Consider the following 1,153,433-nt stretch of genomic DNA (forward strand, 5'->3'; position numbering starts at 1 on the left):
ATGGTCACCTGAATTAAATTCGCCCATGCTTGTCCATTTTAGTTCGCTGATTCCCAAGATGTCGATGTTCAATCTTGCCATCTCATGTTTGACCACCTTCAGCTTGCCTTGATTCATTGATCTTACATTTTCAGGTTCCTAAACAATATTGTTCTTTACAGCATCGGATTTTCTTTTCACCACCAGGCACATCCACAGCTGAGTGTCCTTTTGGCTTTGGCCCAGCCACTTCACTCTTTCTGGTGCTACTTGGAAATTCCCACTGCTCTTCCACAGTAGTATATTGGACACCTTCCGACCTGAGGGGCTCATCTTCTGGCATCATAACTTTTAGCCTTGTGTTACGTTCAATGGGGTTTTCTTGGCAGGAATACTGGAGTGGGTTGCCATTTCCTTCTCCAGTGGACCACATTGTGTCAGAACTCTCCACTGTGACCTGTCCGTCTTGGGTGGCCCTGCATGGCATAGCTTATGGCTTCACTGAGTTATGCAAGCCCCTTCGCCACAACAAGGCAGTGATCCATGAAGGGGCTAGCTAGATGGACCAATGGTCTAATTCTGTATAAGCTTTATATATTGATATTTGTTAATACTGTGAGAAGAACTAAAGAATCTCTGCTGCCCTCTCTCTTTATGAATCATGGCTGATCTCCAATTTTCTGATGGGTATCTGCTAGCAGACTGAAAAGCCACATCTTGTAGATGAGAAGCAGCCACTTCCACAGCACAAGAACGGGTGAGAGATGAGAGATTATGTTGCCTGAAACCCACTAATTAGCCATTCCTGATTTATGTGATTGTGAAGGTCTTTAAGAAAATACGAGAAGTTATGCTGGATCAGACCAAAGGGCTATCTAGTCCAGCATTCTGTTCCCACAGTGGCCAATCAGATGCCTGTGGGAAGCCTACAAGTAGGGCATGGATGCAATAGTCCTCTCCCCCTCATATTCCCCAGCAACTGATATTTAGAGGGTCACTTCCTCTGATATTGGAGGTAATATATACCCATCAAAACTAGTACCCACTGATACCCTTATCCTCCATGAATTTGTCTAATCCCCTTTTAAAGCTATCCAAGTTGGCAGCCATAGCTACATCTCGTGGTAGCAAATTCCATAGTTTACCTATGGGCTATGTCAGGGGTGGGCAACATGTGGCCTGCATGCATCCTCAGAGCCCCTCATTGCCTCCTGCCATGCCTGATTTTTTTTTACTGGAAAAAGTGGGGGGAGTCATAATTTGCCACTTAAATTCAGTAGCATCTATAAGACCTGGAATGGACAAATTTCACTTGAAAACAAGCTAAATTTGTCCATTCTGAGCCTCTGTAACACCTATAGAGGCTTAGAACATAGCACCTTTGGAAGCTTGTTTTCATGCTAGATTTGTCCATCCTAAGCCTCTGTAATGGTCTGTTGCTGAAGTTTTTCAGCAAATCCTAACACAACACTTTTTTTGCCAATGTGGTGGCAGTGCAGCCCACAGCAGGTCCAGGGGGGTGGGGACTGGACCCCATAATTGCCCACCCCTGAGCTATGTGCAGAAGGTGTCAAAGATGCAAGATTTTACAAAGATACATTTTATAATTTCCTGAATTTCCAAGGGCATTGCTTTTGGCTTACTTCCACCTGCTTTTAATAAAGTATCCCTTTGCCATGGAAAGCATATATATCTTATTCTATTGCTTCTTGCATATGACTAAGCATGAGCAGCATAGAGGGACCTTGTGATACACATATGGTCTCTCATACATATATTTGCTCATGTGTTCAGTCATACACATGCCAAAGATTTAAATGTCTACTTGGTTCCTCTGGACTCATCATTGTGTGATTTGAGAAAACTCAAGGAATAAAATCAATGCCTCATCCTTCCCCTTGCATACCCATTTAGTACTCAGAAGCAGGGAAGATTTTATGTAGAAATATAAAACCCAACAGTGCTTCCTATGCTGGAAGCCTCCAAAACCAGCCCTTGACGCAATAAAATTAGTCAAGAGTGAGGAGATTTTATTGGTGTAGTTACATTCAGAAGGCTTCCTTTTTTTAAAGATGTCTTTCGGTGAACATCTTCATTATGAGGAAAATGTTATCAGACATGTAAGGAATGAGTACACAATTAGAAAGACTCATTGCATGACAATGTGTATTATTCCATAAACCTCTTTGATGAGATTAGATGCTAGATGGACTGAGGGAACTGTTTGCATTGTGGTGGCAATTTCTTTTCTTTTTCTTGTTTTTTCTTTTAACAAATTACAAGTCATTGGATAATAGGAACAGTAACAAATAACATATAAAATTATGAAAAGGGATTAATAATACGTAAATGCATTCAACTGATGCTGTCATCTGTCCCTTTCATTGGAAAGGGTTGCCTTACTGTATAATCAGCCAAATGTGTCTTTCCACGATGTGTCATCATGCGTGCTTGCTGTTTTCATATTCTGAATTCTGTCATTGCCATAGCTCAGGGATGGGCAACCTTTTTGGCCCTCAAGGCTGCATGCAATGTCGAGTGGCAAGTCAGTGGCCACACACATGTGTGCATATACATGTGTGCACACACACAGGCATGCAGTGTGGCATAGCTGATAAAACAGAACCAGATTTCAAAACTGTTGTCTGACTTTTTTGAGTTCTTGCTGCTCCAAGTTCTTTAGTTAGTTTCTCTGCAAATGCAATAGTCCATAGACATAGGTATATCAAAAGCCAATCAATAAGTCTGCGTTTGTTTTCCAAGATTTGTCCACAACCAAATCTTATTCTTAAGACTGGAAATGTCTCAATGTTCAGGATGAACTGAATATGAGATTGAGAAACTGAAATTGACAGATTCATCCATCCCTTGTCCAGCAGGGGGGTGGGGGAGGGCTAAGACCCAATTTAGTCTGCCTTCCCAGACAAAATAGAAATTACAGAGACAAGGTGCTAGAAGGGTCCAGGCAAAATGGCAGTGAGGCTGAGCCTCTTGGTAATGATACATACATAATTTATTCCTGGCCCTTCTTTTGTCTGTGAGCACTGAGATCCCATTAGATTCAGCCCAGCAATGTCAGCTCTCTGACTAGCAGTTCATCTTGAACCAGTCTCTGGAGAGAACCTTCCTACCCTTGGGACTGAAGCATGTGCTTGAGTACTGAGCAATGCATGCTGCTCCACCCTGGACAAAAGATTGTTCTGAGGTTTCCCAGACTTTTGCTACCTGACACACAGAGTATTGGTTTTTTTTCTGGATTAAAACCAGCAACACGCTTACTTTTACACTCAAAAAGAAACACACATATTTTCTCAATCAACTTCCAGAGCAATGGGCAGACATCCTTCTTCTAACTGGAATTGCCCAGCTAATACTGCCTTGTACCATCCATCTTGCCCTCTCATCCTGCCAGTCAGTGCTCAGGGTAAGGAAATTGTTTTCTAAGAAATTATGAAGCTCCCCACACACAGACTCTTAACTGTAGTGTGGACTGCCTTGGGAAATCCCACTACCTATATAAGGGCAAAGACTGGTAATCAATGGTCCATGGGGTGTTCCCAGCGCCCACTCCAACAGCACGGTATGATCATGGGTCTAGCCTAATTTCTGAGGCACACTTCATCCCCTTTCATGACACACTGATGTGCCCCAGCACTCAAATTGGAAATAATTTCTCTGTAGTTTCCTATGACTCAAGCACTTACTTTTTTTTTGTTTCGCACACATTAGTCCTCAACATGCGTTTTCTACTCCTTCCTTCTCTTTTACTTCCCACTTAACAGCGGCACTACATTTAGCAACCAGAATGAACAGAATCCACTCATCTCTACAGATTTGCCTTATTTCCCTGAATTTTGCAGAATGAGGATTTTTTAATTGCAAAAGTGTGGGTATAGGATTCTGCTTTATGTGGATGGAAACATATTAATCCCCACACACAGCCATCCAGCCTGAAAGAGAGATTTCTTTGTTTGAATATTGACAGATCTTCAAAATTTCAGAGCTGTATAGCCAGAGAGAATCCCAAAGACTGGCTGAGCCTAGCAGCTTCAACAAAGAATCCCTTTTATGTTAATTATAGCCAATGCTTTCAGACTATTAAACTAAATCAAAACAGGATGCTCTTAATCTGCAATAAGAGTGTTCACACACAAACCACCGTCAGACAAATTAAGGATCTGAATTACAACTGATTTAGCTATTCGCATTTCAGTTTGTTTAGAAGCAGGAAGCAAGACTGCAGGCATGTATTATGGGGTTGAAAGTGGGGGAGAGAGGGTGGGAAGGGAGAGAGAGAGAGAGAGAGAGAGAGATGCAGGTATAGATTAAAATATAGATATGCCACAAAAATATGTAGAGGAAAGAAGAGAGGTAAGGATTGGAGTAGTAAAGAAAACCATGAATTCCCAGGGAGCTATTTGATACCTGTAACAGTGAAGAAATTCACATCCACAGAGAGTGCTACACATATATGTTTAGTAAATCATATAAAATAAATCAGATTAACAGCTCAAAAAAACCTTAACAATCAAACTTGGCAGATCCTTTTGAAGCAGGCCAATCTTTTTCTCATTCACAGTGCCATCAAATAATTGGATACTGCTATCTTATCTATGAATCTGACCCAGTTCTGCCAATTCTGCTCGGGCAGGAGATTTTGTAGAACTTCTACCCTCTCTTTTTTGACCCCAAGAGTTCCCTAATGCAGTTTCATGGTGAGGGATAATAGCTGGCCCAAGACGTTTTGGCAACTGGAGAAAATGTCTCTCCTGAGTAAAACACAGTGTGATAATAAATTAAATTAAACACAATTTGCCAGTATCTCATGGCAGCAACCTCATTCTGCCTCATGGTAACATTGGCCCTTCTTGCCAGTTGTCCAATGCTAGCCACCAGGGGGTTTTGTTGTTGTTGTTTAGTGTAACAGTACATGCCCATTTTAAAAAAACACACAACTGCCCACTGCGTTGATGCAAACATTCTGGTGACCATTTTTAAATGGCCCATGCACTGTAACATTTTTTTAAAATGCTCCCTGCTATAGAAGACCTAGCAGGGACATAAGATAAGAGACAAGTATTTATAGTAGTAGTGGGACAACAGGTCAGGAGGCTGAGCAGGCCAAACAAGGTAACAGGACCTTAGCAGATAGTGATGGGAGGCTGGAAGCACCTGCATTTCTATATGGAAATTATACCAAATAATATGCTGACCATCAACTTACAGTGGTTAGGCTGAGTGGTTCCATTTTTTAAGATCTCTTGGCATACACCTCCACACTGAGACAGGAAAACCCAATTCCACAGTGCAGTCCTTTGCATGCCTACTCAGAAGTAAGTCCCACTGAATTCAATGGGATTACCTCCCAGGTAAGTGTGTACCTTTTTGGGTCGGTGGACACATCTGGAACGTTGAGTGATGTTGGCACTCTCATAACGTGGTGGGCATAGCCAATCACAAAACATTCATTTCCCAGAAGGCAAACTGGTGGTGAGACTAAAAGAAATTTGCCCAAGAATATGAGTACAAGACAGAGGTGGGATCTGATCTCCAAAACACAACACCACTCTTTTGAACCTGAATACAGATGATGCTGAAAGGCAGGACTTTGCTTTGCAGCATACCAGCATACCAGTTAAAAAAAAAGTTAATCTTAAGAAATCCGCTAAAAATCAGGAGGAGCAGGGAGCTTGGCAGGTTCCAAGAGAGATATATGGAGGCACAACGGTGCCCAAGGGCACCACACTGGAGACCCCAGATATATAACATTGCACTCTCTGTCTCATCCTGTCTTGCAGGTGGATAGGATATGACCATCCAAAAATGAGGTGATCTGCTCCTTTGATCATGCATAAATTCGCATTGCTTGTGGCTGGCCAAGTGCTGCCAAAGCTAAAGGGAAGCTCTGAATAATACGGCCAACGGCAATATGATTTACAACGGCATATTTGGCAATGCCGATGAGGTTGTCTAATATTGTTCTCTTTCATTCTGTTAAATAAGTGGGCACTATGGGCCCCAAAGGATGGGATGTGGGATTCCCTAGTGGTTTTAAGACATATTAGAATAACTAAAGATAACCTGTTGCAGATATTGAAGGTCAAACAAAAATCAATATTATAAAAAAGGAGGAAAAGGTGCAAGATGTAAAATATGGAAGAATGTGTCAGTTCTCTGAGCAAGCAAGTTATTTTAAGAACTCTCTGACTGTAATTCCTCACATAGGCCATTTGAGCCAGTGACAGACAAATAATTGGGAGGACTGGGCTTCAGATCTACTTGCCTTGAGATTTTCAGGCCTAGGAGGCACTTTGCATTCAAGCCATCTTTGCTGTTAAGTCTGGACTCTTTCTTTTTGCTAACAGTTCCCAAGGCAGAATCAGCCAAGGAGAAATGCTGGCTCAATCTAATGGCTTCATCAGCTAAAAGAAACACACAGAGTCAAGGTTACTAGGCTTATAAATAGGGCTACACTGACTGACAGAGCAGGGTCACACTATCAAGGCTTGCTCAGTGTGAGTCCATCAGGATACTCAGGCTGATACCCCTAGTTTGAGGCAGTGAATATAGTTAAGTCAAGTACTATAAAAGAGCTGCTTGTGGCCCCAGACCTCCTCCTGTGTTCCATCACCCATTAAAAGCTATTCCATACTGCAGTGTGCTGATGTAGAGCCAGGTGGTTCCTCTTAACTCAGGAATGCTTGGATGCAGATTTTGAGTGAGAACCATCTAACGCTTAATGCAAAAAATGGCAGATGTCTTTCTCTGGCTAGCTCTTTGGTCAGTTTAATTGATCATCATGGCTTCTGCTGGCCTTAATATCACATAAGCCATTTATCTTCAAGTACCTATTATTGCTCCAGGCTAGAGTGGCCATGTATGCGACATCAGAAAAGAGGACATCACCCAAAAGGAGGAGAAAAGAGGACTCAGATTTGTATAAAATTTACACATACCAATTTATATGTATAGCTAAAAATGTAAAAATAATTGCTATAATTTAAATAGAAATATAATACATCTCACGATAGTGGGGAACACCCTGGGTGATCCATGGGTCTGCTCAGTCTGCTGCTCAGTCGCTATCTGTGGATGGGCAACTTCAAGGACCAGCTCTCCCTTCTTATGGTTCTTTATCTTTAAAACAGGCTTGGACTGGACAGCCCTTCAAACAGAAGACAGTCCTCCAGCAGCCCTTCAAACAGAGGACTGCCCTCTGTAAAAGAGGACACATGGCCACACTATGACAGGCTATCTCCTACTCTACCAGTATAGAGGGACCCTGAAATGTTCTTGGTTATATCATACATAAATTGCAAAGTAAGGTTCCCACCCCAACTGTACTCCCCATGTGGCTTTTAAAGGAAACTTTCTAGCACGCATTGGCCCTGTTCAGGCGTGCACAGGGGGAGGGTGGTTAGGGTAACTATGGAGGGGGGCAGTTAGCAAAACAACAATGCATGTGCCTGTCACATGACTGGGAACCACGCAGGCCGCGTGGTTCCCATAACCAACACCCTCTGTAAACCTCCTCCCCCTGCTGCCACTGGTGATCCCAGCAGCCCGCACACCATGAAAACACACACTCTGGCTGCTCCAGCCATTCTGACGTTCCTGTGGGCATAGAGAAAGTTCACGCTGACTACAGCGTCACCAGAAGTAATAGACACTGTAGGCTGCCATGTCTATGGTTGCCTCCTGTAAACCCCCCAGAGGCCGTTTTAACCATCGGGGACCATGACAGACACAATGGTATGCCACCCCGGGAGGCCCTAAACCTGCTGCAGGGGGGTGGTTACCCAGGGTAGTTCTGGAACTTTAGTTAGTGGGTTTTCCTCCCTGCAAACGACACACAATGCCACCATGGTTAGCTCAAATTCCCTAACAATCATGGTTTGGTGTTTCATGTGAACAGGGCCATTGTGTCCAAGCTAGTGTAGGACAATGAACAATGTTGGACTTGGACTGGGGAAGCCTGGATTCAATAGGTGGTTGCAGTCTCATTATCTTTCCATTCTTCAACTGCAAAAATGGAAATAATAAGACAGCCGCTTCATGTGATATAGAAATAATGTTCCAGTTCAGCATGTAAAAGCAAAGCTCGAAACTGTCCTTCAGTTTCACCTAGAGGTTATAGGTTGGATTTCTAGCAGTCAACAAGTTGAATGGCCACATCCCAAATAGCTCCTTGATTCTTCTCATCAACTTTACAGTTCTTCCACGGTTCTTCATGCCTTATCTTACATTGTTGTATGCATCCCCTCCCTCATTGCTTTTCAGCTGTTAGGTCTGGGACCTTATGACAAAACATCCCAAATTTAGAAAGGCTCCCAGTGCTATGCACTTGTTTGTTGTTGTTCATTAAAAGATTTATAAACTGCCTTTCAAGAAAACTGTCCTCAGAAGGCAGTGTGCAAAATAATTAAAATACAATAATAAAACGTGTGTGTGTGTGTGTGTGTGATTAAAATCCACACTATGCCTCCTTAAAGTAAAACTTCATTTAGACAAAACAATTAATAAAAAGAGGATTGAAATGAAAGTGTCTAAAGAGATCTCTTAAAAACCAACAGTGATGGGGCCAAATGTAGTTCCTGTGTGAGACCATTCTACGTGTGGGTCCACCACTGAAAAGGCCCTGTCTGTGGTACCCATTGGCCTAATGTCTCTTATTGATGGGCCAGAAAGCAGAGCTGCAGAAGCTCATTTTAGAGCTCAAAAAGACTCATAGAATCATAGAATAGTAGGGTTGGAAGGGGCCTATGAGACCATCGAGTCCAACCCCCTGCTCAGTGCAGGAATCCAAGTCAAAGCATCCCTGACAGCTGGCTGTCCAGCTTCATCTTGAATGCCTCTAGTGTGGGAGAGCCCACTACCTCCCTAGGTAACTGGTTCCATTGGTGTATTGCTCTAACAGTCAGGAAGTTTGTCCTGATGTTCAGCTGGAATCTGGCTTCCTAAAACTTGATCCCATTATTCCATGTCCTGCACACTGGGATGACTGAGAAGAGATCCTGGCCTTCCTCTCTATGACAACCTTTCAAGGACTTGAAGAGCGCTATCATATCTACCCTCACTCTTCTCTTCTCGAGGCTAAACATGTCCAGTTCTTTCCGTCTCTCCTCATAGGGCTTTGTTTCCAGTCCCCTGATCATCTTCGTTGCCCTCCTCTGAACACTCTCCAGTTTGTCTGCATCCTTCTTAAAGTGTGGCTCCCAGAACTGGACACAGTACTCAAGATGAAGCTAACCAGTTCTGAGTAGAGGGGAACTAGTACTTCACGTGATTTGGAAGTGATACTTCCATTAATGCAGCCTAAAAGAGCATTTGCCTTTTTTGCAGCCACATCACATTGTTGGCTCATATTCTGCTTGTGATCTACAACAATTCCAAGATCCTTCCCACTTGTAGTGTGGTTGAGCCAAGTATCCCCCATCTTGTAACCGTGCATTTGGTTTCTTTTTCCTAGGTGCAGAACTTGGCATTTACCCCTATTAAATTTCATTCTGTTGTTTTCAGCCCAGCACTCCAGCCTATCGAGATCACTTTGAATTTTGTTTCTGTCTTCCAGGGTATTACCTATCCCGCCCAATTTTGTGTCATCTGCAGTTCTGATCAGCATTCCCTGCACCTCCTTCTCCAAGTCATTAATAAAAATGTGGAAGAGCACTGGGCCCAGGACTGAGCCCTGCGGTACCCCGCTCGTTACCTCTCCCCAGTCTGAGAAGATCCCATTGATAAGCACTCTTTGAGTCCGATTCTGTAGCCAACTGTGGATCCACCTGAGAGTTGTTTCATCTAGCCCACTTTGAGCTAGTTTGCTCATCAGGATATCATGGGGCACTTTGTTGAAAGCTTTGCTGAAGTTGAGGTATATGATGTCCATAGCATTCCCACAGTCCACAAGGGAGGTTACCTGATAAAAAAATGAGATCAGATTAGTCTGGCAGGATTTGTTCTTGACAAATCCATGTTGGCTTCAAGTAATCACTGCATTGTTTTCAAGATGCTTAAAGATGGATTGCTTTATCATCTGTTCCAGAGTTTTCCCAGGGATTGATGTCAGACTGACTGGTCTGTAGTTCCCAGGTTCCTCCTTTTTACCCTTCTTGAAGATAGGGACAACATTAGCCCTTCTCCAGTCATCTGGCACTTCACCCGTCCTCCATGATTTCTCAAAGATAATAGACAGCGGTTTTGAGAGTTCTTCTGCCAGTTCCTTTAGTACTCTAGGGTGCAGTTCATCTGGCCCTGGAGATCTGAACTCATTCAACATAATTAGGTGTTCCTTGACTCATACAGGTGCAGGTGGACTTTCAGATAGCCTTGTCCCAAATGGCTTAGGTTTTTAAATGCCAAAACCAGCACTTTAAATTAGGCCTGGAAACAAACAAGCAGCCAATGTAGCCAGGACAGAATAGGTATGATATGTTCCAACCGTTTCGCCCCCACAAGAGTTCTTGTTGCCGCATTCTGTACCGATGGAAGTTTCTGAGTCATCTTTAAAGGCAGCTCATGTAGAACACATTACAGCTTAAAGAAAAGAGAGGCAGAGCTGTGTGTCATCTTCATACTGTTGACAATGCTGCTCAAACCTCCAGATGATTTCTCCCAATGGTTTAATGTAGATGTTAAAAAGCATGGGGTTCAGGAAAGAACTTGCATACCCCAAAGGCCAATTATCAAGGGGTGGAACAGAAGTCCCCCATATCACCCCCTGGACCTGTCTCCCCTGGAAAGGCTGAAGCCATTGAAATACTGTGCCTCCCCAGTGAGACAATCTAGAAGAATACTATAGTTGATAGTCAGGGCTGGCCCAAGGCACTCTGCCACCTCAAGCAAGCTGCCACTGCCACCTCCCCACTTCTTTTTCTTCTGGCAGTGGCGGCTGTGCCACCACTCCCACTCCCACCTGCCCGCTCTCCTCTCGCCCACCCAACGTACTTTGGCGGCCAGCTGGCCAACCAACCCAGCTGGTCATGCCTGCCCACTCACTTGCTGTCTTCGGTGCGTGCCTGACCGCCACTCCCACCTGTTGGCTACTTCCACCTTGTGCCACAGCCATGGGGCATCTGGGAGAAGCTGGCTGAACTATCACAAGAGTTCCTAAACTGTTATGAGGGGGCTGGGCCTCTCGCAATAGTTCCAAGCCTCTTGTGATAGTTCGGCCAACATCTTCCAGAAACCTCATGGCTTGGGGACAATTTGGGAGTGGTGGAGTAGTGGGCAGGTAGGCAGGCAGGCTGGCCAGCCAGCCAGCAGAAGCAAGCAATTGAGCAGGCAGGTGGGTGGGCAGGCAGGCAGGCAGGCAGGCAGGCGGGAGTGAGCAGGCAAGCAGGTCGGTGGCTGGGAGGGAGCCCAGCCGCTTCTTGGTCCTGCTGGCCAACTTCATGGCAAGCAGTCAGCCAGCCAGCCAGGCAGCCAGCAGAACCCAGAAGTAGCAGGCCCTTTGAAGGGGGAGAGTGGTGTAATTCATCGCTCTTCCTATTCTGCTGCCTGATGCACCTGCATCAGGCTGCTTCACGGTAGGGCCGGCCCTGTTGATAGCACTGAAAGCCACTGAGTGGTCCACAAGAACTAGCAGGGCCACACTCTTCACACTGATTCCTTGGTGCAAGTCATGGGTCAGCAACTTGTGGCCCTCCAGATGTTTTGGCCTACAACTCCCATCATCCCAAGTCATTGGCTATGCTGGGTTGGGCCGGTGGGAGTTGTAGGTCAAAACAAGTTGCCCACCCCTGATGTAAGTCAACTGCCAGGGTGACCAAAGTGGTCTCCATCCCAAACCTAGGCCAGAATCTACACTGGAAAGGATCTAAATAATCAGTGTTCTCCAGGACTGTCTGGAGCTGAGGAGACACCATTTGCTCTAAGACCTTGCTTAAGAATGATAAATTTGACACAAGGCAAGAGTTTGCAAAGGCCGATGGATCTACACTTGGCTTCTTTAATAGCATTTTTACCACTGTCTCCTGCAGAGCAGCAGGAACTACACAGTTCCTTAATGAAACATTAACCACCTCTGCGGCCCATATACAGTAGTAAGCATGGCCCTGGCAAATTTTATTAGCCAAGAAGGACAACAAGGAAGGAGTGGCAGGTCTCAGCCCTCCCAGTAATGAACTCAGCTGCACAAGCTGAAAATATCCCATAAGAAGAAGACCACGCCATGCTCCGACGATATATATTTCTGATTCCGTCAAAGCTATTGCGTCTGAGTTCAAACAGAGACATTTACATATACATTTAATATAAACAAAATTAAAGACGGTCATTCAGTGAAGTAAAGCTAGTTAAATTATCTCTCAAAATGCCCATCCAGCTGGAAAACCATCAGTTTTGGTAAACATAACATCTTCTGTGAAGAAAAGTAAAGAAGAAAGCACTCTGCTGAGGGAGGCTTGGTTTGCTCCCTCTTGTGCGTCCGCCAGCAGGCAAAGAACTTTTTTTCAAGGAGGCCTTTGGTGTGTAAGCAGGTCTGTTGGGTTGGATGCCGTTTTTATTTTGTTATTGTTGTGTTTTAACTGCATTTTAATGCATTTGTTGTTGTCGTTCAGTCGTGCTTATAACGTTCTTCCTGCTCCTGATCTTTTCCTACAGCGTTGTCTTTCTATTTGTGGGGACTGCTTCCCTTGGCTTATTCCTCAGCAGCACTTTCCCCAGTGTGTTGGCCTACACTGAAGACATCCTCCAGTACAAAGGTAAATCAGATATCTAATTGTGTTTCCTTCTTGCTGAAAAGATAGCATCAACAGCCGCAATTATAAAAGCAAAGTAAAGACCTTTAAGTGGAGAGCTCAGTTTTACTTCCCAAGTTGAGTTTGTTCCTGGATTGTGTGTAAAAAAAATTAATTCTTCACAGATACTAAAGTAACAATGCAAGTTAATGCAAGTTTATTCAGAAGCACTGTGTGCAATGTGGCTTAGTCCTAGGTTATAGAGTTGTTGTTGTTCAGTCGTTCAGTCGTTCAGTCGTGTCCGACTCTTCATGACCCCATGGACCATAGCATGCCAGGCCTTCCTGTCCTGCGCTCTCTCCCGGAGTGTGCTCAAGTCCATATTCATTGCATCGGTGATGCTATCTAGCCATCTCATCCTCTGCCGTCCCCTTCTCCTTTTGCCTTCAGTCTTTCCCGGCATCAGGGTCTTTTCCAGAGAGTTTTCTCTTCACATTAGGTGGCCAATTAGGTGTTTTACTGTTGTTTTAATCAAGCTTTATGATTGTAAGGCACCTTGACTGCCATTTTTCTTGGTAGAAAGGTGGGGTATAAGTCGAAGAAATAAACAGAATAAATAAAAGTGATTTTTAAGTGGGTGTGTTGTATCAGAAAATGTTTTGCTTTTGCCAAATTGCTTCTCCACCTCCCGCCCCCCTCAATTTCGGCACACTGCTAAGTTGCCACAGTACATCCTGGGAACTGAAGTTCACCAGGCCTTAAGACTTAGAAGTAGGAAATGAGACTGAAACTACATGTCCCACAATGCATTGAGGCTGTCCTGACTAAAAGAGTTTTGAAACAAATTCCCTTCAACCAGAATGATTTCCCCCCTCTTTTAAACCTAATTCATATTGAAAATTGTCATAATATATGGAAGAAGAGAGGTTTTTTGTTTGCTGAGCCGCTGTCCTTTAAACCAATGCAAAGACAAATATTTCAAAGAGGAAGGATCAGGAATGGGAATGGAGAATGGTGAAAAACGACTCCCTGAAATGAGGGAGATGAATGAAGGTTACATTGGCAGAGATGTAAGGTGGCATTTTAATGATGCTAATTTCCATGCCTGGCCATTTTTCTCTTGCCAACTAAGCACCTTGGTTTGGCTGTGCTGCCTGCCCTTCCACCCCATCCATTACACCCCACAGTGGCACTGGGGAGACACCAGCACCAATTTACTTGATAAATTCCGCTGCTTGTTATTTGAGGGATCGGACAGGCATCACGCTTTTGGGAGATTAATTTTTGATTTATCGTCAGCAAAGATGATTTATTCGGATCCTTCCCCAGGGCAAAGGCAGGGCTGTAAATATTTTAAATGCTGTTAGCTGGTGACAAGAAACATCGCTGGATGGGAAGCAGGGCAGATGGGAATTCGAAATCATAGCAGCCTTTCCACTAAATTACTTAAAGGCAACTCTGAACATTTGCTAGTCTGTTTAAAGTGGGGAGTCAGGAAAAGTACCGGCAGGGGGTGGGGGAAGGAAACATATTAAATGGTTATCTTATTAACTGAGACAACATCCCCTGCTTTCTCGATGGAGTCCATTTGCTTCCAGTCCTGCCGCTGATTGCACTGCATTACATTTCAAAGTGTGCTGTGGAACTGTTGAGGAAATAATAAAATGTCCCCCAGGGAGAGGAATGAGGGTGCCATAAAAATCCTTGCACCGTTCTCCTTGGAACCAGACCATTAACATAACCATACATGATACCCTGGCAATCTGTGACAATCCTAAGAGGTATTTCTTAATTGTGCTTTCCATTCCATAATTAAGGGTGCAATCCTGTGCATGTTTATACAGAAAAAAGTTCTACAACTCCCAGCATTCCCCATCCAGCCATGCTCTATGTGGAATGCTGGGTTTTGTAGGATATTTTTCTGTCTAAATATGCATAGGATTGCACCCTAAAGCTGCAATCCTCTACCAGTTTCCTGGGAATAAGCCCCATTGAACTCACTAGCACTTAGTCTTGTATAGGCTTGCACTGTAAAAGCGTATTATTTTTTAATATGTAAACTGCTTTTATTATACTAAGAAGTATGTAAGTTGTTGTTGTTGCTGTTGCTGTTACATATATTATCCAATCCTTCATCCAAGGAGCATTAATGGCTTACTTCCAGATGAGATTTTTATGCTGCAATAGCCCTGCCTCATTCACAGAATTTTAAGAGGGGGTCCAGACAATGCTGTCTTCCACTTGTAACCCTTCCATGTTTTCCCACCACTTCTTCCACATTTTTTCTTTCATTCCACAAATAATCCATTAAAGAGGAAAAGATGGAATTGCTGCACAATGGCTTTTGATTGGTTGCACTAGGAGATGCCCTTCTGAAAGCACTAGGGATGAGCGAAGCCCCAACCTCCGGTCCAGGGGAGGCTCTGCCATGGAGAAATTTGGGCTGCCTAGGGGCCTGTGGATTTCCCCAGAGCTCTGGCACATCCACCATAGTTCGCGGGTGGCTCTCTGGCTGTCTAAAAGGCACGATAGCCTAATGGCAGTTGCCACTAGCCTATCACAGAAAAATTACGGCCATAAATTGCATAGTTTACAGCATTTGCGACCATAAAGCACTTCCTTCTATGTAAATTACAGCCTTTTAAGCTACAATTTACATAGAAGGAAGTGTTACAGCCGCAAATGCCATAAAACATGCAATTTATGGCTGTAAATTTCCCACAATAGGCTAACGGGAGCTGCCATTAGCCTATCGCTCCTTTTGGACAGCTGGAGAGTCATCCTGTGAACTGTGGCAGATGTGCCTGGTGAGGGGGTGCCAGTTTACTGCGGAATCCAGAGGTTGGATTTCTGGGAATTTGGCCTTATTTGGATCCACAGTGGATTTCTCCAGCATCCCTAGGAAGCACCCATGGGGCAGATCTACACTTACAGGTTTTTTCACTTCCAATGAGGTTTCACCGCCTGTCTTTCACACTACACAGCACCCGCCTCAAATTGGAACCGGAATTTCCCATTTCCGTGCTCCCGCTTTCAGTACCCTGATATCCTGGTATTTCCCCTTAATGTGCTCTGATTTTCCACCTTTGCTACCGTATCTGGTCGTAGTCCCCTCCCCTGCCTGTCCATATATGGCGGTGTTTGTATTTCCCTCCTGTCCAATGATAGCTCTCGACGGCCCCATGTCGTCTTCCGGCTACTGATCTCATAGCTTCCTCAGCACTCAATGTTTCCTCAGCAACAAGCAAAGGGCTGGATGCACGCACGCTTGTCTGATCTCAGAAGCTAAGCAGGGTCAGCCCCAGTCAGTAGTTGGATGGGCGACCACCTGGGAATCGGGCTTCCTGCATTAAGCAGGGGGTTGTTCTATCCCTTCAAATGAGACTAAGTTTTACCCCCTCCTATCCCCCACTTTGTGTTTTTTTTTTTTTTTAATTAAGGCATTATCTTAAAAGAATTGTGGCTTCTCCATGATTTTTTTTCTAATTCAGGCATGGTCTTCAAAGATTTGAAAATTCAAAGATTTGAAGCTTCAAATCTTTGAATTTTTGAATCTTCGAAGATCATGCCTGAATGGGGGGGGGATCGTGGGGAAGCCACTATTCTTCAAAGATAACGCCTTAATTTTTAAAAAACAAATCCAAAGCGGGGGATAGGAGGGGGTAAAACTTAGTCTCATTTGAAGGGGTAGAACAACCCCCTGCTCATTGCAGGAGGCCTGATTCCCAGGCGGTCGCCCATCCAACTACTGACCGGGGCCGACCCTGCTTAGCTTCCGAGATCAAACAAGCGCGCGTACATCCAGCCCTTTGCTTGTTGCTGAGGAAACATTGAGTGCTGAGGAAGCTATGCAATCAGTAGCTGGAAGACGACATGGGACTGTCGAGAGCTGTGAGCATGGTGGACGTGGAATCAGCAGAAACAGGAAGAGTTTCTGATCCTCCAATGAGAGCCTCCATCTTTAAGAGCAGGAAAACAGCACAGCACTCAAGTGTGAACCAAGTTCGCGCATTCGATGAAGCACCACCATGGGAAAAATGGGTGAGTGTGGATAATCACCTTTTAATGCGAGAGCATTTAACCCTACAGGACACCAAATTCATTGCGATGGCAGGCGCAATGTAGATCAGCCCATGGTCTTCCCAACACTTTTAGTCTCAAAACCCTGTGAGGTAAGCTAGGCCCAAGGTTACCCAGTGAACTTCATGGCTCTGCAGGAATTTGAACTTCAGTCTCCCTAATCCTAACCCAAGATTATTACCCACTATACTACATGGGGCCTAGGGTGGCCATGTGTCCTACTTTACAGAGAACGGTCCTCTTTGAATGCATCCTCTATTTGCAGGGCTACCCAAACCAAGTCCTTTTTGAAGTTAAAGAACAATCAGAGGGGAGAGAAGTGGCTTTGAAGTTGCCTATCATCAGCACCTGGACAGCAGACTGAGCAGGCACAACAGTCACCAGATGTCTTCGCTACTATGGTGAGGTGTAATTAGAGTAATTATATCTAAAGGTGCATACATTAGCACATGCAAATTTTATGCAAATCTGTGTCTTCTTCTGTCCTCTTTTTTGGAGATGCATTTCCTCTTTTTTGGTGATGTGTCAGTGGCCATCCTAACAATGGCTCTCAAAAGTGTCCTAAAGGGATACAAGGAAAAGCCTGGCAGAGAATCACTTTCCATCCCAAAAAATCAGCAAATTGCCCAAGAACAAATTATGTCTTGAGGACATTTTCCCTTCTGTTGTAGGGTCTGCTGCAGCATCACAAGAGGCTGGCTTCTTGGCCAATCTCACATTTCAGCCAAGGTTTCCTTTTGTCATATGTGTGGCTCAAGTAAGAGAAGTAGCAAGGATGGCCCAAAGGGGTGTGAGGAATAGAACACCAGATGCTGACAAAAGAAACAGGTTATCATTTACACTACAGTTATGTTACAGTCACCACATGTACAGCCACTGCATCTAGAAGGACACAGCATAGTCAGGGATTGTTAGAGAAATACTAAATCAGGAAGTTAGAAGTATTTGAAAGACAATTTAGTGTTGTCACCTGCCCAGAATGGAGGAGCATCCACCCGTGAGGTCCACCAGGATCAAGGTATACAGTTGAGAGCACAATTCGCCACAAATGATAAGCTGTGGACCACAGAAACAATAGTTCCCAATGACTCAAGCAAGCCAAGCCACACTGTATGTATGGCTTTTTTTTAACTGTACCCTTAGCCAAAAGGCTCCTAGAGTGGCTTGCATAGATTGGCAGCGTTATATTGTGTGCTGTTCTGAAGCAGCTGCTCACAGGGCTCAGTGCAGCAACGGCATTGCATCTCCCAGTGGGCAACTTGATCTGACAAGGTCTGAAGCCTTTTATGCTTCAGTGCCAGAAGATCTCTCACAGACTCCACCCCTTTCCACAAAGTGGAACGCCTTAAGGGGTCAGAGCCTAGCACTGCTCCATCTCTCCAAGAGGTCATGGTAGGTGCTGTTGGTGTCGGGGCCCTGACTCCATGAATTGGTGAAGATGGGTCTGGTGACCCAGTGCTGAATCTAGGCTTCAAGGGTGTCATTTTTGGCCTAGGCTTGAGAATCAGGAATCTCTGGTTCCACAGTGGTGCTTGGGCTCAGAGCCATGACAAGTGGTAAGACAAGTTCCTGCCCTCAGGTTTACAATCTAAAAAACATGACACACATGAAAAAGGGGAGGAGGAAAAAAGCAAGTGCAGGTATCAGTTCTTCTTCAGGTTACAGTTCTTGAAAGGAAAAGTCAAACATCCACGTCCTCAGGTTAGCTAGCTGATTTGACCAGGCAGAAAACTCCTTTCTGAAGTCAAATGAGGTAAGCAGACTGATCTTCATGAGCAAAACCCATTCCCTGATCTCCATGGCCTGGCTCACATATGCACTGTAAGGCAGCTGAAGGCTCAAACCAAGGAATCTGGCAGCAGGGCCCAGACACTTTACTCTTTGCACTACTTGGCTAGTTCCCAAGCAGGGGGAGCCATTGGCCTGATCTTTGCTGCTCTACAGCACCAGCCTCATAAAGGCCAGAGAGAGACACTGCAGCCCAAGTGATCTGGCTTGGTCCCTCAGTCTGAACAACTTATCAGACAGAGTAACGGTTGTAGAGATGCCATACCCCATCCACAGTCTTCTGGAACCTGACCATCAGCCAGCTCCTGACTACATACATACCTGCCTCTTACCCCTCTGAGCTTTATTTGCTGCACTGGATCTTGATTTCTGCCTGACCTGGACATATACTTACCTGTAGCCCTGGTAACAGCTAGAAGACTGGATCTGACAGCACCTGACACCTGGGCAGTAGGACAAGTGGACAACTCATGTGGTGGAGGACTGGGCGGGTGCCCTTTCCCTACCCCATGGGCCTAATAAAGTGAGACATGAACCCCAGTACATGCAGTGGTCCTTTGGCATGCACTATCTATTTGGTTTGGGACTGGGCTCCCTGAAAGACCACCATTTCCCATAAGAGTTTTAAGGCAAGTTTGGTGGTGACTCAAGAGAGGGCCTTCTCAGTGGCTGCTCCCAAGTTGTGGAACTCCCTGCCGAGGGAGGCTAGGCTGGCTCCCTCTCTGCTGTCCCTCTGCCAAGAGGTAAAGACATTTTCATTCAAGCAGGCCTTTGGCATGTAAGCCGGTCTCTTGGGTTGGGCGCTGTTTTTAAAGTTATTATTGTGTGTTTAAAATGTTTTTAATGTATTACTTGTATGATTGTTTTAACCATGTTTTAGTTTTAAAAAATTGTTATTATGAATGTTAGCTACCTGGAATCCTATTTTCTTGGTGGAAAGGTGAGGTAAAAATCAAATAAGTAAATAAATAAAAGATTCTCACACACTTTTTTTTTTTTTGAGGGAGAAGAGATGGCATCTCAGGACAAGGTATTGTGAGGTACATGCCTGTGTGCATCAGGTCGCTGCCTGCTTAACTTAGATACCAAGTCTAACAACATGGCTAGAAATGTTAAAATCTGAAAATAACTAGCATTTGGAGAACAAGGAAGTACAAAAATATGCTGTTATTCCTGCTTCTTGGACTGGAAGGAAGCACATTTTGACATACAGCCTGCCACCAGCTCCTTTGGGAGTAGCGTTTGGCTTGCTTTTTGCCACAGTAAGACCCCCCGCCCCTTGTTCACTCTATAAAACAAGCTTATTTTCCTCTGTTGAAAGCTGGAGGGGGTGTTAGGACTCAGAATCTTCAGGAAGGTCAGAGGTTTGCAACCACAATGTTCAACATCTGAGGCAAAGCGTGCAGTTTGTGGCAGGTGCTGTCCGTGCAACGACAGGCGGCACAGCAGATCGTTCACCAAATTGTGGCTGGGAGCTCTTGCAGGGGGTCTGTGAAGCAAAATTTATTCAAGCGCGGGTGTTCCTCTGCGCCACAATTCCCTCTGCACTCATATACCTTGATGCTGTGCATTATTGACAGTCTGAAGAATCTGATCAAAGAGAACCTGGATACTCTTCGTGCTGCGAGAGGAAAGTGCATACAGTGAGCATCTCCAGCTAAGATATGCAGAGAGAGAGAGAGAGAGAGAGAGAGAGAGAGATTTCTTTTCTTTGTATTTGAAGTTTTCAGGCCCATCTCAGCAGACATGAGAGGCATTCCAGATTTTTTGGGTGGTTGCATGTTAACCCTAGTGTATATACACTACTCAGTTAATTCAGTAACATCACTGGGGAAATGGGCAATATAAGCTTTTACCCAAGGTATAACCTCACAGAGGTAAGGATAGGGGAGAAATTTGTTTGGTTCACATTTTAATGTGAATGTATCTAATCTTCCACTTTCAAATCAATATGTGAACTGAAACACAGTTATCCTTCAAAATTCTCAGTTTTCTGAAGTTTGCAATACAGTTCTCCGATCAAAAAAAATGTGTACAAAAATACATATATTATGGGGAAAGTGATACCACCAGCAACCCCATGCTGAGAAAGGACACTGAAGAGACACTATCCAGGTAGGCAGTACATGAGTTTTACCAATGTGCTTCCTGCCTTCTACCTGTAGCTGCCCCAGAGAGACTTTCTGGAACCAGAAAACACTACCTCTTCACAGGACAGGACCCCTGACTTTGCACTCTGTCCAAGAGACCTTCTGCCAGCTGCAAGAGATTGCATCAGTTCCTGTGGGCTGGTGCATAAAAAGCTGGGCAGCCTGGGGGCACCAAAGGGGATTGCCCCTTTGGGGAGGAGTGATGGTTATGTCCACCCAATCTGTTGGACAGAGGATGGAAGGGACTGTACATCTGTCTTCTTGGGTATATATTACGGATGTCGGCGGAATCTGTCTGGGGCATGGAAATCACTGAGCATTCATCAGCTTGGCCCCCAGAACTTTGGCTTCTTTCCCTGACAGCTGGCCCAACTTGAAAGCTTGGTTGATCTCTGGAATGGAGAAATGGCCTCCCTGAATCCCACTGTATTGGATAATTTCTGGCCAGAAGGTTACAAATAAGTGTTCCCAAAAATATTCATGAAAATAAAAATATTCATGACAATACAATGAAAAATGCATTATAGAAGGGGAAAGTGGCTATCAAAAATGTATATATTAGGAGAAGCACACACAAAAATGCATATGCAATTTTGTGTGAATTTAAAAAATAATAATTTCAAAATTGTTGTGGACTGTAAGATAGAAAAAATGAGAAACTGAGAGAAACCACAATTAACAGGTTTGTCCATCACTACATAGAGGACAGGTACGCAAGATTGATCTGACTCGTCATCTCTCTACCCTGCCTCCTTGTCTAAAAAGTAATCTGTTAAACTCAGGATCTGCTAGTTATAGCTCCACAATATTTCGTTGGAATATCCTGCACTGGGTCTAAAGTGAGAAGCATCTGTATGCAGCAGAAAGCACATTAAAATCTTCTGAATTGTGTCAAGCCTTTGCATTAATTAGTTTCAGGAGATTGTTGCAAAAGGAAATGGAACAAGAACAACATTTTAGAGTTGAGTTTATCTAGTTTGGTGGACAGCAAAAACATTAACTGATATACTGATAAGCTGAAAGAGGAGAACAGTAAGATGGCTGTTCTTTTATTGTATATCATCCATTTTCTTGCTAAAACAGTGGCCACAAATCACTGTGGTATCAGTCATCTGTTGTGAGCATTCATGTGACACAAACCATAGCTATGCCACTGGAAAACCTTTGGTTATTCATTTAAGCATCTCAGCTCTTCCCTAGCAATAAATGCCTGCAAGTATTTAAGTATTAACCACTGAGATAAAATGCAAGTCTCCTAAAGCAGCCATTCCTGTACATTTTACTCTGCTAAGTAACCCCATCAACAATAAGAACAAAGAATCTTGTAGCACCTTAAAAGACTAATTAATTTTTTCTGGCATAAGCTTTGATGGACACTATCCAGTACATCAGATGCATGGAGTATTATGGAGAGTTTCAAGTTTTTTATATAGTACCTGTGGTAGTGGGGGGGGGGGGGAGAATTGTAAACAGTGAGGTCAGAAGGAAATTCAGTGCAGAACATACTGATGCCGACAACTGCATTATGAACAGCGTTCATTTACAGTGCAGCTGTTGGTGATGACAAACATCCTGGAGGTAGGTAAGCCAATTAACCAGATAACCCAATTTGTGCAAATTACGCAAAAAACAGCTGCAGTTTGCTCACATTTCTGTTTACGCTAATTTTTTAAAAGGGAAAAAGTTCCCAGATTTTGGGGAAACCCCTGCAGCTTGGCCCGCAAATGCCAGCTTGGGTGGTTCATGAGAGTCCATCTAGCCCCAAAAGGGCTGGATTTCACAGTGACGGACGTCCCTAGGTAGCATATAAATGCCGCTAATAATTAAATACTGGACTCCAAATTGGTCAGTAGCCTTAAGCTTCCCTTTGGTTCTAAAGGCCTGGAAGAACCCTGGAATGGGATTCACCAAGATGAGTTCAGCTTCATATCCACCTAAAAAGGATATTGTAGAGTTGGAAAAGGTGAAGAAGAGGGCAAGCAAAATGATCAAGGGGCTGGAGCAACTCCCCTATGAGGAAAGGTTACAACAGCTAGGACTGTTCAGCTTAGAAAAAAGGCAAGTAGGAGAAAAAAGACAGAGGTGTACAAAATTATGCAGGATGTGGAGAAAGTGGATAGGGAGACATTTTTTCTCCCTCTCTCATAGTTCTAGAATCCAGGGTCATCACATGATGCTGATTGGTGGGAGATTTAGGAGAGATAAAAGGAAGCACTTCTTCACACAGCACATAGTTAAACTACAGAATTTACTACCACAAGATGTTGTTAGGGCCACCAATTTGGATGACTTTGAAAGGGGATTAGACGAATTAATAGCGGTTAAGGCTATCAATGGCTACTAGTCATGATGGCTATATGCTACCTCCAGTATCAGGAGCAGTGTGCTTTTGTATACCATTTGCTGGGGAACATGAGTGGGAGGGTGCTGTTGCACTCATGTCCTGCTTGTGGCTTTCCCACAGGCTGGCCACTGTGTGAAAAGAATGCTAGACTAAATAGACCCTTGGTCTAATGCAGTATGGCTCTTATGTTCTTATCCATCCCTAATATGAATTATCATATTATCTAGACAGCTAAACATGCCCTGGGATGGGAAATCTGAGGCATTTTGTATCATCCCTAGTCGTAAAAGCTGTTCTTTGAACATGTGCCTCTCATTAAGGAGATTTTTAATCATGGACAATTATATCCCTGACAATTACATCCATCAAGAACCAACTTCGGGGCCTCCTAATCCATTACATTTTGATCTCGCTAATTCATTCTTGTCTTGCAAATGCACAACTCGTCCACCCCAACAAGGTTCCTTAACAGCATTCATCCTTGCAAAACCAATGCCACAAGAAAGGAAATTGCAACCACATCGTCCCAGGTCTCCCTTGCCACTGCAGCAGGTCTCTTGAACTTGCTCCCAAGCCAGAAAGGCCATTGTGCAGTGCTAGCGCCTTGGCAAGTTGAAGCACATGGCTGGCATTTGCATAAGAAGCCTCTTTTCAAAAGAGAAAGGCAAATATTGACTTTCCCTTCTTCCCCAGATCTCCCTTCTTTCACTCAACACAATAGCTTTCTTTCACTGTAATATCAGAATAGATTTGCAGCCCAGCAACTGTTTGGTGTTCCTGATGGGAACGAACGCTCAGTCTGAAGATATGCACAAAGCCACTTGCTGTTCTGTTTGAAAAGACATCCATAATCCAAGGGGCAGCACTAGTTATTCATATATGGTTTGAATGCCATCCCTAACGGGAACAGCTCTTCCTGATAATCAGTGAGATGTTTCTGTGCAGCACAGCCCCTGCTACTGAACCCCTGAATTCTGCTGTTTCTGAGAGCAACACATTAACCCAGCCTTATCCAGCCTGGTGCCCTCCAGGTGTGTTGGACTATAACTCCAAGCATCCCCCCGCCAGCCATGTTTGTTGGGGGATGCTGGTACTTGTAGTCCAACACACCTGGATGGCACCACATGGGGGAAGGCTGACCCTACTGAGCTTTCTCTCTTTGACTTTTTAAAAAGCTTTAAAAATATCACTGATACCTTACCTTCATGGCATTGTCCACAAAAGACTGAAAAAAAGCATGTAATTCTTCATTAGCACAGCTACAAGAGCAAGTGGGGTGTAGGGGTTAGAATGTTGGACTGGGATTCGGGAGATCTGGCTTCTAGTCCCCACTCAGCCATGAAGCTCACTGGGTGACTTTGAACCAGTCACTGGCTCTCAGCCAAACCTACGAATAAAATGGAGAGGAGGAGGAAGACCATATAAGACACCTTGGGTTCCTCACAATAGGAAAAAAAGGCAGGATATAAAATGTAAAGCAATAATAATAAAGACGTGATCGCTGTGAGGGATGTCCTAGAATAGATGGGGCCAAACTCTTAGGTTTGATTTCAATGTAACACTGAGCATGTCAAAGAAACATATTGATGCAAGATTAGGTGAGGCTATTTTCACTCTTAAGATGGATTGCTGTTTCCAACATGTGCAGCATTACCATGCCAGAAATCCATGACTTAAGGGTGCACTGCATCAGCATGATAACTCTGCACAAGAAGGAAGCAGTTATCTGATTTAGGGCACAATCCTATGGGTTGCACTGTTGCCAGATGGAAGCTTCTGAACTTGGGGGCTTCCATGTATCCAAAGTCCAGGCTGAAGCTGGCAGGGCAGGAAGAGCAGCGGATGCAGTCTTCGTCTCCCCATCCTCCAATTGCTGGGTTTTTTGCTAGACAGGTTTTTTGCCCATCTAGTGACAGAGCTTCAGAAGGGAGGGGAGGAAGCTGGAAGAGGCTCAGGATAGCTCATATCCTGGCCTCTCCAGTCTCCTCCTCTCGCCACCCACCAGAACACCCCTTTCCCCCCTCTCCAAGGTTGATTTTCTGACCTTGGAGGCCAGCCGGTGTAGTTCTTTCCACACCGACTGCAAGTGGCCAGGGGCAGGGGCCAAATCTCCAACCAGCTTCTGAGGTTGGAGCGTTTCTTTTCCTTGCTAAGTGTCAGGACTCGACTGAGCCTTGTTATGGCTAAAATGTGAATACTGGATATTTATTTATTTACTGAAATGCTTACACCCCACCTTTCCACTGCAATGTGATGCGATACTCAGGACAGCTTTCAACATTTAACACTGCATAATATAAATGAATACTAAATGAATAATAAACTATACATGAACTATTACTATGCAATATAATAAAACAGGAGCAGCAGATAAAACTTCAAAACATGGATGGAAAGCAAAGTTGAACCCTTTGGCCACTCCAAGGAAGAAACTTGTTGGATCCTCTGTTTTTACAGGCAGAACGATCTTGCACAAGAACTAGTGATGGGACTGACAATCACAATTCCCTGCCTCAAAATATAAACTTCAGCAACCCATGATGTTTGCCTCTGATTCAAGGTGAGCATCACAACTCCATAGTCCTTCTCCAGCTCAGTCTGTAATCGCAGCTGAAGAACAGCTCCTAATATTCTCCCACCCCAACTCAGGCGCCGTCTACATGACACCACTTTCACCCTTCACTCCATTGCAACTGCATAGCATTTCAGCTTCGAATTAGCTTCTGCTGGGATACACTCGCGATTTACTGTGGGCTTGCCTAACAGACTCCTCTTTTTTGCCATTATATTTTAATGCGCAGCTGTGCAGTCCCGTGAGCATGGGGGCGCAACACTTCAGTGTCTGTTTTGTATTTTAGGGGTTCTGTCGTGTCTGTCTGTCCCTTGTTAGGTAAAAAGTGGGTGTTCTGTGCTCCTTCATTTCCACGCCATCTGTTCGTCAGTTCCCCAGCCTGAGACTCTCACGATGGTTCACACTCACAAGGTGTGAGGTGTACGTGCCTACCCATTGCTCCGAAATTGTGGCCAGAGCAAAGTTGGTCCTCTCCCAAGACCCCCCCCCCCAGCCCTTTGGCACTGAGTCCAAAAGCAACCGTTGCGAAGATACGAAGCTGCGAAAATGTGCGAAAGGTTGATTATATAAATGAAAACGCCTCTCTGTGTCTCTGTAACTGCGCAGCTGCGAAGGGACAGGGGGAGTAAAGGGCCGTCACAGAGTGACACAAGCACTATGCATGCCTACAACACACCCACTGCAAAATGCAAAGTTGGTTTGAGGAAAGGACAGATGGCTCACAACCAAGGGAAACCCACAGCAAACGAAAAACATCCCAGCAAAACACCTCCTTGGAAATGCACATTTCCCAGGAGAAAACCACGGATGGCTGCGAAGTGGCAACTGTATCATTTGTCCCGAAGGACCTCAACTCACAGCTGCCCTGGAGTAAAAGGCTCATCTAGATGGGGCCTCAAAGGGCCATGAAGCAAGGAAAGCTGCTCTGAGCGTGTGCATCTCAATGGTGGACCTCACCCTTCCTTTCTCTAAACTTAAAAGGGCCATGCATCAAGGCTAGGTCACCCTGTTACATCTGTGTGTACCCATAGACCCTCATATAATGAATGGGTTGGGGGTTGCAAATTGAATCTGATTTGTTGCTTGGCTCCTCCCCAAACCTGGGGACTCTCTCTGCTTCTTACTCCCACACAATGCAAAACACCGCACACTTCAAAGGCTCTTTCACCAGTATTTCTCCTAATTTTTGAATGGCCAGCAAGATGAAGGAACTCGACTCCATTCTCTAGGGAAATTCCCATATAGCTTACAGGAGAAGAGCAATGATTCAGTAACGCTACAAGGTGCCAGGCTGGAAGCACCCTGACTGTGATGGCTCATTCATAACATGAAAAGCGCCACTTGATTATGTTGCAGATATCGAGAGATGAACGTGTGTGTGTGTGTGTGTGTGTGTGTGTACGAACCAAGCCCTAAGTGAATGCAATCTTAGCAAATTACTGAAATGCATTCATGAGGGAACATGGGCAAATTATTGGAGCAGTATAAAGATTTGCCTGATCTCTTGGGAATGAAATACTGTTCCAGAATTGACCACAAATTGGCTTGATTCCATTCAAAGGCATGCATAATAAGAAAACAGATAGTGTGCCTGCTAAAGGGGAGAACTGGTAAGAATAGGTGAGCAGTAGAAAACTCACAACCATCTTTGTATACATCAAGGCCAAGAAACTGGCAACCTGCAGACTGGATGCAGCCCATGAGCTCTTCCTGACCAGCCTGGGGCCCCTTCCTCTGCCCCATGGTAGAGTGTTGCCTCCTAAGGGTAGGCATTTCAAACAGGTATATTGTGGGCCTTATATAAGGGCCATCCAGAATAAAGAGGGGTTTTGAATGAGGGAGATCTTACTGTATAAGCAAAGGCTGTAGATGGCTTTAGGCCTGGCTATAGCACTGAAGATTAATACAATTGTATTTCAAGAATGCTTCAAAAGGTAAACTTGGGGGGGGGGATTATTAGTCACTCTCCTCTGCCCACTCACTTACTGCTGCCTCTTCCCTTCTTTTACATGGCTGTTTCCTTCCTTCCCTCCTTGGCACCAGAGCTGACCCCAGACATTTTGCTGCCTAATGCGAAGAACAAGATGGCGCTCCCTCCCAATCCATCTACAAAAGTTGACTGGACTGGCAGTTGAATCTTCTTCAAGACTGTCAATAGTACAGCATTCTTCTCCCACACCTAAAGGCAGCAGGCTAGTTTAGGGGGCACAGGGCAGGCCACTTGAAACACAGCTCTCTCCCCCAACACCTTGCTGCTGCCTCCCAGCATCTGCTGCCTGAAGCAACTGCCTCACTCTGCCTAATGGTAGGGCCAGCTCTGCTTGGCACACATTGGTCTCTGTCTGGCTAACATCAGGCTCCTTGGGAGAATTGTATTTAGTAGCAGCTCACATGCTGCAAGGAAGGAAGGAAGGAAGGAAGGAAGGAAGGAAGGAAGGAAGGAAGGAAGGACCTATCCACTGCTACTGGACCTGATCTGGCAACAGTTATCCATGCTTTGGTTGCATCTTGCTCTATGTGGTGTGTGGACAATGTGCTCTACATGAGGCTATCCTTGAAGAGCATCTAGAAGCTTCAATTGGTGCAAAATGTGGCAGCTAGGCTGGTGACAGCAGTGGTGACTCTGGTGAGGAGTGCATTTGCACAACTATGCCTAGTGCGCCATGCGACCATTCCTGAGTCAGTCTGACCTGACAACAGTTATCCATGCCTTGGTTACATCATGGTTAGACTACTGCAATGCAATCTGTGGGGCGCTCCCCTTGAAGAGTGTCTGGAAGCTTCAATTGGTGCAAAATGCAGCATCTAGGCTGCTAACCAGTGCACGGTATCATGATCATTTCACCCCAATAGTGAAAGATCTGCACTGGTTGGCAATTGTTTTTCAGGCTTAGTTCAAGGTGTTGGTGTTAACCTTTAAAGCTTTAAAGGACTTAGGGCCTGGCTTTTTGAGGGACCACTTACCTTGGTATGAGCCTGCCCAGTTATTAAGATAAGCAGAAGAGGCCCTCTTGAAGGCCCCCTTGCTTACAGAGGCCATGTGAGAAAGGGCTTTGTCCTGTGTCGCTCCCAAATTCTGGCATCCCCTTTGGAGTTGTGCCTAGTCCATACTCTCTCTGTGTTCAAGAATAGGGTCAAGACATATCTTTTAAACTTGGCTTTTAAACCATTGTTATAGTTTTTAGTGCTGTTTTTAAAGTTTGATTGTGTCTTTATATGACTACGCTTTGTATGTTTTGAACTTTTTGTAAACTGTCTTGGTTGGTCCCAGAAAGAAGGTATAGAAATTCAATCAATCAATCAATCCTGCTACAATTGCAGGAGAGGGATAGGGGCCCATGAGGTGGATTATGGCCACAACTTCAAGCAGTGACCAGGACACTGATTCAGGAGGAGAGGAGCCCCAAAGTCCTGAGGAACCCTGAGGTCTGATGGTATAGGCTACACAGGCACCAGGTAGAGACCCTGACACCCATTCAGGAAATAGTCACCCAGAGGCTGCCAAATCAAAACCCTCTGAGGTAGCACCATGTAAGGCAGAACCCCATTAGGAGCTATTGCCCCCCCCCAAAGACTTCTCAATCCCCAACCATAGACATAGCTGAGTGGTGACAGAGTCTATGAGGAACCCTGGCCTTTTAAACATCATCCATCACAGAGGGAGCAGAGACTGGGATGTATAGCCAGGCCAGGGGAGGATATCACCCCAGATCTTGTTGGAGCAAGTTGCTGGCTTATTTATTTAATTATTAACATAGAGATACTGCCTTATTTGCTGGAAGAAAATAAGTAATCAAGGTGATGTGCAACAATTTGAAGCAATAAAACCTTCACACACACACACACACAGAGAGAGAGAGAGAGAGAGAGAGAGAGAGAGAGAGAGAGAGAGAGAACTTATAACTGTCTAAGATTCTGTTGCTCCAAGTTGATCCACCCTCCTGGCTGGAATTCATTCTATTGCTCTTGCAGTCAGGACTGGACAGGTCAGGGGTAGGATTTGGGTCCTGCTACAATCCCTTCACACATGAAAGGGGGTTGTGTTGGTAGGCATTCTCTCCTGATGCTAGGCAGATTCAATCAGGTGGTGGTGGTGGTCACTTGGTAATCCATTCACCAGGCATGCCGAGTTATGCCCACCCCATCACAAACATTCGACAAGAAAGGCTTGTGGCCCCATGGAGACCTCTGCCTCCTACACTGTGAGTCACTGCAGCTGAGCAGCTTGCCACATGACAACAGTAGCCACATGCAGCAATTTCAACATGGCCGTCAGGTGGTGACCATAATATGTAAACAGACCTCTCAGGAAGTTTATGTGGCAAAGAGATCACAAGGAAAACAATGTCTATGATCTTAGATAGGTTATATTTCCCCATTTGTATAGTAGACATCTGGTTCTTTCTGTCCCATGTCTTTCTGTTCAACTTGGTGAGGTGTAATTTCCTTGCCGCTTTTAAAATAGATAGAAGCTAGACACAATTTTCCCCAAACTATTTTACCCATAGTGCAGAGCTGGATATGCAAGGAGGAATATTCACCCATTATTTCATGTTGTCACTTGGTGGCAAAGGGGAGAGGTGCTGAATGCATGAAGAGGATAACATGGATCACAGGTTTATCAGCTTAGGCTGGCATACCAACTACGCCCTTATCTGGACAGAGATAGCCTATCTACAGTTATCCATGCTCTGATAACTTCTCGTCTGGATTACTGCAATGCGTTATATGTGGGGCTGCCTTTGAAAACTGTCTGGAAACTTCAGCTAGTCCAAAATAGGGCAGCAAGATTGTTAACAGGGACTGGCCAATGAGATCACATTACACCAGTACTTTTCCAGCTACACTGGCTGCCAGTCGATTTCCAGGCCTGTTTCTGGGCTAGTATTTGGCCCACGGGCCTGAGGTTCAAAGTGCTAGTATTAACATTCAAAGCCCTTAACAGCTTGGGGCCAGGTTATCTGAAGGATTGCCTCCTCCCATATGTGCCTGCCTAGACCCTAAGATCATCCTCAGCGGTCCTTCTCCATGAGCCCCTGCCAAAGGAAGTGAGGCGAGTGGCTACCAGGAACAGGGCCTTTTCTGCTGTGGCACCCCAGCTGTGGAATGAGCTCTCTAGAGAGGTTCACCCTGCACCTACATTGTATTCCTTTCCAAGACAGGTAAAGACCTTTTTATTCTCCCAGGCATTTTAGCATCCTAGTCTTTTAGCTTTGGTGTTCTAAATCTGTATTTTAAATCTCTGCATTGTTGCTAGGTTTTATTCTGGTTGTCTTGTTATATTGTGGTTTTAATGCTTTTATATTTTATGTTGTTTTATCCTGCACTTGTTGGTTTTAATTTTTGTGAACCGCCCAGAATGCTTCGGCTATTGGGCGGTATAGAAACAAACAAACAAACCTGAGGGCTACTACATTCATTATGTTGTTTTAGTGGGTGTCATGGTTTTATTCTGGATCTGTTCGGGGATTTTCGGAGGCTCAGAGCATCTCAGCATTTTCTTCCCCTCTGCTGTTTTGCAAAGAGGGTGTTGACCTGCCTGTGTTCCAGCAGCATGGCCGAAGTCTCTCATTAACACCAAGTGAGGGAGCCAGTGTTCTGTGGTTCTGTCATAGACCAGGACCCTGGAGCCTTGTTCTCAGAGGATTTTGACCCCTTGTCCTCAGGAGAAGAGGCTCCAGAGTTAATGTTTCAGGGAGAGGACTTGGCTACAGAAAGGTGTCATGAAGCTTCCACCTCCCCAGGACCCAGTTCCGCAGACAGAAACGCTCATTTCCAAATGGAGACAGGTCAACAGCGTTCCTTTTTGTGAGCTTCACTGACCTGCCTAATTCCAGAAATGAGGGTTTCTGGTTACTTTTATAAGTGCCAAAGCCCCGTTGCATGATCGGTGGGTCCCACGGGTGCCTGGCCACAACGGGATACTAGTCTTGGTTCCAGAACTTCTTCCCCTCTTGAGATGCAAGGGCAACATAGCCTGTACATGAGAAGAGAATTGGTTTCCCTCCACCCTCTCTCTTCCTGCACAGCAAACAGGATGAAATCTTTTCCTCCTGCTGCTAAATTGGAAAAAAATAATAAAAAAAACAACAGCAGCAGCCTAACAATAAATATCTTGGAGGGGAAAAAATAACTGGAGCATTGAAGATAAAAGAACGTCTGTTAAATGAAAATGTTTGGGCAGAAAGGCATTAGACAGCACTAGTAATTGTTAATTTGTACTCAGTTTGGGTACAAAAGGGCTTTTATTACTTCAAATATGCATTTACTCTGTTTTTCCATTTGGAGAAGTAACACACAGATGAACCTCTAAGCCCCCAAGGTATTGGGTGAAATAAAGTAAAAAAATAAATAAAAATAAAAACCTCCGACAATGGATTTCAAGCTTTTTTCTGGGACCAGCCACCAAGCCGCATTATTTTAAACTGTCTTGTAATGAGTGACACAGGAAATCCAATTGAGCTAGCAGCAGCTTCTGCAGTGGCTAAGCAATTAATTTGCTATGATATGGTGCACTCACTCATGACACCCAGGTTCTTGCATATATGGGTGGCAGTGTTGTCCAGTGGTTGGTGCTTAGGCCAGGATAGTTCAATGATCTTTTAATGGGTGCTTTCATATGAGAGACTAAAAAGTACATTTGACCCTCTCTCACATTTTGTGATGAACTTGAGCACGCTCCGGGGGAGAGCGCAGGACAGGAGGGCCTGGCATGCTATGGTCCATGGGGTCATGAAGAGTCGGACATGACTGAACAACAACAACACATTTTGTGTCATGTGTGAATGCTGCTAAAAAGGAACAGCAACCATCATGTAGTCTGTCTTGTATGCTCAACTATATAGTTAAGGAGCAGCTGCAGGGAGCTTGCTTCTCCTGTTCCAGCCAGGAAGAGCTCTGCTCCACTTGCCCTGTGACTGCTGAGGCCAGGGCTGTAGCTCAGTGGGAGAGCACCTACGTGGCATGCAAAAGGCCCCAGGTTCTACTCCCGGCATCTCTAGGTAGGGCTGGGAAAGATGTCCATCTGAAAACCAAAGAGCCACTGTCAGACAGTGTAGACCAGGGATGGGAACCTGTGGTGGCCCTCCAGGTGTTGTTGGACTCCAACTCTCATCAGCCCAGGCCAGCATGGCCAGTGGTCAGGGATGCTGGGAGCTGGATTCCAACAATGTCCGGCAAACAGCTTCCTTGCCCCCTCCCCTCTGGTGGTAGACATATGCTGAGCTAAATGAACCAAAGCTCTGACTCTTTATAATGTGGTCCTTTGGAAGGGCACACTGGCCATAGGACTGAAGGCCCACTGGGCCATTGCTCCACCTCCATCCCAACAAGAACACCTACAGCAAGGGAAGACCAGCCTGGCCCCAATCAGATATAAATGCCGGTTAACAGTTCACCTTTTAATTTTGGCATCATCAAACTCATCTCCCACCTCTACCTTTCCCCTCCACTCACCGTCCTTCATTTCTTGTCTCTTAATTTGTAAACTTGAGGGCATGGCCTGTGTCTTACTTTGATTTTTATATAGTGCCTAGCTATTGCAGGTGCTCTAGAAACAAACATACAAGTAAAGTCGGAAGGAAGGAAACACTGTGCCTCCTTGCTTACGCTACATGGTTGCTGGTCATCTCTGGAATAGCTTTGCTTCTTAGCCTTTCATCACTCTCTAATTGCTTACCTAGGGATGTCAGAGAATTTCTCCATGAATCTCGGGGAGGCTGAATGCCAGCGCATTCGGCCCCCCAAAATTGGTGGAGAAACGGTCTGCCCCCCCGCCCCCCCGGGACGGGACTTACCTTGTTCGAATGTCCCTGGCGGCGGCGGTTCGGCAGTGGTTCGGCGGCAGCGGCTGCGGCGGCCGGTCTTCCGACCGGCTGCCACCGCTGCCATTTCCAAGTAAAAAATAACAACAAACAAATGTGATAGGCTACGTAAAGATTTACGTAGCCTATCACGGCTAGATTTTTAAAAAACACCATGATAGGCTACGTAAATCTTTACGTAGCCTATCACGGCTGACTTTGGGGGGGGGGAAGCGCATACGCAAATAGCGGCGCCCATGGGTGCCGCCATTTGCGTTCCTTATTTTGGCACGTGTAGTCTACGTAAACATTTACGTAGACTACGGCGAAAATAAGGGGAACGCAAATAGCATTCCCCTTATTTTCGCTGTAGTCTACGTAAATGTTTACGTAGACTACACGTGCCAAAATAAGGAACGCAAATGGCGGCGCCCATGGGCGCCGCCATTTGCATACGCGCTTTTATTTTTTTCCCAAAGTCAGCCGTGATAGGCTACGTAAACATTTATGTAGCCTATCACGGCTGACTGCAGGGACGCAAACGGCGGCGGCTATGGCCGCCGCCATTTGCATCACGGCTGACTGCAGGGACGCAAACAGCGGCGGCTATGGCCGCCGCCATTTGCGTCCCGGCAGGAGAGGAGGTTTTGCAGCCGGAGGGACAGGGCACCTCCCCCCCCGGCCAGAATTTTGGGGGGAGGGACGGAGCGCCTCCCCCCCACCGCAAAGCAAGCTTCGGGATCAGGTAAGAGACTTTCGTCCATCCCTATGCTTACCCCATTACCCTGCACCTCTTCGTGGGAGTTACAGAGTAGGCCAGTTGTTCAGCCTTCACACACCAGTGTGTGTTTTAGGGGCACAATCTTATGCATGTTTAGATAGAAAAACATCCTGAAACTCCCAGCATTCCCTGGCTGGATAATACTGAGAGTTGTAGAACTTTCTTCTGTCTAAACATGCATAGGATTGTGCCCTTAATAACAAAAGGCAGACTTTGCACAACCCAATCTGCCCAGAGGCCAGAGCAGAATATATCATAGAATCATAGAATAGTAGGGTTGGAAGGGGCCTACAAGGCCATCAAGTCCAACCCCCTGCTCAATGCAGGAATCCAAGTCAGAGCATCCCTGGCAGATGGCTGTCCAGCCTTGTCTTGAATGCCTTCAGTGTGGGAGAGCCCGCCACCTCCCTAGGTCATTGGTTCCATTGTTGTATTGCTCTAACAGTCAGGAAGTTTTTCCTGATGTTCAGCTGGAATCTGGCTTCCTGTCACTTGAGCCCATTACTCCGTGTCCTGCACTCTGGGATGATCGAGAAGAGATCCTGGCCTTCTTCTCTGTGACAACCATTCAAGGACTTGAAGAGCGCGATCATATCTCCCCTCAGTCTTCTCTTCTCAAGGCTAAACATGCCCAGTTCTTTCAGTCTCTCCTCATAGGGCTTTGTTTCCAGTCCCCTGATCATCTTTGTTGCCCTCCTCTGAACCCCTCCAGTTTGTCTTCATCCTTCTTAAAATGTGGTGCCCAGAACTGGACACAGTACTCCAGATGAGGCCTAACCAGTGCTGAGTAGAGGGGAACTAGTATTTCCCAGGATTTGGAAGCTATGGTTCTATTAATGCAGCCCAAAAGAGGATTTGCCTTTTTTGCAGCCACATCACATTGTTGACTCATATTCAGCTTGTGATCGACAACAATTCCAAGATCCTTCTCACTTGTAGTGTTGTTGAGCCACGTACCCCCATCTTGTAACTGTGCATTTGGTTTCTTTTTCCTCGGTGCAGAACTTGGCATTTATCCCTATTAAATGTCATCTGTTGTTTTCTTCCCAGCACTCCAGTTGTCAGAAGCCCCCTAGCTGCCTCTTTAAGTCCCCTCCAATAGCCAACTCACGACACAGACGAAAGGGATTCTTTCCAAGGCTTTATTCCTTTACAACTTAATGACTCTTTCAGATGCTAATAATCAGCGACTAAGCAAGGAAACGCACTGGGACAGTTAGCATAGTAGCCTAAGCTCCAGGTAAGGCAGTTGGTCCCCGTCTGAAGGGGAAGAGTGAGAAAACTCTGAACTGAAGGGCTGTGGAGAGGTCCTCCCTCTTACCCGGGGATCCTCAGGACACGACCGTTGTTTTAGTGCCAAGCGGGCAGAGCGCCACCTCTCGGTGCAATCCATCAGGCGCCGCTCCCTCAGTCTCCACCGAGCATCCAGCAAGATCCCATCCCCCACTCTCTCACTGAGGAATGCAGGCAGGAGGAAGCTCTCCCTGCCCCTGTGCCTGCGAGAGATGAGTGAGCTCCTCTCCCATGGGTGGTTGGTCCTCCTCAGAATCAGAACTACTCTGGGGCTCTATGGGCTCAGTATCCACCCTGACATCATCCCCGCTCCCATGAGGCCCCCCCTCTCCCATGAGGCCCCTGGGGCCCTGAGTTTGTGGGGGTACAGCTGGTGGAAACGCCTCAGCAGCAACGGAGCATGCACATTGTCAGCGGGTTCCCAGGAGCGCTCTTCTGGCCCATACCCCTTTCAGCCCACCAGATATTGCAGACAGCCACGAGAAAGGCATGAGTCCAGGATCTCCATGACTTCAAACTCCTCCTCCCCCTGCGCCAGCACTGGCGGTGGGGTGGGGGGAGCCGGCTGAGCAATGAGGGTTGCCAGAAACCAGGGGGGACAGCAAGGACAGATGAAAAACAGGATGGATCTTCATGGAGGGGAGGAGTGCCAGGTGAAAAGCAACAGGGTTAATCTGGGCTGTAATCTAGAAAGACCCGGGCGATGAGGTGCGAGCTTCTTCGCGGGTGAGCGAGAGGGGTGGTATTGGGTGGACAACCAAACCCAGTCCCCCAGTTGCAGAGGCAGACCAGGCTGGCACTGCCACTCCACAGAGGCCTTGTAGGCTGTCTTGGCTTGCTCAAGGGAGTCCCATAAGAGGTGGTGTACCACTCACAACTCCTCTAAAAAGTCATGGGCCGCTGGCACTGAAGAGGGAGCTAAGGTGGATGGGAAAACCTTGGGGTGGTAACCAAAATTGGCAAAAAATGGAGTTTGGCGGGTGGAAGCATGGCAGGCATTGTTATAGGCAAATTCTGCCAGAGGCAGCAAGGAAAACCAGTCATCTTGCTGGTAATTGACATAACAGTGCAAATATTGCTCCAGAGTTGCATTGGTGCGCTCAGTCTGACCATCCGTCTGTGGATGGTGGGTGGAGGAAAGATGGAGCGTCACATGGAGAAGCCCAAGTAGCTCCCTCCAGAAATGAGCAGTGAATTGGGCCCCCCTATCCGAAATGAGACCCTCGGGCCATCCGTGGAGCCGGAAAACATGCGTCAAAAACAGCTCCGCCATCTCCCTGGCTGTGGGCAACCCACAATACAGGATGAAATGGGCCATCTTAGAAAACAAATCCACCACCACCAGAATGGTGGTCTTACCATCTGAGGGAGGCAAGTCAGTGATGAAGTCAAGGGAGAGCAGTTTCCAAGGTCCTGAGGGGGTAGGCAGGGGGTGAAGCAAGTCTGTGGGCTTGCCTGAGGGGGTCTTCACCCACTGGCAGGTTGGGCAGGAGGCGACATAGGTCTTGACGTCCCGACACACATGAGGCCACCAAAAATCCCGCGTCACTCCGTGCAGGGTCTTGGCGAAGCCAAAATGCCCAGCGGTGGGGGAGTCGTGGCACTGATGGAGGACCTTCTCGTGGAGGGGTCTAGAAGGCACATAGACCTGACCAGAATGGTAAAGCAGGCCACCTCGCAAAGAGAAGGGGGTAGAGTGGGGGGGCAGAGGCTAGCCCCAATTCCTCCACTTTTGTGCGAACAAAATCATCCTGAGCCTGTGCAGAGTGAAGGAGCTCTTCCCAAGTGTGAGGCACCACAGCTGCTGCCAGGCTGTGGGGGGGAAGAATCAGAGGGGGGGGATTTCCCTCACCCCCTGGCTGGAGGTCCGGCTTACGAGAAAGAGCATCTGCTTGTAGGTTGTCGGAGGCTTTCACATGGCAAATCTTAAGGTGGAACCGGGGAAAAAAAGCGACCACCTAATCTGCCTCTGGTTTAAGGCACAGGCTGTCTGAAGATGTTCCAGATTGTGATGGTCAGTTCTAACTTCAACTGGGTGCTGTGCCCCCTCCAGCAGATGATGCCAGGTCTCCAAAGCAGACTTGATGGCCAACAGTTCCTTCTCCCAGATGGTATAATTCCTCTCAGACATGTTCTGCTTCTTGGAGTGGTAGGCACAGGGTTGCAACCCACTGCCCACCCGATCTGGCTGAAAAAGCACCGCCCCCACTGCAAAGTCAGAGGCATCAGTTTGCACCACAAAAAGCTTCCTCAGGTCGGGATGGAACAGGATCGGCTCAGAACTAAAAAGCTTCTTAAGTTCCTCGAAAGCCTGTTGGGCAGATGCCATCCAATGAAAAGATTTCCTACCCTTAAGGAGGTCCGTGAGAGGAGATGTCAGCCGAGCAAAGCTGGGCAGGAACTTTCTGTAAAAATTAGCAAACCCCAGAAAACATTGCAAGTCTTTCTTGGTGGATGGAGCCTGCCAGGAGAGGACAGCCTGGACCTTTGCAGGATCCATCCTGATACCGTCAGCTGAGATAATGTAGCCAAGATAGTCCAAAGAGGTTAGGTCAAACGCACATTTCTCCAGCTTGGCATACAGATGGTTCTCGTGGAGGCACTGGAGGATGGTGGAGACATGATGCTGATGGGCGTGGGGGTCCTCAGAAAATATAAGTAAATCATCGAGATACACAATGAGGAAATTGTCCAAATAGTCCCGGAAGATGGCATTCATAAAACGTGAAAACGGGGGGGGGGGGAGGCGAGCCCAAACGGCATCACTAGGTATTCATACACTCCATACCGGGTGCCAAAACAGGTCTTCCACTCATCCCCCTCCCGGATGCGAATCAGATTGTAGGCACCACGCAGGTCCAACTTTTTGAAAATCTTGGCTCGCCCCAGGCGCTCCAGCATCTCAGGGATCAGGGGGAGGGGGTACTTGTCAGGGATGGAGACCAAATTGAGGGCTCTGTAGTCATGCACTGGGCAGAGTTCTCCAGATTTTTTGGTCACAAACATGGTAGGGGCACAGGCTGGGGAGGAGGAGGGATGAATGAAGCCGCGCCTGAGGTTTGCGTCCAAAAACTCCCGCAGAGCTTGAAGTTCTGGCTCCGACATTGAATACAGCCGGCCTGCTGGGATGGTAGCCCTGGGGATTAGGTTAATGGCACAGTCAAAAGGGCGGTGGGGGGGCAGCTGGTCGGCCTCCTTCTTGTCGAAAACATCCCGAAAAGCCGCATACTTCTCTGGGAGGATCACGGGAGCTGAAGAACTGCCGGAAACAGACAAGGAGGGGGAAGAAAGGGTTAAGGCCTGGGCTGGGACTGGCGCCTCGGTTGGGAAGCAACGCTGTCGGCAGTAGGGAGATGAGAACTCCACTTGCTGAAGCCCCCAAGAAATCTAAGAATCATGCTTAGAGAGCCAGGAAACACCCAGCACGATTGGGTATTGGGGCACCTTGGCCAAGTGAAACTGAATTTGCTCAACATGGGACTGGGCACGCAGAGTGAGCAGAGCTGTAATCCGAGTCTCCGCGCCCGAAGAAATAGGATGCCCATCAATGGTCTCCACAGCCAAGGGGGCAGGAAGAGGCAGGGTAGGAATATTGTGGAGGTGAGCAAACGTTTCATCCATGAAACTGGTCATAGCCCCAGAGTCCACTAAAGCCAGGGCCTCCACCCCACCCCACTGGGAGGACCAGAGGTGAACCTGCAATAGCAGATGGGAAGGTCCGGGGGGTTGCGGAAGGCACCTGCCTGGTGGGGAGCCAACCCTCACACTGGAGACCCCCAACAGGTTTGGGGGACAGCCTAGTCAGGCCTGGGGACAAGGAGGAGGAAGGAGAGGAGGAGGAGGCAGTGGGGCTGCTGGTCTGGCACAGTAGTTCTTGGTGAAATGTCCCAGCTTTCCGCACTGAAAACATCAGCACTCCGCGCGCTGCCGCTCTAGTTCCACCAGCGGCAGCGGAGCTTGGGTAGCTCCCAGCTGCATCGGGGTCTCCTCCGCCCACACTGCAGGGGTGGGGGGTGGGGGAGGGGGCAGGAAACATGGGGGAATGGGAGGAGGGAAATCTCAGCCCCCGGTGCCCCACCGGGTCTGTCAGCGCCCCTCCAGCTGACTATCGATCTGGAGGCAGGTCTAGATGAGGTCCTCCAAAGTAGGCAGGCTAGGCGTGTGTGCCAACTCATCTAAGATCTCGTCGTTCAAACCGTCCAAAAACTGAGCCACCAGCGCGGCATCATTCCACTGTAAATTCTCCATCCGCAATCAAACAGTAGTTGCGTAGCTGGAAACTGAGTCCTTGCCCTGTCTGAGGCGGTGAATCTCCCAAGAAGCTGTCTGCATGCACAGGGGGTCACCAAAAAATCTGGCCATTGCTGTCATGAAGCCTTGATAGTCCCCTAGCAGGACGTCATTAGCGAGAAGAAGCCCCAAAGCCCATTTAGCTGCCATAGAGGAGATAAAGCCTACACAAACCTGTTCCATCAGGAAATCCTCAGGTCGAAGGCACATGTACAGCTCTGCTTGGGCACGGAAAATCTGAAAAAGTCCTTTCTCACCAGAAAACTTCTCAGGCAGAGCCACTGGGCACTTGCGGCGGGGGGGAATTGGAGCGGGGGGTTGAGCAGAAGCTTGCAAGGCGCACATAGCAGTTGTTAGTTGAGCAACTTGATCACGAAGAGCCTGGTTCTCTTGCGCAAGAGCTTGCACCATGGGGTCCATGGCACCATCCACTGGCAGTAGGAGAAGAGAGGAAAAAAAGGAGGAACAGGGACCAAACTGTCAGGAGCCCCCTAGCTGCCTTTTTAAGTCCCCTCCAATAGCCAACTCACGATACAGACGAAAGGGATTCTTTCCAAGGCTTTATTCCTTTACAACTTAATGACTCTTTCAGATGCTAATCACCAGCGACTAAGCAAGGAAACGCACTGGGACAGTTAGCAGAGTAGCCTAAGCTCCAGGTAAGGCAGTTGGTCCCTATTTGAAGGGGAAGAGCAGGAAAACTCTGAACTTATGGGCTATGGAGAGGTCCTCCCTCTTACCCAGGGATCCTAGGGACACGACCGCTGTTTTAGCGCCAAGTGGGCAGAGAGCCGCCTCTCGGCACCCTCCATCAGGTGCCGCTCCCTCCGTCTCCACCAAGCATCCAGCAAGATCCCATCCCCCACTCTCTCACTGCTACGGTCACTATCTCTCTCAGGAATGCAGGCAGGAGGAATATCTCCCTGCCGCTGTGCCTGTGAGAGATGAGCGGGCTCCTCTCCCACGGGCCGTTGGTCCTCCTCAGAATCAGAACTATTCTGGGGCTCTATGGGCTCAGTATCCACCCTGACACCAGTCTATCAAGATCACATTGAATTTTGTTTCTGTCTTCCAAAGTATTAGCTATCCCGCCCAATTTTGTGTCACCTGCAAATTTGATCAGCATTCCCTGCACCTCCTCCTCCAAGTCATTAATACAAATGTGGAAGAGCACAGGGCCCAGGACTGAGCCCTGCAGCACCCCGCTCGTTACCTCTCCCCAGTTTGAGAAGATCCCATCGATAAGCACTCTTTGAGTCCGATTCTGTAGCCAACTGTGGATCCACCTGAGAGTTGTTTCATCTAGCCCACTTTGAGCTAGTTTGCTCATCAGGATATCATGGGGCACTTTGTCGAAAGCTTTGCTGAAATTGAAGTATATTATGTCTACAGCATTCCCATGGTCCACAAGGGAGGTTACTTGATCAAAAAATGAGATCAGATTCGTCTGGCAGGATTTGTTCTTGACAAATCCATGTTGGCTTCAAGTAATCACTGCATTGTTTTCAAGGTGCGTACAGATGGATTGCTTTATCATCTGCTCCAGAGTTTTCCCAGGGATTGATGTCAGACTGACTGGTCTGTAGCTCCCAGGTTCCTCCTTTTTACCCTTTTTGAAGATAGGGACAACATTAGCCCTGCTCCAGTCATCTGGCACATCACCCGTCCTCCATGATTTCTCAAAGATAATAGACAGTGGTTCTGAGAGTTCTGCCATTTCCTTTATTACTCTAGGATGCAGTTCATCTGGCCCTGGAGATTTGAACTCATTCAAAGTAATGAGGTGTTCCTTGACCCTATGCCTATCGATCTCAAGCTGCAATACTGCCCCTTTAGCCTGTACTTTGCCTTTGCCAGGGGGGTCATAGACCCTCTTTTGGGAGAAGACTGAGCCAAAGTAGAAATTGAGCACCTCTGCCTTTTCTTTGTCATCTGTTATCATTTTGCCATCCTTATTTACTAGCTGAACCACCTTTTCTTTCCTCTGTCTTTTACTATGCACATAGCTGAAGAAAGCCTTTTTGTTGCTTTTAGCATCCCTCGCTAACCTCAGCTCATTCTCAGCTTTAGCCTTCCTGATGCCATCCCTGCAATTCTGTGCTACCTGCCTGTACTCTTCCTTTGTTGCTTGGCCTTCTTTCCACTTCCTATATGTGTCCTTTTTTTCAGGTCATCTCTAAGCTTTTTGTGAAGCCACATTGGCTTCTTCTGTTGTCTTCCACCCATTTTCTTTGTTGGAATTATTTGTAAATGTGCCTTGAGAATTTCCTTTTTAAAAAACACCCACCCATCTTGGACTCCTTTTCTTGTTAGAGTCACGTGCCATGGGACCTTACTTATCATTGTTCTGAGTTTATTAAAATCAGCTTTCCTAAAATCCAGGGTACGTGTTTGGCTACACTCGGCTTTTGCTTCCCTTGGAACCAAGAACTCAAGCATAACATGGTCGCTTTCCCCCAGAGTTCCCGTAACTGCTACTTTATCCACAAGTCATCTCTGTTGGTTAGGATCAAGTCAAGGATAGCCAATCCTCCAGTTCCTTCCTCTACTTTCTGTAGGAGGAAGTTATCCACCACACAAGTCAGGAATTTCCTGGAGGGGCCATGTTTTGCAGAATTTGTCCTCCCTCAAATATCAGGGAAACTGAAGTCCCCCATTACTACTACATCATGCTTCCTTGAAACCTTGGCTATTTGCTTTTCAAAAGTTTCATCCTCGTCTTCTCCTTGATTGGGTGGCAAGTAGTAGACCTTGACTACCATGTTCCTTTTATTCTTTGCTCCATTTATTTTAATCCAGATGCTCTCCATGGGGTTACCAAGCTCATCCTCCTGTATTTCTGTGCAGAAATATGTATTTTTAACATATAGTGCAACTCCACCTCCCTTTCTGTTCCTCCTGTTTGTTTTGAACAAGTTATATCCTTCAATTGATGTATTCCAGTCATGAGAGTCTTCCCACCAAGTCTCAGTTATACCTATCAAGTCATAATCTCCCTCTTGTATTAAAAGTTCAAGTTTGTTCTGTTTGTTTCCCATACTCTGGGTATTAGTATATAGACATCGAAGACCATGTGCTTCATAGTCTGGCTTTCTTCCTACATGTTACTGAAGACTATTATTGAGCGCTATTAGAGCTGTTCTCTCCGTTGCGGTGCATGAGCCTATGTCCATTGTTACCCCCAACTTTACATCTCCCTTCCCTGTAGGATTCAGTTTAAAGCCCTCCTGATGAAGTTCCTCATGCTGTGGCCAAACACATTCTTCCCAGCCTTTGTGAAGTGCAACCCATCCCTTGCCAACAGCCCATCTTCCAGGAAGTATAGCCCGTGGTCCCAGAATCCAACTCTCTCGTGCCGGCACCACCTTCGTAGCCAGTCATTCACCCAGAGTATTTTTCGTTCCTTTTCTATCCCTCTTCTAACTACTGGAAGGATGGATGAGAAAACTATCTGAGCCCCAAAGCTCTTGAGTTTCCTTCCCAAAGCTTCAAAGTCTGATGTGATTTCTTCATAGCTCCGCTTGGCGGTATCATTTGTTCCCACATGGATAAGAAGAGAGGGATACCTGTCAGTGGGCTTTATCAGTGCAGGCAACCTTTCAGTCACGTCTCTAATCCATCCTCCCAGGAGACAGCATACCTGGCGAGTCCACGGGTCTTTGCGACATACTTTGGTCTCGATCACACGCAGCAAGGAGTCACTCACTACTACTACTCTTCTCTTCTTCTTGTTGTAGGCCTTGGTTTCATTGCCTCTGTTTGACTGACCTTCAGCCTTGTGCTCACTCTCATGCAGGTTCCCCCGTAATTCTTCCTCTGCAGGCTGTCCTCCAGTCTCATCCTCAATTACCTGGAATCGGTTCCACAGCTCCACTGCTTCCACTGGTGCAGAGTGGCGTCTAGTTCTCCTTCTCTTAACTGTCACCCTTTTCCAAGGAGTATCCTCTACTGCATTTTTCCTCACCTCAGCATTTCCCACTTCTGCCTCAGCTCGCTGTTGCTCTTCAAGCTTCTGGTCTTCACTTTGCTGCTGTAGTTCCACCATTCTGTCCATGAACTCTTCCTGTTCTCTTATTCCCTGGAGGGTCGACTGTCGCTGCTCCAGTACTCTTACCTTTTCTTCCAGCAGGGTGATCAACTTGCACTTGTTGCAGGTGTAGTAGGCCATGTTGTTCTCAGGCAAGAAAACAAACATTGCACATACCTTGCAGGTCACCACCACTGGAAAGTCTTGTCCTTCCATAGCCTTTTCCCCCTTTTTGTATCTAGCTTTCTGATTGTTCTAGACTAGCCTGAGCCTGCTCCTCTACTCACTAGAGGTTAAAAGCAGAGTCCCACTGGTGTGGAAGTGTGTGTTACATGAAAAATAAATTTAAAAAATTATATATATATACACACACACACACACACACACACACACACACATACATGGAGGGCAAACTGTGTATGGTAGCAAACACTAGTTTTATGATACTGGGATATGTATGGGCAATTGTACACAGTGCTGGCCAGACTACCATCGATGCCTGATGTTCCTGGGGATCCAAGACAGCAAATCTGTGACTGATGACTTCATGCCATCATTGTGAATTGTGTTCATGGGTTCAAAATTGCAGGAACATACCATGTGAATTAATTCTTTATTATTAACATTTAGCTTCCAGTTATGGATGATTGATTACTGTTTTGTAACTGTTGTTATTATTATTATTGGAGGGGGAGAAAGAGAGAGAGAGAGAGAGAGATGTGCTTTGCCCAAGTGAGTTAGCCTATCCTCACACTGCGTTTGTTGCTTGTCTCCTTGTGTATGCATCAGCTGCCCTTATGCATTAATGATCTGTGTGCACACCACAGCTTTATGATCTATTATTCTCTGTAATGTTTCATTAAGAGTTTGTAGCAGAAGTTCCCAGTGGGAGGGTTACACTGACTGAATTGTAGTGCTGGGACAGCCAAGTTCCCAGTACACAGTCTGATCCATTAACAAATAATCTCCCCCTTTCCAAAGCAGTTCTCTTTTGTATTTTCTTTTCTCCTCTCATTTCTTCTAGCTCACAGGGTAATTTGGATTGTCTAGTGGCAAAGCAGTGACAGGAACCATGGAGACAAGAGGAAGGTGTCTGCAGCTTCTTTTCTGCTTAATAAAATATTGACCTTTGTCTGAACCTGTCAGCAGCAGAAGAGCTACACCCTAACCTGAAATGCATCAGGTTTTTCCTTCACTGCTGCTTATGTTTTAGAATGCCTTGGTCTGTGTGTTGTCGACACAAAATGCTACTGATATTCCTGCAGGCTTAGTGACATTTTAGATGTGTATAAAGACCAGACCTTATAGCAAGCAGGAGATTACTTGGAAAAACCCGTGCCAATCAGAACTTGCCATGGGCTAGTAAACCTATATCAAGACTCATCTGTTTGGGGGCATACAAATACAAGGGCAGTTTAGATCTGAGCCACCCCTGATTTACCTTGCCAGATCCTCATCTGCAGCCTGACTTTCATGACACCATCCACATATTTTGCTTGTAAAGAAGACTGGAAGTCTTCCTGGATGGGGACACTTTTTTTTTCCTTTTGGTCTGTATGCTTCCTAGTAGTCTGTATGTTTCCTAGTACCCTACTGAGTAGTAAATGGGCAGTAAAAACTGCACTATTTTGCTGAGCCTTTCATGGATTTTAATATTGTTCTGGTTTGTTTTAATGCATGTTCTGTTTTGTCTTATATTCTGTTGTGATTTAATTGTATTGTTGTTTTAAATTGGGCATCGCTTTGAGGGCCTTTGTGGGCAGAAAAAGCTATGTTAAAATATTTTAATTAAGAAGAGAATAGTATATAATTTATTTCATTTTATTTAAAAGATTTAGACTCCAGCTGGCATTTTGACAGAGGACTGGCTTCGCTGCATGTGGATTTCACCCGCCTGGGAAAAGCTCACAGGAAGCAAAGCCACCCAAATAAGGCAGCAGCTGGAGTAGCACTCCAGCCACTGTCTTGGTCAGGGCTTCCTTGCCTGCACCATGTTCTCCCCGATGCAGGAAGGCACAGTGCAGAAAAGTCCCCAGCTTGGCATGGTGTATGTTGTCCCCATGGGATTGCGCTCAGTGCACATGGGGTTGTGCTTGGGGTTGTGCAGAGTGTGCAAACTGACTCAGCCAGTGCCAAGAGGAGTCAAGCCCTGCCCCCTGGAGGAATCCAAGGAGGCTCCACAGGTTGGATTGGCAAGCTCTGCAGGCCAGATTAGGCCTGCTGGCCAGAGGTTCCCCATCCCTGATTTATAGGCTGCTTTTGAGGGGAACAGCATTCCGTGCACCTCGGTGTTCAGTCATGCCAGCCACATGACCACGGAAGCGTCTTCGGACAGTGCTGGCTCTTCGGCTTAGAAACGGGGATGAGCACCGCACCCTAGAGTCGGACACGACTGGTTGGGGACACCTTTTTTTGAGGGGAAACCCTCCAAAGCCCTCCCATTCGGAGGGTTTCCCCTCAAATTGGACTCGATGGCCTTGTGGGCCCCTTCCAACCCTACTACTCTATGATTTCTATGATTCCATGCTGAACAAGTGAACTAGACATGTGCATAACTCTCTTTCTCACAGAAAGCAATGGAACATAAAAGTGCTTTGGTTGGATTGTGCCTGGTATCTTTGTGTGTGTGTGTGTGTGTGTAATTTATTTTTGTTTAATACTTCTTTGTTTTGCCCTAAGTGTTCAGAAGCTCTAGCATAAATGCCAGAAAAGCCTTTGGCCACTTGAAAATGCATTACTCTGGAAACAGGAGGGTTAATTGAAAAACCATCTGAATTTTAAAAGAAAAGTGTGCATAGAAGTACATCAGCTTTTCTCTGAACTGTAAGATCTCAAAGGACACAGGTCATTTGAGTTTAAAGAAAAGGTGCTGACATCAACCCTGGATTTGGCTCCAGCATGGAATTTGTTTAGCCTATTGGGGCCTGTGAGTGTTAAAAATCATCTGTGTGTGACAAGCATGCAGGTAACAAAGAGCACTCTCTCTGGCCAATTACTTGACAAGATTGTCTCTTGGTGGGCTTAATACTATCTTAACCTAAAATTAATTGAGACCTGACCAGGGTGTGTGTATCTAAAACAGCAATTGACAATTAGCTAATCACAGAAGTATTCTGAAATCCACATGGTATAATACCTTTATTAGGACAACTCAAAGATCACCCCCCCCCTCAAAAAATGTGCAAGCTTTCAAGATCTCCAGATGGTACAAAATGCAGGTTGCTGGGGACAGAATAGGACAGGGGAAAGAAAGGCTGATTGGAAGTTGCAGTCAGGATGTCAGCATAGTCAGAGCCTTAAGATGATATGAAGGAGGAGCATTTGCAGACATTCAAATTGGGCTCTGCCAGGAGATATGATGATTTCAGGTTACAGTGCCCCTAGGACTACTGAGAACAAGAAAATTGCAGACAATTGTCTATCTTCCATTTAAAAAATTTTAAAATCCAGCTGTTACCTCAACATTTTCACTCTCCTGGGCGAACCAGACAGGTTCCTTGGTTGGTGGAAAACGGAAGTAGAGATCAACTAGGCAGTGTGTTGCAGTTCTTCTGTCTTTCCTTGTAAAAGTTGATTGCCTCTAGCTCTTCACTACTTTGATTATCTAAACTTGGAAAGATATATTTGAGAAGACTTAATGCCAGCAAAGCACAGAACAGAGGCCTGAACCCAAGGGGTTCCCCCATACTGGTTAATGCCCTATATTACTTCCAAAGTGTGATCTTCTCCATTACTCCAGCCCAGTGATAAATATGTCAAGTGTACTAAGAATATGTGAATCGATTCTCTTCACAGGATCAACAAAGCAATTTGCTGTCTGGGTCTTGTTCTGCTGTGAATGATAAACAGCAATAATGGAAGTATGGGCAGTTTAACACACCTTGCGCAATCTGGAATTTAGAAACCATTAAGGGCCACATTAGCCATTAAAGGTAAAAATAAGAGAAGATCAGAAATAAAATAAAGCCCAGGACCTGATTGTCAGCATTGTCTCTGGCAGTATCTAATCCATCAAGGGCTCTTCAGGCTCCAGAGCTCTGCCATCAAACAACAGCCACTAATTCAATGAGGTGTGAAAGCGCCTATTTGTGCAAGAAGAAGGGAAATGGTTCGCTTTGCCCAGAGACAATCGGCTGCCGCTTTTAATCAGTTCAGAGGCTTCGAGTGCCAGGGTAGGTGTTGATAAAGGTTGTATCAGGGGTCTGATGTGCTGATTCAGTGTGACCATGCATAGCACAGGCCAGTGCCCGAACTGGAAGAAAAGAGATAGGAGGCAGGATGGTTTCAAAAGAAATGGGATGGTTTCAAAGTGGGATAGATAAATAAAAAAGGACACAGGATGGTCAGGCCAGACTCAATTATGTCCACTGGAAAAGAGGTGACATGGCATTCTTCCCACCCCACCCTACTTGACATTACACAGTGCCTCAGGCAAATCTGTGTAGCCCAGGGCAATTGTCTGAATCTGTGTGGGTGATGCAGTCCACACAGGGGAAAGATGTCCCAAATCCTTCACAATACATCCGGGGTATTGCTACTTATACTGCCAGATTTGCACTAAAATGCCAGCCTGGAGACAGGGGAAGATTCTCTGCAAACATGAACCCTGAGTGTGTTTCGTTCATCCCATCTCTGTACTGCAACAGATGTATTTTGGGAAGAAGTGAAATCACAATTAAAGGACTTTTCTCTGTACTGACCATATAAAGGCTCTCAGGGTCATCAACTATTGTTGTTGTTGTTTTCTAAATTCTGCACTTTGAGCTGAGTGCATCTCAGCATGTGCAAAAAGCCTTTCTTATCTGACAGGAAACAGTTTCTTTAAGAAAAACAGGGCAAGCACGGTTTGTGTTTGAACATAAGCAGAGTGGCCCTGAAAGAGTCCTTCTGTTTTGTAATAAAAGAAAAAGTAAGGAAATAACAGAAATATCAGATCCAGGCTTTTTTCAATAAATGATATTATATCCTTCTATCCTGGCATCTGGCCAGAAGGATGAAATCTGGATATTTCTCTGTTTTCCGGTTAGTATGTAAAGGCAAATCTAGCTGCACAAGAAGCAGTACTCTCAATATGTTATAATTTTCCTGCATCACCCACATTATTTCAGTCAATTTGGCATGGGCTACCCCTTGACAGAGATTGACCTGTGGTATGCACAGTTGCACTGGATCAGGGACAGTTGCCAACGCCAGTTCTCGAATCAGCTTCCATAACTATCCCCCTGTTTGATCTACAGCAGTAAGCAGTTAACTGGGGGGGGGGGGTCGCATGAACTATTTCATGCATTGACAGCATCTGCGAAGAGGTTGCAGGGTTGCCCTGGCTAGCCCCGCCAATCACAAGTGCTGGCCCTGCCTTCAGCAGTCGTGAGAAGAGGCCCTACATGCATCAAGGTGTGAAATTATGCTGTAGCATTCCCATGCAGACCATAATGACACCTCCTTTGCACCAGTACTCAGACGTGCTTGCACACACCGTGAAAACTATTTGTCATTGCCATTTCAATCAGAGGTTTTTTCCAGCCTGCTTCTGCCACTTCTCCTTAAGAACATGGATTTTACAGGATAGAAAAACAAGGAACAGGCTTTGAAATGATGGCAATGTTTTGTTGCAGGAAGGGCTTTCTTCAATCGTAGCCTCTACATATCACTGCTGTCTACAGTGTTCCCCCACCCCTGAAATCTGCTGCCTTTCAATTTGTCTGGAATTTTAATATCCCTGCTTGTTAAACAGAAGCAGTGTCCTGGATTGGCATTTCCCTGACACCGTAAGAATTGACTGCTGCTAAGATTCTGTTCCATAGTGGCAGATGCAGCATTAAGGAAAGGTCAAAGGGACATCATCACTTTCAACAACGGATGGAAGCAAAAGAATTTATTATTATTATTCCCTTTTCACCTGGGGTCCTTTGTTTTTCAGTCAGATCACATCCTCTTTGCTACCAATATTTTTTTGTTTTACTCGTACTCTTTAAAAATCAGATTCCTACACCTTCGCCCAATCAACTGTTGTTTGTATGTCATGTGGCATTTATGTCATGTGGCATTCAGTATATGGGAATGGTTGGTAATACATTTGAAATATTGAATTAGTTTTTTTAAAAAAAATATGGCCCTCTGAAATGTCCAGCACTCCCTCTTTCAGTTTCTACCCCATGACATGCCAAATTCTCCATCCAAAATTCAAAACCTACATTATCTCCTGCACTTGTATTTAAAGAGAACAGGAAAAAGGGAAAACACATGCGAATGTAATAGCACTCTCTACATCAGTGGGCCAAACGAATGGTGTCTCATCTCATTTGGCCCTCATATTCTGTCTCTTTATGGAAAATGAGGGACAGCCTTTTCCAGGATGGCAAAATCTAACACACACACACATACTGCCACCACCATCCCACCTAAGTGCCTGTATTTTCATACTGACACTTCCAGGAAGGTTGAAGCTAAGCAACACTGGCAAATATGGATTAGTAGCCATTGAACAAGTGGACTTTGAAGTGGCCCTTCAATATGTAGGTCAGGAAAGTTTATTACAGCTATTAGGACAGTGATATTCCTTAACTATCACCAATTTGCTGGACTTTGGGTCACCTGGGGTTTGGAGAGGAAGTTCACGAGAAAAAGGGTATGAGACAGAATAATTATGTTGGCTTGTTCTCATGGAAATTTTGGGGTCAGTGTTAATTTCTATAGAGCTAGTCACTAGCTGCTAGTATATCAAAATGGTAACCAAGAGGGCTTTTCTGCCACAGAATTGAAAAACCGTTATTGCAGCAAGTCTCTGCCACCTACAGACCAAAATCAATAACGTTTCCAGTAAAAAGCAATTGCAGAATTATGAGTTTTAAAAAATCTTTATGTGGTAGCTACTTGGCTTCTCAATATAGCAAGAATGGTGTGGGGGGGGTAGAGTGGGGATGGGTGTTGTTTTGAGACCTGCTTCCGCCACAAATTTGAATTTGGTGTTATTCTTCTTGGACCACTAGGAGGTCTAACTGGCCACTTTGCTATCTTGATTTTAATGCCAACAGCATTAAGTGTTATAAAATCATTAACAGAAATGGCTTGCAATTTGCTTCCAAATATTTTATTGCAGATTTGCAAAAAGAAAGAAAGAAAGGGAAGGGAAGGGAAGGGAAGGGAAGGGAAGGGAAGGGAAGGGAAGGGAAGGGGGGGGGAGAAAAAGAAAGAAACAAACCACCACCTGTGTAACTTTAAGTGATTAATTAATTGATGAGATCAGTTGAACGCCAGACAGTTCATCTGTTTGGAACATGGTCTGAAGGTGCAGATCTAAAGAGATCTGGGTCTGATACATACCTGATAGGAGACACATCTGGAAACCAAATGCACACCACCTTGAGTTCCATGACTGAAGAAGTGGGGCATAAATGTAATGAATAATAAATCTTTAATCTTTAATCAGGTTGACAGAGCCAATATGTTAATATAGACATTCAGAACCGAGATAGGAAAGAGGATATTATTTCCTTTTTAAGGTCATCATCATGATGTGAAGTGTGCTACTACTGGCATGCTGAAGTAAAATATATGTAAATATACAGAGCCAAGACAAAATCTAAGTTGAAGCTGTAGGCAGTATGATCTGGACTGGAGTTTATAACTCGGGTTAGGTAAAGGTTAGGGAGTACCTTAGGCTGCAGTCTATAGCCCGTGGTCCCAGAATCCAAATCTCTCTCGTCGGCATCACGTTCATAGCCAGTCATTCACCCAGAGTATTTTTCGTTCCCTTTCTATCCCTCTTCTAACTACTGGAAGGATGGATAAGAAAACTATCTGGGCCCCACAGTTCTTGAGTTTCCTTCCCAAAGCTTCAAAGTCTGATGTGATTTCTTTGTAGCTCCGCTTGGTGGTATCATTTGTTCCCACATGGATAAGAAAGGGATACCTGTCAGTGGGCTTTATGAGTGCAGGCAACCCTTCAGTCACGTCTCTAATCCTTCCTCCCAGGTGACAGCACACCTGGCGAGTCCACAGGTCTTTGCGACATACTTGGGTTTTGATCCCACACAGCAAGGAGTCTCCCACTACTCCTACTCTTCTCTTCTTCTTGTTGTAGGCCTTGGTTTCATTGCCTCTGCTTGACTGACCTTCAGCCTCTTGCTCCCTCTCATGCAGGTTCCCCTGTAATTCTTCCTCTGCAGGCTGTCCTCCAGTCTCATGCTCAAGTACCTGGAAATGGTTCCATAGCGTTATTGCTTCTACTGGTGCAGAGTGGCTTCTAGTTCTTCTGCTACTAACTATCACCCTTTTCCAAGGAGTATCCTCTATTGCATTTTTCCTCACCTCAGCATTTCCCTCTTCTGCTTCAGTTTGCTGTTGCTCTTCAAGCTTCTGTTCTTCACTTCACTATTCAACAAAGACTAGCCTAGAATGGTCACTTGAAAAGGCACGTTTTGTAGAGATCTGAAGCTACACTCCATATTTGATACAGTGAGTAAAGTTACACCATCCTTGCAGGGTGTGATGGATCTGCCAATGAAACCGGCACCATGGCAAATTTCTCCTACAGTTATCAATCATGCTCAGTATTCATGCAGTGGTATGCAGTGTTCTTCATACAAATGTTTTAAAAATTGAATATAGCTTTCACATGAAATAATGTCTGTTCCAGCAATATTTGTGGAGATAGAGAGAGCATTCAGTTGTTAGCCAAGGTATAGGAACAGAAGTAATGCAGGCAGGAGATACTTTGAAGGCTGTCAAGAGAATGAATTTTTCCTTGCATGCCATTTTTTGTGCCCAGGTTTTGCAGAAGTAACCTCTGCCAAGTTGGACTATCTTTCTTGATTTCTTCTACTGCCTTGAATCTTAATCATGGCTATATCTTGATAACGGATGGTTCTATCTCTCTGAATGAGGATAACTCCTGATCAGAGATAAATTGTGATTTAACAGGGTTTCTCTAGAGGAACTTGTGGTGTTTCAATTCATCTTTCAAGAGAGAAAAGAGAAATAAATGTAGAAATGGACTATCGAGCATCTTATCACATCAACAACCAGACTTTTTCTTTTCATAGAGGAAAAGCTTAGGTAATTCTCAAACTTAGGTTTACAGATTTATACAATTGTAAGCAACTGTACTCATTTCCCATAACTTGTAAATTGTATTTGGCTCAAGTGACAATCCCTTTTAACTGTCAATAAGCTGATGCATGATTAAAATATTCCACAGCATTGTAAAAAGACCGTGAATGTGCTTTGAGAAAAATACTACACAACTGTAAATATTTTGGCCACCTCTGCACAAGAGAATTTGAGATGTTTGAAGGGGAGCACTAATTTTAGAGGAAAACCAGAATACCAAAGGAATTAGATACTTGCGATATCCCATGAAAGATGTCTTCAGAAACTATTTGTTCCAATTGTGGTGTGGTTCATGGTTAAGGCATAAATTGTTATTGTTGGATGTATTGATCAATCTTGTCAATGCTTCACCAGCCTACCACATTCTGGTTCAACATATAACCCAGAAGTCTGCCCAAATCATAAGAAGCATACACAAGACTGATGATGTCACACAAAATGTGGCCACTCAAGGTGGCTTCACCTCCAAAGTTGGTTAGTTCAACTGGCCCTGAAGATGGAACTTTGATATAAAATAACAATAATAACAACCCTTTCCTCTACCCAGTACAATTCCTTGCAGCCAAGGTCAGAAGTACCTGTGGTAACCATGGAGAAGGCATTTGGAAAGGAATAGTTCTATTTATGTTTCTTACACAACGAACACACACACACACCACAGAAGTGTGCAATTCTGTTTTTCCCCTTCTATAACCTTTTCTGCACCTTTTCCTCAGAGTACATTACAGTTGCAAAAGATGCGGGTACTACACAAAACATTGGAAATTGACGTTCTGCTGCTACCTAGTGGCTAGATCCTATCACACCATTTAATAACATCTGACCTTTCCATTACAAAATAGAAAGTTGGTTCTTCAGCTTTTGTATGCAGGAGCCTGAGGATGAGGATGGTGTGTGTGTGTGTGTGTGTGTGTGTGTGTAGCCTCTCCATTACCAATAGTGCTAATGTGTTAGTTAGTTGTGTTGTTAGTTGTGTTGTTAGTTGTGGCTAACAACAATACAACACAAAATTATAATTAAAACATAAAAGCATATTGAGTGGTTTTCGTGGCTTCCTAATGGTTTCACATTCAAGTACTGATCAGGCCCCATGCATGCGCAGCTTCCTCACTGCTATAGGATGGGTGCTCCCTGATCACTCACTGTAGCTGTTGAAACTAATAGGGGTGTTCGAGCAATTCTCCCCTTACCTTGGCCCTGACTCTAAATAAGCACAGAGATTACAAAGATTCAGTTGCCTTCATAAAAGGCAAAACCCAGCAGAGAATGAGCTGTTTTCTACCCACTGGCTCTTTTCACAGAATGCTGAGAGACCAAAAAGCATGTATATTGGAAACTTGTATTCAAAAGCCACAGAACTGGTTGGTACATTTACTATAGAACCATCAAAGGACTGCATAGTATGGATTATTTTGTGCATACATCAGTGACATAGCAGTTTGCATCACTGGAGAAGTTTCCTCTTGGTTCATTTAATGATTTTTTTTTTGGGGGGGGGGTTGAGAAGGCACCATCACTTCACCTTTGGGTGTACTATATATTCTCTCTGCTCTGGATTATTCTTAGCTCAGCTGATTAATGTATTGATGTTATTGTGCCTGTGATGGTTTGGAAGACACCACCAATAAAGCCCTGCTTCCTATTCTCCCTGCCTACTTGATGTTCCTTATCAGGAAACACAACATGTAGCCCCTTCCCCTCACTGACCACCACCATGATGATGCCTTATTCTAGCCAGCCTCTGAAGCTCTGGAGCATTGGATAAAGCTTGGTGTACACAGAGCTAGGTCACCACCAGCAGCCATTCCAGCAGACTATACCGAAGGAAATGAAAAAGCATGGCCATTCCACCAGCCCTGCTGAAGATCTGCTTTATAAAGGCTCCTGTCATGCCCCCACTGGAGGAATCTTCCTCAGAGGAGAAGCTAGAGCTCCCACAGATGAAGAGCACCCCAGAACAGCCCATATTAGAAGACCAAGAGGAACCTGGGTCCTCAGAGAAGATGGCTATAGGTCCATCCCTGCAAGTGGCAGGGGACTCCACCTCCAAGGCAGAGGCTGAGCAACTCCCTGACCCCAGAGAACAGTTTCATGACAGGAGGGAGGCAGTAGGGCTCCTTTAAGAAGGAGTGCTCAATTAGAAAGGAGGAGTCCTCGGGAGGAATGGATTCCATGAGCAGGACTCTTGCCACAGGGCTATAATGAACTGCAGCTGAGCCCTGGATGGGGCTCAGAAAGCTCTGGCTATATAAGCCTTCAGTTTCAGCTTAGCCACTGCTGGAACAACATTGTTCTACTAGCTCCAGCACTGTGTATTCCTCATCTTGTCTTGTGATTGAATCTCCATGCTACTGACCCTTGGACTGCATAGGGTATCTGTGTTTTGACCTTGGCTGTGCCTCTCTTCTGGAGGTCACTCACTTGCCTGGTAATACTGTGCTTGACCATTTGCCTGTGTAACTGACTAGCCTATTGGATTTGTGCATGTATTTGCCTTGGTTAGAGACTTAGCCAGATCAAGACAGTTTCTCCTCCTTCAACTGTCACCACCACCAGCCATTCCAGCAGGCTGTACTGAAAGAGTTAAAAGGGGAAGTAGGGACATTCCACCAGCCCTGCTGAAAGATTCTTTCATTTTTTCCTCTTCCCTGCCCATCCCTTTATCCTTGCGCATTATGTGTTTTTAGTTGTAAACCAGTGGGCAGGGACCGTCTCGTTTTACCGACTATATGTTAGCCACCCCAGGAGTCTTTTTGGCTGAGGAACAGGATAGAAACACTATGAATGAATGAGCTATCTAGCAGTGGAAAAGTAGTGACAGAACAAGATGCTCTCCTGAAGCATGGAACTGGACTCAGAAAATCAAACTACTTTCTATTAAACTCAGAAAATAGCCCAGTTTATGCCAATACTCCAAACCTCATTCAGACCCTGTTGCACCCTTGATTGTGTCATTAGGAGTGGGGCAGGATCCCATACTTCCCCACTTCCCTTATGAGCCTAAAACCACCTTCCTCCCCCCTCCACCTGCCTGCCTCCATTCATCCAGCCCCCTCTGTCCCTTCCACTCACTGTCTGCTGCTCCAGCAGTGGCAGAAGTGGGATGGAGGTCTCTCTTCATGCCTGCAACATAGCTGTGGCTGCAGGCCAAGTGCACTAGCAAATGTAGAATTCCCAGCTGTGTGTTAGTAACACTGAGAAATTTACATTTCCCAGTGCTCCTGGCACCAGGCTCACACACAGCTGTAGCTCTGTGCCAGGACCTGGCTCTAGGAGACAGTGAACTCCCTGCTTTCCTCCATCCCATCACTGTTATTGTAGCAGTAAGGCAGAAAGGTTGGCAGTGGAGGGAGGGGGTTTGGGGATGTGTAAATGGATGGATAAGAGGAAGAGAGGACTAGATTTCTTCTCCGGTCCAGACTGAAAAAAATGTCAGGGCTGTAAGGCTTGCCTTGAGGGGGGAAATACAAATTATGGAGACATCACTAGTAACAAATACTAGCTCCGGTATCCAGGTCTGTGTCAGTTTCAACAGGACCTGGGACAGCTCCCAAAGAAAATGTATGTTGCTTCTGTAGGGATGTAAGCACCTCTTAAGCAAAGCAAACCTCCAGTATCCTAGTCCTGCCTCTGAGCGGAGAGGAAGTTTTTGTGGCTCACCTTCTTTCTCCCCTCTTTATCAGTTGTTGCCTTAAAGGAGAGCTTGTAGGCATTTAAAGGGGCAAGAAGCCTTTCTCTCTGACATTCCTGGGTTGCCTTGTAAGACACCTGCAGTCTTTGTCTAGGCTCACTGTCATAGATCTCATAGAATCATAGGGGTGGAAGGGGCCTACAAGACCATTGAGTCCAACCCCCTGCTTAATGCAGGAAGCCTGATTCCCAGACAGTCTCCCATCCCAGTACTAACCAGGGCTGACCCTGCTTAGCTTCCAAGATCAGACAAGATCAGGCACATCCAGCCCAGCAGCTTACAGGGGAGTGAGGGCCCTTGATGCGGTAATGGAGCTGTGTGATTCCTCCTGTGAGGAATCTTAGAACAGTAGGGTTGGAAGGGGCCTATAAGACCATCGAGTCCATCTGAGGCCTCGGGGGCAGAATCTGGTGTTGATTCCTTTTCTTTGAAGTAACCTGCAGAATATATGCTCTCACACTAGAACCTTGGGCTCACTTTGGGCCAAATCAGACATTACTTTAAATCTGTGTCTAGCAGCTAAGTCTTTGTTTTTACTCTAGAGTAGGTGCAGGGGCCCTGATCCAGATCTAGTGTGGGCTGTTAAGATCCTGAGCTGCCCTGGGACCGGACAGCCGAAGGGACGTGCATGCTGGCTTCCGCCATCAGCCAGGAGGCCTAGGGTTCCTGCTTCCCTGGAATAACATCAAGCCAAGGGGGAGACCACCCTGGCCCACCCACTCGCCAGAGAAGGAGCAGTTGCAGGGAGCTCACTTCCCCTTCCCTGCCACAAAGAAGATTCAGCTCTGAGAGTTTTCCTGGGACTGCAGAAGTCAAGGGAAAGGAAAGCTCTGGACCCATCCATCGGCCAAAGGGACAAGAGCCATCAATTGCTGTTCAAGCAGGAACACCAGCGAAGGCAGATCGCCCTGGTCCAAAGTACATTTAAATACCCGGTTACAGCTCTCCACCTTGTTCTGGCCTTGGAAAACTGATCTCCCTCCTTTTCAGTGGAGGCAGGCCAGTGGTTCCGATGCCGGTGGGGCTGTGCATCCATTCTGGGTTTCAGTCAGAACCAGCCAGAACTTTAAAGGAGCTATTCAAAGTCCTGAACATATTTTGGGGGTGGGGTTCAGCACACTGGACAGCTGCTTTAGAGTTCTAGCTGGTTCTGACTGAAACCCAGAATGGAGTCACATCCCCACTGAAATCAGAGCCACCAGCTTCCACTGCTCCTTTTCACTCCACTTCCCACCCCCTTGAGTGTCTTGTCTTTTCAGTTTGTAAGCCTGATGATAGGACCTTTCTCTCTATTTTTAGTGATGTGAGTCACCTGGGGAGATGACAATTGTCTGAAAAGCAGGATAAAAATGCAAGAAATAAAAAATAATGAATAATTCTCTGGAGTAAAAATGAAAAAAAAGACATAGCTAGCAGCTGTAATGTGTGTTTTGGTCCTCAGTGTTTGCCAGATCCCTGATGCACAGTCCTACCAATTCTCAGTGTCCGGTGCATCTGGGTTTCATAATATGCCAGACAGAAAACAATACATCCAAGGCTGAGAGTTCATGCATACATGCATCTCCAACTTCCCTCTGCCACAATGGGAACTAAGAGATTGCTGCTATCACGTTCTCTTTAATTATACCAGCAGGATAGGCAACCCTCAATACAGAGTCTGTACCAAGAAAACATATAATGAAGCAATTTGGGCAGTCTCCAGCATAAAATGTGGGTGTAAAACTGATACTTTAGACAGACAGAAAAGTATTATAAAGAAGCAGAAAGATGTAGCATAAAATATAGCAAACCACAGGATGACTTATAGGCAGATGCATTTCTTCACTGCTTGGCTAAGGTGCAGAATTATCAAGCAGCACTCAAACATACAAGTTCTGAAAGTCTTTCCTTCAGGCCATTTCAGAGAATCCAAAATAGCATTGATCACATGGCTTCTATGCCATCTCTACCTGTGTCTATTCCATAGGCATCACAGAGTGAAATGCAGATCCTTTTGAAACCTAAACCTCAGTAACAGTACCATACCTTCACGCCACTGGGTCAGTATCAGCCGAACAAATAATGAATGACACCAGGCACTGAAACGGAGGAAGTGTGTACCTTTTAGGCAATAACGTTTAGTAACGTGTATTTTGAGAATCCCAGGAGAAAAAAAACAGTGTAGACAAAATGCCTAAAACACTTCCTGGGAGGGACTTGTCAGGGAAAGGGTGTGACAGGTCACTCACTGGCTGGGTCAGACATGATTTAATTAAAGGAAATGCAACTTACACACCTCAGTGAGACTGAATTTGCTTTTCTAGGTCCCTAAAATGGAGTTTGGGCCCCGCAAAACTGTAGCAGGCTTGCCAAGTAGGCCAGGATCATGGTACTAGGCGTGCTCTGTGCTAGGGCAGCCTTCCTCAGCCTGGTGCCCTCCAGATATTTTGAACTACAACTCCCAGGATTCCTGATGATAGGCTAGCCTGGCTAGGGCTGATGGGAGTTGTAGTCCAAAATATCTGGAGGGAACCTGTTGAGAGAAGTCTCTGTTTACCCTTTTGCTAGGGAGATATATCCAGACATAGGAATCCTATGATATGGCAGGCAAATAATGAAGGATTTGTAGAAGTACATTGGCACACACCATAATTTTAATCCTCAAGTTGAACCTGCAGGTTTATTTAAAAATTGTTTTCTGCTTCTGATCATCTAGCTTGTGAACATTTTAGGTACATGTCTAATGTAAAATGAGCTATAGGAGAGGAACTTTTGGGCTGTGCCAAATCTTTTATAAGTCAAGACATTTTTGGAAGGTTTCAGCAAATACAAGATGGAAATCAGAAACTTATCTTTATTCAGTTAACTACATTTTAATTGATTTAGCAATTAATTGCAGAAGAGGGCAATTTGTTTATAATCAGTCTGGAATTTTATTGGGTAAAACTCTACTTTCTCAGTTTTACATATCTAATTTTGTAATGGTTTGTGTTTTGTTTTTACAATAAATATTGACATGGTGTGCAATATTTCTTGCCATCTTCACTGTTCTGCTTAAGATAATTTTCTGCTTAAGATAATTTTTACTGTGAAACATTCAGACACCTTCCAGGGAACCAAAGTTGTAATAAAATAGACCAAACATTTTGAATAAATTAAACTGTCAGGGTTAGGAGAGATCCCTGATCATCTTATTGTATGGATAAACAAAGGAGATTAGTAAGCAGTAAAATAACCCAATATATTTCCCTTGGTGACATCATCAAAGCATGAAGCAGTTTTATGAACTACAATCCAGCACTTCTTTTGGCGGGGTGGGCAGGCCTCAGGCTTGCGGGATCTACTTTTTTATATACTAGAACTCTGAAATCCTCCAACTGGAGCCAGGTGGGAGAACATACTCTAACAATTAAGGAATGGGGTGCCTTTGAGTACACACTCAGCTCAGTACAAGAACCAAGCTCTCCAGTCCTTTCACAAAAAAAGTCTACTCCTTTCCTTTTTCAGCAACGTAATTTGGCAGGAAGAAATCTTTTTAGTTGTTGCTACTGTTAGACAACAGGAAGTCAGAAATCCTTGCCAATCTACTGCAAATCAACCAGAGATCTCCCAGTAGGTCTACTTTCTGCCCACTTTCTTTTGCTCTAGGGGAATAATTAGAGGCAACTGGGAGAAAAATATACACATGGGAAGAAAAGATACTATTTCCAGAATCTGACAGCAGATGGCAACAGAGTACAACAAATGGAGAAGATAGTAGTGTGCAAAAGCGCCATTATAAAGGAAAAACAGGGAGTATTCAAAAGATCAACCTTCTGTTCATACTCCATCTATCCACTTTCTCCGTACTGATCACAATTTTATACATCTTTATAACGTTCCTCTGTTAGCTATATTTTTCTAGACTTAAAACTCTACCCTTCCTTTATAGGAAAACCGCTTCTACTCTGTCATTTTCAGCCATCCTTCTCTGTACTGTTTTCCAGTGACCAGCACTTTATGCAGGATTCCCAATCTGGCCGGACCATAGATATACATAATGGCACAATGACACTTGCTGTGTTATTATCCATCCCATTCCCAATCATTCCTAACAAGTAATTTGCCCTTTTCACTACTGCAGCTCACAGAGTTTTCATTGAATTTTGCACTGTAACTGCAAGAACAGTTTCCTGAGCAGACACAGCCAATTTAGATGCCAGATTTGTATATCTGAAGTTAGGAGTTTTTGTCCCAGTATAATTTGTGAGAGATTCCAGTTCCTGAAAACATCTATGGCACTCTCTATGGTTCGTTAGCCATAAGCATGCTGTTGACCTATTGGTACTCTGTGTTTCTTGAATTTTATTTCCTAAGGTGACATTTTCTCCTCTAGGAATATAAATGAATGTCTGAATATTGATGAAGCAAAAGGTCACATGGATGGAAAGATAATTCAAAGACAGTGGCTTGAAAGTGAACTCTTCAAAACCATAGGTTTGGCTTGGTCAATTAAGCAGCTGCCAGCAATTCAGTAAATAACATAAACACCTGATTAAATTGTAACTGCTTTGGCTAATTCTCTGTCCTTGCTCTGCACATAACACACTTGAAATTCTACTCAAGTAACTTTGTATTGAAATACAGGGGCTTGTATTTAATGGAATCTGTTCTTAAATAGGAAAAGGGAAGTGTAGAAACACCACCACCACTCCCACCCCCCATAAGGTTTGTGTATTTTGCTCCTACTCTTCTTTAACTATAAATTAAATGCAAAACATTCTTTCAGTTCTAAAATATTAAGGGTGGAACTTAAAGTTACATGTAGTTCTGTGATTCATTTATGGGAGTTACTCAAACTGAAGCTGCACTTTGAAGTGGAATCTCGTAATTTGGGGGTTGGACTCGATGGCCTTGTAGGACCCTTCCAACCCTACTATTCTATGATTCTACTACTATTCTATGAATACTAAAACCTGGCGTCACTCAGTGTATGGCGTATGGTCTGTGAAGGGTTAAAAGGAGATTGGCTGTAGCCACCCCTCCTCCCATAACTCAGTGGGTGGGAGTTATATTCTGTGTTCTTCTCCTCCCCTCAGTCAGTCCTGTGTTTGTGAGCCTCAAGGCCAGTTATATTTGTTACCCTTAATAAAGCTGTTGAACTGTTCTCCAGGATTCTGCTGTGGTGAATGGTCAACAGAGAGGTGTGCAATCACCTGAGTAATTGCACAGGGGACCCAAACAAGAATACTACACAATGAATCTGAATCGTGGGAGATCCAGGAAGGAGAAAAGGAAGTACTTCTTCATATAGCACATAAACTATCCAATTTGTTACAAGATATAATGGGAGCCACCAACTTGGACACCTTCAGAAGGGATTACACAAATTCATAGAGGATAAGGTTATCAAGAGCTACTAATCACAATGGCTATATGCTACCTCCAATATCAAAAGCAGTATGCCTATACCACTTGCTGGAGAACAAGAAGGGGAGGGTGCTACTGAGCTCATGTCCTACTTGTGGGCATCTGTTTGGCCACTGTGGGAACAGAATGCCGGACTTCATAGGCCTTTGGTCTGATTCAGCACTGGCTCTTATGTTCTTATGGATGTGAGAAGTAAAGGCGATTCTTAATTTTTCTCCTAACACCATTTTTAAGCCCCTTTTCCCCTGTGCCAGTTTTCCTCTTTAAATTGCAGCCACAGCAGCACGTGTGTGTGTTGTGTGTGTGTGTGTGTGTGTGAGAGAGAGAGAGAGAGTGTGAGAGATAGACCTAGATGTAATGTTTTCCCCATGATTAAGGTAGACACCTTAAAAGCAATGGTTTGTGGTAACTGAATAGCATGTTTGGGGGTGAGGGGAGAGTCCTGGCAGCAAAGAGAAGAGGAAGATGGATTTTGAGAACAGCATGGTGAAGGAAGACTGATAATGGACCTAGCTGAGCTTCTAAACAAAGTGAGGCAGTCAGCAAACTGCTTACCTCCCTGGGATTACACAGAAACTTGGCAAAAGATAGAAGGAGCAGGGTTGCTCATTGAAACTGAGATGGACTGTTGACTTATAAGGTGTCAGTTTGGGAGTAAAGTTGACTGACAATTCTTCTTCCCCTTTGTGACAAATATTTGCCCCAGAAGTCTTTGCATTCTAGTTTGGGCATCTTGCAAGGCTCTTGCACGAACCAGCATAATCTACCTTGCAAATATTTATCCAAAATAGGTATCAATCTTCTCTCTCTCTCATAAGTTACAACTCTCATTTTAAAAAAGCAGATGAAATACTGAAATATATTGTCATGAAAACTTTGAATCATTTTGATTCTAACAAGGCATTTAAGCAGAAGCAGACATGCTATGACTTTTCACAGTTTTCTGAGCCCATTATTGTTAAAGTAACATGGGGAAAAATAAGGTGGAACTATTTCCCACCTACAGTCAGGAAAAAGCAACATGTGAATCAGATAAGTTTCAAATGGAGGATAACTGCTTATGTGTAGTATTGTTCATATGTTGTGCTTATGATATAAATGAGTAAAAATAATGAGATATTTTGGGAAGTGAATAAAACTGAAAAACACTTCAGATTTAAGCTAGCAAGACAACAGACCTGTGGAAAAGACCATAGATGGTATCCTGTCTTGGGAACTTAAGGAAGTATGGCTCAGTAGTGCTGTCAAGGACATGAAGTAAATATATTACTGCCAAATTGTTGGAAATTGGGGGGGGGGATTATAACTAATTGTTAAATTGTGCTGAGCTAGAGTTTAGTTCTTTGTAAAAACATCATGTAAGCAGCTCATAACAAATCATATAAATATGATAGTCAATGCTGAGGAAAGTCAGGATAATAACGCCTGGCCTCATTGGCTTCTCTACCCCTTTTGCTATAGCTCAGGAGTGTCATTTGAGTAAGACTCTTTCCTCTTCTTTTAAAAGGCATGCTCCTAAAAGAATTCTTAGAAAGCATTTTGAGTGTGTTTTCTTGTAATTTTTGTATGTGGTCTGTGTTCTTATATCATATTCTATATTCATGTAAAGACTGATTACAATTTAAAGTAAAAGAAAAAAAGAAATGCCTGATCTCAGAGTCCTGTGAAATTATCTCTATGTGTTTATACCAGAAGTCAGTAAATCTACATTCCTGGTGACAGTTTGTTCTTAGGAAATTGAATAAGAAGTATTACCTGCTGGTTCAAGACTAGCTAAATGCTGAACTCTTATCTCATAGGGTAAAATCCAACCTAAGTCCTACTTAGAGTAGAGCCATTAGTCATGACTTAAGTCCCATTCATTTCAATGGGTCTACTTATGTTGGATTTTACCCATAGAATCCGTAGGACAAATTCATCACATCCTGGCTTAAGGAGGAAGGTAAAAATTAACAAGCTGCTGAATGCATTTACTGGTTGACTCTTCTAGGGCTGGTGTCTGGAGCATAATAGCAGTTTTGGAAGTGATATCCAGGGAGGGGAAAAAGTCAATTGATTAAGTCTGGAGAATAATGGGCATGCCAAAGTAGCGATGCCCTTGTGTCACATATAGAGTTCTGCTTTCAGTGCCAAGCCTGGCTTTTACGATGACAGACTTCTCCTGTGCTTTTTCCCTAAGCTGAAATGATGCCTCCTTTCCCAGGGACAGACTATCATATAGAAAAACAGCAGAACAAATGTTTAGTAATAGAATTCTCTGTTTATCGAGTGCAGACAATAAGTATAACTGGAGGCTGATCCTCTTTCAATATATATTTAAATATATACAGTGTAAAAGTGTAGCTGGTTAACATCACAAAAGGTGAAAGCCAGTCAGCACTTCCCCCCAAATCATTTTGTTTGAATAATATGAATACTTTGGTTTCATGAGAAAACCTCAAATAAAGATGTTTTATTATCGGATTATGTGTACAGTGTTCTAATCCAATGATGGGGGATTAAATTGGTGTTGTTTATTTGGTCAGTTGCTTCCGACTCTTCGTGCCTTCATGGACCAGCCCACGCCAGAGCTTCCTGTCAGCCGTCGCCACCCGCAGTTCCCCCAAGGTCAAGTCCGTCACCTCCAGTATATCATCCATCCATCTTGCCCTTGGTTGGCCGCTCTTCCTTTTGCCTTCCACTTTCCCTAGCATCAGCATCTTCTCCAGGGTATCCTGTCTTCTCATTATGTGGCCAAAGTACTTCAGATTAAATGGGTAAGGCTCACATATATTGTAACTTCTGTTCTTAATTTAATGCATCATGACAGTAAATCCAATTCTATCTTCAGATTTCCCCCTTTATTTCCAGTCCACCCACAAAATAAATCAGTTTACATCAAATGAACTATCCTTACATAAAAGACATCATGAATGTAATAGGTGTCAGGGTGGAAACTGAGCCGATAGAACCCCAGAGCAGTTCTGATTCTGAGGAGGAACAGCAATCCGTGGGAGAGGAGCCAGCTCATCCCTCACAGGCACAGCAGCTGGCAGAGATTCCTCCTGCCGGCATCCCTGAGATAGTGATCCTAGCAGTGAGAAAGTGCGGGAACGGGGCTTGCTAGATGCTCGATACAGACGCAGGGAGCAACGAGCGATGGAGGGTGCGGAAAGAAGGCGTAGCACCCGTTTGGCACGCAAGCAATGGCCACCTCCCGTGGACCCAAGGGAAAGAGGGATGATCTCTCCCTAGCCCATAAGTTCAGGGTCTTCAAGTGACTCTCCTTCAAACGGGGATCAACTGCCTACTTGGAGCATAGGCTACTCTGCTGTTCCTTGCTTAATCGCTGGTGATTAGCATCTGAAAGAGTCATTAAGTTGTAAAAGGATTAAAGCCTTGAAAAGAATCCTTTCAGTTGGCTATTGGAGTCTACTGAAAGAGGCCACTAGGGCGCTCCTGACTATAGAGTTCTATAGAAGTCTTTGTAGGGTCAAGAATAAATACAGTAACATCTGACTGCATTTCAGTACCACTGTGCCATATCCTATTACAAATGTTTCATTTTTACAAATACCAGTACTATTGAATACATCTAAGCCAGGGGTGTTGAAACTCAGGCCCGTGGGACAAATCCAGCCCACCTAGAGTCTCAATCTGGCCCTCCAGGCTTGTCCAGATGGCCATGCCCCCTTGCCTTGGCCCCTTCCCCCAGCTGCCAATTATTTGATGGTTCCTCAGGTTTTGCTTGGATTTTTTCCTATTCTAAAAGGTTGAATGCCTCTCCTAAAGCTTCGTTACTGGCAGTAAGAGCAATAAGCTAAAATATGCTGGTATTTGGGGGTATTTTGTCCTTGCACCTTTGGCTGCCACTTACCACTGGAATGTGACCCATGAGAGCTTCTCCAAAATTGAATTGGGCTGAAAGAGGTTCAACACCCCTGGTGTAAGCAGGCTGCTATCTTAAATCTTTCCTTCCAATATAGCTCTACTAAATTCAGCAAGACTATCCCGGAAAATCTAGGGCATAGTTTAGGCTTGCAGAATTTACTTTCTTTTTCACTGGACCCTGAAGTCCGCCCAGGGCCAGCCCAAGACATTTTACTGCAAAGAACAAGACAACTCCCACTCCCATTCTAAGTACAAAAGCTGACTGGGTGGTAGATGAATCTATCTTCAACACTGATGATGGGATAGTGTCCTCTACAACACCTGAAGGCAGCAGGCTAACTTAGGGGGCACAGAGCAGGCCACATGGAGCACAACTCTCTCTAACATCTTACTGCTGCCTCCCAGCATTTCCTGCCTGAGGCAACTGCCTCACTCTGTCTAATGGTAGTGCTGGCCCTGAGTCCACTCATTGCAGCCTGGTGAAAAATACTAGCTCAGGAAAGTGGATAAAGAATGGTGAAGCAAGGTGCCTCTGAGTGAATGTTCAGCCCAGGAATTTGTTTTCAGTACCACAACTGGAACCTGAACACAAATCCTTTCACACCCACACCAACCTACTTCTACTCCCTCAATCTTTCTTGATTTTCAGAAGGAGGAAAATAAGGCTTTTTGCTGTCACTATTATTAAGCCATGGAGAGTCAGAAACCCTTGTGATTTATGGCAAATCAGCAGGAAATCTGCCAGTAGATTCTGATCTACGTTCTGCCAACCCCTGATCTCAGAGGCTTTCCATCAGAAGTGGGGTTGTCAAAAGTCTGGTACCTGGGCAAGGCCTGGGGTGGAGGTCTTTGAACTTGGAGGATGGATCCAGAGTAGAGCCCAGCAGTTTGGGGTGCATCTAGGGTGGAGCCAAGCACAAAAGCTATCCATCAGTGAAGCAGTACAGTTTAAAAACTAAAGTCTGGGGCAAGGGAGTGGGCAGCCTTGCCCCTTACGTTTCTGGCAACCTGAAAGTAAAACTGAAAGCAAAGACCGTTTTTTCCCCCTGGTCACCAGCAATCCTAATCACACATTCTGGAATCTCCCAGACTCTTGCTCTCTGTCGATGGGCTGCTGAGTTTACTAGCTGGATTTTTCTTTCCTCACTATCCTGTCCCTAAGGACTCTTTCCTTGCCAGTTCTTCTGAGTCTTGGGGCTCCTTCACATGGAGCTTTTATCCTGCGACTGGGATTGCTCCTTCACGAAAGTTTGTGGGCTCTTTACATGACGCCATGACCCTGCCGTGACCCTCCAGTACAGGGCGTCTCCTGCACTAGATGTCCTTTGTTCCATTTTTAAATAGATCACAGATAATGAGCTATCAAATTACCCCCTTGTGTACTGCTTCAGTTTTCTCCGTTAAAAGAGTTAAAGAGGTAAGAAGAGGAGCGAAATCAATGACAGATAATGGAAGACTCATACAGGGAGAAGGTGGGGGGGGGAGGAAGTGCATGTAAAGGGAGTCAGTTGTGATTCTGCATTTAAAATGGAAGCAAAAAGTCCTGTTTTAAATGCAGGATTTTAGGCTGGTGTAGAGATGCCCTTGAATTCCTGCCTGTCTAAACACTGGAATGCTCCAGGCGGAAAGGATTCTAGTGTTCAGAAAGGAGTTATCCCTGGATAACCCCTGAATAAGCCCCACTGAAAAAGTAGAGCTTCTTCTGAGTTAAATGTTTAGTTCTTTAGTATACTTATCTGTCACATTTCAGCCAAGACTGGTTCCCAAAGTGACTTAGAATTAAAATTCATCAGATTCAACATAAGTAAGTGGTTATGTGTACGTATGATGAGGAGAAGAGGGTGTTGTTTCCATCTCTTTCAGTTTCATCTTATGTCTTGCGTTTCAGCTGCGCTTGCCATGGCCTGCATCAATAGCTGTTATTTCTATATGATGAAAGAAACATCCTCCTCCATGTCTTAGCATCTGGTGGAACACTGAGAAGCAGGCCCTGTTAGATGATGGAGATGATGGTGAAGGGAATGTCTTATATGCCCTATGGTGTTCCCCCTCAGGGATAAGGGCATCCCTCCCAGAAATGTGCCCCAACAAAAAAAAAACTGAGGCACCACAGAGGGCCTTCGGTAGCAAGGACTCTTAACTGTTAGATCCATTATGTGAATAGGGCTGTGCTGTAACTTATTGTATTTCAAAGAACAAAAGTTTTCTGAGGAAAACTTGATACATTCCACTTTCTCAGGTGTTTAAAAATATGGATTGCGAGCCATAAGAACAGTTGTTTGGGAAAGCCTTGAGGGAGATCCTTTTCTTGTCGATCACAAGCTGAATATGAGCCAACAATGTGATGTGGCCGCAAAAAAGGCAAATGCTCTTTTGGGCTGCATTAATAGAAGCATAGCTTCCAAATCCTGGGAAGTACTAGTTCCCCTCTACTCAGCACTGGTTAGGCCTCATCTAGAGTACTGTGTCCAGTTCTGGGCACCACACTTTAAGAAGGATGCAGACAAACTGGAGAGGGTTCAGAGGAGGGCAACAAAGATGATCAGGGGACTAGAAACAAAGCCCTATGAAGAGAGACTGAAAGAACTGAGCATGTTTAGCCTTGAGAAGAGAAGACCGAGGGGAGATATGATAGCACTCTTCAAGTACTTGAAAGGTTGTCACAGAGAGGAAGGCCAGGATCTCTTCTTGATCATCCCAGAGTGCAGGACACAGAATAATGGGCTCAAGTGACAGGAATCCAGATTCCCGCTGAACATCAGGAAAAACTTCCTGACTGTTAAGCAATATGACAATGGAACCAATGACCCAGGGAGGTGGTGGGTTCTCCCACACTGGAGGCGTTCAAGACGAGGCTGGACAGCCATCTGTCAGGGATGCTCTGACTTGGATTCCTGCATTGATCAGGGGGTTGGACTCAATGGCCTTGTAGGCCCCTTCCAACCCTACTATTCTATGATTCTATGATTCTTAAAGTAATACCTTAAGTTCTTCTGTCAGATTTTATAATGAAAAAGGAAGGAATCAATTGTCTCGAGACCTTGGGTCATGCAATTAACTCTTTGCATCAGTTCACTTGTTCTGTTGTATATTTTCCACCTCAGGTTCCATCCATCCATATTTATTTGTTTGGGGATTTGTTATTGGTCTTTGTGTAAGCAAGCCTTCAGGAAATTACAGGCCCAAGAATGCTGGCATCTACCAGGAGAGGAGAGAATCTGTGAGCCTAGCAAAAGGAGAAGGTAAACCTGGCTGCTTCCAGGGATAATGCTAAGGGGTAACAAAGGGTAGGAGGCATTCTCCCAAAGTACTTCCTGCTACTCCTTTACCTCCCCGTACTCCCAAATTTCAGTCACAGTATTTTAAGGTTCTAAAGCCCACAGGAGGTTAAAAATAAAGAAGCTTCATTCACTCTAATCCTCCACTTTAGCAACAAATAGAAGCCATTGCTGCTCCAGCCTGACTAGGCCAACTCCCCAAACTGCCTCTGCATGTCCATAATCAAGGCTGGGATCCAGAGCCCCATGGACATAGGGGTGTAGTGGTGAGATTTTTTTTTTTCTTAGTATCACATAGTCTTGGACAAAAAGAAAAAACTAGCATAGGAGACCCAGATCTGAAAATTAGGCCTAACATCCAAAAACACAGTATTATATAAGATGAGCCAAGATCTGTTTCTGCAAATAGCTTTCTAGGAAACACAATACCTCAACGGGAAGTAAATACTCTGAAATTCCTCAAGAGTAGTCCTCTGCTTTACCAATGGCCCTGACCCCATGTGGAATTTTGAGGAGAGCTCACAAAAACCAAAGGGATATATCTATCTATCTATCTATCTATCTATCTATCTACCTATCTATCTCCATCCATAACCCTCACACCTTGATTTTGTGAAGAGCTTTAGACTATTGGGCAACCACTTAACCTGCACATCATAGTTTTGTTCCCACCCCAATACAAATCATTTGAAACTCTAAATTAATATCCCCTTTCCAACATGTAAATAAGAACATTGTTTAGAAACTGCAGTCCAGGCTTGTGAATGGGGGAACAATTGCCTTCTGAGCCAAAGTAGACATCAAAACTTTGCTGCCAGGGGTCAGATAGATGGGTTATACATATATGACCATAATCCTGACAGGATTTGCCTTGGGACTTGCTAGCCTTAGGAATCTGGGACTAGTTTATGATATTGGGGTTAAGTCCAATCAGCATATTCCTGACACGGATTTAGACTCTGTACATTTATTCACAAGGGTGGTTCTTGTGGGAGGATAAAATACATTTTTGTTAAACGAGTGAATCCAGCAAGCGAGCAAATGCCACCAAGAAACGTTGGCACCCACTTTGTGGAATACCCTGTCAAGTGAAATTTCTCAGGACCCAACACTCTGTTGTTTCAGATGGCTGGTAAAATCATGGCTATTCAAAGACTTTCAACTGAATGCTCTTTCTTTAATTTTTATATTATTTTCTCTGCTGTCTCCAGAAATTATTGTTTTTGATCTATTGTGTCAATATTGAGGGATTTTTATTGTTATTTTAGGTAGGGTGGCTGTGATATATGTTTTTAAATATTGTATTATTGTTTTTACTTGTTAGCTGCCCTAAGTTCCTTGTTTGGAAATAAGGTGGGGCATAACTTGTTAAAATAAAATTAAAATAAAATAAGATGAACTCTCTCTCCACAAGGGCATTATAAAAACCACACTTGGTGAAATAGTCCTCCTTCATGCCTAACATAAAAAAATGTTTCAGCATAACACTTTACATCCAAGGGGTGACTCCTAGAGTCATTCTTGTACCAGCACAAACATTAAAATGCTTCATCAAAATGAGCCATCTATGTAATTTCCTTGAGAATAATACTGTGAACTACATCTTTCTAGAAGTAGATCCTTAGCTCATGAGTTATACTATGAGCATGTTGAATTGGTGAACTATTTGGACAAAACTTTTCCATAGATGTAACCAGAGGAATCACTCCAGAAGCAATTCTGTGAGTACAAAAATTTATTGGAACTGGTCCCACATTATCAGTTATATCAAGATTTTTGCAACACCCACCAGTCAAGTATCTGGGTGGAAGTGGAAGGGGGGAGGGAATGTATCATATCACCATCATTCCAGGTTGATTTTGGATATTGTATATGAAATGTGTAATGTTTCTAGCCATGTATATTCAGAAGTTCTATTGATTTATTTGGTTCTTACTTCCTAGTAATCATGCGTAGGACTGCAGCAATAGAAGTCATTTGGTTGTATTTGCCTGTAACAAACACCGTGGCCACAATCTAATTCAGATGCACTTAAGCCTATTGACATTAGAAGTCTTAAGTGTGCCTTATTTTCAGTTCAGTTTTGGTTCTTGCTGCAAAGGCAAGTTCATGGATGCGGCACAGTTGAAAGGGACACAAAAATAATCAAGCTCTTCACGCCCTCAGTAAAGCATAGACTGGTGCAGTCTTCAAATGATTTGATGCTCAACTAAAATCTGCTCTATAGCAGGACTGATGAGTTCCAATTCACTTGGGCATCAATGCAGGAAGTTCCATGTAAATTATTGCCTATATCACTTGATTTGGCCCAAAGTCTCTAAACCACCCTTAAAATCATAGAATTGTAAAACTGAATATAAAGAGACAAGTGTGTTATAAAATATTATTTGATATATAGTAGCCAAGATGAAGTGGTTTTCACGCATGTCAACATAAGGTGGGGGTTAGTAACAAAATCAAACAGCCTACTTTGTAAATGGGTCCTGTGCTGCTGTAAATAATAAATATTTGGCAAGGGAACTGAATTTGTCCCTAGTTGGAACTAATCTAAAACATTCAATGACTAAGACTGCAGTCCTAATAGAAGTAATTACACTGAATTCAGTGGAACTTGCTGGTGTCTGAATACATATATTTAAGATCATCAGGCAAGTGATCGAGTCTCCTGTCTCATTTTCAAAGTATATTCAGGCTCTTTAGCAGCAAACAATGCGAACTTCCTTATAGCTAAAGTGAAGTACTTGAATTTAAGCTGATTTAGTGTCACTGAGATCAATGGGACTAAATGGACTGAAATCCAACATTTGACTTAATTGGATTATGGGTTGATCTGTGATTAGGTCATTAGGATGTATGCTCTTCTATCATACACAGTAGGAGCTATTGTAGTAAAAATGGGATTATGAACAACCTCTTCTATGTTTGACTCCTTTAAAAAAAATTAATTTTCCCTTTCATTACCTGACTAATTTTCTTTATTTGAGCTCGAGTTGGTTCTCATTTTGATTTGGTAATCACTACTCGCTACTAGGAGATTTTTCCCAATACTTCCTGCATGGTGAATATTCTTTTAAACATGTCCCCACATAGCAGGAGCTGTGCTTTAATGCATTTTGGAGAATGCTTGAAACTTCTTTAAGGCATGACAAATCTCAGATTTCACCATGTGGGGGCACATTTTGTGCATGCTTATCATACACAGGCAGCATGGAAAAGTCAGCTTTGGTAATACTCCTACACCAACTGAAGAGCTGGTTTCACACATGCCGATATAGTGACTCTTAGAGCTCCTTCAGACACAACAACAGAAGCACAGCTAACCTGATCCCTGGACATCTCCGCATTTGAATTGCAGCACTGGTCATCTTGTCCAAAGGGGTTTTTATGGAAGAAAGTTATAAAGGTTTTGACTATGAATCAGTCTGAACGTGTGAACCAGCACAATTGAAGTATTCCTCCAACAGAGGAACCAGCATATAGTAAAGTGATCATGCAATTGCTTTACCAGGCATCCAGTTTTCAGTGCGACTCAACTCAGGCATACTGTACTACCATTTCATTCCACTTTTGACAGCTTTGCAGTGGCATAGTAGTGCTGACTCAGGTCCAGACAGCCCCACAGCTCATATAACATGCTCAAATGGTAGTGTAAATTCATCTTAACTGCCCCAAAGTAAACACAGTGAGATAGTTAGGACTGCCAGGTTAAAAAAAAAAAAAGGAATCAATGAAAGGTATCAATTAGTATGTGGGAGAAAAGTGAGGAGAGCTCATTCTGTGGAACACATTTATGTTATGTGGAATTGTAGCTTGAAATAAGGCAGATCCGGCATCAAGGGTAGGCATAGATGGGCACCCGTTGAAGGCCCACAGCCCAGCAGGGGGCCCCTGCAGTCGCACCTCCTCTTAGAATCATAGGGTTGGAAGGGACCTACAAGACCATCGAGTCCAACCCCCTGCTCAGTGCAGGAAGCCTGATTTCCAGGCAGTCTCCCATCCAAGTACTAACCAGGGTTGACCCTTTTCGCTTCAGAGATCAGACGAGATTGGGCGCATCCAGCCCTTTGCTCAGCCTTCACCCTCACAACCTGCTTTTTCACCTGTCTCTCGCTCTGGCCCAGACAACAGTGGTGGTGATGAGGGAGCAGTAGACGCCACTGCCTACTTGCTCACTGTCTTTCTGTCTGTCAAGCAAGTGATGAGAAAGAGAACAGGGAGCAATAGCAGCTGGCAATGGCTGTGAGAAAGTAGGCTCACTGAGCGCAGGGGCCCATTTCGCAGGTGTCAAAAACTTGGAGCCAGCACTGAAAGGAAGAAGGAGCTTGCCTTCTCAAGCTATTCTCATATTGTTGGTCCCCCCGGCTTCCGATTTTCCAAACATAAAGATTTTCTGTTTTCCAAACATAATGTTTACACAGTCTGGAGTACACATTCCCTGAAACCTAATTCCTGACTGTTTCTTGCTAGCCTGCATGCACAACATTCACCTCTGTGCGCAACTAATCAAAGGAGGGGCTCAGCAAGAGCCACTTGTAGCGTCATGGATGAAAGCTCATCATCAGAAAATGAGGACAGGAAATGAACCCAGCCGCTGCCCTATCCTAGCCTTTGCCAAGCTGGTGTCCCGTTCCCCCCCACCCACCCCGAAGTGTTGGGCTACAAATCTTGGCATCCTCCAGAATGCTGGGAGTTGTAGTCCGACCCCGCTGGAGGCCACCAGCTTGCCGAAGTCTGCCCTATCCACTCAACATCTCTCTTTGCTTGCCAGTGGTTAAGACGCTGAACTGCAGACTGGAAGGTCAGCAGGTCAGCAGTTCGAGACCCGAGTGCTGCGTGACGGAGTGAGCTCCCGTCTTCAGTCCCAGCTTCTGCCAACCTAGCAGTTCGAAAGCAAGAAATTGCAAGTAGATAAATAGGTACCTCCTCGGCGGGAAAGGTAACAGCGTTCCGTGCACCTCGGTGTTCAGTCATGCCCGCCGCATGACCACGGAAGCGTCTTCGGACAGCGCTGGCTCTTCGGCTTAGAAACGGGGATGAGCACCGCACCCTAGAGTCGGACACGACTGGTTGGGGACACCTTAACCTTTTTTACCTTTAACTGCTTTCCTCTTGGGAGAGCCCCACATAAAATGGCCGCCTCCCCTGCTGTACCACTCACTACTCCTTATTTATGGCCGGTTGCGTTGGGTGTGATTTCCTTCCCGCCATTTCTTACTCCTCCATATCCACGTCCCTCTATTATCCAGTGGCCCTCACTAGACACCCCCCCCCTTTAATGACTTCCCCCGGTGAATCCAATTGCCTCCCCTCCCTGTGGGGCAACGCATCACCTCGCCCCTCTTCATTCGCGCCCGCCCCCTCTCCCGAGCCCCCTCACCGCTCATTATCGACCCCACGCCACTCACTCAATTTCTCCAGAGGGGAGGAGCGGAGGGCGGAAACGCGAGCGGCCGACAAGCGCCCTCACGTGGCGCCGGCTGGCTGCCAGGCAGCGGCGGCGCGCTCGCGGGCCCTGTGGCTCGGCGCGCGCTCCCGGCCTCGCTCCTCGGCCGGCGGCGCGCTCGACGGTCTCTGCCCTAATGCGGAAGCCTGCGAGGGAAGGCAGGCGCTGCGGGAGGATGGGAGCTGCGCGGGGCGGCGGCGGCGGCGGCGGGGGCAGAGAGGTCTTGCAGCCTGGCGCGGGTCACCAGTAGAGCATCTGGGGAAGCCGGGGCGGTATGAGACAGCCGTGAGCCTGGCCTTGCGGCAGGGGAAAGGAGCAGCAGGAGGCGCAGCCGCGACGGCGACGGCCGCTGGCCAGGTAAGGAATGGATGCTGCCGGCGGTGCTGATGCGGCATGGAGAGGTTCGCATCCGCCAGGAAATGAGCGTCTCTTTCGCAGCCGTGCTTGGTGGCCGGGAGTTGGCCCGCTGCTCGGGCCGATGCAGCCGCTGACGAAGCGGGGCGATCTGTGGCAGACGCGGCGGGGGATCCTGCTGCACCCTCGCCCTACCTGATCTTCCGCCCGCCCGGCCGCCCCTCTCTCTTCTTCTTGGCCTTCGACGTTGGTCTCCCTGCAGCCCTGTCTCTGGCTGACCGGGCATTGACTCTGCACCCAACCAAGCGGCTTCTTCCCCCGCGAGGCTAGGAGCCTCTTTGCTGCCAGCACAGGGCATTAGCGAGAGTTGCTTTATTTTGGCGGGGTGTGGGGTGCGGTTTGGGGGCGGCTGCAAGCGCCGGCAACATTATTTGGGGGGCAAAGGATAGAGTGGCTTGATCTAAGCTCTTGATGCTTGGCTGCTTTCCTGGCCGGGGGGGGGGGGCCGTTGGCAGATGCCATTGAATTTCTTTTGGGCAGTGGAAGTGTGGGGAGGTTTCTGACCACAGCCTTCAGATACGAGGACGTTCTGTGTTTGCCATTCCGCTTCCTGTCAGGTATTAAGAAGGATTGTCTGATGCTTGGTAGGCCTTGGTGTTGCTGTGGCTTTTCCTGGTGTGGAGACCCGCAAGGGTCGAATTCACCTACCTAGGACAAAGCTGCAGTAGCAGCGAATGGCCGTTCTTCGCCCTGTGTGTTTTTCTTCTTCTCTTTTGTGTCTTTTGATTCAGTTTGTATTAAAAGATAAAAATTGACTGAAATGTGTTGTGTACTTGACAGCTTGTAGGTGGTCTAGAACTTTGCACTAGCATCTCCCCCTTCCCCTCCTGCACCTGCTCCATGGCCTAGGAAAGGAAGTAGGAAGGCCAGTAATCTGAAAGCAATGGCTTTCATTTGTGTTTTGCCTATGGACCTACAGACTCAGGTGGGGTAAGTGAGCAGCTTCATGCTGATGCGTTTAGTTGCTTGAGAGATCCTGAGGGCACAGTCAGAAAATAAGCAGGGACCTCAACTTCCATAATTCCAGACATAAACGAGCCTCTGGGGATTTATGAAAAGCGATTCCTTAGCCTGTCTTAATTGGTTTTGGGATGTGAGGGCACAACATATTTCCAAAGCATCTGGGACCAATCCCTGATAGAAACAGGATGGTAGAATACAGGGCATCATGCTAGTCTAGAGTCTAGTGTGACAACTAAAATAATATTGTCAGGCTTGGGGTGGGGTGAAAATACATGCAGCACATTAAATGCTGTGTTAATCATGCCCTACTGAGATAGGAGCTGTGGCCATCTTTTGAAAGAACTGAGCTCTGCATATGCAATTTGAGTCTGCCTAGCTGGTATTGATCAAAGGGGTGAAAGCGCTGAATCATTTGTACTTTTCTTCTCCCAGCATGTTTGGCTCTTCAGTTCCATTATAGTCTTCAGGAAGTGCAAGATCTAATTGCAGAATTAGCAACTTTCAGCATCTTCTTTCATTTTAAGTAGTATCAGCCTGGTGTAAGAATCCTTTGGACCTGAATGGGCAGCTGTTAATGTCATCTAAGCATGGCTTTAGACTACCTTTTAATTTAGCTTCCCGTCTCAAAATGTGTTATTAACATTTATGGCATAGGAACTATGCCTGTGGTGTTAGCTGAAACGTGCATTTCAAAGATGCTGTCAGTAACTGAGGGAGATTTATTTTGATTATTTTTTGTGCATGCTCATGACTCATCTTAGCATTGGTGATAGGCACTCACTGTGTCTATCAAACGCTGATGGATAAACAGTACTGCTATTTATTACAGATATGTGGCACGATTTAGCTAACATGGAGCATTTTAAATTCTCCATTGATTTTGATGGGAGACAGTTAAACACATGTTTAACTCTCCCATCAAAATCAATTTATTTCCGCTTTTATACCCCCAAGTGTAAAACATAATATTCTGTTAAAATATCTGTTATATAGAAACTAAAACTATCCCTCTTAGTGCAGTGTTTTACCATGAAAATCATGCGTCTACGGCTCCCCAACCTTTCAACTAACTTTATCCAGAAGACAACTCAGGGTGACTACAAGAAGGCATGCGCCTGTATAGCTGGATCAGTACCAAGCACTGGCACACATATACATGTTTTTTTTTCTCTATGTCTCCCTCCTCATAGAAGTTGGATTTGGAGACATCAGTAGAACCTGCATGGAAGAACAACGTCTCACAATCATCCTTGGTCTTCATGTGGATAAAGTTGGCTGAGAGGCTGGGAAGCCATAAATGCACGATTTTCACAGTGACACACGTTCATGTATGCTTACACTTGAAGGGGATATACCATACATGATGTGTGTGAAAACAAAGCCATTGGTGGTGGGATATGTCTAGCCTCTGCTGCAAAGATTTTTATTTTGGAAAGAGTTCCTTGAAGAAACTTTCACCGCAAAGATTCAGCTATGCAAATTTACTCACGAATAGTTCCATTACCTCAATGAGTCTTACCTGTTTCATCTGGCTGTGTGAAAGTGTGTCTCACAGATGATATGCAGACTTGAGCATGCCTATAACTTAACACCTGAAACATGCAATTGGGTGCCAGAAATGCATGATTGTCACAAGTAAAACACTACATCTTGAAGGTATTCTGTCCAGCTCAGACTTGGACCTTGATGGTAAGGATATTTTACAGTTATTGGGCAGCCACCATGAATCCCTTTTGCAGATGTCTTGCTGTTCAAACTTGATACAGGTGAACAGTCAGATAGGCCCTCTCAGTTAGTCTTCAGTGTTGGGATGAAGACAAGGCTGTTACTGAAGTATGAAGGGACTAACTTTTTATTTAACTTCAGTTACATCAGACTTCCCTAACCTGGTGCCCAGCTATTTTGGACTTCAACTCCCATCAGCCCCAGCCACCATAGCCAATGATCAAGAATGCTGGGAGCTGTGTTCCAAAAACATCAGGAGGACACCAGGCTGGGGAAGGCTGATAGATTATGCCATTTCTTTGTGTTGCTATGATTCTCTCTCTCTGTCTCTCTCTGTCTCCCAAGAGAAGATTAGAACTATATTGAGATGATGCATGAGAAGAATGGAAACTTGCTCATATTTTAATGGTTCATTTTGGCCATTTTAGGTGACCTTGGCGTATACTGAAGACAAAAAACAAAAGTTCAGGGATCTTGCTTGAAAAGCTGATGCCTTTATTGTTATCCATGCTCTGTAAAATGCTTATCCATTAGCTCAGTGGCAGACAGCTAAATTGATTGCCAGCATGACTTCTTTGTTTTCCCCAAATGTCTTAGCACTGCTGAAATTTAGTTTCCTGCTAATCCTTTCTAAATAAATACCCACTGCCTTCACTTCATCTTCCTATTAAATGTTGTACCTTGAAAATGCGGTATACTACAATCAACAATGTACTGGCTATACAGGAGGCCAGTGTGGTATAGTAGTTAGAGTGTTGGACTGGGACTCAGGAGATCCTGGTCCTGGTCCTAGTCCCCACTCGGCCATGAAGCTCATCTGGGTGACTTTGAGCCAGTCAGTGACTCTCAGCCTAGCCTACTTCAGAGGGTTGTTGTGACAATAAAATGGAGAGGAAGAGGGTCATGTAAGCTGCCTTGGGTTCCTTGCAAGAGGAAAAAAGGTGGGATATAAATGTAATAATAAATTAAAAACAATACATAGTTTCTGTCTGTAGCAGGGGTGGGCAACTTGTAGCCCTCCAGATGTTTTGGCCAACAGCTCCCATCATCCCTTATAATTGGCTGTGCTGGCTAGGGCTGATGGGAGTTGTAGGCCAAAGCATGATGGGCCACAAGTAGCCCACCCCTGTGTCTAGCAATAGAAACTGAGCACCTCCTGTAGTTTTAGGAGGCTAATATGCCTGTTGTGTTTGGTGTTCTTTGGCAATGGCAGAATGTGATAGCGGGGAACTATAGCAGGAAATACATTTTATTTATCTCAAGGCTTTCTCTTGCTCTGGTTTCTGGAATGTGGGAATCTGTCATCCTATATTTATCTAAAGTAATTGCAATATATAGTTCTCCATTATGGAACAGTACAGGGAAGCCCCTTTATTTTATTTTTTTTAAATCTGCATGGCCTGGGGAACAAGAACATTTTGGCTAAGCAGAAATTCAGATTGTTGGGAGTGTTGTAATATAGGATGACTTTAGGGAAGACATGCTATGCCTTTTGGTAACTGTTTTAGATAAGTGTTTTACAAAGTATTATTCCTGTTTTGATAGCAGAGGCTTCGTGGTACCCAAATTGCCCGGGGCACCCAACGGATTTTTAGTATTGAACTTAGGACTTCTAGACCCTAAGCTAGTGACCAACTTTTTCTGGAAATCTGGGACTCTGCACTTGTTCTGAACAGAAATAGAAAGGCCCATTCAGTTTGGAATTTAGCCCAAACCTTGCAGGACAGTGGGGGGGGGGGGCATAGTTCAGAGGCAGAGCCCATGCTTTGCATGCAGAAGGTCCCAGATTCAATCCCCAGTATCTCCAGTTTAAAAAGGATCCAGTAGCAGGTAATGGGAAAGACCTCTACCTGAGACCCTGGATTGCTGATCCCAGCCAGAATTGACAATGTCAATTCTTAGATGGATAAATATTCTGACCTGCTATAAAGTGGCTTCCAATGTTCCTATTCACTCTACATACGCTCTACATCAAGATACACTCTACATTAGGGGTGGGCAACTTTGGGCAGTCTGGGAGCCAATTTCTAGGCCCTAGGTCCCACCAACCCAACTCCGGGAGCTGCACTCCTGCCACAGTGGCAAAAAAATAAATAAAATGGTGATTTGCCACCAAAGTTCAGTGGCAAAATGCTTTGGAGACTCAAGAGGGGCCTTGTTTCACTTGAAAGCAAGCTAAATTAGGCACATTTCAGTCACTGTAGCATTTTGCTGCTGAATTTTGTCAGTGAACCACATAGGGGGGCACTTCACCCCCAGATTTCAGCAGTGGGGGAGACAGCAGAGGAGGGCATGCTCAAGGCCATGGCAGGCTGCATGTGGCCCCCAGGCTGTGTGTTGCCCACTGCTGCTCTACATCAACGGGGATATTGCTGCAGTTCTCAGACATAAACCGACTCAAGGCTCATTCCTATGTATGTTTAGACTGAAAAAAGTGCTACAACTCCCAGCATTCCCCAGCCAGCTGTGCACCCTCATTGTTCTAACTCTGCTTCCAGTTAGGCAAACAATTTAATTGCTTGCCCTTAAAGGCAGACTAAAAATCATTTAAAACAAAATGAATGCATGAATGAATTAGTATTAATCTAAGGGGGTTGGCATCAGGGACTGCCAGTAAAAGAGGATGTTGGGAGCTTGAACTTTTGCCCTTCCCATTTCCCTTTTGGTGACGCAGCAGATAAATTCTGAATGCACACAATCTTTTGGATCACAGTATTTATGGAGGGGAGGGGAACTCATATTGACTAGTGTTCCTGGGTTTTGTTCACTTTCCTGTAGTTTGGCCTTGATCTAATAGGAGATAAAGCACTGCAAGACAGACCCTTACATCATGGATAGAAGTCTGGAGAACAGGGACACACCCATTTTGGCTGGCCTTGGTAGCCAGCCGGCATTTGTGGTTGCTCCAACCTCTTCCCTGAGTCCTCCAGCATGAGCAGAGGACTCAGGGGGCAGGAGAGGTCAGTATCTCACTTTGTGTCAAGCTGGGTAATAGCTGGAAGCAGCAAGACATGTCCTTGCTGCTTCTGAGCATCTGCAGGGCTTGGCACAAAGTGAGAGGCCAACCTCTCCCCTCTCATTCGTCCCCAGCCCATGCAAGAGGAGTTGGGGTGGGTGGGATCCCTCCTACCTAGCACAAACTGAGAAAACTCTTCCCCCCCCCCAGTCCTTTGCAGTGTTCAGAAAACGTGGTAGGAATCTATTTTACATCATGATGGGATTGGCAACAGAGTTATTATGAAGACCATCATGTCACTGATGACAACTTGACTAAACTTTTGTAAGCTCTGCTAGGGAATAATGGAGATTTTGTATTATTTGTGAGCCCCGTAGATTTCTGTCAGTGGGGAGTGAGGCAATGAGGAGTTTTCCTGCTATGGAGTAGCCATGCAGCTATTTTCAAGCTCGCCTTTTCCCTCTACCTTTGCACCTTCATGGATCTGTTAAAACCCAGTGGGAGTGATTCTGCGCATGCATGGAGATGCTGCCAGGTCACTGTGTGGTGTACTTCATCACCAGAGGTGGAATTGTGCACCTGACTAGATCACCCATCTCTGGGCCATACATTCCCATTTCCACTGGCTCAGTTGGCCGCAAATGTGGCCTGGTACCCAGCTCACCCCTTCATGGATCACTGCCTTGTTGTGGCGAAGGGGCTTGCATAACTCAGTGAAGCCATAAGCTATGCCGTGCAGGGCCACCCAAGACGGACAGGTTATGGCAGAGAGTTCTGACAAAATGTGGTCCACTGGAGAAGGAAATGGCAACCCACTCCAGTATTCTTGCCAAGAAAACCCCATGGAACGTATCACAAGGCTAAAAGATATGACGCCGGAAGATGAGCCCCTCAGGTCGGAAGGTGTCCAATATGCTACTGGGGAAGAGCAGAGGGTATTTCCAAGTAGCGCCAGAAAGAGTGAAGCGGCTGGGCCAAACCCGAAAGGACACTCAGCTGTGGATGTGTCTGGTGGTGAAAAGAAAATCCGATGCTGTAAAGAACAATATTGTTTAGGAACCTGGAATGTCAGATCAATGAATCAAGGTAAGCTGGAGGTGGTCAGACATGAGATGGCAAGATTGAACATTGACATCTTGGGAATCAGCGAACTCAAATGGACAGGCATGGGCGAATTTAATTCAGGTGACCATCATATCTACTATTGTGGGCAAGAATCCCTTAGAAGAAATGGAGTAGCACTCATAGTCAACAAAAGGGTGGGAAAAGCAGTCCTGGGGTACAATCTTAAAAATGATAGAATGATCTCAGTACGAATCCAAGGCAAACCATTCGACATCACAGTAATTCAAGTCTATGCCCCAACCACTGAGGCCGAAGAAGCTGAGGTTGATCGGTTCTATGAAGACCTACAACACCTTCTAGAACTAACACCAAAAAAAGATGTCCTCTTCATCATAGGGGATTGGAATGCTAAAGTAGGAAGTCAAGAAATCACTGGGATAACAGGCAGGCATGGCCTTGGTGTACAAAATGAAGCAGGACAAAAGCTAATAGAGTTTTGCCAAGAGAACATGCTGATCATAGCAAACACTCTTTTCCAACAGCACAAGAGGCGACTCTACACATGGACGTCACCAGATGGTCAATATCGAAATCAGATTGATTATGTCCTTTGCAGCCAAAGATGGAGAAGCTCTATACAGTCAGTAAAAACAAGACCTGGAGCTGACTGTGGCTCAGATCATGAGCTGCTTCTTGCAAAATTTTGGCTTAAATTGAAGAACGTCGGGAAAACCACTAAACCGTTCAGGTATGACCTAAATCATATCCCTGATGAATATACAGTGGAGGTGAGGAATAGATTTCAGGGATTAGACCTGATAGACAGAGTGCCTGAGGAACTATGGACGGAGGTCTGTAACATTGTTCAGGAGGCAGCAACGAAATCCATCCCAAAGAAAAAGAAATGCAAGAAAGCCAAGTGGCTGTCTGATGAGGCTTTACAAGTAGCTGACGAAGGAAGGGAAGCGAAAAGCAAGGGAGAAAGGGGAAGATATACCCAACTGAATGCAGAGTTCCAGAGAATAGCAAGGAGAGACAAGAAGGCCTTCTTAAATGAACAATGCAAAGAAATCGAGGAAAACAACAGAATGGGAAAGACTAGAGATCTCTTCAAGAAAATTGGAGATCTCAAGGGAACGTTTTGTGCAAAGACGGGCATGATAAAGGACAAAGAAGGCAGGGACCTAACAGAAGCAGATGAGATTAAGAAGAGGTGGCAAGAATACACAGAAGAACTATACAGGAAAGATCTGAATGTCCCTGATAGCCATGATAGTGCGGTCACTGAACTTGAGCCGGACATCCTCAAGAGTGAAGTCAAGTGGGCCTTAGGAAGCATTAGTAACAACAAAGCTAGCGGAGATGACAGTATTCCAGCCGAGCTATTTAAAATCCTAAAAGATGATGCTGTTAAAGTGCTGCATTCAATATGCCAACAAATCTGGAACACTCAACAGTGGCCACAAGACTGGAAAAGATCAGTTTACATTCCAATTCCAAAGAAGGGCAACGCCAAAGAGTGTTCAAACTACCGCACAATTGCGCTCATTTCACATGCCAGCAAGGTGATGCTCAAAATCCTACAAGCTAGGCTTCAGCAGTATGCGAACCGAGAACTACCGGAAGTACAAGCTGGGTTTCGAAGAGGCAGAGGAACTAGAGGTCAAATCGCCAACATACGCTGCATCATGGAGAAAGCAAGAGAATTCCAGAAAAATGTCTATTTCTGCTTCATTGACTACGCTAAAGCCTTTGATTGTGTGGATCACAACAAACTGTGGCAAATTCTTAAAGTGATGGGAGTACCAGACCACCTTACCTGTCTCCTGAGAAACCTGTACAAGGGTCAAGAAGCAACAGTAAGAACCAGACATGGAACAACCGATTGGTTCAAAATTGGGAAAGGAGTACGACAAGGCTGCATATTGTCACCCTGCTTATTTAACTTATATGCAGAGTACATCATGAGAAATGCCGGGTTGGATGAATCAGAGGTCGGAATTAAGATTGCTGGGAGAATTATCAACAACCTCCGATATGCAGACGATACCACCCTAATGGCAGAAAGCGAAGAGGATCTCAAGAGCCTCTTGTTGAGGGTGAAAGAGGAGAGTGCAAAAGCTGGTTTGAAACTCCACATTAAAAAAACGAAGATCATGGCATCTGGCCCCATCACTTCCTGGCATATAGAAGGGGAAGAAATGGCAGCAGTGACAGATTTTACTTTCTTGGGCTCCAAGATCACCGCAGACGGTGACTGTAGCCATGAAATTAAAAGACGCTTGCTCTTTGGGAGGAAAGCTATGGCCAACCTAGACAGCATAGTAAGAAGCAGAGACATCACCTTGCCGACAAAGGTCCGTCTAATCAAAGCTATGGTTTTCCCAGTAGTAATGTATGGCTGTGAGAGCTGGACTATAAGGAAGGCTGAGCGCCGAAGAATTGATGCTTTCGAACTGTGGTGCTGGAGAAGACTCTTACGAGTGCCCTGGACTGCAAGGAGGTCAAATCAGTCCATCCTAAAGGAAATCAACCCTGAGTGCTCATTGGAAGGACAGATACTGAAGCTGAAGCTCCAATATTTTGGCCACCTAATGCGAAGAGAAAACTCCCTGGAAAAGACCCTGATGCTGGGAAAGACTGAAGGCAAAAGGAGAAAGGGATGGCAGAGGATGAGATGTCTAGATAGCATCACGGATGCAATGAATATGAACTTGAGCATGCTCCGTGAGAGAGCGCAGGACAGGAAGGCCTGGCGTGCTATGGTCCATGGGGTCACGAAGAGTCGGACACGACTGAACGACTGAACAACAACCCAGCTCACATTCCCTCCCCAGAATATAACATAATCTTAGTCTTATGCCCTGCTCATCAAGACACAAATCTAATTTGTTTTATCTAATTCCGCCTGTATAGACCCCAGATCCTGAAGATATCTTTAAAAAGTGTGCTGTCAAAACTGATTATGTTTTAATTTCTTAATTTAGTCACAGAGGAACCACTACTGTTTCTCTGATTTAATAACTAAACCTTTCTGTTGCATAGAATACCCAGTATAACTATTGTGGTTAGTTTGTGTTTTGTACATCCATAAGTGGACTGACTGTGCAGATCAAATTGCAAGGCCTGGGCTTTAATTAGAGAGTTTCCCCTCCATCCTTGCTTAACAGATCCCCTGCAGAGGATCTGTTCACTTGACAGCAGTTAGACAGCTGCGATGCTGAGATCATTACTTTGTGTTCTAACTGGCATTGTCTCCTTCTACTCCGCCTGACTGTCTGTCATATCCACCTGTTATCTTTTGTTTTGCACTTACTTTTTTGAAGCTGGGCTAATCTTGATTTGTTCTGCTTCTGAACAAGGGGGAACTCTGATACATGAATAAAGCTCTACATCTACAGTGTCAGTATACGGTATCAAAAAGGTACTAGGTGGTGGTTCTTGCTATCAGAATTACAATACAATCCTAAGCATGTCTACTCAGAAGTCCCATTGCATTCAGTGAGATTTACTTCCAGGTAAGTGATCCTAAATACGATCTGGCCATCAGACTCAAAACAAAAGTTGAAATATTTTATATTTAAGAACATAAGAGCCTTGCTGGATCAGACCGAGGGTCCATCTAGTCCAACATTGCATTCACACAGCGGCCAACCGGCAGCCTGTGGGAAACCCGCAAGTAGGGCATGAGTGCAACAGCACCCTACCACCCATGTTCTGGTGTACATACACATACCTCTAATACTGGAGGTAGCATTGATAGCCTTATCATCCATGTATTTGTGTAATCCCCTTTTAAAGCCATCCAAATTAGCATCCATCACTACATCTTGTGCTAACAAATTCCATAGTTTAACTTCTTCTTTAGTTGCAAATGGTTATTTGTCCTTCCCTCCTCCCTAAATCTGATTGGATATTGTATTTGATTGAGGCCTACCACCCTGACAAGACACCATGTGAGTTCCCAGTAGAGCTGTCTGTCAAATCTTATATGCAGATCTTTCCTTTATTTCATTCAAACACAGAAAAATATTTATTTATTTGATTTATATCCCACCGTTCAACAGGTTCCCAGGGTGGCTTACAAAAAGTTAAAATTACAATCACACAAAAATGTTAAAACAGTGCATTAAGAGGATCACAATGTGAAAGCTGTATAAAAGGAATCACTAGAATTGTATCTCATCAAAATCCATCAGTTTGCCTCCTTGTCCTGTAGGTAATTACTTAGAAGGAATGCTCTTAAAGAGAGCCATCAAGAGCTATAGGTTTAAATATTATTGATAGATAGACTGTGATCAATCCTGGCTTCTTATGAACAAGCTGCATGAAAGTACATGCAACTAATTTGCTCCCACTTGGTTCCTCCTGCTAGAGTAAACCAGAATCCAGGATTCTTGCTTGTTACTCTCTTTACAAACCAGGATTGTAAACTAGGGTTTGTTCTTGTCTTAAATATCTTTGCTTGTTTGGGAGCAACAAGCCAGGACCCCATGTTCAGATGACATGCTAAGCAAGCTATTTTGAGGAGGGGGTTAGCCCCCTGCTCTAACAAGAGGAGCCAAGCAGGAGTGTACGTATTTCATGTACTAGAACACAGCTCGTTCCTGATAGGCCAGGATTCACCAGAATCCTGGCTTACTGTTCTGTGTGAACATGGACATAGTATATATTTGCTCATTCCTCCACTAAGTAATGTGTTGGTGATAAATAAATATATACATTTCAGCCTTTCATCTATTTCCTGTTCTCTCTACCAGTCATTTGGAATGGTTACATGATCCCTCCTACAGAGCACCTTTCAGAAGGGGGTTCTTTGCTGTCATTGGTATGCTAATCGGATCCTTTTGTTTTTACTGAGATTGAAAGCAGCAAATGTTATGATGGATTAAATTTTACAAAAGAGGATTTTAAGGTCTCAGACCTCTTATAGGGATCACCATACATAGTTAATGAGATAAGAAGTGGGGGATTAACAGCCTTATGAATAGGGGTACCATAGCATGGCTGCTTCAAATAAATGGTTTTTCAGGATGATTTATGGAAACAAGCTTTGATCCTAGATTTCGTAACCGAAATGTATGTATGTGCTCCTAAAAAGTTCTACTTGCAAACATTTCACTGGGCTAATGAAACACAGTGCATCTTAAATTGCTCTGAATTTTAATCACAAGTGACAGGGGTATCTTCATGGTGATTGCTGTTGTAATAGGGGAGGCTGTTGTTCAAGTCCTAGATGTGTGAGCTAGACCCTGAAAACTGCCTCCCAGATATCTGTGGAATAGCTAGCCTGCTATTACCTGAGTAGTTCCCCATCTTTATGAATAGGCCCTCCCCACCCAATGAAGTGAAGGAACATTTCTACAAGGATGTTTAACTCACCTGTCATGTTTCTAGCTCTCTACCTTCTCCTGTTTAGGCAAGTCTGGACTAAAATGGTTAGGAACATAGAAGTCTCAGAAACCAATGCTTCCCAGATACATGCTGACTTTAATTATCCAGTGGCTGCCAGTATACTTCCCCAAATGCCCTCTGAAAAGCTATAAATGGTCATGCTACAGACTCAAGGAAAGCATTACCTTCCTTGTTTGCAGGGTAGGGGAGGCTAGAGACCTAGGCTAGATCTACACTAGTTCTTTTTATCAGTATTAAAGTGCACTGATAACTGTTGGGGCACATTTTGTATTCCGCATATCGCTTTTCTGGCATTGTTTCCCACTTTTTATTCCGTATTATTCAAAATACCGGAATAGATGTCATTATGTGCACTATGAAGTGTAAATGCAAGAGGGGTATAGCCTCGCCATGATAGGATTGTATTGATTTGACACAAGGTGTAGATCTGGCCCTAGGCATTGGGATGGCAAGAAGCTACTGGTCTCCCCTTGAGTTGCAATGGAGCCCTGGGCTGCCTTCTTGGCCTTAGCAATTTGGATGGAATTTTAATCACCGATGCAATGAATATGGACTTGAACACACTCCGGGGGAGAGCGGAGGACAGGAAGGCCTGGCATGCTATGGTCCATGGGGTCACAAAGAGTCAGACACGACTTAACGACTGAACAACAACAACAGCAACAATCCACCCAGAGACCATTGGTTATTGGGCAGATTCAAAATAAATAAATAAATAAGCAAATACTTCAAAATTGTGAATTCTTAATAGCGTACTGAGGGCTAGTTAACACTTTACTATTATTAATATGTGTCTGTTAAAATAAAATAGCATTTAAAAAAATCTCTGATGGAACAGTTCATTGGGACATGACACAGCAGGGGTGGGTAAGGGTGGAAGAGGAAGCAAGAAGATACACTAATTCAGCTACACTTACTCTTTCAGTAAATAAATGATACAGGCTAGTTTTATATGTGATTTTTAAAACTTAAGAGTGGAAATTAAATGGATAGGATTAGGTGAATGAGCTTTTCTAGAAGGGCATAATTGGGTGATGGCAGGGGATTGTGCATCTATTTTGCCCTGAGGTCTGTATGTATGCGCACCTGACAAAACAAACTCTTGTGGGTTTTTGCTTTTCAACTCCCCTTCCCCACACATCCATTTTCACCTGTTTAGGGAAAATGTCCTGTGTGAAGCAGCTGCCAACTATATCTTAGTTGACTGGTACATCCCTCTCCTCCCTTTCCGTTGTCAAAATTTCTGCAGGCATTTTTTCTGGCTGGCTGTCAATCTGCATCTGCTGTTCTTTTAATGCCTTGTACTGGCACTTAAGGTAAGGGCTCCAGTTAGCTTGTGTGTTTAAAGCTATTTTGGTACCTACCTGAAGTGCATGCAGATTCTATGCCTGTGTAATAGCAGAATAATGGTTTTGTTCCCCCCCCCCAAAAAAAAAAGCTGTCTGGTACATCAGTACATAAAAGTGTCAGATTTGTATGCATGGGAAAGATGCAGACTGGTGCATTATAATGGGCCATGCTTACAAATGACATTTTAGGGACCTTCTTTGGATTTGAGCCTGTGGCTTAAACCAGCCTTCCTTAACCTGGGGCCTTCCAGATGTGTTGGACTACATGTCACACCATCCCAGTAGTGGCCATGCTGGCTGGGGGTGATGGGGGTTGTAGTCCACCACATCTCAAAGGCACCAGGTCAGAGAAGGCTGGCTTAGACTAAAGCGTTGCACTCGGAAGCATCTGCTGCTCATTCATCAGTGTGCACTTCAGCTGGTTTTAACTTCATATAATTGTCATGGTTTCTCCAAGGAGCCCTGGGAACTGTAGTTTTATGAACACACTGAGAATTCTGTTGGAGATTCCTCACTGAACTTCAATTTCAAGAGTATTATGAGGTGAACTATTATAAGTTAGTAGGGCAGGCATGCTGTCAGCATACTGAGTGTGACAATGTTATAGTTGTTTGTTGTTGTTGTTGTTGTTGTTCAGTCGTGTCCGACTCTTCGTGACCCCATGGACCATAGCACGCCAGGCCTTCCTGTCCTGCGCTCTCTCCCGGAGCGTGCTCAATGATATAGTTTACTGAATGTTAAAAGGAATGTGCTAGACATGTTGAAAAGGGAATGCAGATGGGAGCTTCTATGTTTTGGTAGGGAAAACTGTTAGCATGCACCCAAGTCCTGTTTCTGGTTTGTCTTTGTTTCTTTTTAAATTCCAGCTTTGGCATTTTGGAATACAAGTTCTCCTTGGGACTCGCTATTTCTTAACAACCATTCTTCAGCTGTAAAATGTGAATAAAAGAAACTTTCCCAACAGGGCTTTTATGAGAATAAATGGGGTAAAAGAATGTGCCCATGTGCTGTATTATGGGACCAAATAAATCAGATGTAATATGTTAAAAGAAAAACATAGTTTAAAAAGGCTGGATTCTGACATTCTTGTTCTGTAGGCATAGTGTCTGCCTAAAGAAAATATATGGATGAGAGGTGAAAGTCTTATGGAGGTGTAAGAGTATGAAAGAGGAAGGAAAGGGGCAGATCTGAATATAGCAGGGATACTTACAGAGCTTTGGGTGAAATAAAAACAAAGATAAAATGGAAATAGACTGGCCATTAGGAAATTAGGAGGGCCTGGCCTTGGTCTTTATGAATGAAATTTAATTAAACCCTATGCATGTCTACTCTGAAGTAAGTCCCACTGAGTTCAGTGGGACTTACTCCCAGGTAAGTGTGTGTAGGATTGCAGCCTAAATGAAGAGCACAGTTCTGACAATTGGGATGGAGAGACTTTGAAGAAAATGTTTCCAATGTTTTCTTAATCTAGATTGGTCTGAGCACCAGAGTTTGTGTGGCAGGAGGAATTCAGGAATGCCTTTTGCATAAAGAGAAATGTCTATATAGGTTTGTAAAAGATTCATTTGCCACCTTTTCTATTAGAAATATTCAAAGTTGTTTGAAATGAAAGTAATCCAACTGACATAATAAAAACACACCAGTCAGCAAAGCAAAAGCAGCGGCTACTGCTGCCAGAGTCAGCAGAGCAATAAAAAATCCAGTAAAAATCTATAAGATATAAACAACAACAACACAGATTACCCATTAAAAGCTGTGGACTGACCTGGGGAGGATGTTCCACTTGCAGGGCTCCAATAAAAGTCCAATGCCCAGTCACACACATCTCACCTCACCATTGAGTGTGGGAGTACCTGGAAGAGGGCTTCCAAAGCAGATCTTAAAGGTTAGCAGGTTCATATGGGGGAAGAAAGTCCTTCAAGAGTAGACAAATGTAGATCTCTGCTTGGTTAGTATTGCATTAAGAAAAGTGGGTAGGCACCAAATATAGAGGGAAAGAGGGGGCTCCAGAAATGTTTTTGAGCCCAACTTCCTCTTCCAAATCTTTTGCAACGGAGTTGGAGGCCAAATACTTAACCTGTTTCTGCCTAAGAGTGCCCCTGAAGAAGGTATTGAAAATGTTGGGGGCTCAGAGATATTTCAGTATATCTGGATGATTTCTTCCTCCTGCCTCTCTTTTCTGCCCTGCTATTATGTTAACCAAATGTTGGCCATCTTGATTATATCAATGCCAGCAGGTTGTCTCAGGTGTAGATTCATGCCACTTAATATTCTTAGTATTGTTGCTCTATGATCAAGTATGTTGGCTCAAGTAGACCAGTTCCTGTGTCTCTTACACCTTCAATTTCATTTTGTGATTTTGAATGGAGCTCAGATGTAGCCTGCATGTAATTTTATGTATTTTCATTGTTTGAACGCCACCCATCTGCCAGAATACCATAGGCAGCAATGCATGTAGGGAGAACTGATACATAGCCAAGTTCCATCAAATAAGTATGTAGTTGGTCAGTGCATATTCACCAACACAGATGTGCTTATTTTGGTTTTAAGGGAAGCTGATCTTTCTGCTTCCTCTTGTGGATGAAGGGATCCTATAACTTGACACAGAAGGATGCTTTGAATTTCATTTGGACAAGAACCATAATGAAGAGAAGCCTTGGATGCTAAGGGATTTAATGTGATTCTCAGTGCATATAGTGAATTGACGTTTCAGAGCTTTACTTTTTAGGGGGAAAAACATCTTTCTAAAGCCTTCTCTAAAGGGCCCAATGTCTTTTGAAAATCTACTAGCAACTTTCAGAGGGTACTGCTGCCAAGAGGCTTGCAGTATCCACTAAGCTACACTCATACTCTTCTGGGTTTTTACAAAGCACATATATACACATTTCTTCTCTTACTGACATTGTTAAGTAGAAGCGTGATGAGCACAGATGTGTGGCGTTATCCTTTTGATGCATGCCATTTCTGCCTGTGTATGGCCTGAGGCTTTCCATGTAGAGGAGGACATAGCAGCTGCCACATGAAGAACACATTTCCAGTCACCTTCAGCCTTGAAATATTACAGCTCTCTAAAGAGGTAACACTGGTCTCATTAGCTGTCCAGGGTGCTGAAATGCTTTTTGTGTGCCTCTTGCTTGTTCCATTTTAACGGGCTTGTGTCATCCAAGGGTAATATACTGCTAACAGAACTGTCCACCTGAGCACAGGCAACATTGTAAACCAGGAGGAGTGCACATCCCACAGGTCACATGCACCCACTGGATATGTGTTGTGCAGCCTCCATTCACCCACCCACCCTGCTGAAATCCTCCCCCCAGCTGATCAGTGTTACTTTCGCACTGCTAATGGTGACAGAGAAGAATCTATGCCAGTTAGGGGTCACTGGGATGAGGAGGAAATTAAAGCCCCCTCCACCGCCCAGGGAGCCAGAAGCAGCAATGCCCATTGCGGTTGCTGGGGGGAGGTGGAGAATGCTTTAGCCTCCCTCTCCCTTAGTGGCCTCCGAAGTAGCCTCCCTCCACTGCGGTGATCTTGCCTGTGTGTGCGCCGGTGTGCATGTGCATGCACAAGTGTGGGCTCCAGGCCCACTGCCAACACCTGATGTGTCCCTTGGGGCCAAAAAAGTTGTGTACCCGTGGTGTAAACCATTGCATATCTCTCCTGCCATTCATATATTTGTAGAGCTAGCACATTGGTCCACTTTTTAATAAACTAGGGTGAAAATATCAACATCAGCTTTGATGCTGGCTTTTAGAATCTGCTTTAAGAATCTGCAGGTGTAATCTGCCTGCCTAAATGTGCACCCTTTGGTTTTATTGTGTAGCTGACATTAATGTAGTGCATTAATAGTGTTGACTTCATTCTGCTGATAGTAACAGATGACTGGCACTTAGGCTGTACATCTCTGTTATATATGGTACCACCAGCTCCTAATGTTTTAATTACACTGCTCTCTTTGTGAAAAGTCAGGAGAGCTGCTAATGTTCTCAGCAGTGCAGCGTGGCTCTGCCATGATAAAGATAAGTCTGTATACTGAACTGTACGCTCATCATGTTGCTTAGAAATTCCTTGCTTTCACATTTGCAACAGGCCCTGTAACAAGAGTGCTCATTGTGAACTAATTGGCTTTTATGCCTGAGTCCTTGTGACGTGCATGCAGATGTCTATAGCAGGCAGAGAAATTAGCCTTTGTAATATGCACACACGGGGGGACCATAGCTCAGTGGTAGAGCACCTGCTTTCTGTGCAGAAAGCCCCAGGTTCAAGCTCCAGTTAAAAAAAGGATCAGGTACCAGATGATGGGAAGGGCCTCTGCCTAAGACCCTGGAGAGCTGATGATGGTCAAAGTGGGCAAAGATGAACAAATAGTCTGACCTGCTATAAGGCTGTTTCCTATGTGCCTATAGTTGTGCCTATGAAGTCTCTGAAGTTCTCTCAATTAAATCTCTGTGGTTAGGTTGGTACATAGCAGTGAGCATGTCACGCATGTGTTCTGGTACCATTGACTTTTATGATGTGTTGTTACAAAGATTTTGGCCCTGCAGGTCCTTGGAGCTTAACTTTTCTCCTTGAACTTAACAGTTGGGGACTGTTTCTAACTTTCATTTGCTTTTAACAAAGGTGTGATTCATACTTCTGCTCAGAAAACAAGTCTGTTCCATGGCTCCTTTTATAATCTCTCAAAAACCATGGTAATCTTTCAGGAGGCCTGTTTAAAAGCAAAATAAAACATGTATTGTGTATTCTTGAAGTTTTAGGGAAACCAAATTTGAGTTTATAGAATAAAGGGACAGAAGGACAGTTAGGGGAAAATGTAAGCCTTATCCAGCTGTGTTTGCCTCATGTTTTTGCATACTCCCTGTTCCACCTTTACTGAACAGTAGGAAGTGTGCACAGCAGCACATATGCAAAGGAAGTAATTTCTTGATACAAGTAGATAGGTAGGAAAAGGTCCTCAATTAGTGCTTGTAGCAGAATTTGCAATCTTAGTGAGATAGAGGATGCCATCAAAGGATCCATAGACTTTGGGGACAATGGCAGATTATGGGAAACGCGAGATTGGGATTAAGGGAGATGGGGACTGGGAGGCATAAGGCAGATGATATGAAATCCAAATGATGTTCTAAACTCACTCTGCTGTACTTTAAGCACTATGATTACATGTTACTGCTCTGTGTTTTAAACTCTGTTTGCAAGCATGAAGACTAGAGAACTTTAATATTTCAGTAGGGACTGTGGGTTGCCCACCCCTGTTCTAGAGAATCTGTAAATGCTGCCAGGTTCCTTGAAAGGGGAGTTTGTTGAACCTTAAACTTGGGGACATATTTAACAGCTTTGTGGAAGCACATAATATGTTTTAAGTTATTGATGTGCACAGAATAATGTCTGCTACTCTCTTTCTCAAACCTCCAATGCTCCAAACTGAGCCAACAAATTATGTAAGGCATCTGTGAACTGAGGTGGAGATCCTGTACTATAGTGAATTTCAGGGTCTGGCTTCTGTGTGATAAGCAGATGAAGAGTCTCAATATCCAAGTCCTCTAAATCTTTCTTTACAGCCAAGTCAACTTTTTTCTTTTTCTTTTTTTCTTTTTTTGCATCTCTGTATGTTTTGGCTGTTCTGTGCCCTCCTGGCTCTACTGTATCAGCTGTGCTGCTTATTCTATGTTGGTCAGAGTATAAGTGCTTGATTTGGGCTTTTTACTTGTTTTTCTGCTTATTTCTATACAATGGGGGGCAACTTGTGACCCACCAGATGTTGTTGGACTGCACCTTCCATCATCCTTCACCATTGGCTATGCTGGCTGGGGCTGATGGGAGTTGCAGTCGAACAATGTCTGGAGGGCCACAAGTTACCCATCCCTTCTGTCTATCCAGGGATGTATTAGCAATCCCTGGTCCCCCAAAGCATCTTTAAATATCATAATTGAAAAGTTATTTTATTCTCTTTAAAAGGAGGAGACTGCTGTTATAGATTTTAACAAGTTCCCCAGTGAGTAGTGTCTGATCTAGTGCAAAGATACACCTTGGGTCAGTGAAGAATCTGTGTTTTGTTTTATACCTTTCCTCTTAAAATTTGTCTCATTAAATATTCCAGTGCTTGATATAATGCTAGTTTAAAATTGACTGCCTTGATCATCTGGGTCTTTTCTATTTGAGGTGATAGTAGATGGATGGGAAAAAATATAGGAAATCATAGATGAGACGAGACAATCACTAGAGAGCTGTTCCTTCTCAAGAGTGTTAGTTTAGCAAACTCCTGATGGAATCAGCAGATGGCAGATTTCCAAAGTTCGCTGCTTGATTTTGAACAAATTACCTATAGAATGTTGTGAAGAGCAAGATGCTGGTGTAATTTGCACAGGTTTAGGGGTGTGTGGCTTTGTTTATATAGAGGGGCCTCTAGGATCAGGTCTCAAACTTCTGGTTCCTGGGAGCTGGCCATTTATTTTATTTATTATTGCATTTATATCACACCTTTTTTCTTCTCGCAAGGAACCCAAGGCAGCTTACAGAATCCTCTTCCTCTCCATTTTATTGTCACCACAACCCTGTGAGGTAGGTTAGGCCAAGAGTCAGTGACTGGCCCAAAGTCACCCAGTGAGCTTCATGGTCAAGTGGGGACTAGAACCTGGATCTCCTGGTCCTGGTCCAGCATTCTAACCACTACACCACACTGGCTCTCGAACGCCTTGAGGGGTCTTGACTCTCTGACCGTTTTGGGTGCACTCCTACCTGGTCTGTAGCAGTGAAGTGAACTCGGCAAATTGCCTCATGGGTTTGTTTTTTCCTTCTTCCATGAGAATTCTGGGTCTGAAGCAGGGATTTCTGGGTGAATTTTTCTATACCAGGAGGGTGAAGTAGAATAGATACACTGACTGTGGTCCCTTCTGGCCTTTTAAAGATCTGTGATAGTTATCTTTGCCCAATCGGATTTTGTGTATTGTAGAAGTAAAAGATGTGTTGCTACTGTGAACAGTGAAGCATATAGTGCTGTTCTTCAGAATTTCAAAGCTGTTGTTGTTATGAGGGGTGGTGCTTAGGTTAACAGCTTACTGAAGGAACTAGCCAACAAAAATGAGGTGAAAGACAGCTTTTAAGTAGAGTGTATTATTTCACAAACATGTAATTAACAATAAGGTGGCATAGTACTCTCGAAGGCAGCTAACTGCATTGCAAATATCATCCTGTCAGTTCACATTTGGTTGCTGAGCCATCGTGTAGCCGCGTTGGCTTAAATGGCAATTGTGTTTTCTTCAGGAAAGCATTGTATAATCACTTTGGTGGCTTGGAAGGATGTTTGCCATTTTATTTCACCTCAAATGTAGCTTTTAAAAAAGCCTGTAAAGAATTCAGTATTCGTGGAGGAAATACAGTGGGTTGCATAACAGAAGTTTCTCAGGAGAAAAGCAAATTGCAAATAACTGCCTTTCTTTGAAAGACCAAATATTTGCAGTGCTCTACATTTGCAGGTGCCTTCTGGAAATTATGTTGCGAAGCCCCACTTTAATCTAGGACACACATTACTTGGCATTGTTGTGTCCTGTGGGAGAATAACCTGCTGGAGTGTTGCTTCAAATAAAAGGGAAAGGAATGAAGGAAAGCTGTGTGTATGTGCTGTGCTCTTTCTGTGAAATCATTTCTAAAGGAGGACCTCCCTGAGTAGTTATCTTTTCCTGACCTTTGCCAGGCCACCAGGGTTGGTCCAAGACATTTTGCTACCTGAGGTGACAACAAGATGGTTCCCTCCATTCCACCTACAGAAGCCAACCACACTGACAGTTGAATCTTACTTCAAGACTGGCAATGGGATAGTGTCTTCCACTACATCTGGAGGCAGCTGACAAACTTTGGGAGCACAGCTCCCATTTCATGATACACACATCTTTGCCCTCCAACATCTCACTGCTGGACCCCACCCCTTAGCATCTGCTGCCTGAGGAAATCACCTTACTCTACCTAATGGTAGGGCTGGCCCTGCATGCCACCACATTGGGGATGTCTAGTACCCAACATGGTACCCATGTTGAACCTGTCCCAGGAACTTAGTACATGTATACTGCCTCCTTGGAATGAGACAATCCAGTTAGATTAGCATCTCAGTCATCAAGAAGTGAGTCGTCCATTTTAGGTCTTAGGGCTTTGGTGGCTCAGCTAAATTCTTCCAGTAAATTATGCCATTTTTCTGTGCCTCAAGTGTGGGTAGGTATTCTAAGACTCATGAGCTGCTCAGATACTGTGTTAATAAAGTTTAATATCTCTTGAAGCAAAAACCTATATAATAAATAAATACAATAAAATAATAAACCTATATAATAAAATCCAGTCTGTCTGCCTTCTCTTGCCTCCACCCCTGCTTTGCAGCAATTAACATGAAGCAAAAGCCTATATGTAATGCCATTATTGCTATTTTATTATTAATTGATGGAAGACCATATAGGCCAGAGATAGGCAACCTGGCACCTTCCAGATGTTTTAGGCAAGAACTTCCATAAATTCCAGCCTGTGTGGTTAATCGTCGGGGATTCCTAGGAGCTGGTAGTCCAAAACATCTAGAGGGTGCCAGGTTGCCTACCCCTGGCGTATATGGTCTTCCTTCAATTAATAATAATGAAATAGCAATTATAGCATTTGATAGACTGCTTTAGAGAGTTCAAAATGGTTTTTGTATATTATCATTAACAACAACTTTGTAAATAAATAAGGTAGGTCAGTATTGCAAATGCAGACAAAGGCTGAGAGAATAGTGGCTTACCTGTATTCATTTGATGTCCCAGGTGAGATTTGAACCAGGGACCTCTGAGCTGGCATTCATTGCTAAAAATGAACATCAGTTCTATACAGTTAACTTGATATAAGAAGCCCAGGCTGTGTCTACAACAAAAGGTGACTTTTCCCCTTTGGGTAGATGGCTGGGTCTCTGAGAGCACTAACCACAGCACCAATTGTGACAACACATGTGATGCAGTGATGTTCACCATCACTCGCCTGAGATCACCAAGTTATTGGCCACCTACAGCAGTCAGATAGTAACATCCTCCCAAGTCGCTACTGAGCTCTGCCGATTGGAATTGGGGCCAGAAGCCATGGAAGATGGGTTCTGTGGCTTCTTGCCAGTTCTTCTGGTCACCCAACACGCAAGCAACCCTTTTTGATAAGGTAAGAGAAGGAGCATTATTTTGCCTTGCTCCACTCACCCTTTTCAAGTTTGAAAAGAATTCATAATCCCTGGTCTGGTATTGGAGCTACCTACAGGTCAGCCATTTATTACCCACAAATCCTTAGGACTACTGAGGTCTTCAGCAGACATAGAGTGTGTATGTGGGGGGGGGGGAGTGTGACAACACCTGCTGTCTCTAGCAGTCTCTAGCTAGCAGTTGTGCATTTGGCATTAATGAGAAAAAGCCCTATGAACATACTGTACAGGAGTAGGGACCTTTTTCATTAACATCATACACATGGCTCTTGTGTGTGTGTGGCCAGCAGATGTCCCCACCCCCATCATGTGTTCAGTGAGTGCATGAGGGCCTTGTCCTTTGAACAGCTGTTTTAAGTTTTAGATATAACATATGTTAGCATTACAAGAAAGTTCTTGATTTATTAGACCATGGTGGGCAGCTTGTGGTCCTCCAGATGTTTTGGCTAACAATTCCCATCACCCCTGGCCAGCATAGCCAATGATGACAAATCATCGGAGTTGTAAGCCAAAACATTTGGAGGGCAGCAAGTTGCCCACCCCTGTACTAAGCTAAAGACTGGTGTGAACATACTAGACCAGCCTTTCCCAGCCTGGTGCTTCCAGATGTTTTAGACCCAGACCATTGGCTATTCTGGCTAGGGGTGATAGGAGTTGAAGTCCCAAACATCTGGAGGGCATCAGGTTGGGGGAGGTGGTACTAGACTGCTTTGCACACATGATACACCTCTCCTTTCCCTGTTATAGCACAACTCACCATGTGGAATCAGCCACATGGGGCATTTATTTGCTAGTGGTAAAAGTTTCCTGGAGACGTCTGGTGCTGCTGTGGAACCTCACTGCACAATGCAAGTAATCTGTACAGCAAACTATGCAAGATGTTATAGCTGGGCAAGGGGAGTCACCGTGTGGCAAAAGACTTGTCACAGGGGTCATTAACATGTGCTTGCATCTCTCTATACAGAACTGGCAAATGGACCCAGCTTCCCATGGGTTGGAATAGCTCTTAGTTTGATATAACAAAGCCTTCAAACAAACTTACATGTCTGTCAGAGTTGGACACATTGTGCCTGCCCCACTTGAGTGAAGCCATGCCCTCTCGCACCCCTAGGCATGGACATATGATGGCACACCTCTGTAGCTGTTAAGGGCTGGGGCTATCCACTCCATTCCCCTGAGGGTCTCAGGCTGCTCCACAGCAGGGAGGAAGGGGCAGGCATGTGACTCTGTCCCTTGGTGATCTCCTCTGGCTTTAAACCGGATGGACTCCAAAGCAATTTGCTGGTTAGGGAAGTCTGCCCCTCATGGCTACTTCAGGCTTCAATCACATGGGCACATTTCAATTAATTAAAATTAATTAATGCATTTTTAAAAAAAAACACCAGAAAACAAAATTACTCTGAGGTGCACACCCTTGGGGTCCCTGTAGTATGCATGCCAATTTCAGGTGTCTAGGTTTCACAGTATTGGCACTATGGCACGGAAGGTTCAACGAAGAGACAGAAATACATCCACTGGAATGCACCTCCCAAGAGCTTCACCAAAATGGGATTCAGCCCTTGGAGTGAAAGAGGCTCAACATTCCCGTACTAAGGTTTGTAAACCATAGAGAGTCCCTTTAGTTTCTCCATTCATGGATTGAGAAACAGGATATACCAGCTCTTTCTAAGACCACCTACAGTATATCCCAACAGTGCTAGAAGCACAGCGTCAGGTAAACAATGACTGGAGTTACAGAGGTAGACAGTGCTGTTCTTCCTTTTTGTACTCAAGAGTTCAAGGAATAGCAATGTCACTTAAAGGACCCTTCTTAATTGGTGATGGGGAAACTTGGATGTTTCACTGAACAAACAAGAAATTGTACTTCCTCTGCCAAATACCTAGACTTCCACCTGTAATTAAACAAAGGGTCTTCTGTTGAGATACAATGCCCCCTTTCTCTGGCATCTTGGGGGTGAAAGAAGCTCTGAGAAAGGCATGAGAGAGCTGCAACACAGCCCTTTTAAAAGATTATTCTCATCACTGCTGTCTCTTCATCCTTTTTCTAATGATGAAGATTAACAGGAGACAAAGAGAATTTCATGCCAACTAAATGACCCTTCTTGCTTGTGATATTTCTGCCTGCGCCCTGTGATATAACCTTAGCTGAAGTCATTTCTGTGATGTCACAATATTTCAAGTTCCTTTGTCATTGTGTTGACATGTCCTAAGAAGCTGAACTGGTGAGGCAGAAAACTTCTGTAGATTCTAGTGGATCAAGGTTAACAAGGCGGGATGCAAGGGGAAGGGGGAATTATAAGTGTACGTTACGAAACAGACGTGGAGAAAGCTCGATGGCTCAAACTGGCGCCCATTCATCTTTCAGTTTAATTCTTCAATTAAGGCCACAGTGGTGGTGGTTAAGGTCTCTTAAATCAGGGGTGGGCAGAAGGCACATCAGAATCTATTAGGATATCTACAGTTGATTTGCAATAGATTGGCAAGGGTGTCTCACTCCCAGTCATTTAACAATGTTGTTCAGTCGTTAAGTCATGTCCAGCTCTTCGTGACCCCATGGACCATAGCATGCCAGGCCTTCCTGCCCTCCACTCTCTCCCAGAGTGTGCTGAAGTTCATATTCATTGCATCGGTGATGCTATCTAGCCATCTCATCCTCTGCCATCCCCTTCTCCTTTTGCCTTCAATCTTTCCCAGTATCAGGGTCTTTTCCAGTGACTTTTCTCTTCGCATTAGGTGACCAAAATATTTGAGCTTCAGCTTCAGTATCTGTCCTTCCAGTGAGCACTCCAGGTTGATTACCTTTAGGATTGACTGATTTGACCTCCTTGCAGTCCAGGGGACTCGTTGAACTCAGTGGGACTTAGTTGTGCTTAGTCTTGAATGGTTTCAGGTTGGAAACCTTTGAGGAGCAAACACTCACTCCCTCCCCAAATAACCAGAAGCTCAGCAATTGTAATCTAACGTTCTTGAGAGACTTGCTAAAAGATCTGGGCATGTTTGAGTGGCTTTTGAAGGTCAGTAGAATATAGAGTCTTTGTTTTTTAGCTGAATTGATTTATAATTCAAATTTGGTGGCATAATTTGTCTTTGCTTTTTAAAATTCTGTTCCCTGCTTAAGCCATCAAGGATCGTGTTGGTGAAGCATTTTATGCACGCTATAATAAAATTAGAACCCAAAAAGCTATTTGTCCTTTTGACACATAGAAGTCATAACACAATCAGTGGTCCTTTTAGAATGGTAGTTCTCAAGGCGTGGTGCATGGAGACTTCCTGAAGCATCGTTATGTGGGGCGTCCTGTCTCAGCTCATTCCCTTCGCCCTGTAATCCAGCTCTTGATTTCAGGGTGTAGAGGGAGTTTTGCCTGGTGGGTCTGGAACTGTGCTTCTCCTGTTCCTCAAGGGCACCTTCAATCCCTCTCCTGTGTGCAGTGTAAAGTACAGTGGCATGTACTTATAAGCTATATTTGCTTATAGGCTATATTTGCTTATAGGGATGGAAAGAGTTTATATATAAATATATATAAGCTATATTTGCTTATAGGGATGGAAAGAGTTTGGCGGGTTGGGGTGGGGATATGTAAAATTGAGTTTCAGTGGAGATTAGGGTTTAGGAGGGGAAAATGAGGTCATGAACAGCTGAGAATTCTCTGCAGATAACATTTGGCTTGAAATGGGAAGGAGTGAAGGGGGGGCAAGATAACGGGGGACAATTTTGGGGAGGGGCATGCAAGTTGCTGAAAGCTTTGGAGTCATTTTGCAGTGGCAGCTTAACTTTCTCTTGCCTTCTTAATTTTTGGCTGCAGGAAACAACAGAGCATCTCCTGGCAGCCACCATCTCTCCCCCCGCCACACACACACACATATATACACCCCACACCCCTTCTAATGCTCCAGAACAATGTTATATCGGCAAATCTCTTAAAGAAAGGCAAGTCTTTCAAATTTTAAATGTATCCAAGGCAGAATTGCACCTTGTGAAATCAGTACTGATTCATTTAATGTTTTTACCCATCCTGATTCAGAGATGTCTCCACCCAGCCACCCCTGCTCATTTGAATAAAGATGCATTCCCTGGAAAGTGCATTTAATTGACCTGAATGTTCCAAGAAAGCCACAACTCAGAGTTGCTGGATTATGAATGTTCAAATGACACAGTAATCTGCATAAATAGCTGCTGCCATCTTTGAAATGCTGGTAGTGAATTAATCGGTAAAAAAAAAAAAAAAACCCAGAGAATGATCTGAAAGTGCTTTGTGTAATTCCGTTTATGAAGCAAAGCATACCTGGAACTAGCTCGTATCTGGAAGGGAGAACTATGTGGGAGCGCCATGTGCTCTGCTCCTAAATCCTAGGGAACAAGGTGGGAATTAAGGCGAGACAACAGAACAGGGTATTAAGGTCCTGGCTTAATTAAGGTCCTAGTATTAAGCCTGGCTGGGGAATACTGGGTGTTGTAGGGTTGTTGTTGTTTTCTGTCTAAACATGCATAGGGTTGTGCCCTTAATGAATTTAGGCTTACCTTAGAGTTAACACCGTCGAAATAAATGGGACTTCCTTCTGAGTTGGCATGTATAGGATTGCACTGTTAGACTTGTAAGATGCTTCATTAGGGGCTCTGTTTTAGCTGTTCCTTGAAGAGATTGAGTCAGAGGTCTGCGAAGAAGTATCTTATGACATATTGGGATTTAATATATTGTTCTCAGTGCATTTTTCAGGTATCTTCTCTTTCCTCATTCCTGTACTGGTACCTCCCATCTTTTCTTCCTCTGCCTAGATGGAGAAGGGTGGGTAACAAATCCAGCAAATGAAATAAAGGCAGTTAGTTAGAGGCAATAGTAATTGCTTCATTTAAACCCAAATACAGCAATCCAAATAAATTATACAAAAGAAGCAAACTTCTGTAAAGTCAAATGGCTTGTGTAACTGGTTGTAGAATGTTTTGTTGTTGTTCCAGAGTAATGGTCAGCTCTGACACAGATCGAGTGGCCATATCTCATATCATCAGGTTACGAACTTTCACTAGCTAAAAGCAGCTGTTATGTACAAATTGCAGAATTCCTGAAAAATCATGAGTGCGCGCGTGTGTTTTCACCAGTATTCTCGTACCTACTTCTACTTCCTGCAGGCTTCAGATGGAGTTGCACCATCTGAACTTTGTGGATGAGGACCTTAGTATCTTAACACAAACCTATGCATGTCTGCAGAGAAGTAAGTACTACTGAGTTCAGTGGGACTTACCCCCAGTTAAGTGTGTATAGGATTGCAGCCTAATCTACTTACATTAGTGGGCCTTTTAAGAAAATATCTGCAAGGGCTAAAACAGATGTGATGCAGCAAATTCATAAATGGAGGGCAGTCCAGTTTTATTTGAGTAGCAGCTTGGAGGTGTACCCTTTCCCTACACACCTGTTTCACTTATCTAAATCATTCTTCCACAGTAGGGATGTCAGCGAGAACCTCAATGGATTCAAATGAGTTCGGATTCCCATGAATCTGGTATATGGATTCTGCAGAGAACCAACTTTTTCCGAGTAATGCTAATTCTATGGACTTGCAGACTGGTTTTTTTACTTTTGGGGAGAATTCACACAGATGTGCAGTTGTGGGACTATTAGTGGCTTGGGACTAACTGTGGGACTATTAGTGGCTTGGGGGGCAATTTAGATCAAGGAAGTGGTGGGGGGCCAGGAGGATGGGTTAACCCACTTTCTGGCATTGTTGCTTCTATTAAAATCTCAATCCTCTGCACAGCTGCTTTGAAGTAAACAAAAAAAAAGTTGGGAGATCCAATTAGCTGCACCACATGTTAAGAAATCATCTGACAACATATCCCAGGTCTCTTGATTTGCATTGTCATAACCCTATCAACATTTTAAAATACTGAGTAGCTATTAGAAGCAACTCCAGAATTTATTTTGAATAATCTAGAGCTGTAAGATGCTCTCTCACAGGCCAAAGCTCTTTGCATTTCGAGGAAAACCTCCATTGGCACCAAAATGCAAATAGAAGCTTAAGAGCGAGGGGGAAAAAAGTTTCCTTCCCGCTCTCCAAGGTCCCAAGGCTGCTCAGGCTTCTCTGTAACTTTCTATTTACATAACTCCCCCAAAATGAGCATGTTGATTGCAGTTAACATCAGGTCTTGTTTGGCCCTTGGCTTTCACTCAGTGGAGCTTGTACTGTTGCACTAACAGCATGGAAACACTTTCACTATTGTCATCTTGATGGAGCTAGAAAATAGCTACATGGTGGACTAAGCCTTAGGTTGGGATATTAAGAAGCCATAAGGACTTAAGGGATGCATTCAGTATACTAACAGTGGAAGAGATTAGCCAGTATCAGAGACAACAAGCACATGTATTGACTGTAAAAGTCTCCAGTTGTCTCCACTTGTAAGTCTAGAGAATCAGCCTTTATCTCCATTCATTCTGTTGGAGGCTACATCCTAATCCATGCGAGTACTTCTAGGGGTTGAAGGGCTGCACTGCCTCCCTAGACCCCACTGTGGGCCACACCCCTGCCCCCCTGCTGCTGCCAAAATGTATTGGCATGGTGGCAAAAAAGTGGCAAAGCAAAATTGCACTTCTGAGAGCATGATTCTGTCTCAAAAGAAGCCCTGTGCTCCCCTGTGTGCACTGTTCTAAAGAAAAATCATAGCTTTTTTGCCACTGCTACAACAAATTCAGCATCAACAGTGGGGGGGGGCACACAAAAGCCTGGGAGTGGGCACATGTTGCCCACATGTTGCCCACCCCTGCCCTACATGCAAGCGTTCCCCACATGTGACTTAGTGAAGAAATCTCAATGTGAACTGAGACATCCCAGAATACAGCTGGCAGCCATTTCCATGGTCGCAGCAGCAGTTTTTCCAGCCAACCATATTCATGGAAGTGCTGTGGCTGTATCACAGTTTTGGTACTCACTTACATTTCCCCATTTGTGATACATTCCCAGAGAAATTTCAATACTGAGGAAATGTAGGGTGCTTCCAGATGGACGGCTCCTTGTGCTACCAGTCAAAAGCCATTGTGGAGATATTCCTGCTTTCTCTCCTTAACAGATTCTCTGGAAAGGAAAAGATGGGGATGGTGGCAGAAAAGGCATGCAAGAGTTACAAACAGAAGGCATCGCCATCTGAAACTCCTTGTGAAGTTCTGTGAATGAAGCAGGGTGATTGCACAATAAAATCCTTGTCTGGAAGTTCCTTTAACTCGGAAGCTCCCTTAAAGTAATTTTTAAATGTAAAGTTATACCCTGCTTTTCTACAAGGCATCTTACAACACTTATAAACACACAAAATATAAAAGTTATAGTCTGGGTGTAGACAATCAGTGGGGGAAGCAACATGTGCCAGTTGTGTGGGGGCAAGGGAAACAGCCAATGCTGCATTGTTTCCCCCACTGATCCTCTGAACAACCTCATAATGTATTTCTCAGTTAGGGTGATATATAGATTAGGGCTTTGAAAAGATCTTTCCTCCACCACAACCTTAGTCAGATCTTTGTTTCCCATGAAGGCGAGGAGGAAGTCCAACATCCAGTGGTGGGAGGGAGAATGTCATTTCATTTTCAGGTGTGGGGGTTACTTATAACACTTCCAAATGCCCCCAGCCATCTTTATTTTCATGCAGTGCCCTTGGAAGCAGTGCTGTGTGTGCGTGGCAGGAGATGTGACTTGTAGCTGCTTGAGGCGACTTCAGCTTTTTTAAAAGGGCGAAATAATGGAAAGGAAGGAAGAAATAATGCAGAGAAAGTGGATCTCTCTCTCCAAATAATGAAGGGATATCCATCTTGGATTATTGTACATTCAATAAAGTAACCCACCCATCCAGACATTGCTTCCCATCTTTGGGATGGATTTTGCTTCTCTCCACATCCCTATGAAACTGCCAGCCATTATTCCCTGAGGAAGTTCAGATCAGCCCTGACAGAGCGATCCTATTCATTGTGTCCCAGTTCCTTGAACAACCTGGAAGCAGTTTGGTGGGATTAGGGTGTTGTGCTTGGCTCCGAACCTTGGCCTTCTGTTGTTTCTCCTCTCCAGCATAGCTGCCATGGTGCCTTAACTTTGATAATTCCATAGGCTGAGTGAGAATCTTGGTCAAGTTTGGTGCAATGATGAGGATTTATGCTGAATAACTCTACCACATGCTTTCCCTCAGCCTTTTATAGGTTGCCAGCGAGGTGGCTTTGTACCCCCTGTGACTTTGAGCTGAGATAATGCATCTGACTTGGTGTAAGCTGGCGTGCAGCTCTTGTCTTCCCTGCATGATGTGTGTACTTGGTGCTGAGTCCAAACAGATGCTTCAGAATGCCAAGTAAAAGGCTTAAGGACATAAGAGGAGCCAAGCTGAATCACACCAAAGGCCCATCTAGTCCAGCATTCTGTTCAGACAGCGGCCAACCAGATGCCCATGAGAAACTCACAAGAAGGACATGAGTGTGACAGCACCTTCCTGCCCATGTTCCCCGGTGCACATAGGCGTACTGCTTCTGATACTGGAGGTAGCATATAGCCATGGAGACTAGTAGCCATTGATAGCCTTATCTGTCATGAATTTGTCCAATCCCCCTTTAAAGCCATCCAAATTGGTGGCCATCAATACATCCTGTAGGAGCAAATTTGATCTCCCACTATTTAGTTTCATGGGATGACTTTGTGTTCTAGCATTATGAGAGAGGGAGAAAACCTTCGTATCCATTTTCTCGACACCATGCATAATTTTATACACCTCAACCATGTCTCCCCTTACTCACCTTTTTAAAAAGCTAAGTAGTCCCAGACCTTGAAAGCTTTCCTCAGGGATGTTGCTCCAATCCCCTTGATCACTTGGGTTGCCTATTGTTTTTGACTTGCTGTAGAGTTCATTCATTCTTTGTCAGGTTTGTTTCTAAATATGGACCACTTGTCCATCTAGTCTGCCAATACTGGCTATTGAGTAAGATTTATCTAAGAAAAGCGAGGCACATCCCTGTTACAGTTATGGAAGTAATGGTTTTTAAGGCTGAAACTGGTTAACACCTATGGCACCTCTTCTCTCCTGTCTCCCCAAGTGAGCACTTCAGGAATCTGTGGGGGTTGTCACTGGACTTGTACAAAGGGCTGGATGTCCCTGATCTTGTCTGATCTCAGAAGCTAAGCAGGGTCAGCCCTGGTTAGTACTTGGATGGGAGACTGCCTGGGAATCAGGCTTCCTGCACTGAGCAGGGGGTTGGACTCGATGGTCTTGTAGGCCCCTTCCAACGCTATGATTCTATGTCTATGCCTACCTCTTGCTCAAAACTGCCATTTATGTGAACCAGTGGCTCCACGTGAGAGCTATACATGTGGGTCCGCATCATGATTTGCACGATCGTGGAAATCACATCGTTGGCTATAGAGTTCTTGGCCAATTCTTGCAACCTGGCAGAGATTTCATGGAGGCACCAATAGTGTGAATTCATATAAACTGAAACCTCTAACTGATCCTCGCTGGGTTGGAAGCCCCACAGTTGTGCTGTGGGTTTGCCTCCATGAGCAATTTCATGAGGACCTTTGCAAGTGTGCATCTGCTCTGGATTGCTGAAGTAGCCACCAGGCAGCTTGGCGCTGTGTGCTTTCTCCACCATTGCACTATTTCTTAATCTAGATCGTGCTGATACCAGAGCAGCTGTTAACATTACAGTCCATGTGCCAAAAGCATTTTTAGGAGCTCATTGTCATTGTCTGCATGTTTTTCTGAAAGTAACTTGCAGCACGGCTCTCATCAGTGGAGACTGAGGCAGCGGAAGTAAATTCCCAAATAGGCCTGCTGCTTACAGCTACAATTTCAGGAATCTGAACCCCCTTTTCTCTCTCTACATAGCCTTGTCAACACCAGTTACTGAAATAATGTTTGTATCCTGGCTTGAGGCTGGGCATGTGTTGCTGCAGGCTTCGATGCACTTATGCCTTTTTAATGTCTGTCCCATATCGTGCTGGGGAATCTGTACTCATGTTTCAGGCAGTACTGAAAAGACAGCCCTTCCTATGAGCCATTCTTTAGCAGAACTAGTCCCACAAGAGTTGAAAGATGGTTGGGAGGAGCTGGTTTTTGGGAAACTAGAAACCCAAGTGCCTTGTCTTGGAATCTGGGGAATGTAGCAAGGAGGATACTCAACTAAGGCTGCAGTCTTCCTTGGGAGTAAACCAAATTAAAATAAATTGGACTTCCTTCTGAGTAAACATGCATAGCATCAAGCTGTAAATCTTTGACCCTCCCCTCAGATTTTTTTCTCCTTTAAATTGTTGTGTGTTTTTTTAAGGCTATTTCCTAATTGAACCTTCTCTGTATCTTGTATTCCCTAAACATTCCTCTCTCTCTCTCTCTCTCTCTCCATACACATATATATTCCTGTGTCCCTTTTCTTCCTTGACTGTTCTCTGATCTGTTGTTGTTAACATTGTATTATTCTGTGCTATTAAATCTGTATGTGCATTTTTCACTTACAGGATACTGTGAGTGTTAAATCTATCCTTGTATGTGCTGGGAGTTTGGAACTATGTGAATCTAGTAGATCAGTTGGCTTTTAGTATTCATTAAACTCTAGGAGCCTCCTAATACTCTACCGATATTTCAGTCAGCCAAGGCTAGACTCTGGAAGTAGCCTTCTATGCAAGGGGGATCAGCAAAGAGATACAGAAAACTGCTCCAGAACTTTGAAATTTGTATTCTGCAGAGATCCACCAAAGTCTGGCCGTGTCTGTATGAATTGGTCAGTACAGGTAAAAGCCACGCATTCATTTAGCTTCTGTCCCTCTCATGTCATTGACACTGGGGCATAAGGGAATTGTGGCTGGTTGTACCCTGGTTGAGGAAGGCACATTTTCCTTGCTCCCACTTTGCCATTTTAATCAAATTACTCAAGGCAAACAAGATTATGCTGTGCCTTGTTTACCGCTATGTGTGTTCCCATCTTCCTCATTACTTTGCCTATTTTAAAAGAAATACTCCTGTAATAAATACTTGCTAAAATGTTGACTGTGTGGCTTTTGAGCTATTTGATAAAGTTTACAAATTGGAAGCATTTAAAAAGATGTGTTCTTACCTAGTTTGTATTGGCCACCTATGCCCTAAGGTTTAAATGTCACATATGGCTGGATGTAATTTTGCACAATCAATAATTTTGTCAGCTCTGTTTCCATCCTCTTGCTGGTTTCCATAGATACAGATGGGAAGTGACAGGTTCTCATTGTCTGCATTGACCCCGTTGTAACCTTTCGCTCCTGGACTTCCTTATTGGAGAATATGCTTACGCTGCTGTCTGGGTTTCCTCCACCACCCCTGTTTGTACCTTCCTTATTTTGATAATTCTTCAGATCCCTTCAGGATAAAAGCACTGGATAAACCTGATTTTGCTTATTTACTGCAGCAACTTTGCTGGATTGTCTTCCCTTTTTTGGCCTGAATAGGCTGGTGGCAGTCGCATGACACCACATGACAATTGCATGGTACAGCAGGAAGGCAGGACTGTAACCCCTTTGATGCTGATATCCAGATGGTGATTTTTGTTATGAAGCCATCTTCTAATGAAATGGTAACAGTTTGGGTGAGTTACCCCAGCTAAGTTGCATCTGCAGCAGGAGTATGCCTTTGCTGGGGATCCACAATTCTGGTGGCCATGCAAGTGTCCATCACCCTCTGATGAGCGTGATGAGAAGAGTCCCAAACTTTCTTTCCAGCCCCAAGCTGGGGAGGGAGTGGGGATTGTTCCCAAAGTGCAACGAAACTATGGAAATGATCCCTGCTCCCACATCACTCCAGCTCTGAGCAGGAGAGGAAGGTTGGGGTTGCCATTTTGGCACTGGGCTACTGAGATGCTTAGCATTGGATGGAGAGCAGAGGATTGTCCCTGACCTTCTGCAGAGGTGAAGCATGAGATCAAGGACAAGGGGATAGGCAGAATCCTGGCAACCACACATTTTGGCTTGGCTACCAAGCCCAGCAAGCTGTTGTGCACCCCTGGGTCATCAAACATCCAAAGATCTACAACAAGGCCCACTATATCAACTCATAGCAGTATCACTATGTATTATTTTATTGATACCTTCTTTCCAAATATAAGAAAACACATGAGATGCTAGTGGACCTCAGGGTTAAAATTCAGAAAAGAAGAAGCCCTGAATTTCATGAAACTGATACATTATATGGCTAGCATAACTTGAAACTACTACTGGTCCCTTCTGTATACTGGGTTTCTCTTCCTCAAATCTATCCCTAATGTTTCGAAGTTGGAGGACTTTGCTTAGTTCAAAGAGTCTTAGCCCATTTTGCAAGAAGTTGGCCAAGTTATCAAAAAGGATGGGATTTACCACATCAGTTAATGTTCTTAATGCAACATATGTTGTGAAGCTCATCTGCCATTATTCTTTTAAGAATCCCTTTCAGTCTGTTGCAATGCTTTTCACAAAGTGTGGTGAGTCTCCCTGGAGGAAAAGCAGGGAGCTGCAAAGGGTGAGGCCAAGCTATTCCCTGATCTTGCGTCATCGTCATTGGGCCAGGAGGATTTGAGAATGCCCAGCTCTTCCAAATCAATGCAAAGACAGGAGATGGCTGTTTTTCTCCTTCCTTGTCATTGCTGATGGTCAGTAGGTAAAAGCCTTTTTGTTTTTCAGGCTTTTGGCTACGCTAAGTCTCCTCAATCTTTATGCACAAGCTGTGGTTGTCTTCCATTCCTCTCTGCTTCTCAGTGTCTTCCTTCCTGTCTTCCTCAAGCAATGGAAAAAAGTGGAAGGTTCCAGGCACACACTCTTAGTAATTTCTCTTAGTTCGCATACTAGAGATTGCTCTTGGCCAAGGGAGTTTTATCTCAAATATTAATTTGAGAACACCTATGTCAGAAAATGGAATACAGGGCTTAGAGATGGGAAGCCTTGAGCAAGGAATTTATGTTTTGTGGGGGAATGGAGGTTTAAGAGCATGACAAAATCAACATTTTCAGTAGATGTAATGCAGGTTAGTTTTAGGGTATCCAGTTGAAAAAGAAGGAAGGCTTCTGCACCATTTACAATTACGTAGAAAGGTTATTTCAGAAAGTGTATCTTGCATGACAGTCTACACCTCCTGAAATTCCCCCTTTTACACAACTATTAAAGGTTCAGGAACTCAGTCCTTTTTTTTTAGTTGGCCACCCTATTTAGAGTGGACATTAAACAAATGTGAGATATTAACAAAATATTAATGAAAGCAAGATATGAGCCGCAATGTGGGAGTCACAAGCAGGAGATTTCCATTGGATGACAGGGGTAGCTACAACTAACCAATTCCGGATATTTAGGGGTAACTAATCATGTTTCTTAAATTAAGATTAAGGCTGCAATCCTATAGATTGGGTTTATTTTGGAGTAGGCATGTATAGGGTTTCACTACATGATTAGATATGTGTACTCCAGAGGGTATTGTGCAGGTGCAAGTAATTCTTGCAAGTAATATTTACATCCTCTTGGACTCATCAAATTCTCTTGCTGATAGCTCTGTAATTTTCAAGTTCTTGTAAATCTCTAGTCAGGGTCACTGGTGTGGCTTTTGGCACTGGCCATCCAAATAATCCTGATCAACAGGATTGGCTCTGTGTAATAATCTCTGTAGCTGTTCTGAGTTAATGAGAATTGCAGGTATTGCTGAAGATAAATAATTTTGGTGGCACTTTTATTTCATGCATACACAGTGGAGGCTGGTGCCTCCAATGTCATGGGGTGGTGAATCCAGAGTGCTGAACCTTATCCCCAAATTAGCTCCTTTAGAGTTCTGATTGGTTCTGACAGAAACCTAGAGTGGATTCACCACCCCACTGACATTGGAGTGACATTGCCACAAGCTGCCTTGGGAGGGCTTCTGCCCAGAAAGGTGGCCAAGAAATACTATAAAGAAAGAAATTGGTGCCATCAGCCTCCACTGCACACACAAAACATTGTGCACTCCCAACTACGGCTTGGGGGTGGGGTGGGGGGTCTGGTCAAATAATAGTTTAGGTATTTTAAAGTATTAACTTTATTAGAAAAAGATACTCATGCTAATTACAAACCCAAGTTAAAGCAGAACTGTATGCATGTTTAGACAGAAAAAGACGTACTACTCGCAGCATTCATTAATGCTGCAAACTGTAGGACTTTTTTCCTGTCTAAACATGCATAGGATTGCACCATTAGTTAACTGTTTCTGTGAAACAATGAAATGAACTTTCTTTTAAAAATGTAATGAATTATTATAACTTCTAACAAAGGTAATGTTACATACAAAGAATTCACTGAATAGTATTTCTCTTTCGGTTTTTATTCTGGAACACCACAGTCAGCTTACAGTTGCACAATTATATTTTAAAAAATAAAAACAGAAATAAAACAAAGTAACAGCAACTATTTTAAGATACAATTTTTAAACACTGTTGTGCTAAGTAGTTGTTCAGTCGTTCAGTCGTGTCCGACTCTTCGTGACCCCATGGACCATAGTACGCAAGGCCTTCCTGTCCTGCGCTCTCTCCTGGAGGGTGCTCAAGTTCATATTCATTGCATCAGTGATGCTATCTAGCCATCTCATCCTCTGCCGTCCCCTTCTCCTTTTGCCTTCAGTCTTTCCCAGCATCAGGGTCTTTTCCAGGGAGTTTTCTCTTCGCATTAGGTGGCCAAAATATTGGAGCTTCAGCTTCAGTATCTGTCCTTCCAATGAGCACTCCAGGTTGATTTCCTTTAGGATTGACTGATTTGACCTCCTTGCAGTCCAGGGGACTCATAAGAGTCTTCTCCAGCACCACAGTTCGAAAGCATCAATTCTTCGGCGCTCAGCCTTCCTTATAGTCCAGCTCTCACAGCCATACATTACTACTGGGAAAACCATAGCTTTGATTAGACGGACCTTTGTTAGCAAGGTGATGTCTCTGCTTCTTACTATGCTGTCTAGGTTTGCCATAGCTTTCCTCCCAAGGAGCAAGCGTCTTATAATTTCATGGCTACAGTCACCATCTGCAGTGATCTTGGAGCCCAAGAAAATAAAATCTGTCACTGCATCCATTTCTTCCCCTTCTATATGCCAGGAAGTGATGGGGCCAGATGCCATGATCTTAATTTTTGTTATGTTGAGTTTCAAACCAGCTTTTGCACTCTCCTCTTTCACCCTCAACAAGAGGCTCTTTAGATCCTCTTCGCTTTCTGCCATTAGGGTGGTATCGTCTGCATATCGGAGGTTGTTGATAATTCTCCCAGCAATCTTAATTCCGACCTCTGATGCATCCAACCCGGCGTTTTGCATGATGTACTCTGCATATAAATAAGCAGGGTGACAATATGCAGCCTTGTCGTACTCCGTTCCCAATTTTGAACCACTCGGTTGTTCCATGTCTGGTTCTTACTGTTGCTTCTTGACCCTCGTACAGGTTTCTCAGGAGACAGGTAAGGTGGTCTGGTATTCCCATCACTTTAAGAATTTGCCACAGTTTGTTGTGATCCACACAATCAAAGGCTTTAGCGTAGTCAATGAAGCAGAAATAGACGTTTTTCTGGAATTCTCTTGCTTTCTCCATGATGCAGCGAATGTTGGCGATTTGATCTCTAGTTCCTCTGCCTCTTTGAAACCCAGCTTGTACTTCCGGTAGTTCTCGGTTCGCATACTGTTGAAGCCTAGCTTGTAAGATTTTGAGCATCACCTTGCTGGCATGTGAAATGAGCGCAATTGTGCGGTAGTTTGAACACTCTTTGGCGTTGCCCTTCTTTGGAATTCGAATGTAAACTGACCTTTTCCAGTCTTGCGGCCATTGTTGAGTGTTCCAAATTTGTTGGCATATTGAATGCAGCACTTTAACAGCATCATCTTTTAGGATTTTAAATAGCTCAGCTGGAATACTGTCATCTCCGCTAGCTTTGTTGTTACTAATGCTTCCTAAGGCCCACTTGACTTCACTCTCTATTTTTCCTCGATTTCTTTGCATTGTTCATTTAAGAAGGCCTTCTTGTCTCTCCTTGCTATTCTCTGGAACTCTGCATTCAGTTGGATATATCTTCCCCTTTCTCCCTTACTTTTTGCTTCCCTTCTTTCGTCAGCTACTTGTAAAGCCTCATCAGACAGCCACTTGGCTTTCTTGCATTTCTTTTTCTTTGGGATGGATTTCGTTGCTGCCTCCTGAACAATGTTACGGACTTCCGTCCATAGTTCCTCAGGCACTCTGTCTATCAGGTCTAATCCCTGAAATCTATTCCTCACCTCCACTGTATATTCATAAGGGATATGATGGAGGTCATACCTGAATGGTTTAGTGGTTTTCCCTACGTTCTTCAATTTAAGCCAAAATTTTGCAACAAGAAGCTCATGATCTGAGCCACAGTCATCTCCAGGTCTTGTTTTTACTGACTGTATGGAGCTTGTCCTTCTTTGGCTGCAAAGGACATAATCAATCTGATTTCGATATTGACCATCTGGTGATAGAATCATAGAATCATAGAATAGTAAGGCTGGAAGGGGCCTACAAGGCCATCGAGTCCAACCCCCTGCTCAATGCAGGAATCCAAGTCAGAGCATCCCTGACAAATGGCTGTCCAGCCTCGTCTTGAAGGCCTCCAGTGTGGGAGAGCCCACCACCTCCCCAGGTAATTGGTTCCATTGTCGTATTGCTCTTACAGTCAGGAAGTTTTTCCTGATGTTCAGCCAGAATCTGGCTTCCTGTAACTTGAGCCCATTATTCCGTGTCCTACACTCTGGGATGATCAAGAAGAGATCCTGGCCTTCTTCTCTCTGACAGCCTTTCAAGTACTTGAAGAGTGTTATCATATCTCCCCTCAGTCTTCTCTTCTCAAGGCTAAACATGCCCAGTTCTTTCAGTCTCTCTTCATAGGGCTTTGTTTCCAGTCCCCTGATCATCTTTGTGATGTCCATGTGTAGAGTCGTCTCTTGTGCTGTTGGAAAAGAGTGTTTGCTATGATCAGCGTGTTCTCTTGGCAAAACTCTATTAGCTTTTGTCCTGCTTCATTTTGTACACCAAGGCCATGCCTGCCTGTTATCCCAGTGATTTCTTGACTTCCTACTTTAGCATTCCAATCCCCTATGATGAAGAGGACATCTTTTTTTGGTGTTAGTTCTAGAAGGTGTTGTAGATCTTCATAGAACCGGTCAACCTCAGCTTCTTTGGCCTCAGTGGTTGGGGCATAGACTTGAATTACTGTGATGTTGAATGGTTTGCCTTGGGTTCGTACTGAGATCATTCTGTCGTTTTTAAGATTGTACCCCAGTACTGCTTTTCCCACCCTTTTGTTGACTATGAGTGCTACTCCATTTCTTCTAAGGGATTCTTGCCCACAGTAGTAGATATGATGGTCACCTGAATTAAATTCGCCCATGCCTGTCCATTTTAGTTCTCTGATTCCCAAGATGTCGATGTTCAATCTTGCTATCTCATGTTTGACCACCTCCAGCTTACCTTGATTCATTGATCTGACATTCCAGGTTCCTAAACAATATTATTCCTTACAGCATTGGACTTTCCTTTCACCACCAGACACATCCACAGCTGAGTGTCCTTTCGGCTTTGGCCCAGCCACTTCAATCTTTCTGGCACTACTTGGAAATACCCTCTGCTCTTCCCCAGTAGTATATTGGACACCTTCTGACCTGAGGGGCTCATCTTCCGGCGTCATCTCTTTTAGCCTTGTGATACGTTCCATGGGGTTTTCTTGGCAAGAATACTGGAGTGGGTTGCCATTTCCTTCTCCAGTGGACCACATTTTGTCAGAACTCTCTGCCATGACCTGTCCATCTTGGGTGGCCCTGCACAGCATAGCTTATGGCTTCACTGAGTTTCACAAGCCCCTTCACCGCAACAAGGCAGTGATCCATGAAGGGGCTAAGTAGACAGCAGGTCAGTTTTTCAAGGATCAGTTTCACTTCACTGCCATCTTCGTAATCAAATTTGTTATCAGTGTGCCCCTGACCACTGCAGGGCTAGGTTGCAAGCATCTCTTGCTAGCAAATGACACCATGATGGGATGGAATTAAAAAAGTAAGCAGCCATCTGTACAGTGGGACTCTTGGCTTTGTGGAATATTTGATTGTGGTCAAATAGGCCATCAATTGACAAGTGTGTAAACCTTACTCCTAACTGTAATGGCACCTGTTATTAAATCAGCTGCCACAAAACTGGTTTTTAGTATGATATCTGCCACTAAAAAGTGGAATCTTTGTTTACAAGCAATGCTGAGAATACATGCTTCTTGAAGAATAGAAACAGGGTCTTTTCACAAGGCCATTTTCAGTTCTGTATTAGAAAACTGCATACACACTATGTGGTGAATGCGTATGTGTGTCTTTCTGTTATGTGTATATGCCGAAGGTACACCCAGCCAGAGCCCTCCACTCATCATGGCTTCCTACCACATGTAAGTGCATCTGTTTTGCTGCATACATTGTATGTTATCATGTATGAAGGAGGGCAAACACTTTGCTTACATCAGCAGTAGGGAACCTGGTGGTCTTCCAGATATTTTGGAGTACAGTTCTCACCAGCCCCAGCCAGCATGGCTCATTAGGGATGATGGGAATTGTACTCCAAATCTGGAGGGCACCAGGTTGTATATATCTGGCTTACACTAAAGTGATATCAGCCTTTTGTGTGTAATTGCAATCAAACATTAGAACTAACTTGATGAACTTTGTGAGGAGGGGGGCTGGAGAGGTCCAATCCTTCCCCAGATGCACTCATCACTATCGTTTGCATTCCTGCCCCAAGCAAGCTGGCCTGAGCCTGCCTCTTGTTCCACCCATTTCAGAGCATTTCTACATGAGGCTTTTATTGCATGCTCATGACCGGTCACTCACAGAAGTTTGTGGGTCCTTTACACGACATCGTCACCTTCCAGGGCGTCTCCTGCACTTTTTTACCTTTATCCTGCTTTGTAAAAGATCGGAGATAACGTGATAGGGAACATTAATCTGATATATCAGCTGTGTGTAATGATGGAGTTGCGTTATAACCACAGCGCCATCTAGTGGCAGTAAGAGGACACATATAGAACTTGCCGAGAAAGGAAATCCCTGATACAAAGCATGTGTTCACCCGTGTAAAGGAGCCAACCTTAATCCCATAAAGACTCTGGAAGCAGAAACCCTGGTAAGGATGCAGGATTTTAGCCTCATATGGTGAAGCCCTCAGTGGTGGGTTGATCATTCTTCTGCCACCCATCCTCAGCCCACCAATCCATCATTGAGGTCATTGTCTCAAGTGTATTGAGAGGTGTGGCCAAGCCATTTTTCCAAACCTAGTCCTTCCTCCGGTTACCCCAAACTGAAAATGACAGTGAGTTACAATTCCTGAGAAGGAGGTAAAGAATGTTCTCACACCTACACAGAACCTATGTTTTGAGATGGCTGAGGAGGAATTACTTCCTGCTATTGCCATCCCAGGTCTTGGGGCTTGAGGGGGAAGGAAACAATGCTCCATTCCTTATACAATGAAGTAGTTTTCTTTCGGAAAATCACTGGAATTCCCTGTTTATGGCTGCTCCGGTTAAAAATCAAGTGTGCTCCTCTCTGCAGAATCTTATTCAGGTACAGTTTTGTGTCTATGCAAAAGCATCCTGCAACATTAGGAACTGGCTTACACATTTACTTATACTAACAGACACTGTTACTCACACACACACTAAGGCAGGGTTGAGGAACCTCTTTCAGCCTTATGGCCAAATTCATTTTTGGAAAAGCTTGCAGGGGCCTCTTGGCAATGGTGGGCAGGGCTGAAGACAAAGGGGATGGGGCCAGAAATATACAAAAAAGGTCCAGCATGTTGTAATGTAAAGCTTTTACTGCCAGGAATGAAGCCTTAGGAGAAGCATTTCAACTTTTAGAATGGGGGAGAAGCTGCACAGAAGCCAGGAAACCACCAAGCAATTGGTGGTTAGGGGAAAGGGGTTGGCCATCTGGGGAACTCCGGATTGAGACCACAGGAGGGCCAGATTTGGCCCTCGGGTCTGAACTTCCACACCCCTGCACCAAAGGCCCATCAGGTTTAATGGGTGCGGTAGGGAAGATTGCTCTGGTCCTTTCCCCAACTTCTCCTTAAAATGGTTTGAATTGAGTGTGTCTTCACCTCTTCCAGATTTCATCTTGACTTATAATGGTTCAACACCAGGCCCCTCATCTGCCAGTTTCCCTCCTTTCCCCCCTCCTTTTCCACACTAACACAAACTTAGCAAGTTGTGGGGGAAGGACAGATAATAAATAATGGCAGCCAATGCTAAATCAGGGGGCTGCTTCTAAACTGTTTCTGCTGACATGAACTCTGGGAAGTTAAGGGTTTTTTTAAAAAAATTCCTCCTGACTCGTTGGCCAGAATGAATAATAATTTTAAAAAATCAATTCCTAGAGATCCTGTTCTTAAAAGAAGTTTTGAACATCCACAGAACCCTTTATTAGAGAGCTGGACATATAAGGGGTGCCCTCTGCTTACACAAGCCCTCTTATCAGCCTGGTTTCCTCCCTACCGCTCACAACATGTTACTGGAAAGTATCCAGTGATCACATTGCACTAGCATGAACGACCCCTAGTGGAAAGCCAATAGGTCTTGCTGCCAGCAAGTGCTATTCGTGTTGCACTAGAAGCTGTTTCCCATTAGCCCCACGTCATCTACATTAGTGGTACCGTTGCACTGGATATGGCCCTGTTTTTGAAAAGATGGAGTAAGAAGGAAATTGGCAGACAAGAAGGGTGGAGGAGCTCTTTCAGGGTTATGGTTAGTCTTGGAAAGACCCAGCCCATTCCAAATTGAGTCGGGTGAGTTTCCCCATCATTGCCCTAGCTTCAGTGTCAGTATCTCTCTCTCTCTCTCTCTCTCCCCTTTGGCATCTAGTCCTGCGTCAGTGCACACATGTTTAACTCTTTGAAAAGCAGCCAACTATATCCAGGGGGAAGTCCTGTTTGGGCTACGAAGGCTCCTGCTGTGAAGCAATTATCCTTTCATTGTCTCTTAATGCCTTCACTGTTCTGCAATGCTGTACAAGTTAAACACTTAGCCAGCTTGGCTGGGCAGAATGTCCCAGGGCTGGAGCACAGCAAACCTCTCAAAATATTCTCTTATCAGCATTGCCAGCAATGCAGTAAGTGACTCAGCAGAACAGCTACAGTGCAGAGTGGCACTGCAAGGAAATTGGTGAGTCCTTTCCTGTGTGATGATGTCCAAGGTCTCTTGGAAAGCATCATGTTGTGTGCATGTGGTTCACAAAAACCAGGTTCTAGCTGCAATCTTTTATACATACTTATTTGGGAATAAGTCCTGTTGGATTAAGTGGGCTGGCTTCTGAGTAAGCATGCATAGGGCCAGGTTGTTAGTTGAAAAACTTGATATGTATTATAATCTTTTTCTTTTAAACTCTTGGAAACACAAGTTCAGGCTTCTGCATAATCAACCACATGTTTAAGATAATGGGCTATATTTCCTGTGTATTTGAGTTAAAGAGCCAGCATAATGTTACAGCTGTGCTGTAACTGTAACATGCTTTGTTGTTGTTCAGTCGTTCAGTCGTGTCCGACTCTTCGTGACCCCATGGACCATAGCACGCCAGGCCTTCCTGTCCTGCGCTCTCTCCCGGAGCGTGCTCAAGTTCATATTCATTGCATCGGTGATGCTATCTAGCCATCTCATCCTCTGCCGTCCCCTTCTCCTTTTGCCTTCAGTCTTTCCCAGCATCAGGGTCTTTTCCAGAGACAGTCATGTTGCCCAAAAGAAAAATTCCCAAAGAAAAATTCCAAAATCTGTATCACATAATACCTCTTAGCTCAATAAGGGTATTATGGTGATACTGATTTTGGAAATTTTCTTTTGGAACTCTTTAGAATGATTTTGATAGCCTGTGAGTCAATGGTGTACAGTTAAGTTCATTTTGCAATGGAAAGCTGTGAGCTCCTGCTTGTACTGTGGGTCATACCTCCATGTCTGGGTTGGGGCTAGAAAACTAGTTTTGCATTGTCTGGGAAGTGAGGGTATACCAAAAAATGGAAGGAACCAGTTTTGATTTGGGATGCTGAAAGCTGTTTTAGGGGTCTCATGCTACCTTAGAATCAACACTGCCTGCTTCTGTAGCTTCTCTTCACCATATTGCCTACAAAAGCTGTACATTTTTAAATATATGGTAGAGACTGATCCATGTAAAGGCTGCCCTGCGCCTCTTCTCATGCAAAAAAGGGAGGACATGAAACAATCTATTCCCTCCTCTCCAGATTTTGATTAGAATTTCTATAATATGCCTAGTACTGTAGGATGTGAGCATCTGGTATTGGAGCCTCCTCAGTCTCCGCCACTACAAAAATTGGGATGGTTCCATGAGAAAAACCCAACAGGAAGAAAACCAAGGCCATGTTGGCATTTCTTTGTGGCTGTCATTCTACGGTAAAAACTTCTAGCGTGGTCAGCTGAATGCAGGTATGTTTCCCTGAGAAACTAGACAGCCCTAAGTACTGTTTTGGAAATTACTGTTTCAGTAGTAAATGGGAAGTGTAACTGCACCATGCTTTTTTCTTTTTTTGGACTTCACTAACATCAGAAATGAGAGCTCATGCATGTCACACATGGAGAGTAACGTGGGCTATCCCTCCATCAGGATCTCATGCATCATCCTATAGCTGACGTTACCAAAGAAATATAAAAGATGAATTATTAGGTAGCATGTGAGCTGTCACAGCTGCCACCACTCTCAAGAGCAACCTACACCTTGAACCTTTACCTGAGTGTTGGGCTACATTTGTTTTCCCCTGTTGGTAAATTGCCTAGACTTGATCAGTCTATCTAAAATCAACTATTGGCTCCTTGTGATCGATTCCTATAAAGATTATTACCCCCTCTTTTTTGGGATCCCAATCCCACAAAGATGCACCAGTTCCAATCCACTTGTGACATAAACAGGGCTGGAATAGGAGCAGACCCAAGGCAGGACTGGTTAGACGTTCAGAGTGTAGGGTGATAGGTTCTGTAGTAGCAATGAGCAGAAGCTGCATACACTATAGATTAGCAAAGACCAATAGGAAAGCCTTTCATTGCTGGCCAATCCAGCAAACCAGTTTCTTGGGCTGGGAAGGCAAAGAAGAAGACAAAAATGCCTGAGGATAATTAGTCAACTAAGGGCGCAGTCCTATCGAGATAGATGGCCGCCTCCAAACTCGGAGGCAGCCACCTATCCAAAGGAGGGCAAAAAAAGCACAGAGGGGATCGTTCCCTCCACGCTCCTCCTGCCCTGCTTTTTCGGCTAGACAGCCAATTGCGGCTGTCTAGCCGCGGGAGCACGGAGTGGGGAAGGAGGCTGCTGTACGACACATAGGATGTGCCGTACAGACAGCTGTGCTTTCCCTGCCCCAGAACACCCCTTTCCAGCTGCTCTGCACTCTTGTGAGCATGGAGGATGGGGCTGTTCCGCACTGCCTCCGAGGGAGTGCAGAAGTGGGGAGAGGTCGGTTCTCTGGGAACTGACCTCGGAGCTCTGAAGTGCAGGTTCCGAGGTCGGTTCCCAGAAAGCACCATATCCTATGGCCGTCTAGCCGCTATCTGGCAGCCGTAGGATTGCTCCCTAAATCTCAGCCAAAAGGTAGGCTAGACCTTCTGGTCTAGATCTTCCATGGTAGGGGATTCATAGTACTTGAGTTAATATACCTGGTGGTGGCCAAAGTGCCTTGTTTTCTTATACAGCTCTGCTTGCTTTTGAGAAGCTGCCCTGAGGTATAGGAGAATAAGACCTTTTCCCCCACAGTTCAGCTTGTACACCATGTTATCTATCCTATAGGACTGCTTAGTTTCATCAACAGGAACTGGTACAAAAGGAGACAGCATCTTTTGGAACAACAGAAAAAGGCCATCGTACAAGGGTCTCTGGTTTGCACTGTGCAGAACATGGGGACTGGCCCTGGCTGGCACGCTGAGTCTGTTTTCAGCTGACTCTGAGAGAAGCATAGAGTGGGCAGTGTGTTTTGGGCTACAGCTCCTGCATTATTCACAAGGGAAATCCACAGAGAGGAGAGGGAGGAATAAACGGGGGGGGAGGGGGGAGTAGCTGTTAATGCGTGGCAGTGTGCGTCCTCCCATTTGCTGTGCTACTTGGAGGCTTGGTGGGCTTGAGATAATGAGCCTCTATGTAAGCCACAGAGGAGGAGGAGGGATGGTGAGCAGAGAGTGATTTTTCGGCAGCAGTTCAATTGCACATCTATATTTTGACCCTGGAAAAGATCTCTTCGGTTTTCTCGGCAGCTGAAGGCCAGAGGTCTGCTTCCCTGGAAACAGCAAGGATTTTACACCTAGCTGAGCTGCTTGGATGTTTCCCAGGTCTTTGCAATCATGACTCAAATATTCCTTGTCTCGCATGGAGGACCTTCTCGTTTGGGATAGAGGTGACTGAAAGACAACTGAATAGCCCTGAAGGGAGCGAGAAAGAATCAGAGAAGGGCAAATGGCTTCAGGGTGAACGGTGACAAAGGTAGGCTCGTCTGCTGATTTGATACCCAACCTGAGGGAGGCATAGAATACATTGGAACAGTTGAAATGATGTAGAAGGGTAAGTGTGTCATTGAATGGCCCAGAATCTCTATGCCACCATTCTCTAGAAGAGAGCAATGAAATACTGGGTTGTGGCTCTCAATAGAACAACAGAGCTGGAGTCTACTCATGCAGCTGTGACTTTGGGTTTTATCCAGTGTTAGTCTAACTTAAGTCCCATTCATTTCAGTGTATCTGCTCTAAGTCACACTAACACTGGATACAACTCTTTATTCTTGCTGGTGGATACCGAAAAACAGCATGATCTGTTTTTTGTTTTTCTCTTTGCACCAATATTCCCATTTTAACATGCTTGGCTTCTTTTGCAGTTGCTACCATTGCAATGTGCTCTGTTTCTATAAACAAAATTAATCCATCTCCCTCCCTCATGTGCTTGTCCTTCAATCTCTCTTTGATTTATTGGGTGTCTCCCAGACCATAGAGATTTAATATGCACATATTTGAATTCCAAGCTCTTTAAAGGCATTGGGTCTTCCTTATCTCAGAGGGAGAAACAAAAATGAGTTGATTCATGGGTTGTTTTGATTCTCAAGGTATGGTAGAAATGGCAATACATTTTTAGAGGTGCAGTGGTTAATAGTAAGAAAACAGTGGTTGAAGTGAACACAGATTTGAACCTTAGGGCTAGAATGCTTATAGATTCTCTTGTTTCCCCATCTGCCGTACCTCACCCCCACACTCCATTTTTAGTATAGAGTGTGAGATGATGATAAAATAGTCAGTACTTTTCCTGAACATTTTGGTTTAAAAAGAACTCTGAATATATTATTCTTAAATATATATATATATATATATTTTACAACTTTTTTTTACTACTACTACATGGTTAAACCACCAGCAAAGCTGATGAAAGCTCCTATTTCCCATGCTCTGTCTGTTTTTGTATGCTACCGCTTTTAGTAATCTTGTAATTTTGCTCATATTTTTTTAACCCCTTAAGCCTTTTAAAAGTTATAAGGGATTTAAATTGAATGAATGCATATTTCAAAATCATGGAAAATTTCTTCAAAGAATGGAACTTTTGGCTTTCTTCTGCTTTGTAATAATAGAGGGGATCAGTGATGTGGGACAGAAAATTTTCCATTTCTGCAAATGCATTGTTTCATAAAACGAGTTAGTAAAATAATGAATAGACAGAGTACCAGTCAAAGTAAAGTTGAAGGCAGTTTCAAAGTTGTAATTAACTTTTTTTTCAGGTGACTGTTTTTAGGAATTGTGCATGCATAGATATATAATTAATAAATGCATAGCTCTTTAGGCTCAAATTACTTTATTGTTTTCACTGCCTCCATTAAAAATAATTTAAACAATGTAAGGATGTGTATGCTATTGAATTGTCATGTCTTAACATATTGATAAGTATTCTCATAAAAATATTGGAGTCAAGCATTCCATTTCTTGTTCAAATATAACATTTAAACTACATTAAGTACATTTTATTGACACCAACCCACACACACACAAATATTTTAGTTCAAATAGTTTGGCCATTACCAGTGATAACATGGACAACAACAGCAACAACGAGTCTTGTGGCACCTTAAAGACCAACAAATTTATTCTGGCATAAGCTTGGACAGTGTCCATGAGAGCTTTTGCCACAATAAATTGGTTCGTCTTCAAAGTACCACAAGACCATTTGTCAGTTTAACTGCAATAGGCTAACACAGCTACTCCTCTGTAAAACATTTTTTAAAAAAAATCACAAAACATTTTCGGATTTATATAGCAAGTACACTTAACATGACATACTTTTCAATTTTGTTTACTAAATATAAGTAACGTGTCCAGTTCTGAGCGCCACACTTTAAGAAGGATGCAGACAAACTGGAGAGGGTTCAGAGGAAGGCAACGAAGATGATCAGGGGACTGGAAACAAAGCCCTATGAGGAGAGCCTGAAAGAACTGGGCATGTTTAGCCTTGAGAAGAGACGACTGAGGGGAGATACGATAGCGCTCTTCAAGTCCTTGAAAGGTTGTCACAGAGAGGAAGGCCAGGATCTCTTCTCAGTCATCCCAGAGTGCAGGACACGGAATCATGGGCTCAAGTTACAGGAAGCCAGATTCCGGCTGAACATCAGGAAAAGTGTCCTGACTGTTAGAGCAATACAACAACGGAACCAATGACCTAGGGAGGTAGTGGGCTCTCCCACACTGGAGGCATTCAAGCTGAAGCTGGACAGCCATCTGTCAGAGATGCTTTGACTTACATTCCTGCATTGAGCAGGGGGTTGGACTTGATGGTCTTGTAGGCCCCTTCCAACCCTACTATTCTATTATTCTGTGATTCTATGATTCTAAGTCAAACATACTACAGTAGGTCCCAATCAATTTCCCAGAAAAATTTCCATAAAACTTTTCCAATTCAAATAAAACTGTTCAGAAAACTGAGATCACTGGATAGATTAAAGGTGTTTTGAAGCAGCGAGTCATGGAAACGAGTTGGGATGTTTGTGCTGAGCCCGTCTTCATACCTATGTGTGATTTGAAAACTGGTAGAGTTTTTCACAATGGGATATGAAGTCCAGTTTAACTTGGACTAGCTATAATGCTACATTGTAGGGCAGCCTTCTCCAACCTGATGCCCTCCAGATGTTTTGGACTACAACTCCCATGAGCCCCAGCCAGCATGGCCAATTGTTAGGGATGGAGGGGGTTGTAATCCACAACATCTGGAGGGCACCAGGCTTGGTAAAACTGGTATACGATCTCAGATAAATAGACTATAGCAGGGCACGTTTATCTGCTGGTCTCTCCATATGATGATTTCTATGTAAGAAGACAGGCGTATAATGCAGGGTAAGCATGATAACACAAGAGCGTTTTTTTTAACCTTTTATAATGCTTCTTTTAAAATTTAACCTTCCACAGTTTAACAAATTATAGTGCTTATCTTAGCACATGGTCATACCACTGGCTATGTTTCCAGTCATGGGTCCACTTAAAAATACTTGAATCTTCCCCAAAGGACAGAATCTAATAACTGTATTTTATTTTACCTAAAGGAGCTCCTTCTTCATTGTTTGTGCTTCTTCATGAAAAGCACAAAGTTCTACCAGTCAGCAATGGTCCCTTCCTTAAATACAGTTGCAGAGTCCATCCCAGAGAAGGCATTGTTTTGTTTAAAGTGAGGTAAATTTGAAGCAACTGATATAATTTATATTACGTTAATATAATCCTCAGTAACACAGGGCTCAACCCTGCATAGAAGTCCAGCCCTAGAATCTAGAAACCTTCCAATGTACCCTATTTCGAGCTTAAACAGTCACATTGTAATTTCTATAGAACTGTATTCAGTCTAAGGCTGCAATCTTATAGCCACTTTCCTGGGAGTAAACCCCAGTGAACTCAGTAGGATTTACTTTTGAGTAGATATGTGTAAGAGTGTGTTTCAAAAGCCTTGACTAATGGGGGCATCCATCTTTTTTTCTCCCAGAATGCCCTGGAACAATGCTACATCGTGATGTACTTTCGTTCCCATGAGGTATTCTGTCACCACTTACAAAGGGGATGGTGCTGTGTTGCTGAGCGCAGCAGCCAAGCTGCTGCTTGAAGTGGTAGAAGGGGGGGGGGCGTCTGAAGAAGAAGGAGAAGGAGACCACCACGGCCACCTTATCTTTAAACCTAGCGTTATACGAAAGCTCTTCAGTTTTACCTGCCTGCAAATATTAATTCAGTCTTTGTGTGTGTGTGGGGGGGAGGGGGTTCACACATATGGATGCGCATTTGTGCGCACACACACACACACATACCCCAAAATGCCCCCCCCCCCCAAATCAGGGCTGAATATTTTACACCAGCACTAAACATTATGCCAGCCAGGTGTGCACAAATTTTGGCTGGTCCTCGTAGTCGGCGTAGTTCAGATACATTGCCTTCTGTGCCACAGAGGCAAAGTGCATCCTATTTGTACCTGCTGCCTGGCAAGTGGGTTTTACAGGGGTGGAGCACTGGGCAGTGACAGTGTATGTGTCCGCACATGTGTGTGTTTATGGTGTGTAGCAACCTCTCCTAATCCATTACATTAATGCTGCTTCCCACCATAAGGTCCATCCTTGAGCTGTTTTGAAAGGGTCACTCTTGGCCTTCCTGTTTTGCCAGTGGCTTTTAAAAAACCTGTTACTCCTGCCATGAAGCGTACTGTAGGCTTTTCCTGCCTGTTCGCAGAATTACATTTCGGGTCGCCGCTGGTGACCTGACAACCATGTTTGAGGTTCCCTACTGGCCGCCTTACAGTAATGGGGGACGTCACTTTCACTGTTTTACTGGCCCCTCCCCCTCCTTGTGCTTGGCTTCCATGTCTTTTAGGTCATGTCAGTACAGTACAGTACAGTACAGTACAGACATATCTGTGTGCTCCCCCCCCCACCCACCCATGCATGTAGGCTCTATATGTGTGACGAGTACTCAGGGAAAATGCAGAGTATTGATTGCACATTCGCAACCTACATAAATTGGAGTCCCATCTGCATGCGCACCCTGATGTGTGGAGGTGGAGTGCAGGGCACTGAGTGGGAAGGCCCAGTGGGAGTAATCAAAAACACTGGTCCCTGTCCCCTCATGAGAAGCATGGGGCTTTCCCTTTCCAGTGGAGGCTGGTGGCTCCAATTTTGGTGGGGTGGTGAATCTGGGTTTCAATCAGAACCAGCCAGAACTCTAAAGAAGCTATCTAAGGTGCTGAACCTATTTTTTGGGGGGGTAGGGTTTAGCACCTTGGATAGCTCTTTTAGAGATGTGGCTGGTTCTGACTGAAACCCAGAATGGATTTACAGACCCACCGAAATCAGAGCAACCAGCATCCATTGCCCCTTTCTGCGGGTGAGAGTGACTGAGTGGTGTGCACCAATACAGGCATAACAAATCTGTCTTGAAAACACATAGGAAAGAGAGCAATAACTTTACACAGGAGAGATCAGCTAAAGGAGAGACATGGCAGCTCTTAATCAGCAAGTGCCTCTAGGTTCCTCCATCTGCTCTGACAGGTGCTACCCTTTAGCTCCCAGGCTTCATCCCCTGTATCTCAGATTCTGAGCCCTAGGAGACTTGGCAAGCCTGGCTTGAGCCATCTTAGCAACAGCTGTCCATTAACCACAGCTGTTCTCTTCCTCTAGAAAGACTAGTAAATGTTTAATACCTTCATCTGATACATCCCACACTCTGGGCTACTGCACACCGCTCTTCCTTTCCCACTGCACAGCATGGCATGGCTCTGCAAAACGAGTCTCCCTTTTCATGGGATGGAAGAGGATAGGCCCTATCCAACAGGGCGGCAGCCATCGCTACTGCTAGGGTATTTCAAGGGCTGTTCGCTGCCCCTAGAGTCAGAAGAGCAGCATGTTAGGTTTCCCAGTTGCCAAGATTGGGGAGAACTAATTTGCAGCTTGAGGTATGGCATGTTACTCAGGTCCTTCTGGGATTGTACTACTTCAGAATGTAGATGGGGGAGAGCATATTTGAATGCCCCCTCTCATCAAAAAGGCCCTGCAAGGAGAAACCTAGGGTATCAGTGGAAAAGGCTAGGCTTCTCTTGTGTCATTTTAGTGTTCCACAGGCAGGGAGTCTAACATGGAGGGAACATTCATGGTGTAACTTTCCCCCTCCGCTGCTTTCTGAAGTGGTAAAATCCTAGTAAATCAGCCCCCAGTAACTTGATCGCTGCAGCACAGCATACACCCCCACTAAGTTGCAGGCATTTGCAAGTGTTTCTGGGCTGCTGCCATTTTTAGGATTTTGTAGAAGTGTATTTGTTTTTTTAGCTGCTTATCTCTATTCTGGGTTTTAATTCTGTGGTTAATTGTTTTATTGTTTTCTGTTTGATGAAGGATGTAAGCTGCCTTGAGTGTTTTTCCACCTTTAGAGACAGAAAGTGTGGGGGTATACATTATCTAAATAGGCAAACAAACAAACTGCTAATGGCAGTTCATGGGATTGAGCTGTCCCCAAAACTGAGCCACACTAACTGACCAAGGCAATCTTTTAAGACTGCTACTTCTGGTGCGATTTCACCTGTGAAAGTGATGAACTCTGCATTCCATTGCAATGCACTTACAGTTCATCCTCCGGATTGTAGTTGCACGTTGCATGGGATTGTCTTGAAAGTGGTCTTCAATTATACCTTAGTTTGCATGACTAAGAATGGACCAGAGGCAACACGCAGTATTCATCGTACTCCAATGAAAGGCGCTAGATAAGATGAAGGGGAGTAGGTGAAGTACATGGTAGTTCCCTTGCCAGTTTCGTAAATGAACCATTCCTGTTTAATCTTTGGAATTGCAGGAAGAAAGGAAATGGGATTTTCAGAAGGTGTTATTGAGAACTGCTGATTGTACCACTGGGATCAGAGGTGCTGTGAGCACATTTCCTAAATTAGTACAAAAGAGCTTGGGTGGTAATTACACTTCCATCAATTCAATGCTAGTGTCTTTCAGTGTGACCCTATTAGCCACTGCACTGCACAGAGCAGCTCAAGGATCAGGTGGCTGGGTCCTAGTGCCAAGACATAACTGAGACTCCTAGGCTGCAATGTGGATCCAGCCAGCAGTGCCACATTAGAGGACTTGGGTAGTTTGGAATGAGAGGAAAGTCTCTTCCAACCTCCTTACATGGCATTCTTTGGGCCTTTGTGATCTACAACCTGGTGCAAACATGTGCTGCCCAATCATTGGCTTAATGAAGGGCATGAGGGTTTCCTGGTGATGCAAAGCAGTCACTAGTGCATGACAATTAATGGATTCTGTACACAAGTTCCCTGCCTTCAGGCTTAGAATGTATTTAGTTGTTCCCCACCTTGCATTATACCGCTTGCTAGACACTGGACTTATGAATCAGTCCAAGATCCATCTAGTCCAGCTGCCAGCATTCAGTTTCTGATGATGGGCAGCCAAATACCTTCTAATAGCCATAAGCAAGGCATGATGGTGATGGCTGCTCCTTGTTGTTTGCTCCCAGCATCTTGTAATTGGAAGCATAATGTCTCTGAGCAGGAATATCCCATGCTTAATTGATAGACATCATCCGTGAAGGATTGTAGCTGCATGTTGTAGCTTGTGTCCCTGTAAATGAAACTGATAAAACAGAATCAAGGAGTCTGACATATAACTACGCAATTTTAATTATTTTCAAGCGATGTGATTGATTGTTTGATTGATCCCCTGTCGAAGCATACTGAACTCTAGAGAAGTAGCTCCCTATCGTTCCAAATACAATTGTTTTTTCTACACTAGGGGCTCATGAACTTGAGGAGTCAACATTTAATGTCTAGATGGACATTCATCCAGTTCCTCTGCAGCAGCAGTGGGGAACCAGTAGCCCTCTGGATGTTGCTGGACTCTAATTCCAGCATGGTCAATGGTCATCGATTATGGGAGTTGTCATTGTAGTCCAACAACATCTGGAGGGCCACAGGTTCCCCACCCCTGCTGTACAGGGACCTGAAGATCACAATCCTTGTAGTGAAGAAACATGCTCTTTAGTTGGAGCAGGGATTAGACAAATTCATGGAGGATAAGGCTATCACTGGCTAGTATTCCTGATGGCTATATGCTGCCTGCAGCATTAGGCAGTATGCCTATGTACACCACTTGATGGGAAAAATGGGCAGGAGGGTGCTATTGCAGTCATGTCCTTCTTGTGGGTTTCTCATGGGCATCTGGTTGACCACTGTGTGAACAGAATGCTAGACTAGATTGACCTTTGGTCTGATCCAGCGTGGCTCTTCTTATGTCTTTAGGTTGGGGGAGGCTGTTCTAAACTGAAACCCTGATTGGGCTTTCTTTCTTTCTTTCTTTCTTTCTTTCTTTCTTTCTTTCTTTCTTTCTTTCTCCTGAAGTACTTTTCTGCTGGATCCTTCATGGTTTTCAGACCTGTTCTTGGACATTTCTGGACTTTTAAAACCCAGCTCTTCTAAAATGCACACACATACCCCTACCCCTAAGAAATAAGATGGTTTTTGTTTACTATTTTCCACCATATAGTATCGCCTAGACCTAGTTTTCACCAAGGCGGCAAACCTATGGTGAAGTTGGAGCAGAGGAAGAACACACGGAGGAATTGCTCAATCCCTTCTCTTCCAGGCCTTTTTCTAAATCACCCCCTCCAAGCTGCTTTTTTACATGATTCCTATAGCTTCCTGCCAGTGGATGAAAAAGCAGCTTGGAGTGGGCTATTTGGAGTTGAAAAATGAAAAGAGTGGAGCGCTCTTCTTCCCCTCTGACTCCCAGACTTATTAAGAAAAGGGAGGAAGAGAGGAATTATGGATCTTCATGTAGCACATAGCTTGACACTAAGAACTAGGCCTTAAATGCACTACTATAGGAAGTAACAGTTGGGAAGCGTTCCTTGCCTCTGACAGACTTTGAAAATCTCTTCTTGTGTGTTTTGAACTTAAGCTCCAAACCCACTTACTGAGACTATGTCATCATAAATCTATGCACAGCAAATGAAGTCATTGTCTGTCTGAATTTATATCTTTGATGAGGTTTTTTGGGGTAGCCCAAATAGCAGAGCTGCCTAAAATCCAAACCCACTGTAGATTAAGTACATACAAAAATAGTATTCAAGAGTTTGAAAAGAATATTGTGTTAAAAATGTTACCATACGAACAGATATTGCGCTTCCTTAATAGAGAACTCAAGATCTATCCTTCTAAGAAGCAGCTGTTCTTTCATATGTTGCACACATTCTGATTAACGAGAACTGGATTCTGTCCTTTATAAACATTAGCTATTGCCGGTGGTTGTGAGCTTGGAGTCTAGAGTAATTAAATCCTCAGTTCGTCAAGCATTTTGGCTAAGTTTGCATGAGCTTCCAGATGAAATGAATGGAGGTTGCATAATACCAGGGCTTACTGGTTTGCTCTCCATGGCACAGTAATATTGTGAATGCAGATGGGGGTGATCAATTTAAGGTGCAATCTATGCACCTTTAGATGGAAAAATGTCGTACAACTCCCAGCATTCCCTGGGAATTGTAGGACTTTTTCCATCTAAACATGCATAGGATTGCACCTTTAGTTGCTGTTCGAAAAGTCAGTTCCTTAATGTTTGCTCTACCACAGTTCCATTTTGTAAAACTTGAATAATTTTATTCTTGCAGATGAAAAGAGTCTGCTCCCACTGTACTGAGTAGCGTGTCGGGTCAAAAAAGTACCTTAATGTTTGAGGGGCAGTTTACCGTAATAGACAAAAGAGGCATGTTGATTACTGTAATGAGAAATGTTACTCCTTACAGACATGTCAACTATATGTGTGGTAATCAGGGCTGACAATCTAATTCCAATGCATTGACATCACATTTCTAAGCACCTCTGCAACTAGCCCTGGTGACAACTGTACACTTGTAGATATTAATAAAAAATTTAAAAAGCAAAGTGATGGCCTAGTCCAACATTGTGGCGAAGACTAAGATGTGAACCAGGATGTCCCCAGTTCAAATCTCATTTTGCCTATAAACTCTTTAGCTGGCCTTATTTATTAATATATATCCCATCTTTCTTCCATGATGGAACTCAAGGTGGTGTACGTAGAGTTACCAGGTGGTATCCTATCCAACAACTGACCAGATCCAGCCTAGACCTACTTAGCTTCAGAAAGTGGTTGGACCATATGTCTTCAGATCAGATCTTAAGGAAACCACTGTTCTCTCAGTCTCCCCACCTGCGCAATATGGGCATACCAATACTGGCCTAACTTTCAGAGGTGTAGGGATTACTGAGATAATGGATGTGAAATATTTGCTTTAAGTGCTGTATAAACACTGCTTAGTAGTACTCCTGTTATTTGTTACTCTTTCAGGTCACGGTACTCTTCAAGTGAACCAGGTCACCAGATGATATGTTTTAGAACAAATAATTCACTGTAAATACAAAGTTGGGTGTGCAGTGAAAGGATTGCTTTAATTATGGCTAAAATCAGTATACGTTTTCTCATAGTCTTGTCAGTCTGATCTCTGAAGAGAGTACTCCTGTGCAAAGGGAATGCCACTGCCATGCTGCATTTCCATCAACTGTTTGTTTGCTTTCCCAGTGCATTCTACTAAACGTAGAATTGGAAGTTCAGTGTTGATTTCTGTTGCAGATTCCCCCAAATTCCGTTTTAAGGATTCAAAGCACTAGCTTGGTTGGTATCAATACAAGAATTCCTGGCCTAGGAAAGATTACAGTTTACATGTAAATAATAATTACACTCCTTGTTTTGCAGATGAGAAATGCTTGGTTGTACACAAGGCACCCAGGGATTAAAATCTGTATTTAAATAGGAATTTCTAGCAAGGGCATATGTCAGCCCTCTATTTTTGAACTGGGTACGTACCTGGAATAAGATGGGGGAAGTAATTAGTAGTTACATGGCTGACATCAATTTTGAAAAATGAGGAGTAAGGTTGGCCATTTTCTTACAAATGGATCCCCCATTTTGCTGTCTGCTTATTTCCATGCTTAGTTATGCTTGGTTATGTTCACTACACACTGCTCCACAGTTCATATCATTTATGCCCACAGCAAAACTTAGGCCAACGGTCTGCTCAAGATCCTCCAGAGTGCATCATGTATTCACCATGTGTCACATTCTCCCTCCTAAAATGGCTTAAAAAAAGAAAAAAGAACTCCTAAAATTTTGACTCTGGGTGCCTCCAACCTAGTTGACCATCATGAGTTGTGACTGTACACTGATTCCCAAGGTCTGAAATGCAGAGATGGGTCTTCTGTTTTCTGCCAGTCTTTATTTGTACACGCTAGGGAGTCCAGTGTTTACTTTCTCTCTGTAAATGAAACTCCATAGCCCTAATCTCCATGACAATGGAAGCATTAAGCCTGATTAAAGGTTGTGAAAGATCTACTGGAATATAGCATGGGGCCTGGAATTTTATGGCATTTTTAACACAATATTCTTTTATGGCAAGATCTTGGCCATAATAGCCACCTTTACTATTTGGCCCTCTGAAATGGCTCTCAATACCTGAGGTTTAATTATGGTTCTGTGCCCCTTAGAGCAAGGAGTGAGTGGGTGGTTTTAGTGTGTGTGTGTTTTTAAGATCAGCAGTCCACTCTCAGCCAGGAAGATGAAGTGTGACCTCTGGTAAGCAGTGATTGCAGTAGTTATTAAGTGAGGTTAAGCTGGTTATTACTCCCTGGGATTGAATGCTGGCTTGTTGCTCTCGTCTAAGTGACAGGGCAGATTTCAAAGCAGTAGCTTGTCTAATAATCCAAGATTTGAGCCATTCCTATAGTTTCAATTCAGATTTTCATGTTATCTGAGTTCAGGGAATAAATATCTCTATTTAGCTAGAAGATGGAGAATTGAGTTGTTCCTGACTGGTTCAGCAACAGCTGACAAAGGTGGGAGAGAGGGAGGAGATGGAAATCCTGCCTGGTGCATTGCTAGAGGCAAGAGTTGCATATATTTTTCATGAATAATTTTTTATCACTCCATTTTCTAGGGAATTCCTGTGCATAAATGCAGGTTGTTATGGATACAAGAAACCATCTTGCTCCCCATGGATTGTAACAAATAGCTTTGGTTGTGTGTGTTTTTGCAAAGCATGATCTGGTTCATTGGCAAGGAAGTCTTTTGCCAACCCCAAAAGATTAAAAAAATTATGGGCCGTGTCCCTAAATAATCATGACTGGCCTTCTAAAACATGATAAAACATGATAGCTTTGTAAAATAATCATTTATTTACTTACTTACTTACTTACTTACAATATTTATATACTACTCCACATCAGAAGATTTCAGACTGGTAAACAGCAAGGTAAAAGAATAAAACAGGTTAAAACACTTTAAAAAAAAAAAGACAAATTCCAATGAGGTCGAATTTAATAAACTGTGGCTGGTCGCACAAGGAAGGCCTCTTGAAATAACAATGTCTTCAGGAGGCCCCAGAAGGGACACAATGTTGGCGCCTGCCTGACCTCCAAAGGCAGGGAATTCCATAGGAAGGGGGCCACCACGCTGAAGGCTTTTTTCCTGGTGGACTCCACCCAGCCATCTGTCCATCTGGAACCACTGGAAACATGCCCTCTGATGACCTCAGTGACTGGGCAGGTTGGTAAAGAAGGAGGCGCTCTCTTGGGTATCCTGCTCCCAACTTGTTTAGGGCTTTGTATGCTACTACCAATACCTTAAACCCAGCCCGGTAGCGAATAGGCAGCCAGTGCAGTTCCCTCAGCAAAGGAGTTGCATGATGAAAAGGGGCAGCTCCCAACAACAGCCAAGCTGCTGTGTTCTGCACTAGCTCTAGCTTCTGGAGCAGTCCTAAGGGCAGCCCCACATAGAGCACATTGCAGTAATCCAGTCTTGAGGTCACTAATGCCTGTACCGCCATGGCTAAGCTATCCCTGTCCAGGAGAGGCCATAGCTGGTGAACCAGCCGAAGCTGGTAAAAGGCACTCCGAGCCGCAGTGGCCACTTGGGCCTCCAGTGACAATGATGGATCGAGGATTTAAAAACACATATTTAAATGTGTGGGTTTTTACTGATGTAATTGTGTGCTTTGAGGTTCTAGGGCACTTTATAGTTACAATAAGAAGCCATTCCAGTGTAATGTGGATCATGTAATAGTAACATGACCATTGATCTAGTAGTTTGTAGGGCCTTGTAACTGTGTCTGTGTCAGTGTTGCTATAAAATAGAATTTATGAATCAGTGTCTTCTGTTAGATGCTTCTAGTTATATCTGTCAGAAATCCAGACTGTGATTTAGCACATGACTTTCCTAAAGCACAGATTGATCAGAGGAATACACAACTGTGGTTTGTGCTTCTGATGAGCATTTTGAATTTCCAGTTGACTTTGTCAATTTGTTGAATGAAAAACAAACTGCATCCAAGGAGACTCAACGGCTGGCATGAGTAATGTGTGAATCCCTGTTGCACTGAACTTTTCTCTGTAGGAGACTCCATCGGATCCACCCACTAATCTCTAGTTTACTGAACTAGAACAGAAATATCTGAGTTTAACATAACAATAATATAGCATATTGAAGGTGTTGTGTTTACCAATTTGCATTACCATCTGACCAGATAGGAGGAATGTTTTCTCAATTTGCAAAAAAAAAAACCCAAAAACAAATTATCCACCTAGGCTCACTTTAGGTAACCCAACACTTCCCCCATTTGGAACAAGACCTGCCAAATACCAAGTCAAACCATTGATTCAACTAGTGCAGGATTGTTTACACTGAATGGCAACAGTTCTTCAGGATTTCAGACAAGGGTCTTTCCCAGCCCTACTTAGAGATGCCAGGGACTGAACCTGAGACTCCAAGCATCATCATATTTGCTAGCCAGCATATGGCTATGATCAGTGTTATAAGTAAGGAGCATTCCACTGGGAGAAGGCATTTCATGGAGGATAAAGTTATAGATAGCTACTACTCTTGATGGCTATATATTACCTCAAGTATTGGAGGCAATATGCCTCTCAAGACCAGCTGCTGGGGGATCTGATCCAGCATGGCTCTTCTTATGTTCAGTGCACATGAGAGCCACAAGCAAGACTAGCATCAGTCCTTCCCTTTCCAGTCATTCACCAATGCCCGGAAGGACCATTTATTTTCTGGCTTTGAAAGATGAGCCAAACTCAGCCTTTTTCTGTGGCAGACCCTGCTTCAGTACATTTATTAGGTCTTTAGGCCATCCCCTCAAGGGCTGTCAATGGTTTTAAATAGGCATGATAACCTATATTGCAATTCAAGGTGAAGGCAGGTCAAGAGGAATATGCTGGTGCATTTAATAACACTCTTTTGGTAACCTGAAATTAACTCCCAGTCTTTCCCTTTCCTGGCCAGGGTCCCTCATTCACTCATAGCTTGCCCAGACAATCTTTGGAAGCACGTGCCAACCACATTTTAGTCTTTGTCCAACAGATTGACAAATCCATATTCAGTTACAATAGTTTGATATTGGGCCTGTTCACACACAACACTGGCAAATCGTGGGTTAATTAAACCATGTTTTGCTGGGTCACATGCCCAGCATGTGCAGCTGCCATTTTGAATATGCAACCTCCGATTGGAGGCTATTTCGTGAGTCGGAGGTTGCATATGGAAGCAGCACACAAAATTGCTGGCGTTATGTGCAAACCGGGTCACTCAGCCCACATATAACGTATGGCTGGAGATGGGTCAGGGAGTGGGAGAAGAACCAGGCTTGTGAGGCAGTAGTTGTACTACTGAGCCCAGAGTGCTGTAGTGGTTAGAGCAAGGTAAGCAACCTGGTGCCCTTCAGATGTTTTGGACTGCAACTCTTATAATCTCTGGCCGTTGGCCATGCTGGCTAGGTGATGAGAGTTTCAATCCAAAACATTTGGAGGGCACCAAGTTTCCTTCTCCTGAGTGTTGGACATAGACAAGGGAGACCTAAGTTCAAATCCTTGCTGAGCCATGATGCTTACTGGGTGACCTTCAGTCAATCTTTCTCTCTCTCTGCCTAATGAGCTGCACAGGACTGCTGTAAGGATGGGGTGGAGCCATGTTTGCTGCCCTGACTTCCTTGGATGGATGGATATATAATTAATACTGCTTTTTTGCCTCTTCAAAGCAAATAGAGCAGACATATACTCAGTACTAGAGGGAGGTACACCTAACCTTCAAATAATATATTTCAAAAGTATCACAAGATGATAGATCATTGTTGCAAGTCATAAGACTTGATAATATTTTCTGTTTTCCTCCTCAAGCATTAGAGAAGCACTCATGCTGTGGAGTGAGACTGAGAGCAGGGAGACATTCAGCCTCCAGATTAGTAGCATGATCTCTCCTGCAAGGCTGCAGTCTTCCCAGACAATACGTCTGCCCCCATTCAGGGGAATGTAAAGGAGCCCCAGTTCAGGTCGTTGCCCCCATGCCTACCAGAACTGTCCTGGTTTTTGCTGCTATTATATGCAGAAATGCATTTTTTCCAATTATTATATGCCACACTGTCCTTGCGGTGTGAATTGACTGTAAGCACTAGAGTTTCCCCTGGGGTGGAAGATTGCTCAGGGACTGTGTTGGTGACTGTATATAATACTGCCACTCCAGTGCCAGCAGCTATCTGTCTGTTGTTGGTGCTGATAATAATAGTAATAATAATATAATTAATAATATAATTATAATAAACAAAATCTAATAATAATAATAATCATTTACAAGCAGTGGAGCAATTGATAAGTCAATAGCAACCTGTCCTGATAAACTAGTGAAAATGACAAGGTTTGTCAATTTCACCAAGCTTCTCCTGACTTGCGGCAGATGTGGGAGGGAGGAAGCAGATGGTGGCCGGCTGGTGTTGGTGCTGGATTAGGCTCCTGTCCCTTCTGAAGGGCTACCTTACCCTCTGCATGGAACTAAGTAATGTACAATCACCCCTGGACAGAGCTAGCACTAATATAGCATTAGTAAAAAGAAAAAAAAGTGATCCAGATGTATCCTTGGCAAACCAATGCTGTAGCCATCTTTTCCTTCCCTTCTAAGGGAGAGATTGTTTCTTCTTGTCATAGGCTCAGGTAGCTTTAATTCTAATGTCATCCCTACTTTACAATGTAGATGGTGATTATATATATATATATATATATATATATATATATATATATATATATATATATATATATCCCTACATAGCAACTCTGTTTTTGTTCCTGTGAAGCAAGCAATGACATGCACACCATGGCAGCTGAGACTGCATTGGTAAATGTACCGTGGATCAGTGGGGAGCCATCTGAACAGTGCTGAGCACATATTTGTTGTTTGGGGACTTAGCAACATGCATTATATTATTGGTTCTGAAATTATTCACAGACTAAGGATGCAATCCTGGGCACACACTTACTTGATTTCAGTGAGACTTACTTCCAAGTAAACATAGAGATGATCAGGCTGCAAGAGATTTAGGAAGCACTGTTCTGAAAGAACATAACAAGTGCCTCCAGAGAGAAAGAGACAAAACAATAAAGGGCTATGGTATGAATGCTGGACATTGTTCCTTGGCTTTTCAGTCTTGCTTTTCATCTCATGTTTGCAAATATTATTAGAATTTTATGCATGTTTGAGAATGAGGGAGTCTTTGCAACTGTTTGGCATCCAGCTGCCACATGACCCACACTTCAACGCTTGCTCCAAAATTCTTGAGGTCCCTTCCCCCACTCAAACAATTGACTTTAGCCAAACGTAAACTTTTAATATCTTCTGCAAAGAATGAAAATGTTTATTCAGGTAAGGAAAAAAATGTAATATGTTGACCTCTACTTACCAATATAGTTTGTGTATAATCTTTTAAATGATTCTTCCCTCCACACCTTTCAAAAATATAGCAATAGATTGTTCTGTCAATACAGATGGATTCCGTCATGTAAATACATGGTAGCAGTTTCCAGAGGGGTAGTCCTGCTGGTCTGTGGGCAGCAAAAACAGCGAAGGGTCTTGTGGCGTGTTATAAATGACCAGAAACGTATGCCATAATGAAATGTGTTAGCCTTTAAGTTGCTCCAAGAGTCTGTTGTTTTTAAGATGTGGTAGTGACACTGGTATCAGCAGTGTTCAATAAGGGCCAAACCACACATTATGATAAGCATGTTCTTTTAAGGAAAGCATGCTTAAACGTGCTACTTTTATTTTGAAGAAAATGCAGCTGTGGCCCCTAAACCAGAATGTGCATCTGGTCCAAATTGGGGGCCCATGCTGGTTTCCTTCTAAAAAATATCCCCCAGCTTGTAATTGCCTGTGAAGGTGACGTTTGCACTGATCAGCACCATTTGGGTCAACTAGCAGCCAAGGAGAACAGGAGTTCATTTTCAGCAGCAAACTGGTGCATTAAGCCCTATCTACTATTCAGCTAACAAGTTCCATTCATTTCAGTGGGTCTACTCTAAGTAGGACTAACACTGGATACAACCCAGAGTCCTGATCTGGATCAAGGGCATGTTCCGGATTGAGCCCCACATTTGCTTTTTCTTCAAAATAAAAGCATCCAGGTTTGTTTGTTTTTTTAATGTGTTTATTGTAACAGGTCACTTAGCCCTAAAAGTAACTAATCATGAAAATGAGAAAAGTCCTTATGTTGATTTGTGGTATGTGAGTCGGATGGCTGTGGCAGGTTTCATATCACTAGAGATGGTGGCTTAGTTGGTCTTTTAAGCTTATGTAGCTTTTAACCGAGTTAGTAAACAAGCTAATGGAAACTTGGAGATTCTTCATGTTCATGCCTAACATCATGAACAAACTTTGCCTGACTGACAGCCATTTCATCAGAAATCTAGTAGAGGGAAACACTTGCTGCCTTTGTCATTCCAGTATGAGCAGAGATCCAGCCTGACCCCTTGCTTTGTACTAGGGCAGCCTCCCTCAACCTGGTGCCCTCTCCAGATGGTTTGGATTCCAGCTTCTGTCAGCTCCAGCCAGCATGGCCAGTGGTCATGCATTCTGGGAGCTGTATTGCAAAATGTCTGGAGGGCTCTAGGTTAAGGGAGGCTGAACTAGGGTAAGAGAAGCCAGAGTGGAGTCAGAAAAGTGAGTGCGTGGAGGAAACCCTTCACTCTCTTACCTTCCCACCATTAAGGACACAATCCTATGCATGTTTAGACAGAAAAAGTCCTACAGCTCCCAGCATTCCCCAGCCAGCCATGTTGACTAGGCAATGCTGGGAGTTGTAGGACTTTTTTTCTGTTTAAACATGCATAGGATTGCGCCCTGAGCTTTTCAACAGAGAAACCAAAGTGGGCAACTAGGGAGGGAAACTATCCCAGTCTAGCACACCTCTCCTGGCCTGCTGCCCACCATCTCAGCCTGTTATTCTTTACAGAAGCGCTACTAGTACATAGAAAAAGAGTCCTTAAGCTTTTGTGGAAGCTAACAATGTTTAGCATTTTAAAAATACACTATATAGTTGAATAAATTATTGCAAACTGTTCTACTAATATATTTCTTTTATACATTTGTAATTAAAATGACTGATTATCTGCATCACATCCAATTCTAAATACCTTCATTACATGAACCAAGGTGTGGTTAAAGCATATTAAGCAGTAACTAGTCGGTAAGCCAGTTCATAATTTTCGGTAAACCATCTTTTAGTGTGATGTGTGTGGTCCACAGCCCACTCCCCTCCTTTCCTTCTGCATGGTTGAGAAGAGTTCAGAAGCTTTTGGTTCTACTTTTAGTTAACCAGTTTCAATAAATAACCATGGTTTGAAGTTGACTTGTTTGAAACTTACCATAGTTAATGTTAATCACAGTTTCTTGCTCCAGGCAACACAACAAACTGTGGGAAAGCAAAAACAAAAGCTTTCAAACTCTTCCTCTGACTGTATGGGAAGAGGAGAGGGGAGGGGCAAGTATGTGAACCCAAGGCTCAATGTGGTTCATTCCTGTTCATACATGTTACACTAAACCATAGTTTAGCATAGGAGTTGGAAACTTGTGGTCCTCCAGCTGTTTTGTTCTACAACCCTCATCATCCCTAGGCAGTGAATGCTAGGAGGAGGGTGGCTAATTAGGACACATCAGGGGTCTTACCTGATGTGCTTATGCTATTGTGTTGCTTTAATAAGTTTTCTGATATTGAATGCACATTGAAATAGGACTGATATTGAATGCACATTGAAAGCAATTCAACCCCAGCTCATAAATAAGCAGAATTGTCACTAGTCTGTCATGCTTCTCTCTCTGTCTCTCTCTCATCCCCCCACAGCTTTACTACAAGGAGTGCTGCCAAAATTTTGCTCTCTTGCTGGTTGTGAACTTGTAACAAAATTAAATTGGAATCCTTCAGTCATTGATCTGGGACTTACTAAACACACCATAGACAGGGGAAGATGATGAAATGCATGTCATAGCTTTAGTATAACGTGTTTGGAAACAATGCCAAAATCCATATCAGGGCAATACTTTTATAAGGCCATCAAAATGTCACAGAAGGGTGTGCAAGTTTTTGAGTTGTCTTAAACAAAGCAGGGTGGGGGAAGGAAGAAAAAAAAACTGGCTGATGTTGCAGCCATTAAATCAGCCTTTAGATGAAGAAATATACAGTGATTGAGTCCGCATTGCTGAAAATATAATTCTCAGCTCTTACCCAGATCCGTCTCTTGGTTCCATGGTTGTTGGAGAACTAAAGTAGAGAGAAAACAGGCAATCTTTATATCAATGAAACTGTAGATTAAATGTAGGTGATGCACTAGGATAAGGCTATAAATTGCTACCAGCCATGATGGCTGTGTATTACTTCCACAAGAGGCAATGCCAGTTGCTGGGAAACATGGGTGGGAAGGTGCTATTGCACTCATGTATTGCTTGTGGTTCCTATATAGGCATCTTGCTGGTCACTGTGGGAACAGAGAGTTGGGCTAGATTAGTCTTTGGTCTAATCTGGCATGGTTCTTCTTACGTTCTGTTCTTAAAAATAGAAGCCAAACAGGTGGCTTTACTTAGTTGTTGGAAAGAATGTACCCTCAGGGAATAAAATTCCATCTTTATGGTTCCTCAGATTTATTAAGTGACATGGGGGCTTACAATGAATGTTAAAGTTTAATGCTCAAGGAAGTTTGTCATTCAAAAGAACTCTGTTTCCATATTGGCACCAAAATAAAGGTCAGATTTCTCTCTCTTTTATTCCCCACTTCGTAAGTGTGTCACTTGGAAGCTCCAATTTCTGGGCACATTAACCGAAAATCTTGGCATGCTAGAGAACATGCTGTTAGTACCAGGGCAGGACAATCTGATACTCTAATTATGCTGGGGTGGATGGGTGGAGATAACACTGCTGCTGGCATAATGCCCTCCATGTTCTAGACGTGCTCAGCTCAGGTGATCAGAGGACCACAAAACCACAAAATACAAAATACAAAAATGGGGTCAGAATGACAGGTATGCCCACAACATCCCTGGAAACACTGCCAGTGGTAACCAACTGTGGACTGTGTCATCAACAACAGCAACAAATGTGCTGCCCATACCATGGGAGCCAATGAGCTCATGATGGGGGGGACACATTCCCCAGCATCACCTCCAGTGGTGGTGTGCTGTGATTGGGTGCTGAGTTACATCATACATGTTCTATCACGGCAGTGTAGGCAGGCTGGATGGGGGTAGCTTGGATTTGTATTTTAAATTGTTTTAATAGTTCATCGCCCAGAGAATTTTGGGTTTGGAGCAACTACCACTGTAATTAATTAAATACAAACATACATACATACATACGTAATTGACCATAACTGTGGACTTGTGATGCAGCCTTACAGCCTGCTTGCATGCATTTTGACTTTGAACTTGGTGAGACCTACTTCTTTAGGAGTTGCTCCCTGTTATATGTGAATAAGGTTGTGGCTTTAGTGGCTCTTGAAGTAGGAAGTGAACTTCCCTTGTTGCTGGGGTGGCCCAGGCTTCTGTTTGATTCCTTTCAGTGTATCTTGATTGAGGCTTAAGCCAGAGTATCAACTCACTACCACCTCTCTCCCTCCCTCCCTCTCCCCCCCCCCCATGAAAGATAGAAAGACTAACAACAGAGTATTAAAAATATATATATATATTAAGCTAAACGTTTCGGCTTCCACCCTCATCAGTAGCTGTGCTGTTAAACTGGGTATCAGGAGTGGCAGTTTGGAATGCCTGGAGATGAAAATTCCTTAGGAGAAAAAAAGAGGTATGATTGGTGTAATTACGAATTGTCCTCCAGATTAAGGCTATTTGGACTAAGAATCCTGAGTCTATATATTAAATGTATATATATGAAATTATTTCTCTCTCTCTCTCTCTCTCTCTCTCTCTCTCTGTGTGTGTGTGTGTGTGTGTGTGTATGTGAAATGTTCCAATCCTATGATAGTAAATGTTCAGATACTTTCAAATATAAAATGTCTCTAAGGATTGAGGAAATACCAGCATCTAGAAATAACTCCCTGATCATCTAATGAACATTTAAATGCTTTCAAATATAAGATGTCTCCTCTTAGGTCTGAGGAAACACCAGCATCTAGAAATAATCCTCTGGTCATCTGTCTTTTGGATTCTTCCATGTAGCAGCTATTTCTGAAGCGACTTGAAGGTTTTGTTTCTGCAACTGCTAAGATGATGATATTTGGAGTGAGACCTGCAACAAAATGCTGCAGTGTCGATTGCTCCTTGTCAGGGTTCCAGCTAGCTAGTCATGACCTGATCCAGGATACCCCATTCCATGCCCCCCACCCTCGCCCCACAATGGTCCATCAGCATTCCATGGTCACTGAGCATGGGCTGTTTTGGTATTTTATTCCCTGGGGGCGGGGGGCAGTCCCTCTAAATATTTTTGTTCTCAAGGGCTCCTTGGCAGCCTCTTTCAGTCTAATCCAGTAGCCAAGTCCAGACACAGACAAGGGATTGTTTTCAAAGCTTTATTCCTCTTTTACAACTTAACAACTCTACTGTTAGCAACTAGCTATGAGCAGCAGAGTACCTATGCTCTAAGTTGGAACAGTTGGTCCCCGTTTGAAGGAGAATCACTGGCAGACCCTGAACTTATGGGCTAGGGAGAGTCCCTCCCCTTTTCCCTTGGATCCTCTGAGCCCAACTGTTGTTTGCGCGCCAACCGGGCACTACGCCTCCTTTCCACGCCCTCCATTTGGCGCCGCTCCCTGCGTCGGTGTCGCACATCCAGCAAGTCTTCTTCCTGCACTCTCTCACTCCCGGGACTGCTATCTATGCCAGGAATGCCGGTGGGAGGAATCTTTGCCAGCTGTTGGCCCTGGGAAGTATGTGCGCGCTCCTCTCCCAGGAGAGGCTGCTCTACCTCAGAATCAGAACTACTCTGGGATTCTATGGGCTCAGCATCCACCCTGACATCTGTATTTCTGCAAATGGATCTCTGACTAATCTACATGCCTGCTGATACCTCCCTCTTGTGTGTGGATGGTGCAGTTTTAGCTACATGCGGATGAGTTTGCTATTAATTTACAGAATTAGAGAGAGGTCTGCCTGGCGCCTACTTTGTTATCTTTTCTATTCTTAGCAAAGACCTTTTTATTCTCTCAAGCCTTTTATTCCTCTGTATATTTCTGCTAGGTTATATTTTTAAGAAGTTTAATTCCTGTGGTATTTTTAGATCTTGCTGTGATATATGTTGTTTTAGCCTCTGCTGCTTTTACTTAATTGCTGCTTTTAATTGATCGTGTTATTATGCTGCTTTTGTTTTGATTTATATGAGTTTTGGATTTTATTTGTGTTTTTAATGTGTATCGCCTTGAGAGCTATTAGCTACAGGGCGACCAATAAATCTTGGAAATTAATAATTATTCAGTGACTCATTTATCTATTGTCTACAGCTGGCACCAATGCACTCCCCCGCCCCTTGCTGCTCAACACAGTTGCTTTTGCTGCTATCTTCACACTTCTACGTGCCACAAAACCTCTCCCAACCATTTGTCATGCTTGATGATAATGATGGCAGATGTGCTGCTGAGCCGGCCTAGGAGCTGCCTTGCCACCAAATGTTCTCTTCAGAACAAAGGTTGCAGGGCAAGATTCAAATAAGAGAATTTATGCATAGCAATGAAATTCATAACTTATCTTGCATGAAAGGATACTTGGCTGTTCCAAGAGAACCGCTTTGGTTTTTGGCTCATCTCTCTTTCTTCAGGTACATTGAAAAGCATATTAAGCACTCCTTTTTGCTGGGCAAAACAGGAAATAGGATGTTGTTCCTTGGGCTTGTGGGCCTTTTTTGAACAGGGGTGTAGCTTGTTTTGAGGGGGCCCCCCTGGCTGCCCACTGCCACCTCTCCCATTACCACCCCACCACCAAACAGCCCTCTCTCCCTCTCTCCCTCTCTCCCTTTTTTAATTTATCTGGTGCTCCTCCTTCTCACCCAGCCAGCCATGCATTTGCAAAAGAAAGTGCAAGGGCAAGTCCCACAGCACAAATACTTTGAAATAACTTGGTTGTGGGTTTTTAAACATATGTTTTGAGTAGCAGCGATCTGAACCAGTCATATTCTGCCTTTATGGGGACTCAGAAATGATGTCACTTCTGTGTCCCCATTGGCTGTGTCCCCCAAAGGCAGCATCTGATTGGTTCAGACTGCTGGTACTCAAAACGTAAGTTTAAAAAAGACCTATTTTGCAGCTAGCTGGACGAGCCTGCAGCCAGGGTCAGGCCAGGAGCAAGGAGACTGAGGAGGAGCCACAGCAAGTGCAGAGGGTGGTTTGGGGATCCTTGAAACCCTGGGGCCCCAGGCCTGCGCCCAAGGTCCAGCCCTGGCTGCACCATTGTTTCTGAAGCATTGGCCACCATCAAAGTGAAACTACTGAGATCTATGGGCCATCCTTCCCACCCACCCACCCATCCATCCATCCATCCATCCATCCAGTAAACCTGTCCCCCTGGATTGATATGATGTGGCAACAAGATGTACTGTTTGAACACAGCACTCCTTTGATCCCACAGGAGAGAAAAGCCACTTGTGTCTGCTTTGTTAAGCTAATGCCAAACGCTTGAACCAATTAACAGTAATTAAATCAGCTGGATAGGATTCAAAACCCAGATGGAGTGGTGTGGTGTAAACCTTTTCTGTGTTGTTGTTGTTGTTGTTGTTCAGTCGTTCAGTCGTGTCCGACCCTTCGTGACCCCATGGACCATAGCACGCCAGGCCTTCCTGTCCTGCGCTCTCTCCCGGAGCGTGCTCAAGTTCATATTCATTGCATCCGTGATGCTATCTAGCCATCTCATCCTCTGCCGTCCCCTTCTCCTTTTGCCTTCAGTCTTTCCCAGCATCAGGGTCTTTTCCAGAGAGTTTTCTCTTCGCATTAGGTGGCCAAAATATTGGAGCTTCAGCTTCAGTATCTGTCCTTCCAATGAGCACTCAGGGTTGATTTCCTTTAGGATGGACTGATTTGAACTCCTTGCAGTCCAGGGCACTCGTAAGAGTCTTCTCCAGCACCACAGTTCGAAAGCATCAATTCTTCGGCGCTCAGCCTTCCTTATAGTCCAGCTCTCACAGCCATACATTACTACTGGGAAAACCATAGCTTTGATTAGACGGACCTTTGTCGGCAAGGTGATGTCTCTGCTTCTTACTATGCTGTCTAGGTTGGCCATAGCTTTCCTCCCAAGGAGCAAGCGTCTTTTAATTTCAGGGCTACAGTCACCGTCTGCGGTGATCTTGGAGCCCAAGAAAGTAAAATCTGTCACTGCTTCCATTTCTTCCCCTTCTATATGCCAGGAAGTGATGGGGCCAGATGCCATGATCTTAGTTTTTTTAATGTTGAGTTTCAAACCAGCTTTTGCACTCTCCTCTTTCACCCTCAACAAGAGGCTCTTGAGATCCTCTTCGCTTTCTGCCATTAGGGTGGTATCGTCTGCATATCGGAGGTTGTTGATAATTCTCCCAGCAATCTTAATTCCGACCTCTGATTCATCCAACCCGGCATTTCTCATGATGTACTCTGCATATAAGTTAAATAAGCAGGGTGACAATATGCAGCCTTGTCGTACTCCTTTCCCAATTTTGAACCACTCGGTTGTTCCATGTCTGGTTCTTACTGTTGCTTCTTGACCCTCGTACAGGTTTCTCAGGAGACAGGTAAGGTGGTCTGGTACTCCCATCACTTTAAGAATTTGCCACAGTTTGTTGTGATCCACACAATCAAAGGCTTTAGCGTAGTCAATGAAGCAGAAATAGACGTTTTTCTGGAATTCTCTTGCTTTCTCCATGATGCAGCGAATGTTGGCGATTTGATCTCTAGTTCCTCTGCCTCTTCGAAACCCAGCTTGTACTTCCGGTAGTTCTTGGTTCGCATACTGCTGAAGCCTAGCTTGTAGGATTTTGAGCATCACCTTGCTGGCATGTGAAATGAGCGCAATTGTGCGGTAGTTTGAACACTCTTTGGCGTTGCCCTTCTTTGGAATTGGAATGTAAACTGACCTTTTCCAGTCTTGTGGCCACTGTTGAGTGTTCCAGATTTGTTGGCATATTGAATGCAGCACTTTAACAGCATCATCTTTTAGGATTTTAAATAGCTCGGCTGGAATACTGTCATCTCCGCTAGCTTTGTTGTTACTAATGCTTCCTAAGGCCCACTTGACTTCACTCTCGAGGATGTCCGGCTCAAGTTCAGTGACCGCACTATCATGGCTATCAGGGACATTCAGATCTTTCCTGTATAGTTCTTCTGTGTATTCTTTCCACCTCTTCTTAATCTCATCTGCTTCTGTTAGGTCCCTGCCTTCTTTGTCCTTTATCATGCCCGTCTTTGCACGAAACGTTCCCTTGAGATCTCCAATTTTCTTGAAGAGATCTCTAGTCTTTCCCATTCTGTTGTTTTCCTCCATTTCTTTGCATTGTTCATTTAAGAAGGCCTTCTTGTCTCTCCTTGCTATTCTCTGGAACTCTGCATTCAGTTGGGTATATCTTCCCCTTTCTCCCTTGCTTTTCGCTTCCCTTCTTTCGTGAGCTACTTGTAAAGCCTCATCAGACAGCCACTTTGCTTTCTTGCATTTCTTTTTCTTTGGGATGGATTTCGTTGCTGCCTCCTGAACAATGTTACGGACCTCCGTCCATAGTTCCTCAGGCACTCTGTCTATCAGGTCTAATCCCTGAAATCTATTCCTCACCTCCACTGTATATTCATCAGGGATATGATTTAGGTCATACCTGAACAGTTTAGTGGTTTTCCCTATGTTCTTCAATTTAAGCCGAAATTTTGCAAGAAGCAGCTCATGATCTGAGCCACAGTCAGCTCCAGGTCTTGTTTTTACTGACTGTATGGAGCTTCTCCATCTTTGGCTGCAAAGGACATAATCAATCTGATTTCGATATTGACCATCTGGTGATGTCCATGTGTAGAGTCGCCTCTTGTGCTGTTGGAAAAGAGTGTTTGCTATGATCAGCGTGTTCTCTTGGCAAAACTCTGTCTGTTTTCTGTGTTACCAGGATGCAAATAAATAGCGAGAAAATATTCAGCTCCCACAAGTTAGAGGCTTCGCAGAAACAGCCTGCTCTTTGGCAGTGTGGGAGAATGGCTTTTTTCTGATTCTTTGTTTTATTAGGAGACTAAATCAGGGCTACTCCTAAATAAGTTTGCACAATCCAGGTAATGTTGATGACCTTTAAGCCCCGTTGATTGCAGCAGTGCTATACCCTGCTGAGGCTCTATTGCACTAACAATTGGTCTCTTTTTCTTCTTCTTTTGCTTAGGGTCTATTTATGAATTTAAGGAACAGTTTTTATTTTCACAAGCAAAAGCATTACATTTGGGAGTTTACATAGCCTCCATATACCTATAACAGTGCCTTACAAAAGGACTTGGCTGGAGATAACAGTGGAGATAACGGGGGATTCCTCTAGAGGGCATGGCTTGGAGGCCAAGCCCTATCCCCTGGAGGAACCCAAGGAGGCTCCATGGGCCAGATGCAGAACATCCATTGGTTGGATGAAGACAATGGGCCAGAGGTTCCACATTGCTGATATAAAGGCTTGAAAACCCAGTAACAGAGGAAAAAACTGCAACATCCTTCTGTCATGGAGCACAGGAGATAAAGAGCATTTGCAGTTGGGTTTTTCCAAGCACCTCCATCATGTTCTTGTTGAGATGTGTTGAATTATTCTGCCATGAGGGGTCAGCTCTCTGGAAGGAGCAGGGAAGAAGAGAAGTAAAATTACAGGGTGAGAAAATCAAGCCCTTGCACAACCCACAGTAGATCCAAGATCAGTGGAAAGACCTTACTTGTACCAATGCTGCATATGGGAAGAGTCATGTTTAGAACTCCTTCTCTGTGCAGCCTTAGGTGTGTGTAACAGCTGCTTACCAAGATCAAAGCCACAAGGGGGTATGCAGCCCCAACATGCAGTAAAAACGAAAGAGTAGGCAAGAACCTTTGTAAACCTTATTCTTCCTGTGTGCAGCCTATGTATGGTGTAACAATTTTTATTTAAATCAGGACTGGGCAACTTGGGCCTTCCATGTGGGTTGGCCTACAACTCCCATCAGCCCTAACCAGCATAGCCAATGGTGAGGGATAATGGGAGCTGTAAGCCAAAACATCTAAAGGACCACAAAATGCCAGCCTCTGCTTTACACACTTACCTGGAGTGAGCCCCATTGAATTCAGTGGGGTTTTCTTTTGAATAGACACACAGGATTGTGCTGTTAATAGGTGTGAAACCAAAGCAGCTGTTGCAGATGTCTGTTCAAAAGTAGTTGTCATGCTTCTTGCAAAATCAGGCTTGAGTTTCTGTTAAAAATTGTATTCTGTTTTCTTTTGAAACTTTTAAGAAACTTCAATAATTTCCGTATTCCTTCACCATCAAAATTCAATTATTGTTTTTTTTAATGGGGTTTAATAAAATCTATTATTATTTACAATAATAAATTGTATCTTCCACTCTAGACCAAGCAGTCTGTCCATTCCACTGATTCACCCTGTATTTGATAATGGTTTGGCCTACAAATCTAATTAGAAATTAAGACATTGAACTAGTAAAAGGACTGAACTTCTATTTGATTCATGCATCACTCTCTTTTCATGTGTTTTGAATTTCTGAATGTGAACATAGGCTGGATAATTCCAAAGCCCAAAGAGTGAGTGAACAAAGTGAGGAGAGGGTGGGTCATCTAAAGGCTACCATACTGAGCAAATACTGCTATAATAAGAGGCAATAAAATACATTAAAATACATCTTGTTGAAATAGAACATTCTGTGGAAGGACAGTTTGCAAGCAATGAAGAACAAGGATTTTAAAAACATGTTTACATTTCTCTTCTTCTGTGCCACTTTCTCTTTGTTAGTGGGAAATAGTATAGGAATTCTAAATAAAAATATGTTGTATACCTAATGCCATGTTATAGAGAAGCTATTCAGTGATATGCCAGTATGGCTGGGCCTGATTTATATGAGAGCAAGTGATAAAACAATAGTTAAAGTGCAAATCACAGACGATATTAGAAGACAGAAACTTTTGAGATGAAGTGACATTTACAGATTTATTGATGTATTACATTTATATACCACTCTTTATAATAAATCACAAAGCAATTTACAAATAAAAATACAAAACATAAGCACTAATAAAATAATACTATTAAAACCCTTAAAATTCAAACCAGCAGCTAGATACTAAATACAAGAGACAGTTCAAACAAAACAGAAGACTCAAATGTCTCCTTCAGAAGATCAAAATGACCCAAAGGTTTGGGTGAAGAAGAGATGTGTCTTAAGCAGGTGGCGAAATTGAACTACTGAAGATGCCTTCCAAGGGTCCAAAATAAGTGAGGCAGCTATCTTTGACACTGTTTGAGTGTTGGCAGAGGGGAAAGGGTGTTGCTGGTTATGAGTTACAGCAGCAGTGGGAAACCAATATCCCTCCAGATGTTGGACTCCATCAGTCCCAGCCAGCATAGCCAATAGTCAGGTCTGATGGTTGTTGTCCAGTAACATCTGGAGGCCCATAGGTTCCTCATCACTGGGTTAGAGAGTGGCCTTCTCAGTGCACTGAATCATGAAGGGGGTGTATCATCTTCAGCAGCACATACTTCAGCATAGTTTTCTGCTATACTTCTGAGTTTTGGTCTATTCATGTGGTATCCCTGGGGAAATAGGAACATAGGAAATAGGAAACTGCCTTTACAGAGTCAGACCATTGGTCCATCTAGCCCAGTACTGTCAACACTGACTGGAAGCAGCTCTCCGGGGTTTCAGGCAGGAGTTTTTCAAGCCCTACCTGGAGATGGTGGGGATTGAACCTGGGACCCTCTGAATGCAAAGCAGGTGCTTTACCACTGAGCTACAGTCCCTCCCCTGGGGACAATGCGAGCACCTAGTTTTAGTGGTGGTTTGAATAATTAAGACTAACAAATGGGTTGGCTCACTAGAACACCAGAAATTGCCTTACTACTGCTGTGCCTTGTCTTATGCATGCGACCTCTGAAGGCAGCCCTAAGGAGAAAAGCAGACGGAACTAGGGTGGGTGAAAGCTTGCTAGACAACCTAGTGCTATTCAAGGCAATGGGTAGATGATCCAGTTCTTTTAGCCTTCTCATCCAGTTCTGCCTGTCTCCTTCAGTATTCACTTAATTGTTCCATTTCCCCCTACACCCACTTTCTGTGTATTGCAATGTTATCTAAAGGTTGCACATTGATAGCTGAAGGATAGAATGTCAGATTCAGTGCTCCTTTAGTCTGTCACTGCTGTTTGAAGGCCTGGGGTTTGTAATGAAATGTCAAAGGCATTTTTGCCACACATGGAAACCAGATGTGCTTGAAGATGGACTTTGGGAAGAGGAGAGCAACTTAAATGTGTAGATTTAATCTTCCTGGTCAAATGGACAGATAACATTTTTAATAGACCAGTACTACTGAGTGGCACTGTGACATGCAGGTCTGTTATGTAGTGATCTTTAGTAGCCACATTGAACTTGGCTGGGGTTACTACAGTCCCTCCTGATGGGATTCATATCCTTTGAGTATGTCAAAGTGAGACTCTAGTTAGCAGTAGTGTACTGGAAAATTCGGAAGCGCAGGGTCCCTTCGTGACAGTCACAGCCACGCCCCCTCACAGCCACGCCCCCTTCTAAGATTATACAACCTTGTAAGATATACAGTCTTCAACTGGGATCAAAAAACAGTGCAGCTGAGAGTAAGGCAATGGTATTTCAAATGGTCGTCTGAGAAAAACTTCAAGGGTGTTAAAATCTTTTTCACCCACTCACTCAAACACAAACATTTTAGGTTTTCAGAATATGATACTCTATGAAAGCTTCACCATCTCAACTCAGCCCCCATGGATGGATCCCTTCTACTTTAAACAGCCCCCTTGCACACTCCCTTAGCGCCCGAACATTACCAATTAGCCTTCCCTAAGCTCCTTCATTATATCTCCCCCCTCCCCCTGCAACACACCCAAGCTGGATTGCACTACACACACACACACACACACACTGGTATAGTGGTAAATTTGGAAATGCAGGAGCTCATTGTGACAGTCTCCAAAGGCAGCCCCAAAATTTCAGGCAGCTGTGTCCAACCATATCAACAAGCCAGTATTAGGAGTTTTCATCTCCACCAGGAGCACGTCTTTGGTAAATTCGAATAGGTCTTAATTGCCCGTTCCACGCCAAGTCATCCCAAATAATTTGCATTGCAACATGGAACAATATATTGTTGCTTGGAAAATTCATTCCCCCCACAGCTACGGTGAGGATAGCAGCTAAGCTCAGAGGGAACAGGGAATTCTGAGAGGGGTGGCAGATGACCTCAGAGTCCCTGAGAGCCCTGCCTCGACTATACCACTGCTAGTTAGTTATCAGGCACTACTTCTGAGAAAATACATCCGTGACTCTAAGTATAGATAATTCACCATGGAAATATGACTGTCACGTTGTTGACTTTTATGCATTGGATCTCTGAATCAGTATCTCTGAAGCATGACAGCTGTATTTTGAGATCGTTAATGATGTTGATTTATCAGTAATGCTCTACTGCTTCTGAAACTTCTGTCAGTGAAATCTGAGATGAGACACTGCATCTTTGATAGGCAGATTTCACAGGAGATAGAGACACCTGGGCTATCTTGACAAGGCTGGTCATTCAGCCTGTAAGGAACTTGTCCTTCAGTTCAAAATAATTGCATCTACTGCCATGGCCTCATCTCTGCTTTAGAATAGAGATTAAACCAAGCATTGCAAGTCTACATTGACATTGGAACAGATGTTCTTATTGTCTGTAACTTGGAAAAGTTAAGACATTGTTTGTTTATTCCTTGGTATTTAATTATCTCATTGGATAAGACATAATTCCTGACTCAGAATAACTCAGGCATGTTTAGGAATAAAAGTCCTATGTAGAAGTAATATAGTTCAGTGAAATCTCTGGTACTTACTTCCCCAAATCTTCTTTAGGTTAGGGTTGTTATGCAGTGCTGTGAACTTGTATTTTCTCGCTTCCATGTTCGACCCAGTATAAAAGATTCTCTGTAAAAGCCTGATCCTGAGGTCCATTTGCTTCCTGCCTGATGTTTTTCCTGCATATGGCCAATACTTAACAATTCCTAATACATCTGATGGAGAAATGAATAGAAGTCAAATGGAAAGTGGCAGCTGATTAAACCAGCAGGCGAAATGAAAGGGATCAAGGTGGAATGGGATTGTTTGATGTGGGCTTGGAAAAGTGATAGGGGCAGAATTGGCAGAAATCAGCACAGCATAACTCTCAGATGGTTGATTAGTTTGAAGGACAAAGAAATAAGAGAAATGTTTAAATCACTAGAAAGAACATGACAGTGTGATCTGGGTGGGTCAAACACAGCCCATAATCAAAAGTGTTGCATTGGTTGGACCTAAAGAAGCACAGCATAGTATGTATTAGTGGGTTGAAGTGGAGGCAATGAAGTGTGAAACAATTTTAACATTTATTTGCACCAGTCTCCTGCTACAACTGGTAGCTAATACTATTCTGGGATCCAATGAGCTAGTTTTGTGTGGAGCTGGAATGGGTGTTTGACGTGAATATGAGTTTGATTGGTGTGAACTTGGAATCATTCTCATAAAGCATGGCACAGATATTTTAAAAGTTTGTTTTTAAAACTGTGCTTCTGGATCTTTGCTTTCTTTTGTTTCATTATCTGATTTTTCCGTTAACGTTCACAAAGACATGCTTTGTACGAGACTAAATTATTTGAATTTAGTTCAGCTTTGACTGAATAAAAGTGTGTGGGTTGGGGTGTGGTGTGGTGGTCATTTTTAAATGGTATCAGCTTTGAATTCCAAAGTGAGATGGTGCCTATAGCAAATTATTCAGGTATAAGAATTCTGGAGGCCCTAAAGGATTTTACACTTTAAAAATAAAAATATAGCTGTGCATATTTGTGAAACCAAATCTGCCTAAGGGTGATGCCTTTTGCATTGTGTAGTTATGGGTTAAAGGATTTGCTGTTGTGTAGAGTTGCTGTCCTTACAGATATTGAAGAAAATGGTTAGCATGAGTGAATTAATAATTATTAATGTTGACAGCTAAATAGTTCACACAGACAATGGCAATGAATCCCCTCACAGAGATGAAAAGGAGAGCTTGCGTCACTTCCAGCTGTGTTTCTCATCTCTCTAGAGATGCAGAGTGAAGAAGGAGTATAAGGTGATCCGTATGAATTGCCTCCTTGCTAACCTAGGCATGAAAAGGCCTAGATTTTATTAAATATTCATATATATAACTGTGCCCCACAAAAAAGCTACACAAGCAAAATGTCCAGCGGTAACTAGCAGGGTTGGGCTAGATGAAAAGGAATAAGTGTTTAGGATTTGTGCCCTATACTTAAAAACAAGCCTCTTTAAAATGTCTGAAGTTGGGTGCTCAAAATGAATCCTTTCTTTAAAAGCTTGGTTCAAACCTCTGGGATAGTATCCAATGTTAGTCCTATGTAGAGGAGACTCACTGAAATTAATGGGACTCAAGTATGTTGTGAGTAACTTATGTCACATTCATTTCAATGGGTAGACCCATTGGATACTACCCTTGGAGTCCTCCTAGCAACTACTCTAGAACAGTGTGCTGACTAGAGATCTACAAGCATACCATTCACTCTTTTTCTTGCTTTCTTCTCTCTTTCTCTATAGGCTGTTCAGTATTAAACCGGGACTAAGACAAACGTATTTAAATAAACACCCAGAACAACAGTATTAAGGTAAGACATTCCGCTGCATCCAGATAATTCTCATCAAGAGAGCACCCCAGTTAGGATCAAGGTATGTAGACTTGGAAGAGATCTCCTCATCCATCAAGTTGAGCCACTGACACAATAACTTTTGTTTGTTCATCCCTGATGCCAAGTGTTCATACATCTAGAATTGCCAACACTGTCTATGTAGGAATTACAGTTTCTGATATACATTTGAAAACTTTGAGGAAATTTCTCAGAACCCTGTTATGAGCTAGAGAAGTGCAGGCAGCTTCATTTCTAAGGGGTGTGTGTATGTGCGTATGGAAATGGATCAGAGCAGAACATTAAACCTTGGTCTCTCAAACCCAAATAGCTCTGTCTACCATATATTTATCCTTTGACCAGAAGACTTTGACAAAATGGTAAATGCTACCCTCATGATTGTTGCTTGGTCTTAGAACTGCTGGAAGTTCAGGGTGTTAAAGAACTGAAGGGCAATTTGTTGACCTCTTAAACAAATGGCCAAAGCAGCTTTGTCAATAAGTCAAGAAAAACTACTGGTCCATGAACACTTTTATTATCCTACCTGCCCACACATTCTTGTGTGAATTGTATGTGGCACATTGACAGCCTGAAAGGGGAAAAAGAAAACTCTTCCAATTCACAGAAGTGTCCTAACAAGTTCCCTGGGCAATTGTTATGCAACCACATGAGTGCTTGTATACAAACCGATGCAGATGCTGTACTTGAATGCAAATGGAGGACTTATTGACAAGATCTTATTGCCTGACATTTGTTGCAGTGGCTCAAGCAGTTGTCTTCATGACTGTAACTGAATTCTGACTTATTCTTAGCATGCTTAGCAAAGCTGCAGAGCAGGAAGACCCCCTTCTCACACTCAGTATAACTGCCCTTTGGTTCAGCACAGCTGTACCATGGCACGTACATAGCCACTAGCGAGGGAGGACAAAGGGTGGTGGGGCAGTGTTTTCAGCTTCGAATATGCTAGTGCTTGATTCCGTGAGCTGTTGCCTTAGCACAGCAGCTCATAGGAGTGGGTTGTTGGAGAAAATTCTTGGCACTCGTTGCTTTTCTGAAAGTACTTTGAATTGAGCATTGGTTGAGACCGGGGCGTTTCCTTCTCTCTCTTCTGGTTGTAGCTCAGAGTGAGCTTCGCTGTCTGGAGCTCTCCCCTTGCTTGATTTTGTAGTCTCAGACTTTTGTGAGGCTGGGGAGAATGAAGTTCTTCTGACTCAGAGGATTATAGCAGTGCCATGTCTTCTGGCTGGCTGAATATGGGACTGACTGACGAAGGTGAGAATCAGACTGCTATCCAAGGGAAGGCAGAGTCTTTTCCTGTACCACAGTGCTGAAAGTCATGCCGGACAAACCAGAGCTGCTGCTCCTGAGTGTACCTTGTTCCTTGGTTGCTCCTAAAGCTGTTGCTGTCCAGGCAACAGCAACAAGAGAGCCAGCAGGCAGCATGCTCCCACTGTGACAGTTTCTCTGTCTGCATAGGATCATACTCACTGCCACCATTACCACAGCAGAGGCTCTGCAAAGCAGATCAACTTTAGAAGCAATGGATTGCTCTTGGTTGGAATAAGGCAAGCAGCTCCAGAAAAGGGTTTGGTCTGAGGCCTATAATTTTGAATAATATACCATTACTTAAAGAAAGGATCATTGGTGTTTTATAACATGGGGCCCAATTCTATGCCTGCCTACTTCCAAGTAAGCCTCATTGAATTAAGTGGGGATTCCTCCTAAGTAACCATGCATAAGGTTGCAGCTTTATGAACTTGGCATGAAATCTTGTTTGTTAACATGGTTGCGTAAGCCTTTCTGGCTGGACTTTCCTCATTTCCAGTTACAAAACATCTCAGGATACCTGGTAATTAGAAACAGAATCTGTTCTCTGGATAAGAAAAGAGGGGAAAGAGCTACACTTAAATAAACATGGCAGTTTTGCTCAATTTGATGTTTTCATTAGACATCTGAGAAAGGGGTGGAGGAGCGTCCATCCGCCTTCTCCAACCTAGTGCCCTTCAGACGTGTTGGACTACAACTCCTGTCATCCCCAGCCAGCAGGGCCATTGGCAATGTTTGGTGTATGCTAGGGAATTTTACTTGGAGGGGAAGGCACTGTTGATGCAGATAAGGGCTGAAAAAGTAAACTGGTTAGTAGAGATAGAAAAAATAACTACTCGAGTTACATGATTTGGGAAGATTGTTGTTAGGATTGTTTATCACACACAATCCCCATGGTGGCCAAAGATGCTGCCAGACAGTGTCATCACCGTTAAGGAGGAGAGTCCCAGCTGGCCTCTCCCAGCTCCTTTGCCATCTGCTAACCCTTCCCCCTTCCCCATAGGGAGTTTTTCTCCCTTTGGGGAAGAGGCAGTGTAATAGGCAGCAGAGGACTGTGGGGAGCGGGATTAAGCAGAACTGAGGTAGGGCCCTGACTGATGTGGACCGTGCCTGCTTCAATTCTGAATTGTTGCCCCACAACTACAGCACACACTATCGTGAGCCCTAATAGTCTTCCATCCAAGCAGGGTGGCCACTTATGCATTGCCAAAAAAGATGACAAAAGAGAACAGCGATTTGCATAACATATATGTATAGATGCAAATGTAGGAATAATAATTATAATCTAAATAGAAACAGAGTACATCTCACCATAGCGTGGAAGACTGTGACCAGGTGACCTGTGTGCCCACCTGTTCAGCCTGCTGTTCAGGTGCTAACTGTGGATGGGCAACAGTTCTTATGGTTCTTTATCTTTAAACTGGAATGGACAGGACAGACCTTCAAATAGAGGACTGGCCTCTCTAAAAGAGGACACTGGCCACATCCAAGGAGCTCATCAGGCCCACACCTGCTAAGTTTCAGCAGAGGTGCTGCATGGGTAGCTCAGGAACAAACTACATGTGCGAATAATTGTGTTGGTGTAGTTGAACGTGCTGTTCTTCTCTACTTTAGTGCAAGTGTATGCATTCTCAATCCAGTTTGGGACCATGATGCTTCCGGAGAGGAAGGTGTAAGCCTCCCCCACCCTCCAAAAAAATTCTACATACGCCCCTATGGGCAGTGGGGGAGGTTAAAAAAAAAAGAGGAAAATGTCTCCAGGAATTTTAGGAGGAAACGGGTGAAGGGGAAGATTTTTTAAAACTCTCCTCTCCTGAAGCACCATGGTCCCAACTGAAATCACATACACATCCGAATTTTTTTTTAAGAATTATTTATTTATTTATTTATTGCATTTATACCCCGCCTTTTTTCCCTTGCAAGGAACCCAAGGCGGCTTACATTATCCTCCTCCTCTCCATTTTATCCTCACAACAACAACCCTGTGAGGTGGGTTGAGCTGAGAGTCTGTGACTGGCCCAAAGTCACCCAGTGAGCTTCCATGGCCGAGTGGGGACTAGAACCCGGATCTCCCAGCTCCTAGTCCAACACTCTTGCCACTACACCACCACTGTCATTATTATTATTAGCCTTCTCTGCTGAGGCACCCCGGTTATGGAATGCCCTCCTCTTGGAGGCCTGATTGATGCAGACGTTGGTTTCGTTTTGGTGCCAAGTTAAAACATGGCTTTTCACCAAAGTCTTTGAGTGCTAATTGAACTCACTAAAGTTACACATAGTTTTAACTCCTTTATTGTTTTTAGATTTTTTAAAATTGGTATTAGCTTGTTTAATGGTTTAATATGCTTTTACCTAAGGGGCCACGGTGGCTTAGTGGTTAAGATGCTGAACTGCAGACCGGAAGGGCAGCAGGACAGCAGTTCGAGACCCAAGTGCCGCGTGACAGAGTGAGCTCCCGTCTTCAGTCCCAGCTCCTGCCAACCTAGCAGTTCGAAAGCAAGAAATTGCAAGTAGATAAATAGGTACCGCTTTGGCGGGAAAGGTAACAGCGTTCTGTGCACCTCGGTGTTCAGTCATGCCAGCCACATGACCACGGAAGCGTCTTCAGACAGCGCTGGCTCTTCGGCTTAGAAATGGAGATGAGCACCACACCCTAGAGTCGGACACGACTGGTTGGGGACACCTTTACCTTTACCTTTTTATGCTTTTACCTGTTTACATTATTCACCGTTTAATACTGTTTAAATTTATTTTATCTGTATGCTGCCCTGAGATCTTAATGATATAGTGTGGGAAAGAAATGTTTTAAATAAATAAACAATAATAAATATTAGAACATGTAGTCTGGCCCACATTCCCATCTTTGGAATCCCACATTTCAACATCTCATTCCATGTGGTTCCTCATTCTGGAGGTGACTAATACTCATTCCCAAGTTGGATTATAGAGACATTTCATACATCAAATTTCAAGAGCAATAAGCAAAAATATGGCTCAGCGGAATATTTCTCCCTCCCTCTCCCCCTACATTGATTACAGCTTGTGGATTTTGTTCCCAGGAAGTGGAGGCTGTTGCTCTGAAGTCAGTGGGGCGGTGAGTCCTCTCCAGGTTTCAGTCAAAACCAATCAGAACTCTAAAGGAGCTATCTAAGGTGCTTCGCTTCACACCTTGGATAATTCCTTCAGTATTCTGACTGGTTCTGACTGAAACCCGGAGTGGATTCACCGCCCCATGGACATCGGTGCCAGCAGCCTCCACTGCTCCCAGGTTGAATGAGTGAGAACAGTTCATGTCCTTAAATATCCTTATCCTTCACCTGTCTCTTCTTGACATGCTGCACAATCCATCTAGCAAGCTTTCTAATCTTTCTGATTTCTAATGGGATGCAGTGAAAGGTTATGGGGCTTTGTGAGAGTCTGTCCTCTGCCGCCTCTGAGTGTGTTTGGCTGTAGGGATTTGTTGCAAACAGCTACATGTGTCTGAGATGCTGAATTAGTTCACAGCTATTCAACCCTGTCTGTGCTCTGTCTCCCCCGTCCACCCTCCCACCCCAGCGTTGCTGCTGCTGAGACAAGTTGAAATGTAGCCTCTGCTCAGTTCACCATTATTTAGCATCACAAACAATGGGTGGAAAGAAGAAGGCTGCCCCAGTTACTGTGGTGGATTCAGCCAAATGGATGCTAGAATGTGTTCCATCTGCATCCTTTCAGGGATGGTGCTTTGTCTGCATATGTTAACCTTAGCCAGGTTCTGTGTGCTCAGCATCTTTGAGCAGATGAGTCTGGAAGGATGGCCAAGCAGTAAGAGTAATACAGAAGGATCAAGGGTTCAAGTCAAAGAGCCATTGGACCAATTCCTAAGTCTTTATGAAAGGGAAGCTAGTAGCACAGGGGTGGGCAACATGCAGCTCCTGCCGCCGTTGAGCTGCCAAATGCAGTGGCAGGTGGGGGTGGAATGGCTGTTTTGCTGCTACAGAGTGCTAAAAGGGACAAATGTAGCTTGAGAACAAGCTACATTTGACCCTTTTAATGCAGTGTAGTGCTTTGCCACCAAATTTTGCCGGTGAACTCCCAGATTTCTTCCCTCCAGTGCCCTGTGGAGCGTGCATTGCCCTGTGGAGTGCTGCCCATGGGGGGTGGGGGTGGGATGGGTGGATAAGGCTGCCAGATTGCATTTGTGTACAGGGCTATGGTTTAGTGTTGTTTTTGTTGTTTGCCAAAGGGAGAATGTCAGTACATTCCAGCATTGGTACCCTATGATGAAAGAAGCTGCAGCTGCTGAAATTTTCCATTCTACGGAACTGTTAAAGGCATAGAAATGTTGATCTATGTGCAATCTGGCAGTCATAATGTGCAGACTTGGGTGAAATCAGTTGTTGTCAGGTTTCCTGATCCCCCCCAGTGCACGCGCTGAGGCAATCTGACACTGGACACCCAAATCAGTGAGATTTCTTTATTGTAAGAAATCCCATGGCAAAAGCTTAGTGGTTACACTCTTCAGAAATCATATAGCTGATGGCAGTAGCTATAGGCTCTATGTAATTCCAGAACAGTCCAGATCTAAACTCTACTACCATGACTGAGATCCTCATTAACGTGTTTTTCCCATTGTCGTTTCCCACAGTTCTGAACACAAAGGGAGGGACTCTAGATTCCTGGGTATCTAACCCAGGCAATCCTTCCATGGGGTTCCAACCCCAGACATGGAAAGGGAATGATTCCTGGAATGAACCCATCAGGCAATCAAGGGATAACTTCTTGAAGGGCCTAAACAAACCACACCCATAGAGAGTCCAACTTTGAATCTTTTGTTGATTAATCCAGGCTACATAGACAAGGCCTATCAAGATCAAAGGAAGGGTAAACCGAGACATGCAGGGAGTTCTGTGCCAGTGCTTTTGCGTTGGTAACTTCACACTGCTTGCATCCAGGCAGAGGAAAGTCCAAAAGTCATAGATCAAACCCAGCCTGCTGGTATGCTGAGCTGACGACAAATGGGCACACACAATCCATAGCAACAAGAGTTCAAGTCTATGAAAAGCCTCACAGTACTTTTCATGGCAAGTCCTTAACAATCCAAAGTTCCAGTCCGTGTGCAGAGTGCCTCCAAAAGCCCAGATGATGATGGATTCAAACAGAGAAGGCTTCAGGCAATGAAGACGAGATGTTCCTAGCAAAGGCTCTTAGCCTTTGCATCAGCTTAAAAGGGAAGGCATGAGTGTAAGACACCCCCTCCAGGTCTATTGACAGACAAGGGCCTTTAGCCTTTTAGCAAGGCCCCTGTCTAAACAGGGCATCACTGCTCAGCTCTCCAGCGGTGACGCTTCAGCCTGGGCGACCCTTCTGCAAAACCCACCCTACGTCTGTCAGGTTCTCACGGACAGCTTCCAGCCTCCCTGCCTGCCAAGGCCAGACCAGCAGGCGGACAGGGAGTTAGGTGACTCCCCCAGCTCTGCTCTGAGAACACTGACAGAGATCAGACAGATTCTGATGTGCCAGAGGCTGAATAGGCCCAAGCTCTTCCAGGCTACTTTGAATCAAATCCTGGCTATAACCTACAAGGCCCGAACAGTTATTTTGTTACTTGCTTAATGAATAGGAAATAGTGTGTGTGTGTGTGTGTGTGTGTGTGTGTGACGTTTTTGGGCCCTTGGGCCCATTTAGAATTTTCAGGAAGTGTCCTGGGTGCTACCACAAAATGGCTGTCAGGGGTGGGGGAGAAGGTCTGTCATAAAATAGTTGTCATGGGATGTTGTGGCTAGTCTTGAAATGACTGCCATAATGGCTGCAGCTGTAAGTTGATAAAATTGCCCCCACATCACTGAAATTTGAAATAGCAACGCCTGACATTGCCCTACATCAGTTTTGCTACTGACTGGTCAATTGCATAGCCCCTTTTCACCACCCTATCTTGTCCATCTCATCTGGATTGTAAATCACATAAGGCAGGCACCAGTTTTTGTGTTACCTGCAGAGCATAATGTGATGCTGGTCTCACACACACTATCTCTCCTCTACACCCTCCCCAGGCCAGGAAACAGCAGTCAGTCACCAAAGCCAAAAAACCACAGCATAAAGAAAAAGTCACCAAATTAGCAGAAGACCAGGATACTCACTGCATTGAAAGGTAAAAAGGTAAAAATTGGATTTAGTAAATAAAACCGGATTAGCTTGGATTTGCATTATTTTTATGCAGGATTCCACCAAAACATCAAATTAAAGCTTCCATTGATGTCTATAAATTGGCAATAGCAATCACAGATCTGAAGTGCTCAGCCAGTGCCCTGGCACAAAACCATTGATCTAAGGCATGGATCCTTATAGACAGGAGAGAGAGAGAGAGAGAGAGAGAGAGAGAGAGATGTAACATGGCATGCCAACAAACACCATGAAGTCACAAAGTGCTTTAGTGGACACAAGTGTGACCTATGATTTAATGGTGGGTTTGTGGTGGGGGGGGGGTGTGCCTTGTAAAAATGATGAGGATCCATAAGGATCTATCTTTTGGATGTTTTTGTACCATAGTGGCACTGAAAAGTGCCAGCTCTGTGATTTTTATGGTTTTGTCCATGGAGACATGTGATCTGTGATTTGATGGTGATTTTATAAAAAATAATGCAAATTCAAGAAGATCAATTTTAATTCTGCTGGATCTGACTTTTTCCTAGCTACCATGGAAAAGCAAAGAGCCCCTAATTAAAAGCAGAAGAACACAGGTTCATCCGTCATATAGCCATGAAGTTCGCTGGGGACTCTGGCTCAGTCAGTCTCTCTCTCTCTCTCTCTCTCTCTCTCTCTCTCACTCACACACACACACACACACACACACACAGCAGAACCTCCAGCAAACACGCCAAATTCAACCTGCCAGACTTCCCCATCCAACCCCTGAAGGCCTCAGAAGAGGCTCCTCTCCTTCCTCAAAGCCCCACCCCCTCAGAGAAGGGAGAGGGAGTGAGAAAGTGGCTCCCAGCTGAGCTGCAACTTCACCAAGTTCAGTGAAGCTGAACTTCAACTTCACCATGGCACAGTCAGCTTCACTCAAGGCACTGGCTCAAGGCATTGCCTGCCCCTCGTGTGTGTGTGTTTGTGTGAAAATGTAGCAGGAGACATGCCAGCCTGTGGACTGAAAATGGTTCCTTGGTCACCACCACTACAGTATTTGGTCTATCTTTCTCCTTGATCATGCAATTGCAGCTTGAGCAATTTGACTCACATTCCTGAATCCTTATTAAGGTTTGGAGAACCTAACATCTTGAATTCTTATCTGGGTATTTTCTTAATAGAATGATTTGCATTAAAAGTCATAACATCCCCCCTCCCCAAGATGTGTATCTTCTAACTACAGTCCAGTACTTACATGATGGTTAGAGTAATTCTCTGCCACCCTCTCAGACTGGTGCCTAGTTTCTTTGTTTGCACGAGCAGAAATTAAATAACGATGTTCTTGATATGGTTCTGTTAACAACATGGAAGGATGTAAAGCTACACACGTGTTGCTTCTGTTAGCCTAAGAAAAATAATCCGTTATTTCTTTTAAGTCTGTAATGACACTGCGGAGTGGAGATGTTTCAGTTACGATTTGTCCAAGATGTAGCAAAGCTAGAGTAACGTACTGGGCAATCCTGTGCATATTTACTTGGAAGTAAGTCCTGCTAGGTTCAGTGAGGCTTACTCCCAAGTAAATGTGCATACGATTGTAGCCTAGGTTTTTTTGTTGCTTCCTTGTATTCAGACAGAAATGTGTTGAGTCAGGTAGATCTCTGACCCCATTCTGATCAAGAGCAAAGATGGGAATGAGGCTTTTGTTACCTTTCCATAGCATTGTGGAAAGTCGCTTAGCATTCTGAACTGTTGTTGGGGAACAGCCAGCCAAAATGACGGGTCTTCCGCTTCTGTAGGTACGAAAAATGACACCCTGTGTTTCTGTGTGTACATGCACCATGCCCTTGTTCTTTGGATCCCAGTTTGTGAACAGCGCAGTGGAAAGATGGAAAATCCACAGTCAAAATCCCTGTGTCCCCCACATACCTTCCTTGAGGGAGACACGCTGTAGAACAGATGGAAGCCAAATCGCATGTCTGTCTTGTAGCTATTGCTATGCGAATTTATAGATTAGTAATCTCCTAATTTTAAAATAACAGATGCTGCTGCCTTGAGGGAGAGGCAATGAAGGGTGTTTCCGTGCACATTAGCAACCTCATATGTTCCTCATGCTGCCTTACTGTGAAATTTACCTCCCTCGATTTGCACTGAATGCCTGCTGGGTTAAGGGGTGCTAGGGATGAACATTTGGCATTTGCATCTCACACTGTCGGTAGACTCACCTTTTTATTCCACCCTCATCAAAACTACAGTGTTTGAAAGTACTGTAGCTGAAGGCCTGTGTCTGCCTACAGGTCAAGGGAAAGATGTGAATGTTACAGTTTTAAAATGAATCATTTTCAAGGACCAAGATGAGAAATCCACTGCTGAGGCCATATGGATCCTATGCCAGGAAGACAGGTTTCCCTCCAGAAGTGCTGCCAGTTTCTAGAAGTTGGAGCTGTGTCTTGACCACTGTCCCCCTAAATCCAGTTCAGTTCATTTTATTATGCGATCACAGAGCCATTAATCCCCTAAATCCAGTCCTGAGAGTGGAAGTACTTACTGCAGATTTCAGATGTCCGTGTCACCCCCAGTAGCTGCCAGGAGCACATATGGTAGGGTTGGAGACTCTTGGTATAATGGTGGAACCTCATTATGGAAAAACTTCATAAGAGATGCTTCTACATGTTTCAGCTGGGATTGGGGTTTCCTCATGCTCTAGCATAACTAAGATAATGGTCAGACCACTTCCTAGTGAAGTTTAGATTGCCAGTGGCCATTCCCCTTCGCAGGAGTGGAGGATCCATTAAGGTGATCTGCCCCAGGAGACATATGGAATCTGAGGGTTTCTGAATGCTCTTGGGGAGTTTCTGGTTAACATGGCTGGCGATGTTTGACCATAAGAAAAATTCTAAAATCCATGTTAGAGCAATATCTTTGTTAGGCCAACTCGAAGTTCACAAAACAGTATACAAGCTTTTAAGATCTCTAGTCTTAGGATGAAATGTGGGAGCACTCTGAACATGCAGTCTTGAGTGAGTTTAACATGAAGTCAGTCTTTTTATCCCTCCTCTCCTTCCCCGTCTTAGCCTGCTTTTTATTTAATTTTTTTTAATTTTTTAAAATATTTTTTATTGTAACCTCTTGCCTGATGAAGAGACCTGGAGATCTTGAAAACATGCGCATTGTTTTGTGAACTTTGAGTTGGCCTAATAAAGTTTTTGCCCTAATAAGGATTTTAGAATAGAAATGTTGATTATTATTATTTGATGGTGGCGGTGGGATATGCCTTCCTTTTCTGGCCATGTAATATGTGTCCAGATATAATGCTCATGGGATAGTAAATTCTAAGTTAATTAAATTAAACACTAAAATACAGTCTGTAAAATTGAAATTAAGACCCAGATGTGTTTTTTAAATATTGTCTTTCAATCCACTATATTTCACTGGGATTTGAGGGGACTGTATTATTTCAATCAAATAGCCCCTGATCTGTTCCTTATATGCTACAGCTACTTTCAAGAGTTGTAGAGATATGCTATTAACACTCACAAGTTGCTCAGATACAACAAATGGATTATTGCTTCTATTTGAACCAAATTATTTTAAACCCTCAGCCGTAGAAAATAGTTATTTTAATAAAGCTAAGGATCAGTTCATACAGTCACTCTGGTCATGGCCAGATGACCTTTTCTCTGCCCACATTGCACCATGCTTATGGTGAACAGGCCAACTGAATGGTTCACTGAAAGCATAAATTACAAGTTTTACATGCTATCGCACACCTTCCAAATGCGAGTCAATAGTTGGTGTGCTTAACTTCCCAATTATACTTGCAATTATTCATATTGTCTGTTGGCCCTTGCCATAATAGGCAAAGAAGGTGGGGGGACCTCTGGCCACAATCAGTGCGGGTCATGTGAATTAGCAATGGTTTTTACAATGCAGCTTTTTAATTTTCTTATTTATGTGTTACATTTATATCCTGCCTTCCCTCGAAGGAGCTCAAGGTGGCATACGTGGTTCCGCCCTCCCATTTTGTTTTTACAACAAGTGTGAGATAATTGAAGCTGAGAGAGAGAGTGATTGGCACAAGGCCACCCAGGGGAGGCTGGTGGCTCCGATGTCGGTGGGACAGTGAATCTGCTCCAGGTTTCAGTTAGACCCAGTCAGAACTCTAATGGAGCTCTTTTAGAATTCTGACTGAAACCAGGAGTGGATTCACCACTGCACTGATCAGAACCACCAACCTCCTCTGAGGCCACCCATTGAGCTTCATGACTGAGTGGGGATTTGAATTTGGGTCTCTCCAATCCTAGTGCAACACTCTAACCCAGCGGTCCCCAATCTTTTTGGCGCCAGGGACCGGTCCAAGTTTTCCACGAACCGGGGGGGGGGGGTTCGCTGGTGGACTTCCGGCCACTGGGATGCAAATGGCGTCCACTATGCGGACGCCATTTGCGTCCCTATTCTTTGAAGTAATCGACTAAGTAAAGATTTATGTAGCCTATTACTTGTAGAACAGGGACGCAAGTGGCGTCTGCTATGCGGACGCCATTTGTGTCCCAGTGGCTGGAAGTCCGCCAGCGGACAGAGCTGGCCGGCAGCTCTGCAGACTCGCCATGGAGCGGAGCTGGCCGGGGCCAGCGAGGATTCGGGGGGGGGATCAGACCCCCCCGCAGACCCAAGGTGAGGGGGTTTTGCACACCCCCGCGGCCCAGTTGTTGACAGACCACAGACCGGGACCGGTCCGCAGCCTGGGGGCTGGGGACCTCCGCTCTAACCCATCTCCAACCTGGTGACCTCAGATGTGTTGGACTACAACTCCCATAATTGCCAGCCAGCCTGGCCAGTAGCTACTTTACCCACTGTACCACACTGGCTCCCTCAGTGTTTATTGCACAGCTTAATGCTAAGCCCTGCTGAATTCTAGAACATTGTGCTTCGGCCCTGGCTGTTAAACAGTCGCTGTTCTTGCTCTTTCTAGCCTTTCTTCTGGTGATAGCAGAAAAGTGGTTTATATTTTTATGTGCAGTGACCTGCACTTATTCCAGAAAGATGGAAGGGAAATGGCTTGAAAAGATCTGGCCAACAATCCTGTCCCTAAAGCCATTACAAAAACAAATGAGCAAAAAAGGCCACACGCTCTCACATTAATTTTGTCGGTTTGCGATGTTCAGTGATGACCTTTGGAAATTGGCCAGGTCATGGTGCTTTTCAAAATTCCATTTCATAATGCATGGTACAGCTTGTTCCTTTTACATCTTATTGTTTGGTGTGTGGGCAACTTTATGAACCAGCCATTTATTAATAATGCTTTTTGGTAACATCCGTTTTTAGTTTCAGTGGCTTTTTATTCATACAGACTCAGGGCTGTTATTGTGAAATTTGAGTTTACTAAAGATTTTTCACAAACCTTCAGTTTTGAATTTAGGACAGGTTCCCATTTCCTGTCTAGGAGAAGTGACTGCTTTGCCATTGAGAATGTGCTGATTATGGACAATATATGCCATATCGCATATGGACAACAGTTTAAAATAAAATAGCATGCTTTTATTAGAAAAAGGTAACTTGTGCACACACCTTTCATCCTTAATTCAGAAATGTAAAAAAGAATAGAATTAGACTTACAACAAATCTGCTGGGAGGGGTCTGTTCCACCAAAAAGAAGAAGTTCTGTTAGGGCGCAATCCTGTGCATGTTTCGACTGAAACAGCTTGGCTGGCTGGGTCATACTGGGAGTTGTAAGACTTTTTTTGGTCTAAACATGCATACAGTTGTGCCCTTAGAGTCAGGATAGAAGGCAGGAACCCTGCCCATAAGGTGAAACCTCCTTTTATACCTTTAGACCTATGCCAGTTCTTTGCCTAATACCATACTTGGCAACTATTATGTTTTAAGCTTGCTGATTGGTTATTATAAGGTGGTTTAGCTCCTTCTAAGCCCCTTACTCTAAATCTAAGTGCCTCCCATATACTAACATCATTGTTGATGCCTTTGTCAATTCCAGAGAAACCTGAAGACCCGCAACTTCTCCTTAAGCATCCTGTCTATACCCAGTAGTTGGCAACTTGTCTGAAAACAGGAGCATCAACCACAAGCTTTCCCTGTAAACCTCTCTCTTTAACGAAGTCAAATAACTCCTCTACTCAATAATCATGCCCTGAAATTAATTCTGGTGCAAACTAGGCCCACAAAACCAACCTTTTATCGGGCCTCTTGGTTCTCTTAGTTGTCCCTGCTATATCTATCTATACTATCCTATGCTATCAATGTTGCACTTATATGTAAACCAAAACTTATGGCAGGTTCATATCACCTTCTGCCTTAAATAAGGTCTGTTGCAATGCCTTTTAAACTTCTTACTCTGTGAACTACTCAGAGTAACCTCCCAGTGGATATCCATCTGCAGTACATAAGCCAATATGGGGAGAATGGGTAGGGGTGGGGAGAATGTAGTGTGCTGTGGAAATAGCAGCAGAGCATGACTGTGAGACACAGATGTTTCCCCCCTGAAGGCATTTCATAATGAGGGAGCAATCAAAGGGAAAGGTGTGACAAATTCCCCACCTCTTTTAGTCATTAATTACATCAGTGGAGACAACTTGTGGACCTGAAGACTTTTGGCTTACAACTCCTATCAGCAGCAGTTAAATGAATGAAACCAGAAGTTATTGACCCACAAACACAAATCCAGGAAGATGTTGTGTACAGTCTGTCCATGAACATCTGGGCATTTCAGCATATAATGTCTACTTGTTGTTGTTGTTGTTGTTCAGTCGTTCAGTCGTGTCTGACTCTTCGTGACCCCATGGACCATAGCACGCCAGGCCTTCCTGTCCTGCGCTCTCTCCCGGAGTGTGCTCAAGTTCATATTCATATTTAATTCTACTGTGTAGGAATATCTGACATTTGAAGTCATAGTTTTCATTTTTCTTTCCTTTACACTAATCTAAATACTTTTAACATAAATGTAAAACCAAAAAGTGGTTACAATATAATGCTTCCATTTTTGTTTGGAAAGGATCTAAAAGTTAGCTTTGTTGTTCAGTCATTCAGTTGTGTCCGACTCTTCGTGACCCCATGGACCATAGCACGCCAGGCCTTCCTGTCCTCCGCTCTCTCCCAGAGCGTGCTCAAGTTCATATTCATTGCATCGGTGGTGATGCTATCTAGCCATCTCATCCTCTGCCGTCCCCTTCTCCTTTTGCCTTCAGTCTTTCCCAGCATCAGGGTCTTTTCCAGAGAGTTTTCTCTTCGCATTAGGTGGCCAAAATATTTGAGCTTCAGCTTCAGTATCTGTCCTTCCAATGAGCAGTCAGGGTTGATTTCCTTTAGGATGGACTGATTTGACCTGCTTGCAGTCCAGGGGACTCGTAAGAGTCTTCTCCAGCACCACAGTTTGAAAGCATCAATTCTTCGGCGCTCAGCCTTCCTTATAGTCCAGCTCTCACAGCCATACATTACTACTGGGAAAACCATAGCTTTGATTATATGAATCTTTGTTGGCAAGGTGATGTCTCTGCTTCTTACTATGCTGTCTAGGTTTTCCATAGCTTTCCTCCCAAGGAGCAAGCGTCTTTTAATTTCATGGCTACAGTCACCGTCTGCGGTGATCTTGGAGCCCAAGAAAATAAAACCTGTCACTGCTTCCATTTCTTCCCCTTCTATGTGCCAGGAAGTGATGGGGCCAGATGCCATGATCTTCATTTTTTTAATGTTGAGTTTCAAACCAGCTTTTGCACTCTCCACTTTCACCCTCAACAAGAGGCTCTTTAGATCCTCTTCGCTTTCTGCCATTAGGGTGGTATCATCTGCGTATCTGAGGTTGTTGATAATTCTCCCAGCAATCTTAATTCCGACCTGTGATTCATCCAACCTGGCATTTCTCATGATGTACTCTGCATATGTTAAATAAGCAGGGTGACAATATACAGCCTTGTCGTACTCCTTTCCCAATGTTGAACCAATCGGTTGTTCCATCTCTGGTTCTTACTGTTGCTTCTTGACCCTCGTAAAGGTTTCTCAGGAGACAGGTAAAGTGGTCTGGTACTCCCATCACTTTAAGAATTTGCCACAGTTTGTTGTGATCCACACAATCAAAGGCTTTAGCGTAGTCAATGAAGCAGAAATAGACATTTTTCTGGAATTCTCTTGCTTTCTCCATGATCCAGCGAATGTTGGCAATTTGATCTATAGTTCCTCTGCCTCTTCGAAACACAGCTTGTACTTCCGGTAGTTATCGGTTTGCATACCGCTGAAGCCTAGCTTGTAGGATTTTGAGCATAACCTTGCTGGCATGTGAAATGTCTGCTAGCACAGCTCAAACAGTAGCTCTGATTGTGAGCATAGTCGTATAGCTCTCCACTGTTCAAACCCAATCCACCACATTGTACCAGTTCCAAATAAATTCCTTCTCTTCAGTCAGTTCATTTTCACCTTCTACAATATGAGTTTTTCTTTGTGTTTCATCTTATAACTCAGATCGCTGTTTTGATTAATGGTCATTCTTGGGTGATCTTTGGGCCATGGTGCTCTAGGCCCAAACAAAGATGGTGAGAAGGCTTTACTAAGGGATTGTAGTAAACAGAAGAGAATTCCAAACTGCATGTATTTTGCTCTTGACTCTTATCCTTATTTTGTTATATACATGCATAATATTCTATACCGAAGCTGAACAATTTGATTATATATTTTAGCTGTAAGCCATCATATTCTGAAACTATGGCTAAAGTAACAGATGCATAGTGTCTGAAATCCCTAATCGAGAATCAGCCTCCTTTTTTATGTTGAACACTGTCCACATACAGTATGATAGAAGGATCATTCCTACCTCGAGGCATTCTTGCTACATCTGTGAGGGGTTCCAGAGAGGACAGGTTATCCATGAGGCACCAAACAAATTAGGACACCCTCTATGGCTTCCTTGGGTAATCCCAGTTAGGTAGATGGAGGAAACTAAACAGAAGCAGTATCTGTCTGTCATCCAAGCCAGTCACAACAACGGGCAAACACACAAAGCTAACAGGGTTTCAGAGATCATCCCATATTCTTCCCTTCAAAACGCATGTGGATGGAAATTAAACTTCTGTTTGCTTGCTTGCTTGCTTGCTTGCTTGACCTGTGACTTCCCCAATCACCGCCCTCCTCTGACCTCTTGATTTGGTCAGATTCCTTGATGGACAACTACAACATATGGATTACTGTAGGAGAAACTTCCACAATGGAGCAGATGGAGAGCCTTGCAAGAGGGAAAACAAAAGCTGCCAGTAGGAGACACAGGGCTGCATATGCAAAGGCTTTGTGAAACAGCCATTGATTAGGAATCTTATATTTTGAAGATGGGCCAAGAGATTTGGCTGCATTGGATCCTTTAGCTTGGTCAGCCCAGTGTATTGGTAGAAGGGAAATAGTGAGGGCAGGGGGAGAGACTTGAGGTATGAAATGTTAAAGAGTCCAGTTGACAATTTATCCCAAGAAGCTGGCATGCTGGAAGGACATCTGACAGAAAGGAATAAATGGTGCTAGGCTTCCCATAGCACAGAACTTCCCCCATTTGTAGCCAAGCGTTGGAGAGTGTATGTTTTTTTTACTTTCAGCATAAAGGTTATTTTGGCTGCCATTATGTTAATGAATTGTGATGGGCGAAAGTGATATATAGTAAAGATTTTTGGGTTTTTATTTGGATTTTGAATGTTTAAAAATACACCCAGGTTATCCTGCTTATTCCATTCATAGCATTAGGGTAATTCTGGACAGATAAGGAGAACAGTAACAGTGTGTATGATCTGAGCTCCTACAGTCCTCTTCTACATCTGTGATGTTTTTTATAGTGTGTAACATTTTATACATGCAAGAAATAGCCAAAAGGCAGAAATAAAGATGGAAATCTAGACATCTAGTCTACATATTACTGGAAAATGAGGAAGGAAAGGAAGATGGGTGACACAAGCAATTGTAAGTAGATCCTAAAATATTCCTCTTCCTACAAATGGCATTTTAAATATCTCCTTAAATCGCTCCTTCACTTTGTACCATAAACCATTAACAAGTTGCTGTCCTATTTGAAATGCAATGTAGAAACCCCTGCAGGAACACGTAATGTTATGGAATGACTTGTGATTATGTGAATAAACACCATAAAGCAGGAACTGCAAAGTGTCTTCCTGGGAACGTTAGCAACTGGCATTTTACTGCTCATCCTGTAACTTATAAATAAAGATTAAATGCTTAATTGCTAACCAAAGTGTCCTGGTAGTTCTGAAAGGCTGATTAAAAATTGTTCTCTGCTGTGGGATATAATTCAGTTAATTTTACCAAAGGAGTATTGCTGCCATTCTCTGTGGCCGGGTTTGCATGATCGCAGGGGGAAACCACGCACAATGGGTTGTTTCCCCTGCCCCTGCATGTGCCGCTTGTGTGCTTGGCATTTGCTGAATTACCTGTGCCGCATCACAGGTTGCCTTGTCATATGAACCCGGTATGCAGCACAATGGGGGTGGCTTCTAACCCACCCCACAACCCCTACTACAAGCCACAGGTTGTGGGGTAGGTTGGAAGCCACCCCACCATGCCATGCACTGGGTTCAGACAACATGGCAACCCGTGATGCAGTGCAGGTTATTAAGAGGATGGCAGGCACACATGGGGACAGGGAAAATAACCCATACTGCTTTGTTTCCCCCACTGATTGTGTGAACCCTGCCTCTGACTTCTCTTTCTCCTCTCCTGGGTCCCACACATACATTCCATGAGGGAGAGACTCATGGAGCACTTTTTCATTCTTGTAAATGTTTCATAGACCTCCTACCCAGTCCTTCACTATAAATTTCCATGCGCTATGCCTCAGCCCCATTGAGGCCATTCCCTCACCACTGTCAGACCACAGATGTCAGGAACTGGGAGACAGGGCTGTTTCCAGGCCAGAGGTCACAGCCTTGAGGCAATTCTAAACCCTGGCAGTTCTCAGTTGTGAAACTTTGGACACAGCAAGCGTCAAATGCGGTGAGATTATTCCCACTGTTAACACCACCATTAACCACACTATGGACACCATCTGCAAAACTTTAAAGCGGGGCCCCAACTGGAATGGGCATTGGTGTGCCCTGCCTGATGTGATTGTTCCTCAGGATGGCCAGCTGTAGCTCAGCGGCAGAGCACCTGCTCTGTTTGCCAAAGGTCCCAGGTTCCGTCCCCGGCATCTCCAGGTAGGGCTGGGAAAGACTCACATCTGAAACCCAGTGGAGAGCCACTGCCAGTCAGATTAGACAGTACTGAGCTAGATGAGCCAATGGTTTGACTAGATACAAGGCAGCTTCCTATGCTTAGGAGCACCTGTATTAGTGGTTATTAATATTATAGGTGCTTCAGGATGAGGCTCTTATGGCGCCATTGCCCTGCCTTGTTCACAAAGGTTTACAGGGAGTCCAGACAATGACATCTTCTACTTGTGACCCTCCTATGCTTTCTTGCAGCTTCTTCCAACTTTTCCCTTAATGCAGAAAATCTGTCAAGGAGAAAAAGACAGAACAGCTGCATAACACCTTCTGATTGCTACCTCTAGTAGCCCTTCAGCTGAAAGGACCCTATGACAGCCATCCCCAAGCTGGTGCTGTTGGCCATGCTGGCCGGGGATGATAGGAATTGTAGGCCAACACATTTGGAGGGCACCAGCTTGAGAATGGCTGCCCTAGGAGTTATGCTCCCATTTTATGTCAAGAGCTGCGCTCCTTCGAGGGAAGCTGTCTGGGGCTGTATGCTGGTGGGGCAGGGGTGGGGCAGAGCCATTGAGTGGGGCCACAGGCAAAAATGGGTGGTCCCAGGTTCCTGAGGGCTGCATGCCCCTCCAGGGCTGCAGGTTGCCCACCCCCATCCTTGTACAAATGCTTTTAAAAGATGCGACCTTTTGCACCAGAATCTTGATTGAATCCGAGAGCAGGTCCTGGACCCTTAACATCAAACCTGGCCCTTCCTAACCAAAATCTTGGTCTCCCTCCTCCCACCTCTAGCATGACATGGTGCCCCTGAAACAAACCAAGTGTTGCTGTACAAATTGAGCACAGTGGTAATTTTCAATGCAGAGAGCTTGTAGTTTTGTATCAAGGGCTGTGATGGATGTTTCTGATTATCATGCATTCTTACTAACCTTTTTTCTCTCACACATAGAGGGGGTGGACATGAGCAGCCTAGTTGAGAGGAAATGTGACCTCTTTGTTTAGCATGTGGTTCATGTTCTATTAATGATGGGTGTCTGCTCCCTGAGACTTTTTGTGTGGCCCTTCAGCTTCTCTCGCATCAGATTACCTAACAATGCGATATTGCAACTCTCCCTTGCCAGTTTTGCATCTCCATATGAATAGAAGCCAGCCAAGAAATTTGTTCTCCCTTACAGCAGAGGGGAATCCCAACTCCTGTCCTCTCTCAGAGCAGTTCAAAAGTTGGGAGGATGGGTTGTGTAACATCATTGCTCAGCTGCTGACAGGCAGTGGAGGAGGAGTTACTGAAGGTGGCTGTCCAAGGCATACTCACAGGGGCCATAGCTCAGTTGTAGAGCATATGGCTTGCATGCAGAAGGTTACAGGTTCAATCCCTGGCATCTCCAGGTAGGGCTGGAATAAACCTCCTGCCTGCAACCTTCGAGAGCCACTGCCAGTCAGGGTCAGCAATACTGGGCTACATAGACCAAGGGTCTGACTCAGGATAAAGGCGCTTCCTATGTCCAGTGTTCCTATGTTCCATTGGGCATTTTAGATGTAGACATGTGAAGAAATACAGTGTCAAAGTCTTTACTCTCTACTTGACATTCATCCTCTGTGGTTTGCCTAAACTGTTAGAGAAATAGAAGCAACAAGTAGGACCTGCAACAAAATGTTGCAATGTGGGATGCTCCTGTTCAGGGTTCCAGCATGCCTTCTTCCAGCATACTCTATTCTGTGTCCCCCAACAGTCAGTCTGTATTCTATGCTCGCTAATGATGCTCAGCCGTTATTGGACTGTTGGGGGGGGGGGTTCCCCACCTTAGGAGTTTTTTTTCCCCCTAAGGATTTTTTGTACCTCTGCAAATTTTGCCCCCCTCCCCAGCCTGTTGATACTTCCTTCTTGTGTGTGGATGAAGCTGTTTTGGCTACATAAGGATCCACCCTTGGAAAACTGAGTTTGCTGTTAGTACACAGGATGGAATTTCCATCCGAATACCCTTTGTAAAGTTATGATGCCTTTCTAATGTTTTGCTTCAATTATTCAGATTCTCCCTTTGCATCATTATCAGTTTTCCCCAGATTGGACATTTAACTCCATAGGGAAATCTGCATGGAGGGACTTCAACAGTCTGTTTTCACTTAGGGAGGTATTAAGAAGATTTTTTCATGAGCCTGCTCCAGCTGTGCCCTCTGAAAACAGTCTCTTCTCCCAGTTCCTGTCATAAGTCAAGCAAGGATGGGTATAATTTATATAGTATCATCAGTGAAGAGGTCACTTTACAGAGCAGCACCAATGCAACTACAGATGTGGAATCCAGTTAGGGTAAGGCTGTATGCAACATTTTGAGTCCAACAAATATCTATATTACCATAAAAGATAGAGGAGCTGAGAGGGAGAGATTGTACAGCTAAAGTAACACCCCCCCATCTCTCTCTCCTTCCAAGCCATTTGCACCAATGTAAATCCTCTAAGGAAAGTTGGGGCACAATCCTCCACATGTTTAGACAGAAAAAAGTCCTATAACTGCCAGCCTGCCACAGCCAGCTGCTGGCTGGGGCACGCTGGGAGTTGTAGGACTGTTTTCCTGTCTAAACATGTGGAGGATTGTGCCCAACTGGGGCATCCTGGGAGTTGTAAGACTTTTTTTTTTCTGCCTAAACATATAGAGGATTGTGCCCTTAGTTTGTGATGTGTTGCTTCCTCTCCTCCTGTATTCTCCAGGGGCAATGCCAACCCAAAAGTCACCATGAGAATATAGGATTGCAACCTTTCTGTTGTGCCAAAGAATGTTCAACAGCCTGAAAGCTTGCACACTCGTAAAGCAAAGGCAATTGATCCAGGAAATTGTATATCATCTCACTTATATTGTGGGCATATCATATAACTTGGCCAGATGGAGTGCATCTTCATCGGAAAGAAAATTTCTTTCTAATCACTCAATAGCACAGAGAGAGAAATAGTTCTAGCGAAAGGATGGTTGATGCGATGATGGAGAACCCTGCAGTGACACTGCTCATCTGCTCAAGTGGGCTTCATTGGTTGTGATGATCCTGGGAGCTTCTCCAACTGCACTGCCTCCAGGAGGGGAAACAACACAGGTTGAAGAGCTGGGCAGTATGAATGACAAGGACTCGATGTGCACCCAAACCACTCTCTTCCAAAATTCTGTTCAAATGTCCCTCTGCTACATACCCATCATAGTCAGCAGTCTGTAAAATGTGGCTTTAGGTCAAGGGTGGGGAAACAGATGTTGTTTGATCTCAACTCCCATCATCCCCAGCCAACATGGCCAGTGGCCAGGGATGATGGGAACTGTGGTCCAACAACATCTGGAGGGCCACAGGTTCCCCACCCTTGTTTTGGCTATACAATAATGGCTAAGTAATTTCTTAAGAAATCCAATGCGTATCGTTTTGGCGTGAACCGAAGTATGGGAGATTCTATAATACTTGTTGCTGGACCTTGTGATCTTGTAAAAAGCAGACACATAACTGACCCAAAAAAGCAAAGATGCCAATCTCTTTTAATAGAAGTGACTAGATCTCAAGTAATGGGTCAAAGCCTGCAGTTCTCTCTGCAACAGAAGTTAATTCTAAGTAAATATAGTTAGCACCTAATGGAAAATGGCGGGGGGGGGGGGGGCGGAATGTGCCTACAACTGAAGTCAGTAGGAAATTAAAGTAGTATCCATTGTTAGCCCTACTTTGAGTAGACATATTGAAATGAATGGGACTTAGGTTAGTCATGACTCTAGGTCTACTTTAAGTAGGACTAACTATGGATACTACCCTAGAACTGCAATCCTACACACCCTTACCTGGAGGTTAGCCCCACTGGATACACATAGGCTATACAATGTTCTCTAATGGTGGATATAATAATTTATATATGGAGTTGGCTGCTACTGCATGCCAAGTAAAAGCTCTGACTATAGAGATAATTAAGAAATCCAGTTGGGCTTCCCAAGTTCACCATCTGCGTTTAAAAAGACACAAAATCTTTCCACTGGTTTAATACAAGATAATTGTGCCTATTTTTGTTCATGGCAATCTACTAGTGTGTGATTTTTCTTTGTGACTATAATCAGTACTTGGATCAAGTACTGATCCAAAGTACTTGGATTACTTTTAGATTCTCATTTACATAGCATAGTAATTATTCACACAGATACTGGAAATGAATTAATTTGAAGCTAAATATAACTGGGTATGGGATGGTGGTGTTTTTCCCCCTATGCTAAATGTTGAGGTGGAAGAAATTACAAATGTAAAAGGATTGAGTACTTCTCATTTTGGAGAATACTGGGCTCTCATTATTTCCAATAAGTTCTGCCTAGAAACAAGTTTAGTGCATTCAGATTTTGAGCAGTTCTTTGCCTCAGGGCACACAGATAATGTGAAAAGCTGGTTTTTTTTTATTATTCTGTTGTAACACAGACAATATGCGAGACAATTCTAAAACCAAAGCACATTGGTACCCATCTTTTTCAAAGAATGGTAGCTTCCTTTCAGATGTACTGCAATGTTTCTCTTCAGTACTACTCACATTAATACTTCAGCAGTTTGCACCCATAACAGTCACTACAGTATATGCTGGTGCTGGGTTGTGGGGCCTGCACAGCATGAAATGGCCCACTCCTCTCCTCCTCCCTCACCCCCCCAATCACCACCTATTGACAGCTGCTGCAACCTACACAAGCCTCTCCATTCAGTGGTGGTAGCATAGTAGGTCACCCCTGGCAGGGTCCATGAATGCCCCGAGGAAGACAGAGATATATCAGTGGGTTTCACAGGAATCTGCCTTATACTGAGTCAGACCCTTGGTCTATGTAGCCCAGTATTGTCAACACTGACTGGCAGCGGCTCTCCAGGGTTTCAGGCAGGAATTTTTCTGTCCCTACCTGGAGATGCTGGGGATCAAATCTGGGACCTTCTGCATGCAAAGCGGGTGCCCCAACACTGAAGAAAGCCATCCCCTGTATCAGGGGTGCACAACCTGCAGCCTAGGGCCACATGTGGCTCCCCCAAGGCCTTAATTGCAACCCCGTATGAGGCTAGCCCTCCCTCCAGCCCTCCCCCAGTGATCTTGATGCACAGATCCTTCTGTTCCTGCTGCTGTTTCCAATGAAGAAAAAGCTATCTGCACCAGGATCATCAGATCATAGGAAGCTGTCTTTTACTGAGTCAGTGCATTGGTCCATCTAGTCTAGTATTGTCAACTCTGACTGGCAGATGCTCTCCAGGGTTTCAAGCAGGAGTCTTAATTAACCCTACCTAGAGACGTCAGGGATTGAACCTGGGACTTTCTGCATAGAAAGCAGGTGCTCAGCCACTGAGCTATGGTCCCTCCCTTCACATGTTAGCTGCAATATACCTCCCAGACCCTAAGATCATCTTCAGACGCTCTTTGGGTACCTCCTCCCAAAATGAGGTGAAGCGGGTGGCTACTAAGGAGAGGCCCTTTTCCAATACGCTATTGTGTTTTTAGATCTTTACCTGCTGCTTTTTATTCTGCTTTTATTCTGTTTTATAGTATGCTTTATTATGTTGTACTTTAGGGTCTCAATTTTTGTGAACTGCCCAGAGAGCTTTGGCTATTGGGCAGTATAGGAATGTAATAAAGCAAGTGCTTTCTTTGTTCTGGCTAAGAATCTTTTACAGTCTTGTCCTCTGAGGGCACTGTTCCATTACAGTATGCTGTAGTCAGGCATAATGCTGCTTGTTACTTGTCCTGAATATTTTCCCATCTCAGAAGAGGACTTGCTGGAAATTATAACTTTCTCCTTCCCTGAGCAGTGTTAGGCCCATATGAGGATCTCATGCAAACCATTTTAATTTAACAGACTTGGACTGCACTTTTAACTCCCGCTCTGCAAGGATGCGCTCTCCTCCTCTTTCCTAAACCTTGTGTGCATGTGAATGTTAGCAGAACAATGCTCTGTCCTTCCCGCCCTTGCTATCCAAGTCCAAAAGTAAGAATAACTATGTCTTCTATGGAAAGCAGAACAGAGGACAATTCAGGGATATCTCTGCAGAATTCCAAAGAGAGGCTAATGCTGATTATATAAAAAGAAGCAAAATTATTTAACTAAAGATGGCAATGAATTGCCAGGAATAATAATATGCAAAGATAAATGTATATGGTCCTTCAGTAAGCTAATAGCCCTCGCAAACAGAAATGTCATATCACTTGTGTGCAGACAAAATAAGGGTGGGGGATACAGCCCTCTCTTTCAAATTCTTCCTCACTAATAAAAATGCTGCTAACCAGCTAAGAGATGTGTGTTTCGTCCTAATAAGCTCACTCTCCAGTTACAGAAACACTCTCCCCTCTGCTCATATTTTGGCTGGCAATGAGAAGTCTGCATACTGACCGCCGAAACAGTGACTTGACTAAGATCCTCTTACAGCTGATAGCAAACCCCACCCACTGAATGTGACGTAACAGGAGTGCACCATGATGCATAAATGAATGGAACTAGTTAGCATGGCATTGATCCATTTGGCAGCTTCCCACATAATTATTGAGTGGCAAAACCAAAGTTTGTGTATCCTGGTATTTGGACACATGTGGTAGAGAGCACATGCTTGCATAAGATCCCCTGGCATCTGTAGTTAAACAGGCATGGTTAGCAGAGATGGGAAAGGCCTGTAGGGAGATCTGCTGCCAGTTAGATCTGATGGCATTGTAATGTGAACCACTGGTTGGGCTTGATAATAAGATCACAGCCAGATAGCAGCTTTCCATGTTCACAGTAGGGTGCTGTAGAAGGGGTACTGCATATTTTTTTCTGAAGGTACCTATTCCTTATAGTAGCCTTCCCCAACTTGGTGCCCTCCAGACGTGCTGGACAGCATGGCTGGGAGTTGTTGTCCAACACTTCTGGAAGGCACCAGGTTGGGGAAGGCTGCCTTATGATGCTTCATTCCTACAGTGCTAAGAGTATATGCAGACTTTATAAGACTTGCGATTTCTTTTTTTGAGAATTCAAATTAGGAACCCCAGAGGTGGGGGGGTTTGGGGGGGATTTGTTTTGTAGTAGTAGCTACATTTCACTCTACAAAATAGGAGACTGCGGGGGGCGGGAATTAAAATGTATTATTTTGAGATGTGTTAAAGAAGACAATTCCCTACACACACACACACACACACAATTGTAAGTGTGTGTGTTAATAGTCCAGTTTTAAGCAACACTTAACTATGTGCTCCAGTGTTTGAAGACTAACTTCTCTGCTTGTCTGAATTTTCAGAAATGTAACAAAGAGAAGATGTGTTTCCATACACTATTTACCCACATGAAAATCAGTCATGAACATTATGTTTAATGCACTTCTTAAAGGGCTTCCATGTTTTAAAAAAATCTGAAGCCTACATCCAGTGGAGCTCTACTAGAACAGCGGCTACCTGACAGGTTATGCCATTCTCACTATCCACAGTGAGATTAACCTGTGTGGGCTTTTAGTCAAGGCTTTGAGAAACCAGAATTGTATGACTGTCAGCATCTCTTGTGTGTTTCTCTGTTAAACACTATCGTTTTTGCATTAGTAAGAGTGTGGGTGGAATTTCAGTCCCAGGGACAGAAAAGGTCGGGACAGCGTGGGCTGTGTTCTGCTCTGATGTACAGCCGTGGGCAAACAGCACTGTGTGTGTCTCTTGACTGCAAGCCACCCACTCACACAAGCATAGCAGCAAATTGCTTCTAGGAAAACGGTGAGTCGCCTATCTGTACAAGGATGTCAGTGGAGCTGTCATGCGCTGAAATTTCCCAGATTTGGAAAGTCTGCATTTGGGCCTTCTTTGCTCTCTTAACATGTTTGCAAAAATATGAATGGCTTTAACTGTAGGTTGGTAACCTCTATCTTTCATTTGTTTCATACAGCTAATACCATTCATTTCCAAACCTGGAGTACCCTCTTACTGTACTTCCTAATCCCCAAGGAACATACAAATTAGTGTTGCTTATCCGCTATGCTACTAAGCATAGCGGATAAGCTTTCTACCAACTTCAATTGGTGGCTCAGCTATGCCCCTATCTGGACAGGGATAACTTGGCTTCAGTTGTCTATGCTCTGGTAACCTCCAAGTTAGATTACGGCAATGTGCTCTCTGTGGGGCTGCCTTTAAACATGGTTCAGAAGCTGCAGCTTGTGCAAAATGTGGTGGGCAGATTGATGAGAGGGACAAGAAAGTTGGAATATCAATTCAGCCCACTATTGGGCATTATAGAAATGTGATGGACAGATGGACGGATGGATGGATCTCTTCTCAAGCCATCAACAGGTTGACTCTTAGGAGCTAAATACTTGCTAAAGTACGCAATGGCACGATTTTTAAAGAGCAACACAGCTAGGGAAATGGGAGAAATAATTTATAATAGAGGACTAAGGGGAGGGGTATGTTACCTTTCATTACCAGCTGTTTTTCTACTGGAATTTGGTCCCTCCATCTTGAACCCTCAAACCTCTGGAGGGCATCAGGTTGGGAAAGGGGACTCTTGCTTGGAGATAGGGGTGGGAAGCTGGTGGGGAGGATGATTGGAGGATCTGGCAGAGTTCGCAGAGATGGTAGGAGAGAAGCCAGAAATTCTTCTCCTGCTCAGATTTTAATGCAAGGTTGGGGAAGGCTGCCTTAAGGACATACCATCTGGAAGCAGCAGGAGCATCAACAGTGCACTGGGAGAGAAAAGGAGGGAGGTCTGTCCCTTTTCACCTCTCTCTCTGGTGCCCTGGCATGCTGCATAGCAGCCTTTTGTCCTGGTGGTCTATGGGAGATGTAGTTTTCCTAAGGGCTACTCCAATGGCTGTGTAGCATGACAGGGTGCGGGTGGTGATGGTTAGAGACCTTTCTTGTTTCCTTTCTCTGTGTCCCACAGCTGTTCCCACCGGTGCTCCCACTGGCACTTGCCGGTAAGTCTTTAAGGGGAATTGGGGAATTGGGGAGCTGGTATGTGGGTGTTCTGGCAATATGGGAGAGCTAATAAGAGGGGAAGGAGTGGGTGAGCCTGACTGGTTCAGAAAATAAACACTTTATTATTATTATTATTATTATTATTATTATTATTAAAATAATTAGATCATTTCAAACCAATCCAATGTGAACAAGGAGTCTGGGAAGCATGCCCATCACTATACATCATAAGAATATGTATAGGTTGGGAGAAATAAATCCACAAAGCTTTCACTTATATTAACCTCAAAAGACATTATAAATCTCAACGAAGTTTAATTTCTAGCCCAGCCTTATGATCCTTGAGCATAGCTTTGACTTTTTTTCTGTGCGTTTTTTGTGTCAGCTGGATTTTAAAAAAAAATCTTTAGAACAACCGGGGAGAAAATCACAAATGAACCCCCCCCCCCAATCTCTAATCTGACTGGTGGAATTGGGACACACAGAGATGGGAGTTACTGATGTGTGCTGGGTGTATTCCCAGAGCAAGATACAGAATTTAGCAAATTTAGCTAAATTCAGGAAAGGAGCAAAGAGGGCATTGCTTCATTAATAACAATGATAGAGCATAGTTGTGGGTTTCACAGGTGGAACCAAGCATGGCTGAAGCAAGCTATGTAGAAATACAGCCTTGAGCCACACACCATAGATACGTTTGATGAGTTATTGTCTCTCTGTGGCTGTCATGTATGAGGTCTAGAGTGTGTGTCAACCTGCAACCTTGGCCAGTTTTGAGCAATGGTGTGCCAAATGTTCTTGGGCTTTGATTCATGACAGGGGTGGGAAACCTGTGATCCCCCTCCCAATGTTGTTGGATTCCAACTCCCATTACCTCCAGACAGCATTGTCAGTGGTTAGGGATGCTGGAAGTTACAGTCCTGCAATCATTGGAGGGCCACAGGTTTCCCACCCCTGATATATGACACAAAAGCTTTACATTCATAGTTAACTAATAGGGGCAGAATGTGTAGCTGAATGCACATCCCAGTCAGGGGTTGTCCCCAACCACTTGTCCACACTTGGAGGACAAAACATTAGCCCAGTTGCCTCAGTGTGTTCCTTCTTCTCCCCAACATCTGCCCCCTTGTAAACAGTTTTGTACCCTTTTTCTCAAAGAAGTGTGAGCAATTGTTTAAAAGGAGAGTGCTTTTTGTGAGGGGTAAAAATGTTCACAAAATGGCAGTGTTCAGAAATGTTTACCTATCAGACGTCTACCATTATGGCGCTCAGCCATGTTCTGCTCCTAAAGGGTTGGGTTTTTTTAATTGGCTCGTGCTATTCAACTGTATTTTTAACATATCTGTTTTTATGCTCTGTTTTAATTAAGATTTTGTTTTCATTTGTTTTTTATTGTTAGCTGCCTTGAGTGCCATTCTTTGGTAGAAAGGCAGGGTATAAATAAAATAAAATAAGATGGAGATCTGAGCAAAAAAAATAAAATGGCCCAAAGCACAGCTGTTGAACCTCAGGTCAGGGGACCAAATTTGGCTCTCTAGCGTTCCCCAGATGGCCACGCCCCTTTCACCTGACCACTGGTTGTTCGGTGGTTTCCTGGCTTTTGCATGGTTTTTTCCCCATTCTAAAAAGGGAAAGGGTCACCTATCCCCTCTATTCCCATTATTCCTCCAGTCATATTTGCATCCTCTCATGACTGCTTTTCATTAAAATAAAATAAAATGGGGAGACTGTTATACGCATCTGCTCTGTAGTATCTAGTTTGGCCCTAGAGGTGTTGCTTGATGGTTAGGATGTTCACTTGGTCTGCAGAAGAGCTGGTTTCAAGTCATTATACGATCCTGGATTGTTTGTGTGAATGCCACACTCTGTAAAAGAGTTAAATTATCTCTCTCTGAAGTATTGGTTGAATTCCAGAAAATATGACCTAAAATCTGTTAGCAATGTGAAATACTAGTAAGATGCCAGCTGAGCCTCTGAAGCCTTGAGAAATCCAAAAAGTCTATAATTGCATCAATGGTTTACAAGCAGAATGACAGTCCTGATTGCATATGACTTATGTTGTCTGGCTGATTATTATTTGTAAACAAGAATGGGAGATGCAAATTAACTTGTGCTTATATATTTAGTTCTTTGGCTATGTGCTATTGCTTGTTGATGCCAGAACAGATATTATTCCCCAATTATATTTTTTAAGCAGCAAACAGCTGTTCAGCTATCTCCCAGGAACATGGCTCTTTCCCACCCCATCTATTCCCCACAGGCTGGATGCTGTCTTTTAATTAAAATGGTTTTCCCCATGCCAATTCATTATATTATATAATATGAAGACAAAACACATCATTTCCCATCAATCCTCAAAATGAGTGCCCATATAAAATAAACTTCAGTAGAATATGAAAAATAAAGAAAAGCAATCTCTCTTAACACACACTTGTTGATATGTCTTTGAATTAAAATGTGATAGGGCCATTCATAAGAAACGCTGTCTGCCATCCTGCATGTAAAATCCTGCTACCACTTCCATCACCCCAGGAAAAAAGTGTTACTCCATTCCTGTTCCAAATTCCTGTTCTTTTGTATGTAGGCATGCCTGGAAATGCAGATGCTGTTGATAAGGACTTTTCTAGGCTCCTTCCCTGTGTGTTGTGGAGAGGATAGGGGGATAGTAGTGAATTAACCCATGGGTCATTTTACAGAGGGGAGGAGATGAGACATCTGCCACTCTCTACTGCTTTAGAATATAATTTTCCCTATTGTAGAAGGTAAGCTTGGATATACAGAGAAGCATATCAAGTGGCAGTCTCTTAAAATATATATAATCAAACAAGCTGAAACTTAATCCAGACAAGACGGAGATACTGTGGGTTGGGAAACCAACTACTCTGGATGGAAGTTTACAATTGGTCTTAGATGGGGTTGCACTCCCCCAAAAGACCAAGTGCGTAGTCTAGGGTTCCTCTTGGACTCTGCACTAGCTGGGGAAGCCCAGGTGGCTGCAGAGTCCAGGCGTGTGTTTTACCAATTTAGGCTGGTATGCTAGGTGTGACACTACCTGGAGAAGAATGGACCATGCCTCAGTTATCTATGCACTAGTGACATTGAGGCTGGACTACCGTAATGTGCTGTACATGGGGCTGCCTTTGAAGACAGTTCAGAAACTTCAGCTGGTGCAGAATGTGGCTGCCTGAGTGTTGGTGGGGAGTGAGGTGATTCAATCATATAATGCCTGTAATGTGCCAGCTGCACTGGCTACCGGTGTGTTACTGAGTCCAATTTAAAGTATTGGTTTTGACCTTTAAAGCCTTAAATGGTTTGGAACTGTAGTACTTGAAGAACTGTCTTTACCCATATCAGCCTGCCTACACTTTAAGATCAGCAAGAGAGGCCCTTCTCATCTGCCCACCTGTGAGAGCAATTAGGTGAGTGACCATACATGAGAGGGCCTTCTCTTTAGTAGCCCCACACCACTAGAATATATGGCTATCAGAGGTGTTCCATCACTGCAGGCTTTTAAGAAGGCCTTGAAAACATATTATTTTACTCCCGTCTCCTAATATGATTTCTGGGTTTGTCGTTGGTTTTTATTGCTGGTTTTCTTGCTTGCTTCTTGTGTTTTTCTTGCTCTTAAGATCATACCAATTTTATGTATTTGCTACTGCCCTGAAAGGCAGCTAAGAAATATTTTCAAATAAACAAACAAACAAACAAACAAATAAAAATTAATTAATTAAACCATCACCATCTCCTTGGGCTGGTGTGCATGCATTGCCATCCAGGACTTCCTCCAACTTAGTTTGAACTACTCAAAAGGATGGATGATCCCAAAACATTATTGAGGAAACTGCTCTTTAGATGTACTGCTGCCTGGGCAATATGCCTTCACATTTGTATACCCTTGCAGATTGGCTATTGCTGTTTGCATTTATGAGACTTCAAATGGTGCCAGAAATGGCATTTCTTTCATGAAAATGGTGTTTCCTTGCCTTGTGAAATGGATTCCTGTTGCACCATTCTTAATGTGCAACAACAGTGAACTGACAAGGACACACAGAGTAGACAGATGAGTCTAAGGATGCTTTGTTTTTATTTTAGATATGAACAATGAGATCTGTCTGCATGTCTATCTGGTTACCTCTATTACAGACAAACCTTAAGTTGGGAATGAGGCAAGTCTTGATGAGTTATGGTAGCAGCTCTGTTAAGCAGGTTTTCAGTGTTTTGAAGCTGGGTGATTTATCCTCATTTGTATTGCCTTTTAATCCATGGTACTAGTTTAAAAAAACATTTGGAGTGTGAAATGTATCTCAGCATGAAATCGTCATAGGGATGCCTGTTTTGTAATCCTCTCAGTAAGCAGATGCAGTTCATGCACCAGAGATAACTGTCTTGCACTGGAAGATAAAGAAGACATATTCTAAGGCTAGAATCCCTCATGTATAAGGAGCCAATGCCTTGCTTGAGAACAACACCACAACAGATGATAGCAGTTGGTGGGAAGATTTATAACAGAGAATGTTTGTGAAATCTAAGCTTGGTGGTATTTCCTCATAAAGCAGACCCACAAATGTGTATATGTTGCAGGGAATTTCTGAAATTTGATGAACATTCATATGTAAATGTTAACAAACCCCGAAATTCTGTGAATGTTTGAAAATTTGAAAATTCAGAGAACTACTGATGAATGTTGACAGTCACCTAAATGTGATAGTCAGTAGCTTGTGGATGTCTGAAAAATGAAGAAATACAGTACTAATTTGGGGCAGTCACAAAATTCATCTAGGGTTGTCAGCATCCATATGCGAATGTTCATGTTCATCACATTTTGGACATTGACTGTAACACTACTTACCCCATCCCCATGTAACAAGCAGCGTACACACACACGAGCTGAGGATTCCCTAAATTTAGTCTAGTTGGGGAGGAAAGATTACAAAAAATAGTGTTCAAGAACCACAAAGATATAAAGGCTAGTGAGGGGAAAGTCATGCATTCAGGTATAGTAAAATTAATTTCTCACTGGAATAATTCATGCCATGGCTCTAACGGGGATGAGAGATAAAGCAGTGGTAGAGCACATGTTTTGCACCCAAAAAGGTCCCAGGTTCAATCCCCAGTATCTCTGAAATCTTGAAGAGCCGTTGCCAACACAGAGCCTACATTATCTACACTGTAAACAGTTATGAGGTAAATGGACTAATGGTCTGACTTTGTATGAGGCAGCTTTCTATATTCCTAATGTAGGAGATTGGATGGATGTGATGTTCCAGTGTATCTTATCTGTGCAGTACACAGATGTAGGGTGCTTCAGCTTCTTTTAGTTCCTAGCTAATTCTGTCCACAAAGTTGGCAGGGATGGTTATGGAACCAGCCAACAGCTTTGTCTGTTTGTCTTGAGTATATGGGTGTCCCAGGGTAAAGGGTATCCTGAGTTTTCCAGGGACATTTGCTCCACTTACGATTAAGTATTACAGCTACAATTAGGAGTCTGGCAAGCTGCCATGTAGGTATATCTCAAGTGACTGGGGAAGTCTTTCCATTATTATATTCTTTCCATTCTTTTAAAGCACTTTTGTTTGATTAGAGGATGTTCCATGCATGAACCACTGATTGAAATCCTTGTTAAAGTTTGGAAGAAGAAATGGATCTGGAGCAGGTGTTCTTTTATATTGCCAAATCTCCTTCTATTGTAACCCACTTCAAACACTTCCAGGAGACACCATCACATGCACTGTCATCCGGTGTTCTGCATCCTGCAGCAGCTGCTCACCTGCAAGATCTTTCAAGCTATTATTTCACATCACTGGTTCTTGCACATTCTTCATGGTGCCGATATGAGCACTTCTTTCTTTTTTCAGAGGTACTGGGATGATCAATATGCTAACAGCAGAATGGTTTTAGTTTACTAGGAGGGTCACAGAGGGATGGTGGATGGGCACATTAGTCTTTCAAAAGAAGGTTTCAGTAGAACAGATGTGATCTGTGTCTTACAAGGTGTGGTTCTGTGCGTACTCTGCACAGGATGATTTTCCCCTCATCTCATTCCCATTGACATCAGATATATCATTTTATTTCATTTAAAAAAAGCTTTTGATTCTCTGTGTACAGATGCTTATGGACACAGTCAAAAGACGTTGCTTCCTAGATCTAAAAGTACATGATGACTATGTGAATTCTAGGAGAAAAATCAACGAAATTGCCTCACAAGTTGAAGATTAAGCAGAAAGAATGCGATGCTGTTTCTCTAGCCCCACCCTCCCCTTCCCCTTGCATCCCCCAAGGCAATTTGTTTGACCTTTCCCATCCCAGTCCATCTGGAAAACTGAGTTAAGAAGAGGAAAGCTTCCCTCACCAAGAGATGTTGCATCTGGACATCATTTCCTCAAAAACCTAATTGATCCAGTAGCATATGCTGTTGTATAATGTAGAATAGTGGAGTCATTGTTATTTCTAATAATTGCTGGTTGCCTGGCTGAAGGGTACAGAGCAAAATCAGTTCAGGGTGCACATTTTTTGCTGCACGTGTAAAACCATGGTAAGATTTTACATCCGTGCAAAGTCAGGCCTCTTTTCGTTATCACTCTCACTAATTGTGAACTCACTCAGGTGGTGAATGCTGATAGAAATGGAGACAAAATGGGGAAAACTGGGGAAATAAGAGGGAGAGATTGGGAAAACCCCAAGATTTGCTGAAGTACAAGCCTAAGGTTGTACTTTCCCCCTAAGGGGGAAAACAGCCCCTCAAACAGCTCAGTGAGGGCTGAGCATGCTCAGTAGCCATGGAATGTTGAGCATCAGTTGAAAAAGGAAAACAGGAAAAACAGAGGGGGGAAGTGGAAGAACCTGCTTGAGCCTCTAACAGCTTATAGCAGCCTTCACTATCCTGGTGTCTCTAGATGATGTGTTGGACTGCAGCCCCTGTCTTTCCCAGCCATGCTGGATGTGGATGATGGGAAGTATAGTTCAAGACATCTAGGGGGGGGGCTGGTTGGGAAAGGCTGGCTTACACTAGCCTGGAGAAGGGTTCAGCTGGCTGACAGACTGGAACCCTGAAACAGTAGCACTCCTGCTAGGAGTTGAATGGGATACGCGGCAACATTTTTTTGTTGCAGGTCTCATCCCAGTTGTTCAAAACATTTGCTGGTGTATGTTCCCCTAAAATACTTGAAAGTATCAACCTGTTTCCAAGGTCCTTTTTAAAAGGAAACAAGCTGAATTTTGTACATTCATGCCCATCAAAACTGACAAGAAGCATATGTATTTTGTATTCAGTTACTTGAAACTGAGTACAAACTATACAGCAGGAATTATCCTCCGATTCTGTCAGAGTCTCTTTTTACAATACGTTTTGTACTATTTATTTGTTTTTTGTTTGTTTTTTTTATTGTTGTTGTTGTTGTTACACTTTTAAATCTCTCAATAACCCAAGTTGTCTGGCTGATTTAAAAGTGCAATAAATGGATGGATCTAAGAGTTACATGCTGACAATGAGGACTCTGAGAGCACCCCCAAACTATGAACTTACTCCTGTACTCAGGTACAATTATCCAATATCCTTGCCTGTATCTGTTGTGAATGGTGCATGCATGTTTAAATTGCTACTTTTGTCTACAACACATTAAAAACAGAAAATACAAAGAATAAAACAATGAATAAAAACAGCACATAATAAAACCAAGATCAGCATCAAAGAATAAAAACACTACAGCGCATTAAACCAAAGTAAAACCAGCAGCAAAATAAAAGTGCTATTATCTAAAGGCAGTAAAACACTTCTTAAAATGCCTGGGAGAGTAAAAAGGTCTTCACCTGGCACCTAACTTACCACAATGTAGGTGCCAAGTAAGCGTCTTTGGGGATGGCATTCCACAGATGGGGTGCCACCACTGAAAAGGTTCTCTTCTAATCCCCCACCTCAGCTCATTTGATGGGGACACCTGGAGGAAGGGCTTAGACAATGACCTTACGGTCTGGGTAGATAGATATGGGAGGAGACGCTCCTTCCTGCCCCCAAGCCATTTAGGGCTTTAAAGGTTAAAGCCAGCACTGTGAATTGGGCCCAGAAATGGACCAGTTCATAAATATCAAGCAGTGCAGATGGCAAAGTACTGGCCTAATATGATCACATCGGGTCAGTCTCAGTTATTTATTTATTGCATTTATATCCCGCCTTTTTTCCTCCAAGTAATCCAAAGCGTCGCACATCCCCCTCTCTCCATTTTATCCTCACAACAACAACCCTGTGAGGTAGGTTGGGCTGAGAGTCTGTGACCGGCCCAAAGTCACCCAGTGAGCTTTCATGGCCGAGTGAGTGGGGACTAGAACCCAGGTCTCCCAGCTCCCAGTCCAACACTCAAACCACTACCACACCACACAGTTAGCCATCTAGTCGCCCTGTTTTGGACTTACTGAAGTTTCCAGACTATTTTCAAAGGCAGCCCCATATATAACACATTGCAATAATACCAGCAGGCAGATATCAGAGCATGAATAACTGTTGCAAGGCTATCTCTGCCCAGGTAGATTCATAACTGGTATATCAGCCTAAGCTGATAAAAGGTGCTGTGACTCACCAAGGCTTCCTGTGCCTCTAATGATAATGATGGATGTAAGAGCACACCCAGACTATGAACCTGCTCCTTTACTGGGGTAAAAATACCCAATACACTTGCCTTTTATCAGCTATGAATGATGCATGCATGTTTAAATCACTAGTTTGTCTACACAGTACATGGAAATGTTTGATTGTGTATTTGCATTTGCCTGTTTTATGCCTAAGTATAAAGTATTGCAAAGAGCAAGGCTCAGTTAGATCCCTGAAAGAGATTTTTTTTTTTAACGTGACTGCAGAAGAACAATTGAAACATGACACATGGGTAAGTATTAAACATTGTCTGGAGTCCTGTTCTGCCTGACAGTCAAGTAACTTTACATCATGTGAGTTATTTTGGAATAACAGATCCTAAGGGTCTGAGACATAAGCTACATCCAAAACTCTGAATTTTAATGTTTGAAATTTGTGAGCTCATACAAATTAAGGTGTAACTTAGAACCAATAGGATGATATGGAGGTCTTTAACGTGGTAACATGGAGGGGTTTATCCCAACTGATGAGAGCTGAATAGGCAGTTCTTAAAATGCTTGGAAGAACACCAAGAGATCCAATTCATAATAAAAATCTCTCTTAGTTACTAGGGTACAAAGGACTAATTGGAATGTGTGGTTTGTTTTCCTTTTGCAGTATTCCTACAGAGATTTGGGGAGGGGGGAGAATGAGACATATATGAATCTTAATTGCAGGCCATTAATTCGTCTTTCTTTTCTTTCTTCCTTTTCTTTTTGCAGAAATTCAAGTATCCTGCTGCACTACGGTAGTAAGACACCACTTTGCCTTGTTGGAAGAAACTGGGGACGTAGGATCTTAGCCAAATATTCAAAATGGTAATGCAAAGGTATCTCCTAACCTATATGGGAGTGGTGCTTGCTTTATACCTTCATCACCTCATCAGAGCCATTGAAGTCCCTCGGGATTGTGAGTCTACTGATTTATTTTCACACTTTCACAATTAATATCTTTAGGAAGTCATGAGCTTTAATGGTTAAAGAAAAGACTGGATGTCATCCCTGAGTTATTTTGTGGTAGTGACTACCTTGAGGTAGTCACCCAGACTTTCATGACCCTTGTCCACAAAGTATACAGTTGGGCCAAAAATCAGAAATTGTACTTTGAACTACAGACTGTATTCGAGTTCAACTGTTTATGGATAAGGAGGTAACATGAAAAGTATGAGGGCATAACCAAAAACTGGCACAGGATGTGTGGCAAATTCAAAGTGCATTTTGTATGTCCACATAGCCTCAATCAATCAATCAGCCTTTATTTATAGTCAACAGACCATTAGTACAATCACATAGTACAATCACATAGCCTGATTGCCCCATTCCACAGCCCAATCCATTTTCCATGGGTTGTGAGGTCTGTAATATTTTCTGTTCATCTCATTGTGTGCTGATGATCATCCAGACAGCAAGGCAGCTCATAGCTGCATGACCAACTGTAATATACAGTAAAATCAAGGATAGTCTTGGTCATCTGAACTGGAGCTTCTGTTGTTTTGTAGTAGCAAGTTTAAAATGACCAAATACCATGGTCTTTAATGTTTACCAGTGGAGTGGCTAGCAAACTGTTCCAGAAAAGAGAAGCCAGCATCAGAACAAATTTCAGTATGCCCTTCAAAGCCACTTGCAGATGAATGTACTACAGCCTCTGTTGCATTGCATTATTTCAACTAAAAAGGGTAGATCTGAGGGTCATTGAAGTGCTACTCTGGAACTGCATTTTGTTCTTACCCCGATTCCAACACTGTCAGGTCCTGCCACAGTTTCAGGAAGAACATCAGGTCTATGCAGACTTACCAAGTGGAAACTTACTATAATCTACATCAGAGGCTGAACTGCCCCCCACCCCCAGCAAGCCCTCTGCAGGCTGGATGACATCACTGGGCATGGCCATTACCTACTGATGTCATCTCCTGCCCACTTTGCCTTTTTTCTGTGTCGAGAGAGGCATGGAGGAAGCGACTAGGGATGTTGGAGAAATCTGTTTGCAGGGTGGAGTTTGATGAGTTTTCCTAGATTCAACCCCCCACACACACCTCATTTCAGTTCCCGCTGTGGTGCCTGACTTGATCTGCAGAAAGTTGGGCCCGTTTGTGGATTTTCCGGGCGTTTTTTGCAAGTTTTGCAATTTGTGCAAATTTCTGAGCAATTTGCACAAAGTCAGCTGTAATTTGCACACATTGTGGAACCTGCAGGAAGAAAATGTGGGGGGGAAGTTCAGGGGAGTTGGAGAAAAGGCCACAGCTTGGCTTGCAAACACAAATTGAGCCGTACATGCCATGGAACTCCATTGAGTCAAAAAAGAATCAGATTTCTCAGTGACTGACATCCCTAAAAGGGACACAGCCAGCACCAGCAGGACCAACCACTGCTCCTGGCTCCGGCCATGTCCCCAGCTCTGCATGGCATCCCCATGGAGACAACACACAAAAGGACTCAGCCAGTGCTGGGAAGAACAGCCACTCCTCTAAGCACTCACTGAGTCCCCTACTGCTTATTCAAAATAAGTCCCATTGTGCTGAGTAGGTCTTACTTTCAAATAAGTACACATAGGATTGCAGTTGTGCAGTGTAATCCTATGCATGTTTAGTTGGAAGGAAGTCCCACTGTGTTCACACTCCCTAGTTTCTCCCTAGTTAGTGGGACTTTCTCCCCACCCACTCTTGGCACCGGCTCCACCCACAGCTTGCATGCAGCTCCAAACTGATTACCACTGACAAAATGTGGCCCTCAGAAAAAAGTTCCCCATCTCTGCATTACGTTATGAATTGCTATATCATTCTAAGCTGCTTTTAATTATCACCGAAAATATGGTGTGACCCTTACTGGCTGTACTTAAAAGTGAAGCATTTTCTGTTCTTCATGCTGCCAATTTAAGACTCTAGAAGGGTTGGCTGCTGAATCATTGGTAATTAGAAGTCTTGAATATTACGTGCTGTACATATGATTGCCATAGAGACCGTACAGGAAATTCTCCTTGGTGGATGAGAAAGATTCATTAAACTTTTTTTTTTCAGGCAGATGCTATCATCAAGAAACATATAGGTGTTGGTTGACTCCAGGGAAAAATGAGTTTATTATGGGAAAGGCATACTGCAGAACATCCTATCATTTGTTTCTCATCAATCATGCCTTTTTTTGAAGGTTAATTATTCTATACTTTTTTTTCTTTTTTTTTTTTTGCTGTCATTGTGCCAGCAAATTTTGGCAGCAGGCAGCAGCGGGGGTGAGTGGGGGCCACAAAAAAGGCAGGCCACATGTTGCCCACGCGTGTTCTATAGGTATTTATTCAAGAGAGGTTACCTAAGAGAGGTCAGCTAGCTGGGAGAGGTCAACTAAGATGCTTAGCTAACCTCTCACAATACTGTCCCACACAATGTATTGCAGGATATATAATGAAACAGTAATGCAAAAATATTTCACTTTTGGCTACCAGCTGCATAGTTTGAATGGAACTTTTTATGCATGTGGATGTTTGCAAATCAAAAGGGAGACACACTCTGACACAGCCCAGATGGAGCAAGTAAGATTCAGTAAAATCACCAGGACTACTTATGAGTAAATTTGCATAGTCACATCTTTATGATAACACCCCCACCCCCCATCAAATGTGGATAATTAAACATCTTCCTCCAATCTTTGTTGCATGGGCTAGACAGACTCCATCACTGGCATTATTTTCATAGGCGTTGCATATGGCATTGTGGGCACCCCCTTCAGCTATAAGTACAACTCTCAACTAGTTTTATCCTCATGAAGACCTGGGATAATATGATAAGTTGTTCTTTCAGAGCAGTTATGTTCATGCTGATGTCACCAACAGAGCAAAAACAATTCTTCTTGAATGGTGTATGGATTAGTTAGGTTAGAATGGTGTATAGGTTCTCTGCATGTATGTCATGTAGTTCTTCCAGTAACAACACTCTCCCATTACATGAAAGCACAGACAGACCCAGCCCTCTTCTGTTGCAGGGAAAGGGAGTGTTCCAAGCTCCCATCCAAGAAGGCCCACCCCCACCTTCAGCTGGGCCTGACAGACAAAAAGTGAGCAGGGGGGAGAGAAGAAAAAATCCCACCTTTCTCTCACCTGCCTTGAGCCAGAGCCATCCAATATGGCCCCAGTCTTGTGCCCCACCCACTCCTGCCACATTGCCCCACCCACTACCCCTCACACACATAGAAATACACAAACCCCACTCACATGCGCAGGGTATCACAGGAGGAGCAGCAGGAGCCCCTCTCTCCTTGCTCTCTGATTCATCCTATTCAAAGCAATGCAATGGGGGGTGGGGGGAGAGCTTGGCCGTTGCCCTTAGCAACTGCCCTAAGGCCTAGCAGCACCCGAGGAAGCCTGCCCGTGAGGCAAAACGAATAAAAACACCCCCCCCAAGGAAAGCGGGAGGATGCAGGTAATGGAGGTCAAAAACACGTGATGTCAGATCACACACTGTTTGGCACAGAGCAAATAAATCAGCACTGAACTGTAGAGCAATAGGAGAGTGTTTGGCGCAGAGCAAGTAAACATACTGATTTGCTATTAAGGCTCGAGCTTTGAACTTTTTCAAAGTTTCAGAATTTGCTGCATGTCTACACTGCTTAAGCTTCAGTTTTTAAAAAGTGAACAAAATCGTCTGGCAGATCTCTAGTAATAAGTGTTACACTACCGTGTTCTTATATAGATAGCAAATGTAACTATATAAACCAAATCTAACAATCGTAACTATAAACCAATGTTATTTACAAATGTAGTGCTGCTGTTAATGGGAGTGTGGCAGTCACTTCCACAGTTTCCTGAGCTGTCATTGCTGTCATCAATCATGCCACTCTTGAATGGTTAAAGTTTGCTCTGCATCTTCCTCTTCACCCCTCTGCTGCTTTCCCTGGCCTGAACTTCCTTCTTGGTGACTCTAAGCCACCCTTCTGCTGCCTTCTTTTGTCTTTCTTCTCCAGTTGCCCCTGTCTTCTTCTTCTCCTGTCCTTCTTCCTTTTCCCAGCACCAACAGTCATTTTTTAAACTCAGGCATCACACTCTCCCTTCTCCTCATTCTGTGCCCCTCCCACTTTACACAACTCACATTCCACAGCCCTTAAAGGGTACTACACAGATGCTCCACATCATGTGGAAAGTCTCCACTCCACCTCTGGAGGTTTGAGGCAGCTGATGGTGGTGTCATGGAAGCTCTCCATGCAATCCATGAGGTGAGCTGTACCATGTATTATACTTGCCGGGTAGATGTGCTGCCACACCAAAACTGTTTTAGCTGGCTTCTAGGTATGGTGTAGTGGTTAGTGTGTCTGATTAGGACTGGGGAGACCTAGATTCAAATCCCCACTCAGCCATGAAGCTCACTGGGTGACCTTGGACCAGTCATTCTCTCTTAGCCTAACCTACCTCCCAGGGGCAGTATCCAATGCAATTAACATAGTGCCAGCATAAGCACCCTCTAGCGTAATGCCAATAGCATAAGCTAGTGTGACAGGTTTCCCTGGAAAACTGGCCATGCTATTAGCATTGTGCTACAAGTTGCTTACGCTACCACCACATCAATTGCATAAGTGCAGAGGCCCCATTAGGTACTGCCCAGGGTTGTTGTGGGGATAAATGTGGAGGAGAAACAATTTATGCTGCCTTGGACTCCTTGGAGGAAAGGGGGGATATAAATGCAATAATAAATAAAGAGCCAACCAAACAAATAATGTGAAAGTCATTCAGTATTGGGGCACTGAGGTAATGAAGCACAAAAGTGCTTGTCCTGGGCCTAGGGGTGGACGAAAGTCCCTTACCTGTCGTCCAAGGATGTTCGCGGTGGGGGGGAGGCGCTTCGCTGCTCCCCCCGCGAAGTTCAGGCCGGGGGCGGGAGGCTTCCCGCCTCGCCCCGGCCGAAATTCAGGCCGGGGAGGAGGCTTCCCGCCTCGCCCGGCCGAAATTCAGGCCGGGGAGGAGGCTTCCCGCCTCGCCCGGCCGCGAACACGAAAGTTAAAAAAAAAAAAAGAAAAAAAACGCCCCCTGATAGGCTACGTGACGATTCACGTAGCCTATCACGGCTAGATCTGCAAAGTCAGCCGTGATAGGCTATGTCAATCGTCACGTAGCCTATCACGGGTGACTTAAAAAAAAAAAAAACGCATACGCTAATGGCGGCCCCCATAGGGAGCCGCCATTCGCGTTCCTTATTTAGTCGCCGTAGTCTACGTAAATCTTTACGTAGACTACAGCGACCAAATAAGGAACGGGAATGGCGGCTCCCTATGGGGGCCGCCATTATCCGTACGCGCTTTTTTTTTTTTTTTAAGTCACCCGTGATAGGCTACGTGACGATTGACGTAGCCTATCACGGCTGACTTTGCAAATCTAGCCGTGATAGGCTACGTGAATCATCACGTAGCCTATCAGGGGGCGTTTTTTTTTCTTTTTCTTTTATTGCAATGGCGGTGGCGGCAGCCGGTCGAAAGACGGGCTGCCGCTCCCGCCCCGCACGAACACCCGCCGAACCGCCGGCCGGACCCGCCGCCGGGAGGGACATTCAGCGAAGGTAAGTCCCGTCCCGGGGGGGGTGCGGGGGGCAGGGGGGTTCGGAGGATTTCTCCCCGAAACTTGTTCGGGGGGCCAAACACGTTGGCGCTTGGGCCCCCGAAGTTTCGGGGAGAAATTCTCCACCATCCCTACCTGGGCCTGGCTGGCCAGACTTTGCAGTGTATGAGGTTTTGGTGGGGTTTTTTTACATTTCTATACCACCCAATAACCAAAGGTCTCATTCTAGTCATTGAGCTGGTTAGTACGTCATGCTAAGCCACTGTGGGTTAATTAACTCCCAGGGCTTAGCAGTGTGTGTGGGCAACCATTTTGCATACTCAAGCCACGACTGCAGCTTGTCGTGTTGTGCGAACCTGCTGAGGGTGGGTTGTTGGCATGATTAACAAACCACCCACAATCTATGGGCTGTTTGGGTTGTTGATGGTTTGTTAACCATGCCAACAACCCACCTTCACTGGGTTTGCATGACACAAGAAGCCATGGTCATGGCTTGAATATACAAAAGGCGTCTGGCATGTGGCATCATGCGCCACAACCCACTGTGGCTTAAATAAGCCACAGTGAGCTGTGGTGATTGTGTGAACTGGATCATAGTGCCCCCGACAAATGAAGAATCCAAGAATCGTCTGTAGGTAACCCACGTTGTTAAACACCATGAGCCTAGTTTTTGAAAACAATAGTTCCCTTAACTCATGACATTTTAAAATAATACAGATTGCTTTCAAGTTTCTGAGCCTTGGCATGTACAGCAGTCTTAATGAAATATTTGGTATAATGAAGATTGGGAGCTTTTAGTAAATGCTCAACTCAGCATTTTATGTATTGATTTATTGCATTACTACCCACCTTCCTTCCATGAACTCAAGCTGATTTACGTACAGTTCCCAGACAGCTTCCGAACCATGAACTGACCAGACAAAGATCTTCATAACTTCAGCTAGACTTCTACATCGTGTGCCTTTAGAAGAAGCTGGGTTAAAGAAACTGAGTTTAAGCATTAGATGTGAAGGTTGAGTTCTATACAGTGATGGGAATACTCCCTTCAGTTTAGTTTGGAACTGGGTCATCAGATGCGTATTTTTAGAGAATGTCCTGGGGTGGAAAAAAAAAACCTTCCCAAGGGTGTTAAATTGATTCATAATTTTACTTGCACTAACTGTGGGAGATTAGCTTAAAATTTCCTCTCTTTGTTATTGTTGTCAGTGTTGTTGTTATCTTTGTTGTCCTGTGCCTGGACACTAATATCAGCTCAAACAGAGCTAAACAAACATCCCCAAAGGGAGATTTTTAATACTCCAGGGACTGGTGGACATTTGATACCAAAATTGGTTCAGGCCAGGGTCAGTCACACAATCATGGTTGCTGGGATCAGAAACTGGATGGAGACACTTAGGCTCCAATCCTATATACCTGCCTTCTCCAACTGGGTGCCTTTCAGGTGCTGGATTGCAACTCCCATCATCTCAACTAGCATGCTGGGTGGGATTGATGGGAGTTGTAGTCCAACACACCAGGAGGGCAGAAAGTTGGGGAAGACTACTATTCTTACCTCCCAGTAAATATGCATAGGATTGCACTATTAATAATCACTTATTGACTTAAATCGCGTGGATTTTCTTGAAGGATCTCTTCCTTCAAAGTCAAACTGACACTGAGCTTCATTACAGGAATACCAAGTTTTTTTATCTTGGGCCCAGGCTCTTGTTCTGATATATGAGCCTTTTGAAATGAAAGCAGCAGCAATGGAGTTAAACACAATAATTTCTAAAAGAAGCCTTTCCTGTGGTGCTTTCCCCCTCATTGACTGGAAGAATGAGTCAGTTTGTCTTACCAAGTGTAATATGGCCTCTAAAAAGTTTTTTTTAAAGGCACACTCCATACTTGCACAGTGTGGAGTTACACTAAAGGTTACAGTGCTTTTTAAACAACACTTTGCATTTCTAAAGCACCTTCTATCAAGAGCTTAATTAGTACTTCAATATTATTGCCTAATTCCCATAATACTCTGGTGGGGGCAGGAGGTGGATGCAATTAGCTCTTGGTTGTAGGTTAGGAAACTGCAGTACAGGTTTTTTTTTCGGTCTGTGTCAGTTTCACACTTTTTCTTTGGCTGTGTTTAATACTTGGGCAATTGCGCAATAAATATTTGTCACATGTAGGGCCCATGGACCAGTGTTCTGGTACCTGTGACACCCAGCCATCATGCTGTGCCTGTAATGTATCTGCATCTGCGTGGTGTTGGCCTGTGTTAACAATACATAGGGTTTGGCATGCCTACCTTTTCCCCTAAACATCACTAGATTGTTTGCAAAGCTGAGGCTGAAATCTTAAGCACACTTACAAGAGAGTAAGCCTCATTAAGCTCAGTGGGCCCTTCTTCTGAATAAACATGCTTAGGATTGCACTGCATGTCAGCTTGTGATGTTTGGACAGCTGAACAAACATGCCAGAATGGAGATATCACTGTGTGTGCTTTTGATAAAGAGCCTCATGTGGCGCAGAGTGGTAGGTGGCAAATATTGCTTGCTTACTTGAAAGTATTGTTGCTCATCCTAGGACCTTGTAACAGGGTGAACTAGGAAAGTGGGGAGGCCCAAATCACTGGAAAGCATTAAGGGATCTGACAAACATCTGCCTCACCCAGCTGGGCCCAATTCAAAGGTTTTCTTTTCTTTTCTTTTTTCTTTTTTCTTCCTTCTGGAGGCACCAGGCTTTGGAGTCCTCCTTCTCCTTCACACAAGCTGCCTGGGAATTGGATTTTTAATCTTCCTTTTATTTCACACAGAAAGTGCTCGATCTCCCTTAGCCTTCTGGCGCCTGCCCCATTGTTCATAGCAGAGACTCAGCTAATTAATTCATCACTCCTATTTGCAAACTTGAAAGGCTTCAGGTTTTACTAAGTCGAGCAGGTGGTGCATAAATAGCTACAGCTGCTCAGGATTTATGATAAGTGTGCAAATTGCTGGCTCCCCAAGCAAATGAGCTCTCCTCCCCCTGAACCACAGACCCCCACAAGCCCACCCTCCATCGTGGAGATTAGTGTTTTCCACAGGTGCAAGGATGCCAGTTGGAGCAAATCTGCACCAGTGAAGGCAGGGTATCAGATCTGAATACTGAGTTGTTTAGCCAGGAAAGTTCCCCTTGATCATCTTGGGGATGCTGCAGCTGTTAATATACTAAGTATTATGGGCATTCACACAAAGGGATTCTTAAGGGGGACTGATGATACACATATGCATCTTTATAGAAAAATGAAAATAGAATTTGGTTTGTGGGAAGAATAATAGGGTTGGTGTCCAGAAATCAGCATGGCTTCTGAAAAAGGAAGCCCTACCTCACCACCTTTTACAATTTTGAAAGGGTCAACAAACATGTGCAATGGGAGCAATCTGATAAATATTATAAAACTCCTTAGAAAACTTAGCAGTAATAGGATAACAGGACAGGTGGACCGGTAACTGATTAAAGACCAGGAAGCAAAGGATAAGAATAAATTAACAGTTTTCATAATAAATAAAAATGAACAGCAGACTGCTCCAAATAACTATATTAAGACCAGTGCAATTTAGGCTACAATCCTATACACACTTATCTAGGAGTAACCCCCATTCAACATAGTGAGACTTAAGTACATGTAAACATGCATCCGATTGCACTGTATATTTGTTTATAAATGATCTTGAATCAGTGAGATAGCAAAACCTGGGAACTTACCTCCTGGGGCTAATAATAGGGAGAAGTGGATTTTTGTCAGGACTGTTGAGTGGCAAGAAAGGGTTAACCCCCCCCCCCAATCCCATGCACCATGGTCCCAATGAAAATTGTGCTTCCCTCATCATGCCTGCTATGATCAATTTAAAAAACACAACATAACAGCAACTGAAGGGTTTAGCATCTAGACTAGCCAATAGAATACCAGAATACATAGAATTTGCAATCATCTAATGCAGTAGGTTCAGGACAAAACAAGAGGAAATACCTTTATATGTAATGCACAGGTAACTTGTGGAACTCATTATCACAATATATGGTGATGACTAGTAGCTTAGCTGGGGCAGTATCCAATGGGGTGCATTTCCCCTGCTGGTTCCATTCCACAAGCAGAGGCCACCACTTGCACAACTGAGATTTAGTGCTTCTGGGAGCAACCAAGAACGAGCAGAAATGTTCATTTCTGGAATGGAGCAGATCAGCAGAACTCACATAAGGGAGCTTCCCTGACCTGTCCTGATCCAGAAATGAGTGATTCTGCTCCTTTCAGGGCTTCCTCTAGAAAGCGTTAAATCTCCGTTGCACAAATGGTGGGGCCCACTTGTGCAACGGAATCACAGGGAGGACCCACTTATGAAACCAAATCAGTGGGAGCACAGAGCCCCTGTTGGATACTGCCCCATCTAAGCTACTCGTCATCACCAAATATTGTGACAATGAGTTCCACAAGGATGAGCAAAGGGCTGGATGCACCTGATCTCATCTGATCTCGGAAGCTAAGCAGGGTCAGCTCTGGTTAGTACTTGGATGGGAGGCTGCCTGTGAATCTGGCTTCCTGCACTGAGCAGGGGGTTGGACTCGATGGACTTGTTAGGCCCCTTCCAATTCTATAATTCTAAGTTACTCATGCATTATGTATAAAGGTATTTCCTCTTGTTTTTAAAAAGGGCTAGATGAATTTACAGAAGATAGACCTCTCAATGAATATTAGTAATGACAGTCCAAATGGAGTCTCCATGACTAGAGGCATTGTACCACTGATTGCTGAATGCTGAGGTCAATTCCTCAGCATCCTCTCTGCAGCTGCTCCTCTCTGTGAGCTTCCCATAGCCAGAGTTATGATTTTTGGACTTTGCTGGGTATTATATATGTATAGTTCCATTATTTAGAAAGCTTTGGGCTATCAATTAACTTTCTGTAGATGATTAATACACTTCAAACAAAGAATACAGAAAATTGGTTTTGATGGGATTAATTTGGGGGTTGTACTAACAAGGATTAGTAAGAGGAAAACCTTTAGATCCATGTTTCATTTTGATTATAAAATACACTTTTTATTTAACAAATGGAGTATGAGGTCTCCCCTGTAACAGGAGAGAAATGACACATGTATTGACCTGTTGGGTTACAAAGTTTTAAACCTTACAGGTTCTTTTATTTGATAAGGGTGTTTGGGATGCAAATAATAGGTTCTTCCCACGAAGAAGATACAAGAGGATCAAGATACAAATAATATGATTTTGTTGTATGTCTCAACTGGCCATGCGGGGATTGTACTTTGAGAACAGAGGCACTGAAAGCTATGGCTCAGATACCTGGAAGGGACCAGGGAATTATTACTTTTTCTAATGATTTCGTACATGTCCACCAGAGTGCTTTACATTTATCACCTCCATGAACCTTTGGAGCAGCCCTCAGTCTGCTACTTTTCGCACCCTTGAGCCATACGAGAACTTGAAGTGTTTAAAGAGGAGGGCCTAGGGAATTCCTTAAATTCACACGTTTGAAATATGCAAGTTTATCTTGTGTAGGAGTTTGCCCCTTGTGTTAAAGCAGCCTTATGCTGGCTGGGGATGATAGGAATTGTAGTCTAACACAACTGGAGAGCATCAGGTTGAGGGAAGCTCTAAGGAAGATGTGTACATTAGAAAGAACGACCTCTTTAAAGGCTTGAATGGCTTTATGGGTCTTCGGACAGTATTTGTAAACAGTGATTTTTTAATGTATTTTAATAGTATTTCTTTTTCCCATTGTTGTTATTATTTTATCTAACATTTCTTCACAGGACCCCAGAGGAGCATACTTAGGCTAATAATATTAATAACCATTAAAATGTGTTTTTGTTTTAAACCTCTAGATATTTAATATTAGAACTAAAATGTTTTAGATTAACCCTACCTGTTTCTCTCTCTTTTATTATTATGCTTACACCTTCGAATTAACAGCAAGTATTCAAGATACATGTAAGTCCTACTTCCCAAATTGTTTTTTCTCTCTGAGGTAGCTGTCTCTGTGTCTGAAAAAGATGGCAAGAAATCTGTACATAGTAACAAGCTTATAAGGCACCTAAGAAGCCCAAAGTGAATGGGGGCTGTAGGATCAGCATTACTTGTATGTCTCATGGCCCTGAACACTGAAATAGCCTTCAGAAATGAAAGTCTGTGTTTTTGCACCTTGAACTTCATAGCTAGCCTCATAACTAGATAATAATATACAGAAGATGTAAAATATTCTAACCAGAGTAAGGAATCTGGTGCATTTTTCTTGTTGGAGCAAATGCTACTTACCACATTTGTCCCAAAGACACCAGCCCAGTTTGCACATCACAATAACTCAAATTTTTAAAACTGGTTGTGAACACAGCAGAATGTTGGTGAATGCTGCCTCATCACTCGTGAGCGTGAGTGGCTAAAGAACCCAGGGATGTACAAGAATTTTATTCCTGTTTGCAAATCATGAAAAAATGTCCCATTCGTGCTCCCCCCCCCCGTAAGTGTGAGTAGCAGCACAATTCTCAGGAAATGTTCACAATTTCCTGAGCTTATGTTCACATTCAAAAGTGCATACTTGCGCAAGTGTGCAGTTTCCCCCACACTCCACATTTTCATTCTTTATGCTATTGAGGGAAGTGTGCATTTTGGGTGCACACTCCCAGTCAGAAAACAAGATGCTCATCTTCGGGAATGCTCATGAGTCCAGTTCCAGAGGGTCTGTGATTCCATTCAGGGTTTTAGTGACGACCAGCAAAAACTCTTAATGGTGCTATCCAAGATGCTGAAAGCTGCTGTCCAAGGTGCTGAACCCTATCCCCAAAATGAGCAGTGGATTTTTTTATAGAGATAAGACGGAGAGTCAACACTTATACTATAAACCCTGGGTGAAGCATTTGTTGGTAAGCAGCCTATTCCTGAATTCTTAGTGCACACAGAGGAAGGAGGTTGTAGTTCTTGAGTTGAGAAAGCACTCTCCTTAGGTTCAGGCACACTCTGTATTACTAAAGGTACAATCCTATACATGTTTAGACAGAAAAAAGGCCCACAGCTCCCAGCATGGCAGGCTGGGGCATGCTGGGAGTTGTAGGCCTTTTTCTGTCTAAACATGCATAGGATTGGGCCTTTAACTATCACTTCTGCTTAAGCATTCTCTGCCATGGATTCACTGACTTTTTTTAGATTAGTCACTGCTGTGTCTCTGTGTTCCTTGGCCTTAAAATAGGGTCAATGCTGCGAATGCAGTATCATGCATGTGTGTGCATAATATATGTCTTTGACTTTTCCTGGAGCCCATACCTTGTCTTACTGCTTTTGTCATCTATAGCCATCTGTTTGCGTATACTTTTAGTTCCTGCTTTCTCTTTTGGGCCCTTTTGATTGTGAATTCTCTTGGTGCTACCACTCTCTGTCAGAGCACGTTGCTAGCCTCTAGCTCCATCCAGTTGTGCATGAGAGTGTTCCTGTTCCACCTGTGAGGGTATGGCTTGGCACCAGGAAAAATCTCTTCCCCCACCAAGAAATGAAAGCCTTGCTAGTATCTGTGCAAGCAGCTATCTGATGGAAACATTTGAGGCAAGGAAGGAGCATTTCCTTATCCCACAGTAGCAACGTCCACTTTAAGTTGACTTTAGGCAGAATCCACTGAGAAATTCTCTCCTTTGCAGAGTTCATATTCACTTAAATAGGGCTTGCACAGTAGAACCTTCCAGTGGATTGAGTTCCTTGCCTCTCACAAGCATGAAGGCAAAAATAGTCTATAGATAATTGATGCCTAGCTAGTAGGGATACTAGCCTAGTAGGATAACAGCCTTGAATTTCTTTGGAACATGTGGGACTGTAGAGTTTGTCGTTTTCCTTTTGAGGGGTCCTCATGCTTTGCACAGCTCGTAAGATAATACATAAGAGGCATGGATAACATTGTAAAAGAGCCCTTATGCTTAATCCTGTATTATTTCAAATGGCAATATGTGGAATTGGCTTCATTTCCCCCTTATACTCTCTCTCTCTCTTTCTCTCTCTTGTATATGTTTTGCAGTGCCTCAACCCCCCACTATCACAAAACAGTCTGTGAAGGATTATATTGTAGATCCAAGGGATAATATATTCATTGAGTGTGAAGCAAAAGGAAACCCCAATCCCATGTGAGTGCCTCTCTAATTTATTTGTTATGCTTGTATCCCATCCTTTCTTCACGAAGCTCAGAGTGGTGGATGAACAGGGCTCCCAGAGCTTATCCCCAAGGCAATACATATGCCCAGACCTGGTTGTGGGACATGGTAGCACTGATCACAGTGAGGGTGTTTGGGTAGCCTCTTCATGGTGAGTATAATGTAGGGATGGAGAAACTACAGTCCTCCAGATGTTGCTGGACTACAACTCCCATCATCCCTGACCATTGGCCATGCTGGCTGGGGCTGATGAGTGTTGAAGCCCCAAAATATCCAAAGGGTGACAGGTAAAGTACTGTCCCTTAAATATGGAAGAGTTTTTCTTAAATGGCTCAGATGTCATTCATAATGTATTAATTGTGTCCAATTAAATGAATTGGACAGTTGAAATGATGCCCTTACCCAATTATCTCTGGTGCAATTGCAGGGAGTTTGAATCATAAAGCTTCTGTTACAGCCACTACAGTTGAGTGTGTTGTGGTGTGACTTAAACATACCATATGATAGGGTTGTGCAGGGATCCTCCAATCTGACTCAGAAGCCCCTTCATGGCTTTGGAGGCAGGCTTGATTTGGCTCAGGCAGATTCAGGGGGGCCCTGACCCGACTCAGCCCTGAAGCGGGATTTGGATGTCAAACCCCACTTCAGGTCCCCCACAATGCCCCTGCGCAAACCCCCTACCTTGCCGCCACCACCACTGTCCTCGCCACCACCGCTGCCATCCTTGCCACCTTCCCCAACACCGTCCTCGCCGCCACCAACTCCTGAGGCTTGGACGTGCGCGCCGACTCTTACTGCAGGGAGTCGCCATTTTTAAAATGGCAACTTCTAGGAACTTCCAGGCTTCCAGGCCGCGAGAATTGGTGGTGGCAAGGGTGGCAGCAGCGGCAAGGATGGAGGCAAGGACAGCAGTGGCGGCAGCGACGGAGGTGGGTAGGATGGCAATGACGGCAGCAGCGGAGGAGGCAGTGGCGGCTCAGGTAAGGACCTAGCATGGCTGGGCTGGGGGTGCCGAAGCTCTGAAGCACACCAAGTGCTTCAGAGAGCACCCAACCCACTCTGGGTCGCTTTGTGCCCCCTCCGCTTTGCCTCGGAAGGGGCTCAAAGTAACCTGAAGCGGCCTGCTTCGACTCAGGGTTCAGGCCTTGGGCCAAAGCAGTGCACAGCCCTACAATATGATGGTTATTCCAGTAAAATCCACATAAATATTTCAGCCTCTTTAATACCTCAGATGCCATGAGGGATAAAACCCTACATTTGCTGCTATATTCATGTTATACTTCTCCCAGAATGTAGAATGGAGCAACACAACTCATTAATGCATGGAGAGTGAATGGGTCCCAAATACGCTGTAAATCTTATAGCAGTAGATGAAGCTGTCCCTGTGCAGACAAGGTCATTGTCTCTCCTGAGTAACTACGTTTTACAGATTTTCATGGTCACGAAATGGGAAGTTCTTCAATGTCGCCAAGGACCCAAGAGTAAGCATGAGGCATTGGTCAGGTACACTGGCTGTCGACTTCCGCAGTGGCGGTAGGCCAGAGGATTATGAGGGCGAATATCAGTGTTTTGCTCGGAATGACTTGGGGACAGCCATCTCCAACAAAATATTCCTTCAGGTTTCAAGTGAGTATAATAACAGAAATATTTGTAACCATATTGTTTATAGCTTTATAGACGGCGTGATGCGGGTTGCTTAAGCTTTTTATGCTTGGGAATAGGGGTGGGTGAATGAGCAATGTTCAAGCTTGCCATGACTCATTGAACATCAGCTCACCATTCATCTTGCATGTCAGGTTTGGTCTGAAGTTCCCTAGTTTGGTTTCTGACTCAGATTCAGAGAAAGAGCTAGAAGAAGCCCAGCCGAGACAGGGAGTGGGGCAGAAAATTCCCCGTGATTCTTTAGGGCCAGGGGCTTATCAAGCAGGGGGGTCAGGCTCAGAGACCATCTTCTCCCCTCCCCATGGGAACACAGCCTCTGTCAGAGGAGGAGGGAGCAGCGACATTGGCAGATGCTAGAGCCCACCACTGAGCTAAGAGGGCAGAGCTAAGAGGAGGTAAGAGGTGTTCTGCCAGACTGGCTGCCTGCCAGAAGTTGGGTCAGGAGGATCCTCCCTGAAAGGAGGAGCCTAGAAAAAATCCACAGCAGGAAACCCACCCATTAGCTGAAAGATGATTGCCCTGCTTTCAGTGGTTCTCTTACAAAAGCGCTCTTTAGCTAATTAGGCCTAGAGAACAGTCCCCAGCCTTTAAAGTTGCTTCAGGTGTGAAGAGGTACTGTTAACTGAATACAAGTTTGTGGAATGCACAGCAAGTCTCTGTTGCCCCACTACTCTGCGGGAGGGCTTGGAATCCATGACAGCACACTTGATTTACATATGGATTTGTGATTGCTGCTCATTTTGCATGAACAGGAAAATTGCACAAAATGAACCGCTGCCAACCATGAAAGTTGCACAAAAATCTCCAAATTTGCACACATTTCCAAAGTTGCACAAATTTCCCCCATGCACTGAAGTGGAGCTGATTTTAAAATTTGTGCAAATTTGGAAATGTGTGCAAATCGAATGAGGACAGTTGTACAAATTGAATATGAGCACATGTTCGGTAATTTATGAATGTTTTTGGAGGACATATTCTCACGCTCATGTTCAGGGCATGTTCGCATGTTTCCCGAGCAGGAACAAAATTATCTTGCATTCCTACGTGGGAATTGGTAGTGTGCAGAGGTACTACTAGCCAGGTAGTGCTACTGGCTACATAGAGATGGAAGAGCACTTTCAGCGATATTAAAGCTTTTCAAAATTAATACAAAACAGCAGCAGTTATCTTTCATAGCATTGGTGGCCTCCAGAAGTGTTGGACTACAACTCCTACCATCCTCAACAAGCATGGTCACTGGCCAACACTGGCCAGCATGATAGGAGTTCAAGTCCAACACATCTGGAGGCCATCAGGTCGGCAAGGGCTGAGAATTGAAAGAAACTGCGCATAATTTCTGTTCTGAGTTTTTAAGTGTTTTAAAACACCAACGTGCAAATATTTCTTCCATGGAGCACATAATCCTTAATACATTGCACCCTTGAGAGTTCACTCATATGATGAAAGACTCCAACTGAAGTTATCCTAATTCTGGTTTCATCTAAATGGGGACAGACAACCTTTCACCATTACAACCCCTGTAACTTTCAAGAACTGCAAGTCTAAGAAGGCATTTTAGCAGGGATGACTTGACATGTTAGAGTCCTGGAAAGGCTTTAAAAACTACCCCTCCTGAAGTTCTACACACCACTAGTAAAGGTATAGAAGCCCTAATGTTGAAAGGTGGGCTCTTCCTCCTCTCCACTGATTATTATATTTTGTCATTCAATGTATACTATTATAATCATTAGAAAACAGAACAATCAGTGCAAAACATGCCTTCTCTCGGCTGAAAATGTGTGCTTCTCCACGTGTTGCTCATTTCAGTTCTCAGGGAATTAAGAAGGGGTTGTTGAGTAGCCATCATGTGGGTAAATCCCATTGTTGTTGCCCCCTGGCCAGGTATTTTGCTGTGGTTGGAGTAGCTGACTAAGCCACCATTTTAAACCAGGACTGCCAGAGGCAGGGGTTAGCAGAGGGGGCGGAAAGGTTAAGACAAAGAGGGAAAGTTGAGCAGTCCCAAGGATAGGACTGGCATAGAGCCAGATAAGGTGCACAAAACAAGATGGTTGTTGATGGGCATCATTACATGGAGGAGGGCACAAAGCCATTTCAAAAATTAGCATCTTATACCCTTGCATATAAATGTATCTTCTCTTACAACATTTTTAATTGCAGAGTCTCCTTTGTGGCCGAAGGAAAACTTGGACATTCAAGAGGTTCACGAAGGTGCTCATCTTATCTTGGCATGCAATCCCCCTCCTGGACTGCCGCCTCCTGCTATCTTCTGGATGAGCAGCTGTACGTTTTCACACTGGTTAGCTGGCTAGAACTGTACTTGAACATGAGGAGGGTTCCCTAACAGTATGTGAAAGGATGATTTTGGCTGATCTCATTGATGACCCTCATCTGTATTGGCCATTGATGGGCCATGGGGCTTGTAGCATAGACTATGGCAGCACTGTAAAGGAGTGATCTACCTGCCTTTCCACCCTTTCACGTTACCAACACTTAAGATCTCTTCATTAGGGATGGGTGAATGAGTGATGTTAGAGATCACTAGGATTCTCCGAACAGCATCTCACCACTCATCTCATGCCCAGTTCCCATTCTCACTGGCGATTGCTGCTCGCTGTGCACGAACAGGAAACTTGCACAAATCAAGCAGGGATTGAATGGGAGATTTGCACAAATCTCCCCAATTTTGTACAAATTTCCCCCATAGACCAAAGTGGAGTTGATTCGGAGAAAATTTGCTCAAATTTCCTAATTTTTTGAACTGGAAATCAGGAACGAGATGAACACGAGCACATGTTGGACGGTTTTTTAATTCTTTTGGTGTACATGTGCTCGCTGGAGTTTCGAACAGGGCATGCTCCCATATTTTGTGAGCAAAAATGAAATTCTCATACATCCCTACTCATCATGATGCAATGGATAGTTGCAGCTTGTTAATCAAATAAATGGAAATGGAGCTGCAGCCAGAGCTGGTCCAAGAATGTCTGTGCTATCCCCAGCACAAGCAATTGCTCTGTTATTCCAGAGGGCACCTCCAGGATCTCTTTCTGAGGGTTGAAAAAAATTCTGGGATGTACATCTGGTGTTGCATGGTGCTTCCTTGGCACTCCTTTAAAAATGAAAATCAAAGCAGCCACTTGGATTCCTCTGCCTGGGGGCTGGCCCTGGCTGCAGCTCTTGGCAACAGCTGATTCGCATAACATTTGAGATGTATCTTTTCAAATAAATATTTTCTATGTGGACTGGATGTGCATGGGGTAAACTGGTTGTGTGAAGTGTCACATGCACAAACACTGCCAGTGCTTGCAGAAAAAGCTAGGTGCATTTTCTCATCGGTGTCGCTGCACACTCGCATTGTGATATGGTTTTATTATTTTTATTCTCCTGCTGCAAAGTGCCCTGAAAATATTTATATTGAATCCATCTGTCAAGTAACAAACTAGATAAAATGAGTTCTTCCTGTTGCTTTTCACCCATACAATAATTGTGGTAATGAACTTGGGCTTATCCCAGGGGTGCATAACTGTTCCAGGGGGAGGGTTGGAGGGCCCCCCACCAGGCCCCCCAAGGTCTGGATGACATTAGGCGCATGGCCCCGCACCTTGACGTCATTCCATTTTTTCCCATGCTGGGAGAAGGCACAGAACTGTGCCTCCTCCCAGCATGGAGAAAGGGACCAGCCCTGGCCATCCCACATCCCTGCCATTATATCTGATCTCAGATTGGAGATGTCCATGGGGGCTCTGCTGCTGGTGCGCGCCAGGAGGGGAATCCCTGCTGCTATCTCTTCTCTCAGATCAGAGACAGCAGTGGGGGGATCCCCTCTGAGGGGATTCCTCCAGTGGATGTAGCTTGGAGAATAAGCTCCACCCCCTGGAGGAACCCCGAGAGGCTGTGCAGGCCAGATTGGGGTGCCCTGAGGGCCAGATTAGGTCCATGAGCTGGAGGTTCCACACCCCTGGCTGATGGGGTGTGTCTTGAATCGAGTTCCAATGCTAGCTAGAATTAATCAATGTTTGCCATTTCCAGGTTGTTGGGGCTAGTAGACTGTTGCTGTTAGTTGCAGTGAAGAGGTGCAGAGCCGTCAGTTCCAACCAGAATTATTGTTCTTTCTTACAGCCATGGAGTCAATCCACCAAGACAAGCGTGTCTCCCAAGGACAGAATGGTGACTTATATTTCTCCAATGTCATGCAGGAGGATGCCCTGACTGACTACAGCTGCAATGCTCGCTTTGCATTTACCCACACCATCCAGCAGAAAAATCCTTACACCCTCAAGGTCCTGACTAGTAAGTATTTACTGGGATCGTCTTGGCTGAAACCACGTGAGCAAAATCCCTTCTGTATCTGGCAATGCTCAGAGAAACAATCTCTATACAAACATGGCAGTATTATTATTGTTCTTATTTTAGTGACATTCTCTGAGTTATGTTGCTTTCTCACTCATGTTTGTAAAGGTGTGACAATGTGTTTCCCGCATTGGTGTTCTGACCTGCCTTCTCACATTGGTGTTCTGACCTGTGTACGTGGATTTGGGGGGGGTCAAAACTAGTGTTGTGCAGGGACCCCCCGATCCAAGCTGGGCCCGATCCAGCTCGGACAAATCCTAGGGGTCTCTGACCCGCCTTTGCCCCTTACCTGAAGCAGGTTCCCCCCCGACACCCCCACACAACCCCCAAGCTCCTTACCTGGGCCGCCACCTCTTTCTCTGCTGCCGCTGCCTCTTCCTCTGCTGCCGCCGCACCACTGCCCACCACCGCCTCCTGAGGCCTGGACACGCGGCGACTGGTCTTCTTCCAGGGAGTCGCTGCCTGTCCAGGCCTCAGGAGATGGCAGCAGAGGCGGCAGCAGCATGGCAGCAGCATGGCAGCAGAGGCGGTGAAAGCGGGAGCCACCTGCTGCTGCCACCCACCACCGCCGCCTCCTGAGGCCTGGATGCTCAGTGACTCTTCTTGGAGGGAGTCGCCATTTTTAAAATGGCAACTTCCTGGAACTTCCAGGAGGTTGCCATTTTAAAAATGGTGACTCCCTGGAATAAGACCAGTTGCCACATGTTCAGGCCTCAGGACATGGCAGCGGCGGCACCACAGTGGTGTGGCGGCGGCAGCAAGGAGAAGGCAGCTCAGGTAAGGACCTGGAGGCTCCAGAAGGGGCGCTGGGCCGGGGGCCGAAGCACACTGAGCCCCCAACCCACTCTGGCCTACTTTGTGCCCCCTCCTCTTTGCCTCAAAAGGGGCACAAAATGGCCTGAAGCAGCCCGCTTCGACTCCGGGTTCAGGCCTCGGGCTGAAGCGGTGCACAGCCCTATTCAAAACACAGCTTGAAGACAGCTTTTCTTATTGGGCAGATAGTGCCTTTAGTTATTAGAGAAGGAGGGAAACATCAGAAACATCAGTGTCTAGCTGATATGTCTGCAGAAAAGCATGCATCTCCACTGGCCATTTCCAACATATCTGTCATTGTTTTAAAAAAAGAATGCTGGACTGGTATTAGTCTTTATTCATATTTTTAAAGGGATAGCTGGCTGATTATCTATGGTAGAAGAATAGTATAAGTTGAAGTAATTTAAAAATATATATAAAATTAAAAAAAATATATCAGGGCATTCTCATGATCTGTTGTATTTTGCACTCCATAACTTTCCTGTTGATATGAATTTTAGAACTGTGTTCCACAGCACTCTCAAAAGGTTGTTTGGGCCACTGGTATTAATGGAGTGTTTTATGGGTAATTCTAGAAATCCTAGTGCAGCCTCTCACCTTATTTATATTTCTCACTTTTGTTCTGTTCCATTTTAAAAGTCTATTTAAATTATATCTTATTTGCAAAAGCCAGTAGAACCTCATTTCCAGTATTTTCACCATTTTGTACATCCCTGCACGTTTAGCATTTTATAAAGGAAGTGTGCGTTTGGCAGTTTGCAAACACTTGTATTTACCTTGGCTGTGGTGATGTCAGATTGCTTCTCCAGATGCATTATTTATCCCCAGAGGCACTTTCCTAGTGTTACGAGTAGCACTTGAGGCATTTTTTGGTCCACCCATGATGTCACTGACCCATGCTTGAAGGCAAGGGACACTGGGCACATCTGCAAACCTCACTATGATCCTGTCCTGCAGGGCATGCAGTACAGGTCTGTTCCCCATTTAAGTCTATAGATCGCACTTGCACCCGGGCATGGAGGGAGCAACCTGAATGACTGCTAATCCGAATGTTCTTTGCCTTAGAGTGAGAGGGGCAAATGCAGCAGTTGGTTCCCCAGTTTAAAATATGAATGATTCACCACTTACGGTTTCCCCTTCTTTCCCCAGTTCTAATCCCTGCTTGCTTAGGTAGGTGTGTGTGTGTTTGAGTGCAGGCTTCTTTCCGATTTAAATACTATCTGAATTATTTAGATTATTGTATGTCATATCGGGTGGGAAGGGAGGAAGTCCTTGAGAACATGGAAGCAGCCAGCAGTGCCTGTGCTGTGCCCACAGTTAACCCAAAAGCCATGGAGAAAAGGGCTAAATTATTGATAAACAGTAAGCATCTTCCAGCAGTCTCTATGGGATGAATGTCCTGTAGGGCGGAAGCAACTGCATTGGCATCTTATGCCTACTTGCAGATGACCTCAGCTTCAACCCAGCAAAGAGCATCTTCTTTAGGGATGGAGCATGATTAGAATTCACTCTTCTTACTTTAATCAGAGCTTTCCCCCAAGAGGAGAGTGGGGGCTAGAGATGTGCAAGCTACAAACTATGTGACTTCTTCTTAACCCTTTGCTGACTGTCTCATCTATTGGAGCAATCCTCCTGGATTAGGCTTTGAACATTTGAACTGCCTCCTATGAAACTGATCTCTATGAAGGAGACAAGATGGAAGGCTACTAGTTCCTAGCACAGTGAATATCTTCTTAGATTCAAAGCCACTGGCTTGCAGGTGGAGCATGTCTTGCTACCAATTGATTTCATTTAGGAATCTTTGTTGTTGTTGTTTGTTTGTTTGTTTATTTGTTAGTGGAGAGAACCTCAGAGCCATGAACCCAGACTTGCCTGTTAAGTGTTACAATCTTGAGAACATGGAGGAGTAGATTATTGTAAACTCCCAGAGTAGCTCCTTAATGTGGCCATAAACCACGAAGCCCAACAGATCACAAATAATTTGTGGGTAATTACCACAACATATGAAAATAATAAAAGGAATAAATGTACTCATCTGTGTGAGAAATTCAAGGAAGGAGAGATGTGTGTTTCTTTGATGAAGGTTTTGTGGATCCTGTTTGAGCCAAACTACACATTACACTAATTGCATAGAGTACAATTGAGTGTTCACTTTTTATTTACTCTAGGGTAAGTGCGTGTGGTCCTAATTTGGATTGGGAGGAGAGGATTGGACCTTCCCCACCTCCACCATTTTTTCTGAAATGCCCCCCCCATGGGACGGGTGTTTTTTAAAAAAAGGCCTGAATTGACACGAATGGAGATTTTTGTTCATTTTTTTAATACCTGGGGATGGGGAAGGATTTCAGGAAAATACAGGGGGAAGGTTTAATTTTCCCCTCCCGTTGCATAGTGGTCCTGATCTGAATTGGGACAATGCACAGTTACACTAGATTAATTAAAGAGCTAACCTTAAGCTACACACTATACAATTAGCATAACGTGTAGTTTGGCTGTTTCTAGGATTGGTGGGCTGAGGTAACAGTTACAAAGTGGAATATAACCAGAGGAGAGAGAGAGAGTGTGTTAACTAACTGCAATATTCCCTTTGGATATTTCCATGCAGTGACATCAGCCATTAGTCGATGGAACAGTCAGCTGGTACTAATCAGTCCATTCCTTAATGACAAACATTATTTGGCATTATTTGCAAGACCATTCAGAAAATAGTCTTTGGAAAGGCATACAAAGCCTTGTGTACCAGCACTGTATGAATAAGGCATCATGTACTTAATTCTTACAGACATTTGGTTGAACAAAATTGCTATTTTGCCCATCAGACCGCAACTGTTCAGGTTCTTCTTACGTCTTAAAAAAAAAAAATAGACCACAAGGCAGTCTTCTCCAATCTGGTGTCCTCCAGATGTGTTGGACTGCAACTTCCATCATTCCCAGCTAATGGCCATGCTGGCTGCAAATGATGGGAGCTGCAGTCCAGCACATCTGGAAAGCACCAGGATGGAGAAGGCTGACATGAAGTCTCAACCGTTTGTTTCTTTCGAAACTGTTGCCCTCAAACTGTCCAGGGAGCGTTGGCTGTCGGGCGGTATAGAAATGTAAGACAATCAGTCAATCAATCAATCATAGTAGAAGCGGCACAGTTTTGCTAATAGTTGGTAATGAGGTTCCAACTTTGGAACTTTCATGACCTCTCCCTTTAGGGCTGGCTCAGCCATGAGGAAAAATGGATGTCGGCCTTGCAAGAGATGACGAGCCACCACTGCTGGGACATCTCCACTGCTGGAGCACTCCAGGTGTGGAAACCACACATTTGGGGGTACTGGCAATGACACTTGTGGTGAGGAGAGAAACAAATACAGAACCTGGAAAGAGAGAAGATGGTTAAAGTCCCAGAGATGGGCTCCTGTGTAGAGACTAGGAATGTAGGAAGGTGCCTTATACAGGTTAGAGTATTTGTCCATCTAGGCCACTATGGACTACTCAGTGCCAGCAGCTGTCCAAGGTTTCAGGCAGGGAGAAGTATTTTTCATCACCTGCTACCTGATTCTTTTAGCTGGAGGTGCCAGTTATGAACCTGGGACCTTACCCATGAAAAACGTGTGCTCTGCCACTGAGCTGCAGTTCCTCCCTATGACTCTTGACATGATTTCGACCAGAAGTGCTGCTTGTTCCTATGTCATTTTAAAACAGAGGTGCAAAACCTCAGGCCTGGGGTCCCAATCCGACCCTTCAGGGATGCCCAGATAGCCACACACCCTTCCCCTGGCTCCACCACCAATTGTTGGGTAGTTTTCTGGCTTTTGTGCATTTTCACCCCATTCTAAAAGGTTGAAATGCCTCTCCTAAGGCTTTGTTGTGAACCACCTGGGGAGTTTCAGCTATTGGGCACTATAGAAATGTAATGACTGAGTGAACAAATAAGTTAAGTTACTGGCAGTAAAAGCTTTAAACTACAATAAGCTGGTAATTTTGGTCCTGTCCCTTTTTTGTTTCAGTCAGGCCCACCACTGAAATGTTCCTGCTGAGACCTTCCCCCAAATGGAACACCCTTGTTCTAAACTTTGCATGGAACATCCCTGGCAAAATGCGCAAAGGCCAGCGGGGTTTGCTCAGAGTCAGTATACACGCTGCTTGGTTTCCTCTCTGATGACCATACGTTATTTATTCAATGACTGTCTCTGTCCCATGCACACAACTTTTCTTTTTGTACTGTCTTTCTTTCTCAGTGGTTTTTATGCTAGTCAGATGGATGGGGTGCATTTTAATGCTTTTGTCCTCATGTAATAGTGACCCAGAAGGCCAGAACAGGGTGTATTGCCCCTGCAGTAGGCTTCAAACTCTTAATTTAGAGGTGCCAAGATAGTGATAAACCAGATCCAGGTTTACTTACAAGGAGATACTTTATTGAGTACAATCAGCACACAGGCGTATCCAGTGGTTGGATCAGACAGCTTCTCTGAACCCAGAGCCATGGGGTAAAATGGGTTTTATACCATATGTGTCAGCAGTGAGGCAGCATGACAGCAGCAAACGTTAATTAGCGTTCATTCCCAGCATAGACTAACAGTGCTTGTTCAGAAGGAAAACAGTCAGAGCTTTCTCAGCACAAACACCTGCAGCTTGGCATAAACATAGCCTCACTTCCCAGGCACATACTAGGCCCTGATAAGATACTAGCCTTCATTAGCATGGAATGTGCTGAGGCCGCTACTATCGACCTTTGACTCATCTCACATGCTCAGAGGCCCACTAGCAAGGAAATTGCACCAATAAGGCCCCTTAAAGCATTATGGATCTCTAGGCCCCTCTAGAACTACAGATGACTTGGTTACAGGCCTGGGGCCAATACACAGAGGGAGGAGTTTAATGCAGTGCAGTCTCGAATATATAGTGCAAGTGATAATTCAAACTGCTACCTAGGGGGAGAACAGTGTGTGTAGCACTTTATACTTGCTTTGTGTGAAGACAACTAAAACGTGCAAATGTAATGTGGCTGGGGGGTGGGGGCAGAGGGGATTGGATCCTTTTAGGTCATGCTGAATGATCATCCTTGGCATTCTCTGGAGTGACCAGAGGATCTGGTGTCTGTCTGGCATTCTGAAAAACATTGCCAAAATCTTCACTGAGTGATGATTTCACGTAAGGGGACCTTCTCAGTGGTGGCACCCACTCTTTGGAATACTCTCCCATGTGAAGTTTCAGAGGCAGAAACAGAGGCTCGTTTTAAATTCCTCATGAAGACACACTTGTTCATACAGGCTTCCCCTGACCTGTGAGGGACTCTGCTACTACCCTATTTTATTGTTTATGGTGTTGTAATGTTTTTAACATTTAAATGTTTTTAATTTTGTATTTTTGTCTTGTTTTTATCTTGTATTTTATTGTGAACTACTTAGGGATTTTAATATATTAAGCAGCATAAAAGTATTATAATAAATTAAATTAAATGGAGAATGCTTGGTGAATTCACATAATTGCCCAGGGATTTGTGTTCATGTTTATAGACTATTTTGATGTCACTGCAGGCAAGCTTGCTCATACCACCTGAGGCTAGTAGTATATTGAAGGCTGTTGAAACTAAATAACTGAAGATATTTAAGCAGTAAAATACTTGTGCAAATGTGTAGTGCTTAATTTGTAAGCTATGGCTATCCTTGCTCTTCACTTAAAGACCTCCAGGTCGGCACTGGCTCTTTGAAAGTCTCATTAAAACTTCTGCATGTCATACTCCAGTCATTTTGGTCTCGCTCTTAAGTATTCACTTGGAGACTTTTGCTTTATTCTAGCATGCAAATTTCCTCCCTGGAGGCACTTTCATTGGAGATCCTCCTTTCCTGTATATTAAATAAATTCTTTGTCTCATATTCAAAAGGACTGAACTGCCCTTCTGTGTTCAGAAATTGCTCAGTGATCTGTTTCTTAAATCAAGTTGTCCAAAACTTTATACTGTAAATTTGTTCACCCTCTGAAAGTTATTTCTTTATTGTGGTGATTAATTATCTCATCTGAAAGGGAAACACAGGCTGAAATCAGTGGGTTTTACTTCCAATTGGATTGAGGGTCAGAGTTTTTCTCTAGTCTTGGTAGGGCAGAATAGCACATTCCATATCTTACCTAGCCTCTTTGAGGCAGAACAAAATCTGGGTTGTCAAATTGTGTGTGGCGGCCGTAATGTTTTAAGATTCAAGGAGATTACCTATTTTTTTAAAAATAAAAATAACGAAGTATCCATTTTTCTTAATATATATGCTTGTTTTACCAAAAACATATCTTGCTCTTTCAAGTTTCCTAGATCCTTATTTCTCTACATGCTTTTTAGTATGACATTGTATCCTATCAGACTTTAAAACTTGACAGCTTTAGCAAACCTACATTGAGACTAGTACAGCCGGTTAAAATATGTGGTCAGGTCCTTTTTCTGATGTAAATCTGTACTACCAAGTGGAAACAGTTGGAATTGCATGGAAGTTTGGGGGAAAACGTTGGAGAGCAACATTAGTGGGTCAGTGGGAAGAAGCACCATTGGCTCTGTATTTGTTCTTTCTGTCACTGCCATGGGAGTTATGACTTACAAGTAGACGTTTACCCCATCCTTTCTGAGGTAGTAGACACCAAGATATGCTTGTCAGGATGCTGGTGGTCTATTTGCTTTTAAAAGAAGATTGAGTTTTCTCCGGTCACTTCATCAGCAGTTGCTGTTTTCATGGCCTGGCATGTGGCCAACCACTTTTGGCATGTGCCAGAGATGGTCATTGTGCTCATACAAAACTGTCATGCTCCACTCTCTTCCGTTTTACCAAGCTGGCCTATTTTTTTTTTACCTCTGGCTCCCATCACAACCCATTATTCATACAGGATTGTAAAAACCTCCATAAGTCAACATCCCAGATCCAAATGTATATGTAAGTTATTCTTTAATTCTACTTGTGGAGGATCCTGCCTTAGATTTGGGTAGTGAGTTGGGATAGATGAGATTCCAGTTAGGATTCTATGATTATCTTTTGCTTTTCAAATAATTAATGTTATGAGCGTATCCATTATCTGTCAACAATTAGGAACTAAATAATTCCATAAACAATTACATCTATTTATTTTTCCCCTTCCCCATCACCACTTATTTAAAAAAATATATTATTATTGGTAGAGCTGTGCACAAATGGCCTTTCAAAATGCTCCATCCTATTTGTGGGTAGAGAAATTGGGGAGGGGGACAAATTCACTGAATTTCTCCAGGTGGAGAAGAAATTCTCCAGCAGGTTCTCACAGATGGGGCTCACCATGGCAGGGATTATAGCATAGCTTTGTTCTTTTTTCTGAAGGGTTTTTTAAAAAATTTTTGCACTACCACTACAAGTGGTAATAGCAGCAAATATATTGGTAGCCTGGCCCCCATTTTGCATTCTCCACAATGCCCCATACCTTGCATCATTCTGGGTCACTGTGTGTGTGGGGGGGGAGGTGGCCACCACAGCTCTAGTCATTCTTTGGGGTTTAGCACCTTCTCTGGGTCTTCCAAATGTTAAATATCTTTCCACAACCACCCCTCAGATGTTTATAACATCACTATTTCCCTGAAAGCCCTGTAGCAGGTGTGAGGTGGACAGTGTTGTGCTCAGCTCCAGGAAAGAGGTGGAGCTGAATGTGCTATGTGTGTTTTTTCTTTCTTTGTGTTACACATCCCTCCATTGCTCTGCAGCCTCCCAGGCTGCCTGTACTTCCTGATCAGAAAATCTGATCTGAAAAATCCCTACAGGAGGAATTTCCTCATGATGTCTTCCCCTGAATTTTAATCAAAGTTTAGGAAGCTGAGGAGGCTACAGACTCTCAGAGAGATGATTGTACAATGAAAGTCAAGATACTCACGTGCACTCCTTGGCCACCTCATATGTAAGATAGGCACAAGAACCTTGAACCTAACCCATGAGAATATCTCCAGAATTTGCTTCTCCTTTGAATTTCTTTTCAAAAGCAATTTCTTTTCTATCAAATTAAATGAAATGGTTGAAAAAATGTGGAAAACATTTTCGGCACAGCACTAATGATTGGACTGACATATGCATACAGTAGAAAATGTTCGCTTCTGTCAAAATTCTGTGACTATTCATATGAATTTGGTGGAGACTCTAAGGCTGAATAGTGGAATGTTTGGGGGCATGGAGCTATGTAGATGCCTGTTTGGGGGAAAATGATAAGCTTTCAGACACAGTAGGTCAGAACTGTCACTGGATATTAAATGCTGGGCCCTGGAGCTACTCATTAAGATTGGGGGGGGCGGTTAACCTCTTACCCCTAATAGATGTAAGGTGTTACATTTAGAGAAGATAGCATATGTCCAAAAGTAATAGTAGAGTAACAGCTTTATTAGGGCCAACTGAAATGTCACGAAGTCGTGAGTAAGTGTTCCACTGAATTCATGTTCAAGCTAGATTTCAGTGAAACAAAAAAAAAGTGGGGGCAGGAAGAGGGAAAAAGAAGCTGCATGTAATGTTGAAGCCCAGAGTTTGCACTTTGTGTCAATCTTAAGATGATGCGCAGGGGATTTTACACAGACTTAGGTAGGGCCAGTTCACATGTCATGACAACATTTCCTTTGTTGTTTAACCCAGAAATTGTGGGGATGAGCAGAGTGTGTGAGCTGCCTATGGCTTGTCTGGTTAATTCTGGGTTGTTTAACCCATAAACAACACCAGGTTTCTGGGTTCACATGTCATTCTTGGGTTACTAGTTAAAAGCAGAAATGATGAGTGCATAGTTCGCATGCTCTGTTTGTCCCCACAATTCCTGGGTTAAATAACCCAGGAATTGCCACCATGGCATGCAAACCCGGTCTAAGTAAAAAGATTTCAGCTTGCACTGAGGAGCATTGTCTCTGGGTTAAAAAAACAATGGCTATCGCTCTGCATTCCATCTTAAGTGTGTTCAAAACTATAGACTTTGGGACTTTCCCCCATTATGCCTAGCTTTTTATTCCCCTCTCATTTTATTTGTGTTTTTATCTGTGCTTTTGTTTTTGCTTAACATCCAGCTTAAGCAAAAATTCAGAGAACCCTGAAAGCTCACTTTAAGTATTTTGTGACATTTTATTTGGATCTAATAAAAGATATTACTCTTCTGCAGCCTTGTATTTAGCAACTCACCTGGTCGCCACAGGGTCAAGTTATTCCATGCAGGCGAGTGACCAAGCTGGCAGAGGACAGATAGATTGCCTTATCCCTCCTCCTTGAGCCCACTTGTTTTCCATGCTAGCAATGGATGACAGAAGAAAGGTGGGATGTAAATGTACTAAATAAATTATGAATTGGTAGAAGGCATCTTTTTTTGTTACTAACCACCTAGAGACTTGTAGCTTGTGTTTCTGTGGTGACCACAGAGGATAAGGACTCTGCTGTTCTGCAGCCAGGATGGAAACACAAGCTATTCGCCTCCTAGACTAGTAAACAAAACATTCAGGCTAGTATCTTCGGGTGCTTAATTGCAAGACTGCCCTGCTGTTATTTGGGGGCTATTTCTAATGGACCAACATGACCATCTGCAATTTTACAATATGGGCATATCTTTTGGCGATTATTGACTTTTTTGAATGAAACACAGTTCATTATAATAATGTTTACTTGATTGATTAAAATCCCAATTATGCTTTTTCTTTTTCTTTTCTAACTTCTTTCTTTACTCTTAAAGCTTGGCTGAGTCTAATCCATTCTTTGCACTTGGGACAAAGAAGCAGGAATATTATTTTTCTCATGTATTTTAGAAAATCTGATCAAAAAACAATTGCTCTTCTCAAAAGTAGGCCTGGAAGTTGTTAACAAAATTACTGATACTTTCCTGATATTTAAAAAGTCGAACTCAAAAATCTAATCAGTGTTGCTGAAAACTCCTGCAGATATTTTTATCTTTATCTTGTGTGTTTGTGGTTGTTATTTTTAAAAACACAACAAAACCATAATTATACATTTTGTAGAAATAAGCAGTTTTCTTTAATTGCTGTCTTCTGTTGCTGTGTTCTCTTGTTTACTTCCAAATTGTGTTGACATTTTTCAGATGTTATGTGTATGGCGTTGCCTCTTTGGTTTTGTGGTGGGGTTGGCTTGTATTTTGTTTTAAAAAATTTCTGTTGTGTGTTTTATTTTCCTTTTGTGCCCCTCCCCTCCATTACGTTTTTTTGTTACTCAGTGCATGCTTTGTTGCCTCAGGTACGCTCATGTTCTTTTGTTTATTACAGAGCATCCCCATAATGAAACGTCCTTTCGAAATCACACTGACATATACAGTGGTGAGTCAACACTGATGTCTGGAGAACTTCACATTCTAACTCTTCTGTACCTAACCTGACTTACTATTGTGTTAACATCACTTGTTGGTCAGTCAGTGAAAACAGCAAGGCAATTTCATAGACATATTAAAATCATTCATATATATATATATATATATATATATATATCCATCCAACTCAAGGACTCAGACTTGCTTAGTCTTCAGAATCTGCTGTATTTCTCCTTTTAGCTGTAGATGTTGCCAGAAATACTGGTTGAATTAATGTCCTCAAAGCAGTTCATATTTGGGAAGTTGCACTTTATTCATGCAGTTTCAAATGGGTTTATTGTATTTGTATGGTATGCATGTAACAAAAATCATCATATCCAGTCTGAACTTATAAATCACCAGATTATTTAATATCACCAGAACCTGTTACCTGAACCTCACTGTTGGACAGCATGGATCTAAGCAGCACCCAGCAGCCAAGGCAAAGCCTTCCAACAAGGCTTTACTGAATCCTCATAGACAATACAATCCTCTACTACAAAGAGAAGATGGTGTACATTTTTCCTCTGCTCATTTAAATGAAACATTATAATAGCTATGATCAAATACTGGCATTTGTAAAGAAAGAAGCACTTGATTTTTCTTCCAAGCATCATTTTTATATATTTTTAAAGAATATATATATATATATATTCTTTTTCTTTGTAGCACTGCTGCATATTTCTTTGAATGCTTCAGAAGATTCTGTCTTCCTTCCTCTTTGTCTAAGTGAGAAAAACTTCCTCTAGAGAATTCAACACTGGGGGAAGCCTAAATTATAAATTGCGCTTCAAATATACAATCGCTCAGCTCCCCCAGGGCTCAATCATTCTCCTGCAGTTGGTGGAAAGTGATGTGCAAATGGTGTGATAATATAAACAGTTGCAGGGGGATTTATTTCAGTGGAATGAGGGGGGAGAAAGTTTGCAGAAAAAAGAAACAAAATACTTTTTTCAAGCCCAGTCCGGAGTATGGCAGAGAGTCCTGATGATCTCTGTAATACAAATGCAGCAGATTGTATGCATTGTTCTCTTGGGGTCTTTGCAAAACAAATGAGAAATGAATGTGCATTATTTATTTTGCAACGTAGTTTATTGCACACACAGCCCACATGCATCATTCCTGGATTGTGTTTCTCTTTAAGAGATACCATTTTTTCCCAGTACTCAAGCCACAAACTTGTGTACCTATTGGATATTAGGGTGCTTCCATTCAGAGCACTGCTAGTCTACCAGTTAGAACACAGCTATTCCATCTTTTTTCTCCTGAATGGATTTTCTGTGGTAGGGAAGAAGATGGAAGAAGTGGGGAAGTACAGTGTGATAAAAACCATCTGGGAGAAATACACTTATTTGTGTATAATTAGTTACAAACAACAACAGTTTGTGAACTTAATTAAAATATGTATATATTGGGGAGTTGTGCACCGCTGTACTGTGCAAGCATTTATTTAGCTGCTTTAAGTTAAGAGGTACCAGAGTATGGCAATCCCTTCCCTCTCCCGCATTGTTCCACCATTTTGTTAACCTCTTTGTCTAGTTTAGTTTGGTTTATTTTCCAGTTCTTTGGAGACTGAAGAGGGGGGTCACTTCCTTGGGGGGTGCAAACTCTGAGGGTATGGACTCCAGAAATCCCATTTCAGGGGTCCTTGGTTCAAAGGTCTTCAATCCAAGAGGCTCAGGCGTAGCTCAGTCATGTTGTTGGGGCCTAGGTTGGTTTCCAGCACCTCTGCTTTCAATGCTGTTGGTCCAATAGTTTTATTTTTTAAGTGTAGTTTTTCTCAACAGGGGTTATCTTTTAATCCAGCTGCCTGTGTTAAAGTTTAATCTAATTGTAAATAGTTTGGGTTGGATTTAAATAGTCTTCTAAATTATATTGCGAGAGTAATATCATCTGCCTTTATGTATATATATCCAATTTTATTATTGACTGATCTGGGAGCCATTATGGTTGAAAATCAATATATAAAAATATTGTAAATGAATAAACCATGAAAAACAGTCAAAACATAAAGCGTTGCTTCCATCAAGGTTGTTAAAGGTGTCAGCTGTCCTTCCACAGCTTCCAATTTGACAGTCTGGATGTAGAATAACCAGATCAAGATACAAAAGGTGGGAGCTGTGGTGTCTAAATAAGGGCATCTATTACTCAGAATATTGATAATGATTTGAAGTGAAAAATATCCTACCATTTCTTAACAACACTGATGTCATTTCAAGCATGAATAGGATGGTTTTGCAGGGATCTTAGTAAGAAGTGCCATCGGGACTCATTAGTGGACTTATGTCTGATGCTTGGGAGCATGTTTAATTGAAATCCAGCATTTGTGTTTAGATCTTGGTTTTTTAACCCTTGCCCCTCCCTACGGAATGCCAGCAGCAGAGCATGTTCTAAGTAAATGGCAGTGTCACAAGAAATGCTCCTTTAATTAGCATCAGCAGTAACCCCTTGAGATGTTCACAGAGGACAGTTGTTGAAAAGGAGGTCACAAATAAAAATAGATTCACTAGGAGTAGGGATTGCTACGTAACGCAGACTCCAGGGTCCCCACATTAAGGTTAAAGGAGGGCAGTTATATGCTACATGTTGCATGTGATTTCGCACCTCTAAGGGCACAATCCTATGCATGTTTAGACAGAGAAAAGGCCTACAACTCCCAGCATGGCTGGCTGGGGCATGCTGGGAGTTGCAGGCCTTTTCTCTGTCTAAACATGCATAGGATTGCACCCTAAGAGCAACATCTTAATTATGGCAGGTCTATTTTAATTTCTCTAGCTAAAATAATTGTCCAGACATGCTTAGTTTCCAAGCACATTTCCTATGAGAATGTAAGAAGAGGTCTGCTGGATCAGAGGGAAGATCCATTTCATCTAGCATCCTCTTTCCCAAAGTGTCCAACAAGATGCCTGCAGGAAGCCCACAAGCAGAGTATGAATGCAATAGCCCTCCCTTGTTGTTCCCCGGAGACTGGCATTCAGAGGCATGCTATCTCTGAAGGGGGATGCTGCGTATAGCCTTCATGACTGGTAGCTGTTGATGGACTGATCCTCCATGAATTTGTCCACCACTACCACCCCCCTGATTTAAAGCTATCTAAGCCGGTGACGATCATCACATCGTATGGCAATGAATTCCATAAATTAATTCTGCATTGTGTGAAGAAATGTTTTAGCTTGTCTGTCCTGAATCTTCTACCAATCAGTTTCATTGGATGATCCCCAAGAGAGGGAGAAAATTAGGCATGAGATGCTTCCTCATTACATGGTAGCACAGAGTGAATTTTATACCCACTTGCATCAATTATTCATCGTGGCCCTTAAGGCCTGGTTCATCTGAGGAAGGGAAGTTCATGGTCATTAGCTCAAATACGTATGAATTTGACTGCAGACTAAATGGGAGAGAGATACAACGGAGGGTGTTATTGTCTCCTAAGAACCTAATTGCCTGGAACAGTGACTCCCAGAGCACACTGCCATGTTTCAAGTGAGACTGAAATATGCCCTGAAAAATTAGGCCACTTTGCTAGATCCTTCCATCCAGCACCAGCCCAAGAGATTTTGCTGCCTGTGGCAAAGGACAAAATGGAACTATTCCATGTATAGGAGCTGACTGGACTGGCAGTTGAATTTGCATCAGTACTGGTGATGGAATAGTGTCCTCCACCACACCTGAGGTCACAGGCTAGTTTAGTGGGGCCAGGACAGGTTGTGTGGCATAAGGAGCTCTGTCCTCCAACAGAGGGGAACAGCTGGGAGGCTGGCATCACTGCCCCCCCCCCCAGCATGTGCAGCCCATTGCCTTGCTCTGCCTCATGGTAAGGCCAGCCCTGCTTCCATGCACATCAGAGTGGGGAGGGCCTATGAAGCAGCACTGATTCTTTTTCTCGGCACATATTTGGGCAGTGCCATGCTTCAAGAGGGTGCGCCAGGATTCCCTGATGCAGCCTGTGCAACAGCAGACAGAGAATCTTAGAGCATCAGCATTCCCCAGAAAGCACAGTCCCATCCCCTGACCTGTGACCGACTGGACAAAGAGAAGTGTGAGATACTTGGGAGCAACAATAACTGAGCTATCACACAGTTGCAAGGAGGAGACCTGTCCATTGTTAGCCCTATTCAGGAATTCTACTTCTGTGTAGAATCAACGCACAAGGGAGCAGCGCGAGGGTGAGCACATGAGTGCTCCATTCCCATTGCCCTTTATGAGTTAGAGGGATAACTTCTACAGTGGGGAGCATTTTCTACTTATATAGGCTGCCCATGCAATGCAGAACCCCACATAGAGCCTGGATCTATAGAGAGCTGCCCTGCTAGGAAATCCTGCCTCTGGTTTGTTTGTAGTTAGTGGATACCACTGTGAACACACTTACCATAGGGGGTATGGACACTGCTGCATAATCCTAATATCCCCACTCCTATTTTTACACTGTACACACACAAAGCTTTTTCTTTATAAGGCCCCTGTGGATCTGTCCTACTTGTTGAAGCAAGCCCTGTAACACTGAAAATAATGAAATTCAGCCAGATGCCAGCCTTGCATCTGTTACGGCATGCAAGAGGTGCAGAGTTGTGCACGTGGCATAAATCCTCTTAATGGGATTTCCAAATGTAAGTGGAAGAGATTATACATAACCAAATTTCATGCTTCTGTACAATAAGATAGTATTCATATGCTCCTATGAGCAATATTATTCTGAGAGAAAACCAGAAGAGTGAGGAGTAAGAGTATCAACACCATCAAGGCCCTGTGCTTAAAATTTAATTCAATTCAGAGTAGAGCTTCTAGAGTAGTGTTGCCCAAACTTTTGACACTGGGACAGAGACTCTTTTCCTGGATTGAAATGGGACACGCTTAACTTTTGTAGCTAAAAATATATGTATACCCAGATAACAGCCCTATTAAGGTGTTCTACTTCTGTGTTGTCTTATTTTGTGACTGGATCTTAAGATGGCCATTTAGTTACAGAACAGCCAAAAGAGCCGTGTGCAAACTCCCTAGCTGTTAATGCATGATGTAATGTGAATTAGTAGCTAGGGAGCTGAAGGTGTGCTTTGTGGAGCACCACAGTGGGCTGCCATTACACATATTGGGCAATATCCAATATTGCTGCTCTTTCGCTCAATCCATTACACCTGAGGTTCCCACTGCCAGTGTAACCGGGAGTTAGCGCTTTCTGAAGCAACCCCAGAAATGAACAGAAATGAGACCTGCCCTGTTGCTTAAGAACTGCTAGCTCCCCATTGTGCTTGTGAGGGGTCACACTGGCACATGGGGGGCATTGGATACTGCCCATACATTGGGCTGAAACCATGGGGGGAAAAAATAATAGGCAAGGAATGCAGTTAGTTCACAAGGTGAGCTTTAGAGCTTTAAAGTAGGGGTAGGCAACATGATGTCCATGGGCACCATTGTGCTCCCAGACACGTTTCTTGGTGCCTGCCAAGATGCCCTGCCCCTCCCACATCTTCTTCTTTTAACTAACACATTTTCTGAAGGAACTGGGATCACTAAGCAAAGTGAGGGCCTCCAGCTTCTGCACCTTCATTTCCCATGAATGCCTCTGGCCTACGTGATGGGCTTCAGAGACATTCTTCGGAAATGAAGATGGAGGGCAGCTGCAGACTGATGCTTTCCTCTGGAATGCACCCAGCCACCACAAAAAGAAGGGACAGAAGAAAAAAGGTGCTGAAAACTGGGTTCAAAGAGTTGTTTTGTGTATTGTGTTTCAGACCCCAGCTCTGTCATTTGGGCGGGTTGCTTGTCTTTGTGACTAGCCACACCTCCCAATTTGTGGTAGTGTCCACAACAGTTTCTCAAATTGCCAAATGTGCCCATGGGCCCAAAAAGGTGGCCTAGTCTTGCTTTAGAGGCTGCCAAGGTGGTGGAGTTTTATTGGCTGAATTAGATCTAAGCAGACTGAGTTGGATCCAGAGGTGCCCTTCTATGTGTGGAAGCTGCCTTCCACTCAAAGAAAGGCTGTTCTGCACCTCATGCCAGTGGAGGCTGGTGGCTCTGATGTCAGTGGGGTGATGAATTCGCTCCGGGTTTCAGTCAGAACCAGTCAGAACTCAGTCAGACACTGTCTAGAGGGCCATAGGATATGCTCATTTCTGGGAACTGACCTCGGAGCCCATGTTCCAAGGTTGGTTCCTGGAAAACCGACCGCCCCCCTTGTCCACGCTGCCTCGGAGGCAGTGTGGAGAAGCCCCTTCCTCTGCTCTTGGAAGAGGAGTATGGAGCAACTGCAAAGGGGCAGGGCTGGGGGTGTTCCAGGGCGGGGAGAGCGGAGCTGTGCATACGACACATCCATTGTGTTGTACGGCAGCTTCCTGTCTCGGTCAGCCCCACCACTGGAGAGGTGTGGAGGGAACGATCCCCCCGTACCTCTCCTGCCTTGCTTTGGATAGGTGGTCACCTCCGAGGTTGGAGGTGGCTGCCTATCTAGTTAGGATTGTACCCCAAAGGAGCTATTTAAGGTGCTCCATTCCTTGGATAGCTCCTTTAGAGTTCTGATTGGTTATGACTGAAATCCAGAGTGGATTCACTGCCCTACTGACATCGACGCCACTAGCCACCACTGCCTCACACTACCGCTGCACATGAAATGAAAAATGCCAACTCCAACAGTGGTTTTCTGTTTGGCCATCCTCTTCCACAAGAGGAAAAGCATGAGAACTGCTATCGAACCTATATGTTATACCACTCTGGTTCTCACAAGTATTTATTATAGAACAGAAGTAGTGGCTGTTTTCCTTCTGCTCACAGTTCTTTGAATCCAACCCAGTGTTGTCAACATTTGATTGGCATGTTGATATTCAGAGGATTAAAAGAGTAAATTATCCCTATTGCCCTGAAATGGGGCATAGGCTCATTAGGTGATGCATAGTGATGTCCAGTGCATGGAAAGATTGTAAACCAAATCCCTGCTAAATGGGGCGGGGCGGATATTTTGACACGCCTTTCTTCCTATGTCTGTTTCATTGATTCAGATAAAACAGATTGTGATTTTTCCTTAGCAATAGCTACAAGCCCTGGACTGGGATGGTAGTTCCACCGAGATGCATTCTGCATGTTGGACAAATGTTTTTATGCATGTTGTGTTAACTGAAGATAGAACCAAATTGTTAGTACCTTTGTGAGTTTGTGTGGATCCTTTAGGGTCCAATCCTATAGTTGTACAACTTTCAGCATTCCCCAGCCAATTTTTTCTGTCTAAACTTGCATAGGGTTGCACCCTTAAAGAGCAGCTAGTAAGGTACTACTAATTTTCTTCTTTCCCTAAAAATGTATGTTGCTAATATAATATGGGATTATATTACACCTTGCTAGTTCCTTACCTAGTTCCTTGTTATAATGCCAAAATCCATGGTCAGATAATACCTTTATTGGGACCAACCAAATACACACAAAATTGTGGACAAGCTTTTGAGTTCTCCGTACCCCTTAATCAGGTGTGACATCACAAAAAGCAGATGGGGGTGGGGAGAAAAAAGGCTAACTTGATGTCAAAGTCTTGAAGTCTGCATGGTCAGAGTCTTATGATGGAGCCGAGGAAGAGTCACAGCCTTAAATTAGTGCCGTGCCAAATATTTTATTCCGTTTGTTTTCTGTAATTAATTGTGGGGGGTGGAGGGAATGAAGAGTCCTAGGAAAGAAGCTGGGATTTTGGAGACATTTCTCATGAGGAGTAGGGGGCAGGTATTCTGTTTGCTGTATCAAGTGTATGAGGTGCGTGAGGGCTCTTGTGCCTGTTACCTTTTTACAGTCTCCGCGTGCACTGACTACATAATGGAGCTCTTCTCTGGCTGGCTGTCAACCTGGCAGCACTGCCTGGATTGCCATGTAACCACATGATAGGCTCATTAGGTGAAGGACAAGAAGGCAGGACAAGCAATGCCTCGTTCATAGAGAGGGAAGAACTTCACGGAAGTAGGAAGCAGGGTTTGGTGCAGCACTAACTTAAATGGATTAGACTCTACAAGGTGTCATGCATGTTTCGGGTGACACCTTGGGACTCACAAACATGTAATGGCTGATGCTCCCATTACTGAAAATATAAAATGTATGTATATAAAATCCAGCCATTACTTCTTAAGACAGTAACCGCCAAGTTCACCAAACTGTCCACCATACATTGAATCAGTAATTTGCCTGCAGAAGGCTGAGGTTGTCCTGCCCCTTTTCCAAATATAGGTAGGGATATATTTACAGATGCGCCATCGGAAAATGCTCACGTTACAGTTATTCTGTTTCAAGCGCAATGAACTGGTAACATCTCTTGCACAAGGGGCTTGGAGATCAGTAGGAGTTGCACGAGAGCAAATTTAGTTCTTGACCCCAGTTCCCGTTTTTGTGTCAGAGACATGACTCTGTATTTTGTAAGCTGTCATGGGTTTGGCAGAACAGATCTTGTTACTGGAGAGTTTAATTAAAAGTTGGAGGAAGCTTATCAGCAATTACACAGGAACACAGAAAGCTGCCTCATACCATGCCCCATCTAGTTCAGTACGGTGGACACCAGCCTTCCCCATCCTAGTGCATCCAGATGTTGTCAACCAACTCCCATCAGCCCTGACTAGCATGGTCAATAGTCAGGAATTCTGGGAGTTGTAGTCCAAAACATCTGGAGGGTACCAAGTTGGGGAACTGACTACACTGACTGGGACCAGCTCTCCAGGGTTTTAGATGGGAGTCTTTCCCAGCTGTACCTGGAGATGCCAGCAGTGGAGGCTGGTGGCTCCAATGTCAATGGGGCAGTGTATCCACTCCAAGTTTCAATCAGAACCAGTCAGAACTCTAAAGGAGCTATCCAAAGTGTGGAGCACCAGCCTCTACTGAGGCATCCTACTGGATGCCGGGTCAGAACCTGGGAACTTTGACATGCAAAGCATGTGCTACAACTCAGCAAAGCAGTTTAAAATGTATCCTCCAAATGCTCTCAAGTGTTGAGTTCTGGTGGGTAATCTATTAACCACGTAATTAACTAACCACACAATTACATGTGTACTGTTATCTCATGCATTACTGCTGTGGTATGTGAACAAGTCTGAAAGAGTCCACTCTTGGTTTTCCTAATAAAGCCCTTAGACTCAGCCTGTCTGAAATGAACGTTCTGCGAGTACTTATCCTTTTCTTAACCCAACCTTCTTTTCCTGCATATACATATGAGGGAACCTCTGCAACCATACCCCCAAAATAGGGCACAGACTTATATTGAACTGCTGATTCAGGATGGATTTTACATTAGTATAGTCAAAATATTTGGTCTACACCGATTCATAGAGTACATGCCTTACCCTGCAGCTCAGGCAGATCTTAGTCCAATAACCCAGTCCATAATTTCCTTCCTTTTTTAGGCTTGAATATCTCCTTGTCAATGCCAGATATTTACCCAAGTTAACACCATTGGTAACATGGCCTCGTCAAACTAAAAAATAACATTTCTTTACCCTGCTGCTGCTTTGAGCTGATCAAGTCTCATTTATTCACCTAAATGTTTTATGTACATTATTAGTCCCTTTCCTTTGTAGACTCCTTCTGTACACCTATAGAAAACTTCTTGAACTTTTCTTCTCAGCTGGTTCCTGTGTCTTAACCCTTCCACAGTTCTTATATTTGTGTCTTTCATCGACTTGTTTTAAATGTTTGTTCCCCCCCTTTTGTGTGTGGGCTGGGTGGGAGGTGCATCGCTATATCTGGAAATCTCCAGTTCATAGCAGTGAGGGCCCACATTGAGCGGAAAAGAAGACTTGCTTCATCATTAGTATGTCCTGTGGCACCATTTATTCATGCAGATTGTAATGTCGTCATGCAACTGTCTTCATTTCTATTTAAATTCCCAGATCCTCCGTTCTGTGGCACCTCTGCCCAGCTTTGCCCAGCGCATTGTTCTGTCTGTGTGTTGGGTTTTCTGCATCCCACTCGAGCTGTTTTTGTGTTTTAAAATCTCTTTTGATGGTTTTTAATCTACTTTTTATCAACTCAGTAATAATATGGTGTTTTAATTCTGCCCATCAAATTAACTGTGAGCTGTCCATCCACTTCCATTTCACCTGTACAATTATTTCATTTTACATACATCAAAGGCAAGATTCTCAAAGCAGATTGCAGGTGCTCTAAGTAGCTAAAAGCTCCAGGGCTGGATTACAAATGATACCTGGTACACTTTAGTGTGATTTGTGGAAACCTGTTACATTTCTGAGAACATCTTTCCTTCCTTCCTTCCTTCCTTCCTTCCTTTCTTTCTTTCTTTCTTTCTTTCTTTCTTTCTTTCTTTCTCCTTCTCTTTGGTCTTCCTTCATGGCTGTACAGATAAGCCTGAAAATTACACATCGGGGGCTGACTCATTATCTAGAAACATTTAGTGCTAGCTATGTGGCTCATAATATTTGGCCACATAATGAGAAGACAAGACACCCTGGAGAAGATGCTGATGCTAGGGAAAGTGGAAGGCAAAAGGAAGAGGGGCTGACCAAGGGCAAGATGGATGGAGGATATTCTGGAGGTGACGGACTCGACCTTGGGGGAGCTGGGGGTGGCGACGGCCAACAGGAAGCTTTGGCATGAGCTGGTCCATGAAGTCACAAAGAGTCGGAAGCAACTGACCGAATAAACAACAAACAACAACGTGGCTCATGTATTTGCAGTGGATAGTTGCCCATCACCTTCATGCAAAAGCTATGTAAATTCTGTTAGTTGTATGTGCAAATAAAACAGTCAGGGCACCATCCAAAGAACCCATTTAAGAATGCCCAATGAAATATTCGACTTTGGACAAAAGAGCCAGTTGCCATATCTCAAAGACAGCTTTTGAAAATCCCTTCACTTTCAAAAGCAGTTTGCTAAGGGGCTGCCATGGAGAAAGCTCAAGCCCAAAGCTTACTTGGGCATGTAGAACTAGTTGCACAGTCCTTTGGATCCCAGTCTAAACTAACGGTAGGTCCAATTAATCATATCAGTCCAGGGTAGCCTTGGACTTAGTAAGTGTCCAGCTTTGGGATGAAGGATGTCTCTAGTATCATAATAATTGAACCAAGTTTGTATTTTGAGTCTTACCTATTAAATTGGTGATCTTATTGCTAAGTTTTATATTTTCAATGCTACTTCATCTTTTCATTGCCCTAAAATGGGTACTGAAGAGGTGTTTGCTGCCCATTTCAACTAGTTAAAATATTTGCATAGGGAATATTATTTGGAAGCCAATGCAGCATTTGCTTCAAAGTGCAGTGTGCTCTCCAATATATATAGTCAGGGCCAGAAATATTGGAACAAGGATAACTGTTTTGGCCGTTGCCCACCATACACCACCACATCAAAGTTGAAAGGAAACACACCCAGATGGGAGCGAAGTCAGGACTTTCAGCTGTAATTTAGTGCAGTCACTGAACTTGAGCCAGACATCCTCGAGAGTGAAGTTAAGTGGGCCTGAGGAAGCATTAGTAACAACAAAGCTAGCGGAGATGACAGTATTCCAGCTGAGCTATTTAAAATCCTAAAAGATGATGCTGTTAAAGTGCTGCATTCAATATGCCAACAAATCTGGAACACTCAACAATGGCCACAAGACTGGAAAAGGTCAGTTTACATTCCAATTGCAAAGAAGGGCAACGCCAAAGAGTGTTCAAACTACCGCACAATTGCCCTCATTTCACATGCCAGCAAGGTGATGCTCAAAATCCTACAAGCTAGGCTTCAGCAGTATGCGAACCGAGAACTACCGGAAGTACAAGCTGGGTTTCAAAGAGGTAGAGGAACTAGAGATCAAATCGCCAACGTTCGCTGGATCATGGAGAAAGCAAGAGAATTCCAGAAAAATGTCTATTTCTGCTTCATTGACTATGCTAAAGCCTGTGATTGTGTGGATCACAACAAACTGTGGCAAATTCTTAAAGTGATGGGAGTACCAGACCACCTTACCTGTCTCCTGAGAAACCTGTACGAGGGTCAAGAAGCAACAGTAAGAACCAGACATGGAACAACTGAGTGATTCAAAATTGGGAAAGGAGTACGACAAGGCTGCATATTGTCACCCTGCTTATTTAACTTATATGCAGAGTACATCATGAGAAACACCGGGTTGGATGAATCACAGGTCGGAATTAAGATTGCTGGGAGAATTATCAACAACCTCTGATATGCAGACGATACCACCCTAATGGCAGAAAGCGAAGAGGATCTCAAGAGCCTCTTGTTGAGGGTGAAAGAGGAGAGTGCAAAAGCTGGTTTGAAACTCAACATTAAAAAAACAAAGATCATGGCATCTGGCCCCATCACTTCCTGGCATCTAGAAGGGGAAGAAATGGAAGCAGTGACAGATTTTACTTTCTTGGGCTCCAAGATCACCACAGACGGTGACTGTAGCCATGAAATTAAAAGACGCTTGCTCCTTGGGAGGAAAGCTATGGCAACCCTAGACAGCATAGTAAGAAGCAGAGACATTACCTTGCCGACAAAGGTCCGTCTAATCAAAGCTATGGTTTTCCCAGTAGTAATGTATGGCTGTGAGAGCTGGACTATAAGGAAGGCTGAGCACCGAAGGATTGATGCTTTCGAACTGTGGTGCTGGAGAAGACTCTTACGAGTGCCCTGGACTGCAAGGAGGTCAAATCAGTCCATCCTAAAGGAAATCAACCCTGAGTGCTCATTGGAAGGACAGATACTGAAGCTGAAGCTCAAATATTTTGGCCACCTAATGAGAAGAGAAAACTCTCTGGAAAAGACCCTTATTCTGGGAAAGACTGAAGGCAAAAGGAAAAGGGGACGGCAGAGGATGAGATGGCTAGATAGCATCACCGATGCAATGAATATGAACTTGAGCACACTCGGGGAGAGAGCGCAGGACAGGAAGGCCTGGCGTGCTATGGTCCATGGGGTCACGAAGAGTCGGACACGACTGAACGACTGAACAACAACAACAAAAGTGGGGCACGAACCATTCAGGAAGGACAGCCAGTGGCATACACACACCCCCATCGTTGGTGGCTCATACGTAATGGAACAAACCAACATCATTTCAAACGTAAGGATTGCCTTTAATACCTGGATGAAAATTCTTTGCAGTCAATGACTGCCTGAAGTCTGGAACCCATGGACATGACCAAATGCTGGGTTTCCTCCCTCAAGATGCTTTGCCAGGCCTTTACTGTGCTGCTGCTTGTTTGTGGGTCTTTCTGCCTTCAGTCTCATCTTCAGTAAGTGAAAAGCATGCTCTATTGGGTTGAGATCAGGTGACTGACTTGGCCATTGAAGAACATCCCCCTTCTTTGCCTTGAGAAACGCTTGGGTAGCTTTTGCTGTATGTTTTGGGTCATTATACATCTGCAATATGAAGCGGTGTCCTATCAGTTTGGCAGCATTTGGCTGAATCTGAGCAGAAAGTATAGCCCTATACACTTCAGAATTCATCCTGCTGCTTTTATCAGCAGTCAGGGCATCAGTAAACACCAGTGACCCGGTTCCATTGGCAGCCATACATACCCATGCCATAACACTGCCTCCACCATGTTTGACAGATGATGTGAATCATGAGCTGTTCCTTTCCTTCTCCATACTTTTCTCTTCCCATCATTCTGGTACAAGTTCATCTTGGTTTCATCAGTCCAAAGAATCTTATTCCAGAACTGGGCAGGCCTTTTTAGGTGTTTGCTGGCAAAGGCTAATCTGGCCTTTCGGTTCTTGGGTGTTACCAGTGGTTTGCACCTTGTTGTGAAGCCTCTGTATTTACATTCATAAAGCGGCTCTTGACTGTCGATCTTGACAATGACATGCCTACCTCCTCAAGAGCGTTCTTGACCTGGCTAGATGTTGTGAAAGGGTTCCTCTTCACCATGAGCAGAATTCTGCGGCCATCCACTTCAGTGGTCTTCCATGGTCTTCCAGGCCTTTTGCTGTTGCTGAGCTTGCCAGTTAATTCCTTCTTTTTCAGGATGTTCCAAACTGTTGTATTGGCCACTCCCACTGTTTTTGCTCTCTCTCTGATGGGTTTATGTTGTTTCCTCAGCCTAATGATGGCCTCCTTTACTCGCATGGACACCTCTGTGGACCTCATATTGGGGGTTCCAGTGAACAGCTATCAAATGCAAATGTAACACTCAGAGCCACTTCCAGGTCTTTTATCTGCTTGATTGGTCATGGGGTACCCAGGAAACAGGCCACACCTGGCCATGCAGCTGCTTGTCAGCCATTCGTTCCATTACTTATGAGCCCCCAACAATGGGGAGGTGTGTATGCCACTGGCTGTCCTTCCTGAATGGTAAGTGCCCCACTTCTGTCAAACCCCGTTGAATTACAGCTGAAAGTCCTGACTTCGCTCCCATCTGGGTGTGTTTCCTTTCAACTTCAGTGTGGTGGTGTACAGAGGCCAACGGCCAAAACAATTATCCTTGTTCCAGTATTTCTGGCCCTGACTACGTGGAACCCTTGGCTGTAGAAGAGCTTCACCACTGACTTCAGTGTTGGGTGCAGCTCCATCCACACAATGGAGAAGTGTGCCTGGAGCTACCCCTGCCATTGAAAGCAATAGAGGAAGTCCTCTGGGAGAGAACTTTGCGTGTGCATCCAAATGCCCTGCTCTGAGCAAATATCCACACCCCATCCAGCCTTGATGTCAAAATTTGCACTTGTGAGACATAACTTATCTCGGTTCACTGCAGTGCAATGCACTGGGATAACTGAGGTTCTGGTGCATCATTTTGATTTATATACAATCAGGTTGAACTTAGGAGTTGTTACATGCTTAGTTGAGCTGGATCCCAAATGCACCCTCATTTTGGCTAACTGGAATGGCTAAACTATTGTATGCAGGGTAAATTCCTTATTTCCCTCCAATAATGAAATATTTCACTATTATGTCAATTTCATTCTGGTCCATTTGAAGTTTCTGTGCCCTCTGTTTGCAGAAACCCCTGTCACTTTTTGAAGGGAGGTTTTGTGTATCTTATACAGATGCCATTTGTTTATCATCACAGTAACTTAAGTTAGTCCATTGTACCATACATTTCTTTTGAGGGAATCAGGACTGGGGAAGCATAGAAACCTAGGAGAGGAAATAGAAGTACTTTAGGCCACAATCCTAAATATACTAACTAGAGAGTAAGCCCTGTTGAAGACAGTGGGGTTTACTTGCAAGTAAACATGCACTGAATTGCACTGTACGTGCTCTTTATGATCACCTTCAAAGTCTTCGACTGTTCGTCAGGTTTTTTTTCCCTTCCCCCACCCCTAAACATCCCAAATTGACATTTAGCAAATTCAAGAGACTGAAAACAATCATGTAAAAATGACAGCTATAATGTACCTTTTCCCAGTATAAATGGCACATTCCAGCTAAAATTATCACTATTTCAGGTCCCATTGATTGAGGTGAAAGAGATGAATGTGTGCTTAACATTTTCCATTAGACTCAATGAAACCTAAAACTGCTTAAATCTGGCAAGAATTTAGATAGTTTTGAATGTGAGATTTTGAGCCCGCTTTCAGCAAAAACAACAAAAAAGGAAGGGAACATGTTTTTTCCCATGTAATTCCCCCCCCCCCAATTTAGGTTTTAACAAAAATGTTTAAAATATCAATGGAATTTGTTTGAATGAAAGAGAGAATTTTGTTCTCCAACAATGGATACGTCGTAACAGTTCATGGGGATAAGTGTGAAATATTTTTTATTTTGAAGAAAGAAGGAAACCTAGAAGTTTAGAAGTTAAGTGCCCCCTTTCATAGTCAAAATATGTACATTGTTAAATGCTAAATGTTACCCAGTTGACCTGTTCTTGCTGTGAATAAAGTGATCTATCTCAAACATAACTATTTCTTCTTTCCATTCCATTCCATGCCACTTCCTGCCTTTGTCTGACTCTTCCATTTAGCCCTGGATCACCTGACTTCCACATCAGGTCTTGGGTGTTGAAAAGACACTCCAATTTTCTGTGTCTTGTGACATGTTTGCATTTTGTCTCCTGCTGTTAGTCGACTTTCATTTCCAGCAGTGCTACTCTTTATTGCCTTGTTGAGAAGAAGGATTTACAAGTGTGTATTTTCCTCTCCCCCTTATGTCCTGATTTCAGCCCGAGGTATCACAGAAAGGCACCCCAGCTTCCTGTACCCCACCGGGACCTCAAGCAGTCAGATGGTGCTGAGAGGGGAGGATCTCTTGCTGGAATGCATTGCTTCAGGAGTGTACGTACCACTTGGGGATTGGGGAAACTACGGTGTGTCAAATATTTCTCTGTCACCATAGTCCATTGCCTGGGCTACTGAAAGATTGTTATTATTTTTTGCTTTTCCTGCAGATTTTAATGGGGGTAAAATCAGAGGCCATTATTTATTCCTCCTGATTGTAGGGTTGGTAAGGTCCTTTGAGTATATGAAGTAACATGACTCAAAGGGGAGATTCGAAGCCATGCAATTTCAGTGGAATGTGATTTAATTTATTGACATCAACTGTGTAACTTCTGTGGTTAAGGCTATCCTATGCATGTTTAGACAGTATCTTATGCATGTCTCTCAGTCTCTCTATGTGTCTCTCTGTCAAGAGCGCCCTAGCTGCCTCTTTCAGTCTACTCCAATAGCTAACTCAAGACACAGACAAAAGGATTCTTTTCGAGGCTTTAATCCTTTTACAACTTAATGACTCTTTCAGATGCTAATCACCAGTGACTAAGCAAGGAACAGCACTGGGGAAAAGATAGCAGAGTAGCCTACACTCCAGGTTAGGCAGTTGGTCCCCATTTGAAGGAGAATCATGGGAAGACCCTGAACTTATGGGCTAGGAAGAGATCCTCCCTCTTTCCCTTGAACGAGTGCTATGCCTCCTTTCCGCGCCCTCCAACTGTCGTCGCTCCCGGCGTCGGCGTTGAGCATCCAGCAAGCCCCCCTTCAGCACTCTCTCGCTGCCAAGGTCACTATCTGTCCCAGGAATGCTGGCAGGAGGAATCTCTACCAGCTGCTGTGCCTGTGAGAGATGAGCGCGCTCCACTCTCACGGATTGCTGCTCCTCCTCAGAATCAGAACTGCTCTGAGGTTCTATCGGCTCAGTTTCCACCCTGACACTCTCAGTCTCTCTCTCTCTCTCTCTCCTTCCAAGCCCTTTGCACCAATGTAAATCCTCTAAGGAAAGTTGGGGCACAATCCTCTGCATGTTTAGACAGAAAAAAGTCCTACAACTCCTAGCATGCCCCAGCCAGCCATGCTAGCTGGGGCATACTGGGCCTGTATGACTTTTTCTATCTAAACATACATAGGATTGCAGCCTAATAAAGTGTTTCAAACGCAGCATGAGGATAATACCCTGTGACTACTCAATGGAGCTCAGTTACCAGTCTTTATACCACCCGTGTTAACTCCTGTAACTGCAAAATAGTGATAACCAGCTGTAGAAGCTTGAGGCAACTGCTTTGTAAGCTTGTTTATGTGACCCATAAACCTAGAACATTGATCCATCAAGTTCAGGATTGCCTACTCCTGAGTAAAAATGGTTCTCTAGGTTCCAGACAGAGGTCTTTCTCTGAATTGCTTCCTTAAATCCTTTTAACCACAGGAGCAAGAGATTTATCACTGAATCTTCTACATGCATGAATGCAGTCATTAGGTAATGGCCTCTTATCCTTGTCTGGGATTTTGAGGAAATGCTAAGTGAGCATCCAACCTTAGATCTGCCTCCCCCAACCTGGCGCCCTCCAGATGTGTTGGACTACAACTCCCATCATCCCCATATCACCACAGCTGACTGGGGAATACTGGGGATGTAATCCAACACATCTGGAGGGCATCAGGTTGGGGGAGGCTGCCTTAGATTAAGAAGCTGGTCTCTAGAGAATTCCTTCATAGTGCACATCTCACATTGAAAGCATCTTCATGTCAAAGGCGCAAATCCCATTCTCTTCTTTCCTCTAGCCCAACACCAGATATTGCATGGCACAAGAAAGGTGGTGAACTCCCAGCAGGCAGGTACAAGCTAGAGAATTTTAACAAGGCTCTTCATATTGCCAATGTTTCCGAGGAAGATTCTGGGGAATACTTCTGCTTGGCTTCCAACAAAGTGGGCATTAGCCGCCACACCATCTCGGTGAGAGTGAAGGGTATGTCCTGTTTACTATGCCATTCTTGATTCCTCTTTCTAGCAATTGGCAAATCAACAGGCAATGGGAAGGGACTTGTGGAGGACAAGGAGGAACCTTTTCTTGGGTGTTCTGCCTATGTGTTCTGCCCGTGTGATGGGAACACGGAATCAGGCCAACCTGGGAACTCTTCCTGTGTAGCAAATGAAGCTGATGAGCAAACTTCAGTTCTTACACACCATTTTAGCTAAATCGTTTTAATACTCTGTGGTCTGAACACGTGGCCTGTCTTTATTCCATTTAGCAAAAGAGAACTTAAACCTGTCAACACTAGTTTGATTTTATGGAACAGTTCTGGGAGTATTTTTGTGCAACTGCACGTATATCCTGAAGGTGTTTGGCTGTTCTGCCTTGTGGAGTTGGTCTGTGTGCGTGTGCATGTGGATCTGGATCTGCTGGTGTCCATAAGCAATTAATGAGCCTGAATCACTTTGTGACCCATGTGAAGACCACAAATAATATGGCTGATGTATGTGCAAATAATAACAACCACATGCCAATCAGTTTTTGATAGCTTCCTGTTGAACACTTTAGAGGAATTCAAATGGCAGTTGAACGGAGGGTTCATAGGTGAAACTGCTAAGCAGGAATTGGTTGGAATAACAGTTAATTAACAGAAAGAGTAAATCATGCAGTGAAATTGTTCTGAATGGTACCACTCTGGACCTTAGGTAGAAGATGTCATAACTGAATGCTCTCACAAATGATTAAAAAAGAACACACACCTTGCATGCAGAAAACTAGCTGCCAAGGAGAAAGACTCTTGCTCACTCGTATCTCTGTCTTGTTTGTTTTCTGCATATAGGGAGTGTTTATTTCATAGAGGGGCATTCAGGCTTATTACATACATCCTTGTTATCAGTAGGAGAACACCTACCTTATGCAACACTCTGTTTTTATGAGAAAAGCAGGGGTTCCCTCCACTCAGGTTAACCAAATTTATGCCCACAAAAGATAGGGGAGTATCCAGTGCTGCTCCTGCACCTCTGTTGGTGCCTTTGAGCCCACAGGACCTACCCAGTAGAGGCTGGTGGCTCCGATTTAGGTGGGGCTGTGAGTCCATTCTGGGTTTCAGTCAGAACCAACCAGAACTCTAAAGGAGCTGTCCAAGGTGGTGAACCCTATTCCTAAAATAGGTTCAGCACTTTGGATAGATCATTTAGAGTTCTGGCTGGTTCTGACCAAAACCCAGAATGGACTCACAGCCCTGTCTAAATCAGAGCTGCCAGCCTCCACCGGACCTACCACTAGTGCAGCAAGAACTAGAGCTTCTTAAAGCAACCCTGGAAATTAGCAGCAGCACCCGTTTCCAGAATGTGACAGGTCAGCAAAGTTCCCTTCTTTTTCCTGTCAATATGGAAAAAGGACAGTCCTCATCAGAGGGGCAATAAGGAGCTTTGACTTACAGGAATACAACCATCTTCTTTTGCTCTTGTCTGCTCACTTGCTGCCAAGAGTGAATCCTCCTGCTGTGTTATCCATGAACTCTAGCTGTCTCTTATGCTGGAGGATACTGCCAACACGTGGCACCCAATAATAATACAACATTTCTAGGATTAACACAAACTTTGGCCTAGTTCCACTGGATGCCTGTTTGCCTAGGGGCCACTATTCAAAGTGCCGGCTATTCCATAAAACCCTAAACCAGCTCCAGATTTGAGGAAGCCCTTTGCAAAGTGCCCTCTCATGTTCCTTCTCCAATGTCAGTAGTCCCCCAGCCATGGGCTGGACTGATGGTGGCAGTGGCAGGTGGATATTTCAGTTTCCCACAATGCCCTAGATGGAGCCATCTCTCTGAGGCACTGTGGGAAATTTAAAATTCAGTCCCCACTGGGGGTGGCCATTTAAATTCCCTTGATATTGCTCTGGGTCCTTGTGGGAAATTTAATATGGCTGCTCACCCCAGCTAGATACAGAGGACCAAGGGCAGGCATCAGTGCCTAAGGGACCTGTTCCTAAATGAACTCCAGCTCCTAAATGAAGCACCCCATTCATTTAGATCTTCTGTGGAGGTCCCACGCACAGTTCTTGAGCTGAGGAAAACTGGCTAATGGGCGTACAGGACAGAGTATTATCTATTGTGGCTTCTTAGCTAGCTATAAAATTTGCTCCCTGGAGTGGCCCACCAGACTGTAGGTGCTCTCCAAAAAGCAGTTTTAATCCACAAGGCATTTATGGGGCCCTAAGAGTACTAGTAGCAGACTGTGAGTTTTTATGGCATTTCATTGACACAATCTTATGTCACTTGTATATATTTATGCTGGTCATGTTTAGCTATTCTTGCATTTGTGCATTTTTAATGGAAAAATGGTATAAAAACTTTCATTATCTGTCACTTGCATCTTTTTATGAATGTATTAGAAGTATTTTCCTTGTTCCCCAAATAAGTATGGAATGAAATGGGCATCAATTGGAATGGCATATATTGAGAGATGTCAAAGCAGTTTGGTTATAATAAGGGATAATTATAATGCCCTTTGGTGTCTATCTCTCTCATTCTAAAGCTGCTCCTTATTGGTTGGATGAACCAGAGAACCTTATTTTGGCTCCTGGTGAGGATGGGAGACTGGTTTGCCGGGCCAATGGTAACCCCAAGCCTTCAATCCAGTGGCTGGTGAATGGAGAGCTTATAGAAAGTAAGTACATCTGTTGTGAATAGAAGATAATGGTTTATAGGCCTTACAGTGTGTTTCTTGACTTAATGATTATGGAGAGGAAAATGCAAGTATGTTCAAGTAACAATGATCTTAGTGTTGACCCTACTCACTCTTCAGTCATGTTAATTGAAGAGAAGGGAGCATGTTTAAATAATTGGTTTATTCTAGTGAGCAATAAGACAGGGAGCTCGAGAGGACTAGGTTCAGTTCCCATTTCTAATGAAGCTCATCTGTTTTATGCTGGTTGTTATTTGCCTGTCAATATAATGCATCTGTGGATGTTTCCACACATTTGTGTTACCCATACATAGCCCTGGCCCATGAATGTATTCGTTGATTTGAATGCCCACGAACCAAAACAGCTAAGTAGGACAGCTGTCTGAACTAACTAACAATACTTTCAATACTCTGCATACAATTTCCCCCCATTCTACAATTCATGAAAAAAAAAAAAAAAACCATCTCTGTCATTCTGCATCTATTCAGGTGCATATCAAAACTGAACTTGCTTCATACAGCTGCAGTTAGGAACCATTAGATTACATTTTGTAGTGCAGATATTATGATAATTGGGATCTGCTTTAAGCACCAGTGGAAAGGAAGACATGGTTCTTTTGTCCTGCTGTGTGCAGATAAGCTAAGCCAAAAGACAATTAACCCAGCCTATAAGTAAGTAAGCGGTCATAAGAACACAAGAAGGGCCATGCTGGATCAGACCAAGGGTCCCTCTAGTCCAGCATTCTGCTCACACAGTGGCCAATCAGCTGCCCACAGGAAGCGCACAAGCAGAACATGAGTGCAACAGCACCCTCCTGCCCATGTTCCCCAGTAACCGGTTTACAGAGGCATATTGTCTCTGATACCGGAGGTAGCATATAGCCATCAGGACTAGTAGCCACTGATAGCCTTCAGAGACCCTTGCTTTGCCCCTCCCATCCCGGTTTCTTAGTTTGAGAGGCAGATGGAAGCAGGACATGATGAGCGTCTCTACATTTTACAAACCAAAGGGAAGGCAATCACAGTCTCCTTCCTTGTCATGCTGTTTGAACACATGTGACACTGTACCAGCTGTGGGCATGCACATTTTGCAACTTCAGCATAATTCCTCACACTCTCAAGTGAACTGGTGACATTTTATTTTTTAAATATATAGTATCAAAAATATACTTCAGAAACAAGGGGGCATTGACACAGTATACAGAAGGCTTCTATCAAGTGACTGGAAAATAAGATGTGCCTTGCCTTTGGCTGGACCCAGCCTGGCTACAGCTACTACTTCAAAATGATCGGTCTGGTCGGTCCTGTGGCTCCGGAACCACTGGAGCATTCTAAGGCCTCCTGTGAGGCCTTGGCAAGGCACTTTGCAGATAAAATTGATCAGATTAGGTGTGTTACTCTGCACGCTGTGGATACAGTTAGTGAGCAAGAGGCGGCCTGTGGCAAACTGGTTTTGTGGGATCGGTTCCAGCTTCTTCCTCCTGATGAAGTGGACAAGGTGCTTTCATGGGTACGGCCGACCACCTGCTTACTTGATCCTTGCCCATCTTGGCTCATTATGAGCTGCAGAGAGAGACTGGGTGAGGGGATCAAGGCGGTGGTGAACGCCTCCCTTGAGGAGGGAGTGATGCCATCAGCCCTCAAGGAGGCAGTGATAAGACTGCTCTTAAAGAAGCCCTCCTTGGATCCTCAAGTTTTGAACAACTTTCGCCCAGTCTCAAATCTGCCATTTTTGGGCAAGGTGATTGAGCGGGTGGTGGCGGTGCAGTTGAAGGCACACTTGGAAGAAACTGATTATCTAGACCCATTTCAGTCGGGCTTCAGGCCTGGGCATGGGACAGAAACAGCCTTGGTTGCCTTGGTAGATGATATGAGGAGGGCTCTGGATAGGGGTGAATGCTCCTTCCTTGTTCTCCTCGACCTCTCAGCGGCTTTCGATACCGTTGACCACGGTATCCTCCTGGACCGCCTGGAGGGGTTGGGCACTGGGGACACCGTATTGCGGTGGTTCCGGTCCTTCCTCTCCAGCAGGTACCAGAGGGTAGCACTGGGAGAGGAGGTTTCGGACCCGTGGCCACTCACTTGTGGGGTGCCACAGGGTTCCATCCTCTCCCCGATGCTATTTAACATCTGTGTGAAGCCGCTGGGGGCTATCATCAGGAGGTTTGGGGTGCAGTGTCATCAATATGCGGATGACGCACAGCTCTACCTCTCGTTTAAATCTTCACCAAGGTTGGCCGTAGAATCCCTGTCCAAATGTCTGGAGACGGTGAGTGGCTGGATGGGGAGGAATAGGCTGAAGCTGAACCCTGACAAGACCGAGGTACTTTTGGTGGGAGACAAGAGGAGGCTGGGGGATGTTGACCTGGTGTTGAATGGGGTACGGCTACCCTTGAAAGACCAGGTCTGCAGCCTGGGGGTCATTTTGGACTCCCAGCTGTCCATGGAGGCTCAGGTGTCAGCTGTGAGCCGGACAGCGCTGTATCAACTCCATCTGATACGGCGGCTGCGCCCCTTCCTTCCCGACCATCTGCTCCCATTGGTAGTACATGCCCTGGTCTCCTCTCGTTTAGACTATTGTAATGCGCTCTACGTGGGGTTACCCTTGAAGACGGTTCAGAAACTGCAGCTGGTACAGAACGCGGCGGCTCGCCTGATTAAAGGCAGCCGCCGGCAAGATCACATCACTCCAGTGCTGAAGGAGTTGCACTGGTTACCAGTTGTTTTCTGGGCCAAATTCAAGGTTTTGACCTTTAAAACCCTATATGGTTCCGGCCCAGCCTATCTTAAGGAGCGCCTCCAGCAGCACCAGACAGGCCGCTTAACAAGATCAGCCTCGGATGGCCTTCTCTCTGTCCCATCAGCCAGGACAGCTAGACTGGTGGGGACGAGGGAGAGGGCCTTTTCTGTGGTGGCCCCCACTCTGTGGAACTCCCTCCCTAGGGAACTCCCTCATGCCCCCTCTTTAATGAGCTTCCGTCATGCAATAAAAACGTGGCTGTTCAGGCAGGCATTTGGGGTGGGTTAGGGTATTTTAGAAAATGTTTTTATTGTAGAATTGTATTGTTTTAAACTGTTTTTATTGTATGTTGTACATCGCCCAGAGTGGCTGGGTGACCAGCCGATGGGCGATTAATAAATTTAATAATAAATATAAATAAATAAATAAATAAATAAATAAAAGTGATGGTTTTGTTTCCCCTCCCTGTCTAATAGTTATGGAGACATCCACATAAAGGAAGCTGTTTCATCCATGGTGTCTCCATCCCAAGTAAGATTAAAAGCTGTCCCATCATTTATATGTCTCTCTGTCTCTCAAAGGTTCTGCTCCAAACCCAAGCCGTGAAGTAACTGGAGATACTGTTATGTTTCGGGACATCCAAAGTGGCAGCAGTGCCGTATACCAATGCAATGCTTCTAATGAACATGGGTACCTGTTAGCCAATGCCTTCGTCAGCGTGTTGGGTAAGCTCTGAACAGGATAATTGAGCCCCCTGATGTCTCCTCCTGTGTATAGACACTAGCTTGAGGAAGCTTTCAAATGTTTTTTGTTTGTTTTTTCAAATTGGCAGTGCTTTAAGGTGATAATTAAATCATGAGTTCTCTTCCCCAGCAAACTAACATCCTTGATCACTCAAGGACTAAACTCTGAAAAAGTTAGAGGGATGGGGGATTTTCAGGTACAGACCTATTCCACGGGAAGAGTAACATTTTGATTCTAATCCAGAACAAAAGGAGGACTGAAGCTTTTCAAAGATGTGCATGTGGTACAGTCCTCTGTTTGACTCTACAGAATGTATAGGAAGGATTACTTGTCTGGATACATTGGAGTAGCCTTCAACCTCCACATCAGAATTTCCCCTTTCCATGTCAAAGGGACCCCACCCATGCTCATTATGAACTGGTACACTCTTGTGGAGGACTGTATCAGGTGCACATATTTCTTACTGTAAACCAGCTAGTTGTTAGCACTATATAAGATTTTAATAAGAAAGGACCCACATGCACCTCTCTACACATTTGATTTGAAATCTATTCGAGTTATTTCAAAGGAGGATGTTAAAGTTGTTTCGTCCTGAAACTGGCATCATTTTGGTACCATTTGGAACCCAATACCATTGCTGAATTGGTATTTGAAATCTCTGTATTAAAGGCAGCCCTTCTGTGCTTCCTACGTCTTACCTGGATGGGTCTGACTTCAAAAGATATACTTGCCTAATGAGTGAGAAAATGAAATCTTGGAAAATACGAGAAGATACTTGTTACATCAGCCTTTCCCAGCCTGATTCCCTCCAGATGTGTTGGACTGCGGCTTCCATCAAACCTAACCAACATGCCCAATTGCATGACAACTGGGGATTATGGGAGTTGTAGCGCAACAGATCTGGAAGGTGCCAGGTTGGAGAAGGCTGTGGTCGTCACAGTATGGAAATATATGTTAAATTTGTAACAAGGCTTTACCAATTGAAGTAAAACATGAGAGGCTGAAGCTTAACTCAAAAGGTAAGAAATGTAGTAGAAGTTAAAAAGCAGTTCATGAAGGTTAAAAGTGAGGATGCAAGGTTAAAAGGACATGGGATCTTTTATCTAATGGAAAGTAGGGGTGAAATCTAGGTAGAAAAAATGAAAGCTTGGTATGATAGGAAGAAAGTATTGGTGAAGAAGCATTAGCCCATGTATACTTTTGTTTACTTTTATATAGAAAATTAATATTATACAATATGAAAATATACAAAACGCATCAAGTGACAATTACAATAATTCAAGAAAGAATCAGAATGACAATAAGTAATCAAAACTGTTTCAATAAATCACAATCCACTCAAATTTAATACTACCCAGGTATAATTTTTAAAACAAGAAAACTTGCCTAGATGTTTTTGAGAACTACTACTTTTCATTTGGCCCCCATATTTGATGAAATGTCACATATCTAGCCTAAAATGGCTCTCGGTTAGTGCAAATATAAGTAAAAGCTAAACAATAAAAAATGTAAATCTAGAAATGATAACATAGATGTATAATTTTGCAGTTTTCTGTAAACAAAATAAACCCCCGACCGGATTTACAGTCAATATATTGTTGTCTTTTTAAGATGTAATTCCTCGGATTCTTGCCCCTCGTAACCAGCTGATCAAAGTGATTCAGAACAACCGGACTTTCCTTGACTGCCCATTCTTTGGGTCCCCAATCCCCACCTTACGATGGTAAGAATTTTTATTATTAAGCCAATCATCTTTTTGGTACAGATCAATTCTTTTGAAATCAATCATCGTTAATAGATAAAACAGAGACCTTGAGAGATGGACATAAGTGAATATATCATGGAATGGGAGGATAACTGTTATAAAAATCAATGAGTTGGATTCAGACTTAGTCATACTTAGAGTAAACCTACTGAAATCAATGGGATCTAAGCTAGTCCAATCCAATGTGTTACCCACGCTGTTGCTCTTGTTTTGTAATGTGCTAGTATTTATATCAGTAGAACATATAAACTAAATGGCAGAAGATGTTAACAAAGTTTATTTGGAAAAAGAAATTTCCCAAAATGTCAATAAATATTCTACAAAAGACCTACAGAAAAGGAGGTTTATATTTTCTGAATCTTGGTCTGCATTATTATGGTTCACATTATGTTCTATTTTAGGGTTTTCTTCAAGCAAGGTGAAGAAAACCTGGCTGTCATTGATAACTGAACAATACTCATTTGAGATTCCCTTTAAATATCTTCTGCTTTTACAAAAAAAGTTTAATAACCTTACATTATGTCAGTCCTAAACATAATCGATATTGAGGCAAATTAAGCCTATGCATGTTGGTATTATTTTCTTTTTGTATAAATAAAAGAGGTATCTCATTGGTTCCTTATCAGTGTGGAATTGCGATTTGGTAAGGTACAATTGAGTTGTATGAAATGTGAATGTAATGGTATATCAAAGTGTGTGTGTGTGCGCGTGCGCACGTGTGTGTGATTAATTAGGAGGGGATCATCCTTACCAGTTTCAGTACTTTCAGATAAGAAATCATTTTCAGCAAATGGTTTTAAATGAGCAGATAACCTTATTTTGAAAAGTTATAAATGGAAACCTTTTACTCTAATTGTCTTTCTTCAGAGTTCCAAAATTATTATTAGATTTAGAGAGCCATATGGGAAATTACTTTATAATGAAATAGAAAAGGGCTCTAGGAAAACATCTAATAAAACCAATGAAACTCTATTTTCACATCAATATCAGTTTATATAAATATTATAGAAAAAGGATTATAAAACATATCAGTGGAACACCTGAAAGGCTACAGAAGTGTTATCACTTAGGTAATTTAAATTGTAGGATATGTTGGAAGGAAGTTTTAGATAAATATTGGTAATATAGCCAGTTACATGCTTCATATATATTCACAGTGGAACCTGAAGTAAACTTGGTAGAATGCATAAATGACTGGGTGGATGGGTTAAAAATACATGTAATTGGGATTATGTTCATGAGCAAAAATAATGGTTACTTCTAAGCAGAGATTTTCTACCAATCCAACTACAATGGAGTGTCCTAATAAAGTCTTGGGGTGGAGCTAAGCAGAGGAAGGCTCTCTGGATCATTGCCTTGCCTGCGAGTACTTGCAAATACAGTTAAGACAGAATACATGAAAAAGGGGTGACGTTTATACTGGTTAGCTTATCATAATTTAAACAATTTTGGCTGCAAACCTATACACACCTACCTGAGACTTACTAGAGTGTGACTCAATTCTGAGTAGATATGTATTGGATTGTCCTGTTAGATAGTTAGATGTTATAAATGTATATGCATGGTTATTCCATTTGTATTTTATTAATTCAGAATTATTCCTGGGTGTGTGTGGGCATGTATGTATGGAGAAAGGGGAGGTATTAAAACATTTTGTGTTCTAGTTTTTAATGTTCTGAAATTTTCTAATAAAGTGTGTGTGTGGGGGGGGGGGGGGTTAAGCCACAGCATCTCTTCCAGCACTGTCCACCTTATTCTGTTTCCTTCTCTTACAAGTTTTTTCTTGTGTTCTTGTGAGGTTTAAGAATGGCCAGGGAAGCACACTGCATGGTGGCAACTACAAAACACATGAGAATGGGACTTTAGAAATCATCAGGGCTCGAAAGGAAGACCAGGGAACGTACACCTGTGTGGCCACCAATCTTCTCGGCAAAGCACAGAACCAAGTCCGTTTGGAAATAAAAGGTAAGATGGCTTCTGCTTAAGCAAGAACAAGTGTCCTCCAAACAGTGTCCTTCAAATGCTGCCCTCCATATAGTATGCAGGTTGCCTTCAATGGCAGCTAGTCTGTAGCTGGGCTCCTGTGGTTAAGAAGCTAAGATTTTCAGCGAAGTTAATGTTGGCTTGATTTATGACTAGGAGTAAAAGCAACAATGCATGTTATGACGTGGTTAGCTGAGAATGTGGTTGTTCCTGACATAAGGTGACTGTGGACCTTTGTCATTTGTTGAACTCTGGATCACAGACCCTGCCCCCCTCAAACTAGCAATAAAGTGCCATTTTCAAATGGCCTGTGAGCTAGCATGCGTCCCATGCTACTTACCTGTCTCGTTCTGAGAAGAGGCTGCAGTGACTATCTACAGAGCTTCAGCTATTGAGCAGTATAGAAATGTAATAAACAAACACCTTGGCCACTGGGATAGAAATGCTTATGGGCTCCAAGACTATGAGCCAGACTCCAGTAGGAGGAGGAATCTGTCATTAAGCCATGATTCACCATCTAATAGGTGGATCCAAGGACTGTTAAGTGTAGAGGTGGGGGGATCAGGAAGATAGGAAGGAAGGGGGAAGAAGGGGAAGGAGCAGGGAAGTGCAAAGAAGAGAGATAAAAGAGAAGAAAGAGGGAGGTAAAAGAAAGGGAGACAAGCAGAGGAAGCTGGATGCACAGGGTTTCCTTCCTTTTTAGGACTCTGTAAATTGATGCTGAAAACACTGATGGATAGGTGTATGTGAGTACATGGAGAAAGTGCATTGCTGTAACTGAAATGTTTATTAAACTTAACCAAACCTGCTGAGTTCCTGCCACATGAATGTGTGAAAAGAACTGCATCCTTATCACAGAAGTACACTTCCCACATACCACAATGTGCATTGTAAATACAAGAAAAGCTGCAAGGTTTATCATTCTTCAACATGTAGTTATAGGTATCAGACAGAATGATAGATAGAAATTTAGACAGATAACTAGTGGCTAGTTATTTCTAGTTGTACAAAGTGGCAGTGATTTTCTTTCACTAGACTTTTGATTGAGGACTTGGTGTAGGTTGTATAGTCCCTGGCAATGATATCCTTAGGACTTCTAACTTTATAACTCTTTGCAGATCCAACCAGGATCACAGATGGTCCCAAAGATGCTGTGCCAAAGAAGGGTTCCACAGTTCAGTTAATATGCCGGATAAGACATGACCCCACGCTGAGGCTTACAGTCACCTGGCTCAAGGATGATATGCACCTGTACTTAGGAAGCAGGTCTGTGACATCTTTGTCTTCTTAGGCCTTGTTTCTCAAGGCTTCCCTGTTTTATGTCTCTGTAGAATACAAATAATTGATTAACTATTTTGCCATTTGGTAGCCTGTGCTGGTATCTGTTACCCAGCTTAATGGGGAATAGATGGAGAAGGGGGAAGGGACCACAGCTCAGCGGTAAAGCACATGCTTTGCATGCAGCAAGTCCCATGTTCTTTCCTTGGTATCTCTAGCTAAAAGGTTCAGGTAGCAGGTGACAGGGCCCTGGAGAGCTACTACCAGCCAAAGTATACAATATTGGCCTAGTTCAGGGGTGGGGAAAATTTTGTCCCCTAAGGGCCACATGCAGTGCTGGGACAGGAGCAGGTCCTGGGCCAGTATTAAGGGTAGGCATGATTGGGCTGTGCCCAGGGAACACACCCCAGCAGGGGCCCACTGACAAGAGCCCCAGGAGTTGCTCCTCCTCCTCACCATTACAACACGAATGTTCCCCTGCCTCTTGCTCTGGCCCAGCCAACGGAGCTGGTGAGAAGGAGTAGCAGTAGGAGCCGCTGCCTGCTTGCTCACTGACTGTCTGCTTGTCAAGCAACCAAGTGGTAGAAATGATGAGAACGAGGATGAGGAGCAATGGCATCTGGTGACAATGGCGGTGAGAAGGTAGACTTACTGAGGAAGGGAGCCCATCGAGGGTATCTTGCCCAAGGGCCCTCCAAAACCCGGAGCTGGCACTGGACTGCATCCTGGTGGAGATGGCAGTGGGCACAGCCAAGGTTTGTATCCCCATCAACCCCCTCACACACACATAGAAACACACACACACACACACACATACATCTCCTCCCCCCCCTTCACATACAGTCTCACATTCATGCACACATTCATGGGCAGGGCTGGGCAAAGGGTGGGGGGAGTTAAGCCTGTTCACATGCCATCCTCCCCAAATAATCTGCACTTCTCCCTCCCTGCCAAACCGCTGTTCAATACGCTGTGGGAAGCATGATCATGATGGGGAGGATGGCTCACCTGGAGAGTCATCCCCACACACCACCCCTCCCCATCACAGTTGCACTCCCCTCAGCACACCCAACAGCTGAGTGGCAGGCTTAAATTTATCAGGAGTGGAAATTCAGCAGCTACCTCAGCACCTGCACAGGATGCACACAAGGCCTCCCAGGGCCATGGATTGCTCACTTGAGGCCTAGACAGGGGAATAGGCTGACCTGGAATAAGGCTGCTGTATTCCTGAAGCTAGCCAGGGGCATCTTCTTCCACCATGCTGAATCACATTATTTTCATGAAGTTACAGTCTTGTAGAAGAAATTAACTTGGAATGGCTAATTGTGGACATACTGTTCCCAGAGAATAAGAAATCCACAGCAGTTAAGGTTGCTTACTCTAGCATAGCAGTAGACTGAGTGGAAAATAACAGCAGACATAGCTACATATAGAAAAAAGAACTGTGGTGTGTGTGTGTGTGTGTGTGTGTGTGTGTGTGTGTTAAACAACATGTTGATTTCTAAAGTATATTGCAAAGACTTCAAGGAACTTAGACAGGCATGATCAGTTCAGTCTTATGATTTGACAAAGTGCTGTTGAGGCTGCTGCGGACTAGGGATCCTCAAGGTTTCTATCTGGTCGACATTTTTAAGTGTTTTTAAGTGATTTGCAGGATTTGTACACAGATCAGCACAGTTACCCATCAGTTTTTGCACTTCTTTACATTTTTCAGTACATTTCTTGTCTCAAAGAAACATACCACAGTGCATATAAAATGTGTATTTCTGGTTAAATGCATTAAAATATGTATTTTAGGATAAAATGTGTAGAAAAATGTGTATATTGTGAAACAGTACATTCAAAGACCATGTAAATTCTCATGCATTTAAACAAAAACAAAAAACTCACACCACAGATTGATGTGGAAATGGGACAGAACAGACCTAGGAATAAACGCATGCAAAACTGACATAGATGTGTAGTGTGAACTAATGTTAGGGTGGAATAAGGAGGTTGCAGAATGCAGTGGAACTGAAGCATATGCATTCATTACAGTATTACAAAACAGTTCAATATGATTGAGAGACATTGTTCTTGTTCTTATTAATTTATACCCCTTTTACAAACGTGGCCATTGCACTTAGATCTGCCCATTGGTTTAAGCAGCCTTTCTGGGGAGGGGGGGGATTATTCCTTTTTAATGTTTCCCTTTTTAATGGCATTTTCCTTTTTAATGTTTCCCCTTCTGAAGGATGAAGAAAGAAGAAGATGGCCTGACAATATATGGAGTGGCTGAAAAAGACCAGGGATATTACACCTGTGTCGCCAGCACGGAACTCGACAGAGATATCGCGAGAGCACATCTCACTGTTCTTGGTAACCTTCATTTTCCTTTCAAGCTGATCAAGTTTGAAATAAGGTCCAATGGGAAACCTGATTAGCTTACTTAGGGCACAATCCTATGCATGTTTAGAAAGGAAAAAAGTCTGACAACTCCCAGCGCTCCCCAGCCAGCCATGTGCAATGGACGTTAAACTATTAAGGGCGCAATCCTATGCACGTTTAGACAGAAAGAAGTCTGACAGCTCCCAGCATTCTCCAGCACTCTAATGGTCTAATCCTTTGAAGTTGTTACCATCTTCTTAGCAGTGTCTAACTGCTGGTCAACTGGAATAGTTTCAGTGGCCTCCCTCAGCATAGCTCATCAAGATCTCTGAAAAGGTAACCATAGTGCCAAATTGGGAAGGACATGTGGCCCTGCCAGTTGTAGCTGCTACCTATTGTGGTCGCCTCTCTTCTGGGATGAAGACATGATGATTTTAAAGCAAAGGTCTCACCCTCCTCAGAGGCTTCTAGCAGCACATCTACCCTGGTGTTGTCATCCCTTGGGTTAGTGCTGGTGGGTCCATCCTGCCGAATTCGGAAGAAGCAGCATCAGGATTGACCAGGCAGGGTCATGGGCCTTTCCTTAATCTGGACTCCATGAAGTACAGCTGATGAGGTCTGTCCAGATGTTAACTCCACCAAAGCTAAACAAACACTGAACAGCCTCTTTTGTGTTTAGTTTTGTCTGTAAGTTAGCCAGGGAAACATTCAGGACAGCTGAAATATGTTTAGGAGCATGACAGACATGCTGGTACATTACTGTCTTCTAAGACAGGGGTGGGCAGAAAGTATTTTTTTTATTTGATTTGATTTGATTTGATTTGCATCCCGCTTTTCTACCAAAAATGTCACTCAAGTAGATCTCCAGATGTCTTGGACTTTAACTCCAAAAATTCCTGACTATTGGCCATCTCTCAGGGGCTTCGGGAGTGGAAGTCTGAAACATCTAAAGATCTACCTTTTGCCCATCCCTGTTCTAAGAGAATGGTTTGAAGGCTGGTCACTCTGGTGCTTGCTATGTCCCTTCAACAAGGATTGAGCTAACTCTCTAAATAGCTAATATCTTACTTTGCAGCTCCTTCTTCTGTTAACCGTATGACCCTACCCAAAGGTAATCACAACTAATCCATTTACCTCTTTGACTTTTTTTTTTTTTTTTGCCTGCTGTTGCTTGGCCATTGCAATCACTCTGGTATAAAATCAAACTGCTACTAAAACCATGATAACTTTGACTGGTCCAAACATCATGACAGATAGCCCTGCGCATTACTCATATAGCTCACTTCAGTGAGATGGGGGCTTGAGTTCTATCCCTACTTGTGTAAGAGCGATGCCCCCTGCTACAACGGAAGAAGACCTGGGTGAATCCTTGGATCTGGTGTAAAAAGTAATGGAAGGTGTTCCTCACCCTGCTTTTTGGTTCTGAGGAGTGACCTTTGGCCTTCACTGTGATTAGGGCTGTATCCAACTATGCCTTTTCCTCTAATGCACATTACGTTGCGCTAGTGTAAGGGACCTCTAGTGCAATGCCACTAGCATTAGCTTGCCAGTGGCGTGCCACAGAAAACCCACGGCACAAGCTAATGCTTTTGGTGTTGTGCTAAAAGTCCCTTATGCCAGCAGAATGTAATTTGCATTTGAGGAATGACATTGTTGGATACTGACCCTTGTTTGTAATGTCGAGATGACCAATTATCATTATTACGCTAAATGTTGATGCCTGTCATGAACTGAATTTCATGGCTACTGTTGAACTGAAGAGTTTAGCCAGGTCTTCAAGTCTGTTTGCACAATATGTTTTCCTGTCGATCCTGCTGTCTCCAGGTATAGATAAACATAATGTATGACCCGGCAATCAGTTATGGCATGCCGTAGTTGCAGGAATTACAGAAACTGTTGCTGGCTGTATATGGGATTTCCTAGTTCATAGAATTGTATTTTTCTGTACAAGCAATTTTCCAGGAAAGGTTTAGACTGATAGTTTGAAGAATACAACATAATAGGTAAACTGGCCCTAATTTTCAAATACATAAAAGTCTGAGACCCAAACTACACATTACCTTTCCTGCAGGGTTCTGACCTTGAGTGGAGGCTTTGGTTTTTTTATAAATTGCTTATGTGTGGGCCCTGATCTGGATTGGGACCATAGAATTAGGGGTAGGGGTCTATTAACCCTTTGCCCCCTGCTGCAGTCCCAGTCCAGATTGGGGCAGGGGCCCTGCACCTGCAAATTGCATTGCCAAAAAAGCCTCCATTGAAATGAACAGAACCTTTTTTGGCAATGAAAATTGCAGGCATGGGGGCCTTGATCTGGATCAGGACCACAGCAGGAGACAATGGGTAAAGCCCCTCTCTCCACAAAGCTCATGCCAGAGTCCCAGTCCAGATCAGGGCCCTTGCACTGTCAATTTGCAAAAACAAAACAACGCTTGCACTCAAGGCCAAAACTGTGCAGTTTGTCCCTCACTTGAAAATAGGGTTCCCTCCTCTCTGCAGCCCTCTGAAAAAGTCAAGATATCTGCATCTTATTGTAATTTCATGTCACTTACTTTACTATAGTCATACCTCTGCCATAAGCTCCCCACTTGCAGCTGCTCCCCCTTTAAAAAAAAAATCACTTCTGTACTTCTGTGAACAAAAAGAGAAACCCTTAGTATCCTTAATAGCTAAATATCTAGAACCCAGTGGAGTTCTTTGCTCTCAAAATTGTTCCAGGGAGACAGCTTCCGCAGCTCCACTCCCTAATGGCTGAGAGCCTTAAGTGTGGACTATACATACAGGAGAATGAGCTTGTACAACCCTGAGGTATAGTACAGACCACATGGCCTCAGGAGCACAGGTGTGGGTGTCATCGTGGAATCCTCCCCATGTAAACTACTCTCTGCAAGTTTAAAAAAAAACCAACCACCCAGAAACTGCTGTATCAGAGAGAAAGGTTCTACTCAGCACAATCTCTGCGGTGACGGTTTTCTGCTTTTTTATCTGAGGGTGCATTCAGAAGTGTGATATCCCCAGCTGCATTCTGAAGTGGTGCCATCTATTCTACCACCCCATAACCACATATTCTGCCATATTCTTCTCAGTTCCATCCCAAAGGTATTTATTGCTTGAGAAGGCCTAAAAAAATGAGTTGGGCCTTCATCATTCACCACAGACACTCACACCTTACATGTATCCTTTTGCCGGTAGCACGCCCCGAACGTCCTCGTGACCTTGAACTAACAGATCTTGCTGAAAGGAGTGTGCGGTTGACATGGATTCCTGGTGATGACAACAACAGCCCCATCACAGGTCAGTGCGTGTTCTTATGTTGAGAAATCTGAGAGACTGCTACCATGAATGTTTTGTTTGGTTTTTTTTTTTTAAAGCTTCCCATTAATTATGTAACGAATTAGGGAACCCTGAACTCTTCTTTTCTAGATTACATTGTGGAATTTGAGGAGGATAGATTCGAACCTGGAACTTGGCACAACCATTCCCGTCACTCAGGAAGTGTGAACTCTGCCATTTTGCGCCTTGCACCCTACGTCAATTACCAGTTCCGAGTAATAGCTGTGAACGAAGTAGGAAGTAGTTATCCCAGCGTTCCTTCCGAACGATACCATACGAACGGTGCACGTAAGTGCTATCTGACTTGAGTTGGATGGTTACATTTGGAACAAAAGAGTGCCAGTAAAAAAGTACATAAGAAACAAAGACGGCTGTGCTGGTCCATGAAAAAAAGAATAAAAATCCCACCATTAGGCAATACCTTTATTAGGACCAATGAAAACATCACAAAAGAGTATGCAAGCTTTCAAGTTCTCCAGAACGCTTCATCAGGCTAGGTGGTACAAAAATGGTGTGGAGGGGGGACAAACAAAAAAGTATAAAGATTAGACCAGACGTTGTAGCCATGAGGACTACAGCTTAGACTCAGTCTCAAGATGGAGAATTGTGGACTGAATGAATTAGTCAGTGGTAGATGTTGCAGGTATCAAATTACAGCTAGCATTTTGAGACAAAGAAGCAATGGCTGACCACATTGCATAAAAATATGCAATGACAGCACACACATGAACAAGGACAGATGCAAAAAAGAAGCATACGCTAAAAGCAACAAATGTGGGTTGTTTCATGCATTACATGTTAGGTAATTCCTATTTGGCACAGTGTACATTCATTAGGCAGCAATGACCAATCCCGGTTCCCGGGCAATTGTACCTGTGAAATATATGTATTTGAAAGCATATGTTTTATCATATTGGCCCATTCTATTTTTACATATACACATACACATTTTGGGGGCACATCGTAAAAGTGTAATGTATGAAGCTGCCCTGAGAGTTGCCCATCAGGAGGCTGATAACATTTCTTCAGAATTTAATCTTAACAATTAGCCTTGGGTTCCTTGCAAGAGGAAAAAAGGTGGGATATAAATGCAATCAATCCATCCATCCATCAGTCAATTAAGTACAGGCTTGTAATTTGAGGTTTAAGATTTGGAATAGTAGTGCTGGTCTGGGACGGGGGCACAAGTGGAGCAGCAAAAAATAAACTCCCCTTCTAAGGATGTTGGGGAAATCCACAATGGATTCAAATGAGTTCAGATTTCTATGAATCGGAACTGTGGATTCACAGTGGACCAGCTTTTTCTGAGTCCCATGGATTCTGCAGACTTGCAGACTAGTTTTTTATCTGGGGGCGGGGATTTGCACGAATGCACATTTGCACTAACACACACTAGCACAAGTGGAATGAAATTCTCGTACATCCCTAAAAAAAAATCCAAACCCGTCAATGGGCGGACGATGGAATGAAAGACATCTGACAAACTGCAAAACACAGATGGCACAGACTTAACATCTGGACATCCCTATCGCCATCTCAGATGAATGAAGTGATGGGGTGTCACTTTATATTTAAGTGGGTCCAGTAATTCTTCTGCAGTGCTTCAAAGACAACACGTATCAGTTGTGGGAAGAAGGCTCTTGTGCATCTCGGGTAGGCAGCTGCTTTCTTTAAATGGAACATCCAATGCTTTTTTTAGAAGTGAACCAATGATTTTGCTGATGTTATTTTCTAACCAACCAAAGATTGTAAATTCTGTGCTGAAGACACTTTTAATTTGCCGGGCCCATATACCATCTTGCACTATGCTTTCTCAAACTGCAAAGTATCTAGATGCCACTGCTATCAGTGCCACAGTAACTTAAAAGGTTTGCTTTGCAAATTGCTCTTACAATACAGTATCAGTTGTATAAGTCACTTTTTTTTAAGAAGGAGGCAGCAGCCATGCTATATTGCTAAAGGAACATAGGAACATAACATGGTATACAAGAGCTGGAGAGTAGAATTATTGCTGTATGCAAAGCTCTAAAACAAACTTCATGTTTTAATTTATTTCAGGTCCAGAAATTAACCCCACAGGAGTTAAAGGGGCAGGAACTGCAAAAAATAACATGGTTATATCATGGACGGTGAGTTAACATGGGAGTGGTTGTTTATTTATATTGCATGCTTTTCTGGCATTAGTAGTCTCAACTGCAGCTTTTGCTGCACTAAGTTTTATGATAATACATTACAAAGAAATGACGACACAAAGGAGAAGTCAGATTTCGTACTGTGGTCCTGACTACAGCTTAGAACACCCCCCATCAAAGTGTCAGGCCAAAGGAAAATGGCCAGTTTGGGCAAAGACACTTTGGGCTGAAATAGCAAGATTGAAAGGTGAGAGATTGAGTGATTTAATTTGGGAAGCAATTGACATGGACAAAGAATTGGCCCTGCTTCTATCTGCATGCTCTAGGTTCTGTCTGTTAGGGTGCAATCCCATGCATGTTTAGACAAAAAAAAGTCCTACAACTCCCAGCATTCCCCAGCCAGCATGGGAAAAGCTTTAAGTTAGGCCTTAGGAGAGGGCCAGCCCCCTTTTTTCTTTGGCCTCACCCACCACTGGAAGAGCTTCTCTGAAATATAACTTTTCCCTCAGATTGAAAAAGGTTCAACACTCCTGCTGTGGAGCAAATATCAGAGGCTGGCTACAAGGCAACAAGCTAGGAATGTTACCCCAGGAAATGTCTGGAGCCAACTGTGAGCTTTAATAGCCCTGAACCTAGAGTTTTGTCTCTAGCTCCACCCATCCCTGAAGAAGGCAGGGACAGTGCCCTGTTCCTCAGGAATTTACTTCACCAGGGTGGGGGGCTTCCTACTACCCTTGGCTGCAGGCCCTTAGAGGCAGAGTGCCCTCACACTCCTCTGAGGGTTCTGTGGAGATGTCTTTGGGGTCGGAGGAGGGGAGCAGGCTACCCCTTTGGGTAAAGCTGTTCTGGCTCCTAGGGCTCCCCATCCCTCCCTTGCGAGTCTCTGTTAAGGAAGGTGGTTCTGGAGATCTTTCTGGGCATGATTCCTGCCCGCTGCCTTCTCCGTCAGGGTCCCAGTCAGGGGCCATGACATTTGGTCATCATTGGACTACTACAATGCGCTCCATGTGGGGCTGGCTTTGAAAAGGGTTCAGAAGGACACACACGTGGTACAGAACACAGCAACTAGACTTCTGACAGTAGCCCTTCAGATCATGGAATGCCAATTTTCTGTCAACATAGTTGGCTGCCAGTTTGTTTTTTGATGCCCAATTCACAGTGCTGGTTCTTACCTGGAAAGCCCTAAGTGGGTGGTTTGATACTAGGATATCTGGGGAACACTTCCACCCATTTAAACATCCTCAACTATTGAGATCTTTGAATGAAACCCTTCTCTGTGTCCCACCATCATATGAAATACGTTGGATGGGGGTCTTTTGGGCAATGGCGCCAAGGGTGTGGATCTTGTTACCCTGGAAGACACATTTAACTCCCTCTGTCTTTGTTTTTAGATGACAGGTAAGAAATTGCTGTTCAGGCAAGCTTCTGACCTTAGCAATGGATGATTTTTTAACATTGATTTTATCCTACAGGCTGCGGGGGGGGTGGTGCTTGAAGTGTACGGCCTCTCTTTGTTTCATGTTGTCTTCTTGATTTTGATTTTTTTTTTATTATTATTATTACTTGTTTTGTGAGGCACCTGAAAGGGACAGCAGAGCAGGATGGAAATGTCTTAATAAATAAAGTGTGATGCTGAAGTGTAACAGATGGAATCTGGGGGACAGTGCAGGAATGGGGTTCATATAGTTGGACATTGTAAAGTTACACAGATGGTGCTGCATTTACCTGTCACAGCAAAAACAACAGCGGGTCTTCCGGAACCTTGCAAACTTACAAGTATATGTTGGCATGAGCTTTTGTGTACAAGAACCCACTTTGTCAGTTGCACTAAGTGTTGTCCACAGTTGGCAAGCCTGTGTGCATGCATGCACACATACACCATCCATTCCTGGGTTTGGCGGGGGGGGAGGGGAGCTTGAAAACAATGAGGCCAAAAGATGTGGGATATAACTCATTTTGTTCTTACTTTGCATATATTTGGGTGTGCATAGATATGTGACAAACAGGCCTACTGTGAACAATTGTGTCTTGATGCCACTGCTTACAAACTTTCCCACCTCTATGTATGTACATTGTGTGTATGTGTGTGTCTATATCCAAGCTATTTACTATCTATTGAAATTCACACACACACACACACGAAAGAGAAAAAGAGAGAATCTGCCCACTGAGGATAACACACCTCTAGCATCTGATGAAGTTGCCTCTTGTACGTGAAACTTTATGCTGCAATATGCTTATTAGCTCTGATTGTTTATGGATCAGTCTATGTTTCTGCATCTGCAGAAGGTACATTCCCTATGCAGAGAATGAGGAGGATGAGATTAGCCACTGATGTTCAAAGACAGCTAGGATAATTATTTTCTTCATTAATTATTTCTTCTCCTCCCCCTCCCCCTCCCCCCCCCTCCTCCTCCTCCTCCTCCTTCTTCTTCTTCTTCTTCTTCTTCTTCTTCTAGCCACTAAATGCAACCCAGGTTTACGGCCCTAACCTGAGATACATTGTGAAATGGAGGAGAAGGGACACACGAGAGAATTGGAGCAACAGAACCATAAAGGGTGATGTCAGCTACTACACTGTCACACAGACACCCATCTATACACCCTACGAGATCAAAGTGCAGGCTGTCAATGACTATGGGGTGGCTTCAGATCCTGAAACCATCATTGGCTACTCGGGGGAAGATTGTGAGTATTCTCATAGCCAGGGAGAACTTGACATACAGAAGGGAGATTCCCTTCCCCGCTTCTCACTTATCAGTGCTAAAGGGCAGTCTTGCAAAGCAAGACCTGTGATGATCAGCTCTTTGAAAGAAGGGCACTGAGTTTCAGTGGCAAACACTCTTCTGTCTCATTCTAGAGAGCAGAAGAGAAGGGTGAACTCATGTAAAATCTCCAGAACTAGCATCCATGTTCATAAACTTCCAGTTCTTTGTTCTTGCATAGGTTTATTCCCATCTTATATTTCTTTATGATTAAAAACATTTGTATCTTACCTTTCCATTTAAAAATGCTAACAACACACTATGGAAGTTAAGTGGCTGACAACACACATGAAAAACAACTGAAACGTGTCAACAATAAATAATGCAACAATAACATCAGAATATAAAAATGGTCACGAGGCAGAACAGCAGCAGATAATATAGTTTCCGTACCGTCTCACAGAAAAAGACATGGGTAGACAGAAGAAACAGCATGGTGTAATGTCTAAGAGTTGGACAATGGATAGTTGGGTTCAAATCCCCATTCAGCAGTGGATCTTGCCTTTGGTCACATTACTTATTCTTTCTGCCTAAACAACTTCACAGGAGTATTGTGGGGATAAAATTGGATGCCAGCCTGAACCCCTTGGAGGAAAGTAGTGTCTTTAATCTATGGTCTGTAGGGAATCCAAAACATCTGGAGAAGTTGTTCTTTACCACTTAGGTTTACCACTAGTATAGTTGCCAACTCCAACTGAATTAAGCTAATCCCCTGCCCCTTATTTTGGGGGACAGTCTAAAGGTTCTTCAGTGATCCAAACCTGAGTATTGCTATCTTTGAATGGCTCTGCAACACCAAGGCTGCATAGTCCTGTAATCCAACACTCAAAAGCATTCACAGTCCTTCTGGAATGCAAGTACAAATGCCAGTTCCCCCACATGGCGTGTGTGTGTGTGTGTGAGAGAGAGAGAGAGAGAGAGGAAGAGGGGGGCGGGGAGAGTTGCTTCCCACTACTCCTAGCCCTTAGCCTATTAAATATCCTGAGTACCATCCAGCCAAACTGAATCACTTTTGAGTCCTACTGGTTTCAGCGTACACCAGTTGCTGGAGAGCATGGGCGGGAGGGTGCTGTTGCACTCATCTCCTGCTTGTGGGTTTCCTGGGGGCAGCTGGTCGGCCACTGTGTGAACAGAATGCTGGACTAGATGGACCTTTGTCTGATCCAGCATGGCTCTTAATAGGAAACTTAAGCATGTGCTTAAATCTTTCCCAATGAAATCAGTGGAACACAAGGCTGCTTCACTTTAACTGAATTGTGGCCTCTGTCTTTAAGGGGGCATTCATCTTCCCTAGCCTTTATTCATATGAACGCCATCATTTTTTTTTAATCACCTGCTTGGAGACTTGTGATAAGTTAATTATTTTGCTGTGTTGGTGGCGATATAGACTTAAACCAAATGATTCTGTGATCATGAGCCATAGTACTTTACAGCCATGCTACTGGTAGAAGGAACAGTGACTGTTACATTCCATAGGATTGCAATTTTATCAGCAAATAAACCTATGCAGAGAGTTGATGCCCAACTAGTGTCATTTCTACACTCAACTTGGAAATAGGTGACTACATATCACTATAGTAGCCCTAGCCATAATGAGACCCAGTAGACTCTAGGGAAGACTTCCCCAACTTGGTACTCTCCAAATGTGTTGGACTGGAACTCCCATCACTCCCAGCCAGCATGGCCATGATGGAAGTTCCAGTCCAACACATCTGGAGGGCTCCAGGTTGGGGAAGACTGATCGAGGAGTACAACCATGCAGTGAGCACAGAATTATAGTGCTTCACTCTATGGCACAAGAGCTTGCTGGCAAAGCATGCACTCCCTGCCTAATTTTAGCTCCCACCGTTTGTGATCCTTAAAGGAAGTTTTCTCAATGGACAATATGCTGGAATTATTCCCAATGATCTCTGGAACCTAGCGAAATTCTTCTGGCTCCCAAAGCTCCAATTCCCTTCAACTGTCCCATGGCAAAATTCAGAGGTGACATGTGAATTGTATCTTCTGTTCCCATCTCCTTTAACAATGTCCCAGCATGATCTAAACGGGTCACCCAAAATGAAGGATACCCCTTGGCAGCTGCCTTGAGTGGCAGCCTTGTGTCATAGCCTAAACTACCAGTTCCACTTTCTCCAGCCCAGGTGAGGGCCTTCTCTCCGATGGGAACCACAGGCAAGCAGGGAAGTGGCTGCTGAGCATTGAAGTTGAATCTATATGTGGTGGTTGCCTTGATCGTTGTAAGGCTCCAGGATGGGAATAGGTTTCAGGCATGTGCTGGAAAGGCCAACTCCCCGTTATGTATTGTACACTTTGAATTAGCAGCCCACCCCATCCCAAGGGCTCTGTCAGGTTACAAGTACTTAGAAGCAAATAATCTGTTGATTACAGGCAGAATGAAATGCAACTTCCCACAATGTAGCCTCAGTCCAAGTAAAAGGGTCTTGGAATGCTTCTGAAAGATGTTTGGTGAGTTTCTAGGGAGGTCCACTGTACACAGGTACTGTGTCAGAGTGTTTGCAAAGGGAGGGGAAGCCATTGAGAATGCTTCTGTGCCTGTCAACGCAGGAAATACGAACCTGGTCCATCAATGGTATTTTTCAAAGGGCATTCTCGGTTGATTTTAGAGACTGCAGCATGACATAGGAAGGAAGCAATCCCATAATCATGTTTAATCTTGTTTCCTAAAGACCTTTGAGGTCAAACCCATCTTTGCAGGTTGTGTTTAGAAAGGTCCAAGAAGGCAGTGCAGATGCTGGTACACATGCATTTCCATGTATTCTTTTAAAAGTATTAATAGTAATAATAATAGTGATAATAATATAGTATTCATAGATAAATAAAACTATAAGTATTATAAATAATGTAATAAGAATATATAAGATTACTATTATTATGGGTGACCAGCCAGATGGGCGATTAATAAATTTAATAATAAATAAATAAATAAAGTTATTATTTGCTTACATTTTGTTTGTAGAACCAAACTTTAACAACATAAACAACTTTTACCAACAAGGAAACGGAAAGGGGAAATGAGAGGGGGAGAAAGGGTTATCACAAAACAGATATAGCAAATAAGGAAGAGAGTACAGAGGGGAACCACTTTTTCATGCCTCTCAAAATAGACTCTGAAACCCCAGGACCAGTTGTGGGGAAATAGGAGAGATTCTGTTGTTTCAGTACCAAGGACAGAGCAACCTTAAAATACCTAGATCCTTCCTATGTAAAGCTGTGTCCAGCCCATTGCGCTTCTTTTCTTTTTTTCCCTTTTCTTTTGTGTTTTGTTGTCTCTGCTCTTTGCTGTTTTCTCTCCTCACTTCCTACCCGACACAGGATGAAGGGGATTGTAAGAGCAAAGCCTCCCTCCCCCAAGTAGACAACCACATCATGCTCAGTCACAGGCAACTCTTTGTAGCAACAGCTGCTGCCATCCCTGCTGGCTCAAGTAACATAGCCCATCCCCAGGGATGGTGCAAATGCATCGAGCCATCTTTCTATGGCCGCCCAGCCATGCACATGGCTCTGCAGTCTCCCAGCTGGTCTCTAGTCCAGCCAGTCTGCTTGCTGGGAAGCCCCTGGGCCTGCTGGGTAGCTGTCTTGCTTTTTAAAGAGGAAGGTACCTTTGAAACAATAACAGGAAGTAAAGCACAAGGAAGGAACTGCACAGCCACCTTGTGCAATAAGCAGGTACTCCAGATGCATTAGGTGAATAAAGAAAATCTCTTTGACTAAAAGAGCTTAAAAAGAATTTTACTCAACAACTCCTATAACTAATACAAGGCAAGCATGTCTACATGTGATGATCTTCTCTTACCATTTCCCGTCAATGACAAGAAGCAGCTCTATCACATCAAGCCACTTTGGCAGTGGTGACACAAGAGTGCCATACAACGTTTTAGGTGAAGAAGCAGACAAACCCAGCATGCGTAGGATTCACCCTTGCTGCTTTATTTAGAGCGGAGATATACTATGGGTTCGTGTGTGTGTTGTTTTCAGATAGTCGATTAGGGTATGAAACTGACTTTTTGTGCATGGTGTGTGCGCTTATCCCACTGTTCTCTCTATAAACAGGTTTCTTAGATTTGGGGTGTGTGCGTGCGTAATGTTTCAAAAATCTGCAAAAGCTGTTTGACCAGCAGTGACAAGTGCAGAAATAAGTGTGAATACCAATTATGCCTCTGTCCTACCACCAAATCTCTTTGAAACTAATATCTGTCTGTACCCTAATTCACATTGGAAAATGAAAAGATAATGCATTGCCAATCCAATCCATAAGGTTCTGTTTTTCCTCCTGGGGACACTATTCTATGCTGCCCACTCACCAGTGGGACCTACTCCTAGCACAACAGGGAGCTAGGGGTTCTTAAAGCAACTAGAAAGGAATGCGAGTGCTTGTTTCCAGAATGGTCAGTGGAGCTCCCAGAAGGGAGCTCTTGTGACCTGTCCCGATCTGGAAACTAGCATTTCCACTTGTTTCCAGGCTTGCTTTAGACAGTACCAACACCTGTTGCATAGCGGTGGGTCCTACTGCTGCAGTGGAATGAAAGGAAGCACAGCGGCAGTATTGGGTACCAGTGGAGGCTGGTGGCTCTGACATCAGTGGGATGGTGAATCCGCTCCGGTTTTCAGTCAGAACCAGTCAGTAAGAACTCTAAAGGAGCTATCCAAGTTGCTTGCAGATTGGATAGGCCCTTTAGAGTTCTGATTGAAACCCGGAGCAGATTCCCCCCCCCCCGACATTGGCCCCGCCAGCCCAGTCTCCAATGTTGGGTGCTGCACCTGGTCTTTCAAACACTGATCTATATTGATGCACTGCAGCTTTTTTCTCCTGTCACCCGCAAACATTTTCTCCCCTCTGCGAAAAATGGGGGTGTTTAAAAATGAGAGAAAACGTTGCAGCTCTTATTCCCAACAACAGGAGAAACGCACCTCATAGGATTCTGTGGAAAGATTTGCCATTTAAATATTGGATCTGTGTTAAGAAATTGTTTCCACAACTCTCTTTCTAAGAGGCAGTTCTTAAGCTGGAATTTAAGTCCTGCTGCTCATGTGTGTTGTGGGGTGGGGGTGTTGAAGTGGATTTGTCTCCATCAGTGCCTATCTGTCAAGGGCTCCTTGGAGGCCTCTCTCAGTCTAATCCAGTAGCCAAGTCCAGACACAGACAAAGGGATTCCTTTCAAAGCTTTATTCTTCTTTTACAACTTAACAACTCTACCGTTTGCAACTAGATCTGAGCAGCACAGTAGCTATGCCCTAAGTTGGAACAGTTGGTCCCCGTTTGAAAGGGAATTACTGGCAGACCCCTGAACTTAAGGACTAGGGAGAGTCCCTCCCCTTTTCCCTTGGATCCTCTGGGCGCAGCCGTTGTTTGCGCGCCAACCGGGCACTACGCCTCCTTTCTGCGCCCTCCGTTTGGTGCCGCTCTCTGCGTCGGCGTTGCGCGTCCACCAAGTCTGCTGTCCGCACTCTGTCACTCCCTGGACTGCTATCTAAGCTAGGAATGCTGGTGGGAGGAATCTCCATCAGCTGTTGGCCCTGGGAAAGAGGAGCGCGCTCCTCTCCCAGGAGCAACTGCTCTTCCTCAGAATCAGAACTACTCTGGGATTCTATGGGCTCAGTGTCCACCCTGACACTATCTACTCCTGCTGGTCAGGACTTTGAATTGTAAAGTGCTTAAAGGATTTTATTTATTTCACTTCATTTCTATACTGCCCAATAGCCGAAGCAGTCTGGGCAGTTCACGAAAATTAAAACCAAACGGCACACAATAAAACAATATAAAATACATAGAACGTTAAAACCACAATATAACCACAATATTAAAACCACAATATAACAATACGACCACAATAAAACGTAGCAGCAGTGCAGGGATTTAAAATACAGATTTAAAACAGCAAAGCTAAAGCAAACAGCAAAGCCCAGGCATTTTAGCTCTTTAAAAGTCTAAAGAGCTAAAATGCCTGGGAAAATAAAAAGGTCTTCACCTGGCACCGGAAAGAATACAATGTAGGTGCCAGGCGAACCTCACTACAGAGCTCATTCCATAGCCAGGGTGCCACAGCAGAAAAAACCCTCTTCCTAGTAGCAACCCACCTCACTTCCTTTGGCAGGGGCTCATGGAGAAGGGCCTCTGAAGATGATCTTAAGGTCTGGGCAGGCACATATGGGAGGAGGCGATCCTTCAGATAACCTGGCCCCAAGCCGTTAAGGGCTTTGAATGTTAATACCAGCACTTTGAATCGGGCCTGGAAATGGACTGGCAGCCAGTGCAGCTGAAAAAGTAGTGGCGTAATATGAGCTCACTGGCCAATCCCTGTTAACAATCTTGCTGCCCTATTTTGGACCAGCTGAAGTTCCTGGACCGTTTTCAAAGGCAGCCCCACGTATAACACAAAGGCAGCCTAAGCTGATAAAAAGTGCTCCGTGCCACTGAGTTCACCTGTACCTCAAGTGACAGTTCCGGATCCAAGAGCACCCCCAAACTACGAACGTGATCCTTTAGGGGGAGTGCAACCCCCTCCAGAACAGGTTGAATATCACCTAGCCGGGCAGACGAACCACCCACTAACAGTACCTCCCTCTTGTCTGGATTGAGTTTCAGTTTATTGGCTCTCATCCAGTCCATTACCGTGCCCAGGCCCTGATTCAGAACAGCCACTGCCTCACCTGGGTTTGATGAAAAAGAGAGGTAGAGCTGGGTGTCATCCGCATATTGGTGGCACCTCAGCCCACACCTCCGGATAACCTCCCCCAATGAGGATGTCATGGAAATGATGCTATGACTATAGCATGAGCTTAATTGGTTGCTGATGTAACATTGCTGAGTTAAGAGGGTTGCTGTTGTTTTAATTAAATCTGTAGACTTGGCGGTTTCCTGTTAGGGTAACTGTGCAAATCTGTTGAGGACATTGCAACGTTGTGAGTTCACCAGTGGGGGCAGATGGAAGAGATAAATACAAGAGGAGGACAGTTGTTGTTGTTGTTCAGTCGTTAAGTCATGTCCGACTCTTCGTGACCCCATGGATCATAGCACGCCAGGCCTTCCTGTCCTCCGCTCTCTCCCGGAGCGTGCTCAAGTTCATATTCATTGCATCAGTGATGCTATCTAGCCATCTCATCCTCTGCCATCCCCTTCTCCTTTTGCCTTCAGTCTTTCCCAGCATCAGGGTCTTTTCCAGAGAGTTTTCTCTTCGCATTAGGTGGCCAAAATATTTGAGCTTCAGCTTCAGTATCTGTCCTTCCAATGAGCACTCAGGGTTGATTCCTTTAGGATGGACTGATTTGACCTGCTTGCAGTCCAGGGGACTCATAAGAGTCTTCTCCAGCACCACAGTTCGAAAGCATCAATTCTTCAGCGCTCAGCCTTCCTTATAGTCCAGCTCTCACAGCCATACATTACTACTGGGAAAACCATAGCTTTGATTAGACGGACCTTTGTTGGCAAGGTGATGTCTCTGCTTTTTACTATGCTATCTAGGGTTGCCATAGCTTTCCTCCCAAGGAGCAAGCGTCTTTTAATTTCATGGCTACAGTCACCGTCTGCGGTGATCTTGGAGCCCAAGAAAGTAAAATCTGTCACTGCTTCCATTTCTTCCCCTTCTAGATGCCAGGAAGTGATGGGGCCAGATGCCATGACCTTAGTTTTTTTAATGTTGAGTTTCAAACCAGCTTTTGCACTCTCCTCTTTCACCCTCAACAAGAGGCTCTTTAGATCCTCTTCACTTTCTGCCATTAGGGTGATATTGTCTGCATATCTGAGGTTGTTGATAATTCTCCCAGCAATCTTAATTCTGACCTGTGATTCATCCAACCCGGCATTTCTCATGATGTACTCTGCATATAAGTTAAATAAGCAGGGCGACAATATGCAGCCTTGTCGTACTCCTTTCCCGATTTTGAACCACTCGGTTGTTCCATGTCTGGTTCTTACTGTTGCTTCTTGACCCTCGTACAGGTTTCCAAGGAGACAGGTAAGGTGGTCTGGTACTCCCATCTCTTTAAGAATTTGCCAGAGTTTGTTGTGATCCACACAATCAAAGGCTTTAGCGTAGTCAATGAAGCAGAAAGAGACGCTTTTCTGGAATTCTCTTGCTTTCTCCATGATCCAGCGAATGTTGGTGATTTGATCTCTATTTCCTCTGCCTCTTCAAAACCCCGCTTGTACTTCCGGCAGTTCTCGGTTCACATACTGCTGAAGCCTAGCTTGTAGGATTTTGAGCATAACCTTGCTGGCATGTGAAACGAGCGCAATTATATAGTAGTTTGAACACCCTTTGGCATTGCCCTTCTTTGCAATTGGAATGTAAACTGACCTTTTCCAGTCTTGTGGCCACTGTTGAGTGTTCCAAATTTGTTGGCATATTGAGTGCAGCACTTTAACAGCATCATCTTTTAGGATTTTAAATAGCTCAGCTGGAATACTGTCATCTCCACCAGTTTTGTAGTTAGTAATGCTTCCTAAGGCCCACTTGACTTCACTCTCTAGGATGTCCGGCTCAAGTTCAGTGACTGCACTATCATGGCTATCAGGGACATTAAGATCTTTCCTGTATAGTTCTTCTGTGTATTCTTTCCACCTCTTCTTAATCTCATCTGCTTCTGTTAGGTCCCTGCCTTTTTTGTCCTTTATCATGCCCGTCTTTGCACAAAACGTTCCCCTGATATCTCCGATTTTCTTAAAAAGGTCTCTAGTCTTTCCCATTCTGTTGTTTTCCTCAATTTCTTTGCATTGTTCATTTAAGAAGGCCTTTCTGTCTCTCCTTGCTATTCTCTGGAACTCTGCATTCAGTTGGATAGATCTTCCCCTTTCTCCCTTGCTTTTCGCTTCCCTTCTTTCGTGAGCTACTTGTAAAGCCTCATCAGACAGCCACTTTGCTTTCTTGCATTTCTTTTTCTTTGGGATGGATTGAGTTGCTGCCTCCTGAACAATGTTACAGACCTCCATCCATAGTTCCTCAAGCACTCTGTCTATCAGGTCTAATCCCTGAAATCTATTCCTCACCTCCACTGTATATTCATAAGGGATATGATTTAGGTCATACTTGAATGGTTTAGTGGTTTTCCTTACGTTCTTCAGTTTAAGCCGAAATTTTGCAACAAGAAGCTCATGATCTGAGCCACAGTCAGCTCCAGGTCTTGTTTTGGCTGACTGTATAGAACTTCTCCATCTTTGGCTGCAAAGGACATAATCAATCTGATTTCGATATTGACCATCTGGTGATGTGCATGTGTAGAGTAGCCTCTTGTGCTGTTGGAAAAGAGTATTTGCTATGATCAGCGTGTTCTCTTGGCAAAACTCTATTAGCCTTTGTCCTGCTTCATTTTGTACACCAAGGCCATGCTTGCCTGTTATCCCGGTGATTTCTTGACTTCCTACTTTAGCATTCCAATCCCCGATGATGAAAAGGACATCTTTTTTGGTGTTAGTTCTAGAAGGTGTTGTAGGTCTTCATAGAACCGATCAACCTCAGCTTCTTCGGCCTAAGTGGTTGGGGCATAGACTTGAATTCCTGTGATGTTGAATGGTTTGCCTTGGATTCGTACTGCGATCATTCTGTCATTTTTGAGATTGTACCCCAGTACTGCTTTTCCCACCCTTTTATTGACTATGAGTGCTACTCCATTTCTTCTAAGGGATTCTTGCCCACAGTAGTAGATATGATAGTCACCTGAATTAAGGGTAGGATAAGTCCTACTGCTATCGTGCAAAGACTTGTAAGAAATATGTATGTGAAATTGCTTCCTATCTCCACAAGATGGCAGCAGATGTATTTTTGTACGTGATCCTGCTGGTGCCAGGGCAATCTCCTGTTTACATTATTCGCTGTAATTTCTAGGAGGGGAAATGGGAGGTTTCTTCACATTTCTCTTTGTGCTTAATCTCTGCTTTGCTTTATTCCTGACCACTTAGATCCTAAGGCTGCTCCCACTGATCTTAGGCTCAAAGTTGTAAACAGCACGGCAGTCAGCCTGCAATGGAGTAGAGTGTACCCGGAAACCATCCAGGGACAGCTTAAGGAATACAGAGTGAGCACAACCAAAACCAAATCATTTTGACTATTAATATGGCTAACCCCTGACACTAATGTTGACTAGACACTTTGTCTTGTATACAACGGGGATGATGACACGAAGTACTCAGAAAGTGCTAAATGGCTTTGAAGGCCATTGTTATGTAGGCAAATATGTATGTACAGCTGGGGGGAAAGTGCCAACTTAAGATCCATATGGACTTTTTTTTTAGGTCCAGAAAACCTAAAATGGCAAAGTAAGACATAGTGCATATTTTGGTAGTGTGTATTAGTGTCTATTTTGGTCCCGGTTTAGTAAACAGTCACCAGCCCCTGTGTTGAAATTGTAGCCATTTTAAACTATCATGCTGATTGTAGCTTCCTCCAAGAATCACAGGGAAGTAGAGCTGTGCAATTTGTGTTGAGGTCTTTTGTGGGGTGAGCAAGGCGTGACAGTCAAACCAGTTTTACCATTTGTAATTTTTAAGTAGGGGAGCCAACCTGAATTTTGTTTTACCAGTCAGTGTTCAAGTCCAATATTCTCTCAATCTTTACTATAATTTGGATTTTCCCTCCCTATGGAATGGTACATTTTCATCCGGTTTTTCAGGTATATGAATGTAGTATTGGGGGGAAAAATGTTTTTCTGCCTTCTGGAGGCAAAATTAAAGTGCTTTCCATAAGCAAGAGAAGCCATGTGACATTTTGATCCACGGAGCATGAGATGATTGCTCAAACACCTTCTTAGCCAGTCATATCCAGAATACATGCCGTATGGTTTAGACATCCCAAGTTATGACCATCTCGTCATTGCTTGGTCACTTACAAAGGCACAGTTCTGAGTAGATGCTGTCCTATAACGGCGCTCTGCTAACAAAACAAAACTGGCTTCTTTCATCACTGTGAAGATCACAAATTGGCTTTCGAGGTAGGTAAGGAAATCAACTTCTCAGGTGGTTTCTGCTGACTTCTGTGTCATCCCCAGTGTGTATTTGACATCTTCTGGGTGCTTCCAGGTGAGGCTTTTATTATGAAATTGCTCTGCCTCCCTCTCAGTATTTTATGAGGGGGTCCAGATGACAATGTCTTTTTATTTGTAACCTTCCTATTTCTTCCCATCACTTCTTTTGTCTTCTTTCTTTCCACGGAAAATCCGTTAAGAAGGAAAAGACAGAATAGTTGTACAATGTCTTTTAATTGGTAGTTCTAGGAGCCCTCTGTCTGGAAGCACCCCAACCCACAAATGTTATGTTTTGGCCTAATCAGAATTGAAATATTGTGCTGTGAGAACTAGAGGATGTCACACACACACACACACACACACACACACACCTGCAAATGTATTCTATCTTCAAGGTCATTTTTTTCTCCTCTTTCCCTATCATCTATCTTACCAAAGAGAAAACAAAACAAAAACCCACCCAAATCAGAAGCAAAACATGTACTTCCAGAGTTTCTTGAGATGTGAGCAAAGATGTGCTCTAACCATTTTCACATTTCTCAGATCTGAAAATTTTCCTTCATAGAGTATATTTTGTGTTTTGCTTCTGGTTTTTCTGCCTCTGTACAGGAGTCTAGTTATATCTCAAAAATTAGGGTTCTCTTATTGAGTCTGAACAAATGACATTTTCTTTACTAAATGACTTAATAATCAGTGAGAGGTGGAGAGAGAAGTGCAGTGTGAAGACCGAAAGTCAGACTTTTTCTTTTTGTGGGGAGGTCTTTGTTGGCCGGGTGTCTTACTTGCCTGTTTGATTTTGACAAGGCCAATTAATCTTTGATGTGCCTCAATCTCCGCATCTATAACAGTAACAACATTGACTTCCTCCTCCCTTGTGGAATGACTGGTGAGCTTGAACTAATCATTGTATGAAAGAAGAGAATGCATAGTGATTTTGTTCTTGATACCCAGTAACACCCAAATAGGAAATGTTTTACTTGCCTTACATGTTTCTTGAAGGCTTATTACTGGAGAGAAAGTAGTTTGATGAAGAATCTATGGGTCTCTAAGAAAAAGCAGTCTATGGGTTTTATTGGAGACCGGACACGGGGCATAGTGTCCCGGCTGTTTCCTTACAGCAACTACAAATTGGAGATGGTTGTAGTCAATGGGAGAGGAGATGGGCCTCGAAGTGAAACTCTGGAGTTCACAACACCTGAAGGAGGTAGGTTCCTCCATAATATTTGGCCAGCTTTGCAGAATTCTATCCTTTCATGGGTGAAACATGAGGGTGGGGAGGAATTCTATTAGACTGAGTGCCTCAAAATTCCATGTGTTCCATGGAGCAAGTCATCAGTCCTGATAAAGACTATACATTATTTTTAAATTAAAAATAATTCAAGGCAGGGGGGTTGAACCTCTTTCAGCCTGAGAGTCAAATTCAATTTTGGGGAGCTCTTGGGACTTGCATTCCAGTGGTGGGTGGGACCAAAGGAAAAAGGGGGAAGGCTGAAAGCAACGGGAACAGGGCCAAAATTCAAACAATACCAGCATATTGTAGCTTAAAACCTCTTACTGCCAGGAATGAAGCCGTAGGAGAGGCATTTCAACCTTTTAGAATGGAGAAAACCCTGCACAAAAGACAGGAAGCCACCAAATGATTGGCAGTGGGGGGGAAAGGGTGGGGCCAGGTGAAGGGGTGGAGCTATCTGAGGAAACCTGAAGGGTCAGATTGGGACCCCAAGCAGGCCAGATTTGGCCTGTGGGCCTGAGGTCCAACACCCCTGCTTTAAAGTCATCAGCATTTGGACAAACATTTGTGTTAGCTGCTTTCCTGATGTGTAAGGAATACTTAGGCTGGTTTCTGCTACCACGGTATACTGTGGTGTCCCCCTCCATTATGTGGAACAGCATAAAGGTCAACCCAATAAAGCCTTAAGGAGTGGAGTAAGCAAAGAAGCCATTGTTGCATTAACCCCAATGATATTTTTAAACCAGCCTTAGACTCATTATGCATGATAGGTTATGATAGATAAGTGAATTCAGCACAGGCAGAAATAAATGAAAATGTTCCAGGAAGGCAGCGCATGATGCAGTGGCCTGTAAAACCAGGTTTATTTCTAGTTCTGTTGTTTATCTGCTATGCATTCTTCTATAAAACTATGCCCCTCCTGAGTGCCTTCACTATACAAGGCAATAAGATCTATGGAAGGGCTTTGCCATGTTGTAATTATGCCTTAACTGCATTCAAATTCTATCTGGCTCTTAACATGCTCAAGGATGGATTTGACTGTACAATTGAGAATTGTGCTTGTATTTGCTTTCACAGCTGGATCAATAGCTTTTCATCAGTTCTCATAACTGGCAATGATGTTTACCGTTGCCATGTTGTATCTTTCTAGTGGATCGTGCTTTGATAAGCACCAGAGGCTCTTGTTGAAATCGCAGAACTGCACACTAGAATCGGTTATCTTAATGCTAGAATATTCTTGCTAAGAATGTCTTCTGGTTATATCTTTAGCAAAGTGAATCCTAGGGTGAAATCCAGCCGTCTGTCTGCCAACAGAACAAACCATTCTAGGTGGATCAGATTCACCCTCTCCTCTGCAGCTCTCTGCATGCCCCCAAAATCTGCTCTCCGGGGTTGGAGGACCCTCCAGAACAGATTTGGGGGAGGGATCAAGGAGCAAGAGGGGAAGGGGAAGTCCTGTTGTGCCAATGGAAGTACACTAGTGCAACTGGATGGAGCTCCTAGTTTTTCCTCCAGCTCTTGCTGCTTTGGGTAACTAGATCAAATTAAGTCTGACTTTTGCATAGCTGGGGAGCTAAATCCTGGAATTCATATGCATTGGGCAGAAGCTGAACTGGGCCTATTATCTGTGTGTTCTTACAACCTTACTATATGATGTATTACTATGACTGTAAGTAAGCCTGTAAACTCTGGCAGTTTCAGCATAAAACTCTAAGCAGCTACATCTTGGCAAGGAAACATTAAAAGGCAACTCAGTTTAATTGTAATGAGTGCAACTTGTAAAGAATAAACACAAAACCTGAAGCAGTTTAGTCTTCAGATGCATCTCTTGAACTCAGAGGAACATAGATGCATCAGATGATATGTAACCAAAATCACCATGGCTATACATCACTGTCCACTTCACAGGAATTAGGAATGACACACTGAATTAGCAATGTGCTTGTGATAGAGCATTCATGCAATCTTTATTAGTAATAAGAGGGATCATCTTAATGGCAAAATCCTGCCAGGCAACAAGCAGGTTAAAAAACTGAAGGAGCAAGTAATTATGTGCATAGATCATCTGTGTGATGCTATGTGGTGGTGGTGGATCAATTTATGATGTGCATCCAAATTAGCACATTGTGTATCCTTGAGTAGCTGGCTTCTGAGATACTGTGGAGCCATCTTCTGTTCTCCTAAGAGCCTAACAGCAGATAAGATCTTGGTCTCCTAATATTACCCTAAGTGTTTGGAGCTCAAATGCTGCCCTGTGGTATGGGGCAGAGTTGGGGCAGCATTTGCTCAATTAAAAGCTTTGGAGGAGTGATTACAACATGTTGCCCAAATATACGTACTTCAGGAATTTATTCACATGTTCAGCATCCATCCTGTAGGATGACAATTTTATGTCAGTTAGTTTAATTCTTTAAATTCCACCCCCCAACCCAGTAACAGTAACTATCCCATTTTAAGTCCCATTGATTTCAGTGGGAAGGTGTTAAGCGCATGCTTAACTTCAGCAGCAGCTCAGCCAGTCTGCTGCTGGTGGGATCCTGTCCCCCTAGGTTGCTGTTCAGTGGTCAGCAGCCTCTTCCTACATGCTCCATCCCTATTGGGAGCTGCTGCTGCTTGACTCTTGCTTTGAAATCAATTGAACTTAACAGGGCTTGGCTTTGGTTGTGACAAACCAGTCACAAAGAAAATGTGACCTTTGTTGCTGAAAGTTCAGTATTGTCACTCTTGTTCTGATACATGTGTGTGTGTTGAGCCTAGGAAACATAGCTAGTTCCAGTGAGGGGCCTTTAGCCTGTGATGAAAGGAAACAGACCATTAGGGGGCCATCCTAAAAAGGTGGTATGATGAAATCCAGTAATGCAGCAGATTTTGCCATGCAGCACTAAGCAAGCGGTGAGGTGAACTTTTAAAAATTCTACATAAACTGTATCTAACAGACAAGCCTAGGTCAGCTTATGTGCCACTAGAGGGCAGCATGACACACATCCATGATTAAATCCGTTGGATTTATATATGAACATGCAAAAGTATGAAACAGTAGCGTAGATGCCTGTTAGCGAGTATGCAGGCATGACTGTGTTGCATTGAAACTGCAAGCAGTAATGTTATATGGCTGCTAACAGGTTCTCCATGCCACCAGTATCCAACTTTCTATGTGCTTATTATTTCAGCCAGTCTGCATTTTCAGTTACGGTCCCTTATATGTCTTTTTCCTCTTCCCTTTTCTCTCCTGGACCCATCTTTCCCTAAAGTACCCAGTGCCCCAAGGTATTTCAGAATCCGTCAGCCAAACCTGGAAACCGTCACTCTGGAATGGGAGCACCCTGAACATCCCAATGGCATTCTTATTGGATACACCCTTAGATACCAAGCCTGTATGTCCCATGCTTGTTTTTTGGTTTGGTTTGTCTCTTTATTAGTCAGTAATCGGAAATGCTTTGGAGGCTGAATAGCATGTCCTAACCCACTAGTATTTCTTAGGAGTCACTAACAGGTATATGAAGAATTTTGTTTTTGTCCAACCAACTGATTCTTCACTACAAGAGCCCTCCTCCTTAACAAATCCCATACTTGAAAGCTCTGTAGGACAGCCTTCCCCAGCCTAGTGCTGGGAGTTGTAGTCCCAAACACGTGGAGGGCCTCCTCAGCTGGGGAAGGTTGCTGTAGGACCGACATAGAGTATAGTCTTTGGGCTGCGTGAGGGTTACAATCTTAGTCATGATAAATGAAGTTCTTCTGTCTCAATCAGCCAACATTCCCCAGCTGTTTTTTTTTAAACAGTCCCTTAAAACTAATATATATTCCTCTTGAACAACAAAGCCAGTGCTTCCGTCAGGTGCTGTCCTAGGATGAGAGGTGGTGAAATGTGTAGCTTAGCATGTTTCTCAAAGCAAGACTGAAGCCTACACGGCCTGCCTCTCTCTCCAGTTAACGGATCCAAAAGTGGCAGAACAATGGTAGAGAACTTCTCTCCTAATGAGACAAAGTTTTTACTCCAGAGGACGGACCCCATATCACGCTACAGATTCAACCTGCGTGGCAGGACGCAGATTGGGGAAGGTGAGCCTTCCACGGGGGAGTCGCCAATCCCACTGAATGAAGGTAAGTCAAAACGTGGCGCCAGTGCGACCTTGGCGTGTGAGAGCTGGGCCCCGGTGGAGCTAGAAGTGCAAGCGGTGTTGAAAGTATTCTGGCATCTGCACCTAGCTTAGATAGACACCAGGCTCCTGCTATGAACTGAGCCTGACCGACTGGTTTTTAGCTACATATATTCATCATTCTGGATCACAGCCATTACCTGATAAATGCCTTATGAGAGAAACTTGCGAAGATCTTCAGAGCCGTATTGGGGTGATTGAAGCCACACAGTTTAGACCTCCAGGAGCAGGACCCTACTCCCACCGTCACTTTCCCTTCCAAACCCCCATCCCATCATCCATCCACTTCTTGGGAGAAGGTCCAAAGAGGGTTCTAAATCACTGGGTGGGGAAGACCTACATGCACAGAGCAGGCTCCCCTCGTCAGACACTTGGACAGTGAGAGGGAGGGGATCCAGCAAAGGGGGTGGAGTCAGTTGGCACGATCCTGCTCCGCACCATGTTAATTGCATGGTTTATACAGCTCAAATGGGGCTTCTATCAATCACCCGCCGTTTTGGTTGTGACAGTGATACGGAGGGACAGGTGGCACAAGTGCCTTGTGTCCTTTGCATCTCTGCCTCATGTGAAATTCGACACACATTGGTGGTGGAGTTCACAGTGGAGTTAATGATGTTCCAGACACTAGCCTGTACTGTAGTTCCTCTCTATTTTCAAAGGGCTCAAGATGCTGTTGACAAACAACTTCAAGTAATTTCCCACTGCTTCTCTTCTGTAAAATGATTAGGCATAAATTATTTTTCCTGGCATGTGATAATACGGGTTTTTCTTTGTGTAAAGCAGCTTTAAAAGGCCTTTTGTGTTTCAGAGGAAGAGTTGATGTAAAAGTTCTAAAGCAGATTTTACTCAAAACTTCTCAATGTTATGCTATAGGCAGCTTTTCTTTAAGCCTGTATTAATTCTCTCCTCCCCCCCCTCGCCCCCGCAAATACTGGAAGAATGAGGTTTTAATAGCCTTTCTTGTTCATTGAATGTCTTCAAATGGTTTTAATGTATTTCCTTTTACTCCTGGCCGAATTTTAAAATAACAGCACAGTTGCTAACATTTCTATTGCATTTTATTGGTCTTAAATTCAGCATTTCTATTTAAGGAAGATGGATTTAGCCTTAGTTTTTTAATAATGGATGTGTTGCAGAAAAGCAGTTTAGAAGTATCATCAATACATAAATATCCTGTGTACTTCTTGAAAATCGACAGTTGTGTCCTTTGGGCCTGGAAGATTTATTTTTCCGAATGGCTGTTTGAGCTTTAATGATGGCTGAGCATCAGTAAGCTACTAGGTTTGGGCAATACTAGTACTCTCTCACTCTCTCTTTTCAATATGTACTTATGACATGATGCTATCCTGTATTAACAGGATTCAAAGTTGACTAAACTGCCAGTAACAGTTTACGTTTGGCACATTTTGTTGTTGCATTTATTTATGATAGTTTGCTACTCTTTCTCCCAATATTGTGTGTGTGTGTGTGTGTGTGTGTGTGTGTGTGTGAGAGAGAGAGAGAGAGACTCTTAACCAGAAAAATGATATGATTATCATGTCCACTACCATATAATTTCCACTTTCCATATAATTTCAGTTTTTAAGTTCTGTTCTAAGTCTGTTTTATCAGAAAATCAGCTCAAATGAGTTTGTTTTCTAGTTTTTATTTTACTGACACCAGCATCCAGCTTTGCTCTCTGTGCATCTGCCTACACATAGGTCTATTAAGTATTTTCTTTCTTTCTTTCTTTCTTTCTTTCTTTCTTTCTTTCATATCTTGTTATGTTTTTAAGATTAGAATCCACTAGCTTTCCACTAAACAGGTAGACAGGGAAGGACTGGAGTGGCCTGGCAACCAGGCTAAGCTCACCCCAGATTAAGACCTCCAATCAAGACGGAAGGGGTAGGAACTGTACCTCATTACCCCTCCCCACCACATTAGGACTCGTGACATCCAGCCAAGCAAAGAGGAATCCCTTCCCAGCCTGGAGCTTCCCTGTCCCTAGATGAAGCCTTGGAGGCTGTGCATGGTCTCTGCCCACCCCCCCACCCCCCGCAGCCCTTTGGGAGCCATTTGGGGCTCTTGGGGTCAGCAGGCATGCCTCACAGTGGTTCCCTTTGTTCAGCCCTAACCTTGAGCAGGCGCACATGGGGCACACCAGGTTGCCTGAGGGTAGTACAGGTAAGGCCAGAGTTGCAGGAACCCGGAGAGCTCCAAGCTGGAAGTCCAAAGGAAGTCTTTTATGCAGCCCCTGCCTCTTTTCTGGAGGGTGGTGAGCTTAAAGGGACAAGCACTCAATCTCCTCTCCATTATTTCCTTCTTGGCTCATTGCCTGCACTGACTGTTTGGCAAAGGGGGTCCCAGGTGGAGAGGCAGTTGATTCCTTGGGAACCTCAGGCTCTGGAGACTCTGGGAAACCTTGTCTCTTGGTGGACAGCTCTAGCCCAGGCCCCGTTTTGCACCCCATGTCTGTGTCAAAATCTGGGACCAAGGAGGTGAAAAGGGGAGTGAAATCACACTCCTTGCTGGTTTCACCACTGCCAGTTTCACAGCAGCAACTACAAGAGCTCTTCCCAGTGACTGCTGGTTGAAAGCTCTTATTTTCTTTTCCCAGAATCCATCTGGGAATGATGTTATGAGATTATGTAGCATCTCATAATCTCATAACATTATGAGATCCATGATGCTACATAAGAATTCCAGAAAAACGTCTATTTCTGCTTCATTGACTACGCTAAAGCCTTTGATTGTGTGGATCACAACAAACTGTGGCAAATTCTGAAAGAGATGGGAGTACCAGACCACCTTACCTGTCTCCTGAGAAACCTGTACCACGGTCAAGAAGCAACAGTAAGAACCAGACATGGAACAACCGATTGGTTCAAAATTGGGAAAGGAGTATGACAAGGCTGCATATTGTCGCCCTGCTTATTTAACTTATATGCAGAGTACATCATGAGAAACGCCGGGTTGGATGAATCACAGGTCGGAATTAAGATTGCCGGGAGAATTATCAACAACCTCAGATACGCAGATGATGCCACCCTAATGGCAGAAAGCGAAGAGGATCTCAAGAGCCTCTTGTTGAGGGTGAAAGAGGAGAGTGCAAAAGCTGGTTTGAAACTCAACATTAAAAAAACAAAGATCATGGCATCTGGCTCCATCACTTCCTAGCATATGGAAGGGGAAGAAATGGAAGCAGTGATAGATTTTATTTTCTTGGGCTCCAAGATCACCGCAGACGGTGACTGTAGCCATGAAATTAAAAGACGCTTGCTCCTTGGGAGGAAAGCTATGGCAACCCTAGACAGCATAGTAAGAAGCAGAGACATCACCTTGTGGACAAAGGTCTGTCTAATCAAAGCTATGGTTTTCCCAGTAGTAACATATGGCTGTGAGAGCTGGACTATAAGGAAGGCTGAGCGCCGAAGAATCGATGCTTTCGAACTGTGGTGCTGGAGAAGACTCTTACGAGTCCCCTGGACTGCAAGCAGGTCAAACCAGTCAATCCTAAAGGAATCAACCCTGAGTGCTCATTGGAAGGACAGATACTGAAGCTGAAGCTCAAATATTTTGGCCACCTAATGCGAAGAGAAAACTCTCTGGAAAAGACCCTGATGCTGGGAAAGACTGAAGGCAAAAGGAGAAGGGGATGGCAGAGGATGAGATGGCTAGATAGCATCACTGATGCAATGAATATGGACTTGAGCATGCTCCGGGAGAGAGCACAGGACAGGAAGGCCTGGCGTGCTATGTTCCATGGGGTCACGAAGAGTCGGACACTACTGAACGACTGAACAACAAAAGCATCATGAAGTAGTGGCCATTTCCTCCCCTGAAGTCTTGTGGGAGTGGTCATCAGGTAATACCCTCCCCAGATGGATTCTGGGAAAGAACATGGCAGCCACTGCCTGCTTGGAAGACCTTTATTTGCCACCCCAGCTAAGCCTTCTGTTTTGCTGTATTTCAAGTTCCTCCACCCTGACAAATTGCCAACTCTCCCATTTCACTGCCCTCAAAATAATGGGCCATTTATGGTGGACCATAGATCCTGCTTGAGGAAAAATCCATTAATTTTGAGGGAAGTAAAAAAAAAGAATTGATAAGAGTAGCAAAATTTCCTAGGGGCACTTGACAAGGTTGCCCATTGTCAAAGTTATAGTGTGCTCGTTAGTAAGGCTCACTGATGAGTTTGGAACAATTCTTAGTTTTTTGGAATGGTAATTAACTGATAATCAACTATTTCTTAGCCAAGCTTACCTCACAGACGAAGTGGGGATTTGAACCTAAGTTACTCTGTTCATAGTCCAACACTTTTACCACTGGCTATCAGATGCCCAGAACAAAATTAAAAGAAAAAAAAAACAGTTTTCTACTCTCAATTGCATTAACAATATGGGATAAGTATAAGGAATGGTTGAGCCCACTAACAAAATGTAATAAATAGACACAGTAATAGATTAGCTAGACTTTAATATTCAGCAAGTAACATTTTCAGATCTGGAGAAAAGAAGAGAGATATAAAGATTTAATTGGTGTAACATAGTGCTAGTTCATGGGGAAATTAGGCACTTATTAGGCACAAGATAATAAAATTAAGATCAAACTAATGGTATAAATCCCCGTCTCAGGTAAAGGCATATTTGTATTCTTTCTTAAAAGACATTCTATTTTGGGAACCACAACAACCCTTGAGTAAATTATTGGTAATAAGAAATGCAACTTGTCAATATTCTATAAAATTTTCCTAGAGTACGAATGTGAATTGAAAGAAGTTAAAGAGTATATGATGAAATGGGCTAAATATATTGGAGACAGTAATCTATATGTGTACAAGAATATTTGTGGAAAACTGGAAACTGCTTCACAATCAATGTAAATACCAGAGAAAACTGATCTGAGATGCTGTCTAGATGGTATATTAGTCCTTACATATTAAAATACAAACTACAGCCTAAATTGCTGGAAATGTCAAAAAGAGAAAAGTGTTGTTTCCCCCCATTTACAGCAGACATGTCCTTTAGCAAGAAGATACTGGAGGAAGGTTAAGACTATAACGGAGAAGATTTTAGGGTATAATCTACAGTCTGATCTGTGATTATCTCTTTTAATTTAAGAGAAAAATGCTTTCTAGAGAAAAAGAAGTGGTTTTCTACATTGTAAAAGCTTTTAAAATTGTATATGCTAGATAATTGAACAAAGCATAATCTCCAGCTGTTGGGGTGTGGTTTGATTAGATAGGGGAATTTGCTTTGATAAAGCAATTGCATGTGTTTGAAAGAAGAAGACAGAATCTCAGTACTTCTGTTCGAAATTGGATATCCTTTATTCGTTTTGGTATGATAATCAACTGCACTACTGTAAGGCAATCAATGAACCCAATATAAGAGCATCTCTGCAATCCACATATATTTTCATGCAAGTTTAAATTATTTTTATTGGTACAGGGAGAGTTATAAAACAGATGCGTTCGATCGCCTCCATACCCTGCTAACTGCAAGAGACAAACTGGAAATGCATGATGGCCCTTTCCCGTCACCCCAGTAATCGACCAATGACCCTCAGTAGGAAAAAGCCACAATTTGCAGATTCATAAATGGATAAAATACTCTTTGTGAAAAATCTGTCAAACTGAGTGAAAGTTCAGTAGCCCTCAGGGAAGGGAGAATGAAACAAAGCTGGCTCTCTTAACATGCTGTATGTAGCATTTCCAGAAAGTCCGCAAATTCAGTTCAGTCTCTTGCTTTATTTAAAGGGCTGTTGCTTTTTAATCTCCCAAACTATAATATGTGGGAAAACATTTCTTTGAATGCAGATTTTAAAAATGAATCACTTGTCATTTATCTGTCCGCAGGCAGGCTCTGGGCATGTTATATATAGCATTTGCCAACCATTTTGCCACGCATCTCTTCCCATACTGTATAAAAGGAAGAATTTACATTCTGGCTGGTAGTGGTCAAGGATTACCTTGCAACAGGGACTTGGTGACCTCTGAAGCTGCATGTTGCACTAATTTGGGGGTTTGCTTAAAATGTGCAACACTGTATAGGAAAAGAAGGGTGGAGCATTTAATTACTGGTTATGGATGATATCTCTAGAAATGTTAATCCTGGGTTTGTTAGATGTTGGCAGCTGTGCTTTTGAAATATTGTTAATAATCTGAACTAGCCAAAGAACCATAGCACACAGCACTCTAAAATACCTTTTTGTACCTATTTTTGGAGTAGGAATTAATTTTCAGACTGTAAATACAGTGGCTACCTTTAGACATAACAAATCACAATCTGTTGTTATAAGAATAAACCAAAGCAAGTTTCAGGCTCGTACACTCTCTCCTCTCCTTTTGCCATCCTTCACATGCAGAAGGGAAGATTAGAAGCTTCTCATTTTAATTTGTAGCAAACCATAGTCTGGCAATTTGAGCAAACCACAGTATACAATCAAATCAGGATCCCAAGCCATAGCTTAATCCTGTTTCAGGATCCTGGTTTGATTGCAAATTGTGCTTTGCACAAACCATGGTTTGCTACATTCAGAAGAAATGGCAAACTATGATTTGGTGTAAATTAGAAACGGAAGCTCTTCCCTTTGTATGCAATGGAAGAGGGAAGGGAAGGGAAGGGAAGGGAAGGGAAGGGAAGGGAAGGGAAGGGAAGGGAAGGGAAGGGAAGGGAAGGGAAGGGAGAAGTGTACAAGCTTGATGATTCTCCTGGCTCATTCTCATAATGGCAAACCATGGTTTGTTACTACATCTAAATTGAGGAAGTGGCTTTGTTGCTGATACTGTAGGGATGGGGGACATGTAGCCCTTCAGATGTTTTTGGACTACAGCTTCCATCACCATTGGCTATGCTGGCTAGGGCTGATGGAAGTTACAGTCCAACAACATCTGGAGGAGCACACCTTCCCCACACCGGTGATACTGTATGCATCATGTAATGAACCCCATTGTCTACCAGCCTTCTGTATTAAAGCAACAGCAATGTATATAATATTATTTTATGTAAAATAAATAAAAAATGTCTGGAAAAGGGTGATCCGTTCGAAACTACTCTTTCCTTCCCAAAGCCGTGTACCTATCTTTCTCTGATTATTTGGAATCATGGCATTGCGGAAATGAGCCAGAACAACGTGGGCCTCACAAGACTAGTGGAGCTTTCTGAAATTTTTGAACAGCAGAGTTTCTAAAAAGTGAACAATGCTCTTGGCGCCAGTCTAGTCGCCAGGGTTCTCTCTCATTTGTACCGACTTCCAGCTGTGGCTGCCATGGGCTGAGGGGGCCGTGTGCATGCTAGCACTAAGTGAAAGAGCATTTTGCATGCCGCTGTTAGCATTTGTTCAAAGCAGCACACAAAATGCCAGGTGACATCGACTTCTCGCTTGGCACCCGTATCAGCACATGAATGCCTCAGCATGTGACTGTACACCTGGAATTCTGCAAGGATTTAATCAAGACTGCACTTGCCTTGTGAGCAGGCCCTGAGTGGGGTCTCATGTGTGAGGTATTTCAGGCTCTTCAAATAAAAGCCAGGGTGTCTATCACTGAGATTATTAATGAATATTGAGCAGTCTCCATAGGCCAAGCATTTAGGTCCATTAGACAATGAGCGATATGCAGCTAAGCATTTGGAATCACACAAAGAATATTGCCTGAAACAAAGCTTTGCCCATTTCCTTTTCTCCTCCAGATGAGAGAGAGGCATTTATAAGTGGAAGGAAAGAGATATCCAAGCCACTGCTTCCATTTTTCACAGACATGAGCTGAGCCAGGGGATCAGAATGAAATACAGTATTCTTGTGGTCATTTGCATGGCATATTGCCCCATCCGTCATCAGTGTCTGGGAATCGATAGTGGGCTTGCAATGAAGTAGTACTAGAGTAAAATTTGTCCTGACATTTAGGGGATTCAGATTGAAGCCAACAGGATGTAAAACATGCATTTTTTGTTGAATTTAAAGCCACCAACTGTGTGGAACTTTAGCCCCCAGAAATGAAGATAATGGAACCAAATCTTGCACTGGTTTGAGAGTGATTGGGAGGGGGGGTGTAGCAGCAGGAGATTTGAGCGCTAATACATTTTCTCTTTGTTTCAGCCTCAGCCTGCCAAGTTTATATCACATTTGTGCTGTGGTTTTATATATATTTCTGTGTTCTCTCTTTCCCTTCTCTCTTCATGTTCCCCTTCTCTGTATTTGGTGCTGCACCCTCTGAAGTTCTTCCAACCTCAGGTATTGTACCAGCCGGCAGCATAAACAGGCATGGGGCAGTGTGAACGCAGGCTTGGCACTTGTGGGGCGCTGACACCGTATGAGCATGCACCACGTTAACCCTTTCAATGCGGGGGGAGAAGATAAAAGTTTAGGCAGATGTGTTGGTGGATACCCTACTCTTTGTGAGTAGGAGAGCAGGCCCATTGAAAGGGTTGACCATAATATTTGAGCTGCTGCGCATGTGTGCATGACAGGCTTCTGCTGGTTTTTGGTTTTGGTTTTGCTCTTAACAACACTGAGATACAGAGAGGCTGTGTCTGTTTAAGCACAACAGGGACAGCTGGAGAGAACAGAAGGCTGACTGGGGAATGAAGAGCTCAGTCTCCAGTGCACACTGTTGGACGGGTACACCACATCTCTGGTCGCTGTGGCTTCCCCCATCCTCTGAAGCTACATGTACTCTCTTATATGAGAGCTGATCCACAGGTGTGGTTGGGAGGAGCTTTTCCAGGGGAAGCCCTGGCAAGCCAGATACAGCACACTGACTTTAGGTAGCCTATGCCTGCCCTAGATCATAGCCTTACAACAATGTATAAAGGCAAAGGGACATTGCTAAAAAGAAAAGACTCCCACTGAGCAGGCTTTAGAGTGATGCTCATTGTAGCCCAGTGACCTATAAGCTAAGAACTGCTCCTTCCTGGGCATCTCTCTTCTATAAAACTGTGCCCAAAGCACCCTGCTTTTGGAAACCTGTCTCTTTGGAAGAGCATCTGTTTTCCAAAAGCATCTTGGAAATAGGCACATTTTACTTCAGACATTGTCACAACAACTGTGGGGTGGTGGTCGAAGAAGGTGTTTGATCTGCCTTCAGAGAATGGGAGCCTTTGCCTGTGCAGTGACTATAGGAGGAGGGGCTCTTGTTTTCAGACACAGAGCAAGACAATTTTGCTTTCCTCAAGTTTAGAGTGTGTCTGGCAGATGGGCTACTATAGAACCCCTTGGCTAGCACATGCAGGAGAATGGTTGCTGATCAGATTGTAAATGTATGGAACTTTCACTTGCCCAAGTCAGCGAGCCCTGGAGAATGAAAACACATCTTCTGATGCAGCCTTCCCCAACCTGGTGTCCTCCAGATGTTTTGGACTACAGCTTCCATCAGTCCCAGCCAGGATGGTTCCTCACAAGATACTTTCAACTAGAGGAATCTCCTTTGGCAGGAGTCACAATTCAGAACACTGGAAAATATGACGGCATTTTGGAATCCTTGGTGCTCTGGGGTTAGCGGTATCTTGGGCAAGAAAAGGAGTCCCTTTCCTGTTGAGTTTACATAAGCTGCTCCACTCAGAGAATTAGAGGAAAAAATACCCTGTCCACACTTCCTGTCCTGTCTAGAACTCATTTTTGCATTGGGTTTGAGCATTTTTGCCAGGTTTTAGTTGTATTTCTAAGGGTGGTTCAGCTTCTTACATACGCTTTTCCTCGCCATATTTTGTTGCAACTGTTCCTTTGGTTGATATTACTTTGCAAACTTAATTTTCTTATGTATATATCCTCCCCTTCTCCTCTGCTGTATTTTTATTCTCTAAAATACAAAGGGTAGCAGATTGATCTGTCTTGTGCATTAAAGAACCAAAAACGCATTCTTTCTGTTGAATGGTAATCAGGGTCATCCCTAGTATTAGGCAGAGTGAAGGAACCACCTTAGGCAGCAAATGTAGTGGGGTGGCAGTGGCTGCCGCCACCCCACCGTTCCTCCAGAGCCCTCTGGCTGTTCCCCTCTCTTAGAAGACAGAGCTGTGTATGCCACACAGTTGTCCTTTGTTGAAATACAATGCATCGGGCAGTCCAGTGAGCTTCAGTACATGGAATGGATAGGGGGTGCCCCAGGCAGCAAAATGGCTTGGGCTGGGCCTGATGGTAATCAAGGTTCCTCAAATGTTTGGTTGGGCTCGGCAGGGCTGGCTTGGGGTCTTTTGCTGCCCTACATAAATTAAAATCTCCTGCCACTGCCCCCCCCCCCCGAGACACACACCATGTCTTATTGAATGCTGATGAGAAACATAACATTAGCACATTAAATGAGCAATAATTGCCCCAGATGCTATTTTCTTGCCTTTGTTTCTTGCACCTGTTTATTCTGTACCCTTCCCCATCACAGCTGTGTCTATGTGCTGGAAGCTGATGGAGATCTGAAGTCCATTGAAATGCAGGGGATAGATAACCCAGCCAACAAGCTGCTAAACTGCCTCCATGTGTCTCCTTTATTTAAATATGCAGGCAGATATAGCCTCTTAAGATATAGCAGAGGTAGGCACACCTGGGATCTTGGCACTCCAGACCATTTCCTAGTTTGACTCTATTGTTGAGTTGATCCTGGGGTTTGGCAGCCAACCATTTCTAATAAGTAGCAACACTTCTTTTTTGCTTCCTGCTCTGCAGAGGCAAATTAAGTGTTGTACCAGTTGCCAAGCAAGGGAGGTTAATGGGGAAAAGCAGAGTTCAGCATGTGTATTTGTAGCAGTCCTCCTCCCCCAACCCATGACAAATCCCACTCCTCAACCCATGGCACTGATGCTGTATCCAAAATGGCCTGGTGCCATTTTGAAAGAGGCACTCTGCTTCCTTGTATTGCTTTTGAAAAAAAAATGTCAGTCCTGTGGCAAAATATACTGGAGGCTTTCCTGTGTGGTCTCCAGAATTAAACGGCTGGTTACCACTGGTGATCTGTGATTATTGTATTTGTACATCACTTTTGCCAATAAACTCATGATGAAACAACACCAATCAAACCCAAATTCAACTGATGGGATTGTATCCAATTCTGCTTAGAGACTGAATGGGAGAGTAACATTGGATACAACCCTTGGATCCATTTGAGCACATACGGATTTCATAGTTCTCTGTGACCTGGTTCTGCCTCACTCTGGCCAATGTTTTATTTGTGCAAGTAGATGATACTGGACTTTAACAATCATGTTATTACCTAGCTTGTTTGTTTCAATCAGATCAGTTCAAACATGATTTTTATGGCTTAAAATCACATGCATTCCTCAAGGGAAAGAGAATCATCATAAGTTTTGTTTGTTTGTTTTTCAGAGGGAAGAACCAATTTAATTGTATGGTTTTTAAAAGACTTGCAGACAGGCTAGCTTAAGTATGTTTATAGTTGCATCCATGGGAGATCTTAAACAATGCAAAAATTTGCACTTTGATTCATGCCACATAGAGGTATTCAGAATAGAATTATTGGATTTAATAATGTTAATAAGTGGAAAGTGGTAAAGTCTGACAGTTCTGGAGATGTAAAATTGATAGGACTACTGAAATCTTCTGTACAATGTGAAAAATGCTATTTGTTCAATGGAAAACATGTTCCCTATATATTGCAGATTTAAAAGCTGACAGTGCTCTGTAGCATATTTTGCAGTGATATACAACTGAATAGAATAAGGCTGTACATTTTGATGAACTGAAACTTCAGAGGTTGCTGAACCCCTGTGTGAAAACAGTACCTTCATGGCATAGATAAATTAGCCTGCCTAATTTTAACATATGTGGCCTAGAAGGATGTCAGTGTGATATTGCACATATGTTCAAATTATTAGCCCTTATGAGTGGTTGTATTTCAACTTCTATAAGGTAAATATATAAGAAGTCAATATGTAATTGCTGATATCCTATGATGGTTGACATGAGTACAAGGAGCAAAAAGCTCTGTGCTCCATGTTTTCTTTATGATGTGGTATTTGAGATTGCATGAGCTTAACCAAAGGTTTACAGTAGTGACAGAAAAAGATTTGTCATTCATCACATACACTTAGCAATCCAGCGGTGAGCTCTAAGAAAAATGGCTTATTAGTTATTGCCCTCCCTCTCCTGTACGCTTGCTTTACGGAATGGTTGTCTTGTCTGCTAAGAGTAATGTTCTATTGCTCTTTCGTGCTACACCATAGAACAACTCCATAATAGCAATCAGTCCTGGCTTCTTCTCAGGAGAGAAGATTTACCCATGTGTGTTTGTTTGACTGCAGTGTAAGGAGTTATACTAAGGATAATCTAACTTTGGGCACTTTTCCAAGAACAACTTCTAGAATTTTTGATTCTGTGCCCAAGAAACGGCATCTGCTGACTTCTGTGGAGCAGGATTGGGTCACAAAATATTTGGGATGTTGCTATATAAATCCCACCACACATAATATCTACCTATTAGAACACGAAACTTTGCCAAGAAGGGAAGGATTAGATGCCAGCCGGTAGAAAATAAATTACTTTTTAGTCTTTCTAGAAAATAATGTATTTGGGAGATAGGTCAAGTGCTTCAGTATTAAGAGTAGAAGGACAAGAAAAGAAAATTAAGATGATTAGTTCTTCACCATAACCTTATTTCAGTCTTCATACTTGTGGTTCATTCAATTTGGCACTATCATATCACTTACTGAATTACTGTATGTATATGCCTTTTTGCAATCATTAGATCTGGAGTAAATTGGTGGGTTATTTCTCTTTCCATTTCCTCCCATTGCCAAATGTGTGTGGGGGGGCTCTCCTGGAAATTGGTTTGGCTCCATAAAATATTAATCCAGCCCTTCCAAAGCCTGCGTGTGCCATACATGCTCCCTGGGAAAGCAGTTATTGTAATCTAACAGCCTATTAGAACCTTCTTTGAATAATTAAATAATGGTATGAGTGTGAGTAGTTCCTTAGCCCATGGTGGTACTAGATCTTTAGAAGTGTATGGCCACATTTTAAATGATGGAGAGGAGTTTGAATTTACATTTATGGCTTTCTGGCATTTATATCAGTTAAGCAGAACAGTCTATATGTAAGCAAATGAATAGATGTGTATTAGGCATTAAAAATGGAAGTACATAGAAGCCAAGAGGGAACCATTTCAGTCTCCTATAACAGTCTACTTTGGGCCTTTAGGGTGCTCCATTTATTTTAGGAAAAAAAGGTTCAGGGGATAGGACAAAAAAGCCTACTGAACCAGAGGTTATTAACAAATTTGATACCATACGTATTGGTTTAAATTTTATTTATTTAGTCTTATTTCTAAAATTATCTCTGAGTCAGCTTTCAGCCCAAATAAGGCCCTCAAGGTGACTTACAGTTTAGAACTTTAAAACAGTTTAAAAACTTTAAAAGAACACCAGAACACAACAAATTAAGAACAGGAGAAGAACAATCTTTTAAAAACAAATCACTCAAAAGCCATGCAGAGCAACAAGCTTTGAATGGGCCACCTAAGATTAAATAAAGAATGTAAACAAGTAAGATTATAGATGGGTTATCTCACTCTCAAACATGTCCCTTATGTATAGAAGAGGTTCAGCGGGTATAACTTTTCTTACCCCTACTTTAATAGCTGCATCTGCCAAAAAATCTTCTTCTGTACCTAAATAACTTGTACTGGAGTTTTACAATAAGGTGAAATTAGGATAATCAGCATGGATAAGATATATCTATCTATGTATCTCTTTCTGCACACACCACCTTTCCTGTGTATTCGTTGAAGCAGTCCCAGTAATAAACCATCCCATTTAGTTAGGCAGAGCCCCAAGATTCAGTGCTTTCCTCAGCCAGTGAGAGCAAACAGCATTTGTATCTGCATGTAGAGGTTGGTTGCAATCACTGAACATAAGTAGAGCCCCTTACTCTGGGGAGAATCATTATTCAGGGAGGGTCCCTTGGTTTCATTTACTTTTAGGTAATCAAGTAGAAAGCAGCACATCTGTTGTGTGTCTCAGCCTGCTTGAGCTGAACTCTCATAACCACAGCCATTAAGCACAGTCTCACAGCACAGACGAAGGCCGCCTTATGCCACAAGAGCCTATCTCCAGTGCTGTGGCTAATCTGTCTTCTACTCTGCATCACTGATGACATCAAGGCAAATGCACAGTCCCAGCAAAGAATGATAACTTCTCACTAATGTTAGTCCTTGGTGAAGGGTAAATTGTGCAAAACTGAGGTTAGAGCATGGGTGTGGAACCGGCAGGCTGGATGCAGCCCACATGGACTCCCCATACACACACACGTATGCACGTGCACGTGCACACACACATGCGCGCGCATGCGCACGCACACACACACACATGGTAGTCTTTTAAAGGCTTCTATTGGTTCTAATGAAAGCTCTTCTTTTTTAAAAAGAAAAGACCTAATTGCCATGTATGTGAGCGGGTGATTTTCGGAGGGGTTGCAGCTGGGTAGGGGAGGGTTAGCCCTCCCCTCCCCTCCCCACTGTGCTGTGACTCCTTCTCCCTGAAAATCACACACAAGAGAACATTTATTCTTTAAAGAAAGCTTCCATTAACACCAATGGAAACTTTTTTAAAAGACCAGTGGCTGTGTGTGTGTGGGGGGGTGCAATTTGTGGGCAAGGAAGCCACAGCTCTCCAGGGGGGAGTAAAGTGGTAAGCTCCCCCTCCCCATGCACTGCAGTCCTACCCTGAAAATTCCCCCATACCCGCACAACAATACAGCTTCAAAAAAGTGCTCCTATTGAGGGAGGAAAGGGGAGAAAGAGAGAGAGAAAGGAGGAGAGAGAGAGCAGGAAGAAGGAAGAAAGAAAAGGGGGAGAAAAAGAGGGGGAGAGGAAAGAGAAAAGGAGGAAGATATGGGAGAAAGAAACAAAAAAGGAAGAGAAAGGGGGAGAGAGAGAGAAGAGGGAAGAAAAAGAGAGAACGGAGGAAGAAAGAAAAAGTTGGGAAAACCGGGGAGAGAGAAAGAGAAGGGGAAAAGAGAGAGAAGGGGAGAAAAGGGAAGAAGAACTGGGGGAGAATACGGGAAGAGAAAAAAAGGGAAGAGGGAATGGTTAGATGAAAAGGGTTTTGAATGTGTGTGTATGTAAGAAACAGAGAATAGGGGTAGCTCTGGCCCCACCCATTTTTGGTTCTGATCCTGCCCACTGCTGGCAAGTGACTGACAGCTTTTGCCTGAGAGAATGTGACCCTTGATGGTCGGGGTCGTGGGAGGTCCCCCACCCTTGAGTTAGAGCAAGGGATAGTGATTTTGCTTTTTCATCTGAGTTGGTATATGTCCTTTTAATAAGATATTTTAGGTGGACAGATTATTTAAGCTTCCAGCTTTCCAGGGACACAGCTGCATCACATAGCTAGATGACTTACAAATGGAGTTTTAAACAAATGTCAGGTTGCTGTTCTAGACGTTGGGTTTTTAACAGGGAGAGAGTGACTGTAGTGGATGGCACCTTCAAAGCCAGGCCCACACTGGAATGCCAAGAATAAACATCTTAGAAACACCAGCCTTTAAAATACAGGTGGAATTGTTGGTCCTGCCTCTCGGTTGAGACCTGATATGGCCAAATGGCCTTAACCACCACAGCCTTTTATGCAGTGTCATGACTGCAAAAATAGAGACCTGGGTGGGATCGGAATACAAATCAGACCTTCCATTTTGGTATGTTTTCCGAGTTCCCATCTTCAGAGTGAGTGAAATAACAATTGCTTTTCACATGTGGGTCAGGATATGGCTTCCAGGAGGCACTGTGCTTCAGAACTCTCCAGGCCTTGTGACACAAGGAGGTTTGTGGCTCAGGTGCTGATTTTCCTTCCACTACCACATACTGTGGTGCCTGCGCAACTCACTTAGATGGCTGCCCCCCTCCCCACCCCCTCGTGCCCATTACCCTTCACAGTATGCCTGTCACTCCTCATATGCCACAAGGCTCTGCTTCTTATCAAAGGCCCCTTATCTTTAGGCCTGCAGTGTACTCTCATTAAGGGGCTGGATTTCAAATGAGAAAATTCCCCTCTTTCTCCCTTCTGTCTCTAGCAGCTGAGCATCTTTCTGCCACGTATTTAATATTCAGATGGAAATGAGCACATGCCTTTAAGTCATCTTTGCCATCAGGGGAGGATTAGGCCTAAACCCACCAAGCATGGAAGGGCATCTCCCCCACCCCGCACGCTCTCTAGTCACACACTTCGTTTCCATGCTCCTCCATCTGGACTCTTTGCTTTCTCTTGATCTTCCTCTTTCCACAGCAGGGAACTTGTCAGCACCTGCTAATCTAACTTTTCGTCCCTCCAATCATAAGGCCAAAAGATTCTACATTTATCTGCCCTTTATCTTTATGGCAGGACAGCAGCCTTCCCCAATATGGTACCTTCCAGATGGGTTAAACTACAACACCCATCACCCCCAGCCAGCATGGCCATTGGCACCAGGTTGGGGAAGGCTGCTATGGAGTTACTAAGCAATGCGACTATGCTGCCCTGAGATGATATTTCTAGTTCTGCTGTTAATTCTAGTTCTACTGATTCTATGCCTGCTTTTTGTAGGAAGTACTTTGTATCACTGCTGCTCTGGTGGTACATAATGGCGTATTAGTCTGTAGAAGAGTGGCTCTGGCGGTACATAACGGCACATTAATCTGTAGAAGGTATTATTGCTTTCTATTCTAATGACAAGTAATATAAGATGTCTAGGTTGAACCACCATGATTAAAATCTCTGTGTTACTCACACCTAATCCCTTGACCATTTGGACTTGAGGGATGATTTATGCTGTCAGCCAAGGGTTCAGAGGTCCTGCCCTCCTCCTCCTCACCTATGCCTTCTCCATCTCTTCCTTAGTTCCTTCATTAGAGCCTTGTGGAAGTACAGATTACTTTATCTCCAGAGTGGCTAAAGCTCTACAGCAGGAGCAGGCAACTTGGTGCCCTCAGTTTTGTACTATAACTTCCATAAGCCCCAGCCAGTATGGCCAATGGTCAGAGGTTATGGGAGTTATACTCCAAAACATCTGAAGGACTCCAGGTTGCCTACCGTTTGCACAGCAGGCTGGTCTCATGTTACACTTGCCATAGCCTGTCCATGCCAAGGTAATCTCCACCATGTTGTAAGGTTTAGAAATGCTTGACATAGGAGTCATCTGCACCCATGCTAATGGTTGTGGGGGGGGGGCAGGGTTGCACCTGCCCAGAGCAATATTCAGAACCTTCTAGAGCTAAGCCAGTAAAAGATTTTGGTGTGGAGAGCTGTTTTAACAGTGACAGTGCATTGCCTAATAAGCAGAGCCAGCATCTTCCTGCTCATTTCCTTTCTGGCCACCACAGCAGCAGCAGTAATATCCACCCTTGTCATCCATTTTTCTCTGTTCTTCTCTCCTGCACTCTCTCACACTCTTTCTCTCTCTCGCCTGGTTTTTGTTATAGGGTGTCTCTCATTTGTGCATCTTCCTTTGTTTGCTTACCATGGTTTTGAGTGCATCTGTTGGGCATGTGTGTGGAATCTTCAATCAGAAAAATGGCATGAGGGAAAGAATAAAGTTCTCTCCCCTGCCCCGCAGTGCCACATTCCCATCTACCCACCACCACTCCAGCTGCTGTTAACACTAATAGGATCTCCTACCTCACATCTAGTTTGGCCTTCACACATCCAGCACATGTGTGAACTGGCCAGAAGAGTCTTTTGTGAAAACACATCTGGGCACCTTTTGCTTTTCCATTCTACAAGTACCAATGCAGCAGCCCTGAAATCCCCTTCAGCATCCCGCATCTTCCCACATCCCGCATCTTCCAAAGATCCATTCTGACCTCATTAGCACATCATCCAGCAATCTTTCTGGCATTGTTCAAAGTGTCTTGTGTAGCAAAGAAGCCTGAAATACATGTGCAGTTTGCACTGTGTAGTTTTTGTTGTTTTACTCCCAGCAGGCAAAGCTAGTCAATTTTGCTGTAAGAATGTTTCTTTAGTTTTTAGAATACCCTTGAAATGAAGAGTTAAGCAAGTGCACAGAGTTGCAACTTTCTCTGGACAGAAAATCTGGGCCTTAACAGGATGGCCATGTGTCCCACTTTATAGTCCTATACTTGAAGGGCTGCCAGGAGACTGCCCCCGGTTTGAAGGGCTGCCCTGTCCAATGCTGGTTTAAAGATAAAGGACCGTACGAAGGAAGAGCCCATCAATAGTTAGCAGCTGGACAGCCGACTGCGTAGGGAGTCATATAGGTCAGCTGGCCACAGTCTTCCCAACTATGGTGAGATGTATTGTATTTCTAGTTAAATTATAGTAATTATTTCTAAATGTGTATCTATACCTATACATTGGCATATGCAAATGTTATACAAAACTGTGTCCACTTTTGTCCTCTTTTTGGGTGATGCATCAGTGGCCACCCTAGCCTTTTAACAACTGGATACATGGCATCTGTTTCCTTCAAGCCCTGCTTCTGAATTTTCTGAATTTTCTGGAAGCATCTGGTTGACCACCGTGGGATAGGAGATGCTGGACTTGATGGACCTGTGGTCTGATCCAGCAAAGCCCTTCTTGCATTCTAATGCATAACAGGCAGAAATTCAGTAAATGCAGCATTCCCTGGCCTGGGGATGTCGCAGTGGAGAAATGGCAGCAATTTCATTCCTGCCTTTTTGCAGAAAGGCACATTCTAACCAGAAAAAGATGGCAGCTTAACAAGTGCAGCTTTCTCCCTGCATCAGATACAGTTAGTGATAAGGAAGCTTCACATCTTTAATTTCTACCTGCTGTGCAGCTGTTAAAAGCACAGCTGAGGGAGAAACATGGCAGACTTAGAGGTGTTATCCTCTGGTCAATCCCCCGCCCTTTTTTTTATTTTTTCTACACCTGACTTCAAGGAATACCCCCACCACACAATCTACACCAGAATATTGGCTTTGTAAATTACGTTGGATGTGATCAGATATATTTGGAGAGATTTTGGGCCTTGGTTTTGTAAATTATACTGGATGAGATCAGAGATACTTGGGGTGATTTCATGGCTTGGGGGGGGCACTTTGCATGTGCTTCATTAAAAAATATTGGTCCACCAAATATTTATACCACATTCAGCTGTTTGGGTGACCTTTGACAATTCTTAAACCAATGAGTTTTCCCAAAAGAAAAGAAAAAGTATTCCAGGTTAGATACATTCTTGAGATAAAAGCTGTCCCACATGCACAATACCCCTTTATAAATGATGCTCAGAAATTACCATCAAGAAAAGATGAGAGAATTCAGAATGAGTGCTTGGAAGCTTTAGATCGATACCAGGAAAAGGCTGATGATGATGATTCATAAAGCTAGCACTTAATCGTCGTTTTTTTGTTATTACCCTACAGTGCTCCCTTTTCCCCAAAGCTTCAAGCTCCCTTTCAGCAAAATGCTTGACTGTGTACTTAGCCTGAACAAGAGTAGGTTTAAGTAAGACCTAATTGCATTATGCAGTATTGGCCCTTATGATGTGTTAGTCTTCTTTAGCTGTTTGTTATCGTAGATCTGATTCAAGTGCAATATGTGGGAATGGATTGACAGAAGCAGCTCTTTGGCATGTGAAGGTGTCCCTCTTTCATATGCTTTCATCTGTAGGTAAAGCAGTTTGGAACTTCACAAGATGCATTTGGGTTGTTTCTGTTGCTATGGAGCTGCTGTAGTCCACTTTCACTGTATCTACAACAGATGTGTTCCTTGATCATCCCTCAGCAATTCACTCCATATTTTTACCCCCAGACGCAACTGCTGAGGGTCACTCAACAATGTGCACGTGCCTAGGAACAACTAGTTTCAGATATCACAAAATTATCCCATATGCCACATTTAACTGCGATTGAACAAATTTTAAGATCATTTCATACAGTCTACATGGCGATTTATACTCCAGTGCTAACGTGTTGTTGTAATTATGCTAAGATTATGTACTGACCCATAGATGGTTAAACGTAAAACTTGACTGACAACTTCTTTGCTTCTGTAAAATAAGTCTAGACCATTATTATTAGCCCTTAATGATGATCCCCTTAACCTTCAAAAGACTGGACATATTCCGAAAGGATATTGTCAACCTTACGTCTATTTTAGCCCTGTTCAGGTGTTCAAAAAGAGGTTAAAATCAACGCATGAGAAGAATGAGCGCTCCAGCTACCCCTCTCTCTCATCGAGTTTCTCACCCTCAACTTGTGGAGAGTGACTTTCTGAAGAGGAGAACCTCCTGTATCTATGGGGGCTCTTCACACAAGCCAAAACACAGATTTTTCAGCATTCTGGCTCAAGTGGAGAGTCCCCATGGATAGAGGAAACTCTCCTCTTCGGACAGTTGCCCTTCACAAGTTGAAGGCAACAGACACAATGAGGGAGAGGGGTGGGGCTGGAGCACTCCTTCTCCTCGCATATTGATTTTAACCTCTTTTTGACTGCCTGAATAGGGCTTTTGTGAAGGGTAAAACAGGCTGAATCTACATATAGCATTTATACCGTTATCATGCTGTTACCATAACTATTGGTACACATGACTCCAAGGGGCACCAATAGTTATGAAAATGGTATGATAACAGTAAAACTGCTGTGTGTAGATTCAGCCTCAGAGGACTTAGGAACAGCTCCTGATCAAGGAATTGCAGGAAGTAAAAGAACGGCTTCTTTGCATCATCCTGCTAAGGCAGGGATCCCCAACCTTTTTTGGTCTGTGGGCACATTTGGGATTTTGAGATAGTGTTGTGGGCACTCTTACATAATGGCTGCCATGGGGGGCTTGCTCATTCATAAAATGGCTGCCATGGGGGGCGTGGCCAGTCACAAAACATTCATTTCTCAGAAGACGAATTGGTGAGACTAGGGCCAGATCTATACCTTGTGTCATATCATATCCCTCTTGTGCATTTATACCTCGTAGGACACACAGTGACAGTGGTTGCGGTATTTTGGATAATGTGGAATAAAAAGGAGGAAATAAACACTATGAAGGTGGTATATCGAATGTGTAATGTGCCCCAATAGTTATCTGTGCAGTTCAGTACCACTATAAAGCAGTAGTGTAGATCTAGCCTAAAAGAAAAGTAATTTGCCCAAGTACCTAAGTACAAGTCAGAGGTGGGATCTGAGTTACAAAACACAAAACCATCTTTTGAACCCAAATGAAGATGGTGCTGGAGGACAGAACTCTGCTTTGCACAATGGCAACCTCCCACCCACCCCCAAAACTCTTAAGAAATAAAAATCTGGAGGGGCAGCAAGCCTGATGGGTGCCAAGAGAGGTGTCTGTGGCACCATGTTGGAGAGCCCAGTGCAAAGAAGGCATCGCAAGTGAAAGACAAAGTGCTTTGTCATGGTACCTAAACATAGCAATTTCAGGGCCAAAATGGATGCTACTTTAAATGTGTGTCTAGCAGTGACATCTTTTTTGTTTTTATGTTCACTCTACAGTAGGTGCAGGGCCCCCAGTCTAGATCGGCTCCTAGAGTGGGGATTAGGGATGATTTTAAGATCTGGATTGGGGGCCCTGCACCTTCTCCAGAGTAAAAATGAAAAGAAGACATTGCTTCTAGACACACATTTAAAGTAATGTCTATTTGGACCCTATGATGATCAATGGAAGCTTCACGACCTATTAACAAATCTGCCAGTCTGGGTGCTTAAAAGTCTTGCTGGGAAGTCTTCCAGGCAATTCTTTTACCATGCCGTTGCCCTGCCCAATTCACAGAATTTAACTGGGGGTGGGGGTAGGGGTCCAGTTGACATCATCTTCCACTTAGAACCTTCTCTTGTTTTCCCACCGATTCTTCCATAATTTTTCTTACCACAGAAAATCCATTAAGGAAGAAAAGACTAAATAGCTGCATGATGCCTCTGATTGTTCATGCTAGGACCCCTCCATCCAGAACTCCCTGTTTCTCTGGTCCCTAATAACATTTATGAGTGGTTCACAAAAAGTCAGCGGTATCTAACGGCGTAGACTGTTGCTTGTCGAAGCTCCTAGCACAATGAACCAGTTGGTCATTAAAGCGCCACAGCAATCTCCTGCTTTTAGTGATGAGTCCATCAAATAAGAAAAATCAGACCATTTGTATAACACACACACATAGTCTATAAGGCTTATATACTAGGATTCCTCAGGCTGTGCTTTTTGGATTTCATGCACTTTCTCTGGATTTTCCTTCAGTGTTGTTTGACAGTCTTACCATCATCCACCCTCCTACGCCCTTCAGAGTGGCTTTAATTGCTGTGCTTCTGCATGATGTTATGAAATGCTACCACCGTGGCACTGTCTGCTGTGATGTATTAACAGGGATGCACATGGTTTATTATTAACATAAGGCAATATGGACGTCGTTCGTTCTGTGTCTTACTCATTTCTTTGCGCCCTTTGAAATCTTTTCTGTGTTATTCGTTGTTGGAGAAAAGCAGCAGGAAGATTATCCGTATAGCATGACCATTTTTATATGTCTCTGATGTCTTATACTGGTCCACCACAAATGATTTTACTCTCTTATCTTTTTTTCTGTTATTTAATAGGCTAGTGTTACGCATCTTTTGTTCATGCTCTTTCAAAGCAAGTTACCATATGTACATTTGTTTCTGTGAACCTGTAGGGGCTCATTGTGGTGGTGGTGGGGATCTCTTGGTTCTTCAGCAGTAGGGGAGTCATTTGTAGTCCAGCTTGCTTTTGTGATTATCTCAAGTGTATTTAATTAATCTTTCATCCAAAGCCTCATTTTTCATAGGAAGTCATGAGGACGGGTATGTTCGTTTTAATGTTGCAGTCATTTTTCCACCCTCCCTCTGTCTGAGAATATCAAGAGTGTGACCCTTGTGGACCCTGCAGAGGTCAAACACTAGATGGCAAAAAGGACACTTGAGCCAACTCATTATAGATATTAAACCTAGGGATATGGCAAGACTGTTAACAACAAAGAAATCCGTCCACCCCACCCCCAAGATTTAAAGCCTGGCAAGGTTTATTGTGTCTGGAAAGTCAGACTCAGGGTAGCATCTCTACTGCTTTGTGAAGGAAGGGGGCAGTTTCTTTCATATGCTGCAGTCCTCCAGTTTAACAAATATGTAAAACTTGTTACATCATGATGGTGATAGGCCATCTTTAAGTATTCCTCTTTTTTCATTGAACTTGGAAATATGGAATATTGTTCTCTGTTCCAGTAAGGGACAAACTACTGACCCTCTCTTTGTTTACTCACAAGTAAGCATGCAGAACCTTGATCAGGATTGGTACCAGCACACACAGGTAGGGGAGGTTTAAAACTCCCCCCTCCCTGGCCACTTATTTTCTGAATCCCCCGCTCCCCCGCCCTCCCCAGCACAAGGACGAGAGAGAGAGAGAGAGAGAGAGAGAGAGAAGCACCTCCATTAGAACCATTGGAGACTTTTTTTCTTTTTAGAAGAATTTTGGAAAGCGGCTGGGGTGGGGGGGAGTCTAAACCTCCCTACCCATGTATGGTGGTCCCAATCCATATTGGAGCCCTGCACACCTACCTATGAGGAAAAAAGGGAGTGTCAGCTGCATGCTAGTGTATTACATAGTTTGACCCTAAGACATCAGAACCAAAGTGGCTTGAGGGGAAAAGCAAGTTCAAGGCCTATCAGTACTATGCAAGATCCAGGTTTAAAAGATAGATTGATATTGATTTCAGCTGAGCACTATCAGCAGTTGCTTGTTTCTGTTGTTATCTACAAAGTCATAGTTTGCTTTCCAGTGTCTTCTGTCAACTAGCTTTGGAGACAAACTGGAAGGTGGGGGTGAAGGTGGCAACCAAGTTCTGTTTAGTCAGATTTTGTGCAGGGAGGAGAGAGCTGGTGTATCTCTGCATGTTGCACATGGATGAAGCCCTCAAGAATCCTCATCTGAGAACATCTGCTTGTTCTTGCCCTCAACAATTAACTGAGCAGAGCTTTAGCCTGCAGTGAACACTTTACTTGATTGCCCTCCCTGAGTTGATGGACTGAAGCTTGTAGTGTTAATCTTGCTGTATCATGAGGTTGAGGAAGCTAGTATAACTTGTCAAAATCCTGGGATAGCAGATCACCAAGTAAGCTATATTTTACATCTCCCAACCTGTTGCCCTCCAGATGCGTTAGACAGCAACTCCCATCATTCCCAGCTAGCATTGGGAATCATGGGAGTTGCAGGCCAAAACATCTGGAGGGCACCAGGTTGGGGAAAGCTGCTTTAGGTGTTAAATATTGTTCTGACCTCATCTTGAAATGGGTTATGGGCACAGGCAGGGAGGTGGTAGCCCAAAGCAAATTGTGTCCATGTTTCCCATGAACCAGCCAGGGCTTGTCAGATAAATTTTGCCCAGAGAGCAATATAACAAAGCCATCAAGGGCAGCAAGAGTTTCCGCAGCCAGGAGGGTCCATTTCCATCAAGTGACCTGACCTCCTGCCGTTACTCAGACCAGCTTATTTCACCCCTGTTGACTAACAAAAGGCCCACTGACAGCTTCGTTAGTGAAAAGCACTGTTTCTCTTCCCATTCATATCCTTTTGGGATTCAGGGTCCTGACCCTGGGGAGAGTGCAGGCAAGGCCAAAAGATGCCTTAAATTCCATTTTCAGCTTGTGCTGCCAAGAATCTTAAAGACACACAAGCAATACAGCACTGATGCCATGGCAAGCAGATCAGGCTAGAACTGTCCAGTATCCTCAAGCTGGAAAGGAAAGGTTCCTCCTGTGCAAGCACCGAGTCACTGCTGACTCCTAGAGGGACGCCACTTTCACTGACATTTTCATGGCAGACTATAGCGGGGTGGTTCGCCATTGCCTTCCCCAGTCGTGACTGCCTTTCCCCCCAGCAGGCTGGGTACTCATTTTACCGACCTCGGAAGGATGGAAGACTGAGTCAACCTGGGAGGTATATTTCCCTACTTTGCTTATCTAACTGTAAAAAATATACCCCTCTCCCCAAATATTTTCCCCTAACAAACACAATATTGGGAATTGGGGTTGGGAAATAGGCTTCAGGTGTATTTATTTTTAAACACAAGCCATACAAACTTTATCTGAATGAAATAATTTGGAAATTGCACAGTGTGAGAAATCTGTGTGGATAAGTGTCTCCTGGCACTGCAGAGCTTGAGGGGGGAAAATGTACGATCCGCATAAACCTATGCTGGCAGAAAGCTGCCAACTGAGAGATGCTGTAGCTATACAGTTCAGGGTGTGTTACATTAATTTAATTTTTGTTTGCCTGATCCATAGCAAATTGGATAAGACTATTTTGTTAAGAGTTTTAAAATCTAATTGTCCCTTTCAAAGAGACTGGGCTGCTTAAGACTAAATTCTGGCACTTTAAGAAAATAGGATTTATCATGCCAATGGCCCATTTAGCATAATGTTCCTCCTACAAAAAAAAAAGCACTTGGAGCTTTTGAGGAAGATATAAAACCTGCAGAATGCACAGAATTTCTGGCCCCTCTAGTAATACGTAGCAATGATGACATCTTTTGTAAGGACCATCCTTGTTTTCTGTTGGTGGAAGTTTTGCCTTATCAGACCCATAAATTTGTGGCTGAAAGGTAGGCTGGGCTATGTCTCCTCACAAAAATTAAGAAATTAATTTTAAATTGTGTATGGTATATGGTTTCTGCATTGCACTTAAGCAAAACTCTCTTTTGCTCTTGTCTTTGTGATCTGCCTGTCAGCAACCTCTCTCCTTACCAACCCAAGAGTAGCAGAGAGGAACAAGGGCAATTTGTCCCTTCTACCCTTTGCAGCCAAGGAACAGGACATGTGCTCATCTTCCCTGTAGGTTGAGCTGCAGGGGCAGACATGTGCTGTTTCCCTTCCAAGCCACTGGGGAATGAAGGGCAAGATCTGGAGTCCAACCCAGGAACTTTTCTTTTCCCTTAAGACTGCCTTCCCCAACCTGGCACCCTCCAAAAGTGTTGGACTACAACTCCCAGCAACTGCAGCAGGATTGCTGGGAGTTGTAGTTCAACACTTCTGGAGGGTGCCAGGTTGGGGAAGGCAGTCTTAAGTAGTATATGAGCTCTGAAGCAAGAGACTCATTGAGCAGAACCTGTTTTTTGCATATAATCAGTTGCATTCTCACTGACATTCTAGCTTCTGAAAAATCATATTGCATCTGCAGTTTTAATGAAAAACAGAAAAACGGAAGACTGGCGGGCTGAATTGGGGCCCCAGTAGTGAGTGGGTGGGACTTGGCATGCTTTACACAGCCCCTGTTCCATGTTTCCTGGATCCTAACCACTTCTTTGCCCATCCCTTACAAAAAGATTTTAATACGTAGTGCCAAATTCTGCCCAAACGTTCCCTCCCCAAATGCATGCAACGATACTAATTGAGCACATGCATAGAGAGCAGCAGAACATCAGAGTCTGGTACTATGTATTTCCCGTGTTACACTATCTACCAGTGGAACGCGTCTCTCAAGATTTCCCATTCAGCAGAACATTAGAACACAGACATCTTCACAAATCTCTGGAACTGGCCATACGTTCATCCCTGAGCAGCTGGCAACAAGCTGTGTGTAACTAATTTTTTCCTGTCTCAGTCATAAGGCAAAGAAAGTGTAAGGCCATCTGCCCTACTTTACCGAGGACAGTCTGCTGTTTGATAGTGTCCTTTATTTTAAAGAGCGGTCCAGTCCAAATCTGGTTTAAAGAGAAAGAAGCATTAGAAAGGAGAGCAGGGGCTTTGATGTTCCCATCAACAGTTAGCATGTGGACAGTAGATGGAGCCAGCATATGGGTCACCTGGTCACAGTCTTCCCCACTATGGTGACCTGTACTGTATTTATGTTTAAATTATAATAATTATTTCTAAGTTTGCATTTGCACATATAAATTAGTATATTCTACTCTCATGCAAATCTGGGCCTTCTTGACCTTTTTTGGTGATGCATTTTCTCTCTTTTTCGTGATGTGTAAGTAGCCACCCTATCAAAAGTGCTAATGAGACCAAGAGTGGGAAGGCCTGGCCTTCTCCTACCAGAGAAGTGATAAGTACAAAGAAAGAAAATGCTTTGTTATGAGGAAAGCAGGGATTCTCAGATGTATGCTTACGAATATCAGAATATTTAGAAGGACGTATACTGGTCTGAATTCTGTTTAGAGATAATTATTATTTGAAATACCTTAAAGTATGTTTCAAAACAAACCCCTGCTCATTAACTTTGGGTGTTTCCAGACAGACGGCTCCTAGCCCTAACAAGGCACTGTGCAGCTATTGCATCATTTCTTCCTTAACAGATTTTTTTCTGGTAAGAAAAGTTATGGAAGAAGCACTGGGAAATCACAGGAGGGCTACAAACTGGAGACAATTATGTCTCCCCACCCCCACTAAAACTCTGTCTATCAGGCACTGCATAATAAAAGCCTCCTCTGGAAGTACCTGAAGTATAATCCCATGTAAAACTATAAATATATATCCTATAGGTGTATGATTTTGGAACCCACTGAATAGTAACCCACAGTATTAAAATAGCTTTTTGTTAAATGGGGTAGCTTTTAAATGATAGAAACCACTTTGAAGTGGTGGAAGTGTCTATGGGTCTTAGTTTCTCTGAAAACAAAAAGGCTGAATTGCAGTTTCTCATCGCATTCGCCACTGAAAGTGTCTCGTTCTTTATTGTGCCACATTCTTGGAGCTTTCCATTTTAGTCTGGGGGTTGAAAGCTTTACTTATCAACAAACTGCTTCATTTTGGCAAGCTGGACTTGTTCTCATGGAGCGTACACGGTTTGCTTGTTTTTCATTCCAGTTATGCCTATATTTGCTGCCCACAGAGGTTGGAGTACCCCAATGCTCTCACAGCATCCAAGAGAGGCAGCCTACTCAGTCAGTGAACGGAAGCAAAAAACAAATAGCGTGTTTGTGGGCAGCGATTTGTTTTAGGCCAAGGTCTCCCACTTCCTGCTGCTTTTCCGCATGTTCACTCTGTGCTTGCCTACAGAATTTTTTGCATGTCCCTTTATTTGAGAGATTCCAAGCCTCTCCCACACCTGCCTACTCTGCCCTGCTGAACTTTATAACTGTTGTCAGTATAAGTCTGCCAAGGAAAGAAAATGAAACTCGAGCTTTGTTGTTCTCTTTGCAGATTGCTTCGTTAGTTTAGTCCCTGAATTGTGTGTGTGTGTTGATCCACTTAGCTTTCTCTTGCATGTGTGTTTAGCTTCAGGGAGTGACAAAGCCAAGGAACTAAAAATGTAAATACTTCCCCAAATGCAGTTTTTACCACTTCCCTCTCCCAGTTCTAATCTCTCCAACAACAATCGACCAAACTACAGTCGCCACAACTGTGGCCACCACCACAGAAGCTGCCACCACAGAAGCTACCACTACAGCCGCCGCCACAGAAGTTACCACCACCACAGAAGCTGCCACCACCACAGAAACTACCACCACCACAGAAGCAACCACCACCACCACAGAAGCAACCACCACCACAGAAGCAACCACCACCACCACCACCACAATTGTTGCTAGTACAATAGGTATCATAACAGAGAATTCTGCTATTGTGTTTTCCTCTTTTCTTTATGTTAGCTGTCTAAACCATACCTGGATCTTTTCAAATACTTTAAGCCTGTAATTAAGGTTTAACATCAAGGCTTGGATCCTTTTTAAATCACCCAACATGGAGATTTCCTCCGTACTATGGAGCAATTGCTTAGCAGCAAATGAAAAGGAATCCTTGCTTTTGGAGGCTCCCTATGTAGCTATTATCAAGGTACTTTAGAATTAATCTTCAGAGAGACAGATGTGCCTTAAAACACTGCCAGCCTGAACAGTCCTGAACTTAATTCTGTAAGACCTCGTGTTTCTGGCCCAACCAGAGACTGCAACAGAGTATTTGGCTTGAGTACTCCCTAAATCCCCTTGTCAAAATTGCCACACACACACACACACACACACACACATAACCCAATGCCAGCCACTGAACACTGGGCACCACAAATGATATTTTATTCATCTTAACACTCCTGCATAGTTATTATGGGGTGAATTCCAAAATGCCATTTGCTTTGCTTATTTATGTGCATGCATGACCAAGGATCATGTTCAACTTCAACCCCCAAATTATTTATCTCTCTCCAAGGCACACTGAACATCGTTGATAATTTAATTTAGCAACTTCAGTCAAGATCCAGAGAACCCCTTTTGGCACGCACAAAGCTTTCCTGTTGTTTAGCGGGGATTCTTGCTGTGCCAAAAAGCATATTCTTCCTGTCTCAGATTTCAGAGGTGACATATTGGGAGATACGGAGGTCTGCTATTAAGAGGCATTGACTCAGAAGACTTGCAGCATGCCTGATGCAGTTGTTCCAATCCCAGCCTTAGTCCGTAGTAATGTAGAGTACAGGAAAACATACCAATAGAACCATAACAAATTGCGATACACAGAGAAAACCGATCTTTAGCCAAAACCAGCTGTAATGCCAGTTTAAAATGTGGCATCCTTAACTGGGAAAAGGAATAGGAGCTGTTTGATTCTGTTCTGAAGAGAGAGGGAGAAATTGCCATTCCTTTGTAGAGGCTAGATACATGGCAAATAGACTGTAACAAGACATCCAGTATTCAGTGGGCTAAATGGGCTCTGATCCACACACCGTGGCACAAAAACACTTAAATGTAGTAAAAAGTGGTGATCTGATTAACTCAGTTACACATCATCATGGGGCATGGCAAGTACCATATGCCCTTTGGAGTAACTCCCACCCAGCCACCCACCGACAGGCTGATATATATATATTTGTTAACAAGCAACAGCTGAGGCTTTTAAATAATAAATAGCAGTGACATCCTTAAGATGTCCAGTTACATAACCTGGAGTGATCGCTGCCTAATAGGCTATGCTGCCCAGCACTAGACTGATGATCCAGCTGCTACTGAAACAGCATGGGATCTAAAAAAAAAGCTTAGTTGAAAATGTCTGCAGCAACTTGGAGGTTGGCCAGGTCAAATTCCTGCTGCATGCAATAATAGTAATAGTAGTGGTGGTGGTAGTAGTAGTAGTAGTAATACTATTTGTATAGCACTGTAGAGTGTAGCAGTGTAAGGCATAAGACCACCATATAGTACGTTCATGACAGAAGCAAGGTTTTAACCATGGATTTCCTGGCTCACAGCTCACGTCTCTTAGCAGCTGTGTCACACAAAATCCTATAGAAGAAGAAGACGCAGTTAGTGCTGTTGCCACCCAAAATATTGTTAGAGCAGGGCAGTTCTTTTCAGGGCAGTTCTTCTTGCATGGACAGATTTTGCCAGATTTTGTTTGTTTGTACAAACATTCACTTTAGATGGGGGAAAATTATTTCCCTTTAAAGCAAAGAACACTTGATTTCACTGTACAGGGAATGCAACACATGTCAAAATTCTTGATACGGACAATCAACAAAGTCCACATCTTCTGCATGGAAATACCTGCGAACTGAAACAGAAATACATCAAGAAAACATTTTCCGACTACAGTGTCTTATTTTATTTACAACGCATATAAAAATGTGACCATCTCATTGTTTTAATAACTTTACACTCATGGAGAGGAGTTAAAGCAAACCCCAGTAGTTCTGATTAAGCTCCGCTTCTAAAGTCTTGCATGCATGGAACCCCATTGGAGTCCATGGGAATGCTCATGTGTATTTTAAACATAGGCATATGAACCTGATGCCTGGCTTTCAATTTATCTATTGACATAAGGATCTCTCAGCTGCTACTCAAAATTAAATGTTGCATGAGTGAGCATGCAGTGGTAATTGATGGATCGAGGTATCAAATTATAGGCATTTTAAAATGAAACTGGTATTGCTGGAAACAGAAATAGTTTCTTTTAAAGAGGGAAATGTCATCTTCTTAAGTCACTTTATATAGTGGCTGTGTTTACTGTGCTCTCATTACAAAGAGATTAAGAGTTATTACTCTTAATTATTTCTGTATGATTATAACTAACAAGCATGATCCTATGCATGTCTACTCAAGAAGTAAGTCCCACTGAGTTCAATGGGACATATTCCCAGGTAAGTATGTATAGAGTAAACTGATACTGCTAAAAGATAATTTGTACTGATTCTGTTACCCAATGTGCAGAATATTGACAAGAACGTTTCTTTTCCCAGTCTGTTTGATATTAAAACAGCAAGCCAGGTGTACATCAGTGGGCACTAAATTTCACCTTGGTTTGGTGCAGTGTTAATCAGAATATCTCTATGTTTAATAAACCTCTCTCTCTCCTGGACTAGCAAGAACTGATGTGGTCAAAGCATTAAGGTCTTGGCCATCAGCAATCCATTTATTTGAAAAGAATTAAGTGTGCAGACTATAGGTTAGCTTTCATTAAAAGTTGGTACTTTAGTGTTAAGAGTCTCGTTTACGTTACCAAATGCAAACACTGGATTTATGCATCTAAATATCCATAAGCAGGTTTCATGACCTGTTGTGATGAGTGTTGCTAGGTTGCTTGAAACTCTTCCCAAGTAGTTCAGGCTTGGCCAGAACAACAGCTTCTCTCTCCGTTGGGCTCTGCAGTGCTCAAACAGAATGCAGAAAATCTCCCAATGAAATTTTCTTGTCTTGCCCCCAGAAACACACTCAACTTGGGAACTTGATGACACAGCCCACATCTGTGTAGCCCAGCAGACCTAGCACCCTGCATATCTAGACTCTGGGGGAATTGGAAACACAGCATTAGCTCATCTGATTGCCCCAAGTTCAGATCATCTGAATGTGCACAGTATTTGCTCTTGTTCTGTCCCCCAGAGACCAGCAAATCAAAGGAAAGGTATGGTGTAGAGGCATGTGGAACTACAGAGAAGGGGATCTAAGAAAGCAAACACCCTGTAAAAATTAGAGGGATCCCTGTGATCTCATGGACTGGCAATCAGCATAAGGGCAAGGAAACGTAACTTTCTGCATTGCTGTGTAAGGAATAAGGAGCTGATTTGTCCTATACAGTTCAAGGTACACATAGAGCAAGGCTTTTTCTCCCATTATCAACTGTTCATGCTGCTTTAAGGAAGCAAATGCTGAGAACCACAGGTCTCTAGATGTGAGACTTGCCTTTCTCTTAACACAAGAAGTGAAGGATACAGAATGCGCTCCAAATGATTCAGGAATGGTAGCTCCACTAATTTTTAACAAGGGTTGTGCTCTTAAGCCTCTTTGTAATCATACACACAATACACCTCAGGCACTTAACCTGCATATGAGTGTGGTTGGCTGAAAAATATCAGTCCCTTGGCCATTTGGAAATGGCTCACACTACAGAACGGTGAGAGGTAGGGCTGAGGAGACCTTTTAAACTTGCATTTATGTAAGCGTATGGGATTTTTTAAACCTGATCAGTTAATGGAAAGATTTATATATTACCTTGATATTTCAAAGGACGCTTTCCAGTAGATCAAATTGTTGCTCTCAGTACTAAAGTGACATACAGTTTGAAGTGGCAGCTCAAGCCTTTCTGTGTGCATTATCTATGTGAAATTAATATTGTTAGAACATCCAGAATCTGTTGTACGCTATACTTGCAGTTTCTTGGTCTACATTTGAGTATTTCCCCCCCCAAGGAAAGTAATTCATAAATGTGACAGTGGAATGCATCATTTTGTACATTATCCAGTTTACTAACCTGTGTTCTAACCTGTTCACCAGCTGGTGTTGGAAAACAGCCCATCTGGGACGTAAAAGCTTCACCTAACAGTAACTCTGCAAACATCACCTGGAATCACACGTTTGATCCTGAAACTGAGTTTGTGGTTGAGTATATAAACAGTAAACATTGGGAGCACGAGAATGCTGCAGGATCCTTAATGCCACCAGAGATCCTGTCATCTCTCAGAGGTTTAATGGACCTTTCATGCAATGTTAATTATGCTGTAACTAAACCTGCTGCTTAATTTGTGCATGAAGTGTTGCTTGGGGGTATGGGAAAGGCATGGTGTTTAATTTGTCTTTCAGGTTACATTGGGACTGTATTTTATGTTGCTGCCTTCTAAATGCAGTTATCACCCTCTCCCTTCAACAGGGGTTTCAGACCAATGCGCCCTAAAGGATCTGCTTTTTAAAGAGGCTGTGATGGCTGCAAAGTTCTGCAGAATAAAATAGCTATAGCAATGGACCCAGAAGTCTAGAACCCAGCTGCAACAGAAGGGTTTGGGGGATAAACAATAATGATTGCATTTTTAGAATGGTGTCCCCAGTTGTATAGAAAAAATCTTACTGATGTTTCAGTAAGCAGTGACCAAAGTCAGCAAACATAAATGTTGTTTTCAAGTCATTAATGCTCCACCCTATTTTCTGCTGGTTTGTTGGTCTTAAATCTAGCAAACCATGCACAGTATTAAAGTAATTATATGCTGGTTAAAGTGTTAAACATCCAATTCCATCTGACTTTTTAGCCTTCTGGATGGGTTACGTATCTGCCCTATGGTTTTAGTTTACTGGGCCAAGCCCTATTTATTAATCTTAGTGTTGGTTCCAGAAAAGCATGTGTTCTACCTGTATATTTTAAACAAATAAATAATCAGCTAGTAAGCCCCCTGAGAATTGCCCCTGCTAGGGTCTTTGAATATAAAGCATTTGGTGTAATGCCTGCTGCTCCTGAGAACTGTCATGCCAGTGCCTTGGCTATACTTTGGAGGACCCCTGTGCAGCTCACTCAGCTGGCCACTGTAGTGTCACAAGGAGAAGGTCTCTTCCTTTCTCTGGGATGCTTCCCATGCTTCTACAATGATAAATTAGGTCTGTGAAAGCCTACAATTTCATAGGCCTTGCTACACCAGGGTTTGCAAACAAAAGTTGGTTTTATTTGCTTTACATGTGAACGTTTCTAACAGTGTGCATTTAATATAATTTAATATTGTGATTCATTTGCATATTCTCAGTTAGAATTTAGAAGTGACTTTCCCTCTCACCCTTTGCAAACTGAATTGAGATTAGTTCAGAAAAGGTTCTTCTGATTCTGAATAAGTATAATGCCTGAGGAAGGATTGTTGCTACTGATTCAGCACATCTGGCACTTGCAAGCTGCCTAAGGACCATGCCAGACTCTTCCTGTCCAAAGTAGAGGTTTCCCAGAGATGGTTGTGCAAAAGTCCCGTATTTCTTTTCTGGTTAGTTTTTGTGCACCCCTCTTTTGAGTGAAATGACTGACCCAGTAGTTTGTGAATTTTCCAGCTGGCTGCAGCCTAAGGAGAATGAATCAGGTGCTCAATTAGGTTAGTTAAATGATGTCTAGAAAATTCATTCCCCTGAAAACTAGTGAAGTGAGCAGGTTTGCAAAGCTTTTGTAAACCAACCCTTGAATTGATGGTCCCTGAAATTCTAGACATTCCCCTTGCTGATATATGCCTCTATTCCAGGGGTTGGCAACCTGGTAACTTCCAGATGTTTGGACTACAACTCCCATAAACCCAGCCAGCACAGCCAATTGGGCATTGATTGTGGGAGTTGTAGTCCAAAACATCTGGGGGGTACCAGGTTGCCTATCCCTACTCTGGTGTTGTCATCAGCAGGGACAGGTGTCAGCTCAGTAGCCAAACTTCATGTTAGTGGCTTTTCCTACACAGTAATCTCTGCTTTTTCCTGCCAGCTGCCTTTGATGTGAGGTTTCTGTTTCTCAGGTAACAAAACAGTGAAAGCTTTCCTTGGTAAAGCCTTTGTGGAGCTGGTTGACCTGATTCCTGGGGAAAAGTACCTAGTGCGGGTTTATCTCAAAGGGAATGATACTATCAGCTCGAACGTAACCTTTCAGACAAGTCCAGGTGAGATGGGGCTCAGCTCCACTGTGTAATACATTTTGGAGGCACATTCCATTCTGAGCTTGGCTGCTTTTTCATGCTGCTTCTTCAGATGGAGGAATTAAGGCATGCATGGAGAAAACTTCATCCACTTCTTCGCTGACATTGTCCACTCTGCCCTTATTATACAGCTACCAAAATGAAATATATCACTTTTAATGAGGATGTTTAGACTATACTCTGCTTGCCAAATAAAAAATAGAAAATCTCAGCGTAGCTTTTTTTAGAAACATGCTTGCTTTTGGAACAAGAAACCTTATAACAAGGGCAGAGATCCGTGGCTTTTTTCTCTAGACCAAAATAAATAAATAAACAAACCCTGTGGTTAAGGACTATGCTATCTATTGCTATCTGTGCATTTGTGTTTCCCTTTGTATGTGCCTTGCACTGCTCATTTTTTATCATGTTGCTAGCTGTTGCATGAGCACATGCAATTATGTGATGGGTGTTTTATCTGGCTATTCATGGAAAAATATTGTGCAAGTTAATATCGACTGGTGGATTTCTCTGCAGTGGTGGATTTCTCTGTCGCATGTTCATACTAACAAATGAAGTCATAAATACATGAAGTCATAAATAGCAAACTAACAAATGAAGTCATAAATAGTAAACTGAGAATTGTACCAATTTGCTTTTGCAGAACGTTGTCTTATATCCTCTTTGTCCCAACATTCCTTGTAGAGGTTGCTTCTACACAAGCCCTTTTTTCTGAAATGGCTACCATTTCTTCCTTCATTTTCATGGAGAATACAGGTTATGATTTTGTCAGATCATTGCATTCCAGTAGGTTTTGTGCTGTTTTATCATATTTGTTCAGACCTCGTTTCGGATGGCGGCAGCTTCTTTCTTCCTACTCCTCTCCTGGCAATAAAAGCACATTTGCAGTGCCAGCCAACATGTCCAATATATACGGACACAGTGCTTATTGCAGCTTTTCAGAGCTACTTCACCTTTACTCAGAGCTTCCTGTTTGCTATTTCACTAGACAAAAGAAAAGGAGGAAACTAGTCATTATAGTGCCACCTTGGGAACATTAGCTGACAGATTGGCAATTCACTAATCTTCCAGCTGCGTTGAATATGAAGCAATAAAATGGCAAGTGAGGGTGCTACTAGTCCAAAGAGACTGTGCAAAAACCAACTAATGGTTTTTCTGTGAAATCAAAAGAGATGGAAGAAGTGGTGGGAAAACACAGGAAGATTACAAACTGAAGAAGATGCCATCTGAATCGCCTGTAAAATTATGTGAATGGGGCTTGTGACTGCACAGTAAAAGAAAGCGCACCAAGAAGCTTTTACTTAACATTGGCAAGGGGCTTTGCTGAATGAGGCTTACTTGTGAGTAAACATTAAGTGCAGCATGGAACCTCCATTTTATTTCCATTTCCAGCTAATTGTGGAAACAGAGTGCCTCAGTAGTGCTCTAGTAGGAAAGCAATCAGACTTTAGTTTATGCATTCATATTTCTGAGCTTCTACTTCCAGATTTTTGGGAGTATTCAGACAACCAACACAAAAGATAGTTAACTGAACATCACCAAAGCCGCCTTTTTGTAGGATGTGTTATCCATAATAATAGCTCCTTTTGTAGAAGCATGTCATCAGAGAAAGGTGCAATTTCCATGTGAGAAATGTCTGGTATACATTCGGAATAGTGTCCCAGTAGAGAGAATGGGATGATCATTCCGAACAAAGTTGTAAGCAAATTGTCCATCTAATTCAAGCAGGTTTTAAAAATATCAAGTAACAAAGTTTATGGGATATAGATAAATAGTTGGAGAAAAAATATCTTTCTAGTCTGAAATGTGTGAACACAAATGAAAAATGCAATGATTAAAAGCTAAGAAAAATATACAGGCCTTGCCCAATTATTTACATTTTGATTTAAATACATGACGTTGAAAATAAAACAAAAACTAAACACTAGAGGAGAAGGCCAAAAGAACTGGACATGGGCTAGCTGAAATCAATGGGTCTTAAGGCATTAAAAAAGGGAAGAGAATTAATAAAATAAATATCAGCTGACAAACAAAAAACAGTGACATCAAATAGAGGAAGACAGAAGGAGGTTGAAAAGCCATGAAGAACCGGAAGAACACCAAGTTCAAGGTGGAGAACACAAAGAAATAGGAGATGAAAGATAAGTAGGAACTTGAGAATGAATTCATTTGAAGGTCAAATCAGTCCACCCTAAAGGAAATCAACCCTGACTGCTCATTGGAAGGACAGATAATGAAGCTGAAGCTCCAATATTTTGGCCACCTAATGCGAAGAGAAAACTCCCTGGAAAAGACCCTGATGCTGGGAAAGACTGAAGGCAAAAGGAGAAGGGGACGGCAGAGGATGAGACGGCTAGATAGCATCACGGATGCAATGAATATGAACTTGAGCACGCTCCGGGAGAGAGCGCAGGACAGGAAGGCCTGGCGTGCTATGGTCCATGGGGTCACGAAGAGTCGGACACGACTGAACGACTGAACAACAACAACAACAAAAACCAGTTGAATCTGGAAAGGGAAAGGTAGCCAGTGAAGAAAAATCAAAAGCAGAGAAACAGGATCATACTTACATGTGGAAACAAATATGGTGGGCAGCAGAATGCAAAACAGAAGCAAGAGTGCTGAGGTAGGAATAAAGAAGACCAATTAAAAGAGCACTGTAGTAATTGAACTGTGACAAAGTGAGAGAACAAGCCACGTATGGGCAGAATCAACAGAAAGAAAATAATGAATTGTAACCATTTGACAACAGAAAATGACAGGACTTAAGTTAATGGTGGCATTTGAAACTGAAAAACAAGGAAGTTTTTAAAAACCAAGAACTACTCACTTTCTGCAGGAGAAAGAGAAGAGGTATCTCAGAAACAGGAGATGAATCCAGAGCAAAAATTAAAAAAAAAATAATGAGATCAAAAATATCTGGCAGTCTTTCGTTAAGAGAGAAAAATCTGAAACCTGCTTATATTTCCAAGTGTATCAAAGGATTGAATTCAACACAGTTGTGCAGCTAGAAGTACACATATGCTCATCACTGATGTGATGCAAGAAGATACCTGCTGGATCAGACCAGCAGTCCACCTGTGCCACCCTGTTTCCTACAGTGGCCAACCAGGTGCCTCTGGGAAGCCCACAAGCAGGAAATGGAGGCAAGGCCCTCTGCAATTGCTGCTCCACAACAGCTGGTGTTTTTCAGGTGTGCCACCGCTGAACCCGGAAACTGCATACAGCCATCATCATGAACAGCAGGCCCATGAAAAATTTTGCCACACTGTGTTTTACGTGAAGTTGGGGCAACTGATATCTACAGGTACTTGGAAATCATTGCTCAGTGAACTTTTATTTTTGCTGTACTTGGTGTATTGGCCCCAGGAGCGTAGCCAAGTCATTTGTAGTGTTAGAGGGGCCCAGAGACCCATAATGCTTGCTTAAGTTCATTATTGGTGCAATTCCCATGCTAGTAAGCCTCTGAGCATGTGCAGATGAGTCAAAAGGACGATAACAGCCTTCTCAGAACATTCCTCGCTAATGAGGAAAATGTCTTATCACTGATGAGCCTGAGAAGCAGAGTTTGTTTACCTTAAAGCTGCAGGTGGCTATGCTTGAGAACCAAGTGCTGTTAGTTTATGCTGAGAATGAACACTAGGGGTGCTTGCTGCTGTTACACCACTTATTGCTAATCTGTATTGTATAAAACCCATTGTGCTCAATGGTTCAGGGTTCAGAGAAGCTGTCTGATCCAACCATTGGGTGCGCCTGCGTGCTATAAATACCCAATAAAGTACTCCTTGTAAGTAAACCTTTGAGGCTGATTTATCACTATCTTGGCGCATCTAACCTAAGAGTTCAATGCCTACGGCCAGGGTGGCACACTTGGGTATCAGTTTGTCCATAGTTGGGTAGAATGTGGGGCCATATTCTCTTCGCGAATTCCAGACAAACTCTCTCCGCATTGGAGATGCACTGGAAATGTAACTGTCGAATAGGTAATTAACAGTGCAGTCCTGTGCATGTTTACTCAGAAGCAAGTCCCACTGTGCTCAGTGGGCCTTACTTCCAAGTAAGTGTGCATAGGATTGTAGCTGCATAGGATTGTAGTCTAGGGGCGCAATCCTATGCATGTTTAGACAGAAAAAAGTCCTTCAACTCCCAGCATTTCCCAGCCAGCATGGGAATGCTAGGAGTTGTAGGACTTTTTTCTGTCTAAACATGCATAGGATTGTGCCTTAAATCCCTTAGATGAATCCTGACATACACTCCATGGGCTGAGGTTTATAAATAAAATGCAAACTAACACTGCATGTTGTAGTTTATTTGGGCTGGACAAGAAGACTTGCATCTAACTATAGCAATAACAAATTCCCAGGAGAGGATCCAGTTCTCCCTCCCTGCTGTACTTTGGGTATATTAGACCAGTGCTGGTATGTATATTCTTCGAGTATGTGTGTTGGGGATGCATATTCCAACTGGATACTACCAGTTAAGTACAGTTAAGTACAAAACTGTCTTGTACTTCTAAACTGTAGATGCTGTCCATCCAGAATCAATATAAAAACTTGTGGGAAAGACATCGCCTTATATGCTTCTGCAATACACTTTGCTGTCTGTCAAAACTTGTATGGTATCACTGCAGCATGTTTACTTTGCATGAAGAAGCATTCACTCATTTTAGACAATTCAGGGGAATAATTTCTTATCCTAACTTCCATTCTTGGGCAGGGCAATAGAGCAAGTGATAGCTAGCCAGCTTCAGGAATCCCTAGAGAAATATGGACTTTTCTGGTAGCATAGACCAGTGACTTCTTGGTTGTGGCCCCATGGCTTTGGGACTCCTTCCCTAAGGAAAGTTGCCAAAACCTATTTGGCTACTGCACCTTTAGTTAGTTAGTTAGTTAGTTTTGATACTTCTATATCACTTAATGTAATAAAATTCCTAAGCAGTTCACATGAAAGTGAAAATGTTTTAATATCTTTTGGTGCAACCCTCTTTGTGACAACATGTGCATTGATTCCATGCTCAGCCACAGCTGCTTTGGGTATGTGCTACATCACGCCTAGAGCATTCAGTGTAAGGCAAGGTTTCCTGCACCTCACATTAAAGCAGGGGTGGACAACTTGTGGCCATCCAGATGTTGGACTGCAAATCCTATTACCCTGCACCACTGGCTATGCTGGCTAGGGTTGCAGTCCAACATCTGGAGGGCCACACATTGCATTGAAATGTCTAGCAGTCGCCTCATCTCTAGGTCTACAGGCTTCCGCTTTCTGGAGGAGGGGAGGATTATAATGCCCTCTACAGGACCCACTTCACATGCTATTGTGCATTGTTATGAGCAGGATTGCAACCTTTGCCTTTTAGCGTGTGAGGTTTATGTTTCTGCATGACTTTATCCATTTTCGTTCTTTGTGTTTGAACTTTTGATGTTACTGTTTTTAGCTGGAGATAGTGTTTTGGCATCATCTCTCAATGTACTGTGAGTCCACTTGTATATGTTTAGTGAAAAGGAAGATTATGTGAGATAAGGTCCTCCCTTCCTGCTGTTTTCTTGTGGAAATCTGTTTCCTCAATCTCTACTACTTTCGATTGTGGGCCCCTTCATGGTCTTAGTTGGGGGATGACTCTATGTAAAACTTTGGGTCTTAATGAAGTTCCTTCTAATACCTGCACAGCACCAAGCCTACAATCTCTCAGTGAACTGTATTAAGAAGGCTGTTCTGTCTCTTTATAGCTTTGGTGTATCCACATACCACCTTTTTAAAGAGAGAGAGAGAGCTGTGTAATTCCACCTCCTTTTCTTCATGGCCACCTGCAAATTCATCCTACAGTCACCCCCTACCCATCCACTACCAGAAGTAGTCACACAATCTGGGACTAACATGGTCTGGAGGAGGAGGTGTGTGTGTGTGTGTTTTCCCAAGGCACTGGCTGACATGGATTGCACCATCCTTTGGTCTCCAGTGTAAATAGGGAAGGCCAAAACACTGGGTGCTGTATGGCTTTCAAGCATCAGATTTCCTGAAAAGCCTGTTGTGTGTCCCCCCAGCCCCAAATGCTTTTATACAAAAGTGCCTTGAGAGAGACATGATTCTTTCCCATCCACTCTCATTTGCCTTATTTGGGGGAAGGAGGGGAAGAGATTTCCTGCATGTTTCATAGAGAGAAAATGTACATGTTGGGATGTCAGAACCTGGTCTGCTCTCTTGATGTTCACATGCATTCCATATGCCGTGTCTTCATAAAAAGCTTAAACTGTTCACATCTCAGAGGTTCTTCATCACACGGTGATGAAGTCTTCCAGGATTTATTCTTTATTCTCCGCTTGAGCCACATTATTTTAGTGACCTCATTTCTCTTTGCAAGGCCTCTTGTCTTTTCATTCCTTTTCTCTTCCTGGCTGGATGCTTCTGATGGGGAGTGATCACAGCTGGCTAGCTCCATCATGTGTCATCATTAATACCTGTGACAAGACAGCACTGTCCATTTTCTTTTAAGTTATTTTTGAAAGCCTCTGTTTGGTTTATGTATCTGAATGGAAATTAAACTAACCAACCTGCTCCACAGCTGCTGTTTCTTGCATTCTTTGCTGGTGCTGTTGAGTTTTTGGTTAATGAGAACAATGCTTTGCAGTAGTCAGTGACACTTAAAAGTCTACACAAATCTAGCTGGATGCAGAAATAATACCCCCCCCCCCTTTGCAATACTGTAACATGGATACAAAAAGGTATGAAGGTATGACACTGTTCTGTTATCCTATCATATACAAAATGCAAAGCATCACTGGCTACTTTTTTGTTGTTCTTTATACATAGGCTATTATGCAGTCCACCTTTTCCACGTCACTGTATTTTATAACAAATGTGCAATTTTATATATGCATATGGATATGCATCACACTTCTGCAGAACCAGTGCAATACTATCTTCCAAAATTACATCACAGAATACTGGTCTACATAGCACTTTGGTCTGCTGCTATCTACCCACATACTATTATTTTACATGCATTCTAGTTTGGGGCTTGGACATTCAAAGATGGAGGGAGGGATTTGAATATTTCCTCACTGGCCATCAGAAAGCCATCAGGACAATCACCTTCGGTCTTAGGTGTTCAAGTCACTTTTGATCACTGAACCTTAGGACTTACTTGCAAGTTAGTTTCCTGTTGGCCACGTTGGTGGTCCTGTCGAAGTCCTGGCCAACCTCTTGAACAGAAAAATGAATTGGGCTGTTGATACAAATCGCTCTGAGACACCCTTGGCCACTGAGTCGAGCCAAATCTATTTCCTGGAATGCCAGAGGCATGAGGAAATAATGGTGCAGGAATTGCAGTTAAAGTACAAATAGAAAAAGACTCTGGATGAGTTCAGCTGAACACAGGAGCTCCTCCATACATTCATCACATGAATGGTGGCTCCACATTGGATTATTTTATCTCCCTGTATAATTAGAGCAACTCCCTTGCATCTGTTTTAACAGGAAACCTGATCCCACCTTTCTGTTGCAGCACAAATACAGGCTTGTGCCACAGTTCTTACTGTGGCACCCTGCTTTGGTCTCTGCCCTATTTCCCTCAAAACAATTCCCTCTAAAAGCCAGGGAAGATCCTTTTTCTCTAGTGCCTAGCCAAAGCAAGGTTGCACTAAGGGTAGGAGCTGTTTGGCTCACTCCAGGGCCTACAAGAGATCAGGTGGAAGCATTTCTAGTTCTAGCTTGCCTATCACTGCTGCATTGGTACTGAAGTTGGTAAGTGCATCCTTAGGTTCTGCAAGTATCACAGGATCAGGCACTTTATAAATGAAGTTTAAGTTTAAGGATGGAACAACTGCTTTTGGTGAGTGTTACTTTGTAGTTTTGGCATTGCCCAGGGATAGTGTTTTGTGAATATGCCGGGAGAATATCTTTGATTATTGTACAATCAAGAGCACTTCCTTGCCTCATTCCATATGCTAGTTTATCTGAGCTGTTACCTTCATATCTTTTAAGGTTCATTACTTCTCTTCTATTGAAAGCTTTTCTATGTTCGCATCATTAATAGAATTGCTGTTTGTTCCAAAGGCCTCAAGTATAATTCTATTCTCTCTATCCCATTCTGTCGATTCAGTTAGCCTAATGCAGTTTTCAAGTCATGCAATTAGTATCTTGCTCCTTCCATTAGAAGAACTTTGTAGGTTCAAAGTGTGCTTTGCTCCCATGATGGAGCTTTTAACAGCAAATGGGGGAAAGCATGGTAAATCAACTGGCACTGGTGAATGGGGGGAATGTCAAAAGTGCAAAGGCCAGGAGGGGCACTTGGCACTTCTTGAGTCAAGGAAAGCTGCTTATGCCTATTGAAAAGCATCACATAATGGTGTAGAGCAGCCTCCTTCAATTTTGTGCCCTCCAGGTGTATTGGATTACATCACCCATCATCCCCAGCCAGCATGTTGTAGTCCAACACATCACCAGGTTGGGGAAGGCTGATACAGAGGCAGACTCTTCCAAAGTGTTATATCCAGTGGTGTCATTCTACTAGCGCCAATGTCATTGTGCTAGCAGAAACCAAGTCCAGAAGTATGCACAAGGGGAGAATCCAATTCAAGCTTAGGTTGTGCAACCGCTTGCGCAAATGTTTGGAGAATGCCATTTTACAAAGTGAACCGCTAGCACTTGTGCAACTGGAAAAGCCGGTGGAGCTCTGCAAGCCCAGCAATTTGTTTTGCTAAGAGAACACTGAATTTAGGCCAACAAACCTAACTTAGCTCCTCAAGCTGTCTTGCTAGGAAATCATTCTGGCCCCATTCAGTTAGTAGTAGGAAGAGAAGAACATAGTAAGCTACTTTATGCTATTTGTCCTTCTAGCACAATTTGTCTGCTATGATAAAGCAGCCCTCTGGGATCTTTCCCATCACCTGTGACCTCAAGTCTTTTAACTGGAGATACCAGAGGTTGTACCTGGGGCCTTCTGCATGCAAAGAATTGCTCTACCAGTGAGCTGTCATCCTTCCCCAAAGTAGTAGCAGCATACTTCTTCTTTTTTTACCCTTGAACTATGAGAAGTTTCAAATGTCAAGAATGAGCCTCTGTGCATTTGACAACTTGACAGTGGACCCTTGATGGTCAGGGTCAGGCCGGAGCCGTATAAAATCTAGAATCAGAAGGTGTGTCCTCCGCTGCAGGGTCCCTGAGATCAGTTCAATCTCTGAGGTTTTCAGTTCAGTTCCCAGAGTACCCTGACACTTATACTCCTTCCCCAGCTTTGAAGAAAATCTGAAGCTGATTTTAGGGGGGCTGGGTGGGGGGGAGGGAAATCAAATACATTATATTCATATATTCGGCTGGAATTGAAATGGAGGGTGGCCTGTAATACACGTGCATGTCCTCCTAGGATCACATTTGTGTTGTAAGTAAGGCTTGCCAAATGGAGCACTTAATGGGAGCAGACCCAGGGAGAGTTTGGGAAAGGCCTGTTAGCTATGAATGTAGGCTATATCTTCATTATAATGTTGGCAGAGCTTCAGTTCTATGTGGCTGTGATAATCTTCCATTAGCGCTATTCAGGATATTTTTAATTTATTGTAGATAACTTGAAAGCTGCTTATACATATTACTTCCTACTGGTATTTGAATAAAGCCATTAGGTTATGGTCTAATAGCACAATTCCAGTTTGATTCACTAGGAGGAAAAAAATTATCTCATTGATTTTAAAGTTGGGAATCCAACCATTAAGCCCTTTCACAATTTGGTCTGAGTGAATCACTCCCATGATGGGGCTTCCATACAGCCTTGATGAATTGTGCTTTTTTGTGAAGTTTGAAACACACTATAGCTGCCTGAGGTGCTCCTGAATGTCTAACTTTTAGTGATTTAGGATTATCTTTGCCTAAGAAAATCAAATGCTACATAAGCTAGGAGCTGATGTCATTAAATTCCTCTTCATGTAATACTGATACCATTTTTACCATGCATGTGTAAATAATAACTTTGATTTAAAATCCAGTAATTTGGCAGTGTATATTATTTTCATTGGTGGGTAGATATCTGTTTTCCTTTTTCATGAAAAAAATATCACCAGAAGAAACTGTCTGTGCTGGTAGTTTGAAAGCCTCCGAGCTTCAGGGCTTTGCTTCCAATTCCTGCAATACGTATCCTATAAAATAAATATGTACCTAGTCTGGCTACATTTACCCCACCGCTGCCCTTTCTGGTGTGTTGAAAGTTGTTTCCATTTTGCAAAACATCTTGGGTTGGATCCATACCACATTAGTAATGCTGTAGTCCCATTGAAATCAATGGGACAGGTTGGTCATGACTAACTAAAGTCCCATTGATTAGTCTGGATCTAACTTCTTAAGGTATTAACAGTTAGAAAAACTGGTAAAGTTCACAGTGGAGCAGAATGTTCTTTATGTATGTATGTATGTATTTTTCTGTCCATTAAGCACACTGGAAGTATGGCACAGAGATTGGATTTCAATTCTGACATCTCACAATATAATATTACCCAAGTGGTCAGAGGAATATAAAAACTGTGGAAATAAGCAGCTTTTAGAGTAAAAAACAACAAACCATTTAGTGTTATGTTCATTTCATTTTACTACAAATCCCACCCACTGAAGAATAGTATTACAAAAAAAATGAATCCATGCCAGATGACATCACTCAATGGTTGGTCACCTGCTGGGGCCCAATTACCAAAAGAGGTACCCCCTCCTATCAACACAGTACTGCCAGCATCTTTGTACATGTGGGAATTCCATGTGTGTTGCTCAAGCCAGCCAGTTGCATTTACAGCTGGTCACATGCTTCATCTGCACCAAGGAGTCAGTAAGAGCCACTGGGAAGAGGCATGGGACCACATTTTAAATGACTGCAATAGTAGGCTTTTTGCCTTTTCTATGGAGGCAGAGATCACTGACCAAACAAACACGGAGATGTTTCCGATCAGGGTGGGTTTTCTCTAGTAAGGAAGTGAGGAAGAGGATGCATAGGGAAGGCTGTGCATATGGGTGAGAAGGGGGAACACCCATTGCTGTTATCCCTCCCCCTTGTTTTAATCTGATGTCTGCACAAATGCACATGGTGCCCTCATGGAGGGTGGATTACACCTTTACCCCAGAGTTTTACCAGCACCTTTCTGAAATGCTCTAAATGCGTTGTTGATGTTGATGATGATGATAGCATCTGAATCTTGATGGGTCTATGTTAAGTTGATAGAGTGTTCCTTCCCACCAAGAATTCAGAATGGGCAAGAGCTAAAAACATAACTCAGCTAAATTCTACACTCATTTCCAAATTGTGTTTATTCTGTAAAGGATTCCTTCTAGCTTTGGTCCAACTTCCAGTTTTCAGGGCATTGAATAATGTGTTGGAAAGCCATTTCTTTTTTTATTATTCTAGCTACATGGAGGTAAAGATAAGCCCTCCCTTGGAGAACTTTTGCACCCTCTTTTGAGGTACCACTGACATTTTCCATTCCTATAAAGCAGAGATCAAATCTGTTACCTGTTTCTTCTGCTCCTCTGCTCCCATTTTATATACTCTTTCTTTGTTAGGCAATGCCATGCATTTATTTTCTTTGCCTCACCCTGCTCTACCAGTGTTACCCTTTGACTTTCACTGCTACCCTTGGACTTGCATTGCTGCTGCTAGAACTTGGGTTGTGGTGCAGTAGGGGAAATAAAAGGGCACAGCATAAAGTCCAAAAGAAGTTGTCATGTATACATACACAGTAGGAATACAGGTATGGAGAGAGACCATTTCCTAAAATGTGGCTGTTGGGAATGGATGGGACGGGGAGAATCAAATAGCCTTGGCTTGCTATTTTCATTTATTTCCACTGTGTAGATCAATTCTCTTCTTTTAACTTTTCTTTTTCAACTCCTACTAGCATATACTAACAACCAACGGGACATTGCAACTCAGGGCTGGTTTATTGGACTGATGTGTGCCATCGCGCTTCTGGTCCTGATTTTGCTGATAGTTTGCTTCATTAAGAGAAGCAGAGGAGGGAAATATCCAGGTAAGAGAAATAACTATCTGTTGGTGTGTAGTGATTGGCTGTTGCTGCTGTTCTTGTTTTTTTGAAGTATTTAATCCTGCATCTAATTAGACCTTCTGATCTGATGCATAGCCTTTCCACTGGAAGGATTTATTCCTACAACTTTGAATATCTGTGGCACTAAAAATAATTAATCTCATTAAAGGCAAGGCAAAGAGGATTTTCTGCTAGGTAGGAGGAGATACCTTCTCTCTATTACAGTTATTAGGATTTGACTTCATATATGCTAAGTGTGTTGGCTCATTCTGTGTTTGCAAAAGCATCTTTTCCAGAAAGGATCCCATTACATGTTTTACAAGATGGGGAAATGGCTTAGTGGAACATCTCTCCTTACATCCTCTTGGATTGTACACTGTGGTTGTGATGACTGCCATGTTCTCTCTCAAGATCTAGAAATCTATTGAAGGCTTGGAGCCAGTTCCTGAAAGATGCATAAAGGACTGTGGCAGGGGAATTGCTCACTATCACTCCAGTGCATGAGAATGATAAGCAAGTTATAAGGAAACAACTATCTGTAGCCTTGCTTCTGAAGGAAATAATGTCCTACCTAAAGTGCTTGTTCACTCCTTAGGTCGAAAGCAGACATGATGTGGGTCATCCATGACTGGATCTCCCAATGTGTTGTTAAAAAAATATTATTATTGTTTAAGACAACCCATGGGGAAACTCCAATTTTTATTATACGAGCTGCACTGGGTGAAGGAATGTGCAACCCCTTCTTCTTGTGCTGTTTTTCTTATCATGATTGCACTGCCCCCTCTCTGTAGCCTTTAGCCCCATTGCAATGGGGGGTGGCGGGAGAAGAGAAGCACAATATAGATTCACAATACCTCAGAGCTGTATCTGGGCAGACATAATGCAAGAGGAAGTGAGAGGCAATCAAATGGTGGGAAATAACAAGTCCCCTTTTGCCTGTAAGAGATTTACCCACATTTTCCAACTGATGGATATACCTCTGTTTTATCCACATGCCCCATGGTCTTTTGCCAACACTGCATCCTTGCTTATGTGCCTGTTCAGCATAGAGGAAGGGTGGTAAGCCAAGAACTCACTTACCAGAAGGAAGAGTCTACAACTCGGTTTGCACAATCGCAGGGTAGTTAATAAGCCTGGTGGCTTGTTAACCACCCTGTGCACTCTTGTCGCATGCCAGGGGGATTACCGTAATTACCCTTGACAGCGTAACTGGTTGTGTCATGAATCTGGCCAGGGTGGCTTCTTGCCATGGTTAACAAGCCACTCAGCACCCATGGGCTGTTGTACGGTTCTGGGATGGCTTGTTAACCATAGCAACAAGCCATCCTGGCTGGGTTTGCATGACATGACAAGCCACACTGCTGAGGGTAATTATGCTAATCCCCCAGCATGTGCAGAGGGGGAAATAAGCCACTGTAGCTTATTCCCTCCTCCATCATTGCACAAATTAGGCCAACGTGACTTGAGGATGACGTGAACTTATTTAAAGTGTCTGTTATATCTGGCTACTATGTTTAGAGAGCTTTGGCTATTGGGTGGTATGGAAATGTAATAAATGGTTTTCAATTAAGGGCAAAATAATGGGTGTACATGTGTGTTTATCTATACAAACCCTTGTTGCAAAATGGTACACCTGGCTGTCTATCTGAAAAACCTTATTTCAAAGTATGATAGTGGAATGCCTAAAGGCCTCAATAAAAATATGGTGTGCACACAAGTAGCTCTAAACATGTTCAGAGTACTTTAAAGCCACATTATTGCCACAATCCTGTGGTCCTTGGGAAGGTGTCCTGGGGCACAGGATTTAGCAGATCTCTCTCTCCAGCTACTGAGAGGGAGGTCTGCAGCTGGAGAAGGAGGTATGCCTTTCCAGACCTCCCCAGTGTGAGCACAGATGCTACCCTTGCTGTTCCAACAGTGTTCCACTGGTGGTATTGGCAAAAGGATGGCGTGCCAGGGGCAGACTGGGGGATGCTTTTGAGGACAAAGGTTGGCTTTTTAAGAACTGCATCCAAATAATACTGGAACAGCAGTTATAAGAATAAGACACACAAGTGTTGCTATATTTTGTATCTCTCTTGCTCAAAGGTCTCTTACCCAACAATTCTTAGTGCCATGCATATTACTCATAATACAGTACCATCAATTTCTTTCAGTTTCTCTCTCCAGCATGCTGCCTGTGTGACAATTTTGAGCCAGGCTTTCTAGTCCAGGAAATAATAAAAAAAATACAGTACAGTACAGTAAAGTGGCATCAGGCAAGATTTTAAGACAACTTGAGTCAGAATCCTGCTCAGCTTGGGATTCATGTGTATCATATTTTGGCTTTTAAAACATGAAGTGATCAGTAATGACTTCATAATTTCATTTGCCAACAGCTGCATTTTACCATACAAGACCTGCCTCAAATCACTTCTGTAGTCAGTTACTCTTCCTATTTCATATCCTTCTCTTCTGATTTCAGCACAAATGCTTGAGCAACTGCAACACAGCAAATATTGGTAAATTAGTGGTGCAAGTCAAAGCATATTTACTCAGAAGTAATACCCACTGCGATCTAAGGCACTTGCTTCTTAGTAAGAATATTTGGTATTGCAGCCTTGAAGACGTGAAAATAAGACCCGTACTTTTAAGTTTGTAACTGATTGCATATATCTTTACAGTGAGAGAAAATAAAGATGTTCCCCTGGACCCTGATGACCAGAAGGTAGATAATGGGTCATTTGATTACAGGTATGTTTCCTGCTTGGCATGTATGATAGGAACTTGCCACCCACTTGCCCATGACAAATAGCTCCTTTGTCAGTTTGATAATCACCCAGATACCACCACATTCCCATAAATTTACATTTTTCTATCATCTCTTATTCCTCCACTGTCTCTTAAGATCTCTGAAAAAAGCACCAATCCACACATGCATATAATTCATGTGATACAACAGTTCCTAGAACTGTACCATTTCAGGCTGCAGGTGAGGGATTTCATGTTCTTGATCTTTTTCCCCGCATCAAAATATCCTTCGTAAAATTGCACCGCGGGGACAGGGGTTCTAGCCTATGCTTGTGCTGGTGTTCTACATGCACATATAGGCACAGGGTCATTCAGATGTACAGTCTTTCCCCTGCAGTCTAAAATGGTACACTACTAGAAATGCAGGACCACATGAGTTATCTATATATAGAGATTAGCTCTAAAAAATCTGAAAGGATAATCGAGTGTTCTTAGTGAGGATTCAATTGCTCCCGAGTTTTCAATATAGGTTTGTCTTCAGTGGAAATCACCACAACAGATAAGAAAGCTAGATACTGTAGGAGAGTTGGCAACTTCCAGCACCTTCTTTGGTCTGTCAGGCAAGCTCAGATTAGAGTACTGAGTGAGGCATCTGAAGGGCTTCTCAGGTATGTGCCTCCCTCATGTTATATCTATACACTGCCCAGAAATGAGAAAACATTTGGGGGCGGGGGTTACACTTCCCTAGTGGGTTCCATATTCCAGAAGCTTTTCTAGAGAATCTCAACACTGATTTTCTTGATAGCCTTGATGTAGTTTAGCAAACCCTCCTCACCGGCAGCTATAATGGGGACTACGTACCACCACAACACTCCCACCCCAATGTAAATTAAAGGACAGCAGCCACTTTTTTCTCCGCTTCCCAAAGCAAGATGTTTTCTTTGGCTGTTCACAGATGGGTCCTGCGTTCAAGGTTTACATTTGTTTCCCCATTGCTTCCAAGGAACTGAAACAGGTAACGCTGCTAGCGCTCTCCTGGCTAGGACTGGGCCCCGGGGAAAGCGGCCAGGCAATTGGATGCTCAAGGAGGCTCTGGTAGAAAGAAATTGCAACTAGCAAGGCAAGAGTTATGCTAGGTAAACAAGAGCGCAGCAAGGCAGAGACTGGTAGCACCTCAGACAGCACTTTGAAGGAGCTGCTAAGCTGGGGTAGCTGTTACAGCAACGGACTAGCTGCAACTCATGGCTTAAGTAGGCCAATCAGCGCAGGTCCCTCAGAAGCTCAACCTCCCACTGGAGCTGGAGCTTCTGCACCCTTAAAGGGCCCACACTCATTTCGGTAGCCTTACGCTCCTATGTGGCTGAGGGTCCTGAGTGGCTTTGGGAGAGCCATTCTTGGAGGCTGAGGTTGATGGGAGGGCCAGGTCCTTGGGTCTGGGGGATGCATCAGGGTTCCCAAGGGTCCTCCTTGGAATGGAGTGACCAGTATCTCATTGAGCTCAGAGTCCTCTTCAGGGTGATGCTGAGCCTCTAGACCCGGTGCCATAACAAGCGCTTGCTAAATTAATCACATTTCTTTAATCTACATGACATGGAACAAATCTGCTCTTTGGCACATCATGCCTTCCTTACTGTTTAGAAGCAAAAAGTCAAGCTATTCAAAAGTCCCAGGATGGTTAATCAGACAACAGCTGATTTGGAATTGGGGGGCCCTCGTGCAAGTCTCCTGTGTTTCCAGAATTATTCAGTAACTAACAGAGATGCAAAAGGACTTTATTTAAAACACAGAGCAAGTTCTGGTGTCAAGAACAGCAAGCTGCTTGGACAGTTCCCTGTGGAATTTTGAAAGAAGGACCAGGTGTAAATCTTGCATCGTAAAATCATAGGTTGGATCCAGACTTGTGACAGGTGGAGTTCTGCTAGTGCTGGAAGAAGGGCTGAGTGATTTTTGCCAGTCCCTTCTTCCACCTGCAGTGCCCTGTGCCTACAGAAGTTCTGCTCCAGAAGGTTGGGGACCCTCCAGAGCAGCAGGAGAAGCAGTGCAAGGCACTCCAGGGAGAAGAAGGGAATCAGGAAAAACAATCTCTCCCCCCACTGACTTCCTCCAGTAGGGAACGTCTGCTGGATCTGTCTCTTCTGTGAACAGAAGGAGCCCTTCTGTTCATGGAATGGCCAGCTTGGATCCAACCCCATATGAGTAAAGGTAAAATGGTCAGATTATTTGAGGTCTGTGCACATTTAAAGATAGAATTGCTGTGAACATGTCACTCCAATAGTGGCTATTCCCTAAAAAGGCTGTAATAGCCATTTAGGGGACATTGTTTACACTCCAAATTGTTATCCTGTAAACGTGAACCACTATCTTGTTCATGAAAGTAGTTGATTGGTTTCCCACTCACCCCTCTCTTCCAAAGTGCCTTTAAGTAGTGAGATTACTATTCTAAACCATATTGGTGATTGTGAACTCTCCAGGCTAATGCACCCCAAACAGAAACCATGGATTAACGCAACTTTGAAAACAGTTGAGTTAAAATATACTCTTTAATCAGGCGTTGATGCTCTTGATTGAGTAAACGAAAGTGCAGATGAAGCATGGGAGATCTTGGGACGCACCAGTTGTAATCCATGTAATTGTGGGAACAAAAGCATAGTCTAGAATTCTGCATTAATCTGGAATAAAAGTGTCTTGATTCATGGCATGTAAATGATTGCAAATAAAAAGAGAAAGACAATATAATAATATGGCAAATGGACAAAACAGCATGGTATAAATGAATGGTGGATGTAGTTCCGCTAAATACTAGCCATCAAAACATTTGATGCTGTAGCTGAATGCTCATTTTGTAGAAGCATTCCATGTTTTACATACCTGGCCTTTGATACTAAGCTCCTCGATCACACACATAAATAGTGAGGTTCTAGTAGACTGTTTTCATTGAAGGCACTTGCTTTGACAGCTGCCTTTTTGCTGTGGATGAAAATCACAGGGTTTCTTTAATTTAGCCTGAATGTTTTGTTTACATAATTTTTAATTTAAATCTGATCTTTCCACCCAAAGCATTATGGGACCAAAACCTTTGCACATGTTGCTACATTGCTTATTAAAAAGCAGCTTGAGAACTCTTGAAAATACACATATGGATTAGCTGTCTGAGCTGGGGTTCACTGCTTTAAAAAGAGCCATCTCGGTTTCTTCCCCTTGGCCTTCATACCATATCAGAATTCTGTGTTGGGCCAGTGTTATGTTGTTGACACCAATCCCTCTAAAGTTGAAAGCTGCTTGTCTTAAATGATTGCTTAAGCTTTCTCATTATTAATGCTTTGACAGCAATAAAAGAACCAGTCAAGACGGTGAAATCTGGCCCGAGCTGAATATTAGTGTACCGCAGTGAGTTGGCTGGATGAAGCTAGGGATGGGGGAGAAATATGTTCAGTTTTCATTGTAATGCAAAGTCAACTAATTTTGCACTTTTCAACTACTTTCCAAACATAAACTCAGTTATCTTTCAAAATTTACACTTTCCTAGATTTTGTAATGGAGTTCTTTAATAAAAAAAAATGCAGACCAAAATGCATATATTGGGGAAAACAACATTAGAATGCATTATATGAGGAAAATTGCTTTAAAAATGTTTATATTGGGCAAAAATGTGTAAAAAATGTATGCATTAGGAGAAATGTACACAGAAATGCTTATGAATTTTCATGCAAACTTTTAAAAAAAAATTCTCAAAGTTCAAGACGAACTGAATTTAAGATTAGAATAATGAACAACAGAGAAACTGAAATTCACAGATTGGTGCCTCCCTAGATGAAACATACTTTAGGAATGGCATGGTATGCTACCAGCATAGGAGTAGAAAAGCTGTGAGCAGCTCCTTCAGCTTGAGCTTTTGAAAAACTCTGTGTGTCCACATTCTGCCCTGTCCCCTGAACAACTACTGCACAAGTTAACACCAGGAATTAGAGAAATGACACATCTCGTAAACAGCGGGAAACGAAGGCAAACCTGAATAGTTGACACAGAAGTGTGGCTGGCAGATTCAGATTCACAACTATTGAGATGTTAGGCCAGAGGAAGTGAATATCAGCGCTTGAAAGGTGGACAGAATCTGAGATGACATCCTTTCTTTATTGGTTGTCTTCCTGCCTTCATAGAAGCATGTCTGATGCACTCCCATCACATCCTTAGTGCCCTGTGCATGCAGCGTTCCAATTGCTGCAGACTCCAATTAAGAGATACTGCCACTTCTTTCTACTCTGCTGCCAGAATAATGGTCTCCTTGTGCAAAGCCTAAGCTAAGAGGTTTGGAAGCCCTTATCCTTAAAAAGCATTCTGTTCCAGTAATCATGCCTTACTGTACCAGCTGAGAGAGAGAGACAGCGCACACACAAGCAGGGAAACAAGTCAGAACGAGACTATTAAAATTCTAGGCCCACTGTTCTGGTTCACCTGCTCCCTCTTCCGTCCACTCCATGTTTTTAGATATCATTTCTGGGCTCCAAATCAGCCTAACACAGGTACCTGAAGTTCAGTAGTGCTGATTTCAGGACATGCAGAACCAGAGTTCCCTCTATAAAACTCAGCAATAATGAGTGGACGGAATTGGCAATTGCTTATTAAAAGCTAGGAGCACTTGCTTACACCCAACCTCTTTTGCTCCCTGACTGCTGGCAAGTGGGTTCACATGGACCCAGGTAGTGCTTCTTCATCAGACCCTTTTTTTGTGACCATTTTGTGATGCCTACAAATACTCTGGAGGTGGAATTTTGCTAGGCTGATTTTCTGAACTCAGAAGTATCAACTATTTGATAAGCAGGGTTCCTGCTCTTAACAGTGACTAATCAGCCCCATATTTTTCCAGGGTGATGCCTCAAAACTCTTTGAACAGCCCCTAAGAATGCATTCCATAATGCACTTCTTGCCTGTTCCACCCCTTTTTCCTCTATATGTAGGCAAATCTCTGTGTGCCCCTTGTAATGTGTATTTTTCCCCTTTAGTACACTCCTTTCAAAACATATCTACTTGCTTCCCAGAGCACACTTGCAATCCATACATCCAGTACAATCTCTACATGGGGGAAACATACCTTAGAAACAGAGATGTACAAAAATTTCATTGATGCTCAAAAAACTGACAGAAATGACCTATTCGCAACCCTGAACATGAGCACGAACATGATCACAATTTTCGGAAAAAGCTCACACATTCTCGAGCTTGTGATCATGTTCGCAAAATATATCCTTGTATTAAAAACGCACACGGTAAAATGTGCATTTTTCAAAAAGGACACATTTTCATGCTTTAATCAGTGTGTATGTTTAATCAGAGTGTGTGTGGGTGCGTGCTTGGAAAAGTGTGTTTTTTTCCTCTTCGGAAAAAACCCCACACACCTATGCTCATGAAAAAAAAAAACACGTGCTCACATTCCTGAGTGAGAATGAGGCAGGACAATCATCAGGGTGGGGAAAGGAGAGTGTCAATGTACTTGAAAATCACTCATCCCCCCATCACTACTTAGGAGTAGGGATATGGGAGGAAACGGTTGTGGGGTGGAGCTCTAGAAGTTTTCATCAGCTCGCCCCCTCCCCCAGCTTTCGTTCCATTTTCTACTAACTGGCCCAACTCGCTTTGCAGCAAATCGGGCTAGTTAGCAGATTTTCCGTGGTTTATTTGCACAAATTACAGCCATAATTTGAGTAATTTGCGCAAATTATGCAAAGCTGCGCAAATTCCGGCCACAATTTATGCAAAGCTCTATTTGCGCAAATTGCAGCTGACACCCAAAACAAATATGGGAAAAGTCCCTGGAGTTTGGGGAAAATCCGCAGCTTGGCTCACAACTGCAAGGTGAGTTAGGTGGGCAGTGGAAGTCTGTTGAGCCCCAAAAGAGCTGGATTTCCACGCAATGGATATCTCTACTTAGGACCACCCCTCTCCCCACAACCCATTTTCAAAGTACCCTCCCCGCATTTTCAGCCAATGCTAAGTGGAGACCAGATTCCTTTCTTTCCTGAAGGCAGCCTTTCTGCCAGCAGCTTGCTTTACTTCACATCTCTGGAACAGCCTGATGGAACGTGGGCCCTCAAACCTAGTGGCTATTTAGCTGCCTTTCATTGGTCCTTGAAGGAGGCCAAGTAAGGTGGCGACTGTGCTGACAGTCACTACTATCCTACTGGCTCCCCTCAGCTCTGAGGACACCTCTCTTTTTACTGTTGTTGTTCACCTGCAAATAACTTGCTTTTGAAACCATAATATACTTATTTTGAGGCATGTATGCATAATAGCATGTAAGCGTTCTTCTGGCTCTGCCTTCATTTGGTACAAGGAGGTGGTTAGCTCCTTCAGGAAAAGAAACACCCAGTGATGTTAGTTTTTATTTTTTAGTACTGTCCCCTGAAATGCATACCTCAACATTTTGGTCTCTGATCAGGCTCTTTCTGCTTCTCTTTCTGTTTTATTCCCATTCTTCACCTTTTCACCTTGTCTTCCTACATGGACCATGAAGGTCTCTTGAAAGGTAGGACTGTGGACTGCCCCAAAGTCTTGCACAACAGCTTTTTCTTTCAGCAGTTCCATCACTGAACTACAACCTTATTCTCTTATCCCCCCTCCCCTACCTCTCCACCACCAACCATCAGCATCTAACACCATTAAAGAATCCTTTGTTATTCCTGAGCTTGAGATTTTGGGCACCCGGGGTCCAATGAGTTGCATCCTGCCTGCAGATCCGGAGCCCTCACCGCAACCAGTGCAATTACCACAGCCTCAGCTTCATCCCTTTTCTGTAACTAATTCTTATATGTGCGATGACTGCCATCGGCTCATTGCACAATCACGAGTAGATCACTCGCATGAAAAAGGGTTCTTCTGGGTTGGCGTTTTGAGCAATTCCATTTTCTTGGGTAAGCTACTTGTCTGATGTGCCCCTGATATTTGAAAAGCAAGATGCAGCTGGTTTCACATGCTGAGTAGTAAAACAAAGGAAGCATGGTGAAGAAGCCAGCAGTTATAGAAGACCTTATGTCCATTCAGAGTGAAGGTTCCCCGGAAATCTTCCATGGACAAAATATTCACTCTGACATATGCAACTCTTGAACATGATGCCCCTAAACCAGCTTGGCTCAGGCTTCCTTGATTTAATACATTAAATAAGCAGCAAGATTTCTGTTTTAACAAATCAATAAATTGAATTTGTGTGTTAAAGGTTGCATATACTCACCTTCCTAATGAACTAACAAGGCAACAAAGTTACCTTGGGCCTGCAATCCAGAGAGCTACATTCAGTGTGCCTGAAAGCTTGGGCATGCCCAGCAGAATTTCTGACCTGTTGCATTTTAAGCAGCAGCCCTCTATGAAAAGCACCCTAGTATGTGGCGTGAGGGTCTGCTCTTGGGGGGGGGGGGAGGAACTCAAATGCTCCACTGAGTTTCCTGTGTGATTCTCTGGACTGTAGCCTTTGAAAGGTCAAAAGCCAGCAGGGAGTATCTTGAAAACGTCACTGGCCTCATGCATATGGGGGAAAGACAATCGAAAGGGAACATTCTGATCCAAACTAAATCAGGGAATTTAGACAGAAAAAAATCCTTCAACTCCCAGTACTCCCCATCCAGCATGGGGACTTTTTTCTGTCTGAACATGCATAAGATTGTGCCCTAAATTTGGAAATTGAGGATTTCAAATGAACATCCCTGGGTTTTGCCATTCTTGCTTTGTGGCTCCTTACACTGGCAAACCTTTCTGCCTGATAGCTCCTCTTGCCTCTGGTTCAGTTGCTTATAAAATCCACTAGCTGTGAAATGATCACGAACATTTGTCTTTGGACACCAGGTTAACCATATTTGCAAAACATGAGCTTTCCGTTTTTGCTAGACATGCAAAAGTAACATGCACTGTTACTTTTGCACTGTTGAACACCAAATCCTTCCAGAAGGAAAAGTAGAATTCCCCTTTAAGTTACAATAAATCGTGCTGGGCCCATGTGATGCAAGTGACCTGGGCTGGAACAGCTACCCACTGACAGCGAGCAAGCAATTGGTTTGGAAGAATCCAAGGGAGATGCACCTCTCACACACTGTGCAACTGATGTGTGGGACTCACCATGACGAAAGGTGGTGATGGCCAATGCCATAAATAGAGACCACAAAACCACATTGGAGACATTAATAACTATAGCCGGCCTGCATGACCTGCACGACCATCATGGAGAGCACAGCCCATTAGCCATATATAGTGGCCTGCTGGGTGCTGTTTTTGTAGTTCCAGGAAGATTGCAAAAAGTAGAGGTTTATCGAGCCCCGGGTGAGCTGCCATACATAATTGATGGGCTCTGTTCTGCTTGGCAGCTTGCATGTTCTGAACAGGACCAGGAGGAATTGATGGCAGCTTGAGTACTCCATACTTGTTGTTCTGTGCTCTTTATACAACCTCGGTAGATGCGAGTAGTGACCACTCTCTGGCTGTATGGACTATTTTATGTGGCACGATGGTTGTTATGGCAAAACACTATTCTATGGAACTAAAAAAAACGTTAGGAAACCCAGAACCATAAATGATCTTGTTCTATGTGGGGATGAAAAGCTGAGCCTCACAGTAATGCCGAGGGGAAGGGTGATTTTGTCTATTTATTTGTATTGTATCCCATTTTTCTCAAAGCAGTTTGAAATTAAAATCCACATAATGGTACAGTTAAAATAGGGATATGTGGGGAGGGGGGTGCATACCTGTCTTGCCCAGCCCCTGGCTATTGATGACATAGCCTGGGTTCCAGGTTCTTTCCTCCAGAGGGAGGGGACAGAGGGAGTTGCTTGCAGATGGACTCAGGGACTGGCTGGTGATAAAGAAGCCCACAAACACAGCCGCCCCTCCATTGACCTGCAGAATCTTCTGGTCCCTGGCAGTAGGTGATAAATTCCAAGTTCCAGGCTCCTAGAAATAATATTTTAATTACCCTCTGCAGTGATTTTAACACAGAGGAGGAAGAAGACCAAGGAAAACTAAGACCAGAGTCGAAAAAATACAGAGTAGGAAGAAGTCCAAGGGCATTCATTCCTACACATAGATCCATGCACATACACAGAAACATCCATGGTAAAAATTCCCACTGGTTTCCATTGTCTGGCATCCTTGTAAGCAGGGCAAAATGGAAATAACCATCCCTGTTTTGCTTCCTGCATCTGATAGAGCAGGGGTGGGCAACCTGTGGCCCGCCATATGTTTTAGACTACAACTCCCATCATCCCCAATTATTGGCTATGTTAGCTGGAGCTGATGGGAGTTGGATTCCAACAGCATGGTTGTCACAGATTCCCCACCTCTATGGGACAGGGATGCTGCCTCTGAACATGGAAGTTTCATTATGGCTCATAACCATTGATAGGACCTATTCTCCATGAAGTTACCCTCATCACTGAACCACTTAGAGATTTTATTATATTGAGCAGAATTACAAATAAATAAATAAATCAGGTTTTTTAAAGCCCTGGTATCAGTAAGCCAGCCTCACAAACTCTGCAGAAGCTTGCTCATGAGTGCCAAACATCTTTAGGCTGACATCAAGATTGCAAAGAGAAAACAAGTAGTACTACCCATGGGGGTTATCTGTTTGCACATCAAAAATCCTGCCTATAAAAAGAGCATGGAAGCATCCAGTTAAGTGTAAAGGTGCCATTTTATATTTGTCCACATCTTTTTTCAAAGGTTGCACAGGTAAGAGTAAATTTGAAATTCCCAAAATGGCACTTAAATATCTTATGCCCTAGTTAGATCTAACAAGAGGCACTCAACTTTCTTGTAGACGATTGATCCTCAATGCACATTTTGCCAACAAAGGCTGCTTTGAAGAGGTTGGCACTTAGAGCCTGGAATATTCAGAATGATATATGATGCTACTACATGTAAGGCAGAGGAATCCTGTGGTGGACCATAGGATTTCTTGGCTTCCCCCTCCTGAAGCTGTAGATGCTTCGAAGACTTTGGGAGGGGGACTACATGATCCAGTCCCTTCCTCACCCCCTCCCCAGTGCTCTTGCAGCCATCATGGAAAGAAGTGCAGCATCTGCTTTTCAAGGTTGCAAAATCAGCCTCAGAGAACCTCACAGAGATCAAAAAGGGGGTGTTCCAGTAGGCAGGGAGAGGAGGCAAGAGGGCTGGATATGAACAATCCTATGGCCTCTCCAACCCCAACCCCACCAGTGCACCTCCTTTAGGTGGGCTCAAATGCCTGGCTAGAGGAAAAAAAACCTTACAAGGAGGATGGAGAGGCAGAAATCACCTCTGTCACTCCTCCCACCCTGTCAGCAGCAGCCAAGCAGGACATTTGAAAGTCTCCAAGATCAGATGTCACCTCATTAGGGCTGTACCCTTAGTCATTCTACAGTTGTGGCATTTCAGTAGGGTTTCTACCATTATACTGCTTGGTGGCCTGTTCCTTCCAAATTCATTTAGTTTTCTGGGGAAAAGTTCCCCTTTAGACTGAAATATTTCCAGGCAGTTACTGCATCTGCAAAGATCTCATCAGGTAATTTGCAATGAGCCATTTGCGGTCACGTTCCACAGAACGTCCTGCACTCTTGTTGCCTCTTTTGAGGACAGTCATCTGGACCACTCTTTTCACCAGTTTAAGGTTATACTGTTCCTTTAAAACCACACCTTCCCCATTTCTGATGGCACTCCCCCCCCCCTCTTTTGATACTAGTGACGAAGACAACAAGCCACTGCAGGGCAGTCAGACCTCGTTAGATGGCACGATAAAGCAGCAAGAAAGTGACGACAGCTTGGTGGACTATGGCGAAGGAGGTGAAGGGCAGTTCAATGAGGACGGCTCCTTTATTGGACAGTACACAGTCAAGAAGGACAAAGATGAGACAGAAGGCAATGAGAGCTCGGAAGCCACATCGCCAGTTAATGCTATCTACTCCCTGGCATAACAGAGTGGCTGCAAAAAGAAACGTAGTCGGTGTGGGTTGGCAAAGTCACCATCAACAACAGATTGCAACCAGAGTAGGACTGGACAACAATGACCAAACACAAACCTGACCAGGTGGTCACCAGTGTCATCATCTCTTTAGCAAACAAAGCAAATGGCATAGATGCACAGGCTGCTGAAGTGAACATACTGCAGCTGAAACCTGAGCTATCCCACAAGAGACCAATAGAAGAGCAGGATGCACAGATTCTACGCCCCAGGCTTCAGAACTTGGACTGAAATAAACACCCCTCTATACCCCCCCACCGCCCGATGTCTAATTTGTGAGATAATGCAATTCCTTTCATTAATAATGTACACGGATGAATTTCTGGGGTGTGTTTTTCTTTCTTTTAAGGATTCGAAGTTGTCCTCAGAAAAAAAGAAAGAAAGAAATGCCCAAACATGGGGAAAATCTGAAGTGAGGGGTTGGGTGAGAGTATAATGGAACCTCCCACGCTGAAAGCAGCATGAAACCACATTGCAAAACTGGCTCTTGGTACAAATGAAAAGCTGTTTTATAAACAGGAACCTTTCTGATTATTCATTTCTGTTAGAGATCATTGTAGCCAGGTCCTTGCTTATAGTCCTCACAAAGCAAGGTGTGTGATGCTCCTTCCTGCAAGATGAATGGTACAGTATTAGGCTTCAGTGTCAAAGCTATATGGATGGGGGAAGGGGAGGGGAGGTTGTTGCATTGACCAAAATTATCTCAGATCTTTATTAGTGCTATACTTCAAGTACTGGGTCTGCCACAAGTGACAATGCAAAGTTTCACTCTACCCATGCTATTTAGTATCTTTCCTCAAAGAAAGAGTTTAATGGAAACAGTTGCATCTTTCTGCCAATCCAGAATAGGAAAACGGAATTGGGTTGTTGTTTTTCCTGGATAATTATTGGGGGGAAGGAGTGTTGCTCATTCTTGCTGAAAGCAGTCATGCTTCCCTATGCACACACACGGTGTTAACTACCATCCAAGAAACCTGCATGTAGCAGGAAAGGAGGGAAGGGTGATCAAGGAAAAGCAACCAGCTGATGCTTTTCTACTGCTAATTGAAAAAAGATGGTACCTACTAAGAAGAAACTAACCTGGCATTGAAACTGCCAGCTACTTCTTTGAAAAGTTCAGGGATTCCCTGTCCCTAAGTGTTTGATGAAAAAGTACAAATGCACTCAGAATCAACCCGAACTGATCCATCTTTCTATTGTTCCCATCATTTGCATATCAGTCAGGGCTACATTTTCTGGTTTTCAAGGTAAAAGCCACTTTCCAGCACATACACCTCTTATTGCCTGCTCCCCTTTGGTCAATTAGCCAAAAGGAAGCCTCTCCAGTACTAAATAAGCAGCAGCATGGAACACACACTATCATGGTAGTTACACATCAAAGGCACTTGAGTCAAGCTAATTTGCTAACACGCGGTAACCCTGTTTTCCTCAGATACAGATTCTGTTGTGACACTGTTCTTCCATATATGCCTTAAACAGCTTCATGCTTTCCCTGAAGCTTAATAAACTATGAATACTTACCCATAGATTAAGCCCCTGGTGTAATCTGTCCATGCAGTGCAAATAAGGTGGCTTCCACAGCTTGGCCAGATGAGAAAGCATGGATCGTTGTAGAAGGTAGAGTTTTGTAATATACAGTATTTAGTGCAATGCAGTATGTATTCTCTTCATTCCGTGCACTTTTGAAGCCAAAGGTATTTAAAACAGAGAGCAGTTTTGACTCCTATAGTCAGTTTCACAGGCAGCTATAAAGTAATGTTAAGAATGTCAAAAGATCTGTTTCAGGATCGTGCTAAAATGGACATACAAATGATGTGGCTAAACTCTCAAACTGGATTGCTTTAAAGGCAGTTTTGCTACAAGGACCCCATTCAAGGGAATAGTCCAGACAAGAGGTTTAGTGTCTTATGTAAAAGGCTTAGTCACAGGCAGTAAGAACTTGAAGCTGAAATATGTTGGTATTTTTGGGCCCACACCTTTTGCCTTCAGCCCCACCCCCACCCCACTGGCATGAAGCCCTTGACAGCTTCTCCGAAAAGGAATCCATCCCTTGGGTTGAAAGAAGTTCTGCACCCCTGGGATAGGGTTTTGTTCCAAACACTGAGTTGGGATCACTGAGTTGGATATCCCAACCTGAACCAAGACATAAGAACATAAGAAGAGCCATGCTGGATCAGAGCAAGAGTTCATCTACTCCAGCATTCTGTTCACACAGTGGCCAACCAGCTGTTGGCCAGGAACCCACAAGCAGGTCAAGAGCACAACGGCACCCTCCCACCCATGTTCCCCAGCAACTGGTGTACATAGGTTCACTGCCTCTGGTACTGGAGGTAGCACATAGCCATCAGGACTAGTAGCCATTGATAGCCTTTTCCTCCAGGAATTGTCCAACCCCCTTTTAGGGCCATCCAAGTTGGTGGCCATCACTGCATCTTGTAGCAAATTCCATAGTCGACTTTGCGCTGTGTGAAGACATACTTCTTTTTCCTTGAGGAAAGACAAGCTGTTATAATAGATTGCTGTGATGAATACATCTCCTGGCCTCAAGGGTTTGCATGCTTATTTGCTTCAAGCAACCATCACCCTCCATGGTGGATTTGTCCACTTTTTGCCTTTGAGCAAGATGTCATTTTTACTATCTAGGATTAAAGGAAGCCCCTACCTTCAATGGGTTCATGTAGTATAGAATTCAATGACAGATGCTAACTGAATTGTTGTATTGGAAGGAAAGCCACTATTTGACATAAGATCATACAAAGCTGCCTTATACCGAGTCTGCCCTTTGGTCCATCTAGGTCAGAATTGTCTATATTGACTGGCTGCAGTTCTCCAAGGTTTCAGGCAGGAGTCTTTCCCAGCCCTACCTAGAGATGACAGGGATCGAACCTGGGACCTTTTGCATGTAAAGTATGTGCTCTAACACTGACAACACACTGTGTCAAAATTCAAACAGTGCCCAGTTAAGGATAGCTCATCCTGAATGCATTTGAATTTTAGTCGGGTCTCGCCTTTGAAAGTGACACCTCCCAAACTCTGTACGTATCCTTTCCAATCCAATTCACAATAGAGACTAACAGAACCTAGAAAACTTCAGCATTATGTGTAGAGGCTTCTGTCCCTAGACTTAAGTGAACATTCTTGCTGAAAGACAGAACTAGCTGACTTTGGCCTCTCACTGAGTCACAAGAGAAAACCAGGCACACTTAGTCACATATGTGGAACGTTTTGAAAATAAGTATTTTTAGGCTCTCATATGTACCTAGCAGTGCCTACAATCCCATTCTGTGTGCTAGACATGTGTGCGTGTGCATGTGTTTTCCTCGTAAGCCTCCCTCATATCATCTGTTTGAAGAAGGTTGGTAATAGGGGTGTGAGGTTGACTTTTAGTGGATTTAAAGATGCATTGCGGAAATTTAATAAAGGGTAGGAAAATATCTGTTCTTATTTATTTTATTTTTTTAAAAAAAGACTAGATGGCTCTGTGTTTAAGAAGACAATTTTTCAATTTCATCAGAGAGGGTTAGCACAGCCTTCTCTATCACCATGTTATTTGCTTTGTAATACAGCAGAAAGGAAATGTCTACTTTATGAGACAAAATATGTTATTGTTTGCCATTATAGTCAGTGGAGTTGCCTTGGGAATGGATTTGTGCTGAAAGGGTGAGAGCTAAGTTCAAAAAATGCATATCTTTTGATTAAAGCCCTATATAACCTAATAGAAATACAAACCAGGAACACTTGGTGAGACGTTTCTCCAGCAGCCATGAAAAACTTAGAGAAGGGTATTCCTTTCTGTAAGAGCTGCTTAGGCGCTCTCTCAAATGCTAAATCAATGCAATAGCTTGCTTCCCTGAAGAGTCATTTAACTGTCAGTAAGCAACTCATCCCTTCCTGTACTCTACGGGACCCCTTGCATTAAACTAAATCTGAGCTGTCCCAAGTAAACTGTTTAGCTGCAATCTTAAGCACACTCACTTGGCAGTAAGCTTCATTGAACACAACAGATCCTACTTTTAGATTATGGGTGCAGAACCTCATGCCCAGGGCCCAAATCCAGCACTCTTGGGGCTCCATCCAGCCCTCCGGGGTTTCCAGAAGGCCCCACTCCCTTTCTCCCAACCACTGATTGTTTGGTGGTTTCGTGGCTTTTGTGCAGTTTTCCCCCCTTCTAAAAGGTTGGATTGGCTCTCTTAAGGCTTCGTACCTGGCAGTAAGAGCATTAAGCAAAAATGTGCTGGCATTTTTGGTATTCTGGCCCTGCCCCTTGCCTTCGGTGCTGCCCACCACTGGAATGCAGCCCCTGAGAGCTTCTCCAAAATGAAATTTGGCCCTTGGGTTGAAAGAAGTTCAACACCACTGCCCCAATTTGTATTCATGACACTTGCACAACCACATTCCCACACAGCACTCACAATGGCAAATGGCATGCTACCTAGAAGGAAAATCACATTTCCCAGAGCTCCATTTGCGCACCGAGAAAATGCAGTACTCTTGTACACATACCTTAAAGAAAACCATCAGGGACCCACATAGCATGTGAATAGCAACTGCATTTATATGTTCAAAGGGGATGGGGGGAATCATCTGGAACGGCTCTTACTGGTGTTGGATATTGTGGGAACCAAGCAATGGGCAAAGTGGGGCATGAACGGAGACTAGCACTGATACATTAGGAGAGCTGGCAGCTATAAGTAGACTTGATGGTATTTATTTTATTGAACAGATTTACATTCTGTCTCACATGCAACATTTGAGGTCATTTCCAACAACAGAAATGTGTTACAATAAGACACAATGTCTAAAACCATTGTTAAGAATACTAATATGAAACTAGACACAATGCAGAGTCTATGACAGACATTACGTGGGGTCAAACTTTCAGAGGCATGTGACCATGCCATCGTGAATGCACTTGATGTCAACTGAGCCTGGAAGCTAATGGGGTCAGAAGTGGTTAGTACTTGGATGGGAGAAATATCTGAGAGGGATGTGACAGACTTCGTTAGGTTGGAGGTGAAACACATGTCTAAAATACCATTGGGTGTTTCAGTGATGATGGTGCCAGTTTGGTGATTTACTATATCTGAAGACGTGGTTGATTATATGGGATAAAGCAGCCTTCCCCAAGCTACTGCCCTCCAGATGTGTTGGACTGCAATGGCCATGCTGGCTGGGAATTATGGGAGTTGCAGTCTAAGACATCTGGAAGGTACCAGCTTGGGGAAGGCTGATCTAAAGTGATATAGAGAACTCTAAAGAATGAGATCTATGGTGCTGGTGGAGAAGCATTTTCCTATGGAATTTTCTTTAAATATAGTTTGAGCATTTACCCCTATCTATGGGACTAGCAATATGAATAAATCTTCACTAAATTGCTCCGGCTGCTTAGACTTAAGAACTGTGTGGGCAGAGTAAGCAACACAACCAGAGAAGCAGGCCACCACTTCTGGTTCATGCATCACAGCTCTGACCCACCGACAAAATCCCCCACCTACAAAGGCTCCTGAGGTTCTTCTAATACATACTGCATGGAGGTGAGGGGGAATGGAAGAGCTCTCTCCATGCACCACCCTGTCAACTTATGTGTGGCACAGATGTGGAACCTGCTCATTTATACTCATGCTCTGCATGTACCAGATGTGGTGACAAGACAGGCTGCCATTCTGAATTGCCTAACTTTCCAAAGCTTTCCTGTTTATGACTCCAGAAGTGACTGAAACATCAACTCACAGAAGCATGATGGTTGCCTTACTGCTTGCTCATGTCTTGTCTTGAAAAGATATAATCTGTTTAATTCCATTTTTAACATGACAGACCTGACCCATGTCTCATGTACGCAAATTCCCCATGTTCCGGGGGCACATCATATATAATCAGTCACCTCGCTTCATCATTGTTAAATTAAGCCAGCAAATCCAAAGATAAGGCCATCTCCATGGCTCAAACTAGCAGGAATGAAAGTTCTGACAGCATTGGATGTGTGTGGCACCAGATGGGAAATGAATTCCATTACCTTCTGCGGAATATTAGAGTACAGAAGAGACAGACTCTGCCTTATGTGCCAGCGATGCTATAATTATTGGCTAATTATCTTTGCAGGCGACAATTCTTTGTTGGTAGGGCAATACAGATGACTGAAGCCTGCAAAGGCAGTTCACGCCACAATGAAACAACCAGCAAAAGAAAACAATCAAGGTCCATCTTGACATTGTCTTTCCTTCCACTCAATTTCCACCCTGTAGAAGTAACCCACAGGTCAACTAGCAAAGTAGAGGCCTGACCGCCAGCTATCGATCTGCCTGTAATTACCTGGATTCATGTGTCTAAACGAGATGCAGCCCCACTACCTGTCGGAAATATCCTAGGGAGTGCCAGTCATTACTTATTTCCATTAGGGTTCAACCTCTTGTTTACTTACCTGACTCATATGACATACTGTGACCTTCTCTCCCCCCACCCCCGAACTAGCAGCTGCAGGAAAGACATTCCTGGAATGCAGAGAATGTGAAAGGTGAGTCCAAGCAAAATAGTGACTTCAACCTGTAAAGGAAACATGCACTGCACCAAGCTTAATTCTATACTAGTGTCAAAAGTTTTCAGCTAAGCAATAATAATAGTAATAAAAAGTGAAATCAATTTTCTTTTACACATCGCAGTTCATCTTAATGGTAACAGCCAGCAAGGCTTTTCTGATAGTAAGGAAATCAGAATGCCATTTAGCTCTCCATTTAACCCAGGAGTGCCAATCTCTTGATCTGTCCCTTTCAAGTAACTATCATACTTCAATTGTGATATTAGAAGATAGTCTTGGGCCCTCTCACACTGAACTTACAAGAGCCTGAGAGACCTCTCTTTGCAGGTCTCCCTTTGCACAGGTCTTTGCAGAGACCTATGGAGGTCTCAAACACTTACCACCTTTAAATTATTGGACTCCTTTTCGTTTATTTGTTTTTAGTTTACAGATGTTCACACACACCCTATTCCCCTAAAGCCTCCCCCATTGGTCTAATACAGTCTACGTATTTATTTGCCTTCTTTTTTAAAAAGAAAAGAAAAGACAGGAAATATTGTGTTAATCTGCTTTCCAATATATGAATGCATATCTGAAGCTGTAAAGAATGAATTACATTGAATAGATTTACACACTATGGAGAAGTGTTTAATATATGGACTGCATGAGCGATCTGAAAAAGGCCAAAATATTCAGAAATGTTTCTGAATCACTGTTTTTTTTTTAAAAAAAAGCTGATTTTTTTTTGTATAGAGAACACTAAACATAATAAAAATATTGTTCAGAAGAGATGCTAAGTATGACATTCATTTGTCTCCTATGCAAAATAGGAAGATTGGCTCCACAACTAGGGTGACAGCTGGAACTTGAAGGGTTAGATTAATTCCTTTTCCCTATCACTGATGCGGGGTTCTTGAGGAACAGGCTGCAGCAAACATGCTGTCTTTGATGAAAATTGCCAAGGATGCTTTAAAAAACAAACAAGAGCAGAAAGATAGTAGAGAAACATCTGCCAGTGATGCTTTTAAGGGTAATTAAATGCTTTCCTCCCCTTCATGGATCACTGCCTTGTTGTGGCAAAGGGTAACTCAGTGAAGCCATAACCTATGCCGTGCAGGGCCACCCAAGACAGACTGGTCATGGCGGAGAGTTCTGACAAAATGTGGTCCACTGGAGAAGGAAATGGCAACCCACTCCAGTATTCTTGCCATGAAAACCCCATGGAATGTATCACAAGGCTAAAAGAGATGACGCCGGAAGATGAGCCCCTCAGGTTGGAAGGTGTCCAATATACTACTGGGGAAGAGCAGAGGGTATTTCCAAGTAGTGCCAGAAAGAGTGAAGCGGCTGGGCCAAAGCCGAAAGGACACTCAGCTGTGGATGTGTCTGGTGGTGAAAAGAAAATCCGATGCTGTAAAGAACAATATTGTTTAGGAACCTGGAATGTAAGATCAATGAATCAAGGTAAGCTGGAGGAGGTCAAACATGAGATGGCAAGATTGAACATCGACATCTTGGGAAACAGAGAACTAAAATGGACAAGTATGGGCGAATTTAATTCAGGTGACTATCATATCTACTACTGTGGGCAAGAATCCCTTAGAAGAAATGGAGTAGCACTCGTAGTCAACAAAAGGGTGGAAAAAGCAGTACTGGGGTACAATCTCAAAAATGACAGAATGATCTCAGTACGAATCGAAGGCAAACCATTCAACATCACAGTAATTCAAGTCTATGCCCCAACCACTGAGGCCGAAGAAGCTGAGGTTGATTGGTTCTATGACGACCTACAACACCTTCAAGAACTAACACCAAAAAAAGATGTCCTCTTCATCATAGGAGATTGGAATGCTAAAGCAGGAAGTCAAGAAATCACCGGGATAACAGGCAAGCATGGCCTTGGTGTACAAAATGAAGCAGGACAAAGGCTAATAGAGTTTTGCCAGAACACGCTGATCATAGCAAACACTCTTTTCCAACAGCACAAGAGGCGACTCTACACATGCACATCACCAGATGGTCAATATCGAAATCAGATTGATTATGTCCTTTGCAGCCAAAGATGGAGAAGCTCTAAACAGTCAGTCAAAACAAGACCTGGAGCTGACTGTGGCTCAGATCATGAGCTTCTTGTTGCAAAATTTCGGCTTAAATTGAAGAATGAAGGGAAAACCACTAAACCATTCAGGTATGATCTCAATCATATCCCTTATGAATATACAGTGGAGGTGAGGAATAGATTTAAGGGATTAGACCTGATAGACAGAGTGCCTGAGGAACTATGGACGGAGGTCCGTAACATTGTTCAGGAGGCAACAACTCAATCCATCCCAAAGAAAAAGAAATGCAAGAAAGCCAAGTGGCTGTCTGATGAGGCTTTACAAGTAGCTGAGGAAAGAAGGGAAGCGAAAAGCAAGGGAGAAAGGGGAAGATATACCCAACTGAATGCAGATTTCCAGAGAATAGCAAGGAGAGACAAGAAGGCTTTCTTAAATGAACAATGCAAAGAAATCGAGGAAAACAACAGAATGGGAAAGACTAGAGATCTCTTCAAGAAAATCGGAGATCTCAAGGGAACGTTTTGTGCAAAGACGGGCATGATAAAGGACAAAGGAGGCAGGGACCTAACAGAAGCAGATGAGATTAAGAAGAGGTGGAAAGAATACACAGAAGAACTATACAGGAAAGATCTTAACGTCCCTGATAGCGCGGTCACTGAACTTGAGCCGGACATCCTAGAGAGTGAAGTCAAGTGGGCCTTAGGAAGCATTACTAACAACAAAGCTAGCGGAGATGACAGTATTCCAGCTGAGCTATTTAAAATCCTAAAGATGATGCTATTAAAGTGCTGCACTCAATATGCCAACAAATTTGGAACACTCAACAATGGCCACAAGACTGGAAAAGGTCAGTTTACATTCCAATTCCAAAGAAGGGCAACGCCAAAGAGTGTTCAAACTACCGTGCAATTACGCTCATTTCACATGCCAGCAAGGTTATGCTCAAACTCCTACAAGCTAGACTTCAGCAGTATGTGAACCGAGAACTACCGGAAGTACAAGCTGGGTTTCGAAGAGGCAGAGGAACTAGAGATCAAATTGCCAACATTCGCTGGATCATGGAGAAAGCAAGAAAATTCCAGAAAAACTTCTATTTCTGCTTCATTGACTATGCTAAAGCCTTTGATTGTGTGGATCACAACAACCTGTGGCAAATTCTTAAAGAGAGGGGAATACCAGACCACCTTACCTGTCTCCTGAGAAACCTGTACGAGGGTCAAGAAGCAACAGTAAGAACCAGACATGGAACAACCGATTGGTACAAAATTGGGAAAGGAGTACAACAAGGCTGTATATTGTCGCCCTGCTTATTTAATTTATATGCAAGTACATCTGAGTTTCATGAGAAACGCCGAGTTGGATGAATCACAGGTCGGAATTAAGATTGCTGGGAGAATTATCAGCAACTTCAGATACACAGACGATACCACCCTAATGGCAGAAAGCGAAGAGGATCTCAAGAGCCTCTTGTTGAGGGTGAAAGAGGAGAGTGCAAAAGCTGGTTTGAAACTCAACATTAAAAAAACGAAGATCATGGCATCTGGCCCCATCACTTCCTGGCATATAGAAGGGAAAGAAATGGAAGCAGTGACAGATTTTATTTTCTTGGGCTCCAAGATCACCGCAGACAGTGATTGTAGCCATGAAATTAAAAGACACTTCCTTGCTCCTTGGGAGGAAAGCTATGGCAAACCTAGACAGCATAGTAAGAAGCAGAGACATCACCTTGCCGACAAAGGTCCGTCTAATCAAAGCTATGGTTTTCCCAGTAGCAACGTATGGCTGTGAGAGCTGGACTATAAGGAAGGCTGAGCGCTGAAGAATCGATGCTGTCGAACTGCGGTGCTGGAGAAGACTCTTACGAGTCCCCTGGACTGCAAGGTCAAATCAGTCAATCCTAAAGGAAATCAACCCTGACTGCTCATTGGAAGATACTGAAGCTGGAGCTCAAATATTTTGGCCACCTAATGCGAAGAGAAAACTCCCTGGAAAAGATCCTGATGCTGGGAAAGATTGAAGGCAAAAGGAGAAGGGGAGGCAGAGGATGGGATGGCTAGATAGCATCACCAATGCAATGAATATGGACTTGAGCCCACTCCGGGAGAGAGCGCAGGACAGGAAGGCCTGGCGTGCTATGGTCCGTGGGGTCACGAAGAGTCGGACATGACTGAATGACTGAACAAGAACAAAATGCTTTCCTAGTGAAAGGAGCAGAGGAATAGAAGGAACTGGACTAGGGCAATTTTTAAAAATAGCTAAATTTCACACACACACCCCAAAAAGTATAACTGGCAGAAATGTTGGCTACTTTCATTCAGTTATTGCAAACTTTGAAGCAAACAAGCTATTAAACCAAATATGGATGATAAAACAAGACACTTGTGATACTAGCTTTCTGGTAATGATGCACATTTCCCTCAACCAGTTCTGTCATATCCAGTATTTTGTGGCTTCTAATGAACATGTTCTGAATGGTTGGACATCTTTTATTTTGAGCAACTGGGTTGCTAAGGCTGGTTGACAGAATCAACATCAGATTCAAAGAAATGAAAGATTACCACATATTTACTGTCAGCTGTATTATAATAATGACAATTAGGATTTTTATAGCACCTTCTGGAATTTCGAAGTGGTTCACCATCATGGCCTCAGCAATCTTTACAGCAACCCTGTAAAGTAGGCCACTGTCACAAATTGCTCAATATGGCACACCTTAGAAATGTAACATTTAGCACATACAAACCAGTATTTGCTGAGGATGAATGCTAAAGGGAGATCCTAATTCCCCAACATTTCCTAGGGCATGTTCCCAAATCAGGAGACAGACGTAGTCTCTGGGTGGTATGGAGTGCAGCCGTCTTTCATTTAGAAATAAACAGAAAATCAAAAGTGACAAGGAGGCCAAATAGTTAGGCCCATCACCACTATCTGGAACATTGTGGCACAATCCTGTCCACACCTACTCAGAAGTAAATCCCACCGAGTTCAATGAGACTTACTCCCAATATAAGTATGTCTAGGATTGCAGCCTGTGAGAGTGATTTTCAAGTTCTGTCCTATAAAGGTTTATCTATACGACTTCAGTCATCCCTCTGCCCGTCTGCCATTTCAAAATGCCATATGCTGCCTGACAAATGACTGCAAGGGGAAATCATGGGCGATCCATAAGCATACATCCACATATATATTGCCAGTGAGGAAGGAGCGAGCCAAGCAGGCAATAAATGTACAGGCGCCAGCCAGAGAAGGTCTGATTTAAATCTCGCCTTCTGGAAAATTGTATTAACAAATGGAGCAGCCCAGAGATTAGAAGACCTTGGTGCTGCGGTAAATGGTTTGGGGTGTTGTTGTTTTTCCAACAGTCCGGCTTTCTTTAAAGCCTTCTGCATTTAGCTGCTGCACATACAGCTTCCTTTTGGCTTGAAAAAAGGGCTCAGCGGTGGCCAGGGCAGGGTGGGGGTAATTTGCAATGGATGATTTTAGAAGATGGGAAACAAGGACAGCCTTTTTGTCAAGATCTCAAAATGCCAAAGTGCTTTCATAAAAAGGCAGAGTCCTCATTTGCACCTACAAGAGTGGAATTATCCAAGCCTAAGAATCTCTTTAAGTGACTGAATGCAAAGGCAATCTCCCTTCTCTTCCAGTTCAATCTCCCCACCCCATCCTTCAATCTGTGCTGATGACAACCCACTCAAGAGGTGTCATATTACCGTAACAGTTAAATATCGTTTCACTCCCCAAGGAAACCCAGTCAGATCCCAGCTGGTCCCTGTTTCAGGAATAGCACAATCTAAGTAAAAGCATATAAAATAGACCATATATTGTTATGGGCCCTATGAGCCTTTTGCCTGCCCCTTTCTGTTTCTCATCCCATAGATCCCCATTCAAATAACAGCCCCATTGTGGCAGAGAGCTGAGTGCTGCTTCGCAAATGAGCATTGGGTCATTATTTTATACAAAGAAGGATTTTATCTATCCCAACATCCACATTACGAAATAGTGTTTTTACACACCAGTGCCACTCAGAGTCCAGCATCTTCTTGTTCATGATGCTAAGGAATGTGAATACATTTTGTATAATTTTGTAACTCCAAGCAGGAATATGGCGAGGGCCTGCTGAAGAAACACTGCTGAATAAAGGCGCTTCCAGGGGTTAGCTTTCCCTGGTGATTGGTGGTGCATTTGTGGGTGCCTCGTGTGCTCTGGGAACCCACATGGCAGACACCAACCATGCTCATTCCTGGAATTATTACTGCTAATGAGAGCCACTTTTAATCCATTAATCTGATAGATTAATTGATTTTTAAAACTTTTAATTGATCAAAAAGTTGCCCTAGAAGAGATTAACTGGGCAGGAGATTAAAAACAAACAAAAACCTTTAAAATACAACTGCTCCCAATAGCTGCTGTAGTGTAATGGACAAGAGACTGGGCTACAAATCACGAAATCCCTGGTTTGACTTCGTCTCTGCCATGAACTCACCAGCCAGCCTTAGGCAAGCCAGCAGGGCCGTATCAAGAAAAGTTCTCTTAATGGGGCTCTCTGCTGGGACAGTTTTGACACAAAATGTTCACCGGAACCTAATGGGAGAAGAGTCTTGGGTGGAGCCTAAGGAAGGGGTTGGGAGCCTCAGGCCCGAGGGCCAAATCCAGCCTGCTTTGAGTCCCAATCTGACCCTCTGGGGTTCCCCAGGTGGCCACGCCCCCTTCTCCTGGCCCCACCCTTTCCCCTGACCACCAATCATTGTGTGTTTTCCTGGATTTTGTGCATCCACCCCCTCCCCATTCTAAAAGGTTGAAACGCCTCTCCTAAGGATTAGCTACAGGCAGTAAGAGCTTTAAACCAAAATATGCTGGTTCCTTTGACCTCACCCTTCTGCTTTGACCTCACCCTGCCTTTATTGCCTTCTGCCCTGCTCACCTTGGAATGCAGTCCCTAAAAGCTTCTCCAACATGGAATTTGCCCCTCAGGCTGAAAGAGAGTCAACACATCTGGTCTTCGGAATCAGGGCAGAGCCGGATGCCCTGTGTTCTACAACTATTTCCTTCATCTGGGAAATATTGGTGAACACTCTGTGGCCACCTTTTCACAAAGCACTAAGGAAGTGCTGAGAATTCTGGCTTATCAATCACGAGTGGTATGGTCGTGCATCCCAGTGAATGTGTCCACCTTATTCTTCTTGCTACACAGCAGGACATTTTGAAAGGAAAAATCTGAACAGCACAGTGGCATGTGACTGTAATTCATCTGCATAACTGTGCACTGCTGCAACACTCCTGTAGAGTGTGAGAGTGTGTGTGTGTGTGTGTGCGTGCGCACGCGTATCCAACTTGGTTGCTTAAAATTCACATTCCCATGACATTTGGAAGCCTACACAGAGTGGCAGAAAATCCTCAGCACTGGGAGTTTGACAACACAAATGCAAATGGGTGTTATATTCAGGCTGCACACAAGAGGCATCACGAACTCCCAACAAAAATTTATTTGGAGTTAGGGTTATATTAAATACGCACACACACACAATAAGAGCAAGAGAGAAAGAGAGGAAAAAACCCAGATGCACAAACACCGTACAGCAGTCCTCGTTAAGAATATCATATTGGCTATTTTCTGGCACCACCACCCATATTCCAACATCGCCAGTGTCACATGATTTGTCAGGAAAGGGGTCCCTGTGTTCTACAATTATTTCCTTCATCTGGGAAATATTGGTGAACACTCTGTGGCCACGTTTGCACAAAGCGCTAAGGAAGTGCTGAGAATTCTGGCTCGGTTGTGCATGTGCACGCTGCCTGATTGCTGCCATTTGGCTCCCCCTACAAGTAGGATCAGCTATAATAACCAGAAATTTATCAAAGTGGAAAAGCTTAGTGTTACATCCAGACCTGGACTCCTGGCTTGTCTCTCCTCTAATTAGCCATAGTTTGAAACTGGCTTACAGATCCAGGCTTCTTAGAGGACCACCAGGCAGGGTCTAGGTAATTTCCCAGAAATTTTACATCTCTAGTTATAACTCGTTTTCAATACAGATCAGCCTCCTCGATTTCATAACAACATAAGAAGAGCCCTGCTGCATCAGACCAAAGGCCTCTCTAGTCCAGCATTCTGTTTGCACAGTGGCCACCCAACCAGCTGCCCATGGGAAACCCACAAGCAGAACATGAGTGCAATAGCACCCTCCTGTTTGTGTTCTCCAGCAATTGGCATATAGAGGTACACTGCCCCTGATGCTGGAGGTAATACTAGCCATCATGACTAGCAGCCCTTGATAGCCTGGCAAATGAGGTGCAAGCAGTGCCTCTTCTCCAGTAACTTGGCCAACATCATGTTTTCCTCTCTTTTTTCTGTATAGCCGCCTCCTGTAGACTTCTTAGCAAAATGATCCCAAGGGCAAAGCCTTGAAGGGGTGGGAAACAGAAGATCCTATTTAGCTAATGAAGTTGTAATTGCTTCAGATCTGACTAATGGGATGAAGAAATCAGCGCCTCCCATACCTTGTTCAGCTCCTGCAATGCCCAGGCAAAACATCGCTCAGAAAAAAATAGTTTCTTTTACAAATCCACAGCCTACGATTCCTTCAGCACAAGATTATGGCAGGTCTCAGGGGTTTAGCTGCCTTCTCAGGCAGTCCAAGAGAAGGGCTAAAATAAAGGGAGTAAGGGGAGACATGGCAGAGATGTAAAAAATTATGCATGGTGTGGAGAAAGTGGATAGGGAGACATTTTTCTCCCTCTCTCATAATACTAGAACCCGGGGCCAGCCTGTGAAGCTGATTGGTAGGAGCTTCAGGACAGATAACAGGAAGTACTTCTTCACAGAGCGCAGAGTTAAAACTATGAAATTTGCTACCACAAGATGTAGTGATGGCCACCAATTTGGATGGATTTAAAAGTGGATTGGACAAATACGTGGAGGAAAAAGCTATCAATGGCAACTAGTCCTGATGGCTATATGCTACTTCCAATATCGGGGGCAGAATGCCTGTGTACACCAGCTGCTGGGGAACACGAGTGGTAGGGTGCTGTTGCACTCATGTCCTGCTTGTGGGCTTTCCATTGTGGGAGCTGGTTGGCCACTGTGTGAACTAGCTGGACTAGATGGACACTTGGTCTGATCCAGCAGGGCTCTTCTTATGTTCTTTTCATGCTGAATTAAGAAGACAAGCCATTTTCTGCTTGGCTTTGATGGGTTCTGCTATTAACTCCATCCCCATGTCTATCAGGGGCATAGCTACAGATGCCATCTTGATGAGCTCTTGCTCTTCAAAATATACCACTACACCACTGGTGCACTCAGCTAATGCAAGGTGACTATTGGGACCACAGCACATGGGGAGTGGGGTTGAATCTTCTCCTCCATGCTATTCCTCACCCCCTGAAAATCACTCTCCTACAACAGCTATTTGCCCCTAAAGATGCCTTTGTAGCCAACGAAACTTCAGGGGCAAATAGCAGCTGGGGGGCGCAATTCTAATGAGGAAAATGGCATGGGGAAAACCAACCTGATCTGGATGCTCCCCCTCCTGAAGTGGCTATTTCTAAAAGAATAACAGGCCTGGGACAGGCAATCATGTGGCTGGCAAATGTATAGCCTACTTTGGGTCTAATTAAGGGCAATTCATGGATACCAAACCCACAGCAGCTGACCAGGAAGGAACTGATTAGCAACTAATGGAGCCTAGGGATGGGAGAATCAGGGATGGTTCAGCTCACTGAAATCCTCCAAATTTCACTTCAAAGCTCAGCTCGGTTCACTCCCGTTCCCATTTGTGACATGTTTTTCGGTTCATTCAATGGGAAAAGTGCATATTTTGAATGGGAAAAGTGTGTGCTTTACCCCCATTGACTGAAGAGTGAAAATCTGTTTTTAAAAATGCGTACTTAAAGTGCACATTTTTTAAAAAGAATGTGCATTTTTCTAACATGATTGAAAGATTGAGAATGTGCGAGCAGTTTTTGAAAAAATGCACTCCTGTTCACATTTGGGGTTGTGAACAGGGCAAGTTCAGATGATTTGTGAACTGAGCTGAAATTGTTGTACATCCTTAACGGAACCTTTGAGGGCGCAATCCTATGCCTGCTTAGGCAGAAAAAAAGTCCTACAACTCCCAGCATGCTTCAGCTGGCTAGAGCATGCAGGCGGTTGTAGGACTTTTTTCTGTCTAAGCATGCATAGGTTTGCGCCCTAAATCTGCAGCCTGCAGCACTCTGCCTCACCCTGCCCAGTGTTAGACTCAGCCCTGCTAGACAGACAGTACATGCCAGCCATCTCAATATGATTGCTAAAGAATCCCAAGTCCTATCAAGTTACTGTGTCCCGAGTCTGAATCATAAAGACAGGTTTTATTTTAAAATCCACTTCAAGTTTTCTCACGTAAAACTCTATGTGCCTTCTCAGCCACCAGTGGGAATTTGCTGTCCCAGGGATGAGGACAAATATCTCAGTCCCTCACACAGGATTAGGGATCATATTGAATTAAGCGACAGCTGCACCATAATTCCTTCTATTTCTGATATTCAGGCCATGAGTGCCATTGCTTATGTAGCCAAAATTACATTACCCCCACACAAGAAGTATTAGCAGGCTTGGGGAAATCCAAAGATCTGCAGACGTACATTTTTAATTAATTAATTAATTCATTCATTTCTGGAAAAACCCTAAGATGAGGGGGAGCCCAAAACAGCCCAATGAGTACTGAGCATGCTCAGTTGCCACAGAATGCTGCCTGACTGTTGAGAGTTGGGGAATGGAAAACAGGGTGGGGTATGAAGCGGCTGAGACCCAGTGTGTAATAGTGGTTAGAGTGCTGGACTGGGAATCAGGAGATCCGGGTTCTAGTCCCCACTCAGCCATGAAGCTCACTGGGTGACTTTAGGCCAGTCACTGACTTGCAGGCTAACCCACCTCCCAGGGATGTTGTGAGGATAAATTGAGAGGAGGAGGACCCTGTAAACCACCTTGGGTTCTTTGCAAAAAGGCGGGATATAAATGTAATAATAAATAAATGAAATTCTGAACAGCAGTACTCCATGCCGCAACAGCTGTAATGGTCTCACTTGCACAACATATAATCATATTTTCCACATAAAATAAGATCTGAGTGAGAAAGAGTACGAACCTTTGCCGCTACGTGTTGCTTGGCAAGTGGCGGGGGGGACATGCTGCTGCCCGATCATGGCTGCACTAAAATCCTAGATTTCTCCATTCTTCTCGATGGGCAGCTTTCACTTCTGCCCTGGGAAGGAAATAAAAGTGTGTGTGTACGTAGCAGTCTTCACCAACCCAGCGCCATCCAGATGATTCAAGACTACAACTCCCATCATCCCCAGCCAGCATGGCCAATTGTCCAGGATTATGGGCGTCCAGAACATCTGGAGAGCACCAGTTTGGGGAAGGCTGAAGGAATTTCCATCTCCAGACAATAGCCATTATACCTCTGACCTTTTTCATATTGTCTATGGAATCAACTGTGTACAGTACACAACTGGCAGTGGAGAGGAGGGGCATGAACATAGTACTGAGGGATAGGGAAGGGCATCTGAATGACATTTGTTACTCATGTAATCAATATACATACATGCCATACTGCAGCCTTCGCCAACCTGGTGCAGGCTTGAGGGTGCTGGGGTTTGTACTCCAACACATCTTACCATGTTAGGGAAGGCTGCTATACGGCCATAACCAGCTATAAGTACAAATTAAAGGTAAAGGTGTCCCCAACCAGTCGTGTCCGACTCTAGGGTGCGGTGCTCATCCCCGTTTCTAAGCCGAAGAGCCAGCGCTGTCCGAAGACGCTTCCGTGGTCATGTGGCCGGCATGACTGAACACCGAGGTGCACGGAACGCTGTTACCTTTCCCGCTGAGGCGGTACCTATTCATCTACTTGCAATTTCTTGCTTTCGAACTGCTAGGTTGGCAGAAGCTGGGACTGAAGACGGGCGCTCACTCCGTCACGCGGCACTCGGGTCTCAAACTGCTGACCTGACGACCTTCCGGTCTGCAGTTCAGCGTCTTAACCACCAAGCCACCGTGGCCCCATAAGTACAAATTAGACAGCCAGAAATATAAAGAGCTTTAAAAAGGGGAACTAAGAGAAACTAAAAAGCACAACAATAATTTGTTATCAATATTTTAAAATTAGAAAAAGCATTGTAGGGAGGGATGGAAAGGGCCCCCATCCCCGTCATACATGTTTGTACACCATCCAACGAAATTATGTGTGGGGATGTGTTCTTCCAGATCATCAATTGTCCTCTTACACAAATACTGCCTGGAACTTTTATTGTGAAAGCACAAGGTATTTATCAGCAGAGGCAACTGATGAGAATGGAACTGGCCCCACTCTCATGATCGATGCCAGTGAAGATGTTCGCAAGCATTAGCTCCAGCTACTCTTTAAGGTGGAATAACCTTCCACATTCTTCTCTGACCTCAGTGTACTCCAAGCGGAATTGAGATTGATTCCAAATCACCTTCAAAATTGCTCTTTCTGGTAACAAAACAAGCAAGTAGGCTATTTCCCACTGTTCATACACCCATCAGAATCTCAAGATATCCATATGGGTAGCCTCTTCTGTCCACCCACTTTCCCTGAAGTCTCATAATACATTACAACTAAGGCTGCCTCTACACACTTATTTGGCAGAAAGTCTCACTGAATTCATGAGAGTTATTTCTGAGTAAGCATGCAGAGGACTGGGCAGTATGTCAAGCCAACAGGATACCTGCAGTCAGAACATCTTCTATACTTGTTGGGAAAGAATCTGTTTTTTTACACACAAGGGGATGGTTCCAGATTTAGTCATACTTCGAGAAGACCCATGGAAATCAACAGGACTTAAGATAGTCACGACCAACTTAAGTCCTATGGGTTTCAATGGGTCTACTTTAAGTATGACTAAACCTCAATCCCACCCAACGAAGGGGACATTTTGTATGCTGCAAGAAAATTCTAACCTGCCCAACTATACTATGGAAACAACAGCATTCATGAATGTGAAGATTGAATTAAAAATATTTTTGTAAAGGGCAACGAGCAAAATAAAAAAGAAGGAAAGAAGGGCACTGTAAAAAAAAAATGAATCAGGCACTTAAGAAAGGAGATACATTTTTGTGTGTATTTGAAAGGATGTAGTACTATGGGTTTCTTGTTTAATGGCACCAGCAGACACCACAGTGACAGAAAGGAGCTAGAGCTCACAGAGATCAAGAGAACCCCAGAACAGCCCATGTCAGAAGACCAGGAGGAGCCTGGGCCCTCAGGGGAGATGGCCACAGGTCCTGCTGAGAGACCCCCTCGCCCCCAAGAGGGTCATCATCTCAAAAGGCAGGCCAATAGGGCTCCTTTGTGAAGGAGTGCTCAATTACAAAGGAGGACTCCTCAAGAGGAAATGACTCCTCATGAGTCAGACTCTTGCTAGAGAGCAATAATGAACTACAGCTGAGCCCTGGGTGGAGCCTGGAAGGTCTGGTGATACAAGCCTTCAGTTTTAGCCTAGTCAGTGCTGGAAACAATGCTGTTGCTGCAGCTTCTGTATTTTGTATCCTGGCTCATGGTTGGGCCCCTGCGTTACTGACTCTTGGATCTTTGATTATACTTGATTGATATCTCGTGCATTTGACCTTGACTATGAATCTGACTTCTCTCAGGAAAATCCATGTTTGCCTGGTAAACTATATTTGTCTAGCTTAGAGGCTTATGCAGCTAAAGCAAGACAGATAAGAAATTAGCTACATAACAAACTTCTCTTTGGGTAACACCGCCTTCCTGCATCTGAGATGAGCTCCGATGTTACAGGCGCTGTTATCTTCCCTGTCATAACAACTTATAGTGAAAGGATCATATACTTTTGGAGCCTTTGCAGAGTAAATAGAGGGCAAGAAGGGTCATATGATAACAAATACAAGTTATTACTCCTCTGAAATGAGCCATTACAGAGAGTGGACCATCCAGTGTCCACTGTTCTCTTGGACCATCCAGTGTCCATTGATCTCTGTGAATTATTAATGGTCTGATGATGGTGCTAAGAGGACGGGCCAGATGGAGTGAATGGCAAATGATGGGAGGCCTCCTTCCCATTCCCTGCCACAGCTAATCCTCAGAGGTCAGAGATAGATACCTGAAGTCCACAACCTATGTGATTAGATGCAATGTGGCGGGAGCCATCTGACAGGAACACAGGGGGCTATCTGTCTTTTCCCAATTCACCCTGAGGGCCTGCATTCGGAGAGAGTACCCATCTGGGAGCAGCATTAGGTTTCACTGCTTTCTATACCATTGGCTGCAGCAGAACGATAATCACAGCGGAATGAACTGGGAAGCCACCAGAGCAAGTTTATAGGACACAGCTCAGGGCAGCAGGGATCTGTGGCAGCCCCTAGCTAGCACCTGTGGCAGGAAGAAGAGCCATACAGAGTGTGTGTGCTGGCTGCCCATGACCAGATGATCTCAGCACAAACTCTAACACACCCTCCAGATGTGTTGGGTTACAACTCCCGTCATCCCCAGCCAGCATGGAGTATGTGTTGTAGTTCAACACATCTGGAGGGTGCCATGTTGAGAAAGGCTACCCTAATAGCATTGACAGAGAGAAAGAGAAGTACATTCCTTCAAAGAACCTTGAAGGCACCATCAAGTCATAAAGAGGACAGTTTTCCGACACTACATATTTTATGATCCCACACATGCCTAATTACTTCCATGCCAATTTGCATGCATTTACTATGTTTATATCTCACCTTTCCTCCAGAGAGCTTATGCTTCTTCCCTGTCACCAAAGTTATCCTCATAACAACCCTGTGAGGTAGGTTGGACTATGAGATAGTGACTGGCCCAAGGTTACCCAGTGAGATTCATGGGGATTTGAACCTGGGTCTCCTCAGTCCTACTCTAACACTTGGTGCCCTCCATATGTGTTAGGTTACAATGCCCATCTCTCCCAGCTAGCACGCTCAACCCAAACATTCAGCAACAGGAGAAAGAACAACAAAAAGAGGAATATCACTACTCAGGTTTGGGGGTACAATTGCTTAACTTTCAATAATGATCTAGAACCAGGGTGGGCAGAAGGTAAATCTCCAGATGTTTTGGACTTCAACTCCCAGAAGCTCCTGACAGCATGTCCTAGCAAACCAGTGGGCTAGCTGAAGTCTAGGAAAGATAACAATACAGACAGGAAGGCCTAGCGTGCTATGGTCCATGGGGTCACTAAGAGTCAGACAAGACTTAACGACTGAACAACAACAACAACACATCCTTAAGGGCAATACAGTTGCTGTAGAACAAGGGTGGGCTGAAATTTCACATGCCAGCAAGGTTATGCTCAAAATCCTACAAGCTAGGCTTCAGCAGTATGTGAACCAAGAACTACCGGAAGTACAAGCTGGGTTTTGAAGAGGCAGAGGAACTAGAGATCAAATCGCCAACATTCGCTGGATCATGGAGAAAGCAAGAGAATTCCAGAAAAACGTCTATGTCTGCTTCATTGACTACGCTAAAGCCTTTGATTGTGTGGATCACAACAAACTGTGGCAAATTCTTAAAGGGATGGGAGTACCAGACCCTTACCTGTCTCCAGAGAAACCTGTACGAGGGTCAAGAAGCAACAGTAAGAACCAGACATGGAACAACCGATTGGGAAAGTTTTCCAAACTTGGGAAAGGAGTACGACAAGGCTATATGTTGTCGCCCTGCTTATTTAACTTATACGCAGAGTACATCATAAGAAACGCCAGGTTGGATGAATCACAGGTCAGAATTAAGATTGCCAGGAGAATTATCAACAACCTCAGATACGCAGACGATACCACCCTAATGGCAGAAAGCGAAGAGGATCTAAAGAGCCTCTTGTTGAGGGTGAAAGAGGAGAGTGCAAAAGCTGGTTTGAAACTCAACATTACAAAAACGAAGATCATGGCATCTGGCCCCATCACTTCCTGGCATATAGAAGGGGAAGAAATGGAAGCAGTGACAGATTTTATTTTCTTGGGCTCCAAGATCACCGCAGATGGTGACTGTAGCCATGAAATTAAAAGACGCTTGCTCCTTGGGAGGAAAGCTATGGCAAACCTAGACAGCATAGTAAGAAGCAGAGACATCACCTTGCCGACAAAGGTTCGTATAATCAAAGCTATGGTTCTCCCAGTAGTAATGTATGGCTGTGAGAGATGGACTATAAGGAAGGATGAGTGCTGAAGAATTGATGCTTTCGAACTGCAGTGGAGAAGACTCTTACGAGTCCCCTCGACTGCAAGGAGGTCAAATCAGTCCATCCTAAAGGAAATCAACCCTGACTGCTCATTGGAAGGACAGATACTGAAGCTGAAGCTCAAATATTCTGGCAACCTAATGCGAAGAGAAAACTCCCTGGAAAAGACCCTGATGCTGGGAAAGACTGAAGGCAAAAGGAGAAGGGGACGGCAGAGGATGGGATGGCTAGATAGCATCACCAATGCAATGAATATGAACTTGAGCACACTCCAGGAGAGAGCGGAGGACAGGAAGGCCTGGCGTGCTATGGTCCATGGGGTCACGAAGAGTCGGACACAACTTAACAACTGAACAACAACAACAAGCTGTTTGGACTTCTACTCCCAGAAGCCCCTGCTAGCATAGCCAATGGCCAGGATTGCTGGGAGTTGAAGTCTAAAAATCTGCAGATCTACCTTCTGTCCACCCCATCGGCTAAAGACTCAAGATACAGACCTAACACAGGAAAGTACTGAAAGGAGCAGACAGGGAAAACAAGAAATGAATTAACCTGAAGTGTAGTGTGCCCTAAAGAAAGGCCTCTTGTTCATGTAGGCAAAAAGGGCTGTCAGACAAATTTGAACTTTTTGGCCAACATCCTGGTCAAAACAGGGGCCCAAGCAAGAGAACTCCAGAGCTGTAAAAGTATTTATTCATAGATTGCACCTAAAAAGCAAAATGTATAGCAGAAAGTCTTAAATAGTACAATCCTATGTGTCTATGCAGAAGTAACCCCCGCTGAGTTCAATGGGACTTACTCGCAGGAAAATGTATATAACATAGTAGTCGATTAGACACCTACATCCTCACTGGGTCAGTGGCGCATGAGGGATGTTGAAAATAATTACATAAAGCCAGATCCAAATGCATCACATATTCCTATTGCTATATCTGAGAAAATTACTGGCCCACAGGTTGTGAGGAGGTAGGAGAGAAAGAGGATATCTTTTTTTTTTCAATTTTATTTTCAAGTTTGATAGTAAAGCCATCAGAGAGTCGAACCTTCTATTGTGATCAACTCACTGTTAAAAAACAAAATAACACTGCTGAATAATCTCTCTGTCCTCCTCTCCAACTGACTGGGAACTTGAGAACTATACTGAGTATTGTCAACAAAGGTGACCATTGAATCTAAGACAGACCACATTGGACTCCCATTTTTGCTTTTCGAATTGCAGAATGAAAGTTAATTCTAGAGCAGAAATGAAATTCAATGTACAAATTTGGTGAAATGTCAGAATTAAAATTTGACTCAATTAAAATATGTTGAAATGTTGTCTTTTACTTCTTGGATGGCTACTCCAAAACCTTAAATCTTGTCTTGTTGATAATTTTTAAGCCAATAATGTTAAGTATCAACTTGTTCAATGAAACATTTCACATGTGTTTTTTCCCCCTCAAACACCTGTAGACAACAGTTTCTATCATTTGAAATACTGAGTAAGTTTACATTCTAGTACAAAATTCAAACATGAAAATTTGCTTGAGAACCGCCCCCCCTCCCAAGAATCAGATTTCAGATCTAGTTTATTCCATTATCTTGCACTATTGCTCTGAGATACAAGCCTGCTTTCCACTGAAGACAAATGCATTGCTTCTTTGGACAGGTAAGAGGTAGTATACTAATGCTTCTCTTAATGGGCATCTCTACCACAGCCTAAAATCCTGCATTTAAAATGGGGCTTTCTGCTTCCGTTTTAAATGCAGGGTCACAACAACCCCTTTTCTCACATGCTTCCTTTTTCCCCACGCCCTTCCCCCTCCTTTTCCCCATATCTAAGTCTTCCATTATCTTTCACTGATCTCGCTCCTCTTCCTGCCATTTTTACTCTTTTCACAGAGGAAACTGAAGTGGAACACAACCGGGTAATTTCATAGCTCATTATCTGCAATCTATTTAAAAATGGAACAAAGGGCATTTAGTGCAGGAGACGCCCTGAACAATCATGGCGTCATGTAAAGAGTCTGCAAGCTTCCGTGAAGGAGCCATCTCAATTGCAGGTTAAAAGGTCCATGTGAAGGAGCCCTAAGCTTGGTTGGAATCATGGTCCATACCACAATTTGAAAGATGTACACCTGTATTCTCAAGTTAAAATCCTCACCTTGAAATAGGCAAAACCGCAGCCAGAGAGGCAGTTATTACAAAGAATTATTTGAAAACTTGGTGAGGTCCAACAGCTAGTGCAGAAACGTTAACAAGTGTATGAACAGGTAGAGGGTGCAATCCTAAAGCCTACCAAAGGCCAGATGAGGGGCTCCTGGATGCGGTAAAAGTGCCACTCAGCAGGAAGAGAGGGAGGCCCACCGGTACAATGGCACTTACGCTACTGGAGCTGCCACCCCACCTGGAGAAAGCTCGGCAGGACATGTCAGGGGGCAGCCAAGGATCTGCATTTTCCTAAACTCCCTCATTCCTCTGACATGCCCTGCCAAAGGAGCCCTCAACTACAAGTGTAATGAATTCCCTACCACTGTCTGCAATCTGGGGCAGGGAGAAACCAGACCCCCGAACCCCAAAGAAGGTTAAAAAAACCCTCATCTCCTACCCTAACTGCAACAAGTCCAAAGGGTTTAGGAAGTGGTGGTACCGCCGTCACAGAATCTCCCGCCATCACCACCACAGCATTGCTCTGAAACAAGATAAATGTTTGAACCCATACTTCCCAGCTGGAATTCTTTCCCTTATTTTTCTTGTGTAAGACCCACTGCCTTACTATCCGATGCAGAACACATGGAAGAATATATAGTCCTGGAGATGTGACAACAAATGTATAAAATTGAATGGATTTGTAATGTGGGTAATCTGATTGTCTTTAATTCCAGAATCTAAGAATGTATGTACTTATTACTAACATTTATATACAGCCTTATCTGCTGCAAAGCTATCAAGGCAGTGTACAACCATTTAAAACAGTAAAATCTTAAGACAATAAAAACAAAAACAGTAAAAACAGTAAAAGAAAGGGAGTTATTGCAACAGGTTTGGAGATGGGGTTCAGTAAATGTCAAATTGCGTTCCTCTTTATTTTAGTTCTTACCTTTCTGCTGAAAACCTCAATACAGACTTTTTAAAAATGTTCCCAGATTAACAATGCAACCCTATTCATATTTACTCAGAAATAAGTCTCATGGAATTCAGTGGGGCTTGCTCCCAGGAAACTGGGTGTAGGATTGCAACCTAAGAAATTTTCCCCTATATTCAGTCTATGTGAACCCCAAGTTCCAACCACACCATATGGGCTAGTGTTGAGCCAGCATGGAATGAAGCATCTAGAACATCCAGCATGTAAGGATCAGAACCTTTAACATGCCTATTTCACAGACAGATGACAGATTTTTAAAAAAACCAGTCCTTGCTTTTCCTACCAATATAGCACCTCCCTCTGCAGAATGTTAGGAAGTAAAACCCATTAAAATTTGAGATGCTACTACAGCAACATAAATCAGACAAAAGCTAGTCATAAACAACATTTGCAGATCATCTGTCCATTGGGAGTTGACAAGTATTCGCTAAAGACCAGACCGCTTGGGCAACTAAAAACAGCATTTCCCGGCTGCCATGTGTTTTGGCAGCAACCTCATACAGTTCATGCTTGATCACAGTGTGCCAGCTATAGAGTTTTGAATCAGACTAAAAAGTTAAAATGATTAACCCCTTCCTTTCCTAGAAGTTAATTTTTTTAAAAAAATGACAGATCTCCTCCTCTTGAATCTGCAGCCAAAAGGAACTGCTTGCTTAATGAAGCTTAAAGGTTTATCCTGACTGAAAACCTTCTTCAATGTGGTACTTTCCAGATGTGTTGGATTACAACTCTCATCATCTCCAGATGGCATACTGGCTGGGGAAAAGCAAGTTGTAGTCCAACACATCTGGAGGGCACCCGGTTGGAGAAAACTGCTTTAGGGCTCAATCCTGTGCATGTTTAGACCGAAAAAGTCCTACAACTGGCTGGCTGGGGAACAGTGGGAGTTGTAGGACTTTTTTTCTGTCTAAATATGCATAGGATTGTGCCATTATGTAATAAGAGAAGAGTGATGTTTCTTTATGCAGGGATTGGTCCTATGTTCCTTTATGCAGGGATTGGTCCTAGCTCATCACCTACAGTAGAGCAACAACAACAAAAGTATAGATCTACCTGACAGTTTCCTCCATCACAGTAAACGTTACAATGCATGGTATTTTAGTTTGCAGTTTTTGCCTTGACAAGCAGTATAGATCAAGGCTTTAATTCACTGCATCACCTGATACTTCACCACTGTAGGCTTATATTTCTTCAGGACACATCGGTTTACCAGATGGTACAATTTAGTGCTCATATTATGGGAATAAAGGTAGGGGAGCTGTTAATGAAAACCGCACACCCCACCTCCTGACTCCTCCAAAAAAAGATCTGGTGCAAGGGAAGGAAGAAAGTCCTAGGTGCATAGAAATATGTTTACTGAGCTCAACACATTTTGAATACCTTCTTTAGGGGCACTCTGAGGCACAACCAAACTTGAGTCTTTTGGGCCTCAAGAATCTTTCGTAACACAACTGGAGTCCAAAGACTCAAGTTGGTTGTTCCTACTTGCCCGCGTTAAATACGTAACATGTGGATAACCAAACCGTTTAATCTTCAAACAAGCATCTGGAGCCCCGATCTGGATCAGGACTAGCACACACAGGTAAGGGAAGTTTAAACCTTCCAACCCAGCTGCTTTGCCCCCCCCCAATTGCCCCACACCTACATAGGGACTAAAAAGGGAAATGCTCCACTGGTGCCAATTAAGCTCCCCCCACTTTTCAGCTCCTGAATGGGGGGGGGTGAATTTAGGGGGGAAAGCAGCTGGGTGGGAAGGCTTAAACCTCTCCTACCTGTGCATGCTGGTCCCGATCCAGATCAGGGCCCCATGCACTTGTTGTTGTTGTTGTTGTTCAGTCGTTCAGTCGTGTCCGACTCTTCGTGACCCCATGGACCATAGCACGCCAGGCCTTCCTGTCCTCCGCTCTTTCCCAGAGCGTGCTCAAGTTCATATTCATTGCATCCGTGATGCTATCTAGCCATCTCATCCTCTGCCGTCCCCTTCTCCTTTTGCCTTCAGTCTTTCCCAGCATCAGGGTCTTTTCCAGGGAGTTTTCTCTTCGCATTAGGTGGCCAAAATATTGGAGCTTCAGCTTCATTATCTGTCCTTCCAATGAGCACTCAGGGTTGATTTCCTTTAGGATGGACTGATTTGACCTCCTTGCAGTCCAGGGGACTCGTAAGAGTCTTCTCCAGCACCACAGCTCGAAAGCATCAATTCTTCGGCGCTCAGCCTTCCTTATAGTCCAGCTCTCACAGCCATACATTACTACTGGGAAAACCATAGCTTTGATTAGACGGACCTTTGTCGGCAAGGTGATGTCTCTGCTTCTTACTATGCTGTCTAGGTTGGCCATAGCTTTCCTCCCAAGGAGCAAGCGTCTTTTAATTTCATGGCTACAGTCACCATCTGCAGTGATCTTGGAGCCCAAGAAAGTAAAATCTGTCACTGCTTCCATTTCTTCCCCTTCTATATGCCAGGAAGTGATAGGGCCAGATGACATGATCTTAGTTTTTTTAATGTTGAGTTTCAAACCAGCTTTTGCACTCTCCTCTTTCACCCTCAACAAGAGGCTCTTGAGATCCTCTTTGCTTTCTGCCATTAGGGTGGTATCGTCTGCATATCGAAGGTTGTTGATAATTCTCCCGGCAATCTTAATTCCGACCTCTGATTCATCCAACCCGGCATTTCTCATGATGTACTCTGCATATAAGTTAAATAAGCAGGGTGACAATATGCAGCCTTGTCGTACTCCTTTCCCAATTTTGAACCAATTGGTTGTTCCATCTCTGGTTCTTACTGTTGCTTCTTGACCCTCATACAGGTTTCTCAGGAGACAGGTAAGGTGGTCTGGTACTCCCATCACTTTAAGAATTTGCCACAGTTTGTTGTGATCCACACAATCAAAGGCTTTAGCGTAGTCAATGAAGCAGAAATAGACGTTTTTCTGGAATTCTCTTGCTTTCTCCATGATGCAGCGAATGTTGGCGATTTGATCTCTAGTTCCTCTGCCTCTTCGAAACCCAGCTTGTACTTCCGGTAGTTCTCGGTTCGCATACTGCTGAAGCCTAGCTTGTAGGATTTTGAGCATCACCTTGCTGGCATGTGAAATGAGCGCAATTGTGCGGTAGTTTGAACACTCTTTGGCGTTGCCCTTCTTTGGAATTGGAATGTAAACTGACCTTTTCCAGTCTTGTGGCCACTGTTGAGTGTTCCAGGTTTGTTGGCATATTGAATGCAGCACTTTAACAGCATCATCTTTTAGGATTTTAAATAGCTCGGCTGGAATACTGTCATCTCCACTAGCTTTGTTGTTACTAATGCTTCCTAAGGCCCACTTGACTTCACTCTCTAGGATGTCCGGCTCAAGTTCAGTGACCGCACTATCATGGCTATCAGGGACATTCAGATCTTTCCTGTATAGTTCTTCTGTGTATTCTTGCCACCTCTTCTTAATCTCATCTGCTTCTGTTAGGTCCCTGCCTTCTTTGTCCTTGATCATGCCCGTCTTTGCACAAAACGTTCCCTTGAGATCTCCAATTTTCTTGAAGAGATCTCTAGTCTTTCCCATTCTGTTGTTTTCCTCGATTTCTTTGCATTGTTCATTTAAGAAGGCCTTCTTGTCTCTCCTTGCTATTCTCTGGAACTCTGCATTCAGTTGGGTATATCTTCCCCTTTCTCCCTTGCTTTTTGCTTCCCTTCTTTCCTCAGCTACTTGTAAAGCCTCATCAGACAGCCACTTGGCTTTCTTGCATTTCTTTTTCTTTGGGACGGATTTCGTTGCTGCCTCCTGAACAATGTTACGGACCTCCGTCCATAGTTCCTCAGGCACTCTGTCTATCAGGTCTAATCCCTGAAATCTATTCCTCACCTCCACTGTATATTCATCAGGGATATGATTTAGGTCATACCTGAACGGTTTAGTGGTTTTCCCGACGTTCTTCAATTTAAGCCGAAATTTTGCAAGAAGCAGCTCATGATCTGAGCCACAGTCAGCTCCAGGTCTTGTTTTTACTGACCGTATGGAGCTTCTCCATCTTTGGCTGCAAAGGACATAATCAATCTGATTTCGATATTGACCATCTGGTGACATCCATGTGTAGAGTCGCCTCTTGTGCTGTTGGAAAAGAGTGTTTGCTATGATCAGCATGTTCTCTTGGCAAAACTCTATTAGCTTTTGTCCTGCTTCATTTTGTACACCAAGGCCATGCCTGCCTGTTATCCCGGTGATTTCTTGACTTCCTACTTTAGCATTCCAATCCCCTATGATGAAGAGGACATCTTTTTTTGGTGTTAGTTCTAGAAGGTGTTGTAGGTCTTCATAGAACCGATCAACCTCAGCTTCTTCAGCCTCAGTGGTTGGGGCATAGACTTGAATTACTGTGATGTTGAATGGTTTGCCTTGGATTCGTACTGAGATCATTCTATCGTTTTTGAGATTGTACCCCAGTACTGCTTTTCCCACCCTTTTGTTGACTATGAGTGCTACTCCATTTCTTCTAAGGGATTCTTGGCCACAATAGTAGATATGATGGTCACCTGAATTAAATTCGCCCATGCCTGTCCATTTTAGTTCGCTGATTCCCAAGATGTCGATGTTCAATCTTACCATCTCATGTTTGACCACCTCCAGCTTACCTTGATTCATTGATCTGACATTCCAGGTTCCTAAACAATATTGTTCTTTACAGCATCGGATTTTCTTTTCACCGCCAGACACATCCACAGCTGAGTGTCCTTTCGGGTTTGGCCCAGCCGCTTCACTCTTTCTGGCGCTACTTGGAAATACCCTCTGCTCTTCCCCAGTAGCATATTGGACACCTTCCGACCTGAGGGGCTCATCTTCCGGCGTCATATCTTTCAGCCTTGTGATATGTTCCATGGGGTTTTCTTGGCAAGAATACTGGAGTGGGTTGCCATTTCCTTCTCCAGTGGACCACATTTTGTCAGAACTCTCTGCCATGACCTGTCCGTCTTGGGTGGCCCTGCACGGCATAGCTTATGGCTTCACTGAGTTACGCAAGCCCCTTCGCCACAACAAGGCAGTGATCCATGCACTTACTTGAAGATAAAAAAAGTTTGGTCATCTGCATGCTACATTTTTAATATAGCATGTAGTTTAGCCCTAAGAGTGCCCCAAGGAAGACATCTGAAACTCTGCTGGACCCAACAGACAATATTTCTGTGCACTTAGAGGTCTCCTTCTCTTTTCTTCCCTGGATTTGGTGCCTTCCCATTTTTCTCTTCCACAGCCCCCAAATTTTAGCCAAACAATCCCTTCCACATAACCTTCAAAAAACAATAGCCAAGGGCCCCACCACAAAAGATAAGGGGGTCAACCTCATCTGCCCCATCTATAATTTGTGCAATAGCCCCTTCATTGTTCATATGGGGCACACCCCATGAACAACGAACATGACATGGCCCAATTAGCAATCATATATGCAGGACTGGCTGTCCTTCAGAAGAGCTTAGTTTATGAAACCAACAGTCAGGGCTCACATGTTCCTAGAATCCAAGCTTTGGAGCTCTCTTCCTTAAGCCCAGCTGCATGGAGGCTGACTGTGGTGACCTGGCAGGGAGGCTCTCTACACATGTTCAGAAACACCTTGCACATGCAATATAGTGTCGGCAAAGAAAAATGCCTCTGATTTTGGAAAGCACAACGTTCGGATCTCAAATTAAACATCAAATGCGGTTATCTTGCTGTTGTAGCTATGAAAGTAACTGGCCCAAATAAATTTAGCTGGGGAGGGGGGGGTGCTGTTTACCCTTAGTCACTACGGCCTAGTCCATCTTGCTATGTATCCTTGTACAACAGGAGGAGAATTTACAAAAGCAAAAGGGGGGTTGGACTCGATGGCCTTGTAGGCCCCTTCCAACCCTACTATTCTGATTCTATGGAGACAGTAGGGGAAATAGCCCTTCACCTGGATGCGCATCTTTTAAACTGGGCCGTGCTTGCTGCAAATTAAATTCTGTGTCATACGCACACAATTCCAAAAGCAAATATTTCCTGCGAGGGGTGGCGAGAGGAGCCTGGCAACCTGGATCGCTTTGCCATTTTGATTGCCTGAGAATGCTGATGGGAGAGGGGGTGCTTTGCCTCCCCCCCCCCCGTAACACCATATGTCCCCCACGCCCTAATGGCCGGGCGAGCCCAAGGCAATCAGACCTAGCTCGACGAAGTGTTGCAGGGGGGCTCGTCTGGCTGGAGAAGGGCGAGTGCTAAAAGCAGCAGCAGCAGCAGCTGAGGAAGAAGCCCATGAATTATGTATGCTGCTGCAAGTCACTCTCTCAGGCGCTGACTGGTCTTGGCAAATGAGGTGAAGGCGGAGTGTAAAGGGAGGGGAGACCCCCTCCCCGCCCGGCCTCTAGGACATCGGTGGGGAGGAGCGGGGAGAGAGAACGCGCAGGAAAAGGGAGGGGTGGGGAGGAGCACATCCTAATGCAGAGCTGCTGCAGTGGCTCAGGGCGCGCGCACATAACGCGGGCGGGCGGCCGGCCGGCAGCGCCACTAGGGAAGGCTCACCTGCAGAAAGAGAGCAGCAGCGAGCAGGAGAGGGGAAGGCTGCTGCTGTTGCCGCCGCATCGAGGGCTCCGAGACTTCCCTCGCACAGGCCCGCCACGCGCAAACACGTGCCGATCCAGCCACTCTCCGCGCAAGGTAGGGGGAGGGGGCTGTCTTTTCCGACCCCCCGCCTCTCTTCGGAAGAGTCGATTTCGAGTTCTTGGAAGGCGTGGAAGCTGCATGCTAACTTTCCATCCCCTCTTGGCCCATGAGCCGGTTCCTTTACTGGGAGGGAGAGAGGGGAGTGTGCGCGCGCGCGCGCGCGTGTGTGTGTGTGTGTGTGTGTGTGTGAAAGAGAGCTCATGACATCAGTAAGCCACGCCGTCCCACCCGAGAAGGGGTGCCTAGCGGGGGTGGCACGATTTCGGTGTGCGAGCACCTCCTAGAGCAGGCTAGCGGGGGGAAGAGGCGCCCAGGAGATGAAGAGCGTCTGCAATTTTTGGAAAAAAGGGCAGGGCAGGGCTGTAGAGGTGGCGGGCACGAAGGGGTCTTTTTTAAACGTGTTGATCAGACGACATGTTCTGATGGGGCATAGGAAGAAGTGATGGACTTCTTCGCCCCCCTCTTCCAATCTCTGGCTTGATTTCTGGACTGCTACCGTGTTGTAGGTGTGACCAGGGAAAGCACTGTCAAGAATGATCATCCGTACCTGAACTGAAGGAGGTCTAGAGAAGGGTGCGCAGCTGAAGGATGTGATCAGTTTGAGTAGTTCTTATACTGCAGGCAGAGTCTCTCTCTCTCTCTCTCTCTCTCTCTCCACTCATTAAGGCTGCAGAGAAAAGGGAGCTCTGGCTTCTGGTGTGTGGGTGGTCGGTGTGTTTACTTCTCTTGGAGTCCATTAACCCATTTTAGAGACACATTGCAGGAGACTGGAGCGGCATGTGGTAGCTGTAGAAGAGGTTATGGGGCAGGGAGGGAAGGGGCCTTCATGGTGGGATGGCCTTCAGACAATGAGGAGAGGAGAATGGATCTATGCCCAGTTAGTCTCAGTTCCACTGGTTTTATGTTTTATGATTTGGACCTAGACCAGACCTGCGCAGCTTGTGACTTGCCAATCTGAACGGGAGCCCATCAGTTTTGTAAAGAGGCTCACCAGGGTTTTTTGGCTAAATGAAAAACTTGGTTTTGCTTCCTGCTTGGGACATACAAGAACTGGGTGGAGGATGAGGTAGAGTCAAGGGCCTGGGAAGCCCAAATACTTGAATGATGGGCTGCTACGTTCGGCGTAGTGGGTCATAAATTGTGCTGCAGGCTGGACCTAGATAAGTTGCAGATTCTTCCTGATCAAGGCTAAAGCGAGTACTAAATGAAGAATTAAAAGGGGGGGGAGGGCTGCTTTTTTAATCCGGAGAGCATGTCGACTTTTACTGACTTGACAGTAAAAGGCCCCTGAAGCATCTGATTTTGTGGACCGTTCCTAGGAACATGGGAAGCTGCCTTATACCGAGTCAGGCCATTGGTCCATCTGGCCCAGTATTGTCAACACAGACTGGCAGCAGCTCTCCAGGGTTTCAGGCAGGAATTTTTCCAGCCCTACATGGGGATGATGGGAACTGAACCTGGGATCTTCTGCATGTAATGCATGTGCTCTCCCACTGAGCCACAGCCCTTCCCCCTGAGGTATCCTGCATCGTGTCCAACCATCTGTTACAGTTCCAGCCCAGGCAATAGGATATCCTTTTACCCCTTGCATTTCATGCCTTTTTGACCCTGCTGTTCACAAACTCTTTTCTTTGTATCTGAATGTGTGCGTATAATCTACAGAGATATCCTGCCAACTGAGGATAACACTATATGCCTCTGACAAAGTGGGTGCTAGTCTATGAAAGCTTCTACTACAATAAATGTATTACCAAGCAAGTGGGATAGGTGGGGGGATCCCCTTCCAAATTGTGCCAGCCAGGGCTGAAGTGAGGAGGGCACAGGTTTATTTATCCTTTTTTCCAGGGTGAAGTAGAGGTTTCTTATTTTTCTATGCCAGCTGCAGGGTGGTGTAAGTGAGGGGCCCAGATCGGGCCCCTCTTAGAGGTAGCACAGTAGGGACCTTAGCCATGGCGGAGCCATCCCCCTTGCTGGAGGAGGGGCACCTCTGACAGGTCCTAATGCCCTCCTGCTATCAACATGGGGGCGGGGGGCAGCGTATGATTGCATTCTTAGGGTTGGAGCCAGGATCTGTCTTCCTCGAGAAGGGCTCTGCTTGCGGAAGGTCCCTCCTCCCAATTTTGGGAGATCCCCCCCTCCCGCCTTCCCCCATACTACAGCCCTCCCAATTCAGCAGAGTCTCCTGAGGCTCTGCATAGCATTTTCAAGGGCTGGAGGGGCTGCCCTGGGAAGGAGGGGCCAGGGCAGCCCACTTCTGCCAGTGCAGTTGCTCCAGTTTAAATCTGGATGCAACACCTAGTCTTTAAGGTGCATCAGAACTCTTGGTTGTTTTTACAGCTGAGTGGCCTAGACTAGAGGCAGTCTGCAAATGTGAGGCTTCAGCCAACAGCCATCACTTTCTCGATCACATAACTGAAGCTCTTGCATTTTGTTGGTCATAGGCCATGCTGTGCCAGAGCCTCATAATTTGTGATACACACTTTATATTTTCTTTAAGGCCAGAATTAGTTGTATGATTTTTAATTTGGACAAGACAATCATTCATAAATGTATAGTGTGGCAAAGGGGTTACTTCTTTCTTTAAAGAAAGCACCATAAAGCGACAACAGATCCTAAGACCACCAGTCCGGTTATAGGTGATCTTACACAATCTAGCATACAGTGAGAAGTAGAAAGCTTTGAGATATCAACCCCCATCTTCCTTCCAAGCCAAGGCCCTGCCAATTTAACTGTTAGTGTTTTGGATCACTGTCCTTTAACCAGCCAACACTTCATATAAAACCTTGAGGATTTAACTTTGGCGTGTTCCTGCCCTCCTACACTCGCTGGCCCATCTGGCTACATGCAAAGCCACCTGGCCCACTTCTTCTGCTTATACGCACACAGCTGCTAAGAAGGCTGCTCTGAATATGTGAGGAGGTGGAGGGGGGCCAGATGATTAAAAATATGCCTGAAGTATGAATTAACTTGAAAACAAGGTAACTGTGTGTGAAAATACTTCACATGGCCGCTCTGTCTGTTTAGCAGAACCTGTGATATGAGAGCCCATGCCACTGTTTGGTGTATTCAGTGTTATTGGTATGGCCATAATGATTCATTGGCGTGGCAAGCAATCCAAACTGCATACCTAGATCCAGAAAGCCCAGCATCCTTTTGTTCATTCATGTCCATTCTTGATATAGGAGCAGAGACAGGCATGTGAAGTGTGTGACAGGCAGAAATTCAGTAGGCGAAGATTTCCTTAGCATGGTGATACTGTCACAGGAAAAGAATCATCTGCTGAATTTTGTTCTGCCACGTAGTCGTTAAAAGCCACCAGAGCTCTGCAAAAAAAAAAAATAGAACATTAGCACCCTATCCTTGTTCAACTGTGTTTCTCCCATCTCTGGGATCAGAAGCTAGTTTTTTCCCATCAGTTTTTGGTCATGGTTCATCTGTTCAAAGTGGTTTTTGTTTCATCACACATTCTTGTATTTTGCCATTGGGCACTTAAAGAGAACTTGCACATTTTCAGACATATAACCCCAATTCCCCTCCCCCAGGTTATTTATTCTTCATATGAAATCCTGAGATCTGGTACCCATTTTATACTCTTTTTGAAAGACAGAAATTTTTCCTTATCTCTAGTTTTATTCTGGAGATTCCTGTGAGTAGAAAATTATTATTTTAATTGCTCCTTCATAATTTGGGAATATTATGCATCTGGGCAAGGGGATGTGAGAAAGACAAAAAGGAAGAGAGGAGTAACTTGTGGCTTGCTAACACATTCTTTTCCTCTTTGGTTATATCAGCTTAGCTGGTGAAGTTAATTGGGATGGGTGTGGACAGTCTTATAGGAATGAGTTCTGGCATAATTGAGTTTAGGATCGGCATAAGAGGAAAAACCTAGGCAGAGTCCTGGGACATGAATGTAGGAAGCACAGCAGGAAGTAAAGTTTAAAGGAAACCTAGGAAGGTTGACCAATAATAGCAAATTTATAGCTTGTGGCACTGTTAAGAAATAACCTAGAAACCAAGGCTCATTTGGGTTTGCACATGACATATTAAAAAGCTGCTAGCATGTGGGTGTATTTAAGCAATTGTCAGCAACTGACACCATCATGCAGATTACAAAACCACGCTTTCTCTATCAGGGAGATGGTTGGCCACTGTGAGCATAATGGTGAACTAGATGGACTGTTGCTTTGATCCAGCATGGCTCTTTTGTTCTGTGAGAACAGTGCTGGTTACACTTGCCCATCCAAGAGTCTAGAGTAGCTATACTCCCATGTGGAATCAAATGATCCTGCGTGCATTATGCTTGCTGTAAAACTAGTTTTCTTCTCTCGTTTGACAGGGCTTTGTTCCATCACTTTATAAAGCTAGATCAGAGCAGCATTGTGTTTGCTTTGGGGAGGTGAGGTTGTGCAGACTGATGAGTTCTTAAAGCGGGGTGGGGGGAAGAAAAGCAGTGGTGTTACTTAGCTTACAAATTTCTGTGTTTCATGGAGTAGAAGTAATATAGGTTGCACAATAGATCTTTTTAATGAATGATAGTCAAAATGACATTTTATTTAAAATATATACGTTTGGAAGGATTATGCTATGCACAAATATATGCAAATTAGGTTTCTTTAGAAAATGCTGGAGTCTGGCTGCAACCCTACATTCAAGCCTCATAGTCCTCAGAAGCAGAGACCAGCGATGGAAGAAAAGCAAATTTTAGAAGTCCTTATATTAGCGAAGCTCTTGAAAACACACTTCATAGGAGTAACTGCTGACGTCAAAATTCATAGCATTACCTAGTTGCCAGAGGGCTTGGTGTCTTATCACAAGACTGCGCTTAGCCATAGATGATGGGCTATTCTACCCTTCCCCAACCTGGTGCCCTCCATAAGTGTTTGACTACAACTCCCAGCATGCCTGGCTGGGGCTTACTGGGAGCTGTAGTCCAACACATATGGAGAGCACCAGGCTGGGGAAGGGTGGACTATTCACTTAAAAAGGTGATGCACTTAAGAATGGATGCTGGTGTGGGGCAACCATGGCCCCACAGTGAACCAGCCCTACACCATTTCGCATGCTATGCCCCCCACCTAGTTCCTTTCTAGCAGTCTTGGCTTGCTTACATCCCTCTTGTTTTCTTCTTTCTGGTGACATCGCATGGAGGAAGATTAATCAGGGAAAGCCTCAGAGTGAACCAAGTGTCTCATGTTGATTGTCCTTTACTGTTGAATTAGGGCCTTAATCCTCCTCAAAGGCACTGCACCAAAAAGCAACAATTCCCAAATTACTAAAGCAAAGCAATATTTATTCAAATTTCCATAATGACCACAATATTTATTCAGAATGTACACAGATACACACACTACAAGCCAGCCTTCCCAGTGGTTCCCAGTGTCTACCAGTGTGGAGAAGACAAGGGCACAGCAGAGGACAGCTGCCTCACCAAGCCTGAAAATGAGGTGGGTCTTCATAGACAGACAGAGAGAGAGAGAGAGAGAGAGAGAGAGAGAGGTAGGTTAATTTTCTGTTTCTCACTTGCTTCTGGGTCCTGGGGTTATTTTTGCAGTCTTATTTTATATTAAAAAAGTAATACAGGCCTCTTCATCAATATTTAATGGTTTGATCTCACTATTCTACTGTTTATCTTTTAATTTCTTTTAAGTTTTGATTATGTCAATATAAGGACATGGTTTTGTTTTGTTTTAACCATACAGGAGCCTCTATTATCTCTCTTTCACCTAATTTTGCTAAGACATCGTTCTTGGCTAATCTAGGTGCCACCCCGCCTAGGAAAGTTCCTCTCCAAAGATATGTTTCAGAGGTGTTCACTTAGTTCCTTTAGGCAACTGATTTTTTTAAAAAAAATCTACCAACCAAGGCCTTTGAATAGTCTTCTGAATACTGTAAATGGTTGCTTCTTGTTTTCTGATTTCTGAGATAGGATTATTTGATATTTTGATGGAGTTTAAAAAAGATTTTATCTAAACTTATTTGAATATTTATGCAAATAGGAGGTTAGAGAATAAGGGCACGATCCTATGCATGTTTAGGGGAAAAACGGCCTACAACACCCAGCATTCCCCAGAAGCAATGCTGACTGGGTAATGCTGAGAGTTGTAGAACTTTTTTCTGTCCAAGCATGTACCCTAAATCTTTTAAATAAATGAATAGCCCAGGATGTGTTGCTTTTCCAAGTAGATGACAGTTCTGTGGTGGCTTTATACCCTCTCTCCTTCTCCTGGCCATTTTCCAGCTCCTGGTCTTGGCTTTAAAGGGCTGGAACAGGCACCAGAGACAACATCAGAGGGAACCTTGAAATTGGTCCACATAGACTCCCAAGGCAGTGTAAGCCCTGAGAAAAAGAGCACAGTTTCCTGTCCTAGTCTCTCCCCCAACCCCCCTCTCAAGGCTTTTGAAGCTACAATTGTATGCAGACTTATCTGGGGCTAAGCCTCACTGAACATAATGGCATTTACTTCTGAGTAAACACTGCTGACTTGTCTTCACCAATGGTTTCTGTTAAACAGGCTTCGATTTTAGCAGAAAGTGTTCTAGAGAGAGCAGTTCATTGGGAGCCCGTCTTGGAGATCAGCAATCATGGCTTTTTACTGCAAAATGCTCCTTCCTGGCTGACAGCTACTCCCTTGCCCACTGGCACAGAATAACCATGATGTTTATTTTCTGATCTTATTTCATTAACTGATTTATCTCTTTTTAGTACTGGGTTTTGATGCATTTCATTCCATATTTTGCTGGTCATTTTTGGAGAATGGTTAATCCTCTCTCCTCTCGTTTATCTCTTTTCCTTTATCTCTTCTCTGCTGTTTATTCATGCTATCCTTGCTTTTCAGTGCCTCTAACAATTTTTTTCCCATTTCCTGTTCTGATTTACTTGCACTCATAAAGAGGCAAATAGAGACTTTCAACAGGCTGCAGCCCCACAGGTCTTGTGTGATTTTTAAATTCCCGAAGGGGCTTTAACACAATGTAACCTTTTGTCTGTGGGTAGTGTTTATTCAAGACCCTGATGCTGGGAAAGATGGAAGGCAAAAGGAGAAGGGGATGGCAGAGGATGAGGTGGCTAGATAGCATCACCGATGCAATGAATATGGACTTGAGCATGCTCCGGGAGAGAGCGCAGGACAGGAAGGCCTGGTCCATGGGGTCACGAAGAGTCGGACACGACTGAACGACTGAACAACAACAAGTGTGTATTCATGAGTGTTGGCAGAGAAACTGATATTGCATAATCCAAGAGCTTTGATCCAGCATTCTCTGCAAAATTGCAAGAGATCCTGGAGTGTGTTTCTCCGATCACACACCGCTTCATTAGTGTCTAGTGCCTCCCCCCCCCCCCCGCCCATAAACAATTCAAAGAGGCACTTGGGTAGCATGGGAAGCTGGTCTGGCCATGGACAGGAGCATTGTAAATGCTTATTACAGCTATGTATACTGGCAAATTACTACTCCTACTACCTCTGCTGCTGCTGCTAATAGAAATCCTTGCTAGTAATGTAACAGTACTTTGAGTCCCTGCTACTTGTTTGTGTAATTCATCCTGTACTAGATAAAGTGGTTTTGGTGCCAAGGTGTCCATTATGACTGGTTTTAACATTATGTTCCAGATGAGGGGAACGTGTAAAATTATATTTCAAACGATAGAAAAGTATAATGAATGGCCAGGTCTGCTTGTTGTTACTGCTTGAATGCCTACACGTTTACTTGACTCTGTTTCCAGTCTTACATGTTAGATGTCACAATTGTTGTCCCTTTCCTTTATGTGAAGTACACTGGTTGCTAGACATGCAAATAGGTCTGAGATGAGAGTAAGACTTAATGTAATGGCTACTGATGTCACAGACACGGGTGTTTCTCTAAAACAGGAAGAAGTAATGTTTTCTCTATGCAGTATGTAGGGGGGAAAGGTATTTGGAGGCGCTCTTGTAGGTGAAAGTTTTCTGTCTATCATCTTCCCTCTCAGCTTCCAGATAGGAGTTCTCCCATCTGCACCCACAACGTTTAAAAAGGACTGTGTTTTAAGTTTATGCTTCTGGTTGAGTTTTCTTAGTGTGGTTTTAGTGTTGTTTTGAATGAGACTTTATTGTATTGCTGCTTCTGAAATTAGAAAACTGGTTCAAACAGTTGTTCAAAGTCCAAAAGTCCAAAACCTTTAAAAAAAACAACACAGAGTTTTGTTCTCAAAAACACACGCGTTATGCACGCACATGCATTACAATACAAAGAGAAAATGGTTTGGTTACTAGTTGTTGTTGTTCAGTCGTTAAGTCGTGTCCGACTCTTCGTGACCTCATGGACCATAGCATGCCACGCCTTCCTGTCCTGCGCTCTCTCCCGGAGTGTGCTCAAGTTCATATTCATTGCATCGGTGATGCTATCTAGCCATCTCATCCTCTGTCGTCCCCTTCTCCTTTTGCCTTCCATCTTTCCCAGCATCAGGGTATTTTCCAGTGACTTTTCTCTTCGCATTAGGTGGCCAAAATATTTGAGCTTCAGTATCTGTCCTTCCAATGAGCAGTCAGGGTTGATTTCCTTTAGGATTGACCGATTTGTCCTCCTTGCAGTCCAGGGGACTCGTAAGAGTCTTCTCCAGCACCACAGTTCGAAAACATCAATTCTTTGGCGCTCAGCCTTCCTTATAGTCCAGCTCTCACAGCCATACGTTGCTACTGGGAAAACCATAGCTTTGATTATATGGACCTTTGTCGGCAAGGTGACGTCTCTGCTTCTTACTATGCTGTCTAGGTTTGCCATAGCTTTCCTCCCAAGGAGCAAGAAAGCGTCTTTTAATTTCATGGCTACAGTCACCGTCTGCGGTGATCTTGGAGCCCAAGAAAGTAAAATCTATCACTGCTTCCATTTCTTCCCCCTCTATATGCCAGGAAGTGATGGGGCCAGATGCCATGATCTTAGTTTTTTTAATGTTGAGTTTCAGACCAGCTTTTGCACTCTCCACTTTCACCCTCAACAAGAGGCTCTTTAGATTCTCTTCGCTTTCTGCCATTATTGGTTACTATACCCACTCCATAGTACGTGGGCCAGTAACTACTGCTAATAGGCCTTACTAGGAAAGATAGGCAAAAAATGAAGATTGGGGAAATTAGCATTTGCCAGATATGGAGAGCAAGGTGGCGCTTTGGAAATGGCAGAGCAGGGTATTGGAAGGCTATGTGACCAAAGAAGTTTGGGTCCTGGTGACAATGTTGGACTGTGGAGGTGGAATGGATGGATTGGGGGGCAGGGAGAAATGAAGCAGGAGCAGCAGTAATTACTTGACTTCAGAAAAAAGGGACCCCAAAGGACTTCATTTCCTGGTTAGTTGCAAAAAAATTGAAAAACGATAGGGGCACAGACTACCCTCTGGTTTCTCAGCTTTAGTTCCAGATTCAAAAGTGGGGCAATACAATAACCTCAAGCCACTTTGGGCACCCCCGAACGCTTTGTTGTCCAGTAAGATCCAAAATAATGGCTTCTGGATGGCCAGAGATGAGGAGACCGAGCAGAGGGCTAAGCCATTATTAGGGACCCCGGAGCAACCCAAATATGGCTAAAAATAGATTTTGCCTTGCCAATGGGGCTTCTCCTTAGAGTTTCCAATAGGATCCAGAAACTGCATTCAACTTGAGACTTTTTGGTAGCTGTTTCCCAATACCTTAAGCTCATCTCTTGACTCTCTTGGACCCAAAGCTACAACTCACATGGAGGTTACAGACTGCCTGTCTGGTCTCACAGGTCAAACTATGGTTCTGCGCATATAGAAGCCTGCTTTGGGACTCCCTGGGCACTTTACCAGGGTTGGCAGAGCGTTCTCTCTGGGTGTGCAAGGCAAATGGATCTGTCTGGGCAAACACATTAATAAGATGGTTCAGCTGGAAAGCACAATGGGAATTCTAGCCCAGGAAATGTGGGACAGGCATCAGAGTAGGAACAGAGAATCGTGCTGGGAAAGAGTAATGAGGAATGATATTAAAGCCACTCAGACTCTGTGTCATTCTCAGAGCTACATACTAGCATGAGGGATGCTCAGATAGTAAGAAAACATTGAGTACCTGAACTCTGAGACAGTTACAGGGTTCAAAACAAAGGGTACAAAGAGCTCAGAGGCGGGACCCAGGATGGGTAACAAAGGGAACAATAGTTTGGTTCTGGCAACCAGATAGAAAGTTCAGGGAGGTACCTTGACCCTAGATTAATTTACCTCTAGCTGGCTATACAGAGTAGCATAGTACAATATTCAAAACAAAAGGTATGATCAAGGGTGCTAATTTAGTGCTTGACCTTGCTGACCAACCTGCTTCAAGATTGGGCCACTTTTCCCACCAGAGCTTCTGATTAGCCAATTTAAAGGTACCCTCATGGGTTAGTTGGCTAGGTGGTAGCATGGCAATCAGGCAGGCATTTGCTTGTTTTCTTTGGTCACAGGGAACAACTTCCTTTAATCTAATCAAGGCGGAAGCCAGTATATTATATGAACAACAAAGAGTCTTGTGGCACCTTAAAGACTAAGGCTGAATCGACACATAGCAGTTTACCGTTATCATACTGCAGTGATAACTATTGGTGCCCATTGGTGTCATGTGCACCAATAGTTATCATTGCAGTATGATAACAGTAAAACTGCTATGGGTAGATTCAGCCTAACAGTTTTATTCTGGCATAAGCCTTCATGGTGGGTTTAGAGCCTTAACCACATTCCTGGAAGCTTTTCAGGCTGTGCTTTCTGGTACAAAAATGAATTCTTGAATCAAAGTGTCAAGGTAATGGCAAATAGTTCTATAGTGCACATACAATACACATGTCGGAGAGCCAGTATGTCTGAAGCTCTTCTGTAACACTCTTCTCTCTCCCAGCTGTCACAAGACCAAATTTTCACCCCATCCCAACTGTTATTCCAAGTTCCTCAACTCCCCACTCCCATTTACCTTAACATTACATACCATAGTTCAAGCAATCCATTCCCCCTACAAAGTTCATTAGATCATGATTCTGCCAAGTTCACTGAAATTCCTTTACATTCTTCAATAAAGCTTGGTGCTTTATAGATACTGAGGAAGCCAGGAGACATCAGTCAGTAGCTGATTTTGATCAGTAGTCAGCTTCCATTAAGAAATCAGTGACCTACGGAATGCAACAAAGAGAGCCAAAGATAAGTCACTGATGCATCTTGGAACTATTTGTTGTATCTAAAAACAATTTTGATACGTAGCCAAAGGGAGTTAACTAACAGCTTTAGGTCTTGCATTCCAGCCAAGCAAGCAAGAAAATCAGTAACAAGGATCCTGCCAAAAGGCAAAGAGCAGTTGAGGATCCTGCAAAGGAGTGGGAAAATTGCTAGTACAGCATCAAGTAAGGAGCACTGAAACAACATCCTCTTTATTCCCAACTGTATTAGTCCCAGGGAGGCTTACAACATTTAAAAATTACATTTTCATAAAATCAACAATATAAAACAATCAACCAAGGAAACAGAGTCAGCAATTAAAAGGTAAAAAAGGTAAAACCAAAACATCTCCCACATAAAATAGAAGCTGGCTGGAACAGTAACTGATGAAAAACGAAGATGGATTGGGCTCACTGCACTTCACTGGGGAAGGTGTTCCCTAATCTGGTTGCAGCCACTGAGAAGGCCTTTCTCTCTCTCTCACGGTCTCGCCCCATTCAAACATGCTTCTACCCTGGATGGGACTAAGGATGGGGAAAAAGGTCACTTTCCTTTTCTCCTGCATAGGGAGGTGCAAATCTGCAAAAGTTGAGCTCCACAGAGTTCTCTAAATCCCATCTCAAAATTTGTTTTGACTCAAGTCTGTATCAGATTGCAAGCTTTGTTTTTTCTTTTCACATGAAAATCCGTGCATATTTTTCCAAATGTACGCATCAACTGTGCACATTTTTTAAATATAGGCATTTTAAAATGTGCTCATTTTGAAGTATATGGATTTTTGAAATGTACATGTTCTTCTCCCATGACTAAAGCATATTTGTACACATTTTTGAAATGCATTCTTTTTTAAATGTATGCATACTTGAAATGTATGCATTCCTCTCCCACGATTAGTGTATTTTCACATATTTTTGAAATGCATGCATTTTGAAATGTATGCATGCTGTCAAACACATGGGGGAGGGGAGGTCCTGCGAACCACAGCTCGGAAGTGTACGGACTTTGACTACAGATTGCATCTGAGTCCGTGTTCGGTCCAGAAGGTGTGAAATTGGTAAAATCCTGATCAGAAACAAACTGAAAGTAATTTCTCATACATCCCTACTCCTCCATTTGAATTTTGTAAATCTCAAGTTCTTTCCATTCTGTATATATAAAAAAGAATCTTGGTGATTTATCAAAAATGAACTGAAACAAAATTCTCACCCATCTGCACCAGCTAAATTCAATAAGTACAGCTATTCTCAACAGGGAGAGGAGCATATTGTACCTGCCTGCCACATAGCTGTTAAAGATGAGGAGCCTGTCAGAAAAAGAAGTGGCAACCCTAATTTGGCATCACAAACATCTTTGAATACACAGGGATGTAAATCCAGACTTTTAAGAGTTAAGCCAGGGGTACAAAACCCCAGGCCCAGCAGCTAAATCTGGCCTTCCTGGGGTCCCAATTTAGCCCTTTGGGGTTCCCCAGATGGCCATGCCCCCTTCCTCCTGCCCCAGCCCCTTTCCCCCAAGCACCAATCACTTGGTGATTCCCCTGCTTTTGTACAGGTTTTTTTTCCTCATTCTATAAGGCTGAAATGCCTCTCCTAAGGTTTACTTACTGGCAGTAAGAGCTTTTGGGTGAAATCCTATGCATGTCTAGACAGAAAAAAAAAATCCTACAATTCCCAGTGTGCCCCAGCCAGCATGGCTGGCTGGAGGGATTCTGGGAATTGTAGGACTTCTTTCCGTCTAAACTTGCATAGGATTATGCCCTTAAGCTAAAATATATGCTAGTATTTTGGTCTTGCTGCTTTGCCTTCAGCTTTGTCCACCACTGAAATAAGGCCCCCAAGAGCTTCTCTGAAATCAAATACAGCCCTCGGGCTGAAAGAGGTTCAGTGTCCCTGAGCTAAGCCCTCAAGGCCCCCAGCCTGGTTGTCAAATCTATAATTTTCGGGTTCTCACACATTCAATTTTTTTAAATCTTAAGTTAATGAAGAATTCTGCAAATTCTTATACACACACACACACACACACGAACCAAATGAAATTCTCACCCATTCCTAGATGGGATACAGAGGACGGCCTCTCTTTCTGATCTTTGGGCAGGATATGGGTAGGATGCTATGGAAGGAGGTAGCCTAGACCCAAGCCATTTAGGGCTTTAAAGGTAATCACCAACAATTTGAATTGTGCCTGGAAGCAGACTGGCCCATTCTTCAAACTGCAGAACAGCATATCTAGTTAGTGTGTGTGCATGTGCATGAGAGAAAGTGAATTAGCTGTGCCCTCAACAGCATCTTGGTAAAATGATGACGTTTCTTTCCATCCTTACAGAAATTCCAATTATAATACAATATTATTTGTGCTTTAAGGGAAGCAGCCTTAACAAAATCTGAGATTTGTTTTCAGGTTTTTTAATGTGGCTTCTGCTTCACCATTAATGAAAGTCAAGTATTTGGATTAAAACTCTGAAACTGGCAAGTTTCAGCAACAACTCTAGTTGGGCACTTCAGAATGTGGGGACATTGGGAGCTAGGCCATCGCCATCAGCTGCTGATAATCTTGCTCTATTATTAGTAAAGTGGTAGGCAAATGAATGGTTATTTCTGTTTTGGGATGGAGGAAATTAAGATGGAAAATGGCATTGGTTATCTCAAGGCCTCCACAAGCAAAAGAGCAAGAGGAGAAATCTGGTACCTTTGTGGTCTTTGTTGCATCTCTTGCTTTACTGTATAAACCTCCGCACAGCACAAGCACCTGAGTCCTGGCTTCAGCCACTACAACTGCTCCAGGAATGGCCAGTTATTAGGGGATGCTGTAGGGAGGAAGAAATACTCCTACTCCAGTCCTCTGCTGGTCCTCTGACTCGGTGGGGGATTACACTACACTCATCTATTCTGGTTTAATAGTTCATGCTCATTGCTTGAAACAGCCTCACGTCTCATCCGGTTAACCCCCTTTTCCCTAGTTGGAGGCTGACAGACGGAGGGAAGGAGGAAGCAAGCTACTGCCAAGCAGGCAGAGCGCTGCCAACCCCTGGAGCCCTGGAGCGTTATGGGCAAGGGCTTTCTCTACCACACGTCAGAGCAAATCAGAACAACTCCAAGGGGCTGCACGTGTGAACCTCACGAGGATCAAGGGAGCAGGAGCCCGAGATGCATGGTATTACTGATGAAAAAAGGCAAGGCGCTGAATGAGGAAGGCTGAGGGCATGGCCTGACACAGGTGTGCTAGTTTCCCTGGGGAACAATAAGCATGACTGTGGGTGAGTGGCAGTGACAGAGAGAAGAGATGGAGGCCTGGCTGGCTTGCTGGCTGGCTGGCAGAATGAAGAGGTGTTTTTAGCTGTGTGGGTGAAATGGCCTTGGGATGTGTAGAGAAGCAATTCAGAGAGGCTGGATGGTAAGCAGACCTGTGTTTGGGGCTGAAAGGGCCCACAGCACAGTAGTTAATAAAGTGTCAGAGCTCAAAGATGCCTAGGAGTCTCAACCTATGAAGAAACCTGACGTATGCATACACAAACACACATCTCAGTTCTGTGGGAAAGGCACAGTGAACATGATCAGAAGCAAGCTTGTTTTCATGTTTAAGGTGCATGACCCTGGGCTGAGCCCTGATCTTGCAGATGGGTCCTGGGGCAGAATCTCATCTGAGATGAAGCCCTGTGGTCCATTTTAAAGGCTGAGCCCTGATCTTGCAGAAGGGTTTTGGGGCAGAATCTCATCCGAGGTGAAGCCCTGTGGGCAATTTTAAAGGCTTTATTCTGTAAAGCAGGAGTGGGTAACTGAACTAGAGAAGATGGAGGGCCTGATAGCCTGCATGGCTTCTTAGAAGAAATGAGCAATGATGCTGAAATGTGAAGATTCTTTCCCTCAGAATTCTTTGCCTTTGTCAGGGACAGGATGACCAAATCAACTGTGGCTAAGTTCAGGTCAGACTAAAATAACAATGGTGTTTTGTGTCCTAGAGAAAATAGAACCTAAAGCTATTACTAGGGCTGCAGCATTTGCTGTGTAATCCTATCCATGTTTACTCAGAAGTCCACTGGATTCGATGGGATTTATTTCCACCTAAGCATATGAACCCCTTCATGGATCACTGCTCTGTTGTGGCGAAGGGGCTTGCGTAACTCAATGAAGCCATAAGCTATGCCGTGCAGGGCCACCCAAGACGGACAGGTCATGGCAGAGAGTTCTGACAAAATGTGGTCCACTGGAGAAGGAAATGGCAACCCACTCCAGTATTCTTGCCAAGAAAACCCCATGGAATGTATCACAAGGCTAAAAGAGATGACGCCGGAAGATGAGCCCCTCAGGTCGGAAGGTGTCCAATATGCTACTGGGGAAGAGCAGAGGGTATTTCCAAGTAGCGCCAGAAAGAGTGAAGCGGCTGGGCCAAAGCCGAAAGGACACTCAGCTGTGGATGTGTCTGGTGGTGAAAAGAAAATCCGATGCTGTAAAGAACAATATTGTTTAGGAACCTGGAATGTCAGATCAATGAATCAAGGTAAACTGGAGGTGGTCAAACATGAGATGGCAAGATTGAACATCGACATCTTGGGAATCAGTGAACTAAAATGGACAGGCATGGGCGAATTTAATTCAGGTGACTATCATATCTACTATTGTGGGCAAGAATCCCTTAGAAGAAATGGAGTAGCACTCATAGTCAACAAAAGGGTGGGGAAAGCAGTACTGGGGTACAATCTTAAAAATGATAGAATGATCTCAGTACGAATCCAAGGCAAACCATTCAACATCACAGTAATTCAAGTCTATGCCCCAACCACTGAGGCCGAAGAAGCTGAGGTTGATCGGTTCTATGAAGACCTACAACACCTTCTAGAACTAACACCAAAAAAGATGTCCTCTTCATCATAGGGGATTGGAATGCTAAAGTAGGAAGTCAAGAAATCACCGGGATAACAGGCAGGCATGGCCTTGGTGTACAAAATGAAGCAGGACAAAAGCTAATAGAGTTTTGCCAAGAGAACATGCTGATCATAGCAAACACTCTTTTCCAACAGCACAAGAGGCGACTCTACACATGGACATCACCAGATGGTCAATATCGAAATCAGATTGATTATGTCCTTTGCAGCCAAAGATGGAGAAGCTCCATACAGTCAGTCAAAACAAGACCTGGAGCTGACTGTGGCTCAGATCATGAGCTGCTTCTTGCAAAATTTCGGCTTAAATTGAAGAACGTCGAGAAAACCACTAAACCGTTCAGGTATGACCTAAATCATATCCCTGATGAATATACAGTGGAGGTGAGGAATAGATTTCAGGGATTAGACCTGATAGACAGAGTGCCTGAGGAACTATGGACGGAGGTCCGTAACATTGTTCAGGAGGCAGCAACGAAATCCATCCCAAAGAACAAGAAATGCAAGAAAGCCAAGTGGCTGTCTGATGAGGCTTTACAAGTAGCTGAGGAAAGAAGGGAAGCGAAAAGCAAGGGAGAAAGGGGAAGATATACCCAACTGAATGCAGAGTTCCAGAGAATAGCAAGGAGAGACAAGAAGGCCTTCTTAAATGAACAATGCAAAGAAATCGAGGAAAACAACAGAATGGGAAAGACTAGAGATCTCTTCAAGAAAATTGGAGATCTCAAGGGAATGTTTTGTGCAAAGACGGGCATGATCAAGGACAAAGAAGGCAGGGACCTAACAGAAGCAGATGAGATTAAGAAGAGGTGGCAAGAATACACAGAAGAACTATACAGGAAAGATCTGAATGTTAAAGTGCTGCATTCAATATGCCAACAAACCTGGAACACTCAACAGTGGCCACAAGACTGGAAAAGGTCAGTTTACATTCCAATTCCAAAGAAGGGCAACGCCAAAGAGTGTTCAAACTACCGCACAATTGCGCTCATTTCACATGCCAGCAAGGTGATGCTCAAAATCCTACAAGCTAGGCTTCAGCAGTATGCGAACCGAGAACTACCGGAAGTACAAGCTGGGTTTCGAAGAGGCAGAGGAACTAGAGATCAAATCGCCAACATTCGCTGCATCATGGAGAAAGCAAGAGAATTCCAGAAAAACGTCTATTTCTGCTTCATTGACTACGCTAAAGCCTTTGATTGTGTGGATCACAACAAACTGTGGCAAATTCTTAAAGTGATGGGAGTACCAGACCACCTTACCTGTCTCCTGAGAAACCTGTACGAGGGTCAAGAAGCAACAGTAAGAACCAGACATGGAACAACCGATTGGTTCAAAATTGGGAAAGGAGTACGACAAGGCTGCATATTGTCACCCTGCTTATTTAACTTATATGCAGAGTACATCATGAGAAATGCCGGGTTGGATGAATCACAGGTCGGAATTAAGATTGCTGGGAGAATTATCAACAACCTCCGATATGCAGATGATACCACCCTAATGGCAGAAAGCGAAGAGGATCTAAAGAGCCTCTTGTTGAGGGTGAAAGAGGAGAGTGCAAAAGCTGGTTTGAAACTCAACATTAAAAAAACGAAGATCATGGCATCTGGCCCCATCACTTCCTGGCATATAGAAGGGGAAGAAATGGAAGCAGTGACAGATTTTACTTTCTTGGGCTCCAAGATCACCACAGACGGTGACTGTAGCCATGAAATTAAAAGACGCTTGCTCCTTGGGAGGAAAGCTATGGCCAACCTAGACAGCATAGTAAGAAGCAGAGACATCACCTTGCCGACAAAGGTCCGTCTAATCAAAGCTATGGTTTTCCCAGTAGTAATGTATGGCTGTGAGAGCTGGACTATAAGGAAGGCTGAGCGCCGAAGAATTGATGCTTTCGAACTGTGGTGCTGGAGAAGACTCTTACGAGTGCCCTGGACTGCAAGGAGGTCAAATCAGTCCATCCTAAAGGAAATCAACCCTGAGTGCTCATTGGAAGGACAGATAATGAAGCTGAAGCTCCAATATTTTGGCCACCTAATGCGAAGAGAAAACTCCCTGGAAAAGACCCTGATGCTGGGAAAGACTGAAGGCAAAAGGAGAAGGGGACGGCAGAGGATGAGATGGCTAGATAGCATCACGGATGCAATGAATATGAACTTGAGCACGCTCCAGGAGAGAGCGCAGGACAGGAAGGCCTGGCGTGCTATGGTCCATGGGGTCACGAAGAGTCGGACACGACTGAACAACAACAACAAAGCATATGAAGGATTGTAGCTTCAGTTAGTCACATTAATCAATTAACTCCCTTTTGGTCAATAAAACAGGTGCTCCCAATTAATTGGGCAACACATTTCTTTCAAGTTAGGGCACAATCCTATGCATGTTCAGACAGAAAAAAAGTCCTACAGCTCCCAGCATTCCCCAGCCAGCCATGGCTGGCTGGGGAATGTTGGGAGCTGTAGGACTTTTTTTCTGTCTGAATATGCATAGGATTGTGCCCTTAATTATTTTTAAAGAAAGAACTAATAGGAGTTGCAAGTGGCAGATGCCAATTTAGAAGAGGCTTTCCATTCTTGCATACAGGAGGTGATGCTTGATCTGTGTCGGTGCCTACTGCAACATATACATACATAATCTAAGCTAAGGTTTGCTTTTTTCTTTAAAACCCTTGTTTAATTTGTATGCGCATTTATGGAAATGTAAACAATGGCAACTCATAAGATTAAGAGACAAATATTTTAACTGAGTGACATCTTGGCTAGATTATGCTTTGTAACAGCAAGCACCAAAGTAATCATAGTTGATGCATTCTGCGCGCGCGCGTGCACACACATCAAAATTCTGCACCATTAGTTCAAATCCTGCACTTGATTATTCAACCTGTATAATTAATGCAAAATAAACACATTTGCATATATTGCCTTCTCATTCTAGAACCGTTGTGTTTCCCAGCCTTTTCTGACCTTGCTCCATTACTTTTAACAGCAGTCTGGTATGTATAAATGGACGAAGGGGATCTTTCCCTGGCCTGGAGTAAAAGTGGAATGTCTTTTGCTTATGTATGCATTTAGGCAAATCTCAGGACATCCAAGTCTTCTGTAAGCATCAACGTTTATTAAGGGTGTAATCCTATGTATGTTTAGACAGAGAAAAGGCCAACAACTCCCAGCTATGCTGGCTGGGGCATGCCGGGAGTTGTAGGGCTTTTCTCTGCCTAAACATACATAGGGTTGCATCCTAGGATGAACAATACATAGAAAGCCTCAACAAGAACTCTCAGGCAGGACTAAGACTAGGGGAGCCTTTGCTAGTTTTGCTTTCACATGTGCTAGATGAGAATTCTCTTGAAGGAACCATACGCCACAAAAAGTGAAGGCTTAATTTATGTGTCTGATGTTAAAGACACAGGAGCGGGAGCAGAAAAATGCTGAATTCATTCAGTGCTAACTTTTGTACTTTTTCTATGTTTACATAGAGCTGTGGAGTACACATAGCCATGGCTAGGGTTACCTACTGTCTTTGGGCAAATAATTGCTTTTTGCTCATTGGGACATGTACCCATTTTAATACATGCAAAGTTGACCACTCTCAAAAAATGATGTCGAGCAATGCAGCAGCCCCTACACCTGTCAACACAGCTTTAAAACCTAACCAGCTAGCAGTCTTCTTAAGTAGTCATAAATGTCTGAGTGTAAATTGTTTTCTCTCAAAATTTCCCTTCCAGGCACAGAGTTCTTTAGAGTGGAGGTGATGAGCAGTCACGATATATAAATACGTGCTTTTAAAAAATTGTGCCAAGACAAATATGTGCATTGTGTCAAGACAAAGAGATGAACCAGCTTTAATTAAATGCGTGCTCATATGTATAGTGTTGACTCTAGCTATGGTCTTGTGCGGTGCTTTTCTTAATTGGACAAGAAATGTAATTATCATGTGGTAATAATCAAAGGATAGCTAAAGTGGATGTAGGTCTGCATTTAGAAAGCCAATCCTAATTTTTTTGTTTAAAAGTCTGTGAGATTCAAAATGGCCAGTTTATACTTTCTTGTCTGGAGTACTTGAAGAAGACATTTTGAGCCTTGGAGATATTCAGGTTTTCCTGGTGTAGTGGTTTCCTCAGTCCTGCCATCACCTTCCCTCACACTCTTGTTGGCATTGATACTCAAACATGAGGCTGTGAGCATTTTGGAGAGAGTGTATGTACACTTTGGTCCCAAAGGTAGGATGCAAGCATGAATCTATAAGCTGAGACTGCTGGAGTCTGCCGTTTCATTGTATTGTTGTTAAATTGCTGGACGTAAGTTGCCTTGTGAGGACTTTGTCAAGGTAACCATGTTTCAAAAAGAATAAATAAAGCAGAGTTGAGGCAAGACCTAGCTCAAGCTAGAAACTCGTGAAATGCACATTTCATTGGATTGTGACAACAGCCAGTCTGTCTGTTTGTCTTAACTCTGTTGTGTCATAAGCTGTGAGGAATACCTGCCTAATCACCATAGTGAACTACTTACTGCTTCTTCATTTTCACACTCTTCTTGTGTGGAGTTGTGTGTGTGTGTTTTTAATTCCTCTTACAAAAGTTTATCCCAAGGAAGTGTAGCTGCCCTATAGTATTATGGCGAGGGACTTAAGATGTCTCTGGTTTGTCACATTTAAATTCTGGAATATACTTAATTCTGTAGAAGCAGCAGCAACAACAAAAGTATTTGGGGTGGGTTGATATTGGATAAATGCTGAAGTTGGTTATCTTAACCAACTATCCTTCATATGGGGTCTTTGGGAATGTCCAGCACCTGGAGACCAGGGAGGTGGGTGTTGCAAAACATGCATTGTGTTCAGGATACCCTTATTAATGGCTAGGCTAGGACTTGCTTCAACTCTGCACATAGAACAGGTGTGCACAACCTTTGGGCCACATGCACTCCCCCAAACCTTAATCGCAGTCCCCATGGGTGCCCTGGACTCTCCCCCTTTCCTCACCACCACGAATGCCCTCCCCCAGCAGTCTTGATAAAAATTGCTTTCCTCTATATCAGGATTGCTGGGAGAGGAGGTGAAGAGAGCCTCATACAGATCGCTCTTTCCTTTCTGCTGCTAATCTGTATCAGGATTGCTGGGATGTGTCTGTCTGTGTCTGTGCATGTGTGTGCATGCAGATGTGTGTGAGCTGCAGAACTGTGGGAGAGACACTGCATGCAGTTTTTCTTCTCCATGATAATTCCCCAGACAAAACATCAACTTGCCTGAGAACTCTAGTCAGGCAGGAAATCAGGAAGGCCCAAAGGAACTATAGGCATCTGGCTGTAACATCAGTTCCTTGATAATGGATCCATCCTGGGTCCCATGAGCGCTTATGAGACAGCTAATCTGTCTTTGATTGTTAGCGGTTCTTTCATGGAACGTCATGTCCTATCCCAGTGAATGGAAGTGTTAGCAATGGCATCCATTAGCAGAATCTCTGACCATGACAAAGTCAGCTCTGGAGTCATCTCCAAAGAAAAGAGGCAAGTATGGATCTAGCCCTCTTCTGGATTTATCCAGTTTATCTAAAACATGTGTTTGCTATCCACTTATCAAATTCATTAGGGAAGTTCAGAATCTTCATAACTTATGGGTTTTATTTTTGGGTTCCAAACCTAAAAATGTAATCTGTGAATGTGGAAAACAGGTGTTTGATAGTACATGTATCTTACAGTGAACAGCTACACTAATCATATGTATATGATATGAGGAGGGCTCTGGATAGGGGTGAATGCTCCTTCCTTGTTCTCCTCGACCTCTCAGCGGCTTTTGATACCGTTGACCACAGTATCCTCCTGGACCGCCTGGAGGGGTTGGGCATTGGAGACACTGTATTGCGGTGGTTCCGGTCCTTCCTCTCCGGCAGGTACCAGAGGGTAGCACTGGGAGAGGAGGTTTCGGACCCGTGGCCACTTACTTGTGGGGTGCCACAGGGTTCCATCCTCTCCCCGATGCTATTTAACATTTATGTGAAGCCACTGGGGGCTATCATCAGGAGGTTTGGGGTGCAGTGTCATCAATATGCGGATGACACGCAGCTCTACCTCTCATTCAAATCTTCACCAAGGTTGGCTGTAGAATCCCTGTCCAAATGTCTGGAGACGGTGAGTGGCTGGATGGGGAGGAATAAGCTGAAGCTGAACCCTGACAAGACCGAGGTACTTTTGGTGGGAGACAAGAGGAGGCTGGGGGATGTTGACCTGGTGTTGAATGGGGTACAGCTACCCTTGAAAGACCAGGTCCGCAGCCTGGGGGTCATTTTGGACTCCCAGCTGTCCATGGAGGCTCAGGTGTCAGCTGTGAGCCGGACAGCGCTGTATCAACTCCATCTGATACGGCGGCTGCACCCCTTCCTTCCCGACCATCTGTTCCCATCGGTAGTACATGCCCTGGTCTCCTCTCGTTTAGACTACTGTAATGCGCTCTACGTGGGGTTACCCTTGAAGACGGTTCGGAAGCTGCAGCTGGTACAGAACGCGGCGGCTCGCCTGATTAAAGGCAGCCGCCAGCGAGATCACATCACTCCAGTGCTGAAGGAGTTGCACTGGTTACCAGTTGTTTTCCGGGCCAAATTCAAGGTGTTGGTTTTGACCTTTAAAACCCTATATGGTTCCGGCCCAGCCTATCTTAAGGAGCGCCTCCAGCAACACCAGACAGGCCGCTTAACAAGATCAGCCTCAGATGGCCTTCTCTCTGTCCCATCAGCCAGGACAGCTAGACTGGTGGGGACGAGGGAGAGGGCCTTCTCTGTGGTGGCCCCCACTCTGTGGAACTCCCTCCCTAGGGAACTCCGTCATGCCCCCTCTTTAATGTGCTTCCGTCGTGCATTAAAAACGTGGTTGTTCAGGCAGGCATTTGGGGTGGGTTAGGGTATTTAAAAAAAAAAAATTATGGTAAAATTTTATTGTTTTAAATTGTTTTATGGTGGGTTGTACATCGCCCAGAGTGGCTGGGTGACCAGTCAGATGGGCGATTGATAAATTTAATAAATAAATAATAAATAAAATAAAATAAATCAGAAAGCCAGAATTGGCTGCTGCTCCCACTTCAGTGTATACCTGGTGGCAAATCTAATTTTGTTACTCTGTGATGTGTGAAACAGCACAAAGAGCACTTCTCTCTAGGCTACAGGAAAGTCACACTGATGGTAAGACCACACTAGAAATACTATGTACAGTTCTAGTCACCGCACCTAAAAACAAATGTTGTAGAGTTGGAAAAGGGCAACTAAAATAATCAAGGGTCTGGAGCAACTCCCCTAGGAGAGAAGGTTACAACATCTGGGACTGTTTAGCTTAGAGAAAAGGTGAATGAGGGGAAACATGACAGAGGTCTACAAAATTATGTATGGTGTGGAGAAAATGGACAGGGAGACATTTTTCTCCCTCTCTCATAATATTAGAACATGGGCTTATTCCATGAAGCTGATTGGTAGGAGATTCAGGACAGATAAAAGGGAGTACTTCTTCACCCAGTGCATAGTTAAGCTATAGAATTTGCTGCCACAAGATGTAGTGATGGCCACCAGTTTGGATGGCTTTAAATAGGGGTTAGACAAATTCATGGAGGATAAGGGCGCAATCTTATGCATGTTTAGAAAGAAAAACATCCTATAACTCTCAGCTTTCCCCAGCCAGCATGGCTAGCTGGGGCATGGTGGAGTTATGGTGTTGTAAGACTTTTATCTGTCTAAACATGGATAGGATTGCACCCTAAGGCTATCAAAGCTACTAGTCCTGATACCTATGTGCTATCTCCAGTATCAGAGCAGTATGCCTATGTACACTGGTTGATGAGGAACACGACTAGGAGGGTGGTGTTGCACTCATGCCCAACTCGTGAGTTTCCCACAGGCAGCTGGTTGGCTACTGTGTGAACAGAATGCTGGAGATAGACCTTTGCCCTGATCCAGCATGGCTGTTCTTATGTTCTTATGTTTACTTCCAAGTAAGAATTTGTGTGGGCCCCACATGCAGTCTGCAGCATTTGACATGTGTACACATGTCTAGTCAGCCACACTGTTACATGGGGCAAACTACATGCAGGATTTGAGCAATGTATTTGCCACACGGGAGTGTGACTTCATCTCATGTGAAAATGACTTGAATCTGTCAATGCAGAGGAATAATGACAGTGCATGATTAACATGGCTTTACCCCCACTGCAGACTCTCTAGCCAAGGACTTGGCTTTATCAAAATCTTCCCTTAAATACCAGTCATATGCAGCTAGAGAAAGCATCACTGACAATTCTTCACACTGAAATGTTGGACTATTTATTATCTCCAGCAAATTCTATGGTATCTCTACTAGATGAATAACTGTATGAGTTTTACATTGGTTGCTCAACCATACCAGTGCCTTTAAGGTGAAACAGTAGTAGCCCCCATACTGTGCTCAGCTTAATCTACATAGGGAAAAAAAGGTTATAAATGGCAGACGGGAATAATTGACTGTAGAATTTGGCCTGCTGAACGTTGGTAAAGAGACTGATAAACAAGAAATAGAGAAAAGGCTAGATTTTTCTAAACAACCTACCCAGATTCAACTGACACACTGAAGCAAAGAAAGAAAGAAAGAAAGAGAAAGAAAGAAAGAAAGAAAGAAAGAAAGAAAGGTTTCTAAGATCCAGAAGCTCCACCTCATACAACATTTTAGAACAACTGATCAGATTGGTGAAGAAAAACAACTCAAGAGTTGGTCTCCTCTGAAAATCTGGGCCAACGGTGGAGAAGTAAGTTATTTTGAATAGGTTCTGTGGGACAAGTGGGGTGGGTGGGAGTGAGGTCAATTCAGGTTGCAAGACTGATCTTTCAAAAACAGGCAAACTTTTGTGAAAAGCCATTACAGTGGCCACTTACACACCTCCAAAAAAGAGGAAATGCTTCACCAAAAAAGAGGACAGTGATTTGCATAACATTTGCTTATGTATGTATAGATGCAAATTTAGAAGTAATTACTATCATTTACATAGAAATATGGTACATCTCACCACAGTGGGGAAGACCACAGCCTCTTTCCCTGCTCAGTCAGTTGTGCAGGTTGATGGGCAACTTCAAGATCCCTGTTCTCCTCTCTTAATATGGTCCTTTATCTTTAACAAGGGCTTGGACTGTCCAGCCCTTCAAAGAGAGGACATCTTAAGATAGAAAACTGTCCCCTGAAAAGTAGGACATATGGCCCCCATAAAGGTCATGCTGATCAAAAAGTGGGTGGAAAGCATAATTTCATGTGGCAAATTTGTGGTTTAAATTTGGGATGGTAAATTTAGTTTAATTTTTATCCAACATACCCTGCCTGGTTTCAGACTTCACCAGCTCTAGCCTCTTGTGGCAGCACTGGACTCTTTCCCCCATATTGGCTAGGTTCTGGCCTGGCTTCCCCTGTCTTGGCTTTGCCCCTTGGCTCTATCCACGGGTCCGCTATTTTTGAAATAAAACTTTGGCAACTCTAAGTAGTTACGGTGGAAGAGGCTGCATGAAGTGATTGCTGCCTGGGATGGTAGAATGGTTACAGCCAGTTATTTTTTTCCAGATTGATATTGATCACCAGATGTAGATATAAACAACAAGCATTTTCACAGAAAATGTAGGTGTGAAAGAGGTCCTGAAGGAAAGAAGGGAATGGTGATTTAAATATCATGATGCGAGTCATTGAATTCTGAGCACTATAGCCATTTCAGACTTTTGGAAGCAATATAAGCCGAGTCGGAGCCTGTAAATTCAGATCAACAGGACCAAGCGTTTGAACTGTAGTCACTAATGGCCCACTGGGAGGCAGGAAAAAGACAGGGAGGTTAACACACCGAGAATTATTGCAATTCTACTGCTATTCCTTTATGATGTGATTGTCTATTGAGCCATTTATTCCCCTGATACTACCGTTTGTTTAGGCTAAATGCCCAGAGGGAGAGAAGGGACGAGATTCACATTAATTTAAATTCAGCATCTATATTTTATAAAGCAAATAATGAGGAGCACAATTATAATCAGCAATGCCTCCTCCTTACTCCATGCTGTCGGCACCCCTATGTCTTTGAGACAAATTTGCCAATTTGACTAACTCAGTGTAGTTGTTTTGTGCTGGTTATACCTGCTGAGCTGATACAGGAGGGAGAGAGAGAGAGAGAGAGATTCTGCATCATCCATCTTTTAAAAAGAAAAAGAAAAGATCTAGAGAGATGCTAGATCCAAACTTTTGTATTCAGGAACCTCATAACTGGGGTGTATTGTAGCTCTGTATCCAGTTCTCGGTCTGTGATTCACAAACTGTATAAAGCTAGTTCTTGGTTTTCATAACACTACTGGATCTAGGATGAAATCTAAATGTTTTGGTTTAACAGGTTAGTGAATAGGTCTCCAACCAGGTTGTATTCTAGACTGCATAGATGAAAGGATTTGTTGCCACAGCAAATGTAAAAGGCAGAAGGGCGCAGGTGGCTGACTCTGCAAAATCCCAGAGGAGTTGCATCCTGTGATACCATCTTTCCACTGTGTAAACCAAGCATATTGAATGTGAAGTCAATGAGCAGAAACGATGAAGGAACCGATGCCACATCTTTCATTAATGGCTCGTTGTGTTGTCAATATTGGTTTATATACAGAGCTTTCTCTAAGACCATGTGAATGACTTAGATATTCATGAAGGCATATGGTTTCTTTATTATTACTTTAAAGAGAATACCTCAACAGTTAGACCAGAACTTCTGGAAACTGATCCATCCAAGGTCATACAGTAAGCAGAATATGTATCCCATGATAGCCCTTTTATTACCTTCTCTTCTGACTTCCACTTTCAGATTTGCTTTTCTTAATGCGGAAAGCATTTTGCTTAGCTTTACTCTTGTGAGAGAAAAACAGCTGAGTGAGGGAGTGCAACGCAGGTGGTAAACCTAGTCTCAAACAATGCCAACTCAGCAAGCCTTCCTTGCCAGCTAAGCATGGCAGGAGTGAAAACGAAGGCCAAGAGACTAATGGCGTAAAAGGTGCAGAATTGGAGTGCTTTCACACATGACACTAGAAGTGCTTTTTGGCATTTGCATGACCTGTATCTACCGCTGAGATTTCAAAGCTGTATGAGTTAAATGTACGCGAGTTTTTAAAAAATAGTTCACTTACTCTTTCTGTTTTGCGTTAATAGTATTTGCATGCACTTACCAGAAAGACTCCAGATACTTAGTGTAATAGTATTTGCATGCATATTACCAGAAAGACTCCAGATACTTAGTGCCATGTGAGAAAACGCCTCTAGACATTCAGATGGCATGGGGTAGCTTTTGTTTCTTAAGCTGAACTAACAAGGGCCCTCAGATCTTAAAAAGGACAGGTTATTATACTACATTCTCTGCAATAATGCTTGTTTGAATGAAATGGCCTTGGGCTCTGATGAGTATTACTGATGTTGTACTTCCTATGTAGTGGTACATTTATGAAAAGTGTTAGGGCTTAAGTCTACCCAGAATACCTGCTGCATAATGCCAGACATGTAAGAATTGGGAAAGAAAACGTACTCTGCTCATGCTCAGATGAACATTCTTCTTGTTACAAGACTAACATGAGTCGATGGTATAGTACTTCAACTAGATTACACAGAACCTTCCTAAGTGTTGGAAGGGGTGTGGGAAAGTGTACACTTTTAGTACTTGAGGGAGTTCCCCATTGGGAATAGCTGGAAAAGGTATGGGGGTAATGAATTTAACATGTCAGTTGAGAAGAAGGCAAGATCCATCTAGACCAGATACATTCCTTACCCCTTGGTTTTTATTAATGCTGTGACCAAACCCCACCTGCCCTTTCACAACCTCTTTGTTTTCTGCAAAGGAAGCTGTTGTGTTTCTGCGTCTTTCGCAAGGATTTTGAAAATTTTGAAGAATTTTTCAGGGTGCAGGGCTTCAGTGCTTACAACTGTAAGGAGGTCACTTGTGTTCCCCCCCTTTTAAACCATTTTTACCCTGTTCTCTCCTTGCAGCCTCTCTGGCTCCTTGAGCTTTCTGAAAAGCTCCACAGAGGACTTAAGTAGGACTTTCTCCCTTGGGAATTTCCAGTTCTGCTGTCTGCTTGAAAGCTGAGCGAGGAATTGTTCTCCTCCTCCTCCTCCTCCTTGTTAAAAGAACTTTTAACAACAACAGAACAAAACCAAAAACGCTTCAGCTTTCAGTCACTCACAGTTTCTCACAATTTTAAAATAAAAATATAAACTTTTGGCAGTGAAAACAAGAATGAGCTCTGGCCCGCCTAAAACCCAGCTGCTGCAGCTTTTGAATGCTTATGTTTGTCAGATCCAAGGTGGGGAACATGAGCCCATAGAGTCCCAAAGTAGCTCTGATTCTGAGAAGGAGATACAATTCATGGGAGAGGAACTCTCTCAGATTTCAGAGGCGCAGCTGGAGAGGGAGCCCCCCTGCTCACATTCCTGGGAGCGACAGTGACCCAGGCTTGGAAAGGGAGGGACAACTTGAGCTTTTAGACACCAGGCGCAGGCGTAGGCACAAGCGAGAGATTGTGGGAGCCGAGCTTAGGCGCTCAGCCTGATTGGCTTGACGTCAACAGCTGTGCTGAGGCCCCACGGGAGAGGGGGGATCTTCCCCTCCCACTCCTTAAGTTCAGAGAGTTGCCACGTTTTTTCCCAGAGATCAACTGACATCCTAACTCTTAGAAACCCCTAGTTGGCTGTTCCTTTGTATTTCCCTTGAGTCTCAGGCTATTAGCATCCGTAAGCTTCCTTAAATTGAATGGAATTAAAGCCTTGGAAAGCAGCCCTTTTTTCTGAGTGTTGATTCTGGCTATTGGAGGATTCAGTTGGTAACGGGCATTCCTGACACATGTTTTTTGTTTGTTCATTAGCTTGTTTGCCATTTTTAGCATATGAACTGTGACTTATGAACTGTGAGCCGTCTGATCAAAAAATTTAAGGGAAACACCCAAAGTCAATATCTGAGTAGGACTACTTCTGGTTTGCCCCAGGGAAGGATCCAACAGCGTCCATCACACTAGTAAGCGGTATTGACATCATGTTGGTGTACGCTACCGCACTGTCAATAGGGCATATGAAGCTGCCTTCTGCTAAGTCAGACCCTTGGTCCATCTAGTCCAGCACAGTCAATACTGACTGGCATTGGTTCTCTAGGGTTTCAGGTAGGATTCTTTCTGGCTGTTCCTGGAGATGCTCAGGACTGAGCTTCAGACCTTCTGCATGCAAAACATGTGTTCTACCACTGAGCCATGGCCCCTCTCCAATAAATGGCACTAGCGTGTGGACACACTTGGATCCTTCCCCTAGGAATTGTCAGGGTGCTTCCAGATGGATGGCTCCTTGCACTACCAGTCCAAAGCCATTGTGCCGCTATTTCATCTTTCCTCCTTAACAGTTTTTTTTCTGTATAAAAAAAGATGGGAGAAGCAATGGGAAAACACAGGGGGATTGCAAACTGAAGACATTGTTGTTTGGGATGCCTGTAACATTTGGTGAATGTGGCAGGATGATTGCACAATAAAAGCCTCATCTGGAAGCAGAAGAAGAAGAAAGGGTAGACTAGAGCATAAGGGCATATCCAGAGCTGTTTTCTCAATCAGTTCATCTAACTCTTGATGACCAGCATCTGGAAGCACCCGTATTTCTAGAGAAATTTCTCCCCCTCAGTAAGGATGAGTCTAAGAGCCAACCTACAAGATCAGCAGCATCATGTAATGGATCTGTTGCTGAACTGAACCACTGGAGGCTACATTTTGAGTGTACATGGAGGTGTGTGTGGGTGCGTTTTACGTAAGGGAGTGTTCAAGCATACTCTCCCTCGCTTGCAGTCTGAAATGGTACGATCAAGCAACAGTTACATCATAGAAGGTTGCTGATTATGTTTTGTATCTATGATTTTATTAGAAAATGGGAGATCCAGGTATGGGATGAGACTGGGCAGGAGACAGAAGACTGTTTGCAACATGAATGGGAGGGCTAAGCAGAATCTAGTAACTGAAATAATGGGGCTTGGAAACATTAAAATTATGTTAACCCATTTTCTTTCCTTTTTAAAAATCTGTGTGAATGTTGTAGAATACTTTGAGCCCTGAAAATAGGATGGCAGCCATTCTAAGATTCTTAATAGATATTCAAAGGGTGGGGGGATGCAGAAATCTGATTCATATTTTATTTATTTATTTATTCATTTCATTTCTATAGTGCCCAATAGCCAAAGCTCCTTCATATGTTTTATTACAATAAAATGTAGCATTTTATTATTTGTTATTGACTGTTTCTAACCATTGTTATTTTAGGGATTCCACTTGGGAGTGATACCAGATTATAGCGATGGCTAATAGAAAGCTTACAAATATAGCTTGAATGCTGTTATATGAGAATGAATCCTACCCTGCAGTTGCAAATAAACTAATTTGTGTCTTACAGAATCACACTCCTCTCTTTCATTCTGTTTGCTGAACTGTAATACACATCTGGAAGCCTACAATGGGAGTATATGCTGAACTTGTCTTACTTTCAATAGCTGTCATCTCTTTTACAGGTAAGAGCTTCCTCCACCTTGGCTCAAAAGCCAGCACCAGCTTTAGGCTGAGCATGGAGACTGACTTCACTGGACTCATGCCAGCAAAGTAACAAACCTATTTATACCCTTGTCCCAAATTCAGAACATGAAATTACCTGGAGCATGTAATTTGCATATGGCATAGCTCAGCGAACATGAATCCCACAAATTTGCCATGTAGATCATGTAATTTTAATTTATTTAATTTATTTATTTATTACATTTCTATACCACCCAACAGCTGAAGCTCTCTGGGCGGTTCACAAAAATTGAAACCACAAGCACAGCATAAAACAATGTAAAATATAAAAGCTTAAAACTACAAGATAAAAGTACAACCACAATAAAACCTAGCAGCAATGCAGAGATTTAAAATACAGATTTAAAACAGCAGAGTTAAAAGACTGGAATGCTAATATGCTTAAATGCCTGGGAAAATAAAAAGGTCTTCACCTGGCACCAAAAGGAGTACAAAAAGGAGTAGTTGCCAAATGAACCTCTCTAGGGAGTTCATTCCACAACTGGTGTGCCACAGCAGAAAAGGCCCTCTTCCTGGTAGCCACCCACCTCACCTCTGTGGCAGAGGCTCCTGGAGAGGAATCCCTGAAGACGATCTTGGGGTCCAGGCAGGTACATCTGGGAGGAGATGATCCTTCAGATAACCTGGCCCCAAGCCACTTTTAATGCAGTTTATGCGTGATTGTAGTGTGGAGATTCTATGAGTGTCGTATTTATTGCACAGGTAGATAATGATGCCTGGTTGCATTAACTAGGAGAACTAAGTAATATTGCATTCTGCCATATATTAAATTTATTTGAATGGCATCTCTGGGGTTTTTTACCTTTTACACAGGTGATTTTTATGTCGTTGCCACTGACTTGTTTACATACTGTGGTAATCTCCCCTTATTGGTTGTCTTCTTCAATCTTCACTTAATGCTCAAATCTCCATTTTCAATTCAGTCTAAACTATTGCTGGTTCTTAGACGTCTCAGGCTACGCTTTAAAAGGCTGATCTCTCAGTGGGCAGGCTTTTCATTTCAGATGGCTGAGAATTAGATAATGCCTTGGAGCTAATTCATCATCTTGGGGAGAGGCTACTTCGATGTCCTTTATAAATATCTAATTACCTTTTAATGTTCTCTGGGTCTCTTGGGAAGAGGGCTGGCCTCGATGAGGAGGCAATTAGCCTGTGTGGAAACTGGTCTGACCCACATATGTTGGCGACATCAAGACAATGCTCGGTTCTGCTGTTAACCAGCTGACCGTAGAAGACAGTTTTATTTTGCATTCAAGCAGAGACCATAAGGAATAAGTCATCTATGAAGCCCTACAGGAGCATTTTCTAATGCCTGCTAACATATGACACAAAAGATCAGTAAAATGATGGCTAGAAGGCGAACATTTCTCACTGTGAGCACAAACCAGGAACCAGGCAGAAGAGAAGCCGGATAGGGCTGCATCCCAAAATCATAGCCTGTTCTTAGTTTGACGCTTATAGTCCAGGTTTGTAAAAATGCCTAGATTTGCAAAAATGCATCCAAAATCAAAATTGCCTTTCCCAAGAGGAAAATGATTATCTGGACTAAGTTTTCACAACATGCAGAAAATCAAGGCATTCCAATTACTTTCCCGCCCCCTAAACACACACTTGGCCGCCAGAGTTGGGAACATAGGAGGTGAATTGTTATACGAATTGGTGTCAACTTCTTTTGATTACTTGTTCTGAAGTGTTTAGAGCTGAAAGAATTGTTGCTCAGATCTGGCTAACCTTAGGCAAATATCTTTACATTCCTGTCTTTCTGTACAATACTGGCAAGCTTTGGTGAGCGGAGTAAAGCTCCTGTGTGATGCAGCGAGACAATTTTCTGATAAACCAAGTGTAAAATAATTGTTCAAGAGAACCTAGAAATAGAGCTGAAGAAGTAACAGCAGCAGCCTCAGAAAGATCTTCATGGTGAAGCTAACTGAAGCTTTGTCCATCATTGTGAGAGATCCTCTTTGGAGCGCTTCTGGTTTTCTTGCTTTCTTTGCCATATACAGCAAGTCAGGCTTCTCTTTCATATGCCAGAATTTGGGTAAGGACTGACATTCATGGGGTGCAATCATATGTATGTTTACTCAGAAGTCAGTCACACTGTGTTCTGTGGGGATTACTCCCATGTAAGTGTGCATGGAATAGCACACTCAGGTGTAAAGGCCCTCTGCTTTCAGTGGGACTTGCTCTCTCATTGAAGAACGCATGGGATTGTAGCCTTAAGCACTGAATGTGCTTTCTTGTATTTGTGCTGCGATTTCTGCTGATACAACTTTTAAACCAGATGGTGCAGTGGCTGCATTTATTGCGCTTATTACCATTTCTGACTTGAGCTTTACAGAGCTTGAATCATCCAGTCTACCAAGGGGAAAATTGGCTCTGCCTGTGAATCCTAAATTCTCTGAGCTACAACAAGCAAGGTAGTAGACATCAGCATGATGGAGCTGTTGCATGGCTGTGAAGTCCCCTTTTTTTTGGAGGAAGATTGCTTTCGGTAAAAACTTTCTGATTTCTGTTTTCTTCTTCTGCTTCCCCCAAACTCAGACTATTGATAGACTTAGTTTGGACAATCACCAGGACTTACCGTGGTCTAAGCCATGGTGGGTTGTGGCATGTGCTGGTGTGTGCCAGGCAGCTTTTGAATATTCAAGCTGTGACTGTGGCTTGCCGTGTTGTCCAAACTCAGTGAAGGTGGGTTGTGTGAGGGTTAAACAATCCTTGCATAACCCTAAAACAAGACATGGGTTATTTGAGGGCTGTCTAATCCTCACACAACCCCTACTGGGTTCAGATGAGCTGTCTTGACAGTCATAGCTTGAATATTCAAAATGGCTGCCCACACACGCCACAGCCCACGGTGGTTTAAATAAGCCACAGTGGGTTAAATAAGCCATGGTGGCTTATTTGATTGTGTGAAACAGCTCATGGGGTAGCTGGTTTTTCAGCCAACCTCTGCAGCTGAACCTTTAAAGTAGCTTGATATGCAGGAACTAGCATACATGGAAAGAGCTTCGGCTATTGGGCGATATAGAAATGTAATAAATAAATACATATTTATTGCCTGCTAATTGCTGCGTATCAAGCTACTGTCAAAGGCACAGCTGCAGGCCTGTGCTATGCCTTTTACTACTAGATCCTCTTCCCTACGTTCTCTTTCCCTCATACTGCCCTTCACTAACCATGAGAATTCAGAATCACGTTGCCTCCATGTTGCCCCCCTTGCAATACAGATATATCACACAGGCTTTGCAAAGGCAGCCAGCTCTTCCATTGCACCTCCACCTGTCTTGTTCCCCCATCCAATGTTGTCATTTCACCCAGACACCTCGAAAACTCAGGTGCAAACTCTGCTGATTTTCTTGCATTCTCCATTTGCCTGACAGCTGCAGTTCATAACCATTGGCCAGACACATGAGGAGGGCAAATGGGGGGCACAGCCAGGGAATGCAGAGCTCAAGTGGAAGTAAAATGGGAGACTAGCCAGGTTTTGCATTTATCTCTTTTAAATTAAAGGACACATGCCAGTCTCCCCTTTGTGAAGGCTTGTCATTTAAAAAAAAAATCGTTCCACCATGTAAAATTGTAATGGTGTGTGTGTGTCATTCGGACCTTCATAAAATTGGAATGGTTTCACTAATCATCCTGAAATTTATAAGTACCAGAAAGAAGTGTTGGTTCAAGGTTTCATATACCCTGAACATTTCAGGACGATTGGTGAAATACGGAGGGAGAAAGAGCAGTTTAAAGAGAAAAAACAAAACCCACCACCCCCTGTCAAAATTGACTTTGAAGATTTATATTGGTGACCTTTTTTGCCGAGGATTTGGGGGCGGGGGGCGGTGTTACTTAAACCATTGATGATTTCCTGTTCCTCATGTATTGGGGTTGATGGAATACTATTTATCCATAAGGCAATATCTGACCAGGGCATCTTCGCTGGTCCCAAACATTGCATCTCCCCATCTAGATTTCGGCCTGAAAGACCAAGGAAAACTGTGGGTGCATGGAGGGTAAGTTGTAAGCAAGCACAGGTAGTGACATTGCGCTACGTCATCACGGATCATGGGGCACATCTGTTAAAGCATCATCCTCAGCTTCCAATTTACTGGCTTTTTGGAATTTGAACCAACATGAGATAGCCTTAACTGTGGTCTTAAACTGGCAGAATTGTTGATGATTGAATATATTACACACATACACACACACACACACACACACACCACTCCCCTGATAGTTTGGAACCAAAAACTTGAGGTTTAATGAAGGGGGCTTTTGAACACAAAATCGCCTTCAATATCATGAATTATTTATTGAGTGCTGAGTACTCTCAGCAAGGCCAGTCGCCCCTGCCCACCCCCCACCCCCGGTCATTGCCGGTGACTCTGAGCCTTGAGTACATCTGCTTTTAGCTATTGGAATGTCATTAGCAGATGACAATCTTCCTAAGCCAATATTGCATCCTTTTTGTTTTGCTGCCCCATCAATGTCAAGGACAAAGCCATTTCCAGCTGAGACAGGATAAACATCCTTCTTTGCAGTCTTAAGAGGGAGCAAAGGGTCCTGTCATTATTTTAATTATTCCAGCAATATTTTATTATCAGCACAAGTGGTGGATGGATGTGTGTATGTTGCCAAAATACAAAAAGGACAGAGCGCTCCTTTGTGATATGCACAAGGCACTGTATTGCAAGACATGCAGATATATTCCACACAGTCACCCTACTCCTTTTCTTTCAGATGTGGGGCATACCTGCACCTGGGACTCAATTTGACAGTTCTAAATGTTTAAATGTGAAATTGCCCCAATTGCTTTGGAAGACTGGGATGAGGCTGGGTCCAGTTTTAATGGCAGAAAAGGGAGTGTGGGTAAGAAGTGCAGGAGCCTTCCTCCTCCTGCACTTTACCTCAGCACAGCCCCTCTCCCCAAGTGTGTGCTTGTGAAAAAAAAGTGCTTGTGAAGCAATGAGCTGTGGGAGGGGTGAATTCGCCCACACTCCCCTTTTGCTGTTAAATTAGACACCCCTACATCATAGTCTTTGCAATGTGATTGAGGAAGTTCCATGTTTTAAATCGGGTGCAGAACCTTTTTCAGCCTGAGGGCTGAACTCCATTTTGGAGAAGCTTTCAGGGACCACATGCTGGGGGGGGGGGGAGCTGAAGGCAAAGGTGGGGGGAGTACAGAATTCCAGCATACAGTCAGGGCCAGAAATATTGGAACAAGGATAACTGTTTTGGCAGTTGGCCTCTGTACACCACCACATTGAAGTTGAAAGGAAACACACCCAGATGGGAGCGAAGTCAGGACTTTCAGCTGTAATTCAAGGGGTTTGACAAAAGTGGGGCACTAACCATTCAGGAAGGACAGCCAGTGGCATACACACGCACCCATCGTTGGTGGCTCATAAGTAATGGAACAAACCAACATCATTTCAACCTTAAGGATTGCCTTTAATACCTGGATGAAAATCCTTTGCAGTCAATGACTGCCTGAAGTCTGGAACCCATGGACATGACCAAATGCTGAGTTTCCTCCCTTGAGATGCTTTGCCAGGCCTTTACTGCAGCTGCCTTCAGCTGCTGCTTGTTTGTGGGACTTTCTGCCCTCAGTGTTGTCTTCAGTAAGTGAAAAGCATGCTCTGTTGGGTTGAGATCAGGTGACTGACTTGGCCATTGAAGAACATCCCACTTCTTTGCCTTCAGAAACTCTTGGGTAGCTTTTGCTGTATGTTTTGGGTCATGATCCATCTGCAATATGAAGCGGCGTCCTATCAGTTTGGCAGCATTCGGCTGAATCTGAGCAGAAAGTATAGCCCTATACACTTCAGAATTCATGCTGCTGCTTTTATCAGCAGTCAGGTCATCAATACACACCAGTGACCCGGTTCCATTGGCAGCCATACATGCCCATGCCATAACACTGCCTCCACCATGCTTGACAGATGATGTGGTATGCTTTGGATCATGAACTGTTCCTTTCCTTCTCCATACTTTTCTCTTCCCATCATTCTGGTACAAGTTCATCTTGGTTTCATCAGTCCAAAGAATCTTATTCCAGAACTGGGCAGGCCTTTTTAGGTGTTTGCTGGCAAAGGCTAATCTGGGCTTTCGGTTCTTGAACGTTACCAGTGGTTTGCACCTTGTTGCAAAGCCTCCGTATTTACATTCATAAAGCCGTCTCTTGACTGTAGATGTTTACAATGACATGCCTACCTCTGCAAGAGCGTTCTTGACCTGGCTAGATGTTGTGAAAGGGTTCCTCTTCACCATGAGCAGAATTCTGCAGTCATCCACTTTAGTCATCTTCTGTGGTCTTCCAGGCCTTTTGCTGTTGCTGAGCTTGCCAGTTAATTCCTTCTTTTTCAGGATGCTCCAAACTGTTGTGGTGGCCACTCCCACTGTTTTTGCTATCTCCCTGATGGGTTTATGTTGTTTCCTCAGCCTAATGATGGCCTCCTTTACTCGCATGGACACCTCTTTGGACCTCATGTTGGGAGTTCCAGTGAACAGCTACCAAATGCAAATGTAACACTCGGAACCACCTCCAGGCCTTTTACCTGCTTGATTGGTCATGGGGTACCCAGGAAACAGGATACACCTGGCCATGCAGCTGCTTGTCAGACATTGGTTCCATTACTTCTGAGCCACCAACAATGGGGGGGGGGGTGTATGCCACTGGCTGTCCTTCCTGTATGGTTAGTGCCCCACTTTTGTCAAACCCCGTTGAATTACAGCTGAAAGTCCTGACTTTGCTCCCATCTGGGTGTGCTTCCTTTCAACTTCAGTGTGGTGGTGTACAGAGGCCAACTGCCAAAACAGCTATCCTTGTTCCAATATTTCTGGCCCTGACTGTATTTTAGCATAAAGTTCTTACAGCCAGCCACTAACCCTTAGGAGAGGCATTGCAGCCTTTTAAAATGAGGGGGAAACTGCACAAAAGCTGAGAAACCCCCAAAGATTGGGGGCTCAGGAAAAGGGAGTGGGGCCAAGGGGAAGGGGGCATGGCCATCTGGGGAACCCTGGAGGGCTGGATTTAGCCCCCAAGCCTGAAGTTCTCCATGCCTGTTTTAAATGCAAAGAACAACTACCATCACACAAAGTCCCCCCCTACACACACACACTTTTTTCCTGTGAGTGTATTAGTAAAATGAAGCCTCACTTCCTAGAATGGATTTTGCAAGTGATATAAGAATGGTTGAGTTTAGAGTAGGAAAGTCCATAGAAATGAAATTAATTTCAAAGATGGCTCCCCCCCCCCTTTTTGGTGTATTTATTTCCCAAGGCTCAGTATGTCAGAGCTCACCAACTCTTTTAGCCTAATAAGGTTCCTCTCTAATGTTAATGCTGCTGTCACTCTTTTACCCTGACAAGGTGGACCCAGCAGCCACTCTGTGAAGCCCAAGCCAATATGGGGAAATCCTTTTTTTCCAAAATCCAGGAAGGAATGTGCCTCGTGTTTTGAAACTCGGGATATATAACCTAATGTGTTTTGGTCACATTATGGCTGCACGTAAGAAAGAAACTGGCTTAGCTCACGCTGCATGTGGTGGCTGCAATCTCTAATTGGCTCATGTCTAGGCAGCTGTTGTAACTAGGTTTGGGGCATTAGTGTGCGCTCCCCCTTTCCTGTGTATAAACTAAAGGGCAGCGTCCCAAACATGAAAGAAGATCTCTACAAGTCAAGGGGCTGGTGAGCCTGAGTGCATTTGTCCTGCTGGTCTTTCCCCATTTGAAAGTCATTCTTGCATAAAATATTATGCTTTTAAAAGCAACTTCTGTCCTACTGTATCATGCAAGGAAGGAAGAAGATGAGGGAGAATACAAACAACTGGTGGGACAGCTTTTATTATTCAAGGAATTTATACCCCATTTTTCCCTTCCCCAAAAGGTTTTTTAAGCAGCTTAAAAAATATAAAAGCATAAAAAATGGTAACCAGTCATGAAAACACGTTTACAACAAACTAAAAGCAGCAGCAAAGGCAGGAAAAGACCCAGAGCTAATTGTCAATAAATAAAGTGAAGCAACAGCAGAGCCAGATGGTTGTTTAAAGGGAAATGTCTTCAGTTGCCAGCTGAACACAGCTAAAGAGGAAGATTACCTAGGTTGCAATCCTGTACACACTTACCTGGGAGGAAGTCCCATTGAGCTCACTAGGACTTACTTCTGAGTAGGAATGTGTGGACAACCATACCCTGAGTTTGTCGAAGTTCTCCAAGTTCCACCTTGGAACTCGTTCCATCTCGTGCCCGTATCAGATTGTGATTTGGGGAGTATTTTTCTTTTTGCATGAAAATCCGTGTGTATTTTCCTGCATAGTTTTCCAAATGTATGCATCAGTTGTGCACATCTTTGAAGCGTACTCATTCATCTTCTCCCATTGATTTAAGTGTGCCTGTGCATATTTTTCAAAAGCACACATATTTTCGTGCTGTCGAACACATTTTTGGGAGGTCCACAAATCACACTGTGAGTTCATAAGTGTACAAATTTCAGCTGCAGATTGCATTCAAGTCTGTGTTCATCCAGAAGGTATGAACTGAGTAAATCCTGATAAAAAAAAAAAAACTGAAATGAATTTCTCATGCATCCCTACCTCTGAGTAGACACATACAGGATTATGATATCAAATTATTATTATTTAAATGTATATACTGCCCAAATGGCAGATGCTGTTGGGACAATTTCCAATTATATAACTTCCCCAAATAATGATAAAATAACGTCTTGGGGCAGGCAGTTCCACATATGGGGCATTACCACAGGGAAAGCCCCCTCGTGCGCTGCCACCACCCATGCTTCTGAAGGCAGTGGCAAGTGCAAGAAAGGTGCAACAGCTGATCATAAAGGATGGGCAGGTTCACATGGGAAAAAACAGTCCTAGTAGTCAGGTTCCAAGCCCTTTAAGGCTTTAAAGGTAATAACCAACACCTTGAATTGTACTCGGAATAGAACTGGCCACCTGTACAGCTGATACATTAAAGGGTCACATGGTCCCGATGCTTTACCCCTGTCAAAATTCTAGCAGCCTCATTTGCAGCATTGGAAAATAAGTTTCCAAGTGATTTTCTGGCGCAGCCCCACACAGAGTGTTTTGCAGTGGCCCATCAAGATGTAACAAATGCATGTGGGTCTATGGCTAGGTCTGACTGTATGAGGAATGGGTGCAGCTGGGCAAAAGCACTCCTATTAATTCAGTTATAAACTACTCAAGATCCTCCCTGCAACCTACTGGCTAGGGATGAGGGTAAGAATTTGTTTCAGCAGGTAGAACTGTCTGTTTCAGGGAAATGGTAATGCAGCTGGGACAAAGCACACTGTTTCAGTTTCTACCCTACTATTTCTTATGTTACATCTTTGCTGATGATTGGGAACACGGCAGGTCTGAATATATTGTTTTAAGGACCCCCAAGGCTCATGACATGGCAGTATTCCTTCCGTAATCTTCCAAATGCCAATAAAGCTAGAAAAAAGTAACCCAGATAAAGACAAATGTAATATAAAAGAGAGTTCACAGCCTGTCCCTCAGTTGTGGGTGATCCTGGCTTCCTTCTGGCTTTGTAACTGAAATTACAGATGTGCATAGGAACAAATCCAATGCTATCTTGGTATTAGTGAAAAATATGGGGTTATTATTATTACTATTAATAATAATAATATTTTTAAACAATACATTACAATCCCACTCTTCTACTAAAAGTACCCAGAATGGTATGCAACATAATAATAAAGCCATATGATAAAAAATGCAAGTTCAGCAAACAGTTTCTTTCTTTTCTTTGTAAAAGAAGACACCTGGTCACCCTAGACTGGGCAATATTGCATCTTGTCTCCGGAAATTTAAAAGTAGAAGACACCATGTGTGGGTGGGGACCTGGCAACCGTAAGACCTTCAGCTGGCCAGCATGAGTATTCTTAGTAACTCAGAGTGTCACTACAAGGCTGCTGTAGTTCCATGGTAGTTCGGTAGAGGATGGCTCCTGTGTTGGCCTCAAAGGACAGGAGGAGATACAAAGTAGGTAAAGGCCCATGTGTGGAAATAAAAAATAGGTAAAGCCATCAACATTGGCATACAATTGCACAAGGTTTCGAGCTTCACAGCACCTCTTTCTGTTTAGTGAGCCAGTGTGGTGTAGTGGCTAGAGAGTTGGACTGGGAGCCTGGAGATCCGGGTTCTAGTCCCCACTTGGCCATGGAAGCTCTCTGGGTGACTTGGGGCCAGTCACAGATTCTCAGCCCAACCTACCTCACAGGGTTGTTGTTGTGAGGATAAAATGGAGAGGAGGAGGATAATGTAAGCCGCCTTGGGTTCGTTGGAGGAAAAAAGGTGGGATATAAATGCAATCAATCAATCAATCAATATGAAGAGTTCTGATAGCTGGAGAATGCAGAGCAGCCATCATTTTAATGACATGCCTTCTACCAGTGCTGTTCTGGTCTCAAATAAAGTCCAAGCATTCCAGGTTTCTTCCACCTTCTCGTGCAGTGTGGTGGCCAGCAGAAAGTACTGTAAGGAACTATGGTCCGGTCTTTGAAGAACAACCACGCAACATCCTCTTTCCGGAAGGATCTACAGAGGAGCAACTATTGCTGGCTTGCCAAGCCCGAGCCAGCCCTCCAGCAACCTACAGGTGAGGTTACTTGCTTCTAGCTGTGGAAAGTCTTTGGCTGTGAGCCACACAAGTGTGTGACATCTGTTTGATGTTTTTAACTTAACACGCAGCCTGTCTTGTACTGCCAAGTACAGGGCCAAAGGCACACATCTTATATCCCATTCAGTTAAATGGGAGAGTTAAACACATTCTGGGAACACGTGCTTAACTTTCCAGTTGACATCAATGCGATTTTAAATGTGTTTAGCACATGATCTGTGCAATCCTGTAAGATGACTACTCAGAAGTGAGTTTCATAGAGTTCAGTAGGGCTTACTTCCAGGTAAGTGAGTATAGAGTTGCAACCTAAGTGTGCTGGACCAGACCATCTGTTTTAAATTATCCAAAGCTCAAAAATCAGTTTGCTGGGTTATGACATACAAATTCCAGATTTAACCATTCAAATACTACAGCCAAAGAATCCAAATTCTGTGTCCAGAAAATGCAAATTCCATATTTGAAAACTTGTGTTCAGAATGTGGATAAAAACGTACTACATTGGGTTGGCTCCAGATTTAGTCATACTTGAAGTAGAACCATCAATATTAAGTCAGTTATGACTTATTTAAGTCCCATTGATTTCTAAGTATACTAAATCTGGAGCCAACCCAAAATCTATATCCTGCCTTTAATTATTAAATTATTATATATAATAAACCATTTTTACAAATCCATTTGACTTGATTGCTCAGTTGTAAAATTCTTTCTCCTCCTGAACATGGGCTTATAATGTCATAGAATATGGTGTGACTTGGAAACAAATCATGTGAAACACAAGTACCTGTTTGCATGATTATAGCTGTTAGGATGTTGGCATGCTTATATAATCAGGTTCAGAAGGGCACACAATGGTATTAGGAGGGCATTCCCAAAGCAATGCCCAGGTTATATACCAAGGTCAAATACTGGGGTAGCTGCCTTTCTGTATGACCCCCAGTATCAAGAACTGTAAAAGCAAGGTTAGAAGGGAAAGGTGGGATTAATTTCAAAGAGAATGGAGGGTGAGGAACAGCACAAAGTTCCTAGACACATAAACAGGAACCAAGGAGCAAGCTGGGAGAGCATCGTTCAGAAGACTAGATCTAGGGAGCAGGAAGGTCTGGAGAGCAAAGTTTCAAAGATTCTAGTTGTTCAATTTATACCAGCAACAAACAATCCCAGTCCCGGTTGTTGAGGCCAATCCTGATGAGTGATAATCCTTTCTGGTATGGCAAAATACAGCATTAAGGGGTCTTGTCTCTTAGAATAATCTTTAAAATCTCTTTATCTCTTGGAATAACCCTTGAGACTACAATCTTCTTTAGCATTAGGTACAGCGCAGCTATTACTTGTCCTCGTTATTGGGCTGGTTTTGTAGCTCCTGAGACAGTATTCACCATTCAGCCGCTGTCCTACAATAGACCCTATTGAGCGTTTGTGTGCGTCATAAGTGCCAATGTGTGTTAGTATTCAGGGCAATGTTAATGTGCAGCTGGGGTTACTCTGTTCTGTTCTCCACACCACCCGAACCCCATTGTCTTGACAGGTGGAAGATGAATGGCACCGAGATCAGAATAGAGCCAGAATCCCGTTACAGGTTGAATGGGGGCAACCTGGTGATAAGCAACCCAGTGAAAGCCAAAGATGCTGGATCCTACCAGTGTGTGGCTTCCAATGCAGTGGGCACAGTAGTCAGCAGAGAAGCTTCTGTTCACTTTGGCTGTAAGTCACTGTTCAGTCTTGTGTATACTTCCTGATGTTAATTCATGACAAGCAGCAAAACACCGGAGCTATGTCAAGTGATGCACTACCTCTGGCACCCTGGTTGGCGCCACAGCACAAATGGCCTGGCTAGAAATCAACACAGCCAGGGCAGAAGTGGTGCACTGATGCATGGATACATTGACCCTGTGCTCTTGGACATAATGTAATTTCTCCCAAGGCCAGGCTGAGCAGAGGGAGCGATTAGTAGGAGGAGAGGAGAGACTTGAGGGAGCCAGGAAACAATGGACGTAAAGTCTCGATGGACGTTTCTATTTGCTCAAAGGGCCCCCAGTTTGGATGAGAAGAGTGGAGGTCAAAAAAGGGGGGAAACACAGTCGAGGATGTGAATCCCTGCCACAGCACAGCAGTAATGACCAGGCAGGGATTGAGGCGCCTGTATAGTGGCTCTAAGCTGGGATAATGCCTTCTGGAGACAATGGTGTTTTAACCTCAGCCTTCTGATATGAGGCTGACAAGTATGAACAGTATGACCCTTTTGGTGGTGGCACCCACTCTGTAGAATTTGTGACTTAGGATGGCTGTCCCAACTGACTTCCTAAGGGCTTTTAGAAAGATAGCAAAAAGCATTCTCAAAGCATGAAGGGGTTTTGAATCCAGCTAATTTATTTTATCTCTTGTTTAATACTTTGCTGCTGCTTTGGTATTTTATTGCTTGACAGTGGCATCTTTGTGTACTGCAACCTTGTTTTTATTGATTTTCTTTTTGAATCATTAGCCATCTTGAGGGGCCACTTAGAACCAGAATGGCAGGATACATACTTAAAAAAAATAGATAAAAATACAATTAGAGAGGGATAGTATTGACTTATGTAGTTCATTTACAGCAGATTCTCTGAGGAGTGCTCCTGATGCCATCTGCTGTAACTTTCTCAATTTAATTTCCTTTTCATATGATGGGAGCATGATTACCTGTAACTAGCGCTATTTCTTCCCTAGCTGAGAGAGATCTAATTTGTAGAAAGTGTTGGCCTTCATAGCTCATGTCTGATTGCCTCCATGTATTTATTTTTTTTGTATTTAGTTTTGCAAGAATTTTCTACAGAAGAACGAGACCCAGTGAGGGTTACAGAGGGCTGGGGGGTGATGTTTACTTGCAGCCCACCCGCACATTATCCAGGTGAGGCAATGGCAATGCATTCAAAATGAGCTGTCAGTTGAGGGGTGGAAACCACTCATATTTTGGGAGTAATCTGTTAAATAACAGCTAGGGGTTGGTCTGAATGGTTTTGTTCAATAATTTGGATAAAGCAGTTATTTTTCTGTTAAAGTCACTAATTTTTCAGTTGTTGTTCCTGGCAAAAATGTCCTTGCAAAATACTGGAAACAAGTCAATGTTCCATCTACAGGAGAATGATTAAGTAAGGGAGCAGTCCTATGACCCCTAGACAGTGTCTGTGGGGCCATAGGTTTTTTCGGATTCCTGGATCCAAGGTTGGAGACTGTCAGGGTTGGACTGGAGCCTATAGAGCCCCAAGGCAGTTCTGATTCTGAGGAAGAGATAGAAACCATGGGAGAAGAACCTGCGCTGTTCAGAGGTGCTGCTGGAGGGAGAGTCCCTCCCTGCTCACATTCCTGAGAGTGGTAGTGACCCTGGCAGGCAGGGGGAGGAACAACTGGAACTTTGGGACACTAGGCGCCGGCGCAGAGACAAGCGGGAGATGGAGGGTGCCGAGAGGAGGCACTCAGCCCGCTTGGTGCGACGTCAACAGCTGCGCCCCGATGCCCCACAGGAAAGTGGTGGACTTTTGTTTGGAGGGTAAAGGCTTCTCGCCTTTACCCTCCAAATGGAGATCAACTGATTCACTAAAGCTAGAAACCCCTAGTAGGCAGCTCTCTTAAGTTTCCCTCATTAGGCTCATGCAGTTAGCATCTGTAAGCGTCATTAGGTTGAATGGAAATAAAGCCTTGGAAAAGAGCCCTATTGTCTGCGTGTTGATTCTGGCTACATGAGGATTTCAGAAGGCAGCAAGGGCGCTCCTGACAGAGACAGCGCTCCGCCCTCAGAGCCAGGAATTCACACTCCCTTCCCTCTCACACCCGGGTCAGAGAGTACCATGCTGGCTGCCTCTCCAAGGTTGCAAAGGCAACCTCGGAGAGGGCGTAAAGTGCCAGTGGGTGGGGAGGGGACCGGGGAAGCCTGGATATGATGTATCCTGAGGCTCCCCAGCCCCTCCAGCTCCAACACATCCCAGCTAGATGGGCGAAAAACGCTGTCCAGTCAAAATGCAGGGCAGGAGGAGCGCGGAGGCGAGGAATGCCTCCCCCACTCCCCCTGCTCTGCATTGGATGCCTGTAGGCCTCCGAGTTCAGAGGCTTGCGAGCATCAGCCTAGGACTGCACCCTAAGACACTTGATACAGCAGAAATGGATCGACAAATAGACCCTCTCTGGAGGAGGAAAGGAATACGTTCTAATGTCTCACTGTCTGATAAAATAATATACTGGACTCTATACTGTAATTGTGTTGTTTTAGATCCAAAATTACAAAAAGATCTCTCTATGAAATTGAAATAAAATTTGAAAGCAAGCAAGCAGATTTTAATTTTATTCCCCTTTTGCCTAAAAATTTGTGCCTGGTCCCTATGGTTGCAGTGATAACCTTGGAGATGTATACCAAATCTAAAGAGAAATGCCCATGCTTTCTGGTTTGTTCAGGGAGCTGAGATCAGAAGAGTTTTGACAAGCATGAATTGCTTTGTTCATCTCAAAGTGCCTGTGATCTTTAATTCTGTGGCCACAAATCCTGGAATTCTCACATGAAATCCGGAAAGGGGCTCTTTTAAGCGCTGCTATAGATTGCATGTCAGAAGCTGATTATGTTAGTATGTGTAGAAATTGCAGTTATCAATGTTCTGTAGCTAGGCAAATCTGTATTTGAATAATTCCCTGATGGAGGTTTGGTTCATCTCTAGTTTCCACGCTGAAGGTTTCGATTACCAAAGAACTACATTGCATGTAAGGGGGTAGCACTAAATGAGAAGAGTGTCTCTTGTGGGGAGGGGGAGAAAGGGATTTCTGAAAATGAAAACATTCAGAACATCCTGCTGAGAGTCAAGGGGGCCGTTAAAGTTTAGCCCATAAGCTGTGATATGAGAAGCTGGAGAAAATGTACCAAGTATCAAATGAAAAAGCCAGTAGCAGGCCCAAAGTTCTCATCTAGTATTTTGAGGGCATTGGGTTCAACTCTGTATAAATGAATATTGTGCGAGAAATGTGTATCCCCTTTAGAATAACAACTAATATGTCAATTTTGTCCCTTTGTTTGTAAGGCAGTAGTGTATAGCAGGCTATTGGTGCAGAATGAATGAATAGCTACTGGACAGTTGTGTCTCAGTCTGGGAAATAGCTTGCTGAGGTCAACCTTCCAGCATCACTCTGATACAGAAAAGCCAGTGTTTTACCCGCTCTCCCTATTTGCACACAGGGCTTGCATACCGCTGGTTTGTGAATGACTTCCCCAACTTCATCCCAGCAGATGGAAGGCGCTTCATCTCCCAGACCACCGGAAACCTTTACATTGCTAAGACAGAGGCCTCTGATCTTGGCAACTACTCCTGCTTTGCCACGGGCCACATTGACTCTATTCAAAAGAGTGTTTTTAGCACATTTTCTCAGCTCAATCTTGTCAGAGAAGGTCAGTGCGTTAAGGGTACAAAACAGCTGGGCACCTGCTGAACAGTTAGCTTGTGTTGGTCATATCTCTGAAACAGGCCTGCACAACTTGTGACCCACCAAGCCAAACATAACTTGCCAGCCATGTACGGTGCTCCATGAGGGCTTCAATAAACCTGCTTTTCTTGCCTACCCGAGACTGCAAAAATAGGAAGGTTGTTGAACACCTTGCAGGCCGTCATACAAGGTCGGTGAGCTACATTCAGCTTAGTAGAGCATAAGCTGTGTTCCCTACCCACAAAGTTTTCATCATATAATGTCATGGCTGTAATGTCTCAAATTCTGACTGGATTCAGATAATCACGGAAGGAGAAGAAGCCATCATGGCTTCTCCCTGTGCCACGCACATGGCCGCCATTTCCATAATTCCCTGCAGTGCAGCACGGGTTGGTGTTCCATCCAAACCTGGAGTGTGGCATGGGGAGGTGGCTTCATGCCCACCTTACAACCCACGACTTGCAGTAGGAGTTGCAGTGTGGGTATGAAGCCCGCCGCGGCACACGTGGGGTTCAGACAACATGCCAACCTGCGCTGCATTGCAGGGAATTATGCAAATGACAGTCACGTGCATGGCACACATGGGGGCAGAGTTGAAGGATGATGGCTATTTCTCCCTATGCAATGGTCCAAACACCCCCACTGTAACATAAAATCATGGGGCCAATAATTGCAGTAAGGAAGTGTAGGGAGGAAACAGAAGCCACTGGTACCAAACTGTATATTTACTGCCTTACCTCTATATATTCGGAGAATCTTCATCAGGGAGTATCTAAAATGATACATACTATGTAAAGCACACCCATGTCTATCTTGTTTTTAGTTTCTAAAAAATATATATAAAAAGCAGTGTAAGCATAGTCTTTTATTTTATTATTCAAAAACAACAATGCTACACCTTTAGAAATATCTTATAGTGATATAAGCCAAGCTTTATAATATGTTTTATAACAGCATATTATATGCACTATTGGAGTAGCAGTGGAATTGAATAAATTCAGTGCTGGAGTCGGGGTGGGATTGAATAAATTAAAGGCTGAAAAGGAATGAGCATTATAAGCCAAGACTCCATTCCTAATCTGTATAAAGGGGGAAGTAGGGGAGTTCCAAATAAGCAGCAGGAGGCTGAGTGACCAAGACAGCTCAGTAGAATCTTCTATTTGTCATGCGACGTTGCTTCTCACAGCCAAATTGAACATGACAGGATAACCAGGTTTGTTTGTTGATGTGTTTGCCCCATTCAGATATAAATCAGGGGTGGGAAAGTTATTTTTTTCATTAAATGAAGAGAGCAAGACCATTTCCCCTTCCCTGTGATCCATGGCTTGAATCACAGCTGAGCTCTGATATGGGAAATGAGCCAGGCTGAGGATATGAGTGCTTGAAGCAATAGACCACAGCAAGGTAAGGGAGGGGTGTGTGTGTGTGTTTTCACTTCCCTCGCCAACACACTGAATTTCATGAAAAAATAGATGTTCTCTATCCCCTACTTTGTACGTGAACAGGGCTGACAAGGTGAATAAAATACACAGACCTCTAGTTTGGACCTCAGTTAGAGAACTTTTGACAGAGAGCATCTTATAGCCATCATAAAAAGGGAAGAAACAAGAGTTGCTTTCCTGTCGTTTCCATCACATGCAAACTCTTGTGCTCCTCACCAGTCTAAGAACGTTTCTGCTTTTAGGAGCATAAGAAGCTGCCTTGTACAGAGCTGGGCATTGCAAAGCATGGGCTGCACCACTGAGCTGAGCACCACCCTTCATATTCATGCAGTACTTTTAATTGTGCACATCGCAGTCTCTTCCCAACGATCTTGTTAGGTTGGTCACTTGTCTTGCCATTTGACAGGCATAAAAGCTGAGAAATGAGTGATTTGATGAAGAGCAGCCTGTTAATTTGTGGCTGAACAGGATTTCTTCCCCTAATTTTTTTTATTGTGAAATTACAGCAAAAGAAAGAAAGAAAAAACCAGGAATTTTAACCAAAGCAAGCCAGAACCGAGGCAAATATTCTATCTAGCAGAGCCGCACCACCTTTCAGTCTCACCAGTGGTGCAGTGGAGCCAGAACTCACAGGATCGAAGTGCTGGGACTTCTTGATTTGTATTATTATCCCTTCTAGCAGACCGGGCTGGGGCTGGGGCTGAGAAAGAGTGGCTTGCCTAAAATCATCTGGGAGGAAGAGCCATAGCTCAGTGATAGAGCACATGCCTTGCATGTAAACAGTCCCAATTCAGTCCTTGGCATCTCCAGGTAAGGCTTAGAAACACCTCTACTGAAACCCTGGAAAACTGATGCCAATCAGTATAGACTTGGGGTAGGCAACTTTTTTGGGCTGTGGGCACATTCGGCAATTTGAGAAACTATCCTGGGCACCACCACAATACGGCTGCCATGGGAGGTTGGCAGAGGACAAGGAACCTGCCCAAAAGACTGGCTACAAGGCAGAGATGGCGTCTGAGCCTCAACACACTAAACCACTCATTTGAAGACACTGTTTTCAGCAGAAACAGAATCCTGTTTCACAGCAACTCCAGCTGCCACTAAGAAAATGTGTTAATTTTTAAAAATATGGGAGGGGTAGAACACCTTGGCAGGTGCCAAGAAAGATGTCTAGGAGCGCATTTGTACCCACAGGTATCACATTGCCTACCCCTGGTGTGAACAATACTGAGCTAAATGGAACCATGATCTGACTCGGGCTAAGGCAGCATCCTGTGTCCCTAACTAGCTCTAGGGCCAGCTCTACCATTAGGCAGAGTGAGGTGGCCGCTTCAGGAAGCAGATGCTGAGTGATGGGGAGATTGATGGTGAGGTGTTGGGTGATAGAGCTTTGTGTGCCGTGTCACTTCCAGGCACCTCCTTAGCAAGCCTGCTGTCCTCAGGTATGGGAGAGGATCATAGAATCATAGAATAGTAGGGTTGGAAGGGGTCTGCAAGGCCATCAAGTCCAACCCCCTGCTCAATGCAGGAATCCAGGTCAGAGCATCCCTGACAGATGGCTGTCCAGCCTCGTCTTGAACGCCTCCAGTGTGGGAGAGCCCACCACCTCCCTAGGTAATTGATGTCAGGGTGGAAACTGAGCTGATAGAACCCCAGAGCAGTTCTGATTCTGAGGAGGATCAGCAATCCGTGGGAGAGGAGCCAGCTTATCCCTCACAGGCACAGCAGCTGGCAGAGATTCCTCCTGCCAGCATTCCTGAGATAGATAGTGACCCTGGCAGTGAGAAAGTGCAGGAGGGGGGCTCGCTAGACGCTCAATGCAGACACAGGGAGCGACGAGCAATGGAGGGCGCGGAAAGGAGGCGTAGTGCCCGTTTGGCGCGCAAGCAGCGGCCGCGTCCCATGGACCCAAGGGAAGGATGGAGGATCTCTCCCTAGCCCATAAGTTCAGGGTCTTCAAGTGATTCTCCTTCAAACAGGGACCAACTGCCTACCCGGAGCATAGGCTACTCTGCTGTTCATTGCTTAGTCACTGGTGATTAGCATCTGAAAGAGTCATTGAGTTGTAAAAGGATTAAAGCCTTGAAAAGAATCCTTTTGTCTGTGTCTTGAGTTGGCTATTGGAGTGTACTGAAAGAGGCCGCTAGGGCACTCCTGACAGCTGGTTCCATTGTCGTATTGCTCTAACAGTCAGGAAGTTTTTCCTGAAGTTCAGCCGGAATCTGGCTTCCTGTAACTTGAGCCCATTATTCCGTGTCCTGCACTCTGGGATGATCAAGAAGAGATCCTGGCCTTCCTCTCTGTGACAACCTTTCAAGTACTTGAAGAGTGCTATCATATCTCCCCTCAGTCTTCTCAAGGCTAAACGTGCCCAGTTCTTTTAGTCTCTCTTCATAGGGCTTTGTTTCCAGTCCCCTGATCATCTTTGTTGCCCTCCTCTGAATCCCCTCCAGTTTGTCTGCATCCTTCTTAAAGTGTGGTGCCCAAAACTGGACACAGTACTCCAGATGAGGCCTAACCAGTGCTGAGTAGAGGGGAACTAGTACTTCCTGGGATTTGGAAGCTATGCTTCTATTAATGCAGCCCAAAAGAGCATTTGCCTTTTTTGCAGCCACATCACATTGTTGGCTCATATTCAGCTTGTAGGATGCTGTGCCATAGCAAGCATTGAAGTAAATTTCAACTGCCGCTCTGGTCAGCTTCTGAGCATGGAATTGAGGGGTGAGGGAGGAGCAAAATCAACTAAAAAACAACTATGTGCTGTGTAACTTCTTCACACAGCACATAGTTAAGCTGTGGAATTCTCTACCACAGGATGTAGTGATGGCCACCAATTTGGATGGCTTTAAAAGGGGGTTGGACAATTGCTGGAGGAAAAGGCTATCAATGGCTACTAGTCCTGATGGCTATGTGCTACCTCCAGTACCAGAGGCAGTGAGCCTATGTACACCAGTTGCTGGGGAACATGGGTGGGAGGGTGCTGTTACACTCATGTCCTGCTTGTGGGTTCCTGGTCGACAGCTGGCTGGCCACTGCATGAACAGAACACTGGACTAGATGGACCCTTGGCCTGATCCAGCATGGCTTTTCTTATGTTCAAGATGTCCTTTGTCTTGTCCTTAACCTCAGGCAGCAAAATGTCTTGGGCTGTCCTTGCCTGGTTCCTAGCAAAGGTGAGCCAAGATTTCCTGGTTCTTAGTTCATCACTGGCATTTCAAAGTGTGCCAGAGCAGTGTAGGATATAACCATGTGGCAGCAGTAATGTAAAAACTGGCCCTGCAGTAACTATTAGAAGTAAATGCTCCCCTGAGTATACTTCCTTGGGTTTCAAAAGTGTTTTTTTAAGAAGATGAATAATTTTGGTGGCCTGTGCTATGCAATGCCCTGCATGGTTAGCTTTAACACTCTCAAGCCCTGACCCCTTGCAATTTCCTCCTTTCCACAGATTCCAGACCATATGCTCCAAGCATTAAAGCCAAGTTTCCTTCTGATACTTATGCTCTGGCTGGGCAGCTGGTGGCTTTGGAGTGTTTTGCCTTTGGGAAGTGAGTAGTTGTGTCGGTTGCATTTAGCCTCTTGCTGGTGACAAAAGAGAAGTTGCAGGCTAGTGTAATCAAGCATTTGGTAAGGTATTTTCTTTTTCCAAGGATCAGGAATACAGAAGGGAAAGGAAGGGGTGAGCTACCATTTTAAAGAACAGAGAGCCTCTGCCTTGCAAAGAGTTTGGAAATCCTAGCCCACAGTGTCTGGATGGGACAGATAATGTTTGATGAAGCCTCATTCTCCTTCCATTGTAGAGTGGTTGATTTGAGCTAATGAACTGTTCTACGTTTGCCTGTTTTGTAAGCTGGGTTTTTAATCACCTGAATACAATTTTCTCTATCCGTTTGCCCTGGAATGGGTGATGTAATGAATGAAAGTGCTTCTGAGTATGTGCAGAGTCCACACAAAATGACAAGTAACTGCAAGCAGCCCTCAGAATTCCAGGTTGGGAGGAGGATAGAGATTTTTTTAGTCAGGATGTTATTTATAGGCAGGCTTGATTGCCAGCAGGTCTCTTGTTTGTGTAAATTGAACTCTGGGTTCAGAGAGATAAGGAAATGGTAGTTAATAAGACACAGAGGAAAGCGTAGACAGTTTAAAAAATGGAAGATGCTGCCCAGAATGAGGAAAGGAGAAGTGTAGCAGTGCAACTGCATTGCATTGCAGCTGCTGCTGCTGCTGTCACATTGCCCCTGAAGCTTGCAGGGCACTTTTACAGATGTCTCTTTTGTAATCTAGCCCTGTCCCTCGAATAAAATGGCGGAAGTTGGATGGTAGCCAATCCTCCAAGTGGATCACAACTGAGCCGCTCCTGCAGTTTAAAGAGGTTGGCTTTGAAGATGAGGGCACTTATGAGTGTGAAGCCGAGAATGTCCAAGGAAAAGATACCTATCGGGGCCGCATCATCATCCAAGGTAAAGCACCCCAGCAGGTTCTTTCACAAGGCACAGCTTGCCATTTTCTTTATTATACTTATATCCTTGGAATGCTCAGCACTGCTTAGATTGGGGCTCTCAGCAGTCCAGGCAGTCATTAGGTCTGTACCTGTTTAGCTACAACAGTACTGCGGTGTTCCGAGGCCGCTCACTTGACCATTGAATGATGCAGAGAGGGAGAGGAAGCCAGTCTCCATATAAGGAACCTCTCAGACTCTTATATAATGCATAGGTTAGGTGAAAGCCAAGGGATCCCTAAATAACAAATACAAAATAATAAGCAGGTTTTAGGGGTGAGACAAATCTGAGCAAATCACAAACTTACGAAATTTTAGTTCCGAGTCAAAAGGTCGGCAGTGCCACAGCCAGGAAGAGTTTTGTCCCATAACGTATATTTGTAATTGTATTCAATGGTTTTAAATCTTGTTTTGTGAACCCAGCCAGAGAGCTTCAGCTACTGGGTAGTATAGAAATGTAATCAGTAAATAACCCTTTTTGAAAGCATAGTTTTATCCAGGTTTTGGTAATGAAATGTATTGTGGTGAGGTTGCATATTGTGATAAATCACCACCGCGCATGAACATCATGGATCTTTCACTGCTTTCTGTGTGAAATGCAAGGATGCCATTCTTCTTTTGTTCCTTTGTAGCTCAGCCAGAATGGCTGAAGGTCATCACAGACAGAGAGGCTGACATTGGATCAGACCTCCACTGGAGTTGTGCTGCAGCTGGCAAGCCAAGGCCTACCATAAGATGGCTATGGAACGGACGACCATTAACTTCCCAGGTATCTCATCTGCCACTGACAAATGACAATTATAACTGTACCTTTGACCTTTGTCTTGACCTGCTAAAGACTATGGTAATCTAATCTAGCCATTCTTGTAGCTTTCTCCATTATCCCTTCCATCATGTACACATAAACAGATGCAACTTTTGTCAGTTAGACTGGGTATCTTAACAAAGTAATTACCCTACTTCCAATCAGTCATACCCCAGTTGTGATGATGGCACCAAATCCCAAGGTATAAATGCAGCCATCATCTCTCAGTCCTTTAAACCCAAAGCACTGGCTACATGGAAACAATTTCAGGCAGCAATTTCCTATGGAAAGAATTTGTCTGGCAGAAAACTAGAAGTCATGTTATTCAGGCAGTTAGCTATTGCATGATTTTGATTTTGATTTTTTTGATTTTTAGTAAATGGCAGCCTTAGGGGATGCCAGTCTGGATCAGAACTGCAGCATGGGGAGCAGGGGTGCCAGTGGGCGATTTCCTCCCAACTGCAGATAGCTGTAGGGGGAAGGGCAGCCTGCATTGGGACTGTGGCAGAGGCAAAGGATCAAATCCCCTCTTTCTCTGTGCACTGTGATCCCGGTCCATCTCCTGCACCCCCTAGGCACAGCTGCTATTTGTTTTTGGCTTTTTTAATAATCACACAATTAGCAATTGTGTGAATAACATTGTGTTCATTTCACAGCACAATCCTATACATGCCTATTCATGCCCACTGAGTTTAATGGAGCTTACTCCCAGTGGGAACAGGATTGCAGCCTCAATAGCTGTTCCCATGAAACAGAAGAATTAGTTCAAAATGCATTGAGAACTGAAGCCCTGGCTTTCCTTAAAAAAAAAAAAAAATGTTTGTACCCCTATATGAGCTTTGTTACCTCTTTTAAAGTGACTGAGATATTTTTACCATTAGTCTTAAAAAAAAAAATTGATATGTCAATGGTCCCATTTACATTTTGCATACCTTTAAATCAATTAGCATCTGCAAATTAGAAATAGGGTGTACTTCTAGGGTGAGAGCGCCTGGAGAAATTGTCTGTGACACACTGGGTGCAATATGGGCATGGTAGTTTGGGCCCCATAGAAATATTGGCTTCGTACATCCATGGAGTGACTCGGTTGAGAACATTGACTGTAACATATTCATTTTCCTCACACTGTTCTCTGGGGAAAATGTCCTGCTTTGGGCAAGCAGAATATTAAACAGTGGACAGTATCCAACTGGGATTGTGCTTTCAAATGGTGGTATGTTAGCCGAAACTAGGTTCCAAACTATGTGCAAGAGGAGAATCCAACTAAATTCCACTTGCACAAGTGTGATTGTGCAAGTGGTTGCTCAACCTGTTGTGCAAATGCTTGTGCAACCAAAAGATTCAGCAGACCTTTGCTAGCGCTATTTGAGTTTGCAAAATGACAGTGTTGGATGCTACCCAGTTACTTTTCAGAGTGGGCACATATCCTTAGAGATTACCTCTGCAGTACTTCAGTCATTGCACTGTTTCTGTGCACACACACACACACACACACACACACACGAACAGGCAAATAACATGGCAGATATACCCAGCATATGTTGAACAACACAGCTAGTGCACCATTGAGAGAGGTAGTATGATGATCTCTATTAAAACTCAGTTCTGAGTATCTGGCTCTTGAATTTTATGCTCCATGTTGTCATCTAACTACCTAATCCTCTTGTCTGTACAGAATCGCATTGAAGTGAACAGTGGGGATTTGAGGATTTTAAAGTTAACAATGGAGGACTCTGGGATGTATCAGTGTGTAGGAGAGAACAAACATGGCAACATTTATGCAAGTGCTGAATTATACGTGCAAGGTAAGTTCCGGCTTTCTAGGGATTATATGGGCAGGGCCAATGTGATTTAGATAGGGAATTATTTATCCAGCTCTGAAAATGCAAACCTCAAATGTTTTTAATTTGAAATGTCAAAAATCAGTTTTGGTTAAGGAGCAATAGAATGTTGTTGTTGTTGTTGTTGTTGTTGTTCAGTCGTTCAGTCGTGTCTGACTCTTCATGCCCCTATGGACCACAGCACGCCAGGCCTTCCTGTCCTCCGCTGTCTCCCGGAGCGTGCTCAAGTCCATATTCATTGCATCGGTGATGCTATCTAGCCATCTCATCCTCTGCCGTCCCCTTCTCCTTTTGCCTTTAATCTTTCCCAGCATCAGGGTCTTTTCCAGTGACTTTTCTCTTCGCATTAGGTGGCCTATTTCATTTGTCCCTTTGTTCTTCTCAAAGATCAAGGCATCATTGCAGCCAACAGTAAAAATGTGCCTGTCTCTGCAGTGACACCAGCAGGCTTTATAATATATGTAGTACTGATATAAGATGCAAGATGAATAGAGATGAATTATCTGCCAGGACTAGCCCTACCATTAGGCAGGCTGAGGCAACAGCCTCAGGCAGCAGTAGCCCCACCACCACCACCACTGGTCATTCCTCCTGAGCTCTCCAATTATTCCCAGTGGCAAATGACTTGATGCTTGCCCTGTACCCTCTGAGCTAGCCTGCTGCCCTCAGGTGTAGTGGAGGATGCTGTCCCATCACCTGTGTTGAAGATTCAGCTGCCAGTCTGTTTAGCTTCTGTATGTGGTGTGTGTGTGTGTGTGTGTGTGTGCGCGCGCGCGCGTATGTGCGCAAGATCTTATCATTCACCTCTGGCAGCAAAATATCTTGGGCCAGCCATAGTTATCTCGTCCAATTTGCCACACCATTTTCTCTTGTGTTGATCCTCAGAAATACAAATTTTCTTACTTGGGCCTGAGAAAGTCAATAATTTTGCCCCCCACTGCTTGCTTAGACAGGATGGGACAGAAATAAGCTGTGTAGAGAGCAAATGTCTAAACAGCTGCTGATTTGACATAAGTCACACAGCTGAATGAAATGTCAAATTCAGCAACTTTCCTAAATTTGAAGTTTTCATTTTGAATTCACTCTCAGAACCAGCAGACTTTATCTTCAAAATTCAAAGTTCCACATGTAGCTATTTTGTAGTACTCATAATACTTGGCTTTGATATTTTGATTCTTCAAAGTGTCCGTTTCAATTTAGTATTTCTTAGGCTTCAAATAAGGCAGGTGGCCATTAGGAGGAGGGCCTTTTCTGCTGTGGCACCCCAGCTGTGGAATGAGCTACCTAGTGAGGTTCGCCTGGCACCTACATTGTATTATTTCTGGTGCCAGGTGAAGACCTTTTTATTTTCCCAGGCATTGTATCATTTTAGCTCTTTAGACTTTTAGCTTTGCTGTTTTAAATCTGTATTTTAAATCCCTGTACCTCTGCTAGGTTTTATTCTGGTTGTATTGTTTACTGTGGTTTTAATATTTTATATATTTTGTATTGTTTTATTGTGTGCTCTTTGGTGTTAATTTTTGTGAACTGCCCAGAGAGCTTCAGCTATTGGGTGGTATAGAAATGAAATAAATAAATAAGTGTCCAACTTTCACCATGCAGAATTTTGGAGTGTAAAACATTATCGAATTTTCATTTAGTTCAGTTAATTAGAGGTCCATGAATTTGAATTTGTTTCCCTTTTACCGAACCATGGGCCACCTCACTGTTACAAAACCATTTTAGGTAACCAAGTAAGAATGGAAGGCTGTATTTAACCGAAGCAGTGATATATGTCATTCTTACTTTTGTGCCATTCTAGAACCCACTGGAAACTCACCTTTACCATTCCCATGGCTCAGCATATGTAAAAGCTCCTTAATTGTTTTTTTCCTCCCTCCTTAGCCTTTGCTCCAGATTTTCGGCTAAACCCTGTGAGGCGATTGATACCAGCAGCACGAGGTGGAGAAATTATCATCCATTGCCAGCCAAGAGCGGCACCAAAGGCCAGTATCCTCTGGACAAAAGGGACTGAAGTTCTGAGCAATACTTCCAGGTACCAAAAGCCATGCTTGTTTCTAGCTAGACGTTTCTAGCCTTGAGCATGCATTCCTTCTTTGTAGGCTTACCTTATTGTAGGGGTGGGCAATGCTTTGATCGTTGCCAGATGCTTTGGTTATTGGCCCTAGCCAGCATAGTCAATGGTGAGGGAACATGGGAGTTGTAGGCCAAAACTTCTGAGAGGGGAACACGTTGTCCACCTTCTGGCTTCTGGTTAGTCTAAATCAGAGGTGTGCAACCTTTTCAGCCCCAAGGGTCACATCCTATGTTGGCTTGCGGGGGGAGGCTGCACATGCACAGATATTCTTCCTTTGCTGCTCCCCCCCCCGCACACACATAAACAGACATCTCAGTGTGCAAGGATGGGGAGGTTGAAACCTCTCCTCCCTACCCACTGAGATCTAGGGATCATGCGGGCAGGTTGGAGGTGAAAGCTTTTTCCACCCCTCAGCGATCACTGTCAAGATGGTTGTTTCTCTGGTGCTACTACCAGCAGGAAAAAAGCAATCTCAGGAGGCAGGGGACAGCTGGGGGCGGAGTGTGTGTGTCTTGCCAGCTTTAGGGGCCACACAGGGACTAGCCGAGGGCACATGCAGCCCTAAGGCCACAGGTTGTGCCTTGGTTGCCTAAATGATGGCGTGGGACCGAGTTGAGTTTATGTTCCTCCTGATCCATGCATGCTTACTTAGACGTGTGTCCCACTGTGGTCAATGGCGCTTGCTCCCATGTAAGCATGCTTAGGATTGATTCTTCAGAAGCAGTTGCTTCTTGTATGGTTTTCTGTTGGTTGCTTTGGCTCCTTTAGAAGGTGCATTGATCTAAATGGCAGCATAACAAAGAATCTTGATCTGTAGGTGTCAATGGAAGCTGTTGGCTCCGATGTCAGTGGGGTGTTGAATCCGCTCCGGATTTCAGTCAGAACTCTAACGGAACTATCCAAGGTATGGAAGCACCTTGGATTGCTTCTTTAGAGTTCTGACTGGTTCTGACTGAAACCTGTAGAGGATTCACCACCCCACTGACATCAGAGCCACCAGCCTCAACTGGTAGGTGTTCTGCTGGAATTTGAGAGTTCAGCATTCATTTCTTGAACTGGAAGTACAGCCTACATTGTCTATAAAAGCCAGCAAGGAAGAAGCAGAATTGGAACTGTGAAGAAGTATCCTCCTCTGTGAGCTGCCCAAAGAGATCTGGTTATTGGGCAGTATAGAAGTGTAATAAATAAACACACATGCCACACAAGATGGTTATTTCAAGATAATTCACTAACAATCACAAGCCATGCCAGAACTTAAATAGGATAACAAAAACATTTCATAATAACACATATACATTAAAATTAAAACAATCCACTAAAGTCATACTAAGGCCTAGCAACAGAAATAGCAGCAAAAATACATCTTGTCCAGAACTAAATGTTGCTTCCAGCAACAACCCCTAAACAAGAACCCACCATGATGGTCTCTAGGCACACCGAGCAACAGGAGCAGCCTTTTAACGGAGGTCAGTCAGGGCCCTGCCCTCTCAGGCCAGGTGGGGAGGAGCCGAACAGGTGGCCAGGGACTGGATCTTGCAGGACTAGATGGTTTAGTTGTCACTGTTTAGTCACCCCCTCTTTCTCTCTCTCTCTCTCTCTCTCTCTCTCTGTCTCTGAACCCCACAAACTAAGCAGGATGGTGCTGCTACTGCTGTGGCCTACCTTATGTTGAGGTGCAACCCCCTTCTGCACTGGTCTTCACTGCAAGGCCTGACAGCCACTGGCAGCTCTGAATCACCTCAAGTGGGCCCTCCTCCTCCTCCTCTGTCTCTCTCTCTCTCCCCCCCCCACCCCCCGCAGAAGCTGCTCACTCTCAGCAGGTGCTCTTTAGCTCTCTGCCTTGTTGTTTACTTTAGTGGTGGGCCAGCTACTGTAGAGGAAGTTTCAGGGGTGGGGGGGTCAGGAGACCTGCCACTTCTCAGCTGTAAGGTGGTAGTGGGGGGAGGGAGAGGCACACAGGGGCAATCAGCCAATTAGCCATGTTGGGGGTGAAGCCCAAGAGTCAAAGAGCAGCGTCATTGGCTATCTGCAGTGGTGGTCTGGAAGTGGAAGGCAAAATGAATATCCAGGCAAGAGGGAGGGAGCATTGTGGACCTTCACTGGGAGATTTTGCAGCACTGAATAGAGCAGAGCACTCCCTCAGTAACAAGAAACAGATCCATCCCAATGCAAAGGCCAAGTGAGCCTGTCGAAATTTGCCTGCCTGGTGATTTGATGACAGACTGACTGAGGACCATGTGGACAGGGATGGGGAGAGGGCTCCGAAAAAGCCTCCAGCTGGGTCTGGTGCACAATATCCCAGCTTGACCAGTGCCTCCACAGCCTGGGGAAGCTCCCAAGTGGCCTCAGTGTTGATGCCTAGAGCCAAAGTGGCTCCTGCTGGAAAAATCATGAAGATCACTGCACTCGTGGGTCCCAGCCTTTCAGCTGAAGATCAGTATTGTATGAAATACTGTTTTTGACACATTTTATCCGAGACATTTGGCAGAAATTGTCAGTGTCTTCATGCTCCATGCCCAGTAGCTTTACCCAGTGGTCTGTGCTTGCCAGTATTATATATAACTCTCGTCTGGTGGGCTCTCTTTCCACTGCAGCACAACTATTACTCCAGATGGTACCTTGATTATTCGGAATATTACCAAGTCAGATGAGGGGAAATACACTTGCTTTGCTGAGAATTTCATGGGCAAAGCAAACAGCACAGGAATCCTGTCAGTTCGAGGTAAGCAATGCTTTCCTTCTGCTGGGGCCAAATGTAATCATGCAAAGGTTAATGCTACATTTTGTAAACATTTCTACCCTGAAGATATGAGAGCAAGAGGAGAGCATGTCATTAGTTCACTGAAGTAATTAAAAGGAAAAACATCCTTTCTCTTCAACCTATAACCAACCTGTAAAATAGGAGTGAGTGGGCAGAAGGTAGAATCACTGGATGATTTGCAGTAGATGATCAAGGGTTTCTGACTCTGGATTATTTAACAATAGCAACAAAGGGGTTTTTCCCCTCCTCCTTCTAAATTGGAGTCTTAGAATCTCTGATCTGTAGTAACTCAGAAGTAAATTTGTACTGAAATATGGAGGTCACCCCAGCATCTAGCTCATCCTTCCCCAACCTGGTGCCCTCCAGATGCTTTGGACTCCCAGCATTCCTGACCATTAACCATGCTGGCTAGCGTTGGTGGGAGCTGACATCAAAAACATATGGAGGACACCAGTTTGGGGAAGTCTGGAATAGCCCAAAGGGTGCACTAGTTAGCTGGCTCTGCCCCCTGAGCCTCCATTTTGTACCTGGCTCCACCCATCTCCCAGACACTATTTTGTACCTGGCTCCAGTTGATGGATCTTGGGGTTCTACTAAGAAGCCTGAAATCTGGCCACACCTGCTGTAAAAGGTAACCAGGAACAATTGGCTGAAGCTGAAAATGTTGTAATTCTTCTGATAGATTATTTGGAGATGGAGAAACTGTAACAAAGGTGTTTTGGGCTGTCCTAGTCTCATACACACACACACACACACACACACACGCAAATCTACGATGTCCAGGTTGTAATTTATCTTTACCTTTCTCTAGAAGGGCAAAGATACCTTTATTGTGTTATGTTAATGGCACTGATGCACATGAGCAACCACCTATAACGAATAGTTCTCTCACCTGCTTTTCTGCAGATGCCACTAAAATCACTCTTGCGCCGTCCAGTGCTGACATTAATGTGGGTGAGAACATAACACTCCAGTGTCATGCCTCTCATGACCCAACAATGGATCTCACCTTTACCTGGTGCCTGGATGACTTTCTTCTTGACTTTAGCAAGGCTGAAGGTCACTACAAACGAGCTAGTACAGTGAGTACCGCAAATTCCATGCTCCTCTATAATCTCCAGAAAGATTCAAATCTCCAGAATCTCATGCTCCTCTATAATCTCCAGAAAGAACAAATTCCATGCTCCTCTATAATCTCCAGAAAGCCAGTCACGATATGTGGAGAACCAAAGGCTCTTCCACCTCTAGCTGTTGTTGTTCTGTGCTGTATATCATCATTTGTCTACTTCCGAATTCATGTCGACACATCCCAGATTTCCACTGCCTGCCTCTCCTTCTAAACTTGTGTGTTGTGATGTAGGAGTGAGAGAATCAGCAAGGCTCAAACTCGCTGCAGTTCTCTGATTTCCACCTTGAAGCTCAGTTTGCCTCGTTCCTGTTCCTTTTCTTTTTTCTTTCTTTTTCATAGAATCATAGAATCCTCGAATAGTAGGGTTGGAAGGGGCCTATAAGACCGTTGAGTCCAACCCCCTGCTCAATGCAGGAGAAAAGGGTGCATTTGGCTGTGCTTTTTTTTTTTAAGTACACACCCAAATGGATACCTTTCCCCCTTTTGCTAAAGTGTGAAAATGTGTATTTCCCCCCCCAAAATGCATATTTTTAAAGTGTATTTTTCCAGTGAACACCTTATTCGAAAGCGATCACATGTTTGGGAATATGTAAGGTTTGGCCGAGAAATGCACTCAGGGTTGTGTATGGGGCAAATTCTGATGCTTAACAAACTGAAACAAAATTCTCATACATCCCTATTGTGATGTTTTCAGCTTGGTTCTGACATTGTTCCTATCGGTTCTTCTCTCCCATTCATAGAAAGAGAATGTTGGAGACCTTTTGGTTTTGAATGCTCAGCTGAAACATGCCGGCCGATATACTTGCACAGCCCAGACAGTGGTGGATGGTGCTTCTGAATCAGCCAGTCTAGTTGTAAGAGGTAATTTTTTTGTTTCTTTGGTCCTGGGAGTGACCAGTCCAAACATGTTGTCCTGTGTACCTGCTCCCACTGCCTGAAGGAGGACAGCCAACTTCAATCTCTTCAAGGCCACTCTCTTCTCCACACAGCAGTTCAGGAAGTGAACCCTTCAGAAGCCAGAGGCCCAGGTGACCTCAGTGGTCTGGAGCGCCCATTACCAACCTCAGTTGGTATGGCAACTGTGCCCATTCTTGGATAGGGATAGCCTAGCCACAGTGATCCATACACTGGTAACCTCATGATTAGACTACTGCAGTGCGCTCTATGTATCTAACCCTCTTTTAAAGGGGGAGAGCCAGTGTGGTGTAGTGGTGAGAGTGTTAGACTGCAAGCCGGGAGATCCTGGGTCTAGTCGCCACTCGGCCATGGAACCTCACTGGGTGACTTTGGGCCAGTCACAGACTCTCAGCCCAACCCACCTCACAGGCTGGTTGTTGTGAGGATAAAAGGGAGAAGAGGAGGACCATGTAAGCCGCATTGGGTTCCTTGCAAGAGGAAAAAGGCGGGATATAAATGCAATAAATAAAGGCATCCAAATTGGTGGCCATCACTACATCTTGTGGGAGTGAATTCCATAGATTAACTATGCGCTGTGTGGAGAAGCACTTCCTTTTATCTGTCCTGAATCTCCTGCTAATCAGCTTCATGGGATGACCCTGGGTTCCAGTATTATAAGAGAAGGAGAAAAATGTCTCCCTGTCCACTTTCTCCACACCATGCATAATTTTGTACAGCTCTATTGTGTCTCCCCATGCCTTTTTTCTAAGCTAAGTAGTCCCAGATATTGCAACCTTTCTCATAAGGGAGTTGCTCCAGCCCTTTTAGTTGCCCTTTTCTGAACTTGAGCTAGATCATGAATGATCTAGACCAGGGTGGGGGACCTGTGGCCCTGGAACAAAAACACCATATGTCACAGGGGGTAAAATTTTACTTAGTTGTTCCTATGAGCTGAAAACTCCTGGCTGAGATGGAATGTATCCTTTAAGAAGATTTTGTTTTAATTTTAAAACTCCAAATAAGAGAAAGACAGCAACACAGAATCTCAAACTGTGCCCTAAATGTCTCGTAATTAACAAATGCTGAACAAGTATTTACAAATAGGGCTAATTTGCATGGAGGAAACCCACCCAAGACTTAAGATCAGTGAATGAGGCTCTACTGAAAATGCCATCTTATATGAATGAGGTTGGCCTCCATGAGGTCTAGGGCCTTTTCTGTTGTAGTCCCAGAACTTTGGAAAGCTCTCCTGCAGAAAACCCATTTGGTTCCCTCTCTGTCATCCTTCCAGAAAAAGCTTAAGACCTACTTTCTCTGTTGTGCTTTCAGAAGTTTATTCTGTTCACACACATTGCTGTGCTGTTTGGGCATTATCCAGCACTGCTGGTCGGCTTACAGTACTGATGCCCTGCTAGCGTAAATGACCTCTGGTGGGTACACTAACAGCATGAGCTGGTGTGATGAGTTTTCTGGGTTAACTCGTTCTGTCAGCTTACACTATTGGCTTACCACTAGAGGTCACTTATGCTCATGGTACATCAGTAGCATAAGTGGATCAGCAGTGTTGGATACTGCCCTTGATTTTTAAATGTTGTGTGTTATTTACTTTTAAGTGGTAGTATAAACATAATGGGTTGGATCCTGAGTAGCACTTAGTGGAGTTCCACTTGTGGTGGAGGAAGGGGGTGGGCAGGTGACCTTCGTGATTCCTTCATCCCCCTGCAGCCCCCTGGCCTCCTGAAAAGCTTCTCTAGGGGGCCAGGGGACCCTCCAGAGCAGCATGAGAGGTGGCACAGAGGGAAGGGGGAATTGGTGAAGAGTGCCTTGAAGTCCTATGCACATGAGCCCCACTGAACATAATGGAATTTACTTCCAAGAAAACATGCATAGGGCTGCACTGTAAATGTCTCTGGTTAATATGCAGACATACAGCCAGCGATAGCCTTCTTCATCCTACAATACAGACTCCTTTTTTCTAGTTCAGTGGGATGGATAGTCTGTAACTGCCCACTAGTCTGGCACTCTAGATAAAATCATGGAATGGATTCATCATAAATACTAAAGAAAGGACAAACAAGTAGAAACAGAGATTCTCAGAATTTGGATATAGCTGTCAGAATTCATATTGTTGAGCCAAATTCCTTAGATGTCATTATTTTTGTTGATTTTGATGTTCTGTCTTTTTGGTAGGTCCACCAGGGCCTCCTGGGGGGTTGGTGGTGCAGGACATCAAAGACACCACTGTGCAGCTGAGCTGGAGTCGAGGCTTCGATAATCACAGTCCTATCGCCAAGTATGTCATCCAGGCCCGCAGTCTGGTCTTCCCCAAATGGAAGCAAGTACGCACCAGTAAGTGTCTTGAGGGCAGTGGCCCATACTGAGCATGCTTCGATGTGAGGTGCCACTTCTCTCCCTTTAGCGCTGTTTGCTCTATTTGTTCTATTCTTGTGCTTTTGGGTTATAGATCCTGCAAATATTGAAGGCAACTCAGAGACGGCCCAAGTGGCCAACCTCATACCATGGATGGATTATGAATTTCGGGTCCTGGCCAGCAACATCCTTGGAGTCGGAGACCCCAGTGTGCCATCTGCAAAGATCCGCACCAAAGAAGCTGGTGAGTACATACATTTTTCCTAGGGAAAAAATGACATCTAGGATCAGCTGCATGGCGTTGTGAGAAGGTAGTATCTAACGTTAGTCCCATGTAGAGTAGACCTATTGAAATGAATGATACTTAGCCACGACTAAGTTAAGTCCCATTCATTTCAATGGATCTACTCTACTTGGCACTAACACTGGATACTACCCATAATCCTCATAATGAGGTAATAGCCCACAGAAATTCTGCCCTTGTTCCAGTGGATATCACAGTCAACTGCTGTTTAGTTCTATGAGCCTATAACTTGTGTGGCCTTCACATTTCCATGAGGACTAGAAAATCTCCATTAATTTTTTTTAAGGATTAGTTATCTTGATATTTTTTGGTTCGTGTTTTCTTGGGCTTTCTTAGATATACCAAAGAGTTCTCCTTTAAATATTTAAAATGGATAAATCATATTTCACAGTCAAAAGATCAAAAAACTGTGTGAATCTCTTCTTTAATGAGCTGTTATTTAGTCTTCCTCATGGTATAGCTGCTGACATCGCCACTTTCTGAAATGGTGCTCCTTTTTCAGCGTCGTTCGGCTTTTGCTTTCTGACTTAACATGCATTCTGTCTTTCTTATTGGGGAATGCAACAGCCCCTACTGTTGCACCATCTGGGCTCAGTGGAGGAGGAGGAGCGCCTGGAGAACTCATCATCAACTGGACGGTAAGCTGGCCATAGGCCACACAAATGCGTTGTGTTTTCATTCCTGATGAATATCAGTTTCTGGGTAATAGGAGGCTGGTTGTGTTTCTTCTAGAAATAGGCAACTAAGCAAAATAATCATTCTAAACACATGAATGATGTCCCTTCTTCTTCTTTTAATCAGGGTTGAGTCTTAAGTGGCATTAAAGATAGTCAAGTAGTTAAACATGTTACCTTGAGATTACGATATCTGCATTTCCTTGTGTTACTGTGGGCAAACCACTTTGTACCCCTGATTTCTCTCTGCAAACACTATATAGACTAGATTTATGGGAATAAACCACATTCAGTCTAATCTTTGGCAATATGTTAGTAGCCACCATAGGCCCCTGACAAAAATTCACCTGCCTATAAAATAATATTGAAATTGTGTGTGTGTGCATGCACGGGGATATACAGTCAGGGCCAGAAATATTGGAACAAAGATAACTGTTTTGGCAGTTGGCCTGTGTACACCACCACATTGAAGGTGAAAGGAAGCACACCCAGATGGGAGCGAAGTCAGGACTTTCAGCTGTAATTCAAGGGGTTTGACAAAAGTGGGGCACTAACCATTCAGGGAGTACAGCCAACCCCCATCGTTGGTGGCTCATACGTAATGGAACAAACCAACATCATTTCAAACTCAAGGATCACCTTTAATACCTGGATGAAAATCCTTTGCAGTCAATGACTGCCTGAAGTCTGGAACCCATGGACATGACCAAATGCTGAGTTTCCTCCCTCGAGATGCTTTGCCAGGCCTTTACTGCAGCTGCCTTCAGCTGCTGCTCGTCTGTGGGTCTTTCTGCCTTCAGTGTTGTCTTCAGTAAGTGAAAAGCATGCTCTGTTGGGTTGCGATCAGGTGACTGACTTGGCCATTGAAGAACATCCCACTTCTTTGCCTTCAGAAACTCTTGGGCAGCTTTTGCTGTATGTTTTGGGCCATTATCCATCTGCAATATGAAGCAGTGTCCTATCAGTTTGGCAGCATTCGGCTGAATCTGAGCAGAAAGTATAGCCCTATACACTTCAGAATTCATGCTGCTGCTTTTATCAGCAGTCAGGTCATCAATACACACCAGTGACCCGGTTCCATTGGCAGCCATACATGCCCATGCCATAACACTGCCTCCACCATGTTTGACAGATGATGTGGTATACTTTGGATCATGAACTGTTCCTTTCCTTCTCCATACTTTTCTTTTCCCATCATTCTGGTACAAGATAATCTTGGTTTCATCAGTCCAAAGAATCTTATTCCAGAACTGGGCAGGCCTTTTTAGGTGTTTGCTGGCAAAGGCTGATCTGGTCTTTCTGTTCTAGAGCGTTACCCGTGGTTTGCACCTTGTTGTGAAGCCTCTGTATTTACATTCATAAAGCCGTCTCTTGACTGTAGATGTAGACAATGACATGCCTACCTCCACAAGAGCATTCTTGACCTGGCTAGATGTTGTGAAAGGGTTCCTCTTCACCATGAGCAGAATTCTGCGGCCATCCACTTCAGTGGTCTTCCGTGGTCTTCCAGGCCTTTTGCTGTTGCTGAGCTTGCCAGTTAATCCCTTCTTTTCCAGATTGTTCCCAACTGTTGTATTGGCCACTCCCACTGTCTTTGCTATCTCCCTGGTGGGTTTATTTTGTTTCCTCAGCCTAATGATGGCCTCCTTCACTTGCATGGACACCTCTTGGACCTCATGTTGGGGGTTCCAGTGAACAGCTACCAAATGCAAATGTAACACTCAGAACCACCTCCAGGCCTTTTACCTGCTTGCTTGGTCATGGGGTGCCCAGGAAACAGGCCACACCTGGCCATGCAGCTGCTTGTCAGCCATTTGTTCCATTACTTCTGAGCCACCAACAATGGGGGGGGTGTGTATGCCACTGGCTGTCCTTCCTGAATGGTTAGTGCCCCACTTTTGTCAAACTCCGTTGAATTACAGCTGAAAGTCCTGACTTTGCTCCCATCTGGGTGTGCTTCCTTTCAACTTCAATGTGGTGGTGTACAGAGGCCAACTGCCAAAACAGCTATCCTTGTTCCAATATTTCTGGCCCTGACTGTAAATATATAGATATGGAACGTTTCCCCTTATACTAACCTCCGACGCTACTACGATCTTCAGGGTAGGCCCTGTTTATGCTGCAGCCTCCAGATTTCCTTTTGGCAGTGACATTGAGACAGGCCTATTCTGCAGTGGCCCCTGCCCTGTGGAATGATCTCCCTTCTGTGGTGTGTCGAGCCTCAACACCGGCATGCTTTAGGCATTTATTGAAAATGTACCTGTTTGCTTTGGCTTTCCCCAGCCATGAGCTATCTTTGTACTAGCCTCATGTTATTTTGTGTGTGGGTATGTATGTGTGTGTCATTTTTGTTTTGTTTGCTTTTTATTCTTTTGTAAACCCCTTTGGGTTTTCTTTCAAATGAGAAGTGGTATATAAATATTGCTAATAAATAAATGCACATATGGATTACGGTATTCTGATGAAGGTCTAGAGTGCACACTGCAATTACCACGGGAGCCTCCATATGGCAAGTGATCCATATGGCAAGTGATGGCAAGCAGCCTTCATACGGTAAGTCATCTCTGCCTATCCCATCCCATTTTGAAGCAGAGTTTGGCCATTATGTTTTGAGCCGCTCTTCATCCTCTCCTCTGGCTGCCAGGAACGTGGTGCCATGTGTGGAGTCTCAAAACATGGTGGCTGAGTGCCGTGCAACAAGTTCTTTTAACCGTTACCTGCCAAGTAAGATTGGCTTGCCATGGACATCCTGTTTGCAGCAGTGTCTCTGTGTTGACTATAATGTACATGCCAGCTCTACATGGTGGATTATTTTTTTAATAAGCAAGTTCAGTGAAGGTAGTTGTTACATATCTGGCATTGGATCTAGCATCTGCCTTCCTCAGGTCCCTCCACCTGATTTTGGGGGATCCCCACTCCCCTCACCCCATACAGCTCACCCCATTCAGCAGGCTCTCCTGTCTGTGAAGCATTTTCTGGATGGTAGAGGTGCTGTCATAGGAAGGAGGGCAGGGAAGCCCACATCTGCCAGCCTGCTTGATCCAGCTTAAATCTGGATCATGTGTGTGTGTATACATACACACACAAGAGAGAGAGATATCAATGTAGATGTATAGCAATAATGGAATAATCTCTGATCATTCCTTAAGACCTAATATTAGCAGAATAAAGGAGAATCAGAGGTTAGTCCATGTGAATATTACCTGTCTATTTTGTGAAGTCCACTGAGTCTGGATTGATTGATTGATTGATTGATTGATTTCATTTCTATACCGCCCAATAGCCGAAGCTCTCTGGGCGGTTCACAAAAACTGGATTTACCTCCGGTTGCCCTCTTGCAGCTTTCGCTGAATATGTTAATCTGTAGCATGTGACATGAATATCAAATCTTAACCCAGACCAATGTGGTGGGATCTTTCTCTTTCCTTTTCTTTCTGGTCTTGACCTCTCTGTCAGCCAATGAAACGGGAGTACCAAAATGGAGATGGCTTTGGATATCTGCTTGCTTTCCGAAAAGAAGGCACCCAGACCTGGAAGACCGCACTCGTGCAACATGCAGAATCGCTACATTACGTTTATCGCAACGAGACCATTGCGCCCTATACACGATTTGAAGTGAAGATCAAGGCCTTCAACAGGAAAGGGGAGGGACCAGAGAGCCTGGTGTCCATTGTGCATTCTGCTGAAGAAGGTAGGCTGGGATTGGATCATCAGGATGAATGATGTTTTATACAGCATTGCTTAGGCTCAGTTCAGTTTCCTTCTCCTAAGAGCACCTAATGAAGCTAATCAATCACATTCTGAGGTGATGTCTCCTGCCTTGTCCTTTGATGGCAGACCAAGTGTCTGGCTTCTGATCTTTGCCTCATAGATATTTCCAGGCTGGATTGGATTTGCCTGTAATGACAGGGCTTCTCCCGTAAAATGTTGTTGCCATTTTATTTTGACAGAACCAAGAGTGGCTCCCTCTAACGTTACAGTCAAGGGAGTTATGGCCACAGAAATGGATGTTTCTTGGGATCCCGTGGAACACCGTGACTTGAATGGAGTCCTCTTGGGCTATGAGGTAAGAGATGGGAAGGACTGGAAGTTGAGCATGGCTCCGGTTCGGAGGCAGCCCACAGAAGGACTGGACTGGCATGGTTGGAACCACAGCAACTGCTTGTGAAGCCACTTCAGAGAAACAGATTCCCTTCCTCAACTCAAGATGATAACTACCCTCATAACATAACAGAATCCTCTCTTGTGGAGCAACCAACGTGAGCTGTTCATTGGAAACAGTCTAATGCTGACGAATGAAAATACGTTTCAGTACCTGAGGAACCCATATCCCTTATATATTCCTGTCTTCAGATCCGGTACTGGAAACATGGGGACAAAGAAGAGGCTGCTGACAGAGTGAGGACAGCCGGCCTGGTCAACTCAGCACACGTGACAGAACTCCACCCCAGCACAAAGTACCACATGGCAGTCAGAGCTTACAACGGAGCAGGGACAGGGCCAGCCAGTGCCCCCACCAGTTTCATGACGACAAAGCTGCGTAAGTGAGCATTAGATCAAATTGCAGTCCGTTCTGTCTGTCCTTCAGTTTCATGTGCTCTGTATGTGTGTTATTTTCTTTCCCTATTCCTATTTTTTTTCTTTTGTTTTTCATATTTTGTGAAGTCTGTGTCTATGGTTTTATTGATTTTAACTTGCAAGCCACTTTAGGTTTGTTGTTGGATAAGAAAATGCAGGGTATAAATTATATAGCATTGTGTTTTGTTTTTTACTTCTTTTTAATTGCCCCCAGTCAGAGAGCCAGTTCCCTGACACCGTTTTCAGGACGTTTTGCTGCTGCAGTAGTTGTTGTTAGCATCTTTATCCTGCTTTTCAGACAGTTATTGTCTCCCAAAGCAGTTCACATCAATCAGAAAGAGAGAAAGGTCCTGTCATCAGGCTTACAAACGGAAAAGACAAGACACTCAAGGGGTGGGACGTGGAGTGAAAAGGAGCAGTGGAGGCTGGTGGCTCTGATTTCAGTGGGGATGTGAATCCATTCTGGGTTTTAGTCAGAACCAGCCAGAACTCTAAAGGAGCTGTCCAGTTATCCCCAAAATAGGTTCAGCACCTTGGATAGCTCCTTTAAAGTTCTGACTGAAACCCAGAATGGCTGCATAGCCCCACCCACATCGGAACCACCGGCCTGCCTCTGCTGAGAAGGAGGGAGATCAGTTTTCCAAGGCCAGAACAAGGTGGAGAGCTGCAAGCGGGTATTTAAATTCACTTTGGGCCAGGGCGATCTTCCCTTGCTGGTGTTCCTGCTTGAATAGCAGTTGGTGGCTCTTGTCCCTTTGGCCGATGAATGGGGCCAGAGCATTCTGTCGAGGTTTGAGTCGTAGATGGGAATTGAAGAATTCTCATCACACAGGCCAGTCCACACTTGCAAAAGCCGTATTTCTTCGGTGAGGAAAAGAGATAGCTGCAGCGTATCTATCTTCATGCATGCAGGTATGAAGATGAACACCTTCACATGATGCTTTGCACTTTGTACACTCGACATTCGTCACAGGCTGCTCCTTCCATTCTTGTGACCTTTAGACAATGCAGTGCAACTTTATGAAAATCAACAATACGGTGCTTTCCAATTGTGTAGGAAATGGCCTAACCACAAGCTCTATAGGAAACTGCAGAAACCCACAAACTACTCCTTGTTATTGTCTACCTTCTCTCCAAGCAAACACCTTTCAATACTTATTCTGCTTTGCATTCTTGCCCTAATCTTATTATGGCTGGTAACGTAAAACGGAGTCTCTTTGACCAAAGCTGGATGTCCATTACAGCCATGACAGTTCCTTTTCCTTGACTTCTGCAGACCCAGGAAAACTCTCAGTTGGAGCCGAGTCTTCTTTCTGGCGGGGAAGGGGAGGTGAGCTCCCTACACCTTCTTCTTCTCTGGCCAGTGGGTGGGCCAGGGTGGTCTCCCCCTTGGCTTGATGTTCTTCCAGGAAAGCAGGCGGTGCAGCCTCCCAGGAGCCCTAGGCCTCCTGGCTGGTGGCAGAAGCCAGCGTGCGCGTCCCTTTGGCTCTCCTGTCCCAGGGCAATTGCCAGCTCAAAAAGATGCATGCACCACCCTTCGCAACTGGTGGAGCTTGTGTGTATTTTGTATTCGGACTTGACAAAGGTAACAGGAGAATTATCTGTGAGGGATCATGTGTAGTTGAGAGATATTATTAAAAGGAATAACTGTGAGATTCAGTTGTAGAATGTGTGAACACGAATGTCCCAGTGCAATGAACTACAGCTGTTCTAACAGACAAAATAGAAAATGGCTATAACACAGCTGCTATAAAAATCCCAGTGTGTTTCAAATAGGTACTTTTTCTCCCCAAGGGTGGCATTATAATAAACCTTTAAAGCTGAACAATAAGGCTTAAGAGATGCAAGATGGAAAAATCGTCATCATTTTGCGCAGACCATGTTACGCTCCACAGCAGAGCCACAAGCTTTCCTCCAAAGTTGAACTGATCCTGTTGAGCAGGCAGGGCTGTGATCAGAGTGGCGCCATTATGTGCACTGCCCCACCAGGAATGCAAATTTGCCCTACCAAAGTATGTGTCCATTAAAAGATTAATATGCCATCCTTCAGCTAGCAAGCTTTCAGGGTGGCTCAACAGGAGAGCAGTAAATACAGGCAATAAAGAACAACAGAAGGCAGGCTTTTAAAAAATAGCCACCTACAGCTTAGGGCTCCTTCACATGGAGCTTTTATCCGGCTATTGAGATTGCTCACTCACGGATGTTTGCAGGTCCTTTTCATGATGTCGTCAACCTCCAGGGCACGTCCAGAGGTATTTCCTGGATATTTTGCTCCAAAACTAATGAACCATCTTTTAAAGTCAGATTGTTACGCTATTAAAACAGCCACTGGATGGCAGTGCTTCACTGAGTTCTATGGAAAATTAAAATTAAAAGCTTCCCCTCTCAGCAATCACGTGGTCAGTGCCTGAGAGCCCGCTGTAAACGTGGAAAGGCTCCAGAACGGGAGGACTGTGGGGGTTTCCTTTAGTGTAAAGGCAGCCTTAAAGAATGAGGGCTTGCTGTTTGGAAGATTTCTGGTTAAAAAATATTAGTGGTGGGTGATCCTCCCCACGCCCACAAAAAGGGGCAGTGCACAAAAGTTCCATCTATGCCTGGCTATGATCTAGGTGCACAAACACACCACTGGCTCAGGGTGTTTTTTCAAAGTCACAATAATCCTTATCATTTATGTATTTATGTATGTATTACATTTCTATACCATCCAATAGCTGAAGCTCTCTGGGCAGTTCACAGAAATTAAAACCACAAAATACAGCATAAAAACAATATAAAATATAAAAGCTTAGAACTACAGCATAAAAATACAACCAGAATAAAACCTGGCAGCAATGCAGAGATTTAAAATACAGTAACAGATTTAAAACTGCATAGCTAAAAGACTAGGATGCTAAAATGCTGGGGAAATGAAAAGGTCTTTACCTGGTGCTGGAAAGAGCACAACTTATCATGCTTTAAGTCTTCCTGGGAGGTCGGAGACAATCTCTGTTCAGCTACTGTCACTGTAAGCATGGCAGTCTGCTTAAAGGTGGCAGCGGGTTAATTGAGGAAGTTGCTATTATTTATGGAAGTTGTTAATTAATAAGTCAGTAAAGAATAAGATCTCCCCTCAATCCTGACTTGATTGTGGATGAATGTAACCAAGATCTGGGTTTAAGGAGTTGTGGGGAGTTAGTCTCCCCCAGATATGCCCTCCGGGATGTTCGATTCAGCACCATCATAGATGAGTGGGGAAGGGGAGTTTATAGTCCAGGAATGCAGAACCTCAGGTCTGAATCCAGCCCTCTGGGGATCCCAGTCTGGCCATTCAGGGTTCCCCAGAAGGCCGTGCCCCTTTTCCCTGACCCCACACCCTGTCCTCCAATCACCAATCGTTGGGTGATTTCCTGACCTTTGTGCATTTTTTCCCCCATTGTAAAAGGTTGAAATGTCTCTCCTAAGGCTCAGTTACTGGCAGTGAGAGATTGAAGCTAAATTATGCTGGTATTTTTGGTGTTTTGGCCCTGCCCCTTTTGCTCTTGGCCTTGCCCAGTGCTGGAATGCGGCCCCTGGGAGCTCCTCTGAAAGGGATGTCAGCCCTCAGGCTGAAAGGGGTTCTCCACCCCTGTTGTTGTCTCTTGGAATTCTCTCTTCTCTCTTTCCGTTTGAGTGCCAGTCTAGAGTGTCTGTATCTTGTGTTGAGTGCTGAGGGCAGCTTAGGGACTTGGTTGGTGTAGTCCCACCCTGCTGCCCTACAGTCTCTCTGCCTGAGCTGATGGTGGTGCTTGCAGATTTGATGCTGAGGGCTCCCAGAATGCTGGTTTTGGGGGACTTCATTATCCAGGCCAGTGCAGAGCTGGTCAGGGATTCATGGCCGCCATGACAACCTTAGGGCTGGCGTACTTAGGATACCTGCTTTCATGGCACCTACATAGTTGTCTTTTCATCAGCCCACAAAGATCCTTTCATTCTCTCAGGCCTTTTAATCCTCTCATATTTCTGCTGCTGTGCTGTGTTTTTAAGTAGCTTTATCTCTGTGGCATTTTCAGATTTTCCTATGGTACTAGTTTAGTCTCTGCTGCTTTTAATTGCTGTTTTAATTGATTGTTTCAATTGATTTTTATTATCTTGTTTTGACTTATATGGATTTTATACGGATTTTATGTGTGTGTTTTATTCTATATCGCCCTGAGAACTATTAGTTCTAGGGGGAGTAATAACTTTTAGAAATTAGTGAAATAAATAAAATAAATTATAAGTAGGAACAAGCTTCTGACTGTAAAAGATAACTGCTCCTCTATTCAGTTTATGTACTTCTAATACTAACAGTTCACAGACTCTAAAATATACATAGACACTTGGTCAGAGGACTGTAGACATTTCTGTTCATCATCATGACATCATTTCTTCTGATTCCCCACCTGCAAACATGGCAGCCCCACACAACATGACCCGCCAAGCCAAGCACAGTCTGCCAGCCATATATTGTGGCCCACCAAAGGCTCAGTCAACATCTGGATTTTTTAGCCTGCTTCCAAAACAAAGGAGCTGTCAAGCCCTTGGTAAGCCACTAAAGATGGTGGGTGGCTGCTTTCAGCTTGCTGGATCACAAATTGGGCAGGTCCACTCTAAAGGCTTCCGTGAACATTTTGCTACCTAGAATGAAGCACAAACCAACAGACAGCACAATAGGAAGTTACAAACCAATGGAGAGTAATATAGGACAGAGGTGTCTAAATTCTAGCCATCTTCCAAATGGGCTAGGAAAAAAAAGTTAGTAAATCTATAGCTCACCTTCAGGAGGTCCTAAGTAATGAGCTTCCGCCACGCATTAAAAACGTGGTTGTTCAGGCAGGCCTTTGGGGTGGGTTAGGGTATTTTTAGAAATATGATGTTTTAATGTAGAATTTTATTGTTTTAAAACTGTTGTATTGCTGTACATCGCCCAGAGTGGCCAGGTGACAGGCCAGATGGGCAATTAAGAAATTCAATCAATCTGTCAATAAAAAAAAATCCAAAAACCCAGGAGTTAGTTTTCAGGGGGACAAATCTTCCCCAGATTGGGTACAGGCCTCTGGTTTTCTTTCTATTGCTTTGGTATTACTCTCTGCCATTCTGCATTTTCTAGCACCAGGAAGGCCACCTGGCAACATCTCCTGGAAGTTTTCCAGCTCCAGTGTAAGCATCAAATGGGATCCTGTGACTGCCTGGTCGAATGAGTCTGCTGTCACTGGGTACAAGGTACTGACTAGCTTGTGAGCAGGTTCTTTCTCATGGGCAAAGGATTCTTAACTGCTGAAGTGCAATATAGCAAGTCAGTGCAGTGACAAATAACGCTGTGAAGTGGCTGGGTAGCTGCTCCATTCATTCCAAATCAAGCTCTGCAACCAGATCCTTGGTTCTGCACCTCTTGGGTGCCTTTGCTTTTTTTCCAGGCTGCTTTTTCAGCATACACATCATGTCTGCCGTCCTATGTATACTTATTTATGAGTCCCATTGAACTCAGTGTGGCTTAACTTCCAAGTAAATCTGCATAAGGCCAAGATTACAGTTCGGGGGATGGGGGGCTGTCGGAAAACATGTGCCACCCTTGTGGCTTCTGCTTTGTCAACTGGGGGTGGGGGCAGGAGTTATCCTAAAAATTAAGGGGACAACGACGGCAAATGCAAAATGCCTTTGTCCTTAGATGCTGTACCAGCCGGACTCGCACTCAGCTCCTATTCTGTACATAGCCAGCAATAACCGGATTGAGATCCCTGTTCCAGAACACTCCACTCGTGCTGTGGTGCAAATCAGGTCCACTGGTCCAGGTGGAGATGGCGTTCCAGCAGAGGTGCGCATCCTGAGGAACAGCGGTGCGTCTGCTCTTCTCTTTTCTCCTTATTCTGCATTTTCAAAATAGCAGGATCTATTGCCTTTAGAAACAGAGAGGTTTATTCTCCCCATGTCGTTTCACTTGGTTCTCTGCTTTTGTGTGGCACTGGAAAAATAACAAGAGTGAATGGTGGAAAACTCACAGGGTTAAATGCCAGATCCCTTTTCTCCCGTCGGTGTTAGAGGGCCAATGAAGGCTCAGGTTCCACACTTTAGAGAGAAGCCTCACTGGGCCTGAACACAAGCGAACGGCTCGTGCCTGTTTCTCAAGAGCATTTTGATTTGCTGGAGAGGTGATGAAGCCATCGCGCGCTCAGGGGCATGCATGGGGCACGGGAGCCATCTGAGGAACTTTCTGAGGCATAGCGGGAACCTCGGTTTACTACTCCTCGACCATGTGAAGTGCCTGGACAAAAGGACTGAATTCTTCTCTGAGTTGGATTATGGGGGTGGGAGAAGAATGCTCACCTTCCATTTGGGACAAGCATGATGAGCCTCTGAGGTTCATATTTCCAAACAGATTTTGACGATATTATTAGGAGTATGGGTTCAGCCGCAATGCTGGCATGTGTAAAAAACTCAGTGTCTGTGTGGTACATGGTGGCGGCGAGGGGGATAGGGAAGCTTCAGACTCAGACTCTTCACTTTGAAGTCTTAAGCAAAGTCATAAGAAACTGAAGGTGAGAAGTGGCATAAGTTCACAGAAGCAGGACTCTCATACAGTGGAGGCTGGTGGCTCCGATGCCAGTGTGGCAGCGAATCTGCTCCGGGCTTCAGACAGAACCAGTCGGAACTCTAAAGGAGCTATCCAATGTGTTCCCCTTCGATGGCTCCTTTAGAGTTCCGACTGGTTCTGACAATCCTGAGCAGATTCACCACCCCACCAGCCTCCGCTGCTCTCATATCAGCTGCAAGCTGTATAAGGTCTCCGTTTGGAACAAAGACAGAAGAGAATCTTGCCAGTGCAGTATTCTTTAAACAAAGTGCTTGGAGCAGAACAGAGTGAGGCAGTAACTCTTCATCAGGAAATCAGTTATAACATTGAGAAACGTATTGCAACAAAAGTAATTGTGTAAGGTAATGCCCCAACTGAATGACTGGTTGATTCAACTCTCTGCAAATATATTTCACTATATATGGACTTCAGAACTTGGAATAGTTCTCCCCATCATCCCATAAGAACCCTAGCTGAGCCTTGTCTCCATTGTGTAGGTGAAGGTTGGACGTTGGACAATCTTCAACTCACCTAACTTAGCATGAGCACTTGCCTTGTGCAAAAGGGAGATAAAGATCTTCAGAAGGAGATAGTCTGTTAAGGCTGAACTGGGAATCAAGGGCAAACAGAGAAAATTCCTGTAACCTAAAGAACTGGAAATTGTGGGGAAACTGAAGTACTCTTGGCAGATACTTCAGCTACAAAAGTATTCACGGTGCACACACACACGCGCGCGCGTGTGTGTGTGTGTGTGAGCAATAGGGGGGGCACATGCCAGCAGTGGGGTAGCCCCGCCCACTTTGAGATGTGGCCCCACCCTACTGCTGGCATACAGCCCTGACATGCTTGCCTGGAGCCAATTTGTCCCTCATGCCAAAAAAGGCCCCCCACTCCTGATGGACATCCACCATTTCAAAAATGTTGTCTTGTGGAGGTTTCATCACATCAGTGGGCATGTGGAATAGATGGCTGGTTCATCATGGCTTCAGCATTCAAAACCCTCCTACCCTTTGCCAGTATGGTCTCTAAAAGCCACAGCAGGTTCATTTCATTTTGGAGACAAATCACATGAACCCCTTTCAGAGGGGCAGTTGTGTGTTCAGTCAACACACAGAGGTGGCAGCAGGTATGTGCAGGGCTGGTGTCAAGGGGAGGCATAGCCAAGGGCTCACGTGCCAGCAGGGGCCTACTGACAAGAGCCCCCTAGACTTGCTGCTCCTTTTCACCATGGCAACCTGCTTGCTCACCTGCTTCTCGCTCTGGCCAGACAATGGTGGTGGTGAGAAGGAGGAGCAGCAGATGCCACAGCCTGCTTGCTCACTGGCTCTCTGCCTGTCGAGCAAGCAAGTGGTGGCGATGATGAGAAAGAGGAGGAGGAGCGAGAGCAGCTGGTGACAGTGGCAGCGGGAAGGCGGACTCAGTGAGGGGAGGGGGCCCATCGAAGATGCCTTGCCTAAGGGCCTTCAGAAACCTGGAGCCGGCACTGAGTGTGTGCGTTCAAGCATGGATATATGTTGCAGGCGTACGTTAGAATTTGGATAAGGTGGGGACTGCCTCTACCTTTGCACTTCCATTGAGTGTGCCGAGCCCCTGCCACACTCCCATAGCCTTGGTTTTCTAGGCCCTAGCATCTGCCCCCAGTTGGTGCTCTCACAGCAATGCTGGAATCCAAAGTCAGTCCCGCTGCTAAGGCAGTCAAGGCCACTGCTTTGCCTGTGCTTGCCCTCTGCCCTCCGTGCAGCACATGTCTTGCCCACAGGTACGTGCAAAGGTACTCTTGTTGTCCTTCTGTGGGCAGGCAGGGACATTTTTATTCAGACAGGATTTGGTGTCTGCTGATTTGCTGCTAAGTAGGTTTTAATCTGGTCGCTGCAGTTAATTGCTTTCTTATTGATGCGTTTTATTGGGTGTGTTTTTATTGGATGTGTATTTCTTGGATGAATGTTAATGTTTGGATGATACATCTGTTGTTATCTGTATTTTATTGTTAGCTGCCTTGAAAACAATTTTTGGTGGAAAGGTGGGGTATAAATGTAATGAATCAATAAAATAAATAATAAATATATCAGGAACTTCACAACAAAGGTCTTTCCCCCATAGATTTTTTGCAACTCAACAGAGCTATTTTCTTTCTTGCAGGCACAAGTATGATGGTGGAAAGTTCTGCAAGCCATCCAGTTGCACATACAGCAGTTGCCCTGACTCACTCACTAATAATGTTTGCCCTGATTGGCTCCTTGGAGCTCTGATACCAGCCCCTGTAATGGAGGGCTACTGAGTGAGATTCCTCCTAGCCTAGCTGAAGCAAGTCAACAGTTGACCATTAGGACTACAAATTTCTACTACACATTTCTACCACAACCACTGCACTGCAGAGAGTGACTGGTAGAAAATAACTTGAGAGGAAAGTATACTTTTTTTTCCTTTTTTTTTTTTTTTAGAAAATAGAACATTTCATACAAGACTTGAGTCTTTAACCAGTCAAAAAGTCTTTTTAACTGAAGAAACAAAAGGGTGAATTCCGTACAAATTCTGGAAACTGGATGTCTCATATTACTGTGTTCAGTAGATTCTTCTGCCTTACAAAGCCATGTGCAAAAGTTATCAGACTCCTAAAACTTGATCTTTTTTTTTAATTAAAAAAAAAAACCAAACTGGAATAAATACACTATCTTTTAGGGACACTTTTCAGAGTGATGATGAGCATGCTCCATTTCATTCCCAGTTGCAGCCAGGATTGAACCAAGGACTGTGGTGTTCAAAGTTACTTATTGAGTGGCAGTATTAGCCTAACCACCTCCTTTCAAGGCAACCCCTTGGCTGAACCAATCAAAGTCCATGGAGACTCACAGCCATCCAGTACCCCAGACTTCAGAAGAAGATCATGGAACTTTGTGAGTGGGTCGCCAAAAGTGGGAAACTGATGGCTCACCAGTGAAACCAAAAAAAAGTTTCAGTTGCCTTGGAAGATGGCTTTCCTCCCATATGCACTGCTTGTAATCTTATATTGGTGCTGTTCCAATAGGCGCAACATGCATTGAGCACTCATATCTCAACAATGCATTTACCGGTTCTTGCATTTTCCTTTGGTTTCTTTCCTTCTTTTTTTCACACTTCTGTAGAGTTCTGGTGAGAAAGAGGTAACTGGAGAGTTTTATGTCAGGAAGGGGAGGTTTGGGTTCAGGCCACAAGGACATTTCAGTGTGGTAGACTCAAAGAGATTTACTGCAGAAGCCTCATTCTATTTCCCTAGAGACAGTATCATATACCCGAAGTTTCATCAGCATTACTTGGGCCGGAGAGCACGTTTTATCTACTGCGTCGACATGCCGTTCCATCTGTAAGAAAGCCCTCATTTTGTGCACGCTTGTCAAACTGATCAGTGATTAGAAACTTGACTCAGAATTAGATTATTCTCAGAATTAGGTAGTAGAGCAATTGAGCACCTGAATGCTGACTTACAGCTTTAGTTTCTCAGACTGTTCTTCAGGGACTTAATCTTTTTTACAAATGTGCTTCATTGCTTAATCTCTCTCTTCGTGCTTTACAACTTCAGGATTGCAGAATAAGGAAGAGTTCAGTTCCCAATATCTTCTTTTTTTTAGTTAACCAATAAGGTTAGTCTGAGAATTATGCCTCTCTGATACACCGACATACTTTCCTGAACTCAGGAAATAGAACAGGTCCTTGTTGAGCCCACAGGTTCTTGTCTCTGTCAAAGAGAAATGGTCAAGGTGCAGGGTAGCTTCTTTTAGCTACTCAGCATCCTCATCAAATCTTACACACAGGGAAAGGGTCAGAGGATGGTATTTTCCCCTATAGGAAGGTAGCGATCTAGAAATACAGGGAGCTGTCCTAAACTGGGTTAGGCCATCGGTCCATCTAGACCAGTACTGTTTATTCTCTGTGGCCATGGCTTTCCAAAGACGCAACTGACCAAGAATCTGTACCAAAGAGTCAAGAATTCTCCCTGAAAGAGATGTCTTGCTTAGGTTTTGTTCCAGGGTCATTTGTAAGTGAGGCAAATGTTATAGCCATTATCCCACAGGAACTAGAGACTTTTTCCAGACACACTTGATTATTTCTCCAATCCCAGGATTTATTCACCTGAGAAGGTCCGCTGCTTTCTGATTATTAGAAACTAGACCTCATGGAGTATAAGTACATAAGAAGAGCAATTCTCCACACCATGCCTAATTTTGTAGACCTCTCTCATGTCTCCCCTTACCCTCCTATACCTAGGCCAGCCCAAGGAAAATCCCTCACGGCCAAAGAAGGCATAGTCTAAGATGGGGCTAACACTGACATGAGATTGTAAGAGGACATAGTGTAATTTGTTTGCTCCAAATTGAGTTCTTGCAACACGCTGGATGAGAGCTTTAAAGAGCAGGGTGTGGAAAATTTTGCCTTAATGGAAGAGTTTGGACCTGGTGGTCTTCTGGCATCTCACAGACCTATGACTCTCTACAATGGCAGCTATGTTGGCAGGAATAAATAGAAAGAGGGATTTTCTTAAGCGTGATCTCTGCAGCTTGCCAAAACCCTGGGTTATAGCTTCCGTTTCCAGGCAGAAAATTAATGGTAGGAGAAAGGGAAGTCCATACGGTCGCCACCTTTTTTTTTTAATTAACCAGCCCAGTTTATCAAGGCCAGAATCATTCAGCCAGCAGTACGGCACCATGGGTGTAGGACGGCTAACCTTTTAAAGGCTCTGTGCCTTCTAAAACACCATAAAGGGTGAAGTGGGGGCGTGCAACTGGACACATCTAGGGACAAATGGTGTACATGTGCCAGGGAACCACAGTTGGCTTCGATGTCCACTGCCAGTTCCCAAGTGTCTGGGGAAATGCATTTCCATTAGGAAAAACATACAGGTACTTCTCTGTTCTTTAAAGGCGAAAAAGAATGAAAGAGATATTGATTCGGGATCTCTGAAATTATACGTCTACTACTCTGACCCCTAAGGTTTCCTTCTAGCTCCCCCTTGTGGACTGTTCTGATAGTTCGTCAGAAGCTCTTCAAATGTAAGTTATGGCTGTATTGTGTATGTTTTATGTGAATGGAGAAGTATTCTATTTTTATTGAAGGTTTGGTGTATTTGGGGGTTTTGGCAGATTGGCTGGTGCTAGGTGTTTTTGTTTTTGACCATTTCTATTTAGCCCTTCCTTCCTTCCAGAAGCTCTGAGAAGCATTTTAGTTTGAAGCAGCCCAGTTAAGGGGTTTAGAGAGAGAGGCTTCGCCCACTGGCCCACCCAGTGAGCTTCATAGCTTAGCAGGGATGTGAACCTTGTCTTCCCATATCCAGACCCAACATTACATAGCTCTGGCTCTCTGGGAGGCTTGCCAGGGTGTCACCTCTCCAGGTTACTATCCTGGGAAACTATTATAGCCTTTTCCAATCTGGTGCCCTCCAGACGTGTTGGACCACAATTCCCACACTTCCCAACATTGATGGGCATTGCAGGCCAACACATCTGAAAAGCACCAAATTAGGAAGGCTGTTTCATTGTACACCATCCCAAAAAACATAAGAGTACAGCATTAACACTTCTATGCCTAAAAAGAACAATGATCTGCCAAAGGAAATGACACAGACTATGTAGCCAGAGTAATAATAAAGCTTAACAGGTAATTTTAAAGTAGGGGTGGAGAACCTCAGGTCTAGGGGCCAAATTCAGCCTGCCTGGGATCCCAGTCGAGTTCCCTGGGATTCCAAGATGGCCATGCCCCCTTCCCCCGGGCCCACCCCCTCTTCCCCAACCATGGATCATTTGGGGGTTTCCTGGCTTTTGTGGAGTGCCCCTCCCCAATCTAAGAGGTTGAAATGCCTCTCCTAAGGCCTAGTTATTGGCAGTCAGAGCTTGAAGCTAAATTATGCTGGTATTTTGGCCCTGCTCCTTTTGCCTTCGGTCTTTTGCACCACTGGAATGCAGCTCCCAAGAGCTTCTTCAAAATGGCATTCAGCCCTCAGGGCTGAAAGAGGTTCAACAACACCCCTGCTTTAAAACACTGCAGGTCAGTGGAGGCTGGTGGCTCCGATGTCAGTGAGGTGTTGAATCTGGCCCATGTTTCAACCAGAACCAGTCAGAACTCTAAAGCACCTTGGATAGCTCCTTTAGAGTTCTGACTGGTTCAACTGGAACCCGGACCAGATTCACCACCCCACTAACATCGGAGCCACGAGCCTCCACTGGGAGAAGATCTGCTGCTGCTCCCACCACCCCATCTCTAGCCCAGTACTGTCTTCTGAGCAGCAGTGGTTCTCCAGGGTCTCAAGCCACAGTCAGACCCAGATCTGCTACTTGACATCCTTTTGTAACTTCAGGTGCCGGGGAATGAACCTGGGCCCTTCTGCTTGTGCTCTCCTAGTAAAGCGATGGCCCCTCCAGACATATCACTTGCCTCAAACCCAGAGAATCAGGTGTGAGTTATCTCTGCATTGCAGATTAAGAAAATAAGGCACAGAGTGCCGCTCCAGGTTAAAATTAAGCCAGAGGTCAGCCTGGGAACTTGTTAAATAACCAATAAAGAGTTGCCTCTGGGAACATGCAGATGTTCCATTAACCTCTCCACTGGACAGTCAGAGATTGGGGCTTTGTGACAGGACCACCTTGTTCTTTCAGCAATTAAGCACTGGTGGCCGCATTCAGTCATTCTAGGCTCTGAGCGGTAATATAGTGTGAGATGACACAGAGAGCATTTACCCAGCATGCCGAGCTCTCCTGACAAAGCTAGGCAGAGGGAGCTCAGTGGCGATTGCTGGGCGTCTATGTCCAGTTCTTGTTTAGACATAAAAATAATGCTCATTTTTTTCCAAAATGGAAAGTGCGTACTAGCCTGTTCCTTAGCAGTCTTCCACGATATTGTTTTTAATTTAAATTATTTGCACTGTATGTTTCTTCATTTAACATAGTCTGTTCTACTTCGTTAATGTGGAAGACCTGAAAACCATTGAGTAACTTAACTAGCATTGTGTATCTGTCAATCGTTTTCTGTCTGCATTCTGTGTAAAATGTCCCCTAGCAGGGAATGTCCTGTTACTGTCCTGTTACTGTCCTGTCCTCAGGAGTGGAGTGTTGCCTCTTCTCAAGAGTGTCAAAAGACTTTTTCCTCATCTGGAATGGGGCTCTAATGAACCCTATGAGAACATATTCCCCACCTCCTTGGCCAAGGAAGTTATACCTCTTGTGTCAAGGTACTTTTCCCTGACCCCCTGTACTGCTCCCTTCCAAGGAAATCCTGGTTGTTCTCTCCTTCTCCTCCCTCTTCCACCTAAGAGATCTGTAAAACCAGGCTGTCTTTTAAATCACTTTATTCTGACAAATGGTTGAAAGTAGTATCCTCCAGCTTGTACTGAACTGTTGTAACCTTCTTCTTTGGGAGCTAGTATAGCGAAATGAGCGGCTCAGATACTTGAACTGCAAACCAGAAGGTCCTTGACTCACAGCTTGTCTCTGCCACAGATACAATAGGTGGCCTTAGACAAGCCTCAGTGCCTCATCTGTAAAATGGGGATGATGGTAATGATAATGCTGTCTTACCTTACAGGGTAACTTGTGGATTGCTGAGATACTGTGTATGGAGCCCTTTGAAGACTCCAAAGCGCTATAAAAACGTTATTTCAGTTGCGTATGTAGCTTTCCTACAGTTCTCCCCTTCAGTTGACCTGAAGGAGATTTTGACAGCAGTGAGCAAAGCGAACCAGGGTGCCTGGAAAATTCAGTGGGAAGGGTCTGTCCCAGACAGGCAAAATTGCACATGGCAGATCGCATCTACTGCATAGTCCAGATAGCGATGTTTCGTGCCCTTAGCTAATAGCATGCAAGAAGTAGGCATTTGTGCAGCGTGTAATTGTGTTTGGGTGGAATATATTTTTAGACTGAAATACATCCCCTAGGGTGGTGTTGTATTCTAGATCGCGGGCTAGAATACTTCAATTCTGCTTGGCCCCAAAGAGATGGAGCCCTGTGGCAAACCTTTTGCCTATAGCAGGGCCTCTGGTAACAAAATAATTCATTATACCTTACTTAATGTGCAGATGGGATAGAACTGGGCATGCCAAAACCAGAAGCTTTTGAACATTTGCGAATGTTAGCATTTCCTGTTGGGGGGGGGGAGGAAGGTCAATACATTTCTCATACATTTCTTTTTTCTGAACTGTATCCCCGGCACACGCTATTGACAAAATGTACTTGTGACACATTGAATGGAAAGAATCTCCCATGTTACTGGTTGACCTTTTTCCACGAGTGTCCCTCTAGATTTCAGACTAATATAATTAAAAATAAGCAGTATTTTAGAATATAAAAGTGAAACGATTATGATGTATGATTATAGCCCTGTGAAATTACTTGTGTGTGTGTGTATGTATGTATGTGTATATATATATTTATATGTACATTTCCTTTGTAATTTGTATCATTTATTCTCATTCATTAAAATATATTCTTTTTGTTACATTTACATTCATACCCCAACTTATCCTATATAAATAAACATTGCAGTACATATTCAGGATATATACCGTATCGGTGTTTTAAACCTGGGACAAGCAGAAAGTAGATCTTCGGCATCTACTGGTAGATGTCTGGGTGAATTGCAATAGACTGGCCAGGGTTTCTGAATTCAGAGAACTAGTGTGAGCGTGGTGGCTAAGAGATGGAGAGAGCAATCTAGACAGCATCTCGGGGACATAGGATTGTTTGTTTCCTGGGATCTGAGCTCAGAACCAGGGCTCCAACCATGGAGCCCAGAAACATCGCTCCCTGCCCCCTTGGAGCCAGCGTGGTTCTCTCCGCACTGGCTACATCTCTGCACTCAGAAATGAAAGTGTGGAGACAGGGAAAAGGGGATGGCCCCAGGGGTGGGAGGGGAGGAGACTGCAGAAGCTGCTTTATGCAGCTTCCTGTTGGGGCTCCAGGCTCCTTCCTTCTCCCTCCCTGAAGTCACGCCTAGACAGGCCAAACCCCCATCTAGCCAAAATGCAGGGCAGCTGGAGCACGGAGGAGAGGATCTCCTCTGTGCTCCAGCCGCCCTGCATAGGATAGTTGGCAGCCTCTGATTTCAGAGGCTGGTGACCATGTGGATAGGATTGCGCCCTAAGTTCCCAGCATGCCCCAGCCAGCCATACTGGGGCAGGCTGGGAGTTGTAGGACTTCCTTCTTTCTAAACATGCCTAGGATTGTGCTCTGAGCTACAAATTAGGAAGTCCCTGCTCTAAATCTCACCTCTGCCCTGAACTTGCTTAGTAGCCATAGGGTAACCACTCTCTCTCAGCCTCAGTCCCTCCCACCCTGCATATGCAAAATAGGGGAGAGTAATATTGATGTTCCTTACAGGGTCTTTATAAGGATTACAATAATGCATGGGAAGTGCTATACAAGTCTTAAGTATTATTAATTAGAAGGCTCCCCACACCCTAAATTAGGTTGAAGGAAGGCAGGCAGGCAGGCAAGCAAGCTATGGGCAAACCCATGACTGCAAACAATTCTGGTACTTCCTGAAAATACATTCCTGGGCTGAGCATGTGCTTAGCGGCACCTTGTTGCTTGCTTCTGAGCAATGCTGCGCTGGGCTGCACTGCAAGAGTCTGTCCATCCAAGCCTCACTCCCATGTCCACCTCCAAGCCATTCTTTTGCACCTGGCTGGAGCCAGTGGATGTCAGAGTTCAAATAGAGGACTAAGTCAGTCCTGCAAATGGAGGCGTGCCCACCCCAGTTCTAAGCATCTCCCCAAGACACTGCAAAGTTTTCACCTGGACCCTAGGAAGGCTTCCTCGTGCAGCTTGGCATCACTGCCTGTGCAAACGGCTGTGAAGTAGCCCCTTTTAGCTGGGTTTCGTGTGTGCAGTGTGCATGTTGGCAGGGAAAAACAAGGGCTAGCTTCATGTGAGCTGCCCATCCTGCCCCTCACCTCATGGGTGATTTGGGCTGACATCTTGGTGGTGCTGGACACGTTTTAGTGGCAGCGCAGGTGGGGGCTTTGAATGCTGGAGCAGTTCTGTATCTTCCCGTTGTGCTCGCGATTCCCTGGATCTGGCTATTTAAGCATTTAAAACAAGTATGCTGTGCCACATACCTCCCCCCATGTGTCATATCCTAAACACATGTTCTTAAAATAGGTTCACTTTTAGTGGAACTTTATGAGAAATAAGTGCTTTTTCAGATCAGAAGAACATATTGCACTATCTTTCCCACTGTAATAGTGTCCATTGCATTTTTGTGACTAATAACTCTGTGCACAAAAGACAACGTAACAGCATTATTTGATTAGTAGGAATTCTGATTCCTAAGCTCAATAATGCTAGCATGTACCTGTGCATCAACAGCATTATTTTCACTATTAATTTTAATTCCATTTTGCTCATTTTTATGTACCTCTGCACTTCTGTCCACATTTTTTTAAAGCAGGGGCATTTTGCCCACCTTCATTTAAATACTCTTGTCTGCTGATGGTCATAAGGGTTTTCTCCATGTGCTTTAAGCATCAAGGTCAAGGAAAGTTTAGGAACGTCACTGATGTGTGTTGGGCTATGTTTGGTAAGTTGTTTCATCCAAAAGCACTCCTTTCTGTTCTACGAAGCAATTCAACGACCATGGGCAAAATGTACGGAGGCTGCAATAGCATGTGGTCATTAAATAGCCCCTTACATACACCTAAGACTGTGTGTTAGAGCCTGTAATGTGCACTCCAGAGGTGCTCCTGGGCAGTAGATTTGAAGGGGTGTATGTGCATCCCAGGTACTGTGACTATTAATTTGACACAAGCTGAATGTAGCTCTCCACAGGTTGTAATGGGGGACCACCAAAGCTGCACCACAGTGACAAAACTGATTTGGGTGCCAAGGCTTTTGATACAGTATACAGCACCCTGTCTTTGCAAATAACAGCCTGTTTTCGGGCCTGGCCTCCTATAGGTCCGCCCTTTCACTTAACTTGAAAACCGACTACCACCACCTGTAACAAAACCCTGCTTTGCTTCTTCTACTCTGATTTCACCATGCAGGAAAGGGGGGGGGGTCTTCTCAGCAATTTTGTGGTACACTATTTTTTATTTTAAGAAAAAACAACAGAAAAGTAAGCCTTGTAAGCAGACTATAATTAACATTCACTGGCTACAGTAGCACGCAGTTCTTAAATAAAGCTCTTTAAAGCCTTTAGCAAACTTCTCTGGCGTGACTTTCTTTCTAAGCGGGTTTAAAACTGTTAAGCAGAAGCATGGCCAGCAGTGGGACACTGCTGGTAAACCCCCACCATTTTGACAGGTGAAATAATGGGTTGGTAACTGCAAGAACACATGTCTACATGGAGGACAGACACACTATGCGATGGGCCTTTTGGCTGAAGTAGCCCCCTAAACCGTTGTCCCAATTTCAACAATGCCTCCACAAATGTTCAGGGGTGGTTGAAATGATCTGAACTGCATGGGAAGCCCCTGTGATGCAGACAACATTAACTCAGGAGCCTCTCTCTTTTAAGATTATTTGTGGGTTGTATCTAAGGTCTGCCTTCCACAAGAGGAAGGGCTCTGTTCATGGAAGGTACCTTTGCCTGTTTTGGGGGGGGGATCAAAATGGGATTGTGGGGAGCCTGAGGGTCAACACACGTGGTCTATACTGATAGAAGTCCATTTTCTTCCTCCATTCCAGTGAGGCGGGGGGGCCTTCTGTGCACACTGCAGTAGGATTGAGGTGAACAAACATGTAGGCACAGTTGCATCTGAAGGTGCAACTGGGCCAGTCTAATGAGAGACCAGGTAGAGCTAATTGAGCAAGGCAGTCCATCCATCCTGCCACCATAGCAATGAAGGTACGTCTTCATTCATTGTCTTTGGTAGGACAGGACAAACCTTTTTGGTTTTATGCAATCAGGCAAAAAAAATTCTTACACAATGAAGCCATCATGGAGGAAAGCCAGAGAAACTATGTGAAAAGTCTGCAGTGAACAATGAACACACCGCACCACACCGTGATAGGAAAACCTTTCAACCCTGGGGGTTTCAGTACAAATGAAAGAAAGGGGAGGAAGTATCCAGGTGCACAAGAAATAAGTTTATGAAGCCCCATGCATTTCAAAGATCTTTGACCACACAGCTGGAGGTCAAATATTCCCAAGAGTGCCTCTGCAGAAGATACTGGTCTCAATAGACTTACTTATTTCTGTGTACCTTAGAGACTTCCTCCCCTTTTCTCCTTTATTTGTTGCCTTCCTATTTTTTTTTCCAGTACAAATGGTCAAAGACCCACATGAAATGCAGCTAAGTTAAACTGAGATCAGTCTTTGACCATAGTCATGCACTTTCAAAGACTGATACCCATCCTCTTCTAGGAACCTGAATACTGACAACAACAACAACAACATCAACAACCGAGACATAAAGATTCTGGAAACCCTTGCTAATAACTTATGGATGTAGGAATGCCCTCGCAGAAATGCTACATTTTCTTTTGAGTGACACTACTAGTTATGTGGCACATAACGTGCCTCTCTTTGCCTTGGCAGCAAAAAAGATGAGAAAGAATTAGACAAAATTGCCATAAACTGTCTTGGAGATTCAGAATGTTAAGTTAAAGCTGAGTTTGTCCATGGTAACTCATAATTCAGCTGTATTATTTCATAACGTTGAAGCTTTTGTACTTCTGTGCATTCTTTTCTCTTGATGTATTTGTCATGGTCTTTGGCTAGTGCAATAAACTTTGAGAGACAACAAAATAACTTTTTCTATTTGGTCCTGGTATTTCTGGTACCAGGACCAAAAAATAAAATCCCCATGAGTGTTAGACAGAAAATACGTTATAGCAACTACAGCGCATTACCTGTCCAGGGTTTCCGATCAGAGTCTCTTCCAGGCCTCCCTGGAGATGCTGAAGGTTGAACCTGGGGTTTCCTGCATGTAGAGCAAGTGCTCTACCACTAAGCACATCCCTGGCAATGTGTTTACTAGTCCCCAGGTTTTGCTCTACTTTACAGAGGTCTTGTGAAGCTTAAAATCATGAAGGTACAGGATGCTATTTTATTGTTCTCGAATATATTAAGTGTAATGAGGTTTCTAGTTGATAGCACAAGATGACCTTCGTAAGCCTGAAACGTTAATAATAACACAGTGAAATGGTTAAGTACAACAGTCAGCAAGATTCCAAGAAAGCACCTTTCAGTCCTCTACGCATTCGTAGTTGCTGCGAACCTTCAACAAATAGTAGAGAACGGTGTGCAACAAGACCCCTCCTATCACTCCGCTTCCAATGCCTACCACAAACACAAACACAGCTCTGTATCGCCAAGAGCTCCATTGCTCTCTGACCGGAGTGGCGGTGGTGGTGTTCTGTTGGTTGGTTGCATTCTCACGTTCTAATACCTGTTCTAGAGTCAAGGATTTGTCAAAGTTCAGTTCTACCAGCTGACCAGGGATCACACGAAGCCCGAAATAGATTCTCTTGATGATCTTGTAGGTTTTCATGAACTGCACATCACATCTGTATGTCCCTGCATCGTATTCTTCAGCTGGGGAAAACTTAATGACAAAGCTTGGAGCTTTGAAAGGTATGAAGAGAGCATCATCTGTGGTGATGATACCCCTGGCCAACCGCCATGTATAGCTAAAGCTCTGGGTCTCAGGACCGATCTCATGAGGGGTCAGGCAGCTGAGCTCGAATGGTTTACCAACAAGGACGGTGAAGTGACGCATCCCACAGACCCAGTTGGCCAAGCAGTCCACTCTCCGTTTGGTACAGCCTCGCCTTTCCCCATTAGGCCTCACCTGACATGTTTCCTCTACCTTGTAACCCAGGCCACAGGTGACGCTACAGCTTGAGGAACTGACTGACACTCTAGCAGCTGCAGCCTTCAGTTCTTTAGGAATGGTAACTGTTTCAACAGAAGCCATTGACAACGGTACAAAGAAAGCCAGTGCTAATGTTCCAAGGGCCAAACTGGCTTCTGCAGTAATCATACCCAGAGAATCCTCTTAGAATCCATTTTGTGGTCTAATAACCCAAGTGTCATTCTTTGTAAATGTCATACACATTCCTGAAGTTTGAAGCAGGTCCCTCATCCTGAGCCGCTTCTTCGGGCATGAGAAATCTTCAGAATACAAAGGCCGTTCAAGTGACATACTACCAAGGGAGAGAAACATTGAATTATGCCCGAAAGTGCTATTAGTGGCACATGTACAGAGGATACTCTCTTCAAGTCTGTCTGTGGGTGACATCATGTTTAGGATCTCTGTCCTGGTGACATGGGCTTCTGAGTGCATTCATGTAATGTGAAAAGCGCGTTTTTAATAAAGAATTCAGTAGAATTTAAGTTAGTTTAGTCTTGCAACCCTTCTGTACTTCCACACAGTCCAAAATTGGCACAGTATCATTTAACATGAGCCTCTGTGCTTACCTGATCAGGTGGAAACTGATGTAGGTGAGTTGACTGCAAACTCCCTGTATCACTCAATCAGCATATCTTTACTGTCTCAGCACATGATTGGACCATCAAAGCAAAGCTTGGATTTTAGGCCATGTAAAAAAAGATCTACCGTGACCACACTGTTCCATGCTAGCTCCCCTGTTCTTAACACCAACACGACTAGGGAATGGGTTTAATATGACTGCTTTACCAACCCAGTTGTTATGCGTTATGATGGCAGATGCATATAAAGGGAACACGAAGATTTAAGATTTAAGTTCCTAGACAAACTTTCAGCAGAAGTGGTCCTCTTCTGAAAGCATATCAGGTCTTAAACTATTGGGCTCCAGTGACAGGCTTACCTGTCTCTTTTTTTTCCAGGTCTCTCATTTGGACTGGGGGAATCATAGAATCATAGAATAGTAAGGTTGGGCGGGCCTTCAAGACTATCGCGTCCAACCCCTGTATTGGGAGATACAGAAGCTGACAAGCACCATTTGTATTACAATTCTGTGTCGTCTGAACAGAGTATTCCAAACTATATGAACATATCAAGCTGCCTTAAACTGTCAGGCCGTCGGTTCATCTCATCTGGAGGTGGGCAACTTGCAGCCTCCAGATGTTTGGGCCTACAGCTTCCCTCATCCCTCACTATTGGCTATGTTGGCTAGGGCTGATGTGAGCTGCAGTCCAACAACATCTGGAGGCACAGGTTGCCCACCTTCTGCATAAGTGGAAAAGGGGGTGGGGACACAAAATCCACTACTGTGGTTCCATGACTGACAGCATCAATATGATGCTGGTTGACTGTCACGCTCTAACCCAATTCCATTACTGAGCTATGGACCCTCCCCATAAAGAAGGCTTCCTACCAAAACTTCATACCATAGAAAACACCAGGGATAACAAACGAGAAGCAATACTTACGCAACAGGGACTTCCACATGATGCATTCAAATTTAAAGTACTTCCAAGTTACAAGATTATATAGATTAGTCAAATATTTGCGGTGTATAAGAAGCACCTTATTCTAGAAATATTAGAATCACATGTCAGGGAATTTTCTACTCTCCGAGCTGACCATAACACCATTAAGAGAGGGGATTCTTGGCCCTGTGCTTTTCTCCATGGTGCTCATTCAATCGCTGATGCCTCTATGACCTTGATTCATTGTTACAAAATTGTGATGTCACACAGCAGCCTTCCACAATCCAACTAGAGGATTGCCCTGAAAAGCCAAACCATTACATTCATACTACTATTTGAGAACCTGTTGCAGGGGTCAAGACCAAGTCTATCACAAAGTTATTACTAAGAAGATCAGTCGAGAACCCAGCTGCTTTGGCCCTAGGAACCAAGAAACAACATTCATCAGATACACTGTCATCATCATCATCTACAAAACATGGGTACAACCCAGTGTCTGCGTTTCCATTCACCAATTCCATTAGGCCAGCCCACAGGGGTGGGGTGGAGGCATCCCAAAAATAAAGGGTCCCTAAAACCACTTAGGGGCATGACGTATGGCACCATGACCAGGAGGGATGGATGACTGGCATGCTCTAAAACCAAATTGTCTGTAGTGTCCTGAGTGCACTATTCTAACCTGCTCTTCCCAGTCTTGGTCCTCTAAAATACAGAAGCCCACAGAGAGGGCTTTTGGAGCCTAGGAACATAGGAAGCTATGTACTGAATCAGACCATTGGTCCATCAAGCCCAATACTGTTGACACTGACTAGCAGCAGCTCCCCAGGGTTTCACGCAGTTTTTCCAGCCTTACCTGAAGATGCCAGGGATTGACCCTGTAAAGCGAATGCTCTGCCACTGAGCTACGGCCCTTCCAAATATGCTTCCCTAGCAGGACTCCCCCATCACAGCCAGACCTGCTGCACAGTCCAAATACCAATCTGCATACCTAAACTAGCCAGGACTCACAGGATTGGATGATGCCCAGCTTGGAGTTAAGGAAGGGCCACTATTGCCATACCACATTTGGTGCACTGTGGCCTGGAGTAGCAATAGCATGGTGCCATTTCTTGTGTGCATGCAGCTTCTGGCAAGCAACCAAAAAGAAAAGGGAAGAAGGTAGGAATTGCAGCAAGTTGTATGGCTGACAGTGACTGAAAGAGCTGGCCAAAGGAGGTTGGATTACGCATCCCAGGTCCTCCTTTCCATTGGACTAGAGCATTATTGCTGAGAACACCAGAAACAAGAGGGCTGTTCTTTTCTCCCTCTCCATTGCCTGGTGGAGTGTGGAAAAGGAATGGCTTAAATGTGGTCAGCCTTGCTGTCATAGTACTGCTTGGTGATTGGTGCTTTTTATGCACGCATGCTTGCTAGGGCGTTGGATTCGATGGTCTTATAGGCCCCTTCCAACCCTACTATTCTATGATGATTCTAAGAGAGTTCCATGGACCATCTCATGACTGGGAGGAAGCAAACTACACAGTCATTGTGAATCGATTGTCACTCTTAATTTTTCTTGCAATGTCAGAGTACTGCTGCTGAGCATAAGATACTGACAAGGCATGCAATCATGCAAATTCACACGCAGTAGCAGCCATCTTGCTGGGACTATAGAATTTGGCTGTCCAGCTTGTGCTCATGATTAAACTTGGAAGAATTCTCATTCCTCAGTGACCATAATCTATCTTGTTTCCTCTTTGCTCATAGAATCATAGAATAGTAGGGTTGGAAGGGGCCTACAAGGCCATCGAGTCCAACCCCCTGCTCAATGCAGGAATCCAAGTCAGAGCATCCCTGACAAATGGCTGTCCAGCCTCGTCTTGAAGGCCTCCAGTGTGGGAGAGCCCACCACCTCCCCAGGTAATTGGTTCCATTGTCGTATTGCTCTGACACTCAGGAAGTTTTTCCTGATGTTCAGCTGGAATCTGGCTTCCTGTAACTTGAGCCCGTTATTCCGTGTCCTGCACTCTGGGATGATCGAGAAGAGATCCTGGCCTTCTTCTCTGTGACAACCTTTCAAGTACCTGAAGAGTGCTATCATATCTCCCCTCAGGCTTCTCTTCTCAAGGCTAAACATGCCCAGTTCTTTCAGTCTCTCTTCATAGGGCTTTGTTTCCAGTCCCCTGATCATCTTTGTTGCCCTCCTCTGAACCCTCTCCAGTTTGTCTGCATCCTTCTTAAAGTGTGGTGCTCTTTCCATTATGTTATATTAAGTTCAATATTGTATTGCTTGGCCTCCCATCATTTAATTATGTTATTCCCATTATGCATTTTGATGTTTTTTTCATTGTCTTGGTTCTGAAGAGGACAGCTGCAAATGCAAAACAGAACAATGTATACTTGTTCACAACACCTGGCAGCAGAAATATTATTATTATTATCATTACTATTACTACTACTACAATAGTAATAGTGATGATAATAATAATAATAATGGATTTTTATGTGTTTACTGCTGGCTTAAGCAAAATATCCCTTTGGCTTGTTTGAGTCAAGCCAGTTCCTAAAAACCTGTGCAATACAAGAAAGGGCAGATCACAAAAGTTTAAGAAATAGAACATACTTCTTTATTTACAAACACACAAGCTAACATCACAACAGTACTTTACAAATGACTAGCAAGCAATCATTATCTGTCAGGTTTTGTACAAGCTATGCGAGTATCAAAATCATAATGTAAAAAAACTGAAAGAAAATAAATGATGGACACTGAACTGAAGAAACTTGCAGAAGTAGGCTGGAATCCATACTACTACATAAGCAGTACAACAATCGGTACCCAAGCAGCTTTCCACTCTTTGGATGGACTGGCACGCTGTAGGTGGCAGGATTATACAGAGGAACATTGAACAGAAGGTCTGGAGGTCAGGGATGGTATAAATTATATTATATAATACAATATATGGGACTACAAATCAGGATTTTGGGAGAGGAAACAGGCCACATGCCAAAGCCAAAATTACTAAACTACAAAGCTTATTTGCAACTTACAATTTATCTGCTTATTCCTCAATGCATTGATCCTGTAAAGTTCTGAAGATACACACACACACACACACACACCCCTCCTGTATTTGGAGGATGATGTGATTTTGGATTAAACAATTACACTTGCAGGAAATGAAAATGAAGAATGTAACCTTTTCTAATATAGGCTCAGCAACAAAACTCAAATGTCTGAATGGCTTTGGACAGGACACAGAGCAGAAGCACAAGCGGCTCAAGCTTCCCTCATTCCACTTCCATGTCTTGTCTGCAGATGCATTTATCACATTTGGGGAGATGCTCATTCTTCCTACACATTCAGAAAGGGCAGGCAGAAGGATCTCTGGACTATGGTGATACATGGACACATGGTGAGAAGTGCAAGTCACTCACGCTTTTGCTCTGCATCATGTCCAGCCCTTCTTTTATCTAGACATATGCCTGTTCCTCTCCCTCCTTCCCTGGTTCTTGCAATCAGCATCCATTTCCTGTAAGCTCCTTTGTAACACAGTCATCCTCTGGGGTCATCTGGATTATTCCAAACTTTCAAGACGTGGGTGGACCTGGAAGGACAAGCTATCATAGCTGTACAAGGGGAACCTAAGAATTAACAGCATTGTTTACCAACTCACCGCAAGCCAGCATGGATAACGCTGAGAAAATAATGATGCATCTTTTGCTTCAACAGGAAACAATGTAATGTGCTGGGGTCTACAGCAACATGATAGGTCTTCAGCATTCATCTTCTCAAGAATTAGTTTAACAGAAACTAATGCAAGACCTCAACGTGGAGGCAAACAGGTCTTCTTTTCGTGTTACAGACCTCTTTGTACTTTAGGGGTCTCCAAGTGGACAAACAAGCAGAAAGTAGTTCCTTCCCATCAGGTTCCGGTACAAATCTTCTTTCCTGAGAGTCAAGATCTTTGTTCACTGTTAGCAGGAAGATAGGATCAGGGAGAAATTTCCTCTTCCATAATTTGCATCTTTTAAAAAATTGTTCCCTGCGTCCATAGGCAACCAGGTCACTGGTCCTCACCATATTAACTTAAAGTCAGTCCATTGTCCGACTGAACATTTTGTCCTTATTCCATATTATGATGCCAATATGGGACATAAGGGAAGGGGAAGAGGGCAGGATGTCTTCATAACAGCTCTGAGATCCCACCACCTGCTAAAAAAAGAAGAAAAAATCAATCAGGAAGCAACATTTCCAATAGAACTCAAATACTAGAAGCTGGACTTTACACAAATATCCACAGTGGATGTCGAGAGTTAAGGGGAAGCTTTTCTTCATGTTATGTGCTTCATGCTAATTTAACTTTTAAAGACTTCTACCTTGAAAGCAAATAATGTGAGAACTGGATGTGCCCTGAGAAACCCAGAGCTTCCTTTTAGCTGGGGTTTCTGCAAACCTACCTGGTTTCAGTGCAGGAAATAATGAATTTGGATAGACTGACTCCATTAAGCATATGGTAAGTGCACTCTATGCAGGAACAGGGAAAGAATGATTGAGGATCAGGGTATCATGTATCTGAGGAAGGAGCTATACAATGATTTCTGCTCAAGAACAGTTTATTATCTGAGCTCTCTACAAGACAGAGTGTACTAAGCAGGGAAGCAGCGAAGTGTTTAGTCCCTTTCTGCGCTCCAGTTTTCCAGGATCTAAGGCACAACTTAAAATACACCTTTGCACAATGGAGTCTTGAACTGGTTACTTACAACTGCTTACCATTATATATTTCTCTGAATCATGATCACTATTGGCATGTTGAAGGATGGTTTTGTCTGAGAAAGCCTTGAATCTCAAAACTAAGAGATCAACCTGTCAGGGAGGTGCCTTACTGCTCATTTCCTTCTGGGAGGAGTTACACTCAGAGTAGAGGGTGCTTCTGACTGATTTATGTCAATGCTGTTGGGATAAGCAACAGCTGCAGCCCTGAGGAACCAGCTCATATATTCTCCAAGACAGAGCCTGGGACTGAAAATCGAATCTGAGAGACTTATGTCAATATGCTTGATAGCTAGGATTTGAAGGCCTCCAACACAGGACAACAGACTGATTGTGAACCCAACTTGGTCTTTCATTGAAGAAGCTTTTCCGGTACCTTTTAGATAAAAAATTAAGTGGATGCCAGCAGGTAGGGAGTTTAATACCAGGAATGATATCTATGGATTTCCTGACTGGCCACCAATGGTTGCCACCCACATGTTCTCAAGAGCCACTCTCCAGACAGTGGTCCAGAAGAAGCTAGTGTATTTTGCAACAAAGCTCAACCCCTTTATTGATGGCATGTCCCTATAATATAGTCAGCCACCTAAGAGTAAGGACTATATAGTTATGGAGGATGTATACTCAGGGATGTAATATTAAAATAAGGAATCTCTTTCTCTCTTACAATGTTTTAAACAATCATTATACAGCCTTTTTTTTTTTTTTTACCATGCCTTTATTAAAATCTGATTGGGTTGTTCAAGACCTACATAAATATATTTCACAGGCTGAGAGAGGCCTGTGAGCTGCCAGTTTGCACCCTGGTTTAGCATTTTACATATGTACAAAGTTATATTGCGTACAGCTGTTAAGCTATGAAGACTGGACAGGCAGTTTCCCAAGCATCCTTAAATAATAACCAAGAACAGGCCTGATCTTGATTATGAACTTCAGTGTACTTGCTTCACATCAATGGGTCATGCCTCAAGTGGGTCATGATTACATGAGTACGAAGATTGCATCTGAGTGGTAGATAGCCCAAAGCATCAATTCAGCTGTAAGCGGACACCAGGACAAAGGATGACATCTTGTTCTTCTGGAACTCCAATTACCGGGTCTTTTGCCTTCTCACAGACAGGCTTCCAATCCTACATCAGGATCTGCTTGCGGGGCTCTGTAATACTCCCCCATAAAGTCACAGAGACTTCATAGTTACAAACAGTTAAAACAAATGAAATAAAAGCACATGGCGGTTAGCTTTCCTCTGCCCAGCTTCAAGTATGGTTGCATTGCCAAAAATACAAACAAACATACATGGCATGAACAAAAATAAAATTGCCTTCCTACATGTAAACAAAACCCTTGATGATTTCTGAAAATGTGCAGCGTGTTGCCATTTAATCTTTGCCTCATTTCTATATAACAAGGGTGTTATTTGGCATTTGTCTTAGGTTGTATGATTCTCAGTACATTTCAAGTAGTTTTGATGAGAAGTTACAAAATAAGAATAAGCTAGGAGAAAAACAAAAAAGCAACAAAATTCTGCCTTGGAAGGCTGCCACATTTCTTTATCATATCATTTGTACACAAAACTCCAATGCATTTATTAATACTATAAAAGCAATGTAATAGGAGCAGAGCAGGAAGGACAATGAGCAAGCTGGGTAACATCGGACCAGCAGTGAGGGAAAGAAAGGGTTAAAAAAAACTCAGTTCTGGAAATTATTAAAACAAATGCAGCAAGAGCTACTGAGCTTCAAGGATATACAAAATTTTGCATAGCATCACATACGAATCTCTATTATGTCTAGCCATTTTCACATAAAAGGTAATCAAAAATCATTTTCTACAAACCCACTTTTTCTTGCCTGTTCAAACCTTGACAAGTAACAGGGCAGAAGGCAGCTTTGTAATCTATATACAGATTAAAGGAGTAAAATATGGGCATAGTAAATCTGCATGGCACCAAAGCAAAGTGTAGAAGAACAGGATCAGGATTAGGATTGATGGAGACAGTGGCAGTCATACTCCCATTTACTCTCAACCAGTTATCAGTGAAGTCACTTAGATTACATAAAATAAGAACATTTTTTCCAATAATTTTGGCACTGAGCTTCTACTGAAGAAGAGGCTGTGCAGGGTGCATTTCCATCTGCCAGAGTGAGGCATTTATGGAAAGTTCATTATTCCTCTGTCAGGAATATTACAACTATCCCTTAAAGCATGGGTGGGGAACCTGCGTTGCTGGGTGCCAACTCCCATCAGTGCTAGCCAGCATGACCAATGGTCAGGGAGGAGGGTATCTGTAGTCCAGCAAATCTGAAGGGCCACGGGTTCCCCACCCCTGCTTTAGCGTAAGGTTTATACATATATTCCTTGTGAAGAAACACACACTCCTAAACTGAACTGTGGTTGCTGATCCCAATGGGACTTACTTCTGAATAAACACATACAGGATTGTGTGGTAAGCACTTTCCACCAAGTACCATTCACTCCTACGCAGCAGTCATTCACTGATATGAGAGCAAATAAAGGGGTGCGTTCAGGGACACCACTGGAATGGAGGCTAAACATGCTCCTGGTCCATGGTGATTCCACCCACTGAAAATCAAGACCCACCTCAGCTGGACAGACCCTTCCTGGGTTCTGTTTCTTGCTCACACATAATGTTGGGAAATGGCTTGTATCTTTTATCAATGCCCCAGCTTATAGTCTAAAACACGGACATACACTTTTTTTTTTTTGCAGGCAATAAAGCTTAACTAGGGTCAGCAGAAATGCTACTGTAGGATAGCTGCTCCCTTCTCTCCATCAATTTTTTTTTTTTTTGGCTTTATCAAATAATAATAGCGCCATGGAAAAATAGGTTAGCTCCCACATGCTGCCCATTACTTTTATTTCTGCTTTTGACTCCAAACAGCTTTTGACTTCAATCAGGAAGTCAACAGCTTATTTCTCTGTGATGTAACATTACACCTATTACTTCTTCAACCTTCACATTCTTTATTTGCAGTGCATATAGGTCATGGTATGTAACAATGTTGGTGGTAACGAGGGTGAAGCTTATGTTCTGAGAAGTAAAATTTTGTCCATCCTTGAGAGCAGAGCAACTAAACACTTAGCAAGCAAATGCTGTTTGGGGAGCTAAAGTGCTAAGACTATGCCATGTCTGTACGAAGCAAGGTCACCAAGCAAGCAGATGCTCACGCTGGGTCCTTACCTGGCAAAGGCTGTCCCAGCTCCGCCTGCACTTTACCCTTCGCTGCTCCTTCCAGAGGTAAAGAACCTCTGTCCCCTTTGTAGAGTTTCGGTTTAAATGGAGAATCTTTCTCTTTACCTTTTGATCCTTTAGGCCTGCCTGCTTGCTTCTTCTTGGATTTACCATCTCCCTTCACGCCCAGCAGCGGATGGACTTCTGTGAAGGAAGAGGCACATTTAGAGCAGGAACAGCACATTTTCAGTTTACATAAAAAGAGAACAGCATATTCGCTCTCCTGTCTACTCTGCATCTCTCTGAAGATTGTGCCATAACATAGGCATGGGGAAACTCGTCTTAGTAATCTTCTTTAGAAATAAGAGAGAGCGGTAATTTGAGCCAAATAAGAACAGTTGGATGAGCCAGGAGTTACAATAAAGTGAGTTCACCAGCAGTTTGTTGTATAGAAACATAAGAATAAACGTGCTGGGTCACTCAGACCAAGACAGCAGCTGGTCCAGATGCTTTAGAGGACATGCATAACACCACAGGTTACTAAACAAGTACTTGAACTAATTTAACATAATTTCCATCCAGTGATCATAAACAAGTGGAATGTGCCCCCACTGAGGAGTGCAGCCAGATGAATATTGTAAGCATCTGGAGAAATCATCAGTATTGTTAGCCCCGAATGTGCAAGATTTGTGAGATTTGAGAACATAACAAACACAGTGATTTTGTTTGGCTAGGCAATATTTCAAATAACCTGTCATATATAAAAGACCTACTTTATTATTCACTACAGTTTTTGTATAGTTCTAATATGATCTGATACATGGTTCAATTCTATAAAGTCATGTTAGCATAGCAGCATACTGGAAGAACCATCCTCCCTTCGCAGGCTGTTCTATGGCAAAGAGCTAGGTAGAATCTAAGTGGGACTACTAACAACTTACCTAGAGCTAAAGGCTTTCCAGCCACCACAAAACCAGCAATGTCAATGCAATTGTAGACAAGTGATTTGGCAGCAAGCTGTTCTACTGTGACTGCAGTGGATGCACCATACTGAAGAATGAGTTAGTCCCATTGGTCTCTCACTGGATACAGTTTTAGCTATATTCCTATGCCCTGTAGCGGCTGCACTCTCTATGGTACTGGAGGTATTGGTTAGCTACCACTGAACTTAGCAGCACTTTGGGGAAAAGTCTGAAGTGGTGAATTTCCTACTCACATCTTTATAGGAATTTGTGTGAATCAGCACAGAGGCCATCACACATGATTGTTCTATACTCTGTGAATTGCACACATGGCAGTCTGCATGTGGGATTAAGAAAATCCCTATACAGAAGTCATTTCTGTGTAGGAATTCTATTGTGCGAAGCAGCCTTAAGCCTTATGTTATTTAATATAAAGCGTTGGAAGGTAGGGAAGATGGCCTATTTCGGAAGCAATTTTTCTCTGTATGATCAGCTGGCCCCACTGATGTAAGCAGCAAAGCAAAGAAGAAGATACTAGTATGTTGATATTTAGAATGGGGCTTTCCTCTCTAGGAAGAAAAGTATAGCTATACTTGATAACAGCTAGTACCTGAAGGGAATCAAGCAAATTTTTTAAAAATACTAAGCAGAGCTAGTGTTCCTGTTCTTCAAGCTAGTGAGAGCTACAGACATGTTAGATATCAGTGCAGGCACGCCAATGACAGCAGTTCCCACTCACCATCGTTGGGAACGCCCTGCAGTTCTATATTGGTTGTTTTGGGTTTCTTCTTTGGGGGCTGAGGTCCATCAGACAAGGACTGCCTCTTCTTCTCACAGCCCATTCCCTCATCAGGTAAGGCAGTCTGGACCGCATCTGGTGGAGGGCCGTATGGGTTTTCCTCTGGGTCTTCCACTTCAGGAGCAATAGGCAAGTACAATAAAGCTTTGGAGTCTTCCAATTCTTCATCGCTGTAAGGAAAATATTTTATCCCATTAAACATACACAGCTCAAGTTACAAGATGACTTTCTTCATCTGTTCTTATGTTCTTACCTCTTCCAGAACAAGAGCTTTCATGATGCTAGAAGTTAGCTTTTGGGGCACACTTGACAGCAGCCTTTCCCAGACTAGTGCCCTCCAGATGTGCTGGACTATAACTCACATCATCCCAGCCAGCATGGCCATTGGCAATGTTGGCCAGGGATGATGGGAACTGTGGTCTAACACACCGGGTTGGGGAAGGCTGCTCTACCAAGTCATTTCACACATTACAAAGAGGGTAACTTGCTATCCAGTGTACATTCAAGATAAAACTGCAACCAGTCATGCTTCCATGATGAGCTTCCTGTATGATATGCAGCTTTGCAAATGTGTGTGTCATAGCTATGTGAGACATTGTTAGGTGTACACCTTACTATATAATATATGAAGTGGCCCACAATTACCAGACATAAGAAAAAAACATCTTCAACAGAGATAACTGAAAAAGGAACTGGATATTTTGTGGACAAAGGACAGCTAACTACAGCTTGGAAGGATGTGCCTTTTGTCTGTTAAAACCCAAACAGATCCTTGCCCAAGTGTAAAATGGAAAAGACATATTAAAAAAAAAAATAGAGTTGGAAGTATCAGTTATACAGCTTCCAAGAATGCAGTTTGGGAAAACTCAGTAGAGTCACAGCATTTCTTGTTAATATGCATTAGAATCTGAATAGCTCCTAACATTTATTTAGCCCCTATTAAAGCCTTTTTAATATAAGAAACTCCCTGTTGCCAAATTTTGGAATCAGGTGCAGGAAGGACTGCACACCACCCACAAGGACACATTTGTATTAGGGCTGCAATGCTTAGGGTGCAATCCTATGGGGATAGTCAGCCGCCTCCGAAGTCAGAAGCGGCCAACTATCCAATGCAGGCTGGGCACAGCACAGAGGAGATCTTCTCCTCTGTGCTCTGGCTGACCTGCATTTGCGGCTAGACAGCCGATTTTGGCTGTCTAGCCAGGGCGTGTCAGAACGGGGGCAGGGGGGAGGCCAGACAGCACAAAGGAAGAGTCATAATGGCACTTCCGCAATCTCCTCCCCTCCCTGCCCCATGCTACTCTTACGAACGCGGAGCAGGGGACAAGCTGTGCAGCCTACAAGGTGGAGGGGAGGGGAGTTGGGTTTCTGGGTTCCCAGAAATCGAAAAATACTATGTCCGTCTAGACACTGTTTAGCAGCCATAGGATTGCACCCTTAGTTGATTAATTGATTAAAAGCCTTTTGATCAATTAATCAGAGGAACATATTTAATCAGGAAACAGGTGTTTTTTAATTGTCAATTATTTTTCAGACAAAAATTTCAAGAGCCACTAGTGATAGCTTCTTTTTCATCAGAACTAATGTCTTATTAATATGGTAATGAAAATGTATGCAGATTTAGGCTGCAATCCTAACTACACTGAGAGTAAGCCTCACTGAATGCAGTAGGACTTACTTCAGAGTAAACATAAATAGGACCGCACTGTTAGACTATTAAAATTCATAAAATTAATCAACTAAAATTTCTTTACAGTCCATTAACATCGTCACTGCCACCACTTTCACCTGCTACAAAAAGCAGCAATGGGATCTACACTGGTTACATCCACTTCCTCATCCTCTGCAGCATCAGCACCTGCCAAGCAAACAAATTCCAAATCACAAATTAGGAGGAACAAACAGATCTTCTTGACAATCTTCATCTAATGCCAGAATAGCACAATACATAATGAACCATTTAAGGAAAAAAAGGAAAGCACAAAATTAAACACATTTCGATTTCTAACCTCTTGCACAAATTTGGAAATGACAATGTTTGCCATCTTTTAACTGGATTCTGGCAGCTAGTTTATTATATTGGTTAGATTTCAGCTGTAATCTTAAGAAACCACTGTGGCTTTATATAGTGTATTTTCTACAGAAGTTTCAAGTAATTTGGCCCGTCTTAGCCACAAAGACATTGAGAGAGTAATTCTATACATATCTATTCAAAAGTATGCCCCAGTGAATTCAATGGAACTTAACCCCAGGTAACTGGGTATATACTACTGCAGCCTCAGAGATCTCCAAAGGCAGCTTTCCTGATGTATATAGATACTAAGTTAGTGGTCAGCTTGTTTCAATTCTGCTAGGTCTATTCAGTCAAAAGCAGATGTCATGTTAAACACTTGAATGCATGCTTGTATGATAACACTGAATATTAATCTTAAGTCCCTATGACTACATACTTAAATAACTACTACTACTAATTTATTTAGCACCATAGAACCTACCACTGTACAACAGTTAAGCTAAAAAGAAGAAATCCTGTCAATAAGCTTACAATCTAAAACCCAAAATCATTAGAAAAGGGGAAGAGACGCAAAAGGTAGAAGCAGGTTAAAGGCATGGGAGAAGAGATACATTTTTAGATGCTGTTTAAACACTTGGAAGGAGACAGAGGTGTGCACTGCAGAGGGGTTTGTGGAATGAGTTCTAAACAAAACAAGCAGCAAGTGAGAATGGGACATAATCATGAAGCAGAAGAAATAAATTGGTGATTAAAATAAAAGTATCAGCAGAGCAGAGATAACAAGGGGGCAAATAAAGAGAGAAAACAGAAGACAGGTGAAAGCTAGCCAGAGAATGAAGTAATTTTAAAAACAAAAAGTAGCAATCTACAGCCCAATCTTATCCATCTTTACTCAAAAGTAAGTCCCACCAATTTCATTGGGACTTACTTCCAAATAAGTGTATATAGGACTGCAGCCTCAAAACTGGATCTGAAAAGGAAACAGTAGTCAGCAAAAGAAGTGCATCAAAGGAGAAATGTGAGGAAAATGTAAGCAGCACTGAGGACAACCAGGAAGGAGCATAACCTAATGTCTTTGCAGTAGAAGGATACAAAAAAAAAAAAAAGGAACACATCTGAGCAACATTTAAAAGCTGTAAATAATCAGTTTTTCCAGTAGCTTGAATAAAGGAAGGAAAAGAGAGGCACGGATCCAATAGAACTCTAAGGGTCTGTAGTTGAGGATACAGAAGAATAGAAGCATTACCAGGATGAAAGAAAATAACAAAGTTACATACACCAAAGGAAGATGACAGACCAATTAACTCTGGATGTCTTCTCGCTACCTTAGACTAAAGGAACAACAAATTAAACCAAGATAACCAAGATGATGAGAGCTGTCTAAGGATGATTTCAGCATATTCAAAAATAACTTTTCAGCTATATTTTAAAGCCTCGTTATTTTAAAGGTCTATTTGGGGATGTTTTTTAAGGATTAGTATCAAGAAGTTTGAAAATTAAATATATTTTGCAATACAGTTTTGCAAGTTAACAAAACAGTATTGATCACTTGGAGGCGGTTTTCTTCTACTGATTATATCATATTGCACCAAATGGCAAAACTGTGCTTTTATTGCCTTACATTCCACTTACACACACACACACACACACACACGCACACACACCCAACAGCCATTTCAATACTGAAGCTTGTTTATTTAGATACATTGTTAAACAGAAATCTTGCAAAGATGCAAATTAAATGGAATCTGAACCTCTGCACTGACTTCAGTAATCATGTCCTTTTTTGCCAGCCTTTGGAAGTGCCCAGTTAAATTCTTCAAGGCTGCAGTTTGTGCTATGCCAGATTACAATTAAATCAACTCTCACTTTAGGAACAAGTCAATTAGCACCAATTGTAGTTCTCTGTGTCCATGATGCTCGAATAAATTGGATACATCTCTCTGAAGGCATCAGGTAGTTGGATAGTAGAAGGCTAGAGTAAATAAAGAGTTGAAACAAGGACTCCTGCTTGGCTGGAAAAGATAACAGAGGACTGAAGAAAAAGCAGTGTGCAGCATTGCAAAATAAGCCCATAGAGGATAGTGAGGAAGGACTGAATAAAGGTGAAAACCTATCAGCTTCAGTAAACAGAAGCCCCATCGGTAAGGGACTCACCGATAAGGGACTCACCAGCCCCATCGGTAAGGGACTCTAGGATCCTGAGACCTTACAGATGTAAAGGCATTTCTGGAAAATAAACTAAACCAAAGCCACCTCTTGCCAAGTGGAATAGTTAATACACAGTAGTATAGCCAAACACTGACAACTGTTTCCTATAGACATCTATAAGGCTACTGCTTACAGTAGGATGGGCTACATCCCCTAGAGCCCAAACCACATGCCTGTCCTCTAAAATGCAGTGGGCTTTGACACTGTGGTTATAGATCTAAAGCTGCCAACCTCCAAGGTGTATTTATTTACAGCATTTATTTCCCAAGCCTATAGTACAAAATACTCTTTTTAATGCTTTTTATTCTATTTTTTTATCTTTATAAATGAAATAAACAGTACCAACAACCTAGTAATTATCTAGTTTCCAACAATACAGTATTCTTAGGAGGACACAGCAATAATGAAAAAGGGAAAAAAAACAGAAGAAGGAAAAGGAAGAAGGCAAAACAGAAAAAGAAAAATATAAAAAAGTTACTTAAAAGTATTACATTTAAATTCCATTACACATAAACTTCAAATATCATTCTACATAACATAAAAATGAAATTAAATTCCATTACACATAAACTTCAAATATCATTCTACTTAAAAGTTATACCTATAACATTGCCAATATTACAATTCAGTACAGCATCGATAATCAACCTTACATTTCAATATCATATCATCAGTCTTATAGAAAGGGAGCAGGCCTCCAATTCATTTCCAATAACCATATATTGCCCTTCAGTTAACATATAATAGCAAAGCTTAACAATTTAACCAGCCAAAAATATTACTAATCAAAGTCTCATAATAATGATAGTAATAATAATAAAAAGGGAAGGAAATTAAAAAGGATACGTAATAATAACAAAGCACTAATAAATTGTATGCTATCTATATTTTAGATAGTGTCATTTCTAAATCTATATATGAATGTATACATATCTACACACACACAAACAGGAATTTTATTATACCGTATATCATGTTAGTACAAAATACTCTCAAGGTGGCCTTAAAATACAGATATATTATCAGACCTAGAAAGGACTTTACCGATTACTACTTTTTTAGTCTATGGCATAAATGCCCAATGGGATGACATTTCAGTGAATAATATGGAGGTGGCTTTTTGTACTAATCCTATGTGTGCACTAGAAGGTACATTATCCCCCTTATCATGGAGGATAAGACTATCAATGGCTACTGGTTGAGATGTCCATATATTACCTCCAGCATCAGAGGCACGATGCCTTTGCATGCCAGTTGCCGAGGAACATGAGCAGGAGCGCTCTACTGCACTCATGTTCTTCTTGTGGGCTTCCCACAGACAGCTGGTTGGCAGCTGTGGGAACAGAATGATGGACTAGATAGGCCTTTGGTCTAATCCAGCACTTTTTAGGTTATGTGAAGCTTGCCTGAGTCCCAGTTTTGGGAATAAGGGGACAGTAACCTATGCTGTGGCTGTGCAACTAGGGTGCAAGGCCATATACTGTCCACCTTTTACATTGAAAACTCAGGTTGCCCAGTCAGTGCATTCTTTACCTGTCTGCTCCGGCTCACTCTTATCTTCGTCTTCTATGTCAAACTCAGACTCCCGCTCTTCATATTCTACATTTTCATCCAGCTCTTTAAAATCAGGTGCGAAGGCACTCCAGTTTTCCTAAACCACACATCCAAAGAATATTTCACCTCATGCCACTATACAGCAGTGAGACAGCTATATAATCACATCTTAGCTCTGCACCAAAGTACCACAAACTACAGGACTAGCCCTGCTTTGAGATTCAAAGTCACACAGCCTGCTAAACAAGTGGACTAGTTAGTTGCATTGTGTAATATTGCATTAGGATCTCTTTCAACCCTTTCAATATTTTTTCTCCCCTCTGGCTACAAGAGTTAATTTTCAACCATAACCCTCTGGCCACAAGAGTTAATTTTTAATCAATTTTCAAATCACTTAGGACTCTGAAGAATACTTTTAGAAGGATGTTGGTCCTACAGTGTAAAAGCTTATGCAAATAATGTAGAAGTGTTCAGAATGACTAAGAACAAGGAGTGCCCAAGGAAATTAAAATATAGAAATGTAAGAAAATGCATCAATATTACTACCTACCACTTGATTTTGAGCCCATATGGATACCACACCACTGGAAATGGAAGCGATGATAGGTCGGACAGGATGCCACTAGAAGACAGAGATTGCACCAGGGGATGAGATGGAGGAGAAAAGAATATATATATATATATATATATATATATATATATATTAAAGCCCAGTTAGGTTAATTAATTTCTGACAAAATTAATCCCTTGAGGAAAAGATAAAGAAGCACTTACTGCTACATCTAGCAACAGCTCTCCTCTAGTGCCATGGAGGATTTTCACTAAGTTTCCAATGCTCTTTTCCCAGATGTACAAAGCATGCTGACGTGCTGACCCTGCAACAATGTACTCTCCATCACCAGAGAAACAACATTTCTTCCAAGGTGTCCTGCAGAAATGAGAATTATCAGAACAAGTTAACTTGTGCTCCTGTGCACGAGGGAGAAACAAGGGTTCCAGAAAAATTCTTCTCCAAAACGGCAACTGCCAAAAGATGCTTTGTGTGTTGCAGGGGTGTAGTATTCTGAAACTGCAAACAGCAAATTCTGCAGTGGGAATTATACAAATGAGTCAGGATATAATATACCTAAATTCATTTATTTGCTCTTATATGGCATGCATTGATTATATACAATTATAATCTTATTTCAAAACAAAAATATAAAATATAGCATAAAATAGGAAAGCCTATTACAAAATACAATATTGAATCAATCAGGAAAGCTTGAAAAAGCTTTACACAATTTGCAGTCACAACACCTGCCTTTCCATTGCACTTTTGCAGACTTTGAAGTTGTGTTCAGTTCTCTGATCAAGGTCCAGGACAGAACTGGGCTTACAGAAAAGTATAGTCATTGGAGGATGGCTCAGTTCATGCAGAGGGAAGACTCTAGAGAAGTATGAAAAGGGCACGGGCAGCCGTGTCAAGTGAAGAACTCTCATCGTTTCTCTTGGCTGCTTCAGAGAGAGAGGTGAGACAGCGAGCCCCTCATCAGCCTGGCTAACACCAACACCATTTCGTGCATTCTCTCTCAGAACTATGTGTGTCAGCAGCCATACCACCAGGCTACATCAGAGGGAGACCCCCTCCACTGGCCTGGCTGGGAACAACGGCCACTTGGCTCCTTCTCTCACAGAAAAGTCTCATATGGTAGTAATGGCACCTTGTTTTCCTATTCCCTTGCTGTCCTTTCCCCCTTTTATACCATGTGTATTACAATACAGGCAATTATTTTAATCTCTAAACTGCCTTAACTGCACTGGCAGAAAGGTGGTATATAGATATAGAAAATGACATAAATAATCTGACCATTGTAATGCCTATGAGGTTCAGGAATCTCTTCAAACTACAATATACTATGTTAGAGACCTCAACTTAAGTACAAACTTACAGCCTGATACTATGAATGCTGACTTGGAAGCTAGTCCCACTGTGTTGCGCAGGACTTACTCCCAGGTAAATATGCACAGGATTGCAACCTTAGCCATGTGGATAGACCATTCTGCCTCAATGCAGAAGACTGGGCTTAGTGAGCCAAGAAGCCCTTCCATATTTGACATGATCATTCTGGAGTGTGTGCCTCTGCAACTACATCCAAACATATAAGACCTTTGAAGGTGAAAGCCTTAATGAATATTTGTGTTTTTCAAGCTTGCAAAGCAGGAAGTTACATCAGAGGACAAGCGAACTGTTTATAGTGAACTTTGAATGCAACAAGCAAAGCATGTAACCTTGCCTCAAGACAGTTATTTCCTTAAAATCCTTACCTGTTCACCAAGTCCTGTAGCTTTTGCATTGGTTCTGGTTCTCCATCTCTACCACAAGTCAAGATTTCCCGACCATCATAGACTCTGATTATGCGATCAGCAGTATTTATTAGGAAGCAACTGAGGGAAAAGATATGCAAAATACTGTCATGGTATCATGCATTTTAACTGTGCTGTTGAGCCACTGTTTTGCGATGTTATATAAGCAACAGGATCAACACATAGGCCAGGATTCAAAGAACACATTTAGATGTGCCCAAAGACTTGGGCCTGCCCAGTAGGATATTTGACTTTTTTCTTTGAACAGCAGTCTTCCATGTCATAGCACAAGCTGCTTTTGAAATTCTCAAAAGCTGCTTGCCATGTGGCATGGGAACTGCTGTTCAAGGAAGCTCAACATTACCCTGGGCATGCAGAACTACTTGCAGACTTCTTTAGCTTTCAACCATAACATATAACTCCTTATCCCTTTCTTTTATAGCAAGGCCGCTGCTCTGCAAATCAGCAAAAGTTATGACATCTGTCTCATTCCAAATTTTCATTTGAAAAGTCATTTTCAATTACTTTTAGAAGCAACAAAGGCCGTTAAAAGTCTTAAACCTATTCTGTATTGGCTTCAAAAAGCCCCAAACACTGTATTTATAAATTTGGCCAAAGATCACAAAACTAACATTCTAGCACAGTCTTTTTCTAAAAGTGGTTTACTCAAAAGTTCTCAATGCCATAGGCACAGTTATGTTGTTATAGGCAAACACAAAAGCTATCCCATGGGTAAATGTTGCTACTTGGCAACCCCAATGAATTTAACTATCTGCACTCTAGCTGCCTTCAGTATCCATTAGGGCAACTGGACTACTGCTCCATCTAACTGAGAAGAGACCATAGCTCTGCTGTAGAGCACATGTTCCAAGCTTCCCAATTTCCAATTTCCCTGATGCCCTATTGACACATTCAAATAGCATTCACTCTTGCATGGAGAGGAGAGCAGGATTACACTCACTGGACCCGTCCAAACTGTTCAGTGGGACATTTCTGATTGCATGTACTGTTTTACATGCATAGAATAATGTACAATTATTATTATATTTATTTATATCCCGCCTTTTCCCCAATACTGGGACTCAAGGCAGCTTTACAATGTTAAAACGTATACAATTAAAACCTATAAATAGAAATACAACTGTACAAAAGTTAAGAATATAATTAAATCATCAATATTAAAATTGTAAAAATGTTAAAACATTAAAAGACAACCACAACAACAAAAATAGTATCCATACATCACATTTTCACAGGTCCAGACTAGTTATCCCCAAAGGCCTGCTGGAACAAAAAAGTTTTTACAGGCCTATGAAAGCATATCAAGGAGGGTGCCACTCTTGCCTCCCTGGGAAGGGAGTTCCAGAGCCTTGGGGCAGCCACCAAGAAGGCCCTCTCCCGCATTCCCACCAGGCGTGCCTGTGATGATGGTGGGATGGCGAGAAGGGTTTCCCCTGAAGATCTCAGGGCACGAGTAGGCTCGTATGGGAGAATACGGTCTTTCAGATAACCTAGATCCAAGCCGTATAGGGCTTTATAAGACATGACCAGCACTTTGAATTGTACCTGGAAACAGATGGGGAGCCAGTCAAGCTGTTTTAACAGGGGAGTTGTATGCTTCCTGTAACCTGCCCCAGTCAGCAGTCTGGCAGCAGCTCTTTGAACCAGCTGAAGTTTCCGAACACTCTTCAGAGGCAGCCCCATGAAGAGCGCGTTACAGTAATCCAAACGGGATGTAACTAAGGCATGTGTCACTGTGGCCAAGTCTCAAGGAACAGGCACAGCTGGCGCACTCGCTTTAACTGTGCAAATGCGCTCCTGGCCACCGCTGAAACCTGGGCATCCAGAAGTACACCCAAGCTGCGAACCTGTGTCATCAGGGGGAGCGTAACCCCATCTAGCACAAACTGTATCCCTATTCCCTGATCTACCTTCGACTGACCAGGAGCACGTCTGTCTTGTCTGGATTAAGCTTCAGTTTGTTTGCCCTCATCCAGTCCATTACTGCCAACAGACACCAGTTCAGCACCCCGACAGCTTCCTTGGAATTAGATGGAAAGGAAAAGTAGAGTTGGGTGTCATCAGCGTACTGGTGACACCGAACCCCAAAACTCTGGACAACCTCTCCTGGTGGTTTCATGTGTATGTTAAATAGCATGGGAGACAAAACAGAACCCTGAGGGACTCCACAAGCCAATGGCCAGGGAGTCAAACAGGAGTCCCCCAGCACCACCTTCTGGGTCCGCCCCTCCAAGAAGGAATGGAGCCACTGTAAAACAATGCCTCCAAGTCCCACCCCAGCAAGGCAGCCCAGAAGGATACCATGGTCGATGGTATCAAAAGCCGCTGAGGGGTCCAGCAGAACCAACAGGTACACACTCCCCCTGTCTAGTTCCAGGCGTAGGTCATCCACCAAGACAACCAAAGCTGTTTCTGTCCCATAACTGGGTCTGAAGCCAGACTGAAATGGATCTAGATAATCTGTCTCATCCAGGAATCCCTGGAGTTGGGAGGCCACCACATGCTTCAATATCTTGCCCAGAAATGGAAGATTGGAGACTGGCCGATAATTATCCAATACGGTGGGGTTCAGGGAGGGCTTTTTTAACAAAGGTCTCACCACCTCCTCCTTCAAGTAGGCTGGAACTCTGCCTTGCCTAAGGGAGGCATTAACCACTCCCCTTACCCACTCAGCCAGTCCATTTCTGGCTGCTTTTATGAGCCAGGAAGGGCAAGGATCTAGAACACATGTGGTGGCTCTCACCTCTCCAAGGATCCTGTCCACACCCTCAGGCTGTACAAATTGAAAAGTATCCAACAACACTGGACAAGCAGGGGCCAAAGGTACCTCCACTGGGTCTGTATCAACTATAGCGTCCATTAGAGTGGATCCAAGCGATTTTGTCTACAAAGTGCTGAGCAAATTGTTCACAGTGGGCTGTCGAGGGGTTTAAATTATCCTCTTGCAGGCTAGTGTGTAAAAGACCCCTAACCACTCGAAACAGCTCCGCTGGACGGCTCTTTGCAGACGCAACAGTGGCAGAAAAAAATATTTTCTTTGCTGCCCGTATTGCCACAGAGTAGGCCTTCAAATAGGCTCTAGCCCATGTTCGATCAGATTCACTCCGAGTTTTCTGCCAACGTCGCTCTAGTCATCTTCTCGCTCATTTCATCACTGCCAGCTCCTTAGAAAAACAGGGTGCTGGTGCGGCTCCACTTTGTGAGAGAGGACACTCAGGAGTGATTGTGTCGATAGCTCTGGTCATTTCTCTGTTCCAAAGATTGGCCAGGGCTTCGACAGAATCGCCTGCCGAGGCAACAGGAAAATCCCCAAGAGCCATCAGGAAACCATTCAGATCCATCAGCCTCCTGGGGCATACCATCTTAATCGGCCCTCCACCCCTGCAGAGGTTCTGAGTGCCAGCAAGTCTAAACCCCACCAGGTAGTGATCTGTCCACAACAACGGAACTATAGAGAGTTCCTCCTCCTTCAGCATTCTGCTGAACACACACAGATTGGTAGGAAGCCAATGGAATGATCCTGCTCTTTCCCACCATGCATTCAGTAAATAGAGTGTAAATGTGTGAACAGGGCTACAGTCTTCAACTTACCTTCCTTTTCGAGCAAATTCTATGGATTTAATAGCTGTAGTGTTGCTGGTTCCCGTTGTTACTCTGAAGGAAGCAACAAGGTCCTGCGTGTCTGTCTTTAAGACCAAGATCTAAAGATATAAGCAAAAAATATCAAATAACTTTCCTTGTGATCTATTCGCCTCCCATTCTCATTTAGAGTTTATAAGAAATGAAATGAAAGTCTGCACAGACATCAAAGTGTGCCATTAAAAGTCTCAGTTTACCAGTGTTTTATGAGACATTCAGCAAGGGACTTAGCTATGTTTTCCTCTCTCATCAATAATAATAATAATAATAAGGAGGAGGAGGAGGAGGAGGCGGCAGCGGCGACAGCGGCTGGTAGTGGCAATGCCATCAATTTAAGATGGTGAATGTAAAATAGTGAAGTCTTTCTGGAATAGGTATGAAATTACATTAGTATTAGAAACTTAATCTCTGTGCAGTCAGTTGCAGGCAATTCATCTTGTAAAATGGTGTATCTCCAAAAGAAAATAGTTCTATTATATGTTTCATTAAACATTACATTCAGAAGGGATTTTTGAACTCTGCTTCTGCGCTAGCCAGTTGGTGCCCTTTGTAAACCAAATATAGTTGGTCGCCTTTGTCTTTTGCTTTGGAGGATCAGAGGTGACCTTCCTCCCTGTTGGCACCATGGATAGAGCAGCCAGGAGGAAAGGGAGACAAGAAAAATTGAGGAGGATGAAGCAGGATGAAAGTTATAAGGATTTTTTTGTTGCTAGAAAGGAAAAAACACAAGGAGGCTATAAAAGCAGTAGAGAAAAAAAGATAACTATGGAGCTAGCTCTGTCTGTGGTGAAAGGCAGGAACAAAGATCTTGATCGTATGATCTCTGCCTTTCCTAGGCGGTGGGGAGACTTAACCCATAGCTGGATGCTTCCTCATACCAAACTTGGAAGTGTATCTAATATGCCTGAAATACTCTGTGCTGAGAGAGAGAGAAAGTCAAGACAGCAATGAAAAGGCAGTACCTTTCTCCTACTTACGACACTATCCTTATGTACTTATCTGTATGTGTGTATTATCTTTTAAATCAGTGCTTACAGTACAAATCAATATTAAAAAGTAACAGGACAGGCCAAACATGATCCAATCTAAGCTCAATTATCCTTGTTGTTTATAGTTTATTGTTCCTTCTCTGACACTACTGATTGCCCTTTCTGAATATGAAGGGAAAGAATCCAATAATCTGCTTCCAGTGACCACATTATGCCAGTATTCTACCATCCTCACTAGCTTCCAGTTCATTTCTGGGCCCAGTTCAAAGTGCAGGTGTTAACCTATGAAATCTTTCATGTCTTGGGGCCACTGCATCTGAAGGACCACCACTTCCCATATGTTCCTACTCGTGCTCCAAGATAATCACCTGAGGCTGTGCTCAGAGTGGTCCCACATACTGAGGTTCAGCAGGTAGCTACTCATGAGTGAGCCTTTTCTGTGGTGGCCCCCAAACTGAGGAACGCTCTCACTAGAGAGGTCTGCCTGGCACCTACTTTGTTGACTTTTCAGCGCTAGTCAAAGACCTTTTTATTCTCCCAGGCTTAAAAAAAAATTAACTGGTTCTTTCTTATTTTTAATGATATGTTTAAAACAACATTTTAAAATTATCCTTTTCCATGTTTTAGCTGCTTCCTTTTAAAATTACTTTACATTATTCCTGTTGCTACTTTTAAATTCTTCTTCTTATGTGTTTCATCAGTGGTTTTATTGAATTTTTTTTATTATGTATGTCACCCTGAGAGCTTCAAGTATAGGGTGACACATAAATTGAATAAATAGCAACACCAACAACTCAACCAGGTACCCCCAAAGGATGTGGTTTTTTAAAGAGATCTGCAACAGCCTGATCCTACTAATGTTTCCTTGAAGTCTCACTGTATACAAATATATATAGGACTCTAGGCTAAAGTGCAATCCTATAAATGCCTATCCAGATGTAAACCCTGAGTTCAATGGGACTCACTCTCAGGTAAGCAAGTACAGGATTGCTGCATAAGGCCGCACTCCTGTGTACACTTATTTGGGAATAAACCCTATTAAATCAGTGTGATTTATGTCTAAGTAAACATCTTTAAACTGCACTGCACAAGTTATTCAAAAGACTCCTTTAATTTATACAATTAAAACAAAAAATGTGATACATGATCATACACAAGAGAGTTAAACCCTGCACCCACTAAAGATCAGTGACTTCTCACCTTCCCTTTAGCATTCCCTGTATAGATATATTCCCCTCGCCGGTCAAAAGAAGCCACCACATTCAGATCAGAATCATCATCTACTGGCAGGACAACATGTTTTGAATCAGACAGTGTTAGCATGACTGGTGCGGACTTCATTGGACATACCAACACCCTGTTCCTAAAGAAGTAGAAAACAAGAAACAAAAGAGAAATATTCAAATTTGCTCTTTTCTTACCTGAAGCCTCCACATTTGCATTCAGAATATATAAATTCCATTGCCTTTTGGGTTATGATTAGACAGGAAACTCTCATTGCTAACTTGGACATTGGCAGAAAGACCTAAAATGTGAAGTTCTCTATTATTTCTCAGTATATGGAAATACGGAAACGTATTTCATCCCCAGAGTAAAAACAGTATGTTCTCCTTCTTGTTTTCTTTTTCAATAAAGCAATCTAATTGGGTGAAGGGAGTGGGTGGGAATGGAAGGCGCAAGTAAAGGTAACAGGTAGTAACATCTCAGAAACGTGGGGGGGGATGGGGAGAAGCAGATATTTATCAATCAGGATGCAGAGTTTCAACAACTCCCTCCCTATTCCCCACTCCAATGACTACCAGAATTGTGCAGAATATGGAGATACATGCAGGTAGCAGATCTGCTTTTTAAAAAAAACTGCAAAAGCAGAGAGTACACATTGCCGTGCATCTGGAATAGGAAAAGGGAGAGGATAGTTTTAGGGGAGATTTCTAAGGATGCAGGAGGTTTGTGTATGCCTGAAATTAAAGTTAAAGAGCCAGAGAACAGAACGAGGGCAAGAAATAAGAGAAAAGATGGAAATGAGGAGATGGAGGGGAGGGGATTGAGGAAATAAACGTAAGGAAGCAGAGAAGACAAGACATTGCAACTGGAGATAGTAAGCATGATTTTGAAAGAGGCATTTCTTCCTGTGTGGGTTTTTTCCTATATTCAAATTTAATCAATTAATTGCCCATCATTCTTTAATCAGGTGGCAACCATATTTTAAAGGTAAGTATCAACATCTCAAACTGGGCCAGCAGCTAATAGAACTGCTACAAAACATCAAATATGTTGCTGCCTCTCTATACTCGTCACAAAGAGAGGCATTCTCCACCAGCTACAGCTTCTGAGTTATCTTCAGGGGCAGTCCCATGTAAAGCACATTAGAGAGTAGTCAATTTGAGAGCTGACAAAGGCATAGATAAGTATTGAAAGGTCCCTCCTCTCCAGAAAGGGTAATTGCTTGTACAACAAATGCAACTGTTAAAAGGCATCCTAGCCACTGTAACTCCCTGCTCATTCAGGAGCAAGATCCAAGAGTTCTCACACACTATGGACCTGTTTTGAAGGAGAAACTACTACCCCACCTATCACAATTCTCAAAGACTCTTCTACTGCGTTGGGATGTCCCACTAGTCTCACCTCTATCTTGACTACATTCAGCTTCAGCCTGTTTAACCTCATGCATTCAACCACAGTTTCTAGACGTTGATTTATAATCAGCAGTTCCTGAGTGCTGAGTCAGTGAAATATAAAAGGTGTTCAGAGAACCTCTGAACAGAACAGGCAGACGAGTGGTGGGATCCTGCTGCCCCCTCCACATGTTGGCTATAAACTCTTCTGAATGGTGCTATAGATCTAAGAGTCATCAGTGAGTTGGTGACATCCAGCTGAAAAGCTTCAGATAATCTCCCAGCAGCTTCATATAGATATTGAAGTAGCATTGGTGAAAAGGTTAAGTTCCACCAGAAGGACATTCACAGGACGCTGAACAGCAGCATCAGCACCTTCTGCACGTGATCAGATGGTGGTCATTAGTCTACCAGTCTCTATATACAAACATACACACACACACTAGCCAATTTAAGTTTTAACAATATTGATTTAAGTTTAAAACACACAATTAAAAACTGTGTAACAATGCAAATGATGAGATGTGAACATGATTAGAATACACAGTCAAGAAACTATTTGGACTTCCACAACTACTCCAGAAAAAGATATTTGTCAATATTACTTACTGATCTCGCGGATGATACTGGACTTTCAGGATAGGTGAAGGAAAACGAAACCTTTGGTCACAATCCCCAGTCAGAACATCCCACTGAGATACCATATTATCAGTTGATGCACTCACCAATTTGTGACCATCTCGACTCCAACTGGAAGAGAAGGATCAAGATAGCAATATCTCCTTTGCCTCTACACCCTCCCCCAATTTTTAAATGTTCAAAGCTACTGGATCATACTGGCATTATACACCTTTTTGTAGCACTCCAATCGTAAACTTATTTTTCAATCAGAAGGAAGCTCTATCAAATGAACTTACTTCCAAGTAAATGATTTAGACTGGAATGTCAATATACTGACTTTAGAAATGTTCAATTAGATCATCTGGGCTTGGAGCTATTATTGTAACACACCTTCACACTGGAGTGGACAGTGCTCTACACCAGTGTTGGAGAACATATGGCCCACCAGGTCTCCTTCTCCTGCCTGCCCCTTCTCCAGACAGGCCACATACCCTCTCCTGCTTCTTTTCCACACCAATCTAGCAGTGCAGGAAGAGATCAGTCCCTTTCTGCATCACTACATCACTTAAAAGAAAGAAAAAGAGACAGAGAGAGGAGGGAAGGAGAGACAGAAGAAGTAAGAGTGAGAGAAAGAGAAAAGTGGGGAAGAGAAAGCAAGGGAGAGAAGGAATGGAGAGACAGAATGTTGTTTTGACTCCACCTACTTTGGGCTTTGTCCACACCCACCTCTGGCATGCAGTCCCCAGAAGGTTATGCAGACCTGAATGTGGCCCTCAGGCTGAAAAATGTTCTCCATCCCTACACTACACCTTTAAAGTCATGTCTCAGGTGAAATTTAATCAGGTGTTTACAGCAGAATAGAATGGTGATTCTAAAGATCTTTGAATATAACATTTATAATAAAAATGCTTTATGGTTTTCCCATTAAAAATCCTACAGAACCCATAGAAATACACTAAAGTACTGCTCTTTATCTACCAAGAATAAATAAAAGATCCAGAAATTAAAAATTATGTGGTGATTTATCCATTAAAAAGTAAGACAATATTGCAAGACTGGTAAAGAGCAAACTTAGAAAGTTACAGTTGCTGGGAAAGAAAAGTTAAAGTTAATGGCCAGGACTGAAAGAATTGTACAGCTACTTCCAGAGGCCTAAGAGCGCAATCCTATGCATGCATAGGATTGTACTCTAGGAGGCTTTAGGTTGCTTTTCTTGAACAACAGCATCCCATTCTGCAAAGTAAACTGTTTTTGAAACTGAGAAGAGTTCCAAAAGTAGTTTGTGAAATCACATCAGGGTCAGCTGTTCAAAGGAAAAGATCAACCAATCTACTGCATGAATCTAAGAAACAATTTGGATCCTGGACATTAGCTGTGATCCAAAGAAGTTGAATGCATAGGTGCATGAGAATCATATGTGCAGCTGGGCTTGCACTGAAATTCTTAGTGCAGCACCTTCCACTTCCAAAGAGTCCAGAAAACAACTCTCCCTGTTAGCTGTTGGGATGTAAACTTCACAAAAAGCATTCTTTGGGCTGTGGCCACTGGTAGTAAAAATTGAGCTTTCGTGTTTTAATGATAAGCCAAAAGTTTTAACTTGTGAAAACATTACACTGAACAAATGCAGGGCATACTCAGTTTCTGACCCTAACTGCAAGCATTTTATCTATGAATCAGATTCTGCTTGTATTAAGATATTTCCTTACCATAAAGAACAGACTGGGTGGATATGGGCACTTATGATTTTTGCTATGCCCCTTGTCAGGAAATCCCAGATGACGATTCGGCCATCATTACAACCCACTGCTAGGAGAGTGCCCCACCTGTTAAAAGTACATGTAAGGGCCATACTAATACAATCCAGTGTGCCATCAGCTTCCTGAAACAAAGAAAGGCATAGAAACAATTGAGAAAAGTTTCATTTTTAAGCTATACGACCAGCTTGCTTCAGCCCTTTGAAATGTCTTGGACAAAACAAGTCCAATGCCATTTGAGAGATCACCCAGAAATTCAAGGCACAGTATTCACATGATTAACAACCAGATGTTGAAATGACACTAGTTTTAAGACAGATATACTTGCTTCATGCGTTTTAACATACACCAACTACCTACATCACAGTTCAGCAAAAATCTGTCTCTGCTTCAAACATGACAAAACAAAGTCACAAGCCAAGCAATATGAGAACAGCATGTGATAAACTGAAAAGGCATTTACCTCTGGATAATTCTGTCCAAAGGATTCTGAAATAAAATAGAAACATTAAGCATGAAAGAAGTTACATAACGCCACATTCTTTGTGTTGTACAATACTTCAATGCGTTGCTTACAGTGAAAGTATGCTGTCATATACTGAAATGGCAAATCTGATCTTATAATTTAATAGTATACACTATGTGGATCTGCATTCCTTAAACTGAAGGAAGTTCTAGTAACAAGGTGTAGCCAGTTCTACTAAACAAAACATGGTTTAGTACTTTGTGGGAGAGCAGAACGTAAGTTCATGGCAACAAAAACGCCAGAATCTCGTTAGAAGTAAAATTACAAATCCCAAGCACTAGATAATTATCAGACTTCTCCTTAAGAATATCAACATTACCTCTTGAGGTAAAAATCCTCAAAAAGGATGTTTCTTCCTCATGAGAGTTTGCTGCCTCCTAGGACAGGGATCATGGTCCGTCACACCAAAAAAAAAAAAAAAAATTGCCATTGAGACTGCAATCCTATGCATATTTAGATAGAATAAAGTCCTACAACTCCCAGCATTCCCAAGCTATTCCCCATGCTGGCTAGGGGATACTTGGGAGTTCCAAGGCTATTTTCTGTCTAAACATGCATAGGATTATGCCCTAAGAGAGTTTCTGCTACTAATCCTGTTGATACGGGACGCTAAAACAGGTAGAATAGTACAGAAAGGCCTTCTCTGGAATAGCCCTCTCTGGAATTAGCCAGTGAGACCCATCTAAACCCATTCAGGCTGCAATCCTATACACACTTACTTTTAAGTCTCATTAAATTCAATGGGAGTTACTTCTGAGTAGACATGCATAGGATTGTACTATTAAATACTTAGAAAAAGATGCAAGTCTGTGTTAATAGAGGCTTTTCATCTGGGATTCTAAACCTGCTTTTAGGTTACTGGTATTTACCTATATGTTATGGTGAGTTACGATTACTGATATTTTATTAATGTGTAAGCCAACTAAAAATGTTGAAAATAAAGGGAAGGTAATATACATTTAAAAATAGTAATAAAATAATCTGCACCCTGACATTACTTTTGGAAAACTCAGGGTCAAACTAGACACCAATGGGGTAGTTCTCCCCAATGCAAACACCAGCTTCAGAGATTTTTTTCCTCAAGACCGCAGCAAGGGAGAAAAGGGTTAACCCCCCACCACCACCATGCCTGCTTTAATCTCATTAATGAACAATCCACCCAAGTTTATGCTGTTTTTTTGTTTTTTGTTTATCTGCATATTTAAATTTAACAGCACATCTACTTTGGCCCTTAATTCTGCTCCTGTTCAGGGGCTGATCAACTGGATATTTGAGATAAGGGGTTTCCCTCTATGTCAAGTAGTCTAATAACAATTTTAGGTTTTGTCTTCCCAGCTAACATGTGCCATGGATCACTTGCTATACATTACCTGGACCTAGCTATTCTGCAAGTACCTTTCCACAATGCAAATGCTCCCTGCCTAAGGCACACTGAAGCCTGGTGGTTGCACATTTATCTATGGGCATACTGTAGGTCCCCTCGGGTCAGAAGGTGTCCAATATACTACTGGGGAAGAGCAGAGGGTATTTCCAAGTAGTGCCAGAAAGAGTGAAGCGGCTGGGCCAAAGCCGAAAGGACACTCAGCTGTGGATGTGTCTGGTGGTGAAAAGAAAATCCGATGCTCTAAAGAACAATATTGTTTAGGAACCTGGAATTGTAAGATCAATGAATCAAGGTAAGCTGGAGGTGGTCAAACATGAGATGGCAAGACTGAACATTGACATCTTGGGAATCAGCGAACTAAAATGGACAGGCATGGGCGAATTTAATTCAGGTGACCATTATATCTACTACTGTGGGCAGGAATCCCGTAGAAGAAATGGAGCAGCACTCACAGTCAATAAAAGGGCGGGAAAAGTAGTACTGGGGTACAATCTCAAAAACGACAGAATGATCTCAGTACGAATCCAAGGCAAACCATTCAACATCACAGTAATTCAAGTCTATGCCCCAACCACTGATGCCGAAGAAGCTGAGGTTGATCGGTTCTATGAAGACCTACAACACCTTCTAGAACTAACACCAAAAAAAAGATGTCCTTCATAGGGGATTGGAATGCTAAAGTAGGAAGTCAAGAAATCACCAGGATAACAGGCAAGCATGGCCTTGGTGTACAAAATGAAGCAAGACAAAGGCTAATAGAGTTTTGCCAAGAGAACACGCTGATCATAGCAAACACGCTTTTCCAACAGCACAAGAGGCGACTCTACACATGGCCATCACCAAATGGTCAATATCGAAATCAGATTGATTATGTCCTTTGCAGTCAAAGATGGAGAAGCTCTATACAGTCAGTAAAAACAAGACCTGGAGCTGATTGTGGCTCAGATCATGAGCTTCTTGTTACAAAATTTTGGCTTAAATTGAAGAATGTAGGGAAAACCACTAAACCATTCAGGTATGACCTAAATCATATCCCTTATGAATATACAGTGGAGGTGACGAATAGATTTCAGGGATTAGACCTGATAGACAGAGTGCCTGAGGAACTATGGACGGAAGTCCGTAACATTGTTCAGGAGGCAGCAACGAAATCCATCCCGAAGAAAAGGAAATGCAAGAAAGCAAAGTGGCTGTCAGAAAAGAAGGGAAGTGAAAAGCAAGGGAGAAAGGGGAAGATATATCCAACTGAATGCAGAGTTCCAGAGAATAGCAAGGAGAGACAAGAAGGCCTTCTTAAATGAACAATGCAAAGAAATGGAGGAAAACAACAGAATGGGGATCTTTTCAAGAAAATCGGATAACAAGGGAACGTTTTGTGCAAAGACGGGCATGATAAACGACAAAGAAGGAAGGGACCTAACAGAAGCAGATGAGATTAAGAAGTGGTGGAAAGAATACACAGAAGAACTATACAGGAGAGATCTTAATGTCCCTGATAGTCATGACAGAGTGGTCACTGACCTTGAGCCGGACATCCTAGAGAGTGAAGTCAAGTGGGCCTTAGGCAGCATTACTAACAACAAAGCTAGCGGAGATGACAGTATTCCAGCTGAGCTATTTAAAATCCTAAAAGATGATGCTGTTAAAGTGCTGCACTCAATATGCCAGCAAATTTGGAACACTCAACAGAGGCCACAAGACTGGAAAAGGTCAGTTTACATTCCAATTCCAAAGAAGGGCAATGCCAAAGAGTGTTCAAACTACCATACAACTGCGCTCATTTCACATGCCAGCAAGGTGATGCTGAAAATCCTACAAGCTAGGCTTCAGCAGCATGTGAACCAAGAAATACCAGAAGTACAAGCTGGGTTTCGAAGAGGCAGAGGAACTAGAGATCAAATCGCCAACATTCACTGGATCATGGAGAAAGCAAGAGAATTCCAGAAAAGTGTCTATTTCTGCTTCATTGACTATGCTAAAGCCTTTGATTGTGTGGACCACAACAAACTGTGGCAAATTCTTAAAGAGAGGGGAGTACCAGACCACCTTACCTGTCTCCTGAGAAACCTGTACGAGGGTCAAGAAGCAACAGTAAGAACTGGACATGGAACAACCGATTGGTTCAAAATTGGGAAAGGAGTACGACAAGGATGCATATTGTCGCCCTGCTTATTTAACTTATATGCAGAGTACATCACGAGAAACGCCAGGTTGGATGAATCACAGGTTGGAATTAAGATTGCCGGGAGAATTACCAACAACCTCAGATAGGCAGATGATACCACCCTAATGGCAGAAGGTGAAGAGAATCTAAAGAGCCTCTTGTTGAGGGTGAAAGTGGAGAGTGCAAAAGCTGGTTTGAAACTCAACATTAAAAAAACTAAGATCATGGCATCTGGCCCCATCACTTCCTGGCATACAGAAGGGGAAGAAATGGAAGCAGTGACAGATTTTATTTTCTTGGGCTCCGAGATCACGGCAGATGGTGACTGTAGCCATGAAATTAAAAGACGCTTGCTCCTTGGGAAGAAAGCTATGGCAAACCTAGACAGCATAGTAAGGAGCAGAGACATCACCTTGCCGACAAAGGTCCATATAAGCAAAGCTATGGTTTTCCCAGTAGTAATGTATGGCTGTGAGAGCTGGACTATAAGGAAGGCTGAGCGCCGAAGAACTGATGCTTTCGAACTGTGGTGCTGGAGAAGACTCTTACGAGTCCCCTGGACTGCAAGGAGGTCAAATCAGTCCATCCTAAAGGAAATCAACCCTGACTGCTCATGGGAAGGACAGATACTGAAACTGAAGCTCAAATATTTTGGCCACCTAATGCGAAGAGAAAACTCTCTGGAAAAGACCCTGATGCTGGGAAAGATGGAAGGCAAAAGGAGAAGGGGACGGCAGAGGATGAGATGGCTAGATAGCATCACCGATGCAATGAATATGGACTTGAGCACACTCCGGGAGAGAGCGGAGAACAGGAAGGCCTGGCGTGCTATGGTCCATGGGGTCACGAAGAGTCGGACACGACTTAACGACTGAAAAACAACAACAAATTTTGTAGGTGGATGTTCTTGATTTTGGGTCAGGCTGTGGCACTAGGCAACTATTTGGCCCCTTCCAGTTCTTTGTGAATAGACAAAGTAACAATAGGTTTAGGACTAAACACCTAAGTACACTTACTAGAAAGTAAATCCCACTGATTTACTGTGGGTCTTACTTCCACACAAACATGGCTAAGATGGGGTTGTAAATATCCTACTGAAAGGCTTTCGTTAAATTCTATGAAAAAATAAATTAGGATAGCAAGCTCGTTAAAGTGAAACAGGCTTTCTAGGGAGGATGTGGTTTATTACCCAAAAAACTTTCCATGACATATACTGAATAAATAAGGTATGTAGTATATTTTACTATAAAACAACACAATCCACAGGGTTGCTTAATACATGCCTAAACACAGCGCAGCACAGAAAGACTGACAGTGCAATCCTAGACATGTTTACTCAGAGGTAAGCCCCACTGAGTTCAGTGGAGTTACTGCCAAGTGAGTATAGGATTGTAGCCTAAATAACTTAAGACGACGATTTTCGGACCCAAGAGACTAGAAAAATGAGCAGCGCCGGCACGGCTGCCATGGCAACAAAGCCAAGGCTGCCAGATTGTTTGGCCTAGCAACCGGGCAGAGAAGCAGAAAATTGCCACGAGAAAGGAGACACGGCCATGGATCCTTAGGGTGCCAATGTCTGCCACAATGGCCATGGCGTGGGAAGCGGAGGACCAGGAATCGACACGCCACTTCCAGGCCTCTTTCGCGTGATTTGTGTGCACTGTTGTGAAGGCGGCCCACGGAGCGTGTTTCTGGCCACGGTCCGTTCACTCCCGCACTGCCGGCGAGCTAAGCGGCATTTGTGCAGAGGGCCTGAGGAGAAAGGTGACCCTCCAAAAAGGGCCTCCCCAGGCCCGGGCCGAAGAGCCCCTCCGGCTTCTCTGCCCCCGATCAAGGCTCGGATGCTCCAACACGTCGATACCTTCCAGACCACCACCACCCTTCCCGTAGTTGCCCCTCAGCCCAATTCCTAGCCGCCTCCCTCCCGCTGCCTCCCTCCCACCCCCGTTCTACGAAGAAGCGCTCAAAAGAGCGACTTAAAGCCACGTACCGAGCAGCTCCAGATTCATCTTGGCCACTTTCTCGTTCCGTCCGATCCCGCTCCGACCCGAGGACCCGGGGGCCCTGACTCCAAAGGGGCTGCCCACTACTCTGCCTGATAAAATCGCTGCCCGCTCCCTCCGCAGGGTTTCGGTCCCTCTCCCGCAACACGCGAAACGATGGGCCTCAATGGCCGCCTTCGTAGCTTCGGGAAGGAAGACAGCAACGTTGCGGGAAAGGCTTTCTGGTTCGTGGAGGAAGCAGGCAGAGGCAAGGGCAGCTCGGGATCGGAGTGCTCCGAATAAAGAACACCGGCCTGAAACAATGAGGCGTGCGAAAAGAGTTCCGGGATGACGGATTGGGAGGATGCTAGAGAGGTGGTTTAGACCAACGGTCTCTGCTTACAAGGCATACTCCCAATTTTCTGCTACCTGCCCCTGGTAAACTGGTGGCTTTATTTTGCCTTTTGGTCGGTGATGCCTTTTAAAAGCGTTGTTGGTGTGCACGCACAATGTCCTAGAACGACCGTTCTCGGGTTTCAGCCTACTCACCCCGTCCTTAGAAGCAGAGGCCAAAACCGATACTACTTTAAATATGTGACTAGCAGCGATGTCTCCCCCCCCCTTATTTTATTTTACTCTAGAGTAGATGTAGGGCCCCTGATCCGGATCGGGAGACTACCGTGGGGCGTAGGGGGAGCTTTTAAGATGCGGATCGGGCCTCTTGCACCTACTAGGCACCGGTTTAAAATAATGTCCGTTTTGGCCCTCAATATGTTGGGGATGTTTACTAACACATCCGCCTTCAGAAACCGGTGCAGGGCAGGCGATTGCACCGTACACTAACACAGAGTACCGCCAGCAGAGAAGCGCCTTCTGCTATGCATAGGGGGGTGGAGATGATGATCGTGATCCGTGTTGGGGGGATGATGATGGTACCATTATTGGATATTATGGATAGCAATGCATTCTTTTTGTCATGCTTTACCGTGAACTGCTTGGAGCATACTGTGTATGGAAAAGCACAAATAGAGTGATGAACAAGTGCCCCAATTTTCAGCAGTGAGATGTTGGAGGGTAGTGCTTGATAGCTGGGCATTGTATTATCCTGTAAAACTGGGATGGTTTTTCTTCAGAGTTTCTTTTTGCTGTTAGCTGTTCTCTGAAATGAAAAGACTTACAGTAACGCTTATTTATTTTGTACCATATTTTTATCCCTCTATGTTAGAGGGTTACAGCCGAATATTAAAAAATATGCATGCTCCTTTGAACCATTTCCTGTCATTATTCACAACATGTGAGGTAATCCTTCCTATGGAGGTTGAAACAGTGCTAAAATTGCTGCAGTCCCTTCCTGCCTTCTCGAGTCTAATGTGTGTGGCTGAAGGAGGATAGGAGGCAAAATGTCTCTGTTTCCTATTTGTGCACAACCATCATCTGGCTCCCTCTGCTCTATGTTCTTTAGATGTTTCCTGATTTCTGATGTAGCTGTCCACCTGTTCCACACTTTAGTCTGACTTATCCCAAAGCCCTACAGCAGATTAACAATACATTTAAAATAAGAGTACATATTTTTACAGTTACGTTCCAGGCCCCCACCATCATCCTGACTCACCAAGACAGGCAAAATTGGAGAAGGGTGAGAAAGAGGTTGTCTTCTGCCAGGCTTTGGCAAGTCTCTTTAAGAAGGGCAGTATTCCCTCTCTAGCACATTCCCTAACTCAGTGAAAGGATAAGACTCAAGAGGGCACCATAGTTCAGTCTTGGAGACTGCAATGGGACCCGAGGGTGAAGGCAGATTCCTCAGTTATGTTTTCTGTGGGCTTGATTTCTTTGCAACTGGGATTTCTGTAAACCATAAAATTGGGACTAAAGTCTCCTACAGACTATTTGTATTTAGGTAAACTTCAAGGTATCTAGTACCCAAGTCTTCCTGATGGACACAAATCCACTTTCACGTTTCTGCTCTCCTGCTGCTGTTGACTTATTTAATGAATTGGTGTACCTTACCCTGGGCAAATGTTCAGAGATCAGCTGAGATCAGCTGGAAAGCTTCTTCGTACTCATGAAGATTTGTAGGTCTGCATAGACTATATGGGAGTGCTGAGTTGTTTGTTCCAGAGGGATAGGTTTGTTAGGCTGTTCCAGCGAAAACTACACTTCTTGTAGTATCTATACATTTAGTATAGCATAAGCTTCCATGGACTAGGGTCCACATCAAATGCGTGAGATTTTATTCTTAGGTGGCAAGTATATAGAGACACATGACTGTGGAGGGTTCAGAGTGTAATGAAATGCAAGAAGTGCTATCTTCACAATTCAGTTGTGGGCTGAACAACACATAGTTATTCACACTTTTAAAAAGGCATGCTTAAACTGGCCACTTCCGCTGTGAACAAAAAGCAACATGCTTTTTGTTCACAGCGGAAGTGGCCAGTTTAAGCATACTTTTTTAAAAGTGTGAATAACGATGTGTTGTTCAGCCCACAACTGAATTGTCAAGATAGCACTTCTTGCTTTTTGTTCTGGATCAGGGCCCTGCACCAGTTTTCTGCTGAAAGTCTACCCACTTCTATTTTCCCTGAAAGGTGTTTACTAAAAAAGAAAAAAAGAAAAAAAAAGCACCTTTGGGAGCAAATAGCAACCAGGAGGAGGGGGGATTTAAAAAAGGAAACTGGTGCAGAGCCCAAATCCAGACCAGAAACATGTTCTAGAGCAGGCCCTTGCCACTGCTTTTTCCTAAAAGAGGAAGTGGCCAATTTAAGTTTGTTTTTTAAAAGCATGAATAACATAACATGTAGTTTGGCCCTAAGTGGCTATTTACAATAGCAGTGATAGCTCTGGTAGGTTGACTGTGTGAAGTACATTAACATCTGAATAAGAACAGGCCATGGTCCTTACTTCTGACTGAAATAATGGAATAAAATCTCTTGATAAATTCCAATTCAGCAGTTGTAGGAAGAATCTTGTGGCAGTTTAAGATTTAACATATTTATCATGGCATAAGCTTTTAAGCTCAGCAGTAAGCCATTTTATATAGAATACTTCTCTAATTAGCATATTGTTTTTCAGGATGATGCTATTGTTTTAATTAGCCTTTAGGGCTGAACTAAATGTAATGGCAGCAGACCTGTGTGCTAGCATCAGCAGGGATGGAGAGGGAGAGCATTTGGCACAGGGGCGGGTGAAAAATGACTTTTAAAACTGGGGAAGGGAAAGGAAAGCAGAATGGACAGTGGAAAGGCTTAGCGCCAATACACTTTAAATAGGAACATAGGAAACTGCCTTATACCGAGTCAGACCATTGGTCCATCTAACCCAGTATTGTCTAGACTCTACAGTGGCTGGCATTGATCCTCCAGGGTTTCAGACTAGGGCCTTTATCAGCCCTACATGGACATGTCAGGGATGGAACCTGAGACCTTCTAGATTGTTGTACCACCCACCTACTGCTTCCACCTCCCATCCCATATATCCTACGTTGTATCAATTCGGCATACGAAATTGAGAGAGGTGGTCACTGCTGTCAAGTCCAGTTTGGCTCTTAAGTCTAGGATGTTAGACTTTCAGAAACATTTAACATTAGTGCTCTTTTTAAAAGCAGGGTCATCGCTTGGGGCAGCCTAGGGGAAGTGTATTTTTCTGTACTGATCCAGGATAACCATTATATTTACAACAACGAGATGCCATGTATTGTTACCCCACCTTTCTGTCTAAAAATGGCACTCAAGCTGGTGTGTGATTATATATCAGTTCAGAGCCTGTGATGTTTTCAGAAAGATTCTTTGAAATGCTAGTTCACCCATAACTTTCTGTTTAGGCTGGTTTTCTTTGTCTTGTCAGACACTAGTATTGCAGACGTAAAACAGAAATACTGTCACAGAATAAACTCTTCTGACCCAGTCCTACAAGCTGCTATGCCACCCTGCAGTGCAGCTTTCCCCAATCTGGTGCCATTTGCCATGCTGGCTGAGAATGGTGCGAGTTGCAGTCCGCCACATCCAAAGGACACCAAGTTGGGGATGGCTGTTGTAAGTGCTAAATAAAGGTAATTACAGCAGGGCCAATGTCATGTGAACAGATTAAAACCTTCCTATCAATACAGGTTAGTAGTATGTTGGCAGCTTTCAACATCACCAGATACAACACTTATCAACCAAGGTTGCAGTTTAGTACAGGGCAAAAAAAAAAGTGGGAAGAATATAGGATGGGAAATGGAACTATTCATTTGTACTGTATCCTAGAGGCATTTCAACCCACACAGAACTGGTTGCACTGGCACACCCTTGTATTAGTTGTAGCATTTGTAATGCAATTACAGACACATAAGTAGGACACATCCATGCCAGTTATCATGTAGAAGCACATACCTAAGCCACTATAGCAGGGCTGGGAACCTGTGGCCCCTCAGATGTTGGTTGACTAACTCCCATCAACCCCAGCTAGCATGGCCAATGGTCATAGAAGGTGGGAGCTAGAGTTCAACATCTGGAAGGCCACAGGTTCCCCTCTCCCTGCAGTATAGTAACTGTTTATTTAAATAGGTGTCATTGCTCTGTACCCCCTGTCCAAATGTGGGGATGTGAAAGATTCAAAACTCTCCAATGTTAATCTATAACATTTATTGGAAGAGTAAACTACACAAGCAGCATAAAATGTTAATGCGACCTTTATTATACAGCACAGCACTTCTGTGCATTCTATCATCTATTAAAACAGACCTTCATTATGGCACTAAATGAAGTCTTGACTCACAGTCGCGTCTCTTAAAATACATGTAATGGGGGAGGGGACTGCAGTGGGGACAAAATTAGTATTACAGAATACAAGAGAAATATTCTTATTTTCATTTTCCATGTTATTGCACTTTTCCTATACAGTTGATAAGTTTGTTACCATTGCCTTTAACACTAATATACATCAGGTTTTTTTAAAAAATAAAAAGTAGTACAAAATCTATAGGCATTACAGTGGAACTGTACAACTCTCTCATGTTTCGCCCTCCCCCAATAGCCAAGTGTAACAGTTGACCATCAGTTTAACAGAACCAAAACAAAGGAAGCATTAAGAAGTTTAAGAAATGCAGTGCTATGTAAGCCCCTGAGGGAGTTTCAAATGCAGATGTGCTCTTATTCTCTCCCTGGAGAAAAAGAATCATAGTATTAAGATTTTTAAAATAAGGATGCCAACTGGGTAGAAGACTAGTGGATACAGAGAAAGCATTATGTACATCTCTACAAACAAAAGGAGCTCAACCCAGAACCACATCAAATAAATAGGAATGCAGCATTGATGTTCCTTCCATTAACATCCGTCACCCTGCAAAAGCCAACATTCAAGCATCTCATGACCCTCCAAACGCTGTCATTGGGAGAGGAGGGCAGGGCAGAGAGAAAGACTAACGAAACAGAAGTGCTAAAAGAGGTAAATGGAATAGCTTGCTGTTTAATTAGATTAACTAGAAGAGCTTGTATTGTACAGTCAAGTCACTAGTAATAAAAGCGATGAAGAAAAATTGTCAGTTGCCAAACAAGAACTCTCACAATCCACTTTACTAGGCAGCAATGTGTTAAACAGCAGCAATGCACCAGCAAGCTGAGGGCAAGATTCCAGCACCCACAACATGACAGTCTGACATTGCATTCAAGCCTTGCTTTAGCAGCTAAAGTTTAGCCCATGCAGCTCCTATGTAGTGTTTGTCCAGAACTGAAATGGCCAAAGCTTCCAAAGCAGAAATAAGAAGTACCCTGGCAATGGATCAGTTTTGGATAGCTCCATCTTTGAACCATCAGCTGCTAGCACCAGTATGGATGCTTTGATCCCTCCAGCTCTAATTTCTGCAGGTATATTAGTTTGTAAACGAGCTGAATTTATCATTTTTTCCCAGCTCTAAGGAAAACTATCTTTTGGAGCACCTACTTTAGCCATCAACTTGGTGGCAACATGTAAACCTTGCACGATACAGTTCAGTAAACAATTTCCTTCTGGGTACAGAACAAAGTGGGTGATGAAGACTGGGTTTTAGTAAACTTGGGTTTGGGGGAGAAAGAAAATGGTATTTTAAAGTACAAAATTTTACATGGGCCCAACTAACTCTTTAGAAAGATCTGGTGTTATGCCTTTGACAGATGTCTTGGTCAATGCTTTTGCAGTCACTGAAGTAAGATGACAGCAGTGCTGGTTGCTCTGCACTCTCTGATAGCTATCATCTCCACCACAATACCTATGGTGAACTCTTAGTTTGTCCCAATAGCTACAGCTGTGAAAATATTTAGTGTGTCTACATTAAATGTTTCATTCTTAGGTCACAAGGGTAATAGTAACATGGGGAAAGCTGACAGCATTGCTAATATGAAAAGGATTATGCTTTAATCAAAGCCAAAGGCATTTTAAATAATAGGACCCTTAAATAGCACAAAACTCATCTGTTCTTTGTGAGGCTGTCAAAGGCTGTGAAATCTGCTTCAGGACTGATCAAAACAAGAATTAAAATGTATGCCCAACACAGAAGTGCATGCATGGTTGTACATTGAGGAAGGTGTATGGAACCCATTTTGTGTCTACAGGAAAGATAGCCCCAGTGAAACTGAGACATACTTTTGACTCAGTTTTTTGAAAAAGGCACAGGGTAGAGATTAAGGAAGTAGCTGCTTGGGAAAAGCTATGCAAGTAATTTTCAAATACAGTTTTATTTATTTTACATAAACTGTTTCTATACTTGCAAAAATACTGACCTAGACCCTAATTCTAAACAAGGTCACTAGCTACCACAGCACAGAGTAAATGGATATGAAATGAGTAATACTGTCAAGTGACTGGAATGGTGGTCCAGATATACAGAAGTGACATTTCTAGGATTTCCTAGTTGAGAATATGTGTGCTTTTCTGTGAGAATGGATGGCAGCTATTGCTGCCCTTTTCAGTTCAAGTTGCCAAATGCTACAATTTTTGGACAGAAGTGCCAATACAGTTTAGACCACCACATAACAAGGAGTGCCCATTAAGTAAAAAGCATGATTTCAGTTTTATTGCACACACTCAAAGGGTTCATTGAGGTTGGTGAGCAACACTGCAGGGTTACTTTTGTCTCTAGTGGTTTATGTAAACAGGCAAGAGGCTGCATTTCTGCTTTGTGCAACAGAAGCAACGCCAGAAGCAAAGTACTGTATGTTGCATGCTTGATTGGTTTTGCACAGTAGATTATCCGATGAAGGTGGAACCAGTGAATGTCTCATTGCATGGAAGAGGGAGAATATGGTTACTTACCCCACTCTCCAAACATCTGGAGAAACACAACTGGTCCCTTTCCTTACCCATGCCAGCTGTATTCTCCATTTCAGCCTACACCTCCCTCAAACATTGTTGTGCTAAGAAACTAATTCTTGCACTGGCAAATACAAGAAATCGTTTGTGTCAAGGGTGTGTAGATTACTTGGGAAAGAGTCCTTCATTTCACAAGTCTCTGGACTTTCTTCCCCATGGGCTTCCTGCAATGGACTCCTAGATTAAACACAGCCAAATGACCAACCCCAGGAAAGTAAATGATGGTCAGATACAGCAACCATGTACATCTATGGAATAATGACAGGCTTCTCTTAGTTACTCTTCAAGGGAATGACTTAAAAATACAAAGAATTCTTTTAAAATGGCCTGTCAATATTAGAGTTTAAAACAGTCATTGCCTTTATACTTAGTACAAAACAAAAAAGAAAACTGCTGTAGTTAAAAACAGGATCTACCAGTTTCCATTAGGTACCAACAGTAGCTACTAACAACTTGTGTTTCTATTTCTGTATGTGCAAAGTCTTTTGGTGGAGTACCCATCTTGCTGCAAGATTGTAATTAATAAAAAAGGCCATCTTCACTCAGATGTCTTAAGACTTGATATTAAGCATTTACCAAAAAGAGCTTGGTTCACATGACAGATAGCTTATACCTTTGGGTATTCCGTTGCAGTGGAGCCTTCCCCTTATGAGTTTGGATGCTTTGATCCATCCATGTAAACATACCAAGTATTATCGGAAGTCAACATTAGCTCATACCCCTCAGAGTCCATACTGCTAAGGTTAGCAGGATTACCCTCCCTATGAAAGGATACCACCTTATTTCTTCCAGCCAGCCACATTCATGTGAGAGACATTCAGAGAGGCCGATATACATACGACTGCTAGCAGACCATAGCTGGAGATGCAAATGTGCTGGCTGCCAGACTTCTAAAACATACAGTACTTTTTCCTTTACTGCATCCTGAAGGGGTTAAGCAAAATCCCTTCCAGACTAAAAGGTCTGAATTCCCCATCTTTTTATTTGCATTTTAATAAAGGAAGGAAGCACTGGCAACTTGCATTAGTAGTGTGTATTGGGAATGACTGTCCCTGCCTGCTGTACAAGGTGAAACTTTGATATTCGCTCACCTAAGAGCACAATTTTTGGCTGGTCTTTTCCGAAGAGCTACATCTTGAGTTGCCAGTAGCAAGATGGGGACCAGAGTTCTCACATAATGGAACAGTTCCTACAACGCTTCTTTTTCAAGTAGAATCATCCAACCCTTTGGTTAACTGCTCAGAGTTCAACTTGCAAAGCCTGTCCATTATGCCCTGCAACATGGGCTGGACTATGCCCAGGAGTGGGCGTTGGGAAGGGTCCCCATCCCAACAGGCTTCCATCAGCTGCCAACATTCCTCATCAAAAATGGAAAGGCGTTCAGGGCGTACTCCTGGGAAGAGAGAATAGGAAGTACATTTACTGGATGAAATGGGAAACAAATCCTTTGATCGTAGCTACTCCAGCTTTAACTGCGATGGTCCAAGCAGTTTCCTCAGGCTATTTTGGAAAGAAACCTGACCCAACAAAGTTCCAATATGGATAAAGGCTCTGAGTAGATACGTATGTTATGAAACATCTCCAATTGCATGAGTATTGGCTTACATAAGTAATCTACTCAGATGTACTGGCTGCTAAGAGTAAGCTTATCCAACATTACACTGTTCGCATGAGTGGACCACTTGCATGAGCCCATTTTCATACATTATTACACCTTGTACTAGAAGTGTCAGCTCTTAGAACCACATCAACGCTGCAATCCTGAGCAAGTCCCTCTGAATTCAGTAGACATGCATAGGATTGCATAGTAAACTGTTAAATTGCAGTACTGGTACTAGTTCTGTCTTTCCATTACATTGGGGTGGGCAACTTTGATGGGCTGGGGGGCCCTCACTGCCCCCCCCCCGGAATCCACCATAGGCCATACCCTGCACCGCTACCAGAAATGGTGGCACAGCTGGATTCCCAGCAATTCTGCTGGGCAACAAGGTGGGTAGGGGAGTGCACCCACCGTTTCCCAACAGAATCATGCTTCCCGCAGCCCGCCAAACGGAAGTTTGGTGGACTGGGGGGAGCGCGCTTCTGCTGGGAAACAAAGTACGTGATCTCCATGCGGCCTGTTTCCAAGTACAATAGCTAGGAATTTGATGATATGGAGAAAGGGGACTCAGTAGGGGCTGCAAGCCAGGAACCCCTGCGTTACATGCTATGTGTTGTAACTAATTTCCACAGCTATGGTCATCCACATGGTAGAGAAACTGGGTAACCTTCCAGATAAAATATGAACATCTTCACCTTTGAAGAGATGGGATATCACTTTTTGGAGAGCTTGAAACAAGGTGAATTGTTAAAGTAACACACTTTAATACCAACAGTTACTATGCAGAAGTCTGCATTAATTCTGGGAACAACTGATATAATTTTTCACAGAGCATATTGTCCCCACAACTGAAGCATGCGCAGACTTTCCATTTTAGGTTCCAAACACAATGCGCTCCAAGCACTGCAGGTTCTTAAATACTAAAGGTGAATTAATGTTAGTTTTTTTTAAATCATCCAAGTATTAGACGTGTGCTTTTGAAAGGATTAGATTACTGTTGCCTTGTTTCAAGAATCTGTTCGTTCTATTTTATAGAAATGAAGTGTAATTCCAAGATTTGAAATCCTTGTTCTTAAACAGTTATCATCTGAAAAAGCAGGCGGAATTAAGTGTTGGGGTCTTGTATATATTTTGAATTTATATCCTGCTTTTCTATCATAGCTGTCAAAGTAGCTTGCAGTATATTATCTAGAACCCTTTAGTAGTTTTCTGTGCATGGCAGATACCTGGAAGACTAATTTTAGAGAAGAGGTTCTCATTATGTTTTAGTGAGCTTACTTAAGTCACAAAAGCAATGTTTTACCGTGCAATTCTATACATGTTTACTCAGAAATAGGTCTCATTGTGTTCAGTGGGGCTTACTCCCAGGGTATGTGTGCATAGGATTGCAGCCCAACTTTTACAGGTTGTAAGCCAGGGGTTTGGAACCTTTTTTACCCTGAGGGCCGCATTATGTATTTATTTTATTTATTACATTTATATCCCGCCTATTTTGCTCCTTAAGGAACCCAAGGCGGCATACATAATAATCCTTCTCTCCATTTTATCCTCACAACAACAACCCTGTGAGGTAGGTAGGGCTGAGAGTCTGTGACTGGCCCAAAATCACCCAGTGAGCTTCATGGCTGAGTGCGGACTAGAACCCAGATATCCCGACTCCCAGTCCAACACTCTAGCCAGTACACCACACTGGCTCTCATTCCTTTTTGGGTTACCTTCCATGGGCCACATGCCAGTTGTGGGGGAGGCCAAAGCCACATACAATCTTACTCCCCACCCCATTCACACATATTCATACATTCACTCCACTCTCTATCCTCCTACTTTTTCACATATACCCCCATTCCCATGCACACTTCCTTCTTCCCACTCAAGAGCAAGTACGGCCCCTCTCAGATCTTACTTGAACAAGACTAGAAAAGATCATCCTCTGTCCCCTCCCCCTTTGAAAAATCCTCCTTTGGTTTTGGGGTGGGCAGGATAGAAAGGAGATTGAGAAGAAATTGGGGGGGCGGATGGAGAAGAAATCAGAACCAATCATCACAAGGATGGAGCTACCACAGCAGTAGCGCTCAGACAGAAAGAGAATCTGGATGGTTTTGTTTCAGCTGTCAGGCTGGGAGATGTTTGCAAATCGCAGTCTCCCTCTTTCTCTTTTGCAGCTGCTGCAGCATGGTAATGCAAGCTAGCAAAAAAGTGCCAAAGCAAAACAGATGCACAGGGTGGGAGAAGTTTGTAAAAGCCAAACTTGTTTTTTTGCCCTGTTCAAGCATAGCACACTTTGCAACACATGGGCTTTGTTGTCCTTTACCAGTGTGAGTCCTAACTTCAGATGAGTACAATGACTACATCTCCCAGCATACTCTGTGCAGCACTTCAGCTCCACCCTCCTATCATTAGGCCTCACAGAGGCTTTTGTTCAAGACCCAATCATATTAAAGGGGAGTTTTTTCTGGTTCCAGTACAGTTTTCACACAAGGAAGGTAGACAAGCCAAGACAAGGCGCACAAGGTGAGGCAGAACAGGGTCTTTTCCACGGGAGAGGGGAGACGGTCTATAGATAGAGCTGGTGGGCCAAACTGGGAGGCCTGGTGGGCCTAACCTGTCCCGTGTGCTGGAGATCCCTCACCGCTGCTGGAAGCCATCAACAATAGCCTGGAATTGTGACTGGATGTGACACAATAAAGGAGCTGCTGCTCCTTCTCCTGTTTCTCTCACCCACCACGACTGCTTCAGGTTTTCTCAGCTAGTGTGAAAATACAGGCAGAAACCAAGAGATGCAAGGACATTGCTACCACTTCAATGCTACCTTATCTAGCTTCTCCTGCAGCTGCAGAAGGTGGTGGGAACGTGTAGTGGAATGACTTATTGATTCACATGGACTGTTGCTCCAAGTGTGTCTTGTGATATATTGAAGTCTGCCACAAAACACCTCACCTATATAAAAACAGACTGCCATGGAGCTCTTTGCTCCATCTTCAGTCTTGTTGAAACCAGCACCCAATAACATGACTCTAGCATACTAAAAGATACTGGGTGCTTCCACAGTAGCCTTTTCTTCTGGCAGGGACACCATTTGCACTACACTGAAGGAGGTTTTGGACACTGTCCTGAGTTTCAGCAGCTGGCTCATCAGGCAGCACAGAGGATTGCAAATTAAAAGAAACTCTGCTGCCCCATGATGTGAGCAGAGCTGGATATGCAGTCTTTTAGATCAGGAGCTTCGGTGTAGTCTCCATACCTTCACAACACTGCATCATGCCTTTTTGTGCTGCAGCCATGCCTACCTCTTCGTACGTTGTTCCAAAGGTGGTCCTTGCTTGCACATCTCTCAAAGGCCTCTGGTAACTTCACATGTCCAGAACAGATATACCAGAACAAGATGCCAAATGCATACACATCCACAGAGTTATCATATTTCCCTGTGACAGTTGAACAAGAAATATTGGTTGAAGACTATTCATTGGCATCCATTTCCATTACATTTAAGACTGTAGCATTATGTCTAAGACTGTGGAAATAGCGGCACACTGCATAACTGGCAGTTCTGGCAACAAGCAAGGGTCTAATTCAAGTTCTTTATGCAGGGCTACTTCCCACCAAATGCTACAGCCTGGGGGCACAAGAACTTTTAAACAGCCTTCCCACATGAGTCCACGGGATCAAGTTGTAAATAACCACATTAGTGATGACCCTTCCTGGGAACTGATGGCACTGACCATTACTTCCCGTGCGATCTGGTGGATCCAACCTGGGAAGAGTGTCTAAAATGTTCTGCACTGCATGTGGCATCCTGGCCATACAGCTACAATGTTCAGAAGCAGCAGCTATGCAGAACACAATATTTGAATCAGGACTTTGCTGCACAGTTTGTGGAGGGGTGAAAGGGATTACATTTCCGAGTCGATATATTGCTACTACTAAATTAGGTGATTTCTTATTTGCGCCTTATTACATTCTCCATTTATCAACCAAGGGCACCTTCAATTATACCATCTGTCTGTCAGTTTCAGACAGCAAGTGCATGAAGAGGTAATCTCTGTGGCTGTCCCCACCTACTTCTGAAATTTTCCCTCCCTGGAAATTTACTCAAGTCCACTCCCAACCACTTTTTGGATGCTTTGCAAGACCTTCTTAGAGCTGTCCTTCAGGGCTCAAAATGGGGGACTTTTAATTTGATCAAGTTTTAGAATGATGTTGCCACAGAGTTATGTTTACTGCCCATACCCATCCTGAATTTTCAGACTGAGGCAGGCTATAGAATGAGAGGACTCTGCTTAAACTTAACTATTCCCTTAGTGAAAATTAACTGGTAAAAAGATATAGTACTGTAGAAGCACTCTTCTGGCAAAGGAGAAACGCAAAGATATAAGTTTTTGAAGGGGGAAATCAAACGTATCTGCCTCTTTCTCTGTGGGTAATACAAATACTACAATTCTATGTTAAGCTTACCAAGACCAAAAGACATCACGTTATCATGTGTCGTGTCATGGCATAATTCTAATCAATTACTATAGTACAGTTTAAATTCTAAAGGCTTCAGAGAAATTCTAATCAGATTATCACGTCGCAAAAGCCCGGGGTACATGTTAGTGCTTGTACAGAGAAGCAGTCTTCATTGTCAGCACTAAGTATTAGCCTATGCTTTTCAGGTTTCTGTTGGGCAGCATAATCTTTAGCATGCTTAATAAGTCCCACCAGGTTCAATGGCTCTTACTTCCTTGTAAGTATACTCTTCCCCCACCGGGGGATATGCCCATGTGTCTACCTAACATCCTGGTAGAAATAGCCCTTTTTACAGTCCTCTTGCAGATTTGTCATCTTAAGATGTTTGGCTTCATATTCTCCATGGTTAATCAACAGGAGATCCATGACAAGTTCACCTGTGAAGAGTTCAGGAGCCATATGGATAGGGGTCCCAACAATACTGCCAGACATCATTGCTTCAGGTTTGCAGAATCCCAGGTCTGTGATTTTGGCTCTATTGTTTTTATCAAGCTGTAAAGAATATAAAATATGTTTCAAACCCAATCCTCACCCAAACAGCCTAACATACCATCACTTGAGTAGTAGTAGCGTCTTCTACAAACGATCCCAATGATAAAAACTTATCAGAAATGCCTTTGCCAAACTAAGCTAAAATTCATTATCTAGCCCAGCACTTTGTCTCCAACAGTGGCCAGCCACATGTTCCTGGAACTTACTAAGTTAGGCACAAAGATAACAGCCAATCCACATTGACTGTCCCTAGTTTAACTTTGGATTAGAATATGCTATCTTGGAGATTCCACTTTCTTGGAGATTCCTGGCTAATGGTCATGGACACACCTGTCCTTCATGAAACAGTGTAAGTGTTGTGTCATCTGAAGTAGTGTCATCTGAAGTAGTGGCCATCACCACTTCTTGTGGCAATGGAAGCTGATGGTATGTCCTTTTATCTATCCTGAACCTGTCAATCAATTTCATTGGACGGTCCGGAATTCTGTTATCAGACAGAATAGACATGTCTCTGTCCACCTCAGGCAATTTTAAACTGCTATTGAGCTCCTTTTTAGGTGTGGCTCAGTTTAGGAACTTTTCCCTGGGTTTAGGAAAATTGTCGATACCATGTAAATCTGGCATGGTTCAGTTTATTTTACAAGAAAACTGGTCTAGTCATATAAAGCCCAGATATTCCCTGGTTTTCTCTGCAGGACTAGGCTCTCTACTTTGGGGCAGTTCTGTCTCCATTGTTCTTTACTTTTCTACATACAGAACAGTATAGGTTTTATGCTTCAGAAGGATAGAGATCAATTTTCTCATGGCCTTTCTCTCATTTCCAAAAAAACTACTTCTCATTTTTATATTAGAGCACAGATATCTTTTCAGGGAATGGCTTGAACAAGGCCATTATTTTATCTACTGATGTCTCATTCCATTTCAGCAAGGAGTACAAAGCTAGAGGCACAAAGCTATTCCTTACCAATACGTTTTTAAGTTTGATGTCTCTGTGAACAAGCCCCTGGCTATGAAGAAATCGAATCCCTTCAACTACATCCAAGGCAATCTGTAATCGTGTCTCCAGTGTCAACCCAGCCTGAGGAAATCGGGAAAAAAAACCTTATTACTGATCCTTTAATGGGATTGGTATCTCTAGCTACTAAGCAGTGCATCTTGCATTAGATTGGAGTCACTCCAATGAAAAGGGTCCTTTAGGAAAGTTGTTTCTTCCTAGAACATTAGCTGAGAGAGGTCAGAGGATGAGTCTGCTTGTACTGTCCAGTTTTGTTTCACTGAAACATATAGCCCTGGTCCCACGTGGCTAGCCAGAACCAGATGTATTGCATTCCTCCTTGTCATCCCCCCTGTCCACCACAGCACTTGGTTCATTTCTGTTATGCTAAATCAGGGGTGACTACCTGCAGTCCTAGGGTGAGAGAGAAAAGGGGAGGGGGAAGGAGGGGGGAGAGAGGTGACCCACCCAGCTTTGACTCTGGCCCTGCCCTCAGCCTCACCCACCAATGATGTGCGGCCCCCATCAGATTACCTGTGAGGAAATGCAGCCCTCGACAGAAAAAAAATCGCCCATCACTGTGCTCAAATCTCCAAAGATTGACAGATGAATGTAACACGATGGGACGGAACCAGTTATGATATATTATTTGTTTGCAGTTTTACTTGAGATCTGAATATTAACATTAGATATTACCTGTTGCTGAGCAAAAATGCAGAGCGTGTGTGTGTGCGTGCGCATGCGTGTGCAAGGGGAAAGAACCTAAATTAGTTTAAAACAGACTAATAATTAAGAACAACATGAAGATAGCAATGCTTCAGAGATCTAAAGCTACATCATCATATATTCTAATATAGAACTTGGTGGTCCTTGTGCTTATCAGTTTGTCAGTGGGTGGCCTCATCTCATTACCAAGTAGTAGTTTCTGTACATTCAAGGGATATTATTTTGTAAGTTAAAAGGAGAAAAAAAAAAACCCTGACAGCCCAATAAGGATTGAGCATGCTCAGTTGCCTTTGGAAGCCATAGAATATAGAGGGTGTCAGTTGGGGTAAAAATGGAGGGAATTGTCTTGTTTGAACCCCTAACAGCTTGGTGTATCCCTTGAGGTTAAACATTCTCTGCCCTGCAGTACATAGAAGGTTTCAGGAGGCAAGAGAGGAGAACATTTCCCTTTCTCACTCTCTAGAAGCTTCCCCCCATCATTCTATAGCAATAACGACACCAGAGCCCTTTAGCACTGTTTGGTACAGTGGAGGAAGTTTTCAGGAGGGTGGAAAATTTTAAAAAGCTGTCTCTTTCCCCTCACCAAACCTTCCCTGCCCCCCAGGAGTCCTAAACAGCCTTACAAGGACCTAACTTTAGACCAGCTGGAGCCCTGAACAGAAGCACTGGGGATGTGGGTCCTCACTGTTAGACCTGAAACATACTGTGAGAATCACACCTGTGATTAGAAATGGTTACATGGATGTAAGAGCTACCAGAGGTGGTAACTATTTACACTGCCAATTTTCCTTTTAAGCATTTCTATTTCTCACCTTTAATCCTGTATAGAGGTCTCTGTGCAATTGTTCCATTATGAGTAGAACAGCAATGCTGGAACCTCCCCCATACCCATAATCTATCACTGATCCATGAAGGTCTACCAACCGCTCATGCTTTGGCAAAGACCTAGAGAAAGATGAAGCACAAGTGTCAAGAACAATGGATAGATACTGACAGAGGTGGTAATTCTGCCTGGTTTACTTCTCAGAAAAAAAACTATTACTAACAGAACAAGAGAAGATATCATAGGCAGTTTTTATTAATTCAAAGTCTGAGACAATTTTTCTTTAGCTTCCAATTCTAGAAATACGTACAAAGCACACACCATTCATTTTGGATGATGAATCATCTTCTCATCTTAACACCACAAATAATTGTTCTAAGCTATGAAAGATCAGTCAATTACAATGTGCAGTCTCAAACTATAGCATAGACAATCTAATGCTGTAAAATATGTAGATGCAAGTGAATAGAAGATTCACCATGATGCCAAGGTTTTGTTGCCAAAAAGATCTTTCCAATTCTATCAGGCCAGACGTTTGTTCAGTTGTCTATTGAATAAAATGAAGTACCACTAGACTTTAATCTGTGTCATTCATTAATAGCAAAAGTTAGGAGCATTGCTTTATTTTGTAGATACCTTGTTCATTTCACTTAAGAGTTGCATTTGAGATGCCAACTAGCCCTTGGTACACGCATTGAAGGAATTTGGTGTCAATCTTCAGACTAGATCAACTCCTTGATATAGAGTCTACAGCAGGGGAGGGTAACCTCTGGCCCATGGGCATAATCTGGCCCACGGAGGGTTGAGTACTCTCTATGGGTTCCACCCCCTGCCCTCCACCTTGGCAGCACAATGGGAAATCCCTTTGTTATCTCCAACCAGAGATAAGCTGGGGATTCCCCCATACCACTCAGCCGGGGCTTGCTTCTTCCCACCCTGATCGCACCCAAATCAGTACATGAACGGGGCAGGATAGAGCTGTGTAACTTGGCTGGCGCTTGCAGAACTGGCTGCTGCAAGTGCCAGCCAAGTCTCTTCCCACCAACGACCAAATTTGGACATAAGCAGGGTGGGACTAAGCAGCTAGACTTGGCCACTGCTTACAGGAACTGGCTCCTGCAAGCACCAGCAGAGTTGCTTTCTATGCAGAGTTGCTTTCTGAGGGGCTCCGTGCCTCTCTCTGCATGGAAAAAAGAAAAAACAAAGCACGCACAGCATGTGGATGACATCACAGGAGGGGGAGGGGGAAGGGGAGGGGGAGGGCCCCCCCCTTCATGTCATCTGGCTTGCTAGGCTTGGCCCGGGAAACAATCTAGCCCCCAGACCAAAGAAGGCTGCCCACCACCCTGGTCTAGGGAAATCTGCCAGGCTATTTCCTGCTCATTACAGAAGGGAGTTTAATATCACATACCTCATATAGTGAAACTCAAGTGCAAGGTCATTCCAGTGCTTCTCATCTGGTGGAACAACAGATTTGAGCGCACATGGGAAGTGGCCCCCCCAGGCATTACACAAGTACACTACTCCGTATTGTCCTCGGCCCAGCTCACGGCCTAGCTTTGGTTTACCTGAAACATAAACAAATACTTTGTCAGACAAAGAAGTTTCTATGCTCCTGCCTGGTAGGATGCATTCCTCAAATTTCATTCACTTAAGTGACGTGTGTCTGGAGTAGTACAAAATCCCCATTTGGGGGAGTGTCTCAACACTTAAGAGTATTAAAACAGGCATACTGAATTGGTAGTATTGAAATCTAAAATTAATACAATGTCTTTTTAAAACATTTGCTCATTTGTGCCATTTTATTAACTCCTGATTTGATTGTTATGGATTCTACTATCTGCTGCTGTTTTCATTTTTTAAAAAAAATGTTTTTACTGTTTAATTATATTTACATTGTTAGCCACTTTTAAACTTTGTACAAAGAAAGGATATAAATCCATAAATAAAGCTTCAGTTCTTGTTCTGCATAATTTTCACTAGTGTTCTCTAGTCTAGGGGTTGGATCCAGGGTTGGCCTCTGCAAACTGAAGGGTTCCTTCTGTTTGTGGAAGGGACTGCAATCCAGCAGTGGTTTATGCTGGAGGGAAAGGGGGAAGGTGATTTTTGCTGATTCTCCCTGCACTACCTCCCACACTGGTCCGGAGTGTCCTCAAACCTTCCAGAGCAGTTTCAGGGATAGCTGAGTGCAGCAGGAGGGACCATAACATGGGTGAACAGACCTAAGCTCATGCCACAGCCCAGTTCTGAATTGTTGTGTCCCCCCACACCACCCAGCTGCTATTTGCATCAGGAGGGAAGTTCCTGTTAGTGCCAACTGGGAGTTTCCCTCCTGATGAGAATGAGAGGAGAGAATTATCCAGACTGGGGCTGTGGCATAGATCTAAAAACCCTACCCCACCTAACACAATTGCTAACTGCATGAATAATGTCACATTTGTTTTAGACCTTAGTCTCAAAGCACTAGCCTACAATGTAGCCAAAAAGCAGTAGCCACCGTCTTGCAAAAGTAAATTCAAGTATCCGTCTTGCAAAAGTAAATTCAGGAGAAAATTCCGAAAAGCCATCAATAAGTGGAGGAAGCAACCAGGGCAATGCTCACCATGTAACAAAACATCCTGCAGGGACCTGCTTTCCAATGAGAGACGGGCAAGCCGAGGGGCATGGTCTTTTCGTACCTTCAACCAAAGATCTTCTGTCTTCTCCAGCCTGCCTGAGTGGCCAGCCTCTAGCTAACAAGACATAAAATGTAAGTATGGCTTTGCCATCCTGCAGGTCACATCTGGATGGATTTTACACAATCTACTCCATTTTCTCCTTGATAAAGAATTAAACAGGGTCCCAGTTTTAAATACAGTAGTGGCTTTTTAGTACCCCATTTCTCCCAGTCATCCTAAGGAGAATGTGCTGGGATACTCTCTTTCCAAGCCATAATTCTCTCAAAGAATTTCTTCTTGGGAAATTTCTATTTATGTGTTTTTCTCTCCTATGGTTTTAAGTTCTGTTATTTGAAAATGAATTTGTGGATTCCAAAGCCTTGTAAGTAGGTAGATTGCAACTATACTATAAAACCCCAAACCAGATCTTATCACTCCCAACACGAGAGCATAAAGTGGTCACAGAGACACCATGGTAAAGTGACTAAAAACAACCAGAAGTACAGTAGCACTACCGGAAGAGGTGGAGGGAATCCAGCCCATCCTTCTGTTCCAGAATCCCCAATCCTGGGGACCTGATTTAAAGCAACATGCGAATACCCAAAGCACATGAATCATTACAGAAATTACTCCACTGTTTTAAGAGAAAGCAAACAGAGCAACTGTTTTAAAGCCACTGTAGTGTTCCTTTGAAGTGCTCATTATGTTTCCCTGCTTGCTTGTTAACAACTATCTCCCAAGACTGAAGACACTGTTGATTCATCTAAATTCCTGGTGTTTAGGATCTCACCTGAATCCCTGGAAATGTTGCATATTTGCTCTGACATTTCCCATTTTCCACATTAAATTAGATCTTCTCAGACCTGCCATAGACCATTTGTCTAGGAAAGGAATTCACCTCTTACTGACTGGAGTTCGGACAACACGCTGCGGCTCATTGTGGGTTATTTAACTCACAATGAGCTGTGGCACCCACGCACACCAGATTGCATATGCAACCCACACTCAAGATTGTCGTGTCATACGAACCCAATGGGTAGCTTAACAAAGTGTCTTTGGTTGTGGCAGTATAGACCAGATCTAGACACTGTGCTGGTTTGACCTGCTTGTGCAGTTCAAAAGTGGTTCTTCTACCTGGGTTGACAGACTGGCTAAGTTTATTTTAAGAGATGTAGCTGCACACCTGCCAGGGGTTAGTAGTAATTACCCCAGGGAGAGCAAACAATAAGTACCACCTCCTTCCAACTTCCACCCACACCCCCCTCAGGCTTCAAAGCACCATTGTAGCTGGCTTAGGACTGCTGGGCTATTACAGCTATTTCTGCTAGCCCTAGGGTCAGGAGAGACAATATTGTGCCCAGGGTTTTTTTCATGGCAAAGAGAGGAGAAAAGATAGGTGGGCTTTGTCTTTCAAGTTATTTGAAAAACTGGTGTAACTTTGCTGATCCTTATTCTTTGCAGTTCCTTTTATATCAAACTGACCTGTCGCAAGGAGGCTGCAAAAGCTTCATGAGAACTGTTCAGTCTTGTCCGGAACTGGCTACAGATGCTCTTGGCTAGCCTGGATGCACTAAGACTCTCAATGGCATCCTGAGCAACTTTCCTTTTCCATTCTGTAGTGATAGCTGGTGGGCTTACCCAAGTAATCCGTTGTATTATCTAAAGAAGCAGAAGACATGTCTCATTGTCAAAACTAGAGTATTAAAAAGGACAGGTTGCTTACCTGTAACTGTACTTCAGGTGGTCAACTGTGTACTCAAACATATGGGTTCTGCACCTATGTAGAGCCTTGTTTGGAACATTCCAGAGCAAGTGAATTTTTGGCAGGAGCCCACCTACTCCTTTCAGTGAGCATGCTCAAAGAGTGTGACTCCTGCTCTTTCTGCTCAGTTTCTCAGACTGCCACAGCAGAGATACTGAGCAGGATGATAAAACGTCAAGGATGAATGCCTGCAGTGGAGAAGGAGGAAGGGTTTCGTGAGTACCAAAGATGACCACTCATGGAAGAACAAGTTACAGGTAAGCAACCTGTAGTTCTTGGTTTCTGTGGCTCACACATATGGGTGATTAGTTAGCTAACTTGCCAGAAGCAGGGCAGGCATGTCAGGTTAGGTACTGAAAACAGAACAGCTTGTACAAACACAGCATCTGTCCTCACCTGCATATCTAGTCTATAACAGTAGACAAATGTTGATGGCCCAGTGACTTGACCATCCTGAGCACTTGCTCTGTATAAGGCTGGCCACTGTCAGTAGGTAAAAGAGAGGCTTGGTCCCCTACTGCTGCATTAAGTGAAAATGTAGCGCCAACAGAGGATACCAAGGCCAGCTGGTAATCCTCCAGTTCCGATACCAGGCCAAGTAGAGGGCTTGCCTAAAGCGACCATTGTAGTGTCTGTTGACAGTACCGATATACATAGGTGCCAGCAATGTTGGGTGCTGTAATCCACCCAACACTGGAGCTGTGGGCGTGGCGGGTGGGATTATTAGTAGTGAATCCAGAGCCAAAGCAGTTGTTACAGCGAAGGGCACTCAGTAACAAAACTGGTCCAGCGATGATCAGAGCTGAAGCAGTCAGGACCGGAGCTGCCATCAGGAGCTTCAGTACTAGGGTTAGTACTGAGTCTGATATCAAGGGCACCAAAAGTGGTGTAAAGGGCAGCAGATGACAGAAGGGTGGGAATCAGCAGCACTGAGGAGGCAGGGATTAAGAGCAGGAGTGAGCATATCAGCATGCTCAGTTCTGAACTCAGTATCAAGAGTACTGCTGACACCAAGGAGTTGGTTGGTACCAAAGCCCAGAGCACAACAGAGCTACTATTTCCAATTGCACAGGGCCACTCAAAGCCATGAGTGGAACAGTCTGTGCTTGGGTGACCAACATAAGGGTCAGGTTTGGAGTCGAGAGGGACATCAGTGGAGTAGGCTTAGAGCACAGAGATGAAAGGGGAACCTGTGAGGGCTGACTTCGACCAGAAGAATCAGCACCCTGGAAAACCTGTTATCACTGAAGGGCCCAAAGTCATGAAGACCAATTCTGGCAGGCTTGCATGGTAAATCCTTGCCAAAGCTGACACAACTCAACAATAATTACCTTCCCCAAGGCACAACAAGCACTGGCAATGTCTGTTCGTTAGGGGTAGCTTGCTATCGCAGCTAGAATATTTATAAAACAGCAGCTTAGAAGCCATAAGCCCATAGACATCAGGGTAGCACCTGAACGTGATAGAAACAAAAACAGCAAAACCAAAAAGGGGGAAGAGACACCAAAAGAGAGAGAAGGAAGCAAGCAAGCAAGCAGCAATAAAACAATATGAGGGCAGACTAAGCTCAGTATCTTGTCTCGCTTGAGACGAGAACATTACTGACAATGGTGCTGCTGTGGTGGTCAAAAAGGAACCGAGTGGGAAAAGCAGGAACCTTTGAACATGTGTACTGAGGGGGGGGGGGGTTGTTTCCCACCAAAATACACTCAGCTCTAGAATGTTCTGAATTAGGCTCTGCATGGCACAGAATGCATGTTTGAGGCACAGAGACCATGAAGAAGAAAATCTATTTTCATATTAATCTGCATTATTATAGTATTGCCCAGACATAAAGAAATCAGGATGATGGGGAGTGAGAGTGTACAAGAACACAAGCAGTCTGTTTGCAACATATCTGCCATATCTTAACAGTGTCAACCTACCTGCTATGTTTTAACAGTGTGCCTTTCATACCAACTAGCTTTTATTCTACTGTGAGATGCTTGTGGACATTACTAAATGACCCAAGTACCCATTTTACAAGGTAGGCTGGTATATGAAGATTTGAATGAATGGACAAAAGCAGTTCATACTGATTAAGGTTAATTAAGATTTATTATGAGTGGGGTTTTATTTACAAAATGTTTAATACCTGCTTGATCTGTTCCCACAACATTCTGGATACTGTTGAGCCAGAGTGAAAAGTGACTTCAACATTGTAGGCTGCATTCAGTATCTGTGAGCAAATAAATATGTTAATCATGCACTTTACAAACTGAAATAACTGCCCTTCCCATGGATTAAGGAACAAACCAAATACATTGGAAACAGTCTTCATTTGTAATTTATATAGAGGCAGAATTGGCATGAACTTGGGTTCTTTCCTCCAATTACAACTTAAAGCAGCAATCTGTTTGGGCCAATATAATATCAAAGAATTAAAAAATTCTTTCTCCAATTTCCTTAATACCTTTGGGAGTACAGCCAACCAGCATCCTCAAAAAAGATCTGTGAAACTAGTAATTCCTAGTGCTACTTTACCTGTTTTAAATAGTTGCTTGTAATATGCACTGAAACATCTTGCTGAGATTTCTCTAGACTCTTCAGACATCTTTCCAGAGTACCAACAAAGCTCTCACGCAGGTAGTCCACAGAACTTATCAACTTGTTGGCAACTGCTTGGTTTAACCGCGAAATTATCAGTTCCTGGATTTGCTTAATGCAACATTTAATGTCTTTGGAACTAATAGGCTCTCCATTCTCAGGAATTATAATATCTAGATGGGGTGGGAGGGAGAAGAACCAACATTGGGGGAAAAAAGTGTAAGTAGCCACCCAGTACAAGTATGACACTAAATTTAGTGATTTGAGTACAATGAAAAGCTTTCTAAAGCACTTGCTGGACTCGTTTTATTCCAAAACATTCTCCCACCTGACAATTCCACAGTTCAGACAAATTAAGAACTTTGTCCCCCTGCATGTCAGTGGGGAGTAATAAGCATTTGCTTTACTCTTTCCGTTTTAATTCAGTGTGACCTAGGCTGCAATCCTATAAACTCACCTGGGAGTAAGCCACCTTGGATTCAGCGGGGCTTACTTCTGACTAGACATGTATAGGATTGCACTAGTAATGTTTGACCCGGCTGGCCCACGCCCCTTATATTGCAGTCATAAAACTGTATATAAGAGATTTTTTATAGCCTCCAAGAAAAGACAAATGTTGTTCACTTGGATACAATATCCACAAAGTTTAACATTTCAGCTAAACACATTAAGTCACTCTATGTTAACATTGTTTACAGATTATGAAAAAAATATCTAGTGAAGAATTCTACTGCAAGAGAGTTGAAGTATATACACATAGCAGCTGAAAGGGAAAATTCTTTGAAGTACTATACTAGTTCATCCCTTAAGGTCCACTCTTTCAAAAAAAGTTAATGTATTATTGTTGCAGAATGACCAATATAAGTGATAAATAATTTAAGGCTACAGTCCTAAGCAAACTTAGCAGCATATCCCACTGAACTCAGCAGGGCTTAATTCTGAATGTACGTTCAGGATTATGCTGTGTGTCTCCTTTCACGCTAATATCAGCTTTTCCAGTTAGCTTGCTATATTGCAAGCCTGTCAGTATTGAAATAGAGAATTAACTCTTGCTTCATATTTGCAGATGACTGACAGGGTTTTTTTTTCATTGACCTGGTTTGCACAATCACAAAGGGGGAAATAAGCCACGGTGGCTTATTCCTCCCACCCCATGGGCTGTTGCAGGGGTTCTGAGGTGGCTTGTTAGCCACAGCAACAAACCACCATGGCCAGGTTTGCATGACTAGCTGCACTGCCAAGGGTAATTATGCAAATGCCCCTCGCATATGAACACCCACGCAGCGGGGGAAATAAGCCACCGTAGCTTATTTTCCCAGCTCCATTTGGGCAAACCAGGCCATTGTCTTTGTGGCTGCCTTAGATTTAAAGAGTCCTGAATAGAGAAGGCAGATCTCATCTTTGAATGTTTCAAGAAAGGAATGAAGCCAGAAGCTGCAGGACCTATTTCAAGCTGTACTGCTGAAAAATGGAATCCCATACAAGCTGTTTAAACCACTGAATGGAATTCACAACTCCTCACCACAATAACATTAACCACCTGAAAACAGCAAAGCTATACCTGTACGGGAGAACCTCATCAAGAAACAGAGAAATTTACATTTGGCTCAGACATCTCTCTGACAAGGCTCTTGCAAAAATGAATCGCATGTTTTAGCAACAGAAAAGCCTTTGTTTAGAAAGCTGTACCTCTTACATTCCTAGACAGCCTTTACATGTACTGACATGGTTACTCATACTCATTCAGATACATATAAAGCTTCTGCCCATGTGGTTCATTCCTGATGGTATGTTCACTTGACTTGCAAGCAGTGCACTTGATAATGAGCAGGACATCACTTGCATGTTATATAAGCATAAATGAACTATGTGGGTGGATGTTTTTACCCCTGGACAAGTGGGGGAACAACCACAAAGAAGGTGACAACCACGCCAGTATAGATAAGTGCTGTAACTTGCCAAACTAAGGTTCCCTTTACAGGTGATTTTTATTTAAAGGCATGGCAGAAATTCAATCCCTTGTTTTTCTGGAAATTACCTTTGAATTCCATATTAGCAGCATCTTCCAGCAGCTCTTCTTTCATGTTATTGAGAGTCTCAATTATCATCTCCTTCATTTCCTCTTGTTTGCGGTTGGCTATGTTCATCAGAGACTCATATAGCTCGTTCTCTTTCTTCCGTGTATACTCTAGACGCTTTGGAGTGATCTGCAGGTCTCGCTGCATGTCAAAGGCTTGGTTGATGAAGATGTCCAGGCAACGGCAGTGTACTATGTTCAAGATGGTGGCTGCATCCACCAAACGCTTCTGCAGCACCTGTTTGGAGAAAGTGCTAAGCAGACGGATCTTGTCCGAATGTTCCACCAGCATGCTCTGGGCTTTGGCGTCAGAGCTGGGAGCTCCACAGCTGCAATGGTTGGTACTAAGATAGTCTAAATCTAGCAACTGCTGATAAAGGGATGACTTCTCATTCTCTGCATTTTGAGGGGATATTAGTTCAGCCCCCAGCTCTGGCACTTTGAAAAAGAAGACAGGCAGAGAGAATTTCTCTTTAATCTCTTGCAGTTCATTCACATCCAGTACTGAAAGTTCTGCCTCACAGATGGCAAAAGTGATGACTGGAAGGACATTGTTCATGTATTCTCCCAAAGTGACTTCTGCTGACTGGAATCCCCGACATGGAGCTACCACAATGTCCAGTTCCTGAAGATAGCAAGGCAAAGGATTTTAACATTAAGGCTATAATGGCTTGATTTGAGCTTTGCAGCCTGCACTCTGCCCACTCCTCCACAGCCAACCTATCCCTTCTACTTTCAAGGGGAATCTGAGAAGGATGCAAACAAAATTCAGGGAAATGAAAATTGTGTGTGTGCGCGCATGTGTGTGTGTGTATATATATAGTGCCCCCTACCCTCTTTTTCCTCCCTAGGGAGGCACACTAGTGCAGGAAATACGAATCCCCCCACGAACAGGAAATCAGCAGCAAAGATGTGTCCTTATCCCAGCCTACTTGATAGGAGGAATAGCTTACTCTAGAACACTATCCAGTGAGGCAACTGAGTAATGTTACTCTCAAGATGCCAGATCAAGTTAGCCTAGTTTTCATTAAGGTGGAAAACCTGCATTTGGTCTATATGGCTTGCGATTGCAGGTAAGGGCTCCTAATGGAACATTCCTCCACAAAACATTCCTGCAAACAAAAAACCACCAGCACGTCAGGGAGAAGGCTACCCTAGAACTATTCTCCCCAACATCTACTTTTCTATATGGAGGGAAATTTCTGTATGGAGAAGCATCAATCTGAGCTTCTCTACCTGCAGTCCAAAATGATACAGCCCAGACACAGGCTTACCATTTCAGAGACAATTAGTTCTTTGTCTCTCCTTGAATTCAAGCGCTGACTCTCTGTGCTCATTGCTGTCCAAGTTTATAACTTTTGATATTCTGTAAACTGCAGTGCTCCTTTGATAGTTCTATTGTTTATATACTTGTAAAAACTTCTACTAATTGTTGTGATAGCTCCTGAAGTGCCCTTCCTGAGCTGATACTTGCTTGAGCTTTTGATATTCAATGATTCATGTTACACATTCCCAGTCTTGCGCATCACTTACGATATGCTTTCCAGCAGAAACCAGGATCATGCTAGATATTTTTTTACATTTAAGTCACAACCCTTACTCCAAAAAATTATCAGGAGGATTGAGGCAGAAAGCGAAGAAATAATAAAACTGCTAAAAATAAACTCAAGTGTTAAGAATTACACAGAGTTCTACATCAGTTCTGGCCAAGTACCCATGAGGTGGTACATGTTTTTATAGAATTGACACCCTTGTGTCTGAATGTTCTATTTAAGGGACATTCTGGCTCAGATAACATCATTACTTCTTCAGCTGGCTTGCAGCCTCACATTACTCTTATGGAAACTGAATAGCAGAAGAACTGGCAAAGGTATTCCAAAATTAAGAGCCATTTCAGAGGCAAGGTTTCCTTTTTTAAGCAGTCAAGTTTGAAGCATTAATCTTTTAAACACCACCTAAGAGAGAAAAATTTTGGATTCCCTGGAAAACCCCTGAGCTGAAGCCAAGATATGAGCAAGTTCTTTCAACAGCTGACAGAAGCACCCTGGTCAAAGTTATAAAGCCATTACTAATTCACTACTCAGTTAAATTAAAACAATTCTAGCAAGTTTTAACCATTCAACACATCTCCAGGTTCTCTGAAACTCCTTTTCCACAACTCCCAAAATAAACGTTTAATTGAAATTTGTCTGACTGTCATGGAACTCAAGCATGGAAACACAAAAATGATGTAGCCAGACAAGAGTGCAAGTTGAGAGTTGAATGTGCAACTCAACATTCACCATGACAGATGATGACTCACACTGATGGCAGTAAACAAAGGAGGAAGCCAATGCTGTCTCCAAGAGACATAAAGGGGAAAGAGCTAGAAAAGATAAATCTTAGCATGAACAACTAATCTTGCTTAGGCAACAGTAGCCCTGGCTGGATATTCTCACCAGATAGCTTTTATCAGTGGTTTCCTTCTAGTTTCTGCATCTCCTTACAGAGGACAGCAAAACTATTATGCAAAAAGATTCTCCTTTAACAAACCCTCCATGTTGGAAACATATTTTTGAAACTGGCCTGTGTGATTCTCTTTATTTCACTGAAGGGATGTGGGTCAATATTCAGGTTTAAACACGGATTTCAAGAAAAGGTATCAAATACACTGCAACACAAATTAATTATTTAGTTAATTAATTAACTAAGAGCATGCCCCTGATTAATCAAGCAGATTTTTAATACAAGTACTTATAAAAACTGTGAATAGCAAGCATCATCTTAAAGATTCTCCTTTTCTATCACTCAGGAGGAAGGCCTCTAATATGGTGCCTGCTATGACAGATGTATATCTAAAAACAAGGAATATTGTTTTTATCCATATGCAAATGTATGCACATTTAACTAAAAGTCATATTAATCAGTTTTTAAAGTCAGACTGTAACCGTATTTACCTTTTATTTTAAAGGCCTGCATTTTTAGAAAGTCAAACATAGACCTGGTTCGCATGTAACAACCCAACAGTTTAAAAACCAATGGATTGTCATGGACAAGCAGGAGCGCAGCCTACACTGCACCCGTGTCTTCGCTTTACCGCACAACCCACAATCAGTTCCTTCATAGGTTATGCAGCGTGATGTGTGAGCCTGCACCGTTGGGTTGTTTAGGAGCTAAATAACCCAGCAGTTGACTCAAAGTTTGTTGTTGATAGCGCACCCCTGACAACCCACCATTTTTTAAACCAATGGGTTGTCATTACATGAGAACAGCCTCACAATGTAATAAAAGGCATTACTATGGTACATCTTGAATACAATTCCATACAAGTAGGGGCCACCACTAACTGCAGTAGTGAGGAGGAGTCCAAGAGATGATCCTTCACCTACGCCTTCATCGTCCACATACAGACATGCATAGACACATGCATTTTCACATATTTGGTTGATGAGGAGGACGGGGCAGAGGGGCGGAGGACGGGGCGGAGGGGCGGAGGACGGGGCGGAGGGGCGGAGGACGGGGCGGAGGGGAGGAGGACGGGGCGGAGGGGCGGCGGGGCGGGGCGGAGGGGAGGAGTCCCTATGCCTTTCCCATATACCAATAGTAATACCCACCCTGACTATACACTCCTTCGCAAGACCTTTCTTCTCCTCCCTGCCCCCAGGTTACCTTTACAGGAGCCCCTCCCCGCCTGCAATGATAGAAATGCCAGAACTAGAGAGTCCACAGTTATTTGAACCCCTAACCCTAAATATCAAAAGCCTTTTCTCTGTTTCAAGCTAGGCTTAGAGGACATACTAGGCTCAAATAACTGGTACGTTCAGCCCAAGTTCGTGATTCAGGCATTACCTTCTCCATGTGAGGGGAGGGAGTCCATTCCACTGGGCAGCAAATTCCTATACTGCAAATCTGCTTCTTAAAGAGAAACTGTTTCCTTCTGTGCACATCCCTTAGAGCATGGTTGCAAACCTTCAAAATAACCTTGCATGGAGGAAATGAAACAAGCTATCTTTCACTGTTCTGCTTCCTTCCAGATAATTCTTATACAACCCTTTCTAGGTGTGCTCTTCAGACCCAAAGAACATCAGAAAAAGTACCCTAAGCCTGCCAAGTGAAGTGACAGGGATGGCTCTAGTCTGCTACTTAAAACAGAAGCCTCTGCAGTTTGCCCACTTCCTCAGGAATGCTCTGCAAGACACTGTTCAAGGTGGATATCACAGGGAAGAAATATTCTCTTTAAGAGAACATTGTGATTTCATTTGTCCTAATTATTTTGAAGTGTCAAGATGATTTATTACATTTCAAAATCAGCTATTTTGTAAAAACACCCCCAAATTGTTCTTTTGTGTTTTTTTTAATCTTGGGCTTTAACACAGATCTGGCATCTTCAGACTTGAAGATAAAACCATGCTCCCCTTGAATCTGATCTCCTTTGTTGCACCAGTGCTCCGAAGTCCATCACTAAGTTTTGGTCTTGATGCCTGGCAAATATATACCATTCCTCAGCTCAGTGTTTCACTCATCTTATCTTAACCTAGGCAAGTCAGCCTTAAGGTCCATGAGATTTTCCTTCATAAATATACACATACATGTCGGAAGGTCTACCCTGTCAGACGTTAACCTCATACATATCTTTCTGCACATGTGTGTTTGGAAACAGCAACTGGATAGTTAACCTCCCAACAGTGGATCTGTCAGCCAAAAACCCATATTTGCCAAGGAGGTCGTTCCAATTCCTAGGACCTTGTTTAACTTAGTTCCTTCCTCTTGCATGACTATATGAACAAAAGTATAGATGTTCAGAGACCAGGCTACTTACCCATCTGGTTTCACTCTGCTGAGGGCTGAAATGTGTAATGGGGAAAAGGGAGAGGAGGACTGGGTTGTTCTGATGTAGCCATCTTTGCGCAGAAATTTATGAGGATGAGGAACTGCCGTCGAGGGGATGGGAGATGTCTCAAGGCTATGATAAAGCTAAAAGGACTGAGGTTGGGGGATGGCTTTTGGATCTTGGAGGAACACAGGGCAAAGGCCAAGGCCACAGCAGAAGGTGACCATAGCTTTTCAAAAACTTATGTTAAAAGGTACAGTGTATGTTTTGATTACATTTAATCTTGTAACTTGCTGCTTTTCCTTATTCCATATCACTGTTTTTTCTAAGCTTCCTTGAGTCACAAAGCCTACTACTAATTGGGTTTGAAGTGTTGCACACTTGAGTGAGTAACTGAGGCCTGGCCAGCTCAAGCAGGAAGGAGTGTCCCAATTCACCATAGAAGCATTGATCCATTCTAATTCTTTGCAGGCACCCTGAAAGGTGATGGAGAAGAGCTTCTGGCTTGAGAGGACCTTTCTTCTGTCCCAGAGTGGCTGGGATCAGAAGCTGGATGCCCAGAGGAGGGCAAGCGGAGGCTGGTGTGGAGGAAAAGCAGGGTAATGAAGAGCCATTTGAGAACATCACATTTTCCTACATGGATGTACACGTCAAGTGCCCCTTGGTTGAATTTAGAGGTTAATTACACAATGAGTACCCCAATATTACTGTACAAGAAGCTATGAAGTTATACAGGGTGTGTGTGTGTGTATATTTATGAATATGAGACTAACTAGCCATTTAAGTATACCGTTGGCTTCTTTTCTATTAATCAAAGCAGGTGTAAAACAACTGGAGCAGAGCCGACATTAAATAAGTATCAACTATCTCCAGTAAAAATCAAGAAAACTCTGTTCAGAGATAGCCCCTTATTATTCTGTAATTATATTTGTCAAGAAAGGGAGTCTTAAAAGTTAAACCTTATGAGGAAAGAATGCATTTTTATTAAATGGTAGATTTTTAAACATGGAAATAACATTTAGTAAGATCTGCAAGTATAATATAGATTAATGGCCTCTTTTTTTCCCAAATAATTATGTTCTTGCTGGAAAGTATTTGAATCCATGAAGTGAACAGGAAATTAACAAAATGTGAACTCTTGCTTGCTAAATGGTTTATGAAAGACCTGCCTGGAGTTATTACATTTTAAAAGAGAGTCTGAGCAAAAAGACAAGACAAAATCCTGCAACAAGATTTGAAGCTTAACTGGACATGGTTTAGCCTGCAATCCTATGTACAGCTACCTGGGAGTAAGTCCCACTGAACGCACAGAAATGTACTTCTGAGTAGGCATGCACAGAATTGTGCTGTCCAACACATATTGCCACAGATCTAAAGGCAGCTGCTGACCACTAGTCACATGTAAGTGATGACCCCAAATGGGGATGTGCATCTCCATTTGCTCAAAGATGCATCCAACCTATTAAGCTAAACAGCCATAAAACAATTGGAGAAGAGCCAAAAGACTGAGCACTGCAACCGTGTGCATGTCAGTTGCGCTTGTAGAAGACTGCTTCTGCGTGTGGGTTTTCCCTGCTGGATCAGAGGAAAGTATCTAAATGTTTTAAAGACAAACATTTCAAGAAAGTCTATAGGTGGTGCAAGGTAAGGTAAAAGTGAAAGAAGGATGCATTTTAAAATCAGGAAACAAGAAAAAAGCAGACAGCCCAAAAAAGCAGATATTGTGGGGTTGTCAAATTACCAAGATATTTTGAAAAAATCCTGTTAAAATAATGATATTACAGAATATAGTATTTCCTGTGAAGGTCAGCTAGTGTTCCTGATTACAAGGAACTGTTCCCAAAGAGGATCTAGTCTATTTTAATAACAGCGGCTGCTAATTGGAAATGCAACAGTCAAGTTGTCAGAGGAAACTTTGGAACATGCTTTTGATGTCAAGTAGAGACGTGCATAATTTTTTTTTTTTAGCACAGATAATGGAAAACCATTATACATATTGTATTCATTCTACAATAAATCAAAACAGCTTACTGGAAAGTAAGATATGATATAAGCAGAATGTATATTCAAATACTATGAAGTCCACATAATGTCTGGAGAGGTGTTTAGTACTACTGGTTGGAGAAATGCAGGTTGCTTACATGTAACTGTGGTTCTTTGAGTGGTCATCTGTGCATTCACACATATGGGCTCTGCACCTGCGCTGAGCCTCGTTCAGGAAACTTCTAAAGCTGAGGAAAGTTTTGGCAGGAACTCTCCCCCACCATCCACTGCACATGTCCCAGCAGGTTCCTGCCCGTTCCCTCAGTTCCTTGAGACTGCCTAGTGTGGCCTTGGATCCAAGGGAAAAAAATCACACCTCAGTACCAACATCAAATTCAACATCGACACCAAAGCACGGACAGTGGGTGGGTTGTGTGAATGCACAGATGACCACACGAAGAACTACAGTGACAGGTAAGCAACCTGCATTTCTTCTTTGTGGTCTCTGTGCATCACACATATGGGTAATTAACAAGCTCACTTACCCGTGGTGGGTAGGTGTCACAATAAGACTGACGACAGCATGGCTCACCCAAAAGCACAGTCAGAATGTGCCTTGACATCTAGTTTGTAATGCTTTACAAACACCAAGGATTTGGACCATGTCACTGCTCTACACACATCTGACAATGGTACAGCTTTGCCAAAGGCCGTAGATGTGGCAACCCCTCGTACTGAATGTGCCCAGACGTGAGATGGCCGGTCCAAACCTGATAAGTCATAGGCTAAAACTATTGTGCAATAGTTTGCACAATCCATGAAGCCAACCATTGAGAAGAGACAGGGAAACCCTTCTTGGGACCACCATAGCAAACGAAAAGTCATTGTGTCTTATGGAAAGATGCTGTCTTTGACTTATAAAAAGTCAATGCCCTCTTTACATCAACAGCATACAACCTCCTTTCCAGGTCAGAGGATGGCTCCGGGAAAAAAGTCGGCAGTGAGATAAATTGGTTGACATGGAAATCAGAGACCACCTTTGGTAAAATGTCAACGTCTGGTCTCAGGTCAACTTTGTCCTTGTGAAAAATCAGGTATGGATGATCCACCGATAAGGCACAAATCTCACTAGCACGTCCACAGGACATGATGGTCACCAAAAAGGCCACTTTCCACGATAGCAACTGAAGATCCATGGTGGCCAGCAGTTCAAAGGGCTTCGAAAGGAGGGCATGTAAAACAACAGAGAGGCTCCACTGAAGGACTACAGTTCTCACTGGAGGCACCAAACTCTTTAAACCCTGCAGGAACTGACAAGCAGTAAGGGGAGTGAAAAGGGAAAAACCTTGAACTTGCCCTTTATAAAACAAAAGCACTGCCAAACAAACCCTTATGGATGAAAGCTTCAAATCTTTCTGAAACAAGTGATGCAAAAACAAAAGAACATCTTCAACCAATCCCTTAAGGGGATCGAAACCATGCAGACTAGCAAACGTTGAAAATGATGACCACTTAGCCGCATAGGATCAATGCAAAGCCAGCTTCCTAGCCGTGTCCAAAACAGCTGGACTTCCAAAAGGAGCCAAGTATCAGTATTCACTGCCGAATCCTCCAGGCCATGAGTTTCAGGGTGTCGAGATCTGGATGTCGGATCCTGCTTCAATCCAAGATATCAGATCCAAGGAATGCGGAAGACGTAGGAACTGCCTTTTGGACAGACACAGCAGAGATGCAAACCATGGCTGCCTTGGCCACCAAGGAACAATCAAAATGCAGTCTGTCTGTTGTGTGCTAGTTTTTGAAGCACCCTCAAGAGAAGGGGAAACAGAGGGAATAGGGAGAACAGTTCCCATGCCATTGAAGTTGAAACGCATCGCCCAAAGACGACTGACCAACCCCCGCTCTTGTGCAGAATCTCTTGCATATTGCATTCGATGGGGTTGCGAACAAGTCCATTCTGAGCCAACCCCATTTCAGAAAGAGACGATGCAGGATGGAGGTAGACATCTATCATTCGTGGGACGATTTGTATGACCAGCTCTGAGTGTCGGCGAAGATATCGTCTTCTCCAGCAATGTGAAGCGTGGTCAAAAGAATGTCCCATTGGATTGCCCACTGGAATACGTCCATCATGAGACTCACAAGCTTGGATAAATGCGTGCCCCCTTGCTTTTTGATGTGCTACCACACCGCCGTATTGTTGGTCAAGACCTGCACATGCCTCCCTCGAAGGTAAGTCTTGAATGCATGCATCGCCTTCCAAATGGCAAGAAATTCGAGATGATTTATGTGATGTTTCCTCTCCACCGCAGACCAGGTTCCCGGAACCCAGAGTGGACTGCAGTGAGTTCCCCATCCCAAAAGGGAAGCATCCGACATCAATATCCACATAGGGGATGCTTGGACGAAGGGAACGCCCTGAGATAGGTTGCTTGGCTGCATCCACCACAGGAGGGAATCTGCTATGTTGTCAGGAACCCTCAAGTGACAGCACTGAGCATCGGTGGTAGAACTGAAATGTTGGAGCAACCGGTTCTGTAGTGATTGCATCCGAAGTCTTGACTAATGAACAACTGTGACCGTTGCCTCCATATGTCCCAGTAGTGTCTGAATGGTGTGAGCGGTGACTAACTGCTGACAGTGAAGGGACTCTGGAAGGGCAATCAACTGTTATTGATGCTTTCAAGGAAGATCAGCACATACATGTGCTGAATCCAGCAATGCTCCTATGAACTGGAGCTGTTGCGTTGGCTTTAAAGTTGACTGTTCTCTATTTACATACAGGGCCAATGCTCGCAGAAGGTTCAGAACAATCTTGATGACATGACAAAGAGACCTCAGAGTCCAAGGTGAGGAACTTATCATCCAGGTAAGTGCAGACGTCAATGTTTTGAAGTCAAAGGTACGCACACACAACTGCCATGCACTTCGTAAAAACTCTTAGGCGGTTGCCAGGACCAAGGGCAGGACTCAAAATTGGAATACATCTGTAACAATGACGAAGCACAAGTACCTCTGGTGAGCTTCTGCAATTGCTATATGGAAATATGCATCCTTCAGATCTATGGCTGCAAACCAAACATTCTTCCAAGGAGAGGGAGGATTGAAGCCATCGTGATCATTCTGAATTTTTGGGGAGTAATAAACTTGTTCAAGTCCATGACCGGTCAGAGACCTCCATCCCGTTTCGGTATGGTAAAATACCAGGAGAAGAAACCATCCTCCAGCTGGTATGGAAAAACTCTATGGATTGCTCCCTTTTGGAGCAGGGTAGTCGTTTCCAAGAGAAGGGTCAGTGATGGAGGGGTGACTCGAACAACACCCAACTGGGAGAGGGTATAAAACTCTATCATGTAGCCCTGACTGATTATATTTAACACCCAGCTGTCCATTGTGATTATTTTCCAGGTGGACAGAGATCAAGTGAGAGTGGACCCAAAGAAAGGTCGGCTGGCGAGACAGGAGGCAGCCAACACCAGAAAGTCAAAGCTGCCGCTTAGAGGAAAAGTCAGGCCTTCCACGACCCTGATGAAGGAGGAAGGAGTGCTCTGCTTCTTCTGCAGCTGAGGAGGCTGGTAGTGAGGATAACAATCAAACTGCTGCCTGGTCATGTATTGTTGGTGATGGAACCACCTGCGCAATGTTTACCGTTGCTGTGGAGGTTGAGGACCCGAATCCATCTTTCGGGCAGTTGTGATTGCGTTTTGAACAAAGTCCATTTGTTCATCAGTTTTGACATTAAAGAGCCCTTCACCATCAAAGGGCAAATCCTCAATTCACAATCAGGTCTCACGAGTTAAGCCTGCAGACCTCAACCAAGCATGCCTCCAGAGCGCGATCACACCCACCACTGACTTAGCGCTACAGTCGGCTTCATGATGGGAACTGTTAATCTGCTGCCTGGACAACTTGACAGCTTCTGCATGAAAAACTCTGGCAAGATCCCTTTGGTCCTCTGGGAAATAAGCACAAAGAGAGTCCATTTTCTCCCATAGGAACAGTTGGTATCTGGCCATCATGGCCTGATAGTTCGCCACACAGAGACCAAGAGCAGAGGAAGAATACATCCATCCCCCCAACAGATCCAATCTTCTACCCTCCTTGACGGGTGAGGCATGAACCTTCTGCGACTGCCCTTGCGCTGATTTCACAATGATGGAAGACAGTTGTGGACGTGAATGTAAAAATGCCGCATCTCTTGTATGCAATACAGGGATTCAAGCCACTTAGATGTCGGTGCCATCGAAGATGTGGCCTTCCATGATTGCTGCACCGTTTGAAGGAGGGTTGGGAGAAAGGGGACCACTACCAGTTTTGACGATTCAGTACGGACTGCGCCAAAAACTGGGTCCTGGACATGACTGGGTCCTGGACATGCTGCTCCAGATCAATACCCAGTGAATGGGCCATTTTGCTAACCTGTTCAGCAAAATTAAACCTGTCCTCCGAAGGAGAAGCTCCTTCCTGCATTCCCACGACATCATCCGGAGAAGGAACCGAAGAGGGAATGGAGGAATACGAAAATGGGTCAGATGGGTAATCACCCGCAGAATTATGAGGCAGATGGTTCAGGAGCCAGGAGAGGTAGAGGATTAGTTTCCACCACAGGTGAAGGTGGCAGCTGAGCCAACTTGACCAATGTTGTCTGGCTCCATAGTAAAGACAACGAGCAGGGCAGCACAGGTGGAAGTGGAACAAAATTACCTCCTATGGGGGGATAAGACTGAGTCGTCGATGGCCGAGGACGGTACTGAGGCGAAGTTGCCCCAAGGTATCTTGTTCAATCATAATAATATTCCTGATCCCTAGAAAAATACCAGTCCTCGAAAACATAGTGCCGTGGTAGCGGGTAAGACCACTCGGAGCTTCTATCCCAATTGTCATGAGGAGAACTGGACCTCTCCCTATACTGGTAGTCGTGACAATGATCACCATAAGGAGACCTGTATGCCTCAGAAGGAAGGAAATGATGTTCTCAGTCCCGTGGAGGAGATGGTAATCAATGCTGAGAAGCCGCATTTCTCACTGAGGATGACAACTCGTGATCTTCCAACGAACAAGTTTCTCAGTCCCAAGAAACCGGCTGTGGAAGAGACTGCTCTAATATTTCATCTTCTGGCGCTGTAAAATTTGGTTCAATTACAGAAGCGCTTGGTACAGATAGAGGTACCCAGATAGGTTAATCCAATAAAGGTGGAGGGGTTGGAATCTTAGGTTTTGAAGGCTTACCAACAACCCTCTTTTTCTGTTTGTTTCTTGAGGCTATTAGATCCCGACTTTGGAACCGTAATCTTTTTGAAATCTTCCTCAATACCGAGAGTGCTAAAGAGTGCCCTGGAGTCGGAGGGCCGACCCACTCAGTGGAACCTGAGGGACAAGGAGACGACAGCTTTGACAAAGATATAGCAGCCACTGTCTTTTCCTTTACACGAGAGTCAGCCAAGTTTTTCGGATCTGTGGCCAACAAAGCCCCCTCGACAGCTCTGCTTTGAGTCTGTCAGACCTGCTCTTCTGCACCTGTTTAGTGAATGACAAGCACAAAGAGCAAGCATTGGCTAAATGGCCCTCACCCAAACAAAAGAGGCAAAGAGAGTGAGGGTCAGTGGGGAGCAACTTACTCCCACATTTGACGCCTTTACAGAATGGGGCCTTGGCAGCCATATGAAAACTGCAGCCGCAGTAGATGACAAGAAGATGAACAAACAGAGGACAGAAATTGTTGGGGTTTTTTTTGTTTTTTTAAGGTAATGACCAAATAAGAAAAAATAATGAGGAGGAGAAGAGAGAGAGAAAACAACCCCAGCACCAGTATAAAAACAATGACAAAAAGTTCTCTATGAATGGAGGAAGCTCCTGAAGATGCTACCACTAGATGGTCGAAACAGAACTGAGGAAACGGGTAGGAACCTGCTGGGGCATGTGCAGTGGACAGTGAAGGAGGGTTCCTGCCAAAACATTCCTCAGCTTTAGAAGTTTCCCTAATGAGACTCAGTGCAGGCACAGAGCCCACATGTGTGATGCACAAAGACCACAAAGAAGAACGTGTTAATTTTGCACAGAAACAAAGCTAGGTTTATAAGAGAAATACTCACAGCAGTAGAATAGCAATTCTCAAATATGGAAGGGGGGGGCACCAAAATGTTGCGGTATATCCCTATCCCCTAACAGGAGTGCTCCTGTTTAGAACTCCAGCCAACCTGGAACAGAAGCCTTGATGGGGGAGCAAAGAGGAGGCCTCCTTTTTTCTTTCCCACCTTAATGAAACCTTCCCCCACTGTACTAAAGGGCTCAACTCCAGAGACAGCTATCGCTAAATAGCTAGAGGGTAACGTGACCCTAATGGCAGAAAGCGAAGAGGATCTAAAGAGCCTCTTGTTGAGGGTGAAAGAGGAGAGTGCAAAAGCTGGTTTGAAACTCAACATTAAAAAAACGAAGATCATGGCATCTGGCCCCATCACTTCCTGGCATATAGAAGGGGAAGAAATGGAAGCAGTGACAGATTTTGCTTTCTTGGGCTCCAAGATCACCGCAGACGGTGACTGTAGCCATGAAATTAAAAGACGCTTGCTCCTTGGGAGGAAAGCTATGGCCAACCTAGACAGCATAGTAAGAAGCAGAGACATCACCTTGCCGACAAAGGTCCGTCTAATCAAAGCTATGGTTTTCCCAGTAGTAATGTATGGCTGTGAGAGCTGGACTATAAGGAAGGCTGAGCGCCGAAGAATTGATGCTTTCGAACTGTGGTGCTGGAGAAGACTCTTACGAGTCCCCTGGACTGCAAGGAGGTCCAATCAGTCCATCCTAAAGGAAATCAACCCTGAGTGCTCATTGGAAGGACAGATACTGAAGCTGAAGCTCAAATATTTTGGCCACCTAATGCGAAGAGAAAACTCTCTGGAAAAGACCCTGATGCTGGGAAAGACTGAAGGCAAAAGGAGAAGGGGACGGCAGAGGATGAGATGGCTAGATAGCATCACGGATGCAATGAATATGAACTTGAGCACGCTCCGGGAGAGAGCGCAGGACAGGAAGGCCTGGCGTGCTATGGTCCATGGGGTCACGAAGAGTCGGACACGACTGAACGACTGAACAACAACAACAACAACAAACGTGACCCAAGTGGAAAAAAGAAAAGAAAGATTTTTTTTTCCTTTTCCATCTTCTGGAAATGTATCCATGTCCAGGATATTAAGTTGTTAAGGGCTTAAGTAGGCCAATCCAGCCTTCCCCAGCTTTCCTTCCTCCCTTCCCAGCTGAGATTCAATCGGCCTCAACATTGCTGGTTCCTGGAGACCACTGAGCATGCCCAATCCTCAGGCTATTTTGTTTTTAATGAATAAGCTAGTATTTCTGTATACCTGGGGAGTCTCCCAGGTATGTAAAATCAAGCCACTACCTCGTATATGGGCTGCCCCATTTCACTGCCTTGCTGATAGGCATTTACCATTAAGTTTGGTATTAGACAAAATTATGACAGTACAATATTCAAATCAAATCGGTATGTCAATAAGGCAGTTAAATGCAAAATGACAACACAGGCATATAAAAGTGAAGAATATTAGGGAAAAATTGAAACAAGTCCACCTAAACCTGAGATATTTATGAAAAGTGTGGACTGTATTTTAATATATGTTCATGGTCCTGAAAAGGCATCATCATGGCCCTGGAAATCTTTTACAAGCCTTCTTACTGGTAATGGTTTACTAGTCAAGTAATCAATATTAAATAACTGTTGTATTATTATGTTGATTCCAATACTTTGGTACTGATGGGTACGTAACAGTTTACTGTTGTTTCCCTTCTAAGTAGATTTGAAAAACCTGCATTAGTGAATTTAACTTTGACAATACTACATGTTGACAATTTATTTCATAATTCATTTTATGACTAGGAAGTCATTGTCTTGCAATCTTGGGACAGTACCATCTTGTGCCTGTGCATCAGCAGGAGCGACTGTTGCACAATGGGGATTTAGTGCTTCATAAAGTAAGCCAAAATGTTCAGGCTTTGTTTTTTAGGACTAGAAAGGATTTTGGCTACCATGGCAGGCAAAGGAAGATGGTAGCAGTTTTATGTTCTCCATTAGACATGGTTATAGCAACTTTCAGCTAAAATTGCATGACTTAATTGGGGGCAGGGGAAAATAAGTGTGTTTGGTAGATAGCTAATTTTAAAAAGAATTCATTTCCACTGTAGAAAGAAAAGGAAATTAAATATGGAAATTACAAAGTTAATGTTGAAAGGAACACTAGTGCCTGAGTGTTTAAGAACTACAAGGAGGCCAGTGCTACTACAAAAAGTGTACTACAGGAGATTTACTTTACTGCATTTCTATGTCATATGATGGAAATTCTCGGATCAAGATCCCTGTGGTTTAAGAAGGGACTTAAAGCTTAAAAAAACAAAAAACTTATGCCCCAAAGATGACAGAAAGAGTAAATAAAGTCTTAAATATTATGCTTACTTACAACTTAGGCTCCACAAACCCACACTTTGCCTTGTATTTCAGCAAGACAATCATCTTCCTCTTCACATTTCGAGCAACGCTGACATTGAAGACTGCATAGGGGTGGTGAGCAGGTGTTTTGGATTAGAATACCTCAAAGCCCCAGACAGAATACCCAATAGGCAGGGATTATGGAAATTCAAACATCTGGAGGGCACCAGGATGACCACTCTTAGGATCAAGATCCCTGCAGTATCATTAGTGGTTGCTATGGGGCTATATAGAAGAGCAGCAAAAAGGGAAATATATTGGTGATACATCTTCACAAGCAATGTTTAAGGAAGAGAAAGGATAGCAACGAACATGTGTGTTCTCTATTTGGGTTGGGAACAATGGGCCATTCCAGAACCGGGGTGGAGTGAGCAAGATTAAAGGTTATGAGATGTGTACTGACATATAAGCCTTGGGCCAAGGGTGAGGTGCAGGGTGCACCATATGTGAATAAAGAGCATCCACATACTAGAACAGTATGTAGGAGGACAAGTCTCAAAGACAGCTATGACTGAGAAGTAATGTGCTTGTGGGGAGAAAGTACCTCCATATGCATGGGGCACTTGGTAGGGGAAGGAAGGGCAAGAGATGGGTGGCGTGTATTCAGAGCCAAGTAATGTCTAACATGAGATCTATGAATGAGGGGGAAGTTCTTCCTACACTGGAAACGGGTATTAAGTTCATGGATTTGGCCAAGAAAGACTGCAGTCCCCAGCTTTAGTAATGAAATAAGAAGATGGAGATCCACAAGGAAGAAGATAGCTATGGGGAATGGATAGACTCCTATCCCTCCTCCCTAACATATTCTTTCTTTTTCTCAAACTAGTCATTTGTGAGGGTATTCATCCTATTATTCCATCTAGTTCCTTGCTGCAGCACCTATACCCTGTAGCCTCTGGCTATATTCTCTCTGGTGCCTTCCTTATTCCATAAACTCCCCACCACCACCCTAGGCCCAGTCCCAAAAATGCAGCTCCACTGTATTATTTTACAGCAATTTAATAGGACTGAATAACAAAAGGATTTATTTCCAAAGAGATATTATTTATTCATACATTCCTTTCAATGAGTGTTCCTTGTCTTTAATTTCAACATTTATCCAAAGTCTTACAAAAGCTTTATATGGCATTTAGTTTTGTTTTCCCCAAATTATAGAGGAAAAGGATTGGTGCCAAAAGACCCAGACAACTTAGGCATTGAGCTAAGTTGTAAGCCACCACAGCATGCAAGACTGTAGAGCTTCTGTACTGCTTACATGGCACACATGTTAAGAAAGAGGATGCAATTAACAATTTCCAAGCTTTTTGAGAGCAGCAGTGAATTAGTAAGAGCCTTAATGCTTCTCCAACTGTTTTTTTAAGAATCCCAAGATTCATGGATTGTATTAATTTTTAAAATACTTGCATCATGCCTCTCCTTGCATTTTGAGGTGGTTTATGCACTCACCAAAGCTTACCAGTTCTGCAATAGTGAGGTTCCCTCCCTCCAACAATGATTCTTTCATATATAAAATGTAAAAAGTTAACTTCCATTACTTAAAATTCTGTTTCTGAGATGTTTCACATTGGTTGTTCTACAGAAAACAGTCTTAATTTACCACTCCTTATAAATTCATTTGAGTGGCTGTTTTCATCCAATTTGCCGTAGATGTATCTGGAACCTAACAAAGAGATATTTGTCACTGGTTTGAAAACTTTACGAAAAGACATACGAGCTGCCCTGCATTAGCAGACATATATATAAACCAGAGCAGACAGATATTTGGTTGAAGTACACAAAACCAACACTTTTTTTGAACATACATTCCAACTGCACTGCATATCAGAAACCTTCAGATCAAAGATATACTCAAAGACAGACAGATCCTCTACAGCTAGTGGTACCATGAACATGACTTTCAGTCAGGAAGTAAGTTTCCCAAGTCAAAGACACTCTTAATTAACAGTACCTATGGTACACTAGCCCTCAGATAGAGAATACAGCAGTTAAGTGTTTTGACTTTGAAGTGAAGGATGACAAAAAGAACATAGTATCCATTCTGTTTGCTTTTATAAGGCCCCCTTCATGTGAATTACAGCAATTCAGAAGTAAGATTTTGGTTGAAGAGAGAAGGAACTGTTTAGAGCAGGAGTAGGCAGAAAGTAGATCTCCAGATGTTTTGGACTATAACTCCCAGCATTCCTGACCATTGGCCATGGTAGCAGGGGCTTCTGGGAGTTAAAGTCCAAAACATCTGATGATCTACCTTCTGCCCACCCCAATTTAGAGCAACAAGGCCACTCTGAAAGCCCCATTACTACATTTAGTAGTACCTATATATCTTTCCTCTACAAGGTAGCTGGCAATACAAGGGGCTAGTTGGCTGGTCCTCCTTGATGCTGTCAAGAATCCTCCCCACAAACTCTGGAGCAGTTTTGCCTATTAAGGTTTCTTTCCCCCTCCCTGCAAGATGCAGGACAGAAGTGCAAGACTGACGGATGAGCCAGCATTTAATTTACTGGTATGCTTGGTTGTTATTGCAACTGCAAAGCTGGAAAGAAGCTGAATTTACCCCCATGGCTCAGTGTATCACTGTGAGCACTACTTTTATATCATGTCTATCTTCGCTCTTAGATACTCTGTTTTGATGGTGTTGTATAGTCTTGTTCAAAACGTATACTCACTCGTCTGAAACCTGGGCTAGGGGGAAACCAGATGCCAGGGGTGAAACCAACAGGCAGGGGGAGAGTTAAGCATTCTCTTTCCACCTAAAGCCTCTCTGCTGCAAATTGCACCCTCCACATCTCCGTTTTCCACAGAAAAGCAGCTGGACTTTATAAGAGAGACACTTGATTGAGGGAGAATCTGTGGTTCCACTCTCAGAAGTATTTAAGGCAATCAAACTGTCATACTTCCAGGGTTCTCCTCTGCTGTTGTTTTTACTTTGAATTTACTCAAAAGTGCAGAGGTACAAGTACTCATTAAAATGCTTCATGGCATTTCTCAAACTTTCTCATACAGTTAAGCAGGACAGGGCAAGTACATACATACTTGTTGTCATCAGTACCTGTAACAACGTGTGATTCAGTGTAACCTCCAGCTCCGCAATCTGGTGTGCCAGATCCTCATTATCCCCATGGATTTCTAAATCCTCCTCTGGTATTGTTTCCCATCTACCTTGATGAGCTGCCAAGTTATGAACCAATTCATACTGTCCAGGCAGTGCTAAACTGATCCGCGTTTGTCTTCCATGTGTGAAGCGAATTCGACGCCTCTTACAGCTCTCCTCACTGCTAACTTTCGTGGTAGGCAGCAGTCTGTCTCCCAAGAGCATGTTGAGTAACTGGCATTTGGCATTACAGTTCTGACCAAAGACTAAAAGGCATGGGTGACAGCTTACTGTCAGCTGGAGGTACTCTTCCTCATGTCGGGGAAAGGCAATTGAGCTCAGCTGCCCTAAAAAAAGGAAAAGCACAAAGATCTTGTTAGCAATTCTATTTGTGATAGACAGAATTTCCATTCAATGATTCTATAGTTCTGTCAGCACAGAATTCCCCCTAGGGAAGCCAATTCCTGACCCTGAAAAGGGTTCTCATATAGGGGTTGGCAGATATCCCATAGAAGGCTGGATATGGCCAAGGGGGCACTACTTCCAGATACCAAGTTTGGCTTCTTCTTCCCCCTGCCAGAAGACGGACATTTTAGGCAGCAGAAGGCAGAAGCAGTAGCAATCTAGTTGCTAACCCAGAATCTTATGCCTTTAATGTGGCAGGAAGTTCAGTAACCATCCTACCCACACATACAGTCAGGGCCAGAAATATTGGAACAAGGATAACTGTTTTGGCAGTTGGCCTCTGCACACCACCACATTGAAGTTGAAAGGAAGCACACCCAGATGGGAGCAAAGTCAGGACTTTCAGCTGTAATTCAAGAGGTTTGACAAAAGTGGGGCATTAACCATTCAGGAAGGACAGTGGCATACACACACACACCCATCGTTGGTGGCTCATAAGTAATGGAACGAATGGCTGACAAGCAGCTGCATGGCCAGGTGTGGCCTGTTTCCTGGGCACCCCATGACCAAGCAAGCAGGTAAAAGGCCTGGAGGTGGTTCTGAGTGTTACATTTGCATTTGGTAGCTGTTCACTGGAACCCCCAACATGAGGTCCAAAGAGGTGTCCATGCGAGTGAAGGAGGCCATCATTAGTCTGAGGAAACAACATAAACCCATCAGGGAGTTAGCAAAAACAGTGGGAGTGGCCACCTCAACAGTTTGGAGCATCCTGAAAAAGAAGGAATTAACTGGCAAGCTCAGCAACAGCAAAAGGCCTGGAAGACCACGGAAGACAACTAAAGTGGATGACGGCAGAATTCTGCTCATGGTGAAGAGGAACCCTTTCACAACATCTAGCCAGGTCAAGAACGCTCTTGAGGAGGTAGGCATGTCATTGTCAACATCGACAGTCAAGCGATGGCTTTATGAATATAAACACAGAGGCTTCACAACAAGGTGCAAACCACTGCTAACGCTCAAGAACCGAAAGCCCAGATTAGCCTTTGCCAGCAAACACCCAAAAAAGCCTGCCCAGTTCTGGAATAAGATTCTTTGGACTGATGAAACCAAGATGAACTTGTACCAGAATGATGGGAAGAGAAAAGTATGGAGAAGGAAAGGAACAGCTCATGATCCAAAGCATACCACATCATCTGTCAAATATGGTGGAGGCAGTGTTATGGCTTGGGCATGTATGGCTGCCAATGGAACCGGGTCACTGGTATGTATTGATGACCTGACTGCTGATAAAAGCAGCAGCATGAATTCTGAAGTGTATACAGCTATACTTTCTGCTCAGATTCAGCTGAATGCTGCGAAACTGATTGGACGCCACTTCATATTGCAGATGGATAATGACCCAAACCATACAGCAAAAGCTACCCAAGAGTTTCTCCAGGCAAAGAAGTGGGATATTCTTCAATGGCCAGGTCAGTCACCTGATCTCAACCCAATAGAGCATGCTTTTCACTTACTGAAGACAACACTGAGGGCAGAAAGACCCACAAACAAGCAGCAGCTGAAGGCAGCTGCAGTAAAGGCCTGGCAAAGCATCTCAAGTGAGGAAACTCAGCATTTGGTCATGTCCATGGGTTCCAGACTTCAGGCAGTCATTGACTGCAAAGGATTTTCATCCAGGTATTAAAGGCAATCCTTAAGGTTGAAATGATGTTGGTTTGTTCCATTACTTATGAGCCACCAACGATGGGTGTGTGTGTATGCCACTGGCTGTCCTTCCTGAATGGTTAGTGCCCCACTTTTGTCAAACCCCTTGAATTACAGCTGAAAGTCCTGACTTCGCTCCCATCTGGGTGTGTTTCCTTTCAACTTCAATGTGGTGGTGTACAGAGGCCAGCTGCCAAAACAGTTATCCTTGTTCCAATATTTCTGGCCCTGACTGTATATGTACACACGCATACAGACATCAGTGCAACACTACAACATGAATTAATCCAAATGTTTTTCTGCTGAGGTAAAAGAGGGAGAGGAAGCAGTGGTCAGACACCTCTCCATCATGCCTGGATACAGCTCCAGCTGAGAGTCCACCTCCCTCCAGCTACCAACTGCTATTGCTTAGACTGCTGGAGGGAGAACCAGCAGCAGCCCCTCTGTTGTGTATAGATCTAGCTCCATAACCTAATTCCACCCCCACGCAGATGTGAAGGGCTTTGGAGAACAGAAAGTCAAGGCAGTCTAAAACTATACCTGAAAGGAAGTAAATTCAAATTCCATATATCTTATATATGTCTACACATGCATAGGATTGTGCCTTAAAGGGTATACAGTCTCTCCCCAAAATAACTTGGTCCAGTAAAGATATCTTCAACTGCAATCCTGTATAAGTCTACTCAGAACTTGAGTCCCACTAATTTCAATGGTGCTCACTCCCATGTAATTGGTATGGGATCGAAGCTTCAATCTGCTAGAATTTCTCAAGCCATTACATCAATTAACAATATTTGTTTCTCAAGATAAGCCTGATATTAAATTTTACAATGCGGAGGAATTTAAATATACCCTGTGGCTTAGGTAGCTTCCTCTACTGCAGTCTATTTTGTATGTGTTGTATTGCAGAATGCTATGGGCTAGATGTTCACTTGCATAGGAACATTAAGAAACTGCAGGCTGTACAAGAATAGCTTACTGTACAACAGCTGGTTCTAGATATCAAGTTTTAACCAGAAACAACACCTTGTGTTTCGTTATTAGTCTCTCAACATATAAGAATTAAAAGGCAGACCACATTTAACAGCCATCTTGTATTTGTGGTTGCAGCTTCTGCCATAAGACCTGGCATTATGAATACAGAATAGAACATTAATCACAAATTAACTGTGTTGCAAGGCACCCATTTTCTTCACATAAGATAAAATATAATTACTGAAGCCATTGGGCCAATGCAGATGTACTGCTAGCTCTCTGTTAACAGCAGTTAACAAAATCAGGAGTCAACCTCAGAAAGGTTTTATAGGCTCTTCCATCTTTAGAGCAAATTTCCCCCCCCCCTCGCCTTTAGCAATTGAAGTGGGATTGAGATCCCTGTTTCAGGAAAACCGGGTTAGTTATGAGGCATAGTTAAGATATGAAGCAAAAAGCACAGCCAGTATTCTGCCCATTGGTTTTGTAAGCAAAAATAGTGTGCTCCCACTTTTCAGCATTTTTAACCAATGAATGAAGTCATATATACCTCAGGGCTATAACACCTGGCCAAGCTTTGGACTTTTTTCCTTTTCCAATCCCCTGCTTTTTGTACCACTTAGCCTGATGAAGAGTTCTAGAGAACTCGAAAGCTTGCACAATTTTGTGGAATGTTGGTTGGTCCCAATAAAAGTATCACTCAACTGTGAATTTGGGGTATTTTTTTCATGGACCAGCATGGCTTTTTTTCTTTTCTTTACATATACAAACTGTAAAACCACAAATATAAAATTTGTGGTTCCAGGGGGAAAAAAGCAATTCCAAAAGAACATTCCAGCACGTTCAAAACACAAGCCATGCAAATGTTGTATTATGTTGATGTAAAAAGTGGCTGATAATTTGAAAAGTAAGGTGAGTAGTCCAGGCTCCTGTAGAAACCTAAATCCTGATCAAGCATACCCATTTTTCCTCACAGTGCTAAACTTATCCCCCAGAGACTCCACTACTGCTGTCTAGAGCCATATTCCTCAACCTGGTACCCCCCAGATGTTTTGGACTTCAACTCACACCAGCCCCAGCCAGCACGGCCAGTGATCAGGGATGATGGAAGTTGTGGTCCAAAACATCTGGAAGGCACCACGTTGGGGAAGACTAGTGTTCACTAATGTTTCCAAGATGAAGGAAATCATTCTAGGACAAGTCATGTGAAGTTGTCAATGTTATAATGAGGGCAGTGATGCCATAAAATATTCAATAGGACATTCTTAAGACAGTTGTACTGTGTTCGCTGATTTGGTATTTTTTCTATTGTTCCTAGGTGTATGGTTTTTTTATCCTTCAAATAACGTTTTGTTGGAGTTCATGATGCTTCTTAAATAGAACTCTGTGTTAGTGCTGTTCAATTCCCAGAATCTTATATTACTCTGTGTAGGCTACTGAAAGTCACAGAATGTGACACTAAGCAACAAAGCGCATACAAAAGGAAAATGCACAGGTGCATTGTAGTGGCGCATGCTATGCACATGAATTACAAACACAAAGTACAGTGCATCTTTACCACCACCACCACCACCACCACCCCCGCGAAAAACTCCTGTGGATGCCCATGACTGTCAGTTAAAGGGAGAGGAGGATTTGCTCCAGACACTGGAACAGTACACATTCCTCAGGCTGCCTCCCAAGTTGTTAACCATGTCCAGCAGGGAACATCCCTACCCCAGGGAGCCATTCCATGGCCTCAACCATTCCAACTGCCCTTGTCTGCACCCTATCCTGCTCCACAATATCCCTTCTGAGGTGCGGTGACTAGAATTGTACACAGTATTCCAGGTGTGATCCCATCACAGATTTCTGCAAAAGCATTATGAAATGGGCAGTTTTCTTTTCAATTCTTTGCCCAATGATCCCCAACATGGAATTTGCTTTTTTCACATTGGGTCAACATTTCCGTAGAGCTGTTCACCACAACTTCAAGATCCCTCTCTGCCTGCTTGGACGCGATCAGCATATGTGATTCTCTGCCCCAATATGCATCACTTTACATCTGCCCACACTGAACTGCATTTGCCTTTTCAATGCCCATTCCCCCAGTTGGGAGAGATCCTTTTGGAGCTCTTCACTGTCCCCTCTTGGTCCAAACATCCCAAATAAAATCCTCTGGCAACTACCTGCCCCTAGTTGCCCTGTATAAAGAGGGGAAGAAGACCCCTCTTCTTCCTCACATTTTTGGCACATAGCAGAGAACTGAAGAGACAGGAATAATTGCTCATTTCATGCTGGATGAGAGAGACAGATCCAGCTCATTTTTCAAGTTACCAGCCATACAAACAACTTGGGTGAAGGAAAAATCACCATAGCACCACATCAAGCTTTGTAGATCGTCGGAAGCAGCAAATGAAGTTCATATTGCTTCAAAGTTGTTCTAAAGCCTAATGAGAAGAGAGACCAACCCCAAACCTCTTTATAAGCTAGAGATGCTCAGGGTGATCTCTTGGGGGGGGGGGTATTAGTGCCAGCCATTATTTATGGACAGTTTCCTGATCCATATCTATACTTTGCTTTGATAGCTTTCTGTTGAATCATGCTATAAATGAAATACAAAGTTATTCTCATTAATGTTTAGTGACAACGAATATTTTTAAAAAACATTTAAATAATTAGAATAGAAACTTTGCTATCACAATAGAGGGAAGAGTCCTTGGGCCATTTTTATTTGGTTCAAGATATATCTTCAGAGTTTTATTTCATGAGCCCCCCAACCCATCCCATTCTATGTTAGATTGACTGTCTTACAAAACCAATAGCCTATATGTCTAAGCTGACTTATTATCAAAAGAATGAAAGGAGGAAGTGATAACATTTGTGGGAAATGGGTTGTTCATTAATTACTGAAATCTTAATTTTCAAGATAATGTGTATCTGTGCTCTTTGTTCTCTTTCCTTTAAATTTGATATTTTTCTTCCATACATTAAGTAAAATATGCAATTATATTGCATTTGGATGAGACCTTAGGATTGTATTTTTACATTTAGATTTAAAAAGATGCTATAGTAATTTCAAGCTTAGTGATCAGTTTTCTACTTGTGTTTCTATATAATCATCACATAACCATTTATTTATTACATTCCTATACCACCCATTAGCCAAAGCTCTCTGGGCAGTTTACAAGACAAAGCTTAAAACCATAAAATACAACAACATAGTAAAACAATATAAAACGGAATAAAACCAAAGTAATAACCAAAATAAAAGTCAGCAGCAATTCAAAGGTCTAAAAACACACTAACACAATTTGTAAAACTGAAGGGCTAAAACACCTGGGAAAATAAAAAGGTCTTTACGTGGTGCCGGAAAGACCACAATGTAGGCACCAGCAAGCATCTCAAGAGAGCTCATTCCACAATGAAAAGGCCCTCTTTTTAGCAGCCAACCTCCTCACCTCATTCAGTGGGGGCACCTTTAAGGATGATCTTAGGGTCTCGGCTGATATATACGGAATGAGACAATCCTTCAGGTAACCTGACCCCATGCTTTGCAAATTAACACCAGCACTTTGAATTTGGCCTGGAAATGGACTGGCGGCCAGTACAGATCATAAAGCACTGGCATGATATAATCATGTTAACCAGTCTCCGCTAACTATCTTGCCGCCCTATTTTGGACAAGCTGAAATTTCTGGACCATTTTCAAAGGCAGTTCCACATATAATGGATTGCAGTAATCCAAACGAGATGTAACCAGTGCATGAGTAACTGTAGCTAGGCTATCTCTGCCCAGATAGGCTCATAGTTGGTATATCAACCTAAGACGATACAAGGTGCTCTGTGCCACCAAGGCCATCTGTGCCTCCAATGACTGTGCTGGATCTAAGAGCACGCCCAAACTACAAACCTGGACTTTTGGGGGGAGTGCAACCCCCTCCAGAACAGGTTGAATATCACTCATCTGGTTAAAAGATCACCCCCTAACATTCTCCATCTCATCTGTATTGAGTCAACTGGCCCTCACCCAGTCCATTACCACATCCAGGCACTGGTTCAGGATACCCACTGCCTCATCTGGATTTGATGAAATGGAAAAAGAGATACCTGGGTGTCATTCACATATTGGCTACAGAACAGGAATTCAGTACAGTAGATCTGGCACCCTCATGTGGGATTGAGGTGTACACCTAAATCCACATACTGGCAACACCTCAGGCCATATCTTCAGATAACCTCTCCCAGCAGTTTCATGAAGATGTTGAATAGTATGGGGGATAAAAGAGAGCCCTGTGGCACCCCATGGCAAAATGCCAAGAGACAGAGCAATAATCCCCCAGCACTACCTTCTGGAATTGGCCATTCAAGTAGGAGAGGAACCACTGCAGTGCAGTACCTCCAACCATAACCCAAAATTATCAAGATTTCAGAGAATGGTCCACCTTACAACCATCAGAAGACGATGATCTAAATAATAAGGCAAAAGATCAGTTTTAAAATCCCACATCTTGCACATGTATTAGTGAAGTGCAGACCAGCTTCTACACTTTTCAGATTATGTTTACTTGCTCATATTAACTGCCCACTTTTGTACATATAGATCTCATTCTATTATATGCATACTCCTCATAGATGCCAATCTTATACATTTCAGTGCTAGCTTATTTCCAGGTAAGGGTGCAATCCTATACATGTTTAGACAGAAAAAATTCGTACAATTCCCAGCATGGCTGGCTGGGGAATGCTGGGAGTTGTACAACTTTTTTCTGTCTAAACATGCATAGGATTGCACTGTAAGAGTGTTTATGGCAAGAGCCTTATGGTTCTAAGGATGGACACTTTTTAAGGATGGACACAGCTTGTCATTCTGGTATTTTGCTGCTATTACTTGTTGACCATTAAGTATACTGTATACAACTTCAACTTCTAATGGAGGAGTTATTTTTTCACCTTCTTTTAAGGCACATCTTTAAGAAGTTTTTCTAGTGAAGAGCATACACGTTATTCCAAGAATATGAGTATGGGCAAAGTAACAATTACAAGTATCTGCAGTGCACGATATTAGGAACGTGGGATGTAACGCATTTTCAATACAAGATACCCTACTTACATCAGTTTGCATTGCATTGGTATTCTTAAGACTTGAGGTACTTATTTATAAAGAAGTATTTGCATTGTTTATAATAGTTTTGGTGTTAACATTTTTTAGATTTGTACCTCTTTTGTAAGCCACGTTAAGTTTTGGAAGTGAAGCACAGAAATGCTTTAAATGTACACATTTCTCCCATACCAATCAAATATTTTGCAATACACTATGATTTGGATTAAGGTTAGTCACATTTAATTTCCACTAAAATCAATGGCACTCAACTTAATAATATCCAACTTTTTACACCATTTCAATGGTACTGAAGTGCAACCATATACGTGCCTACTCTGAAGCAAGCCCTACTGAGTTCAGCAGGACTTATTCCTAGGTATGTGTGTATAGGATGCATCCTTGGTCTGGATCTAACCCTATAGATTACAAAATAATGGCTACTGTTCCAACTTGCATAAGATTGCATAATGTTGACCCACTTTAGTAAGGTGCCCATATAAAAAGCAGTTTGCATCTCCTGCTTGAAGGGAAAGGCTTTCACCTGTGCTCCTCTACATTCCTGATTAAGCATAGCATTTTCCAAAGATACTAGGTACAAGAACTGTAAAAACGTGCTATTATACAGAAAACAAAACTCTTTTGTGTGCATTAATCCAGTGATCCAATACAGAACAACTTTGTTTTATAGGCTTCTGTTCCAAACAATCCAGCAAACTGCTTCACAGTGGCATCTTGTATTCAGAGTAGGAGAAAAGGTTGTTTAATGGCAGAAAGTGTCCTGCTGAAAATAATTACAACAGGGCCCAGTCACGCCCAGAGTCAGGCTAGAAGGCTGTGTTTTCTGCAAAACCTGAAAACCAACTTTCAAAAGGAAGATGAAGTGAGACACGTTAAAATATGGCTTTAAATATGGCATATTCAAGTGGTATGTGAGCTTTCTCTCCTAGGCAAACCATGCCTAAAAGCACAGGCAGTATGTTTTCTTCATTTACCGTTTCTCCAGTCTAGGACTGGTATACTAGCGAACCAACCAGCCAAATATTGCTAATTGATTGGCCATTTTTCTGTTGAGATATTGTCAAATATGCCATGAAGCCAAGAATGTGACTATGTAGGTGAACCATTATTTTACTTTTCAGGGGGGATCATTTGCTAGTAAGAGCTGCCTAGCCCTTGGTCCTGCAGCAATCAGGAGCATATTGATGATGCAGATGGAAATGCACTGAAGCTGATGCAGATGAATTGAAGGATTGACCTACTTTCTATTTCACACACCTACTTTTAGGAATTACTGTAATTGTGATTTTTTTTTCAAGTGTGTAATGTAGGCTGACCCCTGATTTTCCAGGATAAAAGCCAATGAGAAGAACTGTTCAGTGAACTGTTTGCATTTATAAACAAATCTTAGCCAATACTGCGGTTAAAAAATAATCATAATAAATTGTTTCAAAATAACCATAACCAATTCGTTTTTGTAATTGCTATTTGACCAGCCAAATAAATGCCCAACCCAACTTCAGACAGAATTTCTATTGTTAAAACAACATTATGTCAGCATAGCATAACTAAGACAGAGAATGGATTCATGGGTGTTGGCTGAAAATGTCTGGACATGTAGACGCTACATAAGAAACTAACTATACCGCAACAAGCGATCTAGTCTGCCTGCACAGTGCTCTAAGTATCTTTACTTTGAATGCATGTATAACAGGAGTCATAACACTACCATCAAACAGGTCTCTAGACAGATGGTTGACTGCCACTAATTAATGCCCTTTATCAATATTTTAAATGCCTTTTACATATCTGTTGACTCATCAAGGCAGCCCTTAAGATCTACAGCACAAAAACAAAGTACTGCAGCGTGGTCCAAATTTTTACTGTTGGAATAAGATGTATTAGGGCATCTATGCCCTAATAGATAGAAAAAAGTCAGACAGCTCCCGTGCTGGCTGGGCAGGCTGGAATTATAGCACTTTTTTTTGTCTGAACAGGCATAGGATTGCACCCTTAATCTGTTTATTTCCACTGACAAGTTACTGAATGGAAGAACTAGTCTAAATATAGCAGTCAGGAAAGGGCCCTTTGTTGTGTTCAGCAGTCAAACAAATAAGAGTTCTTGTGCTAAAGGGATTAGTTGGAAAAACCATTTTACATCAGTTGAAAAAAACATGTGATCAGCACTTCAAAAGTACCCAAATGGGAGTATCCAGGCACGTGGGTCCCAATTATGCTTTTCCCAAGAAGAAACAAGAAACTGTTTCTTCTCAAAATAGCTAGGCAAGCAGGACAACTCAGTAGTTTACACTATTTTCTGTTAGAGCAAGCAACAGCATATACAGACTTTTTTTAAAGGGCTCTACTATTCCATGTTTGGTTTCTTTGAAGCATTTATAAAAGAGTATCTTGTATAAATATGAAGTTGTAGGTAAATATGCTTTAATTCTGCAGGTTTTTTTTTTTAAAAAACTGCCTCTTATCCCATCACAATACTTTGATCTGTACATTTAAAAAAAAAAAAAGAGGGGAAAAAATGTCACCAAAGTCATGAGCGAGTTTAAAGCCCACAACATAACAGCAGAGATTTGCTACCAAATTGGCTACCATTTTTTTTCATATCCCCACCAACAAGATACCGTGTCTAGTCACACAACAATGAAAAACTACTGCTGGAACAGCATTAGAATAAAAGAGCCCTTGGATCCCTGGTGCAGGAGAGTTCCAGTTATTATATACGGGACCATAATCCATAAGGCAGCCTTCTCCAACGTGGTGCCCTCTACATTGACTACAACTCCCAGCATCCCCAACTAGCCATTCTGCCGAGTCAATGCTGGGAGTTGTAGTCCAACACATCTGGAAGGCACCATGTTGGGGAAAGCTACTGTAAGGTTTGCTGAAGCTACTAGAACGTGGAGAAATTGCACTGCAAATTTCTTCGCCATCCTCAATTTACATTTCACAGTTACACACCAAATATGATTATATAAAAGTGACACCAACAATGATGACTGATTACAGTTCAACTGTGGAACATCACAGGTTCCTTTAATAATTCACCAATATATCCATTAAGAATTAACATGGCTAGTACTGACCGACTCACACAAGCATGACCGCAAGTATGCAGAGAATGTGACTGTACCTTAATGGCTCACATATCTAGACATCCATTCTTTAATAAGGTAGACCACAAGGTTCAAGTCTTGTCCCAGTCCTCTGTATGCAAAGTCTTTAAAAAAGAGCATTGAAATGAGAGGAGGATTGCCAGGGGTAGGGTAAAGAAGAGTTTAGAAGAGAAAGTCGAAACATCAGTTTAGGCAAGTTAATAATATTTGAAGTGGGGAGGGGAAGACTCATCAAAAGGAGTAAAGGAAGTCAGTGAATTCCAGAGGAATTCTTGTGGTTTCTTTATAATGTTTATACATTACATTCAGGTAAAGTTTCACCCGCCCTTCATGGATCACTGCCTTGTTGTGGCGAAGGGGCTTGCGTAACTCAGTGAAGCCATTGTTCTTAAATGAACAATGCAAAGAAATTGAGGAAAACAACAGAATGGGAAAGACTAGAGATCTCTTCAAGAAAATTGGAGATCTCAAGGGAACGTTTTGTGCAAAGACGGGCATGATAAAGGACAAAGAAGACAGGGACCTACCAGAAGCAGATGAGATTAAGAAGAGGTGGAAAGAATACACAGAAGAACTATACAGGAAAGATCTTAATGTCCCTGATAGCCATGATAGTGCAGTCACTGAACTTCAGCTGGACATCCTAGAGAGTGAAGTCAAGTGAGCCTTAGGCAGCATTACTAACAACAAAGCTAGCGGAGATGACAGTATTCCAGCTGAGCTATTTGAAATCCTAAAAGATGATGCTGTTAAAGTGCTGCACTCAACATGCCAACACATTTGGAACACTCAACAGTGGCCACAAGACTGGAAAAGGTCAGTTTACATTCCAATCCCAGAGAAGAGCAATGCCAAAGTGTGTTCAAACTACCATACAATTGCGCTCATTTTACATGCCAGCAAGGTTATGCACAAAATCCTACAAGCTAGGCTTCAGCAGTACGTGAACCAAGAAATACCAGAAGTACAAGCTGGGTTCCGAAGAGGCAGAGGAAATAGAGATCAAATCGCCAACATTCGCTGGATCATGGAGAAAGCAAGAGAATTCCAGAAAAACGTCTATTTCTGCTTCATTGACTACGCTAAAGCCTTTGATTGTGTGGATCACAACAAACTCTGGCAAATGCTTAAAGAGATGGGAGTACCAGATTACGTTACCTGTCTCCTGAGAAACCTGTATGAGGGTCAAGAAGCAACAGTAAGAACTAGACATGGAACAACCGATTGGTTCAAAATTGGGAAAGGAGTACGACAAGGCTGTATATTGTCGCCCTGCTTATTTAACTTATATGCAGAGTACATCATGAGAAACGCTGGGTTGGATGAATCAGAGGTCGGAATTAAGATTGCCGGGAGAATTATCAACAACCTCCGATATGCAGACGATACCACCCTAATGGCAGAAAGCAAAGAGGATCTAAAGAGCCTCTTGTTGAGGGTGAAAGAGGAGAGTGCAAAAGCTGGTTTGAAACTCAACGTTAAAAAAACGAAGATCATGGCATCTGGCCCCATCACTTCCTGGCATATAGAAGGGGAAGAAATGGAAGCAGTGACAGATTTTACTTTCTTGGGCTCCGAGATCACCACAGATGGTGACTGTAGCCATGAAATTAAAAGACGCTTGCTCCTTGGGAGGAAAGCTATGGCAAACCTAGACAGCATAGTAAGAAGCAGAGACATCACCTTGCCGACAAAGGTCCGTCTAATCAAAGCTATGGTTTTCCCAATAGTAATGTATGGCTGTGAGAGCTGGACTATAAGGAAGGCTGAGTGCCGAAGAACTGATGCTTTAGAACTGTGGTGCTGGAGAAGACTCTTACGAGTCCCCTGGACTGCAAGGAGGTCCAATCAGTCAATCCTAAAGGAAATCAACCCTGAGTGCTCATTGGAAGGACAGATACTGAAGCTGAAGCTGAAATATTTTGGCCACCTAATGCGAAGAGAAAACTCCCTGGAAAAGACCCTGATGCTGGGAAAGATTGAAGGCAAAAGGAGAAGGGGACGGCAGAGGATGAGATAGCTAGATAGCATCACCGATGCAATAAATATGCACTTGAGCACACTCCGGGAGGGAGCGGAGGACAGGAAGGCCTGGCGTGCTATGGTCCATGGGGTCACGAAGAGTCGGACACGACTTAACGAATGAACAACAACAACAACAACGTTTCACTGTTCAAATCCCAGCTGTCATCATTTGGGTCTGTTCATGAATTTTAACTATTCAGTCAGCGGTGAGGAAGGAGTGATGTGCATATTTAAGTGCAGTTAAAAGTCTATTCCAAAGTATAACTACACATATTATGTCTACTCACAGCGGTTACATCAGTTTCAACTTCAATAGCACAACTTCACTTCTTTGTTTTCTTCACCACACTATTTCACTTTACCAAGGGTGTGGACCACTAAATGTTGCCAAGATTTGCTGCCAGATGTCATAGGGGAGGCCAGAGTGTGCAGCTGAGATTGTGCAAGGCACCAGCTACACCAGAAGCTACATGCTAGCCCTGCAAGTACTCAGCAGGCTACTGCCAGCAACTACCTCTACGGTGATAGATACACTGGTATGAAGACTTTTGTTTTGTAACCAACACTGACCTTTTGAAATAAGGCGAGTTACAAATAAAATATATAAAGCCACAGACAGGACTGCATTTTGAATACAGGGTCTGCACTGTGCAGGCCTGCTCTAAAGTATGTAGGGCCTAAGCCATTTCGGGCTGTGTAAGTCAAGACTATCAGAATACATGCACATTAATGCAGAACTCAGAATACTGGTATAAAACATTCCCTATAACCCACCAGTACCAGACTTCCTTCAAACACAGTTACCAATGATCTAGAACCACCCTATAACTCCATTTATATACCATATGAAAGCAACAAGTACTCCAAAATCCTAAGTGTTAAGTACATCTGTACAAAAACCTTGAATGTACATAAATATTTTACTAGTAGAAATTTGCAAGGGTGAGATGAATTCTGTTTGATTAACATTATAAAGTTGTGTGAATTCAAACATATAGGACTGGCTTTGATGTTCAGGGGCTAAGCAAATACCATGCCTGATTTGGGGCAGGAATTTCCTACTACTTTAGTTTGGCCAGATATTTGGTGGTTTACCTTCTCCTGAATCATCTCTCTTGTTCAGTTTTATTACTTATTTGTTGCTCTACGGGTAACTCTGGCATGGCAAACATTGTTCCTACTAACTCTTTAATCCAGACTTCAGATTTTGACATGCATTTCCAGGAACAGATCCTGCCTTAATGTGTGATTTATAAGTCCGTAAAGAAAGTAAGGTTTTTTTTGTTTATTATCTACATTTTAACCAATTGGTTATATTTTAATATATTTACTTCAGCAGATCTCATTCTAACTTTAAGAACTAGTTCTCATAGTGCTTTTTTCCCCCTTCTCCCTCCCCATCCTCGTTTTCATATTGAGTCATGCCTTTCAGATTGTAAGCTTGAGGGCAGGGACTTTTTAAAATTGGTCTGTAGGCTGCTCTATAAGCCTTTTTGGCTGAAGTGTGGGGTTAAAATGCTATAAATAAATAACTGGTGCTTAATGGAACTTGAAACACACAATGAAGTGCAGGATAATTTACAATTTAACTACGACTACTTTTCCTTCAGAAACTAGTGACATCTCTGTCATAATTTAAGAACATGAAGTTTCCTTATCGTAGTAAATATTGCAATACATTTTAAAAAGAAAGAAGCTCAATATAGGCTAGAATGGTGAAGATCTAGACAAGACCCTTCAGTGTTTGTTTCAACTGAGCGTTGTTTTCTTCAGTTGCTTTTCTTCTAACAGTAAAAGTATAGACTGTAGTAATTTCACACTGAAAAGCAACTTATGAGCAACTTTTTTCATCTATACAGCCTACCTGGCAACATGTCATATAAAAATCCCAACTCCCAGTCATTGGTCATCAAACTCACCAATTACTCTGGGCTAAATTTTAATCTGTGTTTAAAGATTAATTACACCGATTATTTAAAGCTTACAACTCTGGTCCTTTACGCTTTATGAGTCACCTCTGTGCAGTGCTTGGTTTTCCAAATCAAACATGGTATCAATAGCCTGTTGATAAGATTATTTACCTGCATTAGACCACGTACATCATCATATGTGAAACTATCACATGCCCATCTTGCCACATGGACACATGGCTTAGCTTCCAAACATGTATGCACAATTTACACACACAGTTATGTACATGTTTTCTGCCCACACTCATGCAAAAGAAATGTATTGTATAAAGCAGTCCTCTGTGGCTTGGTTTAGACAATTGACCAAACCAGCATATGGCACTATGTGAACAATTCCCTCCCAGGTTTGGGGCAAGCCACAGTTTACTGATACATCCGTTTGCCTTTACCCTCCAACAGCCTTCCCCCACTGGGTGCCCTCTACTTCTTTTGGCCTACAACTCCCAGTATTCTTGACCACTGGCCATACTGGCTGGGGCTGATGGGGACTGAAGTCCAAAACATCAGGAGCACCACAAGTTAAAGAAGGTTATCCTACAAACAGAAATTTCATAGCATGAGATGGGAGAAGGGAATGTGTAACCCCAAGGCTCGTTCCAGGCTTGTCCATATAGCACCACATGGTTTGCCATTACATCTGGGCTGAATCTGTGTTGCTAACGAAGGCAACCTCCCAAATAAGGCACACAGATCTGCTCAGAATGGCTTTCATGTCATTATAGACAATAGTAAATACAGGCCGTTAGCAGAGGTTTCAATACTACCAATAGCAGATGTGGAAATAAGAGTGAAGGAATTTACCTTACAACATTGTCCAGTCCAATTACAGCGTGTTCTACAGGAATCCACTGAGAACGCCTAAGAAGTGAAGTTTCTCCTACCAATACGTGAGCTGAAGGCACTCCAAAACAATGTTCAAAGTCAACAGAAATAATAGGACTTTATTATTTTTTATAGTTTTGCAATTATTTCCATTAACTTAACAAAAGCAACAGCACCAGATGCTCATAGCATTTTAAGGGGAAGGAAAAAGGGAGTCCCACAGAACTTTTAAATGTTACGTACTTAATGAAATAGATGTGACAGTACCAACATCTTAAGTATCAAAATTTATTTTAAAAGCAACTAGAGATACTTTACAAACCTTTACAGTTTTAAAAACAATTAATATTTTGTTATTTTATTTGTATTCTGCTTGCCCTTTAAAATGCATTTCATTTCTTTAATGAAGGTAAATTCTACATTTTTCATTTTTTAATTTATTTTCAAAATTTATAAGTGACCTTCCATCCACACAATCCCAGGGCAGTGTACACAACATCAAAAACTGACAAAAAAATCCCATATAAAAGCAATAAATTATATACTAAATAGCAAATTAAACAAATACTCTTGAATCAGCAAAACAAAACAACCCATTCAGTTTTAAAATAATTTCAATTATATTAAAAACTATATATTAAAATTCTAAATATTTAATGTTAAACTCTATTAAAAGAGAATTAAAAATCCAATTTTTTTCTAGGTAACGAACTATTTATACACCACTATAGGTCTACAAGCATCTTGTCCAAAATGCTGTAGTATTTAATAGAATTCTCTTTCATTGTTAAAGAGGAAATGAGAATGAGATCACAAATAAACACGTGTCCTCAAATATTAAGGCAACAATCCTATACACACACACACACACACACACACCCTGGGAATAAGCCCCATTGAACTCAGCGAGACTTACCACTGAGTAGACATACATAGGATTGAAGTCTCATTTCAAACTGAAGTCTCATTTCATCAAAGGTTGCCCATAACTTAAGAACTGGCTGAACCATTCAATATTTCCAGTATTTGTCAGACTCCAATCCGAACAAAGAGTTGAAAATATTAATTGTATGAGTGTAGCCACATCATCTAGTCCTCTGACTGTTCACTGATTTGAAATCTAAAGCTAGTAGATCTTATCAAACGGTGAAAAGATTTACTTCTAAAGCAAGCTTTCATTATTTGATGAGTAAGCAAAACAGGATTTGTCACAGTGAACTATGCAGCAAACAGATTAGAACCTCCAATCTAAAACATATTTTTTAGTATTTATTTAGCCGAATAGCCAAAGTTCTTCGGCCGGTTCAGAAAAAAAAGGTTATCTAGAAGCATCTCACAGATTTCGGAAAACACACTTCCAAATAAATTTTGAACAGTCTTGGGGCACAAGTATGAGGCACCGCCATCACATTAACTCCATGCAACAATATCATGCATATACCCCTCATATGTGGGGCTACCTTTGAAAACATTCTAGAAACTTCAGGTGGTCCAAAATAGTGCGGCAAGATTGTCAACAGGGACTGGCCAACATGATCATATTATTCCAGTCCTTTTTCATCTGCACTGGCTGCCAGTCCATTTCCAGGTCCGATTCAAAGTGCTGATATTAACATGCAAAGCCCTAAATGGCTTGGAGCCAGATTACCTGAAGGATCATCTCCTCCCATATATACATGCCTGGACCTCAAGACAGTCTTCAGCCTGTATTCCTGCCTGGACCTTCAAGACAGTCCTTCTCCAGGAGTGCCTGCCAAAGAAGGTGAGGTGGGTGGCTAGTAAGAAGAGGGCCTTTTCTGTTTTGGCAACCTGTTTATGGAATGAACTTCCCAGAGAGGCTTGCCTGGTGCCTACATTGTGCTCTTTTCAAGGCCAGGTGAAAGACCTTATTTTCCTAGGCATTTTTAGGCTTTCAGTTTCTGTTGTTTTAAATCTGTTACTGTATTTTAAATCTTTGCACTGTTGCTAGGTTTTATTTTGACTTTATTTTATACTGTAGTTTTAAATGTTTAAACTTGTATATTCGATTCTATCATGTTTTATTTTATGGTTTTAATTGTTGTGAACCACCCAGACAGCTTCAGCTATTGGATGGTATAGAAATGTATTAAAATAAAATGTTTGCAGTCTGCTGGCTTCTATGTGCTCTCGATCGGGCAAAGAAAATGTGAACTGGACTACCCCTGTGTATTTGATTACAGCAGCTCAAAAAAGTGCTGCTGCAATCACAGGAATCACTGTCGCGTATTACAGTGCAAATCTGGTTGACGCTGTGTAACTCCAAATGCACAAAAACCATTATGTAACGGAAGTCTAGAAGCAGCATTGCACATATGAACCAGCCCTGTTTCTTCATAACAATTACAAAGCCAGAAGGAACCAAACCTTAAGAAACCACCAACATTTCCACTGCTATGGGTTTGTAAATCAAACATTTCAAGCACTATATTGGTATCAGTTAGAACTTGCTAACTATACTATGTCCAGGCAGCAAAAAACAAAACAAACAAAAATTATTGTAGTTTCATCTGGCATACTAACAGCCTGATTCTATGCATGTGTATGTTATTCAGTGGGATGCATTCCAAAGGTGAAAGAACAGCCTTATCAAAAGCCCTGCTCGGTTCACACTAGCAGGGAAGAAGGGAGGGAGCAGCAACATTCTTTCCCTGCCCCTTTTTGGCTTTCCCTCTCCCCTTTACTTTTACCATTTTCCTCCCATTGGTTGCAATGGGAAATGATGTACACCAGCTCCACAGCTGGCATACATTTCTTCCAATTCTGAAGGCATGTCAGGGAAATGGGAAGGGCATGGATCCAGCAGATCCAAGTCTTCCTACAGTCCATCTCCACCACACCCATGGTATGCCCCTTTTTGGCTTCTACCAACATTGGAGTTCCAAAAGAGTGGCAAAGTCCAGAGACACTTCTGCTTCTGGAGGGGGTTTACAGGGCTGGATCGCTCCCTCACAGCTTGGACCTCTCTCTACCCTTGGAAAAGGAGATCCAAAATGCTCTATGGCCCCTGGGATGGCCTCCTAGAGACCACAGGATTGCAGCATAAATGTATGTAAGATTACAACCTAACTCCTTCCCAACCAGTATTTTACTGCAAATATACTGTGTTTTGTACAAAGCCTCCCAACAAAAAGGTGGGAAGGCTGTCATGTACCCTGAGATGTAAACTGTATGATGAAGAATCAGACAACCAAAAAGGCCTCAGTTTGTTTTGGCAAAGATGATCAACAGCCAGGTCTTCTACCAGAAGATTCAGATTTCAACAGGTGAAATATTTAGCATAGATTCAGTGCTGAACGCCTATTGAAACCATTTGTTTCCTGAAGAGCCAGGCCATGTATTCCAGTCACACATTCAGAACCCCAACCCTTTTTTGGGGCTTACTTTATTCACACCCAGTTTTGTTTTCATTCCTCTTTTACAAGTCTACAGTGTGCACCCTGGCCATTACTACATCCAGGTACATCAATGTCACTTCTAAAATGTTTATGCACCACTTCATTCAGCAGGACTTCAAATGGTAGTCCAGCCTTTCTGATCTCTTCAGTCTCAGCAAACATTTTCTTCTCATTTACCCCAGCATCCAACAAAGGCCAGACCCACTGTATTTCAGGGGACAACAGGAAGAGGGGAGGACAGGTGGGGGGGAATTTGCATTAGGCTGAAAACTGCTGTATTGTCGTCACCTTCAAGTCTTTGCACTGAAGAGAAGTACTGGAGTCTGCTGCCCACAGACTCATGCTGCAGTAAAACTACCTCAAGAGTGATAGTACCTTTCATCTTCTCACCCTTCCTGGGGTTATTCTTTAGAGGGAGGGAAGGAGAACATCCTTGCTGTATTACTAAGAACCACCACAATACATGTCACCATGTTGAAGTGACATCTCAGCCACTTTGAGTTTATTTTATACAGAAAAGCAGGTACTACACTTTTAAAACAAAATGAATGAGAGGCTAGGTAGCAGTTCTACCCAGAGCAGACACACCAAGGACATGCCGACCAACCTTTCTCAAAAACCACAGCAAGAGCATGTACACACACATATAACTGCTACACCATACTCCTATTTAAAGCTAGCATGTCCTGCAATCCAAACGTAGAACACTTGGAGACAGCCACAGTAAAGCCCTTGTGGTGAACTTCAAATAGCATCTGCTTGTCAAAAAAGCTCTCCTTCCATCTTCATGGGAAATCCCCTATTTGCTTTAAAACTTGGACCACCACAACTACCTCCCTCTTAATCTCCCACTTCCACTGGAAAATCCAAACTTCTCCCCCTCATACCCCATGGTCACCCCCAGGCATGGCAGCCAGATCTAGGCCATAGGGCAGCTTTCCCCAACCTGGTGCCTTCCAGATGTGTTGGATTGCAACTCTTATCATCCCCAGCCAGGCTGAGTTCATTCATTCATTCATTCATTCCATTTCTAAACCTCCCAATAGCCAAAGCTCTGTGGGCAGTTTACAAGGATTAAACCCCTAAAAATACAACAACACAATATAAAACTATTCACATACAAAAATATAAAAACATTTTAAGCTATCACCAATAGAAATTCTAGGACCTGTTAAAAAGTCTTATCATATGCTGTCAAGTGCCTGGGAACAGAGGAAAGTTAATGTTGGTGCCAGGCAGGCCTCACTTGGGAGAGTGTTCCACATACCACCAAGAAGGCCCTCTCCCTTGTTGCCATCCTTCAAACTTCCCTCAGAAAAGGCCCTTGGAGGAGAACCTCAGATTACGATCATAGTATACCGGGAGGTTCATATCAGTACCAGATGAGCTGAAGTTGCAGTCCAGCACATCTGGAGGGCACCAGGTTGGGGAAAGCGGACCTGTGGCCTAGATCTGGCTACCATGCCAGATAGGCGGCCTCTCGCAGGACTCTCTCCCTTCCTCAGGGAGAAAACCTCACTGAACTCAGGGGGAGTTACTTCCGAGTAGCACTGAACAGGATCGGGCTGCGCCAGTTGCGTAAGTCGAGGAACGCCGCCAAGCGCGAGCCTTCCCTGCTCGAGTGATGGATGGAAGGAAGAAGCCACACCTGGTGGACTTTCCCCTTCCTTGCAGCATACTTTTCAGAGGTACGCGAATCTGCTCAGGTCTTGGATCTAGAAGACACTTGAGGCAAATCCTCTCCGCCCGCCGCCCCCCGCCAGCTATCCGTATTCTCCGATATGCCCCCTCCGCACACCCGAGCTCCTTACCGGCCTGCAGGAAGGCACCCCCGCCAGTGGGGGCGATGTCGAGGGCCGAGGGGGCGGACTGTTGTTGCGGCGGCTCCTCCCCGGCAGGCCCTGGAGGACTGGCGGGAGGGGAAACGGCGGGCCCTTGGGAGTATTTGATGTCGCGGAAGAACTTCTTCGTCTCGCGCAAGTTGTGTTGCAGCCGCGCCAGGTGCCGGTTGTAGTGGCCGAACGCGCGGCATAGCTCGCGGCTTAACCCGCCGCCCCCGCCCCGGGCTGAGGGACCTCCCCATCCCCCCGACATTTCGTCCTCCTGGGCTTCCGTCTCAGAGTCGTCGTCGTCGTCCTCCCCCCACCTCGGCGGGGACCCGGAGGCTGCCAGGCTGTTAGCGCCGCCCGGCCCCACAGCTTTGGCCTCCTGCTCCCTGTCAGCAGCGTCGCACCGAGCCGCACTGCGCACGGAACGGAACCTTTATCCCGACGCTCTGGCGGGGAGGGGGAGGCGGCCAGGGGCGGACCCCATTCCGCTCCCGTGGTCGCCTTGCACTATGGGGAATGTAGTCATACTGCAACAAGTCGGTTCCCCCTTGTTGCGGAGTAGCAGAATTGCAGTCCATCTAGGTGGGGTCCGAGAGTGTATGAAGGCCTTTCTGAAATGTATTCTGGGATTTGTAGTCTTTAGCCGGAGGAATCTTATCTCTGACCAGACTTCTATTTGTTGGGTTTTTGGTTTAAGGTAGAGCAGGGAAAGGCCTCGAATTAAATGCAAATGAAATAAATTGTAAAGAGGGAAGACAGCTAGAATGCAGGTGGAGGAAAACTCGTGCTGAGTCTGACTGAACACAGGTTAGAGCTCATTATTGAGCCTACTCTGCAGCGGTGAGAGCGGTTTTCCTCCAGCATTGCATCTTCTCAGTGTCATCCAGTGGAGTCTTTCCAAGTGGTTCATGGCCTGCTACACTCTGGGCCAGGGAGAGCAACTGTGGCACTCTTGATAGCGTGCTGTGGTGAGTCTGCACGCCACTATGGAGACAAAGTCACTCAGATTTGTCATGAATTGGACACCACAATTAAGGCAGTTCCATTAGTACAGGTGTCCAGAGCACTGTATCCTCCCAACTGCTCGGCTCCCAAGATCATCTTCAGGGGTCCTTCTCTGGGAGCCCCTGCAAGGAAGTAAGGTGGGTAGCTACTAGGAAGGGGGCCTTTTCTGCTGTGGCACCCCAGTTGTGGAATGAGCTCCTTAGAGAGGTTTGTCTGGCGCCTACCTTGTAAACCTTTTGGTGCCAGGTGAAAACATTTTTATTTTCCCAGCATTTTAGCATTCTAGTCTTTGAGCTCTACTATTTTAAATCTGTATTTTAAATCTCTGCATTGCTGCTAGGTTTTATTCTGGTTGTACTTTTATATTGTCGTTTTAAACTTTTATATTTTATATTATTTTATGTTGTACTTTGTGGTTTTAATTTTTGTGAATCGCCTAGAGAACTTTGGCTATTTGGCAGTATAGAAAAGTAAGAAATAATTAAATACTGTATAGGAATGTTTAAAAATTAGCTTTAGATATTTGAGGAAATGACAACAAAGACTCTTGTGGTACCTTAAAGACTGACAATTTTTTTCTGGTATAAGCTTTTGTGGATACTGTCCACTTCACCAGACAGTGTCTGTGAAAGCTTGTGCTGGAATAAATGTGTTAGTCTTTAAGCCTTAAAGTTTAAGGTGCCATAAGGCTCTTTTGTTTGGCCTGCAAAAGAGTAACACAGCTACCCATCTGGAAATTGAGGAAATGAAAAACTGCTCTGTGTGGAGGGATCTACAGTCTGAGCAGCTGGTTTGTTATTGTGGACGCTGATCTATTCTTCAAAGAGAAAATAAAAAAAATAAAGGATTATTCCTTCCTGCGGACAGGAAACCTCATTCTGTAAAGTATTCTCCCCAACCCATTCCTTATAAGAAAAAACAACAAAGGCTCTTGTGGCACCTTGAGGATTAAGGGCGCTTCCAGACGAGGCTTTTATTGTGCAAGTGCCCTGCCTCATTCACCAAAATTTACAAGGGATGTTTTTCCCACCGCTTCTTCTGTCTTTCTTTCCGCAGCAGATGCTTCCAGACACAAGAGACCTAGTGCTACAAATCATAAGGCATTATGCCCCTATTCTGTCTTAACATAAGAGCCATGCTGGATCAGACCAAGGGTCCATCTAGTCCAGCATTCTATTCACACAGTAGCCAACAAGCTGCCGACCAGGGACCCACAAGCAGGGCATGAGCGCAATAGCACACTCCCACTCATGTTCCGCAGTACTGGTGTACATAGGTTCACTGCCTCTGGTCCTGGAGGTAGCACATAGCCATCAAGACTAGTAGCCATTGATAGCCTTTTCCTCCTGGAATTTGTCTAACCCCCTTTTAAAGCCATCCAAACTGGTGGCCATCACTACTTCCTGTGATAGCGAATTCCATAGTTTAACTAAGCGCTGTGTGAAGAAGTACTTCCTTTTATCTGTCCTGAATCTCCCACCAATCAGCTTCATAGGATGACCCCAGGTTCTAGTATTTTGAGAGAGGGAGAAAAATGTCTCCCTATCCATTCACCACACCATGCATAATGTTGTAGACATCTATCATGTCTCCCCTTACCCTCCTTTTTTCCAGCTAAACAATCCAAGCTGTTGTAACCTTCTCTCATAGGGGAGATGCTCTAGCCCCTTGATCATTTTAGTTTAGTCTTTTCCTGCTTAAGGGATATTTTGGTAAGAAAAATATGGAAGAAGTAGTGGGTAACACAAGAGATTTACAAATGGAAGACATTGATGGGTGCTTCCAGGCAAATGGCTTTAGGGTGCAATCCGATGCATGTTTAGTCTGCACAAAAAGTTCTACAACTCCCAACATGCCCCAGCCAGCATGGATGGCTGGGGCATGCTAGGAGTTGTAGGACTCTTTTCTGTCTAAACATGCATAGGATTAAGCCCGTCACACAACTAATAAAAATATATTGTGTAGCTATTCTGTCTTGCCCTGCTTAATGGATTTTCTGCAGGAAGGAATAGATGGAAGAAGTGGTGAGAAAAAGCAGGAAGGTTACAAGTACACCATGTCATCTGGATCCCCTGAAAACCTCCATAATATGAGGCAGAATGATGGCATCATAAAAAAAAAAAAAATTCAACTGGAAGTGCAGGCTGTCCATTGGACCCACTGTAAAATCCCATGATTTAGGCAGGCAACTGCAAGATTTAAAAAAACTCATCTGGAAACACCCAGAAAATCTACTAATGAAGAAAAGATAAAATAGTTGCGTAATAGGTTCATCCAGACCAAGAACTCCTAGCACTGCCAATAGAAAAGGCCTTATGCAGCTATTCCATCTTTTCTTCCTTAATGGATTTTTTTGTGAAAAGAAAAAAGATGGAAGAAATGGTGGGAAAACACAAGAGGGTTACAAACTGACAACAGGCATCCCATAAAATTCTGTGAATGAGGCAGTGATAGCATCATTAAGGCCTTGTCTGGAAGCACCCAATGAATGCTTCCAGATAGATTGCTCCTAGCACTATCAGTCAAAAGGTATTGTACAGGTATTCCAATGTTGCTGGATCCTCTAATAAAATTCCATAGTTGAGCTAGGGCAATTTCAGAATAATAGCCCCTTCTGGAAGCACCCAATGTCTTTCTTATGCATGTTTAGACAGAAAAAACGTCCTATAACTCCCAGCCAGCATAGTAGGCTAGGGAATGCTGGTTTTTTTCTGTCATAGGGCTTTTTTTCTGTCTAAACATGCCCAGGATTGTACTTTTAGCTGATAGTACATCTGAAGGCACTCATATTGATTTATTGTGGCATAAGCTTTCCTGGGCAGGAGCCATTTATCTTTTGTTGTAAGATAGTACAATCCTGTATATGTCTACTCAGAAGTAAGCCACATTGCATTCAATAGGGCTTTAAAAAGGTAAAGGTGTCCCCAACCAGTCGTGTCCGACTCTAAGGTGTGGTGCTCATCTCCATTTCTAAGCCGAAGAGCCAGCGCTGTCCAAAGACGCTTCTGTGGTCATGTGGCCGGCATGATGAACACCGAGGTGCACGGAACGCTGTTATCTTTCCCGCCGAAGTGGTACCTATTTATCTACTTCCAATTTCTTGCTTTCGAACTGCTAGGTTGGCAGGAGCTGGGACTGAAGACGGGAGCTCACTCCGTCACGCGGTACTTGGGTCTCAAACTGCTGTCCTGCCGACCTTCCGGTCTGCTGTTCAGTGTCTTAACCACTAAGCCACTGCGGCCCCATTCAATAGGGCTTATCCCCAGGTAAATATGTATAGGATTCAACTTCACAGGACTGATCCTCTGTGAAGTTGTTACTATAAAGATATCACTTAATCAGAGGTAGACCACTGTACAGCCCCCATTATATTAACCATAATTTAATTCTCAGAATTAGCTATTTTTCTGTTTTCAAGGAGAATCTGTAACACAGAAGACTTGTACATTCTATTCCACCTCCAAACATTCTTATGACAAAAGGCTTCTTCATACCTATTTTGATTCATTCCCTAGGGACAACTGGCAACAGTTTTCAATATCAAACTCAGGCTGACAGATCTGAAGAACTCCCAGTTCCCAGACATTAAATAATTTCATTTGTGTTTTTTAATATTCTTGCTCTTTGTTGTTGTTCAGTCGTTCAGTCGTGTCCGACTCTTTGTGACCCCATGGACCATAGCACGCCAGGCCTTCCTGTCCTGCGCTCTCTCCCGGAGCATGCTCAAGTCCATATTCATTGCAACAGTGATGCTATCTAGCCATCTCATCCTCTGCCGTCCCCTTCTCCTTTTGTCTTCAGTCTTTCCCAGCATCAGGGTCTTTTCCAGAGAGTTTTCTCTTCTCATTAGGTGGCCAAAATATTTCAGCTTCAGCTTCAGTATCTGTCCTTCCAATGAGCAGTCAGGGTTGATTTCCTTTAGGATGGACTGATTTGACCTCCTTGCAGTCCAGGGGACTCGTAAGACCTCCTTGCAGTCCAGGGGACACATAACAGCACCACAGTTCGAAAGCATCAATTCTTTGGCACTCAGCCTTCCTTATAGTCCAGCTCTCACAGCCATACATTACTACTGGGAAAACCATAGCTTTGATTAGATGGACCTTTGTCGGCAAGGTGATGTCTCTGCTTCTTACTATGCTGTCTAGGTTTGCCATAGCTTTCCTCCCAAGGAGCAAGCATCTTTTAATTTCATGGCTACAGTCACTGTCTGCGGTGATCTTGGAGCCCAAGAAAATAAAATCTGTCACTGCTTCCATTTCTTCCCCTTCCATATACCAGGAAGTGATGGGGCCAGATGCCATGATCTTTGTTTTTTTTAATGTTGAGTTTCAAACCAGCTTTTGCACTCTCCTCTTTCACCCTCAACAAGAGGCTCTTTAGATTCTCTTTGCTTTCTGCCATTAGGGTGGTATCGTCTGCATATCTGAGGTTGTTGATAATTCTCCCGGCAATCTTAATTCCGACCTGTGATTCATCCAACCCGGCGTTTCTCATGATGTACTCTGCATATAAGTTAAATAAGCAGGGCGACAATATGCAGCCTTGTCGTACTCCTTTCCCAATTTTGAACCGATTGGTTGTTCCATGTCTGGTTCTTACTGTTGCTTCTTGACCCTCGTACAGGTTTCTCAGGAGACAGGTAAGGTGGTCTGGTACCCCCATTCTTTCTCCATGATCCAGCGAATGTTGGCAATTTGTTCCTCTGCCTCTTCGAAACCCAGCTTGTATGTCCGGTAGTTCTCGGTTTGCATACTGCTGAAGCCTAACTTGTAGGATTTTGAGCATAACCTTGCTAGCATGTGAAATGAGCGCAATTGTACGGTAGTTTGAACACTCTTTGGCATTGCCCTTCTTTGGAATTGGAATGTAAACTGACCTTTTTGTTAAACATTTAAAGAACTTTGGAAGGCCACGTAAATGCCATTATAAAATGTTTACTGATATAATAAATAGCTATTACAAGGATGCCTTACTTCCTGGATTTAGGCCTGGATAAAATCCAAAAGAGCATGGCAAGTCTGAGAGAAAAGGGGAAATGCAAATGGGCCAGTTTGCACGACATGACAGCCCATCATTTTATTTATTTATTTGCAATATTTGTGTACTGCTCCATATCTAAAACAGATTTTGGAGCAGTGAACATAAAAGATAAAATAGAAAAAGAATAAAAAGATTAAAACACCATATTAAAATTATGCTTTTTAAAAACAGAAGTCCAATAGAAACCATAACTGGTCAGTTAAGAAATGCCTCCTGCAACAGTGCAGTTTTCAGGAGGCGCCGGAAACAGCACAGTGTTGGTGCCTGCCTGACCTCCAGGGGCAGGGAGTTCCAAAGAAAGGGGTCCACCACACTGAAGGCTTTTCTCCTGGTGGACTCAAATTGGGCCATAGGTCCATGTGGAAGCACCAGAAGCATGACCTCAGTGACCAGGCAGGTTGGTAAGAGAGAAGGCGCTCTCTCAGGTATCCTGGTCCCAAGTTGTTCCAGGCTTTGTACACTAGCCATTATGAGCATGCAAGCCCCAGCTGGGGGTTGGCGTGGCTTGTTATGTTGTGCGAACCCAACTGGCTGGGGTTTTTTGAGGGTAAACAATCCTTGCATAACCCCAAAACAGACCATGGGTTATGCGAGGGTTGTTTAACCTTCAAAATAATGCCTGCTGCCTGGGTTCGCAGGACATGACAAGCCACAGCAACCTCCTGCCAGGGCTTGCATATTCTTAATGGAGGATGGCATGTGCTGCCACACCCCAAGGGTTAATTAACCCATGGTGGACTGTTGTGCCATCTGAACCACCTTGCACATCTCAAAATCTGCAACTGAAGGGCTGGAGAGACTGGCATTTTAAATAGAAGTTAACTAAAATTATAAGTTGTTGATTCCAAGCACTGGCAAATCACAACATTCTGATTTTCAAAATTTCTAGTAAGGGAAGCATCTACTTTGGACTGCAGCAAATGCTTTCTGCAGTCCTACATGGGAGGTAAAGGCAGTTCACAGGCAAGTCCTATACAATTCACTCTTTCGTATCCGTGGAGAGGGCGTTATAGAGGATATCCCACATTATTTGGCTGTTCTGTTTCTGCAAGTGTACATGGAAATTCCTAACTCCTGTCCTTAAATGGCATGAAGAATACTGGTCTGATTTGCACACGTACAAAAAACAGAATTACTTGGAAAACAAGTACAACAAGCAGCTGCATTTCTTGTCACAATAGCAAAGAAACACCAAATCTATTTTGATAGCCATGCAACATAGTATCTGGTTAAATGAATCTGATGTCCTAGATTCTTGTTATCTGGACAAATTAATTAATAGAGGATGTGAAGGTGAAAAGTAGTTGTAACTGGCATTTTATAATGGCATCCCTTCATTATTTATTTATTGTTATTACTATGTATGGTGAAACAAATAAGCTGAGATTGATTGATTTGATTGATTGATTCTGAAATTGATTTAAACTTTTAACCTGTACGATTTAAACTTTTAACCTGTACCTAAAGGCTAAAGTATAAGATACATCTTAGTATAAGATGCATCTCAAAAATTACCATTTAAAAACAGTAAGGATATAAATTAAAAACTCATATAACAGTTAAAGCAGACCACTAGGTATCCTTGTTGAACAAATGCATACCCTTCTGAATGAAGGTTCATACTTTAGCAAGCTCCTGGAGAAATGAGACAAGGTGGGAGGCAGACCTTGAGAAAACCATGTGCATTATTCATATTTGGTGCACCAGCTCATCAACCAAGCTGCCATAAAAATCACAGCTTCATAGATGATGTAAGGTGGTTGCAAAGGAAACTATAGACCAAACCATTCAAAACAAGTTACTGATTTGTGGGAGAAATCTTGGTGACAAGAGAAGGAGAAAACAGGGTTTGCATAGTCAGAATTGTGATGTGGTCCAGAGCAATTAAACATACTATTTTTCTGACATTTGCATTACCCCCACAAAGCTATTCAGGTCAAGGCTATTACAAGCCGATACTTATAATTATCTGGATTTTGTTTTTGTTTATTAGCAATGGTACAAGTAATCACAGCAACTGAAAAAACCCCACGCAGTGTTATTAACAAATGATATTCTTAAAACCAAGGGGAGGGGGGCAATCCTGACCCTCTGAATATACATCCAGAATGATAACAGCAGTATTATCTGCCTAGATGTGTACCCATCTTCCAGTTTGCGGATGTGGCTCTTAGCATTTCCCATAAAGTAAAAAATGTCCTTCTTTATTCCTGTTCCATTTTAATGACCTTCTCCAATGCCCCTTGGCCATTATGATCTCAGCAGAGCTGAAAGGATGATTTGTGCAAAAATTACCCACACCATTAAATTCGATTTTTGTGTGATAGTTCAGTTTTCTTTTTTCCTGCAGAAAATGCCATATAGCTGCAATTTCTTGTTTCTCCCAATTTTTAAAGTCATACTGCCTCTGATATTAGAGTTACCATAGCCACCAGGACTAGTAAGCATCAGTAGCCTTATGCTCCTTGGATTTGTCCATTCCCTTTTAAAGCCCTCTAAATTGGTGGTCATCACCACATCCTGAGGCAGTAAATTCCATAGTCTAACTATGTACTGTGTGAAGAAGTACTTCCTTTTGTCTGTCCTTAATCTCCTAACAATCAGGTTCGTGAGATGATCGAAGGGGAATGAAGATGATCAGGGGACTGGAAACAAAGCCCTATGAGGAGAGTCTGAAAGAACCGGGCATGTTTAGCCTTGAGAAGAGAAGACTGACGGGAGATAGGATAGCGCTCTTCAAGTACTTGAAAGGTTGTCACAGAGAGGAAGGCCAGGATCTCTTCTCCATCATCTCAGAGTGCAGGACACGGAATAATGAGCTCAAGTTACAGTAAGCCAGATTCCAGCTGAACATCAGGAAAAACTTCCTGACTGTTAGAGCAATACAACAATGGAACCAGTTACTTAGGGGGGTAGTGGGCTGTCCCACACTGAAGGCATTCAAGATGAAGCTGGACAGTCATCTGTCAGGGATGCTTTGGCTTAGATTCCTGTATTGAGCAGGGGGATGGACTCATTAGTCTTATAGGCTGCTTCCAACAGTACTATTCTATGATTCTATGATCCTGGGTTCTAGTATTATGAGAGAGGCAGAAAAATGCTCTCCTTATCCACTTTCTGCACACCATGTACACCTCTATCATGTCCCCCCTTACTTCCCCAAGTCTTTATTGAAGAGATGCTGTCCTCCTCTTGTTGACATTAGTGAGTTCTTTTAGTTGAAATAATGAGAGAGTGGTTGTTGCAGATTGCCTCACAGGAAATTGTTTACCAGGTAGAGATACCCTGCAGCTCTGGCTATTTAGTAGATGTATCACCATTTTTCTCTCGGTATACACTGGTTCCCATTTCATATCACACTGTACCCCAGGGGTATGGAACCTCTTTCAGCCCAATGGCTGAATTCAATTTTGGAGAAGTTTGGGGGCGGGGGGATTTCAGTGGTGGGTGGTATTGAAGGCAAGGGGGCAAGACCAAAGGCAAAAGGAGTGAAGTAAAAAAACAAAATTGTTAACCAAGATATCACAGCTTAAAGCTTTTACTCCCAGTAACTGAGCCTTAGGAGAGGCTTTCCACATTTTTACAATAGAGAAAAAAACTGCACATAACCTGGGAAATGACCAAATGATGGGTGGTTGGGGAGAAATGATGTGGGGCCAGGGGAAAGGGATGTAGTCATTTTGGGAACCCTGGAGGGCCAGACTGGGACCCCAGGTGGGCTGGATTTGGACCATGAGCCTGACGTTTCCCACCTGTCAGGAGGCGCCCTAGAGGCCTCTTTCAGTAGACTCCAATAGCCAACTCAAGACACACATGAAGGGATTCTTTTCAAGGTTTTAATCCTTTTACAACTTCATGACTCTTTCAGATACTAATCACCAGCGACTAAGCAAGGAACAGCGGAGTGGCCTATGTGCCGAGTAGGCAGTTGATCCCCATTTGAAGGAGAGTCACTTGAAGACCCTGAACTTATGGGCTAGGGAGAGATCCTCCCTCTTTCCCTTGGGTCCACGGGAGGCGGCCATTGCTTGCGCGCCAAATGGGCGGTACGCCTCCTTTCCACGCCCTCTAACGCTCGTCGCTCTTTGCGTCTGCGTCGAGCATCAAGCAAGCCCCGTTCCCGCACTTTCTCACTGCTAGGATCACTATCTCAGGAATGCTGGCAGGAGGAATCTCTGCCAGCTGCTGTGCCTGTGAGGGATGAGCCGGCTCCTCTCCCACGGATTGCTGCTGCTCCTCAAAATCAGAACTGCTCTGGGGTTCTATTGGCTCAGTTTCCACCCTGACATCGCCCTTGCTAAACCCAATACTTGTATAATTAACATCCAAGCAAAGTATTACCACTCCAAAAGGCAAGTTGTAGCCCCTGAACTCTAATTCACCAGCACTAGGTGCCCCATCAAACATTTACAGATGTCCTCCCTTGGCCCTAGCAATGAATCACAAAATTTCTGAGCAGGACCAGCAGTGGCATTGCTAGGGACATAAAAGATTTGCGATCCTGGCCCTCAGGACACAAATCTGTATAAAATTTGCATATGCTAATGTATACCTATACACATTTGCACATTTAGAAATAATTACTAGGATTCATCTTAGTCTCACAGAAGGCAAAGCCATCTTGCTGTTCCTTCCCTGACTTCAAATGCCCCCACCTCATGTAATTACGCTTAGAAGAAAAGCTTCCATTAACACCAACTGAAGTTCTTTTTTCTAAACTTAATTGCCATGTAGGGTGGATGGGCTGGGTGGTATTCCATCATGTAGGGAGGGGTTTTTTTAACCTTTCCCTGCCCCACTGCAATCCCCCTTGAAAATTGCCCTCTGCATAGCAATTAAGCTATGCAAGACAGCTTCCATTGGCATCAATGGACACTCAGTGCTCTTGGGAGTAGATCTGTGGCTTTGCAAAAAAGCTTTGGGGCTGGCCTAGCAATGCCCCGAGGACCAGCATCAAGGGTAGGTAAGCATGACTGGGCATCAGTCGAGGGTCCCACTCCAGCCAAGAGCCCCCTGGATTTGCTCTTCACCATTGCAACCTGCTTGTTCACCTACCTCTTGCTCTCTCCCAGACAATTATGGTGGTGAGTAGAAGGATCAGTAGATGCCAATGCCTACTTGCTCACTGGCTCTCTGCCTGTCAAGCAAACATGTGGTAGTAATGATGAGAAGGATGAGGAGGAGCAAGAGCAGATGGTACCAATGGTGATACAAGGTACACTCACTGAGGGAGGGGGCCCATTCAGTGTATCTTGCCCAAGTACCCTCCAAAACCTGTGGCCAGCACTGTTTCGAGGATGCTTCTGTTTAAAAAATGCTTTAAAAATGTTTTGTGGGGTCTGTTTTTGAGGTTAAAAAGGAAATGAGATGGAAAATAGTTCATCAGTGCAGTATCAGTTGGGGGGGGAGGGGGAAATCCAGACAGATTTGGAAAGCCTGAGTTTAAAAATCGATTGTGCCATAAACTCAGTGGAGAATTATTACTGTGGTGATAGTCACTGACTTATGTGGCTTTAAAAGGAAATTAGACAACCTCAGTATGCCTCTTAGTAGTGTGTGTGTTTATGTATGTGTGGCAAACAGTGGAGAAGTTCTGTTGTCCTCTTGTCTTGCATGTGGGCTTACCTAATAATATCTGCTTGGAAATAGGATGTTGCATGAAATGGACTCTTGGTCTGGTCCAGAAGTGATGTTATGCTCTTATATGTACATTTCAGATCCAGCTGATGGATCCTTCTCATCCCATTAAAAGTCTTATGAATACTACATTCCAATGTAACTTTTCTCTGTGTTCATGGTTACCAGATCATCCCAATGAGCAGGAAGCAATTAGGCTTTGAAATGGGGTCACCCAATTTCTGTTGCCAGGCTCTTCCTTTGCATTGTAGAAGTTCAGGCCCCATGTGGGATCTCATACCTTCTACATGACATGTCAGAAACTGCCATCTCACATTACTGTGCACTCAGCTTGCACAGCCAGGATCAGTTCAGGTCCTCTACTTCTTAATCTCTGAAGGCTTCTTTACACAACCAAGTTTCAATGGTTGTTATCTTAGAGTTATTTCAGGGTTATCATCCTGGACAGCAACCCCTGACTACACCACCATGGAATTCACTGAGCCAATCTTAGATCGCTCTATTTCTTTATGGACCGTAGATCCCACCACCACCCTCCTGCACCCACAAGAGATAAACCTTGTTATTGCTTAGGTAATCCAAGATGAAAATGAGATAAGATACCAGTCACTGATCTTGCCAGAAGTTGTGGATTTTCTTTGAGATCACTTTCTGTCTCTTATTCACTGTACCAACATTTTAAAAATTAAAGGCTGAAGGAAGTTCAGGAATTGGTAGCCCAAGATAATTGTTGTCTTGGTAACTGGCTGGTAGCCTGAGATAACAGATCCTGTACTGCTTTTGCCTTCTCAGTTCATATACAATTACAGTTAAGGAAGTAGTTGGTGGGGAGTTAGGTAGCTGCATTTTCTTTCAATCTTTAAGGACACAATCCTATGCATGTTTAGACAGAAAAGAGTCCTACAACTCCCAGCCCCCCCAGCATGTAGGACTTTTTTCTGTCTAAACATGCATAGGATTGCGCCCTAGTCCTACAACTCCCAGTATAGGACTTTTTTTCTGTCTAAGTACGCAAAGGATTGCACCCTAAGTCATCCCTTATGCCCAGCCCAGACCTTCATTGGGCTTCTCATGTCCCTGGAGAAATACTGTGACAAAGTCTGCAGAGTAAACAAAGGAAACATCAACCTTTCCCAACCTGGTGCCTTCCAGATGTGTTAGACTGCAACTCCCATAATTTCCTGCCAGCATGGCCAATGGTTTTCTGACGACAGGCCCCCAAGCAGCTGACAATGTGAGAAAAAATACATAATAACAAATAGTAAGATTTTTTTTTCAAGGCAGTGGCGACTTATGAAGGCTTTGTGCGTGGGGGGAATGATGGTGAAAAAGGTCAACTTCCCAGACCTTACATCAGGGGTGGGCAACTTGTGGCCCTCCAGATATTGTTGGACTACAACTCTCATCAGCCTTAGCCAGCATAGCCCATGGTTAAGCACGATGAGAATTGTTGTCCAACTCTGTATCCTGAGGGGTACAAGTTGTCCACCCCTGCCTTAGATGTTGCTGCTACCAAAGTTGCTGTAGTTACTCATTGGCAAACAAAGATGTGGGCAAATGGACATGAGTGATGCCAGCCACTCCAGAACAAAAAAAGAGTCAAGGCAGGACAGACCCAGTGGAGGCTGGTGGCTCTGATGTCAATGGGGCGGTGAATACACTCCAGGTTTCAGTCAGAACCAATCAGAACTCTAAAGGAGCTATCCAAGGTGCACCTGGACAGACCCAGAGGGTTTATGAAACCTGGGGCTGTTGTGATGTGGGATGCCCATCCATGTGGGGGGTCTGGTGAGCAAAGTGGCAGGACTGGGGCAGGGGGTCCAACGGTGGGCATCTCTGAAGAAACGCAATATTCACCCTTACCTGCAAAATTACCCTAGATTTTTCATATGTCACAAAATCAACTCCAAGGGGTTCCAAGCTGAGACCATTCGTGTTCAATTTATTGAAGTGAAAGTCCCCTAGGCCCTTTCATGGGAAGTTATCTTTGTCAACCTGGTAAAGTCTCCTGCTGTCTCAAGGCCATAAATTTAAAAGTGAATTATACAGCAGGAACATTAAAGCTTTAGCCCTCATGCAGACTAATGAATATGCTTATAAAGCTGTATTACAGCCATGCAGTGTTTTGTTTTTTTAAAACCTCTTTACAGAAATATTCCAACCATCGGGACCACCTACTGGAACACATCTGCTCTGTGCTGACATAATGTGTATCACTCAGGAATGGGAAATGCTTTAAAATAAGATGAGAGAAATGTATGTATCCGTCATGGTTCATGTTCATTACAGTAATTTCCTTTAGAGGAAACAGGTCATCTGTGGTCTGTTGAAATAGTTTTGTCAGAATGAAGTAAATCAATTTATTTGAAAGCACTGAAACCTCATAGCAAGGACACAGGACTATGATATGAAGTCCTTAATTAGTTTTCCCTGGATCAAGTTGCTGCCAAAAGCATGACTTTTGCATCAGAAAAAAATCAAGATTAACTGAGAATCTTATGATCTGGCTGGAAACTGTTCATGACAAGCTCCAGTACAAAGACAGATTGTGTTGAGGCTCGTTATATTTCAAAGTGCTAGAAAAACATTACACTTTTTCACTATGTACTGAAAAGCCTTTAAAAACAAAAAAGCACTAACCTCAGAGGTTTTCTTGCCTGTCATATAGTAGGGGCATATTTTCACTGTATGTGTCTCACACCCCAGTCTTTATGGGGCTGTTTGCATGTAATGGTGGCTTTCAGTGGCAAATTGTGGGTTAATTAATCCATGAATCGTGGGGATGCACACTGGGTGCTACCACTTCCAGTTTCCAGCAACAACCTATGAATGCCTCATTCATAAGTTACCATGATGCCCAAACCTGGGAACTTTGGGTTGTTCATCAATTAAACAACCTAAAGTTAACCCAAGAACAAACCATAGGTTAACTTTAGGTTGTTTAACCCATGAACAACTCAACGTGCCCAGGTTAAGAAGTCATGGTAACAACCTACAAGTGCAGCATTCGTAGGTTGTTTCTGGAAGCGGCTTGCACCCATCACACGTCCCTGCAATTTGTGGCTTAATTAACCCACAATTTGCCACCGAATGCTGCCGTTATGTGTGAACAAGGTATATAAGTTAATTAATATTTAGTCAATGATGTGCTTCTGCAATAGTTTAGTCGAAATGGGATTACAATTAGATGGGATAAAAGAGTGAACATAAATAACGTGATACCATTTATTGGACTAGTTTCCACAGTCACACTTTCAAGCTTTAAATTGGTCTTTTGGAGTAGAAAGCAGGCAGTAAAGAAGAACAGAGAGAAAACTTCGTGAAGCTTAGAAGAGTGTGTCCTTTGACTGCCAGAATTTGGCCCATTACCCTATCAAATTCAGTGATGTCCCAAAGCACTTTGCTGCCTGAAAGCAGCAAGGGCAAACACTCTAAGGCTGCAATCCTATACCATTTAAGAAAGCTCTACTGAATTCCATGGGTTTTGTTTTTGAGTAGACATGTATAGGATTGTGTTATAAAGCTATAATCTGATACTTACTAAATTCAACGGGACTTACTTCTGAACAGACATGTATAGGCTTGCACAGTAAAAAGTCTTGCTGACATCAATTCCTGCTTTCATCTATTCCTGTGGTCCCAATGTGGTACCCGTGGGCACCAATGTGCCCAAAGAAAATCTTCCTTCATGCCCACTAGGCCCCCTGCCGTGATTTTTTTAAAGATTAAAAAAAAAAATGATTTTAGCTTTGCGAAAAAACACACACACACCTTTTTTAACTGAGCAGCTGGCATGTTGCAAAGTGAAGTGTCAGCCTCCAGTGCTGCACCACCTTTATTTCCAAGAATGCCTCTAGGCCCCATGTGGATCTCAGAGGCATTTTTATAAAATAAAAATGGCACATGGCTGCAACCCAGGGCTTTGTTCTGAAATGTGCCCAACCCTACAGAATAAACAAAATATGAGATGGTGGTGGTGGTAGAGAGTGTTCTTGGGTCTAGAGAGATGGTGGGGAGCATCCTGGAGACAAAGAGTGGTAGGAAAAAAGGAGGAGGGTTTTTTGCCTGTGCTGTGTTTGTATACAGTTTGCTTGTTTTTTAAAGTGGTGTGTGTGTGTGTGTGTGTGTGTGAGAGAGAGAGAGAGAGAGAGAGAGAGGGAGAAAGCTAGTTTGCTGGTGTAGTGTGTGTTTTACCTAGGTTATGTGTGTCTGAGGTTATGTGTGTCTGTGTGGTGCATTTGCCTTGGTTTTGTGCATGTGGTTTGCCTATGGTTGTTTTGAAATGTGGTGTATGTGAATTGACTGGATTGGAGTTTGTTTGGGCAGGGGGAAGGTGTTTCCTGTGTGTGTTTCTCTGACTATCCACAGTTTGCCTTCTGTGAAATAGATATTTTGATGTGATTTGGCATTTGGGGCTCAGATCCACCTCTGCTTTGTACTCAGTTTCTTGGCCAAGTTACTTGCCTCTGAGCCTCACTGAAATGGGTGTTGGAGTAGAAAACTGTGAGTTCAAAAGAGTAGTTTAATGTTTTGGAATGTTTACCTAGGCTTTGTGTGTGTGTTTCTCTGAGTATCACCCCACTTCTGCCTTTATTTAGATTCTTGGGTAAGGTTCTTTTAGCCTCACCAGTTTGCCTTCTGGGAAACACCCAACATGGCAGCCATTTTGTGAATAGGCAAGCCCCTCCTCATGCCAGACATTTTGTGACTGCATCTACAACACATTCTCAAAATTCCAAATGTACCTACTATTTCAAAAAGTTTGGGGACCCCTGAAGGCCAGGCCTGATCAAATCACTTTACACTTGTTGTCATCTACAGACTTATTAAATTGGTTCCAGTGGCTTTCATTAAAGCAGCCTGGTATAAATTATTTGTGTGCTGGCCTTTTTGTGTAGCCAGTCTTGTGGGACCAATATGGCACAGTAACATTCAATGAAGTACAGAACTGGGTTTCCACAGACTTAGTATTTATGCTTTTTGAAAGTCAAAGTTAGGAGCTTCTGAAAATATTACACTTTAGCAGTCTGAATAACCAGAGAGACTGTAATAGTGCAATCCTCATATGATTCGTTCACAGATCAGAGATAAAAACAACAACAGCAATCAAGTTGGGATATATAATATCAAATGAATCAATAAATAATTCAGCAAACATTATACAGATACATGTAACAACTTTTATAACCTCAAAAATGAAAAGGAAGCAATTTGATGCATCTCTAACATAAATAACATAAAAATTCACATATATAGCAGACACCAAATGCTTTTGGACTATGAACATCAGTAGTCTAATAATATCACGATCACCATTTTTCACATAAGCACACGGAAAAAACAGAACTCTGCCTCTCAGACAAGTCTGTCAAATAAAATAAAACAATAATATAAGGGTGGTGTCCCCAATTAAAAACCACTTTTACACTAAAAACTAACTAGGGTGGCAATGTGTCCTTTTATAGATGACAGCCCTCTATCTGAAGGGCTACCAGAGGACTGTCCTCTATTTTGAAGGCATCCTGTATTTGAAGAGCTGTCCAGTCCAAGTCTGGCATAAAGAGGAAGAACCATCGGAAGGTAGAGCTGGGCCTTGAAGTTGCCCATCAACAGCACCTGGACAGCAGATTTAGCAAGGCACACAGGTCACCTGGTCATAGTCTTCCATGCTATGCTGAGATATATTGTATTTCTATTTAAATTATAATAAATAGTTTTCAATTTGCAGCTATGCATATAAATTAGCATATGCAAATTTTGTGCAAGTAGGAGTCCTCTTCTTTGGTGATTCCCTAGTGGCAACCCTGCTTGTAACCATATCAAGGGCAAAGGTAACAGACATATCCACAGTCCTAGGCTGCAATGTGACACCACTAAGAGCTCCAGTTCCACTGTGCCATATTTGTCATAATGGCTATTGTCAGTGTAGCAGCAGCATTGAACTATTGCAGAAGAGTGATGGCCTGGGAGGTTCATTATGCCAGTTACAAACCACAATAGGTCACAACGCCAGAAGGAAACAGCAGTTATTGCCGCCTCACAAAAGTCTCTCCCCCGTGCGCAGTGACTCATAGGATCACATTGCTGCAAGACTGTCATCCTCAAACCACTTGCTCTAAACTGATCCAACTTAATTCTGTCGTACTTTTTAAAGAATACGTAGTCTCAGAATTGCAACCAATGTGGCTTACAGGAGGTGACTTAGCACAACATAGGACAGGGATGGGGAATACATGGCTCTCCAGGTGTTGTTGGACTGAAACTCCCATCATCCCTTACCATTGGCTATGCTGTCTAAGGGTTATGGGAGATGGACCCCGTCAACATCTGGAGGATTACTTAGCTCCACCCCAGACATAGAAAAAAGTACAGAAGTATTGGGCTTAATCTTTTATTCTTGGATTCATTCTTGAGACTGAATGTGTAGTCCTGAGAGAGAGAGAGAGAGAGAGAGAGAGATATTATATACATAATGCTATGTGTTGTTGTTGTTGTTGTTGTTGTTATTGATTACATTTCCATACTACCTCATAGCCGAAGCTCTCTGGGTGGTTTACAAAAGTTAAAACATTAAAATACAATATACAAAGTTTTTTTAAAATTTACATAAAACATATGGACAAACAACATATAACTAACAACAACTTTGAACTAAAAACAATTTGTTTTAAAAATCCAGCAATAAAACACAGCTTAAAACAACACTGCTTAAAAATAGTATACAAAAGTCTGCAGAAGGAACAAGAGTTCTAAAAAGGGAAGGCCTGCTGGAATAATAGAGTCTTTAATGCCTGCTTAAAAACCTTCAACGAGGTCAGCAGGCACATTTCAACTAGCAGGTCGTTCCACAACTGAGGATCAGCAAAGGAAAGGGTCCTCTAGCGAGCGGCTGCCCATCTCACATCAGTCAGCCACAGCAGATAGCCCTCAGAGGACCTTAGGTGGCGGACTGGGACATGGGGGAGAAGGCGCTCCCTAAGGTACCTTGGACCTAGACCATGTAAGGCTTTAAATGTAAGAACCAGCACTTCATATTTTGCTCGGAAACAAATTGGCAGCCAGTGTGAAGTTTTAAAACTGGTGTAATATGGTCTCCATGGGGTGTCCCATGATGTGTTACATGTCTGTCTTCTGCCTGGACCACAAAGCTTCTAAGGATTTGAAAGCAAGACCCTACTACAGAGCTATAGTAACTCATGAAATGCAGGTCAGCAAAGATAATCTTCATCACCTTCTTTCTTAGGAGGCAGAACATGATTGGTACTCATGGATGCTGTTGAAATAGCAAACGGCTCCATCATAACTAATTCAGGTTTAGCAGTTAACATACAACAAATGTATTACAAAAATAAAATATCATTTTTTTTCAAAATGTATACACCAATAAACACTTATATGGCAGATGACAAAGACGTGATCAAAGGGGCAGCACGATTCCAAGAGGCTGCTATAGACAATACTGAGTCACACAGTGTTGGCAGTAGTGGTGAGCTGTTTTCTTATTTTAGTACGCTTTTGCATATTCTGCTTTGCTTTTAAAATAATCTAGATTAGGTCGAGTTAAACACAAGGTGGAAGATTGTAGGAAGTAATCAGAGATGGACTACATCAGAGATTGTCCAAATCTCAAAGCAAGGGGCATACATGCACCTGTTCACCCAGGATTATTGCCAAATTAGTTACGGTTGAGATTGTGATTAAGAATGTAATGCTTTATCTGAAGATCCATTTTTGTTTCAGTAAAATAAGATAGTCATTTAATTTTGAAAGAGAAGGAAAATCTAGCAGAGCAAGATTCTTCCCTATGAAGAGCACTACTTTGGAAAGAATCCCTTTACTTTGGCCTAGCCAGCTGAACTGAAAGAAGTTGTTTTCTCTTATTGATTAACTGAAAAAGGCTGCACTCCTATTTCACTTATCTGGGAGTAAGCCTCATTAAACTCAATGGCGCTTAGTTCTGAGTAGACATAAGATTGTGCTGAAAATATCTTGGGCTTTAGTCTTGTACACCATGGCTGGTGAACCAGCAGTCCTCCAGATATTGTTGGAGTCCAACTCTCTAGCCAGCATGGTCTGTGGTCAAGGTTGATGGGAGTTGTAGTTAAACAACATCTGGAGAGCCATGGGGTTCCTACCACTGGTATGCACACTTACCCAGGAGAAAATCCGATCTACCTTACCTGCTGGGGTTGATGTGAAGATAAAATGAGGAAAATCCATGTAAGCCCACCTGAACATCTTGAGGGTGAAGGATACAAATAGGTTAGGTTAGGTTAAGATAAAAATTTTAAAAGGCCACATTATTTTTGTGATTTTGGCAGGGTTAGGGTTAGGGATCAGTTATTTGTTCGGAAAATGAAAGAAAAAGAAATGGTGGCAGAGGTGATAGTAGTACTAATAAGAGCTGGAAGAAAACAAAAGAAAAGTGTGAGCCACAGCACAATCCTATACATGTCTACTCAGAAGACACAAGTACAATGTGGTGGAAAGGCAGGATACAAAATTAACAACAAAACAGCCCTATGGAGTTCAGTAGGGCTTACTCCCAGGTAAGTGTGCATAAGGTTGCAGTCTTAGGCCTGTCCAAGTCTGTACAGCAAGTTTTACAAATAGACCCCCAGCTCCTTTCCTGGGGAGGGAAAAAAGAGATTAAAAACTTAAAAAGACAGAGAGATTAGACAGAAACATGGATTTTATGTCTTTATAGGATAAACTGGACATATATGAGGTGTGTGTCTGAAGTGCGAAAACATAATAACTGAAGGCAATCAAGTCTATAAAGCTACAACGTATTCCTTGGGTAACATTTTATTGCAAACACATGAAAGGCCAAGCAAGCCCTCGGTGAGTAGCTAGCTGGTGGGTTCCCATGGCAATAGGAGAGGTGGCATCACTCTGATATCAGCCAAGTCCTCCAGAGCCGGGCTAGACGGGCTCCTGCGAGGGGCCCAAAGCAGGCGAGGAGTCCTTGCCACGGCAGCCCCCGCCCGCGCCGCCTCCGCCTCCGCCTCCGCCTCCGCCCCGCAGCGAGGCGAGGCGAGGCGAGGCGAGCCGCCGCCCGCACTGCAAAGCCGCAGCCCAGTGCAGCACCATTCCCCTACTGACAGCTCCCGGGAAGCCGGCGGGCGGGCGAGGCGGGGGAGGCGGGGAGGCTGGGAGCCGCGGGCCAACCAAGCCTGGGAAGCGCTCGAGGACAGGCCCTCCTCCCGCTCTCCAGATCGGGCCTCCATGCGGATTGGCCGGGCCGGGCTGTCAGTCAGACCATCAAGCCGGCTCGCGAGGTGGGTGGGTTAGGCTGAGGGATTTGCTCTCGAGCGGCGGCAGGAGCGGGGGAAAGCGGGCTCGTTTGCAGGGCGAAGACGGCCGGCCCGCCTGTCCATCACGTTCAAAGAAAGAAAGAAAACGGCGGGGAAGACATGCACTCACCGGAAGAGACTTTGCAGCCATGCAAGGCGCCGAGATCCGGATCGCTCGTTTGCTTTCCTAAACAGTGAGTAGTGGCGTTATTTAGGAGGGGAGGGGGCCCTAATGATCAAACGCATCAGCATGCCATCTGCCCCCGCACCCCCCCCCAACATCCAGCCAGTTGCAACTGCAAAGCATACAGCCAAAGTTTGGGAGGGGGCGGCGGCGGCTGCAGCCCCGCCACCCGGTGCTATGAGTTGGGATGGAGGCGGCTTCTCCCCAGCTCCTCCCCATGGCCTTTCTGGTTCCCTGCATCTCACAGGTGAAATGAACTTCAGCCTTTCGTGCTCATCGAGCTGTTCTGCACCTCTTCTCACCCCCTTCCCTCCCGATTTCCATCTGCAATGCTTTCAAGAAGCAAGAGTGCGAGGCCGATCTCTCGCCCAGCATGAAGAGGTGCAAATCGGATGAGCTGCAGCAGCCAGACAACGACATCGCCGCTGGGACTGAAGATGCCCCCATCCTGCCTGCCATGGACACCAAGCCTGTGGATTTGGCTGCTGCCCTGTCGGATTCGGGCACCTCCAATCCAAATCCAGGTTTCCACCCTGTTACCCGGAGTAAACCTCCTGATTTGAAGGTAAGCTTCTAGGGCTACCTGTTGTAAAATGGGCAGCTGTAATTGTTTTTGTTGCTGCCTGGAGCCAGAACCCCAGTTTCCAACTGGGAAACGTTGACATTATTGTCAACTGCAAAAACAGCAGAGGTACCTTCAAAATAACAGCCAATAAATGTGGCACATCAGTCAACCCAATGTTTGCAAATGGTAGCACCATCCAACTTGCCAGACAAGTTCTTGATGTTAGGCTTTGTTGTGTTTATGCATAATATTGTTCCATCTTGTATTCACTGTCTCATATACACATCTTCTATACACACCCAACTTCTATACACATAAAATACAACTTCTAACCCTGATGCAGATGGACAGCATTCAGGAAGCCTGATTCAATGATCTTTCAAACAATTCTTTCACACAACCATTGTTACTATAAATACGTTTGGGCTGCAATGCTATGCCCATTTACCTGGGAATAAGCCCCATTGAATGCAGTGGGAGTGACTTTTAAGTAGACATGTACAGGATTGTGCTGTTAGTTGAGAGCTGACAATCATAGCTGGTCCTAAATTCTGTCCAGAGTCCCCTCCATCAAAACTATGACATGACAAGACTGGCCCTGCCATTAGGTAGAGTGAGGCAAATCTCTTCAGGCAGCAGATGCTGGGGAGCAGCAGTGGCAGACATCCCCCCCCAGCTGTTCCTCCTGAGCCCCTCAGCCATTCTCTTCTCTTGGATGATGGATCTATATCTATCACATGGCCTAACATGGGCCTCCTAAACTAGACTACTGCCTTTGGTAAGGTGGAGGATACGGTCCCGTTGTCAGTGTTGAAGGAAGATTAAACTCCCAGTCTATTTGGCTTCTGTATGTAGAATGGGTGGAGGTTGCCATCTTGTCCTTAACCTCAGGAAGTAAAATGTCTTGAGCTAGTCCTGAGGACTGATTGTTGTTAGCTTTGTGTGGAACTTTAATGCCCAGGTTGTATGCCATGAGATAGGGAAAGCTAATAGCATAATTGGGTTTAATGAAGAATTAGACAAATTTCACATGGCGGAAGCCAGAAGCAAATGTCAGGTGAAAGCTCATTCTGTTACAATAGTTCTGTGTCTTATTCCTTCAAAGTCTCTAATACTGGATAGTGTGACAGATAGGATGCTGGATGTAAATAGATTATTGGGGTGGCTTAGTGTGGCTACTGTTATATTTGTCCTTTGCAGGGTGTGATTCAAAGCTTCCTTTTCCTTTACATCCTACAAACCACATTGCATCCGTTATGTGGTTGCAAAATGTACCCAAAGAAAGCTTCGTCAATTACAATACTGAATTTTATTCTCAACTATAAATGACACAGTTAAATGATGTGAAATACCTGTACCTAGCCATGGTTTGTATTAAGGGTTGTGTGATGAATATTGTTGTTGTTCAGTCGTTAAGTCGTGTCCGACTCTTTGTGACCCCGTGGACCATAGCACGCTAGGTCTTCCTGTCCTCCGCTCTCTCCCAGAGCGTGCTCAAGTTCATATTCATTGCATCGGTGATGCTATCTAGCCATCTCATCCTCTGCTGTCCCCTTCTCCTTTTGCCCTAAGTCTTTCCCAGCATCAGGGCCTTTTCCAGGGAGTTTTCTCTTCTCATTAGGTGGCCAAAATATTTGAGCTTCAGCTTCAGTATCTGTCCTTCCAATGAGCAGGCAGGGTTGATTTCCTTTAGGATGGACTGATTTGACCTCCTTGCAGTCCAGGGGACTCGTAAGAGTCTTCTCCGGCACCACAGTTCGAAAGCATCAATTCTCTGGCTCTCAGCCTTCCTTATAGTCCAGCTCTCACAGCCATACATTACTACTGGGAAAGTGATGAATATACTCTGTAGTTTATTGGTTTGGAGTTCATAAATTTCCCAGCATTCCTGTGTGTTGAATCACTTTGCTTGTGTAAAAACTGAGTTATATCTATTTACCTTTTTGGTAATGCAGTTTGAAGTGTAGTATAAATAAAGAATGCTAGACGTTAGATTGAAGTGCAAGACTATAATTTTTTTTAGGTGTGTAAATAGCCATTTGCCTAATCACCTGTGGCAAGTAAGACTCTCCTCCAGGTGACTAGGCAGAAGAACCATAAACTGGAAGAGAGTTGTTCATGTTGCTTTTCTTTCAGGTTGCAGAGTGCCACAATTGAGTATCTTAGAGAGCAATCCTATGTCCCCTAGACAGTGTCTGGGGGAGATAGGATTTTTCGGTTTCCCATCTCTGAGCTCATAGACAATGTTACGAGCTCATAGCCGGAAAACTGTGCTCCCCTCCCCCTCGTAGCCGGAGCGGAGAGAACTGTGGGGGCTGCCCGTCCATGCCTGTTCATGCTCAAAACACGGAGCACGGACAGGGTGAAAAGGGGGCATTCTGGGGGGTGGAAATGGGAGGAGACTGCAGAAGCTGTTTTAGACAGCTTCCTATGCGGTCTCCAGCCCTGTTCCTGCTCCCTCCCCGAAGCTGCACTTAGACCCCCGAAATTGGGCATCTAAGGCAAAATGCAGGGCAGGCAGAGCATGGGGGGAATCCTCTCCTCCGTGCTTCAGCCGCTCTGCATTGGATAGGCGGTCGCCTCCAACTTCAGAGGAAGTTGGAGGTGACCGTCTATCTCGGTAGGATTGCGCCCTTAGGTACAATGGTCAGACAGGCTAGTAGAACATTTTTTTGTCTAGTAATTTCTGTGGAGTTGCTTGTAAAGTTGCAGGGCTGCAAGCTGATTTTTGCTTAGTGTTTGTACTGATCGGGGACCTCAGCTGGAGAAACTTGTTGCTGTTCTAATACAAATAATTCTACATAGGCAGCTTGGAAGGTAAGCAGGCATTGGTTCTGGCAATCCTTTTGCAATTCTGCATACATCCCCTTCTACAGCCATTCTGGGGCCTTGTACATTGAAACGTGGGGTACAAACGGGACACAATAAAATGCAAATATACAATACATTTACTAGATTTTATCTACTCTGCCAGCTAATAAACATCACTGGGTATACTGCTCTGGTTGCCATGGTTTCTGGAATGATTTTAATTTTTTTTTCTAGGCCACCTTTCAGAGCAGGAGCCCTCCTCCACTGTCTGTATTCCCTATCCCATTTGATACCACTTCTCCCCCTCAGCTGCTACACACATCTTCTCTTCGTGCCACTACTTACTCCCTCACCTTAGGTAATTGGGCCCACACAAATTATGGACTCCTCCCTTTTCACACTTCCAGTGGGTTTGTGATTTAGGCTTTGGGTAATTCTGAGCCTTGTCTCTTTATAAAATAATTACCAATTAGACATGCAAAACAGTTTTCTGTTGGTGTCCTGTGCTCTGCATAGGTTGGTATCTGCTAAAGCAGGGGTGTTGAACCTCAGGCCAATGGGCCAAATTCAACGGGTCCTCTGGGGTTTCCCAAAAGGCCTCAGTGCTTTACCCCAACCATTGATCATTTGGTGGTATTCTGGCTTTTCTGCAGTTTTGTTCCCTATTTTAAAAGGTTGAAATGCCTCTGCTAAGGCTTAGTTACTGTCAGTAAGAGCTTTGAGCTAAAATAGGCTGGTATTTTTGGTATTTCGGCTCTACCCACCACTGGAATCCAGCCCCTGAGAACTCCTCTGAAACTGAATTTGACCCTCCGGCTGAAAGAGGTTCAACAGCCCTGTTTTAAATAGAGGTGCCATTAAATTAGATAACCTAAAATACTGGGGGTTGTGGTGGTGAAGCTCAGTAGTAGAACATGTGCATTGCATGCAGAAAGCCCCAGGTTCAATCCCTAGCATCTGCAGCTAAAAGAATCAGGTAGCAAGTGATGTGAAAGACTCCCTGCCTGAGACCCTAGAGAGGTATCACCTATCAGAGCAGGCAGTACTGGGTTAGATGGACAGATAGATTGACTTAAGGTGCAATCCTGTGCATGTTTAGACAGAAAAAAAATCCTACAGCTCCCAGCATTCCCCAGCCAGCCATGCAGGCTGGGGAATGCTGAGAGTGGCAGGACCTTTTTCTGTCTGAACATGCATAGGATTGAGCCCTTAGTATAAAGTGTACAGAATTAGGCATGGTGTGGAGAATGTGGATAGGGAGACATTTCTCTCTCTCATAATACTAGAACCTGGGGTCATCCCATAAAGCTGATTGGTGGGAAATTTAGGACAGATAAAAGGAAGTACTTCTTCACACCGTACATATTCAGACTACGGAATTCACTACAACAAGACATAGTGATGACCACCAATTTGGATGGCTTTAAAAGGGGGTTAGACACATTCTTGGAGGAGAAGGCTATCAATGGCTACTAGTCCTGATGGCTATGCCTATGTACACCAGTTGCTGGGGAACATGGGCAGGAGGGTGCTGCTGCACTCATGTCCTGCTTGTGGGTTTCCCATGGGCAGCTCTTTGGCCACTGTGAACAGAATGCTGAACTAGATGGACCCTTGGTCTGATCCAGCATGGCTTATGTTCCTACTAACGACAGTCATACTTAACAGAAATCTGCATGGAGCATAGTTTGCTCAGGGTCATTCCACTTAACACTTCTCAGACCAGAAAAGGCCTCTTTTACTATTAAATCTGTAACTACCAAAGCAATTTGGCTACAGTGAGATTTTCGTGAAATGTAGAGAGACTTTGAAGCAGGACCTATCCCCTGAGCATAACCCGTTGAATACCCTGTAGTAACCCATTGCAGCAGTCACTAAGGAGATCAACAAGGAATGTTTATCTCCTCTGATAGGATTAACCACATGTGCAACCAGGAAACAGCCCCTTTCTCACTCCCCCAGGATGCTTTTGTGTGAGTGCACTAGAACAAGGGAAGTTGTTTCTCAAAAACACCTGAAACATTTATTCTGTCCAATGCGTTTCGGAAATACAATTCCTTCTTCAGGGGTTTTTGTTTTCCCACAGATCTGCAGCAATGAGTTTTGGTTGAGGAAGGAGCAGAAGGACTTGTTGCTACAGAGTTATAGGAAGACAAAAAGCGCCTGAAGAAGGAATTGTATTTTCAAAACTCCTCGTGTGGAATACACATTTCAGGCATGTTTAGAATCACTTCTTGTTTTTGTGCAGCATCATGTTCCTTTCCTTTTTGTTGGTTTTGCACTAGAACAAGTATATTCATATTGTGTGTGTGTGTGTGTGCATGGAGAGAAAGAGTATACTGTTGCAGAAGAGGCTATTTAATAATTTCCACTGCAGATCTTTTATTGCTTTTAGGAATGGGAGAGGTACAACATTCAGGAAACAACAGGAAATTTCAGTACTGATGCACTGTACTAGATATACTGTTCTAGAAATACAAAGAATACCAGTGGCCCAAAAGAAAAACAAAAGGAACACTTGTCTTCCAGTATCAGTTAACTGGAATACTGAGGAAAATGTGACCAGAAGGAAAATAGAATGCTAATACTTTATTATCTTTTTCCTGAAAAAAAATAAGATAGAAACCACAACTGGTGTTTTTCAAAAGCTCATTATATGCTAATACATGTAAAAATGTTCTTGTCTGCTGTCGACAACACAATGGTCAGTAATAACAATTAGCACTTAGTAATAACACTTAAGCATGTGTGGTTTTTTTTCCTTTTCCTTCATGTGGTGTTGATGGGTTTTTTTGCCACACTTTGCAAAAATGAAGGAGCATCTGCGGTCTCCATTTTATAGTATGAAACAGTAATGCAGCAAACCAAGAAACACAGATGGCTTTAACTCATTGTCTTCAGAAGAGCTGTATTAGTTTCGGGTAGCTAAAAAGTGAACTGAAATACAAGGGGCTTGGCTGCTTGCTCCCAGAACTGATTTTTAATGGAAGAGATTAGCCCTGACGTAAGTGAAGTAATGGTAGAAAAGAGAGTACGTCCAAGCTAATATAGGGTGTTTGTTCCCACAGCTCTGGAGTTAGGAAGACATAACTTCTGGACTACAAGGCCAGGCAGTCTGCAGCCAAGAAAACAGTGACTAGCGGACAAAGTCAGAGAGCAGCTTGGCTTTGACTCAAACAATCAGTTTCTCAGACTAAGGAGTTCAGTACAAATCTGAGGCTTCATAGGTCCAGGTGGAAGCCTATTGGCCCCAGCTATCACCTGACAGTTGCTGGGCTATTACTTGGCTTGTAGCATTGGTGGTGCCTATGTACAGTAGAGAGCAGACAGATTTCCCTTTTATGGCAAGCCACCACAGGGGCCTGGGTGTGGTTGCCAGAGTCGTGTTTGAAACCCCAATGCCTTACAAAGCCAGACTTGAGTACTGCTGCCCCCTTGTTTAGAAATTAACCAGTGGGTCTCTGTTCATTGCTTTTTCCTTATTTACTGATGTATTTATTTATTTATATTTACAGTATTCGGGTACCATCCAATAGCTGAGGTTCTCTGAGCAGTTTACAGTAATAAAAATTAAGGTCTCATCGAAGGAAACACCAAATGAAGATGCAGTTGTGCCCCAAATGAGAATCTAGACCCTGCTAAATGTTTTCTCTTTCAAATGTATAACAAGGAAGCAGGATTTCCATGCAGAGGGCATACCTTCCAGGCTGTCAGAGTGGGCAATCTGGTGGAAAATTCTTTATAGAGTTTGCTTCTGCTGCACTTACACATGACCAATGCTGTAGGCCAGCTATTGGCCCAACAGTTATCAGGTGACACGAGGGGAGTGATCAGCTTCCACCTGGCCCTATAGATCTCCAGTGATGGGCGGAACTCTTCTGCCTAAGCAATTCATTGTTTGAGTCAAGGCTAAGCTACTTTCTGATTGCGCCTGCTTGCTCTCTGTTTTCTTTGCCTCTAAACTGCCAGATCTTTGAATATGAAACTTTTTCTGTGAGCTGAACGTATGTTGTGCATGGTAGATTTATACAGGTTTGTCGTGCACCTGTCATGGCTCTGCTATAAAGAGCAATGAATGATGGGGTAGAGTACTATTTAAAAACATACGGACCAAATGAAACTACTTTCAAAAAGATGTATTAATCCCCTGACCTCATGTGAGGCACCTTTCAAGCTGCTATCACTGGACAACACTCACTGTTATTTTGTAGGTACCTACAGAGAGCATGATCTTGGGCTGTGTTCAGAAGGATGATTTCAACACATACAACCTACCCTTTCAAGTTGCTTCCATATATCTGTGAATGCTTGACCCAGTCTTTGAACCATGTTATAGGCAGACTGTTTGTGCTATTAATTGGGGCTTCTGTTGTAGAAATTTTGAAGGGTTTTAACAAAAGGATATGATGGCCTCATCATGAATGAAACATTCATACTTTGGGCAAGCAGATGCATTGATGGACTTATGATTTTGCTACCCAGTACAAAGTATAATGTGCTAAAAGAGAACCTATGCATCTCCCGAGTGCTGAATTGTGGTGGTGGTGGGGAGATGGGGGGGGGGGGGAGGCAGGATTTCCTGTGTGTAAGTTCACGTAGGTAGGTAGAAGAGGAGTAGATGAGATATGCAAAGCAATCCTATGTAGGGCAACTCAAACATAACTCCCACTGAGTTCAATAGGGTTTACTCCCATTTAAGCATACATAGGATTGTAGCCTTAGGAAGGAGGGTGGACAGATCAAGGCAGGAATTGGTCCCACACTCTCTCTCTCTCTCTTTCTCTGTGTATGTGTATGTGAGTGAGAGAGAGAGGAGTGGTGGTGGTGGTGGCTGGATGGGAAACAGAAAATGGCTCTGCATCTTTAATGGTTGTGTAGAAGAGGGAATTTCAGCAGGTGTAGCTTTTCATGCCTCGCTGCCCTTGTGCATCTGGTTACCCTAAGAAGAAATCTTCACAAGTTTTAAGATTTAATTAGGTACCAATTTCATATTTCATCAGAGTGCTAAAGTTCTGCATGTATTTTTTTTTTCCTAGAGCCTTACATAACTCGTTTTAAAAAATGGGGAATTGTAAGCTAAACTGGCAGAGTGTTATGGCACAGCTATGTGATACTTTTCTGTTAGCTGCAGTACATTCTGTCTGAACCAGAATGCAGCTTCAGTTTGCCTTTCTGTAAAATGGGTTTCCCTTGGAGCAGAAAAATGTGGGTTCAAAGTAGTGATTATGTGCTGTGGAGATCAGACCCCACCTCTGGCTTGTACTGAGGATTTTGGTCAAGTTACTTTAACTTCTGTTTGCCTTTCTATTAAATGAGTTTCTGTTAGAGCAGAAACCTGTGAGTTCAAAGGAGTGGCTTTGTGCTGTGATGCTCAGACCTCACTTCTGCCTATTGCCCCTGGCTATTCCTACCCCTGGCTCTGCCTATTACCCCTGGCTCCACCTATATTCACTGCCCAGCCCCACCAACCAGAATGGGCACAAGCTGCCATTGCACCTAGGCCAGTCTTATCAATTGTGACTAAAAACAGGTCTTGAACCCAGCAATCTAGGGTGTCCTGTTTAAGTGGCAATATTAGCAATTGAACCCCGGCCCTCATATATAAATCCTCTGTATGCCATCATGATATCAATAGCCTCCCCCCCCCAATTAAAGCTGGATTTCATCTGTTAATCTAATAACAAATAGAGATGTGAAGGCCCAGAAAAAAATGGGAATAGTATAAATTGATATAATAGTATAAAATTATAGTGCCCCTCCCTTATTTGAACAAATAGTAAGCTGTGTAAAAGCTACACTCATTTTCTGAATGAGAAGACAGAAGCCAAAAATAAGTTCCACCAGAGTTTTTTCCCCCTTTACAATGCATCTAAAATCTAATGCAAAGCAAAAGCACAAGAACCAATCAATGAACACTTTCATAGTTCAACCCCCCACAGATAGACTCATCCATGAACTTGCCATCCTGTGTGGGTGTGAATGGCTAGATCCACAGGGTGGGCTCAGGGGAGTAGAGGAGCTGAGGATTAAAGGTGTTGTTATCCGTGGGGATGACCTCCCACTTGATGGCGTATGAGATTATAATGTGGGCCTCCTGATTGAGGTAGCTGTTGACGGTGAAGTTGATGACGCCCATGTCGAAGTCGATGAGGCTTGTGCTGGTATTGGCCATGGTGGGCTGCGGCTTGATTTTAAGGAAGATGTGAGGTGGTGGTTTAGTAAACGCCATCACCGCCATAAGGCTAATATCACAATGCTGGTGCTCCTCAACAAAGGTTTTTTTTGACCATATGGACCTAGAATAGACAACTGGCTGGTTGTTCCAGGCTATGCTGGGCAGCAGGGGCACAAAGCATTGTACAGGTTGCTGATTGTGGAGAACTCCTAGTTCTCATCTGCCTCGATCTCGAAGTGGCCCGAGGGCAGGGAATTGTTGGCCCTGATGGCCATGACATTGAGGTGGTGCATGGATATGCCGGAGTCCTCCCCAGGGATGTCTTTCTGGGGGTCGATGACTATGGTCTTGCTGGGGTACAGCCTGTCCTTGTAGTAGTTTTGCATAGGGAACCTAGGGTGGATCTGTATGTTGTCAAAGAGTGTTTGCTTGCAGAGGTCTACTTTGGAGGCAGCGCCCTTAGACTTGGCCGTGAGCTGCCCCCTAAAAGACCTGCCATGGTGCTTGCCGTCAAGGGCATGGACTGAGGGGACCAAGGGAAAGTAGTGTCGCGCCATGGTGGTCCAAGAATGGGGCTCGATGTCGGCAAAGAGAGGCTCATCGGTGGTGCCAACCTGCTTCTCCTTAGTCTCCACCCAACGCTTGACATACTGTCCGTAAAGAGGAATTCCCTCCCTCCCAATGTAATTGGCTGGGCCGCTTAGCTTCCTGCTTTTTGGAGGGGGAATGCATACTTTATTTTGTGAGACACCCCAGGATACATGACCCTGTGCGACCACTGCTCAAAGACAAAGAAGGGCTGGGGAATGTCAGGCTTGTGGGGCAGGTAGTGACCCATGTTGTAAGCAACTGCAAAAGGATGGAGTTCTCCTAGGGCTTCCCTGACAGGTGCCCGTGGTGCATGTTGCCCATGATGTAGGGGAACCTGTGATCTTCATCCACCAGGACATGCAATATGCTGGATGGGTTATCGATGTGAATGCCAAGCTGGGCGCTGGTCAGCATCTTCACTTGCAGGTCAATGATGGTCACCTCCCTCTCGACAGACCAGATGTTTGTACCCGATGACAAGCTGCTGGAACTCACTGGGGGTAAAGTGGCAGTCCCAGTGGTTGAGGCCCAGGTGGGACCAGGGCATTTTGAAACCGAGAAACATGGTGTCGAGGTCGCTGATGTCACCCCAGTGGGTTCGGGCGGGGTCTCTGGGATTCTTGGCCTCACTGTCGCTGTCCATGACATGGGTGCAGCAGTCGACGCTCATACGGTAGTAACTCTGAGTGGGTCCCAGTCTTGGACAGAAATGATGCGAATTTGGAGCATGTAAATTTCCATGCCAGGGAATCGGGTACCAGCCAGCCAGTCGTGGGTGTTGGAGGCTTTCCTGGCAGTTGTATCCATTCCATGTTGGGTGGTGCTGCCAGTCGCAGAAGTACCCTTGTCTGTCAGCCATTTTGCGAGGTTTGAGCTTCCCAGGTCTCTGGCGGGGCAGAGTGCATTTTCTGGGTTGGGTGGGCGGTTGGATCCAGTCTTGCGATCCAGTTTTTTCCCCGTTTTTTTTTTCCAAGGACCATTTTTGTTCTTTTCCGAAAATTGGAAAAATTGAACAGCTTTGGATTATGAAATATTTTCTTTTAGAATTTAACAAGGTGTTTACATATTTGTTACCAAGCCTTTAAAGGTGTGTCCCCAACCAGTCGTGTCCGACTCTAGGGTGCGGTGCTCATCCCCGTTTCTAAGCTGAAGAGCCAGCGCTGTCCGAAGATGCTTCTGTGGTCATGTGGCCGGCATGACTGAACACCGAGGTGCACGGAACGCTGTTACCTTTACCGCCGAGGCGGTACCTATTTATCTACTTGCAATTTCTTGCTTTCAAACTGCTAGGTTGGCAGACGAACTGCTAGGTTGGCAATGCCAAGCCTTTACTCCGCCCAAATGATTTCTAAAAACTAGGCAATAAGAAGATTTTATAGACAGGCTAGAGAAGTAAAATGTCTGGAAATAATGAAGCCATGGGGGGAAATCTTTTCTAATCCTCTCTGTAAGAATCTCAGCATAGTTATTTCTTCTATTTCTTATTAATATTATTGATCCAATGTATCTTTTACGGGTAGACATTTTGGGATGCTCCGTTTCCCAACATGTGAATAGAGTCACCATATCATAATATGGAAGAAAATGTACATTCTTGTCAGTTTGGGTTTTGTTCTACAGAGTCCTGTGTCTCTGGACTTGTCTTCCTCTGCCTTCAGTTCTTCCTGCTTCTAGAATGATTCAGATGTTTCAGGGACTACTTGCCGAAGTTCCCTCTGGTCAGAAATAAACTAGGAATCTAAAATATATTATGTATAACTTGGTTTGCTCATAAAATCAATCATGTTTGGTATATTAATTTTTAAAGTATAGTTTATTCAGACAATAATTACAAATGTACTGAGTTCACTTTTTAAAGTTTTTAAATATAATGATAATTTTATGAGCATACTGTGTTCTACATAATATAACTTCAGGAGCATAAAGGCTGCTTTACATTCCTAAAGCAGCCTTCCTCAACGGTGCCCTACAGGATTACAGTGGCAGGCATTGCTGAGCATTGGCCATCCTGCCTGAGGCTGATGGGAGCTGAAGTCCAAAATATCTGGAGGGCATCAGGTTGGAGAAGGCTGTCCTAAAGCAACAAAGTTACCTTGGATCTGTAAAGAGTGCCTATAAAATAAATGTTGCTGGGTCATCTTGTTAGGAGCAAGCCTTTCATAGGGGAAGTGGAGCAAGAAAATGTCCTGGCAAGAAGCAACAGCAGATAGATGACCTAATTCTGCCTGAGCTGTGTTGGATGGATGTTAGGTATGAGCTCAGGATCAGAATGCCTGGATTCCTATTAGATTCAGTGAAAAGAATACACATCTAGTTAAGATGTGTACGAGAAGGAAGAATTGAAAGTCCTCTGAAAAATTGGCTAGCTTTTTATTGATCTGCGATCAATAGGAGTTTTTGGCAATGTTCTCCCCCCAGCTGTAGTGACACATCCTCATTTTTCAAGTAGCATCCCATCTTCCAGGGATTTAAAAACAGGCACATTGCCAGTACCAGGAAGCAAGTTCAAATGGGATTTCTCCAACCAAAACAAATGTACCCGATTGAGTCATTATTGAGGAAAGCATATTGGTTTTTAGTGGAACTGGGGCGTACATATAGTTCTTCCACAAAGTAAAGAGTCGTTTCCAGCTTGAGGCAAGCTGATTGTACAAAGCAAATAGCCAGGTTGCTTACTCCTGGTTTAAAGTGTATGCATGCTAGCTGGCTTTAAGGGAAGCCATTTAGGGCATATGCTTTGCATGCAGAAAGTCCTAGGTTCAGTCCCCAGTGTCACCAGGTAGGGCTGAGAAAGACCTCTGTCTGATACCCTGGAGAGCCACTGCCAGTCTGTGAAGACAATACTGAGCTAGATGGTCCCATGGTCTGACTCTGTATAGAACAATGTTCCTATGCCTGCAATTTGTCTCTGAGCAAAACTTTTACACTGTTTGTCCTCTAATAAAAGGCGGCAGATTAATCCTACTTGCTTGGACAAGTGTTTAGCAGAAGAATGTTTAGTGTGGTATTAGTGAATGAAGACCCTACTTTGCTTTATCATAACCAGTCAATGTATATAGTACCAGAGTGGGCTTGGCTCTCAATATGGATGAAAGGAGATACTGTAATTGCCACTCCAGAAGTTGCTGGTAAGTGATTCACTGGGAAGTAGGAGGCTGCCACTCTTGAAAAGTGGCTGAGGAGGAGAAATTACCCAACGACCCTGACTGGTGGTGTCATGAGACAGCAGTGGAGGCATTGGTGTTGCCAGATCAGTTCTGTGCAAGGGTGTGGCCAGTGACTTACCAGCGGTGTCCACCATAGGCGTGCATCCTGATGTCAGCAGGTCATGCTGGGTGCTTACACAGCACTGACAGCATCCCGCATATTACTGTTGCCTTGTGATGCAGGCTAGTAACAGTGTTGGATGCTTCTTCCTGTTTGTCAACACTCAGCAACAGTGACCTCTTGCTTCTCATAGGAATATAAACTGACCTATCTGCCTGTCTCTCTCAGGACGATGTCTTTCTCATCACCTGCTTCTTGATCTTGACCTGCCACTGAGGTATGATCCCTGCCTAAAGATATGATCCCTCTTCTCCTGGTTGTATGGGCTTGTCCAGAAGCCAAATCCATAACCTCTTGCACCCAAAGTGGAAGTCATACCCTCGGACCAACAAGCCTGAGCTCCACCTCACCAACCGCCAGTGTATCATACTTCCCTCTCCCTTATAACAATTTTTGTAGTCTTCTGAATGACATTGTAGTAATTTACAGGCTTGAGTCTCATTTTTCTTTTGCTTGAACTCATATGCATTGTATCTTTGTAATAAATGAAGACCTGAATGTTTAAGCAACCAAAATGTTTTGGTTTCGGTGCATCCTTCTCTAACATGTTCTGCTGAATGTAGCAGAATATAACTTTGCCCTTGGTGAAGTCCAAACTGGATCCCTTACAAACCCACAATGCAGTGGGAACAGCCTGGCTAACCTTACCTAAGCTCAGTTGTGCAAAGGTCCTGTTCTTTTATGTAACTGTGAACAGTACGTGACTGTTGTGCTTAGTAACATGCTGTCACAATTCTTTGCACGCTGAGGCCTTAGACTTTGTGCTGGAAAAAAATTCTCTCCTACAGTTAAAGAAAGGGCTCAGATATTTTCCCAGTGTACTAACAGTATGGTCATTAATCTTATTTCTTGTGATTATTGAGATGAGGGGACTGAGGGCTGAACTGGACAAGATGCTAAATGTGCCATTGGGAAGCTAGTCAGTTTTGTTTTTTTCAAACAACAAAAGCTACTAGTAGATGTCAGGAAGAGTTGCATTGGGACTGCAGCATGTCGGGAGGAGAGGTTTAATCCTTTCCTCTCCCAATGTGGTCCTGACAAAAATCACCTTCCCCCTGTGCTGCTATTAGCCAAAGGAAAAAAGGTCCTTTTGGTGCCAGGGGGAACTTTTTTCCTGGGGCTAATAGTGTGGCAGGATAGGGTGGTTTTCATTGGGACTACAGCAGGAGGGGAAAGGGATAAACTGCCCCTTCCCATGTGCCATGATTCCAATGAAAATCATCCCTCCACAGGCTTGCTATAACAACAACAACAACAACAACAACTGAAAGAGCTTCTGAATGAGCATTACATATACTATGCCCCAAGAAAGCAAATTCTTTCCCTCCCTCCCTCCCTCCCTCCCTCCCTCCCTCCCTCCCTCTTCTCTTCTAAAAAACCACAGCAACACAAAGTTCCTATGTGGAAATTGCTGTTTTAGGATTATTGGTGTGTGGAAAAGATTGAAAGGTTGTTTAGTCCAATTCTGGCAATGAGATAGTATTTCCCTACCCAACACCCTTGACAGTTTAGTCTGCATTACCAGAAGCAGGAAGTAACGACTAAGGTGTAGCCTTGTGTTGGTCCTGTAAGTAGAGAGTTAGACTTGGATTCATAGTGGATGGCTTTCAGTGAGTCACTCTTGGCCTCAGTTCCCCATCTGCAAAAGAGGAACAAATGGTATACTTCATCCATCTGATGTGAAGCACATGGTATAAAATAGTGATGGGAGTAAAGTTCAGATCTTGGGGGCTCAAACACTAATTAATCGGGTTTCTCTTTCACCCCCCACCCTCAAGCCAATTCCAAATTGAGCCCAGACTCTTCTGGAGTCTAGGTACTCCTGCTGTGAGCCCTCCTCCTGGCCATTGCATCGTTTCACCTTCCCAAACTTACCTGGTGGCAGCTGGGAGGACTTGTAGCAGTGTCTCTGTTAGATCCTAGATGCTGCCAGGAGCACATGTCCAGGGCTCTCAGGAGTTACAGGAAATGTAGTTTTCATGATTCCTGGCATCTCTACTACTAGGTTGATCAGCAACCGGGGGAACCTCATTTCCCATTGTTTCTGGAAGCCCTGGACATGGTCACACATAAGGACATAAGAAGATTCTTGCTGGATCAGACCAAAAGCCTGTCTAGTCCAACTTTGTTTCCTTCAATGGCCAACAAAGGGAAAGTCAAAGCCTATGAGAAGCCCACAAGCAGGATATGAGGACAATATCCTGCTTCCACTATTGTTCCTCAGCAACTGGTATTCAGAGGTACATTGTCTCTGATTCTGGAGATATATACAGCCATCATGACTAGTAGCCTTTCATAGCCTGATCCTCCATGAATTTGTCTAATCCCTCCTTAAAGCTGTCCAAGTTGGTGGTCATCACCGCATCTTGTAGTAGCGCATTGCATAGTTCATCTGTGTGCAGTGTGGAAATAGTACTTTCTGTTGCCTATTCTAATCTCCCACCATTCAGCTTCTTTGGATGACCCATGTTCTAGTTTTATGAAAGAGGGAGAAAAGCTTCCCTCTGTCCAGTTTCTCCATACCATGCATCGTTTTATTTACTTCTGTCTAGCCCCCAGCCTTACTTCCCTCTTTTCTAAGCCAAATAACTCCAACTGTAGCCTTCTAGGGGAGTTGCTCCAGCCCCTTGGCCATTTTGGTTGCCCTTTTCTGCACATCCTCCAGTTCTACAATAACATTTTTGAGGTATGGTGATCAGATCTGTACACAGTTCACTACCTCGCCTCTGGGATCTAACCCTGCCCCCTCAGGTAGGCTGCCTCATTGCTGCCAGTTAAGTTTTGGAAGGGATAGAAGGTGGTAGTAGTTGTGGTGGGGGAGTCCTCTAGGCCCCCATGGGGCTGCTGATGACATCATCCATCATGCAGCAGTGCCCAGGCTTGGAATGGGCATGAATTAAAATGATTAATTTCAAGCATCCAATGACTACTCAGCAAAATAAATCATTTTACTTGTGGCCATTCTGAATCATGGTGGGAGGATTTTACACATCACTACTATAACAATTGAGGCTGCGGTGGCTTAGTGGTTAAGACGCTGAACTGCAGACTGGAAGGTCGGCAGGTCAGCAGTTCGAGACCCGAGTGCTGCGTGACGGAGTGAGCTCCCGTCTTCAGTCCCAGCTTCTGCCAACCTAGCAGTTCGAAAGCAAGAAATTGCAAGTAGATAAATAGGTACCGCCTCGGCGGGACAGGTAACAGTGTTCCGTGCACCTCGGTGTTCAGTCATGCCGGCCACATGACCACGGAAGTGTCTTCGGACAGCGCTGGCTCTTCGGCTTAGAAATGGGGATGAGCACCGCACCCTAGAGTCGGACACGACTGGTTGGGGACACCTTTACCTTTTTACTATAACAATTGTGGAGCAGTTAAATTAAAATGGTATACTAGATCAAGGAATGCACAGTTTAAAACTATTCCCAATGAGTTGAATGAGACATGCCCTGATACGTAGTACAGCGGAAGGAAAAAAGAACCCGCCGCCATCACATAATCTAAAAAAAGAGAAATGGCCTTCATTCTCAATGGGTGTTAGAAGACAAGTTTCATTTGACCATTTGTGGGATTGTTTGTGCCTCTTTCAAAATTCTGCGTATTTCCATGAATATAAGCATTTTGTTTTGCACCCCACAGGCACTTCCTTGGGTCCCAAGAAACCCAGCTTTTATTGCGAAACAAAAGAAGCAACTTTCTACTTCTCATATTGCAAAAATAAACATTGCAGAATGGATAATGAAACATGCTAAAGGGTTTGAAGTAGATAAAAAGGAAGTGAAATTTGTTATATGTTTTCAGCTTCCACAATCTATGTATAAAGATTTTGCAGAGGCTGACTCACATTTTTTTTTCAAATTTGAATATTAAGATTTCAAAATAGAGGATTGTAGAAGTGCAGTGTTTTCACCATCTGTAATTCAGCATCTGCTGCGTTCATTAAAATAACATGCAAATTATGTTAATTAGCAGCAACCCTCCAACTCGCAATACACTTTGAATGTGAAAAAACAAATCTCCCATCATTGTCTTATGAGAAAGGTGAACACCCCACCCCACCCCACCCCCTTCAAATCCTGGAGGGTGGCAAAGGGAAATCCTACTCAGGAGGCCACTCATAAAGCTCTAAATTAAAATGCAGTATGAAATGCCTATTGTTAACTGTCTTCAGCTCAGTTTTAAAACCACCAAATCTCTTTGTCTCTGTGATTATTCTAGAGAGGCTGTTTTGGAGTTTTACTTTGCTAAAGAATAGAAACCTATTTCTAGCAGGAGCCATTCATGTCTTGTCTTGTGGAATAGCTAGAATGGGTGGATGTGACACATGGCCTTTTTTTTCTTTTGTCCATGAAGATTAGAATGTCCAGTGTCAGAGCTCTTGCTTAGTATGCCTAAAATGTATGCCCTAGGGGAGAGTAATCTATTGCTTTTCAGTCCTGGAAGGTCATTGTCAAGGTGAGCAAAGTCCCCTATGGGTTACCTGAATATATTTGCTGTCAGGCAGTATGAGCGGTACCAGCTTGGGCTCTGGAACAGCATGATTAGTGACCACTCTGTAAAATCGTTTCTCAACCACTGTCTGGCTTGTTGCAATAGATTTTGTTCCCTCTCTTGTGTGTGCAGATTTGGTGCACAGGGGGTTGTGCTGCATAACTTCCTCGAAATGTTAACTTCACCCATCAGGCAGCACTATGATAATATAGCGTCTGGGAGCAGACCCTCTGCAACAATTCACACTTGCTGGATATTAGATCCAAGCAGCGGTTGTGGCACAAGCAGAGAGTTGTACCTGTACAGCTACTGTATTATGCCACTTTGGATTGAATAAGAGAAGGTGGGTATCGATATTTTACATCACTAAATTGAATAATGCCACACTATACAGCTCCATCAATTGTTTCTGAAACTGAAGGACTCTCATTGCTTTCAGCTCCTGGCTGACACAAGACTGCACCAATGTTAGAAGCTTTGTGTAAGAAGCTAGGCGCAAAACTCATTCGTGGCACATCGAATTTTGTGTTGATTCAGCATGTACGCCGCCATTTTGTTGCGTGCAGGTAGCACTATTAGCATCTTTTGCCAACAGTGCCGTTATTTATGTCCTTTACATTTGCCCAAATGTTGCTTCTTTGCAATTCAGATGGGAATCCAGAAACATCAGGCTGGCAGCATGAAGATCACATACATGTTGCGAGAACAAATGTGTGGCTCGCATGTGCTCTCCCACTTCATGTAGATCTGGTGCCAGATGAGAGCCTGGGGGCATATACACACATATACACATACTCACTTTTACACAGACCCCCCCCCCCCCAAAAAAGGGGCTCTCCTTGCCAGATGGAATTCCCTTGCCAGTGCTAGCAAGAGAAGCCCTTCCCTTATCTCTGATCTCACATCTGAGTTCGGAAATGAGGGAAGGGTTTCCCGTTCAAGTGCTGGCAAGAGAAACCCCGAAGATCCTAGATAAGGGAGGGGCCTCCTTGCTAGCACTTACCTCCGATCTCTGGGGTGAGGTCCCCACGGCTCTGTGGGCTGCACTAGGAGCGGCTGCGAGCTTGATGGTCATATGTGAGCCTTTCATGAAGCTAGGCCATTGGCAGTCCAGAGTGCTGGCAAGATAAGGCATCATGGGTTGCTGAGATCGGAGCCTGAAGGGAATCCTGAAACCGAGGGAGCAACAGCCAGAGATAGATGGCCAAGCTGACTGCTGTCCAAGCAAAGCCCAAGCTTGGCCTAGCAGCTTTATAGCCCTACCCACGGGAACAATGAGCTACCAGAGCAAATCCAGTAACCCTGCATTCTGGAAAGATATCATAGCCCTTTCCTGGGAACCTTTCAGTTTCCAGCCCTGTGTGGCTCATCACAAGAAACACAGATGCAAAGGTTTTTTGGTCAATCCCTAGCATCCCCTGATAGAGTCAAAGCTTATAATAATGTGTACATCTCTACATGCATAGGCCCATTAGCACCATCCAGCAGCGTTCTTTAAGCAGTTGTAGTGGTGAGGTACATGAGCCTAAGACTTACTCTTGTGCTCTACAGTTTATAGGGTGTACCTGCTGCAGTCCTGAATGAACCAGTCCTTAAAGAGCTTTTGAATCTGACAACCCTGTGCTTGGTGGTATAGCTTAGTTCTCTAAATCTGCTGGTGCAGGATCCCAATTTGAACGGCCTTCCGAATGAAATAAGCAAGATAACACGTTCCGCAACTCAGCTGTTTAGTTGTATGACTTTTACAGCGCAATCCTATAGATGTCTCCTCAGAAGTACATCACACTGAGCTCAGTGGGGCTTACTCCGAGGTAAATGGAAATAGGATTGTGCTTTTAGTCCATTTATCTATTGATTAAATTGTATAAGGATACATATGGGCGATGGCAATATTTTTAAAGCATGAAGCATACTTCCCTTGTATTTAGATAATGCACACATGTCGTAACAGGCACCTTCATAGAAGAGGCATCTTCTCCTTTACAAGAGAAAAGGGGCATTGCCCCTTTTAAGACAGTGCTTGCCATCTGCAGATCGTAGAAGTATTTGTATTAAAATAATAATTTTGACTTTTAAAAAAACTCTGCAGCACATTTAATCAGGGCCACTTTTTTAGTATTTAATATGAATTAAGCATTTAAAAAATGGAATAATGTAACCAATAATTGATTACACAATGCAGCTTCTTTCTTGGAAAGAGCATCGTGGTGGCTTCTGGAGCAAATCTTGTCATCCTCATTGTAGTCTTCATGGCAATTGCTTTAATTTAACTAGCTTATGGGAAATGATGGAATCCTCCATTCCAGCATAGCTAAGCAAGATGGTTGCTTATACTTTGGCAAAGAGGAGGAAACGATCACCCAAAAGAGGACACAGACTTGCATACCTTTCCATGTGCAAATATAAATGTATAGATGCAGATGTATACGTAGTGGGGAAGACTGAACAAATCTGTAGGCCTGCTCAGTCTGCTTTCAAGGTACTAACTGTTGATGGGCAACCTCAAGGCCTCTGCTCTCCTGTCTACTTATAGTTCTTTATCTTTCAACAAGACTTCAACTGAGCAGTCCTTCAAGGATAGGATGCCTTCAAATAGAGAACTGTCTTCTGTAATGTAGGACACATGGCCACCCTAGCACTAAGTCCTCTAATCAAAAGCTATTCCAGGGCAGATATATGCAACTTTATATTGCATATATCTGCAATATAATTATATCCACATGCCAGCCCAGATAACATAGGTTTAAGAGCACTCTTTCAAACTGCTTCTGGCTATGGTTTATGGATTACGAGATCAGAAGCCTGTATATTGCACACCATACTGTCTCTTTCCAGTTTTACCCAGCATGATGTGCCAGCTGTCTGGAAAACAATTCTTGAACAAGAAGCTTGTTTTATCCAACATCTCTATGCCGCCCTTTCCACTCATCTGCTGCATAAGTAAATACATTTTTCTCCCTACTGGTTTTCCATTTCAGAAAAGAATTCTAGGGCAGCATCCTACATCCTAGTGACTGAAAAGTGCCAAATGGGTAGCCCCATTAGCCTGTTGCGGCAAAACTCTTGAAGACAACCATGTTTATTTGGCATGCACTTCCATGGATTCTTTTGTCGCATTTGATAGAGTGGGTTCTGGTCCATGAAACTTTGTGCCATATTGGGGCCACAAGACTCTTCTTGCTGTTGTTCTGTAATGTTAATCCTTAAACAACACTTTTGTGTAAAAAAGAAAAATGAGAGATTTGTGTAAAAAAGAAAAATGAGGGATTTGTGTAAAAAAGAAAAATGAGGGATTTGAAGAAGTATTCAGTAATGTTCAATAAGCTTTCAGGGGATCAGTACACCACATTTCACCAAAATCAAATTTTCGAAGTGCATTCATGTATGTTTAGGATACTGTTAAACAAGAAAGTTAATTGGGTCATGATTTCTCAGGATTTTAGGTGACAGATCTCGTGTGTAATTTCTTTCATTTTGGTCAGAGGTGACATTTGGAGAGAGTAAGGGGAGGTAATCTCTCTCTCAGGCCACATTTGATTATGCTCCAAAAACACCTGTATCTCTAGCTCACTTGCCGGTTTTTTGTACTGAGTTGCTTCAGTTATGAATGACTAGGTATGCAATTTAATCTTGAATATATTTCAGCAGCAGGCTATGATCATTGCTGTAAATCTTGCTCCCCTTCCCACAATCTAAAACCATGCCCTTGTGTGTGTTTTTTGCTGCAGAAGCATTCCCTATCAGTCATTGCCAACTAACAAACCACTGTTTAAGCTCTGAGGATGTGTGTGTGTGTGTGTGTGTGAGAGAGAGAGAGAGAGAACAATTTCCTGTAAGGTGGAAGGAAACAGCTGCTGCAATGTAGACTAAAGATTAAACTTAACTGCATGCATATTACCATTTGGGTGTACATAACTGATTTCCTGGATTGCCCCTTTGGTTCTTAATTTTATTTGTCACAATCTAGCACATTGCTTCCACTCACAGAAAGAGATTTACATGTGCAGAATATCTTTCTATGTAAAGGCCACATAAATCAACTGCATTAGCCTGAATATATATTCAGGAACATGTTTCTGTGTATACAAGGTCTGCACAGGCAAAAATGGCCTCATTGACCCCCCCCCCCCATTCCCAGAGAATAGTGCCCATTTTCTCACTTGGCCCTTCTTACTTGCCCACTGCCAAAGGCAGTTAGGCTGGTAAGTACAATGGAGAGGGCCTTTTCAGTGATGTCCCAACACCTCTAGGATCAGCTTCCATCAGGGGTTTGTGAGGCCCGTTCTTCACAGTTCTTCAGGAAGGCTTTAAAGACCCACCTGTTTTTGCTGGCCTTACCATAATCTGTAGGCTGCAGGTTTTACTGGTGAAATCAAATTTTGTAATGATATCGAATCAGTGTCTTACAGTATTTTATTGTACATTTGCCTATTTATATGCTTCTGCATGCCTATTTTTATCCTGTATGCTGCCTTGAGAGGTTTTCCCCTTACAGGCAGCCAACAAATAATTTAAAATAAGAAATTAAATAAATGTTTTCCACTCCCAATTGATTACACCCATCATTTTGCACATGGAACAAGGTGCAGAGTTTTTCTGCATGTATGGTTCTCTGGGTTGCAGCCATAATGGGATGCACCACCTCTGAGGATGTGACGGTATCCTCCGACTGTGTTTATAACACAGACCAGAGACATTCACACAGTCTCTGTGCAATGTCAGTGTACTCTTCTACACCATAACTTAAGTCCTGTTTGCGTGTTACGGTTTTAAGCATTTATCATTCTATACCAGCCAGTTTCCTTTTATATAAAATCGCTCACTTGGGGCTGTTACTTAGGGAAGCAAATGTTGGCTGGTCCTAAAAAATAAAAGAATGAATATCTTCCTTATTTTGTCTTAGGCATAATGACATTTACAGAGAACTTACCATATTTCGTCATATGACCTTTTCACCTTGATGTATGTTGTTTGAGCTGGAACATAACAAGGTTGAGTTTTTTTCATTTAGCTTCCACACTAAGCCATGCCCCCAGTTCAGCTAAAGCTAGCTACTCCCTCTTATAGTTATGATTGACAGTGAGTGCTGATCCTTATATAGTCAAAATTATACAACACACACAAGAGGGAGGTATCAGCAGGCTTGAAGGAACCCCAAAGTCTGTAGAAATACAAAAAGATATCGGGGGGGCAGACGGGACACGAAACAAAACCCCGAACAGCCCAATGACAACTGAGCATGCTCAGCAGGCGTGGAATGTTGACTATCTGTTGGAGTGGGCAGGGTGTGGGGGACACAGCAGAAAATGAAGGTGGATAGAATGGAGTATCTTGGGAGAAGTAATGACCAGCTGGCATGAACAGGAGCATTCCACACTGCAGCATTTTGTTGCAGGAACCATCTGTTATATCAAGTCTCATTGAAAGCAAATGGTTCTTGTGTTAGTTGCAACTAACTTGTTCCATTGTCTTCAGTGGGACTTTGATATGTCTACTGTTAGCTGGATTTAGTCCCATATCTTTTCCTCTTCAACCAAACCCAGGAACAGCGAGGTGCTCTCTCCTTCAAATCAAGTTATTGGGGAGGGTGGGTGGTGTTTCGGAAACACGCAATATTTTGAATTCAGGTTTGTATCTGTAGCCAGATTTTCACTTTTGATGTAGTAATCACGCTTCTTGTTTTAACCAGTATCAGTTCCATGCATTGAATTTTGTTTGCCTGACCCCTGGTGGTGAGAGCTAGTATTTACCATATCAGGTCAAACTCTGGCTTTCAGTGCTTTGGTCTGCTATTGTAAATATCTGCTGTTGCCACTTGAGAACGGTTGCATATACATACTGGATGAAAGTGCTGTAGTACAATCACTTCATTATGACGACTTTACAATGTCAAGAGGTATTGTGAGAATTGGGGCCTCAGTCTTGGGAGGTCTTCTGCCCAGAAAGGCAGCCTAAAATATTTTAAGTTGATCCAAACCAAAGCCATCAAGCCTTTTCCATCAGAAACATATCTGTGTACTCTGACATCAGTCTTGGTTATTATTTTTAATTGGATCAGCTGGTTGTGCAAAGTGATGGATTAGTTTATCCAAAGTGACAAATGTTTAGAGGCCTGTCTCTTTATTTTGCACTATACTGTTTTGTCTAAAAATGTCATTTGGGTATTATGGAAAAGCAGTCGAGTTTATATGATTTTATTTGCAGTGATAACAAAACAGGGGAGTTAAGTCTAGTCACCTTTTTCTCTTCTAGTTTGAGTCTCATGTGAGATTGGCAGGTCAATGCAACTTGTCCTGAATATGGTTTTTCTATTTTTCATGGGAGGAAAAAACCCTGAAGATGCCATTTTATTACATATATAAATATTTTAGATTAAATATGATGGATACTGGCCCCAATCCAGCAAGATCTCTTGCTACATAAAGCCCTGTTCCAGCATTTGCCTGAACATGTGAGAGCTTCAAGTGGGTAGAGTAATGGGTCTGTGCATGCTGGCTCTGCCCCTACATCTCCGGGCACACTGCCCCTCTCACTTTATAACTCTGCGCAAACAGGAACCCTGATAAGGCAGGGGCTGTGATGGTGTGGAGAGTTCTACTTGCATTCAAGCCAATGCAAGTAGAACTCTTTTAGGCCTTGCCGATTTAACATGGCAACTGAGGGGGTGGGACCAGTGTGCCCAGAGATGTGGGGGCAGGGTTAGCATGTACAGCCCCGTCACTACACCTACTTCAAGCCCTCATGCGTTCAGGCAAGTGCCTGAATAGGGCTTAAATCAAGAACTTAAGTAGGTAAAGGTGCAATCTTACACATGTTTAGACAGAGAAATGTCCTACAGTTCCCAGCATGCCTCAGTCAGCCATGCTAGCTGGGGCATGCTGGGAGTTTTGAGACTTTTTCCTGTCTAAACATGCATAGGATTGCACCCTAAGAAGAGTTATTCTGGATCAGGCTGAAGTTCTATCTAGTCCAACATTCTGTTCCCACAGTGGTCAGCCAGATGCCTCTGGGAAGCCCACTGCAGGAAAGGAATGCAACAGCACCCCCTCCCCCCCTTATGTTCCGCAGCAACTGCAGTACATCAGTGTCTCAGAGTTTCACTGAAAGTAAAGACACCTGGTATTGAGAGACATATTTGCCCTGGTCCTGGAGGTAGTATCAGCTAGCATGACTAAGGGGCAATCTACATTACAACTTTAAGCTGGTTTCAAACTTGTTTTTAGCGATTATGGCTACCAAATACAGGAATTCTGGGAATTGTAGCTCTAGGAAGAGGGGCCGCTTGGGCAGGGGTCTCTAGCAAAGAATTCTCAGTATCCTCATAAAACTGTGGGATCCCTTTAGATAAACCAGTTTAAAGTTGTAATGTAGATTGCCCCTACTAGCCATTGACAGCCGTATCCTTCACAGCAGGAATGTTGAACCTTTTTCAGCCTGAGGGCTAAGTGCAATTTTGGAAAGCTCTCGGAGGGGCCATGTTCTGGTGGTGGGCAGGGCAAAAAGGGCAGGCCCCAAATACCAGCATATTTTAGCTCAAAGCTCTTACTGCCAGTAACTGAGCCTTAGGGGAGGCATTTCAACCCTTCAGCATAGGGGAAAACTGCACAAGAACTGGGCGACCACCAAACAATTGGCACTTGGGGAAAGGGGTCAAGGCTAGGGCACCGGGGTGTGGCCTTCTAAGGACCCCTGGAGTTCCTGATTGGGACCCCAGGTGGGCCAAATTTGGCCCCTGGGCCTGAGGTTCCCCAGCCCTGCCTTACACTATAGGCTTATAGTAAGGGTCCAGCACCTCTTTCAGCCAAAGGGCTGAATTCCATTCTAGAGATGCTCTCAAGGACCACATTCCAGTGGTGGGTGGGAGCCAAAGGCAAAAGGGATGGGGCACAACTCCCAGCATATTTTTTAGCTTCAAGCTCTTACTGCTAGTAACTAAGCCTTAGGAGGGGCATTTCAACCTGTTAGAATGGGGGAAGGGCTGCACAAAAGTATCAAAGAATTGGTGGATGGGGGGGAAAGAGGACTGGCATCCTACATTGGCTGAGTGAAGGAGCAACCCAAGAAGTAAAATCATCAAGCAGACAAAGGTTCTAGCACACAGGGAGTTCAGGCTAAGGCAGAACTTGTCAAGAGAACAAGCAAAAGTAAAAATACAGTTAGACAGTCAGATACATTACACAGTCAAGAAGCAGAGTCAAGAAAGAGTTCAAGGGTGAGTAGCATAGAGAGTCAATCACAAGGCAAAATCAGGAAAACAAAACTCAAAGCACTAGAGCTGATAGAAGAATATTATTCCAGCACTGGCTAAGCAGCCACTGAAAGCTTTTAACACCAGAGCCTGCTGAGTCCCACCCAGAGCCCAGCTGCAGTACATTAAAGCTTTCTGTCAGAGCCCTACTCATGAGGAGTCACTTTCTTCTGAGGAGTCATTCTTTGCAAGCAAGCACCCCTTTTCATGGTCCATGGGAGCCCTACTGGCCTGTCACTTGAGGCGACAACGTTCGGGGGGGCCAGGGGGTTGTTCAGCCTCTGCCTCAGAGGCAGAGTCTCCTCCCCCTGGTGGGGATGGACCTGCAGCCATCACCCCTGAGGGCCCAGGCTCCTCCTGGTCTGGTGATAGTGACTGATCAGGGGTGCCCTCAGTTTCTGGGAGCTCCAGTTCTTTCTCTGAGGAGGATTCCTTCAGTGGAGGCATGGCTGCTGGGCCCGAGGGAGGGGATTTGGCCCCCAGGCCTGAGGTTCTGCACTTCTGGCTTATAGGAACGTAGGAAGTGGCTTTATATGAAATTGGTCCACATAACCCAGTAATGTTTACTGTGCTTGGCAGCATATCTCCAAAGTCTTCGATAGAGAAGGGTTTTTCTGATCATCTGCCACCTTATCCATGCTGGAGGTCCTGGATTGAACCCAGGACCTTCTGCATGCAAAGCATACTCTCAAACACTGAGCTATGGTCCCTCTCAAGGATCCCCTCTCTCAGGATCCTATCCCTTTCAGGAACTTGCCGGCTATTCCACACCCTTTATCGGAGCCTGAACCCATGGAGTTTGAGATTCGCTGCACTAAAACATCAGGGTAGGGATAGAAACATTCCCAAACACAAAAGTAACCATCACATTTATGTTATTGTCCATGGCATCATGCATTAGTGTCCCAGATTTAACTTTAAGCAAAGAACATTTACTCTTTGGCAATTACTTTGTGTGAACTAGCTTCAAGTCATTTGAATCCCACCCTTACTCCAATCACAAGGCTTCCCTTCTTCTCCTTTAAAATTAGTAAAAATTTACTAACCACTAAAGTTGCACTGCAGAAGGGCAAACAGGCTCAGCTTTTCCCATTAGCCAATCAACATTAAGATTCAGAGCATCCTAGGGATCTTTACCTGTCAAAAGTATTACCAAAGAAAAAACCAAACTCCTACTGTACTGAATTTCTGCTTTGTGCCATCAAGATTTAAAGTTTATTCTATTTATAGAGTCTCTATGGAAACAGAGTATACGTAAGGTAGATAAAAACTACAAAATCCACAGATTTCTGCCATCAGGGTACAGAACAGATTTAGATTCTCCATTTGCCCTTTAAAAAGCCTCATGGGAACCAAAATGCACCATTCCCACATTTTAAAAATAACTAAAACAAAACAGGGAAGGAAAAATAGGTTATTTTGACAGCAACAGGGCTTACTTTATCTCAGTGCTTCTGTTTGGGGGTCAGGGAAGGGACAGGTAAGAACCAAGGTGACAAGACCATGCAAATGTATACTAGCTGACAATTCTCATCTGTGGATTCTCTGCAGAAGATAAGAAGAGCTCTGCTAAGTGCCTATCTACTTCAGCATCCCGTTTCCCCACAGTGGCCGAAGAGATATTACTTGGAAGCCCACAGACAGGCCATGAGGGCAGTATTCCTCCCTGATTTTTAGTTCCCAGCAATGGATACTCAGTGACATGTTGCTTGAATGCGGAGGAATAGCAGCTATTGATAGTCCTACTCTCAGTGAATTTGTCTATTCCACTGAGGTCCTGGGTACCAGCAAAGCAAGCAGTATGGGTCACACTTACTGCACTCCATGGAGCAGGGGTGTGAAACCTCAGGTCCATGGGCCAAATCTATCCCACCTTTGGTCCGTGGGCCAAATCTAGCCCACCTTGGTTCCCCAAAGGCCCATGCCCCATTCCCTTCGCTGATCATATGGTAGCTTTCCCACTTTTGCATCCCCCCAATCTAAAAAGTTGAAATGCCTCTCCTAAGGCTTAGTTACTGGCAGGAAGAGCTTTAAGCTAAAATAGGCTGGTATTGGGCTCCACCCCTGTGCCTTTGGCCCCACCCACCACTGGAACATTCCCCCCCCCTTTCCCAAAATTGCACTTAGCCCTGTGCCTGAAAACAGTATTCTTCTACACCACGGTGAGATGTACTGTCTTTCTATTTGAAGTCTAATTTCTAAATTTTGCACCTGTGCCTATTAATGACCATGAATTTCTACTTTTTTCTGTTCTCTTTCTGTGGTGATGCATTTCCTCATTTTTGGTGATGCATAAGTAGTCACCCTAATCTGGTTTCTTCTTGGAGTTGGGCTTATTCCCTTACCTACCAACTGCTTGTAGTCTGTGTGCCCTCTGAGCTCTAGTAACCTTACTAGCCCTTTATCTTGAGCCTCTCTCCCAGTTCACATTCATCCCTATATCTGAGCAAAATAATATAACCTGTGTGTTGATTCTGGACCTTATGCTGCATTTATCAGCATCTGCCTGTTTCCTTCTCTGCTTCCTGCCTTGGCTTTGACCCTGCTCTACTTATTTTCCTTTCTGCTCCTGTGCTTGGTTTAGTCCTGTTTGCTTGGATGAAATACATGGTTTGTTGGATAGTGTTTGCCTATTTCAGCTTGGCCTAGTCATGCAAATATACTCTTTCATGGAGGTCCTGATCCTGCAAGGAAGCACTTGTTCCAACCAGTGTCCGATCAGGATGCCTATTCTTGCACCATCAGTGGACCCTTAACTCTTCTGAACTATTCTCTCTTATAGATTCATGAATTTCATTGGAAGTGAGTGCTGATGCAGAATTCTTGTCAGTGTGCTGCTTATGTCAGATTTTCCTAAATGCTCTTCAAACTACAGCTCCTATTGTGTCACCATTTCATAGAATAGTAGGGTTGGAAGGGGCCTATAAGGCCATTTGTCAGATTTTTAAAGAGCTCAGCATTGTCGGGCTTATTAGGTATTAATGGCTTCATATAAACAGGCTCAATATGGGTTATTAATAATGAAACAGCATTAGAGGTTAATCTTTTACAAGAAAGAAACAGTACAAGAAGTAATGTATTGCCAAGCATCTTGGCCCCTTTGGAGAACTACATGTGCTGAATTTCCTTGTCATTGCTCTTCAAAGGAACAGATCCAAATGTCCATCATATATGTTTTTAAAGGCAATTAGAATAATTTCCCCCACACTTTATTTCATTCATGAGAAAATTCCAGCAATTCCATTGCTGGCTGGGGCATGCTGGGAGTTGTAGGCCTTTTTTCTGTCTAAACATGCATAGGATTGCGCTCTTAAAGACTTCTGTGTTAGCTAAATCCTTTCTTTTTGTCCATATGGAACATTTAGCATCTGGATTAGAAAGGCCTTAATTGCCTATGAGCCTAGATCAATATGTGGGAGGAATTAAGGGAGGAATTAACCTTTGATCTAGGTTTCATGGGTAACCAAAAGATGCTCCGTAATTACCTCAGATTGATGAATAGCTTAGGGGCAACCTGAGTTCACAACATATTGCAGAATCGAAGTAAAGAATTCTGGGTGTGATGGTCCTCAAAGCAGGATATCTGTCTCCCGCAGATCAACTGGCAGAATTCATTGTGTGTTTCAGTAGAGGCCTAGAACAAACAAGATAGATGATACTAAGATGTCTGTGAAGGAGATTGTTCTAGTTGACATAAGTATGGGATAAATGTGTTCTTGGCTCCAGATATGGCAATCACTTTAGGTACTTTCAAACTGACATAATAAGTTGCCCCAAGCTGGTGATTTTGGTGGGACAGTCATTTGTTTAACTGCTTTGATATATCATCTGATGTGGCAGGATCAACACTTGTGCTTCCAGACAAGGCTTTTATCATGCAATTTCTCTTCGTCATTCATGGAATTTAACTGGGGGCCCAGACATGTCATCATCCACTTATAACGCTCCGGAGCTTTTCCACCATGTCTTTCATATTTTTACTTTCCACAAAAAAAAAATAAGGAAGTAAAGATGGAATAGCTGCCCAATGCCTTTTGATTGGTAGCACTAGGAGCTCTCCATTTCTCTCTCCTGGCTTCCATTTTCTATTCACTACCTCAAAATGGCTGTGTATCTTTATCTTTACATCTTGAAACAAAGTCTATTTGGTGAGTCTTCCCAAAAGGACGTTTGTTTTGGTTTTAAGCAGAATACATATATCAGATTCCTAGATGTATCAAACTTTTAGGTGCCTAGGAGATAAATACTTAAGAGTATTGTACCCTACCCAGCATTGTAAGACCACCCTGCATTTTGTCTCTAATTCTGGCATTCCTTCATGCCTACATTACTTGAGGTATGAGGTAAACACCAATGGGCCACAACCAAGGCCTTAAACCACCAAAGCCCATAAGACCCTGAAGAAAGGAAAATCTCCTACTTCCCCACTAAACCAGTTCAAACAATGTCTTTTGTGAAGGAAGCCCTGGCCTGCTTATGTACTTATGCATGGGATTGGGTTACATTTCCCTTGGCTCGTATAAGCTGCATCCCAGTTAGGCCTGCCTTAAATATGTATGACCTTAGCTTGCCTTGTGGTTTGGCAGACACCACCAAACCATGATAGTTTGGTGCTCTTTAACTTTTCTTCTCTCTCAGGCTAGTGAAGCTGTGGCTTTGGCAAAAGCTTGTGCATGGTGAGACAGCTAAAGGGAGAGATTCCAGGTACAAAAAGGCAGGGATTAATATCTAGAGGTCACAAGTTCAGTTTTGAGGGAATATCTCATCTTAAAACATATTTAAAAGGCCAAGAAGAAGTTACCCTGCTTTGGGGAGTGCTGTAGCAAACTGAACAGTTCTCAGCAAAAAGTGATCCTGACAGAGTTGCCATACCGGTCACACTTCACCTTTAAAATAATCAGCCATGATAGTGAGTTTGCCTACAAGCCCATGTGTCGAATGATACATCAGAACAATAATCTTCATGCATCCTTGCCACCCCATAGGAAATGTGTCTCTGTAGAGGACAAACTGCAGTATATCGCAATAGTCCCTATGGTGTTCAACGGGTGCACAATTAATCCCAGTACTTATAGTCATTAGAAGTTTTACAACCATCATAACTCTCACCCCCCAGCCCTCATCTCTGCCCTCGTCAACAGAGGTGCCCTGACAACAGGCTAGCCAAGGTAGGCTCTCTTAGGAGAGGGACCCATATATTATGTCAGTGTAGCATGGCTGAATGGTAATAGTTCTGCAGACAGAGCAACCCAGGCATTCATCAGTGTGAAGAGATGGCATAGTCCCTAGGTTCATGGTCTTGAAATGCCAAATGTTGTACTCCACATTGTAATGTGTGGATGAACCTGGACTTCAAAAGAGCTACACCAGTCGGCATCCACAGAAAATATGACTGCAGGATTGAGACAATAATACCAGCTCCTTTTCCCATCTGTGTTACGTATGATCTGCATTCTGCAAAATAAACCTTGTGTAGCCCCTGCTATAACCACCTTTTCCAATATGTTTGTCTCTTCTTCCGCACAGAAGATACAACAGCTGTCTGAAGGATCTATGTTTGGCCATGGCCTCAAGCATCTTTTCCATAGCCGCAGACGGTCCCGAGAACGGGAGCACCAAAACTCCCAGGAGTCATCGCAACAGCACCATGGCATGTCTGACCACGACTCCCCTGATGAAAAAGAGCGCTCTCCCGAGATGCACCGTGTCTCCTATGCCATGTCTCTCCATGACCTCCCAGCTCGTCCCACTGCCTTCAACAGGGTGTTACAGCAGATCCGTTCCCGTCCTTCCATCAAGAGAGGAACTAGTTTGCACAGTGGCAGCCGCCGAGCCAAGAGTGGCTCCTTGGAACCCCAGAAAAGCAGCCCACATCTTGTCCGCAAGGCCCCGCAGGATAGCAGCCTGACAGCAATACTCCATCAACACCAAGGCCGGCCAAGATCTTCATCCACCACAGACACTACTATCCTTATGGCCGAAAGTGGGACAGTATACCTCCTGACAGAAGAGTCGGAATGCCTTGGTGACAAGGTAACAGTGACTCAGTTAAAAGTCTGGAAATACCAGGTGTCCTTCACCGGGGGAACCAAACGTTCTATACCATTGTGGCCCTCATCTTTGATAGGGACAGAACCCTGGAATTCTGTAGGTTTCAGCATCCATGTTTTAAAGAGCATGCGAGAGTACCAAAGCTACTTGGCCAGATTGCATGGTGGTCCCTGTAATGTCTGTGAGGAGCACCTTTGTGCTAAAAACAGAAGCAGCTTCCATCAGTTGCACCTAAAACAAATTAGATGGAGTTCCTGTTGAGAGGCCAAGCCTCAGCTAGCCAAAGTTGTCCAAGAACACTAGAAAGCAAACTTCTGAAATAATCATTGAAAATGATCTACGTATATCTGCATGCATGGCCTTTCATTAATAGGTTATGAAAAGATCTCTCCTTCCTGGTCAAGAGGGTGATCTAAAGATGATTTGGATTCTATCTGGACAGCATGTCAGCAATCCTGCTCCCCCATTCACTGTGATTATAGCACTTTAGGGAGCAATACTATGGAGATTGTCGCCTGCCTCTGAACTCAGAGGCAACCTCCTGTCCAATGAACGGTGGGAGTAGCGCAGAGGGGATCGTCTCCTCCGCATTCCAGCCGCCCTGCATTCACAGCTAAATGGCTGATTTCGGCTGTCTAGCCGTGGGACACTGGAGCGTGGGGTGGGGAGGCCAGACAACACATAGGAAGTGTCAAACTGGCACTTACAAACTCCCCACCCCACCTCCAGGAATGCCCCCTTTCCCTCCGCTCTGTGCTGCTCTTACGAGCGTGGAGTGTGGGGACGATCCGTGCTGCCTATGAGGGGGTGGGGAGGCAGTTCTCTGGGAACTGACCAATCCTGTGACCGTCTAGCTGCTGTCTTGCGGCCATAGGATTGTGCCCTTAGAATTTTATTTAGGTTATGTAAGGTGCAATCCTATGCATGTTTAGACAGAAAAGGGCGTACAGCTCCCAGCATGCTTTAGCCAGTTACCTGGGAATAAGCCAATTGAACACAATGGGACTTACTTCTGCACAAATATGCAAAGGATCGCACTGCTAATAGTCCATTAAGGGAGATTTTGTGGGAGTAGCTCCCTGGATGTACCCCATGTGATCTTCCTGTATATTAGCCCCTTCCATAAATATGCAGGGCCATGGCATACAATGTTGCATGTTAAGTGTCTTCATTTTCCTCACTTAATTTTAAGCCTTGCCTTCATCAGCAAGAGTTATTAACAGTTGAGAATGATGGACATGTTTGCTTTCCCTCCAATCCTATCTTGATGACTGTACCTTGGATTCTGATCCCAGGCCTACATTTCATTGAGGTGGTAGACACGTGTCTAGGCTGTACCGCTTTGGGCAGCAGGTGGGGGCTCACATAATTGAATGTTTCCACGTGAAAAAAAAAATCCCTTGTACATAGAAAAGTAGCACGCCAGGGCTAGACTAGAACCTTTGTCCATAATACCTAGTTTTCTGTTTGGAGGGAATTTTAATGAATGGAAGGCAATGTTAGCATCTTCAGTTATAGGAATCTTGAGCTGCAGTCTGAAATGGCACAGAAAGAGGTTTGCTACCTTAGTGAGAATTAGGCCTAAATTTTTACAATACCTGTAAGAACATGGGGTGGTGTGTTACCAGGAACGTTGCATGTATCATAGACTGCCCACTCTTGTAGCACATTGTGGTTATGTTGTTAATGTCAGACAGCAGGCAACTGCTCAATCCTGGGTGTGCATCTGCTCGGTGATAAACACGGCATTGCATGCTTTGCATTGTTTCCTACTTGCTGGTTTTCATAATGTCTATTTTTAACAGTATGCCTCTTCGTCTGCTTGCAAAATCGGTTTGCTTTAATGACTTCACTGGTTGGCACTGTGGCCAGTCGTGGTGCCATTTGATGAGTTATTTCGTTATAGAATGCAGCATATCTATGAAATCTTTATGAATTGCTGAGTGTGAATAGGCTATATTTTTATAGCTGTGGGTTTTAGGAGGATTCAAGAATTTCCATGAAAATTCAAGTCAAGGCCAACTTGCGAGTCTTAGCAGTGACTTCAACAGTTGATTTACATACTCCAAAAGTTGTCTGCCTAGCCTTGACAGGTTTGGCTGCGGATAGTGCCAGGTTCCAACTCCCCCAACCCCCCAAATAACTCTGGAATAAAAGCTCAAGACAACTGACACTGTGCACTTGTTTTAGAACAGTGTCTGCATAGTTAGATATGTGTATATGTAGTCATGTACACACATGCATGCACACACATATCTGTCTCTCTGTCTGTCTGTCTATCTAGAGATAGATAGATAAGATAGATAAGATAGATAGATAGATAGATAGATAGATAGATAGATAGATAGATAGATAGATAGATATTATACGGGATCTTACCCCTCAGTATTGTAACTTTATAGGTGTTAGTCAATTTACTGTTTTTTTGGGGGGGATTTTAGGACTTTCAACAGGAAAAACATTAAAAAGGAGGATGGAGAGGTGAAAATTGCCTCCGTTGTTCCCCCTTCTCTGCTGGCAGCAGCTTGGCAGGGCACTGGATATGCAGAGATCGAAGGCTTCCTTCAAAAAGGAGTGCAGTCCATAGGATTGTGCTCAAACTGGTTTAACTGATGAATGGTTTTAATTTTTCTTGTGATGTGTAATCTAATTCCAAAACACATCACAGAAAAGCAATACACCAGAAAATCCTAGATCCTTGTCATCGTCTTTTACCTTTATAAATGTTAATCGAAAATAAATTATGTGCCTGATCTTTCTGCTGTAGAGGGAGAGATTCTCAGTGTGGTGTACAGGGAATCTGAAGGGTTTCTACCCACGTCTAACAGGGGCAGATTCAGCCCCTCTATATCTCTTCAATAATTGCGGTAATGAATGAAGCTGCAAATGATCCTGACTGAGTAGCTGGTTAGTCCAGGCAAGGGCTTGCTGATGTTCAGGTCTCCCAGCTGAGCTCCGGATATGGATTTGGTTATAGGGTGGGGAGCGGTTTTCTTTTACAAATGACTATCCTCTATTTGAAGGGCTGCCAGAGGACTGTCCTCTATTTTGAAGGTGTCCTCTATTTGAAGGGTTGCCCAGTCCAAGGCTGGTTTAAAGATAAATAACCATAAGAAGGAAGAGCTGAGCTTTGAAGTTGCCCATCAACAGCACCTGGGTAGCAGACTGGGAAAGATACACAAGTCATTTGGTCACAGTTTTCCACTATGGTGAGATATACCGTATTTCTGTTTAAATTGTAATAGTGCTTTCTAAATTTGCACCTAGATGTGTAAATTAGCATATGCAAATTTTATGCTCATTGGTTTCCTCTATTGTCCTCTTTTTTGGTGATGCATTCCTTCTTTTTTTGAAATTCGTAAGTGGCCAACCTAGTTGGGAGCTTCCAAAGGGACAAGCCTGGCAAGGCGCATCCATAAAACTGAGCTGTCCAAAGCACCTTTGCAAAGTCCATCTTTTGGCCAGAACAATGCTGAAACAGCACTGACACGGCAATTATCCATACTTGTGAGCTGAATTTTAATGCTGTGTAAGCAGCCGATTGTTATGGAGCAAGCGTGCTGTTTTTGGTGCCTGGAGGATATTGGGACATTTCTCTGGGTTAAATGAAGGTGGTGGATGTGCCTATGATTATTCTGAATAAGGGGATTTGGAGTGAATTTGTGAGGAGCTTTGCAGTTCCTGAGTAAGGGCTTTCACAGCTGCTAAGACCTTCTTGCTAGGAGAATGAGATATTGCCTGGTTCCTTTAGGGTCAGCAAGACCAGGCTAATTCTGTACTAAAGTCTTGGTATTTTCTCTGTGTTCTGTAAAGGCACTGTTTGTTGTTATGTGAGAAAGATATCTACCCTGCTAGAAGTAGAGGTCATGGATACTTCTCATGCTTCTCATAGGAGAGGAGCTTGAACATTGCTTCTTAGAGAATCCAAGTGTTTCCTCTGCAACAGGAGGAGTGTATTCCTGGATAGAGAACACAACAGAGAGGTGTTGGGAAAGTGATGGGAGAGTCTGTCCCTCATCTAGATTTGGAACAGACCTGGCTAAAATAGATTATTTTCCCCAAATTGGAAAACTAGCTCACATTACATTTGAGCCCTTTTCAAAGTTTGGGCCCAACCTATGACATAATCGGGAGCATGAGGGGGCCCAAGTATCTCCATGATCCACTCCTGTGACTTCCTAGACATCCCCTGTTCTTCCCCCAAAACTTGCCTAGTGGTGATTATGACAACATAAGGGGATTTGTGACAAGGAGGATGTGCCATGGCCCCCATTATGTTCAGGAATGCTACATAGCAAGAATGCTGTGTTCCCTAGAATGTTCTTGGGAAAACACCTAGAGTACATAGCTTTCCATTGCTTCTGAACATCCTTATACCAAGATCCCTGGGAAATGTGGTCTCCCAGGACTCCTGGGTGTGTAGTAAGGACTCAGGAGCCATGGAAACTATGTGTCCCAAGAGTCTTTGTGGCTGAGATGCTGCTCTGGCAGCAATCGTGGGCATAATGGAGACCCTGGAACCAGTCTTCCTAATTGTTGCAGCTGCAGCAGCCACCTAGTAATTTTTATTGTGAAAGGGAAGAGGTGACGGTGGTGGTGGGAAGGCTGATTTTAAAGCTGGATCCTATTACAAGATGGTCCCCAAACCGGGTAGGGCCCAGAAATTCCAATTCCAAAATTTGCCACCATTACTATCAAGTATCAAGGTCTAGATTATCATGGACTACTTAGTTAGGTGCAACATGGGAGCTAGAAGCCCTAGGGAGCTTTCATTGACATGCCATGCAATGTTGATTAAAGTTGCACCTGTGTTGTCTTCCTCAAGTCTGTCTATGAAATAGTAGGCATACTAGGAAAGGGGGTGCTTCTTTATTAGGTTTTGACTGCGTTTAAAATATTCTGGTTATTTTTGTGCATTCATTTTCTTTGCATTGCTTACAACTCATGTCTTACTATGTCATCTTCATATATATCCCCATACTGAATAATACACAATTTCTTTCTTTCTTTCGTGTGTGTGTATATCACGCTAGTGTATGTTGGGGTAACTGGCTGCTCGTTGGAAGGTTGTGTTGGGTATGCTTGTCTATCATACTTTTAGATCAGCCTCTATTATTATTTTGAACACATCAAAATAGTTGCATTACTATGGTGTACCTGCTATGGTGTAAAAGAGGCACAGCCAAAGACACTGAAGTGTACGCACGCATGCAATCTAAGAAGAGAGAAATATTCCATAGGTGGCAAGAGAACTGCCTTTTCATAAATAGGCCAGTAAATAGCCTTGCAAAAGCACACTGACTCAGACTGCTGTTAGCACTTCATTCTGACTTGTTACCTAAGGATAGTTTGCAACATGCTCCTGGGTTTTATCTTTCAGCTTGCCTAAAATTGGATCACTGGAGCAGACTTCATGCCAAGTGATACAGTTTTGAGGTTTTTTTTCTTTTTTAAATTGACTTTGGCCAGCAAGCCATCTAGCTTCCAGGGAGCTAGCAGTCATCTTCTCCATTTGGCAGCCTTCCGCATTGCATAAACCTTTGACCGTGACTGCTGTCATACCTTCATAAGAGGCAACATATGTTGTAGAGCACAACATAGGCACCAGGGGAGCCTCTCTGGGAAGGTCATTCCACAGCTGGGGTACCACCACAGAAAAGGCCCTCTTCTTAGTACCCACTCATCTCGCTTCCCTTGGTGGGAGCTCCTGGGGAAGGACAGCTGAGGACAATCTTACTTTTCCATAAGCAGGGGTGTTCCCAGCTCTGCAAGCAATCAGTTCAGACAAGGGCAGGTGAGAAATGAGAATTCTACTAAAACTATGCAAAATCGAGCCAGTCATTTGAGGATAAACATTTCAGTATGTTTAGACTGACCTTTATTTCACTGTTAGTTTCATGGCTGTTTCTATGACTCAGTTCACACGTAATGGTGACAAATTGGGGGTTAATTAATTAACCCACAATCCGCCACAGTGTGGGCGTATGCTGGGCACGTTCTGCAGCCATTTTGAACATTCACCCCCCCCCCCATTGGGCCGATAGGGGGTTGCTTCATGACATCTGAACCTGAACCTGGTTCATGCACATTAGACAACCCATGGGCTCTTGTGCATGAACAGGAGAGAGCAGACATGCTGCCTCCCATGCGGACACCTCTTTCACTTTTACTCAGCAACCCCTTCGTAGGTTGCTGAATGTGATGTCTGAGCCTGGATGACTGGGCTGTTTAAGGGCTAAATAACCCAGCACTTAACCCTTGGCTTTTTGTTGTGTTAACCTCTGGGTTGTTTAACCCCGAAACAACCCAGTGGTCTGGGTTCAGATGTCATACTCAGCAGCCTATGAAAGAGCCGCTGGTGGGTTGCTGAGTAGAAGTGGACGTGGCAGGCATGCTGCAAGCAGCATGCCCACTTTCTCCTTCTTGTCCCTAACAGCCCATGGGTTGTTTAACCCATGGGCTGTCATTAAATGTGAACTGGCCCAACAGGTTAATTGTGGGTTAGACCTACAGTTAGTAGTTAAGTTAACTGTGGGTTGTTTAACCTACAGCTAACCTATAGTGTCCAGGTTTGGACATCACGTAGCAATGCTCAGTCGGGGGCTGAATATTTAAAAAGGCTGCGGAATGCACCTGGCATGGACCGCAGCAAATCGTGGGTTAGTCCACGATTTGCTGCCATTACATGTGAACAGCCCCTCCATTTCTAACCTGACAGACCTCTTGAGGGCTTGACTAAGAGCTGGGGAAAGGACTTGAAGTAAGGCAAAAACTATCTGCTTTGTCTGGTTACGTAGGCATTTGCAAGCAATGCAAGAAAGGATTGCTGAACAACACAGGGAAAAGTTGCTGTGTGTTCTCACTGCAGCTGCTTCAACCTGCACAGAAGCTAGAGGCAACCTATTTCACACTGTCTTTAATGCAGGCAGCCTTACAAATGCAAGTGTCTGCAATGGAGACTAGTCCCTTCACATCTCACCTTGTATTGCTGGTCCTACAAGGACTAGAGGTTTGCTTAAATTTGTTTCTTTAAATAAAAAGCACTGATTCTGGGCCAGCTAATGGTGCAAACAGGCACTGGGTAGAATTCAGGTAACCCCCCAACCCCCGTGAATGGCAAAGGCATTTTTCATTGCTGCAACTTAATTGTTATCTTTTTAGCACCAAGTGGGAAAAAGTGACTCCAGATAGCAAATGTAAAGGTGGATGACCCTAAAAAAGAATAACTTCTTGTCATTTGGGGCCTGTCCCAGTTCAGACCTCTTGCAAGAGTGATCTGCTTCTTCCCTAGCCCTCAACAGAAAAGAGTTCCCCACAGCACATTTTGGTTGAGGTATGATTCGATTGCTCATGTAGAAAAGCCCTCAGTGGCCAAGTGAGTTTTTCCCACTGCACTTCGCTATTCTAGTAAGGCAGTTCCACTTTTCTACTAAACCCTGAACAACCAAACTATGGAGCCCTGATTCACCCTGGCTCTGCTCTTGGGACATGTTTCTTCCACACCTACAAGGATCTGGATCCCAGGTTACAGTTCCCCTGGTTTCAAGACAGCATTCTCCAAATAATTTAGCAGACAGATCTTGAGTCATTTTCTCCCATTTTGACCTGCTAAAGAACATATCCCCCTCTTGGTGTCATAAATAGAACTGAGAAGTCTTGATTTCCCAATTCTCTCTTGCTTTGGATCTCACAAAACCAACAGCTGTGTCTCCCTGTAGAAGGGGAGAGTGAGTTTTGGGACTGAAGAACTGCAGGCTCCTGCCAAAATGAATCTGTGCTTGGAAAGACATCAAGGGCGCCAGCTTGCTTATTTGCCTGGGAGAGATAGAGCTAAGAGAGAGCTGCAATTTTAGCTGATTGTTTTAAAGATGGAAAGCCAGTTGCCTGGCAGAGAGACAGACAGACACCCACACCTACCACGATTATATATATGTATGTGTGTATAATACACACACACACAGTTGTTAGAGTAGCCAAGCATTCCAGTCAGAAACAGAGCCATTTATTTATTTATTTGTTGTATTTATATCCCACCTTTCCTCCAAGGAGCCCAAGATGGTATACAGGATCTGCCTCCTCCCCATTTTATCCTCACAACAACTCTTTGAGATAGGTTAGGCTGAGAGTCAGTGATTGGCCCAAAGTTACCCAGTAAGCTTCATGGCTGAGTGGGGACTAGAACCCAAGTCTCCCCAATCCCAATCCAGCACTCTAACCACTACACCACACTGGCTGTCTTATAGCGTGATTCAGCGCCCCAACAGTCTCTTATCATTGACATAGGTGTTTCCTGCAGGCCCATAGGCACGTGGGTGCTATCTTTAATCGTCTGTGGCAGGTGTACTCTCTTCCCCTCAATGATTTATGGTTCAACCCATGTCCAGAGATAATTTTGAAAGGAATGTATTTTAAAGTTAAAAAAAAATGTTTTTGAAGAATGTCCATGGAATGAACACTTATCTTGCATACAGCTCTTTGAAAGATGTGGGCCGGGGAGAGAGACAAAAGTGTAAGGCCCTCTCATTGGAGCTTTTTTTAGGAGTGAAATTAACTAGACCAGAAGCTGCTTGTAATCTAGCCTATTAAATTTTAATTGAACCATTGCGTTATATGAAACTAAGAGAAGAAGCTAGCCATTAGGAAGTTGGATTGTAATTAACAGAATTTTCCTGTGCAGGATTCCCTCTACTCCCATCCCCTGCATTGATACAAATATCAAACTACCAGTGCTGGATTGAGACCGGTACAGCCAGGTGTAAGTTACTCCTGTTGTTCTTCAGAAGTGATTGTCTGTACACAGCCAGAGTATAAGCATATATGTTCAAATGCTAAGAAGAAAAGCTTTCACCTTCCTGGGACTCAGCTCCTGTCTAATCCAATCTAGTATTGGTTAGTTGAGATGTGGAGCACAAATGAGAGGGATCAACAAAGAAACAAGAAGCCAAATCTGTCCCAACATCCCAGATCAGCCTCAAATATCAGGGGTTATTCTACCCCCTCAAAACTCTCTTTCCTTCACAATTTTAATTATAGGGCTCGTTCCCTTCTCTTTTTCATCCCGAGGAGGGAGCTGGTAATTTATTTACTGCATTTATATATCACCTTTCCTCCAAGGAGCTCAAGGCGGTATACATGATCCTTCTCCTCCTCCTCTCCATTTTATCCTCACAACAGCTCAGGGAGCTTCATGGCCGAATGGGGCTTAGAACCCAGGTCTCCCACTCTATCCATTACACCACACTCTTAGTAATGGCCTCATCATGATGGTTTTCCCACCTCGCTGCTTTAGCCTGTGCACCATATTGTTCTTCTACCTGTGTGGAGAGCTTCCATGGCCATGACTCTAGGTTCTTATGCTGGCTGATACATGTAGCTGTTCCGTGTGACATAAAGAACATGATGACGTCTGCTACACATCATGATGGCAACTTTTCATGCAGAGGCCATTTCCAGTTTCTTCCACATAACCTCAATGTTACCACATTACTAGCTGGGGTGGAGAAATGGATGTGGGTCTTACAAGGCAAGGTTGCAAATACCGTGGTTCACTTGCCTTTTGTGGAGATGTCCATATTCAGTAGCAGGAACTGGACTAGCGGGATAACTGTGTTTGTTCAGCCAGGCTGTTCTAAATGGGATGCTTGTCTGCAATACTTTGTACTGCTGTATGGGGGTTCTTGTCTGCTGCCTATTCCAGGTATGCAAAACCTGAGTACTTTGCAACTTGCCTCTGTGTGTGCAGTGCTGTGCTCAGTATTTGTCCAGTGTGGGATCAAAACACACAATTATAGGAACATAGGTAGCACCAGACTATTTAGAATAGAATCATAGAATAGATTTGTAGCTCAGAATTCTCTACACTGACTGGCCATGACTCTCCAGGGTCTCAGACAGAGGTCTTTCAGCGTAACTGCTACCAGATTCCTTTGTCTGTGCTCTGGTTTAGCCCCTCTGAAGTATAGTCCTGTCATTCCTGCATTTCCAGCTCCCCAGTTGCATTGAGCACTCTTAGCCAAGGTTCTTCATCAATGCTCTACTTGGGCAGAGTAGCTAGGCAGACAGGGTAGGAAGCTGCACTATGCAAATTACAGTTATCCAGAGTGAATTGCTAAATTGCTTTGCATGTTGCCAGTTGAGAGACTGAAATTCAGCCGGACTTACTGTGGGCTGGTTTCCATGTCCAGTCCCTCTACGCAATACAATGGTGTGGGAAAGAGTTAGTGTGTACCAATCTGCACAAGTTGTTGTGTTATGTCTTATTGTGATGTTGTTGGATTTAAACTCGATATTTTGTGAGGTGCTCAAACAATGGGTCTGACAGGTAGTAAATAAATGAATGAGAAACCCATCTCTATGGCTTGCCAGCAGCCACACAGGGATAGTGACCAGCCCCCTTCATGTTCAGCCCATTTCACATACTTGTCTTGCTACACATGGTCAAATACCTGACCATGTGGAGGAATTTTACAGTGTGAACCAGGGTGGCAGCAGCAACAGCTGGCAAGGTGGTATGCTGGGAAATGAGAGGCTGCTGCTGAACTTTGATTGAAGGAGAAGGGACTTGGCACTCATCTGAGTGGGTGTTGCAAGGTTGCGGCAGAGGCATGAGGGTTACTAGATCAGCAGCATACAGCTATGCATTGGTCAGCAATGTCTAGCACAGCCTTTCCCAACCTGGTGCCCTCCAGATGTGTTGGACTGCAACTCCCTTATTCCCGGTTAGCCATGATCTCACCTGAGACAAAAAGTTCAGGGCAAGTAATGAAAGAGAACCAATTAAACTGATGGAATCATTACATGCTGTCAACTTAACACAAGCCATGAGGATTCAGGAGCCTTAGACCAGGGGTGCAGAACCTATTTCAGCCCAAAGACCGAATTTCATTTCAGAGAATCACTCGGGGGCTGCATTCCAGTGGTGGGCAGGGCCAAAATACCAGCATATTGCAGCTTAAAGATCTTACTTCCAGGAACAAAGCCTTTGAAGAGGCATTTCAACCTTTTAGAATGGGGAGAAAACTGCACAAAAGCCAGGAAACCACTGAACGATCAGTGTTCGGGGGAAAGGGGTGGGGCCTTCTTGGGAACCCTGGAAGGCTCGATTGGGACTCTGGGAGGGCTGGACTTTTCCTCTGGGCCTGAGGCTCTGCACCCCTACCTTAAATACTGCAATGAACCAAAAGGAAAGAGATGTCTCTTCCCATCTGTACAAATTGTTTCTGTTTTGGCAAGCTTTTCAGGGTGTTAGATTATTTAAATTTTATGTGGGTTTGTGTGTGTCTGTGTTTTGCTCACCTAATTATGTGGCTGTGTAGTTTAATTTAAGTATGACACTGTATTTTAAAGTTTTATTGTTAACTGCCTTGAATTATTTAAAGGATAAGGCAGGATATAAATGTGCTAAGTAAATATAATAATGAGCTCCAAACAACCAGGCTTTATTAGGAAATAGGCTGGTATGCAGCTTCTGTACTGTCATCAAAGGCAGACTCAAGAGAGTACATTACCATAGTCTATCCAAGGGCCAGTTCCCATATTACATAATTTAGGTGTGCATCTGATGTTATATATAACATGTGAATGGGATACACATGTTCGTAGACATGCTTCTCGTACAGATGCGCTTGTCAGGGAGCTGTAATTGGCTGCAGCCCCCCTGTTGATTGTACGTTCAGTAGCAAACCCAAACATAGGAAACTGCCTTACACTGAGTCAGACCATTGGTCCATCTAGCCCAGTATTGTTGACGCTGAGTGGCAGCAGCAGCTCTCCGGGGTTTCAGGCAGGGGGTTTTCCAGCCCTACCTGGAGACCCCAGGGATTGAACATGGGACCTTCTACATGCAAAGCATGTGCTTGGCCACTGAGCTATGGCTGCTCCCAACCCCCACATGGGGTTGCTTCTGTGTGATGTGTGAAAGTGAAATGGCTCTATGAAGCTACAGATGCAATGAATGCTTGAATCTGGCAAGAATTGGATGGTCCTAAGCCTTAATCTGACATGATTCAGATGAGCATATGTCTCATCCGCACAATTGTCTATTTTGCCACGGTCATGTGTTTGGATTCTGCAGTGCATAGCAGCTTCCAAACTTGCATAAAAGCATATGTAATATGCACAGCTATGGGGTCTGTGATGTTGTAAGGCTCTGAAATGAGCACCAGCTGTCCAGGAAAGTTAGATCTAGCAACTCATGTGTCTCAAGGAGACTCTCCGGTAGCCTCTCTGCAATTTTTGTGGCCTCACAGGTAAAGCTATTGCTGGCCAATTAAAAGCTAATGGGACCTCTGCAAACCAGTGATTACTTCAAAGAGACTAGGCTTGCTTCAAAGTTAAATTTGGTCCAGATTTAACTTGTAACTGAGGAAGAAATACAGAAATAATTAAAGTCTTCACCTTCACCCTCTGAGACAGGCAACTGAGTTTGAGGTGGAGATTTATCCCAAACCACATATTGGATTTGGGGAAAATACCTGGTGCTAAAAACAAACCAACTCACAAACATCATTTAAAAAAAAAAGTTAATCCAAAATTGTTTTTTTAAAAAAAACTTTTCAAAAACAGACTTGAAAACCTTTGCCTATGTTTAATCAATCTTTATCCCATTCCTATATTCACCTCAGCAATAATTTGTTTGGCCATGGAAAATAATGGGAGAAATAGTCGCTTGCCTCCAGTTCCCAGTGCTTTTATGCCCACGTGTCCTAGTTGCCTTGGATGAGGGACACCAACAGAGCTTTTCTTGCTTGAAAGGAAGTGAAAGGTCTCGGGTGACAGGCTCCTGTTCCACACTGATACCATTCAGTAGCTCTGTGACCTCTTGGCAACCTGATTTATACATTCAGAAGAAAAGGATCCAGAAGAGAGACACAGATGGATCAATTCAGGCTGCAATTGTTCCTTGAGTGGTTGAAATGAATTTCTTTCTGCATTACTCCAAAGAATGACATGTGATCATGGTCTTTTTTTGTTGTCTGATGAGGTAATGGAAACAATACCACCTGCATTTTTCTTCTCTTATTTCAGTCGCCATTTGGCACATGGCAGTGTCACACACTGCAGACACAAATTAACACATAATACACACAGCCATAAGACTCTAAGAAAAAGCTTTACTGGGTTTTTACCAAACATCTGAGAGGGACAGGGGGAGTGCGACCCTGTTGATTCTCCTGGACCTCTCAGCAGCTTTCGATACCATCGACCATGGTATCCTTCTGGATAGGTTGTCTGGGTTGGGAGTTGGAGGCACTGCACTACAGTGGTTCCGCTCCTACTTGGATGGCCGATTCCAGAAGGTGGTGCTGGGGGATTATTGCTCTGTGCCATGGCAATTGTGCCATGGGGTTCCACAGGGCTCTATTCTATCCCCCATGCTGTTTAACATCTACATGAAACCGCTGGGGGAGGTTATCCGGAGGTGTGGGCTGAGGTGCCATCAATATGCGGATGACACCCAGCTCTACCTCTCTTTCTCATCAAAACCAGGTGAGGCAGTGGCTGTTCTGAACCAGTGCCTGGGCACGGTAATGGACTGGATGAGGGCTAATAAACTGAAACTCAATCCAGACAAGACGGAGGTACTGTTAGTGGGTGGTTCGTTTGCCCGGCTAGGTGATATTCAACCTGTTCTGGAGGGGGTTGCACTCTCCCTAAAGGATCAGGTTCGTAGTTTGGGGGTGCTCTTGGATCCAGAACTGTCACTTGAGGCACAGGTGAACTCAGTGGCACGGAGCACTCTTTATCAGCTTAGGCTGGTATACCAACTACGTCCTTATCTGGACAGAGATAGCCTAGCTACAGTTATCCATGCTCTGATAACTTCTCGTCTGGATTACTGCAATGCGTTATATGTGGGGCTGCCTTTGAAAACGGTCTGGAAACTTCAGCTGGTCCAAAATAGGGCAGCAAGATTGTTAACAGGGACTGGCCTGCGAGCTCATATTACGCCAGTACTTTTCCAGCTGCACTGGCTGCCAGTCCATTTCCGGGCCCGATTCAAAGTGCTGGTGTTAACATTCAAAGCCCTTAACGGCTTGGGGCCAGGTTACCTGAAGGATCGCCTCCTCCCATATGTGCCTGCCTGGACCTTAAGATCATCATCAGCGGCCCTTCTCTGTGAGCCCCTGCCAAAGGAAGTGAGGCGGGTGGCTACTAGGAGGAGGGCTTCTTCTGTTGTGGCACCCCGGCTCTGGAATGAGCTCCCTAGTGAGGTTCGCCTGGCGCCTACATTGTACTCCTTTCGGCGCCAGGTGAAGACCTTTTTATTTTCCCAGGCATTTTAGCTTTCTAAATTTTTATCTTTGCTGTTTTAAATCTGTATTTTAAACTCCTGTACTGCTGCTAGGTTTTATTGTGGTTGTATTGTTATATTGTGGTTTTAATGTTCTATATATTTTAAATGGTTTTATTGTGTGTTGTTTGGTTTTAGTTTTTGTGAACCTCCCAGAGAGCTTCGGCTATTGGGCGGTATAGAAATGAAATAAATAAATAAATAAATAAATAAATAAATAAAATCTGTCTAGCCCAGGGATGGGGAGCTTCCCCATCCAACCCACAAGCTTCTTTTGCAGGCCCTGCCCCTTTTCCCTCCAGCCCTGTGTGGGACCCCCTGCTCTTACCTCTGATCAGTGACTGGAGATAAGAGCTGGCATTTCCCTGCTGAGCAATGAAGAAAGACAGTCTTTCTACAGCACGGTGCAGGGAACCCATGCTGTTATCTTTGATCAGTGGTCAGAAATAAGAGGGGATTTAAAGGCATTTACATGTTAAATATCCTGGCCTTTAAATACATTTACAATTTCAAGGTCTTTAAACCACAAGGTATTTAAAATTATGCATGGTGTAAAGAAAGTGGACAGGGAGACATTTTTCTCTGTCTCTCATAATACTAGAACACAAATACTAGAAGCTGAGTGGTGGGAGATTCAGGACAGATAAAAGGAAGTACTTCTTCACACAGCACATAATTAAACTATGGAATTCACTACCACAGAGTGTAGCGATGGCCACTGGGGAACATGACTGTGTGGGGTGCTATTGCATTCCTGTCCTACTTGTGGATTTCCCACAGGCAGCTGTTGGTCACTGTGTGAACTGAGGGCAGAATCCAATGCTGCCCAGCCACTAGCAAAGCTTTCTGCCAATTCTGGTTTGTGTGCTGCCAGCCCCACCACTTCTGGCCCACAAGCGTCCCCTACCACTTGCGGGACCATGATTTAGCGCTTCAGGAGGCAAGCCGCAAAATGCACAGAAATGGACTCCATGGGACGTTTGGTCTGATCCAGCATGGCTCATCTTATGTTCTTAAATCAGTCCTATAAGGCGCTCTGGTTTGTATGCCTGAAAGCTGTTTCACTGGGTCTTACTCTTGAATGCATAGAACTGAAATGTGCTTTGTATGCTTGAAAGTTTGTTATCCTGCCTGTGATGATGGCTAGTTCTGAGTTTCAGAAAAACATCTATTTCTATTTTATTGACTATTCTAAAGCCTTTGACTGTGTGGATCATGACAAATTGTGGCAAGTTCTTGGTGGTATGGGGATACCAAGTCATCTTGTCTGCCTCCTGAGGAATCTGTATAACGACCAAGTAGCAACGGTAAGAACAGACCACAGAACAACAGACTGGTTTAAGATTGGGAAAGGAGTACAGCAGGGTTGTATACTCTCACCCTACCTATTCAACCTGTACGCAGAACACATCATGTGACGTGCTGAGCTTGATGAAGCCAAGGCTGGAGTTAAAATCGCTGGAAGGAACTTTAACAATCTCAGATATGCAGATGATACCACTTTGATGGCTGAAAGCGAGGAGGAGCTGAGGAACCTTATGACGAAGGTGAAAGAAGAAAGTGCAAAAGCTGGCTTGCAGTTAAACATAAAAAAAACCAAGATTATGGCAACCAGCTTGATTGATAACTGGCAAATAGAGGGAGAAAATGTGGAGGCAGTGACAGACTTTGTATTTCTAGGCGCAAAGATTACTGCAGACGCTGACTGCAGCCAGGAAATCAGAAGATGTTTACTTCTTGGGAGGAGAGCAATGACAAATCTTGATAAAATAGTTAAGAGCAGAGACATCACACTGACAACAAAGGTCTGCATAGTTAAAGCAATGGTATTCCCCATAGTAACCTATGGCTGCGAGAACTGGACCATAAGAAGGCTGAGCGAAGGAAGATAGATGCTTTTGAGCTGTGGTGTTGGAGGAAAATTCTGAGAGTGCCTTGGACTGCAAGAAGATCAAACCAGTCCATACTCCAGGAAATAAAGCCAGACTGCTCACTTGAGGGAATGATATTAAAGGCAAAACTGAAGTACTTTGGCCACATCATGAGAAGACAGGATACCCTGGAGAAGATGCTGATGCTAGGGAAAGTGGAAGGCAAAAGGAAGAGGGGCCGACCAAGGGCAAGATGGATGGATGATATTCTGGAGGTGACGGACTCGAGCTTGGGGGAGCTGGGGGTGGCGACAGCCGACAGGAAACTCTGGCGTGGGCAGGTCCATGAAGTCATGAAGAGTCAGAAGCAACTGAGAGAATAAACAACAACATAATGGAAAAGGATATTGTTTGAAACAAGTTACAAAGGATATGCATATAGATCTCTAGTCCCTGTGAATCACTTTCAACAGTATGATGTTCCTCCATAATATTATTATTTATTATTATTAAATTTATTAATCGCCCATCTGGCTGGTCACCCAGCCACTCTGGGCGATGTACAGCATACAGTAAAACAGTTTAAAACAATAACATTCTACAATAAAAACATTTTCTAAAATACCCTAACCCACCCAAAATGCCTGCCTGAACAACCACGTTTTTAATGCACGACAGAAGCTCATTAAAGAGGAGGCATGATGGAGTTCCCTAGGGAGGGAGTTCCACAGAGTGGGGGCCACCACAGAAAAGGCCCTCTCCCTCGTCCCCACCAGTCTAGCTGTCCTGGCTGATGGGACAGAGAGAAGGCCATCCGAGGCTGATCTTGTTAAGCGGCCTGTCTGGTGCTGCTGGAGGCGCTCCTTAAGATAGGCTGGGCCGGAACCATATAGGGTTTTAAAGGTCAAAACCAACACCTTGAATTTGGCCCGGAAAACAACTGGTAACAGTGCAACTCCTTCAGCACTGGAGTGATGTGATCTCGCCGGCGGCTGCATTTAATCAGGCGAGCCGCCGCGTTCTGTACCAGCTGCAGCTTCCAAACCGTCTTCAAGGGTAACCCCACGTAGAGCGCATTACAGTAGTCTAAACGAGAGGAGACCAGGACATGTACTACCGATGGGAGCAGATGGTCAGGAAGGAAGGGGTGCAGCCGCCGTATCAGATGGAGTTGATACAGCGCTGTCCGGCTCACAGCTGACACCTGAGCCTCCATGGACAGCTGGGAGTCCAAAATGACCCCCAGACTGTGGACCTGGTCTTTCAAGGGTAGCCATACCCCATTCAGCACCAGGTCAACATCCCCCAGCCTCCTCTTGTCTCCCACCAAAAGTACCTCAGTCTTGTCAGGGTTCAGCTTCAGCTTATTCCTCCCCATCCAGCCATTCACCATCTCCAGACATTTGGACAGGGATTCTACGGCCAACCTTGGTGAAGATTTGAACGAGAGGTAGAGCTGCGTGTCATCCGCATATTGATGACACTGCACCCCAAACCTCCTGATGATAGCCCCCAGCGGCTTCACATAGATATTAAATAGCATTGGGGAGAGGATGGAACCCTGTGGCACCCCACAAGTGAGTGGCCATGGGTCCGAAACCTCCTCTCCCAGTGCTACCCTCTGGTACCTGCCGGAGAGGAAGGACCGGAACCACCGCAATACAGTGTCTCCAATGCCCAACCCCTCCAGGCGGTCCAGGAGGATACCGTGGTCAACGGTATCAAAAGCCACTGAGAGGTCGAGGAGAACAAGAAAGGAGCATTCACCCCTATCCAGAGCCCTCCTCATATCATCTACCAAGGCGACCAAGGCTGGATATATTTCCTGGTCATATCATACTGTGCTTATTTCCTGATCATTATACACCACCACTACTAATTCTGCTCCTCCTCCTCCTCATTATCGTTGCAAGAGCTATGTATGTAGTGCTTTACAAAGAATGAGAAGACAGGGTGCGTGTGTGTGTTTGTGTTTACCTCAGGGGGATTATATTCTAAAAATAAATACAGGGAAGGCAATGGAGGGAAGGATTGTCTACATTCAAAGCAAGAAAAATGAAAGTGACGGTTTTTAGTTCAATTTTTCACCAGATTGAAGACAGAATTTTGCAGTGACAGACCTGCAAAAAAAAAAAAAAAAAGAACACTCGCACAACTATATTGTCGTTTGTGGGTAATCCACAGTGGGATTAGTTTTGGCATCCTAATAGCATTGTTCATACTTAAACCGTGGGCAGGTTTGTGTCTCTAACAGCCAAGAATTTTGTGTGGTAATTGTTTCTGTTCTTTGTGAGGGCTGATATGATATTTGTCTTTTCAGGTCGTTTGTTGCAGACTTGCCAGATGTTATTCTTATGACACCCTGATTTTAGTTTTACCACCATAGACTTCTAATGGTTGGGAAAATGTATAAAACCGAATTGACGCAAATCCTACCATATCACAAGAGCAGACATCTTTAAAAAAAATCAGTTGAAGTCAACCTGCATTAAAAAAAAAAAAACAGCCTTGTGGTGTGTTGAGGTTTTACATTGGAATTCAGCCCACTTTTCAAAGGTTTTTCAGGACATGCGTTAGGATCTGGGCATAAGCAAAAATAAGTTATGATAATTTCAGGGTTGAGATTCACATGATGGATAGGATGAGGAAGAGTAGACTGAAAAGCAAGTCTAGCAAGTCTCCCATGTGTGTTTTTATTTTAAAATGTTATTTCACAGGAGACTCAAGTGCATGAATGTCTGTCTCAGAGCTGAGGTAAAACTGGTGCCCCAGAAGATGCAATGTAACATGAGAGTTTAATGGTCAGGATCTGCTTGGCATTTCGAGGCCTAATTCTTCGCAATCTCTTAGAGAGATATTGGAGTGAATGTAATTTTGCACCAACAAAATTGGCCTTTATAACTCCCTCATAATTTCGGAGTTGAGAGTCACATGATGGATAGGATGAGGAAGCATTGATTAAAATTCTCCTTTTAAATATCTTGAAGGAGGTCTAGCATTCTGCTACTGAGCCAGTGAAGTGTGAAAGCAAGCGACGAAGGGTGAAATGAAAACCCTGGGAAAAAGAGTAGTGCATAATAGAAGTCCTATCTACGTGGGAAAATGAATCTGAGTTAACTAAATATGTGAGCTTTTAAACAGTTAATCAGTTAGTTAATCAGTTAGTTAATCAGTTAGTTAAACAGTTAGTTAATCTTAACGGAATTTACATGAGGTTTCAACAAGAATCATTTAGATCAAAGAAACCGTCTCTGCAGATAAGACTGTCTCTGCAGATAAGGACAACAGGTTTGTACTGCCACTCTTCATGATCTTGCTAGTCTGCTAGAAAAGGACTTGACACTATGGGACCCTTGGCTAAATATTTTTTTCTCAGTAGCCACAGTCTCACATGGGACAGAGCAGCATTCAGTCTTGTTTACCTCATGGTGACAGTGCCAAGTGCTTGCATCAAACAAAAGCTTAAAAGAGCACAACAGCCCCCCAATGAATAATTAAGCCTGTCACAGACAAAATGAAGGTAGAGGTTTTGTTGCTGAGCAATGGAAAAAAAACAAGCAAAGCTGATTCTAGAAAGACAATAACTCTGTAATATTAACCTGTACTGTGTCATATTCTTCCATATCCCAGGAAACAGAATCCTTCTATTTTTGAAATCAAATTCCATATCTCTTTATTTAGTGATTCCTGTTGTTCTCGTATGCATGTGTGCGCATGTGTATGCATGTATGTGCTCATGTGCAAATTGGGGACAAATGGGTTATGTGAGGACAGTCTGTCTAGGAGTCTTGGTGATTCCAGTGTCATTCCAACCCCAGCAGCAGTATGGTTAAACTACGACTGTCAAAACTATGTATAGTTATGCGTGCCCATGCATTTTTGCACATGTGCTAATTTATGCACACTATTTTAACTCTAAATTATATGTCCAAAAGTTTGTGTATTCATGAAATCAAACATGCACATTCAGTAAGAATGGGTCAAGTTAGTCTCATGTTGCCATAAGTAATAAGTTGTATGATCTCTCTTCTGCTGCTTTGTTCCCAACATTTATGTGCCGCACGTGAAAGACTATGTTTCCCATTCTCTGTGCAGTGTGCAATGACTTTGTCTCACCTAGATGACTGAGAAGAGGTTGCAGCAGTAACGGTATCACACTCTACCTTTTCTCTTACCCTGAAAGGAATTTCCTACACGTGCTTCACAGAATGAGAGATTCAGCTGCAGTAATGCAAGAGTATTAAAATTAGGAAGCGATCTATGAATAACATCAAGCATATATTAATGAATGCAGATGTACTTTCATGGATCAAAAGTATCACTTCAGCTCTAGCTGTGCTGCCAATATAAGCCAGTTTAATTATGATGGCTTCACCGAAGGAACTCTGGGTCGTGTAGTTTTGTGACCGTGCCGAGGGTCTTCTGTTAGCAATCTTATCTTTTAGAAACCTCATAGAACTAAATTTTGGTGGTGGTGTGTGTAGATGATGGCTCTAAAATCAGTTTAGGACCCCAATCCTATCTTTATTTTTTTATTTATTACATTTATATCCTGCCTTTTTTCCTTTTTCAAGGAACCCAACCAAGGTGGCCTACATGGTCCTTCTTCTCTCCATTATAACTTCACATCAACCCTGTGAGGTGGGTTAGGCTGAAAGTCAGTGACTGGCCCAAAGTCACTCAGTGAGCGTCATGGCCAAGTGGAGACTAGAATTTGGATCTCCTGAGCCCCAGTCCAACACTCTAATCACTACATTAGACTGGCTCTCTTGATCTTCTTCCCCTTGTTATTCAGGGTTCCAGTGCCAGAACAAGGCTAGTCCTCTTGCTCTGTGGCTGGTCATGGGCACTGTGGCACCAGTGCAGGGGATGTACTTACATGAGACAAAGGAGCCGCACACCAAGGGCAGGACCTCCATCAGGCTCTGGTGTCTCACCATAAAGCCCACAAACTGGGCCCAGGGCTCCTAATCTCAGACAGATTTGCAGCATTCACAGACTGTAACAAGGGGGATTTCTTGTTGCTTTTAGAGGCAAGCAGGGCAAGGTTATCTACTTCTGGCATGAAACAGAATGCCATTGTACCTGCTGCAGTGATGACTGCCATTACAGCATGGGATAGGACAGCAAGGGACGTACGAAAATTTTGTTCTTGTCCGCAAAGCATGCATACATGTCCCATTCACAACCCTGAATGCAAGCAGGCGTGGTGTTCTCAGGAAATCTTCTCAATTTCCTGAACTTGTGTTCGGGTTTGAAAGTGCACACTTTCACTAATGCACACTTGCACTCCCCCCCCAATCCACACTTTCAGGCCTTATTCAAAAAGTGCATTTTCAATTGAAGAAAATGTTTTTTTTTTTTTTTAAGTGTCTTTTTTGCAATTGGGAAAACACACACCTTTTAAAATGTGCATTTTAACAGATCTAAAAAAAAAAAGACTGTCGCATTAGGGAACATGAGCAAGGTGAATTGAGCTTCAAGGAAGAACTAGGAGAACCACAGTGAGCTTTAATCATTGCATTTTGCTCATCCCTAAGGATAGCTCATAGTGAAGACTAGCGTTTCGCAACCTGGTGTCATCCAAATATATTGTACTACAAATGCCATCTTTCCCAACTAGCATGGCTGGCTACGCTGGCTGAGAATTATGAAAGTTGAAGTCCAGCGCATCTGGATGGCACCAGGTTGCGGAAGGCTGATGTAGGCAGACATGATCCGTAGAGTACGTGGAATCATATTATTTTGTTGGATCACATTAGGGGCTCCTCATATTCTGCTGCCTCAACTTTTAAAGGTATAGGAAGGATCTCCAGTTTGCAACATGGCACTCCCAAGTATTGGCAAGCTTTTAACATCTACATGCCTTTCATCAGGCGTAGGCATACAGAGTAAGTAAAAATAATAATTTGAATTTTGTACTTGTATGCTTGTAGAATGATTACTTGACTGTTCCTATGCAGTTACTCCACATGTTTCCATGTTGTTGGTCTTCAGGGCTTTTGTTAATTGCTACCAGCTGCCCTTTGTGGTATTGGATCTTTGGCTTCCTAGTAAGATATTAGTCATTCTATGAAATAATGCTAATAATAATATGTATGTTGAAACAAGTATCTCTTGGCATGGCTACTTTAACAATATCTTGCATTTTGAAACTGTCACCATCATAAAGCATCTAACACAACTTACTTTTCTGGCTTCTGATCTCCCAGTCTTCTATGGGAAATCTTCTAGATTTCCTCCGCCCACCATCCCCATTGGATTAAACTCCCTGCTGTGGAAGGAGATGCTAATTCAAGCCAAATTTGTGACCAATAAGAGAACCAGCTATAGACTGTTTAGTTAAATTGCTGAAGTCCATTACCTGGTCAATGGGAATCGCCAAATACAACTTCTTGTCCTCACAAATAGGTCATGGGAAGCTTTGATCTTATGGCTGTTGCCCAGATGGCGTCTTTTCCTGATTTGGTACCTTTTCATGCCATTACCAAAATGATGGCTTTCGGTATGAGATAACTTGATGACAGATGTTGGGGGGATTTTATCTGAGATTGTCTGCCTGCTCTGGGTGGCATCTGTATTGTGTTAGAGCTTTAAATCAGTAGACAGGTGATAGTTTTTCAGGCAGCAGAAATCCTGTACAGGCAAGAGCCTATTGGAATGATTAAAATGTTTTGTGCTCACAGACAATTGAAAATCAATGATGAAGCTGCACTCTGCAGTTAATTTTTCTTAAAAAACAACAAAGTATTGCTTGCTGTACTCAAAAAACAAAACAAAACCCAGCTTGACTTCCTTTCTTTAAAAGCCCTTTGTAACTGTGGTTCTTTGGGCTGAGTAAGTGAAACTACTTCCCAATACACAAATGACAAATGAACCTGGTGTGTCACAGTAGGATTCTCTCCTCATGGCATCGATCATCTACCAAGGGCTGCTTTCTGTCTCTAAGGAACCACTTCACTCCTGCATTAATGAACGGTCACAGTGCACCATTATGATAACCTTTAAATGAGGAGGCTAGGAGACAAGACTCAAATGAAGACTACATGGAGAATTGCCAAAAGATGTGCTGGAAGCCATCCATGGGCCATGGGAACGTTGCAGATGAGCTGCCAGGCTGTCATCATTGGTGTCAGTAAAGGGAACCAGATGACCCACTCCATGCATTAAAAGAATGTGTGATGGGGTTTGCAAGGATGTTCTTGGGGGCCGCACTCCCATGTGTTTGGAGTATATGAGAAAGGGCTCTATAGAGCTCCTCTGTGCAAGGAGCGGGGGGGCTGATTGGCTAAGGATCCCCCTTGTTGGTATGAGCTCACTCCTACTGAATGTGCACCTGGCAGGGGTGAGAGGGTGGGTGGTGGAGTTGGCCTGTGTGGCCCTCCTTGAATGCATGTGTGTGTGTGTGTGGGGGGGGTTGTCTGACTCCTCCTACCAACAATGGAGCACCAGAGGCTAATGGTGGGGTATCTTCCATGTTAGGGAACAGGACTGACAAATGAGTCCTGGACAAAGCTAGAATAACAGGGGTCGTGGTGAGTGGCCAGAGGTCAGCCCCGTTCCCTTTTGTGACAACCCGCTTACTTACTGTTTTTGAGGGATACCGGGGGCATGATTTAGCTAAAATTAGGGGAAGGGAGGAGTTGGGGCATGTGGATTTATGAATATAAGAGCAATGCTGGATCAGACCAAGTCCCATCAAGTCCATCATTCTGTTCACACAGTGGCCAACCAGCTGCCCATGGAAACCCACAAGCAGGACATGAGTACAACAGCACCCTCCCACTGATGTTCCCCAGCAATTGGTGTACCTAGGCATACATTCAACTGAATGTGTGCAGATTTGGAGGGCACTCCTACTTGAGCACTGTTGTGGGCACACAGCGTTAAAAGTTTGGGGGCCATCAAAATACACAGACATCATAACTGGGTGACATCTAGGGGAATTCCCATCTAATTCTGGAGAATGGCAGATGAGATACTTAGGCTACTTATAGGTGGTATTTGATGTTTGAAAAACTAATAGAATTTATTTGACAACAGAGAATAAATGCTGGAGGTGTAAGTGCCCTGATGGTAATAATTAGCATATGTGGGCAGCTTGTTTAAAGGTTAAAAATTCTGTGAGGTTGTTTTAAAAACTCTACCTGATACTGTAGGGTATGTTCTCCCAGCATACTCAGGATGAGTAAATGCATGTAGACAGAAGGCCTACACACGTTCAGTTGAATGTCTGTATGGAATCTGTGTGTATAGAAGTGTATGAGCACAGGGCTGTCTTCCTCCATTTGGGAACCCTGCTTTTCCTGATTGTAGGGAGAGAACTCTGAGTATATAGTTGTTCAGGGAGAGACTCCATGCACACTTTCATCCCAGTGGTGTAGTGGTCAATTTTGAAGTGCAGGTGCTCATAATCACAGTCGCCATAGCCACGCCCCCCCAAGCAGAATCCAAAAATTCAAGCAGCTCTGTTGATCCATATCAACAATCCAGTTCTAGCAGTTTTCATCTCCACCAGGAGCCAGTCTTTTGTAAAGCTAATGGGTCTGAATTGCCCATTAAAGACCAAGCCACCAAAATACTTCACATTACAACAAGGAACAATATATTGTTGCTGGGAAAATCCATTTTACCACCAGTTACTGTGAAGATTGCACCTAAGCTCAGAGGGAACAGGAAATTGGGGGGGGGGAATCACATCACTGTCCCTGCTAATAAAAAAATGCTGGTGCTGCATCCCTGGGAGCTCTGGGTGCACTTCATCACTGCGTTCAACTGAATGTGTACAGATTTCAGGGGAACTCTTGCTACTGTGAACCTGCTTCCCCTTCTACATGCATTCATTCCCCCAGGATATGTTGTGAGAACATGACTCTTGTCACCAGTGATCATAGTTAGCAATAGGACAGTTCAGTTGTTCACCTTCAACATGTTGATTAAATGGGCAAGGGAGGAGCAGATCTTTGTCTGCTGGCCCTGTTCCCAGTAGTGATGGGCTTACTGGTCCCATCCCCTGATGTCCACATGTTCAATAAAAGGAGGGGAGGGGGACCATAGCTTAGTGGCAGAGCACATGCTTTGCAAGCAGAAGGTCCCAGGTTCAATCCCTGGCACTGGCAGAATCCTGACTTCCTGATACTTTCAGTAAAGCTTTTATTGCCGTAATTCCAGTAATTGGCTTTAAGACTTTATAATCTCAATAAAGATCAGCAGAGAACAGATTACAGTGTTCCTTAATCATGACCGGTTAGTTTCTTAATCATGATCAGTGTACTGGTTTCTCAACAAAAGACCCAAACAGACTTGGGTTCACCATATAGAATAAGTCTAAACAAGTTTACAGTTTCATCAAAGAAGCAAGACAAGGAAGCTTTTCAGGTTAGAAAGATGTTGCTTCCAGTAAACTCTACTGTCTGTGGCTCTTGTATAAAAGCTCACAAATGCATGCTACACCTCACCAGACATCTATATTCCACCTCCTTTAGTTGATGATGTATTTCAGGGCACACCCCAGAAGCCCCCTCCCCTGCAGAGTCCTCCCGCTGCTGTCCTGTTCCCATGGAATACGTGCCTGGTTGAGAAGCAGGGGCCTCTGTCAAGGTCAGGTCTCCTAGGTGTGGAAGACAGGCTGTATCAGCATCCTGAGTCTCGCCCCCTCCTGGCTCATAACCAAGTAGGAGGCCTGATAGCACTGAATTCTCAGTAGGGATGGGCGAACGAGTGATGTTCAAGATCTCTAGGATTCTCCTAACATCATCTTGCTGCTCGTTTTGTGTCCAATTCAGTTTGCAAACACTGCTCACTCTGCGTGAACAAGAAAATTGCACAAATTGAGCAACAGTCATAACTGAAATTTTGGTAACTTTCTTCCACAGACTAAAGTAGGGCTTTCAGTCTGCAGTGGAAATTCGCACGAATTAGAACATTTGCGCAAAATCGAACTGCAAAAGTTCTGCAAATTGAATGCGAGCACATGTCTTGGAATTTGTGAACATTTTCAGTGGACACGTGCTTATGATCATGTTTGGAGCATTGAGCAGGGCATTCTCGCATGTTTTGCAAGCAAAATCAAAATTCTCGTACATCCTTAATTCTGAGGTGTCTGTCTTCCCACAGCTGGGTCTGGCTCCACAGTGCCACCCCCGTCTGGCTCAGAATCGATGCCATAGGCTACAGCTTCCCCCAGACTGAGACCAGGTGTGACAGGCATCCCCAGTTAGAAAAAGGATCAGGTAGCAAGTGATGGGCAAGAGCTCTCTGAAGCCCTGGAGGACCACTGCCAGTCAGAGCAGACAATACTGGGCTAGCTGGATGTCTGTCTTGATTAAAGGCAGACGGAATGCTCCCTCCTGAAAAATCATCAGTGGGCAACTTCAGGCAGAGCAGGGGCCAATTCCCCACTCTCACCCCCAGACCTGCTATGGTCAATACTCCCATTGCTGCCACTTCTGAAAGTGTGGGGAAAGGTTTTTTAAAAGTTGTGGTTTGCTGCCAAAATTCGGCAGAAAGCCACCATGTGGGCTTAGAATTTAGAAAAAAGCTAAATTTGTCTACTGTAAGCCTCCATAGTGGTTTGATGAGTTTCAGTGACAAACCCCAACCATTTGCAAACTTTTTTCCACTTTAGAAAACAATAAGTGTGTGTGTGTGTGTGGGGGGGGGTGCACTGGGGGGCAAAGGGGGCTGTGTGTTGCCCACTCCTGCTGTATATGCATAAGAACATAAGAGCAGTGCTTGATCAGAACAAAGGCCTATCTAGTCCCGCCTTTTGTTGGACTAGATTCGATTATCATTAGCATGCTAATCCAGTTATCCTCTAGTATTGACAAAAAAAGCTGCATTCCACACAGAGAACATCCTACACAATCCTGATTCACTTCAGGGAACAAGTGCAAATTCACTGCTCTATCTCTCACAAAAAAAGCTACATGGAACCCCACAACACGCAGGTATCAGAGGGCTCTGCCAGGATTGACAGAATGGATCTCTATTTGCTCATGCATGTGTGAGGTATGACCTCCTTCTACACTGGCCGTCTAAATGCAGATACAGATGTGACTCTGCATCAGAATACTGGTGCTAGTTGTACAGTATGTAATGCCCTGCTGCATGTGGGTATCTCTGAACTGAGCCCATTGTAAATTACATTGTATATTATACTTATAATGAGAAAAAAGAATGACAAGAAATCAGAGCTCATTGCATAATGGCTTAAGTGTAAGAGCTAATATAATTGCTCTGCCTCAGCAAGAACTTTGAGTAGTTGTTGATATTTGTAATTAAATCCTGGCTGTCTGCCTTATCAGATAAATTTTTGATTAGGCATGTCTGTTGAAGGACCTCTCCATCCCAAGCAACATGCTTCAGCTCCAGTTCTGTTAATAAAGATCTCCCTCTGCTGGTGGCAAAAAATTATACAAAGTTATATATCCACAAGAATCCTGTTGGGCATATATCCTGTTGGGCAGGCAATGGGAGAAAAGGCAGATGATTGGGCCCAATATTTAATTCTGTCTGGAACTAGCTTAAGGTTTGTTTGTTTGTTTATTTATTTATTGTATTTTTATCCCGCTCCTTAGCCAAAAAAGGCTCCCGGAGCGGCTTACAATCAATGAACAAAGAAGACAGTCCCTGCCTGCAGGCTTACAATCTAAAAAATGGTAAAACCTAAAAATCTAGGTTCTTGTATCCTTTGGAATAACAGGGTGAATTTAAGGCATATGGAAGCACTGTCATGGCCCTTGTTCTGGGGCCCCATAAGTCTCTCAAGAGTATCCCAGACAGGAAAGCACACAGATTCAGGCCCATACAGTACCCATGGTTTCCTCGAGCTTGTGAGTGTATCAGTGGGAGAAAGGGGGGCTGGCCACAAATCCTGTTTCACCCCGACCATCCAGAGTGCCCATACTCTGGTGGCAGATTATTGCTTAGTTGGTAAGCTTGAGAGCCATCTCCCCTCCTTTTTTGCCTAGAGTGCCCTGGACTAGGAACATCCAGGTTCCCAACTCCTGGCCCCTTGGCCTGAAATTCATTGCAAGAGCTGAAGGCCAGATAGGACGGGGGGAGGGTTTGTTTGTCAGTGCCTTCCCCCTTCACTATCCCTCAGTGGTTCCCAACCTTCGGTCTCCAGATGTTGGACTGTAACTCCCATCTCCCCCGCTAGCATGGCCAGTGGTCAGGGATGATGGGAGTTGTAGTCCAACAATTCCCAAGGTTGTGATCTTGGGATCACTGGTCCAGAGCTTTGCAGGTTTATATTTCCCTCCACCCCAGTAGGAATTGTGAACAGAACTGCCTATTCCTTATTTCCACCTGAATTGACACAGCCTAGTAACTACTGGGTTCCTTGGCCTAAAATCCTATATATACTTACTTGGGAGTAAACCCTACTATGTAGAATGGGACATACTTCTGAGTGGTCAACCTGTTATGTTTACAACCTGATATGTTCAGTCTTTACTGCTAATTGCCACAGATTGAACTTCCTACCTCAATTCAAGTTCAAGATGGGGTCAGTTAAGATGAAAAATTCAGTTACTTCAGCCATGACTACTGCTATGAGTACTGTTTATTTGGAGGAGGTTCTTTGTCAAGCATGTAGCATAAATTACATTACCTAGAAGGCTTGCATCTAGGGGTTTCTGGATGAGGCAGATTATTTAGATTCATTTCAGTCTGGCTTCAGGCCTGGTTATGGGACAGAGTCTGTTTTGGTCTCCTTGGTGGATGATCTACACCAGGAACCAGACAGGGAGAGTGTGTTCATGTTGGTTCTGCTGGACCCTCTGGCAGCTTTTGATATCATCAACCATGGTATCCTTCTGGGGTGTCTGTCTGAAATGGGACTGGGAGGTGCTGTTACAGGGTGACTCTTGTCCTTCTTGGAAGGGCGATTTCTGAAGGTGACACTGGGGGATCATCATTTCATGTCATGGCTGTTAGCCTGCGGTATCCCTCAGGGTTCCATCTTGTCTCCCATACTATTTGATGTATACATGAAACCACTGGGAGAGGTTGTCCAGAGTTTGGGAGTGTGGTGCTTTCAGTGTGCTGCTGATGTCAACTCTGTATCCTTTCCATCTAAATCCAAGGAAGCTGTTCTAGTTCTAAATCAGTGTCTGATGTTGGTAATGGACTGGCTGAGGGCGAACAAATTGAAGCTTAATTCGGAGAAGATAGAAGTGGTCCTGGTTAGTTGAAAGGCAGATCAGGCAATTCAGTCTATGGGCGATCTGTGAAGAGCTCCAAAAGTATCTCTCCAAACTGGGAGGATGAGCATTTAAATGGCAAATGCGGTTCAATGTAGGCAAATGTAAAAACAAATCTTCAACATCACATATATACTGATGGCAGGAAAGAGATTTTGGGGTTGTGGTGGGTAGCTCAATGAAAGTGTCAGCCAAGCATGTGGCTGCTATGAAAAAGGCAACTTCACGTTGGGTGGAGGGATCACTAGGAAAGGAATTGACAATAAAACTGGCCAATATCATAATGCCTTTATACAAATCAGTGATGTGACCATACGTGGAATATTTTCATAATACTAGAACCTGAAGCTGAATGGTGTGAGATTCAGTATTTCTTCACACAGCCCATAGTTTTATGTTCAGTCTCTTTTATGTTTTTTTATTGCTTTTTATTGTCCATTGATTGTATTTCATTGTTTTTTATTACATATGTGTTGTTGACCACCCTATATTGTTTGAAGGGTGGTTTCTAAATATCCAAATTAAATAAATAAACTGTGGAATTCACCACACAAGATGTAATGACAGCTGCCAATTTAAACAAGGATTAGATAATTTGGAGAGGGGATTAGACAAATTAATGGAGGATAAGGCTATCAATGGCTACTAGTCATGATGGCTATATATCACATCCAGTAGAAGTAGTATGCCTCTCAGTACCAGTTGCTGGTGAGCAGGAGGATGCTGTTGCATTCATGTCCTGCTTGTGGGCTTCCCATGGGCATCTGGTTGGCCACTGTACAAATGGAATGCTGAGCTAGGTAGGCCTTTGGTCTTATACAGCACGGTTCTTCTTATGACTTACTTCTAAGTTCCTTGGGGCAGGGACTTGTCTTTTTTCTTTTTCCTTACGTTATTCTATAAGGCACCATATGCATTGATGTCACTATATAAACACTAACTTGGCTAATTATTAGGACTGTGTCAAATTTTTTTGATCTATTTATGATCAAATAAAGATACATAATAAAATACAGAGTGCACATGCCGCCACCACTACCCTCAGCCACCTCCTTACAGTAAAGTAAGCACTGAATCCCTTGCACGGTGAGACATTTCTCCAAAATTCTCAAAATCTCATGGAAGAGACAGAAAAATGACTGCCTCTTTCACAGGGAAATGAAAGGGCAGGTGGGGTTTCTGCACAGCCCTACTAATTGTGTTTATATCAGGATTTTTTTTTAAATTTAGGAAATGTTTGTCCTGTCTTTCCAATGCAATACCTGTCAAGGCAGCTTTTTCACTATAAGAGCCTTCCCCAAACTGGTGCCCTCCAGAGGGGCTAGACTACAACTCCAAGCTTTCCCCAGTGAGCTGTGCTGGGTGGGGGATGCTGAGAGTTGTAGTCCAACGCCTCTGGAGGGCACCAGATTGGGGAAGGCTGCACAACAACAGCACGGTGGGCAAGTGTGCATGTCAACTAAGCCACTCTGAGAAGAAGCCATGCATGGTGGGTTGATGGTTTGCGTGTTCCTCTTGATAGACAATCGGGTGCTCTGTGGCTTGCCATGAATCATTTCCTCCTCAGTCCCCCCTCTGCTCCTGGCACATATCCCAGGCACCTTTGCAGCAGAAATTCTCATTTCCTCATTCCCTGCATCAGCACCATTTCTGCAATTGGTCCACTGGGGTTGCCAGCTCATGAGGGAACCCCCCCCCCCATCAGACTGCCAAGTGCATATAATCTTTTGAGCTCTTATGAACACAGTATCACGTTTGCAACCCTTTTTCTTTTCTTTTTTATTTGGGGTCTTGCGCAAGACCACCTGTCCACTATTTAGGCCAGCTTACTGATATCCCCCTCTTGTCAACCTTCTTGTCAGTTTCCTCCTCCATGTCAGTGCTTGCCTTGCTAGCAAACACCTTTTTCTTTAAAGGCTGCTTCATATAGTACCAAAGTAATTGCACCCACCCCAGAAGCTCCTTTTCCTGCAGCTGCCAGCTGCTTTTGGCTTCCTACCCTGCTTCATGCTTGTTGCTTCCCTCCACTGGTCTCCATTGTGAGCTGTCAGAGATTTGTATGGATTGCAGAGCAGAGATGGGTAAAGACACGCAAATTTCAAGGCAGAGCAGGGAGTGAAGGGGGTCAGCAAATATACGCAAATTTCATGGCACAGCAGTAAAGCAGAGGGGGAAATTATTTCACAGTATTTCATAGTAGCGGACTTTTGAAAGTGCACACTTCCTCAAGCCCCCCCCCCCCAATAATTTTAAAAGTTGTGATTGTATTCAGGACACTCTCTGGTATCCTTTCTTCTCAGTTTTTAGGAGCATGAGGTGGAGGGCACTGAGAAGGGATGAGGAAGGATGGCGGCGGTACTAGTGAGATTGCAAGAAGCAGCAGGGGTTTTCATCGCTCTTTCCGGGTGGCTCTCTAGCTGTTCCTGATAACCCATGATGAAGTCGCTCTGCTGGGTTCAGACATCACAGCAAGCCACCCCGAACAACCCAACAAGAAGCCATGGATTCTCAGGGTGGCTTGTTCATGGAAAACAACCCCTGATGAAACTTCTGCTCTGGGTTCAGATGTCACAACAATCTGCCCTGAAATAACCCACGGTGACAACCCACTGTGGCTTATCATGTCGTGCGAACCAGGTCAATGTGTCATTTGAGATTCAATCCAGAGGTAGCATTCAGTTAAGGATACATTGATATGCTCCTTACAATGGTGTGCAGGTGGGATATGGAGCATAAGATTAACCCACAGCCTCTCTGATCACTAGTCTGTGAAATCAGATAATTTGCATCTTACAGTGTCTGATACGTATGCTTGGAGAATAAGGCATAAATCCTCTGTTAATGCATTCCAGCCTTTGTGCATCATTACATGTAGGGAGGGTTTTAGATGTGTGTGGAATACACTGCAAGAGGAGGAGCAGGGAGGCTCGGTTTCAGCAGTAACAGCTGTCTTGCTGATAGGGCTCTTTTCTTCTCAGCGAGAGAGGGGTTGTGCAGCATTTCTGTGTGAGGCCAGCAGGTGATGCTGCCGCCTGCAAGAAGAATTTGCACGGTGCTGGAGGGGAATACAGATTTCCCTTCGGTACCTCAGCAGACCATTGCAGGGTGACTGAAGCATCTCCCTTGCCTGGGGTGGGTGGCACTGTGCAGACCCCAGCGATGGCTGTAGGAGTGCTCCAAAGGGCGGCATTTTCATGATCTCACTAATTTCCCCTTTGGTGGCCTACCGGGCTTTCCTGGAAGGGAGTGTCGGACGGGGATTACTGAGACGGAATCGCCCATCTCTCTGGGCGGCCACAGGGGGAGGTGGGAGGGATGGGAATGATTGGTGCTCCACGCGCAGGCCTTAATCCCCACTGGCTGTCATTCAGGCAGCATGGCTTGCATGCACTGTCGGATTAATGCAGAATGGAAGCGTCCTGTCCTCTGGGGTTGGAGGAGCCTGTCTGTATGGCTGAAGTAATATTTTCCCTTCCAACCCTCCGCCTTCCCGAGAAGGGCTGCTGCACGCTGGGACCCCAAGCAGGATTTGTACATGGTGCCACTGGAGGGAGAGAGGCAGAAGGTCACCTGAGATCGTACACGCCGCCTGATTCCACGAGATGGTTCATACCCAGGTGAGCATTCATTCTGGACATCCACACAGTCCTCCAGGTTGGAGGCTTTGAAGTACATTGTTCTAGCTTTGGCATATGGATGCTGGAGGGTGGGGGGAGGGGTATGCAATAGGCAACAATAGACCAGGGGACTGAAAAGTGGAACAAAGAAGTGAGTGACTGTCATCAGTTTGAAATTAGTATAGGATACTTGAAATCCAGGATAGGAAGCTTGTAGAATCAAGAGTGGAAGAAGCTTGTTAAGGCTTTTTAAAAAACTATTTTTGAAAATTAATTCAGTGGATTCATTGTGCCTTTTCTAAAACACAAAGCTCTGCCACCAGCAGTATTTGCTGGAGAACCGACAGTTGTGGAGATGGTGGGGCAGTGGAGATGGGGGCTGCTTGGCCCCTTGCTGTGATTTTTGCAGCTCACCGAGAGTGTGGGAAGAGTCATGCTGGCTGTGATTTGGGTTCACTGGGAGTGTAGGATGGTTGCACCTTTGATGAAGCAGGCTGACTGTGCTCTCATGTGGGTGGAGGAGGCAGAGCAGCTGTGCTGATCTATTTAGAGTATCAGCCTGGTTCTAGCGGGAGAGCTAAGGCTTCATGTCCTAGATTTTTTTAAAAACACCACTGTTCCTTTCCCGTCTGCTCAAATTAAGATGGCCCAGAGGATCCTTATATTGCAATGGCACCCATAGTCTGCGCTAAAACTGTGGCATCCCAGGAAGCCCTTGAATCCATTGATCAGAGCTGAAGGCAATCCAAATCCACAGGGCAGTATCTGTTAGAAGAATACATGTCCTGTTGTGTCAGACTAAAGATCCATCTAGCTCAGCATTCATCCCTGACAGGAGCCACCTAGATGCCTAAGGGAAGCTCATAAGTAGGGCAGGTGTGCAGTAGCCATCCCTTGTTGTTTGTCCCTAGCATCTTGTGATGGGCAGTATGCCACCTCTGCATGTGGAACTTCCATTCTGGGTAACCACCTCTTGCAGCCATTGATTGCCCTGTCTGCCATCTAATCTTAGTAAAGCCACTTACAGTAATGACCATCACAACGCTCTGTGTAAATGATTTCCATAGGTTATTATGATGTACAATAAGCTCATTATGATGTTTTTTCTGTGCCCTGAACCTGGATTTAAACCAGTGGCATTCTCTGGGTGCCCTGGCTACCAGAATCACTTTTTTTTTTTTTTTTGGCAGGGCTCCGATTCCTTAGGCTTATTCCCATACCCTATTCTATCCCACTTTGATGGAGGTAGCAGCAGGAGCAGAGCTGCTGGGACTAGTTTACATTAGAGCTCAGCCAAAATACCCGCCCCCATCCCACCCAGTCATTAGAACTCTGGGTTTCTGTGGTGTGAAATCCCCACTGCCACCTGAAACATTTTTTAAAAGTTTCATCTCTGGCTGTTTGCAGCCATGTTGATCAAGAAACATAGGAAACTGCCTTATAACTGAGACAGACTATTGGTCTGTCTAGTTCAGTATCGTCTACATCAGTCTTCCGCAATCTGGTGTCCTCCAGATGTTTTGGGCTACCTGTGCCAATAGTTCTGACAATTAGCCTCGCTGGCTGGGACTCATGGGAGTTGAAGTCCAAAACATCTGGAGGGCACCAGGTTGGGGAAGGCTGGTCTACGCACCTGGGAGCAGCAGCTCCTAAGGTTTCAGACAGGGGTCTTTCCCAGCCCCACCTCGAGAGGCTAGGGATTGAACCTGGATCTTTGGCATACAAGGCATGGGCTCTACCACTGAGCGATGGCCCTTCCCCACTTGCCTAGCTTCTGCTACCATGCTGCAGTTTTGCTTCTTCCCCTATGGCCCCCACACAATTGGTGAACTTTGTCTAGCTTTGTCTCCCCACAGCCACAAAACTGTCAGTGAAGGTGGGATAACTTTGCAGGCTCCCAAGTTACTGAGGTTGATTTTATTCAGCCGTAGTTTAAATCAGGGGTGAGGGGCAGTGATTTTGGGGTCAGGGGATACAAGGAAACATTTCACCAAATATTTGAGGAGCTGCCTGTGAGGGCAGGGTTTGTGTCTTTTACGTGGGTGTATATGAGATGGGGGGAGATTGTTTTGCATATTCAATCTTGTTTGGATGCTATTTTTTAGGATACAGGGTTAAAAAAAAGCTTTCACATTTTAATGCATTTTCTTATACTGTGAAACAGTTCCTACATTTACATTGACCTTCAGCAATGTCCTAGTGAATACCACTCCTCTAGGCAATTATGGACTAGAAATATATGCTTGTTTTGGTGGCATATAAGAGAGAGAGAGAGAGAGAATCCTGGTTTGGCTGAGAATAGATTTCATAAGCTGTTCTTCACTGAATTTGTCCTTCCATTGAAGAGGTCTGGTGGTATTCGCTTTTAAAAGACTTTTACATCTTGGATAGCCTCTGGACCTGCTCATTTGTTTGGCAAAGAGGATATTAGAGGCCAGTACCTAGAGCAAGATTTCTTGGTCTCAGAAAGAAGTCTATTTTAGTTCATTATACGGTCAGGAAGCAAAAATATAGAGGAGGATTTTAGGCTTGTCGCTTTGATAGTTACTATAGCTCTTCAGCAAGGGAGTCATGGTATTAGGTTTGTGACATCTATCCATTTAGCTGTCACCCAGACATACCACCCTAACATTATGTTGAAACTTTACACTCTAAAACAATGGCTCTCAAAAATGTGAACTTGTCAGATGTCAGATAATTGCCTGGGCAGGTATAAACTTCTCCCTGGTTCTTCCTAGTGGACACTTGGAGCCAAGAAATAAGAGTTTCACTGCCAGCTCACCCTAGCCCCTCTTAATCAACACAATACAAATGTGTAATAGTAAATGCATGATATCATGTGGTGTGAAATTAGAGTATAGATTCCACCGGCTTTGATATGGTGATATGAATATAACTCTGCGGTTGCCATCTTAACATTCCCTGAATGTTCATTAGTAACCTCTGCCTGTATTCTTTATTATCTCTGTGTTCAGAAGGGCCAAAGTAGATGATACATGGAAGGTGGGAATGCATTTCACATGTCTGTTTTTAAACAGGACTGGAACCATAGTGCAGGAGTGAGGAATCTTAGGCCCAGAGTCCCAACCTGGCCTTCCAGGATTCCCCAGATGGCCACTCCACCTTCCCCAGACCCCACCTCCTTTCCTTCAACCACCAATCATTTGGTGGTTTCCCAGTTTTTGTGCAGTTTTCCGCCCATGAAATTGCTTCTCCTTTGACTTAGTTACTGGAAGTAAAAGCTATGAGCTAAAATATGCTGAGGAGAGGTTTAATGATTATGGACACAGGAGCAGAAATAGGAGATTACACAACAGTAATGGGTTGAACTAAGGGCCACATTTATTTAATTCAGGATCTGCAGAGAAGGAAATAAGTGCGGGGTAAGCTAACCTGCTTGGTAAAGTCCACTAGCCTGATGTTAATTCAGGCGAGTTATACCCCACCCAGACAAAGGGGTGGGCATAACTAGTCCACCCCCTGCTTGTAGGCCATACCCATCCAGGTGTGGAGGGTGACCTTCCTGATTCATTCTACCTGGGGCATCCCAATTCCAGGTGGATGAGACAGGTTAGCCACAAAGGCCATTCGTACCCCACCCATGGTCCCATAGCCCTGAAAGACAGGTCAGTCAGTCACCTTAAAAGGTGCCTCAAGGAGCTTCACCTATCAGTGTTTCTTCTTAAACCAACCTGCAGAACCCCACCAAATGTGACCGAATTAACCTGCCTAGGTGGAACACACTAAAACCAGGCCTGAAATGTCCAGCAGAGCAGGCGAAAAAAGCCATCAACTGTGCCAATCTGTTGATGAACAAAATTCCTGCTTGGCTCCCCACCAACAGGAGGGGAAGATGTGCAGGGTAGGTTGGAGATGTGCAGGGTAGGTTGGAGAGGTGGCTGCCGCAGAGAAGAGGCCAAGTCAGGAGGTGAAGCCAGCTGCATGTTGTGCCACGTGACACCGTCACTCCCCCCCCCCCCGCAAGATCAGTCCTGGACCGATCCTTGCAGGCTGGTCTGTGGAGTGAGATTGCTGCCAATGGCAGCTTTCCTCCCACAGATGGGGTGATTGTCATCTGAACCACAGCACAGGGGGAAAGGACTAAACTTCCTTTCCCTGTGCACTTTGGTCCCTGTACTGATTCATTCCCCTCCCCCATTCTGCTGTTTAATTAATTTTATATTAATGTATATTTTTAAACATACTTGAAATGTCTGGATTCATTTAACATATCACATAGTCTGGCCTTCCTAAAATGTTTCAGTTCATTTTCCTGCACAGCTTGGTTAACCCCAGCTCTCTTTAAAGTGTATCAATTTATTCTGACAGAAATGACAGTGTCAGCTGTGCCCCGCCCTCTTCCTTTCCTCAAAGCATTGACATCATGCTTTAAAGATTCTTCAGTTATTAAACGTACCAGTGGCATGGCTGTTTCAAACTCTGGTCAGCTTCAGAATAGTTGAAGCCTCTGTTGATTGATGGATAATTGGCCAGGTTTAAAATAGCCCAACTAGGTAGATGTCATCAGCATTAACTCATGGGGAATAAAAACTGGCCTGGTTTCAAGAACAGCCTTATTTCCAGAATGTTTCACAAAAACATGCAGTGATTGCCACATACATGTGTCCCATCACACAGCAATGAAATACAATCACAGCACCTGTAGGATGAAGTATGGTGTTTTATTCTGGTCAGTTGAAGCAGCAGAGTGTGTGATCATGTTGCGTTCTTTGTTTATGCCAACCAAGTCTATTTATGAAGTCCTCTGCAGGAAAAGTAGGCTAGAAATGCCAAACTAGAATCAACGTATATAAATGCATAAACTAGTATAATGGGTTTAATTAAACATATATAATCCCTCTGGCCTTTGCTTTGTCCATTCGTTTTAGTTAACCTTACTCTCTGTAATGCGAGCTTTAGCTTCTCCATCTCTTCTATACTTTCTGTCTAAATTGATATATTCTTTCGTGTCTCTTTGTAATAAATTATTCTCTTATTTTGAGGATTAATCATCCTGGGTGCACAACTGGATTTTGATTTGGGCTTCCTCCATTTAAAGTCTTGTAGATAGAACTTTACATATTTCTGTATTATTTAAAGTATTTTTACCCTGCTCTGCAGCTTAAAAAGCTCCCAGAGTGGCTTACAAATAATAAGACCCTGCCTGCGGGCTTACAATCTAAAAGGCATGACACAGAAGGAAAGGGGATTGGGAGGGAGGAGGGGGTGGGGAAAAGGAAGCTCAGGCACTAGTTCTTTGTTGCAAAGTCTTTTTAACAACCCACTGGGAAGGAAACAGTTGAAGGAGGGGAGTAGCCAAATGCTGCTGATGGAGCGGTCCTTCTTCTCCTCTCTCTCTCACTTGCAGCCTGATGGAATGGCTGCTGCCGAGTCCACTCTAGACTCCTTGCAAAAATGAAATCAGCAGCTGACATTAGAACTCCTGGCTTCTTTGTGGCTCATATTGCTAAACTGCATTCTGTGGCAGTATTTTCATGCCCATCTGCTAAACATTTTCTCAGACCTTCCATTTTTGCTCAGATTTCTCTGATACTCTGTAGCACTGACTCACAAAGATGTCCTTGTAATCGTAGTACCTTGATTTCAGAAACTCTAGGAAACGAAACTGTTGTTTTGCCTCTGTGTCTTCATTCCAAATCCATCTTGAGAACCTCCATATGACTGGACTTCTGAGAATGCGATGGAGGCCTGGTTTTCTGCCATGCCAATTACTTAATCATAACCTTTGCCCTCACTCCTCTAGGGTTTAATATGGTAGCCTGAGGTGGTGGTTACGTATGTGTGTGTGTTTTAAATAGAAAAGCGCCAACTGGTTCCATACATTTTCAAGGACTGGGTGCTTCTCATCCTTGAAAATCCTGGCATGCCTTCAGTGATCTGTCTGCACTTCAGACTAGAGCTTGTTGCTTTGGAAGATCTGGCAAAGTTTGCCACTTCTGACGAGGCATTTTCTTGTTGGCTGGGATTTGGGAGCAGCAATGGCTCCGGCCGCTGTGCCAGCTGGCTTCTGAGCGTGTTAGGTTTCAGGACTTTGCCTCCCCATGCCCTTTAAAAGATTGGGTTACTTGTCAGACTTGACAACTGTCTGGGGAATGAAAAACTGCCTCAGAGAGCTGAAGGGTTTGGAGAGAAACTCTTCAGACACACGAAAACCAGAGCAAACTAGAGGAGAGGAGTCTTTTTCAGACTAGAAAGGAAGACAATGGTGAAGGCAAAAGACCATCCTTGGGAAATATTTTGATGAATAAACAGAAATTCCCTAGCACTGTGACCTATTGGACTAAGGACACTAGAGATCAAGATTGGTTTCACATCAACTACAAGTATCCTTTGTATTATCTAGTTGTGACTTCCTTAAACTGAATTTTCTTTTTCTGTCCAAGGCAGAGGATATTTCTTGGGCTTACCTTAATGATGATGAGGCCTGTGTTGGGAATAAGATAAGTTGTGATTTAGTAAGCAGATGTGTGAGGATTCGTAGTAGTATTACATTTACTAATTGTTTCTTAATGTCCGGTGGTACAAAGTTAAGGTGAGCTAGATGAGTTAGTGAGAGGACGGATGCTTACAGGGGTTAAGGCACTGAGATTCGAGAGACACAAACAAGTTCTTTATTAATCACATTTGTCATTGACCATGGGCTTCTCATTGAGTTTCTCTGTGCCTCAACTCCCCATCCCTAAAATGGGGATAATGGCTGCCCTCTTCTTTATGTGCCAAAGAAACTTGGATGTTGCAGCAATGGCTTTACTTCCTGCAGTGTGATTTTGCCCTAATTCTCTTTTCTCTCTCTTTGGCTAGTTCCAAGAATTATAAACTCAGAGAAGGCCTTTGTTTTTCACTCAGTTTGGGGTAATGACCCCGATATAGCAAATCTATATAGAAATCACAATGAACAATCATGTTGTCTAGCAAAATGGTAAATGTGAATTTTAGCAATGAAATGGGTTGTTCATTCCCTGAAGAATCCTTTGTCAACTTGAGAGTTAAGAGATCCCTGAATTCAAGGGATCAAATCATAGTGATGTGAGCTCTCCCTGCTAATTCTTTGCTTAGCGCTAAGGTGAGATGAGATCTCTAGATCCTTAAGCTAGAAGGACTGGACTGGCAAGTAAGTTAAGGAGGAATTAGTAGTGTTCCAGAACATTAATTTATTTTCTGACAGAGACAGCTCATTAGGTTGGTGGAAATGGTTTGTGTTTACTTTGAATACTACTAATACTACTTAGTATTTATATAACGTATTTCAATTTTCCAAAGTGCTTCATATCCAGTGTGAGAGCCAGTGTGGTGTACTGGCTAGAGTGTTGGACTGGGAGCCGGGATATCTGGGTTCTAGTCCCCACTCAGCCATGGAAGCTCACTGGGTGACTTTGGGCCAGTCACAGACTCTCAGCCCAACCCACCTCACAGGGTTGTTGTTGTGAGGATATAATGGAGGAGGGGGAGGACTATGTATGCTGCCTTGGGTTCCTTAAGGAGGAAAAAAGGCAGGATATAAATGTAAAAAATAAATAAATATCCATTATCATAGTAATCATTTTTCTATACATAGTTGTACTGAAATTACTGAGCAGTCAGTACAAAGATCTGCATTAAAAGGTATTTAATGCTCTTAACCCTAGACCAAAAATAACCACCTAACAAGAACTGAAGCAAGAAAACTTCCAGTGAACATCAAGTCCAAGACAGATGCCCATATTTCAAACATCTTTTCAGCAACCCTGTGAAGTAGGCTAGCAGTATTATCCTAGTTTAGCAGATGGTGGGATTGGGGGGGGGGGGGAGAATGGTTTGCCTGAAGAACCTAGTGAAATTTGAACGGAGGACTTTCCAGCTCACATTCTTAAACCATTAATCTCTAAAGCCTTTTAAAAAATATGAGCAAAATCAAATTTTAAAAGATGTAATTTCACTGTGGCTTCTTTAGTCTTCTGTTTTTACTAAAAGTACTGAAAGATGAACCACATTCCATATTCATAACTGTGCCCATCTGATTAGAATTGTGGACTATGGCTGTCGCTTTCCATCTTCCTTTGCTTCTGTAAGTGTGCTTGTGCTTGTTCTAGTACCTGCAAGTCTTGTGGAAGAAGCACTGAAACTCACTTTCAGATTTTTTATTTGTACCTCATCAAGCACAGAGGGGGTGGTATGTCCCCCTGCCCCCAAACTATTTGATAAATAAAGCGTGCCATGTATTATATAATCAGAAATAATATAGACTTTGGTTCTAAGACTAGGTCTCTCGTAAATTTGGTGTAGAACTTTGCATAGCTTGTTAACCCCCTTTTCCACATTCAGAGAAATGCTTGCTGAAAGCTCTGTGCCAGGTAGGCAGGGATGCTAGAGTTAAGCAAAGCTCAAAAAAACTTCAGTAGTGAAAATGAAACATTAGATGATGGTGCCAAAATTGTCATTGACTTACACAAGGGTAGAGAGCACAACAGGATCAAGGAGGATCAAGGAACAGGATTATTTTAGCTTATATTTTTAAATTATGGGACGGCAAGAAGATGGATTGCCTGTGTGTGTGTGCATGTGTGTGTGTGTGTGTGTGTTTGCAGAAAAGAGGACCAAATGTCATCAATATGATGCAGTCTTTACATTTATACTGCTCCCGCCCTTTAAAAAAGCCTCTTCCACTTGTAGAAGGAAGTTCATTTGGGCAGCATCAGTCAAATCTGGCCCAGAGCAATCATACATTTCCCCCATGATTTCATAATAGCCACAGACCTTGACAATGTTTTCATGCTAGAGAGAAAGTATCCTTGTCATACTTTTCAGTTTTTTAGTATTAAGAATGGCAGGCTAATAGGCTACATTTCCATGCAATGTACTTATGGCAGAATACATGTTTTTAAAAAGTTACACTGGAATGAAGAATCTCCATAGATTTATAAGAACAAATCCTGGGAGGTTAATGGATTTCCCATGAACTCCTTCTCCTATATCTTTCCTCTTTATTCCCCATGTACTTATCCATGTGGAATCAGTAGATCTGAGTTGGGTAGGAAAATGGATGAATTATAGATTAAAAACAGCTATCTCAGTTCTGCCTGTTCGTGGAGATGCTGGTCAAAAGCTCACTCTCCACAAGTGGGAAGAAAGAGGCTAACCACCAGTGACAGCTTCATGATTCATTTCTCCAATTTGGGTTTTTTCATGAATTGGTTTATGGCCAAAATCAGAGGCTTGAGGATTGTGTAAGAGGCAGCCTTCACCTCTCTTTAGCAAGAAAACGTACTGCAGATGGGTTACCCATTAACACACACTAGCTATCCTGTCATACAATTAGGAGGGATAAAAGCAGATTTGTAAATAAGCAGTCACCTACTCACCTGTGGCTAGTAAGAATTGCCACCAGGTGAGCAAATAGAGAGGTTTCTATAAATTGAATGAGTTATCTCCTCTCCCACCGAGTGTAGATGTGTCACAAATGACTTGGAGTGGTATGCATGGATAGGTGAGCTAATAAAAGTGTGGGCTACCAACACAGTTGCAAGGCTGGTTAAAAGTAAAAGGGTGTGTTCTTGTGTATCTGGTACAGGAAATCATACAGTTGGGTAGCAGTGGCAGAAAATGAGATTGTTTTGTTCTGGTCCATGTTTTCTTCTATCATTTTTAAGATTGTACCCCAGTACTGCTTTTCCCACCCTTTTGTTGACTATGAGTGCTACTCCGTTTCTTCTAAGGGATTCTTGCCCACAATAGTAGATATGATAGTCACCTGAATTAAATTCGCCCATGCCTGTCCATTTTAGTTCGCTGATTCACAGTAATTCAAGTCTATGCCCCAACCACTGAGGCCGAAGAAGCTGAGGTTGATCGGTTCTATGAAGACCTACAACACCTTCTAGAACTAACACCAAAAAAAGATGTCCTCTTCATCATAGGGGATTGGAATGCTAAAGTAGGAAGTCAAGAAATCACCGGGATAACAGGCAGGCATGGCCTTGGTGTACAAAATGAAGCAGGACAAAAGCTAATAGAGTTTTGCCAAGAGAACATGCTGATCATAGCAAACACTCTTTTCCAACAGCACAAGAGGCGACTCTACACATGGACATCACCAGATGGTCAATATCGAAATCAGATTGATTATGTCCTTTGCAGCCAAAGATGGAGAAGCTCCATACAGTCAGTCAAAACAAGACCTGGAGCTGACTGTGGCTCAGATCATGAGCTGCTTCTTGCAAAATTTCGGCTTCAATTGAAGAACGTCGGGAAAACCACTAAACCGTTCAGGTATGACCTAAATCATATCCCTGATGAATATACAGTGGAGGTGAGGAATAGATTTCAGGGATTAGACCTGATAGACAGAGTGCCTGAGGAACTATGGACGGAGGTCCGTAACATTGTTCAGGAGGCAGCAACGAAATCCATCCCAAAGAAAAAGAAATGCAAGAAAGCCAAGTGGCTGTCTGATGAGGCTTTACAAGTAGCTCACGAAAGAAGGGAAGCGAAAAGCAAGGGAGAAAGGGGAAGATATACCCAACTGAATGCAGAGTTCCAGAGAATAGCAAGGAGAGACAAGAAGGCCTTCTTAAATGAACAATGCAAAGAAATCGAGGAAAACAACAGAATGGGAAAGACTAGAGATCTCTTCAAGAAAATTGGAGATCTCAGGGGAACGTTTTGTGCAAAGACGGGCATGATCAAGGACAAAGAAGGCAGGGACCTAACAGAAGCAGATGAGATTAAGAAGAGGTGGCAAGAATACACAGAAGAACTATACAGGAAAGATCTGAATGTCCCTGATAGCCATGATAGTGCGGTCACTGAACTTGAGCCGGACATCCTAGAGAGTGAAGTCAAGTGGGCCTTAGGAAGCATTAGTAACAACAAAGCTAGTGGAGATGACAGTATTCCAGCCGAGCTATTTAAAATCCTAAAAGATGATGCTGTTAAAGTGCTGCATTCAATATGTCAACAAATCTGGAACACTCAACAGTGGCCACAAGACTGGAAAAGGTCAGTTTACATTCCAATTCCAAAGAAGGGCAACGCCAAAGAGTGTTCAAACTACCGCACAATTGCACTCATTTCACATGCCAGCAAGGTGATGCTCAAAATCCTACAAGCTAGGCTTCAGCAGTATGCGAACCGAGAACTACCGGAAGTACAAGCTGGGTTTAGAAGAGGCAGAGGAACTAGAGATCAAATCGCCAACATTCGCTGCATCATGGAGAAAGCAAGAGAATTCCAGAAAAACATCTATTTCTGCTTCATTGACTACGCTAAAGCCTTTGATTGTGTGGATCACAACAAACTGTGGCAAATTCTGAAAGTGATGGGAGTACCAGACCACCTTACCTGTCTCCTGAGAAACCTGTACGAGGGTCAAGAAGCAACAGTCAGAACCAGACATGGAACAACCGATTGGTTCAAAATTGGGAAAGGAGTACGACAAGGCTGCATATTGTCACCCTGCTTATTTAACTTATATGCAGAGTACATCATGAGAAATGCCGGGTTGGATGAATCAGAGGTCGGAATTAAGATTGCTGGGAGAATTATCAACAACCTCCGATATGCAGACGATACCACCCTAATGGCAGAAAGCGAAGAGGATCTCAAGAGCCTGTTGTTGAGGGTGAAAGAGGAGAGTGCAAAAGCTGGTTTGAAACTCAACATTAAAAAAACGAAGATCATGGCATCTGGCCCCATCACTTCCTGGCATATAGAAGGGGAAGAAATGGAAGCAGTGACAGATTTTACTTTCTTGGGCTCCAAGATCACCGCAGACAGTGACTGTAGCCATGAAATTAAAAGACGCTTGCTCCTTGGGAGGAAAGCTATGGCCAACCTAGACAGCATAGTAAGAAGCAGAGACATCACCTTGCCGACAAAGGTCCGTCTAATCAAAGCTATGGTTTTCCCAGTAGTAATGTATGGCTGTGAAAGCTGGACTATAAGGAAGGCTGAGCGCCGCAGAATTGATGCTTTCGAACTGTGGTGCTGGAGAAGACTCTTACGAGTCCCCTGGACTGCAAGGAGGTCAAATCAGTCCATCCTAAAGGAAATCAACCCTGAGTGCTCATTGGAAGGACAGATACTGAAGCTGAAGCTCAAATATTTTGGCCACCTAATGCGAAGAGAAAACTCCCTGGAAAAGACCCTGATGCTGGGAAAGACTGAAGGCAAAAGGAGAAGGGGACGGCAGAGGATGAGATGGCTAGATAGCATCACGGATGCAATGAATATGAACTTGAGCACGCTCCGGGAGAGAGCGCAGGACAGGAAGGCCTGGCGTGCTATGGTCCATGGGGTCACGAAGAGTCGGACACGACTGAACGACTGAACAACAACAATGTTTTCTTCCTGATTCTCTTTCTGACTGTGGCTAAAACACTTTGGAAAACATTCATAAACACAATTTCTGGTTCTAAGCACCCCAGTTGGAAACAGGTTGCTATTTTGCCATTCCAATTTTTGTGAGTATTGTCATTAAGCATGCAGGTTAACATCTGAAACTGCTGGGCTGCCTCATTGGTTTTCTTGAATGTGAATATTACAGTAACCTTCCCTTATTTGGGGATCTATTCATGCTGGTGAATTGGTCTTGTGTGTGTGAAGAAGGGCCAAATGAGATGTGGTTATGATAGATACATGCTGCTTTTCACATGTCTGCCCCATTCATATATAAAATGTGTGTTTGTGTGTGTGTGTGTGTCTTACTTTAAAGGTACATAGGGAAAGAGGTACTGGACCCTTCCCACTTTTCTCCATTTCTAACTTGCTTCTGGTATTGGAACCAGGAAGGGAGAAAAGTGGTTTGAGCAATTGACCGAGGGGAGGTAAGGCACAGGAAGGAGAGGGTTCAGCAACCCTCTCCCTCATGCTCATTTTGCTGTTGAAGTAAGACTGTCATTCCACACTTTCTATGTTAAAGGGTTGGATATGCAAATGATGGCCCTCTCTCATCTAGTTTAACCCCAAGATAATGTGGCTTTTACTCTTTCTCATAATGCAACAGTGAGAGGAGAGACCCAGTGAAAATAGCTGATATCAGGACTGGTACAAATATTTTCACACAGTGAACCATTGACTTTGTAGAAGTTGCTGTTTGGAGATGTTGCTTATAACACCCTTCCCCAGCATTGTGACCTTCAGATGTTTTGGACTCATTGAATCATAGAATCATAGAATAGTAGGGTTGGAAGGGGCCTACAAGGCCATCGAGTCCAACCCCCTGCTCAATGCAGGAATCCAAGTCAGAGCATCCCTGACAGATGGCTGTCCAGCCTCGTCTTGACTACCTCCAGTGTGGGAGAGCCCACCACCTCCCTAGGTCATTGGTTCCATTGTCGTATTGCTCTAACAGTCAGGAAGTTTTTCCTGATGTTCAGCCGGAATCTGGCTTCCTGTAACTTGAGCCCATTATTCCATGTCCTGCACTCTGGGATGACCCACTCTGGGATGATCAAGAAGAGATCCTGGCCTTCTTCTCTGTGACAACCTTTCAAGTACTTGAAGAGTGCTACCATATCTCCCCTCAGTCTTCTCTCCTCAAGGCTAAACATGCCCAGTTCTTGCCGTCTCTCTTCATAGGGCTTTGTTTCCAGTCCCCTGATCATCTTTGTTGCCCTCCTCTGAACCCTCTCCAGCTTGTCTGCATCCTTCTTAAAGTGTGGTGCCCAGAACTGGACACAGTACTCCAGATGAGGCCTAACCAGTGCTGAGTAGAGGGGAACTAGTACTTCCCGGGATTTGGAAGCTATGCTTCTATTAATGCAGCCCAAAAAAGCATTTGCCTTTTTTGCAGCCACATCACATTGTTGGCTCATCTTCAGCTTGTGATTGACAACAATTCCAAGATCCTTCTCGCTTGTAGTGTTGTTGAGCCACGTATCCCCCATCTTGTAACTGTGCATTTGGTTTCTTTTTCCTAGGTGCAGAACTTGGCATTTATCCCTATTAAATGTCATTCTGTTGTTTTCTGCCCAGCGCTCCAGTCTATCCAGAACACTTTGAATTTTGTTTCTGTCTTCCAAAGTATTAGCTATCCCGCCCAATTTTGTGTCATCTGCAAATTTGATTAGCATTCCCTGCACCTCCTCCTCCAAGTCATTAATAAAAATGTGGAAGAGCACTGGTCCCAGGACTGAGCCCTGCGGTACCCTACTCGTTACCTCTCCCCAGTTTGAGAAGGTCCCATTGATAAGCACTCTTTGAGTCCGATTCTGTAGCCAACTGTGGATCCACCGAATCGTTGTTTCATCTAGCCCACCTTGAGCTAGTTTGCTCATCAGGATATCATGGGGCACTTTGTTGAAAGCTTTGCTGAAGTCGAGGTATATGATGTCTACAACATTCCCACAGTCCACAAGGGAGGTTACCTGATCAAAAAATGAGATCAGATTCGTCTGGCAGGACTTGTTTTTGACAAATCCATGTTGGCTTCGAGTAATCGCAGCATTGTTTTCAAGGTGTTTCCAGATGGATTGCTTTATCATCTGCTCCAGAGTTTTCCCAGGGATTGATGTCAGACTGACTGGTCTGTAGTTCCCAGGTTTTTCCTTTTTACCCTTTTTGAAGATAGGGACAACATTAGCCCTTCTCCAGTCATCTGGCACTACCCCTGTCCTCCATGATTTCTCAAAGAGAATAGACAGCAGTTCTGAGAGTTCTTCTGCCAGTTCCTTTATTACTCTAGGATGCAGTTCATCTGGCCCTGGAGATTTGAACTCATTCAAAGTAATTAGGTGTTCCTTGACCATATGCCTATCGATCTCAAGCTGCAATCCTGCCCCTTCAGCCTGTACTCAGCCTTTGCCAGGGGGGTCATAGACCCTCTTTTGGGAGAAGACTGAGCCAAAGTAGGAAGTGAGTACCTCTGCCTTTTCTTTGTCATCTGTTATCGTTTTGCCATCCTTATTTAATAGCTGAACAACCATTTCTTTCCTCTGCCTTTTACTACGCATGTAGCTGAAGAAAGCCTTTTTGTTGTTTTTAACATCCCTTGCTAACCTCAGCTTGTTCTCAGCTTTAGCCTTCCTGACGCCATCCCTGCAATTCTGTGCTACCTGCCTGTACTCTTCGTTTGTTACTGGGCCTTCTTTCCACTGCCTATATGTGTCCTTTTTTATTTTCAGGTCATCCCTAAGCTTTTTGTGAAGCCACATTGGCTTCTTCTGTTGTCTTCCACCTTTTCTTCTTGTTGGAATGGTTTGTAATTGTGCCTTGAGAATTTCCTTTTTTAAAAGCTCCTACCCATCTTGGACTCCTTTTCTCGTTAGCGTTACTTGCCATGGGTCCTTACTGATCATTGTTCTAAGTTTATTAAAATCGGCTTTCCTAAAATCCAGGGTACGCATTTGACTACACTCAGCTTTTGCTTCCCTTAGAACCAAGAACTGAAGTACAACATGGTCGCTTTCCCCCAGAGTTCCTGTAACTGCTACTTTATCCACTAAGTCATCTCTGTTGGTTAGGATCAAGTCAAGGATAGCCGATCCTCTAGTTCCTTCCTCTACTTTCTGTGGAAGGAAGTTATCTGCCACACAAGTCAGGAATTTCCTGGAGGGGCCATGTTTTGCAGAATTTGTCTCCCAACAAATATTGGGGAAATTGAAGTCCCCCATTACTACTACATCATGCTTCCTTAAAACATTGGCTATTTGCTTTTCAAAAGTTTCATCCTCGTTTTCTCCTTGGTTGGGTGGCTGGTAGTAGACTCTGACCACCAGGTTCCTTTTATTCTTTGCTCCATTTATTTTGATCCAGATGCTCTCGATGGGGCTCCCAAGCTCATCCTCCTGTATTTCTGTGCAGGGATATGTATTTTTCACATACAGTTCAACCCCACCTCCCTTTCTGTTCCTCCTGTTCTTTTTGAACAAATTATATCCTTCAATTGCTGTATTCCAGTCATGAGAGTCATCTCACCAAGTCTCAGTTATACCTATCAAGTCATAATTTCTCTCCTCCAACTCTCTGGGGTTGATGGGACTCCAACTCCCATCAACCCCAGACAGCACAGCCAATGGTCAGGAGTGATGGGAGTTGTACTCCAAAACATCTGGAGAGCACCAGGTTAGGGAAGGCTGTGTTAAAAACTTCTAATAGGAGTCTAATAGGCGTCGAAGGACCATAAGAGTAAAACCGCTTTGGAGACTGGTGAAAAAAGATACCTTGGTGACTTCGCAGGGGGGCAGCCAATCAGCTCTGTGCACAGCCATTTTCTCATTCAAATAAGCGGAACCATTTCCCCCCCAGAGCTTTATCCTGAAAAAATTTCATGTGTGCTGAACACAGCGAGGACGCTTCCAGAAGAGCCCCACTGCCCTAAAAATGATGTGTGCATCCTCACCGTCAGCTTCTAAGGTGCCACAGCTGTTGCTTTCTTTTTACTGCGGTAGGATTGTGCTTGAATATGACCACCATGATGTTACTGGATATCTGAGTGCTGGAATACCAGCCTTGATTGACCACAGCTCTTGAGGTATTCCAGCATTTTTTGTTCCCATGGTACCAACATGTGGTGCATCAGTCTGCTGGCTGACAGGGACTGAAATGGACGATGTAGAGTGCATAGTTGGCTTTCCATACTGAATCATGATTTTGTGTACTCCCAGCTGTGTGCTGTGGTGCCAAACCACAGGAAGATGTCTGGTGGTACCCTCAATTAACTGAGATAATAAGGGAGCAAAGGCATATAAGGATTTCTGAGAGAGTATACGGGGAGTCTTCAACCTGTTACAGTCACTATGTAATCTTACTCTCTTCAAAACAGGCTTTGTTGATTTGCCAGCAGGTCCAAGCATGCATAGCCATCCCTAATGGGCCTGGGTTGGACACCAGCAGTGATAGTGAAACGTTTGGAACTTCTTCTAGTACAAGAAAATCCTTAAATAGCCTTCTCCTAAATCCCAGTCAAGGAGCAGCAAATCTTCATGCTTGCTGGATGATTTGGGTTTGTAAATTTGCAGAGGTGACTCACTGTTTTGTCATTGTAGATCTTTTTGTCTAAGCCACTACCCTCTTATTCAGTTGGCCCTATACCACCAAATCTTTTGGGTGATATTGAATTGCTGTTTAGATTTAGATTTTGTGTTTTTAATGTATACAGATGTACATCAAAATATTAGGCAATTAATTAAAATGCCCCTTTAATGACCATAGTGTTTGGCTCAATTAAGCCATATCCATCGAACTTTATTTATGGTTTTCATCAAAGTGTTTTTAACACTCGCAAAGCCATAAAGAAAAATTTAAACAAGAGGGACAACACTGAAAGCACAAACACAATAAATACAAGCTGTGAATTACTTGCAGTGGGATAAAATTAGAACAATTCTGTTTTTTTCCTCCCACCATTATTAGTGACGTTTTGCACTGCAGTAACATTGAGTGTTCCATCATGCTAGGAGCTGTATGGCTACCTACCAAGAAGGCTATTTCACAATCAGCATGGAAAAGAGAAAGTTGTTTCCATTTTACTAATGATGAACTAAGAGACTAATTAAAATAGCCTGCCCAAGGTCACTTCTCTTTTTTCTTGGCGGACCTTTGAGTTGAGTCTCTGCCTTCCGTATTGCAACCTTGCATTTTGATGGCAATATGTAGTCCAGCAAGAGTGAAGTTCCTGAAATAAGCACAATATAAGAAGAAACTGTAGCAGGTTACAGAGAATTATGCATGAATCAATAAACAGATAGAGAGACCTGCATAATTTTTTAAAATAGGTATCGACACGCTACCCTTCTTAGAAACTCTGCTTGTTGATGGAAAGCTTGTCTAGATGATCAGTTCAAAATTTGTCCCTATCAGTTGTGCAGTGTTTCCATGCTCCACTTGAAAGGCAGAAGCACAATACTTATTCCACATGTAATGAATGGAGGTAGCCTTTTTCCAAGGGATACAGCTTTGGAGGGAGTTATAGCTGTTCTCCTCTATTTTTATAGATTGGTTGATGTGTGCTCCAGTGTGCAAGAAGAGGAGGGCTCAACTTACAAACAGGGACATACACAGGAACGAAGTGAGTTTTCAGAGTTTCAAACCAAAGTTTGGAGAAACCTCTTGTCATGTTTGCTTCAGGCTCAGCTAAAATCTCAGAATTAATTTTGAAACTTGGCTCCTGAGTGAGAACATCAAGGGACTTTTCCACACTTGGCCTACTAATCAATTTCAGTTTCCCTGCAAGCTCCCTCATTTCAGTTCATGAGCTGCTGTTAAGCAGCTGTTTCACATCATGAAACAGGCATGAGGGGAATTTTCTCATCATTAGTGTCATGGTCACTCACTAATAAGTGCCCATGATGCCAACCATATTCCAGAAATTGTCCCAAATTGCAATACTCTTCTAACTTGGGAAATAATGGCAGTTTCCCAACAATTATAGATTGCTGTCTGAGTGCTTAGAAAATGCATTATTCCTGAAACAGAAGTATTTTCCTGATCACATGCAACAAATGATAAAATTAGATATTTTATTTTATAGAAGTAAATATAAACAGAAATTCTCCTGTGTGGTATGTTTCAGCATCTGGTGCCATCCAGATGTATTGGACTACAACTCTGATCAGACCCAGCCAGTATGGCCAATGGTCAGGGATGATAGGAGTTGCAGCCCAGGTTGCGAAAGGCTGTGTTACGGTAATACCAGGCTTGATACTGACATCTAAAGCAGAGACCAGCACCAGGGAACCTGTGCTCATATGAAGCTCTGTTTGGGACAATTTTCACTCTCCAGTGGGAGACTTAACAGACCTCCTTTGAAAGTGCTTCAGGTTGCAATCCTAAAAACATTTACTAGGGAGTAAGCCCCATTGATCTCAGTGGAGTTTACTTCTGAATGAACAGGTTTAGGGCTGTCATGCCTAGTACTCTGTAGGCCCCAGCACTTTGATGAAATATGCCAAATTGGCATGGTGACATGGATGTCCCATGAGATCTCTCTGGTGGGTACTTTGTTCTGTAACTTGGGGTTTTCTTTCTGTTCTGAATTGTTCTCTCGGTACACAGCTGACTCAAATAAGGCTAATCAGTAATGTTTGCTCTCTGAATGCAGTTGAGAGAAAGAAAGAAAAAAAGCAAGCACCAAGGAGACAGAATCATCTCCTCCTGAGTCTCACATGTTCTTTCTGCCTCTGAGTTCGCTCTGTTCTCCATGGTGCTATCCAGGGCTTATTGTACTTGGCTGCTAATTCAGAAGCTTCCGTTCCCCAGAGAGCAGCCTCAACACACATGCCTTCCCTTTCTCTCTTTCTTTCTTTCTTTCTTTCTTTCTTTCTTTCTTTCTTTCTTTCTCTCTCTCTCTCTCTCTCTCTCTCTCTCTTTCTTTCTTTCTTTCTTTCTTTCTTTCTTTCTTTCTTTTTATGGTTTGTAAATAAACCACCAGTACCCAGCCTTCCAATCCTTAACTCAACTCATGACAGGAGAAGGAGAATTTCCCTGTTCGTAGCAGGGCTTGTTACCAACACTGTTCCTCATGCCAGAAATGCATCCTTCTGAATCTGACTCCTATCCTGGGAGAAAGATATTGCTACTCAACTCTCTATTAGGAGTATTTGTAAGTACAGCCCTCTTATTTCTGCTCTGGCAAGAAAAGGTGTTTCAGGACCATCAATCCAGCCAAAAGCAAATGCTAGCACGAGACTTCGGGGCACCTCAAGTGGGGTGATGAAGCTACTGGTTTCATAATGCTCTGCAAGACTGCAGGGCTCCTGATCGTAAGCTGGGAGATAGCGCAGTAATGGCTCTGGATCCTAGGCCAGAGCAGCCAGCCTTGGAGAGAAAAAGTGTAATAGTGAGAGAGGTGGATGGAACGTGCAGATCTTTGAATTCATCATGACCATGGCCTTGGTTCTAAGGAAACTATGTTCTCTGCTTGAGCAAAAGAAAGCTGCACTTCCTGCCGCAGGCAGCATATTTCTCCTTCTACTTGCCCTATTCAAGAATGTGAAGCAGTTTGGCAGCAGCTGTGGTTGAACTGAACAACTTTCTCATTTTTGCTCCAGCAGTTGTCAGCTGAGGTCTTCTGCGTGAGACGGACCCATTCCAGGCAGGGCTCTGTTCTAGCATTTGACAGTGTGCACATCAAGCTGAATATTTAAAACCTCCTGTGTGCATTTGTAGGGTAAGGTGACCCTTAGCTTATTTTAGACAGTTGGGGACTGAAATGTTTGAAACTCGTATAGTTTGGGCCAAGTTGTGTTTTTTTTTCCTTCCAAAAGACCTCAGTATTCTGAACAAACCGGTGAAACTTTTTTTCTTTTTTTTAATTGGCAGGGTCTGGGAAAACATGCCTTAATCCTACTATTTTGAGCATAAGTTGCTCAACTGTGTTCTGATCGTGTCCTGTTTCTAAACAAAGTGGTTATTGCTGACCTGAACTTTATTCAGCATTGGGCTTCCATTCCCCAACGTAGCCATTATAAAACAAGGGTACTTAATATATAGCCCACAGGCCACATTCAAGATGCAGAACTGCCTGTATCTTGCTTTGTTTTATTACTTAGCTGTCATGATGAATGGGGCCTAGAGTCATGTGCTTCCAGCTCAGTATGGCTGGTTTTCAACTCTGGGAAATTTTATTTTAGTTCAGTTTTTATGTTTTGTTTTTTAAATGTCATTCCTGTAGACTCCCAGCTTCATTGTTTCTAATAATGTGGCAGCAGTATGTTGCATTCTAATGCAAGCAGATATGTTCACTTTACAGCAGACATCGCTAGTGGGGTGTCATATCAAGGCACCTCCACACCACACTTTTGAAGGGAACAGATGTGTATTTGATGAACATTTGAGCCCTGCATCCCCCGAATTCTTCCTGTATTTCTGCTTTAATGCAGAAAGTGCCCATTCAAGAATGGAGTGTTATGCTATTCCATCTTCTAGATAGAAAGGAAACTATCTTAACATGAGTGCATCTTCCATGGACAGATGCAGTGATGGCCAACCTTTTTCACACAAGGTTGCCACTAGGCAAATCCAAGGATGAGATAGTGTCGTTGTAGTACATAGAACAGCATTTATGCTGCCCCCATGAGTTGGGGTGATTTTGATGACCTCTGTTCTGCTGAGCTGGGTCTTAGGTAACAGCCAAACATGATGAGACAGGCAAGAAGTATAGGCAGAACTCTATGCTACAGCAAAGGCCACAGCCTTCCTGCTCCTGGTGACGCTGGATGGCTATCCATGTACCCGAAGGACCACCTTCTCCCCTATGAGCCTGCCTGGACATGAATATCTTCCTTGGAAGCCATCCTCTGAGTTTCTCTGTCTGATGAACTGAAGTGCTAGGAGACAGGGCCTTCTCAGTTGTGGTGTGCCCTCTGTGTGGAATGCCCTCTCCAAAGAGGCTAGCTGGCACTGAGTCTGATATCTTTTCAGTGCCACGCAAATACCTTTTTAAAATTTACCCGGGCCTTCCAGCATGTCACCTAGCTCAGAAGTGGGCAAAGGTAGATTGTGACCTACTGGTACATGTCCAGGCGGTTTTCAATAGATAAGCAAAATTTTCCAACTTCCAGTGGTTTAAAAATGCCGACAACAAAAAGCTTTATTTTCCTCTTAAATTAGGCTGCTGTAGTCAAGGAAGCTTGCAGGAAAATAGGAGTAGATTTGTGTGTGAAAGGATTTGTGCATGTATTCCAGTTCTGGTACTGAAAACAAAATCCTGTGCTGAACATGTATGCGAAGGCCCCTCGTTCTGCAATTCTGTGTCCGACTTCTTGAGTCACCATTCTGCCCCTGGCTCTCCAGTTCTTAGAATCTCGTGGTTCTAGTGAAAACAAAAAAGATCCCACAAACCTAAGGTCTGTCCATCCATGATCTAACTTGTTTTAGGTTATAATACTATACACATGTACATATGAATAAGTCCTACTGTACTCAGTAGACACGTATAGGATTGCACTGTTAATCTGTTGGCTTTTATTGCTGTGGGTAGGTTTTATTGTTTTGTTATGATAACATTTTTGTTTTTATTGGACATTGTTTTTATAATTGTTTTCCATCATCCTGGGAGTCTTTTTAAATTGAAAGGCAGCATAACGTGTTTTAAATGAATATAACGTAATCATCCCCTCCTGGGTCAGAGGGTGTTTCCAGATGAGGCTTTAATTGTGGTATTGCCCTGCCTCAAACATGGAGTTCTATGTGTGTGTGTGGCGTGGAGGTGGGGGTGTGTGTTCCAGACAACATTGTCTTCCATTTGTAACCCTCCAGTGTTTCCCCACTGCTTCTTCCATCGTCTTTAACATGAGCAAGCTGTTAAGGAGGGAAAGACCGAATAAGTGCACGATGCCTTTTTATTAATAGTGCTAGGAGCTGTCTGTCTGGAACCACCCCAAGAACTGTATTTCATCTCAGGAAGCAGGAAAGAAAGTAACAACACAAAGGGGAGAGGTGTGCATATGATATCCACGGTGCTTGGATATTTTTTGTTTGACCCACTAGGCAACTGATGGAAAGGAGAACAGCACATATATTTATAGAAACACAGCACTGATTTTCAAACCCAGTTAGAAATCTAATAGTTGGTCCAAAACATGCAACGCACATCTAGGTTTTGTTAACCTTTGACAACTTTCAAAACAGAAGCATTAAGGTACCTCCCCAGAAATGAACTGAATTCTCTCTGAATGAAGGTAACATTGATGATGGAGTAAGAGATTCTTCTTCGTGGTCTCTGTGCATCACACATATGGTTTCCTCAGTTTGGGAAAAATTCTGTAGCTGAAGTGTTCACTCTGTGAAATTTCTCATTTGCTCACTGCCACACACACACAATGTGTGTGGTTCCTGACAGGAAATGTTGAGTGGTTCCTTAAATTGCTTTGAAAAGATACTTTGGTATGACTTTAAATATTGTTAAGCTACCACAATGCCAGTAAGGGTTGTATGTGCAACTGTCAAGGACAGCATTGTATTGATCCTATAAAAGCGTTAACCTGCGTTAACCTGCCTTAACTGGCTAGCTGCTGCCTTGATACTACAGAGACCACCTTGATACTATAGAGACCACCATACTTTGCTAGGCCATATGATTCTACAGTGGGATCCTGTATTTCTCAACATCTCGGCTTGCAGCAATGGAGCTATATTAGTCTAGCATTACTGTTGTGGAATCACCACCATGCAAAACATTTAAAGGTTCCTGGATTTGTAGAGAGAGACTCAGTATTTCTGCTTTTAATGTTGTAATAGTAATAATAAATCAGTATTGCTTATTCCATGGTCTTTCAGAAAATGATTAATCCAGTTTTTCTTTTTAAAAATAATTTCATTTGGGGTGTGAGTCTGTTTATTTTTATTTTTGGTAGACCTCTGCTTCCTTCCATCAAACCAAGGTTGATTTCTGTTTTTCCTCCCGCACCACTAAAGGAGCCCACTGGCTTCCTTTTAAGGGAACTTAAATTTTTCTTGAATAACAGAGGAAAAAAGTTCACTAATCCCTCTGTCAGATCCATTGCACAGCCATTTCAGTTTTGCTTGGATTATTAAATAGCTTTGCCCATTTTAACGCTTCTGATATCCCGATTGTCCTTTTGTTGCTGAAACAATAAAATGGATTGATTTCCTTTAGGGGGTTGCTGCAAGTTTGACACGGAATCAAGATTTGCATTTGCAAATGATGCATTCCACTTAGATGGGCTTGGGACATAATCCAAAAGATTGAAGGCTCAAGATGAGGTACAGCTGCCGGAGATGACAAGTTTCCATCCTGCTGGAAACTACCATCCTGTAGAAAAATGGCAAGTGTGTAAAGTTCATTTTTACCCCTATCTAATCCATTACACTGTGTGAATCTGCCAACAATGGCACTGTTGAGAAGGCCCCATCTTGTGGAGTGTTCACCCATTCCCACTGAAATCTTTTTCACACTGTTATACTGCGACTTTGACTGTGCTGGTCCTCTGCTTGATGCAGCCTGTGTGGTGGACAGACAGGGACTTTTGGGAGTCCAAACCATGTTCAAACAGCCTGAACATATGAGTCATGGTGGGAAGGAATGTACACTGAATATACTTCTGTTCCCTTTTTAAAACTGGCTTCTGAAGATGTCTAAATTATTGGCTCATGATCACTGAAGGATCTGACCAACTCTAACAACTTTCCCCTAGGTCTGATTTCATTAAATCTTGTCTTGTTTTGATGAGTTGCACAATGAACTGTTGAGTGCACTCTTCTGGAGTGCCTTTGGCATAGTTGGATGATTGAATTCCTGTTCTCTCTCTCTCTCTCTCTCTCTCTCTCACTCCCTCCCCCTCCCTCCCCCTCCCCCAGCTGTGTTAAGAAAATCTTACCTGCTGTTTTCTATTTTTTATTTTGAATATTGATTATCTTTTCTTATTTTAACCTTTGTCTGCTAGCCACCTTCAGGGTCTTGTTGATGAGACATAAAGGCAGGGTAAACAATTTCAATGAACCAACAAGTAAACAATAAAATAAATATTAATCTGCCAAAGGGTCACTGGTTCCCATATTCCAAACTGCATACCTAAAGTTACATCCCTTAACTGACATTTACAGTGAAATTCTAAGCATGTTTGAGGTAAGTCCCATTGATTTCAGTTGGGGTTACTCCCTAGTTAGGGTGGCTAAGTGTCCTACTTTATAGATGGCAGTCCTTTATTTGAAGGGCTATCCAGTCCAAGTCCAGTTTACAGATAGGAAAAGACAGCAAGGGCCTTGAAGTTGCCTATCAACAGTTAGCAGCTGGACAGGAAGCACATAGGTCACCTGGTCAGTCTTCCCCACTACAGTGAGATATATTGGGTTTCTATGTAAATTATATTAATTATTTTTATATGTACATATATATGTATACATTAGCATATGTAAATCTTATGCAAATATGTGCCATGTTCTGTCCTCTTTGGGGGTAATGTATTTCTTCTTTTTTGACAATTTACCTAACTCTGGTAAATATGCTTTGGATTGTGGATTTAGGCATCCATGGCAATTTATGGCATAATGCTCAAGTTGACTTTGTCTCACAAAGTATATGCCAGTATAATACCATGCCACACAACATGATGCTATGTTACCACTGTCAGATCATGCCTTCATAGGGCCACAATCCACTGCAGAGTTACTGATTTCAAGTGGACCTAAATGGGCCTAATTCTGTGCAGAATTTTGGCCCGGATGATTTCAGAAGGGATGCCTCTGGTCCTTCTCTAGGAAGCACCATGTCTTTGTTATTCCTGGATCACTAAAGTGCTTAAGAAAATCTTGCCTGTAAGTCGTGGTAGTCTGTCTTAACAAGTACTCAGCACCTGCAGCTCTCTCTGATTTCAGTAGGGCCTTGTGGTCCAGGCCTTTGCAGAATATATTTATTAAAATATTTTGTTTTGACTGAAAAGGGGAAATCTGAAGCACCATGCGGTTGTGGCTGTTCCATGAGACTTTAAAGGAGTTTTATCCTGGGAAATCCCATTATCCTGCTGTGGTTTTAGTACTATTCCCTTTAGTCTGATTACATAACAAATGACATTTGTTTCCATTTCCACATCCACTGTATTTTTTTGGTGTTCAAAATGAATCCAGTATTCATCACATCATGCAGCCAAGCCTTGTGCAGAATTTGACTTTGCCCAAAGAGCTTGGGGGATAAAGTGTCCATAGCTGTATATGGCATAAGACACCCCCCCTACCACCACTTCATCTGGAAAATCGGACCCCAGAGGGCCCCGCCCCCATCAAAATAAAAAAAACTAGGCTGTCTTGAACCAGCTGAGTACTTGGGCCCTGCTGTTCAGTGTAATAAGAAAGGGACCCTTGGTTTGTACAGAGGTTTTTACACAGGCAGCCTACAGTGGCGAGAGTATTCTTATTTCCCACTAACGTTAATAAGCATTGATGGCTCTTAGTACTTTGTAGGATCCAGGCAGTTAAAAGAGCTGCCTCAGCATTCTTATAAAGTCTGCACTGAGGGCTCACTATAGCAATGGCATCTGATCCCCACTACAACACCCCCCAAAAGTTTTTGAGCAATCCACTGACCCTTCTCCTAAACATCTACACATTCCAGGCAGCCACCCATTCCTCTTCCATGCACAATTTAATTTGTCATTTTTCAGCTCAAGGCTTGAGCTTTTCTGTGACTCTTCCCTTCCACTGTTTTGTGCTTCTAAATTCCTTCCCTAAACACCACTTCTTCTATTTCTTCCCCATTCCTTGATTCCCCTTCTCCTTCTTCCTCATCCCATTTTTCACTCCTTTTTGTTCTCTGCAGCCTCTGCCTCACTTTCCCCTGATTTTAGGCCCTGATTTCTCTCCTCTATCGTCATGCCCATCTGTCCTCCTGTTCCACCCCCCCCTTCACCCCCCCCCTTCAATCACCAGGTTGCAACACAGAGATCCACATGACATCTTTAAAGTACTTGAACCAGAAGAGGAGGCAGCCACATCTTTTTTGGACATTTCTTCCCATGGCCATTTGTCATCGTCATCATCCCTGGCCCCCCACATCAGTGAACCAGGGTCTCCACGCTGGGGAGAAGGGAGGCAGATACCAGACCTGGAGAAGGAAAAGGCAGGAGAAGCCATTACTGCCTTGTCTCCTGCTATATCAGGGTTTTAAATGCATGGCAGGGATGCCCAAGTTGTCACCTAAAAACCGTACCCATTTCCTCCTATTCTCAATCTCTTCTCTTCTTGCGCTCCCCTCTCCCTCAGTTTGCTGTGAGCCTTTCTCATTCCAGTATTCCTTTTCTCCAGTCCTATCATGGACTGGGGGCCATAACAGACATTAATGTTTGGTGTTTATGCTAGAGTAAAAAAAAATGTTGTTATTTTAAAAAACTCCGGTGTGAGTGGGGGAAGACCAATCCAGACTGAGACCCATGTGTGTGGGAGGGAGGGGCAGTTTAGCCTCCCCCCCAGCCTTACCGCTGCAGTCCTGATCTGGAGTAGGCCTCCCATGCCTGGCATTTATAGTGCCAAATAATTATCCATGTACTTTATTGATCACTGTTTTGCAATAGAAATTGTAGGTGCGGGCGCGCTGATCTGAATTGGGCCCATAGCAGGGGGGAAAAGGGCTAAAGCCCCCCTAACCTCTGCATTAGTGTCCCAATCTGTATCAGGCCCCCTATGCCTACTCTACAGTAAAAATGAAAGAAAGATGTAGCTGCTATCTAAGTCTTTAAAGTACTTTCTCCTTTGGCCCTGAGGGATTGTCCAGAATTCTTTATTTGGCATTGCTACCATCTGTTCTACCTTCTCCTCCTATGCTCCTTGGTCCACAGTCACCTGCCTGGGTGCACCTGTCAGGGTGGACACTGAGCCCATAGAATCCCAGAGTAGTTCTGATTCTGAGGAAGAGGAGTTGCTCCTGGGAGAGGAGCGCGCTCCTCTTTCCCAGGGCCAACAGCTGACGGAGATTCCTCCCACCAGCATTCCTAGCTTAGATAGCAGTCCTGGGAGTGACAGAGCGTGGGAAGCAGACTTGATGGACGTGTGTCACCAACGCAGAGAGCGGCGCCAAATGGAGGGGGCAGAAAGGAGGCGTAGTGCCCGGTTGGCGCGCAAACAACGGCTGCGCCCAGAGGATCCAAGGGAAAAGGGGAGGAACTCTCCCTAGTCCTTAAGTTCAGGGGTCTGCCAGTGATTCCCTTTCAAACGGGGACCAACTGTTCCAATGTAGGGCATAGGTACTCTGCTGCTCATATCTAGTTGCTAACAGTAGAGTTGTTAAGTTGTAAAAGAGGAATAAAGGAAAATAATCCCTTTGTCTGTGTCTGGACTTGGCTACTGGATTAGACTGAGAGAGGCCTCCAAGGAGCCCTTGACAGCACCAGTGCTCATTTGCCCTGAACTTGGCACCTCTTGGAGCAATACTTCCTGGGACTTCTCCAAATAATTCTGTAGCACATAGAAGCAAAGAGAGAAGCCCTTATTAGGATGCTAAAAAGCAGCCTCTTACTTGCTTCTGAGGTTTACCCCAATAACTGCCTCTGTTCAAGTCACTTAACCCAAGTTAGTTCGGTTTCCTCAGGCGCTTTGTCCTTATTTCTGTTGTCAGCAAATTTGCTTTGTTTAATCACACTGACAGCTTTTGGAATGCACCTCCTGTCAGATGTGACTCACTTCTAGAACACACAGGGTCATGCTAAGGGTTTAGACATTCTATGCTACTTAAATATCATTAGCCAATAAGGCTGAGGAAACAGCTTCTTTTGCGTGTGTTAATTGAGGAAGCCTATAACCTCCCTGTGGGATTTGTCTGCCTAGTAGAAAAGGAAAAGCTATGTTTGGCTGTTTCCAAGGTCTTCTCACTAATTTATTTGTATATTCATATTCAAGGCACTCAAGTCATCCTCTGTTCAAACAAATGATACCTTTTCCCTCTTTCCTTTCCTATGTGGATTTTCATCTGTTTCTTTTGAGGTAACCTTTAGAAACGCCAGCACAACAGAATGTGTTTTGCTATATGTGGATAGAACACTGAATATGATCCTGTCATAAAAGGGGCTCTGTAGACACAACTACATGTTATTTCTGTGATTCATTGAGGGATTTTTCAAAACAATGCACAGCTGCTGAGGCTGCAATTTAAAGTGAAAGTCTTTCATCCCACTCCCCCAAAGTCCCTGAAAGTCCATCTCTACTTTCATAGGGGACAGGAGCTTTGCAGAAGGTCGGGCACATTCAGAACAGCAGATGGCAGGGGGGCATGAACAGGGTCTCTAAGGTTGATCTTGATGGCTGGGCAGTTTCATGTTGGAGAAGCAGCCCTTTGGGTACCTTGCCCCAAGCCACATAGGGCTTTATAGGTTAAAACTGACACTTTGAATAGTGCTCAGGAATGGAATGGTACCCAGTGTAGCTGTTCGGAAATGGGTGTAATATGTTCCATGCGACTGGTCCCAGTTAACATTTGTGTGATTACATTGTGCACTAACTGCAGTTACCAAATAGTCTTCAAAGGTAGATCCATATACAGTGCATTGCAATAGATTAAATGTAGGTATTAGTAATACTTGAACACTGCTTAATATAGTAATATAACGAAGTCTCTGTTTACATACAAAAAGCAGATTCGGTACAAAAATGGAATGCTAGCAGTGCATATATAACTGTTCAAGAGTGTACCTAGTTTCATTTTAGCCTAGACTGGTGATGGACATACAATGCCATGGGGTTAAAGTTGGTGTGTGTGTGTGTGTGTGTGTGTGTGTGAGAGAGAGAGAGAGAGAGATGAGAAAGAAAATAAGGAAAAGGATGTGTACAGTCTTCTAATTCCTAAATCCTAGTTCCACCATTAAGTCTGAATCTGGTCTTGAAGAAGGCTTAGTTATAACCTACTGCTGGGGTTCCCAATAAAGTGCCCATGGGCACCAGTGTGTCAGCAGACAACTTTCTTGGCACCTGCCATGCTTCCTGCCTCTCCTGATTTTTATTTTATTTCTTAAGATTGTTTTTTTTTTTAATTTAAAAAACGTTCTGCAAAGTGAAGAGCTGCCCTTTGGCACCATCTTAGTTTGGGTTCATAAGAGTGGTTTTGTATTTTGGAGCTCACTTCCCACTCACTGTGCAAGTCCCCCACAGCAGCCATTTTGTGAATGTGCCCATGACACTCTTTCAAAATTCCAAATGTGCCCAAGGCCCCCCAAAAGGTTGGTGAATTCTGACCTAGTGGCTTAACTTTAGAAACAAGTTTAATGTGTTCCAATAAAGTCATATAAGCAGTTGTGCCAAGGAGGAACAGGTTTATATTAGACTATCAAGAGTTTTGGTCTGTCACATGGCCAGGCTTCTTTCTGTTGTGTCCATGTAGTCAGCATCTCCTATCTGGGAAATTGGCATAATTGCTCTGAAGACCCATGAGAACATCACACATATTCACACTTCTTCTTCAATCATTACTTTCCAGCTATACTTTCCAATGTCATTTACAAAGGAAATCAGTATCATATCAGGAGATACCTTGTAGTGCAGATGCCTAAAAATTTGATGCTGCCCTAGGAATTTGAAATAAATCCCTAACATAAGCCTGATGTTCAAGACAAGCTGGTAGAATTGTGTTTTCCAAAAACAAAACACACATGATATGGGAGATCTGTGATTGGCTCTCCTTTCATCCCCCCCCCCCCCACACACACTTTTAAAACAAGTGTAGCAAGTTCTGATATTGATTGGAACAACAACATTGTGAATGGGGAAGTTTAATCCTTCCCCACCCACATACAACTTTTCCCCTTATCAAAATTGCCTTCGAAGCTGCTAATATTCCTCTGTGGGAAAAGGATTATATCATTTTTCACTGAAGATCTAATATCAGCTTTGGGGCTGGGGAGGGGCATTTTGGTTCAGGAAATGGCATGGTGAGGCAGTGGAGAATTAAATAACCCACCCATAGTAGTCACGCTCTGATTAAAATCAGAGTCCCCAGCCCCGTGGATGCTGTAAAGTAGGGGCAGGGAGAGTGATCCAATGATGGAGCTCCTGTTTTGATGCTCATAGTGTACCTAGTAGAAGATAAATAGTTCTAATTCTGGGATAGAACTATGTCTGTTTATATCTATGGCTGGCAATCCAGCTTCTGAGAGTTAACCCTAAAAAAAAAACCCTTGTTAATAAATATTGCGCAGACATCCGTACCGCTGTCACCACCAAAGATTATTTTCCCTAATATGATCTAAAGTGGTAGCTTCGGTTCTTCCTGCCTCTGGCATTTCCTAATAGCAGTTTCTCCATTTCTGCATGGGCTACAGGCTGTCGTGTAAAAAGAGGAACTAGTGACCCAGTCTCTGCAGTAAATACGCACCTAATGGAAACAGGAGTTGAGCAACTTCTCTAATGAATTGGCCCGGTTTCCTCTTTCAGCATCATCAAGGTTGCTGTCTCTGGATTGCTTTTATCTTTCTCTTAAACGGAATAGTTCATATGGGGTGGGAATCCATTTCCTGCAGGTCCCAATTTAATTCCTGAAAGTTGATAAGAGACAAGGAGAAACTCCTCACTTTGTTCTGGGTCCTGGAAAGCCCCAGAGCAGCACAGGAGCTAAGAATAGGCCAGCAGGCAGTGTTTGTAAAGTCTACAGTTCTTTGTTTTTTAAAAATGTGCTGATCTAATAAGGTTGAGGCAAGTTTGTGGCTGCTCTGTATGATGTTGTTTGTGGGTTGCGTTTTTCCCTCCTCCTTGCCTATATCGCCCAGCAATACACATCAGTAGGATGTCTGAAGCAGAGAGATAACAGTAGCCCGGGCAGATCTCTGGTATGGCTTTGGTGGCGTTTCCTCATGGTTTTTCTTTGCTAGGGATCTTCCTTTCCTCAGCAGTGACGCTTAAGCTACTATGAGAAGGAAGAGAGTGCTGGAACCGGATGAACGCTGTAAGGTATGGTGTAAAAGAATGGTGTGGCTTGAATTTACAAGCCAGCTGTTCCCAAAGAAGGGTTGTTGGGGATATAATTACCTCCATACAATCAACAGAATTTGGGGCTCTTAGATTCAAGAGAGTAGCAGTTTTGTCCTGAAATTCTGAGCTGAAACCTCATCAGTTAACAGGAGCTGAAGAGACAATTTAACCTGCTTGAATATTTGGAGAAATACAGTGAGATAGGAAAATTAACCTCATGATGAATATACTATAAAAAGGGTTTATTGTATATACTAAGATACTGGTGCCAATCCAAGGAAATGGCTCATACCCAGCAAGGTTGGGCAATGGCCCAGGGTCACCTTTTTTTATGGGTCCGCTAATCTGAGCCCTAGACCCAGTACAATCGCTAATCCACCCACCTCCTTGCTTTCCCAGAATCAATGAAGGAGGAGTGCAGACAGTTCAATCTCTGTAGTGGTCCAGGTACGTCTAGGATAAAAGTCTTTCAGAATATAGAGGCATCAGCACATCATCACAAAACACAACATTATTCTAATGCGTGAATTCCACAATGTGGTGCAGATGTTAAAAATTGGGACTCCCAGTTTCTCACTGAAAGCACTTGGGAGTTTTAACACATTCACTTTTGTCCTGGTGAAATAGGAATTGCACTTTGCTCTCAGACTGTTTCTGTAGACTGGAAGAAAGGGGGTGTAGAACTCTATGATATTCTGATCTGATCATTTGACCCTCATATTGTCTGGTGCTTGTACTTTTGCAGAGTACTATAGCATTTGGAAAGGTGGGAGATATTAATTACTCTTTAGGAGCATATTAGGCAGTGCCTGTTTATTTTAATTGATGGAGATACATAATCTTTAAGGAAAACAAAGTCAAGCTCCTTCATGGTAAACTTCATGTATTAGCCCTCCAGCCCCACACATGCCAAGACATGTTTCAATTTGTTGTGGATTTAACAAGCATCTCAGTTTCCACATCTGTAGAAGGCAAAACCGACAAAGTCCTTTTGTTACTATGCTGAAAACTATCAGAACTGAAAAGGGGTTAAATTACACTGCTTTTGTTTACAATTCAGCAGTATGTGTACAGGCAGAAGTATAATACGTGTCAGTTATCATGTGACGATTGAGTTAGATAACTATTATGGTTTAGCTGTCATGGGACGAACTTTGTAACCACATGAATTTGGTATTCATCAGTTATTGTGTGAATTGATCCTCAAGCCACTGGGCAGAAAATTTTGTAAGGAGAGAACCTAGAATAAGCCCCTCCACCAAGGTCCTATTCTGTTAATGACAAACCCAAGGTCTTTGCTCTCACAATGAGCACTTAATACACATCTTTATTTTATTCAATATCTTTGGGCTGGTTCATGAACTGTCTTGACTGTCTTCACATGAACAATAAACGCAATAACCCTCGTTGGGGTCATGACCAGTGGCCCCACCCAATTTCCACTTCTCATGGTTTCTGCTTGCAGAGTCTACACGTGTACACCCAAATGTGTGGGGAAATTAAGGGTATAGATTGTGTGTACAGGACCCTGCACACACTCAGGTGTACACATGTAGGCCTTGTGTACACAGGATCATGAATGCATAGAAGGCAGGAGCAATAGCTGTGATCCCAGTCCTCCGCATGTTCATTTAGCGCACTGAACAGGGTTTATATGCAGACTGTATGAATATAATCACCAGAAATTCTGATTATTGTGGCAATGGGAAATACTGCTGCCATGATCATAGGAATTGCTGGTGGCTATACCTTTGGCCACGCAGTTCAGACATTACATTTGCCCATGTGAGCACATAACCTGGGGATGGTTGGAACTGCTTGCATGGGCAAAATATTTATTGTGTGAACTAGCCTTTTAACTCTCCATTTCAATATGTAGGAAGCCTTTCTATTACTGCAGTGTAGTGACAACCCCCTAAGGTTCTCAGGCATTAGAGGATCTTCCATAAAAACAGGGTGGTCATAAATTAGGCAGCATCTGCTGAACGCACTTAACTTTTGGGATCTCCTAATTGCAAGCCTCAAGCCACTCAGAGGCCTCTTCAATTTTCATAAGGATTTACATAAAAAAAGTCCATGAATGGCAAGTATTTAGTGTTACATGCATTTCAGGTGGGAGAGCGGTGTGCTTTAGGATTTTTATGCTAGCAACTGGTGGATAGAGTTCCTAGATTCTGGAGCAGCTTTGTGTGAGCATCAGCCCACTGTTCAGCTGGCCTTTTAAAAAACCCATTAACTGTAACCTATATATAATCATCAGCTTTCTAACATTCTAGTGTCAGGGACAGCCTGCAGAGTTGCATTTCTGCTGAGCAAAATCAGGATACACCGAAACATTATGAACAAAGCCCTGAAGAATATCCTGAGGTGCTCTCTGGTCCTTTCACCTCTTACGACTTTGTATATGGCTTGGTATAAAGTTTGGCTCTTACTTTCAGCTTTCTGATTTCCCTTACCTGAGCAGTATGATCAAGCTGATTCTCAAAGGGCCATGAGTCAGGATCCCTGAATTCTGTTCTGTTGATCTGTGGAAGAAAAATATGTCAAGGGCACAGTTCATAGATATTTCCAGTTATCTTGATGATGTTGAAGGATGTCACACTGGAACCTAAGTTAATATATCTTTTAGACCTGAATCTTCCACAATTCTGGTGTATCTGAACATTTGTTGTTTGAAGCCATTTGGCTCTGTGGTATTATTATAATACAGGGGTAGGCAATCTGCTGCCCTCCAGGTATGCTGGACTACCAACTTCCATCAGCCCCAGCCAGCATGGCCTGTTGTTGGGGATTGTGGGTGTTGTAGTCCCAGACATCTGGAAGACACTGGGTTGCCTACCCCTGCTATAATAGGAAGCATGCTGTATTCTGTATTTCCAAATGGAAAAAAGGAAAATATGAAACACAGTCTTTCCTTTCAACAGTTCTCTTGTTGATGAACTGGCAGTTATCTCACTCTTAAGAACACACTCTTCCTTCAAAGAAACTCAAAAAGGCATTTTTGTTGGGGTGTGGTAGGAGGCACAGGTATATGCATTTTAACAATGAAACAGCTGAAAGTCAGTTAAAAATATGTGATTTTATTATATTCACTTTAACCTCACATCTCTCTTACATTTTCTTATCTAATTGTTCTCAGTAGCTCATCATAATCTCTCCCTCTTGTGCCATCCTTGTCTATCCATCATTGCAGTGTTTGACCCAGGGGAAGAGTATTTATCAAATATTTTACTCCTGAATTCCTTTTTCTTTCTTCTCTCCCCCACCCTAACAGTTGGATAAAGGGGATGTGAGCCAACTCAGCTTGCCTTCCAATACAAGCCATGGTGATGCCGACGGCACCATCTGCCTTGATGTTCCAGATGGCAATCCAGACCCACAGAGGACAAAAGCTGCCATTGATCATCTGCACCAGAAGATCCTCAAGATCACCGAGCAGATCAAGATTGAGCAGGAGGCACGAGATGACAATGTGGCTGAGTACCTGAAGCTAGCTAACAATGCCGACAAGCAACAGGCCTCTCGTATAAAACAGGTCTTTGAGAAGAAGAACCAGAAGTCAGCCCAGACCATTGCCCAGTTGCATAAGAAACTCGAACATTACCGCAAAAAGCTAAAGGAGATTGAACAAAATGGGCCCTCGCGCCAGCCCAAAGACGTCTTCCGGGACATGCATCAGGGCCTCAAGGATGTAGGGGCCAATGTCCGTTCCAGCATCAGTGGCTTTGGAGGGGGTGTGGTGGAGGGCGTCAAGGGCGGGCTGTCAGGCCTCTCTCAAGCCACACACACAGCTGTGGTCTCCAAGCCCCGTGAGTTTGCAAGCTTGATCCGTAACAAATTTGGCAGCGCGGACAACATTGCCCACTTGAAGGAACCGCTGGATGATGGGCACCCTGAAGAGGCCTCACGGACCCTGAGTGGCAGCGCCACCCTGGTGTCTAGTCCCAAATACGGCAGTGACGACGAGTGCTCCAGCGCCACTTCTGGCTCAGCAGCAGGTAGCAACTCTGGGGCGGGTGCTGGTGGCTTGGGCAGTCCCAAGTCCAACACCTTAGACAGTCACCACTACAATTTTGAGACCATCATAGAAGAACTGAGAGATATTAAGGACATTCAGTCACACCTTGAGGATTCCATGGAAGACCTCAAGGCCCAGCTGCAACGAGACTATACTTACATGACTCAGTGCCTGCAGGAGGAACGTTACCGGTAAGACTTGTTGAATGTGCTCCTTTTTCACCCCAGTAGGAGACTGGTCATTCTCCACGCCATCTCCATTCATTGCTCTTGGCTGGTGGACCTGGACATGCTGGCCTGTCCTTATGTGGTATCTCTTACAGGGTCATGCTGTGAGGAACAATAGAGGAAGGTGTTGGTAGAGGGTTGGATTGGGCTTTATGTTCCTCTGAGGAGAAACAATTTGACTGTGGATGTCCGCTTAACAGTGGAGATGATAAACTGCAATGCACTTGGCAATGTGGATAGAGTCCAGATTAAGCCCTGAATCCAGAAATTGTAATGTGCAGTCACAAAGGACTCTAGAACACTAGAAACAATCAAACAGCATACACTTTTACTTTCCATCTCATAGAGAGACACTATTTTTTCCATTGTTGGTGTAATACTTTTATTAGGCCAACGAAAGATCACAAAAAAATGTGCAAGCTTTTGAGATCTGGAGCTCTCTTAATCAGGCAAGGTTTGCGGGTGGAGGGAGGGAAAACCTGACTTGATGGTGAAGTCACTGTGTCTGCATGTTCAGAGTCCCAAGATGAAGTGGGGGAGGAGGAGTCTGTAGACATTCAGATTAGGCTTTAGCAGGTCATGTGATGGTTACAAGATTGGACCTGGAGCTGCCGCTAGGATTGGTAGGAACCAGAAAGGGAAAAATGTGGGATCTCCCATTTCTGAAATATAAAATCCTACTGTTACTCAGACAGGTTTACATCCTGGGCAAAGCACAATGCCCCCTTTTACCTGTTTACCAGTGGATAACAGAGAAAAACTAGGCATTTATATTAACCAAACTGGAGATAATTTTAGATACTGTAGTAGGTAAAAAAGAAGTCAGTTTTCAAAAGTCAAAAGTCCAGACCTTGCCTGATGAAGACATCAGGCGATCTTGAAAGCTTGCACATTTTTGGTGATGTTTCGGTTGGTCTAATAAAGGTATTATGCTAATATGGATTTTGGGGTTCTTCTTATAGTCAGTATGGCTACCTTTGTTTCCCCCTCCCTCCCTGCCCCAGTAACTACCAGTTGTTTCTTCTCTAAAGTTTTGAACTCTTAGGTTCCAATCCTATATACACTTTCCTGGGATAAACCCCATTGAGCACAGTATATATTCATAATTTTAAAAAATAAATAATACCCCACTTCCTTAATAAAATTAATTCAATGCAGCTTACACACAAGTTTTAGAAATGCATCAAGCACACACAAAACCCACACCAGAGAACAATACAGTACTGGGCCATCTCAAGATATTTTGCTGCCTAACGCCTCCAGCAGCCTCACCCAAGTCAAGGTACAATTGAGGCAGAAAATCCCAGAAACACCTCTCCCTGGTAGTAAAAATACAATAATAAATTAAATAAACATTTGCTGACTTTTTGTGGTGCTCAAAATCAGTTGTCTGAGGTCGCTGCTTCACTCTGCCTAGTGGTGCGGCTGGCTCTGATACAGCACTGGAAACGTTATAAAAGCAGCAACACATAAAACCTAACACAGTGGGGGCTTACCTCCAATTAAGCATGCATAGGATTGCACTGTTAGCCTCCAAGAAAGTAATCTTAATTGATATCCTCTCTCAGAAACAAATTTGTCTCTAGGCAGATATAATTCTGCAGTGCATGTGGGCTGCATGACGGAAAATTCTGGATTATGCTCCTAGACTGAATTTAGGTTCCATTTAGTTGCAAGCCAATATGTCTTAATTGCTATAGCAACCAGTTAGTATGCATACTTGTTCAAGAAATGTATGCATTTCAAATGGGGAATTAGATTTAAATCAAGTGATTCAAAATAAGTCTTTTTTCCTGGTGATTTAAATCAACTCATCTTGCCTAGCCGTCGGTAGCTTTGAAGAAGTCTGTTGGAATTTCCTGCACACTGTAAATTCTCTTCAAGAAGAAAGACATTGCACTATTAACTGCTTCTGTTGTCTATTTATAAGATGCAAGAGAAAATGCATTCCTGGCTAAATGCTCAATGCCAGCTTCTACTTATCTCCCACTGCTGGGAAGTTTAAGACCAGTGTCTTGGTGATGATTTTGCTTGTGGGCTTTGTTAACATTTTTGCCCATAAGGATAGAATTATGTGTCCAAAAATGTTTTGTGAGAGGGAGCCCATGGTCTTAAACACCCTGGCTGTGGAATGAGCTCCCTAGTGAGGTTCGCCTGGCACCTCCACACTATTCTTTCCGGCACCAGGTGAAGACCTTTTTATTTTCCCAGGCATTTTAGCATTTTAGCTCTTTAGACTTTTAGCTTTGCTTTTTTAAATCTGTATTTTAGATCCCTGCACTGCTGCTAGGTTTTATTCTGGTTTTATTCTGGTTCTATTGTTTACTGTGGTTTTAATGTTTTATATATTTTATATTGTTTTATTGTGTGCTCTCTGGTTTTAGTTTTTGTGAACCTCCCAGAGAGCTTCGGCTATTGGGCGGTATAAAAATGAAAAAAACAAAACAAAACTAGGGAACAGTTGAGTGAGTGTAGCTGTTGTGCTTGTGGTTCTTATATCAGTCAGGACAAGAGAGCAGATGTCTCTTGCAGGCCTCTTGCTACAATCCTGGCTGTCTCTCATGCCTGGATTGTGAGCATAGGACAGTCTTCCCCAAGCTGGTGCCAGATGTTTGGGATGATAGTTCTTGTTGTCCACAGCCAGCATAGCCCATAGTCAAGGATGATGGGAGTTGTAGTCCAAAACACCAGGAGGACATCAGGGTGGGGAAGTCTGGTCTAGAGGGATGATTCTCAGTTAGGCTGTGAGAGGTCTTAGGTTCAAAGTCCAGACCAGCTTTTCCCAGGAAAGGAAGGTTGGCTGTACTTCTGGGGAGCGGCTGTGTTGTTGTTGTTCAGTCGTTCAGTCGTGTCCGACTCTTCGTGACCCATGGACCATAGCACGCCAGGCCTTGCTGTCCTGCGCTCTCTCCCGGAGTGTGCTCAAGTTCATATTCATTGCATCGGTGATGCTATCTAGCCATCTCATCCTCTGTCGTCCCCTTCTCCTTTTACCTTCAGTCTTTCCCAGCATCAGGGTCTTTTCCAGAGAGTTTTCTCTTCGCATTAGGTGGCCAAAATATTTGAGCTTCAGCTTCAGTATCTGTCCTTCCAATGAGCACTCAGGGTTGATTTCCTTTAGGATTGACTGATTTGACCTCCTTGCAGTCCAGGGGACTCGTAAGAGTCTTCTCCAGCACCACAGTTCGAAAGCGTCAATTCTTCGGTGCTCAGCCTTCCTTATAGTCCAGCTCTCACAGCCATACATTACTACTGGGAAAACCATAGCTTTGATTATACGGACCTTTGTCGGCAAGGTGATGTCTCTGCTTCTTACTATGCTGTCTAGGTTTGCCATAGCTTTCCTCCCAAGGAGCAAGCGTCTTTTAATTTCATGGCTACAGTCACCGTCTGCGGTGATCTTGGAGCCCAAGAAAGTAAAATCTGTCACTGCTTCCATTTCTTCCCCTTCTATATGCCAGGAAGTGATGGGACCAGATGCCATGATCTTAGTTTTTTTAATGTTGAGTTTCAAACCAGCTTTTGCACTGTCCTCTTTCACCCTCAACAAGAGGCTCTTTAGATCCTCTTCGCTTTCTGCCATTAGGGTGGTATCATCTGCATATCGGAGGTTGTTGATAATTCTCCTGGCAATCTCAATTCCGACCTGTGATTCATCCAACCCAGTGTTTCTCATGATGTATTCTGCATATAAGTTAAATAAGCAGGGTGACAATATGCAGCCTTGTCGTACTCCTTTCCCAATTTTGAACCACTCGGTTGTTCCATGTCGGGTTCTTACTGTTGCTTCTTGACCCTCGTACAGGTTTCTCAGGAGACAGGTAAGGTGGTCTGGTACTCCCATCACTTTAAGAATTTGCCAGAGTTTGTTGTGATCCATACAATTAAAGGCTTTAGCATAGTCAATGAAGCAGAAATAGACATTTTTCTGGAATTCTCTTGCTTTCTCCATGATCCAGCGACCGTTGGCGATTTGATCTCTAGTTCCTCTGCCTCTTCAAAACCCAGCTTGTGCTTCCGGTAGTTCTCGGTTCGCATACTGCTGAAGCCTAGCTTGTAGGATTTTGAGCATAACCTTGCTGGCATGTGAAATGAGCGCAATTGTGCGGTAGTTTGAACACTCTTTGGCGTTGCCCTTCTTTGGAATTGGAATGTAAACTGACCTTTTCCAGTCTTGCGGCCATTGTTGAGTGTTCCAAATTTGTTGACATATTGAATGCAGCACTTTAACAGCATCATCTTTTAGGATTTTAAATAGCTCGGCTGGAATACTGTTATCTCCGCTAGCTTTGTTGTTAGTAATGCTTCCTACGGCCCACTTGACTTCACTCTCGAGGATGTCCGGCTCCAGTTCAGTGACTGCACTATCATGGCTATCAGGGACATTAAGATCTTTCCTGTATAGTTCTTCTGTGTATTCTTGCCACCTCTTCTTAATCTCATCTGCTTCTGTTAGGTCCCTGCCTTCTTTGTCCTTTATCATGCCCCTCTTTGCACAAAATGGTCCCTTGAGATCTCCAATTTTCTTGAAGAGATCTCTAGTCTTTCCCATTCTGTTGTTTTCCTCGATTTCTTTGCATTGTTCATTTAAAAAGGCCTTCTTGTCTCTCCTTGCTATTCTCTGGAACTCTGCATTCAGTTGGATATATCTTCCCCTTTCTCCCTTGCTTTTCGCTTCCCTTCTTTCCTCAGCTACTTGTAAAGCCTCATCAGACAGCCACTTGGCTTTCTTGCATTTCTTTTTCTTTGGGATGGATTGAGTTGCTGCCTCCTGAACAATGTTACGGACCTATTTCCATAGTTCCTCAGGCACTCTGTCTCTCAGGTCTAATCCCTGAAATCTATTCCTCACCTCCACTGTATATTCATAAGGGATATGATTGAGGTCATACCTGAATGGTTTAGAGGTTTTCCCTACTTTCTTCAATTTAAGCCGAAATTTTGCAACAAGAAGCTCATGATCTGAGCCACAGTCAGCTCCAGGTCTTGTTTTTACTGACTGTATAGAGCTTCTCCATCTTTGACTGCAAAGGACATAATCAATCTGATTTCGATATTGACCATCTGGTGATGTCCATGTGTAGAGTCACCTCTTGTGCTGTTGGAAAAGAGTGTTTGCTATGATCAGCTTGTTCTCTTGGCAAAACTCTATTAGTTTTTGTCCTGCTTCATTTTGTACACCAAGGCCATGCCTGCCTGTTATCCCAGTGATTTCTTGACTTCCTACTTTAGCATTCCAATCCCCTATGATGAAGAGGACATCTTTTTTTGGTGTTAGTTCTAGAAGGTGTTGTAGGTCTTCATAGAACCGATCAACCTCAGCTTCTTCGGCCTCAGTGGTTGGGGCATAGACTTGAATTACTGTGATGTTGAATGGTTTGCCTTGGATTTGTATTGAGATCATTCTATCATTTTTAAGATTGTACCCCAGGACTGCTTTTCCCACCCTTTTCTTGACTATGAGTGCTACTCCATTTCTTCTAAGGGATTCTTGCCCACAGTAGTAGATATAATGGTCACCTGAATTAAATTCGCCCATGCCTGTCCATTTTAGTTCGCTGATTCCCAAGATGTCGATGTTCAATCTTGCCATCTCATGTTTGACCATCTCTAGCTTACCTTGATTCATTGGCCTTACATTCCAGGTTCCTAAACAATATTGTTCTTTAGAGCATCGGATTTTCTTTTCACCACCAGACACATCCACAGCTGAGTGTCCTTTCGGCTTTGGCCCAGCCGCTTCACTCTTTCTGGCGCTACTTGGAAATACCCTCTGCTCTTCCCCAGTAGTATATTGGACACCTTCCAACCTGAGGGGCTCATCTTCCGGTGTCATCTCTTTTAGCCTTGTGATATGTTCCATGGGGTTTTCTTGGCAAGAATACTGGAGTGGGTTGCCATTTCCTTCTCCAGTGGACCACATTTTGTCAGAACTCTCTGCCATGACGTGTCCGTCTTGGGTGGCCCTGCACGGCATAGCTTATGGCTTCACTGAGTTACGCAAGCCCCTTCGCCACAACAAGGCAGTGATCCATGAAGGGGGGAGCGGCTGTAGGTCAGTGGTATTGCACACGCCTCAGATGCAGAAGGGTCCAGGTTCAGATCGGGGACCAGGTGATGGGAACAACCTTGGCCTGAGATGCTGGAGAGCCATTGCCAGTTAGAGTAGACGATACTGGGTTAAATGGACAAAAAGTCTGATCTGGTATAAGGCACTTTCCTGTGTGCCCTGTATTCAGGGGAGCACTCACACAGCTCGGTCACCCGCCCGCCCTAGAACAGAACTTTGGAACTGTGACTGGTTCTCAGTGAAGCATCTCACAGCACTTCTGAAAAGCCCCTTACTGCGCCAGCTTCCTTTTGTAGGGTGAGGGGCTACCAAGACTGCGTGGATGCATCTGAGATGGCCCTGACAGGCAGGGTGCTCTAGATGAAAATTTTCTACACTGGTCCACCCCCACCATAGGAGATCCATGGACGAATCTTAGCCAGTGGGACATCAGTGTGAGTACAGCACTTTTCATGCAATCAAACATATGTAGGGGAGAGTGGGATTGCAGTGGCAATCGCTAGACTGTATGGTACCTGGGTGCATACGAACTGAAAGCACGTACGCTCTCTGCATGCAGTGGCGGACTGTGCATACAAGTCTTAAGTGTGACATAACAGAGCTGCCTTGAGTGCCATTTTTCTTGGTAGAAAGATGGGATGGAAATCAAATACATAAATGAATGTGCACAGTTTTTATGTGCACAGGGATTGTACAAACAGTCTAGTGAACATACACAGGCTTGCCACCACAAACTGCTTCTCCCACCATGCACACGATACTTGTGCTTGATTGGGTGAAGTGCTGATACATTACAAATATGTGTTTGCATGTTTATACGGGATGCCCATGGTGGCCTTCACTGGCGTTTGCATTTTTTCCAAGCTTTTTTCAAAAGCTGGAAAATATCCTGGAAGTCACTTATCAGTGACAGCAGGGATGGAAATAAAACTCTTTGTTCCCAAAGGCAGGCAGTCTTCAGAAAAGATGTCCCCACCTCCCCCGCTTCATTTGCTTCCCATCCACTCACGTCTGTCCTATTTCAGGGTCTGGGAAAGACTCAAGCTGCAACTGAATAACATTTACTGAGGAATAAATCCCACTGAACGCATTCAGACTCTTGTTTATTGTAAGCTTTATTGCATCACCCTTCAGTCATATTCTCAGGGTAGTTTGGGGAAAGAATAAAACAATTACAATGTAAATACAAACACATAAAAAACCCAAAGGCCACAAAATCATAAAATCAGCAGAAAACAGCAGAAATAAAATTTCATCTAAAAACTCGGGAAAAGAAAAAGGTCTGCCTGGTGTTGAAAAGACAATAAGGCAGGTAGTAAGCAAAGCTCTCTGGGAAGAGTGTTTTACACTTGGGGATGCCACTACTGAGAAGGCCCCTCTCTTGTAGCCACCCACGTTGCCTCAAATGCAATGGGGGCTGGTAGCTCTGATTTCGAAGAGGCTGTGATTCCATTCTGGGTTTCAGTCAGAACCAGCCAGAACTCTAAAGGAGCTATCCAAAGTGCCAAATCCTAATCTCAGAATGGTTTCAGTACCTCGGATAGCTCCTTTGGAGTTCTGGCTGGTTTTGACTGAAACCCAGAATGGATTTACAGACCCACCAAAATTGGAGCCACCAGCCTCCACTGCTCAAATGGCTGGGAGGTACCTGCAGGAGACTCTCTACTGAAGATCTCACTGAAGATCTTAATGTAATATTAATTTCCAGTTAAACATGCATAGGTTCAGTCTGTTAAAATGCGTAGTTTGTTTTTAAGCCAAATTGAATATTTTTATACCAAGGGAGCCTAAAAATGTGTTAAATGTGTTAAATATATAAACAAATATTCAATTAACAGAAATCCATGCTGGGGTTTGCCCACACTGGCAAATTTGTAGAGGTTTTGTTTTAATATAAACTGCTAGTGCTTGTGTAGTCTGCACTTAACACCATGTCCTACCCTGATTTTGTAGTGAAAGGAGCAACACTGGAAAGAAAAAGCGAAGACAAAGTTGTCTGCTGTGCACGTTCATGTATTTCCTACTTAGGGTGCAATCCTATACTTACTTGCCTGGAAGTAAGCTTCATTTAATGTAGCGGGACCTGTTTTGAAGTAGGCATGTATAGGACTGTGCTGTTAACCTCACAGTATCATGAGTACTGGTCATAACACCCTATATGGGAATATTTTAAAGACGTTCCTTTATAGATAATAAAGGAAGACATGCAAAATGTATACAGTGCACCAAAGAGATGCAAACCTTGGATGTAAAAACGAAACCATGTAAATAATACTCATTTATTTATTTAGAATATTTCTGGATCATCCCTTTGCTCAGTGAGCACTCAAGGTGATCTACAATACATACATACATACATACATACATAAGCAAGCTACAAAAAAGCTGAACAAAACAATCTGGAAAAACTACAATACAATAAAACCAGGGGTAAATAGCAAAATCAGAGAGCAGCATTAACTATTAAAAGTAGTAGTCAGGTTTCACCATTATTTAGGAGATACATGAAAAAAATATAGATGTGAAATTTGATTTAAGTTAGTAATTAAAATGAGCCTTTTTTCTTGCTGATTTAAATCAACCACCATGGTCCTACCTGCTCCTCAGGTCTCTTTGACACCACATTTCTCTGTTGGCTTGTGCTATCTCTCTAAATGCTCTTCAGAAAGATGCACTACTCAAGCCATGTTAGATGGGATAAGGAATGAGATGTTTGTAAACAAAATATGACAAGTTATAACTGAGTTGTGTCTATGTGGATACAACCTAACAAAATTATGAATACCCTTTGGTGCCTCTTTGGTGGCCTATTCAACAAAATGAGTTGATGGGCTGTGATTTCGTTCTTCAGATATCAGTGTAATATTCCAGACAGTGGGTAGTATCCAATGTTAGTCTAACATAAGCACCATTCATTTCAATGGGTCTATTCTAAGTAGGACTAAAATTGGATACAACCCACATAGTCCATTAGCTGGTTTGCTAATGGACATCACCATGTCCATTAAAATGGACCTCCACTATCAATTTTTTCTCCTCACTACTGTCTGTGAGCTGAATGAGAAACCTAATCTAATTCCTTACCAACATCTCCATGTATTGCAGATGAACATAGGAAGCTGCCTTATAAGAGGTTAAACTATTTGTCCATCCACTGCAGTATTGTCTACTCTGACAAGCAGCATCACTTGCCACCTGGCCCTTAAAAAAAACAAAAAACAGAACCTGGAACCTTCTGCATGCAAAGCATGTGCTCCACCACTGAGCTATGGACCCTCCCATAGTATGACCCTTTAGGAACCATTGTGTGATGAAACCATGAAAAGGTGCCTTTCATTTGTGAATGGACTATCATTCACAATATAACACCACAGATAGAACTTCAGCTTATATTGCCTCACACACAATTCTTAAATGAATGAGTTCAGCAAGCAAGCATGTATAGCTGTAGCTGAATAACTCTTTTTCCGAACATAAATTTCAAATTGTGTGTGTAATCTGCAAGGGAGGGATTTTGAGTGGGGAAAGGGTTAAGCCTTCACCTTGCTAATTCTCTGCTCTCAATTGTCCCACACCCAAACCAAAGAAGAACCATTGGGCTACAGTAACACATTTCCTTATAACGTGTAGTTTGGCCTACAACTGGCAGGTGTCAAGTCTACAGTCACAGCAGTCAAAGCCCGTGCAAACCATAATTGCGTGGAGGGGTAGTAGTAGAGCCTCCTGCTGGCTTTGACATTGCCACACCAGCCTCCAATGTCTGCTCCACCTGATCAGGGGCTCCAATCTCATGGATTGCCTGTTTGTATACAACTGCATGCACATAGGTGCTCCTTTCATACACCCCACTCAATGTGTGGACATTATGGGGTAGTGCTGGTGCTGTGACATCCCCTCCCCGTCCATGTGATTATTGTTGGCCTGATTATCTTCTAAATAGGGCTCCTGTGTACAGAAATCTGGCTTCAGTGATCAATGCCCTAGTAACGTCCCAGTTGGATTACTGCAATCCGTGGTATATTGAGCTGCCCTTGAAGACAGTTTGGAAATTTTAGTTTGTACAAAATATGACAGCTACAGTACTGACTGGTCCTGGGTGTTATGATTACTGGCTCTGAGTTCATTTCTGGGCCCAGTTCAAGGTGCTGTTGTTAACCTAGAAAGCCGTTTATGGTTGGGGATGGCATCTAAAGGACTACCTCTTCCCATATGTTCTTGCCCATGCCCTGAGGTTGTCATCTGAGGCCCTTCTCCAAGTGCCCCCACACACTAAGATTAGGGTGGCTACTCATGAGTGGGTCTTTTCTGTGGTGGCCCCCAAATTGTGGAATGCCTTCCCTAGAGATATCTGCCTGGTGCCTATTTTATTGACTTTTTGGTGCTAGGCAAAGACCCTTTTCATCTCCAAGGACTTTAACAATTATTTTTAACTGCTGCTTGCTCTTTTTTTCAATGTTTAATGCTGCATTTTAAAACCATGTTCTCCATGTTTTTAGCTGCTCAGTTATTTATCTCTTTTAAATGCTGGATTTGTGTTGCTGCTTTTAAACAACACTTTTTAATCTGTTTGATGATTGGTTTTATTGTTTTTGCTTTTGTTGTATAGGTCACCCTGAGAGCTTTGGCTTTAGGGTGACTCGTAAATTAAACAAACGAATAAATAAAAATAAATAGATAAAATCAAGAGATGTATGTGCCTGTGTGCACAGATCTCAGGTATGAGAGTGGCATAGGATCATCAGAGTGTAGGATGTAGGCAAATGGTTAGCCTTCCTCAGGTGTTCAAAAGGAGCGTTCAGTGAATATGTATGGAGGGGCAGGCTTTGCCCCCCTGCCCCTAACCTGCACACATTCATTAGAATTCTTTAGGGATCTCCCATGTGTGCACCGCCTCTTTGTATGCACACGAAGACTTCCTCCTTATGCATGTGCCCTAAACAACTCAGGACCAGGCTACCTAGCCAACTGTCTTCCCCTGTACACACCAAATTAACCCTTGAGATCTTCTGAGGAGGTCTCATTGGTCATCCCATGACCAACAATATGTCATCAAGCAACAGCATATAAGCGGGCCTTCTCAGTAGTGGCATCTACCTACTGAATAAGAACATCAGAAGAACCATGCTGGATCAGACCAAGGGTCCATCTATCCAGCATTCTGTTCGCACAGTGGTCAGCCAGCTACCCATGGGAAACCCACAAGCTGGATATGAGCGGAACAGCACCCTCCTACCCACGTTCTCCAGCAACTGGTGTACATAGGCGGACTGTCTCTGACACTGGAGGTAGCATGTAACCATTGGGACTACTAGCCATTGATAGCCCTATCCTTAGGAATTGTCCAATCCCCTTCTAAAGCCATCCAAATTGGTGGCCAGCACTACATCTGTCTCCCCCACGTGCGGTCCAAGAGGCAGAAACTGTGGTAAGCTTTAGATGCCTCTGGAAGATGCGTCTGTTTATTCAGGCCTTTCTGACTTATAACTGCACTGCTCTGTTTTATTGTCTTTGTAACATTTTTAAGGTATTTGTTATTGTTTTTATATTGTATTTTATGTATTTGTTATGTAAACCACTTAGAAATCTTATACTATCAAGCAGTATATAAGCAGTTTAAATAGACAGGCAGGCAGGCAGACCGACCGACCGACCAGGAGCAGAGTCTGGCTCCTTCACTGGCATTCATATGCTTAAAAAGGTCTTTCACGAGGAGCCTGGGTGTAATGAATATGGCCTGCTTGCTTGCTTGCTTATTTATTTATTTATTATTGCATTTATACCCCGCCTTTTTTCCTCTTGCAAGGAACCCAAGGCGGCTTACATTATCCTCCTCCTCTCCATTTTATCCTCACAACAACAACCCTGTGAGGTGGGTTGGGCTGAGAGTCTGTGACCGGCCCAAAGTCGCCCAGTGAGCTTCCACGGCCGAGTGGGGACTAGAAGCCGGATCTCCCAGCTCCTAGTCCAACACTCTTGCCACTACACCACACTGGCTTCTGTTGTTCTAGGCTTCTCTACTGAGCTATGCGCTCACTACTTGCTCTTCTCTCCTCAGAACATAACATAAGAAGAGTCGTGCTGGATCAGACGAAAGGCACCTTCTAGTCCAGCATCCTGTTTCCCACAGTGGCCAGCCAGATGCCCCCAGTGGGAAGCCCCTAACCACTGTTGTCCCTAAGTGTGCTGCCTCTGATCTGGATCTTAGCTAGCGGCCTTATCCTCCATGAATTTGTCTAATCCCCTTTAAAAGGCATTTATATTGGTGGCTATCACCACATCTTGTTGCAGTTAATTCCATAGTTTTAACCATGTGCTGTGTGAAGTAGGTCCTTTTGTGTGCCCTAGATCTCCCCCCAATTTGGCTTTACTGGATCACCCTGGGTTCACACAAGCAGCTTATTTCGTGGCAAAGTTTCTAAGGAGAAAAGGCAGACGAGAGAAACAAATACAGAAAAATATTCTGATGTATTTTGGCCTAATTGTGGGTGTTTTATTATTCTACCTGGTATTTTAAAAAGAAAATATTATTATAAAGAACCAAACTCCTCATGCGATTACTTTAATCAGTTCCTCTTTTTTGTTGTTGTTGCTGTTTTTAAGTTGCCGTTTGCTTATGAGTGCTGCCAGGGTCCTTTTCTTTAGTTTTCTATCTCAATGCAATAGCCACGTCACTGGCTTGGTTTAGTTAGAGGTAAATGTAAAGGAAAAAATAGCAACCACATTTCAAAGCATATAGGGAGCAGTCTTCTTCCATGGTTGGGCGACAGGTTTGTTTCTATCATTTAGGCTTCTGTTTTCCAAACATTCGTTGCCCTAGTAACTGGGGAACTACTGGGTATTTTACAGCACAATCCTGTGCATAATTATTTGGAAGTAAGCCCCACTGCATTCAGTGAGGCTTGCTTCTTAATGAATGGCTTTAGGAATGTGGGCTTAATCATGATTTTTTAAAATGCTTGGCATGGTTATCCAACTAAAAGTTTTGATTTACTTTTTTGAAAATAATTTTTTAAAATTTTTTTTGAGAAACTTCCAGAGGGAAGTTTCTTCTGGCACCTAGGCTGATTTCATTACACCAATTACTGCTGTCGAGATTAATCTGATCTTACATGCATTTAAGCTTTACATAGAATTGTCAGTCTGTATGTCTGGTGTTTAGGAAACTGCGTTATACTGAGTCAAACCCTTAGTCCATCTAGCTCAGTATTGTTGACACTGACTGGCAGCGGCTCTTTTTTCCTACCCTACCTGGAGATGCCAGGGATTGAACCTGCGAACTTCTGCACACAAAGCAGGTGCTCTGCCACTGAGCTATGGCCACTCCACTAGAACAACAGAAGCCAAGAGATTTGGCCCCACGGTTTACAGTTGTTTTCTCTATACCCATTATATGTTTTCCTGCCAACTGATAACACTTTATGGATCTGATGAAATGGACTCTCGTCTATAAAAACGTAGGCCATAATAGTCTTTAAGGTGCCACAGTATTTGTATCTTTATTCCCTCCCCCCATCGTTTTCTACTTTGAAATTGGTCTAGCCAGTGGGGGAGGTGGCTTCCTAGCTGAAACAAGAGCCAGCCAATCACCAGTGTTCACAGCCCTGCTCTGTGAAGAGGGAAGTTTTCTGATTAACAGAAGGGCTGGCTAATCAGTGTGCAAATCTGACTTCTCCTCCAACAGGAAATAAATGGGCCCTTCTGAGGTTAGTCCTGGGAAGAAGACTGTAAGTGTGTTGCAACTGCAGTGAGCGTGTATCCACAACGGGCTCGTTGCTGAATGTATGCGCATCTGAGCTTCCCTGTGGGCCTGAGACCCTTTCTGTTCCGCTCACTGTCAAGGATGTAGTGACATCCCAAAGGAGTCCTGAAGAAATGAGGCAGGGGAACTATAGGGACGTTCCAGGAAATTCAGACTCTTAAACTAGAGGAAAGGCATCCTTAAGTGCTCTCTCCATGTAAACTCCCCCTGTATCAACAGTGGTCAGTTGAAGGGCTGCTGCAGTGGGCTGGCATTACTTTCAGCCATCTCTTGAGTCCATCTGCAGCTCCTTCTGTCCTCTCACTCTGGAGGGAAGAGCCTGGTACCTGGACTATGTCATCAACTGCTCAGGACCAGAAGAACTCTGCTATACATACTAATGTATTGCTAGTACGATTGTATCGTTGAGTGCATTTTAATTGTAACCCTCATTGTGAGCCAATCTAAGCCGAAATACTAGGTGCAGATGCATACAGAATGAACAAACAGATACATGAATTTGCTGTCCAGGACTTTTGGCCTGGCTATTTATCTGTGTACTGAAACTGTCACTCAGCTACAAGCAATGCTAAACTTGGGGCCAGTTTCTGGGCTGCTGTTTTCCTTAGCATTTATCAATATCTGTAGTTCCTTGTCAGTCAGTTTTGAATTTTGGAAAACAAGGAAGGCCAGTGAATCGAGTATGAGAGTCCCCAAAATCAGGAAACGAGCAGCTGGGACAATGGCACAATATTGCATTTGTGTGAAACATTGCTATGCTCAGAATACTGATGGGCAAGCTTCCTTTGGCTTATGTTGTATTGGCTTGGAAATAAGCTGAATTATTTCAAAAGAAAGTAACTGCTTATTTTCAGAGAAAATCCAGTGTTCCAAAGACACTCACCACCTCTTTCCCCCACCCTGCCCTTCCCCCAATCCCCCCAAACATCTTTTCACTAGTCTTCCCCAATTTCCAACCCTCTCCCCCTTCCCCTTAAGGACTTCGCAAGCAGCAGCACATAGCAAAGACGAAGTCTGTTTCTTCTCCTCTCCCTCTCTGATGCTTGAAAATCTTGGTGCTCCGTGGGATATGTAGTTCTCCCAAGAGCAACTCACATTGCTACTCAGGGCACTGGAGAGGGATCAGGAATAGGAAAGGACATACGCCCCTCCTCCTCTCTCCCTGCACAGCTCTGCTGCTTCTGTTTGGGAAAGGGGGTGGCAGAGAGCGGGTAGGGAAAGACTAGTGGGGAATTTTCTCTGGCTCAGATTTTAATCTGTGTCAGAAAAGAATTCAGGGGCTCACAAAGCTTACTGCTTCTTTGAGGCTAGTGCAACGGGTCTCCAAAACCCATATCCAGACCAAGATACAGAGCCTCAACTCTCTTGATCAGAGTTGTCACCTGCTGCATGCTTTCTCTCTCCTGCTATACAGATATGAGCGCCTGGAAGAGCAGTTGAATGACCTGACAGAGCTTCACCAGAATGAGATGACCAATCTCAAGCAGGAGTTGGCCAGCATGGAGGAGAAGGTGGCTTACCAGTCCTATGAGAGGGCCAGAGACATTCAGGTAGGAGAATACAGGAGATGCTTATGTAGCTGTTGTAACAACTGCCCCTTCTCATTCGTTATGCATGGATTACACATACCAACTCCCCCCACCCCCCAAGAGCTCAGAACAACCTATATATGAATCTCGAGTGGTCTCCTCTACATACAGTGCTAAGGACCAGACATTCCACACTAGAACTGTGTCATGTGCCTTCAGATAATTGGGCATGAGTGTTTGGGTGAATAAGGCTAGAGGACTGTAAAGATGTTCCTTGTCCCAGGAGGGGAGGAATGAGGCTTACATCGAAGAAGGGATAATTTTTGGTGGGTCTTAGCTTTAGATCATTGGTCTTTAGTCCATTCTTTTTTGTCCTCGTATTGTGGAAGGCCCATAGCTCAGTTGACAGCGCACCTGCTTTGCATGCAGAAGATGCCAGGTTCAATCACCTGCATCTCAAGGTAGGGCTGGGAAGGTCCCCTATCTGAAATCCTGGAGTGCCATTGCTAGTCAGTATATGGACAATACAGAGTTAGATGGTCTGACTCAGTATATGGCAGCTTCCTATGTTCCCACTGACCCCATGGAGATCCTTATGCTCATTGTGCATTAGAAAAATGTTGTGATCCAAATGGGATAGCATGGGATGGGAAATAATAAGGAGCTCATGAACAGAGACTTTCCCAGGATCACACAGAATTGACCCCAATATCAAGGAGGCCACTTAAGCCCTCTGCAATTATTTGAGGCTCCAAAAGAAGGAAGGGCCTGTCATTTTAAGTCATAATGGATAACACCCATTCTGTCTGTCGGTCTGTCTGTCTACAATATTTGTTTACCGCTCCACATCCAAAAGATTTCGGAGCTGTGAACAACATTTGTTCATTGTATTGATTTAGGGATGTTTTCCCTTTTTTCCTTGGAGCATTCTCAGCCTCAGGGTTTCTCTGGTAGCTTCCAGTCTATGCAGTATAATAGAGGCTACCTCCTGGAAGCCATTGAGCTTAGTCTGATCTCAAGAAGGATGCCACCTATCTGCCAAGTTAGTTTCCAAATTGGCCATTGAGGTCGTAGCAATTGTGGTAATGGATCTTCCTTGCAGGCCACTTTGGGAGATGAAGTGGAGGGTAGGATGTGGTTTGGTTCGACTGTACCATCACCCCCTTCTGTAAATGGCCATCCAACAAAACTACTTGGTGCCCAGTGCAAGAAAGCATTCACCTGTCTATCTGTCCACAGGGTGAGATATGCTATGTCATTTCTGCCAGTGATGTACGCAGTGCTGTTTGATCCCAAGTGTTTTTACAGATGTTAATCTCAGGTTCTTCTCATTTCATTATGCCACTGTAAAAACTAAAGCAAAGGGTGTTGCCATGTGTCTGTGCAGGTACCTCAGAGAAAACTGTCCAGTATCTCATAGAAAACTGGGAATATACTCAGGTCTGTAGAATTTCAGTTTGGTGCTCCATCCACTCTCCCACAATAGCAGCCTGGTCAATGATCCACTTTGCTTCATTGTGGTCTTCTTTCGGTGTAAATAATATACAATCTCATATATAAAGTGCTTCCATGGACTCTAATAGACAACTGTATGCCCTGTCTACAGGGTATTCTTCTGCCCCCATGTGGCAATGTGGGGACATTACAGTGAGATGGATGGGATTCGGTACCTAAAGAAAAGAGAGAGATGGACAGAGAGAGAACATATTTAAGAGGATGACACATATTTGGTGGCTGAAAGCCACCGATTTCATCTTAAATGTTTTGCAGGACTGACCAGTACTTCAGTGGAACTTCAGTGCAGCTTCTCTGAAGAAAGGGTTTTTAGATTGCTGCCAGATATCCCTATCCTATAGATGTACATCAGGGCTGCATATTAGCAGAGCTGGCTTCTAGCTAGATAATACAGCCACATTCTGTGTGAGACAAATCTTGCTAAGCCAACTGTCCATTCCAAACCCATTATAATTGCTTTATGCAATATATGTGGTACATAGGATATTGCACCATGTAGCTGGAGCCATTTATCTAGTATGTCATCAGACCTAGTCCAGCCAGATGTCCCTGAGAAGCTCACTAGCACTATAAGATAGAGATACTCAGCCCCCTAATAACTGCTAATCAGGGATATTCTCTCCCAGAATGTGAAGATTGCATTTAGGTGTCATGGCTAGTAACTATTGATAGACCTGACCTCCACCAATCAGTTCAGTCCTGGTAACATATAGCATTATAGTATTAGTAGAAAGAAACCACATAGTTTGGGCAACTGACATGATTTCACCCCACGACAGCATCACCCCTTCTTGATATGGGATATTGATGTGGGAAGAAGCCATGGGAAGACAATAGGAAATCTAATTCAGTGGGTCTGTATCTAAGACAGAATCCTATATGTACTGTAGGGACACTGCACAACTGTTTGCTCCTATGCCATTACAATACACTTGCATGGCATCTGTCATCAGGAGAACCAACACCCTCCACCCACTGAGCCACCTCCTTTAAAAAAAAAGATGTATAATTATATATATATATTTCCTGCTCTCACACGAGGCTTGCAGCGGTCTCCTACCCTGATTATCGACAAGATCCACATGCAAGTCAATTTCAAGTCGCACATTGTGCCGCCTTCAGTCGTAGATGGCGCTGAGGAAACTGAGGGAAGGAGAACACCATTCATGGCCCCCGTGAGATGCCTCAGAGGGACCGTAATAGAAGGTATCACACTGTTGCAGCTGCCCAGCCTGTGTTCCCCCTCTCTGTGCTGCAACAGTGTGATGTTTGCTGCAGCGGAGGCTGGTGGCTCCGATTTCAGTGGGGCGGTGAATCCGCTCCAGGGTTCAGTCAGAACTGGTCAGAACTCTGAAGGAGCTGTCCAAGGTGCTTCACACCTTGGATAGGTCCTTCAGAGTTCTGACTGGTTCTAACTGAACTGGTTCACTGCCCCACTGACATCGGAGCCACCAGCCTCCACTGGTTTGCTGCCTTCCAGGGAAGGAGCTGCACCACAGCCATCAGAAGGACATGGGAAGCTACCTAAATAGGTCAGACTATTTCTCAATAATTTAGCCTAGTATTGTGTACTTGGACTCCTAGCAACTGTCCAGGGTCTCAGGCAAACTGTCTTTTACATCACCTGCTACCTGGTCCTTTTCACTGCGGATGCCAGGGATTGAGCTTTGTGCCATTGGCATACAGCACCCATGCTGTTAACACTGAACTATGGTCCCCATCCCTCAGCTGAGCTAACATTGGTCCCTTTCTGTTGCTTCTGCAGGAGGCTGTGGAATCCTGCCTGACCCGCGTCACCAAGTTGGAGCTGCAGCAGCAGCAGCAGCAGGTAGTACAGCTGGAAGGAGTGGAAAATGCCAATGCCCGGGCCCTGCTGGGCAAATTCATCAACGTCATCTTGGCCTTGATGGCTGTGCTGCTGGTCTTTGTCTCCACCATTGCCAATTTCATCACACCCTTGATGAAGACCCGCACGCGTCTCCTGAGCACCACCCTGATAGTGCTTTTTCTCTTCCTCCTCTGGAAGCACTGGGACTCCATCACCTATCTTCTGGAACATATGCTGCTCCCTAGCTGATTCCCCAGCAGCCACATGCAGGAGTTGCAGGGCATCTTTGTTTTTCTTGTGGAGAGAGTGGAAATGAGGAGACTTCCAGTTCAGTTTCTTTTTCCATTTGGAGTATGTAATCCTCACTTGCTTTCCCCTGCATAGCCACCTTTATTCACGTCTGACATCATCTCATCAGTAAGGAGTGTAGTTGCATCAGGGCTTGTGAGAGGCCAGATACACACATCACTCCTCTAGGATGACTTTGCAAGGGATTGTGGGAAAGCAAATGGAAGCAAATAAAGTGCTCCATCCGTGGCATCTTGATCCTTCTTTAAAGCAGTCAAAGCGATGGTGATGGCAACACTTTTTTATGCAGGCTAGAATGACAATCTCTAGAAAGTGGTTGTTTAGTTTTGGGGTTGTTGTTTCTTCTGCCTGATAAGGGTGGCGAAAAGCTCATTCCTAGACACAAGGCTAACATATGAAGACAACGTTTCAGCACTGAAAGTGAACTTTTTTCTTTTTCTTTTTGTAAACTCCTACCCCTTAGGAACACGCACTGAGTTCAAGGAGGAGAATGTACATATCACACCAGCTTATCCACGTGGATACTTACTTTCCATTCCTGCAGAACAGCTGATATGCCAGAAACAGCTGGGCATCTTATTATGATGGGTTTACTGTTCTCATGGGTTGTTTTACCAATTCAGTTATGCCCAGTACAGACAGGATCTGAGGAGGAAGCATCTACCATTCTGGTGCATACTCAACATTTTTGGTTGGCTTTGTTTTCTTTCTGTCTTTTTGCTTTTGTTTGATATCTTCAGGGACTTACAAGAAATTTTGACATTGCATCTGCGAATCTTACAATCTTTGCAAGTGTATGTGTGTGTGTGTTAATTTATTGATTTGACAGGTCTGTTTCTTTTGTGGGAGGAGGGGTAAAAATTCAGCTGCCTTCACATCTCCTGTGTCCCTAGAGAAAAAAAAAAACAGAATTTGAAGAGGGCTTTAAAATGCTTGAATACCTTTGTCTGTACAAAATTATTGAGTCTCTGCTTGGATTTGTCAATGCTTAATCAAATTGTCTCAGTAGAGAATTTTCCCATTACTTGCTCAAAGAGGCAATCCTTCATCTCTGCATACTGGAATGATGTTCTTAATAGAACATCATTGTTGTTGGGCAGAGCCCATACGATGTAGGATCAGGCCCTTGAATGGAGATTGCCTCACAAAGGAGAAAGCAACCAATCACCTTTAGCTCTTATGGATCCTGGTGTCTTCCTCCAGTTTTTATTTATTCATGCCTCTCATTGGTCACACCATTTTGTTTTACAGCAAAACTGACAGGGTGTGGCACGTTTGAAATTATCTAGCTGAGGAATTTGCCTGATACTACGTTAGCATTTGCAGAAAATATAATTGCTTCCAAAAGGGAGGATCAATTGTAAGTTGGGCTCAAGAAATGTTGTAAGTAATAGATTGGAATCATGTTCTTCAGTACAAAACTGAGGCTAGATCTACATGTGTAGCAGAGTGAAGTGGCAGTATGGACAGTACCTCTCCAGACTCATGGTGTGTGTGTGGTCACATTTTTATTGCTCATTTACTTTAAAAACCATATTCCTTGCCACTAGAAACCTAGCATAGCAGCTAGAAGTCCGGACTAGAATAGACTCCCTTCAAAACCATGCTAGATTTCTACTTAGGGAGGGTTTTTTTAACACGATCTCCCCTTCACTTGCTGTCTGAAGTTACACAATCTGCAATACTCCACAGGACTTTACTGCCTCATTCTGTTGCTTGTATGGATTTAGCCTTCCCTGTGGGAAAACCATGATTGTGTAAATTTTGCATTGGAGAGAACTTTGCACAGATGCCAGATGGTTATATAGACAGGAAAAGGAAAGGTGGCACGGAAACCCATGAGGATATGCACTTGATGATGTTTTCATCTATTGCAAGTGACTGTTGTATAAGATTCTAGATTCCAGGAGTTGTTAGGTTCCATACAGGACAGGGAAGCTGTGAAGAGATAATTTTGGCAGGTGAAGCTCCCACCCCCAACAACGCTACAATAACAGCTTTATCTGCAGAATTTTTTTCTTCTTATGACTATTAAAGGCCAAATAACCCTATCTTGTTTGAGAGAGTAATGACCTCCTTCTCCCTTTATGCTGACCTTTCTGTAACATACTTGCAGATTTGCTCTTTATTATCCAAAACATGTCTGATTTTTCAAGGATATTATTTATAGAAAATAATCATAGGCAGGGTAACCAGTCAAGCCCAGGCACCTGCTCTTGGCTCTGACAGCCTGCATTTTACTCACTTCTAACACATGAAGTTGGAGATACGTCTAAAGGCTGAAGCTGACAAGCCTCAGTAAGACCTGCATCTCCTATACCACCCTGGAGTGTTGGCCTTAGATCTAGCCTAAGGAATGCATGGCCTTTTCCTAAGGAGGCCTCTGTGACACAATTCCATCCTATATAAGCAACCTTCTGTGGTCTGGCTTTAATAACCTCTGGAGATGTGAAGAACCTTTCTTTTATGTATCTATTTATTTTGTATCTTTTCTTTCCTAAAGAGTCAGAAAATCAGCATACTTTTCCTGGTCAGTTACAGGACAAGCTGGTTTTCTAGTGTAATCTGCATGGATAAATTATTGAATGATGTCAGGATCAACGTTGGATAAGTTGGAAAAGAGCTCTCATTGAAGACAACAAGAAAAGCTACTCCAGAACATGAAATAAAACAGGTTTTGGCCACAATCCACAGTGAAAGTGTATCTGTGTGCAGGATTGGAGCTTTCACCTTTAGTTCTGACTTTGCAGTAACCCCAATACAGTCTCCTCTCTCTCCTGGTAATGAATAGGAGGGACAGTTTGCTGCAGCAAGATACAGTCTTGCACTGGCTGGGGTGGGGATAGAAATGCTGCTACTTACAACATACATACATACATACATACATATATATGAGCTAAATGAGGGTCCCTATGCGTGCTTTGCACAGCAAGGGGAGAGCATAACCAGCTAGGATTCATCGTTATTCCTGGTCTTTCTTCTTCTTCTCCTTCTCCTTCTCCTTCTCTACTATAGGCATATTTATGTTCATGAATCCTCCCCCCACCCACCTTAATAGTGTATGTTTTGATATGATCAGTTCGATATTTTTTGACTAGTAATTTCAAGCACAAGGTGATGGAAGAACAGCTGGTGACTTGCCCAAGCTAGCAAGCACCAGAAGCAATCAATTGCAATAGTCCATTGTGGCCTTAGCGTCATGATTATTTACTGATCTAAATTTGACTGACATACTATCTTTCACCCCACTCCCCTACCCTGCCTTAACAGGAATAGTCATGGCATGTGTCCACATCCTAAGTTGCATTGGAAGCCTAAATCAAATCTAGTTTAGGGCTGTTTCATGCCATCACTTATACTCATTGTATCCGCATATATGTACGAAGGATTCTCATGTCCACAATTGCATGTTAAAGCAACATTTTACACTCAAAAGGTGGTGCAGTCACTTGCAGCACTATTCTAGCGGAAGGAGGGCTTAATTGTTCACTTAATTCAAGATTGGAAAATTGTGGTTAGCATTTTCACATGAACATTGCAATCATACAGTTAAGTCCATAATTAGCAGGAAAGAAGTTTCTTGTGAATTGGCTGTGAGTGCTTTTATGTCCACTGTGGATGGGGGGGAAACCCACAGTACTAAGTTTCTAGCCCTTATGGCAGGCTTGAGTTGGCAAGATCGTGGTCTTCTATCACAGAAGAAGCCCAAGGCCCACCCCATAGTCCTCTTCTGAAACTGTTTGACTGTATTTATTATGTATGCTTGAATCTTGTCCTGCCTCCACCTCTTGATAATACATTGATATCCTATTGGAAAGCCCTCAAAGAGGAAGCTCTGGTTTAATTTCACTATATTTTTCCATTCACTTTTTCAAATAAAAAGAGTTTTAAAACATTGGAACAAGAAAAGTCCTTTATTCTAAAGTCCTGTAGTGGCACCATTCACAAGAGGAAGAAAATGCTCTTCAGAGAGGTGCATTGCAATGTGCCAGATGGTGGATGGGGAAAAAGCTTCTTTGCCCCTCTCATGTGGAAGGTACGGGCACATCTGTGTGTATTCCAGGCATTGGTAATGGAACTGTGGAAGCATGCAGTCTGGCAGAAAATCTTAACTTTATTTTTGGGAGGAAAGTCAAGCTTCTGGGCCTTATGGAGAAGTAGGCTGTGAACACTTGGAAGCAAGCAAGGGGTTTCCAGTGGTGAGGGGAACAGGGTCTCAATTCTCTGTATAGCTCTTTGTCCTTCCCCAAGGGTAGCTAAAGCAGAATAAGTTACCTATTTGCTTAGCTTGTACAATATATTAAATGTTGCTGTATTGGGTATTTTTAGTGGAGAGTATACATAGCATTGGCTCAGGCTTCAGAGATACCTAGAAGCAAGGCTGCTGAGAGAGGATGGGGATGGGGAGAGGCAGTTGGAATTGCTCCTCCAGGCCTGAAGCTTAGCACTGGGCTCAAAGATGGCTGCTGGCAAGGGGACGTGAAGTAAAGAATTGTGGGAGGGGGCTCATAATATGGGAAGAGATGACTGCATAGTTGAGCAAGTCTGGTCCTACCATTAGGCAGAGTGAAGCAGCTGCCTGTCCTGTTGAGGGACAGAAATGCTCGTGCCCCATGGCCTGCTCTGTGCTCCCTAAGCTAGACCACTGCCCTCATGTGCAGTGGAAGACATTGTCCTGTCACCAGTGCTGAAGTAAGATTCAACCACCAGTCTGTTCAGCTTTTGTACATGAAGGGGGAGACAGGCACCATCTTGTCCATTGCCTCACACAGCAAAATGTCTTGGGCCAGCCCGGTAGCAGAGGTCTCTGGGAAGTGTTCTAATTCACCTAGAATGAGGTAGGAATAAGTGCAGGAGAGACTCACATGCTGCTTCTAACTGGCCCAATGCTCCCAGTCGAAATTGGCACCCTACCTGCCCAACCTTGGTAGTAACCTACCATGGTTACTCCTGGCTGGGAATTATGGAAGTTGCAACCCAACACATCTGGAGGGCACCAGGTTGAGGAAGGCTGACCTACCCGTGCCCACTATCTTGACAGTGGCCCTGTCTAGAAGGATCACCTCTTTGCAACTTCCATGGGATAGTTTCCCATGCCCATTTCCCACCCTCTTCGCATCTATTAAATTCTAAATTTTAGAGTTTTCATTATTGAAGTGATGATGTGCAGGCAGGACATCTTCCTTGCAAAAACCACTGACCTTTCACATGGTTCTGCAGTTAGGTCAAATGCAATGGCATAGATCGGCCTTCCCCAACCTGGTGCCCTCCAGAAGTGTTGGACTACAATTCCTAGCCTCCCCCAGCCAGCCATGCTGGTGGGGGATGCTGAGACTTGTAGTCCAACACATATGGAGGACACCAAGTTAGGAAAAGCTGGCATAAATTAAGATGAATGGAAAGCGGTAGCAAGACCAGCCTCACTCAAGGGGGTGAGGAATGCTGGGGTCAGTGCAAGTGTTCATCTGCCATAGGAGTATGGGCTATTTATAAAGCACCCAAGGAAAGTGATAATGTCTCCTAATGCTCAGGTTGGATTTCACCCATTACCCTTGGATCTAGTGAGATGCTGTATCATTATGAGATACAAGAAGGCCAAAGAGCAAAGTGATGTTGGATATAAATAAATCTAGGTCAGTTATAGGCTTTGCAGCTGAGCATGGTTAATGCTGCCATCCTATGGGTGTTGTCAATGTGGCAATAAGCATGCTTTTGGTTTCCAGGGTATCATAATGATCGATGTGGCATTTCCTTTCAGTTAATTTACAAATGGGAAAGACCATTCTCAGCAGCACTTGTGAGAACACCCTAAGACTTTTTGGATGGTTCAGAAGTGGTTAGAATGGGGCTATGTCCTCTGCAGTGCCAGCTGAGCATCACAAAACGTCGTCGTCTTCATCGTTGTTGTTGTTATTTTGCCAGTGTACTTGCAGATATATTGGGCCGTTGCTTAGCATCTGGGAACAAGCCACCACGGGAGCAAGCCATTAGGAAGTTCTCCAGAAGCCCTGTTGAAATGAAAGGGGGAAAGAGAACCCACTGGAGCAGCCTTCCCCAACCTGGTGCCCTCCAAATGTTTTGGGCTACAACTCCCATCAGCCCAAGCTAGCATGGCCAATGGTTAGAAATCCTAGGAGTCATAGTCCAAAACAGCTGGAGGGCAAGGCTGCACTGGGGCTTTAAATTAAGATGAATGGAAGGAGGTAGCAAGACCAGCCTCACTCAAGGGGGTGAGGAATGCTGGATTCAGTGCAAGTGTTCAGCTGCCATAGCAGTGCAGGCTATTTATAAAGCACCCAAAGAAAGTGATAGTGTCTTCTAATGCTCAGGTTGGATTTCACCCATATCTTGCTCTACTCTCTCACCCATACTCAGATGAGAGAAAAAGACCTTGAGCCACTGTGTTGGTGATCACATGGGGAGTCTCCATTAGGGCTATCTCAGTACCCACTAGGGTGGCCATTTACAAATTGCCAAAAAGAGGAAATACATCACCCAAAAAAGAGGACACTGATTTGCACAAAATGTGCATATGTTAATGTATATGTATAGCTGCAAATTTAGATAGAATTATTATAATTTAAATAGAAATACAGTACATCCTACCATAGTGTGGAAGACTATGACCAGGTGACCCGTGTGCCTTGCTCAGTGTGCTGTCCAGATGCGGACTGTTGATGGGCAACTTCAAGGCCCCTGCTTTCCCTTTATATGGTCATTTACCTTTAAACCAGACATGGGACTGGAAAGCCCCTCAAATAGGGGACTGGCTTGGTGTATTGTGATCCACACTACCAGGCAGAAGGGCTCCACATTCTGCCCTATGTGTCAGTGTCTAAACTTGCAGCAGCAGCATAATATAGAGCACATTGTAAAGCAAGGATGGGCAACTTGTGGCCTTCCAGGTTTTTTGACCCACAACTCCCATCAGCCTTAGCCAGCATAGCCAATGGTGAGAGATTATGGGAGTTGTAGTCCAAAACATCTGGAGGGGCCCAGGTTGAGGAAGGCTGCTATAGAGGGAAATGAAAAAACTCGATGAACCTCCATATCTGTGTTATTACATTCAGAGAGCTCAAAGTACGTTTCAAGAAGGTCATGGGGCTAACACCTGAATGATTGCCCAAAGTCCGTGTGTACACCAGTGTGGAAAAGGAAAATATTGGGGTTTGGTGCATGATTGCTTACCTAGTACCTTAGCTGGTGACAGCTTCCAAAAGTTTCCTGAAGGGAGCAAATTGACTCACAGAGAGGTTATGGGCATGTCAGCAGAAAAGCTTGAGAGATGGAAACAGATTGGGGGGAATTGCAAATGCTTGGTCTTCTTAAAGCACAACATTCCCATCTGTGAAACGTTATCAGTGGTGTAGGCAGCACCGATATACAGCTGGGAGACACGTAGGCGTGTCTGATTCAGTAAAGTAGTTGTGTTTCTAACAGTTGTGTAGAAGAGAGCATTTCAGCTGCTGCAACGTTGGGGGTTGGACTCGATGGCCTTGTAGGCCCCTTCCAACCCTACTATGATTCTTCCATAAGAGTGGATGCAGTGGTCGGAGAAATGTGTTCTGCACAATTTTTTAAAACAGATGAGCCCCGTCGCCTGCTGAGCATGACAAGAAGTAGAGGACCTAAGCAGGGCTGCACTCGTAGCTCGGTGCTTGACTACAAAAGATTTGCCTGTGAGAGTTGCAGAAGTGTCTCTATTCAGAGCTGGGCCTGTGATGGAAGATGCCACTTTCACCAAGTGTCATTTACCTCCTGATTTTATGGAGCTAAAAATAGCACGGGGAAACCGAACCCTCCATGTTTGGAACAGCCTTCTGCTGCAAGGCATATGCACAGAGCAACCACTTCTGCACATAGGCTCTGCAGGAACATGACCTATTTCCCAACATATGGCCCAGCATTCCTTCCTTCTTCTGAAGGTACATTGTGGAGATGGTGGTTTTCCATTGGATGTCAGCTAGTGAGGCTGAGAGGGGGGAGGGGAGAGAAATCTGGGTCTGGGTCTTCCTGGAACATTATGAACCTTGTATCTTCATGAACAGCATCTAAGGGCCAACTTAGATGTGATGTTAATTGGATCACTATTTACTGCCTGCCTGCAAGACTCAGTCATTTGAGATCAGCACAGTACAAGGTACTGAATCAGGTAGGCAGTGGATAGGAGAGCAAAATGTAAAGTTTGAAGCCAAACAGCACAGTAAGAAATGCTTCTATTACTTTCAAATCAGTGAGGAAACCAGCTGAAGTACAGTGACTTCAAGAATTGTGATTTCATTTAAACTCTTCCTCAGCTGGTATCATGCTACAATTGGAGTTACCCTGCCCAGAGTCAGATTTCCTTAAAAAAAAAAAGAAAGAAAAGAAAAACTCATCCCTTAACACAGTCTTCCCCAGCCTGATGGCCTCCAAATGTTTTGGGCCACAAGTCCCATCACCCCCAGCAAGCATGGCCAACCACCATGCAGGCTGGTGAATGATGGGAGCTGTAGTCCATCATATCTGGTGGGCACCATCTTGGACAAGACTGCCTTAGAACAAAAACCTAAATGGAGCTTGGAATCTTCCCGCGTTTGTATTTTTGTGTGTGCCTGATAGATAAATAAAAATATTTCTTACAATCCACAGGGTTTCTGATGCTTCACCTCAGGATTTTTTTTTTCTTCTGTCTGTCAGTATGTTACCTGGATGTGTTTGCAAGCCAGTACAAAACTATCCTTAGTTGTTTTGTTCTTCCTGAAAGTGACTTAAAATGAATGGGATGAAAAGGAGATTTGTATCAGCAACAATGTTTTCTTTTATGCCATTAACTATGTGTAAATGAAATAAGTTCAATAAACAATCATACTTTGAAATTACGTTTGTATGTTCCTTTTGCTCTTTGTTTGGAAATTATAATCTTAAACATGGGCTGAGACACATCAGACTCCAAATATACGTTATCCATAGGTACAAGATCTGTGTAGACTCAAAATAGGAGCAGTGTAGCTTTTCAGTCTTGAAAGGGCATATCTATGCTACAAACCCCTTCATGGATCACTGCCTTGTTGTGGCAAAGGGGCTTGCATAACTCAGTGAAGCCATAAGCTATGCCGTGCAGGGCCACCCAAGATGGTCATGGCGGAGAGTCCTGACAAAATGTGGTCCACTGGAGAAGGAAATGGCAACCCACTCCAGTATTCTTGCCAAGAAAACCCCATGGTACGTATCACAAGGCTAAAAGATATGACGCTGGAAGATGAGCCCCTCAGGTCAGAAGGTGTCCAATATACTACTGGGGAAGAGCAGAGGGTATTTCCTAGTAGTGCCAGAAAGAGTGAAGTGGCTGGGCCAAAGCCGAAAGGACACTCAGCTGTGGATGTGTCTGGTGGTGAAAGGAAAGTCCAATGCTGTAAGGAATAATATTGTTTAGGAACCTGGAATGTCAGATCAATGAATCAAGGTAAGCTGGAGGTGGTCAAACATGAGATGGCAAGATTGAACATCAACATCTTGGGAATCAGCAAACTAAAATGGACAGGCATGGGTGAATTTAATTCAGGTGACCATTATATCTACTACTGTGGGCAAGAATCCCTTAGAAGAAATGGAGTAGCACTCATAGTCAACAAAAGGGTGGGAAAAGCAGTACTGGGGTACAATCTCAAAAACGATAGAATGATCTCAGTATGAATCCAAGGGAAACTATTCAACATCACAGTAATTCAAGTCTGTGCCCCAACCACTGAGGCCAAAGAAGCTGAGGTTGATCGGTTCTATAAAGACCTACAACACTTTCTAGAACTAACACCAAAAAAAGATGTCCTCTTCATCATAGGGGATTGGAATGCTAAAGTAGGAAGTCAAGCAATAACTGAGATAACAGGCAAGCATGGCCTTGGTGTACAAAATGAAGCAGGACAAAGGCTAATAGAGTTTTGTCAAGAGAACAAGCTGATCATAGCAAACACTTTTCCAACAGCACAAGAGGTGACTCTACACATGGACATCACCAGATGGTCAATATCGAACTCAGATTGATTATGTCCTTTGCAGCCAAAGATGGAGAAGCTCTATACAGTCAGTAAAAACAAGATCTGGAGCTGACTGTGGCTCAGATCATGAGCTGCTTCTTGCAATATTTTGGCTTAAATTGAAGAACGTAGGGAAAACCACTAAACCATTCAGGTATGACCTAAATCATATCCCTTATGAATATACAGTGGAGGTGAGGAATAGATTTTAGGGATTAGACCTGATAGACAGAGTGCCTGAGGAACTATGGACAGAGGTCCGTAACATTGTTCAGGAGGCAGCAACGAAATCCATCCCAAAGAAAAAGAAATGCAAGAAAGCCAAGTGGCTGTCTGAGGAGGCTTTACAAGTAGCTCACGAAAGAAGGGAAGTGAAAAGCAAGGGAGAAAGGGGAAGATATATCCAACTGAATGCAGAGTTCCAGAGAATAGCAAGGAGAGACAAGAAGGCCTTCTTAAATGAACAATGCAAAGAAATCAAGGAAAACAACAGAATGGGAAAGACTAGAGATCTCTTCAAGAAAATCAGAGATCTCAAGGGAACGTTTTGTGCAAAGACGGGCATGATAAAGGACAAAAAAAGGCAGGGACCTACCAGAAGCAGATGAGATTAAGAAGAGGTGGAAAGAATACACAGAAGAACTATACAGGAAAGATCTGAATGTCCTTGATAGCCATGATAGTGCGGTCACTGAACTTGAGCCGGACATCCTCGAGAGTGAAATCAAGCGGGCCTTAGGAAGCATTAGTAACAACAAAGCTAGCGGAGATAACAGTATTCCAGCTGAGCTATTTAAAATCCTAAAAGATGATGCTGTTAAAGTGCTGTGCCCAATATGCCAACAAATTTGGAACACTCAACAGTGGCCACAAGATTGGAAAAGATCAGTTTACATTCCAATTCCAAAGAAGGGCAATGTCAAAGAGTGTTCAAACTACTGTACAATTGCGCTCATTTCACATGCCAGCAAGGTTATGCTCAAAATCCTACAAGCTAGGCTTCAGCAGTATGTGAACCGAGAACTACCGGAAGTACAAGCTGGGTTTTGAAGAGGCAGAGGAACTAGAGATCGAATCGCCAACATCATGGAGAAAGCAAGAGAATTCCAGAAAAACGTCTATTTCTGCTTCATTGACTATGCTAAAGCCTTTGATTGTGTGGATCACAACAAACTGTGGCAAATTCTTAAAAAGAGGGGAGTACCAGACCACCTTACCTGTCTCCTGAGTATGAGGGCCAAGAAGCAACAGTATGAACCAGACATGGAATAACCGATTGGTTCCAAATTGGGAAAGGGGTACGACAAGGCTGCATATTGTCACCCTGCTTGTTTAACTTATATGCAGAGTACATCATGAGAAACACTGGGTTGGATGAATCAGAGGTCGGAATTAAGATTGCTGGGAGAATTATCAACAACCTCAGATACGCAGGCGATACCACCCTAATGGCAGAAAGTGAAGATCTAAAGAGCCTCTTGTTGAGGGTGAAAGTGGAGAGTGCAAAAGCTGGTTTGAAACTCAACATTAACAAAACTAAGATCATGGCATCTGGCCCCATCACTTCCTGGCATATGGAAGGGGAAGAAATGGAAGCAGTGACAGATTTTACTTTCTTGGGCTCCAAGATCACCGCAGACAGTGACTGTAGCCATGAAATTAAAAGATGCTTGCTCCTTGGGAGGAAAGCTATGGCTAACCTAGACAGCATAGTAAGAAGCAGAGACATCACCTTGCCGACAAAGGTCTGTCTAATCAAAGCTATGGTTTTCCCAGTAGTAACGTATGGTTGTGAGAGCTGGACTATAAGGAAGGCTGAGTGCTGAAGAATTGATGTTTTCGAACTGTGGTGCTGGAGAAGACTCTTATGAGTCCCCTGGACTGCAAGGAGGTCAAATCAGTCCATCCTAAAGGAAATCAACCCTGAGTGCTCATTGAAAGGACAGACACTGAAACTGAAGCTCCAATATTTTGGCCACCTAATGCGAAGGGAAAACTCTCTGGAGAAGACCCTGATTCTGGGAAAGATTGAAGGCAAAAGGAGAAGGGGACGGCAGAGGATGAGATGGCTAGATAGCATCACCGATGCAATGAATATGAACTTGAGCACACTCTGGGATGGAGTAGAGGACAGGAAGGCCTGGCGTGCTATGGTCCATGGGGTCACGAAGAGTCAGACATGACTTAACGACTGAACAACAACAGCATGCTACAAACATAGATCAGTTTCGTGCCACTTTAATGGCTCCCCATCACCACCACCATTTTGGAAACTGCAGTTTGATAAGGGTGCAGAGATTGCTCCGTTAGAGAACCCTAACCACTTGCTTGAACTAGTTCCCTGAGCTAAATCTGTAGTGTAGACAGTGGTCCAGTGGTAAAAGTTGACATTCAGGAGCACACCAGCACAGGCCCCATGGCCATGCCCTTCAGGACTATCCAAACATAAAATCATATATGTATGTGTGTGTGTGTGTGTGTGTGTGTATATATATATACACACACACACACACACACACACATACACATTCACACATACACGCGCACACACACACACACGCACGCATACACCTCTCCCCAAAGAGCAGCAGTACATTACATAATACCATTTGGTTTAAGGATCAGTTGAAAAAAGTGCTGGAGCACCATGTTTCTACTCCAGTACACCCACTCACTCTACATACACTTGAATCTTTTTAATAAAATTGCCAGGTCTCAACTTGGAACCCTTTTCACTTTAAGAAGGTAAAAGCAGGAACAGAATGTACAGCAATGGCATTTTCTGCACCATTGTTAAGCGTCCCCTTGCCAGCCCCTCTCTTGCTATAGGGCTAAAACTAGAAACCTGCTTGCCACAGCAGCCTGGCATTCCTTTTCTGTAACTCAAGAAAACAGCTTGTTTTAGGCTGCAGTCCTAACATGGCACACTTACTTCAGCGTAAGTCTCACTGAACTCAGTGGCACTTATTTCTGAGTAAATATAAGATTGTGCTATATGTCTATGGAAGTGTATCCAGCTTCTTTTAAGATCCACAAGCAGTCTGTGACTGCTGGGTGGAAGGGAGGATTCCTCCCTTTTTTCTTCCATGTTTGTGTGCGTGTGTGTGTGTGTGTGTGTGCGCAGGCGCCTATTTTGTCCTGAGTTCTGGCAGTGTTTTCCCTTTATGTGAAATGTTTGCTGTGTAATTGCAAACTGACTCATTTTCGAAAGGGCTACATATGCCAAATGTTTAACACCTCCCCCCTGCCCCCAAAGATTGGTCTAGGAGTGGGGAGACCCGAGTTCAAATCCCCACTTAGCCATGAAGCTCACTGACTGACCTTGGGTCACTGGCTGGATTCAGCCAACATGATAACCGACACTCAAGGGTTGAGTGTGGGCTGGTGTTGAACCATGGGTTCTCATTGAACTATGGGTTATCGTGTTGTCTGAACCCAGCTGCGATAATAAAGCATGGTGAACAACCCACAGTTCACAACCCAACAACAAACCATGGGTTCTCTTCCTGGAGTGTACATGGTTAACAAACCATGGTTTGTTAGCACAGCTGGGTTCAGGCAACACAATAACCCACATTTCAACAACAACCCGTGGTTCAACAACAACAAACACTCAACCCATACTCAGCCTTTCAGTGTGGATTATCGTGTTGTCTGGATCCAGTCACTGTCTCTTAGCTAACCACCTACCTCAAAGGCTTGTTTAAAAATGAGAAGGGCAGTAAAGCAAGCCATCCTGAGCTCCTTGGAGGACGGACAGGATAAAAACTACACCAAATAAGAAGTTCTCCCTTCTACGCTGCCTTCCCTAAGCCTAGGGTTGATGGGACTTCCACTGCCATCAGCCCCAGCCAGCATGACCAATGGTCAGTAATGCTGGGAATTGTAGTTCAAAACATCTGGAGGGCACCAGGTTGCGGGAAGCTGCTTCTACACATCTCTTAAAGCAGCCTCCCCCAACTTAGCACCCTCCAGAAGTGTTGAACTGCAACTCCCATAATTCTCAGTCAGCATGGCCAATGGCCTTTCAGACTTTGAGTACTGTGGGCTCAGGTCAGGGTTGGGGAAGCTGTGGCCTTCCAGATGTTGAGGAACTCCTCCTCCCATCATCCCTCATCACTGGCCATGCTGTCTGGGGCTGATGGGGATTGGAGTCTAACATCACCTGGGGGGCCGCAGGGGCAGTATGTCTCAGAGGCTGATGTATTAGGCATACAATATAGGCTTCAACATTTCACCTACCTGGAAAGAAACTAAGATAAACATTAACTGTGCATCAGCAGCATTGACTTGAGAGACCCAGAAATAATCCAGATCTGGCATCCTTTTCAGAATGCCCAGGGCTCCTGCTGGTTGAGAAAATAGCAAGCGATTAAATTATTCTCAAGTTACAACTCTGGAGGGCCAAGAGGTGCATATAAGGAAGGTACTGACATATGGTAATTTTCCTCTGCCAGTAGCTATCCTGTCTTGTGGCTGCATTTATTCAGATATTCAATGGAATTTTTTTCATTTGGGCACAGGGCTGTAGTCTGAAATCGATTAGACACGTGGGCTCATATGCCAGGGTGGCAGCACATTTTGCTCCCCAGCTTCTGCTACCAAATAAGATGCAAGCATTCGGTCCTGTGAGTCTGTGACTGCATCTTTTAAGTTTAGGCTCCCAAAGTGCTTTTAAAAATAGGAGTTGCAAGATCCTGCATTGGGCTGGGCAGTGGCCTAAATGACGTCCAAGGTCCCTCCCAACTCTTAAATTCTATGCTTCTATGAGTTACTAAACTGAAATTCTTCAGCTTCCTCCAAGGCCACAGGGCAACCAACAGGGACGAACTCCCACAGAGACAGGCTGCAGGCATATTGGCTCCTTGCATAGGGCCCACGTTATCTTCCCGTAGCAGGTGGCTGCACACCCCTGGTCCTGCCCCCTTCCCCCCTGACCACGGATCGTTTGGTGGTTTTCCGGCTTTTGCAGCGTCCCCTGCCGCCAATTCTAAAAGGCCGAAATGCCTCTCTGTTAATGCTTAGTTACTGGCAGTAAGAACATTAAGCCAAAATATGCTGGCATGTTTGGAATTTTGCCCCTGCTCCTTTTGTCTTCAGCCCCATCCACCACTGGAGTGTAGTCCCCGAGAGCTGTTCTGAAATTGAATTCGGCCATCGGGCTGAAAGAGGTTCAACACCCCTGATCTGCTTCAAGGAGCAGACCCTGCAGAATTGGGCACAGTGTCACCACAGGTATGGTGAGTTGTATAGTGTCATCATGTAATTGTTTAACACCAACACATTTTCCCTACTACTGCCTGGGCTAAGTGGGATCAAAATGTGCAAATGCAGGTACATTAGATAAGTTATCAGTGGCCAGGATGATAAGTTGCTCAGGATTTAGGCATAATTCTCATGTCCATTTTCTTTTACCATTCTTCTGTACAAAAAAGTGTGTACAAAATATCTTCTGAGTGGCACAGGTTTCATACACATGTATGAAACGTGTGTATGAAGTTTCATACATGTGTCAGGAATCAAATATCCTCATAAGGTTTTCAATGTGCTAATGAAGGTGAATGCACATCCATTGTTAGGCTAATTAGGAGCCCCATTCTGTACACACGTATGAATGTACTAAGGATGGACACGAGAATAAGCCTAAATCTAGTGATGGGTGAACTTACCCCAAATGAATTCATCAGGAAGTAACAAATCTGTCCATTTGAGCTTGGACGAGAGTTCTACTTCAATACAAAATCTTGTTCTGTGTGTAGGGGTTTTTACACATGTGCAGTATCGAGGTGCAACTTGGGAGTTGTTTGGAATCATGTAGCGTGGCATGACGTCAAGCACCACCACATCGTGTGCCCCCTTTCTGATTGGTTGTTTTCATGTGGTTTGATGATGTCACGTGATGTTTACTTGCCATCACCGATTGCTGGAATGATAAGACGGATCCGCAAAGCCCTCCTCCTTGGAGCCAGAGCAGCAGCAGTGATGATGACGAGGGAAGCAGTGAAGGACACTGCTTCAAGTAAGCTGGGGTGGTAAGATGACTGAACATTGAGGGGGAGGACTGTGGACTACTTTTACTGCTCATGCGTTGTAGCTGGCAATTGATTCCAAACTTAATAGCAAAATTGTGATACATCGATCCATGCTCGCTAGAAAGGTGAGCGTTACTGACAGATGAGTCTCAACCAACAAGCCGACTAATTATGAAATTCAGCAACATCACTGCCTAAATCTGCTCTAAGGGCATGGTCACCCTTATTTCAGGGACCAGGTGGGATTAAGCAGTCCATTTCACTCCCCACAGGTCACAAATGCAGTGGGCTGCAGTCCACAGTGATCTCTTAGAACAGTCTTCCCTGACCTGTTGCCCTGGCTCACATCAGTCCCAGCCAGCATTGAAAATGTTCAGGAATATTGTGAAGTGTAGCTCAACATATCTGGAGGCACCAGGTTGATGAAGCCTGCCTTATAAGAAGAAAGAACTGTCCTCTAGGACCTCCATTAAGTAAAGCACCGAACCCTGAAGGTGAGAAGAAAATAAAGGCCATTTGGTCTTGATTAGTTTGTGTTTCCTACCACTAGGGAGCAGGATAATCCTTGTCTTGAAATAGAATCTCTTGAGCACAGCTTTCAGAAAAGTGGTTTTAAGGTACAATCCTATGTACGTTGAGAAGGGGAAAAAAATCCTACAACTCCCAGCTGGGGAATGCTGGGAGTTGTAGGACTTTTTTCTGTCTAAACGTGCATAGGATTGCGACCTTATTGATCTGGCATAGTCTTCCTCATACATATACTATACCACTGTTGTATAATACAGCTTAAGCTGCGGGGCAGGCAGGGCGGAGAAGTGGGATGAAAACTTCCCATGTCAGAGAGAACCCATTTTAAAACTGACAGTGTAAATTTTCATATATTTTCCCCAGATGTGGATGGTGTCACACTACAGATTCCTTGATAACACTTAGGCATTATAGTTCATCCTGTGTGAGGACTGTACCGCATTAAAAATGAATGTGAGATACTTCATCTTTAGTCTGATGTTGCAAAAGGAGAAAAATACATAAGGTTTTCACCAAGCAAAGACAAGCACACTTTGCTTGCTTCCATTAAATTATTTCACATTTGTTTGTAGTGATCTAGAACTTGGATTCAGATTTCTCTTAGACTCCAATCTAGTGTTCTACCTGAAAAGTGTGCCATGTGACTTAAAGCTGGGAGCATATTAAAATAGATCAGCTGCTGTAGCACTGTTCATAGCTAATTTGATGGTTGTTTTGGTTCATATAGATCAGCCTTCTCCACTTTAGCACTCTCCAGATGGGGCTTCAACTCTCATTAGCCCCAGTCAGCATGGCTGATGGTCAGAGATTCTGGGAATTGCAGTCACAAACATCTGGAGGGAATCAGGTTGGGAAAGGCTGATATAGGTGACATCTGAACACATGGGAGACAGATGGCTAACCTATTATAGCTGGGAATCCCACTTTCTAGTTTAGAAGGCCTTTAAACTTACAAACTAATTTTCAATTTTGTCCACTAGAGACCACAATTCATCCAATTTTCAATATAGTAGCTAGCTACTAGCTAGCAACTTAAAGAAGCAGCCTGAAATGCTCCTTTACGAATGAGTAGGGGACACACACAAAAGAGCACATGTCTGTAGTATGAGGACATATAACAGGACGATGTGCTTCCCAGTCTTTACTGTGTTTCACCTCACAACACCATTATTAAATAGGGCCAAATATGTAATTGGGTCTCCCATGGGGTTTTCCTCTCCCCTAAAGGTAAAAAAAAAAAGCCATGTGGCACTGTTATACTACCTGTCTGTTTTCTCCTGCATGGCAAATAAAAACTTTGCAAGGGGGCAATTTCGATCAGGAAAATTATACAGGGTGAAAGGGTTAACCCCCTCTCCATGTATCACGGCCCAGATCCTATTGACCCCCCACCAACTGCTTTTATCTTTAGGAGGAAAAACCCCACAGGAGGGTTTGCTACACCAAAGTTTGCTATTAGAAAGGATGTAGGAACAAAATGCTGAAATGTATTTTCACCTCCTAATGGGAGGGTTTCAGCCAGCCATGTTTCCTCCAGCAGACCATGACATGTTTCTGTCAATATCCTCAAGCATGATTTATAGCAGCCTGGTGCCCTCCAGATGTTTTAGACTACAACTCCCAGCATTCCTGACCATTAGCCATGCTGGCTTGGGCTGATGGGAGTTGTAGTCCAAAACTTCTGGACTGCACCAGGTAGGGAGAGACTGCTGTAACATAATTATTCCCAGTCACGCATGAGAATATCTGTTTGTATATCTGTATTTTTAAATCATTTGTTACATGGGTTCAAGGAAGCACTTTCGTATCCAAGACATCTAGAGGACACTAGGTCAGGGAAGGCTGATCTACAGCGTAGCCTCAATATTTTCCTCATGATAATGGGATTGCATCATAGACCAGGATCCGCTGGACCTCTGGGCCTAGGTAAAGGGTCCCCTCCTCTTCCTATGCCTGCCCCTGCCCCTGATCATTGCTGAGATAATCATGAGGCTATTTGTGGGATACCAGTGCGATCTTGCCAGAATGCAGAGTACTGGAACAGACAGCCATAGGTAGCTGGAAGGGACTCAAGTGCTTTCTGTCTGTACAACTGGATGACTATGGACATCATGAGTTTGTAATCCTGTTAAGGCTCAGTCCTATGCATGTTTAGAGATAAAAAAGTCCTACAACTCCAAGCATTCCCCAGCTAGCATGGCTAGCTGAGGAATGCTGGGAATTGTAGGATATTTTTCTGTCTAAACATGCATAGGATTGCACCCTTAGACAGCATCAGTCAGGGATGCCAAGATGTTTTCAAGGTCATCCTCTTTCTAAAACTTGGTCATCCTCTTTCCCAAGGTCACTGGGGGGTAGAGACAATGCAGAAAGATTTCCAATGCATTGTATTTGAGGAATAAAATATGCTTGGTCCCATGACTCACTTTGAGCTTTTGGACACATTCAATTTCTCTACTTCACTTTCCCACTTCATAAAATGAGGATAATTCTTCTGAAGTGCAGCAAGCCCTGAAAACCACGAATTATTCATGTTAGTACTAGTAGCCCATTAAAAACATGCATACCTAGCTGCCTGCACTGTTGAGTCATCTAAGCAGAACTCATTATTGTCTGGGGAGAAATGACCAACAATTCACAGTAATAACAGTATCAACTTTATTTTAAAAGAGCACTTGGAAGACCAAGTGCTCAATTTGTCATCCCAAATTTTATTTTACAGGCATGAGGCTCCCTCTGGTGGAAACTCAGCAGCTGTGTTCAACCCAGATTTGCATCTGCATGGACATTTTTTTTATTGATCCACTCAGTTCATTTCATCTAACAGCCCGTATTTCCAAAAGGCCATAGCCAAACGTATTTAAAAAATGCTTCCAAAAATGGCCCGTCTTCTGTCAGAATGTCAGCCAATGTTCAGCCCTCAAATCAATCTCCTCTTCAAAGCTTCACGCCTCCCCATTTCAGTCTCTGCTGTTGCCCCCTTGTGTGCTCTGCCCCATTTTCCTCCACAGTATACATTCCTAATTGAACACCACCATTAGGGAGGTCAGAGAAATCCTCAACAGATTCAAATGAGTTCAGGTTTCTATGAATACTGTCAGGGTGGACACTGAGCCCATAGAATCCCAGAGTAGTTCTGATTCTGAGGAAGAGGGGTCGCTCCTGGGAGAGGAGCGCGCTCCTCTTTCCCAGGGCCAACAGCTGACGGAGATTCCTCCCACCAGCATTCCTAGCTTAGATAGCAGTCCTGGGAGTGACAGAGCGCGGGAAGCAGACTTGATGGACGTGCGACGCCGACGCAGAGAGCGGTGCCAAATGGAGGGCGCAGAAAGGAGGCGTAGTGCCCAGTTGGCGCGCAAACAACGGCTGTGCCCAGAGGATCCAAGGGAAAAGGGGAGGGACTCTCCCTAGCCCTTAAGTTCAGGGGTCTGCCAGTAATTCCCTTTCAAACGGGGACCAACTGTTCCAACGTAGGGCATAGGTACTCTGCTGCTCATATCTAGTTGCTAACAGTAGAGTTGTTAAGTTGTAAAAGAGGAATAAAGCTTTGAAAAGAATCCCTTTGTCTGTGTCTGGACTTGGCTACTGGATTAGACTGAGAGAGGCCTCCAAGGAGCCCTTGACAAATACAACTTCTGGATTCCACAGCGGACCGGCTTAATTGCAAGGATTCCATGCATTTACCAAATGGTTTTTCACTTTGGGGTGGGGGGTGGAGATTGGCACAATTTTGCATTAGCACTTGCTAATGTAAATTAGCATATGTAGAACAAAATTCTGGTTGCAAAAATCCAATTCTGTCAATAAGAGGACGATGGAACAAAAGATGCCCGACAATTTGTGAAACATGGAACGGATTTAACAAAATCTGTACACCTCTAAACACCACCCCAACTTTCTGAAGTTGCTGTTTACCCTGTCGCCGGGGGTGGTGGGTGGGGAACACACGTATAGGATTCCATTAGGTAACTGTACGTTTTCTCCTGTGAGGTGGATAGTAGCTTATAGGAATGAGATTTTCACTGGGAAAGTGGCTAAACCCCTTTCTACAGCAGAGTGGTCCCCATCCATATATCCCCTCCATCCCACCTTCTTTGGATACCATTCGATTTTTAAAGACAAACAAACAGAAGATTTTGGGGAAGAAATGTAGCTCAGCAGCAGAGCACCTGCTTTTCCTGCAAAAGGTCCCAGGTTCCGTCCCCGGCATCTCCAGGTAGGGCTGGGAAAGACTCATATCTGAAACCCTGGCAAACTGCTGCCAGTCAGTTTAGACAGTACTGAGCTAGATGAGCTAATGGTCTGGCTCAGTACAAGGCAGCGTCCTCTGTTCCTGTCTCCCAACCTCACGTCTGCTTGCACCCTGACAGTGGTACTACTTTGGAACAGGTTGCCTTGGGGTGTAGTGGGACTTCTATCACCAATATGCTTTAAGAGCAGGTTAGGTGAGTTATTTGGTTGCATGGATTCAACCAATGGAGGCTGGTGGCTCTGATGTCAGTGAGGTGGTGAATAGGGATGTACAGATTGTGTAAAATCCGTTCCCTCTGTGTTTTGCAGACTGTCAAGCGCCTTTCATTCTATTATCTATGAATAATTCATTCTATTACCCATCTATGGAATCGGATGTTCTTGTTTCCAAATTTGCGCAAATTCGCATTTGCGCAAATATATAATTGCACAATTTTGCACATGTGAAAATACGTAAATTCCCCCAAATGTGCATTTTCATGCTTTAGCCTATGGGGGAAATGCACATTTTGGGCCACAAGAAAATAGGTCCTAAAGTCTGCAGAAACAGCCCAATGGGGGAAACCAGTCCGCTGCTGAATCCATGGGTTGGATTCATGAAAATCCAAACTCATTTGGCTCTGCTGCGGATTTCTCCAACATCCCTAGCAGTGAATCCACTCTGGGTTTCAGTCAGAACCAGTCAGAACTCTAAAGGAGCTATCTAACCTTGGATAGCTCCGTTAGAATTCTGACTGAAACCTGGAGCAGATTCATTGCTGCACTGATGTTGGAGCCACAGGTCTCCACTGCATTCAAGTGAATGGAATCCTTGATGCAGGAGGAAAGTAACAAAGAAGTCCCATCTCACTTGACAAGTCATGTGATGTACCCAGGTGCATATACTGCCTACAGTCACTCTGCCAGGTTTGAGGGGTAGGCTGGTCACTTATGCATTACCAAAAAAGAGGACAAAAGAGGATGCAGATTTGCATTAAAAATTTTGTGCTAATCTATATGTATAGATGCAAATTTGGAAACCACTGCTATAATTTAATTTGAAATACATCCCACCATAGTGAGGAAGACTATGGCCAGGTGATCAGTGTGCCTGGCTGTTCAGCCTACTGTTCAGGTGCTAACTGTAGATGGGCAACTTCAAGGCCTCTGCTCTACCTTTAAACTGCACATAGACAGGAAAGCCCATCAAATAAAAGGGCTGGATGTGCCTGATCTCGTCTGATCTCAGAAGCTAAGCAGGGTCAGCCCTGGTTAGTACTTGGATGGGAGACTGCCTGGGAATCAGGCTTCCTACACTGAGCAGGGGGTTGGACTTGATAGTCTTGCAGGCCCCTTCCAACCCTATGATTCTATAAATAGAGGATTCCTTCAAACAGAGGACTGTCCTCTGTAAAGTAGGGCATACAGCTGCACTATCATGAACCATTGAAATCACAGTATGCAGCAGAAGTCCCTGATATCCATAGTATGCTTCCATACAAACATATTACCATTTATTTTAGATTCTGCTCTTCCAAAATGCTCCTTTATTTCTGATAGTTTGAAATGGCAGCAACCCCAACTCAGCCATGCATCATTGAAGCTTTCATTGATGTTCGGTAATGTGCTTCACTTCCTACCTGTTGCTCTTGAAGAAAGGCAAGGAGCTACCAACTCACCATACCTATTTCTAATTATGCCTGGAGGCAGATCTGGTCACCCAGAGGTCACTGTTGAAGTTATTGCTCTGCCATGCGGTAAGCAAACACACTGTTACATGGAACATCTTCTGTTTGCCAACCCCCTGCATTGTTATGTAAACCAAAATAAAACCTCCAACCCCCATCTCCCCCTGAGGAATGCTGGGAAAAGTACCGAAGTCTTGAATGCACACACACCATGAACAAAGCCTTTTTTTTTAATCACTGGTCAATCTGGGACAAAGTTGAGGCTGGAGCAAGGCATTCTGTCCCTCCCAGGTTGCCCTTGCTCAACGGAAACAAAACAATAAAGGCAAAGTGTCAAAATCATATTGAGAAATATGTCTTTATCAAAACGCACTAATCACCTGGCCACAGTCTTTCCCACTATAGTGAGATTTACTGCATTTCTATCTACATTGTAGTAGTGATTGACTGGGTTCCCACAACATGATAAGCCTCAGTGGGTTGTGAGCCACGTTTATTTCAGAGTGGCTTATTGTATTGTCCAAACCCAGCAGGGTGGCTTCAGCATGGTTTGTTAACCACGCACAAGCCACCCTGAGCACCCATGGCATGTTGTTGGGCTATTCAGAGCGGCTTGTTTTCAGGGTGGCTTGCTATGACATCTGAACCTGCCAGGGTGGCTTCAGCATGGTTTGTTCTAAAGGGTTACAGAGTCGCTTGACAAGAGTGGCGAAAAACCCGACCGCTCCCCACCATCTTGCTTGCCAAACTCTGCCTGGCAACAGCATCTCCCTCCCTCATCAGTGCCCTCCGCCCCATCGTCCTCCAGTTTTGACAGTGACTGGCTTTTATCCCTTGTAAGCTGAGATGTTCCTCTTCTTAGCAGAGCAATCAATGTGTGTATGCATGATTGACTTTCTTCTGGGTAAGTGTGCGTGGCCCCAGTTTGGGACCATGCTGATTTGGTAGGGTGGATTTAAGCTTCTGCTCTCCTGTTTTCATGCCAAAATCCCCCCCCATGTCAAAATGTGTGCACATAGGGGAGAATTTTGCCATGAAAACAGGAGGGCAGAAGCTTAAATCCACTCTACCAAATCAGCATGGTCCCAAACTGGGGCCACACATACTTACCCAGAAGTATGTCAGTCACACATACACACATTGCTCTGCTAAGAAGAGGAACGTCTCAGCTCACAAGGGATAAAAGTCAGTCACTGTCAAAACTGGAGGAGGATGGGGCAGAAGGCACTAAAGAGGGGCAAGGGAGGAGGGAGGGAGATGCTGTTGGAACCTTAAATCCCCACCTCCCGAAGCACCATGGTCCTGTTTGCACTGCATCTATTGGGCAAAAAAAGTAAAAGTCTGGTCTGGAAGCACCCTGATAGTTCTTTAGGCCCCAAAGTGTTTGTATATGTATATGTGTATGTATGTATGTATATATGTATGTATGCATGTATTTTCTGAGCAATTGTGTTTTCAAAGTGCAATATTTTATATATCTGGCCTTTTGTGAATCATCAGAAAAGAGGACAAAAGAGGACACGGATTTCCACAAAATTTCCACATGTTAATTTATATGTATAGATACAAATTTAGAAATACTTACTATAATTTAAATAGAAATACAGTATATCTCACTATAGTGGGGAGAACTGTGACCAGGTGACCTGTGTGCCTTGCTCAGTCTGCTGTCCAGATGCTGTCAGTGGGCACCTTCAAGGCCCAGCAATTCCTTCTGATGGTTCTTTTATACCAGACTTGGACTGAGCAGACCTTCAAGATAGAGGACAGTCCTCTGGCAGCCCTTCTAAGAGAGGACTGTCCTCTGTAAAAGAGGCACTGGCCACCCTACACCATGCTCCAATAGATAGTGGGTTCTATCTGGGCATTTTTATTTCAACGGCAAATAACCAGTAGTGCCATTTCTGAACAATTTAAATATACTCAGAGCTTGCCTAGAACCAAGACTCAGTCACAGAACCTGATTTTAATGTTTGCAAAGCCTTGGAGCATGTAAAGTAATAGTGAAGAAAAGAATGACCCTGGGCATGTTTAGACTTCAGCCCAAACATCTGGTCATTTTTCAGGGCAGGAACTTCTAGATCAGATGATGACATTTTCACACAGGCTTAAGCCCCAGAAGCTAACTATTGTCCATAGAGTTTAAATCAAAGTAATGATCAGTGTTGAGTTATATTTTATTTCTGGATGTTTTGGGGTGCTTCCAGATGAGGCTTTTACTTTGCAATTACCCTGCTCCATTCATGGGATTTTAAGGGGTGTCAACGTCATCTTCCACTCATAGCCCTCCTGTGTTTTCTCACTGTTTCTTCCATCTTTTTTTCTTAATGCAGAAAATCTGTTAAGTAGAAAAAGACAGAATTTCTGCACAATGCCTTCTAATCCACATTGCTAGGAGCCCCTTGTGTTGTGTTTACTAGCTTTCCAAAGGCTCTAGGAAGTTATTTTATATAATATAAAACAATTTATCATATCATATCATATCATATCATATCATATCATAGAATCATAGATTAGTAGGATTGGAAGGAGCCTACAGGACCATCGAGTCCAACCCCCTGCTCAATGCAGGAATCCAAGTCAGAGCATCCCCGACAGATGGCTGTCCAGCCTCATATATGGGGGGAACCCTTTTGCACTGGCTGTTGCAAGGATCCATGCAAAAGTGTGATCAGTGATTGTTTGAAATTGTCATGGTGATACCCTGACTGAATAATGATTTTATTATTTATTTTATTGTTTTCTCTTCATCTTTGTTTTATTGCTTGTTTGGTTCTTCTGACTCTAATTTTTATTTACTGTGTTTTATAACTGTAGCATTTCTAGTAACTGTCTTTGCAAATGTGATTTGTTTTATATATATTTTTGAGTGTGGTTGAATTTTTGCAAAGGCCTTTGGCCATAAGCAATAAGTATCTGACTGACTGACAATATAATATATGTCTGAAGTAGTCCAAATTTCTGCAGTTGACGAGAGAGAGAGAGAGAGAGAGAGAAAGAAACTCTGAGGTGACATGTGATGAAATGCCCTTAGTCTGACAAATGGGATGTGGCAATAGGAGTTGTGAGGTTTTTGGTGACGTGGGCACCTGTATGTTCACCCCTCCCCTGCAATGCCTCGCAGACGGGCACTGAACAGATGGCACACACAAGAGACGGCATCTGACTGTGCATACAATGCGGAGCGGAGGGGAGCCTGCTCCACCCTGGAGAGGGCGGTGTGCTGGCTCATTGCTTTCATTCCCCTTGCCCTGAGAACAATTCCTTCTGCTCCGGCATCTCGGGCCTTCTTAATGACTTGCATTCCCAGTGGCTGGAACTCGCTCAACAGGACACAGTGGCTCCTAGCAGCCCCCCTTTGTCTCTGCGGCCCGGGGAGAAGGGAGGCTTTGACGTCACCCCGGGTGGAATTCCTTAATGCCATTCAGGCCTGCGTTGCTAATTGCACCTTATGTAATAGCTGCAGCTGGCTGCCCATTGCTCCATTGAAAGAGGGATAAGTCAGAGCGACAGGGGCCAGGCTCTCCGTGATGAGCAGGGGCTGCTGGGAACCAGCAAAGGCTGCCTCGGTGCAATGCTGAATGGGGAGAAGGGGGCAAGGATGCTCTACAAGGTCCCCATTGTCCCAGCCTGTTCAATGATGTTGGGGCACCACACCCCCTCCTCTCACATTTGGGCATTTGGCCTCCAGGCTCCAAGGTGGCTGGAAAAGCCACAATGAGACAGATTCCCCTGTTCATGTCAGCAGCAGCGGAGGCAGCAGCTGACAATGGCAGCTGGTGAAGAATGCAAAACTACGAGTAAGGGTCGGACAGGATGGCCTATGCTTCTCCCCTGCTGTGGGGAGTTTTGCATGGGTGCTAACACAGGAGAGTTGACACAGCGGTTCCCAGGGGCCTCCCCATTTGGTGAAAACAGGAGCATTCAAGAGACACTCAATGGGATACAGCCAGACACGCACATCTCAGCTAGGGAGGGGTGAGACATTCGCTGGGTTTGCATGTTAATGCACCAGTACCCAATCTGCACATCTCAAGATAAACATGGAATGGAATGCATTTCATTAACAGAATCCATACATTTCTGAGGATTTCAATGTGGTTTGGGAGGTGGGGTGGGGGGAATTGCATAGAAAAAGTGCATATGCTTGAAATGTGCTCAGAAAGAATGTGTGCATATGAAAAATGTGCACAAAACTGCTTTTCCTAATGCGGAAAATACGTACATTTAAGAAATGCATACTAACAATGCATACATGTAGAAAAATGTTCACAGAACTGCTTTTTTCAATAGGAAGCACATGGATACAAATAATACATACATTTAGAAAATGTGCACAAAGCCGCTTTTCTCAATGGGGAAAATATGTACATTTAAGAAATGCATATAAATAATGCATACATTTAGAAAAATGCAGCCAAAAATGCTTTTCTCAAAGGGGAAAAATACGTACATTTTAGAAATGCATACAAATAGTACATACATTTAGAAAAATGTGTACAAAACCACTCTTCTCAATAGGGAAAAATGTGTATGTTTAATAAATGTATACAAATAATGCATACATTTAGAAAAATGCATACGGAAATAAGTACAAATTTCCATACGGAGGCGGGGGGTGGGAAGGCTCCCAATCTGGTGTAGACCTAAGTTGGAGCAGTCTTGATGGTGGAAAAATGAGAACCTCGATGCTATTGAGGTTGACAAATGCATCCATCCCTAATCTCAGTACAATGGAGAGCGCTCAGAGCAGATAGAAGAAGAGTAGCCAGAAGGCCAGGGAGAGGTGAAGAGCCATCAGTATGGAGGGAATCAGTCCCAATAGCAGCTCACATCACTTCATGAAAATCCTGCTCCCTGTTAAGGTTTAATTCTTTTTCAATTCCTCTTCTATGAGTACTGTCTTTTCTCTAAATATTTGCTGCTATCATATAAATATGTGTTGTGGTGATGCTGGCCATTTCTTACTCCAGACTTGGACTGCGTCACAAGGAGCCCTGAAACATCACTTAAAAATAAAGGCATTTTGGAGCACTCCTGTCACTGTTCAATCAATCACTCATCATCGTCATGCACTTAGCTACATCCCAAACACACTACAGACAACAGAGAATTCAATATACTTTGTGGAAGGTTTGGATCCATTCTTACTTGGAATTTTAACAGCCTGTTAGTACATACTCCATAAAAAGTCACCCATTGTGTGTTAGCATGTCGTGTGAATGTGCCCATTGTCTTGTACGAAGTGGAATAATATCTGCTTGACAGAGCTGGGTGTCATTTACCTAAATCATAATTCCCAAATCTAAATCCAAATCTGTTTATTGCAGTCCATGACCAGATTGAAATCATAATACCCAGGTACTGATCTACTTTTTTTTAAAAAGGGATTATAATATGTTCTTTGCATTTTATGACTGTATCTAGAAGGCTCAGTCATGCATTTAGTGTGATCCATACTCAGAAAGACTGCCTGTGCCCCAAATAGTCTGTGGGTTCCATCTACCCATGAGGTTGATGGAATCTTAAGGATTGTACTAGAACTGTGCAGTTTCAGAAAGTTGTACACCAAGAAAGCTCAAACTTTGTAGTAAAAATGGTTGTTGTTGCTGCTGCTGCTGTTATCATCATCAACAACAATTGTTATGCTCCATCTTATTCTGCAACACACAATATTCAACACTAGATTCCCATTAAATTGTTCTGGACAAAGCATGACTGCACATTGTCTTGGACCTTAACATTCCTGTGCATAATGCATATGCTCAAAATAAATGATAAGAAAGCACCTTCTGTATACACCACCTTGTTTTGCATAAAGGTCCTCAGTTTGCCTGGCTTATTCTGAATCACATAATGAAAGTTTACAGCAGAAAGCAGTTTCTTGTCATTCTTTCACCCCACTCATTCTAGTTTGAATAACTAGGGCAGCATTTCCCAACCTGGTACCCTCCAAATGAATTCAACTCTGGAATTCACTACCACTCGATGCAGTGGTGGCCAGCAAACTGGATGGCTTTAAAAGGGGATAAGACAAATTCATGAAGGATAAGGCTATCAATGACTACTAGTCATGATGGCTATATGCTACCTCCAGGATCAGAGGCAGTATGCCTGTGTACACCAGTTGCTGGAGAACATGAACGTGAGGGTGCTATTGTGCTCATATCCTGCTTGTGGGCTTCTCACAGACATCCGGTTGTCACCGTGCAAACAGAATTCTGGACTAGATGGACTTTTTGTCTGATCCAGCATGGGTCTTCATATGTTCTTACAACTCCCATAATTCCCTACCAGCATGGCCAATGGGATTTTGGGAGTTGTGGTCCAGCACCAGGGCAGGGAAGGCTGCACTAGGACATGGGATCAGGTGATGGCATGGAGGAAAACAGAAGCTGCTCCCCTTCATTAGGCACATTCCACTTTGGGGGCCAGGAAGGATAGGCCCGCTCCATTGGGCAGTTCCATAGCAAAGTTTCATGAAAGTGCTATATTGTTGTTATCCATTTGATATGGTTATGTTGCCTGGATAAAGGGTAGTGATGCTTTTACCCAGTGCCCAGGCACTTCTCCTGAGAAAAGCACAAGCTCTGATGTCATTCCCAGAATTGCTGTGCTGGAAGCCTTTCCCCTGGGAGTTAAAGGTATGTCTGTAGTACAGCTGTAACTATTTTGAAACCAGTTCCACACCTGTAGCTTCTATCCAAGAAATCCTGTAGCCAGCCTTCCCCAACTTGGTGCCTTCCAGATGTTTTGGACTTCAACTCCCAACAGCCCCCAGCCAGCATGACCAATAGTCAGGAATGCTGGGGGTTGTAGTCCAAAACATCTAGAAAGCACTAGGTTGTGGAAGGTTGCCTAAAGATGGGCAAGCATCCTCATTATATCCTGAACACAACCCCAACTGTTAGCAAAAGCTTGTGTAATGCTTCCATGCTGAGCGCTTGGAGCTGAGTCTCTTGTCACCTGACACTTGTACAATACATGTGTTTAAAAGACTCATGCCCTCACTAAATTGTTCCTTTTGCCTGCATTAGCAAGGAACCTGGAAAGTTCATAGCCAAGATTTTTCATGAGACTCACCATGCTCCAAGTCAGCCTTTTAGGGGGACCTCAATAAGTTCTGTATAGAGCTGTGTGCAAATGGCCTCTCAAAATTCTCTAGCCTGTTTGTGGGCAGAAAAATGGGCAGGGACAATTTTATGGAATTTCTCCTAGTGTAGTGGAGGAGAAATTCTCCAACAGTTTCTCACAGATAGGGCTGACTACTGGCAGGGGTTGTAGCACAGGTTCTTTCTTTTTTCCTAAGGGTTTTTGATTTATTGCACTGGTCCTACAAGGGGCAACAGCATCAACTGTGATGAGGCTTCCACTTTTCTGGGACAGAATTTTGAATTCCTTTCTGTTTTTGAGCTTACCTAATCACTGCGAGGTGGCCGAGGGTGCTGTGTTCTCTCTCTATTACACATCTTTCCATTGCTCTGCAGCTCCCAGGCCATCTGCTCTTCTTGAACTGAAAAACCACCATGGGAAGAATTGCCTCATGATGTCTTCCTCACGATGGCTTTAACTGAAGTGTGGGAAGCCAAGGAGGCGACAGATTGCCACAGAGATTAGTGTATGACAACAGACAGGACAATCATGCACATTCCTCAGCCACCTCATAAGTAAGGTAAGCACAAGAACCCCAAACCGAACCCATGAGACTTTCTCTGCAATTTCTTCTCCTTTGAATTTCTTTTTGAAAGCAATTTCTTTCCTGTCAAGCTGAATGAGAATGTTAAAAAAAAATGTTGGAGAAATTTTCGGCACAGCACTAGTTCTGTATCAATTCCCAGACATAGCAGATGAGCTTAGTCAAAGCTGGCTCCCCTGTGCGTTCTCACTCATGTCAAGGGAATTATTCCCATGTTCTCAGAAATCTGCCGCCTAACAAGAGTCATGCTACAGAACCTGTTTCAGCCTTGCCAGGCACAGGTGTCACCTCAAATGGAGGCAGCTCTGGATTACCATGGCTAAGCATGTTGGACACACTTCCCTGAGAGAGACCAGCCAAACCTGTTCTGTTTGCCTTTAACAAAACACATTTTAGGCCCAGCAGGATATACATGAAAGCTCAGCAGGTAATATATGCTCCACAATATACCTGCTAATCTGACTTCCTGGAATCCAGCTGAAACTGGGAAACCTATCAAAACAGGGCACCCATTTATAGCACATACATTTATTATTTTATTGAGTGATTTTATTTGTACCCCACCTTTCCATCACGAAAATGGTGCTCAAGGCAGCTAACAATCATAGGAACCAACATTTTAGAACAAAAACTTGGCTAAAACAACAATAAAACAAATGCATTAAAAACACAGTTAAAAACACAACAATAACAGAATAAAAACAGTACCGAACTCAACAGATCAGCTTACATGTCAAAGACCTACTTGAATAAAATCATCTTCGCAGAAGGGGGTCAGCCTAGCTTCCCTTGGCAGGGAATTCCACATAATTGCCTTGACATTCTTTGAGCCTTTCTGCTAACATGGAGACAGAAGCATTTTTTATGTGTATTGCTGATGACCCCATAGACCTATAAAACCCAAGAGATCACAAGAACCCCTGATGCTGTATTGCTACAAAGGTTCCAAGGCTAGAATATATTATTTCTTAGTTATTTTCATGAAATCTAATTACATAAGCCTTGAAAGTGAGTATCACACCTGCACAGGATTCCAGACCAGCTTTTGAGACTTGAATAAGGTGTGTGTATACAAAGCTTTTATTTCTCTTATCATTCCCCCACCGCCTGCTCTCACTGAGAATTTCCTTAGTCCAGCCTTCCAAACCTGGAGCCTTCTAGATGTTTTGGATTACAGCTCCTAGCATCCTGAATAATTGGCCATGCTGTTTGGGGCTGATGGGAGTTGTAGTCCAGAACATCTGGAGGGTGCCAATTTGGGGAAGGCTGCCTTTGTCAATAGTTAGGACACAATTTAACTCATTGTTGACTGGGATTCCACAGCATAGAAGAATGATAAACATAAGTGAGCATATGAGCATGCAGCATGATCAGCCCAATACACATAGTGCTCTGACCGTGTGGGTCATCAAGTGGACACATGCAGGATTTGGCACATGGCGAAGTAATCATGTGAATGCTTTGTGGCATGTCGAGCTCACAATTCAACCTGCAATTTACTTATTTACTTAAACAATGTTTACCCTTGAGCCCTATTGAACTGGCTGTTTATTCGATACTAATGGGCCGACAGATGTTATTCAAGGCCAGTTGCTTGTGACTATAGCTGGATAAAGGGCTTTAACCTGAGATGTTTTAAATACAGGAAGGTGGTATATTGCACATATCTGCTGAACCCACATTCTGGTCTCGCTAATTTGGGTTCTCCCGACTTGAGAGGAACAGCCCATAGGTCAGATTTTACATGCGAAGAAGTCCAAGATTCGATCCCTAGCAGCATCTTCACTTAAATCTTTTAGCATTTCAGGGAAAGGTCCTAGAATGCTACTGTCAATCAGAGTAGACAGTACTAGGCTACACAGACCAATGGTATGGTTCACTCTAAGAGAGCTTCACATGAAAAGTCAACATTATTTGATTTGAAAACTATATTAATTGCTATGTATTGGACAAATTCATTGACAATATGTCTATCAATGGCTATTGGTTATGATGGCTATAAGGCATGGGAACTGAACCTCGAGCCTGGAGGCAAGCCTGCCTGGGGCCCTAATTTGACCCTCTGGGGCTCCCCAGATGGCCATGCTGCCTTATTTATTTATTATTTATTTTATTTATTTACAATATTTATATACCGCTCCACATCAAAGATTTCAGAGCAGTGAACAACAGATAAAAGAATAAAACATGATATTAAAACAATTAAAATTTTAAAAGAAACAGATTCCAAACTTAATAAGCCACGTCTGGTCATCCAAGGAAGGCCTCTTAAAATAACGATGTATTCAGGAGGTGCAAAATGCCACACAACATTAGCACCTGTCTGACCTCCAAAGGCAGGGAGTTCCACAGGAATGGGGTCACCACGCTGAAGGCTCTTTTTCTGGTGGACTCCAACCGGGCCATAGGTCCATGTGGAACCAGCAGGGACATGCCTTCTGATGACCTCAGTGACTGGGCAGGTTGGTAAGGGAGAAGACACTCTCTCAGGTATCCTGGTCCCAAATTGTTTAGGGCTTTGTACACTGGTACTAATAACTTAAACCTGGCCCTGTAGCGAATAGGCAGCTGGTGCAGTTCCCTCAGCAAACGAGATACATGCTGAAAAGCGGCAGCTCCCGCCAACAGCCAAGATGCTGCATTCTGCACTAGCTCCAGCTTCTGGAGCAGCCTTAAGGACAGCCCCACATAGAGCGCATTGCAATAATCCGGTCTTGATGTTACAAATGCCTGTACCACCGTGGCCAAGCTATCCCTGTCCAGGAGAAGCTGAAGCTGGTGAACCAGCCAAAGCTGGTAAAAGACACTCCAAGCCTCCACAGCCACTTGGGCCTCCAGCGACAGTGGTGGATCTAGAAGTGCCCCAGACTATGAACCTGATCTTTCAGAGAGAGTGTAACCCCCTCCAGAACAGGCCCAGGAACCACTCACCCACAGGGCCTCCGTCTTGCCAGGATTCAGCTTCAGTTTGTTGGCCCTCATCCAGCCCATTACTAGCTCCAGCTTCCAGACCAGCCTCAAGGGCAGCCCCACATACAGCATGTCCCCACTTCACAAGGTGATGCCCATTTTTCCTCCCCAGCCTGCTATCACTTGGCGGCTTCCCAGCTTTGGTGCCGTTTATTTCCCATTCTATAAGGATGAAATGCCTCTGCAAAAGCTCAGCTACTGGCAGTGAGAGCTCTGTGCTAAAACATGCTGGTACATCTGGTATTTTGGTCTCACCCACCGCTGGACTGTGGACCCTGAGAGCTTCTCCGAGACTGAATTTGGGCTTTGGGCTGAAAGAGGTTCGACAGCCCTCCTATCAGGATCCCCATGCTTAGAGGCAAGATGCCACTGAATGCCACCAGTTTCTGGGGAGCAACAATGGCAGAAGATTGTTGTCATTGAGCCCTTTGTGGGCTAACTGCGGCATCTGGTTGGCCACGCTGGGAGGCACAATGTCGGGCAAGACCAGTGGTAGCTGGTGGATACAATTTTGGTGGGGCCACCGATCCATTCTTGGGTTCAGTCAGAACAAGCCAGAACGCTAAAGGAGATATCCAAGGTGCTGAAACCCACCCCCAAAATAGGTTCAGTACTTTGAGTAGCTCTTCTGAGTTCTGGCTGGTTCTGACTGAAAGCCAGAATGGCTGCACAGCTCCACTGAAATCGGAGCCGCCGGCCTCCACTGGGCAAGATAGATCTTTCTTCTGCGCCAGCCGGATCCTCTTACGAACCTGTGAATTATGAGATGATCATAATTTTACAAATCCCCCTAATCAATGATGTGGTCATTTCCCCTGGTAATCTAAGTTTACATCCGAAACCATTTCTGCTCAACTCCACTTGTCCCCATAGCTTGAACAGGAATTCCTAATGTATGTGGCAGAGCATCCGAGGAAGCAGGATGCCTCTATGAAAGGAAAGTCCCTGCCATAATGTGTAATGGCCTTGAACAGCCTTCCCCCTCCGCTCCTGGTGCCCTCCAGATGGGTTGGGCTGCAACTCCCATCATTCCCAGCCAGCCTGGCCACAAGGAACTGCAGTCCAACACATTTGGAGGGCACCGGGTCAGGCAATGCTGGCCTTGAAGATGCCACAAGGCACATTGTTTTGCTGCAAGAGAGTACTCTTCTGGAATTTGTCCCGTAGAACATTGGCTGTAAAGGCTGTTTTACATTCACAGCGCTGGTTTTTACACTGAGGTGGAGAGGCAGTAGAGAGCTGATCTCTTCCCCCAAGGTTTGCTTGAATGCTGGCATGGTGTCACCCTCCCATACCTAGGCTGTGCTATGCAAAGGAGATGTTACCTTTGTGTAATCTCACTGCAGGGCAACACAGGTGTTAAACACAAGAAGACATGTTTTCCTCTTCGAGGTGGTAAGTGCCTTTAACGGAGACAAGCACACCTACAATTCATCTTGCTGAGGCGAGACTGTCAGCTTTCCAGACTGGAATTAGGTCAGATGGTAAGATAGGCAATTGCAGTTTAGTGCTTGGCAAGTTCACGCCAACAATTACTGTGCAAGTGCTGACACAGAGGCGAGGAGCTATTTGTCTTTCAGCACCATCCTGTTTCTTTCACCTGTTCTGTCAAATAAAACCAGCCAAAGACAGAGGGCGGAGGGCAGCCTTGTCTCTCAGTCCATCAGGACCAGCCCCTTGGAGCCAGAGTTCTGCGTGGCTGGGCTGAGGAGCTGGAATAAGTGAAAGTGCGGCCAGGCTGACATGTGCGAAGGCGGCCCTTCAGGGTATTTGGTCCCAAGCCACTGAAGGCTTTCAAGGTCAAAATCACCACGTTAAATTGCAAATGGCAACCAGCTGGTGCAGTACAGGCATTATCTATGATCTGATTGCCTTGCCCCCACCAACACTCAGGCGGCTGCATTCTGTACCAGCTGAAGTTCCTGAGCTATCTTGAAAGGCAGCCCCAAATATAGCAGATTACAGTAATCAATCCTGGATATCACCAGTGCATGGATAACTGAGGCAAGGTCCATCCTCTCCAGACAGGGTCGCAGCTGGTGTACCAGCCTAAGGTGGTAAAATGCACTCCTGGACAATCACAGCCACCCGGGCTTCCCCAGCTAGTGCAGAGTCCAGGAGGACTGGGCTGCGCACTTGGCCTTTTAGGGGGAGTGCAACTCCATCCACTACCAGTTGTAAACCTTTATCCAGAGTAGTTGGTTTCCCAATCCACAGTACCTCCGTCTTGCCTGGATTAGGTCTCACCATTAGGCTGGTGGCTCTGATGTCAGTGGGGCAGTGAATCTTCCAGCCCTTGGATAGCTCCTTTAAAGTTCTGACTGGTTCTGACTGAATTCAGTAACGCTGCTGTGTCTAGTGTCCCAAGGCCATTCATAGTCCCTGCTCTCCCCTCCACCGGCCTGTGTAAGAGAATACCTTGGGAGGGTAAGAGGTGATGCAAGTCAGTTGCAAGTCACACACTGTGCTACCTTCAGTCATAGATGGCGCTGAGGTAACTGAGGGAAGGAGAACACCATTCATGGCCCCCGTGAGATGCCTCAGAGGGACCATAATAGAAGGTATCACACTGTTGCAGCTGCCCAGCCTATGTTCCCCCTCTCTGTGCTGCAACAGTGTGATGTTTGCTGCAGCGGAGGCTGGTGGCTCCGATGTCAGTGGGGCGGTGAATCCGCTCCGGGGTTCAGTCAGAACTGGTCAAAACTCTGAAGGAGCTGTCCAAGGTGCTTCACACCTTGGGAAGCTCCTTTAGAGTTCTGGCTACCCTCATCCACCCCCAAGCAGCTTCCAAACAATTGATGTGATGATCTCAGTTTCACATCACGATTAGGCCAGATTCAGTTTACACTCCCATTTAGACCAACAAAACACAACATGAATATTGGAATAACTTTATAATCAGCAAATATAAATGACTGGAGTTAAAAACAACTTATTCATGCAATTAACATATAGGAACATGCAAAATATATACAGAAACACTTTACAGGAGAGAGGGAAAAGTTAAAAGTACCCTTGAGGGGGAAAATAAATCCATAAATGATACATCCACAAGCAAAGGATTCCACAAAGTGATTGCAATCCACTAGGCTACTGCAATCCACAATGTTATGGTAATCTACGAGGTTACTCTAATCCACACATTAGTGTAATCAACCAGTTCCAGCCTGCTCTCTTGGTCCCCAGTGAAGCCTTCCCCCACCCCACAACGGCACATCGTTAAACTATGGAATTCGCTACCACAAGACACAGTGATGTCCACCAATTTGGATGGCTTTAAAAGGGGGTTAGACAAATACCTGGGGGAGAAGGCTACCCATGGCTACTGGTCCTGATGGCTATAAACTACCTCTAGAATCAGAGGCAGCATATTTATGAACAGCAGGTGCTGGGGAACATGGGCAGGAGGGTGCTGTTGCACTCACGTCCTGCTTGTGGGTTTCCCGCGGGCAGCTGGTTGGCCACTGTGTGAACAGAATGCTGGACTAGATGGACCCTTGGTCTGATCCAGCAGGGGTCTTCTGATGGTCTTATGTTCACAACTTCAGTCAGCTCCACCAACTGCCACTCCAAGTTTCCATGCTCGCAGTCCCTGCTCCAGCGCAGATAGAATGTTTGCAAGCAGGCCTTATATACATGCTTATATACATACATAATACACTACAGCCCTAGGCAGGCATTTGCCTGCATCACGCCTTGGACTAAAGTGGGCACGGGATGTGTGTGCACATGCACGGCTGCTCCCAAGCTTTCCTGTGCACCCAAGTACCTCAGAGACGTTTGCATATGGAGCGCAGGGCTCTGCAACGGGGCTTGTAAGCGCACTCAGCTGAACATGCTCCTACAGCTCCTGCAATCGCGAACCCTGACACAAATGAACAACCAAAGCATTTTGACCCCAAATGCTTCACGTTTCAACCATTTCTTACAACAGCCCATTAAGGTAGGCCAGTGTCATCATCTTGCAAATGAACAGGGAGGCTGAGCCTGAAAGAGAGGGGCTTGCTCTGGGACAAAACATACATGATGTGGGCAATCTGTATTTGGATCTCCGCATTTTCTTTTAACTTGAAGAGCAGCTACAGGGGCTCTGATTTTAACTGGAGCAGAGGCACCAGGGAGAGGGGAGGTTAACCCTTCCCACAGGTGCCATTTTCCCAATCCCAATCCCCCCTCTGAGACTGCCAGTAGCTCTGCTGGAGAATAGAACAAGTGCCTGTATTGTGTCTGTACTTTTCCCCCAGTGGGGCTGCAGTGGTCATCCATGAAAGCTTATCCCATAATAAACTTGATAGTCTTTAATGTGCCACAAGACTCATTGTTGTTTTTAATGTAAGCTCTTAAGAATCTTGGGGCAAGGAACAAGGAGGAAAATTGCCCAGGGGGTGGAGTTGTGTGTGTGTCTGTGTGTTTTAATTTACTACACCAGCTTGCCATTGGAAGCCAGACAGCATTATGGACATCCCAGATACCAGCCATTCTCCTGCCTACCGCCTTCACTCCCCCACCAGCTTTGTCTTGGGTGTACTAAGTCTGTAAAAAGAAAGAGCTGGTACTAAGGATAACATACTTGGCATTCCATGACTGTATCTGAGGGGAATTTTGACTGACCTACATGACAGATATCCAGCCACCCTTCCGGTCAAAGAGTCTGGAGTTTTCTGGTGGAGGGGGGACGGATGGAGGGGAACGGGGAGCTACAGCACTAGGCTCACTTACCAGAGCCATGGCAACTTAATAGCTCACCTGAGGTGGCCTCAACAACATCATGTATTTTTCTGCAGCACCATCCCTGTGTATGCCGTTTTACAGCAGAAATCAGGGCTAACTTCTTTAACATTAGTGGCCATTCTATTCTCCAGATGGGGTGGGCAGAAAGTAGCTCTCCAGGTGTTTTGGACTTCAACTCTAAGCATTCTTGACCATTGGCCATGCTGGCAGGAGCTTCTAGGAGTTGAAGTTCAAAACACTTGTTAGTGCATGTCCTCATCTACACCTGTGCATGTACGTGCCTGGGTATGCATGCATTAGACTGACACGTTTTTCAGATCTTGGACCTGGAGTCATGGTGCACAACAGGAAGGTTTCCCTTTACACTTACGAAAGGGGGGAAATTCCCAACAGAACACACCAGCCAAGGCTTAGATTAAAAGAAAAAAGCATTTGATTACACAAGATAGAGAAACTGATGAATATGCAACTTTGGTACAGAATAGCGATGTTGATTATACAAGCTGTGCTCAGCTTGGACCGGCAGCTTATGTGACTGAAAGCAGCAAGGAGAGGAGAGAGAAGAGCCAAGTGAAACAGAGCAGCATATAAGAACAGAGGGGAGGAGATACTTTGTTCTGAATAAGGAGGTGGCAAAGCTAGGGGCGTAGACAGACACCCACGGGTGCTAATTACTAATTACAATGGGAAAAACTCGAAATATCCTGACATATGGCTTGGGGTGCATGTGAACAGAGGCAGGAAGGAGAGAGAGAAGAAAACGGAAATAATTAGAGTTGGGGTTGGGCTTTTAGGCAGAGTGAGGCAGCTGCCTCAGGCAGCATAGTTTGGGTCTCCTGAAAATGCAGCACATTGTTCATCTATTTAATTTGTTATTCTATTTATTGCCAGGGATGGGGAAAGATGCTTGTGGTATATTCTGCCTCATGTGCCAAAATAACTTGGCCAGCTTCAGGTACTATGCACCTTGACTAGGGTAGCTGGGAGGCGGCCATTTGCTGTTTTGCCTCAGGCAGCAAAAAGTCCTGGTCAGAGTGTAGATATTCAGTCTTCTAGACTGAGGGACAAAAGGTGTTCTTTTTGTGAGCATGCAGGTGAATCAAGATGTCTTCCTTGGTGCCCAACCACCTGGGTGGCTCAGGTTGTTTGCGACGTGAAACTGGGGCCAGTGGAAACTTGCAGGTCCTTGAAGCCTTCCATGTGACCAGGGTCCCTTGGGTATAGGACTGGAGAGGGAACCCCAAGCGGTGCAAACCCTTAGATACCTAACTAAACTGAAGGCAAAATAATAACAATGGAGGGAGGTGAGCAGAACTAAGGAAGAGGGATAGGAGGGGAAATAAAGCTAGTTACAGGTAGTAGGACAAAACCAGAACTCTCCCTGGAGATCACGGACTCCTTCTTTAATAGCCCTGGTTTTGGAGGATGGTTTTTCTGAGAACAAAAGGGGGTCTGGGTTAGGTTTGTTCTATACCATGGGTGCTGTGTGCAAAATGGAAAAGGAGATCTCAAGTTAAGCTGGTTCTCTACCTAGGGTGCAATCAGCCCTGGCACAAGCTCACTTGCTCCCTGAGGCAGGAGAGAACATGCATCGCCACATCACACCCCTTCCTCTTCCCCTGTCAAGCACCCCCCTCCCCTTTACTTTTGCCACTGCTGCCATATCAGCTCTCTATGGAGAGCTGTGAAGCTGGAAGATGGGGGGCACGCAACGAGGGAAAGAGAGGGCAGGTGGCTGCTCCAGGGAGAACCTCCAGCCCCTCTCTTGCTGCGGCAAATGCTAAGGTAGGACAGCGGCTGGCAGGGCTCTCCAGAGCACCTGCTGGAGGTGGCGGGGCAGCAGTGGCAGGCCCTCCCCACCAGGGGAGGGCAGAGTAAGGAGGAGCAGTGCAGTTCACCATTCCTCCCACTCCGCCACCTGATGCGAATGCCTCCCTCACCCTGCTTCATGGAAGGCCCGGCCCTGGGCACAACAGGGGCACCTTGTGCAAGCCTTGGCTGAAGGTCCCAACCTCCCTAATGCTAAGAAGTGCCAAGGTGCTTACCAGTAGAAGCAGCAATGCTGGCGACATGGTGCTTCATCCTCACCAGGGCTCTTGGTTGCCCAGTGCAAAAAGGGTGCCTGTGCTGGCTAGGTATAGAGTTTGACATTTGCATATATCCAGAGGTTTCTCACTTACTGCAGATGATGAGCAGTAATTCCACCTGCTGTGGAGATCAAGGGAAGACCACCCATTGGCCTTTGTTTCTGTGCCCTGTGCATTCAGGCTTCTACTAGACATATCATACCCAGTCACGTGGGGGGGCAGGCGATTGAGTCAAGGTGTTAAAATGGCAATGAGGCTGAGCTCCTCAGTAAACATTTGGACTCTCCCAGGGTGAAGTTCTGAAATAATGCTGGCATCACCTGCCCTGAATTTTTTTTACTGATGACAGCTTTTCCAAAACGGTGTGGCCACAAGGATGAGTTTGGGAGCCTTTGCTTCCATTTTAATTTACCTGCAGTTTAGTGTGTCGTCTGAACCCTAAACTGTGGTTGATATTAACTATGGTTTGTTTAAACAAGCCAACTTAAACAAGCCCATAGGTTGAATTTAGCTTCTTTCAAACAAACCACAGTTAACATTAGCCACAGTTTGTCTCTCTGGATAGAAGTGTAAGTTTCTGAGCTCCTCCACATAGTTGTGCCAGAGGAGGAGAGGGGAGGGGGTTCACTTAGACTTATTCATGTCATGATAAACAATGATTTAGCATGATGTCCAAATGCAGTCAGAGTACAGTTTTTTAAACAAGGTGTTTTTCTCTGCAGTGGCGAGGCTCCTGAATTGCTTTGAAGTTTGCATGTCCATGCTGCATGCCCTTAGGACATGCCTGATTTGGACATTCTTGGGGCAATCCAAAGAACTCCCGGTCCAAGGAATTGTTCTATAAACTGTATTCCCATTTGGAAAAGTTCTTGTCAACTGCAGGAATGAAAGGCAGCTTTATCAAAACTAATGGGTTAAAGTAATCAACTTTTGAGCTTGTGCCAACAGTAGCTGCTGCCTTATTAAACTCTTAATAGTTTTGTTTTGTATTCTGAGCACAGAAAAAATTTCAGGGCAAGGAAGCTCTCCATGGAACCCATACAGGCATTATGAGACAGGAAATTCATAGTTTGAGCCTGTTATTTGCTAACTTGGCCATGCTGGCTGGGAATGATGGATGTTGTAGTCCAAGACATCTGGAGGGCACCAGGTTGAGGAAGGTTGCACTAGGTAATGTTACCCAATTTGGCTTCCATTGACTTTATACCTAGTGCACCACCTAAAATTACTCTCCAGCCTTACTAATTGTAAAGATGGCCACTTTGGGGGGGTACTTTTGCTCTGTGCATCGCAAGAAACCCATGAGTTCTGAGTAGTGCTAGAAGTTGTTGTTGTTCAGTCGTTCAGTCGTGTCTGACTCTTCGTGACCCCATGGACCATAGCATGCCAGGCCTTCCTGTCCTGAGCTCTCTCCCGGAGCGTGCTCAAGTTCATATTCATTGCATCGGTGATGCTATCTAGCCATCTCATACTCTGCCGTCCCCTTCTCCTTTTGCCTTCAGTCTTTCCCAGCATCAGGGTCTTTTCCAGAGAGTTTTCTCTTCGCATTAGGTGGCCAAAATATTTGAGCTTCAGCTTCAGTATCTGTCCTTCCAATGAGCACTCAGGGTTGATTTCCTTTAGGATTGACTGATTTGACCTCCTTGCAGTCCGGGGGACTCGTAAGAGTCTTCTCCAGCACCACAGTTCGAAAGCATCAATTCTTCGGTGCTCAGCCTTCCTTATAGTCCAGCTCTCACAGCCATACGTTACTACTGGGAAAACCATAGCTCTGATTAGACGGACCTTTGTCGGCAAGGTGATGTCTCTGCTTCTTACTATGCTGTCTAGGTTTGCCACAGCTTTCCTCCCAAGGAGCAAGCGTCTTTTAATTTCATGGCTACAGTCACCGTCTGTGGTGATCTTGGAGCCCAAGAAAGTCAAATCTGTCACTGCTTCCATTTCTTCCCCTTCTATATGCCAGGAAGTGATAGGGCCAGATGCCATGATCTTAGTTTTGTTAATGTTGAGTTTCAAACCAGCTTTTGCACTCTCCTCTTTCACCCTCAACAAGAGGCTCTTGAGATCCTCTTCGCTTTCTGCCATTAGGGTGGTATCGTCTGCATATCGGAGGTTGTTGATAATTCTCCCAGCAATCTTAATTCCGACCTCTGATTCATCCAACCCGGCGTTTCTCATGATGTATTCTGCATATAAGTTAAATAAGCAGGGTGACAATATGCAGCCTTGTCGTACTCCTTTCCCAATTTTGAACCACTCGGTTGTTCCATGTCTGGTTCTTACTGTTGCTTCTTGACCCTCGTACAGGTTTCTCAGGAGACAGGTAAGGTGGTCTGGTACTCCCATCACTTTAAGAATTTGCCACAGTTTGTTGTGATCCACACAATCAAAGGCTTTAGTGTAGTCAATGAAGCAGAAATAGACATTTTTCTGGAATTCTCTTGCTTTCTCCATGATGCAGCAAATGTTGGCAATTTGATCTCTAGTTCCTCTGCCTCTTCGAAACCCAGTTTGTACTTCCGGTAGTTCTCGGTTCGCATACTGCTGAAGCCTAGCTTGTAGGATTTTGAGCATCACCTTGCTGGCATGTGAAATGAACGCAATTGTGCAGTAGTTTGAACACTCTTTGGCGTTGCCCTTCTATGGAATTGGAATGTAAACTGACCTTTTCCAGTCTTGTGGCCACTGTTGAGTGTTCCAGATTTGTTGGCATATTGAATGCAGCACTTTAACAGCATCATCTTTTAGGATTTTAAATAGCTCAGCTGGAATACTGCCATCTCCACTAGCTTTGTTGTTAGTAATGCTTCCTAAGGCCCACTTGACTTCACTCTTGAGGATGTCCGGCTCAAGTTCAGTGACCGCACTATCATGGCTATCAGGGACATTCAGATCTTTCCTGTATAGTTCTTCTGTGTATTCTTTCCACCTCTTCTTAATCTCATCTGCATCTGTTAGATCCCTGCCTTCTTTGTCCTTTATCATGCCCGTCTTTGCACAAAACGTTCCCTTGAGATCTCCAATTTTCTTGAAGAGATCTCTAGTCTTTCCCATTCTGTTGTTTTCCTCGATTTCTTTGCATTGTTCATTTAAGAAGACCTTCTTGTCTCTCCTTGCTATTCTCTGGAACTCTGCATTCAGTTGGATATATCTTCCCCTTTCTCCCTTGCTTTTCACTTCCCTTCTTTCCTCAGCTACTTGTAAAGCCTCCTCAGACAGCCACTTGGCTTTCTTGCATTTCTTTTTCTTTGGGATGGATTTCGTTGCTGCCTCCTGAACAATGTTACGGACCTCCGTCCATAGTTCCTCAGGCACTCTGTCTATCAGGTCTAATCCCTGAAATCTATTCCTCACCTCCACTGTATATTCATAAGGGATATGATTTAGGTCATACCTGAATGGTTTAGTGGTTTTCGCTACGTTCTTCAATTTAAGCCGGAATTTTGCAACAAGAAGCTCATGATCTGAGCCACAGTCAGCTCCAGGTCTTGTTTTTACTGACGGTATAGAGCTTCTCCATCTTTGGCTGCAAAGGACATAATCAATCTGATTTCGATAATGACCATCTGGTGATGTCCATGTGTAGAGTCGTCTCTTGTGCTGTTGGAAAAGAGTGTTTGCTATGATCAGCATGTTCTCTTGGCAAAACTCTCCCCTTCATGGATCACTGCTTTGTTGTGGTGAAGGGCTTGCGTAACTCAGTGAAGCAATAAGCTATGCCGTGCAGGGCCACCCAAGACGGACAGGTCATGGCAGAGAGTTCTGACAAAATGTGGTCCACTGGAGAAGGAAATGGCAACCCACTGCAGTATTCTTGCCAAGAAAACCCCATGGAACGTATCACAAGGCTAAAAGAGATGACGCCGGAAGATGAGCCCCTCAGGTCGGAAGGTGTCCAATATACTACTGGGGGAGAGCAGAGGGAATTTCCAAGTAGTGCCAGAAAGAGTGAAGCGGCTGGGCCAAAGCCGAAAAGGACACTCAGCTGTGGATGTGTCTGGTGGTGAAAAGAAAATCCGATGCTGTAAAGAACAATATTGTTTAGGAACCTGGAATGTCAGATCAATGAATCAAAGTAAGCTGGAGTTGGTCAAACATGAGATGGCAAGATTGAACATCGACATCTTGGGAATCAGCGAACTAAAATGGACAGGCATGGGCGAATTTAATACAGGTGACCATTATATCTACTACTGTGGGCAAGAATCCCTTAGAAGAAATGGAGTAGCACTCATAGTCAATAAAAGGGTGGGAAAAGCAGTACTGGGGTACAATCTCAAAAATGATAGAATGATCTCAGTACGAATCCAAGGCAAACCATTCAACATCACAGTAATTCAAGTCTATGCCCCAACCACTGGTGCCAAAGAAGCTGAGGTTGATCGGTTCTATGAAGACCTACAACACCTTCTAGAACTAACACCAAAGTGCTAGAAGTAGGTCCAAGTAATTGCTGCCTTTAATATTTCCAAAGGGAGAACAACATTTTTATTTATTTTTTTTGTCTCTGTAGCTTTTGGCACAATGAGATCTTTTTGCACCAAGTACAGCTTCACCTAATTTAAATTTGCAGAACAGTTTCTCATTCTGTTTTAAGACTATTACAATTTGCAGACTAGGATTAGGGCTATTTATTTATTTATTTATTTATTAATGAGACGCATTTTTGCTCCCTGAAAGGCTCCCACTGTGACTTTAAAAGATCAATAATAGACGGTCCCTGCCCTAAGGCTTACAATATAAAAGTCATGACACAAAAGGAAAAGGGGTTGGGAGGGAGGAGGGAAAAAGCAAACTTGGGCACTAGTTCTTAGTTACAAGGTTTCTTTAACAACCAGATAGAACAGAAACCAAGGATAGGAGGAGCCAAACGCTGCAGATGTCTCAGCAGAGATAATGGAGTGATCTGCTTTTCCATTTCTCTGCTGCAACCTGATGGAACGGCTGCTGCCAAGTGACAGTTGATGGAGGGCGGAGCCCGATGGAGCTTTTCTCATGTTGCCCAACCTTTTCTTCCCCACTTTTTTCTTAAGACCCAGGCTGGTGGTGGGTTTTCCCCATATATATATATAACTGATGAAGTGTTTTGAGGAACTAGAAAGCTTGCTAATTTCTTTCTGAGCTTTTAGTTGCTCCTAATAAAGGCATTGGCCTACTTTTACTTCCAGATTTAATCTACAGTTAGGCAGTGAAAAAGGGAGGAGAGGGGTGTTTCCTGGAAGATGAAAGGATCATCATGTTACTAGCCAGCATGCCTGAGGAGAAGAAAGGATGACCACATAGTTATGTTGCCAGGATCCCTTGGATGTCCTGTGATGGATGTCCTGTTTCTGCATTCAGACTTCTGTGTTATGCTGGACAAGCCATGAGGTTGTAAAATACAAACTATGTACCTTGAAGTAGCTCCACAAAATGAGATGAGAGAGTTCTGCTGTGAGCTTTTTGAGGAATGGAATGTTTCATTCTTTAGGACAGGCATTCAAAGGCAAAAATAGCATTTAAATCAAAGGGATCATGAAAAATATTACCTGCACTGCAATCTGTCTACAAGTGATAGTTGTCTTACCCTACCTCAGGTGATCCTATCATGCTGCACATAATAAAGTGGATGAAAACAGAACATGGTCACACTGCTTCGCCCCTTCTACAAAATGGCCCTTTATGGTAATGGATAGCACAGGCTTTACCTCTATGGGTTGAAGAACTAGATGTTTGTGAATTCAGGACATTGCAAGTGCTGCACTGGTCTGAGGCTCCGAAAACACATAATATAAATAGCGCTGTGCCAAAATGTCCATGATTGTTACCAAATCCAGTCTTTCAAAGGTGCCAGTTGTTTTGGCAAATGCGCAGTGTTCCCTCAAAAAACAAAAAACAGTTTTCTTGTTAAAAAGAAGAAGCAAAACTATTGTTGACTTGGGTGATTGGTGTTATCTCTCTTTCACACACTCTCTCTCTCCCCCACCCTCAGGTTCTTCATCAGCATCATATTCCATGTTTTCAAAAGAATATGAAAATGAGCTTTAAAAATGTGTACAAATATAGTTTTTGTTCCTCCTTTCTTGCCATTGGGTACATGCTGTAAAGATGTGTGACATTGTTTGGCATTAGCTGATGCAGTTGCTTCACAGCTGCCAAGGACTTCTGTAAATAACGTCACATGCAGACAGTAAAGTTGAGTACTAAAACCATTGCAACATTGTGTGCTAACTGCCTGGGCTGAGCTATAGCTAGCAATCTGAGATGAACTAGGAGCTAGAAACGAGGAGCAGGAGTTGTGCCAGGAGATCAGAGTGGAGGGACGAAGCCAGAATTGAAGACTAAAGAGCAAGTCAGGACCAAAGGACAAATCAAGAGGCAGGACTAGAAAGCAAGCCAGGATCAGGGCTCAAGCAATAAACCAGGAAGCAGGATGAAAGAACAAGCCAGAAATCAGGACTGAAGACCAATGAAAGAATTTAGGAACACACCAAAGCTTGGGAAGATTGTGTTGCTCAGGCCAGGCTCCATTGGAACAGGAAGTCCTCTTATATTTCTTCCTGTCTGGGAGGATTCAGTGGCCAGCCTGGGTGGGTGGAGGCAGTCCAGAGCCTGTGGGTACTTCTTAGGTCAGGGGAGCAGAAGCAACCCCCTTTCCACTGGTGGTTTCCTAGCTTTTGTGTAGTTTTCCCCAATTCTAAAAGGTTGAAATGCCTCCTCTAAGACTTAGTTACTGGTAGTGAGAGCTTAAAGCTAAAATATGGTGGTATTTTTGCCTTGCCCGTTTTGCCTTCAGCCCTGCCCACCACTGGAATGTGGCCCCCCAAAAGCTCTGAAATGGAATTTGGCCCTCAGGCTGAAAGAGGTTCAACACCCCTGGCCTAGGTAGATGCTGCAACTGCAGTTCAGGGGCTCGCCACACAGGGCAGCAGCACACAGATCCCAAGACTACCAGTTTGCACCCCAGCAGCTCACAACACGAACACAGTGTAGAAACATGACCAGAGGTGTGTGGTTAACAAAGACAGTGAATCTAGGAACACTAAGGTGCCATGTGACTGCCACAATTACAATCCAACAGGACATGATTTCACCGCTGGGTTGCAGACACCATATTCAAACAGAAATCGATGAAAACATCTATGGCTTCCAGATTACCTCCTCTTCTCTGTGTGGTGTTTGCTCCAATGAAATTTCCCCAGTGCAAATTCGCCCAGAGACAGAGGACGACCAATCAGGATATAACCCTAACAATCCAAATAGTCCCCATGCTTTGCATTCCTAGTCTGTGGAGTTGGGGCTTTTTCTTCTTCTGTTGCTGTCTTTTCCTCTCTTTGCCTACACCTCATGTTCACACCTGCAGAATCAGCAAAGAGGGGAAAGAAAACCACAAAGGGAGAAGCCAGAAGCGTTCTGGCAGGCTTTGGGCGGCCACTGCAATTCACTGCCCTTTTAAGACGACAGCCCACATTCCTTCCCAAGGTCAGGAGCAGCGGCTTTGTTTGCTTTCAGTGGCTCCTGTAAGAATGGAATGAAAGACCTTTTTGCAGCAGGCCTGGGCTGCGGTGAGGAAGAAGAGGAGGAGAGAGTGGGAGGAGGGGGGATTCCCTCCCAAAGAATGGAATGCACGTTATTCAGAAGCTGCCAGTGCTCCAAGCAGGGTAAAGTACCGAGCAGTCCCTGGCCACAGGTCTACTGTCCTACTGTACAGAGGACAGTCCTCTATTGGAAGGCATTCTCTATTTGAAGGGCTGCTCAGTTCAAGTCCAGTTTAAAGGTAAAGAAGCATAAGAAGAGTGAGCCGTGAGGAGCGTTAAAGTTGCACATCCACCTGGTCAGCAGACCGCACAGGTGCACAGGTCACCTGGTCACACTCTTCCCCACTACGATGAAAGGTATTGCATTTAGGGTGGCCACGTGTGATCTGCCAAAACAAGAGGAGATGCGTCACTAAAAAGAGGACAAAAGAAGACACCAATTTGTATAAAATGTGCATATGGTAATTAATATGTATAGATGCAAATTTAGAAAGAATTATTATAATTTAAATAGAAAGATGATAAATCTCACCAAAATGTAGAAGACTGTGCCCAGGTGACCTGTATGCCTTTCTCAGTCTGCTTTCCAGGTGCTAACTGTAGATGGGCAACTTCAAGGCCCAGCTCTTCCTTCTGATGGTTCTTTATCTTGAAAGGCTGTTCTGTCCAACTCTGGTTTAGCCTTTCAAGCAGAGGACAGTCCTTTGGCAGCACTTCAAAGAGAGGACTGTGCTTTGTGAAAGAGGACACATGAGGTACTAGCCAATGTTAGTCCTACTTGGAGTAGACCCATTGAAATGAATGGGGCTTAAGTTACTCATGACTCACTTAAGTCCCATTCATTTCAATGGATCTATGTATGTATGTATTTATTTATTAAATTTCTTAATCGCCCATCTGGCCAGTCACCCGGCCACTCTGGGCAATGTACAATGGTACAATTTAAAACAGTAAAATTATATATTAAAACATTATTTAAAAATACCCTAACCCACCCCAAATGCCTGCCTGAATAACCAAGTTTTCAGTACGTGGTGGAAGCTCATTAAAGAGGGGGCATGGCAGAGTTCCCTAGGGAGGGAGTTCCACAGAGTGAGGGCCACCACAGAGAAGGCCCTCTCCCTCGTCCTCACCAGCTTAGCTATCCTGGCTGATGGGACAGAGAGAAGGCCATCCGAGGCTGATCTTGTTAAGCAGCCTGTCTGGTGTTGCTGGAGGCGCTCCTTGAGATAGTCTACTTTAAGTAGGACTAACATTGGATACTACCCATTGGCACCCTAAGTATTTCTATTTAGGTGATAGTAATTATTTCTAAAATTTCATCTATACATATAAATTAGCACCTGCACATTTTATGCAGATTGGTATCATTTTTTGCCCTCTGTTTAAGTGGCCACCCTAAACCCCAGCCCTAGAGAGCATTCAGACATGAGTGGGCAATTGCACTGCTGCATTTTATATCTCTTGGGCAGCCCAATTGTATGCATCTTAAGTAAGCTCCACTAGGTTCAGTTGGACTTACACCTAAGTAAATAGACATAGGATTGTAGCCTTACAGAGCAATCCTACTGCGATAGATGGCTGCCTCCGAGCTTGGAGGCAACCACCTATCCAATGCAGGGCAGGAGAGTGCAGAGGGGATTGTCCCCTCTGTGCTTCAGCTGCCCTGCATTTGCAGCTAGACAGCCAATTTCGGCTGTCTAGCTGCCGGACGTCGGAGCGTGGGAAGCGGCGGCCGGACAACATGTTGGATGTGTCATACCAGATTTCCGACTTCCCCGCCGCAGCACCCCCCCCCCCAGGAATGCCTTGTTTTCGCTGCTCCATGCTCCTTTTCCAAGCACGGAGTGCGGGGCCCTTCCGCGCTGCCTACGAGGCAGTGTGGGAGCGGGTGGAGGTCGGTTCCCGGGAACCAATCTATCCTATGGCTGTCTAGCCACTGACTAGCGGCCATAGGATTGCATCCTTAGTGTTCCAAATACAGGAGGCAACATTCTCAGCTTGTGCAGATTGTCTTAATCCCACGGTAGCCAAAAGTACCATGTCACACTGAAGGGATTACCTAGGCTTTTCATTAAGCCTGATCCTACTGCAGATTTAAGAATGACTCTGTGCTACACTATGCTTTGTTTCACAACACATAGTGATCTAGATTGTTTGGGCTGGTCTCTAAAGAGCTAGTGGATGGATGATCCAGCTTTGTGACACACTTGATGGCTTTTTGACCCTCCCATCCATGATTTTGTGACTTAAAATGACAACCGAGCCCAAGTAGGTTAGTTCTGATTTACACTATGGATGGTAATGGGGGAGGTATGACAATTACCTGGGCAATTTGACCTAGCTGTGCTACAGTATAAGCTCTTTTAACAAGAGTCACAGAAAACAGAGTGATATGATGTGATAGGAAGGGTATTGTGTAGCTTCAACTAAGAACTAAAAGTGCTTCTTTAATGGCTTTTGATAGCTGGTGGCCACTAGCTACTGAAATGCACCATGTGCTTGGGTAGGGACTGCAGAGAAACAGTTTAGCAACATTGGAATATAGCCAGCAAAGGAGAGAGGTCTGCATTGTTGGCTGGAGGTCTCCAAGCATATGCTGCTTGTTTTGGGAAATGGTGACTGATGCTAGCTGTCTCTCTGAATATGTATCTGCTCCTTATGCTCTGCTTGTATATTTGTAAATAAATAGATACTACGAAAACAGCTTGTGTCTCCAGTACTCTCTTCTTACATGCAAATTGAACTCTATAGCAGCTGTCCCTAGAATTCCCAACTGCTTTGTGGGGTGGGGTGGGGTGGGGTGGCTGGGGGTCACATCACAAAACAGTATTAACTTAGGTCATAATTGGTGTGTTTGTTTATTATTTGAAGCATTAATATGCAAGCATTATTTAATTTGCATTAATATGCAAGCTCCAAGAAGAGCTTGCATATTAAAAAAATAAGACAGTCCCTGCTTTCAGGCTTACAGTCTGAAATGACACAACCAAAAGGAAAAACAGATGGGCAGGATATGCTATGGTTCAGAATGGTAGGTCAGAGAACTAACTGTGGTTCAGAGTGGAAGGACCTTTAGAGATGACCTGAAAACAAAAAAGTACACATATAGGAAGTGGAAGGAAGGCCAAGCAACAAAGGAAGAGTACAGGCAGGTAGCACAGAATTTCAGGGATGGTGTCAAGAAGGCTAAAGCTGAGAACAAGCTGAGGTTAGCGAGGGATGCTAAAAGCAACAAAAAAGCTTTCTTCAGCTACTTTGGCTCAGTCTTCTCCCAAAAGAGGGTCTATGACCCCCCTGGCAAAGGCCAAGTACAGGCTGAAGAGGCAGGATTGCAGCTGAGATCGATAGGTATATGGTCAAGGAACACCTAATTACTTCGAATGAGTTCAAATCTCCAGGGCCAGATGAACTGCACCCTAGAGTAATAAAGGAAATGGCAGAAGAACTCTCAGAACCACTGTCTATTCTCTTTGAGAAATCATGGAGGACGGGGGAAGTGCCAGATGACTGGAGGAGGGCTAATGTCCCTATCTTCAAAAAGGGTAAAAAGGAGGTAACTGGGTACTACAGACCAGTCAGTCTGACATCAATCCCTGGGAAAATTCTGGAGCAGATGATCAAGCAATTCATCTGGAAGCACTTTGAAAACAATGCAGTGATTACTCGAAGCCAAGTTGGATTTGTCAAGAACAAATCCTGCCAGATGAATCTGATCTCATTTTTTGATCAGGTAACCTCCCTTGTGGACTGTGGGAATGCTGTGGACATAATATACCTCGATTTCAGCAAAGCTTTCAACAAAGTGCCCCATGATCTCCTGATGAGCAAACTAGCTCAAAGTGGGCTAGATGAAACAACTCTCAGGTGGATCCACAGCTGGCTACAGAATCAGACTCAAGGAGTGCTTATCAATGGGACCTTCTCAAGCTGGGGAGAGGTAACGAGTGGGGTACCGCAGGGCTCAGTCCTGGGCCCAGTGCTCTTCAACATTTGTATTAATGTCTTGGAGGAGGAGGTGCAGGGAATGCTGATCAAATTTGCAGATGACACAAAATTGGGCGGGATAGCTAATACTTTGGAAGACAGAAACAAAATTCAAAGTGATCTGGATAGACTGGAGCGCTGGGCAGAAAACAACAGAATGACATTTCATAGGGATAAATGCCAAGTTCTGCACCTAGGAAAAAGAAACCAAATGCACAGTTACAAGATGGGGGATATGTGGCTCAACAACACTACAAGCGAGAAGGATCTTGGAATTGTTGTTGATCACAAGCTGAATATGAGCCAACAATGTGATGTGGCTGCAAAAAAGGGAAATGCTCTTTTGGGCTGCGTTAACAGAAGCATCGCTTCCAAATCCCGGGAAGTACTAGTTCCCCTCTACTCAGCACTGGTTAGGCCTCATCTGGAGTACTGTGTCCAGTTATGGGCACCGCACTTTAAGAAGGATGCAGACAAGCTGGAGAGGGTTCAGAGGAGGGCAACAAAGATGATCAGGGGACTGGAAACAAAGCCCTATGCAAAGCAGTACTGATTTGAAGCAGATGTAACCCAGTCCAAGTAGCATATTCTGCACAGATTAATGTGTTCTCTGAGATGGTGTAACCTAGTGGTTAGAAACAAAAGTTGCTTTTGCCTTTTGTCAGTTTCATCCGTGCTTTGACAAATAAGGAGAGTGAAACTGATGCTGTGAATTAATTGATTAGTTTACCCTATGTATAGGTTATTCAGCAGTGCCATCCTTTGCACTGGATGCACAGGCAGGCCTTTGGGGCAGAAATTTGGGGCCCATTCAGCAAAATGAGTAGGAAGGCCCCCAAATGCATCAAGGCTGGCTTACCACATTTCGAAGTAAGTGAAATGTTACACATTACCATGTAGAGAACACCCCCCTCCAATTACATGATTAAGTCCAGAGTCTAAATTACCTAACTGCACCACTGCTCCTGTTTTCAGTTCAGCATGAGAGCGCCAAACCAAATCTTTGAGAACAGTGTTCCCACTCCATCCAAATGGATGTAAGAGGAAGTATAGGAAAAACCCATCTTGCAAGCACGTTAGCTCTCCCAATGAAATATATGGTGCTCAAATAAAGGGGATCAATTGTATCCAGAGTTTTCTTTAAAATTTCTTTAAAATAGGACAAACCTAAGCAGGTGATACTAAAAACCACACCCATAAATCCTCCTTAGTGACAGCCAGATTATCCTAAAGTGACACAACACCTGTGGGCAGAAAATGCATTTCTAAGCCCATGGGAAGGAGCAGACAACTCAAACAATGCAAATACACTATTCAGCAGAGTGGCTTCAGTAAAACTTTACATTTCCTGATGGGGCAGGTGGAAAAGCATCCATAACCTTTCAGGCCTGTCCCCTCCCCAATCCACTGAAACTGATCAGGGCTCCAGGTGTGCCGCACACTGGGTGCTGGTGGCAGTGGAAAGCCCAGCAGGGAAGGAAACAGGCAGGACAAGACTTGCAGAGAGATGCCACAGTTTGAACCTTCTGTGGCTCTGAATCTGACAACTCTGGCTCCAGCTGGCTCATGAAAGGGATGGCAGGAAGGAACCAGGATGGGGATTTGCATCTCAAAGGCCTCCCCCCTTCTCTGCTGCCTCTATTGTGAGTAGCTGGAAGGGGATAATGTGCCTCCTATCTCTCTAAGACAGATGCTGGTGATTACAGGAGGGTTTTCACAGTGGCATCACTTGGGACCCTCTGTAATTCTCTAAGCCAATCCCCCAGCACAAAAGCCACATCACAGCGCATCAGTTATGTGTGCCCTAGCATGGTGGGCAGGCAGCTCCTGCAATGCTAGGTTTTGAAAAGGCAAATTCCTGCATGTGCCAGCTGTTAGAGATGCTTCTGCTGCCAGGGCAATGTTAACCCCCTCACACCCAGCCCGGCAGCAGCACGAATAGGTTTGCCAGTGCTTAGCTTTGCAGGTTACAGCTGTGCTCTTAAAGACTTCACTGCAGGGGGGAAAAGTGGTTAAGAGGAATGTCACCTGCCCCAAATTAATCAAGTTTATTAGGCAACTAATTACAGGTTATAGCAAATCATCATCATCGACATTATCCCTTTGTTGTGTCCAGTCTGTGATAGGAGGTAACCAGGACTGACCCAAGATATTTTGCTCCCTGAGGCAAAGGACAAATGGCACCCCACCCTCACTCCACACACAGAAGCTAATGGGAAAGGCAATTGAATCTTACTTCAGTGCTGAACTTACTTCTTCCCCAGCATGAGTTTACAGGCTGCAGAAGGGCAGGCTGTGTGCCACAAATACCTCTGTCCTCCAACACCTTGTCAATGTTCTGCACCTTCCAGCATCTGCCGCCTGAGGCAGCTGCCTCACTCTACATACTGATAGGGCCAGCCCTGGAGATAACAAGGGGATTCCCTGAGCACCACTCCCCCTCCTAATGGAGGGAGAGCGACACACAGGGGAAATCCCCTTGTTATCTCAGATCACAGACCAGAGATAACAAGGAGATTGGGGGAGCAACAACTTCATCTGCCCTGCATCTTCTCCCCAGTGGGAGAAGGTGTGTGTTGTGCGAAGCTGGTTCCCGGCAGCCTCACTGGGAGGATCCTCTTCCTGATATGACCACTGAGCACCAAAGGCTTTGCCTGCCCCACATCCTCTCCCCAGTGGGAGAAAGAGAAGCCTGTTCTCAGTGGCCATGTCAGGGGGATAATCTTCCCAACACTGTTGCTGGGATCCAAATGATGTCAGGGTGTGTGGTCTTGCCCCTTTGACATCACAGGGCGGGGCCATGCCCCCTGACATCATATGGACCATGGAGAGCTGGGGGATGTCATCCAGCCCCCCATTATGGTTGCCCACCCCTGTGGTAGGCCTTCTGAACCTGCATCAAAAGTTGCTGGATTCTTGTAAGTCCTTTGCCTGTTTGGGAACAGAAGACCATTCCGCCTTGGCCTCTAGGGCATCCTTCTCCAACCCAGTGCCCTCCCAGTGTTTTGGACTACTCCCATCAGCCCCAACCAGGATTGCCAATGATCAGGGAGTTGTAGTCCAATGGGGGGAGTTATAGTCCCAAACATCTGGAGGGCACCAGGTTGGGAAAGGCTGGCCTAGGCATTGTGGTACTGATGAATTACTTCCCGGACTGCCTATATGGGAAAATGGGCCATACATTTCTCACAGCCAGGCACAGCTCTGAGCTAGGTTGGCCCCCTGAAGGTCCATTTGAAGGACTGTCAGTAAGAGGTTCTAGGTAGGCATGTATCCTACTTTACAGAGGACCATCCTCTATTTGAAGGGCTGCCAGAGGACTGTCCTCTATTTGATGGCACCCTCTATTTGAAGGGCTGCCCAGTCCAAGTCAGGTTTAAAGATAAAGAACCATACGAAGGCAGGAGAGCAGGGGCCTTGGAATTTCCCCTCAACACTTAGTACCTGGACAGCAGGCCGAACAGGCAGGCATTCTGGAATGCCACCATTTGGAGTGCTGGAGATGATGCTTCAGAGCCTGCAGTCTATATGAGAGGGTCCTTCAGCCTACACTGATCCCACAGTGAGTGTCACAACTCTCTCTGTGTCTCTTGCTGCCTGCGATGGGTGTGGTCCCTGCCCTTTCCCAGGGCTCTTCCTGTACAACAAGTTTTGCACAGTGGCACTGAATTAGGAACATGGAAAACAGCCATCTTGATGCATGATGTCTGCCTGACACATGCAAAGTCACTCTGACACAAGTGAGATGCTCTGCATAAGCCGCAAGTCCCCCGCACTGTGTCTCAAAGTGGGGAAGGGGAAATTGAGCAAGCTTTGCACGGAAAGGAAGAGTCCATGCACCATGCAGAGCTTCCCTACATGAATCAGGACTGAATGAGACGGAAGGATGGGAGACAGAGACAATTCCACTTAAACTCAAGACTCACAGGAAAGTGATGAGGAATACAGGAGTCACCGTGATGTTACTTGAACTGCCTGCTGTTCCTGCCTCTTATCTAAGGTGATGTGACAGCTGTTTGTTTCTTGCCTCAGTGTGCTCTGGCCAAGACACAGACTTGATGGCTGGCAAGATATCGGAAAGGGGAAGGCTCCTGCCCTCAGACAAATGAGAAGAAAACTTTCAAATATTGGAAGGAGAGAAATTGGCATTATTTCTAATCACTTGCCTTGAACCACACAATAATGCCTCCTTCCCAGGAAAGATAGTGCTGACTAGTGGATAGCCATGTATTTATTGGGCATGTATTTATTCCATTTTTATCTTGGCTTTCATTCCAGGAGCTCAGGGGGCCACACATAGGGTACCCAGATGGTCTCTCAATCAGCTTTAGTAAGATAGCAGCATCATGCACATCAGAGCTTTCCTGGGACATGAATCTGGAATACTGGGGTTCTCAAGACCCCCTTCTGTCATGATCTCCTTCTGTAGCCTTGGGGAAGAGTCCCCTTTTCTCTCCCTTCCTCTTTCTCCTTTTCTCTAAAAGCAGGGATAGGCAAACTGGTGCTCTCCAGATGTTTTGGACTACCACTCCCATCAGCACCAGCCAGCATAGCCCATGGTCAGGGCTCAGGGGAGCTGTAGTGCAAAATATCTGGAGGGCATCAGATTGCCTACCCACCGGCCCACCCACTCCCCTGCTGTAAAGGATCAGGTAGCAGGTCACGGGAAAAACAAATGAACACTGCCGTTGGAGAGACCTTGAAGAGACACCTGCAGTCAGAATAGAAAAGACTGAGTTGGATAGACTAAAGGTCTGACTCAGTAAAAGGCGGCTGCATATGTGCCTACAGCAAGCTGGTTTTGCCCTACAGCTTAGGCAAATGTGCAGCCTCAACTTGCCCTTCTAAGAGGCCCCTGGAATCAAGGCAGGGAGTGTCTTTCATGCCATGGCAAGTTAGAGGTTATTGCCTAGTGGTGCCTGGCAAGCCTGTTCCAGCCAAGCAAGACATTGCACTATTTACTGATTCAAATATCTCGGGTACTGTGCCAGTCACAAACCTGGGAACGCTTCAGTGCTATTGTGCCATTTGAAATTGGCAAGGGCCCGACCGTCCCTAGACGCCTGCTCAAAGATCTTTCCCCACACCCAGCCTTATCCCCTGCCCCTCCAGGAGAGGGCAAGAATGTGCCAAGATGCTCAGTCAGCATTGCACCAAGGTGAAAGAAGCAGAGCTGGAACCCAGGAGGACTTTGACCCAGAGCCGCAAAGGTTTCTGAACAGAGATCATGCTGTAGGCCATCTGCTCAGGCTGTTTGCAGGGCAGACGCTATGCTTGTGGTTTCAGTGTTTATAGTTTCAATCAAGGATGAAAACCAGTGTGATGAGGAAGGAGCAATTGACGTTTGTTAGTTGGAAGGGGTACAGCTCCATGCTTGAGGGTGTCTTTTGGGACTACTTGGAAGTAGGGATGGGCAAGGATTTCATTTGTTTTTTTCATAAGGTACCAAAAATGTGCATGTTTCTCCATAAACAGACAGAAAGAACTTGAGATTTAAAACATTAGAATGTGGGAGAAAGCTAAGCTGCCAGATCCATCCATCCATCCATCCATCCATCCATCCATCCATCCTTCCATCCAGAGGGCTTTGAGTACTTTGCTCTTAAAAGTCTGGGACTGAATCGCTGGATATTCAGCTATGTTTGTGGTGCTCAATTAGGGTTACCGCCTCTTTTTTCCTGGCAGGCTCCTCACCTTTCTTCTTCATAGCTGTACCTATTGAATTTGGCCAGCGGAGATGGGGAGCATTTTGTTCAGTTCATTGTTTGATAAGAACTTCCCCCAAAACCGCACATTTCTTCACAAACAGGATGGGGGGGAAATTGAGATTTAAAAAATTAGAATGTGGAAGAAAGTGAAACTGACAAGACAGGGGCTGTTGAATCACTCACTATACACCTTCTTCCCATGGTGTAGGCATGGGCAGTTCCCTAAACAATGAACAGTGAAATGGAAACAAATCCCGAGCCACTGCGAGTCTATTTTTAGTTCCTTAAATTGTATTTTGCATAGTGCATGGTGAATATTTGGTCCCTTCCTCTTCCAACTACTAGGACAAGGGCATCTTAAATTACACCTGGCACTGGAGCTCCGTGATTAGATAGTGCAAAGTCTTTTTCTTTTCCTGAAAGCAGCTATGAATGCATGTATTTGGGGGGCAGGGGATTTGGATCAGGGCTACTGTGTGAAAGAAGTGGGGTTAACTTTTTCCCGTAGCACTGACTCTCCAACGCAAACCATCCTATTGAAGCTACTACTAGCTGTGGAGGGGAAAACATACAGGCATTCATTCGCTGTCTTCATGTGTGCTCCACATATGCAACAAATGCATAGAGTGATGCAGGACTGAGCTCTCTCTCTGTCCAGTACCACTGGCCCCTCTCTCCAATATCACCATACCGGCCCCCATGTCATCTGCACTGAGGAGCATGTGTGAAGAGGACCACCTATACGCATACATTTGTACACATGTCGATGTTCCTTTTCACAAGTCCCGTTCTGAGGCAGGGGTTGCACAGCAACATTGACAATAGGGGCTGAGTCAGAAGAGTCCAATCCTGCCCCACATCCAGGCATTTGCAGTATGTCGTAGGCTGACCATATTTCCTTGAGACAAAAACAGGATATTGGGATGACAAAAATGGGACGGGATTATGTAATATTCTGTATTCATGAAAAAGTAAGACGATAACAAAAGTTTTATTAGAGAAAGAATCTCTATGAGTGGAATGATGGTAGAAATAGCAGCAAGACTCACCCTCCTGGCTCCCACACGCTGAATGGGGCTCAGCGGCCGCCTCTTGAATTCCTGGCCACTGCAGACAAGCCAGGGGGCGGTGTCTGATCATCGTGAGCTCAAGAAGCCTGGCCCTGACTGGATGAAGTCAATGAAACTTCTTTCGTCATGCTAGTAGTTTTACTGCACACATTGATTAGCACAGAGCCTTATGATAAACGTGTTCAGTTTTTTTACAAAAAATTTAAAATGGGACAAAATTGACATTTATATTAAAACAACGGGACGGTTGGGAAATATGAAAAAAATGGTACTGTCCTGTTTAAAACGGTACGTATGGTCAGCCTAAGTGTGTGTGGTGTGCACGTGAAGAGGGCTATAGTACCTGCATGTTTCCCCTCCGCAACTAATAGCGGCTTCTGGGGTGGGGGAAATCAGCATTGAGGAGTTGGTGGCAGGCAAACAAGTTGCATCCCCTTCTCCCACACCATGGTCCAAATCCAAAACACAACCCCTATCCCTATTGCTCTTTAAGGGTGTGCGGAGAGGAGAGATGATCATTTTGGGAAGTCTGATCACAGATCTCCAGTGCCAGGAGAGCTCCACCAGGCATCAACATCAACATCTTTGCCGCTCCAGGTTTCCTCTATTCCCAAGCATTGGACAGCATATGATGGGCTTTTTAATGGATCAGTTGAATTGTTTATGGTTGTCACTGATGTTTTAATTGTTTTATAGGGTAATGATATTTTATTCATTTTAGCTGTTTATTTATTTCCTACATTTATATCCCGCCTCTCCTCCAAGGAGCCCAAGGCACCATACCTAATCCTCCTCCTCCTCTCCATTTTATCCTCACAAGAACCCTGTAAGGTAGATTGGGCTGAGAGGCCACCCAGTGAGCTTCATGGCCAAATGGGGACTAGAACCCAGATTTCCCAAGTTCCAGCCCAATGATCTAACCACTACACCACACTGGCTCTCAGTTTTAAATTGTTTTAAAATGTTGTACATTTTAACTTTGTTGTGAGTCACATTGAGTCTTTTTCTTTAGAAAGGTATCTAAGAAATCTAAATAATATTAATATTAATAATGTGTAGTGTGGCCTATAAAAACCATCTTACCATGAGGAGAGGCAAAGAGAATGTAGGATGTCACAAGGTGGGGCAATGCTTGCAATAGTATAGAAATTATGAGATTTCTGCTGTACATTGTTTTTTGAAACCAATGGACGCAGCTTATGTTAAAGACAGGATAGTGAACTGGATTTGAACTCTCCCCTCCCCCTGCTTTTATTGATGGGGTGAAATAAAAAGTGAATAAGAACATAAGGAGAGCCATGCTGGATCAAACCAAAGGCCTATCCAGTCCAGCATTCTGTTCCTGAAGTGGCCAGACAGATGCCTATGAGAAGCCCACAAGTAGGACATGAATGCAATAGCACCACCTCACTCATATTCCCCAGCAACTCATATTCCCCAGTATTCAGAGACATAATGCCTCTGGTAGTGGAGGCAATATACAGACATAATGACTAGTAACCATTGATATACACAGATGAGTATAGACTCTATGGGGCTGTACACACATCACACTAACTGAGTGTGGGTTGTTTTGAACCATGGGTTGTTTGTTGAACCATGGGTTAGTGTGTTGTCTGAACACAGCACGTTTTCCTCAAGGTGGGTTATCGTGTTGCCTGAAAACAGCCAGGGTGGCTTGTTAACCGTGCAGTGTAGCTTGTTAACCACCCTGAACAACCCTTCATTCAGACAACACGCTAATTCACAGATCAACAAACAACCCACGGTTCAAAACAACCCACACTCAACCACTGAGCGTAGGTTAGTGTGTTGTGTGAACAGCCTCTGTATCTATGTGATTTCCATACCACAGTTCATGGGTATTGTCTGAATCAGAACACACAAATGGGCTGTGAGGAGGGTATTGTTGATAGTGTTGCACAAAGGGTCACAGGGAAATAGAAAATAGAGTTATGATAGAACTCAGATGCACATATTGTGCTACCCCAGGTTTCTCTGTAATACCAGAAGCAATCCCCTCCGCTCAGGCTTTCTAGGGACAGGATGGGGATTTACAGGAAAGCCTGGAACTACAGAGAATGGCAAGCGATTACTTGCATTCAAATGTATATAGCAGCAAGCATCTTAAATATACTCGGATATCTTCACTTTGCCCACAACAGACAGCAAAGAACTGTCTCACTTGAGGTGAGAAGATAAGGATGGAAGAATCATATCCTTCTTGCTAGCGTAGCCTCAGCGACCCAATCAAAGCAGGAATCTACAGAATGTTAGACACTGACTGTACCTCTTCTTGAGGCATGGTGCTTGTATTTAGTCTGGAGGTGAAGTGACAGCAATGACTTTTGCAAGCTATGTGGGCCGGAGCAGAGTTCCCTGCAGGGTCAGGTTCCTTCTGTTCCTCAGATCAAATGCAGTCATTTCATAGCACACTCAAATAAACCCAAGGGGAGTGCTGGCTTACAGAAGGGCATTGCCTGGAATGTTTCTCCTGCAATAAAGATAAGAGTATCAACGGTTTCTCCGTAGGATCATAGGGAGAATGTTATTGTGCTATTGAGAGGGTGCAAAGTACAGATAGGAAGGACAAAAACAAGAAGTGAAAGCATTGGCAGCAGAGACACAGAATGAAGACAGGATACCAAGAATACTGGGAGATTATTCAGCAGCAGCAGCAGCAGCAGCAGGGAATTCCAAGCAAAAGGGCAATGCCCCTTGGTTGCCCATTCTCTCACATAATAGGGCTGCTGCCCATCACCTTCAGTTTCAGCAAGTGTTACAAAATAGCCTGGGCAATTTGGGGAGGGGGCATCAATTTTTAAAAAGCCCACAGTGGGTCCTGAACTGGTGACCTGAGGGATGCTGAGGAGGGATTTGGCTTGTGCACACCACCCAGCTTTGACTAATGGCAGGGAGACCAGGCATGTCAGTCATCAGTGAAACTACCTTGCACCAATGGGCCAGAACAGGTCAAGTGAGACTTCGAAAGCTTCCCAAGCCAGGCTTACAGAGTGGCCAAGCTACCAAGGGTGCAATCCTATGCATGTTTAGATAGAAAAAAGTCCTACAACTCCCAGCATGCTCCAGCCATCCATGCTGGCTGGGGAATGCTGGGAGTTATAGAACTTTTTTTCTGTCTAAACATGCATAGGATTGTGCTTAAGAGACCTGTTCTTGATGATGGCATCCCACCCTCACCAGAAGCTGATTTGATAATCATGGTGACAATTGTCCCCATCAGATTAGAACTGGGGCATTGGGGTGGTAAATAAAACACGATACTGCCAGACAGAGGTAAAGAATAGGGTGGATAAGTTGGATGTCAAAGTTATGGGGTATGTCAAATTACTTACCACCAAAATCTGGAAGCAATACAAAAGCAGGATATAAATATTAACTAAACTGAAATAGTTCCCATCAAGGCTGAAAAACAATAAAACCTGCATGCAGTTCACGTTGTGAAACAGGGGTCAAGAACACAGCAACAATGCTCATGTCATGCAGACAAGTGATGCGTATATAAGAGTGATAAGATGCTGGGTTGGTGGGAGAGTCTTTGTTGCTGCTGTCTTGGTCTGCCCCACTGGAAGGCTGGGGTCAAATGAAGAAGGCTTCTTTTTTAAAACCTTGCCATTGGTATTTTTAGGGAAATGTATAAAGTTAATAATGAACTTCCTCTTTTGGAGTCTTCAATTGTAGGGTTCAGAGAAATGATGGCATAATATTTCCAATCCGTCCATATCACACTATAAACTCTCCCGGTGAGAGTCATTGCTAAGGTTAATATCTTTTAATGGACACAGGCTCTGCCTTTCACAATTACATAACTGGGCAAATTCGACAGGTGACAAGCTCCCCCCTCCCCCATGAAGATACAAGAAATAGAAAAGCTTGTGGAGTTGATTCTTTTAAGTATGCAGCTGTTCAAGGCACAGAGGTTCTGTCCATGAAAAAAATGTGGCCAGTTTTCTACCACCACTCATGGTAGGTTGTATGTATTTATCTGTGTCCTTCATGTTATTTCACAATTTATGAGGTTTTCCTACCATCTTGACAGCTAGGAGCTTATTTTCTTTAACCCCCCCCCCCCCACCGATTCAGAAGAGCAAGAGTGAAACATGAGGGAAATTACATAATGCAGCAGTGTACCACATATAGGCTCAGTACCTCTCACTAGCAGTCTAGGCCTTAGTCTGGTTCTTGGTATGACATATTCTCCCCGCTGGCATTCTGAAATGGCGAACCTCTGATTAGATGTGTGCCCAAAGAATCTGGACAAATGTCCTACCGTATCTTCTATTTGAGATTTAAGTGCCCCTCATGCAATAGCTCGGCTAGCTGCTTCCTGATGTGTTCTAGAGCAGGACTGTGCACAATGTTCAGGCTTTTTGGATCTAATTGGGGGGGGGGGTTACTTGAACTCTGGTGCAGGCAAGAGCCTGGGGCAATACAGTCACAGCTGGGCAGGCGTATACACAAGAGTGTTTAGGAGCAGGGTGCCTCTGAGCACACGTGCAGCCCAGGACTTTGTGATCAGTACCAGAACTCAGCTTACAAGTCCTTATTTATGCATGCAAAAAACTGCTCCGGGTTTTCCCCAATAGTTCTTTCTCAGCAATCTAAGTTAAATAAAGTATTTTTAGGTATTGCTATTCTTAAATAATTGGGAGTCATAAACCCTTGCTCATTTTCTGCAAATCACCCAGAAGATCACCTGGTAGGAGATCCTGATCTACTTTCTGCCCACCCCTGTTCTAGAGAATGACAGGCAAACAGATATGATAATGCCTTATTGACATTTGCATCCTACCTTTCTACCAGTTGGTTCAAGGTGGCATACATGAAGGTGGGTTACCCCATCTTATCCTCACAACAAGCCTGTGAGATAGGTTAGGCTAAGAGAAGGTGACTGGCCCAAGTTCTCCCAGTGAGTTTCTGGCTGAAATGGAACTCTGATATCCTTGGCCAAAGTCCATGACTCTAACTGCTACACCACACTGGCTCTCAGGTGCAATGAGGCCTTTTACTGACCATTTTCTGCTAAATGGGAGTGCATTCTTGGGAGCTTTCAAACAAACAGATAGAGTTGGATCCAGATTTATGCTGGAACAAATGCACTAACAGAAGTGGACTTCCCTGCCCCCCAAAGTACTACACAGAGAGTCAAGCGACACTGCTGAATGGGGTGAGCTTTGGTATCAGGGGAGGGGGATCCCCCAAAATCGGGCGGAGGGACTTTGTGTGAGTGGAGCCCTTCATTTCCTCTTGTGGAAGGCAGATCCAACCCATATTCTCCTACAAACTCCCAACATCTGTGTTATCTTCAGGGACAAAATAAGGAGGTATGTAATTTAAGCCCAAGAAAACGTGAATTAAGAAAATGTGAATAAATAAACAATATTTTATGTTATGATGATGTTACTTTGGCAAGTCTCTCTTTGCCAAGATCAGATATGAAAATGAAGTTGTTTTGACTTTGGCAATGGCAAAAAGGAAAATTAGTGCAACATAAGCAGACTCACAGCTCCAAGTGGACATAAATGAGGCTGGGATTAACACCGAAAGCTCCTGAGAGAGACTACAGAAGCCTAAGAGAATTGATGCCTTTTTATTACAAACATTATGAAGCATCTTTAATTTAAAAATATAGATAATAAGTATTGTAAAACTGAGTTCTTCTCATTCCTCATCTCTTAACCCCACCCTCTGTGTGCGAGCTTTCAGTTTTCAGAATGTTTTCACAACTGCAGCAATGCAAGCAAAAACCTGCTCTGCTACAGCCAAACAATCAGTCTGTTTTTGGCAATAGCTGGACAGTAATGCTCTGTTTGCAAAAAAGCTCCCATTGCCCCAACCCTTACTATTCAGTCACCCTATGCTTTAAGATCATCATCAGAGACTCTCTTTTGTGTCCCTCTGATATCTGATATACTTTTGGCTGGAACCAGTGTCAGGGCCTTCTTTGTGGCTGCATCTAGCCTCTGGAACGCCCTCCTGAGTGAGGCCCACCTAGCTCCCTCCCTGATGGCCTTCTGTCAAAACATAAAGACCTTCCTTTTAAAAAAGAGCATTTGGAATTGACTATAGGGCTTTTATTCTTGAAGCTGCTTTACAGGTTAAATTCCTATCCTATGATGGCTTTTCATATCTTTTCAGTTTTAAGCTGCTCATTGTACAGATTTTTTATCTGATGGGGGTGGGGGTTCTTGTCTTTCTCTTTGTGTTTTATTGTGGTTTCATGCTGAAGTATGAACTACTTTGGATATTTTAACAGAAAACCAACATATACGCATTTTAAAATAAATAAAATAAAATATTGCATTTGGCTACTGCATATTTTTGCATGGGCCTCCATGGCATCCATGTACCAGCAAGAATCATAGGATTTCCTCTCAGGTGGGTCTGTCCTTGTGTCTTCATGTCTTCGAGACTAAGGTACAACTGCTCTTGTTTGTCATTGCACCTGTGAAGGAAACTGAGACACCAAGACAAGAGGGTGAGATGCAAGCTTGTGCCCCGTGGTCCATTATTATGCCGGATCCTGTTACTCACTGCCTCAGTGGAGTGGCTTATAAGACTGAGCTGTAAATAATGGTGAAAGTGGGACATGAACAGGCAAGTTTCAGCAAAACATTATAGAGTTCTAGGAAGAAGAATAAAACCTACTTCATGGAGATTCATCACTAAGCTGAGAATTCCAACAAAATATTATGAATGTGCTGCCAAAACATGCAATCCACTTTTATCACTAGCTGTAAGACTCTACTGGATAATTTTAACCTTTATTGAATTCTGGAATATTTTTTTTTGGCGGGGGGTGAGCATTTCAAAGACTGAGACCAATCACTCTTTCTCACTTTTTATAAATAAAATTGTAGACATTTTTGCAATCCACTCTATGTTTTGGGAATATAATGGTATATAAAGACTAATTGCCCCTTCATGGATCACTGCCTTGTTGTGGCGAAGGGGCTTGCATAACTCAGTGAAGCCATAAGCTATGCCATCCAGGGCCACCCAAGACAGAGAGGTCATGGCAGAGAGTTCTGACAAAATGTGGTCCACTGGAGAAGGAAATGGCAACCCACTCCAGTATTCTTGCCAAGAAAACCCCATGGAACATATCACAAGGTAAAAGATATGACGCTGGAAGATGAGCCCCTCAGGTCGGAAGGTGTCCAATATACTACTGGGGGAGAGCAGAGGGAATTTCCAAGTAGTGCCAGAAAGAGTGAAGTGGCTGGGCCAAAGCCGAAAAGGACACTCAGCTGTGGATGTGTCTGGTGGTGAAAAGAAAATCCTATGCTGTAAAGAACAATATTGTTTAGGAACCTGGAATGTCAGATCAATGAATCAAGGTAAGCTGGAGGTGGTCAAACATGAGATGGCAAGATTGAACATCGACATCTTGGGAATCAGTGAACTAAAATGGACAGGCACGGGCGAATTTAATTCAGGTGACCATTATATCTACTACTGTGGGCAAGAATCCCTTAGAAGAAATGGAGTAGCACTCACAGTCAAGAAAAGGGTGGGAAAAGCAGTACTGGGGTACAATCTCAAAAATGATAGAATGATCTCAGTACGAATCCAAGGCAAACCATTCAACATCACAGGAATTCAAGTCTATGCCCCAACCACTGATGGCAAAGAGGCTGAGGTTGATCGGTTCTATGAAGACCTACAATACCTTCTAGAACTAACACCAAAAAAAGATGTCCTCTTCATCATAGGGGATTGGAATGCTAAAGTAGGAAGTCAAGAAATAACTGGGATAACAGGCAAGCATGGCCTTGGTGTACAAAATGAAGCAGGACAAAGGCGAATACAGTTTTGCCAAGAGAACACGCTGATCATAGCAAACACTCTTTTCCAACAGCACAAGAGATGACTCTACACATGGACATCACCAGATGGTCAATATCGAACTCAGATTGATTATGTCCTTTGCAGCCAAAGATGGAGAAGCTCTATACAGTCTGTAAAAACAAGATCTGGAGCTGACTGTGGCTCAGAGCATGAGCTTCTCATTGCAAAATTTCAGCTTAAATTGAAGAACGAAGGGAAAACCACTAAACTAGTCAGGTATGACCTCAGTCATATCCCTTATGAATATACAGTGGAGGTGAGGAATAGATTTCAGGGATTAGACCTGATAGACAGGGTGCCTGAGGAACTATGGACGGTGGTCCGTAACATTGTTCAGGAGGCAGCAACGAAATCCATCTCAAAGAAAAAGAAATGCAAGAAAGCAAAGTGGCTGTCTGATGAGGTTTTACAAGTAGCTGAGGAAAGAAGGGAAGCGAGAAGCAAGGGAGAAAGGGGAAGATATTCCCAACTGAATGCAGATTTCCAGAGAATAGCTAGGAGAGACAAGAAGGCCTTCTTAAATGAACAATGCAAAGAAATGGAAGAAAACAACAGAATGGGAAAGACTAGAGATCTCTTCAAGAAAATTGGAGATCTCAAGGGAACGTTTTGTGCAAAGATGGGCATGATAAAGGACAAAGAAGGCAGGGACCTACCAGAAGCAGATGAGATTAAGAAGAGGTGGAAAGAATACACAGAAGAACTACACAGGAAAGATCTTAATGTCCCTGATAGCCATGATAGCGCAGTCACTGAACTTGAGCTGGACATCCTTGAGAGCGAAGTCAAGTGGGCCTTAGGAAGCATTACTAACAACAAAGCTAGCGGAGATGACAGTATTCCAGCTGACCTATTTAAGATCCTAAGAGATGATGCTGTTAAAGTGCTGCACTCAATATGCCAACAAATTTGGAACACTCAACAGAGGCCACAAGACTGGAAAAGGTCAGTTTACATTCCAATTCCAAAGAAGGGCAATCTCAAAGAGTGTTCAAACTACCGTACAATTGCGCTCATTTCACATGCCAGCAAGGTTATGCTCAAAATCCTACAAGCTAGGCTTCAGCAGTATGTGAACCGAGAACTACCAGAAGTACAAGCTGGGTTTCGAAGAGGCAGAGGAACTAGAGATCAAATCGCCAACATTTGCTGGATCATGGAGAAAGCAAGAGAATTCCAGAAAAACATCTATTTCTGCTTCATTGACTATGCTAAAGCCTTTGATTGTGTGGATCACAACAAACTGTGGCAAATTCTTAAAGAGATGGGAGTACCAGACCACCTTACCTGTCTCCTGAGAAACCTGTACGAGGGTCAAGAAGCAACAGTAAGAACCGGACATGGAACAACCGATTGGTTCCAAATTGGGAAAGGAGTACGACAAGGCTGTATATTGTCACCCTGCTTATTTAACTGATATGCAGAGTACATCATGAGAAATGCTGGTTTGGATGAATCACAGGTCGGAATTAAGATTGCCGGGAGAATTATCAACAACCTCAGATACGCAGACGATACCACCCTAATGGCAGAAAGCAAAGAGGATCTAAAGAGCCTCTTGTTGAGGGTGAAAGTGGAGAGTGCAAAAGCTGGCTTGAAACTCAACTTAAAAAAAACTAAGATCATGGCATCTGGCCCCATCACTTCCTGACATATAGAAGGGGAAGAAATGGCAGCAGTGACAGATTTCATTTTCTTGGGCTCCAAGATCACTGCAGACGGTGACTGTAGCCATGAAATTAAAAGACGCTTGCTCCTTGGGAGGAAAGCTATGGCAAACCTAGACAGCATAATAAAAAGCAGAGACATCACCTTGCCGACAAAGATTCGTATAATCAAAGCTATGGTTTTCCCAGTAGCAATGTATGGCTGTGAGAGCTGGACTATAAGGAAGGCTGAGCGCCGAAGAATTGATGTTTTCGAACTGTGGTGCTGGAGAAGACTCTTACGAGTCCCCTGGACTGCAAGGAGGTCCAATCAGTCAATCCTAAAGGAAATCAACCCTGAGTGCTCATTGGAAGGACAGATAATGAAGCTGAAGCTCCAATATTTTGGCCACCTAATGCGAAGAAAAAACTCCCTGGAAAAGACCCTGATGCTGGGAAAGACTGAAGGCAAAAGGAGAAGGGGACGGCAGAGTATGTGATGGCTAGATAGCATCACCGATGCAATGAATATGAACTTGGGCACACTCCGGGAGAGAGTGGAGGACAGGAAGGCCTGGTGTGCTATGGTCCATGGGGTCATGAAGAGTCGGACACGACTTAACGAATGAACAACAACAACAAAAGACTAATCAGTGTCTATGATCTTCATCCATGGACATCCAAAGAACGGTCACCCCCTTCCATCACCGTTTCCTGTTGTTCCACTGCCACTTTCTATCTTCCGTGACAGCCAGAGATGCAGACAGTTAATGTTTAGAAGTGGGTAGAATTAACCTGTCCTTGTAAGGTTATTACAAGAGCATTTCCGCATTGTTTTATCAGGAGAGAGGCCAATAAAACAATACACTTTACCAGAAAGCCTGAGATATATCAGTGTAAATACATATTACTAGCAGTTTTCACAAGATGACAGTCATTTTGAAATACATACAAAATTGATATGGAAAAAGAGAGTAATTTTGGGTGACCCTAAGCCTGGTTACTCATCAGTGATGCAGATGGCAGAATACATGTAGATGTATCTATGGTAAGATACAAAAGCATTGGTCTTCAGTTTGTCATACTTAGGCTCCATCTTGAATTCCAGTCTTAACATGGGACAGGATTCCTTTTCTCTCTCCCTCCTCATAAGTCTGAGCTATGATACTGGGCAATTTCTTGCTCTTGCCATTTTGGACTAGCGACGGGGGAGAAATTCATCTAGTTTGCATTTTAATGCAAACTTACCTAATTTTACTCGTTCAAACCAATACACAAATCAAAACCCAGTTACTCTTCAATATTCTCCCTTCTCTGAATTTTGGAATGGAGTTCACCAATTATTTTTAAAAAAAATGTGTATATCAGGGGAAAGTGTACACAAAAATGTATATATTCATGGAAATAACATTTTAAAATGCATTATATTAGGAAAATTGCTTGCAAAAATGTGTACATTAGGCAAATTTGAGTGCAAAAAATGCATATTTTAGGAGAAATGTATACAAAAATGTGTATGAATTTTCATGCACACTTAAAAAACAACAACACACCTCTCAAAGTTCAGGCTTAACCAAACTTTAGACTGAAGAAATGAGAAACGGAGAAAAACCAAAATTGGCAGATCCTTATTTTGGGGGAGCACGTGTGCATACTCAGACACACACACACACACACACACACACACACACACACCATTGTTCTTTTATTCTTTGCATCTCTGATAATAAGCAGCAAATAAAAAAGCCTTTTTTAAACAAATGGCAGCAGCACCGCAGGTATGACCCATTTTAGGTTCATTTGCAAGCCATTTATGGGCCACTCACAACACATCCATTGAAGGCCAATGTACATCTTGAGCATGAAAACTGAACCAGGAAGTCTTGAAATCCCACTGTTGAGCAATGATGGCTGCAAGTCTAGTGTCTTGGCAGACCACCTCTGAGCTCAGGTGATCGGCCTGGAGATCAACGCATGATAAATCAATGACTCAGACAATTGCGTGCGAGACTTGCTTCTAGCCCAGGCCACCTCACTGCCCTTGTGACCTTTTTTCCTAATTTAAGTTAGCAGACATTATTGGAGGCGGGGGGATGATTAATCAAGAGTAACTTGGTTGAAGATAAAGGGAAGCGAAACACTGGAAGGAGCAAGAACATGATCAGATCCTGTTATTTGTGACTTTTTCAAAGATTTATAAAAAAATAAGGCATTGTTGGCTGGTCTTTTAAGAATGGTGACACTAAGGTCATAATTTACAACTTGGAACCACAGCCTGGTTCACCAAAGGCAGAGTTCTGTCTTAAAGGATTGCTGAAGCGATTCACTTGTGAGGATATATATTGAATGGGTTACCTCCATTCAAAAAGGCTTTTGGAGAATCCTGGATTTAGAAATGTAACAGATATTTTAGAAGACCCTTGGTTTGTCATCTTAATAGTGAGAGGTTCTAGGGTGGCCATATGTACTACTTTTCAGAGGATCATCCTCTATTTGAAGGGCTGTCAGAGGACAGTCCTCTATTTGGAGGCATCCCCTGTCTGAAGGGCTGTCCAGTCCAAGTCTGGTTTAAAGATAAAGAACCCTAAGAAGGGAGACTAGAAAAGGGCCTTAAAGTTGCCTATCCACAGTGAGCACCTGGACAGCAGACTGAGCAGGAAGGCACACAGGTCACCTGGCCACAGTCTTCCCTGCTATGGTGAGATGTAGTGTATTTCTATTTAAATGATAGCAATTATTTCTAAATGTGATGCTATATATATATATATATATATATATATATAGGCACATGCACGTATTATGCAAATGTATATCTTCTTTTGTCCTCTTTGTTTTGGTGATGCATTTCTTCTTTTGGGGTAATGTGTAAGAGGCCACCCTAGTTCAAGCAGGAGCCCAGGAAATGTACCAAGAGAAAGTATAAAGACTAGAGCTTTGTGGCACCATCAAGACTAACAGATTTATTTTGGCTTAAGCATCTGTGGACTAGAAGCTCACTTCATCAGATGCCACAACCTAGGCGATGAGAACTTATACTACAATAAATTGGCTAGTCCGTAAGGTGCCACAAGGTTTCTGTTTTTGTTGTAACAAACTAACATGGCTACCCTTCTGCAAGAGGGAGTATGTATTTGTTGTACCCTGAATTGCACATCTGATCGAAGTTTCACTGGGAAGATAGAGAGCAGTTAGATTTAACCTATAAAGTTGGGGTTGAGAAAGTTGTGGCTCTAGCCTCTGATTTCATGTGCCTCCTGGCCTAATTTCAAGAGCCCTCTGTATGCAATCAGTTCAGACCTCTGGAAGCCCACTGGACAGGGCCGGAGAGGGAAAAAGAGAGAAGGGGGTGGCAGAAAGAGAAAAAGGGCAGTCCACCCACATTTGACTCTGACCCTGCCAGTGTGTGCCTGCCAACAGCTTATCTGAGAGGGAAAGCAGCCCTCGACAGAAAAAAAAAAGGTTGCCCACCCATTCTATAAAGTTTGCTGAGCACTGGTACAACAAAAGAAGGCACTAGAATAAAGAAGAGCAGTACGTTACAATTAAACATGCATGTTAAAATACATTTTCTCTCAAAATGTATTTTACCCTTCATCCGGGTTCTAGTCCCCACTCGGCCATGGAAGCTCACTGGGTGACTTTGGGCCAGTCATAGACTCTCAGCCCAACCTACCTCACAGCAGGTCGTTGTCATTGTGAGGCTAAAAGGGAGAAGAGGAGGATTATGTATGCCGCCTTGGGTTCCTTAAAGGGGGAAAAAGGCGGGATATAAATGTAATAAATAATAAATAAAATCTGTGTTTTAAAATACATGTTAATATTGTTTTGAACCAAAAAGTGTGTTGCAATCTTTGGAGAAGTGCAAAATCCAGTTGATAGTTATGTTCCAATCCACATATTTTCCTGGGTGATACGGGTTAGCATTTGCAAAGACTGAACACCTCAAGCATCCCTACTTGGAAGTAAGTTCTACTAAGTTCATTGGGGCTTACTCCCAACTAAGAATGCATAGGATTGCAGTTTCAGGATCTCTGCCAAACTCCGGCCTACTGTGCCACCATTGCACACAGTGAAAGGCCGCCTTCTGCCTACTTTTCATTTGTTCTGCAGTAGCAGATCCTGCACAGGCTTCTGGAGTGGAATGTGCTAGTAAGCTGGCTATAACAATTTACTTAAAAGGAACAAAAAAAATCTTCAAAATGTTTCATAGAATGCTTAATCTCACAATGGATCTGGTTGCACTTAATATATGCTATTATATAACATATAACAAATGTTACAGTGATAATATTTGCTGTCCAGATAGCCAGTCAGAGCAGGATGAGCAAGGGAAGGAAGTTACTAAAATGTGTGTCCCGGTGAATGCATTTACCAGCATTTGCACCTGTCAAGGTGTATTCCCTGACCAACACAGGTCTTAGAGAGGGAGGAGGGGACTGAAATATAAAGAATGGTAACTCGCAACTTAAGACCTAGACATTTTTTAAAAGATGGGATCACCCAAACCTCTTCCAAAAAGAATATAAAATAAAATACAGAATACAGACACGGATTTACCAGCAAATGAAGACAACTGGAACATATGATATTCACAGCCTCAGCCCCCCAAAGTAATAATATTAGTCTACCTTGTGGAATTGTTGTAAGGATTTGTGATCATTGGTGTGAAGCACTTCGAAGACTTGTGAAAAATTATGTATAAATGCTAAGTATTAACAGCAGCAGCAGCAACAACAACAGCAACCCTGCATTGTGGGCTGTCTGTATTTTCGGAGGGGATTTTAGGGTACCATTGTAACCAACTTGTCATAACCATGTCCATCTTCCAGATTAACATCTTCTGCAATCCACTGTAACCATGCCCATCTTCCAGGTTAACATCGTCTGTAACCCATTGTAACCATGTCCATCTCCCCAGTTGGCATTTTTTGTAACCCATTGTAACCAGGTCCATCTTCCAGGTTCCTGGTTTCACTCACCTGCACAAGTGGCATACTGTCTGCCTCCTCCAGTGCCCTTTCCACATCCTCCTCAGTGGAGACTGTTGAACCCCACCTTCTTTTCTCATGAAAAGTGCAACAACAGGTGCGTTGTGTCTCTTTTGAGTTTGGCGTCCTCACAGGACCTCACAGGATGGAGGATTCACTTCCTTGGACATCATTGCGGTTTGTGACTACCACTGTTAGCCAACTGAAGGATGTACATACAAGATCATTTTCATGTAATGAGTTCTCAGCACATACAGATTATGAGTATGGTGATCTGATGTCCTCACGGATATCCCCCCGCCCTTAAAAAAAAGGGTCTGTCTCGTTCATTTTAACAGAAGGACCAGATCCATGTGCCTATTCCTTTGCACCTGTGGATGTTCTGTCTCCATTGAAATAAGCAGGCCAACGCACATTTGCCAAGCCTCCTGTTGCCGACTTCTTTCCTGACAGAAATGCTGACCTTCTAACAGCTTCACAAGAGACAGAAATTCAACAAGTGGAGTTTTCCTCTCCCTTGACTGGAGGATGCTGCATCTGCTGATTTTCTGCCGGTTGTGCAGCTGTCAAGGCCATTCAGCATGTGCTGGGGGCAGGGTGGCCCCTTGTGATTCGCCAAAAAAGAGGACACACATCCCTAAAACAGAGGACAAAAGAGGATAGCTATTTGCCTATGGTAATTTATATGTATAGATGCAAATTGAGAAGTAATTATTATAATTTAAATAGAAATATGGTACATCTCTCCAAAGTGTGGAAGAATGAACAGGTGACTTGTGTGACTTTTGTGCCTTAATCCGTCTTCTGTCCAGGTTCTGTTGATGAGCAATTTTAAGGCCCAGTATTTCCTTCTAATGGTTCTTTATCTTTAAACTGGACTTGGATAGGACGGCCCTTCAAAAGAAAAGAGGACACCTTCAAAATAGAGGACAGTCTTCTGGGAGCCCTTCAGATTGAGGACTGTCCTCTAGAAAAGAGGACACATGACCACATGTGGGTGGGGTGGATCTCCTAATTGGAGCATATTTGGGACTTTGGGTGTGGTCCTTTGTGCTTTGCTTTCTTTCTTGAAAAGTTTGCAACTGGTTTATTGTGAGTATAACTAGGCTTGGGCCTGTAACCTGAAAAGGCTACCCTTCACTTTACTGGAGAAGACTAGTCAAGCTCTGTGTGTGTGCGCGCACATGTGGGTTGTTTTTAAGGAGACAGCATATTGCAATCAGCAGGCCAGGATTAGGGTTGCCAGGTCGCAACATGGAGATCTGAGAAGCATGAGACTTCCTGCACTGAGCAGGGGGTTGGACTTGATGGCCTTGTAGGCCCCTTCCAACCCTACTATTCTATGATTCTGTGATTCTGTGATTCTAGGCAGCCATGACTTCTCCTGCCCATTTCACTCTAGTCCTTTGGCCTATTCCCATCCTCGGCCAGTGGTGTGTAGAACACCTGGAACCTGGATTGTTACAGCACATGGGGGTGCGGAGCTCTCTAGTCTTTTGTTTCACTGTGGCAGGTGGCTTCAGTAAGCAGCTGCTGGGATGCAACAGTTTCAGGAGGGCCCACTGGGCCTCAGTGCTGCTGCTGGATCCTCCTGCCCACCTGCCTCCTCATCTGTGGGCATATGGCAGCAGTAGCAGAGTCTGGGAAGTCTGCCATTTACATTTTCCCATGGTGCCCCACAGTGATGCCCATAACCGTCAGTGTTGTCCAGGAGCATGGTGGGTGGATGGGGGAGATGCCAGACCACATTTTGCTGTGTGTGTGAGGGGACACACTGGGATCTGACTCTGACCTACAGCATGGATCTCCAGCATGAGGCATGGGGTAAAATCCAGCGTAAGTTCTACTTAGAGCAGACCCTTTGGAAGGACCTACTCTAACTAGGACCTATGTTGGATTTTACTCCATAGCAACTCTAGGGCCAAGATTAGAGAAACTAGTCTTTCTTTTATCCCAGTTCACGCCGCAGTCTTAACCGCTAAATCATGTTGCACCATTTTTGTATTGCCTGAAACCATGATTGAGAACAGAGGAGCCATTTTTTTAAAAAAACAACCCAATTTCATAACAAATAGCAATTATCTCACTATTTCCTGAGGTAGACAAATCCTGTGCTGCTTTATGAAAGACAAACAATTACCTTTGTAATTTGTGCTTGGAATTACCTCCTTGGCATGGGGTGGGGTGGGCATGCATGTCTAGGAAGTACAATGCTTCTTGTTCATGCCTCACTGTATCCCCTGAAGAGGAGACCAACTCGGGACCTGACAAAGTAAGCTTCAGCTTTTGCAAATGGGTGGGCCCACTTCGGAGACCTTGGCAAAGCGACTACACGCGGGTGTGACACACAGCCTGCGGCGAAGTCGGTGCATGTCTTCTTCTACCAGGTGACAGCAGCTGGCAGCCTGGAGCTGTAGGGAATGAGGATACAAGAATCCCAGGTATCTGTTTGGCAAACAGAATCCCAGCTGGTTTGCCTATAACTTGGACAAATATTGGCGAGTCTTGTACAGTTGGCACACACAAGATTGGGTTGTGACTGATGCTCAGAAAGAGACAGCTCCTTGCACTAGGCAGGGCCAGACTGATATTTGGAAAGAGACAGGTCCTTGCACTAGGCAGGGCCAGACTGATGCTTGGAAAGAGACAGCTCCTTGCACTAGGCAGGTCCAGACTGAAACCTGGAGATCTATCTTTATTGTACCTTTAAATCCCTTAATGAAGTGTAAGACTAGGCAGCCATGGCTTCTCATTGTGTGCAGGTCTTTTCACCTGCCCTGATGCCTTAGGGCAGGTTTCTGCCTCATGGAGGAAACTAGAGCTGTGCAGGGACCCCCGATCTGACTCGGAAGCTGCTTCATGGCTTCGGAGGCAGGCCTGATTTGGTTTGGGCTGATTTGGGGGCCCCCGACCTGACTTGGCCCCGAACCCGAAGAGGGATTCAGATGGCCGAAACCCACTTCAGGTCCCCCCAATTCCCCCGCGCAAACCCCCAGCTCCTCACCTTGCCCCCTCCTCCTCCTCCATCGCTGCCACCTTCTCCTCCTTCGCCGCCTTCTCCTCATCCGTCGCCGCCACCACCACCTCCTCCTCCTCCGCTGCTGTTGCCTCTGCTTCTGCCTTCTCCTCAGCACCACTACTGCCACCTTCTCCTCGTCCTCTGCCGCCATCACTGCTGCTGACAGCTCCTGAGGCCTGGACACACCCCAGCTCTTATTGCAGGGAGTTGCCATTTCTAAAATGGCAACTTCCAGGAACTTTCAGGAAGCTGCCATTTTAGAAATGGCTGCTCTCTGCAATAAGAGCCAGCGCACGTCCAGGCCTCAGGAGCTGGCAGCGGCGATGATGGCAGAGGAGGAAGAGGAGAAGGCGGCAGCGGCAGAGCCGGCAGCAGAGCCAGCAGCAGCAGCAACAGCGATGAGGGTGGTGGAGGCAGCGGAGGTGGCTGTGGTGGAGGTGGGCGGCTCAGGTAAGGGCCTGGACATGCCGGCATGGCTGGGCTGGGGATGCCGAAGCTCCGAAGCGCACCAAGGGCTTTGAGGACCCCCTGACCCACTCCGGGTCTCTTCATGCCCCCTCTGATTTGCCTCGGAAGGGGCCCGAAATGGCCCAAAGCAGCCTGCTTCAACTTGGGCTTCGGGCTTCAGGCATCAGGCCGAAGCGGTGCACAGCCCTAGAGGAAACCCATCTTTTCAATGGGCAAACACAGAGTGGGGCTGAGGCTCTGAGGTGATGCTGCCATGTCCAGGCATCCATTCTTGGTAATATTACCTGAAATATATAGAAGGAAATTGAGTGAAGAGATATATGAATGGCTCTATAGCAGGGGTAGGAATCCTCTTTGGGCCATGGGCACATTTGGCAATTTGAGAAACTATCCTGGGCACCACCACAATATGGCTGCCATGGGAGATATGGAAAAGGACAAGTAACCTGCCCCAAATACTGAGAACAAGGGAGAAGTGGGGTCTGAGCCCCAATACACTAAGCAACAGCTTTGAACCTACAGTTTTCACCACCAACAGGGACCTATTTTACAGCAATCCCAGGTGCTGGTAAGAAAATGTGTTAAATGTTTTATAAGTGGGAGGGATAGGAGACTTTGGCAGGTGTCAAGAAACATGTCCTAAGGCACATTGCTGCCTGTAGACACCAAATTGCCTACCCCTGCTCTATAGTATGGTAGAGCTGAAAAAGACTGAGCATTTCACTTAAACGTAGGGCCAAACTAAATGTTCTTGTAATCATGCATGGTGTAGCATGTATTACTCCTCTGTAAGTGCATGGAGGCCCAATTATTTATATTATTATTATTATTATTATTTCATTTCTATACTGAGGCTCTCTGGGCTGTTCACAATAGCTGAGGCTCTCTGGGTGGTTCACAAGAACTCATAAAAAATACAAAAACGACAACATTATAAACATTATAAAACAACATTATAATAAAATGTGGTCTAACCATTTTAAAGATACAAAACAATTAAATAGCTAAAAACAATCCAGTTCAGTTTCAGTAACAGACCCGTTCAAGACAGCCAACGTAAATGCCCTATCATATGCCATTAAATGCCATTAAATCCCTAGACCTAGAGGACAGTCTTAACCTGGCACCAAAAAGATAACAGTGTTGGTGCAAGGCAAGCCTCACTGGGGAGATGGTTTCATAATTGGGGGGCCACCACTGAGAAGGCTCTCTCCCTTGTTGCCGCCTTCTGAGCCTCCATTGGAGGAGGCACTCTAAGGAAGGCCCCAGATGTTGATCATAAGGTCCAGGTAGGTGTTGAGAGAGGTGTTCTGTTAGGTATTGTGTAAGGCTTTATAGGTTAAGAGCAGCACCTTGAATCAGGCTCAGAAACATACAGGCAGCCAATACAAGCAGGCCAGAATTGGTCTTATCTGCTCAGACCTTCTGGTCCTACTTATTAATCTGGCTGCTGCATTTTGCACAAGCTCCAGATGCTGAACAGTCTTCAAGCGTACCCCATGTAGAGTGCATTGCAGTAATCTAACTTGGAGATTACCAAAGCATAGATGACTGAGAGCAGGGTATCCCTGTCCAGATAAGGGCATAGCTGGGCCACCAGCCAAAGCTGGTAGAAGGCATTCTGTGCCACTGAGGACACCTGAGCCTTCAGCAACAAAGATGATTCTAGGAGAACCCCCAGGCTATAAACCTGCTCCTTCAAGGGGAGTGCAACCCCATCCAGAACAGGTTGAACACCCACCGTCTGGTCATAAGAAGCACCCACTAACAAGCTCTCGGTCTTGTCTGGATTGAGCTTCAGTTTATTAGCCCTCATCCAGTCCATTGTCGCAACCAGGCACTGATTTAGCACATCCACAGCCTCGCCTGATGAGGATGAAAAGGAGAAGTAGAGTTGCATGTCATCAGCATACTGATGGGAATGCACTCCAAAACTCCTGATGACTCCACTCAACCATTGCATGTAGATGTTAAATAGCATGGAGGACAAAACTGAACCCCATGCTGGAGAATCCATAGGGATGAGAAATATTCACCAAGCACCACCTTCTGGAGCTAGCCATCCAAGTAGGAGTGGAGCCACAGCAACACAGTGCCCCCCACTCCCAGCTCAGACAGTCACCCCAAAGGAATACCATGTTTGATGGTACTGAAAGCCACCAAAAGATCCAGGAGTATCAACAGGGTCACACTCTCCCTGTGTCTCTCCCAACATAGGTCATCATACAGGGTGACCAAGGCTGTTTCCATGCCAAAACCTGGCCTGAACCCCATCTAAAATGGATCCAGATAATTGGTCTCATCCAAGAGTATCTGGAGCTGGTTGGCCACCACCTGCTCAAGGACCTTGCCTAGGAAAGGAACATTTGCAACCGGCCTAAAATTGTTAAGATCTTCCAGGTCCAGAGAGGATTTCTTCAGGAGGGGTCTCACCACTGCTTCTTTCAGTCAGCTTGGGACCACTCCCTCTTGCAAGGAGGTATTAATTACTTCCCTGGCCCAACCAGCTGTTCCCTCCCTGCTGGTTTTTATAAGCCAAGAGGGCAAGGATCCCGTATGGGGGTGGTCACACAAACCTGCCCAAGCACCTTGTCAATGTCCTCGAGCTGTACCAACTGAAACTCATCCAAGAAAACTGGACCAGGCTGTGTTCTGGAACCTCACCTGATTCACCTACTGTAGCACTGGAGTCTTAAGTCTTGGCGGATACAAGAGATTTTGTTCTGGAAGTGCCTATTAAGTATATTACAGTGGGCCTCAGACAGTGTCCTTAGGACCAGCATGTAATAGGCCCCGGACGATCCTAAAGAGCTCTGCTGGGCAGCACATGGAGGATTGAATAGAGGCAGTGAAATGTTGTTTCCTTGCCACCTTCACTGCCCCTGAATATACATGACCATAGGCACATTCCAGTGTTTGATTGTATCCACTAGGAGTATTTCTCCATCTGCACTCCAGCTGTCTCCTATTTTGTTTCATTGCTCTCAGCTCTGGGGTATACCATGAAGCTGTATGAGCTCTACAACAGACATGGTGCTCAGGAGCGATCGTGTCTACCACCTGGGTCATTTCTGCATTCCACAGATTGACCAGGGTTTCTACAGGAGTGCCAGCCATATCAGCCAGCAAACCCCTAGAGCCCTTAGGAAACCATCTGGATCCATTAGCCTCTGCGGACAGGTCATCTTAATAGGTCCCCCACATTTGCAGAGGGGAAAAGCTGCTGTCAGTCTAAATCTCAACAGGAGGTGACCTGACCATGACAAAGGGACCGATTCAAAGTCCCCCACCTTCAGATCACAATCCCCATGACCTGCTGAAAAAAACAGGTCTATAGTATGCCCTGCTATATGTGTTGGGCCAATGACCTGTTGGGACAGTCCCATGGTTGCCATGGAGACCATGAAATCCTGAGATCAGGATTTCAGACCAGGACCATGGCGCTCTGGGAGGGGGGCATTAAAACTTCTCACCACCCATTTTCTCTCAAAATTACTCTCTCACACACACACATACACAAGGAGAGGGGTTAAAGAAAAAAAATCTCTACTGGAAGCAATGGCGACTTTTTCTTCTTTTGGCAAAAAAAAGGTGGGGGAAGGTTTAACTCCCTCTCCCAGAGTGCTGAGGTCCCAATCCAAATTGGGACCACATACACAGGAGTAAGTAAAACTGTCACACATAGCTACACTGTGTGTGATTAGGAGAACATTTAGTTTGGCCCTTGTAAGTTAATTTTCTAAAATGCAGCTGCCACTTGAGTAGGCGGACATCATTTCCCAGATCTGACTGCCTATAATTCTGCTTTTCTACTTCTCCACTTAGAGGGAGGCCTTCTGAACAGCCCAGGCAAGATAGATTGCACTGGATTTTCTTATTTGCACTCACTTATGGCTGAAACTGCTGTAAGTTCTATTGGGTATTTTGAAAAAAGGTCTCCTCTCATTGATCATTGTGGTAGCAAGAGGTAGCAAGAGGTACTGGACAGTACTGTCAGATCAGCTAAAATTTCACCATTACACACAGCATAAATCACTAATGTGGCTTAACCTTTCCAACTGATATTGATGGCTGGGTAGCTGACTCCTAGAACTGGCATCTCAAGAATGGTGAAAGGAATACCTTGCACAAATTTAATGGCATATAGGATGCCTTTTCACAGTACTTTGATTACAACAATATTGCCCAGAAACAGCAACAGTTGTGACCTGTTACTCTGACTCCTTGCCTTCTCGATATACACAAACTCCCCTGCACATCCATCTTCTCTTTCCCACCTCATATTTCCCTTTTATTTCCTTCTGTCTTATTCCTTATCTTCCTACTTATCTGACTGAGCACTGAATTCTCAGCAATTCCCCTGACGATAACTTGGACATAATTTAATATTCATTCCCAATAATTTTGTGACTGAAAGGGACAGTACATCCATTTTTGAACACTAAGTTTTTTAATCTAGTGATAACTCTTCTCCATCATGTCTATTATTTACTGTTGTAAATTTGTGGTGGTTTTCAATGTTAGTCTTACTTAGATTCACTGAAATGAATAGGGCTTAAGTTAGACTAACATCGGATACAATCTATTGGATACAATCCAAAAAAAGTCTCAATAAACCACACATGGAGGAGAGAAATACATGACAATTAATTCTGGCATGGATGTGGCTGAGAACAGGAAAATATTCATGACAAAGCTTTGAGGATCAATATTGGTGCCTGAATCTGTTTCATGTAATTTATTTATTTAAACATTTATATATAATCCTGGGTCTTGGAAGCCAAAGGCTCTTGATGCAGACTGCCTTTGACATTCTGCATTGCCCTGAGAAGATGATCAAAGCCTGTTCTGGCTGTATTACATCCTTTCCAAGCAGCTGTGGAACATAACCGTGACAGGCTGTCAGAAGCAAAATAATATTCAAGAGGGGAATTTTCTCATCCTCAAATCTACAAAGAGAGTCAATAATCAAAGAAAGAATATTGAAAACCACTTTAAACAAAAAGTCTCCTTGAAAGCATCATTTCACTTCTTTGCCTTTTATAAAAATAGTGTATATATATATATATATATATATATATATATATAGTTATTTTGATTGTTTTGCCCAATACAAATGACTGCTCCAGGATTTTGAAAATACATATTTTGCCTGCAGGTTTGGCCAAGGATCAACCAAATGCAAAAGCACTATGACATGGGGCTGGGCAATTTGTTCAGCACCAAAGCCCCCTTGCATCCCCCCGGTTTGAAAATTGCAGAGAGGGCTTGCTCCTGTCATAAGAACATAAGAAGAGCCATGCTGGAATAGACCGAGAGCCCATGTAGTCTAGCATTCTGTTCACACGGTAGCCAACCAGCTGTTGATGGGAAACCCAGAAGCAGGACATGAATGAAACAGCACCCTCCCGCCCATGTTCCCTAGCAACTGGTGTACATAGGACTAGTAGCCATTGATAGCCTTCTCCTCTAGGAAATTGTTTAACCCCATTTTAAAGCCATCCAAATTGGTGGCTATCACTGCATCTTGTGGAAGTGAATTCCATAGTTTGACTATGCTCTGTGTGAAGAAGTACTTCCTCTTATCTGTCCTGAATCTCCTATCCATCAGCTTCATGGGATGACCCCAGATTCTAGTATTATGAGAGGGGGAGAAAAATCTCTCCCTATCGACTTTCTCTACCCTGTGCATAGTTTTGTACACCTCTATCATGTCTCCCCTTACTCACCCTTTTTCCAAGCTAAACAATCCCAGCTTTTGTAACCTTCCCTCATAGGAGAATTGCTCCAGCCCCTCAATCATTTTAGTTGCCCTTTTCTGCAGGTTTTTTTCAGGCCGACAATATCTTTTTTTAGATGTGGTTTGCATTTTTAGTTGCATGATCAGTGTAGGTTGCATATCATTTGAAGATAAATATGGGGTTGGACTTGATGGTCTTACAGGCCCCTTCCAACCCTACTATTCTATGAATATTTTGCAGAGACACCAGGATATTGAGCCAATCAGAACTGAATAAGCCTGACGCACAAATAAAAGATGGAGGCTGAATATACACATAGCAGTTATACCGTTATCATACCATTATCATAACTGTTGGTGCCCATTGGTGTCATGTGTAGCAATAGTTATGATAACGGTATGATAATGGTATAACTGCTGTGTGTAGATTCAGCTGGAGATTCTCTAATGTGTGCCATTCATAAATCTAATTGCTAATAGAACTGGCCCTACCATTAGGGAGAGTGAGGCAGTCACCTCAAGCAGGAGATGCTGGGAGGAGGCAGTCAGCTGTTGAAGGAGAGAGCTCAGTGCTCTGTGGCCTGCCCCATGACCCCTATGTTAGGCTGCTCCCTTCAGATGTGGTGGCAGACGCTGTCCCATTGCCAGTATTGAAGAAGGACTCAGCTGCCAGTCCAGTCAGCTTGGGTAGATGGAATGGGAGGGGGCGCCATCTTGTTCTTCAGCTAAGGGAGCAAAATGTTTTGGGGGCCCTGATTGCTAACACTGAAACTTCCACAAATCCCCCAGAAAACAAAGCTTTTCTTAGTCCTTGTCAGTCTCTGCAACATGGGCTTCCAGCTCTCATGCTTCCCTGCCTCTTTCTTGTCTATCTCTCCCATGCCATTTATATAGCAGTCTCTGTGGCTTGGACTCACTGCTCATTCCTGGTGTCCTAACCCCACCCATTTTCAGAACACTATTATCATCTTCAGGTGGAGTAACATAGGACTGAAATAAAGTGTATTGAAATAAAACATCTTATGAGTTGTCTTAAAGACCAAAGGTGATGATGCCATGCTCACTACCAGAGAAGGGCATTTCCACAAATGTGGGGCTACCAATGAAAAGGACCTGTCCGTGGTACAGTCAGCCCAACGTCTGTTATCGACAGGCTAGAGGGCAAGACCTCAAAAGCTGATCTTAGAGCTGAGTGATTGTGCCACTACAGTACAGATGCAGTCTCCCCTCAATGCCTTGATGCAGCTTGGCCTGTCTACTGAGCTAAGAAACAAGCAGGAGCATGACATGGGAGAGGCAGTCAGGAGTGCAGGCCTGTCTATGCCATAGCCAAGCCCATGGGTCTCCCTGCTTCTGTCCAGATGCACCACCATGAACCCCTGCTGCCTATTCCTCATGTGGCACCCATGTCATAGGTCGGCATTCACAGCCTAGACCTGGGGTGCCAGACATCTTTCCGTTTCTTTCAGTTTCAGAGAAGCTCTTGCGGACTGCACTTCAGTGGTGGGTGGGACCAAGGGCAAAAGGGGGGGGGGCAAAATACCAGAAAATTTTATCTTAAAGCTCTTACTGCCCGTAACTAAACCTTAGGAGAGGCATTTCAAGCTTTTACAATGTGGGGAGGTGCACATACAAAACCCGGGAAAACCACTAGTGATTGGCAGTCAGGGAAAAGGGGGCATGGCCAGAGGAAGGGGGCGTGGCCTTCTGGGGAACCCTAGAGGACTGGATCAGAACCCCAGCTGGCCCAGATTTGGCCCAGGGACCTCAGATTCATCATCCCTGGCCCAGAGCCTCACAGCATGATTTTAGTTTGTTGTTACTAAATAATAGATGGCTGTGGGGTTTATACTTCATTACCACAATTAAAGGATTTTTTTTGCAGTGTGGGTTGAAATGAAACCTATAAAAATACTTTGGGACAAACAATGCTCTACAGTAGCCTTCCCCAACCTTGTTGCCCTCCAGATGTTATGGATGACAACTCCCAGCCTTCTTGACCATTGGCCTTGCTGGTTAGGGCAGATGGAAGTGGTAGCCCAAAACATCTCGAGGATGGGGAAGCCTGCATATGCAGGTGTTGCTGATGGAAAAAACCAAACTGGCATTGTGGGAAGCGGCTCCCCTTGACTAAGCAATTCTCAGCACATTGACACAGAGTAAAGTTCAGAGGTGCATAGTTGTGATAAAACGTACATGGCATTTAGTGATCCTGCTGGATGACACGGGGGTAAGTTTAGCATCACCTGGCTTGGCAGCTGGCATTTACTTCCCTTGCCATAGGGAGAACTGGCACCGACTTTCAGTTAGCACTGTTATTTAAGGCAGCCAGGGGCACTCACCCTGTCAAACGGAGTTCAGCTACACACCCATCATTTCTCTTCCCCACCCGCCTCCACGCAAGCACCCCCATAAGGCCAGTCTCCTGTTTTCAATAGACCACCCTCCATACATAAAACACAAACACGTATGCCCAATGCTCCATTTCTTTGTCATCCATATATACACACATGTGCACAGCAATGAAGAAGGCACACGCTGACACCCAACTGACCTCTCCATCACTTTGTCATTCATACACAAGCAGCACCAAAAGAGAGAGAGAAGGCAGAAATACCTAAGAGATCAACATTGGATCTAGGATTCGAAAGGTATATACCTCATCAAAGGTATATGATTCACCTTCTAGTCATTTGCCCAGGGCAACTGAAGGCTACTCTCTCTTCAGCTTTGTTGTCTGGAAATTCCCTTCCTGATTCAAGCACAATAATTGGTGGGAGTGTCCAAAGGAGACAGATGTAGCTCTGTCTCACTCACTCCTTCCTTTTCCCTCCCTTGCAGACCAGTCCCACATCAAATTGTACTGTGTGCTTCCAAAAAGTACTAGGGCCAGGCAAATCTTCATTGAGGGTGTGAAGAGAAAGCTCTAGTCTATATTTTTAATTATTACCGGTGTTACAATAGTGTCTAGACATTTTGGCTAGTGCAGGTGGTGCGTCTGTCAGAGAGCTTGTTATGTGAAAGCAGTCAAGCGGTAGAAGAAAGAGTTGCAGTACACCCATTTTAAAGACAGAGGGCAAAGTGACATGACAGTGTTTGCACTGAGGAATCTGTGGCAGAGCCAAATATCTGTATATCTCACCTGTGTCTCAAATGCAAATCCACACTAACCGTGAAATGTGGGACAAATGGCAAATTTGAATGTAAGCCCATCCATCGACTTCTGAGATTCTTTGTTTTAAGACTGTACTTTCATCCCCAAATGGATTTGAGGTTGGTATGCATAAAGGATTGAAATCAATGCAGTGTTAAAACAACATAAAACATTAAACAACTATACAATAAAAATGGAGAGAGATAAAACTATGCAACAGGCTGAAAATAAAATAATGATGAACGCCTGGCCCAATAAAAAGATTGTAACTTGACACTGAAAGGAAGAGTGTGTTGGCACCAGGCATACCTACCTTGAGAGGGCATTCCAAAATCAGAGTGCCACCACAGAGAAGGCCCTTTCTTTCATGCATGCACAATGCATTTCTGCTATAATGCATAGGCAGATGGTTGTTCTGAGATGTGCAGTATAATCTCAGGACAATAATTTGCCCATGCATTAAGATTATGGGAAGAGGCCCTTCTCTGTATCTTACCACCTGAGTGGTTACCATCTGTGTTCACAATTAGAAGGAGTGATTGTTGTTATAATTATAGATTAGGGGTGGGAAACTTGTTGGACTACAGCTCATATCACCACTGCCAATTACTCATGCTAACTGGGGATGATAAGAATTGGTGTCCAAAAACATCTGGAGGGCCCCACGTTCCCCATTCCTATTATAGATAATGAAAAATCTTAACAAATTACTTATGGTGTGTGTGTGTGTGTGCTCTATGTCCCAATCATGCTTCCTTTTAGGTAAGTGTTCAAAGGATTGCAGCCCTACAGCACAATCCTTGGGCCGATCTACATTGCGCTCACCATCGCAATGAATTTGGTGTCCTGTCAGGTTAAATGCTATCACATTAAAACGTGATTATCCACACTCACCCATTTTCCCCATTGCGGCGCTTTATCGAATGCGCGAGCTCAGTTCACACTCGAGCAGTGTGCTGTTTTCCTGCTCTTAAAGTTGGAGGCTCTCATTGGAGGATCAGAAACTCTTCCTGTTTCTGCTGATTCCATGCCTACCATGCTCACAGCTCTCGACGGCCCCATGTCGACTTCCGGCTACTGATTGCATAGCTTCCTCAGCACTCAATGTTTCCTCAGCAACAAGCGAAGGGCTGGATGTGTGCACACTTGTCTGATCTCGAAAGCTAAGCAGGGTCAGCCCCGGTCAGTAGTTGGATGGGCGACTGCCTGGGAATCAGGCTTCCTGCACTGAGCAGGGGGTTGTTCTATCCTTTCAAATGAGACTAAGTTTTACCCCCTCCTATCCCCCTCTTAGGATTTGTTTTTTAATTAAGGCGTTATCTTCGATGAATCGGGGCTTCTCCACCATTTTTTTCTTTAATTCAGGCATGATCTTTGCAGATTCGAAAATTTGAAGATTTGAAGCATCAGATCTTCAAATCTTTGAAGATCATACCTGATTTAGAAAAGAGAGAAAAATTATGGAGAAACCACGATTCTTCGAAGATAACGCCTTAATTAAAAAAAAAAATCCAAAGCGGGGGATAGGAGGGGGTAAAACTTAGTCTCATTTGAAGGGATAGAACAACCCCCTGCTCAATGCAGGAAGCCTGATCCCCAGACGGTCGCCCATCCAACTACTGACCGGGGCCAACCCTGCTTAGCTTCCGAGATCAGACAATTGCGCTTACATCCAGCCTTTTGCTTGTTGCTGAGGAAACACTGAGTGCTGAGGAAGCTATGTGATCAGTAGCCGGAAGACAAAATGGGGCCGTCGAGAGCTGTGATTGGACAGGAGGGCAATACAAACACCGCCGTATATGGACATGCAGGGGAGGGGACTACGACCAGAGCACATTAAGGGGAAATACCAGGATAGGAGGGTATTGAAAGCAGGAGCACGGAAGCGGGAAATTCCAATTCTGAGGCGGGTACTGCGTAGTGTGAAAGACGGGCAGTGAAACCTCATTGGAAGCAAAAAAAAACCATAAGTGCAGATTGGCCCCTTATCATGCTTACTCAGAAGTAAATCCTGCAGAGTTCAAGTTTAGGATTGTAGCCGTAGTCTCCCAATGGGAGATCAAGGTTGCTGAAAACAAAGGCAAAATCTGAATACTCTCTGGAGAATGTTCCCACCAACTTCAAAGACCACTTTGCTGATGCTTGAGTTGAACTGTAGAATAACTAGAAGCCCTCAGCCTTCAAACCTTTTTCTGCAAGATGTCCTTTCCCCAAATATAATTTGCACATGTTAGTTTGGAGAAGACAAGGGTTGGATAAATTATTAAAGTGCATGATTAATGCTGTGTCCTACTGATTGCAGCATGGATTATTTTAAAAACACTATGGTGTGGTAGCAACGGTGGTGGTGAAGAAATCTTTGTTTCCTGTTCTTCCTGTGTCTGCAGAGGGCTGGTAAATTCAGGCTGACAGGGAGCTGAGTCACCACCAGCCCACCGTGTTGAGCTTGTCCACCTGCTTTTTTAGCAGGCCAAATAACTCATCTGGTTTGTCCTGTGAGCTGCTGTTTGGGCTACCATGTCGAAGACTGACGTCTGAATGACGCAGATAGCTCTATCAGCCTCTCACTGTGGAAATGGTGCTTTGGAGTATACAGTCCATGCAACTACTTGAAAGATAGATGCTTGCCCCTTCTGCATGTCAGATCTAAGCAGGAGAGTCAGAGCCCCTTTGTAGGTTTCTATTCTGATCAATGAACCTATTCTGTTCAATGAGATATGGAAATGCCGGGTAGGGCTGTGCCGATATTTGGTCAATATGCCCATGACACCTATCTTTCTCCCCTTCCCCCATTTCCTCTGACTGACCCCTTGCGGTCTCAGTGCTTACTCACTGTTCAGCCACAACTGTTAATCAAGTTGAAAAAGGAGAAACCAGGAACATCACAGGGAAATAAGGCAGAGGTGTTTTCAATTATTTCTTAGGGCAGGGTTGGGAAAACTGTGGATCTCCAGATGTTGTTGGACTACAACTCCCACCACCCTGGCCACTGGCCATGCTGACTGGGGTTGATGGAAGTTCAAAAATATCTGGAAGGCCACAGGTTTCCCATCCCTGTTTTAGGGAATTAAATGCCCTGTGCATTTCAAGCAGGAGCCCTTAGGAAGCATAGGAACATAGGAAGCTGCCTTATACTGAGTCAGACCCTGGGTCCACCTAGCCCAGTACTGTCAACACTGACTGGCAGCAGCGGCTCTCCAGGATTTCAGGCATTTTTCCTATCCGTACCTGGAGATGCCGGTGATCGAACCTGGGACCTTCTGCATGCAAGGCAGGTGCTCTACCACTGAGCCACAGCCCCTTCCTTGGCCAGGGGCAGCATAAAATCCAGGAAAATGTTCACCTATAAGTTAATAAAATGAGAAAAACCTCAGAGCAGGTCTAATAACAGCACAAAAACAGCTATTATAAACCCCCATATAACAAAATGCCATTTTTTATTTGTCTCTTTTCAGGTCTTGTCAGAGCTGGCTCACTTGAGAATGCACCCTAAAACTGACGGTGGACTCTGTTTAAGGTTGTGTGTGTGTTTTTTTTACCTGACCTAAGCCTCCAGCATGGGTTGAGTGAGAAATGAAAACAAAATAAAGAGAAACAAATACTTCTCCCCCACCCCTCACCCCAAAACCAGGCTCTGTACAGCGTGTTGTTGGTTGCCCCTATTTGCTCTCAGTGACCTTGGAAAAGAAAACTCAGTCACCCCATCTTACTCAGATGGAGAGAATCACCCTAACTGAATGGAGCTGCCTGGGTGAAATATTCCTAGCCTCAGGCACCGAGCACACTTTCTAGTCGTGCCTTTCTGTGATGCACTGTTTTTGTGGTGGTTGTCAGTCCAGGGGTGGGGTCCTGACAAAGGTTCTGCCACAAAAAGCAACAGCAACACAAACCCAATGGAAAATCTTTGTTGTTATACAAACAGTAAAGATGCTGCACAAGTCACAGCTGAATAATTTTTTTAAAAAAACTCCCTGGCACATGGCTCTGTTTACAGCTGCCGCATGTGAGGTCAAATGTCATCAGGCGTCTGTGGCTCAGACTGGTTTGTCTCTGCCTGTTAGACCTGGATAGGCTTTCTTTTCTCATGCACTGCAAAATGGCCAAAAGGATGGCTGTTTAACCACTGTTTCCTCTTCCCTTCTTCTACAGTTTTCAGTTTAGGCATTTTACAAGGCCATGCGTGCTGGTGGAGACTGGGAGGCCAACAGGCACCCCTGGCTGCTCACAGGTTTTGGAGGGGCCTTGTTATGTAGTCTTTTCAAAGGCTGTTGCAGAATTCGGTAGGTCTTGTCTTTGAGATCAGTCAGTTGGGCAGTTCCAACTCAATTCCCCAGATTGGGAATTATAATGATCCACTTCTCCAATCCTAATCATCAATGGCATACGGTCATTGATTTTGGGGAACTGAGGGAGAAGGACCCAAATGCCTAATTTCTAATACAAGACCAAATGAATTCTGTCAATGCCTTTCCAAAAGATTGGATTTTCCACCAAATGGTGGAGAGAAGGAGATGTGATTCAGCCCTCCTGACAATTCTAAGGCTGAGGTGGAAGTTGAACCTGGGTCTCTCTGGAGCCCAAAGTCAAACTTCATTCTCCTGTACTGCTTGACACTGTCCTGGGATTTCTTGGTTTCCTTGTGAGCAACCAACCATCTTCTCTCATTCTGTATCCCAGCTATAACCGATGCCCACTGGGGCCCTAACCAGATTTATTAGCGGCTCACTTCAATTTTCTAGGGTTGTTGCCAGCTATCTGTCATTATTGGGGAATATGACTGTAAAAGACATAGCTCCATAAAACACATATCTTTATCGTTCATAGAGCCCTCAGACAATAGTGTTACTAGGTATGGTTTAATTTATGACAAAGCTCATCAGGGCTCAGCCCCAACATCTGTTTTTAGCATCTGGGCTCAATTCTGGAACATTGAAGTAAAGCTAATCAGCTTTCCCCAACTGGTGCCCTCCAGATGTTTGGACTACAGCTCCCAGCATTCCTGACCATTGGCCATGCTCGCTAGGGCTGATGGGAGTTGAAGTCCAAAAGATCTGGAGGGTACCAGGTTGAAAAAAACTGAGCTAGATAAAAGTGCCCCTGAGCAGGTATACAGTTCATTTTTCTCACCGTTGAGTTACTACCATTGAGTTACTAGTCCCTGTACATTATCTCTTTTTTCTAGAAATAAATCACTGTAAGCTAGAGGGAAGGCAGCACAGACACAAATGTGTTTATTATTTATTTGTTTGTTTGTTTATTTCTATACTGGCCTATTGCCGAAGCTCTCTGGGCAGTTCACAAAAATTAAAACCAAAAAGTGCAGGATAGAACAATATAAAATATGAAAGCATTAAAACCGCAATATAACAATACAACCAGAATAGAACCTAGCAGCAATGCAGAGATTTAAAATACAGATTTAAAACATAAAAGCTAAAAGACTAGGAAGCTACAATGCTAAAATACTGGGAGAATAAAATGGTCTTCTCCTGGTGCAAGAAGGAGTACAACATAGGTGCCAAGCAAACCTCTTTAAGGAGCTCATGGCCGGGGTGCCACAGCAGAAAAGGCCCTCTTCTTGGTAGCCACCTACCTCACTTCCTTTGGCAGGGGCTCACAGAGAAGGACAACTGAGGATGATCTTAGGGTTCGGGCAGGCATATATGGGTAGAGGTGATCCTTCAGATAACCTGGCCCCAAGCTGTTTAGGGCTTTGAATGTTAATACCAGCACCTTGAATTGGGCCTGGAAATGGACTGGCAGCCAGTGCAGCTGGAAAAGTACTGGCATAATGTGATCTCATTGGCCAGTCCCTGTTAACAATCTTGCTGCCTTATTTTGGACTAGCTGAAGTTTCCAGACCATTTTCAAAAGCAGCCCCACATATAACGCATTGCAGTAATTCAGACAAGAGGTTATCAGAGCATGGATAACTGTAGCTAGGCTATGATACTCTGCCTGCACCAGTGTTTTTCTTTTCTTTAACTCTAATGAGGATCGTTGCATGTTTGTAATCCATGTGGCATATAACTTGATTGTGAGTAAATGCTTCAGGCTGGTACTTCGGTGGGGAGGACTCCTTTGATGAGGTGATGAGGAAAGCTTCAGTCTGCCTTTTGTCACCATAGGCATCCTTTCCAGCAGATCCTCACAGTCAGAAATGGCAACATTCTTGTTCAATCCAATACTATTTGCAGACTTATTCTCTGAGTGTGTATCCTTGTGTAGCCAAAACAGCACCATCCATGTGCAAGAAGGGTATATCACCAGGCTCACAGAAACTCCAAGGTTTGCAGAAATATAAAACAATTTTTTTTGGGGGGGGGGGAACCAACAGGGAGAAGGGGAGAAAAAACAACAACCCCAAATCAGCCCAATGAGGACTGAGCATGCTCAGTGGCCACAGAATGCTGCCTGACTGCTGGAGGAAGAAAAATAGAAAACTGGGAGAATGGTAAATGGAATGGACCATTCAGGAAAAGGACACGGCATTGTAATGTTTTGTTGCAGGTTCTACTTCTTCACTTCTAAGAGGGAACTGATGTACACACCTACCTACATACCCATTCTTAAGTAAAACTGACTACACGGGAAGATGCTGGTCAGGATCAGCTTGGAAGAATCATAGAATAATAGGGTTGGCAGGGGCCAACCAGTGCAGGAATCCAAGTCAGAGCATCCTTGACAGATGGCTGTCCAGCCTCGTCTTGAATGCCTCCAGTGTGAGAGAGCCCACTCCCTAGGAAGGAAGGGCTCCAGCCATTAGGCAGATCCGTTCTACCCAGCAGACTGCTTGAAACAGGTTGGAATGCCTACCTAGGAGCAGATTGTGAGAAATCATCCTAGTCTGCTATTTTAAGCAGCAAGTATCCTGGCAGTTATTCACACATTGCAAGGAATATTGGGGGTGAATGAGTACCCACAATACTTTAATGCAGTTCTTTAAATGCAGTGCTTCCCAGCAACAAAAGCATTGAGTGGAGCTTTAGGTAAAGACACCGCACTTGGGATGTAGTACAGATATTGCTAGGTTTCATGCAGCAATATTCTAAATGTGAGATATATTCCTGTACATGGGGAGCAAATGTGAACACTACTATGGCATTTGATGAAGTGCAGTCTAGTCAAAGAAAGTGTTATGCCACAATAGAGCTGCTAGTCATTAAGATGTCACAAGACTCCTTTTTGTTTTTAATGGTATGCTTCTCACTCTAAAATAACCACTAGACAGACTTCCAAGCTCGCTCAAGGGAACAAGCAGAGCAGGAGTGTTCTCTGCCTTTGTAACAGACAAGCTCCAGGAATAGCACTTTTTACTGCAATTGTTTGGTGTTTCAGCTGGTTTCCCCCGCCTCCCATCTTTCCCCTATTTTGTTCCATCTCTTGCATCATCTCCATTTGCACCAGGAATGCTGTTTTTCTTCTTATTCTTTCCTCAGCAATGGAAGATACTTGTCTGTGTAAAATCACACATTTGTCATTCAAAGACAGTCATTTTGCAAAATATAGTGATACAGAAAAGAGGAGGAGCATGAAATGATTTGTAAAGGGGGGGGGATAATGGAGTCAATTCCCAGGGTTTAATTAACACCCTGGCTTTGCCATTCTTTTTATGTGGCGTCTTCTCTTGCAAAAGTGTGTTTTTTAAAAAAAATCCATTTGAATGTCACAATGCATTTTAAAGGGGTGCTTAGTGCTTTCCTTCCCCCCCTCATTTTGGGGGCAAAGGTGCACAGTTCAGTTCCCAAGAGTGCTGAGCACCCTCTGTGAAGATACTGAACTGAAGCAAGCCTACCAAGAATGATGCAAGACTTTTGTGTCTATTGAAATGAAAGAGAGCTGAAGGCTTTTCACAGGATTGGGGATCTGGCCCTTGACTTCTGTTAGAGCACTGGATTGGACCTGGGTATCTTTGGACATAGATAAAAGGGACTCATTAATAATTGTCACTGAATGAATAGAGCCTTTTCTTGTGAAGTGTGCTGCAGCCAGGGTTCAGAGAGCCACGGGGGCGGAGTGGGAGGAGGGGTAGCACTGGAAACTGTTGCCACCAAGTTAAAGGGCCGTCCCCTAGGATCAGATGGTGAAGGCTGGGACCTCACATTTAATTGTATTTGCTCAGTTTCCCCCTCTTTTTATCTTCTGCAGATGTATCTTAAGCTGGGAAATGTAGAGTGTGAAAGGAGCATTTGGGTGGCAGCAATAAACAGAACCAGGATTTAATATGTCACTTTCTGAGTGGGTGTCATGGGTTTAGGTACCCACGGGGACCAAATGGGGAATGTACCAGCACCTCAGCCCCCATCACAGGAGCAATCAGCATCCTAAGACATTAGTCTTGCAAATCATCACTGGGGATGAATGATTTTAGCTTAGTTCTCTCTGAGAAAGGTGGATCCTGTGTGCATCCATTCACCAGACAATTCATAACCATCTGGCTGAACTATAAGACTGACTGTATTCTATGCTAACCAACCTGGCACCCTCCAGATGTGTTGGACTTCAACTCCCATCATCCACAGCCATCAGAGGATGGTGGGGGTTGTAGTCCAAGACTTCTGGAGGGTAATAAGTTGGGGGGGGACTGCTAAAGCGTTTGTGTTGAACACAGTCCAATCCTACATATGGATATTTGGAAGTCAGCTTCACTGATTTCAATGGGATTTCCTCCCAAAGTGGATTGAAGGTGGCCTTTAGAACAACTGGGATGAAATGTCCTGGGTCATACTATTATACTACTCTACAGAAGAAGTGCAGAAGCTACACTGTTAGAACCTAAGCAGTGGTGCTACAAAATGTACTCAGCATTTCAGAACTTGCTGTGTGTGTGTGTGTGTGTGTGTGTGTGTGTAATCAAGCTTTCCTTTATACTGGCAAGGTCTTCATGGAGTGAAGCCAAGGCTCAGTTTAGTCAAGTGTAATTACCCTTGTTGATTCATGCCTGCTTCTTAAACTGTCTTCGAAATTAGCTTCACCAAGTATAGGGCTGGATTTCGCCTACAGTGAGATAGGTTGTCAGTTGTCTCCTTCTGCCAGCCCTCAAAGATGCCATATTCTAGTAAACAAGATCATAAGAAGTCAAGTTCTCCTCCCAATTAGTTAAACTGAAGTTAGCTCTGACACAGCACTGCCATTGCATCTACTCTATCTGCCTGAAATGCATTCATCCAGCACATCTTATGCCTCTGAACTAAGCCTGCCTGCATTCCTTCCCCCACCCAGTCTTGCCAGATCTTCAGGCACTGCTTTGATTTCAGGGTTTGGCCCTTCCATCTTCAGGCCTCCAGCCAACTTGCCCAATCTCTGGGTCACCAGCCACCACCAGGAAGAGGAAGGAAGCTGAAATGGGAACAGGGTCGGTCCTCCCATGAGGCAGGGTGAATCCCCTACTCAGGCAGTGGATCAGGAGGGGCAGTAGATTGTTCTCCCCCCCAGGAAAGCCCCTGTGGCCACCACTGCCGCCACCACTGCTGCCACACTGGCCCTGCTTGCCTGCTGCGGCAAATGCCCAGCGGGAGAGTGGCCAGCAGGGCTCCTGGGTGCAGCTCGCCCCCATTTCTTGCTCTGAACATTTTCCTGAAGTGAGAGCGCAGATGGGCAGATTCTTGGGAGAGGCTGCCCACTTGATCTCTGGGAGAGTCCTCAGAGCAAGAGATCACATGGGCAGGTTTTTGGAGAGGCTGCCCACCCATCCAGTCTCCTGCTCTGAGGACTTTCCCAGAGCGAGAGATTGGATGGGCGGGCTCTCTGGAGACCCTGCCTGACCATCTGATCTCTCACTCCCCCAGAGTCCTCAGAGCGAGAGATCGGGTGGGCAGCCTTTTTGGAGAGCCATCCAGGCCTGAATGCTGCACTTTGAGGGCACTTTGAGGGCAGAACAGGCAATCTACAGTGCCACCCACAATGTCTCACTTTGAGGAAAGGCCCCTCAGGTGGCTCTCAGGAGAGGCTGCCTGCCCAATATCAGGGGGCAGTGCACATCCTCCCACCTCAGGCAGTGGGACATCTTGTACCACCACTGAATGGAACCATATTGCTCTGCCTTTCATTGCCACTGTGCTGCCCTGCTCCCCCTCTCCTTCCAATTGATCCGGAAGGAGAGGAAGAGGTGGAGCGGTATGGCGGCAGCCAACAGAAGGCAGGGCTCAGAGTGGTGTGGTGGCGGCAGCAGGACCAGCGGCAGTAGAAGTGCATTCACTCACCTGCCTACACCAGTGGGACACAGGAGGACTGACGGCAGCTGGACTGGCCGTAATGGCACACCGGCCTGCCCTCCCTCCCATCATGTGCCAGCTGCCTGTCAGAGATTGGCAGTGATGGAAGGAACAATGTGTGCCAATGTGCTTGTTGCATGCACAGCATACGAGGCTGGCCAGTAGGCAGTGGGGGTGGCAGTTGGGGTGTTCAGACCATGGGGGCCCAGCCTGAGTCTCAGCCTGCTCAAGTCCCAAAGATATGAAAGAGTCAGGAGATGCATGGAGGTGGGGTGGGGAGGATATCACAGAGTGACTTTGTGATGGGTGGATGGGCAGAATGAGTGTGAATATGAAAGATGGATTAATGGTTTGGTTTTGCTGCCTTAACACAACTGGTCTAACTTTTCTTGAGGAGCATTGGATAAATTAGGATTGGAAAGAGCTTTGCAGATAAATTAACTTTTGTACATATTCCTTGATTATGTGTAAAATGTAAGGGCCAAGATCCAAGGGGCTACTTTAGGTGCACCCAATAGCTTGGGCATACCTATAGGATTTTTTTTTTAACCGTTCGAAGAGCAGATCCCCCATGTTGTATCAGGAATTGCATTTGGAACTCCTCTCTGTTTCAAAAGTGATTTGGAAATGTTGCCTTTTTGGTGGTGGGGGGAGCACGGTGCAGTTTGTGAAACACAAGCCCAAGTCTTCCTTGGGCATGCAAAATGTACTGCATGGCTCTTTGGATGACAGCCATAGAGTGCATATCCATGTCCAATCCAATAATATAAGTTTCTGTAATGTTAGCACTTGAAAGTGTTCCATAAAAGGGGTTATGCCTCCCTTTCTCTAAAACCTTTTCTAGGAAGGGATACTTTTCTCATACGAGTTTTCTGCAGAAACTGATTGGATGTGTCAGCCAAGTAAGCAAACAAAAAGGGAGAGGGGAATAAGGAAGGTTAACACACACCTGGGATATGTGCTTCAGGAGACAAATCCATTTTACTTGAAGATCTATTCCAGCCTTCCAACCTGGGGTCCTCCAGATGTCTTGGAAGGAATACAACTCCCATCTTCCTCAGCCAGTGTGACCGATTCCTGTGCTGGCTGAGGGTGATGGGAATTATATTCCTTCCAACACATCTGGAGGGGCCCGGGTTAAGGAAGGCTGTTCTGTTGCCAAAAGTGGATGGTTCCAAAGTAAATTATACAGGATCATTCATGGCAGTCCTAGGCTGCAGAAATTGCATTTTTGTTTGTTTATTTGTTTACCTGTATCTTTTGACATGTGTGTGGATGTGCCTGCACATGTGATATGTGCATGTTCCCATAGTAGCAAGCATACTTTAGCTTTCACTAATGCATGAACACAACAGAATTAAAAAGTAACAGACCTTCCTTGACAGGCTAGTGTGACTGTTCTAGTAGAAAGAAAGCAGATTTTGATGAGCAGGCAGTTTTTTTCTCCCCATTCTCTTGTGTTTTTTCCAAGGGGATGGAGCAGGAGAGCAGGCTACGTACAGTGGAGCTTCCTGGATTTGGGGGAGAAGGAGGTGCATGAACCAGAAGTGGCAAGATAGTCAGGAACAAGCACAGGAAGACAACAGTAAAATGTTGTTAGTAGAGGTGAGGTCCTGATATGGACAGAAAATGGGTACATCAGGGAAAGGGATATTTGAACTTCATAACTGGGTATACTGTAATGGTAAAGAGTGGTCGCTCTGAAGTCCCTGGTCAAAATTTAGTCTCAGGTACAAATTGACTAGGTGGTCTTAGGCAAGTCATTATTTTCTCCATTTCTACCCATCATCATCATCATCATCATGTGTTCTACCTTATAGGGCTGTACTCAAGAGAGAAAATAAAAGGTAGAGCTACTCAATGAGATGAGCAAAGGGATCTATGCTCCATTCCACAGAGTGTGTATTCTGTTGAATTCTACTCTGTAGTATTTGGTCATTTCTTCAGAAGTGAAGCGTGGAATGCTGTGTTGCTGCCTTTGCTCCCAGAAAGATAGCATTGACTAAAGGCATGGCAGGATGGTGGTTACCCTTGAGGTCTTTGGGTTCTGTTTCCCACTGTGTAAGAAAAGCCATGTTCCCTGAGGGTCTTAAGAACTGGCAGTCATGTAATATCACCAAGCTCTGCTATAGCATCTCAGGGAATGGATGCTGTCGGCCTGGCAACCCTAGTTCCATCCACCCACTTGCACGGCTATTGATTGATATGACAATTGTGAGACTGATGCAGGGCCTCACTGTCTGCACCAGCCAATGTCCCCTGTACCACGTTGAATTTACCTTTTCGGCATATCTCTCCAAACATAAAGCTTGCACAAAATTGCCAAGCTGGGAATGGAGTGGGTGACGTGTTTGTGCATATGTTCGCCCTAAAAAGCCATCAAGGAATGATTCCAGAACTAGGCCAGGGTATATAATTAGAAATAGAATTTGGCTGCATAGCTGCTTACATCTGAGAAAACAAAAACAACCAAGGAGAAGTATTTCATGTTAGGCTAAGCAAGCTCCTTTCAATACAAAGTTCTTCCCTCCCTCCCTCCCTCCCCAACAACTCCCTGAGTGTCGCGGTCTGCCTGGTATTTATTACCCATTTTTGAGCCAGCCACTAACCATTTGTATTCAGGGAAGAAAAATGTCCCCATCTCTCTCTGCCGGGCCATTTGGTTTCACAGGCATGTCGTGGCAGTCGAGCAGCCCCTCAGCAATGCCATGTAATCTTTCCCAAGAGCAGAGCAAGGCAGTCAGACCTCCGCCATAACATTCCTGCCCTGCCCTCCACTCCTTCCTCCTTCTGGGAGACAGTAAAGAGAAACCACAGACGCTCTTTGTTCCCAGCTACTCACTCAGCCACACTCCTCAGGCTACAGGCACAGCCCTGAGGTCAGCACCAGTTCACTGGAAACCACCCAAGGCTGACCAGGAAACACCTTCTCCATGACACCAGTCTGGCCTGGGAGTCTTGGGAATAGCTGGGATATCAGGCTGGCCTCCTGGGATTCCTGAGCATCCACCTAGTATAGATGCGCTGGTGTGTGAAGGTGGCTTAAAAGGCAGAGGTATGAAAACAGGGAGAGTCGGTCAGTGTTGCCAGGAGAGTTCAGTGTGTGTGCTAGTTTAAAGGCATTTGAAACAATCCTGTGTTTAAGTAACCACATTAATTTGCAACCCAGACATTACAGACTGAATAATCATAGAATCATAGAATCATAGGGTTGGAAGGGGCCTACAAGACCATCAAGTCCAACCCCTGCTCAATGTAGGAAGCCTGAATCTCAGGCAGTTTCTGATCGAACAACTAACCAGGGCTGACCCTGCTTAGTTTCCGAAATACCGCACAAGCTGCAACACACACACATGCACACAACTAATAACAGTTGCAGTTTAACTCTCTTTGGGCTGTCTTTTCCTTTTGTTGGTTGGGTTTCATTTGTTGAAGGGTTGGCCTGGATACATTTTTTATTATTTTATTTATTTATACACCCCCTTTCCGGGAAGTTGAAAGCAGTTTACAACAACAATAACAACAGCAACAACAGCAGCAGCAAAATTAAAATCAACAATGAAATATTGTAACTTAAGAACAACATAGAAGCAGCCACAGGAAGCAATATGGAAAGCAATGTTGTCAACCAAGAACCTGATGGAAGAGGTGTGAATATTTTGTCTTATGTGTTTTTATGTTCAGAACAACTCTTGGGCATAGGTTAGATTGGGAGAGTGTGACTTGCCCAATGATCTTGAAGGCAGAGTGTGTATTTGAACCTAGTCCAAGTCCAAAACTTTATCCTCTACAGTTTACACACCACATTGGCTCTTATGTGTGTGCATGTGCATTTGTGCATTTGCTGATAAAATGCAGGAGGTCAGGGCTATCAGAAGGTGTGAGGGAGCAGAATATAGCTTGTTTGGTTGTCCTCAGGCAGATTTTGCTTAGGAGTACCTCAGTTGTGTTAAAAACAGCTGCTAAGCTAATTACTGCAACAAAAAATTATTGAATTTCCAGTGAACAATTCCCTTGAGCTGGGGAAAATCCATTCCTATTTCTCTTTAATCTCTCCATTTATTGGGTCACCAGTTTACACAGTCATGAGTATACATCAGCAGAATAGTTCTGTGCAATCGAGAACATGAAGTATATTGGAGTATCTGCATTCAAATCCTGGACAGGTTGTTCAGAGTTGTCAGATCCTATATTTGCTGCAGGACTCCTAAAAGAGAGAACTTTGGAAAGGGCAGCTTTTCCCACCACTGAAATCTTATGAAGGGAAATGATGCACCTACCTAAATTGTCCCTTCTGTGCAAATGTTAAATCCTGAGGATAGACTCAACATCACTGAGTGGCCTGATCTTAACAGCCTGATCTCTTTATCTATAAAAATGATAGAACCTTAACTGATTTGCTTCCCAGAAGTCATGAGTGTAAAGGAGCTGGTAGACACACACAAAATGCTATGCACGGAAGGCTTGAGCTTACTACTCCCTTCCTTTGTTTATTTTTTTTAACAGACAGCTCACTAGGGAGGGGGCTTGAACATCTATACTGAGGGTTTTGTGCTCTGGGGAACTCTGTGTTAATATCTTATTAAAGTCACTAATAAGATATGTGTCCCGATTACTATTAGAAGGAAGAATGTCTTCCTCAAGAAGCTTCTGCATGCAGATCTTAGAAATCGTCGTAAACAAGATCCATCTCTGGAAACCAGGAGTGAGTTCAAACACTCTGTCTTTGCCTATTGTGTGCCTATGTTGGCCTTACAAGGAAGCCCAGCTAGTGTGGTAATTAGATAGGGCTGTCATTCTTCAGGGTAGGGTGGCCCTGTGTCCTACTTTATAGAGGAGAGTCCTCTGTTTGAAGGGCGGTCAGAGGATGGTGCCCTTTATTTGAAAGACTGTCCAATCATAAGAACATAAGAAGAGGCCTGCTGGATCAGACCAAAGGCCTCTCTAGTCCAACATTCTGTTCCCACAGTGGCCAACCAGATGCTTCTGGGAAGTCCTCATGCAGGACATGAGTGCAACAGCAACCTCCCACTCATGTTACCCATGCATACTGCTTCTGATGCTGGAGGTAATATTTAGACATTGTAATTAAGAGCCACTAGCTTAGATCCAGACAATCATGCTTAAAGTAGACCCATTGAATTCAATGGGACTTGTTACTCATGGCTAACTTGCCCCATTAAATCGAATGAGTCTACTCCAAGTGTGACTAAGTCTGGATCCAAGCCGTTATCTGGTTTGGACTAGTAGTCCAAGTTCAGTTTAAAGATAACGAACTATAAGGAAGTAGAGCAGGCCCCTTGAAGTTGTCCATCCACAGTTAACACCTGGTTAACTGAGCAGGCAGGCACACGGGTCACCTGGCCACAGTCTTCCCCGCTATGGTGAGATGTTTTGACTACATAGGTGGAAGCATTTACTGATTTCTGGAGCAGCACTGGAGCAACCATGGAGGCAGTGGCACCAACACCACTGGAGAGATATGTGGAAAGGGAACCTAAGTCCTACGACATGCAGCCCCATTGCTTAGTGCTCATGGTCAAGGACTTTCGCTCAGTGGTGGAGCACATGCTTTGCATGCAGAAGATCCCAGGTTCAATTCCTGGTCTCTTTTGGTGGGGTTAGGAAACAATCCTGCCTGAAACCCTCAAGAGCGGCTGTTAGTCAGTGTAGACCAGGGGTGGGGAAGCTCTTTCAGCCTGAGGGCCACATTCCATTTCAGATAAGCTCTTGGGGGTTACATTCCAGTGGTGGGTAGGGATGTCGGAGAAATCTGCAACAGAACCAAATGAGTTCAGATTTTCATGAATCCAACCTGCAGATTTCACAGCAGACTGGTTTTTTCCTAGTCGGGCAGATTCTGTGGACCGGTTTTCTGACTTTCCCTAATGTTGTGCAAACTTTGTCGTAGAAAAATATGCACAATTTAAAAACGCAGCCAAAAATTTGCATTTCCCCCTTAGGCTAAAGTGTGAAAATGTGCATTTTGGTGAGATTTGCACATTTTCATACATGTGAAAATGCGCAACTGCACATTTGCACAAATCGGGAAAACAAAACAAAAAATCATTGATTGGCAGATGGTGGAATGAAAGGCACCTGACAATCTGTGAAACACAGACAGAATAGATTTTACACAATCCATACATCCCTAGTGCTGGGTGTGCCCAAAGGCAAAACGGTGAGGCCAAAATACCAGCATGTTTCAGCTTAAAGCTCTTACCGCCAGTACCTGAGCCTTCGGAGAGGCAGTGCTACTTTTTATAAGAAAAAAAAGCATGCACAAAAGCTAGGAAGCCACCAAACAATAGGCAGCCAGGGGAAAAGGGAAAAGCCATCTGGGGAACACCGGAGGGCCAGATTGTGACGCCAGGAGTTAGAGAGACCAATGGCGTGACTTCGTATATGACAGTTCCCGATGTTCCTGATCCCTGACGTCTCCCTCACTTCTTGCCTGTTGAATGCAGACTGTAGGGGTTGCACCACCTTCTGAGTGCAGAGCAATATTTTCAAAGGTACCATTAGAGAATTTGCTATGAGGTGCAACTGGAGCATATGCTGTTGTAATAGGGGAGTGAAGGTGCTGGTTCCCTGCCTGCCTCAAGCATTCACCATTTCTTGCAGCTAGAAATTCCTCTGCAGCATAAGTGAAGGTTTGTCTTGGAGATAAAGTGGGAGGTAGGTGTGTGTGTGTGTGTGGTGGGGAGAGTTCAAAGGCACATGGAGAAGATCTGGAAGAAAATATTTATTATCTGAGAGGATGCTACTACCCCTGCCCCCTTAATCCTGCTGCACACGGTGGGGCCTGCAAGCAATTTCCCCCCTTGAAGGTTGACACTTTGCTGAGGCCAGGGCTCCATCCCATTAACATTCCTGCACAAGATGAAAGCGGCAGACCAGCAGCGAGACCAGCTCCCTGAGCAGAAACAACACCTGCTAAAGCCATGTGCTCAGTTCCCTTTTCGAAACAGAAGCTCAGGATTTTAGAGGCAGGAAGGGGTCTGGAATAGATACAGATTCCAGAAGAACCCCATTCCCTCCCCTCCTTATTGAAATAGGTGCACCTGGTTCTACTTTGCTGCTCCCTCTCTGCCATTTCTCTCCCCCCCTCCTTTTACCAGTGAAGAAGGGACCGGAGCCAAGATTCCAGGAGTCTTAACTTTTTAATACTTCATCAGCATGGACAACCTTCCTTTTGATAAAGAGGGACTGTCTAAAAACCACATGGAACAATAACAAGACCCTATCTCACCCAGCCTTTCCCAACCTGGTGCCGTCCAGATGTGTTGGACTGCAACTCCCATCATTCCCAGCCAGCATGGAAGGCACCAGGTTGGGGAAGCTACTCTAACCTGTGGCGTCTGAAAGCACTGCTTCGTTTTCTGAACTCTCTTGCTTACACCCCACGATTTTGGCCACTTGTGGTAATGGTGAACTTAACCCTTGTGCAGCCTACATAAGCATTCTCAAGGTACCTCTTCAGAACTGTGTAACCTGTTTCTGGCAAAGGAAGATGCCAACAGGAAAGGCAACAAAGTGTAGTTTTGTTCTTCTTGTCAGTTTGCTTATCCTCCTTCTCTACTCTCTCCTTTTGCTGAGCATCTTAGGAAGTGGTCAGATTAATCTCTGATGTTAACTTGGGACTCAAGTGCCACATGCTTGGTGTCAGAAAATGCTCTGCAGGAACAGTACGGGCACGTACTAGAAAAATATGTCATTTCCTGCTACCAGCTGTATACATGAAGGTGGAAATTGCATATTCATGGAATTTTGCAAACCAGCTGGGAGAAGCTCTCTCCCCTACCTCAGATGGCAGTGGTAAGTTCCAATGGTTAATGGAACTTCTTGTAAGTAAACCATGAAGATGCTGGATCTTTATGGTAAAAGATCCCACCAAACTTTGGATAGTCATTGAACAATCTTCCCCCCGCCCAAACTTTGCTACATAGGCTATGCCAAGGGTGGGCAACTTGTGGTCCTCCAGATGTTTTGGCCTACAATTCCCATCAGCCCTAGCCATCATACCCAATGGTGAGGGATGATGGCACTTGTAGGCCAAAACATCTAGAGGGCCACAAGTTGCCCACCCTTGGTACTATTATGGTATTATAAAAATGGTATTATTTTCACGGATGTATTTATGACGTAGACATCCCCTAAAAATGTCAGCACAACTTCTCATCCAACTTTATGCTCATAAAAACCCAGGAAGGATCATAGAATCATAGAAACATAGAATCATAGAACAGTAGGGTTGGAAGGGGCCTACAAGGCCATCGCGTCCAACCCCCTGCTCAATGCAGGAATCCAAGTCAGAGCATCCCCTACAGATGGCTGTCCAGCCTCGTCTTGAATGCCTCCAATGTGGGAGAGCCCAACACCTCCCTGGGTAATTGGTTCCATTGTCATATTGCTCTAGCAGTCAGGAAGTTTCTCCTGATGTTCAGCCGGAATCTGGCTCCCTCTAACTTGAGCCCATTATTCCCCGTCCTGCATTCTGGGATAAGCGAGAAGAGATCCTGGCCTTCCTCTGTGACAACCTTGCAAGTACTTGAAGAGTGCTATCATATCTCCCCTCAGTCTTCTCTTTTCAAGGCTAAACATGCCCAGTTCTTTCAGTCTGTCTTCATAGGGCTTTGTTTCCAGTCCCCTGATAATCCTTGTTGACCTCCTCTCCAGCTTGTCTGCATCCTTCTTAAAGTGCAGTGCCCAGAACTGGACACAGTACTCCAGATGAGGCCTAACCAGTGCTGAGTAGAGGGAAACTAGTACTTCCTGGGATTTGGAAGCTATGCTTCTATTAATGCAGCCCAAAAGAGCATTGGCCTTTTTTGCAGCCACATCACATTGTTGGCTCATATTCAGCTTGTGATCAACAACAATTCCAAGATCCTTCTCACTTGTAGTGTTGTTGAGCCACATATCCCCCATCTTGTAACTGTGCATTTGGTTTCTTTTTCCTTGGTGCAGAACTTGGCATTTGTCCCTATTAAATGTCATTCTGTTGTTTTCTGCCCAGCGCTCCAGTCTATCCAGATCACTTTGAATTTTGTTTCTGTCTTCCAAAGTATTAGCTATCCCTCCCAATTTTGTGTCATCTGCAAATTTGATCAGCATTCCCTGCACCTCCTCCTCCAAGTCATTAATAAAAATGTTGAAGAGCACTGGGCCCAGGACCGAGCCCTGCGGTACCCTACTCGTTACCTCTCCCCAGTTTGAGAAGATCCCATTGATAAGCACTCTTTGAGTCCGATTCTGTAGCCAACTGTGGATCCACCGGACCGTTGTTTCATCTAGCCCACTTTGAGCTAGTTTGCTCATCAGGATATCATGGGGCACTTTGTTGAAAGCTTTGCTGAAGATGAGGTATATTATGTCCGCAGCATTCCCACAGTCCACAAGGGAGGTTACCTGATCAAAAAATGAGATCAGATTCGTCTGGCAGGACTTGTTTTTGACAAATCCATGTTGGCTTCGAGTAATCACGGCATTGTTGTCAAGGTGCTTCCAGATGGATTGCTTGATCATCTGCTCCAGAATTTTCCCAGGGATTGATGTCAGACTGACTGGTCTGTAGTTCCCAGGTTCTTCCTTTTTACCCTTTTTGAAGATAGGGACAACATTAGCCCTCCTTCAGTCATCTGGCACTTCTCCCGTCCTCCATGATTGCTCAAAGATAATAGACAGTGGTTCTGAGAGTTCTTCTGCCATTTCCTTTATTACTCTAGGGTGCAGTTCATCTGGCCCTGGAGATTTGAACTCATTCGAAGTAATGAGGTGTTCCTTGACCCTATGCCTATCGATCTCAAGTTGCAGTCCTGCCCCTTCAGCCTGTACTTTGCCTTTGCCAGGGGGGTCATAGACCCTCTTTTGGGAGAAGACTGAGCCAAAGTGGGAATTGAGCACTTCTGCCTTTTCTTTGTCATCTGTTAGCATTTTGCCATCCTTATTTAATAGCTGAACCACCATTTCTTTCCTCTGCCTTTTACTATGCACGTAGCTGAAGAAAGCCTTTTTGTTGCTTTTAGCATCCCTCACTAACCTCAGCTCATTCTCAGCTTTAGCCTTCCTGACGCCATCCCTGCAATTCTATGCTACCTGCCTGTACTCTTCTTTTGTTGCTTGGCCTTCCTTCCACTTCCTATATGTGTACTTTTTTGTTTTCAGGTAATCTCTAAACTTTTTGTGAAACCACATTGGCTTCTCCTGTTGTCTTCCACCTTTTCTTCTTGTTGGAATGGTTTGTAACTGTGCCTTGAGAATTTCCTTTTTAAAAAACTCCCACCCATCTTGGACTCCTTTTCTCGTTCGAGTCACTTGCCATGGGACCTTGCTGATCACCGTTCTGAGTTTATTAAAATCAGCTTTCCTAAAATCCAGGGTACAGGTTTGGCTACACTTGGCTTTTGCTTCCTTTAGAACCATGAACTCAAGTATAACATGGTCACTTTCCCCCAGAGTTCCTGTAACTGCTACTTTATCCACTAAGTCATCTCTGTTGGTTAGGTTCAAGTCAAGGATAGCCAATCCTCTAGTTCCTTCCTCTACTTTCTGTAGGAGGAAGTTATCCACCACACAAGCCAGGAATTTCCTGGAGGGGCCATGTTTTGCAGAATTTGTCTCCCAACAAATATCGGGAAAATTGAAGTCCCCCATTACTACTACATCATGCTTCCTTGAAACATTGGCTATTTGCTTTTCAAAAGTTTCATCCTCATCTTCTCCTTGGTTGGGTGGCCAGTAGTAGACTCCGACTGCCAGATTCCTTTTATTCTTTGCTCCATTTATTTTAACCCAGATGCTCTCGATGGGGCTACCAACCTCATCCTCCTGTATTTCTGTGCAGAGATATGTATTTTTAACATATAGTGCAACTCCACCTCCCTTTCTGTTCCTTCTGTTCTTTTTGAACAAATTATATCCTTTAATTGCTCTAGACCAGTCATGGGAATCATCCCACCAAGTTTCAGTTACACCTATCAAGTCATAATCTCCCTCCCATATTAAGAGTTCAAGTTCGTTCTGTTTGTTTCCCATACTCTGGGCATTAGTATATAGACATCGAAGATCATGTGCTTCATGGTCTGGCTTTCTTCCTACATGTTTGTGTAGACTATTATTGGGCGTTATTAGAGCTTTTCTCTCTGTTGTGGTGCATGAGCCTTTGTCCATTGTTACCCCCAGCTTTACATCTCCCTTCCCCATAGGATTCAGTTTAAAGCCCTCCTGATAAAGTTCTTCATGCTGTGGCCAAACAAATTCTTCCCAGCCTTTGTGAGGTGCAACCCATCCCTTGCCAACAGTCCATCTTGCAGAAAGTATAGCCCGTGGTCCCAGAATCCAAATCTCTCTCGTCGGCACCACCTTCGTAGCCAGTCATTCACCCAGAGTATTTTTTGTTCCCTTTCTATCCCTCTTCTAACTACTGGAAGGATGGATGAGAAAACTATCTGGGCCCCAAAGTTCTTGAGTTTCCTTCCCAAAGCTTCGAAGTCTGATGTGATTTCTTTGTAGCTCCGCTTGGTGGTATCATTTGTTCCCACATGGATGAGAAGAAAGGGATACCTGTCAGGGGGCTTTATGAGTGCAGGCAACCTTTCAGTCACATTTCTAATCCATCCTCCAGGGAGACAGCATACCTGGCGAGTTCACGGGTCTTTGTGACATACTTGGGTCTTGATCCCATGCAGCAAGGAGTCTCCCACTACTACTACTCTTCTCTTCCTATTGTTGTAGGCCTTGGTTTTATCACCTCTGCTTGGCTGACCTTCAGCCTCTTGCTCCCTCTCATGTAGGTTCCCCTGTAATTCTTCCTCTGCAGGTTGTCCTCCAGTCTCATCCTCAAGTACCTGGAAATGGTTCCCTAGTTCCACTGCCTCCACTGGGGCTGAGTGTCTTCTAGTTCTTCTGCTCCTAACTGTCACCCTTTTCCAAGGAGTATCACCTACTTAATTTTACTCACCTCAGCAGTTTCCTCTTCTGCCTCAGCTTGCTGTTGCTCTTCTAACTCCTGTACTTCACTTTGCTGCTGTAGTTCCACCGTTCTGTCCAAGAACTCTTTGTGTTCTCTTATTCCCTGGAGGGTCGACACTCGCCGCTCCAGTCCTCTTACTTTTTCTTCCAGCAGTGTGATCAACTTGCGCTTGTGGCATGTTTAGGCCATGTTGTTCTCAGGCAAGAAAACAAACATGGCACAGACCTTGCAGGTCACCACCACTGGAGAGTCTTGTCCTTCCATGGTCTCTGTTCCCTTTTTGTGTCTAGCTTTCTGGTTGTTCTAGAGTAGCCTGTGCCTGGTCTTCCACTCGCTGCAGGTTAAAAACAGAGTTCCACTGGTATGGAAGTGTGTGTAACAAGACAAATATTTTTTTAAAGTTATATATATATATAAAACACAAAACAAAAAGATATGTATGTATGTATGTACGTATATGTATATAATGTATACAAGGGCCTCCCCCTTGACCTCCCCTGCCGAACTCTGGATATGGGAAGTTGTTGTTTCAGACTAGCTTAGTTGATGTCAATGTCTCTAAATCCCAGGATCTGCTTCAGAAACACTGTCAGGTTTTGGAGTCCAAATCTTCTATGATGCATTAGGTGGGACTGGTTTTCTCTGCAGCTGCTAAACAGGTGGCTGTGTCTGGCCTTCTGATGAGTACATTTCTTTCACACCAAACATGTGACATTGAGGGGCAATCCTTCTCTAAAAGGTTTTCATGCAATTCATGTTCCAGGGCAAGAGAGAAGGAATTCAAACAGCATGGAGTTGTGGTGATGACCCCCATATGCAGGGGTGTTCGACCTCTTTCAGCCCAAGGGCCAAATGCCATTTCAGAGAAGCTCTTGGGGGTCACATTCCAGTGTTGGGTGGGGTTGAAGGCATATTGTAGCTTAAAGCTCTTACAGCCAGTAACGAAGCCTTAGGAAATACATTTCAACTTTTTTAAATGGGAAAAAATGCACAAAAGCCAGGAAACCACCCAACGATCAGTGGTCTGGGGAAAGGGGGACTGGGGGGGGGGACTCGGGGGGTGACATCTGGGGGACTCAGGCAGGCTGGATTTGGCCCCCGGTCCTGAAGTCCTGCACCCCTGCTCTATAACATCAGCCTCAGGATTCTGTGCATTGCCATTCCACTGGCTTGTTTCTCCCTGTCACCCATATAAGTCACTGCTCCCACTCTTAAAGATAAGTTGGGGTTTGGTGGTGGACATTTCTTTGTTTATATATGCATTTATAGGCCACCTTTTAGGGTCTGACCCTCCCAAAGTGGCTTACAGAATTGTAAAAAACACATAATATATTTCTGTCAAGAGTATCCAAACAATTATAAAACAGCAGTGTAAAACACATGAGGTTCCTTGTACAGTTCCTATGTGTATCACAGAATCCCACATGTTGTATATTTAGGCCCAAGAGGCTTGCTTGGAAATAAGTTCTATATCCTCAAATTCCTTTAAGGCCATTGGAAATGGAACATTTCCCCAAGAGCAAAGAAGTGGAGAAGAGATGCTGAGCGGGGGATGGGGGCTGCCATCCACTCTCCCCCTTTCTCCTGCTACAGATCAGCTGTTACCATACAAGTCTACTGTCAGATGCCTGGCAACACCAGCAAGGTCACAGAGGTGCAACCTGCAAGTGACACAACATGCACTCTGGTGGAATGTGCACAGAGAGAGCAACCCCTGAGATCTATGCTCCTTCCATCAGTAGATGACAGCTGCCAGCTTGCAAAAGTTTGGAAGCAGTCTCCTCCCTCCCAATTCCCCATTAAAACCTCGAGACTGCTGGGACTTTGCCCTTGTTAATCAGCATGTCCTCAAAAATGGCTTTTAAGTGTTCCCGAGCTTTCTTAATGGATCTGGAAGCATGCGGAGAATTCTCCGCAGGGGGGCAAATTGCGCACTGCCCTCGTTAATTTCATCTGAATCTGGAAGGGGAAAGAAGGGAGGGGGGAGGAGAAATTCCAGGCATTAATTCCTTTCATTTCACTCTGTTTAGCAGCTAGCCGTGGGGTAAGGGGATGGAATCTGTTAGGTGTTTGGGTTTTTTGTTTTATTAACCCAAGTGGAAATGGGAGAACATGTTACAGTGTTTTATAGTCTAATAAAACACACTTGGGTACAATAACAGGAGCCACAGCATAAAGGAGCCGAGGAAGGAGATAGGAGGGGGAAACAGTTCATAGCTTCACAGCTCATAAACAGGCCTGCCTTGGCATTTACTAGACCCTTTGAGATACAATCCCCTTTTTTAAAAAAGAACACCCCCCCCCACAAATCACTACCACCCTTTAAAGAATGGAGTGTCAACTTTCACAGACTGTATAAAATCAGCTCTATCTCCCGCAGCAATTTACCAAAAAATACAGGTTCAGCCATCAGGTTGAATAGAGAGATACTTCGGAAATCAACAGCCAAGTTACAATACAATTGTCTTTCTTCTGCTGAAGATCAAGGAGAGGTACAAACATAACCATTTGGTACAGGTAAAATTAGCTAAAATGTAGGCTTTTCTGTAGCACTTTGGCATGGGTGTTTTGAATCTCCACCTGCACTCTCACTCAGCATTTGGAAGAAATATGGAACGATAACTTCCAGTACAGAAGTTCTTACAGGAGAAACCATTGTAAATGTTTAGAAATTAAAGGCCAGGGAGAAATCAAAAGACATCAAAGGTGTAAATGAAATGTAATTACTGCAGGAGTTATTGGTGTGTGTATATAGGGCAACCCTATAATTAGCCATATTCACAATGATGCTGATTAACCAGCTTGAAAAGGTCTCCAAGAACAATTTCCAGAGGAAAGTTCACCAGAGAGCAGATATTTTGGACCTGTCAGTTTAAAACCGACTTTAATCTAGAATTCCAAAAGCAACATTAATTCCTGGTTTTATCTCTGCAGTTTGGCTTAACATGAATTTCAAGTCCTCTGACAAGTTGATATCCAGGTTTTGCAAAATCATTCCAAACCAGAATTTTGCAGGATGTGATAAATGCAATGCCTTTATATCTTCAGTTGGTCAATTCAATGCAGGAAATATATGCAGTTTTAAAAATTTCTGATCAAACAGTTTGACACTAGGAAAAAAAAAAATACTGCTGAGCAAACAAAGGGTCAAGCAGGTTTCAAGAAAGCAAGCAAGTTCTTTGCTAAATGTGCTTTAGGAAATTATGCTTTGTAGTTGGTGGATAGTAAAGGAAGACAATTAATTGTAAAGGAGGCAGTTGTCCACCTGTGTTCCTTCTTATCTATAATTGCTTGGAGATTTAGATCCACACGCACAGTCTAATTTGATGCAGTAAAGATGGGTGAACAAATCCTTACACCAGTCTTCCCCAACCTGGTGCCCTCCAGTTGTCCTGGACTACAACTCCCAGCATTCCCAACCATTGGCCATGCTGGCTGGGGCTGATGGGAGCTAGAGTCCAAAACATCTGGAGGGCACCAGGTTGGGGAAGGCCGCCCTATACAAGCATCATTTGATTTTGTTTTTGCAGCCAAGGGGCTGTCTTTAGGCCTGCATTCCAGATGGCCTTGATCTATTTCCACACTTAGGAAACTTCAACAACCATCCAGGTTTTAGAACAGGGCTGGGGTCAGGATTCCTTTTTTCTCTTGGGGACCACATTCCCTGTGGTGGCGGCTGGTGGCTCCAATGTCAGTGGGGCAGTGAACCTGCTCCAGGTTTCAGTCAGAACTCTAAAGGAGCTATCCAAGGTGCTTCACACCTTGGAAAGCTCCTTTAGAGTTCTGACGGGTTCTAACTGAAACCTGGAGCGGATTCCCTTGAGGGTAATCTGTCAGAGGATGCATGCTGGCTGTGGGCAAGGCCACCTGCTTCTCTCTCCCTCCCTCCCTCCTCATCAAGCAGGCTGCCAGAGGAGGGACAGATCTGTCTTATCAGAAGCCTGCGCTGTTCGCTTACATGCTGCAGAGGGCTTTTCAAATTGTGAGCCAGAGTTCTCCCAGGGTACAGTGCCCATCTACGTATCAGCAAGAGAGGAAATGCATGCCCCCCACCACAAAAAGAGGACAAAAGTGGTCACAGACGTGCATAAAATTTGCATACGCTAATTTATATGCATACATGCAAATTTATTTATTATTATTTATTTACAATATTTATATACCACTCGACATCAAAGATTTTGGTGAGAAAAGAATAAAACTCCACAAGAGAAAAGAATAACACTCCATAACTAAAACAATTAAAATATTTTAAAAGAACAGATTCTGAACTTAATAAATTGCAGCTGGTCACTCAGGGAAGGTCTCTCGAAATAACAATGTCTTCAGGGGACGCTGAAGTTGGTGCCTGTCTGACCTCCAAAGGTAGGGAATTCCACAGGAAGGGGGCCACCATACTGAAGGCTCTCTTCCTGGTGGTGGATTCCAATAGATCCACCAGCAGCAAGCCCTCTGATGATCTCAGTGACTGGGCAGGTTGGTAAGGGAGAAGGCACTCTCTCAGGTATCCTGGTCCCAAGTTGTTTAAGGCTTTGCACACTAGTACTAATACCTTAAACCTAGTCCGGTAGCGAGTAGGCAGCCAGTGCAGTTCCCTCAGCTAAGGAGTTACATGCTGAAAAGGGGCAGCTCCCGACAACAGCTCAGCTGCTGCATTCTGCACTAGCTCCAGCTTCTAGAGCAGCCTCAAGGGCAGCCCCAAGGGCAGCCCCACACAGAGTGCATTGCAGTAATCCAGTCTTGAGGTTACTATCATCTATACCAATGTGGCCAAGCTATCCCTGTCCAGGAGAGGCCGTAGCTGGAGAACCAGCCGAAGCTGGTAAAAGGCACTCTAAGCTGCAGCGGCCACTTGGGCCTCCAGCGACAATGACGGATCTAGGAGTACCCTCAGACTATGAACCTGATCTTTCAGAGGGAGTGCAACCCCCTCCAGAACAGGCAATGAGCCTAGCTCCTGGACTCAGGAACGACTCACCCACAGGGCTTCCATCCTGCCAGGATTCAGCTTCAGTTTATTGGCCCTCATCTAGCCCATTACTGAGTTTAGACACTGAAGCAGGACTTCCACAGCCTCTCCTGATTCAGATGTCACAGGGAGATAGAGCTGCGTGTCATTGATGGCATCTGCGTTGAAATAAATGGAGCAAAGAATAAAAGGAACCTGGTGGTCGGAGTCTACTACCGGCCACCCAATCAAGGAGAAAACAAGGATGAAACTTTTGAAAAGCAAATAGCCAATGTTTTAAGGAAGCATGATGTAGTAGTAATGGGGGACTTCAATTTCCCCGATATTTGTTGGGAGACAAATTCTGCAAAACATGGCCCCTCCAGGAAATTCCTGACTTGTGTGGTGGATAACTTCCTCCTACAGAAAGTAGAGGAAGGAACTAGAGGATCGGCTATCCTTGACTTGATCCTAACCAACAGAGATGACTTAGTGGATAAAGTAGCAGTTACAGGAACTCTGGGGGAAAGCGACCATGTTGTACTTGAGTTCTTGGTTCTAAGGGAAGCAAAAGCCGAGTGTAGTCAAACGCGTACCCTGGATTTTAGGAAAGCTGATTTTCATAAACTCAGAACAATGATCAGCAAGGTCCCATGGCAAGCGATGCTAGCGAGAAAAGGAGTCCAAGATGGGTGGGAGCTTTTAAAAAAGGAAATTCTCAAGGCACAATCACAAGCAATTCCAACAAGAAGAAAAGGTGGAAGACAACAGAAGAAGCCAATGTGGCTTCACAAAAAGCTTAGGGATGACCTGAAAACAAAAAAGGACACATATAGGAAGTGGAAAGAAGGCCAAGTAACAAAGGAAGAGTACAGGCAGATAGCACAGAATTGCAGGGATGGCGTCAGGAAGGCTAAAGCTGAGAATGAGCTGAGGTTAGCAAGGGATGTTAAAAACAACAAAAAGGCTTTCTTCAGCTACATGCATAATAAAAGGCAGAGGAAAGAAATGGTGGTTCAGCTATTAAATAAGGATGGCAAAACGATAACAGATGACAAAGAAAAGGCAGAGGTGCTCAATTCCTACTTTGGCTCAGTCTTCTCCCAAAAGAGGGTCTATGACCCCCCTGGCAAAGGCGAAGTACAGGCTGAAGGGGCAGGATTGCAGCTTGAGATTGACAGGCATAGGGTCAAGGAACACCTCATTACTTTGAATGAGTTCAAATCTCCAGGGCCAGATGAACTGCATCCTAGAGTCATAAAGGAACTGGCAGAAGAACTCTCAGAACCGCTGTCTATTCTCTTTGAGAAATCATGGAGGACGGGGGAAGTGCCAGATGACTGGAGGAGGACTAATGTTGTCCCTATCTTCAAAAAGGGTAAAAAGGAGGAACCTGGGAACTACAGACCAGTCAGCCTGACATCAATCCCTGGGAAAATTCTGGAGCAGATCATAAAGCAATCCATCTGGAAACACCTTGACAACAATGCCGTGATTACTTGAAGCCAACATGGATTTGTCAAAAACAAGTCCTGCCAGACGAATCTGATCTCATTTTTTGATCAGGTAACCTCCCTTGTAGACCGTGAGAATGCTGTAGACATCATATACCTCGACTTCAGCAAAGCTTTCGACAAAGTGCCCCATGATATCCTGATGAGCAAACTAGCTCGAAGTGGGCTAGATGAAACAACTATCCGGTGGATCCACAGTTGGCTACAGAATCGGACTCAAAGAGTGCTTATCAATGGGACCTTCTCAAACTGGGGAGAGGTAACGAGTGGGGTACCGCAGGGCTCGGTCCTGGGCCCAGTGCTCTTCAACATTTTTATTAATGACTTGGAGGAGGAGGTGCAGGGAATGCTGATCAAATTTGCAGATGACACAAAATTGGGAGGGATAGCTAATACTTTGGAAGACAGAAACAAAATTCAAAGTGATCTGGATAGACTGGAGCGCTGGGCAGAAAACAACAGAATGACATTTAATAGGGACAAATGCCAAGTTCTGCACCTAGGAAAAAGAAACCAAATGCACAGTTACAAGATGGGGGATACATGGCTCAACAACACTACAAGTGAGAAGGATCTTGGAATTGTTGTCGATCACAAGCTGAATATGAGCCAACAATGTGATGTGGCTGCAAAAAAGGCCAATGCTCTTTTGGGCTGCATTCATAGAAGCATCACTTCCAAATCCCGGGAAGTACTAGTTTCCCTCTACTCAGCACTGGTTAGGCCTCATCTGGAGTACTGTGTCCAGTTCTGGGCACCACACTTTAAGAAGGATGCAGACAAATTGGAGAGGGTTCAGAGGAGGGCAACAAAGATGATCAGGGGACTGGAAACAAAGCCCTATGAAGAGAGACGGCAAGAACTGGGCATGTTTAGCCTTGAGAAGAGAAGACTGAGGGGAGATATGATAGCACTCTTCAAGTACTTGAAAGGTTGTCACAGAGAAGAAGGCCAGGATCTCTTCTTGATCATCCCAGAGTGCAGGACACCGAATAATGGGCTCAAGTGACAGGAAGCCAGATTCCGGCTGAACATCAGGAAAAACTTCCTGATTGTAAGAGCAATACGACAATGGAACCAATTACCTGGGGAGGTGGTGGGCTCTCCCACACTGGAGGCCTTCAAGACGAGGCTGGACAGCCATTTGTCAGGGATGCTCTGACTTGGATTCCTGCATTGAGCAGGGGGTTGGACTCGATGGCCTTGTAGGCCCCTTCCAACCCTACTATTCTATGAATCTATGAATCAGCATACTGATGGAATTTAGCTCCAAATCTCCTAATGACCACTCCCTGCAGCTTCATATAGATGTTAAACAACACTGGGGACAAGATGGTGCCCTGTGGCACCCCATAGCTCAATTGCCAAGGGGCCGAGGAATAATCACCCAATGTTACTCCCTGAAATCACAGTGCCTCTGTGGCTCCAATACCCATCCCATGGGTGCCTCCGATACCCATCCCATGAAGTCGATCCAAGAGGATACCATGGTCGATGGTATCAAAAGCTGATGAGAGATCAAGTAGAATTAACAGGGTTGCACTCCCCCTGTCCCTCTCTTGATAAAAGTCATCCATCACGGTGACCAAGGCTGATTCAGTCCCATAACCAGATTGAAACCCAGACTGCAATGGGTCTAGATAATCAGTATCCTCCAAGAGTGCCTGCAGTTGCTCTGCCACAGCCCTCTCAAGTACCTTCCCTAGGAAAGGGGTATTTGCCTTTGAAAGGGGTGGTAGTTCTCTAGTACCGTTGGGTCCAGAGTGGGCTTCTTCAGGAGTTGCCGCACTATCGCTTCCTGAAGGACAGCAGTAGGGTTGGCGGAGAATTTCTCCCCGAAACTTCGGGGGGCCGAGCGCCAACGTGTTTGGCCCCCCGAAAAAGTTTCGGGGAGAAATTCTCCGCACTCCCCCCGCCCCCCGCACCCCCCCCGGGACAGGACTTACCTTTCCCGAATGTCCCTCCCGGCGGCGGGTCCCGGCGGCAGTTCGTCGGGTCTTCGTCAGGGGCGGGGGCGGCAGCCGATCTTTCAACCGGCTGCCGCCGCCGCCATTCCAATAAAACTAAAAAAAAAAAAAACGCCCCCGTGATAGGCTACGTGACGATTAACGTAGCCTATCATGGCTAGATCTGCAAAGTCAGCCGTGATAGGCTAAGTAAATCGTCACGTAGCCTATCACGGGTGACTTAAAAAAAACAAAAACAAACCGCGTACGGCTAATGGCGGCCCCCATAGGGAGCCGCCATTCCCGTTCCTTATTTGGTAGCCGTAGTCTGCATAAATCTTTACGTAGACTACAGCGACCAAATAAGGAACGCGAATGGTGGCTCCCTATGGGGGCCGCCATTTGCGTACGCGCTTTTTTTTTAAAGTCACCCGTGATAGGCTACGTGACGATTTACGTAGCCTATCATGGCTGACTTTGCAGATCTAGCCGTGATAGGCTACGTTAATCGTCACGTAGCCTATCACGGGGGCATTTTTTTTTTTTAAACTTTTTATTTCGCGGCCGGGCGAGGCGAGGCGCCTCCTCCCCGGCCTGAATTTCGGCCGGGCGAGGCGGGAAGCCTCCCCCCTGGCCTGAATTTCGGCCGGGCGAGGCGGGAAGCCTCCCCCCCCGGCCTGAACTTCGGGGGGAGAGCAGCGAAGCTCCTCCCCCCCACCGCAAAAAGCTGCGAGACCAGGTAAGTGGCTTTTGTGCACCCCTAGACAGCAGGGACCACCCCTTCCTGCAGGGAAGCATTTATTAGTCCCTGAACCCACCCAGTCATACCTCCTCAGCTAGCTTTTATTAGCCAAGAGGGGCAGGGATCAATAGAGCATGTGGTTGGTCACATTGCTGCAAACACCTTGTCCACATCATCAGGCCGCAGGAACTAGAATTGATCCCACAAAATTGGGCAGATAGTGGCATCAGACACCTCAACTGGAACTGTGATAACAACAACATCAAGTTCGCTGCGGAGATAAATGATTTTATCCTCAAAGTGCAATGCAAAAAGGTCACAGCAGGTCCTTGATGGGGGCAGGGCCCCATTTGCTGGGGAAGGTGTTAACAACCCCTGGACCACCTGGAAGAGTTCCTCTGGATGGCTACTTGAAGATGCAATGGAGGCAGCAAAATAAGTCTTCTTTGCTGCCCGCACCACCATGCAATAGGCATGGTTATGTGCTCTAGAGCATGCTTGGTGATCTTTGCTTTGAGTCTTGTGTCATTTGCGCTCTAGCCGACGTCCAGCCTGTTTCATTGACCACAGCTCCCCAATATACCAAGGAGTGGAGCGGGCTCTACAGTGCTGGAGAGGGCACTCAGGTACAATGAAGTTGATGGCCCTTCGCATCTCACTGTTCCAAAGTGAGACTAGAGCCATGGCTGGATCACCAGCTCTCTCTACTGTAAAATCCCCCAAAGCATTCAGAAAACCATTGGATTCCATCAGTCCCCTGGGGCGGACCATCCAAAAGGGTCCCCCACCCCTGCAGGAGGGAAATAATACCATGAGTTAAAACCTCACCAGGAAATGGTCTAATTTAAAAAATAATTAGTATAATTTAAAAAGTACTACAGCACATCTCATCATAGTACTGATGCACTATGATGACCAGGTGACTTGTGTGCCTGCCTGTTCAATCTGCTGTCCAAGTTGCTGATGGGCAATTTCAAGGTCCAGCTCTACCTTCTTATGGTTCTTTATCTTTAAACTGGTCTTGGGCTGGACTAGGGATGTGAGAACCCATCCTAGCTCGGGTTCTCCAGGCACCTGCAGAAGCACAGCCCCTGCTTGCCCCCCCCCCCCCGGACCTGCACTCTGGCCACCCACAAGCTCGGCGAGTTGCCCAGACTCGCTGTGATCCCATCCGGTGGGCACCTGCCATTTCCCCACCTTTGTTGTGTGCACAAAACAGAAGTTTTAAAAATGTGCATATTTAAATATGTGCCATTTGAGGCCAGGAAAGCTTAACGTGCGCAATATTAGAGGCATAATGCCTCTAATACTGCACATATTAAGCTTTCCTGGCCCCAAATTGCACATATTTAAATGACTGTGAAGCAGCTGTGAAGATGAGTTCTACGTTAGGGAACATCAGAAAAGGGATTGAAAATAAAACTGTCAATAGCATCATGCCTACAAATCTATGGTGCAACCATACTGGGAATACAGTGTACAGCTCTAGTTGCTGCATCTCAAAAAGTACACCATAGTGCTGGAAAAAATGCAGCAAGGTTGTGGGGAGAACCAAAATGATCAAGTCGGAGGCTGGAGCAATTCCTCTATGAGGAAACTAAGGTTGCAAACTATCACTGCAGCCCATCATGGCTTGTTTAAGCAATGATTGGTTATGGCATGTGCGGGCAGCCATTTTGAATATTCATCCCCTGGTGAGATGAAGCCATGGTTTATTGTGTCATCTGAACTTGGGCAGCAGGGGCTGTTTGAGGGTCAAGCAACCCTCAGATAACCCTACAACAGACCATGGACTGAGAGTTGTTTAACCCTCAGACAACCCCTGCCCCTTGGGCTCGGGCAACATGACAAGCAGCGGGCAGGGCTTGAATGGGCAACCTGGCGCCCATGAGCACTACGGCTCATCATGGTTTAAATAAGCCATGGTGGGCTGCGGTGATCATGCAAACCAGGTCAATGTCTGGGTTTTTTTTAATTTAGGAAGCAGGCAAGTGTGTGGAGGACATGATAATGGTGTGTATTATGCATGGTGTGTAGAAGATGGCAAGAGTATTTTTTAAATTTAATTTAAAATATGTATAGGCCATCTTTCAGGGCAGGAGCCCTCCCTGAATACTCCCTCTCTGAATTAGGGGTTACAGTTTTTGTAAAATTCATTCCTTCTGCATTTTGCGGATTGTCAGGTGCTTTTCGTTCCATTGTCCACTCATTGGTGGATCAGATTTTTTCCAATTTCCAAAGTTTGCGCAAATCCCCCCCCCCCCCCGCCCAATAGCATTTTCATGCTTTAGTTTATGGAAGAAATGTGCATTTTCAGCTCATATTACATATTTTTCTATGACTAAATTTGCATAAAATTTCAGAGTGTTTTAAAACTGGTCCACACGTCTGCAGAATCCACGTGCCTCGGGAAAACGCAGTCCACTTTGGAATCTGCAGGTGGGATTCACAGAAACCCAAACTAATTTGATTCCATTGTGGATTTCTCCGACATCCCTAGTCTGAATACTAGAATCTGGGGTCATCCAATTAAGCTGACTGGTGGGAGATTCAGGACAGACAAAAGGAAGTTCTACTTCGCACCGTACATAGATAAAACATAGGATTTGCTATGACAAAATATGGCGATGGCCACCAACTTCAATGGCTTTAAAGGGGGTTAGAAAAATTTGTTGATAATGGCTAGTAGCCACAATGGCTATATATTACCTCCAGTATCAGAGGGAACATCCCTCTCAATACCAGTTGCTGGGGAGCAGCAGAAGCCTATTGCACTCATTCCCTCTTCTGTGCTTCCCAGGGGGATCTGGTGTGGGAAACAGGGTGCTGGATTAGAAAGACTTTTGGTCTGATCCAGCAGGGCTCTTATGTAGTTGACAGTGTATACTTCTTTGAGGTTCCTCAAATCATGGCACAGGTCCATATGGCTCTGCTGCCTTCATTTCCCATAGATGCTGCTATGCAACTTATCTTGACAATACAGTTACTCATAGACCCAACTTCAAGAGCCCAAACTGGGGTGTAGCTACTGAAAGGTGGAACAGAACAGCAAAATGGGCATTCAACTGGATTTGTTTTAAACCCACACTGGATCAGAATAGCCTAACCTTTGTTCACTTCAGGGATTCTTCTAACAGCTACCTGTACCGCTAGTGCTATTTTCTCCTGCTCCACCCTTATTCAAAAATGCACTTCTTTCCCCAGAGCAAGATACACAGCCCTCTTCAGACAGCAATTAGTCTGCCTTTGGGCTATGGCCAGGTCACAGTATATCTTCCTGTATCATGAGCTGCTCAATAGGATAAGCCTGTTATGCTCCCACAAGAAGGCAATACCCATAATTTCCTCATTAACCTTTTGAGTCTCCTGCTGCCTAGAAGGCACTAAATGGGCAATTGTTGTTCAGTGGCCAACTTCCATTTTGGCCAGCTAATAGCCACCCACCCTTTGGGTTCTTATGCATTAAAGTTACCTAGCTTAATTACAGTCAAGACCAATACTGATACTATCTCGGTTCTGAATCCTTGCTTTAAGCCCGCAAACATCAACATCAGTTCAAAGAGTCAGGGCGCAATCCTATGCATGCTTACGACAGAAAAAAGTCCTACAGCTTCCAGCATTGCCCAACAACTCTCAGCATTCCCCAAGACAGCCATGCTGGCTGGGGAATTCTGGGAGATATAGGACTTTTCTCTCTCTGAATATGCATAGGTTTGAGCCTTTGTTATTTTGGGAAGGAGGTGCAATAGCCCTGTAGGCCCACCTCAGTTTTATTCCACTCCACCAGTCCAAGAACATAAAAGCTCAATACATGCTTGGCATACAGAAGGTTGAATCCATGGCATTTCCTGTTCAGTGTAAAGGATCAGGTAGCAGGTCTTGGGAAGGGACTCTATCTAAGACACTGGAGAACCTCTACCAGTCACAATGGACCACACTGGGCTAGATGGACAATCAATCTGACCTAGTACTGTCAGTGGCCCCACATCTTTGGAACAAGCTGCCATCGGAGGTCTGCCATGCTCCCTCATTGCAGTCTTTTAAGAAGGCCTTGAAAACATTATTTTACCTTGGCCTTCTACTGATATGGCTGCTACTGTTACTGCTGTTAACATCATTTTTGGTTTTATTGTTGGTTTTGTTTATTGTTGGCTTTTATTGTTTACATTTTAATCACTTTTAACATTGTTTTTATGTATTTCATTGTTGTAAGCCGCCTTGGGAGGGCTTCTGCTCTGAATGGTGGCCAATATGTTAAATAAATAAAATAAATAAATAGTATAAGAAGCTGCATCTTGTACTATGATGCCAAGGTTTCTGGCTCTCAACTCAGGAAAGAGGGCCTTTTGCTGGCTAAATGTTCAGAGTCACTTAAGATTGATTAGTAACTCTTCAACACCAAGACAGGAACATGCAGTGGCCTGCGATCTATCCCCATCCAGTTGTAGTGGGCTATCTCAATCTGCCCTACCTCAGAGGTTTGCTTTAGGCTAAAAATGCCCCCTTGAGGTCCTTGGAGAAAGGGTTGGACAGAAATGCACTTACCTACATTTGAATCCGTTATATTTGCAGTCACATGTGAAAATACTCTGTATGCTTATGAGCAAAGTGAGGATCCAAATCCTCTGATGACTGCTCACTGCTCATATGGAATCAGGAGCTGGTAAGACTTCCTGATTAATTGCTACAAGCATGTGACCTTGGCTATGTACTAGTATTTAGATCCCACCAGCTCCCTAGGATCAAGAGATCAGTCTAGTAATGTATGAACCAACTTTTGTTTTCAGGCAGTGTGAAAAGCAGAAGAGTTTATGGAGGGGGCAGGGAAGAGCCATTTGCAACCTGCTAGGTAGTTTTAAAGCCTAGCTAGTGAAGCAGCGCAAAGAGAAAACTCCCTGGAAAAGACCCTGATGCTGGGAAAGACTGAAGGCAAAAGGAGAAGGGGACGGCAGAGGATGAGATGGCTGGATAGCATCACGGATGCAATGAATATGAACTTGAGCACGCTCCGGGAGAGAGCGCAGGACAGGAAGGCCTGGCGTGCTATGGTCCATGGGGTCACGAAGAGTCGGACACGACTGAACGACTGAACAACAACAAAAGTGAAGCAGCAGTAACAATAACTGACAAATTCAACATTCAGTTCCTTTTTACTTTATTCTTTCTTGCATAACCATTGTTATCAGTTTGCGAAAAGAAGAGCTGCACAGATAAGAGTGTTCAAGTCTCATTTTGCTTAATTTAAATTAACTTCTCTGGATGGAAAACAATGACAACATAACAGAGCTTGGAAAGCCAACCAGAGAAGACCATGGCAAGATAGTGCAACAGGTATTTAGAATGTGTAAGTGTTAACAAGATGGAAATATTCTGCAGATCACTTTTTTTCTGATTATGAAGTCACCACAGTTCCTTTTTTAAAAACACATGCCATCTTTAACAAGTTTTTTTTTGGTCCTTTTGTCAAATAGCTCATATTGCTCAGAAAAGCAGTATTTTAAAATACTCAAGGAAAAAAAGAATCCTCATCATGACAAGGAACATCCAGGCAATGCACAAAGACTTGGATCTTAAGGTAACTTTAGGAAATTCACAATATGAAAGTTTCCTGTTCTCAACCCAGCAGCCCCATCCATCATTTTTCAGGACCCCCCCCCCCCCCCAAGCAAAGCTTGTCAGGTAGCTTGGGAGGCTGCAGGATAAGATTGGGGGCGGGGGAGAAGGATACAGGAAGCTTTCCCTGGGTGAAATTCTTTAATTTACCTTAGGATCCAAGCCTTTGTCCCAAATTTCTTTTTAAAGGCACATACATTTATCATATTTTTTCAAGGACTAAATGCCCACTTCTTTAAAGCCTGCCCTTTCTACTATGTCAAACCCATCTCCCACTCCATTCCAGTAAAGGGCTTCCATTTGGCATTCTGATGTCTTGCCTCATCCCTAGCCTCTTTTGATTTGAGTGTCAGCCAAGATCCATTCAAAAACTAGCCACAAACAAGTCTCAGGAAGTACTAATGGGTGCTGTAATTGCATAGCCTTGGGGAAAGCTTCTCTCTGCAAGAGTCACAGCTGTAGCCCAAAGGCACTGCAGTATCTTTTGGGGAGGTGCAGAGAAGTAATCTTTAGCCATCTTGAGCTAATTTTAAAAAACACAGAGCAAATCAAAGGGAAGTGTTCTTGTAATCTTCAAAGAGCATAAACCAAAGCAGTAGGGGAAGGTGGGAGAAAGAACTTGAACTCCTGTTTGCTATTTCTGCATCCAGTTCTCAACAGGTGACATCTGACTTCTACTCCCAGCTCTAGGTTTTAGGTTAACTGCCATGGCTTATCTAGAGAAGTGTGGAATTCTGATTTTATGGAGGATGCTAAGAATTCTGTTAGAAAGCCCTCCTACCCCACCCCACTCAAAATTTAAAGCAGAGAATACAAGGATAGTTAGACACCCCTATCTCAATTTGTAGTGCAGACACTCTCCAACAAGCCAGAAACCTGGCTGATCCTTTCCCATCACCTTGTGCCATCATTGTTCCGCTTCAGAGGAATTTCTACCTCTTTACTATCTTTTGTGCAATCAAAGCAGCACAGTGCAAAGAAAATAACCACCCTATTCACTAGGATTAGAGATGATCACCAGGGTCTGTTTGGAGAGATGAAGGGGTTCCGGAGAGAGCTCTTGCCAATTAAGTCTTCAACCCACTGTTCCTTTGCTGGTGATGCAGGGGGAAGACTTTTTTTTTTTTTTTTGCATCAGTCTTAACCAATTGCCCTGCAGTTGACAAGATGCCTTCCCGTTTCTCCTCAAATTCTCCCAGTCCACTGCACTGCCCCTTAGTAATTTCCTACATCTGCCAGCTTTCTAACAATATGCCTTTTTCCTCTCTCCAAACACACACCTGTAGTACCCTGTTGTACCATTTTACAAGACATTGTTAAAACATGAGCATCCACCCCTTTCCATTCCAGAAGAGTCCACTGAGTATGTAACAAAATAAATACTTCTAGCCAGTTGCACTTCCAGCCCTGTCGGGGAGAAAACACAGGCTGCTGCAGAGTTCTCTCATCCACCCCAAAGGGATGTGCAAATTATTTGGACACTGTCATTCCTTCTGAGCAGAACCAGAGCTTTAAGACGTCCTCCTCTGCAGAGGTGTGCGTTGATGAGCGGAAGTCCCTCGGTGGCCTTGTTAGCAACCGGTTGCTCAGCTCAGTTTCATGCTCATCGCCACAGGCCTCTTGTAGACCGCCGTGACGTCGTCACAGTCCGCCAGAGAGAAGCAGCTCTCTGCGAGGGGCTTTTGGCACTGAGTGACTGTCCAGCGGCGGAGCCGGCGACCCCCCGCCTGCCCCTCTGCCTCCTCCAGCTGCAGGAGATCATCTGCAGAGACAGATCCCCGCATGGGGGCTCCTCCTCCACTCCCCGGCATTCGATCGGGCAAGTCAAGCTGGTCAAAGGACTCAGAGGAAAGGATACTTTCTTCGCTCGCCGCACTGGATGGACGAGCACGGGAGGTCAAGGACAGCTTAGGCAAGTGGGCCTCAGCAAAAGTGGAGAAGACCTTGGCGGGCACGCCGTCAGATTCAGTGCTGCTGGAGGAGTACTTGCCATTGTGCTTGAGGATGCCTTTCCGTCCGGTGTAGGGATCACTGGGGGGCTGAGCAGATGAGGGAGTGCCAGCAAAGACATTGGCATCCAGGTCTATGTTTTCCGAGTCCAAGATATCTGCAGATTCGCTACGCTCTGAGGAAGAGTAATAGCCAGACTCTCTCTTCTGGGGTTTCTTCAGGATTCCCTTCTTGGGCACAGGAGGGGTGGCTGCAACACCTTCTACTTTACAGGCCAAAGCCCTGGATGACAAGACACAAGCCAGCTCAACCACAGATGCAGCACTGTCCTCCTTCTGCATGTCAAGAGGAGTTGTCATCACCGAAGAAGGAGCCTGGCCCTTCTCGGAGGAATTCCTCTTTTTCAAGATGCCTTTGGGTCTCTTCAGGATAGATTTGGATGGGTTTTCTGGTGCATGGCCCATCTCTTGCAGGGCGTGAGTTACATCATTCTCCTTCTTTGACTTCTTGAGTGAGCGCTGCCTCTCCAGCGTGACGCCAGGGAGGTGTTGCTTAAAGAAGCAGCGCACCTTGGAGCCATTTTCGAACAGGGGCCTGGAGGACCGACGCAGCCACTCTGCCACCGTGGCTAGTGGAGACTCGTTCTCCCGCAATGATTCCTGCTCCCCGATAGGCATCTTGTAGCCCCAGTTCACCCACCAGTGGCTGGCAATGTCTTCAACGGTGGCTCGGCGCTCTGGGTTCACCATTAGCATCCACCGGATCAGGCCACAGGCATCTGGAGGACAAGGAAGCATAGCATATGACATCAGATGCATAGGTATGGGCAGTATTCCATTTAGATCTCCCTTTCTAGGCATTTCTCTGACATCTCAGCCGTGGGAAGACTAGGCTTCTCACCATTTTCAGCAGATGGCTTGCGTCTGCTTAATGCTTATTCAAAAGCCACAATGACAAGTAGGAGCATGAGCATGCACTTAAAGCAAGGGTGAGGGACGTGTAGTCCAGCAACATCTGGAGGGGCACAGCTCTCATCATCCCTGACTACTGGCCATGGGAGCTGGGGCTGATGGGAGTTAGAGTTCAACATCTGAAGGGCCACACATCCTGCACCCCTGCCTTGAAAGCTGCAGGTTCTGCTACTTGCTTCATGTTCCTTGTGTAACAGCAGACAGAGGCACATATGGAGAACCTGTACTCTCCTTTCCACTTACCCGATAGTTTGGTGGGCTCCCTGTAGTCCCCACTTGAGATCTGCTTGACCAGTGTCTTATAATCATGTCCATCAAAAGGCATTGCACCATGAATCAAGATGTAGAGGAGCACGCCAAGGGACCAGCTGTCAACCTGCAGGTACAGAAGAGATCTGTTAGGACAGGCAACAACAGTTTGGCTAGAGGAGAACTGCAGAAACTCAGGCCCACCTGGGGTGTCAAGCCAGCCCACCAGAGCTCACCAGATGGTCATACCCCCTTTCCCCCCAAACCACTGATAATTTTGTGGTATCACAGCTTTTGTGTTTGTGTCTCGTTCCCCCGCCCCCCCCCCCAAAGCAAGAGCATTAAGCTAAAATATGTTGGCATTCTTTCAATTTTGGCCCCACTCCATTTTGCCTTTGGTCCCACCCACCACTGGAACATGGCTGCCTGTGAGCTTTTCCTAATGGACTTCAGCCCTCAGGCCCAAAGTTTCAAGACCCCTTGGTGGAAGGGATGCAGTTTCCATTCCAAGAGCTTTAAGCTGGCACTGGCCATCAGCAGATGAAAGTAAGAATATCTCAGCTTTGTTCATTCCAAAGGCCTCTTTGGACACATTATTTCTGTGCCACGGAGCCACTTCTCCCATTTCAACAAGGTATTCACCAACGAACATCCAACAGGCAATATGCATGGTCAGATGCATGATCTTACAGTAGTGAAGTGGTCAGTGCCAAAGTCCAGAAATTTCAGCTATGGCCTCTCATGGCCTGAAGAGCTAGACTGCCAGCTGCATACCTGTTCATGTGCCTGGCTAATTATGCTGCCTTGTTCAACATTTAGGGGTTTATTGTTTTATAAGAAGCTTTCTTACCTCAGGTCCTTTATAAGGCCTTCCATTGACTATCTCAGGGGATGCATAGAGGGGGCTACCACAGAAGGTCTGCAGGAACCGATCTTGTTGGAAGACATTAGAGAGGCCAAAGTCTGCAATCTGGGGCGGGGGGGGGGGGATTAGTCACAGGTTAGTATTGTTGCTAGCAGAAGTCAAAAGTCTAGGATGTTCTTTAAAACACAACTACAGGAGGCCTACTTTCCAATCCAAAACCATTTGGGATTAATTCTCCTGCATTGTGCAAATGGTTGTAAATTGTTCCAAGCTGTTCATCCTCATTCACCTGAAACCCATTGCAGCAACAGAATAAGCAACCAAATCACTACTTTGCTCCCATTGTTGGTCTGCATGAAACATGCTAGCCTTAATCAGATTTGAAATCTGAACCTAGAACAGCCTTCTCGAGCCAGCATCCCCCCCTGGCTGGGGGATGCTGGGAGTTGTAGTCCAACACATCTGGAGGGCACCAGGTTAAGGAAGGCTTACAAAGAACCACAGATTGATGAGTGCTATGGAGCTATAAGTTATAATGCACTATTTCCTTTTTCTTCAGGTATACCGATAGATGGCTGCTTGATACTACTTATAGGAATTCGTACCAAAGCTTTTAGGGTTGCTACTTCCCCCAGACCCTGATTCTGTGCCTTTAACAAGTGCATGGCAGAGAGATTGGTGGCGAGACATCTGCATCCACTGAATTTCTGCCTGTCATGCATCAGCTAACTACTCAGGAACCTCTCAGGAAAAGGGTGGAAACCCTTAAAAGCACACTCAGTTCCTAGAGGGAAAGCAGAACTGCTTTGTCAAGTATGTGCCAAGGTTTTAAGAACAGATAAGCTGAACTCCTGTTCTACCAGTCTGCTTGTGCCACCACTGCAAGTAATTGCTGATACCACCACTTTTTACTACCTTTGTTTATCCAGCCCACAGCCAGTCAGATGGGTCAGAAGGTACAGAATATGCTTTCAGGCTTGCAGTTGTGGAACAGCCTATTGTTCAGGCAATACCAGCTACAGGAGGGCTTTGTTTATTATTAACCGCACAAAAAAAGTATTAAGAGTCAGTTGCTCTTTTTAACGAAAGAGTAGACTCTCCTGGTGGAAGGGTCCCAGGGTTAGAGCCACACAACTGAACTTGCAGAGTCCATGACTCTTAACCAGGGATAGGCAACTTGTGGCCCTCTAGATGTTTTGGACTGCAATTCCCATCAGTGCTAGCCAGCATGGCCAATGGTGAGGGATGATGGGAGCTGTAGGCCAAAACATCTGGAGGGCCACAAGCTGCCCACCCTTGCTCTTATTCCTTAGTTTCCTTCCCAATGTAAAATTTGAGGGGTTGAAACAGCAGGACAGGCTCCTACTGATTCCTCTTCCAGTATTAAGAAAGGTGGGAACTGGTGGGCTGACACAATACATTTGGACTTCCAGGCATTGTCATCTTTACCCATTCAACACCACGTCTATGAACCCATCGCTCCCCTACAGCACAGTATATGGAGGAAAAGGTGACATACATGTACACATAGTTGCCCTACCATATCATAACCACATGTCTGGCAGACCAATAAGAACCACTAGCATTGCACTTTTTAACTGTTGCAATGGATGTCTTTTCTCTGCCTAAGTTTTATCCCTCTGCACTGAGTGTGGGTAAATACTTTAGCAAGCCTTCTTCTGCAGTGGAGCTAGAATCAAGTCTGATAAATTATTCTCAAACTTCAGACAGACAACTGAAGTATTTGGTCTAATCAACCATTTTCAAAGTCTCCTTTGCTATCTTGGCATTTCTTCTCTCTCTCTCTCTCTCTCTCTCTCTCCCCTCCCCCAGCCACTTTCCTCTTGTATCCTACTTTACCACGAGTCACTATTTTAATTAGTTCTCCAAACCTGCATGTTTATCAGGAGAGATAATTCAGAATTTCTGGTAACCACTGGCTATTTTTACCTTCTTCCTTGTTAAAGGATTCAAGTTGCCTACAGATAAACTGTCCTGTCAAAGGGTTTGGACAACAGCATTTTCTCATTTTCTAGAGCTGCAGAAAACAGCAAGGCAAGCTCATCTGTTCCCTCTGCAAGCTTGGCACCCATCAGAAACAGACGGCGACGCAGAAAGTGGAACAGCCAATCCCCCTCAGGTCATTGGCATGGTCCGAAGGCACAGGATGCAGCAACTGTGCTGAATCTGGCTAGTGCTTGAATGGGAGATTGCCCGTGAATCCAAGCTATACTGCTCTGAATTCCACGGAAGAACCCGTGACATAAGCGATAATAATTATGCTGGCTTTGAAAGCCTCTAATTATTCAGGAGAGGTTAAAAGAATGACAGTTATTTCTTATAATGAAAACAAGGGAGGTGGGTATGACTCACGACACCACAGCAGCTCCCCATGCAATTGGTTCAGTATTAGCACAAACCCAGTACCTGGAAGTAATCGTTTTCCCTCCCCCATTTTGTGATGCAAGATCTGTAAGACAGAGAGGACTGGTGGCATGGTACAGCCTGGTGGCAATCAGAGTGCAACCTAGAGTTCAGATCTCACCTCCACTGTGAAAACTATGTCGCCTTACAAAAGCCACTATATTCCAACAACCCTAACCCCCACCCCCAGCTGCAATATGGGCAAAAATACTAGCCAGCCTCTAAAAAAAAAAAAGGGGGGGGTATTAAGTTTCCTGAGCTAATGTGTGCAAAGTGCTTTGGCCACTTGAAATACACTATACATATTCCCATTAGGGCCCTGTGAGAAATCACGTGTGCATTGGGTGTTCATCTAACCCTGTTAAAAATCAATGTGCAGATAATGACTTTATACCATCTTCTGAATTAATGACAAGAAGTAGTGGCTCAGTGGTGTAGCAGGACTCTAAAGCAGCCTTTCCAAGATATAGTTAGACTACAATTCCAATCATCCCCAGCCATAAGGCCAGGGACAATGGGAATTGTAGTCCAACATCCGGGGACCCAAGCTTGGGAGAGGCTTCTCTTAAAAGTATGGTCCTCGGAATTTTGGTGGTGGGGAAACAATCTGGACTTCACTTTCGGTAGCACAGCAAATAGTCTTGGGTCAGCAGTGGCTTTCTTCTTTGCCAAACAGGACCTAATCAGCAACAGTTAACTCGGGGACATCATGCGAGTTACAGGTTTGCTTCAAACTGTGGTTGCTTTCATGCTAGAGACTTAAAACTGGTCTGCAACAAGCCCAGAATGCCAAGGTAAAACACAGTCACTGCCTATGATGCACATCTCTGTGTTTTTTCACATTGTATCCGGCATTCGTTTTTTAAATCACAATTTTACATTTTGCTAATGGCTCCTCCACTGTGCTTTTAAGTTCTACATATTTTGATAATATCTGTAAGGAACTTTGAGCTTAAAGCAGAAAGGCCCAAATACTGGGAGAGGTGCTCATCAAATACATCTGAAATGGGCACCCTGTGTCTGACAGCCCCATTCACCTTAATGTTGCAGTTTGTGTCCAGAAGGATATTTTCTAGCTTCAGATCTCGATGAACAATTCCATTCTATTGGGAGAAAAAGCAGAGGTGACATTAGTTTCGTTTTTCTGGCAGAAAGGAGAAGTCAAGCCATACTAGCAGGCTACCTCTACTCATTCTGTCCATCTACAGATAAGTTACCAACACGTTTTTGTGATAAATACAGTGATTATTTTATTGTGCTTTTATTGTAGTATGTTATGTTTTTATTATTCCTTTTAACCGCTTTGAGAGTTTACTAGACGGTGTTGTGTAGTAAGTAAATAAATATGTTTAAGAGACTGTTTGCTTTTCTATGGGGCAGAAGCCCAGAATAGCCAGCAGCAGAGACTAAAGTGGAAGAGAAAAATCCAATATGTGCCTGTACTAATCATGCAAGGGAGAGAGTACTAACAAGGAATTCCTGGAAGCTTTAGCCCAATAGGGCTCTAACCTAGAATCCAGTGGCTAAGAGCTACTTTATTCTATGAAAGTCCTAGTGCTGATCTACACAACTTGAGATGCTTACAATGAACATGTGTTTTTCCATACATACTTGTAAGCCATACATTTTGAGAGAGGGGTGAACCATGCCAGTCATTCCTGGTCAGTGCAGACTAGTAAACTGCCACAAAAGAAAGCCCCAGTGGCACTCAAAAGTGATGCCAAGGAATCCCTCCTTAATGAAGGGCTTTGTATTGCTTTTCTCATTTCCCCAGCACCATCACCAAAACAGGATGGCATGTGGAACGCCACCCGATTTTCTCTTATTCCTCAAATAAAAGCATAGCACTCTCTCTTCCTTGCATTCAAGGTGTGCCATATTCATGGGAATCCACATGTTGGCTATTGCCGGGCCAATTTTTGGTACTATTTGCCATGGATCCTATATAATGATGCACACAGCACGCCCAATTTCTATGGCTGGCTGTCCTGGTAACATCAACAATGTCATGGGTTCTACAGAAAAAAGCAGACTCCTAGTTCACATTGTTGCAAGAAAGATAGGAATAAATGTGAGCAGTTCGTAGTCATGTCTCAAGACAAGGGAATGAGATGTGGCAGGAATGCAACATGTCCCTTGATCACATCTCCCCATCCACTGCCCAAATCCATTTTTTGTTCCCTGGACCTTTGCATTCCTAGAGTCTGGGCATGCCTTCCTGAGAGAAAGGGAAGGTTCCAAAAATATCTGCATTTCTATCCTGCTCCCCACATTCTGCAACAAGAACAAGGCATGCAAAGTAGTTAGTGGGAAATGGTGGTTTATCCAAGCTGCACCCTCGAATCTATCGCATTAAGCTTACCCTTGCCTGCCAAAGGTTTTAAAGGTAGAGTGAACGCATGCGGGCACTTTCCCATCTAGTGAGCAGTTCTATTATTCTAGGTACGCCAATTGCAAGCTGCATAGACAAGTTGAATAATAAATAATAATAAATAAAATTATAACTTTAATTATAATTATTATAAATAATAATAAAGGCAACACTACCAAGGCCAGCCTAACTACAGCCAAAGAAAGACTGTATGGGCTCCATCTCCCTGAACCGTGCTTACATCCAGTGAAGCAAGATGATGCTATGGACAGTTTCCTTGGCCATCAGAAATTGATGACACCGCAGATGACAGGCAGCCTTCCCCAACCTGGTGTCCTCCAAATGTTTTGGACAACTCCTAGGATTTCTGACCGTTGGCCATGTTGGCTGAGACCAATGGGAGTTGGTACAAAACATCAGGTTGGGAGAGGCACCAGGTTGGGGGAAGGGTGAGACAGATGTTTGTCACATCCCCCTTACCGAGGAGGACCTCAAGAGTTTGTCTCTTCACAGCGGCCCTCTCGCTTCAAGTGGAAGTGGAATTCAAGCCAGGATGCCTTAACTATGTGACAGCTATGGACGTTTCCCTTAGGATAGGGCTGAAGTTGATAATACTATCATGATTGACCTTGTTACATAAACACCCTGTCGGCCAAAATCACAACCCTCAGATTTGACCACATGTTTCACCTGTGTAGATGACCTGTTCAGATGCATTGTCCTGAATGGACAGTACACCAGCTCCATGCCTAGAGCTGGATAGAATTTAAGTATTCCCAGAACCAATGCACTATGCATAGACATTGTAAGTGGAACAAGTGTCTAACACACACACACACACACACACACACACACACACACACACCTCCCTACTTTCATTTCTCACTCTACTTTGGGGAAGTTCACCCTCTGGTGTTTCCATCCTCATTAGCAAGATTCTTGTGGAAGCCAGGAATGAGTGAAGTCTGCATCTTTAACTGCTTTATAACCAACAGTATCGTTCATACATAAAATATGCCAAAGATGCTACATGATGTTAATCTGGTACTAAAAGGGTTAAATAATGTTGCTAAGAAAAGAATGAAAATTCCAATTTGATCTGGAATGGTTGAATGACCTGACTGAGGGTTTTGGGGAGACCTACAAGAAGAGCCCCTAAAAAACCCCAGACTCGTATTTAAGACTATTGACCCCTGGGCGAGAATATGCCCAGGAGAATATGACCCTAATATGCCATGTATTTTCCATGTAGACCAGTCAAGATCCAGGAGCTTGTTACAAACATTATAGATACAGGGAAAGCAGATGTAAAAGACTGAATCTTGCTTTTACTGCAACACAGAAAGTGGAATGTGTGGATCACACCAGTGGTGAGATCCATGAATAACAGGAGACATCTACTCGTGTGGCACAGAGTGGTAGGCGGCAGTAATGTAACCGAAACTCTCCCCACAACCCAAGTTCGATCCCAGCGGAAGCTGGTTTTCAGGTAGCCGGCTCAGGTCGACTCAGCACTCCATCCTTCTGAGGTCAGTAAAATGAGTACCCAGCTTGCTGGGGGAAAGGTAGTTAGGACAGGGGAAGGCAATGGAAAACCACCCCACTATACAGTCTGCCAAGAAAACGCCGAGGAAAAACGGCGTCCCTCTAGGGTCAGTAATGACTTGGTGCTTGCACAAGAGGAACCTTTCTCCCCCCCCCCCCGAGTCTCTATTTCATAACCTCCCAAGTATTAAGTAACTGATGAAGAACAGGTACATCATGAGAAGGTGCTCTGACACATTCTTCTAGAGGACTCTCTTTTTATGCATGCCCTCATGAGCTTTCAAGAGGGGCTCTTCTACATCAAGTAGGCCATCAAATTCCACTAACCTTGTGACAGTAGTAGACAGCTGACACCACCTGCCTGAAGAAGTGTCGAGCTTCCTGTTCAGTCAGTCTCTGGCGCTCACTGATGTAGTCATAGAGGTCTCCCTTACTGGCATACTCCATCACAATGACTATCTTGCTGCTGTTTTCAAATACTGTAACAGACAAGAACAGGGGGAGAGAGAGAGAGTTAAGACACAGCATAAAGAATTAAAGATGTCTCCACACCAAAGAATTCTGAGAAGAAGCCTGTGGCTTTAGTTCAGGGGTGGTCAACCTATGGCCCTCCAGAAGTTTTGGCTTACAACTTCCAGGATCCCTCACCATTAGCTATGCTAGCTAGGGCTGATGGGAGTTATAGGCAAAAAAAAAAAAGACCTGGGGGGTCACAAGTTGCCCACTGCTGCTTTAGTTCCTATCCTGACTTAACAGTTCTGCCTACTCAGGCTTATAGTGTGGCACTCTATGGTACCATTTCATTTAATTATGGAAGCATGTCTACTAGATGCTTCATAGGCCTTCTTTATGAAAGGTAAATGCAGCAGTGTTTCATTTTGCTTTTAAATATATTAAGTTAAATTATAAGATGACTTCACACTTGCCTGTTTAACAAACCAATGAAATAAAGAATAGGTAGATTAGATTTAAGTCCAGAAAAGTTCAACCAAGAACCATTAGAAGAGAAGCAGAGTTTTCTTCTTTCAGAGAAGGTACAAGCACATTGCAGGTAGCAGTCCAAATGGTTGTGAGACTGTTGTCAGAAGAAGTTGAGCACAGCCTCTTAATACACCTTTGACTAAAATAGTAGTTTAGGCTTAGACCAGGGGCAGGCTTTCCTTACCACTATTTCACATATTATTCCAAGTATTTTTAGATTAGAGTAAGAGCTAGAATCAGAATGACGCAGACTGTACAAACATCTACACTTAAGATTTGTCACCTATCTACTGCATGTATCTGGCTGTAATACCTGGAGCAAGGCTGTTGTGGCACATGGCTTTTCACAGAACTCCCAAAAGCAATTTTGCAGGCACCCTTATTTGCAAAGCTGGAAATAGAAGGACCTTGCTGTTCTTAAAAGCATGTGCTACCACCACTACAAGTTGTTTTGTACACAAAATCAAGGAAGCAAGTACTAAAATGCGGAGGGGTGAACTTTAGTGCCCTAGAGTTGCATGTTGTGGGTGAGTCACCCAGTTAAGCCTCAGGCAGAAGCTACAGAGAGCTTCCACCCTTGAGTTTCACAACATTGTCCATTTTTGGTGATGAGTTGTGTTTACTTGTGTATTAAGAGTGGGAAACAGGGAGGAAACTGCAGTCGGTTTTGCTCACTAAGAAGATGGTCTCCTCTCCCCACCAATCTTTGCAATACGCTTCCTAACTATTTACAAAAGCATTGTGATTTTGGACAGGCTTTCAGGGGCTAGGAATAAGTGTTGGGGTTATTGCAGCTGAGCATCTCTGCATCACTTTGGTATTTTATAGTGTCACATTTTCAACTTGTGCTATTATACACACCTGAGCTGAAGCAAAAGGGCAGGCTTGACATTCAAGTAATAAGATATTGGACAGTAGCCAATGCTGCCCATCCACAAGTGGGGCTCACCACCAGTTCTGTTCTATGAATGCCCCACTCCACTGATTCCATTGCACAAGCGGCACCCACCACTTACACAACAGAGTTTTAGCACTTCTGGGGGCATGCCCTGAAACAAGTGCAAACACGTTTCTCTGGACCAGGGTAGGTTGGCGGAGCTCCCTTATGTGAGCTCCACCAACCTGCCTCATTCAAGAAACTAGCATTTTTGCTCATTTTGGGTTGTCTCCAGAAGCACAAAACCTCCATTGTGCAAACAGTGGGTGCTGTCTGCACACCAGAAATGGCAAGTCTGGCCACTCATGGGCGGTCACCACTGGATACTGCCCATTATGTCTTCTGCCAAGCATCTGTGCCAGGAAATTCCAGCATCAATTTGTGCAGAGCTCACAAGTATGTTGTATTAATCTGGGGGACAGTCAGGACAATATTTAAAAACATTTAAAAACACCAGTTCCGTTTGTCAATGTTCTGAGGAAAAGAGACTCAAAAAAATCCTGCAAAAGTGTCTACATTTTGATACCTTTACTAAAGGGAAGACCATGTCCTATGGATATTGCATTAGCAGCTGAACTGAAGAGAAGACTCTCCACATGCAACTAGTCAGCACCAAAATTCCTTGAGTTCAATTTGCCTCCTTTCTCAACAGCCAAGTGTCTAAATGGAAGTGAAAGGGAGAATGGCACCAAGTTTATGCTGCTGCAGTTAAACTGATGTTAAAAGTTCTTACCTTCATGGACAGCAATGATGTGGGGGTGATTGAGGGACGACATGATTTCAATCTCTCTCCGGATATGGACAAGGTCCTGCTCATCCTTTATTTTGTCTTTCCGGATAGATTTGATAGCGACCTGGAAATAGAGAGTTTCAAAAAGATTAACAGTGGAATAATCACCTCCCTTGCTCATGGAAATACAACATACCAATGTGTTCAGGACTGGGAGCAGGCCAGCAATGTACACTATGTCAAAAGGATGAGATTTAAACTAAGGGAAATGGATCCATTTCTGAGCCCAAGGCACTATCAGAACAACAAAATGCAGGCTTACATGTTCTTCCTTGCTGGCACTAGAACCAAAATCCAGGCAATGTGCATGGAAGCATCAGCCACTGAGAACTCCGTTTTCAATACTGATTTGGAATTGGCTCAGTATTGAAAAGCCCAAAGATTCATAATGACGATAGAAGAAATACATGACGAGAAATGTATGATCCAATCTGCTAGCCAAAGAGATTCAACCCTTAGTGAACACTGGAGCTAGGAACATTTTGCTTCAGGCTAATTTGACAGCTAACCAGTGATGAAGTGGAGCCATGGCTCGCTGGGATGCAGCACCAGCACTTCTTTATTAGCAGGGATGCTGGTATCATCTGCCACCCCCTCAGACTTCCCTGCAATCCTCACAGTAGACAGGGAAATTGGATTTTCCCAGCAACAATATATTATTCCCGGTTGAAATGCAAAGTATTTGGGGCAGCTTGGTCTTGAATGGGCAATTAAGACCCATTAGCTTTACAAAAGACCTGCTCCTGATGGGAGATGGAAACCCCTGGAAGTGATTTGCTGATATAGATCAACACTGCAGCCTGAATCTTTAAACTCTCTTTGGGACCATGGCTGTGGGGACTGTGCACTTCCAAATTTACCACTGCAGCTAACCATCTTCCCCCCCTCCTAAATTTTGAAATGAAATTATTCTTTTATTCGAGTTAAAATGTAATACATCTCTTGTTCTTTAAGCATACACCTGCTTTGTTTGTTTGTTTTTTTTAAGTAGCAACTTCACAATGGCTTAATATGTTGCAGGAGTTCTGTCTTTGGGTACAGAGCTTCTGCAGCAAGATATAGCCAGTGAATGGAATGTGACCAGTGCACGTAATTGAAAATGTCAATAGCGTTCTTTGATGCAAATAAAAACAGTTCTGTTATCCCCATAAATATTTGGCTGAGAATAAGTCACTCAGGCTTAATTAAAAAAAAGGTTGGCACTAAAAAAATAGAAGCCATCAAGTTCCAGGTAAAGTTCCATCTTCCAACAAAAATAAAAGTATGAGTAGTAAACATGGAACTTCCCCAAACATGGCCAGCTGGCCAAAATGGGGGGCGGGGGGGGGGATTGAACTGGCAGGAGCAAACCATCCAAAGTTTGCTTAGATTTCTTTATTATGAAAATTCCTCTACAAGGAAATGAAGGGGAGGCGAGGGAAAGTGAGAGCACCAGAGAATAGATGCAGTTAATCCTCTTTCAAAGGGATTGTGGAGACAATGCACTCCTTGGGTTGAATTTACAACGGAATCCTGCACAACCACGTTTCTTCTATCGGAAAAGAATGCGGAACAGCAGTAATCCTGTAAAAGGATCCTGCAGGACACATAATACTAAGTCTCCCAGCAACAACAAAGAAAGAGAGGCCTAGCCTTGCATCCCAAAAGCAGCAGAGTGTTAAGAGCTCTCCCATCCAATCACCATTCGCTTACAATTCCTATTACTAATAGTAGTTAGGAGGCAGAGGGTATTCAACTATCTCAAAGGATGATGTGTTTTAAGATATTCCACATTCCCAGTTGGTTTCAGCAGTAAGAATATCTGGACTAGGAGGCCAAAGTAATGATGACAAGATATGATCTACTTCAGCCTTCCCCAATCTGTTTTGGACTTTAACCCCTATCAGCCCCAGTCAGGATGGCCAACGGTCAGGAATGTAGGGAGTTGTGGTCCAAAGCATCTGGAGGGGAGCCAGGTCAGGAAAGGCTGGTCTATTTACTAGTCAGAATGTTAACTTGAGATTTGAAAAAGCAGGTTCATTTCCCCTACCTGTTCATGATTGTGGCAGTCACCTAGGGTTCAGCTCTAAGCAGTTTACTCTGAAGCAATTCTATTTGCTTCAATGAGATCCAAGCAAGAATTGAGGATTGTAGCTTTTCCCACAGCAGTGGTAGGAACAGAATAGTTAGCCCCTATTCATGGTGCAATAATTGCAGAAGCTAGGGTAACAGGTTAAAGAGTATATTCAGAAAACCAGAAATGGTTCAGGGAACTTATCTAATATTTATTTTCCCAGTGATGCTAGTTGCTTCCCCATGTGTAATCTGGTTTTCTCGACTAGGCAGGAGGATGGTGATCTGAAAGTGGAGGAATTAACATCTGTCCCTTTGTCATGGTCAGATTACTTCCTGCTGAGGTTGAGACTCCTGGCAGCCTTTCCCCTCTGCAAGGGTGGGGGACCTATTAAAATGGTCTGCCCCCAGAGATAAATGGATTCAGATGGATTCCAGAGGGCTCTGGGGGATTTTCCTGCTGGTATGGCTAGTGCTCCTGTGGAAGCCCAGGTCGCTCTGTGGAATGCAGAGATGACTCGGGCGGTTGACACGATCGCGCCCAAGCGCCCTCTCCCTCTGAGCAGAGACCAGCCAGCTCCTTGGTATACACCTGAGCTGAGGGCAATGAAGCAAGAAGGGAGATGACTAGAACGCAGGTGGAGGAAAAATCGTGCTGAGTCTGACCGAACACAGGTAAGAGCCCACTATCAAGCCTACTCTGTGGCGGTGAGGGTGGCAAAGAGACAGTTCTTTTCCACCAGCATTGCACCTTCTCAGTGTCGTCCAGTGGAGATTTTCTGAGTGGTTCGTGGCCTGTTACATTCTGGGCCAGGGAGAGAGATGGTGGAACCCTCGGTAGCACGCTGTGATGAGTTTGCACGGCACTTTGAGGATAAAGTCGCTCAGATTCGTCATGAATTGGACACCACCATTAATGCAGTTCCATTGGTAGAGGTGTTCAGAGCACCGTCTGGTCCAGTTTTATTGGATGAGTTTCAGTTACTGAGGCCTGAGGATGCGGACAAGTTGCTTGGCCAAGTCCGATCGACCACTTGTGTGCTTGACCCTTGCCCTTCATGGCTTATTAAATCAAACAAGGAGGGGATGTCCGGCTGGGTCCAGGAGGTTGTAAATTCCTCCTTGAGTGAGGGAGTGGTGCCTGCCGCTTTAAAAGAGGCGGTAATTAGACCACTCCTGAAAAAGCCTAACCTGGACCCAGAGGATGTTAACAATTATAGGCCAGTGGCCAACATCCCCTTCCTGGGCAAGGTGCTTGAACTGGTGGTTGTAGGACAGCTCTAGGCACTGTTGAATGAAACGGATTATCTAGATCCATTTCAATCGGGTTTCAGGCCTGGTTTTGGAATGGAAAGTGCCTTGGTCGCCCTGTGGGATGACCTCTGCCGGGAGAGGGACAGGGGGAGTGCGACCCTGTTGATTCTTCTGGACCCCTCAGCAGCTTTCGATATCATTGACCATGGTATCCTTCTGGATAGGTTGTCTGGGTTGGGAGTTGGAGGCACTGCACTACAGTGGTTCCGCTCCTACTTGGATGGCCGATTCCAGAAGGTGGTGCTGGGGGATTATTGCTCTGTGCCATGGCAATTGTGCCATGGGGTTCCACAGGGCTCTATTTTATCTCCTATGCTGTTTAACATCTACATGAAACCGCTGGGGGAGGTTATCCAGAGGTGTGGGCTGAGGTGCCATCAATATGCAGATGACACCCAGCTCTACCTCTCTTTCTCATCAAAACCAGGTGAGGCAGTGGCTGTTCTGAATCAGTGCCTGGGCGCGGTAATGGACTGGATGAGGGCCAATAAACTGAAACTCAATCCAGACAAGATGGAGGTACTGTTCGTGGGTGGTTTGTCTGCCTGGCTAGGTGATATTCAACCTGTTCTGGAGGGGGTTGCACTCCCCCAAAGGATCACATTCGTAGTTTGGGGGTGCTCTTGGATCTGGAATTGTCATTTGAGGCACAGGTGAACTCAGTGGCATGGAGCACTTTTTATCAGCTTAGGCTGGTATACCAACTACGCCCTTATCTGGACAGAGATAGCCTAGCTACAGTTATCCATGCTCTGATAACTTCTCGTCTGGATTACTGCAATGCTTTATACGTGGGGCTGCCTTTGAAAACGGTCCAGAAACTTCAGCTGGTCCAAAATAGGGCAGCAAGATTGTTAACAGGGACTGGCCTACAAGCTCATATTACGCCAGTACTTTTTCAGCTGCACTGGCTGCCAGTCCATTTCCAGGCCCAATTCAAAGTGCTGATATTAACATTTAAAGCCCTTAATGGCTTAGGGCCAGGTTACCTGAAGGATCGCCTCCTCCCATATGTGCCTGCCCAGACCTTAAGATCATCGTCAGCAGCCCTTCTCCGTGAGCCCCTGCCAAAGGAAGTGAGGCAGGTGGCTACTAGGAGGAGGGCTTTTTCTGCTGTGGCACCCCGGCTCTGGAATGAGCTCCCTAGTGAGGTTCGCCTGGCACCTACATTGTATTCATTTCGACGCCAGGTGAAGACCTTTTTATTTTCCCAGGCATTTTAGCATTTTAGCTTTCTAAACTTTTAGCTTTGCTGTTTTAAATCTGTATTTTAAACTCCTGCACTGCTGCTAGGTTTTATTGTGGTTGTATTGTTATATTGTGGTTTTAATGTTCTATATATTTTAAATTGTTTTATTGTGTGCTGTTTGGTTTTAATTTTTGTGAACCGCCCAGAGAGCTTCGGCTATTGGGCTGTATAGAAATGAAATAAATAAAATAAAACGTGTAGTTTCACCGGGAATATTGCCACAGCCTTCTGTTGTCTTGCGATACCTCCTGTATCATCACCACTTCCTTCCCCTTTAGGAGTCAAGAGAGATGCTTCTCCAAAGCTAAACTGATTATGTGTGAGCTCAACCAGACACACCAATTACCTCTTGCAACAATGATCAGAGATGCATATGTCACTCAACGACATACAGGAAAATGAATGGACAGACCGGAGCTGTGAGGGAAGAAACCTACCACTTTCTAGCAACAGGTTTTACTTAGTCCAGAGTTGTCACATAAGTCAACAGCAGATCACTTAATATTGCTGTTGGAAGCTCCAGGCCTCTGTCCAATTCAGAGTTATCTTTCGAAGGCATAGCGTACCAGCCAATAAGGCTGGATGGGGGAGCCAAATAAATAGGAGGCGCAAGGAATGTTTATGGCAACAGAGAAGGCTCAAGCCACTTTCATTAAGCGGCCTCTGTGCTGAGTTCAGGGAATTAATTGTTAGCCCTTCCTGCCCCAGCGCCTCATCACATGGTCTGCCTTCTGGAATGTGCACAACTGTTGGACAATACAAATTCTTTCCTGGTCAACAGGCAACTTATAAAGGCAACTCTCCTGCCAATGTATAAAGGTCCTCATCCATTCCACTCCCTTGCCTCTGAAATCTGTGCTACGAATCCTGCTTGCTCCACCGTTCACTGACCCGGAGGCATGTGTCTGGAATGCCTGGCATCTAGCCTCACCTGAACTGTCCTAAAGATCTGGGCAGTAGTACTGGAGGAAGTAGGCCGAGCAGCTGGTGCTGAAGAGCCATTGCGCTCTTGTTGGCAGAAGACTGGCTTGCTCCCTGACCATAAGGGAAAACAGCGTGGAGACTGTGCTGAGCTTAACGCAGGAAGAGAACACAACCAGCCCTTTAAAAATGCCTCGGAGCAAGGGGGCAAGTACATCTATTTATGCTCTTTTATTGGGACAATCCTAAAACAGTAAGGTAGCAAGCAGCCAGTTATTACCCAGCCAACTTCAAACCATACCAACACAAATTAAGTAAGGAGCTAGAAGTAGAAATTCTAGAACTTGCTTTTCTGTTGCTTCTCCTGTCAGATGGAGAAAAGACTTCAGGTACTCAGAGAAGCTAAGTTTAGACCAGTATACATGGACACTCAGTCACTCTACTGGCAAGGGACAATATGTGCTGTGTAGAAATGGGGGAGGGGGAATTATGCTACTCCAAATGCCCCCATTTGGGCCTTACATGCAAAAGCTTATTTGAAATAGCTTTCCTCTTCAAAAGAAGGGAGAGGATCACACAGATCAGGTTTTCATTGAAGCAACACAGTCTAACAGTTCCCACTCTGAAAACAGGATTACTCATGTACAATCGAAAACATGTAGTACCCATAGCACATGCCAAGCATGCATGCCTGCCTGTTTCTCCAGGGTGAGGAGATGCTAGTTTTACTTTTGTTGTCTAGCAGTAAAATTAGAGTAGTAAAATTCATTTTATCTTGTTTTTTAAAAAGAGATTACTGCAGGGAGAAGTATGAATGTTTCCTGGGTTCTTGGTTTCCTTTAAGTTTCATACTAAAGATCCATGGAAGGGGAGGTGGAAAGAAAACTTGCAATTATGTGTGAAAGGTCCTGGTGTTGTTCAAAGGGTGACAGTTCTGTGCCTGCTATGTCTACCCATTTTCTCCCATATCTTTAGCCATGCTGTCCTACCCATATAACTCTATGTCCCCTTCCCTACTTCTGTCCTCCTGACAACTTAATCATTATGTTCCCACAGAAACACACGGGTTTGAGAACAAAGTATGCAAAGCAATGCTATGCAGAAGCATCAATTTTAGTTCTTTTTATAGAGTCAGGCATTTGATATTGGGGGGGGGGGCAGTACTGAGTAGAACTCCAATGCATCCCAGAAATGAGGTGAAGAGATGTCAACAATTCAGTCCTTTATGGAGTGCATGCCTAAAGCACGCAAGAGACTATGGAGAAAGTCCCCATTAGACTACTAACATCAAACCCTTTCCAAGAAAGACCAGTTAGACTAGGCACACATTTTCTGTGAAGTCAACTTTACCACTTCATATAGCAGATGATGAGTGCAGACGGACAATGTACATCACCAGTCAGCTCCACTCGATTGTTATAATTTGGCTCTCAAGCTCATTTCAGAGCTGGTTATAATTATGGTTTTGGTAAGGAAGAGATCTCCAACAGGTAATAGAAGTCTGCCAGGTGCTTCAAAACCAGTTCCAGATTCTGCACACTGCCCAATTCCTAGCAAGTTATGGATTATATTTCAGTGTCAAGAGAGCCCAGTGTTCTCAAGTTACTAGGGGGGTTGTTTTTTCAAGCACGGGTAGTTTCCATTTTTCAGAGGACTCCCCCCTTGCCCTCGTTTCTGTATGCACAGCCCTGGAGTACACACATCACACTTTGCTAGCAAAGACTATAGAAACTGAGGCTTCCTGTTTGATTTGGCTGGGAGCCAAGACCTAAAAGCTACACTCTAGCTTACAGGCTGATGCAGTATGGCAAACAGGTGTAGTAACCAGTTAGCCTCATCACTTCAGCCAGTCTGCAGTTTCATGTGAAGCTCGCAAAAGAGAAAACAGGCCATTTCAATCCCTGCATAAGCAAATAAACTGGTAGTTTCATAAGGCTGGGTAACAGCTTTGGTGGCAAATCCATATATAGTTAAAGAGTAGGGCAGACACCTTCAGCTAGAGGAAAGTACATGAATAAACTTTCATTGGTTTCCTAAACTGCAGCACCTCTGGCGTGAGAACTGTTCCATTTAAAATGTATACTCCTACAAGATGACTCAGTAACTACAGGATTTATTTCCTTTGATCAGCAACATCACTGAGCAAAATTTGCTTGGATTCATTAAGTATAAGTAGACCTAGATGTAAGGGAAAGCAGTTGGGCAAGATGATTCACGAAGATCCAGCTAAGTGGACAAACAGCAGCAACAGCTTGTACAAGGACAGACAACGGCATGATGCATTTACTAGTGAGAGAACAGTGCGCGTTCTGGCACCAGTTATCACATACATCTTGCTCATTTGTGAACAGAGGCCACACAATGAAATCCAGGTTTTAAAATTTTAAATTAAAGGGGAGCTGCATTATTTGATGTTAGCAGCATCTGAAGAGGAACAGTGATGCTTCCCAACTGCCAACTGGTTGTTTGGTACAACCAGTACCAAACACAAGTACCTGACGGTAGGCCCTCTACCATTAATGGAACTTACTTCCAAGTATACAAGATTTTGGCCTGGCCTTTTGACAATTTTTGTATAGTTGTTAATTCTACATAAAATTTATCACAATAATAATAATAATAATAACAACAACAACAACATCATCACAACTGGAAGCTGTATATCCACCCGCACCCCCACGTTACTGTGACAAGCTGATGATGTTAGCAGATAATGTATTCCCAAACTCGATTGATAGCAATGTTTTGGTTATGGTATCTGCATTGCACTTTCTGGTCCTCTTGGAACTGTTTGTATTTTGTTTGATTATCTTACATTAATTCTTTGAAATAAGCTACAATAAAATATCATAAAAGAAAAGAAAGACTAATCCATGACTTAAACATTTAGAAAAGCTGCCAATTACAAAAAGCAAGTTAAAATAGTGTATCAGCCAGAAATAAGCATGATCTTTAGAATTATCAACTGTACACCTAGCAAAGCTTTAATACCTAGTAGAAACAACAAAGTGAGGAAGCTTTTGGGTTCATCAACACTCTTTATCAGTCTGGATGTTAAGAAAAAAAAAAAAGAGGGTAGAGAAAAACAATGTCACTGGGGCAAGACAGGTAGGCAACCTGATGCCCTCCAGATGCTTTGGACTACAACTCCCATCAGCCCAGTGAGCATGGCCAATGTTTGGGGATTATGGGAGTTGTAGCCCAAAACTTCTGGAGGGCACCAGGTTGCCTGCTCCTTCTGAACGGATTATGTAGACTTAATAAAATTAAGCTGAATATGGCAAAAAAAATTGGCAGGGGCTACAGTGCTACCTGCAATTTCCCTCCACAAGCTTGAGTAACTCAAAACTCTGCAGAGAAAGGCCAAGCCTACAATTCTGACAATATTTACTCTTTCCTGCTAACATAACCGAGTCAACATGCAAATTCCCCTTTCACAAGGAAACAAAACTGCCATTTCAGTCAACACAACTGGAAGCCATTTATCCACCCCCAGCATCAACTCTGCTCACTAATTTGCCAAGCCCACGATGCTCCCAGATAATATATTCTGCACATGCGTTCCCATTTCCTACTGGGGGGGGGGGAGTAATGAAAATACTACTGCCATCATTCTGTGGGCTTCTACCAAGCTTGCTATCTTGAGGACTATGCTGAAAGTTAGGAAACATTGCTAGCAGCATATCTACCCTTACAGCTGTAGGGCAAATTTAAATTGTGCTTCCGCACCCACAGATGCACGCTGCTCCAAGAACGCTAATTTACACCAGAATAACTAAAGTCAAAAGGGAGAGACCAGACATCTTTGGATCCCTTCTGGATTCCGCAATCTCTTTTCCTCACCCACTGAATAAACTCTGGCCAATGGGAATTGACTTCCCATATTTCAAGTGAGGCCAGCCACAAAGGCAAACAGTGGCACTGACAGGCAATTCATGTCTGATCAATAGCAGTAGTGGAGTTGGAACATGTATGTGTGTTTGTGGGGGAGAAATAATTATCTCACTTTGACCACCACTTTCAAGGGGAAGAACACAAGCTTCTGCCAAAAGGGGCCCTATAACCATTTGCAGTCCCATTGTACAAGGGCAGTCTGCTACCACCAGGGTCAGTCTGAGAGGAAAACAAGCTACCACACACTCAGAAATGCCTTGCCACTACCACCAAACTGAAAGCCACTTAAGGCAGCCTTGCAAAAGAGCCAAAAAATTTACCACCCCGGCCCTGATGTAATCGCCCTTAATCTTGTCACTCTTCCTCACCAACCAGAATGATTAACAGGCAAGTGAAGTTTTGCAAAGCTATATTAACCTAACCTGCATGGGCCTGCCTGCTTCCCCACCTGCTAGCTCCTTTCATTAACTCAGGCCGGGATTCATTCACCTTGCAGTCTCTTTGCCATTTGCATTACTGTATAGCCTGGGAATCAAGATTCCTTCCCCCAAGCTGGGGCAGTTGAGCAGTAAAGGAAAGTTTGGGTCGGAGGATCCCTGCTGCCTAACAGACCCAATCAAGCTCTCCCTGCCCCCCCCCCCCGCTAAATTTAAGATGCAATCTTATGCATGTTTAGACAGAAAAAAAAGTCCCACAACTCCCAGCATTCCCCAGATGCTGACAGTTTGGGGACTTTGGCTGGCTGGGGAATGCTGGGAGTTGTGGGACTTTGCACACTGACGGGGAGTTAAGTCCCACTGAGAACAACCAGGGCTTACTTCCCAGTAAACATACACAGGATCACCCCATTAACAGCACCTGGAGGACCGGATGGCTTAGAGAGTCTTTCACAAGGCTGGTACTTAAAGTATTCCTCTGAACCACAGATCAGTAAAGGCACTCTTAGGGAAAAAAAAAAAAAAAAGAAGAACTTTTACAATTTCCCTCCTGGATATGAAGTGTAATTAGCATGTAGCATCATTAAGTATAATTAACATTCATTATGCAATCCATTTCTCTCGCGCGTCTGCTTTTCTTTGTGTTTTTTGCAAGGATTCTTAATCTGCCCCTGCCATCAGCAAATCCTGCTGGATGTACGATCCTAATTACTTTCACTGTGCAGCAACGTGTTCCCCCCCCCCCTTCCTTAAACGCTCTCGCTCCTGCAGAAGCAATAGCCCTTTGGCACATGCAGCAGCAGCCCGCCGGCCGGCCCTGCGCTGTTAAGAACGAGGGGGCGCTCAACCTTCATTACATCAGACGCCCAGGAATCACCAAGCCACTGCTAAGAGGGCAGAGAGACCCGGCCATTCAGAAATATAAAGGAAGGGGAGGGGGGAATTCCGCCAAGGGAGCGACGCTCATCGCTGTTACCGGGTTACACGGTTTAAAAGAGGAAAGAGGAGGAGGCGGCGGCGCGATTACTGCAGAGACAATAAGGTGGAGGGGCTTTGCAGGGAAGCTCGCGGGGATTCTCTCCCCCCCTACACGCACCACACAGGCGCAAATAGCGGGAAAATTCAGAAGGGTCGACAGATTCACCGAGGAGGGCGGGATGCCCTACGGAAAAATCCCCTACATGGGGGGGGGGGAGAGGGGGGAGAAGAGAGAATCGGACTTGGCCAGGCCCATGTCGGTGATGAGGCGCATTCCGCCTCCTATCTTTCTGAGCCATTCCAGAGAGGTCGCCGCGATCCTGTACCCTTTACTCATAAGAAAGTGCCGCCGCCTTCCATGGGGCAGGGCTTGCTCCCTAGTAAGTTTAGGATCGCGGGCTAACGGCGCCATGCTGTACGTATCTCCTCAGGAGTTTTAGGTCTGGTCAAATTCTGTGGGGCTTCCTCCCAGGTAAGCGGGTCTAGGGTTCCAGCCTCCTAGAGCAAAACGCGCGCACAGAACCTCGCGGCACCTTACAGATGGGGAACGCCTGCAACGCTACACCCAGTTTCCTGCGAGTTCGCCCCACTGAGACCAACGGGGCTGCCTTCCGAGTACGCACCTCTAGGGCTGCGCTGGAACAAGAGGTCCACGGGGGCACACGCGTTCGTGGAGTGGAGCCCACGTCGCCAGTTGCACGAAGCGGCTCTCCGCGCATGGGGCGGATCGTGGCACCCACACGGCAGCATCAGCCCAGCCTTCCCCAACCTGCCGCTGCTGGACTGCAACGCCCATCATCCCCAGCACGGCTAATGCATCCTGGCCCAACCCGGCGCCCTCCGGTGGGTGGGGCTACAGCTCCCATCACTCCAAGCCCCTGGTCATGCCGGCTGGAAATGATGGGAACTGTAGTCCCACACACCTCGAGGGCACCAGCAGGTCGGGGCAGGCCGCGTTAGCCTGCGAAGGGGCACCGCACACCAGGCTGGCTGGGCGCGCGCCCTGCACCTGTCTCTCCGCGGCTGCCTTACCAGCTTTCCGGATCGCTCCCGCGCCTTCTTCACCTTGCCGTAAGTGCCTTTGCCGAGCGTCTCCAGGAACTCGTAGCGATGCCGGAGGTTGTGCTTGTGGTAGTGCCGCTTCACCGCCTGCTTCTTCATCGGCGGCTTGGGGGACAGGAGGAGCCCGTCCTTCAGAAGGGGCGCCGCCGGGGCCTCGGACGGCGCAGCGCCCTCCATCGCCGCGCAGACGACGAGCCAACGGACGGAGGCCCCCGGCACGCCGCCTGCCGCTCGAAGCGCTGCGGCGGGCCGGCCGCCCCAGTGCCAATAAATGCTACAAACCTGCCCGCTCCTGACCCGCCCCCTTGCAGTCATTGGCTGGGGCGGCCCATGTGGCTCTCCGCCTCTTTCGCAAGGTGTCGGTGCGGAGGGGGCGGGGGCGAAGAGGGCGCAATGCAGGGGCGGGGGAGCTTGCTGTAGACACAGATGTGACGTCGGTAAGAGGAATAATAGGACGCCTTCTTTCTGTGCGCATCTCCGTGGGAGTAAGACCGCCCCTCCGGAATTCAGCGGAGCTTGCTTCCGAGTAAGCGTGCCTGTGCGCCGGCTGTCTCAGTGCCTCACAAGACAAAGAAAGCCAGAAAGAAGAACGGGATCAATTGGCATGCACAGGGCTGTGCAGATAGCCGCACACACAAAAGAAGAAAAGTCAGTGGAATTTCACCTTAATTCATACAGAGATATGAAATGTTCAATGCAAGCTTATGCAAAAGCTGGCATCCCAAACACACTTACTGGAGAGTAAAGTCCCATTAAATTCAAGGGGAGTGCTTTCTGACTAAGCGTGCATGGAATTTCATGGCCATACACAAGTTCATGCAGATGCTAAACACAATTTCTTGAGATTCTCCAATTGATGCCAATGGAAAATACTTCCAAGTGAGGCTTCATGTCTGACCACATATTTTAGGGAGTAAGTTACACTGAATTCAGCAGAACTTTCTTCTTAGTAAACCATTTTAGGATGATGCTGACATTATTCATGGTAAATGCAGTAGTACTTACTTCCAAGTAAACAATGTCTAAGACTTCCAGTGCATTTAAAACAGCTTTCCCCAACCTGGTGCCTGCCAAATGTGTTTATTTATTATTTCTTTATTAGATTTATTAGCTGTCCATCGGGCCAGCTACCCAGCCACTCTAGGCGGCATACAATACAAATAACACAAAATACAACATAATCAACTGAACAAAACAACATTGCTCTAAAAATAAATCCTAACCCACCCCAAATTCCTGCTTGAACAGACAGGTTTTCAAAGCCTGTTGAACTACAACTCCCATCATTGTTGAACTACAACTCCCATCATCCCTAGGCAGCATGGCCATCCCCCCCACAATCCTATCCTTGCTTATTCAGAAGTAAGTCCTACTGAATCCAATGCTACTTAGTTAAGTGTGCCTAGGATTGCGGTCTTAATATTTGAACTCTCCTTTAGTTGTACATTATTTTCTTGTGCTTTAATAAAAACTAGACATAGTACACACATTTAGAATGGAAAGTATGTTGCATATCTAAATCAAAGTTATTTGAATCAATGGTTTTTTAAAGATTATATTTGCTGGGACGTAGAAGGGCTATACTGCAGATCTTCATTATAATTCTTGTAGTTGTTCACCCCCTGTTATATTTCCTTATTTGAATTAACAGTCTATGACAATTTAAAAACAAAGAAACAGTCCTGTGAATATGCTCTCAGAAACCTTTGGGTGCATATTCATAGAACTGGTTTTTTGGTTCTTTGGGCACTGGGTAAATTTCTTAGGAAATCTAAATTATAAAAACTGTTATACACTGCAATTTTCCCCTTGGGTTTCTTATGTGGAATATAAGAATAGTTGGAATGGCAGCCACATTGTGGTTTTAGATCTTAAAGAGGAAAGTTCCAACAGCAGTCAAAACAAAAGCTTCAGCATGACTTTGGCATGTGAGGTCATCACATTGATTGAAGAAAAAGATAACTGGAGTTACTCATCCAGACCTGGATTTTCCCAGAACTTCAAAGGGCTCAGGAAGCAAGAAAACATACCAGGGGACACACTAATGCAATCAAAGCAGATCAAATCTATCTGGCCATAAGGTTTCAACCAAACAATAATTCAATTAATACAGTGCCTGATGGGGTTTGAATAAGCTCACTCGTAATATCTTAAAATTCCAACCAGAGTAAATTGTTTGTTTCAGCATTGATTTGTCCCTGTTGGAATTTTTACATGACAGCCCTTTTTATAAATGCAGATAATTACATCATCACCAATTGAACAAAGTCTCCTATGCTAAGATGCTAAGATTAAATGCTAAGGTTCAACCTCTTCTTGGCAGGCTACACATAAAGATATAATTCCATTTATAACCAAACCAGCACCAAGAAATCAACAGATAATTGAAGACATAAAGGGCAGGTCTTTTATTTGTAATAAAAGCAACCATTTCAGTCAAGGTAATTTCTGCCCTTTCTCAAGCTCTCTAAGGAGAAAGGGAAAGAACACCTACAGGTTATTTCTCACCCAAGACCAGCTTTCTTGGTAATGACTTATGGTTACCAACAAAGTTGTGTATATGTATGAGTCCATTAAACTTCATACCAAGGACCTGAACCTGTGCCAACATGTATATTGATCTGCACTACCACAGCAAGTCTTTGTTCATGTGAAGGGAAGGGAAGCATATATGTTCCAAATCTTACACAATTTCCAAAGGAAGCAGCCCTGCTAGTCTGTTGCAGCAGAAACAACACAGAGACTTGTGGCACCTTAAAGACTAACAAATGTATTATAAGCTTTCGTAGACTATAGTCCACGAAAGCTAATGCCATAATACATTTGTTAGTCTTTAGGATGCCACAAGACTCATTGTTTTCTTTGCAAAAATTGTCACATATATATGGATACCTATACTGACTAGCTAGAGAATAACAAGATGATCAACCACATCATCGTATGGTTTATATTAGGCATGTTTTGTAATGTTCATTTTAAAAACAAAACAAAACACTTAGATGTCTTATTAATATATGAAGCAATATAAAAAACCCAATCCAATGGAATTTAGAGATAAAGATCAACCACCACCTTTGTTGGAGTCCTTTGTGCTTGCTATTCATGACTAATATCCAGACTGAAGACCTCTCTCTCTCTCTCCCCCTCTCTCTCTCTCTCTCTCTCTCTCACACACACACACACACACACCCTCCCTCCCTCCCTCCCTCCCTCCCTCCCTCCCTCCTTCCCTCAAAGAAGCACTTACTGGAGAAAGCATGGGGAACCTGATTATAGTTTTGGTGCTCAGCTCCACAAAGCAGACCTTAACCTAAATGGGTTTTGTTTTGTTTTTTTAAGAAAAGCAGATCTGTTTCATTGTTAAACATCCGGTTTACAAATATAAACAGTTTACAAATATAAATATATTACAAATATATACAAATTTATATTTATAAACAAATATAAAAATACACACAACAGACAATATTTATGAGTTTTATAGTGGACTATAGTGTTTCTGTTATCTGAATCTCCAACATTGTCTGGACTATGAGAAAGAATTATGGCTGTTATTGCCAAGCATGACAGAGATGAGATAGAGACACAGACCAAGATTAAACGTGTGCATTATCTGAGATTCCATGGCAGAATTCAACTTCTCTCGTGCTTGCAGCATTGGCAGGCACGATTCTGCATATGCCTTTCTTGTCCACCCAAATGAGGGCATGCAGTTATCCAGCTACCTAATTGTGCCTGGCAACTCAGAAAGCTGAATGCCATGTCCCAATCCTCATCTGAACCCACAAATACTATAGCCTCATGTGCTGAGAGGCAAAGTTTGAAAATGAGGCTGTAGCATTACTGAACTGTAGCACAGCCAGGCGGCCAAACCATTTCAGCTCCTCTTTCAGTTTGCCAGCAAAATAAGGTATTTGTAAACAAGATACAATCAATATTAAGGGGTTTGGGGGCGGGGGGACACTGCTTAGAAGAAGCTGGCATTTGGAGGGTCTTGCCTTCTGAGTGGATGACAGGAACGTCCAAAATGATGGCACTTAATGGGGCCTTGCCAAATTTGCAGAGGGGCGGAACGCCTTGTGCTGTCATGTATCCAGCCATCATAGGATGAAGTGCTGATCATCAGCCATGTAGCTGGAGTCAAACAAGGTCTAAAGAATTTGTGGAAGACTGTACTTTCAGTAGCTAGTGAGGATTACTGTAGATATCCATCTTCACACTTGGGTACGTCTAGATGGCAATTTCCTTTGTTCCCAGATAGGTTCTCTGACATTCAGCTGAGTTCATGGAAAAGCTCCTAGGGAATAACATGTACTGTCTATCAAAAGGTACAATCCAGGTCTTCAGCATGAAGTACTAGGTGCTAAGGATATGCAGCAACCTTCTCCCAGCCCAGTTTCCTCCAGATGTTTTGGACTACAATTCCCATCAGCAATAGCCAGCATGACCAATAGTCAGTGATGCTAGGCGTTGTAGTCCAAAACATCTGGAGGGCACCAGGTTGGGGAAGGCTGGCATAGACCTTTGGTCTGATACAGCAGGACTCATCTTACATTCATCATTTTGCTCCTTAGCCACATTAACTATGATGGGATCAGTGGGATCACCCTCCTGCAGCTTCCCCCGCCCCCCAGCTGTTAAGTTATTGCTGTGATATGCTAAAGCTCCCTGCTATGAAAACAAATGTCTCACCTTTGCTGGAGTGTTTATATTTGATGAATGCCTGTGCACCAGGAGGCCATTGTACCATGATGGGCTCCTAAGCCTCTGACACAACTGTTTAATTGCCCTCTTTGATGTGGCTACAAGGCATTCTATGTCACATTCTGTGGTTGCCTTGTGTATTTGATCTTTTGCAGGAGAACCATTTGATAAGACAGACAAAGCTAGGAAATATAAAACAGAAGGACATGAGATGGAATAAGAAGCCCAAGGTTTAGATTTTTCCTCCCTCTGGTCAGCTGTTTTGTTTTTTGTTGCTTTTTGACTGATGTGCATACAGACCCCTCCATTATAAGGAACGCTTAGCTTTCACCATGAAGGAAACACAATCCTCAGGACCTACTTCAGACTCACAAAAGGTTGGGGAATGTCAGACAGTAACTAACACTCCATCTTATGCCTCAGCCCTTGATTCTTATCAAGAGCAATTTGAGGGCTTTATAACAGTGGGAGGTCATGCAGTACTGTATTGGTTGAGGGAATGTGAGGAATGAAGAACAGTGCTTTCTGTTTTAACTCTTAATATGCCCTAATCTTCTAAATTTTGTTAAAGTCTCCCTCCCCGATTGCTTTCTCTACCCTTCAGGCAAGCTGCTGTGAGTTTGTAGGTAGCCCTGTGTGCAAAGCATATTGTTTATCTTGACTAGTTAATAAGTGATCAACTACTCAGCTGTTTTTAACACATTCGCTTGTGCAATGTATGTTAAACAACCTTACCCCTTTTGACACTAAAAATGACCATCACCTTTATATGGGAATCACCGCCGATTTTTACAGTGTCTCTTTTCTTCCCCTCAGTATTTGTTACTCTGCTTTTGTACATGAATAGATTATCTTCCACCAATCTAACTATTCAGAAGGCAGGAGGTGATCAATAGATATTGATGGTAAGTTGGGAGAGGTGGGATTCTTACTTCTGCAAGGTCATGCACAAGTCCAGAAAAGACAATCACAAACTTCAAATAGCCTGATGCCAATCCAATCTCTTCCATTAATGGGAAATATAATTTACTAGCTGATATACCCAGCATCACCCGGGATGTAATTTTGTCATAGGCTCTATTTGTTAGAAACACATTAAGGTAGGTTTACGCTTCTCGGAAAGGCCCCATAAGAAAGGTGAAAAGTTGAATCCACCAAACTTGATTAAAAAAGTACAACAATTATAATGAGCAGATTGAATAAAAAACACTACTAAAAATGCAAGAGACTGAATCTGTAAGCACTACTACAATATAATCCACACTGAATCTCATACCACTATTAAAATGTTCAACAGAGACTTCCTTGCAGGGTATTGCAGGAACAGGGGAGAGAAACTAAATGCTCTCTACAGTCAGAAAAGAAACCATGAGTAAAGGGGAGGTAACAAACAGCAGCCAGCCAATCCAAGGTGAAGGAAGTCAGAGTGAATGGGAGAGAGACCAATAGAATGAAAGCTGGCCAATAGGATGACTCATAGCTGAAATCAGCAACCTGGCCTGTACCATGATTGAGAGGGTGTACTTGTTAGTAAGGGAAATTATAAACAAAGTAATAATGTAACCCAGTGACCCCTGTCATACACTTTGGCAAGTGAGAATATGAACTAAAAGGGGCAGCAACTTTAGGGCCCAAATGGCAGGCTCAGTGGGCCCCTACAGTGTGATTACACCCAGGGCAGCTCCCACTTATTCCCTGCGTTACAGACGACCCTGCAGCCAGCCACAAACACACAAACCCACACACAATTTTTGACTTTTATATATATAGATTTATTACTGATTACAAGCTCTTCTATCCCATAGTACATTCCATGAAAGCAACATTAATGAAAGCAGACAGAGTGGCAGAGCAAAAAAAATATACAATGTAAAACAGCACTGAAAAGACAGTCAATTGTAATGAAACAATTGTAAATGCCAAGGACCTGCTGAAATAAACAAACAAACAAAAGTCCAGTGGCATTGTGTTGCCATCAAGCAGAGGACCAAACAAGAGGTTTAAATCCAAACTAAGTGGTTTTAACCCCTTTCTTGGTGAACCACGTTGATTTGCCATATGAAGTTTCCAGAAAGAAGGCATATTTTGGAGCTGTTGGATCTGAAATAGGGGCTATCCATTACATTCTATGGAAGCCTGCCAAAATATGGGGCACCCACTGCATTCTTTCTTCTATAGCTACATAACAGCACCTCAGCTAGACTTCATGCATCTATCTTCCTTCAATATCATATAAATATAAAGCTGGACTTTATATTCCAGAAAATGGAGGATCCAACATTCCCCACTTCTTCCCTGCGTAACCAAGGGCAGCAGATCCTTCCTGTAACCATCACATGACCAGCTGACCAGCAAACTTCTCCTCCCACACTACACCTTAGGACTAGTCTGAACTTGCAGATAGTGACCTGGTTTGCATCACTGCAGCATGGTTAACAAGGCATGGTGGACTGTTAACTCTGCTGCATGTGCCGATTGCATGCCAGTTGCAATTCCATAATTATCCTCACTGGCACGGCTTCCTGTGTCATATGAACCAGGGCAGCATGGCTTATTTGAGGGGACAGCAATCCTTAAATAACCAATAGGCTGTTGTTGGGTTATTTGAGGGTTGCTACCCCCTCCCCAACAAGCCATGCCGCCAAGGTTCAGATGACACAGCAAGCCACGCCAGCAAGGGTAGTTAGGGAAATCCGGCCAGCAAGCATGGCGGGGCTAACAAGCCACAGTGACTTGTTAACCATGCCATGATCATGTGAACCGGGTCAAAGTGACTTCACCATCTAGTCACCCTTTTTCTCCTCTCCCTCCCCAATCTACATTTTGTAACATCTCGCATTATGAAGAGATCTGGGGATCCTGGAAGCTTGCACAATTTTGTTTGTGATCTTTTGGTTGGCCTAATAAAGGTAATCGAGCAACATGGAGTTTGGATGCTTTGTTGAATTCTGGAATTATGTCCCTGTGTGTCCATATTCTTCCAGAGGTTAACAATGCCTACAAGGAAACACAGAAGGGTCATTCCGTCACAAGCATGTTGGGCCAGATCTACACCTCATGTCATATTGATACAATCCCATTATGGTGACGCTATATCCCTCTTGCGCATTTATACCTCGTAGTGCACGCAATGACATTTGTTGTGGTATTTTGGATAATGCGGAATAAAAAGTGGAAATAATGCTAGAAAAGTGGTACACAGAATGTGTAATATGCCCCAACAGTTATCAGTGCACTTCATTAACGATAAAAAGCACTAGTGTAGATCAAGCCCTGGTCTTTTCTAAGCCGGAAGCTGTTTAGGCTCAGTTCCTTCCCATGACGCATCCACTTTTTCACTTTCAGGAGCTGCTTCCACTCCTTAAGTCAAGGCCGGCATCAATTTTTATTTATTTATTTATTTATTTATTTATTTATTTTCTATACCGCCCAATAGCCGAAGCTCTCTGGGCGGTTCACAAAAATTAAAACCAAACAGCACACAATAAAACCATTTAAAATATATAGAACATTAAAACCACAATATAACAATAGAACCACAATAAAATCTAGCAGCAGTGCAGGAGTTTAAAATATAGATTTAAACAGCAAAGATAAAAATTTAGAAAGCTAAAATGCCTGGGAAAATAAAAAGGTCTTCACCTGGCGCCGAAAGGAATACAATGTAGGCGCCAGGCGAACCTCACTAGGGAGCTCATTCCAGAGCCGGGGTGCCACAGCAGAAAAAGCCCTCCTCCTAGTAGCCACCCGCCTCACTTCCTTTGGCAGGGGCTCACGGAGAAGGGCCGCTGACGATGATCTTAAGGTTCGGGCAGGCACATAAGGGAGGTGACTGGGTCCCAGCACCCTGCCAGGGCCAAATGCTGTTGCCTGCCCTGGGGCCCCCTTAATGTTTTTTTCTGGCCTGGCAAACCAAGCAGCACTCAGCAACTGGTTCTAGCTACCCTTTGAATTCCCCACAATGCTTCCTCTCTAGCATCACTCTGTGGCAGGTCCCACTGAAAGAGGGCCCTGTCCAAGGCCCTGTCAAAGCTGGGGCAAGCTGTGCCATAAGTGAAAAGCTGAAAGCCAACAGAACATAAAACATGGGGTAGGACGATGTTTACACTTCTAATAAAAACAGACTTGTCTGTCTTAGAAGACACAGCTACACAAAGGCAGGTTCAGATTGTTCTGTTATTTTAACATAGATCACACTCATCATGAATAAGGATAAAACAAACTGCCCCCATTTATTTATCAGTGTGAACGTGATGCAATTGCAAATGTAGACTTGCAAAATGATCTCCAAGAATGTTCTAGCCCAGGAAAGACATTCATTTGCCAGAGCTTATCCAGATGACAAAGAAGAAGAATGGTAGAGGGGTGAGTGGTATAGTGGACAGTAGATACTGCCTCAGTTTCTCGTTTTTTAAAAAAATTCCAAGGTTTCTCTGAATTTCTGACCACAGGAAGCTAAAAGTAAACATAGCTGCTTTGTGTTTTCTTTGGTGCTAAGAAGTATTTATTGTTGCCTATTGTTGGAGCAGCAGCTAAATGGTCTTTTGATCTGACTCACCATGGGAATTACCCTCAGTCACTTCCAATACATTGTTGTAGGTGTGAATTTGTATTTTCAAATGCACATTTATACCTCCCTGCAGGGCAATAGTGGCCAAAACTTGGTGGAAAAGGACAGAAATATAGGAGGGGGGGAAACAGCCACTCTTGTCATGAACTCTAAGATATTGAATTATGCAGAAATGTGAAACTGATGAGATCACTGATGAGATCATTGTTAAAGTTATCTTTTTCCACAGAAAAACAAACAAAGATGTCTTGTGGTCTCTTAAAGACTAACAGCCTTATTGTGGCATACGTTTTTGTGGTCTGCTTTATGCAGATGCATAAAGTGTTGCATCTGGATATAGAAGGGACAGATGGTAAACTATGAAGCCAAAAGGCGAGGAAAGCAAGAGAGATTGTCTGTGACATTTTGTGTAAAGCTCAAATGGATACAAGATTAGCACAGTGACCGTAACAGAAGCAGGCCAGTCTCAATGAAAAACAATAAATGGACAAACAAGGGTGACATCAGAAATGGCATTAATAAAAAACTGGCAGATTAACATTTTGATCTCAGAGAACATTTGTTGCTGATCTAAAAGTCACCTTTCAAAGGATACCCCAGTGTGCAAAAGCTGGACTCGACTTTATTGGTAGGTTTGATTTTGTTTGCTTAGGACTCAGTAGAGATAATATTTCTCTGTCCCACTACAGATATTAAAGCAAAACAAGGGAAAGTGTATTAGCACCAATAACTGCTGTTCCAAATGGTCACTGTGTTTATCTTGAAATGTGAAATTGCTGAAGTACAGTTTATCAAGAGATTCAACTCTATTTCCTGTGGTTTGAAGAAGGACAAAGGTTTTTTTGGTGTGTTTTTTTTAAATCACACTACATATGTTGGTCGGCTCACCGTTGCAATGATACCTGTGTTATCATCCAGTAACATTGGTAACTGTTAAAATAAGTATCACTGTCTGTATTGTTTTGTATTTCAGTTCCCTCTGACAACACAATTTACTTCTCCCCCTTTCCCCAGGATATGTATATAGAACTGCCAATCTGAGGTTAAAACTTCATGCATCTGACAAAGTAGACAGTGCATCTGATGAAGTGGGCAGTGTCCATGAAGGCTTATGCCAGAATAAATGTATTAGTCTTTAAGGTGCCACAACATTCTTTGTTGTTTCTGCTGCAACAGTCTAACAAGGCTACCCCTCTGGAAACTGCGTTTATCTTGTACCATTTGAAATATCATAAACTGTACTTCTTGCATTTCATGGCCTTTTAACCCCTGTGTACCATTTAGCTCAAATATTTTGGCCACCTAATGTGAAGAGAAAACTCCCTGGAAAAGACCCTGATGCTGGGAAAGATTGAAGGCAAAAGGAGAAGGGGACGGCAGAGGATGAGATGGCTAGATAGCATCACCGATGCAATGAATATGAACTTGAGCACACTCCGGGAGAGAGCGCAGGACAGGAAGGCCTGGCGTGCTATGAGTCGGACACGACTTAACGACTGAACAACAACAACAACAACCATTTAACTCCATTATACCCATGTATTTGTTGAATATATCTGCCAGTGCCAAGTGAAAATAACACAGTATAGTGCACTGCTTAGAGAATGTCACACTAGGACTGGTGAGACTTCGATTCAATAATAATAATAATAATAATAATAATAATAATAATAATAATAATAATAAAAAGATTTCTATACTGCCCAATAGCTGAAGCTCTCTGGGTGGTTTACAAAGATTTAAAAACATTAAAAATACAATATATAGAGATTAAAAATCATTTACATAAAAATACACGAACAGACAATATATACAAAAGAAACATATATCTAAAACAACTTAAACTATCTCAAAAGCAAACAACCATAACCATAAAACATTCCAGGATCAATTAAAACTTATCATATGCTGCCGAATGCCTGGGAGAAGAGAAAGGTCTTAACCTGGCGCCGAAAGATAACAATGCTGGTGCCAGGCAGGCCTCGTTGGCAAGATCATTCTGCAATTTGGGGGCCACCACCGAGAAGGACCTCTCCCTTGTTGCCATCTTCCTAGCTTCCCTCGGTGTAGGCAGCCAGAGGAGGGCCTTAGATGTTGAGCAGAGTATATGGGTAGGTTCGTGTCGGGAGAGCGGCTCTGTCGGGTATTGTGGTCCCAAGCCGTGTAAGGCTTTATAGGTTAAAACCAGCACCTTGAATTGGGCTTGGAAACATACAGGCAGCCAGTGCGAGTGGGCCAGAGTCAGTCTTACATGTTCAGACCTTCTGGTCCCCATTATCAATCTGGCTACCGCATTTTGCGTGAGCTGCAGCTTCTGAACTGTCTTCAAAGGCAACCCCATGTAGAGCGTATTGCAGTAATCTAACTTGGAGATTACCAGAGCATAGACAACTGAAGCCAGGTTATCCCTGTCCAGATAGGGGCATAGCTGGGCCACCAACCAAAGTTGGTAGAAGGTACTCTGAGCCACTGAGGCCACCTGAGCCTCAAGTGACAAAGATGGCTCAAGGAGAACCCCCAGGCTACAAACCTGCTCCTTCAGGGGGAGTGCAACCCCATCCAGAACAGGTAGAGCACCCTCCATCCAGTTAGAAGAACCTCCCACCAACAGCATCTCAATATTGTCTGGATTGAGTTTCAGTTTATTAGCCCTCATCCACTCCATTGTCGCAGCCAGGCACCAATTTAGCACATCCACAGACTCACGTGAAGAAGATGAAAAGGAGAAAAAGAGGTGTGTGTCATCAGCATACTGATGGCAATGTGCCCCCAAACTCTGGATGACTGCACTCAATGGTTTCATGTAGATGTTAAATAGCATGGGGGACAGAACTGACCCCTGTGGAACCCCATACTAGAGAATCCACAGGGCCGAGCAATATTCCCCAAGCACCACCTTCTGGAGCCAACCATCCAAGTAGGAGCGAAACCACTACAATGCAGTGCCTCCCACTCCCAGCTCAGACAATCATCCCAGAAGCATACCATGGTCAATGGTATCGAAAGCCTCTGAAAGATCAAGGAGAATCAACAAGGTCACACTCCCTTGTCTCTCTCCCAACATAGGCCACCACACAGGGTGACCAAGGCTGTTTCCATGCCAAAACCTGGCCTGAACCCCACCTGAAATGGATCTAGGTAACTGGTCTCATCCAAGAGTGTCTGGAGCTGGCTGGGAACCACCCACTCAAGAACTTTGCCCAGGAAAGGAACATTTGCCACTGGCCTAAAATTACTAAGATTTTCCAGGTCCAGGGAGGGTTTCTTTAGGAGTGGTCTCATTACCGCCTCTTTGAGGAGGCCCAGGACCCCTCCCTTTCACAAGGAGGCATTAATCACCTCCCTGGCCCAGCCAGCTGTTCCTTCCCTGCCAGTTTTTATCAGCCAAGAGGGGCAAGGATCCAGTACAGAAGTGGTTGCATGAACTTGTCCAAGCACCTTGTCAATGTCCTCGAGCTGGACCAACTGAAATTCATCCAGGAGAACAGGGCAAGGCTGTGCTCTGGATACCTCACCAGATTCACCTGCTATAACACTGGAGTCTAAGTCCTGGCGGATGCAAGAGATCTTATCCTAGCAAATGCATTACATCAGGCCTCAGAGGGATCTACTGTGTCCTTAGAGCCGGCATGTAATAGCTCCCGGATGAATCTGAAAACCTCTGCTGGGCGGCAGATAAAAGATTCAATAGAGGCAGCAAGATTGGGGGGGGGGAGGGTTGCCGCCTTCACTGCCCCTGAATATTCTTTACCATAGGCATGTACCAGCATTCGATTGCATCCACTAGGAGTTCTTCTCCATAGGGGTGTACGAACCCCACTCACTGTTCCAGTTCAGGGCATCCATGGGGGGGGAGGCCATCCATCCCTCCCCCCAGAATCCTCCCTGACCGGCTCCGTTCCCTAAAGATTTACGTAACTCTATAAAGATTTACATTCCCTATCACAGCTACAGCAGGGACGCAAATGGTGTCTGCTACGCCGGATGCCATTTGCGGCCACAGACTGGGGCAGTGGATGGACCCGGACCGGCCAGTGGCAGGTAGGGTCCGTCCGGGGAGAATTTCGCGGGGTGGCGGAGGGGAGTGCTCCATTCCGCCACAGACTCTGAGGGGCTGGATTCTAAAGAATCCAGGCTCATTGGAGTCCGTGGTGGAATTCTATGCCATCCCTACTTCTCCATCTGTACTCAAGCTGTCTCCTGTTTTGTTTCATCACTCTCAGCTCCAGGGTATACCACTGAGGTCATTTCTGCATTCCACAGATCAACCAGGGTTTCTACAGGAGAGCCCGCCATATCAGCTGGAAACCTCCCCAAAGTCCTCTGGAAACCATCTGGACCCATTGGCCTCCAGGGGTGGACCATCTTAATAGGTCCCCCACCCTTGCAGAGAGGAAAAGCTGTTGTAAGTCTAAACCTCAGCAGGTAATGATCTGACTATGACAAAGGGACTGAGGCAAAGTCCCCCACATTCAGACCATGTCCACTTGAGAAAACCAAGTCTAGAGTATGCCCTGCTTTATGCGTCGGGCCGATGACAAGTTGGGACACTGTCACGGTCGTCATGGAGGGCATGAAATCCTGAGCTGCCACAGACAAGGTGCCCTCAGCGCGAATGTTGACATCCCTCAGAACCTGGATCCCCCAGTCCTGGAGATCGCAACAGTGATTCAAATCTCCACTCAGCCATAAATACACTGGAAGTTCGTAGGCTAGTCATTATCTCTAGTCTACCCTACCTCTCAGAGTTATTGTGAGGATACGGTGAAGGAGAATATGTATCCTACCCTGAGCATCTTGGAGGAAGGAAGTGATAAAGTTGTAATCAATAAACAAACACTTCATACTGTCCTTAAAGAGGCAATAGTGAGACCACTCCTGAAGAAGCCCAATCTGGACCCAATGGTATTAGACAGCTACTGCCCAGTTGCAAATACTCCTTTCTTAGGGAAAGTACTGGAGAGGGTCAAGGCAGTACAACTTCAGGCACTTTTGGAAGATACTGATTATCTAGACCAGTCTCGATTTTGACCTGGTTACAGGACTGAATCAGCCTTGGTCGCCCTGACAGATAAGCTTTATCAAGGGAGGCACAGAGGGAGAGAAACCTGTTAATTCTACTCAGTCTCTCATTGGATTTTGATACCATCAACCACGGTATCCTCCTGGATTGACTCCATGGGATGGGCATTGGAGGCACTGTGTTACAGTGGTTCTGGTTCTACCCGCGGGGCTGATTTCAGAGAATAACATTGGGTGACCATTCCTTGGCCCTTGGCAATTGAGCTATGGGGTTCTGCAGGGTACCATCTTGTTCCCAATGTTGTTTAACATCTATATGAAGCTGCAGGGAGTGGTCATTGGGGGATTTGGAGCCAAGTGACATCAGTATGCTGATGACACCCAGCTCTATCTCCCTGTGACATCTGAATCAGTGAGGCTGTGCAAGTCCTGGCAAGATGGAGGCCCTGTGGGTTAGTGGTTCCCAGGTCTGGGAGATAGGCTCATTGTCTGTTCTGGATGGGGTGGCTCTCTCTCTGAAAGATCAGGTTTGTAGTCTGGGGGTACTCGTAGATCCATCACTGTTGCTGGAGGCCCAAGTGTCTATGACAGCCTGGAGTGCCTTTTACCAGCTTTGGCTGGTTCGCCAGCTACAGTCTCTCCTGGACAGGGATAGCTCGGCCACACTGGTATAGATTATAGTAACTTCAAGGCTGGATTACTGCAATGTGCTCTATGTGGGGCTGCCCTTAATACTACTTCGTCAGCTGGAGCTCATACACAATGCAACAGCCCTGCTGTTGTCGGGAGCTGCCCCTTTTCAGCATGCAACTCCTTTGCTGAGGGAACTGCACTGGCTGCCATGTGCTACTGGGCCAGGTTGAAGGTTTTGGAACTAGTTTACAAAGCCCTAAACAACTTGGGACCACACTGCCCGAGACAGCACCTTCTCCCTTAGCAACCTGCCCCATCACTGAGGTTATCAGATGGCATGCTCCTTGTGGTTCCACATGGACCTATGATCAGATTGGAGTCCACCCAGACAAGAGGCTTCAGTGTGGTGCCCCTTTCTATGGAACTTCCTGTCTCTGGAAGTCAGGCAGATACCAACACTATGTTGTTTCTGATGCCTCCTGAAAACAGCTCTATTCCAGGAAGCCTTCCTTGACTGACCAGCCCACTTTTATTGGCACGCTGTTTTTAAAAACAATAATGTTAATATTGTGTTTTATTCTTTTACTCTTTTTATTCTTTTATCTCTTATTGTTCACCACTCCAGAATCTATTTAGATGAGGAGCACTATACAAATGTTGTATATTAATCAATAAATCAATCTGGTGGAAGTCAGTTGTAGCCCATAAATATTTATACTACCTTAAATCTGAAAGCCTAAGTTTGCTCAAGATTCTTAGTCTGTTGCAGGAGTAACAACAAACATAGCTACCCCTCTGGAAATCTTCCCACAGAGTTTACAGTAGAACTTGATCTATTTTTTTTTAAAGATTGGATTTATAGCCCACCTTTCTTCTGTCATGGAACTCAAGGCAGCATACATGGGGTCCAGGACTACCAGGGCTGGCTCCAGCTTTGAGAAGGCCCTGGACAGTGTCTTTTGGTGGGCCTACTCTGTCAGTAGATCCTGGCAAGCTTGTCTGGCTGCAGTGGCAGTGCTCCAAGCAGCAATGGGTGGCTGGATCTAGCTGACCTTTGAATTTTCCACAATGCTTCAGGACAATGCAAGGTTGGGAGGCATTGTGGGAAATTAAAATGGTTGCCAAATCCAGCCAGCGAGCGCTGGAAAGGCCAGAAAAAAAAACTTAAGGGAGCCTAGGGGAGGCATCAGGCCCTGGAACCCTGGCTGTCTAAGGATGCAGTGGTCAGGTGTCCTACTTTACAGAGAACAGTCCTCTGTGTCAGAAGCTTCTGCTTGAAGGCATCCTTTAGCTGAAGGGTTGTCCAGTCTAGGTCAGGTTTAAAGATAAAGAACCATAAGAAACAGTAAGAAGGGAGAAGAGAACCTTGAAGTTGCCCATCTGCAGTTAGCACCTGGGCAGCAGGCTGAGCAGGCCCACAGTCTTCTCCACTATGGAAAGATGCATTGTATTTCTATTTCAAGTTTTAGTAATTATTTCTAAATTTGCATCTATACCTATAAATTAGCATATGCAATTTTTGTGCAAGTCTGTGTCCTCTTTTTTGGCAATGTGTAACTTGTCCCCCTGTGCTTGGTGCTGACGTCAGCCCTAGAGGCAATCTCTCATCCAAGCACTGACCACAGCAAGACCTCCTTAGCATCAGCATCATGTACTTTCAAGCCAGTTGGCCTGGCTAAATTTGGAGAGCCTCACTTACACCTCAAGCTTTTATCTGGACATTTGTCCTACGAGTTTTGGGGTGCTTCCAAACCAGGCTTTTATCCTGCCATCGCCTTGCCTCAAGCACAGAATTTAACAAGGGGATCCACATGATGTCTTCTTCCATTTGCTGTAACCCTCCTGTGTTTGCCCATTGCTTCTTCCATCTTTTTTTCTTACTAGAAAAACCCCCCAGTAAGGAAGAAAAGACAGAATAAGTGAACAATGCCTTTTGATAGATAGCGCTAGGCACCCTCCCTCTGAAAGCACCCTTAGTGGAACATAGCAGCAGTTTACATATAGCCCTTGCATGTAAGCTCTACATGTTTTCGTGTGTTTGCCCCTCTCTTATATTTGTCACTGAAACTGCAGGCCTGGATGAGAGCAAATGTCTCTGTTGCACTTTAAAGGAAGGATTGGGCTGGCACCAACTGGCTCTAGGTTTCTCTCAAATCCATAGGTCTTACTTCCAAATAAATGCATAGAAGACTGAGGTATAAGTGGCAGTTGTACATGAGTAGGCCCTATCTATGTGGCCCAAAGAGGTGGACAGACTGTGTGGGCAGGATAGACTCTCATATTCTTGGAACAGCAATGGCAGGGGATCACACCAAATGATGATGCAAGCTAAAGGTCAATGGTGGTGTTTTTTGTGTGTGGGGGGGTTGTGGGTGGAGTTTTAAAAGCAGGGTGCAGAGTTAATTAACAGCTCTGGGGCATAAGAGTGTCTTGGTGCAAACAGGGGCCACGGAGGTGGGGGAGATACCTAGCAGCCAGGTGGAGCCAAATAAGTTGCCTTTTAGCCTGTGGGATTTGTGTATAAAAAGACTAGCAGGTTCACTAGGTTTAGTAGCAGTGGTTTCATTCCGTTAGAAGCCCAGCCTGATTTGCTCTGTTCTTTTATTCATCTGGCATCTTATCCAGGGGATTATCTGTTTATGATTCAGTAAAGTTTGCCAAGCCATTCACTTTCTGGATTCAGTCTGCTTTATTCAGCCGCTTCTGCTAACAAATACATGTGTAAGATTCACTTTATACAAAGTGCTTTGTACGTAGTGAGGGCAAAGCATGCTAGTCTCAAGCTATCCTATATACCTCATGGCATGTGTAACACACCTTTCCCTATAACAATTAAGCTTAATCCAATACAACAGTCTACGAATAAGCCCCACTGAATACTTGTTTCTGTGTAAACATAGATTTATACTGTAAACATGTAAACACTGGGCTGCATATGAGCATATGATCCTAGCCTCACTCCATTTGATGCAGTGGACTCTAGTCCATGGAACCTTATTTCTTTATTGCCTTATTTATACTGCCCAATAGCTGAAGCTTTCTGGGAGATTCACAAAAAGTAAAACCACAAAGTACAGCATAAAACAATATAAAATATTAAAGCTTAAAACTACAGTATAAAAATATAACCAGAATAAAACCTAGCAGCAATGCAGACATTTAAAATACAGTAACAGATTTAAAACAGCAAAGCTAAAAGACTAGAATGATGAGCTTGGTAGCCATGATTACAGGAGGATGAGCTTGGTAGCCCCATCGAGAGCATCTGGATCAAAATAAATGGAGCAAAGAATAAAAGGAACTTGATGGCCGGAGTCTACTACCGGCCACTCAATCAAGGAGAAGACGAGGATGAAACTTTTGAAAAGCAAATAGCCAATGTTTTAAGGAAGCATGATGTAGTAGTAATGGGGGACTTCAATTTCAATTTGGGAGACAAATTCTGCAAAACATGGCCCCTCCAGGAAATTCCTGACTTGTGTGGCGGATAACTTCCTCCTAAAGAAAGTAGAGGAAGGAACTAGAAGATTGGCTATCCTTGACTTGATCCTAACCAACAGAGATGACTTAGTGGATAAAGTAGCAGTTACAGGAACTCTGGGGGAAAGCGACCATGTTGTACTTGAGTTCTTGGTTCTAAGGGAAGCAAAAGCCAAGTGTAGTCAAACACGTACTCTGGATTTTAGGAAAGCTGATTTTAATAAACTCAGAACAATGATCAGTAAGGTCCCATGGCAAGCGATGCTAACGAGCAAAGGAGTCCAAGATGGGTGGGAGCTTTTAAAAAAGGACATTCTCAAGGCACAATTACAAACAATTCCAACAAGAAGAAAAGGTGGAAGACAACAGAAGAAGCCAATGTGGCTTCACAAAAAGCTTAGAGATGACCTGAAAACAAAAAAGGACACATATAGGAAGTGGAAAGAAGGCCAAGTAACAAAGGAAGAGTACAGGCAGGTAGCACAGAATTGCAGGGATGGCGTCAGGAAGGCTAAAGCTGAGAACGAGCTGAGGTTAGCGAGGGATGCTAAAAACAACAAAAAGGCTTTCTTCAGCTACGTGCATAGTAAAAGGCAGAGGAAAGAAATGGTGGTTCAGCTATTAAATAAGGATGGCAAAATGATAATAGAGGACAAAGAAAAGGCAGAAGTGCTCAATTCCCACTTTGGCTCAGTCTTCTCCCAAAAGAGCTTCTATGAGACCCCTGGCAAAGACGAAGTACAGGCTGAAGGGGCAGGATTGCAGCTTGAGATCGATAGGCATATGGTCAATGAGCACCTAATTACTTTGAATGAGTTCAAATCTCCAGGGCCAGATGAAATGCATCCTAGAGTAATAAAGGAACTGGCAGAAGAACTCTCAGAACTGCTGTCTATTCTCTTTGAGAAATCATGGAGGACGGTAAAGTGCCAGATGACTGGAGGAGGGCTAATGTTGTCCCTATCTTCAAAAAGGGTAAAAAGGAGGAACCCGGGAACTACAGACCAGTCAGTCTGACATCAATCCCTGGGAAAATTCTGGAGCAGATGATCAAGCAATCCATCTGTAAGTGTCAAGGGCTCCTTGGAAGGCTCTCAGTCTAATCCAGTAGCCAAGTCCAGACACAGACAAAGGGATTCTTTTCAAAGCTTTATTCTTCTTTTACAACTTAACAGCTCTACAGGTAGCAACTAGATCTGAGCAGCAGCATCCCTATGCCCTAAGTTAGAACAGTTGGTCCTCATTTGAAAGCAATTACTGGTAGACCCCTGAATATAAGGACTAGGGAGAATCCCTCCCCTTTTCCCTTGGATCCTCTGGGTGCAACTGTTCTTTGAGCGCCAACCGGGCGCTACGCCTCCTTTCCGCACTCTCCATTTGGCGCCGCTCTCTGCGTCTGCGCCGCGCATCCAACCAGTCTGCTATCGGTGCTGGGTCACTCCCTGGACTGCTTTCTAATCTAGGAATGTGGGTGGGAGGAAACTCTGTCAGCTGCGGGCCCTGGGAAAAAGGGGTGCGCTCCTCTCCCAGGAGCGACTGCTCTTCCTCCGAATCAGAACTACTCTGCGATTCTATGGGCTCAGTGTCCACCCTGACAGTAAGCACCTTGACAACAATGCCGTGATTACTTGAAGCCAACATGGATTTGTCAAGAACAAGTCCTGCCAGATGAATCTGATCTCATTTTTTGATCAAGTAACCTCCCTTGTGGACCGTGGGAATGCTGTAGACATCATATACCTCGACTTCAGCAAAGCTTTCGACAAAGTGCCCTATGATCTCCTGATGAGCAAACTAGCTCAAAGTGGGCTAGATGAAACAACAACCTGGTGGATCCACAGTTGGCTACAGAATTGGACTCAAAGAGTGCTTATCAATGGGATCTTCTCCAACTGGGGAGAGGTAACAAGTGGGGTACTGCAGGGCTCAGTCCTGGGCCCAGTGCTCTTCAACATTTTTATGAATGACTTGGAGGAGGAGGTGCAGGGAATGCTGATCAGATTTGCAGATGACACAAAATTGGGCGGGATAGCTAATACTTTGGAAGACAGAAACAAAATTCAAAGTGATCTTGATAGACTGGAGCGCTGGGCAGAAAACCACAGAATGAGATTTAATAGGGAGAAATGCCAAGTTCTGCACCTAGGAAAAAGAAACCAAATGCACAGTTACGAGATGGGGGATACGTGGCTCAACAACACTACAAGCGAGAAGGATCTTGGAATTGTTGTCGATCACAAGCTGAATATGAGCCAACAATGTGATGTGGCTGCAAAAAAGGCCAATGCTCCTTTGGGCTGCATTAATAGAAGCATAGCTTCCAAATCCCAGGAAGTACTAGTTCCCCTCTACTCAGCACTGGTTAGGCCTCATCTGGAGTACTGTGTCCAGTTCTGGGCACCACACTTTAAGAAGGATGCAGACAAACTGGAGAGGGTTCAGAGGAGGGCAACAAAGATGATCAGAGGACTGGAAACAAAGCCCTATGAAGAGAGACGGCAAGAACTGGGCATGTTTAGCCTTGAGAAGAGAAGACTGAGGGGAGATATGATAGCACTCTTCAAGTACTTGAAAGGTTGTCACAGAGAAGAAGGCCAGGATCTCTTCCCGATCATCCCAGAGTGCAGGACACAGAATAATGGGCTCAAGTGACAGGAAGCCAGATTCCGGCTGAACATCAGGAAAAACTTCCTGACTGTAAGAGCAATACGACAATGGAATCAATGACCTAGGGAGGTAGTGGGATCTCCCACACTGGAGGCGTTCAAGACGAGGCTGGACAGCCGTCTGTCAGGGATGCTCTGACTTGGATTCCTACATTGAGCAGGGGGTTGGACTCGATGGTCTTGTAGCCCCCTCCAACCCTACTATTCTATGATTCTACGATTCTATAAATGCTAAAAATGCTGGGAAAATAAAAAGGTCTTCACCTGGCATGGGAAAGAGCACAACATAGGTGCCAGGCAAACCTCTCTAGGGAGCTCACTCCATAGCTGGGGAGTCAAAACAGAAAAGGCCCTCTTCCTGGTAGCCACCTGCCCCACAGCCTTTGGCAGGGGCTCCCAGAAAAGGACACGGGAAGATGATCTTAGGGTCTGGACAGGTACATATGGGAGGAGATGATCCTTCAGATAACCCAGCCCCAGGCTGTTTAGGCACTTTCAATCAGGCCAGCATTTTGAATAGGCATCAGCACTTTGATTCGGGCTTGGACATGGACTGGCAGCCAATGCAGCTGGGAAAATACTGGCATAACATGATTACGTCGGCCAGTCCCCATTAACAATCTTGCTGCCCTGTTTTGGACCAGCTGAAGTTTCTGGACTGTTTTCAAAGGCAGCCTCACGTATAACACATTGCACTAATCCAGATGAGAGGTTGTCAGAGCATGGATAACTGTAGGCAGGCAATCTCTGTCCAGATAAGGGTGTAGTTGGTATATTAGCCTAAGCTTATGCCACAATACATTTGCTTGCCTTTAAGGTCCCACAAGATACTTTTTTCATTTTTCCTAATTTAAGGTTAGCATCTGGGCAATTTTGCACTGGCTCACTTGTTTTCCTGCTTCCTGATCAGCTTTTTTCTAAGCCAGCAATCATAAAATATTATATTTACAGACATTTTCATAGGGTTTAACACCCCCCCCCCCCGCAAAACATGGGATAGCCTTTTATTCTCTCAACAACCATGGAGAGGCTGAAAGACAATGACTTGCCCAGGGAGAGCCATTGACCTTTATGGCTGAACTTGGGTCCCAGTCTGGAGAACTTCTCCTACTCTATACAATGGAGGACAGTTCCTCTGGCCGGTCTGACAGGGAAGCTGGGAGAGTAAAGCCATGAAAGAATCAGCATTACTCAAGTGTATGACAATAATAATGGAGATTTGATAAATTCCTGAGCCGGGGCATGGAAAAATCACATTACATTTAACTTGCCCATCACTCTCAAAATCCTTTGCTGGACACAATTGGATGAAAAGAACTCAGCAGAACTGATCACACATAGTATCACTGACAGATGACTACAGTGAAATTCTTCTGTCACACTGGCAGGGATAGCAATCATTAAGTCTCATAGGCCATAAATTACTCTCCAAATGCTTTTTCCTAGAGGTGCTAATGTGTTTGCCCCTCTCTTCTGTTTGTCACTGAAACTGGCAGGATTAGATTAGAGCTAATGTCTTTGTTGCTCTTCAAAGGAAGAGTGAATTTCACACCTGTCTGAGTATCTGAGCTGTAGGTAAAGGGCGTTACTGGCTGGTAAGAAAACTAATTAAAGCCAATTACAACTCAGACGTCTCATCTAGGCAACCAGCTGCTGTGCAGAGTTCAGTCTCTGAAGAGTGGAGGGCTTTGGTGAACTAGGCTGGCCACTTTTGTGTATTGCCCCAAAAGAGGAAATGCATCAAAGAGGACAAAAGAAGACACCTATTTGCATAAAATGTGTGTAGGAGGATTCATATGGATAGAAGCAAATTTAGAAATAATTACTATCGCTTAAATAGAACTACAGATACTGAAGCTCAAATAGTTTGGCCACCTAATGCGAAGAGAAAACTCCCTGGAAAAGACCCCGATGCTGGGAAAGATTGAAGGCAAAAGGAGAAGGGGACGGCAGAGGATGAGATGGCTAGATAGCATCACCGATGCAATGAATATGAACTTGAGCATGCTTTGGGAGAGAGCGGAGGACAGGAAGGCCTGGCGTGCTATGGTCCATGGGGTCACGAAGAGTTGGACGCGACTTAATGACTGAACAACAACAACAGATAGAACTACAATACATCTCACCATAGTGGGGAAGACGGTGACCTGAGTGCCTGCTCAGTCTGCTGTCTAGGTGCTAACTGTGGATGGGCAGCTTCAACTTCAAGGACCCTGCTGCTGCCACTTATTAAGGTTCTTTATCTTTAAACTGGACTTGGATTGGGCAGCCTGTTCTTTGACAGGCCTTCAAATAATGGGCTGTGCTCTGTAAAGAAGGACACATGGTCAACCTATGATGAACATACCCAACTGAGGGTTATTCTGTTCATTCTCTCTCCCTCCCTCACACACACACTTTTGAAATAAATTGGGAAAATAGGTATTGATTCAAAGCACATTTAATGAATTAGACTGGTGCTGCTGTAGAAATAATCTGACAATGAAGACATTCTATTTCCTTTCAAAGTATAATCTTTTCATGATAAGAGGCCAATCAGTAAGACACTGGGCATGCTCAAGAGATAATAGCCCTATTCAGGTGTTATGAATTTCTAACCATTTTCCATGATTACATGAAACTGGGAACCTTGCACAATCTGTGCTCCACATTGCACAAAGCACTGTAACAGCATTCAGCCAAATGCCATTACAGTCTCTCTTCAGAGCTTCTAGCTCAACCTGGGAAGGTCAAGGTGGAGAGGGCAGGCTGGTGCCCATGTCCCAGTGTCCCCTCCACAGTTAGACATTTATAATGCCTGAACAGGGCAGATGACACAATAGAACAATGACATTGTTCTATGCCTTGTAAAAAGGCCTATCTCTTCTGCTCTGTTGTATCATGGCTAAGACCATGAAAGGACCCTCCTTATTGTAGGGTCCTTTCACACTTGATAAAAGTCCTACATCAAATTTCCATGGAGGAATTGAATCATGTCTAAAATGTCTCTCACGTGACTGACATCAGCTCCAGAAATGGCACATCATGTCAGAGGTTTAACAGCTCGCAGACATGCAGAAATGTAGCAAGTAAAACTTTTTCTGATATGGAATTTAAATGATGTCACCTTACCATTTCCCACCCTGTGGTATGGCCCTTTAATTATAAAAGAGAAGAGCACTTTGACCTGCACATGTTCAGTTGGGGACTGAACTACACGTTACGTTTATCTTGTAGTGCAGCCTTTCTCAACCTTGCGCCCTCCAGATGGTTTGGACTATTCTGGAGGGCTAGCCATGCTGCCTGGTGCTGATGGGAGTTGTAGTCCAGAACATCTGAAGGATGCCACTTTGGGGGAGGCTTGGCTCCCTCAAAACTTAATTACAGGCCAGTACCCGTGTGTGTGTGTGTTGAGGGATGGGTGTGTGTGTGGAATGATTAGTCTTACTTGGAAAGCAGTTGATAGTGAGGGGAGTCTTATCTGTCCATTCCCTTGTTGTTTTACAGCCCAAAATGGTTATCCCTGTGTGGTTTGGAGCTTTGGGGGGAAAGTTACCATTGGCTTGACTCAGATAGGTCGTATTTTCATAAATTATAAGGGGCATGATGATTTCTGTGCTTGTAGAATGGTCACAGTCTGTCCAATGTGTGTGTGTTTTAAAAAATGTTTCAGGGTTCTTTTTCTTTCACATCCTACTTTTTTGTGCCTTCTATCAACATGTTTTATCAATTGATAATACAGATGTGCTCATTTGGTTTAATTGCCTCCGAGTCCGCTTCCATACTAGTCCTTCTAGTTTGATTCCTGAGCAAAGTAAGTGAAGATTACATGTGCAACCCTAATGATACAAAACTCCACAGAACTAGTGGTTTTTTATGTGTGTGCATGTATATTAGTTCTGTATCATTCAGCAACTATTCTGTGGGATCCACACCACACAGAAGCTCAAGTTAGAGGATTGGGGAAAAACCCACAGGGTTGCATTATGGGTATAGTCACTGGGCTCTTGGAAATGAAATGAATGCAGGAGTAGAATAGACCAGCCTATACAGCATAACCCATAGTTTAGATGCAGCCTTTCCAATCCTTGGGTGTGCAGATGATATTGGACTACAACTTCCATCATGCCCAGCCAGCATGGCCAATAGTCAGGGATGATCGGAGTTGTAGTCTAAGAACATATGGAGACCCAGGATTAGAAAATTCTGGTTTAGAGCTATCATTACTTAATACTTAGCATTTACATAGCACTCTTTAAAAAGTGCCCAGCAGCTGTTAAAAACCACAGATGTATTGTGAGCACTTCACATCCATTACTTTAGTAATCCTTTTAACAACCTTTAAGGTATGTCCATTATTATTATCCCCATAATACAAATGGGCTGGGCCTGGGTCTGGGAGAATAGCAGCAAATTAGGGTACAATCCTAAACACTTGCTAGGGTGTAAGCCCCATTGAACATGGTGAGAATTATTTCTGAATAAACATGTATAAGGTTGCACTGTTGTTGCATTCACATTGGAGGTGAGATCTGAGCCAGGGACGTATATGTTCACTCATAGCTCAGTTTCTAACAGTGCAGTCTTATAAATGTCTACTTAGAAGTAAGTCCCATTGAGTTAAATGTGGTCTACTCCCATGTAATTAGTGGATAATTTGTAGCCTTAGGCACTATGTGACACTAGCTCAGTTGAAAAACAGACTGATAAGCCCAGACTGCCATACAGGAAAAAAAAATAGTACAAGACAGACCTAGAAGAGAAAGCAACAAAACACCACTTCTTGTCACCTATAGCTCCCAGCTAAAACCACTCAAATGTAGCATCAGTGAGTTACAATGACATTTCCCTCTCTCAGGCCTTGGGTGGTAGATCTGTACTTCTTTATAAACACACCACTACCCACCACCACCTAAAACAGCTATTCATTAGGAACAACAGGCCACATAACAAAGATACAAACACAGGGATCAGACCCTGCAACAAACTCCAACGTCCACCCTGTCCCCATGAGCTTTTCTACACAAGGCTGTTAATTTGCTGTTAATCCATTATAACTACTTTCAGTTTTGGCACAGAATTGAGATCTGAGCACTACATGTGGAGTGTTTCCTCACCTGCTTTTCCTCTACCTAACCTCTAGGTGGCACTGTGGTATAGTGGAATAGTGCAAATATGCCAGTGGAAATAGCACTTCTTTCACCTTCACAATTAAATGCCACATTCTCCCTGCTCTAAAAAAACAAATGAACCAACCCCCCCACACACACGGAAAGTGTAGGTTAGACACAGAAGTGAAATGGAGGGTCATGACATCATCTAAAGAACCCATAAACCACTGTTAGCAGGGAATGACGAGCACACAATAAAAGTTTGTGTAGAAAAGCCCCATATCCACTCTGGCAACACTATTACAGGAATAACAATGTCATCCACAACATCAGGAATTTATTCATCTAAACTGCCAATATGTTATAGGCCATCATCTGCTAGTAATGCATGTTTGTTTGTTACATTTATATCCCATCTTTCCTCTAATGAGCCCAAGGTGACATATTTCATCCTCCCACTCTCCATTTTATCATCACAACAGCTCTGTGAGGTAGGTTAGGCTGAGAGTCAGCGGCTAGACCAAAATCACCTAGTGAGCTTCATGGCAGAGAGGGAACTAGCTGCTCTTACTGCCTTGGAGTTTCCTTTGCTATTGGAAAAACTTACTGAAACTGACCAGATATATTGACCAATATTGATTCATGTTTACAAATATTTATTATCAATGAATAAATATGATACATGTGGTCTACAGCAGGAATGGAGCAGAGAATTGGAATGTCCTATTTTGCCTAATCAATGGACCACCGTTCTGATTTCTGTATCGGATATCTCTATGGATCTTTGGTTACGCCTTATTCAGCAAATTTTTTTGTTTTGGGTCTATTGGATGCCACAACATTTATTTAATAAAGGTTTGTCAAAATCGGCTAATTGTTGGAGGTGTACTGCAGTTAATGCTTCTCTTATTCATATGTTTTGGAAATGCCCAACAGTTGCCTCCTTTGGGGGGGAAGTTATTACATGAATAAATTTAGTATTGGAAAGCTCTTTAATATTTACTGATGTAAATGTTTTCTTAAATTATTTACTTGCATTTTGGAATGTAACACATGGTCAGCAAAAATGGATTCTTCATGTCCTTTTGATTGCTAAAAAAAACTGATATTACGATACTGGAAGGATAAGAGCTCACCACCTATAATGCAATGGGCTGAAGACTTAAAATGTTTGCAACATTTGAAAGAGTGGTATATAGGCGTAACTTGCAAATGGACTTATATTTGGATATCTGGTCTGCTTTTACTGAAGTTTACATTTAACTATTCTTTCTCCATTTTTTTCTTCTTCCTAGAACATTGTAATATTTGAAACTGAGGATTTTAGAATATGTTATATTTTAAACGTTTTTTGGTTTTGTTATTTTTTTTAAATTTGTTTTGTTTTGTTAAAACTCACAATAAAAAAATGTGGGGAAAAAAAGTGGGAACTAGAACTCGGGTCTTGTCAGTCCTAGCCCAACACTCTAACTGCTATACCTCATTGGCCCTCTACAGAGAAGCAACAAGTCAGTCTCCACATAAAAGAATAAACAAACACAAATCTGACATCAGAAATGGCATTAGTCAAAAACCAATCAGGAAACATTTCAGCTTCCCAGGACATTCTATAACTGACCTTAAATGTGGTCATTCTTGACCAAAGAAAGCTGCAGTGATAACTATTGGTGCCCTTTGGTGTCATGTGCACCAATAGTTATCATTGCAGTATGAAAACGTTAAAACTGCTACGTGTAGATTCAGCCTAGGTTAATAAATAGGTTCAGTTCTGTCTTTTGCAGCTTGAATCAGGATATTTTTTTTCTTTAACCACACTACCCATGCAATCTTTACTCAGAAGTAAGCCCCACAGAGTTCAATGGAGCTTACTTCAAGCTAAGTGTGTATATGATTGCAGTCTACATTTGTTAATTAGCTTACACCAGCCTCCCTAACCTTATCTTCTCCAGATATTTTAGACCTCACCTCCCATCAGCCCCAGCCAGCATGGCCAATAGTTAAGAATGCTGGGAGTTGTAGTTTACCCAATGTGAGTATGTTTGCATTACCAACAAGCAACATCTGTTCTGTGAATGGCCACTATTAATAAGAAAATTGTTAATGTCTATACTTTCTGCATTTCATTTTCCTCTAACCTCACTGTGTACTCCTCGTCACTACCATGGGCATAGATACCTGTAGCTCAGGATTACATTTCATGCATCTGATGATGCGGACTCTAGTCCACAAAAGCTTATGCAGTAATAAATGTGTTCATCTTAAAGGTGCCACAAGGCTCTTTGCTGCTTTTCCTGTAACAGATTAACACAGCCATGCATCTAGACATTCCTATCCTGCTTACTGTCATGAATGAAAGACAAAGACCCACCAGCTCAGGAAATAGCTGGTTAAAGTCACATTCTAGTTGGTTACCCTTTTCAGTTGAGGTGTCCTCTTAGCAGAGTCTTCGGCCCACAGGGCAAGAAAAGAAAAGAAAGAAAACCATAGCCAGGAATTTTTCTAATCAGCGAGAGTATTCTCACAAATAACATGACCTTTAGCCTGTCTTCTGGCATCTGTGTACACATGCAAATGACTGTCATGCATCAGTGGAATATCACATATTAGAAGTTTTGTAGCTGATGGAGGGCCCAGTTTAGAAGATGTATGTATATTGCATTCGATGTTTGCGATCAGAAACATGTGCATTAGCAGCATTACTGAAGATGAAACATCCTGGCTTCTCTCTTATACAGTAATCCTATGTATGTTTACTCAGTAGTAAGTCCATTGTGTTCAATGGGGCTTACTCTCCTAGTAAATATATAGATAGCTGAAATTGTGCAGCTACCTTCTTTAGAATGTATTGTGCCTGAGCTTATGCCTCTCTCTCTGGAGATCAGTGATGGCTGTATCACACATACAAATTGTCACTTAGGCTGCAATCCTATGCACGCGTACTTGGCAGTAAGCACCATTGCGCTCAATGGCGTTTACTTCTGAGTGAACATGCATAGGGTTGCAATGTTTACTCAGAGCTAAGTGAGCACAAAGATCAGAGCCTTAAGTATTAGTTGTCAATGGATGAACATGCATATGTGAACTCCCCTTTAGCAGTGCTTGAAACTTACACAGCAGCTTTTGCATTACCTGTGAAAATGCCCCAGTATTCAGTTCATTGACTAGCAGGGACTACATCACACTGCATCATCACTTGAGCTTGGCAGTAAGACTTTTGCAGTCACAAGTGTTTAAGTGCTTAGATTCCTAAGGGTGCAATCCTATGCATGTTTAGACAGAAAAAGGTCCTACAATTCCCAGCATCCCTGCAACCAGCCATGCTGGCTGGGCATGCTGGGAATTGTAGGACTTTTTTTTCTGTCTAAACATGCATAGGATTGCCCCTTAAGAGACTTCTCAGGTTCCAAAATCAAGGCAGAGCTTTCTAAGCATTGAGCATCCTGCATTTACATGCGGACCCTCTGGCCAGGTTTTCAGGTGAGCTGAGCAGGCCAATCCGTTCAGAAAAGTCAGCCCCCACCCCCCTTTGGTGCACTGGATTCTTTTGATATGCTCTTACAACCTGTTAGGCCTACAGGAGTCATTAGCTTGCTGTAGGACAGATCTTATTTCATTTCATGGATAAGGAAATGGAAAGAGGAAGAAACAATTTAACTCCCAAGTGTGCCTTTTCCATGCAGTAAATTCACACTGATTTCCCCATTTGTGCACATCTTGCGTCAAGACTACCTATTTGTTCTGGGGTTATTATATTTTTTGAAGTACTCCTATGCAATATTGTGTAGCTGGGAAAATACAATTATTCACTCTAGACTGTGCAAGCGTCATGGACATCTATTGGATGTTGTTTATGATGTTATATTGTCCCATTATATAAGGCTTGTAGGGGAAGCCAGTAGTATCTGATGGCTGTCAGATTAAGGCAGGTAAAATCTTGTCCAGTAAGCAATCAGGTCATAGTAGGCAAGGTCAGGTTAAACAGACATAATCCAGTCAAAGTAGACAAGTCAAGGCATGACAGCAAAAAGATAACTCCAAGTAAATCCTGCTGGCTAAAACTCTCTTTATTAAGATAATAAGAGGGAGCTAAAACCAACTGAAGCCTTATGTAGACTGACAAAACCTGTAGTGCGGAGGAACTGACTGGACTGTTAAAGGGCTCTCGCCTGATTTTGTAACCTGCAAGGCTGGTAAGATGGAGGTTCTGCTGTGGACTCTTCATCTAAGTCAGGGGACGATGGCAGGGCTGTGTCTTCTCGGATGTTCCCAATTTGTAACAGGAAACTATTTCCCCCAAAGATAATTGAAGTAGGAGAATAGCAGTGTATTTGTTAACAGAGACAGCCAATGATGTGAGGAGCCATTTCTATGAAATACAGTAATTGACTCATCCCATTAAAGAATTTTGGAAACTTTGGGTTGGATCCAGGTTGTCCATTCCATGAATGGAAGGATTCCTTCTATTCATGGGAAGCACAGGGATCCAGCATAGGTGCCCCACTAGAGGAAGGACACAGAGAAGCAATCTTCATGATTCCCTCCGCCCCACACACACACCTGCAGCCCCTGCATCACCTTTTGTGCTGCTCTGAGGGGTCCTCAGTCCCCCAGAGCAGCTTGTCAGGAGGCATCAGGGGCTGCAGGAGAAGAAGGAACTGTGAAAATCACTTCCCACCCCTTCCTCCAGTGTGAGTGGAGCCCTGCTAAGTGCTACTCTGGATTCAACTCATCAGTTTCAAAATTTATATTGCCCTCCCATTACAAATCCTACATTTTTGCATTTTGGTGACACAAATTTGATCCTTCCCATTCCAATAGGTCCTACTAATCTAGCATGGAATCAGAATTTCAAAATTCATTGCATACTGGAAGTGTTGCCAAACCAAACCAACAAATGGAGTTTCTATCAGATAATGCTGAATAGAAGGGTCTAGCTGTTAGTTTATACCAGTGACTGGCCCGCTTAACAACGTTTAGTATTTATATAGCACCCAGTGTGTTCTACATGTGTTATGTATATTACTTCAGCCATTCTTACCACAGTTCTGTAAGACAGGTGGCCAGTATTATTATCAACCTCATATTGAAGATGGGAGGCTGAGGATGAGAGCTGTGGTCACCTGGTGAGTTCATGCAGGAAATAAAACCAGAACTGGGGACTGCACAGCTTTCATTTGCCCCAAATATGGGCACTTCTCCTTGATATTAATATACAGAAAAACTGACACTTGTGATTTTGAGTTTATGGCCCCTAATGTGGATGAAAATCCTCAGCCATAAGAAGTATGAATTGAAATAATGCAGGGAGAGAAAATCTCCCTTTTAACCACCCTAGCTGTGAATATGTAAGAGTGTTAAGGGATAACCAAACCACACTACAACATGTTAACTATAGGAAACAGGAGGGTGTTTGGGATATCAGGAAAGTGGTGTAAGTCATTCCTTCTGTCGCATGGAATCACCAGGACAAGCCAATGCAGCATGTGATCTCAGTCAAGGGCCTCCTTGTGATTTTGGCTGAACTTGTAAACTTAAGGAGACAGTGCTCTGTCTGGAAGCATGGAATGACATACAAAGTTAGTCATGCTCAGGATGATCCCTTGACCACCCTGAAGAAAAATGGGGTTTGGGTGATTTGTGTACATTATGGGCCTATGAGTTGTGCTCAGACTCAACTGATCTTCATTGTTTTCTCTCTTTTTAAATGTGTGTGTGTGGTTCTTCTTTTTGTACTCCAGATGAAATGTTATGTCATCCGTTTCCTTCTGGATTCCAAGACTCAGCTCTGAAAGCCTTCCTTTTCCAATGTATGAACCACATGCTCTAAATCCCTGGCAAAATTCCTCTCTTTTGAGGCATACTAGGCTATAAAAATGGAATTGCTAATTCGGGTAGTTATAGAAAATGAACTTCAAAGGGGCAGCACCTGTGTCCCATTAGGAATGGGTTACACTGGCAGACGGAGGTAGAAAAACAAACACCACAGTTGTACCATCTGCTGCTCAAAAGCCTAATGTGACGATTGTAGGCAGAATAACAAACCAGGCCTTGAAAATGGAGTCTATGGATGGAATTATTAACCACAAGTTGCTTCTTGACTTGGTTGTGCTGAGGTTAATATTTGGATCCTATATGAGCTCTGACTGAGTTGGTCAATCAAATTTCACAGCTCCCCTGTCTCCATAAAGGGTTGAACTAACACCCAAGTTTTGCATCAGACCCCAGGCATTGCAACTGCCATTTTTTGGAATGGATACCCACAAATGATTCCTTCCCCCCCTTTTTTTGCAAACCACCTCTTGCGTTTATAAAGAAGTGGATGGAAAGGTAATAGTCAAGGAGTGTAACTGTTTGAAATACTAGCTCATAGCTTTCAACTCTGGCTCTCCTCTAAGGGCACATCTGCATAGTGGATATTTTGGTGATGGAAGATGCCCAGGCAGCACATCCACTCCAAGGGTCCAGCATGCACTGACTGACTTTCTGTCCATGACTTAAAGGAAAACTTAGGGATGTATCAGGGTCTCTGCAGTCTTCATGACAGACTCCTCACTGTGAGCTTGGTATGATCAGGGGGGCAGGGGAGTTACCTATTCCCCCCTCCTCCAAATGTTGCCTGTTTCCATTGTGGACCGCACTGACAATGGGAGTCAGAGGCTGCTGGTAGCAACATGCTACCTGAGGAAATTGAAGCACAAATAAATTTTGTGTAGGTTTTCTTTTCTTTGAAAATACAGTTCCACCAGTTCGATTCAGTGTGCTGAACACACCAGCATTCATTTAAACCCTGTACACAACATCTGTGCTTACACACAAACAAATGTACACTCCTTCACTCAAACACAATTAAAGTTGTGTAGCGCTGAACATATGCAGCCTGATCCTATGCATGTTTATTCAGAAGTAAGTTAGACTAAGTTTAATGGGACTTACCTCCAAGTAAGTATGCAGGCTTATTTGAATAAGTGCATGCAGGTACATTTCATATGCACACTAGATTTTATGAATTTTGCTAGTTGCCTTGTGGATTTATAAAGGGCACGTATTAATATTTTAATTCATTAAAAATAAATAATATACAAACCCTGTAAATATAAACACAAGTATGAAAATGCACTCGAGCACAATGTGCAATATATATTTCTGTAAAAATGCATTCTGCAAACACAGGGAACTATATCCATAGATTGTGGGTGGCGTGTCCTTGTTCACGTACATTGACACATGGAATTATGCATATGGCTGTCTGTGGGCATAAATATAAGTCTGCACACACACTTCTATGCAAATAGTCATGTGCATGATTGCAATGCACATCAGACATGTGCTGTGTCTCTGCAGAAGCACACGTAGACAGTGCAATCTGTCTCTTCATCATATCCTAGGTCTTTGAGGTTGAGTTTTCAGAAGCGGCAGAGTAATTTCTTTTTCTTTTTTTTGGCAGACAGATGGCTTCATTGTAACATTCATCCTGACAAGCAGTTTCCCGTCACCCTTTGCAAAGGTAACTAGCTCTGCCACAATTGGTAATTACGATCAAAGAGACCCTGTGCAACAGAGCTGGTTTGATCACTAGCTTAAATTGCTTGGCTTATGTTTTCTCTTGTCGCCCTGGGCACAGTGAAATCCATCAAGTATCACTTTCAAAGATGGAAAGGTTCACAGATCCCACTACTGGAAAAAAAAACCACCCTCAACACATTGCTTATGGGCTTGCAAAAAGGACCCCCATCCCTACTTCATTTCCTTAGAGACCATGAGCAGGAGGTAGGCCATGTAATACCCCTGCCAAACATTTGTGCCATTCTCGTATTTTGAGCCTTCTTTTTCCTCTTCTGAGAAATGGGCATTATGATAATAACCCTCCCTTTATAAAAGGCCTTAGGGAGTTTTAGCTAAAAGAGCCATCAAAGAGATGGAAACCATTGCTGCCCCATAGACCTCAGTGTCATTGCATTCATACAATTTATGAAGGTTTGGAAATGAGGCTGCAGTAGCCTGCTGGATGATCTTATCTTAAGGATACACCTGAAAGGAACTCAGCAAGCACCTCACTTTTACAGGAATGGACCTCATGTTACAACAGTTGAGAAAGAATGGAAGCAAAACAAGATTGGGCTGCAAGATTTAATACATATTTTTGCAAGGTTGGGTTGGACTAGAGAGGCCTTTGGTCTAATCCAGCAGGGCCCTTTTTATGTTAAGGCCAAATTAGATGTGACGCTACATCAACACAACATTAGAAATCACATTTTAAAAAATCATAGCAGCTTTGGGGAGAGGGAGGATTCATAAGGACCACAGAGTAAGGTGAGGGGAGGTTTCATACTAATGAAAATCCCCCCACCCCACTGCTATTAAACCTAGGAAATAAACTCCCATTGGAGCCAGTGGGAGTCTTTTTTTCCCTAAGAGCTTTTCTACATGAGGCATTTATGGTGTGCTCATCATTCCTTATGGTTGTTTATGGATTCTTTAGATGATGTCATGACCCTCCAGTTTTGTTTCTGTTTTTAAAGAGCATTTTCGGCAGGGGGTGGGTGGGGGTGTTGAAACAAAAATGGGGTACTATTTGCGAAAGCACTGTGTAAGGTCACAGCATGTTCATCTATAAACTCGAATCGAAGGTATTGCCTTTTGGTATACCAACTGCAAATGCTGTAATCAATGTAGATGACTATACTGATGGTATTCTTGTTTTTGTGCATAGAGGGACACCGATGATATTCCCATAAAGCAACTGTTTTTCATCTCTGTGAGGACCATGGTCTATGTGAACCAGACACTCAGAATGTGAGTGAAAGAAAAAGTAACAAAGGCTTGTTAGAAGTGACATGAAAACCTGACGCTTCAGCTTTTCCTGTCAGCCTCAGAGCTCTGTTGCCCTCTGCTGTCCATGTTATGTGGGGTTCATAAAGGAACTGCACTAGAAGAGCCTCAGAAATACATATACAAACCATAGCATGTTTAGGTGAATCCCAGCAGAGTTATTGTGCTGGGGCTGGTATAGGGTGCCCATGTGTCTACTTTACAGGAGATAGTCCTCTATGTTCTCCATTTGAAAGGCTGACCAGTCCAACTCTGGTTTGAAGATAAATAACTATCCAAAGGGAGACAGGGACCTTGAAGTTGCCCATCAATGGTTAGTACCTGAACAAGTATTCATGGCAAGAAGCCACCCATGTGAACTGGACTATCTCTGCTGATGTGCCAGTGGTCCCTGTCTGCTGAATAGCTCAAAGAGAAGTGAAGAAAACAAAGTTGCCATTTGTTTTAAGGGTCAGCTAAATGGTAGGCTAGATGATCAACAGATTTCCATCACTGTAAGTATCATCTGCTGATCTATGCCTGTCAAGCAACGGCTAAGGCACAGAGCAGGGGTGGGGAACATCAGGACCTCAGGCCGAATCCCACCCTCTGGTTCCCCAGACAGCCACACCCCCTTCTGGGTTCCCAGATGGCCACCCCCCCCCGTCACTGATTGTTTGGTGGTTTCTCAGCTTTTGTGCAGTTTTCTTCCTTTTTATAAAGGTTGAAATGCCTCTTCTAAAGCTTACTGGTTACTAGTTACTGGCAGTAAAAGCTTAAAGCTAGAATATGCTGGAATTTGGGGGATTTTTAGCCCACCTATTTCACCTGTGGCCCCCTCTTTTTTGCCTTTGGCCTCATCCACCACTGGAATGCAGCTCCCGAGGACTTATCTGAAACAGAATTGGCCCTCAGACTGAAAGAGGTTCATCACTCATGTTCTAGTCCCAACAACTACTAGATGGATGTGTCCCCTCTATTATGTATGGGATGACATGGATCAAACAGGGACATATTAAAAGGAGGACACTTGAAATGCATTGGTTCATTCCAAATGGCCATAGGAAATCACTGGAGGAATGTAAGGGCCAACTTCAAATCCCAATACCTTCAACAGATAAACAGCTGTTTTTTGTAGAAAACAACTCCAGACCAAAATACAGACCAAAACCCTTCCTTACAGAGGGTTTTAGGAGTGTGAAGAAATGCCTGTATATAATTGCTGGTGTCATGTAATGTTTACTCTGTATGGCCTTTGTGAAGCTACAGCGTATCTGTGTAGACCTGAGGCCTTTTTTTGTTATTGTCAAAGGCCAGTGTAGTAGTTGCTTAGCGATGTTCTGAAGGGGCAGAGAGAGAAAGAGAGAAAGAATTGCTTTGAATATCATTAGATGGTGCCTAGATAAGGTAAATTCAGTTCTGATTAGCTGGGGATTCTACCTAGGTGGAAACTTCCAGATTTTCATTGGGTCCCATAGGGGACAGACTTTTTAACTTAAGTATCCAAAACAATTCCCTTCTTAGTAGGGACTTATCACCCCCATGATTCACTTTTTCTATAACCCCAAACCTTAAAACCCTGGCAATTTGTCCACAATCCTGAAAGTGTGCCACTAAAGGAGAGCCAGCCCTGGTATTTCTAATACTGCTCAAATGTCTCTTAATTTGCCCTACATACAATTTTTTGGAAGGGCACTGGATAACATGCACCACATTATCACTATCACATGTGGAAAAGTGGCAAAAAACAAACACCCTTGTGTCAGCAGGATTAACAAATGACATACATCTGTGAGTGTATCTACAGAATGCACAATGTCCACAAGGGTGGTGCCCTGTGGATACAGAGGCACCACATAGGACTTGTTGAGGACCAGAAGGAAGGCTGGTATTGGTATGGACCAGCCAAAATCCATAAAATTTCTAGTTCATCTGAAAGTAAATAATGGCTGTTTTTTGCATTCTGGGATGTCGCCTAACAGGTGCCAACATGTCCCATCTCTCAGCCTACCCACCCCCTTTCAAGGCCGATCTCCACCATAAATCATCCAGTACTCACACCACTCACTCAGTGTTTAAATTCACAGAAGAGAAGCTGAAATCCTGGACTAACACAGGAGAAGCTTAAGTCACCGGTTCCCCCAGTTTGGAGCCATCAATTGCAGAAGGTCTGGGGTCCATTCCACCCCTGCCTATACCCCCCATAGGATTTTTTTAGTGGCTGCTTTTAGTGCTATAGAGCTAAAGGGGGTTATGGGAGGGGCCATTGCTAAGTGATAGTGCCTACCTTGCATGCAGAAAGTCAGCTTTGGATGACCAAGTTCCCCACAATTTTATTTAATTTTTTAATTGCTCCTTTTAGCCCTACAGAGCAATAATAAGGTCAAGGCTGGAAGGAACTACTCAGGAGCAAGAGTCTACTCATCAGGAGGAAGAGCCAGCTCCGCAGGAATGTCTAAAGTGCCTTCCCCTTCCCCTTTTTAAGGGCTGCTTTCTGTGCTATGGAGTATCAAAGGGGTCAAGGCTGCAAGTGTCTACTCATGAGGAGGAAGAACCAGCTGTGAGTACTAATGAGCCAGAGTCAATTCAGCTGTGGCTACATAACCACAGACATAAGTTCTTAGTCTTCTCTGTACCTCTGCTGAGTGGAGAGCTTTTACAGAGCTCTTTCCCTCCATGGCCACTTATTTGAGTTATGGGCTCACTCAAGACACTACCTTAGCTGGCTAGGTCAAAGAGTTACTTGGACACTGACTCAACTCCCTGTCTCTCTCAATCTCTCTCTCTCTCTCTCCCTCCTTCCCTCCTGTCTTACCCCTCCCTTCTCCCCTCCCCCCTGCCAGCCCCAGCAGTACTGAGAAACAAATGAGCAAACAAACCCTATTGAAATACAGCTTCTGTTTGAGGGATGACTGAAAACTAAGATGCCTCTTTGGATATCACAATAAGTAAGTTTTTCATTGTATGAGTTTTAATGTTTTGTTTCTTCTCACATGTAATTGTACACTTTCACTCCTTTTTCCCTGTTTCTGTGTCTGCTCCAGATATTGACTTGGGATGCTGCTGTGGCTGGACTGGCTGAAGACTTATATAGCCAAAGTACTTACTCTGCTTGCTCCCTTCTGCATGGGTTGAATGAGAGGTGAAATACAACTTCTGTTCAAGAGGTGTCTGGAAACTTTGCTGTTAGCACATGGTAGGCAAGACCCCACATCATGGGAATGGCTCAAGTTGAAGCAGGGGTTTACATGTACCTGCCAGCCATGCCCTTCTTGGGACTGACTCTCCTGAGCGTTGGATTTTATTCTGGAAATACACTCAGGTCTCTGTCATTTGTTAAACCTGCTGACGAAAGGGTTTACGTTCTTCACCACTTTTCCACATGTAATAGTGATAACGTGGTGTGTGTTATTCAGTGCCCTTGCAAAAAAATTTATGTTGGGCAAACTATAAGACCGTAAAAAAAAAGTATTAGTGAACATTTGAGCAGTATTAGACATACCAGAGCTGGCTCCCCTTTAGAGGCACACTTTCAGGATCATAGACATATTGCCAGTGCTCTAATGTTTGGGGCTATAGAAAAAGTGAATCATGTGGGTGGTAAGTCCCTATTAAGAAGGGAATTGTTTTGGATACTTAAGTTAAAAAGTCTGTCCCCTATGGGACTCAGTGAAAATCTGGAAGTTAGATCCTTACTTTAACAGGATCTAATATTCGTGTTAAGGAGTGTGGGAAACTTTTTTCATTCTGGTCCCTTGACAATAACTTACTCGTGAGTACACTTGAATTTATGATGCTAATGAAAAGAAATGTAGTATCCCCTTAAAAGTGCTGTAGCTTACCACACTCAGAATGTCTTGGCTACCTATATAAGAATGCTTGAACTTTCAGTATGTAGTACCCTGTGTGGTATGTGCACTTCACAATTTGTTTTTTTTATCATGGAAAAGAGTGCAATAAGGTTTTCAAGGTCAGTGGTGGTGTACTTATGTATTTTTAATGTCTTACCGTTAAAAGTTTTTAAAGATTTTATAGAGTGTTCTAAGGTTCATTTCCTGTTTTCTAATGGCTGTGTTCTAGAATATGTTAATGTCCCTTTGCGGTTTCTCAAAATATTTTACTCCAGTAGAGTGTGTTCATTATTATGAATAAGATTTTTTTTATTTGAAAGACTTCTGTGCTATTTTAGGTTATCAAGGTTTTACATGCTAAAGATTTCTGTGCTCTTTTAGGTTTATGTCAATATTTGTCCCTTTTGCATGTTGTGTTTGCTCTACTTTGTGTGATTATAAATCATGTAAAATCAGTTTTCGATGAGTGTGGAATATTTTAATGTTACTTATGTATCTCTTTTGTGTTTTGTTGTAGAGTGCCTTTGAAAAAGGGTTTCTAAACCTGAAACATGTTGGGCTTCAATTAAACATCTTCACAATCATCCAACTTGCAGTGCTTTTTGTTTAGGTACCTGGAGGGTTCCCTTCTTCTGTCTGCACAATGCTGGCAAGAGGAAATCCTCCATGGAGAGCAACTCCTATAACCTCTAAGACAGCAATTTCTAAGGATCATGTCCAAATAGACAAAAAAAATCAAAATGCAATAAATGTTGACTGCAGTCTAATGTAATGATCTCTAAGCACCATATTCAAATAGTTTAAACATGAGGGGGTTTATTAAAACTGCCTGAGACCATTTCCATGCCTACAGATTCTCCTCCACCCCCACAAGTTCCCCTTACAAATTGCCTGTACTTCTGAATAGCTATAGGAATACATTGGAATCATAGCAGCCCCTCAGGAAACAGGAGCAGCCCCAATATTCACCTTGGTGCATCTATCTGAGCAAAATTAGGATCCTTCCTGTTTCCTGTGGGGTTTTATCCATCCAATGCATTCCTATGGCCATTCAGACAGCTAGGATTGTTTAGCTTGGAAAAAAGGAGGGTAAGGGGAAACATGATAGAAGTCTACAGAATTATGCATGGTGCGGAGAATGTGGATAGGGAGACATTTCTCTCTCAGACTACTAGAACCAGGGGTCATCCTATGAAGCGGAGCAGTGGGAGATCCAGGACAGATAAAAGGAAGTACTTAACACAGTGCCTTGTTAAGCTGTGGAATTCGCTACCACAGGATGTAGTGATGGCCACCAATTTGGATGGCTTTAAAAGGGGGCTAGATGAATTCCTGTAGGAAAAAGCTATGTGCTACCTCCAGTAACAGAGGCAGTGAGCCTATATATATATACACTAGTTGCTGGGGAACGTGGGTGGGAGGGAGGGCGCTGTTGTGCTCATGTCCTGCTTGTGGGTTTCTGATTGACAGCTGCTTAGCCACTGTGTGAACAGAATGCTGGACTAGATGGCCCCTTGATCTGATCCAGCATGGCTCTTATGTCTTAATGGTAATGGACATGGCCATTAGGAAGGAGAGGCTATTTCTATGGAAGGGTAGTGGCACTGGGATGATTTGGGATATTTGTAGATATTCCTCCAGTTCATTGTGAGGAATATTGGGGCTCCTGCTCTTTCCTGTGGGGCAGCTTGTCTCAGCACAATGCATTCCTTGGGCCATTCAGAAGGACATATGTATAGCATGATCATGTGGCATGAGGGTCCATTCCTATGGAGCATGCATCAAATTGTGACTCCTAGGATATTTGTGGGTACTAACTCTGTCACATGTGAGCAATTTGAGGCCTCCTGTTTTCTATGTGGCTGCTTGTCTCAGTCCAATGCATTCCTATGGCCATGTTCAAGGAGAGTGCATTGCCAGTGGCCCCAGAATGTTTTGGGTTATTTGTAGATACTCATTCAGTACAGTCATGAGGAATAGTGGGCCCTGCTATTTCCTGTGGGGCTGCTGATATGATTCTAATGTATTCCTATGGCTATTCAGAAGTACAGGTAATTGTAGGGGGAGTTTTCCAGGGGGTGTGGTGTTTATGTGGGGGATCTGTAAGTATGGAAATAATCCCTGGCAATTTTAGTAAACCCCCACAGATCTAGGGCATTTGAACATGGTGCTTACAGATCGTTATGTTAGACTGCAGTTACCTTTTATTTATTCTGTTTTCTTTGTTTATTTGGAGATGATCCCTAGAAACGGCTCTGTTAGGGGTCATAGCAGTTGCCCCCTAAACCACTCTGTAGGGAAGCATTTTGATTTAAAGATGGTTCCTGAGCCCTTGTTTTGTTACTGTCAAAGGCCTGTATAGTAGTTGCTTAGCGATCTTTTGAAAGGGGAAGAGAGACAATGGCTTGAATATCATTAGATGGAGCCTGCATCAGGTAAATTCAGTTCTTCTGATTGGCTGGAGATTTGAGCTAGGTGGAAAAGATTGGTTGGGAAAGGACAGTCGGAATTGGTCAGTCTGTGGTAGTCAGTGAGGGAGAAGGACTGCTGTTTGGTGAATGGTATTTTAGAAGACGAGGAGAAAATGAATAGCTAAGGCCTGAATGTTAAGCTATTCCTTCTGTGGGATAACTATAGGTCACTGGTGAAGATCAGATGATGGAGGGAGGGCTGTATTGTGCTAGGGGGCTGCCCTACAATCTTGCCAGAAGAAGGCTATACAAGCAGGCAGTAAAAGCCTAGATAAATTGTCAAAGCAGTCATAAATACAACAGAAGGAGCTTTGGGAGGCAGAGGAAGACTGTACGCAAGAGCTGGGCTTGCTTGTGGGTGCATTTAGCTAAGGAGAAGGTTTAGGGAATTTGGCTTGAGGTAAAAAGTCATTAAGGGGCTTGTAGTAGCAACCGTGTCTCTTGAGTGTTTAAGAATTGTCACCAAGAAGTCTTTTGAAAACTCCAAAGTAAATGGGAATATTCCCTTATGTACAAAATATCCTTTTAATGCATTAACTTGTTTAATAGTTCACTTTGTCTCTGGTGTCGGTGCCAACTCATGACTAAGCCTCTTACACCAGCTACTGGGAGATTTTAAAGTATTTTAAGAGAATTGGTGGCAGTGGAAAAGAGTCAGCTTGTGGAATTCTGAGTTTTAGTGGCAGAAGAGTTCCTTAAGCCCTGAGATATATGCATTTGCTATAAATAAGAAAATGAAGTGAATGAGCAGTTTCCCCATAGGTGGTGGCAGTGCTGGGGAGAGGAAATCCCCCATAACCTCTAAGTCAGAATCCCCCCTAAATATAACGATTACTGAAGCACCAAGGAGCTCCAGTTGGCCTCAGAGAGCCCAGCCTCCCATCTTGAAAATACAACATGGCTGGAAGAGGGCTGCCTCTTACCCATAGCACACCACATGTTTGTGGGTACCTGATGCTAACTCATTGGTAGAGCTGATTTTTGGATCAGGGTTTTTTTTTATGTAGCAGAGGAGCTCCCTCACTGTTACTGAAAGTCAGCCCCTCAGTCTGTGCTCCAGAGGTGCTGCTTGCATGAGGGTGTCCACACACTCCCCCATGCCCTGGGTAGACCAGGCCTCTGGGAGATGGCTGGGCCAGGTAAATACCCCTGGCCCCCTGTAGCCATCAAGCCAGGTGAGTAGATCTGGCTTCCTGGTGGCTGGTGGGCTAGGTGAGTAGATCTGGCCTCTGGAATTCTTACTGCCCAAGTCTGAAACTCTGTTTCCCACCACCACCACCACCACCACCATTCAGTCCTTAATTCTCTTTCCTAACTCTCAGGCACCCCCACCCCACTTTCAAGACAGACCTCCACCATAAATCACCCAGTACTCACACCACTCACTCAGTGTTTAAATTCACAGAAGAGAAGCTGAAATCCTGGACTAACACAGGAGAAGCTTAAGTCACCGGTTCCCCCAGTTTGGAGCCATCAATTGCAGAAGGTCTGGGGTCCATTCCACCCCTGCCTATACCCCCCCATAGGATTTTTTTAGTGGCTGCTTTTAGTGCTATAGAGTTAAAGGGGGTTATGGGAGGGGCCATTGCTAAGTGATAGTGCCTACCTTGCATGCAGAAAGTCAGCTTTGGATGACCAAGTTCCCCACAATTTTATTTAATTTTTTAATTGCTCCTTTTAGCACTGCAGAGCAATAATAAGGTCAAGGCTGGAAGGATCTACTCAGGAGCAAGAGTCTACTCATCAGGAGGAAGAGCCAGCTCCGCAGGAATGTCTAAAGTGCCTTACCCTTCCCCTTTTTAAGGGCTGCTTTCTGTGCTATGGAGTATCAAAGGGGTCAAGGCTGCAAGTGTCTACTCATGAGGAGGAAGAACCAGCTGTGAGTACTAATGAGCCAGAGTCAATTCAGCTGTGGCTACATAACCACAGACATAAGTTCTTAGTCTTCTCTGTACCTCTGCTGAGTGGAGAGCTTTTACAGAGCTCTTTCCCTCCACGGCCACTGACTTGAGCTATGGGCTAACTCAAGACACTACCTTAGCTGGCTAGGTCAAAGAGTTACTTGGACACTGACTCAGCTCCTTGTCTCTCTCAATCTCTCTCTCTCTTCCCCCTCACTTCTCCCCCCCCCTGCCAGCCCCAGCAGTACTGAGAAACAAATGAGCAAACAAACCCTATTGAAATACAGCTTCTGTTTGAGGGATGACTGAAAACTAAGATGCTGTTAAAGGCTCCTTGGAGGCCTCTCTCAGTCTAATCCAGTAGCCAAGTCCAGACACAGACAAATGGATTCTTTTCAAAGCTTTATTCCTCTTTTACAACTTAACAACTATACTGTTAGCAACTAGATATGAGCAGCAGAGTACCTATGCCCTACGTTGGAACAGTTGGTCCCCATTTGAAAGGGAATTACTGGCAGACCCCTGAACTTAAGGACTAGGGAGAGTCCCTCCCCTTTTCCCTTGGATCCTCTGGCCTCAGCCGTTGTTTGCATGCCAACCAGGCACTACGCCTCCTTTCTGCGCCCTCCATTTGGCGCTGCTCTCTGCATTGGTGTCGTGCATCCATCAAGTCTGCTATCTGCGCTCTGTCACTCCCAGGACTGCTATCTAAGCTAGGAATGCTAGTGGGAGGAATCTCCGTCAGCTGTTGGCCCTGGGAAAGAGGAGTGCGCTCCTCTCCCAGGAGCGACTCCTCTTCCTCAGAATCAGAACTACTCTGGGATTCTATGGGCTCAGTGTCCACCCTGACAGATGCCTCTTTGGATATCACAATGAGTAAGTTTTACATTGTATGAGTTTTGATGTTTTGTTTCTTCTCACATGTAATTGTACACTTTCACTCCTCTTCCGCAGCTTCTGTGTCTGCTCCAGATATTGACTTGGGGTGCTGCTGTGGCTGGACTGGCTGAAGACTTATATGGCCAAAGCACTTACTTTGCTCGCTCCCTTCTGCATGGGTTGAATGAGAGGTAAAATGCAACTTCTGTTCAAGGGGCATCTGGAAACTTTGCTGTTAGCACATGCCAGGCAGGACCCCACATCATGGGAATGGCTCAAGTTGAAGCAGGGGTTTATATATACCTGCCAGCCATGCCCTTCTTGGGACTGGCTCTCCTGAGGGTTGGGTTTCATATATGCCAGGCAAGACTCCCCTCCTTGTGACTAGTTATGCACAGAGCTCTGGTTCAGACATGACTGAGAAACAACTCTCTTACATGGGCATAGCTCAGCTTGAATAAGGGGTTTGCACATACCTAGCAAGCATCCTCTTCTTGGGATTGGTTTTGCTGAGAGCTGGGGTTCACACAAGCCAGGCAAGCTTCCCCCTCATGGGGGTGACTCAGCTTAAAACTGCAGTTCACACAAGCCAGGCAAGTGTCCCTTCATGGGTGGCTAAGTTTACAACTGGGGTTCACACATTTCTGGTGATCCTCCCCTTCATAGGTATGGCTCGCAGCTGCAGTTCACTGCTGCCAGGTAAGTTTCCCCTTCATTGGGCTAGCTCAGCTTAAAGCTGGAGTTCACACATGCCTGATCATCCTCCCAACTTAGAGCTGGGTTTCACACATGACATCTAAGTCTCCTGTTCATGGGGATGGCTTAGCTTATCAGGGTTCACACATTCCTGGCAAGTCTCCCTTAATACGGACATCTTAGAGTATTGTTGGGTTACTCATCCCCTTCATGGCAATGGCTCAGCTTTAAGCTGAGCTACACATTGCCAGGAATGTCTCATCTTCATGGGGATGGCTCAGCTTTAACCTGGTTTTCATGACTCCCTTGCATACCTCCTCTTCATAGGCATAGAAAAGGTTAGACTGGGTTTTCACAAATGTCTACCAAGACTCCTCTTCATGCCCATGTCTCAGTTTACAGATGGGGTACACAATGCCATGGAAACCATACTCTTCATGGAGATGGGTCAAATTAGAGCTTGTTTTCACATATGCCAGGCAAGCCCTACACTTCATGGGGATTGCTCAAACTGGAGTTGGTTTTCACCTATTCCAGGGAAGCATTTTCTTCATGGGAATGAGTTAATTTAGGGGTGGGTTTCACATATACCTTCCTTGCCTCTTCATTGCTCAGCTTAGACCAGCTTCCGTGACCCTTCATAGGGATGCACGCTGTTAAAGATAATTTTCACAAAAGCCAGGCAAGCCTTCTAGGCAAGGGGATGGCTTGGCCAGGGAAGCCCTCCTCTTCATAGGGATGGGTCAAATTATAAAGCATTTCAATGCATTTGAGACAGGTGTCCTCTCCATGGGATGACTTAGGTTAGTGCTGGATGACATGATGCCTAACATGCCCCTCTCTGTTCATGGGGATGGTTCAACCTGGAGCAGCTTTTCACACATGCCTCACATGCCTGCCTCTTCATGGGGATGGCAAAACCTAGAGCAGGGTTTCATACATTCAAGGGCAGTTTCCTCTTCATGGGGATGGCTTGGCTTAGTTCTTGAATACACGATGCCTAGCAGGCCCACCCCTTCATGAGGAGGAGTCAGCTTAAACCAGGTTGACACACATGCCTGACAGGCCCTCCTAATCATGGGGATGTCTCAAATTAGATGTGGTTTTCAGATGTGCTTTGGAGGCCCTCCTCCTCATGGAGATGGTAAAACCTAGAGCAGGGTTTCATAGGTTCAAGTCAAGATTTCTTTTTATGGGGATGGCTCAGCTTTATACTGGAATACATGAGGCCAGGCAAGCCCTCCTCTTCATGGGAAGGGCTCAACTTAGATCTGGTTTTCACACGTCCTTTGGAAGTCCTCCTCTTCATGGGGACGGTAAAACGTAAAGCAGCATTTCATACATTTGGGCCAAGGTTCCTTTTCATGGGGATGGCTTTGCTAAGTTGTAAAATAAGTGATGCATGGCAGGCCCAGCTCTTTATGGGGAGGGCAAAACCTAGAGCAGAGCTGCACACATGCTTTGCTGGCCCTCCTCTTCATGGGGAAAAATAAACTCAGACTAGGTTCCCATACATTTGAGGCAAGTTTCCTTGTCATTGGGAAGGATTGGCTTAGTCCTGGAATATAGGATTCCTGCCATTCTCTATGCCTCCTCTTAATCTGGATGAGTCAATTTAGATGTGGTTTTCACACATTCTTTAGAGGCCCTCTTCTTCATGGGGATGGCTCAACCTACCGCAGGGTTTCACTCATGCCTAATAGGCCCAGCACTTCATGGGGAGGGCTCAACTTAGACCAGGGAGTTAAACATTTGAATAAAGTTTCTTTTCATGGGGATGGCTCAGCTATATACTGGAATACATGGTGCCTGGAAAGCCCTCCTCTTCATGGGGAGGGTAGAATTTAGACCAGGGTTACACATGTGCTTTGGGGGGCCTTCTCTTGACTAGGGAAGGGCAAATTAGACCAGGTTTTCATCCATTCATATCATGTTTCCTGTTCATGAGGATGGCTCAAACTAGAGTGAGGTTTCACACATGTGGCAGGTGCTCCTCTTCATGGGGACAGGAAAACCTAAAGCAGGGTTTCATACATTTGAGCCATGGTTTCTATTTATGGGGATGGCTTTGCTTAGTTCTAGAATGCCTGGCAGGCCCATCTCTTCATGGGGAGGGCAAAACCCAGAGCAGCGTTTTGCACACACTTTGATGGGCCCCCTCTTCATGGGGAAAGGTCAACTTAGAGCAGGTTTCCATACATTCAAGGTGAGCTTTCCCTTCATGTGTATGGATTAGCTTAGTGCTGGAGTCTGTGATGCCTGGCAGGCCCTCCTCTTCACGTGGAGGGCTGAACTTAGACCAGGTTGTCACCCATGCTTTTGGGCTCTTCTCTTGAGTGGGGATGGGCAAGTTACACAAGGTTTTCATATACTTGTGGCATGTTTCCTCTTCATGGGGATGGCTCAATGTAGGGCAGGGTTTAGCACATGCCTGGAAGGCCCTCCTCTTCATGGGCACAGGAAAACCTAAGTCAGGATTCCATACGTTCGAGCCAAGATCCACCTTCATGGGGATGGATTGGCTTAGTGCTGGAATATGTGATGCCGGGCAGGACCTCCACTTTATGGGGAGGGCTCAGCTTAGACCAGCTTGTCACACATGCTTTGGGGGCCCTTCTCTTTAGTGGGAAAAGGCAAGTTATCCCACATGCCTGGCAGCCCCTCCCCTTCATATGGATGGGTTCGCTTATTGCTGGAATATACAGTGCCTGGCAGTTCCTCCTCTTAATCCGGATGGCTCAGCTTAGATGTGGTTTTCACACATTCTTTAGAGGCCCTCCTCTTCATGGGTATGGTAGAATCTACAGTGGGTTATTGTACTTTTCAGGCAAGATTCCTCTTTGTGGGGATGGCTTCACTTTGTTCTGGAATACAGAATGCCTGGCAGACCCACCTCTTCATGGGGAGGGCTCAACTTAGACCAGGGTGTTATACATTCAGGGCATGCTTCCTCTTCATGGAGATGGCTCAATGTGGGACAGGGTTTAGCACAAGCCTGGCAGGCCCTCCTCTTTACTGGGAGAACTCAACTTAGATCTCGTTGTCAGATGTGCTCTGGAGGCACTCCTCTTCATGGGGACAGGAAAACCTAAAGGAGGGTTTCAAACGTTTGAGCCACGATTCCTCTTCATGGGGATGGCTTTTCTTAGTTCTCGAATACACAATGCCTGGCAGGCCCACCTCTTCATGGGGAGGGCAAAACCCAGAGCAGCATTTCACACACACTTCGGTGGGTCTCCTCTTCATAGGAAAAGGTCAACTTAGTCCAGGTTGTCACTCATTCCTTGGGGCCCTCCTCTTCATGGGAAGGGCTCAAGCTAGAGCAGGGTTTCACACATGCCTGGCAGGCCGCCCTCCTTCATGGGGATGCCTCAACCCAGAGCAGGGTTTCACTCAGGCCAAGTAGGCCCAGCACTTCATGGGTAGGGGTCAACTTAGACTAGGTTGTCCCACATGCCTTGCAGGCCCTCCTCTTCATGGGGATGGCTCAATGTAGAGGGGTGTTGTCACACAGGCCTGGCAGCCCCTCCCCTTCATATGGATGGATTCGCTTAGTGCTGGAATATATGCTGCCTGGCAGGCCCTCCTCTTAATCTGGGTGCCTCAGCTTAGATGTGGTTTCACACATTCTTTAGAGGCCCTCCTCTTCATGGGGATGGCAGAACCTAGAGTGGGTTATCATAGTTTTCAGGCAAGATTCCTCTTTGTGGGGATGGCTTCACTTTGTTCTGGAATACAGAATGCCTGGCAGGCCCACCTCTTCATGGGGACGGCTCAACCTAGACCAGGGAGTTATACATTCGAGCAACGTTTCCTCTTCATGGGGATGGGCTGGCTACATACTGGAAGACATGATGCCTGGCAAATCCTCCTCTTTATGCGGAGGGCTGAATTCAGACCAGGGTTACACACATGCTTTGGGGGCCCTCATCTTGACTGGGGAAGGGCTAGTTAGTCCAGGTTTTCATCCATTCGTATCATGTTTCCTGTTCATGGGGATGGCTCAAACTAGAGCAGGGGTTCATACATTTGAGCCACGATTCCATTTCATGGGGATGGCTCTGCTTAGTTCTGGACTACACAATGCCTGGCAGGCCCAGCTCTTCATGGGGAGGGCAAAACCCACAGAATGTCTGCTCTTCATAGGAAAAGGTCAACTTAGACCAGGTTGTCACCCATTCCTTGGGGGCCCTCCTCCTTATGGGGAGGGCTCAATGTCGACCTGGTAATACATTCGAGCAAAGTTTCCTCTTTATGGGGATGTCCTAGCTATGTACTGCAATATATGATGCCTGGCAAGCCCCCCACTTTATCGGAGGACTCAATTTAGGCCAGGGTTTCACACATGCCTGGCAGGCCCTCCTCTTAATCTGGATGGCTCACCTTAGATGTGGTTTATATACATACTTTAGAGGCCCTCCTATTCATGGGCATGGCAGAAGCTAGAGTGAGTTATCATACTTTTCAGGCAAGATTCCTCTTCGTGGGGATGGCTTTGCTTAGTTATGGAATACACGATGCCCGGCAGGTCCACCTCTTCATGGGGAGGGCAAAACCAAGAGCAGCGTTTCACACACACTTTGGTGGGCCCCCTCTTCATGGGGAAAGGTCAACTTAGAGCAGGTTTTCATACATTCAAGGTGAGTTTCCCCTTCATGTGTATGGATTAGCTTAGTGCTGGAATATGTGATGCCTGGCAGGACCTCTGCTTTATGGAGAGGGCTCAACTTAGATCAGGTTGTCTCATGTGCTTTGGGGGCCCTTCTCTTTAGTGGGAAAAGGCATGTTACGCCAGGTTATCCCACATGCCTGGCAGCCCCTCCCCTTCATATGGATGGGTTCGTTTATTGCTGGAATATACAGTGCCTGGCAGGTCCACCTCTTAATCCGGATGGCTCAGCTTAGATGTGGTTTTCACACATTCTTTAGAGGCCCTCCACTTCATGGGGATGGTAGAATCTAGAGTGGGTTATTGTACTTTTCAGGCAAGATTCCTCTTTGTGGGGATGGCTTTACTTTGTTCTGGAATACAGAATGCCTGGCAGGCCCACCTCTTCATGTGGAGGGTTCAACCTAGACCAGGGCGTTATACATTCAGGGCATGCTTCCTCTTCATGGAGATGGCTCAATGTGGGGCAGGGTTTAGCACAAGCCTGGCAGGTCCTCCTCTTCACTGGGAGAACTCAACTTAGATCTCGTTGTCAGATGTGCTTGGGAGGCCCTCCTCTTCATGGGGACAGGAAAACCTAAAGGAGGGTTTCATACGTTTGAGCCACGGTTCCTCTTCATGGGGATGGCTTTGCTTAGTTCTCGAATACACAATGCCTGGCAGGCCCACCTCTTCATGGGGAGGGCTCAACCTAGACCAGGGCGTTATACATTCAGGGCATGCTTCCTCTTCATGGAGATGGCTCAATGTGGGGCAGGGTTTAGTACATGCCTGGCAGGCCCTCCTCTTCACTGGGAGAACTCAACTTAGATCTCTTTGTCAGATGTGCTTGGGAGGCCCTCCTCTTCATGGGGACAGGAAAACCTAAGGGAGGGTTTCATACATTTGAGCCACGATTCCTCTTCATGGGGATGGCTTTGCTTAGTTCTCAAATACACAATGCCTGGCAGGCCCACCTCTTCATGGGGAGGGCAAAACCCAGGGCATGGTTTCACTTAGGCCAAGTAGGCCCAGCACTTCATGGGTAGGGTCAACTTAGACCAGGTTGTCCCATATGCCTTGCAGGCCCTCCTCTTCATGGGGATGGCAGAATCTAGAGTGTGTTATTGTAATTTTCAGGCAAGATTCCTCTTTGTGGGGATGGCTTCACTTTGTTCTGGAATTCAGAATGCCTGGTAGGCCCACCTCTTCATGGGGACGGCTCAACCTAGACCAGGGAGTTATACATTCGAGCAACGTTTCCTCTTCATGGGGATGGCCTGGCTATATACTGGAATACATGATGCCTGGCAAACCCTCCTCTTTATGGGGAGGGCTGAATTCAGACCAGGGTTACACACATGCTTTGGGGGCCCTCGTCTTGACTGGGGAAGGGCAAGTTAGACCAGGTTTTCATCCATTCGTGTCATGTTTCCTGTTTATGAGGATGGCTCAAACTAGAGCAGGGGTTCATACATTTGAGCCATGATTCCATTTCATGGGGATGGCTCTGCTTAGTTCTGGACTACACAATGCCTGGCAGGCCCAGCTCTTCATGGGGAGGGCAAAACCCACAGAATGTCTGCTCTTCATAGGAAAAGGTCAACTTAGACCAGGTTGTCACCCATTCCTTGGGGGCCTTCCTCCTTATGGGGAGGGCTCAATGTCGACCTGGTAATACATTCGAGCAAAGTTTCCTCTTTATGGGGATGTCCTAGCTATGTACTGCAATATAAGATGCCTGGCAAGCCCCCCTCTTTATGAGAGGACTCAATTTAGGCCAGGGTTTCACACATGCCTGGCAGGCCCTCCTCTTCATGGGGATGGATTCGCTTAGTGCTGGAATTTACGATGGCTGGCAGGCCCTCCTCTTAATCTGGGTGGCTCAGCTTAGATGTGGTTTATATACATACTTTAGAGGCCCTCCTATTTGTGGGCATGGCAGAACCTAGAGTGAGTTATCATACATTTCAGGCAAGATTCCTCTTCATGGGGATGGCTATGCTTAGTTATGGAATACACGATGCCTGGCGGGCCCACCTCTTCATGGGGAGGGCAAAACCCAGAGCAGCATTTCACACACACTTTGGTGGGCCCCCTCTTCATGGGGAAAGGTCAACTTAGAGCAGGTTTTCATACATTCAAGGTGAGTGTATGGATTAGCTTAGTGCTGGAAATTGTGGTGCCTGGCAGGCCCTCCTCTTCATGGAGAGGGCTCAACTTAGACCAGGTTTTCACACATGCCTGGCTCACCCTTCTTTTCATGTGGAGGGCTCAACTTAGACCACATTGTCACACATGATTTGGGACTCTTCTCTTGAGTGGGGAAGGGCAAGTTACACAAGCTTTTCATGTAGTTGTGGCATGATTCCTCTTCATGGGGATGGCTCAATGTAGGGCAGGGTTTAGCACATGACTGCCATGCTCTCTTGTTCATGGGGATGGCTCAACCTAGAGCAGAGTTTCACACATGCCTGTCAGGCCGTCCTCTTCGTGGGGAGGGACAGGAAAACCTAAGTCAGGGTTCCATACGTCTGAGCCAAGATCCATCTTCATGGGGATGGCTTTGCTTAGTTCTGGAATACATGATGCCTGGCAGGCCCAGCTCTTCATGGGGAGGGCAAAACCCAGAGCAGCATTTCACACACACTTTGGTGGGCCTCTTCATGGGAAAAGGTCAACTTAGAGCAGGTTGACACCCATTCCTTGGGGGCCCTCCTCTTCATGGGGAGGGCTCAAGCTAGAGCAGGGTTTCACACACGCCTGGCAGGAGCTCCTCTTCAGGAGTTTAGCTCAGACTAGAGCAGGGTTTAACACATGCCTGGGAGGCCCTCCTCTTCATGGGGACAGGAAAATCTAAAGAGGGTTTCATACGTTTGAGCCACGATTCCTCTTCATGGGGATGGCTTTGCTTAGTTCTCGAATTACTCAATTCCTGGCAGGCCCACCTCTTCATGGGGAGAGCAAAACCCAGAGTAGCGTTTCGCACACACTTTGGTGGGTCCCCTCTTCATGGGGAAAGGTCAACTTAGAGCAGGTTTTCATACATTCAAGGTGAGTTTCCCCTTCATGTGTATGGGTGAGCTTAGTGCTGGAATTTGTGGTGCCTGGCAGGCCCTCCTCTTCATGGGGAGGGCTCAACTTAGACCAGGTTGTCGCACATGCCTGGCTCGCCCTTCTCTTCATGTGGAGGGCTCAACTTAGACCAGTTTGTCACACACGATTTGAGGCTCTTCTCTTGAGTGGGGAAGGGCACGTTACACACGCTTTTCATGTAGTTGTGGCATGATTCCTCTTCATGGGGATGGCTCAATGTAGGGCAGGGTTTAGCACATGACTGCCATGCCCTCCTGTTCATGGGGATGGCTCAACCTAGAGCAGAGTTTCACACATGCCTGTCAGGCCGTCCTCTTCGTGGGGAGGGACAGGAAAACCTAAGTCAGGGTTCCATACGTCTGAGCCAAGATCCATCTTCATGGGGATGGCTTTGCTTAGTTCTGGAATACACGATGCCGGGCAGGTCCACCTCTTCATGGGGAGGGCAAAACCCGGAGTAGCTTTTCACACACACTTTGGTGGGCCCCCTCTTCATGGGGAAAGGTCAACTTAGAGCAGGTTTTCATACATTCAAGGTGAGTTTCCCCTTCATGTGTATGGATGAGCTTAGTGCTGGAATTTGTGGTGCCTGGCAGGCCCACCTCTTCATGGGGAGGGCAAAACCCAGAGCAGCGTTTCATACACACTTCGTTAGGCCTCCTCTTCATAGGAAAAGGTCAACTTAGTCCAGGTTGACACCCATTCCTTGGGGCCCTCCTCTTCATGGGAAGGGCTCAAGCTAGAGCTGGGTTTCACACATGCCTGGCAGGCCCTCCTCTTCATGGGGATGCCTCAACCTAGAGCAGGGTTTCACTCAGGCCAAGTAGGCCCAGCACGTCATGGGTAGGGGTCAACTTAGATTAGGTTGTCCCACATGCCTTGCAGGGCCTCCTCTTCATGGGGAGGGCTCAACCTAGACCAGGGAGTTATACATTCAAGCAACGTTTCCTCTTCATGGGGATGGCCTGGCTATATACTGGAATACATGATGCTTGGCAAGCCCTCTCTTTATAGGGAGAGCTGGATTTAGACCAGGGTTACACACATGCTTTAGGGGCCCTCATCTTGACTGGGGAATGGCAAGGTAGACCGGGTTTTCATCCATTCGTGTCATGTTTCCTGTTGATGGGGATGGCTCAAACTAGAGCAGGGTTGAACACATGCCTGGCAGGAGCTCCTCTTCATGGGGATGTCTCAAACTAGAGCATGGTTTAGCACATGCCTGGCAGGCCCTCCTCTTCACTGGGAGAACTCAACTTAGATCTCATTGTCAGATGTGCTTTGGAGGCCCTCCTCTTCATGGGCTGGGGGAACTGGGAGTGGTCACTCTCTCCCAGCTGTGCCCTCCTGGGTACTCGGTGCAGCACCAACACCAACTTGAGGGTCGGGGAGGGGTGGTTGCCGTGGTCTATAGGAATTCAATCTCCCTCTCCAGGATTCCTGCTCATTCGAGCGCAGATCTTGAGTGTTTGTACCTTGTGTTGGGTACCCGGGACAGATTGGGGATTCTGTTGGTGTACTGCCCACCCCGCTGCCCATCGGACTCCCTGCCTGAGCTGACGGAGGTGGTCTCGGACTTGGTGTTGAGGATCCCTAGGATGATGGTCCTGGGGGATTTCAACTTCCATGCCAAGGCCACTGTATCCGGGGCGGCTCAGGACTTCATGGCCGCCATGACAACCATGGGGCTGTACCAACATGTCTTCGGCCCAACGCATACAAAAGGATACACGCTTGATCTGGTTTTCTCGACTGGGCAGGAGGATGGTGATCTGAAAGTGGAGGAATTAACATCTGTCTCTTTGTCATGGTCAGATCACTTCCTGCTGAGGTTTAGACTCCTGGCGGCCTTTCCCCTCTGCAAGGGTGGGGGACCTATTAAAATGGTCTGCCCCTGGAGATTAATGGATTCCGATTGATTCCAGAGGACTCTGGGGGATTTTCCTGCTGGTATGGCTGGTGCTCCTGTTGAAGCCCAGGTCGCTCTGTGGAATGCAGAGATGACTCGGGCGGTTGACACGATCGCGCCCAAGCGCCCTCTCCCTCTGAGCAGAGCCCGGCCAGCTCCTTGGTATACACCTGAGCTGAGGGCAATGAAGCAAGAGGGGAGACGGCTAGAACACAGGTGGAGGAAAACTCATGCTGAGTCTGACCGAACACAGGTAAGAGCCCACTATTGAGTCTACTCTGTGGTGGTGAGGGTGGCAAAGAGACAGTTCTTTTCCACCAGCATTGCATCTTCTCAGTGTCGTCCAGTGGAGCTTTTCCGAGTGGTTCACGGCCTGTTACATTCTGGGCCAGGGAGAGAGATGGTGGAACCCTCGGTAGCACGCTGTGATGAGTTTGCACGGCACTTTGAGGATAAAGTCGCTCAGATTCGTCATGAATTGGACACCACCATTAATGCAGTTCCATTGGTAGAGGCATTCAGAGCACCGTCTGGTCCAGTTTTATTGGATGCGTTTCAGTTATTGAGGCCTGAGGATGCGGACAAGGTGCTTGGCCAAGTCCAATTGACCACTTGTGTGCTTGACCCTTGCCCTTCATGGCTTATTAAATCAAACAAGGAGAGGTTGTCCGGCTGGGTCCAGGAGGTTGTAAATTCCTCCTTGAGAGAGGGAGTGGTGCCTGCTGCTTTAAAAGAGGCAGTAATTAGACCACTCCTGAAAAAGCCTAACCTGGACCCAGAGGATGTTAACAATTATAGGCCAGTGGCCAACATCCCCTTCCTGGGCAAGGTGCTTGAGCGGGTGGTTGTAGGACAGCTCCAGGCACTGTTGAATGAAATGGATTATCTAGATCCATTTCAATCGGGCTTCAGGCCTGGTTTTGGAATGGAAAGTGCCTTGGTCGCCCTGTGGGATGACCTCTGCCGGGAGAGGGACAGGGGGAGTGCGACCCTGTTGATTCTCCTGGACCTCTCAGCAGCTTTTGATACCATCGACCATGGTATCCTTCTGGATAGGTTGTCTGGGTTGGGAGTAGGAGGCACTGCACTACAGTGGTTCCACTCCTACTTGGATGGCCGATTCCAGAAGGTGGTGCTGGGGGATTACTGCTCTGTGCCATGGCAATTGTGCCATGGGGTTCCACAGGGCTCTATTTTATCCCCCATGCTGTTTAACATCTACATGAAACCACTGGGGGAGGTTATCCAGAGGTGTGGGCTGAGGTGCCATCAATATGCAGATGACACCCAGCTCTACCTCTCTTTTACATCAAAACCAGGTGAGGCAGTGACTGTTCTGAATCAGTGCCTGGGCACGGTAATGGACTGGATGAGGGCTAATAAACTGAAACTCAATCCAGACAAGATGGAGGTACTGTTCGTGGGTGGTTCGTCTGCCTGGCTAGGTGATATTCAACCTGTTCTGGAGGGGGTTGCACTCCCCCTAAAGGGTCAGGTTCATAGTTTGGGGGTGCTCTTGGATCCAGAACTGTCACTTGAGGCACAGGTGAACTCAGTGGCACGGAGCACTTTTTATCAGCTTAGGCTGGTATACCAACTATGCCCTTATCTGGACAGAGATAGCCTAGCTACAGTTATCCATGCTCTGATAACTTCTCGTCTGGATTACTGCAATGCTTTATACATGGGGCTGCCTTTGAAAATGGTCTGGAAACTTCAGCTGGTCCAAAATAGGGCAGCAAGATTGTTAACAGGGACTGGCCTGCGAGCTCATATTACGCCAGTACTTTTCCAGCTGCACTTGCTGCCAGTCCATTTCCGGGCCCGATTCAAAGTGCTGGTGTTAACATTCAAAGCCCTTAATGGCTTGGGGCCAGGTTACCTGAAGGATCGCCTCCTCCCATATGTGCCTGCCCGGACCTTAAGATCATCATCAGCGGCCCTTCTCCATGAGCCCCTGCCAAAGGAAGTGAGGCGGGTGGCTACTAGGAGGAGGGCTTTTTCTGCTGTGGCACCCCGGCTCTGGAATGAGCTCCCTAGTGAGGTTCGCCTGGCGCCTACATTGTATTCCTTTTGGCACCAGGTGAAGACCTTTTTATTTTCCCAGGCATTTTAGCATTTTAGCCTTCTAAATTTTTATCTTTGCTGTTTTAAATCTGTATTTTAAACTCCTGCACTGCTGCTAGGTTTTATTGTGGTTGTATTGTTATATTGTGGTTTTAATGTTCTGTATATTTTAAATTGTTTTATTGTGTGTTGTTTGGATTTAATTTTTGTGAACCGCCCAGAGAGCTTCGGCTATTGGGTGGTATAGAAATGAAATAAATAAATAAATAAATGGGGACAGGAAAACCTAAAAGAGGGTTTCATACATTTGGGCCATGATTCCTCTTCATGGGGATGGCTTTGCTTAGTTCTCAAATACACAATGCCTGGCAGGCCCACCTCTTCATGGGGAGGGCAATACCCAGAGCAGCATTTCACACACACTTTGGTGGGCCTCCTCTTCATAGGAAAAGATCAACTTAGTCCAGGTTGTCATCCATTCCTTGGGGCCCTCCTCTTCATGGGAAGGGCTCAAGCTAGAGCAGGGTTTCACACATGCCTGGCAGGCCCTTCTCTTCATGGGGATGGATTCGCTTAGTGCTGGAATATACGATGCCTGGCAGGCCCTTCTCTTAATCTGGATGGCTCAGCTTAGATGTGGTTTTCACACATACTTTAGAGGCTCTCCTATTCATGGGCATGGCAGAATTTAGAGTGGGTTATCATACTTTTCAGGCAAGATTCCTGTTCGAGGGGATGGCTTTGCTTAGTTATGGAATACACGATGCCTGGCAGGCCCACCTCTTCATGGGGAGGGCTCAACTTAGACCAGATTGTCGCACATGCCTGGCTCGCCCTTCTCTTCATGTGGAGGGCTCAACTTAGACCAGTTTGTCACACACGATTTGCGGCTCTTCTCTTGAGTGGGGAAGGGTGAGTTACACAAGCTTTTCATGTAGTTGTGGCATGTTTCCTCTTCATGGGGATGGCTCAATGTAGGGCAGGGTTTAGCATATGCCTGTCAGGCCGTCCTCTTCATGGGGAGAGACAGGAAAACCTAAGTCAGGGTTCCATACGTCTGAGCCAAGATCCATCTTCCTGGGGATGGCTTTGCTTAGTTCTGGAATACACGATGCCGGGTAGGCCCACCTCTTCATGGGGAGGGCAAAACCCAGAGCAGCATTTCTTTCTCTCTCTCTCTCTCTTTCTCTCTCTCTATGGGGAGCTCTGAATTTAGACCAGGGTTACACACATGCTTTGGGGGCCCTCGTCTTAACTGGGGAAGGGCAAGTTAGACCAGGTTTTCATCCATTCGTGTCATGTTCCCTGTTCATGGGGATGGCTCAAACTAGAGTAGGGTTTAACACATGCATGACAGGCCCTCCTCTTCATGGAGACAGGAAAACCTAAGTCAGGGTTCCATCCGCTCCAGTCAAGATCCATCTTCATGGGATGGCTTTGCTAAGTTCTGGAATACATGATGCCTGGCAGGCCCACCTCTTCATGGCGAGGGCTCAAACTAGACCAGGGAGTTATACATTCGAACAAAGTTTCCTCTTCATGGGGATGGCCAGGCTACATATTGGAATACATGATTCCTGGCAAGCCCTCCTCTTCATGGGGATTCCTCAGCCTAGAGCAGGGTTTCGCTTATGGCTAGTAGGTCCAGCACTTCATGGGGAGGGGTCAACTTAGACCAGGTTGTCCCACAGGCTTAGCAGACCCTCCTCTTCATGGGGATGGATTTGCTTAGTGCTGGAATATACAATGCCTGGCAGGCCCTCCACTTAATCTGGATGGCTCAGCTTAGATATGTTTTTCACACATTTTTTAGAGGCCCTCCTCTTCATGGGGATGGCAGAATCTGGAGTGTCACAATTTTCAGGCAAGATTCCTCTTTGTGGGGATGGCTTCACTTTAGTAGGGAAAGGCGAGTTACACCAGGTTTTCATCCATTCATGTCATATTTCCTGTTCATGGGGATTGTTCAAAGTGTAGCAGGGTTTCACACATGCCTGGCAGGCCCTCCTCTTCATGGGGACAGCAAAACCTAAAGCAGGGTTTCATGCATTCAAGCCATGATTCTTCTCCATGGGGACGGCTTTGCTTAGTTCTGGAATACACGATGCCTGGCAGGCCCACCTCTTCATGGGGAGGGCTCAAATTAGAGCATGGTTTAACACATGCCTGGTAGGGCCTCCTCTTGATGGGGACAGGAAAAGCTAAGTCTTGACTGGGGAAGGGAAGTTAGACTAGGTTTTCATCCATTCATGTCATGTTTCTATTTCATGGGGATGGCTCAAACTAGAGCAGGGTTGAACACATGCCTGGCAGGAGCTCCTCTTCATAGGGATGGCTCAAACTAGAGCATGGCTTAACACATGCCTGGTAGGGCCTCCCCTTGATGGGGACAGGAATATCTAAGTCAGGGTTCCATACGTTCGAGCCACGATCCATCTTCATGGGATAGCTTTGCTTAGTTCTGGAATACACGATGCCTGGCAGGCCCTCCCCTTCATGGGGAGGGCTCAACTTAGACCAGGTTGTCACACATGCTTTGGGGGCCCTTCACTTTAGTGGGGAAAGGTGAGTTACACCAGGTTTTCATATATTCGTGGCATGTTTCCTCTTTATGGGAATGGCTCAATGTGGGGCAGGGTTTAGCACATGACTGCCATGCCCTCCTGTTCATGGGGATGGCTCAAACTAGAGCAGGGTTAACACATGCCTGGCAGGCCCACCTCTTCATGGGGAGGGCAAAACCCAGAGCATGGTTTCACTCAGGCCAAGTAAGCCCAGCACTTCATGGGTAGGGGTCAACTTAGACCAGGTTGTCCCATATGCCTCACAGGCCCTCCTCTTCATGGGGATAGCTCAATGTAGAGGGGTGTTGTCACACAGGCCTGGCAGCCCCTCCCCTTCATATGGATGGATTCACTTAGTGCTGGAATATACGATGCTTGGTAGGCCCTCCTCTTAATCTGGATGGCTCAGCTTAGTTTTGGTTTTCACACATTCTTTAGAGGCCCTCGTCTTCATGGGGATGGCAGAATCTAGAGTGTGTTATCGTAATTTTCAGGCAAGATTCCTCTTTGTGGGGATGGCTTCACTTTGTTCTGGCATACAGAATGCCTGGCAGGCCCACCTCTTCATGGGGAGGGCTCAACTTAGACCAGGGCATTTTACATTCGAGCAACATTTCCTCTTCATGGGGATGGCCTGGCTATATACTGGAATACATGATGCCTGGCAAGCCCTTTCTTTATGGGGAGGGCTGAATTCAGACCAGGGTTACACACATGCTTTGGGGGCCCTCGTCTTGACTAGGGAAGGGCAAGTTAGACCAGGTTTTCATCCATTCATGTCATATTTCCTGTTCATGGGGATTGCTCAAAGTGTAGCAGGGTTTCACATGTGCCTGGCAGGCCCTCCTCTTCATGGGAAGGGCTCAACTTAGATCTCATTATCAGAGTGCTTTAGTGGCCCTCCTCTTCCTGGCGAGAGAAAAACCTAAAGCAGGGTTTCATACATTTGAGCCACGATTCCCCTTCATGGGGATGGCTTTGCTAATTTCTGGGATACACAATGCCTGGCACACCCACCTGTTCGTGGGGGGGCAAATTGCAGAGCTGTATTTCACACGTACTTTGGCTTACCTCCTCTTCATGGGTAAAGGTGAACTTAGACCAGGTTGTCACCCATTCCTTGGGTGCCCTCCTCTTAATGTGGGCGTGGAGCTCAGTTTCCATCAGGGTTTCACTCTTGCTTTGGAGGCCCTCTTGATCGGGGAAGGACAAGTTAGATGAGGTTTTCATATGTTCGTGGCATGTTTCCCCTTCCTCGTGATGGCTCAATGTACAACAGGTTGTCAGAGATGCCTGGCAGGCCCTCCTCTTTGGGAGGATGGTTGAACATGGAGCAGGGTTTAACATGCCTGGCAGGCCCACCTTGTCATGTGGAGGGATCAACTTAGACCAATTTGACACACATGCCTGGCAAGCCCTCCTCTTCCTGGGGATGGCTCATTGTAGAGTAGGTTTTCACACATTCTGGCATTTCCCCCTGTTTGGGGGGGGGGCCCTCAATTTAGACCAGGGTTCCACACCTGCTTTTGGGGCCATCTGCTTCATGGGGATGGGAAAACCTAGAGCAGTGTTTCATACGTTTGAGCCATCATTCCTCTTCATAGGGATGGCTTTGCTTAGTGTGGCAGACCCAGTGCCTGGCACGTGCACCTATTCATGTGGTGGGCTCAACTTAGACCCACTTTCACACATGCCTGGCTGGCCGTTCTCTTTAGTGGGGATGGGCAAGTTACACCAGGTTTTCATACATTTCATGGCATGTTTCCTCTTCATCGGGATGGCTCCATGTAGAACCATTGGCAATGGCTCAATTTAGGGCAGGGTTTAGCACATGACTACCATGCCCTCGTCTTCATGGGGATTGCTCAAACTACAGCAGAGTTTAACACATGCCCAGCAGGCACTCCTCTTCATGGGGATTGCTCAAAGTGGAGCAGGGTTTCACCCATTCCTGGCTGGCTCTCCTCTTCATCGGGAGGGCTCAACTTAGACCAGGGCTTCACACATGATTTGGGAGCCCTCATATTGATGGGGAAAGTGCAGGTTAGACCAGGTTTTCATACATTCATGGCATTTTTCCTCTTCATTGGGATGGCTCCATGTAGAATAGGTTGTCACACATGCCTGGCAGGCCATCCTCTTGATGAGGATGGTTGAACATAGAGCAGGGTTTCACACATGCCTGGCAGGCCCTCCTCTTCATGGGGACAGCAAAACCTAAAGCAGGGTTTCATGCATTCAAGCCATGATTCTTCTCCATGGGGACGGCTTTGCTTAGTTCTGGAATACACGATGCCTGGCAGGCCCACCTCTTCATGGGGAGGGCTCAAATTAGAGCATGGTTTAACACATGCCTGGTAGGGCCTCCTCTTGATGGGGACAGGAAAAGCTAAGTCTTGACTGGGGAAGGGAAGTTAGACTAGGTTTTCATCCATTCATGTCATGTTTCTATTTCATGGGGATGGCTCAAACTAGAGCAGGGTTGAACACATGCCTGGCAGGAGCTCCTCTTCATAGGGATGGCTCAAACTAGAGCATGGCTTAACACATGCCTGGTAGGGCCTCCCCTTGATGGGGACAGGAATATCTAAGTCAGGGTTCCATACGTTCGAGCCACGATCCATCTTCATGGGATAGCTTTGCTTAGTTCTGGAATACACGATGCCTGGCAGGCCCTCCCCTTCATGGGGAGGGCTCAACTTAGACCAGGTTGTCACACATGCTTTGGGGGCCCTTCACTTTAGTGGGGAAAGGTGAGTTACACCAGGTTTTCATATATTCGTGGCATGTTTCCTCTTTATGGGAATGGCTCAATGTGGGGCAGGGTTTAGCACATGACTGCCATGCCCTCCTGTTCATGGGGATGGCTCAAACTAGAGCAGGGTTAACACATGCCTGGCAGGCCCACCTCTTCATGGGGAGGGCAAAACCCAGAGCATGGTTTCACTCAGGCCAAGTAAGCCCAGCACTTCATGGGTAGGGGTCAACTTAGACCAGGTTGTCCCATATGCCTCACAGGCCCTCCTCTTCATGGGGATAGCTCAATGTAGAGGGGTGTTGTCACACAGGCCTGGCAGCCCCTCCCCTTCATATGGATGGATTCACTTAGTGCTGGAATATACGATGCTTGGTAGGCCCTCCTCTTAATCTGGATGGCTCAGCTTAGTTTTGGTTTTCACACATTCTTTAGAGGCCCTCGTCTTCATGGGGATGGCAGAATCTAGAGTGTGTTATCGTAATTTTCAGGCAAGATTCCTCTTTGTGGGGATGGCTTCACTTTGTTCTGGCATACAGAATGCCTGGCAGGCCCACCTCTTCATGGGGAGGGCTCAACTTAGACCAGGGCATTTTACATTCGAGCAACATTTCCTCTTCATGGGGATGGCCTGGCTATATACTGGAATACATGATGCCTGGCAAGCCCTTTCTTTATGGGGAGGGCTGAATTCAGACCAGGGTTACACACATGCTTTGGGGGCCCTCGTCTTGACTAGGGAAGGGCAAGTTAGACCAGGTTTTCATCCATTCATGTCATATTTCCTGTTCATGGGGATTGCTCAAAGTGTAGCAGGGTTTCACATGTGCCTGGCAGGCCCTCCTCTTCATGGGAAGGGCTCAACTTAGATCTCATTATCAGAGTGCTTTAGTGGCCCTCCTCTTCCTGGCGAGAGAAAAACCTAAAGCAGGGTTTCATACATTTGAGCCACGATTCCCCTTCATGGGGATGGCTTTGCTAATTTCTGGGATACACAATGCCTGGCACACCCACCTGTTCGTGGGGGGGCAAATTGCAGAGCTGTATTTCACACGTACTTTGGCTTACCTCCTCTTCATGGGTAAAGGTGAACTTAGACCAGGTTGTCACCCATTCCTTGGGTGCCCTCCTCTTAATGTGGGCGTGGAGCTCAGTTTCCATCAGGGTTTCACTCTTGCTTTGGAGGCCCTCTTGATCGGGGAAGGACAAGTTAGATGAGGTTTTCATATGTTCGTGGCATGTTTCCCCTTCCTCGTGATGGCTCAATGTACAACAGGTTGTCAGAGATGCCTGGCAGGCCCTCCTCTTTGGGAGGATGGTTGAACATGGAGCAGGGTTTAACATGCCTGGCAGGCCCACCTTGTCATGTGGAGGGATCAACTTAGACCAATTTGACACACATGCCTGGCAAGCCCTCCTCTTCCTGGGGATGGCTCATTGTAGAGTAGGTTTTCACACATTCTGGCATTTCCCCCTGTTTGGGGGGGGGGCCCTCAATTTAGACCAGGGTTCCACACCTGCTTTTGGGGCCATCTGCTTCATGGGGATGGGAAAACCTAGAGCAGTGTTTCATACGTTTGAGCCATCATTCCTCTTCATAGGGATGGCTTTGCTTAGTGTGGCAGACCCAGTGCCTGGCACGTGCACCTATTCATGTGGTGGGCTCAACTTAGACCCACTTTCACACATGCCTGGCTGGCCGTTCTCTTTAGTGGGGATGGGCAAGTTACACCAGGTTTTCATACATTTCATGGCATGTTTCCTCTTCATCGGGATGGCTCCATGTAGAACCATTGGCAATGGCTCAATTTAGGGCAGGGTTTAGCACATGACTACCATGCCCTCGTCTTCATGGGGATTGCTCAAACTACAGCAGAGTTTAACACATGCCCAGCAGGCACTCCTCTTCATGGGGATTGCTCAAAGTGGAGCAGGGTTTCACCCATTCCTGGCTGGCTCTCCTCTTCATCGGGAGGGCTCAACTTAGACCAGGGCTTCACACATGATTTGGGAGCCCTCATATTGATGGGGAAAGTGCAGGTTAGACCAGGTTTTCATACATTCATGGCATTTTTCCTCTTCATTGGGATGGCTCCATGTAGAATAGGTTGTCACACATGCCTGGCAGGCCATCCTCTTGATGAGGATGGTTGAACATAGAGCAGGGTTTCACACATGCCTGGCAGGCCCACACATGCCTGACAAGCCCTCCTCTTCTTGGGGATGGCTCATTGTAGAGCAGGTATTCACACTTTCTGGCATGCCCTCCTCTTCATATGATGGCTAAAAGGAGATGGTTTCATACATTCCTGGCATGCCCAGCTCTTAATGTGGTGGCTCAACATAGAGCAGGTGGTTACATGGTCAAGAAAAGTTTTCTCTTTATAGGGATGGCTTGGATTTATACTGGAATACATGATGCCTGGCAATCCCTCCTCTTAATGGGGGAGGGCTCAATTTCGACCAGAGTTTTACACATGCTTTGGGGGGCCTTCCACTTGATGGGGGAAGCGCAAGTTAGACCAGGTTTTCATACATTCTTGGCACTTTTCCTCTTCATGGGGATGTCTCAAACTAGAGCAGCATTTAACACATGCCTGGCAGGCCCTCCTCTTCATGGGGAGGACTCAACTATATATTTATTCATGTCAGAAACATCACATTTAAAAACATACTATAACACAAAACATTGAAAATATAAGATGTAGAAGTTAAAATATATAAATATTAGACAAATCTTGCCCAGAAACTAGCAACGTTAATTGTGTTCTGTCGCGCTGTCATACAGTCCTCATGTGTGCATTGGTCAAGGCACAAAGGATAAGTATACATATGTGTTGTTGTCTGCAAGTCTCCGCAGTTGCATAGGGCAGAGATCACCGGATAGCCCCATTTCTTCAGAGTGTCTCTAGGTCTTGTTTCGCCTGTGCACAGTCTATTCAATGATTTCCAAACTTCCCAGCTTTCATCGAAACCGGGTGCCAGCTCCTCTGCTGTTTCCTTCCAGTGTTGGTTCTTTGTAGCTTTCCATAAGTCCATTCTACTTTTGAATTCATCAAAGTCTTCCATTGATCTGAGGAAGCTTTTCCTGGATTTTAATCTCTGAGGAGCTGGTTGTAGGCTGTAAAGAGGGTGTTGTTTGGATAGAATCATAGAATAGTAGGGTTGGAAGGGGCCTATAAGACCATCGAGTCCAACCCCCATATTGAGGATGTAAGCCTCTCTTTGTATGCTGCTGCTTCTCTACGAACAGTAGGCAGGGCAATGCCAGCTATATGGTAGATCGTATATAGACAGCGGAGATGACAGTATTCCAGCTGAGCTATTTAAAATCCTAAAAGATGATGCTGTTAAAGTCCTGCACGCAATATGCCAACAAATTTGGAACACTCAACTATGGCCACAAGACTGGAAAAGGTCAGTTTACATTCCAATTCCAAAGAAGGGCAACACCAAAGAGTGTTCAAACTACTGTACAATTGCGCTCATTTCACATGCCAGCAAGGTGATGCTCAAAATCCTACAAGCTAGGCTTCAGCGGTATGCGAACCGAGAACTACTGGAAGTACAAGCTGGGTTTCGAAGAGGCAGAGGAACTAGAGATCAAATCGCCAGCATTCGCTGGATCATGGAGAAAGCAAGAGAATTCCAGTAAAACGTCTATTTCTGCTTCATTGACTATGCTAAAGCCTTTGATTGTGTGGATCACAACAAACTGTGGCAAATTCTGAAAGAGATGGGAGTACCAGACCACCTTACCTGTCTCCTAAGAAACATGTATGAGGGTCAAGAAGCAACAGTAAGAACCAGACATGGAACAACCGATTGGTTCAAAATTGGGAAAGGAGTACGACAAGGATGCATATTGTTGCCCTGCTTATTTAACTTATATGCAGAGTACATCATGAGAAACGCCAGGTTGGATGAATGACAGGTCGGAATTAAGATTGCTGGGAGAATTATCAACAACCTCAGATACGCAGATGATACCACCCTAATAGCAGAAAGCGAAGAGGATCTAAAGAGCCTCTTGTTGAGGGTGAAAGAGGAGAGTGCAAAAGCTGGTTTGAAACTCAACGTTAAAAAGATGAAGGTCATGGCATCTGGCCCCATCACTTCCTGTCATATGGAAGGGGAAGAAATAGCAGCAGTGACAGATTTTATTTTCTTGGGCTCCAAGATCACCGCAGACGGTGACTGTAGCCATGAAATTAAAAGACGCTTGCTCCTTGGGAGGAAAGCTATGGCAACCCTAGACAGCATAGTAAGAAGCAGAGACATCACCTTGCCGACAAAGGTCCATCTAATCAAAGCTATGGTTTTCCCAGTAGTAACGTATGGCTGTGAGAGCTGGACTATAAGGAAGGCTGAGCGCCGAAGAATTGATGCTTTTGAACTGTGGTGCTGAAGAAGATGCTTATGAGTCCCCTGGACTGCAAGGAGGTCAAGTCAGTCAATCCTAAAGGAAATCAACCCTGAGTGCTCATTGGAAGGACAGATACTGAAGCTGAAGCTCAAATATTTTGGCCACCTAATGCGAAGAGAAAACTCTCTGGAAAAGACCCTGATGCTGGGAAAGACTGAAGGCAAAAGGAGAAGGGGACGGCAGAGGATGAGATGGCTAGATAGCATCACTGATGCAATGAATTTGGACTTGAGCATGCTCCAGGAGAGAGCGCAGGACAGGAAGGCCTGGCGTGCTATGGTCCATGGGGTCATGAAGAGTCGGACATGACTGAATGACTGAACAACAACAACAACAATGATTCTACTTGTTTCATTCAAAGCAACATCAACTTGCCCAGCATGTGCTGATTTGTACCAAATTGGGCAGGCATATTCACCAGCCGAGTGGCAGAGGGCTAATCCTGTAGTCTTAAGAACCCTTGCTTTGGCACCCCAATTAGTGCTCGTTAATTTCCTAATGATGTTATTTCTTCCGCCGACCTGCAGTTTAGTGTTGATGCAATGCTGTTTATATGTTAAGGCCCTATCCAAAGTAACCCCTAAATATTGAGGGTTAGTGCAATGCTGCAATTACACTCCTTTCCATGTAATTTGTAGCTTCCTAGCAGCCTGCTTATTGCGTAGATGGAAGGCAAGGGCTAAGGGCTCAACTTAGGCCTGGTTTTCAACTTTCCTTTGGAGGCCATCCGCTTCATGGGGATGGGAAACCCTACAGCAGGGTTTCATACGTCCAAGCCAGGATTCCTCTTCATGGGGATGGCTTTGCTTAATGTGGAAGACCCAATGCCTGGCAGGCGCACCTCTTAATCTGGATGGCTCAGTTTAGAGAAGGTTTGCACGTATTCTTTAGAGGCCCTCCTCTTTATGGGGATGGCTCAACCTAGAGCAGGGTTTCACACATACTTGGCAGGCCCTCTTAATCACTGGGATTTCTCAACTTTGATCTGGATTTCACATGCGCTTTGGAGGCCCTCCTCTTCATGGGGTGGCAACACCTCAATCTGGATTTCATACATTTGAGCCAAGATTCTGTGTGATGGGAATGGCTTTGCGTAGTTCTGGAATACCTGATGCCTCACAGGCCCTGCAGACCCAAGCAGGCATATGGGATTCGAGGCAAGTTTCCCCTTCATTTCAGAGCAGTTTTCCACACGTGCCTGACAGGACCTCCTGTTCATGGGGATGGTTCAACTTTAGACCAAGGTTTTATAGATTCAGGTAGAGCTGTACCTCATCACAATGCCCGAATAATGAGGTGAAGCAGGCATATTCAGAGCAAAATCCTCATGACTTGAAGCATCTCAAAACTGTACCGAGGCACTCTGGGCAAAGTGTCCCCCCCATTAAGTGCCTCCTCTGCCTCATATATTTGGAGCGCTGCTTAGTGCCTGAGCATTCCAGACAGCCTTTTTCCAAAATGTATCAACTTCTGAAAGCTCATGCAGAGGAGCAGGAGGAGGGAGGCTCAAGGCTAGCGGAGATAGGAAATCGGGGGAAAGTGGGAAGGCAAGCGCAGAAGGAGCAGGGAGTGTGCTTTGGTGAATAGGTACTCTCGGCCAGAACCAACACGAGCAGTCTCCAATCACAGGGAGTGGTGGAGGATGGGGGTATATATACTTCGGCGAAAGGCTGCGTTTGGTTATTGTGCTAGCTGTATCTTTGGGAGAGAGCTGCTGTATGTGTAGATGATCGTGTATGTGTGCGTGCGCATGCACTGCAGTTCTTGGAGTTGTTCCTTCTATGTCTTCATTTTTGATCACCATTAGGCTTTCCTCAATATTTAAATTGAAAGGAAACAGCCTGGTTGTAGTGGGATTGTTCCCTTGCTCCTTGCCCTTTGGGATGGTGTCTTTGCTGCACCCCTGCCAGTGCCTTCTCCTATTTCTTTCTACCTCCGACTCATTTGTTATTTGTATTGGATATATTCATCTCTCCTTTCCATATTTTTTCAAACTAACATAGGTTTTCCTTGCTCGTTGCTGCTACACACCCTCCTACACCCTGTGTGTCTTTGTTTATCTCACTTGGACTCTGGAAAAGGCTGCATTTGTTGTTTAAGCTCGACCCTCACTTCTGCTTCTCCATTCTATTTCCTTTTCATTTTTGTCTGTCAACTCTGTCTCTTTTAGATTTTTAAAAACCCAGTCTTATTTCAATTTTTAAAAGCAAACATTGACTTCTGGGCTTGTTCCCCCCCCCACCTTCTTTAAGTCATATTCAAGCATTTAGTTTTTTCTTGCTTTCTAAAGTCTTAAAGGCATATTATAGCAGCCTATGTGTGTAGTGTTTGGTTCCCCTTCACCCTGCCCATGCTGAAATGAACTGTTTGTGTCTTTTCTGTGTTGATCATCCCAAAATAGAAATTAAAGAAGGGGTGTTTTTTTAACATTTGTTTGATTTCTGCTCTTATCTTATTGCCTTCACCGTCTTCCTGTATTTCTTAAAGTTACCTTGCCTTCTGTAAAAGAACATGAAATATAAAAACAATAAATTAAAGACACTGTCATTTGATTAAGTAGTTCTGCTTTTCTTTAGCTCTTGTGTGTCTGTGTCCATGTGTGTGCGCATGCTAGGTTGTTGTTCCACCAACACTATACGTCCAAATTTCAAGACAGTGTTGAAAAAGCATGAGACACATCGTATTTATATTACTTACCTTCTTATTCCAATAACAGTCCACTGTGTGGCAAAGCAATCCAGCACAATATGAGGCATTAGAGCAATATGACAATGGAACCAATTACCCAGGGAGGTAGTGGGTTCTCCCACACTGGAGGCATCCAAGATGAAGCTGGACAGCCATCTGTCGGGGATGCTCTGACTTGGATTCCTGCACTGAGCAGGGGGTTGGACTCAGTGGTCTTGTAGACCCTTCCAACCCTACTATTCTATGCTTCTATGCATCTTTGGGGTGTTGGCAGGGGCAGAGGTCGGCATGGTGCTGCTGTCACTATCAGCACCATTAGACAAGTTGTCTGTCCCCTAGTCCAGATAGTGCATCCCAGTGCAGTAGTGTAGCAGAATGAGGAGGCCAGTTGCAGTGCTCAGAGGTTAGTGTTCGAGGAGGCTGGCATGGGCAGGTGCAGTAGTCACACTCTTGCCCAAGGTAGAGCAGCATCTCCTTCTGTAGTAGAAGAGGGTAGCCTGCTGATGGACATTAGATCAGAGATGTCTTAGATCCTCAGTGTGGTGGAGGGTGAAGAGGAGGAGATCTTCCAGGGTGTGTTGGAGGAGGAGCAGCAGGCAGAGGCTCCAGCACCTCACCCCTCTTCCATTGTTCCCACCGCTCATGTGGTGCCCCCCCCAGACTCAAGGCAGGCAGTCTGCATCTCCTCCTCCCCTGAAACATCAGGGCAGCATTGTGTGGGACCACTTTGAGTTGAGAGTGGATCCCAGCACTGCTGTGTGCCACCACTGCAAGGCGTCTCTGAGCAGGGGGAAACAGCCAGGGCACTACAGCACCAGCAGCCTGCTCCTGCACTTAAGGAGGCAGCACCAATCAGCCTTGTTTGGGGAAGAGGCCCCCATGTCTCAGCAGGCTGGCAGCAGGGGTAGGCATAAGGCTGGTGGTGCCTCCGGAACTCCTGCAAGCTCTCCGTCTCTCACCCCCAAGAGGTTTAGGCGGGCAACCATGGAGGCGATGGGGTGGGGAAAGTATGGGTCCATCAGGTGGAGGTCTCCAGCACCTGACCAGATCACCAGCTGCATCAGTGAGATGATGGCGTTGGATGACCAGCCATTCTGCCTCGTCGAAAATGTGGGCTTCAAGAGGTTGATGGCCCTGGTGGTGCCCTACTACAAGCTGCCATGTCTCACCGCTCTTAGCAGGCAGGTGGTGCCCTCCCTGTACCAGGCATTCCAGGAGAAAGTGGACCATCTACTCCAGGCAGAGTTGCAGATGGCACACTTCACCTCGGACATTTCATCCAGCAAGGGCGGAGCACACTTGTCCCTGACAGCTCACTGGTGGGCAGTCCCAGGGACAGTAGTGGCCAGCACTTCCAAGACTGGCCAGAAGGATGGGTATTGCTGGGCCCTCCTTCATGTGCAAGTCATGGACCAGCCCCACATGGCAGCAGAGATAATGGAGGCCATGAACCTCATGGAGGAGGGGTGGTTGGCCGGTCACCAGCTTACCCACAGATATGGGGTCACGGATGGTGGGGACAGCAACATGGTGAAGACTGTGCATGATAGCAGATTCGAGGGCATCCACTGCATCGTTCTTATCTTCAACCTCACTGTGAGGGATGCCCTTGAAATGGGCAGCAGCAAGGCGTATCCCACCCCTATGTCCAGCATCTGTAACCTGTTGAAGAGCTGCAGGAAGGTGGCTGGTCAGTTCCACCACAGCATCAAGGGCAGTAGGCTGCTGTGGGAGAAGCAGAGGGAGTTGGGATTCTCACAGCACAGGCTGGTGCAGGATGTGGCAATGCACTGGAACTCTTCCTATCTCATGCTCAAGTGTATGTTGGAGCAACAACATGCTGTCCACGAGGTTTCAAGCATCGGGGACATTGGCATACAGGCACCCCTGGGCAGGCAGCAGTGGGATGACATGTCCCAGCTTGTGGTGGGCCTCAAACTGTTCCTCGAGGCCACCAAGACCCTGAGCACCACCACTGCCCTCCTCAGCCAGGTGATCTCTGTGGCTCAGCATCTCCAGAAGCAGATGGGTGAGTTCCTGGAGACCATGGATCCCATCACAGGAAGGCACTTCCTTCCAGACATGTGGGAAGTGGTGACAATGCTGAGGGATGGCCTAGTTTGGCAGGTAGAACCCCTGTACCAGGAGAGGATGTACATGTTGGCCACCATGTGCAATCCATGCCTTAAAGACAGCCTTGTGGGGACAATTCCCGGACGCTGTGGCTGAAAAAACCTGTGGTGCAAGTGGGGGTGGGGAATGGGCAAAGAGGCTGGGGCAAGTGCAGGAGGAGGAGGGGAAACTGTTCCTGATTCCTTCCAGCAGTGTCAGTCCCACTAGGGCCAGAGGCCAGGGCTTGTGGGACAGGGCAGTACAGTCAGTGGTTGGTGGGAGAGGCACCCAACCTGTCCACCAGGATGCCACCACAACGTCTGTGCAGCATTACCTGGCAGAGCCTTTGGAGGACTGGACCACAGACCCAAGGCCTATGGGTCATCCCGCAGCCTAGTTTGGCCACACTTAGCTCATTTGGCTGGAGAAAGACTCAGCTGCCCATCCACCAGCATCCCAAGTGAGAGGATGTTCTCCATGGCAGGTGACTTGGTGACACCCCACCACTCCTGCTTGGACGCTGACTTACTGGAGCAGCTCATATTCCTCAAAGTCAACCTGCCCCTGCTGGGCTACCCCACCCTCAGTCCCTCAGGTGACTGAGCTGCACACACAATCATGCTAACAGAGCTGTTTCTCCTTTGGGCTGCTTTCCTTTGTCTTTCTTTGAGTCAGGCATGGCATTCCAGTTATTCATGCAATAGTGATAAGTAGGACTTATTCGCACTATTATTATTTTGTTGATCGTACACTAACCCAATAATGGTTTCTCCCAAGGGGATGATACTACCATGTCTGTATCTGTAAGGGTCCTCCACTCAGAGCATATATGTCTTCCACCTCATCCTTCTCCTCCATACTTAATTATGGCAGTCCCTGCACTCGTTGGCAGAACCTAGCTCTGAATGTAAGGGGATGCAGCAGCATCCCTATGTCTCCCTCCAGTTCCACTGAGCTGGCATGGGTCTGCTGTGTGGATGGGACCTCCTGGCAGACAGACTGTGTTGTCTTCCACCATCAGGGAAAGAGTCTCCAGAGAACCGATTTCTGTTTTTTATTATTTTTAATGTCAACGACCCTGCCTTTTTGTTTCAAAATGGTAGATTTCTGTATTACTTCAGCAGGAAGAGAGTGGTTCTTTCTCCATTTGCATGTCCCGGTGAATACTGCAGTGTTAATTCCATCCCTCTTCCCTTCAACATGTAGGGAGTTTTTTCTCTCTCTATTGCGCCTTCATTTGCTCTTGGTGTTGGGTCCAGGGTGGTAGACCTGCAGTCATCCCCCAGGGTGTTCCCCTATCTAAGTGCCCTCTTGAAGGTCTTGGCTTTGGTTTGCTTCTGGGTCCAACCGCCTGGCCCCACGGGGGTCTTCCATCAAGAATATGCCCTGTTGCACTACTCATTGTCCCGTCTCAAGAATAACTTTGAGTGGGCAGGCACTGTCCTCCTTCTGCTCCCAAGCATCTTCCCTTGCCAAGAGTCAGATGCCCCAGTGGGAAGGCACTGTCTGCCCTGCTTCCTCTGCCAAGTGTCAGATGCTTGGGTGGGCAAGGCACTTCCTGTACTGCTTCTGCTGCCAAGCATCTGATGCCCTGGTGGGCAAGACACTGCCTCTCCTGCTTCCCTTGAGAAGAGTCAGATGCCCCAGTGGGTAAGGCAAGTCTATCCTGCTTCCGCTGCCAAGAGTCGGATGCCCCAGTGGTCAAGGCACTGTCCGTTCTGCTTCAGCTGCAAGAGTCAGATGCCCCGTTGGGAAGTCTCCCAGTTGACTAGCGCCATCTCGGCATGACATTACAGTTTATCTGAAGAAAGGACTACAACCTTTTAAACTGCAGCAACCCTACAACACGTAACAGGAGCAGAAAACCGCAATGATTATATTGATGACATGACCATTATGACTAGGAAGCATTTCCGAGAGCCAGCACTTTCCGTTCTCAAGCGTCAGATGCCCCAGTGGGCAAGGCACTGTGTGTCCTGCATCTGCTGCCAAGAGTCAGACGCCCCGGTGGGGAAGGCACTATACTCCCAGTTACCATACAGTATCGTGGCATTACTTTGCAGTTTATCTGAAGAAAGAACTATGGCTTTTCTAACTGCAGCACAACCCTACTACACATAGCAGAGAAACGGAGAGATTATACTGATAACACAACCATTATGACTAGCAAATGTTCCTGAGAGCCAGCACTTTCCGCTCTGAATCGTCAGATGCCCTGGAGGGCAAGGCACAGTCCCTTGCCAAGAGTCAGATGCCCCTGTGGGAAAGGCACTGTCTCTCCTGCTTCCGCTGCCAAGAATCAGATGCCCCGGTGGGCAAGGCACTGTCCTCCCAGTTACCATGTGCCATCTCAGCATTACACTGCAGTTTATCTGAAGAAAGAACTATTACCTTTTTAACTGCAGTAACCCTACTACACATAACAGCAGCAGAGAAATGGAGGGATTATACTGATAACACAACCATTATGACTAGGAAGTGTTCCTGAGAGCCAGCACTTTCTGCTCTGAAGTACCAGATGCCCTGGAGGGCAAGGCACTGTCTGTCCTGCTTCCGCTTCCCAGAATCAGAAGTCCCTGCGGGTGAAGCACTGTCTCTCCTGCTTCCGTTGCCAAGATTCAGATGCTCCAGTGGGCAAGGCAGTGTTCTCCCAGTTAGGCAGGTCCACCTTGGCACTACATTGCAGCTTATCCCAAGGAAGAAGTACGAGCTTGTTAACCGCAGCGACTCTATTACACGTATGAGGAGCAGAAAACCGCAAAGATTATACTGATGACACAACCATTATGACGAGGAAGTATTCCTGAGAGCCAGCACTTCCAGCTCCCAAGCATCAGATGCCCCAGGGGGCAAGGATCTGTCTGTCCTGCTTCCACTGCCAAGAGGCAGACGTCCCGGTGGGCAAAGTACTGTCTGCCCTGCTTCCACTGCCAAGAGATTGATGCCCCAGTGGGCAAGGTACTGTTCTCCCAGTTACCATGCACCATCTTGGCTTTACATTGCAGTTTAACTGAAGAAAGAATGCCGAAGCTTTCAGCTGCAGCAACTCTAGTACACATCAGAGGAGCAGAAACCTGCAAAGATTATACCTGTGACACAACCATTGTAACTAGGAAGTATTCACAAGAACGAGCACTTTTCCCTCCAAAGCATCAGATGCCCCGCTGGGCAAGGCACTGGCTAGACTGCTTCTGCTGCCAAGAGTCAATGTCCCAGTGGAAAGTCACTCTCTGCCCTGCTTCCCTTGCGAAGAGTCAGACACACCAGTGGGCAAGGCGTTGTTGGTCCTGCTTCCGCTGCTGGAGTCAGATGCCCTGGTGGGCAAGGCACTGTCTGCCCTGCTTTCCTAGCCAAGAGTCAGAATCCCGGTGGCAAGGCACTGTCATCAACACTAGTACACATAACAGGAGCAGAGAACCACCAAGATTATATCAATAACACCATCTTTATGACTAGGAAGTGTTCCCAAGAGCCCGCACTTCCAGCTCCCAGGCATTAGATTCCTGGTACGCAAGGCACTGTCTGCCCTGCTTCAGCTGCCAAGAGACAGATGCCCCAGTGAGCAAGGCATTGTCTGTCCTGCTTCTGCTGCCAGGAGTCAGATGCCATGATGGGCAAGGCATTGTCTGTCCTACTTCCCTTGCCAAGGGTCAGATGCTCCAGTGGGCAAGGCAGTGTTCTCCTAGTTAGGCAGGTCCACCTCAGCATTGCATTGCAGCTTATCCCAAGGAAGAAGTACGAGCTTGTTAACCACAGCAACTCTACTACGCGTATGATGAGCAGAAAACCGCAAAGAGTATGCCAATAACACAACCATTATGACGAGGAAGTATTCCCGGGAGTCAGCACTTCCAGCTCCCAAGTGTCAGATGCCCCGGTGGGCAAGGCCCTGTCTGTCCTTCTTCCACTGCCAAGAGTCAGACGCACCAGTTGGCAAGGCCCTGTCTGTCCTGCTTCCACTGCCAAGAGGCAGACAACCTGGTGGGCAAGGCCCTGTCTGTCCTTCTTCTCCAGCCAAGAGTCAGATACCCTGGCGGGCAAAGAACTGTCTGTCCTGCTTCCCTTGCCAAGAGTCAGATGCCCCAGTGGGCAGGGCAGCATCCTCCAAGTTAGGCAGGGCCACCTCGGCATTACATTCCAGCTTGTCTCAAGAAAGAAGTACAAGCTTGTTAACCACAGCGACTCTACTACATGTAACAGGAGAGGAAAACAGCCAGGATTACATCTATAACACAACCATTATGAAGAGGAAGTGTTCCTGAGAGCCCGCACTTCCAGCTCCGAAGCGTCAGATTCCTGGTAGGCAAGGCACTGTCTGCCCTGCTTCAGCTGCCAAGAGTCAGATGCCCCAGTGAGCAAGGCATTGTCTGTCCTGCTTCCCTTGCCAAGAGTCAGATGCCCCGGAGGGCACTGCACTGTTCTCCCAGTTACCTAGCCCCATCTTGGAGTTAGATTGCACTTTATCTGAAGAAGTACTATGACCTTTCTAACTGTAGCAGCTCTACTACACAGAACAGGAGCAGAAAACTGCCAAGTTTAGATTGATAACACAACAGTTATGACGAGGTAGAGTTCGTGAGAGTCAACACATTCTGTTCTAAAGCGTCAGATGCCCTGGTGGGCATGGCACTGTCTGTCCTGCTTCTGCTGCCAAGAGTCAGACGTGGTGGGCAAGGCATTGTCTGTCCTGCATCCCTTCCCAGGAGTGAGATGCCCTGGTAGGCAAGGCACTGTCTGTCCTGCTTCACTTGCCAAGAGTCAGATGCCCCAGTGGGAAGGCACTGTTCTCCCATTTGACCAACACCATCTCAGCAATACATTACAGTTTATCTGAAGAAAAGACTAAGACCTTTTTAACTGCATGAACTCTACTACACGTAATGGGAGCAGAAACCTGCCACGTTTAGATCGATAACACAACAGTTATGATGAGATAGAGTTCATGAGAGCCAACACATTCTGCTCTAAAGCGTCAGATGCCCTGGTGGGCATGGCACTGTCTGTCCTGCTTCCCTTCCCAGGAGTCAGATGCCCTGGTAGGCAAGGTACTCTTCTCCCATTTACCATGCACCATCTAGGCGTTACATGACAGTTTATCTGAAGAAAGAATGAGGTCGTTTTTAACTGCAGCAACTCTATTGCATGTAACAGGAGAGGAAAACAGCCAGGATTACATCAATAACACAACCATTATGGCTAGGAAGTCTTCCCGAGAGCCAGTACTCTGCTCCCAAGTATCAGTTTCCCTGGTGTGCAAGGCATTTTCTGTCCTGTTTCCGCTGCCAAGAGTCAGATGCATTGGTGGGCAAGGCACTTTGTGTTCTCCTTCCCCTGCCAAAAGTCTGATGCCCCAGTGGGCAAGGCACTGTTCTCACAGTTACCCAGTGCCATCTTGGCATTAGATTGCAGTTTAGCTGAAGAAACAACAACATCCTTTTTTACTGCAGCAACTCTCTTGTACACATATCAGGAGCAGGAAACTGCCAAGATTATATCTGTAACACAACCATTATGACTAGGAAGTGTTCCCTAAAGCCAGCACTTTCCGCTCACAAGCATCAGTCTCCCTGGTGTGCAAGGCATTGTCTGTCCTGTTTCTGCTTCCAAGAGTCAGACGCACCGATGGGCAAGGCGCTGTATGTCCTGCTTCTGCTTCCAAGAGTCAGATGCCCCAGTGGGCAAAGCACTGTGTGTTCTCCTTCCCCTGCCACGTGTCAGATGCTCCGGTGGTCATGGCGCTGTTCTTCCATTTGACCAATGTTATATTGGCATTACACTGCAGTTTATCTGAAAAAAGGACTATGACTTTAACTGCAACAACTCTACACGTAACCGGAGCAGAAATCCACCAAGATTATATCGATAACACAGCCATTTTGACTAGGAAGTGTTCCAGAAAGCCAACTCTCCCGCTCCCAAGCATCAGACACACCTGTTGGCAAGGCCCTGTCTGTCCTGCTTCCCTTGCCAAGAGTCAGATGCCCTAGTAAGCAAGGCACTCTTCTCCCAGTTACACAGTGCCATCTTGGCGTTACATTGCAGTTTAGCTGAAGAAAGAATGATGATCTTTTTAACTGCAGCAACTCTACTACACATAACAGGAGCAGAAAACTGCCAAGATTATATTGAGAACACCATCATTATGACTAGGAAGTGTTCTCGAGAGCCAGCACTTTCTGCTCCCAAGCATCAGATTCCCAGCGGGCAAGGCACTGGCTTTCCTGCTTCAGCTGCAAGAGTCAGATGCCTCGGTGGGCAAGGCACTGTCTGTCCTGATTCTGCTGCCAAGTGTTACATGCCCCGGTGGTCAAGGCACTTTCAGCTTTCAAGGCACTGTTTTCCTTTTCCTGCCCCTCCCTGCTCTCCTGCATACTCTCTGGAGAGAACTGAACTGACTGCTCTCTAGACCAAGGGTGGGAGGTCTCACACTCAGTCTTCTCTGTTTCGGCCAAAACTCATCCCAGTTACCCGCTGCGATTTCTGCATTACATTCAGTATTCAGTGTACGAACTGTTTAACAGCTCGACCTATAATATACTCTTCGGAAGCAGAAAAAGAATAAGAAAATAATATTACCCACTCCCACTGCCTCCCTGGCACCAGAATTGCCCTCTCATAGATGTTCATTAAAGGATCTACTATGTACTCATCCTGACAGGGCCGTCTCATTACTGTATTTTAATCGCCACCATTCTATTCCCTCTCTTGTAGTCATTGCTGGTCATAGAGTCCGTTATTTTTTTGTTTTTCCCACAGCCTCCATGGCACCTGAATTGTCCTCCCAGGGATGTTCCTTTAATAGCAGTGTAGTCATTCCTTCCAATTACTGGGCTTTGAAAGAGTCCTGTGTTATTCCGCATTACCTCCCCAGGTCACCTGCTGGGCTACCCCACCCTCCAGCCCTCCAGGAACTGAGCGGCGCACTCACCCTGCTGTTTCTCTTCATTTTGGTTAGTTTCTGTCATTCTTTGAGTCAGGAAGGGCATCACATTTTCATTACTGCCATCTGATATAAACCTTGGCCCATCTGCCTGCCCACCCTGCCCTGGCAAAAGGCCCCATAATGGATTTAATGAGCCTTTCCCAGTTTCACTTTAACACCTGTATGTATGCATGGCTTATCTTTCAGACAAGCCTTGCAGGATCAACCAGGTTGCCCGCCCACCCCATGCCCCATGCCTGGCTTTGTTGCCACAGGGCTATTTGCACTGTCTAGCATCCACAGGTGTCTCTTTTCCAGCCTCCACCTGCCTGGCTCAGCCAGCCCACCTCTGCCAGCCTCCGCCTGGCTCTGCCTGCCGTCCTCTGCCTGGCTCCGAGCTTTCAGTTAAATGCACACCAGCTCAGTGGAGCCAGGTTGTCCAAATGTTTCTTCTCCAGAAAGGATTTACCCCCTGGCTTTGACTCGGGCTCATCCTGTCATTCCTCTGGGTCTAAACTCACCTCAGGGGTGGTGGAGCTATCTTACAAGCAGAAATCTCTGAGACGATGATGGGACCCCTTCCCCGCAGTCTTTCCGGCCCCTAGTTTTTGTGGAGAAAATAAAACTGTAACTTTGCCCAGAGCAGCAACCACTGGGTAAAACTGCCTGAAACTGGGCAGGAGAGATGCCCTTCACCAGGGTGTGGGGGATGGAGGACGGCCCAGATTCTTCCAGATACTTCCTTGAAGCCTCCACCTGGCACTGCCTGCCTCCTCCAGGCTCTGCCTGCCTCTGCCAGCCCGCCTGCCTGCCTGCCTGCCTGCCTGCCTCCGCCAGGCTTCACCAGCCTGCCCGCTTCCACTAGGCCCCACTGGCCTCCACTAGCCCACCAGCCTCTGCCAGCCCATCTGGCTCCACCAGCCTCTGCCAGCCCATCTGGCTCCACCAGCCTCTGCCAGCCTGCTGTCCTTGAGCCTGCCTACCTCCGCCAGGCTCCTCCAGTCTGGCCTCCTACGCCACCCTCTTCCTGCCTCCACCAGCCAGAATGTGCCTGCCTCTGCTGTCTTGGCCCCGCCACCTCTGCCTGCCCGCCCTGCCCGATTGAACTATGACAGATTTCATGAGCCTTTTCCAGGTTAACTGTTATGCACATTTGTATATGCATGGCTTTCCCCTTGGACAAGCCTTGCAGGATCAACCAGGTTGGCCTGTTCCCTCTGCCCCAGTGGAACAGCTGGGCTTGGTGCCTGTGATGCCATGGGCCTCTCACGTATACCCCACTGCATGCACTGGAGTGTCTCTCTACCTAGCAGCCATGTTCCACCACCCTTGCCTCAATCTCTCAAGGCAACTGTCATTTTGAGCAGTCATTGTGCCCCCCAGGAATGGCTGGATCACTCTTTCCAGCAAGGTGGACTACAAGTCAGAGGTGTGTCATGTCTCCGGTTTCAGGGCCCCACGAATGATGTATTGTTACTCCATTCCTGCCACCCTGTGGTGAATTTTCTTTCATTACTTGTGTTTTGTTTGCTCTTACTTTTAGCCCCAGGGGGAAAGAGCCATAGTTACCCACCACCATCATCCCCGACAAAGGAATTGGTCCTCTTGGTGGGCTGGAAAAACTCAAGTTTCACCAGCGCCTAACACACAAGCCAGGGGGGGTGAGATGCCCTTGAGGGGGGCTGGGAGGGACCAATGTGTCATATGTGTGCATGGAAACAGGGATAAGTTATAGCTCTTTGCTTCAGGAGTTTTCCTGGAAAAAGTCAAATTTCACCTGCACCTAGCACACAAGCCAGCAGGCCAAACTGCCTGGGCATTGGGGTGTGTGATGCCTTTGAAAGGGACTGGAAGGGGCCCAGGTGTCACCTGCGTGCATGGAAACACGGAGAAGTTACAGCTCTTTCCTTTGGGAGTTTTCCTGGAAAAACTCAAATTTTACCTGCACCCAGCACACAAGCCAGGGGACCAAACTGCCTGGGCTTTGGGGGGGTATGATGCCCTTGAGGGGGGCTGGGAGGGGCCAAGTTGTCACGCTCATGCAAGGAAACAGGGAGAAAGTACATCTCTTGCTTTCAGCGTTTCTGTGGAAAATATCAGATTTTAATTCCACATAGCACAAAAACCATTGGGCAAAACGGTCTGAAGTTTTGCAAGTGGCCTCCTCACCAAGGCAGTGGAGAGGGTCCAAAGTTTCATGCCTCCACCATAAAAACTAAAAAAGTTGTGACCATTTGTGTTTTCCCATGCAAGTTAATCAGAAAACGCCCAAAATGGGGGATCCAAATATCCAAATCTCACATTGGATTTGGATTTGAGTCAAAGCAGAGGGTGTCTAAATCAGTCTGAGACAGATAGGAGTGATTTCAGAGGATCCAAAGTGGATCGGGGGGGGGCATGCACAGCCCTAACTTTCATACATTCATGGCAAGTTTCTTCAAAGGGATGGCTTGGCTTAGTGCCGGTATACAGGACGCCTGGTAGGCTCTCCTCTTCACGTGGATAGCTAAACTTAGAGCTGGTTGTTATATAATCAATGCAAGTTTCCACTTCATGGGGCTGGCTAGGCTTAGTGCTGGAATATGCGGTGCCTGGCAGGCCCTTGACTTCATGGGGAGGGGTCAACTTAGACCACGTTATGTTACATTTGAGGGAAGTTTCCTCTTCATGGGGAAAGCTTGGCTTACTACTGGAATACAAGATGCTTGGGATGCCTTCCTCTTCATAGTGATGGCTCATTAAGGCCAGGTTTTCACACATTTTGGAAGTCCTCCTCTTCAAAGGGGTGGCTCAACACTGAGTAGGTTCTCATACATTCGAGGCCAGTTTCTTCTTCATAGGGAAATGTAGAGCAGGGTTTCATAGATTTGAGGCCAGTTTCCCCTTTATGTGGCTGGCTTTGCTTAGTGCTAGAATACGCGATGCCTGTCAGGCCCTCCTCTTCATGAGGATGGCTCAGCTTAAGATTTCATGTTGAAACATGCTTTGCAGACCCTCTTCTTCATGGAGATGTCTCAACTTAGACCTGAGTTTCACACTTGCCTAGCAGGCCCTTCTCTTCATGTGGATGGTCAACTTAGAGCACGTTTTCATACATTTGAGGCAAAGTTACTGTTCATGGGGATGCCTTGGCTTCCTACTGGAATCCACAGTGCCTGGAAGTCCCCCCCCCCCTTCTTGAGGGTGGCTCAACATAAGAGCTGGTGTTCACACCTGCCTGGCAGGCCCTCCTTTTCACAGGGATGGTTGAACTTAGAGCAGGTTTTCATGCATTCAAGGCAAGTTTCCTGTTCATGGTGATGGCTTGGCTTTGTGTGGGAATACACCATACCAGGCAGGCCTTCCATTTTATGCAGATGACTCAACTGAAGAGTCGGTGTTCACACTTGCCTGGCAGGCCCTTCTCTTCATGAGGACAGTTCAGCTTAGACAAAGGTTTTCAGAAATGCCTGGGAGGGCCTCCTCTTCATGGGGAAGGTCTAACTTCAGAGCTCATGTTCACACACTCCTGCCAAGCCCTCCTCTTCATGGGGATGACTCAACTTAGAGCAGCTTTTCACACATGCTTTAGGCCCTCCTCTTCATGGTAATGGCAAAATGTAGAGCAGGTTTTCATACATTCAAGGCATTTTTCCTCTTCATGAGGATTGCTTTGCTTAGTGCTGGAATAGATGCTTCCTGTGAGGCACTCCTCTTCATGAGGATGGCTCGGCTTAACAGCTGGTTTTCATACATGCCTGTAAGACCCTCCTTTTCATGGGGATGGCTCAACTTCAAGCAGATTTTTACACTTTCAAGGCAAGTGTCCTCTTCCTGAGAATGACTTGGCTTAGTGCTGGAATCCATGATACCTGGCAGGCCCTCTTCTTCATGGGGATAGCTCAACCTAAAGCAAGGTTTAAGACTTTCAAGCAAATTTCCCCTTCATAGGGATGCATTGTCTCAGTTCTGGAATACACGATACTTGGCAGACCCTCCTCTTCATGGGGATGTCTCAACTTAGAGCCCATTTTTACATATGCCTTGTAGGTCCTCCTCTTCAGTGGGATGGCTCTACTTAGAGCAGGTTTTCATACATTTAATGCAAATTTTCTGTTCATGGGGATGGTTTGTCTTACTACTGGAATACACGATCCCTGGCAGGCTCTCCTCTTCATGGGAATGGCTCAACCTAAGGCATGTTTTCACACATGCCTGGTATGCCCTCCTCTTCATGTGGATGGCTCAACCTAGAGCATGTTTTCACACATGCCTGGTATGCCCTCCTCTTCATGTGGATGGTTTAAGTTAAAGCTGGTTTTCACACATGCCAGGCAAGCTTCCCATTCATTGGGATGGCTGAACTTAGAGCTATTTTTTCCATATGCCAGGGAAGCCTCCCTGTCATGGGGATGCCTCAGGGCAGTGATGGAGTACATGTTTTCTGGCAATTGTTGTCTTCATGGGGGTTGCTCATCTTAGAGCTGGGCTACACAATGCATGGCAAACCATCTCTTCATGGTAATGGGTTTACTTAGAGTTGGTTTTCACAAATGCCTGGCATCCCAGCTCTTCCTGAGAATGGTTCATCTTAGAACTGTGTTTCACTCATGCCAGGCAAGCCCTCCTGTTCAGGGGAATTGCTCAACTTAGAGGTCATTTTCACACATGCCATTCAAGCCTCTTCATGGTAATTCTCAGCTGAGAGCTGGTGGTTACACAAGCCTTTAATTCCTGCACTTCATTGGGATGGGTCAGGTTACACCTCTGTTTTACACATGCCTGGCAAGTGCCCCTTCATGGGAATGGCTCAGCTTACAGCTGGTATTTACACATACCTGGCAAGCCTCTCTTTCATAGAGATGGCTCAGCTGTGATGTGCAGTTCACACATGCTTTGGAGACTTGCCTTGATGGGGATGGTTTATCTTATTGGTGGGGTTCGCACATACCTGGTAAGTCTCTCTTCATGCTCTATTAGCCTCCCCTTCATTGGCATGTCTATCTTTACAGCTGGGATTTACACATGCCTGGGAATTTTCTCCTTCATGTGAATAGCTCCATTTAGAGCTGTGTTTTACACCTCCCAGGTAAGCCTCCTCCTCATGGGGATTGCTCAGCTTTGAGCTTGGTTTCACACATGCCTGTGAAGTCTCTCCTTCATGATCATGGCTTAGGTTATTGCTGGGGTTCACATTTGACTGGTATATCTCCTCTTCATGAGGCTGGCTTAGCTTATGACTGGGGTTCACACATGTCTGGGAACCCTTCTTTTCATGGGAATAGCTTAGCTTATTGCTGGAATTTACACATACATGGCAATTCATAGATTGCCTCAGCATAAAGTTTGGGTTCACACATGCCAGGTAAGCCTCTGCTTTACCTGGAAGATAGCTCCACTTAGAGCTACATTGATCACCTGTGAGGCAAGCCTACCCTTCATGGGGATGTTTTAGCATAGAGGTGGGGTTCACAGATACCTGGCAATTGTCTCTTTCATGGGGGTGGTACAGCTTAGAGGTGTAACACATGCAAGGCGAGGCTCCCCTCCATTGTGATGGTTCAGCTTAGAATGGGGGTTTACACATGCCTGGGGTGTCTCCCCTTCATGGGGTTGGCTCAGCTTCTTCCTAGAATCCACACATGCCTCACAAGCTTCCTTTTCCTGGGGATGGCTCAACTTAGAACTGGGACAGACATCAATGGCAAGCCTCCCCTTTATGGGAATGGGTTTGCTTACAGCTGCTTTTAACACATGTCAGGCCAGCCTTCCTTTAATGAGGCTGCATCAGCTCAGAGCCTGGGTTCAGACATGCCTGGTAAGACTCCTCTTCATGGGGCTGCCTCAGAGCTGGGTTACATACATGCCTGGCAAGCCACCCCTTCATTGGGATGGTCCAGCTTATTTCTGGAATTCACACATGCTGGGCAAGCCTCTTCATGGGGATGGCTTAGCTTAGACCTGGGGTTCATACATGCTTGACAATCTTCCCTTTCATCTAGGTGGCTCAGCTCAGAGCTGCTATTAACACATGCCTGGCAAGCCCCCCCCCCCCCGGATGGGTTATCTTATTGCTGGGGTTCACATATTTCTCAGAAGTCTCTCATTCATGTCAGTGGTGGCTGGCAGCCAATTTTACTGGTGGGACAGAAAGGTGGAGCCATGGAGAGCCACTGGAGGTGGAGCCAACTACACCCAGAGTTAAGGTCAGAGGAACATTGAAAGGCTTAAAACTTTGGCAGCGCAGCACAGCAGTGCGCTTTAAAAATGTTACATGGTAAAACCCAGAGTTAAGAGGTGTATTGAAAGGCATTAAAGCTGGCAAGGCCATGAAGCATTCCAGCTTTTTAAGGCATTGCATGGTACAATCCAGAAACACAGAGGATCATGGAAAAGCAGAAAAGCCCAGAAAGAAGAAAGTGGAGCATCAGATAATGGCCATATCTGCTTTTCAGTGGGGAGTCAGTTTAAATAGATCTGAGTGACTTTATTCAAGTGCATGCTCAGAATAAGTGCATAAAATATATTTAACATGAATTCCCATTTTTTACTTGAACTGCAGACATGCCAGTGAATTTTAAAAGCACACACCTATTTTTCTGGACCCCAAATCAGCCAATGAATTTTCAAAAGACACCAATTATTGAATCACAGACTGACCACTTTATTTTAAAAACAGAGCATCTCATCCATTTTAGAGGGAAACACAGAGCCAGCCAGGCCATTTTAGAAATGGGTTGAAATTGCATACAAACCTACTTATTTATATATTGAACTTTTATTCTGCCTTTTAGCCCAAAAGTCTCCCAAGATGACTTACAAAGATAAGAAATAAGACAGTCCCTGCCTACAGGCTTACAATCTAAAAGACATAACACAAAAGGAAAGGGGATTGGGAGGGAGGAGGACACACAGAGCCCAGTTGGGAAAGCCATGTAGCATAGCAGTTTCTCATTACACATTGCATGGTGCATACAAGAACACAGTGCAAAAAGGAGGAGAATCAAATCAAACATGCCATAAAGGCTTTAAAAATGGGCTCGCTTCACTGGGAGCCGGGAGATCCGGGTTCTAGTCCCCACTTGGCCATGGAAGCTCACTGGGTGACTTTGGGCCAGTCACAGACTCTCAGCCCAACCTACCTCACAGGGTTGTTGTTGTGAGGATACAACGGTGAGGAGGAGGATAATGTAAGCCGCCTTGAGTTCCTTGCGAGAGGGAGAAAGGCGGGGTATAAATGCAATAAATAAATAAATAAATAAATAAATAAATAAATACAAGCCAAAAATCCTTTATTTAGCCACTTCAGGGAATCACAAGAGAAGCAAAAATGCCAGAAAGGCTTCTTAGGCTGCAATTCTATACCCACTTAACTAGGAGCAAGTTCCATAGAACTCAATGGAGCTTACTCATATAGGATTGCACTGCTAAAAAAATCACAATGGGATTGCAAAAGCCTTTAATTTTTTAACATCATGATGAATAAACTAGCTCTAGGAATAAATTAAATAAATGATCTAAAGTAACTATCCTGGTAGGCAGAGATGCAGTATAGTTCATTTTTCCTCTACCGCACCCACCAAGCCAATTTATTCTGCCAGGCATTTTCATTAAAACTGGTGATAAAACCACAATCCCAGCCACTAGATCAGTAAGGAGTAGAGCTGTGCATGGACCCCCCAATCTGCTTTGGATGCTGCTTTGGATCATCCGAAGTGACCCTGATCTGCTTTGGACCGATTCAGACCCCCTCCGATCTGACTCGGATCTGAATCCAAAGTGAGATTCGGATATCTGGATTGCCCGTTTCAGGCGTTTTCTCCTTGACTTGCATGGGAAAATACAAATTGTCATAACATTTTTGGTTTTTATGATACAGGCATGAAACTTGGAGAACTCTCCAACCCCCTGGAGAGGAGGCTATCTGCAAAATTTCAGACAGTTTGGCCCAGTGGGTTTAGTGCTACGTGGAGATAAAATATGTTTTCCACAGAAACTCTCAGAGCAAAGAGCTGTAACTTCTCCCTGTTTCCATGGACAGGTGTGAAACCTGGGCCCCTCCCAGCACCCCTCGGGGGCATCCCACCCCCCACCCCAAGTCCAGGCACTTTGGCCCACTGGCTTCTGTGCAAGTCACTGGTGAAATTTGAGGTTATCCAGGAAAATTCCCAAAGCCAAGAGCTGTAACTTCTCCCCACCTCTGCCCCTGCCAACACCCAAAAGATGCCTCATATTGTGCTGGATTTCTTTGCCACACAGTGGACTGTTATTGGAATAAGAAGGTAATTAATATAAATATTATGTGTCTCGTGCTTTTTCAATACTGCCTTGAAATTGGACATATAGTGTTGGTGGAACAACAACCTAGCACACACACACACACATGGACACAGACACACAATAGCTAGGCATGGCGGAGAATTCCACCATAGATTTCAATGATGCCGAATGCACTGGTATTCGGCCCCCCAAAACCCATGGCAGAACGGCCTCCCACCCCCGCCACCCCGCAGAATCCCCCCTGGGACAAAGCTTACCTGAGGCGGATGTTCCGGCGGCGGTGGCAGCGGTGGCGGCAGCTGGTCTCTCGGCCGGCTGCTGCAGATGCAAATGGCAGCCGCCATTTGCATCCTGCCAGGCTGCCGTGATAGGCTACGTAAGTATTTACATAGCCTATCACTCCAAAGAGCAGGGGTGCAAACGGCGGCTGCTATGCCGTTTGCGCCGCTGGTCTTTCCGTGATAGGCTACGTAAGTATTTACGTAGCCTATCACGGTAAAGGCAGCTATGCAAATGGCATAGTGGCCGCCATTTGCGTGGCTGCTTTTGCCGTGGTAGGCTACATAAATACTTACTTAGTCTATCACGGAAAGAGCAGCGGCACAAACAGCGTAGCGGCTGCTGTTTGCACCCCTGCTCTTTGGCATGATAGGCTATGTAAATACTTATGTAGCCTATCATGGCAGCCTGGCAGGACGCAAATGGAGGCTGCTACGGTGGCGGCCATTTGCATCCACAGCAGCCGGCCATGGCCGGAACTCCAGCTGTGGACAGCCCTGGCTGGTGGCTCTGCAGAGCCACCACGGAGCAGAGCTGGCCCAGGGAAGATTCTGGGGGGAGGGATGGAGTGCCTCCCCCTCACTGTGAATCGAAGCTGTGAAAAGGTAAGTGACTTTCATACATCCCTAACAATAGCTAAATAAAAGCAGAAATACCTAAGCAAATGACGGGTGTCTTTAATTTATTGTTTTATATTTCATGTTCTTTTATGGAAGGCAGGGTAACATCAAGAAATAGAGGACAGTGCAGGCAGTAAGATAAGGGCAGAAATCAAACAAATGTTTAAAAACCCCTTCTTTAATTTCTGTTTGGGGAGGATCAACAGAGAGAGAAGACACAGATGGTTCACTTCAGTATGGGGGGTGGGGAACAATCGGCTAGGGATGTCTGAGAATTCCACCACAGACTCCAAATTCAGCCTCCGGAGTCCATGGCGGAACAATCCCACTCACCTCTGCCTCCCGCTGGACCATCGTGGAGCCAAATCCTCCTCGCCAGCAGCTCCGTTCTGCAAGCGATACGGCTGCCATTGCCATCTGTATCTCTGCTGAGCAGAAACAGGAAGTGATCTGGACACAAATGGTGTCCGCTATGCCGTTTGCGTCTGTGTTTTTCCTCGTGATAGGCTATGCACCTGTATTTATGTAGATATTTACGTAGCCTATCACGTGAAAAAACAGGGACGCAAACGGCATAGTGGACACCATTTGGGTCCCTGTTTTTTCACATGATAGGCTACGTAAATATCTAGGTAAATACAGACGCGTAGCCTATCGCGAGAAGAAACAGGGACGCAAACGGCATGGCAGGTGCCATTTGCATCTGGATCACTTCCTGTTTCTGCTCAGCAGTGATATGGCATGACAATGGCGGCCATATCGCTTGTGGAACAGAGCCGGCTGGCGGCTCCGCAGACCCACCGCGGAGCGGAGCCAGCCAGCAAGGATTCCGGGGGGAGGAACGGATCGCCTCCCCACCCTGTGGACGCCCCGTGGACTCAAGGTAAGGGGATTCGTACATCCCTAACATAGGCTGCTATAATATTCCTTTCTTTCAGAATTTAGAAAGATAAAAGTAAATGCTTGAATATGACTTAAAAGGGTGGGGAGCAACATGTCCAGAAGTCAATGTTTGCTTTTAAAAATCAAAATAAGACTGAGTTTTTAAAAATCTAAAAGAGACTGAGTTGACAGACAAAAATGACAAGGAAACAGAGTAGAGAAAGTGGAAGTGATGATCGACCTTAAACAACAAATTCAGCCTTTTCCGGAGTCCAAAATCAAGAAAACAAACACAGGAACGGCGGGAAAGGGGAGAGCGTAGCAGCAACAACTGAGAAAAAGCTATGTTAATTTGAAAAATTATGGAAAGGAGAGATGAATCAAATCAAATACAAAATAACAAATGAGTCAGAGATACAGTGGAAGGAAATAGGAGAGAGCAGCTGGAAGAGGTGCTCTAAAAGACACTGTCCCAAAGGGGACGGAGTATCAAGGAGTGAGGAAACGCTCCCAGTACAACTAAGCTGTTTCCTCTTAATTTAAATTTTGAGGAAAGCCTAATGGCGATCAAAATCAAATAAATTGAAGGAGCAACTCTAGAAATGTGCGCACGTGCGTGCACACACACACATGATCATCTACCCACACCAGCCCTCTCCCAAAGACACAGCTAACACAATAACCGAATGCAGCCTTTCACCAAAGTATATATATTGCCTTCCTCTACCTCCCTCTGATTGGAGACTGCTGGCATTGGTTCTGGCTGAGGGCTCGCATTCACCAAAGCACACTCCATCCTCCTCCTGCGCTCGCCTTCCCACCTCCCCCTGCCTTCCGTGTCAACTTGCCTTCCCCCTCCCTCCTCCTCCTCCTCTTCCTCATGCCCCTCCACATGAGCATACAGAAGTTGATACATTTGGAAGACAGCCTGTCTGGATTGCTCAGGCATTAAGTAGAACTCCAAATATACGAGGTGGAGGAGGTGCTTCATGGGGGGCGGCACTTCTTCCCGGGGTGCCTCGGGACTGCTCTGACCCACCTCGTATTACGAGGATTTTGCTCCAAAGAGGCTCGCTTTGCCTCCTTATTCGGGCTTCCTAACGAGGCGGTGCACAGCCCTAGAACAGACCATCCCCCTCACCAGAAACTGCTTTTTTTAAGGAAAAAAGCAGCATAGCACATTGCACGCAAAGCAACCTCCCAAGCTCCCTTTTCATGAAATTCATTTTTCTTCTCCCACACCAACCACCACCATATTAATTATGTTTTTAAAAGTATTCAGCCAGGAATTTTCATCTGCCCCAGCCAGCCATGGTCTGGGTTCAGAGGGCACATACACATGGAATGCATTTTAAGCACAACAACAACTCATGGCACCCTTGGGGAAATTGGTCATTTCAGACTGCTGAGGCTGCCTTGATATATTAAAAATGAAGTCAGTCCCCAGACCCTGCCAGAGAGCTCAAGAATTGCTGCTGCCTAGTGTTATCGTGCTGTGCAAGTAAGACAGTAATTAATGTGATTAATGTAATACAGAAACTATGGGGAGGGGGCTCTGCCCAGAATGATCTGTTATTATCACTGCCACTGCTTCATGGGGATGGCTCAGGATAGAGTTGGGAGTGAGACATGCTAGGTAAACCTCTCCTTCGTGGGATTGGCACAGGTTAGAGCTGCATTTAACGCTGGAATGTACTAAAAAGAAGACCACCAAATGGCCTTTGAAACACATTGGTTTATTCCAAATGGCCTTAGGAGAAATCATTGGAAGGTTTTAGGGAACATCTTCCCATCAAAATACCTGCAAGAGATAAAGGTTTATTTTTCATAGAAATCAAATCAAAATACTTACTTCAGAGCAGTTGTCGGGAACAACTTCTGTGACCCCAACTCAATGATTTCTAGGTATCAACTCCAAATAAAAAAATCAGAGTGCAATAAGCAGAAGGTGACTACAGTCTTACATAATGATCTATAAACAGCAGTTTCAAAGACATTGTGTGTGTGTGTGTGGGGGGGAGATTTTCCAAAACTGCCTAGGATTATTTCCATGCTTACAGATTCCCCCCCCCCAACACACACACACACACACACACACACACACACACACCGGGGAACCTCTCCTCACAAATAGCCTGTACGTCCGCATGGCCATTGGAGTGATACCAGCAGCGCCACAGAAACAGCAGGAGCCCCTGTGTGCTCACAGATTACAAAGGGAATACCCCCAAATATCCTAATAGTCCTGATGTAATGTATGCGCCATAGGAATGGCCAATCCCTCTGTATGGCCATAATATTCTGGTGTCCTTTTGAATGGATGCATTGGACTGAGACAAGCACCCCCACAGAAAAGAACAGGTGCCCCAAAACTATTCACAGGTGATAGAGGGAGTACCCACAAGCATACTAAGATTTACTGTTTGATGGCCTGTCCTTCTTTATGGCCAAAGTATTCACATGATCTTCAGAATGGCCATAAGAATGCATTGGACTAATACAAGTAGGCCCACAGAAAGGAGCAGGTGACCCAAAACTACTCATGGGTAACAGCAGGAGCACGCTGAAAGGCCCCAAGAATACCAGTGCCATTTCCCCTCCATAGCAATGGCCTATCCTTCCTCATGGCCATAATATTCAGGTGTCCTTCCAAATGGCCATAGGAATGCATTGGACTGAGATGAGCAGCCCCACACAAAAGATCAGGATCTCCAGAATTGCTCACAGGTGATAGGGGGAATACCTCCAAGCATCCCAAGAGTCACAGCTTGAAGTATGCTCCATAGAAACGGCCCCTCTTTCCACATGGCCATAATATTCATGTGTCCTTCCGATGCAGCGGATTAACAGCTTCATGTAGAAAAGCTGAATATCTCCATCCTCCATCCATCAGGTACCCAAGGAAGCATCAGAGCCTGCAATAAAGGGGTACTTCTAGATGAAGCTTTTATTGTGCAATTGCCTTGCCTCATTCATGAAATTTTATAAGGGGATCCAGTTGTTGTCTTCTATATGTAAACCTCCCCCCCACTCTTCATCTGTCTTTTTTTCTTACCACAGAAAATTAGATGGAGAAGGTAGAATAGCTGCACAATGCCTTTTGATTAGTAGTGCTAGCAGCCATCTGTCTGGAAGCACCCAAATTTACTATAATGATTTTAGGGTGCTTTCAGAGGAGGCTTTTATGGTACTATCACCCTGCCTCATTCACAGACGTTTACAGGGGTTCTGACGTCATTGTCTTCCTGTGATCCTCCCATGTTTTCTCACTGCTTCTGCCATCTTTTTTCTTTCCATAAAATATCTGTTAAGGAAGAAAAGATGGAATAGCTGCACAAGGCCTTCTCATTGGTAGAACTAGGAGCCCTCCTCCTGGAAGCACCCTGTGTGCTCTGTTCATTTCCGGTGCTCAGGCAAATTCCTGGGCTCAGAATCCTTTAATTCCAAATGTTTGCCTTCTGCATGAGGGTCTGGTTGGTGGATCTCAGGATTCTAGGGTGGGGGTGGGGAAGCTAAAGTAGATTCTGCAAGCCTGGGGTGTGACCACCACCCCTGCTCTAGTTCCATAAACTACCAAACTGATGTCTGCATTTCAGTCCTTTTGATCAGTGCCAGTTGCAGACTTTGCAGGTCTGGAGGGATACATCAGTTCTTCTAGAGCCGAATCAGACAGTAAGAGGGACAGAAGGTTATGGAGGTTCAGCTGATGAAAGGTATAAGAACAAAGAGAACAGAAGCCAGATTGAGTATTGAGGATTCAACTGAGAGGTCCTTGTCTGAAGATGATACAGAGGAGGAATCCATACAAAAGTTCTCCCTTTGTAACATACAGCAGCCTTCCCCCAACCTGGTGCCCTTCAGAGGCGTTGGAACTCCCATAGTCACATCTGGAGGGCACCAGGTTGGAGAAGGCTGATGTACAAAAAGAGAATATGAACCCTTTCTCCCTTATGCTCCACTTTTCCAGATATGGAACTGAGGCTGAGCAGGCATGATTTGTATAAGCCACCCACAGAGTTCAAGGGGATCTTGAAACCCAAATCCAACACTCTATCTACTAGACTACACACAGCCTGTCAATGCTGGCCCTACGTATGGATTTTCAGATTTATAGATGTAGGATCAAAGAGGGTTTGTTTGTTACATTCTTCACTTTGAAGTTCAGTATGGCCCAGGCCCTCTGCTTAGCACAGGTTGTAGAAATTTGCTCACTAAAGATTTGATTGTTGCAGAGTTTGCAAAAATAACATTGTGGAGGCATTTCAAGAATCGCTTAGGCCAGTGTCATCACAGCACTGGTTGATGTGACCATACCAGTACAAGCAAGGTTGATGACATACCCCATGGGAATATTTAGTGCTGAGATGTGGTTTCTGTGTGAATCCTCTTCTAAGCATTTACAGCTCCCATTTCCTCCGCTAACTGCTTTCTGCAGGATGAAACTATTTTCCACTGCTGTTGGCACTTTTTGTTCTGTTACAAACCATTGCTGGAGTGTTTGTCCTAGAGAGGAAAAGAAGCATTTCCCCATCACTGCTCTGTCATGCTGGGTAAGAGCATTGTTGGTAATGCAGTTGTTAAAAGCACAGGAATTGTACCAGACAAAAAAGTGGCAACTACAGAATGGGGAATGGATGCATAGATCCTCTGTTTGAGTCTTTGAGTGGCCTTAGGAGAGTCACTCTGTCAGCCTCAGTTCCCCCATCTGTAAATATTGTAATATTAAGGGCCTACAAAACAGGATTGCAAAGCTGAATGGCATAAGAGCTATTCAGCATTATGTAAACTGGCAACCCACTCAAAATAAGTAATGCTACTTTGTTCATGAGCCAATATTACTACTGGAGCTACAATGAATCTGGAGGTGGGAGGCAGGGAGAGAGAATTCTCAAGCAACACCTCCTACTTTGAATATTTTTCAAGATTCCCAATTTGGGATGGTGTCTTTTAAAGAGTAAATAGTTTAAGAGTAAAAAATATTGAATCTGGCCAGTTATTACTTTTTAAAAATTGCTATAAAATTTATAAAGTTAATATTTAAGACTAATGATCAAATTGATGATTGGTTAAAACTTGTATTAAGCACATTGTCTATGATTAAAAGTACAAGATTTAGGTTATGAAGAAGTGCAGGGAAGTAAGCATATTTGATATTTTATTTCATTGGATTTTTTAAAAATACAATATTAGAATGCAAAATATTATGAGGAAGTACTTCTTGAAATACTATACCTCTAAGTATGACGTGTGTGTGTGTGTGTATCTATATATGTGGTGCAATTTAGATAAGTAGTTCTACTGTCAGAGTATGAATGTAACATGTATTGTTGATAAGAATTCATTGTATTTCATAGGAGTGCTATTCCTAATAATCGGAGTGTGCTAACTGTAAGTGATCAGTAATAGATGCAATTAGTTCTCTGTGTGCTGTGAGATAAATGTGAGTACTAGAATGTTTTCCTGGAAATGAAAGAAGGTTGCCACAGGTGGGTTGGTTAAATACTGGAAGCAGAAAGCTTTTTAGCTTAGCAGATATACCCTCATTTAGGTGTTACTGGTATCAGTGGCAAACCTAGTTACACTGAGAGAAATAAGAGCAGTGGTATGACCAGGTCTGAAACTTAAGATGAGGTCATCAGAATAAGGGTTATAGAAGGCAAAAGTCTGATCTGATTGCCCAGAGAGATCTTGGGAGAATGAGAAGCCTTCCAAACATGATTACCTAAGCTCTCCTTGCCAGATAGGTAACTATAAGATCGTAATGATGACTGCTTTGTTGATTGAGAGGAATAGAACTTTAATTTTACTAAGAAATATGCTAGCCACAATTTCTATTATGCAATCTTCCTAATTGCATTGCATATAGTAATATGTTTAGCTTGTTTTATAATTACAAGGATTTTTTTAAAAAAAATTCTAATACTGTTTGAGCAATAAATATATATTTCATGGTACCACTTTTTGATATTTGGCTGGAGAGATGTTTCAGTGACCACAAGCCATATAAATTAATTATTGAAGCCCAAAACACTCAGCTGGGATTTATAAATTTGTTGTGGAGTGAGGTCTGTCCATATAGCTGCTGTTTTCTCTCTTAGTCAGGTGAGTGCAGGACACGGAATAATGGGCTGAAGTTACAGGAAGCTGAATTCTGACTGAACATCAGGAAAAACTTCCTGACTGTTAGTGCAATTCGACAATGGAACCAATTACCTGGGGAGGTGGTGGGCTCTCCCACACTGGAGGCGTTCAAGATGAGGCTGGACAGCCATCTGTCAGGGATGCTCTGACTTGGATTCCTGCACTGAGCAGGGGGCTCCTTCCAATCCTACTATTCTGTGATTCTATGAATCACAGACACATGTGTTCAATGAAGAGAACTGAGCTAGTCAGAAGGAACAGGAATGAGTCTTCTGTCTCAAAACATGTAATATTTTGTGTTATAAATATTTGAGCTTTTCTACATGAGGCATTTATTGTGCATTCATCATTCCCTACTCATGGTTGTTTATGGGCTCTTTAGATGATGACATAACCCTCTAGTTTTGCTTCTGTATTTAAGGAGCACTTTCGGCTAGGTTTTTTTTTGGGGGGGTTAGAACAGGGAAAATACAGTATTATTTGTGAAAGTGAAAGAAAAACCTGTAAACACTTTTAAAAGCAGAACACAAACACACATCCCTAATCATGTTTGAAATTCAAAAATGTTGATTTCAAATTCTGAAATTCTGCCAAACAGAGCTTGCCTTCTCCTGAGAAAGGCGAAGCACCCGCCCCAGGCAGTGGAGCAAGAGACACAGCAAATTGCATGTTCTCCCACCCATGCCAGGAGGACCTGCTGCCACCATGCTCCCTCCCTTTGCCACTGCTTTGTCTCCCACCCTCTCCCTCCCTATTCACCTTGTTCCCACCACCTGCTCTGCGGATCCTGTCAGAACTGCAGCTGGGTGAGCTCTCTGAAGAACCATGTTGGCTGGAAAAGCAGCCAGCATGGCTCTCCAGAGAGGTGGCCATGCCCAAATGCCTGGCTCTGAGGGGTCCTTTCTTAGAGCCAGGCATTTGGGTGTGGCTGCCTCTCTGGAGTACTGTGCTGGTTGCTTTTTTGGCCACATGGCTCTTCAGAAACCTCACCCACCCTGCAAAGCGGGCAGCAGCAATGGCAATGTGGCAGGGAGGGAGGGGAGGAGAGAGACAGACAGGGTGAGAAGGCGGGTGGGAGGAGGGAGGCAGAACAGGAGGGGGAAAGGAGGGGGACACACTCGGAGGGTGGGGAGAGCAGCAGGAAGAGACAGACACAGGGGAGGGTGGAGGGGAGCAGTGTCAATGGTGGCCCCCAGTGGTGGTGCATCTTTTTTCCCACCTCAGGCAGCAGGGGAGTTTGTGGCTGTGCTGCTGCCAAAAGTGTGAATCAGTGAGAAACTTATTTTTTGGTTCTAACAACTTAACACCCAAATCTGTCCCAGTGGAATTGATTGCAGCCATTCCCTCCCCCAGACCTTCCCGACATCAGCAGAAATGCATTAATTCTGTTTGCGTGTGTCTTTGCCTTAAACGTCCCACACTGGTAAGCAACTTGATGAGACTGTCAAGGAGATAAAGAATTAGCTAGCTTGGGAGCAGGAGAAATGGTCTGTCTGCTTCTTGTCGGTTTGTGTTGATCTTGATGAAACATATCATGGAAATTCCTTACAGTCCTTTTCCATAGTCTCTTTAAACACAACATTTGATCCCTTCACCAATTTACTGTTGATTGCTGGTCCTTCACATAGCTAATCAAGGGAAACATTTTGACACATTCCTTGATTCCAGTAACATTCCTGTGGTTCTGCAGCCTCTTTGATCTGCCCTCTTTTCTGTCTCCTCTTTCAGCTTTTCCTTTCATTCTCTTATTCCAGGCCAGAACACTGGTGCCACCCATGGTGCTGGCTGAACTTTACAAATTTCCCAAGTCTGGCATAGGGGTGGCGACTCTTGTGCCTCATGGCCCCCTTGGCCTTTGCGAATATCTTGATCTTGCCTGCTCTGAATTTGATTCATAACCTCTTTTTTTCCTATGGTGCTGTCATGATTCAAGGGTGTGCCACATAACTGATTGTCAAGGGTGCCCACATGCCAGCTTTGTTTCTGGCAGGGTTCATGGTGACTTTTACACCTGTTGTAGGACAGACAGGTGATGCTTTTGCCAGCATGGACAAAGAAGATGAAATAGTGGGAAAATATTGAGATCTGGATTTCTGCTTGACACACTGCTATTAAAGACAGCGGAACCCTGCTGGAGACAAAGTAATGACCCTATTAGCTGTTGCAGGGGATGTATTTATTTTGTATTTGGCAGATTCCACGCACATATATTGTTCAGGACAGTGTACATGCTCCCCCACCCACTTATTTTATCCTCACAACCATCAGAAGGTAGGTTAGGCTGAGATAAGATGACTGGCCCAGCAGTCACCCAGTAAGCTTCATGGATGAATGGGGATTTAAACTTGTGTCTCCCCAATCCTAGTCCAACAATCTGATCGCTACAACACAGTTTCTGTTGCCCATCCAGGGAGAAACATACAGTTGCACATTTCCATCATATTGAACAGTGTCACTGTTCATGCTGCTAATGTAGGGTTGGCACCTTTAAAAAAACACAGAGGCAGAGAGTGTAGCTGCCTAACAGGTAGAAATGAGCAAGGGAAGCATTTCCTGACATAGAGATGCAGTGATGAGAGATGCCTCCCCTGCTGATTTCTGCCTGTCATAAACCAGTTAAGGGCACACTTAAAAGAGGTACCCATTAAAAAGAGGTCTGTTTTATGGATCTCCTGGTGTGTGTGTGTGTGTGTGTGTAGCATTGTATTGTATGCCATCTTGATTGCATAGAATCTTAGAGTTGGAAGGTACCTCAAAGGTCATCTAATCCTACCCCCTGCTAATGTAAGGATTCCACTACTACAGCATCACTAGTAGGTGGCCATCCAGCCTTTACTTTAAAAACATCCATGAGTGAGCTAGCTCGGGAGCAGGAGAAATGCTCCCCCACCTCCCAGGGCTGTCTGTTCCACTTTTGAACAGTTTGCACCATCAGGAACTTCTTCATAATGTTTAGTCAAAATCCTTGTTCTTGTTCTTTGAACCCAGTGGTTTGGGTGCTACCCCCTGGAGCAACAGAAAAAATACGTGCTCCATCATCCTTTCAAATATTTGAAGATGGCTACTATGTTGCTTTGTAATTGTCTCTCCTCTAGGCTAAACATCCCCAGTACCTTCAACCTTTCCTTGTTGGATGTGGTCTCTAGGCCCTTCACCATAAGGGAGGGGAGTATAGCTCAGTGAAAGAACACATGTTTTGCATTCAGAAGGTCTCAGGTTCAATCCCTAGCATTTCCAGGTAGGGCTGAAAAAAATCCCGCCTGAAACTCAAGAGTGCTGCTGCTGGTCAGTGTCAACAGTGCTGGACTAGATGAACCAATTGACTGACTCAGTATAAGTCAGTCCTGTGTTCCTATCATTGTTACTCTTCTATGAACAGGCCCTCCTCTGATTGATTTGATTTGGAGGGTGAGGTATAAAGCCTAATAATAAAGTATTGGAAATATAATAATTGTGCCGAAAACCACTCCAAAATTAAACCAGACACACACCAGATGGGCTGTCCTTGGTACATGACTTTTTCAGGTGTAGGCAACCTAGGCCCCTCCAGATGTTTTGGACTACAACTCCCATAATCCCTGATGATTGAACATGCTGACTAGGGCTGATGGGAGTTGTAGCCTAAAACATCTGGTGGGCATCAGGTTCCCTACCCCACTGTAGAGGATGGACAAGTGGGATAGCACAAAGATAGCCAGGCTTGGCTTGCACATGTTGAAGAGCAACACAGGGGTTTTAGCTTATATTTCTGCCCTATATGCTGTCTTTTTGCTATAAGCTGTTACAAGGAAATGCGCCTCTCTTCAGAAAGCTACAATTTGCACCATACCAGCACAGCTGCAGCTGACACCAATTCCCCAGATTTTCCAGCACATCTGAATGCTTCCCCTATATGGCTGTCTCCTGTTATCTGTGGTGAAGCAGTCAGCAGAATAAAAGCACACCTCTAGGGCTGAAGAAAATGAAGGGCAGGATAGGCGGGACTGTAAATTTCAAACCCATCATTGAATTGTAACTGGCTCTGAAAACTTCTCAGGACACAACGGGAATAGGAGCAAATGGTGGATGATAAAATGATGTCATGCATTTCTACTAGAGTGACCACCTTTATTTCTGGCTGCCATGTCTTGGCCTAAAATACAGACATACATTTATCAGGTCAAGCTTTTCTTGTCTTGAAAATGCAGTAACAAGAAGAATATTCCTTTCTGCACCATCATGCAGCTGTTAAGGACTCAAGAGTCCTTCTCTTATCATTTCTGCCCAGTGCTTTTTAAGGTAAGTTACCTGAATTACAGCCCTAATACACTTGGAAATAAATTGAAGAACGTAGGGAAAACCACTAAACCATTCAGGTATGACCTTATGAATATACCGTGGAGGTGAGGAATAGATTTAAGGGATTAGGCCTGATAGACAGAGTGCCTGAGGAACTATGGATGGAGGTCCATAACACTGTTCAGGAGGCAGCAACTAAATCTATCCCAAAGAAAAAGAAATGCAAGAAAGCAAAGTGGCTGTCTGATGAGGCTTTACAAGTAGCTGAGGAAAGAAGGGAAGTGAAAAGCAAGGGAGAAAGAGGAAGATATACCCAACTGAATGCAGATTTCCAGAGAATAGCAAGGAGAGACAAGAAGGCCTTCTTAAATGAACAATGCAAAGAAATCGAGGAAAACAACAGAATGGGAAAGACTAGAGATCTCTTCAAGAAAATCGGAGATCTCAAGGGAAAGTTTTGTGCAAAGATGGGCATGATAAAGGACAAAGAAGGCAGGGACCTAACAGAAGCAGATGAGATTAAGAAGAAGTGGAAAGAATACACAGAAGAACTATACAGAAAAGATCTTAATGCCCCTGATAGCCATGATAGTGCAGTCACTGAACTTGAGCCAGACATCCTAGAGAGTGAAGTCAAGTGGGCCTTAGGAAGCATTACTAACAACAAAGCTAGCGGAAATGACAATATTCCAGCTGAGCTATTTAAAATCCTAAAAGATGATGCTGTTAAAGTGCTGCACTCAATATGCCAACAAATTTGGAACACTCAACAGTGGCCACAAGACTGGAAAAGGTCAGTTTATATTCCAATTCCAAAGAAGGGCAATGCCAAAGAGTGTTCAAACTACCGTACAATTGCACTCATTTCACATGCCAGCAAGGTTATGCTCAAAATCCTACAAGCTAGGCTTCAGCAGTATGTGAACCGAGAACTACTGGAAGTACAAGCTGGGTTTCGAAGAGGCAGAGGAACTAGAGATCAAATGGCCAACTTTCACTGGATCATGGAGAAAGCGAGAGAATTCCAGAAAAACGTCTATTTCTGCTTACTTGACTATGCTAAAGCCTTTGACTGTGTGGATCACAACAAACTGTGGCAAATTCTTAAAGAGATGGGAGTACCAGACCACCTTACCTGTCTCCTGAGAAACCTGTATGAGGGTCAAGAAGCAACAGTAAGAACCAGACATGGAACAACCGATTGGTTCAAAATTGGGAAAGAAGTACGACAATTGTCACCCTGCTTATTTAACTTATATGCAGAGTACATCATGAGAAACACCAGGTTGGATGAATCACAGGTTGGAATTAAGATTGCCGGGAGAATTATCAACAACCTCAGATACGCAGATGATACCACCCTAATGGCAGAAAGTGAAGACGATCTAAAGAGCCTCTTGTTGAGGGTGAAAGTGGAGAGTGCAAAAGCTGGTTTAAAACTCAACATTAAAAAAATGAAGGTCATGGCATCTGGCCCCATCACTTCCTGGCATATAGAAGGGGAAGAAATGGAAACAGTGACAGATTTTACTTTCTTGGGCTCCAAGATCACTGCAGACGGTGATTGTAGCCATGAAATTAAAAGACGCTTGCTCTTTGGGAGGAAAGCTATGGCCAACCTAGACAGCATAGTAAGAAGCAGAGACGTCACCTTGCCGACAAAGGTCCGTCTAATCAAAGCTATGGTTTTCCCAGTAGTAATGCATGGCTGTGAGAGCTGGACTAAGGAAGGCTGAGTGCCAATGCTTTTGAACTGTGGTGCTGGAGAAGACTCTTACGAGTCCCCTGGACTGCAAGGAGGTCAAATCAATCAATCTTAAAGGAAATCAACCCTGACTCCTCATTGGAAGGACAGATACTGAAGCTGAAGCTCAAATATTTTGGCCAGCTAATGAGAAGAGAAAACTCACTGGAAAAGACCCTGATGCTGGGGAAGATGGAAGCCAAAAGGAGAAAGGGACGGCAGAGGATGAGATGGCTAGAATGCATCACCGATGCAATGAATATGAATTTGAGCACACTCCGGGAGAGAGCGGAGGACAGGAAGGCCTGGCGTGCTATGGTCCATGGGGTCACGAAGAGTCAGACACGACTGAATGACTGAACAACAACAACAACTTTTAAGGTTATTATTATCAATTGTAGCAACACAGGCTTCTCATGTTCTGTCAGTGAAGTTGGAATCATAGGACTGGAAGTAGTCAAATGATCATCAAGTCTAATCCTGAACTCACAGCAGCAGGATAAAGTTATAATTAGAACCCTTTTACCTTTCAAGGGCACATATCTCCAAGGTTAGAGAATTGGGGATAAAGCATCAGCCTGGTCTTCTGCAACGTAGCCAGCGTTACAAGGTTCAGCCCTACCATTAGGCAGAGTGAGGCAATTGCCTCAGGCTGCAGATGGGAGAGGGCTGCAGATGGGAGGGGTCCACAGTAGCCATTTTCTTGGCCCTTTCCCCCCTGGCCATTCTTCCTAAGACAGCTGGCCATTCCGCTTTTTGGAGAACAGAGCTGGGTGTGCCACACAGCCTCTCCTGAAGCCCCTAGACTAGCCTGTTGCCCTGAGGTGCGGAGGACACTGTTCCCATCACCAGTATTGAAATAAAATTCAACTGCCAGTCAATTTGCTTCCATATGTGTCTTACTTGTCCTTTGCCCCAGGTAGCAAAACGTCTTGGGCTGGCCCTGCCTGCTGGACTTTGTGCTGGGTTCCTGCCTTTGCTCTTGTATATGCCTTTCCCCCCACAACAATACATTTGTTGAATAAGTGAGATTTGGAGTAAAATGCGGACTTGGGAGCATTTGGGAACTACCTGGAAATGGTTGCAAAAATTCAAACTGCCGGGAGAGAAAAAGCCGTAGCAGAGCTAGGCTGGCCAGATACAAAAGGAGACAGAGCTCCTGCTGCATTTGTCATATAGAAGAGGGAATTTCAGCAGATGAAATTATCTCTATATACAGCTACAAAGGAGCTTTCGCCCAACTTGAACCAGGCCACAGCTGTAGCAGGAACCAAAGAGCTGAGTGGCTGATACTTGATGAACTGCTGGTGTAATTTAAACTGCTGTGTCATCTCTTTGCAAAGTATTAATTACATGTCCAATACCTGGATTAATGAACAGAAGATTCTTCTTGAGACTTTGCATAGGAAAAGCTAGTGCCTGGAACATTTCCTGGGAATAAATAGGGGGTGACTAGCATAGATACACTTGGTTTCCCCTAATGAATGCCAAGCACTAAAGGAGATTTTACCCCTTCCAAAGAATGTGATTCTGCAGAGAAAAGCAGTATTTTAAAGTATCTCATAGGGTGGTGATGTGCCCTTCTTTACAGAGGGCAGCCCTCTGTTTGAAGGGCTGCCAGAGGACAGTCCTCTGTTATAAGGTGTCCTCTATTTGAAGGGCTGCCCAGTCCAAGTCTGGTTTAAAGGTAAAGAACCATCATAAAGAAGACTAGGAGGGGCATTGAGGATGCCCTTCCACATCCGGACAGCAGACTTAGCAGGTACACTGGTCACAGTCTTCCCCACTATGGCAAGGTGGATCATATTTCTATTTAAATCATAATTATTTCTAAATGTGCATATATAATTAGCACATGCAAATGTTATGGAAATCTGTCCTCTTCTTTTGTCCTCCTCTTCTTATTTGTTTATTATTTATTATTAACATATACTGCCTTATTTGCTAAAAAGCCATCAAGGTGGTACACAGCAATTTAAAATAATAAAACCTTAAAACAATAACAATAAGAACATTAAAAACAGTAAAACATAACATTAAAACAACTATGTGATTTAAAAGGCTAAATTTAAAAGATGGATCTTCACACCTTTTGGCGATGCATTTCCCCTTTTGCATCAGTAGCCACCTTATCTGTTACAGAAGTCACAAATCCAGTTGCTACCTAGAAAATTGAATATTGAGCATCATCCCACTCCAATTAATCATGTATGTTCCCTTCATAATTTTCATGTCATTCAACTTCACAACAACTCCAGGATTCACCTTTCACAGATTGCACACTTCACAGTTTGGAGGGTCCTTGGGTAAGGCACCCTCAGTGGGCTCCCTCCCTCAGTGACTCTACCTTCTCACCAACATTGTCACCTGTTGTTATTCCTCTTCTTCCTCATCATTGCTACCACCTGCCCGCTTGCCAGGCAGGGAGTCAATAAGCATGCAAGCAGTAGCATCTACTGCTCCCCCACACCACCATAGTTGTCTGGGCCAGATAGTCCTATGGTTCCTGGGATGGCATCAGAGGCACCATAGAATATACTGGATCTCCCTCTCCCTTGGTGGAGAAGGAGTCATCCCACCCCACCCCACCCTCCTTGGGTGCTTCCCTGTAGTAGCCACAGACAGGTCAGCTTCCATTGCTCCTCTGCCATCAGTGCTCTGATGGTGGAAAGGCTAAAAAGAAGGGTTTGGGGTAGATCCAAAGCCCTCCTTTCCCCCCAACCCACCCCTGGAATGGGGTAGAAAGTGTGTGAGCCCTTCTTTTTCCTCCTATAGAGACTAATGGGAGAGAGAATGTAAAAAAAAAAAAACTGGATAAAAATGGGTGGGAAAGAAAAAATGGTACCCCCAACTTCTGTTCTGCCAGCACAAACCTGGCAAGACATAAGAAATGGTGGTTCCTCTGCCATGAATTCTCACTCCCCTGCCTCCATGGGATTGCTCTGTTAGAAGCTTGATGGTGTGTGCTTTTTTAAAAGGAAAGATCTGCACCCAGTTCCTGCTTCTACATTTTTTCTGTGCTTCTTCAGAATCACAGTAAAGCAGCACTGGAAACAGAGCAGTCTTGCAATATACATTATTAATATATAGGTACATGCATATTAATGTATATATAGGTACATATGCTGCAGTCCTTGCATATGTTCTTCTGTCCAGGTAGTACTATTGGATTTCTCTGTTCCCTACTTTACCATTCATTGGGCAGCAAGATTGCTTTGCTAGAGGCATTTTGACAGCTATTTTTAACTTGGGGACCTCAGGCTCTGTCCTGCATTCCTCAGTAAATAGCATCAATCAGAAAGAGGTTTACACAATCCAACTCTTTTATACTGTGACTGATGTTAATAAGAAAGCTGCTGCAGCCGAGCTGTTGAATGGAAAGAGATACAGTCTCCTGGGATTCAAACTCATTAGCAGGCTGGGGAGGTTCTTCCCTGTTATGGCTGCCTTAATGGGCGGAGAAGAAGGCCTTAGCCATGAGAAGAACTCTGATTCCCTCTTTCTCTGGGGATGGTCCCAGACAGAGGGCTACTACTACTGCCACTCAAAAGCCATTGTGCGACTATGTCACCTTTTCTTTTTTAATCATTTTTTTCTGGAAAGAAAAAAATGGAAGTAGTGGGAAAACATGGGAGGGTTACAAGCAGAAGACAATGTCCCCCTGTAAAATTCCTTGAGCCAGACAGGGATATTTGTATGACAAAAGCCTTGTCTGGAAGGGCCTGGATATGCACAGCTGTGACCTTGAAGGCAAAAGGTGAACATTCTTAAAATAAGGGGCTCCCCAGGAACTCTTGATATAATCTTTTACTGCAAGAGAAATGTATTTCTTTAGGTTGCCTGGGAAGCCAATATTAGCCTTCTCCCATGTCTGTTTCAATAAGTTATGGCATGGTGATCTGGTTGGACCATCTCTTTAGATGACTTCTTAATGCTTTCTATGGCTACCACGAAATGAGCTACTAAATTTATGTTGACTTTGATATTGGTTGTAAATGGTCTGTTCCTTAAGCGCTACTAGTAAAGGGGCAGGCAACCTAGTGTCCTCTAGGTTGACATTTAATAGGGATAAATGCCAAGTTCTGCACCTAGGAAAAAGAAACTAAATGCACAGTTACAAGATGGGGGATACGTGGCTCAGCAATACTACAAGTGAGAAGGATCTTGGAATTGTTGTAGATCACAAGCTGAATGTGAGCCAACAATGTGATGTGGCTTCCAAATCACGTGAAGTACTAGTTCTCCTCTACTCAGCACTGGTTAGGCGTCATCTTGAGTACTGTGCCCAGTTCTGAGTGCCACACTTTAAGAAGATGATCAGGGGACTGGAACCAAAGCCCTATGAAGAGAGACTGAAAGAACTGGGCATGTTTAGTCTTGAGAAGAGAAGACTGAGGGTAGATATGATAGCACTCTTCAAGTACTTGCAAGGTTGTCACTGAGAGGAAGGCCAGGATCTCTTCTCGACCATCCCAGAGTGCAGGACACGGAATAATGGGCTCAAGTTACAGGAAGCCAGATTCCGGCTGAACTTCAGGAAAAACTTCCTGACTGTTAGAGCAATACGACAATGGAACCAGTTACCTAGGGAGGTGGTGGGCTCTCCCACACTGGAGGCATTCAAGATGAAGCTGGACAGCCATCTGTCAGGGATGCTTTGACTTAGATTCCTGCATTGAGCAGGGGGTTGGCCTCGATGGGCTTATAGGCCCCTCCCCAGCCCTACTATTCTATGATTCTATGGTTATCTATTCATATAGAACAGGGATGGGCAACCTATGGTCCTCCAGATGTTTTGGGCTACAACTCCCATCACCTTAGGGATTGGCTATATCCTTAGCCAATATAGCCTATGGTGAAGGATTCTGGGAGTTGTAGGTCAAAACATCTGGTGGACCACAAGTTGCCCATCCCTGATCTAGAAGAACAAGAAAGGAAAACCTGCAAATTAAGCAAGATTGTGTGGTTTGTTTGTTTTTTAAAAAGATAGGAACAAATGGGGAGGGAACACAAATGACTATGTGTTTAATTACAAACCAACTCATCCTATCCCCAGAGACGTTTTTTAAAAAACTATTTTAAAATTGATTGTAATTTAAAAGAGTGAGAGAGTGGATGAATGTATGTTTAATTGAATAAATATACACAAAATGGCTTTAAAATGTAAGGGTTCTCAAGAATGGGAGAAGCAGCAAGAAAACAATCTGAATTGGCATTCAATTAACTGCTCAGTACATCTGTCATTTGCATTCCAAATATAGGAGGAGGCTGGGGAAAATGGGCTGCAATTCTGCTTTTTGAATATCTGAATGCACCTTTTTGAATATCTGAATGCACCTCTAATTTTCAACGGGGGCGGGGAGGAATCGTGCCTGCAATCTTCTGGGTTGGCATCCCATCTGGAGACCTGGATTCTCCTCTCCTCAGTGTGTCATGTGCAGCTTTGATGATGCTGACAGAGCCCACACTGATGCAAGCAAGAAAAGAATGCAGCCCCCACACTCCTTGCAATGCCAGCAGACAGGCTCGCTGTAATGAGCAGAGCTTGACGCTAATGAGAAGAGTCCCTGGCCCCAAGGATGCATCTTCCTGTGGACAAGACCCTTTCAGGACAAAGGGAAGCATTTCATTATGGGCAGAGAAATGGAAATAGAGCAGAAGGGAAGCTGGGATTCTGGCTTTGTTGTTAGGGAAAGAAGTAGGTAAAATGACCCACTTTGGGCTCAGTAGAGGTACTATTAATGATGTCTGGTCAGCCAGGTCAAGAGATCATGGTCACAGCAACATATTGCTTCAAATATGAGGTAAAAGGGGCTGACAGAAATATGGTTGCCAATGTTTTAATTCAAAAATTCCAGTATCTGGGCAGGGCCACCCCGGATGTGGGTGTGAGAGTGGGGTGGCCACTCATGGTTTGCCAAAAAAGAGGAAACACAGCAACAAAAAAGAGGACACTGATTTGAATAACATCTCCAAATGCTAATTTATATGTAGATGCAAATTTAGAAAGGATTATTATAATTTAAATAGAAAGACTATACATTTCACCATAGTGTGGAAGAGGACCAGGTGACCTGTGTGCCTTGCTCGGCCTGTTGTCCAGGTGCTAACTGTTGATGGGCAACTTAAAGCCCAGCTCTCCCTTCGGATGGTTCTTCATCTTTATACTGGAGTTGGACTGGACAGACCTTCAAAAAGGCGATGCTGTCAAAACAGAGGACAATCCTCTGGCAGCCCTTCTAAGAGAGGACTGCCCTTTGTAGAAGAGGACACATGGCCACCAATATCACCTTTTTACTTTGTCACTTTGCCTCCTTCAGTTCAACAGAACCTGCTGAGATGGCTATGAAGGTACCATGGGACACGAATCCTACAATCTCACATGCAACATGTGAAATGGTGCGCTGGGGCTGAACTCAGAACCTGGTGTACTAGTGGATATGCACAGGCTATACAGCACATGGAAATGCTGCTGCTGACTTTTACTAAAAATAAAAAGACTATTGATTGAGCAGGCCAAATTTCTGGCATTTACACACATACATATCCTGGCAACTGGCCCAGAGGTTGTGGGGTGAGGATGGGAAAGGCCAGGATATCCCTTCCCACAATCTAGAGAACAGTTCCAAAATTGATGAGATAGGTTAATTACTCTAATGGCCAGTTTGTGGTTTGAAGTTTACTGAAAATAGCAGTGGGAGTAGATCCCCTTTTGTGTGGTGCATGCATATTTTTATCTGGACAACCGGCTGCTTTGTTTCATTTCCACTTTTGTTCATCCAAGTGGTAACATTTTTCTAACAGAAGAGAGCTTTCGTAACTACACACTCACATACACGTGCACACACGTGCACACACACAGACACGGGCAGTCAATTGGCCCAGTCACTTGGGCCTTCAGGTGGGTGGCATTCAGAGATGGCTTTCCCCTAAGCCTTTCTGACAATGTCTGCACAGAGTTTGGTGGTGAAGCACCTCCAAAATGGTGGTCAGGCTTCCTGGATCAATCGCTTTTGCCATTGTGAGCTAAATGATGCCACCTTAGAACAACTCTTGTATGAAACCTGTGCATAATGCTCATGGGTCATCATTTTGGTGAGATTTGAGGATACCATATATTGGACTTGCTCAGCCTATGTATTTCAAAGTCATTGTCTTCATCTAGGGATATCTGGATTTTCCGAAATCTGTCCTGCGTGTGTTTCGTGGATTGTGCAGTGTCATTCATTCCAGTTTCCATTCACAGATGGATTTGAATGTTTTTTGTTATGTGGAAAAATATGCAAATAATTCCATAAGAGGGTTCACAACAATTTACATAATTTACATTAGTGCATAACATTTAGCATATTGCCTCCCATTCCATTCAGCTTTCCCCCCGCATATATTTACCAGTCTCAGCAGAAACTTGCATATTTTTGTACAAATAATTTTACATAAATTTCAGGAAAGTAAGAAAAAAAATTCTGAAAGTCCATGACCCCCACATAGCCTGAGGGGACCAGTCCTCAGCGGATTCCACAGGTTCGATTCTTAGAAATCCCAGCTCATTTTAGTTCGTCTCGAATGTCTCCAGCATCCCTTCCTTCATCCCACTTCATGATCAAGCCAACCTTGATAGCACCCCCTGCATTTTTCAGTGTTCCCTGCCTATTTATAGCTGTACGAGTAAGGAGAGTAGGCATGTTGGAGAAATCCTTAATGGATTCAAATGAGTTTGGATTTCTATGAACCCGACATGCAGATTATGCAGCAGACTGGCTTTTTCTGAGTTCTTCAGGCTTGCAGACTGGTTTTTTATTGGGGGGGGGGATTTGTGCAAATGTGCATTATTGCAAATGTGCATTTGCAAACAGGAATGAAATTCTCGCACAAAAATCATTCTGTCAATGAGCAGACTGTGGATGGGCAACTTCAAGGCAGAAGTAGAACAAAAGATGCGCAACAATCCACGAAACATAGATGGAGCCAACCATCCCTAGGGGAGAGAATAGAAACAGCTGCCTCCGATGATCAGAGCAGTGCATTCATGTTACTACTAGTTTCTGAAAGTAATGGTATCTCCATTTTCTCTGCTTTTATGTGTTCATGATTCCATCCAATAGATGCTGCTTATCAACATGTGATAAATGCCAGCTGTTTAACAGTTAACATATTGGTCACATTCAGACAATTGCTGGGGCGAAAGATTCCATCCTGGCTTCTTCCCCCACCCTGTGCTTGCCATGACCACAATTTGCATAATTACCCATGATGCAGACCAACAATACACCAAAATTACTAACAAAAGGAAGATATTGCTAGGAAAAAAAGTTTGGAGATAAGTAATTTTGTGAACTTTGAAGGTGTTCAATGATGTCTTCTGTTTGAACAATTCTCCAGTCCAACTCCTGTTTAAAGATAAAGAACCATCAGAAGGAAGAGCTGGGCTTTGAAGTTGCCCATCCACTGTTAGTATCTAGACAGCAGTCTGAGCAAGGCACACAGATCACCTGGTCACAGTCTTCCCCACTATGGTGAAATGTGTTGTGTTTAATTTTATTTAAATTCTAATAATTATTTCCAGACTTGGAGCTATGCCTACAAATTAACATAAGCAAATTTTATTCAAATCTGTGTCCTCTTTTTTTGGTGATGCATTTTTTCTTTTTTGGAGATGCATAAGTGGCCACTCTTAACTTGGCATCTTCTGTATGCAAAGCATGTGAGTAGTCACAGTTAGACCATGCAGAGTTATAGTTACAAATAAGTTTCGTTGATCACGAGGCATTTCAGGTCCACCTCACAGCCAATCTAATTCCCTGTCTCCTTCAGTGGAAAGCATCAGATGTTTCACACAAAGATTTGTGACCCCCACCCAAAGGCATGCAAATATGTTGAAAATCTGCCCTGTGAAGGTTTCTGTTCAATCCCAATAATCATAGCAAGCAGTATATCTAATATAACAATTCAAGTCTGAAGCTATTCCAATTGTATATAGTCCTGCTGTTCATAACTCCAAGGGGTTTTTTTGTTTTGTTTTTTTAAATCTTGGTGGATTCTTGACCATCATCCAATACACATTCCAGTGGTAATTAGAAGCTGTGCAAAAAGGTACTTTCCTTTAACAGTGCTGAACTTTCCACCTTTCAATTAAAATTTAAAACAAACAGAGCTGCTTCAGTTCATGGAAAAGCATTCATGCTTCTAAAACTGTTAACAAATATATATCAGTGTCTTGTGAGGTTGATTCCTTTTTTCTCCATCCCTCTTGATTCCTTTTTTCTCCATTGTTTTGATTAATGACCAGGGCAGTTGTGGCATAACAGCATATGACATGGCTTTAGGATATTTTCGGCTGATCAAGGTCTGGAAATTGACATATTTTCATTTTGTTCAGCCTTTTGGTCATTCATCCATTTTTTCTTATTTGGCAAGTATGGTGGCCACTTGTGCAGTGCAAAAAATGAAGAAATGCATCACCAAAAAACCCCCGAGGATACAGATTGTATAACATTTGCTTGTGCTAATTTATATGTGTAGATGTAAATTTATGCATTTGGGGAAGGTTGACCAGATGACCTGTATCCAGGTGCTAACTGCTGATGGGCAATTTCAAGGCCCCTGCCTGCTCTCCCCTAGGATGGCCATACATGAATCAACACAAAAGAGGACAAAAGATGAAACCTGCCCAGTCACAGGTCACCAGATGACGTGCTCCTGGTGGTTCTGCATGGGCCTGAATCTGGTTTGAGGCCCGCTGGTATAGAGCTTTAAGGGAGCCATCCTATGGTCCCTGGAGAGTGTCCCAGGGATGATAGGATTTTTCAGAGTCCCCCTCCAAGGCCTAGATACTGCTATGACCTCAAAAGTGGGGCTCCAGAATCTGATCCCTCCCCTGCCCCCTTGCAGCCACCATGGAAAGAACCTCCCTGGCTGCATTGAAAGGTCAAAAAAGCAGGCTTGGAGGAGTCTGTAAGGGGGCATTCCATTGGGCAGGGAAGGGAGGGAAGCTGAAAGACAAGGACTCAATGACTGGGTTTGCACATCATGATAAGCCATGGTGGCTTATGAGCCATGTTAGTGTCAGTGGCTTACTGTGATGTCCACAGGCAATTAGGCAAGGGTTGTTTTTTTGCCAACAAGTCACCCTGAGAACCCAAGGCTTTTCGTGCAGTTGTTGAGGATAGATAGCTTATTCTCACTGTGTCTTGTCATGACTGCTCAACCTGACACCAATGCCCATGCAGCTCTTCACAATCGCATCCATGATTGAGCCTCCCTCACCAGTGACTGCCCCTCCACCGATGCCCAAACGGCACTTTGAATGGGCCATCACTTATTTGCCACTTTTTTGGGGGGTCCCCTCAGAATTGCACCAATGGGGTTGTATATCATCATCATCATCATCATTTTCCTAGTCTATCGCAAGTGCACAAGAGTGTGCTTGCAGCTGTCTGATATGTGTAGTCTTGCTGTGTCAATTTCTTTGTATGTTTCAGCTGTCAATGAGCATGCTGGAGTAGGTAACATACAAGGAAATTAACAAGGCAAGGCTGAATATAGGCTAATTTGCACACAGTTGAGAAGGACTGGGGCGGGGGGAGGGGAAGGAGAGAAATAAAGGTAAGAGAAGTGCACCAAAAGTGTGTGTGCGGGGGGGGGGGGACAGTATCTACCAACTGGCAATGTATTAAGTGATGAACTGACCTTTGTCAGCATCCTCCTCCCTTTCAGCACTTCCCTCAGTGTCCAGAAAGTCCAGAAAGGGGAGTTATTGGCTCTCCCACTTTTTGCAGCTCCTTTCCTGAGCAGTTACTGCTGTGGTTACTGCACTTCAACGGTTTTGCAAAAATCTCCCTGACATTTTTTTTTTAACCCCTTAGAAGGCAGCTGCATGGGACGGAGTTAATGGAGCCTTGGGCGGGAGCATGAGGAGTGTCATTACTTCTGGTGTGGGTGCCCTATTTGCTCTGTCTCATTCAGCCACCCTATAAGAGTGTTTTAAAAAAAACAAAAACTCTGGGAATATTTGTGCAGATGTAAAGGCTGGGCAGGAGAAGGGAGATGTGTGCAACGGCAGTAACTACCCCCAAAAGGAGCCCCCACCCTGCCCCCACCAGTGCACCTCTTTTAGATGGTCTCAGGGCCCTGTCTAGAGCAAAAACAAAACAGCAGGACCATGGAGAGGCAAAAATCACCGTCACTTTTCTCGCCCTGCTGGTGGCAGCCAGGCAGAGCATTGTGTACCCTTAGTTGAAGGCTTCCATCTAATGAGGGTGCAGCCCATAGGATTGTGCCCGGAGGGAGCAATCCTATGTGAGTTGCTGGTCGCCTCCGAGCCCGCCTATCCAAAGTAGGGCAGGAGGAGTGGTGAGGAGTGGATCTCCTCCTCACTCCCCCCACCCTGCTTTCAAAGCTAGACAGCTGATTTCACCTGTCTAGCCACAGAACCTCAGGGTGCAGGAAGCGGCAGCCAGACGACACATAGGATGTGTCATACCAGCATTTCTGATCTCTCTGCACTACCCCGGGAATGCCCCATTTTTGCTTCTCCGTGCTGGTCTTATGAGTTGGCACATGGAGCCAATCTATGTTGCCTACAAGAAGGCGCAGGAGGGGGTGGGGGTCAGTTCTCCAGGAACTGACCTCAGAGTGCAGGCTCCAAGGTAGGTTCCCAGGGACTGACCTATTCTATGGCTGTCTATCCACAGACTACTAGCACCCATAGGATTGCACCCTTAGTGTATTCAGCTCCCTCTCTGTGGAAACCTTGCCAACTGATGTTTGACATACACCAATGTTGCTCTGTCTTCAGCAGCTGCTAAAGACATCCTTACTTAAGCATGCTTTCCCTGATTGAAAATCCAGCCATGGTTTTATTGGTATAATTGCTGTATTTTAAATATTTTTATCTTTTTAAATTTTGATATTATTGGTGTTCACCACTCGGGAACTTTTAAATGTAGAGCAGTCTGTAAATATTGTAAATAAAAGTCAAAAGTTGATTGCAAGTTCAACCCTAGATTTGAGCTTATTATCATGGTTGTGGGAACTGGCCCTATTATGAACACAGAGAATTTTTGCTTTCAAGCCTACTTTCATAAAGAGTAGACCAAAGGCTCCTGCTTCCTGCTCCCATGTGGCCAACCAAATGCCTCTGGGCAGGCAATGGCCCTCTCCCACTGCCATTCCTAGCCACTTGGGATGGCTTTAAAAGGGGACTGGACAAATTCATGGATGATAAGGCTATAAATTACTACTAGTCTTGATGGCTATATGCTACCTCTAGTACCAGAGGCAATATTCCTATGTACATCAGTTGCTAGGGAACTTGGGTGGGAGGGTGCTGTTGCACTCCTGTCCTTCTGTGGATTTCCCATGGGCAGCTGGTTGGCCACTGTGTGAATAGAATGCTGGATTAGATGGACCCTTGGTCTGATCCAGCAGGGCTCTTCTTATGTTCTGTTATTCAGCGGCCTACTGTTGCTTATCATGGGGGATCCATAAACATGTCATGTAATAGCCAACCATCTTTCCTATTTCTTGGACTGTGATTCAGGGAGAACATTGTCTTATCTGCAGCTTCTGAGACCCCCACCTCTCCTGAGAAAATGTATAAAGAAAATGTGTTGCACCCCTGACTTCTTGGAGTCTCCCTAGTGTTACACAATGCTTGCTCACATGTGTTAACAAACCCATAGACACTAATATGCATTTAAATTAGCCCAGTCACAAAATGTTATGGGAACCAGCCCACTGTGCCCCATATTGCAAGCTGTTGTTGACCTGGAAGATGCAATTTGTACAACTTCTCAGGGTGTGTTTAGAGAAGGCATCTGATTTGTTTCACATCCTACTTAACAAATGAGAAGCACAAACATCCAGCACCATCCCTAATCTGCTCTCCATCCACAAACACTCCTGTCATTTCCTTCTTACGACCTCACTGCCTATTCTGCTTTTTAACTTGAATTATTTATTGACATTTCCCTTCCCTTCACTTTGATTGTGTCTGAAACCAGCACAGCTTGGGAACTCATCATTCCTCTTGTGCTAAGCAAAATTGCGTCTGTTCAGAACATGATGTCTTATCCTATAGATGTTTCCTCAAAAACAAACCCCTCCTGAGTTCAACAGGACTTAGTCCCAAGTATTTGTGTTTAGGCCTGCAGCCTTTGAGGAGAATTGACTAGGGACAAACAAAAGTTCATCTGAAATGGATGCTTGCTCTTCACTGCATCCCAAATATCTGAGGGCTACCATAGAGTGCGGTGCTGGTCATATCCTTTCATTTCTGAGGGCTTTTGAAAACCTAAGGGCACACCAACCCAGCCAATATGTATATGTGTGTGTGTGTGTGTGTGTGTATATATATATACACACACACACACACACACACTTACTTACTTATTACATTTTGATACCACCCAATAGCCAAAGCTCTCCGGGTGGTTCACAACACTTAAAAACACAAAATACAGCATAAAATACAATATAAAATTTAAAAGTTTAAAACTACTGTATAAAAGTACAAACCAAAATAAAACCTAACAGCCATGCAGAGATTTAAAATACAATAACAGATTTAAAACAACAGAACTAGAAGACTAAAATGCCTGGGAAAATAAAAAGGTCTTCACCTGGTTCTGGAAAGAGCACAACATAGGCACCAGGTGAGCCTTTCTAGGAAGCTCATTCCACAGCCAGGGTGCCACAGCAGAAAAGGCCCTCTTCCTGGTAGCCAGCTACCTCACTTCCTTTGGTGGGAGCTCCCAATGAAGGACCTCTGAAGATGATCTTAGGATCCAGGCAGGTACATATGGGCGGAGGTGATCCTTAGATAACCTTTCCCCAAGCCATTTATGTTAATAACAGCACTTTGGAATTGGCCCAGACATTCCATATGGTGGGCACCACAGTTGAGAAGGCCTTCCTCCACACCACAGCCGCATGCAACTGAGTAGATAGGTAACTGCTAGTATAAATGGTATTGCTTCCCTTGTCCAAATTTTCATCCACTGCATTCCCTCACATACCTTTCAGTCCCCAAACATTTTCTCCCCCAAACGATGCTCAGTCTGCTCCTCTATGTCATGCCATTTTCACATGCATAGTGTGGTGTTCCATTTATTTCAGTCAGAGAGTTAAGCACTTGCCTCAGTTACTAATGCTGCTGTTCTTTTCAAGATGTCTAAAATATATCATTGAAGTTGCATTACAGTTTTATGCATCTGACGAAGTAACCTGTGCCTGTGGAAGTTCATGCTATAATAACCTAGTCAGTCACCCTTAAGGCAGAGTTCTTCAAACTTTCTCACACTCACCACACACCCCTGTCTAGATTTACTCTGTCTTGTCGTCCATGACGAGCACCATCCATTCCTCCAGTGGGTGAGCAGTGCACACAGAGATCTTCAAGTGCCAAGGCATCCTTTTTCTATTTTGCTGCTACCGACATCTTTTCTGGAATTTAAGCCATGCTCCAGCAGGTTAAATGGATGGGAGCATGCCATGGTACATGACACACCAGGTGTGAAACAGAAAGACACCTCTGCTGTCAGTTTACTTAACTAAAGCCAAACAGGTGGGCTGTAAATAATGAATGATGGTGCTGCCCGTGTAGAGTAAACTTCTTTTGCCTTTCATCCATGTGAGGCGTCAAGTCAAGATCAGACAGAAACACTATTCTGCAGCTGCATCAGCACATCAAGGCGCCTTCTTGGTGGCAAAAGCAAATAGACTGGAATGTTTTTCCTCTTGTTTGCTCTGAACTACACTTCCAGACTCCAGGCATGGGAATCAGCAATGCTAATTTCTGCCTCTGCCTGCTGTGTCAGTGCTGCAGTCCTTTGCTGGAATGGCTGAGCTGGTAGGACAAATTAAAGGAGCTCTCACTGGTTTAATTGGTTCTTATGGGGATTTTGTGCATCAGAAAACCAGGCCCTATATTTCTAAAGGTTCAGTCAGTTTCTGCTTTCTCAACTCATGGGCTATTTCATCCCCTCCCTTCAGCATCTGGATTCCTTGATCCTTAGCTTCCCCAGTCAGGGCACAGAAGCAGTTGGGAATGGGTGCTGCCATTGAATGGTTCTTTAGGTAGTTACTAGCCACAAGAGCACTAGCAGCTAAGTAAGCACTAAGCAGTAGATCATAGTGGTTGGATCCAGATTTAAACATACGTAAACCTGATCCAATGAAATCAATAGCACTTAAGTTAGTGATGACTAATTTCACTCCCATTCATTTCAATGGGTCTATGCAGACTAAATCTGGATCCAGTCCAGTGTGTATATGTATGTGATGATCATCCTTCCTGTAGCACCAGTCAACAGGAAGGGGATAATGAAAAGGGATGGCAGCATGGACCGACCAGGCATCTAGAAATGCCAGTTTTCCACACTGGGTGAGGGTGGCTTGCTGCTGTGGTTAACAAGCCACCCAGGACCCATGGGCTGCTGTAGGGTTCTGGGGTAGCTTTTAACCATGGCAACAAGCCACCCTTGTTGGGTTCACATGACACAGCAAGCCACGCTGGTGAAGTTAGTTATGGAAATCCCCCCCAGCATGTGACCAGGGGAAATAATTCACCATGGCTTGTTTTTTCTTATGTTGATCATGTGAATCTGGTAATTCTGTCCTACTCCCCCAAATTCTGTCACACTACAGTATGACCAAGGAGAAGACTCTTACGAGTCCCCTGGACTGCAAGGAGGTCAAATCAGTCCATCCTAAAGGAAATCAACCCTGAGTGCTCATTGGAAGGACAGATGCTGAAGCTCAAATATTTTGGCCACCTAATGCGAAGAGAAAACTCTCTGGAAAAGACCCTGATGCTGGGAAAGACTGAAGGCAAAAGGAGAAGGGGACGGCAGAGGATGAGTTGGCTAGATAGCATCACCGATGCAATGAATATGAACTTGAGCACGCTCCGGGAGAGAGTGCAGGACAGGAAGGCCTGGCGTGCTGTGGTCCATGGGGTCACGAAGAGTCGGACACGACTTAACGACTGAACAACAACAACAACAATTCCATGCCATTTCCATATATGTGTGTGTGTGTGTGCGCGCGCGCACGCGTATATATACACACACACACACACACACACACATACACACACACAAACACATACAGAGAGAGAAATTTGTATTTTTGTGCATTTTTCCTAACATGTAAATTAATTATGCATTTTGGTGTTCATTTTAAAATGTACCCATTCTGCCCCCAGCACTTTACATTGGTGAAATGCTGTTTTCTGCATGCTTTTCTCAAATATACATGTCTTAGGTGTACCTTCCCTAATGTGTACATTTTTGTGCACTTTTTTCCAGAGATGAGCTTCATTGGAAAGCTCACAAAAATGCAAATTTAGGTACACTTTAGGCTTGGGATGTGCAAATTGAGTAAATCTGTTATAAAATAAAATAAGATAAAATAGATGGACCAAATTCTCACCCATCTGTAGTTTAGACCCCACTCCAATAATGTCCCACTGTAGTTCTTCCACATATGTGAAGAATAACCAGTCACCCCATGGGGAGAAGTGAAACTGTGCAGTTCAGGACACTGTTGCAGTAAGACCCAGTCCTATCCTGTACCTCTGACAATAGGTGGCTTGGCACTTACTGAAAGGTCTCCATAGGGGGAAATATTCCAGCCTTTCCCAACCTTGAATCTCCAGATGCCATTGGACTACAACTTCCATCATTCCTGACCATTGGTGGTGCTGGCTAGGGATGCTAGGAGTTGTAGTCCAACAACATCTGATCCAGGGTTGGAAAAAGCTGGTATTCCATGGATGGTGGGGGTGGGGGAGGAATAGACACTTCTCCAGATTCACTGCAATATGCAAACCCTGTCTTCCCCCACATTCCACCTGCCATAATGCTTGACATTTTGCTAAGTTACAAGAAAACTGGTCCAGAACATATGAGGAAAATCACGAGGGGGAGCAAATTACACGGGAATGCAGAAGGTAGCCCCAGAAGCCTAGTCAAAGTTATGAAAGCAGTAGTAGAAGACTGGATTCTTCACTTCACCCCAGCCACAGCAGTAGCCCTGAAGTTGATGTTTTTTTAAAGTTAACTATGCCCTGTCAGCCATTCTGATCAGGTAAGGGCAGGGAGGGGTTGCTAGGTATCCATTGTTCCTTGACTTGGAAATAATTTGAAGTAAATTTCAATTGATGTTTGTAAGAAAGTCCACAAGATGTCCTCAGAGCTTCACAAGAATGCCACCTCAGAAAGACTGCAGTTCTTTACAACCTTAGCTATTTTTAGCTATATATTTTTTTTAATTGTTGGAAACGAAAACTCTCTAGTTTGGTTGAGGTTATATATTTGTTTTTATTTAGTGATTGTGAAGTTCTGTTCAGGTTACAAAGTTGCTATAGAGATGAGACACTAAAATAACAGTTTGGGAATCCTGAGTGTCAACACTTCCACTAATAGTCTCAATCCTGCTGGAAAGACTTTCAATTCCCTGAACGCTGGGAAGTACTCTCTCTCCAATCTGGCCAAGGCAAGTTGTTGCGTCCCATGCTAGTCTCTTTAATCTACTTCATGGTGAGGCCAAACCAGCCATCATTTTCTCTGCTGCTGCTGCTGCTGCCCAGAGTTACAGCCCCATCTCAATATATCATTAGGGGAAAAGATATCACAGTCCCACACACCTACAGCCAATATCTGCTATATGGAACAGGAAAGAAACTGAGTATCCTATCTGTGGAGCCACACCCTAGGGGCTATTTGGCTGACTATGCAGAGTCCCCTGTAATAAGTAGCTGAAGACCAGCAACAACAGCTTGTTCTCATGTTACGAAGACAAAAACATATATGTGAACTCTTTGGGATGGATATGAATTGAGCTCATTTAAAACAGTTGCTTTGAACTGACTCGAAGCAGATTCACATGACCATTTTTTCTACTGCAGTTAGATCTGTATTTTTAGGCTCTGGACTTAATGGTCTTATCTCCCCGCCCCCCCATCCCCATGTGTATTGCTTCACTTACTTCAAAATGTGGTAAACTATCTCTGCAGCATTTGGGGCCCCTCTGGCTCTGCTGTGTGGTGCCTGACCTATCTGCACCACAGCCATAGGCTGACATGACTGAGGCTGGATTGCCCTCATGGTTTACAGTTTCCCAATAGTTCTTGTGCTCCTGGCTCAGTATTTTTTTTTTTACTAGTCAGCTGAAATTTGTACCTGTCTCTAGTCAAGCAAAACAACAGCAGCTGCCACCACCTGTCCTCTCACTAGGTGACAGGGGGAATGGGTGCCCTGGGAGGATTGGGTGCCTTCTAGCCCCTTGCCATCCCATGACATCTTCCTGAGGGCTCCCTAAAGCTGATCCTGAATTTCCATACATGTTTGGACCTTGCAGTGACTTTGTCACACAGCTTAGGGATGGTGGGCTCTCCCTCACTGGAGGTCTTCAAGCAGAGGCTAGTCAGCAATCTGTTGGGGATTTCCTGGGTCTGGATTCTCTGCATTGTGCAGGGGGTTGGACTTGGTGACCTACATTACAAGACTCCTTCCAAGTCTATAACTCTAGTTTAATCCTGTTCTTATTCTATCTAGTTGCAGTGTGGAAACATTGAACAGGATATTGTCTTAAGGATTGTCTAGATCAGGGGTGGACAACTTGTAGCCCTCCAGATGTTTTGGCCTCCAACTTCCATCATCCCTTACCATTGGCTATGCTGGCTAGGGCTGATGGAAGTTGTAAGTCAAAATATCTGGAGGCCCACAAGTTGTTCACCGCTGGTCTAGATGATCCATGGGGTCCATTCTTATGCAGTGGTTCTACACTGGGGACCAATTGTACACAGGCTGGACAAGAAGTGCATTTAGAAATAGAGTTCCACAGTTTCAAAAGCAGATAAGCAGAAAGCAGAGCTGTTCTCTTTCCTGCACCATGCACACTGGCTCACTCCATTCATCACTTAGAAATACATATGGTGTTATTTGGTCTCTCCAAAATGCGGCAGAAGTATGACAGGATCATAGTCCTGTTGACCTACGAACATTTCTCAGCAAAACAGCTAGAAGCTGATATGTGATGCTGGGGTTACATGGATTCATGGAAATCTCATGAATCTCTGCATTCTTGCACCCTTGATGCTTAACCTATCCTTAATATTGTTTGTAATAGTGAAAGGCCTGCTTTGGCTGGTCTCAGTGCATCCAAAGGTCCCTAATAGTCCATGCACTCCTGACTCACAACCAATCAAAACCCATATTCTTCCTCCCCCATTCTATGCTCCATTGACATATTTGCTCATTGCTAACAGGACCCTGTTATTTCCGCCTTTCATTCTCAGTTTGCTAGGCAACTTATTCCTCTGTCCAAACACTTCTCCATTTCTTTTCTTGTAATGTCTTCCCACAGCCATCCACCATGCAAATACCATACTGAACATACATATGCAGGGCTATCAAATAAAAACTTGAGAAACAAGGTTCACTCCAGAGTAGGGAAGCCTTGAGTACTTTTTGCCCTCTATTTGAAGGGTAGCCAGAGGACCTCCCTCTATCTGAAGGCATCCTCTATTTAAAGGGTCATCCTGTCCAATTCTGGTTTAAAGATGGAGAGCCATAAGAACTGTTGCCCATCCACAGTTAGCACCTGAACAGCAGGCTGAACAGGTGGGCACACAGGTCACCTGGTCACAGTCTGCCACACTATGGTGAGATCTACTCTATTTCTATTTAAATTATAATAATTATTTCTAAACTTGCATCTATACATATGAATTAGCACGTGCAAATTGCATGCAAATCTATGTTCTCTTATTTGGGTGATGGGTTTACTTTTGCAGGGGGGAGGGCAATTTGTGAGTGACCACCCTACTCCAGAGCTTTGGGGTTTGAAAAAGGATGATCTATTATACTCTTATGTAACCATACACTTTTGATTAAGGAGACTTCAAATTTATTCCATGGAACTGTTTCAAATATGGGACATGTTGTTAAAATAAGGGAGATATCCAGTCTTATGTGAGGATGAAAATTGGTTCCAAAGTGGTGCTGTGTTAAGCCATTCTCTAGAACCTATTTAAAATGTGTGAAGATAAATTCAAATGCACTGCTTGCCCTCTCCCTGCAAGTGCAGAAAAAGATAGTTGCTCACCTACTTCTGTACTGTTGTCTTCCAAGTATGTGAAGGCACCTGTCACATGGCCTTCTCCTTAGGGCCATTTCACACATGAGATTTCCACCACATGGACATATCTGCGTGTCGGAAACATCCTCTGTGGAGTCAGTCATATCTGACTCCACATGTGTCTATTTCACATTGAGAAGTTGTGCCATTGAGAAGTTGTGATAACCAATGGGATTCCCTACATGTGCGCGTGTGGCACAAGAAAAAAAAATTATATGATCACGTAGACTTTTCTCTCTAACACTGTGGGAGTGTTTCCTGTGTACAAAACAGCCCTTAATCTTCCTTCTATAGCCTAATTAGATCTAATTTCTTCCATCCTTCCTGAAAGGGTTTCTCCTCTGTTCAGTGTGCTATCGACTTGCGACAGGAAAGCCAAGGGATGTTTTGCCTGCTGGGTGGTTATGTACCACGGAAACTGATTTTTTCTCTCTCTTAAAGGTGCTCCCTGCCAGTATTTGCGTCATCTGCTGATTCTGCCAGTCCTGTATGGGCAGAGGATTAGCACAGATGGCTGTATCAGCCTGTCAGAGGAAAGCCGGTCTTTGTAAACTGCATCTGAAGCTCTTGCTGCAACTCCTGCCATATTAGAAATGCAGAATACAAAGCAACAGCATTCGAAAAGGAGGCAAGAGGCTTAGGCCATTTACACTTGAGATCCTTTCTCGCTGAGCTGTCGTACAGCTTCCTCCACCCCTTTCCTCTCTACAACTTGTTCTGCACAACATGGGCTGAGATTGTGATATGCTAAACCCCATTCTTCTCTTAGGTTGAGTGACTTTTTTTTTAACACATATACAACAAGGTACTGCTGCCACCTGAGAAAGCATGAAAGGTTATTCCCATGCCAACATTACAAGAACAATACAAGATGTATTTGGAGTGTTGTAATCTTTCTTCTCTGCTATGTTTACTCTCTGTGGTACACACATATCCAGTCCCCTTTATTATATCATGGCTACAATCCAGACAAAGTTAAGCATTTTGAAGTTGCATTTATTTCAACAGGAGAAATATAAGCATGTGCTTAATCTGTGCTTGACATCAGTGGGTCTGAAAAGTGTGTAATTTTTATGAGCCCCGCATATTTTTGCACACTCTTCTCCTTTGGATGAGGAAGGGACATTGGCATGACACAGCAAAGAATGGAAGTAGCTTCAAATTGCTACAGCTAGTAATAGTAATGTGCTTTCTTCTGCAGGCAACTGGCAAATATTACATGACATGCCTGGAAAGGATCTTGTGGAGGAAACCTTATAGAAAACTTTCTCAGATGAGATCCTTTTCAGACATATTACAGTCCCTAATGAACTAGATTAGTCTGCTGTAACGTTTTGTATGTAGGGATGCTACTGAAGACTGGTAAGAAACTGTAGTTGTCCCAATGACAGCTGTTGGACTGGTTGATACTTTGGGCCAGTTAATGGAAACATCTGTTGCTCGTGCTTAAGAGCAGGCTGCCAGTCCAGCATAATTTAACATTCTGGTGCCTACCTTTAAAGCCTTACCTATGCAGCTTAAGACTCAGGTACCTAAAGGGCATTCTACTCCCATGTGAACTTGTCTGAGCGCTGAGGTCATCCTCAAAAACCCTCCTTTGGTTGCCCCACCTCCTGGGCTGAGGTAAGTGATGGATAGACACACTAGGCCTTTCAGTTGTGATGTCCCACCTTTGGAATGTTCTCCCAAGAGAAGCTTGCCTAGCATCCAGTCCTTTGATGCCAGACCTTTTTTTAATTATCCAAGGCCCATTCAGTGGAATCTTCAGTTATATTCATTTCATGCTGCAATTTGTACCTGCTGTTTTTATTCTACATGGTTTTTAGTTGTTGACATATAGCAGGGGTGCAGAACCTCAGGCCAGGGGGACAAATCTGGCTCTCCTGGAGCCCCAATATGGTGCTCTGGGGAGCCCCAGATGGCCCTTCCCCTCCCCCTGGCCATGCCCCCTTTCCACTGATCATTTGGTGGTTTTCCGGCTTTTGTGCGGGTCCACACCCCCCAATTCTAAAAGGTTGAAATGCCTCTCCTAAAGCTGAGTTCCTGGCAGTAAGAGCTTTCAGCTAAAATATACTGGTAGTTTTGGTATGTTTGGCCCTGCCCACCACTGGAATGCCACCTCAGATAGCTTCTCTGAAATGGAATTTGGTCCTTGGGCTGAAAGAGGTTCAACACCCTGTTACACAGTTTTTGTGTTTGAAATTGTTCGTCATCCTGGAAATCATAGCACTGACTGGCAGAATAAAAAATCTGTAAAACAAATGAAGTGAAAGTATTTCAAACTATATTCAGCGTTAGGAAGCCAATGTCCTCAGCAGGGCAAAAAGGCCGTCTGAAGGATGTTGATGTCCCTGTTTTGGTGGCTGACTTTTTGAGGGTGAGAAGTTTTGCACCAAGACAAAGCAAGACAAATATATCTCTACTGTATTCAAGCTATAAATGCTTAAGAACTAATAACACACTAGTTAGATAATACGTCTTAACTGAGCAGGAATTGATGCTTTGCCATTGAATTCATTTGGAATGGGCATTTTTTAAAAAACTGAAAAGTTATGGGCAATTTTTTTTTCTGGATGGGGTTTGGACCTCCAACCCATTTGAGTTTGCTACCCACAATCTCTTGTCTGGACTGAACATCGTTGGCTTCCTTTATCCTTTTCTCATATGATTGTCCAAAATCAGTTGGGAAGAACATGGAAGAATGGAGCGTGGACCTGGAGATAGTGAGGTCCTGGGTTGGCACCTAGAATGAATGGCAACGGTCCAAATCCTATGCCACTGAACATTTTCACTCTTCTCCATTTGTGCCATCCAAAGTGAGAAGCTAAGGGCCAAGACGGATATATATCCAAAAGAGGGTCAAAGCACTGTGATGGTGTTCTCGTTTTCATGTACTTCATGGCGAATCCAATGCTGCTCTGCTACAGGCACTGGCTGGCTGCTACTACTTCTTTCTCCTCTTCCTCCAACTGGGGAATGAAGCACTCCACAGCTGGCTCTCTGAGATGGGAAGAGGTTGCAGCTACAGCAAGAGTGGGGAATGTGTGGCCCGCCAGATGATCTTGGACTGCAAGTCCCATCGGCCCTAGCCAGCATAGCCAATGGTGAGAGATGATGGGGGTTGCAGTCCACCAACATCTGGAGGGACACATGTTCCCCCTTCCCGCCATCCCTGAGCTACAGAAGAAGGTATCAGCATCAGCAAAGGATCAGATGAGAGAGCCACCTTGTATACACTTTGCTCCCTCACACTTGGAAATCTGTTCACCTGCCCCTTTGCTAAAACTGGGAAAGGGAGCAACCCACAGCAAAGGTGCACCCTATCCCCATCTCAGGGAACTGGCCGAGGCTGCCATACCCCAACAGGTGGAGGGAGAGGAGGAGGCTGCAGCCAGACAGCAGCTAGCATCTGTAGCCTAGCAGCGCACAGGCACACACCCATTACAAAGAGAGCTTAAAGCACACCCACAGCATGCTGAGCCTCTTTTGGATGTACGTCAGTCTCGGCCATACCTGCCCAGAACAAGTGCTCAAGTTGCAAAGTGAATACAGATTTTAATTGTGCTGCTTGCTATTAACTAAGCAGGACCGCAGCTGATCCAGCATACATCACTTGGATGACAATGACAATTTCGAGCTCTGGGACGAAGGAAAGAAGGAAACAACAGATGAAGTACAATAAAAATAGCAGGCAAGACTGCACCCAAGCTTTGTTGTTGCCATGGGCTGTACAAAAGCTGTTATGAGCTGCACCCATAACATTCCTGCTACACAATCACTGGCTGTATTAAGCTCGATCCAGTTTGTGCAAATGGCCCCTTGTGTGCAATGGGCTGAACCAAAACACTGGATATTAACAACTTGGAACGTGTGTGAGTGTGTGTGTGCGTGCGAGTGCATTGCAGAGACCGAAAGCTTTGTCCGTGGTGCAGAGGCATCTCTCTCCATAAACTGATTTCCTAGTGACTGCTTTTAGGTGGACGCAACACACAACTCTAATTGCAGGAACTGTCAGTCAAGGCATCGAATTGGTTGCTCTCTCACAGATAGGGGTGTTTCACCATTCATCTAGCCACATGATTAGGAAATTCATTCAGGATGCTCTGAACCCTGCATGCCTAGAAAACTAATGTCACAGCTGGGAACTCTTTGGGCTATGCACTGCTGCAGGGCTCCACGGGAAGAAATTAAGTCCCCATTATCATCATGGCAGCATTTCAACGACCACTGGGGTATGCAAGCTCTAGCTCTGTGAGATACAGTTCTATTCTCAGCCCACGAAGAACACTTGAAGAACCTGACAGAGGCTCTTCTGATCTATCTAGAACATGATATTTAAGAGGAAGACAAAATGGCCTCACAGTTCAGAGATGATGCTCTTCCTAATCCTTGGAAAACATCCCGCCAGCTGCTGGAAACTGTGACTGCTTGGTGGTAATGCTGGCATGTTCCTCAGCCATTGACAGGGTGAGGCGACTATAGCTTTGTCAGGGGGTGGATTTCAACAGCACTTGCAAAGGTGACATTGTCACAAGGAAGAGCCTCTGCTAGCTAACAGAGCCACAAAACCATGTAGCTACGAAGGGCAAGAAGCTACCTTCTCCTAAATACACAGTGAAGGGAGTAACAGGAAAGGAGCAGAGGGGGAGGGACGGAGTAGGGAAGGAGCCGCCTCTTCCTGTGTTGAGTACTGCTGGCCCAACACTCAGAACTGCAGAGTGGCCAGTTTCTCAGGTGCTGGGCATAGGCCCCTTTGTATGGGGAGCAACTGGAGGTAGGCCAGCTAGGAGTCGGAGACACACAGAGCTTCCACTGCATCACTCAGGCCCTGGTTCACTCCACCTATCACCAGAAGGCAGTTTTTTACCACAATGTTGGAACAGGCACATCGTGGAGTGGGCATAGGTGGGAGGCTCTCCCATTTGTTCTTCCCAGGATGAAAGGCCTCAGCTGACTCCAGAACAGTGGGTTGGTTTCCTGACAAGAGAAAGCAAAAGAAAGCACAAAAATATTAAGGCTACCAAGTGGACGTTCAAACAGAGACTTCATTGTATGTGTCTACACTACAATTTAAATCCATTTCAAAACAAAACAAAAAGGAACTATCAATCTTTGCCACCTTCTCTCTCTCTCTCTCTCTCTCTCTCTCTCTCTCTCTCTCTTTGTCTCTCTGTCTGTCTCCCTCATATCAAGATAAAAAAAATCACACACTCAATCAGTCAAGTTAGTTTGATTGGCCTGGCTCCCAGTAAGGAATCCTGGGAATTGTAGTCCTTTGGTGTGGCTGGGAAACTATGAGAATGAATTCTCAGCCATTCCACAAAATTACAGTTTCCAAGATTCTTTGGGGCAGGAGTTGGGGGGCGGGTGTTGCCATGACAAGTTAAACCAGTTGAATTTTAGTGTTTTTGTTCTCCCAGATGAGGAAGGAGAATTGACTACTTGTCATATTGAGGATAGGGACCAATTCCAGAAAAAAGTCATTTTTTTGTTCCTCAGACAGCACACGCACAAGACAAACATTTCTTAGTCCTGAATATGGTGGGTCTCTCACTACAGAAAGGAAACTGGATTGGTTCTGTATTGTGTTCATGTTCAGAGTTACAGAGATAGTTTTGAGTGAATAGCACTCCATCAGATATTTAGGCTACTTTGTATTTTTTATGTAGTATACGTTCATGAGGATGTGAGGTTTTTTTGCCTTTCACATTCCAGTTATCTTTTGCTGTTGTTGTTCAGTCATGTCCGACTCTTTGTGACCCCATGGACCATAGCACGCCAGTCCTTCCTGTCCTGCGCTCTCTCCCGGAGCGTGCTCAAGTCCATATTCATTGCATCAGTGATGCTATCTAGCCATCTCATCTTCTGCTGTCCCCTTCAGTTATCTTTAGTTCTTCCATTTTTAACTCAGTTTATCCTTTAATTTACTTCAACCTATGTGCGTGTAAATATGTGCATATATGTGTATACACACACACACACACTAGTCCCTTCTCAGTACATTTCATAAATCAGATTAAGGAGAATTTCACCTACAAAATTGGTGTATTTCACCACTACACAACCTGAGGGCCAGTGTGGTGTAGTGGCTAGGGTGTTGGACTGGGAGCCAGGAGATCCAGGTTCTAGTCCCCACTCGGCCAGGGAAGCTCACCGGGTGACTTTGGGCCAGTCACAGACTCTCATCCCAACCCACCTCACAGGGTTATTGTTGTGAGGATAAAATGGAGAAGAGGAGGATAATGTGAGCCACCTTGGGTACTTTGCAAGAGGAAAAAAGGTGGGATAGAAATGCAATAAATAGATAGATAGATAGATAGATAGATAGATAGATAGATAGATAGATATAGATAGGCCACACCACAGTAAGTCAGTCTCCAATATGCTACAGCATTGTCTTTTTGTACATGGAAAGGAACTCTGAAAGCACCATTGAAGGCCTTAGATTCGGGGTGCCAAACCTCTTCCAGCCTGAGGGCAAATTCCATTTCAGAGAAACTCTGGGGGGCCACATTCCAGTGGTGGGTGGGGCCAGCCAAAGGGGTGGGGCCAAATGCAAAAGGGGCTGGGCCAAAATTCAAACAATATCAGCCTATTTTAGCTTAGAGCTCTGACTGACAGTGACTAAGCCTTTCGAGAAGCATTTCAATCTTTTAGAATATGGAAAAATTGGGCAAAAGCCAGGAAACCACCAAACAATAGGCGGTTGGCAGTGGGTGGTGGAAACTACCTGGTGATGTGGGGAAGTGGGCGTGGGCATCTGGGGAACCCTGGCAGACCAGGTTGGGACCCCAGGTGGGCTGGATTTGGCCCCCAGACCTGAGGTTCAACACCCCTGCAATAGATTCTATGCTAGTGAAACAGGGACAAAGTGCTCCGTTTTGCCAGCCTGATTCACTTCCATACTGGCTGTGGAGAATGTGTGCACAAAAGGGGTGGGGTAGGCCTGAGGAGAGGGGGTGGGACTGAAGAACAGAAAGCAGGCAGGACTGAAGGTCTTTGTGGGCTGGTGAGTCCGCCACCCTTGGCATAGAGCATTGTAGCAGTAGCCGTTTTATGAAAATATTCTTCCACAAGCTACAGAATAACTTCATGTTGAGGAGACAGATAGGAATCATCCCCACCTAGTCCTCCAGCAATGATGATTCTTCCTTTCAAGTAGCCAGCTACAAAATCTGCCCGCCGTTTCTTCAGAAAGGATGAGCGCTCAATCTTCATCCAGCCTCCTGGAAATTAACCAGAATGCCTGTTCAGCAATGATTTTCATGACTGTTTGGCAGCTTTTAAATTCCTTCAGTGAAACCATGACCCTCTAATAACTCTAAGATCAAGAAAATGAGAGAGGGCTCAGGTATGTGTGTTTGACTACAAGAGTATCCTACCTTTAGCACCCAAACACTGGGCACAAATTCTGCATTGGATTCTGAGGGAATTAATATGGTGGTGTGGCCAGTCCAGCCACATGGGGCCGGTACTCCAGTCAGTGACTCCAGCAACCCACTGTTGCTGGACAGATGCCACCCCTATATCTGGCAAGCTTGTGAAGGGGTCTCACCTGATGTTGGGGAATACTGAAGGCAGTCAACTAGGGTTGGCACCTGAGGGCACTTTGCCTAGGGCCCTCTCAAATCTAGAGCCAGTCCTGAGTGATGGAAAGTCAACTCTGGAATTTGAATCCATCTCATAAATGCTGCTCCACCTCAGCTACACTGCTGCATTTGTGGGGAGTGCATTAATTCCTGTGCAGAAGGTGCAAGTCCCACTCTGGTGTTTGGTTACCTTCTACGCAGAAAACAACTGAGAAGACGCTTTGCCTCAAATCTTTTGCCTCTGTGCAAACAGATGACTTCAGTAGGGTAAATCTGATTCTGGGACTCATTATTTTCACAGAAGGTCTTGTCTGTCTCCCTGCTACCGTTGATATAGCTATATTCATATGTAGATTAGCTTGGTCCTAAGCCTCACAGGAATTGTCAGTACAGCTGGAACAACAGGTTTGCCTTCTACACATACAACCCATGGATGTTGCCATTCGTGTGACTCTCGTACTCCAGCTTCCCCAACCTGGTGCCCTCCAGATGTGCTACACTACTACTCCTATCATCCCCATGCCATGCTGGTGGAGATGATGGGAGTTGTAGTGCAGCATATCTCAAGGGCACCAATGGGGAAAGGCCACTGTAGTCCTTGAGTTGGCATCCGCTCTATCAGTGAGCAGTAGGCAACTGAGCCAGACATTTCTACTTAAACAAGACTTTTCACTATTGACGTAAGTAGCGGAGTCTTCATAATACACACACACACACATTGATGGCATAAATTGGCTGATGGGTTTCCTGTATGCACCATCTGCGTGTATCCTTTAACTCTGGTTAAACCAGAAGCACCTGTGGGTATTTATTAACACTGCATGCTCTCCAGGGCCAGCATCAAGGGTAGGCATGACTGGGAACCTGACAAGGGCCCACACCCCAGCAGGGGGCCACTGACAACAGCCCCCTGGAGTTGCTCCTCCTCTGCACCGCTGCAACCTGCTTGCTCACCTGCTTCTCGCTCTGGCCAGACAATGGTGGTGGTGAGAAGGAGGAGCAGCAGATGCCACGGCCGGCTTGCTCACTGGCTCTCTGCCTGTCAAGCAAGCAAGTGGTGGCGATGATGAGAAAGAGGAGGAGGAGCGAGAGCAGCTGGCGACAATGGCTGTGAGACGGTGGACTCACTGAGGGAGGGGGCACAATGGGGGTGTCTTGCCCAAGGGCCCTCAAAAACCAGTGTGAAAGCTAGTGTGGTGTAGTGGTTACAGTGTTGGACTGGGAGCCGGGAGATCTGGGTTCTAGTCCCCACTCATCCATGGAAGCTCACTGGGTGACTTTGGGCCAGTCACAGACTCTCAGCCCAACCCACCTCACAGGGTTGTTGTTGTGAGGATAAAATGGAGGAGGAGGAGGACTATGTACTCCACCTTGGGTTCCTTAAGGAGGAAAAAAGGCGGGATATAAAGGTAAGAAATAAATACATACCTACATACATGCATACCTGGAGCCAGCACTGATGCTCTCCCATATTGTCCATTTAAGGCTGGGGTCTTTGACATGATGCCTGCAGGCACCAGTGTGCCCATAGACACCTCTCCTGTGCCTGCCAGGCTCCTTGCCTTTCCTAATTTTTATTCTGTTTCTTAAGATTTTTTAAATTAAACTGTTTCTTTTTTTAAACTGGAAGGCTGGCAGTGCCATCTTTAGTTGGGTTCAAAAGGGCGCTTTTGTGTTTTGGTGCTCACCCCCCACTGCTGCCTTGTAATGACTTTACCTTCTGGAAAGGAGTGTTCTGTGACTGACCATGCCCAGCATGGTAGCCATTTTGTGAGAGAACCCATGAAACTCTCAACATTCTAATTGTGCCCACCGACCCAAAAAGGTTGGGGGTCCTTGATTTAAGAGATGCATAGCCGAAAACAGCGGGAAACCCAGGAAGAACATACCTTGCTCAATGTCAAAGATGTCCACATTTTTCATAAACTTGGGCTGACGGTATAACCTGCCTTGCCGCAACCCTCCAAGGCTGAAGATGTTGTTCTCTGTGCACACAAAGCTGGAGAAAGCCCTTTTGCTGGGGATGTTGGGAAATTTGGTCCATGATCTGGTCTCAGTGTCAAAGACTTCAAAGGCATTCACAGCATATTTGGATTGCCTTCCACCTAGGATGAAGAAGGGAATAAAGTAAAGACTCAGTACGGCAAAATTTGACTATTATTTTTAATCATTTAGATGATTTCCCAAGAGTGAGGGGAATGGGAATCAAGGAAAGAGAAAAGGCAGGTAAAGAAATGATATTTCTTATTTATTAATTTATTAAAATTTATTTTTAGGAACCCTCCCAAGGCAGCATACAAGTTAAAAACCATACAGAGCAGGTACAATAAAAATGCAATAAATACGTCTTCAAAGTGCCATAAAAAGAGCAATCACCAATTTTTTAAAACAACAACAATAAAAACAGATATTATCATTAAAAACCAGCATCCCAAAACACTATGGGAAGGCCAGTGAAAACGGTAAGGCCAACTATTATTTAGTTTTATTTCTTTATTTGATTTGAACCCCATCTTTCTATCAAGAAAAGTGGCACTCAAGGCAGCTAGCTGAGGTGAGGTGATACGGACACTCCACACCAGTAAAATATCTGCTCAGTTGCATACTCCCCTCCCCCCAAACCAAAAAACCTTTAAAAACAGCCTCATGAAGACTGACCGTGCTCAGTAGCCTCAGACTGTTGAGTAACAAATTGGGAAAGAACATAAGAAAAACTGGATTTGGGGTGTGTGTGCATGGATTGCAATGGAGTATCCTCAAAGACAGCATGGATGATTGTCTGGCTAGGAGCCTGCATGTTAAGAGGTATGGACACTCTACAACATTTTCTTACTAGTGGGAGGGAGCAATCCTATGGCCGGTAGACAGCAGCTAGATGGCCATAGGATATGCTGTTTTCTGGGAACCAACCTCGGAGCCCGCAGTTTCCCAGAAAACTGACCTCCCCCCACATCCACGCTGCCTCAGAGGCAGCGCAGAGAAGCCCCCTCCTCTGCGCTCAGAAAAGGACCGCGGAGTGGCTGAAAAGGAGCTGGGCTGGGGGCGTTCTGGGGCGGGGGGAGCAGATTTGCCTGTACGATACATCCTATGTGTCGTACAGCAGCCTCCTCTCCCGCTCACCCGCCCCCCGCAACTAGACAGCCAAAAACGGCTGTCTAGCAGAAAAAGCAGGGCAGGAGAGGTGTGGAGGGAATGATCCCTCCCCCCGTGCTTCTCCTGCCTTTCTTTGGATAGGCGGACACCTCCGAGTTTGGAGGTGGCAACCTATCTAGATAGGATTGCACCCTAAGTGTGTTAACTCTCTTTTGGCACCTGGTTGAGTTTCATCGCCTCTATTTGCTTTTTTGGCTATCCCCCCAAATTAAGCCAATTTGACATGACTTCTCTTCTTCACTAAAACTAAAATCCCCCCTGCCCCTCACTACTCTGACAGCACTGACAGCTGTGGCTTATGTACCAATAGAATCCATTCCCATCCAAAGACCAGACTGCTTAGGGTTGTTCTCACAACACCCCAGCCCACACTCAGTGGCTGAGTGTGGGTTGTTTTGAACTGTGGGTGGTATGTTGAACCATGGATAGGTGTGTTGTCTGAACACAGCACGTTTTCCACAGGATGGGTTATCATGTTGTCTGAATGCAGCTAGGGTGGCTTGTTAACTATGCAGTGTAGCTTGTTAACCCCCCTGAACAACCCAGCAACAAACCATGGGTTTGCAAGGAGGCTTGTTTGAGAAAATAAGCCACACTGCAGGGTTAACAAGCCAACCTGGCTGCATTCAGACAACATGTTAATCCACAGTTTAACAAACAACCCACGGTTCAAAACAACCTACATTCAACCACTGAGTGTGCGTTAGTGTGTTGTGTGAACAGCCCCTGAGTAGTATAAAGCAGGCGTGGGCTAACTTCAGTCTTGCACTGTCTACTACTTTCTTTGTTTCCTCCCATTCCTATGGTCTACCAATTTTAAATTTGCAAAGCAAGAATGTGTTCTAAAATTCCCCCAAACACTAAAAGGCATAACTAATATGTGTTAAAGTGAGCCAGAACACGCACTCTTCTTAAGAATGTAAGGATTACCTTGCTAGGTTAGGCAAAAGTCCACCTTGCCCAGCATTGTTTGGCAAGAATTCTTGCAACCATCAGGTGCAAGGTGGTCCATCAGAAATTGGCCAGGGGTCCACCAGTAGATCACCATTTCCTTTCTGTCCACCCCTAATATAAAGGGGACCTACACATAACGAGACTTTTCACTCCTAGTTGCAAATACAGGGCAAAGTACCTTGGAAGAGTATCACTTCCTGTATGGGTCTTATGGAGAAAGCAAGACCTCTTGGTTGATTGATTAATAACTGCAGATAAACAAAAGCTGTCCATCTCAGTTAGTTTGAAACATTTCACTACCTCTCCAGTTCCTTACAGTAACATAAACAAATATTAGCATGGCTCCCTGCACAAGTTTCAAAATGCAATTTGATCACTAAAGTGCTCTTTACGGGCATCTCTACACCAGCCTAAAATCCCACATTTAAAATGGGACTTTCTGCTTCCGTTTTAAATGCAGGATCACAACGGATTCTCTTTACATGCACTTTCTTCCCTCCACCTTTTCCCCCTTATCTGAGTCTTCCATATGTTTCACTATACAGCCACTAGATGGTGCTATGGTCTAGCTCCTCTTATTGTGGCTTTTCCTTTTTCATGAGGGAACTCAAGCAGGACTCAAATGCTGTAATCTGATAGCTCATTATCTCCAATCTTTTAAAGAATGGAATAAAGGTCATTTAGTACAGGAGATGCCCTGGAGGTTGACGATGTCATCTAAAGGACCCGCAAACTTCTGTGAGTAACGAATCTCAATAGCAGGATAAAAACTCCATGTGAAGCAGCCCTACATCATGCATGGCTGCCACAGAGTACAAATGCTGTCAGAAAGTAGCATGCCATGAATGTAAAAGCCTCATTAAGCTTTCAGTGTGTGGGGGAAGTCAACGCTGCAGGGATGGTGAGCAAAAGAGAAAAATCATATGGTCTATCAATGGGAAAGGAACGTGATGAGTTGTAGCAGACAATAATTTGGAACCTGTCCTTTCAGGGCGGAGCCAGTGAAGGCTGGTGGCTCTGATTTCTGTAGGACTGTGAATCCATTCTGGGTTTCAGTCAGAACCAGCCAGAACTCTAAAGGAGCTATCCAAGGTTTAGCACCTTGGATAGCTCCTTTAGAGTTCTGGCTGGTTCTGACTGAAGCCAGAACTGATTCACAGCCCACCAAAATCGTGGTGGACATAGCACCTGTCAAGTCCTGGCTTTGCACAGAGCACATCCCCCATGTGGGCAGCACACACGATGCAAACAGACTCAGCCAGCACCAGGAAGAGCTCCAAGAGTCTGCCGCTGCCCATATCCCCACTGTTCTCTCTGATCTCCCAAATGGGAGCAGAATGGCATGCAAGGGAACCCCCGCTGTTATCTCCAGTCTCAGATCGGAGATAACAGCAGGGATTCCTCCAGGGGGGAGGGGGGCTTGGAGGTTAAGCCTGGAGCAATCCAAGAAGGCTCTGTGGGCCAAAATGGGGAAACTCTGCAAGCCAGATTAGGCCCACATCCCTTCCCATATTTTAGATCAAGAGACATCTCCACCCACTATTGTGGATCCTTTTTAAGGACAGGAAGGTGCTGGTTGCCATCACTTCCACCTGGACCACCCTCTCACCTGCTTTCCTCTCCTGCAGTGCAAGAGCAAAGCTGTGAACACAGGGGAAAAATCCATTATCCATAGGAATTGCCACTTTTTTTTACTGGATCTGCTCCTATATGTTTTAACAATGGCCAGGGGCTGGAACTAAATGTGGCATGTGCTGCAAGGATGCTGAAAAATAGCACATCTGCACCAAGTTCTGCCCCACTCCCCTATAACAGCCTTTGCCTACCTGGAGCCCTCCAGATACTTTGGACTATAACTCCCAGCATTCCTAACCATCGGCCATGCTGCCTGGGGCAGATGGGAGTTGAAGTCCAGAAGATCTAGAAGGCATCAGATTGGGGTAGGCTGCCCTGTAACCTGTAGGAACCCTCATCCCATGATGTGATAGCATAATCTTCTGAGTTTCCCTGCCTCTGTCAGTAGCAGCCAATGGATGGCAACAGGGGAGGGGCCGGCCCCACCATTAGGCAGAGTGTCATGAAACAGCAGCAGAGACCCAATGGGATGTAAGTGCAACTCACTTATTATGGACGCAACTCATTGCATTTTTTACTCCCAGGGATGGGGAGAGGTGCTTGTGGGATTTTCTATCGCAGGTGCCAAAATAGCTTGACCAGTCTTGGTTAGTTGGTACTTAGGGTGACTTAGGGTGTGCCTGTGGGCTTGCTGCTCTGCCTCAGGAAGCAAAACGTCTTGGGCCAACCCTGGAATTCCACAACATAATAAGAATGTTCTTATAACAAGTTACAGGGAGAGGCAAGAACCTAGTACAGAAAAGCTGTTGCAGGGGCATTCCTTAATGCCAGCCTCTTACCCAGAAATCCGCAAAGGGACGCATTTTCTGGCAGACAACCTTGGTGCCAGCCAGGCTGCTGTTAAAGGAGGAATGAAAGCAGGGACAGCAAAAGGGTGGCAAAACCTGGTTAGCCACCCTCAGCCCTTGGGATGAAGCTGAATAGAAATCAAACTGAATACGTGGAGAGGTTTATACAGTCGGAGGGTAGAAGCAAACAGAAAGGCCTTTCAGAAACCATCATGCATAAACAAAAAAGGAATCTCATGGCACCTTAAGATGAACTGATTTATTGTTTATTATGGCATAAACTTTCATGCTAATGCCGCAGTACATTTATTAGTCTTAACGGTACTACAGAGGTTTCGTTTTTGCTTTTTGCTTCTGCTATAATGCAGCTGCTCCACTGTCATAATAATCTGGAATAAACTTTGAAAGGCTAAAAATAAAAGCCACTGGAAGTGTGGCACCCAAGTGTTTATTTTACCTTTGAAGATCTCCTAGAACTTTCAGGGGATTGCTTGCAGTTGCTCAGAGTAAGCAGTGGAGGCTGGTGGCTCCGATTTCAGTGGGGCCGTGAATCCATTCTGGGTTTCAATCAGAACCCGTCAGAACTCTAAAGGAGCTATCAAAGGTTCTGAAACCTATCTCCAAAACAGGTTCAGTACCTTGGACAGATCCTTTAGAGTTCTGGCTGGTTCTGACTGAAACCCGGAATAGATTCACAGCCCCACTAGAATTGGAGACACCAGCATCCATTGAGAATAAGTATGCATTTGGGACAACGCCATGCCAGGTATAAAGCAAAGATTTTATGTCAGAGAGATGTGGCTGCATTTCTCTCTCAACCCTGCCCCCCATATGTTCCTTGGGAAACTTAAAAAAAACCAAAAAAAACCTAGCCATTAATTTTCTTCTACTTTCTTTTTCTTTTCTTTTTTAACCTAACAAAAGGTTTGCTAGGCACCTTGTTGTTGTTCAGTCGTTAAGTCGTGTCCGACTCTTCGTGACCCCATGGACCATAGCACGCCAGGCCTTCCTGTCCTCCGCTCTCTCCCAGAGCGTGCTCAACTTCATATTCATTGCATCGGTGATGCTATCTAGCCATCTCATCCTCTTCCGTCCCCTTCTCCTTTTGCCTTCCATCTTTCCCAGCATCAGGGTCTTTTCCAGTGAGTTTTCTCTTCTCATTAGCTGGCCAAAATATTTGAGCTTCAGCTTCAGTATCTGTCCTTCCAAAGAGCTGTCAGGGTTGATTTCCTTTAGGATTGATTGATTTGACCTCCTTGCAGTCCAGGGGACTCGTAAGAGTCTTCTCCAGCACCACAGTTCGAAAGCATCAATTCTTCGGCGCTCAGCCTTCCTTATAGTCCAGCTCTCACAGCCATACATTACTACTGGGAAAACCATAGCTTTGATTAGACGGACCTTTGTCGGCAAGGTGATGTCTCTGCTTCTTACTATGCTGTCTAGGTTTGCCATAGCTTTCCTCCCAAGGAGCAAGCGTCTTTTAATTTCATGGCTACAGTCATTGTCTGCGGTGATCTTGGAGCCCAAGAAAGTAAAATCTGTCACTTCTTCCATTTCTTCTCCTTATATATGCCAGGAAGTGATGGAGCCAGATGCCATGATCTTCGTTGTTTTAATGTTGAGTTTCAAACCAGCTTTTGCACTCTCCACTTTCACCCTCAACAAGAGGCTCTTTAGATCCTCTTCGCTTTCTGCCATTAGGGTGGTATCGTCTCCGTATCTGAGGTTGTTGATAATTCTCCCGGCAATCTTAATTCCGACCTGTGATTCATCCAACCCGGCGTTTCTCATGATGTACTCCGCATATAAATTAAATAAGCAGGGCGACAATATGCAGCCTTGTCGTACTCCTTTCCCAATTTGGAACCAATCGGTTGTTCCATGTCCGGTTCTTACTGTTGCTTCTTGACCCTCGTACAGGTTTCTCAGGAGACAGGTAAGGTGGTCTGGTACTCCCATCTCTTTAAGCATTTGCCACAGTTTGTTGTGATCCACACAATCAAAGGCTTTAGTGTAGTCAATGAAGCAGAAATAGATGTTTTTCTGGAATTCTCTTGCTTTCTCCATGATCCAGCGAAAGTTGGCGATTTGATCTCTAGTTCCTCTGCCTCTTCGAAACCCAGCTTGTACTTCCGGTAGTTCTCGGTTCACATGCTGCTGAAGCCTAGCTTGTAGGATTTTGAGCATAACCTTGTTGGCATGTGAAATGAGCGCAATTGTACAGTAGTTTGAACACTCTTCGGCATTGCCCTTCTTTGGAATTAGAATGTAAACTGATCTTTTCCAGTCTTGTGGCCACTGTTGAGTGTTCCAAATTTGTTGGCATATTGCGTGCAGCACTTTAACAGCATCATCTTTTAGGATTTTAAATAGCTCAGCTGGAATACTGTCATATCCACTAGCTTTGTTGTTAGTAATGCTTCCTAAGGCCCACTTGACTTCACTCTCTAGGATGTCCGGCTCAAGTTCAGTGACCGCACTATCATGGCTATCAGGGGCATTAAGATCTTTTCTGTATAGTTCTTCTGTGTATTCTTTCCACCTCTTCTTAATCTCATCCGCTTCTGTTAGGTCCCTGCCTTCTTTGTCCTTTATCATGCCCGTCTTTGCACAAAACATTCCCTTGTGATCTCCAATTTTCTTGAAGAGATCTCTAGTCTTTCCCATTCTGTTGTTTTCCTCGATTTCTTTGCATTGTTCATTTAAAAAGGCCTTCTTGTCTCTCCTTGCTATTCTCTGAAACTCTGCATTCAGTTGGGTATATCTTCCCCTTTCTCCCTTGCTTTTCGCTTCCCTTCTTTCCTCAGCTACTTGTAAAGCCTCATCAGACAGCCACTTGGCTTTCTTGCATTTCTTTTTCTTTGGGATGGATTGAGTTGCTGCCTCCTGAACAATGTTACGGACCTCCGTCCATAGTTCCTCAGGCACTCTGTCTATCAGGTCTAATCCCTGAAATCTATTCCTCACCTCCACTGTATATTCATCAGGGATATGATTTAGGTCATACCTGAATGGTTTAGTGGTTTTCCCTATGTTCTTCAATTTAAGCCGAAATTTTGCAACAAGAAGCTCATGATCTGAGCCACAGTCAGCTCCAGGTCTTGTTTTGACTGAATGTATAGAGCTTCTCCGTCTTTGGCTGCAAAGGACATAATCAATCTGATTTCGATATTGACCATCTGGTGATGTCCATGTGTAGAGTCGCCTCTTGTGCTGTTGGAAAAGAGTGTTTGCTATGATCAGTGTGTTCTCTTGGCAAAACTCTATTAGCCTTTGTCCCGCTTCATTTTGTACACCAAGGCCATGCCTGCCTGTTATCCCAGTGATTTCTTGACTTCCTACTTTAGCATTCCAATCCCCAATGATGAAGAGGACATCTTTTTTTGGTGTTAGATCTAGAAGGTGTTGTAGGTAGGGATGGGGGAGAATTTCTCCCCGAAACTTCGGGGGGTTGAGTGCCAACGTATTCGGCCCCCCGAAGTAGTTTCGGGGAGAAATTCTCCGCCCCCCCCGCCCCCCGCACCCCCCCCCCCCGGGATGGGACTTACCTTTCCCGAATGTGCCTCCCGGCGGCAGGTCCCAGCGGCGGTTCGGCAGGTCTTCGACAGAGGCAGAGGCGGCAACCGGTCTTTTGACCGGCTGCCGCCGCCGCCATTCCAATAAAAGTAAAAAAAAATCAACGCCCCCGTGATAGGCTACGTGACGATTAACGTAGCCTATCACGGCTAGATTTGCAAAGTTGTAAATCGTCACGTAGCCTATCACGGGTGACTTAAAAAAAAAAAAAAAGCGCGTACGGATAATGGCGGCCCCCATAGGGAGCCGCCATTCGCGTTCCTTATTTGGTCGCTGTAATCTACGTAAAGATTACGTAGACTACAGCGAAAATAAGGGCAACACTATTTGCGTTGCCCTTACTTTCGCCGTAGTCTACGTAAAGATTTACGTAGACTACAGCGACCAAATAAGGAACGCGAATGGCGGCTCCCTATGGGGGCCGCCATTTGCATACGGGCTTTTTTTTTTTTTAAGTCACCCGTGATAGGCTACGTGACGATTAATGTAGCCTATCACAGCTGACTTTGCAGATCTAGCCATGATAGGCTATGTTAATCGTCACGTAGCCTATCACGGGGGCGTTTTGTTTGTTTTTTTACTTTTTATTTCGCGGCCGGGCGAGGCGAGGCGCCTCCTCCCCAGCCTGAATTTCAGCCGGGCGAGGCGGGAAACCTCTCCCCCAGCCTGAATTTCGGCCGGACGAGGAGGGAAGCCTCCCCCCCCCAGCCTGAATTTCGGGGGGAGCAGCGAAGCGCCTCCCCCCCACCGCGAAGCAAGCTGCGAGACCAGGTAAGTGGCTTTCGTGCACCCCTAGTTGTAGGTCTTCATAGAACTGACCAACCTCAGCTTCTTCGGCCTCGGTGGTTGGGCCTTAGACTGGAATTACTGTGATGTTGAATGGTTTGCCTTGGATTCGTACTGAGATCATTCTATCGTTTTTAAGATTGTACCCCAGTACTGCTTTTCCCACCCTTTTGTTGACTAGGAGTGCTACTCCATTTCTTCTAAGGGATTCTTGTCCACAGTAGTAGATATGATGGTCACCTGAATTAAATTCACCCATGCTTGTCCATTTTAGTTCGCTGATTCCCAAGATGTCGATGTTCAGTCTTGCCATCTCATGTTTGACCACCTCCAGCTTACCTTGATTCATTGATCTTACATTCCAGGTTCCTAAACAATATTGTTCCTTACAGCATCGGACTTTCTTTTCACCACCACACACATCCACAGCTGAGTGTCCTTTCGGCTTTGGCCCAGCCGCTTCACTCTTTCTGGCGCTACTTGGAAATTCCCTCTGCTCTTCCCCAGTAGTATATTGGACACCTTCCGACCTGAGGGGCTCATCTTCCGGCGTCATATCTTTTAGCCTTGTGATACGTTCCATGGGGTTTTCTTGGCAAGAATACTGGAGCGGGTTGCCATTTCCTTCTCCAGTGGACCACATTTTGTCAGAAATCTCCGCCATGACCTGTCCGTCTTGGGTTGCCCTGCACGGCATAGCTTATGGCTTCACTGAGTTACGCAAGCCCCTTTGCCACAACAAGGCAGTGATCTATGAAGGGGGCTAGGCACCTTAAACACTAACAATAAGCTAACACAGATGCCCTTTGGAACTTAATTAAAAAGATTTTTTAAACTCCTGCATATCTATTGATTCGGTTCAGGTATTACACCGCAACATCAGGGGGTTGAGCAATTGCACAAGAGTCAAACAATGAAACAGATCATACACAGTCTGTTTGTGTGCCAAAGAGCATGGAATTAGGACTGGGTAGGGATGTACGAAACCCCGCTTACCTGGCTCCGCCGGGTTCCGCTGGGGGGGGAGGCACTGGTCGGCCGGCTCCACTCTGCGCGGATTCCGCGGAGCCGGCAGCCGGCTCCGCCAGCAGCTGGACATCCAGCTGCTGGCTAACAGGGATGTAAATGGCGGTGGCCATAGCCGCCACCGTTTGCGTCCCTGAATTCAGTCGTGATAGGCTACATAAAGACTTACGTAGCCTATCATATCTGGGTTAAAAAAAAAATGCATATGCAAATGGCGGCAGCTATGGCCGCCGCCATTTGCGTTCCTTATTTTTGGCCATCTTAGTCTACGTAAATATTTATGTAGACTAAGACAAAGACAACAAAGGGGAATGCAAATAGCGTAGCGGATGCTATTTGCATTACCTTTTATTTTCACCGTCTTGGTCTACGTAAATATTTATGTAGACTAAGATTGCGAAAATAAGGGGGAACGCAAATAGCATCCGCTACGCTATTTGCGTTCCCCCTTATTTTAGCCATCTTAGTCTACGTAAATATTTACGTAGACTAAGATGGCCAAAAATAAGGAACGCAAATGGTGGCGGCCATAGCCGCCGCCATTTGCGTACACGTTTTTTTTTTAACCCAGATGTGATAGGCTACGTAAGTCTTTATGTAGCCTATCACGAATGGGGGGGGGGGAAACAGACTGCAAATGGCGGCGGCGGCGGCCGGTCAGAAGACCAGCTGCCGCTGCCGCCGCCGCCACCACCAAAGCTGCCGCTGGAGCCGCCGCTGTCCGGAACATCCACCCCAGGTAAGTCTCGTCCCGGGGGGATCCGTGGGATGGCGGGGTGGTGGTGGTAGGCCGTTCCACCATGGAGTTCGGGGGGCCGAATGCACTGGCATTCGGCCTCACCGAGATCCATGGCGGAATTCTCTGACATCCCTAGGACTGGGCCTACCACAAGTAGAGTAAGGTAGCACCCTCTGGTGGCAGATTTTGGACTGTGAACAATTTGTAAGAACATAACAAGAACAGTCCTGGATCAGACCAAAGGCCTGTAGTCCAACATTCTGTTCCCAGAGTGACCAGGAGGGAAGCTCACAAGCAGGACATGAGGGAAATAGCTCTCTCCCATTGCCATTTCCCAGCAACTGGTATTCAGAGGCATGCTGCCTCTGATCCTTGAGGTAGTATACAGTCATCAAGACTACTGCACAATGCTATGCACATTCAGACAGAAGAAAGACCTACAACTCCCAACATGGATGGCTGGGGAATGCTGGAAGTTCTAGGACTTCTTTCTATTTAAGCATGCATAGGATTGCACCCTTATTCTCCATGAATTTGTCTAATTCCCTTTTAAAGCTATCCAAGTTGGTGGCCTTCACCACATCTTATGGCAGCAAATTCCATAACTTAGAATCATAGAATCATAGAATAGTAGGGTTGGGAGGGGCTACAAGACCATCGAGTCCAACCCCCTGCAGGAGTCCAAATCAGAGCATCCCTGACAGGTGGCTGCCCAGCTTCATCTTGAATGCCTCCAGTGTGGGAGAGCCCACTACCTCCCAAGGTAATTGGTTCCATTGTCGTATTGCTCTAACAGTCAGGAAGTTTCTCCTGATGTTCAGCCAGAATCTGGCTTCCTGTAACTTCAGCCCATTATTCCATGTCCTGATGATCGAGAAGAGGTCCTGGCCTTCCTCTCTGTGACAACTTTTCTAGTACTTGAAGAGTGCTATCATATCTCCCCTCAATCTTCTCTTCTCAAGGCTAAACATGCACAGTTCTTTCAGTCTCTCCTCACAGGGCTTTGTTTCCAGTCCCCAGATCATCTTTGTTGCCCTCCTCTGAACCCTCTCCAGTTTGTCTGCATCTGCCTTAAAATGCAGTGCCCAGAAGTGGGCACAGTACTCCAGATGAGGCCTAACCAGTTCTGAGTGGAGGGGAACTAGTACTTCCCAGGATTTGGAAACTATACTTCTATTAATGCAGCACAAAAGAGCATTTGCCTTTTTTGCAGCCATATCACATTGTTGGCTCATATTCAGCTTGTGAATATGAGCCAACTTAACTATGCCCCGTGTGGGGAAAAAATACTTTCTTTTGTCTGTCCTGAATTCTCCTGTCAATCAGCTTCATTGAATGATCCTCTGAATCCAAATCCTATGTGGAGTCACGCCCTTGAAGTTCATGAGCTTAAGTGGGCCTTATTCTGCACAGGACTGCAGGCTTTGCTTTATCATTGTTAGTCACTGAGGGATGAGAGGCAAGTTAGATTTTCTGTCTCATACATCCACATGAATGAATGAAACCGATGCAGACACCAGCAGAATTAGAAGATACTTTTAACTGAATGGGATCTCTAGAACTATTCTTAGTAAAGCAAATAATATTTTAAAAGGAAAATATAGACATGATTTCAAGCCCATGTGGCTAAGGATAAGTAGAATCCAACATGTCTCTGAGTTTCCTGCTAATTTCAGAGTAACAATATGTCTCTAATTCACCATGCACTTTGCTCTGACACTGTGTAGCCAAGACTGGAAAAACTGCACTGGTGTAATTATGACTCATTTACAAGTCTTGGATGCTTCTGTGACACATCTCAGCCATAACACTGATGTCTAGTTATACAGCTAAGAACTGAGCAATGAGTAAATGACGGAACAGGAGTTGGGAGTTTAATGGCAATAACACCACACCTTACTGCTACTATAACAATCACACTTAGGGATGCTGGAGAAATCTGCAACGGAACCAAATGAGTTTGGATTTTCATGAATCCTACCCGCACATGCTGCAGCGAACTGGCTTTCCCCTGTCAGGTGGATTCTGTGAACATGCAGACTGGTTTTCTAACCTTCAAGAATTTTGCACAAATTTCATCATAGAAAAATACGCAAAATTTAAAAACCAAGCCAAAAGTGTCCATTTCCCCCATAGGCTAAAATGTGGAAATGCACATTTTGGGAGAACTTACACATTTCTGATAGTGAGAATTTGCACAAATTTGGAAACAAAAAAAATCAAATTCCATGGATGGGCAGACAACAGAACGAAAGGTGCCTGACAATCCATGAACGGATTTTACACAATCTATACATCCCTACTCAAGCTAAACAGTTTCTCCATCAATTCACAGTCCAGAACTTGACAGGATGCTGCCTGTCCATCCTGTCCCCCAGCTTCTACTTCAGTGGGATTACCTGGTGATGGTGGCAATGACTAGCCAGCAGGTCTGTGCTCACTGTCAGGCAGCTTGGAGCTGCCATATTAAGACAAAGTCTAACATTCATAAAGAGCTCACCTGATTGCAGACCCATCCCACTTTCTCAATGAGCTTTTCTACCCAAGGCATTTATTGTGCACTCGTCATTCCCTAGTCATGGTTGTTTACCAGTTCTTTAGATGATGTCGTGGCCCTCCAGTTTTGCTTCTGTTTTTAAACAGCTCTTTTGGCGAGTTTTTTTAGAGCAGGGAAAATGTGGTATTATTTAAAGAAAGTGAAAGAAAATGCGGGGAACAGCAATGTTGCTAATATGGCATTGAACAGAAAGGTAGTGGGGACTCATTTTTTAATTTTTTTTTTAAATTAGCATTATAGTGATATCACCAGAACACACTTTCATTTAAGCACTGTTTACTAATTTGTTAATATATTAAAGAAAATATCACCGGAAAAAGCATTTTAGCTCTAATTGAAAGATTGGTTAGAAACAACAACAGGGTGAAAAAATAGTAAAACTGATGGAAACGTAAAATTGAAGGTAGGTTGACCTGCCTGAGGTTGACCTGCCTGAGACATCACCGCATACGTCAAAACCTCACCCCTTTTAAAAGATGGAAGAGCAGTGTTAAAGTTGTCTACACCTATGGGCATTGCAGTTCTGTGTTCCTAAAGGATTTCCTGCATTCTGAGAAAGACAGAAGAACCACAGGGAAATAGAGAAGGACAATGTCTGAATGACAGCATTGTGCTGCTGTCCCATAAAAACTGAGTAAATGCGAAATGCTTAATGTGGAAGCACCCTGAGCTGAGAACTCCTCCTCTTCTTCCTCTTCTTTCTACTCCTCCTTTTTCTATCTTATTCCTTATGCCTAGAAATAAAAGTGTTTGAGCAATGCCTAGTGAAACAGCAGAAGTGGGGAAAAGGGTCTAAGTTGTTGGGGGCATGGCTTGAGTACTCTGCATAACGTTTTGCCTGTCCTCATGGCTACTGGAACCAGAACAAGGGCTGATAAGGACATTTCTCCCAGGACCGGGTGGCTTCTCCCCATCTTTCAGGCCTCTACTGATGGCCAGAAGAGACAACTGATCAGCATTCTGCACAGCAGGATGAAGTAGTGGGGAGCTGGTTTTGAGAGTGATACAAGAACCAGCTAATTAGCACTCTGCAGAGGCAGCTTCTCCTGGAAACAAGAAGTGGCTGTTCCAGGTTCAAGTCAGTTTGAAAGTTTGTACATCTGTCCTCATAACAGCAGTTTTCCTCTTCAAGGTATGTACGAGGGTCTCAGACCTAATTCTCTACTTGCAAAATAAGAAAATACACACAAATGTGCTTCTTTTGTATAATAAATACAGGCCACAGGATTCAGTGTTTTTCGGTGCAAAACGTTAGTTCCCTTGCTGCTGAATACTGGATTCCTTTTTTATTAGGCCACATACCCTAGTATATAAAGAATGTAGATGGAAAACAAATGTGGCATAGGTGCCTGTAGGATCTTATCCTAGAACACCTGTATTCGAGTACTACCTTACATACTTGCTGAGCACTGTTGGGCAAATTTCTCATCCTAAGTTTCCCTTAAAAGGGGGATTATAATGATTTACTTCACAGGAGTGCAAGAATGGAAAAAGTTATTCTTGAACATTTTCTACACTACAAGTATACTACTACTACTACTACTACTATGAAGAAGAAGAAGAAGAAGAAGAAGAAGAAGAAGAAGAAGAAGAAGAAGAAGTTTTAAAATAGAAAAAAAACAAACTTGTGCACAACAAATTTTGGGAACAAAACACACTGAATGGGAAAGATACATCTGTGGGTGCCAACCATATCTGCCCTTTAGTCCTAAAATATGGGAGAGTTCCATTCATGAAAATATTATTTTCCTCCATCTTGTACAATAAATGCAGCCCATGGACTTCTGCAGAAAAAACTGACCTGGAGGCCCAGCTGCAGGTCTGACCTTTCTAATCCCTGAGAACTCCGGAGAATGCATTGCATATTTTGAGCGGCTGTTTGGGGCAGGGGGATAGAAGGCAGCTTTCTGAACTTCTTGGGAAGGAGGGGGAGGGGAAGGGTTAGGTTAATGGCCAGTCAAACGCATAAGGGTACGAGGAAGAGGCTCAAGGCCCATTCTTACCCAGCACATAGATCTTTGTGCCCTGCAGGAAAGAGGTGGCAGCATACCTGGGCGTGGGCATGGTTGCCAGAGATACCCAAATGTCCTTTAGCATGTCATAATGCTGCATATAGTTGTGAGGGCGCAAGTCTGCTCCCATCCCACCTGCTGCATAGATTCTGTAGTCTGGAAAGAACAGCAAGAGAGAGGAGACAAAAAGAGCAAACATGGAACTGGCTTCTAATTTATCTTTGATTTATCTCAGCAGCCCATGAAGAGGTTGCCTCAGTGTGTATGAAGGGCTAACGGCACATTACAGTTAAACACACATATTAGAGTCCCAGTGCCCGTAAAAAAAATCAAAGCAACTTGAGAAAGGAAAAAAAAGTTGGTGTGGAGAATCCGACTGGAGGTGTGCATACAGTGCCTTGCATAAGTATTCACCCACCTTTGACTTTCCCCCATTTTGTTGTGTTCCAACCTTGAATTAAAATGGATTTAATTAGGATTTCTTGTCACTGATCTACACAAAATTGTCCATAATGTCGAAGTAGGGGGGAAATGTACATATTTTACAAAATGATTTACAAATAAAATACTGGATTGCGGAAGTATTCACCCCCTTTGCTGTGACACCCCTAAGCTCTGGTGCGACCACCTGCCTTCAGAAGCCACATAATTAGATGAACAGAGTCCACCTGTGTGCAATTCAAGTGTCACATGATCTCAGATTAAATACACCTGTTTCTGGAAGGCCCCAGATTTTGTTGAAGAGCATATCTAAGCCAACAGCATCATGAAGACCAAGGACCTATCAAAACAAGTCCAGGATAAAGTTCTGGAGAAGCATCAATCAGGGTTGAGTTATAAAAAAAAATCCCAAACTGTGAACATCCCCCAGAGCACCATTAAATCCATTATTACAAAATGGAAAGAATATGGTATAACCACAACTCTGCCTAGAGAAGGCCGTCCATCAAAACTCAGTGACTGAGTAAGAAGGGCATTCATCAGAAAAACAACCAAGAGGCCAATGGTAACTCTGAAGGAGCTGGAGAGATCCACACCTGAGATGGGGGAAACCATCCATGGGACAACTATCATCTGGATGCTCTGCAAAGGCTTTATGGAAGAGTGGTGAGAAGAAAGCCATTGCTGAAAAAAAACCATATCAAATCCCATTTGGATTTTGCCAAAAGGCATGTTGGAGACACAACAAACATGTGGGAAAAGGTTCTCTGGTCTGATGAGACCAAAATTGAACTCTTTGGCCTTACCACAAAACCCTATGTGTGGCGTAAAGCCAACAGTGCTCATTGCGCTGAGAACACCATCCCCACGGTGAAGGATGGTAGTGGCAGCATCATGTTGTGGGGATGCTTTTCATTGTCAGGGACTGGGAAACTGGTCAGGTTGAGGGCAAGATGGATGGAGCCAAATACAGGGCAATTCTACAGGAAAGACTGTTTCAATCTGCAAGGGCCCTGGAACTAGGATGGAGGTTCACCTTCCACCAGGACAATGACCTTAAATGCACAGCCAAAGTTACACTGGAGTGGTTTAAAAACAAGAACCTGAATGTCTTAGAATGGCCCTCTCAATCTGACAGAGAATCTGTGGCAAGACTTGAAAATTGCTGTTCACCAATTGTCCCCATCCAACCTGACAGATATTGAGTAATTTTGCCAAGACGAATGGGTAAAAATTGTGGGATCCAGATGTGCAAAGCTGGTAGAGACTTACCCCAAAAGACTCACAGCTGTAATTGCTGCCAAAGGTACTTCTACCAAGAATTGACTCAGGGAGGTGAATACTTATGCAACCAACAAATGCCAGTTTGTTTTTGTTTAATTAACTTTTGTGCCACAGTAAAAAATATTTTACGCCTTCAAAGGTTATGTATGTGTAAATCAAATCATACAAATACCAATTAAATCCATTTTAATTCCAGGTTGTAACACAACCAAATGAGGAAAAGTCAAAAGGGTGTGAATATTTATGCAAGGCAGAGTGTGTGTGTGCACCTAAGTCTTTCCCTGGCCACAGTTTCTCTGCTCCCTCCAATACGCTTTTCTCCCTATTGGGGAAATGCTGCTGGCAGAGGGCAGGTTGTAGAAAAACTTCCAGCAGCTAAAGGTCTGGGTCTAATACATGCATTCGTATGCAATATGACGACAGCCCCTGAATGAAAACACTCATTATATTTATTATTATCTCCAGTGGTGTAAAGGAGCCAGGGCTCACAGGGATGCAAGGCAGGCACTTTTGATTAACAGAGATGCTGATATTATCTGCCACAAACCCCTTAGAATTCTCTGTTCCCTCTGAGTGTAGCTGCATCCTCACAGGTGCTGCAGCAGGGGCGTGGAGTGGAGGGATGCGAAGGGGGGAATTAATTTTCCCAGCAACAATATATTATTCTCTGTTATAATGCAAAGTGTTTGTGGGTGGCTTGCTCTTGAATGGGCAATTAAGACCCATTAGCTTTACAAAAGACCTGCTCCTGGCAGAGATGGAAAGTGCTAGAATTGGTTTGCTGATATGGACCAACACAGCTGCCCGAGTTTTTGGACTCTCCTTCTTGGGGGCATGGCGATGGGGACTGTCAGGATGAGTGCCTGCACTTCAAAATTTACCACTCCACCACTGATTATCTCACTTTTCTGTTATAAAAAGGCACTCAGAGCAGCTTAAAACAAATAAAAAAACAAGAAAAAATCTCATCAAAAAAGGAACACTACTAAAAGCAGACATTAAAACAGCAGAGTGCAGCCAATTAACAGATTTAAAAGTCACATGTTAAAAGAAAGGCAAATTTTAAAAGTCTTTCATAGGTGCATAAAAACAAGACAAGAAAGGGCCTGGGAAGATCTCCATCGGGAGGGTCTTCCACATTCTTGGTATCACCACTGTCAAGGCCCCATCTCATGTACTTGCCCATTGTATCTCATCTAAGGATGGGATCTTAAATGGTGGACAGGTCATGTGGGAGCAGACAGTCACAATGGAAAAGCACCAATGGAAGCTCTCCTTCTAGTTCAAACAACGCACACACTCCCCTGATCAGGATTGGGACCATAGTTGGGGGGCAATGTGTTAAAGCCTCCACCCCCACCAGGATCCTGATCTGGATAAGCCCCCACTCTTGCTATTTACACTTTAAAAACCATTCAGACAATTGATAATTGCATGAATGGTGTCACATTTAAGTTGTTCCTAAGGTACCCCATCTCCAAGCTGCTTAGGGCTTTAAATATTAAAATAAACATGGCATCCATGAAGCTCATAGAGCTGGAAGGGTTCCATAGATCATCTAGCCCAGCTTTCCCCAAGCTGGGGCCCTCCAGATGTGATGGAGTATCATCTCATCATCCCCAGCTAGCATGACCATTGGTGGCTGGGATTGATGGGAGTTGCAGACCGACACATCTGGAGGGTTCTGGCTTGGGGAAGACTGGTGTAGCCCAACCCAAGACTTAAGATATGACTTCCACACAGTAATCCTGCTATGGATTTATCTACAATCATTGTCCAGAGAATGGGGTTCCACAAATGTAGAGCAGCAATGAACAATGTGCATTCTCTGGTCCTAGCTAAATTCCAATTGATGCTTGCCTCCTAAGCCATGCCCCCCTCCCTGGAGCACCATTTCAGGCAGTCAAGGCCTTCTTTGGGTGATGTGAGGCTTTTGACTCTCTCTTTCCTAACAACAGTTCTATCACGTTGCATTGCAAAAGATTTGAAATGGCTCAGGATTTCAGAAGCAGCTTGTCAAGTGAGGCACAGAGATGCTTTTGGGGGGTCAGGCGGGGGGAGTCCAGTCCTCTATTACATACAGCTTTATTATTTATTATTTATTTATTAATTGCATTTATATCCCGCCTTTTTCCTCTTGCAAGGAACCCAAGGTGGCGTACTTTATCCTCCTCTCCATTTTATCCTCACAACAACAAGCCTGTGAGGTAGGTTGGGCTGAGAGTCTGTGATGGGCCCAAAGTCACCCAGTGAGCTTCCATAGCCAAGAGGGGACTAGAACCCAGATCTCCCGGCTCCCACTCCAACACTCCAACCACTACACCGCACTGGCTCCCTTTCTCAAAATGACCTTTGCTTTCACATTTCTTGTACCCTGATCTGGAAAAGCTCTTCAAATTGCTCCAGGCCCTTGAAAGCACTGATTTATTTGTCCTTCAAGAACTCCAAAAGCAGTTCTGCAAAACACACACAGCACAGACCATCCTAAATTTGGAGGGATACAGAATGTGCCTGGCTGTTGTTTTTTTGCAAGCGACGCAGAGGTCAGGGAAACAAATGCTGTACTCTTACAAGATAGGCTTCACAGCCAGCTCTAGGCCAGGCTGCTAAAAAAATCACCTCACCTCACCCACAGCAATTTAAAGGAAGTCATTCCAGCAACCCAGGTACAGGAGTCAAAGGCATGTAGCCAAGTGGGCCAATAGCTCCCCGCTGACAAGACCTGTCTCTGAGTAAGGAGAATTGACTCAGCCCTACCAATCAAATTACTGAGAAGAAATACAATTGGGGAGGGAGGGGGGCTTTCCTGAATGTCAATGTTATGGTGTCACCAACTCCTTCAGTAAAAGAATTCCTCTTGCCTTTCACGGTCACAGAGATCCCCATGGAGGCTTCCCTCAAGGAGCTTCTTTTCTTCCACTTGCCCTCGTCTATGTTGTACATCTCCACAATCTTCAAGGGCATCTGATTGGCTCCAACGCCTCCGATCACCATTATTCTCTTGCCCAGCGTAGCCACAGCTACGCCAGCCCTGGCTGTAGGCATGGGAGGGAGGGAATTCCATTGGTTGGCTTCAGGGGAATACACCTCAAAACAGTCCATGGGAACGCCATTGTCATTGCAACCCCCAATGGCAAAGACCTGCCCACCAGCCTCCACCAGGGAGCAATAGACTCTCGGGCTGGGCAGAGGTGCAAGAGTTTTCCACTGAAAGTCCTTGACGCTCGGCACTTCCATCTTGGGGACCAGGCGGCATTTGCTAGGCAGCCTGCTTATTCTGCAACAAAACAAAACAGAGAGTGAACCATCTCAATCACACACAGAAAACCAAACTGGAAATCGAAATTCCAGGTGGGTAGAGACTAGAGTTTAACAAGCAACACACCCCTGCTCCCACAGCCACCAACAGCAAGGTCCTGTCTGCTCCACAGACACACAAAGCAGAGGAGGTACCTGTCACTGAGTCTCTGTTAATCCTCCATTTCTGCATCTGCTGGGTCCTGATCCTAAATCATCATAGTAAAACACTCCTTGGATTCACTCCTTTCTTTCTGCTTCCTTAAAGTGGCATTAAAACATAGCGGAAGCTCTCCTCCTCGAAAAGCTTTCCTTCTATGAACTTTCTTTCTCCCAAAGGTCTCTCTTTCAAAATCCCTCTGTCTGTCTGTCTTCTGTGTCTTCCTGGACCGGCAACAGTCACATCTCTCTCCTCCCCCTTAACCTAACTCTGCCTTACGCAGCAGAGTGCTGAGCTGTAAGCGTGCTAGAGAACAGCCCATTAGTTAGGACACAGTCAGAGTCACAAGCTCCTATCACAAGCCAAGGGATTATTTTTGCTCTCTTGCTCTGAACAGCTGACAAGTATGTAGATGAGCTGAATAAATGTTGGAAAACAGAGAGCTGTGTGTACAGAGAGAGGCAGCGGCAGCACAGTCCCCCACCTGAGCACAAGAAGATACAGTCAGGAACCCAAGGCTTCCTTACAGAGCCATTTTGGAAGAAATTGAGGTTGCCTAAAAGAAGTGAGTAAAGGTGCTTTTATTTGCTTCTCTGGCCTCCTGTATGCCCTGCTGCAGTCACCAAGTCCTACTTTCAATGTTACTGCATATGTAGGCCAAAGGAAAGGTCTTACATATGTAACGCTGTGTAATGTAAAAGCTCTTGTCTGCGTGATGTTTCCCAGCACACGGAGCACCTGTTCGCTACCACTGCCACTAGAAGCGTGCAGTGCTGGAGGGCAGATGCGACACACACTGGGGCTGCGCAACTGTAGCCGCATTTCAACATTACACTCCCCATGTGCAACCTCAGTGTGAGTACAAGTTTTCCTGTGGCCTACATGTGGGGATAGTAATATTTACCTTGGGCCTAAGTGCACTTGGGGCAGCTGGAGAACTTCTGGTGCTCACTGACAATTGGCCCATCTTGTTGTTGTTGTTCAGTCGTTCAGTCGTGTCCGACTCTTCGTGACCCCATGGGCCATAGCACGCCAGGCCTTCCTGTCCTCCGCTCTCTCCCGGAGTGTGCTCAAGTTCATATTCATTGCATCGGTGATACTATCTAGCCATCTCATCCTCTGCTGTCCCCTTCTCCTTTTGCCTTCAGTCTTTCCCAGCATCAGGGTCTTTTCCAGAGAGTTTTCTCTTCACATTAGGTGGCCAAAATATTTGAGCTTCAGCTTCAGTATCTGTCCTTCCAATGAGCAGTCAGGGTTGATTTCCTTTAGGATTCACTGATTTGACCTCCTTGCAGTCCAGGGGACTCGTAAGAGACTTCTCCAGCACCACAGTTCGAAAGCATCAATTCTTCGGCGCTCAGCCTTCCTTATAGTCCAGCTCTCACAGCCATACATTACTACTGGGAAAACCATAGCTAACAAGGGAATGGGCAAGGGCTGGGGGAGGATAGTTCATGCCTGTTGCACTAGGCCCCAGAGAGCAGGCTAGCAGGCTTAGAACTACTGCAAGCTTCCCCTCTCTCCTTCTGAACTTGCCGTAAAGGGGTCAGTGAGAGAAGGGGTGTAGCATTCCACTAGAGAGCGGTTAGACTGGAGAAGGTGATGAGGCCCTCGGGCACTATCTTCCTGCAACCCTAAATACTTCTTTGAGAAGCTTGTCCTGTTTACACAGTCAGGGATGTTTCTAGTGGCTCTTTCATATTGCCACAAGGGATAGTCAAGATTGTTTCCAGGATCACAGATTCAGCGTTCTTTCCACAACCTTGTCTTCATGGGCTGACCAATAGGATGGCCAGTTGCATATAGCCAAAGAAGAGGAAATGCATCACCAAAAAAGAAAATAAAAAGCGGACAAAAAAGAACACCAATTTGCATAAAATTTGGAAGTGCTAATTTATATCTGCAAACATGGAAATAAGTATTATAATTTAAATAGAAATATAATATATTTCACCACAGTGGAGAAGACTGTGACCAGGTGGCCTGTGTGCCTTCTCAGTCTGCTGTCCAGGTGCTAACTTCCTAACTCTTCCTCTCCTTTCTTATGGTTCTTTCTGTTTACATCGGACTTGGAGCTTTTCTACACGAGGCTGTTAATCACGGTATCTACTTTGGGTTTGGTCACAGAACTGTGATCCGAGCTCTACACAAAGAGCTTTTCCTTTCCTGCTTTTCTGCTACATAACTTCTAGGCGGAGCTGTGCTATAGTGGAATAGCACGAATACACAAGTAGAAACAGCACTTTCAGAAATAATACCCCATTTTCCCCATTCTCAGAATAAAACAGGAAAGTGCTGTGAAAAAGCCAAAGTGGAACTGGAGGATCACAACATCGTCTAAAGAACCCACAAACAACCGTGAATGAGGAATGACAAGCACACAGTTAAGCTTCGTGTGGAAAAGCTCATGGACTGGACAGCCCTTCAAACAGAGGATACGTTCAAAAAGAAGACTGTCCTTTGTAAAATAGGACACATGGCCACCCTAGCAGAAAACCCCAGGCAATTTGTAAACATGGATGTGTGCTTACACTCATTTAGGTTGTTCTCAGCTCATTGTATGATTGCAGTGGATTCTAATTTCTACCCAGTCTCTCATTCCTGCCTTGCTTATTGTCCTCCTGATATGAAGTGCAGTCAATTTGAAAGGTATGGCTTTATACCCACAATTCTATAAAGCAGAACCCCAGCCACCTCTTTGTTTTGAGTGATCTTCCATCAGTCCCTCACCTGGTGTTTAAAAGATGAGACACAGATGGGGAAGAAGGTAAATTTCCCTCACTGAAAGGGAGCTTTGCCAGTTTTACTTGTTCAAATCAACAACAGCTGGCAAATACAACTGACAGGGCTGCAACAACATATTTTTAAGGTCAGCGGAGAGGTATGTTGCAGAGCTGGAGTGGGGGAATAAGTTTCTTTTTAAAAAAAACACATATCCTAGAACAGGGGTGGGGAAAAGGGGACTATGGAATAATGATGGTCATAGTGAGGTGAATTTAAAAAGTGACCGAGTTAGTCTGTTGCTGACCAATAAAGAGCCTTGTGGCACCTTAAACATTTATTATGGCATAAGCTTTTGTGGACTTCATCAGGTGAAGTGGACTCTGATCCATTAAAGCTTATGCCATAATAAATGTATTAGTCAGTATGGTGCCACAAGACTCTTAGGGTGTAATCTTATTCATGTTTAGACAAAAAATGACCAACCGGCTGTGGAATGCCGGGAGTCGTAAGAACTTTTTCCACCTAAAGATGCATAGGATTGCACCTTCAGTTGTTTTTAGTGGTGAGGAGGTAAACTTGCTGGCGCTCACCACTTTTTTTGTTGCTTAATGGACTAGATGAGCACTCCTGTTCTTCTGTTTTATAATGTGGAAGTGGGCTGTTGTTGTTGTTGTTGTTGCTGCTGCTTTAAAGTAAATAAATACAAAAAGAACAAAATATATTTTTTACAAGTACTCAAAAAGGAGTTGATATGGAAGAAGGAGATGTTGGCTATACTGAAAGATTTGTCTGTGGTGAAGTGACGCCCCTCAGTCAGAACTCTAAAGGAGCTATCCAAGGTGCTGAACCCTATCCCCAGATATGGGTTCAGTACCTTGGATAGTTCATTTAGAGTTCAAACTGGTTTCTGAGGCAAATGACACTGTCGTGATGGAACAGATTGGGGAAAGGGCAGCGGTGCTCCTTTCCCACAAATAGGATAGATGGCGTTATTGAAGATCAACTTCCTTATAAGATTTAGAAAAGGAGGACGTATCTATTAATTTTTTTCTCAAGGAATATTATTTATTAATATTTATATACCACCTTATTTGCTAAAAGGCTCTTAAGGAGGTGCACGACAACTTAAAACAATAAAACCTTGAAACAATAAAAACAAGAACAATAAAAACAGAAAAATATTAAAACTACATAATCTAAACAGCTAAAAAAAATTTTTTTAACTGCCTTTGCACAGTTTCTAAAGGCCAAGAGAGTGAGAGCCAATCATAGTTCTTGAGGGAGTTCATTCCACAATTTGCAAGTGACACAAGAGAAAGCCCTTTCACATATGCCCAACTAATGGGCCTCTGCAGGTACTGGAGTCCTCAAGACGGCCTCTCCTGCAGATCATAATAACCGGACAGGTTTGTAATGAGACAGGCAGTCCCTTAGACAGCCATGTCCTAAGCTGTTTAGGGCTTTAAAGGTTAAAACCAACACCTTCAACTGAGCCTGGAAAGCAACTGGCAACCAGTGCAGGTCTTAGGTGTAATATGGTCCCAATACTGTGCACCAGTTAGCAGCCTAGCCCCCGCATTTTGCACTAATCATTGCTTCTGGTCACTTTTCAAGGATAGCCCCATCTAGAGCACATTACAATAGTCTAAGCATGATGTAATCAAGGAATTGATAGCTTGAATTACTGGAAACTGCATAATATATATATTTTTAATGGAAGTTTAAGAAAAAAAATGCCGCTCTCTTTTCTGTAGTGTAATTGAACTGGAGGGTTGTTGTTTGTCTTCTCATTGCGATTGGGCTTTATATTTAATTCATTCTGTTTTTGAGCTTATCGAAATCAGATTGATTATGTCCTTTGCAGCCAAAGATGGAGAAGCTCCATACAGTCAGTAAAAACAAGACCTGGAGCTGACTGTGGCTCAGATCATGAGCTGCTTCTTGCAAAATTTTGGCTTAAATTGAAGAACGTAGGGAAAGCCACTAAACCTTTCAGGTATGACCTAAATCATATCCCTGATGAATATACAGTGGAGGTGAGGAATAGATTTCAGGGATTAGACCTGATAGACAGAGTGCCTGAGGAACTATGGACGGAGGTCCGTAACATTGTTCAGGAGGCAGCAACGAAATCCGTCCCAAAGAAAAAGAAATGCAAGAAAGCGAAGTGGCTGTCTGATGAGGCTTTACAAGTAGCTCATGAAAGAAGGGAAGCGAAAAGCAAAGGAGAAAGGGGAAGATATACCCAACTGAATGCAGAGTTCCAGAGAATAGCAAGGAGAGACAAGAAGGCCTTCTTAAATGAACAATGCAAAGAAATCGAGGAAAACAACAGAATGGGAAAGACTAGAGATCTCTTCAAGAAAATTGGAGATCTCAAGGGAACGTTTTGTGCAAAGACGGGCATGATAAAGGACAAAGAAGGCAGGGACCTAACAGAAGCAGATGAGATTAAGAAGAGGTGGCAAGAATACACAGAAGAACTATACAGGAAAGATCTGAATGTCCCTGATAGCCATGATAATGCGGTCACTGAACTTGAGCCGGACATCCTAGAGAGTGAAGTCAAGTGGGCCTTAGGAAGCATTAGTAACAACAAAGCTAGCGGAGATGACAGTATTCCAGCCGAGCTATTTAAAATCCTAAAAGATGATGCTGTTAAAGTGCTGCATTCAATATGCCAACAAATCTGGAACACTCAACAGTGGCCACAAGACTGGAAAAGGTCAGTTTACATTCCAATTCCAAAGAAGGGCAACACCAAAGAGTGTTCAAACTACCGCACAATTGCGCTCATTTCACATGCCAGCAAGGTGATGCTCAAAATCCTACAAGCTAGGCTTCAGCAGTATGTGAACCGAGAACTACCGGAAGTACAAGCTGGGTTTCGAAGAGGCAGAGGAACTAGAGATCAAATCGCCAACATTCGCTGCATCATGGAGAAAGCAAGAGAATTCCAGAAAAACGTCTCTTTCTGCTTCATTGACTACGCTAAAGCCTTTGATTGTGTGGATCACAACAAACTGTGGCAAATTCTGAAAGTGATGGGAGTACCAGACCACCTTACCTGTCTCCTGAGAAACCTGTACGAGGGTCAAGAAGCAACAGTAAGAACAAGAGATGGAACAACCGAGTGGTTCAAAATTGGGAAAGGAGTACGACAAGGCTGCATATTGTCACCCTGCTTATTTAACTTATATGCAGAGTACATCATGAGAAATGCCAGGTTGGATGAATCAGAGGTCGGAATTAAGATTGCTGGGAGAATTATCAACAACCTCCGATATGCAGACGATACCACCCTAATGGCAGAAAGCGAAGAGGATCTCAAGAGCCTCTTGTTGAGGGTGAAAGAGGAGAGTGCAAAAGCTGGTTTGAAACTCAACATTAAAAAAACTAAGATCATGTCATCTGGCCCCATCACTTCCTGGCATATAGAAGGGGAAGAAATGGAAGCAGTGACAGATTTTACTTTCTTGGGCTCCAAGATCACCGCAGACGGTGACTGTAGCCATGAAATTAAAAGACGCTTGCTCCTGGGGAGGAAAGCTATGGCAAACCTAGACAGCATAGTAAGAAGCAGAGACATCACCTTGCCGACAAAGGTCCGTCTAATCAAAGCTATGGTTTTCCCAGTAGTAATGTATGGCTGTGAGAGCTGGACTATAAGGAAGGCTGAGCGCCGAAGAATTGATGCTTTCGAACTGTGGTGCTGGAGAAGACTCTTACGAGTCCCCTGGACTGCAAGGAGGTCAAATCAGTCCATCCTAAAGGAAATCAGCCCTGAGTGCTCATTGGAAGGACAGATAATGAAGCTGAAGCTCCAATATTTTGGCCACCTAATGCGAAGAGAAAACTCCCTGGAAAAGACCCTGATGCTGGGAAAGACTGAAGGCAAAAGGAGAAGGGGACGGCAGAGGATGAGATGGCTAGATAGCATCACGGATGCAATGAATATGAACTTGAGGACGCTCCGGGAGAGAGCGCAGGACAGGAAGGCCTGGCGTGCTATGGTCCATGGGGTCACGAAGAGTCGGACACGACTGAACGACTGAACAACAACAACAACAACCCACCTCTCCTCTCATGAGATAAATCAAGGCTCACAAAAGTCAATACATTTGATTGATTGATTGATTGATTGATTGTCCAATAGCTGAAGCTCTCTGGGTGGTTCATGAAAATTAAAACCACAAAGCACAGCATAAAACAGTATAAATATGAAAGGTTAAAACCATAATATAACAGTACAACCATAATAAAACGTAGCAGCAATGCAGAGATTTAAAATACAGATTTAAAACACCAAAGCTACAATTATACCATTATACAATTTTATATACCATTTATCATTTCTCTATTGAAAATTGATAAAATATGAATCCCCCACACACACACACACAAATAACCATCTTAAACCAAAATGGAATGGTAATAGGGTTTTTTCTGCCAGCAACCAAGTTTCTTTCCATCACATTGAGACATATACTCACACTACCTCAGCTGTTATTACCCAGAAACAAATAAATACAATCACAGCTCCTAACTGTGCAGTGTCCTCAGGTTCCTGGGCACATTTTCAGCTCACAGCAAGTGAGAAGCTTTTGAAAAAGTACCATAATAGCAAGGGCAAGAAATGTGCCGTCTCAAATACAAAAACAGTTGGAGATCAGATTTTTTGAGGCATGTTTTCAAGGGTTAATTCAGATGCGTTTTTATCAAGTGGAAAGTTGCCAAGATATCAGGATATGTGTGCATATTTGGTAAACTGGTAATCTCTAACATCCTGTAGGTGAACATACATCTACACACATGCAGGCATTTGGAGAATTGGTACAATTTTCATTACTTAGCAGAACATAACCAGCTTTCCAACCAATCTGCATGAGAGGTTTTCCCCATGATTGTAATGCCTGACTCACTTGTGCAGCATAAGATGCACTCCCGAAACCATTCTTCTCACGCTATGTATGCCCTTATATCCCGGATTTCTTCAGACTACTATCCCCCCTCCCCCATCTCGTGGTTCCCATGCAGTATAAATTCTGATGTGTGCTAACCTCCTGGTACTGTAATTTATCCTGGTGAGAGAGGCTTCCGCTTAGAGAACTAGTTCAGCAACCTTTCTTCCTGGGGCAGCAGGGCTCATTTTACAGCCCACCACCCCACCACTTCTCATTCAATGCAAGCACTATGAAACAACATGTGACACAAACTCACATTACAGAGTGATATAACTCTGCTCACGTGACCCTTCAAACTCGCCCTAATTCTCCCGCAGTTATACCACTATGCATTGGTGTATTTTACATGATCAGCAATTTTGTTTCGAAAAAAATACTGGCACAGTGGTGCCTCACAAATAAAAGCGGCTCCAGCATAGATTCTCCCCAAGTGGTTATATGTACAAGGTAGGACATTGCTACTTGGTGGATGAATATAAATGACCATTTATTATGTGGTAAAATATGAAGCACTTTGGAAATCATGGCTGATTTGTCACCTCTATTATCTCTGAGCATAGGGAGTTTATTGGATAGTTTGAAATGGAAGTATGGGTAACTTTATCTCATAGGCCTACTTCCATTTACCTGAATCTATATTTATTATGTGGTAACAACTTAAAAGGAGTGAGAGGGAGAGAGAGAGAGAGAGAGAGAGAGAGAGAGAGAGAGACCCATTGCTGGCCATCTGCTTTGCACAGAGCAGAAAAGCCATTTCACCCTAGCATTTGGCATGACATGACACTTAAGCAGTTCAGCTTGGTGTTTAATATGGAGCCTAAAGGGGCTTACATCCTGGGCTGAATGGAGTACATTTAGCAAGCGAGCTTGTCAGAGGATCTTGTGCACTTGTTCACTTATGCAGGAAGAGATTTAAAAAAATATGAATTCATCAAACAGCACCAAACTAAATGCCTCAGACATAGTAATCAGGAAAGAGATTTGAATGCATCCAGACATAGAGTTGCATATCTCTAGGGTGTTTAATGAAATTGGTATTAAATACTGTGGCCAGGCAGAGGCCCTGTTTGCACGTAACTTTGGCAAATCATTTGCTCAATTGCCACATGCGAGCAGCTTCTGCTTTGCATAATAGGTTGTTGCATGACATATGAACCCTGGTATACGGGTTAACCTACAATTAGCTCACAACCCAACAGCAAACCATGAGTTATTTTCCTAGGGTGTTCATGGTTAACAAACCATAGTGCAGGGTTCTCATGTAACAACAACCCATGATTTAACAACAACCCACAATTCAACAACAACACACGATTCAACCTATACTCTGCATTGTTGTTATGTGTGAACCAGGCCATAGTGTCAACAACCTACGATTAGGCCAGTTGGAGGTTCATTATGCAAAGCAGCATGCAACGTGGAAAATTGTGGATTAACGGGCCCACAATTTACCACTATTACATGTGAACCAGGTCAGAGTTTTCACACCTTTGAGCACTGCAATCATTGAGAAATACTGATGTAATTGGATTTGGATCCACCATATATCTGTTCTATGGAATCCACTATCTGAAATGCTCAAAGCCTAGACACAATACGACCAACATTAAAAGGTCCCTTAGATACGTATGTCTCTGAGCATGTGTATGGACATATGCATATGTTCATACACATATGCATATGTCCATACACTTCCTTCACATATAGGAAGTGGAAAGAAGGCCAAATAACAAAGGAAGAGTACAGGCAGATAGCACAGAATTGCAGGGATGGCCTCAGGAAGGCTAAAGCTGAGAATGAGCTGAGGTTAGCAAGGGATGTTAAAAACAACAAAAAGGCTTTCTTCAGCTACGTGCATAGTAAAAGGCAGAGGAAAGAAATGGTGGTTCAGCTATTAAATAAGGATGGCAAAACGATAACAGATGACAAAGAAAAGGCAGAGGTGCTCAATTCCTACTTTGGCTCAGTCTTCTCCCAAAAGAGGGTCTATGACCCCCCTGGCAAAGGCGAAGTACAGGCTGAAGGGGCAGGATTGCAGCTGGAGATCGATAGGCATATATGGTCAAGGAACACCTCATTACTTTGAATGAGTTCAAATCTCCAGGGCCAGATGAACTGCATCCAAGAGTAATAAAGGAACTGGCAGAAGAACTCTCAGAACCACTGTCTATTCTCTTTGAGAAATCATGGAGGACGGGGGAAGTGCCAGATGACTGGAGGAGGGCTAACATTGTCCCTATCTTCAAAAAAGGTAAAAAGGAGGAACCTGGGAACTACAGACCAGTCAGTCTGACATCAATCCCTGGGAAAATTCTGGAGCAGATCATAAAGCAATCCATCTGGAAGCACCTTGACAACAATGCCGTGATTACTCGAAGCCAACATGGATTTGTCAAAAACAAGTCCTGCCAGACAAATCTGATCTCATTTTTTGATCAAGTAACCTCCCTTGTAGACCATGGGAATGCTGTAGACATCATATACCTTGACTTCAGCAAAGCTTTCGACAAAGTGCCCCATGATATCCTGATGAGCAAACTAGCTCAAAGTGGGCTAGATGAAACAACGATCCGGTGGATCCACAGTTGGCTACAGAATCGGACTCAAAGAGTGCTTATCAATGGGACCTTCTCAAACTGGAGAGAGGTAACGAGTAGGGTACCGCAGGGCTCAGTCCTGGGCCCAGTGCTCTTCAACATTTTTATTAATGACTTGGAGGAGGAGGTGCAGGGAATGCTGATCAAATTTGCAGATGACACAAAATTGGGAGGGATAGCTAATACTTTGGAAGACAGAAACAAAATTCAAAGTGATCTGGATAGACTGGAGCGCTGGGCAGAAAACAACAGAATGACATTTAATAGGGACAAATGCCAAGTTCTGCACCTAGGAAAAAGAAACCAAATGCACAGTTACAAGATGGGGGATACGTGGCTCAACAACACTACAAGCGAGAAGGATCTTGGAATTGTTGTCGATCACAAGCTGAATATGAGCCAACAATGTGATGTGGCTGCAAAAAAGGCCAATGCTCTTTTGGGCTGCATTCATAGAAGAATTGCTTCCAAATCCCGAGAAGTACTAGTTCCCCTCTACTCAGCACTCGTTAGGCCTCATCTGGAGTACTGTGTCCAGTTCTGGGCACCACACTTTAAGAAGGATGCAGACAAACTGGAGAGGGTTCAGAGGAGGGCAACAAAGATGATCAGGGGACTGGAAACAAAGCCTTATGAAGAGAGACGGCAAGAACTGGGCATGTTTAGCCTTGAGAAGAGAAGACTGAGGGGAGATATGATAGCACTCTTCAAGTACTTGAAAGGATGTCACTGAGAAGAAGGCCAGGATCTCTTCTTGATCACCCCAGAGTGCAGGACACGGAATAATGGGCTCAAGTTACAGGAAGCCAGATTCCGGCTGAACATCAGGAAAAACTTCCTGACTGTAAGAGCAATACGACAATGGAACCAATTACCTGGGGAGGTGGTGGGCTCTCCCACACTGGAGGCCTTCAAGACGAGGCTGGACAGCCATTTGTCAGGGATGCTCTGACTTGGATTCCTGCATTGAGCAGGGGGTTGGACTCGATGGCCTTGTAGGCCCCTTCCAACCCTACTATTCTATGATTCTATGATTCTATATTGAAGGAGGACAGTCTCTAACACCATACACTAACTTCATCCAAATAGTAAGGGATATCATAGTATACTTGGAGAAGTCTTTCTTTTGAGAAAAGAAAGCATAGCTTCTTAATGGGATTTATGAGTGTCTCAAGTGTTAATTAATAAAGAGTATTTAAGGTTAACATTGTAAGGACAGATACTGAAACTCAAATACTTTGGCCACCTAATGCAAAGAGAAAAGTCACTGGAAAAGACCCTGATGCTGGGAAAGATTGAAGGCAAAAGGAGAAGGGGACGGCAGAGGATGAGATGGCTAGATAGCACCACTGATGCAATGAATATGGACTTGAGCACACTTCGGGAGAGAGCGGAGGACAGGAAGGCCTGGCATGTTATGGTCCATGGGGCACGAAGAGTTGGACATGACTTAACGACTGAACAGCAACAATTTAAGGTTAAATGTATGGCTTAGATTCAATATGGTGTTTGAAATGTCCCCCAAAGCAAGCAGTACTACAAAGTTTTCCCCTGTAACTGCTTGCTCTTTGGCACTATATTCCAGCAGCCCATCTTCCAAGCTGAATTAAATAAATGTTCCTTGAAGGCATTGGGGTGTGTAATGGACTAAGGGCCAAAGTAGACTCAGTGCCAATCACACAATTAGCAATTGCACTGCTGGCTTTTCAAAAGTAAATTGCAGGTGCAGAGGGACCCCTAAGTTTACTTTTTAAAAGCCAATCATGCAATTGCTAACAGTGTAATTGGTGTCTCGTATCTTGTCTAGCTTGGACTCACTTGGAATTACTTCTTAGTAAAGAAGTGTTTCTGGATGGAGGACTCTTGGTATGAACAGTTAGAAAGCATTGTGCAGCTATTCTGTCTTTTTCTTCTTAATGGATTTTTTGTGGTAAGAAAAAAGGCAAGAGAAGTGGTGGAAAACATGGGAGGGTTACCAGGGGAAGTTGTCATCATCTGGACCACCCTGGTAAAATTTTGTGACACAGGCAGGGTGATGATGTGATAAAATCCTTTTCTGAAAGCACTGAGTAAGCACGTAGTATTGCATTGCCGATTCATTGACCACCCACCCCACCATAAAATGCTGTGAATGAGGCAGCAGAATATCTAAGAGCAGCCCCAGCTAAAGCAGAACAAGGGAGTCCAGCACCCTCACTCTAGGAGTAGACAGCCAGAAGGCATGAAACAAACAGAAGTAGGATAGCAGCCTAGTTTATAGACATAGCTCAAATGTGAAGATTTTTATTCTTATCCGGACCCACTTCATAGTGTTGGGTTGCACTGCATCACTGCGATGGCATGTGTGACCTGGGCCAGCTGAAACAGCATAAACTTGCAGGAAGCACACATTGAGGATAATTCCTTAGCGGAAATGGCTCTGAATCACTCTGAAACTGGGTCTCGGGTGCTGTTTCTCTCGTGCACAAATCCGCCAGCTGACATGGTTTAATTTACTTTGCGTGTCTGACATTTTCTGACCTTGCAGCAAATTGAACAGTTACCCTGTCATGGCAACCACTATAGAAAGAAATCCAACCAATTCTGTGTGAGGTGAAACAAAGGCTTCAGGTGTAGGAAGGAATTGAAATGGACCATTAAAATGCTCAGGAATGTCTTAGCTTCAGAGGAACTGGAGAAAACCCCAACAGATTTATTCATCACCCTTCTCTCTTTTGTGGAGGTCTTCGCTGTATTGTGTCTGCAGCTTTTTAATTTCTGGGTTTCCTCTTTGAGAGTCCTCCTTGTTACCTCCTGATATCAGCTGAGTGGGCAGTTATATGCTGCTCCAGGGCCAGGTTTAAGGGAGCCCTTGGCAGAGTTTCCTCTGGTACCCCCCCCCCCCCGTATGTTGCAGGGTCTCAGGCTTACCTGGTGGTGGTCAGCAGCAGTGGTTCAATGGTCCAGACAGATGGCTTGGAGCTGCTGTTTCCCCACCATGCCCCTGACATAACATCACTCCAGAGCATTGTGGGAAATTAAATGGAGGGCAGCTCCCAGACCCCCACTGTGGGGGATGGAGCACAGTGGTGGGCCCTGCCAGGATCCTTGGGCTGTGAGTTCAGCCTTTGGGCTTGGTTATATATCGGCAGATGCTAGTCACAATGGCTAAATACTACCTCCAAAATCAGAGGCTTCATGCCTCTGAATGCCAGTTACTGGGGATGAACAGCAGGAGAGGGCTATTCCACCTATGTCCGGTTTGTGGGTTTCCCATAGACAACTGGGTGGCCACTGTGGGAAATAAAAAGCTGGATTAGATAGGCCTTCAGTTTGATCCAGCAGATCTCTTCTTATGTCCTTATTCATCTAGAAGGAAAGTGAATGCAATTGTGACAAGGAGGACTTCAAGACAAGGTAATTATTGTGCAATTCTGCTGCCTCATTCACAGTATTTTATGGTGGGGTGGGTGGTCCTGACATTATCTTCCTTTGGTAGCCCTCCCATGTTTTCCCATCACTTCTTCCATCTTTTTACTTACCACTGAAAATCTGTTAATGTTGGAAAGATGAAATAGCTGATCAATGCCTTTTGACTGGCAGTGCTAAGAACTGTCTGTCTGAAAGCACCCCATATATTTTTTCCCAGTTTGAGAGTAAAAATGCAGACAGAATTTTAGGAAGGAGCATCTACCAACTTCTTAGATAATTCCTTTATCTAAGGTGTACAAGACCATCATCAGTCTATTTACACTTACTCAGTCCTGCTTTAAGCTCTGCGTTAAGAGGGAGGCAGGGGCAGCCTGAACTACATACACTGCCCTGACTCCTTGGAAGAAGAGTGGGATAAAATGTAAATAAAATGATCATGTTTGTCTCCTCACCCTTGATCCTGTTTCCTTTTTCTTTACAGTAATCATTTGGTTTCATGCTATTCTTAGCCTTCATTGAGCTGGATTAACAAACCCAATTAAGACATATGAAGCACTGTAACAGGAAAGAATAGTTGATCTCCAGCTGTGTCTCATTACCTTTTTAATATGGGTCCTAAAAAGGATTAGATGATCTGCCAAGCTGATATCTGCCAAGTAGGCGTAATTTTTTTTAAAAAAAATTCCCATAGCAAAGTGGAAATAATTGGAAAATGGAATGCTAGAGTTTCAAGGCAAGGCTGAGAGCAGTGCTGAGTGAACCCCCGAGTGACCTGAGTAGAAAGAAAGTGAGTGATGGTGGCTGAACAATACTGCAATTTTGTATTAATAAAGATAGGATTAACAGTCTTGAGATGGACAAGCCTGATATAAAAATCTCTGAATCTGCAGCACGTGGTCTATGCTATACAGCGCAGATGTGTGTAAGGAAGCCCCAGTGTTTTTTTTTTAAATGAAAAGCAATTGAAGACAAGGCTATTAAGGGGAAGTGGGAGGGATGCTTGACCCTTTCCCTTCTGGTCATTTTTTTCTGCTCAAAATTGTCCTCCCTCTGCAATGTGAGTTCCACATTCATGTTTACCTTTCTAAGAGAGTACCTGGAACCCCAAGGACAGGTGGGGAAACATCTTGGGGGACAATTTTGAGCAGAGCAATGGCCAAAAGGAAAAGATTTACACATACATACCTACCCCATCAATTATATGCTTAAAATAGCCCCATCCTGAAGATTTTCTCATGTCTGAAAAATGTTTAGTGGTGTTTCCTTATACACATTGCATGTCATGTGTATAGTTGCCCTTGTCTTAAACAGCCCAAACAGAGGGAAATGTCTAGAACAGAGGAATGCTGGTTTGCAAGTGTTGTTGTTTTATACTTGAACTTAACAAATCTGATCCTGGCAAGAGAACTGTTTACTTTTCTGCACTTTGCATCTTCGTAGAGGTTGTTCTTGCTGGAGGAAAATTCTGAGAGTGCCTTGGACTGCAAGAAGACAAAACCAGTCCATACTCCAGGAAATAAAGCCAGACTGCTCACTTGAGGGAATGATATTAAAGGCAAAACTGAAGTACTTTGGCCACATCATGAGAAGACAGGACACCCTGGAGAAGATGCTGATGCTAGGGAAAGTGGAAGGCAAAAGGAAGAGGGTCCGACCAAGGGCAAGATGGATGGATGATATCCTGGAGGTGACGGACTCGACCTTGGGGGAGCTGGGGGTGGCAACGGCCGACAGGAAGCTCTGGCGTGGGCTGGTCCATGAAGTCACGAAGAGTCGGAAGCGACTGACCGAATAAACAACAACAAAGAGGTTGTTCTAGAGAATCTGCCTAATTGCACAAGACATGGGTATACAGCCTGCTAGAGTGGCTTCAACCACAGCCTTGGCTTAAAGGTATCTTGTTCACAGCAGTGATGCTGTTTTACATCATCACCTTGTCATAAGAACTCTACAACTGCATGTCCCCAGCCTCTGCAACCTCAGTGAGCTGCAAGCTTGGGGGGAACTGAGGACCAGAATTTACAAAGGCAATAATACAAGGACATGACTAAGATATTTCTGATGTTGTTTTAATTTTAGTTAATTCACTTTAGTTTTCTAGCTTCAAAAGTTTGTTTCCAGGTCAACCAACCAGAAGTACAAATGCAGGCAGAAACGGTGGCTGCTCATGCTCTCTATCAGGTGGATATTTCTTGCCATCATAAACCACGTAAGTGGACTGAACAGAGGCTCCACATGGCCTTCTTAACCTTTATGAGTTTGCGGAGACTACACCACCGATACATTACCTTCCAAAGCAGTTTACAAAACAAAATCAAAACAAAATAACAAAGAATTAAAACTAAGACCTTAAAAGCAAAAGAATGCATGAGGTGTTTTCCTATCCTAAGCTGACAATTGTATACACACACAGGTGTAAAACATGTAAAATGTAAAGCAGTGAAATCAGGGGGAAATTAAATGCAAAAAATACAGTGTGACAATCATGTTAAAAGTGTAAATCTACGTAAAATAAGCAGAGTGACCAGGCACAAAACTGGCTGATAACACAAACATCCTGGCATTGGTAAGGTAATTAACACCCGTAATGGGATAAAAACCCATTATAGTGATTCAGCCACAGGTGATAGAACTGAACTTGTTGATAATGCCCTCTCAGGGGGCAAGGTGAATCCACTGCCTCAGGTAGCAAAGTAGGAGGAGCAAGAAATTGCTGAGATACGTGGTGGGGCATGGTGAGGTGAAAGATGGGGTCAGGATGGATGGGTGGCACATCAGGGGTTGAGGGGAAGACACAGCAGCGGGCATGGGAGGCACAGTGGAGGCATCCATCTGCTCTCCTGCTTCAGGCAGCAGGAGTGTTTGCACCAGCCCTGCACACTGGAGTCTCCCACTGGAGTTCCTTTGTCCAAGAATTACAACTTTAAGGTCATTAACGGAGTGTTCTCCCACCGGCTTCTGAATACTGCCATTACTGATGCCAGATTTGTATCCACTTATTACTTTGCATAGAGACTGTCCTTTTTATCCTATATAATAGTAACTTGCCCTGTTATAATATCTTGGACATGTAAACATACAGTGAAAGAACATAGCTCAGTAGTAGAATACGTGTTTTTCATGCAGACGGTCCAAAAAAAAATAGTATCTCCAGTTAAACAAGGTTAGGCAGCAAGGCTGGGAAAGGCCTTAGCCCAAGGCCTTCAAGAGCCATTGCCTGCCAGTCAGAATAGACATTGCTGTCTAGATGGGCCAGTACCACAACTTCATATGTTCTCCTTGCATTTCACAAGACTGAATATCAAATATCAAGCTCAGGAATTTTGCTGACAAGCATCAGGTCCAACCACAGTCTGTTGCCATGGTTAGAAAGCATCTCTTCCCATATCTCTTCCTGTTTTGCTGCTTCAGATGGCCTCTGAGAACAGGATAGGATTTGTTGGATTGTTAAGTTCCTTCCAGGATTTGTTTGAGAATTCTTGGAAATGCAATATGCACAGAAGGAGGGTGAAGGGGAAACCATTTTGCAATAACATCAAACCTCCTGATTTTTCTTACATTTTCTATCTTTCTTCCCTGTCTCTTGATGACACAGATGTTTCGCACATGGTGAAAGGCATGTAATTTGCCTGGGATCAACCTGGGATCAACCATGAACAAAATTCACTTTGGGTATAAATTAACCTATGATTCACCTCCATTACATGTGAACTGGGTCATTACGTCTATAAAGCACCTATGAGGATATCACATCCTGTTCTTTGGCATTTAGATGGTATCTAGCATGGGATGAGCACTATTGCATGGCTCTCTCTTCATGTGTAAGCACAGCTTTGGATGACATTTCCTAAGCAATGCTATGCATGGATATATATGTGTGTGCATGCACACACGTGCATGTATATAAATGCTTACATCTGACTTCACAATCCAGATCCATGACATGAGAAAAGATCGAACAGTGTCTGGCTGCTAGTGCTATTTACGTTGCGCCACCAGAAACCAGTGCTTTTGCAATGTCAATAGCAGTTGTTAGTGCTCTAGGTTTTCCAAAAGTGCTAATGCCTGGAAACAGTTGTATCCTTCTCATGCAATTCCACAAACCTAGCTGTGGAGACCTAATGCATTTGACAATGTATAGTGCAACATGACCTTAATCTGTGCTCAGAAAAAGATCCTCTCCAGACAAAAACATAAACACATGCAAATACACACTCAAGCAATAACCTAATGACCTCGAGGAAGCACAGAATTTTTGCTTGGCTGCCAAAAAAGGCTACAAGATAGCTTTGTATCTCTCCAAGGCAGAGATTGGTGAAAACGGCAGAAACCCTGATGAAAAAACAGGAGGGCCCTTCAGAACACAAAGTACCATGTGCAGCCTTGGAATAAACTGGTACAATCCCAGTGATAATGCTGGTGTTAATATCAGCTCACATCAGTTACTTTTGTCCAAATAAACCCTTGCCTGAGACCAAATTGAATTCTGCTCTTGCACCTGCCCTGAGTGCTCAGCAATAATTATGCCAGCTCTGAACTCAAATGGCACAAAAACTATTCACCTACACATCACAGCTGCTCCTGCTCCCAAGACAGCCTGTGTGTTAGTATACATAGTATAGATAGATAAATGACAGACAGACAGACAGACAGACAGAACAAGAGCAGAGGCATTTGGGTCAAGCACAATCACCCCAGCAAATACAAGTCCTTCCCTTCCTATGAGCAGTACATGAGTGCTATACAACAGAGGTGCAGAACCGCTTTCAGTCCAAGGGCCACATTCCATTTCAGAGAAGCTCTCGTGGGCTACATTCCAGCAGCAGGCAAGGCCAAAGTCCAAAAGGGCCAAAGCTCAGGATGGTGTGAAAATACCAGCATATTTTCGCGTAAAGTTCTTGCTGCCAGAAACTAAGCCTTATGAGAGGCATTTCAAGTTTTAGAATGGAAAACTTCTCCCAGAGCCAGGAAAGCACCCAAAATTGGTGATTGTGAAGAAGGGGTGGGGCCAGGGGATGGGGATGGGAAGAACCCCAAAGGGCTGGATTGGGAACCCTGGATGGCTAGATTTTGCCCCCGGGCCTGACATTTTGCACACCTGCTATACAACCTTGACCTTTTTGTCTTCGATTTTAAGAGTACAGACCACTGGGGGAGAAAGTACCTGGCTAGAGACCACAAGGCTGCCTCAGCTATAGTCCACCAACGTGGTCCCCTCACATCACTTTGCCAGAGACCCCTGAGCTGCTCAGCTCACCTTGAGGCTCCCTCAATAGCACCACCATTGCTCTGCTTCCCAAAGTTCTCCTCCACCATGCTATGCAGTACAAATGCAGTAGGCAGAACTCAGAAACTACCAAGATTACTGGCTTTCCCTGCAGCTAGAGGTGGTCCTACTGCGTCGTTCAAGCCACATTCCCCATCCTCCCACCTTAGTTCATGGCCTCTGGTCCCTGCAATGGATTGCCAGAAGTTGCAGCATTGAGATAGCCTGGTTCTCTCTTCTTTCTTTGAGCCATACAAGTGAAGTAACTAAGGGCACAACCCTATGCATGTTTAGACAGAGAAAAGTCCTACAACTCAAAAGACTTACAATTGCTGGCTGGGGCATGCTGGGAGCTGTAGGCCTTTTCTCTGTCTAAACATGCACAGGATTGTGCCCTAAGATGTACAGCGCAGCTCTGAGCAGCCCTGCAGTGCTCTCAACCACCACTTGGAATTCTAATTCCCAAGATGGAGCAAGCTATAGAGGAAAAAATCAGAAGAGCCATATTCGGTGCTGTGCCATATGAGCCGTCCCCATGACACATGCTATTTCTCCATCACTGATTCACTTCTGGATCAAGGAAAGCTGTGTGCTCTGCAATGCATGAACTGTGATTCAAAACAAATGTCTTCAAGCAGCAGCTCAGATACACAGCAATGTGTATTGGCTTCCCAATCTATGTAGGCAAAAGACACGTGGCCCTTTGCACTGTGATGGAGATACAGGAATATGGAATGCCCTTCCAACTGAGACCAGGCACACACCAACATTACTTTGTTTTCAGTTCCACTACAGTCAATGGGACTTACTCCTAGTAGAGATGTATAGGGTTGTGCTGTTAATATAAATGCTAGTGATTGGTTCTGCGCTATATGTGATCACAATATCACATCTGAGCACTCTCTTTTTAAAAAACACCCAAATAGCCTTCAGTGACTGGGTGTGTTCAGATTTCACATTTGGTGAATCACCATCTTCATGGATACGGGCTACTTGTGCTTGTCTGCCCAGCTGAGGAGATAAGAATTTATAGCATGTGAATCTGATCATTTCAGAAGGGGTGTTAATGATGTCATATCATTTGAGCTAACTGGTCGCCCCCCCTCCCCCGCCCTTAATGATCGGAGTCAGCAGACACTTATATTCCGCAACAGGACCTCCATCCCTCAGGGGGGCACTGTCTACGGCTAAGAATCAGCAAACCTACCTCCCAGTGCATCAGTAATTCCCTTCTTGCCAATACTAGATGGCAGGAATAAATGAGTAATAAGCATAAGAGTAAGAAGTTATTCACAATAAGTGATTGATAGTAAAGATTTCATGGCACTTAAATTATTCACACAGCTGTTAGCATTTCGAAGACAATGGGGAAATGTTGAATCATATTTTACAAAAATATTAGAACAAGCCTCTTATTCAGGGAATTATGTGCAGCCAGCTTTGTTAAAAACATGTCAATGTTTGTAAGAGCTTCTGATTGAATGTAAATAGATTTCATGGCAATCTGAAGTCTGAGGGGTGGGGCTCAAGAAAGAGTTCCCACGGTGTGGGGGGGTCGCTTTTAAGTTTCCCCTGTTGCAGCTGTCCCCTGCTAAGTCATTCATGTACAACAGGGTGGGCAACTTGTGGCCTTTCAAATGTTTTAGCCTACAACTCCCATCAGCCCTAGCCAACATAGCCAGTGGTGACAGATGTTGGGAGCTGTAGGCCAAAACATCTGGAGGGCCTGAAGTTGCCCACTGAGTTACAGCTTCCCACTACACAGGCTGGGAAATATTCTACAAGTCCTTTATGAAGTCACCCCCCAATTCATCCCAGGGAGTGAGTGTAGAGGGTGGCTAAGAGACTGGGCTGTGAACCAGAAAGGTTCGAATGTCACTTCTGCTGCAAGCTCACTAGATGGCCCTAGGCAAGCCCCATCAGCAAAATGAGGATAAAACTGCATGGAGGGAGATGAGAGGGGAAGCAGGGCCATTCTATCAGCCCTGATGAAAGACTTGATTTTTTTCCTTCTTCCCTCCCTATTCCGTTTTCCTCATATGTTGTGTCTTTTTAAATTATACGGCTGTTGACAGGGACTGTCTTGTTTTTCTAAGTATAGGTAAGCTGCTCCACGAACCTTTTTGGCTGGGATAAAAATACTTTAAACAAATAATAATAAATAGATAATAATATTATTTCATTCCCCGTGTATGCTAAGCACTTTGAAATTAGAGACTGGCAAACTCTCCCAACTTCATCTTGAATTAACTTGGTAATTATATTATTTCTTCCGGGGGTGGGGGCAGAAATGGAAGAACTCATATTATATTTCCAAGCCAATCTGAAAGCTTGGAAGTATTCCCTGCCAGCACCCCTCCTTCCCTTCCACTCCATTCCCTTCCCTAGCAAGTGGCAAGGTCAGGTGCAGCAGCAGCAGTTGTGTGAGCAGAGAAGAGGAAGGATTTCCTCCTCCCTCCTCTTCTGATACTGTTACGCCAGGATTAGCAGTGCAAGCCCCAGGCATTCATGGCAGATGTAGTTCTCTAAGCACAGTTGCAATTCTGGAAGGGAATGTAGCTTTTTGGGGAGGGGTAAGCAGCAATAGTGAGGACTGGCAAGGCCTATGGGAAGGAAGCCACAAATTCTTCTCTAGCTCTGATTTTAATCTGAGACAGAGAAGAATATTGGGCTTTGTAAATCTTACCTCTTTTTCAGGCAGGATTTACAAGCTCCTCAAGTTTTTATCTGAGCTCAATCCTGGACAAGTTTGTTGGCATTCTTATTTAAAATACATCTTTTAAGTGCTAAATGATAGTGGCCAGCCAATGCCGGCCTGGGGCTTGTTCGGCCTACACAATTACCCTGTAAAGTAGGGATGCATAAACTTTTTGGCCTCGAGGGCCACATCAGGCAGTGCTAGGGCCCTGAGCGGGGCCGTGCGTGCACACATACATATAAAGACATGCATACATACACACAAGGGTTTTCTTTGCCAGAAGGGGTTTCCCTTACCAGCGCTGGCAAGGGAAACCCTGGGCGGGGACATCATAGCTCTGTAGCCACCCTGAGGGTGACCAAGGGCCTCAGGTTGTGCACACCTCCAGTAAAAGATGCCCTGAGAAACTTCAGCTGGTCCAAAATAAATGTAGTGACAAAACTGCTGAACAGAACTGGGGTTCTGGAGCATGTGACTCCTCTTTTATATCAATGTCACTGGTTGGTTGGCCATTTCTGGCCAAAATTACTTCTAAAAACCATAATGGCTTGGGGACAGGATATCTCTCCTGGCTGCTGCTGTATTTTTGTGTTCCTTTTTTATAAATATATTTTATCTTATTATTACTTTTAATTTAACTATGTGAGCTGCCATGAGTGCTCAGTATGGAGTGCAAAGGCAGGATCAAAACAAATCTTCCAAATAACTAAAAATGGCATGTGCACAGGACAAACAAAAAGAAGTACTTCTCCACAAACCACATGGTTAAAACTACAGAATTCACTACCTGAAGATCAGTGAAGGCTGGTGGCTCTGATTTCAGAGGGGCTGTGATTCCATTCTGGGTCTTAGTCAGAACCAGCTAGTACTCCAAAGAAGCTATCCAAGGTGCTGAACCTATTTAGGGGGTTATTTTTCAGCACCTTGGTTATTTTTCAGCTCCTTTAGAGTTCTGGCTGCTTCTGCCTAAAATCTAGAGTGGATTCATAAACCCACTGATATTGGAGCAACCAGCCTCCACTGCTGAAGATGTAGTGATGGCCAGCAGCTATAAAGGCAGATTAGACAAATTCATGATGGATACGGCCATCAGTGGCTAGTAGTCATGATCAGAGGCAGTATGACTCTACCAGTTGCTGGGGTCACAGAAGCAGGAGGGTGCTGTCCCACTTATGTCCTACTTGTGAGCTTGCCATTGGGGCAACTGGTTGGCCACTGAATGAAGAGAACGCTGGGCTAGTTAGGCCTTTGGTCTGATCCAGCATGGCTGTCCTTGCATTCTTATGTAGGGGTTGGAAAAAATACTCTGAAAAATGAAGCAGTTTGCCAATTGTAACAGCAGTACAGATATAGTTTTGGCTCAGCACTGCAAGCAGCAGAGGCTAACCACACAGTAATCACTTTAAAATACACTATGTTGTGCATTTAAGTGCATGAAGACAGAGTAGTCTGTTGTCCTAACCCCATTGAGTCACTGATCTGGTTTGCATATAACAATACTTATGGTTTTACTTTTTGTGAACCACCCAGAGAGCTTCAGCTATTGGGCAGTATATAAATGTAATAAATAAAATGATTCCTGGGTTGGCCGAGTGGGAGTGAGCAAGCTGCCTTCCACATGCTCATTGCTTTTGCTTTCAATCAACAACCCAGGAATGCCCTGTTCCTGGGTTGTTATTGTGACAGCCAAACCTGGAGCTCTGGGCTGTTTAGGCATTAAGCAACCCAGAGTGTAACCCAACAACAAACCATGCGTGATAGTTGGGTAAACTCTGGCTTGTTTAACCCCTAAAAAACACAGAGCTCCTTTTCTGAAGGAGCTCATACAAGAATAGCCATCTTTGGTTTTCCCCCAGTGAGGCTTTCTCAGAAGGGTTTGTGCAGCTCAAAAAAGAAAGAAAGAAAAGCAGCTCTGTTTTTAAAAACAAAGCAGGTCGTAAAAATATGTAGGTCAATAAGAAAGATGACTGCAGTGGTTCCATACCACCTATACCTTCAGCTATTTTAATCTCCTAACTATTCAAAGGGAGGGTTAATTTGCATATAAATAGGGTGTTTGATAACTGAACCAATCTAAAGTTAAAAAGCTAATTAAAGCTGCATCAGCCTCTTTAAAAACAAAAGAAAATAAACCCTTTGGCTGTATTTGGGCACAGTAGATTAGAAAGTTTTGATGCTATTAAGCTACAGTCCTACACAGGTTTATGCAGGCATACCTGTGCAAGAATTTGAAGAGGCCTTATACTCCATAGCACACACAGAGCTCCTGTTGAGCATACAGCCTACCCTATTCATACTAGAATAGGCAAGACATTGTGACACAAGAGCTGTGTGAGCACACACTAAGCCCCCCCCCCCCCCCCCCCGCTAATAGAACATTAAATTGGAGTAAACATTTTTCTAATGATTGCGTTAAGGCTTGTGCAAATGGTACTGAAGACTAACATCCCAAGTTCCTGGTGTCAATGTATCTATTTAGATTCTAAGCTGCTCTTCTGCATAAAATTCAGGGCAGCAATGCATCAGAACTGCTGGACAGCTCCCACAGACCATACCAAGAGCTGTTAAAGGGAACTCTCTCTTTAGGTCATCCCTTCCCGTAGTTCAGTCTTCAGCCTTCGACCTAATATGATCGTTTATTATCTGTAAAGGCACCAATTGCATGGGTAGATACAATGTACAGTTGTCCCACCGAATTCCAATTAGGGTGTGAAAACAAACTTGCCTTGAATGAGCCTTAATCCAGGATTCCCTAACTGTTGAAGGGGTGGGGGGGGAGAAGAAGTTGTACTGGAGTCCAGGACTTATCCTTTACTCCACAGAGATTTGTCAAGAAAACTGAAAAAAAATCTTGCTCTTGTAAGCAAGAACAGCACAAATTCTCCCCTTTTGCACAGAAGAAGAGTGAGCCCCATCAGATCCATCCTAACAACTTAGAAGGTGGGTGGACACCCATGAGAAGGTTAAATGTAACACTATTTACACTACAACGAAATGCAGGAATCTATGTCTGTCCCCTACACACCACCAGCTGTCAAGATATGTTCTATGTACCCCCATTATATTTAGTACTCACAGTTGTTAACTCGGTTTATCCTCCATGTATCTGGAGGTACATGTAATAGGATTGCACTTTAGAGATGCATGCAGTCAGCACTTCGTCAGTCCTCTTCTTGCATCTAATGAAGTTGACCATTGCTACAATAAACTGGCTAGTCTATAAGACAGCTCTCCCCGAAATGGTGCCCTCCAGATGTGTTGACTAAAACTCCCAGCATGCTGGGAACTGTAGTCCAACCATCTGGAGGGCACCAGGTTGGGGAAGGCTGTTATAAGAAGCTGTAACAATTGTCCCTGTGCAAGAAACGCCATAATTTACCACAGGCAGATGGCCTATCCTTGCCTTTACCTACTTGTGTTGCTGATAATGGAGAAAAACTAACACCACCAACAAAAATAAAGGGGTGCTTTCGGTAAATGCATATTAATGGGATCATGAAAAGTCCACATCTTTATTATGCATTGTCAGTAAGACCAGAAATCTCCTCCACCACACCTCATGCAAATTAAGCACCAACGCCCAATTTCACAGCATCTCCAACCACAGGCCGCACACATCAAGTAACTTGCAGAGCTCTTGTTTGTAGGGTCTAATTTGAGCAAATGCTAAAGATAAATCTAGACCTTGCCTTCGTAAGCAGCTAGCTTACCCCACTTAATAATTAAATGTTACACTTGTTCATGCTGAGGGCAGTAGTTCCTTAAAAGAGTAATTTAAATGGGCTTACCTTACCATGGAGAAGACACAGCCCCCAGGCAGCTGCAAAATACAAAAGAAGGGTCATATCAAGACTGGAGAGGAAGGAGGATTGTACTGGATAAAGGACTGAATTGCACAGGAAGACGATAATCTCAGTCACGATACAAAATCCAAGGTGTACTGTGCAGGATGAATAATTTCCCTGATGCCCAGCTCAGAGCTGACAAGCTAGATAAGAATTGACGCTTGAGAACCATGCTTATATAATACCAGTGTCTTGATACAAAGAGAGAGAGAGAGAGAGACAGACGGACAGACAGACAGACAGAGAGAGAGGGAGAGAGGGAGGCAGAGGGAGAAGCAGAAGTAGGCTTTGTCTAGCTGGTCCTTTTCAAAAGGTAACACACACACACACACCACGGTCTCCAGAGCTTCCACTACCTTCCCTGTTTGATGAGGGTGGAAGAAAGGGGAACACTGCTTTGCGTAGAAAGAGGAAGAGAGCAGTTAATGCCATGGAAACAACCCCATCAGAGAGCTTTAAGGAGTCAGACTGTTGAAGGAAACAAAAAGAAAGGATGTGTTGTGTGTGGCCAGGAGAGGCTTGTGTAGCAGCTTATTAAGCTGAAATATGATCAGGAGAGCTGTGTATAGCAAGAGGGCAGGCTCCATGGACCCCAGCTGCTACTTGGGTCTCACAGACAGGCTTCGCTTTTCATCCTGACACCGAGGCAGAGAGCCAAATGTGTCACAAGAGGCGAATGCTGCACAAAAGGCAGTCCGTCGTTCGCTCTTGCAAAACAGGCTGTGTGCAAAAATCTATGGATTTATGAGCAGAAAGCTAAATTATAGATAAATTAACATCTGTGGGTTAGAGGCAAACCCCAAAACTGTCAGGATATATTTTTAACAGACCAGCATCTGTTTCTATGGGAACAAGAGCAGAGGAGTTCTTTGGACTTGTAAATGAAACATTGGTTGAACACTGTGTGTTGCACATTCCTTCCCCATTGAACAGGGAATATTTAATGGTGCATCTGGCTTCCAATATACAAAATGTGTCATTAAAGGATAATCTGTATTCTAATGCTTACTATCTAATGGATAGAACTTAATGTACCAGCGTATGTACACCATTTCAGCTGAAATGGGTTATTCTGGCATACCTTACAGGACTGTTGCAAGGATTATGGAATAATATATGTAATATTATCTGAACTTTTCAAACACACCATATAAATGCTATTTATCCATCCATCCAATCAATAATATTTATTATCATCCCATGGACAGTTCCATATGTTAAGAGATACAAAACAGATTACATTCATACATTTAATTTATATCCTCATTTCCCTCAAAGGAGCTTGATGCAGTATATACATGGTTCTAGGTCAGGGGTGGGGAATCTCTTTCAGCCCAAGGGGCAAATTCCATTCAGAGAAGCTCTGGGGGGTCACATTCCAGTGGTGGGTGGAGCTGAAAGCAAAAGGGGGGGGCAGAAATACCAGCATATTTTTGCTTTAAGCCCTTACTGCCAGTAACTAAGCCATGGAGGCATTTCAACCTTTTCAAATGGGAGTGGTGAGGGGTGGGGGGGAGAGAGAGAGAGAGAGAGAGAGAGAGAGAGAGAGAGAGAGAGAGAGAGAACTGCACAAAAGCCAGGAAACCACCAAACAATTAGTGGGCAGCGGAAAGTGGGTAGAGCCAGGGGAAGGAGGCACGGCCACCTAGGGAACTCTGGAGGGCCAAATTGTGAACCCAGGAGGGCCAGATTTGGCCTTCAGGCCTGAGGTTACCCACCTCTGCTCTAGGTAATTGGTTCCACTGTTTCTCTTAATGTTCAACAGAAATCTGCCCTCCTGCCTTCAATCTAGTCTTGCTCTCTGGGGCAGCATAGAACAAGTATTTGCCCTTAAGTATCCTGCTAGACTTGCATAAATTTTGGAGTTCTTCTAGCTAGGTCCAAACTTAACTGATGGTTTGAATCCATGAAAGTATAAGTCTGTCCTGAGGACTCATTACTTGTAAGAGGATATCAGTTTCCACTGCTTCACTTATCACTTGGAAAGGTCTGTAGCCCAGTGGTAGTGCACATGCTTTGCACTCAAAAGGTCCCCAATTCAACCTCCAGCATCTCTGGAAGGACTGATGTCTGTAATCTGGGAAAGCTGCTGCTGATTTTAAATAGACCATTTTTTCTGGCTTGGTATACAGCCTCCATGTTCCTAATCTGACCAACACAGATCGTATGAAACCCTGGTAAAAGCTGCACTTATTTTGAAAATATATTTCATAGTCAACAGTAGTGTAATCTCTTTTATTAGGACCAGCTAAAGCATCATGCTGTAGCAAATAAGCTTTAGAACTAATTAAAAGGGGGGTATGTGTGTGTGGGGGGAATTAGAAAGATGTTTTCAGGTCATGATGGAAAAGCCCTCCAGTCTGCAGTTTGTCCTCAGATGGAGCATAAGATTGTTATGCAGAATTAATTAGCTAGATGGTGCTAGGTGCAAAATGGATTTCAGGCTGCACTGCAAGAAGAGCCAGAGGCACAAGCAAACAGCAGCTGTTCCCACTTTGGCTATATAGAGATTCTTTGAATATATAGTGAGCCCCCTAGGGACAGGACTATTAACTATTAACATTAGGAGCCCATGGGATACAGCAGGATATTAATCAAGTAAATAAATAATTAAAAAGCCGGCCATTTCCTTTGTTCATAGTTTAACCAGTCTCGATAAATAGTAAATATTTCTGATACCCAAGTACAGTCAGAAATGTAGAGTCAGGAGGTTCCTCTCTCTGAAGGAAAGGGAAAGGTTCCTCCTGTGCAAGCACCAGGTCATTAGTGACCCCTAGAGGGACGCCGCTTACGCTGGCGTTTTCGTGGCAGACTATAGCAGGGTGGTTTGCCATTGCCTTCCCCAGTCGTGACTACCTTACCCCCAGCAAGCTGGGTACTCATTTTACCGACCTCAGAAGAATGGAAGGCTGAGTCGACCTGAGCCGGCTACCCGAGACCCAGCTTCCGCTGGGATCGAACTCAGGTCGTGGGGAGAGTTTCGGTTGCAATACTGTCACCTACCACTCTGCGCCACACGAGGCTCTCCCTCTCTCTGGATTTAACCTAATTTTACAGGTTTTGTTGCAAACTCAAGGAACTGCTTATGCATAACCACCGGGGACCAAGCCAGATGCGACATGATGTGAAAGATCCAAGAAGAGAATTGCACCTGTCTTGTTTGCTTTTAGTTTTAATAACAGCTGCGGGAAAGGGGGAGCAATTCAGATGGGGACCACAATGTCAGGAGGCAAGGCCCTTCCCTTTTGTGCCATTTCCCCCCAAAGCAAGCTTGCTCACATCATACTCCCATGAAGAGAGAATCATACTAGCTCTGTGCCAAATTTATTTCCGACCATTCATGGGGGAAAGGGAGAAAAGAAATTGCACCCAAAAATGATGGGAAGGGGTGAAAATTTCAGAGAAATTTCTCAGGCTGCAGGGCTTCAGTGTTTACCTTACTGTAAGGAAGTGGGGGGGGGGTTGCACGCGCTCTTTCTTTTACCCTTTTTACCCAGCTCTGTCCTTGCAGTTGAGTGAGGCATTTTTGGTTTTGTATTATTGTTAGCAAAAGTCAATTTAACAACAGCAGCAACAGCTCCTCGCTCACTTTCAGACACTCAGCAGCACTGGAAAGCCCCAAGGGAGGAGGTCCTGCTTAAGACCTCTAAAGGGCTTTTCAGAAAGCTCAAGGAGCTGGAGGGGCTGCAAGAAGAGAACAGGGTGAAAATGGTAAAATACAGGGCACTCATGAACCCCTCAGCCACCTCCTTACAGTAAGGGAAGCACTAAAGCCCTACACACTGAGAAATTTCACCAAAGTTCTCAACATCCCCCTGAAAGAGGTAGAAAAACTACTGCCTCTTTCACTGGAAATGAAGAAGTTGCGAAAGGGCAGGTGGGGTTTGGGCACAGCACTAAATAATGTACCAACCGGGGGTCATCTAATGAAGCGAATTGGTGGGAGATTCAGGACAGACAACAGCAAGTACTTCTTCACACAGCATAGTTAAACCATGGACTTCGCTTCCAGAAGTGGTGGTGGTGGTGATCGCCACTGATTTCACTTTAGAAGGGGATTAGACGAATTCATGGTGGATAAGGCTATCATCAGTCCCAGCTCCTGCCAACCTAGCAGTTTGAAAGCAAGAAATTGCAAGTAGATAAATAGGTACCGCTTCGGCAGGAAAGGTAACAGCGTTCCGTGCACCTCCGTGTTCAGTCATGCCAGCCACATGACCACGGAAGCGTCTTCGGACAGCGCTGGCTCTTCGGCTTAGAAATGGAGATGAGCACCACCCCCTAGAGTTGGACACGACTGGCTGGGGACACCTTTACCTTTTTAAGGCTATCATGTGCTACTAGTCCTGATGGCTATTATCTCCAGGATCAGCCACTCAGTGCTGGGGACAGAGGCATGTACAGGTATATGTTAGTCGGCTCTGCTCTGCTCTGCTGGGCTCCTACAACTCCAGCAGTCACAGACTCTCAGCCCAACCTACCTCACAGGGTTGTTGTTGTGAGGAGAAAATGGGAAGGAGGAGGATAAAGTAAGCTGCCTTGGATTCCTTGAAAGAGAAAAAAAGGCAGGATATAAATGCAATAAATAAACAAACAAACAAATAAATAAAAGCAGTTACTCATGGGTGCTGGTGCTGGGCCTGGTGGCTCCTATGCATGATGGCTATGTACTTCCTCCAGGATCAGAGGCTGCATGTCTCCAAAATACCTGTCATTTTGTGTCCCGCTGCCCCCCAGCGATGGCTATTGTCCTCATGTCCTAATTTCAGCCTTCCCATAGGCATCTGGTTGACCACTGTGGGAAACAGGATGTTGGACTAGATAGGCCATTAGTCTAATTCAGCAGGGCTTTACTTGGGAACATTATTCAGCTGTTATGCTGTTTCCAAGAGACACTGGAGAATGTGAAGTTATTGGCAGAATTCTGTACATTGCCTAGTCTATATGCACATTCTTTGGTGTTTATACATATCCTTCACATTAACCCCAACACATATTGATGTCAACTGCTGAAAGTGACACACACAGAACAAGCATGGTAGCATTAGGTTGCACGTGCATGTTCCTCACCTTTTTTACTCAGAAATAAATTCAAATGTGTGCTCAAGTTTGCACCTCCATAAATGTTTGCCTGGTTTTCTTTGTTTTGGAGGTCTCATTTGCAATGGAAAAGTCTATTAAAAAGAAAAAAGTTGGCTATGGTAGTTGACTCACCCCTGATTCTTGTTCATGGTGCTTTTTCTAAATCAGATTGAGACCTATGCTACTGGTCTCTGCCAGTGTAGTCCTGTACACTGTCTACTTAAAAGAAACATTCACTGAGTTCAAGGCGGCTTACTTCCAGGCAAGTAAGCATAGGATTGCAGCCAAAACCATTTGGTTACAGAGTCACCATTTCCCATCAAAAATCAGCTAGAATTTGAATACCTAACATACTATACTGGGAGTGATCTCAGAGATTTGCCATAGTATACCATTAGTCCCAAAGGCATGACAATCCTATTTCTTTAAAAAGGGCTTGATTAATGGGATTGTCCCTTAGTGCTCTGGCAGTTACTGCCAGTCTGCCACAACTAGTCAGGGCAACAACACTTGAAGATGTGTGCTGAGCTGAGAGTTTTTGGCTGGAACATAACCCAAGGGAAGAAGTTCACCAGCTGTGCTCGACCAGTCAACAAAACACAGGGAGGAGTGATTTCAGAAAAGACAGCTGCTATGAAAAGTCAAGGCCTAAGAAAAATAAAATGCACGTGTACACACGCACACACAGCAGCTGCAATTTAGATGCTTAGATACAGACAGAAGTGCTTTAAGCTGTATTCAAACTAGCCTGTATTAATTGGATGAAAAAGAAGCCAACTGCTTTCCAAAGAGCATTTGTTAGCAACCAGGATAAATTGCTTGACCCCACAAAGAGAGCCCCAATACATTCTTGTTTCATGTGTACTTTTTCTGACCAATGGGAGCAGAGAGGAATACATTAGACAGTTGCCAAACTCGTTCATTAGAAGTTCAGGAGGCCAAAAACTATCTCTGCCCTTTGAATGAACATCAAAAAGGAAGCAATGCCATCTTGGACAAGTTCTCAGGTGGTCCTTTCCCCTATTAAAAGTGCACTTCATATTAGAAGCACCTTGCAGGCACCGGCCTTCTTGCCTTGGCTCATGGAAGTCTGCAAAGCACTTTGGACATGGATGATACTTCAAAATAAAATGAATATAAAAAATATTTGGCTTGCCCTATCAGGGTGGAGAACTGCTATACTCTACTGCAGAGGTGTAGAACTTCAGGGCTAGTGGCCAAATCGGCCCTTCTGGGGCTCCCTAGAAAAGCCCCACCCCATCCCCTGGCCCCACCCCCTTTCTTCCACCCACTGATTGTTTGGTGGCTTCCCAGCTTTTGTGCAATTTTCTCCCACTCTAAAAGGTTGATATGCCCTCCGACATTAGAAATTTGACTCTTTCCTCCAGATCCCACAAAGGGGTCTCTATTATGCTGTCATGATTGGTTCTGAGTGCAGAGAGATAGTTAGCAGCTCAGATTCAGAAGAGAAGCAGCCAGAACTGGGGGAGACTTTTTCACAAGCCAGTTCAGATATGGGTAGCTGTGCCTCTCAGGTTACCAATTCCCAGATGGCCGAGCATGAAGCTTCCTCCTTACTCCCCTCTGTGAGAAGCAGCGAGCAGGAGGGGAGGGGGCTTGAGGACTGTGACCTAAGAGACGCAAGGCTGAGACACAGAGCTAAGAGGGAAATGTCACGGGTGGAGCTCAGACGGTCGAACCGGTTAGCAACGTGTGAGAGGCTACACAGGGAAGCAGCATGCGAGGGGAGAACTTCCCTCCCTAAGTTAGCCTCCACCCTTTCAAACTGCGGGCAACTTTCGGTGATCCCATTTGAATCCTCTGGAGGCATTCCTTTGTAGCCAGAGAGTCTTTGAGGATTTGCATCTGTAATGAACCTGTGAATAAGGAATTAAAGGTGTGAGACTGAAGCCTCTCCTTTTGTGTTTGTGAGAGCTTAAGGAAAGAGGGGGCCAAGGGAATAATGACATATGCTTTCGTCATATCCAGGCAAATTTCAACAATTATTGTCTTCATATTTTCACAGTCTAAAGCAGCCTTCTCCAACCTGGATCCTTCCAGATATTTTGGACAACAACACATGGCTGACTGATGGGTTGGGCTACTGTATGGCTGGCTGAGGGGTGCTGGTAATTGTAGTCCAACTAGGGATGTACAAGCGCCCCCACTGTCCAGTCCAGGAGGGGGGGGTCCATGGAAGGGCAATTCTGTTTGCTCAGGGCACTGCAGAATCCGCTGGAGCCTAGCCATGTCCAACCAAGTTGGCAGAGCAGCAATCCGGCTCCCTATAAGACACCATACGCTATTGGCAGCTGCCATTAGCCTATCACGGGGAAAAATAGCGGCCATAAAGCACTGACTTTGACCTAAATTGCAGCTCTTTACGGCTGTATTTAGGTCAAAGTAAGTGCTTTATGGCCGCAAATGGTGTACAATATGCTATTTACGGCTGTAACTTCCCTGCAATAAGCTAATGGCAGTTGCCATTAGCGTATCGTGTTTTATTGGGAGCTATACAGCTGCCCCATGGGAACTCCTCCAGACCCAGAGGTAAGTGCAGCTGCTCCACCGCAGACTCCAGAGGCTGGATTCTTTGGAATCTGGCCTCTTTTGAGTCCATGGCAGAATTCTCCAGCATCCCTAAGTCCAACACATCTGGAGTACACCTCTGTCCAAGTGTGCCTAGTTTCCTCATCATAGGACGGGATGACAGAGACATAGAATCAGTGACTTAGCTTTATTCAAAGGCAAATGAGGTGACACAGATCTCACTTCAGAAGTCATGGCATTTAATCTTAGAAGTTACCAGTTAACTCGAGAGCTAACAGCCCAAGGCTTAAGTTAAGAAGCATTTCAGAAGCAAATACTTAGTCATAGTTACAGACTTAACTGTTAGAACAACATTAGGGATTCAAAGCACTCAGAGATCCAGATTCATAATAACCACATTGGGGAAAGCTGATCTAAACAACCAGAAAAGTATATGCTTTTAAATGAAAACTGAAATACACCCCCTACCATATAGGCTAACACCTCAAAGGGGGCAGCATTGTGCCTTTTACATCACCACTATAACATTGACAGAAGCATGCCAATTGCATTGCAGATATCTCCAGGCTTCCCTGCATGATCAGTCCTGTTAATGTTTTTCTGAAACAAAAATATTTCCTCCAACTATTTTCCTATGAATAAAATCATTGTGTATTACAACACACATTCCACCAATGCTATATATATGCCATTTACTTTACTTTACTTTACTAATCTGCCTTGCCAAGTGAACAAGCAATGTTAGCTCCATGGTGGAGGTGAAGTTAGGGTTTCTGTTAGTCAGTACACACATTTCCATTATTCTAGGACTAAAATCAAGGCTTTGATTTAAGAGACGAGTTTAGGCTCTTACAAATTCACTCATGCACCAAAGATGAGACAGATTTTGAGCTGAAGTAGATAACTTTCTCTACTCTGGGCTTTCTGTACATTATTACAGGGTATTATACAATATAATTCCCACGGGTATGTTAGGTGAAAGATATCAAACCATCTCTCATTCTTCTTACTAAATCATACATCAGAAGGTAATCACAGGAAACATTCATTGAGGGAGATGAATGACATCTAAATTGCTGCTTGTGCCCCGTTACTACAGGGTAAAATCATAAGATGTGCAATTTAGGAGGATGGGAGAAGTGCAATAAAGCACTTTTTTGGAGATGGTAGCAATTGCCATTCACAGGCAATATAAAATACAAAATTTATGAGAGAGCAACTTTTGAGCTTTCGCCATTGGAGAGCTACTTTATGCTTTTCAAAAATGTAACTATAACAGCTGAAACCCACAACTCAGTATTTCAATTTCTTGTTACCAATTAAACTAAGAACAAGATGAGATGAACTTTATAATGCAGTTCTTTTCATGCTTCAAAAAACAGAAAGCCATGAACAAGTGTGAAAAGCTTTGGTCCAAGATTTTAAAGATAGCAGATAGCTATGAAAATGATTTTCACGTATTTTTCAAAATCAGGCACAAAAAGTGTTGATATTAACACTGGTGTAAATAGCTTTTAAAAAACCAAAGAATCTGTGTAATTTAATTCTGAATATTCAAACGTCAGAATGCCAACTGGAAGAGGGGAATAAAATCACTCTATTTTGAGCTGGGTGAGCAGACTTTATCTGTACATCTTAACACAGTTAGATAACTTCCCTCAAGCAGCAGATGTTTTAGGACAATCTAGCAGCGTGCTCCTTCAAGCTCCTGCTGGGAGCATTTCGCAGCCTTTTCCTATGAAAAGCAGGAAAGGCTCCTGCTTGAGGTAAAGTGCCTGGCAGTGATGGAGGGTGCAGGCATGACCTTAGCTCTCCAGTACAGTGGTGGAATGTATTTGGAGCGTTGGGAGCTATTTGGCTTCTATGGGAAGCCATTTCACAACTTATGCTCCCCACACACACCCAGGGAGCAGAATTCCTGCCCTATAGTTTTACCATTCTTTTTCTAAGTTCTCACTGTTTGGTTCATCAGGCTTAGGGAAGCTTTTCTGGACAGACACACCTAATAGAGGTGGGGGGTGGATTTGCCAAGAGAAACTTCCAGGCAAGAGAGCAGTTGCACTGGGACTTATCCCCTAGATTTGTTTAGAAGTGAACTGCGGATTGTATGCCTGGTGTGAAAATGTCCACACTGGTAAGAATTATATCTGGCCCTGCCAACTTAGCTTTTTTTCTCCTTGGCCCTACCCTATGCCTGTAGCCCCATTCACTGCTGTAATGCAGCCCCCAAAACCCTTCCCAGATTGGAATTTGCCCCTGGGCCAAAAATGGTTCGATACCCCTGCTCTATAGTTAAGGCACAACATTCCAACTAAGAAATTTTCACTGAACCTATAAAGGAAATACCCATCTATGAATTCCACAACAAAGAGAGACATTGTAAAGAGGGTAAATGCTGCCAGATGTTGAAGGCCAGGGAGACTGTGGTGCATAACAGATTCTAAGGAAAGAGGACACACACACTGGATATCCTTTTTTGCTTTTTTAATAAGCTATCCAAATCACTTATTCATAACCAGTTAAACAGACAGAACCACCTTCTTTGGTCTTGCAATTCCATCTCTAAAAGATGGGACACACTCATTTGCCCATGATGAAGTTTGTGAATGGATTATCTAGATTAGTTTCCATAGTTACATACACAAAAAGAAGGAAAAGGAAAATAGCAAACACAGCAATCTTGACACGCATTGGTATACGTCCTTCTCTTGGTTGCACAGGCACCACATGGCATTTGATTTTAGGACCTTGCTTCACTGGAGGATCCTCTCTTACTGTTCTTCTTCTAGTACTAGAGCACAGGAGGCAATTTATTGAGGACTTTTAAAAAAATCTACAGAGAAACATTTTCTAATACTTTCAAATTTAGGCATGCAGTCTCCAACTAGACCAGCAGCATCCTAGGGGAAAACTGGGGGGCGGGGGAGAAAGCGAGTGTATTACAAAACTTCAGCTACTACAAATTAGAAAGAACATTTTTGTGAAAAGCATACTGACATTTCAGTCTCTGCCTAGAAGCAGTTGTAAATAAGTTGTACTTTATACCAGGCACAGGTAGTATAAAGTAACTGGAGTAGCACACAGATAGAATTTCAACATATACTTATTAGCTATATAAAACAAGTATAGTAAAGTTCTACTAGAACTCCAATATTCTGGACACCGGGGGTGGGGGAAAGCCAACAGACTGCCAACAGCTCTCTATCCTAGCTTTTCCTTGAAAGCTTTTGAGGTAGGCAGCCTTGTAAGCAGGCCAACTGCTGACCTGCTAGTATAATTAAGATTCCCTCCATCCCAAGAGGTACCGTCTGGGAGTTTTAACCCATTGGTGCCTACCTTTTACTCAACAGACAATCGTTCCTCCACTTCAGCCTAAGTGATTCAGTCTTTAACGTGACACTTTATAAACTCTATTTCTTTCAGCTTTTCTTCACAAATACATTATTTTATTTATTCATTTAGAACATTTTCATCCTGCTCCTCGGCCAAAAAGGCTCCCAGAGTGGCTATAAATAATAAAAGAAGACAGTCCCTGCCCACAGGCTTACAGTCTAAAAGACATGACACACCAGGAAAAAAGAACAGGGAGGGGAGGGGAGGGGAGGGGAGGGGAGGGGAGGGGAGGGGAGGGGAGGGGAGGGGGGAATTACGTCTTTCAGCAGGACTGGTGGAATGCCCTGCTCCTCGTCCTCATGTTATCCCATAGGCAAACATGTAATCCCCTTTGTGCAAGCAGCTGGCACCACTTTCAACTTTTCAGAGCACTTAATTATAGATGAGTTCCCTTCAAATAAATGTAAGATACAGTATTTTCCTCCTGGAAAATAGAGTACATCTTTTTTTTCTTTTTCCAATTTCACTATCAACACTCCCTAACAAGCCATAAATAGTTTCTCCTCAGACTGGCAATGTTGGCAAGCTCCGTCCATTCAAAGGAGTTACTTCACAACATATGGAAAGGCATAATGGAATCTCTTCAGCTTCCTTCCAAGAGAAAGAAGTGCCTAACTGATCTATAAGGCATGTCTGTCAGGCTTCTTTAGGCAATTTTAAAGAGCTTTTACCTTTGTCCTACATTGTTAGCATCAGGGTAGCCGTAGTCTATGGGTGGTGCATCACTTCTCTGCAAAAGGGAAAAGGGTCATAAATAGGCAAGCTTTCAAATGCACCCTATATATTGTTATAGCTAGTGTTTTTTTTCAGGCAAAGTAAAGCAGCCACCTCCTTTTGGGTGCATGGTGAAAGCTTCTAGTGAATTTGCACAATCTATTGCACCCCTGCTTTAAAGCTTTCTCAGAGTATGTTACTAGCTAACAATCAATATAACTGTATTTTTTTCTTTATTAGACAATGAATCTACTGTGCATTACAAACAATGAATACACCCTTGCTTAAACATAAATGGTATTTTGATCTGGGAATCCTGAGGTTACCCCACACCTGTACAATTGGTTAAGCTCCTAGAAGACTCCTATAGTCTTTGAAAGAGTAGTGCTGAGAGACATCAGAAAACCAAAAGAAAACTTCGTAACTTAAGGCACAGCTCTCTCAACCAGAGTGATGACTCCTGCACTTTCAGGATCTTGCAACTCTAATGTGAATAAAGGATTCAACATCTAAAATGCATTTTGAGATTAGCATTAAAGCTGAAGAAGCGAAGCCTTGTTTTGCTCCAATTTACTAATCATGTACAGGCAGGCTAGGGTAAAAAGAAGCACTCTACAAAGATTGCAGATCAGCAACAAAGGAAATCAAAGCTTATTGCTGCAGCTAACTTCCTATTAAATGCTCCTTAAGTGTATTTATACATCTCTTTTCTACCAAAAAGGCCTTCTATGGCTTACAATAAGGCAATAAAGATATGTCATAAAAGCATCATTACAAACAACTGTTTTCGTAGCTTCACAGGCCTTAAGGTAGAGTATCTGAATAGGGATGGCAGTGTTCACATCCACCCAGATTCTCCAAACATCTGCTTGATTTTCTCCTTGTCTACTTTACTTCAGTCATTTGCAGTCTCTGTTCAACTTGCACGAATGGGAAAACTACACAAAGCGAATGCAATTGAATGGGAAATTTGAAAAAAAAATGGCATATTTTCCAAAGTTGCACAACTCCCACCCCTCAGACAAAAGTGTGAAATTGTGCAATTTAAAATTGCACAATTGCGAACTGCTTGTTCAATTAAAAAAAAAGTCTTTTTTCTAACGCAACAGTTTGCAAACATTTTCAGACAATACATTTTCCTGTTCACACATCTGCAGTCAGGGTTGCAAATGAGGCATGTTCAACTTTTGTTGTTCAGTCGTTCAGTCGTGTCCGACTCTTCGTGACCCCATGGACCATAGCACGCCAGGCCTTCCTGTCCTGCGCTCTCTCCTGGAGCATGCTCAAGTTCATATTCATTGCATCCGTGATGCTATCTAGCCATCTCATCCTCTGCCGTCCCCTTCTCCTTTTGCCTTCAGTCTTTCCCAGCATCAGGGTCTTTTCCAGGGAGTTTTCTCTTCGCATTAGGTGGCCAAAATATTGGAGCTTCAGCTTCATTATCTGTCCTTCCAATGAGCACTCAGGGTTGATTTCCTTTAGGATGGACTGATTGGACCTCCTTGCAGTCCAGGGGACTCGTAAGAGTCTTCTCCAGCACCACAGTTCGAAAGCATCAATTCTTCGGCGCTCAGCCTTCCGTATAGTCCAGCTCTCACAGCCATACATTACTACTGGGAAAACCATAGCTTTGATTAGACGGACCTTTGTCGGCAAGGTGATGTCTCTGCTTCTTACTATGCTGTCTAGGTTTGCCATAGCTTTCCTCCCCAGGAGCAAGCGTCTTTTAATTTCATGGCTACAGTCACCGTCTGCGGTGATCTTGGAGCCCAAGAAAGTAAAATCTGTCACTGCTTCCATTTCTTCCCCTTCTATATGCCAGGAAGTGATGGGGCCAGATGCCATGATCTTCGCTGTTTTAATGTTGAGTTTCAAACCAGCTTTTGCACTCTCCTCTTTCACCCTCAACAAGAGGCTCTTTAGATCCTCTTCGCTTTCTGCCATTAGGGTGGTATCGTCTGCATATCGGAGGTTGTTGATAATTCTCCCAGCAATCTTAATTCCGACCTCTGATTCATCCAACCCGGCATTTCTCATGATGTACTCTGCATATAAGTTAAATAAGCAGGGTGACAATATGCAGCCTTGTCGTACTCCTTTCCCAATTTCGAACCAATCGGTTGTTCCATGTCTGGTTCTTACTGTTGCTTCTTGACCCTCGTACAGGTTTCTCAGGAGACAGGTAAGGTGGTCTGGTACTCCCATCACTTTCAGAATTTGCCACAGTTTGTTGTGATCCACACAATCAAAGGCTTTAGCGTAGTCAATGAAGCAGAAATAGACGTTTTTCTGGAATTCTTTTGCTTTCTCCATGATCCAGCGAATGTTGGCGATTTGATCTCTAGTTCCTCTGCCTCTTCGAAACCCAGCTTGTACTTCCGGTAGTTCTCGGTTCGCATACTGCTGAAGCCTAGCTTGTAGGATTTTGAGCATCACCTTGCTGGCATGTGAAATGAGCGCAATTGTGCGGTAGTTTGAACACTCTTTGGCGTTGCCTTTCTTTGGAATTGGAATGTAAACTGACCTTTTCCAGTCTTGTGGCCACTGTTGAGTGTTCCAGATTTGTTGACATATTGAATGCAGCACTTTAACAGCATCATCTTTTAGGATTTTAAATAGCTCGGCTGGAATACTGTCATCTCCGCTAGCTTTGTTGTTACTAATGCTTCCTAAGGCCCACTTGACTTCACTCTCTAGGATGTGCGGCTCAAGTTCAGTGACCGCACTATCATGGCTATCAGGGACATTCAGATCTTTCCTGTATAGTTCTTCTGTGTATTCTTGCCACCTCTTCTTAATCTCATCTGCTTCTGTTAGGTCCCTGCCTTCTTTGTCCTTTATCATGCCCGTCTTTGCACAAAACGTTCCCTTGAGATCTCCAATTTTTTGAAGAGATCTCTAGTCTTTCCCATTCTGATGTTTTCCTCGATTTCTTTGCATTGTTCATTTAAGAAGGCCTTCTTGTCTCTCCTTGCTATTCTCTGGAACTCTGCGTTCAGTTGGGTATATCTTCCCCTTTCTCCCTTGCTTTTCGCTTCCCTTCTTTCCTCAGCTACTTGTAAAGCCTCATCAGACAGCCACTTGGCTTTCTTGCATTTCTTTTTCTTTGGGATGGATTGAGTTGCTGCCTCCTGAACAATGTTACGGACCTCCGTCCATAGTTCCTCAGGCACTCTGTCTATCAGGTCTAATCCCTTACATCTATTCCTCACCTCCACTGTATATTCATCAGGGATATGATTTAGGTCATACCTGAACGGTTTAGTGGTTTTCCCGACGTTCTTCAATTTAAGACGAAATTTTGCAAGAAGCAGCTCATGATCTGAGCTACAGTCAGCTCCAGGTCTTGTTTTTACTGACTGTATGGAGCTTCTCCATCTTTGGCTGCAAAGGACATAATCAATCTGATTTCGATATTGACCATCTGGTGACGTCCATGTGTAGAGTCGCCTCTTGTGCTGTTGGAAAAGAGTGTTTGCTATGATCAGCATGTTCTCTTGGCAAAACTCTATTAGCTTTTGTCCTGCTTCATTTTGTACACCAAGGCCATGCCTGCCTGTTATCCCGGTGATTTCTTGATTTCCTACTTTAGCATTCCAATCCTCTATGATGAAGAGGACATCTTTTTTTGGTGTTAGTTCTAGAAGGTGTTGTAGGTCTTCATAGAACCGAACAACCTCAGCTTCTTCGGCCTCAGTGGTTGGGGCATAGACTTGAATTACTGTGATGTTGAATGGTTTGCCTTGGAGTCGTACTGAGATCATTCTATCATTTTTAAGATTGTACCCCAGTACTGCTTTCCCCACCCTTTTGTTGACTACGAGTGCTACTCCATTTCTTCTAAGGGATTCTTGCCCACAATAGTAGATATGATGGTCACCTGAATTAAATTCGCCCATGCCTGTCCATTTTAGTTCGCTGATTCCCAAGATGTCGATGTTCAATCTTGCCATCTCATGTTTGACCACCTCCAGCTTACCTTGATTCATTGATCTGACATTCCAGGTTCCTAAACAATATTGTTCTTTACAGCATCGGATTTTCTTTTCACCACCAGACACATCCACAGCTGAGTGTCCTTTCGGCTTTGGCCCAGCCGCTTCACTCTTTCTGGCGCTACTTGGAAATACTCTCTGCTCTTCCCCAGTAGCATATTGGACACCTTCCGACCTGAGGGGCTCATCTTCCGGCGTCATATCTTTTAGCCTTGTGATACGTTCCATGGGGTTTTCTTGGCAACAATACTGGAGTGGGTTGCCATTTCCTTCTCCAGTGGACCACATTTTGCGAGAACTCTCTGCCATGACCTGTCTGTCTTGGGTGGCCCTGCACAGCATAGCTTATGGCTTCACTGAGTTACGCAAGCCCCTTCGCCACAACAAGGCAGTGATCCATGAAGGGGATGTTCAACTTTTGGGGGAGCATGTTCAACTTTTGGGGGAGCATAAACACATTTCTCTATTTCAGAATGCCTATTAGATTCCACACCCCAGCCTACTAGGCTTTTGTTCAGCTAAGTTTCCTTGTAGCCTTTCCATTGTCTTTTGGTTCTTCCGTGTTGTAGGGCATCCTTCCCCAACCTGATGCCCTCCAAATATTTTGGACTACAACCTCCATCAGTCCCAGCCACCATGGCCAATAGTCAGGAATGCTGGGAGTTCTTCTCCAAAACACCTGGACGGCACCAAGCTGGGAAAAGGCTGCTTTAGGGGCAGGTTTTGCTAAGAGGCACTAGCATACTATCTCACCAACCAGCCCATTCAGTAAAATTTTCAAATCTGCCAATTACTTTTCTCTTCCTCTTTACTGGATGTAGTTTCCCCTTCCTACTTGCTGCTTGACAGTTTATGTCAGTGGAGGGCCTAATCCACTCCTGCAAGTCCCAGCCAAGTCCTTTCCCAGAGATGATGTCATACGAGGGGGCCAGGCTTCGGAGTGGGGCCCCAACCCCTTGATGTCATCTAGCCTGCCGTGCTTGGTCTGGGGGAAATCCAGTCCCCGGACCAAAAGAAGTTGCCCCCACGCCAATCTATAACCTCAAAGTCACTGAGGTCACTTTCAGCAACTTCCACAAATCCCTCTGCTTTAAGTATCTATCCCAAGCCACCTTCAGTTGTACTTGAGTCTCACAGAACAGTCGTTGTCTCCCATCTTAGCTAACATTTACTTGAAACCACTGGGAGAGGTCATTTGGAGCAAGGTGCCGGCAAAAAGCTGATGCCGATGACACTGAGCTCTATTGCTCTTCATCACCCAACACCAAGGAAGCAGTTGAAACCAATGAATGCTGCCTGGATTTGATAATGGGCTGGATGAGGATGAAAACTGAGGCTAAACCCAGAGAAGACAGAGATGCTGTTCATCAATAGAAAGCCTGACTCAGGGATTGGGATTCAAACTGTTCAGGAAGGGGTTGTGCTCCCCCGAAGGATCAGGTTTGTAGTTTGGGAGTGCTCCTTGATTCTATACTGTCCCTGGATCTTCAAGTGGTGTTGGCAGCAAGGAGTGCATCTGCACAATTACCCTAGCTGTGCCAACTGCCTGAGTTGGTCTGACTTGGCAACCATGCCTTGGCTACACCATGCTTCATCTACTACAATGCACCCTACATAGGGCTACCCTTGAAGAGTGTCCACAAGCTTCAATTGGTGCAAAATGCAGCAGCTAGACTGCTAACTCGTGCAGTGTATGGGGACCAGATGACACCTGTCTTGAAAGATGTGCACTGGCTGCCAAATGCTTGCTGGACTCAATTCAAGGTGTGGGTTTTAACCTTTGAGGCTTTAAACCGGCTAAGGACCTGGCTATCTAAGGGATCTTCTGTCTCATTATTAACCGGCCTGGGTATTAAGATCTGTAGGAGAGGCCCATTTGAGAGCACCATTATCTGCAGAGGCCTGTTTGTCAGACATGCGTTTCTGTGTCACTCCCAAGCTGTGGAACACACTTCCTCAAGAACTATGATTGGCTCTCACTCTCTTGGCTTTTAAAAAGGATGTGCAGGCACATCTTTTAATCATGTAGTTGTTTCCATGTACTAATATTTTACTGCTTTAATGTTCTTATTTTTATTGTTTTAAATTGCTGTGCACTGCCTTGATGGCATTTTAGCAAAGAAGGTGGTATTTAAATGTTAATAATAAATAAGTTTTTACCTTAACTTAGAGAGCTAGTTGTGCTCTGGGAACCTAGACTGATACTGCTGATGAACAGCATGGCCTGTGTACTTGCTGCTTCACCTTTATAAAACATTTTAATCTGTCCAGCCATAAACAGATTATTGTTGTTATTATGATGATGATTCTTTCACAGCTGTTTGGTTACCGTTTATTGAATACACTAATGTATTGGAACATGGCCAGATGGTACCAGCAAGGTATAATTCATTATGGTTGTTGTAAATTATCTTATTTTTCCAGGCTTGGATATTATTTTATATTATTTCATTTTTAATGTTAAATATGCATCCTGAAGGACTTTGTATTTTGTAATCCAATCTAGGGGTGGGAGGGAGGGAATTGTTGTATAGTTTTGTATTTCATATAACACAATAAAAATTATATTAAAAACAATTATGATGATGGCACCATAAGTTTCCAGGACTCTCTCCTCCAAAAGACACCAACATAATAAAACACTACACTTTCTGCCAGATGGAAAATGGGGGGCATGAAACAATAGTCAAAAAGCCTTTGGACACAACTCAAATAAGATTCAGATCTAGTATATTTTCATCACCCTGATGGGGTTGAGATTTGAATGAATAATTCTTCATCATGTGGTTTTTAGATGGAATGACTGGCGATACTCAGAGGTTTACTCTTAATCATTAGCCATGACCACAAAGCCCATAGGAAAAGTGTGCTATGTTTAAGAATTATCTTTATTTCCATCTAACCAGCAGCTAACAGCCATGTTGAGAAATAACTCCTTTTAAAAACAGAAGAAGAAAAGTCTTTTAATTGAAAAAAAAAGTTTTTCAACAAGGCCATGTGATGGACTATGACCTAAATGCTCTTGTGCCAATAAAGCCTAAATATAGAGGGATCATAGTATACTACGATCCCTCTATCTGAGAGGAAGCAAGAGGTCAGATAAAACAGCCTGTGAAGCATTTATAGCAATTCAAGAGAACAACTAAAAAGCTTAGCTGTCTGAAGTTTACTACTCCATATATATATATATATATATAATATATATATATATATATATATATATATTAAAAATACACACGCACACGCACCTCTGGAATATTACTTTGTGTCAAGTCATAATGCTTTTATCCATCCTATCTTCCTGAGGAAAGGAACTCAGTACATAGTTTAACAAAGACTCTATGTTATCCCTGATGTAATTCGGGCCACGGAGAGCAGGGATGTCATCCAGCCTCCATCCCAAACTAATTTCCCACCTGACTCATAGAGACACTTTTCCACAAAATAATCTGAACATGCCCCAATGGTTTATAACACTGTCTCAACCACATCAACCTTGTAGGTTAACAAAAAAGAGGTTCAGATTTTAAAAACCAAGTAAAGTTCTAGGTTATCCATGAATAAGAACTGAATTTATGATGGCTCGCCAGCACCTACAGCATGTAGAGCAGATATCTAATGTTTAATAACTTTGGTCTAACAAAGATATAACAAGTTTCAGGAGTTGAACAAAGAACAGGAGAAATATACAGGCCAATACATTAGAGTGTGTGCTGTTCATAAATTACATTATCTTTTAAGTTCCGCTCTGGAACTTTACTTTCACGAATGGCATCTTTAATATAAGATTTAAAGTCTCTCTGTGTTGCAACTGATCACCAGGTTACCTTATTTCTGTAATTCCTTTCAGGACTGCCGCCAGCTTTCCTCCTTAGTCCTTGCGATCGTTGCAGTGCCACTTTACCCTCTGGGAGGATTTCTTGTAGCTGTTAATAGACAAAATGCATTAATTAAAGAAGCATGGGCAGGGAGGGAAAGGATGAAAGCCTGAAACACTCATGACAACGATTATCCTATCATCTTGGATCAAAGTTCAGGAATGTTGGGTACACAATACCATTCACCTGCAGTTTGCTAAAAAAAAAAATCTGCTTGCAACATTCCGTTTAGCCAGTCACTTCACACATTTGCCCTATTTAAAAAAATGGATGATGCTTGATGCCTGAAATAGTAATGCAAGAAGAGACATCACACCTTGAGTTGTCATTAATTAGCTGTCTAATGATATGTCCACACCAACTCATTTTCAAGCAACCTGTCACTGCACAAACTCTCTGTGCTACTGAACATCCATCATCTTTCACTCATCGTCCCCAGTTAGGCTCCACCTAGCGTTTGTGTGTAAGAAAGAAATAAAGAGAAAGGGAGTACCTCGATCTCACTCTGTTTTTCTGATCCAGCATCTTGCAGTATCTCCTCCCAGGCCATTGCCTTGCCTCTCTTTGACTATTGGATCCTCACTGGGCTCTTTTATTAAAGCAGATTTTATACCAACAGCACAGCAGCAACACCCTGGTTTTTACTTCTCATTTCTTTTTCGGAGGGTTTTTTTTAAGTGACACCCCTCCTTCACAATACCACTCAATGCCCCAGCCATCCCTGTTTTTGCACCCGGCATTGAAGTTATTTGTGCACATATGACTGCATATACATGACTGCAGTTGTACAACTGCAGCCTCTTTTTAGGAAAAACGGAACTCACAATCCCAAATAAGAGGAAGGAAATACGTATAGGGAACACATGGGAATTTGCCTGCCCCTCCTGATTCTTTTTTATTTCTTAAGATTTTTTTTTTTTTTAAACTGGGAGGCAAGCATGCTGCAAGCAAAGTGCTGCTCTCCAGTGCCATCTTAATTTGGCTTCAAAAGATGGTCTGTGTTTTGGAATTCAGACCTCACCTCTGCCTTGTATTTAGGTTCTTGGGCAAGTTACTTTTCTTTTAGTCTCACCAGTTGACCGTTAGGGAAGCTAGTGTTGTCATGACTGGTGACTTTTGTGATTGGTCATGCCCACCCTGGCAGCCATTTCATCAATGGGCAAACCCATCCACCAGCAGCTATTTTGTGAGAGCACCCTCAACACTTTCAAAATTCCAAATGTGTCCACTAACCCAAGAAGGTTGGACACCCCTGAAATGCACTATACTGAACAATAAGCTTCTTTAATTAACCCAGACAATTAAAGATTTATAGTTGCATCAGCCTAACTGAATCAAAGGGCTGCAACCATAACTACTTACTTCTGCCACTATTTTGGCTAAACTGTGTTCAACATCAGGTGACAAGAGTTTCTTCTGGCGTTCTACCACATCTATAGACGGTCTCTAAGGTAGAAGGGAAACCATAAAAACATGACTGAAGACAGAAGAGGTCATATGAGGTGTGCAGTGTTGGGAAGGCACCAAGTTCTCATTCTTAATGGAGTAGTGTTGATTACAACCTCAGGACGAACAGGTTGTGCGGAACTTATCTCCTTCGAGTGGTTATATGTGCAGCCGCATATACGGATTCTGTGCCTGCACAGAGAACCATGCAGAACTTTCTTGGGTTAAGGCCTCACACTTCTGTCCACAGCCCAGTCCTGACACTATAATATCAAAGGCTTGCAAGGCCCACACCCAGAGAACAGCACACAAATGGGAAGATTAGTGGCCTTCCCACTTGCTCAGTAAGTTTTCGGTAGCGTGGGCATGAATTAACTTCAGGCTTTTCACCTGCAGTGGTAGTATTCACTGGTGCCTGGCCATTTGCTGCCATGGCATTTCTTAAATTAAGTCTGCTGTACAATGGGTTGTATCCAGGGTTAATCCTACTTAGAGAAGACCAGGGGTAGGCAACCTTTTGGGGCTTGTGGGCATATTTGGCAATTTGAGAAAATGTCCTGGGCACCACCATAAAATACAAGCATTGGCCTGCAGCCACCTAAGAATGTCTCTGAGCCCCACATGTGGCCTAGGGGCATTCACGGGACAAAGAAGATGGGAGCGGCTACAGGCTCTCACTTTCCTTTTAAGCAATCCCAGCTGCCAGTAAGAATTTTTTTTTTAAAATAGGAAGGATAGGGCACTTCAGCAAGCATCACAGAATGTGTCCATGGGTGCACTGGTACCAATAGGAAACATATTGCCTATGCTGGAGTAGACCCATTGAAATGAATGGGACTTAAGTTAGACTAACATTGGATACAGCCCAACAGTGAGAAGGCCAAAAGGAAAGGGGGGATCCTGATAGAATAACTAAGAGAATATGAGAGTCCATAACTATTAAAAATGGCTTACAAAATTCGCCAAGAATAAAAGCTTTCCATGCTGCTGCTGCGGTGGACAAAAAATATCCAAGGCTGATGGTGTATACTGCCCCATAAGACATGTGTATGAGGAAGACAGATGTTTCCCCTTGAGAAGAGGGGACATAGGCACCAGCTGGTAGGCTTTCACTCTAAAAAGTTCTGAACACTACTCTGACATGTAAAAAACCTGTAGACATGCTTTCACATAGACCCCAAAGAACCACCAACACATTACAGTATCAGGATTAAATAAGATTGACTGATAATTTGAAAAAGATGTTCTTTAATCTGTAATTTATTGACTAGGTGCATTCGGACAGGTCCTGAGTTAGCGAGTGGCTCCTTTTGATATACAGCAGCACAAACATCAGTGGACACCTATAGGGGTTGTCTCCTGGGCCCAGTAAAAACTTTCAACAGACTTAAAGGTTTGGGGGATAGCAGTGTGTTTCAAGTGCCTCCCCACAACCCAAACCCTGGGGGCTGGCTTCAGGAGAAGTGGATTGAGATAGTGAACAGCTGGGCATTGGAACAGGTTGCTGAGGAGGCTGTGGAATCTTCTATGAAGGTTTAAGGGCCTTGATGAGTATGTCTTAAGCATGACTTAAACCTAGCAACCCTATTGATGCAGAGAGTGGATCCGACAAGTGCTTAAGTGTGAAGCTGACATTCCTAGGGAGATGGTAGGTTGTCAAGAAAGCTCAAGTTCCACCTTGATCCCTTCCCCAGAAAATATCATCATTAAGCCAGGGAAGGATGTAAATGTTGTTCTGCCCTTTTTCTGGAATATTTGCATATCTGACATTCTTCTACATTCCTAGTTACAATTCCATCAGTCCATCACTTTATTTACAGTTCTGTCTGTAAATAAAGTTGGCACATTCTTAAATACCTGAGTAGACTATTTTGCAACAGATTTCCCAGGGCTCTAGTACATTACCAGAAGCCACAGAAAAAGTATACTCTAATTATGTGATTGGAGTAATTGCTTCACTTGTCAGGAGTCTGACACAAAGTACATCAGTTTAGATTGGCTCGCAATTGCCTGCATTTAGTTGGAGCCATAAAATATTCATGCCATGGGTTACTTACATTATCAAGCCCAGGGGCACACTCAGCTGTCACTTTGAGGTTGTTCGCTTGGAGGACTACTTCAGTGGTTTGTTCTGGGCAAGAATAAAAAAAGCCCCGAGTAACTCTCACTGAATGACACAATTACACACCACACATTACACAACAATATGCTTTTAAAAAGAGGATGCTTCAGACTCAAAGCCCTAAAGTAGCTGAAGTTGGGTTTTGAAAGAGGGTTTTCACAGATTGACAATTTACTGCCAGAATGCAAGGATAAGTGATTTTAGGAAAATGGTGTGCTTACCTGTCACATTCTCAGCTACATCTCCATAAACCCTTTTTTCCTTGTTACTAGACTAATTAGTCAAGGGCTCAAACTTCTATAAAGCTTCCGAAACCATCACGCTTTCAGCAAATCTAGTTTTTGAAGCTACAAAAACCAGGTGCCTAGTATCAACGAGGGGCTGTATCCTCATGGAAGCAGATTTCCACACATACATCCTTAATTGGATGGGGAACCATGCATGCAAATAATGTGTACAGGTGCAGCCTAAAAAAAAAAAAAAAAAAAAGAACTCCACAAAACAAAGACTGAATCCTGATGATCAGCTGTTCAGGGAGAGGTGCAGGGGCCTGCCTTAGAGCCATGGTGGATTGGAGATGGGTGCAAATACATACCAGCCCAGACATCATTCCATGCTGAGATCCCCATAGAGGTTACCTTTAAAAAGTTAACTATGGAAGATAGTCTTTATGTGAACCTGTAACAAATCTATAAAAAAACTACTTAATTGCTACAAAACTATGGAATATATGTGTACATTTTAAAAGGGCCTTAGAATTCCTCTGTTGGAATGTGAGCCATAATGTTATGCTGGTTGCTGAAGATCTTGCTTGCTTGCTGCCAAAGCTCTCTACATGTCTAGAGAATCAACTCCACATCGAAATTCTGATACTTCCAGATCACTGGTAAGTACAGTTTCCTGTCTGGAAATCTAAAAAATGTTAATTTTACTCAGGCATTTCCCCTGATTAGTCAATACCAACTCTTGTAATTTGATGCCCTCGTATCCTCTCTCTAATATAAGGAGAGCTACAGGAAGGAAAGAGCGTCTGTCAAACTGGAGAGATGTATGCATACAGGTTTAGAGGGGAAAGACACCTCTGGACACAGCTATATTTTTTAACACTTATGTAAGGCTGCAGTGAGGGAGAAAAGCAGAAGCTCACTCCATCAGGCTGTTCCCACCATCATGTGCCAGCAGCCATTCCATCTGGCTGAGACCATAGAGAGAAGGGAAGCAGGTCTAAGCCATCAACTTTGAAGAGTGGCTAACAGCTGTTGAGTCTTGCTCTTGAACTTTTCTATTTGAGCTGGTCCTCACAAGGACTTTGTAACAGCAGTATCCTATGCATGTTTAAACAGAAGAAAGTCCTACAACTCCTAGCATTCCCTAGCCAGCCATGGTTGGTTGGGAAATGCTGGAAGTTGTAGGACGTTTTTCTGTCTAAACATGCATAAGATTGCACCTTAAGTTAGTTTCCCCCCTCCCCTCTTCCTTTCCAAACCCTTTTCCTTTTGTGTTGCGTCTTTTAGATGCAAGTCTGAGGCTGAGACTGCCTGTATCAGCTTCTGCCTTCATCAGTAGCTGTGCTGTTAACTAGGTATCAGGAGGATGTTAACTGCGGTGTTAACTGGGTACTCCTGATAACCAGTTAACAGCACAGCTACTGATGAGGGCAGAAGTGAAAACATTTGGCTTTAAATATATTTTCAATACTCTGTTGTCTATCTTTTTTATACGTTTTACCTTAAGACTCACTGAATCCACAGCAGATCCAGAGCCTCCTTGTTGCTTTGTTGTTGTGCCACTTTACACCACCCTCTCTCTCTCTCTCTCTCTCTCTCTCTCCACACACACACACACACGAATGTACATAAAACAATTCCATTCAACCATTTCATATAAAAGAACAAACATTCACTAAGACTCAATTCAACAGCAGTTTCAGACCAATATGAACCATGTTAAATCAGTCCAGGGCCCCATCTACATGGGAGGTTTTCTCTGATGCTGTAGTGGCTTAAAGTTGTTAGGGACTCATGACATCATGGCCACTCTGCAGCCATCCTGAAGTTTACCTGTGGGGAAGTCGCATTTTTGCAGAGTTCTTTTACTCTTAAAAAAAAAAAAAATCGGCTCACCTGTGGTTCTGGTGCTGTGTGCCCTTCCCTCTGCTTTAAATTCATTATGATTGGGCCATTCCTAGGGGTGTGTCTTTCACTTGGCCATGCCTTAGATAACCTAGGTAACTAAAGTAACTCGCCTACCTTTCCAGTGCATCAGACCCCTAGAGCGCTCTTTTCGAGCCTTCAGAATCACCCTGCACTTTTTGCTAGTGGGAGTAATTAGCCTCAGTGATTATGCACTTCTCTGATGTTTCCCTTAATTTGCTTCCCTAATGTTGTATTAAATCGCTTCCCTGATGTTGTGAAAAGTCACTTCTCTCATGTATAAGAGCTTTATTGGAATAGCGATCTGGCGAGGTCTCAGGACCAAGGGTACCTGTCATTGAGAGCAGGGAGAAAATGCCCAGAGAATGAGAAAGGGGGGTGGAAGCTATAACTCCACAACAGTTTGCCGGCATGGGGAGAAATTGGGTGGGGGGATGCTCTCAGGGGGAGCCTTCAGATGCTGTGCTTGAGAATCAGGGATTTTGGCTTCTTCAGGCAAAAGTGCACACTGGATTTGAAAGGTGCGATACACTCGGCTTTTCTTGCTTTGTGTGTCCCTGAGAGGCCAAAGCCGATTCCATGAAAATCCGGATAATACTCTAACACGCTTCTCATTCCATTGTTGTGAAGATCCCCCTCCAGGAATGATCACATCTAGATATTCTGACAATTGTACCTGCTGTGAATCTGTGCGAAGACCATTTACCTGAACTCTGAACATAATGAATCAGATCCAGACTACATTCGTTGGCTTACAGTGCAATCCTATACATGTCTATTCATAATTAAGTCCCGTTATAGGACTGCAGCTTAATCTGACTAATTTAATTTGGATCCAACCCACTGAGATTACAACATTTTATTGCTCTTGAGGTTGGCCAAATCTTGCCTGCCTGGGGTTCCTATCTGGCTCAGGTTTCTCCAAAATTTAATTTGGCCCTCAGACTGAACACTAAACCACCCCTGGTTTAGTGTTCTGTTCAAACCCAGCCAACATCTCTACCCACCTTTTCAGCAATAGAGCCTTTTATTTGCATATATTTTTTCACCATAGACATTCCAATAACTTATTTTGCTAATTTCTTTTGGTGGGGGAGAACAACAGAGCATTGTTTCTGACCTTACACAAAAGTTGGCTACTCCAGACCCATCTAAAGGTTCTCTTTGCTTCCCTCCACTGCCGCCCTCCACCCTCTCCAATATTACATCCATGTTCTTTGCATTATTATGTTTTATTACATGAATATCCCACCTTTCCTTCCAGGGCGTGAAGGTGGCATACCTGGTTCTCCCCCTCCCATTCTATCCTCACACCAACCCTGTGAGGTAGGTTAGGCTGAATGATAGCGATTAGTCCAAGGTCACTCTGTGAGTTTCAGATCTCCCCAGTCCTAGTCCAACATTCTAAAGACAACACAACTGTCTGTGCATACATTTAGCTTTTTAAACAAAAGCCAAGGTCACAACCCCATGAGGACAACATTATATGTACAGTACTACAAACATAAAAACCAAAGCAACCTGTAATCACCAAAAGAGCTCTAGTTTGGTCATAGAAAGTCCCTCTGAAATTAAATTTAGGGCACAGCCGTATGGGTTGTGCCCTGAATAATCGCAAGCCCCCAAACTCAGAGGCTTACGAGCATCCTATGCAGGGTGGGAGAAGCAGAAGAGGCAATCATCGCCACCCTGTCCTCCTGCCCTGCATTTTTTGCTAGATGGGCTTTTTTACTTTGTGTGTCCCTTTGCTAGATGGGCTTTTTTGCCCATCTAGCAAAGCAATTTTGGAGGGGGAGGGAAAGAGGCTGGCAGAGGCTCAGGATAGCTCATATCCTGGCCTCTCCAGTCTCCTCCCCTCCCTGCCCACCAAAATGCCCCCTTTCCCCCCCTCTGAGTTCGAGTTCCCTACCTTGGAGGCCAACCGGTGAGGTTCTTTCCACACCAGCTGCAAGGAGAAGGCGGGGATGGTTCTTCAGTTCCCCCGAGGTCGAAGCCCATCTCCACCCTGGATCAGGGAATCCAAACTATCCTATGGCCCGTCAGATGCTGTCTAGGGCCATAGGATTGCATTACATTTTTAGAGCCAAGGACCCTATCTAAAGGCAGGGCAGCATTGCAAGGGAATCCTGCATAAAGTCAGAGCTTCTTTTAGAAAATTCTCTACAATATCTCCAACTCTGAAGGGACAAGAAACTTTTAAAACTAAAGGACATCTTTGGATGACAGCTAGAGATGGTGAACAGCAGCATATGGAGAAAGGAAGAAAGGTGGCTTTACCTTAACTTTGCAAATCTCATATTCTGGAGCAATCCAGAAGGAAATACTTTGGAATCCAAGGAGACTACTTTGAAATCTATTTTCATCCATCATGGTGACTCTTGTCCTATTCCAAGGGCTTGCTGAACTACTGAACCAAGCATTTCTATCAATTATTAGCAGCACAGTTACTTGCACTGTAAAACACATCCACAAACACTCTCAAAACCAGAATTTCATTTGGAGAATAAGTACGTACTACCTTTTCCTCCAACATTTTCCAGTTCAAAATCATCAAGCCTGCTCTTCTCCCCAGCTGCTACTGTTGGGCATTGCTTCATCAACTGCAGCAGCTTCTTCTCATAAATAGTCCTTGTAGAAGCTAAAACCAAACAGGCAGAGTGCAAGACTTTTAGTATTGGCACACTGCACTTCTCCATGTTCTAACACTGAATGGCAACTTTTACGTGCTAAAAATGGTTGGTAATCTGTGTTGGAAGGGGCTTTACAGACCATTAGTCCAACTCCCTGCTTGATACAGGAAATTCAGAGGTAGAGCATCCCCAACAGATTATCCAGCCTCTGCCTAAAGACCCCCAGTAAGCGAGAGCCCCCCGACCCAGTAATTATTTCCATCATTGAACCATTCTTCCCATTTAGGAAAAACTTATGTTCAGCCGAAATCTACCCTCTAGTAAATTAAAGGCGCAATCCTATGCATGTTTAAATGAACAAAAAAGAGCCTACAACTCCCAGTATTCCCCAGCCAGCCATGGCAGAGCAGAGAACAAGCATTTGTCCTTTCATGTGACAACTGTTCAGGTATTTGAAGAGCGTGATCGTGTTCCCCCTATCCTCTCTTCTTTTCTTCATACCCAATTCCTTCAGTATTTCCTCGTAGCACTTGTTTTTCACTCCTCTGACCAGGTCATTGCCCTTTACTGAACCCTTTCCAATTTGTCTATACCCTTCTTGAAGTGCAACATCCAGAAATGGACACAATAGTCCAGATGAGGTCTGACTAATGCTACTCATGATTTGGAAACTATAGTTCTATTAATGCAACCTAAAATTACATCAGCCTTTTTTGCAGCCACATCACACTTTTGATTTGTGTTTAACATGCAATCAACTGTAATCCCAAGATCTTTTTCACATGTACTGCTGCCAAGCCAGATATCCTTCATGCCACACTTGTACGTTTGTTTGTTTTTCTTGCCTAAACACAGAACATTTCATTTGTCTCTGTTGGATTTCATTTTGTTAGAGTCAGCCCAGTTTTATGTGATCCGCAAATTTGATAAGAAATCCCTTCATCATATAACCTAAGTCATTCATTAAAAAAAAGTTAAAGAATACTGGGCAAAGGACAGAACCCTGTGGCAACTCACTTGAAAGCTCCCTCCAATCTGATAAGAAACCAGTGGGTTAAATCCAATGTCGCGCTAGTGAAGTCCACTAGTGCGATGGGACTTTCTCCCTCTTTCCTCTCCCCTGCAGTCCTCTCCACCACTAGGAAATTCGCCCCAGAGGGTTTCTCAGCCCTCCACAGTACAATTTGAAGGTGCACGGGAGGGGGGGGGTTATGGGTGGGAGGGGAAATCACCCCATCCTAGTTCTGTTAACAGAACTGTTCCATAGGCAAAGATAGAACCCTTAGTTAGCATGTGAAAAGGAAACCCCTAAGGGGTTTTACTGACAAGCTAAACATGAATCAGCACTGTGATGCAGCAACTAAAAAAAAGGTAATAAATTCTAGGTTACATCAACAGAAGTATAGCATCCAGATCACAAGAAGCAATGATACTACTTGATTCTGCTTTGGTCAGACCTCAGCTGGAGTAGTGTGTCCAGTTCTGGGCACCACAGTTTAAGAAGGATATTGACAATCTGGAACATGTCCAAAGGAGGCTGACAAAGGTTGAAGGAACTGGATATGCTTACAGAAGAGATCATTAAGAGGCAATATGACAGCCATCTTCAAATATCTGAAGGGCTGTCACACAGATGATGGAGCAAATTTATTTTCTGTTGCTCCAGAGGCTAGGACTCAAACTAGTGGATTCAAATTACAAGAAAAAGGTTTTCAACTAAATACTAGGAAGAACCTCCTGATGGTTGCAAGCTATTCGACAGTGAAAAAGCTATTCAACTGCTGTCATAGGTGGTGCTGTACTACTGGATTTCCTGCATCGATAGGGGGTTGGACTAGTTGACCTCTGAGGCACCGTCAAACTCTGATTCAATTTTTGAATGCAGTTTTCTAATCAGCTAGGAATTCACTGGACAGTGTTATCATCTAGCCCACATTTCATGCATCTACACCCACTTGCTTAAATGGTACAAGGCCTCTGAAAATTATTTCCCTCTGGTTTTGCTTTTGTTGTATTTCTGAATTAGAACAGTGGCATTCAATTTCTCATACCCAGAGAGCAGACTGCTTTTGTAGAAATTAAATTATTATTATTTACATTTCTATACCACCCAATAGCCGAAGGTCTCTGGGCGGTTTAGAAAAATTTAAAACTTTAAAAATACAATAATCAGAGATTTTAAAAACGTTGGAGCTCCAAGAACAAGAAAAAAACGCACAGCCTGAAGTGATGTGAGAATAGACTTTTCACCCTTATTTTTTATCATGCCTTCTGCATCATGCCCAAACCCCAGCTGCATTGTCAGGCAGAATTTCAACAGGTAAAACTGTGCTATCATTGTCATTACTTGCCAGGAAAAAAAAAGCTTCACATCTTGAGCTTCTCACTGTCAAGCTATTGTTAAAAGACAAAGAAGCTCTGCAATGTTCCTGCATTGAGCAGGAGGTTAGACTCTTATAGGCCCCTTCCAACCTAACTATTCTATGATTCTATGAGAGATGCTCAATCTACTCAAGTATCACCTAGTCCAACACTTGGCACTAAAGCAGAATCTGGTGCAACCAAATACCAGTAGCATCCTGAGTAAGCCCCTCCTAGTTCAGTTGTGTGTTTAGGACTGCGGTCATCATCACCGCATTTAAACAATAGTACTTGCAATGTATGAAAACCTCATGCTAAGGGTTCCTATATGACATAGGTAGACTGGAGAATCTCTCCTCAATAAAGTCCCTGCAATATGAATATAGTGCTTTGGTCAGAGCTCCAGAAACACCATCACTTGCTGCAACTGAGCTCTGGCCTGCAGCATCAGGCAGCTATTTGGCAGCCCACGGCCTAAGGAAACACCAAACGGTAACAGTCATTATGCAACTGTTTGAAGGGGAGGCTGGTTGTGAGAGTGGCTTTTTTGGTTTCTATGACAAAAATGTTGTGCGAGAGTGAAAGGTGGGGTTGGATCAGTAGTGTCAGACATAAATGATCATTGCTATTTACAAGATGAAAAGGGGGGTGAAGCTGTGCCAGCTGCTGCTGCTGCTGCCTTTGAGCTCAGCGTAGCCACACTTCTTGTCAGTCAGTTAGGGAGCATCTGCAATACTATGTTTGGGCTTTATCTGTCCTCCCGTCTCTGGTTTCTGTGTTTATCATCATCATCATCATGAAAGGCAGTAGTAGAGGGGGAGTATCTGAAATTTTAAAAATTGGGAAAGATGATGACAGCCAGGATGGAGAAGCGGCTGAAAGGAGGTACTAAGGAAATATTTGGCAGATATTTGGAAATATGCTAGCAGCAAGGGAGAGAGGTTTCAGCACCCTGAATAACAACTTGTGCCATCCCAAGACCGGCAGAAGCAGGGAAAAGATACAAAACAAGCAAATATGGCATTTGCATACTTAAAATGTACATAAGTGAGATTTTCTTGATACCTAATTTGGGTCATCTTGGTGTTTATTTTTAGTGCAGAGTACATCCAGGCTTGACGTGTTTTAGAAAAACTGCAACATACCCTGAGCCCACAGGGTAACAGGTTCTAAACTGGAATAAACCAAAGCGCATGTGCCACAGCAGGAGCTGAACATCTTGCCGTGGGGCAAGGAGGCATCTCAAACCACTTGCACCTACTGCCCAGATCAGAACTGGCTTCCCTCAAGCTGGATTTGTTTTGAGAAGGATTCCCCTCAAGCTAAAATCACTTGTCTGCTACTAGCAACATGCAATTTCAACCTCGAGCTACAGCGCTGGGCTCTGCTGTCTCTTATATCCCTCCAGTTCTAATCATTCAACTGATGCATACGTAATATTGGTCCGGGGCTGATTCCATATACGCAAAGTTGCTCTCGTAGTTCAGCGTCATCCAGAGCTTTAACATCAATTTCATCTTGGGGGTCTTCTTTTGCAGAGTCTTGTTCCTTGCTTTCTATAAGCACATCTACAGTAACCTTCTCCATCACCTAACAGTATGGCCTGTGAAAGAAGGTACAATGCTGGTTAAGGGTTTTCCCTTTGGGTACTTCCAGACAAGGCTTTTATCATGCCATTGCCCTGCCTCATTCACAGAATTTTAGGTGGGAGCCAGATGACATCGGCTTCCGCTCATAACCCTCCCATGTTTTCCCACCTCTTCCATCCTTTCTATTCTTAATGGACTTCATGCACTAAGAAAAAAGACTATCGAATAGCTGCACAATGCCTCTGATTGTTAGCGGGAGGGCTCTTCCGTCTGACGCACCCTTTGTCTCAATTAGGACGCAATCCTATGGCCACTAGACAGCAGCTAGATGGCCAAAGGATTGGTCGGTTTCTGGGAACTGACCTCGGAGCCCATGCACCGAGGTTGGTTCCCAGAAAACCTGCTTCCCGCCCCCGCCACCTCGTAGACAGCGCAGCCTGTCCCTGGGCTCCATGCTCATAAGAGCAGCACAGCGCAGGGAAAGGGGGGCATTCCCGGGGGCGGGGAGTGCAGAAGTGCTGGTACAATGCTTCCTATGCGTTGTCTAGCTTCCCCACCCTGCACCCAAAGCACCCCAGCTGCAGCCAAAATAGGCTGTCTAGCTACAAATGCAGAGCAGCTGAAGCAGAGGAGAGGATACCCTCTGTGCTCCTCCCGCTGTGCACTGGATAGGTGGCCGCCTATCCAGATAGAAAAGTAACTATGGAAGCAATCCTATCTGAGAAGTAAACATGAATTAATTGCTACATCTGGATCCCTGCCAGTCTTGGAATGATTTCTAAATGACTTGAGAGTACCATCAAATCAACAGGATCACAGCATTTGTAAGCTTAGAGCATGAGGGCCTTCATAAAAATGAAGACGCCAAACTAAGTATAAATTATATCGTAGATAATTAAGAGCGGCAAAAACCATTCTGCCAAAATTTTAGGTAAGCGTTTCCCACAAATAAGTAATTTAAGTTAGGCTATATAAAGAGAGAGCCTGAAACCATGATGAGTCAGTAAAGTGCCAGTGTGATGAGATATATTTTGGGCCTAAGTAGACATTACAGCAGACAAGGGATTGCCACCAGAAATGATAGACCCATGTATATTACTCTCCCTCTTCCCAGGAACAACTAGTGAAACTCACCACACAATGTAGTCATTCCCTCCATATCATTGCTGTCCCTTAATGGGGCCAGAGAAACTGCTAAATTTACCCCCAAATGCTGGTTCAGCTAGTGTCAGGGGGCGTGTTTTGCCTTCCCTTTGACACTCTTCCTGTCTGATGGCAGTTTTGTAAAATGGGCCTCTATGGGAGGAGATGGTGGGCAGCAAAGAAACGTATTGCCCTCCTTGCACTCCCAAGATATGTCTTAGCTGACAAAAAATTCAGCAATTAAATAGTGGCAATTCTTCCTAAATTTCTGTTTCTGTTCATGGCTTTGCCTCTGTTAGTAGATTTCAGCGAGATAAAATGTTGAGAAGAAGTAGTGATAAACTTTAGAATTTAAAAAAACCACCCCAGATTAAATGAACACCTTGCAGGATTCCACTAATTGGGAAGGTAGTTTGACATTTCCTTGGTCTTCTATCCTATTTTGAAGCAGCCCAATTGTCTTGGATGAAATTCTAGGTTCAGGAGACAACCACAATACGGAGGACCTGTTTAGAACAAGGACGGATAACAGTACCATGATTGGATGCTCTTCTTTGGATGAAGGCAGATATGGCAAGAAAAAAATGGGCCAAAAATTAATTCCAGTAGATATTAAAAACATGGGTTACATATAAGTAGTATGTGAGCCCGATTACTTAAGCTTCAGTAATGAGACACGATAATTTTAAGAGGAATACTGTAAGTACACGATTAAAGCAATGGAAAAGGAAGAATGATTATAAACACAAAGATTTAATGTTGGAATCAGGTATAATCCCAAAGGGCCAACTCGATGGTATCAATATTTTCAGATGATTTTTTTTTTTTTTTAATCACACATGAACTAGGATTATGGCAATTTAGGCAGGGGATTCCTTCTGACAAACGTTTGCCAAGAATTTGATAGATATGACAATACACGCATTTTGTTTCTGTGTGTATTCTTATACTTATCCAATTATATGATCTTTCAAGAAAAAAACTTGGATGGTCAGCTCCAAGTTCAGAGAGATCAGACGAATCTGATCTCATTTTTTGATCAGGTAACCTCCCTTGTGGACTGTGGAAACGCTGTGGACATAATATACCTCAACTTCAGCAGAGCTTTCAAAGTGCCCCATGATATCCTGATAAGCAAACTAGCTCAAAGTGGGCTAGATGAAACAACTATCAGGTGGATCCACAGTTGGCTACAGAATCGGACTCAAAGAGTGCTTATCAATGGGACCTTCTCAAACTGGGGAGAGGTAATGAGTGGGGTACCGCAGGGCCCAGCGCTCTTCAACATTTTTATTAATGATTTGGAGGAGGAGATGCAGGGAATGCTGATCAAATTTGCAGATGACACAAAATTGGGTGGGATAGCTAATACCCTGGAAGACACAAACAAAATTCAAAATGATCTTGATAAACTGGAGCACTGGGCAGGAAACAACAGAATGACATTTAACAGGGATAAATGCCAAGTTCTGCACCGAGGAAAAAGAAACCAAATGCACAAGATTTACAAGATGGGTGATACTTGGCTCAACCATACTACAAGCGAGAAGGATCTTGGAATTGCTGTCGATCACAAGCTGAATGAGCCAACAATGTGATGTGGCTGCAAAAAAGGCAAATGCTCTTTTGGGCTGCATTCATAGAAGTATAGCTTCCAAATCCCGGGAAGTCCTAGTCCCCCTCTACGCAGCACTGGTTAGACCTCATCTGGAGTACTGTGTCCAGTTCTGGGCACCACACTTTAAGAAGGATGCAGACAAACTGGAGAGGGTTCAGAGGAGGGGAACAAAGATGATCAGGGGGACTGGAAACAAAGCCCTATGAGGAGAGACTGAAAGAACTGGGCATATTTAGCCTTGAGAAGACTGAGGGGAGATAGGACAGTATTCTTCAATTACTTGAGAGGCGATCACAGAGAGGAAGGTCATCATCTCTTCTCCATCATCCCAGAGTGCAGGACACGGAATAATGGGCTGAAGTTACAGGAAGCCAGATTCCGATTCATGATTCTGAACATCAGGAAAAACTTCCTGACTGTTAGAGCAATACAACAATGGAACCAATTCCCTAGGGAGGTAGTGGGCTCTCCCACACTGGAGGCATTCAAGATGAGGCTGGACAGCCATCTGTCAGGGATACTTTGACTTAGATTCCTGCATTGAGCAGGGGGTTGGACTCGATGGTCTTACAGGCTCCTTCTGACCTATGATTCCAAGTAGTCTCAGTGGCACAGAGTGCTTTCTACCAACTTCATTTGGTGGCCCAGCTATGCCTGTATCAGGACGGGGATAACCTGGCTTCAGTTGTCTATGCTCTGGTAACTTCCCAGTTAGATTACTGCAATGCACTCTCCATGGGGCTGCCTTTGAAGACGGTTCAGAAGTTGCAGCTTTTGCAAAATGCAGCAGCCAGATTGATGACTGGGACAAGACAGCGAGAACACGTAACACTGATTCTGGCCCGCTTGCACTGGCTGCCTGTATGTTTCTGAGCCCAATTCAAGGTGCTAGTTCTGAGCTATAAAGCTCGCGACCACAGTACCTGATGGTACGCCCCTCCCGGCATGAACCAATGGGTACACTATGCTCAGCATCCAAGGCCCTCCTCCGGGTGCCTCCTCCAAGGGAGGCTCAGAAGGCAGCAACAAGGGAAAGGGCCTTCTCAGTGGTAGCCCCCCCTTATGGAATGATCTCTCCAACAAGACCCACCTGGCACCAACATTGCTATCTTTTCAGTGCTAAGTTAAAACTGCCCTCTCCTCTGAGGCATTTGGCAGCATATAATGAGTTTTAATGAGGTCCTGGATCGCCCCTGGCTGATTGTTTTAAAAATTGTTTTTAGATATATGTTGTCTGCTGTGTGTGCTGTTTCCATGTCTTTACATAAATGGTTTTTGTATTTTTTATAATATATTTTAACGGTTTTAATTTTTGTGAGCCACCCAGAGAACTATGGGGTGGTATAGAAATATAACAAATGAAATGAATGAATCTAGCCTCTTCTAAGTAGCTAGGATAGTACTTGCACTGATGTGAGGCAGAAAATTTTCCAAAATGGAAAATTTTCTAATCCTTTATTTTTCTGTGGAAAAGTTTTCATTTCATAATTTAATTAGCCAGAATGAATGGATGCCAATTGCAAGCACAATATTAGGCAAGCTTGGCAGTTTCAAAGTTGTAATTACTGTTTTTCAGGTGATTATCCCTAGCAAGTATGTGAGAGAATACCTATAAGTCATTGAAATACATATATATCTCAACGTGAAATCAAACAAGTAGTGAGTGAAACTGGAGGTACCCAAATATCTACATTGTGTAAATATTGTACATTTTGTGTGCTGATCTATGATTGTAATCAAAATTATCTATCTACCTAAGGTGCCCAAACAATCACTGTGGCAGAAGCTTGAACGCCACTGAAATAGATGAATGTTTGTCAGCATATCATACACATTCATTGAGTCGTTAAAAAATATTGGTGTATCAACAGTTCTTACTACCGGGGGGGGGGGGGGTCTTTAACACTTTAAGGGAAGTGCATGCTATTGTCTTACATTTTTACAAGTATTCCAATAAAAATTCTACATAATATAACATTGAAATCACTTTAAGTGGGCTTTAGTTGTTATCCTCAAATATTTCAGGTCATTTGCTTGTGTATTGGCAATTGACAAAAAAATTAAAACAGGGTACATTTTAAAGCTTTGTTACAAGCAAAGTAAACACAAACACTGGATTCCTGCACTGATCAGGGGGTTGCACTTGATGCCCTAAATGGCCCCTTCCAACTTAATGATTTTATGCTAAATTAGATCCATCTCCAGGGCATCAGAAAATGTTCTGATGCAAAATGAAAATTACCCTGTACAAATTAGCCTAATTCACATAAGAAAATGTTTCCATTCTAAAGTTCTCTGAAAAACCCACATCACTGGAGTATTGGGGGGTGGATCAGTTATCCCAGGTAAAAGAGGATGGACAATAGAGATAAACTAACAGATATGAGAAGAAATAGAAATGGATGTTTTTAAATGGCATCCTTTTCTTACACATCGGGACCAGTATTTTTGTATTTAAGCAACACAAAATTATATGGTGGACAAAGCAATTTCAGCACCTGCACGAGGCCAGCTGAGGAGTTTAGGAGGAGGGGGAAGAAGTGCCTCTCCACTGATAGAGGGGAATTCCGCCAAGCAGGGGAGCAGATTCCTTATGAAGGCCGCCGATACCGCCCCCCCAGCTCTGTGCGCGTAGAAGAGCGTTCCCAGCGACAGAAGGATACCAATACTGCTGGATGCAAATCCCCCTCACTCCCCCAACATGCCCCTGGACCAGGCCCAAGAACTATGCTAGCCTAAGGTTTCAATGGACCGGAAAAGAAGAAAAAAGATCCACCTCGGAGGAGAATGTGGGGGGGAGCGGGGGGGGTCATCTCCTGCCCTGTCTGCAGTGACCCAGCAGAGCTCTGGGAGTGGCCTAACTCCCCCGCCCCCACTTAGGATAGCTCTGTAACTATATTATCTAAGATACTAATAAAACGTAATTAAAAATAATACTACTCAGGCAGCTTATTCTATGCTTCCCTCACTAAGGGCACAATCCTATGCATGTTTAGACAGAGAGAAGGCCTACAACTCCCAGCATTATGCTTTTATGCTGTTTTTCAGGTGATTATCCCTAGCAAGTATGTGAGAGAATACCTATATATCATTGAAATACATATATATCTCAACGTGAAATCAAACAAGTAGTGAGTGAAACTGGAGATGCCCAAATATGTACACTGCGTAAATATTGTACATTTTGTGTGCTGATCTATGACTGTAATCAAAATTATCTATCTACCTAAGGTGCCCAATCTCTGTCTAAACATGCATAGGATCGCGCCCCAAACGACTTTACTCACAATGCTTTTTAAGGGGCGGCTTTAAAGCCACGTGTAGCTGCCCTGTGAGATCGTCTTCCCAAACGGCAACTAACTCTCACACGAATTTAAAAAAATGCTATATTGCAAGACCTCTACGTGCCTTCCTCTCCTCCTCCCCATTTTTAAAATAACTGGAGTGACCCTCAGCCTCCCTTGAAGTCGTCCTCTGGACGGCGGGAAACTGGGTCTTGCTCTCTTTGGGTCGCCCGCCTCGTGTCTTTCTCTTTTCAGGATTTCCTGGTTCGACGCTTTTTTCTCGTCGGCTGTCAATTTCATCACATTTTACAGGAATAAGCCACCCGCGCCACCGCGGGCTACACCTTTTATTGCGTGTCGCTGACCTAACTTGCTCCTGCCTATGCCCAGCCCCACCGCAATCCCCGAAGCCCTCTTTGTCCCGTCGCGCTCCCGTCACCGGTTTAAAGTGAGATCGCAAACACATCTGTAAACACCTCAGATATTTACGCCCACAATTTCACTGCTCACACTTCGCTTGAGGGGTAAAATAAATCCCTCTTTTAAGAAGGATCCCATGACCCCGACGTGATTCGAACACGCAGCCTTCTGATCTGGAGTCAGACGCGCTACCGTTGCGCCACGAGGTCTTAAGAACCTTCTCGAAACCAAAGCTTTAAGAGGCTGCAGAACCCGTTCGCTTTTTTTTCCTCTCGCGTCCCCTCCGCGCATGCGCACGGTGCTGTTTCTTACTACACACTCACCACGTGGGGACAGCTTGTCTCCTCCGCATTCCTACAATTAGGTGCTCTTTGCTAATGCGAGGGGGGAAGTGTTTTTTTTCACATTTCCTCCCGACCAACCAAGCCACCCCAAGCCTCCTCCTCGCTCAGAACCCCGCTAAGGAAAGGGACACCTCACAAGAGAAGGAGGCACTTTACGCGCCCTCCCGGCTTGCTTTGAAACCGCCGCTTTGAGGGACAGCCCCGACGTGTTCAATCAGCCAACCACCAGGCAGACCACGCCTCTGAGGGGAGGAACCTACACGGAAACTGAGGAGTGTGAGGTAAGGACAGTCACGGCGGAAGCTACGGCCCGCCTCTCCCCAGTGGAGAGCGTCTTTTTATTGGTCGGGTCTATTGAAGGGCGGGGCGGACGAAGACGTGAAAACAAAGTACAGCGAGGCAAAGAGTGAGTCCTTTCTAAGGATGCAGGGTTCAAAATGGCGGCTTCAGCTGATTATCCTGACGCCCTCCGGACTCAGGTCCGACTCTCGTAGTTACACATTCCAGAGGGGTAGCTGTGGTAGGGTGCCATCCCATCCATGTTCAGTCGATAAAAAAGGTCCTACAACTCCCAGCATGACCCAGCCTACACTGCTGGCTAGGGCATGCTGGGAGTTGTAGGACCTTTTTTTTTTTTTGTCTAAACGTGCATAGAATTGGATCTTTAGCCTATTGCAGCAAGCACAACAAAGCGTCTTGTGGCACATGAATGGCTGACCGTGCAATCCCAAGCATGTTTAGGACAGAAAAAAGTCTTATAACTCCCAGCATGCCTCAGTCAGGGATGCTGGCTGGGGCTTGCTGGGAGTTGTAGTACTTTTTTCTGTTTAAACATGTATAGGAGTGCACAGTAATGGTTTATTGTGGCATAATCGTTTGCGGAGTAGAGCCCGCTTATTCGGACCCAGAAAGTGCTGCATTCTTTCGGCAGATGACAGAGTATGCCTCTGCTGAAGAGGGATCCGCTCGGGGGGGTAATCTGTGTCCTTCCAGATACTGTTGGGCGCGAGCTTCCCATGGCTCCTAGCCAGTATAGCCGGGGGGGGGGGGTGTCATAGGAGTTGTAATCCAACATCGTCTGGAAGGCCACACGTTTCCCATCCCTGTTGTTTTTAAAATGCCATAAGATTCCTTGTTTTGTGTGTTCTCCATATTTAATTAACCCTTTTAACGTAAGGTCTAAGTCCCATATAAAAGACCCCTACCTTTGTACCACAGATCAGTAATGATCATGCCTTATCTGATTGCGTCCATGTGCCCTCCTTCAGTAAATCTGGACTAGCTGCTACCCACCGGTTTGATGTTGTTGTTGTTGTTGTTGTTGTTGTTCAGTCGTGTCCGACTCTTCGTGACCCCTTGGACCATAGCACGCCAGGCCTTCCTGTCCTGCGCTCTCTCCCGGAGCGTGCTCAAGTTCATATTCATTGCATCCGTGATGCTATCTAGCCATCTCATCCTCTGCCGTCCCCTTCTCCTTTTGCCTTCAATCTTTCCCAGCATCAGGGTCTTTTCCAGGGAGTTTTCTCTTCGCATTAGGTGGCCAAAATATTGGAGCTTCAGCTTCAGTATCTGTCCTTCCAATGAGCACTCAGGGTTGATTTCCTTTAGGATGGACTGATTTGACCTCCTTGCAGTCCAGGGGACTCGTAAGAGTCTTCTCCAGCACCACAGTTCGAAAGCATCAATTCTTCGGCGCTCAGCCTTCCTTATAGTCCAGCTCTCACAGCCATACATTACTACTGGGAAAACCATAGCTTTGATTAGACGGACCTTGATAGTCTCCCTCAACCAAGAGTGTGTAACAAAATGGAGGGGGTAGTAAAGTCACCTTTTTACCAAATCGATTCTCTGAAAATATGACGATGGTATAAGGACAGCTTGCAAGCAGAGCCTATGCACATTCAATCAGATTTTGGAATTAAATTCTGCTAATTTCAATGGGGCTTACTCCCAAGTTAAAGCAATCAAGACTCTTGTAGCACCTTAAAGACTAACAACATTATTACGGCATATGTTTTCATGGACTAGAATCCACTCCATCAGATACGCACACTTACTTGGGTGTAGTGTGTGGGATTGTAGCCACAAAATCCTATGCATATATGCAGCCAGATCCTATGCAGTTAGGCACGCCTTAGCCCATTGAGATCAATGTGCTTTTTAGAAGACCTAATTTGGGATTGCTGCTTTACTTGGGAGTTAGTCACGCTGAACAAAATGGGAGACTTCTGGGTAACTGCGCGTAGGATCTGGCTGGAAGTTCTGTTACCTAGGACTGGTATGTGATTCAAGAAATCATAATTCATTAGTCAGATTAATGAATTAAATTTACATGAGGCAATGGTTTTGAAAAGGAAAACTTTTCAAAACTTTTCTTTTTAGCGGGTGTGCGTATATTTTGCAGCAGGTACCATTTTCAGAAGAGCAATTCCCTTCTGTGGGAGTCAAGGGGAAATGCCTCTTTTCTAATATGGTTTTGACTAGTGCAGTGTTTAAAACAATTAACTTTCAAAATTGTTATCTAATTAATCAGGAATGTCGTTTTAATCAATTTAAAAGGTTTAAAATCAATTGTTTGATAACTCTAGTTCAATGCTACAATCAATTGAATTGTGTTCAATGCTGTATTTTGATTTTTATATATATAAACCAATGGCTACTAGTCATGATAGCCATATATTACCTCCAGTATGGGAGGCAGAATGCCGTTGAATACTAGTTGGCTGGGGAACATGAGGGAGTGGGTATGATTGCACTTATGTCCTGCCTATGGGCTTCCTATAGGCATTTGCCTGGCCACAGTGGGAACAGAATGCTGGACTAGATAGGTCTTTGGCCTGCTCAGCAGGGCTCTTCATATGTTCTCATGAGTTGCACTTTGGACACAGTCCACCTTGGAAAAGCAACATATAAATTAAACTAAACACATTAATCTACCTGGTTAATCAATTAAAGGTTGCAAACCTAGTGTTAACACTAGTATCGCCTAAAGTTAATTCATTCTTCTGTCTTTCCTTCCTCAGTGGGTCTCTGTGAATGATGTTCCCGACTTCTAGAGCCGGCGTTAAGTGTAGGCAAGGTCAGGCTCCTGCAAAGGGCCCACATCCTAGCAGAGCCAACTGACAACCCCCTGGAGTTGCTCCTCCTCATCACCATTGCAACCTGCTTGTTCACTTGCCTTTTGCTCTGGCCCAGACAATGGTGGTAGTGAGAAGGAGGAGCAGTAGATGCCCCTATCTACTTACCCACTGGCTCTCTGCATGTCAAGCAAATAAGTGGTAGCAATGACAAGAAAGGGTATGAGGAGCGATAGCAACTGGTGACAATGAGGGTGAGAAGGTCGACTCACCAACGGAGGGGGCCCATTGAGGATGTCTTGCCCAAGGGTCGTAAAAAACCAGGAGCTGGCACTGCTAGCCTCACTTATTTCCAGTCCTGACACTTCGATCCTGGTCTATCTTGTGGTTCATCTTTAGTGTGGATCCGAGGGTGCTGTGGAGAATTGCACTCATGGAATGAATGAGGTTTCCAAAGTGGCGCTTTGCCAGCTGATGTGTTTTGTGAAAAGAGGTGAGGGAAAGCCCTGCAGATGGCCCTGATCCTTTTTCTTAGCCTGCTCTGTGTTCAGTTCATATAGCTCCAGGCAGTGCAGAATGCAAAAAGACAACAGATAATTGTGTCTTTTACATATTTGCATCAAAACTGTCACAATAGCTATTTTTAAACTGAGAGCAGCCTCAGAACCTCAGAAACTCTTGACCAAAGAGACATTTGTGATCTGGAACGGGAGATGTTTGAAAACTGGGCTATATGTAAAGTGAGAGGCATGGAGGGAGCAATCCTATGGGGATAGGCAAACGAATTTGGAGGCGACCGCCTACCCAATGCATGGCGGGAGGAGCGTGGAGGGGATCATCTCCTCCGCACTCCAGCTGCCCTGCATTCGCAGCTAGAAGGCCGATTTTGGCTGTCTAGCTGCAAGACATCGGAGCACAGGGTGGGGAGGCTGGATAACACATAGAAGGTGTTGTACCGGCACTTCCGCACTCCCTGCCCCACCCCTGGGAATGCCCCCTTTTGCCCTGCTCCCCGCTGCTCTTACGAGCGCAGGGACAATCCACACCACCTACAAGGCGGAGGGAGCAGGGGCAGGGAGGCGGTTCTCTGGGAACCGACCTCGGAGTGTGGACTCTGAGGTCAGTTCCCGGAAACCGAACAGTCTTATGGCTGTCTATCCGCTGTCTAGTGGCCATAGGATTGCACCCTATGGACACAATCCAACAAATGCTTACATGGATGAACCATTGAAATCATGGCTTCTACATATTACATTACTGACTGAAGTGTACCTGATCTTAGCTGTTATTTATCAAGCTTCAGCACCAATAACTTTTTTCTTGTTTCTAATTGTTTAGTCAAGTTGATTTTCATCATGGCCCCATGGCAGGTTTCAGGACCACCACTTTTCCTGCACACTTAGGGACATTCTCACAGGGGGCCATGAGGGCCTGGCCTCCTCAGGGATATTCCAGATTGAATTTCCGGCTTCTTTGAAATAAGTCTCTAGCGCTTCTTGGTTCACTTCTTGTTTCACAGCTACTGTCCCTAGGGAGGAAGCTGATGTCTGGAAGAGCCCCTATTGTAAACAATTGAACTTTTCCTCAGAATATCTCTAAATGTTTTGTTTCTTACCACATATTTATTTTACACATTGTTCAAGTTTCCAATATAATTTATTCAGTTTTTAATAAAGATAAAAGATTTTGTTGTGGAAATTTGTATTCCAGGAAATGAGTCATTTTTTTTAATCCAACTCCTGCTACTTTGTTCCTTATACTTTATACTTCTTAATAGGAAGCTGATCTAATGCACAGGGATATACTTTACCATTAAAAATAGAGAAAAGGATTTGAGAGTAATAAGCCTTGTGATTCTTCTATACTTCATCTTTATACTTTAAATGTGTTCACATGTTTATTTTTCATTTCAGGATTAGGTATTACTATATTTGTAACTCTTCACATCAAACTAGGCTTAAAATTTCGGTAGGGTCTCAAATGACCCTTCCTCAATTCTAGATATTGCCTACATATCACTAATAGTGTTTCATATGCTCTAGAATTGCTATCTCCATGAAAGAACACATTTGTACACATTTACTTATTTTAAAACAGACACATTTTAAAAGGCCTATTACCATTTAACCCCTTCATGGATCACTGCCTTGTTGTGGCGAAGGGGCTTGCGTAACTCAGTGAAGCCATAAGCTATGCCATCCAGGGCCACCCAAGACGGACAGGTCATGGCAGAGAGTTCTGACAAAATGTGGTCCACTGGAGAAGGAAATGGCAACCCACTCCAGCATTCTTGCCAAGAAAACCCCATGGAACGTATCACAAGGCTAAAAGATATGACGCCGGAAGATGAGCCCCTCGGGTTGGAAGGTGTCCAATATACTACTGGGGAAGAGCAGAAGGAATTTCCAAGTAGCGCCAGAAAGAGTGAAGCGGCTGGGCCAAAGCCGGAAGGACACTCTGCTGTGGATGAATCTGGTGGTGAAAAGAAAGTCCGATGCTGTAAAGAACAATATTGTTTAGGAACCTGGAATGTAAGAGCAGTGAATCAAGGTAAGCTGGAGGTGGTCAAACATGAGATGGCAAGATTGAACATCGACATCTTGGGAATCAGTGAACTAAAATGGACAAGCATGGGAGAATTTAATTCAGGTGACCATTACATCTACTACTGTGGGCAAGAATCCCTTAGAAGAAATGGAGTAGCACTCATAGTCAAGAAAAGGGTGGGAAAAGCAGTACTGGGGTACAATCTCAAAAACGACAGAATGATCTCAGTACGAATCGAAGGCAAGCCATTCAACATCACAGTAATTCAAGTCTATGCCCCAACCACTGAGGCCAAAGAAGCTGAGGTTGATCGGTTCTATGAAGACCTACAACACCTTCTAGAACCAACACCAAAAAAAGATGTCCTCTTCATCAAAGGGGATTGGAATGCTAAAGGAGGAAGTCAAGAAATCACCGGGATAACAGGCAAGCATGGCCTTACAGTTTTGCCAAGAGAACACGCTGATCATAGCAAACACTCTTTTCCAACAGCACAAGAGGTGACTCTACACATGGACATCACCAGATGGTCAATATCAAAACCAGATTGATTATGTCCTTTGCAGCCAAAGATGGAGAAGCTCTATACAGTCAGTCAAAACAAGACCTGGAGCTGACTGTGGCTCAGATCATGAGCGTCTTGTTGCAAAATTTCGGCTTAAATTGAAGAACGTAGGGAAAACCACTAAACCATTCAGTTATGACCTAAATTATATCCCTTATGAATATACAGTGGAGGTGAGGAATAGATGTAAGGGATTAGACCTGATAGACAGAGTGCCAGAGGAACTATGGACGGAGGTCCGTAACATTGTTCAGGAGCCAGCAACTCAATCCATCCCAAAGAAAAAGAAATGCAAGAAAGCCAAGTGGCTGTCTGAGGAGGCTTTACAAGTAGCTGAGGAAAGAAGGGAAGTGAAAAGCAAGGGAGAAAGGGGAAGGTATACCCAACTGAATGCAGAGTTCCAGAGAATAGCAAGGAGAGACAAGAAGGCCTTCTTAAATGAACAATGCAAAGAAATCGAGGAAAACAACAGAATGGGAAAGACTAGAGATCTCTTCAAGAAAATCGGATATCTCAAGGGAATGTTTTGTGCAAAGACGGGCATGATCAAGGACAAAGAAGGCAGGGACCTAACAGAAGCAGATGAGATTAAGAAGAGGTGGAAAGAATACACAGTAGAACTATACAAGAAAGATCTTAATGTCCCTGATAGCCATGATAGTGTGGTCACTGAACTTCAGCCGGACATCCTAGAGAGTGAAGTCAGGTGGGCCTTAGGAAGCATTACTAACAACATAGCTAGTGGAGATGACAGCATTCCAGCTGAGCTATTTAAAATCCTAAAAGATGATGCTGTTAAGGTGCTGCAGTCAATATGCCAACAAATTTGGAACACTCGACAATGGCCACAAGACTGGAAAAGGTCAGTTTACATTCCAATTCCAAAGAAAGGCAATGCCAAAGAGTGTTCAAACTACCGTACAATTGCGCTCGTTTCACATGCCAGCAAGGTTACGCTCAATATCCTACAAGCTAGGCTTCAGCAGCATGTGAATCGAGAACTACCAAAAGTACAAGCTGGGTTTTGAAGAAGCAGAGGAACTAGAGATCAAATCGCCAACATTCACTGGATCATGGAGAAAGCAAGAGAATTCCAGAAAAACGTCTATTTCTGCTTCCTTGACTACGCTAAAGCCTTTGATTGTGTGGATCACAACAAACTGTGGCAAATTCTGAAAGATATGGGGGTACCAGACCACCTTACCTGTCTCCTGAGAAACCTGTACGAGGGTCAAGAAGCAACAGTAAGAACCGGACATGGAACAACCGATTGGTTCCAAATTGGGAAAGGCGTACGACAAGGCTGTTACATTGTCGCCCTGCTTATTTAATTTATATGCAGAGTACATCATGAGAAACGCCAGGTTGGATGAATCACAGGTCGGAATTAAGATTGCCAGGAGAATTATCAACAACTTCTGATACGCAGACGATACCACCCTAATGGCAGAAAGCGAAGAGGATCTAAAGAGCCTCTTGTTGAGGGTCAAAGTGGAGAGTGCAAAAGCTGGTTTGAAACTCAACATTAAAAAAACTAAAATCATGGCATGTGGCCCCATCACTTCTTGGCATATAGAAGGGGAAGAAATGGAAGCAGTGACAGATTTTATTTTCTTGGGCTCCCAGATCACCGCAGACGGTGACTGTAGCCCTGAAATTAAAAGATGCTTTCTTGCTCCTTGGGAGGAAAGCTATGGCCAACCTAGACAGCATAGTAAGAAGCAGAGACATCACCTTGCCGACAAAGGTCCGTCTAATCAAAGCTATGGTTTTCCCAGTAGCAACGTATGGCTGTGAGAGCTGGACTATAAGGAAGGCTGAGCGCTGAAGAATCGATGCTTTCAAATTGTGGTGCTGGAGAAGACTCTTATGAGTCCCCTGGACTGCAAGAAGATCAAATCAGTCCATCCTAAAGGAAATCAACCCTGACTGCTCATTGGAAGGACAGATACTGAAGCTGAAGCTCAAATATTTTGGCCACCTAATGCGAAGAGAAAACTCCCTGGAAAAGACCCTGATGCTGGGAAAGATGGAAGGCAAAAGGAGAAGGGGACGGCAGAGGATGAGATGGCTAGATAGCATCACCGATGCAATGAATATGGACTTGAGCACACTCCTGGAGAGAGCGCAGGACAGGAAGGCCTGGCGTGCTATGGTGCATGGGGTCACGAAGAGTCGGACACAACTGAACAACAACAACAAATTACCATTTAAATGAAAGTTTAGGGTTTTTGTAAGCTGGAAAGGATAATTTAAAAAATGAAACCTATCCAGTCCATTTAAAATCTAAGACAACTTTTCCCCACTTCACAGGGCGGGAATCTGTTGTATTTGCTCTAATCATGCTATTTTGTTCTGTAGAAGAGTTGTATAAATTCATGCAACCTCACATTTTCACACTTTCACTACCACAGTGGGCCAATAAAAGATATTTGGGAACCCACTGAACTTTCTAGAGAGACAAAGGGCCTCCTGATCCAGGGGATAGAGAGCTGGAATTGAATCTGGGACACTGGGCTGAAGTCCCAGGTAATGGTGTGGCATTTGGCAAGTCACACTCAACCTTAACTATCCATCTGTAAAATGGAAACAGTACTGACCTACCTGATAGTGCTATTGGGAGGACATACAAAAGAAAGTTTGTGAAGCATTTTGCAAGCCAAAAGTGCTACCTGAAAGGTTTTAAAGACCGCGGGTTATCATGTGATAACCACAATATTCATGTGAACATGCTTCTCTGAATCCACACTGTCTCTCTTATTTTGTGGAGCTAAGTTAGCAATAGTTTCTGCAGAGCCTGGTATATCTGTGTTGACCTACCTATTGTCACAGAATACATAGGCCTTGATATATACTGATAAGAGGACTGACTGCCCTCTTAGGACAATTCTACTACCTGAAGAGAAACGTTCTACTCTGAGGGTTCTGTTGCCTCCAACCACTAAGTAATACCACACAATTTGGCTTCAACTGGTGTTTTTTTACTTTATCCACCACATATAATTAATCTTCATCTTTGCTAATATAGACTGTCATGTTTCTCTTTACTTCTGGTCTCTACCTTTTCAGGAACCTCTGTTTCTCCCAGAAACAGAGACAGATGTGAGTTAGCCAGCCTTTATGTTTTCGGAAGTGCAGGTCAGCCATTGCTTCTCTATCTCAGAAAGCTAGGTGTAATCTGATACCTGGAATACCTACCAGTGACTAATTAATTCAGTCTGCAATCTCCATCTTGAGGCTGTATCTAAACTGCAGACTTCATTGCTACAACATCTGACTTCATTTCTGGACTTTTCTGTTCTTCCTCCCTCCCCTGTTTTTTGTACCACGTAGAATGATGAAGAGTTCTGCAGAACTTGAAAGCTTGCACAATCTTTTGTAGCATTTTGGTTGATTGCAATAAAGGTAATGTCCAACTGTGGATTTTGGATTTTTTTCCTCATGGACCAACACAACTATATTTTTAATGTCCTCAGGATGGGCAGGGTGTGTACGAAGGGAGGGTTTGTATATTGCAAAGAACGCTGAGGAGGCACAGTGCACTGTTGTGATCTCTTCACATAGCGATACATTTGAAACCTCCCACCCCAGCAAGATCCCTGTCAGGCTGCCCACTGTCAGGAGTGAAGAGAAAGTTTCCCTTACTGCAACAGTGTCCCCACCTGCAGCGTTTTACTTTTCCTGATAGGAATGCTTGGCAACCATTCACTTACATGGGTGAAAGTAAAGGTATGCACTTGGAAACCTCATTGGGAAGATGACCCCAGCCCCAATCAAGCCTGATCTCCTTAACTCCATTCCTGGTCTTGTTTCTTGGTTGTGCTAAAGTATGGGGTAATGTTGGGATTTCTGAACATAGGAAGCTGCCTCATACTGACTCATGGTCAAACCAGATGTTATTTTAATTGCATAGCTAGCAACGTTGTCTGTGTTTTAATTACTATGCACTGGGGGTGGGGGCAGAGAAGAGAAAATGTTCATTTGGACCAGAGCATCCGAGAGGTTTAATTCTTCCCTCCCCAGCCGCAATCCTGACAAAAATCCCCCTCCCCCACACTTAGTGTCAGAAAAAAACTCCCACTGGTACCACCTAGCTCAGTACTGACAACAGCAGAGGTGGGTAACTCGTGGCCCTCCAGATGTTTTGGCCTAGAACTCCCATAATCCCTCACCATTGGCTATGCCAGCTAGGGCTGATGGGAGTTGTAGGCCAAAGCAGCCCGGAGGGCTACAAGTTGTTTATCCCTGGTGTACAGTACACTGCCTGCAGTGGCGCTCCAGAATTTTGGACAGGAGTTTTTCTTAGCCCTACTTAGAGATGCCAGGTACATGACTTTGGTGTGTACAGATGGCTGTTTTTATACATCTACAGGAATGTAACACATCCTTTTTTGCACTGTAAGGCAGCACCAGCCCTACCATTAGGCAGCAGATTTGCAGATACCTTTAAAGGACACCTAATTGTCCTTTATGTGGTTCATTACCATGTAGGGCACCCTTTGGATTTTCTGCCTCAGGCACCCATATATTGGGTCATCTCTGCTTTCGGGGTGTATATGGCCTAAATGCTTGTTAACATGAGACAAACTAACTGAGAACAGTGTAGCCTCATGAACAGAAGTATCACCATGGCTTTGCTATTTCAATGTTGTTTTCATTTAGATATAAGAATAAAAAAGAGGGTAGACAGCTCAGTTTTCACCACAATTACCCCGTTTGCCTTCAACCTCTTGCATTCTATTTCTATCTTTGACAGCAAGTGCTACCTTTGTGCTCCTTTCACTTGTTTAAATATGCAGTTGTTCAGGTTAGGGGTGTAGCTGATATTTCAGCTCATCAGTTCAGTAATAAACAAAGCAGCAGCATCAAGGTGGCAGATGTAATTTGTAGACTGCAAGAGATGTAATAATAAAGTCTGTTTATTACAGCAATTAACATATCTGCTCTCCTAGGCATGCTTTCACAGTTAGAGCAAGAAAGTGCTTACTTCAAGTGCATAGATTAAAAAAAATACAAAGAAAGGTACTGAAGTCAAGCAATTTAGCTTGTTCCAAAACAGGCATCAGGCAGAAAAGGGAATTAATCAGCCAGGAGGCCAATCGATAGGCAAGTACTTAAAGAGAACGATACAGACATGATAGGCATCTATAATTTATAATACAACCTTGTAAACCACCTTGTTACAGAAGATGTCTTTGGGCTCCATGTACTTACGATCCAAAGATATAAGTGCTAAAAGAAATCAGCTGTGCTGTAAGAGTTTTACTGATATAAGATGCCCTGCTCCATCCATGCTGAGAAGCACTGGAATGTATAGAATATACTCAGCAGGCTTGTACCAGTAATAAAGTCAATGGAGCTCCTCTGATTTACCTCAGCTCAGGTTTCAGGCCATATAAAACTATTGATTCGGTTTAGCAAAGTGATCTCAATAACACCCAGCAAGGCACAGTGAATCTCACTTTGTATTCCTGTCCCTAATAGCATTGCATATAATTCATAACAATTAGTTTGCTTAGCACCATTTTCTCTCAGATGTTTTTTTAACCACAAGGATCATATACAGTTTCGGAACCTTTGTGATAACTGTTCAGGTATTCTGTGCAGTGCAGAACAGGTTTATTTGTTGAAATGGTCTTGTAATCACATAAATTAGAGTAGTATTTACAGAGGGATATAAAAGTTCTGGAGCCTCAAGGGAAGGTACACAGTGAATTTGGATAACCAGAGTAAAACCTGGTTTGGATAACTAGAGTAAAACCTAGATAACCAAAGTTTTGACAAAGGAGGTTCTACTGTATAGGATTCTAATATCTGTTACATATATTAAAATGCCTTTAGCCCTGCAATGTGAATAACTTAACAGTTAGGACTCCACACAGATATGGCAGATATACCATAACCATCACATTGCAGGATTGTGAACTTAGGACTCTTGAAAGATATCAGTGCAGAGCTGGGTAACTTGTGACCCTCTAGATGTTTTGGCCTACAACTCCCATCAGTCAGCACAGACAATGGTGATGGCTGATGGGAGTTGTAGGCCAAAACATCTGGAGGACCACAAGTTACCCACTGCTTTATTATTGGCTTGAAAGATCCTCTAGGGGAAGAATCCCACATTACAATTATATTTAGGGTGCAATCCTATGGGGACAGTCAGCCTCCTCCAAATTCAGAAGCAGCCGACTATCCAATCCGGGGTAAGCAGAGCACGTAGGGGATCTTCTCCTCCACGCTCCAGCTGCCGTGCATTTGCAGGCAGACAGCCGATTTTGATGTTCTAATCGGGGTGCCTCGGAGCTGGAGTGGGGGAGGCTGGACGGCACATAAGAAGTGTCATACGGGCACTTCTGTAGTCCCCTCCCTGCCCCCAGGAATGCCCCCTTTTCAGCCGCTCCACCCTGCCCGTAAGAGCACAGAGCCAGGGACGAACCGCGCTTCCTACGAGGGGGAGGGGGTCGGATTTCTGGGAACTGAGCTCAGAGGGCTGGCTTTGAGCTCAGTTCCCATAAACCAAAAAATCCTACGACCATCTAGACGCTGTCTAGCGGCCATAGGATTGCACCCTTATTTTCCTTTGTGAAGTGCACTTGATTACTGACCATGCAAATTTGATTCTTTTTCCTACTTTATAAAAGTCTTCCTTAGCAAACACTGACAAGATTCAATAAAACAAAAACATTATTATTGGCTGGCTTTCTTTGTTGTTACAATTATATTCTCAAAGGCAATAATTTAATCTTAAGAAAGCACTGTGGTGTTTCTTCTTTTTTAAGCCGTCTAGGAAAGAAGAAGGCTTGTGTATCAAGGAAACATAGCCCCATGACCTGAATCTCAATACATGTTTTATAATAAGAACTACAAAGGGTCTGTTCTAAAAATTCTCTGAAATATTTATCTGACAGGGTATTTAATAGAATGTGAATAATCTATGTTATTCCATTGGACACTTATAAATAATAATGCTTTGTCTTCTTAGATGTACAATATTATACAACAGGTATGCATGGCTTATTAAGGACATCCAGTTAGCAGGAAGCTGAGTTGACCTGTCTATCCCGTGTAGAAAACGTCATTTATTGATATCATGCAAAATAGATAAAAATAGCTGGTTTCTATGGCTACTGAGGCTGGAAGACTCCTGAGGAACATTTCTATTTAGGTTCCTATATGATGGAATCTAGAGAGCAAAAAGGAAGAAGAAAGAAATGTAGCCTGCATCAGGGATGTGTTCTGCTCTGGTATTTCCCAGCCCCCAGATGCAAGTATGACTCCTGTTTTTCATGGACAAGAGCTGGATTTCCAAATTAGACCCTCCAGAATAGCATAGCAAGGCAAGGAAAGATGGGCATATTTACAATGAGAGATAAAAAATAGTCTTAACATCTATTTTCATCTGCCATTATGTCTGGGTGTTTTCCCATGAAATCAAGCCTGGAGCTTGAGATATTTTTTTAAAAAATGCATTGTGAGCAAACAAAAAAGGCCTGGAAGATTTTCAGTCTTCAAGATGGGTTCAAGATTTTCCATGCAGTGAGATATGCACAAATCTTCTGAACCAGAGGAGGAAGGACTATGGGACGAAGCTATGTGAGTAACACACTTAAGACTCCCATCTCCCAGCTGCAGAGGTGTGTCCTGACATGGCCCAGCTGCCCATCTCTCATTAATTACTACACAGTTTGATTCCATTGGCTCTAAAAGTTGTCAAAATGTCATAGCAGGACAGACCATCTGGAAATAGGAAACAGCTACCACTGATTGAGGCAGGTGATATTTTTATACAGGGTTTGATCCCTATTGATTATGGTAATAGAAGAATGTTTCCTAAACATGACATATTTTATAATGAGTTTTGAGAGGCATTAGACTTTTCCAGATGAACTGCTTTGCAAAAATCATCAAGGCTTTAGCTAAGTTATCTTTGTGCCATTGCCGCAAACAGCCTCCCTTCCTTGCTCCTGCTATCGACAGTGCCCTCATCTGCTCCTTCAACCCCTCTAAATGCCATATTCCTTACCATTCCTGATATCTAGGACATAGGTTTCCATCCAGGAATATCCCAGGGTTTCCACTGGCATATTCGCCAAGAATGATACATACGTGCTGGGTGAGTCAGGCCTCTAGTGTATTAAATGAATACAGGTGGCTATCTGAAAATGACTGTCTCAGTACCCTGGTCCTCACAGTTAGTGGCAACAAACATGATGCAAAGACACATCTGTGCCTTTAAATGTGAGAGTTTTGAACTTCCATAGAGTTAATTGGAGTTACAGTGGCAGTGAATATGGACAATTATACTTAGGACCTGATCTAGTAAAGTGCTTTGAGGCATGTTTAATTCCATCCCTCTTCAGCAATATACACAATTAACAACAAGGCAGCAATCCTGTGCTTACTTCCAAGTAACCGTGCATAGGCTCGGGCTGTGATTCTCATGGTGGGGGGAATCTACATGGGGCTTTTACATCAGCTCTACTGTGCCCCCAAGTTGATCATGTCAGATGACATATGCCCTTCTCCGTAGCCAGTACGCTGTTTCCAGCTGTCCGGTGGTTTTGAAACTGCTTTCTGGCGGATTTTCCCATTGCAGCTGCTTCAGAGCGCTTTAGGAGGCTGTGTGACATGAGCTGCCCTTGGTGCAGGTTGCTGGGAGTAGCACTGATTGGTGGAAGGGAAAGTTGTGTGCGGTGAGGCCGGGGGGGGGGAGCAGAAGGCGAAACATGTCTACCCAGAAGTAACTTCAGTTGCACTTTGCCAAGTACAGCAGAGGGGTCGGGAGAATTCCTTTGCCTGTTGTATTCAGTATTCATTGACCTCGGGAGTGGGGAGGGGGCAGGCAGCCTGCCCTGTTCCTTTGAAACTGCACCATTGTGAATGTGCGCTGGAGAAATGTAATTACTCGGGAGTAACCCTAAGTGCACGTCAATGACCGTGGAGTGGGGAGTGATGCTCTCCAATTGTACTGCACTGACAGTGGTGGGGGTGGGGGAAGCAGCCTCATGCCTGTCATTTTAAAACTACGCTAGAAGTGTGCGGGTATGCCCTTATGGAGATGCACAGGTACGCAGAACTTCATTGATTTTAAGAGCTGATGGCCCCCAAATGATCCCTAATCCCACTGAGAAGGGCTAGACATGGAGGAGAGCTGTCTGCTACACATGCTTACTTGGAAGTAACTCATCTTCATTGACCTCACTGAGCCCGGGGGGGGGGGGGGGGCAGAGGTGTGGGGAGCAAGCTCCACTCATTTGCTGCCCCACACCTACACAGGAGATGTTCAGCTCTACTTGTGGGACTCCACCCACCCACCCCCAAACTAATATGGTTTCAGGTTTGCCCCATGTAAGCAAAAAACGTTTTTTGTATATACTACATTACTGGCTACTGTTTGCTGTGGGAGGAGCTAAGCCGATTTATTGAAAATCTGTATTTAAACTGAATCACCTCAAAAATTTGTCTCCATGTAGATTTGGCCATAGACTGCAACTGAACTTAAAGATGTTCAACTGGTCTGTGGAAGGGAATAAACTAAAGCTTGTGCTTATCAGTAACACTTTATTTTGTATAGCACCTTCAACCCTAAATACATACAATATTACTGTTATCTCCCAAGCTGTCAGTATCATTGTTCCCAGAAGAGGAACTTGCTTGGAGTCATAAAGCAAAGACAGGAAGAGTTCACCTTATGTCTCCATAACTTCTCAGCAAGTTTTCAGCCCTGTGGAAAAGGCTGCTTTCATGTGGCTAGCTAAGGAAACATTTGTGAGTGTGTCTTATTTCCCTTAGATATATTGCCTTGTCATGCTTTCAGGTAGGCCCAAGGTGTGTACATCTAGCATCTCAAAGCCTCTGGGTTTGAATGAGGCCTGTTTCTAGATTACACATATTTCTGAGAGCATGGCACACTTTTAATCAAAATAAACTACTGTGCACTAGTCAGAGTCCAGCATAATTAATTCAGAGTAAACTTAGACTATACCTGTATGTAAATATCTGTCTATAGATATTGAATAGACTTTAGCTGAAACATTAGTTATCCATATACACAAGTGTGGTACCCTTTAGTTACCCATAAGTGTGACTGTGCAAACTAGCTGCAGGTACATTCAATAAACAGATAGTGCAGATGACTATTATTCTCATGAATCAGAGCTACAGAATCAATACAGCACACAATTGTGCATACTGCATACATAAATGTGCACAGGATTGCAGTCAATGACACCACGTGGAGCAAAATGCCTGTTAGTTACAATGGTAATTATGGCAATATTTGGCCCATGCAGTATTTTCTGTGGACAGAAAAATGAAACGAGAGCATGATTTTAATAAATAACTGGCCTGGGGAAGTGTGCACCTTAAACCAGCTTGAATTTTCAGGGAAATGCTCAGCCAACCACCCTCTGAAAATTAGGGCTCTTAAAGTTTCACAAACTTACTGATCACCCAAGCATTGAGCTTTGAAAGTCATAGAATACATCACATTGCCATAGCAATTAGAGGTGGCTTGGTTAGAAGGTGAGAGGTGGCAAGTTGTTCTTTCATTTCTTCTCTTCTGTCTTCTGAGAGACATGATCCTGAAGAGCCAAATAACCATGAAAATGTAGATGCCGGTCTTGCCCATCCTTTCCCCAAACTCATATCTACTTGAACCTGTAGAAATAAAGTGCTTCTTATATCACCCTCAGTGCAAAAAAGTACATTTGTGGCTATAATTTCTTTTAAGAATCATGTCTACTTTGGATAATATTGGAATGCGGTAACTGTACAACTTACAATATATTTGTTGTAACAAATTCAGGGTTACCAGAATTATTGAGCTTATATCCTCCCTATTTCACAGTATAAGATTTCAGCATTAGTAGTGCAAGTGTAACATAGCAGAGCAGTTTATGTTGGGTAAGATGTTCATTTTTATAATTTTGTACAGTTTCATCTTGCAGGTCTTCGGGAAGACGTTACAACAAGGAATTCGAGTGATTGTTCTTTCCTTGGCTTCATTTCCACAATCTGTGCATGTTCTGTACCCTTCCAGCTTGCCACATAAACATGTTATTTACCTTAAACCAGTACAGGGAGAGTTCTCTTGGCAAGATTACCTCTGTCAAAAGATCAAAACAAAACAGAACTTCAGAGAAAGCTTCATCACAGACACGCGCGCACACACACATTTTTTTTTCTCCTACCCTACTACTGTCATGTAAATCAAACATTTGGAGACCTTATGGTTCCAAAGAAAACTTATATTTATAGAGATAATACCTTTCTATCTTGAAAAATACCCTGAAACAAAGGGTGCTTCCAGATTAGGTTTCTATCCTGCAACTGACCTACCTCAAACACAGAATTTTATTGGGGCAGGGGATGCCCTGATGATGTTGTCTTCCATTTGTAATCCATGTTTTCCCACTACTTCTTCCATCATTTTGCTTTCCCAGAAAAAATCAGTTAAGCTTCCAGACAAGGCTTTTATGGTGTCATCGTGTTGCCTCATTCACTGAATATTGCAGGAGGTCCCAGACAACTTTGTCTTCAACTCATAACCCTGCTTCTTCCTTCTTTTCTCTTACTGCAGAAAATCTGTTAAAGAAAAAATGGAATAGCTGCAAAATGCCTTCTCACTGGTAGCACTAGGCGCCCTCTACCTGGAAGCAGCCAAAGTTCTGGATTATTGTTTCTAATGTTAAAACTCTTCCTACACACCTGCACCCATTGTTGATGCTCTTTAATTTTAAAACATCTTTGTTAGGGTTGAAAACCCTTAAGATATTATTATGAGACTAGCTGATATACCCGGCGTTGCCTGGGATGTAATTTTGTCATAGGCACTATTTGTTAGAAACACATTAAGGTAGGTTGACGCTTCTTGGAAAGGCCCCATAAGAAAGGTGAAAAGTTGAATCCACCAAACTTGATTAAAAAAGCACAACAATTATAATGAGCAGATTGAATAAAAAAACACTACTAAAAATGCAAGAGACTGAATCTATAAGCACTACTACAATATAATCCACACTGAATCTCATACCACTATTAAAATGTTCAACAGAGGCTTCCTTGCTGGATATCGCAGGAACAGGGGAGAGAAACTAAATGCTCTCTACAGTCAGAAAAGAAACCATGAGTAAAGGGGAGGGAACAAACAGCGGCCAGCCAATCCAAGATGAAGGAAGTCAGAGTGAATGGGAGAGAGACCATTAGAATGAAAGCTGGCCAATAGGATGACTCATAGCTGAAATCAGCAACCTGGCCTGTACCATGATTGAGAGGGTGTACTTGTTAGTAAGGGAAAGTATAAACAAAGTAATAATGTAACCCAGTGACCCCTGTCATACACTTTGGCACGTGAGAATGTGAACTAAAAGGGGCAGCAACTTTAGGGCCCAAATGGCAGGCTCAGTGGGCCCCTACGGTGTGATTACACCCAGGGCAGCTCCCCCTTATTCCCTGCGTTACAGACGGCCCTGCAGCCAGCCACAAACACACAAACCCACACATAATTTTTTACTTTTATATATATAGAAGATGTGATTAATGCTAAATGTGATCAGGAAACTACATTTCTCTAATGTGCATGTCTCAAGCAAAAAAAGTCACAACAACTCTTATATGAAGCAGTTCTAAGCTGTATAATGATTTAGAGCTCGCACTAATGCCTGCTGATGTAATCCTGTTGATTTATCATCACTTGGTTAGGAGCTGATACAGCATTGTTTGAATGCACATATATGTGGAAAATGGTGATAGTGCACTTTTCTGAAACCATTGGTTTGTTTGGGGAAGAAAATCCTAAAAAGTTTTGTTGGAGTGGGCTTTTTCAGGATAAGAATACATCTTGAAACTGTAGAAAGCAGTTCTGTGGAAAACATCAGAGGTTATATAGTTGTGCGTATGAGACAAGTGTAACATTTTAAGGGTGATAGAGATGGTTTGGTAGACTTCCAAACAAATATACATTTTCTGTCCTGATACAAACTCTGAGGGGTGGGGAGGAGAATAGTTGTGCAGTTTTCAGCATGGTTCACTGTGAATTCTGGAAAAATTGGCAGTGGTGGATGTCTATTGGCTAGCATTTCCTAACTTCTACAGTGCAGCATATATAGCACAGGATCTTAAAAGAAAAGTTAATAGCAGCAAGTTTATTTTTCCACTTATTACATAGAGATGGGACTTGCACACTTTTTGTGGCTGAAATGTGGTCGGAGCCTGCTTTGAGTGGAAGCTAAACCTTAAACACATTTGTTGTTCAGTCGTTAAGTCGTATCTGACTCTTCGTGACCCCGTTAAACACATTAGACTCTGGTGTTATACCCATGTACTGATGCAATGAATATGGACTTGAGCACACTCCGGGAGAGAGCGCAGGACAGGAAGGCCTGGCGTGCTATGGTCCTTGGGGTCACGAAGAGTCGGACACGACTGAACGACTGAACAACAACAACAACTTAGAAGCAAGAGCCACTGAGTTCCGTGAGACTTACTCCGAAGTAAGAATGCATAGGGTTGTGGCATCAAAAGGGCACCCTTTGCTATGATGGCCAAATTGTACCAGGGAGCCTCCATTGTTAGATGAGTTAGTCATTTTCCTTGTCTCGTCTTGGTGTATGTTTGAACTAGTAAGCGTCTTGTATAAGTATCTTCTTTCAGCTCCATGGCAATAAGAAGAAAGGAGAGAAAGACATCCTGTGAATGTTTCAGACAGATTCAGTGAGGAGGGGGATTGAGTGCCAAATGAATTCTCATTGTGGCTTCAGCCCATTATTGTGCTGCTCTGTACAGTTACAGGTTTGACGCAGCTGAGCCATCTCCTACAGCAACATCATCCCCTAGTGCCTGACAAAGATTAATTAGCATTTCTCTTAGCTTCTCATTTTTTCTTTACTACCACCCCAACCCCCCCCCCCTCCTCAGGGATGACATCGTATGTAGCTCATTGTTGGTCATCTTTGCTGGACAGATATTTGCCATTACCCTCATGGGATAAGAAAATAAAGAAATCATTGTGTGGTTCATGGCAAGCTGCGAAACTAGTAAGTCAGCCTTCCCCAACCTGGAGCCCTCCAGATGTGTTGGACTATAACTCATGGCATGGCCAAAGGTCAGGGAGTTGTATACACATTTGGAGGGCACCAGGTTGTTGAACCTGCTGGAGCCTGAGGAGAGCCTGGAGCTGCTAGCCACCTTGCCATGCGAACTGAGAGTTCACCACAGAACATGCCTCAGCACAGAAAAATACCCACGGTGCAGTACTGGTGCTGTACCTCATGGTGGTGTGAGTGCACTGTGCAAGGGTTTGCGCAAGTCAGAGATTGGCCGAGTTGCCTAGCAGGGTGGGGAAGCAGCAACATTCTAATCTTATTTCCCCCCTAACCCAGCCACTGGTGCTGCTGAGCAACACAGACCACAAAATATCAGCCTTAATCCATTATACAAATACAAAGCATGCCACATACTAGTACTACTGGACATTGACACATACATGATCCTAAGCTACAAAAGGAAAGGGATAGAGAGAGGGCAGTTAGCACGAGGCCTACTGAATAATGCCCAGCCATCACAGGCATTTTGCTTTGTACAGGATGTCAGCTAGCTTGCACCACTGCAAGAGCTGTTGCAGCAACAGGGCATTCCTTAGGCACCAACAGAATTGGGGCTGTTAATTTAGTTTTACCTTGGGACCCATGAGAACTAAACAGCAGTGATGTGGGGTGGAAAACTGCCCACTGAAATAATTTTCCACAATGTTTTTTTTTCCATTTCAGAAACTGCATTGCTTTATAAAATTAATTTTTGGAAACATAATGAATGGGATACTCTACTATATCCATTACAACAGTTTCAAAGTCATAATTACATTTTTCAGGCAGTGATTGTTTTTCCCTTCCCAATGGCACTGCCAAGGTTGAGGGGGACCTGGGCAAGATGCCTTCTAAGCCTTCCCTGGGTACTCCACCTCCCTAGTTTCTCCCCTGCGCGTGTGCTCTCTCTCTCTCTTCTTCCCATGCCTAGCACTCTCCCTCCCTCTGCTATTCCCCATCCCCTGGCACTCTCTCTTCGATGTTTTTTCTCTCCCTCACAAGCAGGTAGCAGCACTTTTTTCTTTCTTTTAAACTTTCAGAAGAGTTCGAGCACACTGCAGAGTGAAGCTGCAGTTGTGACTAGCATCTTGATTTCTCTACAGTGCCTCTGGGCCTATGTGGGTCTACCTAGAGACCCTCTAGAGAAATGAAGATGCTGAGTGCAACTGCAAGTGTTGTGTGTTTTTTTTAAAAGATGTTGCAACTGCATTTGGGGGCTGTGGGGGCCCCCACACCTGGTCCTACTGGCCCCACTGACTCCCCCAAGGAAACATATATACCATCCACAGTTATATATAGCTATAATCCTATATACACTTAACTGGGAGTCAGACTTACTTAACTGAATAGAATCTATGTTTGAGTAGACATGCATAGGATTGTGCTGTTAAACAATGTAAGAGAATAATATTGTTATTGCCATGTCTTAAAATATTTATAAGTATTCCAATAAAATAAATTTCCAAATAAAGTTTGAGTGTGCTTGAATATCCTGTATACTAAAGTAATTCCTTCTCCAATTGTGGATCCTTATGAAACCAAAATGACATCATCCATGCAACATTAAGGAGGTATCAGCAGGCTTGGGGAAACCCCGAGGTTTGAAAAGTACAACAAAAATTTAGAAAAGACACCCACGGGGGGAGAGATGGACCCAAAAGTTCCATGAAGAGTGGGCATGGAATGGTGACTGACTATTGGGGTGAAGGAATGAGATGGAATATCCAGAAAAGGGCATGGCTGGCTAGCTGGAACCTTGAACAGGAGCACTCTGCACTGGAAAACCCTGTTGCAGGTCCCATTGAAAGTTTTAAACCGCATTAAATGCACTTTATTGATTTTTTCCCCTAACCAAATCTTTCAGTTCAACTACTTTTCCCTGTTGGAAAAACTGTAGAATTAACATGGTAAACTATTCAAAAGTTTTGTCTACTAAGTATGATGCTAGGTCAGATCCCAATTGGAAAATTTTCCAATTCAAAATTTTACAGAAAATCCCCATCACTAGGATATGCTTACAAAATTAATTTACCTTGGGGTAATAACAAGAGCTATATGTTGAAAGCATATTGAAATGGAGGGTACTATCCTTCAAGCCACAATCCCCCAGCCCAAAGTAAACCATGGGCCCAGATTACGCAGCCATCAGACAGAATGCATATGCTGGAGTCCCTCCAGACAGAGGGTACCTAGAACTACGAATCAGAAGGCATTGGGCAGGTATCCTGTCTTTTTCTTAACAGATTTCCTGCAGTCAGAGAAAAGGCTGAAGAAGCGATGGGAAAACACAGGAGGGTTATGAGTGGAAGATGACGACATCTGGACCCCATAAAAGTCCATCAGTGAGGCAGGGCAATGGCACACTAAAAGCCTCATCTGGAAGCACCTGTGGTGTACTAGCAGGAAGGTATGAATGAGCTGTCATACCAAAGCCTGGAAGGGATGCACTAGCAGTGCAATCCTATAGGCCAATTGCATGCATGCATGCATGCATGCATGCATAAATAAATAAATTCAAGATTTAAATCTCTCTACCAGCTTTTATATGTGAAAGCGTTTGTCAAAAATGTTCATTAAAATAACCTAATGCAAGCACATTTGTGATTTGCTTTAAAAAAACAACCATCTGCAAATATATTTGATTACTTTGGGGAGGGGTAGGATTAGTGGCAGTGGTAGGTCTGCTGCCTGGCAATAATAAATTCCTTCTTTTTGCCCCAGGTACTGGCTCAAGAGGTACTATATACATATGTTCTTCATCAGTTAAAAGAGCAGCAATTAAAACTATTGAAATAGGGTGTTAGATCCTGCTTTGGGTTTAATCAGGACTAAGAGCACAGCCTGAATTGCCTGAAGGGACTTTGACAGTAGTTTTATTACAAAATAGGTAAAACAAACAAAATCTGTACCTCAATTAACTAACTTCATCTTTGTGTCACAAATACCCATAGTCTGTATGGCTTGGGGTGATTCATATTAGAAAACTGCACAGAATGGCCATTTTGCCCAGCCAGCTTCTGGAGCTCCGGTAACGTTACTCTTTGCACATGGCCATTTCCCCCCCCCCTGCGGGGCCTGCAAAGTCTCTAGGGAAGAAAAATAAGGAGAGAGAGAAATAAATGTAATAAAGCAGATTAACGTCTTCCACATTCTTCCCACTGCCGACACTGATGAGAGAGGCTATCATTCACATAGTGGGTTCATCTCTGCCTGCCAGCATACCTTCCTGTGCTAATCCATCAAGCTCCATGGGAGAGCTGAAAGAGGGAGGGCAGCATCTCTGTCGGGAACATGAAGTCAGACTCTCCCCACCCACCCACCCACCCACGCTCCATAGGATACACTTCTCATTTCCTTGGCTTGTCCCTAACCCTGCACTGACACCTCCAAATCTGTAAGGGAGTAATGTAAAAAAAATATGATAAAGATATGCTAGTCACTACTGGATGCTCCACCCACCAATCCTATCCACTCGTTAGAACAGAGTTGCAACTTTGGCCTGCCTGGGGTTCCCCCAGAAGGCTAAGCCTCCTCCCATGGCCCCCCCTTCCCCCCCAATCATTTGCTGGTTTCCTGTTTTTCCCCCATTCAAAAAGGTTGAAATGCCATCCCTGAGGCTTAGTTATTGGCACTAAGAGATTTAAACTAAAATATGCTGGTATGTTTGGCCCTGCCCCATGTGCCATCAGCCCCACCCACCACTGGAATGTGGCCCCCAAAACTTTTCTGAAATTGATTTCAGCCCCCAAGCTAAAATAGGTTCAACACTCTTGCATGATTGAGCAAGTGGGTTTTCTGGATAAGGGAGATCCATGAAAGGGAGCCTAAAGGGATACCAATATCATACCAAGTTACTGTAGCAGCAGTGCTCTTCTTCCAACCCAGTAATGTTTAAAGTGATGCATAAGGGAATGCCTTCTCCTCTCAAACAGCTGTCTCTTGCTCACTGCTGGACTCTTCCTTTTTCCTCTTCATTTTGCAGAAGCCATGGAGCCCACAAAAGCAAGCAAAGGTGAACTGGGGCATCCCCTAGGGCAGTTGAAGGACAGGAGCATCCAAAGGGAATCTACACAGAGGAAGGCGAGAAAAGAGAGAGAGGGTTGGGACTTTTCCCCCACCCTTTCAGACAGAACATATCTTGCTGGCATTTTATAGCAATGTTCCAGGTTGCTAGCGTAATAGGAAATGACAGGCTTTCTGTCTAGAACGAATCTCAACTTCCCTGAGCCTTGGAGAGCCACTCCCTCTAGACTGACATATAGTCTGACCTGGTAAAAGCCAAGTGCTTGTGTTCCTAGAACATGGGCAACTGCTACTATCCGCAATTCAGATTCAATCCAGGTGTGCCCCCACAAATAGAGTTTTTGGAAGACCCCCCCCTTTTTGGCTTGTTCCCAACAAAGTCCACCAGAAACTCATATTTGAAAAAGTTAATATATCCATAAATAATAATACAATGCGGGAAGGATTTCTTTTTCAAGCACTTTGATATTAAATGTACACCTGTTGTCAACATTCCATTTACAGACAGGTATGAGTTCTAGCATCTCTCATGTTAGAAATTAAGCACTGGGTGACTCGCCCTCATCTCTATCATTCCACCTCACTGTCTCTGATTATGGTCCAATTAATTGCATGTTATCTTTATGGTATGGTTGCTACTGCAAAGCCACTCACCCATTTCTGGCTCCCAGTTCTCATTAGTACCGTATGGATGTTCTAATCGCTTGTATTTCCTACATCAGCCTGGCCAACTTAGATAGAGCATACGATTCTTAATCTTAGGATTGTAGGTTTGAGCCCCACGTTAGGCATGAAGGATTGTTATCAATAAATTGTTATCAAGGGGGAAGAGTAACGTATTAAAATCCACACAAACCCATACATAAGCATGTACTTTTCATAATTATTGAAAACTGTTCACAAAGCTATCATTTATTTATGTATTAAATTTATATCCCACCTTTCTGTCACAAATGATGGTCAGGGTAGGTATGTAAGCATCAGTGTAGCTGTGGGGTCTTCTGGGGTCTTCTCCTGCAGACTCTGTGAAGATGGGGGACAGCCTGTAAGTTTTCATGATGGACAGACATGAGCACAAAAGCTTGGTAGACTAACACCTCTAGTTATGTCATATGACAGAGGTAGCAGAAGGCTCACCACCTCTTCAACCTTCCCCCAGTGACAGCAATCAATCACATTGGAAAGAAAGGTTTTCATAACCTGTCCCCTAATTTGGGTAAATTCAGGTTAGGATATCATGGAAGATCGTGATATTATGATACGATATATTATGGGTTTGTAACTTTGGTATTAGAACCAGTTTTTCATGTCATGGAGAGCTTGTTGATTATCTTCACTGGCCATGGACAGCCGGGTGCAGCTTCTCCTGTGCTGTTCCATCTCTCTCAGAGAGAGAATGGAGTTCTGCCTCATAATGTGGCTCTTTTGCCTGTTCCTAGCTACTACAAGCAGAGCAATGGTGAGATAATCTCCACAGAGGCCACCGACCATATATAAAAGTAACTTTTGGATCCTGACCAGATTAGGATCCATCAGCACAAACTACTAGACAAGCATGAAGTACAAATACAGTATTAGTATCCAAGAGTTCAGCAGCTAATTATTCGTAGTGGTGCTTATCAACAAATCGTATATTTTTGAATGGCAGAATTACTGGGTAGACCATTGATCAGATCCAGCAAGGCAATCCTTACATTCTTATTCAGTGAATGAGACTCTGATACAGCCTGCTTTCTTAAAGTTCTGTTTCTGTCTCTGAGATTTGTAATCTCGTGCTATTTTTAAATGCACCAAAGAATGGCTGACTCTGCCCCTCCCTAAACCACAATCCTGCAGGTTTTCAAACCTTTTGCTCAGTGACCTCAAGAACTGCTGTAGTCAGTGGATCTGAGTACTTTTCACATAACAGTTCATGTATTCACTGAACGCGTAGAGAGGAAAGTGAAATCATGCCCACTGTACCTACCCATCCTCATCTCTATGCGATTAAGCCAAAGTTCTGAACAGAGCCTATGCACTCTGTACACATGATCAGGGACCCTGCCTTTTGCAAGGATCCAGGGCATACAAAAGCCTTGTTCGGGCATTCAAAAGAATGCATGAGGGCACAAGCTGTATAGGATGCATGGGAGTATACATGCTACCCTTGCCTTCAACATCGCCATGCACACCACCCCTCCACCCCACAACCTTCACGCATTGAGCACGAAGGACTGAAGCTGCGAGCAGGAACCCTGCACACAGAGTGGCCACTTGAGCATCACCAAGAAAGAGGAAATGCATTACCAAAACCAGGACACCAATTAGCATGAACTGTCCATATTCTAATTTATATGTATAGATGTAAATTTAGAACTAATTACTATCACTTAAATAAAAATACAATACATCTCACTATAGTGGAGAAGACTGGGACCTGGTGACCTGTTTGTCTGCTCTGCTTTCCAGGTATTAACTATTGAAGGGCAAGGCTGGCTCCTACTCTCCATTCTTATAGTTCTTTAAAGCAAGCTTGGACTAGACATCCCTTCAAATGTAGAATGCCTTCAAATAGAACACTCTCCTCTGTAAAGTAGGGCATATGGTCACCCTACCTGCACAATTGTTGTTGTTATTATTTACATTTCTATACCGCCCCATTGCTGAAGCTCTGTGGGCGGTTTACAAAAATTAAAAACCATTAAAATACATTATACAAATTGTAAAGCTATTTACATAAAACGTATAAACAGACAGGACATACACACAAAACATATGTCTAAAACAATTTTAAATAATCAACCATAAGACAAATCCAGGACCTGATTAAAAACTCATCATCTGCTGCCAAATGCCTGAGCAAAGAGAAAGGTCTTAACCTGTCACTGAAAAGATAACAATGTTGGTGCCAGGCCAGCCTTCCATTCCATAATTGGGGGGCCACCACTGAGAAGGCCCTCTCCCTTGTTGCCACCTTCTGAGCCTCCCTCGGAGGAGGCACCCAGAGGAAGGCCTTAGATGCTGAATGTAGTTAGCTGCATGTGTTTAGAATCCTCCTTCAGACCTTTGTTCTCAGTGTATGAAGAGCCCTGGCAGGGATGTGGATGTTGTGGATGGGGCTTAAGATTTTTTCACACATTTGCAGGAAACACTCGAATAGGGCTAAAAGGAGCCTTCCTACATATGTGCATAGGCTCTAGCTATTCACACCTTCAGAGGAATGTGTGGAGGTCAGAAGCGGTGACAGAAGATGCAGTCCTGTCCCCACCCCTCCCCTGCATTCAGTGAATGTGAAAAGGGCCATTATTTCATGCTTGAAGCCACCTCAAATGGTGGATCCAGCAAGGGGAGGGGCAGTGACAGCAGGATGCCCAGCCATTTTTCCTGACCCACACATCCCTGATGTTCCCATTCTCCTGACCCAGTGCTCTGGTAGCAATGCTCGCCTGGTCTGGCTGTCTCACCTAGTCGCTTTCTCCCAGCACATCACAGGCAGCACCTTAAGGAAAGGCCCCTGACCAAGCGAACATACAGAGTGGCAGTCAACCCAGGCCATGCACTCTAGCAAACATCAGGCCCACCACATGGATTGCTCTGCTCACATGATGCACCCCTGTCCTACCACCGCTGCACTGCAGCATTTGTTTGAGTGAGCAACAAGCAGGCACCAGGTGAAGTTGTGAGCAAGCAGCGATGAGGAGTTGGTGGATAGAGTGATGTGTGGCACACAGCCTGCTGTGCACCCCTTAAGCTAGCTTGCTGCCCTCAGGTGCAGAGAAGAATGCTGTCCTGTCACCAATGTTGAAGCAAGATTCAACTGCCAGTCCGGAGAGGGCGTGAGGGGTAATCATGTCCTTCACCTCACACAGCAAAATGCGTTGGGCCGGCACTAGAAACAACAGCTTTGGGACCAACCTTACCATGATGCGATGTGAAACAACATGGTCAGCAGCAGGTTCCAGAGGGGCCCCCATTTTCCCAGCTCCATCTCTGTATAATTAGTTTTAAATGAACTTTTGCATTCAGGTGAAAAAGAAATGCCTTGGGCCAGAACTGGTTGTTGGGGTCACAGAGACTTTTGCAAAGCCCTAATAATTCTTTGGCTTGCAAAAAGGTTGAGAAGCAAAACCAAACATAGCAAGTCCAAATGACTTGTGTGTGTTTCCCCACCCCCACCTCGGCCCTTTCAGCTCCTACCCTGAGTGAAGTAAAATAGTCCGGACTGTGAATTACCTCAGCCAGATGAAAAAGAAGAAGCAAAAGCCAAAATCCCGTTTGAGATGGATGCTTTTCAATAGCTCAGCTAACACTCGGGGCATGATTAAGCCCTCCAAGGTTACAGGGAATATTTGACTGACCTTCCAACTTCAAACACAGCCGCTCGGCATTCATTAAAGAACCCTTCAGCACCTCAGAACAGTCCGTTCCACATGGCAATGAAAATTGCATCCCTCCCATCCAGTATCCTGGGAACCAAAGGAGGCTGGCTTTATCCTCTCTGCTTCGGCCTGACCTTGTCTTCGCAAGTGACAGACCCTGCTTTTAGCACAAAGCAGCCCCAACACAGATAAGCAACCAAAATGCACAGCCCATTTAATTTACTTGTGCAGATGCACACTCTTCCCCCTATTTCCCCCACCCCACCACATCACCAGCTTCATTTGACAGGTTTCCGTATACCTGTCTGCCAGACACCTGGTTTAAATAAGGCTCCCAATGCTTCCTCTGAGACTCACAAAACAATGACTAGAGAGACTCCTTAATGAGCCTTCCTGTCTGCGAGGGTTGTGAGCAGTCCGCCATCTCCACGCCTCTCTCTGCTGCTTTCATTCAGTGCATGTAAAAATGGGTTTTCTGAGGTAATGGCTGGGAGAAAGCAAAGTTCTACCAAATGAAGCTGTCGGAAGGCTAAGCTATGCAACCACAAAGTCAGCTCATTCCTCACTCTCCACCTGTAATTTTGCTGTCGATGGCTTCTCTAGGTAAATGGTGTTGCCAGAAAGTGTTAGAATGCCTTAATCAGCATCAAGCTCCATTGCAGGAAGAAAGGGACAATATGGTGTTGTTTTTTTAAGAACTTCAATATATAGTGCTTTCTTAAGTTTCCAGCTCCCATACTGATACTTTTTTCTAGGAATTTCAACTTTTGATTTTAAAACAAGTAAATAAAATTATGGCTTTAGTGAAATCGACACACACAAAAAAAAAAAAGCAGAGGAAGATAAATGAATAGCAAGCATCAGAAATAGCAAGAACATCACAATTTTGTAAGCCAGTTCCTTCATTTTCTGGAATTTCACTTTTGATATCTATGCCACATTCAGATGATCGTATCTCAGCTTTATAAGCTGAGATATCAACAAGCCTGCACACACAGCCCCTTCACTGCTCACTTTCTGGCATGAACAAACAAACCAGTAAGCCTCTTTAACCATAGCCTCCCATTTCATCTAAACAGGGGAACTATGGTTACCAGGCTTGGAACATGCCAGGATATTAGAACAACTTCAAGCCATAGTTTAATATCCTAGCCTATTTGGATAAAATGGGAAAATACGGTTCATTAGAGACTTCCTAGTTTAATTGTTCACACCATGAAGGGAAGAGCACAGGGGCTACGAACACAGGTAAATGGCTCATTCATATCTCAGCTGATTATGCGGAGATATGATTGACCAAACCAGTTCACTGTCGCATATTCAGTTTTTTTGTGCTTGGTGATGATGATTTAAAACTTCTTCCTATTATTATTATTATTATTATTATTATTATTATTATTATTATTATTATTCCCTATCTCTGCAACTCATCATGCTTACATGTATAGAAGCTGACATAAGAAAAATAATAACACATGGGTAATAAGGTCCTGCCCGGACCTTAAGATCATCATCAGCGGCCCTTCTCCGTGAGCCCCTGCCAAAGGAAGTGAGGCGGGTGGCTACTAGGAGGAGGGCTTTTTCTGCTGTGGCACCCCGGCTCTGGAATGAGCTCCCTAGTGAGGTTCGCCTGGCGTCTACATTGTACTCCTTTCGGTGCCAGGTGAAGACCTTTTTATTTTCCCAGGCATTTTAGCATTTTAGCTTTCTAAATTTTTATCTTTGCTGTTTTAAATCTGTATTTTAAACTCCTGTACTGCTGCTAGGTTTTATTGTGGTTGTATTGTTATATTGTGGTTTTAATGTTCTATATATTTTAAATTGTTTTATTGTGTGTTGTTTGGTTTTAATTTTTGTGAACCGCCCAGAGAGCTTCGGCTATTGGGCGGTATAGAAATGAAATAAATAAATAAATAAATAAATAAATACATACATACATACATACATACATACTTGAACATGCCAGGTTTGCATTTGAACTAACACAGTGAGGAACTGTGATACCAGACCCTCGCCATCTCTCTTGACTGGTTCTGGTCTGCCCCTCCTTATTTAATAATCTGACTTGGTGGTGGATTTCAAGTTGTCCTGCAATATGTATCATCTAAAAAAATAGATACATCATTACAAATGCATTTATATGAAGTGAGACAGAAAGCACAACTCATCAACATGAGGTGATATGTAAGTGCTGCAAACAAATTACTTCCACAGGGCTCAGTGCTAGCCTGCCCTGCTAAATAATTCTGGAAGCCTTCATTTCAAAAGTCAGTATAGCTTTCAGTGAAGTCTTCAGGGTAAATGCTCTGCTTTTAGATTTGAAGGAAGAATAGTATTTTGTCCCAGTTCCTCCAGGAGTGTGTGCGTTTCTCCTCTTTTACTCAAGCAGCTGAAGATGTTTTCTTTGTAGGCACTTTTATGTAGTGCGTCTGTTCTCTGGCTGTGGAACGCTGTGGTGTGGCATGTGAGACTTGACTGGAGGGGAAAACGCTTAGGTTAAAGCTTCTGTTTTGGAGCAGGGACTTGGCTTAGATTGTCTTCTAGTCTCTCCCAACTCTACGACAGGTAGAAGATAATTTTTAAGGCATTTCCATACTTATTAGAAAATATATAGGCTAAGCTCAAAAGGGTTGTGTATGTGGCATGCACACCCACATTTTCAAGGCTCCACTGCAGCCCCTTACACTAACACTCCTTGAAGAAATGGTGTGGGGTTAGATGGCCACCTATAGGGCTGCAATGGGAAGGAAAAATCAGTAGGACTGCTGTACATTTGCCTCTAGTGTTTTAGGTATGCACACAGGAATCCTGTGTGTGTGTGTGTGTTTCGTTTTAGAGACCATGAACATATGATTCATCTAATTTTTTTAACTCAGTAGCCTCTTACCATGATGAAAGGATTGTTGTACAAGAGATGGAGCACACTGTTCTCTGTTGCTCCAGAGAGCAGGGCTAGAACCAGTGGGTGGAAATGGCAGGGAAGCAGATTTCAGCTGTAGTTGCATTTTTATGGTAGATCCTGCATTGAGTTGTGGGTTGGACTAAATGACCTCCTAGGTCCCTTCCCATCTAAATTTCTCTGATTCTATGACTTGCTAGTAAAGCTGTTAGATCAGTGTAGCTGGAACTAATTCAGACATACAACTTGGATACAGAACCACGAAGACTGATTACTCCAAGGTTTATTTGGTTTCAGTTATCTTTCCCCGTTGCATGTGACACTTATTTACCTTAAGGCAAGACCTTGCCAGGATCTCTGACACAGATGAATGTTCATATCCCTATATTCATAGGAAAATGCCAATTGTATGTTGTTTTATACCTCCAGGCATGGGCTGAATCCTTTCATGTGCTGTGCACTGCCCCAACTCGGGTGGTGAGTGGCGCACGAAGGTACCAACCTGGCCAGTACTCGAAGGAAACACTTTGCCAAGTGCCAGCCAAGTCCCAAGGAGTTCTATGCCTCTCTCTGCATGGAGGAAAGAAACATGAGTTTGGTGGGGCAGATGACATGGGGGGGGGGCTTCTGGGATAGGGCCCCACTTCCTTGATGTCATCTAGCCCACCAGATTGGTCCAGAGGGGCAATCCAGCCCCTGGGCCAAAAAAGATTCCCCACCCCTGTTCTACAGATTCCTGAACCATGGGCCAACTTATTAATGGTGCCTTGACTGTATTGGTCACTGCTTAAGTGCCGAGACTTGGATAAATAGACTTTGTTCTTCACTGCCCCTTTCCAATTCACTTCCCTATGCTTCATTGTCTCCTTCTGTTAAATAGAGGAAGTCTAATTAGATTTTCACAGGAAGGTTGTAGCTGTGAATGAGCTTCTTTTTGCTCATGGACTGAGAGGTGAGAGAAAGAATGCAGGCTGCCATTATGGACATGTCTATGTATCTGGTGGCTATATCAGGTCAGCAAACAAAGGAAGGGCCATGGCTCAGCGGTAGGGCACCTGCTCTGCATGCAGAAGGCCCCAGGTTCAATCCTCAGCATCTCCAGGTAGGACTGACGAAAACACCTGTGTGAAACCTTAGAGAGGAGCTACCTGTCAATACAGACAATACTGAGCTGGATGGCCCATGGTCCAGCTCGGAATAAGGCAGTTGCCTACGTTCCTGCGTTACCTGCTCCCCTACCATCCAGTCCCTGCCATGTAATAATCTTGTGCAAGAAAAGCGGGATCCAGTTGGTTAAAGCTCCACATAAGACATTGAGGGAACCTGCAATCCGTATCCTAGTGAGGAAGTTTCTAGTCTGAGGCTTGACATGTCATTATGGCCGAGATCCTTTATATATTTCTCACATGCCATCAGGGTTCACTTTTTAGAATTGTGCCTCTTGTCCCTCGTGTTTTACTACCAGTGTGGTGTAGTCGCTAGAGTGCTGGAGTGGGAGTCAGGAGATGCGGGTTCTAGTCCCCACTTGACCATGGAAGCTCACTGGGTGACTTTGGGCCAGTCACAGACTCCCAGCCCAACCCACCTCACAGGGTTGTTGTTGTGAGGATAAAATGGAGGTGGAAGAGGATTATGTATGCCGCTTTGGGTTTCTTAAGGAGGAAAACAGGTGGGATATAAATGTAATAAATACGTATATACATACATGCATACATACATACATACTCAGTGCCCAAATGCCGTGTGCACCTAGCTGAATCTTTGGAGGACTTTCTCTGGGTGCCCCTGCCAGGGGAAGGGCAATGGGTGCTTCTGGAGAGAGGGCCTTTTTGGTGGTGTCACCCACTGATGGAATGCTCTCCCCAGAGAGATTTCCCTAGCACCTCTTTTGTGATCTTCTCAGCACCAGATGAATACCTTTTTGTTTTCACAGGCTTTTTGAAAACCTTTCAAATTTTAAAACTGTTGGTTTTCTCCTTTTAATTCTGCTAAAAATATTTCTTGATGCTGTTTGAGAGGATTACTCTATTAATTGAGTAATTCTATTCTCTGTTGCTGGAGTTTTTATACTGCATCCTATTGTTTTTTATGGCTTATAGTTGTATTTTAAATATTTTTATTGTTATTGTTGTAGCCGCCCCAGAAAACCTTGTCATTGGACAGCATATTTAAGAAAAAATTCTTATAAACTGGAAGATGGCACTAGGTGGCAATAGCACTGCCAAACATTCATTCATTTAGGACATTTATTTCTTATTTATCCTGCAAACAGGTGCACTCATGGTGGCTCACAACTAAAGCTAATACAAACAAAATGCAGTAAACAAGTAATAAAACAATTAAATGATCAGAGCGGAGGACAGGAAGGCCTGGCGTGCTATGGTCCATGGGGTCACAAAGAGTCGGACACGACTGAACGACTGAACAACAACAAGCAGAAGTTTAAAACATTCATATGAGAGGAGAACAAGTTACGCAAATGCATGCTGAAATGAAATTGTCTTCACTGCCCATCAAAAGGCAAGCAGTACAGGGGCCAGATGAACCTCATGAACCTCTCTAGAGAAGCTGTTACATGATTTGGGTTCCACGCTTGAGATAGTCCTATTCTGCCTGCTTGCCTACTGCACTGGAGATGGCAAGAGAACACAGAGGAGGGCCACTGAGATGGAATGGAGTTCTTGGGCAGGTTTATGCAGGAGGAGGTGATTCTGAAGTTACTCTGACCCCAGACAGTTTGTGTGTTGGTTTAATGCACTTCTTAGCTTTAAGGCTTAAAAGTTCAGAGTAAACACCTTGAATTGAGCCTGGAAACAAATGGGCAACCAATGCAGCCGATATAAGTTCAGAATGATATCCTCTAATCTCCTGACCCCTGCCAAAATCCTGGTGGCTACTTTCTGGTGCAACTGAAGTTTCCCAGCTGTTTCCAAGGGCAGCCCCACATCGAGCACATCACAGTAGTCCAACATCATAGTACTGTTGAGAGGGAAGCCTTGGTAGAGACAATAAGCCATATATATTGTATATGAAATTCTATGGCAATAGGCGGCAGAGAAGGGTGTATACAAAACTATCTGGAGCGAATTTGCTTGCCAGGAGACCTGGGTGGTCTGAGTGACAAGAGTCCCAATTCCATTAGGGAGCTATTGATGTATTTAGGAAAGCTTGTAGCATGGAGCCTTTTAAAACTGACCCACCACTTTCTATTCAGAGGGCAGACAATGATGAACGAGCCTGGAAGAATAGAGGCAGCACAGCTGAGTCAAATGCTCCTGTTCTTCTGGAAAATAGAGAAAAAGGATCTTTTAAGGAGTGAAGAATAATTAAAAAATAAATGAACTAGCGCTAGCGGAGTGACAGAGGCCCTACTTGATGTGCAAAATCCAAGCATGTTTCGTGGCCCTGCTCTGCCCTTTCTATTCAAGGGAGAGGATCCTTTGAATAGAACCCTCCGCAGCCCAGAAAATGCGGCGAGCATTAAAAATGTAAAGCCAGAGAATTCTCTTTAGTCATTTGCTTAACCCCAGGCTGTGTTTGTCACTGTCAGAGTGATGAATTGGGAGCTGTCTGAAATCAGCATGCTCACTTTAATAATGTCACTTTCCCCAAGCCCTAATAAATGTCTTTCTGAACCAGCTGGACAGAACCAATTCCTTAGACCAACAATTACCGATTTCACCAGGTTTTTGCTCTTCCTAACAGTTAGGTCCCTGCTGCTGAAATTGGAAATCTTTATCCTTTTCACAATTCTCCCAGCAACAAGGAAAGGAGGAGATCCAGTCTGTTAAATCCTCCACATGGAACTGGGGCAGAAGGCAACAGTGCCCCATGGACAGAGCAAGGCAGTTCTCTGGTTTTGAACTCCCATTTTGACTGCTGACACAATGTGTACTGGTGAGTGAATTATTCTTCTCCTGGAGTATGGCTTCTTGAGGCATTATCTATCCAGGAGAAGTGCAGTGGCAAACACTTGAATATAATAATACCAACCCAAATGAGCTCATATGGGTTGCACATGATGTCATCACCACATATTTGAACATTTTCTGTCAAAAGTTCTGTTCACATGATTGCATTGGTCCCTTTAAGATGAATGCTGCAAGGTTTAAACTGGCCAGCCCTTCCATCAAACCAGATGGACTCCTTCTGTCACTGAAATTATTGTATTTTGTATCCATTATAAGGAGGTCATACAGATCAGCCCTGTAGAATTTACAGATGCATCCATATGCCTGGATGCCATTCACAAAGATCTATTAACATAAATGTGTATGTTTAAGTTACTATAAGAGAAAGGAAATTCATCTATACTCTTGCTGTATCAGGATTTGGCCCATCAAGCCGAGGACAAGATAGGACCATAGGAAAAACCTTATATCAAGTCTGACCATTGATCCATCTAGTTCAGTGTTGTCTGCTCTGACTAGCAGAAGCTCTCCAGGGTTTCTGGCAGGAGACTTTCATTCCTATCTGGAGATGCTGGGGATTGAACCTGGGACCTTCTGCCTGCAAAGCACAGGCTGTCCATCTGACCTACAGCCCTTCCCCAGGGTTAAGATTATGGATATTAACCAAGAAAGCCATATGGTGGTGAGAACACTGACCACCTCTAGAATCGTGCCAGATGCTGCTCCAGAGTCAAGAGGGGCCCTGAACTTCCTTAGCTAGCTACTCATAATTGAGTAGCCCACCAACATAGGATGACTAGAGGGGAAAGGGTTTGGGCAGGTGCAACTTGTCATACATGGTGCACAAAGTTGCACCTGTTGAGATCCCCTCTTCTATACGCAACTTCTCAGGGTTCAGGACTCCTTCTTTACATCAGGTCACCCTTAATAAGCTGCACATAGCCAAGCCACTGTCATACTGTTCAGCAGCAAACGGCGAAAGCAGCAGGATAGAATGATATGGCATCAGAGCCAGTATGGGGATAGTTGTTAGAGTGTTCAGCTTGGTCTGGGTTTACATCCCTACTCAGTGACAAATGGGGGAGACATTCTCACTCAGCTTAACTTTACCTCACAGGGCTGGTGTGAGAATAAAATTAGATAACCCACGCCCACCCGCATCCCCATTTGCTGCTCAGAACTCCTCAAAGGAAGGGTGGATTGCTAATGTCAGAAATATATTTTTGCTTCAGCTTTCCTGTTATCCCTATTTTTAACTTCCATTTTGCCTTTCTTTTACCAGGCTACTTCTTTGTTATCAGTCAGCCTTAAAAAAAAATACACTCACAGAGCACCCAACTGCTGCTAAAAAACAAAAACAAAAAAACCTAAAAAGAAATAAACTCAATTAGTAAAGGGAAGCACTGTCCCTTTAAAAGGAAATAATGATGCATATACAGCTGGTGTTTCAGGCTGTGGTGTTTGCAGAGAATCGCTAATTAAAACATTGCTTCTGTAAAGTATGCTGATCCCATTGATTCTAGCCCCCTCTCCCCTCAAATGCACACAGTTAATTTGCTGCTAGGAAAGCAAAGTCGCAAGGGTCCTCATTATAAAAATTTCACTGGCTGCAGCTAATGGCTGTAATTAATAGGTGCAATAAATTTCAAATGGCCAGCCAGGGTGTTCATTAGTTTCAGCCTGAGTCAGCACCAGTGGGGTAGCCTGTTACTTAATAACCCATTTTCTAACTGAAAGACGGAGGGAGGTTTTCTATGGTTCAACACAACCAGAGCTCTCCTGCCAAAAACAGACAGAGCCAAGTAAATAATTTTCAGTGAACAAATCTAGCTTTGGGCACACCTGTTTGCCGACTGCATAAGGAAGATGCAGGGATGAAGTAGATAGCCTTTTGATTTTAATTAAACTCCAGAGCCACTGTATCGTTAGTTAGAAATTGGAGACAGAGTAGTTATACATTATCAGCCTCAAGGAAACAACATTTGACAGGCCTGAGGTATTGTGGAGTAAAAGGAAGTTAGTTAATGCTGTTTGTGTGTACCTACCATTCCAAACAACAGACAGCTACTTCAGTATCACTACATCTTGTGGTAGCGAATTTCATTCTATCCCCCCTCTTCCTTCCCCTGATTTTCCACCATCCCACACATGTCAGTCAGCAGTCAATGGCTACAGAGCATGCTCAGTCCTCATTGGGTATTTTGGGGTGTTCCCCCACACACACCACCACCACAGGGTTTTTTTCTCCTAAAGATTGTATTTCTGCAAACTTTGGAGTTCCCCAAGTCTACAGATGCCTTTCTGCATGGATTTGTGTGGATTTATTTTTAGCTACATGAGGATCTACACTCATCCTCTGGACTTCAAACACAGAGGGAATGGTGAGGTTTGGTGTTTGTGTAGCGCTGCTGGAACATTCAGAGTACTTGGAATAATTAGCCCAGTAATCCTTGTAACAGCCCTATAAAGGTAGATATTATTCCTAGATTGCAGATGGGAGGCTATATGGTGAATTAACAGCAGAGGTGCTGTTGCCACCTCGCAACTCTGACACCAGATATAGCCCTTTAAATCTTCACCTGAGCAAGAGAGAAGTTAGCCTTAGCCTCTCTTATCCATTCCCTCTGCAGCAATGCCACTTGCTTTTCCCTCTCCTGTAATGGGAAACCAGCTTGCACGTGAGGGGGAAGGCAAGTGACAAGACCATGAAAGGAATGGGCAGGAGAGACTGCTGCCACGTTGTCTCTTGCTTTACTGGGAGGTTTAAAGGGCAGTGGTCTGATACCTGGGTTGTGGAGTGGCACTCATATTGGAGGTGTTATTTATTAATTATTTTATTTACAATATTTGTATACCGCTCCATATCTAGAACAGATTTCAGAGCAGTGAACACAAAAAATAATACAGCAAAAGATTAAAACACCACATTAGGATTATATTTGTTTAAAAACACAATGCCAGTAAAAACCATAACTGGTCAATTAAGGAATGCCTCCTGGAACAGTGCTGTTTGAGGAGGCACCGGAAACAACACAGTGTTGGTGCCTGCCTGACCTCCAGGGGCAGGGAGTTCCAAAGAAAGGGGGCTGCCACACTGAAGGCTCTTCTCCTGGTGGACTCCAATCGGGCCATAGGTTCACGTGGAGCCACCAGGAGCATGCCCTCCGATGACCTCAGTGACCGGGCAGGGTGATACTTAAACTTTCCTGGTTCATAGCTTTTAGCCTCGCTATACTATAGCTCTCCTATAAGGACCAAACCAGACATGGGGATGCCTGCTAACCACATACTCGTGCATTTGGCTATAAAGTGGAGGTGGGGGCTACTTTTTATCATAATTAGAGCATGTTGGGGAAGGGAGTGAAACCCATCCCTTCTCTGCCTTACTTTAGGCCATTTTCCACTGCCTGTCTTCAATACTAGCACTGAGCTGAGCTGGGGGGAAATAGCCTTATAGCCAAACAGGTGAGGACATGTTTTAATAAACACCTTGGTGTCTGGTTTGGCCCTTAGATGCCTGTTCTTTTATGTAGAAAAGGAAATTTCTTCAGGCAACCAGAAGTTCTGCAGTGAGCCTTTTCCCAATGTGGGGATATATAGTGATGGGGAAAGCTTCACCTGCCGAATTTCTGCTTGCCACACAATTGTTAAAGGCATGAGAACTTTGCCAGAAAAGCAGGCATCCTTAACTGACATTCCTTGCCTTCTAACCAATTATTAAAAATGTTGGATCACTCTCCTGTATTGCCTCTAGTCACTTATGCATTATAGGTTACAGCTAATCAGAGAACATTCCACTGTCTTGCAAGTCATAAACTTTATGCCTGAAAGAGATTCCAAGTCTTAGCATGGTATCACTCAGAATCATAACATTAAGCACTGAGATGAATCAGTGACCCACAGAATGGCATTTGTAAGCATCCTACTTGAGACAAATGCTTTTGCTGGTCCCAGTTGCCAGCTAATCAGGTTTCGGGGCCTTTCTTCCTTTCCCTTAAGTTTTGAGTGCAATCTGTAGGTTTTTCAAATATAATGATTTTCAGGACATCAAAACAGCAACCCCATATTGATAACACATCCCCACCTACCTACATTATACAGAGAACTTTGGTAAAGTTATAAGAGAAGACCCTCCTTAAAAACTTTTTCACACATGATGCTTACATTGGTTTGTGGGTATAGCAATCTGTGATGCAAATGTAAAACCTACATCAACTAGAAAGCACATTCAAATTCTCTTCTGCATTCTATCCTTCACTGAGACCTTTTTATAGATGGTGCAAATAGTACAAGGGAGGCTCAACTGTGCTTTTCACAGTGTCATGTCTCAGAACAGTTTTCAAAGCCATAGTTACCAGAAGTTACATAGTTGCCTGCTGGTAAAGCGTTAATCATACTATGCCGTGCACACTGAACATAATACACACTGATAATGTGACATATAGGGTGGCCATGTGTCCTGCTTTACAGAGGATAGTTCTCTATTTGAAGGTGTCCTCTGTCTGAAGGGATGTTCAGTCCAGATCCAATTTAAAGATAAAGACCCATAAGGGAGAGTATGGCATTGAATTTGCTCATCAACAGTTAGCACCCGGACAGCAGACTGAGCAGGAACAGAGGTCACCTGGTCACAGTCTTCCCCACTATGGTGAGATGTATTGTATTTCTACTTAAATAATAGTCATTATTTCTGCATTCGTACCTATACATTTAAATAGGCATATACATATTTTATACAAATTTGTGTCCTCTTTTGTCCACATTTTTGGTGATGCATTTCCTGTTTTTTGGCGAGGAGTAAGTGACTACCCTAGTCATATGTGGATGCTTTCTGCTAATGATGTTCCATAGGCCCATAATCAATGCAATGAATATTTTGTATTTACAGACAGATCCAATTTGAGCAAATGAGGATCACCTATCTGCTTTCTGAAAGAGGTCCTTGGTCCACAATAGCAGAACTGATTAAGGCTGCAGTCCTAAACACACTTACTAAGGAGAGAGCTCCATTAAACATAGAGGGAATTACTTCCAAATAAACATGCATAGGATTGTTTATCAAGGAAACTGATTTTTCCTTGATGACAAGGAACAGAGGAGAGAACTGACTTAGGAAGTGTAAGAGGACTTTACCAGTACTTAAATTACAGGGGGAAGTGGAGGCTCAGACCCCGAGCAACTGGTTCTAGAAGTCTATGGGGGTGGGGCCCGCACATTCTATTAACACCCCCCCCCGGCACCTTTTCCCCATAATTCAAACATTGGACAAAATGCCATAGTACTAATTTATCCAGCCAATTTGCAGAGCCCTACACAAACTGAAAGGTTTTGTCTTGCATTTCCTTCCTTGCAGTCAAATGTGAGTGTTGCAAAAACACCGATAGTTGAGTGCTTCTTTTGGTATCTGCTTTGCTAAAAGAAAAATCAATAGCAAAAAGAACAGTAAAATAAATTATAAAGGACAAGATAACCTACATTCCAAAAACTTGCTGATAATACACTTGTTCAGAGCCTCTTTGCTAATAGACCAAATATTTATTGGAAAAATTTTGGTGTGAGTTCTTTGAATCTGTTGATATAAGAATATACAAATTACCCTTACAAACAATGTGCCAGTCTCCTATGTCTGGGATATAAACAAAGGATGTTGGATGCTCAATATTGAATTAAATGAAGAGACAAATGATCTCTGTCTGTTAGATTAGCTGGAGAACCGTTGCAATTACAAGAAATTAGAACATGCCATCCAGACTTTCTACCACATGTGATCTAGAGAGATGAGATTGCCTAAGGTGAAACAACATCCAGTCCAGCAATCACTAAGTAACACTACCCAATTTGGCTTCTATTGCCTCTGTACTTAGCATATTTTCTAAAATTAATCTCTTACTTGGCTAATAAAAGGTTATTCTTTACTTCTGATCTCTACTTTCCAAGGGACATAAATGCTGGGTAAATCATAAATGCTGGTAAATCATAAATGCTGGGTTTTATATTTCCAAAGAGGAGCTCCTCAGTTCCTTCTCTGTTCTAGCTAGGAGTGCCACTTATTTACTGTTCACTGCTCCAGTGCATTTAACAACACCTTCACTGGCAGCCATGAACAACTGATAATGCTTATCTCCATGCCCTGAAGAGCTTTACTTGCTCTTTTTCCATATCAAACTGTTGTTAAAGGCATAATAGCAGGCAAGATGGATTTTTTCCTGGTCAGCTGGCAGCAATGGTTGATCCTCACAAAGATACTATATTATTGTTCCTGTAGATTTTTTTTAAAAAAATAGATCGTTACAGCTACCTCTTTTAGATGTACTAAGGAATCAGAGAGTAGCAAATCCAAGCAAGAACCAGGGTTTGAGAAGAGCTGTTCCTCAGTCCCTTGTAGTAATGTTAACCATTTAAAAGTCTGGCCTTCAAAAGCTCCTGGGCTCCTGTTGCAGCTGCCCTGATCATTAAGGGATACATTTGAGGGAAAAGAGTGAAAACAGGGCTGTACATTCCATAGGGGTTTTGTTCCAATTCAGGCTTGGCTAAAGGCAAACGGGATTTCGCTCATTACTTTCCCAGCACAAGAAAACATTTTGGTTTGCAACAAAGAAACTGGTTAAATGGGTTCTTTATCCCCCTCCATCCCTATTCCTATTATTGCTAGTTAATTAGGCACTGGCCATCCTAGTTCCACTCATTCACCACTACAAGTAGTACAATCAGAAAAGCAGGTGTGTGGTATGACCTTTGCAGTTGGCAGGCGAGCACACAAAGGCAGTGCCTGCCATAGTAGCCGAGATGTACTTTCTAGGGGGGTTGTGTCAGAAAGAAAGCTCAGATAACATACACATAGAGATAATGTGTACTGATAAAAGAGGAGGAAGTGGAGGACCTCCACCCACCTATCATTTCAAAATAGTCTGTTCACAAATACATATCCATTCAGTTGCAAGACTGACAGCTGTTCACAGAAAGTAAGGGGTATCTCCTTACCACAGCAAAATGTGATTAACTTAAGGAAGCTTTACATGGGCACGGGCAGAGAGAGAGAGAGACTGATCTGCTCCTCTGCTTTTAACAGCAACTTGATCTACAAAGATCGGCAGGTGAAACTTTTTATGGTGTGGAAAGCTAACTATTATTGATTGCTCGTGGTGATGCTCTTTACAGCATGGAGGTAGCCATGATCACCTGCTGGCTTCTGTACCTCAAGCTGTTGTCAAGGGCAAAGCTACAGAAGTCAACTGCAAAACCAAAGGATAATCATAGACCAGGGTGGCCCTCCAGGTATCACTGGACTACAACATCCATTAGCTGCAACCAGCATGGCCAATGGTCAGGGATGATGGAGATGCAGACCAGCAACAACTGGAGGGCCACAGGCCTTAGACCCATATCTTAGACCATGTCAAAGTCCCCAAGTTTTGGTAGATGAAGCTCCCCAATTGCATAGGTGTGAAGTGGCTATCTCTAATAATGTGCTGTCTAAATCCAACTGACCACTTTTTGTTTGAGTATACTTAAAAGCAACAGTCTTAAGCATTTACTAGGGAGAGTGTTCCATTGTGCCCACTGGGGCTCAATAAACTACTTTGGATTGTGCAGTAAAAGTGTTATCAGAACTCTGCACGTACTCTTGTACTCATGGTCGGGGGCAGCGTGTGTGTTAAGAATGAGGGCTTTCTGTGTGGTTGGCATGCATGCACTTTAAAAGGAAGCAATTTTCTTTTGCAGACTCTCCAGTGATGGCAAATTCATTTGTGCCTTCCTGAGTGCTGTTCTGAAAGTTATTGCAACTCTGCTTCTGGCTGAAAATCCCAGCTTTTCAGTTTTCCCTCAGCCCTTGCCTGGACACCTGCACAACCAGGCCATGAGAAAGTGCTTCTAATTACCTGGTAGCTGTTCTATGCATGCCTAGTTAACTGTTGCTCTGTTTATCTTTCATGGAAATGGTTTTGTATTCTGCTCAGAGCACTTGTTATGATGGAAAGGAGGGTGAGGAAATCTTTGGACCCTGTGTTTAAAAGGCAGTACTCCCCACCACCACCACTTCTTCAGAAACATCTCAGCTCCGAATGGGGAGAAGGGGTTCAGGAGAAGGAAAGATCAGTCCCAACATCTCTGTATCTTATTTTGATAGCTAAGCCTTGCCACATTCATCCAATTAAACCTTGCTAGGCCCCAGCCTCCCTCATTAACCACTGGATACAAAATGAATATGCGTGGGGGGTTTTAAGGGTGGAAAGGCTAGAAGTAAGGAATCTGTATTTCATGCAGCTTTGCTGAGGTGCCCAAGGAAGTGGATTATTCCTCTGTGTAGCCCATGGCTTTTAGCCCTACATGAGTTATGAAAAGCAATCACATAGGAATAAAAAGCCATAGACCACAGCCGAGGGCTTAAGGAGGATAAGCTGAAAGCCTTTAGAAAGTACAAAAGAAAGGGATGGAAATAAGAACCTCCAAGCGGGGCCACCTTGACTGTGCCTCCAACGTTCCACATGACAGAGATATTCCTGGAAGTTTTGACCTTGACTAATGTCCTCAGTAATTGATCCTCTTTGATAGTTTCCAGTCTACCCTAGGCTCATCCCTAATGAAATCTGCTTTGCCTGTTTGCACTCATCCTCTGAAATAAGCTTTTAGTGGGCCTCATCCTGTTTTTGTAGAGTGGATGTCTTAGAATGAGGCCTGAGAAACAGAACACAATCCACAAACCTGCTTAATTGCACTGGTGGTGCCAGCAAACCCCACATACATGTGGAGCCAGGTTAAACTTGATCCACAAGCCATGCAAAAAGGATGCTAGGATTCTGTTAAAGGCTCAGCTGAGTGACTGCTGGACACCTGAGGAGCTACCTGTACTTTTGAGAACTTCAGAAAATGAAGATGGACTTCTTGCTCTCTTGAAAAACTAGCAGTAAAACAGATTTGATGGAGATCATATTGTGCAAGTCTCTAGGGCTGTACCTTGAAATCCTAGTTCCCAGATCAGATTGCAGGATTATATTTTTCTGGGACTGAATAGAATATTTGGAGCAAATGGAAAATCCATTGTATTCACTCCAGTCAAGTTTTCCAGTCCAATGCAAAATGTATCTTAAGAATGAAAAAGTTTACATTTGAAACATTTTCAGATGTAAAATGCATAATTCGCTTGATCATCGTCTATTTCATGACTCATTACTGTAAGAAACCTGTTTGCCAACTGTTTTCCAAAGTGAAGAGAAATTACAAAGCATCTGGAGAAGCCAAATATTGAAGTACTATATAACAAACTGCCAAAAACCAGTAACAGTTGGCTGGATTTTGGTAGCATTGCACAATGTCATGCATTGGAACCTGGATATGCCCAAATTCAGTTTGAAAAATTCACTGTGGCCCAATTGTTCTGCATGTGTATGTCTCCTGCAAAACATGGTGAGGCAGGCAAGATGTAGCACTATGTCCATAGCCACAAGTTTTCCTATGCACGATGCTCAGTGCAACATATGCAGAAGCACATTTGAAAGGCGTGCTTCTGGCAATTTCCTGCAAGATGCTGAAAGATAATGTTCTGGTGAAAGATTGCTCCTCTTTCAATCGTGAATTATTTTTCAGCATTTCCCCAGAAGCTTGGCTTTCAAACATCCCTTTTTTAGGCATGGCGCTGTGCATCGTGCATATAAAACCATATATGCAACTTTTAATACAACAATTGCACTACCCAAGAGTGTTTCCACAAATATGCTACAGTGCCTTTTAGTCTATGTGTCGTTTGTGAATGTAATACAATAAGAAAGCAGGAGAGAAACACTTTGAAATCAACTGTACATTTCTAGTCAATGTGGGTTTTCATTCCATTTACAGACACAAGAAATACGAGACCTGATTAAAGCATCACTCATGAAAATAGCCTGAAATGAATGAATGCTGACGTGCGGAGCTCTGAAAGGTGTACAAAACAAAACTTTTTTGTAGCTCCTGCACAAAAGGGATAAAGAGAGTTGGAGTGAGTGTACAATTTCCGCCTCCCATGTTTCAGGTGGATGGGCTCTCTCTTCAGCTGCCTTTTCAAAGAAACTTCTCTCAGTACTTAGGCAGGGCAAACTACAAAAAGAAATAAGGGCCCTTGGAATAAGGAAAATGCTTTAATTAGAGAAGAACAAAATCTCCCCAGTGCTCCGTCCTACAGATGGGAACAGTTCCTGCTCTTTAATGAATGTGTCTGCACCTTGTGCTCAAGATGGAATTTGTGGGCTAAATCTGCAGAGCGCCTGTGGAAATCAATGAATTTATATCAGTTTGCCCAGCTGAAGATCTGGCTCTCTGCCCTTCCTTTTCTCTCTGTACAAACATTGCTCTGACTCATGCTTGCTCAACAACCGTGCTTATTTACTAACTTACCAAGACAGGAAGATGGCTGTTATAGGAAGAATCCCTACACCCACCTCTTTTTGCACAGCCTTCTGAAACTGTTATTTTAAAACAACCCCAGAAAGCACTTTTTTAAATCAAGAAGTGAAGCTTGCATCCTGCAACCTGCAACACCTGGCATGTCTTTGTCCCCACATGCTAACTGCCCAATTATATGGTTCTAAAGTCTTATCTAACTAATCTCTTTTTAAAAAAATGTATAGAAAAGCATATTACCCAATATAGACACATGGCTCCATGTGGTCAGGCCTGCTTTATGCCTTCATATGAGCATTAAGCATGCACAGTATATGTACCAGCTGTATGTTCTATCAGGAAGAGGTTCAATAAGCAATGCAAAATCTCACCAAGCTCATATAAATTACTCCCACCATCCATAGAGATCCACAGATAGCTGGTGTGATGCAGTAGGTGACATGGGTGACTTAGGGTTGGGAAACCCAGGTTCACACCCTGATTTGGCCGTGAAGCTCAACCAAGGATGACATTCAGCCAGTCACTGTCTGTCTGACCTACTTTATAGGGTTGTTGTGAGGACAGAGGGGGTGGGGAACTGTGTACACTGCTTTGAGCTCCTTGCTGGAAGAGTGGAATAATAAATTCATTCATTCATTCATTCATTCATGTATGTGCATAGCTTTCAGAGCTGTGGTGAGTGCTTCACACTCTATAGTGCTAAAAAATACTTAATCTTTCAAGAGTGAGAAGAACAAAAAACACTGTTTTAAATTTTGTTTAAAACTTTGATCTCTTCATTTGTTTGTTTGCCTTAGGAGATGAAAATAGAGTGGTTTGGTTGTAGAAACACTGCTGTGGATTATGCCCCTGCTCTTCACCGTGTGCTCCTAAATGGTCATGCATTCCTGGTAGACATTATACCATAAAACAGCCCGCACAAAGCTGTAATCAGTTCTGCATGCTCTGTGTTTCAAACCTTATATCCAGTCATGATTCCAACAGCTGCTAAATGAGCATCTGTGCTATCTGCCCACCTTCTCTTTTTACTGTAACATGCATTAACTATGTCCTTTGCATCTACAAAGGCTGAAAGCTATATATTTTGCTGCTTTTGTATGAGCAAGGATATTATTGGACGTCCTATGGGCATATATACGTTATTAGGCTGGCCATTTAATATGCTGCCAAAAAAGAGGAAACGCATCACCAAAAAAAAGGACAAAAGAGGACATGCATTTACATATAATTTGCATGTACTAATTTAGATGTACAGATGCAATTTTAGACATAATTACTATTATTTAAATAGAAATACAATATATCACACCATAGTGGGAAAGACTGTGCCCTGGGCTAGATCCACACTAGTGCTTTTGATCGGTACATTACGCATTCTGTATACCCCTTTTCTAGCATTATTTCCGTTTTTTATTCTGCATTATCCAAAATACCGCAACAGATGTCATTGTGTGTGCTACGAGGTTAAATGCGCATGAGGGATATAGCGTCACCATGATGGGGTTGTATTAATATGACACGAGGTATAGATCTGGCCCAGGTGACTTGTGTGCCTGCTCAGTCTGCTGTCCAGCAGATAACTGTGGATGGACAACTTCAAGGCCCCTGCTGCTCTGCCGGGTTCTTATGGGCCTTTATCTTTAAACCGGACTTGGACTGGACAGCATTTCAAACAGAAGACACCTTCAAATAGAGGACTGTGCTCTGTAAGAAGGACACATGGCCACCCCATATACTACATGCACATTTTGCCCACCATAGGAAATGAGCCATAAGTTGCAGCTCCTATTCTCCAGCGAAGTTATGCAATCTCAAAACAAAGAGTTTCTGGAATGCCCTCTACAGAAGCTTCCCTTTTCTACCAGCCGGTAGTGGAGTTAGGTAATTTTAGACTTTGGACATAATGGCCTTAACAGGGGAAGGGGTGTGTATTTGGATGTTAATGTGTATTACTTCACTTACTTCAGAATGTGGTAAACCAGCCCTGCTGCATTTTGGGGCCCTCCTGTTCATTCTGCTGAACAAGGCCCTGTACCTCTGCCCTGAAGTACAACTCTGACGGCACCACTCCTATCAGCCATGAAATTCTAGGGTGCGAGTACTCATAACAGACAACGCTGTGGGCTGCCTTCCTTCATGGCCTGCAACATTTTAAGATGGCATCCTTCTGAACGATGGTTGTGCAGAATGTATCACAACCCATCCAGGACTGTACCAGGTATGGTACCTGTCCACAATAAAAACCTACAAGTGCAATCCCGCTTCCTGTTCTCCTTGCTGACACTCCAAGAAGAAAACTTTATCCAGCCAGAGGACGGTACATGATAGGAGTCATGTCTCGAAACTTCCAAGATAATTGCATTGTGAGACACAGAATCTATAGTTACAGATAACAAAAATGTATAGATAGGCACATGCTCACAGTGGGCGAATGCTCATTTGGGATTCTTTGGTTAATATTCAACGATGTATACAGGAAGGCGATTTTCACAAGTGATGCTTAAAAGATTTTACACCTGTAAATCAAATGAAAAAGCTACATTGGCATAGAATATAAATATAGCTCTATTGTGCCATTAATGGCACATCACAATGGCACACCCCAGACTAACAGTGCAATCCTGTGTGCGCTTGCTCAGAAGGAAGTCCCACTGAGTTCAATAGGGCTTACTCCCAAGTAAGTATGCATAGGACAGCAGCTTCATGCCACGGTCCTATGCATACTTACCTGTAAGCAAGGATTACTGAATACAGCGCAGCTTACTTTTGAGTAAACATGCATAGGCTCATGCTGGAAAAAGACTTCTTCGCCTCCGTTGTGAAACCACTGAAACTCATAGCCTTTTATTCCAGATGACTTCGCCTCAATAGCTACCACTGGTTCACGATGCCCAATAACTAACACAGATGGCAATGCAGGAAATCCTACACAGAAACTTGGAAAACCTTGGTACTCTTCAACCACCCGCACTCCGTGTGCATGCGTGAGTGAGAGAGAGAGAGAATCAATATAAACATGGATGCGGCAGGATACGGCACAGCTCATCGGAGTGATGGTCAGCATGCACCCCGAGAACTCATGCCGGCACCCCCTTGTCTGCTTTCCCACCACTAAGAATCCATTTTTAGCCATGTTGAGTCCGTGAGCCCTCTCCCCCGCCCCCAACCTGTAAAAACTCTGAAACTGGGACTGATTCTGAAGTCCCCGCTCTGGTCTCCCAATGCAGATGATCTCACCTTCAGCGGACAACCCGCCCTGGCAGCAGAGATGGTGCCAAGACGAACAGCTGGGTTGCAGGCCTTAGGGGCAGCGGCAGCGGCAGCCATACAAGTTGGTCACAACAAGCCGGGATGGCTTCGCCCTTCCCAGCCCGTCTCTCCGAGAGCCAAGTTTCAGGAAGGGTTCTCTCGCGCCTGTCTGGGAAGCACCATCGGAATCCAGCCCTGCGCATGGCGATGCCGCTTCGCACTCCACCGCTCCTGCCTTCCCTGCGAAATCTGAGCGCTGTCCAACTAAACTTGACTCATTTTTGAAGCCCCGACCCCTCCCTTTCCCGCCATCCTCCCTCCTCCCCCCCCCCCGGGTGCTTCCAGCAACAGCCAAGCAGTTGTGTTTCCTACTTGAACTGATTCCGCATCAAGGCGCTTGGCTGTGGTGGAAGGGGGCGGGGGGGGGGGAGATCAGGTATTTCTCCATTCCTGACTTTGGAGGGCCTTGATAACAAAGGCTCTATTTAACCAGATCCTGTGAAGCAGAAACCTCTTGTATCTACTTCACTGCCTTTGATCTAACTCCCGCAGTGGGATGTGTATTAGTCATGTCCCCCCTGCTAAGCTCTTGCAGCCAAGAACCTCGGCAGCAAGCTCCCCCCACACACACCCGAATTTTGGAAAAGCCCTCCCAAGGCTGAGGCAGGGCAGAAAGGGCGCACCCATCCCTGTCTCGTCACAGCTGCTTCCGTGCATTTGAGCCTCTCATTCCACTCAGCTCCCTCCGCCCCTCGCTCGCCCCAAAACGCATCGCCTCCCCAGCCTCATGATTTTCAAGGATGAGATACAGACACTTATCCCTGCCTTTTATCACTCGCCCAACCATTGAAGTGACAACGTCAATATTCCGCTATGCCTTAGAGCCCTCTTTTATTATGAGCTTTCCCTTCCCACCCCTCTTGCTGTGACTAAGCACCTTGCAAAATCCATTCAGTCCTGGCTTAGCATCCTGAGAACATTGAAGTTGGTGGATGCTTTTCTTTTTTTTCCAAAAGGGCTTTACTGGCAGCTGGACAAGGGGCAAACAAAGGAAATATTTGACTGGCTGCCTAGATCTTCTGGTACTGAATGTGCTTTTTAACTCCTGCCTTGTGCAGCTCCTCTGCCGGGGCTCCTTTATCTCAAGCAGTGTGGAGGGGGCGGCAGATCCAATACACTCTGTGGATGAGGTCTCTCGATTACAGATGTGTAAAGAGACCAAGGACCCAGTTTGCCACCTGCAGAACCGGCTCCTAAAGTCATCAGAATCTCCTCCCATCGATAATAAATGCCTTCACAAGTTTGATCTGCAGAAGCCTCACAGCAGCCTCTCCCAACCTGGTGCCTGCCAGATATGTCAGACTGCAACTCCCATCATTCCCAGACGGAATAGCCTTGCCATGCTGGCTGAGGAATGATGGGAGTTATAGTCCAAGGGGCACCAGGTTGGAGAAGGCTGCCTTACAGTCTACAGTGCAAGGCACATCCACGTTTTCCACTGATGGAGCACATACCAGCCCCTTACAATTTTAAGGTCATTTAAGGCACAATCTTATGCATTAGACAGGGAAAAGTCCTACAACTCTCAGCACTCCCCTGCCAGCCATGTAGTACTTTCTTCTGTCTAAACATGCATAGGATTGCACCCTTAGCCTTTTATAACACCCTTACAGTACTTTATTGCCAGTGCACAAAAGAACTGCGAGCGAGTATGGTGTAGTGGTTAAAAGCATAAGGAGAGCCCTGCTGGATCAGACCAAGGGTCCATCTAGTCCAGCATTCTGTTCACACAGCGGCCAACCAGCTGTTGACCGGGAACACACAAGCAGGGCATGAGTGCAACAGCGCCCTCCCACCCATGTTCCCCAGCAACTTAGAGTATCACACTAGGACCAGGTTGATCTGGGTTCAAATCCTTGCTCTGCTATGCAACCGACTGGATTGCCTTGGGCTAATCACTGTCTCTCAGCCTAGCCTACCTCACAATGTTTTTGTGAGGATGAAATGAGGGTGGGGTGGACTGTGTACACCACCACAAAGTCTTTGGCAAACGTATCAAATTAAATTAATATCAACATGTTAAACATATCAAATTAATTATATCAAACATAATTAAATTACTAAACAGAAAGGCCAAGGTGTACATTTTCACCTGTTTATTTAGAACAGGGATGGAAAACCTGTGACCCTCCAGATGTTGTGGGACAATGACTTCCATCATTCTTGACCATTGACCATGCTGGCTGGAGCTACTGGGAGCGGGAATCCAACAACATCTGGGGGTCACATGGTCTCCACCCTAGTCTACCACATCTGGAGGGCAGCATGCTGGCAAAGGCTGGTATAAGGCATCTTCATATGAGACCTTTTAGACAAGGTTTTACCCCTCGTCCAAGCAAAACCATGCTGAAAATATGCCAGACTCATTTTTAGAGCTTGCCCCATTATCAGAAAACAGTTCAGTTGTTCAAATTACCCATATTACCCTGAACATTTTCTGACTCTAAGTCAAGGGTGGGGCCCCTCTGGCCCTGCAAATGATGTTGGGCTCCAACTCCCATCAGCTCCAGCCAAGATGGCCAATGGCCAGGGATAAAGGGAGAGGTAGTCCCACAACCCCCTTCATGGATCACTGCCTTGTTGTGGTGAAGGGCTTGCGTAACTCAGTGAAGCCATAAGCTATGCCGTGCAGGGCCACCCAAGACGGACAGGTCATGGCAGAGAGTTCTGACAAAATGTGGTCCACTGGAGAAGGAAATGGCAACCCACTCCAATATTCTTGCCAAGAAAACCCCATGGAACGTATCACAAGGCTAAAAGATATGACGCCGGAAGATGAGCCCCTCAGGTCGGAAGGTGTCCAATATGCTACTGGGGAAGAGCAGAGGGTATTTCCAAGTAGCGCCAGAAAGAGTGAAACGGCTGGGCCAAAGCCGAAAGGACACTCAGCTGTGGATGTGTCTGGTGGTGAAAAGAAAATCCGATGCTGTAAAGAACGATATTGTTTAGGTACCTGGAATGTAAGAGCAGTGAATCAAGGTAAGCTGGAGGTGGTCAAATATGAGATGGCAAGATTGAACATTGACATCTTGGGAATCAGTGAACTAAAATGGACAAGCATGGGCAAATTTAATTCAGGTGACCATCATATCTACTACTGTGGGCAAGAATCCCTTAGAAGAAATGGAGTAGCACTCCTAGTCAACAAAAGGGTGGGAAAAGCAGTACTGGGGTACAATCTTAAAAACGATAGAATGATCTCAGTACAAATCCAAGGCAAACCATTCAACATCACAGTAATTCAAGTCTATGCCCCAACCACTGATGCCGAAGAAGCTGAGGTTGATCGGTTCTATGAAGGCCTACAACACCTTCTAGAACCAACACCAAAAAAAGATGTTCTCTTCATCAAAGGGGATTGGAATGCTAAAGTAGGAAGTCAAGAAATCACCGGGATAACAGGCAAGCATGGCCTTGGTGTACAAAATGAAGCAGGACAAAGGCTAATAGAGTTTTGCCAAGAGAACACACTGATCATAGCAAACACTCTTTTCCAACAGCACAAGAGGCGACTCTACACATGGACGTCACCAGATGGTCAATATTGAAATCAGATTGATTATGTCCTTTGCAGGCAAAGATGGAGAAGCTCTATACAGTCAGTAAAAACAAGACCTGGAGCTGACTGTGGCTCAGATCATGAGCTGCTTCTTGCAAAATTTCGGCTTAAATTGAAGAACGTAGGGAAAACCACTAAACCATTCAGGTATGACCTAAATCATATCCCTTATGAATATACAGTGGAGGTGAGGAATAGATTTCAGGGATTAGACCTGATAGACAGAGTGCCTGAGGAACTATGGACGGAGGTCCGTAACATTGTTCAGGAGGCAGCAACGAAATCCATCCCAAAGAAAAAGAAATGCAAGAAAGCAAAGTGGCTGTCTGATGAGGCTTTACAAGTAGCTGAGGAAAGAAGGGAAGTGAAAAGCAAGGGAGAAAGGGGAAGATCTATCCAACTGAATGCAGAGTTTCAGAGAATAGCAAGGAGAGACAAGAAGGCCTTTTTAAATGAACAATGCAAAGAAATCGAAGAAAACATCAGAATGGGAAAGACTAGAGATCTCTTCAAGAAAATCGGAGATCTCAAGGGAACGTTTTGTGCAAAGATGGGCATGATAAAGGACAAAGAAGGCAGGGACCTAACAGAAGCAGATGAGATTAAGAAGAGGTGGAAAGAATACACAGAAGAACTATACAGGAAAGATCTGAATGTCCCTGATAGCCATGATAGTGCCGTCACTGAACTTGAGCCAGACATCCTAGAGAGTGAAGTCTATTGGGCCTTAGGAAGCATTACTAACAACAAAGCTAGTGGAGATGACAGTATTCCAGCTGAGCTATTTAAAATCCTAAAAGATGATGCTGTTAAAGTGTTGCACTCAATATGCCAACAAATTTGGAACACTCGACAGTGGCCACAAGAAAAGGTCAGTTTACATTCCAATTCCAAAAAAGGGCAACGCCAAAGAGTGTTCAAACTACCATACAATTGCGCTCATTTCACATGCCAGCAAGGTTGTGCTCAAAATCCTACAAGCTAGGCTTCAGCAGTATGTGAACCGAGAACTACCGGAAGTACAAGCTGGGTTTTGAAGAGGCAGAGGAACTAGAGATCAAATCGCCAACTTTCGCTGGATCATGAAGAAAGCAAGAGAATTCCAGAAAAACATCTATTTCTGCTCCATTGACTATGCTAAAGCCTTTGATTGTGTGTATCACAACAAACTCTGGCAAATTCTGAAAGATATGGGGGTACCAGACCACCTTACCTGTCTCCTGAGAAACCTGTATGAGGGTCAAGAAGCAACAGTAAGAACCGGACATGGAACAACCGATTGGTTCCAAATTGGGAAAGGAGTATGGCAAGGCTGCATATTGTCGCCCTGCTTATTTAACTTATATGCAGAGTACATCATGAGAAATGCTGGGTTGGATGAATCACAGGTCGGAATTAAGATTGCCAGGAGAATTATCAACAACCTCAGATATGCAGATGATACCACCCTAATAGCAGAAAGCGAAGAGGATCTAAAGAGCTTCTTGTTGAGGGTCAAAGAGGAGAGTGCAAAACCTGGCTTGAAACTCAACATTAAAAAAACTAAGATCATGGCATCTGGCCCTTCACTTCCTGGCATATGGAAGGGGAAGTAATGGAAGCAGTGACAGATTTTACTTTCTTGGGCTCCAAGATCACCGCAGACGGTGACTGTAGCCATGAAATTAAAAGACGCTTGCTCCTTGGGAGGAAAGTTATGGCAAACCTAGACAGCATAGTAAGAAGCAGAGACATCACCTTGCCGACAAAGGTCCGTCTAATCAAAGCTATGGTTTTCCCAGTAGTAACATATGGCTGTGAGAGCTGGACTATAAGGAAGGCTGAGCGCCGAAGAATTGATGCTTTCGAACTGTGGTGCTGGAGAAGATGCTTATGAGTCCCCTGGACTGCAAGGAGGTCAAATCAGTCCATCCTAAAGGAAATCAACCCTGACTGCTCATTGGAAGGACAGATACTGAAGCTGAAGCTCAAATATTTTGGCCACTTAATGCGAAGAGAAAAGTCGCTGGAAAAGACCCTGATGCTGGGAAAGATTGAAGGCAAAAGGAGAAGGGGACGGCAGAGGATGAGATGGCTAGATAGCATCACCGATGCAATGAATATGAAACTGAGCACACTCCAGGAGAGAGCGCAGGACAGGAAGGCCTGGCGTGCTATGGTCCATGGGGTCATGAAGAGTCGGACACGACTGAACGACTGAACAACAAGTCCCACAACATCTGGAGGACCAGAGTTCCCCCACCCCTGCCCTAAATGAATGAGGCTGCAATCCTATAAATGGGAGTAAGACCCATTGAGCTCCACAGGGCATACGTCGGAGGAGACATGTATAGGATTGCACTGTGAGAGCTGGAACTGCTGCTGCCACTTCGGTCTGGTGCTCAGGATAAATCCCATACATTTAAAACATACCAATTGGTGTGCCTAAGGTCACGTTATTGAGGGAAGGCCAAGAGAAGGGTATCTTCACCATATCCAACTTATGACATAAGTAATGTCTTTAAGAAGAAGGGATATTTAGTAACACTGAGGTGTGAAGCCAAGATGGACTCCCCCCCCCCCTACGGTATTAGCAAAGTGAACATAGCCCCATTTTAAGATAGTGTTATTCTTTTAAAAAATGCAATGCAAGCACCAGGTTATGACATCAGAACTAAGCTCTGTAAATAACTGGCAACAATCTGCTTTCCATGAAGTTCACAGATCAAAATTAAGAACAAACTTTCATCATTTCTAGCGCCTGCCTGGACACTTCTTCATGGTTCAGTAGGGCAGACTTTCAAATACACATGAAATGCACATCCTACAGGACATCAGTGCTGTCACCTGCAGAACAACCCTTTCAACACAACCCTCTGTGTAGGTGGGACAAGACAAGCAGGGGAGCAGCAGAGCCACGCTGCAAGTCCCATTTTTAATCAGGCTCAGCCCTCTACGGGAGCTGGATCCAACTCAATGGTTGTGGAAGGGGGGAAGATGGCATCAGAGGGAAATGCCTGTCATCTCCTCCCCCTTCCCCAAGGTAAGGTTTTTGTCCCTGGGGGAGGGGGGGCAGCAGGAAGTTGGGCTTTTGGACTGTTCAAGTTGAATGCTCGAAAACAACTCAAGGGTTTTTTCCTGAGCATTCAACCTGAACATGTGAAAAGCTCAGTTTATTTTCTGGATGAACCAGAGAGGCCCTGCAAATCCCTAGTCAAGATATCAGCATTATTCAAACCTCAAGTAGGATCATTTTAAAAAATCCTACTGGCCTGGGGAGAGGAAAAGTGCATAGTCCAAAAAAGAATGGAATAAAGTCTCTGTTTGGAGAGGACATTTCAGTAAGACACCTGCAGCTACAGAGTTCTCTAAAAATGTGAATTTATTACATTCCTTTTTCCTAACATACATCTGTGGCGGAAATAAAGGGAACAGAAAGGTCCTTACACATTTTCCCAATTACCATTCCAAAATACGCTCAGAGGTCTTGGTGAATCAGAGCAGATTATAAGTAAGCTAGATAGACCTTTGGCTGGACTGTGCCAGCCTGTTTTTATAGTCTAAACCAGCATGGAAATTAGGAAAACTGACAACTCTGCATTTGTATAGCTTGCTATTTACTGTTTTGGATGTTTCAATTTTGCGATGAGAGATCAAGCTTTGCTATCAGGATGCACTGAATATGCCCAGCTTTTATGGACATTTTGACCATAATTTCTGCAGGTTACAAAAAAAAAAAAGCATTGTCTTGCCAATCACGCTAATCTTTTAAAAATCTTACTGGCTAAGGGTGCAGCCCTATTCATGTTTAGGCAGAAAAAGTCCTACAACTCTCAGCATGCCCCAGCCACCCATATTTAGACTTTTTTCTGTCTAAATATGCATAGTATTGCACCCTTACACATGTAAGGTTAAAAAGGCTTGTGCTTTTCAAATTGCCCCAAATACCAAAAGTGACACAAGATCACAGAAGTGCCTGTTTATTTTTGCACAAGCCCAACATTTCGGAGATAACAAAGGGCCTTTCTGTTCCCTTTATTTCCACCACAGATGTATGTTAGGAAAAAGGAATGTAATAAATTCACGTTTTGGAGATAAACTTCTTATTCAAGGGAATCTTCAGGTAGCCCCTAAAGGAGTTTATCTCTGGAACAAAAACAAATGGCACTTTTGTGATCTTGGGCTTCTCCACACAGGGCTTATATTGTGCGATCAAGTTTGGTTGCTCACAGAAGTTTGCGGGTTCTTTACATGATGTCATCAACCTCCAGAGCCCCTCCCATGGTAATGACCTTTATCCTGCCTTTGTAAAGCATGGGAAAAGTCTGTTTTTTCTCTAAGAAGCGCTAGGAAGTGTTTTACTTGCTGGGTGTACTTCTGTAATGGCACAATAACAGCAGCACCATCCAGAGGCTGTAAAATGAAACATAGAATTTGCCAAGAAATAAAAACTGCAGTGTCATCCTGTGTAAAGGAGTTGAGCTTAATCCTGCAAAGAATTCAGAAGAAGAAGCCCAATAAGGATGCAGGATTTTAGCCTTGTGTGGTGAAGCCCCTTGTGTCACTTTTGGGTTTTGGCAACTTTTATGCCTCCCTGTTGTTGCTGCTTTTAAAACTGACCGGCTGATTTCTGAGCCTTTGCACAATCTGCCATTGTATCTCAAGGTCTCCTTGGTCTCCTTGAGGGGTCAGGATAGAAAATAGTGGACATACACACATACATACAATGTGCTCTGACCATTTTTGGCTTTAAAGAGGCCTTTAATCTGCAAGATGCGCAATAAGTGCTGTGAGTCTCCAGCAGTTTTTTTTTAGTGACAGCTGTGGCGGTGGGTTTCCACTTTCTAAAACTCAAGCCCTCAGAGATGCTGCCTTGGATGCCCCAAATATTAGTAGGCACCACTTAATTTAGTGCCCAGCTGCCTCTTCCCTTTGCATCGACTGCTGTGTGCACCCCTATTCTCAGCCTCAGGTGCTTTCATTCCACAGATACGCCTGGTCTCCAAGGAGCTGAGAGACTGCAGAGAAGCTTCTCTGGTGTGACAGAATGCCTTTTCTTCTCCTAGCTCTGTCCCCTCTGAGAGCTCATTGTTTGCCATGACTACACACATTCTTGGGTTTCTGATGAGACCCTTGTTACTTTTTTCCATCCAGAGGGAGGGAAAATAGCACATGCCAAGGAAGGAAAGGAACTCCTGGCAACACAAGCAGCATAGCTATGTTGGGTCCTCACACCCTATGACCCATCAGCATTCTTTCTCTGGCAGTCGCCTACTCCTCAAGCTCCAGAGAAACATGGTTATGGGAAAATCTACTCAAAAAGAAAGTATTTTACCTTATTCTGTTCTATATTGATGATAAAGGCATGAGCTCCCAACACAGAAGGTGCTGAGTTTCGCTGTGGCTTGGCCCTGGGACTTGCTCAGACTGGAAACATACACAGTGGTAAGGAAAAGGTGCCTCTGAACATGTGCATGCTGCATTCCTCTCCCCAATGAATTGTCATAGGCAGCCCTTTGTCCTCTAGGATTAGAGAGAAGGGATCCCATGTTGCAGGGTTGAGCCCTGATGTCTTGGAAATTAAGCACTGCATACGCAAAGTATATTGAAGACCAAGAACCACACAGCAAAATGTGTTGTGCTCATTTCCCTTTTATTATAAAGCTCTCATCATGCTCACAATTGGGATCTAATTATTTATTTTTATTTATTTATGTATTTATTTATTTCTGAGGAAATATTTCTGATGAAATAATTATGAAATGAAATAAATAAATGAAATATTTATTTATTTCTTCATAATTAGTGGAATTGCACAAAATATAATAAAGGAGGGAGTGGGATTTAGGAACCTCTCCTTCTGCACAAGATTCGCAGGACTTCCTCTGAACAACTTTTTGCAGCATGGGAAGTGGAGGCAGGAAAATGTCTATGACGCTGCACCCATTAGAGAAGCACACCACAACATGTTGGCCTCAGTAAGCCATGTGAGCATTAAACATAGGAAGTAGCCTTATTCCCAGTGGAGTGGGAATAAGCCCAGTGGAGGCTGATGACTCCGATGTCAGTGGGGCAGTGCCTCTAATCCGGGTTTCATTTAGAACCAGTCAGAACTCTAAAGGAGTTATCCAAGGTGCGAAGCAGAACCAGTCAAAACCTTTAGAGTTCTGACTGGTTCTGAATGAAATCTGGTATCAGAGCCATCAGCCTCTACTGGTCAGACCATTAGTTTATCTAGCTCAGTATTGTCTACATTGACTGGCAGTAGCTCTCCAGCATTTCAGACAGGGGGTCTTTCCCAGCCCTACCTGGGGATGCCAGGAACTGAACCTGGGACCATCTGCATTCAGAGCAGATGTTCTGCCCCTGTGCTACAGCCCTTCACCAAGTAATACCTAATCCATCATAGACATTTAGTACAGACCGACCCTATACAGCCATGGGTCTCCTGTATAACTTGCAAAAAGATAAACTTCGTCTGTTGAATCACTGTGTCCAATATTAGCATGATGAAGTCACATTTCAGCATCACAAATCTGAATCAAATCTGAATGATGCTGATAAATATTATAGGGAGCAAATAAACCAGCTTGGGTTGTTTGCTCTGTTTTAGGAAGAAGAATGCCCACTTTTTGGCTGACAAAGCTGAGTTACTCATTGACAAGTGAAGTCATTTCTTTGCAAGGTCCATGTGACAAATTCATAAGGGAGAGATAAGAACCATGAAGCGTTTTGTACATTGCAAAGTGATGCCACTAACTATAAATATTACTTTCCAACCAAGTCAATTTACGGAGATATATATCTTTAAAAGATTGGTCTTCTCCTTCTTTGAGCACTGGAAAATGCAGGAAAGCTTTTAAAGAATAAGAACCTACTTGGAGGAGAATATACTGGAGACTTACGATATCTTCATGATTTTGTATTAACAAATATACAGACTAAAGAGGCATTGGGGGCACAGAAGCTAGCACACAGGCAACCAGGTCTATTCTCAAACATTGTCTTTCATGTCTCCCCAAATCCAAAACAGATCTCTACTAGCCAAATCCATAAAACTGGGGCTATTTAATTCTTTTTGGAGGACCCTAACCATTTTCAGAGTAAATAAGCCACCCTCCAAGTGAGGTTGAGTCAAGGTACATTTCAATTGGATAATAAATAAAGGGCAGCCTAATTAGCATTGGTGTCCATTGTAGGGTGGCCAGGTGTCCTACTTTACAGAGGACAGTTCTCAATTTGAAAGTGTCCTCCACTTCAAGTCTAGTTTAAAGGAAAAGAAACATAAGAAGAGCAAGCATCTTGTAGCTGTCTTGCCCAAGAGCCCTCAAAAACTTGGCACTACCTGATCCTATTAACTGGGGCTGCCAGGGACTGATCTTGGCAAATTCTACTTTAAAAGAAAGAAAAAAGAAAAGAAAAAGAAAAAAAGAGGAACTTCTGAATACAAAGTATGTGACTGAGCACTGAACAATCGTCCCTCCCTCAGTTGCCTTTGGATTTCCCACTCTTTCCCAGCCTCTTTTGTTTTCCATCCTTAGGGTCGGGCATTGATAGATCAAAAAGGGGTGGTCGATTGACCAGTCAAATATTGTCCAATCTTTGTAATATGTTTATTAACAGATATAGAGCTTGAACAGGAAATATGAAGCACATGCATTTTAAAATATTAATGTATGTTTGTTTGTTTATTTATTTATTTCATTTCTATACCGCCCAATAGCCGAAGCTCTCTGGGCTGTTCACAAATGGAGAACCTGGGCAGTTACCGCTGGGAAACCGCAAAAGATCCCAAGACTGTCTAATCGCTTCTTCTGCACTTTAAGCAGCCCAAAGCTATCTTCATAGAATAACAAGGGATTTATTTTATTATGCAATTAGATAATCCCATTTGCCTGTATAACAAGCTGCTGCTACAATGCACAAATATGTCTGTAGTCCCTCCCCAGTTATGAGAACAATACAGAAGATAATAATCAAGAGCATTCTTTCCCAACCTGGTGCCCCCCAGATGTTTTGGACTTCAACTCCCATAAGTCCCAGCCAGCATAGCCAATGGTTAGGAGTGCAGGGAGTTGTAGTCCGAAACATCTGAAGGACACCAGGTTGGGGAAGGCCGATCAAGAGGTTTAATACTTATGCTAATTACAGAAAACAAATTAGATTGCTGTTATTATGAAACAGTGACATTAACCTTCACAAAATTGAAATAGTTCATTTCAGTGCCTTTTTATCCTGCCCCTCCTGCAAGCAGCTCAGGACAGCATACATTGTGTCCAGATTCATTTTATCTTCATAACAACTCTATGAGGTAGGTTAGGCTGAGAGTATGTGACTGGCCCAGTGTCACCTAATAAGTATCATGGCTAAGTGAGGATTTGAACCTGGGTCTCTGATGTCCAAATCCAATATTCTATCCACTAGGCAGTGGCCTTTGCCACTGCTGATGTCTTGTTCTCATGGTTGGAGATGCCTTTGCACATAGCTAGGGATAGTCAGATCAGTCTGTTTCAGTTTCGCCTATGTTCATTTAGAAGTCCATTCAGCCCTGTTCCCAGATTCCTCCTGGTGTGCAACTTCGAAGGTCTTCTGGACTCAGCACTTAGCATGGAGGCGCAGGTGGCATCAATGGACAGGAGTGCTTTTTCCCAATGTTGGCTGGTTCGCAGCTGTGGTCTTATCTAAAGGAAGCTGAACTTGCCTCAGTAACACATGCCCTGGCTACATCCAGGCTTGATTACTGTATTGCATTTTGCATGGGGCTGCCTTTAAAGACAGTACAGAAACTACAATTTGTGCAAAACACACCAGCCAGAATGTTCATAGGAGCTATGCATTCAGATCATGTTATACCTATCTTGCATCAACTACACAGGCTGCCTATTCATTTCCAGGCCCCTTTTAAAGTGCTGGTATTCACTTTTAATGCCCTAAATGGTTTGGGACCAGGTTTTCTAAAGAATGGCCTGTGCCCATACAAGCCTGTCTGACCTTTAAAATCAATATCTGAGGCCCTGCTCAGTGGCCCCCCGTAACAGCTGTGAAGACTGGCAATATCAGGGACACAGGGCCTTTTCTGTGGTAGGAGGCACTCCATCTTTGGAATGCCCTCATGTGGGAAATGTGCATGGCCTTTGCTGACCTTCAGGAGTATTTTAAAGGCTTATATATTCCAGTATGCCATTGATTAATTTTAGCGTACAGCACTTTTAACTAAGGTTTTAGGCATTGCTGGTATTTTATTTGTTATTTAAATTGTTTATGTATTGAATATTGTTTTTAACATTTGAGTATGTGTTTTGTATGTTTTAACTCAATTGTAATCCACTTTGTGAGGCTTTTTTTAACTGGGAAAAACAGGCTATAAATCAAGTGAAGAAGAAGAATCTTTTTCAATGATGCATATGAAAGTTCAGATTTACATTGTAATGTATTTTCTCACAAAATACAAATTTCTACACATATTTTATCCTAAAATATGAATTTTTGTACACATTCTGGTATATGGCTTGAGCTGAGCTGCATTACAAAATTCAGAGAAGTACAAAACCTGACAGATAACTGCATCTAATCTGCAAATTAATCCAGGAGGTGCTCTTCTGAATGTGCAAAGAATTAATTCTTCAAGCACCCCTAGCAGTGGAGGCTGGTGGCGCCACTGTTGGGGGGGTTGAATCTGCTCTGGGTAACAGTCAGAACCAGTCAGAACTCTAAAGGAGCTATCCAAGGTTCTGACTGGTTCTAACTGAAACCTGGAGTAGATTCACCACCCCACTGAAATCGGAGCTACCAGCCTCCACTGATCTCTAGTTATAACACGTAGCCAGTGAAAGAAGCTTTGCTATGCTGCTCAGTGCCCCTAACTGATCCAGGGCTATGGGACCAGCTGCCATTACTTCTGCACTTGCTAACAATTTAACAAATGACAGCATAGTGAAATTTAAAAAGTAACCTGCCAACTAGATAGTGGCATCCTTGGACTATATGTAACTTCAGCCAAATAATAGGCAATCAACTGACAATATTTCACTGCTCAATTGACCTAAAACCTGCCTCATCTTCCCAATTGTTGAAATATAAATAATAAAAGGCAAGACAGTTGTGCCTTTCCAGCACTCATGTTGCTTGCCTTCACAAAATATCTATCAGAAAATCAGTTGCTCCAATGCAAAATTTTTCTTAGAATAATTTTCATGGAGAAATATATGTGAAAACTGTTAGGCTAGAATAATTCCGAGAGGGGTAGCCAAGTTAGTCCATTGCAGCAAAAGCAACAAAAAGCATTATAGACCAACTTTTAAAACTACCATATATATTGTGGTATATGCTTTCAGGGAATCCAGTTCATCAGATGCACAAGGTATTATCTGAACTTGCTCTCCAGATATTTTGAACTACAACTCCCAGACTTCCTGACCACTGACCATGCTGGCTGGGGCTGATGGGAGTTGAAGTCCAAAACATCTGGAAGGCACCAGGTTGAGGAAGGCTGGTATACACACACACACACACAGACACACACATGGTGGAAAGCAGGGGAGATTGTTAACCGGGAAATCAGAGAGAAACGTAACCCAGAAAGTACAGACCGTGGCAATTATGTTAAAGCTTAATGGTGACCATTCACAAAGCAGTGTGGTGGGAACACACACATCTTCGCACTGGTAAGCTAACTAATGCATACTGTGTGATAAAAACCCATTCTACCGATTCAAGCCATTTGGTGACAGAACTGAACTACTTCATAAATTGTAATTCAGCAGTTTCATGTCTGGCAGAGCAACCCTAGCCTCTGCCAATGGCTGGAAGAGCCCCTCAACCAGCAAACAGGAGCTCTGCTGGCAGCATGAGTGTCTGCCCTGTAGGCCCCTGGCACACCCTGGCACACTACAAAGCCCTGTGGGCATCGGACAGGGATAGGGAATCTCTGGCCTAATCCAGCTTCTGAAGGTTCCACGTCTGGCCCACAGAGCCCCCTTGGATTCCTCTGGGGGCAGAGCTTGGCCTCCAAGCTCTATCCCATGGAGGAATCACATTGTTCAGGTTCCCCTTAGCGGGAAAGGGTGAGTGCACCCAGGGGAATCTCCACTGTTATCCCCACAGATCAAAAATAACAGGGGGGGGAATGTGGGTGAGGGGCCTGGTTGGTGCTTGGAGGAGCTGCTCTTCCCAGAGCCAGATCAGTCTATTCATGTGCTGCTCACCACCTCAATGGCACCCAACTCATCCCAGGGCCAGCCGAGTCCCAGCTTCATGCTCCTGGAGACAACAAGTGGCCGAGGCCCTTTATTACGATTATCAGCATGGAGAAAGGCAACATGGGCAGGTCGGGGGTAGGGATGTCAGAGAATTCCACCATGGATTCCAGTGAGAATTCTAAAGAATCCAGCCCTGCAGAATCTGTGGTGGAATCCGCCCCCTCCCCGCGGAATCCCCCCGGGACGGAACTTACCTGGGGCGGATATGGCAGCTCCGGCTGGTCTCCCGGCCGGCTGCGGCTGGGCTGCTGCGGCCGCCATTTGCGTTCTTGCAGCCGTGATAGGCTACGTAACTATTTACGTAGCCTATCACGGCATAGAGAAGGGACACAAATGGTGGCCGCTATGCCAATTGAGTGGCTGCCTTTACCATGATAGGCTACGTAAATACTTGCGTAGCCTATCACAGCAAAGAGCAGGGGCGCAAATGGCGTAGCGGCTGCCATTTGTGTCCCTGCTCTTTGCCGTGATAGGCTACGTAAATACTTACATAGCCTATCACGGCTGCTTGCAAGGACGCCAATGGCGGCTGCTATGACGGCCGCCATTTGCGGCCGCAGCAGCCTGGCCGCAGCTGGAACTCCGGCTGCGGCTGGCCCCGGCCGGTGGCTCCGCGGATCCGCCGTGGAGCAGAGCTGGCCAGGGAGGATTCCCAGGGGAGGGATGGAGCACCTCCCCCGCACCGTGGATGCCCCGGTGCGGAGCCAGGTGAGTATTTCGTACATCCCTAGTCGGGGGCAGATGACATCAACATGTGTGGCCATGCCCACGGACATCATCCAGCCTGTGGGGGGCAAGATGGGGCTATTCCCCCACCAGAAATCGGCTCCCCAGCCCTGGGGTTAGAGAACCACCCACAGTCCTTCTGCAGGTGGTAGGGGCTAAATCGGAGTGTTTTGGAGGTAGGAGGGGTTTGCATCTGCCAGATCTTTCAAGGCCCCTCACTCCTCTGTCACTGTCCCAGTTTGGGCCTCTAACTATACCCAGAGCTGGTGTAAGTATTTCCTCTCCTATTGGTTAAAGGGGGGGGGGTATACAAAGAGTTCCACCATGACAAAATTGGGAAAAAAGCACCCTGCCAGGTCTGGCCCTGGGAAAATAGCACACATGCACGCACACCAGCTTATAGCTTTTCTTTTATTATTAATTATGGTGCTTACAGCATTTGTATCGCTTGGTAATGCTGTCTCAAAGTAAAGCTGTATTTCACTGATTTTTATTTAGAACCAATGATACCAAACTGGGAATTGAAAAAGCAACATACTTTAAAGCTAACTGATGGATGTTTGTGTTTAGTTACTACTGAAATACTCTGTAGATGGTATTTTACCACCACCACCCAAAAAGATAAATACACTTACTGCTTTTGTTGGCGCTGGCTCACTACAGAGAGTAAACTCAAGGAACACCAAATCACCAAGCTCAGCTTGGTGCCCCCTTCAACTTAGCACCCAGGGCAACTGCCCCTACATTCAACTGCCCCTAAGGCCAGCCCTGCCCATACCTCCCACCTTGGCTGCAGCAAGCCAGCAGGGCTTGGGAAGTGGCAGATTTTCCACCTCCAAACTTCTCCCACACTTAGGACTGCTATGACATTCTCCCTTTGAAGTTTCTTTGTTCAAGAAGAGTCACCTTAAGGTCAGTGGCAGTGTCTTTAGTCTTTAAGGTGAACCAGGACTCTTTGTGGTTTATGCTAGAATACAAAAAGCTCACAGGGGTGGGAGGTTGCAGGAAAGATCTATAAGCAAGGTTGGCTGGTATCCTGCCAAGAGATCTTTCCTCCCAAATCCATTTGCACATCAAAAGCCCTATATAAATAGTTAATAATATAATGTATGCCAAGCCACATTTTAATTATAAGCAAGTAAAATAAGTAAATGTTATTCTTGGGAAGCAGTGGTCAAAGCCAAACACACTCACACACATCTATGCCTCCACCACCCACAACCAGCAACCAACAACCCCAAATAAATTAAAAGTTGAACCATCTCTTAGCTTCTCGGCACAAACCTCCCAGTGTAAATTAGATGCACCTCACCCAGTCTATAGCTGCCATGGATCTGGGCCACTATGTGTTAATTTATTCTAATTTTAATCAGGCATGCCTTAAAGACTTGTTACTAAAGTTGGAGTGCCTCATGAAGGTGTTACTATTACTGTGCTTTAGTGAGGAGGACCATCAAATTCCAGATTTTCATACTCTTTGTTTGATAAAGGGCTGAAAAAGCATGCCACAATACTTAGCTGTGACTTCCCCCAAGAATTAGCTATGTGACAAGGCAAAGCTCAAACAATGCCCATTAGTTTGCTACCTACATGAAACATATCTCTGGAATACAAGTATTTCAGTTGTCTCTCCACCACTGCAGTTGGTACATTAGAGTGACTTGGCTGTACATTTATGTACATACTCCATTTTTATCCTCCAAGGAGCTCAGGGCTGCATAGAGGGTGTCCACATTCCCATTTAGCCTCAACAGTTAAGCTGGCTCTGGGATTCTGGGAGTTGTAGTCCAACACACATCTGGAGGACATCAGGCTGGGGAAGGCTGGATTAGGCTAAGGCTGCAATCCTATACCCACTTACATCGTAGTAACCCACTTAACTCAGTGGGAATTCTGAGTAGATACATATAGGATTGTGCTTTGATTGTGACTGGTCTGAGGTCATCCAGTGGGCTTTACATCTGAGTAGAGTTTTGAATCCAGATCTCTCTAGTCTAACTACAACACCACGGTGTCCCACATCTGTTTTGGCCCAATGTACGACATGATTGTGGGCTCTCAGTATGGCAGCATGGTCTCTCTTTTCTGTGTTTCATTCTCCTCTGACCTCATTGTTTACAACTGCCCCCACCCATCCACCAATCATGTTTATATATGCCTACATGTCATGCATCAGATGAAGTGGACTCTGGTGGTCCACAAAAGCTTATGCCATAATACATCTGTTGGTCCTTAAAGTGCCACCAGACTCTCTGTTGTTTTGGCTGCAACAGACTAACATGGCTAAATTATCATTAGTGCAACTGATGTCACTGTTCCATATCTCCACCAGTAACCATTCCAGCAGGCTGAAGCAGAGGGACATGGGAAGCAAAGCCATTCCACCAGCCCTGCTGAAAGACAACTTGTTTTTTCCTCTGCCCTCCCCATCCCTTTTTCCTTTGGTGTCATGTCATTTTGGATTGTAGCCCTGCAAGTAGGGACTGTCTTGTTTTTGTTTACTGTTTGTAAGCCACTCTGAGACTCTAGAGGAGCAGGATAAACAATACCTTAAGCAAACTAACTAACAAACAAGCTCCTCAAAAGTGGTATCAACACTAGGTTTCTTTTTCTCTAGCCACACCATCTCTGCTTTTCAAGGCACAAAGTACCCTGTCATGTCTCCTGTCAGCTCAAAGGAGGAGGAGGAACAGACTCAGCCTATCAGGATGTTCCTGTGTCTTTTAGCACTGCTTTGTCTCTTAGACATTTCATCTCCTGCAGCACTGGCTGTAATTAAATCTAGGCGGTGAGTTAGGAAATGCAATACCAGATGATACAACCGGTGGGGAATTCACCTAGATCTGCGGGAACAGCACAAAAGAGCCCTGATGAGTAATGGACTCAAATACAGAGAATGACAACAATGAGCTACTAAAGATTTTAAGCTCCTTAAAAGTGGGGAGGGGGAGAAGAGGGGAGTCAGAGGCTGCCCCACACAAATCTTTGTTGCAAGGAAAGCATCGCCCTTTTTGATGAGTGCTCTAAGCAATCAACTGGTGGGCTGTCTGGAGCAGACCACCTACACAATGGAGTCAAGCTACCCGCACTGAATGGAAATGCTGCCTCCCCAATCCACACAAACACTATATATGATGCTAACGTTATTAGGGTGCCTCGGAAGCAGAGAATTACTCAGAGATCTGAAGCAGAAGGATTTGCTCACCCACATTGCTCTTGATGAGTTCCTGTGGTGCCAGAAAGGAGGCAGGCTACTTATATCTCAGATTTCTATCCCACCCTTCGTCCCAAGCACTCAGGACCACATATGCACCATCCCCTTTTATTCTCATGAAGACCCTGCGAAGTAGGTTAGGCTGAGAGACGGTGACTGGTCACCCAATAAGGCTTGTGGCTGTGAGGATTTGAACCCCTTGCCTCCCCAGTCTAGGTCAGCTTTCCCTAACCTGGTGCCCTCCAGATGTTTGGATGCCAACTCCCAGTATTCCTGATCATTGGCCATGCTGGCGGGGTCTGATAGGAGCTGGAGTTCAACCACTATACCCTGTTGGTTCTTTCAGAGATTAAAAACTTCCCATGTCCACTTCCCAGCATGTACAGCTGAGGGGCTGCTACTGTTAATCTCTGAGGCATCTATCTGTTATTGTCTAAAGGTTACCAGGCTGGTGAATCTTCAAAAGCACATTTTGTGAGCACCTAAATCATGGTCTGAGTTTAAAGAGAATTTCCAGATTTTCAGCTTTCATATACACACGCACATTTCCTTTCTGTTGATTGCTCAGAGCTGAAGCAAGACATTTTATTGCCTGAGGCAAAATACAAGATGGCACTCATGCCATGTACAGGAGTCTACTGGATTGGTAGCTGAACCTTACTTCAACGCTGTCAATGGGACAGCTTCCTCCACCACACCTGGGGGTAGCAGGCTAACATAGGGCGCAAAGGGAAATGGCAGGCAGGCATTGCCAAAGCTTCCCCATCCTCCAGCATGGCTGCCTCACTCTGCCTAATGGGAGGCTTGGTCTGTTGGATAATTCCCAATGAAAGTAATCAAAAAAGATTGGTTTCTTGCCAGCTTCCAAAGAGCCTTTCAGTGGGGTGTAGCAATGATTCTAATCTGTGTTGGGGATTTTGATTTGGTACTGTGCAAAAGTCTTAGGCCACCACCAGCTTTGTTGTTTTAGCAAAGTTTTAATGACCGTCCATAATTATTTTTCGGTCTCTGTATTAAGATACAAACAGAAAATACAGGAAATATGTACAGGCAAAAGTCAGTATTTAGTGTGACTTCCCTTGGCTCTAAGCACATCTTGAACTCTTTTGGGGAGACTATCCTGAAGTTTTCTGAAGTAATCTTCTGGTATATTATACCAGGCTTCTTTCAGCACTTCCCAGAGTTCTTCTTTAGATGTAGGTTGCCTTTTATTTCTTTCTCTGTCCAGGTGATCCCATACTGTCTCTATAATATTCAGGTCTGGACTCTGTGGAGGCCAGTCCATGACTGTCAGTGTTTTATCAGCTGTTTATCTCGCTAAATATGATTTCACTGCATTAGCAGTGTGCTTGGGATCATTATCATGCTGAAAAATGAAACCATTCCCAATCTGGTGCTTTCCAGAAGTAATGGCATGATAAATTAAAACCTGTCTGTACTTTTCAGCATTCATGAACCCATCAATACAGACAAGATCACCAACACCACTGGCAGAAATGCAGCCCCAAACCAGGACAGACCCTCCACCATGTTTCACTGAAGGCTGCAAGCACTCATTTGTCCATCTCTCTCCAACTCTTCTTCTCACATATTGTTGATGATTGGACCCCAAAATTTCAAACTTGGATTCATCACTCCATAATACTCTTTTCCACTGATCCTCATTCCAATCTTTGTGAGCTTTAGCATATCTTAGCCTTTTCACCCTGTTCCCCTTCTGCAAAAGTGGTTTCTTGGCTGCTACCCTTCCACGAAGACTATTCCTGGCCAGGCGCCTGCTGTTACTCTAGTGTAAGGGGATGTCACACTAAATACTTGCCACTTTAGCCTGTGGAAGCTGTTTTTTCTGATTTTTTTCTATTGTTGAATACTGCATACAAATTTCCTATATTTTCTGGTTGTATTCTAATGAAGAGACTGAGAAATAATTATATATGGTCATTATACCATTGCTAAAACAACAAATCTAATGGTGGCCTAAGACTTTTGCACAGTACTGTATTCTCAAAAACACTTCAGGTGAATCATCTGTAATAAAGATACAGATTAATTTAGGGGTTTGGGAAGCCTATGCTAAACAAGCAATGAAAGGGTGAGGGAACAATCTGGTTTACCCCAAATGGGATAGCCATAGAGCCCATTTTGTATTGGCCCATTTCACGTAACGACCCAGTTCTGTGGGATCACATTACATTATGATTACAAAATTCACTGCACAGAGGAGAAACTGGGCACAAATATTGGCTATTTCATATCCTGCTAGCAGCCGTATGCAGAAGGTGGGCTGAGGAAAATGGATGGATCTGCCCCAGGAAGGAAACAATACCAAAGGGCTGGTTAACACATTTATTGTTGAAGCAGTAACACCTGCAAATGATGATTTTTTTAACCACCTAATTCTCATTTGGGGAGCCATTTGTCTAAGATGTCTCCTCTGTGAAAATCCCTACAATTACCACATCACTCTGTGATACAGTAACTATTTCCTGGGATATAATAATTTTTATGTAAAAGCTATTTTCAGTGCCTCAGTTACAGTGGGGCCAGAGGGGGCTTGGTCTCCATAGCTACGAAGTTCTAAAGGCTACAAGGAGGGGGGGATTTGGCTAAAATTCGGGGGAGTGAAGGGTGGGGCTTGTGGATTCTGTTCAGGGTTCCCCTACCTCCCCCCCCAAAAAAATAAGTCAAGCACTGGCTATTTGGCCACACAAAGATAAGGAAGTAATGCCACCCATTCTTGGATGCAAAAATAAATATGTAAATCAGACTTTAGGGCTGCTTCACTTGGGGACCCCACACAACCCTCTTCCTTGTTGGCCCAGGCTCAGAGCTGCTTAGCCTCAGCAGTAGGCACAATAGGTTCTGCCTAGGAACACAGGGAACAGCCTGCAGGTGCATCACGCAGTTTTTCTGCTGTAGCTAGGTAGCTCTGAACCCCTAAGCAGCCTGGATGGTGGAATGGTAAGACGACCCCTCTATAAGTTGCTCTGAGGCTCAGCTCTTCAGAGGAAGAATGGAGTATAAGTACAATAAATAAACAAACAACAAGCTGCACAGAACACTTGAACCTGAGGCCTAATTTATATACTTTAGATCAGGGTGGAGAACCTTTTTGGGACTGAGGGCTGGATTCCATTCTGGAGAAGTTCTCAGAGGACACATTCCAGGCAGAGGCAACAGTAGATGGGACTGAAAAATCCAACTTCCATTATTACCAATTTATAGTAGAAAGCGTGTCTACTTAGAAGTAAGCATGACCAGCATGCCTACTCAGAAGTAAGGAGGGTGAGCTTCTGCAGATCTATTCAGAAGTAAGCAGGACAGGCCTCTACAGGACAAGGCTCAGAAGAAAGTAGGACTGAATCACTCAGCAGCAATTTCAAATAGCATTTCTACTCAGTTGTGGCTAAGGATGTCTGTGACCTCCATTCTAACATCACACTGAGAAGGAACAGCTTTCATGAACTTAAGGTGCTTCTGGATAGAAGGCTCCTCACACTACCTGTTAAAAGACATTCGGCAGCTGTTCCATCTTTCCCTCCTTAACAGATTTTCTAAGGTAAGAAAAAAGACAGGAGAAGTGGTAAGAAAGCACAGGAGGGTTACAAATGAAAGGTGCCATTCTCTAGAACCCTCATAAAATTCCATGCAGGAGGCAGGACAGTTGCACCATAAATGCCTCAACTGGATGCACCCTTTTTCTCTAGAGAGGAAGAGGAAATAAGGGAGCTTTTTCCTTGCAATGTCTGCCAATTTCTTGCACAGATGGACAGGAAACAATAGTTATCCTTACACTACAAGCTCTCATCTAGAATTCTCACTCAGAGTATGTTAGATTTCTTACTTGTAATCCCACCCCTACCCCTACCCCAGTTATGTTGTATCTGGGTAGTGTTAAGAGACGAGGAGGTAACAACCTTACTTTGTGCAAGATGGCACCAGGGACTGCAGTCCTTTTCAGGCAAAGCACTCATGCGCTCAGTGAATGCATGAGTGAGAAGCAGGACCATATTGGCTAGCCATGCCTCCCCCATGTTGGGGGAGGGGCGTGGTATTTATTGCATTTATATCCTGCCCATGGCCCGCAGTTGAATGGGTGAAAGGAGCCACTACAATCCTACACCTGTAGGAATGTACAGCTGCATGTAGGCTTTCCACACCATCGAGATTCCAAATCCCATGGAAGCACCAAGGCCCATAAGCTGTACACAGGGGGCCCTTTCAAGTGTTCTGCTGAATGCATGGAAATTGGGGTGTGATCAGAGGGGTCTGTTAATGTTGAGCTTTGCTTAGCTCCGCAGCTCTGCTTCTTGTTCCCAAGTGCACGGAATGTGTGAGCACTTTATCTGAAATGGGCACACGTGTACAACTTTAGTAACCATCAACACTTTCTCTCAGCTCTCCTACCTAACCTGGTCAGCTAGGCAGTTCAGAGATCATTCCCTCTGTCTTCCATTGGCAACAGCTTAGCTACCGTACACTTATTAAGGCTGTACTGTCCAACCTTTTCAGTCCTAGGGCCAACCTGTAGCTCCAACAAGAACCACAGAAGCTATGTTTTATTTTCTACTGTCTACATCTACCTTTCCCCTCCTTTTTCTCCCTCTTTGTCTCTTTCTGCCCCCTCTAGAAAAACTTACACAAACAAAAATGTCCAAATAAATGAGCTCTCCGTGAAAATTCAAGTTCTAGTCCCCACTCAGCCATGGAAGCTCACTGGGTGACTTTAGGCCAGTCATAGACTCTCAGCCCAACCCACCTCACAGGGTTGTTGTTGTGAGGATAAAATGGAGAGGAGGAGGAGGAGGATAATGTAAGCTGCCTTGGTTCCTTACAAGAGGAAAAAAGGTGGGATGTAAATGCAATAAAAAATAAGTATCCTGAAATACAAGTGGGATCTGCAACAAACACTGTAGTCTAGCTTCAACTCCTAACAGCAGTGCTCCTGTTCATGGCTCCAGCCAGCCAGCCCCCATCCCAGTTTTCTTTATTCTTTTCCAACTAATAATCAACACCTTTAATTTAAAAATATCCCTATACTACCTGTCCTGTACAACATATCCAAGAACCTCTGGTGTGAGCCCTGTTTTCGGGACCTTGCAACATTTCTGTGCAGGTGTGGTTGTCACGTTTACTGTGATGTTTCTGAATGCACGTGTCCATGCCAGCACCCTTTTGTGTCATTTCATTTCTGGCTGGCAGAGTACAAACATGGCGGTTTTCTCTTTTCTTTTTTGATGGCGCCACACTTGCACACTTCTGGAGTTACCTCCTTTGATAATGCACATTTACAAAGTTCTACCATAACAGCCTTGTGCAATTCCTCCTCATTTTACAAAAAGGTATGCAGGTGGGTGAATTGACTCACCTGTCCACAGATGGAGACAGAAGGGAAATGGTAGTGGTGTGGGGAGAGGTGGCAGAGGGGGGGATGAAAGGTAGATATGTGGACAGGACATTGCATTACATGAGGAAAACTTTGGCAGTGTGATAGATACCATTTAAGGATGTCAGAGAAATCCACAACATATGCAAATGGGTTCTGATTTCTATGAATCTGACCTGCACAGCAGACCAGTTAAAAGTGTTTAACTTTGGGGGAGGATTCATGCAAATTCACACTTGCACTAATGCGTACTTGCGCTAATGTGCATTAGCACTTACGTGCACTTGCGCAAGTGGAACAAAATTCTCATACATCCCTTTAAAAAATCCAATTCCATCAATGAGTGGACGATGGAATGAAGGATACCTGACAATCCATGAAAGACAGACGGAATGGATCTAACAAAATCCGTACATCCCTAGATACTGTGAAATTCTTCATTTAAAGAAGAAACTGCACCTGCAAGAAGGCTAACGTGGGATCAGACCACCTCTCTTTTGTTGCTCATGGGCATTCTAAACAGGGCATCCAATTAAGATCTTCAAAGTTGGGCATGTTCTTTCAGGAGTAGGCAGTCCTTCAGGCAGGTACCTACATCTCAAGTCATTTAGGGCTCTATAGGTTAATGCCAGCACTTTGAGTTATGCCCAGAAACAAATTGGAAACCAATGAAGTTTTTAAAGTACTGGCAACATGTGTCCCCTATTGCTGGTGTCAGTCACCAATCTTGCTGCTGTCCTCTGGGTCAATTATAGTTTCTGGACAAAGGCATAAAGCATATCTCAATAACTGAATTTTATCAGAGCATGAGTAACTGTTGTTCAAACCCAGCTTTTTCAAACAAGCTGGGGGAGGGGGGAGCTGATAAAATAGAATAGGTATTGTATAATGACTGTTAATATGGGAACATATTAAGAGATAAGCCACAGAAGAAAAAGGGAACTCTGGGAAAGGGAGAGGGGATGGAGGCAAACTCTATTTTTAATAGCTTATTTGATATGCAGAAGTTCCATTTCCATCCCATCTCATTTGTACCCAATGCATCCATCCACTCCAGTCCTAATATAGGCCTGCTTCATCTCCATCTTATGAGAGCCAGTGTGGTGTAATTGTTAGAGTACTGAACTAGGGCTGAGGAGACCCAGGTTTAAATCCCCATAAAGTTTGATGGATGGCCATAGGCTAGTCAATATCTCTCAGCTTAACCTATCTTGCAGGGTTGTTGTGAAGATAAAATGGATAGCTGGGGGAGAGCCATGTATGCCACCTTGACCTCCTTAGAGTAAGAGCTCCTACATTACAAAATGTAATAACTAAAGGTAAACCAATTGGCTTCATTTAGCAGGAACCAAGCAAGTGGAAATAAAACATGTGACTTAATCATGCTAATCACATGAAGTCTATTCTTTTTCTAGTAGTGCTGAGATTCAGGTCACTGGAAAAAACATCACACATGAACTTGGATTCCAAGTGGCAATTTTGTCAAAACTGGTAGGTGAATTTGGACCACTTCTAACAAGGTCCAGTTTTGTTATTGTGGACTTCATACATATAGAGGAACAGATTCAGGATGTTTTGCTACAGGTCAACCCAGCTTTGTATCAAACAACTTGTCTAGTCACCATAGGCGACCAGGAATTCAATGCATGTACATGAAATTCCACACAAACGAATGAGCAGGGCTAGCAGAGGAAGGGAGACATGCCATCTTTCCTCCAACAGTCTGCTCAGTTTCCATTGCGGAAATTAAGTACAGAAATGTAACCAGCACAGAAATGCAGCAGAGGAGGAACAGCTTGGGTTACCCATTCTCCACCAGTCTGCTTGGTAGAAGGCATCTCGGAAGCCAAGCAGGGGCAGCCCTGGTTAGTACTTGGATGGGAGACTGCCTGGGAATCAGGCTTCCCGCACTGAGCAGGGGGTTGGACTCGATGGTCTTGTAGGCCCCTTCCAACCCCATGATTCTGTGATTCTGTGATTTTTTTACTAGCCTGTTAAGAGGTTAGTAGCCTGCATTTCCATGCTAGCCACAGAGGAGGGGCCTTCCCGTCCTCAGCTAGCATGGAAATGCAGGCTATCGGTCTCTTAGCAGGCTAGTAAAATATTCTGTAGGCTAGTAACATTTGGGGGTTTATTCACAAGGTTGGGTCAAGCTTTGTTTCCGTACTCCACTTTTGCTCATGTGCTGAGACCCAAGCAGCATTCAGACGAAAAGCTGATTGTTGCCCCATCCTCCAGGCTATTGGTGGGCTGTCCACTTTGTTTTTGGATCTCCTCCCCCACAAGCAGCTGCATGTATCTGCTTAAATGTTCGTTCGTTTGTTGCTATTTTCACTTCTCTTTACACTTTGAAATCTGCTTGTGGGGGAGTGGCTTCATGACTGACACAAAGGCCAGCAAATGAATACTTTGCGCAGCCCTGCTCCAAGAATGGCCAATCAGCATGGTGCAATCTGGCTTCCACATGAATAGGACAGAGAAGTCCCCCCATGCCTACCCCCCTGAGCCTGAAGAGAACATGAGCCAGAAATGCACAGATCTTCCACAGTGGGCTCACTGCTAAAATGATGTACATCTGCATGTGCCCGTAGTGAAATATCCAGTTGAAACAAGAAGTTGCAATGAACTTCGAGCTCAATCGGTGCAACAGATGGGAAGATTAGCATTCAGTGTGCACTATCATTCTGAATGCTAACAAATTAAGGGAAATAATGAGAAAACTAAGTGCTCCCACGTATCTTCCAGGATGAAACTGCTTTGTGTGTCACAAGTTGTCCTGAAAGATAGACGGCTGTTGGAGACAGAATCTTGAATTAGATGGACAATGGATCGTACAAGAAGTCAGGGCCACTTGAACTATTTCAGAGTATTTTTATTAAGCCACATTTGGAGGGCGGGGGTATTTTGCCTCCCAGTTCTAAGAAGATCTGCTTCAACTCCATGAAAACTGATCCAGCCTAGTATGGCAATTCATATATGAACTTTCATCATTATCTCAGACCATGGCCCTAAATGCTCTGTGCACACATAACTTAACCCCCCTTTAAACAAAAAAGTTTTCAGTAAGGAGAAGAGGAAATTAAGGCAAAGAGAAGGCAAGAATGTTGGCAGAATCTTTGAGTTCTGTCTCCTGTGAAACTCCCTGAGGACACTGGCTGGAGAATAATTAGCCAAGGCATCTGCTGGAACGCCCGATTAAAATGATGCTAGATGGGTTTCATTTTGCTCCATTTCACTTTGATTTTGCTGCACTCCTTCCCTTCCTCGCCTGCTCCCCTTGCTGCTGTTTAACACCCACATGGCAATTACCTCAGGGAATGGAAAGCCTGGGTGTGTGTTTTCCCATGTGTGCACACAGAGAGCAGAGGAAAAGAGGAAAAGCTTCATCTATTCTGTCATCACTCCCATAGCCGCAGTCACCCAGGTGGGTGGGAAATAATGACAAGGATCCCAGCTTACGCAGTTCTAAAAGAGGATAGTAATCTGTATAAAATTTGCATATGCTATTTGTACAGATGGATGCACATTTAGAAATAATTACTGTTACTTAAATCAGGGCTACAGAACCTCTTTCAGCCTGAGGGCCAAATTCCATTTCAGAGAAGCTCTCGGAGTCGTGGGCGGCGTGGAAGGCAAACTGGATGGGGCCAAAATGCAAAATGCCAACATATCTTACTGCCAGTAACTAAGCCTTAGGAGAGACATTTCAACCTTTATGGCAGGGGTCTCCAACAGGGCTCCGGAGGGCACAGGTGCACCCTCCTGGCCTTTAATTGCACCCACATGGTGATTTCTATGTACAAATCCTGGTTGCTCTATAATTTAAAGTCTATGAACCTCTACTTGCATTTTTGACATGTCCCCCTGCTCTCTGATTGGCCAAAGTAATAAGTTACGTCATCTTTACTCCCATTCTGTGCCTGCTAGGAGTGGGCGTGAGCGCTGGGTGGCTTTGCTGGAAGGGAAAGGTAAGTGTTCCCCTTGAATGCAAACTGGCAGTACGGGATGGGACAGAGTGGACTGAGGTCTTTTCCATCTGAGAGGGGAGTGCAGACAAAGGGAGGGCATTTCCTGCCTGCTTGCTCACCCTCCTATCTGCATTTTTCGGGGTGAAGGGGATGATGCTTGGTATCCGACCCTTTATTTTTGTGTGTTTGGAGGTGCAATGCTTGTCCTCTGTCCTTCTGTTTGTTTGGTGAGGTCGGTGGGTGGTTAAAGCAATGGAATTTCCAGCGTGTTCACTCATCTGCCTGCATTGCTTTTACCTCTAGGATTTTGTGTTCAAGGTGGTGGTGTTGCGGGAGCGTTTTCCATTCTCCCCCACAGCCACCTGCCGTCTGTTTCTAGATGTTGTTTGGTGCATTGGGGAGCACGTGCAAAGTTAAGGATTTTGTTGCATGCTCCTCACACACCTGCGCTATTTTTGTTCAATGTGTGTGCTAGATTTCTGGGCTCACTAGCTGCCCAGTGCCCAGCCCCATTTGTTTTTTGCTGTGCGTGGTGGCGGAGGCCTTGTATGGGGGAGCGGGGAAGCCAGAGCCTTTTCCTGCTTGCTTGCCCACCAGATTCCTTTTGTGAGTAGCCATGCCCCCACGGTGGCCATTTTGTGAGTAGTCATAAACCCCATGGTGGCCATTTTGTGAGTGGCCATGCCCCGGCCATGGCAGCCATTTTGTCACTGGTGCCCATGGCACTTCATCGGGATTCGAAATGCACCCACAGGCCAAAAAAGGTTGGGGACCCCTACTTTATGGAATGGGAGGAAAAATGGAGAAAAGCTGGGAAACCACCAGTCAGAGGCTCGGGGAAAGGGGCATGTAAGCACCCCTTTCTATGTAAGCACCCCTGGCTTACATAGAAATTCAATGCATCTCACTATAGTGGAGAACACTTACTGTGTGCCTGCTCAGTCTGCTGCGTGAGCAATGTTAGCAGATGGCCAACTTGGGCCTGAGTCCCGGATCTTTTTTTCAGGTACCTTAGCATCTCTGCTGTCCAGGTGCTAGCTGTTGATGGACAACTTCAAAGCCCCCGCTCTCCCCTTTTATGGGTCTTTATCTTTAAATGAAAGCTGTACTGGGCAGCCCTTCAAATACAGTACAGCTTCAAATAGAGGATTGTCCTCTGACTGCCCTTCAACCAGAGGACTGTTGTGATGGGGCTGATTGGGGCTGAAGTCCAAAACATCTAGAGGGCACCAGGCTGGGGATGGCTGGCCTAGGCACTGCTCTAAAAAAGGCCCAGTGTAATTGCACTCAGACACATATTCGGAAGATGCCCCCTGAACTCATGTTTATTGTGTACCCATATGCCTTCTCAGTACTGGGTACCCTGCATATAAGTAGGACATTGGTGCAGGGATGAGGAAGGAACAAATTTGATGGAGGGGGAAGAGACTTATTCTTGCCTTCAAAGGTTCATGTACCTTATTTCTGTTTTTAAACTACAGTCTCAGAACACTTGATTTTTTCCTTCAAGAAAAACTTCTTAAGAAAACATATTCTCATGTGATGGTTCAGTAGAACCCATCTTGGAATGCTAAGCAAATACTGAAAACCTAGAACACCACATCATTGTCCAGAGCAGATTACAGGAGGACACTGCTGTGGACTGACAATGAAGATTCTATACACCAGTACCAGTCTATATGCACCAGGGGATGAAAGTTTGTGTTAATGCCTGGGGAAAGGTAAGAGAGCATAGGTTTACTGATATCTCAGAAGACCTTTGAAGTTGAAGACCAATGGGAAATGCAAAGTAGAGTTGTTATAGCAACAGATTTGGAAGGTGTAGCCTCTCTGAAATTCAGGATTATCTGCTTCCTCACTACCCCAAACTGAGCCTGACCACATACAGCTGGTATAAATCCTTGTCTACCATTCTGCCAAACGCAGGACTGATTTACACAGCCAGATTAGTGAGCTGAGAATGTGAACTGTATGCAGAGCTAGGAGAATGGAGGCACCTCAAAAGCACACAAGAAACAATACAATTTTGTAGGCTTTTCAATCCAGAGGTAGAAAATTCTCTTTGGATTGTCTTATAAATTATTTTAGCAAACAGAGTGCATGACTGTTTTGAGCAGCCAGAAATTCTAGGATATTGTTTCAGTTGCCCCTGAGGAATAGGGTTTGAGAGATGTGCTGGACCTCAATAAACTATATGTTTCTTTTGTGTCTTTATGGTTTCTCCTTTTCTTTGTTTCCTGGTCCCTCCCTTCTACTTTAGTGTCTCCTTTCCCCCTTTTAGATTCTCAATGTAGAGCTGGAACAAGTTATTTCCAATGTTTAAATTTTAAATTCACCAAATTTCCCAATTTTGTCATTCAGATTTTGAATGAGAACTTTCAAATTGTGAATGCTTTGGACTTCCCTTGATTGTGTTGGGTTTGGAAAATTCAAGTCTGAAATCTCATAAGCTCTCACATATTGATGATATTATCAATTGAATACTGTAAACCATTAAAGTAGTGGTGGAGATTCAGCCACTGGCCTCCAGACAATGGGGTGGTTCACACGTCACACTGCCAATTGTCCAAGATTTGTTGCTGGGTTAACTCTGGGTTGTTTAACCCATAAATAACCCAGAGTTTCCATGTTCTCACATCACAAAACAACCCAGTAATGGGGCATTCCTGAGTTGTTAGCTGAAAGTGGAAATGAGCATGCAGGAGGCGGCACGCTCATCACTTTGCTCATCCCCAGCAATGCCTGGGTTAAGCAATGCAGGAATTGCAGCATGATGTGGAAACTGGGTCAATGGCAGAAGGGATCGGGCAAGCTATGGTTGCTGCTTCCTCTGATCTCTCACTGCTCTCTCCCTCTGGAAGGCTGTACCTCAGGGGTGCAGAGCCTCTTTCAGGCTGAGGGCCAAATTCCATTTCAGAGAAGCATTTGGGGGCTGCATTCCAATGGTGGGCAGGGGCAAAGGGGCGGGGTCAAAGGCAAAAGGGCATGGCCAAAATACCCCAAATACCAGCATACTTTAGCTTAAAGCTCAACTAAGTAGCTAAGCCTTAGGAGAGGCATTCCAGCCTTTTAGAAGGGCAGGGGACTGCACAAAGCTAGGAAATCACCAAACAACTGGCAGTTGGGTTAAAGTGGGTGGGGCACGGGAAGGGGGTGTGGCCATCTGGGGAACCCCAGAGGGCTGTATTTGGCACCCCCAGGCCTGAGGTTCTGCACCCCTGCTCCACCTGCTCACACACCCTCTCTTTTGGAGCGACATAGCGGGAAGGATTAGGCCCAGCGAGGCACCATGGTGGAGAGGATTTCACTCCCCGGGCCCAGCCCTACCACTCTGCTACCTAGTGGGAGAGCACAGGTGAGAGAGTGAGAGGATGAGGTGGCTGCTTCCTCTGTGACCAATTTTCTCAGCTGCATGGCCTAGAGTGAAAGAGGGCGAGCAAGTGGACACAGGCACCTACTTGTCCCCAGGGAGTACAGTGGCCACCTACAGATTACCCCCCCCAAAGGACGTATTTATTTATTACAATAATATCCCACCTTTCTTCCATCAGGGAACTCAGGGTGGCTACATGTGGTTCCCAGGTAGTCTCCCCTCCAAGCACTGACCAGACCCAAACCTGGTTAGCTTCATCAAAGCGACTGCTTCATGTGCCTTCAGTCTACGCCCTGGGACATATCTCACCAAAACAAGAGGACAAAAGATGATACCGATTTGCATAAAATTTGCACATGCATAAAAGAAGATTTAGAGATAATTATTATGATTTAAATAGAAATACAAAACATCTCACTGTCATGGGGAAGACTGTGACCTGTGATCAGCGTGCCTGCTCAGTTTGCTGTCCAGGTGCTCACTGTGGATGGACAGCTTCAAGGCCCTGCTCTCCCTTACGGTTCTTTATCTTTAAACTGGATCGGGATTGAACATCCCTTCAAATAGAGGGCGCCTCCAAAATAGAGGGCAGTCTTCTGGCAACTCTTCTAAGAGAGCACCACCCTCTGTAAAAGAGGACACATGGCCACCCTACCAGGGGGGATGAGTACATAGAAACATAGAGTGGAGGCTGGTGGCTCTGATGTCAGTAGGATGGTAAATCTGCTCTGGTAGCTCCTTTAGAGTTCGGACTGGTTCTGCCTGAAACCCAGAGTGAATTGACCACCCCACTGGCATTGGAGCCACCAGCCTCCACTGGGAACATAGGAAGCAGCCTTATACTGAGTCAGATCATTGGTCCATCTAGCCCAGTATTGTCGACACTGACTGGCAGCAGCTCTCCAGGGTTCCAGGCAGGAGTTTTTCCTAGCCCTACTCAGAGGTGCTGGGGGTCGAACCTGGAACCTTCTGCATGCAAAGCAAAGCACCGTAGGGTGAGGTGCTGCAGGGGGGTGTCTCCAAGGGCCTTCCTGCTTGGGGATTTCCTCCTCCTCATGCACCCTGTTCCTTTCTAGCCTCTGCTGCGGGGCACTGAAAGAGAAGAGAAGAGAAGAGAAGAGAAGAGAAGAGAAGAGAAGAGAAGAGAAGAGGAGGTTGCTATTTACTGTTTCATATCTTCTTTTCACCACGAACAGCTGCTGATTGGCTCCTTCATTTAAAAAAGCACGCTTAGCAGTATATATAGTGTAGCCCTACATCTAAGTGGTGACACTTAAACTAAGGTAGTGTAAGAAGAGCTAAGCTACACCTGCCAACCTGACCCAGAGAGGCTCACTCCTTTTTCAAACCTTGGAAGAGATTGAGTTGCCTCGAATATTAAGATTAGATGCACCTTGATGAAAGGAGGGGAGAGATGAAATGAGTGAAGAGAGGACCTTTAAGAAAAAGTTGGCTAATTACAAAAGTGGCTTCTATTTTTTCTGTCATTCTGACACATCTCAAGCAGATTTGCTTCCTGCAAATTTACTTTCAGGCATTTTAAAAAACAAGGAGCGTTTTTGGCCAAGCTTGGATTGGGATTTGGGTCAAATCTACAAGGAGGCACTCAAAGGAAGAGACATTATGTGCTGGTCTAAGCACTGCGCTTCTCCCCCCACCCCACCCCATTGGGGTGTGGAGAGGGCAGAAGGAGATCTGAGAAAAGTCTCCCTATAATAAGAAACCTTTCCTCATACTGACTTTCCCATCATTTTTCTAAATGAGGGTCTGCTGCAACAGCAGCATCAGCAGGTTTATACACAGACAGATGAGATGGGAGAACAGGGGGATGGATGGATAAACATCAACTCATTTAGGATTAAGAGAGGACAATGGTGGCTTGGTTCTGTTCTGCGAAACCACCAAGGAAGATCAGGATTGTTGGGAAGGCTAAATTAGGAGGCTATTCAGAGCTGTACTTGGATCATACCAGTTTAACTGCCAAAGTTTTCCCTCAACAAGCCTTGGGAATTATAGTTTGTGGGTCACACACACACACACACACACACACACACGGCCAGAACAGCTTCCAAGAGTTCCTTGAGAGGGAATGAGTATAAAACCAGTTTAATTAGGCAGTGTAAATATACCTTTAGAGCTCTGGTCTTTCTGCCTGACTCTCACCTCTAAAGGCATTTCCCACAATCAAAACAGGGGGGCCAGGGCATAGTTTACTAGACAGAGCCCAATATGAATCTAAACCTGTGATCAGGTGGCAGTCCCCTTACTGCAACATGCTATTTGCAACTTTGCTTTTAAAGGGGGCAGTCCAGCACTTGGCTTGGCATAGCAGGGGAAAGCACTGCCAGCATTTTGTTGTAGTTGTTGTTGTTGTCATCATCCTTGTTGTCATCATTATCACAAGGTAAAGCCTCTTAAAGTGGCAGTGTGTTGTATGAGATGGGGAGGAGTGAGGAGAGTAGCCTCGCTGCTCATCAGGCGTTTCAAAAATGAGCACCATATATGAATGCTGCAGTGTTGTATTGCAAAGCAAGGGAGGACATGGCTACCAGGCACATGGAAAAACAGGAGAGCGCCGGTGCGAGGCATTGTATTGATCACCACCATGATTGATTGATTGATTGATTTGGTTTGTCCTCCCCCCTCCCTTTCCATCAAGAAAATGGCACTGAGTGGCAGCACCATTCATCTCACAATCACCAGTTAGTGCCCATGACACATTGCACACGGCAATTACAATAACAATGGATGCTCCATTTGAGGGAAGCATTGCATTTCCCCCACATGAGCGCAACCAAATAGAGCGCAACCAGTGCTGAGAAGGTATGATATCACCACAGAAGAAGCACATCCTCAAGAAAGTACCTCTGCATGCAACCACCAGATACTTGCTGTGCAATGATTTCACTTAAGATTAATCATATGGAAAGCCCAGTTTATATTTATATTACAGCTCCCAGTTTGAGACTCCAGCAAAAGGTGTATCTCCTCTGCTTTTGAAACCACGGGTTTATTGGTTGCACTTCAGCTGATGGCTAGAGATACCGCCTGCTAACTAACTTTTGACCCACAGTATATGCATGTTATGTATATTGGTATTACTTATCCACTGAATTGTTTTTAATAAAGCTGTGTGCTTTAATCAGTTTTTAAATTCCGGTAAGTATGTACAACTTAACAAGCCAATAAGGACTTTTAAGGACATTTGTTAAAATGATTGAACCTTGTTCTCCTCTGCTCAGATTTGAGATGGTGCCCTGGAATAAATTCCTATCGGAAAAGTATTGAGGGGATTTAGATTGGGTCCTCAGACTTCTATGGATTCCCACCATCTGAGAGCATCAGCAAAATTGTTTCTTTACTTCAACAGAGGCTTTCCAGTTTTATTGCTAATACAATAATACATTTGAACTCCATCTCAGCTCAAAGCCACCTGGATTGGTCAGACTAATTTGCCTGTCTCAAGTGAAAATAACAACATGTAGCATGTAATCATTCTTTAGGTTTTTAAAGGACTTCATATACATCATCTTAGTACCAGTACCAGTATGCATTACTACAGTTGTGGGGCATGATCCAAAAACTACTTTTTAAAAACAGGCAAAGATTTTCCATCTATGATAAAACCAGGAATTACTTCATAGAAATGATGTTGAGGGTTGTAGTTCTAGACAGCATCTGGTGCTGCTGGTCATTTGGAAAATATTGCTTCTTCTACAGGAAGGAGAATTTAGAGGAGAAAGTAGCAATGGGACATTGTTGGCATCAGCAAAGCCTCTTTTTAGTTTTACAGATCTAAACAGACTGTTAGGTGTGATGTTTAGGCTCACTGCTGACCTTTGCAGTTATCTAGCTAATTCTACAGCACCCTTTCCCAACCTGGTGCCCTACAGATGTACTGGACTACAACTTCCAGTATCCCCCAACTGGCTGAGGGATGCTGGCAGTTGTAGTTCAACATATCTGGAAGGTACCAGGTTGGGGAAGGCAATTGTAGGGTATCTATAACCTTCATCTCTGAGGACAAGAAAAACATTTTTTTAAAGTTCATCTCAGTTTGTATCAGAAGACAGACATGGTGTCAAATTCACATCAGATTCCTGCAGTCAGACAATCTCTAGGTAGCAAATACACTTTGTACCATTGAGCAATACACTTCTCCTCCTCGTCCAGGAGATACGCCAGAGCTGTCTGCAATCTATAGCAACCTGCAGTTTCTCTTCATTGGAAAAATATTTAGGCAGAAACAAAGGGAGTGGAGACTTCTTCCCAGCAGGACTCTGTCTGCATCAAGACTACCATGTCTCCCCAGCCAACTTGCTTTTAAGAGCCAAATTCCATCACTCTACAGAGTGGAAGAATGAGTGAGATTCTGGTGAAGCCCATGGGGGGAAGATGATGACCCCAAATGCCATAGTACCTTATCCTCCTTTGAAAACTTGCAGGTAATCTGGAAATACAAGGCAAAATCAAGGAAAAGGAGAAATCCTATCTCACAGTCACACAAGCTGATAATACTATTAATACTAATCTACCTCCACATCAGCGATTGGGTTCTCCCCAAACCCAGCTGCATTTTTAATACAGCATCAGATTCTAAGGATTTTCCTTCTTCCTTACTTCCTCTCTCCCCCCCTCACTCTCATGCTCTCCCCCCCCCCGCCCTTGCCTTTTGTGTCCTTTTCAGCTAAAGCCTCCAGTAGAGAGAGAAAAATTATTCATCTCATGAGCTTTCATGTTGAGTGTCTTTCTTCACCGTTGGAACTTAAATCAATGAGAAATCTCTTTAGTCTCTTCTCTTTGCACCAGAATGGTGTCTCTGGAGCCAGCTATTGGGAACCCTTGGATGTATGTTTATGTACACGCTTCAGATAATGACAATAACCAAATGACTCAAATCAAGATTTTCCCTCCCTAAAAGTAATTAATTTTTCATGTGTATGCCTGTTGATTGAGGTTCATAAAGACAACTTTTATTTCTGTCTCTCTCTCCCTCCCTCTCTCTCCTTTCCTTTTCCTTCCTTCCAAAATCTCAGATGATTACACTGAAGTTTTAGTTTTTAAGTATGTCAAATTTTAAACCTGGCTATCATACCCTCTGACTAGTCCATTGCAACCACAGTAATGCTCGTTGTTAAATAAAACCATCTAACACTGTTTATTGTTCAGGACACACTCCTGAAAAGAGATTTAATCATGAACAGTGTGTGTTTCCCTTTTGCCTGCAGTCAAGTGGAGGGGGGGGGAACACTTGACTGCAACAGATTAAGAAACTTTTTATCTGTTCACACACATGTACAGACAGCCATATGTATTGCTTGTGGGTTGCATCCGGCTTCAATAAACACAAAGGCTCATATTCACACACAGAGATGGCAGTGGATAATAACTGAGGATTATCACCTGATTGGGCTGATCTCATGAACACACCACAGTCTGAAGTAAACTGCATTAATTTCAAAATAACTTACTTCTGAGAAATGTGCAGGGTACATAGCATATGTTGCCTATGTATCTATATAGAGAAATAATACTTATGGTTATAAACGTGTACATATAGCTACCTTTATACATGACAGTAGAATTTTAATCAGGCATACATGAATTATGTTTGTGTCTAAGTTCTGCGTAAACTGCCTGCATATACAGATAAGTATAGAATGCAAAAACATTACGAAGTTGAGAGTTTATTAAAACAAAGGGCTTACATGCATTATAGCAGTCCACAGATACACCCATTCCATACACAACTGTTATCAGTAATGGACATTGTACACAGCTGAACAATAGTAAATACCTATCATCTGATACATAAATATATATGTCATTTATAACTAAATACTCCCCTATGCCCACATCTCGTTGTCTTACATCTAACCCAAATCAAAATTAAGCCCCAAAGCTAAAAATCAAATATAGTGTATTGTGTGTGCATATGTATATCTGTCTTTCTATTTCAGACTTTATATATGGTACTATGTTTAGAACCCTATCCATATTCAGCTATTTGTCTTCACATACCCTTATGGAGACTTTTTTAAAGATAGACAATAAATCTCCTCTTATTCATCCAAGACACACATATTTATCCGAATACACAGCTTGCAAGCATAAAGAAACACTATATTCAGACATATGGAAGAGGATGTAAATGATAAGCTACAATTGTCAATTAGACAGATTGACACTTGATTTGTTACTTAAAATAGGAATAAAGGCACACACACTTAAAATAGGAATAAAGGCACACACAATACACATGAGTATATGCATTGTAACATTATATAGTACACACAGCGCTCGTACACACACACACACACACACACACACTTACAAAACGTCACTCACCCTTTCTTTCTCCAGACAAGACTTTAAACAAAGAAAGAGAAGAACACTGCCTTACTTTTTCCCCCCTTCTTTATACGATTTCTTCCCCGGTGCCTTAATTTTTCAAGACTTCAGCAGAGCTAGGATTCTTTGGGCAGAGATTGCACAAAAGCATCTAAACAAATCACTGAGCTCTAGAACACAGATTCACTCAGGAAATACCTTGCTGGCAAAGAAAGAATAGGGACAAAAGCCTCGCAATAAGAGCAGTGCTGGATAGGTATCTTTCTAATTGTAAGGGAAATTCTGTGTGTGGGGGGTGTGAGGATGGTGGCAGGGAAGGGGGAGGAAGGCAGGAAGCAGGTTGGAAGAGCGCATATGAAGAGCTCCCCCCCTCCCAACACACACACATAGGAAATGGAAGGGAGCTTTGCAACCTGAAAGTGAGGTTATTGAATAAATTATTCCCCATCCCGTGCTCTCTCCTCATTGGGCAGCAGAACAGGGAAGTCTTCTGCATCAATGGTATTATGATGAGATCTTTACATCCACCACACAGTCCCACACCGCTACCTTCTGCTAAGGCAGGCTCATGGATTTAGGCAGTATTACCCAGTGAGAACACTCAATTAAGAACCTAATTAATTCTAAAGTGAAAAAGTGCCAAATTAATTTGCAGTCTCTCTCCCTCAGGCACACACACCATATTCTTTCAGTGTCTGCCTCCCTGCAACCAGATTTTAAAAGGTGAAAATGTTTTTTAAAGTATTTTTTTAATTCATAATTCTTCATTTCCTGCTTTCAGGACAAGAAATTGCAAACTGTAATTCTCCCTCTAAAAGAGAGCCGCCTGCTTTGTAAAATACTTAGCTATCCATTGTTCACTACCAGCACTCCCTCCATATGTGTATCCGTATGCTCCCTTCATTGTCTTTGTGGGGGCTGATTCTGAGGCAACAATTTGAACTCACAGACTAGCTTTAATTTAAAAAAGCGATTTGGACGAAGGCCTCGATGGTGGAAACCACCATGTGACAACCAGCCATCCGATTCACTTTTCCGTGGAGGCGGGTGGCTCTGATGTCAGTGCGGTGATAAATCTGCTCTGGGTTTCAGTCAGAACCAGTCAGAACTCTAAAGGAGCTATCCAA

At 44.2% G+C, this 1,153,433-nt stretch overlaps 11 protein-coding genes, 3 long non-coding RNA genes and 1 other non-coding gene across 44 annotated transcripts; 5 read left to right on the forward strand and 10 right to left on the reverse strand.

The window, feature by feature from the left end:
• The first annotated feature begins 118,425 nt into the window (after window positions 1-118,425).
• Window positions 118,426-340,988, forward strand: NFASC (neurofascin). The gene is made up of 35 exons (XM_084853243.1): window positions 118,426-118,785; window positions 119,884-120,054; window positions 121,867-122,092; window positions 154,710-154,777; window positions 191,654-191,840; window positions 203,399-203,416; window positions 205,482-205,587; window positions 207,044-207,240; window positions 209,434-209,556; window positions 211,393-211,563; window positions 222,659-222,709; window positions 238,797-238,908; window positions 240,625-240,809; window positions 243,353-243,484; window positions 246,824-246,967; window positions 248,598-248,709; window positions 250,550-250,716; window positions 251,853-252,000; window positions 254,246-254,370; window positions 255,455-255,490; window positions 257,569-257,670; window positions 257,800-257,997; window positions 259,768-259,838; window positions 262,301-262,529; window positions 272,520-272,635; window positions 274,580-274,784; window positions 278,063-278,185; window positions 278,739-278,912; window positions 287,165-287,179; window positions 307,142-307,384; window positions 311,538-311,726; window positions 313,508-313,648; window positions 325,546-325,677; window positions 328,356-328,425; window positions 339,119-340,988. Exons 5-35 carry the CDS (start codon window positions 191,747-191,749, stop codon window positions 339,348-339,350), a joined length of 4,161 nt encoding a protein of 1,386 aa, XP_084709369.1. The 5' UTR covers window positions 118,426-118,785; window positions 119,884-120,054; window positions 121,867-122,092; window positions 154,710-154,777; window positions 191,654-191,746; the 3' UTR covers window positions 339,351-340,988.
• LOC146348484 (uncharacterized) lies at window positions 327,752-371,599 on the reverse strand. Its single transcript, XR_014790646.1, has 5 exons — window positions 371,456-371,599; window positions 357,088-357,204; window positions 337,146-337,350; window positions 331,291-331,389; window positions 327,752-328,173 (listed from the first exon to the last, which is right to left on the reverse strand). It is a non-coding gene; the product is annotated as an uncharacterized LOC146348484 (long non-coding RNA).
• A 170-nt stretch (window positions 371,600-371,769) lies between these two features.
• Window positions 371,770-459,753, forward strand: CNTN2 (contactin 2). 3 transcript variants are annotated; one of them, XM_084853246.1, is made up of 23 exons: window positions 371,770-371,947; window positions 402,408-402,522; window positions 413,062-413,206; window positions 414,753-414,928; window positions 416,013-416,108; window positions 418,416-418,625; window positions 423,548-423,647; window positions 424,384-424,559; window positions 425,230-425,366; window positions 427,078-427,207; window positions 429,128-429,278; window positions 431,915-432,042; window positions 432,988-433,163; window positions 433,951-434,071; window positions 436,298-436,456; window positions 436,572-436,721; window positions 437,349-437,419; window positions 440,912-441,146; window positions 441,406-441,521; window positions 441,809-441,995; window positions 447,141-447,253; window positions 447,699-447,867; window positions 450,741-459,753. In XM_084853246.1, the coding sequence occupies exons 2-23, from the start codon at window positions 402,468-402,470 to the stop codon at window positions 450,848-450,850; spliced, it is 3,111 nt and encodes a 1,036-aa protein (XP_084709372.1). In that variant the 5' UTR covers window positions 371,770-371,947; window positions 402,408-402,467; the 3' UTR covers window positions 450,851-459,753. The 3 variants fall into 3 exon arrangements, with proteins under 3 accessions (XP_084709372.1, XP_084709371.1, XP_084709370.1); XM_084853245.1 differs by lacking the exon at window positions 371,770-371,947 and adding an exon at window positions 393,689-396,744; XM_084853244.1 differs by lacking the exons at window positions 371,770-371,947; window positions 402,408-402,522 and having other exon boundaries at window positions 411,252-413,206.
• Window positions 459,754-460,998: 1,245 nt separating this feature from the next.
• TMEM81 (transmembrane protein 81) lies at window positions 460,999-465,919 on the reverse strand. The gene has a single exon (XM_084848334.1). The coding sequence runs from the start codon at window positions 462,547-462,549 to the stop codon at window positions 461,752-461,754; it is 798 nt and encodes a 265-aa protein (XP_084704460.1). The 5' UTR covers window positions 462,550-465,919; the 3' UTR covers window positions 460,999-461,751.
• A 586-nt stretch (window positions 465,920-466,505) lies between these two features.
• On the reverse strand, window positions 466,506-497,506 carry RBBP5 (RB binding protein 5, histone lysine methyltransferase complex subunit). 10 transcript variants are annotated; one of them, XR_014790648.1, is made up of 15 exons: window positions 497,458-497,506; window positions 491,857-491,882; window positions 491,346-491,518; window positions 489,628-489,768; window positions 487,604-487,766; window positions 485,367-485,476; window positions 481,716-481,835; window positions 480,183-480,336; window positions 479,959-480,030; window positions 479,388-479,505; window positions 475,418-475,487; window positions 473,570-473,799; window positions 471,995-472,072; window positions 469,621-469,861; window positions 466,506-468,117 (listed from the first exon to the last, which is right to left on the reverse strand). XR_014790648.1 is itself a non-coding variant. In XM_084853252.1 (15 exons), the coding sequence occupies exons 1-14, from the start codon at window positions 497,474-497,476 to the stop codon at window positions 469,806-469,808; spliced, it is 1,530 nt and encodes a 509-aa protein (XP_084709378.1). In that variant the 5' UTR covers window positions 497,477-497,506; the 3' UTR covers window positions 466,506-468,117; window positions 469,770-469,805. The 10 variants fall into 10 exon arrangements, 8 of the variants coding, with proteins under 8 accessions (XP_084709378.1, XP_084709374.1, XP_084709381.1 ...); XR_014790647.1 differs by having other exon boundaries at window positions 469,661-469,861; window positions 471,878-472,072; XM_084853252.1 differs by having other exon boundaries at window positions 469,770-469,861.
• A 4,591-nt stretch (window positions 497,507-502,097) lies between these two features.
• DSTYK (dual serine/threonine and tyrosine protein kinase) lies at window positions 502,098-566,080 on the reverse strand. Of its 3 annotated transcripts, none has more exons than XM_084853256.1 (13): window positions 562,707-566,080; window positions 541,329-541,717; window positions 522,954-523,617; window positions 520,853-521,088; window positions 520,464-520,547; window positions 518,050-518,226; window positions 516,513-516,642; window positions 515,322-515,478; window positions 513,900-514,032; window positions 512,332-512,445; window positions 511,253-511,367; window positions 509,657-509,791; window positions 502,098-506,162 (listed from the first exon to the last, which is right to left on the reverse strand). In XM_084853256.1, exons 1-13 carry the CDS (start codon window positions 562,987-562,989, stop codon window positions 505,975-505,977), a joined length of 2,805 nt encoding a protein of 934 aa, XP_084709382.1. In that variant the 5' UTR covers window positions 562,990-566,080; the 3' UTR covers window positions 502,098-505,974. The 3 variants fall into 3 exon arrangements, with proteins under 3 accessions (XP_084709382.1, XP_084709383.1, XP_084709384.1); XM_084853257.1 differs by having other exon boundaries at window positions 509,611-509,791; XM_084853258.1 differs by lacking the exon at window positions 562,707-566,080 and adding an exon at window positions 557,459-559,202.
• On the forward strand, window positions 562,483-583,614 carry LOC146348489 (uncharacterized). Its single transcript, XR_014790649.1, has 3 exons — window positions 562,483-562,583; window positions 576,560-576,665; window positions 583,117-583,614. It is a non-coding gene; the product is annotated as an uncharacterized LOC146348489 (long non-coding RNA).
• Window positions 583,615-583,701: 87 nt separating this feature from the next.
• Window positions 583,702-617,989, forward strand: LOC146348490 (transmembrane and coiled-coil domains protein 2-like). 3 transcript variants are annotated; one of them, XR_014790650.1, is made up of 3 exons: window positions 583,702-583,899; window positions 584,137-584,454; window positions 597,527-597,869. XR_014790650.1 is itself a non-coding variant. In XM_084853260.1 (3 exons), exons 2-3 carry the CDS (start codon window positions 584,263-584,265, stop codon window positions 616,401-616,403), a joined length of 978 nt encoding a protein of 325 aa, XP_084709386.1. In that variant the 5' UTR covers window positions 583,716-583,899; window positions 584,137-584,262; the 3' UTR covers window positions 616,404-617,989. The 3 variants fall into 3 exon arrangements, 2 of the variants coding, with proteins under 2 accessions (XP_084709386.1, XP_084709387.1); XM_084853260.1 differs by lacking the exon at window positions 597,527-597,869 and adding an exon at window positions 615,618-617,989 and having other exon boundaries at window positions 583,716-583,899; XM_084853261.1 differs by lacking the exon at window positions 597,527-597,869 and adding an exon at window positions 615,618-617,989 and having other exon boundaries at window positions 583,716-583,899; window positions 584,233-584,454.
• Window positions 617,990-666,157: 48,168 nt separating this feature from the next.
• On the reverse strand, window positions 666,158-680,198 carry LOC146348491 (uncharacterized). 2 transcript variants are annotated; one of them, XR_014790651.1, is made up of 3 exons: window positions 679,877-680,198; window positions 675,489-675,625; window positions 666,158-666,742 (listed from the first exon to the last, which is right to left on the reverse strand). It is a non-coding gene; the product is annotated as an uncharacterized LOC146348491 (long non-coding RNA). The 2 variants fall into 2 exon arrangements; XR_014790652.1 differs by having other exon boundaries at window positions 675,448-675,625.
• Window positions 680,058-704,662, forward strand: TMCC2 (transmembrane and coiled-coil domain family 2). The gene is made up of 4 exons (XM_084853259.1): window positions 680,058-680,448; window positions 683,744-684,678; window positions 699,958-700,093; window positions 703,353-704,662. Exons 1-4 carry the CDS (start codon window positions 680,407-680,409, stop codon window positions 703,662-703,664), a joined length of 1,425 nt encoding a protein of 474 aa, XP_084709385.1. The 5' UTR covers window positions 680,058-680,406; the 3' UTR covers window positions 703,665-704,662.
• Window positions 704,663-826,906: 122,244 nt separating this feature from the next.
• On the reverse strand, window positions 826,907-851,055 carry NUAK2 (NUAK family kinase 2). Its single transcript, XM_084853263.1, has 7 exons — window positions 850,783-851,055; window positions 838,849-838,969; window positions 836,525-836,676; window positions 833,319-833,384; window positions 829,843-829,962; window positions 828,987-829,119; window positions 826,907-828,550 (listed from the first exon to the last, which is right to left on the reverse strand). Exons 1-7 carry the CDS (start codon window positions 850,987-850,989, stop codon window positions 827,409-827,411), a joined length of 1,941 nt encoding a protein of 646 aa, XP_084709389.1. The 5' UTR covers window positions 850,990-851,055; the 3' UTR covers window positions 826,907-827,408.
• Window positions 851,056-972,095: 121,040 nt separating this feature from the next.
• On the reverse strand, window positions 972,096-1,001,349 carry KLHDC8A (kelch domain containing 8A). 3 transcript variants are annotated; one of them, XM_084853264.1, is made up of 6 exons: window positions 1,001,112-1,001,349; window positions 1,000,520-1,000,935; window positions 995,925-996,089; window positions 980,597-980,812; window positions 978,243-978,344; window positions 972,096-976,095 (listed from the first exon to the last, which is right to left on the reverse strand). In XM_084853264.1, exons 2-6 carry the CDS (start codon window positions 1,000,893-1,000,895, stop codon window positions 975,902-975,904), a joined length of 1,053 nt encoding a protein of 350 aa, XP_084709390.1. In that variant the 5' UTR covers window positions 1,000,896-1,000,935; window positions 1,001,112-1,001,349; the 3' UTR covers window positions 972,096-975,901. The 3 variants fall into 3 exon arrangements, with proteins under 3 accessions (XP_084709390.1, XP_084709392.1, XP_084709391.1); XM_084853265.1 differs by having other exon boundaries at window positions 972,097-976,095; window positions 1,001,044-1,001,150; XM_084853266.1 differs by lacking the exon at window positions 995,925-996,089 and having other exon boundaries at window positions 1,001,112-1,001,346.
• Window positions 1,001,350-1,034,141: 32,792 nt separating this feature from the next.
• LEMD1 (LEM domain containing 1) lies at window positions 1,034,142-1,065,537 on the reverse strand. 12 transcript variants are annotated; one of them, XM_084853268.1, is made up of 8 exons: window positions 1,065,322-1,065,537; window positions 1,058,378-1,058,547; window positions 1,054,472-1,054,591; window positions 1,049,736-1,049,809; window positions 1,047,595-1,047,678; window positions 1,046,182-1,046,280; window positions 1,038,317-1,038,375; window positions 1,034,142-1,037,043 (listed from the first exon to the last, which is right to left on the reverse strand). In XM_084853268.1, exons 2-8 carry the CDS (start codon window positions 1,058,529-1,058,531, stop codon window positions 1,036,833-1,036,835), a joined length of 801 nt encoding a protein of 266 aa, XP_084709394.1. In that variant the 5' UTR covers window positions 1,058,532-1,058,547; window positions 1,065,322-1,065,537; the 3' UTR covers window positions 1,034,142-1,036,832. The 12 variants fall into 12 exon arrangements, with proteins under 12 accessions (XP_084709394.1, XP_084709398.1, XP_084709396.1 ...); XM_084853272.1 differs by having other exon boundaries at window positions 1,058,378-1,058,593; XM_084853270.1 differs by lacking the exon at window positions 1,065,322-1,065,537 and adding an exon at window positions 1,065,089-1,065,173.
• On the reverse strand, window positions 1,065,136-1,065,207 carry TRNAW-CCA (transfer RNA tryptophan (anticodon CCA)). The gene has a single exon. It is a non-coding gene; the product is annotated as a tRNA-Trp (tRNA).
• Window positions 1,065,538-1,081,073: 15,536 nt separating the features above from the next.
• Window positions 1,081,074-1,089,677, reverse strand: BLACAT1 (BLACAT1 overlapping LEMD1 locus). The gene is made up of 4 exons (XM_084853280.1): window positions 1,089,463-1,089,677; window positions 1,088,525-1,088,701; window positions 1,082,872-1,083,117; window positions 1,081,074-1,082,638 (listed from the first exon to the last, which is right to left on the reverse strand). Exon 1 carries the CDS (start codon window positions 1,089,639-1,089,641, stop codon window positions 1,089,540-1,089,542), a length of 102 nt encoding a protein of 33 aa, XP_084709406.1. The 5' UTR covers window positions 1,089,642-1,089,677; the 3' UTR covers window positions 1,081,074-1,082,638; window positions 1,082,872-1,083,117; window positions 1,088,525-1,088,701; window positions 1,089,463-1,089,539.
• Window positions 1,089,678-1,153,433: the final 63,756 nt, after the last annotated feature.

This window comes from Heloderma suspectum, chromosome 4 (assembly GCF_057233095.1).
Source record: "Heloderma suspectum isolate Gila_16-S chromosome 4, 16-S_ref, whole genome shotgun sequence".
Lineage (NCBI taxonomy): Eukaryota > Metazoa > Chordata > Lepidosauria > Squamata > Helodermatidae > Heloderma > Heloderma suspectum.

What these genes read in the sequence shown, in the direction of transcription:
- NFASC (XM_084853243.1), top strand. Translation starts at nt 191,747, where the DNA reads ATGGTAATGCAAAGGTATCTCCTAACCTATATGGGAGTGGTGCTTGCT. An exon ending in TCACACTGACATATACAGTG is followed by an intron (nt 222,710 to 238,796) that starts GTGAGTCAACAC and finishes TCCTGATTTCAG; the next exon opens with CCCGAGGTATCACAGAAAGG. An exon ending in AGCACATCTCACTGTTCTTG is followed by an intron (nt 254,371 to 255,454) that starts GTAACCTTCATT and finishes CTTACTTTGCAG; the next exon opens with CTCCTTCTTCTGTTAACCGT.
- CNTN2 (XM_084853244.1), top strand. Translation starts at nt 412,983, where the DNA reads ATGACATGCCTTCTACCAGTGCTGTTCTGGTCTCAAATAAAGTCCAAG. An exon ending in CCCACCCGCACATTATCCAG is followed by an intron (nt 416,109 to 418,415) that starts GTGAGGCAATGG and finishes ATTTGCACACAG; the next exon opens with GGCTTGCATACCGCTGGTTT. An exon ending in ATGGAAGCAAGTACGCACCA is followed by an intron (nt 436,457 to 436,571) that starts GTAAGTGTCTTG and finishes TTTGGGTTATAG; the next exon opens with ATCCTGCAAATATTGAAGGC.
- TMEM81 (XM_084848334.1), bottom strand. Translation starts at nt 462,549, where the DNA reads ATGATTACTGCAGAAGCCAGTTTGGCCCTTGGAACATTAGCACTGGCT.
- RBBP5 (XM_084853248.1), bottom strand. An exon ending in AGCTGTTGCTAGATGTAGCA is followed by an intron (nt 480,031 to 480,182) that starts GTAAGTGCTTCT and finishes TCTGTCTTCTAG; the next exon opens with TGGCATCCTGTCCGACCTAT. An exon ending in GCAGGGCGTTCCCAACGATG is followed by an intron (nt 472,073 to 473,569) that starts GTGAGTGGGAAC and finishes CTTCCTTCACAG; the next exon opens with AAGTCCATCCGCTGCTGGGC.
- DSTYK (XM_084853256.1), bottom strand. Translation starts at nt 562,989, where the DNA reads ATGTCGGGGGGATGGGGAGGTCCCTCAGCCCGGGGCGGGGGCGGCGGG. An exon ending in TTGCAGCCTCCTTGCGACAG is followed by an intron (nt 516,643 to 518,049) that starts GTCAGTTTGATA and finishes ATGTCTTGTTAG; the next exon opens with CTAGAGGCTGGCCACTCAGG. An exon ending in GCAGGATGTTTTGTTACATG is followed by an intron (nt 515,479 to 516,512) that starts GTGAGCATTGCC and finishes TTTATGTTTCAG; the next exon opens with GTAAACCAAAGCTAGGCCGT.
- LOC146348490 (XM_084853260.1), top strand. Translation starts at nt 584,263, where the DNA reads ATGAAGAGGTGCAAATCGGATGAGCTGCAGCAGCCAGACAACGACATC. An exon ending in GTAAACCTCCTGATTTGAAG is followed by an intron (nt 584,455 to 615,617) that starts GTAAGCTTCTAG and finishes TCTTCCGCACAG; the next exon opens with AAGATACAACAGCTGTCTGA.
- TMCC2 (XM_084853259.1), top strand. Translation starts at nt 680,407, where the DNA reads ATGAGAAGGAAGAGAGTGCTGGAACCGGATGAACGCTGTAAG. An exon ending in CTGCAGGAGGAACGTTACCG is followed by an intron (nt 684,679 to 699,957) that starts GTAAGACTTGTT and finishes CCTGCTATACAG; the next exon opens with ATATGAGCGCCTGGAAGAGC. An exon ending in AGAGGGCCAGAGACATTCAG is followed by an intron (nt 700,094 to 703,352) that starts GTAGGAGAATAC and finishes TTGCTTCTGCAG; the next exon opens with GAGGCTGTGGAATCCTGCCT.
- NUAK2 (XM_084853263.1), bottom strand. Translation starts at nt 850,989, where the DNA reads ATGGAGGGCGCTGCGCCGTCCGAGGCCCCGGCGGCGCCCCTTCTGAAG. An exon ending in GGGAGCGATCCGGAAAGCTG is followed by an intron (nt 838,970 to 850,782) that starts GTAAGGCAGCCG and finishes CTCTATTTCCAG; the next exon opens with GTCGCTATCAAATCTATCCG. An exon ending in CATCATTGCTGTCCATGAAG is followed by an intron (nt 836,677 to 838,848) that starts GTAAGAACTTTT and finishes TGTCTGTTACAG; the next exon opens with TATTTGAAAACAGCAGCAAG.
- KLHDC8A (XM_084853264.1), bottom strand. Translation starts at nt 1,000,895, where the DNA reads ATGGAAGTGCCGAGCGTCAAGGACTTTCAGTGGAAAACTCTTGCACCT. An exon ending in GATCTCTGTGACCGTGAAAG is followed by an intron (nt 996,090 to 1,000,519) that starts GCAAGAGGAATT and finishes TGTTCTTTCCAG; the next exon opens with ACTACAGAATCTATGCAGCA. An exon ending in CATCTTTGACATTGAGCAAG is followed by an intron (nt 978,345 to 980,596) that starts GTATGTTCTTCC and finishes GTTAATTTCCAG; the next exon opens with GAGGCTGGATGAAGATTGAG.
- LEMD1 (XM_084853268.1), bottom strand. Translation starts at nt 1,058,531, where the DNA reads ATGGAGAAGGTTACTGTAGATGTGCTTATAGAAAGCAAGGAACAAGAC. An exon ending in CAGCCCCGGACCAATATTAC is followed by an intron (nt 1,054,592 to 1,058,377) that starts GTATGCATCAGT and finishes GTTTGGTTTTAG; the next exon opens with CTTCTACAAGGACTATTTAT. An exon ending in GCTAACAATGTAGGACAAAG is followed by an intron (nt 1,037,044 to 1,038,316) that starts GTAAAAGCTCTT and finishes CCTGTGCTCTAG; the next exon opens with TACTAGAAGAAGAACAGTAA.
- BLACAT1 (XM_084853280.1), bottom strand. Translation starts at nt 1,089,641, where the DNA reads ATGCCCCAGTTCACCTTTGCTTGCTTTTGTGGGCTCCATGGCTTCTGC.